The following is a 1,021,083-nucleotide window of genomic DNA, read 5'->3' as shown; positions in this document are numbered from 1 at the left end:
GGGTTGTCTTATACTTTCCTTACCTTCGATTGTTTTCTACGACAGAAAGAAGAACAAATGCTTTATGATCGAACCTGAAAACTGTGGCGTACTTCAGGTGATAACACCGTCTGTGAAAACAAAATATCTTCTAAACGATAACAATATGACGACATGTTAAACATTCTAGACAAAATCTCGGAATCAGTCCTGCAAAACATCGGAAGCAGCGACTAAAACAAACGTCCTGATAAATTGTTTTTCCTTGTTCTTTTTCAATGTTCGGGTAACGCACATTACGGCTAATGATAAGAAACGGATATTTTACTGTTGTTCTCTGGCAGTGGTCACATTAACATGGAATGGCGGAACAATCCCCCTCTCGTAAAAAGTATCCTCGGCTCGTATCATCAAATAAAATAAGATTTCTGCCTGGAAGAAAGCGCCCATATCCCCGGTTTTTCCCCTTAGTTTTACTTGCTTTCAATGACAAAACTACATGGAAGAAAACAATGTTAGTGTGATGTTTGTATAACATTTTAGTACTTTTCATGATTATTCCCTTTATTAAACGCGTCTATACGTACAATGAACAGGACAGTGTACTATCATGTATTTACCATTTGTACCAAATTATTCACATTTTCCATTCATGTTTCCTTTCATGTCTTATTTAGTGCGCGTTATGCAACCACACATGGCACGTATAAAACTGTTCGCCATTTTGTGTTTGTGCGAGATATCGACTTAGTACAGACGCATTATTGCTAGCAGTTGGGACAGCTATTCATCCGTATCCTTTTCGACCCATCTTTCTTGACAGATTATCCGGGAATCCCTACGCTCCTTTGGGGAATCTCTTGTGCACGAATTGCACGATCTCGACCTAAGCATTTTTGAAAACAGCAGCTTCGGTGTCTTTGACGTGACCATGCCGCATTAACTCTATCATTCACCATAGTCGAGCTATAGAGCTTTGAATGTCATTTTCCCAGCTTTCGGCACCTTGTAGCTCCGAAATTATGTACGCTGGACAAAAGTTTATTTGAACTTTTTTTCTTGTTTCCGTGTCAGGAATCATACCTTAAATTTTGTAACATAGTCACGCGGTCACCCTATATATATATATATATATATATATATATATATATATATATATATATATATATATATGTGTGTGTGTGTGTGTGTGTGTGTGTGTGTGTGAAGAATCAAGGGGACAGAATTGGCTTCAGTGGCGTATTTAGGAGGCTATCGGGCTCAAGCTCCCCCTGAAATAAATTTGTTAGTTTTTCGCATTCCACGTACAACAATAATCCTTCTAACCATTTCTAAGAATGTCATTGACTTTCCATTTTCTTAAGCTATTTGTTCAGAAATAATACTGTGTTTACCAAATTTCATTCCATGTAAGAACTGCGTCCTTTTGTTCTTTCTTTCGTCCTTTCTACTTTTCTGTTTCTTTTTCTTGACGTTACTTTCTTTCCAGGGGCGTCATTTAGGGGGGGCAGGAAGGGGCATTTGCCCCCCTTGAGTTTGAGATGTATATAGATTTTATCAATAGAATAATAGTAAATCAGTGAAAAACGCGAAATTTTACTTATATCAGGGGTCTTGCCCCTCCAAATAAAATCTGAAATGACGCTCCTGTTTCTTTCATTTCGTCTATCATACTTTATCGACCATTGTCAGTTCTGATTCAAGTCGGCCGTCATCAGTAACACCAAAACTAAGAGGAATTGATAAGCGAAACTGGTGTTCCACACCAATTTGCGCGGATATCAACATGAAAGGACTTAAGTTATAATAACAAAGGAAAAATTATATCGTTTAGTTATTTTTAAAACAAGGAAATGTTTGAATTTAAAAAAAAATCAAAACGGGGGAATAATTAGCCCGGGAAATTAGGAAGGCCAAGAGGATGCTTCCTTTTTCTTGTATGAATAGAATAAAGGATTAGATTCACTCCTAAATTTTTGTATCATATCACATAGAATTTATCGGTCTGCAATTCTTGCCATTATAACTTCAATTTATGCTAAATTAAACTATATTTAATTCTCCAACTCAGGTGGGCAATTGCCCACTTCCTTCCTTGTGTTGAGCATAGCCCCTCGAAACAAAATCCTAAATACGCCATTGGTTGTCTTCAAAATTGGGAGGTGAGCAGATTTGAGGCTTATTCTAGAGAAGGGAGATGAAACTCATATTACGGTAAATTAATCTGACCAACAGTTGTAGAGTATGATATACTATATATTAGGCAATGTAGATGAAGTAGTAGTACATATCAGTATTACAAATCACTGCCGTGAACACATTCTGAAATCTGAATACATGCATATTTATAATTGGTATGTTTCTAATTAGGCATCCACAAAGATCCACGTTAAAATTGTTTTATAATAATATAAATAATGACTTCCCCAAAACAATGACAAAACTATGAAGAAACAATATCAATTATGTATGACGCAACAATACTCTTTGAGCAAAATTATGATAATCTCAATCAAGGACGCAATTTCTCTGTAACTTTGGGGGGGGGGGAGCATTCATAAAAAATGAATAAAACAATACATATAACAAGAGAAAATACATATAAAAATGCATATTCATAAAAATACAGGGAATCCACGTGAGCCTTTGGGGGCCTCCGACTTCCCAGGATCGGCCGCCTTGATCTCAATAATATTAAAGGAATCCTTACAGAAATCTAACGCATGTCGTATACTCTTTAGTTAACAGATGTAACCTTAAGGTTCTGGAGAAAAATATTCCAGTAACTGAATCCTTTTCTTTGTTACGAAGCATCCTCTCTCAAAAGAAAAATTGGGACACGCGGAAATACGTAGGAACAAACCATGGTTCAAAAAGCAGAAAAGAGAAAACAAGCAAAATTACGTTGGCTACAAAATCCGAATGAAATAACCACACAAAATTTCGTAGACATGAGGCGGGAAACTTCCAAAACTTTTAGAACAAAGAAACATAATTTTTTGAAAACTAAAATTTAGGAACTTGAAGATAATATTAAAAATAAAAACATTCTGGACATATATAAAGGGATCAAAGAATTTAAGAAAGGCTATCAATCTCGTGCTTATATTAAAGAAAGCCGATGGAACAGTTCTCACTGATACAGATAGCATTTTAAAAAGATAAAAAGATTTCTTTAACGATTTACTTAACACGCAGCAAAAACTAATGTGCGTGGAGAAAGGGAGATACACACCACAGAAACGTATATTCCAGAACCCAACCGAATAGAAGTAGAAATCGCTATAAAGAAATTAAAGAAACACAAATATCCGGGTGTAAACGAAATTCCGTCTGAGTTAATTTTAGCTGGAGGCGAAAAATTGTGGAACAAGATACACAAACTCATTCTCCTTATCTACAACAAGGAAGAATTGCCACAAGAGTGGAAAGAATCAATCATTGTTCCAATCCACAAGAAAAGCGACAAAACTGACTGTAATAATTATCGAGGCATCTCTCTTCTGTCAACATCCTATAAAATCCTTTCAAACATTCTGTTAGCAAGATTGACCCCATACGCAGATGAAATGATTGGAGATTATCAGTGTGGATTTAAACGAAATCGATCAACTATCGACCAAATATTTACCATTCGCCAAATACTCGAAAAGAAGTGGGAATACAATACCCCGGTACATCAACTATTTATTGATTTTCGAAAGGCTTACGACTCGGTTAGGAGAGAAACATTGTACAACTTTCTTACAGAATTTGGAATACCGAAAAAGCTAATTAGATCTATTAAGGCATGTTTAAATGAATCCCAAAGTAAAGTCCGGGTAGGAAAATTTTTGGCCACGAGCTTTCACGTCGAAAATGGCCTGAAACAAGAAGATGCGTAGTCGCCATTATTATTTAATTTTGTGCTGGAATACCCTATAAGGAAAATCAAAGATAGCAACAAGGGCCTAGAATTGAACGGTATTCACCAGGTTATGGCATATGCTGATGTAAATTTAATATTGGATGAGAGGAGAATAATAGAAAGAAATGCACAGATCTTAATAAACGCAAGGACATGGGTTTAGAAGCAAATGCAGAGAAAACTAAATACATGGAAGTGCGTCGGGACCGTAATACGATAAATTATGGATGCGTTAAAATATTAAATAATTCTTTTGATAAAGTGGATAGTTTCAAATATTTAGGATCAATATTAACAGACGAAAATCATATTCACGAAGAAATTAAATGTCGACTAAAAGCAGGGAATTCGTGTTACTATTCGGTTCAAATCTCATGTCGTCGCAAATTCTGTCGAGGAATTTGAAGTCTAAAATATATAAAACGATAATCATACCTGTTGTTCTGTATGGTGGCGAAACATGGTCGCTTACTCTAAAGGAAGAACATAGACTGAAAGTATTTGAGAACAAGATCGTGAGACGAATATTCGAACGCAAGAGGAACGGGAATGGAGAATGGCGGAGCTTTATAACGAGGAACTACATAATTTATACGGTTTACCAAACATTGTTAGTGTCATCAAGTCTAGGAGGCTTAGGTGGGCAGGTCATGTAGCCAGGATGGAAGAAAGTAGGATCGCTTTCAAAGTGTTAGCGGTAAGACAAATCGGAAAACGACCATTAGGAAGACCTAGGTGCAGATGGGAAGACAATATTAAGATGGATCTCGCAAAAATAGGAATACAAAGTAGAAACTGGATCTAGTTGGCTAAAGATAGAAGTCAATGGAGAGCTTTTGTAAACGCAGCATTGAACCTCCGGGTTCCATAGGCCATAGAGTTAGATTAGGAAGCATGAGTAGATGCCTAGGCTGATACTACAAATAGATTAAATTCCCATTTACTGAAAAGATGGGTTCTACTGACATTGGATAGTCTGTATATTCTTCGTGTGCTAAGGCCTAGGGGAGAAAAGGAGAGAAGATTTCATATCAGGTTACGTTACGCACAGTCGCAAGCCTTCATTTTTATTAAAAATGAAAAAGCCAAGAGAAACAAATTTCATCTCACTTTCCTTTGTGGCAATCGGACACAAATCATCACACTTATTTGCAAAAAGCACTTTTCAAATCGGATTATTGGGAGAGCCTCCAGTTCCAATGTTGGGGGGGACATGTATCCCCATTCCCCGGAATTCGTGCCCGTACCTACAGCTGAGACAATTTTTCAGCAGAAGGAGAGGGGTATATCCTCCTCTGGTATCACAGGCGTGCGCAACGTGGGTGCCATGGGTGCCTTGGCACCCCCATTAGACAAACTTTTTTTATGTAGAATTATTACAAACTGAGAAGAGATTACGTGTTAATTATTTCCCGTCTGCATGTGTGCCGTGCGTCGCCGACGCAGCGTCGGATGTAATGATGCTACCTTTTCTTAGGGGAAAGGGGGGGAGGACGACATTCCATATGGTGGCACTTTAGGTCTGGCACCCACATTCCCAATGTCCTGCGCACGATAGTGTCTGGCATTTATTGCAATTTGTGCCCAAGTAGTGGAAGTGGAATTAATACATATTGATGAGGCTACGAAACGCACAACAGCACGAAGTTCAGTTCGAAATACTACAGATTACGATTCTTTTTAAAAATGGAAAAGCCAAGAGAAATCAATTTCATCTTACATTCCTTTGTTGCAGTCGGACACAAATTATCAAGCTATCCCAAAAAGCACTTTTTAAGTCAGATTATTGGGGGGGACTGTCCCCCCCAGGTCCAACATTGGGGGGGACGTGTCCCCCTAGTCCCCCCGGGATTTGCGCCAGTGGGCAAGAGATAACAAGCTATAAAATAGCTAGAAGAGATCAGAGAAATAATTAATATGTTCTGTTAGTCTGTCATTTTTTACTATTACTAAAGCGCTCTCTGATATCGGTCATTTTCGATCATTTTTATACATATATATCTCCCCCTTCTCCTCCCTCAAGTTGCGGTGTTTAATTTGGATTTAAATGACATCGGAAATGTCACTGTTCATCTCAACGACCCTGAAAACCGTGGATTTGGCACTAATATTGGTCATTTTCGATCATTTTTATATATCTCCTTCTCCTCCTTCCCCAAGTTGCGGAGCTGAATTTGGATTTAGACGGCATAGGAAGTGCTACTGTTCATCTCAGTGACCCCAAAACTATAGATTCGGCACTAATATCGAACATTTTTATACATCTCCTCTTCCTTCCTCCAAATTGCGTGGCTGAATTTGGTTTTAAATTACATCGGAAGTGTCAATGTTCATCTCAGCGACCACGAAAACTGTGGATTCAACACTAATATCGGTCATTTTGGATCATTATATATATATATATATATATATATATATATATATATATATATATATATATATATATATATATATATATATACCCTCCCCTAAGTTGCACTGTCAAAATGAAATGATAAAGACCACTCCAGGCCCGAACCTCATCTACGTTGAAAATTATTTTAATCGAGATTGGAAGCGTGATTCAAGGGTTATTAAGTCACAAAGAAAGTAATTTTAATTTTTATTATTTTTTTACATATTCTTCTACCCCCCTCTACGTTGCGCCGTCAAAGTAAAATTATAAAAAAAAATCCTAGGTCCGTACTTCTTGTATGTTGAAAATTTGATTGAGATAGGTCCGGTGGTTCAGGAGTTATGAAATCACAAACATTGTCACTTTCAGCTTATACTTGTACATTATATAATATACTGTTCCAAGATTATTTCATTTTCCCTGTTGACCATCTGTTCAAACTAGAAGCGTCATTTGTGATTGTTTTGAATGTAATTTCAAGCTGAAATATTGAAATGACCATTTCAAGGATTACATCTTACGACCTGTCATAGACACTCGAATTTCTAACAAGCTTGCACAAATTTAGACGGGAGGCAATTGCTTTCCCCCCGACTTTGAGATCTGTATACGTCTTAATTAATTCGATAACAATATACTACAGACAAATATGGAACTATACTTATATTGAAGGATCTTACCTGACCTCTCCCGAAAGCAAAATCTGAATTGACGCTGGTGACTAAAACCGAAAATGGCAGAAATCTATCATTTATAGTTCCACTACTTGATTTGTTGTATTTTTATTGCTAGCTTTTATAGCATATGATATGCTATAATAATTGTAAAGTGATGCTAAATAGCTGAGCTTATAGAAAGAAGTTTGTCTTTGGGGAAGAGGGACGGTTGTCTCCACCGCCTTCCCCTTGGATCCACCACTGCTGTCATTACATTTTTTGACGCCCTGAACGACAAAGCGTATGGACAGTCCGAGCGTTGGCGAAACGTACTCATAAATGCACACAAACAACGTGCTGGGCATTCGAATTCCAAAGCAGTGTTTGGATTTTGGGTCAAAATTTACTCGAATTTTTTTGAGTTGAGTTGATTTTGAGTTTAACGTTCCTTTTTCAGCAGCGAGGCTATATGAGACGTTGACCTACTGATTAACGTAGAATCCGAACCACATGAGCTCCCGCCGTCGAATTCTTTTGTTCTGATTCAATGTTGTTCAAGTTCTTGGGCACTTTTATACTTGTAATGATATATTGTGTATTAGTGTACTTGTAATGTGTATTAGTGTTAGTGTACGCGTTATTTTATTATTATTATTTTTGTAATTTATAAATGTAAGAGTTAGAGGATTCAAGGTGGATCCTCAGATTTTATTGAACTTGTACCAGCATTGGGAAAACAGAATTGGGCCTTAATAAATTAGAGATACGAAATTTGGTATTGATATTTTTCACTTAAAAATAGTTAAGCATGTTTCAGCATTGTTTTAATATTTCACCTAGAAGGGAAGAACAGATGTGAAAAGAAAAAGGGTCATGTTTGCAATTATAATAACAAGATTTCAGCGGGAGGTAATGTGGTTCGGATCCCATGTTAAACTTGTAGGTCTATGTTTCATATAGCCTCGCTTCTGCAAGGGGCGCTAAACCCAAATCAAATTATAATAAGATATTAATTTCTTAGAATTATTTTAGGTTAGAGACATGAAATATAGTATTTTGAACTTTGAATCTGAAATACAGTAATTCAATATGTGTCCTAGAACAAGCAATGACGGGAAAGGCATTGAATTCCGCGACAACAATTAGCAACTTACAACAATGGAAAGGCAAAATTACTAAATATTTCACGTAGCAATTTATAGACTACTTCGTTCTGTACTAACTGCCAGAATTTCAGTCCTGGAACAAACGATAATGAAAGAGACATTGAATTCCTCTGCAACAATGACAAGCTTACAACAATGGAAAGATCAAAATGCCGAAAAACTTTCACCTTGGGATTCCTTGATTACTTCACACTGTATTATATGCCAGAATTTCAAAGTCCTAGAACAAAAGACAACGGGAAGAGCATTGAATTCCTCTGCAACAATTCGCTGAACTCAACAATGAATGAGTCAACACTTCGAAAATTTGCACAGAGCAATTATTGCCTACAATCATTATCATTATCTTCAAATAGACTAAGAGTAAGGAATATAATTCAGTATTCCACAGAAGATATTTAGCATTTCTTGTATGATACATATTGATTACATTGAAAAGATAGGGCGATAGCAACGCCATCTTTAATCACAGAAACAAACTTTTTGTGGCTTTACACTATCCTTAAGCTTTCTCAGATGTTTGACCTAGAATTGAAGAAAAAATGGTGGGGGCTCTTCTTTAAGATGCTCATCCGAGACACTCGAATTTTTTGCAGGACTTCGAGTTCAGACGAGTTTTATATGAAAGAAACACAAGGAAAAACTCAAGATATTGCCACAGTAATACGCGGAGACATTTGCTAAACTTTCATAATCCTTAAACTGACATGAAGAAGAAAAAAAAATCAGTTTGCCTACTGAAATACAGGGTGTTTCGAAATGAATTTCGGGGTTTAAAGGTTTTGTAGTATTTATTACAATTAACTCACACTTATAAATACCGGTAATACGTCAAATAAAAGAGCAACTCAAATAAAACGGTGTGACAAATATCTTGGCATTTGAAGGCGGCGCTCCAACTTCCCTTTAAATGCTGCTAGCAAATGAGAGGCCAGCGGTACTGCCACGTTTATTTTGTACTCATCCACGTCCATCCCCTGTCACCTGATCGCGCTGTAGTTCATCTACTTAGCCATAGCCACGCCCCTTGCCACTTGGCAACGTCGCATCAGAGCTTGCGTTTTATTCGTTTAGCTGAAATGCCAAGATGTTTGTCACAGGCTTTTTTATTTTTTAGTTTGGTACGCCAGAATGCACTATTTCCTCTGTCTGCCGTTAGAAAGCACTAGTAGCAAAGATGGCGACTAGTGAGCAGAAAGCTTTATGTATTTTACATTTTGCAAAGACTGAATCTGTAGTTACAGTGCAACGTGCATTTCGTATTAAATTCAATTGCAATCCATCAGATGATAATAACATCCGTAGATGGTATCATCAGTTTGAAAACACAGGCTACATATGTAAAGGGAAGAGTACGTGATGATCAAGAGCGACTGAAGAATGTGTTGAACGAGTGAAAGAGTCTTTCACGCGTAACCCCAAGAAATCAGTTCGGAAGGCTAGTCGTGAATTAGCAATTCCAATGATGTCTGTGTGGAAAATTTTAAGGAGATTAGGAATTTAAGAAAGAGAATTGAACCCAGTTGTTGCAACAATTACTCCAAACACACTGATCAAGGTTTGGAAAGAACTCGCCTATCGACTCCATGTGTACCGTATGACGAATGGTGTTCACATTGAACAACAAAAAAACTGTTTGAGTTGCTCTTTCATTTGATGTATTATCTATAATTGTACGTTAAATGTAATAAATACTGCAAAGCCTTAAGAGTCTTCATCCCGGTGAAATTAAAATACCGCTAATTTTACAGAAATTATGTGATATCTTCAAATAGATAAAAGATAATCGAAATGTGGAACAAGAGCGTCCTAGACAATATTATTTTACATGAGAAACCGTTATCATGACTCACTTATCTGCTTTCGATTTCGAGCCATTTTGAAAATCGGTATTTATTTTGGCGTTTCTAAACAGCTGAAAACGGAAAGCTACTAGGTGACTTGTGATAACGGTACCTCACGCAAAATAATATTGTCTAGGGCGCTCTTGTTCCATATTTCAATTATATTTTATCTATTTGAAGATATCACATAATTACTGTAAAATTAGAGGTATTTTAATTTCGCCGGTATGAAGACTCTTAAATCTCTCCGATATTCATTTTGAAACACCCTGTATGATTTTTATATCCACGGTTGACCCTTATCGATAAAGGTATAACTTCATGAGAAACGAGGTCGCTATTTCATCACTACACACACACACACACACACCACACACACACACACATATATATATATATATATATATATATATATATATATATATATATATATATATATATATATATATATATAACTACAAGCATATATTACTTCACACATCCGAGCCAGCAAAGAAATAAATCCCCTTCATATTATCCCGTAACCGTAAAATCCGTCCCATTTGAGGAAGGATTTTTCCCTGTGGGACTTTAGCTTTTGCCTGCAGCTAAATAAATGACCGGAATTATCTCACGCCTTAATACCTTTCGACTCCGCCGACAAATAGCATCAACAACTAACCAGTCAGAGTGTAGAGTCGATCAATAGCCAAGGCGCACTTGCGACCAATGCAGAGACTGGATGCAAGCCACGCGGTTAAGAAAACACAAAAAAGGAGGGGGAAAAATGACGGCATGTAATTGAGAATTATCGCCTTCTAATACTATGAGCTTACTCCATCAACCTAACGTAATTATTATATAAAAAAATAGCGTGTCAGTGTTGCAAAACTTTAACTTTTTTTTCTTCTAGTTCACTGTTCATAGTAATGATACGAAATTCAAACTTTACATTTGGTACACTGTTAATTTTATTCATTAGTGCTGAGTTACTCAGAACAAATAGCTTTGTTTAAATATTTTGCGAACAGTTACGATTTGGACTTGCTAACACTTGGAATGATGAGTTTTGTAAATGTTAAATTCTGCACTTTTAAGCTACTTAAAGAAAAGGAGCGTCTCAAGTCAAATCGACTTATAAATATGTTTACGCGTAATTTCAGCATGGATGGACTGGTTTTGAAATGATTTATGGGTATGTTTACACGTAACTTCGGAATGGATGGACTGGTTTGTTTTGATTATGACTCATGGGTATGTTTACGCGTAACTTCGGCATGGGTAGACTGGTTTTGATTATGACTCGCGGGTATGTTTACACGTAACTTCGGCATGGGTGGACTGGTTTTGATTATGACTCGCGGGTATGTTTACGCGTAACTTCGGCATGCGTGGACTGGTTTCGATGATTCTGTTTTTGGTTGAAAGAGCGTGCTTTTCCGGTGGTTTCACATAAATTTCATTAATATCTGATTATAGTCTTCGGAGATAGGCTTATTGGCTTATTCGTCCTCAACGGGTGACAATGTTAATATCGTAGTTGTATGTATGAACAAGCATATCCCTGATATAGGTGCAACCAATTTTATTTTAATTTTTGGATTGAAAGACTATGTTTTTGTGATGATCTCGTATGAATCTCATCAGGTTCTGACTATAGTTTTTAGTACTAAATCATGTAACTCCTAAACGGCTGACAATTTTAGTACCGTGACATATAATTGCGTATCTCGTAGGCTGATTTGAATATATGTAGTTAAGGTTTTTATTTGCTGCTTTTATTGCTTTTTTGTAGTCAGCAGTGGTGAATCTGGCCCGGTGCTGAGGGTTAGGACCCCCACGTTTTTATGTGAAAAAAATAATTGAAGCTATTACTTACATATTTTTGAAATGTATATTAACTCATGATATACCTCTCATAGTCTGGTTCCGGCTACCTCCTTCTAGATCTGCCACTGACAGTCGGTTATTTTTCTTTTAAGTTTGTTCAATATTTTTATTCTAGTAGTTTCGGTTCCTAAACTGTTAGGACACTTCCTTCCTATAAAATATACAAAAGGAAGATTTAGATAGTTTAGATATGAATATACTATCCGAAATGTCCATTCTTCGCACAGGAAGAATATGTTTAGTTTCCTCCCGCTTAGGGTACCCATATCAATGAAAATGTGATAACAAAAACTCCATAAGATATTTTATTTTTTAACATAAATTTTCAACCGCTTATGCTCCTTAGGATATGGCCTCTTCAATCAAAGGTACATGGCAAAATCCTAGCTTGAGGTAGGTAATGACTATGTTTCAAAATTTATATCAAATTGTTCAACCGTTTCTCTGTAATGTGATCAAAAGCAACAAGGTAACATCACATTCAATGTAAAGAAAGAAATTATAGAAAATGCCAGCTTCCCCTTTTAAAACGGACATACTTAAAAACACTGGGATACGGATCCGCTTATTTTTAATGAGGAATTTATATGCCAAGTTTCATATTCCTAGCTTGATAAGATTGTGGCCTTCCAGAACGTTGGCAGAAGATCGTCGAAGATGAAGGGGACTATTTTTGATCTTCCAGATACGTCTTTGATGACATATCGATGTTCGAAGATGGTGGGTAAAAAAGCTTTCTTGGTTACCTTTATACTTTCGGTAAGAACCAATATTGGGAGAATTAATTTTATATTTTTAATTTCTACAAATTCTTGAAGCATTGGGGTCATTTTACCTAAAAGTCCAGCTCTCACTTAACACGTCACTAATGTCCTTATTAAAAAATATATATATATATATATATATATATATATATATATATATATATATATATATATATATATATATATATATATATATATATATATATATATAAACTAAGACGCCTTAGTTTTTTTAGCCACGCTTCTAATAGTTCACAGTTAGACTAATAGTTGTCGCTAGCTACGTTGAATCCTAGCTGACACCAAGAGATGTCGCTAGTGTGCAAGGATTTTTCAGACGTTAGCCGAAAGGAGGAGAAGAACAACTAGTAGTTATAAATCTTACGTTTGTTGCTTATCTCGTATACATGACAGAATTTAAGCATATTATTTTTAAAGTTTAAAGAAATTTTAAGGTAAATCTAGAGGGAAATTTTTATTCAGAGTTTCCATCATTGATTTTAACTCAACAGGCGGCTCATTATAGAACCACTGTGGTGATTATATACGTTTCAATCTTTTAATTTTGTTTCTTTAGTTTTTACAACATAAAAAAAGATAAAAAGAAACCCTTTTACAATAGTTAATTCCCATACATAACCTAATCACAATTGCCTTTGAAATGTTCCAGAAAGTACCAAAGGTTTATTACTCTTCTTGTGTTTAATCTTTCCGATTTTTCTGTTCCTTTGTGTAAAATCCATGCACCATTGCTCTGCAACGAGCACATTCCACAGATAATAAAAGGAAAAAAAGAAACGTTATCTATACGACAAGGTCAGAGGAGCATTTCCCATTGGTTTGCAACCTCAAAAGAACTTCCGAGAGGATTATACACAGGCTACTACCGCTTTTCTGTTTTTCATCCTTAATTAAAAGAAGAAGAAGAAGAAGCGAATTCCTTGTTATATTTGAGCTTAATTAGGCATTGTGAATACCACCTGGGGTCGAGATTATTGTAGTCTTTAAGCCGGAGATAATGATTATAAAAGGTGATTCGTTTTGAATAATGGTTAAAGGGTATACGAACAAACGAGAAACGCAAAGACCACAAAATACGGTCGCTTTCTGGGAACTTTCGCCCATTAGAACTGAGAAAACATGGCCCATTTATGTGTGTAAATTGGATTTCCTTGGAATGTATGTATGTGTAGCTTTTAGGAAAACCTATGCCTCTTCTTCCTTGGATATCTGCACCGTGTTTTAACAAAAGAGAACACGTTTCAGTAAATTGAATTAGTTATCCAAATTTAAAAATATAACTTCTCTCTCTTTTAACGTATTCTGAAATGTGTAAAGTGAATTGTAGGAAAATGCTTCCGGTTTTGGTTAAAAATGTATAACAAACATTGTTTAAAAACACTTTTTCTTTTGATTTGAGAATCGTTTCTTATCCATTCATGGAGAAAATCTTTCCTTAGAAATCAGATTTAGCAACAACATTTCTCATTCATATAAATTTGAGTTCCGCTTTATATAACCGCCTCTAGTTTTCTTTCATCTAGTATATGTATAAAAGTTAAAGTAACTATGTTTGTGATTTCATACCTTTTGAACCACGCGACAGATCTCGATCAAATTTTCAACATAAATGAGGTTCGGGTCTGGGATGGGTTTTATCATTTCACTTTGACGGTGCAACTTAGGGGAGGGAGAGATATTTAAAAATGATCGGAAATGACCGATATTAGTGCCAAATCCATAGTTTTAGGGGTCATTGAGATGATCAGTGACACTTCCGATGCCGTTTAAATCCAAATTCAGCTCTGCAACTTGGAAGATGGATATATCTATATCTATCTATCTATCTATCTATCTATCTATCTATCTATCTATCTATCTATCTATCTATCTATATCTATATCTATATATATATATATATATATATATATATATATATATATATATATATATATATATATATATATATGTATATATGATCGAAAATGACCAATATTAGTGCCGAATCCATAGTTTTCGGGATCACTGCGACGAACAGTGACACTTTCAATGCCGTTTAAATCAAAATTCCGCCCATTATGTCGAAAATTGAACATATTTTCCCCGTGCGAAGAACGGTTATTCTGCCAGTTTCTCATAAATGAGAATTACGATCTCTCATTTCTGAGAAACTATGTTCTCTGTGCATAGGTAAGAAACGGTTTTCCGATATTTTTAAGCGCGATGAATTAAATACTCACCAAGCCAAAGAGACACTTAAATAGATCTAAACACAAAATCAGAAAAATCAAATTTTAAATTCCTGGTTCATTGAAGTGTAAATAGAGGAATATGTCCCAATATAATTCACTGGGCTCAAAATCAAAGATGGTGGATGTCTTTAACACCCTTAAGATAATTCTGAAAACACACTGGTATAATATATTTCCTTGATATACTTTCAGCTTTTAATCGTACTCAGGTGCAACTATAAAATGGCAGGTAAGATCATAGCAAATGTTGGTGAGGCAAAGCATATTAGTGGCACAAATATGAGATTCTGAAGATTAAATTAAGGAGAATTTTTATCAGGATTTTGAAAATGAGTTGTGTATACAGGGTGACAAATAAGTCTCAATATATATAGATTAAGGATAGCCACATTTTCCAGAAAAACGGAAAACAGAAAATATATTTTCTGAAAACCGGGAAATTGAAAACGGAAGACGCAAAAATTTTCCGGAAAAACGGAAGACGGAAAATTTTCCGGAAAACGAAAGACGGGAAATTTCCGGAAAAGTGGAAGACGGAAAATTTTTCGGGAAACAGAACACGGAAAAATTTCCGGAAAAGCGGAAGATGGACAATTTTCCTGAAAATGGAAATTGACAATTTTACGTAACAGAAAACTGAATCTTTATCGGAAAAGTGGAAAATAGGATTTTCGGGAACCGGAAAACTATTTTTCTGGAAATGGCCATCATTAATGAGTGCAACAGATAAAGTCAAGGCGTCTAAAATGGACGTAGCATTGCGCACGAGATAAGACAATTTTTTTTGGTGGTATAATTCGAGACAAAACGGAGCTCTCACACATCCCTTCTCTTTATTCTAGTGGCTAGTGTGCTCGTCTATTATCTACAAGGTCCTGGCTTCGACTCCTGCTGGACAGAATTTGAAATTTGAACGCCTAATTTCGTTCGGACTCTAACTTAAACTATAATTTCTAGTTTCGCATAGACTTGCAGCTGAAAGAGGCGCTAAATTTCTATTGAACGAATGAACAAGAGCTCTTCCAATAGAAACGGAATTATTTTCGACCCCATCCCTCTGGTCTAATTGCAAGCGCGTGCATCTTTAATGCATGTGGTTCCGGGTTCGATTGTCGATAGGATAGCATTAATATTATTTGAAAATATTACGATAGTTCGCATTCCGTCTTAAACTGCAGGTCTACGTCTCATGTAGCCTCGAAGCTGAAAAAGAAACGCTGAACTTCGACCAAGAAACATAACATTTTTCGAGACGAAACATTACTTTCACGACACGTTTTCGAGCCGAGAAAACACCAACTTCAACTCTTTCTTCATGCGCATTCCTAGATGGATGGAATACGTTAATTGAATGGATTATACACGCAGGTGCGTAGAGTTCTAGTTTGGATTGGTTTGATTTGATTTTAGCGTCCCTTTCAGCAGCGAGGTTATATGAGACGTGGACCTACAACTTAAGTGGGATCCGGTCAACATGAGCCCCAGCCGGGAATTGAAGCCGCGTTCCCCCATTCCAAAGGCGTGTACGCTTAACCATGAGGGAGCTCCGTAGAGTTTTACCTGTAGTCAGAATGCTTAGGAAAAAGGCTTTGTGCATGCCAAGATGGAACGATAATATAAAACAAAGGAACAGAGTAGCTAAAAGGTGGAGCTCTTATCTTTGATGTTGTGAATCCTTGGTTGGATCCCAAGCCAAGTCAGAAATCCTATTTATTTATTTATTTATTTATTTATTTTCTCGTGTTTCTCCCATTTCCACTATCCCCATTAATCATCTTTCATTCACTCTTAAGAACATTCACTTCAAGATTTTATTTCATTTTTTAATCTAAAAAAGAATTTAGGGATAGCATAGATATATTTTGCTTCTGTGGCGATGGATTTCGTAAATCAGAAAGAGATACTTTTTCCTTCACATACGCCTTCAAATAAAGAATTCTGCTAGCTGATTTAAGTAGCTACCACCATAACGTAGCAGTCTCGAAACCACCATAACTCATGATACAGTAACCCACAAACTTCCATAATCTTATAACGAGAATGTGAACATTTCATTACTATGTTCTGATGAATTCGATTGATTTTCCTTTCAAAAAATTAAAAATCAAAGAAAATGATACATTCTATACAGAGAAAAAGACAAATTATGGGCACGATGGGCTCTCAAATACCAATGAATATTTTGTGGTTTTTTGATATTAAAACTACTAGAATAATATTCAACAAAAAAAAAAAAAATTATATAGCAAAATTAGTAATATCAGTTGCGGACTATTCTGAAAATGCATCCGTCACGTTTTGCTTAGCAGAATAATTATTACAGATTCTCTAATTTAAGTATGATCCACAACCTCAATTTATTAGAATGTGTTAAGAGCTATAGTTACAAATTATACGAAAGCATAGACCGAAGAAATATATTTACACCACACTTGTTGCTTTAATAAATGAGATTAATGGAATGCTGTTTTTAACTTTTTCCAATAAGTGTCTTTTTTGAAATATATTGAAAAATATCGTGATAACTTTTTAAAATGCCTTTAATATAAAATACATTAAAAAGAAGAAATATTATTTGTTTGGTGCAGATAATGAAGAAATGGGGCTAAGAGATTAAAAACATTGGATGCGCATATCAAGTCACTTCCCTAATATCCATAAAGAAAATTTAACCTAAGGAAGATTGACCAACGCTTTTAGAAGCCCATTTATTCATTTTACCGCACCTAAAAATTATTTTCTCCTCTATGATGTATTTTATATAAAAACACATTTTTATTTATTTATTTATTTTTCGGACATTGATAAGATCCTCCAAGTTAATATTCTATATTTTGTTTTCAATGAAGACTGCTGCCTATTTAGTATTTGTAACCCCTTTCATGTATACAACCAAAATTGATTAGATGATATTTGGGTGGCATACGTAGTAGGATATGATCAGCTGCTGAGGTAGTGAGTTATTGATTACTAGAATTCGGCTAGCTGGGGACTTCGTCTAAAGACCTCCCGCATTTTCTCGACCTACGGATGTCTATAATCTTAAGCAATTTCGAGATATGAGTATCTTATTGCAACAATTACAATCCTCACCTTTTTTTCGTTTACGCCTGTTTTCTTTCCTTCTAAGGAAAAGGTTATAAGAATGTTAAAGTCTAAGTAGCAATTTTCATGTTTCTAACCTTAATGGATTTCGAGATATGGGTATCTTATATTAGCAATTGCAGCCCCCTTACTCTTATCCCTCTCTTTTCGAAGTTTTTCCTCCCTTGTAGGAGAAATATCTAAACAAGTGTGTTTAGTTAGACAGTGTAAAACTACGGTCGACTTTCAAACTATGCCAATTCAGTAGAACTGTTTGTATTCTATGGAGAACAATGTTGAAACCGGAAACAGTTGATTTCTACAACTTCTGGTTTGAATCGACGATTAACGGAGGAGATAGATCCTATCCATGGGAAACTTAGTCGATTGCAAAAACAACGCATCTCGATATTGCTTTCTGTTTTCACTCTATGGAAGTTAGTATTGAAAACGGAAGTACTAGTATATTTCCACTACTTCCGGTTTCGGTAGTGTATTATGGGTGTTAATGTTATGTTCTCTTGAGACGAATCGATTGCGAAAAACAGCTTCTCAGTCTCTATTCCGTTTCTGTTCTATGGCGATGAACATTGAAACCGGTTGATCTCTACTACTTCCGGCTTGAATAGATGGTTAACGGAAGAGATGGAACTGATTCTTAAGAGCCTGTATCGATTGCAAATAAACGCTTCTTGATATATTCAACCGGTTTTGCTCTATGCAAATCAGTATTGAAATCGGAACTAATAATAAGTCTGAACCACTTCCGGTTTACGGAGAGTGTTTTAATAACATTTAAAGTTTACAAGTTAATCATAATTTTAGGTTGTATATCATTAACATACTGTACGCTGCCATTTTATTGAGATCACAATGAATACCGGTAGTTTGAATAGTATGTGCTTCCGTATAATTAATTGATTGTTTTCAAGTTTAGCTTCTTTTCAGCAGCGTGGCTATATGGGACGTGGACCTACAACTTAACATAGCATCCGAACCACATGAGCTCCTTTCGAGAATCGAACTCGGGTCTCCTGTGTCAAAGGCGCGTACGCTAACTGCTTAGCCACTAGAAAGCTCTACTTCAATACAAGTTTCGTATTAACAAGTAATATACTTATTGTATGTACAGTATCAACTTTTAGGGTTACCAAAAAGAAAGGGTCTTCTCTATTTTCTCAAAAACTATGCATGAGGATTTACACTGAAATAAATCATTTTGTTTAGTTGAATTAGATATATCAATTGATGCCTGTCTCACGTGGGGACAGTTTTTAATTACAAACCGATAATATATATTGTACTAGAGATTAAAGTAATTTAAGACATAATTAACAGCAATTTTTATTAATTTTCTTGTGTTTTTTTTTATATTATAATGCTTGTTATCTATTGTATTCTATATAAATAAAAATGAAAGTGACTATGTTTGTAACTTAGCAACTCTTGAACCAGCCGTCCGATCTCGATCAAATTTTCAACACAGATGAGGTTTGGGTCTGGGATGGTTTTTATCGTTTCACTTTGAGGGGCGCAACTTAGAGAAAGGGCGTATAACATAATCGAAAATGACTGATATTAGTGACGAGTTCATAGTTTTTGAAGCCGCTGAGATGAACAGTGACACTTCCGATGCCGGTTAAGACCACATTCAGCCCCTCAACTTCGGGGAGGGGAATATATATAGAATTATGATCGAAAATTACCGATATTAGTATCGAATCCACAGTTTTCGGAGTCGTGAGATGAACAGTGACACTTCCGATGCCGTGTTCCTCAACACGAGGGAGGGGAAAATATAAAAATGATCGAAAATGATCGATATTAGTGTCGAATCGATAGTTTTTCGGAGTCGTTAGATGAACAGTGACACTTCCGATGCCATTTAAATCCAAATTCAGTCCCGTAGCTTGGGGAAATGGGAGGGGGAAATATATAAAGATCGAAAATGATCAAAATCAGAAAGAACTTCAGTAATAGTAAAAAGTGACAGGCTAACGGAACATATTAATTGTTCTTTTTTTAACTCAAGAACCGGGTAATTAACGCTAGTTCTACCTAAAATAAACTTATTACTCATGATTTCGTAATCACTTTATATCTTATCTTAACCTTAGAAACTTCTAACAAAACGTTTTAAGTGCTATAAATAAAACAACTTTCGTTAGTATTTAGTAACAACAACAATACTAAAATACCTGCATAACCTTTGCGTGACCTTGTCGTGCTTGTAACTACATATTGAAATAGTGTGGAACCCGTGGAAAAAGAAGCACGACACCCGCGACTGGTTGATTTACATGTTTGTATAAAGTGATCGATGGGTTTGTGGAGGCTTCAGATTTGTAGAGGGTTTCAAGGATGACTTTAACCCATTTGCTGGGAAAACACGAATTAAAAGGAAAGCAATTATATATCCCATCCTCTTCAATTAATCTGATAGCCACCCATTCATTAATGAATACACACACACACACACACACACACACACATATATATATATATATATATATATATATATATATATATATATATATATATATATATATATATATATATATATATATATATATATATATATATATATACAGAGAGAGAGAGAGAGAGAAGTAAAAGCTAACGGCTTGAGAAGTCTCTTTTCTGTGATCTAAAAGTACGTTTGAAGCTACAGCGCGACCAGCATAAGTAACACCCTGAGAAATAAGTAAACTACAACTGTTATTATTGCTTTTTCCTTGCCACTTTTTCTTGCCTGTCTCGAAGATGTCATTAGCTTTCTTTGTAATTAAGTGACCATCCATGAACACGGTGCAACAACATTGCGCAATTTTTTCTAAGAATTAGATCGTTGATAATGTCTGTAATCTATGACTTATTAACGAGGAGCAGAAAGTGCTGAGATTGCGCAAATATCCACCGTTTCGACGTTTCCAACAACAGGATTCTTCAGGAAATTAGGTGAAATTTTGCACCGAAATAAAATGTATAAACGCCATTCCGTTGTGAGGTATATTTGTATTGCATTCTAATATTTACAAAGCAAAATATATATTTACAGACCATTTCACATGTACAGCTTGAATCTTTGGAATTGAAATCCTACAGCTTTTAAAAATGTAATTCGTGCCTTCTCATAGTTTATAGAAAGGTGAAAAGACAGTTACTAAGATACATGGTAGACACACCTGAAATATGTAAACAAATGCTTGTTTATTATTGACCAAAACTGGAAAATGTAAACAAAATTTTATCTCCGATCGATCGAACGCCTGTCCACGATATTTAAAGGGAATTTCTAGAAATATTTCTATTTTTGTTTATTTTATGTAAGATTGTTTTTCTTATAGTGCCCCAACAACTATTTTCTTACATTTTTAATCTTACAGACAATCTTACAGTTAGACATTATGCCAGAAGTTATTGGCTGGGACACGTTCCCCCGTCCTTCTATTTAACGACGCCCCTGCACATCTATAATAGTAATGACTGAAAATCCTATTTTAATCCATTACTTTGTATTTCCCCCTAAAATGACTTGCGTTTTGGTGATTGTTTTCATTACTCGAAATGTTTATGTAATCATAACAACGTTGCACAACATTTTTTGCGCAATTTCCAATTTTGTTGCCTGCTCATTAAGGCTTTATCTATGTCAACGGATAAGGGAGTGAAAGTTTGCGGAATTTCAGTGCACTCTCACAAACAAATAAATGAAGCGAGCGTAACTGAGCGAACTAGTGGACGCTGTGTCTCGTTGATACAGCGTTCACATGTAGTGTGTAAAATCATTGGTTTGGTCTTATCTCTCACCAACTAGGTTTTGTGGTGGACAAACTCTATGGTGCAAGGGTCTTCTCGGATTTCTCCTGTTCCTTCCCACTTTTTTTATTCCACCATTATCCTTCATCCCTTTATTACAGTCTACCTTAGCCACGGTGCATAATCACGGGACATTAAAATAAAAATAATAACGAAGAAGCATTACAATTTATCATATACAAACTGCTAATTTAGGAAGGTCAACTCAAGATCTTACCATTAGTGGCATGTGGATACCACCTAAATACAACTCCAAAACTGGAGAAGGGGGACTGGAAGCAGGTGAAAATAAAGGAAACCACTATTCAAAATTCTTGAGTGGCACACTCAAATTTCCGCACATAAAGTGTAAAAATATTCTTGTGGCAACATATTTAGCCATTTAAAGACAGGTATCGCATATAAATTCATAGTTGATATTTTAACTGAGTACGATACAGGTGTGGTATACAAGCACATCTGGGTGGAGAGAATGGATGAAATTTATAAGCCTTATTTGCGTTTAATTTGTCAAATGAATCATTGAATACCGAATAATAGGCTTGGTTCGCTTATAGCGCGTCACTTTTTTTTAAGTCAATAAAGGGTTAATGCACACACTTCAAAAGTTGAGATACTTCCGATATATTAACAAGTTAATTAATATTTCATTTTTTTATCTGTTGTTTATTTTCGATATTTCAAAAGAAAAACGTTTTTTCTCAAACCAAGCTTAAAATAATTTCAAGTTCATCATTTTTAAAATTTGTAAAAATACTTTTTTCGAAATACAGAAGATTTGAAATGGGGCATGAGCTAGGCCTTCAAAGCCAAATACAATGTTCATGAACAGCTTCAATATTAGTTCTTGCACAACTGATTTTTTAATTGTCAATTTGTCCCTGGTTCGATCCCAACTCGCGCCAAGTAAACTTTTTGGTGGACAAACACCAGGTGCGTGGAATTTTCTCAGGGTTCTCCCGTTTCCTCTCACTTTCTTCAATCCATCATTTCATTCATTTCTTATCATCACAGTCTCATTTAGAATAGCCGGCATAACTGTGGGACGTAAAACTTAAAGATTTAATTGAGCTGAGCGAAGCGAAGCTCTTATACTCGGGTTAGCCGTTTGGTTGTCCGCGAACTCCTCCTAGACCGTTTGGCCGATCTCAACCAAACTTAGCACGCTGATAGAGTATGTCGTGCTGAGTGACAACATAGGTCGAAATCAAAAATCCGATGTACCATCGAGGAATAATCACCGAAACACGCTTCCTCCTAGACCGTTTGGCCGATCTCAACCAAACTTAGCACGCTGATAGAGTATGTCGTGCTGAGTGACAACATAGGTCGAAATCAAAAATCCAATGTACCATCGAGGAATAATGACCGAAAAACGCTTCCTCCTAGACCGTTTGGCCGATCTCAACCAAACTTAGCACGCTGATAGAGTATGTCGTGCTGAGTGACAACATAGGTCGAAATCAAAAATCCGATGTACCATCGAGGAATAATCACCGAAACACGCTTCCTCCTAGACCGTTTGGCCGATCTCAACCAAACTTAGCACGCTGATAGAGTATGTCGTGCTGAGTGACAACATAGGTCGAAATCAAAAATCCAATGTACCATCGAGGAATAATGACCGAAAAACGCTTCCTCCTAGACCGTTTGGCCGATCTCAACCAAACTTAGCACGCTGATAGAGTATGTCGTGCTGAGTGACAACATAGGTCGAAATCAAAAATCCGATGTACCATCGAGGAATAATCACCGAAAAACGCTTGCATAGACTTAACATGGGGAAAAAGTTTTCACGCGATTTTTTTGTCAACAATTAAAAATGGCATTTATTATTGCATAATGGCCAGGAATGATTACGTAGTTTAAGCTCGCTCAGCTCATTTCATTGCAATCGGGTACATCCATTGCATTCCTAGTTTAATTTAATTTTAAAATATGAAAATCATTTTTGAAATTCGGCTTTGAACTAACATACTTTTCTTCATCAAAGTTATTTCTAATTCTTCGCAATTCGAATTTGACCAATAAACCGATTTATCTTTCTTCCTTCTCTTTTTCTTTTTAAATTTTGATCATCGATAGAAGACAACTAAGTGGTGATCGTAAGAAAAAGAAATCGAACAGGAGATTTCAACAGATTTACACGTTTCCTACATGGAAAAGAACTCTATTTTTGGATGTCCGCCCGCGTATACATTTGTCCGATGTATGTGTATATATGTACACATCTGGAGGCCGTATCGTCCAACAGATCTTGATCACATTTTAAATTAATGATTTTATTAGGATTTTCCAGGAGAGGGATAAGATTTTTTTCCTATCCCCAAAGTATGGTTGTTTATTGAGTGAATATTACAAGTCGTGATTTTCTAGAAAACAACTCTAATGATTTTGTTTATTTCATAAATGAATATATCATTAAGAATTCTATTTTATGATGTTAAAGTTTCACTTGTTTTCTGTTTCAGTTTACCTTCAATCACTTCCCTCAGCATGCAGTTCGTTCTCAGTCGAAATCCCAACCAGTTTCTGTTCCTCTCTCTAATATTGTACTCTTTCCCTTATTATTCCTAATATTTTCTTATGAGCTTTCCGTTTTTTATTTATTCTTATCTATATCCACATCTCGAAAGCCTCCAATATTTTTCTCATCACTTCTAAGTATTGTTTATGTTTCTGTCCTATAGAGTGCAGTTAGGGTTTCCAACGAAAGGAGACAAGACTTGTGTTTCGTCTCCTAAATTTTATATAAGACTTGTCTCATCTCGTCACTATTCTCTTGGGGCCATGGTAGCTCAGTGGTAGAGCGCTTGCCCTTGGTGTGTGGGATCCCTGGTTCGATCCCGGTCAAATAAGTTTGTAGTAGAGTCCGTGGTTTTCTTCGGATATTACCGTTTCCTCCCACAAGGTACTTGCCAAAATTCCGAAGTGAAATTTCGTGACTTTTCCGTGCTTTTTTCTTTACCAAATCATAAAATTTCGTAACATTCTCAAGATCGAATTTGAGTGCGAATTAGGTCGAAGTTTCATGCATGCGATAGAAGCGTGCTTTGCTCGGTAGAATCTAAAGCTGACCACAGGCATTGTTGGTGGTAAATTTCGACGTTTTATGGAACAACATTTTACAGTTAGTATTTATATTTGTATAGATTTAAAAAAAATCGTGACCTAACAGCTAAATTTCGTGACTTTTTCTTGACTTTCATGACCGTTTTCTGATTTCGTGACTTTTTCGTGACTTTCGTGACCGATAGACACCCTGTCCCACATTCTCATTTTGCCAATTCTTCCATCATCATTCACTTGCTTTAATCATCGTCTCCCTTAGCATAAAGGGCTTAATCGTGCGACGTTAAACTGAAAAATTTCATTTTCTATTTTCGAAGAATTTTTCCTCTTCTCATTTAAATGCTCGAAAAAGTTTTCCTCTTTTCGACTCAAAAATTTTCTCGTCTCTTTTTGTAAATTTATGTGCAAAACTTATTCCCTTATTCTCATATTCATCTAGAAGTTTCTTCTGTGTCACGAAAAAAAAATCACAAAGGGTGTGCCATATTTATTATTGGGATATGTCTTATAAAGACTTGCATATCTTTAAACGTTGAAAAATGCTCTTGAATGTGTTAATACAATCACTGAATCAATGTCTATTCTATGAATATTACTTACAAGGTCTACCCGAAAATAATGTGCCCATTTTTATTTTAAGAAATTTATTGAACTGATTCGTATAATTACTCAATATTCTTCCAAATACATCCCTCCTGCTTCAACACACTTGTTCTGACGTGATTTTCATGTTTTACATGCGTCCTGGAAGTCCATCACAGGGAAGTCCTTAAGTAACCTCGTCGTAGCCGCCTTGATGTTCTCCAGGGACCTCAAATGCTGTCCTTTGAGGGATTTTTTAATCTTCAGAACAGAAAAAGGTCGGGCGGGGACAAAATCAGGATTGTAAGGCGGCTGGGGGAGCGTTGAGATGCGGGCCTTTGTCAGGTAGTCGGTCGTCAGAAAGGCGTTGTGGCGGGGAGCATTGTCATGGTACAGCTTCCAGAATTCTTGATCTCGCGCCTGACGCGATTGACCCATTGTTTTAGCCTTTTCAGTACTTCGACGTAGAATTTGGTGCTGATTGGTTGTCCGGGCGGAACAAATTCAAAATGGACCGCTCCCTTGGAATCGATCGAGCACTCACACAAGGGTTCACTGAAACAGGCACTGTGACTTTCCAGGAGCTCGGAGCCGACTGGCACTGGTCGCGCTGTTCCCAAGACTCCACACACTCTTCCGTGCAACCGGCGACGGACAGTCGCAGCAGAAAATAAATCGGGGCAATAATTTCGGGACAGACCTTGTATACTATAGATCATCTAACATTAAAATAATATTTGAGATCCAAGAGTTGAGCCAACCAATGTTGCCAATTACAATCGTGAAATTTCTCGTCTCATCCTAATTCTCGTCTCGTCTCGAATTTAAGAAAGGAAATTTTCATCTCGTGGGGATCGCTAATTACAATTCTCCAACCAAAACATTGGATGAGTTATTTTCTTAGCTCTTTATTTATTCAAAAACCCATTAATCATGTTTCTTTCATTCTAAATTCTCCTCTCGGCATTCCCATCCATCAGATGTTAATGCCAAAAAAAAAAAAAAAAAAAAAGCCGAAGAAAAATGTAATCGAACTGCTCCACCGACAATTGAACCCGAGACCACTAACTCCAAAGGCACACAGGCCGATTATCTACTTACACGGTAGCTCACACAACATTTGTATTCCCACAGAAAATTTACGACTTTACTAAAAAGACATAATATCCCATTTACATATTCACACCATTCATACAAGAGAACAGTGTAAACAATTTATGAAAAAAAGTATGTTTCGTGTTTATCGTTTGAATTTATGAATTGTAAACAAACAGCTTCAAGTGATAAATTACTTTCTCTCTTATTTATCATTTCCTGAGTCAACAAGATTCTTGGATTCTTCCAAAGCGGAAACAGTAACCACCATTGGCGCTTGCGAAAGTCGAATTTGTTGGACCAAGTTTAAAATATTCAAATCACGTTTTAAATAGTTTTCCACAGCTTGAGCAGAAAGAAAGGGTGCTGTAGTGTATGGGAACAAAGGGATCAGAATGGAAACCAAAGGGAACTTCAGCGTTTTCAACTGGAGTGACACCAAATATTTGTATTCTCACCACAGTTACGGACTTCTTTTTTCTCTTTTCTGTTTTTTTTTTTCAGAGTTCCGATCTATGCTATGCACAAGTATGGGAGGTGTTATAGGACGGCTATATACGCCCGTTTGGTTGTCAACAGGCATCAGAACTAAAACAGTAAGAGAAAGCAGGAAACAGTTTTGTAAAATGAAATATTTCAGTTTAACGTCTCACGAATAGGTTAAGAGGCCTCATCCCGGCGAAATTAAAATACCGCTAATTTTACAGTAATTATGTGATATCTTCAAATAGATAAAAGATAATTGAAATGTGGAACAAGAGCGTCCTAGACAATATTGTTTGGGTGAGGTACCGTTATCACAAGTCACCTAGTGGCTTTCCGTTTTCAGCTGTTTAGAAACGCGAAAATAAATGCCGATTTTCAAAATGGCGCGAAATCGAAAGCAGATAAGTGAGTCGTGATTACGGTATCTCATGTAAAGTAATATTGTCTAGGGCGCTGTTGTTCCATATTTCGATTATCTTTTTATCTATTTGAAGATATCACATAATTACTGTAAAAATAGCGGTATTTTAATTTCGCCGGGATGAAGACTCTTAAGGCAAGTGAATGATGATGAAAGAATTCGTGGAACGAGAAGTGGAAACGGGAGTACCTCGAGAAAACCCAAGGACACAATGATGTCCATCATAAACTTACTTAGTCGGGGATCGAACGAGAGACTCCAAGCACCAGAGATAAGCATCCTACCACTAACCAAACATGACTCCCTAAAAGGTTTTGTGACATGGATTTTAGCATCCCAAGAATAGATTATATCTCTTCCTTCAATCCTCTATTCAAACCGGAACAAGTAGACATCAACAATTTCCGTAACCAACGTTGATCAACATAGAGGAAAAATGGTTACACATAGCGAGTATTAAAAAAAAAAAAAAAAAAACTAGATTCAACGTCTCAAAAATAGATTCTTATGTTATTTCTACATTGATATCTGTATTAAAATCAGAATTGGTACAAATCTAATACATTTCCGATTTCAATACATGTTCAGATATAGCCAGTACGGTAATGTGAGGCGATAAATGTTCATTATTTCTTTAAAATTTAGATTAAAAATAACAAAAATAGATTACATCTAATCTGATATTATTCTACTGAAACTGGAAGTATTAATAACTAGTACGTAAATTTCAATATTTATTTATTTATTTATTTATTTGTTGAATAAATTCCCAGATACAGCATAATTGTGCCATTTTACATAGGGAAATGTCAAAAAGCGGGGAAAAAAGAAAAAGAAAAAGAATAAAAAATAAATAAAAACAACAGTAATATCAATAGTATTAACAAGGAGTGTACAAGTAATATTATTTGGCCAACACGCGTTTTATTGCTCTTTCAAACACCGGGCAGCTCGAAAAAATGCCCACCTCACTAGTTAGATTATTATAATAGTTCGGTTCTCTGTGAAAAAGAGACCTCTGTATAATTGTCAACCTAGGGCGTGCAAGATGGAATAGGTGGGTATTCCGGGTTTTGCGGGAAGGGACATGTAAGGACAGTTGTTGAATTAGAGTTTCTGATCTTAGGTTCCCATTTACAATCTTATGAAGAAACTTCAAATCAGAGTTATTTCTGCGTACTTCCGGCGTCTGGATATTAAGATATCGCAAAATTTCCTCCTTAGGTAATATTCGAAATGCGGGAACACGAAAACGTACTATTGCAATAAAAAAATTGAGAACAGACTTAGTCTAGAGAGATGTTTAGGTGCGGCCATGGCCCATATGGGAGAGCAGTATTCGATCTTGGGTGCTATTAGAGTTTTATAGAATGTTGTTAATGATGCCACAGTACGTAGTTCAGTGAATCGGTTTCTATGGAATATTCGTTTCTATGGATCAGTTAACCACATGGGATCAGTTTTAATGCTTTGCCACCCTTAGACCGAAAGGCGTTTGCCACCCCTAGCCCCGAGGTACAAAATTTTAAAATAATATAAAACAAAAACAAGTAGCAGTGCGACGTATAAATACGTTTGTTTTGGATGGTATGCAACCAACCTGACGTATACGTCCTGTCGGGTTGCATATAACACGGAGTAATTTGTATGTATGAATGTATGTATATATGTATCAGCGTTTTATTTAAGCGGTATCGCATCGCAGTTTGCTACACAAAATCCTAGAACTGCGATGCAAACGAAAAGTTGTATCGCTACATGCGATGTATTTTTGCTCATAATTTACTAACGAAGTGGGCTATTTTTGCAACAGAAAACAGCTTATTATTTTTCCGTTATGACAGAATGGTTCTCTTTCGATCTTACATACAGTTAAGCAACACAATTTAGCTTCAGGTGTCTGTTGGCTCCCAAGAACAAAATTTACTACTGACTGAAAACCAAATTATTGGAAACAGAGACCGTATCCTCTTCGACACTTTACTCTATCTAAAAAAAAAAAAAAAAAAAAAAAGTGGCTCAATCGACGCTCCAAATCCAAGACTCGAACTTACTTTTGAAAAACTAGATTACTAGCTAAAATACGGAACCTTATCAGTAATATTTTCTGCCTTCCTATTTTTTTTTATTTGTTTCATAGTTTTGGCCTAGAAATATACGTGTATCAGTTTTGCTACGCTCTCTTATTGTACGTTGAAACTACGGAATAAATACTATTCGGTTTGAAATGTTTAAAATATGGAAATCGAATTAGATTTGAGTAGCAGTCGGCTACAATTAGAAACTGGACTTTGTGTGAAATAAGTTACTTTGTTTTATCCTTAAAAAAAAAAAAGTTGTCTTCGTGGTGCGTACTTCCAATTACCCGTTTCTTCAAGTTAATACGGATTCAAAACTTATTTTAAAAAAAACTTTATATGGACACTTTGGGAAACAGCTACCATCTTAAACAATCTGTAGAATGTCAAAGTTAAAAAACTTTTTAAAAATATAATTGCTTATACTTTTTCCTTACTTTGCTTTTTATTATCATACTTGTTTTTTGATGCATAAAAAATGTGTAATATTTCACTATATGAAATATTATTATTATTATTATTATTATTTTCGTGGGCTGTCGAGAGTGCGATATACAGAACGATACAGAACTTACAAACAGCGATGTAAATTTAATCTTGTTTCGCATGTTTCTGCAAGTCAAAGAGTAAAAAAAAAAAAAATCTACGATATGTATGTATTGTATGTTTGAAATGAATGTAGCTAGAGCTGAGTCAAATAGTGTGGCTACAAAACAATATATATGAACTAATATAATTGTTTTTAACGTTATTTGGGTGCCTAACAACTACGCCATATAAACTGAACACCCAAATTTCTGATCTATAGGAAAATATTTGGGCACGGCTATTAGTTTCTTTAATAGTATTTTGTAGATACTACTGTACCTGGCTCACTTTCTTTATTTATGATATACTTCGTCATATTTATATGACGAGCCAGAACTTACTGTTCTGAGCTTGACCCTATAGAAGTACTTGTAAATATAAACGTGACATCAGGCTGTTAGAACAACTGTATCTATGGCTAAATAACATGAAAAAAAAAAAAAAAACAGGAGAAGCATTTGCAGTGAATGCGAAAATATTTGAACTTTTCTCACGATAATTGTTTCAGAAGCGTGGGACCGTACAGTTCTAATTATGTTCCGAGACAATAGTTCATGTGAAACACAACAGAGGGCAACTTAAGTGCGAGAAAAAGGTTTGAAGGCATTTGTCGTGATCAAACAGTTAGTTGTTGAAAACAATTATCCAGGCATTCCCCTTTCTTATAACTACATACATACAACCATGTATATGTATATATGAGTACAGGAGAGACAGTAAATCATAAGAATTCAAATTTAATAAGAAAATTTTAGCTTGAAGAAGCTGGTAATAGTTTTGGTTTAAAATATTTTATTCTTTTTTTTTCGTATAGTTTCTATAAGAACTTACATAAAAGTTACAAACTCGTTTAAATATTTAAACTTTTTTTTGAAAGTTTTACGTCCCAGGGTTATGCTGGTTCGGTTGAAGAAGAAGGTGATGATGAGAAATGAATGAAATAGTGGAATGAAGAAAGTGGGAGGAAACGGGAGAACCCCGAAAAAAGACACGCAAACGGTATTTGTTCACCACAAACCTCACTTGGCGCGAGCTGGGATCGAACCAATGACCCCGTGCATCAGAGGTGAACGCTCTACCACTGAGCCACCACCGCGGTCCTATTTTTTTCGAGCTCTCTAAAATTTCAATAACCCCCTTCGCAACATGCCCCCCCTTCCACCTTTTTATTTTTTTTTTTTGTAGACTTCCAAACTATGCTATGCGTAAGTGTCGGAAGTCTTACAGAACGGTTTTGTCCGTCAGCTGACAGGCATCAGGGCAAAAAACGGTAAGAGACATGAAGATGCCAATTTCTGCAATCGATTCAGCGTGCCAAGAGTAGTTCCATCTCCTCTATTAACGGTTTATTCAAATCGGAAGTGGTTCAAATTAACCATTTCCGGTTTCAACATGTATCGCTATAGAACTGAAAGGGTAACATAAAGCGAGAAGCTGTTTCTTGCAAACGATGCAACACATCAAGGCAACATAGCACGACTATCCGGCAGCTCTCTACCGAAACTGGAAGTGGTCCAAATTTACTATTACTTCCGGTTTCAATACTGATTTTCATGGAATAAAAACGATAAGAGATATCAAGATGTGGTTTTATACAATCGATTCAGCGTACCAAGCATAGGAGCACTTTCCTCTTCTAACCCTCCATCCAAACCGGAAGTGGTTCAAAATTAACTATTTCCGATTCCAACGTGTATCGCTAAGGAATAGGAACGGTAACAGATAGCAAGAAGCTGTTTCTTCTCAAAAAATTCAGTATCTCAAGGCAGCGTACCATGACTATCTGCAACACTCAATCTAAACCGGAAGTGATTCAAGTATTATTACTTCTGGTTTCATACTGAATTCTAAAAAGGAAAAACGGTAATGGAAGTGGTTTTCTACAACCGATTTAGTGTCCCAAGAAGAGATTCCTTTCCTCCGTTAACTTTGTATTTAAGCCAGAAGTGGTTCGAATTAACTATTTCCGGCTTCAACATTTACCGCAATAGAACAGAAAAGGTAAGAGATAGCAATAAATGGTTTGCTGCAACTAGTACAGTGCTGCAACTGGTACAGCATCTTCGCTACTTGTAAGACTTTAGCAAAATCGGTCGTGAGTGAAATTTATTGGTATTCCCGGTTTCAAATCTAATATCCGTAGAGCAAAAGCTGTAAGATATCTCGAAAAGCGGTTTTTGTTTGTGATTGAGTTTGTAATCGATTCAGATTTCCAATAATAGGTTCTCCCCTGCCTTTTAATCTTTTATTCCAACCGGTGATTCGCTATAGAACATTTATCGCTATAGAACAAGAGCAGAAAAGGTAGCGAGTAGGCTTGTTATATATATATATAGTGTTGGGTAAGTTACTTGTAAAAATGTAACGCGTTACTTGTCCCAAAAAAGTAACTGTTACCCTACTTCGAAAATAACGCGTTAGTTTTAGGTCCAAAACTTTGAATATGTGGGAAAAAATTCTTATTACTTCAATTTGCCGTACTACTACTACTACTACCATTCTTCTTCTTCTTCTTATTATTATTATTATTATTATTATTATTATTATTATTATTATTATTATTATTATTATTATTATTATTATTATTGCACGTTCTCAATCGCTTTATGTAGATGCGAGAACAAATTCTTACTTGACAGCTATATGAATATAATGTAACATTGATCAAAATTAACATACTCCATTACTCGTAGGGGTGGGCACGAGCGAGTTCGAGCGAGTTCGAGCGAGTTTACTTTGAAACTCGACTCGACTAAAACCAGACATCTTTGAGCTCGACCCGACAACTCAACTCGAAAAATTTCCTCCAACTTGACTCGAATTCGGGTCGAGTTTCAAGTCGAGTCGATCCGAATCGAGTCAGATCAGATCCTGTGTGTAGTTTTGAGTACTCTCTTCAAGTATCCTACGTAGACAACATAATTATTATCAATGATACTACTACTAGAACTATAAATTAATAATAATAATAATAATAATAATAAATTATAACAACACTGTGTAAACATGAAAGAAAGATAAGCGGTTTGTATCTGAATACTAAAAAGCTAATTGATTGCCAACTTTGGTAGTCGTGAAGTCTAACTAAGAGTCAAGGACATTGCTCACAAGCTTCTGAATTTGGGTTGAGGGTCTAGGTTGAGTATTCAGGCTCGAGCGAAACATTGTTAAAAGTTATAGGGTGCTGGCCAAATATGTTCAAAACTGCTCGGCCCGGATTTAGAATTGTCAACGACTCGAGCATCTCGGCGCACATCTCATTCACTGTCGAGCCGAACCGAGAAGTGAGCGAGCCAACAGCTCACCCAACCGAGCCGGCTAGAGCCCTCGGCTCAGTTGAGCGGAACCGAGCCGACGGCTCATCCTAACCAACCGCATTCAATATATATAGATTGAGCGTTCTAGGGACAGATTTTATCTTCGATCTTGTGGCCAGTCAATAAGGGATGATTTAGGGTCGAATAAGTTAAAAAATGGTGGAAAGCTGGAACTAATTTTATTTTCTTTATATAAGTGTCCGTAACAACATACTAATTTTGCACCACTCGACCATTCCGGATTTGACCGCCATCTTGGAAAAATGGCGCCAAAAATTAGTTTTTTGTAAATACCTCGCATGGAAAGCATTTTAGAGCAAAACATGTTATTACAAAAAATAATCTACATTAAATTCTCTACACGAAATGTTCTCTTCATTTTTTCTCTAGGATGCACCGTTTGGATGTTATAGGCGTAGCAAATTACGCATTTTTCTTTCAGCATCATTTTGTAGCAGAACCTTAACGAAAATTTTCTGATACTCTTTTGTTTTAGTGATTTTTGTATATAAAATATAAATTAATATATTTTTCATTCATTGCAAGTGTGACTAAGGATAAGTAATCAGGTCTATTAGATCATCTATGTTCAAGATGTCAGCTGAAAATGTTTTATCTTGAGAGACTTCTCGGTGATGGTGTTACATGTATAATAAAAGAAAAGGGAATGAAAACATTAGTAGACTTCAGTATTAAAGTGAAAGATGGAAACGAATGTCAACTTAAGGGACTGAGAAGTGTTACACTTCATGAAAAGAGTAGAAAAGTTTGCACAAAAACAAGAATTAGCAAAGCGTTGCTATCACAACGTACTTCATCACCTACACCGATAATTCTTAGGTCAGAAGTACTAAGATTTAATTTTCAAGAAGTCTGCCTGTTTTCTAGACAATATACATCAGATAAATTTTTAAAGAGACAGAGTAAAACACTTGTTAGTGAGCGTGAGAGTGTACATTGCATTGAATCCATTCAAGTTAAAGATTTTAGATTCTATTATGGATGCTAACAAGGAAGTGTGCCAATTTTCATTCGGTGAAATTTTTCAAGATTATTATACCAACAAACAAAAACATAAAGCCCATAGTTTGCTTCTGTGATACAGGACATAAAATTCTCACGGATGCATGGTATAATCGTCAAAAGCGTAGTAAGTATATGGACGAAGAGATGTTGAGAATCATAATGATAGCCGGGCAAATAATTGTTGAAGATGTCAGATCCTAGGTTTACGTAACTGATAAATAGTCATCAGCAGATAATCTTTGAATGACGTTAATTCATTCATTTCTGGGACCTTAAAATGCCTTCTCGATACTGCTATCTTCAAAAACAAGACAGGGGATAGCACAAAATGGGAAAGAACAAGTATAACGCTTTCTCACGTCATAATTGTAGCAGCTACACCAAAATATATTTATCCTCATCGCAAGTAGGACTTGCGGTGCATCTTAATGAAAAGTACAGCGTGTATCAAAAAGAATCATTCGGTTTTAAATAATAATATATATTCTGTCTTTACAGAGATGTGAGTGAACAACGTACTGTTGGAAAGAGGAACATCTCTAGTTGTACATGGTTTTCGCTAGGTAGCAGCAGTGTGCTTGAGTAAACGCCCACTACGGTTTTGGTTAAAATGGCATCTGGACAACAGAAAGCGTTTTGTGTACTACGTTTTGCGTCCACCTCCAAGGTCACCTGACCTTACTGTATGTGATTATTTCTTGTGGGGGTTTATAAAAGACCGTTTATGTGCCTCCATTACCAAGCACATTGAATGAACTGCGACATCGCATAACGGCAGCTGTGGAAGCTGTAACTGAAGACATGCTAGCTGCAGTTTGGGACGAATTTGAATACCGCATGGACATATGCCGTGCATCTCACGGGAGGCACATTGAACACCTATGAACAGGTGCAATAAAAACTTTTTGAGTTTCACTGTCATGCAAAACAAAAACTATTTGTATATGTTTATTAGTTTCAGAAATACAGACTTGCCAAAGTGGATGAATCTTTTTGATACACCCTGTATAATAGTAAGCATCTTCTTAATGTTCTCTCTTCGTTAGGACTATGTGCATAATATGCTGAGCCTGCTTTCTTTCAAGTTTCGGATCTTCTGCACCCTGCATTCTTTGTTTGTTGATATAATAATATCTTCTGAGTAATTTTCTTTCAGTTTAGTTCTTATTGCTTTTTCAGTTGGCAGTACATCATTATAATCTTCAAAATTTTCACTGAATGAAAATTAGCACTCCTCCTTGTTAGCTTCAAGGTAGTTGAAAGCATAAGCCATGGTATCTAAAACAACATTATCTTTCGGAAGACCACGTTTCATTCGAAATCTTGTAGAACTTTTTCGTGCATGCAGAATGGTATCTGGCTTTAGCAGCAACTAAATCATGAACACTGCTAATCCTAAGTTCTTTGCCTCAGTCGTCATTTCTTCTGTCGGCTGCTTCTTGAATGGATAGAATCTTTAACTTGAATGGATTCGATGCGATGTACACACTCAAGCTCACTCACAAGTTTTTTATTCGGGCTCTTTAAAAATTAATCTGATGTATATTGTCTAGAAAACAGGCAGACTTCTTGAAAATTAAATCTTAGTACTTCTGACCTAAGAATTATCGGTGTAGGTGATGAAGTACGTTGTGATAGCAACGATTTGCTAATTCTTGTTTTTGTGCAAACTTTTCTACTCTTTTCATGAAGTGTAACACTTCTCAGTCCCTTAAGTTGACATTCGTTTCCATCTTTCACTTTAATACTGAAGTCTACTAATGTTTTCAGTTCCTTTTCTTTTATTATACATGTAACACCATCACCGAGAAGTCTCTCATGATAAAACATTTTTCAGTTGACATCTTGAACATAGATGAACTAATAGACCTGATTACTTATCCTTAGTCACACCTGCAATGAATGAAAAATATATTAATTTATATCTATATATATAAAAGAGAACGCACAAAATCCTTTGTCCGCTCATCACGCTAATACGGCTGAACCGATTTCTTTCATTTTTGGGGGGTTGTTAGGATTTGGACCCTAGATGGTTTTTATCATATCACTTTAATTTTCAATTAGCAGTGTCTTGAGATAATTGACCAATCAGGTGTCCATACGTACAAAAAATCCTTTGTCCGCTCATCACGCTAATACGGCTGAACCGATTTCTTTCATTTTTGGGGGGTTGTTAGGATTTGGACCCTAGATGGTTTTTATCATATCACTTTAATTTTCAATTACCAGTGTCTTGAGATAATTGACCATTCAGGTGTCCATACGTACAAATCCTTTGTTATTAGTTCATCATAGGTATAAAAATAAACGTACTTATATGCAACCCGCATGACCCTGTGACTCGGCGGGTTAACATAAATGACAGGCGCTATAAATCACTTGAAAGCGAAAAAGTAAAAATTATCTAAGTAACAAAGTTTATTGCGTTCCGGGATGACCGCAGCGAAGCGGGGCGGGTTGGGGTGACCGCAGCGAAGCGGGGCGGGTTAACATAAATGACAGGCGATATAATGTTAACATTAGTGCAATCTTCTATGGTTTTTATCATATCACTTGAAAGCGAAAAAGTAAAAATTATCTAAGTAACAAAGTTTATTGCGTTCCGGGGTGACCGCAGCGAAGCGGGGTGAACGCTGCTAGTTTTATATATATAAAAAATCACTAAAACAAAGGAGTATCAGAAAATTTCCGTTAAGGTTCTGCTACAAAATGATGCTAAAAGAAAAATGCGTAATTTGCCACGTCTATAACATCCAAACGGTGCATCCTAGAGAAAAAAAATGAAGAGAACATTTCTTGTAGAGAATTTAATGTAGATTATGTTTTGTAATAACATGTTTTGCTCTAAAATGCTTTCCATGCGAGATATTTACAAAAAAAAAAAAAAAAAAAAACCTAATTTTTAGCGCCATTTTTCCAAGATGGCGGCCAAATCCGGGGTAGTAGAGTAGTGCAAAATTAGTATGTTGTTACGGACACTTATATAAAGAAAATAAAATTAGTTCCAGCTTTCCACCATTTTTTCCTTATTGGACCCTTCATTGACTGGCCTGAATCAGCAGTTTGGAGGTCTACTGTAGTTACACACTGTAAAACAAAACTCACTTATTTAGAAAAGAAAGAAAGAAAGAAATCGTTAAGTTTTACGTCCCACAATTATGTCGACTAGGCTAAAAGAGACAGTGATGAGAAATGAATGAAATGGTAGAATGAAGAAACTGGGAGGAAACAGGAGAACCCTGTGAAAACTCATGCACACGGTGTTTCTCCACCACAAAGCTTACTTGGCACGAGCTGGAATAGAACAAAGGACCCCATGCACCAAAGCACCGCGGCCCCACAACCACTGAGCACTGCGGCCCCAACTCACTTATTTAGTTTAACGTCCCATATTTAAGCACCAAATCTAACGAAAACGGTGAAAATGAGAAAGATGATGATGATAGTGAGATGATAAAAAGTGGGAGGAAATGAGAGAATTCCGGAATGAAGGAATGAGAGAAAACCCACGCACATAATGTTTGTCCATCACAAAGCATACTTGGCGGGAGCTTGAATCAAACCAGGGATTCCACGGGCCAGAATGTCCAGTCTTGTGGTGGCCACTGATGACACGAAATTAGGAGCAAAGGACAGGTTTGTCCCGTTTGGTAATCTCAATGCGTACTTTTATAAGTAATTTATTTATTAAAATTTAGCGTCCCTTTTCAATATTGATGCTATATGAGTAGTGGATCTACAGCTTAAGGTAGGATCAGAAGCACCGTAATGCGTTCGAATCATTTTAATTATCTTCCACCAGGAATCGAACTCCAGATTCCCTGCACCAAGATTGCAGTAGACTATAGGTCACCGTGTAGGGCTTTTAGGAGTAATATGAACACATCTGTATCACTGTTAGGTATTAGTGTCACCGTTAAGGGAAAAGAAACGATAGTTTTTTTTATATATATATAATTACTTCTATGTCCTATGGAATCCGGAGGTTTAATGTCGCATTGACAAAAGCTCTCCATTGACTTCTATCCTTAGCCATCTGGATCTAGTTTCAGCTTTCGATTCATGTTTCTGTGAGATCCATCCTAATAATTTCTTCCCATCTGCGCCTAGGTCTTCCTAATGTTATTTTTCCCAATTGGGTTTCCAGTTAACATGTTGAAACCATTCTAGGTACGTGACTTGCAACCCTGAGTCTCCTCAACTTAATGACCCTTATAATATTGATAAACGGTATTAATTTTGCAATTCCTAGTTAAGAAGTTTCTGCTATTCCCAATTCCCATTTTCCTTGGGTATGAACAAAAGCCTGAAGATTTCGTTTTCACTTTCAGGAAGAGGAGTAAGATGAACCCTCCTTGAAAATCTCCGCATATACAGTGTGTAAAGTGATACGAAAATCATTTTTCACCTTAACCTGAGTAAATGTTTTTCGTTTGATGCAATATGGTGGGTATTTTCACTTGGAACTCTCGAATCATCCCGATTGCTTACGATTGAAACCGATCAAGATTAAGGGGATCAATTTATTTCTAGTTTTAGAAATATATTCTGTGATAAATTCTGTAAAAAAAATCTTGTTTCATTTGAGAAATGAGATTTATTCCTCTTACTTGGAGGTGAAAAGACGTCAAAGGTGTGAGAGTGAATTCATATACAAAGTAATATTAAAGAACATGTTTCACGATAACTTTCCTTTAAAAACAATATTAACTTATATGAATTACGATGTGACATAACATGTTTCTTTTGGAAGTTTAAGAGTTAACTCCTGTTCGTTGGTGTTGCAATCCATCAAGGGTAAAATAGTAAAATCTCCCACCAAATTAGAAAAGCTTTTTACTATCTTCTTCTGTGCACGGCATCATTAGTGTTAATGTAAAATTCATAAAGATAGTTTTATACAGTGGTGGCTTCAAATTTATAAAAGAAGGAAGTCACATTCTTCAAAAATGTATTTTCATCTTGAATAAATATGATACAGTCTCTTTCGTGGAAGAAGCAGAACAAATTTCACTATTCGAGTCTCTTCCACCTTCCTCGCGTGCAGAGTGCGTTATCAGAACAGAACCTGCAATCGATATTTCAAGCAGTGTTTCTTCCAGACCTGTTTTTTAGGGGGGTCTTGCCCCCTCCCAGAGCTCTGAGAGTGCCCACCGGAGGAGACCAAAATAATACGTCTATAATATAATAATAAACAAAATAGTACCAGTAGTGCCCCTCCGAATACCAAGTGTACCTCCCCGGAATTTTCTTCTGAAAGAAATACTGATTTTCAAGAGATATTAAAATAATTAAAATTTGTATGCAGTCGTTCCTTATTCCTATGAGGAACAAATGTTCATCATTTTTAAATATTTTTTTTGTATTAATTAGGAAGACACGTGCCTTTATAACTGTATTATAGAGCCGCCCATGGTATTACACTTAATCTGAATCATTCTCAAGTCCTAAATCGCAGGACTGTTCCAAAATTCTGAGACTACTTGTGTTCGCGACCCTGGGTAACCATTGGTAATCCCCTTCTATGGGGATTCAAATCTATAACAATTCACCAAAGGCATGCAAACTAACAATTAAGTTATATGACGTCATTATAGGAATCAAGAAAGTGTCCTGCGAGAATTGATTGTGCAAGCTAGTATAAAGGGTACAATTATTCGATAACCTAAAATCACAATACTGCGCAGGCCCTTTTTCATATTATTTCAGAATTGGGCACTAACAGTGCTACTTAGTTGTGATCACTACTGCAATTATAGTGATCACAACTCTGAAATTAAGGTGAGTTCAAAAGGATTTTGTTGGTTACTTCATACTAAATAGAGTGACTTTTCTACATATAAAAAATCGGCGTAGTAGTTCAAAATGGAAGTTCTAAACCTCAAATACACTCGAACGGCTCCTACCCCGATGCAAAAATGTGAATTCTGCGATGCATTTTCAACCATCAATTATGTTTTTTCCTTTTAATTCTTCGTTAGCTTTGTTCTCATTTGCTGTCACTACCCATAATGATTAAAATTCATTCTTCAACTATTCCCAAATTCTTTCCTCAAAGGGAAAATCTTTTACTCAGGCGCGGACCTTAGTCTATGTTGCCATTTACACCAACTTTCTTTCTTTATTTTTTATTTATTCTTCACCTCGCTGAGCTATTAAATTCTCCTTTTATATTTTGTTTTTTTAGATTTTTAAATTTTTCCTTCATCAAGGACTTTCACTGTTTTTTTTAATTGTATTGTATTTTATTTATTTGTATTATTTTTTGTATTTTTCCTTTCTTTTCCTCATAAAACTACATTGTCATATTGTAAATACATAATTAAATGTTCCTTTCATTCTTCATTGTTCAGAGTTCAGTGTTAGTACATTTTTTTTTCTTTTGATTGAATAAGGACTCTATCTTTGGAGAGTATACAATGTAGTTAACATTTTTTTTTTTTTGGAATTTCGTTGTTAATTTTAATTGAAAAAATATGGTTCATGTCATCAGTTGCCTCGTTACACCAACCAGTAGGGTATCTCTCTAATCAGAGGCGTACGCAGGGAGTGGTTCCTGGGGTACCAGAACCCACGAAATCCCGACTTTTCTGTAAATTTGCATCATTTTAGGGGCAATTTTACAAATTTTGATAAATTTATCCTCATATTAAATTTGGACCTCCAAAAAGCTTTGAACCCCCTATGAAATAAATTCTTGTGCACGCCCCTGTCTCTAATGAACTTAGAAAGTATCGTCTGGGAATACTCTATATGATGTGTCAATCTTAGAAGTTGTAAAAAGTTATTTCATTTGTATTTGAAAAAAATCAACGACTTCGGCTCTGCAATGTCAGAAATGACCCAGTAAAATTTTCCTGGGTCACCTTTGCTGATACAGATTTTCTACATAATTATTATTGACTATGATATTCCCATGTATACAACGACAAAGATATAATCGTATTCTAAAAATGCACTCTTAAGGGAAGAAAAGTTTACCATGTAATTTAGTACTGCCTCTTTTATTTTTCGTTCATTTAAAAAAAAAATGTTTTATTCAATTGTGAAATACAATATTGTGTTAATTACTAATTTTAGCACGCATATATATCTATTACACATGGATTTAATTAGTTTTTGTATCTCATTAAATTTTAAAACTGAGAAGGGAAACTTTTCAAGGTAAGGAAAGAATAAAGACATCATTATTTTTAAAAATCACAAGGAGATGGCGCTGAAGAAGATCAAGAAGAAAGTTGGTGAAGTCATCAGTGAAACCGAATTAGTCTCGGAGGAACTTATTCTCTGGAATCATCTTTCAAGTAATTAAGAAAACTACTTCTTCCGTTCCAATTAAATTAATTTAGACGTTGTTATGTTAATTGCTATTTGTGAGTATTGATCTGCAGAAACTTGGTATAGCTTTCAGTGCCATCCTGATTCTACTTTCGACCTTGAGAAAGCTGTTGATAATGTGCGGTATAGTGTGTTATTCTATAACTCCATTTCTTCTAACTTCATGCCTATATTTGAGTTGTACCTAGGTATACCATTTCTTCACAAGGAAGAGCTTATGTCTCTATTAATAAAAGCTTTTTCAATATTTCAATCCACGAACTTCCTTAAGCTTTTGCATTGTCTTCACTACTAAACATTTTATAGAGTTAAGAGATATAGCGATAATACCTCGGCTTTTATATATGCAGACTAACCTTTGGCTAGATGGGGCTCTGCCCCCAGACCCCCGAATTTGCTCGGCCTAAGGCCTCGCATCTCTTATGTGTCAGCATTTGCATCAACAGTGAGTTTCGTGCATTTGCTCCTAATGTTTCCTGAATTTGTCCAGCTGGGGCCTTCGATCCCAGACCTCACCTCTGCTTGGCCTACGGTCTCGTACCTCTTAAATCCACAATTTTACCGAATTTCAAGTTTCTTTTCCTATTTCAACTATCTAAAAGATAAGATTTTGTATCCCCCCCCAAAAAAACGCCTTTTAAATATCATGATATTTTTTCATCCTCCCTTTAGACCCTTAAAAAGTAAAAATATTCACTTTTGGCAACTTTCTTGTGCGTTGGTCCCGGAAGGTTACAATCATGACAAATTTCATCATTCTAATCCTGCCGAAAGTGCCTAAACATTTTGGGGTGAAGAAGATGTCCCGATAAATAATTTAGAAAACATTTTTCACTTCACCATAAAACCACTCTAAAGTTGGAAATTTTTATTTTTGGTGATTCACTTGATTAACGCTAACAAAAACGTACAAGCACACGGAATTTTAAGTTTTTATTCCAATCCCAAATATCTAAAATATAAGATTATATGTCCAAAATGGTCAACTTGAATAACATGAAGAATTCCTCCATGACCCCTTTAGACCCCCTAAAACTTAAAAATATTAACTTTTGGCAATTTTTCTGTTGGTTAGTCCCGTAAAGCTACAATCATACCAAAGTTAATCATTGTAGTACTACAGGAAGTGCCGAATAATTTTGGAATGTAGATGTCCCACATAAATAACATGGGAATAATTTTTCAATTGCCCATAAAATCACTTCAAAGTTGGACATTTTTATTATTGGTAATTTACTTAGGTAACGATAACGAAAACGTACGAACATACCGAATTTCAAGTTGTTATTCCCATTTCAAGTACCCAAACTATGGGATTATAGGTCCAAAAATTCCCATATAAATAACATGGGGAATTTCTTCATCTCCCCTTTAGACCTCTTAAAACTTAAAAATATTTACTTTCGGCAATTTTTCTGTTGGTTAGTTCGAAAAGCTACAATCATGCCAAATTTCAACTTTTCACGTCAACTGGAAGTATCCCTTTATTTTATGTCAGTCAGTTCTTGTAGTTTCGTTCTTTCTTTCTTTTTTCTTTTTTTTTTTTTTATCTATCTATATATATAAAAGAGAACGTACAAATCCTTTGTCCGCTCATCACGCTAATACGGCTGAACCAATTTCTTTTATTTTGGGGGGGTTATTAGGATTTGGACCCTAGATGGTTTTTATCATATCACTTTAATTTTCAATTACCAGTGTCTTGAGATAATTGACCATTCAGGTGTCCATTACGTACAAATCCTTTGTTAGTTCATCATAGGTATAAAAATAAACGTATGTATATGCAACCCGCATGACCGTGTCACTCGGCGGGTTAACATAAATGACAGGCGTTATAATGGTTTTTATCATATCACTTGAAAGCGAAAAAGTAAAAATTATCTAAGTAACAAAGTTTATTGCGTTCGGGGGTGACCGCAGCGAAGCGGGGCGGGTTAACATAAATGACAGGCGATATAATGTTAACATTTACTGCAATCTTCTATGGTTTTTATCATATCACTTGAAAGCGAAAAAGTAAAAATTATCTAAGTAACAAAGTTTATTGCGTTCCGGGGTGACCGCAGCGAAGCGGGGTGAACGCTGCTAGTATAAAGATAGTTAGGATTAAGGTTGAGTTCTCTTTGGGCATTTCCTCAAAAACGACTCATTCGATTTTGAGATTATAGGTCCAAAAAATATAATTTTGTTAATATTTCGTAAATTGATATTTCCGTAATAACTGCAGTATGATATTCAAATTATGATATGGAAGCGAAGGAAATTTAGTCCAGTGATGCGTACTTTTGTATTTTTCAATTTAAATTACTGCAAATGGATTAGTTTTTAGTATGCAAACAAGGGCGCCCATGTTGTGACTTCCAGGAGGGGGGGCAAGTATAAGCGACATTTCAAATGTAGTCTCAAATTTTGCGGTAACTATTCTAAAAAAAATCTATTGGGTTTTCGATCTTCCGAAGTACAATTTCCTTTAGAGGGGAGCGAGCGCCCCACCTGCCCCCCTCTGATGGGCGCCCTTGTATGCAAACAATGAACTTTCAGCTCGATCATATAAATGTCAATACAGTACAGTATAAATCTCTCTACAGGGTTGGTAGAGTCACATGATAGCCGACAAGTCGCGACGTATGATTTAAAACAATCCATAAAGCATTTGGGGAAATGTGCATCTAAACAATAGGATTAGGTTTAACTAAACCGTATCTTAGCCAGGATTTACGTTTCAGGAGGATGGCTGACAAAACACGTTATTTTAGATCTATCATAATTTAGTACTGTACAACAGGGTAGGCCGGTAGCCAGGCCAAAAATGTAGGGGGGGCGGTAGAAGTTAGGCGGGGCCCGACCCAATCATATTATAGTTCATTTGCAAGCCCACCGTGAAAATTTAGTGGGGAGTGAAAATTTAGGGGGGCCCGGCCACCCTAACCCTCCGTTGATAAGGGCCTGCAACAGGGGCGCACCCACAGGGATCTACCGGGTCTGAATCCCCTCAGAACTTCGTAAGTCGACACACACATGCAGGGGCGGATTCAGGGAGGGGAAGATCGGGGCGACTGCCCACTCCCAGAAGAGGAAACTTTCTTATTTTACATATATAATAAAACCAATCCCAAAGTTTGGAACCCTTAAAAGTAGCAGTATGACAACTCACCGCATCCCCCAGAAGTCGGTCCTGGAACCCCCCTGCACACATGTATACTTTCTTAATAAAATTATATCATATTATACGGACTATAAGACGCTACAGACTATAAGACACATCTGAACTTTTAAGCATTTTTTAAAAAAAATACCGTAATATTTTTACTATTGTTATTATTAGATTGCAAAGCCAGACTAAAAAAAAAAAAAAATCTTAGTTTATAAAACCGAACTGACCTTTAAAATGCCTAGCATTTGAATCCCAGCAACTCATGTTTGTCGCATCGATGCACTGATGCTGACAGTTGAATCCAATGTTGCCAGATAGAGACAGGTTTCCCGCGGCGTCGAATAGTATATGGCGATTTTTAAGACTGGCTGGAATTTTAAATTAAACACTGGACATTTTAATATTAATTTCGAGTATAAGATGCACCGTATTTTGGAGGCAATTTTTCGAATTAAAAAGTGCGGCTTATAGTCCGTAAAATACGGTACTTCTTTAGCAGAGAAATACTTGATATAGACTAAAGATTTGATCTTACTTATCATCTACGAGTATCTTATCTTTTTTTCGCCTGTAGAATAACGCCCATTCGATACTACATAAACATAATGTCCTGTATTATTGGACTCCACCAAACCTTGGATCCCTCCCAACAAAAATTTCTGAATCCGCGCCTGCTGTACAATGTTATAACTTTCAGTCTTAGCGAAGGGGGGCGCGGTGGCTTAGTGGTAGAGCGTTCACATCCGGTGCTTGGGGTCCCTGGTTCGATCCCAGCTCGCGCTGTGTGGACTTTGTGGTGGACAAACACCGTGCTTGTGGGTTTTCTCGGAATTCTCCCGTTTTCTCCCACTTTCTACATTCCACCATTTCACTCATCTCTCATCATCACCGTCTCCTTTAGCCTAACCAGCATAATCGTGGAACGTAAAACTTAAAGATGATGTCATGTCTTACATGTAGACCTCACCACTTCGCCGTTGCGTTAGCAGAAGGAAACAACTACTGTCCTAATGTAGAGTTGAATATAAGACACTGACACAAATTTTAGCTGCTAATGAGCACTAGAAACTTGGGAAAACGAAATAGAAACATGAATGTGGGAAAGCCATATTCAATATAATTTGATAGTTGCAAGACCGATTTTTTTTTCGAAATAGATGGAGGAACAATAGTTATGACTTCAACTATGTAAATCGAGTAGAATGGATGTTTTTATGGCATTCCGGAGCATAACCGCCATCTTGAAATGCGCCATATTAAATCGACGTCAACTTTTTCAAATGGAAATAGGGCCATGTGAGGTATCAAACAACAATGATTTTTTCTCACTCAATCACACACACTAATTAGTTTATCCATAGCTGGAACGGTTTACAACTTACAGTTCTTTGAATGTTAAAAAGTTCGTTGTTTGTAGGAGATGACATAACTACAGTGGCAATGAACATAGCTCCAGAGATAGCATTCTTACAGGACAAAATTACGGCAATGCGAGAACCTCAAGTCCTCAGTTTTCATAAAGTGCTTCTGACCTAACCACTTGATATGTGTGTTTGTACATTCAAACTGAAACTATAAGCAATAGGGGCAGCATTATGAAGAGAATAGAAATATTGGTTGCCAATGGTATTCCTGGTCGTAGCAGCTACGGTATAAGGTTGGAACATATTGGCGTACCATATGTTATTATGCAATAAAGGACGAACATTTCCATTCAAAACTGCATGACAGAGATACTATTGTCACTCTGCATTCCCTTGTGTACAATCAATTTCAGTCTTCTCGCTTCACAGGAATGATTCAGTATGCATTTTGTAAATCAGGATATATTGATGATCCGATCGAATGGTTCGAGGTGCCCAAGAAGTATGCATTCAATATTCCCGGCATTAACTTTGTGATTTTTGTGACGCTTCATTTCTTATTCTGGTTAGACCATTTTATGAGTGCTGAGGACTTGACTTTCTCGCATTGTCGTAATTTTGTCCTGTAAGAATGCTATCTTTGGAGCTATGTTCATTGCCACTGTAGTTATGCCATCTCCTACAAACAACGAACTTTTCAACATTCAAAGAACTGTAAGTTGTAAACCGTTCTAGATATGGATAAACTAATTAGTGTATGCGATTGAATGGAAAAAATCATTGTTGTTTGATACCTCACGTGGCCCTCTTTCCATTTGAAAAAGTTGACGTGTATCCATTATGGCGGATTTCAAGATGGCGGTCATGATCCGGAATGTCATAAAAACATCCCTACTAACTCGATTTACATAGTTGAAGTCATAACTATTGTTCCTCCATCTATTTCGAAAAAAAAAAATCGGTCTTGCAACTATCAAATTATATTGAATATGCTTTCCCACATTCATGTTTCTATTTCGTTTTCCCAAGTTTCTAGTGCTCATTAGCAGCTAAATTTTTTGTCAGTGTCTTATATTCAACCTTACATTAGGACAGTAGTTGTTTCCTTTCGCTAACGCAACGGCGAAGTGGTGAGGTCTACTTGTTAGTGAAGGGTCCGATCCCCTTGAATACGGCACTGAACAATACCAATGTTATCCTATAGCAAACCTTTATCGTGTGAAAACGCAAAACCTTGCTATTTTGTTGCATTTTTCATGTTTCGTAACGTAAGATTCAGCGCCAATGAACACATAATAAACTACGTAAGGTAAACATGAAGCTGTTTCTGATAAAGAGATGACAAAAGAAAGTTTGTTTAATTGTACCGACTGACTCACTCTCTCTTAATTCCTGCAAGTAAGCTTGCAAATTGTGCATAATAGCAGGAAAACAAGAAGGAGTTCATAAACTTGAACTCATCATCAAAGATGTCCTGCTTAAGAGATTGGCGCTCATGAGTTTGAAATTCACGCTTACTCCACTTCATCATCACGAAATGTAAAAGTGAGGCTGAGTGAGTGTGATATCGAAACGATGTAAGTGTGAAATCGAGTGAAAGTGATGTCGACCGTGAGGTTAAATCAAAGTGGACACCAGGGGCGGATCCAGAACGACTTCTGGGAGGTATTGTTATACTGCTACTTTTAAGAGCTCCAAACTTTGGGATGGTTTTTATTTATACATATATAAAATGAGAAAGCTTCCTTTTCTAGGGGGGAACGATCGCCCCCCTGAATCCGCCCCTGGTGGGCACCTATGCTCACCACCCTTCCACCCAACCCACCTACCGTATTTTCTTGTGAGCTCCTTCGTGGTTAAGTGGTTAGCGTACGCGCCTATGGTGTGGGAGACTCGGGTTCGATTTCCGGCGGGAGCTCATGTGGTTCGGATTCCACGTTAATCAGTAGGTCCACGTCTCATATAGCCTCGCTGCTGAACGGGACGTTAAACTCAACTCAACAACAACAACCATATTTTCTTGTATATAAGCCGATCTTTTGTCCATCCAAAAAAATATCAGAACTTAAGATTGATATTTGATAACTTAAGGCGTCTTATACATTCGAATAATAACTAATATAAAAAATTAAATCAAACCCCTTGGTGTAACAGCCCATTTCTGAGGCTAAGCCTGCTCCAGCGCCATCCGTTAGCGATCGCCTGAACTACGTCCAGCCAGGCCCGTAGTCAGCCTGAAAATGTAGGGGGGGGGGCGATCCAAAAATATTACTTCATCCCATACTATAGTTCATTTACAAGCCTACCGTGAAAATTTTTAGAGGGGGCCAGTAAAAATTTAGGGGGGCCCGGCCCCCTAGACCCCCCCTGGATACGGGCCTGCGTCCAGCCTAGCGGGAAGCACGTGGTCAGCGTGCTGTAACGTTTCTAGACCTAGTGGCCGTCACGTATTGTTTTCACGTGACTCCTCCGTTTGCCTCACTACGCTGGGTGGACGCCGAAAACTGGGAAGCACCGGCCGAGAATCGAATCCGGATATTTATGAACTTGAAACAAGAGTTATAATAATTGTTTGGTTAAAACATGCTTGTCATTCCATAAGGTGGATTGGATAGTTAGTACTGTTGTGAGACATTTTAAGGAAAATCTGTTTCTGTTAAGTAGTTCTGTACAAGTATAGTACTATTGTTTTCATTTTAAGCTATTCTCTTTATTAACAAAAAAAACTTTCTATTAGTTAGTTGCGACTTATAACTACACTCGAATATTTGTGTCTGAAACTAACTCTATGACCTATGGAGCACGAAGGTTCAATGCCGCGTTCACAAAAGCTCTCCATTGACTTCTGTTCTTAGCCAACTTTCTGTGAAATCCATCTTAATATTGTTCTCCCATCTGCGCCTAGGTCTTCCTAATGGTCGTTTTCCGGTTGGTCTTCCAGTTATGACTTTGAAAGCGTTTCTACTTTTTTCCCATTCTGGCTACATGACCTACCCACCTGAGTCTCCTAGACTTGATGACCCCAACAATGTTTGATAAACGGTACAAATTATGTAGTTTTTCGCTATGAAGCTTCTGTCATTCTCCATTCCCGTTCCTCTTGGGTCCAAATATTCGTCTCGGGATTTTATTCTCAAAGGCAAACTATAGGCAAAATTAAAGGTGCTTCTTATTCACACAAAATTCTCAATCATCTCGTTAATGTTGTCGTATAGTTATTGCATAAACAACCTCATGTAATTCACTTTTTTTTTTTATTTAAGGGAAGCTATGTAATTTTTTGGTTTCCTATAGCGGGAAGAAAAATCGTCTTTCATTGCTTTTTAGAAAATATTTATTATAAGAAAATACTGCATTTCCTTAGAATAACGTTCATGAGGTTCACTCAATTTAATGGTCAATAACTCGAGAACCAAAAGTCTCCACTTAGCCATCATTGAAAGATGAATACACACATAAATACTATTATGTGAAGATTTTTTTTATTTCCGAGTTATTGTGCATAAAATTTAGGTTTGGACCAAGTGAAAAAAAAAACAAATAAATAAAATAAATGTACTCTAAGTTTGATTACGCACAACTTGCGAATCAAAGCTCTGCACATCACAATATTTTATGTGGATAGTAAGTCACGTAAAGGTCTATTACGGTACTATACCAAATTTCGTCAAGATAAAATGAGTTTCATGAACTGCGTTTAGGGATGCGCACGAGACAAGATTTGTGGCTGTCTTGTCTCGAAAATGTGCTATAAAACTGTCTCGACTTGAAAAATGTATATTTCTCCATTGGAAGAGCCGTGTCTCGACTCGAATTTTGTCAGGAAAATCCTGTCTCGACTCGTCTCGTGCGCATCCCTAGCTGTATTCAATTAATGATTACTTTAGTACCTACTTTATTTGATTTATTTGAAACAAATTACAAAGTTCAAACCCCCAAGTACCATGGCGAATAACTTAGCTTGGCCATATTTGAAATGATGGAATATCTTGACGACCTTGGTAGAAATATTTTTTAAAAATATGGTGTGTACCGGAACAGTTTTGGTTCCTGAGTTACTGGCCATCAAATTTCGGAGTTAGGACATTTAGTAAAAAACTAAGTCCAAATCCCTACTTCGATGACCAATGACTCGGGAACTAGAGATCTTTACAGTATAATATTGAATGTGCGTACTAAGTGCATTGAAGGTCTGTCAACACCCTAAATTTGCTGAGCTACACACACAGAAATTTTTAATGGGAGGGGTCCATTTTTTTTTGGTGGGGGGGACCAATAGTATGAAATACTATATCTATGTAGTTTTGAATAGGGTTGTTCTACACCCCAAAAGATGATAAGAAATTGTTAAGTACAGAAACATATATTATCAGGAAAAAAATGATAAAAGTAGATTATTTTTATTAGAAAGAAGAAGTATAAGATCAAATCTTCATGCTGCATTGATAATTTCTCTGAAAAAAAAAAATAAATGTATAGTGTTAATAAGAAATTGCACAAATATATGTCGAGTTCCGAAGTTTTCTTAGGGGGGGTTCGTTTCCTGTGGTTGGCTCAGTGGTAGAGCGTTCACCTCTAATGCCCGAAGTCACTGGCTCGATCTCAGCTAGCGCCAAGTGGACTTTGTGGTGGACAAATACTGTGTGTGAGTTTTCTCTGGATTCTCCAGTTTCCTCGCACTTTATTCATTCCAAAATTGCTTTAATTTCTCTGTTTTCTATAGCCTAGCCGGCAATAACCATGGGACGTAAACCGAAATATTTAATTTCATTTCGTATTCGGTGGGCCGCCCTCGTGGGCGCGCCCTAGAATTTGGCTAAGATCGGATCAAGTGCGTGTGATTTACACTATCCTTGTAATTGATTTAAAAAAAAAAAAACATATGATATACGAAAACAAAATGATTTAGTATGGTCATACATAGGATGTCATTCTACTTAAATCTAATTTAGCCTTTGACCAAAGCATGTTACCTGAATTCAATTAAGAAATCTATAACACCTTATGAAAACTCTAGCGTACTGAGTCGCTATAATTCCCTCGTATCATTAGAATTTAAAAGTTTGTACTGTTACTACGTCCGTCCGTTACTTCACACGATATCGAACTTTTGAATTCTGTCTATTGCAATAGATAGCTTGAGTAAGATGGCTGGTTAATGAAGTCAATCCTCGTGGGTAACGATGATTTTAAGGTGGATATCCATATCTCGTTTAAAATGTGCAACATTTCCTAGCGTCTATGCAATGTGCACAATAGCAAGGAAACATTGTTGCCCATAATAAACAAGATATGTAGAAAAACAACCACTAATATCCCATACTAGAATCGCCTGATCCTCTTTATTGTCTTTAGCAGAGTTTATTATTTCTGTTATTATTAATAATGATGTAAAAATATTAATGACATTTCCTTTTCTTTATCTACTTCTTAACTGAACAGTTTAATTTAGATCTAGTTTGTTTACTTTCTATACTGTTTATAACACTGCATTTCAAGAAAGGAAAAGCCTTCCTCGTTATTCTCATGGCTACTGGCCGCACGAGGTACAGGCCTGAATCCCGGGGGCTGGACAGCATCAAGTGGACTACAGTGGCAAAAATCGCACTTTAAACTACTTGTGTTGTCCTGTATACAACTGTCTGCAACTACTCGTTGCTGACCAATGATCTAAATTCAAATCAAGAACGAAGAGAGATCACAAAAGGTTTTCAGAAAGATCTACGAAAGGTCTTCAGCTTCCGAACCAAAACCTTCGTTTTAACAAGTCTTTTTCAGTGGCCCCGCTTAGCGCAGCTGCTTTTGCTCTCGGCTTTGATGTGATCGGTCCTGGCTTCGATTACCGGTGGAAACACTCAGTCTAAAGGTACAACAGCTTTTTCAGTCCAGCCATCCTGAGTGAGATTTTTCGTCTGTTTTCCTCATACACACTAGACAAACGCGAGGATGGTACCTCGCATACAGGTCCCAGGTCGCTTCCTTCCTTCTCCTCCTTCCCAGATACTGTATTCGCCGAGGGACATCATCCCTCATATATAACGGGCTTACGATTATAAATGCCGGTAAATAAATAAAATGGAAGTCTTTTTCAATGTCAGTGGCGTAACCAGGACCAGAAATCTATTTGGAAGGGGCTTCAACTGTATCTCAGAGTTACGTCAAAATACACAGTTCAGATTCGGAATGAGACTTCTAAGCCAATTTACAACTTAAAAAAATAAAATGTAAAGGAAGCCCATACTTTACACAATAACGGTACTTTTAATCAAGATTGCACAATGAAAGAGGAGGGGCACTATTGGATATATGACCTATTAACGTAAACTAAAAGTGTACATTTATTGCTGTGACATCACATATCAGGAGAATTTGGGGGGCTGTCATTTACCTTGGGAAGACGAGAATTGTTTCAGTTTTTAAATATACCATGTTTTGTTCTTACAGTCAGGGACATATGTGGAGGCGGGTCCTGGGAGTCTGGACCCACGAAATTTTCTCTTTTCTGTAAAAATCTAAATTTTGAGGTGATTTTACAAATTTAAATATAATTAATCCTCATACTGAATTTGTTCCCCCCCCCAAAAAAAAGCTTTGAAGCCCTCCCGAAATAAATTCTTGCGTAATTACCTTTTATAGTTAACATTTCACAACATTTGAAGACGAAACAGAAGCGTACACAGAATTTAATCAAAAGTGAGATGGTAGGTCAATTACCGAACCTCATATTGTTTTAGGATATTCACGATTTTTGTAGACATTAATACATGGTAATTATATTTCTCCTTAATACAGGGTGTCTCAAAAGTTCCCTGACATAGGGTAACTATGTTATTATCAGAGTTACAACAAAATGTAAGAGGAGAAACCGTCTTCAAATATGGTGTTTTTAATCTAAAGTGAAAGAATTTTTTAAATCAGACGAGTCGTTTGGGCTGTACACTCTTTATGCGCCCAATGTTAAATGAAAATGCAACGTTGCCATTTACCTGGATCCACAACATAAAGTGAATGGGGGCATGTTTGAAATAAGGCTGGCCATTGGCATGTTAGCGTAAAAAACAGTAACTTCATTTACTTATGATTGGGTCCAGGTAAATTGCAACGTTGCGTTTTCATTTAATATTGGGCGCATAAAGTGTATAGCCTAAACGGCTCTTTCGATGTAAAAAAAAAAAAAACTTTAGATTGAAAACATCGTATTTGGACACGATATTTCCTCTTACATTTTGTAGCAACTCTGATAATAACAGAGTTACCGTACTCTATGCCAGGAAACTTTTGAGACATCCTGTATATTGTTGAAGTAGGGTTTAAAACCAGAAACCGCTAAGACAAAAGCATGTCAAGTAAGGACAACTTAACTAGAAATTTGTTTCTAAATTTGTGTGTGGGGTGCACGGCGGCTATGGTACAGCGCTTACTTTCGGTGCGTAGGGCCCCTGGTTCGATCTCCGGCCAAGTAAGGTTGTAGTGGATAACATCATGTTTTCTCAGGGTACTTCCGTTTCCTCCCACTCTCTCATTTCACCAATTCTTCCATCATCATTCATTTGCCTTAATCAACCGCCTCCCTTAGCCTAATGTGCATAATCGTGGGAAGTTAAACTGAAATATTTCATTTCATTTCATTGTCTAGATATTTATGTGCAGAAGGAAGCAATATCGTCCTCAATTTAGCATACTATTCCTGCATTTGCTTTATGGAAATCTAACAGAAATAACATAGGCGGATCTAGAAGGTAAAAACTGGGGGGGGGGGACAGCCAGAACCCAGACTGTGCTAGAAATATCATGAATTTACTATAAACTTTCAAAAATATATAAATAATAGCTTAAATTATTTTTGTCATTCAATATACTGGGGGGGACTAGGCTCGAGCTAGATACGCCACTGAGAAAGAAATACTTGTGACGATAACTAATATAGTAGATTAAACCAAGCACATTCTATTTGCAACGATATCACACTATCATTATCGTCTTGCTAATTTTATTGTACGTTTTGTTATTTTTGAGTAGTGATACATAGCGAAACTACAGAGAGAAAAGTGTTAATTTTGTTCAATGTTGGAATGTGTTAAACAACATGTTGCGTTAAATCCTTGTGACAAAACTTAATAGAAATATTTTAATACCTATTACATGATTTCGTTTCAAAATTGTAAACATGTTTTCACGAAATACGTGTAAATAACGAATGCTTCAAATTTTTCTGGATAGTTCTTGGTTCGAAACCTTGCGAGAGTTAGAAAGAATGATCAACTTGTATTAAATCAGCTTCATAATTCTTAAGAAATAATAATAAGAAAAAAATCGCATCTAAAACGCAAAGAAATTGAACATGTTTTGTATATACTTACGTAGTTGCCAAGGTCACGATAAATAAACAAAGTACGTGTTGATTACAATTTATAATGGCACAAGGGAAAAAAGAAACATCCACTTTCTCACTGCACCGCACTCGTGAATACAAGCATCTTCGCGCTCGATCTGCACCGCGGTATCTGCCAATATCTTGGCGGTAAAGCCCTGCGCAAAGCCGACTTGTGTACGTACTCATAAAACAGACTGTGTAGTTGTGTATTTGGCCAGCAGATGGTAGGAGTTATGCTTTTATTGCAGACGACGGTTTATGTACTAAACGTATATAATAAGATAAAAGGGTGAAGACGAACAATTGTGAGAATTGCTCCAATTTATACACTAAGTTTCACTTACAAAGAGAAAGAAGAGAAGGCTTAATTTTCTGAGTTCAGCAATCAAGTATTCGAAAGAAGTTATCTTTTAACCCTTTATTTTAATTATTTATACAAATTTTTAGGGATTGTCGGCCTTAGACTCGTCACGCATGAAGGGTGACGTTCCTCGGCGAGAACACTATCCTGGGAAGGGAGAAGATGGAAGGGAAGCAGCCCAGGGGTTGTATGTTAGGTACTATCTATGCATTTGCCTAGTGTGAATGAGAAATATCCGGCAAAACCTCAATCAGTATGACAGCTGTGAAAAAATTGTTACACCGTTTCAACCAAGTGTCCTTAAGGGAATCTAACATGCGACTGCTCGCCAGTGATGCCAACCTAAAACAATATGAAATCCCATGTCGAGAGGCAAAAAATCCCATTTTACGTGTGATTTCCCCACGTTATACTAATTAAAAGTATGCTGTAATATTAAAAATTAAATTTCTTTGTGTTAGTCACTTTTTGCAATATCTAAATGAATAAGCCGTAAATTTCGTTCTTCTCGAAAAATCCCATATATGCTGCTTATTATTCCTTTACGAGAAAATAAGGTCAAAAACTCCTACGATATGGAATTTTCCCCATAGGTTGACATCACTGCTGCTCGATCTTTTAATCCTAGCACGAGGTTTGACCTTTGTCCGTAGGCTTCCTTAAGAAAATTTCCCTCAACTAACAAAATTTTCCCTTTTCTAATCAAATTTTCCCTAGTTTGTCGAGTGTCCAATTCCTATGACAGAAATTTTGTGATAAGATTAATATAGCTATATTAAAGGAAGTGCCAACCACATTTATTTTATTCATTTGCTTTTTGCTTCTATTTTTTTTACTTCTTTCTTCACTTTTTTAAAAACAAAAAATACACACAAATACACCCAGCCAACAATGGGTCCAAACTATGCTACTAAACACACACAAAAAAACTATTTCTATTATATTGATTCATTTCTAAAGATCAAAGAAAAATTAACGTATTTATGTTGGTCAATCAGTCAACGCGAAAATTTCCCTGTATTTTGACGTTTTATCGCAAAAATTCCCTTTTTCCCCTTTTCCTAAATTTACCTATGTAATTTCCCTAGATTAGGGAAATTTCCCTTAAACTACGAACACGGTTTGACTGTTATAACCATGTATTTAAAACTGTGTTTTACACATAACTAAACTATACACAAGCGTGCTCACATACATGGATTAGAGAAAGAGAGGGGGCCGCGATGGCTTTTGTGTATGTGGTTCCGGGTTTGATTCCCGATGGGAGAACCTTTGGAATTTTAACTGTCCTCTATGTTTCTGTGTTCGTGTTCCTGTCGTTCTAGGTTACTGGAAGAAAGTTAAACGAGTAAAACCCAAGTAAAGTAGAAACCTAGTATAGTAATAAGTAAGAAAGCAAGTTAATAAGACACGTTCGGTAAAGCAGTTAACTTAAAAAAAAAAGTAGTAGAGCGTTTACCTTTGGTGCATGGGGTCCTTGGCTCGATCCCAGCTCGCGTCAAGTGAACTTTGTGATGGATAAACACCGTGTGCGTGGGTTTTCTCGACGTTCTCTCGTTTCCTCTAACTTTCATTCCACCATTTCATTCATTTCTCATCATCACCGTCTCCTTTAACCTAGCCGACATATACGTGGGACGTAAAACTTAGAGATTTCATTTCATTTCATAGAGAGAGAGAGAGGGTGGGGGCAGATACTGAACCATTCCAATTGTAAAATGTATTCAATATATGTTTAAAATTGTTGATGTTAGTATTTTGAAAATATCTATGGAAAGTAAAAGAAAAAAATGAAAAATATAAATACTTCAATATTGTTAGTTTAACAACAATAACAAAAAAGATAATTTATATACTATCATCAGGGCCGGCTCTACCACATGAGCAACACGTGCATTTGCACGGGGCGACGTTTCGAGGGGCGGCAAAATCTGACTTAATTATATTATTTTAAAAAAATATTTCTTGTTGGAAACGTACTTCATGATGATGGTAGTTAAATTTACTAAGCTGACTTTCTATTTGAATTCTACATTCATAAATCATATTTAGGTCGCATTAATTTAAGACCACATGGACAATGCTAAAGCAAATGGTTAAACAAATCCCAAGATTAATTGCTTGGTTGTTGTCAAATACAAGAACTCAATTCTCGAACACTAGCATTTAGTTAGTTATCACCAGTGAGGTATTTAGGGATGCTATCGGGCTCAAGCCCCCCGAAATAAATTGGTTAGTTTTTCGCATTCCACATATAATAATAATCATTCTTACCATTTCTAAGAATTTCATTGACTTCCCATTTTCTTATGCTCTCTGTTCAGAAATTATACTGTATTTGTCGAATTTCATTCCATGTAAGAACTGCATTCTTTTTTCCTTTCTTTCGTCCATTCTACTCTTCTGTTTCCTTTTCTTAGTTGTTACTTTTTTTCGTTTCTCCTATTATACCTTCGACCGTTTTGTGATTCAAGTTGGCCGTCGTCAGTAGCACCAAACCTAAGAGAAGCTGATAAGCGAAACAGATGTTCCACACCAACTTGCACGGATATCAACATAACGGGACTTTAGTTATTATAGCAAAGGAATATCTACATCGTTTAGTTACATATACATAAAAAAAGGTAAATGCTTGAATTAAAGAAAATCAAGAGGGGAAAATTAGTAGCCCTATATATAAGGTACGCCAAAAGGATACTTCCTCTTTCTTCTATGAATAGAATAAAAGCTTAAATTTACTGCTCAATTTTTGTGTGTATCATATCACACAAGATTCATCAGTCTGCAATTCTTACAATTAAACCTGCAATCAGGAAATTTCAGCTTCAACTTCTCTCAACATTTTCTTTCAGGTAAAAACGTACACAGATAAAACTGAATTACTGATTTTTTTTTCTAGAATGAAGTCAATTATGTTGAAATGAGATTATAAATATTCGACGTTTGTTTTCATGAGCGTCATTTCAGATTTGCCTGGGGAAGGGGGGGTAAGATCCTTCACCGACACACGAGTCTCATGATTTTTCCCACTATTAAGAGTAGACAATCAATTAAAATATACTTAATTCTCAAGGTCAGATGGACATTTACCTATCCTGGTTCTCCAATGATGCTCTTAATTATGTGTTTGGGTTTTTAAAAGGTGAAAATGAAATATATATATATATATATATATATATATATATATATATATATATATATATATATATATATATATATATATATATATATATATATATATATATATATATATATATGTGTGTGTGTGTGTGTGTGTGTGTGTGTGCGCTTATTCAAGTATTGTGCATAGCTCCCCGAAACAAAATCCTAAATACGCCACTGATTATTACTGTTTTGATATGAAAACTAGTCTTATAATTGAAGTTATAATTGATGATTGAAGGTGGAAACAAGTTTTTTTTTTTTAAATTTTTGATAGATGTAGGAGAAAAATCAAGAAATAAAGAGAAAAGAGCTAGTTGCACTGGAATTGCAAACGGATATATTGAGATTGAAGCTCTCAATTGAATTCTATAAAAAGGATTACCATATTTCATCTGTAAGTGTGTTTGTTTTATCTTTCACTAACATAATAGATTATTTAAAGAAACAAACAGACACAACGAGATTATATTTGTAGTGTTTAGACCTTTCTGAGTGCGAGAGCTCTTTCCCTCACCTTCGTAGCTCGTACTTAAAATTGTGACCTTTTAAGATTTGTTCTTTCTGGAGAAAGAGGAGGCGGCAAATGATGCCATTACATGGGGCGGCAAATTTCCCAGTTCCGGCTCTGACAATTATAGATGTTATTGAACTGAAGAAAATGATATGCATGAGTAAAACCTCATGAGTAATATTTGAGAAAACCGAGAAAATCTTATTTCTTTTTAAACCTAAGAATTGATGCTATACGAGACTCATAACATTTAATGAGCTGAAACTCATTCTAAAAACATACACTCTTTAAGCTCTTCATGATGGTACTAGCAAGATGACAATTAGTTGCGCATCCAGAATTTTTTGTTGGGGAGGGGGGGGGGAGATCCAATACTAGAAGCCACTACGTCTATATAGTATTGCACGGATATTATTTTACACCCAAAAAGATGAGAAGCAATTGTAAAATACTTTCACATATACGTTTGGAAAAGATAATAAAACTAGAATGTTTTTATAAGAGAAAAAAGTACAGATAACGTGTAAGATCAAATTTTAATGCTACATCTATCATTTCGCTGGTAAACAAGTAGATTTTTACTAAGAAAGTGTACAAATATATGTTGAGGTAGGAAGTTTTTGGGGGATCCAGAGCCGGTAGACTCCCCGTGATGTGCTCCTGATGACAATACATAGTGTGGTTAATTAGTATATAGCCTAAAATTATCATCAACCCTTGCTTTTAGTTTCCACGTTTAACTAAAATATTATCCGAACAGAAGACAATCGATCAATCAATAGACCAGATTGAGCTGAACAAAATAACACGATTGACGGTAAATTCTCATGAGCAGTTTTCGAGAAAATAGAAAACAACGAATTTTTGTGGCGTTGAAAGGTATGCCATTGGTTGCCAAACGGTGAGACACATGCTTTTTTACGCACATACAGTATTACTTCTAAACTACAGGATATATATATTGTAAGGATCCCCACATCATAGCAGAAGCACATATCAATACAACACGTGTTATTGATTACAAACAATGAAACAGATGAGAACTCAACACGGAAGACACGAAATCAAGACGGCGGAGCCCGAGGAGGAACGAACCACCAAGAGGCCTTCTATAAAAGCGCAGCCTGAGGAGGACCTGGTATCAGTCTAACCACTGATCAACTAACCAACACCTGCTCCGAGGTCGTATTGGACTAGGGGTACATCTTTCCTTAACCCGAGGTCACATTGGACTAGGGATCCTCACTACAACCAAGCCTCACGAAGCTGCCTTGGGCTGAGGAGGCTTTCCTTCAAGACTCGACAGAACCTGCAGGTGCCTTGGAGACTGTTTGAGAGAAGGAGAACCGTGCAAAACACCAATCTCTCTTCATCTGGTCAATAAGAAGAAAGACACTATTTACTCTTTGTAATCAAAGACATTTTGTAATTTAGTCTCTCATATAGACAACGTTTTATAAAATTAATAATATCAAACATATGTTACTAGCCGGGTTGATATGTTTAAAACAAAATGTTTAAAACAAGTGTTTAAAACATGTTTTAAACGAGGGCTGTTATTTTATTCAGTTTGTTTTAAACGTTTTAAACAAATTGTTTTAAACGTATTTTTTTTTTCGATGGTGGTTGGACATGTTTAAAACAATTAAAATATCAGATTGAAGAAGCTAATTTAATTTTGTAACAAACAACCCATCCTCCACAGGATTTGTGCATGAAGTAAATTACAAGCAAAGTTATATTCTTATATAACAACAATTACTGACGAAATTCTGTACATCAGTGTGCGTATAACTAAACCAACAGAAATTCAAGTGAAGTATTTGAACATTTCTTAATTTCTAAGAAAAACTGAGGTTAAACACACTATACACTATTCTAAGATCCAAATTCACAAATTCAAAACTTGAGTATTTTTTGGTCACTATCATTTTCATCATAAGCTAGAAGAAATACTCTGACAAATAATACAATACAACTCAACGCTTAGAAAAGAGCAATGACTAGCCTACATGGAGCAATTACATTTTTAACAAAACAGTTTTCAAGATACATCTCTATCTGCATAACAGCACAATTAACCTTTAGACGCCCGCCAGGGATTTTAACAAAATGGTAGACTCTCACGTTCGAGGCTCTGGTGACCCTCCTGATTATCACAGAGTCATGATTTATACACCGTTGGAAAGCTTATAGACCACGGATTCCAACGAGGTAACATTCGTGAAATTCCCTCCGTATTTGTAGAAACGAACACACATAAAAATAATTAAAAAATATAAAAGTATTGACTTTGCGGGGCCCTGGCAACTCTTGCAGTCACCTGCGCTGACAAAATGATGCTAATGTGTAGGCCACATACTTGTGACAATAATATAAGAAATGGTAGCCACTGCTGCCTCCTTGCGTAATGAATTCGTTTTATGTAGGAAGTATTATAAAAAATGCGCAGAAAAACATTCATTGAATTAGACATTCTCTCCCCTTCACCACGACAGTACCACGTCCATATGCAAATCATTTTTGCTGCACACCTCATGTATACGAACAAGAATTATGCTTCTAGACCACTTCAGTAAAATATATCTTGCCTTATATGGAACCGTTCTGAAACTAAATGTAAATTAGCCAAATTTGACCCCCTCTTCCTCTATAAACACAAGTACATATACAGGTTACTATCATGTAAGGGACTACCGGTACTTCATTGCTTCATACACTAATTTTTGTGAATGTATCACAAAGGGGGAGTAATGGCCTCCAAAATCTGATGAAAAAATTAATGAAAAATTTAAAAAACGAACTTCATCCTCCCTCTCTCGGCCGTACATAAATACCCTCTACATACATAAAATGTAGGGATGGGCACGAGCGAGTTTTCATTGAAACTCGACTCGACTCGAAACCGAATCATTGAGCGCGACTCGAGAACTCGGCTCGAAAAATTTCCTCCAACTCGACTCGAGTTTTGAGTCGAGTCGAGCCAAATCGAGCCAAATGCTGTGTGTAGTTTCAAGTACTTTCTTCAAGTATCCTACATACACAATATAATTATTATCAATGATACTTACTATTACTACAACTTATTATTATTATTATTATTATTATTATTATTATTATTATTATTATTATTATTATTATTATTATTATTATTATTATTATTATTATTATTATAACACCAGCGTGTATAAACATGAATGATAGGCGGTTTGTATCTGAATACTAAAATCTAGTTGACTGCTGACCTCGGAAAAGGTGAAGTCAAGGAGGCAAGGACACGAGGTTCTGGGTTTCAGTTCCGGAGGAGCAAGTATCCAGGCTCGAACCAAAAATCGTTAAATGTTAGACTGCGTCGGCCAAACATGTTCAAACCTACTCGGCTCGGGACTCAACGGCTCTAGCGGCTCGGCTCACAGCTCATTCACTATCGAACCGAGCAAACAGCTCACCCAACCAAGCAGACTCGAGCTGCTCCTCAGTTGAACCGAACTGAGCCAGTTAACATCACTACCTGGGTTGGGCTTCTGCTTCGGCTTAAAAGTTAGATCGTGCAGGTCTCAGCCTTGGTGGTAAGGACTATAGTATATACCGGTGTTTACATTGGTGCTCACATTTGAGGCTGTCTCGTTATAAAAATCCATAGTCGTCTTGTTAATCGAGACGAGACGAAATGCGAGCAGTGTCCCATCTTCTAAGCAACATTAAAAATGTTCCATATTACTGCTTACATTTCTTATGACTTTCGCTTGCCAGTCTAATCAGGCCATGATTTCAAATCGAGTTAAAACGAGCTAAAAGAGCGAGCCGTTTATCAAACTCGACTCGACTCGAAACTCGACCTCAAAACAGTAACTTGGCTCGAAACTCTTCTCGAGAAAATTACCTTTGACTCGACTCCAAACTCGACTCGGATTTGCTTCGAGTTTTAGCTCGACTCGTGCCCATCGCAAATAAAATGCATACTAGCGGAAGACTTCCTTCCTCAGGAATACTTTGGTACCAAATCATCTTTCTAGCTTAATTAGGGGCTGAGTTATTGATGTTTGTTGTAAAAATAAATGTCAAATTGTCAAATAAATGTCAAACTGAAACTCCAAAAATTGTCTAACTTTGCCCCCTCCCTGCTCCCCCATATAAGCAAGAAATACAAATACACGATATTACCATGTAGTGGCCTACTTCATTGCTTCACGTACCAGTTTTTATGAATCTATCCCCCAAGAGGGGAAATGGCTCCCAAAAAACCGTTTAAAAAGAAACAAAAGAACACGATATTTACCCTCCTCCCACCGCTACGTGGTACTCCCACATAGATAAAATGCACACCAGCGGAAAGCTGCATCCTTCAGGAATAAATTGGTTTCAAAACCATCTTCCAGCCTTAATTAGGGACTGAGCCATTGAGGTTTAAAGCCCTGATACAGCAGTTGTGTCAATGGGCGTTTAAAGATTAAGAATGCAGACGACCATTAGAACGTAACACAAAGAAACTAACCGGGAAAATCCCGATTTCTTTCTCCGGAATTGAACATTTGGACGGATCGAGATTAGGGAAGTTCCCGAAATTTGATCTAACGGTTGAATATAAATGGCAAGCAATACCTGTGAGCGTGTAAAAATGGAATATATATGCCTATTTAGATTATTGTTTTAAACAAAATAAACATTTTAAACGTGTTTTTTTGCTTTAAAACAAAGTACTTTGTTTTAAACGTTAAAAACGTTTTAAACATAAAAAACGTTCTTTTTTTTTAAAAAAAACGTGTTTTTTCAACCCTGATTACTGAAGGTACATAATTTAGATAGTTCATATAATATTTATATTACTATACATACAATAGTGAATATATTAGAATACTAAGTAAATACCTGTAAAAATCTGACAACAACAATAATAACTATCGTAAGAGCATAAAACCATTAAATGTTAAGAGTATTACAAGTAAAGAAACTATTAAAAGACAAATAATTGCTTTACGCATGGGTATGCAAACACATGTATTCATGCCCTAATACAATATATTTTTTAAACTTATTTGTATACAGAGACAGAGGTAATGCTAAATCAAGATCTTTGTTTAATACTGATATGCTATTAACCCTATTGCACATTCTATATAATGGAGAGCCTTTATACATTTCAATTCTTGGAACATCTACAGTTAACAGATGTCGCTTGCATAGATAGCCTGGTCTAGCATTGAATCAAGCCGGTTGCCAGCCCAAAAATGTAGGGGGAGGGGGCGGTAGAAGTTAGGAAGGCCCGATCCAACCATATTATAGTTTATCACCATATTATATAGTTATTTGCAAGCTTATCGTGAAAATTTTGGGGAGGCCAGTAAAAATTTAGGAAGGGTGGCTCCCTAACCCCCCATGGATACGAGCCTGCATTGAGTCCGATTTTTTTTTTTTTTTTTTTTTTTTTGTAAGAAATCACTATTGTCAACATAATAATTCATAATTTTGTAAAGAATTAGTTGTTGACAAAACTCACGTTTGTTACTCAAACTAACATAGTTAAATTTATTTAGAAGGGTTTCATACGATATTTTCTTTCTTATAGCGGAAGCTCCCATTGTTTTAAAATAGAGATACCTTAAGAATTTCTTTTGAATACTTTCTATTTTCTTCTCAAGAGATTTATAATATGGCGTCCAAACAACGCATGCACATCCTATTTTGGTCCAAACCAAGCTATTATACAACATGGAAATAGCTACAGCATCATTTAAATTTCTGAAACCAAGCTGTCTATAGGCGTTAAGAACCACTTAAGTGATAAGCTTAACAAATGATAAATTACATGTAATTTTTACCCGTAAATCTTTACATGTGGTAATTTCTTCCATTTTTCACCATTAAGGGTATATGAATAATAATTAATACATTTTTCACTCTTGACGTAATCATAAATGCACATTTTTAAATATTGAGGTTAAGCTTATTTTCTACATTCCATTTATATACTAAATGAAGATCTTGCAGTTCTATTGTATCTGTAATACATCTTACTTTATATAATTTTACATCGTCTGCATACATAAGGTATTCGGAATATTTTCTTGAGAACTATAAGTCATTAATATACAATAGAAAAAAATAATGGACCCAGATTTGATCCTTGTGGTACTCCCAAGGTAGCTACGTATTCTGATGATTTTGATTGTTTTAATTGGACATAATATTTCCTTCTGGATAAGCACGATTTAATTAAATTTTAAAAATGTTGTTAATCCATATGATGATAATTTATTTAAAAATATACTATGATTTATTTTGTTAAAGGCTTTACTAAAATTCAAGTAAATCATGTGTGTACTAGTTTTGTTTGAAAATTAACTGTGTATATCTTGGACGAAATTAATTAAATTTGTAGTTGCAGATCGACCCAAATATTCGAATACGAATACAAACATTATTTGAATAATGAACATTCGAAAAAAATATTTGAATAATTTTGACAGCACTAGTATGAAACTTATTTTTTAAACGACCTTGATCCAGGTCCTAGGGAGAACACTAAGTCAGAGGGATGAGTCATTTTGGGGATCTCACTTAAGTTTACCTTATATTCATACATACGTACGAACCAAACAATTATTAGTTTCAAGGGAGGCTGAAGGTGTTACAAGTTGCTCAGCCCCCTGTCATACCCTTATTTACGGGCCTGTCTTAGCCCCGGAGTATAATGACCCTGAATTCAATTTGCAAGTAATTAATCGAGAAACGGTAGAAGGACGAAAGTTTTACAGTTGCTAGAAAAGAAAATACTTTCGTCAATTAGAGACAATACCAACTGGATAATATATGGCGTTCAACCATGCCTTTACATTCACAGAAGCGGTAGAAAGAACCAAGTAGAGAACGGAAGGAAAGGGAGAAGTATGTAAATGGAGTAGGCAGTATGGAAGTAGCCATTGTTCCGCGAATGGGGTAACTACAAAACCATGAATGCAGTGTTTCTTCCAGGCATACTTCCAAGATAGGGTGATCATACGACTCGATTGATCGGAATTGTCACGTTTCGAGAAAAAAAAAAGTTGTCTCGATTTCTTTTGGAAGACATTTGTTTTCACTACAAAAATTAGAATTAGTATTTGTCCACGTGACGAAACGAGAGAAAAAAATCACGTTTCTCGATTCCTAATTTTTTGTAGAAGTTTCGTTCCGATCTTCGGAAATAAGTTTCGTCTCGTCTCATCTCCTATTTGAAAATTTATCATAGTCATCATCATAGGTATTCTGCCGTTATTGGTAGGTTACTTGTCGCAACTGAGAAGCTTCCATGCTCCACGGTTTTCAGCTAACCTCTTCGCCTTCACGTATGATTTTTCTGTTTTGATATCGTCCATCAATTGTAGTCTCCTTCGTCCCCCTTCCCCCTCTGTTTCCTACTACTATACTCTCTAGCATATCCCTCATGATACAGTTTCCAACCAGTAGTCAATGCCCCAACCAGTTTCTCTTCCTCTTCTTAATAATATATAAAATTGTTCTTTTCTCTCCCACCATTTCTAACACCCTCTCGTTAGTTTTACGCTCGACCCAACTAATTCTCTCCATTCTTCTCCACTCCCACATTTCGAAAGCTTCCAGTGGTTTTTCATCATTTTTGCGCAATGTCCATGTTTCTGAAACATACAGTACAATACTCCACACAAACCATTTTATGAGTCTTTTTTTTTTTTCATCTCTTTATATCAAGGTCCTACAAAATAGATTTTTCTTCCTCCTAAAGGCTTCTTTCGCCACTCTTATCCTGCTTTTATTTAATTTAAAAAGGACAGGCCAATTAAATCCAACCAAATTCTGTGGGAAGAGTACAATGACCTATAAAGTTGTACCGATCAGAAAAAGTATCCTGTACGCTCTTTTCCCTACTAATACTACTACAACGATATGCAGAAATTTTGCTGGATGTAAATATAAATTGACGAATTATTATTATTATTATTATTATTATTATTATTATTATTATTATTATTATTATTATTATTATTATTATTATTATTATTATTATTGAAGATGTGATTACTCAATACTGCAAGTGAAATGTCAAATAATAAACGAGCGGCATGCAAGGGGTCGGGGCTTGAAATGTACAGCATTCACGAAGGGGTTGCCAGGTAAACAAGGTTGGGAACCACTGCCATACACCAAAACTGATAAGAGATATTTTTTATACGCATTCAGAGTCCCAGGTATAAGTTTCGCCGCAATCTTTACTATTCTGTACTGAAAAAGAAAGTATCAATAATAGGACAACTCTCGTTTTCAATATTGGTCCCTAGGTGGTAGTAACTGCAAGAAAAAAACGAGAAACTGTCTTTTCATACTGATTCAGCGTCCAAAGAACAGATTTTATCTCAAAATTTATTCCTCGCAACCTCTCATCTGATGTGAAGGGCTCCGGTTTGATCCCATACAATGTGAGTTTGACGTGGACATCGGCCGTGGGTTTTCTCGGGTTCTTTCATTTCTACTGGCGTCTCTGGCGCGTAAAATTTGGGGGAGACATCAAAGAAAGTGATTTAAATGGTAGTACCTAGCCCACTCTGTTTATTACCTTCGATTGCATTTGTTACCTTTATGCATATCTTCACGGACACCCTGAGACATATCAAGAACTCGGTTATAATCGTTTCACAGTCTGAATATTATATTCCAAATAAATATAATAATAATTAAATAATACTTTTGATAAAGTGGATAGTTTCAAATATCTAGGATCAATATTAACAGAGGAAAATCATATCCACGAAGAAATTAAATGTCGACTAAAAGCAGGGAATTCGTGTTACTATTCGGTTCAAAATCTCTTGTCGTCGCGAATTCTGTCGAGGAATTTGAAGCTTAAAATATACAAAACCATAATCATGCCTGTTGTTTTGTATGGCTGCGAAACATTGTCACTTATTCTGAGGGAAGAACATAGACTGAAAGTATTTGAGAACAAGATCCTGAGACGAATATTCGGACCCAAGTGGAACGGGAATGGGGAATGGCGGAAACTTCATAACGAGGAACTACATAATTTATACGGTTTACCCAACATTGTTAGGGTCGTCAAGTCTAGGAGGCTTAGGTGGGCGGGTCATGCAGCTACAATGGAAGAAAGTAGAAACGCTTTCAAAGTCTTGACTGGAAGACCATTCGGGAAAACGACCATTAGGAAGACCTAGGCGCAGATGGGAGGACAATATTAAGATGGATCTCGCAGAGATCGGAATACAAAGTAGAAACTAGATGCAGTTAGCTAAGGATAGAAGTCAGTGGAGAGCTTTTGTGAACGCGGCATTGAACCTCCGGGTTCCATAGGCCATAGAGTTAGTTAGTTAATTATTATTTATGTGTTATTCTGTCGTTAGTAAATAAATTAAATTAGAATAGAATATTGAATATTTTGTATTTCAAAATATTGGGGGAGGGACACTTTCTCCTCGTCCCCCCGCCAAAGACGCCAGTGTTCATTTCCTCTCACTTTCTCAGCCATCTCCCACATTCACAATTATTTCCATTATCAGACCACTGTAACTAGTAGCATGACATGTAAGTCTTCTTTCTACAGCTGACACACATTTCAATAAGTATTCTTTAGTCCTTTATATTAACCCTGCACGTATACACTGGGGTCTGTGGGACCCCTAGGCATATTCATTTCAATACTATAACAATTCTATTTATTTTTGCAGTTTGGGCTACTAATGTAAATTAAGTTTGTAACACTCTCTATGCGGAGTAATAGCAGTCTAGCCAGTTTAGTGAGACTCATTGTTGGAATTAGACGTTATTTTCGCTCTTGCGTTGATTGGGGTCCAGCATACCCCAGTGTGTACTTTAACTAAGTGTTTAAAAAAAAAAACATTTTGATAAAATGGATTTGAAATCTATACGACATGCATTATTGGAGAGTGAAGATGATATGGAAGGTATGCTACTTACAACAAAGCATCACAAAGTTTAGTTTCATAATTGTCAGAAAGGTGATAACATTTACTGCTGTTGGGGTCCCACAGACCCCAGTATGTATTTTAAAGAGAGAATTATTTTATAAATTTGCATCTTTTTTTCAAAATAATACAGTAACTACAAGAATGGCATTAGAAATATTATTTTCAGTAAAATGTTGGAGCATTGTTGATAGATATATTGTGTAAAAATGTATGAGTTCATTAAATAAAAAGAAACTCCATAATTTAGAGAAATATGATTGGGGTCCTACAAACCCCAGTATGTACTTTGTGAGTAAGAAAATAAGTGTGTACGTTCAGGGTTAAGCAAAAGCAAGTGAAATACAGTTCTTAAAACTAAATACGATAAATTTAAATTGTTGCACGATTTTTAAATTCTCAGCGATTGGCAACCATGGATAAAATCACCTGTTTTATGTCGTCATTCTTTGTCATAGCATAGAAACTTAACAGTCTACTTTTCTAACAATCAAGTAACATTGTGCACTTTATCCAAATAGTATTGATATGAGATAGAAAATAAATTCAAATCTTGGACAATTTCAGTAGGATTTTTATAAAGCATAATACATGCTATTAATTCAGCCCAAATTAAGATGTACAAAAGTACACAGTGGAGAAATCGTATACTAGAGACTTCGTTACATAGTACTATGACACAGCTTATGTTGTCATCGTCACGGTAGTGAAGTTTGAAGGATACGAACCAAGGATAAATAGTTGATTGTAATTTGAAAGAAGTTAGCGAACTAGTTACCGACAGTTAGAACTTACTATAAATGCTAGAGATATGGATGAGTAGTTGATTGTGTACACTATTAACAACGATGAACTTTAGCAACGGATGAAGGTAAATTACTTTTTGTAAGACAATCAATAATTGAATTTTCCGTACCACTAGAAAGAATTATTAAAAACATTGTAAGTCTTTGGTAAATGTTTAGCAGACGGGGCCCAGAAGTACGTAAAAAATACAAAATTTACGGGAGAAATGGAAGATGCAAGTGATTAGACCTAATATTACCTAACCAAATCTAATCTAACCTAAACTAAACCTACTTAAACTAACCTGAACTACCCTAAACTAAACCAATATTAATAGAAATAAGCGAAATTGTATTATTTTTTCGAAAATTATGCCGGGCTCCTATGATAATATAATCTTACATAAAATAATTTAACCTAACCAAAACTAAACCAATGTTAACAGAAACTACCGAAATTGTGACTTTTTTATTTTTATTTTTTAGAAAAATAGCTGGACCCTGCTGCTAAACATTGTCCCTTTGTCTGATTTCCTTGTTATTGTCCCCTAAAAGGTTTCCGCTGGGCGACATGAAAATATTTCACTTGGTATAGACAAAATTTAAGGGAACCACCGAAGTAATTGTTGAAAATTTAGTTCTTTCACGATTTGGGTATAAATACGGCTTTCGGATGTTTAACATAAAAAACTACGATGCAAAAAACAAACCAAACCAGCATGTGCTAGGTGGCAACTAAAAAGCACGAATGCTATCTAACCGGGGCAGCCCAAAGTGAAGCTGGTAGACCCGCGCGTTTGTGCGTCACAGGAGCAGGCACGTAAGCGAGGATAGTGAGTATTGGCAATGATACGTGTAACGCTCCACTTGTAAACATAAAAAATACATGTACATTGAACAGAAATATATCGCCGGTGGAAAATAGCATCTAATAGTCATCCTTCATATAATTACGCTCACTTATTTTATCCGTGGTAAAGGACTTGTAATGCTTTTATACTAGTAACCTTAGAGTTGTAAACCTAAAATGCAGCTGTATTTGTATGTAATTATGTCGCCTGCAGAAATTTGCGTGCAGTTTTACTATAGGTATCCATATATAAGTAGTAATAGGAGTAGGGGTAGCAGTAGGAGTAGGAACGGGTTAGAAGCCCCGCAGGGGTTGGGTTCTGTTCTCGTCATAAAATGGGCAAATTAAAGACTTCCCCACATTTTTTCGTACATTTTACAATCTGTGGATCCGTATAGTAAAACTGCTCCGAAATTTGTTCCTTATAAACATGTCTTTTGCAAAGTATTAAATTTTACCTATAAATCTTCCAAAATGTGGTGCGCCAAAACTAGACCAGCACCAAATTTTAAAGTTGCGTTTGCAGATAAATTCGAGATTGTTATTAATAAATCTTTATAATGTGGTAATGTGTCCAAGGTTGGCCTGAGGTAATTTTTCTCTTCCTTTCCCACACACATTTCCAATAATAATAATAATAATAAACTGTGATTTTAAGTACGTTATTCCATAGCTATATAGCAGCATTAATTAAATAATAATAAACTGTCAATAAGAGTTGTAGGTCAGTGAGAAAATAGTCTACAAAGTTACAATATGTTTGTTATGAATTAAGTTTGAATTTTGCGTTTTAAATAATACATTTTCATATGTTTCAATTTGAAATATTTTAAACCATCTCGTTGCCTTCGCGTGAAAATGCACATGCCTCATATACGGCAGAGTGTTTTGTACAGAGATTTTTTTAAAAGAACGTTTGCTGATGATAAAGCAACAATATTCCTTATCGGTCTGAAATCTTTTTAACCGAAAGAGTACCATTTTTATGTCGACTGTTTGTCAATCTACACCGAAAAAAAAGAGAGTTTCATATGCAGGGTGCGGAAAGTCCCGGAACGGTCCAATATCTCGTAAAATATATAGATCAGTAAAACAAACAAAAACACATGTTAAATAGTTTTGAAAAAGCTATGTCAGAACCTCGGACTCCACAGTCCAGTACGCTAACCGTATGGTCAGCGTCAATCCATTCTGTGATCAAGCATGTGCTGCTCGACTATCTCCAAAAAAAATCTAATTTTTTCATGAATATTTATCCTATATAAGAGTGCTTCAAAACCACAATTAATTATTTACATTCCACAGTCAGTGAACACTCATTTTCTATAAACACTGTAGATCAAACGAAAGGACAACAGTCTACTTTATTTTACGTCACAACAGCGAATTTTCAGTTGAATTTGTGAACAAAACACCTCTTAGAGTATAACATCATTCCTTAATATTTTGACCCCCTTCCGCTCAAAAACACAAAACGAGCTTTGTTGTGTGTTATGGTGTACTAAAGGAGTAACTATTCCCAAAAATTTCAGATTTTTTTATCCAGGCCCATTGGAGATATTGGACAGTGAAATGTGCCAAATTGGCATAATTCCCCAACTTTACGATTAATTTTTTTTTTTTTTTTTTTTTTTTTTTTTTTTTTTTGTCAGACTTTTGGGAGCAGCTACAGATCTACAAATTTTTAAGTATAAACTTATGACTCCGGACTACATGCACACACAAATTCAGAACTCTACGTCAGTTGCTTCCTCTTCCCAAACATGTCCTCAATATCCAAAAATGTTGCTACTGTAGGCCCTGATTTCACCCCTTTTAAGTGTTTTTAGGCAAAAATGTTAAGAGATCAAAATTTTAACTCTGCACAAGTTAGAGACGTCCAGCAGTTTTTAATTTGGTAGGACAAATACATGCTAAGATATTCAAAACAACGTAAACGCTTAAAATCGAGAAAACGCAAAATGGTGGCAACCACTGCGTCGCCATGCGATGTTGGGAAAAATAATTAATTGTGGTTTTGAAGTACTCTTATATAGGATAAACATTCATGAAAAAATTAGATTTTTTTGGAGATGGTCGAGTGGCACATGCTTGATCACTTAGAATGAATTGACGCTGACCATACGGTTAGCGTACTGGACTCTGAAGTCCGAGGTGCTGACATAGCTTTTTCAAAACTATTTAACATGTGTTTTTGTTTGTTTTACTGATCTATATATTTCACGAGATATTGGACCGTTCCAGAACTTTCCGCACAGTAGAATTAAACAAGAAAAATTCCCCCGTGTATGCAAACTTAAAACAGATGAAATTCAGAGTAAAGTAAACTACGACTAGGTCGGAAATAAAGCCCGAATTAACCGGCTTACCTTACTTGTGAAGCAATTACTACGTTACTCATTCCATTCACTGCCCAGCAACTTGAAGTTATTCTTAATATCGATACTCGGCACAAACCATATGGCTTGTAACACAACTTATTTTATGGTTGGACAACCGTGTAAAGTTTTACTTTAGTCAATTCATACAATGAATCTATTCCTAAGAAATTGTGTTCAAAACAGTTCCGTAAGTGTTTTTTTTTTTAAAAAAAAAAAAAAAGTTCCTCAGGAATCGAATCGGTCAGAAATCGTGGTGGTTCCAGTGTATTTTTATACTCCTGAAAAACATACGAAAAAAATTATAAAAACTTAAAAATACCTAACCATTATATCATATTTTCTTGTAATAAAAGCAAGAGATACAACCCTTCTAAGATTGAAGGTCTTTCGAGAAGCTTTTTCTGTGATGATATACCCTGTAATCCCAGTCATTAAAGTAAACGAACATAGCCACCTTCCTACACTGTCCAGAAAAAATAAAAGCAAACTTCTACAGATTGAATTATACAGGTGTTTTATACAAACTAGTACTACCAAAATTGTTACTCTATAGTGGTTGATACTGAACTGAGGGGCATAACTAGGGCAACCCAAAAGCATAAAAAGCATAATAGCAATTTACACATATGGCTGGTACCTTGAACATGGTTGTGGTTGTCTAAGGGTCCAGAAGAAACTAATTTTAAAAGCATAATAAAGCATAATGTAAAATATATAGTACAATTCTTGGAAAATTCTGTTTAACTGTAAGTTTAACATTACTGTATTAATATTTTTTAAAACCAGTATTTATAATGCCAAATCATCGAGAACATAACAATGCAACAATGAAAAGCTTATTTTTATTTCTGTAAACTTTTCGGTGTAATCCTTTGATGTGAATAAAAGAAAAATGGAAAAGAAGAAAAAAACTTTCCGCCAACAATGAATAGTTCACAAGAACTCCACACTGTATTGTTATGTGTATTTCTTGAACTTGAGCACTTTCTGTACTTTTTGGTGGCATCTTTTACTTTCCCTTTCTGTATATATGCACCTCTAGGGCACATACAAGTGATAGCAAAAGCTGATTCGATTATCTCTTTACAGTGCATTAAGTGGAAAGTTCATTAAATATAAAAGAAATTGGTTGCATAAAATATTAATAAATAGATCAAGGTACTTAGAATATTCAATGTATAGTAAATATTTGGGTTTTTGACAATTTGCCAAAGAAATCTTTTCACCTGTTCAAAGTACTACCTTTCTGTAAGCTTCAGTACAAAATGTTATCTTCTATGAACAATATCCAAGCTGTAACATCATTCCCTTCGAGCCATATGTGAAACTTAAAACTTCTTGGTAAGTGACGCCATTAATTCTTGATGTTTTGAGAATATGGTTCGTCTGCACGGTCAACAAAATTGCACAAGTGATTAACATTAATTGCAGTTAATTTCAGTTTAACATTAATTCCAGTTAAACCGTAAACCATTAGTTGGATTAGAATTTAGCATCCCTTTCAGCATCTAGACTATATTAGACGTGGACCTACAGCTTTACGTGAGATCCAAACCAAATGAGCTCCCGCTGGGAATCGAACCTGGGTGTCCCGCGCCGAAGACATATAGATGTGGCTAATCATATAGCGACGAGGGAGCTCTCCATTTACCATTATTTAATGCAGAATAACCTTTCCAACTGTCTTTAATCAAAGTATAATTATCACTCAATGCTTAGCACTTTTCTTAATACCAGGACATCCATTAAAAGTCGTCATTTGCATGACAAACAGTTGTACCCGTTTTGAAAGAAAATACACTTTCTCGATAACTTCGTGTGCTTGCTTGTCTCTGCCGAGACAATTTAACACAAATGCAATAGACATGGTAGGATAAACGTCAGAGAACGCACATCATGTTTCATCAGATTTGAAATTTTACTGAAGTTACTCAGGAATAGAGAAACACGCACACACACTTGAACACACAAGTTCAATTTGTGTCGAATGTGAGGTGCTTATGTCAGTTAGACTTTCGTTAACTCTTTCCAGCACGGCGTTACTAAAATGTTATCTAAAGGGGTGGTACAATATAAGTACCGCCGTGCTTCAAAGAGTTAAGTGATATGGGAGTGTTTTATGAATTTCCAGTAGTAAATTGAGATTTGTTTTCTTCTATTATGATTCCATTTGTTTCTCTTTCAGAATATGTTTACGCTTCTGTGGATTGAAATAACTGAGTACCGGAAGAAATAATATGAGCCGTGTATGGTTCCTAGTTCCGATTTTGTCTTTTGCTACTTGGGGGCTCTACATATTGACGTATCGTCTGGCCCCAACTCTTGTAGAAGAGAATGAAAAGGTGTGTACTAGAGCTAACTCAAATATTATTATACTTCATTTGATTGTTAATCTAAAAGCTACTTTTTCAATTTGAATGTGAGTGTTGTATATCTGATTTAACACGTGATAATATTTTGATTTGAAAATTGATGTGTATTTCCTTTGTTCCTCTGGTTTAATTGGTTCCTGTTTTGAAGATCTTGAAACTTTTAAAGTTGTCTCTTAGCTTTTAATTACTTCTGAGACTAGATATAAAGAGCACACTGATTTTATACATTGTCTAGGAATCCTTTGAAATATTCAATCATTGCTTTCCACTTTCCTGGCTTTCGTGTATAATTTCCCTCTCTTTCTCTACCGCTATTTTTTGTACAAGTTGTATTGAATGTATGCCATAAAGAAGAGAGCCTGCTTGTGGTTATATAGTTAATATCCCAACCGAATCATGGAAAAGTTTAGGTGAAGAACAAATGCAGTGGTTTACTCGACTTTTTAATAGAATATTGGAAACAGGAAATATGCCAAAAGAATGGAGAAACAACGATGTTGTGCCGGCTTTTAAAAACAGAGGAAATGTGCAAAAATGTGGCAGTTATAGGGAAAATAAAACTTATAGTCATGTAATGAATCTCCGGGACAGAGTGATAGAAGCAAGGTTGAGGGAAGAGAACAAAATACTAGAGAACCAATTTGGTTTTATGTCAGGGCAGTAGACAACAAATGCAATTTTTGCACTTAGAATGCTAATGAAAAAGTACAGAGAATACCAAAAGGTCCTATATATGGTTTTCATCGATCTAGAGAAACCGTATGATAAAGTGCCATGGAATCTTATTTGGTGAGCTGAGCAGTGAAGAAAAAAGTGTTTCGAGCACATACATCTGTATAGTTCAAGATATGTATGATGGACGTAGGACAGGAGTGAGAACCATGTGTGGAATAACAGAAGAATTCACAGTGAAAGTGGGACTTCATTAGGGATCTAGTCTTAGTCCATACCTTGTTGCAATCGTGATGAACGAGCTTACAAAGAGTTAGTACCTTGAAATATGCTATATGCGGGCGACGTCGTGCTGGTGAGATCAAGGGAGCACTGCAAGAGAAATTAGATGCCTGAAGAGAAGCATTTTAGAACAAAGAGCTTAGAATTAGTAAAACAAAGACAGAACTTCTACATAGCCCATACAGCAAAAATGTAATTGAAAATACAAGAATACTACTAGACGAAGAAGAGGTGGTAATGAAGAAGAAATTCAAGTACTACAGGAAATTGTAGGAATGGGAGATGTAAACAGCAGAATTAGCAGCGGTTGTACAAAATGTAGAGAAGCAGCAGGAGTATTGTGTGACCATAGGGTACCAGTATGCCTTAAAGGAAAAGTCGAGGAAACAAGTAGTGAGACCTGTCGTATTATACGGAGCGGAATGTTGGACAACGAAGAAGAAAAGTTGCATGTATGGAGTGACACGGAAAAACAAAATTAAGAATGAAGTGATTCCACGAACAATAAAGGTAAGAGTGGGAGACCCGGGTTCGATTCCCGGCGGGACCTTATGGTTCGGATTCCACGTTAATCAGTAGGTCCACGTCTCGTATAGCCTCGCTGCTGAAAGGGACGCTAAACTAAAATCAACTCAATAAAGGTAAGAACAGTAGTAGAAAATCTCGAATGGTTTGGTCATGTAAAAGATCTTTGGAATACTAACTCACCGAGTGGATGCTGTTAAACTGAACGGGAAACGAGCGCGAGGCCGACCAAAGAAAAAGTGTGAAGAACAATATATATGATGCATTATGCTGTCATGTGTCATAGTGGATATGCCAATAAAGGAGGAAGGACGACAGGAATCGGAAAAGCCAACCCCAACTAACTGGGAAAAGGTATAAGAAAAAGAATAGAAAACTAAATAATATTAATAAAAATAATAAAATAAAATAAATAAGTAAGGTAAGGGTTAAAATTGGATTCTTCCCCGTAAATTATCTTTTCTGAATAACTTCGAAAGAAGGGTTCAATTTAAGTAGTTTCTAACTTAAGAGAAAGTGTTTTTAGTATATTTAGAAATTATTGATTATGTTGCTCTTGTATGTCTATTCTCAGGATCAGTAGCAGATGTGTGAAAGGTGTGTTCTTATATCAAATGAAGGAATAAAAAATCTAATGAACATGGGCCAGAAAACGCTTTTCAGTTATAAATCGTCGAAGATGCGAAAAATCTCTCTTTAAAACGCCTTAGCGTGAAAAGTATCGCAAGTGGGTCAAGCAATTACATGAAATTGTACGTTCTATCTAATTATCCTCCGGTACTAGTGAAACGAATGCGTAATTAGAATAGTATATTCCCGTATCTTAACTTCTATCTTGATATTATTTTGAAACATGGATACTTAGAGCATACCGTAGTTCCTGTATAATTCCTTAATCTGCTTGCGATAGGCTCCGTAGGTTTCGAGTTAGGGTGTTTTAAAAAGTTATTTTTCGCATTTTCGGCAGTTTATAACTGAAAGGAAGCCTTTCTCGACCCATGTTTATTATAAGTTTATCTTTTATTTTTGATATAAGGCAGCGTTTCCCAACCTTTTTCAACTTGCGGCACACTACGGTTGTAACTTGAATTCTCGCGGCACACTTATAGACATTATTATTTGAAAATATAAAATATCGTGGTATTTTTTTCTGTAATTACTGATCTGCGAAGAAAGCTCGATCACTGGTTTTCACCCGTGGTATATCATTATGCTTATTTTTCATTCTAATTTAAAATTTGAAAACAGTTGCAGTGAGATATAGGACTCAGATTTTTAAAAATACACTTTCTTTTTCGAAAACTGTACTTAGCTTTTACTAAGAAGGAAGATTACTAAATAGCAAACGAACAAGCAAATCTCTTTTACTTTTAAATCACAAATGTAGGTAATTTGTATGCATGTTTGCTTTGTCGAAAGGATTGAATATTTTAAAATTTCAAGTTACGAAATAGCCTGCAACAATAAAGAAGCAATAATGGTCATAACAATAGTAACAAATACTGTTTTCAACATTAAAAATGTACAGAAAAGTAATACGGTATGAAACATAAAATTGTAGATTCATAGTAGAGGTTCATAGTAATGTGAAATACAAATATACATTTTTCCTTATGTCTTGCAATATGATTGCTATAGAGTTAATAATTTTGTTTCTATTTCCTCGCGGCACACCAGCGGACCATTCACGACACACCAGTGTACCGGGGCACACCGGTTGGGAAACGCTGATATAAGGAGTCATCTTCCGGAGTTCGGTGGTATTATTTTCCTCTTTTTAAAAAGAGGTTTTTATGGAATTTTATGAGCACTGGCCATCATATTCAGCTTTCTTTGTTATTGTTGATGTTTTATGTTGGTGTTTATTGTTTGATGTTGGTGTTCATATTATTATTTTGATTTATTTCCGTGTTATATTTACTCTCCTTGTTACATACCTAATACTAAATGACTTTTACTGTGTTTAGATCATTTCGTTAAGTATTTTTTTTCTTTCTTTTTTAGATCGAGCTGAAATTCCCTAGCAATTTAAATGAGCTCCGAACTTTATCAGATACCCTCCACCGCTATTACGAAGTAAACTGGGTATATGTGGTGATACTATTCTCTAGTGCTTACATATATAAGCAAACATTTGCCATTCCAGGTTCAGTATTATTGGTAAGATACGTATATGAAATTAAATATGAATAAAATAAAAAGTAATATAATTCTGTTTAATAACGAAATTTGAGTTGACATGAATTTTTGAAAATGTAGCAGAATCAAAAAAATCCTGAAGTGGACATGGAAAAGAAAATGACTAGAAAATAATAAAGACATTCTTATCAGATCAACAGTGTTTTGGTTGGTTTGACGTAGTTTTCTGCTTTTCCCTATTCTGAACAAGACTGTTCATTTTCCAGTAATTTTTCTTTACACCTTGTATTATTTGGTGTGTATATTCCAACCTGGCTTTCCTCTAGGTACTTTTCCTTCTGGCATTCCCTCCATAGCTAATAGCGTGATTACTCCATGTCTAATAATGTGGCCAGTGACACTGTTCTTTTCGAAATAGTTTTCATTACAGAAGGTTGTTCGCTTTATATCCGACCATTTTTGACGGGTACTCACCTTAAGACATGCCGCGCCGCCACTACCTATCATGTTCTTGTGGACTATCACACGGCATCGCAGTTTCCATTGCAGCAAGCTCCTACACAGGACAGGCATGGGAATTCTGTCCCACTCCTCCCTACACGCTTTCCATAGACCATCCAGGATGGGCGGGCGACAATGTTGAAGATGTCGTTTCAACAGTCCAAATGCGCAAAATTCAAGGGACTGGCATATGGACATTTTACAGGAATGTCTCCAAACGGAATGACACGAATTCCTAACTCCTCTGCCATTTTGTGGTAAAAACGTAGTGATGTGGCGGTATGACTCGAAGTCTTGTCCATATGGAACATCATATTGTTTGCGTCCATTCCATACAATGTTTCTCCGATAGATATGTGTCAGAAAGAATACGGGGAAGTATCTTGCATTCACCTTCACGTTTTTGTCCACCTTGTGTATCAACAACTTACCCTAATATGCGATTCCCGTAACAAACATAAAGCCACGAGGGAAACTTTCCCTGCACTGACGAACAAAGTTTCAGCGCCCCTTGCCGTCAATTTCACGGTATGTGATCGCCCGAATGGACCACCAGCAATGAGATGGACATGATTCATCCATTGTGACAGTTTTCTTCCATTTGGAACCCGCCAGGTACTTTTCGTACAGTTTCCTGTAGTTCGTTTTACGTTCTGCGTTCGTTTTATGTGATGCGGTAGCAAGTGATGTACACGGGCCTTCTGCACACACTTCAACCCGAGCCGCTTGCGAATTGTTTTGTTTACAGTTGACGATGCGAGGTGGAATTTGTGGTCCACATCATGTGATGTCGGAGGATTTTCTTGGCACGCCAATCGACGGACCCCCTTTACTACTGCGGGTGTCACTTTGCTTGCAGTCCTTCTCGTGGTGGTTTTGGTGGGTGAATGTTTCGCACGGGGAACCCGTTGTATGTAACGGACCATAATATCTTTCGCAGTAGTCACCCCGGGTGTTAACACATTCTCCCAACACTTACAATGGGTATGTACGAAAACCTAACATGGAAAAGGGCCATTACGTAAGCCTCTCAATACCGCTTGATTTTTGTCGCCTAGATAACAGTCACACACCTACAAGGTCAGACACAACAATGCTTCCGCCAGTAAACCCATAGTTTCAGCATGATACACCAGGTAGCAGCACCGAATCAAAATGGTCGGATGTACAGCGAAGAACTTTCTGTATACCTTACTTTTCTCTTAGCGTTTCCAATAGTCTTTCGGCTAATACCTTAACCATTCACCAAGTTTATAACATCTTTCTATAGTACCACGTGTCTAAGGTTTTCGTTTTTCCTCTTCTACTGTGCGTGCTTCACACTCCACACATATGCTTTCATCAGCCTTTTTTTCTGTTCTATGTCGATGTTTTCGGCTAAAAATTTCTTTCTTCAAATGTCTGCTTCGCCTGAGTTCCTGGATTTTGCACCTATTTTACATGCTAAATTACATAATTTCTTCACCACCAAGTATCTTCAATTTTGGATTTTTTTTCACATCTCATAACTTTCGTTTTGCTCTTGTTGATTTTCATATTGAATTGGTTGCTTAGCACCAATTGGATTTTATTTACATCCGGTTATAATTTTTTCTCATTGTATACCAACACTGTTGTATCATCCTCAAATTGAAGCGTGTGTATTTACTGTGCATGAAGGGATGATCAGAAAGTACGGTTACAAAGCCTGCAGTGAAACATGGATATATTATTTCATACAACCAATACAGCCAACAGATAGTTATTTTTCGACATAGTCTCCATATTAGTTGAGGCACTCGTCGCATCGTAGGATGAGTTTGAAGATTCCCTCCTGGTAATAATCCTGTCCTTGCGTGCTCAATCACCTTGTCACGAAGTGTTTCACCTTTCCGTCTAAAGCGAAGCGAGAGCCTCTGTTTAGCCCCGCGTAGCGTAACTGCTAACGGGCCATAGTGCGAGCGGTCCCGGGTTTGATTCAGACCAGTCACCCTGAATGAGGTTTTCCTTATTCACACCAGGCAAATACCGGGGTGGTCCCAGGCCGCTTCCTTCCTTTGCCAATCCTTTCTTCCTTCCCTTTCCCCGGATAGTGTGCTCGCCGAGGGACGTCATCCCTCAAACGTGATGGGCTAAGTGGCCTTAGATGTCGAAAGCCCAGAAATCTAAATCCTCCGACAGTCTCTGTGGTGCTCCTTCAAGAGCAGGAACAGGTAAAAGTCGCTTGGAGCGAGGTCCGTACTGTAGGGAGACTGGTAGATGATGTCCCAACGAAAGTGCTTGATGCCGTGCTAGGTTGAGTGTGACAAATATGTTGAGAAGCATGTCAGACAAGAGGCTTTCCCTGTTTGCTTTCTAGACCGCAAGAAACTCTGGCAGCTGGAGTGAATGAGACTACCTTCATAGGACTGAATATTATTAGTGAGTGTATTGGTGAGTTGAGTATATTGTTTTTACACTGACCCCTCGTCAGTGACGTTTTCTCTACCAGCCGCACTTTCGACACCATTCTGCGACATGCTGACGAGACATGACAGCCATTCCGTAAACCTCTATCAACTACCGGTGGATTTCGGCTGTGGTGACATTTTTCGCCCACAGAAATCGAATAATTGAGCGAATTTCTTTCCGAGACCAGTTTTCCAAACGAGTCGCCATTTGCATTTGCATTTACATACAATTAGCACCGCAGGTAGCGGGTGGTTGAAACCGCAAGTTGCCAACTCCATATGTTAAAATTACCGCACACTCTTTATTCCTCTATAACAGACGAAACTCCAGGCCTTGTAAACTTAGTTTCTGATCCTTCCTCGTACAAAAGAAAATAACTATAGAACTTTTAACATGTAATCAACTATGCCTTTACAAATACTTCTCTTTTATCTCTCTTTCTTTCCTACTTTTTCCCATCCCTATTTGATGAAATCTTTAGCGAAAGTCCTTATAGTATATTTTGTTTTATATAATGGTTTTGTGCTGAATTTCTTTCATTGCTTCTTCCCTCACAGCCTACGAGTAAAAATACAGTGTGTATAAGCTTTGTCAGAATAGTTCTAGGAATAATGATGTAAAAACAATAGACTCAACTCAGCAATATACTCACTAATAGTTTTCTCCTTACTTCTCCCTATCTTCATGAGTAGTTAGCCAGAGATTTTATAGTATTTATGAGTATGTTTTCGCTCGTTTCTTTATTTTCCATTCCCGCTCGGGATTCTTTTTTTTTTCCTACTATATAGAAGGAATCTTATCACAAAGTCGCTTTACCCACATAAAGATGCGTCAGAATGCAGGTGGAATCCCTGCAATTCAAACAATGTCTTTGCATATCACATTATTGCGAACGGTGATCATGTTTAGAAAGAAATGTAAGCAAAAGACTAGTACTCACTACAAAGAAAAAAACAAAATATTCTTCCAACTCTAGGTAGAGCTTTCGGAAGATTAGTAATTCACATTTTTAAATCCTTAACCATTTTTACCTATTCATATTCTCCTCCATGTTTTGGAACCTCTTCGAATTGGATTTAAGCTCAAGATATAAGAAGGATCTTCCGAAAGCGCTACTTAGACTTGGAAGAATATTTTGTTTTTTGAGGTGAGTACTAGCCTTCTGACTTTTGATTACATTTCTTTCTAATGTCTTTGCCGTACATTGCGTTTTTTTGATCTGTCTGGGAATGGAATTATAGCTTCCAGCACCATATCAATAGAGATAAAATTGAGTCCCACGCATATTTGATGTTTCCAATTTCGAGATAGTTATAAATAAAAACTAATTGAAAATGGTCACCTCTTCCTCATTCTTCCTGCTACTACAACATTAACACCAATTATGATGGGAAAAGGTTCTGGTGGGTAAGGCTGTGTCCGTGGCTTTTCCAGTTCTCCTGTTTCTTCCCGCATTCTCAATTTACCCAGGGGACCGTGATGGCTCAGTGGTAGAGCATTCACCTCTGGTGTTCGGGGTCTCTGGTTCGATTCCAGCTCGCAGCAAATGAACGTTGTGGTGGACAAACACCGTGTGTGGGGGTTTCTTTGGGGTTCTCCCGTTTTCTCCTACTTTATTCATTACGCGATTACATAATTTCTTATCATCACCGTCTTCTTTAGCCTAGCCGGCATAATCGTGGGACGTAAAACTGAAAGATTTCATTTCATCTTTTGCTTCACCAGTTCTTTTATAACCATTTAGTTTCATTATTCATCCGTTTCCTTTAGCCTAAGGGCATGATTGTGATACGTAAAACCACAAATGTCATATTTTTCTTCCAAATTTTCCATTATTTTATATTACAATTCTATGGTTTAGGTTTCTCGAAAAATAGTTTCCTTGCATCCATGTATCTCTCTCTAGTGCTTACTACTCTACTGATATTTACTCTGAATTTGATCTGGTCACGCCTTCTTAACGTTCTACAATTATTTTTAAAATTGCGAACTGCCACATATGACCATACTTTCTATTTTAGAATTTTTTTTCTCTCTCTCAATTTCTTCTAAATTATGATGACGAGACATTACTCTTAAAAGCTAAACTACTTTCTTTAGTGCTTCCAGTCCCAGTGTGATGTTGATCTTAATTATCATATTAGTACATATATTTGCTGTGTATGTGTTTCCGCATTGGGATTATTTTGTCTTTTTATCTTCCTATATTTATCCGTTTTTTTTTTTCCACTGGAAGTATTTGGTCTTTCTGTTTTGCTATATTTGCCCTTTTAAATCAATTTCCGTGACCTTTTACTCTTATTGTTGTATATGTAGTGAAAACCAGGGGCGGTGGGTTGTCATACTGCTGCTTTTAAGGGCTCCAAACTTTGGGATGAGTTTTATTTATATATATAAAATAAGAAAGTTTCCTCAACTGGGGGGCGATGCCCCCCCTGGATCCGCCCCTGGTGAAAACAATTGAAAATTCTGCTCCCTTTAATCTGTGGCATTGTATTTTATTTTTCAGCTTCAAATTATGTTTTCAGTGGTTCTCATCTCATAGTGTTAAGTGTATTTGTTTTTCAGAACGTGTTAGCGGGAGCATTATTTGGAGTTTCGATAGGATTTCCCTTATGTTGCATCCTAACAGCGGTTGGGGCTACAAACTGTTACCTTTTGTCCAGATATATAGGACAAGAAGTTCTAGAGCATTATTTTCTGGAAAGGATCCGTTTTTTGCAAGAAAAGGTAATGAGATGATTCAGAATAGTTTGTTACAATGAAGTATAGAAAAATCTGGCATGTTTTTGTTATCTGAATGATATGACTAACTTTACAGTGCCAGTTTTATTTATTTCAGCGAAATAATTTCCAGAGTTAATACTTGTCTCATCCTCAGTAGCTTCAAGTACAAAAATTAATGAATATTGTAGTGTTATTCTTCAAGGTATGGAAAAAATTATTTATTTTGAATATTATATTAGTTATCACATACGGGTGATAAATTTTTAATTTTTACATTTCATTATTTTATAGTCTTTTTACTTAATGCAAAAGCTATTCTCTGTCACTGTACAGTAAATGGACTGTCTAGGAACTAGAAAAAATTATTATGTTTTTGTTTCAGTAAAATGAAGTATACTTTTCTAGTTAAGGCACTAAATACTTATGTATGTAAGTACTTTTTTTTTTTAGTTTAACGTTGCACGACTATGCACCAAGGCTAAGAGAGACGGTGATGATAAGAAACAAGATAGTGGTGCAATGACGAAAGTAGGAGGAAACTGAGAACCATGAGAAAACCCACGTATATAAGGTTTGTCCACCATAAAGTTCACTTGCCGAGAGCTGAAATCAAATCAAAGACCTTATAGGTTATGACAGTGCGGGCGTCGATGACCATATGTCCCTGTTTTGGGCTAAGGCAATTTATGACAGTCCTGGGTTCGATCCTTACCTGTCCCTATTCGGGTTAAGCCAATTTATAACAGTATGAGGTTCGATTCCCATTTGTTTCTGTTTGGACTAAGCCAATTTATGAGTGTGGGTTTCTCTCCCTATTAACTGGTATTCCTGTTCTCTATCATTTGACTATTAATTACTGAAAACCAGAATCGAACAAACCCTTACACTCATAAATTGGCTTAGTCCAAACAGAAACAATTGGGAATCGAACCTCATACTGTTATAAATTGGCTTAACCCGAACAGGGACAGGTAAGGATCGAACCCAGGGCTGTCATAAGGTGCGCTGTACCACTGAGCAACCGCGACTCCGTATACAAGTGAGTGTCATACATTATAAGATCACTAGCATTGATTACTCGTTTCGCTTGGTTGAAGTAAAAACTTTAAATCACAACTCTCATGTATATGGCACAAAATTTCAAAGTCAAACGCACTCGCCAATCCAAAAATGATGGTCGCCATTATCTCTCACGTACAAATTCTGAGCCCCCTGCCGCCCTCCATGGCCTTTGGTTTGACAATGAAAGAGCCAGGGCATAAAATTTCAAAACCAGACAATTATATTCGGGATAATCAATTTTGAATTGGACAATTCATATACATGTTAAAAAATATCTTACCTTAAGACTTTGTGTTTGTGTAACACACCCTCTCAGTGCACAAACGTGATAACCTCGCTGCTGAAAGGGACGTTAAACCCAAAATTAACTCAATTTAACTCAACTCTCTCTGCACTAGGGGGGCGCGGAGGCTCAATGGTAGAGCGTTCTCCTCCAGTGCTTAGGGTCCCTAATTCGATCCCAGCTCGCGCCGTGTGGACTTTGTGGTGGGCAAACACCGTGCTTGTGGGTTTTCTCGGGGTTCTCCCGTTTCCTCCCACTTTCTTCATTTCACTCATTTCTCATTATCACAGTCTCCTTTAGCCTAACCGGCACAACCGTGGGACGTAAAACTCAAAATATTTCATTTTTTCTCTCTCTGCACTAAAGTACCAATTGTCGATTGCAGTTTTCGGATCAAAGTCCTTAATTGAAGGGGCATTGATGGAAATTATCAGCAAATTCAATTGAGGGTGAGAAAGGAGGGGCGAATTATAATGTTGTGAATACTTCACATTCCGTGTTTTCTCTCATTCAGTGACAATTATTTTCGTGCGAAACAGAAGCTGCGCATCCCTGTGAGTTTAGGCAGAAATTATTCTTACTGAACCTGATTGCCAGCTCTGAATTTCTAATCGCCAGTGGCGACCTGGCGACCGAAATGTATTACCGAGAGAAACAGACAGAGCGAGGGAAGAGTTTTACGAAAGAAAATGCGAGGACAGAAGAATTAGAAAGAGATGGGAAATATGAGGAAATGTACAAGGGGTATTACGATGGTAGTAGAAAATAAGAATGGGAAGGTAGTCACCGAGAGAAATGAGGTCATGGAAGATGTAAAGAATACGTTGAAGACTTATATGAGAGTAGGGATAGACCGTGTAGCCTAAATGTTGAAGTAAAATGAAGTAGGCGAGGATGACAAAGGATTTAGTATTCTTCGGGATGAGTTTGAAAAGGATATATCTGAGATTAGGAATGGAAAGGCAACCGGGATAGATAATATGCCAATCGAATTCATTAAAAATATGGGAGAATTTTGATTTGATTTTGAAGGACTACGTTGGAAAGCAGTTTGAATTCGTGCAACATTTTCTTCAGGAACACGAGGGCGGCCAGGATTCTTTCCTTCACATACACATTTTGTATCTACAAACTGTCGATACCATCTGCGAATGTTCCACCCATTCGGAGGATCAATTTGGTATCTCAACCTGAAACGTCTGTGCACTGTAATCACGGAATTGCACTTCGCAAACTCGAGAACACAAAATGATTTCTGCTGCGGAGTAGCCGTTTTAGTTTGTCAGATAGACCACCAAAAATGAGAAAATAACATCACAAAGAGGGAGGAGCTACAACCAGTATAAAGTCGTACAACATAGTCGCAGCAGTGAAAAAAATGCATGTTGCCCACTCTGAATCGGTAGCTTTCCCAATATGGCGGCCAAAAACAAAATGGTGGCTTCAATTCTTAAAACCATCATAATTCTCTCACATAACATGTGTTTTCAAAGTTTTGAGGTTCAAACACATGGTTTTCGGATTTAAGGAATATTAATTTTGATTTAAAATGCATAAACTGCCTTTATTGTATGTAAAGTGCATAAATTTAACAAAACACAATGGACAAAACAATACATTTACCCTAAAACTCTACGTTTATTTAATTCTCCTACATATTGCGGGATTGTGTGTAAATTAAATATCGTTCTTAACATAGCTAATATGCTTGACGTAGATATAGTCTCTGAATATAGTATTTTACAAATGTGTGTACCACATTAGCAGCACCTTTATTTTAGTATAATCAGCAATGCAAAATAATATATTAAATATAGTTTTTATCGCGATAAGCTATGTCTAGTGTAATGTCTCTTAATTTTCTTCACTGTTACTACTAGTGTATTCATCACAGCTAGAATCTACATCATTTATCATGTTTCATAGTGAATCTTGCAGAAATCAGTACACGAAATACCAGCGTTCACACAGGAGCGGCTGTTTTTCTTGCATTTCCTCATACAGCTGCATGATGCGAACTACAGTATTTCTTCCAGAGCTGGTTTGCAATCAATCCATTGTATGATGATAGTTGAGCCATTAATGTTCCACCCATGGCCATCTGGAGATGGTGTGTCAAGTTCTTGTTGTAATGCTCTTTTCCATACAGCAGTTTGGAAATTTGCTGTCCTAATATGCAATCTGAATGAAGAACGATATAATGGAATCCTTCTGGATGAACAGTGCGCCCTATAACACAATGAAGGTTGTGCCGTTGTGGCTTTTGCGCTCTTGTCCTTGGTGTCCAATTTTCAAACACATTCTACTGACAACAAAAAAGTTTCTTCATCGACGTCCCATTCTGAACCCAACCGTTGTAGAGTATTTAAAAATATGTGCTTGATTTAATGTCAATCTTTAAAATAGACACCTTTCCTTTCCCACAAAAGGAAAGGACACTCAATCACAAGGTTAACACTCTATCACAACCAGATATGACATGAAGCCCTGGTAATGCCAGAAGAAAGTCTCAAAGTGTGATATCAGTAGGTAGGCAATTGGTTATAGCAGTGACAATGTTCTGTTTCCACTTTTCCCATATAGATATATCCAGAATTCTTAATATACATAGAGTGGTAGAGCAATAGAACAAGCTCATTTGTGTCATCGGCATGAATAACAAATGATTGTTGAAGGGAGCTGGCATACAGAAACACCCTAGTGTCACCATCTTCTTGTGTACTGCACAGTTCTTCTACTAATGAAACATTGTCTTTTCAATTTTCCAGCAGTCACTTCCACATGTAACGAACAACTTTCTATTATCTAACTGAACTCTGAAAATTTCCTTCTTCCTGTATTAGCTAGGAACCTAATAACTCATGAACTGCTTTATTCATTCGAATAGCTCGTTTGTAGTTTTTCCCACTTATTGCATTGTCAGCTTCAAACCTATAACCAATTATAAATAACAGCATCATCAGTAGGTGGAATCCTCTCATCATCAGCACTATGTTCCTGAACTAGTCCTTGTGCTTCCAGTACACCTCACATGCTTTAGTATAAAATGCTTGATCGAAAACACAAACCACAGCGGATAACTTCATTTGGTCTTTTATTGCTCATCCTGAACACAAAACATCATAGGCTGTTCTTATGTCAATGGTTGGCAAATAAACAGTATCTAGATGACCAATTTCCGTTTTTATGACAACTACCCGATCCCGTAGTGTGATGAAAAACCCTCTCCAGCCTGGTACCAGGAGACTTGGGTTAGTCTTCAGGCAACGGTTGATAATCCACAACATGTACTGTACTCTCTACAGACTTGAAACTGCTTTGTAGATAGTAGAATTCCATAAATTTAGAATGTGTGTCAATTTACCTGGTGGAAGCCACTGCAGTATCCTGGCATTTCCCTCGTCGTCAAATCTTCAGGTAATGATTTCTTTGCCCGTTTTTGAGGGGTTCGATTGGAGTATTAGATGGTTGTTTAGTTCCTGTGGCAGTTATTGATGAAATTCCAGGTTCTTGAAGACAAGACTTATTTTTGCCTTGAACAGTGATTCGCCAGTTTGTAGCATAGCAATTATTGAATTTACACGATGTGATGTGCCACCACTTGTTAATGTTTGTTCTAAATTATCAGTGATATCTGCAATTAGTAGGGCAACACCTCTCTCTCTGTATTCATTGACACCAGAAATTTATCAGGAAGTACCACATGTTCTTGTTTTTGTTTAGATATAACATTTAGTGTATATTCTGTTTCTAGTTCTTTAATGATTTCATAGATGATACCATGACATTGACTATTCAGGAGCCGTACAATTTCTGTGTTGTTACACAGAGCTTTTACTGCAGATGGGAGTAAAATACTTTTAGGGGGTTTAATTTTACCTCGAGGAACATTATGCACGAAGTCCTGGGCCAAAGAGTACTTTAAACGCAAAACCGCACTGCACTGCATTTATCGGAATCAGGTGTGTCCTAAGTATAAATGTAACAAATGTATCTAATCTTGGTGGTACATACAGAGAAATGCATTCAGGATACAAGTCGTCTTCTGTTGCTGGGTATGGTAGCCTCTTACTAACATTTGAAATATCTTTTCTTAGATTTAGAGCTTTAAGATTCATTGTTGTATTTTCTGCTTGAATGTTACGTAAATTGTACAATTCCTGTTGCAGTTTATCATTTTCTATAACTAACTTCTCAGTGCTTAACGAAACTGGGTACACTAATGTTTTTCAATGTTCAGTACTAACAAATACTAAGTTCTTGTTGTGTAATTAAATTTGCCTCATAAAATTACTTTTTCTCGAGAATTTTTTTCTCCTAATTTTTAAATTTCTTGTTCCATAACTTTGACAAATCGTTGAAAAAAAATAGCTCGATAATTCTTGACTAAGTCTTCTCCTAACTTTGAAACTTTAACAAATGCAACATTTCCACAGTTCATTTCCAAACTGTCACTGCTTGGCTCTGCTTCATTATGTTTGTGTATTATCCTAACAAAATTTCTGTAACAAGTGAAATGATACTTAGCTTCGCGTGACACTGTCTTTAATAGCAATACCTAATATTTTCATAGCTAATTCTGCTTGTTCAGTCTTTAAACTCAGATGTTCATTTGCTGTTGAGCGAACTGCGTTATTTACTCCCAGCTCACAATTGTCAGAGAGTGATTAATGTGCTTTTGCTCCTTTTACATACTTTGTTCTCTCAAAGAATACACACTTTTGGCAGAATATTTGATACACATGTCCTACTTGTTTTGCGACGTGGTCCCACATCTTGTGATTGAATTTTTTTTTCTAACATTTTCTGAATCTTTTGTTTATGTGTAAAGTCCTGGTAACATTTTCGGTGTTATCTAATATCTGCAACTGGTACAGTAATCACACTGGTACATATGATGATTTCCTCTGGCTTTTGCAGCATATTTCAGTCTATCCCAGGCAGCATTCACATCCTTTCGTTCAGTGAGATCAAAAACAGATGCTAAACAGATAATGTACCTCCCTCCTGCTTCCATCTTTAATCTCGGGAGAAAAATCTGTTAATATCATGGAATTTAATTGTCGAAATGAGTTATTATAACAACAATTTTTAGTTTCTACTTTCAAATTATTATATAATGACCATAAAACATATTTGAACCATGTTTTACATTGCACTGATAGATACTATGGTCCACAAAACCATGGAATAGAAACAAAAAGTTAATAAAATGGATATTATTTGCGAGACTTATGGCGGTTTTAAGAATTTACGCCACCATTTTGTTTTTGGCCGCCATTTTAAGAAAGCTACTCTTTCAGAGTGGGCAACATGCCTTTTTCTACTGTTGACACTATACGGAACAATTTAAAGTGTGTTGCAGCTACTCCCTTTTCGTGATGTTAAATTTTGCTGAATCTGATAGACTATTTTAAACATGTGACAGTTACCAAGCAAAACAGAAGACAACTGACATCTAGCGGCTATTAATATAAACTAGACTATGTATTCGTTTCTCCAATAGCCGAGCCGAGGCGCAGCTATCGATAGTTTGGACAAAATAATTCTTCGTAATACGTATATTCTTTTTGAAACAGGGTATATATATATATATATATATATATATATATATATATATATATATATATATATATATATATACATACAAATAAAAAAATGAAAGTGACTACCTTTGTGACTTAATAACTCATGAACCACCCGACCAATCTTGATCACATTTTCAACATAGATGATGTTCGAACCTGGGGTGGTTTTTATCATTTCACTTTAACGGTGCAACTTAGGGGAGGGCGAGATATTTAAAAATGGTCAAAAATGACCGATATTAGTGCTGAATCCATAGTTTTCGCGCTCGCTGAGATGAACAGTGACACTTCCGATGTCGTTTCAGTCCACATTCAGCCGCCATTAGTGAGAGAGGGTGACATGTGAAAATAATTGAAAATGACCTATATTAGTGTCGCATTCATTGTTTTGGAAGTCCCCAAGTTGATTGGTGACATTTTTGGTGTCCTTTATGTTTAAAATGTAACATATTCTCCCCGTGCGAAGAACGCATTCTGTAAAACATGTAATAAAACCTGTTTAAACCGCAATTAAAAGTATTCCAAAAAATGTACTGTTTAGATAGTAATTAAAGGCCATTATTGGACAGAAAAAAATTAAGTTAATTTTTCACAACTATGCGTAATTAACTTTTAAGAGTAATGTAATACATTCACTCGTAATTTTGTGCATATATACTGTATCTACTTATATTTAAATAAACTTTAATGTTATTTGCTTTTTAAAATGATATTTTTTCAGTTTTACTATTGTCAGCTATGAAGATACCAAGAGTAAATGATAATATATTAAAACTCACACATGAAAGATTGATTTGGATAAGGGCTTATGTAGCATTTACTTTAAAATAGGTTTTATTGCATAAATGACAAATGTTTGAATGTGAACTCATGTCCACTCAAAACTTACCAAAATATACGACAAATAGGGATAAGCCTATATCCATACAAACCAAGTAAGAGAACAGAATCTGTAAAATGAAATGAGACAATAAATAAATAAATAAATAGTCTGTAAAATCTCAAGTTTGCTACATAGGCCCTTATTCAAATAAAATCCTCTATATCTATAGGTCCATAGTCCATAACTGACATTATCAAACGTAAGTCATGATATGTGGATCAATAAAAAATCCTATCACTCACTCAGAAAAAACTTTTAGTTTATCAACTATCAGTGTATCACTTCACAAAATATTAGCGTTGTAAAGTTAGTTATATCATTTAATTTGTTAAATGTTTCTGTTTGTTAATTTTTATGTTATGCTGTGTATGGGCGCTGGCATAGAACTTAATGCTATTTTATATGAAAGTTGCAACGTAATTTAGTTAAAAGAAGAGAATCAGTATATAAGAAAGAACAAAAAAATTAATAATATAGAGAGGATTTGAATTAGTAATGAGTGCTTGAACTGTGAATAATTAATAGCAAACTGTTCGACACCCGTTATTTTCTTTTAATTTCATGTGTATGTCCTCTAAACTTAACTAGAAATGGTATTTAGAATAGCGTTCTGTTAAAAGGGTTCTTAAATAACAAGGATCAAACCCATCGAAATTCTATGGTAAATGGAGGAAACAGCCGATTTTTCTCGTATCATATCCTGAATAGGTGAAAATTTAATGAGATACAAGAAGAGAAAAGTGTCCCAAGTGTTTCAAGAATCAAACATTTTCCTTTTCTTGAATTTCACTAAATTATCTCTATAGAGAATATAATAGAAAAAAGAAAAACCTTTTTTCCTTCCGTTTATTGTGTAATATAACTATCAGATACTGTTTTGTTCTATTGTCTGAATGTCTGAAAACCGACCTCGAATGAAAATATTTTGTGATCAGAAAACGGACTGAAAAGCGTAATGGTTAGTGAACCGAAACGGTAAGCCGGATACCCATTTCCGATCGAATCAAACTCTTTTCACTCTTTCAATTCCATCGAAGTTTATTGGAGACTTTAAAAAAAAAATCCGTATGGTGATGCATGTCTGTCACTGTCGCCAATGTTCAAATGAACTAGGAAGTGACAAAATTGTCAGTTCCGTAATATGTTGCTCCTCTTCGGAGCATGCTGCGACTTATTTGTCACTTTTGAAACTATGCCTATCATTATTCCACACTTTCAGGACGGTCACCCACTCTTTCTAAGTTTAGCGCACCATAAGGTTGACTCACTCCTAGATTATTGGTGCCGATTCAAGTATCACAGTACATTCATTATCAAAGTTTTAAACCTTTTTTTTTTATTTAAGTAAGATTTTCACTTTATCATTAATTTTCTTCGATTTCCCTGTTTTTGGTAGCACGCTTGTCGCCACTAATAATTCCAATCAATCAGAGGCCAAGATGGCTCAGTGGTAGAGCGCTCACCTGTGGCACGTGGGGTCCCTGGTTTGATTCCAGCTTCAGCCAAGTGGACTTTGTGGTGAACAGACACCGTGTGCGTGAGTTTTCTTGGAGTTCTCCAACTTTCGATATTCTAGCATTATCATCCATTTCATCGCTGTCTCCCTTAGCCTTGGTGCATAATCATGGGACGTTAAACAAAGAAAAAATCCCGTCAATCTTAAATAAATAAATAAATAAAAATCTAATATGCAGATAAATTGGAAAATTATGTTTTTTATCCTTCTGAATGGTGGGTAAGTTATCTTGGATTTGGATTTTTTTGAAACCAAACGAGATATACTCTGTGTGGTACAAACGAAGGAACATTTTTGTTAAAATCAACTCTTGACGCAGGTAGTAATTTAACGAGGATTCTACTGTTTCAGGCCTATTAAAACATTTATTGTAACTAAATATTTATCATTAAAACTTACGTAAACTAAAACCACAAATTGAACACTTTTAAATCCTACCTACGAGAAAATCACTCTCTTTAACACTGACAAGGGAAAGCTATTAGAGTTTAGAATGAAGTTTGACGAATATTAATCATTTATAGTGATTACAGAAGAAACATTTAACTTTGTATTTAAAAAGTCCTGACTGATCAACACCCCGGCCAAACCGCTTAAGCTAGAAACTTTAAAATTTGGGCAGGGATAGGATTTGTGACGTAAGGTCCCACTAAGAAGAATTTTTGGAAATTCGGCTGGTAAAAGAAAATGGCAGTTATTACCTTAATATGGACGTATCTCGTAACTCTGGAGATTAGAGACGTGAAATTTGGTATATGAACTTTTCATTTAAAATAATGATACACGTGTTTCAGCGGTTTCTTTTTTAATATTAGACCTAGAAGGGAAGAAGACGGAGTGAGAATGGAAAAGAGTAGGAATTAGAATTATTATAATATGATATTCATATCTCGGAATCTATTAAGGTTAGAAACATAAAATTTGGTATTTGAACTTCTCATATAAAACACGTGTTTCACTTTTTATTATTATTATTACTATTTTCCCTAGAAGGGAAGTGAAAAAGATGGAGTTGCAATTGTTATTATTGGATGGCCATATTTCGAAATCATGTAACATTAGAGACATGCTAATTAAAGACGTGTTTCAGTATTTTTTGATGTTTCCCTTAGAAGAAAAGAAAAAGGGTGGAGGTTGCAATTGTTATAATCCCTTAAGATTAGGGATATCTTGAAATCCCTTAAGATTAGGGATATGTTAGAAATATGACAAGTGTTAGGCCGAGTAAATGCAGAAGTCTGAAGGCGAAATCCCTAGCTAACCGAAGAATAGTTTAATTCATATACGGGTTCCAAAATCATTATCCTTAAAATATTCAGTGTTATCGTCTAGTTGTTTTTAAACTGACATCATCTTACAGTTTTAAGCAAGCTGGCAACAGTCAAGGTACGAAAATAAAGTTTACAAGAGGGATTGATTTACAGTTTTATAACTGATGTTTTGTAATCGCGTTTTTCTGCCGCTGTTAAAATCCTATAAACCTAAACATTCATTTGCATTCATCCTAGCTTTACTACGGCAGATCACGATCACATCCGTACTTCTATCTTATTGAAACCGAAGCTGGGTACAGGGGTCAACAAAACATAAGTACCGTTATATAGAAATATGTGTAAGTGATTAAGTTTAGCACAAAGATTAACGAACGAGAACTACCTTGCAATATAAATCACAAAACCTGGCTAAACTGTGCAAAAATATAATATTACTGAATATGAAGTATACAATTAAAATGACACTAAAAGATTACAAACAACTTTTGTCTGGCATTCTTTAATCGTTTTAACCTTTCATTTTTAATCTCATTTGATTTCCTTTAACGACGAGGTGGCTATTTAAATTTGCTAACAAATAATGTTTCGTTTACTCACAGTCAATCTTCGATCGGTCATCTGATATCACTCGGGTCCTGGGGTTGAATCCACTAGACAACAAATCCACAGAAAGTTTTTAGGCTAAGGCCAGGATAAGCTCGGAGCTGCGTAGGTTAATTTCGAGGTCCCAATTTAATTTTCCGCTAATAGAGGTAAGCGCACGTACATATGAACCACTTCACTTGAGATCTCTATGCACTGTTGAAGTATTTATTCTCTACGGATGCGTAGAATGTAACTGGCGATAAATTACAAAAAAAATAAATTTTCACTTATAAAAAATACAATTCCATGCGCAAAGCTCGACCCTTCCAAGGGGAGCACTCCGGTATATTACTCTTGAAAAGTAATGCACCCCACTCGCCTTCGTGGGTGCTCTTCAAAGAGACAAGCATACACGCGTACCAAACACACACTGAGCCTTCTAGTTAGCAAACCAAGGCTTGTATATGGTCAACCGGGAAAATCCCGATTTTCACTCCTAGCGTCGGGACCAGAATTATTGTCCAATAAGCTTTTGGTTATGGAAATGCGTAGGTGGGAAGTGATTGTCCCGAAAATCAGACTCAAAGGAACATTCACTGAGCGCGTTATTATCACGTGAACAGTCCTTGTTCCTCGACCATATATGGCCGTGAAAATCGAAGCGAGGCTTACCAACACAAACGTACAAAATACCAAACTGGTGAAGAAAGCTTCAAGATTGTTCCTTTTATATACGAGGGTTGGTTAATAAAGTTTGAATTAAATCTGTCTTTCCCAATGTCTTTTTATTTTTTTTTAATGAGCTTCAGATCGGTGATAGTTTTCTTCTTCAGAAAAGAATGAACTGAGCAGCTAGCACACCTAATGCCTACCATATTTTCTTTTTTTCCCTTTCTGAAGAAAATGTCAGAATTAAAACTCCTGAAAGGTTTAGTAAAAATCAATTTAGTTAGGCTATAAGTAGTTTTTTTTTTTAAATCATATATGTACACCATATTTTAAAAAGAATGGCCTGATTTTGGAAGAGAATAATAATTACGGAACATAGGACGTGCCGGCAAGGAAATGAGTTGTTTGATGGGCGTGACCTAGAGTTTCAGAAAATCGCCGTTAGATATCAGTCAGTTCGTTTTCTCAGTTTGCAGCCAATCATAAGTAAGATGGCGCCCGCTCAACAGAAGACGTTTTGTGTACTGCAGTTTGCAAAGACTGAGTCAGTGATTTTGGTCCAGCACGTTGCCTCCACCCAAAATCATTCGTCGTTGGTATCGCCAATCTGAAGAGACAGGATGCTTGTGCAAGATAACTGTTGTAAACGCAGATACATTGTGTAAAGTTTATAACGAATTTAGGTATCGACTAGATGTTGTTCGTGCTGCTATTGATGGTCACACAGAGCATTTGTAATAGCACAGCTAGAACTTTAAGATTTTGTGAGTGGTTTGCAATTTATTCCATTTTTGTAGTATGTTTTTATCAATACATATGGACTTCTAAAATCAGGTCATTCTTTTTGAAACACCTTATATATATATTGTAATGTTTTTGGTAGAGTCAATAATGGTCCGAGAGTTTATCTCTTCACCAATTTATTATAAATTTTGATAAATACAATACGCCTTTGATTACAAAGATAATAATGCTGTTTCCTTGTTAATGTCCAAGTTGATGAGTATAGGTGTTTTGCACGGTGCCCCTTCTCTCAAGGCAGTCTCCAAGGCACCTGCCGGTTCGATGGGTTTGGAAGGATAGCCCCCTCAGCTCAAGGCAGCTTCGCAAGGCTTTGTTGTTGAAAGGATCCCTAGTCCAGTGCGACCTCGGGAAGGATGGGTGTCCCCTAGTCCAGTGCGACCTCAGGGTGGTGTAGGTGATTTGATCAGTTGGACGACTGATGCTGGGTCCCTCGGTGTTCCTCCTTTTATTTGTCCTCCTCGGGTGCTTTCGTGAGGTCCGTCTGCTTTCGGTGTTCCTCGGTGTCCTTCCGCGTTGGCTTGCTGTCTGCTATGTTGTTTGTAAATAATAACACGTGTTGAGTTGACACGTGCGTCTGTTGTGATGTGGGGATCCTTGCACCCCCCACACTGGAAAAAAAATAATCTGGAAGATTATTTTGAGAAAGTACATAATTGTAATTAGTAAAGGTAACTGCACCAACGCTGAAACACTTGGGATACTGTTTATACACAAGAAAACACTATAAACACTATAATACACCAATAGCACTTTGAAAAAACTTGTTGTGAAATATACACATAATGGTAATAACACTGTAGTTCCTTCCCAACTAAGCAGGATCAAAAACAGTTTATCATTTCCCTCAAAGTGGGTAGAAGTGTCATCACTGTGATGAATAAATATATCAGTTTATTAAAGATCGGTCACATCCGGTATGGGTAGTCTATATTAGTGAAGTCTCTTTCGTAGTATTAGTGGAGTAGGCGCCAGTGAATTGAGTCTTCCTAATGGTGAAGGTATGTTTAGCCAATTGGTTAAGTTTTGTTTTGTAGCGGGGCTTACGAAAGGCGAGGCACAATTTAATTATTACTAGAACGAATGAAAAGAGAAGAATCAGCTTTGGAATTTAATAGCTTCTTTTCTTAAAAAAAGAAAAAATAGAGTATGTGAATTTCTGGTCACTCTGTATAATGTTATCAAAAGCCTGATCTTATGAACATCCTGTATAAGGAGAAGAAGTGATGTTGAAGACAAGAAAGCATTGTATTTCGACCTTGCAAGTATTAATGACTTTTGAAACTAAAACAAAAGGAAGAGGAAAAAATGTTGATCTTGCATTTTGCGAGAACGGAAGCTCAAATTGTAACGAAGTTAAATAACAAAATGAGATATAGTTTATAGTTGAAATCAAGAAGTACGGATTTATGTCAGTGCATCTTTTTTTTTTTTTTTTTTTTTTTTTTTTTTTGTTGTTGTTGTTGTTGTTGTTGTAGGTCCTCTTCTGTTCCGGGTGAGTACGTGGAATTTTGTTAAATTCTTCTTCTTGGATTTGTGCCTTTTTCTTTTTAATCTTCTGTTCCCTCAGTTTGGTCTTCGTGAAATGGTTTTAAACGATCCACCGCAATGTCTTGAATTCTGTCCTTGAATTTAGACGGTAATTCTACTCGATATAAATTTGAATTAATCTTCTCCAGGATGCGTGCCGGGCCGTCGTAGTGAACTGTGAAATGTTCGGGTAAGCCTATTTTCCTTGTGGGATAATATACCAATACAAGGTCCCCTGGATTATAAGTTGTCTGTCTATGGCGCTTATCGTAAAACTGCTTTTGTTTATTATATGCCTGTTCCAGGTTGTCTCGTACTTTCTTCCTGATGGCCGCTAGTTTATTTCTGTCAATTTGTATGTGTTGTCTTGATTCGAGCGTACATTCTGGCGGGGTCCTGGGTTCATAACCAAACAACAAGAAACTTGCAGAATATTTGGTCCCTCCTTGTACGTACGTATTGATACCAAATATAACGTGCGGTAACCATCTTTCCCAATCCGTGTGGTGTTCTTGCACGAAAAACTTTAGACAATTCTGTATGATTTTATTAGTTTGCTCTACTAACCCTATGGAAGCATGGTTATATGCGGGTGAATACTTATAGACGAAATCGTACTTCTGCGCCAAATTTTGTAAACGAGTTGCTCCATGTACTGGGTGTCGGTCCCAATATAATGTTGTAAAAGCTCCAAATTTGAGGATAATTTCATGTTCCAAAAATTTCTCTATGTTTTCCGCGTTTATGGCGTCTACTGTCTTTGCAATGACATATCGTGTGGCTAATTCCGTGGCTACTAGTATGTACTTATTTCTTCCTTCTCTGCTTGGTAGGGGTCCTAACTCGTCATATATCCATGTTGTTGCTATCTCGCCCACCGGGTGATGTAAGAGTTCGGCTTGTTTCTTCTGTGCTAGTTTCTTCAGATGTTGGCAATCAGTACACATGCGTATCTTATTAGCAAGATAGTTTTTCAGATATGGCATATAAAATTTCTTGATAGCGGTCTTGTATGATTTTGAAAATCCAAAATGCGGATTGGTCGCCTGGCGGTGGAAGGTTGTGAACCACAAATTAGCTAAGGACTTCGGTATGCATAAAAGATGTAGTAATCCATAATCGGGGTGGTTTTGTTTTCGATATAAGATGCCGTTTTTAAGACAAAAAAATCTTGCTGATCTGACTGTGGAAATCTTTTCCGGCTCCCTTCCTTCTAAAACGGATATGATGTCCTTGTAATTTTCATCTTTGCGCTGCTCTCTTGCGATATTCGGTAAAGGCTCCTTATTTCCTGCTTCTATAGTATTAACATGAAGGCTGTTTGATTTAAAAGCATAATAGTCCTCCCCTTTTTCTTCGTCATTTTCTACTTTTTCGCCTTCTTTCTTAATATCTTGGGCCTGTTCTAGCCTACTGATTATATCTGCTGGGTGTTTGGATCCAGGCAAATATTGTATATCGAAATCATAATCGGCTAGAAATAACTTATATCTTGTGTACTTCCCGACTTTGTCCGGCTGGTTATTCATCGTCGCGATACACTTTGCGTCTACGTATAGGTTAAATTTTCTATTTAGTAGAAAATAGCGAAATTTGCGCAATGTGTATATAAGAGCGTACAACTCTTTTTGCCATGTGCTTGCTTTCTCTTCACTTTTCGTTAGCCTCCGGGAACAATAAGCAACCACCTTCTCAGTGTCAGTTTTTGGGTCATAGCAGGCGAGTAGTCCTCCTGCTTGAGTTTGACTGCAATCGCTATAGACGCGAATTTCTAGCGAGTCGTCAAAGTGAGCAAGTGATGGAGCGTTTAGTATGTCTTCTTTTAATTGTTCAAAGAGAACATCGTGATTCTCTGTCCATTTAAATTTAGATTTGGATGTTACTAATTGTTGGAAAGGCTCAATTTTTAACGTAAAGTCTTTAATGTGGGCCCTAAGATATGAGCATAGGCCTATAAAGCTTTTGAGAATCCGCTTTGTAGTAGGTCTCTTGAAATTTCGTATCTTTTTAGCTATTTTTGGAGATATTTTAATAGATTCTCCACTAACAAGGTGTCCTAATACATTAAGTTCCTGATAGCCAATATGGGTCTTCTTAGGTGATGCTCGAAAATCGTGTTTCCTAAGCTTCTGGAATAATAACTCCAAATCCTGCAAGTGCTGTGGAAAATTATACGAACTAGTAACAAGATCGTCAGCAAAATTTGTAATTCTATCTGGTAGTCCCTCCAAAATCATTCTCGTGGCAACACTAAGACTTTGGGAACTTGTTTTGGCCCCCATTGTGCATCTCAAAAATTCGTATGACTTTCTATTATGATTGAGCTCAAAAGTCATATATTTACGGCTCTTAGGATGCAACAAGATTTGGAAGTAGGAATTGGAAAGATCGGCAGTGCTTATGTAAGTTTTCCCCTTTATAGAGTTTAGAACGTCCTCTGTTGCTTGAAATGGTACCGACAGATACTTGGTATAAGTGTTACACTTTTGCAGGTTGAGAACTATTCGAAATTCCTTCGTATTAGGCTTCTTGAGCACAAGAAGTGGAGAAGAGAATTCATTATTGTCAGTTGGCCTGATTATGTTTGCTTTAATAAGGTCTTGAATTTGCTTATCAATTTGACTTCTAGTATGTAATGGAATAGGTGGGGAGCGGTCGTGGAATACGGCAGACTTAGAAATTCTTATTTTATGAACATATCCCCTAAAATATCCGATATCATCAGGAGCATATGTAAAAACGTCTCTATATTTAAATAACAAATCATAAACTGCTTGCTTTTGTTTTCTGTCCAGGTCGGGGTTGACGTCAAAGAGCTCTTTATTGAAAAGTGTTTTTGTGTATTTTAAACGTTCTTCTGTTTCCTCTTTCGTTTTGAATTGATATGCCTTTTCAAAGAAATCTGGTTCTTCTAGGGCGTTAAAAGAAATTTCGTGCCCTTCCTCAAGAGCCGCCACTGGCGTGTTTCTCTTCATAGTTACGCTCTTGCCATTTGGATTAGAAATTAACATTACCATTTTGCTTGTTTCTATCTTTTGATCGAGGGCATTTAAGTTATATTTCTCGCGTAATCCAGGAAGCAATGATACATATAGGAATTCTCTGTCAGCTATTTTTTTCTTTCCTGCTACTTGTACATATGTATGCGATCTTGGAGGCAAAGTTATTTGCTTAGTCAGATATAAACAATTGTGATCCGTCTGCGATATTATCTGAGTTGTTAAAGCTGACAATGTATTCTCTGTACTTTGAACTGGTAATTGCGGTTTCCTCGGTCGTTTAAAAAACGAGATTGTGTTCTTGTTTAAATCTATGGTGGAATGCGAACGTTGGAGAAAATCGATTCCTATGATTATTGGCATTGTCTTGTCAATTACTCTAAAGTAATGAGTGAATGTGGTCTGTCCTATTTTAAATTTTATTAATGCTATTTGGTTCAAATGAATGTTATTGCCTGAAATTCCTTTTATTATTGTCTGAAATGGAATTATATCTGTTCCAGGGGGAACGATTTGGGTGGGCCATAGGGAAACAGTACTTCCTGTATCAATTATCGCATTTTGAAGGCCTAATTTAGTTTTAATTGTTAAATGCGACCTGTTATTTTCGTCCTCTAATGCAATATTTTCCCGTCTTTCTGCCAATTGTTCTGATTGTTCGTTTGTTACAGGAATTTCGTAATTTGTGTCGGTTTCTTTTGGGTCTCCTCGTTCCGTGTGATGGTAACTATCGGCCCCCTTGTCAAGGGGCTGCCTTATGCGTTTTTTTGACGCTTGTAGCAATTAGATGCCCCATGGCCTCGCTTCCGGCATATTGCGCACACCAAAATTTGGTCTTCCGTATTCTGCTGATTGTTCTTCCCGTTGTTATTGTTATTTCTCCTCCTGTTTCCCTGTTTCCTATTCCTCGGATGGCTTCTATAATTCGTCTGGGCTATCACTAGCGACAATTCTGCCATTTTATTGGCCAAGGTAGACAGGTCACTTTGTGGAGGATTTTGCTCTGGGTGGGGAACGGTCTTAGGTTCCTGGCTTGAGGTTTGAATTTCTTGATGGTTGGGTTGAGGAATTGCCATGGAAATATTATTTTGTTGTTGATATCCAGGTATATAGGTGTTCATTGGTTGTGTAACTGGTTGCATCTGCACAGGATAGGTATGATGGTATAACTGTTGTCCATGATATATTGACTTTGGCTCGGTTGATAGGCCATAGGATGTATTATGCAGGTTAGGTATATTATTCTGGCCGTATAACATATGTAATTTTTGTGATAGCTCTGCGTGTTCTCTTTTCCTTAAAAGGTCATTAGCTGCTTCCAGTGTGTTTAATTTATTCTGTAGCGCTTCTACCGTTGCAAACCTTTCTAATGCTATCTTATTAAGGAAATCCCTCTGCAAACCCAAAGATAAATGGTGAATCTTTTGTTCTTCAGTCGCTTCCGGTAATAACTGCCTTATTGCTCGAAGTTTACGTAAAAAGTACGAGTCTATTGGCTCGTCCATTCCTTGCTGTACCTCGAATAATTCCTGCTCTGCTTTGTATGATGGGACCTTTGGTCTACATAAAGCTACTAACTTAGATTTTAGATTGTCATATGTCATTGTGTCAAATTGATTTTGATTTTTAAGCTGTAATACGAGATCTAGTGCCGTGTCTTGTAAATATATTGGTAGAATTTCCTTCTTCTTAGCCGGTGACCATGCCTGCATTGCTGCCATATGGTCGAATAGCATAAAACACCTGTCCGGGTCCTCGTGCACGTGTCCCGCATACTTCGTTAAATGTGGCATATTAAAGGATAAATTGGATGCACCCTCTGTCATATTTGTGTTATTCTCTCCTGATCTATATGTCTGTTTACCCGATCTAGTTTCCGGCATAAATCGCACTTAAGGAAAGGAAGAGAGAAATATTTGATAATTAAATTTAGAATTTTGATAGTAAAACCTAGATAAAATAGATTCTGATACTGACCTTGTGCCTGTTAAAAAAGTTAATAAAAAGAGCGCCCCGTACAAAACTCCGGTGCCTATCACCATGTAATGTTTTTGGTAGAGTCAATAATGGTCCGAGAGTTTATCCCTTCACCAATTTATTATAAATTTTGATAAATACAATACGCCTTTGATTACAAAGATAATAATGCTGTTTCCTTGTTAATGTCCAAGTTGATGAGTATAGGTGTTTTGCACGGTGCCCCTTCTCTCAAGGCAGTCTCCAAGGCACCTGCCGGTTCGATGGGTTTGGAAGGATAGCCCCCTCAGCTCAAGGCAGCTTCGCAAGGCTTTGTTGTTGAAAGGTTCCCTAGTCCAGTGCGACCTCGGGAAGGATGGGTGTCCCCTAGTCCAGTGCGACCTCAGGGTGGTGTAGGTGATTTGATCAGTTGGACGACTGATGCTGGGTCCCTCGGTGTTCCTCCTTTTATTTGTCCTCCTCGGGTGCTTTCGTGAGGTCCGTCTGCTTTCGGTGTTCCTCGGTGTCCTTCCGCGTTGGCTTGCTGTCTGCTATGTTGTTTGTAAATAATAACACGTGTTGAGTTGACACGTGCGTCTGTTGTGATGTGGGGATCCTTGCAATATATAGGGTTATGGCACTATATATCGAACACTTAAGGACATTCCTATGAATATTTAATCATTATTTTCTATCAGTGAGGAACAGAGCACTGTTTTAGCGATAAAACTGTGAAGGTGTTATTTATTGGTTGAAACCAACCTTTTATGACAATTATAATTAACAATTTTGAAATTTGAAGAACATTTAAATAGCAAAGTTGTATTACTTCATGTATCGAACGGGTTTTGTTATATATCGATCAACGAGGTTTTAATTATCGAACAGGCTGTTTTACATATTGAAGAGCGGGGTTTAAATATAGAAACAGAATATTTTATTTTTAAACAAGTTCACTTTAAGGATAATATGGATGTAGTTTCATTGTAAACACATTGCAATAACTCAAATATAAACTAAAATAGCAGACACAAAGAGGAATACATATTAAAATGTTCTAAGCTACAAAATGTTTGTTTCATATCGTCACTATTCAGCACAGAGAGGAGCATCTTACGTTAATCTTTTTGGTTGCCTTTCTTCTTATTCGGTTCTTTCCGGCATTCCTCGCAAGATATTGCATACACTTTCTTCAGCCTAAATTGTTGGGGTTTCTCCGTGGCTTCAGGAAGTTCGAGAAACTCTTTAAAAAATTGTCACTACTACTTGAGGAAGGCGAGCATAATAATTCCGAAGCAATCTCATCTTTATGCAATATTTCGACTTGTGAATTTTTACTCCAGTTTCCGAAATGATGGCACCTAGAAGATCCTTCTTGGGTGAAGGTGCGTACACATTTAAGCGTTTATTATGCCATGTGAATTCACGATTATCACTTTCTTACTCTTCGTTTTCTTCTTCTGAGCTTCAATCATTTGTTGTTTAGTTTTTATCAGCCAATTTAGTTTCATGTGTCACACTGTACCGGGTTTTAACACTTTTCCAATAAGCATCCAAATCTGAATCACCATCACTCTGTTCCTCTTCGTCACGTCTTAGTTTGTCACGGAACATATTAAGAACACGAGGAGGCATGCATTCTTCCAGATCATGAAGCACGAACTTCAGTTTATGATGAGGAGTAGGAAACTTTTGTTGAGAAAATGAAGGGGTACTCTAGTCACTCTCTTGCTATCGTTTTCCCACTGGGATCTTCCGAATATCGTCCACACACTTCGTATAGTCCACAGCAGCAGGACTCAATGGATAAAGGCCACACTTACGAAATGCGCTTTTCACAATTTCTGGTTTGACGGCATCATTACAAACTTTCTTCAATTGGGGTGCAAAATTTACCTTCGTTACCGAGAGTTTTGATTTTCTAGTCCTAAAGAACATTCTTCAATGCTCGTTTCAAGGGTGAAAATACGCCTACATCTGCTGGTTACAGAAGATGAGTGGCATTGGGGAAAAGACAATACACCAGTATTTGATGATCGTGACAATATCCACTGACTTGAAGTGATAGATGATTCCTGTGCCCATCAAGAAAGAGAATAACAGGAAGTGTGATTTTCTCAGTGTCTAGCCATAAACTAAACCGTTGGAGGTAAGTCAAAAATGTTGTAGTCTTCATTCAGCCAGTTTCTGTTTTTTCATAGATCCATAGCTCAGGTACATTCTTCTTCATAATTTGCTTATGTCGTATATTGCTGTAGATAATCATGGTTTGGGCGCAACACCCGTCAGCACAGAAATTGCCAAGTACTGTTATGCCCTCTTTTTCTTTAGATGTTGCTGTAATTTGACGCTGTACTTCTCTCACAGCAAGGTACTTTCCTGAAACCATGTGGAACAGAAAGTTTGTTTTGTCTGCGTTGAGGATCCTTCTTGGGTCTTCCATTATTACACTTAATCCCTCAGATTCAAGATAGCTCTAAAGTTCAGCAAACCAGCTGCGCATTCTCTCTTCCAAAACCGCAGCCCTGCCCTTGCTAGTAGTTTCAACCTTCTTCTGAGATAGACAAGGATGTCTTCCCATAAAACACCTGAATCAAATTTTTCCTGGTCTTCCATGCTTGAACGATGTGCTTCTTCCTAAAGACTGTACAATTTCCTGAACAGTGTCCAGTAAATTACTTTTCTTAAACGGAAATCCTCTCTTTGCCATGTTCATTACCCATTCAGAAATTCCCTCTCATTCTTGTGGGCTCAGGAACGGCTTCCGGCCAAGAGCAATCTTAGTCTTCTGACGCCCAGTTAATTTATCGTTTAAAGTTGTGATAGGAACCTGGAAGGTTCTCGATGCCTACCTTTGGGACATCAAGCTGCTGCACAGCTTGTCAAGGCAGATAACGAATAATGGAATGGTTTCATTTTCTGACAGGTTTGATTCTGATTTTGGGGACACCTTCCTTGTTGGGTTTCTTAATTTTGCCCATTGTCAAATCCTGAGCAGTAGTTAAGGATACTCAACAAAAATGTAAACAATTATTTATGATTAACTTCAACTGGGTTACTAGCCTATACATTGAGAAGAAGAGCCCGGGTTAGAAGTGTGAAATAATGCGATCAGCACGACGTAAGACCTCGATTAGATAGGCTCTCTTTGACGAAACATTACTAAAAATGGTAAATCGAAATATTTTTATAACGGTTTGAACCCATGAACTATCAGATACAAGGTGGATGTCTTACAATTCAGTGTAAAACTCGGTATTCAGTGCAAAAGAAATCAACAACTTAGTTAAATTAATATTTAAATCACCAATAGCCCTTCCGATTACAATAATGTTCGATACAAAAGAAGACTTTTCCTTAAAGGAACTTCTTTTATCGAACGGCATTTCGATATTACGAAATGGATCTCGAATATCGAACATTATTTTCTTTTCCCTTCAAATAAGATGATAGCTGAAAAGTAACTTTATAACAAATAAATATACATATATTGATATTAACACATCGTATTATTAAAAGGATACCTTATAATGACACCATCACACAAGGGAAAAAGATTATTACTGCGGTGCTGCACCTTACAAAAAATATAGCGATTTCTCCAATTTCCCACCAAAACTAAAGACTAGAAACTTTCCCGCGTTCGCTAATATCGAAACGTATCGAGCTATTGATTTTTATAAGGCCAGGTTTGGAAGGGTGTGTTCACAAATTTCAGATAGTACGCAACGTTTTTGGTTTTCTTATTTCTTAACGAAATGACCAAGGTGTTCGATATTTAGGGGCGTTCGATATTTACTTCCATTACCCTATATATATATATATATATATATATATATATATATATATATATATATATATATATATATATATATATATATATATATATATATATATATAAACTATTTATCTTGAAAACTTGTTAGCGTATATTATGTAAATTCTATTGATCTTTTAATTTCAGGTTCAAGAAAATGAGCATCGTCTTCCTTATTTCCTTCTGTTCCTAAGGTTATTTCCAATGACACCAAATTGGTTTATAAATATGGCGTCACCAATTGTGGGTGTACCACTACCTCTGTTCTTTGTAACTGTACTCGTAGGTAAGAAGTATACGAGTTTTTTTTTTATATATATACTACATATAAGATACTACATATACGACCATTTTTTTAAATACTACATATAAGATACTTCAATGGATGATAAATGAATGTGTCAACTGAAGTAGTATGGTTCACTATTATCAACTGATTGTCTAGCCACCATGCAGAAAGTTTTCGATAATGCGAAGGAAATGTGTTTGGAAGTGCTTTCAGTCTTAAGGTCGTAACTTGTCCAAATTCTGTTATAGGCCTTGTTGCGTAATGAAATACACGTATATAATTCCATGTATCCGCCAATCCCCAGTTCTAGCTGTTTTACCCACTAGGTATGTAAATAGCATTAAATTCCCTTACTGCAAAATAATTCCCGAAAAATAAAACAACCAGTACTGACAATTAACGTCCACACATCGAGTGAGCGCGATAGTTACCATAGAAGGGTAGAATAGGTTATCATCTGTTCCAAATCACTGCAAAACCCAATTTCAAATAACAACTAACAAACTTTATTTTGTGTAATTCAGTAACAAATAACATGTACGAAATATAATAACGAAAGTCCTCCTTTGAAGTAAATCAAATAGAACATCCAATGTGCAAAGTAACATTCATTACTTTTTTTTTTTCAAGGATTTGTTTAACACTAGAATCTTTAGATATAAAATCCCCACTTTAAACGCAATAAAGTATTCTTTTCGAAACGTTAAATAATATAGGAATTCTCTACCCAATATGAGTGACCAAGGTTAGCTACTGTAATTTAAATTTATAGTTAAAAGCAAACATCAAAAGGTTTCTCGCAAATAGTCCAACCAAGGCATTTACTGGTTACGTAAGATGACCAATTCAAACTTTCTTTCCTTTATTTCTTTTTTTTTCTTTTCTTTTCTCATACAAGACAGTAAGGAAAGTGAAATGGAAGCAACTTAATTTTAATTTAACAAATAACCATACATACCAGAAACTATTTCATTCATTTTCTTTCCTTTCTTATTTTCCTTTTTTTTTTTTCTTTAGTCTCCAAACCTGTTTTTCTTCCTGAGCAATATAGTGGTCAGAATTCTGCTTCAGTCTCCTTATAGCCATAATCCAATTGCTTCCTGTCTTCGTAATTTAAATATCACCACCTCCATTTCACAATTCCCATTATCATGTTTCGAACTCTACTCCTTCAGTACCTAGGTGAAAATACGCCGTCCGCTGGCTGAGCAGCAAGCAGCTGGCTGCAGCGACAACTAGCGACACACAGCGGAAGCTCGCGCACTTCCACCACAGGTATCGCCAAGGTCAACCCGTTACGAGTATCTCACGAACCTATTGCTATTTTAAAACAGAGATTTTATTAACAAACATTTTACATATTTTTATTTTTCGACTAAACGCAACAGCCTGCTACAATTTTTGTTTATTTTAATATTTAAAGTTTTACTGATGATGTGGAAAATATAGTATATGCGTTTATTAAAGGAGGTAGATCGAGCTATGTTCCAGTATACCAGCATTTAAATCACACACATATTAAGAATGTTTTCACTGATAGTAAATAAGTTCATCGTTGTCATTTAAGCGCAGAACTTTACAATAAGAAAATAAAGTTATTATCTAATACTCTCCAGTCACATAAAGAGAGCACGGTGGCTCGGTGGTAGAGCGCTCACCTCTGGTTTGGGTGTTCCTGGTTCAGTCTCAGACCATGTTAGTTTGTCGTAAACAAGATCGTGTCCGTGGGCTTTCTCAGGGTTCTCCCATTTCTTCCCACATTTTCGTTTCACCAGTTACTTCATAACCATTCACATCGTTTAGCCTAAAAGACATATTTAGCCTAAAAGACATTTAGCCTAAAAGACATTTAGCCTAAGACATTTAGCCTAAAAGACATATTTAGCCTAAAAGACATAATCGTTTAACGTTAAAGTTTTCATTTTTTCAAGTGACTTTAAGAAAATCAGTCAATGTACGAACGCGATTCAACACACATTTATTCATCCTCATATGCGTGATGGTCTGTCTTTCTCAAAGTAATTCCCAGTGATGCATTTGTCCCAGCGGTTTTTCCAATCGTCAAAGACATACTGGAAGCTATTTTTGGAAAGGTCCTTCTGTACTTGCTCCTTGCTGACTTGTTCGATGACTTCAAGCCTTGATGACTTTGTCATTCCTGGCTTTGATGAAAAAAAGATTGGAATAGAAAAAGAATGACATGAAGCCAGGTTTGGACTACAGGGAGTGTGGGAAATACGTTTTGATTATTTCTAGAGACTATCTGCAGCAGATTTATAACAAATGCGATTCGAACTCATTTTGCAAAATGTAATAAAGAAAAGAAAGAAATAACTCATTCGTACACCTTTGTGGGCAAAACCCATTAATAGGGTGTATATATACGAGGGCGGGGTGAAAAGTTCTCGGTGTGACCCATAGATGGCACTCCAATCAGCAAAATTTTATTGTTCTTTCCTGGGGGCGCTTTTCAGTTGTTCGTATAACAAGTGTCAACTTGTTCTCTCAAGTAGTTTGTGTGCAGGCATTGTTCAGTTAGACATCTTGCGTGCTAGTTGTGAAAATGGATAAACTTGAATATCGTGCGGTAATCAAATTTTTCGTTTTGGATGTATTAACCCCTGCAGAAATGCATCCGAAGTTGACAAAAGTTTACGGGGACTCTGCTTCTTCCATGTCAATCGTTAGAAAGTGAGCAGCTGAATTTAAACATGGTCGCATATCCCTCGAAGATAACCCACGTGAAGGAAGGCCGAAAATTGCAACCACACCGGAAACAATCGAAAAAGTGCATGATATCGTGTTGGACGACAGACAAATGAATGTGAGTGAGATAGCTGAGAGTGTGGGGATATCGGATGAACGGGAGTGAAACATCTTACACAAAGAACTAGGGATGCGAAAGCTCTGCGCAAAATGGGTGCCGCATTTGCAGTTGCTGACCAAAAGCAAATGCGAAAACTATTTTCGCAGCAATCTTTGGACCGATTCAAAAGGGATCCGACCGATTTTGTGCGGCGATTTGTGACAATGAATGAGACATGGGTTCACCACTACACGCCAGAAATGGAAACAGCAGTCCAGGCAGTGGGTGGAAGCCAGTGGTGCAGCGCTGAAGAAAGCGAAGACGATCGTATCGGCCGGAAAGGTCATGGCCAGTGTGTTTTGAAATGTGAAAGGAATCCTGTTAATTGATTACCTTGCAAAAGGGAGAACAATTACAGGCGAATATTACTCCAACCTTCTTGACCAGCTGAATACCAAAATTCGCGAGAAGAGGACTGGCTTGAAGAAGAAAAAAATCATCTTTCACCAGGACAACGCACGTGTGCACAAGGGTGCGTTAGCGATGGGAAAACTGCGGAATTTGGGGTACGATTTGCTCGGCCATCCCCATATTCTCCTGATTTGGCACCACCATCGGACATCTATCTGTTCCCAAACTTGAAGACATTTCTTTCTGGGAAGCGCTTCACATCGAATGAAGAAGTTGAGAGGGTCGTTGATTACTATTTTCATAATCTTCCAGACTCTCACTTCCGGGAAGGAATACTGATGTTAGAGAAACGCTGGACCAACCGTATTGAAGTTAAGGGAGATTATGTCGAAAAATAAAATAATTTTTGGACTGAAATTCGCAGTCTTTCATTGTCAGGCCGAGAACTTTTCACACCGCCCTCGTATCTGTTCGTAAATCCAGAACTAAAGACCGTTCTTGATGTTTCGCGAAGTGAAATGGGTGTAAGTGGGACAGCATAAATACTTCGAGTATTCCTGGAACTGACGATCTTATCTCTACTTTCGTGAAAGATGACAGAGAAAAAAGAATAAAGAACATGCTTATCGATTTGTAGGTAATCAGCATTATATATGATAAATGGAGGAAATGACAGATTTTATATTACACCAATTCCTATATAAGTGCGAATTCAGTCATACACAGTGTGAAGCAGTCCATGTGGTCTGAATGATTGAGCACCGTTTTTAAGAATGATAGAATGTATGGCTAAGGGAGTGGACTGGGTAGGGTAATGGTTAACGCATCGGCACAGTAAGCCGGAGATGTGTTCGATTCTCGATCTAGTGCTTTTCTTCACTCTTTCTATATAACATAATTAGCATGTCAAAATTACAACATATAAACCAATATGAAAGTAGGAAACTTAAGATAGAACGTTCTTTTTCAACACTGAAGCTGTATCAAACGTGGATTTACAGTTAAATGTGGAATCCGAAACACATGAGTGTCGACCCAAATCTTCCTCGTCAAAGGCAGTACGCTGACCATATTACATACAGTGTTTTATAGCGCAAAAGTATTTTTTTCTACATACAATTTACGCGACACAAACCAATGCGTAGATAATGAATAATTATTGCTGAAGAAATGTATGTCATAATCTACGAGGGTCTTAGCAACTATGCTGCAACTACCAAAAGAAGTGCAACAATAGGAAGCCCCACTATGTGCGTTTGAAGTTCACAGAAAGGTGTTTATCAATGGTACCAACAAATATCATCTGTGTGTAGGAGCTAACGGCAGGGATCAATCGAAAGATACGTACATAGGAATTCATCGCTTGGTTAGGCTTTAATACAAGGTGCCCCCACGAAGAAAACGAACTTATTTGTTTTGCGAAACACAACAGATATTTACCTTCAATTTATCGTCTTCAAAATAATCGCTAGAGGAGGCAATATACTTTGTTCAGCGGTGGTACAGATCTTCGAAGCACTGATGATAGTCACTGGCAGTAAGTGTTGGTAAAACAAGCGTAACATTTTATTTAATGTCTGCGACATTTGCAATCCCCTACCCTTTCATTGCCATCTGGAGCTTAGGAAAAACAAAAAGAAGTCATTATTCGACAAGTCTGTAGGATATGGTGGTGATTTAGCACTGTGGTTTATATTAACCGCCAAGTTTCGTCTCCCTCCCGATGCACTTTAAGAAATTATGTATTGCAGTACCTACTAAATCCTCACAACCTCTTTCCTATTATCTTTTTGCTGTTCTGTCAAAATGGAGGGATTTTTCAAAACAAATGTACAGCGTCCTTATTTCCTCTCTCTGGTTAAAATTAACCTACAACTTCCTTTGCTTATCTGAAGCATGACAGACGGTTGCAGCATGGTTACACGTCTGTTAGCTCTCACTAGTGCACGAAGTTTCTCCACAGTTTTCTCATTCCTTGACGTTCGTGGACGTTCTGACTTCTGATCGTCCTAAACATTTTTGGGTTGACATTTGAAATGGTTATATCATTAATACACTTAGGTTATTCATAATTCTGCACCACCATACACTGTCAGTATCATCTGTAATATTTCGTTTCGTTTCTTTTCTTTTCTTTTTCTTTCTTTTTTTTTTAATTATATCCAATTTACTAACGAAACCTAAATGTTAGAACGTTGTTCTATTTCCATGCGCGTGTTTCGTACGACAAATTTACACTGCCTGCATCTGTTGCAAGCTTAGTCATATTCATATTTATTTGCCTGTTTATAGCTTACAAATGAGGACAATCCTCAATTAAGCATTACAGTTGTCAGATATGATTTACATTCTCTATATATTATCAGTAAGATAAGTTTCCACAGAGTAATAGCTTTTTTCCAACAATAATTCTAACAGAGTATTTCTGAATATCCGTTTTTCGTTAATGTTCTTATACTTTGCTGGTAATTTGTTATATAATTTTATACAATTCATATACACAGTTTTGCTAAAATTTGCATAATTCTGTTGGATAGTATACATATTACAATTCTGCCTAGTATTGTATGAGTGAATCGTATTAGCTAAAGTAAATAAATCCTTGTGCTCGATTACATACATAATTGTGCGATATATATATAAACTAGGTAATGTCAATAATTTATACTTTTTAAAAATATTTTTACATGAGGATCGTTCAGGCATACTTAACATTATTCTAATAATTTTTTTCTGTATTCGGAATGTAGTAGCACTTATTCTCGAATTCCCCCAAAATATAACACCATAGTTTATTATTGAAAAAACTTTGCTATAGTATAAGGACATGACAGCTTCCTTGCACAAACTACCTTGCAACCTACGGAATGCAAAGCAGAGTGAACTGAGTTTAGTATTAATGTATTCAACATGAGTATTCCATGTTAAATCTTCATTAACATATACTCCTAGAAATTTAATAGATGGTGTTTGACATAATTCTACAGTGCCTACAGTTATTGGTACAAGTTCATTTCTTTGGCCCGGGAATCGAAATTTGACAATGTTAGTTTTTCCTAAATTCATAGTTAATTTATTTATGTTTAACCAACTAATAATTTTTGTTAGCGTCTTTGTAGTGAGCCTTTCTGCTTCATTTACTGAGTCTCCACTGACAAGAACATTTATGTCATCAGCATACAATGTTGACTTCACACAGCCTAAACTATTAACCAAATCATTAATATATACAACAAACAAAAGAGGTCCCAATATTGATCCTTGTGGTACTCCTTTTGTTACTTTCATTAAAGATGATTTAAACATTGTTCTTCTGCCATTTACCTCTTTACAGATGCCAACAGTTTGACTACGTTCAGATAAATACGACTTTATCCAATTGTTTGCCACACCTCTGATGCCATAAGAATACAATTTTTCTAGCAAAATACCATGGTCTATAGAATCGAACGCCTTAGATAAATCAACAAAAATACCAATTACATGCTTTCCTTTATTTATATCCATTGCTACATCAGAGATGAAATTAAAGATTGCAGTGTTGGTTGACTTCTGGCTTTGAAACCCGTGTTGACTTGTGGATATTATATTATTTAAAAGGAAAAAGTTATTTAGTCGTGCTTTCATTGCTAACTCAAATATTTTAGAAAAGCACGACAAAACTGAAATAGGACGATAATTATTTAACTCCAATTTACTTCCCTTTTTATACACAGGTGTAACTCTAGCTAACTTAAGCCGCGTAGGAAAAATTCCTGTCAAAAATGAATGATTTATTATATGACAGAGTTGATGTGCAATAAGAAGAGAACTTTCCTTTACAATCATGGATGGCACTTCATCCCAACCTGGAGAGCTGGAGCTTTTTAAGCTTTTTATTATTTGTAAGATTTCCTCTGGTGTAGCTGGTTTCAGGAAAAGCGACTTAGTTATTCCGCTCTGTAGCTTAGAGTTATTTTCTTGATGAGCTATTTTGATTGGGTTAAATGTTTCTAAAGTTAAGAAATATTTATTAAAATGATTTGCAATCTTATCTGGGTTACATACTACTTGAGAGTTTACTTTTATTGCATCAATTCCTGTTGTTTTTACCTTATTCATCTTACCATTAATTAATTTCCACATAGCTTTACTTTTGTTTCTCGCTGCTAAGATGTAATTTGTACTGTGTAAAAGTTTTGCTGTTCGTATGACTCTTTTGTATGTCTTCCTATAGTATTTTACATATTCAATAAATTGAGGTGTTACATCTTTACACGTTTTTAGTTTTTCTGATAACTCAAGTAGTTTGAGTTTAGAAGTCCTAATTCCTATAGTGACCCATGGTTTCCCCAACCTAACCTTACTGTAGTTCTTTCTGGGAAACGCAATATTGAAGTGAAAGAGAAATGTATCTAGAAAAAAGTTAAATTTACCATCCGTATCACCAATTTCATATATTTTGTGCCAGGTTTCTTGTGCTAGCAAGTGTAGAAAGTAATTAATATTAGTTTTTGAGAAACATCTTTTTGTTATAACTTCTGATTGAGTAGGTACGAATATTTGAGATGTGTATATTTGCCCTATTATTGCATCGTGGTCAGAAAAGCCTGGCTTAAAGATATTCAAAGAGGTAACTGACTCTGTGTATTGTTTACTTATTATTATTTGATCTAACGCAGTTTTCCCTCTAGTTGGTTCTCTGATAAGAGGCTGCAACCCAAACATATCTAATATATTTTGACATTTTGTTTTTTCTCTTGATTGAACCAGCCAGTCAATGTTAGTATCACCACAAATTATTACCGTACTATATTTCTTACACAGAGACTCAAGAGCAGTTTCAAGACTCCTAAAGAATACATTAATATTTCCTGCTGATGACCTATAGATGCAAATTATACACATGTTTTCAATTGAAATAGCAACTATTTCAAAATGCAATTCAACAACGAATTGACTTACATTTATTTCCTTAAAACGTAAATGGTCACCTACAAATATACATACCCCACCATGTTGCCTACTAGCGCGTGAATAGTTTGTAGCCAACTGATAGTTATTTAAGTGTACCATATTCATCTGATTAGCAGATAACCAATGTTCACTAAAGCAAATGACATGCATACCTTTAAGATCCTCTTCAACTAATACATCAAAAAAATCAAGTTTACTAGCTAAACCTTGCACGTTCTGGTAATATACATTTATTACATTGTAGTCACTGTTACCTCTATTGGCTAAGTGCTTGGAATTTTTATTGGGACTTGCATTAAAAAACTATTATCATTATACCTTGTAGGAACCTTTCTTGCTCTATTTGATTTTCGCTGAGTTGTACTAGATAAATCGTTTTGTTCTATACCATTTGTGGATACTTGCTGCGATCTGTTAATATCCAGTCCAGGTTCTTTCGTACCGTGATTTGTATTATGTGGACCTTGTATTAACGATATTCGATCAATTTCTTCACTTTCAGTAGCCAAAAGTACTCCTGGCTCCTTATCATGGCTTACGTGTGAGTTTCCTGTCAATTTTAACACTTCACCCTCATCCCGATTCGCTCCGTTGAAAGTCGAACTGTGTCTCCTTTGTTCAGACGAAATTTGATCACCTTCACAATCGCTTCCATTTCCGTCTATTACCAGTGCTGATGTACTTCCACAATTGATAGGTATTAACGTACTATAAGCTGTGCACTGTGCTTTCAACTTATTTGGCATAATGATATTATACAGTGCGTTGCGTAAAAACAGTTTCCCTAGACGATTTAAATGGAGGCCGTGATTAGTATGATAGTTTCGGGGCACACAACTTACATCAAGAAGTTTGACATTTTTGAAACTTTTACACAACACGTCAATTTTTTTATTTGTTTCTTTTATTTCATTGTTTACACACGATGAGTCATTTAAATCATGGCGATACGGCAAGTTTACTACCACTACATTTGTGCCTAGTCAGATACCAACTGCATGGAACCGGTTCAAACTGTATTAGACATAGGTCTTTCCAGTATTACTATACCACGATAACATTTTTTAAAAAGGGGATTAGCAATTTTCTTGAAAATTTGGTTTCTTTGTGAGCGCATGTTGTACAATGATCACAAAAGTACAAAGAAAAGCATGGTACCTACGTAGCAAAGAGCAAACATCCTTCAAATAGGCATCCACGCTTCTTTGGCAACGAGAGGGAAGACTTGAATAACGTCGGCTGTATGTAATTGATCAATGTGTACGATCCTTCAACGCCATCTCCATCGTCGGCAATCAAAAATGTGGGGATTATTTAAAGGATGTTAGCTGTTGGCTATGCATGTACATACTATACTTTTTTGTTGTACATTTGTACTTTGTGTTCGTTGTGCTAAATGCATACGTATATTATAACAAAATACTTTGGATAGGGTAATAATTACCTATACCTTGGGCAGAAAGTGCTCATACATATGCACTATACTTCATAGAATGTTAATTTAATAATAACAGAAGAAGAATGTTTTTAAGGTATGTAAGAGATTATTATGGGATAGTTGTTGCTATGTACATGTTTTATGGATACCTAGTCAGCAAGTTTGTGTGCTTGACAGTTTGAAGGAAAATATATTATAAAGTATATCAGCTAATAAACCATTTTAGCAACGTTCATCGACGTTATCATTCTAATAGAAAAGGTGAGAATAATGCTATATAATTATTAAAGATAATTTTTACATGTAAACAAATACTACCACTCAATATTTGTATATCTTACTTAGACGAACCAGGTTGACGACTACCCTTGGTGAGTCGTTATAATATATCTTCCTATTGTCCCTGCCATAAGATGCTACACACAGACACCACCTGTTAGTGATATTGAAAAGCACTTTCAAGATCTTCAAACGTATGTAGTGGCTTTCCTTTGCTGCAACTTTTCTCGTTACTGTAGCCGTGACTTATGGAATGACCCTCGTATAATAGTTTCTGCTTGAAAATGCATTTATTTTCTGTAAGTTGGCCACTTTTCAATGAAACCAATGGTGGTCAACGTAGACAGTTTTCAGTGTAGTTATGTTTTTATAAGCATTTTTTTCGAGTTTAAATAACGTAACTTCTTAAAACCTGAAGGTAGTTTGTACTTATCTCTCTGCTGTTTGCTTTACATGACCCTAAACCGTTCACTACTAGTTATTTTAATCAAAACCAACCCACCGAAATTTAACATAGAAGGGATACATCCACAGAAAATAGACAAAATCTTAGAGTGTATAATGCACCGCAGCAACCAGAAATGGTAAATGGTAAATCTTTGTACATCATTAGGAGGAGTAAATTAACGAGAAATATACGTCATTATGAAGTCTTGTCACCAATCGCTGGTCATTTACTTCAGTTCAACGTTGCCATGTCTACAGAGTTACATGCAAATTTTTCAAAGAGAATGGCAGAAGGATACAACTGTACTTTGTTTACGTTAGAATCGCCTCAAACAGTGAACACGGCGTATACGTATTCTCAGCTGTATTAGTTGCGTTCTCTTATCTTCATCAGTTGATAGATAAGGAGTAAGAGGATAGATAAAAATTAAAGGAGTTTTTGTTTTAATGAAAACATACCTTAAAGATATGCACGAACTATAAATTTCCCAATGCTTTCTTGGCTAGTCTAGTGGCTAGCGCGTGTGCCTTTGGTGCACATAGTCTAGTTGGATTCCCGGTGAAAGGGCACAGAGATAATTTAATTTTACAATCATTCAATTTCATTAATCATCCGTTTACTTTAGTCTGAGGGCATAAACCTTGGGACGAAACTAAAATTTTATTTTTTCATTTATATTTTTTTTCAAAATCTTGAATACTTCTTGCCTGACATCGTGGTCATCGTTGTCAAATCGTTTTTTCGGAAAATATCCTGGAAATATTAAGAAATAACTATTCATGCTTGAGTATATATGTAAGAAGGAATGTGGTAGGGAGATAAAATTCGGTGAAATTATAAGAGTAAATAGTGTGGTAAGCGCACTGACAGGATTGGCTGGAGACATGTTTGATTTCCAGTCGGTCCAGTCCAAACGCTTTTGATTATTTGAATTTCATTGGATTGGCACCTATAGAGGATACGGTGTGAAACAAGTAGCAGAGTCACAGGCACATAAAGGATTTTGGTTAGAATATTGAAAGTGAATGATATGTAACCAACGTGACTTAAGAACAATTGGGTTGCATATTACCAAGGAGTAATTAATCTAAATAGCTCCCCCAATATGAGAAGAATACATGGGGGGCTGCATCTTCGGGTCAATTGGATGGATCACCTGCGTCAGCGAACTCGTCCCCTAACGTCTGATCCTCTGCACCCTGGCCAAAAGTGATGGTAACCCATAAGTAGTTCTTGAGATTTTTTTGTCTGCGGGACGGCCGGACACCAGGGTAATAAGTTTTGGTTGATAAACGAAGCACCTTAAAAACAGTTGTTTCCTCTACTTATCGTATAATGGTAGAATTAAAATTTTCAATTTTCCATAATACGAGGGTCATTTCATAAATAATGCACACTATGGGAACTCTGCTGAGTGGATGATGAAATCGAGCTAAACATTTCGTAAGTTGAAGCTGAGGTCTTGAGACAGTAGGACGTGTGCTTGTGCGCTTTTTAGTGAACACAGTATGGTTGTGACAGGTGTTGGAAATGGAGGCGGCAGGTGTCTCGGGTAACCTGTCTATTGAACAGCGGCGTAGCGTAAGGGAACGCCGGTATGCCCGGCATCCCCTATTAATAAGAAAAAATACGTATTTCATTGTATATAAATTGTTTGCTTGTAATTATCTCAATTATTTGCACTGCAATCTTCTGGATGTGCTCTCTCGCCTTACTTTGATAAGCGAGGCGCGTCACTCAGATGCACATTTTCTATCTTTCCTCTTGTCGTATGCTATGTTCCTTGGGCTTCCAGGCCTACTGCAAGAAACGGGGTTTTCGTCTGCTTTCTGTGGAGTGCGCATGCGTAACTACTTGCTTTCTTAACTCCCTTCACCCCTTGAACTCTACATTTTGCTTTAGTTATACGCTGGCATATCTTCAAGTATTTCCAACTCTATCTATTTTGAACTAAGCTATAGTTGCTGTACAGAGCGTACGAGCGCTAACGTCAAGGAAAGAGAACAAAACAGAAATGGCTAGTTCAATGCCTTTTTGAAGCATGTCGGTTATGTAAATAATAGTATAAAAATAGTTATGCTTTAATCGTAATTAAATGCATTACGTAATTGTAATCGTAATTAAAGGCAAACTATTAATCTTCATCATAAATACATAGTATGTCCAGTGGCGTGGCCAGAAACTCTTTGAGGGAGCTCACACACACAAGCATAAATATAAAGCATTCTGTAGAATCATGGTCACCGATCTGGTAGACCAAGAGAGCCAGCATTCTCGCCCTTCGCAAAGATTGCTTGGGCCCTTCAGTCATTAGCACATATCCCGAGGAGATGAGGGAGACATGTCCCCTCCACCCGACTTGAAATTGTGATGATTTGTATCCGAATGCCACAAAGGAAAGTGGGATGAAATTGTTTCCCTTGACTTGTTTCATTTTAAAAAAGAATCGTGTTTTTTTTTTTTTTAAATATTTCTTATCATTTATTATTGTTAGTCTATTTTCAACTGTTTGTTTAATTCCTGTAACGATTCCTATAACGCTATTGTGATCATCATAATTTTGGTCAAATAAGAGTATTGTTGCGCCATACATAGTTGATTTTCTTTCATAGTTTTCGGGAAGTCATTATTTATATTATTACAAAAGAAGTGTCCTAAAATTTTAATGTGGATCATTGTGCATGCGTAAATAGCATGTATTTAGATTTCAGAATGTGTTCACGACACTTGATACGTATCACAATTTTATCTACATCGCCTGGTATATAATATACAACAGGTTCACCTCAGAAATCAGATTCATCTACCGTAATATGAGTTTCATCACCCCTCCCCCCAGAATAAGCCTCAAATATGCCATCTTCCCTCAAATCTGCCCTCCTCCAAATGTTGAAGACAACTCTGTTCCTCCACAGCATTGTTTTTCAACTTCATAAATATTTTGAACATCGCTTTAAAAAATGGGAACGGTCTTACCCATTCCCCGAATGTTGAAGACAGATTTGCGCCCCTGCCTTCAGTATCTGGATATTTGACAACGAAATACATACTCAGAAACAGGCCCCCAGAGTTGGTTTAAGTGTTTTCTATTTACATCTTCAAATGATATACGTATACACTCAGGCCCATATTCACGAATGGGCGTCTGAGTTTCGGACTCAAAATGACAAATTTCTAGGGGTGACTTTTTAAAGAACGAGATTGAAGTATGGTATGCGGAGAAAGAAGCTGCCCACGAGAAAGAAATAAAGGGAACTATACTGGAAACAATGTTCATACAACAGTGAGGCTGAGTTTTCTTGTCACACGGTAGTGGTAAGAAGAAGCTGAGACAATTGCTTATTGGCTTCTGACGTAATCCACGCATTTGCTTCTGTATGCCCCGCTAGGCCACCAATTAGGGGGCCTCCCCCAAAATTCTTACACCCTATATTTCCATAAGTATAGCTATGTATTGCTGATTTTAGTAGTATTGTATCGCACAAGTGACTAACTTTTGCATCCCCATTTCGGAATACCACGCTACGCTACTGCTATTGAAGACCAGAGGTTGTACATAAAGTTTCAAACTTTTCGTGTCAAAACCCCACAGAAATTCACAGTGCCTTATGTGAAGTTTGTGGTGAGACAACAGTGAACCGGGGCCAAAGGAGTGTTTTGAATTGGTCTTGACACATGCTGATCGTTAGTTGCCGACATATTTGAGATTAAAATGAAAGAACGGATTTGGTCGTAAATTATCTGATAAGTACAATTAGTTATCGATCGATTTAGTAGGGCCAAAGGGGTGTTTTAAAGTTGGTCTAGTCACGTTTCTCGTTGGGCTACTCGTTTCCGTAGTGGTCGTGTGAGCATAAAGGATGATGTAAGGCCAGGGAGGAGAAAATCATCAGTAGACGAAAGAAGAGTACAGTTTGTGGCAGATGCACTTGAACAAGATTACCGTGTGACATGTGAGGAACTTTCTGACATTACAGGGATTCCATCTGCGTCAGTATACTAATTCTGACAAGTGATTTGCAGAAGAGAAATATTTCTGCCCAATGGGTCTTCCACTTTTTGACTGCTGAACAGAAGCAACTGACACATGTGGACGATGCAACTGTACTGAAACAAAGATTCAACGTTGAAGGTAATGACTTTCTGCGTCGCATTATTGCTATTGATGAAACGTGGATCAGAGACTGTGAGCCAAAGTTGAAATCACAATCGAATGAGTGGAAAGCTCCATCTCCAAGGTTAAGGAAATGGTGATTTTTACTTACGATTACCAAGGCATTATCATAACGGGCAGAGTTCCATGTGGAAGAAGTGTCACAACAGCATATTGGCGTATTATTCCTGCTGAAACTGTACAGAAAAATGCATAAAACTCTACCGGAGCTGCTCACAGGGCAGATCTACTGATTCTCCACAACGCTCACCCGCACACCGCTAATGCTGTGCGTCAAAACATTTGTAAATATGGTTGGGAAACGTTATCTCATGCTCCTTACAGTCCGGACGAGTCTACCAGACTACGATGTATTCTCGAAGTTGAAACAACGTATGCATGGACCTCGTTTTCCATATCTGGAAGAACTTCATGTAGTCGTTACGCGAAACACTCAACAGCTTCACAAAGATGGCGTCCTTAATGGAATATAGAAGTTACCCGAACGTGGGATTCCGTCATTGTCAAGAAGGGAGATTATATTGAAGGCCTGTAAAGAGATCCTCTTCAAACAATAAATGTGTAAGTCACAAAAAATTAGTGTGCATTATTTATGAAATTACCCTGGTATTAAGATATTTTTAAAAATAAACTTTAATTTTTCACTTACCTACCTTCTTCCTACTTTAAAGAAGCAGTAGAAATATCTGGCAATAATATATAATGTGTTGAATACATCAAAGATGAATACAAGAAACGGTCTCACTTTTAATGTTCGTACGCATATCGACTTGATAATATATAGTTTTTTACAATATTATAGATATTATTCTTTAGGTGCAATGAAATTCGTGCTTAAAAAATTCTTTCATCTTCCATCACGTTCCATCATCTTAATTGCATAGAATGCATTTGGTTCACCAGGAGAAATGTCACCACGAATCAGGTATACTAGGTATGGATTAATTGCAAATTTGGAGCGAAGTGATCGACTTTTATTGGTTATTCATATAATTTTTTAGTCCCTCAATTGTTTTCGTGAACGAACACGACATACAAATAGTAGAATTTGGCGCATCAGCGAAAAGCGTAATGGCTTTGGAAAATTATGGTCGCAGAACAAAATGAAAAGGGCTTCGCCCTATTTCTAATGCTGAAAATTTTATTTTCCATTGTTTACAATGAGACTTCACGCACCAAATTCTTTTCCAAGGTTAAATCTACGGCCATCCCGTTTTCGGTGATTATTCTTCAATGGTATGTCTATAACCGCTACCAGGTTATAGAAGGATTTTTTGTGGACACTCTGTATATTTCGTGAAGACAGTGATCATTATTTTCGATTTATACTTTATTCTGCAACGCACATAAGTTCTTTCTTCGGTGGGAATTGCTTCTTTCCCACACAATTGGACAAAGAAGTCTTTCATCATTTTTTCATATATATATATTTAAAACCTTGCTTTTGCTGAGAACATTTCAGTTAGTGACTAACCATTTCAGTGTTTCTCCCTGACTTATTATATGCACAGTATATATTCTATAGTTATTGGGAACTGAAGTAAGTGCTTTCTTTAATCGCTTATGGAAACATTATAATAGATTAGAGAAATACGGGCTGACCAGATGTTCCAGCAACCAAAGTGGCACCAACTGCGTTGTTCTGCAGTCCGTTATCTGTACTTTCTCACGCAAGTGTTATCGCCGTGTCTAGTGCATTATAGGCAGTTGACTAAAATTAACATAAATTCTTTTCCGTATTCTGTTTGTATGTGCGTACAGGTGAGTTAACTGAGTGATTTTTGAAATGAACTGCCAACACTTTTAGTTGATCATTGCAACCCGTAGCTTGAGCTTGGGTGCTCAGAGAGTTTGACTCCAGGTCTGGAAGCCGTAACCACGCATCTCGCGTCGAGCTTCAAATATAAGTTGTGTTAAGGGGCACAAGCTATTAGCCGGCGAAGGACGTTTTCTTACGGCTAGCCCCAACTAGTGAAGTCCCAGGTCCGCAGACCTTGTGCGTTTAAAATGTTATACACGCGCCCGCCCACATCAGCATTCTACTTTGGAGAATTTTTTGTTTAATTTGCTGAAGAATCACCTCTACGTTTTAGGACGGTTCAGTGTAACAACTGGATTCATCGTGGGACGATCCAGACAACTTTTCCCCAGTGCTAATCCCCCAAGTGTGTCAATGGTGTGAGAGAAGCATTTGTAGTGATATCTGAATTATAATCATATATATATGTAAAGGGCTATATTGCCTGAAAAGGGCAAAGTGTAATTTCAGCGACGAAAATTATTATATATCTTTAGTGTTCAGTGTTGTGTCCATTCCTCTTCGCTATTTTTTTTTATACAATGGTGTTCTAATAAATAAGTATAGTGTTATTTAATCCAGTGTGTTTTTGTTGTTGGTATGAGTGATGTTTGTGTGCATTATGGTCTGGATGACCGTCTGATCGTCCGTGAGGTTTTCCAGACGAGACACCCGAACCTCTCGGCGCCTAATGCTCATATTATTGAGACCGACGAGCGATTTGGAAACAGTTTGTAACCTTTTTTTGGAGAGGTCCTTCATCGTCCTGTCCAGGTAAGTTAAAGTATCAGGAAGACACTTATTGGTAGTACCACGAGCCACGAACAGCGACTTGACACCCTGCCGGTTACAAATAAATGGCCGCCCGAACAGCGACTTGAACTCAGCACGGTTACATGTCCAATCAGGACATGCGACCACTTACGACACTTAGCATACAACGGTACGTTTGTATATTTGTATATTTTCTTGATGTAATTTCATGAATATGATCAGAGGCGCAATAATTGAACAGAAATAGGTATATTGAAAAAGAAAAGAAAAAAGGTTTGTTGGTTAGTTATTGATGTGGTTGTCAAGATGAGATGGTTGTTATGAAGATATATAGCTGATGGCACGAATATATATTTGTTCGACAAATATAGTGAGTACGTGTAATCATCTTGCAGAATAAAAGTAGTGTAAGCTTTCAAATATCGTATAAAAAGTCTTGCTGCTATTATTTATTTAATAATAATTACAGCAGTCATCTTTTGGAAATAAAAGAAAACGTAAGATTCTAATATCGTATAAAAGGTCTTGCTGCTATTATTTATTTAATAATAATAATATAGATTTGTATTATCTCGTTATATATAATTTATATAACGAGAATATATTTAAATCTATAGTATTATTAAATAAATAATAGCAGCAAGACCTTTTATACGATATTAGAATCTTACGTTTTCTTTTATTTCCAAAAGATGACTGCTGTAAACCAATACATCACACACATATCTCAAATATATTTCTTCTTGACATCAACTATCTATCTTTATAACAATTCTGTCATCTTGACAACCATATCAACAAAACTAATCAACAAACCTTTTCTTTTTCAATATACATATTTCTGCTTAATTATTGCGCCTCGACAACCACATCAATAACTAATCAACAAACCTTTTCTTTTCTTTTTCAATATACCTATTTCTGTTCAATTATTGCGCCTCTGATCATATTCATGAAATTACATCAAGAAAATATACAAATATACAAACGTACCGTTGTAAGCACACACTCTCAAATCACCGTGTCAAACTTGTTGAAGAACGGTTCAGGGATCTCGAAGATCCAGTTTTTCGGTGATTATTCCTCAATGGTATGTCCGATCTGGACATGCGACTCCTTACAATACTCAGCGCGCGCTCTCGAATCACCATGTCAAATTTGGTTTAGAACGGTTCAGGTATCTCGGAGGAGTATCCGGATAAACGAACGCCTCTGTTGAGTAAAGAGGATCTTCGCTCTAATAAAGTAGAAGAGACACTTCTTTCCTGCAGATGAAAATCTTGTGTTAAGACAGAACTATAAAAACGCTAATCTTTAAGCACATATATATATTGAAGGAAAATCACGTGAACACCGAAAATACTATAGTCAGACAGTTTTGACAGAAAATTTTCTTTAATAGTTTCAGAATTATGCTTTTTTACAATTGCCTTAAGATAAGTTTTTCATATTAGCAAAACATCTACAGGAAAAGAAGGACCTTTCTACGTCACAAATCCTTCTTAACACTTTGCTAATTCCATAAAACTGATAATAGTTCCAGTAATGGACTGAAAACACATTCTACATAATTAAGAAGATAGACTCTGTGTGATAAAATGTTTTGTTATAAGTTATGAACATGTGATGGTCACTATTATTAATATTGTACTTCGTTTCTATGCAGGATTGATGCCATATAATTTCTTGTGTGTTCAGGCTGGAGGAATGCTTTCTTCACTACGATCGCTGGATGATCTGTTTTCTATATCAACTCTATTGAAATTAGCGCTTATGGCAGGAGCTATACTTGGGCCATCTTTCTTTATCAAGAATAAAGTAGAAAAAGTTTCCTAAAAATGATGCGTATGAGTGGTTGAAATTATGTATGTTGTGATAGAAGGAATTCATGTTTTATATATGTATACATATTTCACTCAGGCTTTGCACAAAGTGCTGTTCTGTGATAGTTCCAAAGACATGTAGTTTAGTCGGGCAAAGATTTATAGCACTGTTTATTTATATATGTAAAGAATGTTTTAACATGTTGTTATGATCAAGAGTTTATTTCTTTTATTAACGCAAGTATGAAGGATATCATTTTTTAATGTCGAGTTTAAAAAGAAGTTCGTCAATTCAGAATTTCTAAGAATTCGAATATTGATTACCAAAAGAACGGTTTTTAATAGTAGGGGAGAAAGTAATACGTGGTATCTTCGCAGTTGATACCAAAGAAGTTGAGAGAGCTTAATTTTGCTCGATTTGCTGTTGAAGGAAGCGGCTCTATTTTATAGCAAAGAAAACTTGTTTTGGTAAAATTTTTATTTATATTTTCACAAAAATGCGAAGGCTCTCGACATAATATTTGAAAATAATTATATGAATAATAATAATTATTATTATTCTCAGTGTCGTCTACAGTATAATAGGCTACCAGAGTTCGAAAGGTAAAATCTACCTGTCCCCCTTCTTTCTTGTATGAGCGCTATGTGCTACTAGTTAAGACGAAGTTCAATGAAAATAAGTGCTCCAAAATGATTCGCTTCTTAGAAATTGTGTTACTCGTATTAACACTAATTCTTGTCATAGGTGTCGCAGTGCCAGGAGTTAAATACGCACTGCTTAATCGGATTCGGGTACTTTAAACGTTAATCAGTATTTCTCGTTATTTGTTGAGTTAGAGAATTAATGTGCTAATATAGACTGAACTCCCAGCCCATCAAAGTAATAAAATACCCATGAAACTGGCATGGTAAAAAGATCGGTATTTACTAACTGTGATTCAGGCAACTTCCAGAATTGGATATACATAGGAAATATGTAGGAATTTCTAAAGGCAATTTATTACCAAAAAAAAAAAAAAAAAATCTCAAGAAAGATTAGCAACACCATTTTTATTCCTAAAGTTTCTGTTAACAACAATTATATCCTCCTCTCAAAAAGTAATGTGTACATGAAATTTGTATTCCAGAATGAATAAATATAATAGGATTCTATTATTATTATTATTATTATTATTATTATTATTATTATTATTATTATTATTATTATTATTATTATTATGTTAAAATGCAGTCTAATGAGTGTGTGAAGTCTAGCTATATGAAGCCAAGAAAATTTCGACCAATTCGTCACGTTCAGCTAACGAAACTACGGTATTTGAAAGATACGAACTAAAACAAAACAATATTGAACAGAACAAAAACGTATAGTACATAATAACATGTACCGACATAACGAAACAGCATTGATCTTGATAGATAGCTTTATAGGATAGTTAGGTGCCTCTTTTTGCGCATTGAAACCCTGTTCAGCAACTTGGTTAAAGATGTCAGTGCACACATAATTCAATAATAATCAAAAAGCTTACCTAGTAAACTGTACGGTTATTTATAAAATATAGACAATTACCAGATTGAGTTGTTCTTGTTACCTATAAAACGATACAAGTACCCATTTATTTTTCATACGTACTTCAAACGAATGAGAAGGAATTTGCGATCAAATAGTATTTCATAATAGATTAAACACAAATGATTACCCTTTTCTAAACCAAACAAATTAGTTCGGCGTAATTTCTCATTATTCTAACGTAAACACAAAATTTAATTCAAAAAATGAAACTAAAAATTTGATTTCATTTCACCACAGAATCATTGCGCTTCTCATAGCTTGAAGCGTGTGACTTGGTGCACAGATCTTTTTCGGTACTGATTCAATGAAATAAGACAAGAAGATATCATGTTAAAAGTTCCGAACTTCGGTCTTAAAAGCGAGATACAATAGTGATGGGTGTCATGCATTGGGCAAGTATCATCCAGGTACACCATAATCCTCGTGGTAGGAATGGCTATAGAAGGATGTTTAGTTTTTAAAGCAGAATAATATTGTACAGGCATAAAAATATGAAACTATATGAAGTATGATTTTATAATGAAAGAAGAAAATAGCAACGTGCGTGGATAAAATAAAAGGTCGGATAGAAACAGTCCCTAGTATGAAATGCAAATGATAGCAAAGCTAACAAAGATTGCAAAAATTTACATTTATTAATGAAATCTGTTCGCTTCACAATTTTAGAATTTCTTACTTCTAAATAGTGCCATTTTTACATTTCAATTTTTCTTTCTGAAGAAAGCAGTGTCAGTTGTCAGGGAGATACGATCTATACAAGCGTGGCAAATTCGAAGTCATAAAAACTTCACATATATAATTATTTTACCAAAAAAAAAAAAAAAAAAATTACTTTCAAGTTTTTATATTCGTGGTAATTTGTAACTTCCACGGTACATGATTCTTCGTAAATAAACATGTTCCTACTTAGGATATTACTCTAAGAATCAGACAGGCATTCAGATACTGACATATTAAATCTAGCTATAAATAGAAAAAAAAATGATTAGTGGGTCGATCAATTGACTTTGAATCTTTGTTTTCTTTACCTGTACTTTTCATTTTATTAAATTAGAGTTTGATCAGTAATATCATAGGAATACCAAGATATTATGGAAAATGGTGTCGAAGAAGTATATTAGGCATCTTATATACTTGGATACAAAATCTTTAGTTATAATTGATTACAGGAACATCTCACCTCCTTATATATTTAGTTACGCCAATATTGAATTGGACCTAACAATTGAATCTGTAATGATATCCTTCATTCTTGTTGCGAGTACAATGAATTTTATTTTATTTTGTTATCTTCTTTGAAATAAAAGGAATATCTTTATGCTCACTTCTTCCGATAGAAAAATGGAATATTTCGTAAATTATATTAATATATTGAACTCATTGCTGGGACCACCTAGCTGGACTGGGGATAGGGGAATAAGTGAGTATATTTGCTGTTTTTAGAATGAGTTCCGTTCGTATTCCAAGGTTTACTTAAGAAATATTTACCATTTTTAAGGTTAGAAGAAATGTAAATATTCATCATATTATTCAGTGAGGGAGTAAAAAAGTGCTCAACAATCAAAATTACTAAGTGAATATTTATTCCAAGGTCTTTATTTATGTATATTTGGATCATCAAGAAGAAAAAAATATATATACAAATACTCTGAATTGTATAACTATGTGTGCATGAGTAAAGTATGAGATTGTGATACTTTATAACAAAATTGTCACAACCTTGTGTAATACATGATCTTTATTTTTCGATGTCATTTTTCAGATCTAAGGTTGTACAAGTATATAACATTCCGGAGCAAACATATTAATCGTTTTTTGTATATGATTACTAAATTAGACAATATGGTATTCATTGTATAAGATTAATTTATATTAGACTGAACTGAATTCGTAGTTGACTATTATGAAAAATATTTTATTAATCATTTTCATTTTTCCATTTGACATAATACAAAGAAAAACATTTAAAGTGTTCCAGTTTCGGTTCTGACTGTTACTAAATAGAAGTAGTACTATGTTTTCGTTTAAGCGTACATTGGTTATATAGGATTTGCTCAAGCAGTTTCACGATACTGAGCCAATACCAAAAAGCTACAGAGAATCGAATCCAAGACTGCGCGCCCTATTCATATATTATATGAAAATAATAATAGTGTACCTATTCTTCTCTGAAGATTGTGAGATCGTTTCGTTGTGGGTTTTTATTATTATTATTATTATTATTAACGTAAACGAAAGAAGCAATACGCAAACTGGAAACACTGTACGATATTTATCCTACTCTTCTTTCTTTCGTCTCTCTTTGTCACACTCTTTTCTTTCTTTTTTTTTTTTTCTCAGCTTGCCACGACAAAACTACTCTCGTACCATGCTTACATTTAATTTCCACCGAAAGCTGGGGACGATGTATTTCGATGTAAGCACCGTTAATGGGTATTTAAACGAATGTTTTAGTTAACTCCACGTAATTTGCGTACTAAGAATTTTGTCTGGCAAGTAAGTGAAATCCAACGACGTATTATATAATAAATATAATTGGAATTGCAAATTAAGATCAGTGCAAATTGTACAACAACATAAATAATTACAATTTACTATTTGATAATTCACAAAAATTAATGGTATACTACTTTTTCGAGCTCGATATTTTTACAGACCAGTGATAACATTGATTAGGTGGCTTTCGCATTTGTATGATAGTTATACTCACAGCGAGGTCTCTTCGATATGTTAAGCTTGGAGTTCACTACTCTTTGCATTAGCCGGCTACACAGGGTGGAAGGGGAACACAACTGATCCTGTGGGTCGAAATCTTGGACCGTCCTACTGCAGCTTTTCGAGTGGATAAACGTTTCCACGGTGACGTCTTTAGAATTTTCTCTCTCAAACACATTATCTGACAATGTTTTTTTCTTTTGACGGTCACAATTATAGGAAAATACTTAAACACACACACTTAAGTAGACGCAGTTCGCTGGTTTAGCATAGGATCCACCAAATTTCCACTGATGGGGTTGGGTCTGTTTCGGGTGCGGTCAGGCACTCCACTTCGCTCAAGTCCAGTCACCCAAATGAATTGTCTTCGCCACCAGTTTCTTTGTGCTGCGGCTCTGCAGGGAAATTCACAATTTTCACTTACAACGTACTGATTGATGTAATGGTTAAAATAAGCGATGAGACCGCTTGCTGGTATGCTCTGCGAAACGATTTTCTTTCTTTTCCGCCCTATAAGGAGTCCTGGGTGATTTGATCAAAGCCGCCTCACACACATATACACAAGCATATATGTATGTTCTTGCGATGAGAGAGAGTTCTTGGAATTTTTCCTTGCGAGGTTTCTTCTGTAGGAAGTTAATACTACAGAGACTGTCTTTTTTCTTTCGATGAAAATAATTAATGAGTTCCAAAAAATCGACAGCGGGGGGGGGGGGGGTACTTAGTGCAAAAGGAGAGCGAGAAATTCATTGACGTAAACGAGAAACGAAACAGTTGTTATATGACAACGAATTGAATAAACCTGCTTTCGCATTTGTCAGAAGCGTCGAATTAAAAATTGTAATTGTATTGGCCAGATTGTAGATAATCATAAAAATGCTCCATGTTACTTACTAATTGCGATGTAGTAATTAGTCACTGTCATCGAAATGTTACGTATTGTTAAGTAATTCGTCGCCTAAGTGTAACAATCTCAAGATGCATGTCTCGACAATAATAATAACTTGAATATACTATCGAAATGTATTAAATAACAATTTGGAAATTGTGCGTCGTGTGTTGTGCTGGAAATCAGCTCTACCTCAATTAGATAAGGCAACTTAAACCAGTAGAGCAGTAGTAAGGTGTTCAAGTTTATGTGGATAATAATATGAAATTAGAGTTAGAGTGAAGGGATAGATTAAAAATGAGGATTGATAATTGGTTAATAATTGAAAAATGCATTACACGAGAAGATGTAAGCGAAAAACATTTAATAAACATAGTTCCCATTGAATATAAGAAATATGTCTTTTAATCAATTCGACAGCATTATCAAGGGTAAATGGACGAAGAAATTAGGTTAGAAAGAGCAAGCTAGGATTCTATAAAGAAATATTTCTTATTAAGAAATAGAATGACAATTCTCGAATGTACTGAATTTCATCCAGCACGAATAAGGAAAAGAGAAATGTTGGCAACTTATGATCTCTTAAAATAAATATCTTCCAAGGGTATGGTCCTGTTTTTGAATAAAAAAAGTCTTGAGATTGCACTACAATATATTAAGGAAACCATCATCCTGCTCAATATGAATAATAACGAATATCAGTTTGTTTTAACGAAAGCTTCAAAACTGATATTTAGATCGTTGTAATAATTTGACTTTTTTTTTTTTTTTTTTTTTTTTTTTTTGATAAGTATAAAAAGAGGCGCACTATTTAGCATTTCAGTTTTGTTAATCTTCCATCCTTGACAATGATGACAACAAATTAACATCGGAATGATTGCGAGAATCATTTGCTTTCACTTAAAGAAACAAAGTACTATATCGTCGCCATAACGCAAGAATCAATATTTTCACTTAATTTCTGTTTCTAGATAAATATTTGCCTTTTTCTTTGATGACAAAGATAGCGTAAAGTTAAAGCTGTTGTCGGGTAAGTTCTTTTAATGAAATTAAGTGCGAAAGATTCTCTCATTTTTCAGTATGCTGTGAATTTTCAAACCACAGTGTGGTTTCGAAACCAGTAGTATATAGTTCCTTGTTTTTTGGCATACTGCCGATGATATATTATTTGGAAAGTGTTTCTGTAATATTTTTAATAACTACGAAGTATGTCGAGATCAGTAAACATTCTTAACATTTGACATATAGTACATTATTACATGTAAATTTTATTATTAGAAGATTCAACTTTATGATAATTGGAATTGTAATGATACAGAGTGTCACACATATAAATAATTGTAACTGTTATATTTCGCCGAATGTACTGTTTGAAGAAAAACAGAGGCTAAATTTTTATTTTTTAAAAAAGTGTAAGAGCAACTATAATGAAATACACAATGAAAGTTAGCAATAGGTAGTTTTTTTTTTCAATAACAGTGGTGTCAGATGGAGGAATTCTATTGATGTATGCGATAATTTATGGTTTATGTAGTGTATACAGTTAATTTCGTACAAGAATTCTTTCCTTGTAATATATATTTTTGTTGGCATATTTTATTAAAACAGAAATTTGAAAGTATCAGTTTGTATTCACTTTTTGCCTGTTACTGAAAAACGTCAAATAATCTAAGGATCTTCTCTGTTTTCCGAAGTTGATTCTGCAATGCAAGTTGAACATGTAAAATACAGGGCCATACTTGGAAATTAAGGTCACTATGTTAATCTGATAAACATACATAATCTCTACCTCTGCAAAAGACGTCCCTTAAACTGGTGGATTGTGTCTTTCTTTAGAAAGCTGAAATGTAGCTTAAAATTCTGTAGTAGTAGCATACTCCAGCAGCGGTTACAATACATTGTTAGGAAAATTTGTTATATACAATGAAACCTCTCTAAAATGAGTACCCAAACTCTACAGCTAAACTCGATTGTTTAAGAGTAGTCTACTTGAAGGAAGTTCAGAGATTTTGACCTAAGGGAATAACACTCAAATAAAGGAGGTGCAATTTAATTCTAATCTATGATGCGAACTGTCGCTTTAAATAATAATATAATAAACCCTAGGAACGAGCATGAAATGAAAAATAATAAGTAAATAAAAAATTAATCCCTAGTTTAGATCACTCAACTAAAGCTAAAGAAGGGATTACGATTGCAGGTGAGTGATGACCGAATAAAGTGGTGGAACGATGAAGTGGGAGGAAAGAAAAAATTCCACAGTCACGATGCTAGTCAATGACCAAACTCACATGAATGGTTAAAGTGCCTCCTCAGATTATAATGTCAATAGAGATGTAAACAGCAAAACAGCCCTTTTAAATTGGTGTAATCACTGCGTGCTGCAATTACGCCATGCAGTAACTCCTGCATGCTTGTAACAAGTGCAGTAAAGTGGCCGAGAGTATTGCAATAATACTGCCATAACCTTTAGATCTGCCTGGTTTCTAACTCCTCGCGTTTTCAACCATTTCTGCACCATGATATTCCATAGTTGTTCCATTGGGTTGAGTTCAGGAGGCGGTGGAGGCCAGTCCGTGCAGATGAGTTTTGGGTGTTTTTGTAGCCATACCTGGGTATGTTCGAATGTATGCACGGGATTGTTGTTGTGCATAAACACAAACTCCTCTTGGTATGAAAAATTGAAAAGATAGAATTGTAGGTGCTCACCAGGATATTAATATAAACCTGACTGGTCATTTCCCCGGCACTGAAATCAATTTCTTTGGCCAGCAGTTGTCATGTAGCCCAAAAGAAGTGTGCTACAATTCGTCCAGTTGCCCTCTCTCCACTACATGTTGAGGCACGTACCTTGTCCTTTGCGACCTATAGAGGATGAGTCTTCCTCATTGATCGGAGAGAAATACCTTTTCATCACTCTTGTAGTTAGATGCCAGTATGCCTGTACGAGTTCAATGTTCCACTGTTCACATTCTAATTGTCTCGCCTTGTACAACTCTTCAGTGTGGTCTGGAAGTGGGCGTACCCCCCCCCCCCTTCAGTTTCAACAATATAACATTAGTTATGGTAGAATGTCTGTACACAGTTACCTTGAAGTCTTAAGAGTCATAAACATCGGTATGATCACCATCCATGTCGTAACACAGCTGAATTCTGCGCCAAGTTCTCGCATATGTTTTGCAGAAATACTCCGGAGTCACGAGGGTGAACGCGCGTTCCACAGCTGTTTGTAATTCCTGCGTTGTGTGATATCGAGTGTTTCTTACTTGTTGCTTTATGAAACTCCAGAGAGCATTGTCTGGTGTCGTCAGATCGGGACTTCTTGGAGGCCAGGCAAAGGGAGCTGGTGAAGACGCACAACCTCTTCCAATCCAGCAGCCAGGAAACTTTTGATTCAGGTAATTGCGCACGTGAATCGCGAAGTGCGCTAGTGCTCCATCCTGCTGTATCACAAGAGTGTCTTTGATACCATTTTCGTCCAGTTGCCAAGCAATGTTACCAAACAAATGTGGGTAAAACCTAAAATCGTCAAAAAAACACCAATTAGGGGTACGCCCACTTCCGGACCACGCTGTATGAGAATATTTTGTGCCAGGACAACAATCCTCTGGCAATCTGCCGTTAATCTTTGCCGGATGGTTTCATGGGAACAGGTATATTTTACAGCCTTGTCACGCAAGGTGGATCTATGGCGTTTTGGATTGTTCCTGGCATCATCATCTAGCAGTGCTTCATCCTGAGCTGTGGTTGTTGCTTAAGTCTTCCTGACCTTGACGAGGATTTATTTAATTTAATTCCAAACTTCTGCTAACAGTGCGTCAGTGATGATTTGAGATGCATTCTGTCCTTGTGATGCACACCCCACAATTTCACCACGCTGACTATCATGGGACGCGGCATGGCTTTGCTTCTCAAAAGTTCTGAACGATATGCTGTAAGCAACATGCATAACATTCCTGCACGTGCTTCCTGGCAAAAATAATTGTATAGTCCCCATAACTTTTATCCCTTACATCAGACATGGGATTTTTTTTAGGGCACATTGACAATGGCCATTTCCCAAGAGGGCCGCATATGATAGTTTTGAACATACCTAATTTTTTCTGGATATTTTACAGTTATTAGAATTACATTAATAATTTAAATGAAATATATAACTCTTATAATATGTTAAAAAGATAAAGTGAGAAACTAGCATTTATTTACTTTTTCAGAAGTATATTTCTAATAAATTTCATATTTATATAATTTAACATTTTTCACAATAGGTTCATGAGGTCGCACTTTATGACCCTGGAGGTAGCAGGTTACTCACTCCTGGCCTAAATAAATATTTCTGTTTTCATCGTCAAAACCTAGTTTCCACCGTCAAAACTATCTTAAACGACAATGGCATTTCTACCCTATTTCAGAGCAAAGTATTAAAACGCTTGACCTATGAACAGGGTGTCGATTAAAATTCCAAAATGAAATTTCGTGACTTTTTAGACCTTTCCTTTACCAAACCATTAAATTTCATAACATTCAAAAACTAATAACACTATATATATATATATTCTTCAGCACCTATCATTATCTTATCTCTACTTTCAAAGGCTGTTCCTTGCAATGATAAAAGGTTTGTATCTTCTTACAGTTGAATAAACTGGTTAAATCCGTAGGTGGTTTCACGATGCGATGCGATTTGCATCGCCACTGCTCAATGGTGCCAGCTGAAGGACAGTTTCAAGAGCGAATTTGAATGTGACCGCATTTTCATGCATGCGATAGAAGCGTGCTTTGCTTGCGATTTGGTAGCGTCTAAAGCCGACAATAGACATTTTTGGCGGTGAATTTTGACGTTTTATACAAAAAATTTCGTCTGTACTTATATTCGTAGAGATAAAAAAAAAAAAAATCGTGACCATGAAGCTAAATTTCGTGACTTTTTCTTGATTTTCATGACCGTTTTGTGATTTCATGACTTCCGTGACCGATAGACACCCTGAACATTAAAAACGAAAGAACACAGACTAGGGAAGTACATGAAGTGGTACGCGGGGATCTGCATGTGTTATATATCGTTGGAAAGGTCACACCGAGTATACCTCACATGTGAAATATCTTGCCTGAATGGGGCCTGTAGGGGGCGTGGCGACCATTTGAAAATCAGAAAAAGGCACGCTCCGAAACACCAGAAAACATCGACAAAATAGGAAGCTATGATGTAATTGTTTTGAGACGCGGTATATATAGGTTTGAAAGGTAGCTGAATACGAATCTAATATCAAATGTTATAAATCAAAATGGAGGAAACAAATTACAAAAAAAAAAAAAAAAAAAAAAAAAAAAGTATGGATCTAAAATTGGGTATATAGAGACACTTGACGTCGCTATGTATGAATCGGATACCGAAAAGTGTAAAATTCAAAATGGCGGACAAAATGTAAAAAACTGCTATGGAACTGAAAGCAAGTAGATAAAGATTTTCGTGGTCGCTGAGTACGAATTGAATGTAAAAATTGCAAAATGGAATATGACGGATCCAATGTGGAGGACGATAAATAAATAAAAAATGTACAGAACGACATATGTTATTCTTAGACTATTACAGTATTGGGTTCAATTCTCGTTGGTTCCCGTTCGGGAGAAGCCGTCCATAACAGTAGTTTGGTCCCTGTGAAGGGCTTAGCCATTTATTACAGTATTAGGGTTCGAGTCCTGGTACATTCCCGCGAGAGAAAACCATATATTACAGTCCTGGGTTCGATTCTCGTCTGTCCCTGTCTGTTTTCCATATATAACAGTACTGGGTTCGATCCAGGTACGTCTCACATAGGGATTAACCATATACTAGAGTATTGAATTCAATTCTACTCACTCCCTTTCGGGATAAACCCTTTTATTACTGTATGTGGTTCGTGTCCTACGGTCCCAAAGTGGGCTTACTCTTTTACTACGGTCTGGGGTTCGATTCTCCACCGCTCGAATGTCTTCTTTAGCATTAACTAGTGGGTTTGATCGACCATTGCAACTGACCATGTAGCCGCTGGACAACAGGTTCAGAGTTCGGTCAGAACATTACGGGAAACCGGCACAAAGTTAACTCCAATTGTATTCTATAGCGCTAATGCAATTTATTAATGTATGAATTATTAAGTTGCATAGGCGCTAATCACTTGTGCTGTAAAGAAAAATGAATTAAGTTGTTCCTTAAAATTAACATATATAAATTTAGATTATGATTGTTATTTTGAAAGGATACTCAACTTTTGGATTTTTGCTTTTAATTCACAACACTAAAACTTTACGAACATATAATACATCACTTTTATGACACTGCAAATGAATAACTGATCACTGTGATATATATATATATATTGATTTAATTTTAATTTGGGCCCGTTGATTATCGAAGACGCGGTTGACGCGGTCGCCACGAATTATTGGTTATGTTTCGTTACATTGCTGATTATACACCTTCACTAGCACTGTTCACTTTGACACTGGAAGGGGAACTGTATTGGATATTCAGGGGTGATGTCCTGCAGGTTGCGGGTTGCTCTCATCTCATCTTCCTTGCGGTGAATTGAATTGTATGCCGTTCTCCAGCTCCATACTGCCAAAACCACTTTATTCACGCATGTTAAAATATTATCTAACGTTGCTCATGCACTTTAATTGTTCGTTTTGGTTTTTAAGTAAGAGTTTACTGAACGTATGTGTCAAATACTTCATTATTGCTGTATATGCGTACCAGCTACTCCATTCGTGGTGGCTTCTTCGGGTGTCTCAATAACACTAACTTCTCTTTCTTTACGTCTCGTCTTGTTGCTAGGCAAAAGTGCGCTTTGCTTCGCAGTTAGGTGATGTCAGAAGCTATGACAATCCATGCATTGGAATTTTTAGAGACGACGTTTGTCCATTGTGCTGGATTTTAGTTCCTTATTTGGGAAGGAGAGGGGAATTTGCGATTTCCGTCGCAGTCAAAACCCACATACATATATGCACATTCGTTTGTTGGCTGAGAGAAAAATTCTTGAGAGTGCTTTTATGCGAGGTTCATTCAAAAAGTTAAAAATTTCTTCTTAAAATTGACTGAGCTGAACCGTATGGTTACATTGGCGCTCGGCAGGACATTTGTTTTGAGGGAGAGAGAAAAACAAATAGAACCCTGCAACACTGATCACTTCACTAGTGTCACCAAATTTCTTCCACTGGTCTTCAAAGGGTTAACATCACTTAAGTCTTCTTGTGATGATGTAACGAAATATTTTTAAAGTTCATTCGGAAGTACGGTAACGAACACGTGGGCCATACGAAACGAATTTCGGATTACGGTTGGGCCATAATTTCAATAAAGTTTATTAATGTCTTTCATTTTATTATTATATGTTATCGTTAAAATATGTAAGTGCCACAATTTCCAACACAACAAAACATAAACAAAATTATTGTTATTTTCTTTCAAAATATCACATTTAATAATTGAACAACTAATTACTGGCATTGTTTACCATTAAACACAAAAATGTTACAAGTATATTAAGTAATCATTGTAACCTAAAATATTTATTAATGTAGTGCCTTGTACTTTAATTGTAACATGAATTAAATTTCTTACTGTTATCGAAAACATTCATTTTCAATATTTACTTTCATTGAAAGCCACTTCTAATATTCTTGAAAACTAACACAATAACTGTATATCTGTTTTCATTTATTGTTATTATTATTAGTAGTAGTATTATTTCGATTATCATTGCTACTATGAATCAAATATATAACACACAAATTAAATTCAAGTATCAGCACACGTAAATATTTTTAAAATATTGGTTACAGTATGAAAATTTTTACTTAAATCTACAACACTCAATATCATGATATTTACAATTATTACATTCCGGTTAGAAATTAACCAAGAATGGACTGAGCAGTGGATGGTTTGTCAAACCATTACACTTTTCAAAGTGTCTGCCCTCCGAAATTTTGAAGATACCTACCCACATTAAAATGTCATTTATTTCCATCCCCGAAGCAAAGTGAAAAGATAGGATATTTGAGTAAAATTTAAAAATAATATAGAGGGGACTAATAAGAAAATTGCCTACTCCGGGCATTACATAATATGAATAACCCAAAATATTGGAGGAACCTTTGCTTCCATGTTTTCAAGTTAAGACTTGAAATGTTTTCGTATTCAACGAAAAGATTAATACAAAGTGAATGCAACAATAGTTGCTAATAATTATCACATACACAATTTACTTGGTACTCATTCATAATAAGATGTCTCATTATATATTCTTTTCAACTCAATGATGCGCCATAAAGGTGGGTGCAGGTAACTAACATAACCTACCACACCAAACTTCAAGTATCCTCAGCTGATTACTAATCCCAGAGGCATACTGCTTGATTAAAACAAATAAATTGACATAACACATCGTAAGTATACATTACTATTAATTGACGCATAGTTATTATTTAGAAATTGAGAAATTTCACTAATTAGTTTCAAATATGATCATTCAGATTTATTACCGAATGGTTTCTCACCAAAATATTTAAATTTGTGATTCAAAACATTTTTAATTTTGAAAATTGCAACACTGTGATGGAATACTCACTAGAGATTTTTCACATCTTCACTACGCAAATTTATTTCTTTTCACTATATTTGAAAATTTTTATTGCGCAAATTCACTCTTGCACTTCGAAAAGAAACACTATATTTTTTTATGATTCAAAAAAATCAAATTTTGTCGTGAAGGCATTTAAAAAAAAATATATACTATTACAAGTAATTTCATATTACGTATGCTTGAAATATCAAGATTTTTTTTTTAATATTAAAACCATTGCAAGTGTCGGTTTCATACAGTACAAGCAGTCCGACTTAACGAAGTTTCGTTTATCCTACACCTACTCGAGGCTTTTTCAACACAAAAACGATTTTCAAAGGTTTCATTTGCCAATAAACAAATAGCGTGAATGGTTTCTCAACATGTATGACTGCTGCATAGCACAAGAAATTGACTAATTTATCACTGCTTGAGTTGCAATTACTTTTCTTTTGTGATAATTTTCGCTGTGCACCAATTTTACGGTATTTAGAATGGACACTAAATTGCTTTTTTCTTTTCACTAAGTTTTTCCATTTACCTGTGTGCTTGACCTTTGTCATTACGTCACAATCAGCTGATAGCACATCACTGACAATTGGCGATTGACATTTAATTTTACCATTACGTTCACTTTCAGATCGCTTAGACGCAAAAAATACATTCACCTGATTACCACATTCTTCCTGAAAAGGTTCGTGATTTTTATTTGCAGGTGATGAGTGGTCAGCACCTGACCCCTTCACTACGTCATGGATCGCTAAGTTACTAGTGTGATTGGATTTAAAATTTTGATCACCTTGGTGCGACAACACAATTTGACATTTACAGCTACTTGTCTGAGCATTGGAGCGACTGTAATGTTTACTTCTCAAAAAACATTTACGAACAAACTTGGAAAGCTTTGAAAAACAATACAGCATACGTTTAACTCTTTTTAGTTTCCGTCTGACTTTACGTAATTTCCTTTTATATTGCCGGTGCTTTTTGCCACATTGAAGCTGTAAACTATATTTTCTTGCCCTTTGACAAATGACATTTTGTAATTTACTAAAATATTCTTGACAGGTTTTTAATTTCTTTTCCCACGTTACTGAGTTACGTTCATTACCATTAGGCCTACCTGGCATAAAGCCGTTTGTACTATCTTCTAAATACATAACTTGAGTGCAAGTAACGATACAAAAGATGACATAATTCATTTGTTCTATCTGTATATTTGTAACTTTCAACTCACAGCTTAAAGAACTACTCTTCACTTTACAAATCTTTACAACCCTAGCAGACGCAAAAAATAAACAAGTTTTGTGAAACGGAACGCATTCTAATTTACTGGTTAGCAAGGTGCCATAGAGGCAATTTTCCTCTAATAGATATACACTACAAGATTGCGTATATGGGCTACTCTCATTCCCCTTTTCAACGCAATTTATTATCACTCTAGTAAACCTTTCTGTAGTGACGCACGCATTGCATTCCTGAATGCCTTTTGTCTCCTTACAAAACAAACAAATGACAGCTGGAACAGCTGACCGCTCGCTCACACACGGAGCTACGCTAGACGTGATCAACTTGATGGTTGGTAGGGTTTGCAAAGAAGCAGCTGGGTTGAACTTATTATTCTTTTTTCCTTCTATAATACTATTCGACAGAGACAAAACAAACTCTTTGGCTTGGCCTAGTTCAACGTTAACGTGACTGACAACAGGAATGATTTGTTTTTCTACCTTTAATTCACACTCAGATATTTCTTTAACCTGTTCAAATTCATTGTCAAGAAATTCAACAGTGGCTTGATTTACAACGATAGGTGGTGACTGAGACCTAACACATGGCAAAATAGTACAACTTTCAACACATTCATTTTTCACTGTTCGTGCGTACGCTTTCTGAGCTACGGGGGCAATGTCCCACAAAATACCTTCAAATTCACGTTTAACGAATTCTAAAGTACTTTCAGCAAATTTTATTTTTAAAGGTACTGTTTTCTTTTGACGATTTTCGTAATTTTGAATATTTTCTAGCTCATTAACTTTTACAAAAGGATGCGCAAAAGTTACAGTTTCAAGAGGATCAGCAAACCTAACCCGTTTCGGTGGTACAACTTGACAATTTATTTTCTGATTATCACTGGAATCCTTGTTACAATTAACATTGTATTGCTTTGAATATCTTTTGTATATCCTTTCAGCTAACCTTTCTTTTGCAGTACGTACAATGTCTGAATTTTCATAGTGAACTTTCAATTTATGCTTAATGTCTGACAAGGAAATAAATTCTGATTCAAGAACACATTCATCTTTGACCTTTCGATAAAAATCAGATTTGCGTATTTCATGCATTTTAGCAACAATTTTATCTTCAATTTCGACCCTATATTCTATGTTCCTTTCCAAAAGAGATTTTGCAATTTCCTGTTTAGCTCTTTTACGAATTTCACAAACTTCCTGTTCTACCTTTAAGGCATTTTCGACTTCTAACAATGTAAAAGGTTCTTTTCTATATCTGAACTGACTTTCTACTATTAAGTACTCTGTTTCTTTCCATATTTTTCGCATTTCATGCAAAACAGGAATTATTTCTCTGTTTACGGACATGATGATTAATTTACTAATGCCAGAACAACAAAATTAAATAGCACTAATAAGGCACTACAATTTACCTTAATCGAGAAAATACAATTAGCGTTGTTTTTATGCGGTTTTACCGAACGTCCCTGTTCGGGCGCCATTTATTACAGTATTGGGTTCAATTCTCGTTGGTTCCCGTTCGGGAGAAGCCGTCCATAACAGTAGTTTGGTCCCTGTGAAGGGCTTAGCCATTTATTACAGTATTAGGGTTCGAGTCCTGGTACATTCCCGCGAGAGAAAACCATATATTACAGTCCTGGGTTCGATTCTCGTCTGTCCCTGTCTGTTTTCCATATATAACAGTACTGGGTTCGATCCAGGTACGTCTCACATAGGGATTAACCATATACTAGAGTATTGAATTCAATTCTACTCACTCCCTTTCGGGATAAACCCTTTTATTACTGTATGTGGTTCGTGTCCTACGGTCCCAAAGTGGGCTTACTCTTTTACTACGGTCTGGGGTTCGATTCTCCACCGCTCGAATGTCTTCTTTAGCATTAACTAGTGGGTTTGATCGACCATTGCAACTGACCATGTAGCCGCTGGACAACAGGTTCAGAGTTCGGTCAGAACATTACGGGAAACCGGCACAAAGTTAACTCCAATTGTATTCTATAGCGCTAATGCAATTTATTAATGTATGAATTATTAAGTTGCATAGGCGCTAATCACTTGTGCTGTAAAGAAAAATGAATTAAGTTGTTCCTTAAAATTAACATATATAAATTTAGATTATGATTGTTATTTTGAAAGGATACTCAACTTTTGGATTTTTGCTTTTAATTCACAACACTAAAACTTTACGAACATATAATACATCACTTTTATGACACTGCAAATGAATAACTGATCACTGTGATATATATATATATATATATTGATTTAATTTTAATTTGGGCCCGTTGATTATCGAAGACGCGGTTGACGCGGTCGCCACGAATTATTGGTTATGTTTCGTTACATTGCTGATTATACACCTTCACTAGCACTGTTCACTTACTTTGACACTGGAAGGGGAACTGTATTGGATATTCAGGGGTGATGTCCTGCAGGTTGCGGGTTGCTCTCATCTCATCTTCCTTGCGGTGAATTGAATTGTATGCCGTTCTCCAGCTCCATACTGCCAAAACCACTTTATTCACGCATGTTAAAATATTATCTAACGTTGCTCATGCACTTTAATTGTTCGTTTTGGTTTTTAAGTAAGAGTTTACTGAACGTATGTGTCAAATACTTCATTATTGCTGTATATGCGTACCAGCTACTCCATTCGTGGTGGCTTCTTCGGGTGTCTCAATAACACTAACTTCTCTTTCTTTACGTCTCGTCTTGTTGCTAGGCAAAAGTGCGCTTTGCTTCGCAGTTAGGTGATGTCAGAAGCTATGACAATCCATGCATTGGAATTTTTAGAGACGACGTTTGTCCATTGTGCTGGATTTTAGTTCCTTATTTGGGAAGGAGAGGGGAATTCTGCGATTTCCGTCGCAGTCAAAACCCACATACATATATGCACATTCGTTTGTTGGCTGAGAGAAAAATTCTTGAGAGTGCTTTTATGCGAGGTTCATTCAAAAAGTTAAAAATTTCTTCTTAAAATTGACTGAGCTGAACCGTATGGTTACAAGACATATAGTAGAAAAATGCCTATAGTACATAAGGGGGCAAATAGGGGCAGATGATGTTTTACAATAAACAGGGAGTGTGTTTTGCTATACAATCATGCCCAAATTGAGGCACAGAATGCAGGGCAGGTTTTGTAGCGCATATGGAAGTTTTATGATACGAACGGATTGCAATCATAGACAATAATTATTTTACTACCAACTCCCTCCCCCGCCCCCGAAGAGAGACGCGGGGATCGGCATGTGTTATATATCGTTGAAAAGCTCACATCGACTATACTTTACATCTGTAATATCTCACAAGAATGGGGCCTGTAGAGTACGTTGCGACTATTGGCAGATACCATCTGAAAATTTGAACAGTGACAGTGAAAAGTGTGTGTTTAAAATATCGTTATGCTTCCATAACTGTCTTTCTGGTTTCATATTTTCTTGACTTGCTTGTGCTTTTCTATATCTTGACGGAGCCCAGGTTCGTCTCGATACGTATACGTCCATTTGCACATTTTGTCCGCCATATGGAATGCGTCATATTGCATTTTGCACTTTTAGCATTGGATTCGTACCTCGTGACCACGAAAATCTTTATCTACTTGCTTTCTGTTCCATAGCAGTGTTTTACATTTTGTCCGCCATTTTGAATTTTACACTTTTCGGTATCCGATTCATACATAGCGACGTCAAGTGTCTCTATATACCCAATTTTAGATCCATACCTTGATTTTTTTTTTTTTTTTTTTTTTTTTTTTGTAATTCGTGCCTGCCATTTTGATTTATAACATTTGATGTTAGATTCGTATTCAGCTACCTTTCAAACCTATATATACCGCGTCTCAAAACAATTACATCATAGCTTCCTATTTTGTCGATGTTTTCTGTGTTTCGGAGCGTGCCTTTTTCTGATTTTCATATGGTCGCCACGCCCCCTACAGGCCCCATTCAAGCGAGATATTTCACATGTGAGGTATACTCGGTGTGACCTTTCCAACGATATATAACACTTGCAGATCCCCGCGTACCACTTCATGTACTTCCCTAGTGAGTGGATTCGAACTATGGTCCTTCAGATTCACAGTTGACTATCTTAATCAGCCATTAGACCACGACGACCACTTCACCCTGAATACCTTGTTATTGATGTCTTTACTACAGTCGGATTCCGTGTCTCGGCTTTAAATCTTTTATATTATTCTTTATTTCATAGACTTTTTCGTATTTCTGTTATTTGTATTCATAACTTCTGCCCTCTTACGTAATATATTCCAGACTTTTATTATCTCTCCCCACAAAACTATAGCTTTGACTAATTTTATTCTTCTCTGTTCCACTCTAGTCGATGTTGGAATGCCATACTCACCATCAAGGGTACACTTAATGGTTGGACAGATAATACGTCTCAGTGGTAATATAATTTAATGTGAGTGGAAGGCAAGTGTGTGCAATTTTAAAGTATTAATTTTGAGTTTGATGTTGACATCCAAAATACTTTGAGCTGATCCAATAGTCCAAATTGTGATCTCAGGCGCCGATTCTGGAGGAAGGGAACAAGGATGCTTATTCCCCCCAAAGTTTGCTTTGGCTCTTGTATTTGTATTAAAATCCTCACTAACGTCTTGCTAGATTATATCTGAACGAAACATACACGTGAACGCCCTCTTCTCTCACTAAGTTGTACAGAAATCGTTGCCACTGATTGTAATACTTGTATTTGAACGACAAATCGATACAAATTTATATTCCAGAGATTTTCAACTTATAGGTCGCTACCTACTGATAAACCCTGAATAAATATGGGTCGTGAAATTCTTATATTAGACTGAACTGTTACGTGTAGCTTAACAATTTTGGAGGGTGTACGATATGAATACTCTGAAATTTGGATGAAGCATTAAGGGTCTTCACTACAGCGAAATTAAACTACCGCTAATTTTAGTTTTTCTGTAATATCTTCAAAACAAATAAAAATATTCGAAAAGCAGAAACGTAGTGAACTAGACAATACGATTTTGCATGTGATACCGTTATCACAACTTACCTATCTGCTTTCGGTTTGCAACTGTAGATAGATTTAGCTTTTTTTTTTTTTTTTTTTTTTTTTTTCGGGTTCTGTAAATAGCATCATACCAAAAGCAAATAGGTGAATTGTGGTAAAGATATCACATGCAAAATCGTATTGTCTAGTTCACTACGTTTCTCTTTTTCGAATATTTTGATTTGTTTTGCAGATATTACAGAAAAACTAAAATTAGCGGTAGTTTAATTTCGCTGTAGTGAAGACCTTTAAGTAACTCATGCTACTTTTCTCTGTAAGATTGGATTAAACAAAATTATGTTCTTAAATTCAAATAAAAATGAAGAACAGGGAGAGAGGTTCGACGCATTTTCGGAATTACGATTTACGTTAATCGTTACTGAACACAATCTCCTCAGCTTAGCGAAGGGAAGGAGAAAAGAAAGCCTATATGGGTCATATTCATTCCCTAAATATAAAAATGTGTTTTGTTTAAGAATGCCATAGGAATTTTCGTGCTGTATTACATTTTTGTGTTCCGTGATGTTTGAGTTTGAGTCCCATATTGGAAAAACGTTAAGGTATTCTGACATACTGAGTTGTCATGAGATTAATGCAAGATTTTGACTAGACGGAATTAATCGAAATAAAACTGCCATCATCAGAACTCTAGTAGTATAAAAAAAACTGCTGCTTTGGGGTGGACATAGACGTGTGTTTTGGGGTGGACAAAATCCTTGAAGTTATCCTGAGCACTGTCTTGATTACTGTCCCTACAAGAACATGTCCAGTTGCTGGATAAGGTGGAAGCCGGTGAGCGAGAACTAGTGAGTATGGTGGATAAGTCAACATTTCGTATCACAATGGTTGTACCTTTTCTATCGTCATTTATTTATATTGTGGTGTAATATGATTTAGATTTCTTCTAGTGACCAATGCTCAATATAGACATTGCAGTTGGTGGTACAGTTTTTCTTATAATTATTTATTTATTTATTTTTAATTTTTTGGCCCTAATGAATTCGCATAGACCATGTATTGGGTCGATGCTTAAGTTTGTGCAGTTTTCTTTTGGGTTGGCAACAAAGCAGCGTGAAGCGATTGTTTATCGTTATTCCGTTGTTTTGCCGTAGTTTGAAGTTTGTGTGTTTCGAAACACAGGTTTTCTTGATTGTGAACGTATTACTGTATATATTTCAAACTAATATGGAATGTCAAGTTGAGAAAAGTGATCATTTCCGTCACATTTTACTCCGAGTTTACCCAAGGATCCAGTGCAGCAGAAGTTACGAAAACAATTTGTGCAGTGTACAGGAATGAATGAAGCAACTGCTGAAAGAACAGTACAGAAAAGCTTCTCTTGACCAATGGCAAACATATTTCTTCCAGTCAAAACCAAAACAGTTCTACAGGCGAGGCATTGAACTGCTACCTGAACGTTGGCAGAAGGTCATAGATAGTGGAGTGTGATTGTGAGTTAATGTAAGTGACAGTAAAATGTGTGCAATGTATTGTTACACTCGTAGAATATATTTATGTTATGTCTTTGTTGTATTTGTATTTGAATTAACAGAAAAGCAGAATAAACATAAAATATACGAACCGCACGAACTTTTGCATCGACCCAATACATATAAAAATTTATTTAAGTTAAATATTTGGAATGGACGTCGCCGAACGATGTGTCACTATTAAATGTTGTTACAAAGCTGATTAGTTGGTCTCAAATGCTTTAGAATTGGTTTAACTCTGCGCATTCACTCATCTATTTACTACTTATGACTTTTTCCTGGTACACAATACTGCCCACGCGCATTTGATGCAATAACTTCTCAGATTTGGAAAATGTAGCAAGATACATCCATTACTATACTCACCACAGTATGGTAATGCCTCCCGCCAAGACATAACGTGACTAATAAGAACCATACAGATGTGACGAAATTCCATGGTGGGAACATATGGCAACAAAAGTACTGCATCAGATGGGTTCTATTTTGAGTTTTATTGCCTTAATGCTAATGCTTACCGAGCAAACTTGAGTGTGGACTTCACCGGATACCAAATAGTATATGTTCATTGAAGGTAATAACATAGGAAACAATTTGCCTGTTTTCTTAAGCTTTTTATTATTTTGAATGTTATCTTACACCATTTTTTACTTTAGTCTGTCATGATCCCATTTTTTCTTTGTTTTTTAAGTAATGGAATGATAGTTGCCGTTGATCCAGTAATAAGAAGCACCATCAACTCCCAAGTCCAACTACTTTTCTTTTACAAGCACCCCGTGTGAAAACCTTCAATTTGTGAAGAGCAACAAGTTCTATAAGTCTTTTCGCACAAGAAGGGAGTCTTTTTTTTTTTTTTTAAATACCAGCAAAGAAACAAGCAGATCTTTCATAGCCAGTTCTGAGGTGATATCATATTGATTTCATTTTGGCCATAAGTTCATCTAAACTCACATCTGTGTCTCCAACCGTTTGGCTATCGTCTGCTGTATTGGCCGCTGGAACTGTGTACGCTACTTTCACTCCAGAAACCAAGCCGGCCACTTCGCCTTGACCTTCTTCTTCTGCTAACGCCTGCGGGTCAGTTTCGTCTACTAAGCATATACCTGAAAAGAATAAAATATTATGTTAACCTGATAATGCAACAAGAATACAAAATATTACAATTACACTATCTACCAAAAAGCCACCGGTCAGTCTGCTAGGACATCGCCGTAAGGAATCCAGAGCAACATGCACGACGCCAGCAATTTTTTTCGGTGCAGAAGGCATTATCAGTGATCGTGCGTCATGCGAGGAGTCAGTTTGACTGAGAATGACACACAGAAAAGAACATAGTGAGTTCGATAGGGGAGTCATCGGCTGTCATATTTTGGGTTTGTCGAATCGTGCCATTAGTGCCCAATTACGCCACCCAAAAGTAACGGTGGGTGATGTAATCCGGAAATGGAAACGTCACGGTATCACCAGTGTCTCTAGACGGCCCGGACGACCCAAGAAATTGACGGACAGGGACTGGAGAGTGCTGAAACGACTGGTATCCAGCAATCGTCTTCAAAATGCAGCTTGCAATCCAGCATGAGTTTCCATGGTAGAGCAGCTGCCCACAAGTCACACATCACTTCAACGAACAAAGCCAGGAGGTTGGCATAGTGTAAGGCTCATCGAAATTAGACCCTAGACCAATGGAAACATGTGTTACGGAGTGATGAATCATGCTACACGTGTTTCATGTCAGATGGTCGGATGTGGGAGTGGCGACAACCTGGGGAACGCTTCTTACCAGACTGCATTGTGCCAACAGTGATATTTGGTGGTAGTGGTGTAATGGTGTTGGGTGCATTTTGTTGGTTCGGCTTAGGCCCGCTTGATGTTGTGCCTGGGAACATGACGAATGTAAATTATCTGGACACTGGATAATTCAATGCTTCCCACATTGTGGAAATTCTTTGGAATGGATCCATGTTACTATCAGGATGATAATGCCCCTTGCCATAAAGCTGTCAATGTTATGTCGTAGTATGACGAGAACAATGTGCAACGACTTAGTGGCCTGCTCAAATGCCTGATTTGAACCCCGTGAAACATCTGTGGGATTAATTGGAGCGGCGTTTAAGGTCCAGACCAACTCCTCCAAATTCACCAGCCCCACTTGGAACCGCCTTGAGGAGTGGGCTGTAATCCCACCTAATACCTATTAGCAACTGATAGAAAGCCTTCCTCGGAGGATACATGCTGTGATCCAGGCCAAAGGGGGCCCTACCCGATATTAGGTACGTCATGATTTGCTTCATTCCCAAAGTTGTGGGGTGACCAGTGGCTTTTTAGTAGATAGTATATGGGTGATTCCACGAAAAAGGGAAATTTTCACTTGGAAAATTTTTGTTCCATTGATGGTCGCCTATTTCGATAAAAATATCACATGCACTTACTACTACTAAGTACATGTTAATTAGGTGTTCAGCAGAGCTGAATCGTTATTGGTGTAGTAAATAAAAAATAATAAACTTTTCAGCACCCACGGAGTTGAGACCATAGGTCACGGAGGTGAGATTAGTTAACACGGAGTTGAAAATTGCTGTGGAGTTGAGAAACGTGATACATCTGGGTCATAAGTTTTGGTTTATAAGTGATTAAGCTTACAATTTACATAAAAATTGAAATAATTTTCCAATAGTTTTTGTAAGTTAGAATTATTCTACTTATGTTGAATAAAATTCTAACAAACTAGATGACACATAATTTGTTATAAAAAAATACAGAAAATACTGCAAACATGAAAATATATCTAATGAAGGTTCCAAAATTGAGTATATATATATATATATATATATATATATATATGTATATACGCGTATTTACGATTTTCTTTCGGGAGGGGCTTTGCTAACTTTCGGGGGGGGGCTTTGTCTGGAAATGTGAAAATTCTGCAAGATATTTCATAGACTTTACTATACTAAGTAAGATTTCGGGGGGGGGGCTTAAGCCCGGAAGCCACCCCCCTAAATACGCCACTGTATATATATATATATATATATATATATATATATGTGTGTGTGTGTGTGTGTGTGACGTAAATAAGAAAAAAAAATGCACATACACTTATCGAATATTGAAAAATTATTGCGCTTTCAATATGTTGACTATCATATGGAGAGGACAAACTTTTCACATAAGCTTACGAAACAGATGAAGTAGTCACTCCTGTCTATTGTCTACTTCATTTGTTTTCTGAGCTTATGTAAACCGTCTGTCTTCTCTGTGTGATCAAGTCAACACGTCGAAAGTGCAATACCGTTGGTGTTAGGAATCACCGTGCAGTTGGTGTTAGGAATTACCTCCCAAACGTTGTCGGTATTGTTTTGAAACGCCCTGTATAATGCACACTAAATGACAGTGTAAGGCACTCATCATTTCCGTTTTCTTTGGATAATTCGATGTTCTTTGTTAAGTAGCCCTCATTTTCCACTCCAATGAAGGAAATGTCTTGAGGAAACAGGGAAGGGCTGTTCTAGTCTACACAGAATGACAACTGTCAACGCTTTTTAAACGTCAGGTTTAGTAGGCCAGGAGAAATTCCTCCCGATCCACGTCATAAAATTGACTGTCCGTACTTTGCCATCAGACTCTTCGACAATCCCTGAAAAGAAAACAATTAGCTGATCATAAGATTGAGACGTCAATAAGTTAAAAACAGATACCATCCATCTTGACTTGACTGAAGTTTTACCTCCGGCTACCTTACAGCCCCAAATCTGAACTTCCGCGAAACACTCCTTAAATGGGCTAGGACCCACCAGCCGGCCTTTGAGTGTGAATGACATGTGGTCAGCGTGTCGGCTCCTACGACCGTTGCGATGGTCTGCGCGATCAGGTTTCAGTACATCTCTACTCAAATGAGTTTTTCAATTGCCTCACTGTGCGAAGTAAACACCATTAATTTTTGAGCTTCCACCGGGAAACAAACCCAGAACCACGCACGAAAGGCGAGCATACTAGTCACTAGACCATAAACGAGCTTAATTTATATCAATATATTGAAAGAACAAATATTTGGAAGAGCATGAGCATAACAAACACTAGGATTATCAACTCCGTGAACTTGTCTCAACACCGTGGATTCCTTAGTTTTCAGATGGACATGGAGTTGAGAACCATGGAGTTGAGAAAATCGAATATAATTTATCTTTACCGGCCCACTTTTTAACCAATACATGTGAGTAATTGTGTACGAATTTTCTACGTTAAGGCGTAGGTTCCTCAAGGAAAAGAAGGTATATACCATACAAATACATTCAGTAATAAATACCATGGTGTTGAGTATCAATTAATATACGCACCTGCTTTCCACACACAAAAATATTTTTCCTATAGCTTTTAACACATGCACACAACTTTTTCTGTTCTTCAGTCAAACATATCTGCCTTGTCTTCGTGTGGGTGTTGCCAATGTGGACGACCATGCTATCTGCTGAGAGCAATGATAATTTTTTCTATTGCCATGGAGTTGAGACGAAATAGAGGTGACAGAAACGAAGTATAGTCAAGCTTTCGAAAATAATCGTTATAAAGGTTTACTTTCCACAAAACCGAAACATTCAAGTGTTCTCTTCCATTTAATTACCATTAAATGATGTTTGATTTGCGACTTCAGTTGTAATTTATTGATTAAAATCAGTGAACTGTAGTCTGTGACAGCCCACGGAGTTGAGAAATGGGGTAATAATTAATTTTTTACGTATGTTTTGTGGTATATTTGCAAACTGTTATACATGGCATACCTACTTTGTGACGGTTACTACCAAACAAAATAAAAATGAGGTGATTCTTTCTAGTAGTAGTTTGAAGAAATGCCCGTGACAGAAAATTTCCCTTTTTCGTAGAATCACCCATATATATATATATATATATATATATATATATATATATGTGTGTGTGTGTGTGTGTGTAGCCAGAATGGAAGAAAGTAGGAACGCTTTTCAACTGGAAAACAAACAAACAAAAAAGGAAGACTTAGGCGCAGATGGGAGGACTATATGTCATAGAGTTACACTTCTACATCAGCGTTTCTCAACTGTGAATTGCTGATCACAAGTGGTCCTTCAAGTTACTTTTCGTGGTCCTCTTAGATTGAATATTAGTTCGAAAAGGAGGAAATAAATACAATTGAATAAAATTGGAGCTGAGAGTCTGAAACAGGTATAGGTTATACACTAGTTCCGTTTAACCAAATTTGATAGGGCCAATAGTGCTTCGGTTAAGCGAAAATTCAGTTAAACCGGAAGTTTTTTTTTTTTTTCTAACGATACTACACGTTTGTATATAAATAACTGGTAGGTGCTTCTTCAACGATACAGTATAGTACATGTGCGATGGGGGCAGTGGGTGAGACATCCAACGAATCGTAACATGGAATATCCTCTGATTAACTGCTAGATCAAAACAAATATTGTACTCAGTGTTGGTCATTTTAAACAAAAGTCACACACTTAAAAAAATATACTATTGGCGATTTGATTAACCCGAAAATTCGGTTAAACGGGACTGCAGTGTACTAATAATACACTTTAGGGTACATAGATATATATTAATACAAGGTAACCAAAAAAAGTTCTTTCCGTTCTTGATGTCCTACTAATCATGCGTTCACAATGAGGAAATGAAATGACGCTCGTGGCTGCCAAGCGATCGAGAGTTAGTCTGACAATCGACCTTCAGTAATACAGGCCCGTTCCACACGCACAGCAGTAATCGCTCGTCCAGCGTCGAAGAGAATTGGAGAAATCGAAGCAGTTTGTTCGTGTGTGTTTGTTTTTTTAATTTTTAAGTAGGCCTGTCAGCAGCCGCATCAAGTTGCTGTCTACTCCAGGCATTACGGAGAATGCCTTGAACGAACGCACTACCAGGCACTGGTTCCAGAAATTCTGTTCGGGAGATGAGCCTTTCGGATAAACCTCGCAGTGGACGTCCACATGTGTTGGATGACGAGGCCCTGAAAGCAGCCATTGAGGAGGACAGTGGTTTAAAGTGTGACGAACTTGCAGAAATGTTCCATGTTTCCGTTGAAGGAAAGTCATACAAGTTAAGCAAGTGGTTACCCCACATATTGTCGGCAGCCAACAAGGAAGAACGAGTGAAAGCCTGTTTGTCCTTGCTCACTGGTGACGAAAAATGGATCCTTTATGTCACTCCCAAGTACACCACACATTGGTTGTCGGCACGTGTCCTGTTCCTCACACCTCAAGACATCTCTGAATCCACGGAATCTCTGTATGGTGGAATTGTCGACAAGTAGTGCACTACAAGCTCCTTCCATCTGGTCAGACCATGATTGATGATCTCTACTCTCAGCAGTTTCAAAGGATGCATCGTGCATTGTGGCAGAAGGAGCCAGCACTGGTGAATCGCAAGGGTATGCTGTTCCTGCACAATAATGCCAAACCACATGTGGCAAACAGGACCCAGGAGATACTTCACCAACTTGAAAAGGGGGACACTGTGCCAGGCACTATATTTACCGGACCTTTTGCCAACAGATTACCACCTGCTTCATTCCTTCAACAACCACCTCCGTGGGAGATCCTTCGTAAATGAGGGAGACTACGGAACGCAATTACGGACTGATTTTGCATCCATGACCGTCAAGTTTTATCACCAGGGTATTGTGTAGCTGCAGGAACGTTGACAAAAGGTGTTAAATGCCGATGGAGATTACTTTGAAACCTAAAGGTAAGTACCGTCCACTGTACTGCTCTAGAATGGCAAGAACTTTTTTGGTTACCTTATATATTATATTCTTGACAGCCTTCAATTATTTTTGAAAAAGAAACTAATATGTATATCTTTCCATTAATACGAATGTTAAATTAAGATAATTTTAGTTAAAATTATTTTAAAAATATACGTAACTATATTGGAATTGTGGTATAAACAAAAAATAAATAAATAACTATAAATTTGTTTCTGAAGGGAACCAAAGTAGAGTACTACGTTCTAAGAAAAATGGTTCCCACTTGAAGAAAGTCTGAGAAAGGCAGTTTTACATTATCTTATCTATCACTGTACATTGTATCCAGTACAGCAGTTTTTCAGTCAAAATACTTAAAATGGAAAAATACAGAAAAAACGGACTGCCAGGGAATAACATCGAAGTTTACGCTGAGTATTTTATATAGACTATTTCCTCAAAACAGATGAGAGGATTTTCTGCTTTGTAACAGTCGTTCTGCGTTCCATTCCCGATGGGAGAGGTTCGAAATATTTGAAACCATTACAGTTATTCGGATTCCACCTTGAAATTTAGGTACACGTTTCATATAGCCTCGGCGCTGAAGGGGTGCTAAACTCTAACAAAGTACATACGTGTCACAATAAACAATACGTTTGACTACAACATACATAAGCTCTCTCAATCTGGGTGGCTTAAAATCAGTTCCCAATATTGCTATCGGTAGAGGACAAGAATGAGCGTATTACGCAAATTTCAGTGCTACCTCTATTAAGTGATGATCAATGACTTCATTTATAGAATTCAACGTACAGTTTTTAGTCATGTTAAAACCTCTTGCCGATCTAATGGATGGTATGTTAGATTTTAGAAGAGCTTCTCTCGTCTAAGAAAAAAAAAATCCTTTTGTATTATAACAAACTCGTGTTAAAAAAGGTGACTTTTTTAAAGAACAGAACTATTTCTCATTGTTCGACTTGAAACAAATAAACACGATTTGAATACGGCGTACGTGATGAATAATAAGTGGAAAACAATATATCACTTGGTATAATCAGAATTTCGAAGAAAACATTGGTATAACTGTGAGATATACACAGGTGAAAGTTATGCCTTTCTTCAATATAAAAACCAAATGAAATAACACTTAGGATGTAATTGATCCGAGAGGTCTGCGGGATTCATGTGATTCATTGGTGGGCTTTAATTTAGTCTTTATCAAAGACAGTAGTAACCAAATGCTCTCTTACAAAAAGGACTACAAGTCAATTGGCAATGATAAAGAAACATCGATTAAATATTCTTAACGTATCTACTCAATTACTGTATTATGTAAATTGAACAACTTCTCCTGCAACCAGATGCAACTTAAAATATACTGGGGGCCGCGGTGACTCAGTGGTAGAGCGTTCACCTCTGGTGCATGGAGTCCTTAGTTCGATCCCAGCTCGCGTCAAGTGAGCTTTGTGGTGGACAAACACCGTGTGCGTGGGTTCTCCCGTTTCCTCCCACTTTCTTCATTCCACCATTTTCATTTATTTCTCATCATCACCGTCTCCTTTAGCCTAGTCGGCATAAATGTGGGACGTTAAGATTTCATTTTCAAAAGATCCTGCTCGGTTAGGATTTGACTGGCTAACATTTCTTGTAACTGAAATTATACTACCAAATTTGTAGTTTATTTGCGAAAGTAAATTAATGCCAATACTCGTCACAAGTGTCAATTTTAATAACCATTAAGCTTTTAAGATCATTCATTCTTTGGAATATTATTTTCAACATGACAGCATTTTAATTTTATAAGAATTTACATTATTGTTCTTCAGCTTCTTTCAACCAACAATGATTTCACTATGTTAAGTTCAATAATTTACTCTTAATAAACTTTCAAAATCTCGAAGGTGATTTTGATCTCTCTCATAGTTATATGGTTGGCATAAGCGTCTTCGACACGGTTCGAGTCCCGACGGCAGCTCATGCAGTTCGGATCCCACGCTAAGCTATAGGTTCACATCTCATATTGCTGAAAAGCACGCTAAACTTTAATCTTATCAACCAATCAATGAAGGTAATTTTAGTTAGCTTTTTCTTTTTAAACCATGTATTTAATAAAACAGTTAAGGCAAGTTCTTGATGATAGTACTGGTATTATACAGGATGTTACAAACGTTCATATGAGCCTGTGCTCAAAAGTGGATAGTTTCGGAGTTATAGGGTGTCGAAAACGTGAAATTTAAAAGTTCACAGTCCCATTACTATAGAATCTATCGTAGTCGCATCAGGACATCACTGAGGAAGGGTATGTGAACTATCCAAATACCCATGTTTAAGAATGCTCCAGTACTTGCACACCAATTTTTAGAGAGGTAGGTGGAGAGTGATGAAGTACTCTCAAACAGCCCTTCTAAAAATGATTGTGCAAATACCGGAGGTTCTGAAAGATGGATATTTGGATAATTCACATACTAGTTCCTCAGTGATGTCTTGACCCGACTACGATCGGTCCTATAATAGTGGAACTATGGACCTTTAAAGTTCATTTTTTCACGTTTTCCGCACCTTATAGCTACAAAACTATGTACTCCCGACTACAGGTCCATATGAACTTTCTTATTTTGATGTGAGGATTCTGTTCCCAAAATATTGATAAATTTTTGTAACACCCTGTATATGATATTTTGTTCTTCAGTACAGATAATTCGTATTGTCTATGTCTTGACAACATTACCAGTTATCAGCGAAAATTCGCTGTTTAATATAATATTTTAAACAATCTATAATAATTTGGAAAGGGCAAAAGTGAGTACCTTTTGGGTTCATTTATACTCAGAATTTCGTTTGCGTATTTCAATTCTTCACAGCTGACAATATAGACCTTCAAATAACATTCTAAATTATTTGTAACTAACATACTAAAACTATCGAAAGTGTTGTAATGATTATAAGAACTCTTCCTTTTTATTGTTTCAATATGTATGGAACAATATCGATAATAATCGCTGATTTTGTTAATTTTAAAATCCCTTTCCTGCACCAAAGATGTATAAAAAACATACAGATTAAGTGCGATTCGAACTACATCAGGTTATACCGGGAATCGAACTAGGTCTCGCACCAAATGGGAGAACGCTGATCATTCACCTACGAGGAGTCTGGAGGAAAATAAAACAGCGGTAACTCCGCACAAGCCAATCGATTCCTAACCATCTCCTGTTTCAGGCTTGAACGGCACCTTTTGTTTGTTTGTTTAAACCTATTTTTAACGTTCTTTTCATCACCATGGTTATACTAAGTTGTAGACGTAGAGTCATCGAAATACAAAGCAGAAATATAAAATATGGCTGTTGATGCTTACCCCATTCATTGTCCTCGTGGACTATTTCGTCGCTTTTCTCCTCAGCCGGTGTTTCTTCTTTTGGTCGTAACGCTTCTCTCTCTGCAAACTCTTTCTGACGCAACTGACAGTTCCTGTCGTCACAACCTGGATTGGGCTTCATTCTCATCGTTGGAAAAAAGTCTTGAAGAGCGCTGTAACCTAGATAATACGTCACTTGGCCAAACTTCAGCAAGTACCTAAAAACAATATATATATATATATACCTTTTACTATCACTGAATGTATCTTCATCTACGTAGAGGGCATCAGAACTCAGAATCTGCGGAAAACCCAATATATTTTTGTATAGTTTGTAAATTCTCACACATTTATTCTTGACAATTGAATTTCGCCACTTATATAACAAAGAAAAACTATTTGCAAAGTATGCCACTAACAACGAAAAGAAACTATTTACATATATTTGAACAAATATACAACTCTTAACATTACCGCGCAAAACGAGTACTATTTACACTATCCACTTTTACTATTTACTAAAATATTTTTCCACCTATGCACAATCAGCTTACTCAAGAAACTTAAAAAGATCATCTCCTCTGTTGTCCATATGCGAAGGTGTGTGAGGACCTATACGCTTCACAAAAACATTCGGTTTTCGGCAGGTTCTGAATTCTCATGTTTAAACGATGTTCTCTATGTGGATGAGTGATTAAGAAAGAAATAGCAGCAAGAGACGAGCTACTTAGGGAGGTCCTACAAAGGATGGAAATCATACAGCAAGAAGAAATATTATTATTATTATTATATGAAGATGTTATAATTTTTCACATTTAACACTGATTTACTAGATATGTGAGTTCTTGACATAATTTTTTTTTTTCAACGCAGATCGTGACAGATGAAGGAACCAGTAGAATTCTTGAAATTATGTCATTGGATACGTATATAAGCATTATAATTTCAGTCTTACTATTAAGTTAATTATGTGCCAGACATTTTTCTTGTTAGATAGCAAAGTTACTATTAATGTTTACGTACTATATACATTTAAATTTATTAAAATAAAACTTCTACATGAAATAAGCTTATACCAAATACACAAGTACTTACTTCAGCGTGTTCTGAACAAGGAAGCCAGCAACAATACCCATGGTTGTAGGCAAACTCGCAGCGCATACACCTTCACGTTTAAGTGTCTTCTCGTCAATATTGGATGCAACTACGAGCGGCGGTGCACACTGCAAGATATTTACAACTAAATTAGAAGATAATATAAATATACACCTACAACACAAGTGCATTGAGGGTATTAAGGTGTCACAATTGGAGAAACGGAACTCAGTAAAATAAGAATCTTTAAGGAGAATGATAGACAAATTTGGGATCGAATTCAGACGACTTACTATAATGACTTGATGACTACCTGCACCTATAAAAAATAAAATATCAGGTCTTTATAGAGCAGTTAAGTGTTATCCACTTGGGCATTGTTTCTATTCTGTAGAAGACTATCGTTGAAATTTGTAACCAATTGTAATATTTGGTCATAAAACTTTCTTTATAGCTAATAATGTAGTAGAAAATAAAACAGTGTTCACAAGAAGTGTGTTTTATATATTATACAGGATGACCCATAATTATGAATATTATATTTCAAAAATTAGTAAAGAAACTAGCAACATAAACACGTTACTCTCATGGCTTTCCTTACAAGAATTTTAATCTTTGTTCTCCATGACATGGTCCACCAATGTACCATTTAAATCGATACATGCCTGGAGACGAAGAGCAAATGTTGTCAGAAGCACCTTGAATATTTGTTCTGTGGAATTCTTCTGTGATAGCTTCCCATAGTTCGATCAAATTGCGTTCTGATGCTGATACACCAGGGTGTCTACTAAAATTCCCAAATGAAATTTCGTGACTTTTTCTTTACCAAATCGTAAAATTTCCTAACATCTTCAAGAGCGAATTTTCATCCATGCGATAGAAACGTAATATGCTTGCGATTTGGTAGCGTCTAAAGCCGACCATAGACATTTTTGGTGGTGAATTTTGACGTTTTATAGAACAAAATTTTCCAATATGTATTTGTCCAATTTTCCAGTTTAAAAAAATCGTGACCCAAAAGCTAAATTTCGTGCCTTTCGTGACCGATAGACACCCTGTACACATTGTTCTTTAAAACACTCCATAAAAAAAGCCCGATGGTTTTCAAATCGGGAGATCGAGCTGGCCACTCCACAGATCAACATCGACCAATTTAGCGGTTCGGGAATGTTTCGTTCAGCCACTATCGCAATGTCTGACTTACACTAATAGTTCTAAGTCCAGTGAACGTTATCCCCATTCTCAGGCTACACAAACTTTTTGTCCAGAATTACAAATACTACAGTCAGTAAACATCATATACATAATTGTGTATAAATTACAGTAATGAAAACTGAGTTCCTATTTGTTAAACCTCGTTACCCAATAGTGTGCAAGATTTATGTATATAAACCTGTGTACATATATTTATCATCTGACGTGTCCAATTCATGCGTTCTTACGAACAATATGTATGAAGAAGGATGAAAATAAATACAATACAATAAGATATCGGAAATGACGGAACACATCAAACTGACTGCACTGGTATTACCCCTGAGCCTCAAATACAATAACAACGTGGATTTTCGAAGAAAAAACAAACAAAACATAAAACTTGGTGATCAATGAGGGATTTCTTTCCTGATTCTTGGAAAGAACTTCCCATTAAGCGCCCATGTTTAAATTATAACCTCATCCTTCGCAATGTACGATACCACCGGATTCGTAGTTCGGAAACATTTATCAGTGGGCTTAGCTCCATCGATTGGTGATGCCAAAAAGACTTAAATCAGATCCTAACGTTGATTATCCTAACCATTTACAATCACATTTCATTTCAACAAACAAACACATAAAGTGGAAATTTTTCTTCCCTTTTAGAACACATGTCAAAGCAAATAAAATATGAGACGCTATGTCATTGTAAGGCGAAATCTGAATTCATGAAAAAGAGAATAATATATATATGTTGTTAACACTGCAAAACAAATTAGCGATCAGGAAAATATTACTTGTTTTATTACGACAAGAAAGATTAAGTGTACAAATGTTCTAGTTTTGTATAAATACATACATTCCGGGAAAGATTTCTTTGCTACTGACAGATCACCTTTCACGTGGTAAAGCAGCGTGATATGACATTCCAATTGTGGCGACATGGATCGTCACAGAAATGGTTAAGGAGTGTTGTGTGGACATATATTAAGGTAAAGGTATTATTGTTCATTTACTTGAAAGTAGGAGGCGCCACCTTCTACTTCTGTTTTGACTTACTTTAGTATTTTCGACTCTGAATACTCTCCTTTTGTTTCTGTTTCTTCCCTTACCTTTCCTGTCTTAATTCTGATAAGGATACATACATATATATATATTAGAATTTATATTGATCCCTGGCGAATGATCTGGTACGAGCTGGCTGTATCATATGACGGAGGCCTGATCATTTAAATGCTTGATTATGATTGGTTGTTTTTGAATCTGTAATGAAAACCAGGGATCAATTGACGTCTGTCGTCAGTTGGACTATATACGGAGTGCATAGCGTACATGTATTTAAATTTTGGTTAACTTTATTTATTCATTTTGTGTAAAATGGTGTTAAATTGTATCCCAGATAACCGTGAGTATAAATTAGAATCATCAACGATTCATTTGGGTAATGAGAAAGTGTAGATTCCTCTTTAAGGAAATTGTAATAATTCAGAAAAAAAAAAAAGAAAGAAAGAAAGAAAGAAGAAAAAAAAAAAAAAAAAAAGAAATTAGATTTCCATGTACGTCATGTTTGAATCGAAAGTTGAAATATGCATTTCAAGTTGTTCCTTTCCGGAACTATAGATCGCATTTATTATTTTTGATTGTTACTTTCTTTGTATTCTTAGTTTTCCTTTTTTTCCTTTCATTTGTTTATAATAAATATTTGTTATCGTTATTTTAAATTGGAGGTTTTCAATGCTACGAATCTTAAAAAAAAAAAAACTTCAGTAAATTTCTCGTGAGAGAGAAGATTTTTAATTTTTTTGGATGTGCTTAGCGGGCTCTTCATGCAGTAGCGGTACTTTTCTGGATTGTTTCCCTAAGGGTTGGGTCAGTGATTGATGTCTTGCCTTTTATTATTATTATTATTTCTCCACTTCAATTACAGGGTTTTCATAAAGTCTGGACGGATTTACTTTTCTTATAATTTTCATAAAAATGCTCATAATGAAATCAAATAAAGTGCAAACGGTAGCGGAAGGATTAAATTTTTAGTTGGCAACACTGTTAGATAAGCGGCAACTCTGAACACGTTGAGGGAGGGAGAGGGAGGGCAAGGGTCAGTTTCTTACCAAATTCCATCCATTGTTGTTTCCATTGTTGTTTCAATGTTGACTGTTAAAATTAAGTCGTAAGCTGTATTGGTGTGTGTGTCTTTTAAAGAAATAAATAAATGAAAAACTCCTCTGACTATTTTTTTTTTTTTTTTTACCGTATCAAAGATGGCGTCGGTGAAAGAGAAAGCGCAATGTGTTCTGTGGTACGCAGAGCTAAAATCACCAATTCTGGTGTGTCGAAAGTTCACCAACGAGTTCCAAAAGCCGGCACCGACTGAGAGTGCAATCCGAAAGTGGCATGCTAAGTTCTTGGAGACAGGAAGCGTCCTGGACCGTCCTCGAAGTGGGAGGCCGCCAACATCGCCTGCAACAGTGAGCAGGGTAAGGGAAAGCATCATCAACAGCCCACAGAAGTCGATTCCTAGTGGCGCCCAGTTGGAGGTGTGGCGGTGAATGAACTGAGCTGGTGCAGATTACAGGTAAAAATTTAATCCTTCCGCTACCGTTTGCACTTTATTTGATTTCAATATGAGCATTTTTATGTAAATTATAAGCGAATTAAATCCGTCCAGACTTTATGAAAACCCTGTACTGATTTTCCTCCCGGGGTGGTCATCCCGAAAAAGGGGGATTAAAGGGGTTACGTTATACAACTTTAACTAAGTGACTATTTTTCGAGTAGTTCAACAACTATGCTTCCATTCTATTATTATACAGGGCTGATAAGTGACTGTTACACTCCCTAACACTCACTGCTACGGTTGTTAACATCGAAGATACTTCTCGTGTAACATCGTGTGCAACTACAGGACAAAAATTACATTTTTACAAAGCAATTAATTATAAGAGAAATGCGAACGGAACGGAAGAGATAGTGTATTTCACTTTCTTCTGCCTAAGAACCTATATTATTAAAAATTAATGTAATATTGTCTGTGATTTCATCATGGCAGAATCGATTAACATGAATTCTTAAACATCGTTAGTACCTACCTGGAACTGAGATACTATCATCCCACTTTTATTATAATGCGTATACTAAGGGAAGTAATAGAAGTTCAACATTTATTATCATTATTATTATTATTAAAAAAACGTCATAACAATGGATTCAGTACTTATTACATTTAAATAATATCCGCTTTTCAATGTTACACGTCACATAATATTTCTCACCGTTTTTAACGTAGATTTTAAACATAAATCACACAATGCTAGCGATGAAACAAACAAAGTTAAGAAGGTAAGTGGGCATGCTATGTCCAACGACAGATTTAATAAACAGCAGAGGATGAAGAAATCAGGGAAGCGGCTAAACAATGAATGATCATATATATTAATGAAAGAAGAAAACAGCCGATTTAAACTTATTTTCACACCAGTGTGAATAAGTAGTGTGAATTCAATAACACAAAAAGAGTGAAAAAGTGAATGACTGGAGCGGGAGTCGAACCCGGGATTTCCGCCATACCGTGTCGATGCGTAGAGGTTAACGAATTGGCAGAATATGCCGGAGATCCCGATTTCGATTCCCGGTCCAGAGTGATACGCTTTTTCACTCTTTCTGTGTTAAGGTGGATCACCACCCGAAAGTCAGTACATATTTTAGCTCGTTGCCTTAACTATTGCGCAATGAAACGTTACATGTTATAAATATTGTACTATAATATAGAATTATGTTTCAGCTACAACACAAGACACTGATTCATTTGGTTGTGTATTGTGATATCGAAAAAGGTAACAAATAAAAGAAAAATATTTAATTCGTTTTACAATGAGCATACAAGATGGCACTTGCTGTTAGATCTTACTAGAACTGCTCAGTTTTATGAAATATTTATTTGTATGTGTAAAGTATTTTAAAGTAACGATCTCATTATGAAACAGATATATTGTGGGTTTCACATTTTATTTGAATATTAATCTATATTTAAGGAAATAAAATTTGAGAAAGAACTTACGCAGAACGCCATAATGCGTCGTTGCAACATTTGTACGTTTACTATGGTAGTCACAATAAGAAAATTCCTGGATTCTAGCGTTGCAGTTCGAGCAACGGAATTTAGCTGTGAACTGTGGTAAGGATCGAAAACTATTCTACAGTACGTAATCAAGCAGAATTCCATGATTACCTCCCTTATTATCTGGCATCAGTGAACATTCGACACTATCTGGCAACGCCGCACTATTCAAGCAGCGTTTTGCATAGACCGAAAACACCTAGTGATCCTTCCCGGCGGGAGCTCATGTGGTTCGAATTCCACGTTAATCAGTAGGTCCCGTCTCATATAGCCTCGTTGCTGAAAGGCACGTTAAAGTCAAAATCAACTCAACCTAGTGATCCACCTTAACCAATGAACATATTTAGCAGTTGGGTCCAGCTAGGTTCTCAGTATTAGATTTCGATTGAAATACTCATCCTAAGGGTAGGGTGAGGGTGGAGGGGACTCATATACACTTCTCGTAAGACTATTTCCCCCGTGTACAGAACGGACGTTCAGACAGTATACCCCTAAAACAGATTGGAACTTATGATACAGGCAACACTTAGTTGCTAGTTTAATTTAATTCAACATAATCTAAATTAATGTTTATATTTTACAGATCAGAAGAAAACTTCGCATCTTAGTTTCTAACACACTTACCGCAAAACAAGCCGATTCTCCAGGAACAATGAACTGGATATGACCTGAGACGGCATTTTCCGAGACCCCAGATTCAAACCATGACTGATTCAGTTCATTGCATGCAGTATTAATGGCCATTCTGGCTTCAAAATTGTCTACGCAACTCAGAACTAAGTCCACTGGTCCACCAGTTAGACTTCCATGACTGAAAGACACAAGCGATTACATGTGAAGCTCCTTTCCGAACATAAAATGGGAACGGATGAAAAAAATAGCACATACTTATCAACTAGTAAATTTCACAGTATTAATAAAATAAATACTGTGAAACATCTATTAATAATACTTGTGTAAAAGTTTCGGCCACACAAGAGACCATCACCATTATGAGACACGATCAAGATACAATACTAGTAAATTGCATGAAAATTGTCCGTTATTGATTTGAGCACATCTTTATTACAAGTATACACTCCTTTACTACACTGCTAATCAATCGTCTAATCATTTACTCTCTTAAAAAGTGTCTCAAATTAATATTTAACAGATTCGTTCCATGTATTTTTTTGTGAATAGCTTTCCTTTCTTTACAAAAGCTAACTTTTTATCTCATAACTTGAGAACCAAAGGTCTACACAGAATAATATTTGATATGTGTACTAAGCATGTCAAGGCCTATCATAGTATATAGTGATCACGAGAGCTCGTGAAGCTGGACCTAGATTTACCAATTTTACCATCCAATAGAAAGCGAGAGTGTGTCCCGGTCATCAACTACCATCCAAGAATTTTTGCCAGTGTCGCCTCTCGAGCTATACGAAGATCATCTAGCTGCTAAGTTTAATTTTGTTGTTGTTTTATATTTTCGCTGTTATTATCGCTACCATTTAATTCGAATAATTGTTAGTGTTCGTGTTACAGTTCTTTAAGTGTTGACAGGGTGTCTATCGGTCACAAATGTCACGAAAAAGTCACGAAATCAGAAAATGGTCATGAAAGTCACGAAATTTAGCTTTTGGGTCACTTTTTTTTTTTCTGTCCAAATGTAAGTACAGATTGGAAAATTTTGTTCTACAAAACGTCAAAAATTCACCACCAAAAATGTCTATGATCGGCTTTAGACGCTACGTTTTAATCGCATGGATGAAAATTCGGCCTAATTCGCACCCAAATTCGCTCTTGAAAATATTAGGAAATTTTATGATTTAGTTCAGAGAAGGTCACGAAATTTCATTTTGGAATTTTAGTAGACACCCTGGTTGATTCTGCCGTTCATTTGCTAAATTTTCTAAGTTTGGCAACATTGTTCGTGCACTTTTGTTGTTTAATTTCTTCTCAAGTATGCGTTCAAAAGGCAGCTCCACAAATCATACCGAATTTTCCCGATGTATCACGTGAAATAAAACAATTCTACGATTCGTGTAGAGCCTAGGTTTCACGAGTCGTCGCGGAGATCGAAAAATGATGATGATGGTGATTTTAAGTTCCGTGTCCCTTTCAGCAGTGAGGCTATATGAGACGTGGACCTAATTAACGTGGAATCCGAAACACGTGAGTTCCCACCCGGAATCGAACCCAGGACTCCCACGCCAAAGGAGCGTACGCTAATCGCTTAGTCACGAAGGAGCTCGGAGAGAAGACATATAATATATAGTTCTTCTAATATTAATTCTTAAAGAAGAAAAATCAAAAGGACAACAAAATCGAGAGGAGAGCTATCAATAGAATTCCGCTCTAATCATCGTCTCCCTTTACCTAAAAGGCATAATAGTGGCACGTTAAACTGGTAGACTTCATTTTATTTTATTTCTTTCACATCAACATGCATATGTGATTTTCTTAAAGCACCTTGCTCAAGAAGAAAGTGTGAAAAGTTTTAGCATTTTTCTGGTGATAAAAGCATAGTTTCAGTTTTGTGAAAGATAACCACATTTGTTTCAAATACTACATAAGGAATAATTCTAAACATAATATGCCAACAATTTAAAAATCCAGTGTTTTTATGTCAAGGGGGAGAACAAGTAATCATTAAATCTTGCAGAAATTGTTTTCTCGATGATCATGCTCCTTTTAAATTTTCTAGGGTTGCGTCATTCCAATAGAATTTAATTAAATTAGGCAATGTGTTACCAAGGAAGATGCTAGCGAATATCGAAAACTTTAAATTTCAGACTCTAGCGGATGTTATACAACGTACTGAATACTTTTATACACACACATATGCAAATCTAGTCGCATTTTCAATTTCGCAAAAAGAAACACATTTGTAAGAACTAACAGTTGTATGGACTGTTCGTTATAATAACATAATATTTCACATGAAACCTACCTTATCCTATCCATAAAGTGTTGGAAGTTATCGACTGTTGTAATGTTATAGTTATGAGTCTCAATTTCTACATCAGGATTAATAAAAGACAACGTTCTTGCTGCTGCTTCTACTTTAGACAATCCAGCCTGGTGTGGTTGGAAGAATAATCTGTTCATGTTGGCTAATTCAACTTTGTCATAGTCAAACAACAACAACTGAAAAGAAAAATAATTAACATTTAAGTAGACAGGAAATTCTTCGCATCCACAAATATTTCTTCATGTAAATGATCAGAAATCATTCGTAAACCAGAATATATTGGTCTCAATGTGTTAACTGTTTAATTTTTCGCTCCAATTATCCGAACATGGTGATATTTTCCCGGTATGCGTGTAATTATACAAGTATTCACCTCTTCAACGTACTCCTGCAATGAAGCTTAGATTCTTTTATTCTCCAGTAATTTCAATTACTGCTACGACCTTCTTCCGGGAGACTAGCTGATGTTTTCAGGGGGGAAAAAATTAGGAATGATCAGAAAGTGAGGTTACAAAGCCTGCAGTGAAATCTGTATATATTATTTCATACAACTAATACAGCCAACAGATAGTACATACATTAGGTTATTTTTGAACATAGTCCCCATATCGGTTGAGGCAATTGTCGCATCGTGGGATGAGTTTGAAGATTCCCTCCTGGTAAAAATCCTGTCCTTGTTCAGCCACTATCGTGCACAATGTCACGAATGCTTCTGAACGACATTTTCAATTTTGCCATCAGATGCCGTAATGTGATTCTGCCGTTGTGCTGAATCGGCTCCACCTTGCGAGCTGTGTTCAAATCTGCTGATCCTGTGCTGGATCGGCCACGGCGCTCCTTGTCGGTGACATTTTCTCTACCAGCCGCAAACTTTCGACACCATTCTGCGACATGCTGACGAGACAGTAGAGTCTCTCCGCAGACCTCTACCAGCTGCCGGTAAATTTCGGCTGCAGTTACATATTTCGCTCACAGAAATCAATAACTGAGCGAACTTCTTCGCGAGACCAGTTTTTCAAACGAGCCACCATTTCTGTTTATCTACAGCTAGCGCTGTATATAGCGGGTGGTTGAAAATCTGCACAGTTGCCAACCCCATGTATTGAAATTACAATATTTGTACAATAGAAGTGTTTCTTGCGTATGAACTAAAATTGCATGTATATCTATTTACCATACATGCAATATTGATATTATGCATACACTATCTATTTAGAAGATATGATTTGACTTTTATTTGCACGGATGATAAAAAAAAAAAATTACTGCACTACTTGTGGATGCTATGGGATACATATTAGATATAATATTCTTGTAAACCTTGTATGACAATTGAGTATTCCGTTTTTAGATAAATTTAGTAGTCTCTCCTACTTTCATTAGTAACTATTTTTTAAAAATAAAACTGCTACACCTGACTGATTGTTATATCTGCTGTACCCACGAATCTATCCTAGCAACTACCTCACTTAGATTAACAACGTTCACAAACTCAATTTATTATTTGATGGTTATAACTTTCTTTATCAAGACGTCAGAGCGAATGTTTAAATGACACATCACGTTTTTAAGAAAATGTACAGATGAAGTGTTGAACTGGAATTTCATCATTGTTTTCATAAAACCAATTTTCCTACAATGTTGTTTCATCAATTCTTTTAGGTTAGTTCCGTACGTACAAAGATATTACAATGGTTCAAGTATAGCAGTCTTTTAGGACGTTACAGATGAAAGAGACAGATACTACTGAAATTATTTAACAATGTGACACAGGGTAATAATATTATAATTATTTATTACTGAGTCTAAATTGCACTATAATTATATTAGAGTGATTCCATTTCATATCGTCCAGGGTGGTCCACACGACTGTCTCAGATTTAGTTTATTTTTTAAAATAAGAAACTACATACAAAATTATTCGACCCAAATTGTTCCTTTTTGCTGAAAAAAATTTTTTCTTCGATATACAGCCTTCCAAAATGGCTGCCCTCCTTTCGGATTGCTCGAAAAACTGAAAAGCATGTCAAATTAAAAATTTTGTTGTAGAGAAACGAGTGTACTTAGTAACATAATCGCAATAGCAGGAAGAGTTTAAAGTTGTATGTTTCAGTGGAGGGCCAAAATTCGTCTATTGGTTCAATAGGAATCGCGCTATTTACTCGCAATGTTGCCAACTGTGGTGAAATTTTTGCTAACTTCAAATATTTTTTTTTCTGTCCTCACGAGCAATATCAACCATCTGCTTCTAGCATCGAAATCTACTCCATAATGTCTCTTGAAAATGTAAAGGACTTACGTCTCTGATTATTACATCCCACGTTATAGCATGATCAAAAGCTGAAAATTTCATCAAGACTCCATGTTTGAACGCCATTTTCTCAAAAACCCCACCTTTTAAAAATCTGAATTTTTTTACATGTATTGGAGAAGTACCTAAGTATTTAATGTCCGTTAACCGTTCATGCGGCTGCAGCCCCTAACATTCGCAATTAATTATTGAAATTTCGATTTTTGTACTTGAAATGTAAATATTTCCTTTGGACATTTAGATCCTATATACAAGACGAATTGAAAGGGAGTATAAAAATTTTGAGAGATGAATGCTGACATCAAATCTAGTAGAGAAGTTCCGATAAACATGAGTCGAATTCCGCTTCGTTTTCGAGTTACAGGGTTTCCAACTTGGGACCCAAAATCGGCTCGCGACAATGGAAAATAAAATATATATTTCGCGTTAAATGAGAAACTATGTGTTAAAGCTTTGATAAAGTTCAGAAAGTTGATTTGTATCAACTACCAAGTTGGCAACATTGCCAACCGAATTTCAACCGCACGTAAAAATCATATTGATACAAATCAACTTTCTGAACTTCATCATAACTTTAACAAATAGTTCTGATTTAACGCGAAATTTATATTTTATTTCCCATCGTCGCGAGCCGATTTTGGGTCCCAAGTTGGAAACCCTGTAACTCGAAAACGAAGCGGAATTCGACTCATGTTTATAGGAACTTTTCTACTGGATTTGATGTCAGGATTCATCTCTCAAAATTTTTATACTCCCTTTCAATTCGCCTTGTGTATAGGACCTAAATGCCCATAGGTTATATTTACATTTCAAGTACAAAAATCGAAATTTCAATAATTAATTGCGAATGTTAGGGGCTGCAGAAGCATGAACGGTTAACGGGCATTAAATACTTAGGTACTTCTCGAATACATGTAAAAAATTCAGATTTTTAAAAGGTGAGGTTTTTGAGAAAATGGCGTCCAAACATGGCATCTTAATGAAATTTTCAGCTTTTGATCATGCTATAACGTGGGATGTAATAATCAGAGACGTAAGTCCTTTACATTTTCAAGAGACCTTATGGAGTAGATTTCGATGCTAGAAGCAGATGGTTGATATTGCTCGTGAGGACAGAAAAAAATATTTGAAGTTAAGAAAAATTTCACCACAGTTGGCAACATTGCGAGTAAATAGCGCGATTCCTATTGGACCAATAGACGAATTTTGGCCCTCCACCGGAACATACAACTTTATACTCTTTCTGCTATTGCGATTATGTTACTAAGTACACTCGTTTCTCTACAACAAAACTTTAATTTGACATGTTTTTAAGTTTTTCGAGCAATCCGAGAGGAGGGCAGCCATTTTGGAAGGCTATATATCGGATTTTTTTTTTTTTTTTTTTTTTTTTTAGCAAAAAGAAAAAATATGGGTCTAATAATATTGCATGTAGATCCCATATATAAAAAAATAAATGAAATCTGAGACTATGATGGGGACCAATTGTGGTTTGCCTGGACGATTTGAAATGGAATTGGTCATTAAACTGTTTCAGCAATTATTGTGGGTTCTCACGGATAGAATCTTTCTACTTCAAGTGTCCTCCCTGCTGGCGCCACTCTCGATGTGTGATTTCCCGTACCTCCCTCAAAAGAGGAGGGACAAGTTGCTATGGCCGAGATCCTTCAATAGTTGGATGTAGATAGGGTTGCCACATTGATTTTTATTTCACAGGTTTCGCTGTTCAATGTCTTGTTAGCCATTCTAAGTAGCTTACGATCTTCACTCGCCAAGACCAAACGACTGAATGACAAATTGCCGAGGTCATTCACTTCTTTCTTTCCCCAAAGTAAAGGAAAGGTTTCCTCCGCAAGAGGGAGGCAGAGTGGTCCAAAGTACGTTTTACATATTTTCCTAAGGCACACTTGAAATAGGAAGGCTCTAGCTCAGGCTAACATACATTTAACTCTTTTGTCAAGAATATCATCTCACTTTTTGCATGTACCCAACTGAACCACAATGAAGATAAAACTTTTGCTAATGTAAATCTGTTGCGCTCGAGCAATTCTCATTTTCAACGACCCCAGCCCCCATTTTTTTCTATTATAGACACACTAAGCATTTTGAACTATTCTAATGTAGAATTAGTATTACATTTACAGGCATTAGTAACTCAACAGTAAATAAAAATAGTTATACGGTAAAACACCCAAAAGCACAAAATCTGCGAAAACTTTAGACACAGTCATTGTGTTTCTGGAGATTTTAACATTTGAGCATTCTTTTATTTATTTATTAAATGGCATGCATCCCTTCGTGTCAATCAGTAGCTAGATACTCACTTTGCCTATTCCACACCGAGTAAGCATTTCTGCCGTAACACTGCCAACTCCACCAACGCCGACTACAGCTACAGTGAATTCTCTTATTTTCTCATAATTGTCGACTATTCCCATCCGTTTCAAAGCCATCAATCGACTGCAAAACAGAAAAAAAAAAATGTTAAATTAAGTCTTAAAGATAAACTTCAAATAATCTTTCAGAGTATACAATTACCAATAACGAAGAAACAAAACAAATAATGTTCTTAAATTAGAGCTACGAGAATACACTTAAGACTGTTCTCGAAATGACTGGTGCATGCACAATATCATAGTTCACGCATGGCTCCGAATTACATCGCCGATTGGTTCTAATCTAATTCGGGTTCCACACTAAGCCATAGATCTATGTTTCATCAAACACGGCTGTAAAGGGACGTTAAGTTCACGTTTGTGCAGTGCATATACTTTATGGAAGACAACAGAAATTGCTTACCAATTTGCGAAGTAATCTAATTGCGACAATCTTGCTTGCCTATGTGTAACCACCGTACTCAGAAGCCAGTTGGAATCCAAAAAGTTACTCCAATTTCTTGCAAAGCTGCTATCTTTGTTGTGTAATACAGTGGTTCCCAAGCGATGTGTCGCGCAATCCTACAGGGTGTTGTGAGAAATTAAAAAATTCAAATATCATGAAGCATTAATAATGATTGAAAATGAATCAAAGACACCAGTAACACTAATAATGCTCAGCACTAATAGTCACTACTTTATGGATACTCAATCTTGCACTATTAAATAATTTAAACTAGTATGTAGCGTTGTCGTGGATATTCACTTAAATGTCATCACTCAAAAAAAGGTTGGGAACCACTAGTATAAAGTATGTTCATTACACAGTGGTTTCTATACTATTAAAATTTGTAAAACTGCACTAACTAAAGTCTCGAAATAATTTTAAAAACTGCACGGCTTGTGTATAGCCCGCTCCCCCCAGTTCTTTGTCACCGGAACTGGAAGTCACTACTACTACTACTGCTACTGCTACTACTACTACCACTACTACTGCTGCTGCTACTACTACTATTACTTATATCGAGAACATAACCCAACCAACCCCTGCGGGGCTTCTAACCCGTTCCTACAACTATTGCTACTAACTACCACTACTATTACTACTATTGCTACTAACTACTACTACCACTGCTACTACTACCACTACTCCTCCTCCTCCTACTACTACTACTACTTATACTTCCTTACCGCAAGATTTACATCTTAAATCTTTATAAGGGTTAAATTCCAAAGTTGGGCGTCCGTTTCCAGCGAAATTTTTAAAATTTACAGGAAAGATATGGATAATTTGATCGTTTGTGTGCTTGATAATATATGCGAGTCTCGAAAAATCTATTTATTTGTTATATATAAGCGGTTATAACCAGGGGACTATACGGCGAGCGGAGGGAACTACTTGGCGCAAGGTAACCGAATAGTTGCATTGTGGGAAAGAAACGAGCATTTATGTTATCAACATGGCGAATGTACAAGGGCAATGAACTAGCAGTCTTAACATTTGTAAAGCAATACGTTGATAACGAGCAAAATCTTTTAAAAGTTTGTGAAGAGCACGGATTAATGAACCTAATATAACAAATTGCAGAAAGTGTGGAAGGGAGATAACAGCGAAAAAACTTGACGAAAGCGGACGCCCAACTTCGGAATAAATGCCCTTTATAACATGCGATTGCGATTCATTATGAACAGTGTGAATCATTAGAATTACTATGATTCGTTAAAAATCACTGGGGGGAGCGGGCTATACTCAATCCAACTGCACAAATGGGTAAGCAATTTTCTTAGCCTTTCGTGAATTTATTTGAAAGTTACTTACTTTCTGCGTAATTTCGCTGGACATAGACATTATTACCATTTAATTTTATTGCTAATGTTCATTTCAGGAACATAATTTCTCAGATTCTTGTTCTCAAAACGCGCAATAAATGTTTCAGCTTCACACAAAATGAATAATTTAGACGTTAAGAAAGATTATTATAAGGAATACCGTTCACTATTAAAACAAACTGTCTCTCGTTTTACGTTAAACGTAGGGGCTGGTTTAGGGGCCAGCTAGCACATGTTGACTTTATAGTACTCATTAAAAATAGTTTTCCTAAAGTGAATCTACACCTCGGACTGTATCTCCTCTCATACCAAATGTATTAAAGTACTTAGAGTACATTTTCTGAAGAAAAAATATGTATGGACCTATTAACAATATTTGTACCGGAGTTTCTTATGGAGGATTAGTGATGCTAACAAAACTAATGAAGTACAAGGGTTAAAGTCACCTAGAAAAAACTTAATGTGGTAAACAAATTAACGATGACTGTTACAATACTAAATTTTTACTTAAATTCCAAAGTTGGGCGTCCGTTTCCAGCAAAATTTTTAAAATTTACAGGAAAGATATGGATAATTTGATCGTTTGTGTGCTTGATAATATATAAAAGTCTCGAAAAATCTGTTTATTTGTTATATATATGCGGCTATAAACATGGGACTATACAGCGAGCGGAAGGAACTACTTGGCGCAAGGTAACCAAACAGTTGCATTGTGGGAAAGAAACGAGCACTTATGTTATGAAAATGGCGAATGTACAAGGGCAATGAACTAACAGTTTTAACATTTGTGAAGCAATACGTTGATAACGAGCAAATTTTTTTAAAAGTTTGTGAAGAGCACGAATTAATGAACCTAATAACAAATTACACAAAGTGTGCAGAGGAGATAACAGCGAAAAAACGTGGCGAAAGCGGACGCCCAACTTTGGAATAAATGCCCTAAATAATAACATATTAAATAAAAATAAATAGATTATCTTTTTTATTAAAACAAACTTATTAATGCATTAAACCAATCTTACCTGTACGGATTGGAATCGACAACTTCAGCTGACATATGGGTTATCTTTTCCCTTACAAAATTAGTGTCATTTTTGTATTTACGTGCTTCAAGTTCCTGCTCTAATTGTTTCACACGCGCCTGTAATTCCTCAATCGTTGACATTTTGCAGTTTCTTCTACACAACACGAAAATATATACAAACAAATTACAACACCCACCACAGTCCTGTCAACAGAAAACTACTTCCACGCAGACAACACACGACAAATCGGAATTAACATTTTCAACATATCGAAACAAAAACCAAACTGTTTCTCAAACTTTTATACCTGTGTCCAGCTTGATTTTCTAATGTAAATGTAAACACTTTACTAGCAGTTTGGTGACACTTTTAAATTTATTTTACAGAACTTTAGCACACAATTATTAGCACAAATGAATTTGTTTAATGAGTTCAGTAAAGTTTTAAAAGAAAAAGTTATACAAATGTAAGATGCAAAACAGTAGTAAGTGTCTACGGATCTGTTACCACTGCTTTAGATCACAACAAAAAACTAACGTTATGCACCCGATTTGTAAACAAAAATGTTATTCTGAAATGATGGAGTTTATAAATATTAAATGATTGTTTTTATTAGAGAACATCAAGGACTATGGATTAAATTGGAATAAATTTCTCTGTTAAAGCGGAGTATTATATCAAAGAAATGCATACGTGACAGGTAATGTATGGCATAAATAAATTAAAAGGTGCTCACTTGTGCACCATTAACTATTTATAAATAGTTCAAAAAATAATTTCAGTAGATATTGCATACATAAAATATTGTTTATGTGGATAGCAATAAGAATCCCGGGACAACTATAAGATTACAATAGTAAAGTTAACTAAATAATAATTACGGTCCATCATTTACTAGATAAAATTATTTTACATAACCTTTATTGCTTTAAATGATACTACTGTATAATTCATGCAGATGAAGTATAGGCACACCACTAAAAAGAATTGTTGAAAATTTATAATTCTTACACCAATTTCCTTCTTACTGTGCTCCAATAAAGTACCCTGGGCGATATGACATTAAGCCACTTAGCATAGAACTAACTAACTAAACTAACTCTATGGCCTATGGAACCCGGAGGTTCAGTGCCGCGTTCACAAAAGCTCTCCACTGACTTCTATCCTTAGCTAATTGGATCCAGTTTCTACTTTGTATTCCTATCTCTGCGAGATCCATCTTAATATTATCCTCCCATCTGCGCCTAGGCCTTCCTAATGGTCGTTTTCCTATGGGTCTACCAGTCAAGACTTTGAAAGCGTTTCTACTTTCTTCCATTCTAGCTACATGACCTGCCCACCTAAGCCTCCTACACTTGACGACCCTAACAATGTTGGGTAAACCGTATAAACTATGTAGTTCCTCGTTATGAAGCTTCCGCCATTCCCCATTCTCGTTCCTCTTGGGTCCGAATATTCTTCTCAGGATCCTGTTCTCAAATACTTTCAGTCTATGTTCTTCCCTCAGAGTAAGCGACCATGTTTCACAACCATACAGAACAACAGGCATGATTATCGTTTTATATATTTTAAGCTTCAAATTCCTCGACAGAATTCGCGACGACAAGAGATTTTGAACCGAATAGTAACACGAATTCCCTGCTTTTAGTCGACATTTAATTTCTTCGTGAATATGATTTTCGTCTGTTAATATTGATCCTAAATATTTGAAAGTATCCACTTTATCAAAAGCATTATTTAATATTTTAACGCCTCCACAATTTGCCGTATTACGGTCCCGACGCACTTCCATGTATTTAGTTTTCTCTGCATTTACTTCTAAACCCATGTCCCTGCAAGCGTTTAATAAGATCTCTGCATTTATTTCTACTGTTCTCCTATCATCCCCTATTAAATTTACATCATCAGCATATGCCATAACCTGGTGAATGCCGTTCAACTCTAGGCCCTGGTTGCTATCTTTGATTTTCCTTATAGCGTATTCCAGCACAAAGTTAAATAATAATGGCGACAACGCATCTCCTTGTTTCAGGCCATTTTCGACGTGGAAGCTCGTGGACAAAAATTTTCCTACCCGGACTTTACTTTGGGATTCACTTAAACATATCTTAATTAATCTAATTAGCTTTCTCGGTATTCCAAGTTCTGTAAGAACGTTGTATAATGTTTCTCTCCTAACCGAGTCGTACGCCTTTCTAAAATCAATAAATAGTTGATGTACCGGGGTATTGTATTCCCACTTCTTTTCGAGTATTTGGCGAATGGTAAATATTTGGTCGATAGTTGATCGATTTCGTCTAAATCCGCACTGATAATCTCCAATAATTTCATCTGCGTATGGGGTCAGTCTTGCTAACAGAATATTTGAAAGGATTTTATAGGATGTTGACAGAAGAGAAATGCCTCGATAATTATTACAGTCAGTTTTGTCGCCTTTCTTGTGAATTGGAACAATGATTGATTCTTTCCACTCTTGTGGCAATTCTTCCTTGTTCCAGATAAGGAGAATGAGTTTGTGTATCTTGTTCCACAATTTTTCGCCTCCAGCTAAAATTAACTCAGCCGGAATTTCATCTACACCCGGAGATTTATGTTTCTTCAATTTCTTTATAGCGGCTTCCACTTCTATTCGATTGGGTTCTGGAATATACGGTTCTGCGGTGTGTATCTCCTTTTCTCCACGCACATTAGTTTTTGGCTGCGTGTTCAGCAAATCGTCAAAGAAATCTTTCCATCTATTTAAGAGGCTATCCGTATCGGTGAGAACTGTTCCGTCAGATTTCTTTAATATATAAGCACGAGGTTGATAGCCTTTCTTAAATTCGCTGATCCCCTTATACATCCCCTGATCCACTTAGCATAGATGAAATTCAAAGGGGCAACCAAAGTAATTGTTGAAAAATTACAATTCCTTTATGATTTGCGTATAAGTGCAGCGTCCGGATGTGCCATAAATACTGTAGTGCAACAAGCACAACCCAGCTTGTGCCAGATGGCCGCTAAAAGGTCGAATGCTATATAACCGAATCAAAACAGGTCGAAAATGGAGAGCCAGCTCTGTGCGCGAGAGTGCATCCAGAGGAAGCAGGCGCGTCAGCGACGGTGTATATATGCGTAAGCGAGGTTAGTGAAATCGTGTGGCTTTTCGCAATGGTATGGATCTCCATAACATTTGTTATAGTTTCATACTAGTAGTGGTACGCTTATAGACATAAAATACAGCTTTTCTACACTGTGCAGAGATACATCGTTGGTGGAAAATAGTATCTATTACAGTCGTCTTTTATATGCCCTCACTTATTTTAACTGTCGTAAAGTACTTGTAATGATTTAATACTAGAAACCGTACACTTGTAAACTTTTTTTTAAGCAATATTACTTGGTATTTAATTCTGCTGTTTGCAGAAATTTGTTCCTTATAAACATATCTTCTCATGCAGAGTATTGAATTTTCCCTGTAAATTTTGCAAAATGTGGTGTGCCTAAAATTAACTATCATCTTGTAATTCATTTCTATTTCGTTAAAATTGGTATCCCAATGAAGTAAGAAGTATGTATTGTCGCACTGAATATTCAACACATTCTTGTCGAATGTTCCGAATACTCTGATCTCAGAGAAGGTGTTTGATTAAATACGAAAATGGCAGAAAGAAGAAAACATGGATGGCGCCGCAGAAGTGTGGTAGTATGAAATATGAAACAAATATTGAGTTCGTTTAATGGTTAATCAAGAATAATCTCAATCAACAACGAGTCCTAGTGTAATTTAGTGTTCTCTATTCTAGTGCGCACAGAAAAACTTTGTTATTCTTGCACAGACAAAAATAGAGTGCACATTAGTTGGTGAATTCTTTTCTGGAACTTTCCTAATTTATTCTCTTGGTGAGACCAGTCCTTTTATTATCATTAATTAGTGTGTTAACAGTTGTGTTCTTATAATTTCAGCATTCTAGGTTGTGTTTTTTGTTCTTTTTAATAACGTTAATGGTCAATTATGAGTACATTAAATAAACATACATAAATACAAAATGATAAATGAAGTGGAAGTAAATGCCTCAGAATCGAATGAGCTAGATGAAAATGACGCCATGATTGTATCGGAAGTTAACGAACAAGTCATAAAAGATAATAATACCAATGTCAATATAAGAAGTCAATCTTCCGAAGTTGGCATCCAGTTCAAAAAAGCTACTTCAAGGAATTTTATAGAGATAAATAATGCTACCACAATTGGCACAAATAAATATGGATCGCATCATTTCGCTCCATATCACGTTTTTGTCAAGTCTAGTACAGACGAACTAGGAAAAAAACATATAATGTCTATTAGTAGAAAGTTATATCTCGCAGATATAGCAGGTATCCAAAAAGTAGACAAAATAGGTCGCAATTTATTGAAAATTACATTCAGGTCGGGAGAGGAAGCTAATTCCTTTTTAGAGCACGAAATTCTAGCACAAAATAATTGGACAGCATTCATACCTAATCATCTAATTTATTCAATGGGAGTAGTTCACGGCATTGAAACAGATATAGAAATGTCAGATATCTTAAATGATATCAAATGCGACACAACAGTTACGTCAGCCAGACGAATATTCAAAAAAACCCCAAAGGGTGATTTAGTTCCCACGTCCACAGTCATTCTAACGTTTGACTCCCAGCAATTACCGAATGATATTAAGTTATACTACATAAAAAGAACGGTTCATACTTACATACCGGCCATTAGACAATGCATATCAGGGTGTAATAAATTTGGGCACCGCAAGATTAATTGTAGACTAAACAAAAGTCTATGCATAAAATGTGGTGATCCACATCCTTCTTCAAACTGTAACAATCCTCTGCGATGCATTAACTGTAATGGTAATCATGCAGCAGATTATAAAGAATGTCCGGAAAGAATACGACAAGGGAAATTAATGGAAATTATGGCAAAAGAAAAGATTTCTTTCAATGAAGCGAATGCGATCTTAAAGAAAAAGAATTCGAATAATGGAAATTTTAACTCAGTTCATAATACTGTTAATCTTCATTCCTCCGAGGGTCAACATCTTGATAAGAAACTCTCAACTTATGCTTCCTTGTTTAACATAGAACAGATGCCTCCACTGGTAACTCCAGTGATGAATAAAACAATTTCAAGAACCCAAGTCGTTAGTGAACTTCCCAGTTCACCTCCGGAGAAAAGGCGTAAAAGCCAAGGAGAATGGCTTTCTCGAAATTCTTCACAATTGTTTACGCAATCAGACAAAGGTAAATCACATAATAAAAATGTTAAATTTAACTCTACCTTTACAACAACCGATGAGTTGTTTACGAATAGAACACCAGTAAATGGAAAAGAAAAGTCATATAACAAAGTCGATTACTCTTGTATTTCTCAAGATAATTCAATTTCATTTAGGAGAAAAATGGCTGTACAGAACCCAGAGTGTTCTGGAACACAAAAATCCCCTTTGGTTGATGCAAAGGGTAGAGATAGACTGAATTCTAGCAAATTAGAACTTCAGGAAACTACTTATCCACTCGTTGGTAAGGACTTAGAGGTCCCTTCAGTTTCAATATATTCTCCTCAAAGAATAAATAAAATAAAAGAAGGGATGAAAAAGATAATACTTTCTTCAATGAAAATAAAAGAGGGAGATAGTACATATATTTCACCTGAGACAATTCTCAATAACCTATATTCTCTATTTCATTGAAAAAAAAAAAAAAAAAAAGAATGGATATGGATATTGATAGGAAAGATAGACTCATCTTTATTCAATGGAACTCCCAAAGTATTTACGGCAAATTATTTCACCTAACAAATTTAATAAATATCTTTTCCCCGGATGTTATATTATTACAGGAAACATGGTGTAATCCTAAAATTCCATTACGCATTAAAGGATATCAATGCATAAATCAAATACGTCATGATTCACATGGAGGCATTGCCATATGTGTGAAAAATAATTTAAATTTTCAAACTATAAATGTGCAATTTCAAAATTCTCATTCGCACATCCAATATCTTGGTATAAAAATTGGCAAATTAAAAATTTTAAATCTATATATCCCTCCAAAAGTTAGTGTTAATACATCTTTTTGGATACAATTATTTGATTACAATTTTGATTATATAGGTGGCGATTTCAATATTCATTCTGTAGTATGGGGGTCCAATAAAACTACCAAAGAAGGCAGTGAATTTCTCTCACATTTAATGAATTCATCTTATATTTTTCTTAACAACGGTTCACATACAAGGATTCAATTAAATACATTCTCAGCACCAGATCTTACAATTACGAAAAATGTATATTATTTGGAAACTGTTTGGCAAACTTATCATCACACATGTTCTAGCGATCATTTCCCTATTATTTTTTATTCTCATTTAATTTCAGACGAAAAAGTAAAGGATAATTCTGTACAAACATTTACTAATAGCTTCAAATCTAAATTACCAAGAATAACTACAAATATTTCTTGGACAGATTATCAAAATAAAATACAAAATTATTGCACAAAAAATAATGACCCAGATAATATATTTAAAATCATCAAGAAAACTGTATCTGATCTTCGTATGGAGAATCATAAAGAACATTCTAGAGAGTTTAGTATCAAGAAAAATCAGAGACCCCGCCCGATATGGTGGAATAATATTTGCCAAAAATATGTAAATAAGACAATAATATTATTTAAACAATTTATATCAATACGGACTCCAGATTTATTTTTTGAATATCAAAAACAAAAAGCGCAAACAAAAAAAATCATAAACCAAACGAAAAGATCTTGCTGGCAGGAATTTTGCAATAACTTATCGGACAGAACATCACCTCATAAAATATGGCATTTTTGGAAAAAATTTAAATTATATTATGATCGACAGGATACTCAAATTCATTTGAAAAATTTAGATTGGTTACCATTATTTCATAATAAATTAACGCTATGCTCTGTAAATAATGATCGTAGTCTTCTTTCTCAATATCTAATATCAAACAACAACGTAATCATTGATAAAAATTTCACATTAAATGAATTAGAAGTGGTACTAAAAAATATTCATAAAAACACCTCGCCGGGTATAGATGGTCTTACATATTCACATTATAAAAACCTTCCTCATTTAGGATTACAAAATTTATTGGAATACTATAATTATATATGGAACTCAGGACATATCCCTTCAACTTGGAAAAAAATCTTAATTCTACCGATTCCAAAGAATTCCAAAGATATAGCTCTTTATAATAATTTTAGACCAATTGCTCTACTACCGTGCGCTTATAAAATATTTGAGAATCTTATTCTTAACAGATTGAACTGGTATTTGGAAAATGAACAAATTTTTCCTCCACAAATTACAGGTTTTAGAAAGAATTTCTCCACATATGATGCATTATCTAATTTAACATTAGATATCTATAAAACCTTTCTTTCAAGAGGAGCTCTTTTGGCTATATCGTTTGATATTTCTGGTGCATACGATCATGTAAATTAAATATCCTAATAGAAAAGATGCATAAACTGAAAATATCTAGCAAAATTATTAGAATAATTCACAATACCTTAATAATAGACAGGTATTCATCAAAGTCAGAAATTCTTACTCAGAATCAAGAAATACTTCATTAGGCCTTCTACAAGGTAGCAAATTAAGTCCACTTTTATTTAATATCTACATATTGGATTTAATCAATAAAAAATGGCAGAATAATAACATTACTAGCTACGCTGATGATATCTTGTTAACTTCATTTACTAAAAACATTGAAAGAGCTATTCCACAGGTGGAAAATCAACTACAAGAAATCAATATTTGGATGAACAAGAATGGATTGGAATTAAATTGGAAGAAAACTAAGTTTATTATATTCTCCAGGAAAAAAAAAATTAGAAATTATCATTTAACATTTAAAAATAACAAACTATATTGTGAACAATATATTTCTTATCTAGGAGTTAGAATGGACCAGAAATTAAACTGGAAGGCTCAATTTCATTATTTAATTCAAGAACAATTCAAATACCAAAATTTACTAAAATGTTTGTCAGCGAAAAAGTGGGGAATTAATCCTTTCACCTTATTGAAAATTTTACAACATGGCTACATATCTAAAATTGCTTATGGCAATCCATTGTATAATAGATATGGTACATACTATCAGGAATTAGAAAAAGCTATATATAATATCATTAAAATAATTTTTTCACAGCCAGCATTCTGTCCTAGACAAGCCATATTAAAAGAAGCAGAAATTATACCGTTCCCAGTTCTTTTCTCTAAGTCTGCATCAATGTTTTTAATAAAAATCTTTGGTAAGAATTCCTATACAATCCCAAAGCAGCTTCAACAAATAGAATTACTTCTTCATCAAAGGAATACACCGTATACTAGGAATTTCCCTTGGATTGTACAAGCGTACCTCAATTTCAAAAAAATTTGCCTCAATGATATATAAAGTACCCTCTTTACCATGCTTTGTTTGGAGTTATAGTACAAATATGGCACAAATAACAGTTATAAATCCTCATTACTTATCAATATCTAACGTGGATTTAAAGGAAAAAATTTATCAAAATATATGGAAAGATTTCAAGCAACGTTTTGATGATGAAACATTTTTCATTTATACAGATGCTTCGAAGTACAATGATAGAAATGTCGGAGCAGCAGTTTACATCCCGAAGAATAAAATCTCCCTCCAATACAAATTACCGAAAGAAGTTTCTATTTTTGAAGGAGAAGCATTCGCTATTAGACAAGCCTTATTATACATAAAAAAACACAAAATCAAAAAATCTGTGGTATGTTCTGATTCGCTGAGTGTACTCATAAAGTTACAACATACCTATTGGGATAAATCAATGACATGGATACTCTTAAATATAAAATATCTATACATAAATTTGTCTAAGAATAATTATCAGATTCATTTTGCATTTATAAAGGCACATGTAAATATCGAAGAAAATAGCAATATAATAGACAATCTTGCAAAGCAATCATGTTCAACAGGAAATCCTACTAATATCAAAATTGCGCCATGTAACCTTTTTCGTACAATCAAAGAATTCCACGATAAAGAATTAGGGAAATGGTATGACGTTGAAAAAACCCTACCAGGAAAATTTTACTGGTCTATATCGTCATCATCACAAGAACAACTCAAGAAACACATAAAATCATGGACTCGGCAAGAAATAATTTTGTATTATCGACTGCTTTTAGGAACGGCTTTAACTCCTGTTAAATTGTACCAAATTAAAAAAAAAAACCAACTTATCATTGTTGGTGTGACAGAGGCATTGGAACTATGAATCACATACTATTCGAATGTGATCTATTTGAATCGTTTAGAAATCAATTTCTTTTTCAACTTTATAATCATTTAGGTTATGCTCCGTTTTCATACAAACATATTTTAGCTTCTAATCAACGAATACCAATTAAAGCTATGTTACAATTTCTTAAAAAAACCGGAATCTCGATATAAAAAAAAAAAAATATATAAAAGTGTGTTGACATATTCAAGAAGGTTTATTAGTACAATTTCTACTGAAGAAATTATTTAACTTACTACCATATTCTTTGTAGCATTTATGGCACAAATTGGTCATTTCCTGGTGCCCTTCTTATTTTTCCAGCACTTTTTAAAAGTGAAGACAAGACAAGACAAGATCTCAGAGAACGTCACAAACTGCCTTGTACGTTTGACCTGCATTGGAGGATGACATAAGTTTGTTTATCGTGTTCTGGCCTTCGTATACACTTTCTCACGTTCTTTGATCCTTTATTCTTTTCTTACTTCGTTTCTCGCCGCTAATATTTTGGTAAATTCTCACATTTTATTGTTGTTTTTATTTATTTTTATTGTTATGTGTTTTGTCTCGTGTATTTCTTGTCTTAATTCTTCTTTCTGGTTTTCATTTCTATTTCTATTGTGCAGCGCTATACTTGTTTCTGGTATTTTACTATGTTCGTTTTAGTATTTTATTTTGAGCAGTCTGTGACTCAAAGTAGACAGTGCAATAATCTTCTTTAAATCATACTCATAATTAGCCCCGTGAACAGTCATGTGAATCGCGAAGGGGACAAATAGTCTCCGTTGACGACGTCGCCACAATAATAATAATAGTGATGATGATCATCATCATCATAATATATATAGTGTTTTCTTTGAGTCCACACATTTTTAACATTGAATATCATACCCCAAATTTCATACGTTGTTCAATATTACACCAACATATTTGTACTCTATTACATGGGGAGATTTTGAAAAGTACATGTAGATTAACATACAGTATTTTTTACCGTACCGACTATAGTAGGCTAGGCCTTTTGTTTTATTCCGTTATATGACTAGGTAGGGCTAAGAAATTTTATTTTAATCTTTCTGGTCACGTCAAAATATGTTTTATTTTGTAATTTAAAGTTAACCTAATATTTAGTAGGGTTTGAAAAAAAAAAACTTTTTTTTTTTTTTTTAAAAAAAAGCCCAACCCACCTGGGCCGATGTTTTTTTTTTTTTTCGGGTTTAATTTTTTTTTCGAAATATTTCAATGTCTTTAAGATAAAAGTGTTAAAATGTGATATATATTTCAAGATTATCATTGTCACAACTTGCAACAATTTTCTATTCACTGCTGTTTTGAAAGAAAAGGCCGCCATTTTGAAATTTAACATTGCATCGCCGAGAAAATCTATATAGCAAATTTAGAATGTCTCGTGCGTCTACTTTCAAAATTTCAACTTGAAAGACCGAAAAATGCGCTTTGTTGCGTGGATAATCACTATTTTGAAAAAAAAAAAAAAGGCCGGCATTTTGAAATTTTACGTTGGTATGCCGCCAAAATCTACACAGGAAGTTTAGAGTGTCTCGTGCTTGTACCCTGAAGATTTAAACTTAAAAGACCTAAAGTGGTACACTGTAGTATGTGTGGTACACCAGGGGCGGATACTGGACGGGGCGGATAGACTCCAAGTGGGGGGGGGGGGGTCAGAGCTGATGGAGGTGAAATATTCGTCTAATGATCTAAAGGACGAATGAACAAATGTAGATCGAATCATCCCAGAAGCTTCAGTGACATTCGCCAAATGTTTTGTAGAAGTTCACTTCCGATACATTGTGCGTTCAATTACTGGAGTTTTCCGAGCACTTATTGTAAGATGGTTCTTGCCAGAAAATTAATTTATTCATATTTTATAAACTAAGTGTTTCAAAATGTCTTAAATGAAATTAAATATTTTCCAGCGTAAAATAAATAATTTTATTGTTGAAGTATTCACTTCCAATGTTTTGTGCGTTCAATTGCGGGAATTTCCCGAGTACTCCTTTCAGGCCTTTTTTTTCCCCCTCGAAAATGCAGCTTTCTTTACTGTACAGCGTGCTGTTATCTGACGGTTTTAGGATGTTAATGGACATTCTTACCTGGAGATGCTTAATGAGTTGGTGCCTCAACTGGAAGAAAATTGTATCAAACACACTGTTGTGATACAGCAGGATGGAGCACGAGCACACTTGGCGATTCACGTGCGCAATTACCTGAATTAGACGTTTCCTGGCCGCTGGATTGGAAGAGGTTGTGCGTCTTCACCAGCTCCCTTTGCCTGGCCTCCCAAGAAGTCCCAATCTGACGACACCAGACAATGCTCTCTGGGGTTTCACAAAGCAACAAGTAAGAAACACTCGATATCACACAACGAAGGAATTACGAGCAGCTGTGGAGCACACCTTCACCCTCGTGACTCCGAAGTATCTCCGCAAAACATCTGCGAGAACTTGGCGCAGAATTCAGCTGTGCTACGAGATGGATGGTGATCATATCGATGTATATGACTCTTAAGACTCGTAAGACTTCAAGATAACTGTGTACAGTCATTCTACCATAATTAACACTGTGCTGTTGAAACTAAAGGGGGGATACGCCCACTTCCGGACCACCCTTTACGTCGAAACTTCAACTAGTACGGAATTTTGAATTGAGCACTTGAAATAGGAAGCGTTACGCAGTTTTCGGAACTCCGAACATTAAACTCTTAAATTTGACAAGAATTTTTACGCTATTGCTGGTGTTGATTCTACAGAATGCTTATTTGAAGAGTAGCAACAAGTAACTGAACTAAACTGTTGTTGTTGGAAAACCAAATTTTACTGAAGAATACTTGTGTTACCATCAAAGTAATAAAAAATAATACTAATAGTTTTACTAATGCACTACATATTTATTGGCAGTACCGGCACCTATGGCCTTAAACCCGTCAAACATATGAGGGATAACGTCCCTTGGCGTCGCCAAGTCGGCGAGCACACTATTCACAGAAAGTATTTTCTAAAATATAAAATTGCATATTTTACTTCAAACAGGCTATAAGCATAATCCATACATTAATTTGCACTATAATTATCTCAAGCTAAGGCAAGGTTTCTTATTCCTTCGTAACTTTATAAAGGTCTTATGTTGAAAGATGTTGTATACCTTAACGCGAAAGCATCTAATTCGCCCAATGAAAGACCAAAATCTGATAAAAATCACTTTCAATGTGATCAACTTAGTTGTACCAACAATATACTAACAAAAAGCGCAAAAACCCAGTTGGGTCTTAAATTGAGTTTTTTCAGGTGGGTCCAATCCGTTTCGAGCTGGGCCCACTTAGGCAAACCCTGATATTTAGCCTGCAGCAAAAATGTGTTGTAATTTCAATAAAATATAGTTTTATTTTTATTTGTTATGTTTTTCACTTTTGTTATTTTAAACAACCAAATTACTATCGCAATTGAAAAGGTGACCATAAACTGCAACAAGTATGAAGCCACGCATGGCTATCTGTTTGCCATAACTGATTACTCAAGGAATATCGCGACCCAGTAATGGCCATGGCATTTGTTGTGCTCTCAATTATGATAGCATTATTCGGTAAAAATCGAGTTTTTTCTTACCAGAAAACTAAGTTTCTTCTTTCTAGGCCACCAGACGATTTTTTTAACATTTTTTTGAAAAAAATCAAAACTTCAAAAATTTCACAAGAAATTGGAGAATTCTTTACTTCACAGCACACAAAATATACAACATACCAATATTCATTAGATTCACAATGGCTACTGACTAAATCTGTTACTTAAAGTCTACTGCTTTTAGTAAACTTTGTTTCGATTGGTTTAGAACAGTATGACGCTTAAAAATGGCCATAAGGGGTATGGTGGCCATAAATGGGTTCCTCTACCCTACATTTTGTATTTAACCCCAGGTCGTGGCTCGGAGACCATGTTAATAGTAGGTCCTGTCATTTATAAGCTCAACGTTGCGTAAGGACGTAAAATAAGAAAACTGGAATTACTATTACTATTACTATTACTATTATTATTATTATTATTATTATTATTATTATTATTATTATTATTATTATTATTATTATTATTATTTTCTCCTTTTATATATTGTTGAATCTTAATTGACATTTCGAACTTGCTTCTTTATTGATCGCCTAATTTCTGTATTCGTTAATTTTAGAAATAATCTTCATTTTACGTTTAATTTAGAAAAATAGATTTAGACTAAATTTTAACTCAGATATATATAGAGTGTTTCAAAACAACACCGACAACATTTGGGAAGTAATTTCTGACTTCAAGATAAGACAAAAAGTATAGATCAACCTGGGTGCATAAATGCTTCCTTTCCAAGTTATAGGCTGTCGAAAATGTGACAAAAACGAAGTTTAAAGGTCAATAGCTCCAAAACTATGAGATCTACTGTAGTCGGGTCAAGACTTCACCTCGGAATTAATGTGTCTGCTATCCAAAGATACATGTTTCAGAATCCTAAGGTACTCACGCATCAATTTTTATAGAGGGAGTTTGGCTACGGGCAAATAATTTGGAGTATTCACCAAGTACCTCTATGAAAATTGTTGCAGATGTACCACAGGATTCTGAAACATGGATATTTGTATAGGGCACATACTATTTCCTAAGTGAAGTCTTAACCCGATCGCGGTAGATCCCACAGTATAGGAGCTATGGACCTTTGAAGTTCACTTTTTCATGTTTTCGGCAGCATTATAACTCCGATAGAAAGCATTTGTGCACCCAGGTTGTTCTATACTTTTTGTCTTATCTTGGTGTCAGGAATTACCTCCCAAACGTTGTCGGTGTTGCTTTTAAAAACGCTGTATATATGTTTAAAAAAATCTTATTTTGTATTCTGGTAATTAAAAACTCTGTCCAACGGTTTCGATGTTCGCTGGTATCTTTGAATTGAATTGATTTTGAGTTTAACGTCCCTTTTCAGCAGCGAGGCTATATGAGACGTGGACCTACTGATTAACGTGGAATCCGAACCACATGAGCTCCTGCCGGGAATCGAACCCGGGTCTCTCGCTCCAATGGCGCGTACTCTAACCGCTTAGTCACGGAGGAGCTCCGCTGGTATCTTTATCAGTAACTTCTATTGATTCTAAACTTGCAACATATGGATAGGCTCCTGCCTTTCTGTTGAACATTTCTGAGAGAGAAAAGTAATTGACACGCCCACCTCTCAAACTGTGGTGCATTCTGTAGCAACTATTATTAATTAGATTTTAAGTTAATTGTATCCTGTATTAATATCTTGTATTCATATTTCAATTGGTTGTATGTCATAAATCATAATGTTATTATTTGCAGTAAACAATAAAAATGGCTGACGACCCAGGCCGAGATCTGGTGCCGGTGAAAGAAGGGGCACCAGATAAATCAAAACATATATCTATTTCAGCATGTTCAGGGATTAAAGGTATTGTTATTTTTATTTTCTATCTTTCTTGCTAAGATTTTGTAACAATTTGCAATTACAACGTTCTAACATTCAAAGTCTCTTTCACTGAAGAAAACACATTTTCTCTCTTTTATTTTAAGATGCTACTAAGAATCAGTTATCTGTTGAAAGATAGAGTGGCACAAAGTGTTTATACGGGTGACTCAAGAAAACGGAAAATTTTAAAAATTATTTATCTCATTTAATAGTAAAAATAATGCCATTTTAGAATACATGCAGTACAATTTATTTTTTAAAGATGACATCTTGCAGGCGAGCTCGTTCTCTACGCTGACATTCCTGCAGTCTCTTCGTTACATTGTTCACGGTTTGACGTAACTGGAATTTCGGCAGTTGCTTCTCGGATTTTGGCTTTTAATTCTTCCATTGTAGCAGGTGGACTAAGGAACACTTTTCTTTTAAGATGACCCCCACAAAATGAAATCACAAGGTGACGACAGATTGACCGACGTGGACTTCTTATGACAGTCTCTCGAACAACTTTGATGTTATCTGGTGTACGAACGGTACGCCACCACAGCCTGGATGTTTCTTTTTCATTGCCGAACCAGTTTGCTCGGAATTACGTACCATTGTTTTAATTGCATGTGCTGATGGAACACGATCGTGGCGTTAAGGGCCGCGGTACCTCAGTAGTAGAGCGTTCACCTCTGGTGCATGGAGTCCCGCACTCAAACACGGTGTGCATGGGTTTTCTCGGGGTTCTCCCGTTTCCTCCCACTTTCTTCATTCCATTCTCCATTCATTTCTCATCATTCTCCATTCATTCCATTCTCCATTTCATTCATTTCTCATCATCACCGTCTCCTTTAGCCTAACCGGCATAACCGTGGGACGTAAAACTCTTCAATTCCTGGACCAGCTGACGTGCACGTTTTTGACTAAACTTGGGCTTAACGGTCAGTCGGACTGTAATCAGTTAGCTTAGCGACTCCGAAAACTGTGTATTCGACATTAATCTCAGTCATTTGAGACATTTGGACATTTTATTTTTCATCCCTCCCCTGATGCTGTTGAGGGCTGAACTTAGACTTTAAACGGCATCGTGAGTGCCACTATTCACCCCAGTGATCTCGAAAAACTATTGATTCGGCACTAATATCGGTCGTTTTCAATCATTTTTACATCTCACTTCCTTCCTTTCCACTCTCCTATGGATGTCTTACCCTCACAGTATTTTTTAGCTTGTAAATCACATGTGAATGTCCTCTTGTTTTTGAAAATGAGTTTACATACTGAGTTTCGTCTTCCTAAAATGAGGAATTCATAAAATACTCAATATTTAGGATACATTTTATACTATCTTTTCCCTTTTCATCCCCCCTCCTCCCCCTTTCGTTTCGCATAAAAAAATCTAAATAGCCTACGTTCTCTTCTAGAATTCGATCACTTCGATACAATTACTTATAAGTATGCTAAGCCACCTCTGTTAGTTTGTATACCGGAGAACCTTTCATTTTATTTATAAGATACTAGCAGAATATCCGTTGTTCACACGAAGAGAATACGTTTCATTTTGGACATAAAGGACACCAAAACTGTCACCAATTAACTTAGGGACCCCAAAAACTATGAATTCGACATTAATATCGATCACTTTCCCGTCCCTCAACTTGCATCTTTAAAGTGAAATGAACATGAAAACAATCCCAATCCCGAACCTTATCTATTTTGAAAGTTTGATCGAGATCGGTTGGGTGGTTCAAGAGGTATTAAGTCACAAATATAGTCACTTTCATATATATGACCGTATGTCAGGAAATGCATCGTTACAGAGTTACGACCATTGGGTAACTACGTGATGGAAAAAAAGGTAATTTCCCTCTCATTCCATAGCATCAGACGGCTCAATGGCCGTAAGTCTGTAACGATGCATTTCCTGACATATGGTCGTATGAATTTATTTGCCCGTCTACCCATAAAGAATCCACCCCTGAAATTTTGCCGTATCTTTTTGTTACATTCTGTATATATAGATATAGATATGACCTCCTCGAGGAAAGATAATAGTAAGAGACTTTTTTTTTTTTTTTAACTTTTGAATAAATTGGAAAAGAAAGTTCAACATTCAAATGCAATGCAATACAATACCACGTACCAAACAAGCTTCCCCTGCCATGTGCAACTATATTTCCGAATTTCAACTACCTTCGTATTATTCTGTGATCCAATCCCACCTAATAACTCAATTTCGACGAAAGTGGCGCCTATCATTATCTGCCTCCGAGCCGCTCATATAGATATTTATATAGGGTAAGAGGAGAAACCGTCTCCAAATATAATGTTTTCAATCTAAAATGAAAGAAGATTTTTAAATTGGATGAGCCGTTTGAGCTGTACACTCTTTATGCGCGCAATGTTAAATGAAAATGCAACGTTGTCATTTACCTGTGGCTGGGGGAGGGAGGAATGGGACGGGAGGTGGACAAATTTTGTAAGAGTACAGTGAATGGGGGCTGGCCATCGACACGTTAGCATAACAGACAGTAACATCATTCACTAATGTTGTGGATCCAGGTAAATGGCAACGTTTCATTTTCATTTAACATTGGGCACATAAAGAGTACAGCCCAAAGGGCTCGTCCGATTAAAAAAAAAAAATCCTTCACTTTAGATTGAAAACGTCATATTTGGAGACGGTTTCCTCTCTTACATTTTGTTGTAACTCTGATAATAACTTTGTCAGGGGAATTTTGAGACATCCTATATAATGTATATATATATATATATATATATATATATATATAGGATATCTCAAAAGTCCCCTATATATATGTGTGTAGAGAGAGAGATAAATGGATATAGATATACACGGTGTAATCAAAAAGTACGGTGAATGTAGGTGCACAGTGCCATCTATTGATGGTGTATGCATTTCTACTAGTAAACCCGTACCCTAAACCTTTGTTACAGTCAGTGTCGAGTTTGAACGAGTTGTGACATGTTAGTTGGCTTCCAGAGGAAGAAGAGTGATGACGTGTAGAGAATGTCTGTTGCGTGCCAACATTAAGTTTTGTTTTAACTTGAAAAAAGTGCCAAAGAAGGTCATGAAATGTCAAAATTAATGTCTGGGGATGAAGCGGTGGCATTAAAGACTTTTTACTAATGTTATGAGCGATTCAAAAACGGCAAAGAGTCGGTTGGAAACGAGTAACGATCGAGACGTCCTTCGACGTCAGAAACAAATGAAAACGTGCAAAAAGTGAAATTAATGGTTTGTTCAAACAGGCGAATGACTATTCGAGAGCTTTCCGAAGAACTAAGCATTTCGTATGAGTCCCTGAAAAGCATTTTAACCGTCGATTAAATGGGCAAATGGCTTTTTTTTTTTTTTTTTTTTTTTTAGCACGATAACGCGCCGTGCTACACCTTGCTTTTTGATCCGCAAATTTTTGACCGAAAAAATATTCCTGTTTGTCCACATTCGCTGTGCTTTCCAGATATAGCACCACGCGACTTCTGGCTGTTCCCAAAAAATTAAAACCGTGCTTACAGGAGAACGTTTCGACACCATTCCTGACATTGAGAGGTCCAGGACAGAGCAGCTGAACACCCTTTCAGAAATGCTTCCAGTCATGAATTCAACGTTTTGTTAGGTGCATTGTTAGCGAAGGACAGTACTTTGAAGGAGATTAAATCAAGTTCCATGTATGCTTATTAATTTTTGTTTCTTATAAAATGAGTCACCGCACTTTTTGATCACATCTCGTATACCGTTCCTTGTTTTTATCATACACAATCTAATTGGTAGCTTGTATTACTTGCAGATACAAGTCTAGTCCAGCAATTCCAGTTTCTGCGAAAAATGGGTAAAGAAGATTTGGAAGAGCGTTGCATGCAGGTGATGGAGGAAAATGTTGCCCTGAAGAAACTTTGCAACCAGCAGGAGGAAAAGATTAAAAGGTTAGCACCTGAAACTATTAAAATAGGTTGTCATTAACCGATTATAAGGAGCTATTACAGGGTGTTTATCGTTCACGAAAGTCACGAAAAAGTCACAAAATTTAGCTTTTGGGTCACGATTGTTTTTAACTGTACAAATGTAAGTACAGATTGGAAAATTTCGTTCTATAAAACGTCAAAATTCACTACCAAAAATGTCTATGGTCGGCTTTAGACGCTACCAAATCGCAAGCAAAGTACGTTTCTATCGCATGGATGAAAATTCGGCCTAATTCGCACCCAAATTTGCTCTTGAAAATGTTAGGAAATTTTATGATTTGGTGAAGAAAAGGTCACGAAAAAGTCACGAAATTTCATTTTGGAATTTTTGTAGACACCCTGTATAACTACTTTATTTAACAATCACCAGATACAGCTCAGAGGCCATTTTACACTGGATAACAACAACAACAACAACAATGGAAAGGATTTGGGAAGGTATCGGCCAGGGCCTGTTTACTAGGTACCATCCCGGCATTTGCCTGGTAGAACTGAGAGAAACCCTGGAAAACCTCAGTCAGGATGGTCGGCAGCGGGATTCGAACCCACGACCTCCCAAATGCGAAGCCAACGCTCTACCACTTGAGCTACTTCGCTCGGTACTTTTGCACTGCATGTATTTTCGACGAAATATCATGACGGTTTTGTTAGACGCAAGGCCGGTATTTTTTTTTCGACTTTTGAATGTAAAGCACTACAATGTTGTTAGTACGTTTTAAAAAGGCTTCTCCTCAAAATTAATTGCTTTCCACCACAGTCCTTTTGAAAAATGTCCTCTTGTTTTGAAAACGTGAAGATAGTTTGCAGTGTACTGTACAAATGATAACGTCGTTAGCCAATATAGAGATAATGTTCTCTATAGAGAACTTTTCTCCAACGTGTTCTCGCTTACTTACTGTGACAAGGTTATTAAGAGAATTTCGCGCCAATAGTGAAGTGTCTTTCAAAGCGTTTACTTAATGAGAAAATTCTTATAAATTATTTTTTTCTAAAATTAAAAAAAAAAAGTTATTACTTGCACACGAAAGATGTTAAAATAACATGCTGGTTACAAATTCAAATTTTGTAGTACAAAATTAATGTTTTGCATATATATAAATTGTGTAGTAGTTCCAATCTTAGATTTTATTTCGAGTTTAATCTAATTTTATTTTAATAGTATAAATTTATTAAAAAAATAACATAAACTCATATTCAAAATTAAAATCTCTTAAAATTAATTTATAAAGTTTCAAAAATAATTAACACTTCTGACCAGAGTATATACACTTATTTATTAAAACTAAAATACAATGCAACGGTTTCGACAATTTAACGTTATCTTCATCAGACACTAACTTAGTTCTATCTGATGATGGTCATCAGTTCTGAGTTAGTGTCTGATGAAGACAACGTTAAGTAGTCGAAACCGTTGCATTGTATTTAGTTTTTAATAAATAAGTGTATATACTCTGGTCAGAAGTGTTAATTATTTCTTTAGTGAGTTCCAGAGTCGTGATGGATAGAGTTATTTAATTTCATTGTTATATTTCTCGCAAAATAACCCAAAATTAAAACCTAAAAATAATACAAATCTCATATCTCAACAATTGTTTTAGTAAGTACTTTCGTATGTAACTTATAAGGTAAGACGTAAGAGGTAACATATAAGAAGTAAGAGGAAATATATAAAGGTATATAAGAAGTTATTTACATAAGAAACATTAAAAAAGAAATCAGAAGAACATTATATATCATACACGGTCTACAGAACTCGCCCGATTTTGACGAAGTATGAGATGGAAGAAGCCCTTGATTGCTTAGTATGCGTATAAAATATTTTCCTGTACAAACCGTTGGTTCACGAATTATTATGTCAAAGTTGGGGGTTGAATTTAAGCAGAGGTCCGAAAAATGTTTAGTTGATATTCAGAACAAGGATTAGGGGAAAATACATGGAACGGACCTGATAAATATTAATTTGATAGTAAGACTATCCATGGCTTTGGATTGATTATTTTAATAAAAGAAACAGTGACCAAAGCTTAAATCACTTTATTTTAAATTATAATTTGTAACGGTTTTCTATTCTAAGAAAATCGTTACAAATTATAATTTAAAATAAAGTGGGTTTTAAGCTTTGGTCAGTCTTTTTTTTTTTTTTTTTTTTTTTTTTGTTAAAATTAATTTGATGTTAAACATTTATTAGATAAGTGTTACGTAAATGCAGTACGCACTTGTATTTTTTTTCAATCGAGAAAATCATTGCTAGTTGTGTATTTTTTTGGTGAAAATTTTATAGTTCATAAGGTTATCATTACTATTGTTTGAAAATATACTATGATTAATCAGATTTTCTGTAACTTGGCTAGTTTTTGATGGAACCAACAGTATCTAACATAGCTTTTACTCACTGTGTATATTGTTTAAATAATTGATAAATTAGGACTTTAATATTAAATTAATTGAGGGAACCAAAATACAGAGAAAACAAGAATCACTGCCTGTCTTTATAACATCAAGATGGCCGGTAAATTAAAAAGATAGAACAAGTTTCTACATTTCATTTCTTTCTCATGAAACATAGTACTTTATTCACACAAAATCATTGAATTTAGTGCATTAAAAAATAATAATAATAATAATAATAATAATGCAATTGACAGTCAGCGTTTTTATACAATTACACGAGAGACCATACATTCAGCCTTGGACTCTGTAGTGACAGTATTAAGCATATACAAAAAAGAAAAATACAACTAACACGCTTACTCCCATATTCTTGTTCGTTGCCTTAGCCAGGATTAGAATCAAACTTCGACCGAGAATAAGAATCAGAACGAGTTTTTGGGCTATTCCACACCTTTTTATATTGACTAGTTTACACTATTTTGAACGCTGAGATTCTGGAATAACCTTGTTTTTTGTTTTTTATAATTTACACTAATGACTTAAGTGATTTAGTGGCCATCTTCAGATTTCTACCTGAAGACTAATTGATTGTAAATATACTTAATGTATCTACTAAAATATGTAACAAACTCATTCTCTCTCCATTACGATATCCATCATCAAATTTACAAATTGTATTTTTGCTTAGAATAATTCTCTTATGTCCGTTTCAAGACAGAACAAAATAATATTGCTTGCTTAAGTCTCCTTTCCACCTTGGAATAAAATTGTTACTATATTTTAAATAAAATTGAAATATTTTGTTATCCCCCACCCCCTCAATCCTTGTAATTTCGTTGCTATATGTACATATGTACATTTCTTATCTTTCTCCTAGGCTTGCTGCAAAATTGCTTCGCTTGGTGAATGAGCACAAACGAATCGATGGAACGTATCACAGAGACTGTATAACAAAGGAAGAGGAGTACCTACAAAGAATTAACGACCTCCAACAAAATAACACTGTGTTAAAAGAAAAGTTGTATATTGCCAAAAAGCAACTAACTTCGTTGTCTGCTGTCCCTGGAAGTTCCAAACCACGTTCGGGTTCCAAGCCTTCTTCGACATCCAGAGTTGGGTTAGTATTCTTTTGGTTTCTAGATTTTTAATGTATCTCATTATTAGAGCCCGGATTTATAAGCGCAATCAAACAATAAAATAAACATGCAAATATGCACGATAAATTAAAACAATAAGAATCAAAAATAAGCAAAAACATAAACACGAAAATAAAATGAAGTATTTGTTTTTGGTGAAATCCTACTTTATTCGTGGGTGTTACAGTATATAAGGGAAGCCATCCTAACATTTTCTTGTGTGGGGGGCGCGGTGGCTCAGTGGTAGAGCGTTCACCTTCGGTGCTTGGGGTTCCTGGTTCGATCCCAGCTCGCGCCGTGTGGACCTTGTGGTGCACAAACACCGTGCTCGTGGGTTTTCTCGGGGTTCTCCCGTTTCCTCCCACTTTCTTCATTCCACCACTTCACTCATTTCTCATTGTCACCGTCTCCTTTAGCCTAACCGGCATAACCGTGGGACGTTAAACTTAAAGATTTCATTTTCTTTCATTTTCTTGTGTGAAACTCCTGCATGTCACTGAAAAATAATTGGTACAGTAGAAATGTTCTTTTCACGTCGCATAAGTCACAGGAACATGTGAAAAGCAACACAATTCTTCTTCGGTAAATTTCTCTTCAATATATGTTTCTACACTGGAAGGCTTTCCGGAATTTTCACAGTGCTTTGTATCCAGGATTTTTAGTAATACCTAGTTAAGCTTATCAAGTGCAATTTTTAGCAATACAATGTATCTCTGAAGGAAATATTACTGAAATTTCTTCTATCAGAGAAAGTGAATGTTGTAAGGATTTATTTCGGTCTTCAGATTGTTTTATAAAATCGAGTAGTTTGGAGAAGTGATTACGGATGTCCTGCGGAAAGTATGGAATCAGTGATAATAACGGCAGTGCATAAGAGTGCAATATGCACTTTTAATATAGTACTAGCTGAACCTCCACTCTGTACACAGCGCGTCTTTCACATATGAGCATGAATTTCCTTGTCATTCCTCACATCATCTATACTTGTCTCATTACTGACACAATTACCCCCGCCAAGTGAACTTTGTGATGGACAAACACCGTGTGCGTGGGTTTTCTCGGGGTTCTCCCGTTTCCCCCCACTTTCTTCATTCCACCATTTGATTCATTACTCCTCATCACCTTCTCCTTTAGAGTAACCGGCATAACCGTGAGACATAAAACTCAAAGATTTCATTTCATTTTTTAAAAAATTTCAGTACTTCCATCTTACCCCTAAAAAATGTAAAAAAAAAATAAATAAATAACGGCCATTTTTTCAAAACATTCAATTAGAACTGAACAATCTATACAGAATTTGCAATCGATTAGTGAAAGCAACATCATTCTAGAGCTTGTGGTTTCCGAGATATCATTTTGTCAAAAGAATTGGCGACAAACATATAAACTTTTCGTGACCACAAACATATAAAACTAGCATTTTAATATATAAATTTTTGAGTAAAATATCCAATTTTAACTGAAAATCGTAAAATAAGCAAGCAAAATATTTAAAACAAAACAGAATAAGCATTTTAAACACTATCAATCATGGCTAAAATTGTTTGTCAGGATATGTACTATGAAGTACATTTTGCATACTTTTAGAAGTAATGCAAATATATATATATATATATATATATGCATTTTGCTTAGAAATTCGGCCACTACTTATTATCTTTGTCATAAATTTTCAATTCCCGATTAATTAAATTACTATTTAAATGTAATTTATTCAATTCATTTAGTACAATATCAGCTTTGAACGAGTAAACACTTGGGCATTGCTTCAATGTAGTAGTTTTTAAGTTTAACTTTTTTTCAGTTAGTGTGATGGAAGTTCTAAAGAAGGTTGGGTTGGAATGGAAAGATCGAAGACTCATAAGGAACTTAGTATATATGAACCAACAAGTAAGTTATACAATAGGGGAGAAAATGATAGCGGAGAGTTCGATAGGGACTTTGTCTCTCGCTTACATGATTTAATATCTATCTTGAAGCGATAGTAAAAAAGAACCAACAAAATGAAGACGGTATTTCAGTAGGAGGTAGAATGATTAGGTGTATACGGTTTGGAGATGATATGGCGTTTGTTACAGAATCTGAAGAGAACATCAATAAGATGTTGGAAAACTTGAGAAAGGGATATGAAGATTATGGGATGAAGATGAATGTTAGACAGACAAAAGCCATGGTGATTGGAACGAAGGGGTCGGTGTCAAATATAGAAGTAGGAGGGAAGAAAATAGAACTGGTAACTAGTTTTCGATACCTGGGTAGTATTATTAGTGTTGATATGACTGGTGGAAATAAAAGCAAGGATAGGAATGGCGAAATAAGCCTTTAGGAAAAAGAAAATGTTATTTTGTGGGACCTTGAATAAAGAGTTGAGAAAAAAGTCTTATAAAATGCTTCGTGTGGAGTATTGTGCTGTGTGGGGCAGAAATTTGGACATTAGGCAAAAAGGATGAAAAACGACTGGAAGCTTTCAAAATGTGGGTATGGAGAAGAATGGAAAGAATTAGCTGAGTCGAGCGGAAAACGAATGAGAGAGTGTTAGAAATGCTGGAGGAGAAAAGAACAATTTTAGATATTATTAAGAAGAGGAAGAGAAACTGGTTGGGACATTGGATAGAAAAAACTGTATCATTAGGGATGTGCTAGAGGGTATGGTGGCCGGAAAAAGAGGGAGAGGGCGAAGGAGACTACAATTAATGGACTATATCTTAGAACAGAAAAATCGTACGTAAAGACGAAGAAGTTAGCGGAAGACCGTAGAGCATGGAAGCTTCTCAGTTGCAGCAAGTGACCTGCCAATAATGACAGAATACCAACAATGATGAATTTACTACCGTCTTATACCAACCAAATTCGATTATTGTATTCAGAACTATTTCTAAGAGAAAAGGAACTTTTTCAGAAATAGCCACCGGTATAGTACAAATATCGGATCATAATTGATGTAGGAATGTTTGTGCTCTTGGCTAATTTTCTTCCTTTTGCGGGAGTGCTGTGAAGACTAATTTTCTTCATGTTGTAGAGGAGTGCTATGAAGGCTAATTTTCTTCATGTTGTAAGAGTGATATGAAGGCTTTTTTTTTTCATATTGCAGGAGTGCTTGTTGTATGAGTGATATGAAGGTTTTTCTTTCATCATATTGCAGGAGTGCTATGAAAAGAGGTGCCGATTCCGATGGAGATTTAATGCGAATCACTTCTCTATCGTCTCCGCAACATCAGGATTCGAAAATGATGGAATTGCAAAGTATCAATCATCGATTAGAAGAGGAGGTATCCGCGTTACAAGAACAAATAAATCTTTATCAGCAGGTAAGGTGTTAAATTATTATCTGTACATGTGTTATTTTTATTTATTCAGGTCTAACACAATATTACCTCTGTGAAAGGTAATGTTACCTGATTTCTGGAAGCTGTAAGAAGTTATAATTGGGGAAATATCAATTGACGATTACAAATTAAATATCTGCAATGAAACGATAATTAGCAAATTCTCAGTTCTTGTACAAGGAGTGGAGGTAGACTTAATACAACGACCCTGCAGCAGTTCTATCCCATGCTAATAAAACATTTTGTCTTGTGTTGCAAACCATGCATCTGCAGCTGCTACGACGTCATTAGTGACTGAATTCAGTTCCTTTCAGTTGCATCTTAAGTTTTGGAAAAAGATAATAGTCTGAGGGGGCCAGATCTGGAGAATAGGGGAATGGTCAATGATATCGAACTTCAGTTCACACAGTCTGTGCATTGCGGGGGCTGCTTTGTGGCAAGGAGCACTGTCTTGCAAAGGTTATGCGTTTGGACAGTTTTCTTCTTCTCTTTTTCTTCAATGCGGTACGCAGTTTTTCCAGCAGGTTCACATATCATTCGGGATTCAATGTAGTACCTTTTTCAAGATATTCAATCAGTATCACACCCTTCCAATCCAAAATAATGACAGTCATCACTTTCCCAGTGGATTTTTCTCTGCGACATTTTTTTTCGGCCTTGGTGACCCGCTATGGAACCACTGCATAAACTTGAGTTTTGGTCTCGGGATAATACACATATAAGTTAATTGCGTTTCATCAACAGCAACAATTTGTTTATAAAGTTGGAAGCAGTCACTGAAAAATGGCGCAACACGCTTTGCACACAGTCCCGTCTTATCCGCTTCTGATCAGTTGTGAGTAGATTGGGCATCCACTTCGTCGACAATTTTTTCATATCAAGTGCTTCATGCATGATGTAGTGTACGCACTCTACACTAGTGAACACACTCCACTCCACTCCACCCTAGAGTCTTTGTAATACGTGACAGACTAGTTCGCCTGTCTGTAAAGATCATGGTCGTGGACACGATCCACAATTTGGACGATTATTACTGTTTTGGTTCTTCTACACCTTTCCTCATCTTTGGTGCTCCTCCTGCCTCTCCTGAACTCTGCTGCTCACGATTTCACTTTACTATATGAAAGACAGTCATTGGCCATTGTCTTTGTCAATTCATAAAAAAATTCCTTCGCTATCATATTCTTTGAGAAGAGGTATTTGATGTCTACTCTCTTCTCACATTTGTTAAATGTCATAATGTGCTCCGCCATGGTTACTTGAAACCTGCAACAAAAGAAAAGTATTTGAAATACATTTACGATTTTTGCAAAACATAATCTAAAATACAGTTACATAATATACTGTAAATATTTTGAAATATGAATTCATTTACTGTGTTAGGTCGGAAACTTATCCAACCCCTGCCGTATGTGCTATATCCCTAAGCTTGATTGTCAGTCTGAACTTAGGTGCATCTCAATAAATTTCTGTTTTGTGGATGCCCATTTAAACAATTGCTTCCTGCTGATCAAGTAGCTTACACACGCGCCTTTAGTACACGGGGTCCTAGATTTGATTCCGGGTGGAAAAATCTTGAAATTTGGACGCATTACGGTGGTTCGGATTTCACTTTAAAGTGTAGATTCACGTCTTACATAGCTTCAATGCTGCAAAGGGACGCTAAACTCTGATTGACCAACCTATTAAACCCCAAGGAAGACGAATTGGTCACATTGTCCCTATTTTTCTTGTCTGGCCCCTTCTAGCTGTGGTAGTTAAATTGGTTATTGCTTGTCTTCAAGCACAGTATTCACATAAAATTAATATAATGTGGAATATTGTATGTATGTGTGTGTGTGTTTGTTTTATTTTTTAACAAAATGCAAGTATAATTCTGACTTTTTAGCCCGCTGGTCTAGTGGCTAGCGTGTACGCCTTTGGTGGACGTGGTCCCGGGTTCAATACCCGATGGGAGACAACAAAATATTTAATTTCACAATAATTCACTTACAGTAAACATTCATCTCCTTTAGCCTAAAGGGCGTAACGTGGGTCATTGACTAAAGTATTTAATTTCATTTCATTTCGTTTCACTGGACAAGGAAGAATATATAGTTTTGAATCCTTACTTGCTCCATGGAGGATTAAATATTAATTGAAATATATATGCGTGAAATGTTCAAATAATTATGTTGAGGATTTGATTGTCGTTTCTACTTTTTTTTTAATTTACCGGTTTTTTTTATTAGCTTTCTTCTAAATAATGGAATTGAAGTAATGTTTTTTAAGCACTCAATTAAACCCTTTATACAAATTGACACAAATTTGTATACTTCTTCAATGTATACTGTCTAGGGAGGACTTTGTTCATCCGGTAAGGTACACCTGTTCCCTAAGTTGAATTGTAGAACATCTGCCTAACAATTAGTGGAGAAGGGGCACAGGAAGAAACTATTCGCCAGTCAAGCAATCAGCAACATTGTTCCATATACATTATGTGAAAGTAAAATAATTTGAACGTGCCAAATGAACTGACAGGATACATATTTAATAATAAAATAATAACCTTGAACTCCGCTTAAACGCCAGTTTTTGCTAATTTAATCTTATACATTTCAACGACATTTTGCCATCATCATTAGTATATGGTTGTTAAGAGAGTTATATTGGTTTGTGGACTCACATAACGGTTTTTTGTCTAGTCCTTAAAGAAAACACTATTATATTTCGTTAACAGGATAATGTACAATTTAAAGTTATTAATCCAATAAACTACTTGAAGGGTTGATGAACTTCGGTCTACACAATGTGTGGTCTCGGTGTTTACGTCTTTGGATAAGTATTTCGTGGATAATGAACCATCCGCAGAGGTATTGGGTGACGTGGAAGTTCATCAACCGTGGTTTATTAGAGTAATATATTTATAGAGATTTGCTTTTGTCATTAACCAATGGTGTTTTGGTGCTCTCCAAGAAAGTAGTCACATTGGTAGTGGTTGCGAAACTGCCTTCCCCGGTTTAACAGTTGATATTGGAGTTGAAGTGAGTGGAAGCTTAAATTTTTAAAAATAGTGCAACTTCATCGAATGACAGACATTGAATATTGAAGGATTTAAACCAAGGAGTAACTGTTATTTCGGTTGTTCGAGGCCATGTAAGCATTTTGATTAAGAGAACAGGGGTAAAATAGTTGGTTCTTCCTGTTGGATGTTGAGGGCAGAAAGAGTTATGGTTTTGTACACATGCTCTCATCTAAAAAAAGAAGAGGAAGTTTAGAAAGTATATAGAAATGGTGATTATCTTTTAAAATAAAATTGTCATTAAAAGATTATGTATGTATACGTTATGAAGTAAACAAATAGCAAACAAAGGTAGCTTGCTTAGTAAATATAATTAGTAAATAAGATACGAGTGTTATAATTAGGTAAAGAAACATTTAACACTTCCTTTACGAATTACTTTACCAAAGGTATGAATAGGAGGAAATTACACATTATGTGACGCGGAAATTTATTAGCCCTTCAAATGGTTTACCGGAGTAATAAATTGACAGTTTTTTTCTGTTAGTCAGTGTCGACATCAAAGTTCTAAAATTGGGAAGCACGTCGCGAATGGCGGCAAACCGCATCCCTCTTTGAAGTCTCCAGTGTGTTGCACGATTTGCTTATTTGTTTGAAGATTAAAAAAAAAAAAAAAAGTCATTTAGATGCAAGAACATGTATTCACAATACCATGTGTTATTGTAGTAGATCAGCAATTATCTTCGACTTATGACTGAACATGCAAGGTACTGCCCTCTTCGAATTTTCTTGGGGGTATAGGATACACCTGCTCTTCACTTAATGATCGAAGGTACGAAATGCTACATCTAAAATTTTGTATAGCTAGTAGAATGTAGCTACAACAATATGTTGTCAAAGATATGTTATTAAAATAGGACTTTATATATATCACTACTGTCTAGTACATATACTTAGTGAAATCTATATGATACTTATGAAATGAAGAAACGTATGTATTTGGATTGTAATTTACATGAAAATTGTTATCCAGGAAACTTATTAGTAAGAGAAATTTTGACCTATAAATGTGGGAATATTGGACAATGAGTAGCATTAGGAGATAGACATTGATATGTAAAATCTCTCCATTTTGCTCCATTTGGAGCTTTGGTTACCAATTATTTTGGGCAAGTATTCTATTATTTCAATGCGCTCCTATTGTATAAGCCCGGTGCATATTTAGCTGCGGATAGTCAATTTGATTACATTTGAGCATAATAGGCCTTCAGTTAATAATCATTTATTTTCTCCCTTTTACATATTATCTTTGAGGAATAAAATTATTATAATATTTTTGTTAGAAATTAATCTCTTTAATTCACGTGACAAAAATAATTCATTTAAATATATATCATTAAGCGTACTATCTAATACGTCGTCCGTTTCTTATACAGCGGACTAACAAGTGGCTTTTTACTTTGAAGGCATTCTTTAAATTCTTGTATAAGTCACAAGTAATAGAGGATCAGTAACAATAAATATACTATTGCATAATCATATATCCACCATAGTCTTACGTACGGAATTATTGAACGCAATTTTAAAATACTTTACTCAGTACAAATAGTGGAAACTATTCAAGAAGTGGGAAATAATTGATGTTTTCAACATTGATCAGTCTACTTAATACTTTACTCAGCACAAATAGTGGAAACTATTCAAGAAGTAGTAAATAATTGATGTTTTCAACATTGATCAGTCTACTTAATACTTTACTCAGCACAAACAGTGGAAACTATTCAAGAAGTAGGAAATAATTGATGTTTCCAACATTGATCAGTCTACTTAATACTTTACTCAGCACAAATAGTGGAAACTATTCAAGAAGTGGAAAATAATTGATGTTTCCAACATTGATCAGTCTACTTAATACTTTACTCAGCACAAATAGTGGAAACTATTCAAGAAGTGGAAAATAATTGATGTTTCCAACATTGATCAGTTTACTTAATACTTTACTCAGCACAAATAGTGGAAACTATTCAAGAAGTAGGAAATAATTGATGTTTCCAACATTGATCAGTCTACTTAATACTTTACTTAGCACAAATAGTGGAAACTATTCAAGAAGTGGAAAATAATTGATGTTTCCAACATTGATCAGTCTACTTAATACTTTACTCAGCACAAATAGTGGAAAATAATTGATGTTTCCAACATTGATCAGTTTACTTAATACTTTACTCAGCACAAATAGTGGAAACTATTCAAGAAGTGGAAAATAATTGATGTTTCCAACATTGATCAGTCTACTTAATACTTTACTCAGCACAAATAGTGGAAACTATTCAAGAAGTAGTAAATAATTGATGTTTCCAACATTGATCAGTCTACTTCAGTTTCAATTTCTCAGTCGATTCTGTAAAAATCATTGGGTTACATACCTATTAATATGCGTTCTTATTAACAGTGTAATTTCAAACTGACATAAAAAACTGAGTAAATAGGTGAAGAATTGGCTAGCTTCATTTCTTGTATACGTATAATATTTATTAAATCGTAAAATAGGAACATAATAATATTTTCATGATGCTTTGAAATTCCAGTATGCCTTCAATTTCATATAAATGAGATTGTTTGTGAAACAAATGAGTAATTCATTGGACCATTTATTTTCTCCCTTTTACATATTATCTTTGAGGAATAAAATTATTATAATATTTTTGTTAGAAATTAATCTCTTTAATTCACGTACACAAATAGTCTTACCTACGGAATTATTGAACGCAATTTTAAAATACTTTACTCAGCACAAATAGTGGAAACTATTCAAGAAGTAGGAAATAATTGATGTTTCCAATATTGATCAGTCTACTTAATACTTTACTCAGCACAAATAGTGGAAACTATTCAAGAAGTAGGAAATAATTGATGTTTTCAACATTGATCAGTCTACTTAATACTTTACTCAGCACAAATAGTGGAAACTATTCAAGAAGTAGGAAATAATTGATGTTTTCAACATTGATCAGTCTACTTAATACTTTACTCAGCACAAATAGTGGAAACTATTCAAGAAGTAGGAAATAATTGATGTTTCCAACATTGATCAGTCTACTTAATACTTTACTCAGCACAAATAGTGGAAACTATTCAAGAAGTGGAAAATAATTAATGTTTCCAACATTGATCAGTCTACTTAATACTTTACTCAGCACAAATAGTGGAAAATAATTGATGTTTCCAACATTGATCAGTTTACTTAATACTTTACTCAGCACAAATAGTGGAAACTATTCAAGAAGTGGAAAATAATTGATGTTTCCAACATTGATCAGTCTACTTAATACTTTACTCAGCACAAATAGTGGAAACTATTCAAGAAGTAGTAAATAATTGATGTTTTCAACATTGATCAGTCTACTTAATACTTTACTCAGCACAAATAGTGGAAACTATTCAAGAAGTAGGAAATAATTGATGTTTCCAACATTGATCAGTCTTCTTAATATTTTACTCAGCACAAATAGTGGAAACTATTCAAGAAGTGGGAAATAATTGATGTTTTCAACATTGATCAGTCTACTTAATACTTTACTCAGCGCAAATAGTGGAAACTATTCAAGAAGTAGTAAATAATTGATGTTTCCAACATTGATCAGTCTACTTAATACTTTACTCAGCACAAATAGTGGAAACTATTCAAGAAGTGGGAAATAATTGATGTTTTCAACATTGATCAGTCTACTTAATACTTTACTCAGCACAAATAGTGGAAACTATTCAAGAAGTAGTAAATAATTGATGTTTCCAACATTGATCAGTCTACTTCAGTTTCAATTTCTCAGTCGATTCTGTAAAAATCATTGGGTTACATACCTATTAATATGCGTTCTTATTAACAGTGTAATTTCAAACTGACTTAAAAAACTGAGTAAATAGGTGAAGAATTGGCTAGCTTCATTTCTTGTATACGTATAATATTTATTAAATCGTAAAATAGGAACATAATAATATTTTCATGATGCTTTGAAATTCCAGTATGCCTTCAATTTCATATAAATGAGATTGTTTGTGAAACAAATGAGTAATTCATTGGACCATTTATTTTCTCCCTTTTACATATTATCTTTGAGGAATAAAATTATAATATTTTTGTTAGAAATTAATCTCTTTAATTCACGTACACAAATAGTCTTACCTACGGAATTATTGAACGCAATTTTAAAATACTTTACTCAGCACAAATAGTGGAAACTATTCAAGAAGTGGGAAATAATTGATGTTTCCAATATTGATCAGTCTACTTAATACTTTACTCAGCACAAATAGTGGAAACTATTCAAGAAGTAGGAAATAATTGATGTTTCCAACATTGATCAGTCTACTTAATACTTTACTCAGCACAAATAGTGGAAACTATTCAAGAAGTGGGAAATAATTGATGTTTTCAACATTGATCAGTCTACTTAATACTTTACTCAGCACAAATAGTGGAAACTATTCAAGAAGTAGGAAATAATTGATGTTTTCAACATTGATCAGTCTACTTAATACTTTACTCAGCAAAAATAGTGGAAACTATTCAAGAAGTAGGAAATAATTGATGTTTCCAACATTGATCAGTCTACTTAATACTTTACTCAGCACAAATAGTGGAAACTATTCAAGAAGTGGAAAATAATTGATGTTTCCAACATTGATCAGTCTACTTAATACTTTACTCAGCACAAATAGTGGAAACTATTCAAGAAGTGGAAAATAATTGATGTTTCCAACATTGATCAGTTTACTTAATACTTTACTCAGCACAAATAGTGGAAACTATTCAAGAAGTGGAAAATAATTGATGTTTCCAACATTGATCAGTCTACTTAATACTTTACTCAGCACAAATAGTGGAAACTATTCAAGAAGTAGTAAATAATTGATGTTTTCAACATTGATCAGTCTACTTAATACTTTACTCAGCACAAATAGTGGAAACTATTCAAGAAGTAGGAAATAATTGATGTTTCCAACATTGATCAGTCTCCTTAATACTTTACTCAGCACAAATAGTGGAAACTATTCAAGAAGTGGGAAATAATTGATGTTTTCAACATTGATCAGTCTACTAAATACTTTACTCAGCGCAAATAGTGGAAACTATTCAAGAAGTAGGAAATAATTGATGTTTCCAACATTGATCAGTCTACTTAATACTTTACTCAGCACAAATAGTGGAAACTATTCAAGAAGTGGGAAATAATTGATGTTTTCAACATTGATCAGTCTACTTAATACTTTACTCAGCACAAATAGTGGAAACTATTCAAGAAGTAGGAAATAATTGATGTTTCCAACATTGATCAGTCTACTTAATACTTTACTCAGCACAAATAGTGGAAACTATTCAAGAAGTGGGAAATAATTGATGTTTTCAACATTGATCAGTCTACTTAATACTTTACTCAGCACAAATAGTGGAAACTATTCAAGAAGTAGTAAATAATTGATGTTTCCAACATTGATCAGTCTACTTCAGTTTCAATTTCTCAGTCGATTCTGTAAAAATCATTGGGTTACATACCTATTAATATGCGTTCTTATTAACAGTGTAATTTCAAACTGACATAAAAAACTGAGTAAATAGGTGAAGAATTGGCTAGCTTCATTTCTTGTATACGTATAATATTTATTAAATCGTAAAATAGGGACATAATAATATTTTCATGATGCTTTGAAATTCCAGTATGCCTTCAATTTCATATAAATGAGATTGTTTGTGAAACAAATGAGTAATTCATTGGACCATTTATTTTCAGCACTAAACCGTAGAGAAGGTTAATTTAATAATAGTAGAAGTGTGATTAAGTAGTACGTAAGTAGTAACGTTTCAAGGACTGTTCTATGAGGCGATCGGACGCTAGAAAGACTTACGCTGTTGCCAAATCTTACATGAACATCAATCAGGGTTGCAGACTCCATATGAAAACAACTAAATTTTTTCGTTGGATCGTTCCTAGTTCTATACAGTAATAAATTTATATATATATATATTTATTTATTTATTTATTTATTTTAAAGATTTTTCTTCATATTAATTTTGAAAGCATGTGCCTTTGTGACTACATTATAGAGCCGCTTCTGCTGTTTACGAAGTTTAATAGTAGGTTATTTTTTGAAGGGCTAGAAAGAATCAAAAATTGTTTCCCTGTTTATTTCTATGTCTGTACTTCTGGATATCATCATTGCTTAATAGATTACCTACAGTGTTGTTCAGATTAGCGGGTTTGTATAATACTCAAGATGCAAAATACTAATCTGTCCGTGCAATACAGCGCTAAAATGAAACTAAATGATTTTCTATTCGAGAAATCGAAAGACTAATATTTTCAAATTTTTATTGGTTTTAAAATACAGTGCAATCTCGTTAATACGAACTTGGATAATTCGAAATATTGGATAATTCGAACAGAAGTCAATTCCCCTAGAAAACTGTATTGAAAACAATAGTAAAAATTGTGGATAAATCGAACTTTTGAACCTATGTTTTGGATAATTCGAAGTAAATACAGTTGAAAATTTTTAATTTTGGACAAATGTAAACAGAGAAATACAGTTTTAATGTGTTTTCAGTTATCCAGATGCAGCCATAAGCCATAGGGAAGAGTAACACAAAAGATAAATAGAAAATCTATGTAATGATCAAGATAAAGGTAAGTTGGGGAAGAAGTGAAGATAGAGAACGTGTGCCAATCTCATCTTGTTTCAGAATTGGTTGAAAATTTAAGATGAATTATTGATAAAGTCAACCAAATGTTATTAATATCGTATTCCACGCAATACATGAAATTCTAGATTTATTGACCGTACAAAAACAATCAAATTTAAGCAAATGAGGTTTACGACTTCTTAAAAGTGAGAACAGAATATTCAAATTGTTACTGGTGTGTAATTGTTTGGGCTATTCAATGTATGTTGTAGTGTTGTACGTAAATATATTTTCCATTGTACACGTAGTTTGAATTATGTGGAGTCAATGTCGTTTGTTAGTTTGCGGTATTCGATCACGCAAATAATAAGATGATTTAAAGGTAAAGTCTACACCATATAAATATGTTTTTGATGCACAGTATTTTGGTTTGTTTGTTGTTATATATGTGAAAATGAATGTTGTTGGATAATTCGAATTTAGGATAATTCGAAGTTTTTTTCGTGTCCCCTTGGACTTCGAATTAAAAAGAGTCCACTGTATATTTAATTTAATTTGAGGTATAATGCTATATTTAAATCTAGACACACTTTCTTACAAGGTTGCCTATAATCTTTATTATAAATTAACTAGAAATGTTACAGTTTTGGAAGTATATCACTTCCTTCTTCAGACTAATTCTCCAACTCCTAGTTAATTTATAATAAAGATTATAGACAGCCTTGTAAGAAAGTATGTGTAGTTTGTGTTTAAGATGGACACAAGGCCTTTTTATCATAAATCTAGACTTGGTAAAAGTTTCCTTGTTAAGAAGTTTGGTTACCAAATCAAACTCCTCCACGATATGTACACTGTGATACTGCTACTCTTGTTTCGTCCTTCATCATAGGACATTGAGATGTTGCGGGAACAGAGTAAAGTGCGAATTGCCGAATTAGAAGAGGAGGTTCAAGTGTTACGATCGGACATTAGCCAAGGACACTGTCAAAATATTGCAGAAAATGTTGAGTTAATTTGCCTTCGACGTGGAAGCAAACAGTTGAAAGCACAACTAGAGACAGTGGAAGCACAAAAACAGCTGCTAGAGAATGAAGTTAAAAGCCTTAATACATTCATAGAGCGTATGAGTGAAGAAAAAGGTAAGTTTATAAGTTTATTTTTATGCTTACTCAAAGAGATTATGTTGCTATACAAAGTTCTTAAAATACATTTTCCTTACATACGAGGAGATGATGATAGTTTTTGCCTCCGAGGTGATAAAATAAACTACAAATCACAGAGATTCAAGAATGTACTATGAAATGAAAACTTACACAATTCTCTACAATACTATGTACTCATTTTTCCACATAGTAGCCATTTACTGTAGTGTATTTGTATTGTATTTATTTACTCCATTTGAAACCAAGATACATTTGGTATTTGGAGGGTTCAGACAGTCCTCTTTCTTACAGTAAATACACTTAGAAAAAGAAATATGTTACTACTATTTAATATACATTATTGTAAAGATAATCTGCTACGCTGTAATATACTTTATCCACCAGGAATCTCTTGAGTTTCTTTTTAAAAACATTTATATTTTCTTCATTTTTTATTTCTCTGGGCAGCTTATTGTAAATTTGTACTCCCATATGGCTTGGGCCTTCCTGTACTAATGTCAGTTTTGTAAAATATTGTCTTCTTTCATTTTGTTGTCTGGTATTATATACGTGATTTATTTGGGTTCCATCTTTCAGTTTAGCTGCATAGATTGCAGTTTCATATACATAAATAGATGGTAGGGTAAGGATGTGGTGCTGTTTAAATTTTTCTTTGCATGATGTTCTCATGTGTAGACCAAATATTATCCGTATTGCTTGCTTCTGTTTCATGAAGACTGCTTTGCTGCTTGAAGATTTGCCCCAGAAAATGATGCCGTAATTTAGTATAGGTTGTATAAGCCCGTAGTATACTTGGATCAAAGCTTTAGTATTTAACGTTTCTTTTAGTATCCTGAGTGCATAAAGTCTGGAATTTAATTTTACTATTATTTCTTTAACGTGGGTTTCCCAAGTTAGATTTTCATTTATATGTAATCCTAAAAATTTAATTTCATGGGTGAAATCTAGTTTTAGATTGGTCAATTTATTTTTGGTTTCTTTTATTTTCGTGTTTTGTTTTGTGTGAAAAAGTAGGTATTTTGTTTTTGTGTTGTTTATGCATAAGCAGTTACTTTCGAACCATTTTTTGGCTTGATCCAATACTCTACATGTGTTGTTCCTTAGCTCACTTACGGTTTTACCTTCTACAATTACGCTTGTGTCATCTGCATATAAAATTACTTCAAAATTCTTCAATATTCCAGGAAAATCATTTATATACAGTAGAAATAGGATTGGACCTAATATTGAGCCCTGAGGCACGCCGTTGCGGACTTGTCTTGGGTTTGATAAATATGTTTTTACATTCCCATTTTGTATGTGGGAGACTTCAACTGCTTGCGTCCTCCCCTGTAAATAGGTTTCCATCAGCTGTAGCACTTTCCCCCTTATGCCATAATGCTCAAGTTTTCGTAAGAGTATTTTGTGGTTAACTAGATCGAAAGCTTTGCTTAAATCATAGAAAATGCCTAAGATTAGTATTTTATCATTTAGCCCTTTTAGTATGTTTTTTATAAGCGTATATGTTGCCGTAGTTGTGTTTTTTCCAGTTACAAAACCGTGTTGTTCATGGTATAGTATCTGCTGCTTGTTCAAGAAATTTATTAGTCTCTTTTTAATTAGTTTCTCAAATATTTTATTTATTGGGTGTAAGAGTGATATCGGTCTGTAATTTTGTATCAATGTTCTGTCTCCCTGTTTAAAGATTGGTTTTATTTTAGCTTCTTTTAATTTTGTTGGATATTTTCCTGTATTGAGACTTTCATTAAATAGGTATGTGAGTATAGGTACTAAATTCTGGCTGTTCTGCTTGATTATTTCAATTGGAATTTCGTCGCTTGTAGCTTTATTTGGGTTTAATCTATTTATTTCATAAAATACCTCATGTTCTATTATCGGCATGAGGAACATAGTTTTACATGTCCTAGGTTTAAAATTTCTTAATAGTTCAATAGCCTTTTCGCTATCTTGCGTCTTATTCGTTAATTTATCTGCAATATCGATAAAGTAATCATTAAATATTTCTGCTATTTGGTCAGGATTCGTGATCTGTATCTGATTAACGTAAAGACTAATATTGTTTTGTGTACGTTTATTTTCCCTTCGTGTATTTTGATTAACTACCTTCCACAATGTTTTTGTTTTGTTATTTGCTGTCATTATTTTGTTTGTGTAGTAACCTTGTCTAATATTACGTAATTTTCTTTTGTATTGATTTATAAATACTTTATTTAGTGTTTTATTTAGTGTAGTATTTCCTGTTTGTTGGGAGTTTTACATTTGCGCCAACGATAAACAAGTCGTTTCATTCCATCGGCGTAAAACTCAGGATCATGTGAACGTAACCAAGAGCGAACAACAGTCTCAATTTCTGCATCACAGGTGTAGTGTGTGCCCTTCAAATGTTTCTTCAATTTTGGAAACAAAAACAAATCATTAGGGGCAAGATCACGGCTGTAAGGTGGGTGGGTAGCACAGTGAACTTCATGGTTTCAAGAGCAGCTGTAGTAATGTGGCTTGTGTGTAGTCTTGCATTGTCATGGTGTAGGTTGAGTTGATTTTGAGTTTAACGTCCCGTTCAGCAGCGAGGCTATATGAGACGTGGACCTACTGATTAACGTGGCATCCGAACCACATGAGCTCCCGCCGGGAATCGAACCCGGGCCTCCCACGCCAAAGGCGCGTACGCTAACCGCTTAGCCACGAAGGAGCTCCTGTCATGGTGTAGGAGGACAGCCACTCCCTGTTGAACCTTCTTGACAGTGCCCTTAATCTTCTCGGTGTTGTCATATACGATTCAAGGTTTGCACTTTTCCTGTTAAAAAAAAAAAAAAAAAGTCTCGGCTATCCCAGAACACTGTTAGGAGCACTTTCCCTGCTGATGGCACTTTTTTGGGTCTTTGAGAACCACTGTAGCGAAATTCAATGGATTGTGTTTTGTTTTCAGGGTAATAATGATGGGACTATTACTGATCACCTGTGACAATTCTTTGCAGAAATGCATCTTCTTCAGCTTCGTAACGCTGCAGAAGTTGTTGACAAATGTGTAACCTCTTCTGTTTCATTTCTTCTGTCAACAGACAAGGCACCCAACGAGCACACATCTTGCAGTACCTTAAGGTTAGGGTAAAGGGACAAGTTTTGCCGATAGATGTCACTACAGTCTTCGTATCTCTCCCATGTATTTTTTACCTTTCACGAAAATTTACAATTTCTTTTATAAATGTCAACCTAGAGGCTTCAAATTTTTAGAGAAGGAACTTCATAACCTATTAAAGAGAACTATCCGTGCTGATATTTTTATTTAGAATTTTCTTCATTGTTGAAACTGTTCCATCGTTAAAGGTTTAAATATCCATTTCAACAATCAAGCAATTTCAACAATAAAGAAAATTCTAAATAAAAAATCGGCACGGATTATTGCCTTCGATAGATTATGAAGTTCCTTTTCTAAAAATTTGAAGTTTGTAGGTTGAAGTGTGTAAGAGAAATCGTGAATTTTCGTGAAAGATAAAAAATACATAGGAGAGATACGAAGTCAGTAGTGCCATCTATCGGAAAAACTTGTCCCTTTAAACCAACCTTAAACATTGAATAATTTGTGCCACCCTTTCACATGAAATACCAAGCGTATTGGACAGTTCCTGCTATATGATTCTTCGATTCTGACGTATCAGTTCATCAGCACGTTATTTGTAATGATCATCTCTCACATCACTGGTCTTCCTGTATGGGGTTCACTGTTCAGTGATGAGGTGCCCGGATCTGCGTCCTTGACCTTTCGGGCCCAACGCCTCACTGTACACACATCAACACATGCCGCACCATACACTTGAACCGTTTGATGATGAATGTTTGATAGGAGGAATACCCTCTACTGTCAGAAATTCTACGATTGCTCGCTGTTTTAACCGTATATCCAAACATACTGTAATGTGTACACCTGTAGCTTCTCAGAATACCGGCACACTTGCCTCAAACTTGGAACATCTCAAGGTTACAGATCATCAGTCACACTGCTGCCTGAAATTGACGATTTCTGAAGGTACCTGAAAAAAAAAAAAAAAAGGAGGCAAAAATTATGACCATGTCCTTGTATTGTGTTACAATTATGTATTGAAATCCATATCTGTACTTATACTGCCTGCTGTTATAAAGCAATGCCTGATTATAGAGTTTAACAAAAAAGTCCAAATATGGGGTATATAAATATATATAGATATATATATATTGGTGAGTGTAGATTCTCGTGCATAATTTTCGACCAGATCGAGAACTTTTTTTGTAAATTTAAAATTTGATGCCCTACAATAACCACGCCATCTATTAAGATAAACTGATAAATAAACATAGGATCTTTAGGTAAAAACCTATTTTTTCTTAGCTCAGAATGAAAAATAAAGTCGTATATGAAGGTTTTATGACAAATTAAAGCACTAGCATCAAGTTTTATTTTGTCTAAAAATGCCTAATTGAACGTTAGATCTTATTTTTGCCTATTTTGCGCAAAGTAAACATGTGAAAATTTTCGAAAGGTTAAACACGAGAAAACCTCGAAAAAATTTAGTGAAAGATGCTTATAACGTTAGTGCTGCCAAAGAGTTGATGAATGATTCTTCTGTCCGTACTGATTTGGCATATATTAGCTCGCACTACACATTTTTTGTTCGGATTATTGCATAATTAGAGGCCTCGGGAATATCACTTTCTAAAAATAAAGCTTATTCAAGAAGTGAAGCAAAAAGTTGTGGAAGTGACCGGTGAAGTTGGAAAGAAAGTAAAGGTAAAACTTGAAAGTGTATTGGAAAAGAACTTGACTCAAGAGTTTGTGTGCACCAGAAGATATTTTGGCTAGGAAACAAAATGAACACAAATGCGAAATACCAATCAAACATGTACCCAAGTTGAAGTTTGCCCCATCACGTCAATTGATGTGGAATGTTCATTCTCTATGTACAAGCTTATCCTCACCAACAAGAACAAACGCCACCGTTTCACAATAGAAAACCTGGAAAAAGTCTTTGTTATTTACTGTGAGACCAGTTACGACTTATGTGGTGCAGACATGTGAAGGTGTGTCTTGTGCTAAAGATTTATCTACAAACATATAGTAGTTTTATTAAAAATTCTTATTTTTATCAATACTTCAATATTGAGCAGGTTAAAATGTAAGGTAACATGACGTGTGTGCATGCATTTCTGTATGTAAGTTTGTATTCAGACCATAATGCATCATTCCATTCAAAAATAAGTACCTTTTACAAGAATCTATTTTTTTCATTTTTAGTGCCTAATTTAGTATTTTTGGCACCGATTTTAGACACCTAAAACATACTTTTTTTAGAACCTAAAAATCCGATGTCTACTGATAAACTGAAATACATACTAATAATGACACTAGTTATGATGCTACTAAAACGACAGTGTACAGTATGGTTACTGAGATATAGCGCAAAAAATATCATTAACTCTTTAGACTTCGAAGTTTTATTTAATTATAATATCGTCCCGCTTTCCGTGAAGGAAGACGTCTGCAATCTGTTAGGCTTCTCGCACTACCGTGAAACTCATACTGACTGACTTCCTGAAGCTGAAAAGGTCAGTTTACGTTGGGTTCTTTAGGCAGTTAGTCGAGGTGAAGAAAATGTCCCGGAAGACAATTGCTATTGGTCTGCCGACAAGAAATATTGCTGCAAATGGAAAATTGTTTGACTCCGTTATCACTATAAATGAAACGTTTATTCCCCAGTTCAATCCCGAAATAAACCAGGAGTCAAAACAGTAGACATCTTTTTACCCCTACCAAAAGAATTCCGCATAGTTCCCTTTATATATATATATATATATATATATATATATATATATATATATATATATATATATATATATATAAACCTTTCTATTTCACATTCTGGGATAAAAGCAGGTACTTTTAACCATCCCTGTAGCGAAAGGGCATATTATCACTGGGCAGTACTGTTTGCAATGTTTAGAGTATAAATTGCTTCCTGAATTGCAAGGAATTCGACCACAGCTCGCAAGTTCACAGTTTCTTCTGCATTGGGATAATAAACCACCAGTCGTTGGCAATGCCCTCGACTTTTGGAGCACAAACACATTAAATTTTTCCCACGCCTATTCTATTCCCCAGATCGTTTTTCCCAGGTACTTTTGCCTGTTTCCCAAGCTCAAGGATTCTCTGCAGGGTAAACATTTTTTATCCAGAAGTTTCTTTGAAACTGCCGTATGCCCCATCTCTCTCTCTCTCTCTCACACACACACACCAAAATTACTTTGCATATGCTTTTGAAAGGTGGACACATAGACTTCAATGGTATGTTGAGGTGGACAGAGATTACGTTTGAAAAGTAACGAAAAAGTCCGACACAAATATTGAATGGTACGCACCTCGTTAGATTGTTACATGAAGTTAAAACTAAATTATTTGAACCGTTTTCAAGAAAACTCGTCCGAAGAACATTTTTCCCACAACTAGTCTACCCCTTCTGAGATTTTTCAAGAGAAATGATTTACGTGTATTGTAAAATTGTTAATGAAATATTTATGAGAATGCGAGAAAAATAATCAGAGCTTATAACTAGAAAACTATCCGAAATCGAGAAAATCGCTGTTGGTGCAAACAAGTAAAGTAGGTTTTAACGGAGGTTATTGTAAATTCTGCTCTTCTTTAAAAAAGACGCTATTATTAATACATTTTCATTATACCTATTGTGTTCCAGTTTCTGAAACGTAATTGTACTATTTAAGTAGTCGTTTATGGTTAAATTGGTAGTGTATTTATTTGTCTTCCTCGTAAAGAAGGTATTATTGTTATTTCAGAGTCTTTGTTGGATGAATTGAAAAGTGAACGGATGAAGATGTTGGCCTATCAATCGGAAATTAATTCCCTACAAGGTTCTCAAGAAAATCTGAGAGACTTGCAAGAGGAAATACGGGAATTAAAAGTACGTATTTGCTACTAGTTGATATATGTACACTCATGTCCAAAATGATTGTCGCATATCTATAGCTATCTTCTTGTAAAAATATAATTTGATAATAATTTTGCAGGGTACTTTTAATACTGTTACTAGGTGTATAATCGAGAAATGTATATTTGTAGTAAATTTCATAGGAAAAGAATTATAAATATGAAAATTAGAATGAGTAAAACAAAATATTGCTAAATGGCGAAGAAAATTTTATTTTCGTTTTATTGTTCTTATTTACTGCTCTTTTGATATGAAATTTGCCACGTATATGTCTTTGTCGATTATACACATACTAACATTGTAAGAAATACCGGGCGAATTCGTTATCAAATTATATTCCTACAACAACATATTTATAAACATGCGACAATAATTTTGGACATGAGTGTACATGTAATTTATTGCGTTCATGTATTACATCCTTCTTCTCTTGTCAGTAATAATTATTATATGAAATACAAAATAAAATTGTATACAGGATTTGTACGGGAAGTAGTAGAACTGATTTTTTCCCGCCAAAACGTGGTAAAGAAGGTGGATGTTACTGCGCTGGTTGGGTAGTGGGAGGAGGGGGTCTTAGCTACCTGTGCACAAGTCGTCTCCAAGCCTTCACGGAGTAGTTCGTGTTTAAGGTGAACCCTTTTCAAGATGCCTTGCTGTGTCCACAGTGAATCGTTTGTTAGAGCATGGTTACGTGTTAAAGTTTTGCGTGAAATTGGGTGAAACTGTGGATGAGACCCATGACATGTTCAAGACTGCTTAGGGGAGTGATCCGTAAAAAGCCCGCATAAGCAAGTCGAAAATGAAATTGATGTTCGTTTATATTTTGTGACTGCAAAGGACTGGTTCACAGAGAGTTTGTAGCACCTGGTCAGACTGTGAATCCTGCATTCTATGTGGAAGCACTTGAAAGACTCAGAAAACGAATCGCCCGTGTCCGTCCAGCAATCACTGGATCATGGAAGCTTCATTACGACAATGCTCCGAGCTACAGCACCTTTGCTGTCATGGACTTTCTGACCAAATATGTCATCACACAGCTTCTCCAGCCATCTTACAATCCAGATATCGCTCCTGCAGATTTCTTCCTCTTTCTCCGACTGAAAAGGGTCATGAAAAGACAGTACCACGACTTAGTCCAGGCCATTCAAGAGGCTGTAACGAGGTAGCTGAAGGGCATTCCAGGTTTTGCTTTCCAGGGAACCTTCAGTGATTAACAGAGTCGTTGGAAACGCTATGTTGATGTAGAACAGGGCCGTGCCGTGGGGGGGAGGCGAGCGGGACGCCGGCTCCGGGCGCCAAAGTAAGGGGGCGAAAATTTCGGGAGAAAAAAATAGGAAAAATTGCTTGGAATATATGTATAGGGGCGCCGTCGTATACTCTCGCCCCGGGCACTGACTTTCCACGGCACAGCCCTGATGTAGAAGGGGCATATTTTGAAACCTATTAAGTCAATGTGTCAAAATTGTGAATATATATATTTTTTTAAATCAGTCCTACCACTTTCCGGACAAACCATCAAACCTGTATGTTAAAGAGGAGGATACTCAGTAGTTATAGTGATTATATATATAAGAAGCCATTTTGTCTATGTATGATATAATATATTTAATTTCGAATGCATCTGTACGTTAAGTGAAGAAAATCAACCTTACACCAAAAATGAATATTTATTACATATATCTGATGAACCAAACTACATACTTGTTAAACAATACTACAGTAAAAAACATAAAATTAAATCTCAATATTTGACCTATAATGGTGGCCTGTTTGGAAGGCCATCCCGTGATATTGGACATAATCATATTTGTTTCTTTAAATATAGTGGTTGTTCCTTGTATAGGTAGAAAAGTTTTTCTTTTAATGTTACAAAATTATCAGTATCTGTCCTTTTCTCAACATTCTCAGTTTACGATATATATGTAGCGATGGGTGCGTGACAACAAACCCAAGAACCTCTCTCTCTATGCGTGCAATCAGAAATAAAATAATCAAGCGAGTGACCACATCTTCCAGCAAGAAACAAGGAATAAGATCTAGGATAACCCGTTAGAAAAAGCTTATCTTATATACTGTTTCTCCTGTGTTTGTATCAGTTTCCATTTTTATGTTGGTCACGTAGGCTTATGTCCGTCTTTCTCTTCTAAATGTAGCCCTTCTATTCTAAGAAAGCTGAATAAATATTTATACCAAAAGTAAAATATTAGAAGAGAATTCTTCTTTTTAACTTTTTCCACTCTTTCCAACAAAATAATAAAATAACGTTATACATGCAGTGAAAACAATAAATTGATATAATAAAACTTAAACTTAAACAATAAACCTTAAATTGCAAGCCTCGAAAAAGTTCTTTTTTATGTTATGCGTCCTTATACAACAGCAAGGTTATGAAGAAAGGGACGTATGTGGACAAGGAGAAAGATAAAAGACCGTTTTTGGGACAAAAATTTACTTATTTTTCTACGTAGTCCCCGTTTAGATCAATGCAACGTTTTTCCAGTGGGTACATTCCTTCCCTTAAGTGAGATTTTGAATCTGCAAAATACCCCTCTAACTGCTGCCATAACCTTTTCATTGGTCTCAAAACATTTTCGAACTACAGATTTCTTTAGATGTGGAAGGACGTGGAAATCACATGGTGTCAAATCTGATGAATAGGGGGAAGGTGTTCCAACAAATCGTACTTTAAATCCTTCAATTTTCCCATTGCCAAAACATCCTTGTGGACGAGTGCATTGTTTTTATAAAACATGATTTTCCTTCTTTTGCAGCCCAGGTCTGTTCTTACGTATTTTTTCCTCCAGTTGGTCCAGAAAACTCGAATAGTATTCTCCAGTTATTATTTTACCCATCGCAAGATAATCAATAAGAAGAATCTGTTTGGCATCTCAGAAAACACTGGCTATAACCTTCCCGACAGATAAAATCTTCTTCACCTTTTCTTGATGCAGGCCACCGGTTTCCACCCACTACTTTGTTGTTTCGTTTTTGGCGGATCATAGTAACAAAATGGCGCACAAAATTAGTTAGATTATTTTTAAAACGGCCCAAACATTGCTGAAAAATTCGTTTCCGCATTTGTTTTGTGGTCATCATTCAATAAATGGGGCACTTACCTTGCACAAAGTTTTCTGATATTTAATTCTTTGTACAAAATATACAGTAATTTTTTCTTCTGATATGCCTATGGCGTCAGCTGTTTTATACAACTTTAACTGCAGATTGTCCAGTTCCATATTGTGCACTTTTTCGATGTTTTCATCTGTAGTTACAATTTTTAGAAGTCCTTCACTTGGATCATCTTCAAGAAAAGTATGACCACGTATTTAAATTCACCAGTCCATTTCTTAACTGTTGAAAATGATAAAGTAGACTTTATAAACCGCCAGCCTCATCTACTTTGGAAACGGCCTGCGGTGACTCAGTGGTAGAGCGTTCACCTCTGGTGCGTGAGGTTCTTGGTTCGATCCCAGATCGCGCCAAGTGAGCTTTGTGGTGGACAAACACCATGTGCGTGGGTTTCCTCTTGGTTCTTCCGTTTCTTCCCACTTTCTTCAGTCCACCATTTCATTCATTTCTCATCATCACCATCTCCTTTGGCCTAGCCGCCATAACTATGGAACGTAAAATTTCAAAGATTTCATTTCATCTACTTTGAATGAATTTTGTTGAAGATACCATCCAAAACAAAGAATTTTATAATGGCGCGGCTAGTTTATACACATGCACGAAACATACACATTTACTTTCAAAAACTGTATAAGCTAAACTATTCTGTTAGCCAAGCTGATACTTGGCTTACATTATTGCGAATCGTGTACCAACCTAACAAGAACAAAATGTTATTGATATCAACGCCATCTTTGTGCGAAGTGAGAACTTTTCGCCTTGGCCACGTACTATTAATGTGGCCCCGAACCATAACCGGATCTTCAATTCAATGCAATTGACGGCTATATTCGTTTCCCACCATACTATTTTTCCTCCAAGAGCTAGATTACAGGATCATGTTACATTTCCAAGCCTCGAAAGAAAATGAATTTTTTAAGTTTTACGCCCCACGGTTATGCCGGCTAGGCGAAAGGAGACGATGATGATGAGAAAAGAATGAAATGGTAGAATGAAGAAAGTGGGAGAAAGAGGGAAAACTTCGAGAAAACCCACACACACGGTGTTTGTCCATCACAAAGTTCACTTGGCGCGAACTGGGATCGAACCAAGGACTCCATGCACCAGAGATGAACGCTCTACCACTGAGCCACCGCGGCCCACCAAGCCTCGAAAGAGCCGTCGATGAAAAGAAATAGAGGGAAGAGAAAAACTGATAATGTCCAATCTAAACCAATCGAATAGATAAAAAACGCTAAGGAAACATTAACAAGGGAAGATCGTTTGACAATGTACTGCAATACCAACAGATGAACAGTATTGCCAGCTTAATATAACGTTGTGTTTTTTTCAAATTGCACTACGTCAGATTATTACATACTGCAAATCTACATATTAAACGAAAACGTGCAAGAACATTTTAATTATTCAGTGTTACGCACTATGGACACTACAGTATCACAAACATGTATATTTTGGAGGCCTCTACTATAATAATAACACAACTAAGACGAATTGAACAAAATATATTCAAAGGAACAAAGTTACAAGGGGGTGGATGATGATGATCAAGAGGTTTTATTTAAAAAAAAAAACTGCTATAAGTAGTGCATGATTTCCAGTTTAAAAAAAAAATAAATATTTTCACATAAATTACTTCATTTTAAGTAGTATAAGTTTCTAACCATTCTGGATGGCAAATTACGTGGCAATAAAGAAGTGAAAACTTTGACAAATGCTAAAATCACAATTCTACAACTGATAGACTACCAATTGTCTTGTAGTGTATATTTAATGGCGCCGATCTGTTCATATTACAATATTCTGTTTGGTAGAGTCTTAAATAACGAATCCGAGATTTAAACTTACCAACTTTGATTTTAACAATAAAGTCTTATGAAAGTTTTTACAAAGTTCTTGTAAATCTGTAATGGTTTCAGAGTTCAATGAAGGATCTTCGGTACACGAAAGTGGTCTCGGAATAAAGGCAGGTTCAATTGTCTTAAGCTCGTAATGGCCTTAGACAGGTAACCTGGATAATTCCTTCGCTCATAACAGCCTCAGGAGTAGGTAATTAAAGAATATCTCCTTCGCTCATAGCAGCCTCGGGAGATAGTTAAAGGAATTCTCCGCAGCTCATAGCAGCCTCGGGAGATAGTTAAAGGAATTCTCCGCAGCTCATAGCAGCCTCGGGAGATAGTTAAAGGAATTCTCCGCAGCTCATAGCAGCCTCGGGAGATAGTTAAAGGAATTCTCCGTAGCTCATAGCAGCCTTAGGAGATAGTTAAATGAATTCTCCATAGCTCATAGCAGCCTTAGAAGATAGTTAAAGGAATTCTCCGTAGTTCATAGCAGCCTCGGGAGATAGTTAAAGGAATTCTCCGTAGCTCATAGCAGCCTCAGAAGAAGTTAATTTAAAGGATGTCTCTTTCGCTCATAGTAGCGTCAGGAGATGGTTTTAAAGTAATTCTTCATAGCCCATGGCGGCCCCAGGAGAAAGTGTTAATAGGTGAGTGATCAGCAATGAACTGATCACTTTCTCTTCTTAAAGTCTTCTCTAGTGGCCCCGCGTAGCGTAGTCGTTAACGCTTTTGCCTTCGGTACGAGCGGTCCCGGGTTCGATTCCCAGTGGAAACACTCGGTCGAAAAAGTGCAAAACGCTTTTTCAGGCCAGCCATCCTGAATTAGGTTTTCCTGGGTTTTCCTCATTCACACCACGCAAATACCTGGGTGGCACCTAACATAATAGGTCCCAGGCCGCTTCCTTCCTTCCCTTTCATCGGATAGTATGCTCACCGAGGGAGGTCATCTCTCAAGCGTGACGGGGCTATCATGCCCATAAATGCCAAAAGCCCAGAAATCTAAAAATCCTCCTCCTTGAAGTCTTCTCTTATAGGCATCTTCTTAAAGGGGAAACCCATTAGGAGAAGTCAGCTGTCTTCGTACTTTTTTTTTTAAAATCACCTTCGTGTCTTCCTGGTGGTCTCTTTCCGTCGTCTGCTATTGTTTATGTATGAACGTAATAACACGTGTTCATAATAAAAAACATATGATTACTGTATGTGAGGGTATAGAACCTTACAATACTCTTGCTGATAATAGGGATTAAAAAACAAAAAACAATAAACAATACCAACTCCTGCATTTTTAGAGAAGTTACTTTCAGTGAACAAGTGTTCCTCCTTTCTCCTTTGGGTATATTGACCTTCTAAAACATAGCAACAATAACACAACAACAACTATTATCACTGATATTGTGAAAATCTTTCTGGACCACTCGATATCAATTCAATCAACGCATAGTACCTCACCGACAGCAATCTTTATATGAAATTTTGGCAGGAGTTTTCTTTTATTTTTTAACAAGGAAATGTAGCAAAAATTTAGTTTTTAGACTGTAATGTTTCTAAAGTACAGCCCATTAAAGTTTGTCAGTTGTCTACGACAGCTGATTACTAAAAGTTCACAACGAAACAAAAATAATAATAATAATAAATGTATGAAGATAGCTAGATTAACAAATTTGTTTTATTATGTTCAGAATACTTTGTAGCTCGATATTAACTGTTGTTTGTGCAATTCGGTAATTAGTTATTGAAATATAAATGCTAAAATATTGAACGTGTAGTATAGTATATTACCTGTCAAATCCTACAAATTTAGAATAAAACTGTAGTCTAAGAAGATAAAAGGTAAAAATGCAGTAATATAAATAAAAGTTTTTGTTATATACTTTTACGTATAAGAGGTGTATAAGCAATATGAAAATTTTAACAATTCTTAAATGGAGGTTTGCAACATGCACATGTATGCGGCTCACTTCCATTTCTGTCCATATAATAAGTAGTCACAATAAAACAAGTTTGTGACAGTTCCATCTATCTACTTTTCCTTATTGTTTTCCCTATCGACAGTTCAAAGTTCCTCAGGTGTTCTTCACTTTTACGTAATGTCTATGTGTTTGCTCCTACAGTACAATACTCCATAAAGAAAAAAATCCATGAACCCTCGTGATGAAATATTAGTACATGTGGTTAGCAGATTCGGGTTCAATTTCAAATGGAAGTTCATGTGGTTCGGATTCCATGTTAAGCTGTAAGTTACATCTCATATAGCATCACTAGAGCCTTTCTGTTTCAAGTGTGTCTTCGGAAAATAAGTGAAACACACTTCAGCCCTACGTCCGCCGTCTCTTACGTAGGAAACCATCCCTTTGTTTGAGGGAAAGAAGTGAACGACCTCGTCTTTGTTACCAATTTGTCATTCAATCGTTTGATCTTGACGAGTGAAGATCGTAGGCTGCATAGAATGGCTAACAAGATAGTAGAGTGCGAAGCCCGTCAATGTGCCAACCCTGTCCACATTCAGCTATCGAAAGAAATCGTCCAAGGCAACTTGCCCCTCCTCATTCCAGAGAGGTACGGGAAATCACATATCGACAGAAGCGCTAGCAGGGGCACACTTGAAATAAAAAGGCTTACCAAAAAGGGGCTCTGAACTCCAAATCAATCAATCAATTACAAAAAAAAAAAAAAGTTTTTTTTCCCTCTTCGTATTCATCAACATACATTTTGGATCAAAAAATCCAATATATTTCAGGCAAAAAAATTTCTTGTATATATATATATATATATATATATATATATATATATATATATATATCTTGAGAGCTACATATAGTGTAACCAAACCCAAACTATCAAGTAACAGTATGATGTGTTTATTCCGTAAAAAATACGAAAACTCGATTTAGAAGCCGTTCAAAAAGTTTGTGGCCCCTAATACAAAACCTAATTCTTGACCAAGATCGCAATCTTTTGATGCATTTTTTTTTATCATTCCTAAAACTCCTGGCCAAGATCGCAATCTTTTAATGCATTTTTTTTTATCATTCCTAAAACTCTTGGCCAAGATCGCAATCTTTTGATGCATTTTTTTTATCATTCCTAAAACTCTTGGCCAAGATCGCAATCTTTTCATGCATTTTTTTTTATCATTCCTAAAACTCTTGGCCAAGATCGCAATTTTTTTATGCATTTTTTTATTCCTAAAACTCTTAGCCAAGATCGCAATCTTTTGATCCATTTTGTTTTGGATTATTCCGAAAATTCTTGTTTAAAAATCTTATCGTAAAGGCTTTTATCGTAATTCATCATTTGTCCTTGCTCTTATTTACCTTCTATGTTTCAGATCTTTAATATACAAAACGATAATCATGCCTGTTGTTCTGTATGGGTGCGAAACATGGTCGCTTACTCTGAGGGAAGAACATAGACTGAAAGTATTTGAGAACAAGATCCTGAGAAGAGTATTCGGACCCAAGAGGAACGGGAATGGGGAATGGCGGAAAATTCATAACGAGGAACTAAATAATTTATACGGTTTACCCAACATTGTTAGGATCGTCCAGTCTAGGAGGCTTAAGTGGGCAGGTCATGTAGCTAGAATGGAAGAAAGTAGAAACGCTTTCAAAGTCTTGACTGGAAGACCAATCGGAAAACGACCATTAGGAAAACCTAGGCGCAGATGGGAGGACAATATTAAGATGGATCTAGCAGAGATAGGAATACAAAGTAGAAACTGGATCCAGTTGGCTAAGGAAAGAAGTCATTGGAGAGCTTTTGTGAACGCGGCATTGAACCTCCGGGTTCCATAGGCCATAGAGTTAGTTAGTTAGTTAGTTTCAGATCTTTACTAACTATTGTGCCTAGGTATTGAAAACTAATCATTACTCTACATTACTTCCAATTTTTGTAACTTGACGGAGCTCACCTGCTTCTCAATCATCATTACTTTTGCTTTTTTATTATTTCTTTTGTCCCACATTCTTTACAGCTTTTTCTTAACCTTTATAACATCGTAATAATTTCCAATTCAGATTTCATAGCAAGAGTTTTATCATCTGAAGCGAATGTATTTAACTTGTTTGGATCCCAGTGAAACACCATTTTTCGTGCGTAAACTCTTCTTTATTGCTTTTACTCAGGGGCAGACCAAGGCAAAATTTTCACCTGGGCAAAATGACTTTTTGGCGTTCCCCTAGTCCTAGCCTATATTTTACATTTTATTACAGTGATTTCAATATTTTAAACCCATTTTTCAAGGAGAAAATACTCAAATACATGATATGGGTATATTTAGTACTTAAAAATATATAATACGTATGGTATCAATTACATTGTGTTTTAATTATTATTTATGTACCGATATATAAAAACAAATACAAAATCGAACAGAATTTATTGAATACTACTAAAGATGGCATGTCTCTACATGCCATGTCTCCATTAGTCAATACACGTTATAAAATTTACTTTCTGAGGCTGATTTTGGCGCCCTCCTGATTGTGGCGCCCCGGGCAGTTGCCCGGGTTGTCCGGCCCTTGGTCCGCCTCTGTTCTTACTAACTAGATATTGAATGGAATACCGCAAAATAGTTAATTTTGACACGAGGAAGGGTTACTTGAACAACAACAACAACAAAAGTTAAACTGTAAGTGAATGCACTTTAGAGTTACTTTGCCCTGCAACTTACTTGAATCAATATTACTCACAGTGTAATACAAATATTTCAACACTTTCTTGGTTTAAGTTCAAGTAATGTTACTTTATGATAATTAGAACACAATATAATTATTTGTCTTTTTTTTCAGCGTGAAAATTCTACCCTGAAGGCTAGCTATGATAGAATTTTGAGCAGCGGATTCGCACGAGAACAGCCTAGAACTGTGCAGAGCGCTCCAGAGGAACGTCAGCAACATTCTTTTATGCATGACGAGGGTTTCCAAAGGCGAGTTTGTGAATTGGAAACTTCATTAGCTTCCGAACAGCAGAAGCGAATAAATTTACAAGAGAAACTGGAGAATGAACAACAGAATGTTCTACAAATTAAAGAAGAGCATGAGGAGTTGCAGAAACGGTTTGAATCGCTTCAGAAATGCCATGACAAGCTAGAGAGCAAGATAGCCTCTTTAAGGGTACGCAAGAATCTTTTTAGTTCATCTTCTTGTTCATAAAGATGTTATTCAAGGTGGTCATACATTATGTTCTTTCGCTCCTTCTTTAAGGAGAGAAAAGAACTGTGGAATAGCTGTACAAATCTTATTGTGAATAATCCTTTAATACTAATTTTATTAAGTTGTTGTTTTTAAAAGTATTGTGTACCTGTATCCCTGATACTTATTCCCAGTTTATTCCTTGAACCCCCTCCCCTTAATTTATAGTTGAAATGCAGTTTTTGAACCATAAGGAAATACAAACTGGCTACTTCATCCTTGCTCTTTTTGCCATAGTAATCCCGTCTAGGTTCGTTAGATGTATGAGCTAGAAAGTACTTTTGTTTACAACATTGGGGCAAAATTTCGTGATTTGATTGTGAAACATTGCCTTAAAATCATGAAAACTATATATTTTTTTAAATACCTATAACCTGTGGTTACTTATTACAAAATATAATTTGTGAACATTGCTACGTACCAGTGCACAGACGGAACTATTTCTGATTCTGAAGTTAGTACTTGGTGGTCCCTTTTGGATCATGTAAAGCTTGAATCTAATTGGTATGAAATTCAGTATGTCATCAATAACATCATGTGACATTGATTTGATTAGATTTTTAATTTAGCGTCTTTTTCAGCAACGAGGCTATATGAGACATGGACCTACGACTCTGTCCTTACGAGGACTTGGGAAAATCAGCTAGACAGGACTCTATGATTCCAGTTGGAGGCACACATTCCGAGAAATTGTTCGGCTTGCATTTATAGAACTCTATTTATTTATTTATTTATTTATTATTTGTTTGTTTGTTTGTTGTTAGGTTAATTTGAGTCAGTGGAATTTTCAAGTTACATTTTTTTCACGCAAGCTTCATTACATCAAAGTTCTCAATTTTCAGAGCAGAGAAATGCTGCACAAATACCTTCCAATCCATACATAAGTAGTAGTAGAAGCTTACGTTAAACTATCACACAATGAAAAGATGGGATGCATATTTACTAGTTAAAAAGATCAACTTTCTCGCTGAAAACATCGAATAAAACATATTTCCGCAGACTGTTTTGAAGTCAGATTCACTTATTACGGTTTAGTACTCATTTGAATTTTATGACGATACGACATAACTTTTATATCAGGATTTGAGAAGTGAGAAGAACGTACCAACAATATTTAACGATTGTTTTTGTAGCAAATGATGTAAGTTTACTTTTAGGATCAGTGAGATGAAAGAAGGGTTAGCCATGTAGTTTGCTTATCAGCGTAGTCTTCAAGGATTCACTCCGAAAAAGTAGTAAATTTGACTTCGAAACCACTTTATTGGATGCTTCAGATAAGAAAAAGATCCAATATATTTCAATCAAAAATTTTTCTTGTACGCCTTATAACGGGAGAACTACATATAGTGTAACCAAACCCAAACTATCACTTAACTCAGTATGATGTCCTTATTCCGTAAAAAATATGAAAATCCGATATAGGGGCCGTTCAAAAATTTAGTGGTCCTTGATCCAAAAACTAATTTTTGGCCAAGATCGCAAATCTTTTGATCCATTTTTTTCGATCATTCCTAAAAATTCTTGTTAACTATTACATTAAGCTACTTTTGCCTTCACTTAAGGAAGAATTCGTTATGTTAAAGAAGTAAATACAAAATACATGCTTTTATATAAACTTTGATCTTAACACGTAGGGGGTACGGTGGCTTAGTAGTAAAGCGCTTTACCTCTGGTGCGTGGGATCTCTGCTTCTATTCCCGGCCAAGTAAGCTTGTGGTGGTCAACATCATGTTCTTGGGTTTTCTCGGGGTACTCCTGTTTCCTCCTACTTTCTCATTCCACAAATTCTTCATCATCATTCACTTGCTGTAATTATCATCTCCCTTAACCTAAGGGTCATATTCGTGGGATGTTAAACTGAAAGATTTCATCTTAACACATCAGTTATCTAGACTCATAAAATATTTATTGATAAGGTTATCTGAAATAGAAATTATGAGAATAAGAGTTCTCACACGCGAGAGGCTGTTTTAAGAATCCTTTCATACTGTACAACTAAGACACAAAGTTTGACAATAAAATTGCAACAGGTAAGTTTATAATGCACTATTTTGAACGTGCAAGGGTCCCTGGTTCGATCCTAGATCATATCAGTTTGTACTGGACAACGTCGTGCCCATAGGTTTTCTCGAGGTCCTTCTGTCCCCCCCCCCACATTCAAATTTCACCAAGTGAGCCCCTCCGTGGCTAAGCGGTTAGCGTACGCGCCTTTGGCGTGGGAGACCCGGGTTCGATTCCCGGCGGGAGCTCATGTGGTTCGGATTCCACGTTAATCAGTAGGTCCACGTCTCATATAGCCTCGCTGCTGAACGGGACGTTAAACTCAGAATCAACTCAACTCTAATTTCACCAATTATTTAATATTCACTTTCATTAATCATCCCTCTCCTTTAGTCTAAGAGGATAATCGTGGAACGTAAAACTATAGAAATTCATTTGTAAGTGCGCTGTATGTAGATATTGCAATGTTCTGTAGGTAGAGTCTGAATAATTTATATGTAATTTCAACCCTTCACCTCTTTATTATGAAAAGAATGTCTTTTTAAAAAAATATTTACAAAGTTCTTTAAGTAAGTCTTTGCTCCAAGTCTTAAATGTTTCCAGTGTACAGTAAGTGCAAAATTCCTCGGCACGCGAAGTGACGTCGGAATAAAGAATATTTGTCTTAGCCCACAGCGGCCTCAGACAGAATCGATTATACTCCGTAGCTCATACCAGCTCCAGGATAGAGGTCTGCACAGGCTCGGGCTCGCAAAGCATGTATCACTTTGAGCCCGGGCCGGGCTCGGGCGTAAATTTTTAAATATACAACCATATTTCTCGGGCCTTTTCGGACCTAACTTTGTAAATATACTGTACAATGATGTTTATTGGACCGTTCTTTCTGGAGAACTTTTAAAGCACAACTGCAAAATTAAACCTCTAATTGCTGTAAATAAAAATACAATTTTGCTTTAATTATTAAGTTTCTGTATTTCGGGCTTATTTCGGGCTCATTTGATTATCACACCAAACACGGGCCGGGCTCGGGCCAAATGCTAAAACATATTTTGGACTCGGGTCGGGCCTCATGTTGTAAATTCACGGGCTGGACCTTCCCCGGGCTAAAAATTCCGGCCCGTGCAGACCATATTCCGTCCTTAGGTACCATATAGCAACCTTAGGAGTTGGTATTAAAGGAAGTCTCCGTAGCCCATGGCGACCTCGGAAGAAGGTTTTGGTAGGTTAGTGATCACCACTGGTCTGATACTTTCTTAGTTCCGTCGTCCTCTTTGTGTGGCCGTGGTGGCTCAGTGGTAGAGTGTTCATCTCTAGTGCATGGGGGTCCTTGGTTCGATCCCAGTTTGCGCCAAGTGAACTTTGTGGTAGACAAACACCGTGTACGTGGGTTTTCTCGGAGTTCTTCTGTTTCCTCCCACTTCCTGCATTCCACCATTTCATTCACTTTTCATCAACACCGTCTCCATTAGCCTAGCCGGCATACCCGTGGGACGTAAAAAATTGGTTTCATTTTTTTCCGTCGTCCTTTTTTATAGCCATCTTCTTGAAGGAAAAGTCCATAGGGAAGTAGTCGGCTTTCGTAGTTTTCCGAATCCTTTTCGTTTCTCCCTGGAGGTATAGTCTCCTTCTTGTCATCTGCCACTGTTTGTTTATAATTGTAAAAACACATGTTTTGTAGTGAAAATACGTGACTTCCAGTTCGTGTAAGTATATGGAACCTTACTGGAATTTCAAGAATTATAGGTGAGGGTTTCAGAAATCAACATGATCAACTCCATTTTGAGTGAAATTGAAAAATTCAAGGTTAAAAATAACGATATACACCAAAGATAGTATGTAACTTAGGGGGAGTTTTGCTTTCTCTAGGTTTGTTGTATGGAGGATATTAAAGATATTGATTACTATGACCAAGGTAGTATGTGTATTTATATGTAAGGTTTGTTATACGTATTTTTTTGACGAACCTTTTGCACACCATATATACAGTATTTGGAGATAATTAATTCCAAAATATTTATTTCAGAGCGGTGCTTTCGAGTTTCCTAGTAGCGATGAGTTAATGAGGCTTTGGTCAAGTGATAAACAATGCAGTGTAACGAGCAAAGAGGCATCGGAAATGCTTTTAGATGAGGACCCAATGCTAGAGACTGCTCATACCTCTCGGTTTCCCTGGAGCAAATGGTTTGAGGGCAACGAGGATAAATCTGTGTTATTGGATACAGCGAGGGAGTTGGAGAAATGTAGAGAGATGCTTCGGATGCAAACAAGTTTAAACAACTTGTATAAACAGGAGGTAAGACGGTCGATTCTATATATTTATAGCCATAATGAGTACAGTCCTCCTAAAATAAATCTACACCGAGGAATGCGACGTCAATTATAAAATATCATTTTTTTTAAAGATATGAAGAGTCGTTTCAGCCAAAAGGCAGGGTATATGCAATAATGTTGTATTGACACAACTATTTTCAATCAGAACCATAAACTTTCCGTGAGTTAAAAGAAAGAGATTACTTATTATAGGATGCAATTAATTAATAGTTTGAAAGCGCTATGGATTCATTAAAACTTCTCACTTTTCTTCATAGTAATTCATGTATAAAATACTCGTAATTTGTGTCAACAGAAGTAAAGTAACAAATTTTCTATCCGAAGCTGGTGTGTCAACATAACAATGTAGTGTACTAAAGTGTTTTCAAAACTAGAAACAAATTGACGTTTGGAGAAGCACGTGGTACGCTGTTGCCACTTCGTGCGCATTCCGGTGAGTCATGTCCACTGGACTGTCCTGTCTGTGAGTCTTAGCAAAAAGGAAAATCTCTAAATATTGGTTTGATCGGATGGATGGAAGGATATGTTTGTTGTCCCAGTTCGTGCATGTTGGGGAAGGGGGGGCTGTGTATGTTTTCTAACCACTTCCACGCACAAAGAAACGAATAGCTTCTTTCCTTCTGAAAACACGTGTTTACTAGCGGCAACATTGGAATATTAAAATCTGTTGCCAAGTAAACCCTCCACCCTCTGTTGCTAAAATGACTTTGTGATTCGACCCTCGCTGAGTGACCGCAATAACTATATGACGTAGATTCCCTTCTTCAAAACAAATGTGTACGTGTTTTTGAGCTGTCAATTTGTTTTTAGTTTTGAAAGCACTTTAACTACTGGAAACATTTTATCGTAAAAATAATTTTAGATCCCTTGTTACAAATGAAAGTATGAAAAGAATAAAGTACAAATGCATTTGCACTATTGTGTTAAGTAGGTCGTAACTAACTTTAAAGAAAAGTAACTAACTTTAAAGTTGGTTGATCTCTTGTCTGTTCTGAGGTCGTATGTGTCCTGAAAAACGTAGAATTTATATATTTTTTCAGAACTCTGGAAATTGACGTAAAATTTACTTCCCTTTCTACCATTTTTTTAATTAGTTCGAAAACGATTTATTAAGGATCTGGTATGGAGCGTGGCGCTTTACAAACCAGAGACATTGACATTGACCGCAATAACTATATGACGTAGATTCCCTTCTTCAAAACAAATGTGTACGTGTTTTTGAGCTGTCAATTTGTTTTTAGTTTTGAAAGCACTTTAACTACTGGAAACATTTTATCGTAAAAATAATTTTAGATCCCTTGTTACAAATGAAAGTATGAAAAGAATAAAGTACAAATGCATTTGCACTATTGTGTTAAGTAGGTCGTAACTAACTTTAAAGAAAAGTAACTAACTTTAAAGTTGGTTGATCTCTTGTCTGTTCTGAGGTCGTATGTGTCCTGAAAAACGTAGAATTTATATATTTTTTCAGAACTCTGGAAATTGACGTAAAATTTACTTCCCTTTCTACCATTTTTTTAATTAGTTCGAAAACGATTTATTAAGGATCTGGTATGGAGCGTGGCGCTTTACAAACCAGAGACATTGACATTGAGAAAAGCTTAAATATCCAAACTGGAAGCATTTGAAATGTGTTGGCGCAGAATGCTGTGCATATCATGGACCGAAAGGAAAAGGAATGAAGACGTACTAAAGGAAGCTAATGAAGGACAGATCATGAAAATAATAGGAAAAAGAAAAAACAGCATGCTTGGCCATCTTATTCGGCACTCCGATTGGATCACCGTGCCGATAAAGTGAAAGGCAGAAGGAAAACCAGGAAGAGGAAGACCAAGAATAGAATATCTAGAAGCAGTTACGAAGAAGATACCTTATCAAAGCATAAAACAGATCTCTCAAGAGAGAGAAAAGTTTTAAAATTTCCATGTTGCACCAACCTATTGTTGAGGTGAGAAAGAAGAAGGAATTTTGCTCGGCTTTTCTTTCTTATAAAGTGAAATAAAATTTTAGTAAAGTTTTTCTTGTTTTGAAACGTTATAGAAAATGATGTGGAGTTTAACTATTTTTTGGTTGCGTTATTGTTCTATCACCACATTAAATTGTTGTTTTTGTTGTTGTACTATTCATTTAGAAGACTTAGAGAGAATACTAATGCAACTGTGAACATAAAGGTCAACACAAGACAATTTCTTTTTGTGCTGTTTCTTACTTGCTAGTAGAGTTTAGTTCGAGAACAACGTTAGCTGGTTGGTTGAATTAAAGTTTATCCTCCCTTTGTGCACCGGGGCTATACACGTCGTGCACTTACAGCTTAACTTGGAATCCGAACCACATGAGCCCTCATCGAGAGTCGAGTCTGGATTTTCTGTTTCGAAGGTGAGTACGCTAATCTTATAGCCAATAGGAAGCACTATCAGCTGTGACATTCGTGATTGTACAATAATGCATCCAAGTGTGTGTTTTGCCTTTGTCTTTTATCGCTCAAAAATGGAGACATTTGCCAAGTTTAATGAAACTTTATACAAGGTACTCCCAAAGTATGGAAACACCCTAAAAGGTGGTAAACGCTGCAAAATATAACCAAAGCAACAATGTAGGTGGGGAATAGAAATGGGGATAAACATTTGGGGACACGTCATAATAACGTCCGCCATCTTGAATTTTACCTCATTATCTTAAATGGAAACCATAGCATGTAATATGTCATTCTAATAGCAGATTTTTGTAGAAGATGATTGGCTTTGTTATTTTTGCTCAAGTGCTAACCATGACTAGGAAACTATGACTGTTTCTTTGTTTCTGTCATTGCAGGTGACTTATTAGCAGAAGCTGAGCTTGCCGTATGCAGAGCGCATTGAGATCGTGCTGATCTCTGGAGAACGAAGGACCAGGGTGATTGCAGGCGATTTTAACCGCCATCATTCGGAAAGGACTGCTAAAGAAATTCCAAGTATCCAAATCTGTGGAAGATCGACCCAAGACCACACATGGCGACAGACAAAGCAACAACTGTGGGAGTAGTTGGCATCATTCAGTAAATGTTCCAAGAGAAACATGCGTAGTATGTATAGCCCGTGAAAGTGGTGTTAGCGCACTTTAATCATGAGCATTAAGTCAATGAATAAATGGCACCCTTGTAAACTGCGACTTCACTAGTACCTTGTAGAAGATGATCCAGATCGTCGTCTGGAATTTGCTCAGTGTACCACAGAGCAGCTATGACAAAACCTCATATTCACCTCTGACGTATTGTTTATTGATGAGGCAAAGTTTTATGAGTGGCGAGGTTAACAAACAGAACGTGCAGTAGTGGTCGGATAGTAATCCACATTAATTTGATACATCCACAGGTGTGTTCTCGGCAAGGTGATGGTGTGGTGTGATGTGTAAGACTCGCGTTATAGGTCCATTCTTCATCGACGAAGACTCTGACGGCGATGTGTTATCGGTGTATATTAAAAAAGAATATCTTGGCATCACTGCTGTCGGAGGATGGGTCATTCTTTAAGTGTTTCCAGCAGGACAGCGCCCTACCCCATTACAATACATGTGTCCGTGAGTACCTCTATCAACAGTTTCCCAATGCGTGGAGTGGTCGGCGAGGTGCTGTGGAATGACCTGCTCGTTTCTCTGACCTGACGCCACTGGACTATTATATAAAGTCTGTTATGTATTCGGTGAAAATTAGGAATGTTTAGCATCTCAAGGAACGAAGTGTGGTAGCATGCCTCAACATTACAGCCAACATTTTGCGTGACTAAAAACTCAGAGGAACCAGAATGGGGAACACGTTGAACACTTTTTGTGAAATTTGTATAATGAAAATTGGTATAATTTGACCAGGAAGTTCATTAGCATTGTAAGAGTGGTTACGCACTCGTATGATAGACTTTTTGTTTTCCTGTGGAATCAGCGCCCTTGTCAAATACGAGTGTTGGGGCATTGAACTACAGGAAATATATTAAAGAAACAGCATAGTTAATTTCCTGCTTGTAATAAACATATTTCCAATTATGTATTGAATGAATATTATATGTTAAATACGTGTAGAATACAGTGAATACAACATTTGAAATATAATGACGTTTACAGATTCCGGGTCTTAAATCTAATTAAAGTTAAGTTGATTTTTCAATGAATATTTTCCATATACAGTATGTATTTCATTAACATTTCCAGCTCTTGTATTTCGTTATAAGCTCCAGATTTATCATTTTATTCTCTATTGCTATAAATATCAAATACGGTTAAGCATGTTTCAGATAAATTAAATTTAATGCCTGTTTCCTTTCAGATTATTTACTCATTAGAACGAATGGCAAGTAGTGGACACCAAGGAGATCAGTATGAAGATGTGCTTTCTCATCTGTCTAAGCTAATCTTTGAGGGAGAAGAGAGGCCTAGTCTTGAAGGAAGGTTTAAAAAAGCCATGAAGGCTGCACAAGAATTGCCAGGCACAAGCCAAAAGGTACCTGAAGACGAGTGCGCATGTTGTCATGTGAAAAAAATTGAGAAACTTCATAACAGAGAGGGAAAAAGAACATCAGCTTCATTGCCGACCATGTTAGAAGACAGAGATGCCTTTCCTATGTTGAGGCAGGGCGTTATGCAGCTACACATTGGAAAGTTTGTCTTTTCGCATGACTTTCTATGTGAGCTCAAAGAAGCGACACCTGCTGTGTTCTTGTCGTGGACTTTTTATGGAGAAAATAGAAGTACGACACCCATCATGAGAGGACCTGATGCAGAATTTGACTGCTATTATAAATATGATATTGATGTTAATGATACCTTTTTGAATTATCTAAGTCGGGTAAGTATTAATTTCCTTTTAGGACACCAATTTTGCTTTTTCGATATGTTTATTTCGTGTGTAGCGTTCTGTGTAAATTTTCTTTTTATTGTGGATTTCTTACATTTTTATTGTACATATACATATTGTGGATTTTAACTTTCCAATAGAAATAACTATTAAAAATAAAATATTGTAAATGTATGTACTTAGCTACGCGTATGTATTTTCTATCTAAGTCTGGTAATGTTAATTCACGACATTTATTCTATTTTCTGTCATGTACTACTCACCGAGATGAAGTGATTGTAGCACGTTTGCATATCGGACACTCACATTTCACATATTTAGTGCGTAGTGCCAACCGTGTGTGTTGTAAAGAATATATCGCCTCACTGACTATTCGTTATCTTTTTGTAGAATGACCTCAAAGAACGACTAAGACTGTCTGATAATAACGGTCAGGTTTTGGATAATAATCCTGCTTCTTATTACCTCATTCTTGCTTTTGTTCGCGGAATTGGAATACTTAACAGTCTCTGAGGCTTTTCTTTGAAGTTTTTTTTTTTTTTTTGCTTTGTTTTATTATTATTATTATTATTGTAGTGACTTTTCGTGTTATTTATCCAGTTAGGAAACAGTCAATTATGGCTCGTGAGCTAAAGATATTGAAAATGTCTACGTCTCGCACGTTAAGTGATCTAGAACTGCATGCTTACGAACAACGCAAAGGACATCTAACAAATGAACTGAAGCGCCAGAGACTCCTAAAAGAAAAGCGCTTATTTAAGCGTTATGCAGCAATGACTACCTTTAAATTAGGGATGGCCAAAATTTTCCGGAATTCGGATTCAGGAAATTTTGTTTTCCGGAATCGGAAAATTTACTTTCCGGAATTCGGAAAAATTCCGGATTTCGGAAAAATTCCGGAATTCGGAAAAATTCCGGAATTCGGAAAAATTCCGGAATTCAGAAAAATTCCGGATTTCGGAAAAATTCCGACATTCGGAAAAATTCCGGAATTCAGAAAAATTCCGGATTTCGGAAAAATTCCGACATTCGGAAAAAATCCGGAATTTAGAAAAATTCCGGAATTCGGAAAAATTCCGGAATTCAGAAAAAATCCGGAATTTTTCCGATTTTACTTTCCGGATTCCGGAAAGTAAAAATTCTGGAATTGGCCATCCTTAGCTAGTAGTTGTTAAAAGAGAAACACAATAATGAATAGGCTATATATACTGTATTAATTTCTTGTAGTTGGATATGTCTTTATCATTTACGTAGACAATTGCTACTGCAGTTATTTACTACTTTATGAGAAAGATCTTATTTTCACACACAAAAAAGTCGCCGGTATGTCTCAAACATTATCGCGTTCCCACCTGCAGCTGCTCCAAAGCACTGCAAACTACTTTTTAATCAGGCGAAAGGCAGTGAAGGAAAATAAATCTCAACAAATATTCTAATAACATTCGCTTATTGTCAACATACCTACAGTGAGCGCAGAAAGTGTTCGTACACCGTGCATAGTTTATATTGAAAACAGCTAGCATGAGAACGGGAGGTGGAAAATATATATATATAACCAGAATTAAGACTACACATGCATACATTTTATTTCTATATACAAGAGAAAGGCCAAACAAACACAATCACTGTTTTGTTCAGAAGAAAAGAGAGAATTCCTTTTTTGTAAACGCAAAAAGTCACCGTACACTTATGCTTGAATTAATGCTTATAAAGTATATTACGTTATTTAATATTTTGTGGGATTACCCTGTGCGTTAATGATTGTCTGTAGTCTTCGTGGCATTGATTTCACCTGTAGTAGTTCGTAGTTCTGTAGCTTCGGGACTGATTATGTCCCATTCTTCTTGAATAGCTTTTCTTAGGCCTTCTTTAGTAGACAAGCTGTGCCTTCTGATTCTTGTCTCCAGAACAGATCATAGATGTTCTATGGGGTTCATGTCTGGGGATTGGGGAGGTGTGCGAAGCTGTTTCAAGGTATTATAGAGTCAGGGGCGGGTCCAGAGGGGGACGATCGCTTCCCCCCCACAAGAGGAAACTCTTATTTTATATATAAATAAACCCATCCATAACAAGTTTGGAGCTCTTAAAAGTAGCAGTATTACCGCCGACCGCCCCCCCCAGAAGTCCGTCCTGGATCCGCCCCTGGCAAACCTTGCAGACAGGCCTTGTTCAACAGTACAAACAATAATTGCGATGTATAATGTTTCTATCACTGTGCGAAACCATGAAAAAAAATAATAAAAAAAATAATTAAAAAAATAATAAAAAAAGAACTGGAAGACCAAGAGTGTTGAGTGAACAAGTTAAACGTTACATTATTAGGGAAAGAAAAAAGGTTCCAAAAAGTAGTGCTGTGCAATTGGCAACGGATCTGGAAACACGCGGTGTTAAAGTATCAGCCAGTACAGTGCGGAATATTTGCAGGGTATCATGGTCGGATAGCCAGGAAAATGTTCTGGGTGAACAAGACAAATCGTATAAAGAGACTAAAGTTTGAAAAAGAGTATAAAGATAAGGGATCAGGCTTCTTTCTGGAACAGGGTCATATTTTCGGACGAAAATAAATTTAATTTTATCGAGTCCAATGGGAGGCGTATGGTATGGCGCAAGGTGAATACAGAGATGAATCCTCAAAATCTCGTCTCTAAAGTAAGACACGGAGGAGGGTCCGTGCTCGTCTGGGGTTGTATGAGTGCCTCAGGAGTGGGTCGTCTCCACCTTATCGATGGAGTGATGATCCACAAAGTGTATATTAACATATTAAAGGAATATCTCCATACTAGTGCGCAGAAGATGGTTCTTGAAAACAATTTATTGTTCAGCAAGACAACGACTCCAAACATACAGCGGAAAATACTCGATTGTGGCTACTCTATACAGGGGCGGATCCAGGACGGACTTCTGGGGAAGGGGCGGTCGGCAGTAATACTGCTACTTTTAAGAGCTCCAAACTTGTTATGGATGGGTTTATTTATATATAAAATAAGAAAGTTTCCTCATGTGGGGGGGGGGGCAATGGCCCCGATCGCCCCCCTCTGGATCTGCCCCTGAGGTTTGCTATCTTTCTCAAAGACTTACCCTTCTTATGCACTTTAATAATTACTTTTCTTGTCTCCTCATTTGTTTCTGTTCGGTTGCTTCCCATTTCGACAGCCCACCGTGCAGTTTTTTCACTCCTATTCACAACTAAACTCATTCTGTTACTCGTCATGCTATACAGAGGTGAATACTAGTGAACCCCAGTTGTGGTATCTTTGTTTCGTATTCGTACGTCAGGTGTACGATCACTTTTTGCGTCTACTCTATATATTTTCTACGGAATTTATTTACTTTCTGACCATTAAACTTGTCTTTGTGGTTCTTTATTGATATATTCATAAAGCTTAGTTTTCATTATTCATATTGTGTGTGTTATTACACTTCTTAAATTTTCTGTTTCTTTTTCGCAGGCATTCTCGTTTCAATAGCATAGGTGTACGAATACTTTCTGCGCTCACTGTATGTACAGTAAATACAAATTTATAATTTTTGACTTTACGAAATATACAATGTAATTGTTCAATAATTAACATAAGCAGGCATTCATTAATTTATATTAATATAATAATTAATAAAACTAATAAGCGGGTGATTGATGACTCAGTGGTAGAGTTTTCATCTATGGTATTCTAACCCAGGACATGTGGGTTTTCGATGGCTAATTTTGTGTTCGAAAATTTTCCCGGTGGTACTCTTGGTTCCCTTTCTTATATTTGTTCCATCATCACTCATTAACGAATTTAGTTTATCAAAACTCTATAGCCATATATTCATTCTGTCCGTCAGTGAAACAAACAGTCTCAAGAACTATCTGATGGATTACCAATCAATTTTGGCCATGATGTACAGAGTCAATAGTTAAGAATCGAGTTCCCTGATGAATGTAATATTCAAACCGGAAGCGGTACAAATCAACCATTTCCGGTTTTAACGTTAATCATTATATAGTAAATATGGTAATAGATAGCGAGAAGCGGTTTCCAGTAATCGACATATATAACATTCATGTAGATAGAATGTTACCCAGTTTGTGCATCAGCTGAAAATAATGAGCTTAGGTATTTAGAGAGCATTTTCCGCTTTAGAAAATGTGTGCTTGGTAAAGAATGTAGAGAATTAGCTGAGTCAGGCACGTAGCTAGAATATGGTAATAGGAAGGGGGGGAGATCTGTCACGAAATACTGTGGTTATTTACCAGGGGCTCAATCATTCTAAACTATTTTATTGGCAACATATATTGGTTCGTTTAGCCAAGATTTCTAATGGGGGCATGATATGAAATACTGTGGTTACACACCAGAGGCTCGATCAATCTAAATATTTTACTGACAACATACCCATATTGATTGGTTAGGACAATAAAATGAGGATATATTAGTAAGTATTTTAATAAGAAGCTATGAAGAAATCTCGAGTAAAAGAATATAAAAAAAGTATTGAAAAAGATATCGTCTTCCGAGGTCATTCGAACGGTGTCGAGAATTTTGCGTCTGGGAAATTTGCGCCCTACCTCAAGAACAGGGAAAATTGCGCCTGCGATGTACCTCCACCGGGAAGTTTGAGCCCTGCGAAATAAAAGAACCTATTGGAGCTTACGCATTTCCTCGGAGGGGCTGACATTACAGCATAAACAATCCTCCCCCCACAACCATGCCATTTGTGATTTATTTTCATTGTGGCTATATAAGGGGAGAATAAACTTCAATATAAGCCAAAAGAACACAACGGATCAACGCAATCACTGCTTCTTCCAGAGATGATTTTGGGGGAACACTGGCCTCCCCAGAGCTCTCAGAGTGCCCCCTCGGAGGAGACCAAAATAATACGTCTATAATATAATAATAAATAGAATAGTACCAGCAGTGACCCCCCTCCGGAATACTAAATGTGCCCCCCGGAACATTTTTCCTGAAAGAACGACTGAACGCAATTGTGTGTTTGAAGTGTAATTCCAGCAAGTAAACACACTGTACATAGTTTTCTTGATAATATTACTGAACTGATTTTACATTCACTTTACATTTTCTTTTCTATATTTTGTGTCCTGAAAAGCCAAACAACTCTCAAGGATTGTGAACAGAGATATGTGGGTAGAGCCAAACAGCCTTTTGTAGATTAAATTATACTCTTTGATTATATTAATAAATAATTATATATCAGTCATTTATACTTTTATTGTAAATTTTGTAGTATAATGAAAAATTGTATTTGTATGGATTGCCCTTTAGTGAACTAAAATTGTATTTTTTTTCATTTGTTCGGAATATTATAACGGATGAAGTAACTCACTGAGACGATGAGAGGCAAGCCTAGTTCAAGTGCGAGTGGAAGTTACTTTACACAATACAATAATAAGTTGAATTGTAGGGCGCTAACATCCCAGTGCAAATATATAGCCGGCGCATTTTCCCCTCTTTTTGGGGTAGGGCGCAAACATTCCAGTGCAAATATATTGCGAGCGCATTTTTTCCTATTTTTGTGGTAGGGCGCAAAATTCTCGCATTCAAGGAAAATATAATGTCCGTGAAGTTGACAAGCCACTTATGTCAGACTCCAATTTCGACTTTAAACGTCGCTAGTGCTACGTTAGTGTTCGATAGTGACGCAAATCGTTAGTACTCCAACTGCATGCCAACACGCCCACTTCTAAGAATCATCTCAAAAGTGAGGTTAACCGTTAGAGCAAGTAAGTGCTCATTGGTGCCATTAACATTAACGTTAAAGCCTCCATCGTACGGCCCTTTGAGTAATAATAACACCACGTTTTTTGCTAGTCTCAATGCGTTCCTATATTCTCGCGAATATTCTGACGTGCCCAAGTTAGTTACTTTTTTTTGGGACTATTGTTTATGTTATTGTTTATTGTTTATTGCTAGTCTGCAGAGTAGTCCTTACATTAATATGCCATTGTCCTTGATAATCATTGCGTATTTACAAGCAATTTGTTATTACTGTTAGAAGATATCAAAAAACAACAGATAAAATCTACTACTTAACGGTTCATATTTTTCTTTTACAGTACATAAACGATTAATAATAATAATAATAATAATAATAATAATAATAATAATAATAATAATAATAATAATAATAATAATAATAAGACTATTCCAGCATAAAAGTTATCAATTGCATCACACTGGCAACAAGCGACGCATATTTTAACTTCATAAAAAATCGTTTCTCACGATTTTCTGGAAAACTACGTATGATAACATCTTCATTATGTCAAGTTGTTTATCTCAGTGTGATATATGTCTTACCTCTGGACAATATCACAGTAAAACAAAAATTAAATATTAGGAGTACATCGTACTTTTGGACTACATCTCATTAACCATGGGAAGATTGAGTAGTGTATACTTTAGGATGTAAGTTTCAGCTTAACTTGCATCATACATTCTTAGGATTACAAAAAGGAAATTTGTTCGTTTGCATTTGAACAAAATTCTTAGGATTACAAAAAGAAAAAATAATTTTTCCGAATTCCGGAATTTTTCCGAATTCCGGAATTTTTCTGAATTCCGGATTTTTTCCGAAATCCGGATTTTTTCCGAAATCCGGATTTTTTCCGAATTCCGGAATTTTTCCGAAATCCGGAATTTTTCCGAATTCCGGAATTTTTCCGAAATCCGGATTTTTTCTGAATTCCGGATTTTTCCGAAATCCGGATTTTTTCCGAATTCCGGAATTTTTCTGAATTCCGGATTTTTTCCGAAATCCGGAATTTTTCCGAATTCCGGAATTTTTCCGAAATCCGGAATTTTTCCGAATTCCGGAATTTTCCGATTTTACTTTCCGGATTCCGGAAAGTAAAAATTCCGGAATTGGCCATCCCTACTTTAAATCCTTTTCACTGATGAAGAGATTTTCAGTGTTGAGGAGACTTTCAATGCTCAAAATGCCACATCCTCTAGAGAAACTGGTAAAAAAGGCTCCAACGGTCCAGAAGAGTCAACATCCTGCCTCAGTCATAATTCATAATGTGATGGGGTGTGAGCTACGAGGGGACAACGGAGCACCATTTCTATGAAAAGGGCGTCAAAACGTCAGCCAAAGTGTACCAGGAGACAGCGTTTAGAATCTCACCAACAGTCAACTGATGTTTAGAATCTCAACTAGTTAAGAATCTCACCAACATCCTTTTCCATGGACAGAACTGGAGTTTCCAGCAGGACTCAGCCTCAGCACACAAGGCGCAAACAACCCAGCAGTGGCTGAAGGCAAGTGATCCGGACTTAATTTCTATTTCAGTTTGATCTTCTGTAAGCCCAGTCCTAAACCCTTTGGACTACATGTTGTGATACAAGTTCCAGGAGATGGCTTGCAAGAAGAGACATCCCGATATTGAAAGTTTAAAGCGGTCCCTTCGGAAGGTAGCTGCAGATTTTCCAATTGGTGTGTTGTATAATGCAATTTATGGGTGGCCACGAAGACTTAAGGACAGTGTGCATGCTAATGGTAGCCATTTTGAATATATATTGGTTGATAATGCACCCTTTTAACTTATGTTATTAGGATATTAAGATACCTCTAACCATTTTGTGTCAATAAACTTAAAACTTTTGGGACAGTATTTATGGTAAGACTAGCTACACTGCTAATTACCAGATGGTGTGTATTGTTTAATTTCTTCTACAGGTGACACACATACAGTACCGCTCAAAAGTATACGAGCACCCCGGATTTGAGTGAACGTCTATTGTAGATCTATTATTTTTGCACTAGAAGTTTGCCGGCGTGTGTCAGAAGTACTTCTGTCTGTCGATCCAACTGTCTTACATATGATGACAGTTGGATCGGAATCTGAGAGATATTGCAGATGATATATCTGATTTTAATTCTTAAAATGATCATACAATTTGTAATAGAGGTTGCATAGTATAAACAAAAGTGTGGAAGGTGAGGTAACATATTAGTTTTGTTTGAGACCTATAGACATACTGAGTTAATGCAGTGACATAAATTCGGAAGAAAGACAACGTTTTACAAGTGTTGTAGTTCTTTATAATTTACTATGTTAGCGTTTTAAAAGCCAAAAATACTATACTTTGCAACATGTTTACGATGATTTCTTCTGCCCAATATTTGCTCCTTAGAACAGCAACGACGAGCAATACAAATACACTCCCATCGAGCGCAGAAAGGCCGTGTATAGGCCGTCGTAAACACTTTTCAAAATATGATACTTTTAGCTTTTAAAATGTTAATATATCAACAAGGTATAAAGAAAGATAAAACATGGGAAACTTGTTTTTCTTACGTATTTTTGTCACTGCAGTGACTTCATATGTCTATATCTTTGAAACAAAACTAATATGTTACCTAACTTTCCACACCTTTTGTTTATGCTATGTACAGTAATATCTATTACAAATTATCTTTCTGTGAAATGATTTTAAGAATTAAAATTAAATATATCATCTACAATATCCCTCAGATCCCGATGCAGTTATCATTAAATTTTATGCTTTGGACAGAAGAACCTCTGACACTCGGCGGCAAAGTTCTCGCATCAAAATAATAGGTCTATAGTAGATGCTCACTTAAATCTGGCGTCTTTGAAAACTTTTGAGCGGTACTGTACTTCTAATAGTGACAGTGATGCAGTACTACTTGTAAAATAGCATTATTTTTTTTCAGACTCGTGTGCCAATATATTTACATTTGGCAGAAGACAACCGGATTATAGCAATGGGTGAAATATGTTTTCTCCATGCTATAGACAACGCAGACTCTAGAATTCATGAAATTGTTGAATTTTGTGGTATAGTTTCTGAAGAAGAACAGAACACTCAGTTTGGTCTTTTGGAAGTGTGGTTCCATCTACAGTGTTCACCGCAGTTGCTAGAATTATACAAAAATATGAAACCCAGCATACTACCAAAACCACGGAAGGTAAGTATAGTTACTCATTTATTGATTTACTTCTAGCTTCGTTTTTATCAATGAACTTATATAATAATAATGACGATTAGTTACGTGCCATGACTGGCCTAGTAAGAAAACCTACAGCATGTTGTTGGTTATATATATTGATAAGCATTGTTTGAATAACCTGCAGTGTATTTATTCATTCATGCTATAGAATGCATGTTCATTATTTAAAAATATAAAGACATAAAATTTACCTTGCAACTAGAATTATACATATCAATTATATTTAGAATTCCTTTTCCATAGTATTTCAGTCTACTGTATAACCATGATCATATGAAATATACGATCTAAGGAGAAAGCACGACTTCTATTCCATTTCATAGACTGTTCCTCACATCGATACTAACTGCCACTCAACAGCGAAAAGAAAGAAAGAAAAAGCAAAATATTGAGTGTCATTATTTTTAAAAAAATACTTTTTATTACTATTATTATTTATTATGTTTTCCAGTTTCGATGCCACTTCATGGGTATATGTTAGCATATACCCATGTTGGATTCCCGGCGCGAGCTTATGTGTTTCGGATCTCACGATAAACTGTAGGTCCATATCTCGTATAGCTTTACTGCTGACGGGATGCGAAACCCCAAATCAGCGCACTGAATTCAATGTTTAAGGAGAAATGTCGTTTAAGAATGTTATTAGATGAAGGAAAACAGGACTGTTCAACTCTACACTGAAGCTATGTTCGAAATTAGAACACATCCAGCTGCGTCGTTAATTTGGGAGGGGGACGTTTAGATGAGTTACGTGTGTTTCATCGCTTGGATATCGAAGCAAAGATATCAGATCCTTAAGGCCGAAACTAACTTTGAGCTGCTGGGACTTCCTCAAACCTCAGGATCAGCACTTGTGCATACATTGTAACTGCATTGGAAAGTGCATCAACGACTTTTCAGCTATTGGGAAACGTATCTTACACTGCATACTTCGTCTGGGATTGAAATGTAGACTTCGTTGCACTCCCACATGTTACGTGTAGGAACTTTCAATATTAACCGCGCGGCTTTCTTAGCCAGCAGCGGAAATAAGTAAGAATTTTAATTTTCTTTAAATATTAATTATAAATAATTTCAATTACTTATTTAAAGTGTGTATGTATTGCAGTTCCAATCCCAAGAAGAGATATTATTAATATATGTTCATAGATTAAAGAAAACGGGGTTGCTAGTCGCTGTTTACTTTCTGTTCTACTATTTACAGCCCTTTACCGAGCTGATATCCAGCCAACTACTGTATCATTTGGTGATGGGTACGCGCTGCACTCTCAGCCTCGAGCGGAAAGAATCTCATAACACAATATGCATTTCAACATCATTTTTTAAAATTCTGATTATAATGCTTGTCATATTACTGGTACATATCATGTCATAGCCTCAAAATTTAGAGACACCATCAAAATAATGTTAGAAATGATTAGTGTTTAAAATTATGACTTAAATTAATTGATCAATTTAAAAAATCAGATTACGATTACCTATACGGAATCAGGTTGCTATACAATTTAATAATAATAATAATAATAATAATAATAATAATAATAACATGTTTTATGTATACCGAATCCGAATTTACTCTATAAAAAATACGTTGAATTTCACTTTCCTATACTTAGTTTTATTTTAAAAATCCATGTTGAAAATTACACTTCGAATAAGGTACAATCCTGAAAAGGACAGTGATGGACCTTAAGAGAAGTCGCATCTTCGCTACAAGCTAAAGGAAGAAATCTTACTATTGTCCCAATTCCTGTAATTCTTGGATACAGTAATTATATATGTTTCTTCCCTTAGATTCTTAAAAGCCGCCACTGGCAAAGTATTTAAAAGCTGCCTTCTAAGTAGGATATTCGATCCGTTCACTTCATTTTCCTTTTAAAATAATGCATTCTGTTCATAGTTTCTGTAAAAATGAATCCGTCGGTCCACGATAATGTTGTTTGGCATAACAACAATGTTTGTTGTTCTGTTTGAGACCCGACTGATTTCACAAAAATGAATACTTTTTCTTACGAAGCTTAAATATAAAATTTAGTCAGTTGGCCACGGTTCGACAAGACCTGCTATATGAGAATAACTATTAGAGAATATGTAAGGAGGTACGTCCACAGTGGTAGGGTGCTTACTTCTAGTGCAAGGGGTCCCTGGTTTGATCGTAGACCATTGTGAGTTTGTTGTGGAGAGCAAGCCCCCCCCCCCCTTCAAAGCTCATGTGGGCCCCCCTATTGTATTTATGAATATACAATATTTGGCATAATTTGAATGCAATTCGTCTTAAAATCCTCATATATATGCCTTCTGCATCTGAATGCCCCCTCCCCCCAAATTTACAGAGAAATCGGCGCCCTTGGTAGACAGTATCATGTTTATGTTTTTTTTTTTTTTTTTTTGGGGGGGGGGGTTCTTCACATTCTCAGTTTCACCTACTCTTTCATAATTCTTCACTTCCAGTAATCATCTGTCTCTTTTAGCTTAAAGAACACAACCGTAAGACATTAAATTAAATATTTAATTTTTTGATGAATTATGCTCATTTCTCTGACTTTACCTAATGAAAATTAAAGATAAGGAATGGAAATTTTAAGGCACAGTCGAGAGTGGAAACGTTTCAGTTTTATCCCTTCAAGATTGATTTTGTTTCGTACTTCAAATGTACTTTGAGTGTCTCCTAAATATCGATCTCTAGCCCCTTGGGTAGATCATTCCTAAATTTTTAATGAAGCTTGGGAAACTTCCTCAGGCCACGAACGGTGACGTAACTAAGGGGGCAAGCGGGCGTCGGAATGGGGACGCAAAACTGGGCAGATATTTATTTATCTTCGCTATAATGTAAAGAAAGGAGTTTTAGCAAACTAAAGAATAAAAAAATACCTCAGAAACTACAATTACTACAATAATGACTCACCAACCTTAGGATCATATCCCTAGAGCATAAGTTAGCTTCAAAGCTATCTTTTGAGGACATTGTAAAAAATTTTGCAGCCAAAAGAGCTCGCAAAATTAAATTTTTGTTCCAGCTTTTTGTGTTTTTGTTTAATTTACATTGATTTAAGAGATTTTCAAAATGTCCGAGTATAATACTCGAGACAACAGCTTGACTGTTTGTCATAATTAAATATTCTATTTTAAAGTAACAAACTGTTGATTCGTTCTACACATATGCACACACCGATATAATATCAAAAACATGGTTATTTGCAGTTGTTATGATAAGACTATAAGAACATGTCAAGTATGTTACTCTCAGATTATTTGGCAATCAAATACTAATTACTGTAGTTTGGTGTTTTATCTTGTACTAAAAATTAAATTATGTACTGTATTTTGAAATCAAGCTTTATCACTTGAAGAAAAAACGGAGTAGGAGAATCACTGTGTGATGCCAATATCAGGTGTAATCGGGGAGCATTTTGGTTTGGTTGGTCAGAGGGGAGGGGGCTCTAAGGCGAATTTTTTTTTTTTTTTTTTTTTTTTTTTTTCCGGGCGACAACTAGCTTAATTGCGTCGCTGGCCATGAAACCATCTTCGAACGATAGATTCATAAGATGCGAACGTCGATGCCATTAGGTTAGTGTAATTCACACATACCGCTTATTTACAGCTTTATTAAATCTCATAAGTAAGTGAATGGTTGTCATCACTTCTCTAGATCGAATTATTCGTGGTTCCTTATTGTCTTCCTTGATTTCTATTACATCATATAGAGTTCGGCAACTAAAAATGAAACTGGTTCCTTTTGCTGCGAAGTTAGCTTTGCCATGGAAAGTGTTCATAGTGGTGAATCTTGCACATGATCTTGAGATCACGTGCTGAAATTTCTAACTTGGCCGGCTGCCAGTGTGGCATACATATAGGCTACATATAGGCTAGTGTTGTGGTACCTTTTCACTCTTTCAACAAAGAAACAAAGAGAAAATGTGAGGTTTTGTGCGCCTTTACGGAAATCTCCAACGGAAATATTTGAGATATTGAAAAATGTTTGTGTGAATGGTCTCTTTCTAGTTGGCATGTGTTTGAATGACATAAGAAGTTCAGTGCTAACAGTGAGTCTGTGGAAAGTGACGAGCGTCCAGGTCCAAGCAAATCTGTCATAATAAACTAATAAACTGAAATGATCGACGAAGTGCGGGATATCATTTTAAATAACCGGAATGTAAGTCTTAGGGTAATATCCGACTCCGTCTGGGTGAATACGGAGACTGTTCCTCAAATAATAATTAAAAGACGCGGAACCTGTGTGCATATTTTGTGCATCATTCCTTGACTGCAGTATTTGTTCTTGCGTTTTAGACCCAAAAATCTGTTTGTGTGTTGCCATATCATGCATACTTGCCTGACTTATCTCTTATAATAATTTATCTTCCTGAAAGAACTAAAAGCACCAATGAATGATTGCTTTTTTGGCGGTTTCCACCATCCAGAAAATGGTGACAAGGACCTTGAACACCATTACAGTCCAGGACTTCCAGAAGTCATTCCATAACTTACTGGTATCGTGAAAGGCTGTGTGTGTGTGGACAAAAGAGGTTCCTACTTTGAATAAACCGAAGTAAATTGATTCCACTCGTTATTCATTTATTTTTTAAAGATCTGGTCTTGTTTCTAAATTGCCGCACCGTGTATATTATAGAAGAAGAAGAAGAAGAAGCAAAGACTCAACTTCTTATTTAGCAAATGAGGCGTTTTAGATATTTAAATATATTCTTCTTCTTTTTCACCTCAACCATAGGTCTGAAAAGTCTAAAAGTAACGTAGCGTACGTTATTCTACTTCAATCTTTAAAAACTCAAATGATAGTATGGTGTAATAATTATACTTAATCATCTGAATAGTATAGTTTCATAAATATATGGACATTTCAGTATCCTCCAATTTATTTACTATAGCATTTCTATTTCAACTGTGCCCCTTCTGTCGCTGCTGTCGATGTGTGTTTTCCCGATCCTCCCTCGAAACAGGAGGGACTAGTTGCTGCGGCCGAGATCTTTCAATTGTTGGATGCGGAAGCGTTGCCACAATGAATTATTTCACGGACTTCGCTATGCTCTGTCTTGTTATAGCCATTCTAAATAACCTACGCTTTCATTCGTCAAGATCAAACGACTGAATGACAAATTGGTAACACAACTGAGGTCATTCACTTCTTTTCACTAAGCAAATGATGGGTTTAATCCGTCAGATATTGATGGGGGTAGGGCCGAAGTATGTTTTGCATATTTTCCGAGGGCACAGCTGAGATAGACAAGCGCTAAAACTCAACAATAAATACTTTGTAAGAAAATGTTCATTAAAAGATTTTGTTATCAATCCCAATACAATAAATACGTAAATAAAATAAAATAAAGTAAAAATATTAGTACTTTGTTTCCCTGTATATTGTCGTTAGAAAAAAATCAATCACTGTGTGTGTTTGTTGTTAATATATTGACACATAAGGCTTATAGCAGAACCTATAGTATTTTGAAGTATTAAAAATACTAGTATTGAATTTGACACTTCGAAGAGGGTAGAATGTAGCTGCTGTACGTAAATTTTAATTAGAAATTTTACTTATTTTGTTCATGAAATAATCGTAGAAATAATGAAAAGAAACAAATTTCGTTAATATTCCTTTAGACAATGTACAGTTTGCCGTATTTGTTTTAAAATGAACGAATCCTGGAGGACGAGTTCCTTTTTTAGTATTGCCTGAAAGTAATCAATGCCAGATCATTTTAGATATAGAAATATACATATATGTTGTATGTAATGCATGTATAATTACTTATATATATTCCAGATAGAACGACAGTGACTATGTGGTCACATACCAAGCATGTTCTGTTTTCTTGCATGTTGTGTGAGAAGCTTTTTTTCTATGCATGCGTAATAGTGTTCTGTATAAGGAAGATTTTTTTGACTTCACAAACAGAACGTAATCTTGAGTTTGCAATAACTTTTAAGTAAAGTTATTTGATACAATGGTTGTAGTTATTTGTATTCAAATAATAAGAAAATAAAGAACATAGCAAATAAATTAGATATTATCAATTTTGCTTTTATCTAAAAAAAATATAGATTAACAGCCTAATTATGAGGCGCATCCAAACAATAAGTTTCCCACGCGTCCCATAGCTAGGAAACCATATGTTGCGCGAAGCGACTGCGTGCACGTGAGAGAGTAAGGTCCTAACATGGCGCATGAGCCAGCAGAACTTCCCTAATTCTCTCAGTAGCGTCGTGGCAGTGATTGAAGATTGGCGTTCCTATTCCAGCTCCCACCGCGTGTGAAGTGCGAGCAGTGATAGTTTTTGAATGCACAGGGCATAGTACCGATTGAAATCCATCGTCAGCTGTATCTTTGCAAAAATGTCAATGCTGATCCTGTGCGCCTTGCTTTGTGCTCTAGAGTCAGTTGCTTCAGCACACAACTTCTTGATCAACAAGCAGTCCGTGACAGGGTGTGCAATAAGGAGCGGAAAATCTGCAGGAACTGTTTGCTCATGTCGTTAGGCCCATGGACCTGGCACAGCTAACAATGGATGTCGATTGGTGCTATGCCCTGCGCATTCAAAAACTTTATCACTGCTCGCACTTCACACGCGGCGGGAGCTGAAATAGGAACGTCCATCTTCAACCACTGCCACGACGCTACTGAGAGCACTAGGGAAGTTCCACTAGTGCATGTGCCATGCTAGGACCTTACTCTCTCACGTACACGTACTCGCTTCGCGCAACATACCGTTTCCTAGCTATGGGACGCGTGTGAAACTTACTTTCTGGATGCGCCTCGTATGTACCCATAGACTTTCAGTATCGCGTACTGGTTGTTTTAATAAAAGGTGTATGTACTTAGAATGTTTTACGGTTTGATGCGAGCGGTTCCGGGTTTGATTCCCGGTAGGTACACTCGGTTAAAAAGATGTACCAGCTTTATCAGGCCAGCCACCCTTAGTGAGGTTTTTTCTCATTCACACGAGACAAATACCGGGATGGTACCTAACGTAATAGTCCCAGGTCACTTCCTTCCATCCTCATTCCGTTCTTTCTCTCCAATTCCCCGGATAGTGTGATCGCCGAGGGACGTCATCTATCATGTGTGTGACAGGTTAACATGGCCGAATACCCAGATATGTAATTCCTAATCCTAATTCTGTTTTACGGTATCTAAGTTTTCGAACTGTTATATGTTCTGGATTCCCCTAGTTTCTAAATGGTTAATGGTCTTGCTTTATGAACGAGATACACAAATTCAGTCGCCGTTAAGATTCAAATTAAAATAATAATAATAAAAAAATACGCAGAAAAATAAAATTACATTAAGTTTTAAAAACAATAAATAAAAAGCGAAATGAAAACTTTAATATAACCTCCCTCAACTATGTCCTTTAGCCTAAAGGAGACGTGTAATTAATAAAACTAAATGATTAATAGAATGGCGAGGATCCAAGCCCCCGCCAAGTGAACTTTGATTTTGATTTTTAGTTTAGCGTCCCTTTCAGCAGCGAGGCTATATGAGACGTGGACCTACTGATTAACGTGGAATCCGAACCACATGAGCTCCCGCCGGGAATCGAACCCGGGTCTCCCACGCCAAAGGCGCGTACGCTATCCGCTTAGCCACGAGAGAGCTCCCAAGTGAACTTTGTGGTGGACAAACACCGTGTGCGTGGGTTTTCTCGGGGCTATTCCGTTTCCTCCCACTTTCTTCATTCCACCATTTCATTCATTACTCATCATCACCGTCTCCTTTAGCCTAGCCGGCATATCCGTGGGACGTAAAACTCAAAGATTTCATTTCATTTTAGAATGGCGAGGTAGGAGGAAACGGCAGAACCCCGAGAAAACCTAGGGACACGATGTTATTGACCACAAAGTCACATAGCCTGGATTTGAACCAGAAACCTCTCGCATCAGAAGAGAGAGCACTCTACCTCCGTGTAAAAATTAATTGAAAAGATTTCTTTTCATGGAAGAACACCTACGAATAGACAATTGGGGAAGATGCGTCATGGACATAAGGGGGGGGGGCACAACTGCATGGTTATTTTAAGTTTGATTTTTTTTATTTGATTTTAGTTTAGCGTCCCTTTCAGCAGCGAGGCTATATAAGACGTGGGCCTACTGATTAACGTGGAATCCGAACCACATGAGCACCCGCCGGGAATCGAACCCGGTCTCCCACGCCAAAGGCGCGTACGCTAACCGCTTAGCCACGGAGGGGCTCATGGTTATTTTAAGTTGTTGTCAAAAGTATAAATATAAAAAAAAATCTCGACATTTCGTTTTTCAATGTGGGAAAGAAGGGACATATGTATCGCACTGAACTTTTACATGGGACCTATATGCCCCAGTAGTAGTGAAATGAATGATCATCTTGTATTTTCAATTATGATATGTATATTGTCAGAAAACCAGGTGGAAAGCGGTAATCTGTAATTTTAAGAATTCTGTAAAGCATTAGCAGGCTTCTCTTTACCAGGGGGGGCGCGGTGGCTCAGTGGTAGAGCGTTCACCTCTGGTGCTTGGGGTCCCGGGTTCGATCCCAGCCCCCGCCAAGTGAACTTTGTGGTGGACAAACACCGTGCTCGTGGGTTTTCTCGGGGTTCTCCCGTTTCCTCCCACTTTCTTCATTCCACCATTTCACTCATCTCTCATTATCACCGTCTCCTTTAGCCTAACCGGCATAACCGTGGGACGTAAAACTTAAAGATTTCATTTCATTTCATTTCATTTGCTTCTCTTTACCAGTGGAACATCGATCCATAGCAATAACATGCGATAACATAAATTACCACGGGTTCTCTGAGAATATATTGTGGGACACACATGTCCCAGTGGTAGTGAAAGGGTTAAAGTTAACAGCAATCTGATCACTCACGGAAAGACATGGTTTCAGTTTTGTTTTGGCAATAAACACACAATGAACAGCAAAGAACTTCTCGTCTCAAGGTCGCTAGCTTGATTGGCTCGCGGAAGTGAACTGCACACAACACAGGATATACCAATCTTTGAAAAAAAAAAAAAAAAAAAAAAACTCGCAGTGCACAGAATAGGATCGCTTAACATATATATATATATATATATATATATATATATATATATATATATATATATATATATATATATATATATATATATATATATATATATATATATATTAATATAGATGTATATTTACTTTTCAAATGCATTGTGTGTATACATTTTTTGGGACAACTAGTATTTATATTATTGTCTAATACAACTGATGACAATAGTAATTTTTAGAGTAATTGATCAATTAGAACCACCAGAATCGACTTTCTTTATTATTAGAAATGTAGGACAAAACTGATTTCATTTTCTTCTACCGTGTTCCTCAGTAAGAACGAATTCAATGACATTCAATGAATTTAGTAAAAAAGTTAAGAAAATAAAGTAAATGTAAGTAATTTTCAAGTATTAACACTAATTTGATACATATACGATCACTAGTTTTGTTTTATTTTGATTTTCGGAGTGACCCTACTTAGGTGCGAGCAGTTCTGTCTTCGATTTCCCGTGAGGACACTCGCTCTAAAATGTGTAACAGCTCTTTCAGGCTAGCCATTCTGAGTGACGTTTTTCCCTGTTTTTTTTCCCATTCACATTAGGCAAATGTCGGGATGGTACCTAACATACAGTTTCCAGGTCGCTTCCTTCCTTCTCCCTTCTCCGCGTAGTGTGCTCGCCGAGGGACGTCATCCTTAATACGGGCTTAAGGCCATAGATGCCGATAACGCAGGGGCGTCATTTAGGGAGGGCAGGAGGGGGCAATTGCCCCCCCCCAAGACTTTGAGGAATACATATACTTTAATAGATTGTCTACTAATATACTAGTACAAAACGTGAAAGTCTTATTTTGGTGGTGCTCTTGCCCCCCTCAAGCGAAGTCTGAAATGACGCCCCTGCGATAACGCCCAGCAATATGTGTAAATAAGTAATAATAATAATAAAAAAATGGTTTCCGGATTTCTTACACATTAACCTATTCTCCATTTGGTCAAGGTTAAATGAGTCATCCAGAAATTAGATGATAAGTCTAAAGTCAAAGGTCTTTAAATTCTGTAATCAAATATAATGATCTATTTTGATATTACATAGGTGAATTGAGAAAATAATTCATTTTATATCGTATCAATTCCTCTTTAGGTGCGAATTCAGAGGCACACAGAGAGCAAAAAATGCACGACTGGACCAGAATTTGAGAAATTGATGTGCTACAAAACTTATTTTTTTAAAAATTACCTGTTTAATAGCCGTCAGAGGCTTTTGGTAATGTAGACATTGAGTTATTCAGACACAATTGGAGTTGTGGGACAGTTCACATGGTCTGCACCATATGGCCGAGCACTGACTTCAAGGGTGATAGAATATATGACTGTTCAGGGAGTGGTCTGTATATCATAATGGTCAACACATCGGCGCGTAAAGCGGAGACCGGTTCGAATCTCGATCTAATCGTGTATTTTTCACTCTTTGTGTATCAGTGTATTTTAAAATTGATTGATATTACTAATGCCGGTAATTGCGTATGAGAAGGATTAGTATGTATTACTTAAACCAGCTGCATTACTCCCAAAATTAGTTCAGTACCACTGAAAGATAATTTAAATCTCTTATTTAGAAAGTTCAGGAACTTTAAGAAAAATAAATAAGATATCCATTACATAGAAATTTTCAAGAATTTCATAATCATGAAACAGTAGCTACGCTCCAGTTTAATGTTTTGAAGAAAGTTTCACAAACATACTCTCTGAAAGTGCTGTTTTTAAAGGGTAATTCAAATATAATAGGTCAGAACTTCAGTTAAGCAAAACTCATACGTTGTTCATAAAGTGTTGTAAGCTTTTTTTTTTTTTTTTTTTTTTTTTTTTTTTTTTTAATATCCCGAAACTACTGCAAATTGTGTATCATCTAGTATTATATTAATATTTTGATTATTTTCATCTTGTATCATTTTGATTATTTTCACAATTTAGCTGACATAAAAATGGCATCATTTCTCAATTAAACGTATGGTGCTGCTACAAAAAATCTAAAAGTTTCCTAATTTACAGTTTTCGTGTCATTGGATAACCATTTACTTTATATAAAAATGGCATCATTTTTCAGCCAGATGGTGCTGCTACAAAATATCTATAGGTTTCTTAATGTATATGTCATAAGATAACCGTTTTACTCAAAGTGCTCGAAATCTTTTGTTTTGGAAGGAGGCCCGGAGGAGCGCTCGTCTATAGTGAGAAAAGAAAAAACCAGGTCATGTGAGCTTAGGGTAGACAACGCCGTTAACACCTGTTCTCTTTTAACCTAAGGGCATAAGAATGAACATTAAGTGTTACCTGTCCGACTCACCAGGATCTCATAACCTTACATCAACAAACATTTTTTTGGTTTCTTAAAAAAAACTTTATTTGCTCCATTCCTCCTAATAACTTAGAAAACCCACGACGACGCATACCTGAAGCTGCTACAAAAGTAGATTGGGAAGTGCTAAGAAAAGTTTCTGCTGAATTTAGTTATTGCCGTGTCATGTACAAGAGCGAATCCATGGGGGAGAAATTTAAAAAATCCCTTTCCAGAGTAGAATAAAACTCTGAAGTTGAATACCTCTTCTACCATTTGGAAGCAAACAAAACCATGTGAATATATTCGTACTAAGCCAAAATCTATCTCATCGAACAATTTGATTTTCTTAGTATTATTATAATGGTTATTTTTGGTTCATAATTGTTATGGTGAAAAAAATATTATTTATTAAAAGTACTTTTTCAAAAACATTTACAGTGAAACCTGTCTATGTTGACCACCATCGCACAGTGGGCCAGAATCAGAATCTGACTGGAAAAAAAGTAGTTTTGGCAACTACGTCTAATCTACATTCGAACAGCACAGTTGTGTTAAGTAATAAATAAGGTTTCTTGCTGCGTATCAGTAAACACGGATAACAGCATATAGTGGCGGCAGCAGCACTTCAAAATTGATAGTTCATTATCTGTTTTATAGCGCGCTGAATTGGGGTAGTATGAACGTAAGGTTTGCGGTTTAATTGCGCATGTGAAAAGGCAACGAACGATCGCAAAATAAGCTATGAGTAAAGGTATGTATATGTACTTGCTGTTTGACTAAAGTTTTGATTGATTGGTTTACGTTGCTGTTCTGTAGAAGCATTTCTAGAGAGTCGAAGTATTCACGTATTGAAGAACTGCTATTGGAAATTGAAATTGAGATTTAAAAATGTACGTTCATGTCTGTATTGAGATCTTTCGCCATAATGTAGTTTTATATATGTATTTTGAAATACAGTTGTGATCTACTGCCCATTCTTGCCCGATTTTTATATTTATCGTCTTTTCAGTTAGGTGTAGCGAGCCGGATACGCTCTTCGTGACGTGAAGAACCTGTACGAGGTATTGCGTTCTAAGCCATCACTTTATAATTATGATACGAACAGTTATGGAATATAAATTCTTTCTGTGGATGTTCTTCGCAGTGTGAGAGTGACTTTAAGTGCCTTCAAGGAGTACGTTTGAGGAGTAAGTTTCTGTAACAGAGTTTCACATCTTCCCATTCACCATTGTGAACACAAGTTTAGGGATATCATTTACTTTCTTCTCCTGAATTGGTACATTAGTAGGCTTTAAATTACGTATTTGCGTTTCCATTGAATATACCTCTTTTCTCGACAGTTCAGTTCTCTTTTCTGGTACAATAATTTAATGGGTCGACAAAATCTATTGAGACGATGGTTTGGGATTTTGCTACAAAATTGCTTTGTCAACCTCCCTATCTGATGTTGAATACAACTGTAAGGGAACGAAGGAGATAGCAAAAATATCTGAGTCACTAGTTCAATTTATTTTCTGTTTGAACTTTCTGCTTATATACATTATGACAACTGCTTCCATCGCAACCCCACTCACACACTAATTTCATTATGTCTCCATCTTTGATGCACTGTTTAATATAATCTTCATGTAAAATCACGATGCGCTCAATTGTCTGATTTACTATTGCTTGTAAATTATCTTCGGCTGACGTGTCAGTTACTATAATATTCTTTTCTCTGGGATAACGCTTTAATTTTGCTTCCCACACCACTTTATACGACGGATATATGTCACAATGTTTTGCCTTTGCACCTAGTCTCAAATGTGCATACTGTCTTTTTGTTAAGTTGTTATCTATAATAAGTGCCACGACTTCATCCGGAGAATAAGTGTTTGAGAGAATTTTGGCGAATGATAAGCCTTTTTGATTTTCGTTGCTCCCTTAGATGTCGTTTGAGTGATTTCTCCTAATACAACCGCGACATCTCTTTTTCCAGCAGCTCTCAATGAACATTGGGTAGCCAACACCAGCTCTTACTCAGAATGCTTTGTAACGAGTGGTTTTACAAGTTTTTTCTTCGACTTTGTTTCCGGATCTTCGAAGAGTTTACTGGGTCTGCCTAATTTGCTTGTCAAAGGCCTATGCTCTTGGCTTCAAGAGATCGTTTTGAAACCAGTAAATACTTTATCAGAGAACTTAATATGTCCTTTTCCAACCAATCATTTTATTTGGATAAAAATTTATCAGTCATTCTATTACACAGCTTCCAACGCTTCTCGAAATCACTTTGAAGGCACTTAAAGTCACTCTCACACTGCGAAGAACATCCACAGAAAGAATTTATAATCCATAACTGTTCGTATCATAATTATAAAGTGATGGTTTAGAACGCAATACCTCGTACAGGTTCTTCACGTCACGAAGAGCGTATCCGGCTCGCTACACCTAACTTTGAAAAGACGATAAATATAAAAATCGGGCAAGAACGGGCAGTAGATCACAACTGTATTTCAAAATACATATATAAAACTACATCATGACGAAAGATCTCAATACAGACATGAACGTACATTTTTAAATCTCAATTTCAATTTCCAATAGCAGTTCTTCAATACGTGAATACTTCGACTCTCTAGAAATGCTTCTACAGAACAGCAACGTAAACCAATCAATCAAAACTTTAGTCAAACAGCAAGTACATATACATACCTTTACTCATAGCTTATTTTGCGATCGTTCGTTGCCTTTTCACATGCGCAATTAAACCGCAAACCTTACGTTCATACTACCCCAATTCAGCGCGCTATAAAACAGATAATGAACTATCAATTTTGAAGTGCTGCTGCCGCCACTATATGCTGTTATCCGTGTTTACTGATACGCAGCAAGAAACTTTATTTATTACTTAACACAACTGTGCTGTTCGAATGTAGATTAGACGTAGTTGGCAAAACTACTTTTTTTTCAGTCAGATTCTGATTCTGGCCCACTGTGCATCGGTTCCGTTGAAAAGTGGCAAACTTACAGAAAATAAGTGTGATTGGTGTATTTTTAGAATAGGATTTCTAATATTACTCGATTGTAAAATTTTAATAAGCAATACCACGACAGCTACTTTTAAATAATGTATATAGAGTAATCATAACAATACACAGTACTAGAAAAAAAATACTACAGTGTATTTAATATATGTACCTTTTTTTTTCCTGAAAACTTGTCTGGTACACTGAATTATTCGGATGGAAAACACAATCACACAAACAACTATGAAATCGAAAGTAGTACGCCATTATTGAAATTCGTATTGTAACGCACTGAGTTATTCAGATTGAAAACAAGTAAAGCAAACTTATGACTTCAATAATTTATATGCAGTTTATATGATTCCTTTCGGCAGTGACAAATATTTTCTGTAGATAACTTTCGAAAAGCAGTAAATCAGTTATTAATAATAAATTTATTCATGGTGGTTCATTCCATGTCTTTTATTTTTTTATTTTTATTTTTTTTATTTTTATTTTTTTTATTTTTTTTATTTTTATCATCATCATTATTATTATTATTATTATTATTATTATTATTATTATTATTATTATTATTATTATTATTATTATTATTATTATTACTATTTTTTTTAACATATGCACATTCTAATATTGTAGTAACTATCTCTTGTTAATGAGCTACAAGTGTTTTCCTTGGAGAAAGAGATGTTTTGAGAAAATCTTAAGGGAATTCATATCTCAAAACCTCCGCTACCTTTCGACAAGCAGTCAGGTGCCAATAAATGACAATTGAGATGGTTAGCTTTAACCTTGACAATTTTCCGGAATTACTGAATCTCCCCACTGTTGAAAGGAGCCGATATAGCTAATGGTTTTAATTTACCAAAACAGACAGGGTAAACAAATACGTACAACCATTTCCTGAATTCCTGTACGTGCTTTTTCTTATTCGCATCTTCCTTCACCACCTCTTTGTCAGAGTAGCGTTCTGACCATTGACCTCCAAGAACAAATCGTGGTTACTCTATGCTTCTCTGTCTCCAGTAATAAATACAGAACATTTGGCTCTCATACGGGAATATGAAAGAATGAAGAAAAATAAGAAAACGTATTCGCGTGGCCAAGATACGCAGGTAAATTTATCATTGTCAACATAGGATAAACATTGCTTCAATGCGGCCAACTTACAGAGTAATAAATAATGAATATCTTATGGGAAAATGCAGGTTCAAGACGAACCAAGCGAAGATAAGCAGGTGGCCAACTTAGAGAGGTGGCCAAGTTGACAGGTTTTACTGTATATCAAAATGAAGCTTTAACGTATATTTTCAAGATGCAAAAGTTAAAAGTGTTTTACATCAAAAAAATTAACAACTCCGTGGAAAAGGATTGGTAAAGAAATCTACTGGGTTACAAATTCACCGGCATTGTTTCAATATTTGCCTGGTGGAACTAAGAAAAAACTGTGGAAAAGCCTCGATCAGATTGGCTGGTCGCAAAATTCGAACCTGAAGACTTACGTATCTAGTTGAGTTCTGGTAAAGGAAACCTGAAATATTTGTGTGGCTTGTTGAGTTGAGCTGGTAATATGGGATTTTCCCCCTCGCTTAGCGTAGTATGAGTGGTATTGGTATTGTAGCTTAGTATTTTTCTCCATCGTATTTCAAAGTGAAACCATTTTTTTTTTTCTTTTCGTTCTGATTGAATTATCTCCAAGTTACAGTTGGATAAACAGTAATTTTATGACTGTTTACGTCTAAAAGTTTTATCATGGACCTGGCTTCATAACACTAGAGACACCACAATGCCTCATGTCGGGGGAATATTAGTTGGCATGTGGGAGTTAATATTAGTTAATGTTAATGTAACGTAATGAAACCATAATTACTCAATACTTGCTACATGGAATCCTTATTCCTAGTTCTCAGTCTATTGCGTATCGTCCTTTACGTCCATGTCCAAATTTCGAATGGACATTCCCTTTCTGACTAAAAGTTTTGATTTAATGATTTCATTGTGTAGAACTCTCCAATACAGTACATACCAAAAATCTCAGGAAAATGTTATTTAGTTACGGAGATATAAAGAACACAAAAATGGAGTGCTTACGTCACGGTAACAGAAACAGGCTGTTTGGCGCGACGTCACATATCGGGTCCCCTCTCTGAGCCGCATTTTGAAATTTCAGGGAGTGCTTTCATATTGCAGTTTCTTACTGTAATATACAAATAAGCTTAGTGGAATAGTAAAAGGGAAGTGACAAAATCCTGTATATAAAAATAATGTGTTAGTAAGACCTATTTTCCTAGTATAAAATACACTAACAGTCATCTGTAATGTTCTATCATTACAAATATTTTAGGTACATATATCAACAGAATTATTTTATTACATTAGACCAGAAACATTAGGAGTCTTAACTACAACATCAGATCAAATATAAAAATAAATCGTACACAGATTGAGAATATTCAGGCCACGATATTTAGTTACAAATAGCTTTTCTTTATTTTCAAAACTTGACTCCTAGTGCTTTGAAAGTTCATGTTCTGTTGGCATCTATATATATTCTCCCTTCTTAGTGGTACATGTTGAAAACTTGTAGGCATACATACAGCAGCGTCATTTCAGACTTCGCTTGAGGGGGGCAAGAGCACCACCGACATAAGATTTTCACGTTTCGTATTAGTAAATTAGTAGACAATCCATTAAATTATATGCATTTCTCAAACTCTTGGGGGAAGGGGGGAATTGTCCCTTCCTGCCACCCTAAATGACGCCCCTGCATACATATTATAAATTTAGTGAATTTCTATGCTATTATACTATGGCTACAAATATAGCACTTTCTGTACCAAAAAACTCTTAATGCCTTTTAGGAAAAGTGTATCCCACTGATTTTTTTTTTTTTACATAGCTTCTATCACTTACTGTACACACTAGAATTGATCACCATACACTATTCCTACAACTAATCATATCTTAATGGTATAAGAACTCGTATTATATAGCTTCTTCACTGTTTTAATATATTTCCACAAAGAAAATGCATTCGTGACCACCGCAGTGGTTTGGAGCTAAAGAAAGCTATAGCAAACAGAGGTAGACTAGTAGTACAGATGGTTAGGCTCCTGAAAGAGTATCATGAGCAAGAACAGTGCTCGAAAATATTGTTTCTGACCTAGGCGCCAATTCTCAAAAGTAGGCACCATAATAATAATACAAGTACAGTTTAATACATCGGCCTACATGTTTTGAATTTTAATTATGTAGGCGCCAGACTTGTATTTCCAGTCGCCATAGCTACCTGGCGCCCGGAGTTTTTCGAGCTTAAACGGAAGGAACATTAGCAGAAATTCATTATTTATTGGATGTGTTATTACTTTGAAACTTTTCTTTTCGACAGCCTCATACGAAATTTCTCTCGTCAGCTTTTGAGTGTGAGTAATGTTTGTAATATTGTGGTATACTTGCAAAGATTAGATCGTGAAATCATTGTGTTTTGTACGTTTTCTGAGGTCCACAAGATAGTTTAAAAAAAAATTCAGAAAAGCAAATGCTTGAGCAGTTTAAACCCTTTGTTTAAGATTCGTTACTGTAAATTGGTTTCCTTTATAGTATTTCTTCACTCACTGGAACTGAATATTACGTATATTACTTGTCATGACAAATGCATTCGTACTTATTCAATAATCGTGGCACACGTGGATAAGTGGTGTAGTGCTCGCCTCTGGTGCGAGGGGTCTCTGGTTCGATTCCAGGCCATGTAAATTTGTAGTGAGTAACATCGTGTCCATGAGTTTTCTCACGGTTCTAGCCTTTTCTCCCGCATGACCATTCCACCAATTATCTTATAATCATACAGTTTCATTAATCATTCGTCTCTTTTCCCCTATAGGGTATAAATGTAGGGGATGTGAAACTAGAATTATCATTTGGTTTCCTTCAGTAATCAACCAATTGGAACTAGCTTGTTATTATTACTGTGCTGTTATATCTGTTGATTTGTTGATTTTAATGTTAATTCATGTGTTCAAAACACTTCAGTTGATTTCTAAATTTTAACATGAACCACTACATACCAAACTCTATCAATTATATATATCAGCTATGTACATTTCATGGACTGATATAATACCGTAAATTCACAAGTATTTTCCATTAGCTAAAGAAAACGACAGTGAAATAATATTGTTTCGTGTAACGTAGTTCGATAATAGTACTGGAGGATTCCCAGAAGACTCATAGATATGATTATCATCTTAAGTTTGTGCGTGCAAGTATGGAATTCGGTAGAGAATTTATATTATTCTTACAGAAGGAAATGGCTTCTCCAGGGCATATTTCCTCGGGTTCTTCCCCAAATGCATTCCTTATGGAATCAACAACGAACTTACATCCAGAAATTAGCACTTTGCTATCAAATCACCCTACTTGTATATCGGTGTTTGTTTTCTGGACTATGAATAGGATTTCGCTTCGTAAGGTCAGTTGATGATCCAAACATCAAGTCATTAATTAGTGTATTAAGTCAGGCTTGAAACAATGTCCATTTACGTAAAATTACTATCACAACAACCTTCGTGTGCTTTTACGTGTAGCTTACATTACAGCTTTTAAAAGAACTGCATAAGTACGTATGCTCATAGACACTGATAGTGCTGTCCTGCCAAGGAGAGTACATTAGTTACATATTTAAATGGTTTGGTAAATTCAATGCATTGACTTTATTGCTGAGTAATAATATGTGTTAAATATTTGGTTGTATAATATTGCAAATTAGTACAATACAACTTTATCTTTAGATATTCAAGTGTATTCAAATAATTGATAATAAATAGACATATAGTTTACTTTTCAAAGAAGCCCTAAATTCTGTTACTTATTTTTTAAATTTTTTATTTCATTAGCAATGTCGTCGTACACACTTGAAAAATATGCATTGTATCTTTCACAAAGCTGTTTTCCTAATGAGCGGCGCAGACAGTTTCCCCTGAACCGACCGGTGACGTGCAAACATGGCGGTCATTATTTTAAGCGCATGAGTAACAGACCAAAATTCAGTTGCAAATTTCGACTAATAGAATCATCTCATGAAAGAAAAGAAGTGTTTTCCGTAATGAGCTAACTCTGAAGTATTTTATAGAGAAAAAAAAATCCATGGAAGTATCCATTATTCATATACCGTTTTGAACTATAGGGAAACAGTAACTACCCTACTTCTGCTAACTCAGTAGCTACAGTAGATAAATGGGCTAAAATCTAGCCGCTGTCAGAACACAGAGACAAAAAGCGAAATCCAATCTATAAGATTTTAGGTCAAGATTTACTTTCAGTTTAGGTCTTTTAGATATAAGTAACATCCTATAATTTACAATATATAGTATGAACAATGCCAGTGTAAAACATATGTTTCCCTCCCCAAATTCTTCTCTGACTATAGCACGAATCTGTGAAGCTCCAGTAATGTAAGTAAATGCTCAGATACGTGAGCTTTCTTTTAATGTCTTTTGCATTGTAATTATGTAAAGTAACGTAATAACTGTTTAGAGTTATCTATTTCATTTTGAGTCACCCTAAACTAAAAATATGTTACAGACAGATTATTATTCTTTTTTCATACCTCTGTATACTTAAATATAATATTATTATATTTACTCGAAAACAGTTTACCATGTTTTACTATCTGTTTAACTCTTACTTGTTTATACATGAAATACCAAAGCTTGAAATCCATTTATCAAAAGAATTACTCATTACAAGCCATAACCTAAAACTTCTACATCAATCTTGTCTTCTCTTTAAAAGAAGGCATGTGTACCAAACTATAGCAGATTCTGCCCTGACATAGATATTATCACTATCTTGAAAAATAACTCGACTCTTAAACATTGAACTTAGAACGCATAATCAAATTATTCCTTTTTTGACGCACATTTCTTCATCCCCGTTTTAGGTGCCTTCCTTTGTTGTTGCTCTTTCCTCATTTGCTTCACCTGCTTCTTCACGTCTATCATTGTTTTAATCAGAAGAGCCATAACCTGTTCTCGATTTATTGTACACCGTTGTTCTGCATTGGATACTTCTAGATTAACTTCTATTGAACCTACGGACTGCACATTCTTTGAAGTATCTCATTTACAGTGTGGGGGCTCAGTACTAGCCAAGTAGAAAGTATTCAATGCACGAGAACAGTCTGCCTGTGCTCTGCCTTTGTTCAATGGATAGGACAAAACTGCTTGTAATCATATACAATACTATTCTGTGTGTTTGTTTTCATCCGTTTTTATTTATTTATCCTCTTTTCAGCCATTGTATTCCAGAATTCCTGAGCAACAGCCAATAGAAGGTGAGAAAAGAGAAATATCTGAAGAAATTGTGCCTCCAAAGCCAGCTCCTCGTAGAAGTAAAATGTCTGCCGATTCACGATCTAACACAGTTTCTTCCGAAGATAACGCACTAAGTGAGGAGAAGAATCAAGCAATTGATAATACTGAAGATGCATTGAAAGAAGGTAATTTTTATATTATTATTAGTATTATTATTGTCTGCGACATAGTACGGATAAAAGACTAACTATGTGTAGTGGATTACAAACTAATCCAACTTTTCTTTTATCAGCAGTAACACTCAAAAGTACGGTATGACCAGGTACAAACTGCCAATTAGTCGAATGTTCCAACCCTTATAAAAGTTTTGTCATGGTCACCAGAAAGCTCAAGAAAATTCTTCTTCCCTTGAATAATTTCTCCTGTAGATTCTGTTAGAAATAAGTTGGTTTGGTTTGAAGCAAACTATAATATGACAATAAATGAAAATGTTAGTTTGATACGAATAAAATGTCCAGTTTGAAGCCTGGAGGGGAACTCCTCAACCACACAACACAGGAATGGACTAAAATCGTGTGACTAACATTACTCATCTAGCAAACGGGCATGGAAAAATGTAGGCGCTAATGCAGACGAGTTAGGCGTACGCCATATCGCTGTCGCTCGGCGGCTTCGTGCAATCGGTAAGGTAAAATGTTGGACTTGTGGCTGTTGGAGTTGACACCAGTCAACAAGAATCATCATGTGAAGGTGGTGTGCAGTTCTCTGAGTGTAAGAAATAATCGGGAAGGTTTCCTGCATCGGATTGTCATTTCAGATGAAAATTGAATTTGCTACGACAATCATAAACGTACAGGACAATCACTGCGTTGTGATCAATATTCAGGACTGTCTCCTCAGCGACCTCTTCCTTGACAGAAGGTGTTGTTATTGGAATGGTTGTCTATAATGGAAGTGATTCATCATGTTTTTCTAAGGCAGACGAAATCATCTATAGAGATCGTTACAATGGTGAACTTTATGAAATGTGCTTCAAACTTACGCGCAGACATCCAGCAGTAGTCATCAAACATAGTATCTTCGTGTTTACGACACTGTCCACCCACATGTCGCGCAAAGGACGGTGTAGACTCTCCATGAATTGCAGGATGAAACTCTTCGTCACTCACCCACCGAATTCTCCCGATATTTCTCCCACTGAATACCACGTCTTCCGGCATCTCAATTATTCATGGAAGTGAAGATGTTCCCTGATGATTGTCGTGCGCGTGAGGACATCCTCGTTTATTATTATTATTATTATTATTATTATTATTATTATTATTAGTAGTAGTAGTAGTAGTAGTAGTAGTAGTAGTAGTAGTAGTAGTAGAAGAAGAAGAAGAAGAAGAAGAAGAAGGTAGTCCAAGATCTACGTTCGGTCACCATATATTAATAGATACCACCTGAAATCTTCACTTGTTTAACACGAAAGCTTTATAATATTTCACTCGACTTCATTAATCTTCATCAATTGGTACCAGTTGGTACTAAAATTATTATATTTCCTTTAAATATCAGGGATGCAGGGTATCTTTCCCATAAGTCTTTTTACAGTATTCTTTTCCCCTAATGAATCCTGATGGAATTGAGAGAAATGTAGTACGATGGTGCCAGGTTCGGAAGTATATATCCCTGTGAGGGCTTACCCAAGAGACGACGGGTTGAGCGTAATGCTATGTGTCATCCGCCGAAAAGCAAAGAAATTAATGAAAGAAATTCTTAACAATGAAATATAAGGATTCAAACTACTGATATATAACATTCTGTTGACATCGTGTTCGTTACGTATCCCTTGATCTATTGATCTATCCTAATGACTTTGGATAATTTCCTCTATTGAATGCCCACCCTCCTGGCAGTAATACGTAGTATATACTGTAATGTGTACCTCTGCCACCTTTCCTGGAAGTCTCACACAACCTCGGACGTGAATTGAAGTTTCATATAGCCCCGGGAAGAGAGATAGTAAGACTCACATTAAGAATAATTTAACACCTAATAATCGTACCCAATAGGCGATATTCTCTTGAGCTTCGCTGCACATAATAACGTAACAAAAGAAACATAATAGCAAGCACATATAAATATAACGTAGTCTTACCTTGCTTATTTATAACACTAAATTCAAAAAATTTAAATGAGTAATATCATAAAAACAGAAAATAAAATCAGTTTAGAAACGATTGGACTTATTGGGTTGAAACACACATTATTTACATTATTTATATTATTGACAATGAATTGATTTCACTTAAAAAAAAAATATTTGTAAAATAATGGGCCCTTTGAAAATACGAATTCGCGAACACGCTTACGACTCACGATTAATCACACGGTGTTGCTGTGACAGATGAAGTTCACGAGAAGATTCTGATTTATATTCCTCTTCTACACCCTTCACTATCATCCCTAATGTTAACTTCTTGATTAGCAGTATCTTCGTTGTATCTCACTTATACAACACATTTTTTTTTTTTTTTTTTTTTTTTTTTGTTAAATATTGATTCTATTGAATTAAATGTTGGAGAGAAAATCACTATTTTCGCCGAATCACTTCACACTGTCCAGAAGACTATTTCTATTTTTCTTCATTTATACCACAAGTAATTATCGTAGGTAGAACAAATGTATGTGGTAGATATTAGATTTATAGTTTTACATGTCTGCGTAATGATAAATAGATTTTTGGAAAATTTGAAAGACCACTTAAAAATTTTTGGAAGATATCTTCACTGACTTTCGGTAGTAGCTACATCTGAACACGCACTGCCCGCCTCTACGTTCTTGCAGACAAAGGAGGGCGGACTGAAACAAATATTGTTTGAATATAGTTTCAGTGAGTCTACGTACTATTTTTAAATAATGTAGCTTTATAAACACTACTAAAAAAAAAAAATGAGTATTTATAAATTAAACGACTAACTCGTAGGCTCTGGATACTTCACCCAATATCGATCAATTACAAATAATTAATTACATTGATATACTGAGCAATGAATTGCGTAGGCGTGAGTGAGGGAATACACAAATACCTTGCCAAACATGGTTCGACGAGAGGTGCTGAGCTGTCTTAAGAGAAGGGGCACCTTCCGGGGGAGTAAATACCATAATTCTGCTCTTCTGCGAATTTCGACTGGCACAACGTCCGAGAATTTTTCTAATTTATATGAGGGTCACACACATAATATACAACGATATCGTTATAGTAGTTAGATCCATATAGTAGTTAGTATAGTCGTTATAGTATTTGGAGTAGTTGTAGAGACATATTCAGTTAAATTCTTTATATATTTTTTCCCTTATAATTCTTAGGGGCTTCCGAGGTAGAGGAAGTTGATAAAGAGGAAAGCCTACCAGTATCCGAAACGATCATAGTGGAGCCTGAAGAAAATCCATTGGAGCCGAATGAGGAAGTTGAGGTGGATGCTTGCGAATGTAATCCTGAGGAACCAGTAGAAGAGTGTGAAAGCAAAAAGGAAGGTGAGTACTTAAGTACTTAGTTATTAGATAGATCGTTGCTAAATACAGTAATTCCTTGCATAACGCGGTTAATTGCTTTCAAGAGACGTCCGCGCTACACAAAACCACGTTGTTCAAGGCCTATTCACATGGGTTTAAATTTGAATTTGTACATCACAAAAATTTAGGATATTAAACAAGTTCGGAAATGAATATTTATAAACTGATCAGAAAATATCCTTAAACATATGGAAGTTGTGAAAAAAAATATGTAAATTCTTCTTCAATTGAGGACCTGAATTGAAAAATATCCCAAGACAACTTTTTTCTTATTTTAAGTTTATTATTGTTATTTTATTTGCCGGCATCTATATTCTATAAGCTATACACTTGCATAATATTACAGCCTAAGTAGAACTCAAAATCATTTTTTAATACAAAATAATTTCAGCTCAATAGAATAGCATCTCAAGCTCTGTGACTTGATATATTATTCGAAGCTATTAAGAGATTTATGATGTTTCTGCATTCAGGCAAATCACGTCGCTGCAATGGAAAACTTTATTGACTGAGAAAAAAGTTGAAAGCACGGTGGCTTAGTAGTAGAGCACTTACTTCTGGTGCGTGGGGTTCCTGGTTCGATCTCCGGTCAGGTAAGTTTATATTGGACAACATCGTGTCCGTGAGTTTTCTTGGCGTACTCCCGTTTCCCTTCCACTTCTCATTTCACTTCTTCCATCATCATTCACTTGCCTTACTTATCGTCTCCTTTAGCTTAAAGGGCATAAACGTGGGACGTTAAACTGAAGTTTTTTTTTTTTTTTCATTTCACTGAGAAAAAGTTTATTTGGCTGTAATGCTTTATTTGACCTTAGTCGTAATAGACGAGAAACCGAAGTTAGTCGCCTCTCAAATATTTAATAACATTATTGGAATCTTTCGTCCGCCTTTTGAAATAGGTGTGGCAGTACTTTTTTATATATTTGGTTTCGGTACATCTTTATATGTAATATCACAACAGTATGTAAATCACAACGATCATTAAACAGTATTATAACATAACACAGTGGCACCATTTCAGAATTTGCTTTTGGGGTGAGAGGGGACAAGATTTTCCAGTATAGTAGAGTTTTACGTTTTTCATTATTATGTTAAAATGTAAACCAATTTGAACATATAACGGTACTGAACAACACAAACATATTTCAAATTGAGGACTTGAATTGAGAAACATCCCAAGTCCACAGACATATGTATGAACATATTTTTCACGTCCATATATCTGCGTCACGCAGTTGCAGCTTTAAAGATGGACAACAAGAAACGTAATAAGACAAACAAACAAACAACAATCCAAACAAAAATATTCAATATTATAATGTTTTGTTGCCTCCTGAAAAAAACGGTACTCTGGTGGACTTGGGACGTTTTTCAATTCAGGCCTTCAATTGTAAACGAAAAATTATACATTTCAATACTAACCTTCGTGTATTCCTGTAAGACGGAATTATCTTCAAATGCTTCTATATATTTCTGTCATAAGTATCAAGTGCCTTTTGTCGGGATGTTTCAAAGCTTAAAACATAACCACTTTTCATTTCATAAATCTCTGGCGGTCTGTTCATTAATTGCTAGAGAGTGTCATAAATTTATAACAATAATTAATACAGCAAGTTTGACCCAAACCTCATAACTTATTGTTTGACTGCAGTCGATGCATTGGTCACTCCCGACTTTTATGTGTTCCGTACGTTTAATCACCAGATGAAATCTTTCAGTTTTACGTCCCACAGTCTAAAAGAGACGGATGATTAAAGAAAGTGAGTGATTTATGAAAAGAACTAATGGGATGAAAATGTCGGAGAAAAATAGTGAAACATGAGAAAATCCGCGGACATGATGTTGTCTACCACAAGCTCACGTGGCCTGAGATCGAAGTGGGGATCCCATACACCAAATGATAACGCTCTATCACTGAGCCATCCTTCTCCCATTCTCCAATTGAAGTTAATATCGTCATATCATAAATCAATACTCGATTTGACTTTTGCAATTTTGAAGGAATTTACCAAAACTTTTATATACGAAATTAGTTCGGAAACTAAGTTCCGTTTTATAATAGAAAAGAAATCGAGTACAGATAAAGAAAGCAATGTATTGCACAAAAATCAATAACACTTACAACTATTTTTCCACAAGAGCTTCCGTAATTTTCTAGGCATTTTTCATAGCGTGGTATAAGTTTATGTATTCTATCAACCATGTGGTAACATGTTCCTTTAACTCTTCATTGCTGTTGAAGCGCTTACCACCAAGGAAAGACTTGAGATGCAGAAAGAGATGGAAGTCGCTAGGAGGTAGGTCGGGACTGAACGGAGGATGGCGAAAAACATCTCAGCCAAATCTTTCAAGGAGTTGTTTGGTCACATTTGCAGTGTGTGTTTGGGCGTTGTTGTGAGTGAAAACCATACCTTTGGAGAGCATTCCTCTGCGCTTGTTCTGTATTGCGCGGAGCAGTTTCCTAAGCGTCTCGCAAAAAACATCTTTATTAATTGTTGCACCTCGTGGTAAAAATTCAATCAGTAAAATGCCTTGTCTGTCCCAGAACACTGTGCACATGACTTGCACGGGTTTCAAGAATTGTTTTGGTTTAACCTTTGTTGGGGACGAAGTGTGCTTCTATTCCATGGATTGTCATTTCGTGTCAGGGATGTCATAAGCAACCCAAGTTTCATTCAACCCGTGACTACCTGCGATAAAAAGTTCTTGCCATCATCGTGATAAGGTGTCAGAAAATCAAGTGTGCTGCCCATCCGTTGTTTTTTGTGTTCTTCAGTAAGAAGTTTAGGCACCCAACTTGCGCAAAGTTTACGAAAACCCAGTTTTTCAGTAACAATCTCGTAAAATGCTGTTCGTGAAATTTGTGGAAATAAAAGACTAAGAGCATTAATCGTGAATCTACGGTTGTTCTTAATCCTTTCTTCGACTGCACTCACCAGTTCATCAGAAACATCAGATGGACGCCCACATCGTTCTTCCGTTATGCACTTGATCATGTCCTTCCTTAAATTGTCGGACCCATTTTCTCATCATTGAATCATTCATTGTATTTTCTCCGTAAACCTCGTAGATTTGTCGATGAATTTCACGTGATTTTACGTTCTTCACATTCAGAAAACGAATCACAGATCTAATTTCACAAGCGGCGGGATTTTTTGATCAACGCTGCCATTATAAACAGTCACTATGAACGACACACAACACACGAGAGCGATCTCAAAATGGCGTCATTTCGTTCTGCTTGAATCAGAATAACTAGTGCGCATGAGCGGAACTGCGATGATAGCGCTGCCTCGGAGAAAAACCGAAACGGAACTTATTTTACGAACTTTCTATCGTATTTACGAGACGCATCCAGTTAGTAAGTTTCCCATGCGTCCCATAGCTAGAAAACCGTATGTTGCATGAAGCGACTGCGTGTACGTGAGAGAGTAAGGCCCTAACATGGCGAATGCGTCAGCAGAACTTCCCTAATTCTCTCAGTAGCGTCGCGGCAGTGATTGAATATTGGCGTTCCTATTCCAGCTCCCGCCGCGTGTGAAGTGCGAGCAGTGATAAAGTTTTTGAATGCACAGGGCATAGCACCAATCGAAATCCATCGTCAGCTGCCAGGTCCATGGGCCTAACGGCATGAGCAAGCAGTTCCTGCAGATTTTCCGCTCCTTATTGCACACCACTGTCACCAAGTGCCTGTTGATCAAGAAGTTTTATGTTGAAGCAACTGACCCTAGAGCACAAAGCAAGGCGCACAGGGCCAGCATTGACATTTGTGCAACGATACAGCTGACGATGGATTTCAATCGGTGCTATGCCCTGTGCATTCAAAAACTTTTATCATTGCTCGCACTTCACACGTGGCGGGAGCTGGAATAGGAATGTCCATCTTCAACCACTGCCATGACGCTACTGAGAGAATTAGGGAAGTTCTGCTGGCGCATGTGCCATGTTAGGACATTACTCTCTCACGTACACGCAGTCGCTTCGCGAAACATACGGTTTCCTAGCTATGGGACGCGTGGGAAACTTACTTTCTGGATGCGCCTCGTACCATGTCCGCTTGTTCGGGAGAAAAAAAGTACTGAATCAATCATCACCAAATTTGGTCAGAATGTAGGTCAAAAATTAAGAATCAACTTTGTTTTTGGAGTCGATATTCAAACTGAAAGTGGTAAAATTAAGCACTTCAAACGCACTATTTTCTATTAAAAGTTACATGAGTGGTGCTTCTGTGTCGTTTGAAAAAAAAAAAAAAAGTGATATTTCGTTTACTTTATTCATCTCAAAATTGGCGAATGTGTTATTATTGAGGGATTATTTCCTAAATTGCTATTTATTTCATATTTGTTTTTCTTCTGGTGTGCAGGAAGAAGATATCTTCACATAATGTCAAGATTTATAGTTTTGAAAATCTGTCTGTTTCTGAAGTGAGGCAACTTAACTGTAAAATAATATTGACTGAATAAGGTGGCTGCCATATTTGTTAATCAAAATTATGGATATGGAAACACTGTTATTTGGATAAACAAAAGAGGGCAGTCATTTTGTATTTAATGTTTTATAGTTAAGTTATCCCATTTCAGAAGCAGACGGACTTACAAAGAAATTAATTTTGATTTTATGTGAAGATATCTTTTTTTCCTGCACACCAGGAGAAAAACAAAGTATTGAATTAGGAGGTAAAGAAATAATACGAGAGTAATAACATGTTCCTTAATGTCGACAGAAATAAGGACAACGAAATATAGCAGTTTTTTCAATCTTCACGACGCATCACTTACGTAAATAAATTTTGATTTTTAATTAGCAGTAGGGTTAGATTTATTCCACTATACATTATGTCAACCATTAATATTTATAAAAATTATGATCATTCTTGTATAGGTAATTTTTTCGCGCCCATCTTGTAGTTCATATAATAAAATTTTGCTTATAATGCCACACTTTAATGTGAAAGTTTATAGTTTTCGATGCTTCTTTCTCAGAAAAAGCAGAAGACGCTGTAGATGAGGTTGACAATGCAGAAGTACAAGAAGAGCCTTCAGAGATCATTGATGAAAGTGTTAGTAAAGCGGAAGAGGAACAGGAGGAGGAAGGGGAAGAAGAGGCAGAAGCTGAAGCTGAAGAAGAAGAAGATGAAGCGTGTGATGTAGTTAACGGAGAAAGAGAAGAGGCTGAAATACAAGCAGAAGAAGAAGGAGAAAAACCGTGTGATGCAGGTGATGTAATTAAAGCAGAAGAAGAAGAGGCTGAAGTTGAAGTAGTTTCTGATGAAGAGGATATTAGTTCTACAAAAGCTGAAGAAGAATCAAGTAATGGCTCTGTGATGAACGGAGCGGTTCCACCATCTGAATCAAAAGTAAGATAATATTAATTACCCATTTTCTTCCATGTTTTCTTGTCATCATTTCCTCATATATATAAATTGTTTTTTGCTATTTTAAAAAGCAAATCAAAAAGAGGAGAAAATATGTGATGGACGGAATGCTCGGTTATGTCTTGTGTGTATAACATACAGGGTGGATATAATGTCTCTCCCCGGTAACAAATATTAATAACAAGAAAACTAAGAACGACAGAAGGATGCAGTTTGCGGCAAATAATAGGGATTTTTTTAAAAACTGATTTAGAGGATTTCCATATGTGCTCCATTAGTTGCCCATGCGATGTCACATGCGAAACTTGCGCGTCGGGGAATGTATTCTTGTGTTAACGCATGAACAATCTGCGTATAACTTGTATATGTATAACTTCAAGCGTTTGTGTAAAATTTTTAACACAGTTGACTTCGGGATGTCCAGTTCACGTGATGCGCAACGCAAGGATTTCCGTGGGCTTCGGATTAAAGCAATACGGACAGCTTCCACATGTTCCTCACTAACACTCGGTCTACCGCTTCTATCACGATCTAAAACACTTTCTGTTCCAATAAACTTCTTATACCATTCCTTTATGTTCTTAACATCTCGTGTTGCTCTCTATACTCTCTCTCTCTCCTGAATGTTCGTTGAACTGTGATAGGAAACTTTGTTTCATGATACCACAATACACACTTCCCTTTCTGCTGTGCTGACACCATTTTTAAACAAATGACTGTCGCGCTGCGGTCAGTTGCAGAATAAAGAAAATCTCTGGAAGTAGATGGCAGCACAAGCTGTGGCAAAATCTTGAAGTATCATACAGGCGATGTTTTCAGACCACATGCTTCTTTCGTTCTTTGTTTTCTTGTTATTAATGTTTGTTATCAGGGAGAGACTTTATGTGCGTACAGTATTTCTAAGTCAGTATGAAATTAAATTTTCAATATTTTATTTCTTAATCTGGCTTAGGTTAGTGCTTCATTACGAAAACGAATTTACAGTTCTATATTTCCGATTCGTAACAATAATTATGTATTTATCAACATAATAAGGTATGAGCAGAGTTCAGGGAACGGGATGGGTGAGGGAGGAATGTCCTCTCGTTAAAATGAATCCTTACTTTGTATGAGAAAAGTGATTTCCTGAGGAGAAATATTTCTTTCACTTTGTGGCAGAGAGTACCATGCTTTCGCGAAATTTTATTGTATTGGTAAAGAAATTTTTACTTTTTCGTTTCACTAGTATAAGTTTAAACAATGAACCTCCATCCTCGTCCACTGGGGGGTGTCAGTCCTCCAATCTAATAAATCCATTCTTCTGACCATCTGCAGCCCCATTACGAGAGTGAACTTGCAAGAATGTGATTAATTTTAATACATGCTTTTTAAGTGTTCTTTTTTTCTCTCGCTGTAAAAGTTATGTGAATTGTATTGAGCTCTCTTGTGGCTATGTGGTTAGCATACGCACCTTTAAATATACGTACATTGAATCATTTGAATATACGTATATTGACTAAGAAATTAGTATTATACAGCACACTCTGTCTATAGCATTCGCTGGTGAGTGCTTGCTGAACAGCGAGTGCTTATCGATATTCGTCTTCTGATTTAAATATTTTGTGTGTGTGTTTTCCTGTTTTGGACAAATTAGTTATTGAACCCTTCCTAGATAGTGATTATGCTTTATTTTCTTGTGAAAATGTTACAAATTCTGTGCATTTTAATATTGACTTGTTAAATATGTGATTTCTGGGTATAAGTTCCTTTTTCAACATACATCGTGACATATTAAGGAAATAGTAGAGTTCTTAAAAAGTATATCACTTGATAAATATACAGACGTAATAATTTCAGTTTTACTATTAAGTTATTTAAAATTTGACAGAGATTGTCTTTATTCTGTAATAAGTATACTACTTCCCGCTGCCTTCGTCTGTAGAAAGATAGTGCTTTGTGGATTCAAGGATTATATAGTAAAAAAAGTATGCTTTACTCTTTTTGTACGTATCCATTCGCTATAACTGCCTGTGTTCTTTGGTTTCTTATCTTCTCTTCCCAGCTGTCAGCTTCCGAGTGACAAATCTTCCAGTGCAGCATGTCTTCTGGGATACTTCACTTAATCCAGGGATCAAATCTTTCTTTATGCACTTTCACTTCATTTCACACGTACTTTAGCGGTTGATGTTTGTAGTCTGTTACTGCGTGATAAATACAACATATGAACAATATCATTGGCCTTTTCACTGCTATAGATATACCATATTGACTTGACACCTAGTCTTTCGTTGCAAGCGATGTTATCGGCTGAAGGAATTCCACTCCCTTTGGCGTAGACGGCTGCAAGGCTCTCTCGCTTAGCAATAGCTGAACTCTTATTAGCTCAACGCGTGGGTATGAGCTTTAGTTTGCATATTTGCCACGGCTCAAGACATTTTGACAGCACTATAAAAGGTAATAATGTGTTTTGTCTAATATCTGTTTATCGTGCTTCAAGTAATCAATGGGATTTTCTTGATAGCTGATAAAACTCAACTGACCAAAGCAGTATATAAATATATATATATAAGATTATATATCTGTGTTACAGTTTCGGCTATGTAACACAGCCTTCCTCAGACACATTATGAGAGAAATATCCGATTTTGACAGCTTATATACAATCTGCAAGACATGCCCACGTAAACTTTTAATTGGCTCTAAAAAGTAAATTTTTAATTAGTGTGATCATTTTCTCTTTTTGCGCACCTGTTATGAAACTCTTACTTAGGTGTTTGTCACTTACACTTTCTATTCGCTATGCCCATCTGCTGTTCTCCATTGTACACTTGCTCCAACAGCTCGTGTTGATCCTTTTAATTCTTTCTTTCTATTTTGTCTATCATCTTTTCCCATAATTCATGTATTACAAGCCCACTAGACCAATTCATCAACTTCTCCTTCCCATATTTCTTAATCCTCTGGCTTTCTTTCCACTTTTTTTTATCACACTCCTTTTCTCCCTTTCTAACCCCTTTATTCCTTCCCAATTTATCTCATGTCCCTTTTCTTTAATGTGTTTATATTTTGCGTTGTTCTCTTTTTTTAGTCTGGCATTGTCCTTATGTTGTTTTATCCTTTATTCTAATCTCGTTCCTGTTTTCCCTATATACTTTATGTCGTACGCTTTACAGTTAACTTGGTACACTACTCCTTCCTCTTCTGATCATATCTCCTTTTCTTTCTTCTTTCTTTTTTCTCTCACTTAGTCTATTATCCTCTTACCTCCTTTCCTGTAAGTTTTATTTCCTTCCTTCCTCAACAAGTTCTTCAGGATCTCTGTTTTCTCGCCTAAACTTTCAATAACAAACTATCTCTTTCCCTCTTTCTCTGCTTCCTCCTCTTTTCTTCCTCTTTTTCTTTCTTCTAAGTCTTCTCTTCTGTATCCATTTCCCTTTAATAACTGGCACAGTATTTCTATGTTTTTTCCTTCTTTCTTCGTCGCTATCTATCATTTCTATCCTCTTTCTCATGTTCTGTATAAAATTCTTCCTACTCCCCCTGTCTACGTCACTTCTCTTGTGGCAGTATAATCCGGCATCGCATTCTTTCCTGTACTACATCGTCTCGAATTTTCCTCCTATTTTCTCTATAATCATGTCCATGAAGTTGATTTTCCTCTCTTCTTCTATCTCCATTTCTTGCCTAAGCCCGTTTTCTTCGTCCTCAATTGCTTTAACAAATTTCTCCAACTGTCTCTTAGTTCCTTTCCATATTCCAAGGCAATCATCTACATATCTACAAAACATTATATGATTTTGTCCTCCTCCTTCTTTTACTTTCTGTTCCCACCTGTTTATTACAATCTCTGCTAGTACCGGACTCAGTCTCGAACCTATGCTTAGCCCCTCTTTTATCCTCACCAATTTTTCACCTATCATGCATACGCTATTCTCCCATATCAGCCTTAGGACCTTCAACACTCAAATTTCCATTTTCTTATAATCTTATTTTCCATTTCTTCTTCTATTGTTTTTAACACGTACTCCCTCTTGATGTTCGGAAACAGCGCCTTTACATCAACACTGAACAATATAGTTCTTTCTTTTCTCTCTCCCATTCGTTTTAGGACACTTTTTACCTCTTCTGTGTTTTAACTCTAGTACACTCTTGTCCTTCTCGTATCTCTTCTGCAACCTGCTTTATTTCTTCTTCCAATGATTCGAAAATGTTGTTCCTACAATCCATCACCGATCTTAATTTGATTTCTTTTCTATGTATTTTGGGAAAACCTTTCTATTCGGTATTCTTCCTGTTTTATTGATTAATTTCTTGAAACCTTGTTTTTCTCCCTCCTCAATTATTTTGTTTCTTATATCATCTTTCACATCTTTATCTCTCACTACTTCATACGTGTCATCACATAGTTCTTTTATAGTTTCTTTTTGTACCATTTTTTCTCCATTACCACTGTCGCTCCTCCTTTATCTGCCTGTTCTACCACGATGTCCTTTCTTCTCCTTAACTTTCTTAATCCTTCGTTCTCTTCTTTCTTAAGGTTTCCTGTTTTTCTATTGATGTTTTGTTTTACTATGGCTACTGCTTTCCTCCTAATTCTTTCCCTCTGTTCTGGTTCTTTTATTTCCATAATTGCTTGTTCTACTGTGAATACTACCTCTTTTACTTCTGTCTTCTCTTCTTTTACTTTAAACTTATAGCCTTTTTTTCGTCTGTTAATTTTACATTTCCCATCACTACTACCCTATTTGACCTTACTTCTTCTTGCACAGTCCATCTCTTCTTTCCTTTTTCTTTCAATCTTCCTCTCTCTTTCTCTTCACATTTCTTTTCCCAGTTCTTCAGATCTGTCATTACTTCTTCTCTCACAAATATCAATAACTTATCTTCAATTTTCGCTCTCTCTTTTTGAATTCCTTTCTCACTATCTTCCACTTCTATAGTTCTCCTCCTTAGGTGTCCCACATCAGCTGCTTTTCTGCTTTCTAATCAACTTTTTGTATCTCACTGATTGATAGATCAATCCTTTCTTAATTATCCGAAGTCCTTTCGGTGTGCTGTTCTCCTCTACACACTTCCTTAAGAACACCATTTGCTGTCTCTTAGATATCTTCTTCCTCCTTCTGTCCTTGTCTATTCTCCTTTTCAGCAAGAAGGAATTTTCTTATTGAAAGCTCTCATTCTAGCTTTCGAACTACGTATAACTTTAGAACCGGGAGTTAAATACCCAACAGCTGCTGCGAGAGGCGTAATTTTAATTCACCAAAACAGCAATTTTTATATAATCTCACAAAATTGAACTTATCGTAAATACTATTTGCTCAATTACAATAAAATTTTCAGGACTTGTAAACAAAACTACTTCACACTACACAAAAATGTATAAATAATGACATTTATCCTATAATAACAAAAATAATAATGAAAATAAAACCTTAAAAGTACTCCTTCTGTCTAGTGTTCTTGTTAATTTAGAAGTCCAACTTTGTGTGGTACAGTTTGGAAAACTAGCAGATGGCAGTCTACTCTTGAGTGACATGAGTTTTCATTCATGTGGGAAAACAACAGATGGCAGAATATGCATCATTTCGTCACTACTACACGAGACGTATACGTGTACGTAGAACTGCCCGTAGAAACACTATGAGGGTCCGTAAACGTGTACGTCGAACCGGCTTTTGAGTTAAATGAAAAATAAAATTTGACCAACGCAAACTTTTTTTTTTATTTATTTATTTATTTTTTACTGCTTATGTTACAGATTCTGCAATATATCTGTCTTCATCAGAATGTGACCGATGAATGCAAGGATATATTGCCGAAACTTTTAACACAGACCAATAATAGTAAATATTTACTATGATCAGTTTGTATTTTCATTTGTGCTCGTAGCTATGTATGCTATTACTGCGTTACAATATCGCAAATACGGATGTCAGAACGTATTGTTACGATTTCAAGAGAAAAAAGAGTTATATTGGAATACCATATAACTAGGGTATAATTCAAGTTTCTGGATTGCTGAAGATGTGGATGTAAATGAATACCTGTCAGCAATATTCATTATGTGATTATCTTGTGCACATTTATGCTTGCAATAAGTTTAATTAATAATTATTATTGTCAATGCATGAGAAAATTCACTTATAGCTAGAACTTATAATATATATATATATATATATATATATATATAAAAACTAGAAATTAGTAAATAAAAACCTGGCCTTGCAGATCACACACATTGTGGCCAACCATCTTTCAATTGGACGAAGTTCGATCTGCACATCGGCTGTCTTCGCCAATTTTACTAGCTTTCCAGTCCGAGAGTCTCATAATATAAAGTCAACCCAGAAAATTTTATAGCATACTGCAGATCAAACCCAGATGCACGCGCGATAGCACTGATTTATTACACAAGAACACATCAATTGAATAATAAGAAAATTCATCAAGTTCTATCATAATATTGAAAATAACAGTATATTGATTTGTACATTTTTGGATCAAAAGATCCAAGGGCAAAAATTTTCTTGTAGGCCTTATATTTCGAGAACTGCAAATAGTGTAGCCAAACCAAAACTAACAATTTACTCAGTATGATGTTCTTATTCCGTAAAAAATACGAAAACTCGATTTAAGGACCGTTCAAAAATTTTGTGGCCCCTGATCCACAAAATTCAATATATTTAATTCAATCAAAAATGTTCTTGTTATTTCATAGTTGAGACCTTTTGTAATCTTATATAGACGACTAAATTACTGTAAATGCAATGAAAACTTTTTCTTCATTGAAAATTTTAATTGTAATTGCAGTGGATGGAAAAGACATCTATTATACAGGGGTTGACAAAAATCTCTGCTATAAAACCGAAATATATCCAACTTATAATGTGATTTCTGTTTCCTAATCTCTCTCTATATGTAAAAAAAGTCCTGGCTGATTGATCGATTGACCAACGTCTAAGCCAAACCGCTTAAGCTAGAAACTTGATATTTGAATAGGGCATAGGATTTTTGATGTAAGGTCCCACTAACAAAGTTTTTTAGATACGCAACTAGGAAACGGGGAAAGAGGGGTGACAATTCTTATCTTAAAATGTTCATATCTGGGAATCTGTGAAGATTAGAAACACGAACTTTGGTATATGTACTTTTCATTTAAAATAATTTACCACATGCTTCAGCGTTTTTATTATTATTATTATTATTATTATTATTATTATTATTATTATTATTATTATTATTATTATTATTATTATTATTATTATTATTATTATTATTTATAGATGCAAAAAAGCCGGCTTTTTTGAATCGATGGTTTTTTCACATAAAAAGCCGGCTTTTTTGGGGAAAAAACGAGAATTTTGGAAATTTTGGCTTTTTTCATTTTCATGATTTTTCTATCTAAATAGCTTTCTTATAGTATATTCTATACTTAGATAAGAATTCCATGACCTAAATGCCATATTTCGCTCTAAAATTCACCATCAAGATGGATGGAGCACATGTTTTACGAATTAAAGCTAACATAAAGAATGTAGTATTTGAGGGCAATTTTAGAGGCTATTTAACTTTATTTTAACTTTTGAGTTATCGATATTTTTTCTTCTCGATGTCATTTCAGTTTGTCGTCTGTTTCATTTCTAAGAGCTTAATACTCTAGCTTCTAACGCAGAAGTTAAACTTACGTTTTTCTATATATCCGTTAAAGCGTACGTTTTTCAATATATCCGTCTAACCGTACTTCCACATTTCTGTTATACTGTAGCTGTGCAACGATTTAGCAATAATTTTCCGGATACAACCTTGAATACTAATTTATACAAATAATCAGTAGCGGATTTAGAAACGTACTTTGGGACGGGTTTCTCTGATTGTTTCATTTTCTAAAATCTCCTAATTTTATTTGGGAGGAGCTTGAAGTTTATGAGTACAGGCATAACTAATACTGTATTTCGTTTCGTTTATATATTTAGCGATAATCTTCCGGATACAACCTTGAAGATCATTTTATACTGAGAATCAGTGGCGGATTTAGAAAAGTATTTTGGGAGGGTTTTTTTCTTACTAATGTTTAGTTTTTCTAAACATTCGTAATTTTTATTTGACGGCAGCTTAAAGTTAATGAGTAAAGGCATAACTAATAGATATTTCATTTGTTTTAGACATTCCGTAATTTTGGGGAACAGGCTTCAGTCCGAAAGACCGCCCCCTTCCCCCCCCCTAACCCTCGCAAAACCGTCACTGCTGGTAATTAGTAATAATAACGATTTAAAAACAATAAGAAATGAAGTCAGCCAACTCACAGTACACGCACTATTTCTACTTCATAGATGGAATAAAGAAAAGTTTTGTCAGAATGGTCGAATGCTGAGTTGAATTCCGGACTTCTCGATAGAAGCGCAAAAGCTCCAGTCAATCATGTTTGTTGTGCAGTTGTATTTATCTTAACTTAAATATATTCCGTAGTCCTTTTTTTGTGTGTGTGTGTTGGTGGGGTGGGGAGAGTTCCATAATGATATGAAGGGTGTGAGCCAAGAACATGGTAACTAACAAATTTTCAATTGCTGAGTTACGCAGCATCAGATAGGCAGCAACGCATACCGCTTCGTTTAATCCCTCATGTATAGACTTATGTGAAAAATCAGCTTTCCGACTTTCAAAATGGATTGTGCAGCAGAAAATTTCTAATTTTTTAAAATAGTAAAATTATGGGTTACCATGTTCTTATCTCACACCCTTTATGTTCAATCCCTCTTGTTAAAAATACAGAAAACTTGAGGACTGAATAAACCGTGATGGTGCTTATATAAAACTGTAGAATTTCAAGAATATACAAAACCAAAAGCTCTAGGTGTGCAGCCTTTAAGTGTATCATATAAATCTAAGTATTTTTCTTATGTTTTATTTTAATTTTATTTTGTTCCAAAAAGAGGGTATGGAATATTTTGAAGTAAAAATACTACATAGAATTTTGCTACTTATTTGAGTATTTTTTTAAAAGAAGTATTTACTTTTAGGGTTGGCTGGTTTACACCAGCTGTTTTTCTTCTTTTTTTAAAAAAATAAAAACAACTGGTTTAAACAAAAAAAAAGAAAGAAAAGGTACGAAAAATGCGAATCGTGTGAACTTCATGGTGACGTTTCCATACATCAAACCATCTGCATTAGTTTTATTTCCTTTTCACCTTTTAATCAAGGTGTCCCATGTTCGATTCTCGGTCGAACCACAACCCTTCTTTCATGCGTAAACAAAGTAGCGGTTCGGATGTCACTTTAAGCGAAAGTCTTCTCCTTGATAACCTCGGTATTACGTAAGGATGTTAAGCCTGAACATACGAAACGAAACTAAATTGTATATTTGTGCATGCCTGAATGCCTGTTGTTTTATAAAGAAGCCAAGGTTGCTTAAATATACTGATATAAATTGACAAAATTTATCGATTGCCTACGTAGCTTCCAACATTAGCTTGGATTGTACTTTCAATGATATGTACGCACTAAATTTGTAATTTAATACCTCAGTTTTAGCGTACTGATTATGATACGTTGACCTTTAAATTTTACATGCAAAGCAATAACAGGATTTTTTCCGTCATTGTTTTACATTTAGAGTAATGACGGGATTTTCCCGATGGCTAGGGCGGGAGTTTCTCAATTTAAGAAATTTACTGACCGGACTTCTTTAAGCTTATGTGACCTCTTCCAGCATAACCCCGTTGTTGCATAATAACACCAAGGCGAAACAAACTTATTTCTGTCAATATGTAATATAAATACATAAAGCAAAATATCTAAACCCAAAAAACCTGGTTTAAACCAAAAAAGCCTAGTTTAAACTCCCCCCAAAAAACGGGTTTTTGGCATTTTCAAAAACAACCATGGCTCTTGCCAACCCTGCTTACTTTTGTATGTAGGAGGTTAAAAAAAATCTTATTATATACATTGGTTAATCCTTTGGAATTCATAATGTAAATATGTTGAGAAGTAAAACTGTTTGAAATATCTTTTCGAAATTCATGGTTTATTTTCGAGGTTTTATATTATTATCGGCATCAACCACTAATTAAATGACTTTTTGTGTTGTAGAGAAGCGAAACAAAATTTGGTTTATCAATTTAAAGCAGAATTTTCAAAAAAGCCCAAAAATTCCCAAGCAAAAAAGCGAAGCAGAAAAACCCGAGTTTTTTTCCAAAAAAGCCGGTTTTTTCCGAGCCCTTGCATCTCTATTATTATTATTATTATTATTATTATTATTATTATTATTATTACTTTACATAGAAGGGAAGAAAAGTGGCTAAGAAGGAAAACGTATGGGAATTACAATAAGATGTTCCATATCTCGGAATCTTTTAACGTAAGGAACATGAAATTCGGTATTTGGACTTCTCATTTAAAATAGGACACATGTTTTTCTCTGTATATATATATATATATATATATATATATATATATATATATATATAGATAGATAGATAGATAGATATAGATAGATAGATAGATGTCTAGATAGATAGATATAGATATAGATATATGTGTCCTTGAAGGGAAGAAAAGGGGTGGAGTACAATTGTTAAAATAAGATGGCCGTATCTCGAAATCAGTTAAGGAAAGAGACATGAAGTTTGGTATTCAGAATTTTTATTTAAAATAATTAAAGATGTATTTAAGCATTTTTTGATGATTCCCTTAGAGAGGAAGATAAAAGGTGGGAAGATAAAAGGGTAGGGGTTGTAACTGTTAAAATAACTTGACTATATATCGAAATCCCTTAATAGTAAGGGCATGTTAATTAAAGAAATGTGTCAGCGTATTTTGATATTTCCCTTAGAAAGGAAGAAAAAAGGTAGGGCTTGCAATTGTTATAATATGGCCATATCTCGAAATCCATTCAGATTGGAGACATGTTAAGGATATCAGAAGTGCCAGGCAGTAAGCCGAACAATTCCGGGTCTTGAAGCGAAGCCTTCAGCTAGCCGAAGGCTAGTCTCTATATATAAAAGAAGAAATCCTGATTAACTGACTGATTGGTTAATCAACGCCTGTGCAAAGAATATTCGTATACACTAGGTATAATATAGCTTTATTCAATTAAAAGATAAAAGTACAATCCTACATTCCATGAATAGTAATGTAAAGAAGTTCTGTAATTGCGTCACTTAATGTGCCAACAGTAATGAAAAACAAGAACGACAAAATGAGAATAAAATCTTATATTTTGAAATAATTACTTCAATGGATATCTTCTGATGCTAGGTAAAGATGAATTTTAAATTGAAGTTAATCTATATTTAAGATCAAAAATATAGTCGAGCTTTTCATATAGTTCAAGAATGACAATGTGCTAGGTATCTAGATTTTTAGCAGCGAGTATTGAGGATTGAGTACCACTTGGCAAGTTTCTTTTGTGTTCATTGCGTAATCTTTGCCCCAATACTTTGGCACCATCCACTCCGAAAATAGTTTGCTTATGCAACACTGATTTCAGGATTTTTATCGCTGCCCTAACGTTTTAGCATCACTCATGAAGCATGTATTAATGGAGGAGCTTTCCGGAATTCCGTAGTGTTGCGTAATTTCTTGCGCAGTTGTATTCACAATAGCTCCACATATCAAACCAGATTGCGAATTTTCACTTTAATGTATTAATACATGTTATTAAGAGTAATTAAGGTGTAATGTGGTGTGAGTTAAATTAAGCTACATAAATAATTGTATTAAAATTATGTTGCATTTCTGCATGTTTTACAAAATTATATCTTTAAAAAATAATATTCTCGATAACTGCTTTATATTGACACATAGTGATTGCAAAGAAATCACTCACCTTATTTGAGTAAAGGCAAAGAAGCAATAAAACGTGTGGGGGTCGTTTATCAGTTGGACCCTTGTCCTTGTATACTTTAGGTCCATCAAGAGTTTTGTGCCAAGTTGTACTTGTAGCTTTGTTTCTTTCAAGTAGGATTACCAACAAATACATTTACTAACATCATAGTCGTTAATACGAGGCATGTTCGGAAAGTAAATACCGTTTTGTCAAAATATATATATATATATATATATATATATATATATATAGTAAAACAGGTTTGTTCAAGCCAAATTTATTTTTACATGAAATAACACACCTTAAACTATTTTTCAATATTGTTTCCACCAATGTTCAAACACTTGTCAGAGCAGGTGACCAGCGTGTCCAAACCTTCCTCAAAGAAACATCCGCTACTGAAGAGAACCGTAACTCCATGTTTTTTTTTTTGTTTTTTTTTTTTCGTCGTCGTCACTTCCAAGCGCTTACCCCCAAGCTCGCGCTTCAGGTGCAGGAACAAGTGATATTCAAACTGCTTCCAACGTTTGACACGTCAGGTAGTCAAACTGCTTCCAACCAAACTGTCGGATTAACGTTCGGGTGGCACCAGCAATATGGGGACAAGCATTGTCATGAAGCAATACAACTTCTTTACTGAGCATTCCTCTCCTTTTGTTTTGGCTTGCACGCCGACGTTTTCTCAGAGTCTCACAGTATCGTTCCGTATTGATAGTTTTACCCCCTGGCTACTTGCCGGACACTGGTTGGTCACCCGCTCTGACAAGAATTTGAACATTGGTGGAAAGTATGTCGAAAAATAGTTTAAGGTGTGTTATTTCATGTAAAAATAAATTTGGCTTGAACATAATTATTTCAGTATTTTTAAAAAACGGTATTTACTTTCCAGACACGCCTCGTATTTTGTAATCGCTGCCAGTTATTTGTCTCAAGTTGGAAAGCTTTCATGCACGGTGCGCCGTCGCTAATCTTTTTATCGTAATGCAGTTTTCCGCTTTTATATTGTACATTAAATGTGTAATCTTTCCTCTCTTCCGCATTGCCCTTTCACCATACCTTCTGTTATGACCCTCAGAACATAATTTATTTTCAATGTCCTAACCATTTTTTCTCCTCTCTTATCGTCATCTTTTAAAATTCCCCCTGGGGGGCACGGTGGTTCAGTGGTAGAGCGCTTACCTCTGATGCATAGGGTCCCTGGTTCGATCCCCGTCCAAGTGGTGGACAGCACTGTGTCCATGGTTTTTCACGGGGTATTCCAGTTTCCTCCCACATTCGTATTCCATTAGGTCTTTCATCATCATTCATCTGCATTAATCATCGTCTCCCTTAGCTTAAAAGACATAACCATAGAATATTAAACTAAAAGATTTCATTTCATTTTCATGTCCTTGAAAAATTCACGATTTGATTATTCTCCATTATTAGATATGTACACTCATGTCCAAAATTATTGTCGCATGTCTGTAAATATGTTGTTGTAGGCATATAATTTGATAATGAATTCGCCCGGTATTTCTTATAACGTTAGTATGTGTATAAACGGCAAAGACATGTATGTGGAAAATTTCATGTCAAAAGAGCAGTAAATAAGAACAATAAAACGAAAATAAAACTTTCTTGTCCATTTAGCAACATTTTCTTTTACTCATTCTAAGTTTCGCATTTATAATTCTTTTCGTATGAAATTTACAACAAATGTACATTTTCCGATTATACACGTAGTATCAGTATTAAAAGTACCCTGCAAAATCGTTATCAAATTATATTCTCATAAGAAGACAGCTATAGATATGCGACAATCATTTTGGACATGAGTGTACAATGTCCTTTTAATATCTTCTTCATCCTGGACATTTTATCGAAATATTTGTTCCTTGGTCTTCTTTGTTTCCTTTCATGTTCGTGTCCAGTTACTTCTTTAACAAGAGGTCTTTTGTGAGTTCATAACAACGCACCCTTGATTTCACTACTCTTTGTAGGACATACTTTTGGTTGAATGTATTTCATGGTTGTGTTTGTTATTCTTGTCTTCTAGGGAACACCCTTACTTGACCTCTGCTCTACTCTCTTGTAGTGATTATCCATGTTTTTACGTGTGGGTTGTTTTGGGTACAAAGTATGTGTTTGCAGCGTAACTTTAATACATGCATAAGAAAAAACGGTTCGATCGATTAAACCTCCATGTTTAAGAATAATTAACTTTTATTTTTTCAAAATGTCACCTTCAAAATGTGTTTCAGTCAAATTTAGTAGTAAGCCAATAAGTAACGAATGCACTAATTTTAATTTAAACACCAAAGTAAGAATTATCACCATTTAAAAGGGAAAAATAAAATGTTTGAATTTAGTTTACGTTAGTCTAAAACTTGACCCACTTTAAAGGTGAAAATTCTCCTTTGGATTACTCGCCCAGTAAATTTTATACTCTATTTAACTTATTATTTAAGTTTATACAACGGAAGAGACATTACAAGCTAATCTTCTCTCAACCTACCTGAGCTTAGAACTGACGCAATCTTGCCTACTACACAAGGTTCACGGGCTAGCCACAAGATGGCATGCAAGTCAATCACAAGATAGGCACGTTCTAGTAACGACTCATTAGCGTTAAAAACGCAGACTAATTAATCAAAGTCAAGCAACTGCTGTTACAATATGTTATTTTCTTTCTTTCGAGATCAACGAAAATTCACGGTACATGTTGTATAGTATTATTTTAATTTTCGTACATGTGTTACGGTTCCAAATCGTCTGTAAAATCCTTGCTATAGTTTTTTCTCATTCGACCATCTGCCGTTACTTCTGAACTCATATTCTGATATCTTCAATGGTTTCCCGCATAATGTTATTTGTTTGTCTTGATGTTTGTTACTTGACACAATTTTAGCTTATACGAAGGCTATCCTCTTTTATATATTTATTCCAAGCATCCAATTGTCCTTCTTCTACTTCGGATTCTCTCCAAATAATTAAGTTGTGTGCGAATATTAATGTCTTTCTTTTCTTTGTTCTCTTGTAGAAGATAGCACACTGTCTTCTTTTAGATCAGTTCACTTCGAACCATTTACTCTTTTCATGGTTCGTCCGTACTTTTTCATTGGTGATCTTCGTTTAGTTGTTTCAGCTATAATTCTTTCTTCTCCCATTCGAATCTGTAAACATTCTTTCAGTATTTGCTTCCTAGGTATGGTATCATATTCCTTCTCTAGTTCTACGAAAGCTCTCTTTTTCCTCTTTTCAAATTATTTGCAATGTTCCTTCCTTACTTTCTGTTTCAAACACTTCCTCGCCATTCCTTTCTCATGTCATTAGCTAATTTTCCCTTATCTTCTCCATAGCTTTGAAAGCATTTAGGTATCTTTCATTTTTGCATCAAAAGCTCCAGTATATTTCAATCAAAAATTTTCTTCTAGACCTTACATCTGGAGAACAACATATAGTGTAGCCTTACCCAAATTATCAGTTAACTCAGTATAATGTGCTTATTCTGTAGAAAATACGAAAACTCGATTTAAGGCCCATCCAAAAGTTTGTGGCCCTTGATCCAATTGGCCCAAAAGATCCAATATATTTCAATCAAAAATTTTCTTGTAGGCCTTATATCTGGAGAATTACATATAGCGTAGCCGAACCCAAACTATCAGTTAAATCAGTATGATGTGCTTATTCCGTAGAAAATACGAAAACTCGATTTAGAGGCCGTTTAAAAATTTTGTGGCCCCTGATCCAAAAATTAATTATTGGCCGAGATCGCAATCTTTTGATCCACCCCCCCTCCCCCTAAAATTCTGTTTTATCCGTATTCCTGCTTCGTACGCAATTGCCCAAATGAGCATTTGGTAAATATTTTTCTGACGTTTTATTCACCAATATACAAAGTTTGCTTTTCTTCCTTCTAAGATATTTTTTCACAGTTCCTATTCTTGCTTTACCTAGGCTCTCAAACTAACTGACATTTTCAATTTTTCTTATATCATGTTCTATAGTTAAGAGAGTTTCCTTTTTTCAATCATCGTTGTCTTGTTTTTCTAGTCTCCATCCCCACGTTTTTCACAAGTTGTCTTCAAGTATTTTAGCATAGTGTTAGTTTTCGATTTAGATTCTGCACTAAAACCCATATCATTTTTCTAGAGAATGGATTAAAACTGTCTACCTATTGGCGAAACTTCATCTTTCCTAGAAAATTATTGCGTTCAATTACACAACCGCACACAAAAATAAATAAATAAATAAAAATAAAAATTAAATACAATAAACGTTCTGTGCACCGGACCCCAGACTATGGATTCGATGTATTTTGTTACGCAGAATTAAAATTTCGAAACCCCAACACAATCGAACGTCAATTTTTTATGGGCGAAAAAAATGAAATGAAATCTTTAAGTTTTACGTCCCACAGTTATGCCGGTTAGGCTAAAGGAGACGGTGATGATGAGAGATGAGTGAAATGGTGGAATGAAGAAAGTGGGAGGAAACTGGAGAACCCCGAGAAAACCCACGAGCACGGTGTTTGTCCACCACAAAGTCCACACGGCACGGATCGAACCAGGGACCCCAAGCACCGGAGGTGAACGCTCTACCACTGAGCCACCGCGTCCCCATATGGGCGAAAAATTTGGCGACTTTGCATAGGAAGAATACACGTAACACAACCATACAAAAGAACAAAGTTCTATGCAGTGGACCCCAGGGTATGAATTCGATGTATTTTTGTACACAGAATCCGAATTTCGAAATCCCAAGACGATCGACCGTCAGTTGTTTTTTTTTATTGGCGAAAAACTTCAGCTAATTTTGTTACGTAGAAGACAGCACATACGTTTCTCGCCCATAAAACAAAATTGACACGGTCAATCGTTCTGGGGTTTCGAAATTTGGATTCTGTGTACAAAAATACATCGAATCCATACCCTGGGGTACGCTGCACAGAACTTTTGTTTCTTTGTATGGCTGTGTTACCGTGTATTCTCCCTATCTAAAATCACATAAGTTTTTCTCCATAAAACAAAATTAACACGGTCAATCGTTCTGGGGTTTCGAAATTGAGATTCTGTGTACAAAATACATCGAATCCATACCCTGGGGTACACTGCACAGAACTTTTGTTTCTTTGTATGGCTGTGTTACGTGTATTCTCCCTATCTAAAATCACATAAGTTTTTCTCCCATAAAACAAAATTGACACGGTCAATCGTTCTGGGGTTTCGAAATTGAGATTCTGTGTACAAAATACATCGAATCCATACCCTGGGGTACGCTGCACAGAACTTTTGTTTCTTTGTATGGCTGTGTTACGTGTATTCTCCCTATCTAAAAATCACATAAGTTTTTCGCCCATAAAACAAAATTGACACGGTCAATCGTTCTGGAGTTTCGAAATTTGGATTCTGTGTACAAAAATACATCGAATCCATACCCTGGGGTACGCTGCACAGAACTTTTGTTTCTTTGTATGGCTGTGTTACGTGGTATTCTCCTATCTAAAATTAGAGATGCAAAAAAGCCGGCTTTTTTGAATCGATGGTTTTTTTCACATAAAAAGCCGCTTTTTGGGAAAAAAACGAGAATTTTGGAAATTTTGGCTTTTTCAACTTCATGATTTTTTCTATCTAAATAGCTTTCTTATAGTATATTCTATAGTTAGATAAAAATGCCATGACCTGAATGTGATATTTCGCTCTGAAATTCACCATCAAGATGGATGGAGCACGTTTTTACGAATTAAAGCTAACATGAAGAATGTAGTATTTGAGGGTAATTTTAGAGGCTATTTAACTTTATTTTAACTTTTGAGTTATCGACATCTTTTTCTTCTCTAGTTTGTCATCCGTGTTTCATTTCTAAGAGCTTTTAGTACTCTAGCTTCTAGCGCAAAAGTTAAACTTGCCCGTTTTTCTATTATCCGTCAAAGCGTACGTTTTTCAATATATCCGTCAAACCGTACTTCCACATTTCTGTTATACTGTAGCTGTGAAGTGATTTAGCAGTAATTTTCCGGACACAACCTTGAATACCAATTTATACAAATAATCAGTAGCGGATTTAGAAAAGTACTTTAGGAGGGTTTTTTCTGATTGTTTCGTTTCCTAAAAAGTCCTAATTTTATTTGGGAAGTGCTTGAAGTTTATGAGTACAGGTATAAACTAATATTTCGTTTCGTTTATATGTTTAGCAATAATCTTCCGGATACAACTTTAAAAATCATTTTATACTGAGAATCAGTGGCGGATTTAGAAAAGTATTTTGGGAAGGGTTTCTTACTAATGTTTAGTTTTCTTTTAAACATTCGTAATTTTTATTTGACGGGAGCTTAAAGTTTATGAGTAAAGGCATAAATAATAGATATTTCGTTTGTTGCAGACATTCCGTAACTTTGGGGAACGGGCTTCAGTCCGAAAGACCTCCCCTCTAACCTTCGCAAAACCGTCACTGCTGGTAATTAGTAATAATAACGATTTAAAAACAATAAAAAAGGAAGTCGCCCAACTCACAGTACACGCACTATTTCTACATTCACAGATGGAATGAAGAAAAGCTTTGTCAGAATGGTTGAATGCTGGTTGAATCCCGGACGTCCCGATAGAAGCGCAAAAGCTAATCACTCAGTCATGTTTGTTGTGCAGTTGTGTTTAGCTTAACTTAAATATATTCCGTAGTCTCTTTTTTTTTTTTTTTTTGGGGGGGGGGAGTTCCGTAATGATATGTTGAATCCTCTTGTTAAAAATTCAGAAAACTTGAGGATTGGGTAAACTGTGATGGTGGTTCTATAAAACTTAACTGTAGAATTTCAAGAATATACAGAACCAAAAGCTCTAGATGTGCAGCCTTTAAGTGTATCATATAAATCTAAGTATTTCTCTTATGTTTTATTTTAATTTTATTTTGTTTCAAAAGAGGGTATGGAATATTTTGAAGTAAAAATACTACATACTATTTTGCTAGTTATTTGTGTATTCTTTAAAAAGAAGTGTTTACTTTTAGGGTTGGCTGATTTATACCAATTTTTTTTTTTTTTAATAACTGGTTTAAACCACAAAAATAAAAAGAATGAAAAATGCGAATCGTGTGAACTTCATGGTAACGTTTCCAGATATCAAACTACCTGCAATAGTTTTATTTCCCTTTCACCTTTTAATCAAGGTGTCCCATGTTCAATTCTCGGTCGAACACAATCCTTCTTTCATGCGTAACCCAAGTAGCGGTTCGGATGTCAGTTTAAGCGAAAGTCTTCTCCCTTGATAACCTCGGTTTCGTAAGGATGTTAAGCCTAAATATACGAAACAACCAAATTGTATATTTCTACATGCCTAAATGCGTGTTGTTTTATAAAGAAGCCAATATTGCTTAAATATATTGATAGAAATTGGCAAATTTATCGATTGCGTACGTAGCTTCCAACATTAGCTTGGATTGGACTTTCAATGATATCTACGTACCGGTACTAAATTTGTAATTTAATACCTCAGTTTTAGCGTGCTGATTATGGTACGTTGACCTTTAAATTTTACATGCAAAGCAATACAGGATTTTCCCGTTATTGTCTTACATTTCAAGTAATGACGGGATTTTCCCAATGGCTAGGGCGGGAGTTTCTCAACTTAAGAAATTTACTGACCGCACTTCTTTAAGCTTATGGGAATTCTTCCGGCATAACCCCGCTGTTGCATAATAACATCAAGGCGAAACAAACTTAGGCTATTTCTGTGAATATGTAATATAAATACATAAAGCAAAAAATCTAAGTCAAAAAAGCCTGGTTTAAACCAAAAAAGCCTGGTTTAAACATCCCCCAAAAAAGGGGTTTTTGGCATTTTCAAAAACAACCACGGTTCTTGCCAACTCTGCTTACTTTTGTATATAGGAGGTTAAAAAATTATTATTTATATACATTGGTTAATTCTGTGGAATTCATAATGTAAATATGTTGAAGAAAAATTGTTTGAAATATTTTTTCGAATTCATAGTTTATTTTCGATGTTTTATATTATTATCAGCATCAACCACTAATTAAATGATTTTTTGTGTTATAGAGAAGCGATACAAAGTCTTTTTTATCAATTTAAAGCAGTATTTTGAAAAAAGCCCAAAATTTCCGAAGCAAAAAAGCAAAGCAGAAAAAACCGAGTTTTTTTTCCAAAAAAGCCGGTTTTTTTCCGAGCCCTTGCATCTCTATCTAAAATCACATAAGTTTTTCGCCCCATAAACAAAATTGACACGATCATCGTTCTGGGGTTTCGAAATTTGGATTCTGTGTACAAAAATACATCGAATCCATACCTGGGGTACGCTGCACAGAACTTTTGTTTCTTTGTATGGCTGTGTTACGTGTATTCTCCCTATCTAAAATCACATAAGTTTTTCGCCCATAAAACAAAATTGACACGGTCAATCGTTCTGGGGTTTCGAAATTGGGATTCTGAGTACAAAAATACATCGAATCCATATCCTGGGGTTCAGTGCACAAAACTTTTATTTTCAGTTACGCTTTTACCCGACCATTCTTTTTCTATTCTAATACTTATTCGTCGGATTATCTACAAGTTTCCTTGATCCTTCCATATCATCCGAATCTATTTTAGTACCAGAAACAGATGTATCAAAACTCTCCACTTCTTCCCTTTTTTGTAAAATTATTTACTGACTTTATTCGATGTAAGTTAATGGCATCTATACTACTTGTTTCTTCCGAAACGCATTTTTTTAATGTAGTCTCGCTAAAACACTGAGGCAAAAACATAATGCCATTAATATTTTAACGGCCTATATATATACATAAGGTGTTTCAAAACTACACTGGCAACGTTTAGGAGATGATTCCTGACACCAAGATGAAACAAAAAATATAGACCAACCTGAGTGCAGAAACCCATCCATTTCGGAGTTATAGGCTGCCAAAAACATGAAAAAAAAAATGAACGTTAAAGGTCCATAACTCCAATACTACTCGACCGACTGTAGTTGGGTCAAGACTTCACTTAGGAACTAATATGTGCGCTATCCAAAAATGTATGTTTCAGAATTGTGCGGTACTCACGCAACAGTTTTTATAGAGTGAGTTTGGCTACGGGTATACAATTTGAAGTATTCACCAACTACTTCTATAGAAATTGTTGCGGAAGTACCGCAGATTCTGTAACATGGATATTTGGATAGGACACATACTAGTTCCGAACAGAAGTCTTGATCCGACTACGGTAGGTCGCGTAGTATTGGAGCTATGGAGCTATAAAGTTCATTTTTCATGTTTTCGGTAGCCTATTTCTCTGAAATGACGGATTTCCGCACCCAAGTTGGTCATGCTTTTTGTCTTATCTTGGTGTCAGGAATTATCTCCCAAACGTTGTCGGTGTTGTTTTGAAACACCCTGAATACAATATCTTTTTCCCAATATTTTAAAATTATTGTGTTCTATTTATTGATCCATTCTTCATTCGATTCTTTATTATTTTTTTTCTTTGTACTAGGAGGAACCATTTCAAGGATCTTCGTTAAATACAGGAATGGAGACCAGGAACGAGTTTCCAGAATATGCAAACTCGAGTGATTCTTTTGTTGCTCCCGAAGATTCCATTTCACTTCATGAGAGCGATTTAATGATAGGTTGTTTGGGAGAGCAATTACGGAAGAAAATGGCCCAGAAATTGTCGGAAAATATGGATGTTGGTTTCAGTCACGACCAGGAAAGCTTGGAGAGTACAAGTGACAAAAATTCTCTCTTGCCTGCGGAAGACATGAGAAATCAAGTGCTGGAGCAAAACTCTAAACCAGTTCTGAAGAAGGATAAAACTTATAATGTACTTAACATGCGTCCGGAAGTCGAAAGGTGCACCCGTCATGTGTGTCATGAGTTGAGAAGTTTCTATGATTGTGAACGATATCCTTATCTCAGTCACGTTCATAAACGGGGAAGAATAGCACGAAGGATTGGATTATCTGAAAAAATCGTGGATAAATCTTCGGCAAAGGGAACAAAGAATGAAGATGTTGATAGCAAAATTACTCCTGGATCCAAAGAAAAGCGACGTAAATCTTCAGTAAAGGAGAGGAAAACTGGTGATGTTCATGGAAAAAGTATCTCATCCAATACGAAGGGACCTGAAAAGAAGGATGATAGTACTGCATCTAAAGAAATCATGGATAAATGTTTAATAAAGGAAAGAAAGACTGAAAATGGAGGAACTACTGCTTCATCCAGTACGAAGCGACTTGAAAAGGAAGATGATAGTATTGCATCTAAAAAATACGTGGATAATTGTTCAATAACGGAAGAAAGGATTGAAGATGCTGGTAGAATAAATAGTGCACCATCCAGTACAAGACGACTGGAAACGGAGGATGGCAGCACATTGTCTGAAGAAATCGTGTGTAAATCTTCAGAAAGGGAAAGGAAGACTGAAGATCTTGATGGAAGAATAACTTCCCCATCCAATACGAAGCCACTTGAAAAGAAAGATACCACATCTTCAGAAATCGTAAATAAATCTTTGAAAGACAAAACAAAAAATGCAGATTTTGAAGAAAGAATTACTGCCTCATTCAGTCCGGGGCAATATGATGCCAAGGATGCGTGTAGTATAACGTCAGAGCCTCATTCATTCAAATACAAAACCGAAAAACTGGAAATCCGAAGCGATGAAACTGATGTATGCAGTAGCAGCGGTTCTTATACTTCACAAAAGTCATCAACACCTACATCGTTAGAAATTTCTTATAATCATTTTCATGTCTGCAGTGACAATGGGGAAGGAAGAGTCAAACAGATTTTGCCACCTCAAAATTTGTCTGATACATCTCAGGAAAATTTTATAGAAACTGCGGTGGAAACCAGAAAGGAAAACATTCACAAATATACCACTGAAAGTCGACAAAACAAATTCAGCGAAAATATTCAATTCATGACTGTTAAATCAGAATTATCTCGTGAATTTAGAGCGTTACGTGCCACAACTTGCAACGGTTCTAATTCTAATAAAGAAGATGCAGAATTTCTCCAATCTTGTGAGGAAAACGAGAAGAATATTTTGGAAACCTTAGATGATCTGTCTGCTACTAAAGTTTCGACTAGCATGGCCCTGCGGACGCCCGAGCAAATAGCTAACTCGGCTGTCGTAGATTTCCTTCATCCTTGTGCATTTTCAACGAATGTATCAGGTATGAGACTGGAGATAGATCCTAAATTAGAAATCATCAAAATAGATCTTCTATATGACGCTGAAGTTTCAACAATGTCACTACTTTACGGTAACAAAATTTTAGGTGAAATGAGTACGTCACAAAATATAATGAAAAGTTGTTCAACCAGTGTAAATTCAAGCTCTTTCAACATTTCTTACGAGCTGCAGGAAAAGTCCTTTGCTTTTTCACCAAGTGAAGAGAAATCGCACGCTAGTTTTGAATGTAAAAATAAAAATCGAAAGCATTTGTATACCGTTGAAGACAGGGAAAATTCTAATGATGTCGAAGAAGTAGAGTCTAGCAAGGGAACGGTACCACCTAATGTCTTTATCAAACAGAAAAGTATAAACAGAAATATGTTTAAGAACGAGACAAATAAATCTGCATATTATACTTTCCAATTTCAGGATAATTATATTTCTAAAGATCCTATGCAAAACAGGGCTACGAAATCACAGAAAGACTTAATTCATTTGGACAGAGAACTACTGTTAAGTCTTTTGCAAAAGAGAATGGAGAACGAGGGTGGTTGTAATGTCAATATGAAAGAACGGTCGAAAGTAGTGGATGGTTGTGAAAAATCCAAGAAGAAAAACATTAATTTTCTGAAGAGGCTGACAAAAGGGAAAAAAATTAGTTCACAAGAAGGTCATCTACAAGAAACAACGAAACTTGATGACGAGAAAACCAAATTGAATGTAATTCCGGGGAAAACAGCGACAATTGAGAAAGAATCGGAACTCACTACACAACACCGAAGATTCCCATCTGTACTTCTAACAAAGGGAAATACCTTATTTTCGGATACTTTTGATGACAGAACAATGCATTATTCTGATCTTGGCAAAGCGAAAGATGAGCGCAAGTTACTACCAGAAACAGCAAAGGGTGGTAGAAAATTAACAGCCTATCGAGAAGGTAACGAAATGAATAAAGGAGGAGTATACTTAACTCAAATTTCTGGTACACAACTTGATAAGTCAATGCTTAAATCTCACGGACCATTTCACCAGGTAACCTATATATCCTTTCCTTTTTATCCTGTTTCTTTTCCCTTATCCTATATTGTTAAGGCTTCTTTAAGATATTAATCAAGTCATCTTATTAAGTAATATACAGGGTGTCCGTAACCTCTTGGACCAAATTTATACAGGTGATAGAGGGGTCCAATATATGTATTTTGAGACAGGGAGCCGAATGTCGAAAACGGCTAGTTCAAGCGCCACGGCATCTTGAAGTTGCAGCCATCTGTGAGAACAAATGGTATAACATGACAGTAACTACATATCGAAAGATACTTGTGGGTTGGGATTGTACACGATCAGCTAATAGGACCGTATCTGTTGCCGCCTCACTTGACTGGCCAGCTGTAAAATGGTGTTTCTTCGTGATGTACTGCCCGAACTATTGGAGAATGTACCTCTAGATGTTTGCGCGAGAATTTGTGTGTAACATGACGGCGCAGGTGCCCATTTCGATGTGAATGTTTGCTATTATTTGGATACAACCTTTCCTAATCGTTGAATTGAAAGAGGAGGTATCATCCGGTGGCTAGGGCGCTCCCCGATCTCAACCCTCTCGACTTTTACTTTTAGAGACACATCAAGTCCTTGGTGTATGAATCGCCAGTAGAATCCAAGGAGGACTTGCTTGCAAGAGTCCTAGCTGCCTGCTTGATTGTCCAAGAGACACCGGAGATATTGGCGCGAGCGAGGCACAATTTCTTTAGGCGTTGTGCTGCATGCATCGAGGTTGGTAGTCGTCACTAAGAGCAGTTACTGTGAGTTTTTCGTACGTACAGTGCTGCAGCAGTAGTTTGTTTACACCAAATCTTACATATTCAGATGTAATGTTGTGCACAATAAAGCCGATTACATCGACTTGCTAAATACATTTGTTATTGAAACGTCGTACTTGTTCTTACAGATTGCTGCAACTTCAAAATGGCATGGCGCTTGAACTAGCCGTTTTTGACCTTCGGTTTCCGATCTCAAAATATTTATATTGGACCCCCTGTATAAATTTAACCCATGAAGTTATGGACACCCTGTATTTCCTTGTATTAGTCCTTTGATGCTAATTAATTAATTTTTTTTTTTACTTACTGTAACCTAACTTGATAGTTTTGTAATTAACACATTTCCTTGTTTCTTCGTGCTTTTTTAAACCGATCTAAAACCTTTATTATCTTTTAGTTTATTGTTAGCTGTGGTAGTGTTAATCTTTACTCACTGTATTTAGACTTTTAGTACTTTTTTCTAGCTCACTTAGCTCTTGTTAAGATTTCTTTTTATTTTTATTCTATATTTAAAATTATATTATTTATTTATTTGTAGCTATTGGTAGTGTTCGAGAAGTTTCTCTGATAAAGAACTTCGTCCATTCAAGTTTCTTGTTCATGTAAGGAAAGTCTTCCGCTCCTTGTTGCTTAAAATGGACGAATTCTTGTTATTATCATTAAAAAAAAATCATATGTTGCAGTTTTTATTTCAAAAATATTTAAAGATTTAAGATAGCAAGATTTAATTTTAGACTTCTAAACTATGCTGTGCATAAATATAGGATCTCTTATAGAACTGTCCTCCCCGGTAAACGCCACCTTTACGAACAGTTGATCACGGTACAATTAGTTTCTTTTTTCTTTTTCTTTTTTTCTTTTTTTTTTTTTTTTTTAATTATTTAATGCTAAATGTGTCTGGAATAAACATGACTCCCGCATTGGATTTAAAATTGACAACTGCAAAAGGAACTTGGAAGGTCGATAGGTTGAATCATTTTCGCATTGAAGTATCAACAAATATATATATATATATATATATATATATATATATATATATATATATATATATTTAATCTTAGCCCTTTCTTCTTTATCTTTCAGCTAATATAGTTCAGGTTCCTCATATTCTTTTATTTTTATCGTACTATATTGTGTGCTTTAGAACAGCATACAAATTGAAAATAGAACTAAATCCAACTCTTTGTGTGCGTATATATATATATATATATATGTATGTATGTATGTATGTATATCTATATATCGGGTGTTCTAAAAATGGCGCCCACGGACCACTCTTTTACAGATCAAAATAAAGCGAAAATGTTATATGACGAAATATCCTCCGGGGCCTCCTTCAGCCGCTATGGGGAATTAAAATTTCACAATGTGGCAACGTCGCAGATTAACTTGGAGCAATTAACATTACTCTACGAATACAACAACGCAGTTGAATCGATTGCTACACTATTAAATGATGCTATTGTCAATCAATATTGACTTTAGATGCCATCTGGAAAGAATCGATATAACTATTTGATAGATTGGTAGATCTAATCTATGGTTCTTTATTTGCGACGTTGTCACATAGTGCAATTTGTGTCTCCAGACGATGACTCGAAAGGTATACAAATATATATATATATATATATTTATATTTTGATTTGTATAATAATGCTCTGTGGTCCATGGGCGTCACTTTTAGAACACCCGATATATCCATCTACCTATATATATATATATATATATATATATATATATATATATATACGACGCATAGGGAATCAAAAGTTTCACAATGTGGCAACATTGCGTATTAACTTAGAACCATTAGCATTGCTCTACAAATCCACCGAACAGTTACATCGATTGTTTTTTCTAATAGGTGGTGCTGGTGTCAACGTCTATAGACTTTAACTGTTTTTTGGCAAGAATCGGTGTAAACTGTTTGATGGATTAGTATATCTGTTTGATGGATTAGTATTATGGTTCTTTATTTGCAACATTGCCACATAGTCCAATTCCCGCCCCAGACGAGGACCCAAATGATATACAATAATAAATATTTTTCGCTTTATTTTGGCTTGTAGAAGTGTTCTGCAGTCCGTGGGCGCCATTTTTAGAACACCTGATATGTGTAATTGCTTACGAATCCATGTTTGCTAAAATGTTTTTGTTTTCTGGATTTATTATATTAGTTTTTTTTTTCGACATACTTTCTAAATGTATAATTTTATCTTACTACCTTTCCTGTACAAATCTCACCGAATTAATGCTCTAAATAAGATGAAAAATGTACACTTGTTGGTTAGTGTCGATATCCTGCTTTCAGTTGTAGGATAGTATGAGAAAAACACTGTTCGCGGTGCCGAAATATAAGAAGCAATATACTAAATAAAACATTATATCTTTAACTAGGTGTAATTTGTACAGAAGAGGTAATCAAGACCATCATTGTACACTGTAAACAAAGAAGAAAATTGCACTAGTGCAAACATATGAAAAGGATAAAAACCAAAACAGCCTGAGGATGGCACTGTTTTGCGGTACCGAAATATAACAGATAGTGTATTTTTTTAAATCTTACTTATACTTTATAGCCTTCATTTAATAGAACTTGTATAGAAAATAATTCTAAGTAAAATTTGAAATAAACCCTTTTGATAATTTGTGTATCTATTTCTCTCCATTATTGTTAGAGCTTAGGTGACCGAGTGGTAATTGAAATCCATTCCCTCACTTTGCTTCCCAAAAGTACGCCAATGAAGGATTCTTCTGTAAAGCAGTTATATGTGGAGTACTCATTTCTTGGACAAAGAGGGGCGGATATGGAGACACCTGATTCTCTACCAAAACCTAAACCCAATGAGAAAATTTCGTACAACTATCATAAAGGTATTTATTGTCATGCGTCAATGTAAAAGTGGTATATTTATTATAATAATTTTATTTTTAATATTCATATTATTTGTAGTTTTCTTTTCTCAAACAAAAATAGACGAAAGTGGAGACGCCTGTTTTTTCATACTAAAGTGTAAACTCTAATAAAGAATTTCATACAATTATTATAACGAATGTTTCAGATAAAACGTACAGTCTTTATAAATAACAAATGATTTAAGATGAAAGGTAAAACAAAAAGTGAGATAGAAAAATATGTCTGAGGACACATTGAATAGTTTGCTCTGTTGGTCCCACAAAATCATGGAACCACGTGGAGCCACCTAGTGTAATCCAACCCTAACAGGGATTACTAACACCACACTGCTTCCTACTTAGGTCGTCGGTCCTGTATACGTATCTTGAATTATCCTTACCTATTTCTCTGGCACTCCTTTCTTCCTCAGACATCTCCATACTTCCTGACCGGTACTTTGCCTTAGGCCTTTTCAAATCAATAAAGACCGTATGCAATCCGTTTTGTTTTTCCTGATGTTTTCCAATAGTTCGTTTTAGTGTAAAAATTGCATTCTTTGTACTCTTTCCTGGCATAAACCCAAATTGTTGTTCTCCTATTGATGTTTCTTCCCGTAACCCTCATCTGCATTTTCACCCAAATCTTTATCGTTATACGATATTAATTTGATTGTGTGGAGTTCCATAGTTCTATACATCTCTCTTCTTCTTGAAAATAAGTACAATAACATTATTCCTCCAGTAACTTAGCATTTTTCCCTGTTCATAGATTTTTCTGCATTAGATCCCATACAAAATCTATATCTTGTAGCCCCAAACTCTTTTATTCTTCTACCAGTATTCCACTCGGACCTACCGCTTTTCTCATCTTCATTTTCTTTAACGCCTTCTGTACGTCTTTCCGGCTTATTCTTGATGTTGGTCCAAGATTTGGAGTTTCGTCGCTGAAAGCTTTTCTCGGATTTTCTTTATTTAAAAGCTTTTTGAAATAACGACCCATCTCAATTTGATCCTGTCTTCTTCGACAAGAACCAATCCTTCGTCATTTTTAATTTGCCTAATATGAGTAATATCTTTTGTTGTATTGTCTGTATCTTTTGCTAACCTGTATTGCTTCTTCATTCTCTCTGGGGTTTCAAGTTTCTCATACAATTCATTCTGAGTTTAGCTTTTGCTCTTGCCATTACCCTCTTTGCTGTCTTATTAGCCGCCTTGAAGCTACATTTATTCTGTTGTGTCCCAGAAGCATCCCACTTTTTGTTTGCTTCTCTCTTTACGCTAATAGTTTCTTGCACTTCCTCGTTCTACCACCGTAAGGGAGCTCTTTCCTGAAGTTCTACCCAATTTTCGGTCATTAGCATGTTCTAGCTGTCTACGCTTCACTATTTTTATATATCCTCTTTTCACAGGTTTACTCTTTCCATAACACTTTCTTTGAACGATTCCCTTAATTTCTCCTGTTTCAGTTTCCCCCATCTAACTTTCAGCTATCCATTTCGTGGCCTCCTATTGTATCTACTTGCGAACTTCCAATTCACTCACCATGCTATGCTGCGAAGCCACTCTTTCACCACTTGTTACCTTGCAGCTTTCAATTTCCTTGAGATATTGTCTTCGGCACAAAATGTAATCGATTTGACTTTCTTTTCCAATACTCTTGTAAGTCAAAATACGCTTCTTTCTGTTTTGAAAATATGTATTTGCAAATCCTCAAATCGAATTCCGTCTCAAAGTCTGTCACTTTCACTTCTACCTCGTTCCTTTTTCTCAGACATCCCAACCACCGTGTATTTTCTCAATTTCTTCCCTGCTTCTACCGACATGCGCATTCAAAAGTTATCACCCACAATAATCTTCCCAGAATTATATCTTTTCTTACTTCTCGCAGCCTGCTTGCGGAGCATATGCGCATATTACATTGATCATTTCGTTCTCCATTCTGCCGCTTCTTCCATTTACAAGTACCACACTATGTTTCAGATCACTAGAAAGAAGAATCCTCATGCTGTTTCTTCCTTCTTGATTTGCTCCACTGTACAGCATCTTGTAGTCTCCTCGTAGCTCTCTTGCCTTATTACCTTTCCATCTTGTTTCTTGCACGCATAGGTTCTCCAGCTTTCTTCTTTCCAATATAGATCTGCAGCCTTTCTTCCTCGTCTATTCATCGTCCCAACATTAAGTGTTCTCATTCTTACCCTCACGTGGACTGGCTTCTTTAACTGATCTCAAAGAATAATATTAATATAAAGTTCTGTGAGTATAATTCAGGCAATATGGTAACACGTTCAGGAACTTTAACAATTATTTTACTTGGAATTTTGATTCCAGAAACATTCTTGCACTTCTAAGCTTTCAGTTGTCTCCTGGAACCTTATTCACAGAAAATAAAGACAATACAGTAGAGCGTCGATTATCCGAAGTAATTGGGGGACATGGGTGTTCGGAAAACTGGTTTGTTCGGATAATCGAACTGTACATGTTTATTTGCCATGCGCGGAGCGGCACGCCTCAACTCTAAGCTGGCGCAGCTGTTGCTGTGAACAGCTTTGATACTGCCGCTACTTCTACAGCCAGTGCCAAACGGACAGAAGTGTGCTGATTGTTGAAACACAGCGACTGGCGGCTTGGCCGGTCAGCAGCGCCTTATGAAGGCCCCATTAGAAGCAATGTTCCGCCAGCGGTGGCTCAGTGCGGCGACTACTGTGGAAACTTGGTTTGGGAGTGAGGGGGATGATGGACGGTAGGGTGGGAGAGTAACAGGTGCGAGCGAGTACGCAGTTCGGTTAAGCGGTCGTTCGGTTGACCGACGTTCGGATAATCGACGCTCTACTGTATTTATTAGATTTTATTAAGCTTAAGTTCTTTGTTAAGTAATATCCATTTTATCTACCAGGTTAAAAGGAATCTATAAGATCTGAAACGGAACCCACAGACAAAAAATAGGTTGGACGTATATCCCCAAGATTTACAACTACAATGAATAAGATTTTTACTCAATATGATTTGCACACAGCGTGGAACCCCTCAAAACTTCGAAGACGAATATTAACCAATTTAACTACTGGTATATCGGTTTTAATGAGAAATCACGGGTAGTTGAGATAAAGTGTAGTTACCTGGAGAGTTATATAGGCATGACGAAAAGAAATTTCAAGGTTCAAGGAATATCTTAGAGAATGCTATTGAATTGATGCGAATGAAGTGGCTACCCCATGTGGGTAACTTCCAAAGGCCAAAATATTGAAAACTACAATATCTGGTTGATAAAAATAGTTATGATCTGCAACCACACACTCTTGCCATTACTCAGTCACCAATTGGATGTCGTTGCGAAAAAAGTCTGAAGTCTACGAGCCCTCAGTCGTACGTTGCACCGCCAATTATCAGGGAAGATCTTTCCTCCCAAGAAGCGATCGAGATGCCAGAAAAGAAAAAGGAAAAGGAAGAAAAGGAAGATATCCATGAGTGCAACAACATTTTCAGCTCTAGACGACACTTTTATTGGACGTGTCAACTCATGCGGCATCCATAATCCAACTTTTCCACCTCCAGACGACTCTTTTGTTGACCATGTCTACTTATGTGGCATCCATAAGTCCAACTTTTTCACCATTCTGTTTTCACAGGGCGTCGCACGAAGTTGTATGGTGTATGTCTAACTCGTCTGCAGTGGCACGAACATTGTTTTCACAGTGTTTCTTAAGAGCTCATCCGGACATGATGTTAATCTTGCCCAAGGAGTTCATTTTGTTATACTGTGTCACCGAAACAGAATTTCAATAAAACAATGACGAATGGTGTATATATATATATATTCGTTTCCTAGTTTGAATTCGTAAAGAAAAATCATTCTCAATGGTGTGTGCCCCATGGTGCACTTTCATACGACCCTGTTCAACAACTCACTGCCTCCTGAGTGTCTGGGTACCCTGATCTGTTTGCTGGACGTGTATAGAGCTTACGACATTATACGCGTAATTTTAGATGTCCTTGGTGCACTTTCATAGAACCCTGTTCTACAACGCACTGCCTCTTGACTGTCTGGGTACCCCGGTCTGTTTGCTGGATGTGTATATAGCTTATGACGTTAGGCGTGTAACTGTAGTTCATATATGATGCACTTTCATAGAATCTTGTTCAACAACGCACTGCCTCTTGACTGTCTGGGTACCCCCGATCTGTTTGCTGGATGTGTATAGAGTTTATGAGTGTTTAATTTTTAGTCTGGGTGCGTTATTGCAGTATGTAAACTCAAAAAAGAAGTGTTAACAAATAATTAGTTGTAGATAGTCTACTAATTAAAGATAAAAGAGTTCAGTGCGTAGTTTTTCCCTTATTGATTGTTAATGTATATCATGTATTGTACTTCATATGTGCTAGATTTTAACTACCCAGTAGTTTGAATATACACTGAATTCGTATATATTTAGAACTTTTTATATACCCGGACCATGTACAGATTGAAACTTAATAATTATGTTCATCTAATTGGGATTAGGGTAATTGCAAAGGAGCAAGTTTCCGAATTTTATATTTCTATAACATCAAAGTGTCATTCTTTTTTTGATGGCAACAAAAAAATCATCAAATGAGAAAAGTTTGTGTATTCAAAAGTAGTTTTATTTATTACGCTATAGTAATTAGTCTAGAAGTTGGACAAATATTGAAGAAAATTTTAAAAGGGATTAAGAAACAAATTAACACATTTCTAATTTATAACGCCGTTATTTCTATAGTTTTCCACTTAAATGCTGAATCGAAGAAGTTTCTGAAGAACATGACCCAAAGCAAGAACGAGGCTGAGAACTGCATTTGGTTCGTAGTGGTGAGCGAACCCCTTCCTGAGGAAACAGACAAGGAATGTGAAGAAGTTGGGTGAGTTTGGTCTCCTATACGTTGTGCTCATTGAAAAGAACAATTTGCAGAAAACGTGCGTTAAAAAAAAAATACATACCTAATACGCACGTTTCTAATTCAGAGGTCGTCTACTTTATTGTTGTTGTTGTCATTATTATTATTTAGTAAGTTATGTTTATAGTGAAAAACTGTTCCTGCAATATGAAAATACTGCATTAATATACTTATTAGTTAGCCCACCCACACATACTGACATTATAATTTTGTAAATTGAACGCGATAGTTGTCTTCAAAGCACTCTGTTCATTTATTCCATATCCTTTCTACGTACGGTAATAGATGAAATTTCACACTTTGCAGTATGATTACATTCATTATTTATTAATTGATGAGAGTGTTCTCTAAACGAAAAAGGCTTTAATTACATGAAAAAGAAAGGGGGCCCATGCTGGCTTACCGGGACACTGGGACATGTCCCAGTGCGCCCTCCGAAACATCACATTACAAATAAAGGTACAAGTTTATTATTATTATTATTATTATTATTATTATTATTATTATTATTATTATTATTATTATTATTATAAATTCTTACAGTTGTTATTGGTAAAGAACCCGTGATAAGTACAGTGTGCTCTTTACATAAGGCGCCCCTGCGAAATCACATCAAAAATAAATGGTTTTATTTATTCTTCTGTATGGCACAATTCTGTATAATGAATACATACTCTAACTGTTGGTAAAGAACCCGTGAAGGGTAGAGTGCGCCCTTTACGTAATTGCCCTTGCAAAACCGTATCAAAGATAAACGGTTTTCTTTATTCTTCTGAATATCACAGCTCTGTACAATAAATACATACTGTTACTGTTGATAAAGAATCCGTGAAGGATAAAGTGCGTCCTGCGCATAGAACGCCCTGCGAAACATCACATTATAGATAAGCAGTTTTAGTTGTTCTTCTGTATACCAGTTCTGTATAGTAAATTCATATAGTGGCTGTTGATAAAGAACCTGTGAAGGGTACAGTGCGTGCGCCTTTATAAAAGGCAGCCTGCGAAATATCACATTATAAATATATTTTTAAAATTTTTCTGTATACCAGTTTTGTATTATCCATTCATACAGCTGCTTTGGTAGAGAAGAGGTAAAGAGTATTCGAATAATCAGTGCCTATTGTATTTCTAAAATATAACTATATTGATTTATTGGTATATATTTAACGTAATTTTGTTTGACAAAAAATTATTACAAGAAATAAAAAGTGTTTATTTAGTAAAGACGTTTTTACAGTTTAGCTATTTACGTTACTAAACAAATTTGGTGGTTTTAATACATAAAATGGCGCCCGTATATATACAAGGTGTAACTTAATTAATATGACAAACGTTGGGAGGTAATTCCTAACACCGAGATAAAACAAAAAATACACACCAACTTGGCTATAAAAATGCCTCCTTTCGGCGCCTTATCTCCCGAAAATTTGTCGGAAAAAATGTAAAAACAGCCATAATTTAAGAACAAAACGTCGGATCGAAGTCGGGTAAAAGAGAATGCCCATTATTTTTAGTCATAGATTCCATTAGTGTACAATCGGATATAGTGCAGTGGCGGTGCAAGGGTGACTGACTCCCAAAGAAACTGGAGTATTCCTTTGTGTATTTTATCAAACGTTGAATGAGGAAAATGAACAACAATCAAGTACAAGATTTCAACAATCAAAAATAATAGTACAGCGTTCAAGTTAGAACACTTAGAATTCGAAAGAAGGAGAGATACACATGTGTGATTGATCTATTTTGTCTCAGTACAGAATAAACTCTCGGAAGAGAATTTAAATGAAACGAAGTCTTTAACGTATCACAATTATATTTTCTAGGTTAATGGTAACGGATTATAAGTGAACGGCTTCCTGTCCAAGTTACTAGTGTCCGAGTGTGTTAAAATGAAAAAAAAAATAATAATAAATAAATAAAATAAAATAAAATAGCTTTGATCCACATTAGGTTTAAAACGACTGTACATTGGACAGTCAGGCGGCATGTAAAAGAAACAACATGTAGTATCACCAAAATTATGGCTTACTACACGAACGAATGAATATTATTATGAAAACTTAATGTAAATGTCAACAAAATTTAGAGCAGAAAGCTCACACAAAATTGTGCTACCTCCTTGAAATGGAAAGAAAGAAACAAACGAAATTTTTAGTTTAACATCTCATGGCTGTGACCTACAGGCGAAAACAGACGGATGATTAGTAGTGATAAATATTAAAGAATTGGTGGAATGAAAAGTGGGAGAAACACGAGAGCTCCGAAAAAACTTCACGGAAACTATGTTGTCCATTCACATACTCACATGGCTTAAGTGTTATTACTTCATTGTTTAGGGTTTTATGAAGTCGTGCATCTGCACCAACAAACAAACAAACAGTTGCCCACCTTGAAAGCTATTCATAACCTCCGCGCTGGTCTGGTAGGTAGCACGCGCACCTTTGGTGCTTGTGGTCCTGGTTTCTATTCCCGGTGGGCGAACATTGAAATTTAAATCCATTACGGAGGTTCGACTTCCACTTTAAACTGTAGATCTGTCTCATATAGCCTCGGTGCTGAAGAGGGTTGCTAAACTTTAAACAACAAACTGAAGGATATTCATTGTATCATTTCGGGAATTGAACAGCAGTGTTGATCAAAAGTAAAGAACTTAAAAATTAAAATGAAATTTTTCAGTGTAATCCCATGATTATGCCCTTTTGGTTAAGGGAGGCGATCATTAAAGCAAGCGAATTAAGATGGAAGAATTGGTGGAATCAGAAAGTGGGAGGAGACAGGATTACGCCGAGAAAACTCACGGACACAATGTTATCCACCACTAATTTACGTGGCCGGGGATCGAACCAGGGGCCCCGTACACCAGAGGAAAGCAATCTACCACTGAGCTACCATGTTTCCTATGTAAATCAGATTGGTTCAGCAGAGACGTAAAATGACATGAAGGACTTTTTTTTTTTTAATATGACGTTCATGATTATGCCCTTTGTGCTAAAGGAGGCGAATGATTAATGAAAGTGAATGATTGTGAAATTTTATTTTTGTGCTCTCCCGCCGGGAATCAAACCCGGGACCACGTACACCAAAGGCACACGAACTAGACCGACAGAGAGGGCTAACAGAGACATGCGGAGGCATTTGTTAGATGTTGTGTTCTGCTTTTATTTACAATCTGTACTCTGTGCTAAAACTAGCTGCGCCTCCCGTTTCGTTGGGTAAAAGTGTAGTTATAGGCGTTCAAGTAATTTCTGAGCGTCAGTCAAGTCTTAATGTTCGCTCTTGTATTGGTAAACTCCTTAGGAATAAGTGATATTCTTGACACGTATACAAGGGTTGGACAAAAAAATTTAAACCGTTTGCAAAAATGTGAAAATCATACCTAGTATGGTGTGGGGCCTCCTTTTGCGTCCAAAAAAAGCTTGGATCCGACGTGGAATGGACGTATACAGCTCCTGAATCGTGGTATGTAGAATTTTGTACCATTGTTCCTCCAAAACATGCTCCAGTTCCTTAAGGGATGTTGGTGGAGGGTAATGAGACCGAATACGCCTTTCTAACTCAGACCACAATGGCTCAATGATGTTCAGATCTGGTGATTGTGGGACCCAGGGGAGGTGTAATAGCTCCTGGTCATGCTCCTCAAACCATGATTTCACCGTTTTTGCAGCGTGACAGGGTGCCAAATCATCTTGGTAGATGCCATCATCACCAGGGAACAATATTTGGAGCATGGATAGAACCTGGTCCCCCAAAATGGCTTCATACGCCTTAGCACTCATCATTCCATACAGGACTGTGATAGGACCTGCAGAAAACCACGATATAACTGCCCATACTGTAACAGAACCACCCCCATGCTTTACAGTTGGGAGCAGACAGTCTGTATCATAGGCCTAAGACGGCGTTCTCCATACGTAAACACGACCGATTGTTGGAAACAAGGTGAAGGTCGATTCATCGGCCCACATTACGTGTTTCCACTGCTCATGAGTCCACGCCTTGTGGTCCTTGCACCACTGGATACGCCTCTTCTCATTTACTGCTGTGACCAGGGGCGATAGCGGCCCTGCCATGAATTTTCATTTTATGAAGTTCCCGTCGCACTGTTTTCGATGAAACCGGGTTCTGTAGGCCGGAATTGAGTTCAGACGTAATTTTCATTGCAGTGGTCTTTTTAGCTGCTACAATCCGTTTTAATGCCCTCCGGTCCCTCTCTGACAGGATTGTCTTTTGACCACTGTCGTGCTTTGGGAATTGATATTTGCCCTCGTGACATTGGACACAGTGCCTTTCGATACCCCCACAATGTTCGCCACTGTTGCCAATGAAACTTCAACCAGACGGGCACCAACGATCATGCCTCTTTGGAAGTCTGTCAGGTCGCCTATTTTATCGCACCACTTTCACACCACGACACTCACAGGTGAACTGGTTACCGCTGACGGAAGAGGAAGGTCCACAGGACACATTGAAAACTAAAAACGATCGGCATCCGCAACACGTGTTGTACAGTGGAGAGCCAAACTTACGTGTCCTGTATGAAGTGTTTTCAGATTTTTTGTATAACCCCTGTATCTTCTCACCCTATGAAAAATTCCTGATTTTTTCGACTTTTCGACTCCGAAGAGGACTTCCAAAAATTTGAAAGTCGAAATTAGTTGGTAATAGGTGAAATTAAACGCACAAAAGATAAAGTAAAACAAAACTTTTTATCTTTATTATAGAAATCTATATTTAGATATAAGTGCGTTAAAGCAATGTAAAACATCCATTGTAATAAACAGAAAAGTAATTTTAATGTACAGGTTGTGAAAATTCAATTGTTGTCTGAGTTAGAAAGATACACGCCAAGTATCATTTCATTTCAATAGAACGTTGCTGGTCTATTGCTTCAGATTATGATAATTCAAGAACCAAAGCAAATTTATATTGTTAAACCATTTATCTTGATACCTTGTACATTTTAAATTAATGGACACAAATCCCTGAAATTTTGTATCATGCAAATATCGGCAGGGGAACATTATTTAGCATAACTTGAATACAAGGTTAACAATATTACCAACCCAGAATAAAATTGTGTTTTTCCAAATGGCATTACCACCTCTGGTATGTGGGGTCCCCGATTCGATCACAACTCGCGCCAAGTGAATTTTTTGGTAAACAAACACCGTGTGCCTGAGTTTTCTCGGAGTTCTTCCGGGAATGAACGAGGTAACGCACATCCAAAATACAATAATTTCAATTACTACGGTCCTAATATGACGTATTTCGAACAGATAGGAACAAAGTTAGAGCGAATAAAAATTCGACTTTTCCCAAAGGATTTTATTTCGCAAAAGTATTTAAATAGGTATCACATTGAATTACGTACGTGATTTCCAACAGACATAAAGATCATAATGTCGTTTACAGCAATTTGATATCTCAAGTCATTCGGAAGATATGAAAATATATAAAAAAAATGGTATACTACTTGTAAAATGGCGTACTTGTGGAAAAATTTGGAATAATTGCGGAAACTTACTTTTTCATAAATGAAATTACAATAGATTCTGGAAATTCACAATTTTAAGCAGTGTTGCAAACTTTAATATTTTTTATCATATATCCAGAACGGTTTGAGTTATCAAATTACTGTAAATAGCATTGTGACATTCACATCCATTGAAAACTATCTATGCAATTGAATGAAGTACGTGTTTAAGCAGTTTTTCAAAATAAAGACTTTTTTTTAAAAAAAAAAAAAAAAGTCAAATTTTCAAACCTTTGTGGCTTTATTTATATTCATTCAAAATCCGTTATATCTTGATCATAGTATTATACAGGAAAGTGCTTTAGAAGTGCGTTTGCCTGTCTGTCCTCATGTGCGTTATTACTTCTATAGAGGCCACCAAAATTTGGATTTTGTGATACTGTAGATGTGGTAGTGCAGTGGATACTTTCAAATATCTAGGATCAATATTAACAGACGAAAACTATATTCACGAAATATTAAATGACGACTAAAAGCAGGGAATTCGTGTTATTATTTAGTTCAAAATCTCTTGTCACAAATTCTGTCGAGGAATTTGAAGCTTATAATATATAAAACGATAGTCATGCATATTGTACTGTATAGTTGCGAAACATGGTCGCTTACCCTGAGGGAGGAACGTGGACTGAAAGTATTTGAGAATAAAATCCTGAGACGAATATTCGAACCAAAGAGGAACGGGAAGGGGAATGGTGGAAACTTCATAACGAGGTATTACATAATTTATACCGTTTACCAAACATTGTTAGGATCATCATATCTAGGAGGCTCAGGTGGGCAGGTCATTTAGCCAGAATAGAAGAAAGTAGGAATATTTTCAAAGTCTTAACTGGAAGTCCAATCGGAAAGCGGCCATTAGGAAGACGTATGCGCAGATGGGAGGACAATATTAAGATGGATCTCGCGGAAATAGGAATACAAAGTAGAAACTGGATTCATTGGTTAAGGATAGAAGTCAGTGGAGAGCTTTTATGAACACAGCATTGAATCTTGGGTTTCCATAGGCCATAGAGTTTGTAAGTTAGTTAGTGATATTGTATCGTCCTTAGTTTGCAACACTGAATAATATATGTAACATTGGAAGTTTATGCTTAACACATAGATTGGAAATAAGTAATAACCTGAAATAGTACCATTTGAAAAAAGATAATTATATTGGGTTGACAACATTGTTAACCTTGTGGTATCACAGTGTACGCTAACAATGTCTCTTTGCCGATATTTGCATGGTACAAAATTTCAGCGTTTTTTGACAATTAGTTTAAAAGTTACAAGGGCGTTTCAAGATAAATAGTCCATCCTAAATATACAAGGTGTTTCAAAACAGCACCGAAAGCGTTTAGGTGATTCCTTACACTAAGATAAAACAAAAAGTAGACAAATCTGGGTGTAGAAATCCGTCATGTCGGAGTTATAAGCTGCCGAAAACATGAAAAAAAAAAATAACTTTAAAGGTCCATAGCTTCAATACTATGGGACCTACCGTAGTAGGGTTAAGACTTCAGTTAGGAACTAGTATGTCCTATCCAAATATCCATCTTTGAGAATCCTGCGGTACTTCCGCAACAATTTTTATAGAGGTAGTTGGTGAGTACTTCAAATTATATGCCCATAGCCAAACTTCGTTTATAAGAATTGTTGCGTGAGTACCTTAGGATTCTGAAACAAGTATTTTTGGATAGCGCACACATTAGTTCCTAAGTGAAGTCTTGACCTGACTACGGTAGGTTCCATGGTACTAGAGCTATGGACCTTTAAAATTCAGTTTTTTTTTTATGTTTTCGGCAGCCTGTAACACCGAAGTGATGGATTTCTCCACACTGGTTTGTCTATACTTTTTGTCTTATCTTTGTGCCAGGAAGCACCTCCCAAACGTTGTCTATGTTGTTTTGAAACACCCTGTATATATTCAGTGGTCTTTTTGTAATTACGCATGCGATACTTCAAGATTTTATTTATGTAGATTAAAATGTCAGCACATTTCGAGGAAGTTATGCCTTTAAAGAACAAAAAAAAAAAAAAAAAAAATCTTGCATCCTTATTGGGACGTTCCATAATTCGTAGCAAATGATTAACTTAATTCTTCTCTTGTTTTCCTCTTAACACAGCCAGGCTTGTGTGAGTATTCCACAGATGCTTAAGGAAGGAAAGGACATAATTGAAAAAGAATTTCCTTTGTTTGGAGTGAAGAATACCAAGGAGACGATTGGTTATATTACACTGTCCGTAATAGCTTTACGAGCACTGCAGAAAATATATGCCTCACAAGATACAGATTAAAAGCTCCTGAAAAAAGAATATACATGATCGCACAGGAATGTTTTATTTCTAAATGATCTGTTTACATGGGTGTAAATATATTGTTTTTAAGTAAATATACAGTTTTTATTGTATTTCAATATTATAAATTTTGATAACTGTTTTTTGTTTTTGACTATTTTATATATACGAGAGTTGTTTCCGATCTATAGTAACGATTCCGGAATCCTTATATCTCAGGAAATTTCATGCCACTACCATTAATGATGCTTTATTCAGTGGCTCTGCATTCTGACTATCGCCCGACATCGCAGTTTCTATCGCAGTTGGAAAAGATTGCCACGTAGTGTAGACAAGTCCAGTCGCAAACACCCCTCTTCACAGATTTTCCACAAGCTGTGCTAAGACTCGTTTCAGGTGACTGAAGACACAATAGTCCATCGGTGAGGCCTCCGAAGATTTCACTGAAAAGTGAATGAAGGGAATGACATGGATGGTAGTTTCTCCGGCTATTTGTTGAAGAAAGATGGCCGTCGAATGAAAAATATCTTGATCAATACATGCCCGTTTGTCTCCCTCCCATATAGACGAGGAATGTCCTGGCGAAAAAATTGGTATCAGACGTTAGTCTGATAATAATTGGATTTCATTTTGGCCTTTTTTGGCTACACGTTATTTCTAGTGTTGTCCGTAAGTCGAGACGAGACGAAAAATAAGGTTGAATAATTAGCAGTAATTAAAAAAGATATCCAGATTGGTTAATCAATATCCATACCCAAAGGAAGTTAAAAGTCGTTCGTAGCACAAAACTACTAATAATTGATTTTAACAAGACAGTTTTTCGGAGTACATATGAGATGCAAAAATACTGACTAAATTTCTGGCCTGCACAAGTATAATTAAAGTAGAGCAGAAAAAGTAGTATACTATTAGACAAATGTTAGACAAAACCGTTCCATTAAAACTTATTTCATGTGAAAAGTAGGCTGCCGTACGCCTTAGTATGGAAATAACTTGGTTTAAAAACTGCACATAATATAATTAGTGCTAAATAGTTTAAGCAGTCTGATAGTTAAATAATATTGTATAAACCACATAGGGAAATGAGTACGATTATAATATATTAAATTGCAAGATTTACATTGAATTTAAATAATACTTATAATTGGCGTATATTAGGTAATGGCTTGTCTGTTTTCAAACGCTGATAAATGCTCCTATATTTATAATCGCTTTACCAGTTTATTGTTTTTATGCTGTGAATCATGTATGATTAAAACAATGTTTGAAATCTAAGACTTGGGTGAACTAGTGTTGGACATAAAACTCATGAAATTTTCCCTCCCGCCTTGCCTTGAATTAAAAAAAAAAAAAATCTCATGTCGTGGGTAATACTACCTGTATCTTTAACTTCGAATTGTAACAGAAACCAACAACGAGCATGAATTCCGTGCCAAAACTTTCCCTACACTCTCAGAAGATTTTAACGTTTTCTGTAGAAAATTGTACGAGGCCTGTTACAAACCTTTGAGGTACGCACATGCCTCGTCCAGTGTGGTAGTATATTTCTACTTGTCGGGAGTGTGCTTTCAACAAAATTGGTTCCGACATTCTGCAATGTGTTTTGACAAGAACGTTTTGATCACGTGCCTTTCGTCGCTTCTCCAACCCCAGATCAAATCAATTATTGCGTGATTTTTTTTTGGGTGATGAGCAGCACAGCTTGCAATACCTCTTCGCATACTTGACTTCTGTTATTTCCTTGCGATAGGTGACACTGCTGCATATATATTTTTTCACGCGCTACCCTAGCCAATTGTTTCAAGTTAAGTCACAACGAAGCGGGTGAGAGTAGATTTACATCGAAGTTGCACCACCTGAGTGTGACGTGGTCACGTGGTATTATCATGGGGGGTCAAGATGGAACAAAACAAGCCGTGCGGGGCTTCTAACCCCGTTCGCTCGCTCAGTTATGTTTTGTAACGTAAGTAAATCACTTTTTATGCATTATATATTACGCACAAGGGCAAATGATTATTATTTTTAACTTATTTTAATGATAAAAGTGTTATGAAAATTAAAATAATAATTTAAAAAAAAAACTTTTCTTGAGCCGGGTTTGAACCCACACCAAAAGCGATTTTCATTACTAGCACGCTGGGCCACCAGCACCGACAACAGCTGGTGTTTAATTTGTGTTATATGTATGCTACGTGGTGAGAAACGGATAACTTCAACCAATCAGAGCCATGTATTTAGCTCCTATGGCTAGAGTCGAGCGTAATTAACTATATTCGACACTGCTATCGCTTCGGAAACAACTTCTGTAGTTAATGAAGTGGAATGTTTATATCTGTTATTGTATACAATAGTGTAATGCAATTTTTGTACATAATTTTAGGACACAAACTTAAAATGAATTCTTTGGATACACTCGATAATATATTGTAAATAGTATTCATTTACTTATTCTAAAGGAAAGAACATGATTGAACCGTCCTGATTGTAGTTAAATTTTTGTAAACTATGTACAAGTACTATGTAACTGTGATTTTGTGAAAAATGTATTAAGATTTCTTTTTCTCGTACTACGTATTTAACTCATGAAGACAACATAAATTTGTTTTGTGTCTACAATTGACAAATGTTTTTGTATACTATTTTGAATTTTATATACGTGTCTTTTTTCCTGATAAAGTATTTAATTTGTATTTTTATATTCAAAGATGCAATATGTAAATAAGACATATTTTTCTTATAGATACATTTTTCGTTTATTTATACTTAATACCATCACCAGAAATGTAGCTTTGGAAGAATTTCAACTAAAAGTTATTACAGGCTAGAAAGTGTGCATTCTCCTCACTCCTCCAATTTTTCAGGTAAGTATTGATTTCATCTTTAATAATAATAAAATAATGTATTTGTCTGTCGGACCCAAGAGGAACGAGAATGGGGAGAACTTCATAACAAGGAACTGTTATTATTTACCATTTATCAACATTGTTAGGGTCTCAAAATTCTGGAGGCTTTGGTGGGCAGATCATGTAGCTAGAATGGAAGCAAGTAGGAACGCTTTCTAAGTTTTAACTGGAAGTCCAACAGAAAAACGACCATTAGGAAGACCTAGGCGCAGATGGGAGAACAATATTAAGATGGATCTCGCAGAAATAGGAATACAAAGTAGAAACTGGATCCAGTTGGCTAAGGATAGAAGTCGGTGGAGAGCTTTTGTGAATGTGGCATTGAACCTCGGGGCTCCATAGGCCATAGAGTTAGTTTGTTTGTCATCAGCATTTCTCATACCAAAGGAGTCACCAAAATTTTATACACAGATAAATCTTCATCAGATGTAATCTGTACGAAGCCATTTTTTCTTTACGATTTTCTGCTTGGATGGATTTGCGGAGGTGAAAATATATGCAAAAATGTATGCATTTTCGCAGTTTCTCAGATCACCCTATCTGTATTCAACCAGCATTACATATTGATTATGTGGGTTTACATAACAACAGAGGATAAATACCCGGAAAATCTAAATTGAGAGCCGGCAACGACAGATGCTTACAACTAGTTTAAAATATTTTGAAAAGAAGATCATAAGTAGAACATTAAAAATAAAGAAAAATCCTTAAAAAATCCCTGCATTTTTCCCATTTACATGGTACAGTAAAACGAAATTTTAGAGAGCTTCGGAAGTAATTTGTTACACAGTGAAGCAGGTCAGTTCTCAAGAACTCACTGCTTTCTTTTCTTTTTTTTTTTAAAAAAAAAAAAACTAAGTAAGTAAGTAAATGTTCTTTGACTACAACGTTTCGATTGCACTCATTGCATTCTTTTGTAGGGATTATAATGAAGAGACCATAGATATGTTCACACACACACACACACACACACACACACACATATATATATATATATATATATATATATATAGGGATGGAGTTATGAGTGGGGGCTTGTGATTGGCAGAGGGAAATGCTGGCTCTTAATTGGCTGTTGTTGTGGCTACGAGAAATGACTTCGTTAAACACCTGTTTTTATGATCCTAAAAAGGGTCGACCATATAGGAATGACAGTAAATTAAAACCCATTGTCTCTATTGAGATTGTTCCTTTCACGTGAGTTGGCTATAGCTTCCATTATTATTCTGACCCAAAAGACTAAGCTGGCTTGCCTTTATTGCCCTTAACACATCTCAGCACGCAATACAACACAGAATTACTACTAGCTCGAATAAAGGCTCAAGGACTCATGTAGTAATGAAAAAACACGGGTGCATATTACAGTGTCAATACAGGTTTTACTGCAGTGTGACTAATACTAACCTTAAATCTATCATTGAGGGTGTCAAATCATAATTATTTTCTTTGGTACATTGAAAGGCCGTATTTTTCTTCGAGCTCTTTACGGTTGTTTAACGTTACTTAATGAAGATATATTTTTTAATTCTATACATACACTCACTTATATAGAAAAATGTGTATATTTACATACAATGCACTATAAAATATATTGTAACATATAATCGTATATAGAGATACCTATACACACGACATAATGCTCACACTATGTGGAATCAAATAATTCAATATACACAAACTTTACGAAATATCGTGAAGCGTAATTGGGAAAGAGCAATATTACTAAGGTTTACTTTTTCATCTTACGGAATTCGGTATTGCTGTAACTACGAATTAATTTAGTTCTTGATTTTTTCTTCCCGAATTTTTTGTTATCCATATCTTTACGAAAGATATCTTCCACAACTCGCGTATTGTAATAGGTATCTTTACAATCTCTAGCGTCTAGGATAAACATCCACTTTCCAATGATCATATCAACGCCTGTACAAGTACGACACTGCCCTACGAATGTAGCCACTTGCTTTAGTTGCGGAAAGAATCCATGAAGAGTGAAAGGTCCACGGGGGAAAGGACGCAATCCTGTCATGTTCCATTTCGAATTCAGGAGACTGTCTTTCCGAGACGAAGTATGACTTGTAACCTCTATGTGCAAAGGGCCAGTGGAGTTTCCTTCTGTAATCTCAAGACCAACACCTGTTGCTTCCGAAAACCATGAACCTGTGATGTTGCACGGTGAATCTAGGAGTAATATATAATAATTATTTTTACATATAAATATTATTTAAGGACAAGTTTACACTATTTTTCTAATAGAGTAGAATATTTTGATAAGTACTTAGTATATATATATATATATATATATATATATATATATATATATATATATGTGTGTGTGTGTGTATGTGCATTTCTGGAACTACATATACCTTTAATTACTAAAAATATCTTACTGCGTTCAGATACACTTTAATTGTATTAAACTGTTTCAGCAATATGTGTTGACTTCTCTCTCTCTCTCTCTCTCTCTCTCTCTCTCTCTCTCTCTGTATATATATATATATATATATATATATATATATATATATATATATATATATATATATATATATATATATATATAGATATATAGGGGTGGATCCAGGATATGATCAAGGGAGGGGCTAAACCATATTTTGCCGTTTTATCCAGTGTAAAGCATGATTGAAACCCATTTTATCCAGTGTATACCTGGGCGTCAAGGGGGGCTATAGCCCCCCTTGGATCCGCCACTGTATATAAATATATATATATATATATATATATATATATATATATATATATATATATATATAGATAGATAGATAGATAGATAGATAGATAGATAGATAGATAGATATAGATATATATAGATATAGATAGATAGATATAGATATAGATATAATTTGCATGATTGGAAAAGAAACTGTTTTGTGTTTCCAAGATGCCAGGCAGTAAACTGATGGCAAAAGGGATAAAGTCATTCAGAATTTGTTTGCAAATATATATATATATAGGCAGTACAGATGATATCCCTATGATGGAATGACTACTGCGAGTAGATAACTTCATTCATTTCTCCCTTATTACTATTGAATGCGTGCACTCAGTTCACCAAAACTTATCGATATTCGTCAGGAGCTTCTGGATTGAAATTCTGTGTCCTGCAGTCGTGACTGAAGTTTTTTCAGAAATTTTCTTGCAGTTAATGCTGGAATTGCACTATTAAATGCAGGTTTCTGTCTACTGATTTCCAAAAGTCTTTGTTATGATTTATAACGTTTAACGTTGATTAACAATGAATGAAAATAAGCTTTTTTATTTTTTAATGACGGGTCATGAGGGAGACCCTGATGCAATTCTTGGTAGTAATCAAACATAATTTATTCATTTACAATATAAAACAAACTCTTACGTACAGACAAGTGTACAGTACAGAAAACAGCAGGCTAAATCTTCAAGTATATGTGTTGCAGTTTTCTTAGGCAATGCTATGATGGGCTGGGAATTTAAAGTAATATTGTGTTAAATTGAATATACATAAAGTGGTTCAAATATTAATTACGTGAATTTGCAATTAATTACAGAATTTAGCACCTAAATGTATTTTGAAAATCAGGTAATTTTACTATTTCATGAGTCATCATCTTCAACCAAACCTAAAACCAATCTAAATTCCCAACTGATACCAGCATTGGCTCAAAAGACTGAAGCACGTTTCAGTTGCAAATTAAGTCTTCTATTTTTGTGCTTGGAAGCAAGCTTCTGTTTTGTAGTTTATAATTACGCCCACGTCTCATATAACTTCGATTCAAAACGGGGAGTTAAACGTCACTCAATAAAATATTCTAATTGAGTTGATTTTAGTTTAGCGTCCCTTTCAGCAGCGAGGCTATATGAGACGTGGACCTACTGATTAACGTGGAATCCGAACCACATGAGCTCCCGCCGGGAATCGAACCCGGGTCTCCCACGCCAAAGGCGCGTACGCTAACCGCTTAGCCACGGAGGAGCTCAAAATATTCTAATGTTAGCACAACTATGAAATATGTGCATCAGCTAATGATTAAAATGTTGCTCTTAAGTACAAAGTAGTGCAGTAAATGAAGCTCATATTTTAATGAAGAAAGGAACAAATTAGTAACAAGCTGAAAATTGGTACGGATGTCGGGAATGATGTTCTAAACAACATACTAAAAGCTCCCTGAAATCTCACCTGACCTTCACCCGTCATATTGGAAAATGGCCTCTGAAAGTGTCAAATAAACAATACCCAGATAAAATAGTGATATCTTCGTTATGGTTGAATATAAAGATATAAATTTAGTGTTGTTTTATAGAACATAAATAACAATATTTTTTATAGAGAAACAATTTTTCATAAAATGAATATTTTTAAAAATATGTAGCTCCAAATTCTAAAATTCCGAAAACTACTGTCAAACTGATTTAAAACTTTATTGAACTTAGGAAGTAATCATTAACAAGTAGAAATTGATACAGATGTTGGCAAAGATTATTTAACTGACATACTAAAATTCCAGAACTTCGTTCGCCATATTGTAAATGTCCAAATGTCCGAAGTATTTGAAAGATGATATTTTTTAAGTGAAATATAAAGTCTAGACCGGGTTAAATATTTAAGAAACTGTAAATGCAGTCGATCCGAAGTCAATTGAGATCAACGATGGTGGGAGGGGTGAAACGTTATGACATGGTTAAGTTGTCGTCCGCCATCTTGGAATCAACTTGTTTATTTTAAATGGTAACATGGTCGTATGGCATATTAAATAACATCCTCGCTCGAGACGAAACCCAACGGTAATGTTATTTTTCCAAGTCTGCAACGGTTTTGAAGTTGTAAATAGATTTAGGATATGTTATGTCATGTGTGAAATCCTGTGAAATGTGCTGTGCGATGTTTCAAATTGAAGGATAAAAGATAAAGTGAAAAACAAGTCTTGTAACATCTCACATTACATATTCTTTAATGACCAGGAAAAGAGTTAGCACATATGAGACAAATATATATTCATACGCATATGAGATCAATCACATGACAAGTTCAACATGCCCACCGTTCTGTTGTATGCACATCTTTAAGCGTGCGACCCAGTGCTTGTATAGTCTGCGAAGCATAGTCGATAGTATTTGTTCATAGGCCGAAATGGCTCCTTTTCAGGTGGCCAATGTCATTAATTTTATACTGGTAGACAATAGCTTTAAAGTATCCCCAAATATAAAAATCCAACGAAGTTAAGTCTGAGGACCTTGCTGGCCACTAAACTGGTCCATGCCGAAATCTCCCTTCCGTGTTCAACGAAAGTGGCATTACAGTGTTTTCAAGCATTCCATATTGTGCAGCATCCAAAGTCCCATCAATGAAGACAGATCCAATAAGTTTATGTTCACTTGATAGACTCGCACATTCTTCGTAGGCCTTTTCACCAATACATCCAACACAGTTGATGTGTCCAGATTCGTTGCACTTCGTGGTTGTCCTGATCGAGGTAAACCATCATCAACATTTCCCGTTGCCCTGAATTTGCGGATTCGTCTTTGTACAGCACTCTCTGTCACCGACTCGCGATTAGGATGTCGCTCATTGAAGACGGCTGATATTACTGCTGAACTGCGCCCCCCAGCTGCAAAGATAATTTCGATTCTTTCGTCTCGAGTTAGCATTCCGTCCTATCTACAAGAAAAAATAAAGAGACAGTCAGTTTCCGTCCATACAATGTTCACACGTAATAAAATTTAAGTCTAAAAGATAACATAATTTATTTTAAGTCCATTCACAACTTCAAAACCATTGCAATTTTTTTTTTAATGAGAACTACCGCAGGATTTTTCGGTACTGGGCTAACACAAATCTTAATTGAGGTAAGGTAATGGTGTGCTGTGGAATATGGGGCGAAAAACTTATTGGACCTGTTTTCATTGATGGGACCTTGGATGCTGTACAATATGAAGATATGTTTGAAAACACTGTTATGCCACTTTTGTTGAATGAAGAATGGAGATTTCCTCAATATTGGCAACAAGATGGTACACCGTAGCATTATGGTCGTTATGTAATCGATGGCTCATTGGACAGTTTCCCAATTGCTGGATAGCTCGGCATGGACCAGTTTAGTGGTCGTTATAGTCTCCCGACCTAACTCCGTTGGATTTTTATCTTTGGGGGCACTTCAAAGCTATTGTCTAACAGTATAAAATTAATGACATTTGATACCTGAAAACGAGAATCATTACGCCTGTGAACAAATATCACCGACTATGTTTCGCAGAGTGCCAAGTATTGGGTCGCACGGTTAAAGATGTGCATACAACAGAACGGTGGGCATGTTGAACTTGTCATGTGATTGTATTTGTCTCATATATGTTAGCTCTCTCTTTTCCTGGTCATTAAAGAATATGTAATGTGAGATCTTACAAAGCTTGTTTTTCACTTTATCTTTTATCCTTCAATTCGGAACATCGCACAGCACGTTTCAGACATAACATATCCTAATAGATATATTCACAACTTCAAAACCGTTGCAGATTTTGGAAAAGTAATTTTACAGTTGGGTTTCTCTTCGAACGAAGTTGTTGTTTAATATATCATATGACCATGTTGCCATTTAAAATAAACAAGTTGATTCCAAGATGGCGGACGACAACTTAACCATGTCATAACGTTTCACCACTCCCAGCAACATTGATCCCCATTGACTTCGGATCTACATTTACAGTTTCTCAAATATTTAACCCGGTTCAGACTCTGTATTTCACTGAAAAATAACCCCTTTCAATTACTTCGAACATTTGGACATTTTCCAATATGATGAACGAAGTTGTGGGATTTTAGTATGTCAGTTAAATAATCTTTGCCAACATCTGTGTCAAATATCTACTTGTTAATGATTACTGCCTAAGTTCAATAAAATTTTAAATCAGTTTGACAGTAGTTTTCGGAATTTTAGAATTTAGAGCTAAATATTGTTAAAAGTGTGTGTTTCATGAAAAATTGTTTCTTTATTTAAATATTGTGTTATCTATATTCCATAAAACGACACTAAATGTATCTCTTTATATTCAACCATAACGAAAATATTGCTATTTTATCTGGGTATTATTCATTTGACATTTCCAGCGGCCATTTTCCAATATGACGGGCGAAGGTCAGGTGAGATTTCAGGGAGCTTTTAGTATGTTGTTTAGAACATCATTCCCGACGTCTGTACCAATTGTCAGCTTATTATTAATTTGTTCCTTGCTTTTTGGTAATTTTACTGCACTAAAAGTATCTTAGCTTGAAGAGTAGATCAGTCTCTGATCCCTTCTGTACTTGCACAACTGATTCTACTCCATCTGTACTGAAACTATTGATTATTGTAAAACATTGTTCTTAAGTAAATTATTGTACATTTCTCACCTGTTTTGTTGTGTTCACCAACATTTCGTTCATTTTCCATGTCATCTAACTTCTCCAGTATTTTCACCAACAAATTAGGAATGATATTCTTTTCGTTGGAGCATGATTTGAGATCTTGAGAACAAAATTCGTTGTACAATTTTGGATTCTCATGTAAATCAATTCGTTTTTCAGTACCGGTATTACTAGCATTTAACTGCAATACGTTGATGAGTGACATCAAAATCTCGTTTAGTTGCTCCGTATTTAAGGTATTAGTTGTTACCTCTGTTGTAGATGGCGTGAAGGATGTTTCAGTAACTTCAGGTATTTGAGAAGTCAGAACACCACTCTCTTGAACATATTTCTTATATAAAGCTTCGATTAAATCATTAATTTGATTTGGAGCACCATTTTGAATATGTTTCTCTGTATGTGGAGGTGACCAATCTACATTGTTTAGATGTCCACGTTGTTGATATCTAAGGCCGTAGCTGCTTCTTGGAGTCTGAAATAACCATAGATTTAGAAGAATTACATTAGCACATGTGCGGAGTTCATGGCAACCATTTTGTTCCTATCAAATATGTAGCAACACTACAATTCCAAAGTACAGTATAAGTTTGAAAGTCTATTGGATATACCATTTAAATTTGATCTGGATATATTTTACGGTGTCTCAAATACATTAACCAAACTTAGACAATTTTAACCTCCGAAGTCATGTCCATTCTTACAACATAAAGATAATTTAAATACGTTACAAGTCAGGTTAATTTACAAAAAGCTATAAGTATACAAGTATGAATTTTTAAAATTTACTACCACAAAATGTACGCACAGTGTCTCATGATAATTTCAAAAAATATTGTAAGTCTTTCCTCACAAGAAACTCAGTATACAGTATGTATTTTGGAATTAGAAGATCAGTTTGGAATCAGAAGAATTTTAAAAGTTTGTTATCAAAATCAAAGGAATAAAAATATATAGATTAGACCTTTCTAATACAGTTTGTAAATCTTTGATATATAATCTTTGATAATGTCTATTGCAACATATATTGATTAATGGCAATAAAGCATATCTTATTTTACCTAAGGGAAGAACGTTAGGGAGAGGAACTGAAAATTGATACAAGGCAAACATCGTTTAATACGAAATTATTTCAAATATGAGAATGAACATAATAATGCTAAATACAAATTGCTAATACCTTTTAAGCAGTTTCCATTTTTGCAAATAGATAGATTTCCTGCAATTGGAAAAGCGAAAATCATCATTGATTGCATGTAAGGCATTAGTGTGTTATACAGTGTTCGAAGTGAAAAAAAAAGAAGCAGAGGCGGTATGTTTTATTACAATTTTGACTCGACATACTGGCTATCTAAATATTGAAATACACTGAGGGTATGTTGCCTAAAAGATTGCATTTTTGTTTACATAATGCTTGAAACCATTGGAAAACTTCTCTATAATTACGTGAGGGGCGGACATGAAAAGACTTTGATCTCCCACCAACAACTTTCTGAAAAATATAAAAATATCCCCCTATGTTGCATTATAGAGAATTATTCACGAGAATGTTCAAAAACCGAGTTTTATATTAACAATTTCCTGTGGGAAAACTCCCGGATCCCTCACTCGACTAAGGGGTAATCCAAACCCCCGGAAAATCCGCCCCCACAGCAGATAATCCTAAGCCCACCTATGCTCAAACCATGGAATTTATATGTATTAAGGCAAGACAACACATACATACATATACGTATATAAGAAAGAAAATGACATGGCACATCAAAATATAAACTAGATGAATTTCTTTGAAGATACCTCATTTTTAAAACAAAAGGTAGGAAAATGATGACAAAAATGTCTGGATTGTCAAGTTAAGAAATTATCTCTGCATAAAAAATAAAATCTTTTTACGTGCAAAGCTATTCGTCAAAGTGGGTTTATTAAAAGTATTTAGCATCTACTCTCCAGTGACGGTATGTCTTGACCATTGTAAAACAAGAGGCGGTATGCCTTCATCACTGAAAAACCAGAGACAGTATGCCATACCGCCGCATACCGTCTCACTTCGACCACTGGTGTTATACCTACCAAACTTTGAAATGGCGTGAACAATTCTGCGACACTTTGCATCATTGTGAAGAATTATTGCGTTGCATACCAATTCTGGATGTTTCTTATCGTAGAATAACGCAGATGGTTTTGCGGAAATGTGTAACATTGAGCCTTCACGAACTGGGTGGCACACAAGAATACTTTGATTCCAGCAAACGAAAAGGATCATGTGTCTCGCTGTTGAGGGGTTCTTTCTGAACTTCATCACGTCGTGTTGGACTAACGTGGTATTTTTACATTTTAACTGACCCTTCAGTGCTGGTTCGTACATGTCAGTACATATGTTTAGTCTATTGAAATGAACATTTCCTTACTGACCTAAAGATTTCAATATTTCATAGCCTTAAATATTAGTGCATGCTAAAAGTCTCAGAGTAATATTTCTTAGTTATGGAGAAATAACGCCGGAAACAATCCTCGGAAATTGTTTGATATGCCAGAATAATAATAATAATAATAATAATAATAATAATAATAATAATAATAATAATAATAATAATAATAATAATAATAATAATAATAATAATAATAATAATAATAATAATAGACTTCCAATATTAGTTTGACGTCTCGTTTCAGTTGCTTTCTCTTATAACGCTGCTGTTATGTCGCTAAATATTTTAGGGCTTTCGAGAAGAGTGTGGCATATGAACACACATACACACTTCCGTTGAGAAGAGATGAGGTACATAATATATAAGATTTCGAGGAAGAAGCCGAACGTTGTATATAAGCCTCATTTACGTTTAATTTGTCAAATAAGCCATTTAATACCCAATGTTTCATTTTCGTCCCTAAAGGCTGTAGTATATGCAGTTTTTTAACCCATGGGACTTCCCTACACATTATATGGAAATTATACGTTTCTAAGAATTGCTGTTAATAAAATGTTTCGACGTCGAGGTTATTAAGGACTTCATTATACATATAATGTTAGTTATTCCCCTAAGCCTTCGGCTTGTCAGTAAATTGCCTGCATGCCAATAACGTCTCTTGACGTCAAATAGGAGACAGCATAAATAACGACAATAATATTAGTCTGACTATTACGAATGTGACTGAGGCGTCTTATAATAAGAATACATAAGCACTAGTTAACAGCTTTTTATTAAAGAGTATAAAACAAAACTGAGAGATCCAACTATGATAAATATGGTCAAGAAATATCATAAATAGAACAATTTTTAATTCATTTTATGGCCTAAAAATTCCAAAGATTCATCTTCGTAGAGAATCCGCCAATGCTAGTTCCGAATTGTCATGTCACACCTAAGATTTAACTCTTTATTGTTCTGGTGTCATTTTGGTCTATTCAGTCTTTTTTTTTTCAAGACCTTCTCACCGGATATCAATTCACCATAGCTCTGGGTTTCCAGGTAAATTAATACAGATACTTCGGTCAACTTCATCATTTCTAGATGTGTTGTGTAATGTATACATTGGTAATGACCATAAAACAAGCTTTTTTTTCCTTAACCGATCTATGAATTTAAGCTCACAAGATCAAAGAAATTCACTAGTCATTTTTCGAAACCAGAAATAATCTACAGGAAAACAACATAGAGAATTAATTTCTTGGGAGCAGTAGCGGCTCTTGAGTGAAGTTAATGTTATATAGATTTAAAAAAAAAACTATTTTGTTGCTATAAGCAAAGGGAATAAAACTCCTGTAGTACATATTTCAAAATTTCTCCCTTAGCTTGTAGTGATAAATTATTATTATTATTATTATTATTATTATTATTATTATTATTATTATTATTATTATTATTATTATTATTATTATTATTATTTTACCGATGTAACTACTCTCAAGAGCAACCATTGCTTGAGAAATTTAAATAAATCACTAATTATTCTCTTAGGCTATTTCCAGAGAACACAGAGGCCAAAAGAAATGAGAGTTTTGGTGCAGCAAGTGTAGATTTCCTTACTTTTGTGTACTAAGTGTCTTACTTCTAACATTCACACCGTATTTCCCATGCTTCGGTAGCAACATGTCCTGCTAACCTTATAACTAACTTGAAAGATATATATATACACACAGGGTATATCAAAACAACACCGACAACGTTTGGGTGGTGATTTCTGACACCAAGATAAGACAGAAGTATGGACCATTCTGGGTGCACAAATGCTTCATTTCGGAGTATAGGCTGCCGAAAACATGAAAAAATGAACTTTGAAAGTCCATAGCTTCAAAACTATGAGACCTACCGCAGTCAGGTCGAGACAATTTAGGAACTAATACGTGCACTATCCAAAAGTACGTTTCAGGATCCTAACTTACTCACGCAACAATTTTTATAGAGGAAGTTTGGCTACGGGCATATAATCTGACGTACTCACCAACTACCTCGTAAAAAAATTGTTGGGGAAGTATCGCAGGATTCTGAAACTTGGATGTTTAGATAGGGCACATACTAGTTTCTAAGTGAAGTCTTGACACGACTACGGTACGTTCCATAGTTTTGAAGCTATGGACTTTTAAAGTTCGTTTTCATGTTTTCGGCAGCCTACAACTTCGAAAGGAAGCATTTGTGCACCCAGGTTGGTCTATACTCTTTGTCCTATTTTCGTGTCAGGAATCATCACCCAAACGTTGTCGGTGTTAATAATAATAATAAAAACTCGTTATTGAGGGTGAGGTTCAGCCAAGGTTGTTTTGAAACACCCTCTATATGTATAGAATACAACTTTTAGATATGATAATTTCCTTACTTTTAATACTCACACCTTGTTCTGCTGGTATCACTCCTTTACGAGTGCCGAAATTGCTGTACAAAAAATCATTAGTTTGATAATCGCCGTTTGCTTGTAAGTTGTATGGATACTGATTACGAATAGTGTTTAGATTTGTATGTTCATCATGATTCATAATTCTATTGCCCTGTGAAAACTTTACATGAGACCAATTATTATTATGATTCTTCCTTCTATGATGGAAAATTCCTTCTGGTGGTGAATTTATTTGGCCAGAATTAGCTCTCATCCCATGTTTACTAACCGTCACTAAGTCTTCTTTACCGTCCAAACCACCTGACAATATATTCTGTCTTTGTTGTTCTAATGGTATCCTAGACAGTGTAATGTATTCGTTTTGTTTGCTGTTTTTTATATTCATATATGACATTTTAGATTTCTGTGTTATGTGCCTCTTTAAAGATGCGCTTTTCGTTCTCGACATAAGACTGTCAGAATTAATTTTGCGCCCCGTATTGTAAACTGCAAAATTGCCAGAGCGTTTCCACGATTTCATTTTATTTGGATATTTATGTTTTTCTGTAGTCGTTGATGTTGAATCTGACTTGCGCTTACCAAATGTTCCCCAGTACTCTTTAGAGAACCTAGTGCTATCTTTATAGTTCCGAATTGGGGGATTTTCGTTCCTAAAGGAACAATCTTGAGTAACTTTCATGTTCTTTTTAGATTTTATTTTGGTTTTATTTTGCTTAACATATCGCAGCTTTTCTTTTCGGTATCTTTTCTTTCGACCGTGATTATAGTTCTTTATTATTAAACCTACTTTGTGTCCTGTCATTTCTACTTTAACAGCTGTTTTTTGATTATTTTTCTCAGCAGTAGCTTTAATCGTGAATATTTTCATGGAATGTTTTCTATCATTTTCTCTCTCAGATAAGTAACCGGTTTTATGGGTCTTTGCACGATTTATTTCCCCAATTTTATCACTTCTGATGTTTTCACGTGATCGCAATTGCTTAAAGCTAGATATGCTTCCCTTATTCGACACAGTTATTGGATTAATGTTTCGCCTTCCATTTTTGTATTTTCTTTCATAAAGCCTTGAAAATGTACCGTATGGATCGTGCTCTTCCGAACAAGAATTTGTGGAATTCTTATGTTTATGAGAACGTTTGCTGGAATTCATAACGTTGTTCATTTCTTCATGATTATTATGTGCTTTTGTAGTCTGTTTTCGCTTTGTAATTGGAGAGTGATAAATAATTTTGCTAGTTGTTGTTGTTGTTGTTTCAATTGGCGATTGATGATGCGTATTTAATTTGATTGTTTTTTTGCCTTCCTCTGAGGAAAATGGATTAGTAAGAAATCCTGCTGTTGAATCGAAGCATTCTGTTTCGTTTGGCATAAACACCATTTTACGGGTAGTCGTTTGACTGGTAACAGTGGTACTGGTTGTCGTTGAAACAATATTCACAGTAATTGGTAGATTTATTGTAATTTTTACACTGCCGTTACTTTCTTTTATTGGCGGAAAATGAGAAGAGGGTTTAGAAAATTTAAAAGAATTAGTATACTTCTCGGTCTCTGCTTGTGTAGACTTACTAGAACTATATGGAATTACCTCTTGCTCTCCGTCCAGTGTATCGTAATCTTCTGAATCATCTTCTAATTCCGTTTTAGAGGTCTGCGTTGTAATGGATACAGTTGATGCACTTTTGGAAGACTTCAGCGAACTTAATGCTGCCAAATTATATCTAAACAAGTTCCCATTTCCTTCCATTTCATAAACTGGAGCATAGGGCGGCGTTTTACGGATATTAACATGCTTCAGAAACGGCAATGCCATTCTGCGAAGTTCACTCACAAACTGTCTTTGAGCTGAATTGTGTTGCCTTAGATGTTGAAATAAGGATGATCGGGTTTCTGTACTTATTTCGCCCCTAAAACGAGTAGATTGCGACTTTTTCTTAGGCAAAATGTAGTTTTGAGGTTTCGAATTCTTTAAATTAGACGTATCTTCAGGCTTCCTTATCTTCAGTAGCTTCCGTTTTCCTATATTGTGTTTCTCTTCGACATTTTTACTAACTTCTACAATTCCATCTAAATAGTTAAAATTACTGTGCTTACCTAAAACGCCACTGCGTTTAACTCGATTTTTGTGAGTGTACATAATATCCAGTAGAAATGCACTATCGGGTGTAGATGAAGCTTTATGTTCAAAGCTTTCGGGATACAAATCTTCTATAATGCTATCAACACTAGGTGATGAATGTGTGCGATTTTTTCTTTTACTAGCTCCTAAGAGTTCACTTCCAAGGGGTCGGGGTAGGAGATAGTCTTTCGCTGGTTTCGTAAGAATCAAAACTGTATTATTTCTTCGTTTAGAGAATGGTGAAACAAGAACCGAAGATAGCGAAAAAATAGAATTATTATTCGTTCGTTTGCGAATACGGTACGAATTATACCAGCTACTTCTCTTAGTCTTATCTATGATGTATTTCGAATTAACATGTATATGTAAACGAGACTGAACGTTTTTCAGAAGGTTCCTACCCCTCCCACTTGTGAGAGTCCTGATAGTTGTTGATATCGACTTGAGATTTCGTTTTCTTTTGGTTGGTATTCTATACACAGATTCCTTGAACTTTGCTTCATCAAATCTATGGAAATCACGGTCATGAAATTTAGATGGCGTTCGTTTGATACTAGTATGCTTCATTAGAACTGTTAATCTGGGTTTCAAAATATATTTTTTACCTTGCGCAAATGGTGCTTGTGAAATCTGCCTCCGAAAATTATAAAAATGTCCATCATTTCTTTCTGCATAATTAAGTTCTATATTACTATCTGAATTCACTCCTTGTAAAATCATTAATTGAAGCACTATAATGTAACTCTGTCGTATATTCATAACTTTTAAATAATAATTTGGACTATCTAGCGATTATGAGAAACCCCACAAGCACACGCATCGTATTTTGGCATGTGCTTATAATTGTAATCTTCTTTGCCCAATGCTATTTTTTAAATTTTACTTGTCATTAAAGGAATAGGAAACCTGTGAAGTTTATGATACTAAGTACCTCTAATAGATGGTATTTTCCTTCGGCGGCATATTTATGCCAAGTGCACATGACCTGTATTGTATGTTTACAAGTTCAGTTTTACTAGTATGAAACCATGACAAGTGCTATTGAAACTCGTATCATTGCCAAAACCCACTTCTTTCATCTACCTTCACGCGTAGTAGCTTCTCCCTGCCCTGACTGGGTTAGATAGTATTCGTGATTTTTAGTGGGCGCTTAGTACATGTTCGTTTGTGTTTTTTCCACTGTAGTTTTTATACTACACATCCGGAAGCCATATTTATACGCAAATCGTAACAGAATAGTAATTTTTCAAGAATTACTTCTTATGACTCCCTTGAACTTTATCTACACGAAATGAGATATTTTTATGTCACCCACTGGAAACCGTTTAGGGGAGAATAAGAAGGAAATTAGCGAAATAATTATAATTTTTCAACAATTCTTTCTCCTGGTGCGCCGAAAGTAAACCTGCACGCAAAAAAAAAAAAAAAGTATTTCACTGATTTTAGGAAATCTTTATTATAAGTAGACACTGCATTTTCAACATAGACACTTTTGAAGCTCCGTCGTGCCTTGCGTGATAAACGTCCTGGAAAGAAGATCATCCTTCAACAGGATAATGCACGTTCGCATACTGGAAGTGCCACTATGGAGGAGATAAGGAGATTTGGATGCAGGGTGCGAATTGGTGGGGGGATGCCAGGGACTCCTCCCTGACAAAAATCTTTCCCCCCTTGGAGAAGAAAAATTTTATCCCTGGCAGGGATAACTTTTCCCCCCTCTGGAGTATTTTTAAATGGACATGAAGATAGAAAAAAGGAACAATTCTTACTTTGCGTAGCTACCCTAAATATTGCTTGAGTGAAAATTTATGAAACATCTCACATCTCAACTGTTTTGTACTTGTTAGTATATATATATATGTGGGGGAGGACGCTGCGCATATGGGTGAAATTCATCCCCCCCTGGGAAAATGTTTCAATTCGCACACTGTTTGGATGGGAAACACTTCCACATCCTACAGCCCCGACATGGCACCCTCCGAATACCACCTTTTCGGTTTTGTAAAAGAGCAGATGCGAGGCCTTTGCTACGAGATACTGGAGGATATTCGGCAAGCAGTGCGCCAGTGTCTACGAGCGGCTGAAACGGAATCTCAAGGGTATTTTCAAACTTGCAGAACGATGGGGAAAATGTGTGCAAAAACGGAGACTATGTGGAAAGTGAAAGAAAGGTATGTGGATTGAGATGATATATTTGGTTTTACTTACAAATAAAAATTACAGTTGTTTAAAAATGTTGCTCACGACTTTCAGTAGGCCCGTCGTGTAAGGGTACAAATGTCAAGTTTCGAAAGAGTTCAAGTTTTCGAAAAAGAAAACAACACAGAATGCTTTGCAGCACTAATTTGAATTTGACTTGTAAATTCACTTGAGCGTGAGAAAGTTGTCAGTGTAGAGAAATAGATGGGAACAAGTGGCAAAATAATCAATTTTAATGAAAGAAGTACAAAATAAGTTTACAAATTACAAATCTTGTTCGAATTACCTCGAAAACACAAGCTACGACGTACTTCACTCACTCAAGATGAAAGCGTGTCTTTTATGTGTTAGGCGGCTAGTAAGATCCTCTCTCTCAAAGCTAGTCACTATGCGACAGGGCGAGAGTTGCTTCCGTAGGTTCCAGTAGCGTCATTTCAGATTTGGCTGGGTGGGGGTGGGGGGGGAAAGACCCCTTGATATAAGTAAAATTTCGCGTTTTTCACTGACTTACTACTATTCTATTGATAATATATATATATATATATATATATATATATATATATATATATATATATATATATATATATATATATATATATATATATATATATATATATAGACTATATATATGTCAAACATAGGGAGGGCAATGACCCTCCCTGTCCCCCTAAATGACGCCCCTGGTAGGTTCATGCGTGATGTTAATGGAGACGGCAAATACGTAAAGCATGTAGGTATAAACGTAGATATAGGCAGTACCTTGTATGAAAAATCTATTATATTTTAACCCTGGAACTCCAGACATATTTTTATACCTTTGTGTACCAGTCGGGTCCAATGGACCCACAGTAATATATAGAGACCCTCTAGCCATATAATTAACTTTTTGGGAGAAAATGAACATCGAAATACTAAACAATGTCATTTTTGCTATGTATTTTTGACGAATTAATAAAATACACTTCGTAGTTATCGTAGTTATACCGTACACTAGATATATGGTAACTCAGAAGTATTACTATTTCTTTATATGAGCTCAAATAGAAGTTCTAATTTTTAGGCATAATGAAATAGTCAGCATTTTACATACACGTAATAACAACATTAGATTACAAGTAGCAAATATTTGCTTCCAAAAAAACTGAAAATTACGATCCCTTTTCCTTTTCTTTTGCATTTGTTATGGTTAGTGTACGAAACATTTTTCACAAACAACTCTGCTGTGCTCAGAACACACACTTGTCTTGCATTTGGTACAGAAGGTTCTTGCCTTACAATCCCGTTTTGATGGGCAGATCCCGCATCGAGCTTTCTTTTTCGATGACTCTTTTTCCGTGAGCTGATCACTTTCTGTGTGGCTTCTCTGCTGTGGAAAGTCTTCTCCAATATGGGTCTTTTTTTGCCGAGGGAAATCAGGAAGTCACGACGTTTCAATCTCTGCTTCTTGTCTTTCTTCTGTAGTGACAAGAATATAATATAAGCGTTGAGTGCGCTTATATCAATCATGTTGAAGAATATTACTAGAGTCCATCTCTTGTCATTCGCTTTATGCTTTAACAGCGGGTCATTTGGTCCATAGTGTCCACGCCAGACTTTGTTTTGTTATAGTAAAGGATTACTTCTGGCTTTTTCTCTGCTGTAGAAGTGTCAACTTCAGGCTGGTTATGCATTATACTCAGAAGAGTAACATAACAGTTTTGTATTTCTTTGGACAATACGAAACTATCATGTCATTCTGTTGGAATCCAAACAAACTGGTTCCTGCAGCCCTACTTTTATCCGTTTTGGTAAATGAAGTTGGAAGTTCTGGCTGACTCTTCCGTATAGTTCCGACGTAGGTGAGTTTTCGTTTCTTCAATTTACGTACAAGAGAAGGACTTGTAAAGAAGTTATCCCCAATAATTTTTCTACCACTTCCAGCAATTTATTCTGTCAGGTGAAGAACGACTCTTTCCCCTTGATTGACTTCTCTACCCTGTTCTGGACTTTTTCCGCTATATATCTGCATCTTCCACACATAGCTTGTGGTGCTATCACAAATAACCCAGAACTTTATTCCATATTACCCGGTTTACTTGGTATGTATTGCCGAAAGTGACAACGTCCACGAAAAGTTATAAGCTGTTCATCCATCGTCATGTTGCCTCCGGGAATATAAGCGTCCTGTGGAGTTTTATCCCAGTCTTCAAACACTGCACGAGTTGGAGATAGTTTATCATCAGGTCTTCTCTGGCGCCTGAGCTCTGTATCATCAAAACGTAGAGCGGAATTGATTTGTTGAAAACGATTCCTTCTAATAATGGAATTAAAGATAGGTCGATCCATTTCCTTACTCCAGAGCTGCCTAGTTCCTTCATTCTTTGATTTGTATACCCCAATAAGTATTAGCACGCCAGTATATTTCTGAAGTTATTCAACACTAACAGGTTTCCAGTCACGAGGAAATTTTATTCTACCTTCCTTGTTAGTTCACTTGCAAATTATTTCCAGAATGTTCATACGAAACAATAGGCAAAAAGCAGATTTCGCATCATCAACTTCGCTGTTAGCATACCCTGTAGGATCATGGTTTTTTGTAGTTACATTGGCAGCAACAGCACGCCCGCGACTGGTACTAATTCCAATGTTCTAAGCCACTTCTAGAGGGGAAAATTGCTTCATCTTGCACGTTGCTGTCACTAACATCAGAAAAATAACTCTCACTTCCAGATAACTCTAATAATCCACAGTTCACTTCTCCATCATCTGTCGAATCACCAGAAAAATCCTCCTCTTCTGCCAACAGACATTGGCGTATGTCATTATCGGAAAGTCCGCCAGGTGCTATTATCCTCACACACTAAATCCAATGACTAAAGTGAAACGTTCAATGGTTGGTTTAGAATATACTGTAAGCATAAATTTATAACATGCCCCTGAGAAGTGGTGTCAGGGAGAAAACACTATAAACCAGTAGATATTACGTACAAAAGAAATAATTTGTTAGGAAAACTTACTAAAACTGCATTAAATTCCTTTATAAGTAAAGAATTTTTAAACATAATACTGAAAATATAGAATAAAGAACATGCTGACGTTAATTCTGCTATCTATGATCCACAATGTAAATCAAAACCAAAGTATTCTTATTTAAAATATACAATGGGTCCACTGGACCCACCTGGTACACAATGCTATAATTTTTATACATACCACCTGACTTAAAGGAACAAAGTATTTCAGACATAACATGGGAGAGGAGCACCATAAAGAAAGAGTCACGGAATATTAGTGACCACTCACGAAAACTTACTCTGTAATTAATAAACGAAAAGTCATTTGGGTCCAATGGACCCGTTTGGGACTCCCAGGGTTAAGGAATATTGTCTTGAAGTAAGGCTTCAGATTACCCTTTTGCTTTTAGGGTCCCAATACTTTGTCATATGTACAGAAGATGCTCTCAAGTTGCACATTATTCTGTTACCGATCTATAGGAAGAGTGGTTATATTAATACTAGACCAATTGGCATTTTTGCAATACAAAGATTTCTCTTCATTAATCTGTCCATACGTATATTTTAACCTTACAACGATGGGTATAACCATAAATTATCTAATAGAATTGCCATTATAAAATTGAGTTGGTATATTTCCTTGGGGCTCAGAATGAATACCAAGAAACCGCTTCTCAATCTCCCTTTAACATTTTTTTTTCTCTGATACCTGTCTTGACAGCCAGCCAGACGGTCGGACATAACCATCTGTCAGATTTCCAACACTTGTGCGTCATAGTTTGGAAGTGTGATACAAATCGGCTGTCATGGTAATGGGGTATGGAGTTTTTTAATGGGGTATGGAGGAGCGGGACGAAACGCATTATTTAGAGGAGACTGAAGGCGGCGTGCAATTGAAATTTGTACGGCTGCCTCCAGTCTCTACTCAAGAATATAATAATAGTTTTCTGCATGGAGAGTGATGGACAGGAAGAAAATCGGAGAATTGCTGTTGCGCAGATGGCGACAACGGAACTTCCATTGTTGAGCCATTATAATATCAAACTTCAGCTTTTTAATTGTGTAGACTGAGATAAACCAAACTCCTTCACGTGGGGTACATACTGACCAGGGGCGCACCACGGGGGTGGGCCACCGCGTACAGACCTCTCCAAGCTTCGTAACTCGATTGACATTTGTATAATTTCTTAAGAAAACTGTGGTTGCTCTAGGATGAAATGGTTGATATGCTTTAAAAATTGATCTTACACTACATCTGTATATATAAATATAAAGCATGTATATATATATAGCTATTTAGTTTTATTATTTTTGCTTGTAATATAGATTGAGTTTATCAAGTTTAGAATATTACCAGTTTAATACTACCTAAACATAATGGCTGCTATGGTGGACCTCCAACTCCCCCCCCCCCCAAAGAAACTTCGGACACCCCCAAAATAAATCTCTGAGCTTGATTGTGACACTGGTAGTTTAAAAGCAAATTAGAAGCACGACAACATCGGTACGGAAGTTTGAGAAGAAATACTTTGACAACTTCGAAATGTTGTGTTGCAAGAAGATCGAGAAAATAAAATTGAGAGAGTGTAACAAATGTAGAATGTTTTACAACCAGTAGGATGAAAGGAAAGCGCGGAATAGAAAGAAGAATACAGCTTATCGATGATTCTAAAAATAAAAGAAAATTTTGAGATTTAAAGGGGAAAGCTGAAAATCGAGAAATGTGGAAAAAACTTTTCCAGATCCTAACCTAAGGGACGGATCTCCTATTAGTCCCAAGATCTGTCAACAGGCAGAATATTTATAATAATAATAATAATAATAATAATAATAATAATAATAATAATAATAATAATAATAATAATAATAATAATAATAATAATAATAACCCTCCGTGGTCATACGTCTGATTTTTTCCTGTTGTTTTTTTGAAACCTTTCTCATCCATGTACATTCAATTGGCAACACTGCCTGTTGTTATGGCTGGTACGCTGCGTCTTTCACAGAATAATAAAAACAATAAAATTTGCAGAAAAGGTATTTAAAAAATTAAATAAGACACAAAAAAAAGTTTCTGGGTTCCATTGCACCCCAGTACGACTTCCGTGTCACAAAAAGTAAGTGTGACCACGGAGGAATAATAATAATAATAATAATAATAATAATAATAATAATAATAATAATAATAATAATAATAATAAACCCTTGAATTACCTCTAGGGATGAAATCTCATATACCGGTACCTACCTAGGTAGAAAACATTGGGAATGGTGTTGGTTTCGGCGCCTGTGTTCCCGAACACGCCTTAAAGTAAATTTTATCTTGCTAAACTATCGTACTGCTTGAGTAGAGGGAAAAAGGAAAGAATACCAAGAATAAATCTAAATTGGCAATACTGCGAAGCGTAGATTATTCTCAACTTCTTTAGTACTCGTGCTGCCCTCTTATGAGGCAGCAAGGAACGAACATATCTCGTAACAAAGATAGACAACAGTGTTCGGTTCTAACTCCGACCGAGGGAGTGTGGAAAGAACACTCATTGTTTTTTCGACCAGGTAAGTTGCATTTTTTAAAGCTTACTGCTACATTTTTTTTTAACCATAAATTTATGATGTAAATATAGTTTGATTCTATTCAGTAACTTGTGCAATTTTATTATGGGTATCAAAGTCTATTAGCACTCAAAAACATAATTTTTATGTGTTACCAGTGAATTTCAGGTGGTACAAAACTCCACTGTAAGAAATAACGTTGAAAATATTCATATATTAAACGGTATTTTAATTGATGTAAAAAAAAATCCATTGAACCTTCTTTCTTCCGATCCTGCGGACATATTCTGTAACGGTTTGCGTTGTCGGAACTCAAAAATTGCGAAAATCAAAATAGTAGTTATAATGAGTTTCTGCATTTTTTTTCTTTTTTGCGTTGTCTTGCTGTACGCAAAATTTTTCCCAAAACAGATATGGAATGTCACCCTAGTAACGATACTGTGTCAGGGGCGGATCCAGGGGGGAGATCGGGGCGATTGCTCCCCCAGGAAAGGGAACTTTCTTATTATATATATATAACCCATCCCAAAGTTTGGAGCCCTTAAAAGTAGCAGTATGACACCCCCCCCCAGAAGTAGGTCCTGGATCCGCCCCCGTACTGTGTGCTGTTTCATATAGTATTTCACACTTGTCGACCTTAACCAGTGTTTTATGTTAGGAGGGGAAAATTCACTCACCTCAAGATTGTAGAATTCTTCCCAAAATTTTAAAGATATAAGCGTAGCACGTAGATGATGAATATGGTATCTCTTAAGATTCTCTCCGAAATCAAGAACTACCGTAATTATAAATGTTCAAAATCATTATCATCAGCATGTTCAGAACGACAACAACTTATAATAAAGCGACGTGATTGTATTGTTTCTAGTGAAGAAGTAATATCGGCACATTCATACCATATCTGAGTCTCATCTCATTCAGTGTACGTTGTATAAGATTGTTGGTTGGTTGTATTAGAATATAGTGTCCCTTTTAGCTTCGAGGCTACATAAAACGTGGATCTACAGTTTAAGGTGGAATCTGAACCATGTAATGCGTTAAAATTTCAAAGCTCTCCCACCGGAAGTAAGTCTGGGACCCATGTATGCCAAAGGTACGGTGCGCGCGCTAGCAGGTAGAACAGCGGAAGGGTTTTTATGTCATACATTGCATTCTTTAGAGTACTCCAAAGGCTTATTGGTATCAGATCTTGAGTTGAGGTGAATAATGTACAGTTCTTATTCATATTTAGGAAAATGCAGTAACGTATCATCCTGTTGAAAGTAAGGGATCATTTTAAATAGATGCTTCAGTTACACATCGATAATTACGGTCAGCTTAAAAGAGCATGGACAGTAGGGTAAAGTAGCGTAGAATAGGGTCGAGTTAGCTTAGAGTTTGGAAAGTTCGGACTCATTTCGCTAAAATTAATCGAGTGTAATTTCTCGTGTCAGCGTCTGGAGCAGGCATTGTAGAGTTCACCAGAAAGTGATACGCACATCTGCATACAAAAAGAGACCGTTAAGGGACAGAATAACGTAATCTTGCAACATTTTTAGATATACTCGTACATGCACTAATGATAATTCTTTTAAATTATCAATCCTCGCTCAGGAATATAAACAACATTCACAATCTGCAGACTACATAATGAAGTATATTAAGAATCACCCGCAAACATAGAAAAATAATCACATGGATCAGAAAGATGATGAGAACATGGAAATAAAAGCACTGAAGTGGCAATGGCCCAGACATAGGAAGAAATAATGAACAATGGACAAAAGTTATAATTGATTGGAAACACCATAAGGTAGTGCAGGTACAGGTGATGGTTTCAAAAAGCCTGGAAAAGAATTGCCGAAGGTATATGGTTGTAGAAGAGACTCGGAGGGGCCTTCATCCAGCAGTGGATTTATAATGGTTGACTATGATGGTTATTATTATTATTATTATTATTATTATTATTATTATTATTATTATATGTTGGGAGACATGAAACAAAAGAAAGCTTATATCCTTCCCATTCGTTTACGTATAGAGCACGAGCCATTGGTACAAGTGGTCCCGGAATCAATTCTTGGTAAGTGAGTTTTGAACGCATTCGTAGGTTCGGTTTTTCCCTTAAACTGAAGGTTAATATAGGCTCGGTGCCAATAATGAACGCTAACCTTTAACAAACAAAAGGAAGCAAACAATTTGTAGTATCATTTACATACATTCCCCCTTAATTATTTTTATATGCAATATAAACACTCAAATAGTATACATAAAATGTTGGCTCATTCTGTATTTACGATTATTGAATTTTTGCATAAATTTCAAGTTAAGAAGTTCGGAAAGTGGTGGGAGGGGCTTAATTCTTCCTCGGTGCAACGCTGAGTTAATTGATTCGCTGCAACATTTGTTGAGCACCAGAATTGGAACGAAGCATATAACACGCAGGTAAACAGCTTATACCCACCTAAATGATTTAAATCGCAACATATATTTATCTTAACTTCACGAAGTATTCAGATACACGATCATCAGCTTTTATTAATATTATACAACGTATAAAATTAGTCTTTAAAAATATTCTATAACCTTACTTAAGTCCTACTCTATTTATAAATTTTTGCAAAGAATTTAGTTTCTATATATATGCTATACTGCTATATTATTATTATTATTATTATTATTATTATTATTATTATTATTATTATTATTATTATTATTATTATTATTATATATCACTGCCATTCTTCCGTAAGTATTTTAGGCAGAGTTGGATTATTGAGACAGTATATTCAACTGATCTTAAGTATATCAAACACAGTGTAATAGGGAATACAGCCTTAAGGCTACCTAAAATCACCTAAAACCCTACGACTGGGGTTACAGAAGAAGAATTTTAGGCAAGACTCAGCAAGTAACAGTTTTCAGGTAAAGTTTACAAAACACGTTCCAGCTACTCATCGATAAGTACGACCGCTTTAAAAGGATATAGTAGAGTAGGGTAGGGTAGAGCAGAGTACGGATAAGTAGGGTAGGGTTAGTTTAGGATTAGGGAAGCATTTTGTTAAAATTAATCGAGTAATTTCTGGTGTTTGCGTAAGGATAACAGCTGGAGCTGGCATTGTAAAGTTAACCCCAGTTTTAGTTTTGATGTTTAAAATTTAATAACGTTATTGCATACTTTGTATAAGTAATTACACTCTGAGTTGAACCTTGAGTTGTGCGTCAGTCGCTAAAATGTGTAAATGGTTTGTCACATGATTTACAGTAAGACTGCAGATGAATTTTTATGAACAATCAGAAGCGCAGGGACGCTAATGAAATCTAGGCGAGGGATATATTTTTGAGAGACTAGCAGGTTATACGATACTTACTCACAATTTGTATAAGAGATTTGACAACTGTTGAATCACAAATACAAGAGCATGTACGGGTGGTATGAATAAAATGGAGCCTAGACTCTGCTCACTTGAGGTGAGCATGCTCTATTCGTGAGCAAACTCTAAAAATTTCGTGTGAATAAAAACTATCAATAGTTTTGAGAGCTTACTCTTGCAGAAGCCGAGCATGCTCATAGAGGTTGCTCCACTCCGCGCTGGGACGACGAAGCAAGCAGTCTGCAACTGCACTTATTTCTGCTATATTATTTTTAAAAGAATAGCGTGTGTTGTCATTTATTTTAAGTGTCAACAGGACATAAATGAAACAAAAAAAAAAAAAAAAAAAAAAAAAAGAGAGAGAGAGAGAGACATTTATTTCAAGAAATTTGTGTTGAACTTTTCTATAAAACCTCATAGATGCTATAAGATTTATAAGGATTACTAGGTCTGTAGTATAACATGAATATTTTATATCAAGTATTTGACAAACTACTATTGTAAATAAACTGTACTTTTCATGAAAGTTCTTACATTTTAATGACCAACTATCATCCTGGCAATTTCATTTCTCCTTTGTTGCCCACGTTGTCTCACGCGCGGGATGCCCTCGTTATCCTCTTCCATGTCGTCATAGTCTTCAAACGCTCTCTCAACAATGTAAAACTCGCCGTCTTTAAGATATTTAGCCACATTATGAAGGACAAAACAGGCTAGAATCGCCGAAGGCACTTTGTTGGTCGCCAATCGAATTTTATTTTCCAGTATAGGGAATCGCTACTTGACTTGACAGAAGCATCTTTCTATTATAACTCGTTCTCCTTTGAAGCAGTTGTTGAATTCTCTTTCTCCTTCTGTAGCTGGATTTTGGAAAGGAGTCATAAGCCAAGGAGCAATGGCGTATCCAGAATCGCCCAGAAGCAAGGCTCCTGACCTGTTTTCTGTCATGACCACACGAACAGCTGAATTCATCCATATTCGGGAGTCGTGCACCGAACCTGGCCAGGAAGCATCAACACTCGTGAATTCCTCGTTACAATTACAAGTGGCTTGAACATTCAAGGTGAAACGTCCTTTACGATTTATGTACTCCTCCGCGTGTACATGAGGTCGTTTAATTTCCACATGTGTGCAATCGATGACCCCGATGGCAAAGGGAAAATTGTATTTTTGGCGCCACTTATTCATTTCTGCCTGCTGTTCAGCAACAGTTGTTGGGAACTTTATCCACAGGGGAGCCTTTTCGATTATTTTGTCTAGAACATTTGCAAATGTCACGGACACCGTACTCTGATCCACACCTATATCCTCCCCTACCCCACTTTGAAACCCTGGATCACTCAAATATCTCAAAAAAATTCGCATTCTCTGTTCGTTAGTAAGTGCTCCGCCTCTAATTTCATTTGTTACACCTAGGAAAACCACTTCACGTTTTCTTGATCAAAGCGATACAGAGTTTTATAGTCCACTTCCCAGGTGTTTCTGCGCTCCTTGTATATTTTACGTCGTTGTAAATTCATGAATGCAGCCATTTTCACAACACACCTTCACTGCACGGCTTGAGTCAGCTAATGAGGTGACTCCAGATTTTTGGAGACAGTACTCCGAAGTGCGAGCACGAACTCGTTTTTTATTCATATGAAATGTGAGCATGCTCGATAGTTTTCAGACCATGCTCTAGCACTGAGTAACCTCTCCCTGAGCATGCTCTCTTTGCTCCTCTTTATTCATACCAAAAGGAGTAAACTCCACAAATACTGGAGCATGCTCACCTTGCTCCACTTTATTCATAAGACCCGTAGACATGTAGTCCTTATGCAGAGTCGTTCTGACGCGTAATTAGTGCCATACTAAAGAGTTCGACTAACATATATTTCCTGCAATAGTCAGGCTTTTAGTACGACGCTAATCATATGTCAAAACGACTCTGCTAAAGGCCTTTAATATTTTAATATTGTGATCAAAACATTCTTTTCTGTAATATTTATGAACAAATTCTACTCTTAAATATTTTAAATGTATTTTACGGTGTAGTTTTATTGTGTAGCGGACAGGGCCGAGGAGAGGGGAGGAGGCATGGTTGAATCCGGAGACCAGTAAGGCGTTTGGGTTGTCTACGAGGCAAGAAAATGAAACAAAATATTTCAGTTTAACGTCTCACGATTATGCCATTTAGGCTAAGGGAGTCGATGATGGAATAATTGTTGGAATGAGAAAGTGGGAGGAAACGGGAGTGCCCCGAGAAAACCCAGGGACACGATGTCGTCCACCACAAGCTTACCTGGCCAAGGATCGAACTAGGGTCCCCACTCGCCAGATGTAAGAGCTCTACCATTGAGACACTGTACCCCCCTATGAGATAAGTGTTGGAGTTGTGTCGTTTAAAAAATGTGGGGCCTTATGCAGAGTCGTTTTGACGTTTGATTAGCGTCATACTAAAAGCCTGACTACTGCAGGAAACATATGTTAGTCGAACTCTTTAGTATGTCACTAATCACGCGTGAGAACGACTCTGCATAACGCTCGTGTCGTGTAAATGCTGTCTCGTCTCGGAAAGTAAATCTGTTTTTTATTGGAAGGGTTCTGTCTGGTCGTCTCATTTCGCGAAAATTGTCTCATGTTCCCTTGTATGCAACCCTATAATTAATGATGGTAATATACATACATTTAGAGCGTAAATTCGAATGTTTATGCTTTTTATTGTTAAGAATAATGAACACATGTATAAATAAATTAATATAAAACAATATTTTGGGACTAGGCCTATAGCACTTCTTCATAAAAAAAATTAGGGAGATACAATGTATCTCGTACCTTCCTTTTCTGTGCGCGCCCTGTACATAAATGGAAGAACGTTGCGAACAGGACAAACTTGGCAAACAAAAGTGAACTTTGAAATGACAGATAGTCAATATTATCAATAATAATAAAACACAAATATAAACAAAGAAACTCCGACTGCCTAAGTGAGTGATTGATTGATCAACGCCGAAGCCAAATTGCTTAAGTTCGAAGATTGCCTGCCGCCTTATGCAGAGTCGTTTCGACGTATGATTAAACTAAACGATACTAAACCATTGACTACTGCAGGAGACTTATGTTAGTCGGACTCTTTAGTATGGCACTAATCGCGCTTCAAAACGACTGTGCATAAGGCCCTTGAAGTTTTGACAGTGCGTAGGATTTATGACGTAAAATACCGCTAACGAAAGAGTTTTGGAAATTCGATATGAAGTAAGAGGAAGGAGTAGTAAAGTGGGATTGTAATTATTATAATAAAATGTCCATATCTCGGAATCTCTTAAGATTAGGGATGCGCACGAGACAAGATTTATGGCTGTTTCGACTCGAAAATGTGCTGTAAAAGTGATGTTTCGACTCGAAAAATATATACGTATTTTTCTTTTCGAAGAGCCGTGTTTCGTCTCGAATTTTGTCAGGAAAATCCTGTCTCGACTCGTCTCGTGCGCATCGCTACTTAAGATTACAGCAATAAAATTTGGTAGTTGGGCTTCTCATTTAAAATAATTACTCACATGTTTTCATATTTGAATTAGAGGAAAAAAAGGGGTTGGGTTGTCAGCGGCGGGTCTAGCCTGGGGCTGGGGGACATGGGCCCCTCCCAGTTTTTTGAGTGACAAAAATCATTGAAGCTATTATATATATATATATATATATATATATATATATATATATATATATATATATATATATATATATATATATATATATATATATATATATATATATATATATATATATATATATATGAATATTTATAGTATGCATTGCCTTTCATTCCTTTTTGCAATTTTTTTCAAACATCATGTGTAGTTTCAGCTGCAGTTTTTCTATTGTAAAACAATACTTGAGGTCCACAATGTCAACGTTCAACCTAGCCATAATGTCCATCGGGCAGGAGTACCTATCATGGCCTGGGTTCTGACTTCTCCCCCCCCCCCGCCTTCAGTTGTTACCTTCCAGATCCGGCACTGTGGGTTGTTCACTAAGAGCCCGTATCTCAAAATCCATTATTTTAGAAAAATGAAATTCAAACTAAATACAACTTTCTTACAAGGCTATCTATAATCTTTATTAGAAATTAAGTAGAAATTACAGTTTCGGAAGTATATCACTCCCTTCTTCAGACTCCAACTGAAATCATAAAGAACATTACATCATTTGTTATCTCAACATCATTTGTTGTAATGCTATTTATGATTTCAGTTGGAGTAGTAGTCTGAAGAAGGAAGTGATATACTTCCGAAACTGTAATTTCTAGTTAATTTATAATATAGATTATAGACAGCCTTGTAAGAAAGTTGTATTTGGTTTGTATTTAAGATGGACACAAGGCCTTTTTATCATAATATAAAAGTGAAATTTGGTATTTAGAGTTTTTTTAGTAATTAAACCAATGTTTCAGCGTTTTTTTTATTTTATTTTATTTTATTTTATTTTATTTTATTTATTTTTTAAATATTTGACATAAAAGGGAAGAAAACAGGTTGATACGGTTTACCAGTGGCGCATTTAGGGGGGCTTCCGGGCTTAAGCTCCCCCGAAATCTTACTTACTATAGTAAAGTATATGAAATATCTTGCAGAATTTTCATATTTTCAGGCAAAGCCCCCCCCCCGAAAGTTAGCAATCCCCTCCCCGAAACAAAATCATAAATACGCCACTGCGGTTTACTAAGGTAAGATTCCATGCAAGATGTCCGAATTTCATGCGAGGCTTTGAGTCTAGACGAACTATATGAATGACATAGAAGGAGAAACCAAATGTATTTTCTTGCATTAACACGTGGTGGCATTGGCTAATAAACAATAACAACTACGACGTAATAAGCTATTACCACAACAGTATAAGCGAAATAACAACAAATAGTTATGGAGTTTGTTGATATGGTTAAGCTTCCTAAGGCCTTCCGCACACCGTCGACAAAACAATATTGCGCAACTATTTCCTGTGTCCTACAATCAGGAACTTTATGGAGACAAAACAGTTTTGTCGCCTTACTCTGGAACCACTGGCAAGAGAAAAGTTGCTGGGTCAGCCTGGTGCAAGATGACCAGAACTTCTACTTTTAAAAACGGGACGCATACGAATCGGCGACCGGGGGAGGGGTGACTTCCACATTGCGTTTTGGGACTCAGCACTGTTTTCAATTTACAAAATACACAAGTAAGAATGATAACACGGCGTTTCTAACTTAAGTACTACCCAAAAATACTTTAACTACTTCAACACTCAGAATTACCACTCGATTCCCACTTGAACCACAGAACACTCAATTCTCATTTGAATATTCAGAAGTTCTAGGCACGGCTGAACCTTCCCAATGAGTGTTAGTACGGAAGAGTGTAGAATTAACAATGACCATTTATATTTTGAATAATAATTACGGGACACCTGAATCATGTTTGCTTAAAAACGGGACATTTAAGCGTCCCGTTTGAGAATCAGAAAAAAACGGGACAACGGTTGAAAATAAGGGACTGTCCCGGCTAAAACGGGACGTCTGGTCACCTTGGCCTGGTGGGGGCGTCAGCTTATAAGCCCCAAAGCTACCTGCCTTATAAGACCATAATAAGGTTGCATGTACTCTTCCGGATCCAATGGCACTAGTCAATCGCCCATTTGGGAGCCAGCCAAAACCTCATTCCCTGATAGGGATGTCGTGTCTCTCATTTCTGAGCCTTCCAACTACCCCTAGTTACATCAGAGGTACCACATTGCCCGGACCCAATGTCCGATGTAGACCGCCTGAGTTCATAGACATCGTCAATCGCCTAAGCTTCAACCTTCCGGGAGAGGAGGGGACGATAACTCACAAGCACAAAAGCTACGTACCGCTTGAGATCATTATGAGGTCGCATGTACCCTCGTGGACCCAACAGCACGAATTAGTCTCGGGAACCCAAATAGGGAGTCAGTCGAAGCCTTATCCCCCAGTAGGGATGTCAGTCTGCTCATTCCTGAGCCTCCTAACTACCCTAGTTATATCAGAGGCAGAGGCGTGACCGGTCCCCATTACCGATGTAGACTGTCTGAGTTTACAAACACGGTCAATTGTGAATCAGCCTAAGCTTCAACCCATCGTGTTTGTGGCTTTTCTCCTGGTTCTCCCTATTTCTCCCACATTCTCATTCCACCAACTATTTCATAATTCAATTTCATTAAATTATCCGTCTCCTTTAGCCTAGAGGGAAGTACCATTGGATATAAAACTAGAAATTTCGTTTCATTTTTTAGAATTGCCTGACGAAATTCAATTTTTTAAAAGAATAGTTGAGTACTGTTAGCAACATCAATTGTTTTCACTTCTCGGAATTCTTTGTGCTGAGTAAAGTACGTAAAGTTAAGCTAAATAATTCTGTATGTAAGATATATATATATTGGATATATGATTATACAATGGCAAATTTTTTCATCAACTAATATCAGAATTTGAAAAATGTTTTCAAAGTAAAACATCAATAGAGGCCCCAAAGCCAAGGGATGATTTGCGATTCGGGGAGAGGAATAAAAACCCAACCGCCATTGCTGATGTGACTTCTGTGTTATGTAACTCTAGAGCCGCCACTGATTATGGCTTTGCGAAAGTACAAATTACAAGCATTGGATGGGAAATTACAAGCAGCAACTGGACTGCCGGGCTAAAATGAGTTTTCTTAGTTTTAACGCAATGAATTACGAAGAACGAAGTCTTTCTTTTTTTAATGTTTTCTTTTAATATTTCAAAACCAAGAAGTGCATTATGACCTATACACTTAGTGCTTGATTTGTTTAACTTTCCATTCGCTCAGCATGAAATAGAGTATAAATGTACGTTTCATGTAGAGCGGCAGAACTACGTCGCTCTGCTGGCTTGGCTTTTTATTTATTTGTTCCTCCCAAAAGATCTAAGTAGATGGGGGGCCTTGTCGGCACCTGTCAGACCTTGGACGATTTGTATGTGTGGGAGGGATTACTACGCTGATGACGACAGAGTTGGCAACACTCATACAGAGCAGCTACATTTGGTAAAACTCAAGACAGAAAAAAAAATTGTTCTGCAGACGTGCCATCTAACATTCAGGAAGAAGTACCTATAGAGTTTCGGTCTCTGTGATACATTGTAGTTGTGTGATGCTTTAAATTTAGAAGGTTCGTGTTTACAACCGCTTTACGTGTTGTGTTTCTTTTACCCGAGAAGATAAGTTTTGCCGACTGACATCGCTGATTTGTCTAACTTAGGCTGTGATCCCAAGACTATCATGGATTCTAATGTCACTCAGGACAATCCTTTCTAGGACGCTCGTACTTGATGATGAGGTTCCGAGTTCAATCTCTAGTGCAAGAGGGGCACAGTGATTCATTGATGGAGAGCTTACCTCTGGTGCGTGGGGTCCTTGGTTCGATTCCCCGCAAAGTCAGTTTGTAGTGGACAACGTCGTATCCGTGGATTTTCTCCCGTTTTCTCCCACATTCGCATTTCACCAATTCTTCCATTATCATTTACTTGCATTAATCATCCGTCTCCCTTAGCCTAAAGGGCATAATCGTGGGACATTAAACGGACAGATTTCCAGTGAGAGAGAGCATTGAATACATTACGGTGGTTCGAATTTCACTTTAATCAGTAGGCCTACATCTCATATAGCCTTAATGCTAAGAGAGACGCAAGACTTCATGCTACTCAGGGCATGAGTGATACAGAGTGATTTTTTAAAAAAAAAAAAACTCACGGATTTCATTTGGGTCTAAAATTTCTAACTGAGGTCCGATTTTCATGCTGTTTGTGGCAAATGATCAAGTAAGAATGGGAGATTTATGGAACAAACAAACCTGCAGGGAAAAAATGGTAATCTTTTTATACAGGGTTGCCCAAAAGTAGGTATACAGTACCGCACTGATCAGCTTATTGCATTTCATATAATTTGTTTTTATTGTTATTCATCAGGTAGACTTAGTTTCTTTATTATTTGTTCTTAATGTGTTTTTACTTACATCTTAAGCATGGAAGAGCTAAAGCAAATAAAAATATAAACTAGAATGTTATACTTGATCAATGCAGGGGTGTACATATTCTTTTGGGCCACCCTGTAGAATTCAATACTGAGCTTCAATCTCAATATATCAGTTTGCAATTCCAATGCAACTAGCTCTTTTATCTTTATTTCTTGATTTTCCCTCTACAGATACATCTGTTTTTTTTTTTAACTTGCTTCCACCTTTAATGATAAGGAACTTGTTTGTTACAAAGACAAGACTAGTTTTCATATCAAAACTGTGATAACTAACTAATAATACAGACCCTGTCCATAAGACCCGTAGGAATTTTGAGGTGGACTAAGTTTCTCTTCAGATCCAAGTAAGACACGTCTCAGTGATGGAAAAAATCTTGGGTGATCATCTGGCAACCCGGGCATAAGTTGGCAAATTAGAAATTCAATATGGCGGCCATGCGAAAATGCCATATTTACCTAAAACACGAATATCTCATCATTAAATGAAGCTAGAAACTTCATTCTTGCACCGAATTCAAGATAATGAACACTGTAATCAAGAAACATTCGTAACGTCGAAACATAGTGCCGCCATTTTTAAATATGGCGGCAGGTTTTTCGAAATTTCGATTTTTTTCGTACAATATTATCATTTATTCGAAGATAACTACGAAACTATAAGAGATACCATAACCATACCTTAAATAAACGAGATAGAGCATAATGAGAGCTTTCCAGCGGTACCAATATCTTTTCTCTATCTTTCAATTTGACGGAGTTATTGAAATTTTAGTAGCTCAAGGTGTTTGGCTTCAGATTAAGTTAAGAAAGGTTAAGCGCTAAAGCAAAACTATCCATGATTTTTCTGCACAAGTTTTAATGCTGATAAATTACTCTAAGATCTTACAGTGAGATTTCTAGGTAAAAGTGCAAATGGTTAATAATAATAATAATAATAATAATAATAATAATAATAATAATAATAATAATAATAATAATAATAATAATAAATCGTGGTTGCTAAAATAATAATTCAACAATTTCAGTAGAAAAAAGCAATATAATTAAAAGTGATGTAAATTTAATACACTAATACAAATAATAATAAAAGCACCATATTTATAATATAACAAAGCTTTATGAAATTACTTGGTTTTGGTTTTCTTACAATCCTGTGATGAAATATTTTGATTGGTCTTGTTGTTGAGGGCAACTAATTAAATGTTATTAATAAGTTCGTTGCATATTTTGTCTACATGGATTGAGTTACAGTTCGTAACGTTACCGATTATTACAAATCATTTTGCACTTACAGAAGGTCGTACAACTAACATTTTTTTTAGGCATTTGCATCGTCTTGTAGAACAGCTCTTGCAAGTACATGTTCGAATAACATCTTCTGGTAGTTCATTAATGCTAGTATCCGGTGTGAGCGATGAATCATCTGCATTGTATGTCCATCCAAAATCCGTTGGATCTAATGGTTCTTCTGCGCCTAACACTGTAGAATACGAATATACAATGTAAAAGGATCTTTTCAGGTGACCCTGTAATGACGAACTGGTGCAAGGTAATTCCTGTAAGCTATGAAGACTACTTTGATTCATAATTTCAAATCGGAGAGTGTAAAATGTCTTAGACCTTGAGCCTGATTTTACAACCCTGACCAAATATTCTTCAGCAAGTTCCAAGCACTCAGCACTTGGAGGAAGACTTCGTCCAAATTTGCACATATACTTTTCCGGTTCTGCCTTAAGAATATATACCAAAAAACAAAAAGTCAATTAATGGAGGATAGTCGACTACTTTTTCAGAACATTCTAACTAATGGCTATGGCCTAACCCTTTCTGAGATTCCTGATTATGTTAACAAGCAGGCTGGAGAGAATTTAGTTACTAACAAAGAGGTCAAATTATACATGAAAAATATATTTGGTGATTCTATTCAATTTTGCCAACCACTACAAAGAAACCAGTTCCAACTTGTTTATTCATCAAACCTCACTATTGATGAAATAGCTGACAAACTACGTTCTGTTTCTTCTGTTGGAGAGGCTGGAAAGCTAATTAGAAAATCACTTCTGGAAACAGACTTCAACCTAGACAATGAATTTGAAGATGCGAATCAACTAGAAAAATCATGGAAGACAACACCTATTCCCCAACCGCTAATTGACTTTTTCTCTCATGTATTCAACGTGGATAAATTGACACTGTTTTCTCACATCAATGATAAAAGTCAAGCATTTATGAACTCAGACGAAGAAGAAGCAGAATGCAGTGAAATTGAAGACAACAACGATAGAAGAGAAACTCCTATAACAAATCGAGTTAAAGTCCTTTTCCAGATAATGTTTTATAATGTTCATAAGGGAAAAAGGAAAACCCCTTTGCATTTAGTGACTGGCCATTCAATTCATGAAAACTGTAAGAGCCAACAGCTGATAACATTATTCAATAAAGCTGGGTTATCAGTCAGTTATAATGAAGTTATGGAATCTCGTCATAATCTTGCACAATACACTATGATGGCATGCTCTTAGAACCTTGCACTTCCAAGTCATTTTGTCAGTAGTAACTTTACTGTAGGTGCTATGGATAACTTTGACCACGAAGAGGCAAGCCTTTCCGGTCTACAGGGTACGCATTATACTGTTATGGTATTATTTCAGAAAACTCCAAGTGTAAATCCTAGTAAGCCACCACTATCTGAAGTAGCTCTTAACAAACTCAGAAAACGAACTGGTGTCCTTTTACCATGTCAACAAATTAGAGATTACCAGAAACCATCAACACCGCTGAACATTCCACAGGATCTTAAAATCATTGAAGATGCTTACACTTTGCCGTGTGATGAGGTCAAGAAAGAAGAGGTAGTGATAAGTATATTGCAAGCTGTTGAAGGATTGACAAACAAAAAAACATTGATATGGTCTGGAATTCATGCTGTTATTTCAGAAGTTGATGTTCCACTACAACAAGTTGGTTTTCTCCCTATTTTGCCTTATCCAGTAACATCTTATCATACTGTATATTCATGTATGAAAAACTTTCAAAGCTTGCTTTCAGTTCTCGATCAACCAGCTCTGCCAATTTCATGTGATGAAGGCGTTTTTCATATTGCAGCAGAAATTCAGTTAGTTTCAAATGAATTTCCAAACCTAGTGCTGCTCTTGGGATCTTTCCATATGACCAAAATTTTACTTTCTTGTATTAGTAAGTACATAAATGGGAGTTGATTAGAAAATGTTCTAATCGAAAATCACGTGTTTGGTGTTAAAGTTGCTGAAAGTGTCCTTCAAGGGAGTAATTATGTAAGGTCACTCAAAGGAATGTTAATGTTAGCAGAAATTGTGGAGAGATTAAAGTGGAAAGCAGTTTTGCATACTTCTGCCGATGATTATCAGTTATCTACAAGAGTTGCAGAAGTTCTTACTGCTATGAATCACTCAACAACAGAAGATGCGCAAGCAAAGTTTAAAGAGCTGATTGCAGCATCACAGGAAGTTTTGGAAGCCTCAAATGTTTTCACTGAAGAGCAGATGAGGATGTCTGAGCAATGTCAATTCCTTGAGGGGTTCTTACATTTAATAAGTGTTTTAAAGAACCTCATAAGAGCTGACAGAGAAGGTAATTGGAGTCTCTATCTTCAAACACTAAAAGATATCCTTCCAGTTTTTCAGGTAATTGACAGAATAAACTATTTGAGATGGGGTTCACTATTCTTTGAGCAAATGCTGAATCTTGAAACACGCCATCCTGAAATATATAACAAGTTCAAACAAGGACATTTTTTTTTTGTACGAAGGACAAGTGGAAAATTTAACGCTGTGGGTATTGACATGGCTCTCGAACAGACAATAAATCGTTCTCAAAAATCAGCTGGAGGGATTATTGGCCAAACAAAAAGGAAGGAATATATTGTAGAATGGGAGCTTGCTTACCATGAAGTACTGCTCATACGAAAAACATTTCAGTCAGTTCTTAATGTTATACCGTGTGATTATGAGTTAAAAATGCATCATGAATTAATGGGAAGGCTCAGAAATAAAATGGAAGAAAGCATCCAAAACACGTTCCAGTACATTGAGAGCAGAAAAAAATCATATATTGTGAATGGCGAACTGAAGCTTCACAACCTTCTAACCAATGAGTGTGCCGGAATCGAGTGCTAAGAAACTTTTACAATTTTTGATGACTGCCGAAGAAGCTTTTGCCACATTCCGACAGAAAAGGTTTATATCTCGCTCGAAATCACTGATGGCACCCATTCACAGACAAAATCTTCCTACATTTCGAAATATAACACAACCTAGCATGTAGATGAAAAAGAAAACTGTGAGAAGCGTTATTAAGGATCAATTACTGGTTCAAAGAAAAGTAGAAATTGCCAAGGAGAGAGGATTGTCGATGGCAGAAATTCTTAGTTATGATATTTCACCTTCACCCTTACTAGATGAGAACGGCGCCACTACGAAACTCTCAAAGTCTCAGCTTATGAATATTTTGATAAAAAGATTAGATACCACGGCCATAAATTTCCAGAAAAATGATACTCTCGAAACCTGTGTTGTAGTTATGTAATGAACCAATTTCGAAGACTGAAAGTTAAAGGAAATGTTACATTTAAAGACTTGTTCACATCACTTGACACCATTGTAAATAATGCCTGCAAATTCAGCCGTGTCGACTATGTGTTTGATAGCTATCTTCCAACATCAATCAAAAGTGCTGAGAGGGAAAGAAGATCTTCTGTACAGCCACTACCATTGACATCAATACGCACTACCACAACACTTCCTGTACAGATGGACAGATTTTGGGCATCATCTGAGAACAAAGTTTTGATTCAGGCTGCTCTGGCTGAATTTTTGAAGACAGTTACAATAAATCGAGATTGGGACACTATTCTCAGTGGCGTCTTGCTTGACGGTGGTCCTACTCCAGCTGTATTAATCAAAGATAAGAGATTCACGGAAATATCAGGAACTCTCAAAGTAGCTGTTGAGGAGGCTGGCATACGCATTATCCCTCACGTTTTCCATGCGGTTAAGCATGGGATGCAACGCGTTGCAGTGCTCTCAAATGACACAGATGTGTTTGTTTTACTGATTCATTTTTACAAGATCCTACATGAAAATGGACTTTCAGAATTATGGATGCGAAAATCGAGATCCGATATTATACCAATTCACACACTTGTCAACGAAATATTTGCAGCAACAGATGCCCTTCTTGCAGCACACTTTCTTACAGGGTCTGATGTTACCAGTAAGATAGGTAACAAAATATCCGCTCTTAAGGCAGAACCGGAAAAGTATATGTGCAAATTTGGACGAAGCCTTCCTCCAAGTGCTGAGTGCTTGGAACTTGCTGAAGAATATTTGGTCAGGGTTGTAAAATCAGTCTCAAGGTCTAAGACATTTTACACTCTCCGATTTGAAATTATGAATCAAAGTAGTCTTCATAGCTTACAGGAATTACCTTGCACCAGTTCGTCATTACAGGGTCACCTGAAAAGATCCTTTTACATTGTATATTCGTATTCTACAGTGTTAGGCGCAGAAGAACCATTAGATCCAACGGATTTTGGATGGACATACAATGCAGATGATTCATCGCTCACACCGGATACTAGCATTAATGAACTACCAGAAGATGTCATTCGAACATGTACTTGCAAGAGCTGTTCTACAAAACGATGCAAATGCCTAAAAAAATTGTTAGTTGTACGACCTTCTGTAAGTGCAAAATGATTTGTAATAATCGGTAACGTTACGAACTGTAACTCAATCCATGTAGACAAAATATGCAACGAACTTATTAATAACATTTAATTAGTTGCCCTCAACAACAAGACCGATCAAAATATTTCATCACAGGATTGTAAGAAAACCAAAACCAAGTAATTTCATAAAGCTTTGTTATATTATAAATATGGTGCTTTTATTATTATTTGTATTAGTGTATTAAATTTACATCACTTTTAATTATATTGCTTTTTTCTACTGAAATTGTTGAATTATTATTTTAGCAACCACGATTTATTATTATTATTATTATTATTATTATTATTATTATTATTATTATTATTATTATTATATTATTATTATTATTATTATTATTATTATTATTATTATTATTATTATTATTATTATTATTATTATTATTATTATTAACCATTTGCATTTTTACCTAGAAATCTCACTGTAAGATCTGAGAGTAATTTATCAGCATTAAAACTTGTGCAGAAAAATCATGGATAGTTTTGCTTTAGCGCTTAACCTTTCTTAACTTAATCTGAAGCCAAACACCTTGAGCTACTAAAATTTCAATAACTCCGTCAAATTGAAAGATAGAGAAAAGATATTGGTACCGTTGGAAAGCTCTTATTATGCTCTATTCCGTTTATTTCAGGTATGTTTATGGCTTCTCTTATAGTTTCGTAGTTATCTTCGAATAAATGATAATATTGTACGAAAAAAATCGAAATTTCGAAAAACCTGCCGCCATATTTAAAAATGGCGGCACTATGTTTCGACGTTACGAATGTTTCTTGATTACAGTGTTCATTATCTTGAATTCGGTGCAAGAATGAAGTTTCTAGCTTCATTTAATGATGAGATATTCGTGTTTTAGGTAAATATGGCATTTTCGCATGGCCGCCATATTGAATTTCTAATTTGCCAACTTATGCCCGGGTTGCCAGATGATCACCCAAGATTTTTTCCATCACTGAGACGTGTCTTACTTGGATCTGAAGAGAAACTTAGTCCACCTCAAAATTCCTACGGGTCTTATGGACAGGGACTGGACTATAAATGGAACAGGTGTTCGCTACTGTTCGAGAATTGAATTCTTGCATTTGATAACAATTAAGCAATTCATGGTGGGATTTGTTTGACCATTTGCTCTAGCACTGTCCATGTGACCTTAAACTAATGCGACCTAAACATAATTTGTAAATGTAGTATTCAAATAGAAGGTCAGCTTAGTAAATTTAACTACCATAATCATGAAGTCTCTTTCCAACAAGAAATGTTTATTTTTAATATTATATTTATGACAGATTTTGTCGCCCCATGCAAATGCGCGTGTTGCACATATGGTAAAGCCGGCTCTGAATAGAAGGGTTGTGTGCAGTGAACTGACCAATAAGTGATTGTCTAAAATGATCGAACTTTCTGATTTCCAAAGAGGGCAAATTGTTGGTTCTTGACGATTGACAGTGTCCGAGGTAATGATGGCTTTCAAAACTTACGGCAAATCCACAATAGCGAAGAGGAATAGTGGACGAAAAGAAACCCTCCAGTGACATTTTCCGCCGAGTATTAAAGCAAATTATCACCCAGAATAGTCGTGCGATTGCGATGCAAGTGACGGGAGAACTCAAGCAGCACCTCTCATAGCCTGTATCGGCAGTTACAGTCTGCCGTGAGTTATATTGACATGGACACACGGGACTGGATTGCTCGGGCGAAACCGTTGATAAGAAGTCATAATGCTCAGGACGACTTCACTAATGCCGCGAATACGCAACATGTGGAATGAATGATGAAGAAACAAGTTATAAATACAGATAAATAAACGTTGTTTCTCCACCATTTATCATAAATCACTTTTAATCTTCTTTAGCCTCAAGGACAGAACCGCGGAACAACATAAAATGATTAAAAAAACTAGATGATACCGTAGCGCAATTTAACTGTTTGCACAGTCGAACGTCATAGGGGCTGAACTATGACTACATGGAGTGCCGTTGGATACATCTGCGTGATATGGTTGGTTACTACCTTGCTCGTTATGGTCCTCCAGCAGACAATGTCGACATCTTACGGACAAGCAGTGTGGCCGGTGATTCCATAGGTTAATATCCAATGCCTGTTTGATTCAATGATATGACCTATAAAAGTATGTGGAACTTAAACTTTACTGATTTATCAAGGTTAGAGATGTACAGATTGAAATTATTAAAATTTCTGTATAGTGATATAATGAATCTTCGATATACATTTGGATTTTAGGGAAGTTACAAAGAAAATGCACGTGAAATGCAACATCACGGTAAGCGTCCAGTTTCTTTAATGCGGAGAGAAGAAATGAACTTCCTTTTCTGGAGTTAATTCTGGTAATTACAATTCTTAGTTTCCCAAAAGTTTCAGCACGTAAAGTCTATGCAACCCTATCCTATCCCCGTTCTAATTTTCCTTACTAGGAATGGAATCTGCCTATCTTCGAGTTCTTGATGTAAATGAGCAGATGGACGCAAATGGAACGAATCCGGCGACAGTAGCGAAGCGGTCTGCACTCGTGGTTTAGTTGAAGGATTTGAGACGTTAGGCTAGTGAGCGTAAAGCGAAAACCAAAAAAGTTCGAGAGCAACTGAAAAAAAAAAAAACTAAATAACTGTGATGTGAGTCGATGTATAGACCATCTAAACGCTGTGTAATCGGCCACCTCCCACATTGTCATTCTATCAATGCTTTCATCATTCACTTTTAACATGCAGTATTTGTTGACCATTAGCCTTATCGCAACGGGGACAAAATCGCCTCGTTTCTCACATCCTCACTAACGTAAGCTGTAAACAATCAATTAAGCTTTCATCATTTCCAATCAGTAATCAATTGTGTTCTAAGCGTACTGGGTATATAGGCTACATGGGACATAGAACTAAATATTTTATTTCCTTTTCCTTTTCCTTTTCGTTCATGCCAAAACATTTAGCTTAGATGTTTAGTTATACCATTGAACAAATTTATTTGTATTAAAGCCTCTTTCCCAACAATTCCAATAGGTTCAGAGGTATTTTATTTCGGTTACCTAACGTTTTAGTTGGAAACACTGTGCTTCTCCTAATTTTATAGTTGCCAAGTCAGGTGGTTCCGAATGTAAACCGTTCCAGCAGCAAAATATATATCTAGATGAGGCACTAATAAGGTATTAGATGATTCAAGAGGGCACGTCACTTTTTATGAACCCCGCTATTACGTAAGTGAGCGTTTCAATGTCGTTACTAATTACTTTGGCTTTTTTAAAAAGCGTATTTTTCGTTTCTTAAAGAGAAAAAAAAAGGTTGCACCCACATACATAAAAAAAATACTGTTTCATTTTTCCATTTTCTAAACAGACAGATAATTGTTTACATCTTTCGAGTGACAGGAACTTAAAAATGGTAGTTTATTTGGTAAATAAAACCCAGAGAACCAACTTTGAATAGTGGCGGATAGTGATTGATAACATAGAAGATTGTGTATTCACAACGTTATCAAAATTTTTATTTACACTATATTAACATTTCTAGTGTCTGACTCCGTTTCTAGAATTATTAACGTATTTGAAAGGTTCGTTACTGAATTCTCTGTCTTTGTGTGTGTGTGTGTGTGTGTGTTATTTAAGATTTTTTCAATTTTGAGCCGTGCATTCGATAGAGCATCAAAAACTATCTTGAGGAAGTGATGGAATTTTTGGTCACTCTTAGCGTTCCTGAGATATTGGCCAAAAAAATTTCGATTTCGGGAGATTTAAGGAGCCATATCTCGGGAACCGTGTCATAAAGAGATTATATTGCTGTTGATCAATACCAATATTGACCTAATACCAACACCAGTTATTATTTCAATAATTATTGCGTCATTAGTTATTGATTTACTCATTAGTGCGTCGGTAGTTACTGAGTCAATAATCATTGCGTCAGTAGTTATTAATTCAATAATTATTGTATCATTAGTTATTGGTTCAATAATTATTGCGTCATTAGTTATTGACTCAATAACTATTGCGTCATCAGTTATTGATTCAATTTCATTTAAATTTCGAAAAAAAAAAATTAAGTTCGTTCTAGCAATGTTTTTCGAGCATTCTCAACTTTTTTTTCTGAATCTAATCTAGATTATTTTGTAATACATTCGCTAAAACAGTTCTGCCTGCTGGTCTAACGGCTACCGTGTGCGCCTTTGGTGCACAAAGAAAACATACAATAAACTAGTTTAAATGCTGTATTGTAACATATTTGTACCATTGTCCAAATTTTATATATAACCAATTCAAGTGGCCCTTATTTCTCGACTTCCAAGGTTTTTTTGAGTCTTGCCCCTAATTGGTTACTTATCATACCAAAGAACCAATGAGAAAAAATAGTTCAGTTGGATAATATTAAATGGTATCCCAAATGACCTCAAGTTTTAATGCATTTACAATATACAATACGAGGTAAATGTACCTTGTACGTTTAGAACAGTTAGAGGGACACTATATCTTGGATAGGTGTACTGCAAGGTGAACTGCATCTATTACTGTATAATACAATTATGGAGGCTATCTTAAAGTCCACTATCTTGGATACAGGTCCAAAATTTTTAATAGGAAGGGGACGTGTGACACGTTTTAGAGTGCTTTTCACCATAAACGTACGTCTGGTGTTATTTCCAACTAATCTCTAATCGCTCAATAGTTATTACCTCCGTAATATATGGTTATTAACTTAGAGTTATCTTTCCAAACTTAAAAGGTACCTATGCCTCGTAGTGTACACGGATCTCCAAACTTAAGCGTATACGAGAAGTTGCATGTAAGGGCTGGGAAGAGTGTCGTGAGAATAGGAAATGTATCGGACGGTGCGTATTGTTTGTGAGACGCATTGAACCGGTCCTGGTAAGCGTAAACCTGCCCCCCTTCTTATGGGAAGAAATTAAATACAAGGATTGGCTCTTGGATTTGGAATCCTCTTATTGTCCAGGCCTGTTATACCTAGGTAGTGAGCGGAGGTTACTGCCGAGTTGAGTATGACAATACACAGCAGGAATATGGTTCAAAGACGTCATTTGGGTGCGTTTAACAAGGGCTGCATCATCGGACGCTTGAAACGAGGTGGCACACAGACAGTAGTGGCACCAACCATTAATGTACTACAAAGTGTCATGTCCAGGTTGTTGATACAGTTCATCAACACAGGAGATGTCAGCCGTAGGACTGGCGAGGTTATCCATAGCAGGATCGATATCTGACCGTAACTTTGTGTCGCAACTAAATTATGCCTCAAGGGTGATAGTGTCGCATCAAACTGTGTACCGGTGACTGAATGACAGTAGTTTGTATATCCGACGACCAGCAACTTGCATTCCACTGAATCCAGTACACAAAAGGACACATTTACATTGGTGTCGAGAACATCGCAGTGAACCCGCAATGAATAAATCACGTACTGTTCGAAGATGATCCCTGATACAGCTCCCATAGTAATTCCCATCGCATAATGATCTAACGCAATCAAGGAACCTGCTTGCATCATATGAGCATTGAATATTGTATGGTAGTAGTGCCGTACTGGTCTGGACAGGCATTATGGTAAATGGTCTACAGACCTACACATCTTTGATGCAGGATCCATCACTGCCTAGAGGTATAGGGATGAGGTTCTGCATGCCTACGTGCAGCTTTTCAGAGACGCAGTCGGAAGGGATGCGCACGAGACAAGATTTGAGGCTGTCTCGTCTCGAAAATGTGCTGTAAAAGTGATGTCTCGACTCGAAAAATATATTCTTTATTGGAAGAGCTGTGTCTCGACTCGAATGTTGTCAGGAAAATTCTGTCTCGACTCGTCTCGTGCGCATCCCTAGCAGTCGGCCCAAAATTTTTTGCATATGTATGAAAATGTCCGTTCTCATCGAGCGAACTTGATGGACGACTACCTAGTGACAGAAAACATCCAACCAGCGCGATATTCCGACCGAAACCAAATTCAATATGCTTGGGATGAACTAAGAAGACGTGCTGAAGCACGCCAGGTGCCTCCGAGAACATACGGCTCGCAGGCCAGACTTGATCCCCTCAAAAGTTCTATCCGACGGCGACATAACTCCTAATCTCACGAATGAAAACAAGAATATGGTTATTTAGAAAGTGGTGAAGAAAGGTTTTAGCAGGAAGGAAAGGCAATTTTGTGGGACTAAATAGTTGTGAAAAAGCTTCATAAATGCTTCGTGTGGAGCCTTGTACTGTATGGCACAGAAACATGAACATTACGCAAAAAATGATGAAAAACGACTGGAAGCTCTCGAAATGTGGGTGTGGAGAAGAATGGAGAGAATTATCTGGGTCGAGCGGAAAACGAACGAGAAGGTGTTAGAAATGGTGGGAGAAAAAAGAACAATTTTATATATTATTAAGAAGAGGAAAAGAAACTGGTTGGTACACTGTCTAAGAAGGAACTGTATTGTAACCAATCCGTGTTCGAGGTCTCTGTTAGTGGTTCTGTCCTCCGTGGTCCTGCCAATAAGTATTCTCCTGAGATCAGAACTTACCTGGATAGGACGATGAAAGACCTCTCCAAGAAGGGGTTACAAATTGTTTCCAAATCGCTCGTCGGTCTCAATGATGAGACGAGCATTAGGCGCCGAGAGGTTCGGGTGTCTCGTCTCGAAAACCTCACGGAGGACGATCAGACAGTCATCCAGACCACAACGCACGCAAACATCACTCACACAAATAACGAAAACACACGGGATTAAATAACACTATACTTATTTATTAGAATACTAATATAGTAAAAAATAACGAAGAGAAATGAACACAACACTTAACACAGAATATGTGTGATAATTTTCATCACTGAAATCACACTTTGCCTTTCTAATGCACTGTAGCCCTTTGTACATATATATAAGATTATAATTCAGATTTCACTGCAAATGCTTCTCTCACACCATTGTCGCACTTGGGGGATTAGCACTGGGGGAAAAGTTGCCGGGATAATCCCATGTAAAAATACAATTGCTGCGCCAAACAATCTTGAAGCGTAAAGATGAGTCTTCAGCAAATAAAAAAAAAGAAAGTAGAATGCTGATGTTGGAGGGCGCGTGTATAACTTTTTAAACGCACAAGGTTTGTGAACCTGGGACTTCACTAGTTGGGGCTAGCCGTATGAAAACGTCCTTCGCCAGCTAATAGCTTGTGCCCCTTAACACAAAATCATACTTAATTTCTGACGCAACGTGCGTGGTGGCTGCACACAATACCGGAGTCAAACTCCCCGAGCTCAAAAGTTTAAGATGCAAACTGCAATGGTTGACTGAAGAGTGTTAACAGTTTATTCCAAAAACCACTCAGTTAGATCACCTGTATGCACATGCAAACGGAATACAGAAAATAATTTATGTTAATTTTAGTCTACTGGCTACGATGCACGAGACACTGCGATAACTCGGGCATGAGAAAGTACAGATAACGAGCTGCAAAACCAACGTGACTGGCGTCACTTTGGTCACTTGAACATCTGGTCAGCCAGTATTTCTCTAAACTACTGGAATATTTCCATAAGCGATTAAAGAAAGCACTTAATTTTAGTTCCAAATAACTGCAGAATATATACTGTGCATAATAAGAATTCAGGGAGAAACACTGAGAAGGTTCGTCGTTGACAAATATTCTCACCAAAAAACAATGTTTTAAATATATATATGAAAAAATAATGAAAGACTTCTTTGTCCAGTTGCGTGGGAAAGAAACAATTCCCACCGAAGAAAGAACTTATTTGCGTCGCAGAATAAAGTATAAATCGAAAAAAAATAGTCTCTGTCTTTACGAAATATACAGAGCGACCACAAAAATACTTCTATAACCTGGTGGTGGTTATAGTATCATGATAGACATGCTAGAGGGCATGGTTGCAGGAAACAGAGGGGAGGACGAATGAGATTGAAATTAATGGACGATATCAAAACAGAAAAATAGTACGTGAAGACGAAGAGGTTAGCGGGAGACCGTGGAACATGGAAGCTTCTCTGTTGCGGCAAATGACCTGTCAATAATGGCAGATTATCTATGATGATGATTATGATGATGTATTTAGTAACAGACTGACAGATGAACATTTAACTTCATTTGTAAGAATCAGTGCATCCCAATTTGAACAGTATCGAAAACTTTTAGAAATGGAGTCACAATTTCATTTATCATATTTCCCTTCATAATTTATCATTTATTACTGGGGATTAGTATTACAACAAATTTGTACCATTGTTGCTTTAATAAATTATGTTGCCCCACCTTTTTTGGTCCGCTCCTAAAAATGTTTGCCTATCACAGCAATACGATCATTTACGTCAACCATATCGTCCCTCTCGAGTCAAAAGGGCGTATCTCATTTTCTTAACTTTTCCAGGAGACAAGTTTAAACATTTTCTTATTATTTATTCTATAGTTTTCTTTTAAAATTTAGTTTGATATCTTCGTGTCAGGTATGTAACTTACGAAATTAAATTAAATTTGACAGAACACGATAAAATAAACTTATGATCATATCTTTAAACTTGCTCCTGGAAAAGTTGAAAAAATGAGATACGCCCCTTTATCTCGGAAGATATTATTATACCAATCCTTACGTAAGAGAATGTTTTCCCATAACCAACTAGAATAGTGGCCCTACGTAGTGTAGTTGCTAACGCTTTTGTCTTTGGTGCGAACGGTCCTCAATTCGATTCCCAGTGGGGACACTCGGTCGAAAAAGTATAAAAGCTTTTTCAGGTCAGCCATGCTGAGTGAGGTTTTCCTGGGTTTTTCTCATTCAAAGCAGCAAATATCAGGATGGTACCTAACATATAGGTCCCAGGCCGCCTCCTTCTTTCCCCAATCCTTTCTTCCTTCCCTTTCCTCGAATAGTATGATCGCCGAAGGACCTTATACGTGACGTAACATGGAAATGGATGCTGAAAGCCCAGAAATCTAATTCCTAATCCTAACCAACAATAATACTTTGTTCGAAAAGCATTAAACTCTGACTTATGACGATTTTGAAACGTTGTATTTTTCGGCGCATGTTTATTAGGACTCTTTCTCCATATAGTGACCCTGCGTAGCGTAGTCGCTAACGCTCTCGCCTTCGGTGCGAGCGGTCTCGGGTTCGATTCCCGGTGGGGTCACTCGGTCGAAAAAGTGTAACACGGTCTTTTCCTTATTTACATCAGGCAAATGCCGGGATGGTACCTAACTTATAGGTCCCAGGCTGCTTCCTTCCTCCCCCAATCCTTTCTTCCTTCCCTTTCCTCGGATTGTGTGCTCGCCGAGGGACGTCATCCCTCAAGTCGTGAAGGGCTAAATGGCCTTAGGTGCCGAAAGTCCAGAAATCTAAATCCTAATCCTAATCTTTCTCCATATAATTAGATATTGCTAATAACAATGTTATTTGAGCTGTACGTAATGGTAGTGATGAGCAAATGCAAGACCAAGACAAAGACCAGGGTGGTCTTGGTCTTGGTCTTGGTCTTGCACACCTAGTCTTGGTCTTGGTCTTGCACTGGAACCCTTGGTCTTGGTCTTGGTCTTGGTCTTGCTTGCAAGAGTCTTGAAAGTCTTGCATTTAAGAAGTCTTATGCTTTTTATAGGTAAATTTTACTCTGGATATAAGGGATAATAAACTCTACAATGCGCCAATAATAACGGAAATACAATGTATGTTTCTAAATGTAATATAGTTTACCTTTGTGTAAGTATGATGATAGTGTACAACATAAGTGATGACCATTTTTTAATGTGCCCACGCTTCACTACTTATAAGATAAATCACAACGTTTCATAATCTGTTTATGTTTTTTAACAGATCAAACACTACACTGGTCCTCTAACTGGGGAGGCTACCCCTGAGACGCATGAAATAAAATCAAGACGGCACAGATTATTGGAATACCATGAATTGCAATTGCAAAATTATTTTTACACTCTAAATGCGTCAGATTTTTCTTTTCAAACAAGATTAGCTACTCCTTCCAATTAAATATTGAGATTTTGTTTTACTGATTTCAATATGTACTCTATGGGGCAAAAACATTGACATTACGCAAAAGCGGTGAAAAATTGCAGGCTTTCGAAACATGGGCATGGAGAAAAAATGAGAGAATTAGCAATGTTGAGCGGAAAACGAATGAGAAGGTGTTCGAAATATTAGCAATATTAGAATTTTAGATAGTGTTAACAGGAGGAAGAGGAACTGGTTGGTATATTGGTGGAGGAGGAACTGTATTATGAGGGACGGGCTAGAAAGTGTGGTGGAAGGAAACAGAGGGAGAAAGCGAAGGAAACTGTATTTGAAGGAAGGTATTAAAACAGTAAATTGCTACGTCAAGGCGAAGAGACTAGCTGAGGACCACCGAACGTCGAACCTTGTCTGTTGAGGCAAATAACCTGCCAATAATAGCAGAATAGTTATTATGATGATAAAGATATGTTTAGCAATACTCACCAAAAAAAGAGGGAGAAAGAATTAAAATAATAATTATTATAATCAAACCTCTTAATATTTTAGAATAATTTGAGTGAAAACTGAAAACGACTCAACTGTCTATGTCTTTTGTGTAAATTCAATTTATATAAGTACTTTTGACCTGTATTGGAAATACAGAATAACGGCATCAAACACCAAGTTATTTGAAGTCTCACTTGTGAATATGGTTTACTAGCACCAATTACCCACTTCGTTGGGTTAATTAAAAAAATAATTATTTCGTTAGTCAGTCACTTTTTTACTATTACTAAAGCGCTCTCTGATATCGGTCATTTTCGATGATTTTTATATTTCTCTCCCCTCCTCGTCCCCAAGTTACAGTGTTGAATTTGGATTTAAACGGCATCAGAAGTGTCACTGTTCGTCTCAGAGTCCCCGTAAACTATGAATTCGGCAATAATATCGATCATTTCAATAGACTTATATATATATATATATATATATATATATATATATATATATATATATATATATATATATATATATATATATATATATATATATATATATATATATATATATATATATATTTGGTCTAGGAATTAATTCGTGCGGTTGGTACGCACACATTGAAGCTGTAGTACAAACACAAAATACATAAATACCTTAAGAAAAATATTGTCCATCGCTAGCCACCACTTTCGCCCATCTGTCAGGCAATGTACGGATTCCGTGGCGAAAGAAGTCCTCATCCTTGGAAGCGATCCAGTCAGAGACCCATGTTTCGCTATCTTCTGAAGAAGTAAACCGCTGTCCAATAAAATCGTTGTTCATGCAATCGAACAAGTAGTAGTCCGAAGGAGCAACGTCTGGTGAATACGGCGGGTGGGGTAAAACTTCCCATCCGACATTTTCTAAATAGGTTTTGACCGGTTTTGCGACATGTGGGCGAGCGTTATCATGTTGAACAATAAGTTTATCATGTTTGTTCTCCCATTCTGGTCGTGTTCTGGCCAGAGCTTGCTTCAAACGCATTAATTGTCGTCGATAACGTTCTCCATTCATAGTTTCACCCGGTTGCAGCAGCTCATAGTACACCACACCTTTCATATCCCACCATATGCACAGCATAACCTTTGCACAGTGAATATCTCGTTTTGGTTGTGATGGACCTGGTTCACCTGGTTTCACCCAGGCCTTTTTTCGTTTAGGGTTCTCGTAATGGATCCACTTCTCATCACCCGTAATAATTCGATGCAGAAACCCCTTTCTGCTCTGTCGTTGAAGCAGCAATTCGCAAATGGTTTTTCGTCTTTCAACGTCTCAGTCTTTCAATTCATGTGAAACCCAATGTGACATCTTTTGAATCATTCCCATGGCTTTCAAGCGTTTGGAGACTGTTGTTTGATCAACGCCTAATGCTGCTGCAAGTTGTTCCTGCGTTAGACACGAATCCTGCTCGAGCAATGCTGTCAATTCTTCGTCTTGAAATTTTTTTGGCTGTCCAGCTCGCTCTTGGTCTGCCAAGCCGAAATCACCACTTCTAAACCGTGCAGACCACTTCTGACACGTTCGCTCAGCTAGAGCATGGTCACCATACACTTCCACCAAAATACGATGACTTTCAGTCGCACTTTTCTGCATGTTAAAGTAATGCAGCAGGACACCCCGCAAAAACACTTTATCAGGCACAAATTGCGCCATGTTCACTTAACTACAAACTGGTGTTGTTGACGCTTTAATCCACTGCCCTATACTACGAACGAACCGCGATGACAGGGGTTTGCAACACATGTGTGGATACACGGAACTGTGGGACGCTCCGTTCGTTGCGCCATCTCTTGTCCACCCGCACGAATTAATTCCTAGACCAAATATATATATATATAAGTCAAAGTGATATGACAGAAACCATCTCAGGTCCGAAACTCATCTATGTTGAAAATGTGATTGAGACCGATGGGCTCGTTCAAGAGTGATGAAGTCACAAAGACAGTCATTTATATTTTTTATTTTTTACATATATATCTTCACCCTTCCCCTCCCATACGTTGCAGCATCAAAGCAAAATGATAAAAATCGTTCCAGGCCGGAACTTCATCTACGTTGAAAATTTGATCGAGATCGGTCGGTTATTAAGTTCTATATATACACAGTGGCGTATTTAGGGGGCTTCCGGGCTTAAGCCCCCTTCGAAATCTTACTTACTATAGTAAAGTATATTAAATATCTTGCAGAACTTTCACATTTTCAGGCAAATCCCCCCCCCGAAAGTTAACAAAGCTCCTCCCGATACAAAATCGTAAATACGCCACTGTATATATATATATATATATATATATCCCTCCCCTCCTCCGCCCCCTAGGTTCTACTATCAGGGGTCTCGGGTTCAAACCCTGCTCCCGCCAAGTGAACTTTGTGGTGGACAAACACCGTGTGCGTGGGTTTTCTCGGGGTTCTCCCGTTTCCTCCCACTTTCTTCATTCCACCATTTCATTCATTACTCATCATTACCGTCTCCTTTAGCCTAACCGGCATAACCGTGGGACGTAAAACTCAAAAATTTCATTTCATTTCTAAGAAAACTTTCAAGTCCCGAACTTCATAATGTTAAAAATTTGATTGAGAACGGTTGGATGGTTTAGGAATTATTAAGTCACAAACTTAGTCACTTTTGTTTTTATTTATATTCATTTTTGTACAGCTCCCCCTCCTCCTGCAACCCCTATGTTCCTCCGTCAAAGTGAACTGACAAATAACATTCCAGGCTTGAATCTCATCTATGTTTAAAATTTGATCGAGATTGGTCGTTTGGTTCAAGAGTTATTAAGTTTTATTTATTATTTTATAACTCTCCCTTCTCCCTTCCCCCTAAGTTTTACCGTCAAAGTGAAATGATGAAAACACTCCCAGATCCAAACCTAATCTATGTTGAAAATTTGATCGAGATTGGTCGGGTGGTTCAAGAGATTAGGAGTCACAAACAAAGTCACTTTCAATTTTATAATATAGATTTATTGTTGTAGTACTCGTATAATGTTATATCGCTCAATCCTCGATGTGCCGTATACCTAAGAAGGCTAAAAGTTATATTGATAAACAATTATTCAACGTATAAGCATCCGCTCATGAAATAAAATTTGAGGTCACATTCATTAAATTTTGAAAATGTTATTTCGTTATTAATTTTATGAGGACACGTTAAAAATTTCCAACGGATGCTTGAGTCTCGGAGCCAAGGCCGGTTTGAATACAAAACCTCGCGGCCAGAACCTCGCGGCAACAACCTCGCGGACCAAAACCTCGCCTGGCCAAAACCTCGCCTCCCAAAACCTCGCGGCCCAAAATCTCGCCAGGCCGAAACCTCGCCTGGCCAAAACCTCGCCGCCCAAAACCTCGCGGGACAAAATCTCGCCGGGCCAAAACCCCGCCTGGCCAAAACCTCGCCGCCCAAAACGTCGCGGGCCAGAATCTCGCGGGGCCAAAACCTCGCCTGGCCAAAACCTCGCCACCCAAAATCTCGCCGGGCCAAAACCTCGCGCCCCAAAATATCGCCACACCCAAAATCTCGCCTGACCAAAATGTAAATGTTCCAACAGATGATAAGGATGACGGTATAAAAGACGCTGTTTCAGAAGAAGTATCACGGGTATTTGACCAAGTCCCGCGATACCATATGAAAATTCTATTTCTGTATTAGAGGATTTCAATGTGAAGGTAGGGCGACAGGATGTTTTTAAACTGGTTATAGGGAAAGAAAGTCTGCATAAGGAAAGTAATGACAACTAACGAGGTTAGTTTCGTGAACTTTGGAACATCCAAAAACTTAAAATTTTAACAAAAATCTAATAATATTTATGAAAATATGAAACAATATATGAGTTTTTACGACGTCCCTTGATTATGTCCTATAGGTTAAAGGAGACGTAGATGACCAGGATGAAGGAAATGATCGAATAAAGAAAGTGGGAGGAAACGGGAATAACCCGAGAAAGCCCACGCACACGATGTTTTGTATATTATTATTATTATTATTATTATTATTATTATTATTATTATTATTATTATTATTATTATTATTATTATTTGTAATGTGGAATTGCATATTAGGAAACACATTGGGTAAATTTTAAAGAAAAGTTTCATTCGCGGCGAGGTTTTGGCCTGGCGAGATTTTGTCCCGCGAGGTTTTGGCCACGCGAGGTTTTGGCCCGGCGAGATATTGTCCCGCGAGGTTTTGGGCGGCGAGGTTTTGGCCACGCGAGGTTTTGGCCCGGCGAGATTTTGTCCCGCGAGGTTTTGGGAAGCGAGGTTTTGGCCACGCGAGGTTTTGGCCCGGCGAGATTTTGTCCCGCGAGGTTTTGGCCGGCGAAATTTTGGGCGGCGATGTTTCGGCCGCGAGATTTTGTCCGTATACCGCCAAGGCCATATCCATGTAGTCGACACCTATGGTGTACGGAATTACCGATGTTCAATATTACATTTCTCTTTAGTTTTGGAAGAACACCACTAATATACTTTGAAATGAAATGAAGTATCTAGTTTAACGTCTCATGTTTATGCACCAAGGCTAAGGGAGACAGTGATGGTGAGAAATGACTGAAATGGTGGAAGGAAGAAAGTAGGAGGAAACGGAAAAACGCCGAGAAAACCACGCACACGGTGTTTGTCTACCAAAAAAGCTCACATGACGCAAGATGACACCTGTGTGGCTTGAAAACTACCAATATCTACAGAAAACGCGAACAACCAATTCAGAAAACGACACACTGTAGCTATATTCTACAGGGGAAGATCGACACACGGATTGCATAAACTACTAGGACCACATTCACTTCTGCATCATTTTTACTGAAGCCAAGAAATCCATCCCCTTCTTTTTTACATTCTATAAAAAAAAATCAAGTAGTGCCGGTGCTTGTGCAAGACTCTTGCGCAAGAGTCTTGGTCTTGGTCTTGGTCTTGCAGGTATGGCCTTGGTCTTGGTCTTGGTCTTGCACCCCTTGGTCTTGGTCTTGGTCTTGCATCGGGATTCCTGGTCTTGGTCTTGGTCTTGCATGCAAGACTCTTGCGCTCATCACTACGTAATGGGGCTTCATGCATCCCTTAAATGTGCAGGGGACCATGATAGCTCAGTGGTAGCGTGCTTACCTCTGGTGCGTGGAGTCCCTGGTTCGATCCACCGCCAAGTAAGTTTGTGGGGGACAACATCGTATCTGTGGGTTTTCTGGGAGTACTCCCGTTTCCTCCCACATTCTCATTCCACCAAATCATTCCACATTATCATTCACTTTCCTTAATCAACCGTCTCTCTTAGCCTAAAGAATATATTCGCGGGACGTCGAAACTGAAAATTTTCACATTCATTTTTAAATGTCAATTAGGGTAGCAAAGAACTACAAACCAAAAATTAAATTTTGTAAACGATATCTTTACTGTTTTCTTATTCCCAAATTTACTATAGGGTAAATCCATGCAAAATGATTGAGAAAAAAAAAATGCCGCTCGACCTTTATAAAAAAAAAATCTAATTTTTTCATAGAGGTTTGACGTAGAGGTCTGCATTTGTGTGTGCATGTAGTCCGGGGTCATAAGTTAATATACAATAATTTACAGACCTGTAGCTGCTCCCAAAGGCCTGAAAAATAATCGTAAAGTTGGGAATTATTCCAATTTAGCATATTTCACTGTCCAATATCTCCAATGGGTCTGGATTAAAAAATCTGAAATTTTGGGAATAGTTAGTCCTTTAGTATACCATAACACACAACAAAACGCGTTTTGTGTTTTTGAGCAGAAAGGGGTCAAAGTATTAAGTAATGACGTCATACTCTAGGAGGTGTTTTGTTCATAAAATCTTTTTGGACATTGAAAACATGTTTGGGAAGAGGAAACAACTTACGTAGAGGTCTGAATTTGCGAGTGCATGTAGTCCGGGGTCATAAGTTAATACACAAAATTTACAGACCTGTAGCTGCTCCCAAATGTCTGAAAAAAATCGTAAAGTTGGGGAATTATGCCAATTTAGCATATTTCACTGCCCAATATCTCCAATGGGCCTGGATTAAAAAATCTGAAATTTTGGGAATAGTTAGTCCTTTAGTATACCATAACACACAACAAAGCGCGTTTTGTGTTTTTGAGCAGAAAGGGGTCAAAGTATTAAGTAATTACGTCATACTCTAAGAGGTATTTTGTTCAAAAAATCTACTGGAAATTAGTTATTGTGAAGTAAAATAAAGTAGGATGAATGGTTAGTCCAGTCAAGGCTCTCAAGCTCGTTTCTTTCCTCTAGTTGTAACACTGTGTTATCACACCCACAGCAGCACTGGTGAAGAATGCCGCTATCAGCAGAAGGCGAGGAAAGTCAAAATGCACCCTTGACAAAAAAAAGTCCGTAAGTATTCCTTGCTATTGCTATATCAATGATACTCAATTATATGTATTCTTGTTTTAACTGTCAACTCATGCAGGAGAATGTTGTCCTTTCTTTTAATCTACATTTTCAAGTCAGTGAACACTTACTCGCTGTAAACACTGACAAGTTTCCAGTAGATTTTATGAACAAAACACCTCCTAGAGTATGACGTAATTACTTAGTACTTTGACCCCATTCTGCTCAAAAACACAAAACGCTCTTTGTTGTGTGTTATGGTAAAGTAAAGGACTAACTATTCCCAAAATTTCAGATTTTTTTTATCCAGGTCCATTCGACATATTGGATAGTGAAATATGCTAAATTGGCGTAATTCCCAAAACTTTAAAATTTTTTTACAGGCCTTTGGGAGCAGCTACAGGTCTGTAAATTTTTGTGTATTAACTTATGACCCCGGACTACATGCACTCTCAAATTCAGACCTCTACATAAGTTGTTCCCTCTTCCCAAATATGTTTTCAATGTCCAAAAAAGATTTTATCAACAAAACACTTCCTAGAGTATGACGTTAATACTTTGACCCCCTTCTGCTCAAAAACACAAAACGTGTTTTGTTGTGTGTTATGGTATACTAAAGGACTAACTATTCTCAAAATTTCAGATTTTTCTATCCAGACCCATTGGAGATATTGGACAGTGAAATATGCTAAATTGGCATAATTCACCAACTTTACGATTTTTTTCAGGCCTTTGGGGGCAGCTACAGGTCTGTAAATTTTTGTGTTTTAACTTAGGTCCCCGGACTACATGTACACACAAATTCAGACCTCTACGTCAGTTGTTTCCTCTTCCCAAACATGTTTTTAATGTCCAAAAATGTTGCTACTGCAGACCCTGATTTCACCCCCTTCAAGTGGTTTTAGGCAAAAATGTTAAGGATCGAAGTTTTAGCTCTGCACGAGTTGGAGACGTTCAGCAATTTTCAATTTGTTAGGACAAATACATGCTGAGATATTCAAAACAACGTAAACGCCTAAAATCGGAAAAACGTAAAATGGGTGCAGCCGTTGAGTCGGCATGGGATATAAAAAATAATTAATTGTGGTTTTGAAGTACCCTGATATAGGATAAACATTCATGAAAAAAAAAAAAGATTTTTTGGAGATGGTCGAGCGGCACATGCGTGATCACTTAGAATGGATTGACTCTATATTATTATTATTTGTCCTTATTGATTCATTTTTAAGTAAATTTGTGAACTTGGACATCACTTAACCACGTTTTTGCTATATATATAATTTTAAATTGGTCCTTCTTATCAACTAAACATTTTTATATAGAATGAACATACTTTCACATAGTTGTTACGAATAATCTCTCTCTCTCTCTCTCTCTCACACACACACACACAGTTTAATACTCTGAAACTGCTCTTTTTTCCCAACACTTAGTTGTGTGTTTCACACATGTGTTAAATCTTGCGTGTGCAGCGTATAACGTACAGTTTGGCTACGTTAACCGCTACTTCCTCGTCCAATCTTTCCGTCTCTTTTCGTGAGTTTTGCTTGTACTAATTATAGCGTCGCCGTCCCTCCGTCGCTCGTAATGGGAAGATACGAGTGAAGTGAAGGCTTATCCCGCCTTCTACAGCTAACTCTCAAACACACACACACATGCGACAGATACAAACATTCAAATACTCTGCCGAACGGATTGTGGGAGAGATTTTCGACGTCACACTCCCTATTTGACAGTGGTTACCTTCTGGGAAAAAACGTGGGAACTTGTGCCAATATGTTATACATATACATGCTCCCTCTATTGTACACATGTTAATCTTTTTTTCTTTTGTCTTATTAAACTGTCAGTGAAGTGAACTTTTAGCTAAAAGGTGGTGTAATTAGCAGCAGGAATTTGACATTGATTTTCTTGTTTCAGAGTCTAATAATCAAAATATACGTTTTGGTGTTATTTTAACTTCCCAACTCTCTGGTGTTATCTTTCATGTTTGACTGTTTAATAACTCAAATAATTTCCTTGTCGTTGTTGGTTTCCATGTTTGACCGGATAATAATTCAATTCAAGTCTCTTGCGTTATCGATTTCCTCGTTTGATCGTCTAATAACAACATAAATTAATTTCCTTGGCGTTATTAAATTTATTGTTTGATCGTATAATAATTCTCTGGTGTTATAACTTTCTTGTTGACCGTATGATAACTCTCTGGTGTTATAACCTTTTTGTTGACCGTATGATAAGTCTCTGGTGTTATAACTTTCTTGTTGACTGTATAATATCTCTCTGGTGTTATAACTTTCTTGTTGACCGTGTTACAACTCTCTGGTGTTATAACTTTCTGGCTAACTGTATAATAACTTTCTGGTGTTATAACTTTCTTGTTGACTGTATAACAACTCTCTTGTGTCATGACTTTCTTGTTGACTGTGTAATAACTCTCTGGTGTTATAACTTTCTTGTTGATCGTGTAACAACTCTCTGGTGTTATAACGTTCTTTTTGTTGACCGTATAACAACTCTCTGGTATTATAACTTTCTTGTTGACCGTATAATAACTCTCTGGTGTTATAACTTGCTTGTTGACAGTATATTAACTGTGTCACCATTCACATAATAGAATATCTAATAAATGGCGAGCTCATAGAATCATTGATAAGTGATAACCTCTCGTTCTTATGGTAACGATAGCAACAATACCTTTGTTACCATGGTAACGATAACATGTTCCCAGTTAGTAGCCACAATAGAAAGAGGCAGAAATTCTTATGTATCATAATTCTTGTAATCATAGAATAGCTAATCAGAGGTGAGCTTTAGATTAAATATGCGCAATATTCTTTACTATTTAAAACTATTTTTTAATGATCTGAGAAATCTGTTTAAAACATATTTAAGGGAAAATGAAATAAAAGATATGGACCACTACACTAAACGTTTTCCTTTCCATTTATTAAATTAAATCAAGTTATGTTGCCGTTATTACTAAAATTTATTTATGAAATATCAACGTAATTATAATAGATGTTTTTAGAAAACTTCCAAGGAAACTTATTCGCAAGACTATACAATTCCTTCTTCAGTTTTCACTTCCAATGACCTGTGCAATATTGTAGGGTTGTTATTGTGTTTAATTATAAAATAGGAGCAAAATCGCCTGAATAGTTTTTTTTAAAGAAAATTGTCTGAAAAAACTGGCCTCAAGAATAAACTACCCTTTATGGATACCTTCAGAAGAAATGACTGACACCACATTATAGGGTTATTTATGAAATATTAATGAAATCGGTTGAGGAGGTTTTCAGGAAACCGTGTGTAAACAATGTCTAGATTTAAATTTTGGAGTTTAGGGTCCCTTTCAGCAGCGAGACCATATGAGAAGTGGACCTACAGCTTAACGTGGGATCCGAACGACATGCTCTTCAGGCCGGAATTGAACTCGGGTCTCCCACGCCAAAGGCGCCTAGAAAGACCCGGATGCCTTTGACGTGGGAGACCCAGGTTCGATTCTCGGTGAGAGCTTATAAGCAAAACGTGCCCCACAAAAGATTAAAGATCCTTTGCTTTACCCGGTCCGTAGGAATGTTGTAGTCCGGTTTTCCGTGCGTGGTGGTTCCAAAGATCCTGTAGCGGTGTGACTTGATGGAGTGGCACTTGTATAGCTGGTGAAGGTCACTGAAATGTGTTGAGTGGAATTTCGAATCTGCCGGCACTTTAATGGAATGGTGTGGCTCTGCTAAAGGCCACAGCATTTGAAGTATTTTAAAGTTCTTCAATAGAAGTTCGTATTCAGAAGCTTGGCGATGTGACGTAACCATTCTTCAGACATGAAAATGAGTTGCCTTGCAGTTTCATTTGAAGATGAAGTCATGTTATCTTGAGAATTAGACACTACAGACGTTCCTAAGCTGTTTTCCTCGAAATTACTCAACACGTGTTGAATAATTAATTGTGCATAATAAACACTGTATGCTATACTAGCTTTCTATCCCTTTTGTAAAGGGCCGTGAGAAAACGTGGTCTAGTCACTTCGAACTTAGATCTTATTATGATTAAGACATGTTGTATGGTTGGAAAGTTATAAGTTCGGATGCCATGTCTGTGCGAGTGATTTTAAGCGAGCAGCGAATAATTAGTATTGTATTATGATTTTGTAAGGACTCTAACCATTTGTAAGATCCTTTCTAACGAGTGTGTTAAAAAAACAATTCTATTTTAAGTGCACATCAAGTTAATTCGCACGTAATCTAATCTAGACATTTAATACACTAGTCCATCACATTTTTATTTCAAGTGAATACTTTTTTATTTTTTATTTTTATTTTTTTTTTATTTTATATGTCTGCCCGGAGAACATAAGATTTAAGAAATTGCTCCCAATTTGAACGGAAGTTTTAAATAAGTAAATTTAGTATCCCACTATCAGAATTTCCAAAATTGTTCAAATGATCTACTCAAACCCTAAGACGAAATAAATGAAACTATGAAGTTTTCCATTGTTAGTATTAGTTTCCCTAACCGGCGTATCACGCAGCTGCATGGGTGTGTCGACAAATTTTGGAGATTAAAACAATATTATTAGTCAATTTTCTAGTGGTCACTTTTTTCATCCCGTGTGCAATTTAATGGTAGAGTATTGTGGATGGTATCATTTTGTTCCTTATAAGGTAGAGAATGAGAAAATTGATGGTGGACATATCAGCCCCGAGACTGGGAGGGGGTGGGGGAAACGATGAGTTATCGTTCGCTTAACCCAGCGTTTCCCAACCTTTTTCAACTTGCGGCACACTACGGGTGTTACTTGGATTCTCGCGGCACACTTATAGATATTATTTGTAAATATAAAACACAGTGGTATTTTTTCTGTGATTATTGATCTCCTTCTCACAGAGAAGAAAGTTCGAACACTGATTTTTCCCCGTGGTAAATCATTATGCTTATTTTTCGTTCTAATTTAAAAATAGAAAACAATTGCAATGAAATATTGGACTCAAGTTTTTAAAAATACCCTTTCTTATTAAAAACTGTATCCAACCTTTTACTAAGAAGGAAGATCAGTAAATAACGAACGAACAAACAAATCTATTTTAGTTTTAAAACACAAATATAGGTAATTTATTGAAAGGATTTAATGACATTTTAAGTTTTCAAGTTGCGAAATAGTCTGCAACAATAAAGAAGCAATAACGGTCATAACAATGACAACAAATACTTTTTCCAACATTAGAAATGTACAGAACAGTAACAATGTATGACACTTAAAATTGTAGATTCATAGTAGAGATTCATAGTAATGTGAAATACAAATATACATTTTTCCTAACTTTTGATTGCTATAAAATTATTAATTTTGTTTCGATTCCTCGCGGCACACCAGCAGTTCATTCACGGCACACCAGTGTGCCGCGGCACACCGGTTGGGAAACGCTGGCTTAACCCCTTATAACTTCGCTCTTAATCATTCGATGTTTTTTTTTTTTTTTTTTTTTTTTTTTTTTGAAAAGAAATGTCTACGCACGTTCTACACATTATGTTATTAGCATCTTTTACGTAAATATATTCGTTTTGGTTAAACATTTTTAAAAAGGGGTTTTCTTAAGAAAAATATTTCATTTCACAAAATAATCACTTTTGTATTGTTTATTTATGCCAAATAAGAGCATACATACGAAGAAATTTATAAAATTAACATGAAATACGAATAAATTTTTATTTTCAAAATCATCGTTATATAAAACGCAAGGAAAAGAACAGTATACAAAATCTAATATTTCACTCAAGAGAAGCAATTAATATATTTTAATTATCATTAGACCTATTCCGACAATTTATTATATTATGCGATCCATCTTAATATTAATTCTGTACATGTTCATAAATATTCTAGAAATATGTTTTAATTATTATGGAATAAGTACTCCAGTCATGTGTTTCCTTATTATATTCATTTACTGAAAAATAAAAGATACTCTTCTTCTGGTGTGAATCCACACGTTAGTCATCGGGACATTTCCAGAATACGAGGTTGTCCTTCTTACCTCAATCTTGATAACATTAATTCTTCTTAATATTTTAATATACACTACACTACACTATAACACCAACTTCAGAACGCACTAACAAAAAACAAGAAATGGTTAAAAGGGGACAAAGGAAACACACAAACACTTCCTGATTTCCGTTCCTTCACGTCACAGGGATTTTACGCTGTTCAACCGATCGGCAGCGGGTCGAAAGACTAACGGACTGGTTCATGAAAGAATAGAATAAAAATTCACACAATAAAGGGATTCCCTTAATCGAGTTATGACAGTGCTCAGTTACTTCTTGTTTCACGAAAGATTATTTTCTTCACATTATCCTGGTAACAGATTCGTAGTAGTCTGCGTAGTCCGCTTCGAGGTACCCATCTCATTACCATGATTCAAGTTCATCGCAGAAAGAAGCTCTTTAGGTCCACAAAGAAAATTTACACATTATTGGCTCGTATTGCCCTTTCCCATTAACAGACCAACTCCACTCAGTCGCTGTAGGTAGTTCAGGAAAACCACCACCACAACTCTTTCAGGGACGTTACCTTTGGGATTCTTAAGTATACAGAGCATGCTTCCAAACCTGGGAACATTTCTCCATTAAAAGTATCTTTTCCTAGTGATGACATAGCGTCAAGTACTGTCTCATCAGCGTCCATAAATGTATTAAAGAAACTTGTTTTCGCTTTTACCATAAAATGATCTGGTGATATCAGTCCCTGAGAGAGAATGCAATCTAATCAAAACATTAGCTCGTTTTTGACCTAACGCTTGATATATCGTACGAACAGAAATCTCACTTGGATTAGCTCCTGAGACAACAAACTAGATATCCTGAGGAAGTTGAGGGTAGAAATTCATCGCTAATACTAGGATATCAGTATCAGGAGAAAATATCTTTAGAGTTGTGCTCCATTTAAACTTGCAAAGAGTGCATGTAATATGGTTTTTGTATCAGCCTCGCCTTGTGTTGTTACTAGAGATTCAACACATCGGTTAGTAGCAAGAGTCTGATTCCGATAGAACACTACAATATTTTTCCCATTATCCAAGCTGGTTTTCACTAGAGAAGTACTGAAAACCTCCGTTAGTCTGTCCTTGTTTTTATCATGAGAAAGAAGTTTTTTGAAAGGAATATTTTTATGTTTATGTTGGATTATATCTTGTACATGACAGGAACACTACCACACTGTTGCCTTCTATCTCTTATTGCATATTTAAGAGAATTATCTACGTATATGTCAAAGACAACATAAATCTAAGAAAAAACACCATAGTTTGAAAAAAAAATTGCAGAACTGATTTGTCAAATCAGAAATTGTTCACGTCTCCTTTCCTGCTTTCAGTTTGTGGACCTCTGTCATTCCATCAACAACTGAGACTAAATATCTTTCTCCTTCATCTTGAGTTAACTAGCCAGATTTATATTGAAGCTCTAGTAACAACACAAGAAGAGGCTGATACAAAAACCATATTACATGCACTCTTGGCAAGTTTAAATGAAGCAGAACTCTATAAAGATATTTTCTCCTAATACTGATATCCTAGTATTAGCGATGAATTTCTACCCTCAACTTCCTCAGGATATCTAGTTTGTTGTCTCAGGAGCTAATCCAAGTGAGATTTCTGTTCGTACGATATATCAAGCGTTAGGTCAAAAACGAGCTAAAGTTTTGATTAGAATGCATTCTCTCTCAGGGACTGATATCACCAGATCATTTTATGGTAAAAGCGAAAACAAGTTTCTTTAATACATTTATGGACGCTGATGAGACAGTACTTGACGCTTTGTCATCACTGGGAAAAGATACTTTTAATGAAGAAATGTTTCCAGATCTGGAAGCATTTATATGCTCTGTATACTTAAGAATCCCAAAGATGACGTCCCTGAAAGAATTGTGATGGTGGTTTTCCTGAACTATCTACAGCTACTGACTGGAGTTGGGCTGTTAATGGGAAAGGGCAATACGAGCCAATAATGTGTAAATTTTCTTTGTGGACCTAAAGAGCTTTTTTCTGCGATGAACTTGAATCATGGTAATGAGGTGGGTACCTCGAAGCGGACTACGCAGACTACTACGAATCTGTTACCAGGATAATGTGAAGGAAATAATCTTTCGTGAAACAAGAAGTAACTGAGCACTGTCATAACTCGATTAAGGGAATCCCTTTATTGTGTGAATTTTTATTCTATTCTTTCATGAACCAGTCCGTTCGTCTTTCGACCTGCTGCCGATCGGTTGAACAGCGTAAAATCCCTGTGACGTGAAGGAACGGAAATCAGGAAGTGTTTGTGTGTTTCCTTTGTCCCCTTTTAACCATTTCATGTTTTTCTTAGTGCGTTCTGAAATTGGTGTTATAGTGTAGTGTAGTGTATACTAAAATATTAAGAAGAATTAATGTTATCAAGATTGAGGTAAGAAGGACAACCTCGGATTCTGAAAATGTCCTGATGACTAGCGTGTGGATTCACACCAGAAGAAGAGTATCTTTTATTTTTCAGTAAATGAATATAATAAGGAAACACCTAACTGGAGTACTTATTCCATGATAATTAAAACATATTTCTAAAATATTTATGAACATCTAACTAACTAACTAACTCTATGACCTATGGAACCCGGAGGTTCAATCCCGCGTTCACAAAAGGTCTCCACTGACTTCTATCCTTAGCCAATTGGATCCAGTTTCTACTTTGTGTACCAATCTCTGCGAGATCCATCTTAAGATTGTACTCCCATCTGCGCCTAGGTCTTCCTAATGGTCGTTTTCCGATTGGTCTTCTAGTCAAAACTTTGAAAGCGTTTGTACTTTCTTCCATTCTAGCTACATGGCCTGCCCACCTAAGCCTCCTAGACTTGATGACCATAACAATGTTGGGTAAACCGTATAAATTAGTAGTTCCTCGTTATGAAGTTTCCGCCATTGCTCATTCCCGTTTCTCTTGGGTCCGAATATTCATCTCAGGATCTTGTTCTCAAATACTTTCAGTCTATGTTCTTCCCTCAGAGTAAGCGACGATGTTTCGCAACCATACAGAACAATTAGCATGATTATCGTTTTATATATTTTAAGCTTCAAATTCCTCGACAGAATTCGCGACGACAAGTGATTTTGAACCGAATAGTAACACGAATTCCCTGCTTTTAATCGACATTTAATTTCTTCGTGAATATGAATTTCGTCTGTTATTGATCCTAGATATTTGAAAGCATCCACTTTATCAAAAGTATTATTTAATATTTTAACGCATCCATAATTTGCCGATTACGATCCCGACGCACTTCCATGCATTTAGTTTTCTCTGCATTTACTTCTAAACCCATGTCCCTGCAAGCGTTTAATAAGACCTCTGCATTTCTTTCTATTGTTCTCCTATCTTCTATTAAATTTACATCATCAGCGTACGCATAACCTGGTGGATACCGTTCAACTCTAGGCCCTGGTTGCTATCTTTGATTTTCCTTATAGCGTATTCCAGAACAAAGTTAAATAATAATGGCGACAACGCATCTCCTTGTTTCAGGCCATTTTCGACGTGAAAGCTCGTGGACAAAAATTTTCCTACCCGGACTTTACTTTGGGATTCATTTAAACATATCTTAATTAATCTAATTTGCTTTCTCGGTATTCCAAGTTCTGTAAGAATGTTGTATAATGTTTCTCTCCTAACCGAGTCGTACGCCTTTCTAAAATCAATAAATAGTTGATGTACCGGGGTATTGTATTCCCACTTTTTTTCGAGCATTTGGCGAATGGTAAATATTTGGTCGTAGTAAGTCAATTTTGCCTAGATCCGCACTGATAATCTCCAATAATTTCATCTGCATATGGGGTCAATCTTGCTAAATAGAATATTTGAAAGGATTTTATATGATGTTAACAGAAGAGAAATACCTCGATAATTATTACAATCAGTTTTATGAACATCTACAGAATTAATATTAATATGGATCACATAATATAATAAAATGTCGGAATAGGTCTAATGATAATTAAAATATATTATATGCTTCTCTTGAGTGAAATATTAGATTTTGTATACTGTTCTGTCCCTTACGTTTTATATAACGACGATTTTGAAAATAAAAATTTATTCGTATTTCATGTTAATTTTATAAATTTATTCGTATTTATGCCCTTATTTGGCATAAATAAATAATACAAAAGTGATTATTTTGTCAAATGAAATATTTTTCTTAAGAAAAATCTTTTTTTCTTCTAAATTTTAACCAAAACGAATATATTTACGCAAAAGATGCTAATAACATAATGTGTAGAACGTACTTAGACCTTTCTTTTCAAAAAAAGAAAATTAACATCGAATGATTAGGAGGGAAGTTATAAGGGGTTAAGCGAATGATAACTCATCTTTTACCCCAACCCCTTCTTCTCCCAGTCGTGGGTTTGACATGTCCACCATCACTTTTCTCATTCCCTACCTTATAAGGAACAAAATGATACCATCCACAATACTCTACCATAAAATTGCACACGGGATACCATTAGAAAACTTACTATGTGCCATCTAGAAAGCTCATAAATCTAGACTACGTTATACATCTTGTTTTTCATAAAGCCTTTAATTAGTTCAATTCAATTTTGGGACACTCTGTACCAGTCAATAACTGCAACAGGGACCGCGGTGTGTCAATGGTAGAGCGTTCACCTCCGGTGCTTAGGGTCCCTGGTTCGATCCCAGCTCGCGCCGCGTGGACTTTGTGATGGACAAACCCGTGCTTGTGGGTTTTCTCATGGTTCTCCCGTTTCCTCCCACTTTCATCATTCCACCATTTCATTTATTTCTCATTACCGTCTCCTTTAGCCTACACGGCCTAAACGTGGTACGCAAAACTGAAAGATTTCATTTCATTTTCAACGTCTGTAACGGTAGCAACAATGTTCAACACCAGCCTAATCTAAGTCGTCAATCAACAAAAAAATGATGGAAGCACTCGAATAACGTATCAATGAAACCAAAATTGCATTTTGCAAAGTATTGTAACTTCTTTTGTTTATTTTTCTTAATATTATCACGTGAATAATGTGCTGGTAACTTGATTATAAATCTTGGAGATTCTATTCGTGTACTTTCCTGCACAATGTAATTATAAAATAGCTTTGTCGTTTCTAATCTAAAACATTAACGTATATGAGTTAACAGTCTCCATTGAACTTGATGGTCATTGCATCTCTTCGTGTGGTATTTCTTTAGAATCCTACCAAATAGATTTTCCTCATAGAATGTAAGTTTTAAGCTGGCTTTCCTCCAAAAACCACTAGACTTTGTTCTAAATTCTTTTCATAGCCAGAACAAGTGCCAAGCCGGACAGGGCTCCGGGAAGATGAGTTTACTCAACGATCAGTAGCCATCGCATCCTCTCTGTTGGCCACTTCTCTTAACGTTGTTGACAAAAATCCCTCTCGATGTAGTAACGTACCTCCGTTGTACTCAATTGTATGTCTTTTTGTCAGTTCTGCAAACAATCACCGTATCTTGTGAACTAGAAACTCTGTGCTAAGGATAATGAAATATATTTTTGTACTAATCATGATCATCATCATCATCATAGGTATTCTGCCATTATTGTCAGGTCATTTGCCGCAACTGAGAAGCTTCCATGCTCCACAGTCTACCGCTAATCTTTTTGTCTTCACGTACGACTTTTCTGTTTTGATATCGTACATTAATTGTAGTCTCCTTCGTCCCTTCCCTCTCTTTCCTGCCACCATACGTACCCTCTAGTACGTCCCTCATGACACAGTTCCTCCTTAGCCAATGTCCCAACCAGTTTCTCTTCCTCTTCTTGGTAATATCTAAAAGTGTTATTTTCTACCCACTCTCTCATTCATTTTTTCACTTGACTGAGCTAATTCTCTCAATTCTTCTCCACACCCACATTTCGAAAGCTTCCAGTCGGTTTTCATCATTTTTGCGTAATGTCCATGCTTTTGCCCTTGGTAATGATAATTCTTTTAATACTGGATTTCTTATTAATTTCGCTTTTATTCGCATTTATCGCAACTAATGCCGAATTTCGCAAAAATTCGCTATAATATAAACGTAATTTCTGGCTCTGAAACAAAAAGTTTGAGATTTCCTGAAACATATATGCGTTTTCTTAACGTTTCGCACATATCGCATTTGCGAAAAAGTTTCGTCTCTATGAATACTTTAAAAGGGAGGGAAACGAATGGGATAAACAATGCAACTCCATAACATTTTCCATCTTCTTTTATATCGTATATTGATCTGGGGAAAGATGACAGGATTAGTGGTGGGGTACTATAATCCAGTACTTTTGTAAGCGATATAGTATGGTGGAGAACGGTATATACTGTGTGAAAGTTGATCTAGCACGATGATCTCTGCCCATCCGCCAATTATACCGAATTCTAGCTCCAATCATGGTCTCAATAATCAGGGGCGACTTTAGGATTTTAATTTTGGGTAGGCCCGATCCTTCTCTTATGTATACATATACACATTTGATTGATTAATGACAATAGATAATTACTTTTACAGTAGTGATTGAAGCTATTTGTTAAATTATCCACCATTAATATAAATAGTGGGAAATATATTTACTCTTTATTATATGTTTTAGCGTTTATATATTTTTGAAAATTTTTGGGTAGACCCGTGCCTGTCCTGCTCTACCCGCTAAAGCCGCCACTGTTAATAATATGTCACTATTTTATGTCCTTTATAACGTTGGTGTTGCAAAAGAACATAAAACTTATGAACTCTAATACTAGGGAAAGATGTTCTGAGTTGAAGTGAAACTTAAAAACAATAATGTTTTACAGTGGTAAATTTAATTCTTGTAGTGAGAAGTTATAGACACCTTCAAATATCTAGGATCAATATTAACAGACCAAATCCACATTCATGAACAATATTAAATGTCGACTGAAAACAGGAAATTCGTGTTATTATTCAGTTCAAAATCTTTTGCCGTCGCGAATTCTCTCGAGGAATTTGAAGCTTAAAATATATAAAAACTATAATCATGCCTGTTCTGTATGGTTGTGAAACATGGTCGCTTGCGATGAGGGAAGAACGCAGACTGAAAGTATTTGAAAATAAAATCCTGAGACGAATATTCGGACACAAGAGGAACGGGAATGGTGGAAACTTTATAACGAGGAACTGCATAATTTATACTGTTTACCAAACATTGTTGGGGTCATTAAGTGTAGGAGTCTCAGGTGGGCAGGTTATGTAGCCAGAATGGAAGAAGGAAGGGACGCTTTAAAACTTTTAACTGGAAATCCAATCAGAAAACGACCATTAGGAAGACCGAGGCGCAAATGAGAGGACACTATTAAGATAAGTCTAGCAGAGATAGAAATACAAAGTAGAGAAACTGGATCCAATTGGCTAAAGATAGAAGTCAATGGAGATCTTTTGTGAACGCGGCATTGAACCTCCAGGTTCTATAGGCCATAGAGTTAATTTAGTTAGTTTTAATGAGTTGTTATATGATATTTATCGAACGTTTTCGTTGGAAGATAATACTATTGGACTTCAGCTTGATACGACCCCATACTATAACTTTTCGGCGCCAACTCACTGTATCCTACAACTTTTTTCCATCATTAGCCCCTCATTAATTTCAACAGTATGGTTTATCTTGTATATTCAACTACATCAGAATTGGTTGAACAACATTGGTATGCTATGTAAATTTAAATGGATGAGTCCCTGTTTGGACGTACAAAAAAGAAAAAGAAAAGAAAAGAAAGAAGAAAAGTGGTGGAGTCCTACCTTTGGTCTCTTGGTCCGTTTTTTATGGATAATATTGTGTCCATTCGTGTTCTCGTTTCTTCCTGCATTTTCATTCCACTGATTCATTGATAATGGTTCACTTTCATTACTTATTCGTCTCCTTTATCCTAGAGAGTAAAAATGATGTTAAATCATGGACGCCGAACCTGGAGGGGCCATGGGGCCAGGCTCCCTTGAAGTTTAGTTATGACTAGAGCAACCCAAAAGCATAAAAAGCATAACAGCAATTTACACATAACGCAGGGCTGTAGTCGAGGGTACACGGCGGTACACGCCGTATACCCTCTGCTTAATCTTAGTCATTAGAGTGTACCTTCTGCTTCAAAGCGTATTATTAATTAGAGTGTATTTTCTACTTTTGTTTTGTTTGTACTTATTTAATTGGGCCATGACTCCAATGATAACCTGGTGTCGGAAGGTAGGGCCCCTATCGCCCAGTTCTTCGAAACTGCAGGCAGCCACTGCAGGCCCGTAGCCAGCCTCCAAATTTAGGGGGGGCTACATGTAGCTTAGGGTGGGCACACACAGAGAGAGACACAGACATTATACAATATATATATATATATATATATATATATATATATATATATATATATATATAGTCTGTGTGTGATGATGAATAATTTCTTATGCCCTTAAAACTAAAACTACAGCGCGAAGGAATTATTATTAAAATTTTCCCCTATAGCGTTAGTACAACTGTACCTGAAAGCTAGAATACTATGTGTCTCCTTTTTAATTTAATTTGTTATGGCAACAAAATATTTCTTCCGTTTTCTCATCTTCAAGGAAATTAAAAAATATATTTGTTAAAAAAAAATAGTTGGCCGAACGAACCAATCATTAAAATTTCCAAAGAATTAGTACAGGAAATACGTTTTTTAATTTTTGATGACTGAAAAAATATTTGTGAAACGAAAACATCTAGAGAGTAATGAGATTTAATACTATCTTCAAAGAGATTCTACAGAGAAGAGTCTCAGAATCTTAAATCAATATTTTGAAATACATGTGGCATAAACAAATATATGCATATTGGAAAAATGAAATTAACATTTTACCTGTATTATTATTTACATATCCTTAGATATGAAACTTTATATTTCTTTAAATATCACGCGCTTTATTTTACACTTGTACTTCTAAACATTTTATGATCTTTTTTTTTTTTTTTTATGGTGATGTTCGAAAGAAATAATGATATGTTTATGGGTTTTTGCTATCTACAAATTTATAAATTTCATAAGATTAAGAAACACAAACACAACACGCATATATACACTCCTCATGTTGGCACACTATAATAGAAACAAGTTGTACATTTGAACAATCACTAACAACACAATCACAGTATAAGTCTCCTTGTTTTGGATGCTGCCAATCTTAAAACAATTGTGTCCAGATCGAGGTTTCTGGTGATGTCCTTGTTGTAACTCAACAAAACAAGATCGGCACGGTGCAGTTAATGTAAAACTCCTTTTGAAAAAATGCCCTAACAAAGAAGGAATTCCTCTCACCTGAAGGAGTTCTATATAAAGGTTGACCGGCTTCAGGGCAGAAATTTAGTATCTAAAGAAAATATTCAAATTTACAAACGTATAATTTCTAATTGCTTTCTTTTTAGTAACTGAAAAAATACTTTTTGCATAACAGCTGTGAGTTCCATTTTATCACAACACATTTCAATTTTTAGACGTGGTGGACCCCGTAACCAGGTCACGTGGACCCCTGGGGTCCGCGGACTCCAGTTTGAGAACCACTGCTCTAGACTCTTTGGAACATACTATCAACAATCATTTAGGATGATTGCTACTAAAGTCATGTTTAAGTAAAAATAATCTGTTATGATCTGGTACTCGAGCATTCAAATAAGAAATAACTCCAAAAAATTTCCCTGTTCTAGCGCAGTTACCTTCTTTCTCGAAACGAAATTGATAAGAGAAGTAACACTTCATTAAATTTTCTTTGTATAGTACAATTCATATCAAAGTATACATGAAATTCTTCTTTACATTGTACAAATAAGAATTCGAGATCAGTTGCTTTCGTAGGTACTAAAATGTTTAAGTAAGGACTAATTATTTAAACAGCTATTTACTTATTTCTATTGAAGATATCTCTTCTTCAAAATGAAACTACATTAACAAATTGTTACTTTTGTGGGCTACCCCGTAGCCTCATGGGTACAGCGCTCGCCTTCGGCACATCTGGTTTCGGGTTCAAACCGTACTGGGAGTCCTCGGATTCAAACCGATAGTGATTTGGATGTTACTTTAAGCTATAGGTCCGTTTCTTTATAGCCTCCCTGCTGAAGAGAGACGCTAAACTCCCCAACGCACCCTGTTTTAAGTCAAAGGTGAAATTTCAAATTTATAAAGCATTATACATATTATCATCCAATAAGGTTCAATTTTTAATTGAAAATTCTGTTTTTCCTATAAGTGCAACTACTACCTCCGTTTAGTCCGCTGCATTTTTTTTACATACCAGAAGATTGCAAGGTATTCATTTACAAAATAGTAACTTTGCATGATTAGGCTTACGTCTAATGATCTGCTTGAACATTTGATTCTGGCACCAAAAATTGGCAACAATTATTAAATTATTTTAATATAAGTATCTAATTATTCATCCTCGATAAAGATTAAGTGAATCGAACTTATCTTTAGTTTAAAGATATATTATTCTAAGTTATTTAACAAATAGTCAAGTTGCTGCTACACTACAATTCTCATTCTTCAAGTGAACTTCAGTGCATCTTCAGAAACCAGAATCGATCAACTTTCAATTACAACTATGTTCAACTCACAACACAACAAGAGTAAATACAATTCAGAAAAGGAAACTTTTCTTACTCCGTTATCACGTGACATAAAACGTAGTCAAAATCCCCCACCCCTCTCTCTCTCCATGTCCAATATACACAAAACAAACCCATACACCTGTGTGATTATTAGAGCGAAGCAATTGCGACCCCCCTGTTGAGGGATACTGTCTTTTCAATCTCTCGCATATTAACCGAAAGCCAATGACACAGCAAAAAGATGTTTTCAGTTGCAAATTCCAAAAAGAACAGGAAGAAGTAAACTCTTCGTCCGCAGATTAAGGTAAAAGTATGTTGTTTCTGAACACAAATACATGTTTGCCGATAGAATAACCATAAATTATTTTTCTCCTGCAACGAAGGTCGTTTGCACATGGAGCATTATATATATATATATATATATATATATATATATATATATATATATATATATATATATATATATATATATATATATATATATATATATATATAGATAGATAGATATATATATAGATATATATATATATAGATATAGATATATATATATAAACAGACTCACGCTCAAATAAATATTAGCAATTCAAAGAAGCGTAACACATAAATAGGCCAATACTTTAAATGAGGATAATAAAAGTACATTTTAATTTAGCACTCTAAAGTACATTTGGAAATATAATTTCTTCCAACATTTCAGTCAGTGTTCGAATTAAACTTTCGAACGAGAGGGGAATGCTTATGTATTGTTGCTGTAAATGTAGAAGGCGAAAATTTGTTACTTCTGTGATACGAGCCGGACATAAATTTTTACCGAAGGGGAATTTCCCCGGCATCCCCCGTTAATTCGAACTATGATTTTAGTTAAGGGGCTGCAAAAAATTTAGGGGGCTGAGCCCGCCCTAGCCCCCCCGTGACTACGGGCCTGAGCCACTGGTCCTCCAGGTTTGGGGTTGTCCGGGCTGATCATCCGGCATTTAAAACTTACTATCGAGCACAGTAGAAAGATAAGCCAAGGATGTGGACTGCTGTTTTTTTTATGCCAACCTTGCTATATCCTGTTTATAACAGACGCGGAGCCATGGGACGGAGGAGTGAAGCGCACGCGCACCCAGCAGGAATGGATGGAATGATGCCGTGAATGATTGATGGAAGTCTTGATAAGTGCTGATATAAGTAAGAAGTGTCATCAAGAAAATAGCATGAAATGCTGTAAGACTATAAAACAGTAATGTATCATTTATATTTTAAATGAATTAACATGTTCGTTTTACATAGTTCATTAAAAATTTATTCTGTCTTTTATGACAATCATACATGATTACAAAAGAGCGTATACCCTATGAAAATTTTAGAACTACAGCACTGACATAAGGTTGGCACCTTGAACATGGTTCTGGTTGTCTAACGGTCCAGAAGAAACTAACTTTAAAAACATAATAAAGCATAATTTTAGAAAATAAAGCATAAAGCATAATTTAAAATATATAGCAAAATTCTTGGAAATTTCTGTTTAACTGTGTTTAACATATTGTATTAATATTTTTTTAAAACCAATATTTACAATATAAAATCATTCAGAATATTGACAATGCAACAATGAAAAGCTTATTTTTATTTCTGTAAACGTTTCGGAGTAATTCTTTGAAAAAAGAAAAAAAGAGGAGAAAAGAAAAAAGGAAAAGAAGAAAACTTTGTGCACAAGAACTTCACACTATATTGTTATGCGTACCTCTTGAACTTGAGCACTTTCTGTACTTTTTGGTGGCATATTTTACTTTCCCTTTCTGTATATATGCACCTCTAAGGCGCACACAAGCGATAAAAAAAAAAAAAAAAAAAAAAAAAAAAAAACACTCGAGTAAAGCATATCTCTTTACAATGCATTAAGTAGAAAATTCATTAAATATGAAAGAAACTAGTTGCATAAAATATTAATAAATAGATCAAGATATTTAGAATATTTAATGTATAGCATATTATATACATTATACACGATTAATGCAAAACAATGATTGAAATTAACAATAAAGCATAATTTGGAAAAAATAAAGCATAATTAAACAAAAATAAAGCATAATGTGGGTTGCTCTAGTTATGACGAAACGTATTTATATCGAAATTTTCACTGATGTCTTGTTAGAATGTATCTGAGAAACCTGACTGGACCCCAGAAAAGAAAGGTTATACAAAAGTCGGTAGCACTGCATTAAATTTAAGTTTTCATTCCTGTTTTCTTCTTATTTGCCAGAGCCCTTCTTTATATTATATTTTGTGACCGTGGAGCATATTAATCTATTTATAGACCTATTTATACAGGGTCCGGCAAAAAGAACTTCTATATCTGGAGATGGCGCTGTGTGAATTGCGGTGGGGATTGGCGGAGGAGGAAGTATCAATCGATAGCGGTATACGTGCAATTTTCAATAGTCGCAATGGCGTTGCCCAGTGAGCATTATTCGTTTGTTATGGAAGAGTATAGTCGTAATTGTGGATCTGTGATTACTCTCAGTGGGCATTTCGCATTCGGTTCAGACTTGGCCGACATGATTCTGTTCAGGATAGAAAACTATTCAACTATTCAACTTTAGAAAAACAGGTTCTGCACTGATAAAAAATCACTTGGCCAACCTCGTGCGTAACAACGCCAGAAAGTATGGCATATGTGAGAGCATCCGTCTAACTATCTCCAAGGCATTCAGTACTTAAACAAATTGGTCTGTATAAATTAGCTTCAAGCTGCTTTTATCTTTGTGATCATTTCAACTATTTACAATCTGTTTATCCATTATTTTCTGTTACTCCTTTTTCCTAGATCATTCCATTTCGATTTGGGAAACAGAAGCAGTGTGTGTTGGGGGTGAGGGGGTAGATAAATGCTATGTTCGTGGGAACAGATAGCGAAACTTGTGCCATGTTAGAGATGGTTGTGATTATGACTGTCGGAAGTGCCAATAAACTGTTTTCGCATGTAGGAACAGCTTTCAGGTGACTCGAAAGTTGTTTTTTTTTTTTTAAACTAACATTTGCCAATGTTGTAACCTACTGGGACATTTATATTTCTTTTTCAATAAAAAAAATGAAATGTTTCGTTGGCTCTTTCAAGAAAAGAAGGAGTGGAAATCAAGGCTTGTTCCAACTTGATGAGACATCTTCAGTTGAATCATACAGGAATGTGTGTGTGCGTTGATCTCATATATACATGAATGTAAACTGTTGAATCACAGTCCTCGTTTTCACAAGCAATATATACACGTGCGGATTATAGGAAGACGTGTTTATATTGTATATACCAAGCGAATTCAAAATAAAATCGAGATATTTTAGATGTACCAAAGCAAGGACTATAAGTATATTGGGAAAGGGAAAAATTTGTTAAGAGGGTCCTATATAGTATATTCTTGTACTATCAATACGAATATTATATCAATGTGTCCTTTCTATGACATCAGTCACATCTAGTGTGGGAAAGAAATTTTTTCTATTATTTTTTAAAATAAAAAGGCTGTAGTTTCACATTTTTTAAAATAGCTATATTTTCTTTGGTACAATCATTCTTGTGCTTCTTTTTATATAATGCTTGGCCTAAACACTATTTAAAGTTTTTTTGCACGTGTAGAAAGTACTATGTCCTAAGTATATCATTCATAGTACAGTGAAACCTATCCAGTGTTGGCCACCATCGATTCTATTGAAAAGCGGCCAACATAGACAGATGTCCAACTTACAGAAAATAGATGTATTTTGGAGCAAAACCTATTATACGAAGTGTAATGTTACTTCTTCTGGTGAAATAATTAATTATTAGACCTATCTATTCATTAGTTATATATAAATAGTATGTAGATATACATACTATTTACATATCTATATATACGGTACACCGTGTTCCAAAAGTCCGGTAACACTTTTCTTTATTTATTACACAAAAACTGCAAGTGATATATAGCTGTCATGTATATGTCATATAAAAGAATATCTCACATGTTTTTTTTTAATGTGTGAGTTCACAATGCCGCGATATGTGAACCATGTGTAACACGACATATGTCTAGACGGTAATCAAATTCTTGCCATACTCGTTGCAGCATATTCTTCAATCCTGCGCTTGAACTCTTCTACATTTTCTGGTAACGGGGCACATACACACTATATTTTATGTATCCCCATGAGAAGAAGGCACAGGAAGTTAGATCCGGGGATCTCGGAGGCAACGTGTCGAAACACCGATCATTTTTCCCCTGCTCTTCCTATCCAGAGTTGAAGTAACTCATTGTTCAGGAATTCACGAACGTCGTGATGATAATGGGGTGGAGCCACGTCCTGCTGGAACAGGGAATTGTCAGCATCTTTTTGCATTTGTGGGAACAACCAATACTGTAACATATCGAGGTACTAAGGCCAGTTACAGTGTTTTCTGCGAAGAAGAATGGTCCGCAAAGTTTCCGCGATGACACTGTGCAGAAAATGTTTACTTTGGTCAAATCATGCTCATATTCGACGAATTCGCGAAGATTCTGGGTACCCCATATTAGACAGTTATGTCTGTTCACTCTGCCATTTGTGTGGAAAGTTGCCTCATCACTAAAGGTTATGCGATCCACGAAGTTCTCATTCTCTTCCATGAATCGTTACACTCGGCTATAAAACTCATAGTGCTGTTGTTTATCATCTTGTTTTAATTGACGCAAGAGCTGCAATTTATAGAGCTTCATACGCAGTCTTTTATGTAGCGTTCTCCACACTGTCGTCCGTGGTATTTGTAGCTCGCGAGAGCTCTTCGAACAGACTTTTTCGGACTTCTTATAAATGACTCCCTCACACGGTCAGCGATCTCCTCACTCACTGTAGGACGGCCACTTCTTCTTCTTCTTCTTCTTCTTTTTTTTTTTAGAACACAGGCAACCAGTTGTCACGAATTTATCATGCCAGGCATAAATAGACTTCATGCTTGGTGCTTCTTTCTTGTACCTTGTCCTAAACTTCCGTTGCACATCTGTAGCACTCTTGTTTTTATTGAACTCCAACACACAGAAAGCACACTCTGCACTGGAAGTCGCCATGTTTTCAACACGCCGACGCCAACACCAACTGCGGTGAATGTGGAAACTACGAACATTGCCTGAAAAATAAAATGAAAACCGTTTGAGATACTCTGTCATATGACATACGAGGTGCGTGAGAAAAATAATGAGACTGGCAACACTGCGGGCGACCTGGCAACGTTGTGTCTACCGGCCTGTGCTAGACCGGTTTGCTTATCCCTTCCACTTCCTCAGTCTGAGTTACAACTCCGTACAGTTAACACATTTTTTTGACAGAGCCATCAGTGAAGTTGTGTTTTTGTTGTGTGTTCAGAAATGGAGCATCGAAATTTAGAGCAACGTTGTACAATAAATTTTTGTGTTAAACTTGGTGAATGCGCGAGTTTGATTTTTGAAAAGTTGAAACAGGCCTATGGGGAACATTACTTATCAAGAACGCAAGTTTTCCGCTGGCACAAATTATTTTTGGCAGGCCGAGAATATGTTGAAGATGAACCTCGCTCAGGGAGACCTGCAACTTCAAAAACGACGAAAACGTTGAACGTGTGAGGAGGGCTCTTGTGAGATCAGAACGTCGTTTAACAATAAGGATGATGAGTGAACAGTTAAATTTAAACACTTTTACCGTATATCAAATTTTGACAGACGATTTGAACATGCGAAAGATTTGTGCCAAAATGGTGCCGAAAAACTTCACAACTGAACAGAAGGACAGTCGAAAAAACGTGTGCGTTGATCTTCTTGAGAGGATTACCAATGACCAAGAATTCTTGATTTGAGTTCTTGTGACTTTTTCCTTTTCCCGAAATTGAAACATGTCCTAAAAGGACGTAATTTTGGAACTCTGGAGAACATTCAAAAGACTGTGACCGACCAGTTGAAGACTTCCAGCGCTGATACCGAGAGTGGGAACAGCACTCCGCCGGTGTATAGCTACTCAAGGGAACTACTTTGAATGGGATAACATTGTTGTTCGAAACACATAAAAACTTCAGTTAGTATAAAATGTCTCATTACTTTTCTAACACACCTCGTATACACGACAGCTACATCACTTGTAGTTTTTGTGTAATAAATTAAGAAAAGTGTTACCGGAATTTTGGGAAGTTGTTAAAAGGAGCAGATTTAAAATATTTACATCTAAATAACAACAATAGATAGACACATGCGATATATCACTGGATAGAAGAAAGCTCAATTTTATCTTATGCATTCAACATGATCACTAGGGTTAGGATTTTATTGCACTATAAATGCGGGGGAAATGCAAAATAAAAAATGCAATTATCTAAAAAAAATGCACTATAATTTGGAAAAAATGCTTTCACAGAGAATCATCCGTTACTATTTATTAGTGCATTACCTCTCTCTCTCTTTATATATATATATATATATATATATATATATATATATATATATATATATATATATATATATATATATATATATATATATATATATATACACATGGCTCTACTCTATTGTGTTTTTCTCAAAAGTTTCACCGAACACTGAGTTGCAATAAACAAAAAACAAAAAACAAAAAATGAAGGTTGGTTTTCGAACTGGAATGCATGGCGGTTGTCTGCAAATAACGATTTGTACATTGAAAAGGTTCTTTCAGTTTCTACAGAAACCACCGTAGCATATTCGAAATAGACCATATCACTAATTCCTAGATCACTTTCTAATTTGGACAGTACAAATTTTCTGCCTGAAAGAATGTCCACTATCGCACACAAAACATGGTAACCTGAGTTTTTTTTCGATATATCTGTCATTTTTCTTGACAGTACAAGTCCTACTTCCTCAGGAACACTCTAATGCACTTGCTGCATTTTTGATTGCGTCAATTGAAGTCAACATTTCTTCAGATTTCTCTAAAGAAGTAATCACACCTGGTAGAAATCCAAAATTAGATTGAATGTGCACAAGGTTACCTTGAATTTCAGGATTGACCAGTATCTCTTGTGCAGTTCGAATCGCGGAAGCTTCGGAGGAGTCGAAATAGTCTATCGTTTTCTTCACAGCTTCGAAGTTTTGACAATAGTATTTACAGGCTTCTAGCCACGTTCTCCACCTGGTAAGAACGGGGCTAGGTGATAGAGGGAGTTCAGGATGCTCCGACTTAAAAGCAGCTACACGTGGTCGGTCCTTACTGAACACTTTCTTTACACTTCCTATGAGTTTATCAACATCAGGAAACTACACACGTATCTCGTCAGCCACTCTGTGGCAACCATGCGTGAGGCACGTAGTGTGAATCATTTTCGAATATAGCGCCTGCAGTGAGTTCGCTGCTTTTACCATATACGGTGCAGAATCGGTTACAAAGAGCAGCACGTTTTCGTAAAGGACGCCATTAGGCCATAAGAGATGCATTGATTTATCAAATAACGTAAATAACGTACTGATCGTGGAATAATTGACCTTTTCCAGAACTTCGCAATTCAAAAGAAATGTTTTACTCGGCCCACCCTCATGCATCATTCCAACAACATTCACTACATTTCGTCCCTCCGAATCACAAGTTTCATCCATGGACACCCATGTTTTCTTTCCGACCATTTCTTGTCTAATGCACTGCATTGTTTTCTCGTAAAGTTTGGTCACGTAATTCTTCCTTAATGTCGAAGAATCGGGGAGGGGTTTACAAGTGTATTTTTCCAAAAAGGCACACAATGTCACGTTGTCCACTTTGTTCAACGGAATGTCAGCACAAATAAATGCTTCACAAAAATCTTCGAAAAAAAAAACAGAATGATTTTTGGATGTACCACACTGCGGGAGAAGTTGTTGCGCGGCGTTTGCCTCTCGTTTGCACGTAACTTAAGTCCCCGTGTGTGTTTGTCCCTTGAAACATGCTGTTCAAAGGTAAATTTTCTTTCGGCTGAAACTGCCGTATCACACATCTTGCAGTAGAGAACACTTCCATCTGTTGTAAATACTTATTCAGCTCCAAATTCACTCACAAATCGTTTAAGCTTGGAAGCACTACTCTCCTTTATCTTCGGCATTTTAACCAGCTAACTGCAGAATTAGGCGTCTAGCAACAGCTCACCAAAACAGTGAATGCCAAGGTCACTGAACTCTCGCTCCTTGGCTTCATGTGACTAATCGCCAGAAACTGCAGTCTGCGGACATTGGCCACGCCTGCTCCAACGAATATTCGAACTAGAATCGTGTAGGTGGAAGCATTCTACTTCAATTTATTGTTTTTATAAGAAAATGAGAATTATGCAGTTAAAAGTAAGAATAAATACTAAATATGCACGTAAAATGCCCAAAAACTTTAAAAAATGCACTTATACACAGAAATGGGCAAAAAATGCAAAAAAATGCACAAACAAGTTTGTCTTAAATTACTTCTTTTTAATAAAACAGGATTTATAACACAACGAGCAATGTTTATACTAATCCAGAAAAAAGATGCAAAATCAACAAGATCCTAACCCTAATGATCACTATTAGCCATGCGATAAATGTCGAATTGGCAGTCCATTTCTTGCCACACACGAATTAACTGGTTACTGGTTATTGAACTCACTGCTGTAATAGTTCGATGTCGCAGATCTTAAAGCGTAGGAGCCAGTGTGCGAATTAGATAATCTATATTGGGGGGGATAAAATTAGGCCAAAGGACATAGTCTGAAGGTTCAAATTTCAAAATGAGACAATAAATGCCTTACCTCCCATATATATATATATATATATATATATATATATATATATATATATATATATATATATATATATATATGTGTGTGTGTGTGTGTGTGACATCTGTAATAAATAAGAGATTTATTAATTTAATAAATCTATCGACAATAACTATGCACATATATATTGTCTGACACACACACACCCCACTAAACCTTTCTCAACGTGTTTTAATGTTGTACTCACTCTTGTCCCCGAAGCTCTCTAAGGTTTATTTAGTTAATAATTTGGCTCGAGCGATAGCCATGATCACAAGCATATGTTAAGTTTTCCTTTCATATTGAAAGCTTCCACTTTGCATTAATACATACAGGTTGCGAAAAGAAACCTACTTCAGTCTTGTGAAAACCACTAAAATTATCAGTTAAACCGGACATTTTTTTAAAAGAAAATCTAGATGTTAGCCTATCAAATAAGAAATGGATTGTTGCTGGTCCCGATTTCTCACATCAAGGTCAAATCAAAGGCCAAATATTTAAAATATCTCAATTCAAATTTCGAGCTTGTGCTTCTACTTCCCCCTAAAGCTGTGCTCATCACGACTTTTTTTCTCCAAATATCGATTCCGTGATAGGCACGGAAAGTCAACACTTAAAAATTACTTTACTGTTAGGTTGAAGATGAGTTGATTCATTATGGGCTACGTTATTCAAATAAAGTAAAACATTACACTGAAGTTTTTCAGACAACATTAATTGCGTGGACAGCAAACTGTACAGCGAAAAGATGGAAAAATGAAGGGTTGGTTAACTTTAAAAAAAACCCGCTCCAGTTGAAATGCTTATACAGACACGGACAATGACACGGAGAACCAGTCGTATTAACAAATGCTGAAACAAATCTGGAACTATTCGCTTATTAACCTAAAAATCACCTTCATTAACATGTCTGCTCACTAGGAGCGTATCCCCCAGCGTGTACGTTAACATATTCTTACGAGAGAATACCTATATCTCAGATTTTGAGTACAGTTTCAAAAGTTCATTTCCGTAAACTGTAAAAGCAGTGATTACTATGCTAATTATCACAAATTAAATGCAACTTTTGAGTTGCATATACACAATCTACTAGGGAATGAAGACCATGTGCTAACAAAGAATAGACTGGAAAATGAAATAACATGTTATAACAAAAATTAAAATAAGATGATAATCGATACAAATATAGAGAATGAATAAGACATATCCGAACTTCGCCAAGTATGGTAGAAGAAGCTATTTGTTTACTTATTCTTGGCCAACCGCTAAGAACATTTATAAATCTATATGTGGCTTTGTTATACGCAATTAGTACATTCAAATTCACAAACGATGACGAACTGAAGGGTACGAAGGTACAGTTGCAAGTAACAACCGTAGTCATAATAATATAGTTCTACTAAACAACGTTGAAAATAGTGGGTAATTAGGTGGTAAGTAGAAATGACCAAAACTGAACAGTTTACATCGATCATTTCGAAATACAGCTAGAAGATTAAATTTACAAGAAATAACAAAAATCAGTGAAATTTGGAGTTATACTAAGCATAGTTTGAGGGGGAAAGCGAGCATCCCCGGTGGGGATACTTCAGCTGACTTCTTTGGGGGGGAAGAAAATGTGATTGAGGGGGAAAATCCCCCTCATCCCCCCCGGTAATTCGCACCCTGATAGGAGCCACAGGTAGTACATACTCTCATATTGTAGCCAAATGATGATCGAGGAGAGGTTTTTTTCTTCATATTTTAAAAAATAAAAGGAGCACTACCTTTCTTTCGCTATTTCAGTTTAAAAAAAAAAAAAGACGTAGCGAAAGAATGTTTTTGGGACAGAGCTTTGAAATAATTAACAGTTGTGTCATTTATTATCTCCTTACCCCAGAGCTGGAAATAACAAAAAGAGAAAAAGGAATACTGCTAAAGTCCAGTATTTTCGGTAGCTGTCGAATTTCGAATTTCCAAAAAGTAAGCTGAAATGTTACATTTCGAAAGTCCATTAATGAGATTCTTTATTTTCATATTCAATAAAACGGCGAATTATACATGATCTCTTTGTAAAAGGTTTTATGCAAATATGATTTTTCAGAGTACATAAAAACTTTCGAAATGTCCTCGTATATATATATATATATATATATATATATATATATATATATATAGAGAGAGAGAGAGAGAGAGAGAGAGAGAGAGAGAGAAGTAAAAATTATTTACGTATACAATATACAATATAAGAACGCTGTATGTACTATAAAGGTAACCAAGTAAGCTCTGTCGCTTTTTCACATACCACCTTCGAACATCGACATGTCACCTAAGACGTACCTGGAAAATAAAAAATAGTCCCCATCAACATCGACAACTATCTGTCAACGTTCTGGAAGGACATGGATTTCATCGTGGTAGAACTTGGTGAGCCGTGAAGCGAAGTACGTGTCAAGTGAATCTTGCACCTCTACTAGGAACGTGAACAGGTGTCCTGTAAGGTGATTGTTCAAGGAATGGAACAGGTAATAATCGGACGGTAAGGAACGGAACTTAATGAACAGGTAAGACTTTTGCACACGGTATTTCTTTGGCCGGGTAGAAGAACTGTGCCTCCATTCCTTAGACTCTTCTTTAGCCTCGAGATCATAACAATAGATTTACGTCTCATCACCAGTTACGAGTTTCTCCAAAACACCAACCTAACTTCTTGTAAAATGTTCTAAAACTGTCCCCCAAAATTCTCACTCTTTCCTGCTTTTGTTCCTTCATCAGAAGTTTGGGGATCCACTTTGTTGCAACCTTTCTCATATTCAGATCATTATTAATAATGATGCCAACTCTTTCACGTGATATGCCGAAACATGTAGCAATCCTTTTGGCTGATATTCCACAATCTTCCATTATCATGTACTGGATGTCTTGCACATGTTCGGAAACAGACACAGAAACACGCCTGTCACTGGGTTTCGCAATTTCAGCATCAAAATGGTCAGTTCTGCCACCCAGCGTTTGATAGTTGCATATGACGGTCCACGGTCCCCCAAAGTTTATTTCTTTCCATCGTAGAACTGCGTCGCACTTTTCCCTTGGAGGAAGAGAAACTTCAGGACTGTCCTATACTTCTCTGGACTGAAACCTGCTGGAGGTGCTGCCATATTCACTTCTGAAATGAAAAAGAAAAGGATGTTAATGTTATAGAATATTGCATTTTGCAACATAGTCTATACAGATCCTGCCTTATATACTCTGATAATTTCAGATTTTTAGCTCAATATTTTCTTGGTAGGGGTCAATCGTTATCAGCACCCCCTAGTATACATCACAAGAAATATATTTTGCATTTGTCTATTTTCGTGCCTGAGAAGGTGGGAAACCAAAATACGATTTTCACAAAATCTACTTCATCGGATTTAAACTCGGTCGTAGAGAAGCCCAATTCGAAAATTAATTAAAGTGGGGCCTAAATTAAGGCATTATGAGTGAATATACAATGGAAGGTTGATTTCACAAATTCAGTCATGGTAACTTACGCTTGGAGGATTGAAAAGATCACTAACGTAGTTCGATTGTTGAAGACTACGAATTGAAGCTAATCTCCCGAATCGGGTCTGCGGAAAACGACACGAATCGTAAATCATTCGGATGTAGCATGGCATTTGGAGAAACTAGAAAAGGTGAAAAGACGCTCAAATTAACCATAATCAAAGAAATTGACGCTTTGATTCCGCTTTACACTGTTGCTACTTCTGCGCTACAAAAGCAATCCATTTTTCGAACATATACAGGGTGTTACAAAAATGTGTCACAATATTTTGAGAACAGATTTCTCACATCAAAATAAGAAAGAAAGTTCATAGGGACCTGTGCTCAAAAGTGGATAGTTTCGGACATATAAGGTGCCGAAAACATGAAACAAGTGAACTTCAGAAGTTCATAGCTCCACTGCTATGGGACCTATCGAAGTTGGGTCAAGACATCACTGAGGAACTGGTATGTGAACTATCCAAATATTTATGTTTAAGAATGCTCCAGTACCTGCACACCAATTTTTTAGAGAGGTAGGTGGAGAGTGTTCAAGTACTCCCGAACAGCCTCTCTAAAAATGATTGTGTAAGTACCGAAGTTTTGAAATATAGATATTTGGATAATTCACATACTAATTTCTCAGCGACGTCTTGATCCGACTACGATCGGTCCTATAGTAGTGGAACTATGGACCTTTAAAGTTCATTTTTTTTTCACTTTTCGGCACCGTATAACTACGAAACTATGCACTTCCGACCATAGATCCATATAAACTTTTTTTTTTTTTATTTTGGTGTGAGGAATCTATTCCCAATATATTGTGACAAATTTTTAACACCCTGTATATAGGTATATAGGTAAGGAAAACTAAATGTACGGCAACCAACATATTCTTTGAATGTTTAGATAAAAATCATATTTTCTACATGCACAAGCGGCCTTCACCTTCAGGTTACCATATTTTGAATAAAGTGTACGGAACATCAGATTAAACTTGCTCGATGACGTTCTTAAATTGAATCAGAACGTGCTGTAGTTATTACGAAAACTTTTGTTGCCGAAAGATGAAAACAATTATAATAGGCGTTTTAAGAAAACTTTGTATCAGAGTAAACTCACTCCACGAACAAACTAATCCGATTTTTCTTTTAATGAAACAAGTGAGTTTCGTTTAACAATGTGAAACTATAGTAGACTTCCAAAGTTTGGGAATTCAATACACAAATTTGAAATAGTACATCTGTAACTACTGGTTGCAATAAATTAATAAGATAAAAGATGGAACCTGCTCCTAAATCCATATTGTAAAGTCATTACTCGTTATGCTTTACAGATTTTTTTCTGTGGTGTTAAAACTTGAAACCGGAAATCTTTAATTTGAATCTCTTCCAGATTGAATTATATATATATATATATATATATATATATATATATATATATATATATATATATATATATATATATATATAGATAGATAGATAGATAGATAGATAGATAGATAGATAGACGTATCAAAATAGTGGGCTGTTTGAAATTGTTAATTTGCAACATAGTCGTTTTTTGAGAGAGAGATTATCGTTGAATAAAGGTAATATTCATTGTCCGAAAACGGAGAGATTCAATTTAAAGAAATTAGAAGAGAGCCAGGTAAGAGAGGAATACCAGATTGAAGTTTCGAATAGAGTCTCGGCTTTAGAAGATTCGGAGTGCACTAGTGTTGAAATTAGAGATAGCATTATAATTTAACCAGGAATGCATTAAACTAGCAGAGAAGAGAAAACAGGCAAAATTTCGCAGATACCAGGCGAGAAACTTCCAAAACTTTTAGAACAAAGAAACGCGATTTTTTGAAAGCTAAAATTAAAGAACTTGAAGATAATAGTAAAAATAAAAACATTCGGGACATGTATAAGGGGATCAGCGAATTTAAGAAAGGCTATCAACCTCGTGCTTATATATTAAAGAAATCTGACGGTACAGTTCTCACTGATACGGATAGCATCTTAAATAGATGGAAAGATTTCTTTGACGATTTGCTTAACAAGCAACCAAAAACTAGTGTGCGTGGAGAAAAGGAGATACACACCGCAGAACCGTATATTCCAGAACCCAACCGAATAGAAGTAGAAACCGCTATAAAGAAATTAAAGAAACACAAATCTCCGGGTGCAGATGAAATTCCAGCTGAGTTAATTTTAGCTGGAGGCGAAAAATTGTGGAACAAGATACACAAACTCATTCTCCTTATCTGGAACAAGGAAGAATTACCACGAGAGTGGAAAGAATCAATCATTGTTCCAATTCACAAGAAAGGCGACAAAACTGAGTGTAATAATTATCGAGGCATTTCTCTTTTGTCAACATCCTATAAAGTACTTTCAAATATTCTATTAGCAAGACTGACCCCATACACAGGCAGAGCCGTAGCTAAGGGGGGGGCCAGCGGGGCGCCCGCCCCGGGCGCTGACAGCAAGGGGCGCCGCACGAGCAAGGAAAAAGAAAAAGTGGTGTTAAACATGAGTAAAAGACGAGTCGCCCCCAGAAAGTATTGGCGCCCTATTAGATAAATATTGCTGTAGGTTATCAATGAAATACATAGATTTCTTAAAAATTTTCTTGCTCGCTTCGCTCGCAATGCAAGAGTTTAAATAAGTCACAACAAGTTTTTATTTATTACTTGAAGATTTATTATACATGATTTCTTAATGACATGTGGTATACAAGATGCCGAGTAATGACTTATAGTGTACGCATGAGCATTTTCAAAATCAGAAACGAGCAAAGTCGTGTTCGGCGTTTTGACAGTGATGAATTTGCTGACTTCAAAACGTTTTTCTACCCAATCGGATTAATCACGACGCATAGTGGGGCCAGAGCACTGAATTCTTGGCAAAAATAAGAATTCGCAATATGAAGCGGAAAGTTGAAATCAATTAGTTCGGCGTATGCAGTGACTATAATAATGTTACTTCGACATTATTTAATCAAAAACATAGAGTTTTACATCATATAAAAGGAAATATTCCTTATATTCGCGCCTAAATTATATAACAGATTATATGATTGGCATAAAGAAACGCGTGGGCAATATGCTTTGATTTGGCAATTTACGATTGGCTTATATTCTTATGTATGAAAGGAAAAAGTGTACTTATTCATTTTACAACTGAAGAGTAATAAAATTGAAGAAAAGTTCTTGCTTCTCAAAATTAGTTCAAAGTTGTGGAGGATTCGTTATGACAATGAAGATGCAAGGACGCTTCAATACATAAAAAATATCTCATCACAAGTTCTCGATATGAATATATTATCAGATATATTAAACATATTATGATTTACAAGCATCAGTAACCTGTTCAGGTTGTTTCATATATTGCATCGTGCATATATTGCATCATTTCAAAGCTTAATTGGAACACACTGAGCTGGAGCGAGCGGAGTCTCATTACAGTTGATTCCAATGTCACTTCTGTGCACGCATCACAAAAAACACAATACTGAATTGATCAACACCATTTTAATATGGTTCTATCTTATGGTCCATAGATTGTTTAGCATTGGCGTTTCAAAATGTCGCCACCATTAATCAAATATGTTTGACTAGAGTTTAATTCTGTTGGTGAATGACAGAGAAGTATGACTAGATGGAAACAAGATGGGTCTGGGGGCAAAATTTCCAGAATCGACCTATATTCAACTTTGTCACTGCGTGTATGTCTAATAACCTAACACTTGTTCTCACATTCATCCCAGCTCAATTCAAAAGCAACATTGCATCCAGAATGCGGTTTTCCTCAAACATTTTCATGTGCTATATTTTCCAAACGTGCAAATATGTGCAGGTTTTCTCTTTGCATACAGTAAGAACAATGTTTCTGTTACGACATATTAAAAAATCACAGACATATTATGCCATATTTTCTAGTAAAATGCCATTCTATCGTTTGACCATAGTTTATATGCTTTCAATACCACAGCATTTTCTAAATATGATATTAAGTAGGGGATTATTATAAGGATATGATAATGATATTAGCATCATTGCTAATATGATTATTGACTACACATCACATCAATATTCTAAATATACAAAACGATACATACATGTCGGTCGTGTCACCATGTTTACCAGCCACTGAATATCTACACGCAATGTAGGAATAGTCGCATTCAAAATCAATTCCCTATCTTCTGTCATTCCTATCTTCTCTCCGGCTTCAGCGGATAACCAAATTTACACGTCCCATGAGTTCATTGTAAGTTGCTATCACTTATTTTTCTGCACACTATCTTACGTGTACACTATCAAGGCTTCATGATAACAAATTATAACGAGTCAATCTTTTACTTCATTCTTCGAGTTTTTGCTAAGAATTGCCTGGTTCGGCCCCACTGTGCGACGGCGAGAATTAAGGTATGAAAGTGAGAAGAGTGAAGAGACACAGTCAAGCTGCTGTTTGTGCGATAATATTAAAAATAAAGATAAACGAGGGGAACAATAACATTTTCGAACTTCAAGCAGTTGTAGAATTGGGACTTAAGGGATCAGAACTTAGCCCAAAGAAGTTCAACTTTTTTAGATACTAAACACTGCCAATGATTTATTTTTAAATTCCATTAACATATGAAATTCTTCCAGTTTGAAGGAATTTATTGGGAACATTTTTTCATCAACTTTTTGTATTGCCAGCATATTATTTTGTGCATACGTATCTAGTTGTGTCATGTTTTTATCTATCTACATACATACAAAACATAAGTACGCACACTCTTAATATAAGTACGTGTTAGTGTATTTTAATATGTTAATTAATAATAAGTAGCTTAAATTCGGAACTTTCATTCATTAAGAAATTAAGTAATTACTATAATTTCAGACATATGTAGTAGCCAAAGTATATTTTGGATTTTAAGTACAAACATTGAACATATTCTTCACCTCCATCGATCAATATTTAGAAATTCATAAAGAAGGCTCCTTCTGAATTTCCATTACATTTCACAAAATATTTTTTACCGTAAAAAAGATCGAAATTAAAATGCTATTGATGTGGTCACATACAGAATAAAATTAAAATGTTTACAATTATTGTTGGAAATTAATACTGTCACCCATTTCGAACAATTTAGAAGCACATAGTTTTTAATGTATTGAAATTTAATTTCTTATCGATAGTATTAAACATTGTAAATAGTAGTAATTTTCCTGAACTGTTCTCCTAGTGAATTTGTAGTTTTGTCAATCTTAACAAAAAGCCCAAAATAAGGCTCTTGAAAACAGCTCTTATTTGAAAAAGGATACATAATGATCGTTTTTAGTTGTTGCAATGGTCTTTCCAAGAAGATTTATAAAAATTCAGCGTAGCATAACAACAAAAGCTGCTTTTCTTATATATATATATATATATATATATATATATATATATATATATATATATATATATATATATATATATATATATATATATATATATATATATATATATATATATATATATATATATATAATGATTGGTAAGATGAGTGTAGGGGCGCCAAATTCTACTTCGCCCCGGGCGCCGAAATCTCTAGCTACGGCTCTGTACACAGGTGAAATTATTGGAGGTTATCAGTGCGGATTTAGACGAAATCGATCAACATTGGACCAAATATTTACCATTCGCCAAATACCCGAAAAAAATTGGGAATACAGTAGCCCGGTACATCAACTATTTATTGATTTTAGAAAGGCGTACGACTCGGTTAGGAGAGAAACATTATACAACGTTCTTACAGAACTTGGAATACGAGAAAGCTAATTAGACTAATTAAGATATGTTTAAATGAATCCCAAAGTAAAGTCCGGGTAGGAAAATTTTTGTCCACGAGCTTTCACGTCGAAAATGACCTGAAACAAGGAGACGCGTTGTCGTCATTATTATTTAACTTGTTCTGGAGTGCGCTATAGGGAAAATCAAAGATAGCAACCAGGGCCTAAAGTTGAACGGTATTCACCAGGTTATGGCATATGCTGATGATGTGAATGTAGTAGGGGATGATAGGAGAACAATAGAAAGAAATGAAGAGATCTTATTAAACGCTTGCAGGGACATGGGTTTAGAAGTAAATGCAGAGAAAACTAAATATATGGAAGTGCGTGGGGACCGTAATACAGCAAATTATAGATGCGTTAAAATATTAAATAATACTTTTGATAAAGTGGCTACTTTCAAATATCTAGGATCAATATTAACAGAGGAAAATCATATTCACGAAGAAATTAAATGTCGACTAAAAGCAGGGAATTCGTGTTACTATTCGGTTGAAAATCTCTTGTCGTTGCGAATTCTGTCGAGGAATTTGAAGCTCAAAATATATAAATCGATAATCATGCCTGTTGTTCTATATGGGTGCAAAACATGGTCGCTTACACTGAGGGAAGAACATAGACTGAAAGTATTTGAGAACAAGATCCTGAGACGAGTATTCGGATCCAAGAGGAACGGGAATGGGGAATGGCGGAAACTTCATAACGAGGAACTACATAATTTATACGGTTTACCCAACATTGTTAGGATCGTCAAGTCTAGGAGGCTTAGGTGGGCGGGTCATGTAGCTAGAATGGAAGAAAGTAGAAACACTTTCAAAGTCTTGACTGGAAGACCAATCGGAAAACGACCATTAGGAAGTCCTAGGCTCAGGTGGGAGGACAATATTAAGACAGATCTCGCAGAGATAGGAATACAAAGTAGAAACTGGATGCAGTTAGCTAAGGATAGAAGTCAGTGGATAGCTTTTGTGAACGCGGCGTTAAACCTCCGGGTTCCTCGTTTTTTTTAAATTGGTTATTTATCAATTTCATGAGCTTACCTGTTTTTAAACCCTTTTGACACCTTAATTCTCTAGAATCGTATGAAAACAGAGGTAAACATGATTATAGAATTAAGTAGGACATACCATGGATTATGAAATTCTAACAGCCTGGAGTTAAATCCACAATCCTTCCTCTTCTTTCTCTCCGTCTTTTCTCACTTATATAGGGTGGACGTTTCTGATGAATCTTTTTCACAAAGCCTTGTCTCGGGGTTTTTTCCCCTGTTAGACCTTTTTCCTTGAAATCGTTCTTAAGCATATTTATCCATTTCCTTCTTTATTTCTCTCTAACTCTCTTCCCACCCACTTCCATTGCCATCCCTCTTCTGACCACATAATCTTTTGTTGCTATTAGATGACCATATTATCCCAATCTTCTTTATTTGATAGTTAAACCCACAATCCTCTGACATGTAAATAACAGTATTGTTAGCAAAGCTCTAGATAACGCTAGTTAGTGAGATTAGAAAGCTGAAGATGTTGCATAATGTTTGCATTTTTTTAAGTAGGTGTGTTTAATGCCTCTGAACTAAATTAGCTTTTGCACGTGTTAACATATTTTAAGAAGATCGTATACTTTCACCCACACAGAAGTAGTTAACAGGATGATTAATACTGGTAGCTTTCAGTACAAAACTAGGCTTCATAATTATATCTCAGCGTTCCAGTAAACTACAAAAAGAAAAAAAAAAGAAAAAGAAAGAAAGACAAAAAATATATAGTATGATGAGAAATAAAGGTAGGAATGTATGTATAAACATTTTGCAACATAGATCGCCTAAGATGGTCAATAAGCAAACCTAAGTCTGACAACTAGATGGATTGGTGACCATTGAGGAAAACAAGATGACGTCACTACTGCTGCGTTCAGGTGGAATCGTGAGGGCAATTGGGGAGCTACCTGAATGAAAGAAATAGTAGACTTCGGTCCTCGTTGTGGTACCATATTGGATACTGTAATCTTCCTAGTATCACAATGGAAAGCTTGATAAGAATATTCTTAAGTTTCAGTTTCATCTTAATAGATGGCGTGGATATCGTCTCGAAAATTACGCATGAGGATCTACATAATTTTGTTCAGCTCAATTAGAACTACCGATTGGTATACTTTGGACATCTTTATTTTTCTATTCTACGCTAATACTTATGTAGAAGTTATTTTATTCACAAACTTCCAGACAGCGTGCAAATCTGTTTTACGTCAAAGATATCAACAACAATGGGCAAGGGCGCCCATGTTGTGGTTTTCAATGGGGGCAAGTATAAGCGACATTTCAAATATAATTTCAAATTTTGCTGTAACTATTCTAAAATTCAATTGAGTTTTCGATATTCCGAAGTACAATTTCTTCAAGAGGGGCGAGCGCCCTACCTTGTTTCCCCCTAATGGGCGCCCTTGACAATGGGAAAGAGAGTAAATGGAGTCGATCATGCTCAGTGTTCGAAGTGAAAAAAAGGTTCGAAGTAGTCCCTATGCTTCATACACACGGAGACGTACGGACACCAATTCAACACACAATGGCACAAATCGAACTAAACGGGGAGTGAAAGATGAGAGGCGTGTTGCTCGTGCTTGACTACGTGAGACATTGCCACTCGGGCAAAATAGGCGTATCATGACACTATGCTCATTTAAGAAAATCGCGATTTCTGCAATATTTGACGGCTTTCTCCCCTCCTGCTTCTGTCTAAGAGGGGCATACTGAAAGTCGTGAGCAACATGTTTTCACAACCGTAATCTTTAGTTGTAAGTGAGCGAAATATATCATCTCAATCTACAGACCTTTCCTTCTTATTTTCCTTCCAGATGTTGACGCTGTTTGTTGCTAGTACGTGACCACAGGCAGGATTTCCAAAATTTCGGGCAGCGATGTTTCGTTTCGACAGCGGGCTGTGATTGAATTCCTGGTTAAAGAGGACCAATCGTCTTCTGAAATTCACCGCAGACTGCAGCGTGCCTATAGAGATGTGTGCATGTCTGCCAGCAGTGTTAGGAGGTGGGTGAAACATTTTAAGGATGGAAACACGAGCATCGAGGATGAGCCTCGCAGCGGGCGCCCTCGAACTGCCTCCACGGAACGCAACAAGTAAGAGTTGTTGAGCTGATTAGAGGAGATAGGGTTATCACTGTGAATGAAATCGCTGCAAAACTTGGTGCTGGACATAGTGCGGTGCAAGAAATGATTCACAACTTAGGTTATCGGAAGGTTTTTGCCTGTTGGGTCAAACCTTTATTAACCCAGGACCACAAACGTCAGAGACCAACCATTGTCCAAACCCTTTTTCAGAGATTTCGACATGAAGATGATGACTCTTTGACGAGTAATGTGACTGGAGATAAAAGCTGGTGCCATCATTATGAACCTGAAACAAAATGACAGGTTATGGAATTGTACCACTTGAATTCGCCACCGAAGAAGAAAGCGAAGACAGTGTAATCGGTAGGAAAAGTCATGGGGAGCGTCTTCTGGGATGCACAGGGTTGCATTCTGGTTGAATTTCCAGAGCCTGGACAAACCATAAATTCTGCCCGCTACATCCAGACACTTTTAAAGCTCCGTTGTGCTTTGCGTGATAAACGTCCTGGAAAGATCATCCTCCATCAGAATAATGCGCATTCGCATATTGGACGTGCTATTATGGAACAGATCAGGAGATTTGGATGGGTAACACTTCCACTCCGAAATGGCACAGTGCGACTACCATCTTTTCGGTTTTGTGAAGGAACAGATGCAAGGCCAACGCTACGAGACACTGGAGGATATTCGGCAAGCAGTGCGTCAGTGTCTACAGGCAGTTGGAACGGAACTGTATAGCAAGAGTATTTTCAAACTTGCAGAACGATAGGAAAAAGGTCTGTAGATTGAGATGATATATTTGGTTTCACTTACAAATAAAGACTACGGTTGTTAAAAAAAAAAAAAAAAAAAAAAAAAAAAAAAAAAAAGTTGCTCACAACTTTCAGTATGCCCCTCGTATCTTTAAAGGAATTTCCCATCAATTAATGCACATTCGAACAGTTACTGAATCCTAATTCAGTCATTTCCTTTTCCTTTCTTCATTTATTTTATTTTCATATTTCTCAGTTCCTATACAGTTCGCCGTAGCTCAGTCAGTAAAGCGTCTAACTACGATACAGGCTATTCATACGGCCATGGTTAAGACCTCGGTCAGGGCATTTTTTTTTTTTTTCATTTTTAAGCCCTTTCGTGACTGGTGACACTGAGGTGAATTTAGCCTCCGATTAAATTGCGTAACAGTGTTTTTTTTTTTAACCAATACCCTTTTTTATGTTCTTTCATTTATTTAACAAGTAGATGACGAGCACTGGTATCCCTTGCATGACTTACTTGATATCATTCATTTGTTAAAATAAGAAGGATTATATGCCATTCTCGCACACCAGAAGAATGCTAAGAGAGTACATCTCAAATAGCAAACTTCTACAATTTTTAATCCCTTTCCAATGACATAAGTAGTATTGCTGACGAGACTAAAACATTGTCGTCTCTCGTTTGGTTTCGAAAGCTCATACACGACACTAGACAATATTCAACGATTTGAGATGAGGCAACAAGTCCACAAGCCGAGACGAGACCTGCAAATAAATAATGATGTTCACATGCCGAAAATCTTTATCTATTTATTTCCTCAAGGAAATGACACAAGGAGAGATTGAGCCTCTACTTCAAGGTCACATCGACCATTTAGGTCACTGGAGAAGGAACCGATCGTAAGATGGTAAGATAATTTTGGTATCTATGTATTTCTGAAGGACGACGCTTTCCGCTGATATATATTTTATGTATGTGAAGGTTTCACAGCGGACGGGGGAGGGTAATTGCGTGTTTTTTGGTTTTTGAATCAGGATTTTCTGGATAGCATTGCTTTCCCCTTGGGGATACACTCATAAAATGCGCTGTGTCCCATATATGGGACGTTGGTAGCCAACGTGTTAAGCAACCTGATGGTGTGAAATAATCATATTCTGGTCACCCCTTAATGTAACTCAATTTAAACTTCAATAACTCAGCCCCTAATTAAGCTAGGAAGATAATTTTCGGAAAGCTTCATCCTTCAGGAACATATTGCTACTAAAATTATCTTCCTAGCTTAATTAGGGGCTGAGTTATTGAGGTTTAAATTGAGTTACATTAAGGGGTGACCAGAATATGATTATTTCACACCATCAGGTCCAGTGTTGAATTCAGACATTTTCACCCGGGGGGTATGTCAACTCCTCGGGGGAGAGGGTTGTTTTTCTGTATTTTCGCAAGAAAGCAGCATATTTAACAATTCCATTCACATGCACATCTTACCTAATATTGACAAGGTACATTCGCGAAGTGTCCCCTCAGGATTCGTCTAAAATTGATTTAAATGCAAAGTTTTCCGCGGCCCAAAGTGTATTGTACTAATTTTAGCGGCCCATACGGGTAATTTGCATATTTATGGGCCTTCATCTATCCGGAATTCATACACTACTATAACGCTTGGTCACAAAATTGCTTTTAGTTTCTTTAGATGTAACTGAATATGAATGTAGGTATATGCAAAACAAATTGGATCAAGTACTGCTTCTCTGACAGGTTTTATCCACACCGGCCGCCATCTTGGATCCGCCATATTGGATTCAACTTTCGTTTTTTCAAATGGGAATAGGTGCATGTGATACACCAAATTCATACAAAATTTTCTCGGAAATTCATTGGTGTAGTGAAATTTACGGTAGCTTGTACCATTTGCAAGATATCGTATGTTAAATGTGAGGCACTTCACAAATTCAACCATTAAAAAGTTGTGCAGGGCCTCGTATGAATATGTGATCTTTTACGTGTTTCATTGTTGACGAAATGTCTTCTGAACGTACATACACACAGACACACAGACGTAAATAGGATATGGTAGTTCTTCACCAAAATCTGGTCGTATCTAGATTTACATTAGGCATTATGTTCGTAATACAATACTTCCTTGTTCGTAGAATAACATGGAAGTAATAACAATCACTCACAGAAATGTTGTAAGATTATGACACCAATGTTGTAGAGAGAGTTAGAAATTGTTTTGATTTGTCAACATCAAAAACGTAAGCGTAACACACATTACTCTGTAATGTCTATTCGCGAAGTGCCTAGAGGGATTTAACATGTAATATCTCGCAAATGGTACAAGCTACCATAAAACTCACTACACCAATGAATTTCCGAGAAAATTTTATATGAATTTGATGTATCACATGCACCTATTCCCATTTGAAAAGTTGAACTCAATATTGCGGATCCAAGATGGTGGCCGGTGTGGATAACACGTGCCAGAGAAGCAGTACTTGATCCTATTTGTTTTCCATATGCCCACATTCATGTTCAGTTACATCTAAAAAACTAAAAGCAATTTTGTGGCCGAGCGTTATAGTAGTGTGTGATTGAATTCCGGGTATATGAAGGCTCATAAATATGCAAATTACCCATATGGGCTGCTAAAATTAGTACAATACACATTAGACCATGTAGAACTTTGCATTTAAATCAGTTTTACATGAATCCCGAGGGGACACTTCGCGAATGTACCTTGTGAGACTAATTGCTGATAAATATTCTATGTGAGATTACAATTGAAAAAACAATCCTTTAATTTTATCTAAAACATTAAATAAAGACGCAAAAATATTTTAGACTAAACTTTAACTTCTATTTACAGTATCTATTTTTGTTATTATTTCCTATATACAGTAGTTACTGTTCGTTACTAATGTAGAAGTTTTTAAAAAGATTTAAATTAACTCAAATATTTTTTGTCCTAAAACAAACATACATAGGAATATCTTAACAAAAAGTTATCATTCTTTCTCACACTTCTGATTCTAAATCAAGCATATTAGTCTTGGTTTCTTCAGTGGATACACATCAATAGTTTAGTTTACGAAATCTTCAGTAGGATTAGTGCCATGTCGTGGAAAGTCAGCGCTTGGCGCGAGTGTAGACGAAGGCACCCCCGTATATATGAGTGAGATCGACGGACCAGCCGCGAAAGGTAAGAAAATTTTAAAAAGTAAACCCTGCTTTTCCTTGATTTTGAGCACTTTTCATTACTTTTTTCCTTTCATTTTATATATGGCTCATGCCCACATCGCACTTACTTCCGCGCCCGGGGCCGTTGCCCCGCTTGCCTCTCCCACATGGCGCGGCATTGAGCAGGATCTTCATCACCTTCAATAGCAATCTTTCACTTATATACTACTATTATATTGATAAATTCTATATAAATCTCTAGCCCAGGAAGGATAACTGTTCCTCCCCCTAATTCCTCTAAATGACGCCCTCTGAATCTCACCCTTTAACTGACTTATTTTTAATTAAAGAAAAGTGTGTTTACTTTAACAATCGTAAAACACATTACTTCTATTACTTCCGATGCGAGAAATGGGATTTAGGCGCTCTATTTCCGATAATGCAAGAACTGTACATTTTCAAGAACTGAAGTCTGCTGACATCAGAGATCATATAGAATGATCGAAAGATCTTCTCTATCTTTCCTTTCCTATCTCAATCTGTGCTAGTGCTACCTACTAATATATAATATAGGGCGAGAGTATAGTACCTACTAAAATACAAACCTTTCTCCAACAGTTAACAATTTCATGTTCTGCCAAACTCGGTCATAGCGTTAAGAAATACAAGTTTTATTCACTATTTGGTATCCTATCTTAGATGTTACATGTTTAATATTTATATAGAATGGGTCTGCGTCATTTATATGTATATTGAGGGATCGGATTTCGTCTGCATGTGCACGGAAAGAAAAGCAAATAATTGGGTGAAGTAATTTCTGCATTTTGTGACTGAAATTTTGGAAGTTTCTCCGGGGGGAATGAATTTTCTTCGGGGGGGGGGAAGATTCCCCCCCGGGCTACCCCATGAATTCATCCCTGATCAGGTCGCTTAACACGTTGGCTACCAACTTCCCATATATGGGACACAGCGGATTTTACGAGGGACCGATTCATAGACATAAACCGCCACTATAGACCGGTCATAAGGAAATTACCTTACCCACAGACCATCTGCTAGAACGAGCCCGAGCGTCTCACATATGGGACGCTGGTCCTTGGTGAAAACCAATGCGTCCCAAATATATTTTTTGTGTCGGTAGGGAACGTGTTAATGGCTGTAACTCTGTAACGATGCTTTTCCCGACATATGGTCATATTAATTTTTTTGCTTGTCTATCCATAAGGAATCCACCCCTGAAATTTTGCCGTACCCTTTGTTACACCCTGTACTCTTTTAACAGTGATCAACATATTATTTGTAATCTTGCTTTTAACTTAATTTTCTAATTCAGTTTTTCAGTTCGTTTTGACTCTGATCTGTTTTACTTGGTGATGACTTAGGCAACACTGTAAAGAAAAGTGTATTAATATATTTCCTTTCTTTTTATTATCTGAACCGTAATTGAAACATTAATTGAGAAGATCTGTTGCACTGATTAAATTGATTGATATGTCTTTCAATACTCTCGAAGACTTAGAATACTAAGAAACGAGATTCTTCTTTGCTGTTTTGCATATAAATTTTTAGGACGAATCGAGGCCACTTGAAGTGCTATCTACTTTCAATAGTTGGCGCTGTTGCGGCTACAGACAAAAGCCGATCAACTGAGTGGAAAAACAACTGCCAGTCACTCGTTTGTATAAAGGATGTTTACATTCTTGGTCTGTTTAAATTTAGGAAGGACTACATGCGTTTCTTCTTGTTCCAACAGCAACCATCATGGATAAAATTGGCATTAGGAACCATTTTCTTTTATTCTTTTCTTAATACAAAATATTGTTCATCAATATATTTCCATTCAAATTTAATTTTCAGTGCTGTCTGTGATATGTCCTGCCAGCATAGACTGAAGATCGCTGAAACAATTTTGGCGGGATAGTACATGTTGTAAAACCTTTGCCCTGTTTATTGTATATATACTGTCAATGCTGTATACGTATATTTCGCTGAGGCTACTTCCATTTTCTGCACTTTTATTCATTTATTTATTGCCGAATAGTAACTGAAATGTCCGTTCTTCGCACGGGGAGAACATGTTTATGGGAACTAGTCGAACCGATTCCCTACTTAGGGTACGTACTTCAAAGAAAATGTCGTGCAGGACATGTTTTGGCACAGCACTCGAAATACATGTTGAAAAATTATAATTCTTTCAGTAATTACCTTCTTATTGTCATCTAAAAGATATACGCTGAGCAACATGACACTACCCCACTTAACATAGATGAAATTCAAGGGGACCACTAGAAGACGTTGTTGAAGTATTACGAAACATTTTACGATTTGTTTCCGGATGATCATCATAAAAACCACAATGCAAAAACACAAACAATCTGTGCTAGATGGCCACTAAAAAGCACGAATTCTATCTAACCGAGACAGCAAGACTAATACTAATTTGCCTACTAGTATTTTTTCCTAAATATCATATATAAATAATTTGTCGACTAGATATATGATATGCACTGCCGGCTCTATCATATGTGCAACACGTGCATTTGCACGGGGCGGCAATATATGTCATAAGTACTTTATTTAAAATAAATATTTATTGTTGGAAACAGACTTCATGATGATGGTAGTTAAATTTACTAAGCTGATCTCCTATTTGAATACTACATTTCTAAATTATGTTTAGGTCGCATTAGTTTAAGGTCACATGGACAGTGCTAAAGCAAGTGGTCAAATAAATCCCAGCACAAATTACTTGATTGTTGTCAAATACTGTACAAGAACTCAATTCTCGAACACCTGTTCCATTTAGTTAGTTCCGATGTGTTGTTAGTCCAGAGTTCTGATGTGAAAGCTACTCTTGTCTTTGTCACAAATAAGATCGTTATCATTGAAGGTGGAAACAACTTTAAAAAAAATAACAGATGTAGAAGGAAAAATCAAGAAATAAAGATAAAAGACTTAGTTGCACTATAATTGCAAACGGTGAAGCTCGATATTGAACTCTATAAAAAGGATTACCATCTTTCCTCTGCAAGTGTATTTACTTTATCTTTTACTAATATAATAGATTAATATTTAAAGAAAAAACAGGCACAAAGAGAATGTATTTGTAAAGTCTTTCTGAATGCGAATGCACTTTCCCTCCCCTTCGTTGTTCATGCTGGAGTAGCATACTTAAAATTGTGACTTTTAAGATTTTTTTGTGTGAAAGGGGGAGGCGGCAAATTTTGCCATTGCACTGGGCGACAAATTGCCTAGGGCCGGCCCCGTGCACACAAGACATGAATATAGGATGACAATTTGAAGTAATGCAGGGTGTTTCAAAATGAATATTAGAGTTTTGAAACTTTATAGTATCTATTACAATTAACTTAAAATTATAAATATTATCAAACTCAAACAGTTTTGTATGCACGCATGCACATGCATTGTTTTCTCTGTCTGCCGTTGGAAAGAGCTAGTAGCAAAAATAGAGACTAGAGAGCAGAAAGCTTTTTGTGTTTTAATTTTGCAAAGACTGGATCTGTAGTTAGAGTGCAACCGTCTGTGTGAAGAATATTAAGGAGACGCTTTCAACTACGTCCTTATCGTTTGCAGTTGCTAAAGGTCTAAAGCCTACAGACTACGGTTTACGTGTCAATTTCGCAAATGAGATATTGCTGCATGACAATGAAGATTTTCTGGATTGTGTCTTCAGTGATAAACTGACATTTCACCTAAGAGCTAATGTGAACACTCATAATGTTCGCACCTGGCGGTCAGCAAATCCTCAGGAGATGATGGCACAGTTGAAACGAGATTCCTCTAAATTGAATGTGTTTTGTTCCATATGGTGGAAAGTTTATGGGCCTTTCTCGCCTATTGACTCGATGTGTGCCGTGTGACGAATGAAGCTCACTTCGAACACTTGTAGCAAAGACTGTTTGAGGTGCTCTTTTACTTGATGTATTGTTTATAATTCTACGTAAAAAGTAATAAGTACTACGAAGACTTAAAACTCCGATATTCATTTTGAAACACCCTGCATTTCTCAGCAACAGTATTGGAACTAAGATGTAAAAAGAAGAGCAACTTTTTCTTATAAATTGATTGTTTACAACAACGATATTATTATTATTAGTCGAGACTATAACTACTACAATAACACGAGTTACTAGTCAAAAAATGTAATCAATGTATGTACATAGGTCAGCATCTATGTGGTATACGTATGATACACACTGTACACCTCTAGGATAACCAATACCTTTGAATCGGGGAATGAAGTTGTTATAACATTGGAATCTTATGATAAGTATTTTTTTTGTCTTAATGGTAATTGGTCTCTGACAATGAAGAGGGTTCTCGACCCTGTTCGCACCTCCCTTGGCTACGCCACTGCTGTACATCAACTGAAATTATATTCCCGCATTTTGTGTTAATTTTGCATATAATCAATGTTCTGTGATATTTATATATCTTTGTTTAGTAATTGTTCTTGTTTTGTAACAGTTGGTTAATAATATGCCTGTTGTTAGTAGGTATTTATGTGTTTAGTTTGCTTCGATGGTATTACTGTATATGTGTGTTTAATATGATCAAAAAAAGAATGAATTAAAAGAAATTAATAGTCATCACTGTTTTCGTCCACCACTGGAACAATTTCGGTTTTCGTGAACAGAACTGTTGGCTGCTGTTCTCACGTTGCTGTTATTGTGTATTATTTATCATATGCGAGATACTTATCAAAAATCATTCGACCAGCTGAAATACTCAGTAAAATGTTCATGAAAACCGAAATTGTTCCAGTAGAGGACGAAAACAGTGATGAGGATTAATTTCTTTTTGGACATCCCTAGTCTTGACCCGACTGCGGTAAGTCTTATAGTTTTGGAGCTATGGATATTTGAAGTTCAATTTTTCATGATTTCGGCAACCTATAACTCCGAAAGGAAGCATTTGTGCACCCAAGTTGGTCTATACTTTTTGTCTTATCTTGGTGTCAGGAATCACCTCCCAAACGTTGTCAGTGTTGTTTTGAAACACCCGATATATATATATATATATATATATATATATATATATATATATATATATATATATATATATATATATATATATATATATGTGTGTGTGTGTGTGTGTGTGTGTGTATGTATGTATGTATGTGTGTGTAGTGTTTTTCTGGCGGTACGCAACGGTATGTCGTACGGCATATTTTTAAGAGAGAACGGAATATCTGTCTTAAAAAGGTTTTGACGAGAAACTTCAAAAATGCCAAATAGTAAATGTATAGTTTTATTGGAAATCAGTTTTGTATTATTTTCCTTTTTTTTTTCTTTGTAGAGAAAGATTTGCGAATCTTTGTTCCTTCTTGAAGTCAATTAATTTTATTCAGATTAGAAATATTTGGGCCGTTCTGTTTCTCGCTTGCTGGTACGTACTCGCGCCTCCCGTTTTACATTCCATTTTTGCACGGTAATATAAACCATAAAGGTTCTGAACCAACCATTTTTTTTTTCCTGAAAAGAGTGAGCTCCCAAAACGAAATAATCCCAACAAATTTGTTTGTCGCTGAAGTTCAACTAAACTGAAAGCCAGTACAAAAATTCTGTTGGAACTCCACCTCTGTACTTTCTCTCTAGAGGAGCCTTTACTCAGTCCCCATTTTAATGTATCCAATTAATTGTTTTTATTCATTATTATGAAGAGGATTAATTGTAAACATCCGCTAGATTTTTTCACAAAGTTTATCCATTAATTTAGTAGAGGTTTGTAGAACATTTTGGTACCAGGACTAGTACTCTGAAGAACATTATGTGAACAATGTACTGTATGTGTGTTGTTATTGATATTCACTATTTGTGAAACTCTTAATGCCTTTTGAAGACAAACACTGGCAATTTACTTCCACCCGTTTACAGAAAGAGGAAACACCAAGAAACAAATTACTAAGAAATATTGATTATCATTATGTTCATTGTATACGATGTAAGAATCAGACATTTTTAAAGCATCTTTTTATATATGTACAGTGGCGTATTTACGATTTTGTTTCGGGGTGCTTTGCTAACTTTCGGGGGGGGGGGGATTTGCCTGAAAATGTGAAAATTCTGCAAGATATTTCATATACTTTTCTATAGTAAGTAAGATTTCGGGGGGCTTAAACCCGGAAGCCCCCCTAAATACGCCACTGTATATGTACGTAAGACTTCTTAGTTACAAAGTTGCAGTGATAAGTTACTGGACATTATTATTTACCCTGAAAGGTATGCAACTTTTTAACCATTATGAACATTAGGTCCAGCGTACCGGCACCTTTATTTTTTAGAAATAAAACCCTGTATATTGTAAAAAATGCTCAAAATAATTTGGTCTTAAATATAAGGAATAAATCATATTTTTTAAAAAAAGGAGTATATGTGGATAATTAGTACTCCGACTTCTACAAAGTTAAAATGTTTCTCAACTCTCAGTAAGACGATTGCAGCCAATATCATTGACCCTATCTTGAAGGCTAAGTATAGGTCGGTCCCTGCCCTGTTCTCTTTCGGTATTGTGTGTTGGACACTTTCGAAATAGACTGCTTGGCCTCCTTGTGGAGTAGAGAGCAACATTCGCTTGAGAGATGTTGTAATAAAGATTCTTTGATTGCCTTTCCATTCCTTATACAAGGCTTTCATTCTTTTACGCTAGATTTGTTTGCTTAGTAACCGACAAACCAAGTTCTTACGAAATTTTTAATAATATCGCGTTCATTCTAGGATCTACTGTGCCACTTTCTGAGGTTTGCATTTTCTTTGTTATCTTCCATTCATTTTGGAAGAATAACAAACTAAATCATTTGGATATATTCAGATTAAGAAACTCGGAAGATCATCGCCGCAAAAACAAACGAATGTCAGTAGATCCTCAGTTAGAAGTCGTATCCAGTGGAAAATGATACATCCTACTTCCTCAAACCAGGACGGGCTTGGTATCCAATTCTCTTATAGACGACATAATGTAGCGGCAAATGACCTGCATAGTCTGAGTTCTCATGATGGTCTGCCATCCGCCAACCAAACTGAATTCAATTATACGTATATAGGCATTACTGGTATTTATGATCTAAGAAACCTGTAACGTATGAGGAATCAAGTCATCCGAGAAAGTGAAAAGAGGATTAGGATATTTATGTTAAATACCAAATCGGCATTTGCCTGGTGTGAATGAGGAAAACCTGGGAAAAACCTCAGATCACTTGGGAAAAACCCTTTTGATCGAGTGCCCCCACCGAGAATCGAGATCTGCACCGGATTCAAATCCCAGTCATAGGTCGAAGTCCACGTTATTACTATGCCCTATTCTTCATAACCTCCGTAATGACACATTTAAAAACAACTACTTCCCGAAGGTTTTTTAACTTCTATATTATCTTCACACCTTGTAGGCATTCCCAAAGGCTTTGCAACCAAAACTTTCCCTAACAGCACAAGATGTGCTAGGTATGTGCCATTTAGGTGTCCCAGCTACTTTTTAGATACCCGACACTTGACACATATGATATTCATGTGCTAAGTATGTACTTCAGCTTCCTCCTACAGTTTTAGATACTTGTTACACCTAATTGATATTTGAAACTATGTACCACAAGTATAGCACTTATATACCTGGGTCAGTTTCGCATTCTAACAGTCATTTGTTTTTACGTCATCACTTAGGACATATATATGTCATGTTCTAGGTACATCCTTTAGGTACATAATTTTTCATGTACCCTAACAGCACAAGATGTGCTGGGCATGCGCCATTTAGGTGTTCTAAATTAATCTCCCACATTTGATGCATTTGTTGCTTCTTTTTCTAAGCGATTGTGTACTAGAAGCAACAAACGCATCAACTTTATTAGATGACAACTGTCACCGATCATTTGAAAGTTAATATAAAAGAAAGTAAATAGACACTCGTCATTTTGTTATAAAATTACATGGCGAGCAGATTTTATCTGATCCCAAATGGTTATCGTCGAATATACGCTGTTAAAGGAGCACTCGGATTAGCCAAATTCAAAAGACCTCAACAATTTATTCCTCTATAAGCGATGTTCTCTTCATCGGCTCCGTGGCGAAGTCGGAGGAGCGTGCGGCCAGTAATCCAAAGGTTGGTCGTTCGCATCCACTCTGGGGTACATTTTTTTTTTTTGCTTGTCTAAAGTGTTTTTTTTTAAAGACTCACCTTAACGTAAACACATTACGTATACAGGCGATTTAACATATTTTGGGGAGTAATTTTGTGGTTCATTGACGCTTACGGCATAGTGAACACACCTAGAATAGTGTTGTAAAATTTCCGGAAATTTTGAAACGGCTGGTAAAAAACCGTTTTTCCCGGTTTCTTTCCGGAAAAATTGGAAAATTGAAAAAAATCTTTGTATTAGATTAGTTTTACTAGTAATGGAACCGTTTTTTTTCGAAGGCGTGAAAAATGTAAATTGAGAAATTTCAATATTGTGAATATTTAAAAAAGAAGCATTCGAAAATAAAACAGTTGTAATTATTCTTGAAAATTAATAGTCTGTACTCATTTCCTTTATGTGCCTTCCAGTCGTTTACTCCTGGTTGTGCATTAGGTACAGAAATTTTACAATTGCATACACATCTACCATCATGAAGCGTTTCTGTTGCAACAAATAGGGCTCTTGAATGAAACTGAGTTCTTAATGTGCTCTTTGATCTGGTGAAATTTTGTTAATCTTCTTAAAAGAATAGTAATTACTTCTTAAAAGAAAGAGCAGTAGGCACATTTTACTAATACTCATGCACTAAGACATATAATTACTATTAATTAATATTCAAATACAGACTTTAATATAAACTTTATGTACAAAATTTTGTATGTAAATATAAAATAAAAGTGACTATATTTGTAACTTAACAACTCTTGAGCCACCAGATTGATCTCGATAAAAATTTTCAACATAGATGACGTTCGGGCCTGGGATGGATTTTACCATTTCACTTTAAAAGTGCAACTTGGAGGAAGGAAGTGTGGATACATATTGAAAATTACCGATGTTAGTGTCGAACTCATGGTTTTCGGAGTTGCTGATATGAACAGTGACATTTCCAATACTGTTTAAATAAAAAATCAGGTCTGCAACTTAGGGGAGGGGGAAGAACAGATATATAAAAATGATTGAAAATAGCCGATATCAATGTCGAATCCATAGTTTTCGGGGTCGCTGAGATGAACAGTGACATTTCCGATACCGTTTAAATCTAAATTCAGCCCTCATTAGTTACTCCTAAAGGGGGAAAGTGACATGTAAAAGTAAATAAAAATGACTGATACTAGTGTCGAATTCATAGTTTTTGGGGTCCGCAAAAAATTCATTGTAGACAGTTTATGCCCTTTATACTCAAAATGAAACGTATTCTCCCCGTGCGAAGAACGGGTATTCTGTTAGTCTTTAATAATAACGAACGGAAAATTCACATGTTAAATTCTTTAATATATTTGTCGCTGCTCAAATTTACCCACTTGTGCGGTGTATGTGTCTATATGTAAATCAGATTCTCTCTCTTTTTTAGTTATTCGAAAAATATACAAATAATAAAAAGGGATTTTTGCCAAAAATCAAAAAACTAAAAAGTAAAATTATAAGCTGTTGCTTTAAGTACTTTTCCTGCTAGCGAAATACGTTGTATATATGCTGGAGACACGTTACAGCAAATAAGATTAGTATCAAGCGAAGAAATAGTTCTCAAATTGTATTTTCCGGGTTTTGCCAATATTTAAGAACAAAAGATTTTTTCTAATAGGTTCAACATTTCCGGAAATTTTACACAGCACAAGGACAATACGTATCTCCATCAAATGTATATATGATTTTAACATACTGGTATTAACTAAAATTATTCTGGCCCTGTTATTTAACACTTCCCTGCCATAAAACGGTAACTGTATAAGGTTACTTAAGATAATTTAAATGCGTCTATATTAATTAATCTAACTAGGATTATATTTTAGGATCTTTTGTAGTCATAACTCCATACTATCACTGTGCTAACGTTAAAGGAGTTGTACAAATATGTTTGTTGCCACAAAATTTGCCTATTCTAATAAAAGAAACATACCTACTCAATGATCTAGTTAATAAACTGTATACTGTATGCAACTCTATCCATCACGACTCTGGAACTCACTAAAGAAATAATACACTTCTGACCAGAGTATATACACTTGTTTATTAAAAACTAAATTCAGTGTAACAGTTTCGACAACTTAACGTTGTCTTCATCAGACACTAACTGAAAGAGATATCCTAGAGCGTAGATATTTATATTAAAAGTGAAAGTCCTTGTGTGCATGGGAAGCCACCTGGGTCGTACTTCCCCGGGCGTCATCTTTCGGCCACCTGCCCTGACTTAATTACCCTCCCACCTGTGTTTATCTTTTCCAGACACACCTGTTGTTTATACTTGACCAATTGCCTTAAAACTTTCTCTTAATCTCCCTCTGATGCCTATTAGATATAAATAACAGACTATACTACGTACAACTGATTATAAATACAGCAATATATATATATACATATTTATATATATATATATATATATATATATATATATATATATATATATATATATATATATATATATATATATATATATATATATATATATATATATATATATATATATATATATATATATATAGACATAAAAATAAACTATGAAATATAACAATATATAAAACTCTATATAACTATATACAATATTAAATTAGATATAATATTAAATATATGAATATAAATTACATATAAATATGTTCAATCTTGTTTTTTCACTTCAATTTGTTCCAATACTTTATCCCATAGATCATGTATTAACAGTCCACTTGTCCAGTTCATTAATTTGTCACTTTTCTCTTTCTTTATCCATCCTGCTAGTAAATAAATAGTAAATATAAAATAGTTTTCATTTTAAAAGCATAATGTAGTAAAATATTCGAAAATTTCAATTTTTTCCAATATTACTGTTTTTTCCAAGCTTGGGAAAAAACGGTAAAAACAAGTTTTTTACCCAAAATTTCCGGGTTTTTTCCGGGCCTTTTCAACACTAACCTAGAACATACTAGGCACGTTCCCCAGGTATATGTCAGGCATGTGCCTAGGGGCGGACATAAACTGTGACTATCAATTGCCATCCATGTGATTTCTCTCAGAGGTATATAAGGCACATACTGAACACATTCTCATGTACCCAGGGAACATGATAGGCATATGCCAGCTATGTAATTGTGCTGTTAGGGTTATCTCTATCTTGAGGTACGTTTCATGCTGCTCTCTCAAAATTAATGCTACCCACAAAACGCGGAATTTCTCGTCTAGTCTCGATTCTTAGGAACCGCGGTGACTCAATGGTAGAGTGTTCACCTCGTATATGTGATCCTTGGCTCGATCCCATCTCACACCAAGTAGACTTTGTGATTAACAAACACTGTGTGTATGGGTTTTCTCGTTTGCTCCTACTTTCTTCATTCTACCATTTTATTCATTCTCAACATCCCTGACTCTTTGAGCATACAGGACATAATCGTAGGACGTAAAACTGAAAGATTTAATTTTAATTTTCGTTTCGTTTCTCGAATTAACGGTATTAAGAATCGAGACGAGTAGTAAATTTGAACCTAGACAAGAAATTTCACTAGTCTCGTGAGCGAAACTATTTCACTCTAGTCTCAGATCTCAAACACTATCCTAATGTTACATTGTCATAATTTAAAACAAGGGAGGATTCAAGGGGGACTTTAGGGGCTCAGGTGTATATATACACTGGATAAAATGGACTTCAATCCCGTTTTACACTTTATAAAGCGGTAAACTATTGTTTAGCCCCTCCCTTGATCATATCCTGGATCCGCCACTGATTTTAAAAAAGCTATAAATTGATAAAATGATTGTACAAAAATAATGAAGAGTATTTATCAACGTTTAAAAATACGCAAATACATTACAGAATATTCTTCAATAGTGAACATGATTTAAATATTGTTATATCACATCTTTCGTGGATCTCGAGTGATCCGTAAGGATTCCGTTAACTTCTAGATGAAAATTTAAAACAATCATGGCGTAAATGAGATGTAATCTTTAAATGGATTTACTAGTAAATTTTATTTTCTGTTGCTCAAATATAAGACAAAGATATATCGATGGATAGGTGACATAGAGTTGAAGATGGTATACTTGAGGGTAAAGTCTCATGTATATAGTATTCGAGAAAATAAAACAATGAACTTTCGTGCTGCTAAAAAAAAAAAAAGTCATTCGTTACCAGCAGCGCACCCAAAAAAATTTGTTGGGGGGGGGGTCCAATACTGCAAGCCAATACGTCTATGTAGTTTTGAGCGGGTATTATTCTGCACAGTAAAAAACGATAAGTAATTGTAAAATACTTCCAACTATATTTTCAGAAAAAAATATAGAACTAACTGAATACCACTCATTCTAGCTTTGGAACTTCTGTATAAATTAAAAGACAAATTCTGACCAAAGCATATATTAACTAATAAATAATAGCGTTACAGTTTCGGCAAATTAACTTTGCCTTCATCAAACACATTATGAAATACAATTTCTAAGATTACAGCTTATATACGTCTTAAAATGAGAGGAGGTCAAAAACTGATATGGGAGAACAGTGTGTGTACAATAGGAGAAAAATTGGTGAAAATAAAGGAAGGACTAAGTATAGGATCAAAACTAAGCCCAGTATTATCAGAAATTGTGATGAATAAATGGGAACAGAAAGTTAAAGAGGAAGGAGGCGAAAGACTGATTATGTTTTGCAGGTATGTGGATGATTGTTTAGGTATTTGGAAAGGAACGAAGAGACAGTTCGAGTAATTTGTGGGAAGGATAGAAGATAAAGAAAAATTAATAAGCCTAGAAGTAGAATTAGAGGAAGAGGGGAAATTAAACTTTTTACATATGACAATAATGAAAGTAGGAGGGAGATTCAAAGCAACATGGTATAGGAAACAATGTTCAGCAGGTGTTTATTGCCATAGAAGAAGATGTAGATGAAGGAACTAAAAAGAACTTTATTAGAAACATGGAGAGAAGGATAAAAATGATAGACAGTGATGACGAGAAGAAAAAAGAAGACATAGAGCAGTTTCACAGTTTATTAATGCAGAATGGATATAGTGAGGATAAATTGAAGAAGAATAGCAAGAAAGAAGAGGACAGAAGGCAGAATGAAGTGAGAGAAAATACAGAAGAAGAAAAGAAAAGATGGTTCGGGATTGAGAGTATAGGAGAAAGAACGGAAGTCTTAAAAAACTTATTGAGAAAAGGAGGAGTAAGAACGTACAGAAGAGGAAGTAGAAGTATGTTAGATGCGTTGAGAACGAGGAAAAGGAAGGTAACAGAGATTCAAATAAGTGATGAAGGGGTTGTATATAGAATTAAATGCAAAGAATGTGATATGATTTATATAGGAGAAACAGGAAAGAGGTTACAAGAAAGGATTAAACAGCACAGGGGCGACTTAGATTGAACAGAGATAGTAACGCTATATATAAACATGTAAGGGAGACAGGACATGAAGTAGACTGGGAAGGCGTAGAAGGGCTGAAAAAGGAGAAAAGAAGCATTATAAGAAAATGGAAAGAGGCAGAATGGATAAGAAAGGAAGGAAGCGAGAAACTTATGAATTGGAACAGCGGACTAAATATACATGATATATGGAGGAAGATATTTAATAAAATAGAGAAGAAAGAAGAGGTAAAAACAGGTGTATTGAACAGCGGATAGACAATTAAAAGTTTGTGTTTTGAAAAGTGAAAGTTATTCATTAAGAATACACAGGTGTGCCAATTAAAAGTTTAGCTCTTAAGTGAAAGTTGATCATTAAAAGTTGCATATGTATTAATTAAAAATTGTTAAAAAGGAGGATTGACCTCCTCTCATTTTAAGAAGTATATAAGCTGTAATCTTAGAAAATGTATTTCATAATGTGTCTGATGAAGGCAAAGTTAATTTGCCGAAACTGTAACGCTATTATTTATTAGTTACTATATGCTTTGGTCAAAATTTGTCTTGTTTTTATAAGAGAAAGAGCACAGATGAAGTGTAAGGTCATATTTTCATGCTACATCAATCACTTCTCTGTTAAACAACTATAGTCTTATTGAGAAAGTGTGCAAATGCATGTTGAGTTGAGAAGATTTTTGTTTTTTGGAGGAGGGGGAGTCAGGTTACCAATAATGGTTTATATTTTGGTGGAAGATTTTGTTATTCATATATGTACTCTATATGTAGCAAAATACATTATCAGATTGCTGTCTGTCTGTTTTTTTTATTATTATTATTTGAACGCTGGCACATTCTTTACGCACATACCTAAGTAGAACTTCTAGCATTAGGTCGAACTTCGTAAAGGTAATCGTAACGACGCTAGTTTTAAATTGAGCTCCTCCGTGGCTAAGCGGTTAGCGTACGCTCCTTTGGCGCGGGAGACCCGGGTTCGATTCCCGGCGGGAGCTCCTGTGGTTCGGATTCCACGTTAATCAGTAGGTCCACGTCTCATATAGCCTCGCTGCTGAACGGGACGTAAAACTCAAAAATGAATCAATCAATCAAGCTAGTTTTAAATTATAAGAGGAGCGGTAATTAGATCAAATGACTTTTTTTTAAAGAGAGAATATCTATTTTATTATACCTAAGAACAAACACACTTATATACAGAGTGGCCCAAAAGTAAGTATACAGTCCCGTACTGATTGGTCATGACATTTTATATCATTTACTTATTGTTATCCAATCAGTTATTGATTTAGTTTCTTCCTTATTTGTTCTTAATTTATTTTTACTTATACCTTAAGCTCGGAACAAACCAAAGCAAATAAATTCATTATCTTTATAAATTAAAATGTCATACTTGATCGATACTGGTCTGTATACCTACTTTTAGGCCACCCTGTATATTTACGGCTCTGGAGAAGAATGGAATTAATTATTCAGGTCGAATGGAAAACTAATGTGAAAGTACTAGGAATGGTGAAAAAGAAAAATGATATTGAGTGTAATAGAAATTTTGGAAGAAAACAAGATTAGTTTATTGTCTATTAAATAATTGAAACGTGAGGTAGATCATAGAAGATATGGTGGAAGGAAAAAGGGGAAGAAGAAAGAAGTAAAGTTGAGGAAGGTATCTAGAGAATAAAATGCTACGTCAAGTCGATGAAATAAATGAGGCACTTAGGGCAATAATGATTTTTAATTTGCTGTAATTGACCAATCCTGTTACTTATAGCAGAATACCTGCGGTTATGCTATGTGTTATCTATTGTTAACATAGAACGGGACGTACGAGTGAGGTATCGTAGTCATAGCAATAACCAACATGTTCTTAGAAATATAGTCACCGGTAATTCTTATATCATTATTTATAAACAGTCTATATAGTGGTGAAATGAAAGAATAGAGGTTTGGGGAATGATTTCAATGTGTGTAATTTTATGCTCCTTTATGCCTGTTGAAACTTCCCATATACTGGCTCATAACTAGGCATTGGCAATAGGAAACGAGTATATACCTTAGACTTATAGATGTTGGTCTAATAGAAACCCAAAACACGATACACTTCTGTGTTTCTCTAATGTGGAAATTGGCTCTACAGTTTGATACGAAGTTCTCTTCTTCCTGAGATTTGCGTCGCAATTACTCACAACTTAGAAAAGCGAAATGATTTTTATTCTCGACTAGTGGTGAGGTCATGTACTTCCTGTACTCGTGGTGAAATAGTAAGTACGTGTACCTACAAATATAATTCTCTCATCATATTCGTCAATGCATGAACTTACACAATGACTTGTGTAAAGTAAATGACTTAAGTACTTGAAAACAAATTCAAAAACAGAATTACATAGCAGTCTTTTACAGATAAAGAATTCGTAAGTTAATCACAATTGAGTTTTGAAATATTCAACAGTTCCTTTCACTGTTTGTTTGTAAATCATTTGAAGAGTAATGAACTAAAATATAATCACAGACAAAAGTTTAATAATTGAGCTGAACAGAGCCCATGAGATACCTTTGATAATGATGATGATTGTGGTGATAATTTAGGGATAATAATAACCAGCGAGTACTTCCGACTTTCTTTCTTCCCTGTGTCCACCTATAACAGCAAGGATATATAAGACTAACAGTTAGATTCAAGATAAGTTTCTGATGCAAATTCATGTACTGAAGGTAATGCTACAGTAGGATATACAGAAACAAGATTGGTACTAATGATTCTTTTTTTTTTTTTTTAACGAGATTGTACTTGGCAAGATTGCAATGTATCCTTTACGCAACTGAATGTCTCTGTTTATTTACAACCCACCAGTCGTGTGTAGAGGCCGTCAAACGTACACTATGTTACTGCTAGTCCACTTCATGTGTTTGCCAAACCGGAAACTGCATCCAACCACATTTTTGGCTGTTCATCCAGAACATAGAACGGATAAGAGTACAGAAGAGGTTTCAAGTGGAAATTTGGGAACTAGAATTTCTGTCCTCAAATAATTTCAAACACGTTTATACATGCAGGGGACACACACAGGCTACACGTGTATCCCCTTTTGGCGCAACAAATTCATCTTTACGTTGATGTGCTGGTCTCTCTCTCTCTCTCTCTCTCTCTCTCTCTCTCTCTCTATATATATATATATATATATATATATATATATATATATATATATATATATATATATATATATATATATATATATATATATATATATATATATATATATGTCGTTCAATGTATGTTTCCCTAAGCTGTAAAAGAATTATTTAAATACATGTGTAAACTACACATACATATGTAGGTGGGTCCTTCCTCACCTTTCTATATAATTCCCAATCACATTCAGACATTTGTCTCACATTTGCATCGATTTGTCCAAACCCTTTGGAAAAAACAAGTCAGGTCTCTCTGACAATTGAGCACTATCATCACATTCCGATTCACTTCTTCATCTGTTTCGAAACGTTCACTTTGCAATGCAGACTTTAACACTGGAAAACTATTGGTAGTAACTCGGCGCTAAATTGAGAGTGGGGCAGCCGTTACCACCCACTTCTTCAATTTTGTATCTTGAGTAGGGATGGGCATTATCATCAAGAAGTCCCTGAAGAAGAGTTCAGAATCGACGTAAGCGACCTGGTCTTCTGTCAACTGATGATGAAGTGAAGTGGAATGTGAAGAGAGTGCTAAATAGCCAGAGCCCCGATTTTTTGCAAAAGGTTTAAACAAATTCGTGCAATGATGAGACAAATGCCTTAATTTCAATGGGAATTATATGAAGAGGTGAGGAAGGATTCATCTGCACATGTATGTTTGGTTTACAAGTTTATCTTTATATATTGAACTTTCCTATGAAGATCACCACGCCAGTAGCTGCTATGAAGATCACCACGCCAGTAGCTGCTATGAAGATCACCACGCCAGTAGCTGGCTCGAGCGGGCTGCTGGCGGGGAAGAAAAATAACACGTAGTCTTATGAGAGCACTTCTCATGTGAGCGTGAATCCAGTTGGAATGGAGAAAAGTGTACAACTATTTGATGTTGTAACTTTCCTCATTTTGGTGTTACTCTGATAAAATGCATACTTTATAATATTATATAGTTCGCCAAACAAGGATATAGACATCCTGAAGTAATTGAAAATTTTTTTCATCTTTTCTCAGTTTAGGAAACAGACTGACACAAGGACGTTCTTCCAATCTTGATTGATTTATAGGATGTATCCACATTGTTTTGTATCTTCTTTTTCTTTTTTCTTGCAATTTATCGCCACGATTAAAACTGCAGCTTCTTCTGACTCTAACATGGCTGTCATTTTGATATCATGATCTTTTAGGCGGCTCATCATTTCACTATGAATTAAATAGTGAAGTTACCAAACAGTTACCGTAGCGTTATTTTAAGGTACGAAACAATACAATATCACGTGGTTAGTTTGGATTGGATTTGAGTTTAGCATATCGTTCAGCAGCGAGACTATATGAAACGTGCACCTACAGCTTAACGTAGGAACTGAATGGTATCTGATAACACATGAGCTCCACCTGGAATTGAACTCGAGTCTTCCACGCTAAAGGCGTGTAAGCTAACCACTTAGCCACAAGGGAGCTCAGAGGTTTAGCTTGGAATTTAATGGAGAACTAGAACTAGGCACAGAGAAAGGCATAAGAGACGGAATTAGCCAATATTCAAAAAATGAAATGAAATCTTTGAGTTTTACATCCCACGGTTATGCCGGTTAGGCTAAAGGAGACGGTGATGATGAGTAATGAATGAAATGGTGGAATGAAGAAAGTAGGAGGAAACGGGAGAACCCCGAGAAAACCCACGCACACGGTGCCAATATTCAAATAGGTATGTAAAGTCAAATGATGAATATACGGAAGATAATAAAGAAAATACTTACGATTCTTATTTAATATATTTAGAAGCAAACAACCTGTATGGATGGGCAATGAGTTAATATCTGCCGTATAATGGATTAAATGGCAAAATGAGGAAGGAATAGAAGCAATAGACTTCACAAATATTCTTGTCAATTCTGATACTGGTTACATATGAGAAGTAGATCTTCAATGTCCAAGAGAATTACACAATAATAATAATAATAATAATAATAATAATAATAATAATAATAATAATAATAACCATTCATTACTCTTCAAAATATGTTTTCACCTGACTCAAAAAAATCTGAGCTATTAACAATTATATATGATAAAAAAATATGTGATTTACTATCGAAACTTAAAACAACACCTGCCACTCGGGTTAAAGAAAATAATCGACTAATAGAGTTTAATGTCAAATTGGTTAAAGAATCATATCGACCTGAACACGCAAATGAGAAAAAACAAGAAATGATTTTTAGAAAGATTATAAGTTGGTAAACAACTTAGTGTTTGGAAAGACAATGGAAAATATTAGGAAAAGACTTAACATTAAACTGATAAGTGATGAAAAGAAATATGAGAAGCTCGTAACAAAACTAAACTATAAAAGCACAGCACTGTATATGGAGAACTTAGGAACTGAACATATGAACAGGATTAAAGAATTCAAGTATGTATGATCTTGAAGCTTTGCTGGCGTATACTATAATCCAATGTTCTCGGGATTGTTGCCAGAGTGAGTGTTGCTGTGCTGAGCTTTCGTTACCATACAGCGGCAACATCTTCAGAGCTATGTGTTGGAGTGTGCTGGTCGTACAAATTATATTGTAGTCTTTAGGAATTCCTGTATTTCTATTGGTTGTTTTTGTTGGCCAATGGCGTGCTCTGATTTTGCTGGTGGAAACTGCTCTCTGATTGGCTGATGGTTCTTTTCGTACTGAGAAGGTGGATCCAGATGTCAGGTAGATGATAACCTTCGTCTCTGTTGATGGATGGCTTGTATGTACGGATGAATAGAGATTCATGTATTTTCCTGTCCCAGAACTGTTTGCTTTTCTTTAGTACTTCAATTTGGTCCCACATGGCCGTATGATTGTATTGTATGCAGTATTCGGCTATTGCAGATTTTTCAGGTTATTTAAGTCTGGTGTGTCGCTGGTGTTCTTTCATTCTGTGTTCAATGTTCCTTCCCGTTTCACTTATGTAAGCGGCGTTACATTCACAGGTGATCCTATAGATGCCCGGTGTCTTTAATCCCATTGAGTCTTTTGCAGTTGGTAGTAAACTCCTGATCTTCGATGGAGGGCAGTGTACAGTCTTGATGTTGAATTTCTTCAATAGTCTTGCTAGTTGGTTGGAGGTTTTTCCCATATATGGAACAACTGCAATATTTTCCTTGCCTGCCGTGTTGTCCTCTTTTGTGGTGCAATTTCTTCTACTGTATTTTCTCATGGCTGTCTTGATCTGTTTCGACGAATATCCGTTGAATTTGAATACCGTTTCTAGGTGAGACAGTTTTGTGCTTATATTATCTGGTCTGCTATTTGGTATGCTCTGTGTATTAGAGTATTTAACACCCCCATCTTCTGTGCAGGATGATGAAAACTGGTCGCATCGAGGTAGAGATCAGTGTGCGTGGGTTTCCTGTAGATTGAATGGCCTAGACTTCCATCTGGTTTTTTGTATACGTGTACGTCCAGGAACGGGAGTCTTCCTTCTGTTTCTGTTTCCATTGTGAACTGGATGTTGTGGTGTATAGAATTCAGATGCTGCAGGAATTCGTCGAGTTTCTGTCTGCCATGGGCCATATGACGAATGTGTCGTCTACATATCTGTAGAATACTTTAGGTTTGTATGTTGCTGTTTCTAGTTATTTGTGATCAATAGCCGAACACTGCATACAATACAATCATACGGCCATGTGGGACCAAATTGAAGTACTAAAGAAAGCAAACAGTTCTGGGACAGGAAAATACATGAATCTCTATTCATCCGTACATACAAGCCATCCATCAACAGAGACGAAGGTTATCATCTACCTGACATCTGGATCCACCTTCTCAGTACGAAAAGAACCATCAGCCAATCAGAGAGCAGTTTCCACCAGCAAAATCAGAGCACGCCATTGGCCAACAAAAACAACCAATAGAAACACAGCAATTCCTTAAGACTACAATATAAATTGTACGACCAGCACACTCCAACACACAGCTCTGAAGATGTTGCCGCTGTATGGTAACGAAAGCTTAGCACAGCAACACTCACTCTGGCAGCAATTCCGAGAACATTGGATTAAAGTATGTGTTGTCGATATATTTCTGTCTGTCAGCAAACCCTTATTCGAACTAACTAACTCCATGGCCTATAGAACCCTATTCAATATTGCATTCACAAAAGCTCTTCATTAACTTATGTTCTTAGCCAACTGGATGCATTTTCTACTTAACTATGCCGTGATTTTGTCCCGTGAAATTTCGGCCAGGCAAGATTATGTCTCCAAAAATTCAAACTTAGGTTTTAAATTTAGTGACATGAGCAATACACAGATAGCGTTATCAAATTGTGTACACATTCTTTGATGGATTCTGTATAGTAGTCAGTTACTCTAAATATTTTAGTTAATCATATTTTTATTAATTGATATTAGTAATATCAATTCGTTAACTAGGAAACACCAGGAAATGAAAACACCCATGTTTTTTTTTTATTTACCTCCTTTTTCAGGGAGAGCTTTTTCCCTCCACCCACCTCACCAGTCCCACCTACCAGTTCCCTCCCTCCCTACTCCCTACCAGCTTTCCACCCCAATTACCCACCGGCTTTATAGGGTGGCTGAAAGAAGAGATAGACAGGGGGAAAACACGCAGAGGAGAAGGCTGGCTTCGGGGCGGGTATAAGGGCACATAGGGCATCAGATCGGGATCAACATTTAGGATTCAGGCGTCAGGACAGATATCAAGAACCCCAGCGTCAGGTCAGACAGAAGCACAGACGCCCAACCAGACAGATAATATGTTCTGGAAAGCTTCTTCTTCTTTCTTCTTCGTCGAAAGAACTGAAAAAGAAATACTAACTGTTTGCAGATGCGTTCGTGAGAGAAGTCGCACCGGTAACATTTTTTTTCGCTTAAAAGTAAAAGAAGAAAACTTTCTTAATGTACTAATTATTGTATATAACAATTAATATATTAGATATTATTTTTTTTATTTCAGTTTCAAGCGATAAAACTGTAATTTCTAGCAGTATGACTTCCCTCACGAGCCATCTCAGTGTGTGAATGTTTGCGTGCGATATGTAGACAAAAAGATACTGTACATGATGCTTATGAACGAAAGCACACTGGAAGAATAAAGGATTTAGCTTTCAAGATTCAAGGTCTCGTCGTCAGAATGTATCCAAGACCGAAGAAAGGGGAGAATACTAGACAAAAGTATCACTGTCACCATATTAAATATTGTGTCAGAAGGTTAATTGAAAGGACGTGTGGCGAAGTCAAAGTCTTGAGTAGCTATTCAAAAAAGAGAAAACATTAAAGATAAAGGCACGACATACAAAATATCACTAGACAACCACGAGACACAACAACTGTAATATGAAATCCTACAGAAGGAGAAAAGATTCGGGTGGAAAAAAACTGGAGACAATGTAGTCAGTGATTAGGATTATGATGATGATGATGGTGATGGTGGGGAAGGAGTTATGATTTATATATTTATTTATTTAATTTTTTATTTGTATTTCTTACCTACTATAACTTATCTATTTAATTAATTTATTTATATTTTTTGTTAATTTGATTTATCACACTGTCTCCACCCTTTCACCACCCCTTCATTCTAATTATCTTCCTCTTTTTCTAATATTTTACATTACAGATGTTGTATCCATTGGGTTCTTTCTAGTGATTTTGTGCGTGTCCTACAATTCAACTTTTCCTCATCTTTGATACTAGCCAGACTTTCACCTGACAGCACGTTCTCCTATCACAACATTCTAGCGAAATATGCAATATGGCCAACAGTGAAATTTTTTCTTCATTTCTTCAGTATTTTCTATATTCTGATGGAGAGATGACCCGATTGAAACTATGGAAAAGGAAAGAAATATTATTGAACAAGTGTGAATTGAGAAATGAGTACCGTAATTGCTACCATCGTGTGTGAAAGAAATAGTATCGGAACAAATGTAAATTGGAAAACCATATGATTGTTACAATTGAGAGAGAGATTATGAAGAACTAGAAACTGTTGGATACAGAGAAAGGAGAACGAAGACATTCAACACGTATTGAAGAAATTAGAAGAATTATTTGAAGAAGAATCTGAAAGCGGAAGAATTTCCCCGAAGAATATAAGTCATTGTATAGAAGTCTGTAAATAATACAATACTTACCCAACTGGATCGCAGCGTGTGGTCCCTCGCTGCATCTGTGTCTGTGGTGATGAGGAATGTAGGCGTTTGGATTGCGTACGTGTATATGTTGTGTATATCCACCCGTCCGGCCAAACACCCACACTCCCATCCTCCCTTCTTCCAAGACCCCCTCAATCCATCCATTGCCCGTCTCCCCCTTACCAGACCGTCTGCCCAGCGGCCCAAACACCCGTCCTGTCAGCCAGTCTACTCCCCTGCCTGCCCATCCAGTTACCACCAATCTTCCTAGAGATTCGAGGAAGATTGGTGGTAGACATACCCCATCCATCTATTGATCCAGCCACCCCACTTAATCAAGCACCCACCCCTAAATCCCCAAGCTTAAGGAGGGTTTTTGTTTATTTTTCTCTTTTTTCTTTTTTCTCATAAACATTACATTTTAATAAATTAGACATTACAATAATTGACTTGATATTTTCGTCTTGGCTCCAATTCAGCGGCGAAAACAATCACAAGCATTGTTGAATCTTCAACTCCTTTGTACCAATTCCAAATCATACACAGCGTCCATCAACTCATTTTCTTTACGAAAACCAAACAGTTAGTGCAGTGGCATTGCGTTCTCAGAAGACTCAGCTGACAGAATTTTTCAACCAGGTGACATGGGAGAGACGTTCCATTAGTGGCTTATTCTCTTATCAACTCCCTTTCCAATTTTCACAGCTGAGTTGGTCGATCGAACTCATCAAGAGTATTGTCATCAGCAATTAAGCGACAATCACAGGACATGCTTTCTTGCAGCTATTGATTCTTTTCCAATTTTATATCGGTTCTTACAAACAACAGAGGCCTTTTTGTATAAGATTTAGTATAGTTGGTGGGTTAATATGTGGTCCGTGGAAATTCCAAATTACTTGCATATAGCGATACATGTGAGTCGATTTCACTCAACAATTTGTTCATTTTACATCTTTACAATTTATTTTTCAAACCACAACATAATTGGTTCTGATGATATGACGAGAACCAAATAAGATGACTCTATCTTTAATAGCTTTGAGTTTCGACAGAATTTGATAATTTCTGGTTTACCAAAACCAATTATCACATAGTAACGGAGAACACACACTGTAGTTCTATTTCCTGCAACATAACAGAGTTTCGGTTTAGGAGCCTCCACGTAGATGACAAAATGAAATCATTAAGAAACTTTGAATCATTCTCATGGAGGAAAGAATTCTACATCCCTTGTTGAAATGTGATTATAATTTCAGCTACTCCAGTCCCTGGAAACTCCACACTCTATTCACACAATTCTATGAGTGATTGCATATGCTTCCTCTTCAGTCAGCAGTTGGTCGATTTAACATCTTGATTATTTCATTCCAACCTCAGCACAAAAATATCCATTTCCAGTGGAAGGCAAAAGGCTTTAGATTCTGTTGAAAAATAGAGATTTTAAGGAACAAAGTACAACGATAACGTTGTTGAGTTGTTGTATATAGTATTGGCAATCTGTGCCAGTTTATAAAAAGGCGATCAGAGGCGAACTAGTGGAGCAGTATTATGTGAAAAGAAAAGAAAGATACATAGAGATATCAAGAGATTATTCTTTTGTAATCAAAAATTAGAAAAAAAAAAGAGTTGTTGCTATGGATACATAATAAATAAGTGTGTCTAGAGATAGACATCTTGTTATGTACGCTTCTCATGAGTGGATATTAAACTCAGTTAAGAAAGTGACAAAACGTATATGAGTTATGTTATTTATGAAGTATTTTATTCTTCTAAAATTGGTGCCTTAAACCCGGAAAATAAGTTTGTCGTTTTGAAGTACAGTAAAAACGGCCAACATTATAAGTGACCTTAGTGTGACCACTCTAAGAAGCGGGAAAGTGATACGCCGAAATAATATCATGAGTGTCACGGATAGAAATACAACTGGATAGCGGAGTACTCATCTAGAGATTAATCCCAATGAAAATCTTACTGACATCTTAAAACATATAGCTCAGCAAATTAGGAATCTTGACGAAAGAGAAGCTCGAAAAAGTGAAGAAATAGCACAACAAATTAGGAATCTTGACGAAAAAGAAGCTCGAAAAAATGAAGAAATAGCACAACAAATTAGGAATCTTGAAGAAAAACTAGACCGGAAAATAAGTCAACAAACGAAGGATTTTGAAGAAAAGCTAGAACAATTAGAACAATGCAACGAAAACAAGTGGAAAGCTATCCAACGTCAGCTTACACAGATGAACCAGCATATTGTAGTAAAATTTGAGCAATATGACGAAAAGATGGAGAGAGCAGTGGCGGCTCGTGCTACTTATACTTAGGAGGGCTGCATAAAATAAAACACCTTATTTAGAAATTAATTCCATACGATGGTCCTTCCTTGTAGTAAATTTTTCGATAACGCTATCATTGAAGTTAGGGATCTTTTCAACCATTTCCTTTTCTATTGATAACATGGCAAGTATCATTAACCATTCTTCTCCCATTGTATTTCTTAGAAAAGTTTTCACTCTTTTAAGGGTAGAAGAGCATCATTCAGGTTCACTTGTAGTTAGCGGCAACGTTATGTATATTTTCGAAAGTTTTAGCACTTCAGTAAAAGTGGAAACAACACAATTGCTTATAACATACTGGATGAATTTCACAGCAGCACCAAGTTTCCTGATCTCTTCTCTTGCACAAACTAAACTAAATTCAGTATGAAGTTCATCTATATCAAAAACAGGAGAGCTCTGTACATTTACTGAAGATTTATTCGAGAAAGGAAGCACTAAATTGATCAAAATTAGAGTTCTGCAGAACTAAAGATGTAGATAAGAGGCAGGCCCGTATCCAGAGGGGGTCTAGGGGGGCCGGGCCCCCCTAAATTTTGGCTGGCCCCCTAAAATTTTTACGGTAGGCTGGCAAATGGACTATAATATGGTGATGAACTATAATATGGTTGGATCGGGCCCCCCTAACTTCAGCCGGCCCCCCCCTACATTTTTGGGCTGGCTACAGGCCTGATAAGAGGTCTGTAAAATGGAAGCGCAGGATTACTTGGTTTAAAATAACGTCACACTTTTTTGGCTACGTGTGCTCTTGACTGTGTATTTGAAACAATTCTCTTTTGAGTTTGATTTTACGTTTCGGTATCAATTAGTTCTATTGATTCCCTGATTTTATTAATTTCAGTGGTGAAAGCAGATAAATATGACTGAACTTTTGCTGCATTTATATAATGACTAAGTAAGTTGGTTATATAGGATATTTAGATGTGGCGTAACTAAGTGAAAAAAATAGCCAGAAACAAAATTCTTCTTTGTATAAGCATTAGGGTGTATCTCTCTCACTATAAGGCAGACGCTTCATTCATTGTTGTAGTGCTTCAGATCTCGGATTCTGACAAAATTTGGAAGCATTCTTTTATTTCTTCCTGCTTTTCATACACCAAATTAAGTCTTAGATTTAAAATTTTATCTGGTTGGTCCACCACTGGGTATCCACTTTGCAAAACAGGAATCTAAAACTGCTGTTCTGTTATGAGAGCGAGAAAAAACCGGGATAGCAGAAAGATTAGAAAATAATATTCTGGCTTTAGTGTTTTGTCTGGTGGCTTTTTCCATTACAAAATTTAATTGATGAGCAAAACAGCGCACAAAATAAGCACAGGATACATCTATCTCACTTTGGCCTCGACTCCATTTATAGCCCCACTCACCACAGGTGCGCCATCATAGCTTTGGCCAATAGGAAGGCCACGCATAAGAAAGAAACAGACCACTCTAAAAGAACTGAAAAAAAAACTAATTGTATAGTTTCACATTTCATAGATTTTTCCCCTTGTCTTTGGAAACACTGATACGAGTACAGAAGATAAAAATCACAAGTAACAGCAGATCACTTGCACGACATCGCGCTAATACTGAAACAATTTTAAAAAATTAAATATAATCGCATTTTGAAAGAATTAAATATAATCGAATATTGCACAGAATAAATCAGTTGCCTACTAGAAACATTCACCAAGCAGGCAAACAAACCAACCCCAAACAACATAAGTATACTCAGTGTTGCTAATCAAAGAAAGGGGAATTATGCCTCTCGAAGCTAAAATCAGAAAATAAAGTTTTGTATAGGATTGGCCAAGGGATATTTCCCTGGAGTTGGCAAGCCTGAATATACGTACTCATCGCATATCAGAGCAGACGAACACAAAATGAGAAGAGTGCGCTTGCGCAAACTGTCAAGCATCCGAAAGGACTGAATGTAAAGCAGTCCACATGAGGACTAGCTCGGGAGAGTAATGCTCCCGGAAGTAGAAACGAGAAACACATTTCTGATTGGTTGGCGTTATCCACCTCTTGCCACGTTGCATTCAAATAGCAGACAACAAACGCTTGCTGTTATCGGCCTTAGTGGCCCAGTGGGCTAGCGCTATACGCTAGTAATGAAATCCTCTTTTGGCGCGAGTTCAAACCCCGCCCAAGGAAAGTTTTTTTTTTTACATTTTTTTACATTTTTATAACACTTATTAAATTAAAATAATATGAAAATAATACTTAAAAAAGTGATTTATTTATTTTTATGCAGATAAGTAGTTGTAGTACTTATGCCCTTGTACTCCATGATATAGGGTCATTTTGTTCCCCTTGTACTTCATGATATAAATTTTGTGACCAACTTAAAACAACTGGCTAGGATAGCGCGTAAAACAGCTGTCTAGAGTAGCGCGCGGAAAAACGTACTTCCGGGAGTATTACTCTCCCGAGCGGGTCGTGTCCACATGTTACCAGTAAAGACATGCTAAAAAGAGGAGGAAGTGGAATCATAGCATCGTAAGAACGGCCAGGCGAAATTGTACTGACAGTCCCATGGGGTGAAGTGGAACAACAAATTTGCTTCAAGGAGGTGAAAAATTGAAGAACAAAACGCGCGTAAAAAAAGCACAAATATAAAGATTGATTATTAAGTCTCGAATTGGAAATATGGAATTACGTTGGGGGGGCTGCAGTCCTGCAGCCTTCCCCCACGGGCCGCCGCTGGGAGAGAGTATCACAGAGAGTCACGGAATTTCAAAACTCTGTAGATCTCATAGAGGCAACATTAAACGCCCATGATACCCACATCAAGCTATTACAGGAGGAGGTTAATCTTATAAAAGAAAATTGTGTTTCCGAGAGTGCAACGCAAGACGGTGGATATAGGAACATGGTGGGTCCTGCATTTAATACTTGTGAATCTAGTCGCCATCCTAGGACGATGTTGGAAGCTAATGAACCTTCAAGTTGTGGAGAGGAAAGTATCGATAGGGAAAGAAGAGTGAGACAGTCATCCCGGCAAAGCTCCAACAGGTATATGAAGACTATAACAGGTAAACCCATACGATTCAGTGAAGTTAAATCACTTACCAAATTCAGTGGCATACCGGAAGATGTACCCACTAGGGAGTTTCTTGAAAAATTTGAGGATGAGTACGAGCTTATAGGTGTAGATGAGTCGCAGTATTTAAAATATATTGTTACCACCCAGTTTAACATGGTTCAAGGCTATCAGGGGTAGTCTTCATACATATTCTGATTTTAAGAATGCTCTATTATCTAATTACGAAAATGATTTCATGACAGCGAATAGAGATGCCATCTTGAGAACAAAACATTTTAATCCAAAATTGCATAGGAGTATTACGGAATTTGTAGTATCTACATATAATGAGTTGAGATCGCTAAATCCAAATTATCCGGAATCTCGTATTATAGCTTCCATTAGAATCTTATTGCCATTCCGATTACAACAACTGTTAATGTCGGCACAATGCATCAACTTTAACCATTTAATTATGCTTATTCAAAGTTATGAAAGTCAGTCAGCAATACAGAATAATAGAATACAAGATAGAGGTCAGGGTAATTCTGGACGTAATCAGCCACAATAGCTTCTGTTCGTAATGTAAACGTACAACCTGAAAATAATTCCAATGTGCCTAGTTTTAATAATAGAATGAATACTTATAATCGTACCGGTAATCAAACACAACCCAATCACAGAAATGGTGTTAGGAATTTTAGAAACAGCAACAGAAATTTCAGTAGGAATAATAATTATCGCCGATTTTCACAAAATCAACTTGTAGATGGCAGGAATTCTGTAAATAGGAATCAAAATATGGTAACATCCTATGAAAGACAAGAACGTACACAAGATTGTGCTATACAATGTAGCTTAAATGAACCCTTTGAACGTATAACCTGAACTATCAAAAAGGCGTCCGATGGATTTGTATTAAATCGACCTTTGCTTACGTCTATGGTTATTATGTTCTTTATTCGATTTATTATTAAAATGTAGGTGAACATCGAATCAAAATTTGTGTCCACCTAAAATTGGTGCCTCACATATTGAAATCTCATAATTACTTATATGAATATTATAAATATGTAAAAATAAAAGATCATAATTTTAATGTAAACGCATCAAGGTAATGACAGATATATAAAACAGATGCAACTTATGGAAAGAATATGAATAATGAATATCGAATCTCTTAATTTTCCATATGTTTATATGTTCTAATGCTTTCTGATCCTACTAATATTTAATATTTTAAAGATCTTTATTTGTGATTAATGTTATTTGAACATGAAGGAAACTATTAGTTAGATTTAAATTTTGAATAGGCCCATTGATGATAATTGTAAATCGACATATTAATAAATATAAAAAAATGTAATGTTATAATATATTATATATTTGAAGAGTAAAATATTTGTATTAAAAATAATATTGAGTATATACGAGGGCTATTCAAAAGGTTGGTGTTTCATGATCTTTAACCCAGGGTTCTTTCCTTCATAGTGAAACTATTACAGAAGTCCCGTTCGGACGACATTCTACAACGATAACGTTGTTGAGTTGTATATAGTATTGGCAATCTGTGCCAGCTTATAAAAAGGCGATCAGAGGCGAATTAGTGGAGCAGTATTATGTGAAAAGAAAAGAAAGATACATAGAGATATCAAGAGATTATTCTTTTGTAATCAAAAATTAGAAAAAAAAGAGTTGTTGCTATGGATACATAATAAATAAGTGTGTGTAGAGATAGACATCTTGTTATGTACTCTTCTCATGAGTGGCTATTAAACTCAGTTAAGAAAGTGACAAAACGTATATGTGTTATATTATTTATGAAGTATTTTATTCTTCTAAAAGATTGTCAAGAACATTTTATCATTGACGGTCGTCAAAGAAAGCTATCAGTACCAACAAATTTGCAGAGTTTTACGATAATTATAGTTACTGGGTGGAAATTTTGAGTTTATCATTGTGGAAACAAACACATAAAATAGAAGGATACCAGATACTCCGACATAAGAAACGGTGAGAGAAGTAGGGTTCAGTAAGGGTTGATGTCTGTAGTAGGAAACTTACTCTCCAGTTATGAAGGATCAATTCCAATCAACAAAGCGTTCTGAAGATATTGGGGAACCCCCTTCTTCATGTTTTCTGATATATTGAAACAAAAATTCAACAATTGAGAGCATGAAAATTTTCAGTGCGCTATGAACAGAATTATCTGAAAATGTATTCAATCCAAGATGGACAAAAATTAAAAATTTTTAGAAACAAAAGTCGTGATCGTGTGGAGTATGCGCTCCCACAACATTTTTAATACTACTCAATGACGAAGCATCATTTCGACAACGCTATTTGTTTAGATGTAAAGAAACAATGTGGTACTCCCCCCTTAGACAATGATGCGAGAATTCTGGAATTCGAAATAGGGCCTATTGAAGTTTAGCTTTTTCGCGATTTTGGACAGACCTAGCTTTTCGCCATAGGTCCATATGGACTTTTTCTCTTATTTTGATGTGAGGAATCACCACATACAGTTTGTCGGTATAGTTCATTAACACCCTATATATCCATGTCGGTCCCGGCGTTCCCCACAGGGGACATAAAATATGATGATGTTATTCTTTCTTTACAACTTTAAAAAAAAAGAAAGAAAAGAGAGAAACATAGGTATATAGTACATTAGTAGTTAATGAATAATTGCCACAAGGATGAAATTGTAAACTAGTTCGTCCATCCTAATTTATTTTCCATGGCTCAGCAGTAGAGCCCATACCTCTGGTGAGTGGGTCCCTAGTTCGATCCTGGCCAAGTAACTTTGTGGTGGACAACACAACATCCTGCTTGTGGGCTTTCCTAAGATACTTCCGTTCCTCCCACTTTTTCATTCCACCATCATTCACTTGCTTTAATCATCGTCTCTCTCAGCCTAACAGGCATAATCATGGGACGTTAAACTCAGAGGTTTCATTTTATTTCATATTTTTTTCTTTTTCATGTTTCAATCCAACGATTTGCCCGTTTCGAAAGGATTCACCAGGCTGGAGACATTGGACCGTTGTTCCCCACCCTTCAATTTCCCGTAGAAAATTAATTTGGGAAATTGTATGGAAGGAACAAAAAGAAATACTAGGCCTCCTCCTCCTCCCCCTCCTCCCCCCTCCTCCTCCTCCTCCTCCTCCTCCTCCTACTACTACTACTACTACTACTACTACTACTACTACTACTACTACTACTACTACTACTACTACAACTAATAATAATAATAATAATAATAATAATAATAATAATAATAATAATAATAATAATAATAATAATAATAATAATAATAATAATAATAATGTAGATTTAGAAACAGCTTGAATTGTTATCTTTCTTACACCATAAATGACACCACCGAGCAAAATGATCTACAAATTATTTTCAAAAATATGATTATATATTTTTTTTCTTAATTGAAAAAGAACAACTCACCAAAATATTGGTTTCACGGAGCACGAACCCCAATTGATTCAATGTGAAACCAGTCTTTACTTTCGAATCATAAACTGAATATTTTGGGAGATATCTAGTAGCAGACATAACACAACGAAGAATAATGATTAAGAAATACATCATAGGAGTATGTATGGTAACGTTTTTTTTTTAAATAAACTATTGTTTGGTTGTAAAACAATGCAGATGTAAGTACAATACATTCCTAAATATCGTTATCAAAAATTATAAAACATTTGAATATTTTTTTTTGCAAATAATCTCGTTTTATTTAAATCAGTGATACAATCTACCTTCAATCACTTAATCAATCATTAACTAACGTATTACAACCAATACATAATAATATGATAAGTGAATACAAAATTATTTTTTTTAACAAATAAATTTATAACTGTGAATGTACAAGACATTGAGCATGAGTGTTACTTACTTACAAATATCCTATTTTAGTAGGATCAGGCTTTCTTCGCGAGAATTTTGAGGGGGAAGGAGGCAATATCAAAATATTAAGGGCTGCACTGGAACAATATTTGCTAGAAGAACGTTTACAAAAGTAACATATGTTCGCAATTTATAATTTATCTTAGTGCCGGGAACTTTGCCCCAACCCCACCCGCGAAGTGTGCCTGGAAGAAACACTGACGTGAGTAGGACTGGAAATATAAAGGAATAACTAACAAACTTATTCCGCTCTGATACGTCACCATGTAGATAAAGAGTCTAAAATTGAAAAGAAAAATATGAGTTCCATAATTTTAAGTGCGCTACCAATTTCTAAGTTTAAAACCCGATGAGTGAAAATTCGTAGTTATCCCCCCACCCACCCCAAAATAATACCTACTACTATTTACTGAAATCATTGGCTAATCACTTCACGATTGTATTTCTCGTAAAAGTTTACTCCAATTTGATATATTGCATGACCCCCTTCCTATTTAAAAAAGTTAAGCGAGATACAAGATGGCAGACTTCAAAATTGCGACCATGATAAGCATACCCTCAAATAGATGCCTACTTCCTCTCGGTGTCGATTAATGTGTTTTAGTTTTTCGTCCCGTTATCCGTTTTACAAATAAAATGAAATTTTCAAACTTGAAACTTGTTATGGCTTATTCTGATCAATCAGGTTTTTGGTCACTGCGGCCGTCTTTATGGACGGAAGCGCTTTAAATTTTGCTTAAGCTCGTTTCTTGATACTCAACACTTCTCTGCTAACGTAAGTGTGGTGAAGAAACTAGATTTTGACTATGAAATACTGGTACAGAGTCTTCTTGAAAAATTCCGAGGCAAAAGGGTGAAATATATATTTTATAATTCATTCACTGTCTGCATTTCCATTTGAGTTATTTCTCTGAAAAATTAGCTGCTATAAGCAATGAACAGGGTGAGCGTTTTTCTCAGAACATTTTGCAGATATATATACAAAGAGAGAGAGAGAGAGAGAGAGAGAGAGAGAGAGAGAGAGAGATTGGTTGAACAGACCTTGGTGCAAGTTAGTTATAAGTCTGGGGCCCCGCACCACCTAAGACCGGCCCTGCTCACAAGTATTCAATGCCTTCACACTACAGGTTCACATGATCGGCTCATGCGAGCGTCTCACAAGATCCTAGTGTGAAGACATCATTAAGGGAATTAACAAGACTGTTTGCTAGATTCTACAATGTTATGTCCTACTTTGAACGAAAGAAAATTTTCGAGGAAGACTTTTAGTAAGTCTTTGCAAGAAAAGATAAAATGTCATCATTTTACCTTTATATCTTTGCTGACGTACACACAAAAATTTAGATGACATGATTTTTGAAAATTGTAGTTTCTGCACTCTCAGTTTCTGAAAGGTTAAGGAAACTAAAATATCAAATACATCTGGTGAGTAAATTAAATAAATATATATTTTGAAAGACAAGTTTGACAGCAATTTGGCTAAGTTTAAACAACGATGTTTTGTTGTACTTGCAGGTGCATAAGTGGACGAATGGGTAAACCATGTCAATCTCCCGATCAGTGTCCGTGAAAAGGAGGGAAGGTCAGTGTTGTCAGATTTCTTTCTTTCTTTTTCTTATTTTTTTATTTTTTATTCTAGTTCATCACTCAAGAATTGGCACGTTTCCCGATGCCAATTTTTTGCTTGGATTTCTATGTAATGCATAAGGCTAAATGGAATAGGACTATGAATGTGTGCTTTGTGTGCCTATGAATGAATTTACGTTTCATTTGCCTTTCCTGCTATTCGGACACTGTAGATTAATTGACGATATAACAAATGCATTTAAGACAGTGCGAGATATAAATTAATGGTGCAGTTTTCATATACGGATCTACAGACTGTAAAATGTACAGACAAAATTGGTCAAGTCTATAATTTGCCCATTTTATGCCGAGAACAGAACCCAACCAACCCCTGCGGGGCTTCTAACAAGGGCGCCGATTTCTCTGTAAATTTGGGGGGGGGGGGCATTCAGATGCTGAAGGTATATATATATATATATATATATATATATATATATATATATATATATATATATATATATATATATATATATATATATATATATATATATATATATATATATATGAGGATTTTAAGACAAATTACATTCAAATTATGCCAAACATTGTATATTCATAAATACAATAGAGGCCTACATGAGCTTTGGAGGGCCCGGGGCCCCCGGCCCCCAGGATCGGTGCCCTTGGCTTCTAACCCGTTCCTACTACTACTACTTCTACTACTCCTACTTTTAGTACTACTACTACTTGTACTATGGATCCGTATAGTAAAACTGCACGAAATTAATTTATGTACTCATAAATGTTATAAATACATTTAAAAATGGTTCCTTACAGTAAGGAAAATAATATTAAGCTTCAACTACTCTGGTGGGGTCTCACAGACCCCAGTCGACATGTTTTTCCTTAAATTTAAAGGTGCTCAACAAATGGCACCGGTGTCTTGTCTACTCTGTCCCATAGTTTGTCCTGAACTATCATTATATTAATAGGTACAAAAAACAAGTATTTGACTTTTTGAAATGAGTTACTTGGGGTTTGAAATATTTCACCAGAGTGTAAATGTTAGTATTCTTGGAAAGATTGCAATCCACACGAAGCATTCCGACATTTTAGTTGGCATTGGTAGCAACCCTATGTCGAAACTATTGGATAAGTAACAGCATATTGTCGGCTGGCCAACATACGATCTAATTCACAGTGGACAAACGTATTGTTTAAGTCTATTTGTTAGAATTACAGATTTTCAACCTTGCTTACTGTACATAGCGCATACTAAGCGTACCGCTGGGTTATTATACAGGGTTACTATAAATGATTCTTTCGTTTTCAAAACGCTATATTTTCTAAAGTATTACACATACAAACATGAGAGAGATATATGTGAAAATAACCTCAAACTCACCAAGTTTTCTGCACCTTCCACAAATGCTTTATATGTGCTCTTTTGGTCACACGTCCAGACGATAGAGGTCTGCACGGGCTCGGGCTTACAAAGCATATCACTTCGGGCTCAGCCCGAACTCAGGCCGTAAATTTTTAAATAGACAATCATATTTCTCTTACCTTTTCGGGCCTAACTTTGTAAATATACTGTACAAGGATATTTATTAGATCATTCTTTCTGGAGAACTTTTAAATCACATCTAAATTTGTAACTTGAGACCCCAAACTAAAAATCTATGATTGTGTAATTGAGAGAAAAGCTGTGTAGTGGAGACAAAAACTAAAGTAATAGAAATAAATATTCTTAGCTTGTCTGTGACTGTGAGTGAGAGTACCGTACTCACAAAATTAAAAGAACAAAACCATTCAGAACAAGTTGACTTGCTTTATGATACCAGTTTATATTTTTAGTTCTTTTTATTATTATTTTGCTAATATTGGAAGGATGTCGTTCGAAAAATTCTCCATAAAAATATAGCATTCCCATTTTCACATGTAAAAAGAGGAATCAAACGTTGCCGAAATTGAATAGCAGCGCTTGCACCTATTCCCCACTTCAACAGTTAAATCAAAAGGAAAATTGATGATTTGGTGAGCAGAGGGAAAAAGGAAAACTTCTTTGAGGATTGTCTGAGTGAGTTCAGTACACATTTATTTGTATAAGAATTTGCACACATTGACATTCTGTTTTGAATATTTAGAGTATTCATGTTTCCATTTCATGAGAATTTGTGTAAATGAAATGAAATATTTAGTTTAACTTCCCACGGTTATGGACCGAAACTAAGGGAGGTGGAATTTATATAAATGACCATTTTCTTTAGACAGTTCATATAGTTAGTAAGTCTAAACGATAACTTTTATTTTGTTATTCTCTCTGAATCATGTAAGCTTTTAAACTGCAAAATTAAATCTCAAATTGTTGTAAATAAAAATGCAATTTTGGGTTAATTATGATTATTAAACCGGCTGGGGCCTAAAGTCTAAAACATATTTCGGACTCGGGTCCAGCCTAATATTATAAATTCACGGGCCGGGTCCAGGCTAAATATTTCGGGCCGTGCAGACCTCGACCAGACAATAGTTGACCTTGTTCCACATATTTTGTAGCGTCAATCCATCCTGTCAATGGTATACAGTGCAACATCGATGCATTTCCTGAGGTTGAATATAACGTTTGCTGTTACTTTCATATGTATATCTCACTGTCAGATTTGCATGTGTAATACTTTTGAAAATATAGCTTTTGAATACGAATGCATTATTTAAAATAGTTCTGTATTTTCTTTAACTGGAAAATCAATCTTGTGCCCCTGAACGCTTGTTACAGAATAAAGATTAGGAAATAGGCAGTTCCATAAGTTACTTTTCTATCATAAAATATGCTTTAATACGGAAGGATAAATAAGAAAAACAAATCTTAAACAGAAACAAGTCTTAAAATATGTTAGCACACTCTTAGACAGAGGAAAAATACTTTCTGCTTGACTTAGGCGTAGAAAATTAATTTTTAGTTTGTGTTTGATCTTTATATAACGTATTTCCTGTCTCTCGTGTTTCTATGTGTGTTATGCATGAGAACTAACTTGAATTGCACAACACGCAAATTTTGCACACTGCCAACTGGCTATGCACCAAATGAGCGCAACGGCTATGCGGAAATCCATTGTTTATGTAGACACATGAACAACGTGATCTTGGTTCCACTTTCTTACAACAGGTGACACTGCAAGCCAAACTAGATATTTTTATTTCTTTTTCTTTGTCAACTTATGAACGAAGTGTCCGGTACTTTTATAAGACCTACAGTATATTTATTGACTGACAGGTATAAATCCTTATTTCTGATTTATAGGGAAACTCAACTTATATAAATTCATTCATAGACACAATTAGTTACTGCAGGTTTTAAGGAAGAGGGTATATGGTCAAATGAAATTATGTATTATTATTGGTGTAACAAGACTGATTGTCTTGTCGAGAATCGAACACTGATTGGATGGTGACGTAAGTCACAAAACGTGATGTCTGCACTTCAAGATATCAGAATTTGAATTCAAATGATAATAAAAGGCAATTATTCTAAACTTTCAATGTAGTATGAGAAAAAGAAAAGATAACTTAGGAAACAAATGACTAAATAAGGTTGGAACTTCGAACTTGCTTCTCTAAGATGTAGCTAATAGGTGTTTTTATTAGTATACCTAGGAAAATGAAATAAATACATGGTTTTATGTAATGTGATTTTATATGCTATTATGGTTTTATAGATGATGTCATATAAATGTGCGAAGTTTATGAAAGGGAAAGGCTGAAAGAAATAGGAGAGTCTGTGTACAGGTGTTTTCCGTGTTAAGTGCTGAAGGGAAGGGTTAATTTCATTATTGTAGATCAAAATGACCATAAATCAGGGGTACACTGACGGGGGTTCCACCGGGTTCGGATCTTCCCCAAAATCTTTCTACCTCAACATATATTTCTACACTTTTTCAGTAAAACTATACTTGTTTCAATAGGAAAATGATTGATGTAGCATGAAAATTTCATCTTACAATTCATCTGTACTCTTTCTCTTATAAAAACAATCTAGTTCTATCATCTTTCTGAAAATATTGGGGGGAAATATTTTACAATTACTTATCGTCTTTTCTGGTGCAGAATAAATACTACATAGACGTGTGGTGTGTAGTATTGGGCCCCTGCTCCCTAAGCTTGGGCTCTTCCCAACAAAAATTTCTGGGTGCGCCCCTGTCATAAATTAGCTCAGTTCTTATCTGTCTTCTAGCTTCTTCAAAATCTCGGAGATGGTTTTATCATCTCGGGTACTTTGACTTGCTCCTCCCATGAGAAGTGACAATTAGAAATGTGGTATTATTTTCTCCTTAATTTAGGTTAATTCTGCTCGTGCGATATAACGTAGTCTGTGACATCACGAATGAAGTCCTTTGACTTTTTGAAGTTCTCAGGATAACAAAATCTCGGAAATATCCTGGAAATCTCATCCTCAGCTTTTAGCCAATGTTTGGTCAAGTTGCCTGGAAGTTTGCTTCGTCAACCGAGGAAGAATGCACGCTTGATAGTCGTTGTCCTCACTTGTTAATGTAGCGCTTCCTGGTAACTGGTTTCTTCTGTGGTAATTGAAAACAATAAGCTTTAAATAAAGAAGGTATAGACTCAGACAATAGATAATTCACCATGATTAATTAAGTTGCAAATTTTCGTAGTAGCTGGAAAATACAAACGAAGGAGGTTAAGGAAACAAGGAATGCAAGTAAGGCGGAAATGTTCAAGGTGACGAGATTGAGATGGAAGTAGCCAAGTGCACAGATTTTTAATAAAGATAATATTTAAACTAAGAATTATTATATTGTGCTTCGGCGAAGAAGCTTCATGATGCAATTTTTAAATTTTTTTTTTTAAAGTTTCGTTGCTCCTGAGGTCGCTAGCTGTGAATCTCTTCTCAATTTGTGTTTTCTAAGCTGGAATCGAACCTGAGTCCTCCTAAGACAGGGAAAGCACTCCTATTACATTTAAGAAATACTCCGCTATCATTTACGTCTCTATTTTCTGTATCACACATATTAAATTCGAACTTGAGAATGACGAAGTTAATTTTCTGAAACTAGCAAAATAAAAACATCGCCAGATACTAAATTTCTTGCATTTCCCTCTGTCGCTTCAAGAGAAACGTATGACAATATAAAATTGTTGCACTTATATATTTCCACTCCCTCTAAGAGGTTAAATATTAAATCGCAACAGCATCAATAATAATAACAAGTAAATTTCCTTTCACAATCTGAACCCACGGTGAAATTCCAAACTATGCGAATTCAATACTCAATTGTGAAGTATGGAGAGCACGGTGGCTCTGTGGTAGAGAACATACCTCTGGTGCGTAGGGTCCGTGGTTCAATCCCCGACCATGTAAGTATGTGGTGCATAACATCGTGTCCGTGGGTTTTCTCAGGGTGCTTCCGTTTCCTCCCTTATTTTCATCCCACCAATTCTTCCATCATCATTCACTTGCCTTAATCATCTGTCTGCTTTAGCCTAAAGAGCCGTTAAACTAAAGATTTCATTTCATTTCATTTCAATCTTCAAGTAGAACATCTGAACTACTGGTTGCAATAGAGGAATTCAGAAGCTGAATCCATATCAAAAAGCTGCTACTTGCTATCTCTTACTATTTCTGTTCTATGAAGATTAACCATTAAAAGCGGAAGTGGTAATTGATGCCTTTTGTCACTTCTAGTGGCAATGAAAAGAATAAAATCAAGATGAAATATATATATATATTTGGCACTGAATAACTTCTCTATAACGCTTCCTGGCCCTGGACCCCGTTTCATCTACAGGGCGGTCCGGAAGTGGGCGTACCCCCCTTTAGTTTAAACAGTATATTGTTAGTTATGGTAGAATGTCTGTATATAGTTACCTTCAAGTCTTAAGAGTCATAAACATCGGTATGATTACCATCCATGTCATAGCATAGCTGAATTTTGCGCCAAGTTCTCGCCGAGCAGCTGTGGAACACGCCTTCACCCTCGTGACTCTGGGGTATCTACGCAAAACATCTGCGAGAACTTTCGTAGAATTCAGCTGTGTTACGACATGGATGGTGATCATACCGATGTTTAAGACTCTTAAGTCTTCAAGGTAACTGTGTACAGACATTCTACCATAACTAAAACTATACTGTTGAAACTAAAGGGGGTACGCCCACTTCCGGACCACCCTGCATTATGCGATTAATGTTGTAAACTAAAAATTGCAGATTTTCACTTCTGTTTTTAACAGTAGGGGTGCGCACGAGACAAGATTTGAGGCTGTCTCGTCTCTAAAATGTGCTGTAAAAGTGATGTCTCAACTCGAAAAATGTATTCTTCTCTATTGGAAGAGCTGTGCCTCGACTCGAATTTTGTCAGGAAAATTCTGTCTCGACTCGTCTCGTGCGCATCCCTATTCAACAGAGAGATAAAATTCGAGACAAGACTTATTCTTGGGACGCTGAATCTTCAAAAAAAAAAAAGCTTTTTGACATCCCTTATCGTGTTTTGTTCTATATAAATAAGTATTGAAACCTTAAGTACTAGTAAATTCCAAATATTTCCGGTTTCAGTAGTGTTGCGGATGATGATGGTATGTTCTTTTGAAATGCTGAATCGATTGCTGAAATTCACTTGTTGCTATCTTATTACCGTGTTTGTTCTATAGCGGTCAACGTTAAAACCGTAAACGGTCGATTTCTACTACTTCAGGTTTGAAAAGAGGGTTAGCGGAGAAAATGGAACCTATTCTTGGGACGCTGAATTAACTGAAAAAAAAAAGCTCCTCGATAGCAGTTACTTTGCTCTATGGAAAAGCAGAATTGAAAGCGGAAGTACTAGCAAATTTGAGCCATTTCCGGTTTTAATAGAGTGTAGGTGGTAATGACATGTTCTCTTGCTTCTCTAAACTGATTACTAGAAACTTTTTGTTGCTATCTGTTACCATTTTGTTCTATGGCGATAAACGTTCAAACCAGAAATGATTGATTTTACCACTTCTCGTTTGATTAGAGAGTTCAACTGGGATACAGAAGCTATTCTTGAGACGAAGAATCATATGCTAAAACCGCTTTTAATGTTTTTGCTCTATAAAAGTCTGTATTGATATAAGAAGTAAGTAAATTTCAACCACTTCCAGTGTTGGCCAAGTGTTACAGATGGTGGTGATATATTTGATTGATACACTTAATCCATTGTGGAAAACTACTTGTCGCTATCTACTACCGTTCTTGTTCTAGGGAGAAAAACATTAAAACCGGAAATAGCTAATTTCAACCACTTTAAGTTACAATAACAGGCTAACGCAAGGTCTTGTACTTATTTTTGGGATACTGAATCGATTGCAAACAACAATTTCTTGACATCTCTTTCCGTTTTTGCTCTCGTGTCTGTCGACTGATATACAGATGGACGGACATAGCCGTTCTATAAGACTTCCGACGCTTCCGAGTGGGACATTACATCACTTGTTTCATCTAATTGAGCTTCACGCGTCATTTCTCCTCCCTTCGAGTTTGATATATATGTATTTTATAGGCACGGTGGCTCAGTGGTAGAGCGCGTACCTCTTGTGTATGGGAGTCATTGATTCGATCCCTGGGCAAGTGAGTTTGTTGTAGATAACATCGTGTCCGTGGGTTTTATTGGGGTACTCCCGTTTCCTCCCACATTCTCTCTCCACCAATTCTTCCATCATAATTCACTTGACTTAATCATCCTTTTCCCTTAGCCCAAATGGCATAATCGTGGGACGTTAAACTTAAAGATATCATTTCATTTCCATTTAATAACTAGCATAATAATATACAGTACTAATGATATCTGCGGGACTATGTAGTCAATGGAGGGTCATGTCTCCTCCTTCCTGTTGAGGTGAACAAAATCGCATGTTTAAATACATATAAATCATCATGTAAAATTGAACAGAAAACTGACAAAAACGAATTTTATTGCTAATATATCAAGTAGCAGTGTCATGAGTACACGCGAAGGAGTTTGGCTTGTGTGTCGCGAAATCATCGCGAACTTAATATTGAAACTGAAAGTTGTGGTGAATTTTTATCACTTCTAGTTTTAGTAGTGACTTATGGATGGAGTTGAAATGTATTCTTGGGACGCTTAATCGATTGCAAGAAACAGATTCTGGCTATATATTATGATCAAGATCAAAACCGGAAATTGTTTCATTTCTAACACTTCCGGTTTAAACATCACCTCCATGAATAAACTGAACTCATAACTTTTGACTCTTTACATCGTACCGAAAATTAATGCTGATCCATTAAGTAGTTCTTTATAATTTTTATCTCCCGGAGACTGGGTAAAACATATAGGAGTTTTGGTTGTTCATTGGTAGAGTACTTACTTCTAGTGCCTGGGGGTTCTTGGTTCGATCTCCGGTGTAGTAAGTTTGTGCTGGACAGCATCGTGTCCGTGTATTTTCTCTGGTACTCTTGTTTCTTCCAACATTGTCATTCCACCGATTCTTCCATCATTGTTCATTTGCCTTAATAACCCTATTCTCTTAGCCTAAAGGACATAAAAAGTGTGACATTAAGCTGAAAGATTTCCTTGCGGCCAGATGATTTTAGGCAACCAGTAAAACACTTACATGAAGATGTATAATTTCCAGGTACTTAATAAAATGTTTAGGCAACCAAAATGACACTTGAGATATGTGGGTTGCATAAGTTGCACTTGCAGATAACAACTACAATGTTAGTTTTAAAGCTGTTCAAGACAGCCAGCCCCGCAATGAACGTAGACCTTAAAAGTACTGGATGTTACAAAAGCACTTTCTTACTTGTAGAATCCACCACACTTGGACAAGAAAGTTATAAAAAGTGAAAAAAACAAATATTTCCGTTTCTTTAAAAACAAAGGAAAAATATTCATTTAAATAGTGCTGGGTTTTCTGCATCTCCATTTCGGACTAATATTCCATCCAAGAATACAACAAGGACTGATTTTGAGGACCACTTGAGATACAAGGACCATAGTTTGATAAAACATTTTTCAGACAGAATATACGCTTATATCTTCGCTGTCTGGCTACAACAGGGCAAAGTGAGCGGTCCCGGGTTCGATTCCTGGTGGGGATACTCGGTCGAAAAAGGGTAAAAGGCATTTTCAGGCCAGCCATCCTGAATGAGGTTTTCCTAGGTTTTCCCCATTCACACCAGGCAAATGCCGGACTGGTGCCTAATATATAGGTCCCAGGCCGCTTCCTTCCCCAACCCTTTCTTTCTTCTTTCCCCGGATAGTGTGCTCGTCGAAGGACGTTATCCCTCAAACGTGACGGGCTAACATGAACTAGAGACCTGCACGGCCCTAGCCCAATCCAGCCCGAATGTACGTAGGCCCGGGCCCGATAAATTTTCGAAGTTTCATTTTGTAACATTTTTCACGGGTACACTTCTTCAATGTTTGCCTTTATTCTAATTATCGTTTAACGAATGTCAATAATTATTAAAGAATTGCAATTAATCGGACCCAGCCCGGCCCGACCTGAAGAGAAATCAGTGTCGGCCCGCCCAAGCCCGGCCCGGCCCAAAGAAATAATAGAGTCGGCCCGCCCAAGCCCGGCCCGCGGGCTGGGCCGGGATTCGGGCCTCCAGCCAGGCTAGGCCCATGCAGGTCTCTAACATGAACAGAGATACCGAAAGCCCAGAAATCTAAATCCCTCTTAACAGGGTAAAAGTGCTAAAATTCTAGTTTCCTACAGAACCAGTTGACTTTCATTTCAGTTAGTAAATGTGATTTATTTTAAGACTCCTAATGATAAAATGTTAGATTTTCTTTTAGACATCATAACTACAAATACCTAGGTCATAAACGAGAATGCTTTTGTTATCGTAGGTTTTCTTCAGGAGTTGAGCAGCGTAGTGAGCAAGCGATATGTGGAAGCCGAGGAGGTTGTGGAGATATCATCCTCTACTAGCAATGGGATAGACGCGAAGGTAAGAGAAAGCAATTCTTATATTTTCTCTGCTTTTCTTCTTCTTTATAATGAACTTGAACAGGCAAATCAGAGCTTAAATTGAGCATGAACTCTCTGCTGGCTTCACCACGGCAACGTAACGTGGGTGTAACACACGTTTAGAACATTTTTCTCTTTTTAACATTTAAATGCTTATTTTATTAAAAACACTTCTTCAGTACATTTGTTAAAAGGATATCAGTCCACAGAGGAAAAATGAAAAATTACAAGGAAACAAATTGAACCAAAGTACGTATTTGTAATTTGTTTTTATATGCACTTAGAAGGCACATATGTAAATGAAAAAAAAAAAAATAAAATGAAATCTTTAAGTTTTATGTCCCACGGTTATGCCGGTTTAGGCTAAAGGAGACGGTGATGATGAGAGATGAATGAAAATGGTGGAATGAAGAAAGTGGGAGAAAACGGGAGAACCTCGATAAAACACACGAGCGCGGTGTTCGTCCACCACAAAGTCCACACGGCGTGAGCTGGGATCGAGCCAGGGACCCCAAGCACCGGAGATGAACGCTCTATCACTGAGCCACTGCGCCCCCTTATGTAAATGCACTAGGCTATGAAAAAAATATTAACTTAAATCATTCCAAAATATTTCATTTACTTTTTTAAAGTTGTTCAACTGATGCCTTTTAAAAATAGTAATCCGGAGACTAAAAAGGCAATTTTTACTCAAAACTTACTATTTTATCAAATTAGAATGTTCTTGTATCAATTTAAAATATATATGACAAATTAAAGAAAATACTTTATTAAGTAGTAGCAGTGAAAAATGTATTTTACTCTTTAAAAATAAATAAACAAAACATATCTAATCATATTCATCTTCTAGCAGTAGATCTCCTATATTTCCCTTCAAAATATCAAAATTAAGCTATTTGTTTTTCTTCTGGAACGTATTGCAGTGCTGTTCTGGTGTCGGTGATCTTTATGAGAACACTTTTTCCTTAATATGCAAGTTGAATGGCACGCATCACGCGCTCATTTTTTATTCTCATTTAAGAAGTATGTTGGGGCCGCTTTGGGTCTTTGTTAGAGTTTACTTCTGGTGCGTGAAGTCCTTAGTTTGATCCCAGCTCACGCCAAGTAAATTTTGTGATGGACAAATACCATATGCATGGGTTTTCTCGGGTTTATCCCATTTCCTCCCACTTTTTCATTCGACCATTTCATAATTCTTATCAGCGCCGTCTCACTTAGGCTCGTTACATAATTGATGTATGTCAAACGAGAATTTTCATTTCATTTCAAACTGTTGATTGTATTGTAGGAAGTGATACAAATAGAAAATGATATTGTATAGAAAATGATACAATCTATTAATACCCAAGTGACTATCATATTTCACGAGATCCCTCGTGGCTATATCATTAGCGTACACATATTCGGCGCAGTAGACCCAAGTTCGATTCCTGGCGGGAGCTCATGTGGTTTGGATCCCACGTTAAGCTATAGGTACACATCTCATAGAGCCTCACTGCTGAAAATAAACGCTAAACCTCTCAAAATTTATCATTCTTTCCCTTTCGTCTTGTCTCTTCGGATACAGGGCGTGTTTTATACCTACTTTTTCTATCAATGATTGAAGTCCAAAATTTCACCTCACTTAATCACGTTAACGAAATACTTGCCTGGCTTCCTACTCTATTATTTTCTGTAATTTCACAAGTCATACTATTGGCGCCGATAACATGGTTAAAATGACTTCAAACTTGAAACGACTGCAGATCATTCGCTATTCATTTGACTCAAGCATTATCTATGTACACTAAATACACAAAGACGAAATATTCGAAAGTATCTTTGTATAACATTGGTTTCGTTTTCACGTAGAGTACATATTTCTTTCATATTTCGATTCAATTCTATTAATTACGACAACCAGAGCCGTGTTAACAGGATTGCTCACGACATAAGACTGAATTCTATTGAATAAAGTTCTTCCAATAGAAACGCATACATCTTTCGAGACGATACATCACTTTCAGCACACCTTATTGAGTTGAGATAGCCTCAAGCAACTTTTCTCAGCCTTTTTCCCTTTGAGGCACACCAAACTTTCGCGATACACTTGCATGTGATGTTTTTTCTAGATGCAAAAAAAAGTAACATAAAAACACATACGATACTATTTTTTTAATTATGGAATGACTATGAGATACAGATCTCACAAGCAAAGTAGGTAAGACTCTTAAATAGAAACATAAAAGAAACTTATGATTCTTAAGCAGGATTATAAGAAAGAATATTATTATCAGAAATATAATAATTTCATTGCACGGATAATATCAGAAATGTAAGAATATTTTCTAAAGATAATTTATTTGCGGAAGATTTTAGAATACATTAAAAATCTTGTGACATATCTGACATGTATTTACGACACACCAATGTGTCGCGACACAACGGTTGATTAACGCTGATCTCAACTATTACCTCATAGTGAACCATGCATATTATGTTACTAATTACAGCATTTCGTATCTTAATCGGATTTTCTCGAAAAATGAAATAAAATATTTAATTTCTCGTCCCTTGTGTATGCTCTATAGCTTAAAAGAGACGGATGTTAAATGTAAGTGCAGGACGACAATAGAATGAAAAAGTAGGAAGCGACGGAACAGTCTGAAGAAAACCAAAGCACATTGCGTTGTCTGACACAAACTCAAATGGCTTTTCGAACTACGAAACCCTTGTAACAGAAACGAGCAGAACTGCCAACCTCAGAGAATAAGATTATCTAATATAAATAAAATAAACAGTTTGTTTGTGTGTTTGTCTGTCTGCCTGTATACAGCCTGGGGAACAGACGAGTGGACCGGGAGTTACCAAATTTTGGTCAGGGGTATCTTGGCCCAGGCCCCAGATCAAGACGAAGCCCTTTTTCAAATTTCGAACCAGGGGTGTCTCAGGGGGGCGTTTACCGGGACATGTAAAAGTAGTGTCACCGGCCTAAGGGACGTATGTCCATATTTGGTCACAAAATCTTACCCTGACTTACCAACACAGACGAAAAGACATGCCAAAGCGATGAGGGAATAGTTTCTAAAACATTGGAAATATACGAGGGTTGGTTAATAAAGTTCAGAATAAGTCTATTTTTCCTATATTTCTTTTAAATTTAGAGAAAATGAGCCTTAGGCCGGTGACAGTAGTAGAAAATGACCGATATTAGTGTCGAATTCATAGTTTTAGCGGTCGCTGAAATCAATGGTGAAACTCCGATCGCATTAACTTCCAAATTCATGCTATTCGGCTCCGGGCCGGGGGTCACCGAGGGGGGGGGGGTGAGATACCGAGACATATAAAAATAATCCAAAATGACCGATATTAGTGTCGAATCCATAGTTTTCGCGGTCGCTGAGATCAATGATGATACTCGGACAGGCGTTGACTTCCAAATACAGCCCCCGTGCGAAGCATGGGTATATTCAACTAGTAAAAAATATAATTGTAGAAAGGAAGTATAACACTAGTAAGAATAGCAATCATATATAATAAAACTATGTAGTGATCTTCAGTTTCGAACTCACTGTCTCACATTTTAAAAAATCTTATTAATATTACTCTGGTCAATAACAATATTTCCACCCATCATAGACGTAATTTAATTTATGAATGGATTCAGGGTTGTCATTTGCCAATTCTCAAATAGTTATTGATTTGTTTTAGCGGGAATGACTGTCAAAAACCTGAGTGTGTGTGTTACAGCTACAATTTATTTGCACATTCAAAAACTACAAAAAATTTGCGTTCTATAATTATAGTATATTCAGGTATTATCCCACAGGCAGTATCGTTTCCATTCTTGCCAACTATACGATGATTTATCATGATATATGATAATTTAAACCTGAATGCTATTTATTTATTTATTTTATTTATTTGCCAAAGTTCCAGATACAGCAAAATGGCTGCCTTGCTGTATCTGGAACTTTGGCAAATAAATAAATAAATAAAATAAATAAATAGATAAATAAATAGCATTCAGGTTTAAATTATCATATATCATGATAAATCATCGTATAGTTGGCAAGCCTGAAAACGAGCCCTCTGTTGCTGAGTTCTAGTTTCTTTCCACCAAAGTTCTGTTATTAAATAGTAAGCCTATTATTGCTCTCAGCGAGGAAGATCCGAATCCAAATGACCGAATTTATATGGTTCGTATCCTCATTAGAGTAAATCCATATCCCACATAACCTCGATGCCGAAAAGATGCATTAAAGTTTAAACGAACAAATCTAATGAACTACACGATTTAGAAGATGGTTAAGTCCATTCACTGACCACGCATCGCACAACACACCGTCTGGTCGTCCAGATCCCTTTGTAGGCTGTACCGCCGTGGAGAGTGTTATGAAATTACAGAAACTAATATCAATTAATATATGTTATTGGCAATCGTTATTGAAGTTTGCTGCTCTGTGCTACACTTTATAACTTTCTTTGACATCGTAAAGACCGCTTTGCCAGATGTTCTCTGCCATGCAATTTAGAATTTGGCAAGTATTACCAGTACAGTTCTATTATTATATCGTTGCATTTCCATACGCTTGTTCTTTACCAAAATAGTTGCAAATACGTTCAAGGTGGAGGTGTTTGAAGCAGCTTACAATAATAATAATGTAAACTTCAGAGATGTGGCCGTAGGTTTGTGCCGCGCTGCTTACTTAGTTCCTAAAAATTCACACTAGAGGAGCCATCTCCAGCACTTCAAGAAAGGATTTGCGCTTCTCTACTTACATCTGGTGGAAGACTCACGAACTTCGTTCTGCAAGCGAATGTTGGCGGATTCACAATTACTTTGTAGTAGAGCCAGGCAAGTTCAAAGGAAACAGTTCAAACTTTAAACCTACGACGTTTGAAAACTACATCACGACAGTCTTGGTTCTAAATGTAATTGTAAACCTAACAACCAAGCAAGAAAGAGTGGAGGACAAAATATAAAAGGAACAAATATAGAAATAAAATTAAAATACTAGGTTTATATCTTTGTGGTCAAGAGAAGTTTATATATTCGTAGACATTTCTTTTGACAATGACTGATCGATAGCATTTTTTTGTAGATTGTTCAATTGTAATTGAATATTTAAAAAATGGCAGTTACTTATTCATTACATATTTTAAAGTGTAGAAGTTTTTTTTTAAAAAAAACTTCATAGTCTACGAGTTATACATCCCAACACCACATAGTTGTATACAGGGGTTGTATATCTCTCAGGTGTTTGTTTCATGGCCAAATGATAATGAGAAACGAAGGATAACCATTTCTCCAGTCTAAGACGAATTTTTATTGTTTGGAGTGTTTTTGTCCAATGAACACCATATATCACTGACATTATAATTAATTGTGTGTGCGATCTATTTGCTTATTACATACTGCGTGCAAGAAGAAAGAAAACACTGGTCATACATGAATTAGAAACTCCAAACGGAAGTAGGTTTAAATCTTGCAAATGGTGAGAGATATTGAAAAAAAATCGAAAAAATCCCTTCTTTATGGTACTCTTTGCCGATTTTTATCAAGATGTCTTTCACTTGCGCCTGTGAAGGGTTATGCAGAGATGGGAGGAATGACAAGGAGATGCATGTTCATATGTGAATGATGCGCTGTGTAGAGAGCGCAGGTTCAGCTAGTAGAAATAAAAAAATGTGGGATAATTCCCCCGCAATCCCGAACGTAACATACAAAGGCCTATCTTACTAGAAGCTTTCTTATATCAAACATATTTATTAATTAATTTACTTATGGTTGAAAATAGGGTTGTGACCTCACTCACACCATAGGAAAATAAGCAATGAAAAATGAAAGGATTTTTGGAAACAAGTTTACTAGTTTGGTCGATTAGTGTTCCTTTGGAGCAGTGATGCTATGAGATATGGCTCTATAGCTTAACGTAGGATCCCAAAAACGAACTAGGGTCTCCTGTGCCAAGAAGTACACTAGTGTTTTTGTTAAGGATATCATCTTAATATTCTCATGATAGCACTGAGGGAGAAATATAAATCCAGAATTTTAGGAATGATCAAACAAAAAAGATAAAATAAAAAATAAAAAATGGATAAAAACATTGCAATCTTGGTCAAAAATTAGTTTTTGGATCAGGGGCCACGAAAGTTTTGAACGGCATCTAAATCGAGTTTTCGTATTTTCTACGGAATAAGCTCGTACTAAGTTAAGTGATAGTTTGGGTTTGGCTACACAGTTATTCAGATATAAGACCTACAAGAAAATTTTTGATTGAAATATATTGGATCAAAAACACAAGATAGTTGTGTCCGGAATTGAAAACCAAAGCCTTCCAGTCACGAAAAGAGAGCGCTGCACACTCACTCGAATGCAAATCTAAATCTTCTTTTAATAAATGCTTCAAATAGGAAAGAATAATGTTAATAAGTTTGAACTGAATATACCCATTTGTCATAATTGTCTATTAAGTTCTGAAAAAACTGTATTCACTTTGGTTATGTACGTTTATCAGCACATAACTACTACCTTTCAAAAGTACAACACTTGGAAGAAAACACGAAACAATTCGTTTTGAAACAAATACTTGTATACTTCCTTTTTTTTATTCTTTCGAGTGACGATAGGAGAGAAGTCGTGGTGATCGTGAAAAACAATAGAATTCAAAATCTTATCGGAGTTACACGTTTCATGGACTCTATATATCTGAAAAGTGATTTTCGATATCTGTTCATCTCCTTGTTTGTTCATCCGTCCGTTTGTCCGTTCGTCCCGATATAAATGTGTTAATTCGCCTATAGGACGTATCATTCAACGTATCCACACTTAATTTTAAACTTAAGGTTTTCATAAGATTTCCTAGAGGCATTGTTCGAATTTTCTTCTTACTCCCAAAATTAAGGATAGTTTACTGAAGGGTAAAAGTTGAAATTGCTATTTTCTCGAAACTGGCGTTAACAATTTTGTTTAAATTTCATACATTAATATTTTTATTAACAGTTCTTTACTGTCGTGTAAGTCATTTCTATGGGAAAGATCAAAAAAAGGTAGTTATAACTCTTAACCCGGCACCGGGCGCGTGGTTACTAGTAACGCAAGTGGGCGCGTGGTGAGATTTTCTCTCACCTATGAAAGTAATGGAAAAATCCCTCTTATTAACACAGTTTAAGATTTAATTGTGATTTTTATTGTAAATTTACAACTTTAGAATATTTTAGTCATATATGCAGGGTATTTTACATTGTTTATTGATATCACTACACAATAAAAAAAAATCAATAATTTTCCAACACTGAATAATACAGTAAAGCTACAGAATCACACGAAACAAACAAATGAACAAAATGATAAACAGTTTATTCAAACCGAGGAAAATCCTTTCGGAATGTGGCAGTTATCACTCACTGTCTTCATGTTGTTCACTCCCTCGGCACCTGCAACAGAGAACAGCTGGTGCGTGCTCCTTGCACACTGGGACAAGACAGTATGCACAACATGTTTTGGTGTATCGATTTTTCTTCCTGATACAGAAGCCACATTTCCTTTTATCACTATTCCCTGCTGGTGCCTCGGAGTGCACAGGTGCTGGAGAGTCACCCAGGATCCTTCTTATCTGTGATCGCAAAAGTGTAGGCAAGCATGGTATTGTTGCTCTTCTAGTGAGGTATGGCTTGCAGAGTTCCATTGCTAACTTTTTCTGATAGAGTCTCCTTGCGTCAGCATTTTCACAGTTAAATCTATATATGATGTAGCTGTTTATAGCACCAATATCAAGGAGTGTGTAGAAGATACGTAACGGCCACCTGTTGGTTTTCCTTGTAACTGTGTAGAGACTCTTCAGCCCATCCACACAGTCTACACCACTCTTCGTCATATTATAAAATGTAATGATTTCCGGTTTAGCCTGCTCCTTTGTTGCTTCATCAATGTGTTCTCCTTCATGCATTGTGGAGAGTAATATCACATTTTTTTCTTCTGTTTGACACATATGAACAAAGTAGCATATCTTCTCCATGAGCGAACATGCTTGAAAATGGCGGTCTTCCCTTTGTACTCAGGAACTCAACCGTAATCTGAGGTTTGTTACTTCTTAGAGTTCCAACCAGTGTTAACCCGTGATTCTTTAGAAGATCTAGAGCTAAAGGAACTGATGTGAAGAAATTGTCTGTTGTCACATTTCTGCCAGATTTAGTAATGGGTTCGATGAGACGTTTGACAACTGCGTGCGCACTGTTGTCCTGAACATATGGTCCTCGCGGCTGTTGTGTTCCCGGATAAATCTCCATTTTCATTGTGTAGTAGACATGTGCGTCCACTAAGGAATATATTTTAATGCCATATTTTGCCGGTTTATTTGGCATGTAACATCGAAAAGAGCATCTTCCTCTGAAAGATTCAAGCATTTCATCAATAGTTACATGTTCATGTGGTGTCCAGTAGGCCGCACATTTCAATACGAATTCTTCAAATAATGCCCGTATTGGAGCTAAATTGTCTTCTTCTTTTCTCTGCTGTCTGGTGTTGATGTCATCAAAACGCAGGGCGCGTAGAAGCATACGAAACCGTTTCTGAGACATGACCAAACGAAACAATTCTGGAGCTGTTCCGTCAGTTGCCCATAAGTCCTCTAGATTTAAACGAGAACTCTTCATCATACCCGATAAATAGCAAACCTAATAGAGCTAACATTTCTTCATAATCAGTGTTACGAATATCTCTTTCAAGTGTTATTCCTATACGAATTTCTGCTAATTTTAGATTCGTATATTCCACAATTTGTTTTATAGTGTCTTCAGGGAAAAATAAATGCCATGCTTCCATTGGCGATTTTACATTTCGTGCTTGCCCTCTGACACCTGGTAAATGTCTCACGAGATTTCTATGCCTAGTTTTATGTGTCGTGTTTCTGGAGTAAACATTCCACGTTGTAACTCCATCTTTCGCTGTATATATAGGTCTATCTCTCACAACTTGGTCAGAATTTACAACTTCGGGTTCTGTTCCTATTCCCGAAAACTTACTTTCACTACTTTGTTCAACTTGCTCAACGTTATTCCCTTCATTGTCACTGCAACTGTCCATTATTTCACTTGCACTTTCATCTGCGTCTTCCCTTATGTTCCTCTCCCTTTCCACCTCATCCATCCATTGTAACACTTTCTGTGCAGTTTTGTCATCCATAGTTTAATATATTTACTTACAGTCAATGTATTTGTAGTATTCAACACTGCCAGAAATAATAACGTAACAAGGCGCAAGGTGAGATAAAATCTCACTGAATTGCAAAGCTTCTAACAATGCACTGCTAACAAAAACAACGGTTCTTCATCAACAAGCTGTAGTTGCAGATTGAAGCTAAAAATAGTGAACTTGGAATACATAGAAAGATATACACGTGCGCATAACCATTGCGCAGTAGTACATGGGGAAAGCAAGGAGTGAGGGATTGCCTCACCACGCGCCCTGTGCCGGGTTAAGGGTAAGTTTTTTTAGAACAATTTTCTAAAAAAAAATGACTCGAGTGATTTTGTTTACATTTCACAAATAGATATCTCGTTAACAATTTGACAATATGAAATAATTCATTTTGTCCTGAAAATGTTCTTAAAGGGTAGTTTACTGATGGAGAGTGAATGTTTTCTGCTTCATTTTCTCAAAAGAGGCTAAGGCGATTTTATTCATATTTCATAAATAAATAATTAATCACTAACCTGACAATATGACAAAAATAAAAAAAACAAAACACGAAGAGTAGTTTAGTGTTAGGAGTGAGTTTCTTCGGATGATTTTCTCAGAAACGACTAAGGCTATTTTGTTCATAATAAATAATATTTCGTTACTAACCTAACAATGACATAAATCATTTATCCTTTAAAAAAATACACAAGGAATGGTATGCTAATAGACGTGATTTTTTGTTCGGACTATTTTCTCAAAAGGAACTCAGGCTATTTTAGTTATACTTTGTAAAGAAACACTTCATTAATAACCTGATAATGTGATATTACTCATTTCCCCTTACAAACCAGAAGGAAAACTTTACTCTTGAAATGAGTTTTTCGGGCAATTTTCTCAAAATCGTCTCGGTTAATTATGTTCACATTTCTTAAATAAATGTTTCATGAATTATCTCATAATTCACTATATCTCATGAAGCAATCAACAAGTGGTAGTTTACTCTTGGGGCTGAGTTCCCTCTCGATTTTGTTTTTTAGAAATGACTCAGACGATTTTCTTCGTATTTCATAAACAAATATTACATTAAGAAATGTTGCGTAAGTTATTTCTAATGGAGATATCCATAAGGGATAGCTTAAGTACTTTTGGGAATGAATTTTCTGTTGCAAAGTATTCTTCGAAAAGGCCTATGATTTTGTTCGTGTTTCACTGATGTTTCAGTTATAACTGTAAAGTTTTTTAAAAATAGTGATTTAGTTTTAAAAATTGGAGCGATAAAGTTTCGTGCGGTGATGCAGTCAAATAACATACATGCGTACTACTGCGTACTCACTAATAACCAAATTTTGCCTGTTGCATATGCAACCCGACAGAACAAAGGAGTTATTTGGGTTGCTCACAATTCAAGGAGAACTTTGGAAGAGTGAGCACAGTTAAGATTCCCTAGATTGCTATCCTTTCATTACTTACAAACTTATTCTTCATCTTTTTTTTCTTTCTTTAATCTTACATTATATATAAAAATCTTACGTTTCTCAAATGCTAGTTCTAACCCAGTTTCCCATTCTTCTTTTTCAAAACTTCACTATTTTTTATTTCTCTCCAATTGAAACGTTTTTTCAATGGTGTTCCGTTCCTCTGATCTCGCATTTTAGTTGCATTTAACAGGAGCCAGAATAGAAAACATTTTATTTTTGAAAGTTATGTTTAAACAGTTTGAATATATTTGTTTGATTGGAAATTATTTTTTTCTTTACGAATACTAAGACTACAATAGATTGAAACTATGAGGACTCACAGTCTGACTTAAGATTGAAACCACATATATCTTTATTGGAAATCAAAAATTGGTACACACAAACTTCAAGCTCAAATCAGTAAGACGTGAGAGATACAGGGACGGAAAAATGTACTTTGGGAATACACACACACACACGCATACCACACACACCTTTTCATAAGTCACAGGAGGGTCGTTCCAAGTCAACTCACCTAGAGCAATGTGTTTCAATGTCTCAGATTTTCTTCAAATTTTTTTTCATACATAAATACCAATGAAATTATGCTAAGTTATTTTTTTTCGATTTTTTTGATGAGAAATGGGCCGGAGAAAAATTTTTTAAAATGTGAATTTGGCGCCAATTGCACTTTCCGGCACTCAGGATCATAGAACTACAATTACCATTAACTTCCTTATTTTTCAAATTATTGTGCTCATCCAGGTATCAAATGAAAGCCTAACTTTTATATTTTCAGCAGAACCCAAGAAACCTTGCAAAAGGTTACAATGTCAAACGTTAATGGGCATACAAACAAATTTTAGTGTGTTTTACAAATTGTGCCATTGCTCAAAAGTTACAACTATGAAACTTTTGAAACTTTTTTGTACATTCATCTTAACACATACATGATGTGACTAAAAAATAAAAAAAGGAGATTTTGTATTTTTGTAATTATTATTATTATTATTATTATTATTATTATTATTATTATTATTATTATTATTATTATTATTATTATTATTATTATTATTAATTAGTATTAGTATTTTACATGTACGGAAATATGCAGTTTTAAGTTTTGTGACAAACTGTATCATTGCTTGTAAGTTACAGTTACGAAACTTTTGAAACTTTTTTATAGAATCATCTTACAAGCAAGGTCCACAACGAGGCACGCTCAGATCCGACTCAAACTTCGCCCAGAGGACACATAATGGAAAAGAAGAAAAAATGCCAAATTGGAGCTGCCCAATACCAGAAACACCGGAGTTATGCTCCCCAACATAACGCACCACGCTGCAATATGATATAAGGTAAACGTCGCAAGATACCCGTTTAGGTCGAAATCGGAAAGGACGAGAAGCACCGAGATGATACCAAGATACCTGATATGGTATAACACAGACTTGGCCGCCATCTTGAAAGCCTTTATCGTGAATATATCGTAAGGTATTGAAACGTAAAGGATGTCTTGTGAAAGATCGATGTCGGGTAGAATTAGAAACTGAAACCAATGCCCAAACTCTAATAACGTATCGAGCATGGTATTAACGTGAAGAGGAATTCATGCGAGCAGAGTATGGAAAAACAGCTGAAGTTATGTTGTTAACGCGATGAAACAGAAACGACCAAAGGAACCCAGAACACATGGATGATGCGACAAAGAAACACACACGCACACACATAGAGAGAAACATATACATTTGAGTTTGAATGCTACATACACACACAGATATATATACATAGATTCAGATATATAAGATTGTACCTATTGTTGAAAATCTCGGCAGTAGTGGTAGTGAGTAAAGAAATGGGTGACACACAGCTCCCGCAAACACCAAGCACATTTGATCACAGAAAGTTCTGGGCACTCGTCTTTACAACATTCACGCTGTCGTAGATTGAAACAAAAGTCAGTTGTGTTGTACTGGAAAGCAACGTCCTCTGCTAATCCAGCTAGTTTCCACCCGCATTGATGTGTCATATGAAATCGTGGACAACAAAATTGGTTGTGTACCAATGAATGCAGCTTAAGGACGGTGTCTCTCTGGTGAAGGTTCACGTTGGTATGGTCACGCAATGCCTCCGAAATCCGTCGTACCATGTGTTTATACATACGGAAGTAATACAGATCCAACGGTTGGCACTGCGAAGTAGTTTTTTCAGGTATAATATGGATGCGAATATGATCGGCGGTGAAACCACTTTTATGAAGTAGCCTTGCAAATGTGTGTCTGTCCTTGTGAAGTCCATATGAATCTAGCAACAGAAAACTTTGTGTGTTGGGAGCATCTGCTGCTACTTGTGGTATTACGCATTCTTTGATGAAAACCGAATACGCTTCCCTTGTCATTTTACCAGAAGGCGTCCAGAATACCACTAAATTTGGTGCGGCGAACATATTGTCCTGAACCCTAGTACTTAAAGCTACGGGTTCCTGGAGAATGACAAAGCTACGGGTTCCGCCACAACCCCTGCTTTCGACAACGGCACCACAGTGTACGTATGCGTCGTTGCATGCACAGACTGGACACAGCCCTGAATGTGCGATGATCCTCTTCTGGCTAATTTACGCCCACTTGTCAACTCTTTCGCCAAACCGGAAAAATGAAATGAAATCTTTGAGTTTTACGTCCCACGGTTATGCCGGTTAGGCTAAAGGAGACGGTGATGATGAGTAATGAATGAAATGGTGGAATGAAGAAAGTGGGAGGAAACGGGAGAACCCCGAGAAAACCCACGCACACGGTGTTTGTCCACCACAAATCGCCAAACCGGATTCATCAGCATTCCATATATTTGCATTCTCAAACCCCTCCATGATGGTCTTGGTTTCGTCACGCCACCCAGCAATAACCAAATCAATATCCTCCTTGTTGCGTACATACTTCATTGTGACATATGACGTGATTTTACGGCTCACGATATTGTTTTGTTAATTGAGTGCCCCAATCCATCCGTGACTAGCATTGAACGTACGGAGACTACACTTCAGAGCCTGCTCCTTTGCCCATAATTTAAGATCACTGTCATGGACAATGCGGTTATCACGTCGCGCAGCTATAAATTGTTGCAGCACATGTTCTGTGATTTCGCGATACACTTCGCGTTTTGTTTTCAATAAGCCTTTGTCGCGTTGTTCTTTCCATTTAAACAGTGTTCTCACCGAGGTACAGTTGCGGAATCTGTGTTTCATCGAGCGATATGAACGATGTGCGAATGTTTGACGCCCTTTGCCTTTTACGTCAAGCCAGTAGTGTAACATGTTAACTTTGTCCTCTAGCGTATAATATTTTGTATTACCTTCGTTTCCATTCGGCTCATAGTCACTGTCGGACGAGAACGGTGTTGCCTGTGGTTCGGGCGAAGAATCACTCCAAGGCAGCGTGCTGTCACCACTATCCGCGGCATCCTCTGCACTTGTTTGGGCCGGACCGGGTTCGTATTCATCAATGTCGAGAATCTCATCCACATTTACTTCTGTTACATCGTAGTTGTTCAAAAACTCCAGCATGTGTTCAGCTGCTTTTCGTTCCGCCACTGTCGGTTCTGTCGATTGAACGTACCCTTGTTTTGAAAGCTCATTTTGCATAACTAACACCACATTGAGAGGGTTCATATTGCAGGTCTACACTGGCGTTTTTAGATGAACAATAGTGTGGACACATTCACTATACAGAATATTGCGCGTTTTGACTCGCGTATGCCACAAACACACTATCACTTCTCACGGGCTAGCACCTGCTGTCACGCTCACTTCGTTCCATCTGTGCCAGTGAAACCCGTAAACACAATGCGAGTGGTCTCACTGTGTGGTAAATTAGCCCTCTCGTGGGAGATTGCAGCAACTCATGGAACTCGACTCCGCAGTGCTGCCTTTCACTGATATTGTGATTCTGTTTGGGACCGTCGAAAAATAAAAAATGAAATGAAATATTTGAGCTTTACGTCCCACGGTTATGCCGGTTAGGCTAAAGGAGACAGTGATGATGAGAGATGAGTGAAATGGTGGAATGAAGAAAGTGGGAGGAAACGGGAGAACCTCGAGAAAACCCACGACCACGGTGTTTGTCCACCACAAAGTCCACACGGTGCGAGCGAGATCGAACCAGGGACTCCAAGCACCAGAGGTGGACGCTCTACCACAGAGTCACCGCGTCTCCCGTCGAAAAACAGTGTAGCACATTGCGCAAAAGAAAAGAAACATTCGTAAAGAAATGTCAGCTAGAATATGGCTGGGCCTTATCACCCATGCATACTTTGTTTCAAATACTGTTGTTTAAACAAACGTAGGCCGAAATGTCCTTTGTTCTCACGAAACAGCAGGAAAAGTGAATAAGAAACGTACAAAACGTTGCCCAGGAGTGAGTTTCGATCCCAGGTAGGTCCTGCTTTTGGTAACCAATCCAATATTATATTACCTACTCTCCCGATCGAGCTGCCTTCATGCTGTTTCACAATAGATAGCCCTTTGTAGTTCCTGTAGTCTTCAAACGAACGCTCGTATCGCGGGTGCAACTGTGGTTTTTACTGTACCAAACCGGGTCCCAATATCCTTGAAAGACATAATGCGCCATGCGGAGACACTTCCATGTACAGACACTGTTACGTTTACCATTGCCGTGGCATGTTACCCAATGCCGTGGCGTCTTCTGTCCTTCGCATACACGTTTGTTTTACCCGAGTCTTCTACACTTTCATCATTCCAACATTTCATTCATTTCTCATAATCACCGTCTCCTTTAGCCTGGTCGGCATAACCGCGGGACGTAAAACTAAAAAAATCATTTTTTCTTCTACACTTCATCACGTCCTCACCATTACACATATGTTTTTCGCGATTACATGATTGATTTTAATTTTGCATTTTACCTTACATTGATATATCACACTTTCCACTTCTCATTTCAATATCTTACGCTAAATCCAATATCGTGGCTTTCAAGATGGCCGCCAAAACATTGTTATAACATATCAGGTATCTTTTTGATATCATCCCGGTGCTTCTCGCCCTTTCCGTTTTCGACATAAACGGGTGTCTTGCGACATTTACCTTATATCATATTGTTGCGTGGTGCGTTATGTTGAGGAGCATAACTCCGGTGTTTCTGGCATTGGGCAGCTCCAATTTGGCATTTTTCCTTCTTTTCCATTATGTGTGCTCTGGGCGAAGTTTGAGTCTGATCTGAGTGTGCCTCGTTGTGGACCTTGCTTGTTAGCACATATATGATATGGTTAAAATATAAAAATAGTACTTTTGGTTTTTTTTGTAATTATTATTTTTGTACGCCAGAATGCAATTCATGAATCACTCACCCACTTATATTACTAGGCCTATACTTTCCATTCACAAAATCTCAAAATTATTTAAAAAAGGATCCCTTTTTGTTATTTAACCATACCATGTAAGTGCAAAAAGTTACAAAAGTTTGATAGTTGTAAGCAATAGTACAATTGAAAAAAAGAAATGAATGGTTTCAATGCAAAAAATAATATTATGGTAATACTAAAACTACACATTACACCAGTTTTATTTTCAAGCACATCTAATATTTACTAATAGTCCAGGAAATCTAGAGCAATTTTACCCTCAACCTGGGCAAAATTGCAACCTTTAGTTTTACACCTGTATTTTGTTTAGGTACCCCACCTGATGAAAATATCCAAAATCCGACAAAATCGGACCACGGGAACACCTCCAAAAACGGGTTTCAAAATGGCGGACCATGGTTTTTCGAAAAAATCGTAGACCTTTACGTTGGCGGCTCTAGTAGTCCTCTTAATTGGCACAGAGACATGAATGATACCTCGTTGAAACGCTCATAGACAACAAATTCCAACGAAGTGACTTTTGTACCCATCATGTCTAACCCCTAGAAGAAGAAGAGGAAGAAAGTTGATTTTTTGTTTTTTTTTCTCTTTTAAATTGATATTTCTTGGACCCTTGCAACACTGTACGTCCTCATACGCCTTCAGAAAAATTCCCACGCGTAGACCAGATATTGGTAACAATAACATTAAAAAATGAAGGACGTAGGTTCAACAGTAAGGGAGATAAAAATTCGGAACCACGGACCAAGGAGGGTCACTCTGTATATTTTTTTACAGTGGTCTAACTTATGTTTCTTAGATCTAGCATCCTCCCTAATTGTCACAGACATGGAGCATACCGCATTGGAAAGCTTATGGAACCCCCTTGCCAACGACGTATCGTTTGTGCCCCCTGTGCCCAACCTGTAGAAAAAGAAGAAGAAGAAACCTTGAAAAAATTGGGAAAATCTACACTTTTATTTTTCTTGGGCTCTGGCAACCTTAAAAATCGTTGTGTAAAAGATCCTGACGATAACCTCATCACACTTCAAGAAAAGGGAGCTGAAGGAGTGAACATTGCCAGTAAGGCTCGCGGTAGTAACATTCTCGCCGCTGCAGGTATGGTGGTTCATGTCTCTTGTCGCAAACGTTACGTTGATAAGAAAGATATTGCGATTGCCCTAAAAAGAAAAACGTCATCGCCGATTCAAAAACGAGTTACTCGCTCGTCGGATGGGTCCTTCAAAGCAACAGTGATTGCCTGTTTTGCGGAACGCCTGTCTTATTTGATGACCGTCACGTGTTGAAATCAGAAAATGGGCGAGTGAAAACACAAGCATTGCCACACAGCATTTTAAAGTGTTGCAATGAACGAAACGATAACTGGTCACAAACTGTCCGAGGTCGAATTGAGTACTTCTCATCTGATCTTCATGCAGCAGATTGTGTCTATCACAGATCATGTAGTATCAACTTTCGAACAGGTAAAGCAATTCCTCAACAATACTGCACCGATAATCAGTCAGCGTCAAAAAAGTTCCGGGCTGGCCGACCTACTAATCATAAGAGAATCCGTGCATTTCAGCGCATCTATAGTTATTTGGAAGAGCACGATGATAAGCAACTAACTGTTGGAGAACTTGTAACAAATATGGGCACATTTCTTGAAGGGACTGATCACATTGCATATGACAGACGGCACATGAAGCGTCAACTAATGGAGTACTTCGGTGACAAAATTATAATTTCTAGTGACAGTGGAAAAAACGACTTCATTACACTTCGAGAAACTGCCAATCACATTCTACGGGCATATCGTGATTTGCCACGAAAGTATGATGAAGAAAAGGAAAAGATAGAATCATAGAAACCGCAGCTTGACTGATCAAAAGCGACATAAAATCCAAACTACAATCTGGAAGTGATACATATCCTTCACCCAGCGAATTGACCATTCAGGAATCCCTTCAGTACATTCCACCTAGCCTTAAACTATTCTGTGCCACACTTTTTGCCGGAAAGGACAATGAAACCAAAATAGCATCGATTGGCCAGTGTTTGATGCAAGCAGCCAGACCAAGAGCTATATTAGCTCCTCTGCAGTTAGGTGTTGCTGTGCAGCTGCACCACCACTATCGATCGAAACACCTGATTGACACGCTACATCACCTGGGATTTTGCTCTTCATACGCGGAAGTGCAGCGGTTTGAACGCTGTGCTGCAAGTACATTTGGTAATCGTGTGACCGAAATGTCAGCAGACCAGACTCTCCTCTTTGCAGCGGATAATGTTACCATAATCTCCAAACGCTGAGTGGTTTAGGCACATTCCATAGTATGGGAATGTTGGCGGCCATTACTCCATCCACTACTACCAGTCTAACCATTCTTCGGAAGCCTGTCTCTGATGCTGATGTGAAGTCCCTTGCCAGTGTTCCCATTCATGCATACACTGAAGCCAGGGCTATTCTTGAAAAGGTCAACTGTGAACTGGTAACAGCACCATCACCGAACGAAAGCTCCCTGGACATTTTGTGGAAACTTTCCTGGCACTTTCCGTCACGCACTCCAAACTGGTCAGGAATGATGCAGGCCATTCACGCAGATCCATCTCTTCATCATCCAGGGAAATCCACTGTTCTCTGCTTACCGATTATTGACCTCCCTCCATCTGATATGTCATGCATCTATTCCACTTTAGTGTACCTGAATAATCTTGCGAGAAAATATAAAGTCACACCAATCATCACCTTAGACCAACCACTGTTTTGGAAAGCTTCACGTATCCTGCATGACAGAGCACATAACACCAGTATTAAGGACACGGTTCTCCTGTTGGGCTCATTTTATACTCTGATGAACCTTCTAGGAGCAATTGGTTCCCTGATGGATGGTTCAGGCTTACGTGAAATCTTGCATGAGGTTTATGGAGAAAATTCGGTTGTACATATGTTAAGTGGCAAGTCCGTAGCAAGAGCCTTCCGTGCGCACATGATGGTTGACCTCGCATTAAGTGCATTGCTTGTGGAGAATGTTTTTCTGGAGACCAATAACAGAATACACAGAACTATCAACGATGCTTACTCTCTCTACCAGAGTCTGATGTCGGGTGAGATTAATGTAACTGGAGCTAGTTCTTTACCTCTTCTTCAAGAAGCCCAGAAAAAAATAGAAGAACGAAAGTCAGAATTTATTAACACATCAAAAACAAGTCAGTTGTGGCTTGCATACCAGCGCATGTTGACTACAGCAAGGAAACTTGTGGCAGCAGACCGAACAGGAAGCTGGGAGGATCACCTTGAAGCTATAGCAGAGTGCATTCCCATATTCGCTGCAGCAGGACACTTCAATTATTTGAAGTCGACATGCTTGTACCTGCAAACAATGTTAACGCTGCCATCGGTTAATCCAACAGTTCACGAAAGCTTTCAAAATGGGTTCGGAGTTATTAGAAGAAGCAACCGTTATTGGGCTGGGTTGTCTTCTGATCTAGTCATAGAGCAGGTTCTGATGAGATCGCTAAAATCCACTGGGGGTCTAACCCATGGGAGTGGAATGTCGGAGATGCAACGATCTTTGTGGGTACTCTCAATGCCAGCATGCTCCGAGTATAATCTGGCGATGCAAACTCTTACTCACACAGCATATGTCACTAGCGAACAACATAAAGAAGCCGAAACGTCAAGAATGTCACGTGATATCAGTGACACACGTCGCATTCTTGCACGACTGCAGCCCATCTTACCATTTGACGGAGACAAATCATTGAGAAATATTGTCACTGGCGTCATAGCGGATTCCTCGGTCAACGTCCATAATTTATTTTCAGTTGGGGAAGAGCTTGCGAAGAAACTATCTGGCAAAGACCTGTTCACTGTGAAGTGGAAGCGTGCTGATAAAGTCAAAACTCTAGCATCCCCGAGTAGTGTTAAAATCAGCAACGATATCTCCTTCGATTCGAATCTTTTGTTTCAAAGACTGTTAGTTGTCGCTAATGCAGGCAGCACATCTTTAGAGGAGACCTTAGCTCATGAATTATGTGCCTACCCACCAGCTTTATTTGAGTCACCCAGCATGATGCGTAAGGCAGACAAAGCCCCACTGGCCCATGTGATACTAGAGTTCAGCAAGCAGCAGACCGCACAGTTTGAGGAAACGGAGCCAGACAATATTCTATATGTCTTAGACGGAGGATCTTTGTTACATAGACTAAAATGGTGTAAAGGCAGTTCGTACGACAATATCGCTGCATCATTTGCTGAGTATATAGTTCGTAAATATGGCACATCAACTATCGTGTTTGATGGGTATGGATCACCATCAACGAAAGATGTCACACACCGCCGTCGAGCTGGATCCTGTGCTGGTCCAACAGTGCATTTTATGCCATCGATGGAATTCGTGGGCAAAAAGGACAGCTTCTTGTCCAACAAAAGTAATAAGGAACAAATGATCGACCTCATAACAGTCCACCTAGAGAAAGTAGGTTGCACAGTGCTTCACGCTGACGGAGATGCTGATGTTCTGATAGCAGCCGCAGCTTCCAAAACCTATCACACTTTTGTGATTGGAGAAGACACAGACGTTCTACTTTTACTCCTATATTACTCACAACCGACTCCATTCCGCCTCGTCTACCGCAGTGACATAAATACAAGAAAAAACGTTAAGCCCGATTATGACATACACCTAATTCGTGAAAGTCTCAGTCCCAGCTTGTGTGAACATCTCCTCTTTTTGCAAGCCTTTACTGGTTGCGACAGCACATCACGAGTGTATGAGCTTGGAAAGCAGAAGGCATTTATAAAAATGCAGAAAGACTCTAGAATTCGAGAAATAGCTTCTGTATTTTGTTTTCCTGGCCAGCCAGCAAGCGCAATAATCGAAGCCGGGCATAAAGCAATGGTTCTATTGTTTGGGGGTGATGATCACATTGACCTCACTCGTCTTAGACATCGCATGTTCAGTGCAAAAGTCACAACAGCCAAATGTTTCGTAGCTCCAGAAAGACTGCCACCAACTGCGTCTTCCACCAAATTCCACTCTCTTCGCACCTACCACCAGGTCCAGGTGTGGAAGTCGAAACCTGCAAACGCTACAGAATTGGGCTGGGAAGAAAGGAATGGTGAGCTCCACCCAATCTTATGTGATCTACCACCAGCTCCAGCGAATTTGCTCACCATTGTTCATTGCAACTCTGTTACCGGGTGTGCAACAACGCATTGTACTTGCAGAAAGAATGGCCTTCCATGTGCTATTGCTTGTGGTGTCTGCCAAGAAACTGAATGTTTTAACTGTTTAAATGAATATAGTGAGGACAGTGCTAGCGTAGGCGATGACGATATAGATGTGTAATTAGCCTCCAAAAGTCTTTCGTCTTCCCATTCTTTTGCTTTCGAATATTTTTGCTTTATATATAGGTGTTATGTTTCTATAAAACGAATTGTCTTGTACACTGTATTATGGTATGACCTTCTATTTGCTATTTCTTGTGGTGTGTGCCAAGAAACTGAATGTTTTAACTGTTTAAATGAATATGGTGAGGACAGTGTTAGCTTAGGCAATGACGATGTAGATGTGTAATTTTCCTCCCAAAGTCTTTCGTTATTCCCATTCTTTTGCTTAAGAATATTTTTGTTTTATGTATAGTACTTATATTAAAGCGACCTTTGATTTAAAGAAAGAAACAAGATTTTTTCAAGCGTACAACGATTATCAGGGTTGCCAGAGCCTAAGAAAGGTAAAAGTGTAGATTTTCCCAATTTTTTCAAGGTTTCTTCTTCTTCTTTTTCTACAGGTTGGGCACAGGGGGCACAAACGATACGTCGTTGGCAAGGGGGTTCCATAAGCTTTCCAATGCGGTATGCTCCACGTCTGTGACAATTAGGGAGGATGCTAGATCTAAGAAACATAAGTTAGACCACTGTAAAAAATATACAGAGTGACCCTCCTTGGTCCGTGGTTCCAAATTTTTATCTCCCTTACTGTTAAACCTACGTCCTTCATTTTTTAATGTTATTGTTATTAATATCTGGTCTACGCGTGGGAATTTTTCTGAAGGCGTATGAGGACGTACAGTGTTTCAAGGGTCCAAGAAATATCAATTTAGAAGAGAAAAAGCAAAAAAATCAACTTTCTTCTTCTTCTTTTTCTAGGGGTTGGGCATGATGGGTACAAAAGTCACTTCGTTGGAATTTGTTGTCTATGAGCGTTTCAACGAGGTATTATTCATGTCTCTGTGTCAATTAAGAGGACTACTAGAGCCGCCAACGTAAAGGTCTACGATTTTTTCGAAAAACCATGGTCCGCCATTTTGAAACCCGTTTTTGGAGGTGTTCCCGTGGTCCGATTTTGTCGGATTTTGGATATTTTCATCAGGTGGGGTACCTAAACAAAATACAGGTGTAAAACTAAAGGTTGCAATTTTGCCCAGGTCAAACCGTATTTTGACTCGACTATAAGATGATTATTTGAATAAGTTTTAAAGTGTGAGAGTTGTCACTTCTGAGTAGGGATATCAAAATTTTTCGGAATCGAAAATTTCCCTTTCCGGATTTCGGACAAATTCTGGAATTCAGAAAAAATCCGAAATTCGAAAAAATCCGGAATTATTCCGACATCGGATTTTTCGGATTCCGGATTTTTTCGAAATAGGATGTTTTCCGAATTCCGTTGTTTTCAATTTTACTTTCCGGAATCCGCAAAGTAAAATTTCTGAAATTGGCCATCCATACTTCAGAGGAAAGGCATAATCTGCTAATAACACTAAAACTGTATATTTCTGTACATTTAAAATAATAATAATTGCAAAAATACCAAAAGCATCTTTTTCATTCTTAACCATATCATATGTGTGCTAAAATGGTTCTATAAAAAAAGCTTGAAAAGTTTCATAATTGTAACTTGTGAGCAATGACACAATTTGTAACAAAACCTAAAATTGTATATTTCCGTATATGTAAAATAAAAAATACAAAAATATGAAAAGCACCCTTTTTATTTTTTAACAATATCATGAATATGCTATGTAGATTCTATTTAAAAATTCAAAAGTTTCATAATTGCAACTTACGAGCAATGGCATAATTTGTATCAAAACTTAAAACTATATTTCCGTACATGTAAAATACTATATATATATATATATATATATATATATATATATATATATATATATATAAACACCCTTTTTATTTTTTAACCATACCATGTACATGTTAAGATGAACGTACAAAAAAGTTTCAAAAGTTTCATAGTTGTAAATTTTGAGCAATGGCACAATTTGTAAAAGTCCCTAAAATTGCTTTGTAAGCCCATTAATGTTTGACAATGTAACCTTTTGCAAGGTTTCTTAAATTCTGCTGAAAGGGTAAAAATTAGGCTTTCATTTGATACCTGGATGAGCCCAATAACTTGAAAAATAAGGAAGCTATGGTAATTTTAGTTCCATGATGCTTACTACCGGAAAGTGCAATTGGCGCCAAATACACATTAAAAAAAAATCTCACCAGCCCATTTCTCATCCAAAAATTCGGAAAAAATTAATTTAGTATAATTTCATTGGTATTTACGTATGAAGAAATTTTGAAGAGAATCTGAGATATTGAAGTACGGTCATGTTTTAAAATTAGGTGATTTGACATGGAATGACCCAGGATCAGATTCGCCAAGTTTTACACATCAAACTTCATTGTCGGTGCATTTTCGTAACGCACCTCACAAACAACGTTACTTCAGACGCTCTAAACAATCATGTAACAACCGGGGGAAGTGCAAACTTGTACTTAGTCAATTGTAAGAATTAACTGCAGTGTGAAGTGAAGTGACGATCTTTGAGGATTTAGATAATGTTACTACAGTAGTCTCATTACTTTTCTAACATATCTCGTATATATGAATGTTAAGTTAATAACTATAGTAGAAAACTAACTAGTACAATAGAATAACTAGTAGAAAAAATAGCTCATAGTAAAATAACTATAGGAGGAAAGTGCGATTGATTTTTCTGTGTCAGTCACACGTTGACACGTGCAAGTCGTACTGTAGAACCCATTTCTTGTAATTTGTGCAACCGTGGGTCTTGTATGTGCGTCATTTATTTCTCCGTTTTCTTATGAAGCGCAACAGAATTTGGCAATAGTTTGCTTGTGTTCACTTCAGCTAATGAGGTATATCGAATGTTTGTTTGCCAAAGTCTGCTTCACTTCAGTCTTCAGAAATAGTTTTTTTTTATTTACTTTATTTGGAAATTGAGAGTTATTTCTGCTTTCAACAAACACTTGCACGTTATGCATGAGAGTGGGGTCAATAACAAAGTATGCTAATTTTACAATTGTTTCAAAAAAATTACTAAATATTTCGTGTCAAATTTTGCACTCTTCAACGGGGAAACATGAACGCTACACACACGCTATTGGAAACGAGAGACGTTTGATGTAAAGGCAAAGACAGTAATTAATAAAATTAACAGTTGGTTTTCTTTTCAAAAATTTCTATTATTTTTTAAAGAGTATTTAGTAACTATTTCTACTCGCATAGAGTCTAAAGCAGAAATGTGCGTCTACGCGTAAAAAAACGATAGTTTACGTTTACGTGTCAACTATGCGTAGACAATGTAAACAACGTAGACTATGTAGAATATGTCAACAACACGTAATTTAATATGGGGTCGTGGACAATAAAGGAGCTTTCTTTTGTCGTTACTTTGCGAAATTGCGTACAAAATAAAATGCCTAGACCAGCAAATAGTAACTTTCGAATACTTAGTTTCGTCTTGATGAAGGAAAATGAAAAATATTATGTATTTTTTAAAATATGCAAGAAAAAATTGGCAAATACAGCAGATTCAAGACTGAAAGCCCACAGGTGAGAATTAGTTTTGTAAATTTCATTATAAAGGCAGTACTCGAAGTGGAAAATCTAAGGAAGTGGTATGTGCAGAGCAGAGTAAACATACAGATTAGATAATTCCCTCTACATTTTTATATGTTAGTCGTTTCCCTAATCTTTCGCTGCACCGAAGCAAAACAACTGAATGAGGAAATATGAACAAACGAGCAACGGTTGTCTACATAGTCTACACGGGAAAAGGTGTAATGTAGATTACGTATAGATTACAGTAGACAATCGCGTAGACGTAAAATTATAGTTTACGGCACATCACTGGTCTAAAGTTACCAGAAGGCTAAGGAGAGCATATATAAGAAATAATTATCTTCTCTAATAACTCAAAAACAAATTATGTAAAAAAAAAAAAAAAATCTTCATTTTATTATGTCTCCAATACGTACATAGATACAACTTCTCTCGACCTATACAGTTGTCTCAAAAACACTAGACCTTCTATTAAATACCTGTAACATTCAATTTCAAATTAGTTTCAACCACTAAATTCCACAAAGCATTCGCCTAACAATATCTGTTCTTATTGCTACCCTACTAGTTTTGCCATTCTAAATAATAATTATCTTCTATTTAATCTAATTTCTTGCAAAATCTTTTCTCATAATAGTTTGTGGAAAAACGATAAAAAAAATAATAATAATGTGAAGATATGTGTATTTGGATACATGGCAAAGTATCTCATTTTTAACAATGGGACATTTTATTTTAAAAGAACATTACAGTGAAAAGAATAACTATTTATTTTAAGTTAAATCACCTTTCGACTTTTTTTCTAAGTTCATTTGCCTTTGTTGTCTGTCATTTACTTCTTACGTTTGTAATTTCTCAATTAATAAAATAACAGATTGCTTACCCGTCTGCATTCCTATCATCACCTTACCTTGGTTAATCTACAAACATGCACTTTCTTCATCGAGACGCAAATCAGAGTGAATAACCCAGGACATGAACCCGGAAAGAAGGCCATACAAAATCAATTGAGAGACTTTTGGAAGGGACAGTCGACATGAAGCGAGAGACGAGTTAGAATGTAAACCGCGGGCTTCATTTTGAAATTTACGATTGAAAGCCTTGCTCTGTCTTATAGAGCACCTTTGTTTCGGCTAACGCCAGATAGCCATCTACGACGATGTATTGTTTTCTGAGAAGAAGTTTTAAGTTTAACTAAAGTTGCGGTTTTCGTAAAGTTGGTTTCTCAGTCCGGGTTTCGCCGACTCTTAACCTTGGTTACTTGAACGGCCAGCCAGCCAAACAGAGGGATGGACGGACGTCGGCCCGTTGGAGGAATCGTCGAGAGGACAACGATCAGACCTGCAAGTAAGTGCGAGTAGATTAACCCATCCTGAAAGTTACTCCCTTCTTGCCCCTTTTCACCCCCTTTAACAACACAGTCTGTTTCTTTTGTATGTCTTGGATTTCATTTAAATGCAACCCAGGTGAGATCCCGTACCTCATATTTTGTTAAGTTCAACGTATACGAAATCCTGGGCGCAACTTGTCGGTTCTGTCATCCCCAATCACGTCATTTATAAGTACATTATCTGAGCCTTCAGACCGACAAGGGGCGACTGCACATGGCGGAGATGTGGTTTTAACTTGTGTTTATGCACACATATTTGTGACCCTCGATTTTTCCCATTTAGCTGAACATAATTAAGATTTATTTTGCATTAGTTTGGTTGCCGCCCACCGTTAGAATTTGATGAAATTCTATTTTATTTACCACCCTCCCTCCACTCTCTCAATTTGTTGTTATTTTGTTTTATGTGCATTTTAGTTACATTATTTAGAGATATTTAGTGAAAATGGTTAATTAAAATATTATGGTACAAGCTCGACTTACGTCTCTAGATTCGATTGTGCGCCCCACATTTTTTCACGGCAAGTATGGGGAAGACGTCATTCGTTTTTTTGAGTATTTCGAATCTTACTGCGTCATTTATGAGTTCAATGCAGTAAAGAAGCGTCATTTGCTTCCATATTTATTACGGGACGGAGCCTTAGCGTGGTTTCTAGCCTTAACTGGGACAGACGAATTTGTGAACTTGTCGTTTGTAGACATAAAGAGACAAATGATCACATTATTTGGTGGTTTTGTGGTTAAGAAGATGACGGAACATACTATTTGTTCCAGAGATCAAAAAGAAGGGGAACCTATTATGAAATACATTTATGAGAAGCTAGATCTCATACTTAGTTTCGATAAAGCCATGCCTATTCAACAACAAATTAATTTCCTTATTGAAGGGTTATTGCCTCAGTATTTTAAGCTTACATGCAACAAATCGTTTCCATCCGTTGATGCGCTATGTGAGTTTTTATTACAAGAACAGTCAGCTGAGCTAATAGTGAATTTATAAGACGCTCATTAAAGCTAATTCGAAAGAACAAATCTTGCAGTATAGTACACCGGAATTTATCGCTAAGATAGCTGATGTTTCATTGCGCGATAATTCTCATGTTTCATTTCCTCTCGAAGAACAACAGGAAAAAAAGAAATTCTTGCACGTTTGCATTATCATATCTCATCCGCTGAGAAAGAATGCGGTACTCAACAGTCTGTAGATTCTATCTCGCCGCCTCAACAGAAATGTATCTCTTTTTCTTCTTTTCGTTCCTCAGAATGCAAAAGTGCCAATAATAATAACAATATGCATGATAGAATGGGCTCTGCGACGAATACCTCTGTTATGGTTAAAAACGAGCAGAACAAGCGTAAAGAAAATCATAGTACGTCTCACGTGAATAACAAAATACACTGTCCGGCCAAAGCATTAGTGTGCAATATGGCACAATTCAAGGGAAGTAATAATTGTAATGTTTTCCATAGCGGAAATAGTTCAGGGAATAGTGAGAGACCTACTTTTAAGACCCACACGATAACTACGCCTATTGTTAGGGATAGGATTCTGCCTTGCATCAAAATTACTATTGGAAATAAAGAGTATAAAGCATTGTTGGACTCTGGGAGTCAAATTTCAATTTGCACTAGGGAACTCCTTCCTCCGAACACTAGACTTGTTAAAAGACGTACTATTATCCGTGGCATCTCGGGTAAAGGACTTGAAACTAACACTTTAGCTGTGCTGAAGTTCAAAATTGACGGCTATTCATTTACGCATACCTTTAGAGTTGTAGACAAATTTGCATCTTCTGTTTTGTTCGGGAATGATTTGTTACTTCCTCAGCATGTTACTATTAACCAGGATATTCACGTAGTTCATATAGTTAGGTTTGGGAAACCTACTGATCACGCGTTATCTGAAAGTCATGCTATAGGCACAGTTTCCGAACAAACAGCGAACCTAATGCAGGCGTATTTCATAACAGCGAAATCTGTTACTTTGCCACCAAATTCCAGCGTTTCAGTATCTGTTCGTAAAATTAATGATTTAGTGGGAGTTAAAAATATTTTGCAACCCAATGAGAAAATCTGTTCTAAAGCCGAAATTTTTGTCAATGAGTCTAGAGTGGATCCTGTTAATCCTGTCATTAGAGTAGTCAACCCAACCAACAAAAAGTTGTGTTTAGAGAAAAATCTTCATTTAGGTGAAGCTATTGACATTAGGCCGGGTGCACATTATCCAAATGATACGGATAGTGTTCAAAATCATGGTTTAGCCAGTAAACAAAACGACAGTAACTTTCCTGCTGGTTTCGATGTCAAGCGTGTGGACATTAACCCTCAACTTTCGGACGATCAGAATCAAATGCTTTATTCTGTTATAAAGGAGTATAAGGATTGTTTTTCTTGGTCAGAGGATGATTTTGGAGTGGCCAAGGGCTACGTACATGAAATTAAAATGCTAGATAACGTCCCAGTTCACACCAATCAGTATGCAATACCCTTCCACTTAAGAGAAGAAGTTAAAAAACAGATTGATACTTTGCTTAAACAAAAGGTTATTAGGAGGTGCATCTCGAGTTATAACTCACCTATTCTTCTCGTAAAAAAGAAGTCTGGATCCTACAGATTTTGTTTGGACTGTAGAGGGATCAATTTACACATTGCACCAGACAGTTTTCCTATACCGTCCATAGAAGACATTCTTTCGCGTCTTAGTAAGTGTCGCTACCTGTGCTGCTCGGACTTGCTTAGTAGTTCTTTTCAAGTGAAAATCGCGGAGGAATACCAACACGTTACTGCCTTTTCAATTCCAGGAGCTGGTTCATTTTGTTTTACAGCACTCCCACAGGGCCTTATCACTAGTTCCGCTGGTTTAAACAGATTAGTGAAAATGACATTGGAAGGATTAGAATCTGAACAAGTTTTCAGGTACCTTGATGATTTTTTTTGGGTGGGAACACTTTTGAGGATTTTATCAATCTCACCAAGAAGTTATTTCAACGAATTAAAGAACGTGGTCTTAAACTTGCCCCAGAAAAAACGAAATTGGCTTATTTTTCATTAACGGTTTTGGGACAAGACATTTCGTACGATGGCTTGCGAATTTCCAAGAAAATAACTGACTCCATTAGTAATTATGAACGTCCGAAGACGAAAAAAACATGTGAAAAGTTTTCTAGGAATAGCTAGCTTTGTAAGACGATTCTTACCTAATTTTTCTGAAATTGCGGAACCTTTGAACTCACTTCTCAGAAAGGATGTACCGTTTAAGTGGACACAAAAACAACAAGATGCTTTTGAGAAAATTAAAGACCTTATCATAAAATCGCCATATTTAATGTATTATAATCCGAAACACCCTGTATACTTGTTCTGTGATGCATCAACTCGCGGTCTTGCTGCCGTGCTCAAACAACCTATATCCTCTCCAGATGACCCAGAGTTAGCACCCATTGCTTATTGTAGCCGTAGCTTAAGTAAAAGCGAAAAGTCTAGGCACCCCTATGAACTTGAACTTTTGAGTATTATATATGCCTTTAGATCCTTTCGTTATTTTTTACTAGGACGTCACTTTTTTTTGAAAACCGATTGTAAGAGTCTTTTGTTTTAAAAGCAGACAAAAAATGTAGGCAAATTTGCTAGGTGCTTCGTTTTATTGAACAGTATAACTTTACTGTGACACACATATCTGGGGTATCTAACATAGAAGCCGATGCACTTTCACGTTTTTCTCGTGCCCCCAGGGACATTTCTGATTAGCAACAAAATGAGGAAGACCCTCGAGTATTTTCTTCCACTGTTACAGAGTGTAACAATATGCTAAGTGACGAGCCTTCTCTCAGAGATGAACAAATGAAGGACCCGTTTTATAAGGATATTTTTGATTGGTTAGAAAACAAGGAAAAGAAAAATCCCAAAATTGAAAGACAGGCATTTTATTTCACGGTTAAAGAAGGAGTTTTGTATAGAAAACAAAAAAAAACATCTAGTGGTATAACATTTTTAGTTGCTGTACCTGTTTCATTACGCTATAAAGTTTTTGATGCGGCTCATACTTCTGCCATTGGTTCAAGTCACGGAGGCTTTTCTAAGACATATGATCTTTTAGTGAAATCTGTGTATTTCCCTAATATGAAACAATATATCTATCAGAAATGTAAAGAATGTTTAATTTGCCAGTCCAGCAAGAATAAACCTGGTTCTGCTTATGGTACATTGCAAACGTATCCTCAAGTGCCGCCCTTCTATCGCATTTTTGTAGACATTGGAGAGGTGTACTCCTCGAGTAATATTTTGAGACACAAGTATTTGATTGTCGTTGTCGATGCTGCTACTCGGTATACTATTTGTTGTTCATTAGCAGATATAACAGCATCTTCTGTAAGTAGTTTTCTTTATGAAAATGTAATTTTGAAATACGGTATTTTCAAAGAATTAGTCACAGACAAAGGTCCATGTTTTACAAGTAACCTATTCAAGGAGTTGTGTGCAATGATTGGAGCTAAGATTCGATTTGTTAATGTTCAAGCTCATTACGCTAACGGGACAGCTGAGATAGCTATCCGAAACATTGAACAGAGACTGAAATCTGCGTTATGTACTAAGGATCAAGGAAAATGGGTCGAACTGCTGCCATCTGTTGTGTTAGCCCACAATTTAACTGTCAATTTATTCTCTGGATACAGCCCCTTTGAACTTTTGCATGGATTCAGATGTAAAATGCTACACGAAGCAATTTTGGACACCCCTTGTCAATTTCAGGACAATGCTGAACGTTTACAGCAACTTGGAGAAATACGAGACAAAGCCCATGATAAATGGTTCCAGAGACATAAGACGGCAACGAAATTTTATGACAAACGTCATTCGAAACCTAATTTTAAAGTCGGAGACAAGGTATGGATTTTGGACAGTACCATGAAGAAAGGATCCACCAGAGCTTTCAGTGGACGTTATTTTGGTCCAGGAATCATTCAAGATATTGACCACCCAAATTCCTATTTTGTTAAGTTCAAGACTGCGCGAGGAAGATTCAAGGTTGATTCGATTGCAGTACAAAGATTGAAGAAGTACTACGAGAAACAGGGGAAGGAAAACGAGGAAGAGAGAGAAGAAGATGATGTTGACTTAGATATACAAGACGTTGTCGAGGATGCTATTGCGAATGCCTGCTGTGCCGAAGAACAGGAAGGAAAAAATAAGAGAGAGAAAGAAAAGAAGAACACTATGAGATCATTTTTAACCCTGCGGTGAACATGATAGAAAAAGAAGATATTCCATCTGTGAATCTTCGTGAGATTGTGATTCCCAACCAATTACCCACTTGGGCTGAAACAGGGAAGAATTGTTCCGGTTTGAAACCGAAGTTTGGTGCCAATTCTGCAATCAACAAGAAAATCAGTGTTTTTCGAGGAGATATCGCTATGATTAAAGCTGACGCCGTTGTCAACCCCACGAATGAATTACTTATTCCTTTAGGAGGAGCAGATAGAAGTATCCAAGAAGCTGCAGGAGAAGAATTTCGTAAAGATTGCGAGAAAATACGTTCTTTGAAGCCAGGAAAAGTGAAGATTGCTCCAGGCTATAATCTCCCCACTGATTATGTATTATTGACGTGTGGTCCCAGAGATGCGAACAAGAAGACTTTGGAGAATTGTTATAACAATTGTTTTGATTTTCTGTTGAAAAATCAGTTTTCAACTGTGGCTTTTCCTTGCATCGCTGCTGGTGCATTTCATTTCCCTAAGGAACCTGCTGCGAGAATTGCATTGTTGAGTACACGAAAATTCTTAGAGGATCATGTGGACAACGTAGACCGTATTGTATTGTGTATTTTCGACAAGGAGAATTGGGATCTCTATCAGCGTCTTTTACCTCTGTATTTTCCCTTGGAAGAAGGAAAAGATGTGGAAGCTGTTTCTCTGTAATGAAGTTTAAAAAAAAGAGGAAAAAGAAGACGGTTCTCAAAGGAAGATTTGATGGATTAGGAACATCTGTGAAGTTGGTAACGAATTTTGTTTTGACACTGGCCATGTCATTATGGAATTTGTTTTGATTTGTTTGTATTTCTAAGTGTTGCCGGCAATAACAATTACAACGAAGATAAGGAGAAAAAGGAGTACTCATATAGACATCATTGTTTTTTCAGTTACTTAGAACTGTTGGTTAACTTTGTAGAACACGTTCTTTTTCCTGGTCATCTTATCTACAGCTTATGAACTGAAGTAATTAGTATCTAGGCGCCAAATCAACATCTTATTGATACATTATGTTTTGCAGAAGAAAACTAGGGAGATAGACGCAACTGTGAATTGATATTTGTATGCTATTTATGTTATGATAGTGATGAAGAAGGAATTCCTACGTTTTTTTGCATTTTTCAAGATGCATTTTATAACCCAAATGTGGATGTAAAGAAGAATGAAGTTTTTCTTTCCCTGAATTTTTGATTCGATCCTACGATTTATTATTAGTTATTGGGAACATACTCAGTCAATGTATTCTTTCCAAAGGAATATACACTGTTACAACCTCTTGCATGATTTTAGTGATTCTTTTGAATGATCGATTTTCATCGCCTGCAGTGTATATAATAAATTTGTGTATTTCATCATGAAGATGACTTGGGATTTATGTATGACGAAGATTTGTGCTCATTTGATATATATTTCTGTATATTTGAAGAATTGATTTGATTACACATTTGCCTGTGGGTATACGTACTTTTACTTCTGTATAAAAAGAAAGAAGTTTTTTTCTTTTCTTTTATCGCATATTTAGTTAGGGATTTAGGAATATGTTTGGTGATAGTCTGTCATGTTGATTTCTTTAAGGTTTTAATAGCCACTGCAGAGGGCTATAACTCTGCCAACACGTCGGTGATTGTGGAACTAGATTCTCCACAATTCGTTTTTCTAAAACCTGAAATCAACATTCTTTTGTGTTGTTTTATCTGTTCTTTCTATGGGTAGCTAGATTAATTTTTCTTCTACCGCGTAATGATTATTTTGATTATAAAGTTACAATTTTATTGGAATTGGAGTTTTTATTTACTATATATAGATATATACGTATGGATTATGGTTTAGTTATTACTTTTGCATTTTTTTCCCTGATTTTTCGTCGATTTTATTCATTCCTTTTTTTTCAATTATTGTCCCTATTCTCATATCTTACGTGATTTGGGCAGTCATTGACTGTATCCCCTAAATTTTGTGATGTTACTATTATATACCTGTCTACCCTACTCCTATAATCTACTTGTACTGAATGAACTTTCCAGTTATGTGATGTGTAAGGACATTGTACCTGTGATTTCCAGATCTACATTTTATGCTTAGTGATGCTGTGTTTACAACATCAACGTTGCTGTGCTTACGTCATTTGGCATTGAATGTTATGCTGTCAACTGTGTTAGTGTGTGAAAATTTCTGCTGTACTCATCATTTCTTATCATATGATTCTTTCCAGACTATATTTGCTGCTGTGTTTTTATCATGAACACTGAATGAAACTACAAAGATGCTTAAGCTTTTTTTTTTTAAACAGAAATTCTAAAAAGTGATTTTTTTGTTTGTCTCCGAAATGTTTTCATTCGGGACTTTGATTTCAGGGGGGGATGTGAAGATATGTGTATTTGGATACATGGCAAAGTATCTCATTTTTAACAATGGGACATTTTATTTTAAAAGAACATTACAGTGAAAAGAATAACTATTTGTTTTAAGTTAAATCACCTTTCGACTTTTTTTTTCTAAGTTCATTTGCCTTTGTTGTCTGTCATTTACTTCTTACGTTTGTAATTTCTCAATTAATAAAATAACAGATTGCTTATCCGTCTGCATTCCTATCATCACCTTACCTTCGTTAATCTACAAGCATGCACTTTCTTCATCGAGACGCAAATCAGAGTGAATAACCCAGGACATGAACCCGGAAAGAAGGCCATACAAAATCAATTGAGAGACTTTTGGAAGGGACAGTCGACATGAAGCGAGAGACGAGTTAGAATGTAAACCGCGAGCTTCATTTTGAAATTTACGATTGAAAGCCTTGCTCTGTCTTATAGAGCATCTTTGTTTCGGCTAACGCCAGATAGCCATCTACGACGATGTATTGTTTTTTGAGAAGTTTTAAGTTTAACTAAAGTTGCGGTTTTCGTAAAGTTGGTTTCTCAGTCCGGGTTTCGCCGACTCTTAACCTTGGTTACTTGAACGGCCAGCCAGCCAAACAGAGGGATGGACGGACGTCGGCCCGTTGGAGGAATCGTCGAGAGGACAACGATCAGACCTGCAAGTAAGTGCGAGTAGATTAACCCATCCTGAAAGTTACTCCCTTCTTGCCCCTTTTCACCCCCTTTAACATCACAGTCTGTTTGTTTTGTATGTCTTGGATTTCATTTAAATGCAACCCAGGTGAGATCCCGTACCTCATATTTTGTTAAGTTCAACGTATACGAAATCCTGGGCGCAACTTGTCGGTTCTGTCATCCCCAATCACGTCATTTATAAGTACATTATCTGAGCCTTCAGACCGACAAGGGGCGACTGCACAATAATAATAATAATAAGTTTGAGTTTAACGTCATACGATTATGCCTAGACAACTCAGGGAGACGTGGACTTACTGACTATGGTGGAATCAGAACTACTTTTTTCACTCAACTGTACCCCCACCGGGAATCGAACCCTAGATCACACACACACCAAAGGCAAGCGTGCTAGGTACTAGGCCAAACGGTGGTCCAATAATAATAATAATAATAATAATAATAATAATAATAATAATAATAATAATAATAATAATAATAATAACTAGTTGTGTCTTCTGCCCATTATACTATATAGATGTAAATCGCGATTAATTGAAATGCTCTAATTAGCTGCATTTAACTTTTTTTTTTCAATTTGTCCACCCAAAACATTATACCATATTAATAAATAAATATGTTACAAATCTGATTATGATTACAGTTTTTGTCCTATTTTGAATTAATTCAATTGAAACAATACAGTTTTCAAGTGGCAATTAAATTGTCACAATACTTTTAAATCAGAAAATTGCTGTACCGTTTTTAACTTGCAACTAAATCGTCACATTAGTTTTTAATCAGCTAATTGCTGTACCGTTTTTAAGTTGCAATTAAAAATAGTAACAATAGTTTTAAATCGGCAAATTTCTGTACCGTTTTTAAGTTGCAGTTAAATCTCACAATAGTTTTAAATCGGCAAGCTGCTGTACCATTTTTACTCGTAAGTTGCAACTAAATCGACATAATAGTTTTAAATCGCCAACTGTACAGTTTTTAAGTTGCAATTAAATCTTCACAACAGTTTTAAATCGCCGAATTGCAGTACCGTTTTTAAATTGCAATTAAGTCGTCACAATAGTTTTAAATCGGCAAATTGTCGGCACAGTTTAACAACGAATAGCGTAGATAGCGACGTATGTTAGCGTAACTGTTTATTGGTAAGGATTGCGTAACGCACAGACTGAGTCGTTTGCCGTTTATTATTAGGATTCAAAATATTAACCGAAATTAGTTAGGAATTTTTTTAAAAAAAATATATTATAATTGATATGATAAAAGAAAGAAAGATCAATACGAAGAAAATATAGCAATTAATGGAGAACATCAGAAAGAGAAACTCTTAAATCAAATAGGAAACTGAAACCATAAAAGCTTCTGAATGTGAGAAAATGAACTTGCCATTAATAGCAGATTATTAGTGATGATGGTAAGAAGTATAGTGCGTCCGTTAGACATAAACATGTTTACACCATTTAGTGTATTTCATTGATTACTCCCTCATTCGAAAACGAAATGAAATGAAATTTTTCAGGTTAACGTCCCACGATTATGTCCTTTAGCTGAAGAAGACGAGTGATTAATGCAAGTGAATGATGTTGAAAGAATAGTGGAATTAGAATGTGGGAGGAACAGGAGTACCACAAGAGAATTTACTGACAATGTTGACCACTATAAACTTACATGGTCTGGGATCGAACCAGGGATCCCACGCACCAGAGATAAGCTCTCGTCACTGAGCCACCGTACGCCCACTCTCATTCGGACCGTTTTAGTGTGATTTTACAGTTTTTCTCAGTTCCTATCGTATTATTAGTGTTAACGGCAACCATTAGCGTTAACCATTTTGTTCAAGTTAAGATATATACCAATCGATAAAAATCTCATTGAACTAAGCAAAATAAAATCGGTAAGTTAGTGACCGGCAGGAGCCGTGCCAGTTCCGCAATTTCTTTGGGCTGGACCGGGCCAATTAATTGCAGTTCTTTAATAACAATTGACTTTCGTTAAGCGATAATTGGAATAAATGCAGGATGGATTTCGCTAAAAGTCGGTCCGTGCAGGTTTCTAGGATGAGTGTAAAGAGGTTATGCGTAGTTTTCGGTAAAATTCAGAAAAAAAAAAAACATTTTTCTAGTCCTAAAAATTGATGCGGAACGATAACCACGCCAATTACTACAGTAAAACTGACATTAAGTATTCACTAATTAAATTTTTCATTATGACACCAACAAGGCGACAAAGCCCAAATTATTAATAATTTTCGAACTTTAATTTTTTATTAATTATAGCATTTTTAAAAAGTTTTATGTACCACGGTTATGCCGGCTAAGCTAAAGGATACGATGATGATGAATGAAATGGTGGAATGAAGAAATTTGGGAGGAAATGGGAGAACTCTGAGGAAACCCATGCACGCGGTGTTTGTCCACCACAAACTTCACTTGGCGGGAGCAGGGTTTGAACCCAGGACCCCATGCACCAGAGGTGAACGCTGTACACCGCTGTACCGCGGCCCCTAACTATAGCGTTATCCAGGGATGAGGAATATATCAATGGGCAGATTACATTGAATTAAATAAAATGACAAAAAAATCTGATGCGTAGTTTTGGAGGAAATTGAAAGTGTTTGAGAACAAGATCCTGACAGGAATATTCGGACCCAAGGGAATGAGGAATAGCGGAAACTTGATAACGAGAAACTGCATAATTTATATCGTTTACCAAACTTTGTTTCGATCATCAAATGTAGGAGGTTGAGATGGGCAGGTCATGTAGCCAGAATGAAAGAAAGTAGGAATACTTTCAAAGTTTCAACTGGAAATCCAATTGGAAAAGGGCCAATTGCAAAAATAAGAATACAAAGTAGAAACTGGATCCAGTTGACTAGGCGTAGAAGTCAGTGGAGAGCTTTTGTGAACACGGCATTGAACCTCCGGGTTCCATAGGTCATAGTGTTAGTTATTTAATTTTGAAGAAAATTGAGAACAAAAACAATTTTTATGGCACTAAAAATGTATGTCGTTCTCTGCCGATGACACAATTCATTGTTTTTATTCTTCTGAAATAGATTATTTTCTTATTTATGTTCTGGATATTAGAAATAGTCACTATTAAGTATTAGAATTTATGTATTGTTGTTTGAGTTTTCCTTGACAGACATACTCCTGACACAGGCGTACATTATCTTAACGTTGATGCACATGCTACTTGAAAAACCTGACTCTATAGTCGTCAATCATGTCTGCTTCACATAACATGTATACCGGGTGTATCAAAAGTCTTAGGTCATAGGTCAAGTCTGTTATGAGTGAAGTTACGAAAGAAATGGATAGGGAGGAAAGTTGTTGGAAAATGGTTGTTTTCAATCTAAAATGGTGGAAACTATGCAATCACACCTTATACCACTACAAGAAATGAATCTACCGTCTTTTTCGTAGTTGATTTGATAGCATATTACTGTAACGACCTCTCTATCTGCGTTTTCACTAATCTCTTCTTTCTGCTTAATGCTACCAGAAACTTTTATTCATTAGATTTTAATTTATAAAATATAATTACAAAACACTATCAGTCAAATATTGGTTGAATTAGAGGAATTCATTATGTGGTTAAATTAGGGTTAAGTAGATATGGTTAAGTAACATAATAACTTAATTTGAGTATCACTTGAATTTTATTATTCTCTGAGGTTGACCCAATCTTTCAACAGGTTGAAAACAACTTCTCTAGGTAATGCTTGAGATCAAATTTTACTTACTATTCTTATCTTCCACGAGAATAAATTATTTATTTCCGAAATAAGAAATCATCAAATGTGAAATTGAAGATTTTAGAATAACTTTCGTGTAGGACTATAAACATTATAATGAAATAGATCATTTTAATGTAGGTCCACTTTCCAGAAAAATAACAATACAGAAACATTATCAGTACTGATGTTGTCCAATATCACTGATAAAGTCACTCTCTCTGGCTACCCATTTCTTGTATGCGAAAGCAGAACAGATACAGTTAATGTTTTAAGAAAACGTTTAAGAATTCTAGTCCTGAATGTCAAATGTTGTGGTCTTGGGTTCAAGTCCGAGAGGTTACAATGATTTGGATTACTTTAAACTATAGATTCACGTCTTATACAAGTACTCTGTAAGTTCCTTTACAAAATTATAACGAAACTTCGACAAATAGGCGGCTAGTATATTTTCGTTATAAATTATAATCCACCATGACATAAATATTAGGTTAATATCGATATTTAAATAACAACGATTAATTGTTCAATACGGTTTGCAGGTGATATGGTGATTGTTGCGGAACCTGAAGAGAGAATCAATAATGTATTAGAAAACTTGAGGAAGAGCTGTGAAGAATATGGAATGAAAATAAATTAGAAAGACAAAAGCCATAGTGATTGGAACGAAGGGGGTCAGTGTCAAATATAGAAGTAGGAGGGAAGAAAATAGAGCAGTGACTAGTTTTCGATACCTGGGTGGTATTGTTAGTGACGATATCAGTGTGAACGTGAAATAAAAGTAAGAATAGGAATGGCGAAAGGAATCTTTAGGAGGAGGAAAATACTATTTTGTCAGACCTTGAATAAAGAGTTGAGAAAAAGACTCAAATGTTTCGTGTGAAGTATTGTACTGTATGGGTCAAACATGGACATTACGCAAAATTGATGAAAAATGACTGGAAGTTTTCGAAATGTGGGTGTGGAGAAGAATGAAAAGAATTAGCTGCGTCGAGCGGGAAAAGAATGGGAAGGTATTAAAAATTGTGGAGGGAAAAAGCAATTCTAGACATTATTAAGAAGAGGAAGAGAATCTAGTTGGAACATTGGATAAGAATGAACTATATCATTAGGGGCGTGCTAGAGGATATAGTGGCAAGAAAGAGAGGGAGAGGGCGACTACAATTAATGGACGATATCAAAACAGAAAAAATCGTACTTGAAAACGAAGAGTTTAGCGGAAGATCATGGAGCATGGAAGCTTCTCAGTTACAGCAGTGACCTGCCAATACTGGCAGAATACCTGTGATGATGGTGATGAATTGTCCAATAAGAATTATCGGAGTCATCTAATGTTTATTTTAATTTTAACAGTGCTGCGGTAGAACAATTGGTAGCTCTTTAATGTAATTTTGCTTTTTAAAAAACACATTGTGTGAATTTTCTATTTTACCAAGTGAGAGTTTATTATTACATACATTTTCGAGGCTTCAATAAAAGAGACTGAGTTCATGGTATAATTTACCTGAGCGAAACTCAGCAGAAATTGTTGTTTCGGTTAGCTTTTTTATTTCTTTCTTTTCTCGTCAGTTGCTACCCGATTTGAAGTCCTTTTGTGATCGGTTGCGGCTGAGGCATGAAGAATGCGATTTGTTTTGTTTGTCAACGAGTTGTGTCCACCTGCCGTGTCCATTTATCACTGGCTTTTGTCACTGATAGCAGAGTTCCTTACAACACAAGTGTCGCCTGAAGAGACAGCATTGCTAACTCATCTATCAATAGAAATATAAATGGACTGTCCTTTCGACAGAAAGAGAGTATAGAAAGTAAGGTTTATTTGTCAGAATTGTGAAACGATAATGGTTTACTATTAAATAGCAATTTCATTTCTATTCAGTCTGACAGGCTTACTTTAGTGGGTTGGCTAAATGTATAATCTTATGTTTCTATGTTATTCATACAGGACTAGGATAATCCCTGGTGAATTGACCTGTTCTTGAATAGTATTTCATTATGCAATTTACGTACTGAATGCAATCTCTAGCGTATTGCCCTATCCCGGTATATTACGTATATGTTATTATGTTATTAATATAGGATTAGGACAACCTCGGGTGGATTTAACTATCCTTGAATTTTATTTTATTATGCAATTTATGCAGTGAATACAATCTCTAGCGTATTCCCTTATCCTTGGATATTGCGTGTATGCTATTACGTTATTCAAATAGGACTAGGACAATCTCTGGTGAATTGATCTGTTCTTGAATAGTATTTTATTATGCAATTTATGTAGTGAATGCAATCTCTAGCGTATTGCCCTGTCCCGGGATATTACATATATGTTATTATGTTATTAATATAGGATTAGGACAACCTCGGGTGGATTGACTTGTCCTTGAATTTTATTTTATTATTCACTTTATGTAGTGAATGCAATCTCTAGCGTATTGCCCCATCCCGGGATATTACACGTATTTTATTATGCAATTCATATACTGAATGAAAGAAATAATTAAGAGACTTTAACAGGAAGGAAAACTTCACCGAAGCATAAAAGTTCCGATTTAGGATTAGACCGTATCTAAGTTAGTGAATTAGTTCGTTAGTTTGCTATGTTAGTTAATTAGTTAGTATAGGTTATTGAAGTTTAGCGTCTCTTTTCAGTTCAAAGGCTATACGAGACGCGGACATACAGTTTAGCGTCGCCGATTGCTGCATAACTTTGGGAGAGATTCATTCATGTATGTGTGTTTCGTTGCCAGATATCCAAGCACTGATATCCAGACTTGGAAGGCCCAAACAAATTTGGGCACGGTTATCTCCTCATCTTTCCATAATCGGCGTCCCTGCTACAGTTTAAGGTGGAATTCGAACCATCATAATGTGTTTAATGTTCTCCTCCGAGATTTGAACCCAGGATGCTCGCGGTACTCCCTAGAGCATAGGCTAGGGCTAAATCTAGGAAAGGAAAACTATGTTAGAGGACTTGGTATTCATAATCTAACCCTCGGAATCTTGGATAATAACAAAACAGAGAGAGAGAGGAGCGGAATCTAGACAACGAAATGACATTCTAAGAATCATTGTCTAAAAGACAAGAAAAGATCAAATAAGAAATAAAACAATCAGGAATTCACTCAACTGAGACAATGTTTCAGAAGTAGTATTAAAATTCTAGGCTATGTTGATGTGGACATGTAGAGAAAATGTTGGAACTTACCAAAGACATTTCTAGCCACGGAAATAATAGGAAAAATACTACGAGGATGACCAAAAAACAGATGATAGAGGCAAGTAGAAAATGATGTGGGCCGAAGGAAAATAAAATCAAAAGTGGTCTAGAGTGAAGAATGGTAGAGTGAAAGAACTACTTGGAGGCGCCTCGTATATACCCAGATCTGGCAGGATGCTGAAAACGGAAATTTATTATTTTGATGATAAAGGTCGTAGCCTGTAGCAAAATAAAGTTTTAAGAGACCACATTGTTTATTTTGGACCATTATTTGACATTATAATTGCCCTGACTATGGTCTGCTTTGGAATACAAATTACATACAGTATATACCATGCCATTCTGTTTGATTTGTTACAAAGTGGCTCCTATGTTTCATTTACCAAACGCTAATTAAATTTTAATGCTGTTTCTTCCTTGTTCAAAGGGACGGGAGAATTCTTGTATCGACATGTTTGGTGCCAGCAGACATTCTTCTTTCACTTCTTGCGCCATGTTCAAAGTCAGTGAATCGTAACTAATGATTTGGAAAATGTTTGAGAATAGATTCTTCGGAATCATCACAGGTCAATCTCAAACGTAAAACAACAACGTTGATGAGGAAACAAGCGCGAAAAAGAAATGTGTTTCGTAAATTTAGAGCCTCTAGAAAAGGAGTAGCTTCCTGTACAGAAATGAACTCAAGGTCACTGTGATAACAGGGGACCCTTTTGTATTGTGTCTCCGTAAGAGGCAAAACCTTAAATTACCCAGCAGGTAACGAGAAATTGGCGGGAGGTCCAACCAGGTACACGGCTGACACCTAGCGATCCGCTCCAGAACTTTCGAGACATTTAATCAAAATAATTACTGTATTGTCCTTCGCCATCTTACTCAACTTCTTAATGTAGGTTCTTCTCCCAGCTGTTTGTAGCAAGTGGATGTGCTCGGCGGAATTTCTTCCAAGCGAAATTCCTGCTTGATGTGTTGTCCTAGGTTCGAAACACTCCAGAGGATTGTGAAACATAGTGCTAGCAGCATTCCGATATTTAATATATAGGATAGATAATTATTGCATTTTGAGTGTGTGTATGTTTGTGGTGGATAGTGTTGGCCACAGACGGATGTCCTCTTGTTAAAGGATGTGAGATTTATTTTGGGAAAGAAGAAGAGGAAATGTTTTATTAAAGATTTCGGAGCTGTGTTATGTAGCCTTCTACAAAATATGTACAGGAGAAATTCACTTTTTACCACATTTGAATATAACAAAATAGATTGGAAACAGGTAAATGTAAATATATGTGAGCATGCGATTTCCCTTCAACATTTCCCTTCGTAGGAAATAACACAGACATAAAAAAATAAACAGATGGTGTTCTATCCATATTGTAACTTGTGTTGAAACCATTAGTAATCCTAGTTTAGGGTCATAATAAATTTTACGGGTACCTATAGTTTTTTTTTCTTTTTTTCTTTTTAGTATAAAGCACAACCCTTAAAAAGTTGTCAACTCACTGCATGGTTCAAAAGGTTTATCAATTCATTCAAAAGTAAAAGTAATCTCCCCTCCCCGTTGAGACGGATCCCGAAGGCCCGATTTGGTGTCTTGTGCATTGTTATCATGCTGATTCTACAACCTTCCTCAAGAAAGAAATGAAATACCATTAACAACAAATATACATTAATATCAGTTAATGATTTGTATATCTGACTTGTAGCCGAACAAAGGAACTATTTGCAGAAACAATTAAATAAGGTGACTCCATTGGATATTTAAAATTAGCAAAAAAAAAAAAAAAAAAAAATCAACGAAGTTTGGTTTGGATTTACTTAGAAACATGGATCTGTGCACGTATAATCCTATGTGCAAGATTCTAATCACAGACGGAGTGTTTTTTTTTTTTTTTTTTTTTTTTTTTTTACATCTGAGAAATAATAGTCACAATCAGTGGTGTAAACAATGAGGATGCGTTCCCGGGTCTAAGCCCCCTTGAGCAAGATACAAAGATACATATGTATACAAAAATCACTCTTGTCCCGAAAGGATATGACATTAAATGTTTGAACTTCCTTGATGAACCTCGGCGTACGCCACTGGTTACAGTTAATATGAATAAAAAAGATACTGTTATACGTAAGATAATGTGCCTCATTCTCGTTCAGTCTTGTCTCAACCATGTAGCCACTTAAGTCTGGTGCCTGTGGTACGTCCAGTGTGTTTTCCTTAGTACGAATGAAAATATCGGATACGCTACCTTCTGGAAAAAGAGGTGGGACAGCAATTCTTTTGATCCGCTTCCTTTGTGATTCTCATCTTTTCGATCCACAAAACAGTTCAACTAATCCCCAGACCATACAACTGTGTGGCAGATGACATACGTAATATTCATTGTATTTTTCTCTAAATACTCTTAGATCTTCCTACATTCGCATTCCACCAAATCTTGAAGTATACAACAATCGTATATCTCAAGATTTCATTTTCATTTGTCACTTAAATTGGACTGAAGTGCATCCTTTGATATTTACAATTTTCAGAAATACTTAATGTATTCTCACTTACAAAAGGAAGTGACTGATTGGTGAGCTAATGGGGATAGGTGTCATAGTAAATCTTGAAATGAAATCTTTCAGTTTAAATTCCCACGATTATGCCCTTTAGGTTAATGGAGACGGACAATTTAGACGAGTGAATGGTGATGGAAGAACTAGTGGAGGAAATGTGGGAGGAAACGGGATACCCCGAGGAAACCCACATATACAATGTTGTCCATCAGAAACTTACTTTGGCGGGGATCGAACCAGGGACCCCACGCACCAAAAGCAAGCTATCTACCACTGAGCCAGCGTGCCCCTCTGTAACTAGCATAGTGAGATTCTACGTATGAAGAGAGAAGGCTGACACAAGAACGTCTTTTTTATCCACCAAAATTCATTAAATTCATTAAAAATTTAACTCAGACTGTGTTTAATTAAAAGATTACGTGTGTTAAATACTGTTGACTGCACTTGATACTCAGCGTATTAGACGTGCTTCACCCGTATTATGCTATATAAATGTTAGCACTTTATGCATAGCCTCCTGGATAGTCAACTAGTTCATCGTCGGAAGGAAATTAAGGGGGAAAAGTTTGTTTTCTAATAGGCTATTAAAAATACGCTATGTAGTGCACTTTTCTAAACAAACATTAAAAAGAAAATATATGTGCCTTCCTTTAATGTTCGGTGCTCTGTATTTTTAGTTGGTAATGAATATGTTAAAAAGTATTATATCGTAGGCATAGAGCTCCCTAGCTCCTCATAGTTATACCAATGATGGCGGCGTCAGAATCTATGTTATTTGCTGAGTTAATATCATTAACCTAGCCCAAAACTGCCTTATTAAAAGAAAATGATACTTATCAGAAAGAAAAAAGAAATAAAATGCTAAAATTAGTACAAAAAATGTTGAAAGATAAACCAAACTGAACGAAGGGTTGTTAAAATGAAAAATATTGAAGAAAAAATTAATAATAACCAGATGGTAACAACAATAAATAAAATTGAGCGTTTATCAGTGCAATTACAGAAATAGAAGCAAGAACTCTTAACCAAATGGTAACAACAATAAATAAAATCGAGCGTTTACAAATGCAGAACACTTAACCAATAATGGTACCACCAATAAATAGAATCGATCGTTTACAAACGCATTTGTAGAAATAAAAGCAAGAATTCTTAACCAAATGATAACAACAATAAATAAAATCGAGCGTATATAAGTGCAATTTGAGAAGTAAGAACTCGTGACGTAAAAAAGTGTGATCCCACAAACCAGGACTAGAAGCATTCCATACTTGTGCACGCTCTCTGATACCTGAGTATACACGACTATTTGGAATATTCACTGTCAGATGGACAGTCAATTTTACATAAAGCATAAATATGGGTGAAATAAGAGCGCCCAATACGCAAACACATTAGTGACAGCTCATCTTTGCTACTACTACAATATTCATAAAAGACTGTAGGTAATTTATTGATTTTTCCTCTAATGTCAGAAGTTAGTTCTGTATATAGTAAAAGGCTGAAAAAAGAAGTAAGTGTAAACGTTTAATAATCAGAAGTAGGAGGAATGTTCCTGAATTGCTTTCTGTAACAAAAAGAAAACGAATTTTAAAAATTAGAATCATTGCTTACGTGTAAGTCGAAGAACGCCAATTTCTGATTCGCATCACAGATTTCTTAAGGATCACCAGGTACAGGGGGGAGTGGAGCGTACACAGTACGTGTAACAAGTAATCTATGTGTTACAAGGTTGCACCTGTTTACCCATTAGTTTTCGTGCACTGCAAGAGAGAGAGAGAGAAACCAAGCCAACTGCAATTACACTTGTTTATCGACGGGGAAGCACCAGTGTTTGCATCTTCGTAAATACTCTTTTTACTGTTTTCCACGTCCAACTAAATTGAGGAGGAATAAAGTAATTGTGTCATGTTTCATGTCTGGTACCTCAACTAATGAAAATGTATATCTATCTGGTAATAGTCGTTCGTGTATTTAGAATATTTTGCTGGGGGGAGGGGGGAAGATGGATAATTACTTCAGAGAATTGAAATTACCTTGTTCAGAAAATCTTATTATAATAATGTTTATTATTGTTTGTAGGTACATTCTGAGTAGTGTTGTCCAACGGATGAGATTTAAGGCTGTTTCGCTGCTAAAAGTTGTCTTGAAAATACTGCCTCGTCTTGAAAATTATGGCTGTTTCTATTGAAAGGGGCCTGTCTTATCACGAAACATTTATCTTGTCTCATTTCGTGACCAATACTAATCGAACTCCTCCCTCATTCTCCCACTACCCTTGCACCACGCTTGGCAACTTGATAACAATCACTTCTTTAATCTTCGACTATTTGAAGTTTCATCTTCGATTTTGAAAGACGCAATTTGAAAGTCCACACCCATTAATCACAGTGTAGCAGCAACTTTAGGACATCATAGTTTCAAATGTGTACATAAAACAAAAAGGACAGTTTCCATATCTATATCTATATAAATAAAAAAAATAAAAGTGACTGTTTACTTAATAACTCTTGAACCATCCGACCAATCTCGATCAAATTTTCAACATAGATGAAGTTCAGTTCTGGGATGGTTTTTATCATTTCACTTTGACGGGGTAACTTAGGGGAGGAGGAGGTGGGAGATATATAAAAATGACCGATATCAGAGATCACTTCAGAAATAGTAAAAAATGACTGACTAACGGATCATATTACTAATTTTTCTTATTTCAACCCTTCGAAGCGGGGAATTGACCCTAGTTAAATATATAAAATACAAACACAACAAAATTGTTGAATAAACTGTAATAAACTTAGCATATTATTGTCATAAATAAAACTTTCAAGAGAGAACGAGATGGTGTTATAAGGTCGGGTCTGGTTCTCAAATTGCCCTCCTCGAAGTATGCCTATGGTATTATTAGGTCTCTATCACATTATGCCATTTAATGGTGCGAATTTACTTATTTTATAGGGAAATAAACAATCCTCTGCGAATGCAAAGAATTTATCTATTTTTCTTCTTGTTTTTATAGCCTTGAAAAGATAAAAGGCGTGAAAGTTTTAGGACAATATTCATGGCACAATCTATTGTTCAATACCATTTCAATGAATTATTTACCGAATCATTTTCTTCTTTGAAATAAATTTTAGGAACCCCTAAAAATTTAACCAGTATTTATAATTACGTTAATAATAACTCTTTTTCCCATTTTGTAACATTATTTTTTAATAAAATATTTCTTAATTGCTTCTATTGTATGTTTAGTGTATTAGATATTCTGTACTATGTGACTGAAACATATTATTATTATTATTATTATTATTATTATTATTATTATTATTATTATTATTATTATTATTATTATTATTATTATTATTATTATTATTATCAATGTATGCGCTTTCTGAGGATGTGCTCTTGAGTTAGTTTCCCAGCGGAAGCACTTGTCTTAGATTCAAGCCCGAGTAGTTTTTGAAGGCATTTTAAGAGGTCTCATCCCGGCGAAATTAACGTACCGCTAATTTTAAGCAATTATGTGACATCTTAAAATAGATTTAAAAAATCGAAAAGTGGAATAAAAGCTCGATAGACAATATTATTTTACATGATATACTGTTATCAGGACTCACTTATCTGCTTTCGATTTCGAGCAATTTTGAAAATCGGCATTTACTTTCGCGTTTCTAAACGGCTGAAAACGGAAAGCCACTTGGTGACTTGTGATAACGGTACCTCATGTAAAATAATACTGTCTAGAGAGCTCTTGTTTCACATTTCAATTATCTTTTATCTATTTGATGATATCACATAATTACTGTAAAAATTAACGGTATTTAATTTCGCCGGGATGAGGCCTCTTAAGGAATAGATCCCACCTCATATCCTGTGTTAGAAAAGGTTGTTAGACTAATCAATCAATGAAAATAGAACGATCATTTTCTACTAAGCCTGCTATACGTTCCGTAAAAAACGGGACACTCCCGATTTTGAACCCGAGTGTCCGGTGTCCCCGTAAATTTAGTCAGGACAGTCAAATGTCCTGTATTTTAATCCTGTCCCGTGTCTGCTATCAATATCAACTTATTCCAAAAGAAAAAATAAAATAATTCTGATTTTGGCTGGGAATCCTGTAATCAGTGAATGAACAATCAGCTGTAACATGCAAGTTTTCACACCATCCTCTCCGATTTGATAGCGAACAAGCCAATAGACTCGCTGAGCGGAGTTGCAGTTGTTCGTCAGGCAATCTTTGATAAATTGCACGAGCTGAGCTGTTGTTGATAATACATTGCAGATCATATTACTAATTTTTTCTTATTTCAACCCTTCGAAGCGGGGAATTGACCCTAGTTAAATATATAAAATACAAACACAACAAAATTGTTGAATAAACTGTAATAAACTTAGCATATTATTGTCATAAATAAAACTTTCAAGAGAGAACGAGATGGTGTTATAACGTGATGTTCCAGTTTTGTATCAACAAGAATGCCTAAAATGCACAAGGAAAAGTACCCGTTTCTGAAAGCAACGAAGTTGACTCTAAGATTCGCAATGCTACTTTTTCTAATGCACATGGTTGAAACTCGGACACTCTCCAACACCAAAAAACAACAAACATAAGTTGGCTTCGAGTGCTTCTAAGCCATTTGTAAGCACAGGGAAGATGGATGACTTTTTCTGTAGCAATACATTAGATAAGATAACAAGAATTATAAATAATATTTTTTCAGAGGCTCGGGGAACAGAATTATGCTTTGGTCTAGGGCTTAGAAACATGTAAATCCGGCCCTGACAATTACACACGACGCAAGAAGAAAAATCAGCAAAGTTTTCATCAGATCAAACTGACAAACGTAATTTTGGAAAATACAGCCATGTATTTAAATATTACTAAACGCATGAAGAATATTGAACGTAGATTGTATCACTGATTTAAATGAAACGAGTTTATTTGCATATTGTTTTCCCGTAAAACATTTTTATAAGACGACACCTTGAGTTGTTAAAGCGATTCTTTTGCAGTTGAATTGTAAACATCTTCACTCCGTACAATTAATTGCAGAAAACGAAGAAAGAAAGGTAGCTGCAGCTTAGGGAACTTTCAGCTATTATCAGTGGCGTATTTAGGAGGGCTTCCGGGCTTAAGCCTCCCCCAGAAATCTTACTTACTATAGTAAAATATATGAAATATCTTGCAGAATTTTCACATTTTCAGGCAAAGCCCCCCTTCTTCGAAAGTTAGCAAAGCCCCCCGATACAAAATCATAAATACGCCACTGCCTAATATACTGTTGTTCATAACTAAATTGTGTTGGAAAGTTTGGGGGGAGGCGAGATCGAAGTTTTCCCGTATTATCATGAAAAAAATGTGGCAGGTTTATTTTATACTAAACGTCTACAATTTAGAATGCTTCTCTCTCTCTCTCTCAGTGATTGTGTTAAATGATTTTGGACTCGTCACCTAATTAATGTGGATTTAACATCTACTGCCTTACGGAACGTAGTAATTTGCCTTTATTACTCTTAGCGGTGACTTTATGTTGGCGCTTCTTCTTTACAACTCAATCACTAAGTCACACTTTCAAACAATAAAACAGCTGCTTGTTTACAGAACAAGCATATACATGTGAGAGTGTACTTCTTTGAAAATACTGAGATACGAATGTGTTTATGCGTGTGTAGAAAAGGAGATAAAACAATTGCAGTCTTTTAAAGACTTGTGAACTGAATGTTGGTCAAAACAAGAAATTTCCAGAACTCTCAATAACTTAATACGATTGATGGTAGGTTCGTTAAGAAACAACAAATAGTTCTAGGGGCATTTGTTACTTTGTCTTTCACTTTATCAACTGCTTAAGGGGTGTTTGAACCGAATATTTTAAAACTATTACCGCATCAGTCGCCAAATGTTGGGCAAAACTTACAAATACAAGGAATCTTGATACTCGGTAATTAGATTTAAATGGGCCTATACGGTTTGCCATAAGGACCAGACTGTGTCACGTGATCAGGTCAAAAGTCACGTTGCGTGCAAAATCGAGTTTGAGATTCCAAAACCAGATGTGAGATAGTTCAAGCACGTAACTTTTGTGTCGGGCGCCCTGGCATGTACTTTATCATTAAAGCAACTTGACTTTTGACAATGTTTTATCCATATTTAGCTTACCGATATACATCGTTTTTAAGCTCTTCATCATGTCTTTGTAATAAGATTTCGATTAGCCATCTCCTTATTAAAGTCTTCGAGATATGTGGACGACTTCTTTTCTTCATTGATTTTCCATTAATTAATGTTAATGTTTCGTGCTTTTTTACTATGTTCCATCCATTTTGGGACAATTTCTTTTTTGAATGTAAAATATACATAGTCTGTTCTATATTTAAGCTGCATTTCAGCCATCTCCCTGCTTTGGGTTTTGAGACAAAGTGGAGGCATTATTTGTTTGTCATTGATTTTGAATTGCCAATAATGTTAATGTTTCGTGCTTTTTGACTATGTTCCATCCATTTTAGGACAATTTGCTTTTAGCACATAGTCTCTTTTACATTTGGGCTGAATTTCAGCCATTTTCTCCGAAGTCTGTTCATATCATTGCAACAGTATAGGCCCCTTACTTTCAAATTAATTAAAACCTATTGATTTGGCCACTTCTGTTAATTAATTACCTCCTAAATTTGGCATTATTTCTGTAAAATCCGGAACGTTCCCATAAGCTTTATATAACAAGCAAGTAATATTTTTTATGGGATGATTTATTTTTAATAAGACAGTATAAATTATCGTTAGTAATAATAATAATAATAATAATAATAATAATAATAATAATAATAATAATAATAATAATTCTATTACAGTACCAATTACGTAAAAAACATTCGAATAAAGAAAAAAATAATTGCCAGCACTAGATTCGAGCCCGGGTGTCTGCGACAGGAGTCTCCTACTTTACCAGTACGCCATATATTCCTCATATAAGAATAAGAAAATAAGTTACTAGTAGTTATGGAAGATAAACATAGAACTTTATATTTCTACATGTGTTGATACAATTCAAATAATGCCATCGTTTCTTCTTTGGAAATTAGAAGTTAAGGTGAGGAAGAATTGTAATGTAAATCGAGACCATCGTTAAAAACAATTAGGTAGGTTCAACTTGAAGAACATTTTGTGATATTTTCCTCATTGACGAAGGTTTATATAACTTGTTTTTCGGTTAGAGAAGGAAATATCGAGTAAGTCATTGTGACACTCACATAAGGAACGTCTCATTTATACGAGCATACGTATCTTGTGTATAGACTTACATGAAACGATTTAACTGGCTAAGGTCTGGTACGGTAAAGTGACACTTTAGGCTAGTGGTTAGCACAATGAACTGCCAATTGGAAACACGGTTCGATTCCATCAAAGTTTAGTTTTTCAAATGCTTCAATTTCAATTTTAATAAGTACTTAGTGTGACAAGCATGATCTTCTCCTCTCCAGAAACAGAAAGATGTTGGAATGAGGAGAATTGGAGATCTGTCAACATTTTCATCTACTTTCAAGCTTTTTTATTATTATTATTATTTTATGCGTGGTCAGTACTGTTATTTCTCTGAACATACAGTATATAAAGAAATAATACTTTATATACACAGCAATATTGAGATTAATATATGGTGTTCTTTGGACAACACCATCCGAACTATAGATATTCATCTTAGAATGAAGGACTCTTTCGTAAGTCCCCTACTCTATAATTTTACGTGCATAAACACCTGGCTCAGTGCTACCAACTGCTGTTGAGTTCCGAGAAAACTTTTGTGTAAATTGGGTTACATCTATCCAGGCGTTTTCACAACTGCAAATGCTCTGGACATCAAGGAATGGAATTCGAATACTCAGGGGAGGGGGGAATACTTCTGCTGCTGGCTGCAGAGGGTTTATTAAGTATTTTGTTATTTTTTTCATGTAAAAATCCATTAATTTGTACACGCAAGTAAACTTCTTGTATTGGTGTGTTTGGGTTCGTTCCCAGCTTGTTACTGTTCATTAGGGGCCATATATTACTGCTGGCTGCAGGCGCCATTCATCGTCCCCGAGACAGAACGATAAAACATTAATAAAAGGATTCGAACCATCTACGTCACTTGCCAAAGCAGAAATATATTGGTGCGCTGAGTCTGTCCAATGTAGACCGTTCGGGCAACCTATCAACACTCGATGAACGCCGGCTTCGCTCTGTCCACCCTCCCAGACCTTAACAATTAGCCTTGCACTAATTGTAAGGTAACAAGGAGAGGTCAATAGGACTTCACAGACGTTCAAAGAGTGTTTGATTCTTTGGAATCTAACCCAACACGCTAATGCCAAAGTGCGGTAGGTCGCAGCTGTACGATGGTCTAGTGACTAATCAAACATGAACAGGTGATATCATCGCCTGTTCCAATCTACTTACGATTGTACAAGTTTTCATGGACAATAGTTACTCAAAAACTACTGAATGGGTACATTTTGAATTAAAGCACTGTTTCCTTTCGTGTCTTTATTGATATTATATAAAAACATACGTGAATAATGATACATTGATGATAATTAATATTACTTTCCTTGAATAATACATGCTAATTTGCCGCAATTAGTGCCTGACCGTTGCACCGCGAGAACGTTCTTAAAACGGAGTAATTACGTCAATTTCTGATTCGTATCCTGGTTAATCTTTCACACAACAGTTTTGAGTCACATGGTGAATTCAAACACTTTTCCTTTTAGAAACGAAGTTCAATACTTTTTATCTTTGTTCCATGTGTTTTGACATTTTTTTAAATGTTGCAACACCAAGTTCACTTTTAGTCAGGCCCGGATTTAGGGGGGTGCAAAGGTGCACGTGCACCCCCCCTTCGTTGTAAATATTCACTATCTGAAATGAGAAGCTGGCAGTGAAAATAGCAACACTTTCCGAAACTTTCTGCCATCATGTTTCCTTTTGGGGCGTAGAAGAAAGTAGAGCTTTGCAAAAGCAATAGTTTAAGTGTTTTTTCTAAAGGTTGAAGGAAAAGGATTCACCAAGCAAAACAATATAACATTTGTCAAGTACGAAAGAAAACAGAAGCCAGGAGGAGAGAAAAACATTTTTCTCCCTGCATAACACTTGCGACCCTCTTTAAAACTCTGCTCCGTTCTATGCATCAGTGTTGTCAGGGGTAAAGAATATTGTCACATGTCACTTTGAATTGTTTCAGTGTGATCGGTTATTTTGGTAGTTATTGGTGCACCCCCCCCCCACTACCGATGTATACTTTTGAAAATTTTTCAAATGGCGTTGGTTTTGACGAGGACTAAGGACTTCTTTTTCGGACAAGAATTACTGCTTGTCCGAAACTTTGAACAGCTAACTGCGCATTAACTGGTGGATCCGCCAAACTTAGACTTCCAGGGCCTTATGCAGAGTCGTTTTGTAACGTGATTAGTGCCATACTAAAGAGTTCGACTAACATATATTTCCTGTAGTAGTCAGACCTTTAGAGTGACGCTAATAATGCGTCAAAACGACTCTGCATAAGGCGGCCAACCTTTTTACTGATAATATTATATCTGGGCAATCACGTAGGAACAAGATAACTACACATTAATAAACTATCAGTTTGACTAATCACTTACTATTATTTTTCATTAACAATATGCGAGTGATCGTCTGTAACTTTAATTTGACGATAAAATTTTAACCAGAAAAAACACTGGGAACTAGTCACTAGATCACACCTACTTTTTCATTTTCGCTGAATCACGCAGTTCGTTTCATTCACCAACACATTTATAATTCTGCACACACCCTTTGAGAAGCCCAGAGCTTCCTTTCTTCTTCTTTTCCATTTATTTCGTTTTACCATTTTGCCACTAGATGGTAGCGTAATCGAGGATAAAACATAATCGAAAAACCACATAACTAAAGGTGTTCTATAAATTCAGCAAGAATCACAGAATATTCACCTTGGAGTGCGAAATAAAATAATGCTTATACGTAGTACAGTTATATTTGGTGGGAAATTTAAACACCTTGATACCTTTGTGACCAAGATTTGTGTTGTATCTAACAATTTTGACAAACTAATAGTTTAAATATCCCTTGAAAATATTTGAATAGAATATAGTTTTCATCGTAAGAGAGGGAAATTCTCTAATGTATCTCACTTGAGTATGCTCTTGGTCTTGGATAAACCTCAGAAAATTTATTTAAAAGCAGTTATTTTGAAAATTCTGTAGACAGTGATGATTTCAGATTTCCTTCTGAGGAGAAGGGAGTTTCATTACACAGAGGTTAAAGTTGTAGTGCAAAAATACTGGTAATCTTTGTTAAACAAGATCGGAGATTTGCCCGGGCGAAGGAATTTCGCATTTGCAGGAAATTAATAACCTCTCTCACCAGGCCACCATCTCAAATTATCATTCTCTGATGAAAATGTAGTCGAATTCAAGATACATCCATACTTATAGCTCCAAATTTGAGAAGAAAACTTATATTTTGAAGAACCATATATCCAAAAAGTACTTAATATTTTTATTTTTATTTATATATTTCTTTCAAAGAAGATCAGATAAAAATGCCGAATATTGTGCGTGGGGAATGACCACATCCTGTAATCCTCTTTCGCTACGCCACTGGTAACAACAGCATGATATTTGAACAAGATGCCACTGAGCGTAAGAAAATAATTCCTAAGTTGGCAATCCTTGATATACTTGGTGTTTATTCGATGTGTGTTTCTCTTTATTTTCTTTTGTTACCAGTTGGTTGCACATTACAAAGAGACTGCAAGTGTGGCGCTGTTTGTCAAGGGAGCTGAACGCATTCTTTGCAATCTTTCCTCGCAAAATTGAGTCTCGGATGAGGGTTTTTTCCAGCCTGCAATGACGACCAGTCTGTCTGACCTTTGAGATAGGGACAATTTGAGGTGATTTTGGCACTTGAGCACGCAGACTGACAAAGAGAAAATATCATATACGGAATTTATAGACGTGTCTCTTATCTAAAGCACTTATTTCGGAGAGACACGCATATAAAAACTATATCCTGAAATAAGTATCTAAGTCCCAAGAAAGAGTGATTATTGATATAATTTCATTTATTTCAACTATATGATTATATTTAATAAGTTAGTTGCAGCTGTGCCCAAGAAAGGGATTTTTTTACATTTAAAAAAAATAGAAAGATGGATTCTCATGATGGTTTCGCTATTGGCTTCAGCAAACCCGTATTTACATATTGTGCGCCCCCTGTGCTCTAAATAATTTGCCGCCCCTCCCCCGTACAAACTTATGTTCCAAATAAGGAAACAAGCCGTTATTTTGCCAGCATATCAGCTCTTGTTGAGTAGCAGTTTAAGTTTTACAAGTTACAAAAGTTACAACGTAATTTTAAATGGCCTAATGGATTGGTGCACTAAGAAGCATTAACGATTGACACTAATTTTATCGTTAGTGCGTTATGTGGGGGCCAAGTTCACGGACGTAGAAGTGATCATCGTTCCCCAAATTATCACATCAGGCTGTTTCAATCTCCATAAAATGTTTTGTTCACACCAATAAGAAACCATCATGCAAGTTTTATGTTAAATGGACCGGTGAATCTGTCCACCATTAATAAAGGAACCAAAAACGTATTTTTTATTTTTTAAAGATACTGATTTTTTGCTAAAACTATGGCCTTTGTTTGGGCAACTTTATTCATGTTATGATACTATTACTATCAGCTTTGATATAACTGTCATGATTATAAATATTTAGTTAACATTTGTTTATAATCACAAACAAAGCTATTTTGCCTAATTATTTTACATTTAAAATTTAACAATCAAATATTTTTATAACCCACAGCCTCATTCATATTTCTAACATTAAAATTTAATTAACATTAAAATTTGACAATAATAAGATTGTATTATAAAACCATTGTTTGAAGAATTAGATTTAATAAATTAAATAATCATTTCTAACAAACTAACAAAATTTTATTTTTTAAAATTTCGCATACCAACAAGTAACTTTCTAGTCAAGTTAGAGAATATCAAATTAGTATTCGCATTTACAGTTGGCATAGTTAATTTTGCTAAAAAAAAAGTCACTCTATTTTCTTAAGTATAGCAGCACTAAGCTTGGGAAGCTAGCACTAATCAGCACTAACGTAGCACTAATGATTGGTGTATAGTTACTTTCGTTAGTGCTTTAATTTTTGTATATGCGTATGCTTACTTGACGTCAAGTTGGCATACAACAAAAAGGTCGCTCTATTTTTTAAGTATAGCAGCACTAACGTTGAGAAGCTAGCACTATCCAGCACTAACGTACCACTAACGATTGGTATAGTTACTTTCGTTAATGCTTTAATTTTTGCATATGTGTACGCTAACTTGACGTCAAGTTGGCATACAACTAAAAAGTTGTTTTATTTTTAAGTATAGCAACACTAACGTTGGGAAGCTAGCACTAACCAGCACAAACGTAGCACGAACGATTGTATACTTTTGGTCGTGTTGGCTAAATGTGTGTATGCTAACTTGACACGCGTTCCCATGGCTGATGCATTTATCTATACGCTATAATTTTCAATAACCTCTTATGGTATTGTGATACATGTGTTGTTTACATGTACGTTTGTACATTTTCACCATCCGCATTTTACTAACCAATCACACGTTTATTATGGATACCAAGTGTTTGCGCAATTTTATTCTGATGTTTTATCAGGATTATTCTTAGTTTTAATAGACTGAAATCTGTAACACTCTTTTTCTACCCATTTTCCAGCACTCCACAGAGAAACCTATAAAAGGAAAAAACCATGGAACATGGAATTAGCAATGATAGCGGGAGTCATTGTGATTTGTCATTGTAATCAATTTGAGAACATTGGCTATATTATTTTCTTTGTTTATTTATTGAAGTTTAGCGACCGTTTTCAGTTCCGTAATTATATATGAAACATTTTCTACACTTTAAGGTTGATCTTGATGTACCTTAATGGGTTCAGTGCTCTTCCACCGCGAATCAAACTCGTGTACCGAAGAGCGCACCCTAGCCACTAAACCAGAGAGGACGGTGTGGCTGTGCGAATGGACACATCGAAATTAAATGTTGAAAGTACGGAGTGACAATTTAATTTTCCATTTAATACTTTATGAAGAAACAATATGTATTTTTTTTTTCAACGAATACTATCACTGTACATCTACTTCTAAAGAACGTAACAAAGAAGCAGGAACAACTAAGAGAAGGTTGAGTATTAAATATGTTAAATCAGAAACAAAACCAAACTATTTATTTGCATCAGTGAAATGGGAGTACTTTTCGTAACATGTATAATACAGAGTTCGCAAGAAAATATATATACACTCTGTGTCATCCTGTTTCAATATACTGACATTGACAATTGTTCTGAAAACTAAGTACGTTGTAGTATGTTGTTTCGCCCAACAAATGTCGGCATTGTTCTCAGTTAAAATTATGTTATAGTACGGTTTTTCGCTCAACAAATATCGGTACTGCCAGCACGGTTAGCAGAGATAAGAAAATGGCAAGAGCATGGTTGACGTTCGAGCAGTGTAAGTACATCTTGAAGTGTTTTGTCAGATTTGGGAATGCCATCGAACTACAGCGTCAGTGGAGACGGGAGTTGCGTACTGAACCACCAACCTGTCTTAAACAATCAGACGCATTGTTGACAAGTTTGAGGCGCATGGAACAATGGAGCGGTCACTACAGCTACAGAGGTCAATATATCAATGGAGACCGATGCACATGCCTCTGTAATCTTGTGGCTAAGGTTCTCGAGGGTTCCCAGCAACGGCCAACATTTTCATCATCTAATGTAAACATATGCTTACTAGAAGGTTTGTCACACATGTTTGAACAATAATTAAATATTAAAAAATATGATATATAGTTCTAAAAAAAAAAAACAGTGTATACATTTTTCTAGCGGGCTCTGCATATTAAGTATTTTGTTTGGTTATATATGTAAATAGTATAAACAAATTTTTGTTTAATTAGTATAATTTGCCGTATATCTATATTTTGCCGTTGTTTTAATTTATGTTATCTTTGTGTTCCAACTTTCCCTTACGCTATGCATATTTTCGATGTATAGCATTACCTACAAGTTGGAGAAAGCAATCGCCATGATATACCATCTCTACGCGTTTATTCGCATAGAGATTCTCCGATAATGGGACACACGTACGGTATTGCTAATTTATTAAGTGTAAATTTCCTTTTTATTTTTAAGTTTATATATATATACGTGTTACGATAAACACATCCGCGAAATGTATTCTATGTGACCATAAACACGCATTAGTGAGATAGCAGCTCTCTACGAAAACGCTAACCCGTGCAGACTTGACAGACTCATGAAATGACGTTTCCACATTGTAATATAATTGAGAATGTCCAACCGTGATAACAAATAAAACCTAAAGAGACAGAGAAACGAAACTTTGCACGAAACAACTAGAGATAGGAGAACACTTGCCCGTGTACTAACGAACACCATTGAATGTTTGTTCAAGTTTTGTTTTTAAATATTGAATGACCGAAAGGGGTATCATCTTTGGAAACAATAATAAAAATAAAGACAAAAGAGATGGTAAACGCATGCCAATGTTGCAAACTTTTCTAGAAATAATGTGAAACATGTGTTAAATGCAAATGCTGTTGGCGCACACAGGGAGAAATGTGCCAACGTTTTGCACACCTTAAATTAAATATTGACAAGAACTGTTCACGCTGACTCCAAGTAGTCCGTTGGACACTGTTGACACTAACAAAAGAGAAAAATTCAGTTTGGAAAAGGGGCAATAACTCGGAAGTCACTAGTGCAGTATGATTTAAAACCTATAATGCTAGGCGATAGAGTATAAGAAGCAGTACTGTGGTTACGTGAGATCGATAAGTTACGTACTGACTGAGATACTCGAAATCTTGTTAAAGCTGATAAGTATGGTTTGTAAAAGATGGCAACCCTAAGTGCACCAACGGCGTTTGCATTTAACATATATTTCACCTTATTTCTGGAACAGTTTGCAACACTGATCTGCGTTTACCATCTCTTTTGTCTTTATTTTCATTTTTGCTTCCAATGATGATATCCAATTGAGGTCATTCGATTTACAAAAATAACTTTCTTTTGGGTTGGCAACATTGTTCATCCTGTGATATTCGTCAATACACGGACAGGTGTTCTCCTCTCTCTAGTTGCTTCGTACAAAAATTCGTTTCTCTGTCTGTTTCAGTTTCTCCGTTATCACTTTTCGACATTCTAAATTATATTATAATGTGGGAAGGTCGTCATAACTTTGTCGTCAAGTCGGCACTGGTAAACGTTCTCGTAGGGAGCTGCTATTTCACCAATGCGTGTTTACGGTCACATAGAATACATTTCGCGGGTGTGCATATATATACTGTATATACTGTATGTATAATATGTGTAAAGTTTAGGTTAGTTTTATGTAGAATTCAAGTTTTAATATTAGAAATACTTACTTAGTAATATTAGGGGTATAGAAACTTTTACTACGTTGAAATCTCCTTTGAGTGTTTATCAATAAAGCAATGACAATAATTAATTTACTATTACAATATTATTCAGTAAAGTAATAGGTAACTTCAAGAGTTCTTACACTCTCTCTTGTCGAAAAGTATTGGATCTACTTTTTCCCCCGAAAACGAACAAATCACGGAAGGATTCTCTCATTGGGAAATCCAATGTATTTTCAAGTGCATGGATGTATTTCTTTTAAGAACGGAACGCCCCCCCCAAAAAAAAAACATTAGTATTGGAGAAACAGACTGTGAGTATTAAGAATACTGTACATTGTGGGGCTTTTATTTTCCGCGTGAACTCCCTCGTGACTAAGCGGTTAGCATAGTGCGTTTGGTGTGGGAGATCCGGGTTGATTCCCTGCGTGAGCTCATGTAGTTCGGATCCCACGTTAAACTCTAGGTTCACGTCCCATATAGCCTCACTGCTGAAAGGAACGCTAAACTCAAAATCACATCAAATCCTATTTTCCGCGAAATAAAACCACTTTAACAGTGGTAATGTAACACATTCTCTCAAAAGCTTACTGATTCTCCTCAAATGAAATTCACTCATAAGATACAGGAAAAACAATATTAATATTATTATTATTATTATTATTATTATTAATAATAATAATAATAATAATAATAATAATAATAATAATAATAATAATAATAATAATAATAATAATAATAATGTATGCAGGTAAGTTATTATCGAATGCTCTTTAATTTCTGTGGGATAGTGGATAACTTGTATCTATACCATAAGCTTAAAACGTTATCAAACTACTAAAAGTACTCCGTCGCCTTCGTGATGCTAATCCGAGGAAATCACTGGACATGTGGACAACGGGAATATTTCGACTACATCGCTGGTTGAGTCTCTCTTATCCAGTGATCCGGTCACAATATTCTGGTTCCCCAGGCACCTTAATCTCTCGATTTACTGTTTCAGTTATTTCGATAGTCCTCCAAGCTGAAGAGGTTCTGATTTGAGAGCCCCTTCAGAAACTTGACATCGATCCGGAATTCGATAGCTCAACTGTATTATAAGTGGATTTTCCAGAAATACGCATGTTCAACATGACAATACAATTGAAAGAAGTGCATATAGTCCTAAAAGAGACTACTTTAAAGGATATTACGATGGTTTCTTGGATTAAAGTTTAGCGTTTCTTGTAGTAGCGATGCTATATAGGACGTAAGTCTAACATTTAGCGTGGAATTCGGAGCAAATGAACTTCCACTGGGAATCGAACTCAGGTCTCCCACACCAAAGGCAACTATATTTATTGTAGCGAGTCATCTAACATTCGAGGTGCTATGCATTTTTCTGTTTGTTTGTTCTGCGATAAGTTAACGTAAAATTATCGATAATGAAATTATGTGTGTGTTTTCTATAGGAGTTGAAATCAATCAAGAATTAATAGATAAAAGATAATATAGGTTATTTGATTTTGATTAAATATGACGCATGTTTCCTTTGTTTTTTAATCATATTTATTAATAAAATTTGTGGAATACATTACAAGGTAAAAGTAATAATTACCTTTTCGTATTCTTGGTGACTGTAGTAATTTCCGATATTTCGGATAATTTTTAGCGAGTATCCATTTTCAAGAACGAAAGCGCCATAAATCATATTATGGAATAATATCTTTACGTGCTTTGTGATTCAACATCAGTGGAAACTTTTTCAATTTATTAAATTAGTGTATTAATTTAAAAGAAACAACGTTATCTGTTTTAGGAAAACCCGGAAATTTTCACTTTTTTTGTTTTTTGTCAATTTCCTTTTGAAGTACCACCTTTGTTTTTCAATTACAAAAGTGGTTTTACAACGTTTATGACTTGTAAATCCTGTGTTCCGTCAGGTGCTGGCTATCTTTGTTGGTTTTCAAACTAACATGTCTGGATTCCAGTAAATGTAAGTTATGTAACCCAATACATCCATTGGGTCAGATTGGTTACCTAAGCACCTGATCCAGTGTCTGAAAGTTATAAGGTGTCTAACAATTGAAAGGTGTCTAACAAGTTTGATGTTTTTGTACCGATATCAAATCAGTAGAACACTTTAAGGAGTCATTCAATAAAAAAAATGGATTTTTTTAAAAGAATCTATTACGAGAATGAAATACAACATTTATTTTTCAACGTAATCGCCCACAAGTTCTATGCACTTATGCAAGCGTTGGACAAGCTTCTCGATTCCACCTGCAAAGAATTCTTGGGGGAGTGCGCGTAACCAGTTTTGCACTGCTGTCTGGACTTTCTTATCATCAGCAAACCCTGAACCACTAAGAGTTTCTCACCCACCTCGCACACACTTTCTTGAACATCAGTACGTCATTAACAATATGGTGGGCTGATCCGACACTAATGTTAATCTTTGCTGCAATATCATTCACTGTAATACGCCTGTTTCTCCCCCTTTCCAGCCCGAATTTTTGTGCGTGATGGAAAAACATATGTTCACAGTATTTCCTGTTGCAATGATGCCAAATCCTAGATCCTCCGGTTTGCTTTACCGCGAGTAAGTAGAGGTACCAACTTATGAGATTGACCCGAAAGATGAGTGTAATGAGTACATGGGGAAACTGCATGAATTAATATTAGATTTATGATTATAAAAAGTTAGTGATTCCAAATGTTATCAACGGGCTGGAAAGGGTTAATTAACGAAATATTCTTGTCCATGACTGCACAGACAGAGCGTCATGGGCATGGCGAATATTCAACACTTGTTCCATCATGTTTGAACTTGTATGGCCAGTCATATACTTGTGTTCGACTCCAACAACTTTCATCATGTTGCACTGCCATCTGACGGTGAATTTCGATTGATTTCAACTCTTCAGCTACCAGAAATCTAATGATACTCCGGTGCTTCACGTTGGCGCAAAGCTACTATGGTTCCGCCATCTTGTTTCATTGATTCCCAGCATCCCGTTCGCGAGGCAGACGTGTCAGGCCAATCTGATAGTAGTTCTAGGACACCGCCAAGAAATAACAAAGAAACCCAAACTTTGTCGAAGTTTTTTAAATTTTTATACAACTTTTCCGGTTATTTATTGAATGGGCCTTGCATTATTACGAGTTGTGAGGTTTTCTATTAGGAAAGTGTTCGTAGTAACATAAAAGAAAGAAGCATACAACAACTACAAAAGCATGTAAATTGCTAATAAATAATTTTGACTTGTTATATTATACCATATACGCGTATTAGTTATATTTTCTTTTTGAGTTTATACTTAATGTCCTGACGACAGCTACTCAGAGACTTTATGTTGAAGCTTTGAACGGAACCAAGTGAATCCGAAATGGTGGAAGCCGAATGAATAAACGATTTATTTTGAATGAATTTAAAAGAATGATTTTTGGTTTATAAAATTTACTCGGAAATGTTTTTGTTTGTTACAACTAGTTGGCACCATATTTTTGAATTTTAGACCAGTTAAATAATAGTTTTTTTTAAATAAATATTATTGTTATGTATATGAATATAAAGTGTTGGTTTTTTTTTAGTTTTAAAAAATCCGTGTATTTGTCCACCAGAACATCACCAGATATTTTGTTTCTAATTTTTTTTGTTTACAATAGATCAGATTACAGATGCACATATTGAGGTTAGCTAGGTGTTATATTATAGCTTGTTGTAGGAAAGTTTATTTTTTAGTTTACACAACCTTGGCCTTGTGTTATTTTTACTTTTGGATGTTTTGACTATTTTCTCACCTTCCGCGTACCAAATATTCGCGGGAAAGCCATAACATATGTAAAAAAATATTAAATGTAAAATTGATTTTTAATGGTGTAATGGGTAAAGTGTATTAGTATGCCACAATAATAAAACGGATAGTATAGTGGGATTATAGTTATAGTGTATTGCCTGTTACATGAAGACCATTACCCAAATAATTTATGACATTTTATTTAAATGTAATAGATAGTAGAATAGAAAAATTGAATAAAAATAATAATAAGAATGCATAATGTAATTAATTAATATTTAAAATAAAAGAAGCAATTACATATAAGTTAAATGCACAAATATATTATAGTACTAAAAAAGCATACAATAACTACAAAAGCATGTAAATTGCTAATAAATAAGTTTAACTTGTTATATTATAGCATATACGCGTATTAGTTATATTTTCTTTTTGAGTTTATACTTAATGTCCTAACTACAGCTACTCAGAAACTTTATGTTAAAGCTTTGAATGAAACAAACTAAATCCAAAATGGTAAAAGCCAAATAAATAAACGATTAATTTTAAATAAATTTTAAAAAAATAATTTTTGATTTATAAAATTTATTTTTTTATACTCGTAAATGTTTTTGTTGTTACAACTAGTTAGCACTATATTTTTGAATTTTAAACCAGTTAAATAATATTTTTTTAATAAATATTATTGTTATGTATATGAATATAAAATGTTAATTATTTTTATTTTTTTGTTTAGTTTTGGAAAATCCGTATATTTGTCCACCAAAACATCACCAAATATTTTGTTTTTAACTTTTTTTGTTAACAATAAATCAAATTACAAATGCACATATTAAGGTTAACTAGGTGTTATGTTATAGCTTGTTGTAAAAAAGTTTATTTTTTAGTTTACACAACCTTGGCCTTATGTTATTTTTACTTTTGGATATTTTAACTATTTTTTCACCTTCCGCATACCAAATATTCGCACTAAGAATATTATTTTAATTATTTATTTTATTTTATATTAATAAAAAAAACTTTATGCACTATTAAGTAATAATTCACTTATTATATAATAGTAGTAACTAAATAAAATCATGCACCAAATATACGTAATTAGATTATTAGATGGTTGCACTTACGGTTTGACAAATGTTAATGCTCAAATCTAATTATAGTTATGGCTCTTGTCCTATTTTGAAATAATTATATTGAAACATTACAGTTTATTAGTTGCAATTAAATCCTCACTAGAAATACACAAATATTAATGCTCAAATCTGAATATGGTTACGGCCCTTGTTCTATTTTGTAATAATTAAATTGAAACAATATAGTTTTTAAGTTGCAATTAAATCCTCACAATATATTACTGTAGAAATACACAAATATTAATCTACAAATTGTCTGCACAATTTGACATCTGATAGCGCTGGCATTTGTGTACCCAGAAATTTTTCTTGAGAATTGTCCAAGATTTTGTAGGGGTTCAATAATACAAGCTACGTGTAGTGTTAAACGAGTATTGTTCTACACCCGAAAAGACGATAAATGATTGTAAAGTACTTCTATCTACGTATATTTTCAGAAAAAAATATAGAACTAGATTGTTTTTTAAAGAAAAAGAGTACAGATGAAGTGTATGATCAAATCTTCATGCTACACCAATCTACATTCTACATGTACATGGCACACAGAGAAAAAATGTACTGTGCATGTGGCGTACGTAAAAACGTAGGTTGCATGCGTAAATCCTGTTATTTTTGGACTTAAAGTACGACTATACTGCATATAACATTCTGCAGCAAACGTATGTTTTATAATACTTTCCGTATAATTGTTCCATCTATACGTACTTTCCGTATAAAAGAAAGAACTGTGTATAGCAGCGTTGCCAACATGTACGATAATTATCGTAACCATACGATAATTTTGACCCCTGCACGATGTACGATAGCTGCTGTACGATAATAGGAAAATATATGATAATTTAACAAGTCCTGGTAAGAAATAAAGATAATTCTGCAGGTATTTAAATTTCGAAAAAAAAAATAATTCATTTCGTAAAAAGAATATAAATTTTGCAACATACGAGATGTGACAAAATTGCTCAAAACATTACAAGGTAAATAATGCAGGCAAATTAAAGTTAATCGGGTAATAATTTAAATATTTTTTATGTCACACTGTTAGCTAGGTAGACTGTATGAGATAGAACATTGTGGTAAAATTGATCCAAACCACTACTAGTATACTGCACACACGTGATCCCACCTGTAATCAAACCTGTGACTACTACCACGCACATAGGAAACCAATCAAGAAGGGGTAATTACTAGCTACTTGATGTAGATAAGTTTACACAGGTAAACATATAAAGCCTTGAAGAAAAAACAGATTTTTTTTTCTACAGACTGGTAAAGAATTAAGCTTCAATCTTGTTTCTTTCGCTGATTGTTAAATATAGTTTTACCTGTAAATGCTCATGTTAGTTTCTTGTTAATAATAATAATAATAATAATAATAATAATAATAATAATAATAATAATAATAATAATAATAATAATAATAATAATAAAACTTGATATTGAGACTGGAAACAAAATATACGATAATTTTACGACAGAAACGATAATTTTAACTGCTAGATACGTTATCAGGTTGGCAACGCTGGTGTATAGGCAGTAAGGATCTCACATACACATGGACGTATGTAACATATAGCTGACGTATGTAACATCTGTATACGTATGTAATATACGGAAGGAAGACTGTTAGATGTCACACATCCTGTTGCGGCATGATGTAATTTAAACGGGAAAAAGCCAGTACGTATGTAGCATATGGATAGCGTATATGCTCCGTACAGATTTCTGTATAAAGATATGGATACCGTGTATTTATGTAATATACGGTCCGGATAACGAATTTTTCTCCGTGTACATGCTCTACTAAAGAAGTATATATTTTTTAAAGAAGGTGTACAAATGTATATTGAATTAGGAAGTTTCTTTTGGGACGGAGTCCGGACTCGGTGGATCCCCCGCATGGATACGCCCCTGATCTCAGGTAATAACATTATTAACGTAAGTGTTTATTACTAGGATTAGCGGAACGCACTGAAACGTTTATCATTTATTATTAAGAAAACTTAAACATTTCTCGCACGCATCTGCAAATTTTGTCATAACAAGCATTATGCTTTCTGTTTTGAAGTAATTTTACTATGCTTTCAATATTTTTATCCTTTCTTCAAGGATTACTCATCCCCTGTCAAATTGGTGAGAAAACATACATCAAAGCTTCAAAGGGTCATCTAGAAACATTTCTTTGTTCTTATTGGCATTAGTTTTAATATAAATAACGACTTTTCAGTGCATTGTGTTGAAATGTTTTTTGAGACCCCATTAAGAATTGGCACTTTGAGTGTTTTTCCGAGGCAACATGAGCTGAAAAGAAGACAATGCCAAGTTGTTGGATGAAGCCAATTTACATGTCAGCCTGAAAGGTTTTTTGTTGCCCACAAATTATCGACACCCTTCAGAGGAGCATCATTTACTAACAATGAATAATTATTCTTTAGTTGACAGAGAATCTCGTAATATTTTCGTTTCTCCAATTACTTTTTTCTTTGTTCAATACGGAAGTAGGCACCATGATAGAAACCTGCAACGCTATAAAATCTTATCTCAAGATGTAATAAATCCAAGGATGTTATAAATAGAGAATCTGCCCATATGTATCTTCATCCTATTAAATCGATGAAGCCAAAAAACAACCGAGCATCGGCACGTCTGATTGGCAACTCTCGTTTCTGCCATTTTTTGACTAGATACTTTCGTTTCCGCCATAATTGTTGGCTCAAAACATTGCGATCCTATTAGGCGGAGTGGGCAGAGTAGGGGTGGCGAAACTGTGACGTATGGCTTCAAGATTTTGTTGTAAGGGCAGATCCTGTATTTTATAAGATCCTTGAATAAATCTTATTTTGCATATGAATTTCATATATTGTGCTATTATTATTATTATTATTATTATTATTATTATTATTATTATTATTATTATTATTATTATTATTATTATTATTATTATTATTAGTACAACAACAACTACTACTACTACTACTACTACTACTACTACTACTACTACTACTACTACTACTACTACTACTACTACTACTACTACTAATAATAATAATAATAATAATAATAATAATAATAATAATAATAATAATAATAATAATAATAATATGAAACTTAAGTATGACATATGATACTTTTTTCAATTTCAGGGTAGAATTGGGCTTACGGCAGGCAAATGATAGAAGTAGGCTTACAACAAATTACAGAGAAGTACGATCCCTACATATTATACACAGACGCGAGGTCAATATATTCACTCGTTCCCAAGTTATGACATATACGTGGGTTCTTCTGGTATTTTTGAACCGACCTTTGAAATCTTGTGATTAACACCTTCATTGACCCGTCATGAAATAAATGAAATGAAATGAAATTTCAAGTTTTATGTCTCACGGTTATGCCTCCTAGGCGAAAGAAAATGGATGATTAATGAAGGTGAGTGATGATGAAATAATTGGTGGAATGAAAACGTGCGAGGAATCGGGAGAACCCCGAGAATAGCCACGAACATAATATTGTCTACTCGAACTCACTTGAGTTGGGAACAAACCAAAGACTTCTACCACCAAAGCGCTCTACAACTGAGTCACCATGCCCATTAAAATTGAATCTTTTGTTTAACGTGCCACGACTACGTCATATAGGCTTACGAGCTCCTTCGTGGCTAAGCGGTTAATGTACATGCCTTTGGCCCGGGAGACCCGGGTTCGATTCCCGACGGGAGCTCATGTGGTTCGGATTCCACGTTAATCAGTACGTCCCGTCTCACATATCCTTGCTGCTAAAGGGGACACAGCAACTCAACTCAGCAGCTAAACTCAAAATCAACTCAACTCATATAGGCTTACTAATGATAAAGTGTAAGCGAGCGGTACTGGAAGAGTTGTGGAATAAGGATAGCATAAAGAAATACGGAAAACTCTTGGAATGTCCACGATGACATGATATTGTACACGTCAAGTTTATATATATATATTGCATGTAATCGAATCAGGGATTGTTTCTACCAAAAGTGAGCTCACTACCACTGAATTGTTAATCTTTCTCTCTTCCTAAGAGTTCATTTAGCATCCTGTAATTGCAGTTTCTTCTGAGATGGTCTTAATTGTCAAGTTGCTTTAGGGAGAGACAGGAAGTTAATGTCTTTACCGGAGACCCTTTGCTTCGAGTCGCTGCAGGACAAACTGTGACTGCTCGAAGCAGTAAAAATAATAGCGTTCGTTCGAGGGAAACCTATCTATACGGTTTCCTAGTTCGCTCAAACAAATCAGAATATCTGCCAACGTCCCTGCGAACATTCCTATTCCCAGTGAGAGAGAGAGAGAGAGAGAGAGAGACAAAGAGATCGAAAAGAAAAAAGAAAAAACTTAATGCAATCTGTCCCCAGGCAATCGGAATCCGAATCACGTGGGAGGCTCTGAAGATCCTTCACAAAGAATGAGGGGTGTCCAAAGGAAACTATTACCGATTATCGAACACTACAAGAGAAACGCCATCGGTCACTATCGCTTTAAATTAAACCCTCCTTTCTTTTTATATTCCTTTTCCTCTTCGTTTTGGTTGTTTGTTCGAAGGGGTTTTTCCCCTCTCCTCAATTCTCTATAGTCTTTTTCTCTGGTTTCCTTTGTCCCTGAAGGTTTTCTGTTCTTAACGGCAACCGTCCAACCAGGTTACTGCCAAATAGATTTCAAGTAAGGATTTTGTACTAAGCAGACAGTGTTTTGTTTCCGTGAATTCAATTTCTGTCGCAAAATTTATTTTATTTTCGCGTTTTTATTATATATATAAAAAATATATATCCATTGTCGTACGTGATTTATTAAGTGTAAACGTTGCATCAGGATGCCTAAGAAGAAGGGAAAGGGAGTAAGTAGATTTTATAGCCAGTCTTTCAAAATATGTTATTTCTGTTATTATATCCCTCGTGTATTTTCAATTGATTATGTGATTATGTGATGTATTTTCAATTTTGAGAACGAGTATCCAATAAACATGAATACCTTGCACAAAGCGGGTTTTGCTATAACTTGCTTTTCGTTATTACACATACTTACCATAGGTTTAAAATTCATTTTAAAAAAATAAATAATTAAATAAATAGAATGTAAGGTTTCAAAATTATTTTTTTACAAATAAATAATTAAATAAAAGCAGGGAAGTTTTTTTTTAAAAAATAATAATAACTCAATAAAAGTAGTAAATAACATGTAAAGTATTAAAATTCATTGTTTTTTAAAAATAATACACTAGTTGAACTTGCACGCTCTACACAGCACACCATTCACATATGAGCATTAATCTCCTTGTCATTACTCACGACATCTGTACATGTTACCTTATAGAGACAACTGAAAGACGTCTTGATAAAAATCGACAAGAAGTACCACAAAGGGAAGATTTTTTGATTATTTTTTAACATCTCGCACCGTTTGCAAGATTGAGCCTACTTCCGGTTGGAAAAAAATGAAATGAAATCTTTGAGTTTTACGTCCCGCGGTTATGCCGGTTAGGCTAAAGGAGACGGTGATGATGAGTAATGAATGAAATGGTGGAATGAAGAAAGTGGGAGGAAACGGGAGAACCCCGAGAAAACTCGCGCACACGGTGTTTGCCCACCACAAAGTTCACTTGGCGGGGGCTGGTATCGAACCCGGGACCCCAAGCACCAGAGGTGAACGCTCTACCATTGAGCCACCGCGGCCCAACTTCCGGTTGGAGTTTCTAACTCATGTCTGATCAGTGTTTTCTTTCTTCTTGCATTCGATATGCAATAAGCAAATACATTAGATACACAATTAATTATAATGTCTGTCATATATGTGTTCATCGGGCAAAACACATCTTAGCCTGGAGAATTTTTTTTCGTTCATTTTAATTTGGCCATGAAACAAGCGCCTGAGAGATATTCAACCCCTTTATACAACTATGTTGTGTTGGAATATATAATTCATAGGATATGATGCTTTTTTAAAATTTCAACACTTCCAGTGTACCCATATAAACGTAATAAAGAAATAACGGTCATGTTTTTTTTTAAATATTCTATTAGAACTGGACAATCTACACAAAATTTGGAATCGACCAGCGAAAACGGCATGTTTCTAGTACTTGTGGTTGTCGAGATCTCATTGTCGAAAGGATTGGAGACAAACATATGAACTTTCCATTGGAGACAAACACATAAACCAGCATTTTAATATATACCTAATTAAATAAAAGCAGTAAATAGCATGTAAGGTTTTAAAATTCATAAAAAAACAAAAAACTCAATAAAAGCGGTAAATAATATGAAAGGCTTACTAAAACTGATATAGTAAAAACATAAAACGAGGAAATAGCGCGTAGGGAGGTTTTAATATTCATTTAAAAAGTCTAAATAAAAAGAGTAAAAAGCATGTAAGGTTTTAAAGCTTGTTTTCTAAAAGAAATAAAAGAGTAAATAGCATGTAAGGTTTTAATATTTACTTTTTAAAAAAATAAGTGAATTTTATTCCTGTGTTCTTTAATGTGTTATCTTAAATAGACCTTACATAACAACACAAGTTAGTATAGCGCGAAGAATTTTTGGAATCGTAATTTGTAAACTATTCCGATATATATATTTTAGCGTTCTCCATGTGCACGTTTGAAATCAAATTAGTTGATATAAGATACTTCTAATTAAAAACAAAAAAAGCAAACAGTACATTTTCTAGCGTCAGAACCTGTGTGTGACTAAAGAAAAATTACCAGATCTTACTTTTACCTCGTAAGTTTTATGTTTTTCTGGCACATTTTAAGCAACGATTTATTCCGTTTTTTTAAAAAAAATAAATGACAGAATTTATTGTCCAGGACACTAAAGAAAATGTATGATTTAATGATAGGAAGAAATTTTTCACACATGTCAACAACGTACTGAGCCTTGTAACTTATTATTCAGAGAGAAAATGCAACAGGTTGCGTTGTTTATCTCCTGCCTAACTGGCTCAATAAACGTATGATTAAGAATAATTTGATCTTAACATTTTAACCTTCGTCTGTCAACACTATTTCGATAGTATCACAGTTTCGATTGATCGTGATACACTGATATCAAAATAAAAAGCTACTGTGGAATAATGAAATATGACTTTTGGCCTACAGTGTATAATTCACTTTTTGCGTTGGTGCTGCAGGTGGTAAAGTTTGGTGGCGATTTTGTTGAAAGTAGTTTGTTGAAAATCAACTCAACTTTGGTTGCCAATTCAGCACTGATTAATTAATTTATATTTTTTTGTACAGAATGGTTCATTTTGACTTCATTTATCAGAAAGTTAATGACGATTTTCTTGAATCTCCTTGTGGGTTTCGAGTTTACCTTTTTGGGTTTGATAGGTAGTATGATGAAGGCTATCTAAGGAGGTAATTGGTTCTTCTGTACTTCATTGGCATCTCGTGAGGTTCCTATGCAAACGTGGTGTTTTTGCATCTTTATCATCAACCGTCGGGAAATACAGTTGTAGCTTACAGCCACTTATAGTGCGTCCAGTAAGAGAACGTCTCTGACAGCTCGCAGTGACATTGTCACTACTCGCGTTTCATGGTTTTTTTTCGGTGCATCTGTAGTGCCAATTTAATTAATGGTATAAGACAGAGTGATCGTAGTTGGTAACACTGGTATCAAAATAGGGGATGCAATGTCCCACCGCATGTGGCAAGAAACGTCAGAGACCATCTCTTGTTGGCCGTGCTATAAAACATTGAACACTCTAACCACTGGAATTGACAGCTCTGAAAAATAAAATTATCGGCACCCGGTTATAATCGTTAACACTGAATAATAATAACTACCGTTGATCCTCACAGAAACACCGATGAGCTTGTAAAGTACCTAACAGTTAGCGACCCTACTAACCAGAAACAGCTTAACGTTCACTGCTGTAATATTATTATTATTGTTATTATTATTATTATTATTATTATTATTATTATTATTATTATTATTAATAATAATAATAATAATAATAATAATAATGTTTATTTCTGTGCCATGAACAGCCTAATGGCAAAAATACAGCACTTTATCAGACAAGATAAACACATATTACATACAATGTAAGCTACATACTAAAACAATAAAACATAATGATAAAATAAAGTAAAATAATATCGGATTAATAATTCCTTGTCAAATTAACACCTTTTTTTTTAATATCAAAATAGTCGTCATAAATAGTAAAAATAACATTTGTCAAGCTCTAAAATTCATGCTTTTATACTGATAAAAATAAATTAAACTAAATTAAAAGAATTGGTCAATCTTCTTAAAATTACAGATTTCGGATTCAAAGGAACTAATGTTGTTATATTTCTTGTATTATACATTGGTACCCTTATACCTATATTATGCAAGCAATATTCACTATGATAGCTATTGTCTAGTAGTTTCTTAATAAAATCTCTTTCAATAACTTTTCTCCTGTCGCTCAATGCCAGCAATCCCCAAAATTGACACCAGTATTCATAACTACGTGAGTATTATTATTATTATTATTATTATTATTATTATTATTATTATTATTATTATTATTATTATTATTAATAATAATAATCATAATCATCATCATCATCATCATCATCATCATCATAACTCTATGGTCTATGGAACCCGGAGATTCAACGCCGCCGCTCCATTGACTTCTGTTCTTAGCCAACTGGATCTAGTTTCTTACTTTCTATTCCTATTTCTGCAAGATCCATCCTAATATTTTCCTCCCACCTACGCCTAGTTGTTCCTAATGGTCGTTTTCCAATTGGATTTCCAATTAAAGTTTTGAAAGAGTTCCCATTTTCTTCTATTCTGGCTACATGACCAGCCTACCTGAGCCTCCTAGACTTGATGGCCCTAAGAATGTTTGATAAACGGTAAAAATTATGTAGTTCCTCGTTATGAAGTTTTCGCCATTCCCCATTTCCGTTCCTCTTCGGTCCGAATATTCGTCTCAGGATCTTGTTCTCAAATACTTTTAGTCTACATTCCTTCCTCAGAGTAAGCGACCATGTTTCGTAACCATAGAATTACAAAAGGATTCGTAAAGAGATCAGTGGGTAGCGTGAATCTCTGACTTCAAAATTTAATAGCAAATATCCTTTAGCACACAGAGACAAAAGTCAAGCGCATTCAAAAGGAAAATCCATAGATTCCAGCTACATGCAGCTTTCCTACACAAAGAGAACAATCGAGCACATTTAGAAGGAAAATCCATAGATTCCAGCTTCAGGCAGCTTTCCTACACAAAGAGAACAATCGAGCGCATTTAGAAGGAAAATCCATAGATTCCAGCTACAGGCGGCTTTCCTACACAAAGAGAACAATCAGCGCATTTAGAAGGAAAATCCATAGATTCCAGCTACAGGCAGCTTTCCTACACAAAGAGAACAATCGAGCGCATTTAGAAGGAAAATCCATAGATTCCAGCTTCAGGCAGCTTTCCTACACAAAGAGAACAATCGAGCGCATTTAGAAGGAAAATCCGTAGATTCCAGCTACAGGCGGCTTTCCTACACAAAGAGAACAATCAGCGCATTTAGAAGGAAAATCCATAGATTCCAGCTACAGGCGGCTTTCCTACACAAAGAGAACAATCGAGCGCATTTAGAAGGAAAATCCATAGATTCCAGCTACAGGCGGCTTTCCTACACAAAGAGAACAATCAGCGCATTTAGAAGGAAAATCCAAAGATTCCAGCTTCAGGCAGCTTTCCTACACAAAGAGAACAATCGAGCGCATTTAGAAGGAAAATCCATAGATTCCAGCTACAGGCGGCTTTCCTACACAAAGAGAACAATCAGTGCATTTAGAAGGAAAATCCATAGATTCCAGCTACAGGCGGCTTTCCTACACAAAGAGAACAATCAGCGCATTTAGAAGGAAAATCCATAGATTCCAGCTACAGGCAGCTTTCCTACACAAAGAGAACAATCGAGCGCATTTAGAAGGAAAATCCATAGATTCCAGCTACAGGCGGCTTTCCTACACAAAGAGAACAATCAGTGCATTTAGAAGGAAAATCCATAGATTCCAGCTACAGGCGGCTTTCCTACACAAAGAGAACAATCAGCGCATTTAGAAGGAAAATCCATAGATTCCAGCTACAGGCAGCTTTCCTACACAAAGAGAACAATCGAGCGCATTTAGAAGGAAAATCCATAGATTCCAGCTACAGGCAGCTTTCCTACGTAAAGTGAACAATCGAGCGCATTTAGAAGGAAAATCCATAGATTCCAGCTACAGGCAGCTTTCCTACACAAAGAGAACAATCGAGCGTATTTAGAAGGAAAATCCATAGATTCCAGCTACAGGCAGCTTTCCTACACAAAGTGAACAATCGAGCGCATTTAGAAGGAAAATCCATAGATTCCAGCTACAGGCAGCTTTCCTACACAAAGAGAACAATCGAGCATATTTAGAAGGAAAATACATAGATTTCGGCTACAGGCGGCTTTCCTAGGGCTGTTCGTCCCATGGAAGGAGAAACTGCAATCTGTTGCAGTGCATGCTTTCTGTAGTGCATTAGAGTCAGGTCGGCCTAGATGACGCATACGTATTCCTTATCTTTGTACAGTCAGAAACAATATTAAGTGTAGGTTGAAGATATAACAAATAATTGCTCCAACCTATACTTAATATTGTTTCTGACTCTATGTATGTTTCGTGGAAATTATCTAGATGCTTCGACGTACTCGATTCTTTCCCCTATTTTATTTCTAACCGGAAGGAAAATCTAGATCGTAAACAAGAACGCGACTATATAGTGTCCGTACACAATCAGATGAAGTTTATCGAAGTACGAAACCATGATTTTCTGTATCCTACAAATGTGCCAACAAAGGACACACATTGTTTCCGTCTATTTGCTGCTGTACAGATTGGTTCTAGTTAAACAACAAACCTGTACGTAGCCTGATACAGAAAATGTGATACGGAATCCTGCTAAATTTCGCTTCTCAGAATTTTCTAGGCTAAAAATAACTTTTTAGTACAGCAATGAAAATACTCGAAGTAAATGCATACAATGATTATAAATTATCTGTTAAACTTTAAAAAATTACGTTTCGTCACGGATGAGTATAAGTTCCATTATTTTTACTTTGCTACTTATGATTTTGGATTAAATAAAATAGCACGAGTTAGAGACTTCTTTCCTTGATACTTCAATGGTCCCTCAGCTATAGTAATAGATATTATCAACTTCTTTTTTAACATTACCGTCAGCATTTATTTAAGATAAAGTAGGAAATTAAAGGGAAACAATAGTATTGGCTGGAAAGAAGCCTATTAGGGATGAATAGGAACTAAAATGAAAAATAAAAAGGAATAGTAACCAGTGCTGTGCCGTGGAAAATCAGAGCCCGGGGCGAGAGTATACGACGGCGCCCCCATACATATATTCCAAGTAATTTTTCTTTTCTTTTTCCTTTTTTCTCTCCAAAATTTTGCACTACCTTACTTCGTCGCCTGGAGCCGTCGCTCCGCTCGCCCCCTCCCCCCAAGGCACTGTACTGATAGCAACAAACAATATTTAATAATGACTTTTGCATGAATATGTGTTTGTAGACTATGTAGAGAACTAAGAAGCGCTTGAGATTAGCAGTGAAAGAATTCGTTTTTTTTTGTTTCTTTTAAACGCACAGCACAATAATCTGCTATATATACACTGAGAAAAATTCGTTCTCCGGACAGCAGTGTATTGTACAAATATACGGAATCCTCTTGCTTAATACAGAAATCAGTACGGAGCATACGTTATCGGTATGGTACATAAGCACTGCCCTTAGATATTACATCATGCCGTTGCAGGATGTCTGATATCTAACATTCTTCCTTATATTACATACATATATGTATGTTACCTTCGTCAGCTAGTCAGTCATATGTTATATACATCCATTTGTATGTGAGATCCTGACCGCCTTTATTGTTTCATACGAAAAGTACGTGCAGATGGAACACTTCTACGGGAAGTATTATAAAACATACGTTGTCAGTTATACGTTTGCTGTACGTTAAATCCAAAAACTACAGGATTTACAAATGTAACATACGTTTTTAAGTACATCACATATATTTTTTCTCAGTGTATACGATAATAAGTTGTGTTTAGTCAGGAATGTTAATTACTAAGATAATAGAAAAAGTACATTAATGAAGTTATTCAAATGAAAATAGCGCAATTTGGAAGATCTCTGTACTATGCTTTATCACAGTGGTCCAGCTACTTCTATTACATCGATGCACCAAAGCTATATTTAAAATAATCGATCGGTGGATGATGTCGAAACATTATTAAATGTGTCGAATACAAATGCCACTAACAGGTTTTGAGTAAATTCAGATAAATTTATCGCATTACTTTCATCGAGTGAAGAAATATTTTGAGGGTGGCCAGAATTCCTTTTGGGAGGCCTGGCCACCTGGTTGTCCCACCTAGGATTGTATTTAAGTTTAGTGTTCCTTTCACTACCTAGGCTAAGTTATAGGAGGACCTACAGCTTAACGTGAGATCCTACCGGGAATTGTAGTTTTATGCGTCGCAATTATTCTTAATGAAAGTCCCTAGTTTCCACTTAAAAGTATTCTACGTTACTATATGAAAACATATGTGTTTTTATTATACGTAAATTCTGATTATCACACATTTTCCGTCTTCCTCTCCTAAATTTTACTTCAACCCTGGGCTAATGGCAGCCAGATAGCTTTTGAAGTGGAGCTATGTAGTGTCATCACAATGATTTCCAACGCTGTAGTTTCTGGCTTTCTAGATCGGAATTTTCTACTTTTAACTTCAAGAAGCTTTTATTTTTGTCTGATGATTCTAAATGAACATTGACTACTCTGTACCTCTCATCAGAAATTGTAATCTGTACGATACGCGCCAAAGACTCGCTCGCTGAGTGTATGGAGGTGACTAAGATTAAAAAAAAAAATGTTCAGCTTAATTTGAGCAATGTAACTACCCCGAGCACACAGTTAAACTCTGGACTCATATCGGTAGTTTTCGTTCCATCTTTAGGAAGCAAATAATGATATAGTTCATTTTGAAATAGATTTAAGTTATTTCCTGCCTATATTTAGTTACTTGTAGAGGTCTGCGGTGTTATAAAAAAATCGTATAAGTACTACTTCCGCAATCGCATCTGCACTCACTTTCGGAGATGACAAGTATATAAAATTTGTTTGTTTTATGACAATTTCGATTCAAAACTTATTGAAGCTAAACATTCTCTACTATCTCTTCTTATTGTAGGTAAAGTACGCTAAGTAAATGGTATAACAAAAGTATCCACACTTTATTACAAGATGTAAATAATTAATAATATTTAGAATGGTCACTAAAATTGTTTTTCCACTAATATCCTAATTTTTATCTGCCATTCACACAAGAACTAATATGTCTGCAAAAATAACTATAATGATACGCATATCCACAGAATCAATAGCCGATATTCACACCCAGGTACACCTCTAATTATTTGGTATATGCTATTTTTCTAGCTGGAAAATGAATCGGAGAATGCCCGTACTTTTTTGAACAGTTAATAATCACTATCTTATATATATATATATATATATATATATATATATATATATATATATATATATATATATATATATACGTGCCGCACTCTGTATATATATACAGAGTGCGGCACGTAAAACCGGCCCGTAAAGTGAACACATAAAATGAAATGTAATGTATTGAATATGATTAACTACAACACATAAATGAAATGTAATGTATTGAATATGACTACTCACCTTCACAGCAGCCTTCACAGCAGGTGATGAAAGTGTCCTCCGCCCACTTCAACACACATGTGAGCACGATTGAGGAGATTCATATATACCCTTGTCAGTTCTTGTGTTGTAATGCTATTGGTGACATCCTGGATCCTGGTCTTGAGTTCTTCAATTGTGAGTGGATTTGTTTCGTATACTCTTCCCTTTAACAGTCCCCATAAGTAAAAGTCACGCGTGGACAAGTTTGGTGACCGAGGAGGCCACAAGCCTTTGCTGATTGTCCTCTCTGGTGTAAACATCTCATGCACAAGGGACAATGATGCAGCTGATGTGTGGCATGTTGCACCGTCCTGCTGAAAGTAACATAACTGACGCTCCTCTTCGGTCAAGTGTGTATAAAACTCCTCCAGGATTCCCATATACACGTCACTGTTCACTGTCGTCTCAAAGAATATGGGCCCAATAACGCGTGTGGCGAAAATGGCACACCAAACACCAATCTTCTCATCATGCAAGGGTACCTGGTGGATTGCGTGTGGATTTTCTGTCGACCAATACCGGTTGTTTTGGGAATTTACGTACCCAGACAGGTGGAACCACGCCTCGTCACTCATGATGAGCATTAGTGGATCCAAAAAACCACTGGCAACATTGCTCAACAGCCATGAACAGAAATTCACCCTCTTCTGCAGGTCAGGCTCCTTCAGTTCTTGCACAACACTTATCCGGTACGGTTTTAACTTCAGTCCCCTTAAAACACGTCTGCAACTTCTCTCACTCGCATGAACGTGTTGACTCAATCTCCTGGTTGACTTTCGAAAACCTCTTGTCATTATCTCCTCCACCTGCATCTTTAATTCAGGTGTGCAGACAGATGGTCGTCTGTTCCTGGGAGCATTTTGAACCGATTCTGTACGCCGCCATTTTTCAATCAATTCCTGAATGGTGCTTTTTGCTGGCACAGAACCTCCTGGAAATTTTTCCCGAAACAAATTCTTTGTTTTCACAAAAGATCCAGTGAGAATGAACCCTTCAACAATGGCAACACGCTCGGGTATCGAATACGGCATTATCACACACTGACACTCACCCGACTTAACACAACGAGGCCTTTTTCTCAACTGGTTTCGAAAAGTTTCACGGCTGCGGCTGCACGTGACTGCTGCAGGTCACGTAAGTCGACCCGACCTCGACACGCCATCTCTTGGTAGGAAGGTAGATTATTTAAGTGTTGCCAAAAACACAATATACCAGAATATTACGACGGGCCGGTTTTACGTGCCGCAGCCTGTATATATATATATATATATATATATATATATATATATATATATATATATATATATATATATATATATATATATATATATATATATATAAGATAGTGATTATTAACTGTTCAAAAAGTACGGGCATTCTCCGATTCATTTTATGTATGAAATTAGGAAACAAGACTAGTCTATATTGCCTGTTTTATTTAATTCCTGAGCTACACTTGTGCCGTAAATACGAAATACCAAAGTTCTTTCATTGATTTTATTCTCAAAAAATGAACGAATCAATCGAAGAACACAAACATTTAGTGAAATACTGTATTTTGTGAATCTCGCATCCTAATCCACCACCTGTGAGAAGATTTCATTTATATCGTATATTTTGAAGCGTCTCTGAAAAAGTTGTAACAAATTATTCCTTGAGTGTTATGCAACCGGCGCGACTGCAAAGTATGGTTGGTTGCCTACACCTTACAATTATTTTTTCTAGTGAAGTGCTTTGAAATGTCAATCAAATTAGAATTACCTTGTATGGTGCTCCTGGACATCGACATACTAATATTTTTTCTTCATGGGTTTGTTGTAACTGTCTTCCTCATCAACATACATCCCCAGTGATATGACTTGTATTAAAATTGCCATCGTGGAAAAATGGCGGACGTAGAGGTATCTTCATTCGGTTATAGACAAAGTTTTCATAAACTGGAAACTACAAAGAAAACGAACTTGACCAGATCAGAAAATTTAGTATGAGTGTTCTTAGGTTTTCCGAAGACTCACTATTCTCCAGAAATAGTGGTTAGTTTCTTGAAAATTACGAAGGGCGTACTATAACGATTTACACTCTTATTATTTTTTTTTCAGACGTATTCATACCGATGTATTCATCTTCTCCATACAATCTCCCTTTATCTTCACGCGCTTTCCCACTGAGTGTGAGCTTCAGAAGACCTTCCTAGAACCAATTGTTTGGAGTCCCATACACCCATGTTTGGACAATTTATTCAAGTTTATGAGCATCTTCAAACCGACGATTACGCAGAGATTTTTTAATTGTCCCCAACACGTGGTAATCGCTGGGAACCAAGTCCGAAGAGTAGGGAGGATGTGAGAACACTGGAAATCCTAGTTGATCAACGACAGTAGTGGTTTTTCGGTTGGTGTGAGGACGTGAATTATCATGTTGCAGAAGTAACCCTTTCGCTCATTTTTTTGCCTGCTTCCTTTCAGTGGCACGACTTAAGCGTTTAATGGGTTTCTGCGTACACTGCACTATTAATTGTGGCTCCACTTTCCAGCCAGCCTGTCAGGACAATGCCTTTCTTGTCCCAGAACAATAAATTCATGCACTTTCCATCTGAAAGTGTAGTCCGAAATTTCTTTGGCGATGGACTGTCATAATCTTTCCAGTGCATTGATTGCTGCTTCACCAACTGGCGTTTTTTACGGAACACCCTTTATTTTCTGTATACGATATGAATCATCATCATCATAGGTATTCTGCCATTATTAGCGATCACTTTCCGCAACTGAGAAGCTTACATGCTGCTATATAGATGTCTATACTCACCGTTAAATTACGGTTACCCATGAAACTGTTAATAGGCTTATTCCATTAACTATGAGACGAGAGTATTGTTCTAGATGTCTACTGAAATAAATGGAAATGAATAATTCGCTTTCTTTCAATAGTTATTGTGTGGACTAACGGGCGGACGGACTGACTAACATCACAATCGTGTAAGTCCTACTGCTGTATGATCCTAACAGATCAACAGCAGAACATATAGAACAAATCTAAATCCACTAATGCCTTTTTGAGAGCACGCTCTACCGGCTAATAACTAGGGCTTGGAAGTTGAAGATCTAAAAATTGCCTAAAAAGGACCTATAAAAAGGCCTAAAATGTCTAGAAAAGGAAATGAAAACTGGAAAAAAGGACCTAAAAATAAGACTCAATCTACTAGAATTACATATTTAATGAATATAATGCCCAAGAAATACAAAATTCTGGTAGGTTAACGGTCTGTTGTTCTTCTACAAACTGAAGTACAATCTAAAATAACAAAACTTTCCCCCTGACCCCCCCCTTGCTGGAGGACACTGTTACGCCTCTGTATCTCACTTGTGATTGTTACAATCTGGTCTTATCAGTCCAGTCTTTGAAGAATATCTTATCTTCTGAATTTTCTTTAATGAAGGAAAGATGTTTTATAAGAGGTGGTGGTGATTCGACTTAATGTCCAGTGAATTTATTGTCGATAGTCGAGGTGCCAAAAAAAGAGAGAGAGAGACGTTAAGACCTATGTAAAGCTTTAAAAAAGACAAAAAAAAAACGCCGAAAAGGCAAAAAAAAAAAAAAGAACAAATAAAATCCACCATTTTCTGGCCTAGAATTTCCCAAAATGGACATATATTATGTTAAGCCTCGTCTTCGGGCACTCGTAAAAAAGAGGATTTTCCTTCAACTTCCGGGCCCTAGTTATAACATTATAAGGTTCCCACCAGGCTTGTAGCTAGCCCAAAAATGTAGAGGGACACGCCTGAAGTTAGGGGGGGGGGGGCGATCCAACCATATTATAGTTCATCACCATATTATAGTTCATTTGCAAGTCTACTGTGAAAATTTTAGGGAGGCAGCAAAAATTTAGGAGAGCCCCCTAGACCCCCTGGATACGGGCCTGGTTCCTACTGAATGATACTGACAAGTAAACCTTACGTTTGGGTGAATCGAGTTGCTGACTGAGACACATATGAGAAAGTAGTACTAAATGTGGTCAGTATTTCAGTGAAGTTGTAGGTGCGAAGCTCCAGGGGTTTAGGAGATACAGCTACCAGAACATCACATGGAAGTACAGAATAGTCTACATACAGTTGGAGGTAAAAGCCCTGTAGGACATCTTGTAACGACAAAAGGTGAATAACAAATATATAGGTACATATTAGGACTAGGGGGAAGTCATATAGTAAAGGTATACCTGACGGCGGCCATCTTGAAATCCGCCATTTTGAATTAAGGTTAAGTTTTTAAAATAGGAATATGGTCATGTGATACATGATTTAAGGCGCAAAATTAATCAGAAGAACAATGGTGACATTAATTATAATTTACGCGCAATTGGTAAAAAGTTACAGGGAAATTAAATATTGTTGCAGCATATGTATTAGTCCTTTACCCCACCTTGTAAATTTTGTGTTAATGATAATAATTAAATAAAAAGCAGGTGGATAAATATTAGGTCTATGGTAAGAGTTGCCTTGATGGCGGCTATGTTCAAATCCGCCATTTTGAATCAGACAAAAGTTTTAAACAAAACGCATAACATTGACACCTTATTAATAGCAAATTTTACCATAAATCCAACGGTATAACGCCACCATTGTATTTCTGATTAACTTCTAGCCCGAAGTCATCTATTGCATTACTCTATTCCCATTTAATTTTGTGCTGGTTAATGATAAAGCAAAAATAGTTATACCGTTGGATTTATGGCAAAATTTGCTATTAATAAGGTGTCAATGTTATGCGTTTTGTTTAAAACTTTTGTCTGATTCAAAATGGCGGATTTCAAGATGGCCGCCGTCAGGTATACCCTTACTATATGACTTCCCCCTAGTCCTAATATGTACCCATATATTTGTTATTCACCTTTTGTCGTTACAAGATGTCCTACAGGGCTTTTACCTCCAACTGTATGTAGACTATTCTGTACTTCCATGTGATGTTCTGGTAGCTGTATCTCCTAAACCCCTGGAGCTTCGCAACTACAACTTCACTGAAATACTGACCACATTTAGTACTACTTTCTCATATGTGTCTCAGTCAGCAACTCGATTCACCCAAACGTAAGGTTTACTTGTGAGATTCTCATGAGTTCTCACATTTTCTCCCACTCCTACAGTCTATTGTTTAATGTTTTATACACCATTTCCATTTTGTTTGGTGTTTCCAACTGACATTGATATTAGAACACAAAAAATATCATAATTTCATTGTGACTAAAGTTGCCGTCTTTCTGAGAACGCACGCTTTCAATGACACTCTATGGTTTGCAGTTACTAAATTCAATATGACATATTTTAAGATGCTCACCAACGTCCTCATTTGTTCTTTCATTTTTGTCTTCTCCCACATCATAACTTTTTTATTTTATATTTTGTACATCATTAAAATTTTATTTTGTGTTCCTACTTTTAAACCACTCTATAGATTAAAAAAATACTAAACCTATTTTAACATTTATTAGTATTCTAACAACTATTGAAAGAAAGCGAATTTTTCATTTCTATTTTTTCAATAGACATCTAGAACAATAATTTCGTCTCATAGTTAATGGAATAAACCTATTAACAGTTTCATGGGTAACGTTAATTTAACGGTAAGTATCGATATTTATATAGGAGCATGTTGCGGAAAGTGATCGCTAATAATGGCAGAATACCTATGATGATGATTATTCATATCACATACGTGAAAATAAAGGGTGTTCCATAAAAAAAACGCCACAGTTGGTGAAGCAGCAATCAATGCACTGGAAAGATTATGACAGTCCATCGTTAAAGAAGTTTCGGACTACACTTTCAGCTGGAAAGTGTATGAATTTATTGTTCTGGGACAAGAAAGGATTATCCTGACAGACTGGCTGGAAAGTGGAGCCACAATTAAAAATGCAGCGTACGCAGAAACCCTTTAAACGCTTAAGTCGTGCCATTCAAAGGAAGCAGGCTGGAAAATGACCGAAAGGTTTGCTTCTGCGACATGATAAAAATACTAATAAATGTTAAAAATTTCCCTTTATTTCAAACGAAAATCAAGAATACATCTTCGTATAAATCAATGGTCTGAGAATCTAAGATGGCGCTGATATTCAACATCGTTAAGAGTATATGTGTTGCTGTTAGAACTACTGTGTCACTGTTAGAAGTATGTGTGTCACCGTTTATTTTTCTTACATATACTTTAAAAACAATAATTAAATAATTCGTTTCAGTAGATTAAAAACCATCTATTAATTTTGGCAAAAAATGAAATACTTTTCAGCGCTAGAAAAATCTACTTTTCTCGATTTACTCGGAAACTACGCATGAGAGTTTATCCTCAATCAGGCGCGCACGCAGAAATTTTTGTTTTGATGGGTCCAAACTTTAAGGGTAAGGTCGAATACTACAAGCCCCTACGTCTATGTATATTGAACGGTTATTATTCTGCACCCGAAAAGACAGTAAGGAATTGTAAAATACTTCCACATATACTTTCAGAAAAAGATGATAAAACTAAATTGTTTTTACAAGAGAAAGAGTACAGATGAAATGTAAGATCAAATTTACATGCTACATCAATTATTCTCCTATTGAAACAAGTATAGTTTTATGGAGAAAGTGCACAAATGTATGTTGAATTAAGGGGGGACTCCGGACACGAAAGACTCCCGTGAGTTTGCCTCTGTCTTCGGATAATATGATAGGCAAGGAGAAATTAAAGTTTAAACTTTAATCATGATATTGAGCGTAAATTCAGTAACATGCTATCCATTAACGTCTTGCTAGCTGTCATAATGGAAGGCATCATGATATTATACGTTAATATGAGTTTCTTCTCAATAGATGGCGTGGTTATTGTATAGCGTCAATTTTAAAGTTTACCAAAAAATATATAATTTTCCTTCACTTTCTCGACAGTAACACATGAGAATATATGCAGTCACACATATAACTTTTTTCACTTTAATGAGATCCAGCAACTAGTACAGATCTCATGTTTAAACAAAATTCTGAAGGGGAAGGCAGAGCGGCTCAGTGGTAGAGTGCTTATCTATGAGTGCTGTTTGAAGTCCCTGGTTCGATCCTCATCCAAGTAAGTTTGTAGTGGACAACATTGTGTCCTTGGGTTTTCTCTGGCTAGTCCTGGTTTCTCCCACATTCTCATTCCACCAATTCTTCCATCATCATTCATTTTCCTTAATCATCGTCTCCCTTAGCCAAAAGGGCACACTCATGGGACGTTAAATTGATAGATTTCATTTCTTTTTTTTTTTTGGACAAAACTTTTACCGTTAAATGCTGGTAATAACCAGTGTTTCTTCCAGACATGTTTTTTTGGGGGCACTGCCCCCCCCGGAGCTCTGGGAGTGCACCCCCGAAGAGACCAATAATAATACGTCTATAATATAATAATAAATAGAATAGTACCAGCAGTGCCCCCTCGAAATACTAAGTGTGCCCCCCTGACAGGGACATACGCAAGGGGTGGGTCCTGGGGGTCCGAACCCCCTCGAAATTTCGACTTTTGTTTAAATTTAGCCTATTTTTAGGGGCACTTTTAGGAATTTTAATATAAAACACCCTCATATTGAGTTTGGACCCCTCCCGAAATAAATTCCCCCTGAAACATTTTTCCTGAAAGAACGACTGCTGGTAATATTGTAGAATTAAAACTTAGACATAGAAATTAGAAGCAGAAGAAGCTCTACGCTTTTGAGCTATTATAATATCTATAAAATAAATGTTTTAAAGTTTGAGAAATAATCTCTGCAAAAAAAAAAAAAATGCCAAGCTGTAAATAATCTTTCTTTCATCTTCTGTCGCTGATGCACATCATAGATCTAGATTATATATATGTTGGCAGCAGACATTGTTTATAGTTCTGTGAAAATTTTTTTACATTGAAAGCGCGGCATTTATTACTTGGCATTTACGATCTCTTTGGTGCAGAAACATTCCTCAACACACATTATGGTCAACGTTTGGAATACGTTGTTGCTACTAAGGAAAAAAGTAATTGTTTTCAAGTGCTTTCTTTTCGCTATCTTGTTTATATTTGTTAGTAAATAAAGAACGGGTCATCGCACGTATTTTAAATACTTTAGTTTTCTGCTCTCACAAACGACAGCTACTTTCTTGCGACGAAAAGGTAAAGAAGGTACCAATGAAATCAAAGAGTAAGAAGAAGGAAAAACTTCAGATGGACATTCTTACTCATTTTGATTTTGTGAGAATCATTAAACCTTCATTCGCTCTCATTTCGATACATTACTGTCAGTAGCGGATCTAGAAAGTAATAACTGGGGGGATGGTCAGACAGAACTCAGTCTGTGATAGATATGAGTGAAGTTCATTCGAGTAGACGGTTCTCTCAAATAGAAAATACGATATGAAACATTTTTCGTGAAGGAATGAGAATGTGAATGTAAGTAATTACTGTCAGTGCACAGCGTATTGAAATGAATGTTGAATGATACTGAAAGTAGGGTAAACTTTACTGAACACGCTCCAACTGCGTATCGATAAGTAAGGCCATTTTAAAAGGGTATAGTGGAGAAGGGTTGGGTAGAGTAGAGTAACATAGGAATAAGTAGGGTAGGAGTAAAAACGAGTTAGTTAAGGTTAGGGAAGTTTAGATCCATTTCCATAAAATTAATAGAGTGTAATTTATCGTTCTGTGTGAGTACGTATACCAGCTAGAGAGGACATTGTAAAGTTAACCCCTGAAAGTATTATATGTGTAAATGTGCTCTTCCACTATCCTCGTTTATGCGTATACCCACCATCGCTGACGCTCCTGCTCCCTACAGAGCCACACCTTCGCTACTGCTTGGGACCCCTTGCTGCGTTTCTGCACTGACTCGGTTAGATAGCATTCGTGCTTTTTTCAGTGACCAAGTTTGTTAGTGTTCTATGCACAGTAGTATTTATGCGATACGTCCACACTGTATTTATATTGAGCCCTCCTGAAGTCAATTTGCAATAAGTAATGGAGATCTTCTTTTAGTGCATGTTTTGCTAAAAGAAATACAAAGTCTGACCAAACCTGAAAATGTAAGAAATATGTCAAAACTTGGTAGAACCGTCTGCACGAGTAATGCCCATGGGTTTACTACATACTTTCAAAAAATATAAATAATATCTTAAATTAATTATCATTCCAAAAACTGAAGGCCTTAGGCCCCCTTTCCCGAGCTAGATCTACCACTGATTAGGATGGGGGTGCGGCAGAGTACGAATTTTCTTTTCAGGGTGATGTTAGAAAGGGTGGGAGTGATACTTGTAATTGAGAATGAGGAGGAGTGAGAATAGACAAGGGTTAATATTTAAGGGTGAAGACCAGTGGCTTATTTGGGATTTAGTTTCAGGGGGCTATGCACGACACGTGAATAAGCACTTATATTTTTCCTTTTGGGTGCCGACAAATTTGAATGAAGTTGCATATAACAAATTTATTTCGGGGGCTTGAGCTTCATAGCCCCTTAAATACGCCACTGGTAAAAAGGATGAGAGATATTGACTTGAGAGTAAAGGTGAATGAGGGTTAGGAACAAGTATATAGGTAACCAAGAAAGTTCTGTCGCTTTTTGTGGAGGTCTGTGTTCCATTGGCCTTCACATCGTGAGTTGAATGCGAATGGAGATAAGGCGAAGGTCAATTGTTGGTGTGGGTATATCCAACATACTACATGGTTTTGGCAATTCAGTTACACTGTGAACTTGTGTAAGGACAAAGTGTACATGGGACTTCCACAGAGCGTCATAAGGGTGTGTATGCTGTAGAGTTCAAACTGGGGGTCAAACGCTGTTGCAGTGGGACGGAAGATATGTCAGGCCTTTGGTGAGGATGTCGTGACTGCGCGGACAGTGCAACGTTGGCTTAACAAATTTAAGGACGTTGACGAAGCACTCGAAGACATACCACGTGCCGGAAAACCAACACATGTACAAAATGAAGATCTTCAGACAGCAATTGAGGCGAACAGTGGCTAGATATGTGAAGAACTGGGACTACAATTCAGTATAAGTGGAGAAACCATTCGGCAGCACCTCAATCAACTTGGGAAGCACTACAAGTTGGGTCGATGGGTCCCACATGATTTGACACCGGGCCAGAAGGCAAAGCGAACAGACACCTGTGTTTATTTGCTATTTCATCTAAGGAAGGAGCTATTTCTGGACAGGTTCTTGACATATGATAAGAAGTGAGTTCTGTACGAAACTCCACGGTGCCGTCATCATTGGTTCGTATGCCATGAACCGGTCCCATGAACAGCCAAAATCAGCACTGCACTAGAAGAAGATCCTCCTGTGTGTTTGGTGGACTGCTCGCTTCATTCAGCATCGGGAACTGCTACCAGTTGGTCAGAGCATCAATTCAACTGTGTATTGTCAGCAGTCGAGCCGTGTTCAAGAAAAACTCAAAAGTCTGGATCCAGCACTTCTGAATTGCAAAGGGGTCCTCCTGTTAGAGGATAATGCTAAGTCCAACGTGACTAGGATGACGCAGGACACCATTCTACGCCTTGGATGGGAAACACTATTGCATCCGCCGTACTCCCCGGACATTGCACCGTCCGATTATAGCCTGTTCCATTTCTTGGACAGGGTGCAAAATGCACTTGATACCTTCTTCGCTTCAAGGCTCAGCAAGTTCTACCGCGAAGGAATCCATGGCCTTCAGATCGTTGGCAAAAGGTCGTCGATGCTAGTGAGGGTTATTTTTGATCTTCCAGTACGTGTTAGGTGACATATCAATGTTCGAGGATGATGGTAAAAAAGCGACAGAACTTTTTGGTTATCTTTATAAAATGACAATCTCTGGCTGCGACTGTTGGGAACAAGAGATCATATTATTGCACCTCCTATAGTTCAGTCCTTAAATAATAACAACATTCAAAAATTGTACAGTCAAATTACAATTAGAATTGGTTAAGAGACTAGAGAGAATTTTGGAACAAGATGAGACAGTCCTATCCTCTCGTCTATTGTAGGGTTTCTCAACCTGTGGGTCACGAGAGGGTTTCATGGGGGTTGTGAAAATAAGTAGAAGAGACATATATAATTAGAATATAATGCCGCAAAATGTTCTAAGCAGAAAAGACATATATAATTAGAATCTAATGCCGCAAAATGTTCTTAAATATTATTTTGAATTTTGTTCTGATAGGCACATTTTTATTTTTATAGATATTGTTAAATACAACAAAAAATATGTCTACTAAACATTTTCAAACAGGTACGGAGTTGTTTCAAAATCAATTTAAATGAGAGAAGTACGAAATGAAACTAATGAGAAATGCATATTTAAATACCAGAAAAATACAAATGCAACAAAAAATGCATATTGAAATACAATTAAAATTGAAAGCTAAAATTCCTGAGCATGGTGTGATTTCACTAGTACGGCAATGTCTGGTTGAATCTTCGTGATGCACATTATCAGGTCATTTTCAACTGATAAGCGATTTCTTTTCTTTGTTTTAATGTTTACCATGGAAGAAAAATCACTTTCACACAGGTACGATGTAGTAAATGGAATTTTTACTTTTAAAGCAGCAAATACCGGACCAGGATATTCTCTCCTCTTCAGCCCGAACTCCTCCAAGTTTTCGTTACAGAAAGCCAATTGCAAGGACTTGTCGCACGATAATTCTATTAATTGGTCAAGAAGTTGTGGGCTTAGATCAGCTACTTTGATGGCTTCTTCAATGAAGGGGTTTAATATCCATTTTGAACTAGCACTTTCATCGTTGGGAATATATTACTGTTACTGTATTCAAGAAATTATTTCTACTAATATAGAAATAGATAGTTATCGTGAAATCTCCGCATTTGGTATATTAAAAATCCCATACAAGCTTCGTACAAATCAGAAATTATAAGGGGGTCGCTGGCAAGAGGATGTGATCAAATGGAGTCGTGATAGAAATTAGGTTGAGAATCACTGGTCTATTCGATAGAGAGCTCGCTCATAGCTAAGTAGTTTGCGTACGCAGCTTTGGTGTGGGAAACCTGGGTTCGATTCTTGACTGGAGTTCATGTGATTTGGATTCTACGTTAAACTGTAGTTCTACGTCTCATCTAGCCTCGCTGCTGAAAGAGACAATAAACTAAAAATCAAATCAAAGGTTATTCGATAGCTCACACGCCTTTTTGTCCATGGGATCCTCTGTAGGATTACCGGTGAGGGAGTTTTGAAACTTGAAAGGATTAGGGTGTTCGGATTCCACCTTAAACTGCAGGTCCACATCCCGTATAGCCTCGGTGCTGAAAAGAACGCTAAACCTTAACCAACTATCAACAAGAAGGAACGAAGTAAAGCTCTTCTAATAGAAACAGTTAGTAAAAAGTATTTCAATGTATTCTAATGGTATTTTGATTCTACCTCTCTTTCCTGGCAAATTTTTCTTCAAGAAAGTCTGTTTCGTACATTAACGATAGTGAATGAAGATTTTCACATGCTTACTGTTTAAGCGTTTACTAAAACAATTAGTGTGTTAAATGTCAGTAAAGCTACGTTTTAAACTATCAAATGTTTAGGATCCAGACCAGGAGCGCGCCCACAGAGGTGGTCCACGGAATCCAGACTCCCCAAAACTTCCTAATTCAATATACATTTGTACACTTTATCATTAAACTGTGCTTATTTAACAGGTAAATAATTGATGTAGTTTGAAAATTTGACCTTACACTTCATCTGTACTCTGTGGAAGTATTTTACTATTACTTATTGTCTTTTCGGGTGCAGAATAACGCCCGTTCAATATTACGTAGTGGCTTATAGCATTGGACCCCATCAAAACTTGGAAACCTCTGTGCGCAATATTCTGGGTGTGCTCCTAATCCAGACTTCTATTCCGTACATAGCCATTTGAAAAGCCCTGAGATCACTCGGAAAAAAAATTATATCATTACTTGTGCTAGTTACCTAAACTCCAATTCGAGCTCCTCCGTGGCTAAGCGGCTAGCATATGCGCCTTTAGCGTGGGATACCAGGATTTGATTCCCGGCGGGAGCTCATGTGGTTCGGATTCCACGTTAACCAGTAGGTCCATGTCTCATATAGCCTCGCTGCTGAAAGGGACGTTAAACTCAAAATTAACTCAACTTACTTAAACTCCAATTTTTTTTTACAACTAAATGGTTGGAGCTCGCACTGTTTGTCGGGAGATCCGATTTTTATTGTGATAAGAGATAAGTAATGATGCTGATTTGTACGGCAAATCCAATTCTAGATCCATGTATTTTCTATATATTATTGATACTATATGTATGGACGTTGTCCTAAGAAACATCAATCAAGAAACACATCGATTTTCTTCAATACAGAAATGATTCCCCTTTGATTGACCTTTCTTTCCACTTCGAATCCTGGGTTAGAACTCGTAACCTTCCTAATGTCTCCCCATTTCCTGTAATTAGCTTTTAGGTTGATGACCTTCCACGATTAAACAAATATTTCAAAACCTCGTTCTTTCCTCTATTAAACGATTTTCTTCTTCTTTGTTGTGTTAGAGCTTAGTGGCCGACCGAAGTTTATTTACAGCTATAGCCTTTGGCTCGTGGTTCAATAGACGAACGGATCTCGCTTTAATGAGATTGAAGCATGAGATAACTGTGCAGAAATAACAAGAGAATCCAGATTGGGGAAGGCAAGCAAGGAGAAATTAAGCAACATTTTACATTTTTTTTCTTTTTTTATTATCTTCTATTTTCTTCCTTCGCAGACAACTGCTTCTTCTGTTCTCCACCAGGTGACTGTCTCATCTGTTCTCTCATCTCTCCACTTTCTGCAGTGTTGCCAACGACCTAAAGTCTTACTAAGGCGTACTATTAAGTTAATGTTTTAAGTGTAAAGAGCTTTTGCTAGGGATTCAAGAAAATTTTGAACAGAAATATACTTATTACTATCTAGTATGGAGATTTGGATATATTTAAGTTAAGTTTCAGAAACATGTCAAAGTACGGTATGTATAAACTACTCTAGATAAAATTCTGGTAGGCGTGAGAGACCCGGGTTCAATTCTCGGCAGGAGCTCATGTGGCTCGGATTCTACGTTAAGCTGTAGGTCCACGTTTCATATACCCTCGCTACTGAAAGAGACGCTAAACAGAAAATCGAAATCAAATTTCTGGTAGAGTTCCCTTGTGGCTGTAAGCGTACGCGTCTTCGGCACGTAAGTCCCGTGTTCGATTCCTAGCAGGAGCTCATGTGTTTCGGATTTCACATTAAGCTGTTGAAGGGACTCGGATCCAATTAATCACCCAAAATTCCGATACTGATTATAAAAACAAGAGGAAAATATCTTATAAGCATTAATCGTTCGTCATAATATTCACTTTTAAAATGTTGAGTTTACAGCAAATTATTGATGATTATATTTGCTTAAAGATTTGTGTTATTTGGTCGGTTGATTTGGAGTTTACAATCTCGTTGGACAGCGAGGCTATATGGAACGTGAACCTACAGCTTAACCACATGAGCTTTCACCGGGAATCGAAGCCGGTCTCCCACACCAAAGACGCATAGGTTAATCGTAATACCACGAAGTAGTTCAAGTTGTCTGTGAATTCACTCGCCAGCACAATAAGAGTTATGGGTTAATGATAGAAAATGAAATGAAATGAATTTTTTAGTTTAACGTCCCACGATTATGTCTATTAGGCTAAGGGAGACGATGATAAAACAAGTAAATGATGATGGAAGAACTGGTAGAATGATAATGTGGGAGAAAACGGTAGTACCTCAAGATAACCCACGGACGCGATGTTGTCCACCAGAACTTACTTGGTCAAGGATCAAATCAGGGACCCCACGCACCAGAGGTAAGCACTCTACCACTGAACCAGTGTGCTCCCTGTTAGGGTCTAATGATAGAATAACGTTTAATAATAATAATAATAATAATAATAATAATAATAATAATAATAATAATAATAATAATAATAATAATAATAATAATAATAATAATAATAATGTGCTTCAGATTTCAAGTTCATGTCTCATATAGCCTCGGTGCTATAAGACAATTTTAAACATCTAATATCTAATATACTGTAATTGACTCATTATTTTCTGCTGTACTACAGACACAATATTAAACATTGGAAACATACTTATTCTGCATGTTTAAGATAAATGATAGAACAACTCTATTTTTCGGGAAATTATGCAAGAAAGCTTTGTTAAAATAATCCCGTTACAATTTACTCCAATGATTTTGACTAGCAAGCTTTTATGTTGCTGAAACAAGTCGTCGATCTTTATTACACGTATACACTGTAGAGCCCGAAGACATTGATATGGCATAAAAATATATGTCAAACCTGTCCGTAATAGGGCACACACACATGTTGTAATGATACTAAACACACTGCCAACAATGTGAATAATATTGTCACTAAACAGACTGCGAGCAAACGGTAGAAATGTTCATTTTAGTGGAAATAATGCTAGTTTAGTCACTAGACAAAATTTAAAAGGTGCTAAATTTCTATTCTAACAATGATAAATGAACCAATTGTTTTTGATAAAAATATCCTTAAAAATTTCTAGATCAAGCGACAAAGCGCTATATTGGTAACACTGATAACAAGAGACAAACGACAACCGCCTCACGTTTCCGCGCATGTGTATAAATGTTTGACGTACAATTATATCATCTCAAACAATGATATAATTGCGTCAATGATCAAAACATAACATACTATGGGTCAAAACTAATGAAAACAAGGCAGTAGATCATTTTGACATACTATAGTTGCTCACATTTTTTATGTTCATGGGGGACATATCCGTAATGTCAATAAATCGACATATTTCCTTATGTCCACCATGAGAAGGCAATTCATTTGTACACATTAAAGTATGTCCAAATTTGAAGACATGCATTTTTGTGTCGTTTTGAGTCGTTTCGGTCTCTGTGCGTAGTCAACCGTCTGATTATTTGAGCAATATATGACTCAACGATTAACAAGTGTGTTCTATGTATCATATTTTTGTTCTAAATAGCAATTATATTTATACTGGTATTCTATATATACGAGAAGTAGTGAAAAAGTCCTCGAGATGTTGTTGTTGTTTTGGCATTTGTGACGCAATCACAATGAATCTTGTACAGTACAAATCTTTAGGTTGCCTATTTAGGAATCTAACATCTGTCAACACGTCTTAACAGGCACAGGCAGTACACGAATAGTAGCTGAACGGAGCAATGTGTAGTGATCAGTTGGCGAAATTGCACAGATCGTGCAACCAGGGGCGGATTAAAGCTTTTGGGACTGGAGCCGACTATTTCAAGGGAGCTCTATGTTACGAATAATTCCAGCCCATAAATTTTCTTTGCTGCCTTCCACAGCCTCATAGGCTTATCGAAACACAGAAAACTATGCTGTAATATTTTACTGTGCTCCAAGTTTACAATAATAATTAGTTTAATTACATTCATTATTAACAGCTAAATGCTCATATAATGCAGTGTAACAAATAAATGCCAAATACAAGCCAAATGATCGTTAGTCCATGTATAAACACTAATAGAGTAAAGGAGATTTGGAAAACTTCTTAGATATAATCTAAGTAATAACAGAGATATTTCAAAGGAATTGTCACAAGCTAATAATTTAGGTTTGTAATAGAGGCCCAAAATAGCTCACTTCGTCACAAAGTACGTATCGTGAAGACGCCAGTGGAAGAAGACTTAACGTCATTGATACCGCGAGCGTAGCGAGCGGAAAAAATTAGCATGGGTCTGAAGCATATAGTGTAATAAGTCGATTGCTTTATTTTATTATTAAAGAGATTGATTTTGGAGGCCCCCTGAGCTTGGGGGCCCTGGAGCCTGGACTCCATTGACTCCGCCCTTAATCCACTCCTGCGTACAACACAATCATAAAGTTAATGTGCAAATAGGGGGAACATCGGCTTCAGAGTTTGTGATAAAAATAGTCTTAAAAATAGTTTAGTACCATCGGATGTTTCGCTCTTCCCAAAGCTAAAAATGAGGTTCAAAGGTTCCTGTCAAAGAAGAGATCAAAACAAATGCAACGGCTGAACCTCGAAAGATACCAAAAGAGAACTTTCGCCGGTGTTTCTAGCAATCGTTGAAACAAGTATGTGTGTGTTCCGAAGGTACCTCACTTGAAGGCAATTAGTTAAATGTGTGCTTATATTGTGGTAATAAAGTGCCACTGGCGCAAATACCGGGGGGTGAGATGAACACGTCCCCTCCAATCTTGGAACTGGGGGGACTGTCCGTCCCCAATAATTCTATTTGAAATGAGTTTTATGGGAAGAAATGTGATGATTTGTGTCCGATTGGCACAAAGGAAAGTGAGATGAAATTGATGTCCCCCAGAATAAGCCTCAAATCTGCAACTCTGCTCCCCTGATCCTCTACAGCATTGTTTTTCGACTTCGTTAATGTTTTGAACATCGCTTAAATATATATGATTAATTAGATACAGGGAACGATCTTACAAGTCCCCCCAATGTTAAAGACAGATTTGCGCTGCTGTAAAGAGCTACAACAAGATTTCAGGAACTTTTTAACTTCTTGTATATATGTAGAGAGAAGATGGACCATTTATCTTCATAGTTTTTAAACTCATATATTAAAACAGCTGAAGTTTTGCACCGTACAAAATAGAAAATGTCCATTATTTTTTTCCATATCAATTAAGAAGTAGTTCATGTTCCTTTTGCTGTTGTAGTTCTCTTAACGTTCCTTTTGAACACCGAGGTTATGTAAGACAGGGTAGACCTTTTCAAGTATTGTCTGAACCAATACTATCCTCGTTTCTATCCCAGACAAGTACCTCCACCGAAGTTCGAACTTGAAACCACGCGGAAAGAAAATGAAAATTAGTTACTTGAACAAAAGTACCTATACGTATTTACTGTTCAAATTACAACGGTAGCATGTAATATTGTTGGGAAAGAAGTGCTTTATCGTATGTACTAAACAAAAAGGAAAAAGAAAAGGAGATAATAATTAAAGAAGAAAGTATTGAATTGAAATGAAATGTCTAGTGCACGTTTCACGGTTTATGTTCTTCAGGCTAAAGAGACAGATAATTAATAATGGTAAATGACTATTAAATCATTGGTGGAATGAGAATGTAGGAGAAAACAGGAGAATCCAAGGAAACTCCAAGAAGATGTCCAACACAAACTTACATGACCTGGGGTTGAACCAGGAACCAGTCACACCGGATGTCAGCACTCTATTACTAAGCCATCGCGCCCGCAAAGAAAAATGTATTGTTGTTTGTAAAGATAGCATCGTTAGTATGCAAATCGCCTATAGTATATCTATGTTTCAAGATAACAAGTTGGTGTATGGCGTGTTAATATCAATAATTCAGTTGTTTTGGAAGCATAGCGGTGAGGAACGGCCTAACTGTAAGAGCTAATCTTTCATTATAATCTACATATCTGCCAACTGCACTAGATTCATGTCCTACCCTTACTTCGATACCCACCTTAGTAGTATGCCTCGTTTTTCATAACCTCGGCGTTGAATTAGGCCGTAAAATACAAACACTACATTGAGCCGGGTAAAGGGATACAATTCACTGGGGGGATAGATCTGGAGAATAAAGCGAGTGTTCAAGCTGAACCCTCGGCAAAGGTTTTTCAAGCAAAGTTATTTGATGACAGCCAGTGTAGTGCCGTGGAAAATCAGCGCCCTGAGTGTAAGTATACGACGGCGCCCCCATACATACAAGTGAGACTAACCGCGAAGTGCCACCATAGTTGGTGTGAAGCGTAAGAAAATTTTCAAAAATAAACTCTGCTTTTCCTTGATTTTGAGCAGCTTTTATTACTTTTTTCCTTCCATTTTATACATATGCACATACAATTTTCCTAACATGAGGACCACTTCTTAAAGCAGGAAGAGGATTTAAGTACCTACTAGTAATATACCCAGTAATTTTTCCTTTCTTTTTCTTTTCTTTTTCCTCCCGAATTTTGCTCCCCCCTTACTTCGGTGCCCGGGGCCGTTGCCCCACGGCACAGCACTGATGACAGCTGTCATTTCGTTTTTATCCATTTTCGTGTTATCATCTCGACTGCTCGTATATAAATGAATGTATCTTCTAGGATTGATGACCTATTTATATAATTTTTGTTACAGAGAACTGTTGAGAGTATAGAGAAGATAAATTATTTTATGTAGATTTTTAAGCGTATTGTGAATGTCCGATTATAATTTCTTTTGGATCACCCCTCGTATGTGTCAAGTTTGGACATTTTTTTCTCGTACAAAGCTAATAATCTTGTAGAAATTAAATAAATAAATAAATATCAAATAATCATTACTATATCAATTCTATATATTTCGCTTAAATATAAAACTTCTACTTTCTCCAATAAATATCAGCATGTATCCACTATCTCTTCAATGTGCAAGGTGACGCAATAAGGATTTTAGAGGCTAATAAAACGGAAAGTATTGCTGATAGAAACTTGGTTATTGAAAAATATAAAATCGTATTTGAAAACAGTTTGTAATTACTTTATTCTGATTTGAATTACTCTGTTCTGCTGTGTGTTGAAATAACACTACAAATAACAATACAATTGTTAATTGTATTGTAAAAAAAAATAAAACAATCTACTTTCTGATCGACTATAGAGCTGTCAGTGAAGGATCGAGAGGAGTGGGGATAGTCATTTCCGCTCAACACTCTCCTTCCGTTTTCAGTCGATCCGTTATGTTTTGGTCAGGAGCAGGCCCGAAACCAGCCACAGAGGTTTGGAGGGGGAGGCATGGATATGTTAGGGGGGGGGCGAAGTCATTAAAATTTCTCCTACAATTTTTTTTCGTATTAATAACTGCATTTTGTATTGAAGTCTGGAGGGGGCACGAAAAGTTTAGGGGGCCAGGCTTCCCTAGCCCCCCTCTGGTTGCGGGCCTGGTCAGGAGCTCATCATGCATACGTAGTTGAAATATTTTTCGAAAGCAGTAATTCCGTGATTTCAGTGCAAAAAGCTTTTCTCTTAAAGTTTGCTATTCCACGTAACGAAAATGTTCCTGATTCGAAGACTATTTTGCAGTAGGTCGAGAATGTCAGAACAATGGGTCCAGAGGGTTTTTTTTTAAGTGCTCGTACGCCTACGAATATTAAGGCTGTGAAAGAGTCTGAGTTGCAGTCCTCAAAATGTTCTGCAGCTGTTGGGCTTCCTAAGGAGAGTATAAGAAGAATTTTGCAAGAAAACCTGCAGTTTCACCCAAACCGTTATTAATACAATTTTATATTTTCAAATAAACAACTTCCTATCTGCGATACATTTTGTTTTATTAGCTTTTAAAATGTGGGAGGTTTTTCGAGTCACCCTGTATTTCAGCGTTTCCCAACCTTTTTCAACTTGTGGCACACTACAGGTGTAACTTTAATTCTCGCGGCACACTAATATTATAAAATATAAAATACCGTGGCATTTTTCTGTGATTACTGATTTCCCCCGTGGTAAATCATTATGCTTATTTTTCATTCTAATTTTAAAATAGAAAACAATTGCAATGAAATATAGGACTCGGGTTTTTAAAAATCCACTTTCTCTTTTGAAAACTGTATCTAATCTTTAAATAAAAAGGAAGATCACTAAATAACGAACAAATAAACAAATCTCCTGTACCTATAAAACACAAATGTAGGTAATTTGTATGTTGTTTGCTTTGTTGAATTTATTGAATGATATGTTAAAAGTTCAAGTTACGAAATAGTCTGCAAGAATAAAGAAGCAATAATGATCATGACAATGATAAATGTTTTCCAACATTAAAAATGTACAGAAAAGTAACATAGTATAAAACTTAAAATTGTAGATTTATAGTAGAGGTTCATAGCAATGTGAAATACAAAAATATACTTTTTCCCCTAGTCTTGCAATTTTGGTTCCTATAGAATTAATAATTTGTTTCGATTTCCTCGCGGCACACCAGCGACCCATTCGCGGCACACCAGCGGTTGCGAAACGCTGCTGTATTTTTTAAAAATCTGTTACAATATTCACATAACTAAATCAATTTGAAAAGATGAATACCTAAAATTTGCCCAGAACTAAATTAAATCAACAATTAAGAACAATCTGTACATATTTATTATTGTTGTGATTATTGTGTTATTCAATGTAGTACAAACCACTTAATTTTAATATTCAGACACATGTTCCAAATAATAAAAGATTCTCTGCATTGAAAGAAAAAAATGCCAGAAAAGTAAATTGTTTATTCTTTAATTATTTATTTTTAGGCAAAGTTGAATATTTGATCTCTTAAAATTGATTCAGTAGTTGCGAATATTTTCACATGCTGCAAAATAGAATTAAACTCCGTTATTCCCTCTTCCATTCAAAAGGTTTCTTTTTTCGATAAAAAGACATAACAAGTACATTCAAAGTTTTGATTTGGTTTGATTTTGTTTAGCGTCCCTTTCTGCAGCTAGTTCTTATGACACGTGCACCTACAGCTTAACGTGGCTCCATTTCCACATGAGCTCCTGCTGGAAATCGAGCCCAGGTCTCCCACGCCAAAGGCGATCAAGGTTTTTATAGTGCAAATAAAACAATGGAAGAAGTGGAAATAGAAACAAGAAATGTCAAATTTATGTAACTTCATCGTATCTTACGGCACCACAAAGCATGCTCCGATTTTAATCTCAAATTTCATTTTTATCTTATGTCTTCTCATAATGCGGACAAGACAATTTCTCCGCATTATGACAAATAAAAACAAAAAAATCGAGTATTTCTTTTATTTTCATTCCATCTTAATGGTCATAGGTGCTGGATCCCAAGTGGGGCAGCATTGAATGGTTCAGTCCCATTTTAAATTGTAGGTCTCATGCTTATATAGCCTCGCTGTAGATAAAGGACACAAATATAAATCAATCTATTGAAATATTTTAAAGTTGTCTTTATTCATGTGAATGATAGAATTTCTTCTCTCGTTAAACGTTTACTGTTCTCACCCTCCACATCGGAGACTTAGAGGGGGGGACACGGTGGCTTAATGGTAGAGTGCTTATCTCTGTGTGGAGTCTCTGGTTCGATTCCTCGGCCAAGTAAGCTTGTAATGGGCAACATCGTGTCCGGGGGTTTTCTCGTGATACTTCCGTTTCCTCTCAAGTTCTCATTCTCCTGATTCTTCATTAATTTGTCTTAATCACCCGTCTCTCTTAGCCTAAAAGGTCTAAACGTGGGATGTTAAACTAAAAGAGTTTATTTCATTTAATTTTTCGGAGACTTGGGTTCTATTCTCGGTGGAAATGTATATAACTCGGATCCTACGTCTTATATATATAATATATGACTAATCTACGAAAAATGTCAGGAAAGCAATGGGTACATGTGATAACATAATTATGTATTATAAACATTTGTGTACAGGCACGGATCCAAGGGGAGAGCTATATGGGCTATAGTACACTAGATAAAATGGGCTTCAATCCTACTTTCTTTACACTGGATAAAGCGGCGAACTATGATTTAGCCCCTCCCTTGATCATATCCTGGATTCACGGCTGTTTGTATAATTATAGTGAATGTAATTAGAGTTGGGGACTTATTGTGCTTACCTGCAACTACTTGTGGGACAACAGTCTTAACTTCGTAGGCATTGCAATTGCAGTTCTAGTTCTATTTCAGTTCGTTGCAAAGCTTCTTGCTATGTAGGGCGGACAGACAGAAGGTCTTTAAAAACAGCACACAAAACATTGAGTGACATTCGTCGTATGTGAAGGTGTCAAAGTACGTCATAGCTTTTCTAGAAATCGAGGGATTTTAAATAAAGAAGATAGGTGAAGGCTGTTCCCCCTCCTGAAAGGAGCTAAAATTGGTTAAAGAGACAACAGACTCAAAAACTACACGAGTGGTTTGTGTGCACGTTGTGAAACGACAGAGCGAGAGAAAGAGAGGGAGAAGAAAGATTTAAAAAAAATGTATTTTTGGCTCGTGTTGAGAGACTTTCTCACCTCCTTGATTGGCAACACTGGTAGTCACTTGAATAGAAAAGATCCGCCGAGCTTCACCGGCTGTAGCAGCGCCAGATAGCGATGGGCTTTCGAACGACACGCCGAGGGGCGACCTTCTGTTGTCCGTGACCTCCCCGGCACGACTCAAAAAGCGCGAAACGGAGGCGCCGTAAACCAACAAAACAAATTAAAAAAAAAAAAGAACGTGGAAATAAAAAAGAAAACTCGATCGGAACGTAAAAGAAGAATTTCGTGTCGACAATAAAACAAAACAAACAATGGACAAAGATCTGAACTTTCAAGAGCATTACACGCGGGGTCTTTTTAACGAGCAAGACCGTCGGTTCGTATCCCGTTGCCTCATATCATAGTGCAGCTCATATACATGAAAAACAAAATCGGGAACTAAAAGTATAACAAAAACAAGACACGAGATGGAAGAAACTCAACTTGAGGACATATATTTTCAACACTGAAACTTTTGTTTTATCACTTTTTAAATTATTTTTTTCTTCGAACTTGTTCCCGCGTCAATCACATTTTGGCAACTTCTCATTTCTCGACTGAAGACCCAAGTGCCTACCACGTGTGTGAAGTGACTGTGATATATGATTAAGTGGTGATATCTTGTTCCTGATGACTAAGTGTGAACTTGCAGTAGAACATGCGATGATTAGTTGTTCGTTAGTTTACTACTGTGTTTGTTTTTTCGTTGTTGTTGTTGTTGTTGTTGTACAGTTGTGAGTGAGGTGTTCAAAACAAAATTTCTGCTCAACTTTGGTGACATACATAGTGCAGCGTCTTAGAATAAGATTAATGATCCTAGGAATAACAGTACATTCCGTGTGCTTCTGTTATTATTAAACCAAAATTAAGGTCACAATATTTTTCTTCTTGTGTATGGTCATGATTTCTGTGCATCTAACGTAACTTTTTTTTTTAGTCTTCTAAAGCTTAACGTAACTAGCAAGTGTTTCGTATCTTAGATTACGTTTATCTATTTCTAAATCTCGCAACATGTTTCCGTCGTATTGTAGAATCACGGGTAAAAGCCGTGGGCTACCCAAACCCAATTATTTTCCTCTCTTACCCCCCATTTCCCCTGCTGATGCCAAGAGACTTTGCAGAATTACCGGTAAATCTCAAGGCTTGAAACAGCATCATTACATTCCTGTGTTCGACTGTAAAACTAACCGCAAAATACAATGTCGCATTACAACTAAATCAGAGGGACAGCCCAAGCACCATTTTGAACCTCCAGCTACCGGTGACAGAATAGCTCCAGCCGCTTGTCATATCACTCAAATGCACGAGGTGCTTGCTGCTTATAAATATGTGTTCCCTGTTTTAGAGCAAAATGGAAATGATCCTATTAAAGCACTTATCAAAATGTTGGCCAATAAAGGTTGTGAACACACTCTGTGTGAACACGAAGAGAATGCGCGATATGTTTATACGGTTCAAGAAGAGCAATGTAGTTTGGTTATTCCAGCGAATCTGGAAGCCGCAGTGCGCGATGGCGATGTTGAAAATGTCATGCTGGAAAAGGAAACATCTAACGTAGTCATTCATATGAAGGAGGGATCTGCTGTGACAGTAGAGTTGAGAGAAATGGCTAAAGATGAAATTGATGATAAACTACGGGAAGGTATGGGACCAGGTGTAGAGGCACTGAAAGCCCAGAAGAAGAAAAAAGCCAAAGAAGCTGCCAAAAGGAGGAAAAGCAAAGATTCATTAATGGATTTCAGGAAAAAGATATTCGAAGAAAAAGAGAAGAAAGCAGAGATCGAAGAAAAGAAGATGTCAGAAAGGCCACCACCGTCGGCCAAAGCTAAAATGATACAAGTTAAAATCAACGCAAGGAAACAAAGCATCATTGAAAACAAAGAGAATTTGCCTCCAGCAACTATTGCAGAACCAGAAAAGCCTCCAGACGACGCCGTACCTCCCCCTCCAAAACTTCAGAAAATGTCAATTGAAACAGGAGTGTTCACTGAGGGTGAAGAAAGCAAGCGAGACTTCCGATGGACAATGGATGAAATGCAAAACGGTTTTCGTTCAGAGAGTTGTTACTTCATGGCAAGCGGTGACTGGAGAGATCTTATGGAACCATTAATTGAAGAATGGGATTGGTCTGCTTTTGAAAACTTGGAAGAGAATCAAGTAGCAAATGCTGGCAATGAAATCCCAGAGCCAATAAAGACTGATCCGGAACAAATTGATTTGACCTCATCTGTACCTGGAATTATCCACCAACAGAGTCCAAGCATTCTGGAAGAGACATGTGGATTTGAAGCTGTACCTTCTGTTTTACCGTTTAATCCATTAATTGCAGAACCTACTACTGAAGTTCAGCAGGCACTGCAATCAATCAACAATGACGTAACTATTTTGGAGAAAACACAAGACGTAAAAAGTGTTTTGGGAGACAGGAAACATTTACAAACGCTTCCTCGCATTGAAGAGATACCTGATCTTGTTGGTAAACTAGAGATGGGTCAAGAAAAGGTTGTAGAAGTCGAAACGCAAGAGACTATAGGCGACATGGAAATAACAAGTAAGAAACGTATTCATGGTTTGGTAATTGATGTTGAAGCTGCTCAAAAATTCGTCGCTGGACAACTTGTTTCAACAGAAAAAGGGCCTATATTCCTTCCCGGTCAAACTTTGGAAACACCAAATGGACCTTTATTTGTCCCTGGAATTACTGTTCAGACTCCCGAAGGTCCCATGCTTGTTCCAGGACATAAACTAACAGCACCAGATGGATCTCCAGTATTTGTAGCGGGTCAAAATCTTCAAACAAAGGACGGTGAGAAATTTGTACAAGGTCAAACTATTCATACACCACAGGGACCGCGATTTGTACCTGGTCAAACCGTGTTTACACCGGAAGGACCTAAGTTTGTTGCAGGACAAGTTGTCACTACAGAGCAAGGAAATAAGTTTGTAGCAGGCCAAACAGTGATGACTTCAGACGGTCCTCAGTTTGTACCTGGGCAAACAGTAGCAGCTCCTCATGGAGAAGCCCTCTTCGTTCCAGGCCAAAATGTTAAGACACAGGAGGGCTGGAAATTCGTATCAGGCCAAACGGTCCAAACTCCGGAAGGTCCCAAGTTCGTTCCAGGTCAAACTATTCAAACACCAGATGGCCCTCAATTTATTGCCGGACAAATGGTTGGTTCTAAATTTGTACCTGGCATTACAATCAAGACTGAAGACGGGGAAAAATTCGTTCCCGGAACAACTGTTCAAACTCCAGAGGGTCCAAGATTTGTTGAAGGCCAAATAATTTCTACTCCAAAAGGCGAAAAATTCGTTCCTGGAAAGTTAGTCACAGATGAGAAATCAAATGTTAAATTCAGTGTAACAAAGAAATTAGAAGATGTCGAACTCTGTGAAGCGCCACCACAAGGTTTGCCTATAAACCAAACTACGTTCACTGCAGTTCCACCTCAACAGCCTGTATTTGGACACATGATTCAGACGACGAAGAAAACAGTGGAATTCTTTCCAGGAAAACTTATTCCTTCTGTAATTTCGGCTGAGAAAATTGTTCCAGGGCAATTGGTTCAAGAAGCAGATGGTCCTCGATTTGTACCGGGTATGTTATTAGATACCCCTGAAGGCGAGAAGTTTGTCCCAGGCCAGGTTGTACACACAAATAAAGGAGAACAATTTGTACCGGGACAAGTAATAGAAACACGGGATGGACCGAAATTTGTACCTGGGCAAGTGATTGAAACAAATGAAGGGCGGAAGTTCGTTCCTGGTCAGTTAGTTCAAAGCAAAGAAGGACCTCGTTTCGTTCCGGGCCAAATAATTGAAACTAAATCTGGTCCAACTTTTATTCCTGGCCAAGTGATATCAACTGATGAAGGCTCGAAATTTGTTCCCGGACAAGTAGTTGAAACTGCAGAGGGGCCAAGGTTTGTGCCTGGTCAAGTTATAGACAACGGAGAAAAGGTAACATTTGTACCTGGTCAAGTCGTGGAAACTCAGGAAGGTCCTCGATTTGTAGCTCCAGATCTACAACACACTTCAGAAGGTACCAAATTCTCCATCCAAGGCTTCGAAGTCTGTCCAGAAGAATTACGATTACTGAAAACTGAACCTTCTAACCCGTCCTTGTGCCTGTCCCCCTCTTTCGCTGTAAAGGCTAGTGATTCTGTCATTGACTCCCAGATGCTACGTCAACTTTCCGCTGCTGGAATGGCAATTGGTCGACAAGCACCAACAGTTCTTCCGTCTGTTGATGTAAAATTTGGACAAGGAAACCAAACTCCTGGGTTCGAAATGGCTCAATTATTTGCTGAAAGTCTTCACTTACAAGGTTCAGTTGCTCTTAAAATGGCAGAGGTCCTGCAGAAAGTAGCTCAACTCGGCTGTGATATTTGCGATAACTGGGATGCATCTGACGATATGCCAGAAAGTAAAGAAAATGAGGGATCAGTTGTACCACCTACGGAAAGACGAAGAAGTAAAGTGGAACTTGATCTGAAATCTGTTGGTTTAGACAATCTTCAGAAGGTGTTTAAGGCTGAGATGAGTGACGAATCTTTTACCTCCCAAAACGAACAACAGGCTGACCATATGCTAAAGGCTGTTGTGGCAGCAGCGGTTGTAACGGCAGCTCAAGAAGAATCAGAAACTCGAGACAAAAGTGAAGTAAAAAGAGCAATTTTGAGGCGAATGAGTTCTGTGGTTGAAGGCGTCATGAAGGAGTTCCAATCTCAACCAGATGTTGCAACACAAGAACATGCTACCGGATTGGTTGATACTCTCCATAATCTTGTTTCTTCACCAGAGGCTGTCTCTAAAGTTTGTCTAAAAGTCCAGAGGCTCTTGAGAGACGGAGTTCAAGAAGATTCCATTATGGACGAGTCATCCATCACCGAATCTTTCTACATTCCTCGAGATAAAAGTAAAGTCGACATCTTGAGAGATGCTGTAAAGTCAAATCAAAACAAAGAACAAATGAAGGCAAAAGATTCCCAAATGAAATTTTTGACAAAAGTTCTTGGAAAAGATGCCCCAACACAAACTTTTGAGGAGAAACAAGTACAAGATACTGTGAATAAATTGTCTGCAGTTCTCCAAGACCCAACCAAACCTAGAAGAAAAAGGAAAGACAAAAGGAAAACGAAACATATTGAGAAAGAGGATGAACACGTTGCCTCCAAATTAGATGACGCCAGTGAACAAGAATCTGTTGAAAAAGAGGAAGTAGAAATGGGTGCAATGGAATCTGCTTTCCGCCATTTATCCAGAAGTTATCCAGAAGTCGTTAGTGCTATTCTGAACAAAGTATCAGAGGGAATGGATGATGTGTATACAGAAAAAGAGGCAACAGAGACTTTGCAACGTGCGATTGTAAACACCGTAAGAGAAAAGAGTGAACAACGACTACAAGAACTTTTGGAAACTCCTACTCCTGAATCGGATCGTGAACTGAAAGATCTCATTCTTCAGGCTGTTGGATTAGGACAAATGCTTGGACTTGATGAAGCGGCAGGTGTGCTTCTAGAATTATTGTCCGATCCTTCCCACATTAGAGCTGTTGCCGAAGACGCTGTAGTGCGTGACATCTTACAAAGACTAACAGTAATGCGACAACTCGCGGAGAGAAGTCCGTCTTGTGTCCGTGCACTGCATGGATTAGAGAGTGATCCCGAGCTGGCCAGACGAGATCCTCATTTAAGAGAATTAGTTAGAGAAAGCGCTGCACTAATGACTGTCCCAGAAGAAGCTGAGGATGAAGTGCTTGTCCGCGGTTCGTCAAACCTGAGAATCCCACATGTCATTCGTTCCTCTCACGATATTCCAACAGCTATTTTCCATATGTTGAGGTATTCGTCAGATTCGAAAGAAGACCGAAAGTTAATGGACGCTGTGTTAGCAAGTGTACGGCGTGACCTTGAGGATGATGATTTGTGGTCTTTTGGAACTAAGAGTGACAGACGCCGATCTTCCACTTGTGTCATCCTAAAGGACAGTGTTCAGGCAATTATACCGCGAGAAGCTGCACGTAGCGTGTTGACAGGTATGACTAGTTACACTGTGATCGATGAAGAGGGAATTCGGTTCTTTGCACCAATGCACGTGTTTTCTGCTCTGCATTTGGACAAACCGGCTGCTACTCGAAGATTCAGTTCATATTCCATAGTGGAATCTATTGATGAGGAACCTTCTACGACTACTTTGGGCACCATCACGCCCGTGAGCTGCATTAGTATTGAGGACTTAAGGACCGTTGGGAAAAAACGCCAAGATGATGTAACTTTGTCATGTGTGGATTCCTTGGACCAAGGAGAGGTAATATTTTACTTTCAATATTTTATTAGATTTACTTTCGTACAAGAGACAAAGAGGGAGAGAGAGAAAAATGGTATTGCTTTGGAAAAAGCCAACTCATCACCTAGTGTAAAATACTCTAAATATTTTGTCTTTGTAAAGGTTTTCCTAACTTTTTTGATACTTACTAAAACTAGCTAATGTTCATGTGTTTCTACAGAGAACATAGTTTGTGTCTCCGTACCTCTCATCTGCATTATTTATATATGTAGGCGTAGCCAAAACTTTTCATTTGAAATGAAATCTTTCAGTTTTACATCCCACAGCTATGCCAGCTATATGGCATGAAGAAAGTGGGAGGAAACAGGAGACCCCCAAGGAAACCTACGCACACGGTGTTTGTCCACCACAAAGCTCACTTAACGCAAGCTGGAATTGAACCAAGGCCCCCATTCTCCAGAGATGAATGCTCTACCACTGAGCCACCGCGGTCCCTTTTCGTTTGAATGTTCACAGATGCAGTTAAAGCAGAACTCATCATATAGGTGAGCACAAGAGCAATTAAAACCCACTCACTGTCTCAATATAGCATTATCACTTGCTTATTTTATCAGGTTTTAAGAGTAATAAAAATCAGAATACTGCACTGAATTGAAGAACTACATACGAGTCTAATTTTGGGGGTCGCGTTGGCTTAGTGGTAGAGCGCTTACCTCTGTTGCATGGGATCCTTGGTTCGATCCCAGCTCCCGTCAAGTGGACTTTGTATAAATATAGACTGTATACGTAGGTCTTCTCGGGTTTCTCGAACGCCTTCCCACTTTTTTTCATTTCACTATTTCATTCGTAATCACCATCATTACCATTGTCTTCCTTAACATAACCGTGGGCCGTTAAACAACAACAAAATTAGAATACATGACAATTGAAGTAGAAAAAAATAATCTTTTATTAATGTGTTTATAGCCACACGCTATAGCCCCTAATGGCAAAAATGCAGCACCTTATCAGACAAAAATACCCTACCTACTGAAACAATAAGTAATAATAATAATAATAAAACAGTAGCGGATTAAACACCAATTTCTTGTCAAATAATTACCAAATATTTTTAATCTCAAAAGAAATACATCGTCAAAGATACTACAGATAATATTTGTCAAACTCTAAAATTCATCCTTCTGTACTAATAGATATTTCAAATTAGATTAAAAGAATTAGAAATTCTTGTTAAAATTACAGATTGTGTTTTCAAGAGAATTAATGTTGATCCATTTATCATAATATACATTGGTACCTCTTATATCCATCATGTAAGCGATATTCACTATGATATCTATTGTCTAGTATTTTCTGAATAAAATCTCTTCCAATAAGTTTTCTCCTGTCAGTTAATGCCTGTAATCCCCAAAATTGTTTTCAGTATTCTTAACTATGTGAGTAATAATCTCTGTTCAATTTACGCCACAATAACAGAATAAAACAAAAAACAATAAAACATAATAATAATAATAATAATAATAATAATAATAATAATAATAATAATAATAATAATAATAATAATAATAATAATAATAATAATAATAATAATAATAGATTATATAAAAGTATTGTCGTCAGATGTCATAACTGAGAACACATTTATTGTGAGCACCAAAATGATGACCTTTTATCATTTTTTCAGGAACACTATAATTCCGTTACTAGAATTTCTGTGGTTTCTGCTAAAAAAAAAAAAAAAAAAAAAAAAAAAAAAAAAAAAAACAAGAAAGTAAGGTGACACATGGTTTTCACAGATCCTTTTGAAACTTGTAAAACTCTCCAGAGACCGAAACAGTTAATAGTCTGACGGTGCAAGGTCCGAGCTATACGGATGATACATTGAGACCTTCAGTTACCTCAATTTTTGACTGGTAGATTGTTAGATGCACTCCGGCCGATTGTCGACAGTAAAAGTCCGAGTTTATCGTTCTGCTTGATGGCAACAGCTTGTGATGCAGAATGTCCTTCCAATTCTACCAAACGCGCACCACAACTTTTCTCGGCGTCAACGTGATCTTCCCAACACATTGTAGAGCTTCTCCACGCTTCGACCACTTTCTTTTACGTACACTGTTGCCATAGATTATTCATCTTTCATCAGTCGTGATCAACCCCTTCAGAAATAGACCGAGTTTGTTACATTTCAGTAGAGATTCGGATACAGAAATTCGTTCGACTGAATGTTTTAGTCAGATAATGTGGTACTTTAATGCCGACGTTCTTTTCCAAGCTATCTTTTTTCAAGAAACTTCTCCATACATGATAGTATAATTAACCTAATCAAATCCTGATAAAAACTTGTTGGAACCTGTTCAAAGGGTATACTCTTTGACACTAATAAAGGATCAAAATCAAATGGTACCGTATCTATGCTGAAGTTATATGTGAATATGCACACAATGAAGTCGATTAATTATGTATAATGTGTGTGTGGTCACACGTGTTTCTTAGATTGACCCATTATATAGAAAATTATTATCCCACCTTTAGTTTAGGTGCCTTGTAGAATTACTGGGATAGCGAAAAAGTGGTAAAGTTGCACAAACAAAATATATATAATCGATTTCGAAGACACATTAACAACAATTTTAGGAATGATTAAAAAATGGATCAAAACAGTGCGATCTTGGCCAATAATTACATTTTTGATCAGGGGTCACATGATTTTTGAAGGCCCCTAAATCGAGTTTTCATATATATATATATATATATATATATATATATATATATATATATATATATATATATATATATATATATATTTACAGAATAAGCACATTATATTGACTTAAGTGATAGTTTGGGCTTAGATACACTATATATAGTTCTCCAGATACAAGGCCTACAAGAAAATTTTTGATTGGAATATATTGGACCCACAAAATTTTTGAACTGCCTCTAAATCGAGTTTTCATACTTTTTACGGAATAAGCACATTATACTGAGTTAAGTGATAGTTTTGTTTTGGCTACATTATATGTAGTTATCCAGATATAAGGCATGCAAGAAAATTTTTGATTGAAATGTTTTGGATATTTGATCCAAAAAGCAGAAAATAAAATTAAAAAACAACATTAAGCTACTTCAATTAAAGCACTAGAAGATAGAAAATAAAAGCGCTAAAAGGCAGAAAATAATAATAATGAAGTTCTTGAAAGCAGAAAATAATTTGTTACTATTATCTACAAAAGGAAATTGAAGTATGTCCCAAGCGAATTAAATTAATACGTAATATAAAATTAGTTTCCACGATAATTTTATAAGGCATTTATTTGTTTGGTTTCGCACTGATTTCAAAATATGTATCGAAATTAGTACTTAATTATTTTCTACTTTTAAGTTTTATTATTATTATTTTCTGCTTTTAGCGCTTTTATTATTTTCTACTTTCTAGTGCTTTTATTGAAGTAGATTAATATTTTTTCCTAAAAAAAAAAAAAAAAAAAAAAAGAAAGATCTATAGAAAACCAAACCGATTTAATGGAAAGCCAAACAAGTTTTAGCATCAAAACCGATGTAATAGAAAACCGTTTTCTAAAACTTTCCAAAAATCGATTTCGGTTTTCTACAAACCTGGTTTTGTGCCCAACGCTATTTCGAAACTTGTCTGGGGCATGTATTATGCGCTCTCTTTTCACCGTTTGTTTCGCTGTCATCATTTCTGATTTTTTTAAAATCCTAAAGTGCAAAAGGCGCAAAAGTGCAAAAGGCATAAAACTTAAAATACAATACAATACAATACAGGAAGTTATACATTTGAACTCTTATTCTGGATGATAATCAGTGTGACTTGAACCATAGACATCCCAGGAAAATAAGACTTGTTTGGATGGCGAAGGACAAGTTTCAAATAGTTTGTAAAATTATCGTAGGTGGCGTTGGTGGAACAGCAAAGTAATAACGGTTATGAATTGGAACTCTGAACTGCAAAATGTGTACTATTTCACATTTTCTCCTCTAGAGGGACCTATTTCTCGAAAATTGTTATGTATTTATGTACAGTATATGTAAAACAAAGAGTGTTGAGGAACAGATTGTATTTATTGTTGTATGTAATATTCTAACGGTGAAACACAAGCTCCTAACGCACATACTGGATGATTGGTTGATATAGATTTTAGCATCTCAGTCAGCACCGAAGCTATATGATACATAGATCTACAGTTTATCTTGGGATCCTAACCAAATGAGCTCCCACTGAGAACCGAATCCGGTTTTCCAGAGCCAAAGTCGCGTACGCCAACCATATAGCCACAAGCTAGTTCAACAGTGTCACATATGCTCCTAACAGTGACATATACTTCTAACAGAGGCACACATAACTCTAACAGTGACACAAACTTCTAACATACTTCTAAGAGTGACATAAAATTCTAACAGTGACACACACACACACTTCTAACAGTGATACATATAATTCTAGCAGTGAGACAAATACTTTTTACAGTGACATACATAATTCTAACAGTGACATATATACTTCTCACAGTGACACACATACTTCTAACAGTGACACATATACTTCTCACAGTGACACATATACTTCTAACAGTGATACATACTTCTAACAGTGACACATATACTTCTGACACTGGCAAATATAATTCTAACAGTGACATACATTATTCTAAAAGTGACAAACATACTTCTATAAGTGGCACATATACTTCTAACAGTGACACGTATACTTCTCACAGTGACACACATAATTATAACACTGGCACATATAATTTAAACAGTGACACACATATTTCTTACAGTGATACACATACTTCTAGCAGTGACAAACATAACTCTAACAGTGATACAAATAAGTCTAACAGTGACCTACATACTTTTAATAATGGTACGTATAATTCTAACAGTGCTGTTTATAATTGCAAGATTTTTTGGATATAGTATACGTAAAGCCGCGTCAGTTCCCGAAGGAGCTGGATGCTCATACTTTTAGGGATTATTCATTGAGTATCTACGAACTTACCAAGGGGGTAACAAAGCGACTTTGATTTACTTATCGACTGATACGAAAATAAAAAAGAACGTACCTCTACTTTATATCTGCATGTGTAGTGCCCTTGTACTTTATCTATGACTATGTGTGTGTATGGGGGGGGGGTATTTAACGCATATCGCATGTCTTGTGCACATGGATACTTCTTACTATTGCACTACGTAGAAAATTTATGGTATTTCATGTAGAAGTGGCAATAGCACACAGAAGAAACGCAGATCACGACGTTCTCATGTATACTATTACCGATTTTTTTTTATTAAAGATTATGTATTCATCTAAGTAATATTTGAAAAATGCAAAAGAACTGGGCTTAGTGATCCCACTTAACAATTGAGTTTGATGGTCAAGGATAAAGACCGAATTCATCAGTGCAAGAAACTTACGAAACTTACCAGGGAAAGAAAAACGCTTAGTTTTACTGTGTACGTACGTAGGCGTCAGTTGTATTTCGAGCGACTTGTTAGTGGTTTTAGCTACCGAAGATGAAAACAGCAAACGTTACGCAACAGACGAGTGAAGAGAAAACCTCTTAATGACGTTGACCATATGGTGTGTAGAAATTTGGTTGTAGAAATGATTATTCCAAGGTCCTCGATGAAGATGAAAGCCTGCTCCATCATTTATCACCTATCACTCAAGTACCTTATGTAAGCATTCATGCTTAGGTTTCACGTCAGGGGTAGTAGAACTTGTAACTCAAATTAGAAAACGTTGATCAAATATGTTGCTTTACAATATTTAATTTCTCTTTAATAACGTTTTATTAGTATGCACAGTGCATTTGATTCCAACTAACAGATGCAAATTTTTTATTTAGAAAAACAAATTAAGAATAATGTTTTAAAATTAGACTTTAAAGCTTATTGGGGTTAAGTTTAGAGTTGCCAATCCGTTTTTTATAAAAACTAGGAAAATTTACAGGATGAATGAGGTAAGAAATTATGATTTGGAGTTCTTATGTAACGTTTAGATGTGTAAGTTTGGTAGTACAGTTATGTTTAATACGAGGAAAGATGTGTGGAAGTTGGTACTATTTGCAAGACGCAGAAGATTTCATGATTCAGCATGTCGAGAACAGAACCCAACGAACCCCTGCGGGGCTTCTAACCCGTTCCTACTACTACTATTACCCCTACTCCTACTCCTATTGTTACTTCTACTCCTACTACTACTTATACTATGGATCTGTATAATAAAACTACACGTTTTAATGTTTTCACTGCTTTTTTGTAGTTTTGAAACTGGAGGGGCAACTCTAAATTCAAGCCGCTTATTGTGTTAATGTACTACTGATAAAAACAAGAAAAATTAATGAAAGTATCGTTAGGAACATTTATAAATTAACTACAGCGTAAATTCCTCCCTCTACCTAAAATAACTATTTAATTTAAAAAAAAAAAACTTTACACAGTTGGCGTGTAAATTTTAACAAATATTTAATGATTGACTATTATTTCAGAGCGGTTATTTTCAACTGCGGTTTTTAATCCGATAATTCAATCTACTGATTTCAAAATATTCTGCTAGAACACGAACTACCCTGTAAGGGTCGATGTTGCATGATAGTTTGTGCACCTGGCAACTACAGTGTACTCAAACCTGGGACCTGGTTCGGAGCTTACGTTAATAGTGTGTAACGGGCCGAAATCTGTTACAGTCGTTATAGCTATTCCGTTACAGGTGCAGATACGCAGTGCAGGGAACCACTTTTTTCAAAATTTACAGGAAAAAGTTATTAATTTGAAAGTAAAAATTATATTTAAGGGACATACAATGTAGGCTACCAGCCTGTAACTCAAATACTAACCATCTTTTTTTTATGTTTACAAGTGTAGGCTTCCTACTTTCAAACCATTACAAGTGTTAGGCGATGGCTACAATGAGTGATTAAATATTAAAGATAACTATTCGATATTGTTTTCTGCCGGGAGAGTATTTCTGCTTAGTGTACAAAAACTTTATTTTACATTTACAACGGTAGTTGTACTAATGTGAAACCATCACGAGTTTTATATACGAAATCGTATCGCTGCCAACCTACATTAAGTTGCTTGTAATGCAATATACAAACACTACTCTAAGCTAACCTAACCTGCTCTAGACTTCTAACCTAACTTACTCTTCTCTATTCTAGTAACCAAACCTAACTTAAAATACCCTACTCTACTAACTTAACCAGTGATAGAGCGTTTACCTCTGGTACGTAGGGTCCCTGCTTTGATCCCCGACCAAGTAAATTTGTAGTAGGCAACATCGTGCTTGTGGATTTTCTCTGGCTATTTCCGTTTCCTCTACTTTCTCATTCTACCAATTCTTTATTCACTTGCTTCAATAATCGCCTATCTTATCCTTACAGGCATAATCGTGGGACGTTAAACTCAAAGATTTCGTTTAATTTTTTCTACTAGCCTATCCTAACCTACCATACTGTATTAATTTACCCTACTCTATTCCATCCTATCCTAACCCTACTCTACCAACCTAATCTAACCTAACCTACTAACAACATAACCGACTGTAAACTAACCTAACATATCCTATTCTACTAACCTACCCTACTCCACTAACTTAGCCTAACATTCCCTACTCTACTAGCCTGAATAGTTGTTTTCATGCTTATTAGTTTGCAGGCATATTATCAATCTTTAGGCAGTAATTTGCACATGCACCAAGTAAGCAACATTTTAGAATATATTAGGGTAGTAATTAATTTAATTTAAGAATAATTTATGTAAAATAATTTTATAAAAATGGCCCCATATTTCCTATCTGCACGCCGTTACGGTTGTTATGATTATTGTATTTTATTTCAATTATTAAGCAATCTGTTATATGTTAGACTTCGCTAAATAGCATTCAGAGCCATAGCAAGGGGGGACGAATGGGGCGGTTGCCCCGGGCGCTGATAGCAAGGGGCACTGAACGAGCAAGAAGAAAAAAAGGTGTCGGAAAAGAGTAAACGACGCGGCGTCCGCTGAAAGAATTGGCGCCCTATTTAATCCGTATTTTTGTCGGTTTGCAAAGAAATTCCTTACTTAAAAAATTTCTTGCTCGCTCCGCTCGCAAACCAAAATTTTCAATAAGAGTTCACGACAAGTTTTTACTTATTACTTAACCCTTTGGGGATCTTATGGTACAATTTGTACCATATGCACTTTTCATGGTACATTGCATTATTTCTCTTCTATTTGAGCTTTTTCGTCCGGTTTTTTTTTTTTTTTTTTTGTTTTCCAAGTCCAGAGTCCTTGTAGAAGACATTACGTATGGTTTCAGACCGTCCTGCGTCCAGACATAGGAGGTGATGACGTCATAAGTCAAAAATTTATTTTCTCATTTTCTAAGCCTATGTTCAATATTTTTGGCGGGCTTATTTTTCTATGTAGAAGATTGAAATTTTGCACAAACATTCAGTCCACCGAGTAGTATTTACCAGAATTTTTGTTCCGATGTCAGTGCTAAAACAGGGGGGAACCAGAGGGGCGAAGGGGTAAAACAGGGATTTTTTTACCCCCAAAATCCCGTTTTTGGTCATTTTCCCGCCTCACATACATGATAGGACCACTTGAGTCATACCGTCTGAAAGGCCGTTTCATTCTGAAGAGAATGACGGTCGAATTATTATTCTAGGGTAATTAGGGACGTCTCAGGGATTTTTTGAAAAATATACTCCCATATAGGGAAATATGGGGCATTGTCGGTATATATATTTTTGGCGGGCTTATTTTTGAACGTAGAAGATTGAAATTTTGCACAAACATTCAGTCCACCGAGTACTATTTAACAGATTTTTTGTTCCGATGTCAGTGCTAAAACAGGGGGGAGCCAGAGGGGTAAAGGGGTAAAAATAGGGATTTTTTACCCCAAAAATCCCGTATTTCGTCATTTTCCCGCCTCACATACAGGATAGGACCACGTGAGTCATACCGTCTGAAAGGCCGTTCTATTCTGAAGAGAACGACGGTCGAATTATTATTCAAGGGTAATTAGGGCCGTCTCAGTGAATTTTTATCCAAATATACTTCTGTATAGGGTAAAAGTGGGGCATGGTAGGGAAATTTTTTCTGGCGGGCCTATTTTTTCACGTAGAAGATTGAAATTTTGCACAAACATTCAGTCCACCAAGTAGTATTTACCAGAAGTTTTTTTCCGATTTCTGCGTAAAAACAGGGGGGTCCAGAGGGGCAAAAGTTGAAGAAAGGGAAATTTTGCCCCCAAAAATCCCTTTTTTCTGGAATTTCCCGCCTTAGATACATGATGGAGACATATGAATGGTACCGCCTGAAAGACAGTTCCATTCTGAAGAGAATGATTGGCGGATTATAGTCCTAGGGTAATTAGGGATGTCTCAGGAATTTTTTTCCCTGAGATCATAGTGTTTTATGGTACTTTGGGGCACTGTGGGAATTTTTGATAAAAATTCTCCCGCCCTTACTATTCGAGATAGAAACTTGAAATTTGGCCCACACATTCAGTATACTAAGTACTATTTATCAGATTTTTTTAGATGGCTACGATCACACAGGGGGGGTCCAGGGGGGCCAAAGTTCGAGAAAAAAATTTCCCACCAAAATTTTCACTTTGACATTTTTTCCCGCTTCTGGTATATGGTATGAGCACACAAGTGGTACCATTTGAAAGCCAGCTTTATTCTGAAGAGAATGAGGTATGAACCATGATCCTAGGATAAATAGTGACGATACAGTAGCTGCTTGACTGAAAGTCTAAAAAATAGCCCAAAAAGCCAGGATCCGGAATTAAAGAAAGTAATTATATGCGATTTGTTAATCACAATCTGATATACAAGGTGTAGAGTAATGACCTACTGTATAGTGTATGCAGGAGCGTTTTCAAAATCGGAAACTGTCGAAGTTTGAAATACGTGTTCAGCGTTGTGGTGGTGATTAGTTTGCTTAGTTAATCACGTTTTTCTACCCAATTGGATTAATCACGATGTTGAGAATGTAGGTATGAAAATGAGATGAGTGAAGAGACACACGCAAGCTGCTGTTTGCGCGCGTATATTAAAAATGAAGATAAAGAAGGGTAACAATAACATATGTGAAATCGTAGACTAGGAGCTAAAAGGGTTTGAAATTAACCCAACGAATTTCATCTTTTTCAAAGATAATCACTGTGAGTGATTTTTAAATTCCGTTGACATATGAAATACTTCCAATTTGAAGAAATTTGTGGGATCATTTCTCCATCAACTACTTGTATCGCCAGGATGTGTTTTTTTGTGCAGACATATCAGTTATGCTCTGTTTTACCTATCTACGTGCAGACAAAACATAAACCTGAATTTCCGTTATATTTCACAAAATATTTTTTACTGTAAAAGAACTAACTAACTAACTCTATGGCCTCTAGAACCCGGAGGTCAATGCCGCGTTCATAAAACCTCTCCAATGACTTCTGTCCTTACCAACTGAATTCAGTTTCTACTTTGTATTTCTATTTCTGCGAGATTTATCTTAATATTGTCTTTCCATCTGCGTCTAGGTTTCCTAATGCACATTTTCCGATTGAATTTCCAGTCTAAACTTTGAAAGCGTTCCTGCTTTCTTTTATTCTTCCTACATGACCTATCCACCTGAGTCTCCTAGACTTGATGACCCTAACAATGTTGGATAAACCGCATAAATTATGTAATTCCTCCGCCATTTCCCATTCATGTTTCTCTTGGGTCCGAATATTCGTCTCAGGATTTTATTCTTAAATACTTTCAGTTTGCGTTCTTCCCTTAAAGTAAGCGACTATGTTGCGCAATAATACAGAACAACATGAATGATTATTTATTGTTCTATATATTTCTATATATTTTCAAATTCGCGACGACAAAAGATTTTAAACTGAACAATAACACGAATTCCCTGCTTTCAGTCGACATTTATTTTCTTCGTCGATATGATTTTGGTCTATTAATATAGATCCTAGATACATGAAAGTATCCACTGTATCGAAAATATTATTTGATACTTTTGCAAATCCATAATTTGCAGTATTACAATCCCAGTAAAGTCCATGTATTTAGTTTTTCTGCATTTCTAAACTTGTAAGCTTTTCTGCACTTCTCTGCATTTCTTTCTACCGTTCTCCTGTCTTCTTCTATCAGATTTACATCATCAGCATACACCATATCCATTGAGCTCTATGCCCTGGTTGCTATATTTGATTTTCCTTATAGCGTACTCCAGAATAAAGTTTAATAATGTCGGCAACGCACATCCTTTTTCAGGCTATTCTCGACGAGGAAGCTCGTGGACAAGAATTTTTCTACTTGGACTTTAGGATTCTTTTAAACACATCTTAATTAATGTAACTAGGTTTTGCGGTATTCCAAATTCTGCAAGAATGTTGTATAATATTTATCTCCTAATAGAATTATAAGTCTTTCTAAAATCAATAAATAATTGATGTACCGGGATATTATTTTCCCATTTCTTTTCGAGTATTTGTCGAATGGTAAATGTCTGGTTCATAGTTGATTGATTTCGTCTAAATCCACACTGATAATCTCCAATAATTTCATCTGCGTATGGAGTCAATCTTCCTAATAGAATGTTTAAGAGAATTTATAGGATGCTGACAGAAGAGAAATACTTCGATAATTATTACAATTAGTTTTGTTGCTTTTCTTGTGAATTGGAAAAAATAATTCATTCTTTCCAATCTTGTGGTAATTCCTCCTTGTTCCAGATAAGGAGAATGAGTTTGTGTATCTTGTTCCATTATTTTCTCGTTCAGCTAAAATTAACTCAGCCAGAATTTCACCTAAACCCGGAGATTTGTCTCTGCTTTTCGAACGTACGCCCACACTGGTCAACCAGCTTCGTCCTGTCCAGATTCGCTTGGATGGCATTCGTGCTTTTGATGGCCACCTAACATACGTTGGTTTGTGTTTCTTGCACTGTAGTATTTATTTCAAATGTCCGAACGCTGTCTTAACTGTAAGGCAGGAGGGAGTTCTAAAGATACCAAAAGAGATAAGTTTTTCAATAAAAACATAGTTTACGAGATTAAGACATTCACTTTCGTGATACATTTTCGAGACAAGACAGATTCAACTCCTGAAATGAAAATGAAATGAAATTTTTGAGTTTTACGACCTACGCTTATGCCGGTTAGGCTAAAGGAGACGGTGATGATGAGAAATGAATGAAATGGTGGAATAAAGAAAGTGGGAGAAAACGGGAGAACCCCGACAAAACCTACGCACACGAGAATCAACTCCTGTTTCGACGCCAACTTACATGATGCAGTATGGTTGCTTGTTAAATAATTTTTCAATGTCAATAATGTTGTGTGTTGGTGGAATTTTTGGTGGTTCCCTCACTTCCTTCAAATTCTCATTTCACCAATTCGTTACTTCCATTCATCATCTATCTCCTTTAGTCTACATGGGACAAGCGTCGGACGTAAAAAGATTTTCAAGCAAAGGAATTTAATATTGTCGAGACTCTTAGTGTAACGCTGAAGTTAAGACTGCTGTAGAAGAACTGTATTAGCGTTGTTTTACATAAATAGCTTCTTTTCACGAAACGACTCTGTGTAAACATAAAGAGATTGTAAAATGTATATTTTTAACATTAATCGCTGTTTAAAATCTTCCTTGCCACAGAGGCTAACATGTTCTTCTATTTTGTAGCTGCACAATTAAGGTTATTGGGGAAAAATTCTCTTCGGCCACTAAATGATGGCTTCAATCCTCAGTTTCTCATTTTACAATGTTGGCACCCCTTCGCGGAAGACCTGTTTTTCTCTCAAAGTTTGTTCTTCTCGCATTCTTTCATCGCTGCCTCCTTTTATATGTCTCTCTACTGATGTGAAATAATGTAAACAAACACGTGACAGTTGGTAGAGAATGAATGTTTCGCTCTTGCTACGTTAACTCGCGTAAAATCTTCAAAAATCATTATTTAAAAAAAAAAAATAAAATAAAATATGGAACCTTGCAAACATTCATTGTAAGATTTATAGAATTACAATGAATCATTACTAAGTATTTTGAAATGTCATGGTTTTTAGCCCATTAACATATACCTATGGCAATGAGTCGTGTGGGTTAATCTAGGCACTGTTGTATATCACGGCTAACAGTTGTAATGATCAACCAGACCATATATTTCTTGTGTTTTACGTAACGGGTCTGTCATGAAAGTAAGGTGACTGAGTATAGAAAAGACACTTAAAAAAAAAAAAAAAACTTTCAATACACCTATTTTTCTTCAAAATAAGAATATTGGACATCGACACAACAACGACCCCAGCGATTTTCTCAGTTTGTAGGCGTCTCGGAAGTATTTGTCTGGGAACTCGTAAACCTTCGTCGCGACCCTTTAGTCCGCGGTGTCGTATCGGTATCCCAGCTACATTGCGATTACTTTTTGACTTGTTGCAATATTTTGGCAGAAACTATCATTCAAGCCTCCGTTGGACACATAGTTCAAACTTTGCGCATTTGCAACTGTTCAGTTAAAATTTTATAAATTTTCTTCTTCGGAATCCCTAACTCTTATGCAATCATACAGACGCTTAAATGCCGATCAGTGTTCAATAAATCACGCAGACAATTAATACTAACCTTCCGTTACCTTTGTCGATGGCTGCCCGGATCGTTCCTCGTTGTGGACTTCTTCTTGTCCGTCTGTAAAGGCTTTGTGCCATTTGAACACTCGCGATCTGCACAATGCATCATTACTATATAGTGACTTGGTGTCGAACATCTCGGAGGGGACTTCTTCAGTTTAACGCAAACTTTCACCGCATAGCGCTGTTCCAACGTTCACTCCATTGATTGCCGTAACGCAGCTACGAAACAGGAGTACACTCTCGAGCCTGTTTATTCGCATCGACTGTTTGAAGCTAACGAAGCTCTGTCGCATATGATGCTGAAAGTTCTTACAGCTTCCCCGCCATCGGTTTCTCGATCAAGCCCACGTGGGCGTAACGCCCTGATTTATCTCTTTAATTTCAGACATACCTTGTATCTTTTATGAAATGGCATCACTTGTTTACAACGTTGGAACAAAGACTCATAATTTATTCTGTGCTTAAATCATTGAAATACCTTATTCTACCTAGGTAATCACATGCTATTCAAAATTGAAGTTGAGCTCCTTCGTGGCTAAGCGGTTAGCATACGCGCCTTTGTCATGAGAGATCTGGGTTCAATTCCCGGTGGGAGCTCATGTGGTTCGGATTCCACGTTAATCAGTAGGTCCACGTCTCATATAGCCTCGCTACTGAAAGGGACGTTAAACTAAAAAAAACCCATCAAGATTGAAAGTTCGTTAAATTTTACGCGAGCGTAATTAAATGACATGAAGGGCTTCAAGTTTCTTAGGTAGTGTTTCACTGTGCTAAGAGAGTACACAACATGTTGTATGTCGTTAGAGAGGAAAATAAATTCTTCCTCTGTAAGACTACTCGGCCTCTATAACATCAATAATGGCACTGATTGAGAAAATGAAAGTGACCGTAGTGGCTGCTAGCCAAGACCAAATAGAGAGAAAATATAAAATTGATTGGTTAAAATTAGAGAAAACGGTTACGAACCACAAAGCATTCAGAAATCAGTCATATAAATCCAAGAATACTCAGGTAACTTATACCTGAAACCACGCTTTTAAATATTCAGAGTAATCTAGTAACTGAAACGTACTGGAAAATTTGCTATTGAACAGGCATAGACGAACGCAGAGTGTGGTTCCTGATGATCCAAACCTCATCCCCAAATTTCGATTTTTCTTACATATAATTAGTCTAATTTCGGGCTTAATTTTATACATTTTAATATAATTTATCCAAACTGATTTCGTAACCCTTCCGAAATAAAACTCTGCGTACGTGCCTGTAAATAAGTATGTCACACAATGTTACGATACGAACTTAAACGTAAAAGCAAGAAATAAATGGTTCCCCACAATCAAAGACGAGATTCAAGATTTTTTTTTTAAATTTTTGTGTCCTTATGGGTCAAGTGTGAAAGTTCACTCTTCAATCCCACTAATGCATCAGAAAATCAATTTCCAGTATCCTTTTTCTGATGTTACGTCTTTTCAGCTAACATTACACTTTGCAAAGGAAATATGTTTGCTATGAAAAATAAGGCATTTTGTTCTCAAAATAAATAAATAAATAAATAAACGCTAATTCAATACATGCAGCAGGTGCGAAAAAGAATTTGGTACAGGTTTAAAATTCACACTATGTTACATGATGTGATTGAAGACAAATAAGATTCATATTTGTTACTAAACAGAAACGTCGGATGGATTCTAAAGATATCTTATAAAGTATTTTGAGCTAAATGACCCAATTACCATTTTAAGCAGTCGTAAGTACCTACAATGACTTACCTATCAAACAAGGATGAGTTCGGTTGTAATTCGATTACAGTGATGTGTCACGTGAGAAATAATGCTGATATTGACACTAAAGAGATTTTCGGTAACGGAAATTGGAAGAGAAGCTAAACTTCCCTAAAAGAGGTTTATGTTATTTTATTTTTATTCGCTACAAAATCACACAGGAGTAACTACAGAATAGCTAGGCGCGTTAGTTGTTTATTTCACGAAAGTAATAAATCGTATGAAAGCTCCTATTGGTTTATACAACCTAACATACTTCTGTGTTTAAGTAGTTGCATAAGTGTAGGCGTTTTAGGCGTTAAAAAGTATGTTGCTTCTATGCGAGATGATTCACGAAAGTCAATGATTAACTATGATGATTGTGAGATTAAATTTTTGTACTTCTCCTCCAGGGATCGAGCCCGGAAACTCGTGCGCCAATGGCACACGCGCTAGCCACTAGCCCAGCAGGAAAGACTAAATGCTTTGAAACTTACTGCCTCGTAAAAATTGTAGAACTTTTATGTTTGAAGTAGCCAGTATAACACGATTTCAAAGCTAGCAATGCAACTACTCAACATTTAATATTCATAGTTAAGGCAATCTTTAGTAGCAGATACACAAAACTTACATATAAGATACAAGGATACAAGGAACATGAGGAAACTGATGTTATATGCGATCGTAGAAGCAGTGCCGGGTCGTGTGGGGGGGAGGGGGGAGCGGGGAGACGGCTCAGGGCGCCGAAGTAAGGGGTCACAAAATTCGGGAGGAAAAAGAAAAGAAAGAAAAAACAAAGAAAGAATTACTTGGAGTATTTTAGATCAACAGCATTTTTCAATCTAATATTTAATTTGATTTAAATCCTGTTCCTGCTTCAGGAAATTGTCCTATAATGTTACTCATAATAGGAAAATGCATGTGCACATATATAAAATGGAAAGAAAAAAGTAATACAAAGTGTTCAAAATCAAGGAAAAGCAGGGTTCATTTTTGAAAATTTTCTTACGCTTCGCGCCAACCATGCTGGCACTTCGCGGCTAGTCTGCCGACCTCATTCGTATGTACGGGGGCGCCGTCGTATACTCACGCCTCGAATGCTGATTTTCCACGGTATGGCACTGCGATACATGAAATGAAGTCCTAGTTACATTGTTCTAAAAATTTATGGAATATAGGCCCTCTGGGGGCAAAAGGATAAAGCAGATTATTTGAAATTTTGTGTTTCCTAAAATGAACGCCTTCTAAAGTATCCCAAATGTAACCTCAGTACTATAAGCTAACCTAGGTATTGCCTTCTCCAACATTGCTTCTCTAAAGTTAATAGTTTGTACTATGTTAGACTCAAGACTTAATTATTTTTAAATTGGGAGGCACGATGGCTCAGTGCTAGAGTGCTTAGCTCAGGCGTATGGGGTCCCTGGTTCAATCACCGGCCAGGTAAGTTTGTGGTGGACAACATCGTATTTCGGTCAGTTTTTTTCAGGGTACTCCAGTTTCCCCGATATTTCATACCACCAATGTTTCCATCATCACTCACTTGCCTTAATCTTTGTCTCCATTAGCCTAACGGGTATAATCGTGGAGCGTTAAACTGAAAGATTTCAATTCATTTCTTTTTTATTTTGAAATCTTTTGTTAGACCTCTAACACAGTAAACAGCTCAACTTCAGGTTTTCTACGCATAATTTGCTGCTATTCTTGTGAATAAAAACACCTCTTCTGAAAAATTGTAATATGAATTTTGAAACGTCCTGTAGTAAAAAAAAAAAAAAAAAGAGCTATTATGTATTTATTTTGGTTTGTTTATTTGGAGTTTAACGTCCTTATTCAAGATTGAGGCTATTTGGGACATGAATTAACATGAGATCTGAATCACATATGATCCAACCGTGAATTGAGCTCAGGTCTAATCATGTAACAATGATGGAGATTAAAAATTAAGATATAAAACGGAAAATCCCATTGGCATGTTGAATATATTCTTCGTTTCTTTCCAGACAGACACAACAGACTGGAAAAAAGAAAACCTTGCATTTACTTCCGTGAAGCCTAACATATCTCTGAGAACATATATCAGATCACGCAGATTTGTTTGTGTTTCCTCTGAATCATAGAATGTTGACCCTTTTGATTTTTTTAAAACAAAACATCCAATCTTTATTTTAGCTGATAAAAAAATTAAAACTTGTAGGCCAAAACATTAATCTACAGAATTAAAAAGAAGAGAAAAAGTTATTTTTTTGATTGAAGTGTGAATGGATATCGTCATCAGCTGACATAAGAAGGGAGTTCAGTAGCCCCTTGTAGTCGCCAGGAGTTGTAGCGTCCTGCCTACTGTAAGAGGTGAATAGCGTATTTTTGTATACAGAGCCATTTTAAGGATGGTGCATCTGGGTTTTCTTAAGAAGGCTGGGTTTCCAGGAAGTCAGATAAGAACGTTTCTCACTCCTCGTGACGCAACAAAATATTATAACTTCCAACATGGCTTGTAGCATTCTTTTTAAGAGTAGCTCAACTCAATTGACAGATGGGAATGACATTTATTTGTGGTGTATGTTCTGTAAGGCAAAAATAAAGCTGGTTTACCAGTGGGTGCTTGTTTTTCTTAAATTACTCCAGAATGGGCCTATCTTATTCGTTGTATACGTTAAGAGATCTAAAGGGCTCCGGTGGTTTTTACCTGTTGTGATGATTGCCCGTTCATGAATTTCGTGAATTTTCTGTGAAAGAAGAATGTTGTCATGGCTTTTTTCCCGAAAAGGACTGATCTGACGTAAAGGCGCAAAATCAGTCACAGTAGAATGAGTAGATACACTTTCTAACACATATTATTAATCTTTACTGCATTTAAATCTTGCACTATTAATAGAGAACCAATCTTTATTGGATTTAAATCTTGCACTGTTAATAGAAAACCAATCTTTATTGGATTTAAATCTTGCACTATTAATAGAGAACCAATCTTTATTGGATTTAAATCTTGCACTATTAATAGAGAACCAATCTTTAATGGATTTAAATCTTGCACTATTAATAGAAACCCAATCTTTACAGCGTTTAAATCTTGCACTATTAATAGAGAACCAATCTTTATTGCTTTAAATATTTCACTATTAATAACAACCCAATCATTACTGCATTTAAATCTTACACTATTAATAGAAACCCAATCTTTATTGTATTTAAATCTTGGACTATTAACCCCTTTCTGCATGTTTTTTTTTTTTTATTATTATTTTAGGGAAAAAATCAGTATTGGAAATCCTGATATGGGAACTTGAAAAATGAATTAAAACTTTTATTTTAGATTTTTCACTTAATTCCGACGAGAAATAAGTAAGTGCTACATATGACACACTTACAACTCCAGATGACACCAAAATCTCTTATTCATACACGTCAATATCTCACGCAGCAGACAAAACAGTCATTTGGTACCTTTGATAAATCACAGAAAAGCTAAAGTGAAAAAAAAAGGGGGGATGTGCCATATATGGCACGGCATGCGGTAAGGGGTTAATAGAGAGCCAGAGTTATGGTTTCAAGTTAAACTACTGCAGTGAAACAACAATTGAATTACTGATTTGAGGAATGTCATAGGTCAGCCATATGTCGAAGGTAAGTTTACATGCAGCTTCGACTTTTGAAAGGTAGATGCACCGTTACGTTGTGATACGTCAGAAGTCAAGCTAATAGTTTGTGCAATATCGAGCTGCAACAAGTTCCTGAGTTAAGAAACGTCACAAATCATTAACTTAAGACATTATTGACTTATGACGTTTCTCAAATCAGCGATTCAATTTATTACAACAGTAACTTTGAAACTACTAGAATTGCTGATCCTAACTCCGCCAATCTTTCTCATAGTACTTAAGAACAGTAGCTGAAGTCGATACCCAAATATCGGCATAATTTCTAGAAAAGTGAAATGACAATTACTAGGATTGATGATAAGGGGCACACCTGAAAGATATTAACAAATACATGCCTGTGATTGGCTAAAATTGGAATGTGTGAACAAACTTTTATTTCTGATAGGTCGAACCTCTGTCCACGGCACTTAAAGGGAACTTCCAGGAACTTTTTAAAAACGGTTTTATTAACAGTTTTCCAATAACTAACTGCTAATAGTAACTCAAAGTTGAAATATAATAATTTCCCTTCGTTGCTATAAGTATACCACATTGACTTGATCCCTAGTCTTCCGTTGCAAGCGCTGCTATCGGCTGAAGGAATTCCACTCGCTTTCTCTCGCTTAGCAACAGCTGAACCCTTATTGGCTCAACGCGTGGGTGTGTGAGAGTGTGAGCTTTAGTTCGCATTTTTGCCACGGCTCAAGACATTTTGGCAGCACAACAGTATGAAATTGAAATATTTGTAAGTAAGAATTGTGTAATTAGCCATCGAGCAACTTGGCAGCATTAGAATTTGACACAAAATTCGCTCGTTTTGATCACAGTTGTATATTGTTATGAGCACTTTAAGAAAATATTTGTGTTAGAGGTGGTTCAGAATATGCACAAATATCCTATGAATTATATAAAAACATATATAAGTATATAGAAACACTTACCATGCGTAAAAAAGTACAACATTGAAACTGGACTGAAAGATTAGAAAAAAATGAAAGAACTGCATCCGTGAAAGAACGAAACACGAACAGAAAGTTAAAAATAAGATATGTCCGTTCATGCTTCACAAGAATTATATATGTTTCCTTTAGTTACTTCTCAATAATTCACATTTCAAAGGAATTAATAAAGCAGATAAATACCCCGCAGCAGCAGCTATATTTTGTCTCTCGCCTCAAATATAGAACTATTTATTTAAAATATATAAAATATATATCGAAGTGTATAGTTCTTTATTTAAAATATATACAACGTGTCATTTTGTTTCAGTTGAAGATGAAAGAAAATAATTTCAAAAACTTTTTTTTTTTTTAGTTTGTTGATCTTTCTTTGTTTTGTTGTTTTTGTTCACAATTCAGATAGGCCAAAGGAGTTCTTCAGTCTTAGACTTGGACTCGTAACTTTCGGTGTATACCCACGGGTACAAAATCATTACGGGCAAAAGCCACGACTGGGGAAAGCATCTAAAAGTTCATCGGGCGCCGAAGTGACAGTCCACAGCCCAATCAATTCAATCAGGATTATTTTATTTCCTTCTACAAGATCCAGCTTTTATCCTTGCCAATCTTTCCCCAAAGCTTTTTCTAAAGAAAATTTCTTTCCCTCCTCACGCGTGAACATTGTATCCCACCCATATTAGATGTATCGATTTAATTATCTGCACTATATACGGTAACAAGTAGATATCTCGTGTTATATAACCTCTTTATTGATAATTTCTTAAACTCTTAACTTTTTAAATAGTATCATATTGAGACTTTCAGCATTCATAATTTTGCATACCGTATAAAAGGTAAATGATAAAGGATTGCTGAATTAGATACGTGTATCCGTGTACTCACTGGAAAAGTGCATCACCTTTAGTGCAAAGGTACTCTGGTTCGATCCCACACCGTGGATCACATCGTGTCCGTGGATTTTCTAGGAGTTTTCCCCATTTCTTTCCACATTCTTATTCCACTAATTGTTTTAATCATTCAGTTTTATTAATCGCTCGTCTCCTCTGGTTTACAGGACAAAGAAACGTCAAAACTAACAGGCGTAATTTTCATTTAATTGTGTGTATTGGACAAGTATTATATGTTGTTTATGTCACTCTAGTAACATATTAGGCTGATAGATTGCACTAAACAAGGTGGGCAATTTAGCAAGTGAATTGAGTTATTCTCACACCTCCCTCTATCCTCCTTAGAGGGACGAAGCGAAGACAAAAGACAAGATACTCATACAAGTTTCAACTGTGTATCTCTCATAACGAATTATTGTTAGAGGATAGAAATAAAATGGTAGATGTTGTCAATAGAAAGATATGTATGTGGCAAAGATTAATGTATATCTTTTACTTGAATAGGTGTCCGAGCTGTATGTGGCTTCCCAGGACTACACTCCACCGTCGGATGATACATCCGGCCTCTCCCTAAAGAAGGGAGAAGTGGTGGAGCTGCTTGACTCTGGAGACTCTGCCAAGTAAGTATATAGTTTTTACTCCATTTTTTTTTTTTTTTTTTTTTTTTTTTTTTTTTTTTTTTTGTATAAAGACCTGTTGACATGAGCTCTTTGTATTAAGACGAATAAATGCTAAAATAATTCAAAATTATTATAATTGTGATTTTCTGCAAGTGACGTTAATATCTTCGTCTCGTAAATACAGTCACTTGTGTTCCATGGGAGATCTTCCTGAGGCTTCTGGGTATTCTTCACTCAATCCTACCAAATGAATATGTTCAATGGTCTTTGAAGAATGTTTATTAAAAAAAACTTACAATTTCTATTCGTAATTTTTCGCTCATGAAACTGTTGATTTAAATAAATAGTTACGGTTTCAAGATGTTCTCTGTTGCCGAGGAGCACATCTTCAAATAAAACGACGTTGTAAGTTTCCTTGATCATCTGTCCAACAATGAATAACATCTCTTAAATACTATTTCATTATTTTTTTAAATATTGGGAAAACCATTCATAGAAATTATAAGTTATATCCTTGTTTTGTGCATTACTAAAATACTTACCTATTTTACTGTGTGCTTTGTGGCCGAAGGAACGTAAACATAATCGTAAACTCTAAAACTCTGAGGCTTGGGTCACATTCTTCTAAAAGGGCCACATTCTATTAAACAAAGTACGAGGGCTGGGAAGAAATAAGTGGGGACACTGTTTTATTCCCGCGTAGAAAATTTGTTCAAACTGCTGTTGGTAACACGTGTAGAAGGTGGGTGGAGTTACACAACTCGGGTGGCGGCGCTAGTGTAGGTGCTGCAGTGATAGCAGTGAAGTGTGTTCAATGTAGGTTGGCAAATCCAGGGATGTTATAAAATAGAGGATCTGCCCATACAACAAAATCGTGAAGCCCTACGTCACAGCTTCGCCACACCTACTCTGCCCAATCTATGCCACTAAGATTGCAATGTTTCGAGCCAACAATCATGGCGGAAACGAGAGTAGTCAATCAGACGTGCCGGCTCAGACGATGCTCGATTGTTTTTCGGCTTCATTGAGTTCATATGATGAAGATACGTATGGGCAGATCCTCTATTTTATAACATCCTTGGTCAAATCACACCGCTCTGAAGGGAATGTTTTCCAAATTAGAACAACGTGCATGGATAAAGTTCGAAGTAGCCCGTGTAAAAAACACCAGGGAATGTCACTCTGGACTACGTGAAGCATGCGGTAATAACGCATTGTCGTTTAGGGCTGTGGCATGTTAGGTTGCAGCGTTTCGTGCAGGACGTGATAGTATGCAACAGGAACCAGGTGGAGGTCGATATGGGGTCGAAAACCGAATCATTAAATTGATTCAATCAATGCTGCATAAGGACAGGAGGTGGACTGCCAGAGAACTGGCTACCAGGGAGGTAGGGTTTCGACAGCCATTTCCCCTTACTACTACTCGCACGTACGCAACTGTACTCGGACGATTTTTATCTCCATTGTAAGTACTCGTCAACTAAGTAGTCCTGAATAAAGGCGCCGAATTTTGAAAATCAGTGAGAGCGCTCTCAGAGTTGACGACCGGGGCATCTCAAAGTATGCAATATTACTTAGGCATAGGAAGCAGTGACGACGCCAGATTTAATTACCTGGGGGAGCAAGCGAAAGGGCAAAGCTATTTTTGGGGGGAAGTAGCTATTTTTTATACACCGAAAATAATAATTTTATATCATTTGACCTAAACCACAATATATGTCGGGGAGCAGTCGGGTAACAGTTGACGCCTACGGGAGGTGCCATCGTCAGTTGCCCATTTTTAGTGTCGTCACTGCAAAGGGGATTCTTCCCGGGAAATTTTTGAAAATTGTCTCCTGAAAATGCAGTTTTACATACTGTGAACGAAAATTAACTTTTTTTTCTATTTTTCCATAGTGAAAAACATGTATTCTTGAAAAAGAGTATAGCTGCGTAGCTAGAGACGTTCTAGGATTCCAAGATTCTAAACTTTGATATAAATTCTCGTCACGCCATTCTGAACGTCGACAATTTGCGATATAAGAAGTGTGAAAAAATTTAGCAGAAAACAATAGTACAGAAAACCTCTCGTTCAATTTGTCGCTTTAAAAACTGAATTCTCAGCGTCACAGTTTTACGTGTGTTCATTCCTGGTAAACTCTGTCCAGATTTCATATTGCTCCTCTGCGCCCTAAGAAATTATCAGGCTCTATTACCATTTAAAAAATGTGGCGAAATATTGGGATTTCCACTCTTTTTTCTTTCTTTCTTTTCAATTTTATTTTCTTATCGTTTCCTCTTTTCTCTTCTACTTCTCTTTTGAGTGGATGCTGAGCACCCCGCACTAAAAGTCTGGAGGGTGCTGGAGCACCGGAGCATTTCCTGAGGAGACGCCCCTGGTACTGAATAATTACGCAAATAATTTTATTGTTATTTTTGATTTCTGCAATTGTTTATTTTTAATTTCAATTTAGCGTCTGTTTCAGCAGCGAGGCTATATGAAACGTGGACCTACAGCTCAAGCGGACGCCGAACCGCATGAACTCCTGCCGGGAATAGAACCCGGATCTCCCACGCGAAAGGCACGTATGCTAACCGCTTAGCCACAAGGGAGTTCCTGATTTCTGCAATGAAAACTCTGGATTGGAACTAATGTTATTTTCTGATTAGTCTGTGCACAAACCATCTTATAAGTACTTATTTTACCAGCAACTATCTCATATCAGTTGAATGGTTAGCCGTTTGCCACAAAGTAAATTGTTATAACCTTAGATTTGGTCTGGTGCTGAATGCACCACATTAAAGGTCTTTGTTTAATGAAACTTTCTGGTGCTCTGGTTGGCACATGTTTTTGTTCGAAAGCATGATCTCTTTGGCTACAAAGAGAGAGAGAAAGAAAATACACGTGGTGTATCAGATAGTCATTAGAGAAACCATATGGTGTTAATTGGAGAAAATCAAAACCAGATGGCTCTGTCAGACGATGTTCATTTGTTTAGTGTGTTCATCTTGAAATGATGTCAGTATCCTGAATGGAAAATACCCTTCACTGTGTGAGTTTCAAGTCACTTACTACCAATCTGTCGGAAGTGCTTCTTCAACTTAACGTGCGTTTCTGAAACAACAGCTAAGTCCTTGGTCCTTATTCAGATCTTTAAGATTTATTCTAGTATTGTTATAATACGAGTACCAATACGGTTATTCGGGTCGGGGGACACAGTGGCTAAGTGGTGAAGCGCTTACCTCTAGTACATGGGGACCCCAGTTGGATCCCCGGCCAAGTAAATTTGTGCTGGATAACATCGTTTCTGTGGGTTTTTTCAGGGTACTCCAGTTTCCTCCCACTTTTTCAACCCACCATTTCTTCCATCATCATTCACTTGGTTTAATCATCGTATCCCTTAGCCTTAAAGATCATAATGAAAGATTTCATTTCATTTCGAATATTCGAATAAAATTCGATATTTGAATAATTCTTGGTCACGTGGATAAAAGTTAGAATTTTATTGCTGCATGCTAAGGGAAGAAATCTTCATACAGCTTTAGAAAGTTACATACAAGAATCAGTAGCATAAAGTAAGTATTCTTCTCTTAGTTTGTAATGACTACATTAAAATTTTCAGCGATGTGACGTCTCTCAAGAGCCGCCACTGTTTGTTACGTTATCATCTGTGGGTGGTACTGTACAATATTTCAATATATCATCAGTATATTCAAATATCATTACTAACATTACTAATGAATATTTCGATTTCCCATACTTCAATATGTTTTGATTACGTTCACACACGGCTGTCAAGAAACCATGCCTTACACAAATACAACATACATTGTGTGTGCAATGGGGCAAGGCTCACAAGGATTGGACTAGTGAACAATGGCGCAAAGTACTGTTCGGCGATGAGACAAAAATCAACATTTATGAAAATGGTTCACGTGCTAGGATGTATCTCATGTCTGTGAAGCACTTAATCTTGCGAGTACTTTTAAAATCTCGAAGTATTCTACAAGAGTCATGATTTGGAGGTGTTATTTCTTCCAGTGAGGTCGGTAGAATCCATAGTTGTGATGGTGTTGTTAATGCACAAACACACAAAATAATTCTTCAGACTAAAATGTTACCTTTGGGAAAATATTTATTCAACAGTGAACCCTTTATTTTTCAAAACGATTCTGCCCCTTGCCACAAGGGCGCCGATTTCTCTGTAAATTTAAGGGGGGCATTCAGATGCAGAAGGCATATATGAGAATTTTGAGACAAATTATGCTTTCAAATTATGTTAAATATTGTATATTCATAAATACAATTCGGTGGCCCACATGAGCTTTGGGGGGGCAGGTCCCCGGCTCCCTGGAATCGGCGCCCTTGCTTACCACCATGCAAGAGTTACAAACGATTATATTATGACCTTAAGGTATGTTACATCACTTCCTTGGCCCGGTAATTCGCCGGACTTGAACCCGATTGAAATTTTATGACGTGATTTGAAGGTTATGGTTCGAGCAAAGACACCCACAACAGAAACGACGCCTGGCCTGGCAAACGATGCATTCAAGTAATGGCACTGCAAAACTTAGTAAACTTTAGGTCAAAACAGTGCAATCTAGTTATCAAATCACGTGGATATCCAAACTAAATTTTAGCTTAAATCAAAGTAATTTGATCACCCACTGTTGCAAATGTAGATAAATTCTGTAACTTAATTTGCATTCTGTATAAAATTTCCTCTAAATTGATGAGTAATTCATTGTATATTTATGCTTACTTACGTATATAGAAACCTTCGTATTAAACATGTAAACACATAAAATTACATTAATTTTTCCATTACTGTATATACCAAAGATCTTATGGAGGATCTGCCCTTACAATAAAATCTTGAAGTCATACGTCACAGTTTTGCCACCCCTACTCTGCCCACTCCGCCCAATAGGATCGCGAACAAACATGGCGAAAACGAAAGTAGCCAATCAGACGATGTCGGAAACGAGAGTAGCCAATCAGACGTGCCGATGCTCGGTTGTTTTTTGGCTTCATTATTTAATAGGATGAAGATATATATGGGGGCAGATCCTCTATTTTATAAGATCCTTGGTATATACTGTATAGGCTAAATTTATAATGAAAAATGATTATTATTCATGTTAAATTGATGGTTGTAATCAATACAGCCATATTTTATCCATTCCTACTCCCTCTTAATCTGGCATACTGATTCCGGTTCCAACACCACTAATAATTTATTATTATTATTATTATTATTATTATTATTATTATTATTATTATTATTATTATTATTATTATTATTATTATTATTATTATTATTATTATTCTACTATTATTATTATTCTATTAGTCTACTTTTACAGAACATCTGAGTAGACTGTTCTTTCTTACACACGAAACATTTTATGGACATTGTCAACGTTTAAAAGATACATAAATAAATTAAATAAAAACTTAAACATGTGAGCATGTGTGAATCTTCTGTATGTTGGACCTCCCTCAGTGTGCCTACCTATGTAGGAGGTTCCGTGCCAAAGTAAATCATCGAATGTTGCAATCTGCTTGTTCGAGCATGTTCTGAGAAAGATGCTATTAATAGAAAAGGAGTGTGTGTGCGTGTGTGAAAAGAGAGGGCGTGTGTAAAATGCATATATGCATGTGTCTGTTTCGTTTACGTATCCACGCGTGACGATGCCTGCTCTTTCAGAACGAAATACTATTTTAAACGATAATAAATTTTTTGTTTGTTTTTTTAAAAGAGAAATAGAAGAAAAAGTAGGATGCATTTTGCAACGCGGTTCCTAATGAGGGGACCGCGTGACGCCTTCAAAAGACGCCGCGAAGGACGTTAGGGCGTTGCACTATTCTGCAGTCAATGATATATTTTCTCTTGTGCTAGACAATGAACAGCGGGGGAAAAAAATTGGCACCAATGTGTCTGTCTGGCTAATATCCGGAGGAAATGTGTGCAAAGCATATTCATATAGTAGAAACTTTTCTGTATCATATATATTTCTTAATCTATGCTAACCATGCCCCGTCCAAAGAATATTTCTTGATTTTAAAAGCTATAAGTATACAAATTGCCGGTTTCCAGTGATGGTATAGGCATCAAATACCAAGAAACAGCAATTAGGTGCAATTAATATACAAGTTTTCAAAAAAGTTATTCAAAAATTATGTTTCTTCTCACTATTTTTTACCTGGGAATTTTTGAACATTTTTAAACATTTCTGTTTGAGTGAGGAAATAATAGTACGTTTCAAGTAGTGATGAGCGCAAGAGTCTTGCATGCAAGACCAAGACCAAGACCAAGACCAGTAATCTCGATGCAAAACCAAGACCAAGACCAAGTGGTGCAAGACCACGACCAAGACCATACCTGAAAGACCAAGACTCTTGCGGCGCAAGAGTCTTGCACAAGTACCGGCACTACCTGAATTTTTTTTATATAATGTAAAAAAAAAAAAAAAAAAAACGAGATGGATTTCCTGGCTTCAGTAAAAATGCTGCTGGAGTGAATGTGTTCCCAGTAGTTTATGCAATCCGTGTGAGTCGATCTGCCCCTGTAGCATATAGCTACAGTATGTCGTTTTCTGAATTGGTTGTTCGCGTTTTCTGTAGATATTGCTCGCTTTCAAGCCACACAAGTGTCATCTTGCGACATGTGAGCTTTTTTTGGTGGACAAACGCTGTGTGCGTGGATTTTCTCGACGTTTTTCCGTTTCCTCCTACTTTCTCCTTTCCACCATTTCAGTCATTTCTCATCATTACCGCCTCCCTTGGACGTTAAACTAGATTCTTCATTTAATTTCAAAGCATATTAGTGGTGTTCTTCTTCCAAAACTAAAGAGAAATGTAGTATTGAACATCGGTAATACCGTACACCATAGGTGTCTACTATATGGGTATGGCCTTGGCTCCGAGACTCAAGCATTCGTTGGAAATTTTTAATGTGTGCTCATAAAATTAATATCGAAATAACGTTTTCATGGCATTGACAAAAGCTTAGTGCATGTGACCGCAAGTTTGATTTCAGGACGGATGCTTATACGTTCAATAATTGTTTATTAACATACTGTAAATGTTAGTCTCCTTAGGTATACGGCACATCGAGGATTGAGCGATATAACATTATACTACAATAATAAATCTATATTATAAAATTGAAAGTGACTATTTTTGTGACTCCTAATCTCTTGAACCAACCGACCGATCTCGATCAAATATTCAACATAGATGAGGTTTGAGCCTGGGAGTGTTTCCATCATTTCACTTTGACGGTAAAACTTAGGGGAGGGGAAAGGGGGAGTTATAAAATAATAAATAAAACTTAATAACTCTTGAACCAAACTACCAATCCCTCGATCAAATTTTTAACATAGATGAAGTTCAGGCCTGGAGCGATTTTTATCATTTTACTTTGACGGTACAACGTAGGGGAGGGGAAGGAGGGAAATATATGTGAAAAATTAAAAATCTAAGTGCCGTCTTTGTGACTTCATCACTCTTGAACCAGCCGATCGATCTCAATCAAATTTTCAACATAGATGAGGTTCGGACTTGGGGTGTTTTCATTTATCAAATCACTTTGACGGTAGAACTTAGGGTAGGAGGATGGGGTGGAAAATGTACAAAAATAAATTAAATTTAATAACTCTTGGACCACCCGACCGAACTCGATCTCATTTTCAACGTAAATGAGGATCGACCTGAGATGGTTTCTGTCATATCACTCTGACGGTGCAGTTGAGGGGAGGGGGAATGAAAGATATTTAAAAATGATCGAAAATGACCGATATTAAAATGGAGTCTATAGTTTTGGGGGTCGCTGTGATAAACAGTGACACTTCCGATGCTATTTAAATCCAAATTCAGCCCCGTAGCTTGGCGGAGAGAAGGGAAGATATATAAAAAAGATCGAAAATGACAAATATTATTGTCGAATTCATAGTTTTCCAGTTCGCTGAGTTAAATACTGACACTTCCGATACCGTTTACGGCTAAATTCACCCTCGTAACTTGGGGGAGAGGGAGATACATAATAATGATCAAAAATGACCAAATATTAGTGTCGAATCCATAGTTTTTGGCGTCGCTAAGGTGAAAGTGATACTTCCGATCCTGTTTAAATGCAAATTCAACACCGCAACTTGGGGGAGGAACGAGATATATAAAATTATCGAAAATTACCATTATCAATGTCGAACTCATGGTTTTCGACGTCATTGAGATGAACAATGACACTTCTGATGCCGTATCTCGCAACATGGGGGAGGAGGAGATATATATATAAGTTTATTGAAAATGACCGATATTAGTGCCGAATTCATAATTTTTGGGGTCTCTGCGACGAACAGTGATACTTCTGATGCCGTTTAAATTCAAATTCAGGCCCACAACTTCTGGAGGAGGAAGAGAGAGAAATATGAAAATAATCGAAAATGACCGATATCAGAGATCGCTTTACTAAAAGTAAAAAGTGACTGACTAACGAAATATATTATTATTATTATTTTAAGTTTAACCCAACGAAGTGGGTAATTGATGCTAGTAATCCATATTCACAAGTGAGACTTGGATTTAACTTGGAGTTTGATGCCGTTATTATGTATATCTAATACAGGTCAAAAGTATTTATATAAATTGAGTTTACACAAAAGAGATAGACAGTTGAATCGTTTTCAGTTTTCACTCAAATTATTCTAAAATATTAAGAGGTTTGATTATAATAATTATTATTTTAATTTTCTCTCTCTCTTTTTTAGTCAATATTGCTAAATATATCATCATCATCATAATAGTTATTCTGCCATTATTGGCAGGTTACTTATACTTGCTGCAACTGAGAAGTTTCGACGTTCAGTGGTCCTCAGCTAGTCTCTTCGTCTTGACGTAGCAATTTTCTGTTTTAATACCTTCCTTTAACTAGTCTGCTTCGCTCTCTCCCTCTCTTTCCTTTCACAATACCCTCCAGCACGGCCCTAATAATACAGTTCCTCCTGAGCCAATATGCTAACCAGTTCCTCTTCCTCCTCTTAATAATATCTAAAATTCTCATTTTTTCCCCTACTGCTAATTTTTTTGACACCTTCTCATTCGTTGTCCGTTCAACACAGCTAATTCTCTCCTTTTTTTTCTCCATGCCTATGTATCGAAAGCCTGCAATTTTTTCATCGCTTTTGCGTAATGTCAATGTTTCTGCCGCAAAGAGTACATATTGGAATCAGTAAAACAAATTCTCAATATTTAATTGGAAGTTTGATTAATACAAGGATTAACTAATCGTGGTTGAAAAGAAAAATCTGACGCCTTTAAAGTGTAAAATTAATTTTGCAAATCATGGTATTTCAATAACCTGTACCGTCTTGATTTTGTTTCATGCGTCTCAGGGGTAGCCTCCCCTGTTTGGGAACCAGTGGAGTGTTGGATCTGTTAAATATATATATATATATAAACAGATTACGAAACGTTGTGATTTAGGCATATCTTATAAGTAGTGAAGCGTGGGCATCCATTAAAAAAAGGACCTGAGAATACCCACGTACACTATGCCGTACACTATCCCACCCACGCCATTAAAAGGTGTAATAATGCAAAGGGAAAAACGTAGTCATCACTAATAGATGTAATAATGTAACGGAGAAAACTTAGTCGTCATTAATAGGTGTAATAATGTAAAGGAGGAAACGAGTCATCATTAATAGCCATAATAATGTAGAGGGAAAACAGTCATCACTAATAGGTATAATAATGTAAAGGAGAAAACTTAGTCGTCATTAATAGGTGTAATAATGTAAAGGAGAAAACGTAGTCATCATTAATAGGTGTAATAATGTAAAGGAGAGAACATAGTCATCCATAATAGGTGTAATAATGTAAAGGAGGAAACGAGTCATCATTAATAGCCATAATAATGTAGAGGGAAAACTGTCATCACTAATAGGTATAATAATGTAAAGGAGAAAACGTAGTCATCATTAATAGATCTAATAATGAAAGGGAGAAAACATAGTCAGCATTAATAAATATAATAATGTATGGGAGAAAACAAAGTCATCACTAATAGGTATAATAATGTAAAGGAGGAAATGAGTCATTATTAATAGCCATAATAATGCAAGGGAAAAACAGTCATCACTAATAGGTATAATAATGTAAAGGAGAAAACGTAGTCATCATTAATAGATCTAATAATGAAAGGGAGAAAACATAGTCAGCATTAATAAATATAATAATGTAAGAGAGAAAACATAGTCATCATTAACAGATTAGGAGGGAACATAGGAAGTGAAGAACTTAAAATATTAAGCATAATGGTTTCAAACAAGATAAAAGCAACACGGAAATAAAAAAGTGAATTAATGGCGGGAAAATATAGTACTACTTCGAACAAAAAAATGACGTGACTAATGTCGAAAGATCACTTACGCGGAAAGAAAAGAGACTAAGGATTTCTAAAAATAAACCTTATAGTAAAATAATTTTACGCGCAGACATGAATAAAGATGGCGATTTTAGGAAAGTAAACACATTGCGTAACTTTACAATAGATGGGAATAACCAAATATCATACATATGATAAAGTCGGGATGTGTAAAAAGTGTGGGTTACGCCACTAGCATTTAAAATATGAGTGAGTACAGTATCATAGTTGGGAAAACTTGCGGGAAAGAGATTTTTGAATATTCCAAGAAGGTGCGAAGATTATAAAATGTAGCATCTTAGGGAGATGAATATGATGTATGGATGATACTACAATCAGCCATGGATGAAATGAACACTGTTCTCCGTTCTATGTATTGTATGATTCAACGTTAAAGAATTAGCTTTGCCCTTGATTAGCAGAATACTACGCATTCCAGTGGTCCCTGCGATAGACCACGTGCAATCCAACAGACAAAAATAGGTAGTTGTTGGAAAAGTATAACTGCCCTCGCCTCACTTCACAGCAAGCAAACACAAAGAAATGACAACAAAATAACAAAAGAAAACTCAGCTTTTGGCCACATAGCAGATTTCTTTTACACTTGCGTCTTTTATTTTCTATTATTTTTTTTTTTTAAATATAAGTAAGTCCAAGATTCATTGCCACAGAAACGAAACTTCGCCATTGGATTCTAACCTTTGCCAAGCCAAGTTAAGCCAGTTTATAACTATTGTTACTCTTCCCTTACGACATTGCCATATATTATCCTATCAGTTTCTTGTTGCTGTAACACAAATATATTTTTCCCACGCGTATTAACATTTCCCGCTAGGGTTGTCCACGAGACGAAAAAAAAGTCATCATTTTCATCACGATAGACGATACGAGACAGAGCACTTCCATTACAACACTTCCCGAGTCAAAACGTTACTTTCACACAATTTTTTGAGACTACTTTTGTCTCGTACGAAACTTTAAACTCAGCCTCAGCTCCTTTCTACAACTTAACGACGAACTTTCATATACAAACAATACTATGGCAAAATTTAGACTTTTTTTTTTTTTAGATTTCTATTCAATTCCTAACTCCGTATACGGAATATGATACAATTCCAGGGACTTTTTTTTTATGATCAATGAGATAAACTCATAAACTTGTGCCTTTATCCACAATTTGGGATGATCCTTTTTTTAGAAACTTAGGTAAAGTAAGGACAATTCGTGGATAATTCAACAAACTTGCATAAAGTAGCCAATATTGAAGCTATATCTTTAAGCATGACCATGCGCGCCGACTACACCGAGAAAAAAATGTAGGTGGCGTACTTAAAAAGATAGGTTACATGCGTAATTCCTGTAGTTTTTGGACAACGTAGACTGAAAACGCATGTTTTATAATAATTTCTGTATAAGTGTTCCATCTATACGTACTTTCCGTATGAAACAATGTAGGCGGTCATGATCTCACATACAAATGGACGTATATAACATATAGCTGACGAAGGTAACATAAGTATATGCATGTGATATACGGAAAACTGTTAGATGTCAGACATCCTGCAACGGCATGATGTAACATCTAAGGGCAGTGCCTATGTAGCAGACGGATAACGTATGCTCCGTACTGATTTCTATAGTAAGCAAGAGGGTACCGTATATTTGTACAATATACCGCTGTCCGGAGAACGGAATTTTTCTCTGTGTACGTGGGTGCTCCGGGGCTCCGGCACTCACACAAATAATCTTATGGGTGTGGTGCATCCACAAGATTTTTAGTTTAGACCTGGGTTTGAACCCGTTTCTCTTCAGCTGTGTTACCGACTGAGCTAGGGCAGCCCCAGCTTATCCTTATAGTACCGGTATATTTTACTTGATCACAGCACAGCCTTTTATGACAGTGTTCATAAAAGATTTTAACTAAAAATAAATCAATCAAATATTGAGGCTTCCCTGTAAACATATAAGCTAAGACTCCCGCAATTGATATAATATAAATTTTGGAAAGTCGGCGTCTTTGAGCATGACACAGTGTGTAGTTGGGTATCTTATGCACAATACCAGACGTGCATTGTTGAAAGTGGTTGCAGTGTTACTGGTGACCGTTTTACAAAACCCGTACACCATTTTGCGAGATCTCTCCTACAGGGGTTTGGGGTGATTGCGCACATGAGGAAGTGAGATCGCGCTCGATGATGATACTACACAAACAATCTGAAATGATGGAAATAATAAAATATGTCAAGATGAATCATGACAGAACTGACAGCAAAAATTTGTAACTACTGTACGATAATTACTTAATATTGGTACTATGAAAGCATAATAACAAACATTAAAATAGACAGAGTTAACGGATAAAACTGCGTTGAAACAAAACATTTCCCTTAGGCCCATAGCCAGAGTACTAAGACAGACGGGCCCGAGATAATTGGCGGGGGCGGGGAGGATGACTTTAGTTCACCTTTCATGCATTGAGGCTACCTTCCAACAAACAACTGCAAGTTTCAGGGGGATTGAAGGTAGTCACAAATGAGCTCAGTTACAAAGTTGCCAATTCTCCGTTCATTAAAACTCGCCACCCCCTTTCTTCCCCCATCTGGCCTCCGCGCGAACCCCCTACCGCGCAATCTCTCCTGAAATTGCCTTAAGGCGGCAGACTACTAAATATTTTTGAAAAACTAATAATTTTTCTTTTCCCAATTTTTCGTAAGTGGATAGAGGTAATGAAATGTAACTTACTACAATAATAGATAATGTTATTCTACACCCGAAAATACGAATCGGAAGAATTTTCTGTGTTGCCATCCATAGAAATTACAGTGTGGCCAGAATTTGAATTACTCAAAAATCTAGGTAAAGGCAACGACTAGAAAAATGAACTCAACGGTAATTGATGACTTATCATGCTGTCTACCTTTCTTGTTTACTACTTTTTAAATAACATTTCTATTTATTTTATAAAACTTACATAAATTATTACAAAATAAATAAGTTATTACAAAATAAGTAGAAACATTTTTTAAAAAGTAGTAAACAAGAAAGGTAGACAGCATGATAAGTCATCAATTACCGTTGAGTTCATTTTTCTAGTCGCTGCCTTTATCTAGATTTTTGAGTAATTCAAATTCTGGTCACACTGTAATTTCTATGGATGGCAACACAGAAAATTCTTCCGATTCGTATTTTCGGGTGTAGAATAACATTATCTATTATTGTAGTAAGTTACATTTTATTACCTCTTTCCATTTACGAAAAACGGGCAAAAGAAAAATTATTAGTTTTTCAAAAATATTTAGTAGTCTACCCCCTTAATCTACAACCCAAAGCTACATACATATAGGATTTAAGATGACGATCAAACTTGGAGCAGCTCCTTGGAGTTGACCGTGGACTTTATTGCTGTATTAATTTATGACTCGACCCGTCATCCGTCTGAAGATAGAGTGAATAATGAGAATACGTCAGGTCCGCGGAAGACAATTGTCATCCTTTCAGTTTATCACTAGTTGGACAAGTTTGTCAGGTTTCTACTATTAACGTCACAAATCTCCTTCCATTTTTTGGGTATTTGCTAACACCTTTCAAAAGAAAGGTAATGAGATACGTCCATTTCGCGATGGATCAAGATCCATTCACCAGTTATACCTACTGCTTGAGCAAATTCCCCTATCTTTAGAACCCTCAAGCATATACAGCATCTGCTCGCGTTAAGGAAAAACAAATCTTCCTCTTTCCTGTTAGGAGATATCCCAACACCGCTAAGCACTGTATCCCACGGCTTGTCAGCAACCCGACAGAGTCCAATCCAATCCGGGAGCCTCCTGAAGCCAGGAAGGGGTTCGAATCCTGGCTCCACCTAGAGTACCATGTACATTTCTGGATTCAAAGCCACATGCAGTTTGCCCACTTGGGAGTAAGGTAGTTTACCCGGTAGAATATTTCTTCACATTTGACTTACATTAGCTACTTTTATGAGAGATTTATTCCTATTAATTTATCCCAAAATTTAAAAACGAAATAGTCCCGACGTGGAAGCCAGAATTATAGACTCTAGAATCCGAACAAAGGTTAATCTAGCAAAAATAACGATAGTATCCTGTTTAAGGGATAAATTTAAGGTCAGTGCAACGTGTAACTTCTTGTTTTGGATTACGAGCTTAATACAGTAAGTAGCGTTCTTACTTCAATCGAGCCAATCCCGAAACAAGCCATTCCGACTGAATTTTTTCAAATGAAATGAAATGAAATTTCTACTTTAATATCCAACAGTTACGCCCTTTAGGCTGAAATAGACAGGTGATTAATTTATGAAAGTGAAAGATTTGAAATAATTGGTAAAATGAAAATGTGCGAGGAAATGGAAGAATTCCGAAAATTCACGGGCACGATGTTGACTATCACAAATTCACTTTGCCTGGGATCGAACCAGGTTCTCTTTGCACCAGAGGTGAGCGCTGTACCGCTGAACTACCGTGCCCGCTTGAAATGTACCCGATGTTTCCTCAGTTTCACTAGATCAAAGTGAGAATACTATCTTTAAATATAGGCTTTGGCTCTCTATTTTTCCCTACTTTTCGAGTCTGTTTCATCTCGAAAAGAACTCGTGGAAGTGGTCTCGTATTTAAAAATTCATCTGTTTCTATTAGAATAGCTTTTTTTAAAGTTCATCTGTTTCTATTAGGAGAGCTTTGTCTAAATTTCATCTGTTTTATTAGGAGAGCTTTGTCTAAAGTCCATCTGTTTCTATTAGGAGAGCTTTGTCTAATGTTCATCTGTTTCTATTAGCAGAGCTTTGTCTAAATTTCATCTATTTTATTAGGAGAGCTTTGTCTAAAGTCCATCTGTTTCTATTAGGAGAGCTTTGTCTAAAGTTCATCTGTTTCTATTAGGAGAGCTCTGTCTAAAGTTCACCTGTTTCTATTAGGAGAACTTTATCTTTAGCTCATCCATTTCTATTGCGAGAACTTTGTCTACAGCTCATCTGTTTCTATTATAGGAGAGCTATGTCTCGTCTCGTCTAGTATCTCGTTTTGAAAGTTCTATGTTGTCTCGTCTCGTGGACAACCATATTTGTTTCTCTTGATCATTGTTATTGGTTCCATGCAAATAAGGTTTATGAACTATACTATACCTGGAAGGTTCTTTATAAATGAACGCTAAAATAAGACTTTGATAAATGAACTAAGCTGTTGAAGTCTTGAATGAGTATGATAAATGATTTCTTGGAAAGATAACGCTCGTTCGTTTGAATTGGACAAGGCCTCAGGTTAGCAGCGTTGACTTGTGGGCTACGTATATCTCGTCCGTAGTGGACCAGTCAGTATCTTTTCTTGTTCGCTCACTGCAACTGTCCCAACAATCAATCTGAAAATTCCTTTAATTCTTCTTTCACCCACAAATTCCAACAGACGATGGTTGTTGATGTCCTTTTGGGATTTCGGCTCTTGGCAGTACCACACACACACACGGTCACCGATGCCAGAACAGTGTTGTTTGCAGGTAGAGAAGACGAAATTTCCCATTTTTTCCCATCAGTAAATCTCTTATCACAATGGAAAATTCTCTCCACTTCTACAAGAGACTAAATAGACATTTGAAACTGATGCAATCTGTATTTTTACAATTATGATTTATTAGAGATTGCAAAATCAATTGATCCAATACGAACATATGTGTATACAGTGGTGTAATTAAGGGGGGCTTCCGGACTTAAGTCTCCCCGAAATCTTTCTTAATGTAGTAAAGTAAATGAAATATCTTGCAGAATTTTCACATTTCCAGGCAAAGCTCCTCCGAAACAAAATCGTAGATACGCCACTGAGTATATATATATCGACTTTTGCTCCCGCCAAGTGAACTTTGTGGTGGACAAACCGTGTGCGTGTGTTTCCTCGGGATCCCGTTTCCTCTCACTTTCTTCATTCTACCATTTCATTCATTGCTCATCTTCATCGTCTCCTTTAGCCTAACCGGCATAACCGTGGGGCGTAAAACTCAAAAAAATTCAATCTAGCTATTAATAAACCACAATATTATTTCAAAGAGAATGTTCTGAATGATTATCAGGAATCATTTTAGCAATTAAAGAAAGAAAAACAGAAGAATGATCGTCGAGTTATCACGAGTCGAATTAGTCTGATTCTACTGCATTAAACTTTTAGTTCATTTCAAAAGAAACAGTAACATAATTCACCATATCAATCAAAGCGGTAAAAAAAAGTAGGTAATTAACAAAGTTAACGTCTCTATTTTAAAAAAAATCATCCCTATAAGAAACGAGAGCTACTGCCGAAAGTGAGACTCGATACATCATTCGTGTAATACAGGAACTTTCGCCGGAGATCGAACGTGGGATCACGTACACAAATGGAAAGCATATGTGTCAGACAGCCACGATGAGATACAGATATCCATAAACTCTGGAAACTGAAAAGGATCATGCACTAGAAATTTAAATTTCGTCCGGTAGATGCCATTCGCTGGAGAATGTCCGTTGCCATCTAACGGTGAGACGAGTAACTTCTACTAACCTTGTTTCAATAGTAGAAAATGAAATATGAATAACTACCGTTAAAATTAACGTTACGTGTGAAGATAACGAATTAACTTCATTAGCTAACACGGCCGACGCAATTGCTCTAGCTATCTTGCAAGAAACAGAATTCAAAAATTTGCTTTCGCTCATGAGTCATGTGTGGAGTAACGCATGACATAAGTCACCGTTACCCGTTACGATATTAACGGATCGTTTCCATTAACGAACACGCCTGACATAATTGCTCTAGCTATGTATTGGGAGGAAAACAGAATTCAAAAATTCGCTTTCGCTCAAGAGTCATGTATGGAGTAACGGATGAAGCTGTCACCGTTACCCGTTACATTAACGAGTTGACTCCGTTAACAAACTTGCCCGAGATAATTTTTCTAGTTGTGTATTGGGAGAAAGACAGAATTCAAAAATTCGCTTTCGCTCAAGAGTCATGTATGGAGTAACGGATGAAGCTGTCACCATTACCCGTTACATTAACGAGTTGACTCCGTTAACAAACTTGCCCGAGATAATTTTTCTAGTTGTGTATTGGGAGAAAGACAGAATTCAAAAATTCGCTTTCGTTCAAGAATTATGTGTGGTGTAACGTTCGTATGTACTTACGTCTAACATTACAAGCTTATAAATCTCACTTGCGTGCAGGGGCGGATTCAGGGGGGCTATCGGGGAGATTCCCCCCAGAAGAGGAAACTTTCTTATTTTATACATAAATAAAATACATTCCAGAGTTTGGAGCTCTTAAAAGTAGCTCTAAGTAGCAGAATTACAACCCACTGCCCCTCCATCAGAAGTCCGTCCTGGAACCGCCCCTCCTTGCGTGATCCTAATATAATCGTTTAATGTACACCAGATATATCGGGTATTCTGACAAATTACTGCTACTCAATTTCATTAATTTAATATTAAAAATCCCACTAATTATCAACTGCACGAAATATTCTCTTTATCTTTTGAGACAATATATATATTTCCCTTTGTGCAGAAAATTTCCCTCGCTGTGCAAGAAAGAGACGGCATTCTCGGTGTGCTCGTGTCCGTCCCTCAATAGCCAGGGAAGGCTCCGGTTGTTCACTCGTGGAGAGATGGTACGCTGGTTGCTTGGTCGCTCTATTTATAAAGCTTTAGCTTCATGGTCTGATTCAGAGAAAACGCTCCTCTCGACCTTGACGACGGAGCGAATAACTGTCATCCAAAAAGGCTTTACGTCTTGTCTTCATCACGTCTCGCAGAATATGCAATTGCTTGTGAAAAGACTGGTTAATAAATCTAAATATAAATTATTCGTTTCATAGTCACTTTTATGGGAACAGATAATCATAATACTCGCTAATCTAACGACTAGTGCGTGTTCGTTTGGTTTACGAGATCCCGGGTTCGATTCCCAGTGGGAAAGCATCGAATTAACGCATAAAAGTAGTTCAGATCCCACTTAAATTGTAGATATCACCATGGGCGCCCCCGGGTCACAAAAATGTATATGTAATATAGCAAACCACGTATAATAAATACTAGAGGTAATATAATAACCATGGAGATGGCCCCCGTAGAAAATTTTCTTCGGGCGCCCACGGGTATCACCCTATTTAGCCTCAGTGTTGACAAAGGATGTAAATACAAATCAATCAATCATTCAATCATCATCATCATAAGTGTGTTGCCATCATTGGTAGATCACTTGCCCTTCGTTAGGCACTTCCATCTGCCCTGTAATTCTCTGCTACCCTCCTTCCCCTCCGCCTCTTCCCTTTTACTATACTTTATATTGCAGCCATAATAAGTTATTTTCAAACAATGCGCTAACCAATGCATTTGCTTCTTTTCAGCCACTTCCACTATTACTCGTCTTTGCCCAACTTTCACCAACACTTCTTCATTCGAATTTTATTCCACCCAACTAATTTTCTTCCTCTTTCTCGACATCCAGCCACTTTCCATGTTCTGCCGCAATATTCCCATTTCTGTTCTCTAGAATACTAATCACGAAATGTTTGGAGAGTCTTTTTCGATACTGTTTATTTAACGACCCACGAAATACCTTTTTTCTCTTTCTTTTCTTTTCTTTTTTATGTAACGATGACTTGTTGAAGTGTATATATGTTAAGGATAATGGTCTGTATCTTATGATATCATTTCGTATGGTCTGTATTACATGGTATCATTCCTTCTTTTGTGGTCAAACATGTAGAAACTTGTTCTTTCTGGATAGTTCTTTATAGAAAAGGAGATCTGCGAAGGATAAGTGTTGGGGAGCTTTGCTCTCACTATTTTTCTTAAAATTTTATGTTTACAATTTTTACTTTTAACAATTTAAATGTTTGTTACAATTTTCATACACTGTGTTACATTTTCCACGAGGTCATGCGCCGTTTCGTTTCTCCCTTTTACTTACAGTGACAGTGTGAAAAACATTTTTACTTAAAACAGGCAATTTCGGCCATCTTGGCACGTGCCATTTTCGTACATATATTTATTTAAGACAAATTTTAGAGACATAGCAGACCAGGTTGTTAGAGCTCGGCTTATAAATATAATAATACCTCGCAAGAGGTTCGAGACAAGACAAGACAATAGTTCTTTATATAGTGTGTGAGAAAGATATATGTAAGTTCATTTACAAAGAAGATCAATTGGAAAAATAATAAGTTAAATGCAGAAAATCCACGAAAAATACAGTAGTTTAAATAATTTCGATTACTTGTGTTATCATTTGAACAGTTGGTATATAAATTACCTTTGAAATATTTCTATAATTTTAATATAAGAAACTCAGGGCCTATAATTGAAGAGTTTGGGGGGAAAACAATGATAACTCTCATTTTAAAACCAAGTGAGTTATAGAAATGCAATGATAACACTCATATGAGCTGAATTGTCGAATGAGTTCAAGTTTGAAACAACAGCCTATTCAGAATGCTATTTTTTCTATCTTGAATTGTTTTCGCAATTCAGCACATATGAGTGTTATTATTGTTTTTCAGTAACCAACTCAAGTGGTTTTAAAATGAGGGTTATCATTCTTATACCCTGAACTCTTCAATTTTAATATAAAGAACTATGATTTTTTCGCCATTCCTATTCGTGTTCATTTATTTCTTATTAACACCAGATTTAGGACTACGCGAGATCGGAATTTGTATGTCAAAAATTGATATCGATGAAAAGTCAAAACTTAATATATCGAAATACCGAAAAAAACGAAGTATCAATTTTTTTAAAAAAAATCGAAAATTGAAAATATTAAATATCGAAAAATATCATAATATCAATACACTGATTAGTAAAATGTTTTTATTGATATTTTGAAATATCAACCAAATCCCTATTCTGATTGTTACTATTGATTGTACTGCGAACTTGAAACATGTCACCTGTATCCTTTCAATGTTTCGTTTCCACCCTTTCAATGTTTACATTTCATCAAATTCACCCTGTTCTCTTCACCATTACTTTTATTTTTCTAACATTTGTTTACACCCAATATTCTTCACAGCTTTCCCTTAGATTTTCTAACAGTGTTAGTTTTGAGTTATTAGATCGGAGTTTAATGTCCTTTTCGGACACAAAGGAGTTGCTCACAGATGAGTTTTAGGATGCAAGTTGCTCCCTTAAAATTACTTGCTTGACATAATTTTTCATTGAAATTGGTACAATCATGCTGGAGGGCAGAATAGTAATTTGGGGGAAGGATGGTAAATATTGAGGAAGAATGGTAATTTGAGAGAAGGATGGTAAACTTGGACTTAGAAAAATAAAATCTTCTAAGTTTTACGTCCCATGGTTGTGCCGACTAGGCTAAAGAAAACGGTGATGATGAGAAATGAATGAAATAGTGGAATGAAGTGGGAAGAAACGGGAGAACCTCTAGAAACCGGACGCGCATGGTGTTTGTTCACCACAAAGATCACTTGGTACAAGCTGAGATCGAACCAAGGACCCCCATGCACCAGAGGTGAGCCCTCTACCACGGAGCCACCGCGGCCCCAGCTTGGAGTTAGTATGGTAGTTAGGCGGAAGTATGGTAAATTTAGGGGAAGAATAGTATTTTGGAAGCAAGATGGTAAATTTGGGAGGGAGAATGATATATTTGGGGAAGAGAAAGGTACATTTACTAATTTCAAGTTAACTAATTTCGAATTATGTTTTATTAGTAACGCATTCCGATATTATCTTTTGAGTTTTAAAGTGCCTTTAGCATAAAATGTATATGTGTAGGAAATAATTTTGACTTTAATTCCGAGAATCTTGTAATTATTAGAATACTTTGAAATTACTCAAGAATTTTTCCACGAGGACGAAAATTAATCTCTCTAATACTATGTTCAGAGCTAGATGTTTTTAATGAGAAGTGACATCTAGACGACATGCTAATCTTTCTTCCAGAAAATCGTTTCTGAGAACAAGGAATAAACTGAAAAAGAAAGTAAAATTTTACTTCTGACAACTAATTCGCAGATCGTGCGCTTTGCTTTAAATTAACACCAGACAACCTGTATTGCGCTTTCTTTCTTTTAAAAAATGACATTTAAATGAGAGAAGATTCTGAGTAAATCTGAATGTTGTTAATAAGAAATATTTTTACCCTCAACACACCTGCTGCCACGATTGAAAGAGAAAGTGTACAGGTTCCAAGAAATAACTGCGTCTGCGATTTATTTTCTTTTTTGTTCTTTCTTTAATTCAGTTATTTTTCTAGAGCAAGAAACGAAATGTGCGTCATAACATTTTTGCGAAACAATCGCCTGTCTGTTTCCCAAGAGGTAATTGCATTCTCGAGTTTATTAAAAGAAAAAGACATTGTCTTTTCAGGTATCTAAGAATAGAATTCCATTCTGTAAACTGTATTTTTGCTCTGTCATTCGAGATATGTCAGGACTCAATTGTGCATGTGCTGACCTTCCCGCTAGAGATAGAGATGATCCTCTTGACGTAAGGTTGTTGAATCTTTTTAAAATTATGTACTGTTTAATAAAAGGACAACACATTAGAGGGACATTTGCCTTCCTTGCATTATCGTTCCCAGACTAAAGATTATAGATCTAAAAATATAATCATGCAGTCGTATGGAAAGGCAAGTTATAGTCTCCTTTTTCTTTACGATGCTTCAAAGTCAAGATAAATCAATCTTCCAAATGTTTCCTGCATCATTAACTTAGATAGATTTCCATCAAGCTATAAAGTTACATCCTGAAACGCATTTGCATAGTGCATATCCATGATCAGATGAAAATTTAAGAACTAGAGTTGGCCATATCCACTTCAGATCAGTATTTAGATAATGCTGTTTCGCATCTGTGTCCTATATTCCAACTACCTATACTGCGCTCCTTTGTAGCAGATGACTAATGCACAAGGTTCTTGGTAGGGTCAAAATTATTGGTATATATCTGGCATCGTGAGGTAATAAACTGAAATAGTGATGTCCTGCCCGGTATCATGGCAACTGCCATGCTTTTCTCTATATATTTTAGACACAGACACCTATGCTGCACTTTTTTCGTAGTTGCATAAACTTTTATTTTAGTATCCTCAGAACTAGTAGTACAGATAAAAGCAATATAGCAACGAGAAGGTTGTGACGTGACACTTTTCCAGTCTACTAGACACTTGAACTAATAGTGACGAACGCCTGTATAGAAAAGTAAATAACAGCGAGTGTTCTGAAGTGCTAACCATATCTCTACAAACTAATAACCACCTGTCCGGTCGTAGACATAGCACTTTGAAGAATTGTAATTAAGTTTACTTTGTTTCTTAATGTTAATAAATAAAATAAATGTTTCAAAAGTTGAATTGTATTTTATCCTCTCCTTTCAGAACGTCACTAAATTGTCAATTATATAATTTCATATAGGCGAAAACAAGTAATAAGTTCATTTTTCCCGTCTGATAGCACAGTCAAAAATTTGAGCGATTTTGGCTAGGTGGACACACGTTTTTCGCCCATAAAACAAAATTGACACAGCCAATCGTCCCGTGGACTTCGAAATGTGGAGTCTGTGTAACAAAATACATCGAATTCGTACCCTGGGGTCCGCTGAATAGAACTTTTTTTGGACATGGTAGTGTTACGTGTATCTTCCCTATCCAAAACTGCTCAAGTTTTTCGCCCATAACAAAAATTTGACACGGTCGGTCGTCCTGGGATTTCGAAATTTAGATTCTGTGTAACAAGATACATCGAATCCATACCCTGGGGCCCAGTGCACAGAATGTGTGTGTGTGTGTGTGTGTATGGCTATGTAATGTTTCAAACTGAGGTTAAATTAACATCAGAGAAATGTAAGAATATACCTTTGAATTGATAAATTCACTAGAAGTTCGTCAAACTCCGAAAGACTAATTCTGAAGCGCATTACTTACATTAAGCACATTTGTGCTGTAAAATTTTTTGGGGTGACTGAGATGAGCAGTGACACTTCCGATGCTTTTTAAATCCAAATTCAGCCCCGCAAACTTGGGAGAAGAAAGAATTATATAACATGATCAAAATAGCCAATATTAGTGCCGAATCCATAGTTTTCGGGGTCGCTATGGTGAACAGTGACACTTTCAATGCCGTTTAAATCTAAATTCAGCCACGCAACTTGGGGGAGGAGGAGAGGGGAGATGTATATAAATGATCCAAATTACCAATATCAGTGTCGAATCCATAGTTTTCGGTGTCGCTGAGATGAACAGTGACACTTCCGATGCCGTTTAAATCTAAATTCAGCCACACACCATGGGAGAGGAGGGAAGAGAAATATAAAAATCATCGAAAATGACCAATATTAGTGACGAATCCATAGTTTTCGGGGTCACTATGATGAACAGTGACACTTTCGATGCCGTTTAAATCTAAATTCTGCCACGCAACTTGGGGGAGGAAAAGAGGGGAGATGTATAAAAATGATCGAAATTACCAATATCAGTGTCGAATCCATAGTTTTCGATGTCGCTGAGATGAACAGTGACACTTCTGATGCCGTGCCCCGCAACATGGGGGAGGAGAGTGACAAGATATATATTACTATTTTTTCTTAATTTAGTCCAGCGAAGCGGGTAATTAATGCTAGTACCTAATAAAAGCAATTCTATTTTCAGAACAATTTCAGTTATTATTGGAAAACGTATCGAAAAATCTGAACCAATAAATTCTGCTGTAACTTCAGTTCTAGTATATTAGACCAGCGAAATTAGAATTCTTTAATATGCTACTAGTGGCCATACCTATTTATAATCCATTTCTTTATAGGATTCTTGCAATTTTCTACCTCATTTACACGTTAAAAGTCACTAGTAACCCGACATAGGTCTCGAGGTCACGCGTGACTATAAAATTAGTATAAGCACCTTCGTACGGGAGAATGTAGATCGATTCCCAGTGGAAACTAATGTGGTTTGGACCCCACGTTAAGGATCCCATGTCTCATAAAGCTTCTATACTGAAATGGATACTAAACACGAAATCAACCAAAGCAAGTGTGTGTTTAGTTAAGCAACATTTCAAAATTACACAGTATTTATTTTTACACTTAAACAATGTTAAAGTCTATTAAACAAAATAAGTATATGTATTTGTTCATAAATCCTGGTCACCCGTCTTGTTTCGAAAAGCACTATGTTCTTGTCTTTCAGAATGAACTAAATCAAATGAATACAATCTTTCCTTGGGCAATTAAGATCTACATTTCAAATTAAATTATTAACATTTTCAACGGTTGCAGAAATTAGGGATGGGAGAAACCGGTTTTATAGAAATTGGAAACCGGTTTTTAGAAAAACCGAAACCCAAAAACCGACATTTCGGTTTTCTCCAAAATCGGTTCAGTTTTTCACCGAAACCAGTTTCTGTTTTCTCCAAAATCGGTTCGGTTCTCACCAAAACTGGTTTCGGTGAAAACTGTTTTGGAAAACACATAAAACTATTTCTGTGGAAACGGAATCAGTTTCTGAAGAACAACGAAGCACTATCCTGGTGAGAAATAGAACCAGTTTCGGAGAAACTACAACCGATTTTGGAGAAAACCAAAACCAGTTTCGGCGAAAAAACAGTTTTTTTGAAAATTTTCAAAAAACGGTTTCGGTTTTTCTAAAAATCGGAAACAGGAAAAACGTTTTTTGTGCCCACTACTAGCAGGAATATGGCCTTTTAGAGAAGGCGAATGGCCATTTTTTTTAAAAAACAAGAAAGTGCGTTTAAGTACTTCTATAAGAAATTTCTTGCTGTCAGTTTATTCTGAAATATGTAAACATATATTAGATTTTATACACCTAATAAATTTGAAGTGAAAACTGAATTAGCTTTCATAATATAAGTATGAAAACCCATTGTGAAAATTGGACCAATCCTCCTAATATCTGAGTCTTGTATTTGTAGATCTTTGACTCAACCCACTGGATTCCTTAATATAATAACATAAGTTGTCAGCATCATGGTGGGATGGTTGCTTCACACATATTGTAGCTGTAGAAATTCTTTGCAGATCGTGTCCTTTCGACGTGTTTAATCAACATAGAAATATTCACAATCTAAACAGAACATCAGAATCGATTTATAATGTTGGCCCGAGTTAAGTAGCATCTCTCAGATAAATTCTTGGCGTTTTGCCGGAAATGTATAACTGTTCTACATTTCTGCTAGGCATATATTATATAACCGAACATTATGGTGTAACCTTGACTTTTTTTAAAGTCCAAAATGTTGCATCTGTTGCAAAATGTGCAAGGAGAATAGTTTCTGATGCGCAATATTTAAAATGGAAACCTCCTGGTATTGTGGTCATTAATAGTCGATGTGGTAGCTAGATGTGACATAAAGAATATTAAAATGTTATTTATTCCTTGAGATTTCTTCTAAATTAAGCGATTATTTACTAATTGCATTTCGTCCGATATCGATAGAGGACGCTCTCGAAACCTTTCCGTGTTGTTGAACAATATTGGTCCACATGCTGAAAATTAATCAATATTGATCGAAATTATTTTTATGAGATGCATCTCTACATATTCCACTTGCATATGTTACTGGAGCTAATACCCTTGAAAAATGGTTTAGAAGGCGGGATACACATTTTAGGCTACCCCAAATGGGTTTTTCCAAAACCAAGATCTATCTAGTTAGTTTTGGATTAACTAATTGAACTCTAAAATAATAGATTCACCCAATTTCATGAAAATAGTTAGTGTTAACGGGAGCTATGTATTAAGATTCAATTTTTTCTTAACTTACCATTTAAAGTTTCAGTGCCTTTTTAATTCTTCTCAAATTGTATATAAAAATTAATACTACCACCTGCTATTACATGTGCAGTAAGTTTCCAAAATCCGTCTATTATTTCCGATTGTGCAAAAAAGAATTTCTTTCATTTATATAAAACAAACTTATCCATGATCTTTTAACATTTATAATCGTACATATGTCAACCCATTTTGTCTGCCATTATCTTACAAAAAAAAAAAAAAAAAAGCACCATAACCATATTTTTCTCAAAACACCATACTTAGGCTATTTCTCAAGGCCAAATTCACATCGAAGAACTGCTCGTTTCAGCATATTTATCATCGGAAAGTTTTTTCTTCACAATTATTGCGTGTTAATTTGGTATTTATAACCAATTCATTAGCTTATAACATCAATCTTGCCCAAGTTCGTTATATCAGAATTTTTGGAACTACGTAGTTAAAACGTAGTTTACTCACTAAATGTTTCAATGATAACACACAAATAAAATATATTTAAACTGATATATTTTCCGAAGATTTTCTGCATTTATCTTTCCATTTTAACAAAATTCCTGCTTTATAATTGAGAATAAATCCAATATTATGGCTTCTTTACGTATTATAGCTTAAACAGACATGTTTATACATGTCTGGCTACACAACTTCACAACATAAATATTCAGATCTGGTAGAGTGACTAGATTCTGACAAGCAAAAAGTAGAACACAAGTATAATAGTATATGATAGTCTATTGCGTCAGCAATACGCATGTCTTTACTTCATTTGACGTTGAACTTAAGTTAATCATTCATTTTTGTTTTTTAAAAAATACTCAAACAAAAATATTGAAGGAATTCAACACAACCTCAAACACTTTCATGAATGACAAATACAAGATTAATTTAAAAACTTCAAACTAATTTGATAGAGTAACATAAAAGAGTTACTTTAATGAAAAACAAAATTTAAGTATGTTGGAATGTAAAATTTTAATGAAACATAAAAATGCGGTTCATCTTAACGGTTATTTATCCATTACCTTGAATTTTTTTATTCAAAAATGTTAACAAATTATTTTCACTAATATGTGACATCTTTTTACCAATTAAACATCAGTATAGATCTTGGTGACATATTTTCCGTTTGTATGTACAGTGCGCGTAACTTGCTGTTTTGTAAAATCATCTCATGGAATTCACTACTGCTACAGTTACCTGGGTACAGTTATATTCCGTTATTATTAGGTGTTTAAGAGTTTCACTTTTTATCTGACAAGTAAGAGACCATATGGTTGTCGCGCAAATCAGATGCAGACATACGCCATCTGATTGAGCATGAAAAGATATGGAGAACAGAAATTTTAGGTGCTAAGGGCCATAGGGAGCGGAGCGAGGAAAGAGGAAACATTGAATGTCGGCAAAATTGAAGAAAGTCAGGAATGACGGGAAAAGTTAATTTCTTGCAAACAGGGAAAGAAAGTCAACCAACAGAACGGAACTAAACATAACAAGGGCATCAAGGACGAAGAAAGATCATAATCAGGGTTCCCATCCGGACCGCAGTGTTGCCAGCGTTGCATAACATTGATATGGAAGGTACAGCACAGTATAGCAATTCATGCACAAGGAAAAATATTAGTAACACGTGCGTAAAAAGGTTTAACGATAGTCGTGAGTGAATAATGTACGAGGGAGAACAAATATAGATATGAAAGTGAAGGAGGTACACATGATAACACATAAACGCTATACTTTGCTACATCTTCCATATAAATGTTATGCAGCGCTGGCAACACTCCGGTCCGGATGGCAACCCTGATTATGATCTTTCTTCGTCCTTGATGTCCTTGTTGTGTTTAGTTTCGTTCTTTTGGTTGACTTTCTTTCCCTGTTTGCAAGAAATTAACTTTTCCCGTCATTCCTGACTTTCTTCAATTTTGCCGACATTCAATGTTTCCTCTTTCCTCGCTCCGCTCCCTATGGCCCTTAGCACCTTAAATTTCTGTGTTCTCCATATCTCTTCATGCTCAATCAGATGGCGTATGTCTGCATCTGATTTGCGCGACAACCATATGGTCCCTTACTTGTGAGATTTCTCATCAGTCCATACATTATTTATTATAGAAAATACTTTCTCAGTTGGAGCATTTGTGGCTGAGAGCTACATACTGAACTCCATAATATCATATATTTGGGGATAAGGAATGAAATTTTCTTCAAACTGTTTGCATAATTTACTCCTCTTAATTTGATCAGTATTCCATTCCTTAGTTGTTTCAAATTAGCATACTTCTTTACATTTGTAATATCATCAAACAGGTTAGAATCATTTGTTTCTTTTCCTGATAATTTATTAATATACTCCAAGCTGGTCTGGACATTATCCCATTCAATTACTGAGTTAAGTACTGTCCAATTAGTCTGTGAAAGGTGTAGATCACTGTTTACATTTACTCAATATAGTTGAATAAAATGAGCACGCATATTTCTTAAAATTCGATACACATACATTTTCTTCAAGATTTTTTTAGTTTTGACTGAACTACAAGAGGAAGAAAAAAATACAGTTATATCTGTCAATCAATTTTGCTTTGAGTTCAGCGACAAATATTCAACCTTCAACCATCAAAACATACTAACCTTCAAGAAAATGAACAAAATCACGAAAACTTGATGCTTTCAATGAACATTTAGGACATTTATCCTGTGTTAGAAAATAAGATTTTAAGACTGAATAAAGTTCAAATATATGTTCTATAACTGTCAACAAAGAAATCCATCTAGTTTTACTGAAGGAAAGAAGTTTCAAGTATTCGACTTCCGCGAAATCACAAAATTCACGTATGTAGATTCACATACGCTATATATGTAACAGTATGAATTTATTTTCTGCTGGTAATCAGTCTAGAGCAGTTTGTGTACAGTTATTCACCATGTGTGTGCACCACAACCTACACCCACAATTGGTTTGTTTAACAAATCCTGAAGAATACTGTAAACATTCTTCTTACCTTTTCTTGCTGGACGTCCAAAGTTGCAATTGGTATTACCAGCGCACAAGGGCGCCGATTTCTCTGTAAGTTGGGGGGGGGGAGCATTCAGATGCAGAAGGTATATATATATATATGAGGATTTTAAGACAAATTGAATTCAAATTATGCCAAATATTGTATATTCATAAATTCAATAGAGGGCTCAAATGAGCTTTGGGGGCCGGGGCCCCCCAGGATCGGCGCCCTTGCCAGCGCACAAACTTACGACTTTTCTTTTAATTTTGTACTTCAGTAATGTCTGTGGACAAATATGTGGACAAATTGTCAGACGTTTCATCACACTGATCTTGAAAATCGAGAACTTTCATACCATTCATAGGACAAAAATAGTGACCCAACAATGGAAACAGTTTCGTAGACTTATGATTTAAAGAATCTGTATATACTGTAATATAATTTACTCAACCCAAGTCTTTCTGCATTTCTGAAATCGCGTAAAGACTAAACACATTCATTACAATACCTTCAGGTTTTGTTCTTGTACATTGGAGAATACTGGAGTTCGAAGCATTTCTTAATGAGCTTAGAACCACAGTCTGTTAAGCGAAATGAATGATTATGCATCACTGTGTGAAATGCAAAACATTATTCTACCACCATGAGGATTTCTTACTTCTGTCCGAAATCCTTACTTCGAATTAATATAGAAACCGTTACACTGGAAGCAGCTGCATTGACCACTCTATTATGTATTTTACGTTTTTGGATGACGGTTTATTTCTGATTCCTCCACTGTTGGCAATGTATATATGATATATGATTTTGAGTTTAGCGTCCCTTACCGTTAGCAGCGAGGGTATATGAGACATGGACCTACAGCTTAATGTGAGACCCGAACCATATGAGCTCCCGCCGGGAATCGAACCCGGGTCTTCCACGCCAAAAGTGCGTGCGCTAACCGCTTATCAACGGGAGAGCTCCACTATCTTAATAAATGGGTAGAGAGATTGTAGATCTGAATTTAGAACGCATTTCCGTCTTGGAGACACGTCGATGATAAAGTACAGTCACTATTAAACTATAAAGAATTCTTACCTGGCCCTCTCGGTCTGTTCATAATATTGTACTTAAACAAATAACACCACGGAAGGAAGCAAAAATACTCCAGACTGCAAGTCGCTAATGGGCGAATCAAATTCATTTGTATTATAATCCAATAATTTGATTTGCATTATAATTAATTAAACAGATACTTGCGCTTGTGGTTTATATTTATGAATGCACACACACTGTATACAGTAAAACTCTGTAAAGGGCTAAAGGCTTATTATTTTATCGAATTTTCGGAGCAAAATAAAGTAAAACAAAAGTGGATAAAATAAATTAACTTTTATTATGCGTCCTTAATATACAATGTGTTTCAAAACAACACCGACAATGTTTGGAATGTGATTCCTGACACCAAGATAAGACAAAAAGTATAGACCAACTTGGATGCACAAATGCTTCTTTTTGGAGATATAGGCTGCCGGAAACATGAAAAAATGAACTTTAAATGTGCATAGTTCCAACTATGGGACCTACCGTAGTCAGGTCAAGACTTCACTTAGGAACTAATATGTACCCTATCCAAAAATTCATGTTTCAAAATCCTAAGGTACTCATGCAACAATTTTTATAGGAGTTTGGCTACGAGCACATAATTTGAAGTGCTCACCAACTACCTCTATAAAAATTGTTGCAGAAGTACCGTTGGATTCTGAAACATGGATGTTTGGATAGGGTACATACTAGTTCCTAAATAAAGTCTTGACTCGACTACGGTAGGTCCCATAGTATTGGAGCTATGGATCTTTAAAGTTCATTTTTTCATGTTTTCGGCAGCCTATAACTCTGAAATGACGGATTTCTGCACCCAGGTTGATCTATACTTTCTGTATTATCTTGGTGTCAGGAATCATCTCCCAAACGTTGTCGATGTTAATTTGAAACATCCTGCATAATGTGAATTTAAAATATGATCAACTTTCGATAATTCAGAGTATACTCGAGAACTAAAATACGATAGTCCTTGATATAGTTGCATCACTAATTGATCACAAATAACGCCATGATGGTTTATTAGTTGTTTTCGTTAAAAATTTTAAGTCACATATTACATTCATTACATATAATAAACTAGAATATTATGTATAAAAAATTAAATGTCCTTTAATTCTCATTTCGCTTTGTTCACTCAATATCTGTAATCTATAAATATAAACATTCTATCTTTGTGGCGTACTGTAGAGAATATTACAATATTTTTATTGCTGTAACGCGCGCCTTGCGCCAAAGGTGAATAAAATGTGGTCCACTTTATTCTTTTTTCCCTTACATATGAGTAGCTCTGCTAAGAAAGTTGGCTAGAGATACTTAAGTCGATTTTATTTTTTGAACTGAGACAAAGTATCAGCTAAGGCATAAATTTGTAATAAATTTGTATAGCTAAACATGTCTATAAATTACTCTACAGTGGCCTTTATAAAGCCCGAACATTGCCATTACGTAAATAATTCCTTACACGCATGGCGGTAAACGTAGTATTAAAGGTAATAAATTCCTTTGAGGTTTTCGTAACCGAACGAAAACAGATAAGTTCTGTAACGTCCTTGATATCACACAGTAAAGAAAGAAAGGGGATCCGTAAACTTGGCAAGATTCCCATTCACAAACTACATCTAGAAAAAAGAGAAGCATCTCACATTTTATTTGTGAAGTGCAAGAACTCTTCCTGTGACTCAACGAAAACTTGTATGAGAAGAAAACTAACATAAACAGCTCTCCTCTTTAAAAATTTATATGGCGACGTAAGATTAGCATGTCTTGAAAGACACTGCAATTATGGATCCTCCTTCTATCCTTAAAATAAACCACAGATGTTATAAAAAGACTTGCCAACCTTGGTTCTCCTGTTGAAGTTACGTGCTGCCATCTGTGGGAGTAGGTTGCCAGGTGAGAAGCCTCACCTGTCGTAAAAGATTGTCATTATAAACAAAGGTAAAAGATTTGTCTTTCTGGAACTCCTTGTCCGCGAAACCATGAATTATCTTGTGGCGTTGCAAAGTTGCATGCATTACATAAAGCATAGAATATGTTCAAGACACTTATTGATTCACAAGACAAGTGAATAAACATCCAGAATCGGTGCAGATTAAAAATAGAATTGCTAAGATTTGAGGTCCGTGTCGGGTAAAATCTGTTACTTTAGAAAGGAACAATATTGTCTAAGGTAATTATTTATGAACGCAACGTACTCTAACTAAAATAATAAAGTAGATTAACCTATGCTTTTCTAGATATATTATGTTTTGATCATGATTGCAAATAGTGCCTCTTTTAGTCGATAATGAAATTATAATATCGGAAAATGATGGATAAGATTATTTCCTCTTTCAAATCGCTGAATTAGCTGAAGAAATATTAAATTTCAGGGAAAAAAAATATACTGTTAATAAACTCATTTATCAGTTTTGAATAATTTTATTCTTTATTTTTTCAAGGGATATATTTCTTAGCTCTTAAGGTTTCTGTAAATTGTGACGTCAAATTTGTCAATATTATTTTTTAAATTTCGTTATTGAATATAATCAAGCGGATAAGAATTTTTGACTTTTAGAATCACGACTACGTTAATCTTTGTCTTTAAAAGTTTCTTACTTCTTGCGTGCTTTTAGTCTTTTTCCCTCGAAATTAATTTTGTCTTGGATACTTTACATATTAGTAAATGTGAACGAAAATTCAAACGTAACGAGCATTTTTAGGAAGAAAATATGATGATGGTATAGTAAAATAGTTTTTGTTGACAATTATTTCATTCTTTTCCTTCTTTTATTTCTGAATTCCAGTTTATGTCGCCAGATCCACCAAGAATTCAAGCTGTTAATTTTCCTATCTTTTAAAAGTAAAAAACGCCATTCTTTTGCTAATACATTTTTCGGGTGTTTCCAAGTATGGAGGTCAAGAAATTAAGTTTCCAACCCTATGTATCAATTTTCTGTCAATACCCTAAAGCAAATTTTTCCTGCTTATATTTATAAAACAATTTATTCTGCAAGAATGGACAACAAATTGTTTTTCCTTGACTTATAAATTTTAAAATTAGATTCAAAAGATAAGAAAGAAAAACAATATTTTAAAATGCTCAGTTTTTTTTTTTTTAATTCACAGATTTACAGTACACCAAATTATAACGTTCTTGCAGACTTACAAACTTATGATAACTAGCCGTCATTTCTGTGCACGACAAATATTTCAATAAATTCAGAATTATTTTACTGGAAATGTGTTTTTTTTATAACTTAAGAGCCTGCTTTACTAAAAATAATTAAAAAATTACCATTTTTCTTTTGCTTGTTTATTCATCAGTGAAAGAAGATAATGAAATGCAAGTCACCACAATCATAAATAATGCAATTCTACAACAGAAAATATGAACCCGAAGAATGTTCAGTGTTGCAATCCATAGAAATTACAGTGTTGCCAGAAAAACAATTTCCCTAAAATCTAAGTTAAGGCAGCGAGTAGAGGAACAAACTCAACTGCATTTGGTTACGTATCATATTGTTTTGGTTTCCTGTGAACTACTTTTTAAATAATAGTTGTATTTAGTTTGTAATAAACAAAATAGTTTTAACATACAGTTATTAAAACTAAATAATAATGTTAATTAAAAAGTAGTTCACATGAAACCAAAACAACATGATACGTCATCAAATGTAGTTGAGTTCATTCCTCTACTCGTTGTCTTAACTTAGATTTTAGGGAAATTGTTTTTCTGGCAACACTGTAATTTCTGTGGATTGCAACACTGAACATTCTTCAGGTTCATCTGTTGTAGAATAGCATTATCTATGATTGTGGTAACTTGCATTTCATTATCTCCTTTCAATGATAAATAATCAAGCAAAAGAAAAATGGTAAATTTCGTATTATTTTTAGTAAGGCAGGCTCTTAATATCTAATACACGTTTTATTTACAATATTCACCAAATTTTTTGTTGACCCGATAGAACTTTTACAAAATACATGGCCTAACCTCACTAGTTCCTATTAGTTCTGAAATATTTATTTGGTTATTTTGTTGTTTTAGGAGAATTAAGTTGGATTCTGACAGCGCGTTGGACCTTGGTTCAGAAACACCTAGTCTTCTGGACAACTCGGCTGCAAAACATAAAATCTCCGTTCGCCCACGGAGGAAACATGTCAGCCCTCGTCCAACAGAAGAAGAACTCGAAGACGCTAGGTAGGAGTGTTTCTTGTGAAAGCAAAGAACGTCAATATGGCTTCCTCCAGCGTCTTTCATCTTTAGTTGGTATTCTCTATTGCAGAAACAATTGCAACATTTGAGTATATATGTAAATAAAAAAGAAGCAAATAACATGCATGGCAGTAGCTACTTACAGCAATGATAACCCTATTAAAACTTTCTCAAATAAAAGAATAACAATGAAATTGTTCTTTTGCTCAAATCGACTCTGCTAAATTGACCATGACTTTCTGCAATACAAGAACTAAACTCTAATGACAATATTAATCAAAGATGTATATGAATCATAATGTATAGATACTGAAATGTTATCTTTAAATTATGTTATTCCTTTGAACTTCACTTAGCAAAAGTACTGTTTTTTTTTTAAACAAAATATTCATGAAAGGTATAGAGCTTAACTATTTTTGACGAGAACTGTTGACATTATTACAAAAAAAGATGAAATATCAGTTTAATTGAATTAAGTCTTAAAAGTGTTGGTCAGTTGTAGCGAGAACTGTAATAATCTTGGACGCCAAATATTATACGATCAACGCACAAATGGAGTCCAAAGTTTCTCATACTGCAATAAAATAAGTTGAGAACGTGTTTTGTTAAAGTGAAATTAAATAAAATGTGTGCCTCAGAGATAGAAATTGAACTCTTATCTAAGGAAGGTCCACTACCACAATATTCAAAGTGATCTGTTATAAGGAAGACATTAAAAATTCAAAAAATAGCATATATATATTCTATACACTCTGTATATATATATATATATATATATATATATATATATATATATATATATATATATATATATATATATATATATATATATATATATATATATATATTTGGTCTAGGAATTAATTCGTGCGGTTTTTAATAAAAATTGAAGCTTTATTTCAAAAACAAAGTAAATGAATACGTTAACAAAAATATTGTCCATCGCTAGCCACTACTTTCTCCCATCTTTCAGGCAATTTATGGATTCCGTGTCGAAAGAATTCCTCATCTTTTGACGCAATCTAATCAAAGATCCATTTTTCGATATTTTCTGAAGAAGTGAACCGCTGTCCAATCAAATCGTTATTCATGCAATCGATCAAGTAGTAGTCAGACGGAGCAGTGTCTGGTGAATATCGCGGGTGGAGTAACACTTTCCATCCGACATTTTCCAAATAGGTTTTGACCGGTTTTGCGACATGTGGTCGAGCGTTATCATCTTGATAAATAAGTTTATTATGCCTGTTATTCCATTCTGGTCGTTTTCAGGCCAGAGCTTGCTTCAAACGCATTAATTGTTGTCGATAGCGGTGTCCATTAATAGTTTCACCAAGTTTCAGAAGTTCATAGTACACCACACGTTTCAAATCCCACCATATATACAGCATAACCTTTGCACAATGAATATCTCGTTTCGGTTGTAAAGGACCTGGTTCACCTTGCTTCACCCAGGCCTTTTTTCGTTTAGGATTCTCGTAATGAATCCACTTCTCATCACCAGTTACAATTCGATGCAAAAATCCCTTCCTTTTCTGTCTGAAGCAGCAATTCGCAAACGGTTTTTCTTCTTTCAACGTCTTTCTTTTCAATTCATGTGAAACCCAATAAGACATCTTTTGAATCATTCCTATGGCTTTGAGACGTTTGGAAACTGTTGTTTGCTCAACTCCAAATGCTTCTGCAAGTTCGTCCTGCGTTTGACACGAATCCTGATCAAGCAATGCTCTCAATTCTTCATCTTCAAATTCTTTTAGCTGTCCAAATTGCTTTTGGTCTTCCAAGCTGAAATCACCACCTTTAAACCGTGCAAACCACTTCTGACACGTTCGCTCAGCTAGAGCATGGTCACCAAACACTTCCACTAAAATATGATGACTTGCGGTAGCACTTTTCTTCATGTTAAAGCAATGAAGAATAACTCCCCGCAAAAACACTTTATCAGGCACAAAATGCGCCATTTTCAGTTGAAGAAAAAATGTTGTTGTTTCCGCTTCAAGCAACTGACATATACTAAACAAGATGCTCAATGACAGTAGTTTTCAACGCATGTTTGGATCAACGAAACTATGGGACAATAAGCTAGTTACGCCATCTTTTGTAAAACCGCACGAATTAATTCCTAGACCAAATATATATATATATATATATATATATATATATATATATATATATATATATATATATATATATATATATATAGGGTGTGTCAAAAAGAACTTTACAACTCTGAAAACTCTTATTGATTTTATTTCAGCTTACGGACATGATTTTGGTGACATTTTGTAGCAAAATACATAAGGATTTTTTAAACCTTATATCTAAAGAGGTTCAATGTCCAATGTTGACTTTGTAGGACTGTTCACAAAGCTTTGTCTCACTTTCTCTACAACGTCGTTCGACGTACGGAGATGATTTGAAAAATTGCTATGTCTTATCAAACATCCAGTTTCAATAAAACACTTGTGCCACTGAAAAAAATTAGTGTATGTAATCTTTATCATACTTTGTACGAAAATTACGTTGCACAGTTGTCGCAGACTTGGATTGTTGAAACCAAAACACACAGCTAGCATGCTCGGGACCAATAAAGGCAGCCATCTTTGCTGTAACTGCCGCCAGCGCTTGTGGTGGCTTGTTTCTGAACTAGTGTACTACGTGAGTCAAAACTTGATGTATTTTGCTACAAAATGACACCAAAACCATGTCTGCCAGATAAATGAATAAACCAATATAAGTTTTCAAAGTTGTAAAATCCTTCTTGATACACCATATATATATATATATATATATATATATATATATATATATATATATATATATATATATATATATACACTCTATCAGATATATCCAATTTATATCGTAGATATGAAAACGAAGTTGCAAAATACATGTATATAATTTCTTTTATTTTTGATTCATTAGAAAAGTGAATGTTAGGGCATTTCTCTTCTGTTTTATTTCAACAGCCAGTTTCATTAAATTTAGATTATACAGAAGACAAGTAAGAACATCTGACCCTTTTGATAATATCTTAATTGAGGAATTATTTGCATACTTTCATATTTATACTTTTTTAGTAATATTAAATTCACATTATATTTTATTATTATTCAAATTACTCAGCGTATTTATAAAAGTCCGTAATTTCTTTAAAAAATCATTTAAAATTTCATTTTTAGTTCATACATTTATTTTGGGGTTGGAAGACCGTTGTTTTAAACGAGATTTTATTTTGAAATGGAAATGTTTTACTTTTCAAAACTGAAAAACGCGAAAGATAACCATCCTGACGCTTGTCTAATATGACAGAGAAACATTACATAAATACCAGGTTTACAGGCGCAAAAACTAATCTTACCTATATGCTTATCACATCTTCCAGTTATCAGCAAACGTTGTTTATCCTTGAAAACGAATTATTTAGATCACGTATCTGCAACTTCTTGAAACCTAAGGTGTACAAATGGAAATCTACAGTAATTCTTAATTAATGCAATATCAATAGGAGTTGAGAAGAACTGTCATGAGTAGATATCACGTAAATATTGCCCAAAATACAACAAATAGCTCAATGACACATCCGTTGAGTTTGACTAGTGTTTCAAACGTTTGTTTGGTGATTCCGTATAGGAAATATACCTGAAATATCAATGAATATTCTGTCTCTGTTAGAGAATCTCATGCTATATGCTCTATTAACCAACGCTTCATGTTGATTGAAATTATTTGAGCTGGCAATAGTGTTACAGTGAATCTCAACACTCACGTCTGTGAGGTATTAATCTGCAGAAAAGAAAAGCTTTTAGTTACACCATCGTGAATGGCTCTCAGACATGAGGAAAACATCTGAAAAAATGTAAAAAGTTAATTTTCAAAAAAAAAAAAAAAAAAAAAAAGTAGATGGAGCGTATTTCATAACTAATTGTTGTGAGGAAAACACTTTAAGTTATTGTCAACTTGGAGAATAAGAGACCATATCAATCTGATCACAATTTCAATTTGAAAATTGTCAGTTTTTTTTTCTGCCTGATTCTGTAATGACAAGTGTTTCCATGCTAATAGGAAATTGTTAATCCATACCAGCTGTATCCACTTCTGCTCCCTCTTAACTTTATTTTTTATAATTGGTACCGGTAAAAAAGTAATGACTTTAATGCCTGACTATAAATTTCTAACATAGACTTGCAAATTTAATCAATATCAGGTGAATCTAAACATGTAAAAGAAATTATACATCAAATTTCTTATTCTCCGTAATCAAATTTCTTGTTTCCCATAAATTTATGAACTGCGAAGCAAAAAAAAAAAAAAAAAAAAAATGGAAAGATCAACGTAACAACGTTTTAATATTTATACCTCCATTACTTGAGCCTGCGTGTAATCAGAGGACATTTTTTTTTTTTTTTAATGTTTATGGTATCAAGTGCTTTCCTCTCCTTACCTAGTTTTCCCCAGTTCCTTTCTTTCCTTTTCTCTTGATGATAAACCACGAACAGATTCGAAAATTTGGATTTTAAGATTGCTGTAAGAAACAACAAATAACATCATGTTCTGTTTCCTTTTTATTTATTTATTTATTTTTGCTTATTATATTATTCCTCAAATTTGTGATAAGTTCATACTCTCTACACATACAGGGTGTTACAAAAATTGTCACAATATTTTAGGAATAAATTACTTAGCCTCACATCAAAATAAGAAAAAAAAGTTCATAATGGACTTGTGCTTTAAAGTGGATATAGTTTCGGAGTTATAGGGTGCCGAAAACGTGAAACAAGTGAACTTTAAATGATCATATCTTCACTACTATGGGAAGTATCGTAGTCGGCTCAAGACATCACTGAGAAACTGGTATGTGAACTATCCAAACCATGTTTAAAAATGCTCTAGCACTTGCACACCAATTTTTTAGAGAGGTAGGTGGAGAGTGATCAAGTACTCCCAAACAGTCTCTCTAAAAATGATTGTAGAAGTACCGGATGTTCTGAAAGATAGATGTTTGGATAGTTAACATACTAGTTCCTCAGTGATGTCTTGACCCGCCTACGACCAGTCCCATAGTAGTGGAGTTATGAACTTTTAAAGTTCACTTGTTGCACGTTTTCGGCAACCTTTAACTCTGAAACTATCTACTTTTAAGCACAGGTCCATATGATTTTTTTTTCTTATTTTGATGTTCCCAAAATTTAAAAAAAAAAAAATTCTGTTCCCAAAATTTTTGACACATTTTTGTTAACACCCTGTGTAATATTTAGAAGACAAATTCGCAAAATTCCTGAAGATTGCTAAATATTTACAAAGAAATTGGGCTATAGTTTTTAAGTAGTGGCTCTTGAGAGAAGTAACATTGGTACTATATTGGTAAAGGAAGTAATATTTCAATTTTATTCCTACAAGTTAAGGGAAGAAAGCACCATACACGTTCAGAAAGTTTAATACAAGAATTAGTATATTACGTAAGCTTTCGTTTCTTAGCTTGTTAAGATGTATTTAATTTTTTTTTCTGGTGTGACTTCCCTCAAGACTCACTACTGTACTTGTTTAAAAATTCCATCTGTTAGATTTACGTTATCATGACACAATTAAGGGGGCAGACTACTAAATATTTTTCAAAAGCTAACAATTTTTCTTTTGCCAGTTTTTCACAAATGAAAAGAGATAATGAAATGTAACTTACCAAAATAATAGATAATGTTATTCTACACCCGGAAATACGAATCAAAAGAATTTTCAGTGTTGCCATCCATAGGAATTACAGTGTGATCAGAATTTGAATTACCCAAAAATCTAGGTTAAGGCAACAACTAAAAAAATGAAGTCAACGGTAATTGATGACTTACCGTGCTGTCAGTGTTCCTTGTTAACTACTTTTTAAATAATATTTGTTTTTATTTTGTAATAAAGAGTACAAAATTAATAATTTTTAATAAACAGTAGAACTAAAATACGAATATTATTTAAAAAATAGTTAACAAGGAACACAGACAGCATGATAGGTCATCAATTGCCGTTGAGTTCATTTTTCTACTCGCTGGCATAACCTAGATTTTTGGGTAATTCAAAGTCTGGTCACACTGTAATTTCTATGGATGGCAACACTGAAAATTCTTCCGACTGGTATTTTCGGGTGTAAAATAACATTTTCTATTATTGAGGTAAGTTACATTTCATTATCTCTTTTCATTTACGAAAAACTGGCAAAAGAAAAATTGTTAGCTTTTGAAAAATATTTAGTAGTCTACCTCCTTAAGTCGTTTGAAACTAAGTTCGAAATGAAATCTCCACAATTGGCCACTGACAAATGTATGTACTTAGAAGAGTTTGAGGCGTAGTTGCATCCAAAAGATATTATACACGGAACTATACATATAGAACTTTAGGCGCTTATTCAAATGCTCCATCAGGAACTTGATATACGTGTTACTATAGATACGAGGGTAAGTCAAAAATTATCCGCAATGTAGCTATAACTTTTCATGTATTGTTCATACTAATCTCTGTCCTCATTTATTTTATTGTTATGCTGTTGTGGTCATGCTATGAAAGTTTGATCTTAATTCCTCCGTTTGTCTTCCTTTTGTTGCAGATACATCATGGCCGCTCCATTAGAAGTTTGTACAAAATAAAAACAACAAGCAGTGAACATAATATTATTCTGTTAGACAGACGAGTGACTATTGATGAAGTGGCATATCATCAGGAAATTAGTCAAGGTTCTGCATATGAAATCATCCACAACAGACTTGAGTTTCATGAAGTCACTCGTCCGGTTTATTCCTCGTGCGTAACACTTGTGCAACCATTTTTGAATTTTTCAATCCATTCGTAGACACTCAGTAGCTGCAAGACACTGTTCCCGTATTATACCGAAAGTCTTTGATGGATTGCGGCCCCTGATACATCTTCCGACCACAAACACTGGATCACTGTTCGTTGTTCCTCTTTTGTGCAAACTTCTAATGGAGCAGCCATGATGTATCTGCAACAAAAGGAAGACAAATGAAGGAATTAGGATCAAACTTTCATAGCATGACCACAACATAACATGCTTCTAATGGAGCGGCCATGATAAATCTACAACAAAAGGAAGACAAATGGACGAATTAGGATCAAACTTTCATAGCATAACCACAATAGCATAATAATAAAGTAAACTAGAACAGAGATCAGCATGAGCAATATAAGAAAATTTATAGCTACATTGCGAATAATTTTTGACTTACCATCATATATTATATACGAATTTTAATTTTAATTTTAATGCTACATAAGATTTCTAATTTTAATATTTGGTTGGTTGATTGAATTGGATGTAGCGTCTCTTTCATCAGCGAAGCTATACGAGACGTGGACCTGCAGCTTAACCTGAGATCCGAACCACATGAGCTCCCATCGGGAATCGAACCGGGTCTCCCACGTCAAAGGCGCGTACCATAACCATATAGCCACGAGGGAGCTCCAAAGTTTAATTCTATTTAGTGTAATGCATATAGACAGATCTTTGCCTTTTTCGAAATTACACCTTAAACAGTATTGCAAAACTTTGTGCTGTACTAATTCGTGTAGTCTCTACTATTTAATCCCCGAAAATGCAATAAAAACTGTAAATATCTGGAGAAAAAAATAGCATTCCATACGCAAAGGTACAGAAATTGACAGGGGTTGCCGTGACTTCAGAATTTCGTATTTATGGATTTTTTTTTTTTTTCAGAATAATCATAATTTGAATGGACACCATGTCAGTACGCTATAAAGTTTCTCTTATATTTTTGTATACTCCTTGAAGTTAGTGGTAAAGTAGTTTCCTATCTTATCCATAATGGTGGTTAAATAAACAGTTGTTTGCTACGCAGTATGTATCATAAATAAAGTAACAGAAACCCCTAAGTGAGAAAGAATACGTATAAAATCACACAAATGAAGAATATCAATAATATGCAAATTACAATGGATAAAAACATTTGATAACTAATATACACTAAAGAACGAGATAAAATCCACTAAAACAAACTATAGATGCAATGCAACACAAATGGAACTTTATTTGCAAATGAAATCGAAAGTACTCTGATGATATATTTATTCTGGTGAAGATGTAAAGCATTACTTATGCGGCATTTACAATTACACACGTCCTTGTCTACATTCGGATGCAGCCATACTTCCTAAACAATTCATGACTAGAAGACAACACTAATAAACATTGGATGAACACTAATGCACTACAGACGAATTTGATGCTACAGGACAAAAACATTTAATCAAGATATGCTGATGTTGAATCGCGAAGCATGGGTGATAATGGTAACAATAGTGATTAGTGGTTCATTTTACCTTATAGGTGGCTTGTGAGAACCTGTTGTAATGGCGGATCAACTCCGCGGCAGGGATACGTACCGGCAAGTATTTTGGAACGAGGAGGCACGGGGAGCAGCAATACAAGTATTACCAGCGTGAGAAGCGCAGATCATGTACCACAGCGAAAACCAAGTCGGCCAGAAACCAGAGAAGAATGTTTTGCCAGACGAGAGTAAGCTGATATGATATTTTAAAGAAACCAGCCCCATGCATCTATGACCAATTTTCCAGTAAAAACAAAGTATTAAGTGGGAAATCGATTAAAGATAATTTTTAGAAAGTAGGTTTAGATACAAGGAATGCATTTATGAAGAAAATATTCCCTGCCAAACCCACAGATCAAAAAACGTAGAAGTAGTGCTGATAAGAAAACATCTTTACTTTGAAACCTTTTGAAAAAAATGCAAGTATCACATCAACCATACCTGGAATGCAATCTCCCTGTGTGTTGAAAGGAACCCTTGGTATTTGCAAAAAAAGTAAAATTTCCTGCATCAAAATACCTGACAAATGTCTTCCGTCCATTAGAAGTTGAAATTGCATTTATATTTATAATTTGATCATTTAGCATGAAGTTTATTCTGTCTTGTTGGACTTTTATCAGGGATGATTTAAGTTCGAGTAAAGGAAACAAAATGTTAATGATTTGAGGTCAATGACGTTAACACATCATCACTGAAAAACAGTCTGCGAACTTTCCTTAACTAGTTATATTGGAGATATGTTCTGCTGTGTGTAGTCTAAACTCATTGTGTTGAAACAAGAACCCAGTTTAAGGTATTGATAATACAATTGACCAAGGATTTCATTTGAAAGGTACAATTGACCAAGGATACTGGAATACATTTGAAAGGTAGCATTAGAACGAATTAGAATAAGGATCGCAGTATCAGTTTTTTATTAAGTAATTTAAGTTTGGAATTATTAAGCGTATTAGGTCCGGTTAAATTCGTGCCAATTGTAGTGATGATGCACTTGCATGACACAAAAATGACTCTTAAAATAATATTTTAAGTTACATTCCTTATGTTTCTAAATCATCATAATCTTCAATTTTAGTCATGTTATATTGAAAATTAGAATTCTTTTCGTTCTTGCAACATATACATTTTTCAAATTCGGTTTGTCTGCAATCTTTAAAGATCGTTAAACAAAAAATTGTGAAACTAGAGATTCATGCATGTATCTTTCAGAAAGGACGCTTTACACAGATTGAATTGCTCGGAAAAGTTTCTAACATATAAAAATAAACAAATTATCAATTTTGGTCCTGCAAAGTTCACAATGTCGAATCGTGGCATTTCTTAGAGAATATCTTTAAAAATATGCGGTATGAAGATATATTAAACAATAAATATATTTAACCATACGACGATATGTTTTAAAATGAAGAAGAGATTAGAGCATATCTGGAAGGAGTATTATGTACAATGAGATATCAATGTGACAGCTTCTCTTTGCTAAGAAATCAAATGCCCCAGACAAGAATATGAATGTCTATCTCCCATTTATTTTGACCTTATTTATATTCTTGTTTTATATAAAGTTCCATAGAAACAAAGGAATCGACTAATTTATTAATACGGATATATTAGATAGGGAAGGTTTTCCAGCTTACGATGAACTTCAATCTCTCTATCTTTCTCAGCTCAACCATAGGTTGGTGGGCAACATGGAAATTTTAACACATTTCTCTTCCTTGGGAAAACTGTTTTATACTTTGAAAAGGTCTTTTCTTCGTAATTGCATCTAGATATTCTATCCTTGGTCTTCCTTTTCCTGGTTTTCCTTCTGCCTTTCCCTCTATCAACACGGTGATCCAATCGGATTGCTGAATAAGATGGCCAAGCATGTTGTTTCTTCTTTTTCCTATTATCTTCATGATCTGTCGTCCTTCATTAGCTTCCTTTAGTACGTGTTAATTTCTTTTCCTTTCAGTCCATAATATGCGCAACATTCTGGCCAACATAACATTTCAGATACTCCCAGGTTGGATATTTCAGCTTTTCTCAATGTCTACGTCTCTGATACGTAAAGCGCCACGCTCCATACCAGAGTCTTAATAAATCGTTTTCGAACTTCCAACGACACATTTCTTGATGTTAACAGTCCTCTTTTCTTATTGAATACTTGTTTAGTCTGTACTATTCTTCAATGAGATTCAAAATTTCACAGCCATTATTTCATTTCTTATCATGAATTTAAGATAAACTTGTGTTTAAATTTGCAGATATTACGTTAAACTTTACGTTGTAGCATTGAAAATGTTTTGTACAATAAAACTGAAATACATGTGCAGTAACCGTTATTTCTTGTATTATGTACGCACCATATACTATATTTGCACATAAACACACATGTTACTGTATGTTCAATTTAAAAAGAATAGGTTTATGTTATTTACTAATAATTGTGTACATTTAATTAAAACTGTAAATAATGTAAGAAATATAATGTATTTTTGTCTTGTTTGCCTCTACATTCTACGAACTTCAATTTAACCGTAAGTTACGTCTTCAAATAAGCATATGTATTTATAAAAGCATGTATGATTTGCTACATTTTTCTTCCATTAATGCTATAATAATATATAAATACTCCTAACACAATTTAAAACTTATGATTAAAAATTTCCTCATATCTTACAATGAATTAAAAATGAAATTGTTAACTGATAACATAGAAGTACTGAACTAACTTCACTTGATCTAATCTTGGAAATGTCCGAAAAAATGAAGAAAAGAAACAGTGTAAATTTTACTTAGTGTTACGAAACAAGGCTTACTTATACAATCTCTTTCTTAGAGAATAATATCTAGAAAGAAGCATGGAATATGAAGTATATGGTTTCTTCTTCACCATCTTTCTCCTTAAATGTCATAATCCCCGCTATTTGATATACAGCGTGTCCATAAAAATTGTCATATTTTAAAGCGATATTACGTCGCTTTGGATAATCGTATTTAAATGAAATTGGTCACATTTGAAATAAAAGCTCAAGTATTTTTTTACTATACCTCACAGACATTGAATGTGGCCCTCACGAGTGGCGATGATATTCCCATTCACGCCACACATCTGCAACATATCTGTTGAAAAAGACTGAATGGCAGCACTGATACGAATTTGCACCTCTTGCAGGTTTTGAGGCACTGGAGGTACACTCATGTCCAAAATTATTGTCGCATGTCTATAAATATGTTGTTCTAGGAATATAGCTTAATAGCGAATTCTCCCGGTATTTCTTATAATGTTAATATGTGTATAATCGACAAAGACATGTATGAGGCAAATTTCTTGTCAAAAGAGCAGTAAACAAGAACAATGAAACGAAAATAAAACTTTCTTGTCCACTTAGTAAGATTTTATTTTACTTACTCTAATTTTTGTATTTATAATTCTTTTCCTATAAAATTTACCACAAGTATACATTCCCCGATTATACACATCGTATCAGTATTAAAAGTACCCTGCAAAATCATTATCAAATTATATTCTTACAAGAAGACAACTATAGATATGCGACAATCATTTTGGACATGAGTGTACATGGACGCATCATTTACGTAACTCCATAGAAAGAAATCACAAACTGTCAAGTCAGGTGACCTCTGTGGCGGTGGCGAAAACACACCAACTTCGTTCTTGTGGCGTCGCCATAACTCCTTAAAACTTATTATTTAATAACAACACAACATAACGAAAGGAAATAAATTTACGTTAGCACATTACGGCATAACAGTGCAGAAATATAAAAGCTTCCCAAGTGACCTCCAGCAGAAAGAGCAACTGCCTGCTAAATATCCAACAATAAACCCATATCGATTAATCACAAAGTAAACACGAGAGAATTTACTTTTTCTGTGTTTGATCCCGTCCATTATTTACATTGTAGTCCATTGTTGTCCATTGTTGTCCATTGTTGACATGAACAAAAATATTTGAATGTTTCTTTCAAATATGACCAATTTCATTTAAATAATTAACCAAAGTGGCGTAATATCACTTTAAACTATGATAGTACTTTTATAGACACTTGTATTTTGGTTGAACTTATCACTCCCAAACCTAAAGAAACAAACACACATTCTTACTTACTACTTTAATTCCCAACCAGAAACTTTCTCTTCATCTCAGTGATTTTTTCCAACATAAGCTGGTAGTTCTTGATGTTACTATGATTACTTTCCATTTCTCTGTTTTCATTCCCGTATTCTAAGAACACATTTATACAAAATTCCACATTGTTCTACAAAGTTAAATATATACTTTTAAGTTTATTACATATTAATGAGTTTTCTGTAATACTTCTACTTAATGTTTTCTTTAATTATTTTTATTATTATTGTTCTTCGGACTCATTACAGCATTATGTCTTTATAAGAATAATTAATTAAAATTAAATAATCTTTCGTAACGTACTTATTTTATTTTGTGTTAAAAAGGAATTAAATAAAATATCCATTGAAGCTTTCCTGGCGTTGTATTGCAAACAGGACTTCTCGGATTAGCAGCAGGTAAATACTGTTCTATCTTGCAACGTTTCGGGGATTGACATTGTTCTCATCTTCAGGTAAATATGATGGGGAAATAGAGTGCGTGGAATATATACTTCATGTGTGTGTATGGTTGGACTCTTCTGATTGGTGGTTGAAATGGCGGTTTCTAATTGGTGTCCATGTTTGACTCAGTTGGAATCCTGTGTCTCTGTTAAGGCTCGTTTTCTTCTTGTGTGATTTCTACACCTTCTTTTATCCTTCTATCCCAACTGTTGAGATTTTGCTATTATTTTAGTATCTGTGAATAAAATTTTATGTTTCTGGTTGATGCTTTGCTTTGCCACCCTAGATTTTTCTGATTGGTTTAGTTTGATGTAACTGTTGTGTTCTTTGCATCTGGCTTCAATGGTCCGTCCTGTTTGTCCAATGTATGCCTTGCCACATTCACATGGGATGCAGTAAACTCCAGGTATTCCAAGGCCCAGATCGTCTTTGGTTGGTCGCAGTAAGTTTTTTTTTTTTTTTAATTTACTGAAGTTAAATATTTTACTGTACGTTGTTTATTTATCTTATATGAAAGATTAATTACATATCTTAAATATGTTAGCTTCTTCTAAAATTTATTTGTTTTTGAAAAGTATATATGGATAACAGAAAGGTACATCAAAAGAAAAACAATTGGTGATAATTCTGTCTCTTTTTTTAATGAACTATTAGACGAAATGAAAGTTCAAAGAATGACGAATACTGACTAGCTGCACTTCATATTTTATGAGAAACATTTTTACAGTACTAATTTCCAAGAAAACTGCTCGCGTTTTGGCTAAGGAACAAGAAGAAATCATTCTAAAATTAGGTTCTTCAGTAGATTTTTCTGAGTTAAAAAATTTTAAAAAACAGTAACTTCACTCTTATTTCAATGTTGCTTTTTGTTCACAATTTTATAGTATATAGTATTAGCATGCAATGAGTTATCTATTTTCTAATAGTAAGATTAAGTCTCTATCTATCTATTTATTTATTTATCTATTTTTTCTTAACATTCTTACTTTCATTATTTTATTGGAAAACTTTTAATCTCGCAATGTCGAAGATCCTGAAACTTTTTAAACAAAGTTTCGCTTCTCCTTTAATGAATTATAATATAAAAATTACATTAATTTTCAAGTCTTAACATTATCATTAGGCTATATTGTTAAATAATAATTCCAAGTCAATTATTTTTAATTAAGCGCTATTCGTAAACAAAACTAAAATTTTATCTGTTTTCTATCATTAACAGTAAGTTATAAGATTAGATTAAAAACGTAAATAGAATTACATTTTGTCTTGAAAATAATATATCAGTAACTTCATGAACTTGTATAAATTCAATATTTTATACCATCTTTTTCGCTGGGCTAGTGGCTAGCGCGTGCGTTTTTGAAGCACGGAGACTCGGATTCGATTTTGGTGCAAATCTTGGTTTCCACCGTAAACTGCAGGTTCACATGTATGTTTCGTTGGTGCTGAAAAAAAAAATGCTTAACTTCAACACTAAATATTATGTGTTGAAATCAATATGGTGTATTGAACTAAAATTATAGATTTCCCAATCTTATTCAGTAAAAGAGTTAAGTATAAATGAGAATTAAATGAATACGCATGTATTTTAAAAAATATATATATATATACTGTAAAACATACAAAAAAGAAACTAACTTAACCTTCCGACTAAAATCATTATCAAGTACATAAGATAAGAAATTCGCTTTCCTTAAAAGGAATTACAAAACAAGAAATGAAAATTTTATAATATTAATCAATTTTAAAAATATGAAGTAGTGAAAAGTAATAATTATAATAAAAAGCAAGAGTGTTAAATACAGTTGAAATTACTTAGAAAAAATTAAGATAGAAAAATAATTACGATTTTTTTTTTAAACAATTTTATGTATGTAGGAGATGAAATGAGTATAGTAAGGTGAAGACGGTTATGACCAGGAAGTGATCCGCGGATAGGACGGTCATTTGTGTCTCTCCCATCTTTTTCTGAAAGATGTGGAAGAGTCTTAGAAAAGGATTTTCCGGATGATTCCGGAAAGTGTGGTTGAATGCACTTTTGTAGGCTTTATATATTTAAGCACTGCATTACTATCAGTGATTGTTCATACAGGTCGAAAGAGGATTTAAAGGTTTTGCCAGTGGGTTTATTTAACGATGTTAATAAGGTTGAGAGAATCGCAATTACCAGTACAGTGGAATGTGCTTCTTTTCTTTATGGTCTTTGCGGTGAGATGTTGAAAAGTTGGATTGGTGGATGTTGAATATATAGTAAATTTTACATGTCGATTTGAGGCATTTCTTTGATGAAGATACAGAGTTTTAAAGAAACTAGTACTTGGAATGTGGATATGGACGATAGAGAGCATTGCTACACGAATTTGGGAGAAGAAAGCCTTTTCGGTTTCGTGTGAAGTGAAGGATAGCCAAAATTTGTGTTTCTGTACGGATTGGAAACTAGGATGATATTGACGGAGGAAATTGGGAAGAGAGGATTTGTATCTTTGTTTGTTCATTGTTTTCGATTGAATTTTTTAGTGGTAAGGTTGATGGTTATGGTTAGAGGGTTTAACAAAGGAGAGGACCATGTAATATTGTAGTTGCGGATAGAAGAGGTGGAGCAGGTAGGAATTCCCAGAATTACCAGAGCATAGGGTAGAGATGTTTTATATAATTGCAATGGGAGATCTTGAAATAGAAGAACTGCATTTTGTTGGTATAGTTTGAACACATATAAAATCATCTTTTTCTTTTAACAGTTTCATTTCTGATAAGAAAAAGCAGTTTAATTTGTCACTCTATAGTTTTGACTTGCATATCAATCTGGAGATGTTAAGTCTAGCGTTCATATGAAGAAATTTGACAGTTTTGTTGAGGGATCAGTTGAGCTTAACGGAACACTTGTTAAGGGACTGGAAATTGACTTTTTGACCATGAAGTGACTATGAATGGAACCCAGATGAAGGGTTGGAATGGTGGTTTATACTTACACCTTAAATATGTTTACCACTTACATATACTAAGAAGTTAATTTAATAATAATTAATGCTTACCTTTAATCAACAAAAGCTAGAATTATTTTGTTCTATGAGTTGATTAGCGTATGATGAGCTATATCTTGTTCTCAAGGCATTGCTCTTGTTTTGAAGATATTTTGGAGGCATTTTCAAATGAGAATTTGCTGGATTACGAAGTGTGTGGAGGCTTGCATACTTTTTTTCAATTACTCCCTCACGTACGCTATTTTTGTGGATAATGAAGTTACATCTATGTAAGCTAGGACGTGTTTGTTCGTAGGGGGTCGGTGATGGAATGAATAGTGGAGAATTGACTTTTTAAATAAGATAGAAGTTGGAGGTGGTAGCCGAAGAAAATGTAGATTCATTCGGTATGTTTCCCAGTACTGGAAGCAAGTCTTCATGAGTTTGAAAATTTGTAAGTTTCAGAAAAAAAAAGGAGTTTTTATCGTTTTCAATAAGATGCAACATAGTGATTTAAGATCGGCCCTTAAGTAGACCATGGTTGTTTAGTGATGGAATCATAGGTGGAATCCTTCTCCAAATGTATTATGTGTGTTTGGAAAGTTACTATAGGACTTCGAACCGCAGTCTGAGAGGTACATTGTTTGTTGATTAGAGTTCAAATCCTCTTTTCAGAACCAATGGCATCAAGTGTTCAAAATGGATTCCGAACCAGTAATCGTGTTTGGTATTCGAGGTGAGCAACCCACCGGGAATTGAACTCGTAACAACTTGCACAGAATCACGCGCGTTAGCCACTCGCGTACGAATGAGCATCTGAGTAATTTATGTACAGTGAAGTAGAATACTCACCTGCAGTGTAGATTATAATGGTGAGATCATAAGCAACGCCGAGGCCACCTGTGTTCAGTGTGTGTGATATATTGTATGCTTGAAGTGTGTTCGTGAATTAGAAGTCAGCAATATTTGGGTTCCTTGTGATTTACGTCCTAATGTAACACCAAGGATTGGAAGAAGGGAATTACAATTAACGTAGGCTCCGAATCACGACCGGGACAGGCCATCATGCAAGATTAACAACCATAATATAGGCCGCTCCTTACCATGTTATCTCGCCTCCAAGAGAGCTCGGGCCCGGTAGTCAGCATTTTTTTACGTATAAAATATATGTGTATATCTAGGTTGTTGTTGTTAGAAAGAGAGGAAGAGAGGAGCAATTTCCAGAAACAAGAAATTATCAGATAAATGAGAAAGGAATCGTTAGATCTATCTGGGTGGATTCGCAACTTAATGTCCCTAGGAAAGTTGCGGAGAAAAGAAAGAAAATCCGTATAGAGATTGGCTTGATTGATTGTGGAAATAAATAAATAAATAAATAAATAAAGTCTTAAGCATTACTCTTAAACCGGCGTTAAAGGGTTAAAATACGATTGAGAGCTGAGGTTAGCTTTGTGTGGATTTCTGTAATACTGGGCAAAGTGAGAAGGGGCGAAGAGAGAAAGGCAAGTTTCTATTCGGGAAGGAAAGAAGTAATGAAGGAGTATGGAAAAAAGAGGTGAGACGAATTCGGGAACTCTTGTATAGGTGTTTATTTCAAATTCTTCTTTTTATTATTTATTTTTAATTATCTCCTTATAATCTATTTTTATTATGTTCTATGTTTTTCAATTCTTTCTCGTTTCTTTTATACACATTATTAATTATCCGTTTTTACCCTCTATATTCTTATCGATGAACACTTCCTGTTAGCTTTATATTTCCACATTCAACATAGCTACCACGCAGTACCGTGCCGTGGGGAAAGGAGGCGACAGTCCTGGGCGCCGAAGTAAGGGAGTCCAAAATTCAGGAAGGAAAAAAGAAAAGAAGGAAAGAAAAGATGAGAGAGGAAAATATTACTCATGTTAGGAAAATGCATGTGCACATATATTAAATGGGAGGAAAAAAGGAATAAAAAGTGCTCAAAATCAAGGAAAAGCAGGTTTTGTTTTTGAAAATTTTCTTACGCTTCGTGTTAACTATAGTGGCACTCCGTGGCTGGTCTGTCGACCTCATTCATATGTATGGGGACTCCGTCGTATACTCTCGCCCCGGGTACTGATTTTCCATGGCACGGCACTACTACCATGTGACTCTGGGGTCCAATATTTTGCCCAATTGGACAATCCACAGTAACTTCTTTTTCTTCTATCTCTTCTCCCCCTTATCTGATGAATGGTTTAGTAGAAGCGCTTAAAGCTTATTTTCTTTGTGTTGTGTAATATTTTCTAATAAGAAATTGTTTATAAATAAAATTTGCTTATCAGAGATACACGAACACTATCACACACACAAAATGAGTTATTAGTCTGAATCTGAGTGATTAATCTATAGCTTCATCAGAAACGGAAGGAAAAGTAGAAAGAAGTTATATTATAGAGAAAAACAGTATCTACAACGTGCAGAGCGACGCCATGATGAAACAGTCATGATAGTGTTTCTAAAGTTTGGAGAGAGAATGTATAGTGGAGGAAAATAAAACTTACGAGATTGGTTGATCAATAAGAATCAGTATGAGTGGGTGAAGGAATAAATGAACAAAAGAGGAAATATATATTTATATATGTATATTGAAAGTAATAATAGAAATGAGTAAAACTATACTGTATATAAATGCCAAAAAGTGGCATGGAACTTTATGTCAATATCAATGTTTTTTTTACACTTTTGTGTGCTTCATGTTCAGAGAGCTTGATTAATAAGTATTCTGAAATTTTTTCCGAATCAATCTGTTTAAATAAAAGAAAAAATAAATTATTCTGACAAAACTTCAATATTTTGCATGGTTTGGTATCCACCTTAATGCGATATAATACACTCTTTCTTTAACACATTATATCTTCTCACAGTTACTTCCTTGTTCTTTAAGTTTTCTTTTCCTCCTACTTGTTCCACTACCATTCGAAGAAATATTTAGTGAAAGTGCATATGTTATGTTATGTGATAATATTTTTATACGTATTTTCTTGTAAGTAGTTTCTTTTTCTTTATCTTTTTGCCGTTATATTTTCTGGTAAGTAGTGTGTTTTCCATAACACTGCAGGTCTTTTCTTCTTTCAACATGTTAATATGGCGTTCAACTGGACTCTTTACGGCTACTCTATTCTATAATTTTCGTCCGAAAATCTCTTTTCTTATTTGATAAAATATATAGCGGAAGAGCTTATTGTTCACATTATTTTGTGTTTTGTGATAATGTTTTTTACTGTTTTCTGGTAAATAGTTTGTTTCCATGCTCAATTCGGGGTTTCTTTGTTCCAAGTACTAATATTCATCTAACTGGATATTTCACAGATGCTGTTTTGTTCTTAATGTTTCTTTTCTACTGCCACGCCCTTCGATATCTGATAAAAGATTAGCTAAAGCATTTATACTTATTTTCGTGTTTGTTAGTTGTGCGTTACTATTGTCTAGTATAAATAACAGATGGATGGATGGATAAATAAATTGGTTAACTGTATATGAAGACGGGAAATGTTATCAGAATTGGAAAACAAAGTATTAGAAACTCAAAGAATGAAAAATGAAACGTGATTTTCAATATACTTCAACTTCTTATCTGCTTACTGAACAAGTAGTGACAAATGTTAAAAAAATAAATAAATAAATAAATAAAAAAAATGAAAAGCAAGATAGGTAAAATATAGGTAAGTGTAGGATTTTACACCTGAGGAAAATAAGCAATTAGGTTTCATAAAAATCATACCTCTGTAAATTAATAATAATACAAGTTCCAGCGTGCGTTGTATTAAAGTTGCTGTTAATTTTTAAGTTTGCAAGCCTTTTAATGATTGTGACGTAAGCAGTTTAGACATAGAGCTTCTATATTCTATGGAATTAATTAATTAATTAATTAATCTTTTCAGCTTTGAATTCTGCACAGATCTCCTCAATATTAATTTGACTCTACGGGAAAATAACTTTATTTTTCATTTTCAGTGTAAATTATTTCTTTCTTGATCTGGCTTTTATTTTAAGTTGTTTACTAGTAATCAACTAAAATTTTAATTAATTGTTTTTTAATTTTTTAATCTATTTCTCTAGAGCGGTGGTTCGAGAGCTGGTGGAGACCGAAGAGGAGTTTGGAAAAGATCTCCAGTTTGTTATGGACCATTATTACAAGCAACTGGACAATCCAAAAGTTCCAAGATCTGTAAGAGATAATAAAGAAGTCATTTTTAGCAACTTCAAGCAAATTTCGGAATTTCATAACACGTATGTACTTTATTTTAGTATGTCTTAATGTTTATTAATTGCAATATCTATTTCATATATTTAAAGGCAAAGGTAAGCATTATTATCAAATGTCACTCAATTTTTCCCCCCAACTTTTCAGAATTTCTATTCCCTCAACTTTTGTTAAACAAAGAAAGGAAAGAAAGAAAGAAAACAGGGAACTAAGAAGATGGTGAGCTACCCTATTAGTCAAAGTTCTTTCCTCCGTAATGACACAGAAACGAACATAAATAATATAGAAAAAGTTCAGAATAAATATTTAAGGTACTTGGCATTTAGGGAGACACAAGTATATCCAAAGATATACAATAGTCAATCATTAAATTTAAACTTTAATACATTAAGTCTAGAACAGCGATGAAAAACGCATGATATGTTGTTTCTATACAAGATATTTAACAATAAAATCTACTGCACCGATTTACTTCAAGATTTTAAAATATACACTCTTACAAATGTAACTCGTCTTGAAAATTTCAATTTCTTTTACTGGGCAGATTACACATCAATGCAAACAAGAGGTCACCAGTATGGAGATTGAGTACAACCTACAATAGGTTAATAAAATACAGAATAGGTTTGGATATTAATATTAACACCATAAGTTAATTCAAGGCAATTCTTTGTAATGTAATAAGAAATAATTGTAGATGACATAATATTAATGATGTTGCAACAGTATTATACCTATAAGTGTATTATAATATGAATGTACGAATGTGTGATGATTGTTTAATACATGTAGCGGACACTGTAATTGGGTTATGTAGCCCGTTGTGTCTAGAAATAAATAAATAAATAAACTTGTGACTAGACATAGCTACTTCAAAAAAATAAAAAAAGTAAATAAAATAAAATAAAATAAAATAAAATAAAATAAAAATTAAGCGACCATTGCTAGTCCCAGAATGTTGAAAAGGAGGGCCTGTAGGCTTACAATCTTCTCAGCTCCCTAATATCGTTCTATATGTATCAGCTGATCTCAACTTCTACTGATTCTCACTTAAAAACACAACACTTCAAGTTTTGCAATGTCCTCTATTTATAATCTCTAAAACCTCGCAATCTTCTACTCAATTTCATTCAACTCTTCTGTACTTCTAATCTCAGTATCATCTTCAAGTACTTATACGCCTTCACTCAAATCTCTTAACTAACCTAAATTATATAAAAGAGTAAATGTGATTACCAGTGTGGTGCGTCTTGTGATATTATTTTTGTACAATATTTCGCCAATTTTACTGTTTTTTTATTTATGTATTCCTAATCTCCGCCTTACCTCTTTAACCACTTTTTATTTCATATTTTTTTTCTGTTACGTTCGAGAAAAAGGATAACTTCTGCACTTATGGTCGCAATTTAGTAAATTTGTTTGCCTTTTTCCCCTCTTCTTAGCGTTAATAACTGTACAGTGAACAATTTATGATTATTATAAGGAGTTCACCAGCGTCCTACTTTTCATTAACAGTATTTCCATATGTATTTTCATATTTTTTCACGAGCGCAATAGCAAAAAAGATGAATTAAGGAGCGGTTCAAAAAGTAATCATGAGATTAGGAGTACATGAATAGAAAAACAGTAAGGTTTGCTAAATAGTACAGAAAAATAATACCCCACGACGCAACATACAGGTAATAGTGATTTCTCTCTCTTATAGTGCGTGCATTGATGTATAATGTTACTTAATCCAATCCTTACTTCATAGTAATTGTAATCTATCAACCTCACTCAAGACCCTATTCAACCCCAATCTCACACTGTTTTTAGTCTATTACAATTCTTTTAATTGTCCAATCTCAATCAACTTCAATCTCCACTACTTCTAGTCTCTCAATCCAGCTTAACCTTAACCTCATACTAGTTCTAGTTTCTCAACCTTAAACTGCAGGATCTCTAGTTCTTTAGACTCACAGACAAATCTTCCTTTAGCATCCAATCTTATAGTATTTCTAGCCTATCAATCTCACTTAATCCTTAGCAGTAATCTCGCAGTGCTTCTAATCCTCAGCATCAATAAACATCACATCAATATTTCTAGTTCCTCAAATTCACTTAACCCCATTATTCAGTACTTCTAGTCCATCAACTTCACATACTTTTAGTCTCTCGCCTAAAAGTACTTTCATTTTCTTAAGTTCAGCTTTCATTATTTCTATTCTTTTAACCTTACACAGCTTTTCATTCAAATTCTAGTGCTCTTAGCATCTTGACCTCATGTACTATCTTGCATCTTGACCTTCAGTATTTCTAATGCAAATTAAAAATTCTTCTTCCGGCACCCAGAAAACAAAATCTATTAACGGTTTCGAGATAATTCTTATTTCTTCGTCGACTATCTAAAGAAAAGCTCATTGCTATATAAAAGACATGATATACAAAATTCTCTGCTTGTCCATCCTGTAGAATAAAAGGAGTGGAATAAATTTGTATCTCGTAGTATGATTTTCTCTTCCTAATTTATAAGTAATGAAAAGTCTTTGGTATGTATTTCAATGTAAGATCAACAATAATAGCCATTCAATTGACAATTTTGATCTAGCATTGAATTAATTATCTTGAATTGCGAATTACTCAATCTTATTATCGCACACACGAAATACTTATGTAAAAATGTTGCAAGTAAAAAAAAAAAAAAAAAAAAAAAAAAAAAAAATCTACCGACGCATATTACATCACCATCAGTTTACTGAGAGATTTGCATTTCAAGATTGTTAATAGAATGTCAATCCAGGATCATCGCTTAAGTGTTTGATATTTGAGATCTTACGCAGTAGTACATAGCAAGATCTTTCCATTACCCATGGAAAGAAAAAAAAAGAGAGAAAGAAGTCTTACTATCGAGTATAAACGTATCCCTACTTTTATTCTACAGGATGAACAAATAAGTAATTTTACATCATGTTTTTACGTAGCAACAAGTTTTTGTTTAGATGCACAGAGGAAGAGGTGAGGAGTACCTCGAAACCTTCGCAGATTTTTTTTTTATCTTTTGGAAGTTTTAAGATATGAGAAGTTTCATTTATACTTAATAGATATGCATCTCATAGATTCAATTAGTAATTCAATACTTCCCTCCACCTCACTCAACACTTCATGCAACTTCCAATACTTGTAGTTTTTCTATCTCATCCAACTTTTCACTCAATCTAGTAATTCTAGTTCCTTGACTTTATTCAACCGTCCAGCCATCCAACCTCATTATGTCCTGTTCTTCAATCCATGGACGTCTCTGTCAAGGGGGAGGACGAGGGGGACGCGTCCCTTCCAATATTTTGAAGTACAAAATATTCAATATTTTATTCTAATTTAATTTATTTACTAACGACAGAATAACATACAAATAATAATAATAATAATAATAATAATAATAATAATAATAATAATAATAATAATAATAATAATAATAATAATAATAATAATAATAATAATAATAATAATATATATAATATTTATTTGGAATATAATATTCAGGCTGTGAAACGACTATAACAGAATTCTTGATATACCTTAGGAGGTCCGTGAAGATAAGCAGAAAGGTAACAAATGGAATCGAAGATAATAAACAGGTTGGGCTAGGTAGTACCATTGAAATCACTTTCTTTGATGCCCCCCCCCAAATTTTACTTGCTAGAGACGCCAGTGCTTTGATCTCATTTTATTTAAAGTGCTTCCAATGCCTTGATCTCATTCAGCCATTTATTCAATATCAGTAATTCTAGTCCCTCAACCTCATTCAATTCTCTATTAAATTTCCAATTCTTCTGGGCTTCCAACCTCGTTCAACCGTCATTACTTCTAGTCTCTCAGTCTGATTAATTCTCCACTTAATTTCCAATACTTCTACTCCTTCAATTTCATTCAATTAACCACTGAACCTGAAGTCCTAATTCCTTGACCTCATTTAATCTTCAATTCAACTTCATGTACTTTTAAAGTCGCTCGATATCATTCGACTCTCCACTCAATCTACAGTATTTCTAATCTCTCAATCTCATTCAACTCTCCACTAAAACTCCATTACTTCTAGTCCCTTATTCAGGGTGTCTAGCAGTCGGGAAAATCGGGAAAGTCGGGAATTTGTCTTAAATTTAAAAAATGGTCGGGAATTCGGGGATTTGTCTGGAATTTTGTAATGTACCATTACAGTTGAAAGTAATGGCAATTTTTTTTTACGCACCCTGTACCTAGTAATTTTTTTTTTAATTCAATTTCGGTTTAGTTACACAATTTATTTACTCTCTTTACTTCGAATTAAATATAATAAACCCAAAGGTTTTGTTAGTAACCATATTCCCACTGTATAATATATTTATTTATATTTTGATTAAGTGTAAATCCCATTTACGGATATATAACTTGAATAGTTACAAGGTTTACCATTCTGACGTCATACCGAAACATAGTTCCGTTATTGGATATAAATTTTCTTAATTTCAGACCAATGTAGAATTTAGTCAGGTACCTAATTTTTCCCTCACCCCCTCTCAGTAGTCCATAGTCACTTTCAGATCCGGTTATATCTGGATTTACCAAATTTCCATTCGCTTTGTAATTTCCGCGGCTAAAGTTTTCTTTCTGATTGGAGGAATTCTCCTACCTCTGGCTTTTTCGGCGCAATGTTATTAGAATAATAGAAGACACACTACGAGGAGCAGCCCGTGATTTCTTCTTCTACATATCTGCGGTAAAAGGATGGAAATTCTAACTATCTCAAGGTAATATCCAGTTAATTTCATTGATAAACGCCGTATAATGATTTAGGAGCTGACAAACTTACATTTTTCGTGAAGTGAACTGTAAAAAATAAAGGAGAAATGGGAACCAGCTTTACAGACGCCATATTGCTCGTTATCCAAGCCAAAGAATAGACAATATAGGAAAGTGATTTTTGATCTGTTAAAACTCAGTTAGGGATTAGGGACAATACGACCTGGTTTCGTACATATATTATAGTGTGTATAGTAAATGTGATTTTTTTTTTATTAGTCAGTAAGTGCATGTACACAGTAGGTTTCATAGTTGCAATGTTAACTTTCGGAATGGCAGCTTAAGCTAACAAAAAGGGGCTCCTATCCCCTTTTCTGAATTGAACCAATTCTAGCGGGGGAATGGGTTAGTTATTGTTTGTTTTAGGGCCTTTTCCCCTCTCAGGGGAAGGGTCCCTCCATAAACCTCATTAAGGTGCCCCCAGGGCATCAATTTTTGGCAATCATTATGTAAACAATTGGTCAGGTCAATTAGACCTAGTGTTTACCTTTCTCATTTTGCCCCCTCTAAATTAAATAGAGCCGACTGTATATATCGACGAGGGAGTAATGTATTTTAAATCTAATGTGTTAGGTTATTTTCGTCAACATGCATGTAACTAAATGGTGCATGTTTAGTTTAGTTAGTTGTCTTTATGTATAGTACTAACAGTGGTGTATGTAGTTAGTAGTTTTGTGTGAGTGTGTGAATTTTCGATTTGGACAGTGTATAAATATGCTTTAATTTAGTACCATTTTTCTAACATAAATAAACCAGAGTAAATATTAAATTTCTGATTAATGAGTACAAGTATACATTTCAGTACACGGTAAATTATGCCTCCACTACAGCGCCATAGCGTCGGTTTTCGGTAGTCAATTGTTTGTTGACAGTACGACATCGCATGACTTAGTGATCTAGGTTGTTGGATTTTAGTCATTTATTCAAAAATTACTTTCATTGGACATGGTTTTCGGTTCGGATGAGTATACCTTCGTATAAAATAGCATGAGATCTTACTGTACTGAAAATTTCAGCTTGCTAGGTCCAGTAGTTAATGAATAATCCGCTGAAATAAAGAACACCTATTTTCTTAATAGAAGTAAAGCCCATATGCTGTTACTGTTTGTTTAAAAATGTAGTATTAAATTCTCTTTTCCCGTGGCTGTAAAAAATTCCATTGTTGCTTCAGTTTTATCAACAAATCAGAAATAGATTAATCATTGACGATTTAACTTTCCGTAAATACATGTATGAATTTTTTTAAACCTGCAAGGTAAATACAATTTGGGTGCTTCGAAATAAAGAGTACGTGGTTCGATGAATGTGATCGTGTGGTGGTTTGAGCGTGATAGATTGTGATAGTTATATATATATATTTATTACTGCGTAACGTAAATATGTGTATGGCCTGCGTGTAAAATGTACGAAATAGGGTGTTTATAAAATATTACTTCGTGTGGAAATTAGTAGATAATGAATGAATGTAATGATATGTTAATAATATGATATATAATATGAATGAAATGATGACCCCTATATTTAAATGGATAGGCCTAGTGAATTTTATATAGTGAAAATACGAATATGTTTACGAAGAAAGAAAAAGAAAAAAAAAAATCTCTCGCGTTTTGACTTCCACACCAGTGCATTCATCCAACCGAGTTTGCTACTTGGATAGTAAATTATAGTTGGGAATTGTGTGTTACTTTGCATTTATGTACCTCCTAACAACAGCCCCAGATCTTAAGCCTTTCAATAGATAGAGTAGCATCATGTGGGAATTACTTCTAAAGGATGACAGAAATGATAAGTAAGAAAACCAACTGCTATATCCTGTGATCATCGAAAAGTACAGGTTTCGGTCATTTGTACCTTTAGCATTCATTGCCTCTCCGAGATTTTTTTTTTTTTTTTGTTGCTTACCTTATTTATTTATTGTGCAGTGTTCATATAACTCAGTTCGGACTATCCGATTAAATTAACTGCTACTAAATTAATATTTATGTTATAGCGTACCCGGATGTCGACCCCTAGTCCCTTTAAGTATTTTCATTTCTTTTCTTAGTTTAATTAGATGAGGGAAATTAACGACGTCCCAGACGGTGGCATGTCTGCGCTGGGTAGCCATCGGTGATGTTTCGGTAATTGAAATCACCGATCCAAAATTCAGTTTATTTATTTAATTTTTTTTTATTTTTGGCGAATTACTAATTAGGGATACCTTAGCTATTACTCTAATTTCATCCCTATTCTGGAATCTTCTAGTTTCCAAGAGGTCGGATGATTTTTTTTTCTTTTCTTGAAATTCTAAATTAGCGCCTTCTCTAACCTTCCGGACGATTTCCGGGAACCTGCTGGTTTGGGCCGGATACGGGGATCGGATTTCAATCTTACAACCAAACTCTTGTGGGATTGGGATCTGATGGACACAGAACTTGCATCCTTGGCAGCAGGGCGTTCCTTGAGTCTACGTATTTGAGTAGACCACCCTTTTGGCATGTTAAGAATATTTTGGCTATGGATTTTGTTGAGAGCGAAATTCGATTTCTGTCTTTGTAGCGTTAGTTATTTCCCACTTAAGTCTTTGGCGCCACTATTTCTTCGTCTTCTTTCTTTTCTATCTCTCTCTGTCTTCATTACTTCGAGATTTTTTTTTTTTAAATTTCAACCTCCCCCCCCCCCCCGGTTTCTGAAACTCATGAAAACGTACAATATTTCATATCACCTATTTCGATCGTATGTACTAACTGAGACATCGAGGGATGCAATTCGTGGAGGTATTGCAGCACAACTCAGAACCATTTTCGCGATATTCAATCCACCACGGGAGAAATTGACGGGAAGGTACACTATGCTTTCAGATTCCTAGAAACCTTCGTTATTCATTGATCATACAACTTATATCAATTGATTACTGATTTCTGGTTTTTATTTCTATTGATTGGTCATATAGTGTGTATGTATTAGTAGTCTGGGCCCACTAGTTTCCAATAACATTGATTTTTTTTGTATATACATATATATATGTACTTACATAGTTTTAAAAGTTACGTGCCTGCTCTATTTGTTGCATTTTCCACCTCTTATGTCAACTTATTAAATAACACCAACTTTTTTTTTATATACGCGGATCTTTAGTAAATTGAAAATGATTATTGATTATCGGGTTTATACATATAAAATACAATGTTGCAACCTTCTGAAGGAAAAAGGTGAATTTTGATAGTCAGGGTTTTTGTTTTGTCTTTGAGCCAAATAAATATAAATATTTATAAAATATGAATACTTGTCGAATATGAACGGTTATGTAGAATTTAAACGTCGACAAAATACTACGATGGATATTAAAGTAAAATTTATTGTATTGAGTGATATATATATATATATATGCGAGTATGTATGTAATGGGCTCGATATTTACCCTGGTCTTGTTAGGTTGCCATAGATTTTTGACACCCGGTATTAACCAACTATTTGTGATATATAGTATTACCGCGTAAATTGTCATAAATTACTTTTTGTTGAGTTGTTATTAATTTCTGTAACTATTAAAGTGGAATATAATGTTAAATACTGCATGTGAATAAAACAAGTAGCGGGTCGTAAGATAAATAAGAATAACCCTAATCCTTACCCAAATTTACTTTGCGAGTGAAATTAGCAACCTACGAAACAGTGCGCCCCTCCAACGACTTTTTCCATTAGTAAACCATGAAACAAATCCTTCCCCTACGATCGGAAACCAAACTATTCAATATTTAGAATCTTTTAACTATAAGATCTATACTAGGAAAAAAAAATTAGTGATCTTAAATTCAACGAACTGAAATCTGTTTAATAATTTAATGTGAATACCGGAATATGTAAATATGTTCCCAATATCTGTGACTGGATTTGATAAGTTTTCCTTAATATTGACAAACTTTGAAATTTTAGATAAAGTGCGTCGAGTGACGAAATGAGAAATATAGATATACATATATGTGATATGAAGCAATTAGTTGTCTATAGTTAAAACAAAAACAATTGAATACTCTCATGGACACAAACCACAGTGCGTAAAGAGAGTTGAAAAAAAAAAGGAGCTATTATCGACGTGAGAACAAAGACTCATAAAACTGTCGATATGTCTCCTCTTGGGACAGAGACCTAATAAAATGTTACTAAAGTGTTTTTTTCTTTTTTTTTTAAGGATGATTAACCAATTATATTTTTTTTTCTTTCTTTTCCGCAACGATATATATATATTCATTACATTGAATCCTAAATGTATTGATTTTTGAATTTTTTTATTTTTGTCTTTCATTTTTTTTTGTCAAATTCTCTTTCATGTAATTCAACTTTTAATATATATATAGGAAGAGAAATGTGTTATTTGATCTTGTTGCAAGTAGCGAATTTCTATGCATGTTAATGAAACATTCTTTCCATGTATTAAATTTTTCCCTGTTATGTCCAACTAATTTTTCTTCTATTGAAATGTAATAAATGTATATAGTAATGTAGTTAGGTTAGTTTAATTTAACTAAATACAACCCGAAGTATACATTGTCCTGTATGAATGTGTGTGTGAGTGAAATGTAGGTTTAGTATTAAGTGCATCCATTATTTTGACATATATGTGTGATTTATTATAATTAATGGTAGTTATCAATTAAACTCATTGAATGTTAATACTAACTTAAGTTGGCTCTATGAAGGAAGTAAAAAGGACTGAAGTAGCCTGAACGAATGATCAGCATGGGAGAACTGTGAAAGTCAAAATCTTCTACGAATATGTAATACTCTGATTTTTTTTTTTCTTTGTGGTCGATTCTAACATGCCATCAACTTCGTCCTCTATTTTTCAAGTATTGGATATTAGTCTAGAACTTCTGGAAATATTGAATAAACTGTAAACTTAAACTTTCTCGTCTATCTCAGATCTAGATCGGGATAATTTGGTAGTTGGGGTTAAATGGATCTAGATCGGGGATGTATGGGTTAACATGTGTCTACCCTTGATCACCTGAATACCAAATATTAACCCAATAGCTATTGGAATTCGATAATTATTCACTTTCTTTACCATATTTTTCAAAATATGCAGTAACAGTTTCCTTTTTATTACCTTCTTACTTTACCTCTTTCCTCTTCTATTTTCCTTTTTTTTTCATCTTCTTCTTCTATATTTTTATTTTTTAATAAAACTGAAAAGGGGGGTCGTGACTGGGAATCCTAGAGATAATAAACACGGTCATGTATTTAGTTATTTTATTTCATTCTCTTTAGAAGTCCGATAAAAAGTTTTTTCGTTTCGATCGAATCTAGTATGTTCAAAATTAAGAAACGGCTAATATATTCCAACGTAATTAGACATAAGCTGATAGCTTCATGAACATCCCCACCAGGGGTGAAGGATTCCCACTTACGACTTATTCTTTTCTTCAAACAGTTTTAGACTGACAAGCAGTGACAGGATTCGTTGTTATGGAAACGTTTGTTTCTATGGCAACGGCCCCTCCCCCTTTTTCCAGTTTTAGAATGGCGACACGTGACAAGACTGTTGCCATGGTAACCATGTTTACTGGGGTAACGGATCTGAAAATGCTTATTGAATAATACCAGTTATCATGCCAATTAGTTTGAATTGGTGAACCGCGACAAGAATGTTTGTCATGGCAACGTTTGTTCCCATGGCAACGGATCTCCGTTTAAATGGCGACCGATAGATTTGAAATTTTTTTTTAAGAATGTCAAAGAGTGAGGTTGAAGGCATGTTGAATTGATTACAACATTGAAATTAATACGAGAAATTTTATAGTCAAGTGAAACAAGTAGAGTCGTTGGCTACTTTGTCATTTTTGTTTCCTTTTCTAAGGGGGAAAAAGAGAAGGAGTGTCAAAATTTTTCTAAAATAGAACTAAACGCTAGAAGGGTTTCAAGGAAGGAAAGAGAATGGGAGTCCTTTAATTTATGAATAATACTTGTTTGGATAGCGAATAAGTATCTTATAGTATATGTGTATTTTTGATATATATATCTTGTCTTTTGTAAAGTGTAAAGTGTCTCAAAGCTATGGCAACAAAAAAGGTTGTTGTATCACAGGACGAGTGTGAAATCACGTGCACTCAATGCACATTAAATGAAAAAGAGAAAAGATCTCGCGCCCCGCGAAGATTAATTAGATGCACCGGTTGTGGACAAAAATGGATCCACTTTGCTTGTTCCAATTTAGATGACACTGCTGAAAATGCAGAAAAGGTGCAAACCGGCGAAATAGAAAAATATTGTGAGGACTGTGAAAAGGACCGAGGCCAAATATCTCCAGCGGAGATATCTGACCTCGACGATGAGGAAAAGAGTGGAAATCAAAGTGATTCTCGGGATCAGACGGCAAACCCGAAGGAAGGAATGTCATCTGGAGGGTCTGACACGTCTGCATTAATTCGCCAGATGATGGAAATGATGCATGAAAAATTTTCTAATATGAACGAAAAATTCACTAACATGGAAGTTAAAATAGAACAGAATGGTGCAGATCTGAGACGTGAGAATGCAGAAATGAGGCGTGAGATAAATGAAAAGTTAGACCAGAATAGTGAAAACTTAAGGCGTGAGATAAATGAGAAGTTTGATACCTCGAAACGAGAGACCGACGCTCGATTCGAGGTATTAAACAATAAATTCGACCAGATTTGTTTAGACTTTGCCTCTTCGATTAGTAATCTGAAAGAGCAAACGTCTACTGAATTGGAGCAGGTTAGATACCGGGCCCAACAGTCTACCGAGCAGCTCAGAGACGAAACAAATGAGAAACTAAACGAAATAGATGTAAGGTTTGAGGGTACAAACAAAAGATTTGGTGACATCGAACGAAAGGTTGAACAGCAGCAGGCTGAAATAAGTAAATTGAATGTTGTAATATCCGACCTATCAATAGAAACTAAACTAGAGTCGGTTGATCAAAGAATTAGTCGAATTCAAACTGAGGTAGACAGTATTAAGGGGAAGATTACTAAACTGGAAATCGTCAAGTCTGACATCTCCTATCCTTTTCCTGATAGCGATTCTATAGGGAAAAATTTCCCAGAAACGAGTAACGTCCTCCCGGGAAAGAGTCAAGTGTTGCCTGATGCACGGGACACAACCATGTATTGTCCCCCGCATCAGCCAACCTCGAAATCATGGTTGAGTAATTTCGATGTACCGATGCAGTCGAGTGTTGTGACTACAACAGTCACTAGCGTAAATGCTCACTCTACTTTTGGAATGGTACAATCTTACAGCGTGCTGCCAGGAGGGGAAAGGAGATGTGCCGGACCGTCGGTTACTGCCGTGGTGGGTCCTAAGTTCGAACCTTACATGGTCAATACTAACTATAAAACCTCTCTTGGTCATATGGGAGCGTTCAGTTCAGTGACCACTCCGTCGGTGGCAAATCCGGTGACAACCCCAACTGCTCAGGATAACGCGTTGATTCCACTGGATTCTTTTCCTGCCCCGCATAGTATGAGCTCTAAAGTTTCCCTCCGGGATATTGAACGTTTTCCCACTTTCGATGGGAACATTACTAACGGGTTACCTCGAGTTTTCCTGCGGAGACTGCAGCAATATTTAGACATGTACAAACTTACAGATGGGGAACGCCTACAGATAGTTGAAAAATGTTTGATCGCCGCTTCGGGCGCATGGTTTGCTTCGGTTAAATACCAAATCCGGACGTTTAGTGATTTTTTGATTCTTTTCAAAGAAGAATATTGTAATGAGCACATCGAACGGCTCCAAAAGAGAAACTTACAATCACTCCGGTATGATCGCTCCAAGTATGGGTCCCTCTTGGACTATGCTTGGAAAATTATCGAACTATATTATCAGATAGCTGAACATCCCTCTCAGGCTGAACTTGTAGATATTATAGTTAACGCTCTTCCACCCGATGAGTCCCGGGCCATAGCGTCCCACTTGTGCCAAACGGTGCGAGAAGTCACCTCACGTTTAGCTGCCTTGTGCGGTAAGGAAGTTGGTGGTCCACCAAAACGATACTTCGCCCGACAGGCAAAGATTCTAAAACCGACGAAGACGAAGGTAACGGCAAGTTGCCAGACAGATTTCCTGAGTTATACCCAAGCTGGATCTCGTTATCCTAGTGGGTATGGCTCAGAAAACAACAATAATGGCCGGCGACTGTTTAGGAATCGGCCCATGTTCAACAATCGCCGGAGTTATCGTCCCTATGACCGTACCAACATGGCATCGAACCCGGATAGGGGCGATAACACCAGGAGGAATTTTAACAGGACGTACGGAAGAAGGGAGAACGGTAATAGTCAGGGCAATAATAATAGCAATAATAGTAACAATAATGTAAATCGACCCCAGAATTCAATCCATTCGCAAGTGCGTGGTAACGGTGAGCCTAGAACAATATTAAATGGGAGTGATAGTCGCGAAACTGCGGTAAAGTCGACAAACTAACGCCGCAGTTACCTGATGAAATGGGGGAGGATAACTGCGGGTACATACACCCCATTAACTACAAAATGCAATATTCTAATAATAGTAAATCCGAGTTTCAGATACAAGAATACCCCTCACCAAATTCCTTAGAATTTATAATAAAATTCGTAATCGATGAAGAGCCATTTGCGGTGGGGGAAGAACGTTATTTCTCGGCATCTCCCAGCCTAAAAGGAAGTATCGGTGGCGTTGAACTTGTTGCTACCATCGATAGTGGTTCGGAGCTCTGCCTAATGGACTGGGAGGTGTGGAGAAGATTGAAACAGCGCTTCCCTTCTGCAAAATTAAGGCCGTACACGGGTCTTACACTGGGTGCATTTGCTGGGAAGGAAAGTTTTTCAGTTCAAGGGGTTCAAAATTTCAATCTTAATATTCAAAACCATATTTTTGAAATAGCTATTTTTGTTATTAAATACTTGAGAACGGATTTAATCTTGGGTTGCCCATTCTTAGATAAGTTTCATTGTATCATCGACCGTGAAAAGAAAGAAATTCGTATGAAAGATAGTCTCGGGAATGCAGTTACTGTTTCAACTAATAAACCAAATGTAATGTTAGTGGGAATACCGGAAAGAGAGATTGCAATCGGTGAGTCAGGGCGGCCAGTGATGGATCAGCCCATGCTTGACCCCAGGTTTATCTGTCAAGCTGCCTGTGCAGTGACACCTCTCAATGGAGGAGAGGTTAACAGGGACGATCAGCTGGATCCATTCCTGAATGCCGAATGCAATGTCTCTCCACAAGACATCGACACTTACATTACTACTCGGGATGACTTACCACCACCAATTAGATCAGGTCTCCGTAAATTATTATTACAGTACAGATCTCTCTTCTCCGAGTACCCACGTCGTGTTAATGCGCCTCCATACAAAATTCAACTAAAAGATAACGAACCAGTTGTAGGACCTTGCTATTCTGTCCCACAAGCAATGCAACCCGAGTTTGAGGCCGAATTAAATAAGTGGTTACGGTTAGGAATTGCTATAGAACAGATGTCCCCATACAGAAATCCTATTCATGTTGTCAGAAAGGCCTCTGGGGGCGTACGTCCCGTTTTGGACCTCAGGGCTACCAACTCAAAAATTATTTCTCCACAAGCGCAGGTTGAACCAATAGACGATTTATTACATCGTGTTTCACAAGCCACTTGGTTCTCATCTTTTGATGCATCTAGTGCCTATTATGGGATCAGTTTACACAAAGAATCATATCAGTGTACTAGCTTTGTGTATAAAGGAAGGCAATATTGCCTTACCGTTTTGCCACAGGGATTGAAGAGCAGTCCTGCTGTTTTCCAATCCGTTATGACTAATTTTTTCAACGACTCAACTCGTTCTTTTGTAGTTTTATACCTTGATGATGTTATGGTAAAATCGGTCACGGAAGAAGAACACTTATCTCATTTAGAAAGAACCTTTGAAATTTTCAAGAGGGCAAATTTTTCCTTAAATTTTCAAAAATGTAAGTTCTTCGCACGGGAGATAAAATTTTTAGGTCATATCATTAGTGGCAAAACGATAAGAGTCGACCCTAAATTAAACGAACCCATTCGTTGTTTTCCGGTTCCGAAATCAAAGAAGGCATTACAAAAGTTCCTAGGCCTCATAGGGTGGAGGAGAAAGTTCGTACCAAATTTTTCGGGACTTACCGCTAAATTATATCAACTATTAAAAAAGGATCAAAAATTCACATGGAACGATGAAACATTGGAAACTTTCCATAAGTTAAAAGAGCTTATTAGCAATCCGCCTGCTCTAAGTCAGCCAGATTTTTCCCTGCCATTTCACATACACAGTGATGCGTGTATGGAAAATCTGGCTGGCTATCTTGCACAATATCCAGCAGGTCAAGAAGATCCTAATGTCATCGGATATGCTAGTCGACGGGTAAAGCCTTACGAATTGTCTCTGTCGATATCTCAGTTGGAACTACTGTCCGTTCTGTTCCTATGTGAGCACTTTGAACAACATATTATGGGTCGTATCACGTATGTTCATACCGATAATGCAGCAGTTACTCATGCTTTCACTCAGAAGAACCTTGAACCAAGAACCACCAGGATCCTACTTAAATTACAGAAATTTGATTTAACATTTCAGCACTGTCCAGGCCGCGAGAACATTATCGCCGATACACTTAGTAGGTACCCGCCTGAGGTATTGCTTGAACCCGAAACCCATTATGTGCATTTCCTAACGAAAACACAATATGCTGACATTGATTTAAATCATATCAAGAAAAATCAAGAAACTGATGAATTATGTCAAACGTTCTTAAGGCAATTTGAAAATAGTGGTAATCAGAATAGAATCGCAATGCATTGTGGGTTAATGTACATAAAACCGTTGCGAGTTCAAAAATGGCTTTTAGTAATACCTCAGGCTTGTCTTCACCAAATTATCAGTATTGTTCACTCCACAGGTCATTTTGGAGTTCAAAAATGTTATCGCTTTTGTCGCGCAATCTTTTATTGGAAAAATCAAAAAGCTACCATAAAAAATTTCATCCGAAACTGTATCCAATGTGCGGAAACAAAGTTCGCAAACCGAACCATAGCTCAGCAAGAATATCACATAAGAGCAAATGTACCCCATGAGACTCTGGGGGTGGACCTTATTGGGAAATTACCACCTAGCCAGGGATACTATTATATTTTATCATTAATAGATATTTACTCTCGTTTTGTTACTTTTCTTCCGCTCAGAAAAGCTCATACCAAAGAAATAATAACGGTACTAGAGAGAAGATATTTTCACCTTTTACCATATCCTCAAGAATTCTTAAGTGACAGGGGACCACAGTTCCAGTCCAAACTGTGGCAGGATTTCTGTGCTAAGTATAAAATTAAACACAAGAAAACAGCTAGCTATTCTCCTCAGGGTAACAGCATAACAGAACGCAGCCATAAAGAGCTCAATAGGTTAGTTCGGTTATGGTGTAATGAAGATCAAACCACCTGGAATAGATATCTTGTAAAAATACAGGACCTTCTTAATAATTCTTATTGCTCAAGTATTGGTTGCACGCCGGCGGAACGCTTTCTGAGTTACTCTGCTGTTGACAACTACCGGAAGGTGTTCCCATGGCCAAAACAATTAGATTCCGTTGAAAATAGGTTTAAATTTACTGAGATAGATATAAATTCGCGAAACTCTAGTAAACGATCAACACATTCTGTTACTCTGGAAGAAGGTCAACTAGTAATGCTGAAATTACACAACTTATCGTCCATAATAAAGCAGGAATCCGCCAAATGGATGAAAATTTTCACTGGCCCGTTTATCGTGAAAAAATTATTAAAAAACTGCGCTGTTTTGTATAATCTCAAAGGTGAAAGTATCGGAACTCACAATTTTCGAAATTTAAAGATTTTCAATTGTACAGAAGATAAACGTAGTGAATTACTTGCGCAATACCCCAAGTAGATATAATATACTGTCCTAGAGTGACTGGTAACGTTTGAATGGGATGAATGAGTGTGTTAATTTAACAAACATCATTAGTTAGTATTCCCAATTAGCAAAATTTTGTTATTCTAACAAAATTTTGTTAATGGGCCGGGGAAAACTGTAATGTACCATTACAGTTGAAAGTAATGGCAATTTTTTTTTACGCACCCTGTACCTAGTAAATTTTTTTTTAATTCAATTTCGGTTTAGTTACACAATTTATTTACTCTCTTTACTTCGAATTAAATATAATAAACCCAAAGGTTTTGTTAGTAACCATATTCCCACTGTATAATATATTTATTTATATTTTGATTAAGTGTAAATCCCATTTACGGATATATAACTTGAATAGTTACAAGGTTTACCATTCTGACGTCATACCGAAACATAGTTCCGTTATTGGATATAAATTTTCTTAATTTCAGACCAATGTAGAATTTAGTCAGGTACCTAATTTTTCCCTCACCCCCTCTCAGTAGTCCATAGTCACTTTCAGATCCGGTTATATCTGGATTTACCAAATTTCCATTCGCTTTGTAATTTCCGCGGCTAAAGTTTTCTTTCTGATTGGAGGAATTCTCCTACCTCTGGCTTTTTCGGCGCAATGTTATTAGAATAATAGAAGACACACTACGAGGAGCAGCCCGTGATTTCTTCTTCTACATATCTGCGGTAAAAGGATGGAAATTCTAACTATCTCAAGGTAATATCCAGTTAATTTCATTGATAAACGCCGTATAATGATTTAGGAGCTGACAAACTTACATTTTTCGTGAAGTGAACTGTAAAAAATAAAGGAGAAATGGGAACCAGCTTTACAGACGCCATATTGCTCGTTATCCAAGCCAAAGAATAGACAATATAGGAAAGTGATTTTTGATCTGTTAAAACTCAGTTAGGGATTAGGGACAATACGACCTGGTTTCGTACATATATTATAGTGTGTATAGTAAATGTGATTTTTTTTTTTATTAGTCAGTAAGTGCATGTACACAGTAGGTTTCATAGTTGCAATGTTAACTTTCGGAATGGCAGCTTAAGCTAACAAAAAGGGGCTCCTATCCCCTTTTCTGAATTGAACCAATTCTAGCGGGGGAATGGGTTAGTTATTGTTTGTTTTAGGGCCTTTTCCCCTCTCAGGGGAAGGGTCCCTCCATAAACCTCATTAAGGTGCCCCCAGGGCATCAATTTTTGGCAATCATTATGTAAACAATTGGTCAGGTCAATTAGACCTAGTGTTTACCTTTCTCATTTTGCCCCCTCTAAATTAAATAGAGCCGACTGTATATATCGACGAGGGAGTAATGTATTTTAAATCTAATGTGTTAGGTTATTTTCGTCAACATGCATGTAACTAAATGGTGCATGTTTAGTTTAGTTAGTTGTCTTTATGTATAGTACTAACAGTGGTGTATGTAGTTAGTAGTTTTGTGTGAGTGTGTGAATTTTCGATTTGGACAGTGTATAAATATGCTTTAATTTAGTACCATTTTTCTAACATAAATAAACCAGAGTAAATATTAAATTTCTGATTAATGAGTACAAGTATACATTTCAGTACACGGTAAATTATGCCTCCACTACAGCGCCATAGCGTCGGTTTTCGGTAGTCAATTGTTTGTTGACAGTACGACATCGCATGACTTAGTGATCTAGGTTGTTGGATTTTAGTCATTTATTCAAAAATTACTTTCATTGGACATGGTTTTCGGTTCGGATGAGTATACCTTCGTATAAAATAGCATGAGATCTTACTGTACTGAAAATTTCAGCTTGCTAGGTCCAGTAGTTAATGAATAATCCGCTGAAATAAAGAACACCTATTTTCTTAATAGAAGTAAAGCCCATATGCTGTTACTGTTTGTTTAAAAATGTAGTATTAAATTCTCTTTTCCCGTGGCTGTAAAAAATTCCATTGTTGCTTCAGTTTTATCAACAAATCAGAAATAGATTAATCATTGACGATTTAACTTTCCGTAAATACATGTATGAATTTTTTTAAACCTGCAAGGTAAATACAATTTGGGTGCTTCGAAATAAAGAGTACGTGGTTCGATGAATGTGATCGTGTGGTGGTTTGAGCGTGATAGATTGTGATAGTTATATATATATATTTATTACTGCGTAACGTAAATATGTGTATGGCCTGCGTGTAAAATGTACGAAATAGGGTGTTTATAAAATATTACTTCGTGTGGAAATTAGTAGATAATGAATGAATGTAATGATATGTTAATAATATGATATATAATATGAATGAAATGATGACCCCTATATTTAAATGGATAGGCCTAGTGAATTTTATATAGTGAAAATACGAATATGTTTACGAAGAAAGAAAAAGAAAAAAAAAATCTCTCGCGTTTTGACTTCCACACCAGTGCATTCATCCAACCGAGTTTGCTACTTGGATAGTAAATTATAGTTGGGAATTGTGTGTTACTTTGCATTTATGTACCTCCTAACAACAGCCCCAGATCTTAAGCCTTTCAATAGATAGAGTAGCATCATGTGGGAATTACTTCTAAAGGATGACAGAAATGATAAGTAAGAAAACCAACTGCTATATCCTGTGATCATCGAAAAGTACAGGTTTCGGTCATTTGTACCTTTAGCATTCATTGCCTCTCCGAGATTTTTTTTTTTGTTGCTTACCTTATTTATTTATTGTGCAGTGTTCATATAACTCAGTTCGGACTATCCGATTAAATTAACTGCTACTAAATTAATATTTATGTTATAGCGTACCCGGATGTCGACCCCTAGTCCCTTTAAGTATTTTCATTTCTTTTCTTAGTTTAATTAGATGAGGGAAATTAACGACGTCCCAGACGGTGGCATGTCTGCGCTGGGTAGCCATCGGTGATGTTTCGGTAATTGAAATCACCGATCCAAAATTCAGTTTATTTATTTAATTTTTTTTTATTTTTGGCGAATTACTAATTAGGGATACCTTAGCTATTACTCTAATTTCATCCCTATTCTGGAATCTTCTAGTTTCCAAGAGGTCGGATGATTTTTTTTTCTTTTCTTGAAATTCTAAATTAGCGCCTTCTCTAACCTTCCGGACGATTTCCGGGAACCTGCTGGTTTGGGCCGGATACGGGGATCGGATTTCAATCTTACAACCAAACTCTTGTGGGATTGGGATCTGATGGACACAGAACTTGCATCCTTGGCAGCAGGGCGTTCCTTGAGTCTACGTATTTGAGTAGACCACCCTTTTGGCATGTTAAGAATATTTTGGCTATGGATTTTGTTGAGAGCGAAATTCGATTTCTGTCTTTGTAGCGTTAGTTATTTCCCACTTAAGTCTTTGGCGCCACTATTTCTTCGTCTTCTTTCTTTTCTATCTCTCTCTGTCTTCATTACTTCGAGATTTTTTTTTTTTAAATTTCAACCTCCCCCCCCCCCCGGTTTCTGAAACTCATGAAAACGTACAATATTTCATATCACCTATTTCGATCGTATGTACTAACTGAGACATCGAGGGATGCAATTCGTGGAGGTATTGCAGCACAACTCAGAACCATTTTCGCGATATTCAATCCACCACGGGAGAAATTGACGGGAAGGTACACTATGCTTTCAGATTCCTAGAAACCTTCGTTATTCATTGATCATACAACTTATATCAATTGATTACTGATTTCTGGTTTTTATTTCTATTGATTGGTCATATAGTGTGTATGTATTAGTAGTCTGGGCCCACTAGTTTCCAATAACATTGATTTTTTTTTGTATATACATATATATATGTACTTACATAGTTTTAAAAGTTACGTGCCTGCTCTATTTGTTGCATTTTCCACCTCTTATGTCAACTTATTAAATAACACCAACTTTTTTTTTATATACGCGGATCTTTAGTAAATTGAAAATGATTATTGATTATCGGGTTTATACATATAAAATACAATGTTGCAACCTTCTGAAGGAAAAAGGTGAATTTTGATAGTCAGGGTTTTTGTTTTGTCTTTGAGCCAAATAAATATAAATATTTATAAAATATGAATACTTGTCGAATATGAACGGTTATGTAGAATTTAAACGTCGACAAAATACTACGATGGATATTAAAGTAAAATTTATTGTATTGAGTGATATATATATATATATGCGAGTATGTATGTAATGGGCTCGATATTTACCCTGGTCTTGTTAGGTTGCCATAGATTTTTGACACCCGGTATTAACCAACTATTTGTGATATATAGTATTACCGCGTAAATTGTCATAAATTACTTTTTGTTGAGTTGTTATTAATTTCTGTAACTATTAAAGTGGAATATAATGTTAAATACTGCATGTGAATAAAACAAGTAGCGGGTCGTAAGATAAATAAGAATAACCCTAATCCTTACCCAAATTTACTTTGCGAGTGAAATTAGCAACCTACGAAACAGTGCGCCCCTCCAACGACTTTTTCCATTAGTAAACCATGAAACAAATCCTTCCCCTACGATCGGAAACCAAACTATTCAATATTTAGAATCTTTTAACTATAAGATCTATACTAGGAAAAAAAAATTAGTGATCTTAAATTCAACGAACTGAAATCTGTTTAATAATTTAATGTGAATACCGGAATATGTAAATATGTTCCCAATATCTGTGACTGGATTTGATAAGTTTTCCTTAATATTGACAAACTTTGAAATTTTAGATAAAGTGCGTCGAGTGACGAAATGAGAAATATAGATATACATATATGTGATATGAAGCAATTAGTTGTCTATAGTTAAAACAAAAACAATTGAATACTCTCATGGACACAAACCACAGTGCGTAAAGAGAGTTGAAAAAAAAAAGGAGCTATTATCGACGTGAGAACAAAGACTCATAAAACTGTCGATATGTCTCCTCTTGGGACAGAGACCTAATAAAATGTTACTAAAGTGTTTTTTTCTTTTTTTTTTAAGGATGATTAACCAATTATATTTTTTTTTCTTTCTTTTCCGCAACGATATATATATATTCATTACATTGAATCCTAAATGTATTGATTTTTGAATTTTTTTATTTTTGTCTTTCATTTTTTTTTTGTCAAATTCTCTTTCATGTAATTCAACTTTTAATATATATATAGGAAGAGAAATGTGTTATTTGATCTTGTTGCAAGTAGCGAATTTCTATGCATGTTAATGAAACATTCTTTCCATGTATTAAATTTTTCCCTGTTATGTCCAACTAATTTTTCTTCTATTGAAATGTAATAAATGTATATAGTAATGTAGTTAGGTTAGTTTAATTTAACTAAATACAACCCGAAGTATACATTGTCCTGTATGAATGTGTGTGTGAGTGAAATGTAGGTTTAGTATTAAGTGCATCCATTATTTTGACATATATGTGTGATTTATTATAATTAATGGTAGTTATCAATTAAACTCATTGAATGTTAATACTAACTTAAGTTGGCTCTATGAAGGAAGTAAAAAGGACTGAAGTAGCCTGAACGAATGATCAGCATGGGAGAACTGTGAAAGTCAAAATCTTCTACGAATATGTAATACTCTGATTTTTTTTTTTTCTTTGTGGTCGATTCTAACATGCCATCAACTTCGTCCTCTATTTTTCAAGTATTGGATATTAGTCTAGAACTTCTGGAAATATTGAATAAACTGTAAACTTAAACTTTCTCGTCTATCTCAGATCTAGATCGGGATAATTTGGTAGTTGGGGTTAAATGGATCTAGATCGGGGATGTATGGGTTAACATGTGTCTACCCTTGATCACCTGAATACCAAATATTAACCCAATAGCTATTGGAATTCGATAATTATTCACTTTCTTTACCATATTTTTCAAAATATGCAGTAACAGTTTCCTTTTTATTACCTTCTTACTTTACCTCTTTCCTCTTCTATTTTCCTTTTTTTTTTTCATCTTCTTCTTCTATATTTTTATTTTTTAATAAAACTGAAAAGGGGGGTCGTGACTGGGAATCCTAGAGATAATAAACACGGTCATGTATTTAGTTATTTTATTTCATTCTCTTTAGAAGTCCGATAAAAAGTTTTTTCGTTTCGATCGAATCTAGTATGTTCAAAATTAAGAAACGGCTAATATATTCCAACGTAATTAGACATAAGCTGATAGCTTCATGAACATCCCCACCAGGGGTGAAGGATTCCCACTTACGACTTATTCTTTTCTTCAAACAGTTTTAGACTGACAAGCAGTGACAGGATTCGTTGTTATGGAAACGTTTGTTTCTATGGCAACGGCCCCTCCCCCTTTTTCCAGTTTTAATTTGCGAAAAAAGTCGGGAAAAATGGAATTAAATTCCACATATTGGAAATGATGCTGACGCTTGTCGGAGCGACTCCGATAAACATCGCGTAAAGTGTCATATAGCATCGTGTACGGATTGTGTCCATACTTAAATCCGTATTACAAGAGTGCGAACATTATGTCATTGGATTTGATGAAAGTTTAAATAGTGTTGCGCAAAGAACTCAAATGGATGTGAGTGTACGCTTCTGGGAGGATAACACGAACAGAGTCAGAACACGGTATTTGAATTCTATTTTTATGGATCATAGTACAGCTACAGGCAGGGTTTGAAAAAACCCGGGCTTTTTTGAAAAAGCCCAACCCACCTGGGCCCATATGGGTTTTTCCGGGTATTTTCGGGTTTAATTGAGTTTTTTCGGGTTTAATCGGGTTTTTTCGAAATATCTCAATGTCTTTGGGGTAAAAGTGTTAAAATGTGATTTATATTTCAAGATTGTCATTGTCACAACTTAAAACAATTTTCTACTTACTGCTGTTTTGAAAAAATGGCCGCCATTTTGAAATTTTACATTCGATTGCCGAGAAAATCTATACAGCAAATTTAGCATATCTCGTGCTTCCACCGTCAAAATTTCAACTTAAAAGACTGAAAATTGCGCTTCGTAGCATGAATACTCGCTGTTCTGAAAAAATGGCCACCATTTTGATATTTTACTTTGATATGCCGCCAAAATCTATACAGGAAATTTAATGTGTCTCGTGCTTGTATTCTGAAAATTTTAACTTAAAAGGCCAAAAGTTGTACCCTGTAGTGTGTGTGGTAGAGGCAGACAAATAAGTTGAGTCAATTTTGGGTTTAACGTCCCTTTCAGCCGCAAGGCTATATGAGACGGGGCCTACTGATTAATGTGGAATCCGAACCACATGAGCTCCCTCCGGGAAGTAAACCCGGGTCCCACGCCGAAGACGCGTACACTAACCGCATAGCCATGAAGGAGCTCGGCAGACAAACGAACAAATGTAGATCAAGTCATCCAGAAGCCTGACTGACTTTTGCCAAATATGAATACCAAAAGGGGTCTATTAATTTAAAACAAAGATACAATTCATATTGTATGAAATAAATAAATGTTTTAAAATGTCTTATATGAAATTAACATCTTCCAGCGTAAATAAACCTGCCATTATTTCTCCATGAGAATACGGGACAGTTTCGATTCCCTACCCAAACTTTCCAACACAATCCAATGAACTGTAGTCTGGTTATGAACAAAAGTATAATAGGCCGCAGTGGCTGAGTGGTAGAGCGTTCACCTCTAGTGCATGGGGTTCCTAGTTCGATTCTAGCTCGCGCCAAGTGAGCTTTGTGGTGGACAAACACCTTGTGCGTGGGTTTTCTCAAGATTCTCACGTTTCCTCCCACTTTCTTCATTCTGTCATTTCATTCATTTCCCATCATCACCGTTACCTTGAGCATAGCAGGCATAACCGTGAGACTAAAAGATTTAATTTAATTTAATTTATTTTTTTTAAGAATATAATAGGCAAAAGTTCACTAAGCAGCAGCTGCTTTTCTCTGTTCGTACCCTGCAATTAATTATGCCTAAAATATATAAGACTGAATATGCCTAAAAACTTAAGATGTGCTATAAAAATGCTTTACAGGAAAACAATATGCAAATTATTTAAATCAGTAGTACAATCTACTTTCAATATTTTTCGCGCGTTTAGCAATATTTATTTACATGGCTGTATTTGCAAAAATTAAGTTCGTCAGTTTAATCTGATGATAAGCTGATTTTTCTCCGTGTGTCGTGTGTAATTGTCAGGACCAGATTTACATTTTTCTTGGACCAAAGCACAATTCTGTGCCCCTAGCCTCTGAAAAACATTATAATTCTTGTTAACTTAACTAATGTGGTGCTGAAGAAAAGGTAAGTCATCTTCCCTGTGTTTGTAAATGTAGAAACACTCAAAGCCATTTATTTTATTTTATTTTATTTTATTTTATTTTATGTTCCGGAGAGTATCCGAGTTTCCATCAAGTGCAGTGGAAAAAGTAGCATTGCAAATTTCGCTCGCTATCAAGTCGAACTTCCTCGAAACTGTTACATGCAACAGCGGCACTGTTCATTCACTAATTACAGGATTCCCAGCCAATGTCAGATTTTTTTTGTTTTTCACTTTTCGAATAAGCTGATACTGATAAAAATGGAACGGAGTTAAAATACGGGACATTTCCCTGTTCCGACTAAATTTGCGGGGACGCGGGACACTCGGACCCAAAAACGGAACACTTCCGTTTTTTACTTGACGTATGGCAGGCTTAAGCGTAAAATAAATAGTTTTATTGTTGAAGTATTCATTTCCGAAGCTGCGTTTAATTCGGGAATTTCCCGAGCACTTCTTTCACGGCGTGTACATAAAAAAATCCACTAGTACGGAAATTTGAACTCAGCACTTGAAATAGTAAGCGTTACATAGTTTTCGGAACCCCGAGCATTAAGCTTCTTAAATTTGACAAGAATTTTTACGCTATTGCTGGTGTTGATTCTACAGAATGCTTATTTGAAGGGTTATTATTGGAAAACCAAATTTTAGTTGAAGAACCTTGTGTTTTACATCAAAGGTAAGAAATAATACTAATAGTTTTACTAATGTATTTACATATGTACTATTAGTACCGGCACTTTTGACCTTAAACCCGTCAAACTTATGAGTGATAATGTCCCTCGGTGTCCACAAGTCGACGAGCATACTATTCACGGAAAATATTTTCTAAAGTACAAAATTGCTTATTTTACTTCAAATAGGCTATAAGCATAATCCATACATTAATTTGTTCTATAACTATCTCAAGCTAAGGTAAGTTTTTTTCTTCTTTTTTAATTCATTTAGTGCATTCAGAACTTTATAAAGGTCTAATGTTGAATGTTGTTGTATATCTTAACGTGAAAGCATCTAATTCGCCCAAGGAAAATGTAAAATCTGATAAAAATCACATACAATGTGATCACCTTAGTTGTATCAATAATATACTAACAAATAGGTCAAAAACCCAGGTGGGTTTTAAAGTGGTTTTTTTCAGGTGGGTCCAACCCGAAAAAACCCACCGGGTTTTTTCGGGCTGGGCGCACTTGGGCAAACCCTGGCTACAGGCCTACCACAAGGTTTGCAAAATGTATTGCAATCGCTTGATCCATTTAAGCTTTTGCAAGTTTCAATGGATGGGCCAAATGTAAATTGGGCGCTTTTACGACTAATGAAAGAGGAACGTTGTGCCTCTCTTGGTACAGACGCTCCACAGCTCCTTGAACTTGGCTCGTGTAGTTTTCACGTTGTTCTCGGTGGTTTTAAGACTGGCATACAAAAAACTGGATGGGATTTGATTTCTTTTCGTAGAGCCTTGTATAACTTGTACGAAATGGTACTAGCAAGGCGTGCCCAGCATTCTGAAATAACAGGTTCGTCATTGTTTCCACTTCCATTTTGCCATATTCGTTGGGTAGAAAATGCGAAGGTAGCCAAGCGAAGCCAAGAAATATTACCGCATGTGAGAAAGTATGTTGAAACGGTTAAGGGAACAGACAAAGAACCCAACTGTAACAGTTTCAGAATAGTAGCTAGAAATTTGAACGACAAGTTGCTCTATGCAAAATTAGCGTTTTTTCAATCTCTTGCTGAGGACTGTGAGCCTTTCCTGACTGAATATCAGTCAGACACTCCTATGACTCCATTTTTGCATGGTAGCATTACTCAGTTATTGAAAGTATTGATGTCTTGCTTCGTTAAAAAAGAAATAATGGACAGGAAGAGTATCAATGCTATTGATGTTAAGGAGAAAAGGGAAAACTTATATATTTAATTCGTATCAAGGAAATTGACCTTGGGTATGCAACTAGGTCAGCACTGAGGAGATGTACAGAAGTTAGTGAAAAGGAAACGTTGTGTTTCCGAAAGCAAGTACGTGAATGTTATCAACATTTAGTGTCCAAGCTGCAGGAGAGATTCCCGCTAAAATATTTCCTTACAAAAACGCTGACGTTTCTTAATCCCTTAACCGTTGGTCATTCACAGGAAGAAGCTGTTAAACAAATGAGAGCAACGTTCGAAATTTTAGTGCAGAGTAATATTGTCTCAGCGTCTGGTGCAGAAAAGGCTGACAGGGAATACAATGTTCTAGTAGATCAGACACATGTGTGGGAGAAAATGGAGTCGTACAAAAGAAATGAACACAGACTTGACTTCTGAATGAGTGTGTTACCACCAAATGATGTATATCTGTGCAAAATAGTAAAGATATGCCTAATTCTTTCCCACGGTAATGCAACATTAGAAAGGGGTTTCTCGGTAAACAGGGAAATAGTAGTTGAAAATTTGTCAAAGGATTCTTTAGTGGCGCAGCGTATAGTGTATGATGCTGTCAATGAGGCTGGTGGCATACAAGCCCTTCCTATCCCAAAGCAGATGATTCTATCAATGAGAAACGCATGTAATTTTACGAAAACATTTTTTTTTATTTTATTTTATTTATTTATTTTTTTTTTTTTTTTAGAATGAGTCGGGAAAAATTTGGAAATGGTCGGGAAAAGTCTGGAAAAAGTCGGGAAATTGCTGAGAGAAATTTGCTAGACACCATGCTTATTTTTTCCCGTAGTAATCTCTGACTACTTCCTGTGTTTTAATTTATTCAACTTCATTAAATCCTCCATTCAGATTCATATGCCTTTACAGTTACTCAACCTCGGAGTGACTTTAGTCCTTACTTCTCAGTAATTCTAATATCTTAACCTAATTCAACTTGCCATTCAATTTCACATGCCTTTGAGTTACTCAATCTCATTTAATCCTCCATTTGTCCTCCGATATTTGTAGTCTTTGTACCGTACACAATCCCTCACTTCACCCCTAGTTCTTCAGCGTCCCCTATCTTTCCCTGTGGTAGTCATAAATTAAGAACAAATGTACAAATTCTTTATTAAATGTAAATAAATATTACTGAAATAGCAAAATACATATGGATCTGATAACATCCTGTTTCCTTTTTTTGTATCAAACGTTATGAACACCAAGTTATTCGCAATTATTTTTTTTTCTTCATGTATTGTATTTATTTTTATTTCTATTTATCCATGTTTGATACATAGCTTAAATTTTTCTTCTTTTCCGACTCATTTTCAATAATAAACGATGCCTCGGGTCAAATATTAGAGAAACTTCGTTACAAGTCGCTATTTATTTCAACTACTACAGTTGATAAACTTAGATATTTCATCCTTTAGGCAAATCAAGTAGATAAATCAGGTAGTAATTCAGTATTTTCCATAATTTTATGATCAACTCATGAGTTTTATCTAGCATCTTAGTATATAATCTAGACTACGGGTGAAAAAAAAAAAAAACCTTCGTTTCTTGAATCAATTACTACTGAGTCGCAAAGGTTAAGATAAGAGGGGAAAATTTCATAAAGTTTGTAAATTTGTAAATCACTTACCTTTAAGCTTTCAGGTTACTCATGCACAGAAAGTGAATGGAATCATGCGAAAATTGTCCTATGTTGCAATTCAAGCTTCATGTTTCACTTGTATTCGGTAATTTTTAATTCCACTCTGGACTCTTTCTTAAGCAGTCAAATAGTAACATAAATTATTATTATTATTATTATTATTATTATTATGATTATTAATTAATTAATTTATTTATTTATTTATTTATTTATTTGTTTATTTATTCGTTTGTCTGAATTTACTGGCAACAGATAGGTGTTAGTTCAACCTTGGCTAAAACTTGTCCATTTCAATAAAAACAATTTCAATTCAATACAGTTTAGTTTATGATTTATTATGTAACAGTTGCTTATAGTTTCAAAGATGATCTCATTATAGCTTTCTTGACAATTTTCTTGTGACAATAATCGACATTATCCTAACAAAATAGTTAAAAATTTCTCCCAAAATATCCTGCATCGACAAGTAAATTGTTTTCTGTCTCCATTACCTTTTCTGATTTTATTCCGTTAGTGTCTTCTCAGAAACACATTTCTATCATCAAGCAAGTGGGCGTGGACAAAAGTTAATTAAGCTCACGTACAGCACATATTGCTTAGAGAGTTAGTGCGCACCAAAGCAACTTCAAATAGTTATCCACAAGGTGCTTCTGCCAAATGCTTTAAGTACGATCACAAATCTTTTTGTCTGGACGAAAATGTTTTTGTGAAAGAGCCAAGACTCTTCCAATTATACATTGCGTGTCATAATAGCACAAGAGACCACATAAATCTTCTATGTAACATTCAGAGCCAAGGAAATTAGTACATTATACGATGAATCACTTAAGTGGCATTTAAAGCAGTATGAGAAAGGTTTATGGAATGCACTTTCGTAAAACAATGATTCTTTGTTTGTGTAATTATCTTCGGTTTTGTTACTTCTACATGTCCGTGGTGACTAATACTTGAAGTTCATAAATGTAATGCATTTATCAACCCTTTGATGTCTTTATGTTGCAAATCAATCCGAAAAGAAGTGTAAATTTCTCTCAACAAGTGAAACCATCTTAATTTTTTAAAAGTTTAATAGTTCATTTAGCTCTTGTTCTTTTGGATTGTGAAATGGGATAAATAGCAAGAATTGAAAGCTATGGTACTAGTTCGTGTAAAGCATGTTTACTATCGCGATTATCATCAAAGGTATTGGAAGTAAAAAATTAATAAAATAACGGTTTTAGCCCATTGTGCTATAAGGGCCGAAAACTTGGATCGGTAACTTGTAGAGAGAACAGAAACTAAAGGCTTTCCTATACAAATGTTTTGAGAAATATAAATTAGGTTCAAACATAGACGAATATATAGACAAAAATACCCAATCTGGTATTACATACATGTTTGCCACCAATATAGATCAAGATGTCTAAGATAAGCAGAAAATGTTATTTGAATGGAAATTATACCTAAATACATAGAGCTTTAGGTGGAAAATTTCTGGGTGGACACTTAGATGGGAGAATAATATAAAACAGAAAATATGTGTACAGTACATTGAGTTTTAGATTGGAAATCTTAAGGTAGACAAATAAATGAGAAGGTAATATTAAAAAAAAAAATACCTGAAGTGCATAGAGTTTTAGATGAAAAATCTTTATGTGGACAATTAGATGAGAGGTAAAATAAAATAGAAAATATACATGAAGTACATAGAGTTTTTAGATGGGAAATCTCTGGGTAGACAATTAAATGGGAGTACAATAGAAAAATGTGAGAGAATTGTATTAAGGTTGTATTAAGTAAATAACATACCTTTGACTTACTCATAATTTAATAATATATCATATTAGTGAATTAGTCATAATAAAAGGATTGCAGTTGGTGGACAACATCGTGGCCGTGGGTCTTGTCTAAGTTCTGTTTCCTCCCACATTTTCACTCCATTAATTTATTTCATAATCGTTCGCTTTCACGAATCATCTGCTTCCTTTAGTTTACAGAGCATAATAGTTTGACGTAAAACTAAAAGTTTTCATTTTTATTTTCAAATGCAATTGTACATTCACTTTAAAATATAGATATTTTACACACACACACACACACACACACACACATATGCTCTTTTTACAATAAAGTTGTAACACAGCTATATAATAACTTGTAGCTTCTCTAGGATGCATATTTAACATAGGAAAGACTCTTCTTGCATTTAATGCTAGTAATATGTTCCTTTACCCTAGTCCAGATGTTCGTTTTGCCATTTCTATATAGATCTCACTATATGAACAAGACGCGGAATAAATTCCAGGTAATAATAATTTATCTCTGTAATAGTTTTTATATTACGAAAATGAACTTTCAAAACTTGTTCAAGATGTTACCGATAATTTTTATTCGAAAATTGAAACCGTATCAGAGATGATAGAGGAGAGGAACCCAACATGTCAGGGCTTTCAATTCACTTTCAAGTCTCGGGATGTGACATCAATAGAATTGATGTGCTACGCTCGTGCTCTAACAACGTTGAAAAAATGCATTTGAATCGTTTTTCATTACGACAAAGAATTCAAAACTTAGTTTAGATAGTAGAAATTTACATCATCAATGGGACTGCAAAATAAAGAACTAAATAAAAGATTATTTTAGGACAAAATATAATTTTATTCTTCATTTGCGCATATATAAAATAATATTTTATTTAATTTGTAAAAACTTACTTCACCATCGTCTGATAACGGTTATCTGCACACAGTAAACATCCACAGTTTACACAGTGACGCTTCTGTAAGGGAAATACATGAATATCATTTCAATATCCATAAACAAGTTTTGTACATGTATGAACAAGCAAATAGGATTATTCTAAGGAAAAAACAGCACACATTGAAATATGTTAGTGAGAAGTAAAAGTATTTCATAAAAAGACCAAAATTTCTATGAATCTATTTTCACATCTTAAAAGTGAATGGACATAGTTCAAACCTTTAGGTGTTAAAATATTTTTAGTGTTTTTTTTTTTTTTTTAAATATTTAAATTCCTTATTACAGAACCAAAATCTATATACTGTCTCAATAATTTCTTCCAGTCTTTGGTAGGAATGTTCGTGTTCATAACCCGTCGTGGGCCAAAATATTAAGGAACAGTATAAAGTTTTTAATAGAGATACAATAGCACCAGATGCAAGATGCAAGTCTTTTTTTGCAACAAGGTTATTACTTTTAATTCAGTTTTCTTTGATATGGAGGAAACATAGCTAAAAACTGTGTTCTATTTGCTCACTTCGCTTAGAAGTTCGTTCCAAACATGTAGGTATGTCAATAAAAGGAATGGAAAATATATTCAACAAAACTTAGAAACATGAAAAAATCATAAAATAATAATTAGTAAAAGACAAAACTTATGTACAAATTAACAAAAAACTATGAATACATAGAATTGCCCTAGAAAAGAAATGACTTATTCATTAGTAATATTCTCGAGATATTGATTTTTAATTTGAGGAAATTATTTATTAGAAATATCAAATATTAAAAGTTTCTTGTTAACAGCTTGAATACTTTCTTATAACTATAATTTGGTTGTTCCTTCAATGTACATGGGTCGTTCAATATATAGTTTTCCTAAGCCGTAAAATATTTATTTTTAAGACATATATGTGTAGGTAAATTATACATACATGTGTAGGTACGTCCTTCCTCACCTTCTCCACATAATCTCCATTGAGATTCAGGAATTTATCTCATCATTGCATGAATTTGTCTAAACCCTTTGCAAAAAAATCGTTATCTGGCTATTCAGCACTCTCCTCATATTCCGGTTCACTTCTGCATGTGTTTTGAAATGTTTACCTTGCAATGCAGACTTTAACACCGCAGAAAGATGGAAGCAACTCGGCTCTAAATTGAGGCTGTACGGAGAGTGGGACAGCAGCCGTTCCCCTCCCAATTCTTCAATTTTGTGTCTTGTTTGCGTGCTGAGTGGGTGTAAACGTTATCGTTAAGAGACCAGGTCACTTATGTTGAATTGCGTTTCTCTGAAGAAGAGTTCAGGTTCAACATAAGCGACCTGGTCCCCTGTCAACTGGTGATGAAGGAGTGAAACGGAATGTCGGGACAGTGCTAAATAGAGAGATAACGATTGTTTGCAAAGGGTTTGGACGAAGTCATGCAACGCTGAGACAAATACCTAAATCTCAATGGGGATTACATGGAGAAGGTGAGAAAGAACCCACCTACACATGTCTGTATAGTTTACAACTGTATCTTAAAATTACATTTTTTACAGCTTAGGAAAACTTATATATTGAACGACCCACGTACATTGAATGACCAACCATATTATAGTTACAAGAAAAAAGTTGAAAGTACCTAGCGCTATAAGATGGAGTCCTGATGTACAACAAATCGATTAGATCAATCGTACCATGAATTATACGGCGAACAAATTTGATCTGCTGTAAATTTCTTCTTTCAATTTGATTGAGTTACATAAGAATAGCATCATTGGTTGATGTATTAAATTTAAATTTAAATTGAAGTCAAGCCAAAAAATGAGATTTGAACATCTTCAATATAGCTTGGGAAATCGAGATCAAATTCCTATTCCATACCAAAACAACATATTCTAAGTTGGATATAACATAAGCACAATATAAAATTTTACAAGTTAAAACATCTTTAAAATCTCTTGCAACCCATTTAATAAGATCGAAGTTCCTTCTAGCCTTTGACAAAATGTTATCAACATGTTCATTAAACAGTAATTTATTATCCATAACGATACCAAGATCTGTAGTAGTTGAAACCATTTCAATTTTATGATCATTAATTTTTACTGATAAACTGATACATTGGTTTTCTTTGAATATAATACTGTTTCAGTTTTATTAATATTCAGAAATAATAAATTGTTTTTAGAGCATTCAAATATTGAGTTAATGTTTACCTGTAATATTAAATGATTCTGGTAATTTTTGAATACTACAAAAAAATCTTAAAATCATAGCATATATAAAAGGAAAGGATAATTCAAAGAATTACCAGTATCATTCACATACCTAATAAATAACAACGGACCCAAATTAGATTCTTGTGGGACACCAGAGAAAATACTGTACATAGATGATTTGCAAGTCATATACCGAACCACAAATTCACAAATAATAATAATAATAATAATAATAATAATAATAATAATAATAATAATAATAATAATAATAATAATAATAATAATAATAATAATAATAATTTAATGTGTCCAGGTAAACAATGCTTAATATTATTTCTGACATTAAAATTCATATATGTAACAGCAAGCAATAAATTAATTAACTATGATTGGGGTTAAGTTTTTCCAGAGATGATCGTTTAGCATACGAAAGTTTGTTTTATCAGTTCTCTTATTAGCTTTTGTCAGCTAATGCTAAATTTGTTGCATAACAAAAACATTATTTGAATGCCTATTATGTTCAATAAATAAGTTACTAAAAAAAGTTTACTTTCTTTTTACAGTGTATTGATAGAAGGCGTGAAGTATTATGCTAATGAACCAAGAATGATTGGAAAAACATTTTTGAGATTGGTAAGTATACCTTCTACGTTACGACACAAGCATGGTGATTGAATTCCATGCTATACTAAGTATGAATTATTTTATTGATAACATTTAACGTAGCTTTTTACACACAAATTTCTTATTCTTTTGCCATTATAATGACAGCAAATATCGTCTAATATTGTCGAAATTATGGAGCAAATGTTTTTTGTACCTGCTTTCAACGGAATTATTGCACAGAGACTTTATTTTACAGAGTGATCACAAAGTCCTATTACCCCCTATCGTACACTGGCGGATCCACGGGGAGAGCGGAGGGGGCAACCGCCCCCTCCAAAGGGTTTTTTGAACTTTCAGCATTTATCATTGGGAAATACTAACATGGTCTTTTTCCCGACCGATCCAATATGTGTGACAAGCATAGCAGAGTCTAATCAAAATATGTGGTACTTAATAGTACTTAATACAGACATATTTGAATTGTGAATACGTTTCTCCCTAGTTCCTTGGAGCGGTCACCATAAGCCCCAAAGGAGCGAGAATATGATTCATTCGTTGGATGAACAGCTGTAAGAAGGAGGGTAAGACGGCTCACTCTTTGAACTAAAAACGTATATTTTAAAATTGTGTCCTAGAAAAAGGATATGGGGATGGAATTCGGGTCCTGAAACTTCAAGTACCTTTACCTTGAATAAAGAGAAATATAGAATATTCAGCGCTCCTTACCGGAAAGCTCTCTGAAACTGAGACTTTTCAGTTGGTTGATTGATTAATATATATGTACGTCGTTTGCCAAAAGCGATGCTTTACAGAACGAGGACTAGAGTTTAGAGTTGGATCTGAACCACTGTAGTGCGTTCGATGTTCACTCACCGGGAATCAAACCACAGAACCCCTTGCATCAAAGATCAAAGTACGTTCGCTAGCTACTAGATCAACAAAGAGAGCCGTGACTTTTGGGGTTCAACACGGAAATATTAGGAAGGGACCAGGGATTTATTATGACTTCAAATGGCATTTCATATTTTCTTGAGAAATAGCACAAGTTTGTTATTGTAATTCATACATAAAAGACGAAATCCTGAGTGAGTAACTTCGTACAGGCAAACCACTTAAGCTAGAAACTTGAAATTAGGACAGTATATACGATTTGTCACGTAGGGTATTACTAAGGAAGGATTTTTTTTTTTTTTTTTTTTTTTTTTTTTGAAATTCGAAGAAAGGAAGGGAGTATGGGGTGGAAATTACTTTAATAAGATGGCCATCTCTTCGAATCCGTTACGACTAGAGACTTGAAATTTGGCATTTGGATTTCTCATTTAAAATAATTTGACACGCGTTTCAACTTTTTTTTTGATATTATAGTAAAGCGGAGAAAAAAGAGATGGAAAGAAAAAGTGGAGGCTATTGCAAATATTATAATAAGATATCAATATCTAAGAACCTTTGAAGGTTACAAACATGAAATTTCGTAACGTATAGCAGCATTTTTATATTTTACCTAGAAGGGAAGAAAAGGGGTGGGATTATTATTATTAATTCTATTATTATTATTATTATTATTATTATTATTATTATTATTATTATTATTATTATTATTATTATTATTATTATTATTATTATTATTATTATTATAAGATGCCATATCTCGGGATCCCTTGCGGTTAGAAACATGAAAGTTGGTAGTTTGATTTTTCATTTAAAATAATTCAACATTTATTTGAACGTTTTTTTTTCACTTAACGTAGAAGAGAAGGAAAAGAGGTGGGGCTGGTTCATTAAAATGCCTTACGAGGTGTTTGAATTTCGTGAATTTCGTGTCTTAGCTCAATCCAATTCTATATGAAAGGCAGAAGGAAGAACGCGAAATATTGTGCCACATTACCACGTAGGAACATCTGCTACGGCCATATGTCGACCAGATTGGGGATCTGGGGCGAGCCCCACCTAGACGAAGGCTAATATAATATACCTAGGTAATTTTATTGTTGTTGTAAGCATAACTATAATTTATTATACTATGTTTCATGAACCCCACACAATTATAGACATAGATTAATTTTGTATTAATTTTTCTAACTGCTGTCCCGCAAGTTACTCAAAATACGAATGATTAGAGCAAATTGTACACTCTTTCGTTAAAATGAATGATATCGTCAATACAGCATTTTCTTTTGTGCAAGTACTGTGCCAGACAGTGCATCTCATATGTTGCGGTGACTGTGTGTGAAGTGAATCATGACACCGTCACGTCTCCGAAACGGAAGTACGTATTTAATTTAAATCTACAGAAAAAATACTCCCATTACAAAAAAAAAAAAAAAAAAAAAAAAAACAATTTCGGGTCCCAAAGTGGAATCTGGTAATCTTTTTTTTCCCAACCCCTTCCAGCCCCGGATTCATATGAGTCCCATTCTTGCAAATTAAATACTGGTCACCTTGAAGCTACGCTCATCTTCGACAAAGCGAACCGCCCCTCCCAAACGATCCTTCTGGATCCGTTAGTGCTATCGTATGTTCACATATTCATAGATGGTCGCATTGTATTAATGTGGGATCATGGCAGAGGATACCTTTGAGGTAGTGTGACTATTCTTTACTATTTATTCCAGAGTGTCTGTGTGTACACCATCGTTTTCATAACAGAGTATGATTCTCCTCCACGTACGATGACTCTCCTTAATTCTCCTCAATATTGCTGGTGTGATTGCAGTAAATGCACGTCGAACAACATCTCTAAGTTCGTCAACTGTGTCGTAACATGTGGCAGCAACCTTTTGTTTAATGAAGCCCCCATAATGCATTGTCGCGGGATGACAGAACTTCGGCGTGGTCACTGCAAAGTTGCAGGCAAATAGATAGAACAACGTCCAGTCCATTTATCAGGACATACCTCATTGAGATATTTTCTAACGGAAATATCATAATGGGCTGAATATCTCTAATTGATTTCCCAGTATGGGATCGTTCGTGAGCCCACGTGCCCATTACGATTCTTTCCTCCATGGCATCCACCATGATTTAGATGTATATCAGTACCTCAAACAATAAGAAACAACAATTCATTAACATCTATGTAATACATAGGGGATACTGGGTTTAAATGTATATCAACACCTGCAACAATAAGGAAAAACAATTCATTGTAATACATAGGGGTAACGCAATTTGTGATCGCTCAATAGATATGTGATCAAGTTTTATTATGTAATCGTATCAATAGAAATTACTGATACTACGCAGGGAACACAACATTTATAAATGGAAACCTTCTTTCGTTAACTGTTCGTAAAGTAAAACATTCGACTAATGTTTCGACATCTTTTGTTCTGCTGTTTTCATCAGAGTTTAACTCGGGTAGTATGCAAATTTGGTTCATTGTTTTGTGTTAAATATTATTGTGCATTGTTTTAATTTTACTATTGAAGAAATTTGCCAAAAATTGTTAGTCATCAAGTCTAGGAGGCAAGGGCGCCGATCCTGGGGGGCCGGGCCCCCCAAAGCTCATGTGGACCCCCTGTTGTATTTATGAATATACAATATTTGGCATAATTTAAGTGCAATTTGTCTTAAAATCTTCATATTAGAACAAGATAATGGTTCTTGTCTTAGAATATTACTATTCTTTTTAGTGTCGGTGTGGTACTACATTGATAGAGTGTGATCTATGAATCGATTCCCCTGTAGGGTATGCTATCTGCAATGCAATAAACCGTATATGCTTCTTCTTCTTCCTAACGGAGCTGGGCGATGAGTCCCTGCAACTCCATCATAAATAAGGACGTAATTATTTTACAAACTACTTGGTGAACCGTCGCTAATATAATGCTACTAGTTCTTACAACCTTTCGTTAAACTTATTTAAGAACTGCAAAATGGAATAAGATAGAAAATATATAATGATGATGATTGTTTATTTACATAAGCTACACATACAACAAAAGGGAATTTGTTGGTCACTGCTGCTTATCTGCTAAACCATGGTCAAACTCTGTGTGTCATAAAAGTTAATTTAATACAGCTTAATTAAATAAAATAGATTTTGTTTGACCTACAAAAAAATCATTATATCAGCAAGGTGATCTGAAATAATACGCCAGGCATAAGTTAAGCCTTGGGCTATATCGCTTAGAACTGTCTTAAGAGTGAATCTATCATTTATGCATTGAATTCCATTACTGGCTACTTACATGTTTCGGCCTTGTCTTGGAAGTCAGCTTCTGGTCTAATATTCATATCACACGATAATGAGTTTAATCAGGCACTAATTATAGGCACTATAGATCACTGGATTCATCACTTCTTCCTCTTCCAAACCTGGAATAGCGATCAGATTGCAAGCCCACAAAAAAAAAAAAAACCTCTTTCTGTGGCTACGGAGTCGGGATCGAACTTTGGACCTTCCAGGATACCATCAGTGGTAGCCCACAGCAAACCTCTTTGCGTGGCTTATGGAGTTGGAACTCAGGACCTCTCTTTTCCGAAATTGAGGCAGCCTGTTAATGAAAAATTCATCGGCGAACGTCGAGCACCTTTGCCTACCATTCGAGAACGACTTCTGTGACCTCAGAACCCGAAGTTTAAATAATGCTTGCTGTTCTTGGTTTTCAGGTCACGAACTACTTTCTGTAACTAAATTTTACTTAGGAAGTTGATTTTTAGCTTGTGTCCCGTGTCTTAATGCAGCCACGGAAACTTTTCCAACGGTTTCTTGTTGACTTGTAGGAAAACACAGGTTTATTTGTTTAATATTGGAAGTAAAGTTTTTCATATTTTTTTTTCATTCTCCCAGTGTATATTGTCCTGATCCTAGGGGATCATTACAATATATATGCCTTCTGCATCTGAATGCCCCCCCCTCCAAATTTATAGAGATAGATAGGTCATGTAGCCAGAATGGAAGAAAGTTGGATCGCTTTTAAAGTTTTAAGTGGAAATCCAATCGCAAAAGGACCATTAGGAAGACAGGCGCCGATGGGAGAACAAGATGAATCTGGAAGAAATTGGAATACAAAGTAGAAACTGGATCCAAAACTCCAACTGACCAAAGCAGAATATATATATTAAGATTATATATTTGTGTTACAGTTTCGGTTACGTAACACAAATATACGTATAATCTTAAAATATATATATTCTGCTTTGGTCAGTTGGAGTTTTATTAGCAATCTTGAATTATCCAAAGCTGCAATGGATAATTTACAAGCTGGATCTAGTTGGCTAAGGACAAGTCAATGGAAAGCTTTGGTGAATGCGGCATTGAACCTCCAGGTTTCATAGGCCATAGAGACAGTTAGTTACTTGAAGAAACTATACCAGTTGTCTGTTTATATTTAAATTTTGGACATGTTTTCTATAAATAGCAGGTATAATTAATACAATTAACACTTTTATTTAACTTCCAAAACTAATCCAATTCATATTCCGTCGTAGCTAGGCTCACAAAATCAATACAATGAAAGCTGTTGAATAATTAGTAAATTTTTATTATACGAACACTTGAGATAAGGAGGTTTCCACTTAAGTCAGCAGTAATGTGCAGTATGTCAAGAGGGCAATATAAATTCCTTCATAGACAAAATAATTTTAGAAACTTTTAATGAAAGAGTGATATTCTTTTCCTGTCTTTCTCAATATTCGTGCCTAGTATATAAGTGCAAAAAAGTGATTCAAAACAATTATATTATATACTAGAGTATGCTTTAAAACAGGTTATATGTTTATTACAAAATTAATATAATTTCCTGTCAAACTAATATTTCTCTCTTCGACACATTAGTCCCTACGTTGTTTCATTTTGTCAGTTATCTCAAAACAAGCCTGCGAAAAGCACCTTTTAGCTTGCCTTGCATAGTTTCTAATACATCTACATTCATTAAAATAATAACAAGAATTTTAGGAATGATCAAAAAAATACATTAAAAGATTTCGATCTTGGCCAATAATTAGTTTTTAAATTAGAGCCCACAAAATTTCTGAACGGCTCCTAAATCAAGTTTGCGTATTTTTTACGAATAAGAACATCATACTGAGTTAAGTGATAGTTTGGGATTGACTACACTATATGCAGTTCTTCAGATATAAGACCTACAAGTAAATTTTTGATTGAAACATATTGGATCTTTTGAACCAATTGGATCAGGGGCCACAAAATTTTTGAACGTCCCCTAAAACCGAGTTTTCTTATTTTCTCTAGAATAAGCATATCATACTGAGTTAAATGATAGTTTGGGTTTGGCTACACTACATGTAGTTCTCCAGATATAAGACCTACAAGAAAATTTTTACCTGAAACATGTTGGATCTATTGATCCAAAAACCATGTGAATTTTCCTTGATTTGAGGATGTATACCTAGAAGTCACAGAAGATGAGATCATTGTGGTCCTATCGCAGTGCTTTAATACCGGTAACTTGCTGTGAGATCCTCTATTGATTTATAATACATAATAATGCTAATAAAAGTTTATAAAATGTAATTTTAAACAATAATAAATGTATAAAATGCAGCTTGATTTTCGAATGTGTCGGCAAGAATGTTGCCTTATGCATTGGAAAATATGATGATGTACGCAGTTAGTGCTTTCTTTTGTACTTATAATTAAAAAGTATAATTAGTATTGTGGTGCCACACTGCTATTAAGGTAACAACGATAACCTTAACCTATAGACAATAACTTGAGTTTCTTCTTTTTCTTTATTTTTATTCTAAGTTTTGGATTTCCAACAATATTATAATACCAACGAATACAATTTTTTCTTGGAACTTTCGTCAAAATCAGATCACAAACATTTGGAAACCCAAAACTTAAACCCCCATCAAAATATTAATTTTACATAACTTTCTTGTTTTCCTAATAGGAGCGAGATTTCGATAAGCACGTCAACTACTGCAGAGACGAACCTCAAGCACAGGAATTTCTGCAAGAGAACGATAGTGCCAGGGATTACTTTGAGGTAAGTAAATCGAAGTAGTATGTACAGATTTTACGCTTATATTGATTTATTATTTCGTGCCCTTTCGAAACTCATTATTTGATGATTGAACTAATCGGATAATAGATCACTAGTGTATTTCTCGCATTGTATACAATCCGTTGCGTGTGGTTGTTGTTGGATGCCTTTACGAAAAAAAAAAATTACTTGGATGCGTAGAAATCATCGATTACATTTTGCAACTGCTCATCGTTTTCGAAGAGTGTATCACAGAATGCATTCGTCTGAAACCGGAAAAGATGTTAATCTGTACGAGGCACAACTGGAAAATAAGACAGATGAAGCAAAATGTCCCATTGAAGCTTCTGTATGGCAACGGTTGTTATATCTGCCACAAGTGGTCTAGCGTTTTCCATGTGGATAGTATGTCGTTTATTGGGTCTTATTTCTTGAAGTGCTGCATGAGTACACTAAAACTGAACACATTATGCAGTAGTGGTACGATTAGGGATAGGAGTTTACTGTGAATAATACCTTCCATGTTCCACAGAAACACAATATTGTCTTGGGATACAAATCCTATTTGAGACTGGAGGTGCCCTTCTGTTTTAGTTGATCTATTCCTTTCTCCCCTTAAACTTCATGCACAGGCATCATTCCTCATGTTCAGTAATAATACGTGAGAAAGGGTTGATGTTGCCGACAGGATTCACGATGACAGATAAGCAAAGAATCATGTGTCAAGGTGGTTATTGTCTGATCTGAGTGAATGAGGCGTCATGAACCCAGATTTTGAAACTTTCCAACACGCTGAAGGTGTCGCATAACAGTGGTCTCTTCTGTTCATCTTATTGACCAATTCCTAGGTGCGTTGTTCTGTCACGGTGGATCAAGTTGTTCAAATGGTTCTCATCAAAGTGAGATGAGCCATCAGATTGTGGGGCTTTTCTCAGGGTGAAATTTCCACTTCGGAATATGTCAAACCATTTTGTGGTGATTCTTTCAACAATAGCATCTTCTTCATACTGTGCGCAGACTTGTCAGGATGCCTCTGTAACAGTAGAATATTTAGTGAATGTTCAGGAGAACATGTCGGAGATGATCTTTCTCTCCAACTTGACACTCCAAATTTTATACCCTGAAGAATAAAAATTGTTTAACCTCAAAAAACCCTTAAATTGTCCCGGGTTCGATTCCCGATGGGGACACTCGGTCGAAAAAGTGTAAAAACGCTTTTTCAGGCCAGCCACCCTCAATGAGGTTTTCCTGGGTTTTCCTCATTCACACCAGGCAAATGCCGGGGCGGTACCTAACTTCTAGGTCCCAGGCCGCTTCCTTTCTTCCCCAATCCTTTGTTCCTTCCCTTTCCCCGGTTAGTATACTCACTAAGGGACGTGATCCCTCAAATGTGACGGGCTAAATGGCATTCGATGCCGAAAGCGCAGAAATCTAAATCCTAAATCCTAAACAAACCCTTAAATTGTACTACATATTACTGATAACTAGTTACAATTTGGTATATTCTATGGCACCGCCATCATCCCTGACATTTGAAAAAAAACTGCAAGTGAACAGAAAGAGTTAATTAATTAACCCAATATATTTGAATTTTGTTCGAAAATATAACTCAATATGTTATGTTACAAAAAAAATGTTTAGAGATTCTTTTCAAAATCGTTTTTGAAATTTTATGAATTCATATTTCCGCATGAAAACTGCAATGTGAAAATTTTGATAAAGGTGGGGAAAGGGTTAGTAATTCCATACCTTAAGAAACTCAAATGCGGTTCATTAGTAGATCCTGCATTAACCATGATAATTATAAAGCAGAATTTGGCGAACTGGATAGTAATAATTACTCAAATCTGTCACATTAATCTTCGTACTGTCCTTCTCTTCCCTTTTTTAACCACCACAAATTTATAAAATTTGTAAAAAAAAAAAAAAAAAAAAAAAAGCAAGCATAAATTAAAAAAAAAAAAAAAAATCTGTGTCTAAACTGAATTGTAGTTGTACTATATTGTTTCAGCACAGACTGTCGCCTTTATCGCTGTAAACAGCTGGTTAATAACCATTTCAAATAATAGAGTTGCAATTTAAACATTTTCAAATCAATGATTCTAACATTAATCTTACAAGTGCTTTCCAATATGGTTAGCATAATTCTTGAAAATTAGTTCTACATTACATTTGTCGTTACAGTATATCTAGTGCGAAGTTTTTATAGTAGTAACGAGGAGAGAAAAATCGGCAGAAAAAAAGAATTGTTCGAGTATAAGAAATTTATATTAGCAAGAATTTTAATCTCATAATTGTTTAATTTGGCATTCGTAATAAGTGCAAGGTGATATTCTAAAAGGAGTCAAGAGTTATATGGGAGTTACCTTAAACTACCGATGAAGGTGGCAGTGTTTAATGAAACATTATAGTACAAGTTTATTATTATTATTATTATTATTATTATTATTATTATTATTATTATTATTATTATTATTATTATTATTATTATTATTATTATTATTATTATTATTATTTGCAAATATGTGTCAAATTATATTTTGAAACTTTATAAATAAATGACTCAAATTTATTTTCTCCAGAAGCTTCTCAACTAAAAATCTGTTTTCCCTCGGGAGTATTTCTTATGGAGCAATGTGAATTGCCCATCTGGATGTATGACTTACATGTTAGTTATGCGCAATATATCAATTGAAGTGTACATGTGAGACTATAATGTATTCACTTCTCAATTTACTTGTGTCTTAGTTCCCTTGTTCTCGAATATTTTCTTCAAAACTATCAAATTCTGTTGATTCCTGCAACTTAACGCCAAACTTTTACATCAAACTATGGTTTTATACTCTTTCATTTTTAATTTATTGTTATTAGTTATAACAACAATAGGTTTAGTACGGTTTAATATCACACAATTCCAGCCATTATTTTGGTTTTAATTTATCGGAGAAGACTTTCCCATGTCAATGGTGTGAATCTTGCAACTAGATAAAATGAAAACGACTGCCACTAGCTATAGACCCGTTACTCCCATGACTTGTGTCTGAATTCTTTGGGCTCTTCGTGAACAAGCCCCTGGTGTGTTATGTGGAGTCACATTCTCTTTTGAACAATTTTCAGTGTGGATTTCCCTCTTTCAGGTCTACTGCTGATAATCTTGTTCATCTCGGAAGCTGGATTCAAGAAGCCTTCTCCCTTCACAAGTATCTTGTTGCCATATTCTTAGGTTTAGAGAAGCTTTGATACAGAATTTGGTGTTACGAAATATTAAAACATCTTATGACTGGGGGTCTTCGTGGCGTAGAATGGCTGACTTCATAGCAATTTGAATAACGTTATTTGAAGGTACAAGTCGACTCTTGTCCTCAGACGAATTTCTCTGGGGAAACAAGTCCTTGAAAGCAGTGTTCTTAGTGTTATACTGTTTGCTGTCGGAGATTCAGACTCCTGTCTGTGGTCTGCTCTATGTTAATGATATTTTCATTTATTGTTGGTCTAGCTACCTCCACGGTTATCACTCAACTGTTTCAACTCACATTAAATAATCTTAAACTAGAGAAGCTTTTGGTTTTCTGCCGAGAAAACTGTGTCTACACTTCTGCTGCCAACGAATTTGCTTTCTTGATTCGGACTTGAATTTAGGTAGTAGTTGTGCTTTCCAACCCATCTCGTGTTGATCAGTCCATTATTTGATGTGATCTTTGGTTGCCTCTTGCGTAATCTTAAGTACTCTTGTCGCCAAGCTCTGACTTTACTTCCTGCATTTTCCCACTGCTCTTGGAGTCCTGATCTCATTGTTCTGATACGATTTTACCTTAGTCTAATCAAGTCCATATTAGACTATGTTACATTGCTTACTCGTGTGCTCATTCTCCTTGTTGAAACAATTTGACATTGTTCATCACGTGGGAGTTCGGGTAGCTGATAGCTAGTAGCTGTTGATACTTCCACACTAGCCCTATTGCTAGTTTTTGTGTTGAAGCGAAGGAACCGCCGTTATCCTATCGTCGTGAGAAAGTTCTAAAAAAATTATATAGTCCATATGCGTTGTATTACTGGTCACCTTTGCAGCTGTTTTTCTGTATGGAGGCTAGATCTATAACTAGTATGCAACGAGTCCTTAGGCTACATGCCTATGATACATTCTCCCCTACTAGAATCTCATTGTGTGGCCGTCTGTTCGTTTTCTACACGTTTGTGCTTTTTCATTATGGTTCTTAACTCCGTGAAAAGCAAGGGCTTCGATTGTCATCACACGTCAAGTAGCACACAGTATCGAGGAATTTCAGTGAGAGTTTGGAGCATTGCTAGAACGGTGCCCTGCTTCAACGTGTTGTATAAATTCGGTCAGTTCCACCGATGAAAATTTAGAGGTGTGCCTTCATCACAGACGAGGACAACATTGAATTTAGTATACATCGCCTGTGTTCAATATTAACTGTTGAACAAAATAACAGTAAAATGATATGATTAACTTTACAGTGGCAATGTGTTTATCCGAGCGAAATAATTTCTAGAGCTGCCTTTTTCTCATCTTTGATCGCTCCAAACACTAAAATCGATGAATTCACTAAGTATGCATATTTATTTGCCCATAATTAATATTAGAAAAACATGACATATTGGGCAACTAATAATCCTACCACCCATGTATACGGTAAAAATATCACAAAAACTTAGTTTAATCGAAACATCAAACTTGTAAGATTATCTGCCAAACCATCATTTCACAAAATACAGCCTACGTAGATGTAGAAAAATCTACATTGTTTGTACTCTATGTAATGATTGACAGTTGATAATCTACAAGTTTGGAGTTTCTTTTCTTTAAGTTTTGTGATTTCTTTTACGGTAAAATCATAAATAACTCTGAACTTATGACTATAATATAATCTAATGATTTGAAAGTTAGGTAGATCAATATTGTTTTAATTCTTTGAATTTTTCATTATAAATATAATAGTTAACAATATTTTAGTATATATGTGTCTTAACGATAAATGAATTGGTCTGACATTTAAAATGGCACATAAATTAATACATTCAGAACGAAATCTACTATTAGAGCCAATAAAATATAGTAATTTCAGATCTTAGTCGATGTACTGTCAAAAGAATCAACTATGACTATTTCTGTTACTTCTGACCAAGTATGGCCAGTATATTGGACGTCAAGACTCCAATGATATAGTTCATGTTCTCTGAGTGTGCAGATTTTGAGAATATAAAGAATACCAATGGTAGGTAATACATTACGCGAAATTAATAATTTTCGTATAAACTCGAAGTAAGCGCGTATACTGAACTATCCATTCGTTCAGCAAAACCGTCTGTGATTCTGCATTTTAGGTATCCCTGATAAAAAAAAAATATGCTAACCAGTTCATGAAATTTGCATTCTTAAATCATGCCCTCATATGGTAAATAAACAAATAGCGTAACTAATCTGATTCATACTAGCTTTGCTATATTCAATAACTTACACTAAAATACAAATGCAACGTTTCATTATAAAATAATAAAATAATTACTGTGACAGTATCTGAAGTGTCTAAAGAAGGATATATTAGATATCCGAAACTGTCACAGTGATTATTTTATATTTTATAATAAAATGTTGCTTTGCTCAGCATTTGTATTTTAGTGTAAGAAAAATAATAGCTTAAATCAATGTAAATATCCCATGAATATATATTCGTGCTCTGTTAGCAATGCATACAAATTTTTAGTTCACTATTTCTAGATTAACTATTCAAGTGTTGCTAAGTGGACAACGTGTGTGACTGTCATTCTAAGGGTCCTATTATTATTTCCAGTAGCAGTTTAATGTTTATTACAGTGTTATAATATCCCTAATAAATTTACACTTCTGATATGAACTATTCATTAATTGACATTTAGCCAAGCTAAGGAATAATTTATGGTTTGTATCTACTTATACTTGTACTCGGTATTCAGTTTCAACAAGAAAAAAAATCGATTTTACTTTGGGGAAAAGTGAAGATATGAATGTGGAGCAGGTACAAGACGAGAAATTACTTAACATATTTTTTTCAACATGGTTTATGCCAAGTCGTTAGCGCCATTTTTAATGTTCCATGATTATATTTCGAAGATAAGGGTAAAGGTAGTGAAGGGATAATGAAGACAGTGGAAGAAAACAGGAGAATCCACGCTTACGGTGTTTGTCCACTACAAAGCCCACTGGCGCGAGCAACAGCGCAATCGAAACTATTTTTTCTAGTTTCTGGGGAAAAGAGTCTGTCGTTATTTTCGTGTTGTTACGGCAGATTGTCTCTGTATTTTGTATAGAGGAAAGGTTAATTTGTTCTTTCTCAAAATATTTTCTTCATGTTTGTAGTTCATGCACAGTCATACCTACTAACTTATCAATGTCCTCATTGTATGTAGTGGACAATTTTATACTAACGGACAACGAATTACACTGGTCAACAGTGAAAGTGCTTCGGAGATAAAACGAACCAATTCTTACTAATTTTAGGGTGCTGATGACGGATATGAAATTAGTTTTTGAAGATTGGTTCGGGTTTCAAAGAAATAAGTTATCACCGGATGTGCTCCGGTAGGCAAATTAAGAGTTCGTGGCAACAGGAGCTGTCTGCTTATTTCAGTAAACTTCCATTGTTTGACGGTTAGTTTCATTGCTATCCTCAGGGACATACGTAGAGGGTGGGTCCTGCGGGTCTTGACATTCCGACTTTTTTGTAAATTTAGTCTAATTTCAGGTGCAATTTTACAAATTTTATTATAATTTACCCTTAAATTGTATTTGGATCCCCCGAAAAGCTGAGGATCCCTCCCAAAATAAATTCCTGCGTACGTCTCTGGCTATCCTTATTGTTCGCACTTCATCCCTAACAAAGAAATATTAACCACTTCACAGTTTAGTTTGTATTGAAGAATTTGTCAGAGAAAACATGTTGTGTAACGTTCTTTTGTAGTTATAATTTGCCATCCCGGACGTGGTCGTGGTGAGATATTGGATGGGTGGATGCTATTATTATTATTATTATTATTATTATTATTTATTGTTCTATGACTGTACTGAGCAGAAACATGTCGCGTAAATGTGTTTACAGTGCAAAGCAAATTGTTGTTTTTAACGCAGTGAAGCGAAAAGTGGAATTTCACGCCTTCATAAAGAAAGTCTATCACTTGTACTTTGGCTGGAAAGTGGAAGATATGGACAAGAAGTGAACACCACCTATATATTATTATTATTATTATTATTATTATTATTATTATTATTATTATTATTATTATTATTATTTATTGTTCTATGACTGTACTGAGCAGAAACATGTCGCGTAAATGTGTTTACAGTGCAAAGCAAATTGTTGTTTTTAACGCAGTGAAGCGAAAAGTGGAATTTCACGCCTTCATAAAGAAAGTCTATCACTTGTACTTTGGCTGGAAAGTGGAAGATATGGACAAGAAGTGAACACCACCTATATATATATATATATATTATTATTATTATTATTATTATTATTATTATTATTATTATTATTATTATTATTATTTATTGTTCTATGACTGTACTGAGCAGAAACATGTCGCGTAAATGTGTTTACAGTGCAAAGCAAATTGTTGTTTTTAACGCAGTGAAGCGAAAAGTGGAATTTCACGCCTTCATAAAGAAAGCCTATCACTTGTACTTTGGCTGTAAAGTGGAAGATATGGACAAGAAGTGAACACCACCTATATGTTGTAATACTTGTTCTACAAACTTGCGGGACTGACTACTTGGGAAAAGGCCATGTGTGCCATTTGCACTTCCAATGATATGGAGAGAGCCGACAGATCATACTTCAAACTGCTATTTTTGCATAGTTCCTCCAATTAAAGGTCTATCCAAAAAAGAAAAAAATGTGGACTGCTACTTATTCAAATATTCCTTGAGATGTTCGTCACTGTACCACACTCTGAAGAATTAAAGGTTCCATAACCTCACGTACCTTACTCTAGTGTTTCATCCGATGAAGAGCAAACAGCGGACAAAGTCGACCCAGGTTGTTAAATTCTGCAGCAGATTCATTGTCTTCCACCGATCCTAACTTCTCAAAACCAACCTATCATTATCTGTTCGCCATATGATACTCAACCTGAATTAAATTACCTGGGGTTGTAAAAAGTGGCTCAGACCTACTGGTATCTAGACTTAAGTAGTGGGGAGATTATTCTGAAGATCTAAAAGTGTCCCGTCAGAATCCCTAAACAGTATTTTCAGTGGAAAGTGACATAGTACGTTGTATCAATGTAGGCCTAACTGGTTTTATGAGTAAACCTAAAAAAGTGGCTCAGACCTACTGGTATCCAGACTTAAGTAGTGGGGAGCTTATTCTGAAGATCTAAAAGTGTCCCGTCAGAATCCCTAAACAGTATTTTCAGTGGAAAGTGACATAGTACGTTGTATCAATGTAGGCCTAACTGGTTTTATGAGTAAACCTAAAAAAGTGGCTCAGACCTACTGGTATCCAGACTTAAGTAGTGGGGAGCTTATTCTGAAGATCTAAAAGTGTCCCGTTAGAATCCCTAAACAGTATTTTCAGTGGAAAGTGACATAGTACGTTGTAACAATGTAGGCCTAACTGGTTTTATGAGTAAACCTAACATAGAAGATAATCCCGATTAATGGCGGCTATTCATAGACGCATCAAAACTCATCTTCAAATATATTCTAGGTAAACTTTCATAAATTGCTGAAACTAAAATCAGGTAGGGAACCCTTATTGGCCCTCAAATTCGCTACCTCCTCAATGATCCTGAATTTGATGCAGTGTTAGAAGATAAGGGGAGAATTGCATGATATTCTTTCCGAAAAGTGTTGATGAAAGTTTGGGAAACGAGCGGTCTCGAAACTATAAGGAAGTAGTGGAGCACCTAATACCTTCTAGCAAGCAATGGAGTGTAATGTGTCACTAAAAATGCATATGTTGCGCTCTCACATAGATTTCTTCCCAGAAAATTGCGGAGCAGTCATTGATGAACATGGGGTACATTTTTAGCAAGTTATATCAATGATAGAAAAACAATATCAGGGCCACTGGAGCAACTCTGCTCTTGCCGATTGTTGTTGGACGGAAAATTCCCAATTTTCCCTTTTCTCGTACAACACACACACACACACACACATTCTCATGGTACCATTTGAAAGCCTGTTTTATTCTGAAGAGAATGACGTATAAGTCATGATACTCAAATGAATAGTACTGTTCGGATTCGTTTTATTTTATAGTTATCTCACTTTTTCTTATATGGAATTTGGTATTGTCCAGCAAAACTGAGAAATATTTTTCTGTCACAATTATTGTAGATGTTACTATGAAACTTGGCACATGTATTACTTATAAACTACAGTAGTTTTAAAGGTATATTATATTGTATACCTTTAGCTGGGGCCATACCAGGAGGTGCTACATTAAAAAAAAAAAAAGGATTTTTGGACGAGAAATTTCCAATTTTATCTTAAATTTCCCTCCTCTTATACATCATGTACACATGCACATAGTATCATTTGCTAGTTTGGTTTATATCGAAGCGAATGACATATGAACCACGATACTCGGATGAGCAAAATTGAAGCAATAGCTACTTAAGTGAAAGGCCAAATAGAAAATTCAAGAATCTAAGTGTCAACACTACATAACACACATTTCTGTCGATTACACTTAAACTCGAACCAATTCAGCATTTTTATTTTTATTTTCGTATTCAGCATCCTCATTTGCATAAGAAAATGTACTTTTCTTTTCCGAAGCATGAAAAAAGTTAAAATTTGTTGTCCAGTGTTATTTACAGTAATTCTACCGAAAAATTTTGATGAAACTTTCATATGCTTTGTTTGTTCCTTCTTGGGGTACAACAGTAATCTTAGAGGCAACGTTCCTTCAACATTCTGTCATAGGCATGGTTATGAAAGAACGTTCTAGCCTTTAAGTTTCCCCCCAAAAAATAGTCAAAATAGTCATTTTTAACAGTTGTTAATTACAAGTTAGTAGATTGTAAATGTAAACTTGCGTCATATCTTCTAAATAATTCATTAGAGCAAATGTACAAAAAATAAAATTTTTAAAGTAATTCTCTTTTTACTCTTTATTAAGGTTTATACACTGACCGACCTAACATTACACTCATTTGATACAGGAAATGTTGCTATAAACACCACAAAGATGGCTATAAATAAAGAGTTTTCCGCAAAAGTTTTCTGATACTTTCTTTTCAAATAGAAACTCGTACTTTCCACTAGATAGGTGATGGCTATGAATGGAATGCTATTGAAAAATTTTTTGCTCACACGAAGGGATTTGTAGGATCGGTAGAATAGGAAAGAAGTTTAAAAAAGTTGACAATTACTTTATAGAGTATATACGTTTTAATGGAATTGTCCGTAAATTTAAAGATGTGAATCCTTACTTTACGAAGAAACAAACAAACAAACAAAAAAAAACCTGAATAACGCCTACCTCAGTGCCTTTGGCTCCCTAACTCTGTCCTACTAGTCTGTCTTTTCTTGCTCAGTTCCGTACGTACTAGGTGCATTATGAAGCAAATAATGGAATAATGGGCGTGTTAATAAAAATGGAAAGGCAATCAATATTTTGAGTATAGGATTTCTCGAGACATTAGGAGGCAATTTTGAAAACTGAAAACTACAGCTGTGACTGTGTTTGAAATAATCTTCTAAAATTCTTTTATGTCGAGTAAAATGGAATTTCTCTAATACAGGTTATAACTTATCAGATGTAAATATCGCGATGCGGCTCATAGTAGCTGGAGTAATAAAAGTACCCGTAGTGTTATTAAATAACTTTCCAGCGAGCTCTTACAAACCAAAAGAGAAGAAAGTGGTAAAGTTTAATTAAAGAGGACTGAAAGAAAGAAAGAATTACATTTTATCTAACATAAATCTGTGCTTAAGAAAAGCATATGTATAAATGTAAATGAGTGCGTTTCTAAAGTAAAAGACAAAGATTTCTGATTTAGATTGTCAGTTCATTAAACACAACACTTAGGCCCTTTTGGCATAACACCGAACAGGGAAGTTGGTATTCATTGTACGCGCAAGAGTTTATTTATTTATTTATTTTTATTTTTATGAGGCTCCATACTCTTGGAGTTTACAGAAGCTTCGGTTAATAACGGACTGATTTTGAAGGAAACTCTCCCGACGTGGAAGTTTCTATTAATACAAACTGTAACGAGCATGCACAAGGGAATTTGGTCCTATTTCTTCCTGCAAGCTTTTCAGAGATGCTTATGTGCGTGGAAGCCATGTTGAAGATATCTTTTCAACAGGCTGAAGTCACAGAAATCCGTTCTACTGGTATCAGAGCTTTTCGCAAGAATTTCTTTGAAACTAAATAACACGAGTTCCCAATTTCTGTTCCATTCACTGATAAGAGCACAGAGATGTTCTGGTGATATGAAGCTTTGTCCATATCGATTCTCACTTGGTCCATATTGGTATCACCACTGCATAGCTTTAGAGAGTTAGTTCTCATAATGCATTATTGGAAGCATGTGGTATTCACTTTCACGTATCAGTAACTTTTCCGTATAACTGAATCCCATAACAACCATAAACACACGCGGGGAACTTTCTCGGTAGTAGCAACAAAGTTGAAGTGATCCTTGGCATCACTATCATCGTATGTCATAGTCAGAATATGATTACCAGCAATGATGTTTCATCGATTGTGACAACTGCCTACCATTTGATCTACGCCAGATGCTTTTCGTAAAGTTTGGTTCTCGTTCTAATATATATGGTGCTGACGCTGGCCTTACGAATGCACTTCAGCCGGAGCCATTTACGAATAGCTTTGTTCACAGTTTAATTGCTGACCTCTCCATGCTGGGTCGGTAGACTTTCTGGCATGTCAGTTGGCGGAACCTCTGCAGCAGTGCGTATGTTACTTTCCGTGGAGTCATCTTCCTGGTGTTTCGCCACGGTTCTTGTTAGTGTAACACGCCACAATAGCTTTTGCAGCAGTCACCCCGAATCTCAACCCATTCTCTCGAAACTATTTCATTATCATTTGTAGGAAAAAGAGCATGAAAAAGAGCCATTACAGTAACCCTTCCCAGAAAAGGAATCCTTCCCAGTAACTGTTTAATTTAGGTTTCATTTGACGACCCACATCAACTTCAGACACACTACTGTTCACAACGCAGACGTTTCTTAGAGGCATCACTCCCTAGATAGTTGTGGCATTGCTATTTCTATCCAACATAAACTGCAGAACCTTCTGTATGAACTTATAGTTGCTGACATTAGTTGACATATTTATAAGCACTTATGAATCACTTAATAAAACGTGCACCGTTGAATGATTCTAGTTACCCAAGAGCTTAGTAAACATTGCTCCTGAGAGAAGGGACCACGATATTCGGTAGTCCCCTTCTCATATTGTACAGTCGGCCACTACAACGTTTGACAATCAGGCGGAGACTGCCCACATCATATGCTACAAAGGGTATTCGCTAGACAAACACGCGTCCAGTGGTGGGAAAATGGATAAAGGGTGACTCATCTGAAAAGAAAGGTTTGCCAGTCCTCTAATGTCCAGTGTTTGTGGGCATTGACCCATTCACATCGCCTTTACGCATTCACGTCATTTATTAGGGATTTTGCAATAGCAACACACGAATGGATACCCATTTTATGCAGTTCCTGCCTCATGATTAGGATGACATAAGGATGTTTGGGTGTTGATTAAGTTCTGTAGTCACTTTCTTGACCGTTATTTTCTTCTACCTCGTCACAATACCTTCAAGGACCGGCGGTCTCTATTCTGCAGTTTCATCCTTTCGACTACTGTTATGCATCGTCGATTCTTTTTACTAAGTTACATACTGTGTTTGTGGTCATGACTTTCGAGACCATCCCTTGTGTAACACTCCATAACGTCTCTGTTTTTCTCATCGATGCTCCTGCTAAATAAATACCAACAATTAAACCTCTTTGAAATCTCATCCAGTATGGTTACCCATCACACTTATACAACGTTCTGAACCAGATTGCCTCACTTGACTACTAGTGCACAGTATCGTTGCCAAAAAGTTGACACAAAAAGTCGCTAAATGGGAGGTGAAATGGCTCTAATTTGGGGTGAAAAGTCACTAAAAATTATTAGCAGTATTACACACACACATAAATTGTATAAATTGTATTAAAGGAAATTGATGTTAAGGTACTGTAGTCTAAATTTTAAATATACACATGTGTATGTATAAAATTTAGACTACAGTACCTTAACAATAATTTCCTTTAATACAATTTATGTTTTCCTTTATGATCATTTCACTTAAATGAAGTTAAAAATGATCAGAAAAAGCAAAAGAAAGTTAAAAGCTTAAATCCACTTCACAGTTCACTCGAGCTGTTACTGCAAACTAGCACTCGATTATATTTGGTTATATTATATTAAATTACGTTAGATTATGTTACATTAGGCCTGCAGTTTTACTATACGGATCTATAGTATAAGTAGTAATAGGAACGGGTTAGAAGCCCCGCAGGGGTTGGTTGGGTTCTGTTCTCGACATGAAATGAGCAATTTGGACTTGCCCAAATTTTTCTGTACATTTTACAATCTATTTAAATATGTCATAGCCTTGACATACACGAAGTATTTCGACAGTGCCTTTCGCGCCAGTATGTCATAACAAGTGTACCTCTCCGTGAAATAATCCATCCGCCTCCACACACAGTGCCGCTTACATCAAAAACAATCAACAAATAAACCACTTTCTTAACTTTTACTAGTACCCTTACATGACTTTTACTCATTCTTCTTCAGAAACTTAAATAAATTCTCCAATTGATCCGGAGATGCAGCACTTTACCCCTAAAAGATATTGAAGAATGAAATTGTTCTCCGTTAGAGCCTATCAGAAAACAATGCGGGATTCTGGAGATTTCACACGCTACGAGGTGTAGATTTGCCGAACTCGTTGACGGTTGGGCTGATTCAAATAAGTAAAAAGGAAACTAAACATATGAAAACTGCTTCCAACTAATAGTGCTTGATTACAGAAGGACGTTATTTACAGCACAAAAGTCGCTAGATTTGTAAGGAAGTCGCAAGTTGTCATTTAAAAACCACAAAAAGTGTCGCTAATCGGCAAAGGCGCCGATTTCTCAGTAAATTTGGCGGGGGGGGGGGGTATTCATATGCAGAAGACATATATATGAGGATTTTAAGACAAATTGAATTCAAATTGTGTCAAATATTGTATATTCATAAATACAATGCGGGGGCCCACATGAGCTTTGGGAGGGGGTGGTGGCTTCCTCGGCGTCCTTGCTAATCGGGAATATTATTTCTTTGTCGCTATTCTGGTGGTTCAGTCCCTTAAATTTACTGGCTCTCTCCCCGAATAAGTAACACAGATGCACAGTCCATTCTACCTGTAGCAAACAAGAGAGGGTTGATTTACGCAGTGCTCAATGGTACCAGACAGTGAAACTATGTACAACTTTTGACAAGTGTTTACATTATTTTGACCGAAACTTGTAAGATTGTAGTATTATATTTGTGTATCTGTAAGCAATCTAGGTATTATCATAGAGCCTAGGTATCATCATAAAATCCAAGAATGCAACCAAAGCTGATTTGATTTTTAAATTGATTTTGTGGACCGCCCAGCCCAGAATGGCTGGATTTAAAATACATTCTACGGGTTAAATCTGTTTGCGTGATCTCACTGAAAGGCTTCCCGAAGTGTATCCACTTCTTCATTCACGTTTTTTTTATTGCTTATCTTCCTCAAGACAGAGCCAACGGCTTAAATATGAAATTACTATATCTAGTTATCTATGCCATTTATACCTTGAAATATAGTTGTATAATACTTAGTTAATAGTTACTTACAAACATCATATTTTTATTATAACAAAAGACCTGGTTTAAATTCTCTTTATTGTTGCGAATGTATTATCGTGCAACATCAATACTATTTTTATTTAATGATTAGATACAAAAATGAGTTTCGATGGAAATGATAATAATCATTGTAAATTATGCAGTTCGTATTTCGAGAAAGCAAATACACCAAACCTGTTCAAAATAATGCATACTGTCCTCACTATACTAGTCAGTAGTACACATGGTCGAACAAGTGTTTAATGTAATGAAAGATGTATAATCAGATGATAGAATGTCAACAGAATTTGTAATGGCCGGAATGTGTTTTCAGATGAACTTAAAATGAACTATCAAGATTTCTGTAAGTTAGTTCTGGAAAATAGGACTCTTCTTGACGAAACCAGGAGGTCCAAGAAATATGAACAATAAATAGGCGTCTATAAAATTACTGACTTTTTCTGTTCTTTTTGTTTAATTCGGTACAGTAGTAGGACGTCTGGTTAGTACTAGTAGTGGTAACATTAATAGTTGATGATAATAGCATTAGAGATAGTGGTAGTAATCAGGTGTTGCCCGGAAGAAAATTCCTCCAGAACAGCGAAACATCCCCGGGGACATACGTCCCATGGTGCCTATCAGTATCCCAAAGTATCAGTATCTTTAAAGTACAATGTGGTCCGGAAGTGGGTGTACCCCTAATTGGTGTTTTCTGACGGTTTTAGTTTTTACCCACATTCTTACCTGGAGATGCTTAATGAGTGGTTGGTGCCTCAACTGGAAGAAAATGGTATCAAAGACACTGTTGTGATACAGCAGGATGGAGCACCAGCGCACTTCACGATTCACGTGCGCAATTACCTGAATCAGACGTTTCCTGTCCGCTGGATTGGAAGAGGTTGTGTATCTTCACTAGCTCCCTTTGCTTGGCTTCCAAGAAGTCCCGATTTGACGACACCAGACAATGCTTTCTGCGGTTTCATAAAGAACAAGTAAAAAACACTCGATATCACACAACGCAGGAATTACGAGCAGCTGTGGAACACGCCTTCACCGTCGTGACTCCGGAATATCTCCGCAAAACATCTGCGAGAACTTGGCGCATAACTCGGCTGTGTTACGACATGATGGTGATCATACCGATGTTTATGACTCTTAAGACTTCAAGGTAACTGTGTACATACATTCTACCATAACTAACACTATACTGTTGAAACTAAATGCGGTACGGCCACTTCCGGACAACCCTGTACTACTTTTCACCATTCTGTATTAAAAGTCCGCCCCTCCTTCCGAGGGAAATCTAAAATCATCACTGGTGGCAATATAAGTCAATGGTATTATTATTATTATTATTGCTATATCTCGGTTTAAATCAATTTCAGCTTAATAATCTGATGGCCGTCTCTAGCAAGTGCAGATTATTTGTAGAGTTCTTCTCTAAAGAATTTCCTGGCCATATGACAGTGTCTACGTCTAGTATTACTGAGTTTTGGAGGTTTGCTAGATGTTTTGCATTTATCTGTTCCACTTGGATTACAGTATTTGTAGGGACAATTGCTGAAGCTGAGATAATGATTGGTCTTACTGTAACTTTCTGACATAGCCATAACGTTTTGATTTCGTCTGAAAGATCTTTATATTTCCTTATTTCCGTACTGATGATGTACATATCTTATGATTCAATTGTATTATTATTATTATTATTATTATTATTATTATTATTATTATTATTATTATTAGAGAAGGAATGGTGTATACAGTAAGGCGTCTAAAGATCAACTGGATGGTTTGAGCTTGATTCCTGATGGGCTCAAATTTCTTTTTGTTTTACTCTTGTTTCGAAGAGCCTTAGCGGAAACCTATATTAAATGGGATATTCTCAATTTAGGATATTCTTATCAGTAAGCTTCCTTTTGAAATGTCTTCAACTAGTTTTGCATATAGTACACAGTCGACATTGAATTGTAGTAATAAATAGAAGACATATATCTTTATGAAGCATTTGTAGGAGAAAGGCAAAACTGGCAGTCATATCCGGAATGAATTCCAAATTTACGTTTTTTTCACCTATTCTACGTAACTGCATTAAATCTTGCGTGTTTGGAGCACGAAAAAAAATGTGCTGACTGGTAACAAGAACGGCCAAGAGATTTTCAGTCTCTGTGTTATGGTTTCCGCTCTAGTGACCGAGATAACTTCTAACTACCAGAGTCTTCGTCCAAGTGGTTCCTCTTTAAGTTATTCTTTCTTTTTGTAATACACAGCTAATAACGAAAGAGGCTCAGCTTTGTGAATAATGTGCATCATTCACTATTAGTATATAACTTTTTTCTCTCAAAAGTTGATTTTAGTTACACAAAATACCAATGTGTATCCAATGATGGAAAAACTACAAAAGAAGAATCTTATCGTAATCTAGAATTAAGGAATTAAGAACAACCGAACATCCGTTTGATTAAGAATGTCTTTTTTCAAAGGCATTTTCTCTACTCTTACAAGTTTTTTTTTTCCTAATTTTTTCGAAGCTTATGTTATAAGAACTAACTCTGCACCACTAATATGCTGGGTAAAAATGCTATTTTATCTGGCAATAGCTACAAATTAGAAGAAGAAGAAGAATGGTATAAAATGGCATGAAATATCTTGATTTGTAAATGTTTTGGATAGGATGTTCGGAAGGGAAGATGGTGGAAGTGTTCATTAAGGTGGAATTAATCCGTGTTGAAAAAATGTACATGCTTTGAAGATTATATATTCAGTGTTGTTGGTACAATAATAACAAACTTTACAATTGCACCTTGGTGTGATACAGTAAAATAAAGCACAAAAAATTATAATTACAGACTTAAATTTAAATAGGTTTGCTCGATTTGAGAAATCTGGAACTTTCTGGAAAAGCGGGTGAGACGATTCCATATATAATTTTAATTTTTCTGCCATTTTATTTCTGTCTATTACAAAAATTTCACTTTGTTCGTTGTTTGTTTAATGTTTTAGTGTTAATAATATTTGTGTTAGTGTATAAGTTTATGTTTGCAAGGTTCACAATGGAAATGTATAGATACGGTATCAATCTATACATGTAAAGAAAATGGATGAACCAAACAAAGAGATTAAAGAGGGGACCCAACCCTCAGAAATCATGGAAATTGAAAATAATAATTCACCAAGTACGGAAGCCAACATAGATAACAATGTAGTAATTCCAATCTGAAACAATACAAACATAGCATCGACTTCGGCTAATAACAGTCGTAAAAGCGCTTACATTACTAACAATAATTCTTACCAATTAGAAAAAGTAAAATATAAATCGCATCATTTAGCACCGTAGTATGTCTTTTTAAAATTAACTAAAGATGACATTGGGAAAAAACATATCATGAGTATTAGTAGGAAATTATTTCTAGCAGAAATACCAGGAATTGAGAAATTAGACAATATAGGTAGAAATCTTCTTAAAATGCAGTTCAGATCAGGGGAAGAGGCTAATAATTTTCTAGAACACGAAATACTCAAACAATATGATTGGGACGCTTACATACCATGCCACGTTATCTATTCTACAGGAGTTTTAAAGGGAGTAGATCCAGAAATCGAAATTAGTGATCTTCTCAATGACATCAAATGTGATGTATCAGTAACTTCTGCGCGCAGAATTTATAGGAGAACAGATCAATCAGAATTACAATCGACCTCAACCATAATTCTTACATTTGATTCACAAACGCTTCCTGCTGAAATTAAATTATACTACATAAAGAGAACAGTTTATACTTACATACCGACAATACGTCAATGTGTAAATGGATGTAATAAATATGGGCATAGACGGTCCAGTTGCCGTCTCAAAAAATCCACCTGTATTAAATGTGGAGGTAGTCATTCACCGGAAATATGTAATAATCCCTTGCACTGCGTCAATTGTGGTAATGAACATGCAGCAAATAATCCACAATGTCCAGAACGCATTCGTCAACAAAAAATAATGGAACTGATGGCCAGAGATAAATTATCTTTTAATGAGGCCAACTTAATGTTAGGCAAGAAAAACATAAATGTATCTACAACAACACAACTAATAGGCAGAAATTTAACAAGAGGTAGCCAAATACAACCCAATACTAATTTCACATCATCTACTAAAATCTATGTCTCAGATGTATTATTTGAGAATATGCCCCCACTAGTTACTCCTATTTAGAGACTGGAAATTCCTCCGGAGAAAAGAAGACGTAGCCAGATTGACAACACATTCAATAGATCAGACGCAAATTCATTTCCAAGATTATTTCTTTCAGACTCTAACTCACGTAAAAACTCTCAGAAAAGTTCAACATTCCAATCAAGTAATAGCAAAAATGTATATTCATACCCAAAACTTGACATGGCAGAATCATTTCAGAACTCAAACACTACAAAAGAAGACAGTCATTTCAAACGAAAATCTATAGGATATCATAATACTCAAAAGCAAAAACAAATTTCAATGGAGAAAGACTCCTACCAATCAGAATCAAATGAGAGATTAACTTCTATGTCGAATCATTCGATAAATCAGTTACAATTGAATCAAAGTAAACAGTTTACATTATCACAACATATTAAGTTGGATCAACGATCACAGGAACGATCCAATCCAAACAACAACAAGATCATGGAACTAACTAACTAACTAACTAACTCTATGGCCTATGGAACCCGGAGGTTCAATGCCGCGTTCACAAAAGCTCTCCACTGACTTCTATCCTTAGCTAACTGCATCCAGTTTCTACTTTGTATTCCAATCTCTGCGAGATCCATCTTAATATTGTCCTCCCATCTGCCCCTAGGTCTTCCTAATGGTCGTTTTCCGATTGGTTTTCCTGTCAAGACTTTGAAAGCGTTTCTACTTTCTTCCATTCTAGCTACATGACCCGCCCACCTAAGCCATGGATCAACAAGATCATGGAAGCAATAAAAAAATGCTTAGTGCCATTTTTCACAAATACTCTGGATAATAGTCCAAATCCTCAACTAGAAATAATCGTATCAAATGTTCAATCATGTCTACAATAAACTCTACTATGAAAAAAAAAAAAACGCATATAAACGATACACCATCCTTCAATGGAATATTCAGAGTATATATGGAAAATTATATTATTTGCAATTTTTAATTAATACTTTCCCCCCGGATATAGTATTCCTTCAGGAAACATGGTTAAATTTTAGGATACCCTTAAAATTGAAAGAATATACTTGCATCAATCAAATAAGACATGCTAGATACGGAGGAATTTCTATCTGTATTAAAAGAAATATTAAGCACCAATCTTTTTCGATAGATTTCAGTCATTTTCATCCTCACATTGAAATCCTAGGAATAAAAGTTCAGAATATTAAATTGCTTAATTTATATATTCCTCCAAAAATTCAGACACATCAAAAAATTTGGGATGAATTATTAAACTCAAATCATAACATAGATTATATTATAGGAGATTTCAATGCCAATTCAAAATTATGGGGAGCTAATAAAAATGATAAATCTGGAAATGAACTGCTAAAATCTTTAACTAATTCGAACTACATATACCTCAATGATGGATCTCCTACTAGAATCAGCATAAATTCTCATAGTGCACCGGATTTAACACTAACTAAATATACTTATTATATTGAAACAGATTGGCGCACTTATCATCATCATTGCAACAGTGATCATTTACCGATCTTATTTAAAACACATTACATCAAAAATTTGGATTCATCTTCACAACAAATGACTAAAAACTTTAATTCCAAATTACAACATGTACAAACAAATTTTAATTTGAACGAATATCAAGAATTAATAGAAAGGAAAATATCAATTTCATCACCACCTCAGGATATCTTTAAAATTATAAAGAATTCAGCAACGGAATTAAATAAACAAATAAATAAAAATAAAGAGATACAGGTTTATATAAAGCATATAATAAGAAAAAACCCATATGGTGGAACCAAATATGTCAGAAATATGCCAATGCTTGTCATCTAGCTTATAAGAACTTCCTAAATAATAGGAATAAAACAACATTCATTGAGTATCAACAACAGAAGGCTCAACTAAGGAAAATTATTAATCAAAATAAAAGATATTGTTGGCAATCTTTTTGTGATTCTCTATCTGAACGCACTTCGACATATAAAATCTGGACATTCTGGAGAAAATTTCAAAATTATCATTCAAAACAAGAATTATCATTACATTTACAAGATTTAGACTGGCTAGAATTATTCCATCGAAAACTAACTCCATACTCAGCAAATAACAATCGTCTTGGGTTAACAAAATTTCTATTTAGTAATAATTCTTCAGACTTAAACTCAGAATTCAATATGAAAGAATTACAATTATTGCTTAATAACATCCATCGGAATACTACACCTGGTATTGACGGAATTGGTTGTAAACACTATAAAATTTTGCCACTAAAAGTACAAGAATTATTGCTAAAATACTATAACCAAATATGGAATACAGGTAACATTCCACCAGAATGGAAAAGGTATTAATTATACCTATTCCCAAATCACAAGCGTCTACATATACAGCAGATAACCTTCGACCGATTTCGCTACTTCCATGTGCCTATAAATTCTTTGAAAATTTAATTTTAAATAGATTAAATTGGTTTCTAGAATACTATCAAATTTTTCCGCATAATATAACTGGCTTTAGAAAAAATCAATCAACATATGATGCATTAGCTTTAATTACATCAGATATTTATAAAGCTTTCAATACCAAAAGGTCAATGTTAACAATTTTTTTTTATATATAAAAGGAGCGTATGACAATGTAATATTGGACATTCTTATAGAAAAAATGGCAAACCTCAAAATTCCAGGAAAAATAATTCATATAATTCACAATCCTCTCATTAATAGAAAAGTCTTCATCAAACTTAATAATACTTACTCGGAACCTACAGAAACTTCCTTAGGATTATTACAAGGCAGCAAACTAAGTCCAGTGTCATTTAACATATATGTACTTGACTTAATAAAACATAATTGGAAGGATAGTAAAATATTATCATTTGCGGATGATGTAATTTTATATAATCACAATTCCTCAATAGACAATGGAATAAGTACACTAGAATTCAACATTACATACTTGGTCTCATGGATGAAAAACAATGGTTTCGATCTTAACTGGAATAAAACCAAATTTATCATATTCACTAGAAAAAGACATAATATACAAAAGGAATTATCACATAATAATATAGAATTAAAGTCAGAATCTTATATCAAATATTTAGGCATGTATTTAGACAGAAAGCTAAATTTTAATCAACATATTTCTCAGTTAACAAGAAACATAAAAAAACAATCGCAATTATTTAGATGCCTTTCAGCGAAAAAATGGGGGATTAACCCAATAACATTAATAACAATAATGAAGCAAACTAGCCAAACAAAACTATTATATGGGAGTATTTTCCTTCATAACAACAATAAAATAAATAACAAAATGGACCAAATTGTATACAACATAGCAAAAATCATCTCACAACCCTCATACTGCCCAAAATTGGTGATATTAAATGAATCCAAATATACTGCTTTTTCAACAGAAACTTCCAAGATATCAGATAAATTTATTATAAAAAGCTTCAGTAAATCAAGATCATCGCTCATAGCAAACTTACAAAAAATAAATATGATACTAAGAAAAACTAACACGCCTTACAAGAATAACAAACCATGGATTTTAATTTCATATATTTAATTACAAAAATATGATCAGATAATTCATAAAATACCATCAATCCCATGTTATGCATGGAAATATTCAATAAATTTGGTACAAATAAAATCGATAATTCCGCCATACTCCAATTTTAAGAATGTGGGAGTACAAAATAGTATTTACCAAAAATACGGTAAAGAACACACACTAATTTATACAGATGCTTCAAAATTTGAGAATACGAATGTAGGTGCAGCTATTTATGTAGAAGAAAGAAAGATTACTCAAAAGATTCAACTTCCAAAATACCTGACAATTTTTGATGGAGAAGCATTCGCCATACGACAAGCTTTATTATACATTTAAAAAAAAAACATATACGCAAAACAATAATATGCACAGACTCTTTAAGTGTAATCAACGCTCTAGGTAATACTCACTGGAATAATAAAGTTTCATGGATTATTCTCAATATAAAATATCTTTATTCATCTTTGACTAAAGAGAACTACTCAATACGTTTTTTTATTTATGAGGTCACATGTAAACATAAAAAATAGTGACATAATAGACCAAGCCGCTCAGAAATCATGTACAGAAGGAATCAGGATATCACTAAAAATCAGCCCTCAAAATCTAAAATCAGAACTAAAAAACATAGTAGAAAATGAAATTCAAAGTTACAAAAATCAACATACAAATCTTCCAGGAAAGCTTTATTGGAGTATATATTATAACAGAAATAAAAACTTCCATCAAATTCTACAATCCTGGTCTAGAAGAGAAGTTATTATATACTATAGATTATTATTTGGTACTGCTTTGACTCCATACAAATTATATCAAATCAAAAAAAAAAGGAAACCTATCACTGTTGGTGCGATAAAGGTATTGGAACTGTGAACCATATATTATTTGAGTGTGAATTATACCAAAATCTAAGAAAAAACTTATATGAAATTTTGATCAAAGCTCATGAAAATACTCCAATTTCATATAAATTTATATTGGCATCTCATAATTGTAATTCAATAAAACTGATTATAAAATTCTTGATAGAAACTGGTATCAACTTATAAAAAAAAAAAAATCATTCATTTCATACTATCAACTTTACAGGCATAAGCATATAGGAATCAACAATAATTAATTAAAATTAACATTACAACGCAAGAGGAAGAATAATGATAAAGGATTAGTTAAAAAAGGGGAAAAAACAATACATATCTATATAAAATTGAAACTTAAATTCAATGAAGCTATATTATGATCAAGAAAAATGTAATCAATACATCTGGAATTAGAAACCAAGTTAAATTTGGACAAGGGCAATTTGGAAAATAAATAAATAAAATAAAAACCTTTTCTATCAGCATAAGCAATATAGCTTCAAAAAGTTATCATTCATCTATGATAAAGAAATCACGGATTTACTAAACAAACACATAACATACATTAATAGCATACTAGCTTATAATAGCTGATGCTGTATAAGGAACACCGATAATGGTGAAGAAGACAAGACAAAAATGTTTTGTTTTGCTGCCGCTAGAGGTTAATGTTTGTTTACTCCTCGTAATTCGGTTGCTATTGTAACAGTTTTCGTTACCAGGTATTTGTTTATAAATGTCAACGAGAACACGCCATATAATCTAGAAGTACATTGAATTGCTGTGAAGCAATCATCAAAACAACATTATACGCGTAGATAAGTATATGCTACGATAAATCTTTTAAATAAGTAAATATTCGAACTCTGGCTTATTATTATAACTTTTCCTATTTTGCTTTCTCTATTCTTCTATACTTTTTCCCACTTTTTTCGAAGCTTAAGTGGTTTCACTAACCTCTCTCCACCACATGTTCTTATTTTAACTTTCTCTGATTTTTTTCAACGCTTATAGGTCCTCTCAACTTTTTATTATTTTTGCTTCCTCAACTATTTTATATTTTCTCTATAGAGAATGAAGTACTGGAAAGGAAAGAAGTTGTCAGGGATCTGGGAGTAGAGTAGGGTCGGATAGTATCGGACAGCGTATAGTATCGGACATAGCAGATTATTCTGAAATTAATATAATTAGAGTCTGCTGGCAGGCAAGAAGTTAAAACCTATTACTGTGTCGAAGTCTGGCAGTCATTTGATTTGAGGCGCGTGAAGCAGGTAAATGAAAGCGAACGTGACTGCATTTCCTGAACACTCTCTGTGTGTATTCAAGAAATTGTCGGAAGTAAGAGTGTAAAACAGGTAAGAGCAGAGAGAGTATTGTACCCATTATATAAAACGCACATTATGTGGGAGTAAGTTCATATATTAACCCTTTTTTCAAACCTAATATGTGCGTCACAATTCATGAATAATTGCAAACGTGTGAATCGGATAGTATCGGGCACTTTATTGGCATGTAGTATCGGACAAATGGAAAGTCATTAAATTCATAGAAAATAAGCTGTTCTTCATTCCTCAGATTGTGCTGTCATTATAATATGAGAACCTCTATTACAGGCATGAGAAATGTCAAGAGAAGGAAAGTAAAAAAAAAAAAAAGTCTATAATTTGGTGAAAATCTCAAATTTGCATATCATATACATATCAAAACAAACGAGGCTTTTAAAATGCTTGGATTTATTAAACGATCGTGTTGTCATTTTAAAATCATAAAAGCAATCTTAACATTATATAACTTTTTTGTTAGAACAAAATTAGAGTATGCTTCTATAATTTGGGAACCATTCTATCAAAAACCAAAGCAACAAATAGAAAAGATGCAAAAGAAAATGTTAAAATATATTAGTTATAACATTGATAATATACAAACTCGTTATGGATCTTACAATATACTTCTCAAGAGATTTCAGCTTCTGTCATAGGAAGATAGAAGGTTCATTAAATATGTAATGAAGAGAATGTTTTTTCTTAGATAGATTACCATTCTATTGCCCTCGTCAAAGTCTGAGATTCAGACAAATGTTGTATATGTCTGATAAAAAAAAAAACTAATTTAGCTAAAAATTCACCGTCGTATACGATATGTGATACAGGTAATAAAATACATTCTATGGGTCTGGATATATTTCAATTGAAATTCTCAATGTTTAGACAAAAGTGCGTCCAAATGTTACTTAATAAAGTGTAAAGATTGTGATTATATGCCTTGTACATATTGACTGTATCTAAGTGAGCAAAATATAAGTAATGGTTAATTGTTGGAGTTACTTCACATGTAGTATATTCTGCATCATTATAAAATTGATAATTTGTAATTGCTTTCGGGTGTTAAGTACAAATAAATTATATATAATAATAATAATAAAATATTATTATTATTAGATAAGAAAAAAGCGCTGGGTCATTGACGAATACTGTATTTTAAAAATGATAAACATTTACAAAAACACAGAAATTGTTTGTTGTCATGAACACCATTTCTGTCTCACTAGGACTCTGGTCATATCTTAGAAAATGACCTCTTTTTCATAATCGTTTGGTGTTTCGTGAAACTATTTACAACACATAACCTTCAACATCCCTCAAACCTCTGAGTTAGCTCTACATGATCGAACTAATGACCATTTAAAAAGTGGGCTTGAAGGATTTTCTTTGTGCTTCGTTGGGACGATACGCCAAAATGTAGTGTAAGCATAATTTATCATGCTGTCTTGTTTACTTGTGCACTGAAGGACATTGATTAAAAGTGTAGGGCTACACTGACTTGAAGAAGAAATAGATAATCTGGATATAGCTACAGTAATTTATATTGAAGGTGTAGCAATGCAGAAATTAACTGAATCCTTGGTTCCGCCTACTGGCTTCCACTCTTTTACCTTGAAACGAACATCCAGTGCATGTGATCAATCCACCGCTTCTGTCAGAAGCTTTTCAGCCGTTTGCCATGAAAGTCAGCTTAACGTAAACTGTTGCCAAATGGTAAAGAGCATATTGGAAGTTTCAACGTCTCATTTCTGTACAAGCTATTCTTCTTAACACATAAAAAATAAAAGAAATAAGAGTTTATAGCTTTCCTGATCCACATCTTTTAGCTCTCCCATTATCTCAACCAACAGTCTGCCGCATTTCTTGTAAATTGGGAAAACGATATCTCAAAGTATTAGAATGGACTAGGGATATATGTCAAATTAGAAACAATTTCTTCGTGCTCTCAAAGATTCTCTAAAATTTTAAGCAAAATAGTAGAAAATAAGGACAAATCAAGTTATTTTCGTACTTTCAGTATCAAGAAAAATTGTGCAGTTTTAGACTTTATACCTACGATACCATGTTTCAAACAACGTGATTTATGGGTATAGATTTTACATTATTATTTTCATGTAGACAAAAATTCATTATCTGATTTACTTCACGAATTTGGTTCCTAGTTCGATCCCAGCTCGCTCCAAGTGAACTTTATGGTGGACAAACACCGTATGCGTGGATTTTCTCGTGGTTCTCCCGTTTCGTCCCACTTTCTTTATTCCACCATTGCATTCATTACTGATCATCACCGCCCCCTTTAGCCAAGCCGGCATATCCATGGGACGTAAAACTTCATTTCATTTTCACGCATTTGTTCTCTGAAACTTCATTTTTGGGGAAGTTTAAAGAAAAATACATTTTTTAAAAATGAAGCTTGAAAACAAAAGCGGCTTGTGAGGAAAGTCACACGGTAAAAATAGAAGTTTGATAGCTTTAAACTATCTAATATTCTAATTCATATATGCATCAGTTAGAGCATTATGTAACATTTCTTCCCTGAGTTATATTATTATTATTATTATTATTATTATTATTATTATTATTATTATTATTATTATTATTATTATAATATTAAATTTGACGCGGAAACGCACAATAATTATATATTTTTAAGAAATTTGCTTTACCAAAACTCCTTTATATATTTATTCCATCTGTCCATCTGAAATATAAAGTTCCGAGAGCTGTTTGATGGAGTACCGTCAATTATGGCAGGATGTAGAAGATTAAAAATTAGAAATCGAGCTCCTTGATGGAGGCGATCCATTCAGTTGATCTCAAGAGATGGACAATCAAAAATAGGTTCTCCATTAATTATATATGCACATATCGTACACATGGTCTGTATTTATAAACACTTACACGTGCTTTTATTTTCTAAAGAACACCATATGTTCCTTTACTACAACTACTACAAAATACTGCACAAAACAGACGATGGAAATCATCGTTACCACTTCGTTATGTAATAGAACAAACACACTAGTGCCACCGCTGTTCAGAACAAGGTATAAAACTCACACGCCTCAATCGACATCAGTCTCCGCTGGTCAACTATCCTGTCTTAGCTTGACCTAACCCGGGCCTGGAGCTTTGTGGAAATTCAACCCATTTCCTAGCTTGCGTGGAGCTTTGTGGTTTTTTTCACCTAATTTGTCCAGAGCTTTGCAGGACTTGAACCACTCAATTACTTGCCTAAAAGTCCTAACCCACTTCCACTCAGCTTGCCTGGAGCTTTGTGGGAATCTTTGTCTAGGTTGTCTGTGCTTTGGGGCACCTATTTACCTTAACTATTTGACAAATTTGATATTAAACTTAAAAGTAATATAGTAAAAGTAAAAGTAATCTTATAGTAATTCTATGTTACATTGTTTTATAACAAAAACATTTACAATAAAAAGTTACACTAAAAAATAAAATCCCATGTGTAAATTGTTCTACTTTCTACCTTATCAAGGTAATTTAACATATATATATATATATATATATATGTATGTGTGTGTGTGTGTGTGTGTGTGTGTGTGTGTGTGTGTGTCATTTGTAGTATGCAACCCAGCTGTATGTAAACGTTAGGTTGGATACATAATTCAGTTACTTTCTTTCAACATAACCAAACTTCTTCACGTGATCACTGCTACTTATTTGTTAATTTGTTTGGAGCCGAGTGGTGGCTATCATGTATTAAAAATGAATCATATTCGCGATTCATATTGAGGCACCATATTGAGGCGCCATCTGTATGAAAAGTGTTTTAAATCAAACTTAATTTAAATTCATGAGAGACTAAAATGACGAAATAGGCACTAATGTAATCCCTATGCATTAAATTGTATTGTCTAACTTTAGTACCATTGATAACATTGATAAGGATGAAATCACAAGATTTATTTTGTAGAATCTCCGAATCACCTTCATAAAGTGTCAACCTTTGGCTTTATGGCCGAGCATTTGTTTAGCGAGCGTAGTGAACAAAGATATTATATATATATATATATATATATATATATATATATAGGAGGCTCAAAAGTAGGTATACAACACCGTTCTGATCAGCATATGCCATTTTATATAGCTTCTTATTATTATCGATACAGATATTGACTTAATTTCTTTTATTGTTTGTTCTTAACTTCGTTTCACTTACCTCTTAATCTAGGAACAGACCGAAGAAAATGAAATTCATATTTTAATAAATTAAAATGTCATTCTTGATCGATGCAAGGGTGTATACCTATTTTTGGGCCACCCTATATATATATATGGTGTCTCAAACATAGTCCCGTAACATAAGGTAACTCTGTTATTATCAGAGTTACAACAAAATGTAAGAGGGGGAAACCGTCTCCAAGTATGATGTTTTCAATTTAAAGTGAAGGATTTTGTTCTTAATAGGACGAGCGATTTGAGCTTACACTCTTTATATGTCCAATGTTAAATTAAAATGCAACGTTGCCATTTACCTAAACGAACAACATAAGTGAATGAAATCTCTGTTTTTTAAGCTAACATGTCTGTGGCCAGCCTCCGTTTCAAACATGGCCCCAATCACTTTATTTTGTGGGTCCAGGTAAATGGCGACGTTACATTTTGATTTAACATTGGGCGCGTAAAGAGTATAAGGCCAAACGGCTCGACCGATTTAAAGAAAAAATCCTTCAATTTAGATTGAAAATGCAATATATATATATATGCATGCATCTTTCAAACTGTAGGCTAAAAACAGACGACTTGACGACTTGTAATATGGGAAAAGAAAAAGTTAGTTTCTAAATATAATCACATCATAAACATTAAACATATTAGTGTAGAAAGAACAAAAGTCACAGATAACAACTTTGTTACTATAAAATCACAATTATGCTACTTTTCACTTTTAATTATGTTTTATTTTAAACATTATTTACATAGGCCCATAATTAGCAACTCCAGTGCTCAATCTAAGATAACATCATTAACTTCTATAAAATCGCTCGAAATTAAATTTTGTAATATCTAGCTCCTATTGATTTTGTAAGTACAGAATCTAAAATAAAATCGAATAAGGTATTCGACCAGTTCCTGCTGAAACTTTTGCGAAAGAAGAGGAAGCCTTCCCAATTTTCTTCGAACTACTTTGTCACAGACTTTGTTCACTACAGATGCAAACGTGAAGAGCATTGATTTCGATTTTTGAAATATTTGAATGCTTTCATTAATTTTTATTTTTTTTTCTCTCTAACCCTAATCAGTGTCTTCTCATTTCAAGATTTTCTTTCTCGTTGAGGGGCCTGACCTATCTTCTTTCTGAGTATGTTCAACATATCCACAACCTAAGACGAAAAAGAGATTGTAATGTGGGAATAATAACTTCACCTAATTCTTATATTACTATCCGTCTCATGTTATCGACCAACCTACCTAAAATAGAAGCCGAAATGTGATTTGATTATTAAATACAATCATAATTTTCTATAGTAGTCCGTATTTTATGACGTTCAGTACTGTGATCTATCTTTCTTGATTCACAACACAAAGAAAAATTAGCCGTTTCGATAACACCAGAAACAAAACACTAGTGGCGGATCTATCCTGGGGCCGGAAAAGTCTATACCCCCCAGTGTTTTGAGTGACAAAATAATTAAAACTATTGTTTACATATTTTTGAAAGTTTATAGTAAACTCATAATATACCTTTCATAGTCTGAGTTCTGGCTGTTCCCCGCCTCCATCAGTTTTACCTTCTAGATCCTCTACTGCAAAACTTCTCCACATTTTATAACAAACTCAGCAGCATCTATAGCATAGAGTACTGGCTTGCTATGTGTTCCTTTTCACAATACCAATGCTTCGCTAGGGCTTATTAGAGGTAAATTTGAGCGATTTTTGTATTACGACCTTCTCCTCTAATGCTACATACCATTCGTACGTTAGCGTAGAGATGAGTAGTAGTATTTCACGTTTCATATAAAAATATATTTTTTGTTCGCAATATTCTTTATTTTGTTCCACAAAAAAGAAACTTCTTAAACTTTTGCCGATTTTTAAGTAACATTATTTACATAAAAAATATTTTAAAAAACAAGAAATACTTGGAATATCCTCATGCCAAGGTAAACCTCTTCTTCGTTACGTTGGAAAGATGTTTCGTAAAGTAATTAGAAATTTATATCAACGTTAGTTAGAAGTTCTATTTTAAGCCTATCGTATAAAATCTTGAAGTTGACGCGAGTCCTGAGGTAAGCTAAAATGCAGCCAACTTCCCTTGTTTATCAGTAATAACTGTCTCTCGTGACATGAGGGAAATTACAGTGCTCAGAAAAGAATCATTTAGCTGTTGCGAAGTCAAATGTTACACAAGAAAACGCAACATTTAATTTTGTATAAATATTATATTATTTTAAAGATTTCAATAGATAGATATGTCTCTTCGGGTCAATCTTGCAATCAATTTATCGGCAAATTCTCATTGTCAAAGCGATTTGCAACTTTATATATGCCTGATAGCAATACTTACACTCATGTACGAAACTTAAGAATAACAGATAAAATAACCTAAAATATTGCGTAGTCGATGGAAGTGTTAGATAAATTAATCTAAAATATTGCGTAGTCGGTGAAAGTGTTAGATAAATCAACATAAAATATTACGTAGTCGATGGAAGTATTAGATAAAGTAACATAAAATATTACGTATTCGATGGAAGTGTTAGATAAAATAACATAAAATATTATATAGTCAATGGAAGTATCAGATAAAATAACAAAATATTACATATTTGATGGAAGTATTAAATAAAGTAACATAAAATATTACGTATTCGATGGAAATGTTAGGTAAAATGACATGAAATGTTATATAGTCGATGGAAGTATCAGATAAAATAACAATATATTACATAGTTGAAAGTGTTACATAAAGTAGCGTAAAATATTACGTAGTCGATGGAAGTGTTAGATAAAATAACATAAAATATTACATAGTCGATGGAAGTATTAGATAAAATAGCACATAATAGTACACAGTTGATGAAAGTGTTACATAAAGTAATATAAAATATTACGTATTCGATGGAAGTGTTAGATGAAGTAACGTAAAATATTATGTAGACAATAGAAATGTTAAAGTAACATAAAATATTGCATTGTTGATGGAAGCGTTAGATAAAGTATCATAAAATATTGCGTAGTCGATGGAATTGTTAAAGTATCATAAAATATTGCGTAGTCGATGGAAGTGTTAGATAAAGTAACATAAAACATTAGGTGGTCGATGGAAGTGTTAGATAAAATAACATAAAATATTGCGTGATGGATGCAAGTGTTAGATAAAATAACGTAAAATATTGCATTGTCGATGGAAGTGTTACATAAAGTAACAAAATATTGCGTAATAGATGGAAATAAATGAAAGCAAGGCAGAATGTTGCCAGTGGTCTCCCACACGTGCACAGAAAGAAATATGTTGCATAGCGTGACAGTGTGATTGAAGCACTGAATGAATGTGCTTCCCCAACACGAATCAGTTGACTGAAAGGAACTATACAGCGTATGTCAGTCAGAGAGCTGTTAAGGTGCACTATGGTGGTGTTACTCACAACAACATGACCCAGATACAACATTTGAGTGACTTTACACAGGAAAAAGTTGTCGGGAACTGCAGAAAAGGTGGTGTGACCAACAAGCATGAGTGAGGAACATTCCGAACCACAGGCAATGCTGTGCGAACTGCAAAGAAGAGGTGGTGGTCGTCATTGATCAACTACAACAGACCACGACCGGTACGTTGTGAAATAGGCAGAAACGGATCAATATCAATCAGCGGGTGTAATTGCAAACATATGTAAGAGAGCTGCACGTCACTCAATTTCGTACTCCACAGTGGCACGTCGACTGCGTGCAGGTGGTCTTCTTGCCCAACGGCCTTTGCGTTGCATTTTGTTCACAACCGCAAATTGGCGACGCCATTTGCAGTGGTGCTAAGTACATCAGGACTGGATCAAGGATGTGAGAGGTCACTTTCTTTTCTCCGATGAGCAGATTCAGTTTTAATAGTAATTCTGGACGTGATTCGTTTGGCTAGAGGTAAGAACACGCAATGAACCCAGGAACATTATCGAACATAATCATTTTTAATGGTCCGGTGTTCTTTGCTGGGAAGGCATAATGTTGCATGAGCATACCTACCTCCAAATTTTTGAACGCGACACACTCACCGGCCAACACTTTCGCTGTATTCTTTCTTCACATGCGTTTTTTTTCGGAGGTGCAGTCGGCTCCAACTTTTCTTTATGAATCATAATGCACGACCGCAACGACCACCTCAGATTGCAATCTCTTGGAACGAAAGGAAATTAGGTGAGTGGACTGGCCTGCCTTCTCCCCGACTTGAATTCCATCAAACACGTTTGGCATGCAATGGGGAGACTTTTTGCAGCATGTAGAGATGCACAAAGGACCATCCAGCAGTTATCAATAGTAATGTTGAAGTAATGGAACTTAAGTCATTACCAAGTTTGTGAGCAGCGTGGGAGCACATTGCAGAGCATGCATTGCTGTCCGTTGTGATCACACACATTTATAAGGTTCACTTTATTTTTTCTGGAGTGACACAGCATGCAAATCTTACTTTCGTCTTTACGAAGAGAGGCAATTGAATTATGATGGAAGAATTGGTGGAATGAAAATGTGAGAGGGTACTCCGAGAAAACCCGCGGACACGATGTTGTCCACCACAACTTTCTTGGCCTGTAGTCGAACTAGGGACCCCACGGACCAGAGTTAAGCGCTCTTTCACTGAGAAATAGTGCCCTTATTTTTAAATATAGTTGTACCTGCCTAGAACTGGGTATTTATTTATGTCATTTTGATTAAAATGCGCGACTTAAAGGGGGAAAGGGTTCAAATATAACTTCCAAATATTTCCCATAAACCTATTTGATGGGTAATATGTGTTTTGAGCTCCCTCGTGGCAAAGCGATTAGCGGACGCGCTTCTGGCACTGTGGAGCCAGGTTCGATTTTCGGAGGAAACTATGTGGTTCGGATCCCACGTTAAGCTGTAAGACCACGTGTGATATAGCCTCGCTGCTGAACATTACACTAATCTAAAACAAAAAGTAACAAGCGTTTTTAGATAAAGCACTAGCACTTTTTGTGTTATTAAAAAAAGAGAGGCCAAGCTTTGCTTTTGTAGTTGAGCGTAGATGAAATATGTAAATATTTTGAACGAATTGTTTATTTATTTATACAGGGTGTTTGAAAACAACACCGACAACAATGTTTTGGGAGGAGATTACTGACATCAAGATAAAACAAAAAGTATAGACCAACCTGGGTGCACAAATGCTTCCTTTCGAAGTTATAGGGTGCCGAAAACATGAAAAATGTACTTCAAAGATCCATAGCTCCAAAACTATAGGACCTATCGCAGTTGAGTCAAGACCACTTAGAAGCTAATATGTATCCTATCCAAATATCCATGTTTCAGAATCCTGCGGTACTCATGCAACAATTTTTATAGAGGGAGTTTGGCTACGGGCATTCAATTTGAAGCACTCACAAACTACCTCTATAAAAATTGTTGCAGAACTACCACAGGATTCTGAAGTATGAATATTTGATAGAGCACATACTAGTTCCTAAGTGATGTCTTTACCCGACTACGATAGGTCCCATAGTATTGGAGCTATGGACCTTTAAAGTTCATTTTTTCATGATTTCGGCGAATTATAACTCTGAAATTACGGATTTCCGCACGCAGGTTGGTCTATATTTTTGTGTGTCTTGTTTTGGTATCAGGAATCACCTCCTAGACGTTTTCGGTGTTGTCTTGAAACACCCTGTATATACTTTAATAGTTTGAAAAATGCAGTAATATGCAGAGATAATCAAGACGTAGAAGTTTTAAAGATATTGTATTATTATGAAAACGGGCATTTTCAGCTATTCTGAAATAATAGCATATGCGAGTTGTCATTAAAATCGGATGTTTTGCGAGTCATGGAACAGAGAGCCAGACGGACGGAGAAACAAGACTCAGCAGGGCATAATTATGAAGTCGAATGATAAATATTTGCTTATTCTTGGTTCAATAAATAAATAAATATAACATTTCTGTTAGTAGTAATGAGATCTCATATTCAAATCCTGTAACTAACCATCTTGTTTGAGTTTCTGCATCAAATCCACAAAGTGAAACCGGGATAGTACCTTTAAATGACTCTCAAATCTTAGTCCTTTTCATTGATAATATTTTAAAAGAAAGTAGATTTTAGAGTCGAATTGTTAGCACGTGTATTTTGCCTCGCATATTCGCGGTTGGACTATCGAATTTTCTATGTTATCCAGTGTCGTGAGACAATCGAAGGGTTAACTGTTGTATCACGGGACCAATTTTAGGAAATTTCTCGGGTGAATTGTAGAGTATACTTTGGTTTGTGAGGAAGAGTGAGAGAAAGTCAGGCGAGGGGAATAGTTGAGGTAAAGGTTTTTGTCGCTGTTGTTGGCTTTGATGTTGTAAGCAGCACTATATGTTGAAGCGGAAGGGGCTATTTGGCGGAGAAGTACATTTGTTGTGATTTAGTGGCGCGAAAGGTAGTTTGGGTATCGCACGTATATGTCAAGGTTATGATATATTGTGTTTGAGTTTTATCGAATTATACAATAATAACGAGCGTCTGTTATTGAAATCGTGTGAAAAACACTATCTATTGAACAGGCGAACAGTTTGTCGTAAGTGTGGAAACGAATTGAAACTACCGAAAAGAAGATAAACATATTATTTCAGGAACATATTATTTAGATTTCTGGGTTTTGACATCTAAGGCCATTTAGCCCGTCACAGTTGTGGGATGACGTCCCTCGGCGAGCACACTATCCTGGGAAAGGGAAAGAAGAAAGGATGGGAAAGAAAGGAAGTGACCTGGGACCTATAAGTTAGGTGCCATCCCGGCATTTGCCTGGTTTGAACGAGGAAAATCCTGGAAAATCTCATTCAGTTTGGCAGATCTGAAAAAGCTTTTTACACTTTTTCGACCAAGTTCACCCACCGGGAATCGAACCCGGGACTGGTCGCACCGAAGGCGAGAGCATTAACGACTACGCTACCCGGGGCCACAGTTTGGAAAGCAGGTACGTGACATTGAATGCAAGTGGCAAAAAGCTGCTACGAAAGGTACTTCAGGAATATGGTGACTTAACCTAACCTAATTTGGTACATTTCGGTACTTTTTTCGATTTTCGTGTAGTCCGGCGATACAACAGAAATGTCCAATCGAGAGTTACTTTGATTAAGAGATAGGGAAGTCTGGTCTAAAATGTCTGATGTGACGCCGAAAGAAGAGAAAGTATACTGTCCACACATCACCCAACGAATAGCCAACTTATTGGCTAACTCTTCGTAAGTCATAATACCAGGAGGTTTAGTGTTAGAAAATACTTCAGAAGTTCTCAAAAGAAAGAAAGATAGGTGTTCGTTCTTGAACTTGACTGTACAAACTTTCTTTGGCATTAGAGTATACATGTGTGCGTGCGTGTTTGTGCGTGCATTTCCGCGTTCCTGATAGTTAATTATGAGTGTATGGCGGTGAGAGGTGCTCAGCGTGTGCATATGCAACAGGTCTCGGTAGCGACTCCCTAGCAGTGGGTTTGTCCCGCGGGTGGTGCTGGTACGACAGCGAATGAGAGAGGCTATATTTAGTGCAGCGAACAAGGCGCTCCAGATTTAGCAGAGGGGCCCTTTCGTTCTCTCCTCGATCGGAAGCAGTAGACGAACGAAACAGCGTCGCCATTCCTCGTAGAGGTGAGAGTGCGTCCACTTCAAACGACGACGGACAAACCTCCCCTGTTTTCGTAAGGTAAGCGCCCTGACCTTAACACTCTATGTAAGGTATTCGTCGTGACGCATGCTACTAACTACCTGCGTGCTACAGTGTAAACAAAATATAATGTTCGAGCTACGCTGGGTTGCATACATAGATCTGATATCATGTTTCCAAATATGGATGCTGGGTATGACATGCAGCGCCATCACAGTAGCGAGAAACAAAACCGCGAGTTCAAGTTGTTGAAACAAAAACAAACTTATGCTTATTAGTCTTGCATTTACTTACTAAAAAAATGGAAAGTAGGTGGATCGACAATAATTAAAATTGCCATTATTCGCAAAACATTTATGAACATGTACGAACCAATTCTGGTGTCACTTACGCGAAATAATTAGACTAGCTTAGTAAACACTGTTCATCTTTTATGGACATTAACCCATTTTTTTTTAATAAATAATATAGAAGAACAATATTGTCATTTAGCTTGGTGGATACTTCAAAATAAAATGAATGAATGATTCAACGAGGATTGGGTATTAATATTTGGAGTTTGCGATCAAGGAGAATGTGGACTCAAAGCTTAACGTGGGATCGAACGCGATCTCTCTTATGGAAAGAGATAACGTTAACTATCCACCCAAGAGGGTGTATAAGAGCAGGCGCGCACCCAGAAATTTTTGTCGGGGGAGAGGGTTCAATACTACAAGCCACTACATCTATGTAGTATTGAACAGACATTATTCTGTACCCGATAAGTGATTCTAAAATACTTCCACCTATATTTTCAGGGTAGAAAATGATAGAACTAGATTGTTTTTATAAGAGAAAAAGTATAGATGAAGTGTAAGATCAAATTCTCATGCTACATCAATCATTTACCCGTTAAACAAGTGTAGTTTTATTAAGATAGTGTAAAAATGTATGATGAGTTAGGAAGTTTTGGGAGGCGGATCTGGATCCGGTGGATCCCCCGTGGGTGCGCTACTGTATAAGAGTATATGAGTGGAAGTCAGTTCTATACCACTTACCCTAACATAACGAAATAGTCGAAGTCAGTATATCGGAACTGGTTTTTATAGCTTCTCAAGCATAACGAATTAAACATAAGGGAGTTAGCAAGAGATAATCAACATCTTTCTTCTATGATTCAAAACGCATATATATAGAGAATTGGAAATTTAGATACTCATGTGGAAGGATCAACTGAAAATTAAGATACCATGTATTTCAAGGACTTTCCAATCGTAGCATTATTACAAAGATATTCCCTTCTTCACGTCAATTAATATTTCTCCGATATGTAGGTGCTCTGACTTCTAGTACTGTAGTTTCAGAAAGACATATAATCGTCAAACAAGAAAATTGCAGGCAATAGATAGAAAAATTTTTTTATATTTTATTGGTTTAGGAAGGAATTCTCGTTTTCACAGTGAATTTAGGATTAGACAGTTGAAATCCTAAAAATGGTGACTAATGGATTATGGACAGCTCGGTAGTAAACAATTGTAAAAACAAGTGTTTTCAATAATTTCGTTGGTTCAAAAAAATATTTTAAATTAAACATCTCACTATTATACACTTTAGCTAAAGGAGACATACTATTAATGACAATGAATAATTATGATAGAAATAGTGAAATGAAAATGTGGGTGGAAACGGAAGAACTCAAAAAAAAATATCAACACGATGTTGTCTATCACAAACTCACAAAGACCTCTTTTCACTACAGGTGAGAGCTCTTCCATTGAGCCATCACGTTCTCATTCTTTGGTTTAAGTTCAACGACCCTTCTCACCGTTGAGACTGACAAAGTACTCTTGCAGTAAACGTTAGTATATATCCATTTATATAATCTCTGAGGTAGATGCGAAGAATTTTGTTTTGGGGAACAACAAACACTTTTTACTAATGTCGAAATTGTCTTGTGTTATTCATTAGTATAATAAACGCTTATAGTAACAGGCAATGACTTTCCGGTAAAATTTCATTTTAAAGGTTTACTCTTTGCGAAGGAAGTTCAATTTCCTAATAAGAAATGTGGAATTATAGTTGTCACATTGAATATGGAATCCAACGTCTATGCAAACTTAAATATCGCATGCTAAAAGAACTTCGTTCTAGTGAATTTTATCATTTAGTTGGACTAATTCAAATGAAAATGAAATGCAATCTTTCAGTTTTACGTCCCACGATTTTGCCGGCTAGGCTAGAGGACACAGTGATGATGAGAAATAAATGAAATGAAGGAAATGGGAGGAAATGGAAGAACCCCGAGGAAATCCACACATACGGTGTTTGTCTACAACAAAGTTCACTTGACGCGAGCTGGGATCGAACCAGGGACCCCATGCACCAGAGGTAAATGCTCTACCACTGAGCCCTGAACTAATTCAAGGGCTGTATTAAAGGAAGCGGTGATAGAAACTCAATGTATTCCTTTTACTGAAATCAACAAATTTAGTCGTTATTGTGTACTATTCAGTGATTGTGGGGGACAAGGTGGCTCAGTGATAGAAAATCTTTTAGTTTTACGTCCCACGATTATGCCGGTTAGGCTAAAGGAGACGGTGATGATGAGTAATGAATGAAATGGTGGAATGAAGAAAGTGGGAGGAAACGGGGGAACCCCTAGAAAACCCACGCCACGGTGTTTGTCCACCACAAAGTTCACTTGGCGGGGGTTGGGATCGAACCCGGAACCCTAAGCACCAGAGGTGAACGCTCTACCACTGAGCCACCGCGGCCCCCGGCTCAGTAATAGAGTGCTTACCTCTGGTACATGGGGTCCCTGGTTCGATCCCCGCTCAAGTATGTTTGTGGTGGACAACATCGTGTCCGTGGGTTTTCTCGAAATATTACCATTTTCTCCCACTTTCTCATTCCATCAATTCTTGCATCATCATTGACTTGCTTTAATCATCGTCTCCTTTAGCCTAAAGGGCAGAAAAATGGATGTCACAATGTCTAACGACTAACTCCTCTTAGTGGTGAGTGGTGCGTTTTGGTGATTTTTGGTACATGAGTGAACCCTATTCTAGCTTACGATGATAGCACATTTTCATTAAGAGATGAGAGGTAATGTCAAAAAGACCGATATTAGTGTCCAATCGATAGTTTTCGGAGTCGCTGAGATGAATAGTGACATACCAAATGCCAAATCTATCCACTATTGGCACAAGGTTGAGGGGCGAGAATGGAAAGGGGTCGACATATAAAAATATCCGGAAACGATCAATATTAGTATCCAATCAATAGTTTTCATTATCGCTAATGAACAGTGATCCTTCCGATGCAGTTGTCAACCCTCATCAGTATAGGGGACGGACGTAGAGAGAGGCGATTTGTAAAAAAAAAAAAAAAAAAATCAAAATCGACGGATATTAATGAACCAGTCCATAATTTTTGTGGTTGCTAAGATGAATAGTGAGACTCCTGATGTCTTTGAAGGAAACATTCAGCCGCTTGCGTTTCCTAAGGAGGGAAGAAATTAAAATAATTCCCATAAACCTCTTCTCCCCATGCAAAGAACGGTTACTTCAGCTAGTCCATTTACATATATAAACATTTATCACTTCCTGTTATTTTGTTTGTTCTATGGAAACAATATTGAAATCGAAAGTTGTAGAAGTCTATTACCACTTACGGTTTTAATCGCCACATAAGGTTAAAGATGTATTCTATTCTTAAAACATTGAATTAGTATTTTTTTTTCTTTTTTTAAAAAAAACTGTTCTTTTACCTCTATAGTAATCGATGTTGAAACCGAAATGCTAGATCTCTATCGCTTATAGTTTGAAAGAGTTAAAGGAAGAAATGTAACCTAATCTTGGGACATTGAATCCATATGAAAAGAAAAAAAGAAGAAAAGTCATTTCTCGGTCTCTCTTACCTGTTAATGGAATGAAGAAAATCATTTCTCGGTATCTCTTACCTGTTAACGAAAGGAAGGAAATCATTTCTCAGTATCTCTTACTTGTTAACGAATCGACAGATAAACGGCCATAGAAGTTCTATAAGACTTCTTCTATTTACGCATAGGACAGTTGGGAAGTATAATATACTGTAGTTGCTATAGTTTATCAATATTTTAGTATCAAATATGTTCCTTGGATTATGCCGATAACGTAATTTGACCATAATTGCTTCGGCCACCTTTATCTTCACGTTTCTCCAGATACTGACTTGACATACGATGGATGAATCTCGAATCTCGAAATTTAAAGTGGGTACATTTTGAAGTGGGTACAATGAAAGAATAAATCCCGCTTACATCAGGAATTCAATCCCGGATCGTCAGTTAGATAAGTAGATACCTTATTGACCACAGCTTCAAAGTGAGAAAAATAACAACTGTTATTATCAACTAAAAATTGTAGTCAGGTAGGCGTAAATGGTAATTCTAATTTAAAAAAAGAACTTGATAAATGGTAAAAATGTCAAATAGCCTACGTACCTACGTAAAGTTAGTATAAAGAATCTTTCAAAAATGGTATTTTCGCTTTTAAAAAATTAACAATATGCCAGTAAGTGAAATAAAAATATATTTGTTTCTGTTTCGTTCGTACCAAAGATAAATGAAAGGAATAAACGTTATTATAAAAACTCTCTTCTGTAAAAAATATATCGGAGTCGATACCAGATTAAGTTGGAGACTTGTCCTCTGTAGTTAATCGACCGAAATCTATGTTTAGTAGTTGCGGATCTTCAGAATGTGGTTGTTAGTTGTCAATGCTTCGATCCGAAGTTAGATACGACACAAATTTCTTGACTCCCATCCAAGAGTACTTAGATTGAATTAATGGCATGACATTCCCTAACCTTTCCATCTACTGTCCTAACTACATTGTAGTTAAAACACATTCTCTCTTCATGTTCATTATGACTTAGTGCTGATCAAAGTGCTAACTATGATTTTTATAGAACTATTTAAATAAAGAAGAAGCACGTTTCTTATGCTCGTAAAGCCATCTTTTGTGGTATTTCAAGATTTAAATGACGTCATACAGTTTGACTTTTAGTATACTTATAGTTCATAAATTTTAGTACGAAGTATATATACAATGTCATCATCATCATCATAAGTAACCTCTCTACTGACAGTCCATTTGTCGCAATTAGAAGCTTGTTCACATACCACTGAGACGTTCTTTGGACGTCCAAGGCGCATTAGTTCCAGAATATTGGGAAATCCTGGGACCCTTCGCCACTGTATATCTCTTGGGCACTTTATGGAAATCCAGATAACCACTCAAGTTCCGGAAACGGGACTTCCTGTGCGATTCCTTGGATTTCTGGGCTCTTTCTGATACAATTACAGGACAACTTTTGGACATCCAAATATTGTTACATGATAAGCACATCCCATTGGAATGCAAAGAAAGCTCTATTGATATTTTTGGCTTTCAAAGCCGGAGTTGCTTGCTCTTAATTCAAGTAGCTTTCCAATTACCTCACTAGTGCTGGATCTCTTTATCTGTGACCAATAAGCCAAACGGAAAGGCACACAGACCCCTTCCTAGCTATATGATTAGCAGACACACACCGTCGTCGTAGGACCTAGGCTCGAATCCAGGAGCTTATAAATTTTTGATTTCGTATTACGATGTAAGTCTACATTTCATATGCCTTTGATTCTCAGAAAGATGCTAAAACTCCAGACCAACCAAATATTTAAATACACACAATTACCTATGGTAACCAACAATAAAAAATTAAAGGTATCTGTAAATATGACGTAAATATGATTCTACATATTATATTAGCATTTCTATCTTTCACCCCGAGTGTCCCGCGCTCGAGTTCGACGGCCAGAAACCCTGACTCAGTCTTTTCGTGAGTTTGCCCTGTGTCCAAGCAAGAGAATTAGGGATGCGCACGAGACAAGATTTGTGGCTGTTTCGTCTCGAAAATGTGCTGTAAAAGTGATGTCTCGACTCGAAAATTGTATATTTCTCTATTGGAAGAGCCGTGTCTCGACTAGAATTTTGTCAGGAAAATCCTGTCTCGACTCGTCTCGTGCGCATCCCTAAAGAGAATGATAATGACTTTAATTTAAAAGAGGCCCAGGTCTTTATAATTCTAAATTCCCTAATACTTATATCATGTGAGTTCCTTCGTGGTTAAGCAGTTAGCGAACCGCCTTTGGAGTTGGAGACCCTGGTTCGATTCCTACCGGGAGCTCATGTGGTTTGGATTCCACGTTAATCAGTAGGTCCCGTCTCATATATCCTTGCTGCTGAAAGGAACGTTAAATTCAAAATCAACTCAACTCAACTTATCTCATGTCTGGTTGTTACTTATTAGTGTAAAATGGCTTCATTGTTATAACTAGAACAATTTTAATGAAAATGATAAATATCTCTCATTGTTTACAACCAAAAATTGTAATTGTATTATGAACAAAGAAATTTGATATCCACACCTATATGGAAGAATGAAAATGACTTCCCTTATCAACAACCAGATCATACTACTATACAGCAGAAACGTGTGATTTACTACAGAAAACCCCTTTTGTCACAGAAACAAGATATAAAAAAGGATTTTTCAAACATTATCTTAAGGAAAATGAAGAAGAGCTCTTTCCCTTTACCTTTTTTGCTAGTAATAGAGTATCTCAAGAATCTTTTAAGTTAGCAAGATTAAACGCGACATATAAACTCCTAATCAAAAGAAACTAGATATTTTTTCCAGCGTTTGAGAAAATTCCGCCTTAAGAGGAAGTTTTTATAATTCTAGTTTCCGATTTTATAATCATAAAATGCACAATATGGGGATTTACTTAAGTTGAAGGTGAAAAATTTGTCTTATAAACTCCCAAATAATGGTAAGGAAATGCCCTGTTTAAGCGTTTTCAAAAATTTTGCTCCTGCCAGGGGAAATTTGTTAATATTCGCATTTCCGATCGTTTTTATTCATAAAATGCAGAATGTACGGATTTGTTTAAGTTGGAGGTGTGAATTTCACTGTATAAACTCTCCATTAGAAATAAAGATGTGTTTTTTTAACATTTTCAATAGGCGATTCTACAGGAAAAGGAAGGGCAATATATTTAAAATACAAATTTCCGATTCTCTATGCAGAAAACGTCCAATATGAGGATTTCCTTAAGTTCGAGGTATGGAATTCGGTAGATAAATTCTTAATTTAAAATAAGAGAATACATGTTTCGTCGTTTTCGAAAATTGCACTTCTAAAGGGAGAAATTTCTATAATAGTAAAGCAGTTTATATATATTTCCGGTTTTATATTTAGTAATCCTTTAACAACCTATCATATTTCCGGTTTTATATTTAGTAAGCCTTGGTCTACCATCGTGTAAAGATCTGGAACTTTTGCTAGTACACAATAAAATACTGAGTTAGTTACATAAAACACTGAATATGAAAGATCTGTTTCTTGAAATACCCGTTCATAATTGAAAAGTAGAACAATGTTGATAGAAAGCATAGCAAATACGCTTGAGATTAATTCAGGGAGCGAGATGAATGGATAAACATGACGTTAACCAACTTTCAGTGACGTAGACGAAGCGTTGCTAAAAATCTTGATGAAGTAATGTCGTTGATTCATGAACTAATTTTGTCAAATTCCATGACTGGGTTTACTCATACATACCTAAACATTTACAATGCGTGTTCATAATAATGACGCATTTGAAATAGTATCTAGTACGTTCTTTCACAGCAGTTGTTTTTGTAAAGTATAGAAATAATTTCAATTTCAAATCACCACGTATTTTATTTACGTAAGGTCAGTTTTGTTGTGACCGCTAGCGTTTGACGTTCTTTGTTTTTAAACAGTGTTATTTTGGTTTAGTAGCCGGTGGGTGTAGCCGGACCTAGGCAGGAGGAGGCAGTTGGCCCAATTGAATTGGAGACACAGTTTAATTCATAGTATGGTAATATAGTGATGAAAAGATGAAAATTTACTTATATAGGTAGCAAATCATGCACTCGCAAGCAAAATATCAAATGACACTGCTGGGTGAGACTGATCTGAGTTCGAGTCCCAGTTCGGGCATGGTCGTTTTAACCATATCTTCAGCGTTTGAGTTCAGGTTATTGTCTATCTATATTAGAGAGACTTCGACCTATCAAACAGTTTAAGGGGGCCGCGGGGCTCAGTGGTAGAGCGTTTACCTCTGGTACATGAGGTCTTGGGCTCAAACCCTGCTCCCGCCAAGTGAACTTTGTGGGTGACAAACACCGTGTGCGTGGGCTTCCTCGGGGTTCTCCTGTTTCCTCGCACTTTCTCTATTGAGTAACCGGTTTTATATTTAACTCAACACAAAGATTTCATTTCATTTTTTTTCAAACAGTGTAAGAACTACCGAGGAGTGCAAACCGTATTTGCTGGTCTATAGCTAGTGTGCATGCTTTGCTTTTGGTGCACGAGACCCCGGGCTCGATGCTCATTGAGAGCTCTTCGGTGGCTAAGAGGTTAGCGTACGCGCTTTTGGAGTAGTCATGTTTCAATTTCATGAGAATTTATATAAATGAAATGAAATATTTAGTTTAATGTCCCACGATTATGCACCGTAATGAAATCTTTGAGTTTTACGTCCCAAGCATATGCCGGTTAGGCTAAAGGAGACGATGATGATGAGTAATGAATGAAAATGGTGGAATGAAGAAAGTGGGAGAACCCCGAGGAAACCCACGCACACGGCGTTTGTCCACCACAAAGTTCACTTCGCGGGGACTGGGATCGAACCCGGGACCCCAAGCATCAGAGGTGAACACTCTACCAATGAGCCACCGCGGCCCCACGATTATGCACCGAGGCTAACGAAGACATAATTCGTGTGAATGACCATTTTCTTTAGACAACTCATATAGTTAATAAGTGTAAACGATAATCTTTATTTAATTACTCTCTATGAATCATGTAAAATTTTAAACTGCAAAATTAAACCTGTAATTGTTGTAAATAAAAAATGCTATTTTGTGTTAATTAAGTTTCTTAATTCCGGCCCATTTAATTATCACAGGAGCTCGGTCCTAAAGGCTAAAACAAATTTCGGATTCGGTTCGGGCCTCACATTATAAATTCACGGGCCGGGCCCGGGCTAAAAATTCCGGCCCTTGCTGACCTCTAACGTACAGTCTTATCTGAATATTTTTAATTTTACAGGAAAGCGATTTGAAATTGTTCGTATAACGTTATACCTTGTACCAAGAAAGCTTTGACCTTAGTGTTTCTGAAGATACTGTACTATTAACGGTTGACCACATTGTACTTGTGGCGGGAAAAATGTGCCTCAATCAGCTACGCCCTTCCGCCGCTCTTTTTTTTTTTTGTTTTAAAAAAAAAGTTTAAGTTACACTCTTGAGAAATTAAAAATAAGATACAACAATAGTGTTAAGCGTTCAAGAATACACTAATGATCAGGAATGAAGTCGAGCCGGGGTGCACCTAGGCGATGCCCTACTACTTTACTTACTGCCAGGGCAGCGTTCCGGTACGTTTTCAGATACTGAGTACCTGTTCTGAATATTCCTTTGCGAGAAAATTTGTGTTTCCATGTTTCGCAGTTTGAACTCAGGAAGAATCGAAGTGCCACAGCGTGTGTGGCTATAATAATAATAATAATAATAATAATAATAATAATAATAATAATAATAATAATAATAATTATTATTATTATTATTATTATTATTATTATTATTATTATTATTATTATCATCATCATCATCATTAGTAGTAGTAGTACAGTAAACCCTCGTTAACACGAATTCTAACGGACTGAAAAATCAGGAGTTCGTGTTAAAAGAATTCGTGTTAACCGGGGTCCTAAATTTTATTATTTGAATACATTTTCTCCATACATACACACTACAGTATACAGACTATACATACCACTACAGTATATTATGTATGTCATAGAAAACAGTAGAGATAGTATCGAGACGAGACTGAGTAGCCTCGGTCTCGTCTCGGTTTCAAATTCGAGACGAGACCAAGACTATTCTCTGTCTTGATACCATCCAAAGAATTGTATCGAGACGAGACTGAGAGTTTCGGTCTCGTCTCGATTTCGAAAAGCACTTCTCGGTCTCAAATTCGAGTTAAGATCGAGATCGAGACTAGTTTCAGTCTCGGTACCATCCTCCGAAAAGTGAAAACACTACAGTAAGTTTATTATCCCATCTTCGAAGATTAAAAAGAAAAGTTTCCACGCAGAAAATCCAGGTCAAGTTATAAAATTGATAACTCCGCTAGCAGGGTGAGTACCGCTAGTAACGGAAAGGTATTTATGATTGCTGTCACCAGTTTGGAGTTACAGGGGAGAGAAGAGGTTTTGTCTCGAGCTGTCGCCAGCTCGTCTGCCAAGCACCTGCATGTTCAGCGCTTGACGGAAAACAGAATCAACACCTCATAAGAGAGGAAAGATACCTGTTTCTGGTTTTTCTCTTATTTACAAGGCAATTTTCGTCTGTATAAATGCTGTATGACAAAAACTGATCTGGAGTGAAATCTGAAATAAAAAAATTATCTGAAAAAAAAACAAAGGATTGAAAGTTCGTGTTAAATGAAAACCTTTACTGACTCAAGGGACTAAAAATTAGTTCGTAATTCGTGCTAACCGAAATTCGTGTTAACCGATAAAACTTCCTATAAGATAACGTACAGCGATGCCGGGACCGAAATTTTGTTCGTCCTAACCGAGTGTTCGGCTTAAGCGAGTTCGTGTTAACGAGGTTATACTGTAGTATGAAGAACAACAATAAGAATAAGAATACACTCGGTTGGGCGACCCTGTACTTTCGTAATCATCACTGCTGATGACACTCCAGTGTGTTTGTAATTGTGGCCAAAAAGTAGTAATGTCCCTGATATACTTAAATGTGCTGTTTCTTTTGAAAGGAACAAATTAAATTATCATCAATAAGAATGTTTTCTTCTCGCAAGTTTTATTTTCAATAAAGAATTTTGTATTATTATACTCGTATCTTGAACTCAGTAAGAATTATTAACTAGCAATTGCTGATATAAAATAAGAATACTGTATAACAAAATAAGAATCCTACAGAAAAATATTACTTTTAATGCAACTTAAACTAATCCTGCACATTGCAATTGCTAACAATACAATGTAATACGGTGTCCCTTATTAAAAAAAAAAAAAAAAAAAATTTAAATCATATTTTTATTATTTACCTAGCACAACACGGAACTGTTTTATATTCAGCATACTATTATTCACCAAATTAAATGTTATAGGAAATAATGATCATAATACGAACTAACTTCACTTCAGACATGTCATAAGTTCTTAAGAATAGAGAAGTAGAATCCCTAACACTCTCATATTCCATCTTAAAATTAGCACGTAGTGCAAATGGACATTATTGAATGTAAGAGATAATGCCATCTTTTTCTCAAAATGAACTTTGGTTATGATCTGCCGTTATTATTCTCAACGCCTCACTTAATTCTTGGACTTGAGCAACACATTGCAAAACACGACTGAAGAAAAGTCACGAGCAAATTATCTATTCGTTTTAATAATATAATATGTGATGTGTTCGGTTTTCTTTTCTTTTTCGTTTGTTTTTTCTTTTTTGTTTTCTTTCTAGAAAGGAATTATGCCAGTTTACTCATTCACAAATAGAAATCACAAAGGAACTAATCAACGGGCGAATAAGTATATGTTAGTTACGCCTCTTTGTAGATGTTTTTAGACGCTGAATTTCAAGATACGCCTTTCGCAGACTGCTCATATCATTCATTCATTCAGCTCTGAAAGTTTTGTGGTTGATAGAGCAGGTTAAATAAGCATGCATGGTGCTCCTAACTCAAAATCACAATTTTACGAGTTACGCCCATACTTGCCTTTACCGACGAATTGTCTCACGATAGTGAAAATAGTAATCAATTGACAACGAAACTTTATAATCAAGCGGCTCAGGCGAACAATATGATAAGCGACACTTCCGCTGAAATTGAGTTATTATGTGTAATAGGTTGGGACTAAACCATAGAACAGTATGTAGGTAGTTTAATTTAGGAAATGTATTCGCAGGGAAGCAAGGGAATGTGGTATGTTCCATTGCATTGAACTGGATGGGAATGTTTGAACTTTTTTTCTCAATTTACGCGAAAGTTGGAAAATGTGACTTACTATTATGTTTCCCTGAACCGCTCAATTATTACTAGACGTGTTATGTGTAAACCATTAAAGAAATTGAGATTTAACTGGCATTTTGTGTTTTAGAGTCCTAATTAACATCATCATCATAGGTATTCTGATATTATTGGCAGGTTACTTGCCGCAACTGAGAAGCTTCCGTGCTCCACGGTATTCCGCTAACCTCTTCGTCTTCACGTACGATTTTTTTCCTGTTTTATCGTCCATTAATTGTAGTCTCCCTCGCCTCTTCCCTCTCTTTCCTGCCATCATACTCTTTAACTCATCCCTCATGATACAGTTCCCTCTTAGCCAATGTCCCAACCAGTTTCTCTTCTTAATAGTAATATCTAAAATTGTTCTTCTCTCCCCCACCATTTGTAACATCTTTTTATTTGTTTTCTGCTCAACTCAGCTAATTATCTCCATTCTTCTTTACAACCACATTTTGAAAGCTTCCAGTTGTTTCCGATTACTTTTGCAAAATGTCAATGTTTCTGCTCCATGTGGTACTATACTCCACAAGAAGCACTGTATGATTTTATCAATTTTTTATTCAAGGTTACAAAATAGTATTTTCTTCCTCCTAACGGCTTCTTTCGCCATTCTTGCCCTTGCTTTTATTTCATCTTCGCACTTTATATAATCACTAATAATACTACTCAGATATCAAAAACTATTGTGCTGCCAAAATGTCTTGAGCCGTGGGAAAAATGCGAACTAAAGCTCACAACCTCACACACCCACGCGTTGAGCCAATAAGGGTTCAGCTGTTGCTAAGCTAGAGAAAGCGAGTGGAATTCCTTCAGCCGATAGCAGCGCTTGCAACGGAAGATTAGGGATCAAGTCAATGTGGTATATTTATAGTAACCTGTTCTAATTCTCCCCTCCTACTTCTATATTTGACACTGACCGCTTTGTGGTCAGATCATTTTTTAATCACCGAAACACTGATAAATAATGTAGTCATGGTTTCTATTGGTGAAATAACACCAAAAATTGTTACTGGTTGAAATTTATCAAAAATAAAAAAAAAACTTGCAAAGTGTTTTTTTTTTTTTTTTTTGGTATTGTTTGGAATGTTAATTACATAGTCTACGTTGTTTTTATTCCAGGAGTACAGTCAACAGATCGGGGACGATAAGAGTTTGTCCGAGCACCTGAAGCTTCCGATTCAGAGGATCAACGACTACCAGCTTCTGCTAAAGGTAAAGTTGTTCTTTATTTATCTCTTGCATCAAACCATTATTTCTTTATACGAATACGTTTTCAGATAGGAACTGAAAAACTAGTTTAAGGAAACCAAAGCAATCGTTTATCCGAGATGTTAGGAAATAGGTACGTTTCGCAATTCAACTCCAATGGATCTGGACAAAACAGGAAAAAGGAATCCTAAGATTAACACAGATTAAGATGGAGATATCTTTCTTAGTACAGAGAAATTTCCTCTCAGCAGGGGAACAAATAAGTAAACAAGGAAAATCGCTTTTAAAACTAAATAATACAGAGAATTTCGAAAGTATGAGAGTTTGCTATTTCAATGCGATTTACGTACTTGTCGAATGTTATTTAAAATACTTGTATATTGGCTGTTTCATTGTGCTATGGAATTAAACCCAATCCCGTCCTGTATGATTTTGACCCTATAACATAAAGTAAGACATAACTCGAAAATCAAATAGTCCCTGCCAGTGGCGTAGAGCATAATTTTCGTCAAGGAGGAATTCAAGGTCCTATGTTAATGTATTTTCAGGAGTTTTATATTATATATTATAGCATGTGTTATATTTTCTTGAAGTAGGGGCTAAAACTGAGCCCCTTTCTTTGTACCCCACTGGTTCCCATAAACAGCAATAACTTGGTCAGATTTGACAACTCACAGCGATAGAAAGTCAGTGGAACTTGAATCAATGAAGTCATCTGGTGCATGGCTCGCCCGTCCCGTTCAGAGTTCGGAACAGCTCTCTCCGCAGATTATTGTTCAACGAATAGAGCAAATGATAATCCGAAGGTGCAGTGTACGGAGTATATGGGTTAGCGTTTTCTCGACCAAATCAGATAATGGTGTCATGGGTAGCTTCAGCAATATACGGCTTCAGGATGACCTGAAACACAATAATATCTCTCTGATATCACAAAAACTGATTCGACGGGTTTTAAATTTTTAAGGAATTCTGTTTACCAACACTCCTTTATATTTTTACTCTGTCTGTGTATCCGTCCGTCCATCCGGGAGTAAAGAAATCTCAGGAACTGCCTGTCAGATTCCCATCAACTTTGACCACGATGGAGAGTCGAAAGTTAGGAATAAAGTTCGTTGGTACCAGGTAACCAATCGAAAGTTAGGAATAGAGTTCGTTGACACCAAGTAACCAATCGAAAGTTAGGAATAGAGTTCGTTGATACCAGGTAACCAATCGAAAGTTAGGAATAGAGTTCGTTGATACCAGGTAACCAATCGAAAGTTAGGAATAGAGTTCGTTGATACCAGGTAACCAATCGAAAGTTAGGAATAGAGTTCGTTGATACCAGGTAACCAATCGAAAGTTAGGAATATAGTTCGTTGATACCAGGTAACCAATCGAAAGTTAGGAATAGAGTTCGTTGATACCAGGTAACCAATCGAAAGTTAGGAATAAAGTTCGTTGGTACCAGGTAACCAAGAAAAGTTCATGCTGTGCTAGAGCAGTAATAAAAAAGAGCAGTACAGTAGAAGTACGTACCTTTAGGTTTCGAAGTAATTTCCATCAGCATCCAACACCTTTTGCCAACGTTCCTGCAGCTGCACACTACCCCGGTGATAAAATCCGGCAGTCGTGGATACAAAGAAGTCCGTGAGTGCGTTCTGCAGGTCTTCCTCATTTGCGAAGGATCTCCCACAGAGGTGGTTGTCGAGGCAGATCCGGTAATCAATTGGTGGAAGATCCGGTGAATACGATGAATGGCACAGTGTCTCCCAGCCAAGTTTCTGAAGGGTTTCCCGAGTTCTGTTTGCCACATGTCACTTGTCATTGTCGTGCAGGAACAGCACAGCCTTGCGAATCACCAATGCTAGCTCCTATTGCAATGCACGGTGCACTCTTTGCAACTATTTAGAGTAGAGGGCAGCAGTGATGGTCTGATCAGGTGGCAGGAGCTCGTAATGTATCATTAGCCGATAATTCCATCGTACAGAGAGGAACCTGTATCTTTTATGTGTCCAGAAGTATCTGGAAGTGTGAGGAGCAGCATCACGTGGTGACAACCAATGTCCGATACGCTTAGAAGTGTCATAGAGGACTTACTTTTTGTCACTAGTGAGCAAGCGATCGAAGGTGGGTATGTTTAGCTGCCGAGTGAGCAAGGTCAAAAAGGTTGTCACTCGCTGTTCATTGTTAACTGCCGAAGTGCAAATATGCACTTGCTTAACTTGTATGCCTTCCCATCCCATGCAGGTGCAGACTGATTTTCAGCGGAAACATGGGACTTTTCTGCAAGGTCATCACACGTTAGACCACTGTCCTCCTTGATGGCTGGTTCCAGGACCTCGTCATGCAACACATGTTGTCTTACACTGCGAGGTTCGTCCACTGCTCACATCTCCCGAACAACATTTCTGGAACCAATGCTTGTTCGTTCACGGCATAGTCCCCAAATGCTTGGCATATGCGGCGACTTGAAGAGGCAGCTGACAGGTTGACTTTAAAGTCATACAATAAACACACACGGACAAACTGCTTCGACACCTCCATTTCTCTTCGACAATGGACGAGCTATGACTGCAGTATGTGTGCAACGTGCTTGTATAACTGAAGGTCGATAGCTAGACTAACTCCTGATTGCTTGGCGGCCACGTGCGTCATTTCGTTTCGTCTCTGTGAGCGCATAACTAATGGGACGTCACAAACGTCATGAACTTTTTTGGTTATCTGGTAGAGGTGATCCATCTACCAGAAATGCTAGAAATCAAGCATTTCCGGTTGTAACATTCATCACTATAGAGCAAAAACTATAATAAATAGAGAGAAGCGAATTTCTGCTATTCACTAAGCATCCCAAAAATATATGTCAGGTCCATTTTAAACTTTCTACTTCTAAGTGATAGAAAACACTGTAACTTCCGGTTTCAACATTGATCTAAATAGAACAAAAAAAGATGAGAGATAGCGAGAAGCGAATTTTTAAAAATCAATTTAACATTCTAAGGATAGGTATCATCTTCTCTCTTAATCTCTATTCAAACCGGAAGTGGCAGCAATCAACCACTTCCGGTTTTAACGTTGACCACTATACAGTAAAAAAAAAGACAATAGATAGCGAAATAAGTTTTGTGCAATCAACTAATCATTCTAAGAGTATATATTTCATTTCTAATCTCGCTACTAGAACCGAAAGTGGGAGAAATATACTACCACTTTCGGTTTCAATAATAATTGAGAAACTATCATGCCATACTAACCAAACTCCTTTACGTGGTGTGTTCAAGTGACACTGTTTTCTTTTCCGTTTCATGAGCATTTGTTTCGAGTTGAAGCACATAATGCATACAGTCTTTATAATGTTCACTTATTTTTATGGGAAATATTCTAGTCTATTTTTAAAATGAATTAAAATTTTAATAGTTTCACTTTATTGATTTCTTCTGTAGGTGTATTTACATGTTTCTTGGTTCGATTCCTGGTGGTGACACTCGGTTGATAAGGTGTAAAAGCCCTTATATCAGGCCAGCAATCCTAAGTAAGGTTTTTCTGGGGTTTTCTCATTCACACCAGACAAATATCGGGATAGTACCTCACATATAGGTACTAGGATGCTTCCTTCCTTCCCTTTCATGGGATAGTTTGATCGCCGAGGGACATCATCCCTCATATATATGACGGACTAAATGGCCATAGATGCCGAAAGCCTAGAAATCTAATATCTAATCCTAATCCTTAAATGTGTCTTGCTTGATGAAAATTAAATTTGAAGATGTGTAATTATAATATTCATGAATCAAATTTAATTTGAGTAATAATAGTAATTTTCTTCTCTTTCTATTTTTCTTCTTGTTTGTGTCTGTCTTTTCCCATGTTTATATGTGGTCTGTGTTTCCGTCTTTAAATATTTGTCTTTACTTTCTTCTACCCTGGAGTCCTCTATTTTTCATCCATTCTCACTCAAATCATCTTGTATCATGTCTCTCATCTCATCTTGGGTCTTCTTTTTCTTCTTCCTCTTGCTCCCATCTTTTCAATTCTCTTTGGGGGTCATCCAGAAAATAAAGACCGCTTAGTTGTACAAACAGGGTGTCTACTGATACTGGAAACACTGGAAATACTTCAGTTATACTGCAATTTAATTTTGATACTGGAAATACTGGAATTTTGGTCCACATAATGGAAAACTCATGAAACTAGTAATTTGTCAACAATACTTGTTTGAAAATGTTTTAATAGTCTTAAAAACAATTTTATATCCATTGAGATTTAATTTTTTACAAAGCAAGAGTTGTATACAATTTGTAATTAGATATTTAAAGCAATGGGTGGAGTGGACGGCTGTGAGGGGAGTTGGGAGGCCCTTTAAAAATGTTGAAAAATCATTGTATTTCAAAAAATCAAGACTAATTAAATTTATTAAAAATTAAATATTCTTTTAATGATGAAACAATTACAAACCTGAAATCATCAAGAATGTGATTATTCCTAAAGAACTTTATAAAAATCATTACATTAGGTACTGGAATTTTGCTAATTGTTATACTGAATATACTGGAATTTTGAAAATGAAGATCAGTAGACACCCTGTACAAAGTGTAAAACACAATATTTATTTAAAAAATCATTCTGTTGCATAGTTGAAATTTCCTTCACTTCTCTACATACTCATCATCTTCATTTAAATGTTTGTCGTATCTGTTCAAGAGCTTTAGAATTTCCATGTTATATACTCTTCTGCCGCCAGTTCATTAAGACAGGTGGTAACTGTATTCTCTAACACTTCATCACTTTCAAAACGTTTACCGCCATAAACTCTTTCAACTTAGGAAAAAGCTGGAAATCGCTAGGAACAAGGTCCGGACTATAGCGCAAACGGTCTTTTATTTGAATGCACTGACTCCATGGCTTAATGATCTGATTGCGAAATTCTGAAGCTCGTGAACAGATGCGACAAATAATGTTTAAATGAAAATGATGTAAATTATTCATTGCAGCTTTGTAAAATTCAAGATTGTTAATAAATCTCCAACTAACCAAAGCAGTGTATATATTTTAAGATTATATATTTGCGTTACAGTTTCGGCTATGTAACTGTAACAGCCTTCCTCAGACACATTATGAAAGAAATGTCCAATTTTGACAGCTTATGTACAATCTGAATGCAAGACACGCCCACTTTCTCTTTACAAAATGTAAACTTTTAATTGGCTCTAAAAAGTAAATTTTTAATTATTGTAGTCACTTTCTCTTTTTACGCACCTGTTATGAAACTCTTAATTAGGTGTTTGTCACTTACACTTTCTATTCGCTATGCCCATCTGCTCTTGTCCATAGTATACCTGCTCCAATAGCTCGTGTTGACCCTTTTAATTATGGGAAAAGATGATAGACAAAATAGAAAGAAAGAATTAAAAGGATCAGCACGAGCTATTGGAGCAGGTTGCATAGCCGAAACTGTGAGAATTTCTTTTTCTAAATTGTGTTTTCCGTTTTGTTTAACTAAACGGTCTTTATTTTCTGGATAACCCTAATAGTTATCGTTTCTTCGTTCTGCATGTATTTAATCATCGTTAAGCATGGGAGTCATCTCACTCTCCATCCTTGAAACTTTCTGCTAAGTGATCCCACCTTAACAGTTCCTCTTTATATGATTGTTTCTTTTTTTCTATTCTTCCTCGTCACACCACACATCCATCTTAACATTCTTATCAACGTCACTTCCTTCTTTTCCATTGCAAATGCAATTCCACAAAGTAAGTGTCAATTAAATAGGGATGAAGAAACTATTAAAATTCTAGTTCATTTGAAAGAGAATAGTAGAATATTTCTCTATATAAATCAGCAAAGATAGGGCAGGTACTGAACAATCTTAATTTATAGATATATTTTTCTACTGCTTTATTTTTAAACGAGATAGTTTTTAGTATCTACAGTTAATATCCACTCTGTATTTGATATACATTTTGCAGATTAAATTCTGAACCAGTGACTCTCAAAGATTGTTAAACTCTTCGAGCAGTATTCGGAGACAATTCGTTAATCAAACGTTAGTCACACAATTAGTTAGTGTCGTATTAGATCTTTACTAAGGAGGGTATACTTTTTGGTATTCAGAGTCTGCTTAAAGTTCAGCTAATAAGTTGATTTTGGTATGATTAACTAATATAACTCCAAATACCAAGAGTGGGAAAAATAAATCTGGCAACTACGGAAGTCTAGACGTGCGCATGCGTAGTTTGTAAAAATGAAAATATATGAAATACGAAATACACAATGTTTTCTTTGTGATTTGACATCACAACAATATTTATAAATAGTTACGAAATTGAATTATAATTAAGTATTTATTTCTAAGGGATGTATTTATGACAGGTATAAGTAGAAGTCAATTAATATTTGTGAGAAAGAGGGATTATGTTGTAATTATAAGGGAAGAACATTTATTGATCAGTTGTATGTAACTCTAAGGAAACTGGGAACTTTCTATTTATCTCTCATTGTTCATTTTAAGAAACAGTTCTGCTATTGTAGAGGACTCAGCTTAATAGTTGGTTCATTCTTAACTCACCTGGTGAGGTGAAAGGAAAGAAAGACAGGCAATTAATTGCCTTTGTATTCTCATAATGTAAGTTTATTGTGGCTAAACCGTGGCTAAACCAGGATACCCTCTGCTTTAAAATAATTAGTTACATGGATTAACTTAGTCAACTACTACGTCCAAATCAGAGATTCTGAATACACTTCTAGTAACCATGCGTTAGTCAGATCCTTAGTATGACGCTAATCGTACGTGAAAATGACTCTGCATAAGGCCCCATGTCTTTAGAAGAAGTAGCAATGATTTTTAAAATGCATCATAGATCTACTCTTCGAAAGATCATGGTGGATGTGTTTGCATTGATACTCATACAAAAATTACAAATGTATCACTTGTAAAATTAAAATATACGCATTCATTCATTTACTCCCATAGAAGAGAAGAAAAAAGGGTACAATTGTTATAATAAGATGACCATTTCTCGAAATCAGGAATATGAAACTTAGTATATAAAGTTCTAATTCAAAATCACGCCAAGTGAACTTTGTGGTGGACAAACACAGTGTGCGTGGATTTTTTTCGGGGTTCTCCCGTTTCCTCTCACTTTATACATTCCACCATTTGATTCATTTCTCATCATCAGGATCTCCTTTAGCCGACACAGCACAACCGTGGGACTTAAAACTGAAAGATTTCATTTTTTCTTATTCAAAATAAGTGGGCATATGTCACAGCATTACATAATAATAATAATAATAATAATAATAATAATAATAATAATAATAATAATAATAATAATAATAATAATAATAATAATAATAATAATAATAGGGTCTTTAACGACGAATGCTTATCGAACATAAAAGAATTGGCGGAATGAGAATGTAGAAGGCAATGATAGAATGCGAGATACAATGTTGTCCATCACAAGCTCACATGTCCAAGATTGAACCAAGGACTCCTCGTACCAAAGGTGAACGCTCTACAACTTAGCCACCGTGTGCCTCCAAACAAGATTTTCAGTACTCTGAAGAATTTGTTTTACATGCGGAAATAACTGACTCATTGGAACTTCACGGAACTCAGCATACTATGTTGTTTTATATCCTCGTAAATATATTTGCCTGATGGTGGAAGAGAAAGAAAAAGCTATTCCTTAGAATTAAGGCCACGAACAAAAAATGAAAACAACATGTTTACACATTCCATTGGCAATTGTAGAAGAAAGCAAACGAAGTAACCATTTTCTTTTCACATTTCTTTGAACTCTGGCCAAAAACAAGAAAACCACGGAAGTAGAAAACTTCGGATACGGTTACTGTCATCATTTTTGTCTTCAGAAACGCTCACAACTGTTGCCTCCAGTAATTTATAAGTTCGGAATGTTAAGAACAGCATATTCTGGTCCAGAAACATAAAAATATTCGTGCATTCTTCACATTTAAACATTTCAAATATGATTATTTTTTACACCAAAGATAGTATAACATGGTTACTAGTTTGTTTGTTAGCATAAAGGTACGTTGTTTTGCGGTTAATGATTGTGAAATATACACTAAGAAAAATCCGTTCTCCGGACAGCAGTATATTGTACAAATATACGGAATCCTCTTGCTTACTACCAGTAGCGTAGCGTTAAGTTTCGCAATGGGTAGACAGGATATATATATAGAGATTTCAGTGCTACACGATTATGCTCTGGGACCAAGGCAAATGGTGATGAGTTGGATGATAGTGGTGGAGTGACGAAAGTGAGAGAGAACGGGAGAGGATCTCGAGAAAATCTACCCACACAGTGTATGTCCCGTATAAAACCAACTTGGTGGGATTTGGAATCTAACCAGGGACCGTACGCGTCAGAGTTAACTGCTCTGCAACCGAGCTACCGAGGCTTCTCTTTAAACACTTGTTACAAAATTTTTCCATTTATATTATTCCATAATAACAATAGCTTTAGACTTTCGATTTTATAATTTTATTTATTTTGGAGTTATTTGCAGTTCAAAACCTCATATCAATATTGAGATAGATTGACGTCTCTTGTAACCTAAAATCCACATGTTTATACTCCACATATATCCAAATATATGAAAATTTTCAATTATTTGGGGCCGGGGTGGCTCAGTGGTGCATGGGGTCTTTGGTTCGATCCCAGTTCGCGCCAAGTGAATTTTATGGTGAAAAACACCGTGTGTTAGGTTTTCTTGGGGTTCTGTCGTTTCCTCTCACTTTCTTCATTCCACCATTTCATTCATTTCTCATCATCACCGTCTACTTTGGCCCAGCCGACATAACCGTGGCACGTAAAACTCAGATTTCATTTCATTTTTAGTCTATTATTAGAAAGAGCAGTCACATAGTGCAAAAGATCGCATCGATATCCAGATTCTAATAAAATTATGAGTTTAAGGTTTTTACTTCCTGAAGAAAACCTCTGAATAAGTAAAATTATAGGAACTCTGTTTTAATAATAATTTCCGAAAGGAACATTTTTAGTGTGACAATTTTTACATTTTCATATATATATATATATATATATATATATATATATATATATATATATATATATATATATATATATATATATATATATATATAATTTTGTTAGAAACTTATTTTCGCGAGGTTGCACTACTATATATAATGTACAGAAAATTAATTTCGATAAACACATACCTTAACGATTAAATTAAGCCAGTATATAGATATAAATTGATTCTGACAAATCTCTGTACATACACTAAATACATTAAATTGAATTAATAATTTACTTTTATGTATAATCTTCCTATTAGCTTTGCAGGATTCCTGATTCAAAAAGTAAACTCATAAATTGGCTATTTTTAAAGTTAATACTAATTTTTATGCAAGAGCTTAGACATGCCATTTAATAACAACTTGTGCAGAAAATCTATTTCCAATAATTAGATTTGCACATAATAAATAACTCAGACAGACTCAGATACAAATCTACCTAACGATTTTAAAAGGAACAACAAAATAGCAGACTACAAAACCTCCAGCCCTTGCTTTTGCCTTTTCCAGTGTTGATACACTCTAGTATTGCGATTAAACAGAAGCTGAACCTAGATCGTGAAAGATTTATATGAATTACTGTATCCATAAAAGCTTCTTAAGGTAGTTATTAATTTAGGTTTTTTTATTTCCTTCTATTTCTTAATAATTTTCCTTGAAGTATGATTAAATATATAAAAGGAAGAATGAAAAGAATACTGGATTTGAAATAGTATCATTTCGCTAAGTATGGCATCACTGCTACTGAGACATTTTGCTCGATGTCTCTTTGCTAGGTTGTTTCAGCGAGTGAGAAGCCTACAGCCACATGCGCGCGCCGCTTTCTCAAGTGTATTTGTTTCAGCCGCGTTGAGACGTACTTCTTGTTGTCTCCTGGTTTTCTCTCTGCAGCCTGTTTGACGGAGATAGAACTTTTTTCCCCGAGTTTTTAAAAGTAAAATTATTTAGAAATTTGACTCTACTACTATTCTTATTAACAAAGCTATCGATGGCCCTAATATTTATGTATTTTTCTTCGACATGAAATGTACATTATTCCTTATTAAGAAGGAAATTCTAAAGCTATGTTCTTTTAATTTGAAAGGGTAGACAGTGTCTCAATGTCTCATAGCACTCTACGCTACTGCTTACTACAGAAATCAGTACGGAGCATACGTTATCGGTATGCTACATAGGCACTGCCCTTAGATATTACATCATGCCGTTGCAGGATGTCTGATATTTAACAGTCTTCCTTATATTACATACATATATGTATGTATGTTACCTTCGTCAGCTATATGTTATATAGCTGATACGTCCATTTGTATGTGAGATCATGACTGCCTATATTGTTTCATACGGAAAATACATATAGATGGAACACTTATACAGAAAGTATTATAAAACATGCGTTTTCAGTTATAAGTTTGCTGTACGTTAAGTCCAAAAACTACAGGATTTACAATATAACATACGATTTTACGTACGTCACATACATTTTTTCTCAGTGTTTTATTTGTGTACTCTTTGTTTAGCCACATTGCCGATATTTCTACTACTAATACGATTTTCACGCATGGGATGTGGTGGCTTGGATATAGAGTGTTCAACGTGTTTTTTTTTTATGCTCAAATCGTAGTTGCTTCCGATGAGGTTTCAGGTGGACAAACACGGTCTATATGTGAATTTTTTTTCGGGTATCTTCAGCCCATTTCATTTCCATTAAATAGCACTGGTCTTCATTTCCTATAGATCAGAGTTGCACAATTCAAGCCACATATACGCTAGAGTCGTATGCAAAATCATCACATATATTTTCCCTTTAGGACTAAGTAAATTGTTGTTAAACAGATTACTTAATACGAAAAGGTAAAACAAAAGTTAGTGCTTAACCAATAATACATGACTATTTCATTTCAAACGAAACACTTCTTGCGTAACAAGACGTTCAAGAGATTGTAGACTCAGAATATCGTGATATCAACGGGATAAGGCGTCTCGTGTAATCCTATGGGGGACTAAGAATTAGATTTCTGGGCTTTCAGGATCTATGACTATGTTAGCCTGTCACGTATGAGAGATGATGACGTTCCTCGGCGATCACACAAATCCGAGGAAAGGGAAGAAGAAATGATTGGGGAAGAAAGGAAGCGGCCTGGGACCTATATATTAGGAAGAATCCCGGCATTTGCCCGGTATGAACGAAGAAAACCAGAATTAGGACGGTTGGCCTGAAAAAAACATATTTTTTCGAACCGGATGTCCCTACCGCGAATCGAACCCAGGACCACTCGCACCAAAGGCAAGAGCGTTAGCGACTATGCTACCCAGAGCCACTTACATCGTATGGAAACCCAGACGTCCGCTGAAGTTCTGAAAATGGGATTTCTTGCGATTCCTATGGGGCATTTCTGGCATCTTTGCGGAATAATCACAGAACGAATTTAAGAAATCCATGACTATTGTTATGTGATAAGTGCATCCCATTGAAGTCCAACCAAAATCTCCTATTTATGTCCGTTATCTTTAAAGTTTCACTATAATTCTGAATGTTCAGGAACATGTATGGAAACTGTAGAACTTCCCGTCATGGACAAGTTGTGTCATGTGAGTCTTTTTCCCGTTTATTGAGAGTGAGGACGACTAAAGACAAAGGAAACTACAGTTAAAATGTTGGTGAGGAGCATATTTAAACCTCTTTGAGTAATAGGTGTCATGCATTCCCGATTGGCCATAATTTTTATATCGTTAAACCTAAAATTTCACATTTTCTTAGTTTTTCATATCTATTTTTAAACTATGTAAAATTTACTTGTCTTATTTTTGTTCCTGATAAATCTAAACTTTACTTTCATTTATTAGAGGAAATTAGATAAAGTATGCATAATCTAAAACAAAGCACTTAGATATCAGTAAACCTAGGAGAAAATTGGAAAAGAAGAGCGCCAACTCAAGTTCGAACTACGTATTATCTGTTGAAAATAATAATAATAATAATAATAATAATAATAATAATAATAATAATAATAATAATAATAATAATAATAATAATAATAATAATAATAATAATAATAATAATAATAATAAATACCAGCCAAATCCAGTGCTTGAAAATGATAAATACAAAGTCTACCGGATTCGAGGAATCAGAATAGATGTAACGGTACCTGCAAACAGATCCGACAATCTCACTATTATTATAAATAAAATGGACAAAAGTAATGCTCATAAATATAGCAGTACCATTGACTCATAACATACACCATTCAGTACGAAAATAAGAAAATGTAAATATCTGCGAGACAAAATCAAAAAGTTATGGAAATGTCAGAAAGTTACAGTAAGATCAATCATTATCTCAGCTACTGCTATTGTCTCAAAAGGTACTGTGATGCAACTGGAACAGATAAACGCAAAGCATCTTCTAACAAACCTACAAAAATCAGTAATACTATAATGCGTCCAGTAAGAGAACGTCTCTGACAGCTCGCAGTGACATTGCCACTACTCGCGTGTCAAGGTTTTTTTTCGGTGCAACTGTAGTGACAATTTAATTAAAATGGTATAAGACAGAGTGATCGTGGTTGGTAACACTGGTATCAAAGTAGGGGCTGCAATGTCCCACTGCATGTGGTAAGAAACGTCAGAGACCATCTCTTGTTGGCCGTGCTATATACACCTGTCATATGGTCAGGAAGTTCTTTGGAGAAGCAGAACTCTTCAAATAATCTACACTTGCCAGAGACGACTGTCAGATTACTAAGCTAAACCGGTTTAAACCGAGATACAGCAATAATGCTAATAATAATATTTTCTACTAAATCTTAAAATTGGGAGATACATATTTAACTAATCTATCAGATGATAGTACAATTATATACTCACATTACTTATAACTCACCCAGAATAATTTGATGTTTGCGACACTAAAATAACTGAAATTAAATTTCATGTCTTACGTCCCATAGTTATGCCCTGTAGCCTAAGGTAGAGAGATGATTGGTAAAAGTGAATGATAATGAAATAATTCGTGGAATGAGAATGTGAGAAAACTTACGGATACCATTTTAACTTTAGTTTCAACCCTTTCTATTGAGCAAGTCATCGTAGTTGAGTTATACTTCAAACTTCGTAAATCTTTCGAATAAATCTTGCGCATCACCTGTGCATGCAGTAAACTTGACGTTTTAAAGCAACGTGTAAAGTTTATACTAATGATGTTAGTTGAAAAAAACAAGACAGGCACTCATAACATCCTAGAGTATTATAATTTAAATAATAAAGTTTACCACATTCCCTATTTTTTTTAGTTTATTTTGTTTTTTTTGAATTTTGCGTCTTTGCATAACACCGGGGTTAGAAAGGATAGGCCCTGCTATTAACGTGAGCTCCGGTCCACGACCAGGGCTTGCATAGATCCTTCCCCACCACACCCTTTCGCTTTCAGGAGAGTTGAATTACAGAACTACGACACTGATTTCTAATTAATTGATATACTCGTTCATATTTTTCTTTGATTATTTTTTATGAAAAGAAACAGGATTGGTTGTGACAAAAATGATGATTAGTGAAGTTAAGACTTTCGTATTTTTCAAATCTTGTAAACCCGAAGGAAAGTGACGTAAAATAATGGATAAGTTCTGCCAGGTTTAGATAGACAATTGGATACTTACGTTTGAAATGTATTTAAATAAAATTTCAACACTCTACAGTTATGCTCCAAGGCTAACGTAAACGGTGATTACGAAAATTAATGAAATGGTGGAATGCAGAAAGTAGGAGGAAACGGATACCCATGCACAGGGTGTTTGTCCACCACAAAGCTCACTTGACGCGAGCTGGGATCTAATCAGATACCCTACGTAGCAGAGGTGAGCGATCAACCATTGAACATTCATAAACTAAGTTGTTTTATTTCATTATTGTCAATAGTAAATATTTTCCTTGCAATTTTGTAAACAAAGTCTTTCTTGTGATTCTGTCCAAGGCATTGCCGACTTTTAATGTGTTTTACCTTTGTTTTTCTCTTCTTTTCTTTTTTTAAATTGATTGTTTGCATTGAACGATTGTCTATTGTAGCGGTACTCAACCTATTTTCGCGTACCCGTAATGATACTTTTCCATTCAAGCTTGTACTTTATACTTAAGCCATCCTTATCAAAAATAAATAAAAGAACTTACTACTTATTGACCAAATAACAGTTCCACTATAAAAAAAAGAGATTTAAGCTATAAATTTAATAGAACTATGCTACAGTTAGCATCGAATAACTATTATATTATATTATAATGTGTTATTTATACAATTGTATATACACCTCTAAAACTCATCACTTAAAATGCGTTTCTAAGGAGGGAGTAGTTAAATATATTTTTACCTCTAAGCCCCTGAAGTTAGACAACCCAAATTGCTCTGCTGTATTTTAAGTTGCATATCATTTAGCGTGTTGGAAGAAGCGGAAACTTCTGCTTGTAAATTATAAAAGCGTCGAGCTAATGTTTGTGGACAAAGAATCGAAACTTCCTCTAGCGTTTTGGAGTCATAAACAATAGAAAAGAATATACACACACTGATTAGTTTATGCCTTTTTTCATCAGAAATGAGTATCAAATAAAAATATTCGCCCTAGGAAAAAAAAATACTACAATTCTTGTGCATCATCTGTGCAACATATGTTAAGATATGTAGATATTTTGAATCAATTCGTAAAGTATACTGACGATTTTGACTGACAAAGAATCACATATACCTCTAATATATTAAATTACTATATTTAAACTATTAAATTTTACTAGACTCACTATTTTTTACTATCTGATATACATCATTTCTATTGTTTATATATATAAAAAAACATGTAGATTGCTTGTCGAACAAATTATTAATAAAACTTAAACTTATGTAGTTTCGGAACAACATCAAAGACGCATTTTGTACGGATACAAATGCATTGTTGACATGAAAAACACAACAGCCCTTTGAATTCAAGTAGTTGCATATGTAAACATAGGGAGTTGATCAAATCGCTCAGAGGTTCATATTCACCGCAGGCCATTTCAACACGCATCTCATGTTGCTGAAAATGGGTGACCCAAATCTCCCACAGAAGCACTCACTCCTACGCTGCACCTATTTGGCACGTGTTTGTCAGAGAGTGCCAAAATTAACAGCGCACGTCTTAGAGGCCACTCACAACAACCTTCAACGTCTTAAAAAATATGGAAAACTCATATTTGCGAGTTGTTTATACATTTTCGCAGTGGGTAGGTTACATCGTTAATTATTGTCACACTCGAGTTGTTTTCTGTGGGTAGCAGCTTTCAACCGGTAAAGTAATTACAAATTCTGTTCTGCGGAAGTCAATATACGTTACAAAAATGAAAGCTTTAACTTCTCTTAGTTGCGTCCTATTATTATTAAGTATTCTGCCTTCCGGCCAAGTCCTGGGATTTATAAGGATTTTTTTTTTCAATTTTAGATTTCGCCTGGATATGTTTCTTCCACGTTTCTCAATCTTCAGCTTCCTCTTTTAACTCCCAATATTTTCTTCAATTTTTCAAATTATCGATCAGTTGCCTTCTTCTTCTTCTTCTTACTATTCTTCGCTTTCCTTCCATCTTTCCTTCTATGGTGGTATAAATATCTTTGCAAGATGTGGCCAATCCAATTGGCCTTTCTACGAAGGATGCTGGTTAGAAGTATCCTCTTCTCTCCTATCCGTTTTAAAATATCTTCATTTGTTGCTCTCTATGTCCATTTTATCTTCTCCATTTTCCTCCAGCACATTTCGAAGCTCTCTAAATATTTCCTCTCTCACTCTCATAATGTCCAAGTCTCTGAATCATGCAGTCCAATATTCCGTATATAGCACTTGACCAATTTCTTCCTTAGTCCAATGTTGAGCCTGCTAGTTAATACTGATCTTTTGTTGTTGAATGCTTCTTAGGCTATGGTAATTCTTGGTGCAATAAGCGTCTTTCGTCCAAATACTTCCTAGATAATTTCAAGTATCTAGGAAGTATTTGAGTCCTATAGACTAAACAATATTTTATTCCAACGAATTACTATTAAAGAATTGGTTGAATGAAGAGGGTGGGGCCAACAAGAAAATCCTGATAAAAGTCAAGGCAAGAATAAGTTGATCACAAATACAAATGGCTCACTCTAGTTTATGTACAGCCCCATTCAAAAAAGAAACCTGGTTACCTTTTTCTTTTAATATTTCCACTATGATTCGAAGAACAACTCAGTTTTCTAAGCTAAGAGAAGATCTTAATCAACTTAAAATAGATTGTTTCTTCTTCTATAATAGTTGACTTTCATTCAGACTCTCATTCTGTATCGCGGTGGCTCAGTGGTAGAGCGTTCACCTCTGGTGCATGGGGTTCCGGGTTCAAACCCTGCTCCCGCCAAGTGAACTTTGTGGTGGACAAACACTGTGTGCGTGGGTTTTCTCGGAGTTCTCCCGTTTCCTCCCACTTTCTTCATTCCACCATTTCATTCATTTCTCATATTCACCGTCTCCTTTAGCCTAACCGGCATAACCGTGGGACGTAAAACTCAAAGATTTCATTTCATTTCATTTTCTCATTCTGTATCAAATTCTATTTATTACAAATTTATTTGATTGAATGGTGTCACGTCCTTTGTCACCAGCGAGATTATATTCATGTGTTTTTAAAGAGTTTGGTTTACCAAAACGCCTTTACTCTGTCTGCCCTTCCAGGAGACACAAACTCTCAAGAACTACTTGATGGAGCGTCATTAATTTTGGCCAGGGTGTACAGAGTTAAAAATTAAGAATCGGGTTCGTGGATAAAGATGATCCATCTAGTTGATCTGTAGATACGGACAATTGAATAATCAGTTTCTTACGTATTCTTATGGGAGTAATTACGGATATCATCCTTCCTTGATAGACTATCTACGGAGTTGTTGAGATTAGCTGGTTAATATAATGCTTAGGATGTTCGTGGAGTGTAACGCTAAAATGGAACTAAATGACATTCCACGCGACAGATATAAAGATTTAAATATTTTCTATTATCAAACATTCATTTAGGTTAAAAGTAAAGTTCATTTAATTGGAGGTAAAATGCTATATTTTAAGCCTAGACTTTGTAAAATTTAGCTTCTTAAGAAGTTTGTTTAACCAAACTTTTTTACGTGGTATACACGGTGACATTGCTTTTGAAATAAACTTTGAACTTAATCTTTTCTGATATTCATGACTTTAAAAGGTTTTGTTGGGACTAGTAACACACAGTACCCACCATTAGTCTACTTCCTTTATCTTCTTGACTTCGTTCTTGTTTATTAGCATTATCTAAGTATTTTCATATATTCATCTCCATTACCTTATTACTATTGATTACGAACTTTCCGTGGATAATATTTTGGTTTGTTAACATGCAGCCATATGTCTTACCTATATTCACTTCGTGACCTGTTTTTTACACGCCGCTCTGAAAAAAAAATATGTTATTGTAACATGCTAGTCATATGTTTAGTTGTACTTTTCTTACATTAAATCTATATCCTCTTGTAATATTCACATTGTATATTTCTCTACTTACATTTTTCTTACATTGTGTTTACTTTTACTTGTCATTTAACTAAATAAACTTACAGCGAGCTCAGCCTACAAAAAGAGACTTACTTGACTCAACTTATCTTCTTAAGTTATGCATGTGAGCCTGATCTTAGCTCGATTTTTCAGCTTTAATCTGAAACAAGCTCCTCATCGTTCATGCATAGCATACAATTAACTTCTACAACGACAATTTTTTTTAATCATTTTTAAAAATTTAAAGTCCCATATTTATGTTCTTTTTAGGCCAAAGGAAACAGATAGTTAGTTGAAATGATTAATTATGAAAGAATTACAATGAAATGACAATGTGGGAGGGTCTGCAGAGAATTTACAGATACGATGTTTTCTACCACAAATTCATATGGCCTGGAATCTACCTGGAGAGCGTCACTAATTTTAATATTTTCTTCAAAGATATTTCCTCTTTTATACTTTCAACTACATATCTTCATACCTCCTTCTTTCATAACTCCTACTAAATATCTTCATACCTTCTTACATATCTCCTACTACATATTTTCATATCTCATTCTTTCATACATCCTAGTACATATCTTCATACCTCTTACTACATTGCTTCATACTTCCTTCTTTTATACCTGCTACCAAATATCTTCATACCTCCTTCTTACATATCTCCTACTACTATTTTCATAGCTCCTTCTTTCATACATCCTAATGCATACCTCTTACTACATACTTCATATCTTCTCTCATACCTCCTATTATATATCTTATTATTTCGTACTGCATGGTTTCATACCTCTCACTATATAGCTTCATAACTCCTATACATATCTTCATACCTTCTTATTTCTATCTCCTATTACATATCTTCATATCTCCTTCTTTCTATCTCCTACAACATGTCTTCGTACAGTCTAATTTCGCACCTCTTACTATATAACTTCATATCTTCTACTACGTGTCGACATACCTCCTTTTTATACTTTCCACTATATATATCATACTTCCTTCTGTCACACCTTCATACATCTGGATCTTAAAAACTCGGTTACTTCTGAAACAATGTTTTTAATTTGTTTCTTTTAATTTCCAACGACATTGTTATCTCCTCTATTTTTATTGATTTTCCTTTCCAGCCTTTTAAATTTCTTCATTCTTCGAATCTCAATGCTCAAATGCTTCTAGTTTTTTCAGTGCTTTTGGACTTCCAAACTACTCTATGCGTGAGTATAGGAAGTACTATAGAACAGCTATGTGCGTCCATCCGTCTGGCATCGGGTATCATAGCAAAAACTAAAAATTGCGAGAAACGTTCTTCCGTAATCCATTCTGCGTTTCATTAATCTATTTCATCTTCGCCAGTAACACTCTGTTCAAACCGGAAGTGATAGAAGGAAGCAGTTTCCGATATAGAGCAAAATGATGATAGGAAGCGGTAAACGGTTTTTATTTGGATTCAATATCCTAAAAATTATACAACTTCCGGTTTCAGTATTAATTCGTGTATAGTAGTTGTTGTAAGAGAAAGCGAAGGAACTATTTTTGATACAGATTCAGCGTCCGAAGAGCAGGGTCCACCTCTGATTTTGTCTCTCTGTTGCAACCGATTGTTAATAGATGTACTATTTTCAGTTTTGGTATTGAATTTGCATAGTTTGGAAGTATTCCGTATTCAAATTCACATAACGAAACGAAACTCACTTATGTTTCGTTAAGTCTTCCGTGTACTTTCACACAGTGAAACGAAACTCACTTGTTTTTCGTTAAGTCGTCTTTGTAGTTTCACACAGTAAAACAAAACTCACTTGTTTTTTCAAGTCTTCCGTGTAGTTTCACAATGAAACGAAATTCACTTTTTTTGTTACTTCCAGGAGGGTCATTCCTACAGTCTTCGTAAATTTCTACGTACATCATAATACCAAAAGAAGCAAAAGTCTTTACAACTGTTATGCCGAATATCGTAAACTATCACAAATTGGATGTTTTGCGTTGAGTTGACTCAAATCCGGAATGTTTCCGCAGGTCTCTTTGTTCACAAAATACTACCCGATTACTTTCCTTAATTCTTTTCCAAGAACATACTCACTCTGATGTATAAACCATACGTTTTAAAGATCCATTCAATTGGCACTTCCTCGCTTTACCTACCATTAAAATTAACTCATTTAAGCATTTGGATTCTGTTGTAAGAATAGGCTGCACATGTGACGTTCGTGAAATCTTGTGCTTTTATTTTATGTTCTATACAACAGAACAAAAAATATTCTTTTTTTTAAATTTATTTATGTGAAGTCGATAAAACGTTCTTATAGTGTCGTGTGAAAGAGGAAATCGATCCATTAAACTATTGTCTATTTTGTCTGGCTTCAGTCCACGGTTAAACAACCGCCCTCTGAGGCTCGCCGACTGTCTGGGATGAAAACTCGCTCGCAACGTTGGTTGGCTCTTGGCCAAATCACCCAATCCACCTTGATTTCCCACCGGCAACATGACTTGTGTAATGACTTACATTGACCCTTCAAACGAATGCCAGAATTCGACCGTCAATTGCTTCAAGACGACGAATTAGTTTCAGTTCAGATTCGGGTAGCGACACTTAAAAGACGAACGTCAGAGAAGAAAACAATTTGTGAGCATGGGTATCCGATAAAGCTACTGAATATAGTGTTCTCAAGTGAGTCCGTGTGGAGTAATAGTCAGGCTAAGTATGGATTGATCGTGCTTTTTCTACAATAGTGTGTCATCTAAATGGATTATTCTACCGTATTTCTGTCGTTAGTTGTACATACATAAAACGTATTCTTTTCTCCAGTGACACGTTGATCAACTACACACCCTGAAGAAATTTCCAATAAAATATTGAAAACCCGTCACAGTTGGAAATTGTCCTCTTGACTGGTCTAGTGGCTAATGCGTGTGCCTTTGGTGCATGAGATCTATCTTCGACCTGGTAGGAGCATCAGGAGAATGGTTCATATCCCATTTTAAGCTGTAGGTATTCTACTATTTAACTTTGTAGCTGACAAAGAATGTAATTACTAATTAATTAATCAATACCACACAGCTAAGCGGTTAGCGTACGCGTCTTTGGCGTGGGAGGTCCGGGTTCGATTCCCGGCGGGGGCTCATGTAGTTCGGATTCCACGTTAATCAGTAGTCCCACGTCTCAGATAACGTCGCTGATGAAAGGGGCGCCACACAGAATAAAATAATTGCTCACGTTTTAGTGTGAAAAGCAGCTGTGTATTGCAATATAATACATTCAAATATGTATATAGTCTCCTTGTATTATAATAATTACCCTACTGGAGAATACCTACATCACAATGATGGAGTACCATCTCTAATGATCACTCACTTTGTCACAATTTCTAGGGCATATTCTGTCCATCAGGTTGATTATTAGAGTAGCCTATTACTCTAACAATAATGTGCAAGAGAAGGATCAAGTCTGTGAAATACTTTCAGAAGCATTGATTATAATCAGAGTAATCGGTGACTCGAGCAATAATGCGACAGAGAAAATGTACCCTCTGAAATACCATAACATTTCTACATAATACATAAACATCACCGGTTCTTAAGTAATCAATGACCCTCACAATGATGTGACAATGAAAAACGTACTGTCTAAAATACTGGAATGTATAGTGATTATTAGGAAACCAGTGACTCGAGCAATGCGACAGAGAAGTATGTACTATCTGAAATACTATAATACGTATTGGTTCTTAAGTAATCGACGATCCTAATAATAATGTGACAAAGGAGACGATCTGTCTGAAATACTATAACACATAGTAACTATTAAGTCGCCGGTGACTAGTAATAATGTGAAAAAGAACAACGTATTGTCTGAAATACTAGAAGTAGAACACCCAGTGATTATTAAGTAACCGGTGACTCAAGTAATAATGTGACACTCAACACACAGTGATTATTAGGTAGCTGGCGACTCTTCCGATAATGCGACAAAGAAGAGCATTTTATACAAAGCGTACATATTCAACATGACGTGTCTATTAGATTGTAATATAGTCATAAATAGATTGTTAATTTTAAATTTAGAAATCTTTTGAATAAGTTGTTATAAAATTTTAATAAATTTTTTCCAACACTTGAAAAGAAAAATCACAATAATAAATGGGAACATGCTTGGAGTCCCTGGCTCGATGGCTTCCCTCTAGTGCGTGGAGCCCCTGGTTCGAGCCCTGATCAAGTAAGTTTATGCTGGACAATATCGTGTCCATGGGCTTTCTCAGGGTACTCCCGTTTCCTCCCACTTTCTTATTCCACCAATTCTTAAATCATCATTCACGTGTCTTTGTCACCTGTCTCCCTTAGCCTAAAGGACATAATCGAGGGACGTTAAAGTGAAAGGTGTAACCCCATTTTCATCGACACACATATTCGTAATAATGACACAATAATCCTAATAGTGACGCAGTGACGTATTTTATACTACTTGCAAAAGAATAAAATAAAAATAAAAATGAATAACTCATTGCTATTTAGGAAAAGAATTAGGGCGAAACTCATGGAACAACCATCTTCAACTTTGACTTGAGATTAAATGTTCATCTGTCAGATGATAAGTAAAAGCAGTGCGTATTTGTGAATAAAGATTTACTAAAATCAATAAAGGATTAATTTATTCTTTAATCAGGCAAATTTATACTCGTATCATTGGATTTCCATTTTGTACCAAAAGATAACAAATTCAAAGTCAAGCTAACCCTATATATGTAGTTACAAAACACTGTCCCGATTTTTGTCTGACTGCAGTGCGGATGGAAAAGTGTCCCATATCTTTGTTAACATAATTTAAATATGTTCATTTATCCTAAACTGAAATTGGGAAGCAACTACTTGACTGTTCTATCTATAGATGGTAATGACCGAAATGGAGTATTGAGAACAACTAAAAGAGTGGGAAGCAACCGTGCTGTACATATGTATATCTAAATCTGTTAGATACATCTTCTCACAAATATATTACTACAGTCACCGCTTCTGTTTCTGCTACAATCGATGAACAGTATCAAAACAGAAAATTCGTTCGTAAAGACGAAGAGTATAGCTGAACACCGTGGAGCATGAAGCTTCTCAGTTGCGGTAACTGACCTGCCAATAATGGCAGATTACGTATGATGATGGTTAAGTCACCGCTTATTTACTAATCACTGTGTTATAGTATTTTAGACTGTATATTATTCTCTGTGGCATTACATTGTATAACTATGCAAGATAAAGAGATCTAATCACTGCCAAATTAAAATACCGCTAATTTTACAGTAATTATGTGATATCTTCAAATAGATAAAACATAATCGAAATATGGAACACGAGCGCGCTAGACAACATTATTTTGCATGAGGTACTGTTATCACTTTCCGTTATCAACTAGTAGCTTTCGTTTGCAGCCACTTATAAACGCGAAAATAAATGCCGATTTTCTAAATGGCTGGAAATCGAAAGCAGATAAGTGAGTCAGATAACGATATCACATATAAAATAATATTGTCTAACGAGCTCTTGTTCCACTTTTCGATTATCTTTTATCTATTTGAATATATCACATAATTACTGTAAAATTAGTCGTATTTTAATTTCGCCGTGATGGGGCCTCTTAAACTCAGTTCTATATACACGGTGTACAATATATCTGTATGTTTTTAGACATTAGACTATACAACTAGCACATCATTTGAATGATAGTTAAACAATGAAAGACTAAGCTAATAGTGACTGAGCTAATAGTGAGGATCAGTGTTTCTTTCACAAATAATGTTCCGGAGGGCACACTTAATATTTCGGGGGGCACTGCTGATACTATTCTATTTATTATTATACTATAAACGTATTATTTTGGTCTGCTCCGGGGGACACTCTCAGAGCTCCGGGGGACGAGGCAGTGTCCCCCCAAAAACAGGTCTGGAAGCAACGCTGGTGGGGATCAAAGGTGAGCTATTTTATGAGATATGGTTTTACCATACATAATTTCTCATAAAGTTCAGTCTTACACTTGAGATTTAAAATGTTTTCGAAGATAAATGGTCTCGAAGCTCATCTTATGAAATGTTTCTTCTAGCCAGCATTATATTGAAGACATTTCTTTTTACTTTCTTCATTTTTAGAACATTTTAAATAACATAATTATAAAAGTATGATGTTATAAACCGCTAGATTTCTGACGTATAAGAAAAGACCAGGATGCAGTCATAAGTTGTTGTGATTTACTTTCTAAATACCTTTTATTCTTTACCGTCATTCCGTTATTCGCGATTTTTTTAAACAGTAGGAGAAAGTGTATAGACCTTTTAGTCATGAATGATAGGCATATCTACGTGGGTAATTATGTGAGGTCTACCTCATGAGGTTGAGGATGGACCAAATTTGGTTGCCCGCCTTTGGTGAGGTTGAGTCTTACTTTGTAACTTGAAACGTCGCCTCTATGATTCTAGCTAGTTAGGATTAATATAGACACAATTCATTCACTGACCTATATGATAACACTTTCCATTAAATGTTAGCTGGTTTCTGTAGGCGAAAGTTTAGAGAAGAAACGGAGTTTCGCAAGGATTTGGCTGAATACTTTTCATGAACTTGTGCCAACTACTTCATCAAGACAATGGAAAAGGTTGCTTACGAGTACTTTCAAGCTATCTGAGTATCAGGATATTTTTTTACAATCAAATTATTATCTTTGTTTTCTTATGGATTTCAAGTATATCTTTGTGTTATATTTTTTTTACTGAAATGGGATTTTTCTTAAAGCGATTGATCGTTCATACTCAAAAGAAAATATTTTTTTTTTCTTTTTTCAAGTAATTATTCAAGAATTCAAGTGATATATTAGGAATCTTAGATTTTCAGTTTCTAAAAGCAAGCGTTTCGGGTGCGGGATAATAAGGGTTCAATATTACATAGACGTATTAGACACCTCCCACCAAACGTTTCTGGGTGTGCACCTGCAATACTATAAAAGTAATCATATAGTAATGAGACATCAGCCAATTTCATCGAGACATTAAAACTACTGTTAATTCATATTTTTAAAAAAATATTTCAGAAAATTCTTCCTTCTGAACCGGATCTATTCTATCTTTTGTGAAAAATATTTTTAAATAATTTCTTCATTTAGAATCCAATCAATTCTATCTTTTATAACTTGTTATACTGCTTTCCCTCGTAATAAATGAATGAAAATCTAGTAAGGTTAAATAAACGAGAATTTTGAAATTTTGAAAAGCTGAAGACTTCTCTCTTACTGACATGAATAACGATATAGCAATAACCATACCTAGGTGGATCGTCACATTACGCCCTAGAGACTTCTTCCTTACTTTCACTAATAACGACATAACAAGCACTATACCTAGGTGGATTGCCATATTATATCCTAGAAACATCTTCCTCATTGACATGAGTTACAACATAACAATAACTATACCTAGCTGTATCGTCATATTATGCCCTAGAAACTTCTTCCTCACTTGCAGTAATAATCGACACAACAATAACTATACTTAGATACATTGCCATATTATGCCCTAGAGACTTCTTCCTCACTGGTATCAATAACGACATAACAATAAATATACCTAGGGGGATTGCCATATTATGCCCTAGAGACTTCTTCCTCACTTGTACCAATAACGACATAACAAAAAATATATCTAGGTGGATCGTAAATATCTTTTTGTTGCCAGAAGTAGCAGTGTAACAAATTATGATGAAGGATTAACTGCGAGTAGTATTAAGTAATATTAGTCACTATATTTATCTTTTATTTCTTCTGTATTCTTAAGTAAATTTCTTTCTTCCCAACCTCATTTTTTCTATCTTTTTTATTTTTATGTAGGTCTATGCCAATTCGCATAACAAAATGTCCTAGAACTTTTTTTTCTTCATAACGCCTCCCAAAATGAAAGTGAAGACGTACAATTCTGAAATCGTACTAATACTGAAACTTTGTAATAATGATGTTTGAAATATTAGCACAGTCATGTTAAGTTTTCCGGGTTTCGCAAACCATAACCTCAAAACGACTGATTGCCGATAGTCGTCATTGTGCGTTTTTCATCAGACTTGTGGCATCTGTTGTCTACGATAATATAAAATATTCAAAAACTGTGTTTATCATGCAGAAATGACGACAAAGGGTAGACACACGGTGGTTCAGTGCTCTTCTGGTGCTTGGAGTCCCTGATTCGATCCTCGGCCAGGTATGTTTGTGGTGAACAATATCGCGTCAGTGGGTTTTTTTCGGAGTACTCCCTTTTCTTCCCACTTTCTCATTAAATCATTCACTTACCTTAATCATCCGCGTCCCTTAGCCTAAAGGGCACAAACGTGGGACGTTAAACTGAAAGATTTGCAAGAGAATAGGCAAGCGGGAAAAGCCCCCATGGCAGAATGACAAGTTTGTCCCTTTTTTTAATACATTGTCCTCTTCTTTTCAGAAAGTTGTTCGATCCCCCAGAAAAATGCAAGTGGGACGTAAACCTTTAGACTTGTTGTTACATAGTATAATCACAAAGCGTCATTTTAAAAATATTTTTCATATAAACTCCTACAGTTTTTTTTTAAAAGGAAAGATCAACTATTCTACAAGAAATTCAGTCATCAAAAAATATGATTCAAGTGACAATCACTGCCTCAAATCCTGGCTCCTGTTAAATGTTAAAAGAAAATGTAAAAATTAAAATTGGGATAATGTGAATGAAAATCTAGTCATTTTGAACAGCTGAAGACTTCTTCCTTATTAGTATGAATAACGACATAATAATTACTATACCTTGGTGAATTGTCATGCCCTAGAGACTCCTTCCTCACTGGCATTAGTAGCAACATAATGACTATACCTAAGTGGCATTATGTCCTATGCATATTATGTCATATTATGTTTTAGAGCAGTGGTTCTCAAACTTGTTACTGCGAGCTACATTAAATAATAAAAAGTATTTTGTGGCCCACCTACTTTTATTCAAATAAGCATTGTCATTCTACGTAATGGTGGTGTATTTCAAAGCAATTAAAAAATATAAATCGTATCTCTAATTCCAGTTCGTTCAATAATAGTCCGTATGAGTAATTAACATGAAATTTATTTAGGGTTGTTGTGAACACCCCGAGCGATCAGGAATTTTACAAAGTAGAGCTCCATGCTTAATTTTAGCAAATCAAAATTTAGTTGGTTTCTTTTATGTCATCGTAAATATCTTACTTTCAAACTAAATTGTAATGTAAATATATGAATGCAGTGGCCCTGTCGGACGAGAATATCAATCGGTGAGGATCGAGCAAGTATAATGTAAATTTCTTTCTCAATAACTGCATCATATGAAATCGTACATATGCATAAAGAAAGTTAAAATGTTTCCATAGAAAGATAAGACAGAGCTAACACTACTCCCGACACAATGCCCTACCATGTGAGAGAATTGTGACTCACTCACTCTCTTTCCACCCTAACCCAGCATCTCTACTGACTGTACAACACAGCAAGACTCTGAGTAACCACTTACTCTTCACTCCATTAACATACACTTCAAATTTTCATTTTCTGAATAATATTTTACAACATATGTTTCTGCATCAAAATAAAATTTTCATAATTAAAAGGAAAAACTTCTGGTGATCCACAAAAAAACGGCCCACGACCCACACTTTGAGAAACACTGCCCTAGAGACTTCTTTCTAGATGGTATGAATAACGACATAGCAAATACTATACTTAGGTGGATTGCCATATTATACCCTAGAGACTTCTTCCTCACTGGCATGAATAACGACATAATAATAACTATACCTAGTGGATTGTCATATTATGCCCTAGAGACTTCTTCCTCATTGGCATGAATAACGACATAACAATGACACACCTAGGTCAAATTGTGCCAGTTTGTTGAGTGTCCCTTATTTTGATTGTCTAAATGTGGTCACCCTACTCCATGGTGGCTACGAAAAAATAACTGCCTTCACAAAAATTTTCTTTGCTTCTCAGAAGAAACTAAAGCTGACGTCGTTACTGTTATCAGGGTATTTGACACTATAGAAAATTTCCAGAGCAGTAATAAAAGTTTGTGTATTATTATAAGTATGCTGAAAAACGGGGAATATTCGGGGGACTTGCACTTTTATAATTTTTATCAATACATATATTCATTCGTCTTATTCTAGACTCTAGTCACATACGAGGGAACACGTACATACTTTCTTATATTAGTTTTAATTTATTCTTGAAGTATTTTCTCCTCGGTTATCCGTACTCTTTTCCATGATTATTTGGATATAACCAGGCTCTCTTTAACTACACAAACTTCTAACAATTAGTGATATTCCTGATTTTGACTTATTAAATGCTTACAAATGAACTACGTAAAAACTTGATTCATATATTTTTAAAATCTTTATTATTATTTAAGTTAACATTTATCTGTCTTTTACATCGTAACCATAGGACCAGTATACTAGAGACGAGAACATAAAATATGAGCCCGACTTATATATTACTGTGCGTAAAGCCTACGTACTACTTTTTATTACTAACATATATACTACGTTTTAACCTATTATATTGCATCTGTGACATCAGTTTACTGCTGACAGGAGAAAATCTAAAATATTAGTGCAACCTATCGACTAACCCATGGTGATTGGAACGAAGCGTTCAGTGTCAAGTATAATAGTAGGAGGGGAGAAAATAGAACAAGTGACTAGCTTTCTGCACCTGAGTGGTAATATTAGTGATGATATAAAGTGTAAAGATAAAATAAAAGCAAGGATAGGAATGGCGAAAGAAGCCTTTAAGAGTAAGAAAATACTATTTTTTTGGAGCTTGAATAAAGAATTGAGAAAAAACTCATAAAATGCTTCCTGTGGAGTATTGTACTGTATGGGTCAGAAATATGGACATTACGCAAAAATAATGAAAAAGACTGGAAGCTTTTGAAATGTGGGTGTGAAGAAGAATGGAGAGAATTAGCTGGCTAAGCGGAAGACGAAGGAGGTGTTAGAAATGGTGAGGGAGGAAATAACAATTTTAGATATTATAAAGAAGAGGAAGAGAAACTGATTGGGACATTGACTAAGAAGGAACTGTATCACGAGAGATGTACTAGAAGGTATGGTGACAGGAAAGAGAGGGAAGGGGCTTAGAAGACTACAATTGATGGACGATATCTAAACAGAAAAATTGTACGTGAGACGACGAAGTTAGCGTGGACCATGGAGCATGGAAGCTTCTCAGTTGTGACAAGTGACCTGCCAATAATGGCAGAATACCTATGATGATGATGATGATGATGTTTCTGTTTAGTATTAACCTATATAGTACTTTTTAATTTATTACATTGTAACAGAGCAAGTAATGTAATTTACCGATGAAAGAAGAAAATCTAGAAAATAAATGCCGATACGTCATTATGCATAAAAATTGAAGTAACACGAGCTGAGACCCGTAAAGTGAGAGACTTCGATAAAAATCGGACAGACCTACGAAACCTATAATAACCGGTACGGTACAGAATTATTATTCTAAAGGAGTGAATATTGAAACTGATGGGGTTGTGGAAAATTAATGGAGAAAGTACCCACATGATAACCTTTGAGCATGATAGAATTGATTGCTCCATACCTTTCAACAAAATAGCCCTCCCCTCCTCACAATTACTCTAATTTCGCATTGTGATTGTGTTCACCATATGTTTTATCAATACACATAAATACAATGGATCATTTTCAATAAATATTAAACACCAAATTCAAACAAACGTTCAACTATCTACACAGGGCTTTTCAGATCTACAGGATGTCTGCATTAGTGCAGCTTATATATATACATAAATGATTGTTTATACTCTTATAAAGTCAAATATGTGATGGAAAACAATACTAAATATATTGTTCTCGAAACAAAGCGTTCCTATCAATGTTGTTGTGGTAAGAAGTGAAAGTGCCTTGTGTCAATGAACTCCACCTAAACCAAGGCGAGTCTTCAAACGATGCCAAATTGAAAGGATCTATCGAACAAGAGTTCCAACCAATGTGTTGCTACTCGTTGTTGAGGCCAAAAATACTCGAAAGCAGCTTGTTAGAGAAGCCAGTTTGTCCCGTTCACAGAAGGACAGCTAACAATTTATATCAACTTCACGTGACTTCGAATCATTAATTATTTTAACGCATCTTCCCAGCATTTAAATTTCTAATTAATTCAGAATATGAGATATAATTGCAATTAGTTCTACATGATTTAATCTAGATAGGTTTGTTCTTTCAGTAATTTTGTTTCATTAAATACAGTAGTGGAGCCAGATGTTCTTATGTTCTCTCGTAGTTTCCAGTATTACGACTCACTGTTTCTCTTTGCAATACTATACCTAGGTGGATTACCATATTATGCCTTAGAAACTTCTTCCTTACTGGCATGAATAATGACATAACAATAACTATACCTAGGTGGATTACCATGTTATGCCTTAGAAACTTCTTCCTCACTGACATGAATTATGACATAACAATAACTATACCTAGGTGGATTACCATATTATGCCTTAGAGACTTCTTCCTTACTGGCATGAATAATGACATAACAATAACTATACTTAGGTGGATTACCATATTATGGCTTAGAAACTTCTTCCTTACTGGCATGAATAATGACATAACAATAACTATACCTAGGTGGATTACCATATTATGCCTTAGAGACTTCTTCCTTACTGGCATGAATAATGACATAACAATAACTATACCTAGGTGGATTACCATATTATGCCTTAGAAACTTCTTCCTCACTAACATGAATTATGACATAACAATAACTATACCTAGGTGGATTACCATATTATGGCTTAGAAACTTCTTCCTTACTGGCATGAATAATGACATAACAATAACTATACCTAGGTGGATTACCATATTATGCCTTAGAAACTTCTTCCTTACTGGCATGAATAATGACATAACAATAACTATACCTAGGTGGATTACCATATTATGCCTTAGAGACTTCTTCCTCACTGACATGAATTATGACATAACAATAACTATACCTAGATGGATTACCATATTATGCCTTAGAGACTTCTTCCTTACTGGCATGAATAATGACATAACAATAACTATACCTAAGCGGATTACCATATTATGCCTTAGAGACTTCTTCCTCACTGGCATGAATAATGACATAACAATAACTATACCTAGGTGGATTACCATATTATGGCTTAGAAACTTCTTCCTTACTGGCATGAATAATGACATAACAATAACTATACCTAAGCGGATTGCCATATTATACCCTAGAGACTTCTTCCTCACTGGCATGAATAATGACATAACAATAACTATGCCTTATAGTGCCCCAAGAATTTTCTAGTTGATATTCTCAACAATCGCCACGGTGTTCAACCCTTGTACTCTAATCAACTTATACTATTTGTTTTTCAAAGTTAGGAGCCCTTCCCGCTTATCTAGTGGCTATCGCGTGCGTCTTTGTTGTCCGTGGTCCCGGGTTTCCGGAGTGAGAACATTAATAATGTACTTTCACAATAATTCAGTTTCATTAATAATTCGTATTCTTTAGCCTAAAAGGCATAACCGTGCGATATTAAAGTAAAAATATTTTACTTTCGTTTTTTAAAGCAAGCATTTATTTATAAAGGGTGGAGCCACGGATTACCGTCATTGCTGTATATTCCTTTTCTATATTTAATCCAATCCGCCTAGTGTAGGAAATTTTTTCTCTTTTCTTAAACAGTTCTCATGAATCTTCCTTCAGCTTTCGTAGAATGCCAATATTTCTTAACTTTCACTAAGATGTTCTGCAGGGTGATACCGTGGCTCAATGGTAGAGCGCTTAGATCTGGTGCATGGAGTTCCTGGTTCGATTCCCGTGGTTCTTGGTTCGATGCTTGTGGTGGACAACGTCATGTCCATGTTTTCTCTCAGGGTACTCCCGTTTCCTCCCACATTCTCATTCCACCAATTATATCATCATTCACGTGCATCAATCATCATCTGAAAGGGCATAACCGTGGGACGTTAAACTGAAAGATTTAATTGTTTCTTTTTAAGTGATTTGCACTAAATCTATGAAGAGAGTTAAGTTTATATAGAGACCTATGGGCCTTATTATAATGCTTTTTTTTTTTGCAATGTACAAATTAAATATTAATTCACTTGTTTACCTTGGTAACACATTTTTTTTCTGTAGTGATAGCTTATTAAATTCAACTCTGCCCCTCTACGAAATTTATAAATTTCTGCAATTTCGACAGTTTTGCAAGATTCCTTCCCTATCCTCTCGGAAGTTTTCAAATGAAATATACTTTTAAAGGGAATAACTCCTCCTTATGGCGAAACAGTTAGTTGAGGACCTCCAGTAAGGACAGATTACTTATGACGATGTAAAGTAACGTAACGAGATGTAAGCAATTTTTCGACAGCTCAAAACTGAATTTAAATACCATCGTATTTATTTATTGCGGACTTTCAATCTACACTTTCCTCAAATATTCAAATTCCTTCTGGTGGCGAATCACCTTAGTGCTATATAATGCTTTAGATTCGTGGACCTTTATTTCTCAGAAATGGACTGAGTAATTTGGTCCAAATTTAATGTGAAAATAATTGATGGCTCATTTCAGTGGAATAAAGAAATTGGTTCAGATCGATCAAGAATAAAATTCAAAACCGTCTGAAGAGTTATCTCAAAACAGAATCTACAGGGTAATCCAAAAGTGAGGAAATCACCAAACAAAATTAGAATGGTGTCGAAAATATGAAATCAAATACTTTTTTGCATGATATGAAGGAGGGACAAGCTTATTAAGACACGTGAAGACTTCGGCAGTCATCTTAAAATCTGCCTTCTGCTTCTGCACACCGAATTCAGTTGTTTTCCCACTGCTCGAAACAGGCCTGCAATCCATCCTCGGAAGGTACCGTACTACGAGAGCAGACGTCACGTTGCGCTAGATGTTTTCTCGGGTGCGAAAGCGAATTTCTTTCTGGTACCTTTTGATTTTTGGAAATGGTCAAAGACTCAAGAGACTATCACCCTGAGAGTAGGGAGCTTGACGAACCATCGAAATGTTGTGCTGAGCCGAAAAAGATAGTAACATGAGACGCATGAATAGAAAAATTATCCTGGTGCAATCTTCTGATCTTTGAGTTCCATAGGTCTGGCCATTTCGGACAAAATGCGCCACGTAAACAACGGCAAGTGACCGAAGAGAAGTATTTCCTCTACGTACTCATGATACACTTTGTCACAGCAATCAAAGAGCACAATCAACATTGCTTTGATTTTTCTACGCACTTGGCGAACGTTTCTGGATCTTTTCGAGCCTAGTTCTGGCTTGAAGAAGTTGGATGTTTGCAAGTTCTTAGGTGCTATCCATGTACCCATGTTTTCACCATTTTACATCCGCGCCGAGACTACAAAAGACTACCAAAACATAACCATTCCTCCACAACAGCAGACACAAATGAAAGTAACGACAACTAAAGGTATCATGGACAACTCTTCCACAATGCTAAATGTGGACAAACTGTACCATGCAGTTTCCTCAAGAACAAAGAAGCTAGGGTACTTTTCCAACAGGCCTCGTACAGAGACACCACCTTAATCTCCTGGTATTTTCAGTGGACAAAGAACTTGAACGAGCTCCTCCGTGGCTAAGCGGTTAGCGTACGCGCCTTTTGCGTGGGAGACCCGGGTTCGATTCCCGGCGGGAGCTCATGTGGTTCGGATTCCACGTTAATCAGTAGGTCCACGTCTCATATAGCCTCGATGCTGAAAGGGACGCTAAACTAAAATCAACTCAAAGAACTAGAACCTCGCAGACAGTGTTTAAATAGACGATGAGTGGTACCATATTAACTCATCATCATTATATTTAGCTTTTGAAGACAGAGTTCGTTACTTCTTGACACAAGCAACTCCGTAAGTGCCTCTTACAATGCAGAGCCAACAATGAAAATTCTACGCATTCATTGAAACACACATCCGGAATGATACGCATTAATCAATATGTTACAAAATACGATATTTGTAATCAAATTAGCTGGAAGGACTCTGATCACATTAGTTTATTTACTTCCCTACTATGAATAGCTACTGTCTGGATTTGTGATTTCCATTTCGAATGTGAGTAATCCATGATTAAACTAAACAGTATGCAACTGAAATATATCACTTTGTTTGTTTTCCTTGCATCGAAATTCGAACTTCGACAAGAAAAAAATGAAACTTATTAATGGTTTAAAAAAACATTGTAATAGAAATGATTTAACTAAATAAAGAGAAACACTTTTAATAGTGCCACTTCTTTTCTATATATACAAGAGTAAAATGTTTACATTCCCCAAGTTCCTTTAATAAAATATAGTACTTAGAATAAAGATAATCTAAAATACTTGTTAAAAAATTATTTTTACATCAACTACATTCTTAAAAGTTTTAGGGGCGAAATAAATTGGGAGGTAACGTACAATCATTTCAATTAGCTATAAAGCTTAGAATATAAACATTTATATAGAAGTTTGTTCTTATTTGTGATTGATTACATAACCTCTAATATTACTCGTGCAATGTGTCAATATCAATATGTTGTTCTAAAAGTTGTCGTTTTCCAGCTTGAATATATATCGAGAAGTGAATTATTGGAAGAAACATTTTATGTTTACAATTTATCACAAAAGTATATTGCTATGGTGATATACTAACTAGCTATCTAACTAACTCTATGGCCTATAGAACCCAGAAGTTCAATCCCACGTTCACAAAAGAATTCCATTGACTTATATCCTTAGCCAACTGGATCCAATTTCTACTTTGTATTCCTATTTCTGTGAGATCCATCTTAATATTGTCCTCCCATCTGCGCCTAGGTCTTCCTAATGGTAATTTCCCGATTGAATTTCCAATTAAAACATTGAAAGCGTTCCTACTTTCTTCCATTCTCGCTACATGACCAAGGTCGCCCATGTTGTGGTTTCCAAGGGGGGCAAGTATAAGCGACGTTTCAAAAATAGTTTCAAATTTTGCTGTAACTAATGTAAAAATTCTATTGGATTTTCGATATTCTGAAGTACAATTTCCTCTAGGGGGCAAGCGCCCCACCTTGCCTCCCCCTGATGGGCGCTCTTGTACATTACCTGCCCACGTAAGCCTCCTAGACTAGATGACCCTAAATTTTATGATTCCTCGTTTTGTAATTCCTGGGGAATGGTAAAGGATATACATTTTGTAATTCCTCGTTATGAAGTTTTCGCCATTCCCCAATCCCGTGGTGTTATCTATGTTTATTATTACGTAAATTAATATATTATTTCTTCAAAACAAAAATAATGCTCCCTGAACTTACAACACATTTTCCAACTTACACAGGCTGATAAAATAAAAACAAAAGATGTTTTTCTATACAATTTCATATCAGTCAAATGACAGTGCTATATTAGCCTGTAACAACTATACAAGCACACATTCCTCTTTATCTTGCTTCAAATATACATTAAAACATATCTCGCTTCTCTAGAAACTTACGGCTATTACACACAAAAACAAAAGAATGTAATACTACAATATAGACCTCAATGACGTGAACATTTCCAGGAGAATTTTGTTATCAAATAAGATTTAGCATTAAGCAAATAAAAAAATCAGTATTTGTATTAATTACTTCATACTGGAAGCAATAAAATCAAATTAAAGTATACACTAAATTTTGGTGAATAATCTTTGTCATGGTTTAGATATGTATAGTGCGTAAAACAACAAAAATATATAAGAGTTGCTCTTGAGAAGTAAATTCATTTTTATACTTATTTTAGGAGCTGGTGAAGTACTCCGCTCGGCTCGGGGAGGACACAACCGACCTCCTGAAGGCTTTGGAGTTGATGCTTGGAGTCCCTCACCGAGCCAACGATCTTAAGTTTATCAACAGCATCGAAGGATACAGAGGCAACATACATAAACTTGGTCGCCTTTTGAGACACGTAAGTAACGATTCGAGAAAGTATGTCAAAATAAGTATATTACCTTTCATTTGGACGTTGAAATTACTCTGTTCTGCAATTTGTAAAATACATACAGTAGATAAATAAATAAAATCTCTGGTGAAAAGTACTCTAGACGTCCTATCAATTTCAAAGATATTGTCAGAAGAAATAACTTAAGAGGTTATCGATTTTTGCTGGTGACTCACTTGTACTTTCAATGTGTTGAACCGTTGTAGCCATTAATCTTCGTTAATACCCTCTTATGTACAGGGTGTTTCAAAATGAATATCGGAATTTAAAGCTTTGTAGTATTTTGTTACAATTAACTTACAATTATAAATAATGTATCATATGAAAGAGCAACTCAAACAGTTTTGTACGCATGCATGCGCATACACTGTTTCCTTAATCTGCCGTTAGAAAGTGCTAGTAGCAAAGATGGCGACTAGTGAGCAAAAAGTTTTTGTGTTTTTGCAAAGACTGAATCTGTAGTTACAATGCAACCGTCTGTATGAAAAAAAATTGAGAAGACGCTTACCACTACGTCCTTATTGTTTGCAGTTGCTACAAGCTCTAAAGCTTACAGACTACGGTTTACGTGCCAACTTTGCAAATGAAATGTTGCTGCATTACGATAAAGATTTTCTGAATTGAGTCGCCTTATGATGAATAAACATTTCACGTAAGTGGCAATGTGAACACTCATACGCATCTGGGGGTCAGTAAATCCCCACGAGATGGTACAGTTGGAACGAGACTCCTCTAAATTAAATGTGTTTTGTCCTACATTCCTGCGAAAAGTTTATAGGCCTTTCTCGCCTATCGACTCCATGCGTGCCCTGCGACGAATGGTGCTCACATTGAATATTTGAGCAAAAACTGTTTGAGTTGCTCTTTCATTTGATGTTGTACATTAAATATAATAAATATTACAAAGCCTTAAAAGCCCGATATTTATTTTGAAACACCCTGTATTTACTACTTAGCGGTACAAATTAAATACACTATAAGTCATGCTCTATTAGATTTGTTCAATCAATAAATGCCATTATAATTTATATACAACAAATAGATAACAACAGCAATAAAGACGATAACAGTAAAGCTGTCTGTATTGTTGTTTGTTGAAAAATTTAGTGTCCTTTTTTCAGTACCAAGGCTTTTTGAGACGAGGACCTGGAATCCGAACCATCGTAGTACGTTCAAACTTTAATTCTTTTCTATTAGGAATTGAACCAAGGATCCTGTAAACCAAAAGCACATACTCTACCCGGTAGACGAGCGAAGAGAGACTGAAGCTGTCTAAAATAACTAGTGCTTAGAAAATTTCATACGTTCTTGTATAAGAGAGGAAAAAGTGAGCAGCATATAAAGCAATTTAAAATTAAACTTTATAAAATCAGAAAAAAAAAATCATCGTTTTCAATGATTCAGAGTACTTGAAAAACAAACCGTAATATTAAAATATAGAACAGTTAGTAATTTTACTTGGAAAGTACTATGAAACATAAAGTGTATCAGTGCCTTTGATAGGTTGTTTATTATTGAGTAATTTGACCGTAAAAATTGACGAAGATTACAGTTCAACATAGAACACAAATTCCGAATCAGACTATAGATTCACTTATAGTAACGTTAAACTGAATCAATGAAATGTACAACATAATTATCTTAATTTTCTCTGACTTTCTAGGCTTCTTGAAATAATTCCATCAATTGAAATGGAATGATTTTCCTTCGCTGTAAATTTTCAAAAGTTACAAAGAAAGTTACAATTTTTGCAAAGTTGAGTTTTTGTCTTCTGCAATTGAGTTTTTGTCTTTTGCAATGTGTGATACTTGGAAAATTCTAAATTAAATTGACACCTAATCAAAGTTAACATTAAGATTAACGTATAAACCAAAATGAATAGAAATAATTTTGCATATATTCAGTCCCATAATCGTCTCTGAGATTGTAAACTATGTATCTAAATATGTACGCATTAAAGTTGCTTTTCAGTTGCGATATAATCCATTTGTTTTTATCAATGTTTTACATTGCGATACAATTTCAGATTTGCGAAAAACATTCTTTAATTGGGCCATTGTATAATTATATTGTAAATTGTGTCTTCGTTTATTCTTTAATGTTTCACAGCACATTTCGCATGAACAATTCGAACATAGGATATTTTTTAAAAAATTGTGTGTCATGTCAATCGAGGTGAATAGAAATACAATGTGAAACAAGTTTAAAAATTTTAAAATTGATAAAAATAAAAATCAGATCAAATAAGTAAATAGTATGTACATATCATATAACTTCAAATTTTATCTCTCTCTCTCTCTCATATATATATATATATAAACGAAAGTCACTATTTTGTGACTTCGTACCTCTTGAACAACACAACCTCGATCAAATTTTCAACATAGATGAGGTTCGGGCCTGGGATGTTTTTTTTCATTTCACTTTGACGGTGCAATCTTCTAAGAACGGGTAGGGGATATATATATATATATATATATATATATATATAATGTACGGAAATGACCGATATTAGTGACCAATACATAGTTTTCGAGGTCGTTGCGATGAACAGTTACATTGCCGATGCAGTTTAAATCCAAATTCACGCCTTTATGTCCAAAAGAAAACTTATTCTCCCCGTGCGAAGAGCGGGTATTCTGCTAGTTAATTAAAATTACAATCAATTACATTTAGTTCTAGTACACTTCATTTTCATTTCATATATAAAGAAATAAATTTAAAACTTTTTTTTTTCTTATTGTGATTCTCCAAATGTTAGTCGAAATGTCACGATAGCTGGAACTTTTTGACCTTAAATTATATGGTGCTGTAGCCACGGGGTTTGAGTTATATCTTATTTAATATTTGTGATTTTCATCTTTTTAATATTATAAATTGAAATAATAACAATACAAAATAAAGAAATAATGTTATTTCAACGTTACATGCAAGCTATAGATAAGTGGAGTAGACTCAGATGGTTAGGGCATGTAAGAAGAAGACATTTGAAGTACGTAGCTCACCGATTAGATGCTGTAGAAGTATGTGGGAAACAAGACCAACCGGCCAAAGAAGAGTGGGAAGATTGTGTTAAGAACGGTATACTGCAGTGTGATGTCACAGTGAATATAACACAAGATAGAAACACGTGGAGGACAGCGATTTGAAAAGCCAACCCCAGCTAATTGGAAAAAAGGCTAAGAAGAAGAAGAACATGAATAATTTCAAAGAATATTGTAAAAGTCTTTCAGACATGTTAAAATAAAACATAATATAACAATTAGAATATATTTACAGCTGTGTTGGCTGCATGCTACTAAAAGTTTCTCATTGTATATCTTACAGCAAAGAATGTTCCTTCATAGTTGTCCAAAATTATTAGTACGAATAAACGTTACCAAACTACAAATGAAGTAGATCGCTAGTAGTATGTGCGAACTACAATATAGAACCATAAATTGTTGAAATTTTTTGACTTCTAATGGGTGAAAATCTGTTTTTTTTTTAATCTCTGTATTAAGAGAAGAAACAAGGACGCATTTAAATCCAGTCTCTACTATTGACGTTGTATTTGCTAGCCTCAATAGGCAATTTATTTTTTATTTATTAATAAATGTGTCAGATACAGATCTCCATTTTATACTGAAAAATGTAACATAAGTACATAACAAAAAACAACAACGATATATATATATATATATATATATATATATATATATATATATATATATATATATAGGGTGTTAATGAATTATACCGACAAACTGTAAGAGGTCGGTACAAAATCTCATCAAAATAAGAGAAAAAGTTCATATGGACCTATGGCGAAAAGTGCATAGTTTCAGAGCCAGGGCTGTCCAAAATCTCGAAAAAGCTAAATTTCAACAGGCCCCATTTCGAATTCCAGAAACTGTTGATGGTGGTCCTTTTCAACGTAAAGGAAGTCACGCATGCACAATCCAAAAATGCATATTACATCAATTTTCAATGGGTGTGCAGGGTATTCTGTAGAGGATATAATTCTCAAATATCCTCTTAATAGAGTTTTCAGATATACCCTAATTGCAAGGAGGGTCCAAAGTAAGCAGGAGATAAGCCTTGACAACAATCGACATCCAGTGCTTCGGAGGGAAGTCCGAAGTGTTAGGTACCGACAGCTCCGTTTTTTGTGTGTGTGTGTGTGTTCGGAATAATATGTGATGCGATGTATTTCACCACGGTATATTTCACGTTTTCTTCACTTATAAGCGTGAAAGAAAACATCGAGGCATTCTTTTTCCCGAGTACGAGAGACCGTTCTTTTGACGATTCTTAACACTTCCAACATCACGTCACAGGATTCCGTGTTCACGGCTACCAAGGCTTATCGTTTGCCTACTTTTGACCAATCACAGTCTCAGCATATCTCAAAATTCGGTTGATGGCATGTCTGAGAAGTTCACCCTGCAAGGAATACTCTTCATACCCATTAAACATTAATGAAATATGCATTTGCGGATTGTGTATGTGTGACTTCTTTTACGTTGATAAGGACCGCCACTCCACGATTTTTCGAATTCGAAATAAGGCCTGTTGAAATTTGGCCTTTTACTGACTTTGGACAGCCCTAGCTCTGAAACTATGCAGTTTTCCTCACAAGTCCATAGGAACTTTATGACTTATTTTGATGTTAGGAATCACCTCTTACAGTTTGTCGGTATAGGTCATTAACACCTTGAAGATAAATCATTATATAATGATGCCAATCTGAAGTATAAAGAACGTTGTATAATTGATAGTCTGGGTGTTACATATGTTAGTAACGTATGACTGGAAGTAAGGCGAGAAGGTACACGAAAATTTAGAACAGAAACCAATAATTTGGAGTCAATTTTTCCATTGATAATTTTATGGATAAGCAGCAAGTCTGCTACCATGCGTCCATTAAGTGGAGTCTGAATATTAAGTTTGTTTAGGAGCTCTGTTTTATTAAGACTACGCGCTGAAGGGACTCTTTGTTTGACAAGGGCAAGGATAAAGTTGAGAACAGAATCAAAACGGGATAAGTTTGAAGCACATACCATATTCCATTGCTGAGCAATATTCAATTTTAGGAGATACAAAGGCTTTGAAGAAAATACTCAGTGATTTGAGATCCCGAATTTCAGTAAATCTGTAAAGAATGTCCAGTATTTTCATAGCACTCTTAACAGCAAAAGTGATGTGATTAGCGAATGTAAGTTTCTCATCGAATAATATTCCGAGATCTTTATGTATTGTTACTCTTTTAATAGAACTGTTATTAATACAATATCAATGATAAATTTTATTTTTCTTCAAAGAAATACTAAGAGTGAAGCATTTTTGAGGGTTCAATTTTACATTCCAAGTCGCACACCAACCAGCGAGTTTAGCGAGGATTTATTGAAGTCGTAAAGCATCGTCTATGGAAGAAATCTTATGGAAAATTTTACAGTAATACATTTTACAGTATTATGCTGTTAACAGCCAGCCACTATAAGAAACGTTTGTTTAATTTTCTCCTTCGTCATGGCTTTATTTCTTATCTCCAAAATAACTATAACAAGGAAATGTGTGCCAATGAGAGTAAAAGATGCTAATGACAAAAAATTCCACTGAAGCCACCTAATGAAATTTGAATACTAGAGTCAAGAAAAGTAAAAGGGATTCTGAAACAGATTTTCCGTATCTAGCCGTGTTAAATGATTCTAATAAACAAACCACAATATATATATGATATAGATACACGACTATTTAAAGTTCTTTGTTTACGCACAACTCGCCAGTAAGGGAACAGTCGTAATACGATGGATAGGGTGGTTTGTAATGATAGCACAAATTGAAGCTTTACTCGTTTCTGTCGCTGGAATTGAGATAGAAAAAGTATCATTTAAAAAGTATAACCTTGAATCTATTTTTGATGTTACGAGGAGAAAAAAGTATCATAGCGTCCGTCACCAAAATAACCAGCGGAACTATTTATAAAGTCAGAAAGAGATGGGAATCTGTAACAATAAATGCATCTACGTTCGTGTCACATACACGCGCTTAACTGCAATCGGCTATCATCCAAATACGAATATGTGTCCTCCTTCTATAACGAGATGCTTCCGATGGAATATTTTGGCGTTTTGGCATCGGAAAGGTCTGCCTTAAGTGATCGGGAAGGACTGATACTCCATTCCTGCTGCTTCCGATTAACAGTACAGCCTTCAACAAAAGCTCATATATTCACATTATATCTTCTTTTTTCTGAATAACTTAGACATAAGTTCATTAATTGGTACAGATTGATGGTAAATACAGGTAACTATTTCCTAAAAGAATATGAAGAGGGCAATATATAAGGGAAACAGGCCCGTATCCACGGGGGGCTAGGGTGGGCCGGGCCCCCTAAAATTTTCACATTAGGCTTGCAAATGAACTATAATATGGTTGGGTAGACCCCCTAACTTCTACCGCTCCCTTCCCTACATTTTTGGGTTGGCTACGGGTCTAAAGGGAAAATTCATTATTTATAATTTCGTTAGAGTAAAAAACAATCTACTCCAATATTTAGGCAGTAAGATGAAGCTACCAACATCATATATACAATTACAAGTCAAATAGCCTTGAGGAAACCCAGAAAGATAATACTAGTAGTAGAATAAAACGTATTTTGAAATGAAATTTAGAAGAAAGATTTTTCTTACCTTAGATTAAAATGAAAAGTATTTCCCAGAAGACAAAAACCAGACTTCGCAATTTGTTTCTAGTGTCACCGGCAAAAGTATGAACATACCCAACAGAAGCTATGCCATCAGGTGCAACGCACTCAGAATGTTTCCTTGGGGATGGTGCACAAATATATATGTTAACTTTTTTTTTTTTTTGTAAAAATAGAATATGTGTAATGGAATAGTGGACAAAATAGTGGAAACACATGACAAACCTGATCAATATTTTCAGTGTATCTGGCCACATGCAAAAATTATGAAGCTTTCGAAATGTGGGTGTGGAGAAGAATAGAGAGAATTAGTTGAGTCGAACGGAAAACGAATGAGAGGGTGTTAGAAATGGTAGGAGAGAAAAGAACAGTTTTAGTTCTTGAAGAGAAACTGGAAGTTGAAGAGAAGTTGAAGAGAAACTGGTTGAGATATTGGCTAAGAGAGTATGGTGACAGGAAAGAGAAGGATATGGCGAAGGAGGTTACAATTGATAACCGATATCAAAACAAAAAAAAATCGTACGTGAAGACGAAGAGGTTAGCGGAAGACCGTGGAGCATGAAAGCTTCTAAGTTGCGGCAAGTGATAATGGCATAATATCTATCATGATGATGCTGGCGGCACTGAAACTGTACGACATTGAACTGTCTCTTATTTGCTTTAGATAGTGTGCTAGTAGGAGCGAAAGGCAATGTGGTCGTGGACATTATGTTGATGAGGCGACTGAGTCAATAGTATAGCAGTCCTTACTGAGTTTCAAAGAGGTCTAACTGCTGCTGCCCTCTAGCTGGAGGATCTATGGCCGAAACAGCAATTTTATTTGGTGTAACATGAGATACAGTATTCAAAAAAAAATGAAATTAAATCTTTAAGTTTTACGTCCCACGGTTATGCCGGTTAGGCTAAAGGAGACGGTGATGGTGAGAGATGAGTGAAATGGTGGAATGAAGAAAGTGGGAGGAAACGGGAGAACCCCGAGAAAACCCACGAGCACGGTGTTTGTCCACCACAAAGTTCACTTGGCGGGGGCTGGGATCGAACCCGGGACCCCACGCACCAGAGGTGAACGCTCTACCACTGAGCCACCGCGCCCCCCACAGTATTCAAAATCATGACAACACATATGCACTGTAGAATAGGGTTTGATAAGGACAATAGTGACATAAAAACTAATTGTAGGGTAAGGACAGCTAAATATTTAAATTAATAATGACATCTTAGAAGAAAATAACCTCCGCCGAAGTGACTGCAGAAGTGAACAAGCCCATGAACATTTCAGTGACACCAGTCGTTCTTTCAGAAAAAATGTTTCGGGAGGGCACACGTAGTATTCCGGGGGGGGGGTACTGCTGGTACTATTTTATTTATTATTATATTATAGATGTATTATTTTGGTCTCGTCCGGGGGGCACTCTCAGAGCTCCGGGGGAGCAATGTCCCCAAAAAAAAACGTGTTTGGAAGAAGCACTAGTGACAACCAAAACAACGAAGTGGGAATTTCATAAAACGGGTATTTACGATTGTGTTGCTATTGTAAATTTACTAATGATAGACCAGAATGCTCAAAGGCCTGTTGAACTGTAGAAGCCATTTTTTTAAGCAGTGAAGCCGACTAATAAAATCAACTTTTCATAAATGCCTGAAGATAGATAATTTCCAATTTCAAATTCAGGTAGCTTAGGACCCAAAGGGCTACAGTGGGTAAAAGTTTCTCACTATGGCACTTCACAAAATCACCAAACATTACTTAACTTTTGATGCCAATACTTTCTCAAGGTCTGAAAGAAATCTGATATAACTTTAAAGCAGTGACATTCCTTATGATAGTGTTTTGAAATTTATGACGTTAACGTCACTACTGTCGCATAAATCAAGCTTTACTTTCTGAAATATATAACATCTATTTGCCTTAAGTTCGTTATTTCAGAATTTCTGGAACTAATTAAACCATAGTTTACTCACTAAATCTTTCAATGATAATCCACAAAATAAAATATATTTAAACTTTTGTATTTTCCGAAGATTTTCTGCATTTACCCTTCTATTTTTACAAAATTACTTCTGTATAATTGAAGATACATCCACCGTTAATGGCTTCTTAATGTATTATATACTTTACTGCTAAAACAAACATGTTTATACATGTCTGGCCACACCCCTTTACAACATAAATGTTTAGATCTGGCCTTACAAGAAAATGATATCATACGATACGGACTATTGTCCAAATAAACCTATATATATATATTTATTAATGTTATCGCTATAAATGAGAATTCAAAGCTCTGTTTATAGTGAAAGAAGATATTTTATTTTTCATTAAAAATCTATTTATATAGTACAATTATTGTTTAGGATTCCTATAAAAGCTATCTTATTTAATTAGTTTCAACATTTGTCCCTTACTTCTAATTTATTTGTTTATACTTGTAAATATGAAGTACTTTAACGTGTCAAATATACCGTCATGAATAAATAATTACCAGACTACTTCGCGTTATACATGGTAACTATCTTCCCACTACTCCAAGAATCCTATTTTATTCTTTGTTCTGAACCTAAGGGCATTTTTCACATGTTACCAACACAAAACGGAAAATACATAAATATTGGTTCAATGTATGGAAAATGTTTGATCATTCTGCATATTCAAACTTGATTGTTAAGATCCTGACATACTAAAATTAATACAAAATTTACCATTTTTCTTTTGCATGTTTTTCATAAGTGAAAGGAAATAATGAAATAAAACTTACCACAAACATAGATCATGTTATCATACAACAGAAAATATGAAGAATTTTCAGTGTTGCCATCCTTAGAAATTACAGTGTTGCCAGAAGTTGTGTTTAGTTTGTAATAAACAAAATAGTTTTAACATATACAAGTATTGTTAGGTATTAAAATTAAATAATAATGTTATTTAAAAACTATTTCACATGATACCAAAACAACATGATACATAATTAAATGCAGTTGAGTTCGTTCCTTCAGTCGCTGCTTTAACTTAGAATTTGGGGAAATGCTATTCTTGCAATACTGTAACCGTAATTTCTATAGATGGCAACACTGAAAATTTTTCAGGTTCATATTTTCTATTGTAGAATATCATTTACTATGATTGTAGTAAGTTGCATTTCATTATCTCCTTTCACTTATGAAAAACAAGTAAAAGAAAAATGATACATTTTGTATTATTTTAACTATGTCAGGCTCTTAAACTACTTACATATTGAATTTTCTTTTCTTTCTATAGTTTACTTAATCCTTTCAATATATATCTGTGGCTTGGGTCTAAAAGGGCCAATGCCACTTTTGGAAAAAAAATGAGATACTTTTCAATTTTAACGTCTACAAATGGATGTTTTCTTGTAGAAGAGAAGCAAATGTCAACACGAAATAGTGTGGAATATATACCATTCATATTAACATTTGCTTTTCTTGCACAAGAAAATATTCATTTATAGGCGTTAAAATTTGACGAATAACATATATATATATATATATATATATATATATATATATATATATATATATATATATATATATATATATATATATGTGTGTGTGTGTGTGTGTGTGTATAATTCGTGTAATTCCTAACCCCTAAAAGATTGTACAGATTATCGGAGAACTTGGCAATTATTATGAAATTGTGAAATCGCCTGATCTATATATGTTATCACAGATCCGGCAACTACCTATGAACTGGGAAAGACTCTTTTGGCGGTGCTTTCCTTGTGTTAGTTGTTGTACTTTCTACATCAGCATGCGTATCTCGAGGCTGAATCACCGAAATAACATTAGCCCGCTGACATCTATCTGGAACAACTGAGCGTGGCCTATAGCTGGCAAAGTTGACTGGAAAAATCGTTCTGTTTATTCGAAGCTTTAAGAAAGCATCTATCTACGACCTTGCATAATAGTTGGCAAAATACTGTTGGATGCTTTAAGAAAACACAAATGTAATTTTCATGTTCTGTTTGTAACAGAGTATTTGATATTTTGTACTTTCAAAGGAACACTTTATTGTGGTTGTCGGTTGGCATTAACACTTTTCTTTTCTTTTCTTTTTTTTTGTGTTTTTTTATTCTTTGACTTTTTTCTTGTGTAGCAAGAAATACCGTGCATGTTTGTTTTTCGTACAAGACATTTCGTCCGTTATGAAGTGAGATGCATGCTTTAGAAGCAGAAACATCTATATACATAAAGGAAGTAGGCCTAGCAAATTGATGAATTATGTGAAGATTTTTCGACCAGTCATAGGCACTTTGGTTGCGCCTCAATACCTGCATCTTGACATGAATACTTTGCCTTTGTTCTCACCGTCTTACTGTCAGACCGAATGAAGATATAAAGATGGCTGTTGGGAAAACGTCCACTTCTTGTTACTACATTATGATTTGCGTAAACAATTGTTATCTCCGGTTTGTTCCACTTGAAGCACAGTTCAAGGAATTTACAGATTATAAGCTCTGAAAAACTTGAAACCACGGAGCGGAACCAGTGGGAGGTTCTCGGCACAGAGTTGGCTGCCGTATAAGAATTATCATTCACATATAGAAAGATTTAAGGTCGCATACGAGGTGTAAGTGGACAAGTGTTCTAGTAAACTTTTGAATTACATAGCATATATATATACTTTAACCATGTGTCCGCCTGGAAAACAACAAAAAATATTTGATGAATCAATATCAGTTTTAACTAGGATGCAGAGAGTCAAAAATTAGGAATCGAGTTCGTTCAAACCGAAAGTGGTAGGAATTAAAAATTTCCGGTTTTTATATTGAGCCTTATCGATTTCTGAGAATCGATTTAGCATTCCTACAATAAGTACCATCTTCTCACTTAGCCCTCTATTCAAACCTGAAGATGCAGAGAGCAACCACTTCCGGTTTTAACGTTGATCTCTATATAGTGTAAACGATAATATTTGGTCTAGGAATTAATTCGTGCGGTTGGTACGCACACATTGAAGCTGTGGTACAAACACAAAATACATAAATACCTTAAGAAAAATATTGCCCATCGCTAGCCACCACTTTCGCCCATCTGTCAGGCAATGTACGGATTCCGTGGCGAAAGAAGTCCTCATCCTTGGAAGCGATCCAGTCAGAGACCCATGTTTCGATATCTTTTGAAGAAGTAAACCGCTGTCCAATCAAATCGTTGTTCATGCAATCGAACAAGTAGTAGTCCGAAGGAGCAATGTCTGGTGAATACGGCGGGTGGGGTAAAACTTCCCATCCGACATTTTCTAAATAGGTTTTGACCGGTTTTGCGACATGTGGGCGAGCGTTATCATGTTGAACAATAAGTTTATCATGTCTGTTCTCCCATTCTGGTCGTGTTCTGGCCAGAGCTTGCTTCAAACGCATTAATTGTCGTCGATAACGTCCTCCATTCATAGTTTCACCCGGTTGCAGCAGCTCATAGTACACCACACCTTTCATATCCCCCCATATGCACAGCATAACCTTTGCACAGTGAATATCTCGTTTTGGTTGTGATGGACCTGCTTCACCTAGTTTCACCCAGGCCTTTTTTCGTTTAGGGTTCTCGTAATGGATCCACTTCTCATCACCCGTAATAATTCGATGCAGAAACCCCTTTCTGCTCTGTCGTTGAAGCAGCAATTCGCAAATGGTGTTTCGTCTTTCAACGTCTCTGTCTTTCAATTCATGTGGAACCCAATGTGACATCTTTTGAATCATTCCCATGGCTTTCAAGCGTTTGGAGACTGTTGTTTGATCAACGCCTAATGCTGCTGCAAGTTGTTCCTGCGTTTGACACGAATCCTGCTCGAGCAATGCTGTCAATTCTTCGTCTTGAAATTTTTTGGCTGTCCAGCTCGCTCTTGGTCTGCCAAGCCGAAATCACCACTTCTAAACCGTGCAAACCACTTCTGACACGTTCGCTCAGCTAGAGCATGGTCACCATACACTTCCACCAAAATACGATGACTTTCAGTCGCACTTTTCTGCATGTTAAAGTAATGCAGCAGGACACCCCGCAAAAACACTTTATCAGGCACAAATTGCGCCATGTTCACTTAACTACAAACTGGTGTTGTTGACGCTTTAATCCACTGCCCTATACTACGAACGGTACGCGATGACAGGGGTTTGCAACACATGTGTGGATACACGGAACTGTGGGACGCTCCGTTCGTTGCGCCATCTCTTGTCCACCCGCACGAATTAATTCCTAGACCAAATAGATAGCGAGAAGTTTTCTGCAATCAATTAAGAGTCTCAAAAATATATTCCATCTTCCCTCTAATTTCTCTGTTAAAACCGATATTGTCAGAAATCTACTGTTTCCGGTTTTAGGGTTGATTGCTATAGAGTAAAAATGTAATAGATAGCGAGAATCGGCTTTCTGTAATGAACTAAGCGTCCCAAACTATTTATTGTATCTCCACACTAACCTCTCTAGTAAAAGCGGAAGTAGTAGAAATTACCACTTCCGGTTTCAATATTAATTAAGAAAATATCGTACAATGCAAACCAAACACTTTCACGTGGTGTACACATGACACTGCTGCTTGTTAGCTTAACTGGATATTTCTATTATATTCCTCTAATTTCTCCTTTATTTTCCCTCCTCCAAAGCTATTAAGCCTGATAAGCAGCCGAGTCTCCATCCTCTGTGTGACGTCAAGAATAACACCGACAACAGCGCTACTCTTTCTGAACATTTTCGTGTCTGGCTGTTGGCGCAGAATGAACTCTAAAACAACGGTGAATATTAGAAGAAGTAAATCTGTGACTTGAAAACACGTTAACCACAAAACTAGGGGTGCCCGTCTTCTTAGCGTACTCTCACAAGTTTACCCATTTTTCCCCGCCAAATTTACCTTTCTTGACCCAAATTTGCCGTTCTGCCACCCAAATTTACCATTCTGTTGCCGTAATACATCTTTTCTCCTACAAATTTACCATTCACCAACTTGATTGTACCGTTTTTAATTAAATATTATGTCTCCTCAAATAATCTCATGACGGCAACCTGTGTCCTAAAGGGCACTACTGCACATAAACTGTACCGTGATAGATATATAGATAAACTTATTTCTTGGGAAGATCGATGAATTGGCCTCAATGCTACAAAATAGTTCTATATGTCTTCCAATCCTTTTAAACATAGCGGTTGTTATTTTAGAGCTCGATTCCATAAAGGGTTGTTTCATTTAGAGAAAGTTTTTATTTGATATGAACTTCGAAGCTGATGTATATTTAACTGTTGATCGTTTGATGTATATTTAACTGTTGATCAGGCTAGGTCTTGTTATACGCGGTTCCAGGAAATCTACTTTTTGCTTTATCCTTCAGATAAACATATTGTTTTGCATATTACCAGGATGAAGCAGAAAATAAAATTAATATTCTAATTCTATGAAAAATTTTAATCACCCTATATATTCAAATGTGACTCATAAATTGTTTGAAAACATGTCAAATTCATATACATTTTTGTTTAAATATATTCTTTTAAAATGTTTCGTGGTTTTAATTCATTGTCTAATTTTATTGGCCTCGCATGTAACAAAACAGTTACGTTTGGTTCGATACAAGGGATATTGGGCCTTTTGCAGAGTCGTTCTGACTCGTGATTAGTGCCATACTAAAGAGTTCGACTAACGTATGTTTCCTGCAGTAGTCAGGTCTTTAGTATAATGCTAATCATACGTCAAAACGACTCTGTATAAGGTCCATTAGGTCTGATTAAGGTTCCTGGTAGATTCGGGGAAGAAAAAAGAATGACGAAAATAACAGCTGCTCAGTCAGATTGAACAGTTCGCGCCAATGGACAGCAAGTTTAAGACTCAGAGTAACAAAATTGAATGGCGTGACAGAATCTTTTCTAGATGAAATATAGGGAAGGTACAATCCTCAATTCACCGTCGGCCAACTATATTATGATAATATAGAAGTAAATATTATCGTATCTTAATTTTCAGTAGGAATACAGATTCCAAAGATAACGTTTATGTATATATTTTTTAAGGCAACAAGGATAATAGTCCGGTCCCTTATGATAACAAATGTTGTGACCAGACTTGTTTAAACTTGTTTTCTTTATGCTGTTAAAGATAAAATAAGTGAGGAAGCCATAGTTAATGGAAGTGTCTTTTCAATTTCTGCGAAATGAATTATAAGTATTAGGGAAATATAAAGTTTAAAAAAACAAAAATAGTTTGATTTATTAAAGTAATTATCGTAGAAAGGTTTGATGGTTATTAAAATAATTTTAAACGAACTGGAACCGCAATATTTGTGTATATATGTGTTACAAGATAAGATATACACAGTAAAGATTTTATTACTTAAACACAGAATCCCATTATGAATACTTATTACTAGAGCAACCCAAAAGCATAAAAACCATAACGGCAATTTACACATATGGTTGGTACTTTGAACATGGTTGTGGTTGTCTAAGGGTTCAGAAGAAACTAATTTTTAAAAGCATAATAAAGCATAATTTTAGAAAATAAAGCATAAAGCATAATTTAAAATATATAGCACAATTCTTAAAAAATTCTGTTTAACTGCAAGTTAAACATACTGTGTTAATATTTTTTAAAACCAATGTTTACAATGCAAAATCACTGAGAATGTAATGCAACAATGAACTTTTTGTATTTTTGTATTGCACACCAATATTTTTATTTCAGTGCAATCCTTTGATGTGGAGAAAAAAGCAAATGAAGAAAACTTTCCGTCAACAATGAATAGTACACAATATTGTTATGTGCACCTCTTGAACTTGAGCACTTTCTGTTCCTTTGGTGGCATCTTTTACTTTCACTTTTTGTATATATGCACCTCTAAGGCGCACATGTGATGATAAAAAAAAAACTGATTGGAGTAAAGCATATGTCTTTACAGTGCATTAATTAGAAAGTTCATTAAACATGAAAGAAAATGGTTGCATAAAATATTAATAAATAGATAAAGATATTTAGAATATTTAATGTATAGAAAATATTTTAATTATACACGACTAATGTAAAACAATAATTGCAATTAACAATAAAGCATAATAAAGCATAATTTGCAAAAAAAATAAATAAATAAAAGCATAATGTGGGTTGCTCTACTTATTACCTATGCACTCAAATTTTATGCTGACGCCTCACCTCATATTTTTAATATGCAGACAGAAGATCCATAATTTTTATTAGCTTTAATTATTATAATGTTACCTAACAGACATAAAAATGTACTCTCTTATTTAACACGTTGTTTAAAAAGTGGTATGTTTTCACTGTCATCATTGTGTTAAAAACTGACTTTGTTGTTGTACGAGGAGTGATCAGAAAGTAACGTTACAAAGCCTTCACGGAAACGTTATATATTATTTCATATAACCAACACAGCCAACAGATAGTATACACATTGGGTTATTTTTCGACATAATTTCCATATCGGTTGAGGCATTTGTCGTATCGTCGGATGAGTCTGAAGGTTTCTTCCTGGTAAAAATCCTGTCCTCGCATGTTCAGCCACGTTGCCACAACGTGTTTCACCTCCTCGTCTGAAGCTAAGCGATGGCCTCCTAGGTGCTACTTCAAGTGCAGGAACAGGTGAAAGTCGCTTGGAGCGAGGTCGAGGCAGTAGGGAGGATGGTCGATGATGTCCCAGCGAAACTGCTTCAACAGCGTGGTGTCCTCGACGGTGACGTTTTCTCTACCAGCTGCAAATTTTCGACACCATTCTGCAACATGCTGACGAGACATGAGTCTCTCCATAAACTTCTACCACCTGCCGGTGAATTTTAGTCGCGGTTACATCTTTCGTCCACAAAAATTGAATAACTGAGCGGATTTCTTCACGAGACCAGTTTTCCACACGAGTCGCCATTTGTGCTTTACCCGCAACTAGCGCCGTTGGTGGTGGGTGGCTGAAATTCTACACAGTTGTCAACTTCATGTAGTAAATTTACAGAACATTCCTCATTCCTCTATAACAGACGAAACTCCAGAAATATCGGCCTTGTAACCTTGGTTTCTGATCCTCCTCCGTAAGTCTCTTCGAAATATTTCTTATCTTTACATCGACTTGTATCTGAAATATCAATATTATCTCAGGCTATAACAATGACAAAAATTAAAATATGCAAATTTTGTTCCACACAAGATATTAAGTTACTTTTTCTACATGTGGATTCTTTATCTTTCTTTCAGGGTTGGTTTACAGTAAAAGACAGAAGTGAACGAAGTAAAGACCGTTATTTGTTTCTTTTCAAGGCAAGAATTTTGATTTGTAAAGTTAAAAGAATTACAGATGACCGTTCTATCTTTCTTCTAAAAGATATTATAAGGGTAAGTTTTGTTTTATCATATCCACTATTTATTTGTGTATTATTATAGCTTATTATCTGGCAGTAATTTTATTTCAACTCTTGTTAATGAATAGAGTAAATTCCTTCTGTGCCTTCTTGAAAACACGTGTTTTCTTTATTATCTTCTTTCTGTGTTGTTTTACAATTTCTAATTGTTTTTTAAGAGTGAATTTACATCTTTGGTTATTAATGTCTGTTGTTTCATCTTCAGTCACAGCTTGTAATTTATTTTTATGATGGAAAGCTTGTTTTATATTGTTTTCTCTTTTTGCCTTGTCTAGAACTATTATTTTTGCATGCTTTAAACTTCCCTTTCTAACATTTTATTTTCCTATTTCTGGTAAAAATTTCCCATCACATTCTAGATTAATTTTTGTAATGCCAAATGTTTTTGTTCCTTTTTGTTAATAAAATGAACGCAATCTTTCCATACTGGAAATTTCTCAAGAACTATATTCCCATCGTTCTATCCTGGGAAATTACTTTTTTCTATTTCTTTAATTATTGTCTAGAAAGTAAAAGTTTTCTAGAACATCATTTTAATTTGTTAAATTATCATTATGCCTTTACTCTTACTGTTAAGGAATTGCGTGTATTAGCCTCGAGATATTTGTTTCTGAGAGCATCAGCCACTGCAAGTGAGTTTTAATTCTTAGCAAAACCAGTGCATATATATCTATTGCAAGAAATTTTCTAAACATATGATCTAAGAGGATGTATTACAACAAGAATAAAAACCATACCCAATAAGGAGAAAATAGTAAATGTTTAAAATATTAGAAGCATCTGAGATTCGTCATGATAATCTTTGTATTCTTACTGAAAGTACTGTCAAAGAATTCAAAAACCTTATTTCTAGTAGACAATAGATAGAACAGAGTGTTCATATTTGGTACTTGTATTTTAATGTTCTATCTCCTCAGATAAGTTGCTACATGGAAAATTATTTTCTGTGAATTTTTTTAAAAAATAAATCGATGACCTGTGTGTAATAGTTTCTCATCTTTCCAAAGCTCTCTACCCATACCTATGGAAAGCATGTTTTGGTGTTTATAAGTTTTAAATAAAAACCTCACAAAGACAGAGATATCATCTTATACCAAATTCTCCATATATTTTGAACAAAATTAACGTCACTTTAGCACATTTAGAATTGAATTAATAGGATTACAGTACTCTAAATTGTTCCTAATTCTTGTATCAACTTTGAATGATATCCCTTCCCTGTGTTGATTCTATAGGACTATATAAATTAAAATTATAGCTGTATTCCAACTCCCCCTATGCTATACTTATTTTCATTTGTATAGCATTACCTTGAAGTTGGATAAAGAATTCTCCATTGGCTTCCCTCTTCAAGTGCCTTGTCACTTGCAGATCCTCCAGTGATGGGACACTATCTTTTCTTTTTCTATGTTCTTTATTCTGTATTCTTCTTAATTTATTAGAATTATTATTTTTTATTTTGTTCTAGTTTTATGTCGTTCTTATAAGTTGTTTTAATATATTTTATAGGAGACATATTTAATGTTATTACTAAATATCCAATCCATGTTAAGGGTTAACTTGACGGTAAATAATCTTACTTAGTAATAACCGCAATACCTGGTATTATTGTTTACGATATTGTTTGCTTCAAATACTGATTTTAGTTTGTGAATTATGGGTTCCTAAAACATTTACAAATTGTATTCTCATTATATTTCCACCATTATTTGCTACAATTCTTTGAAGTTTAATTGGAATATAGGGGCTGTTTTATTATAGATTACAAAGAAATAAAAGAAAAAGTTTTATATAAGTTTAACGTGAATTATTTTTATTTCTTTACTGTTTAGTTGTTTTTTCATGACTTCTATTGTACGCAACATACAGGAAAACAGAATAGATACTAAATTGTTTACTTACTATCAAGGAATATTTTAACTAAGTACTGCAATATGGGCTTCCTTACTTTCGAAGCACGGGCTTCGCCACAAAGGTTCGCAACAGTAATATTTAACACTGAGGGAGTGGTTTTGGTTACTGGAAATTGAAATATGGGCGTCTGCAGATATTTTCGTAGAGAAGAATTTATAAATACTGAAAATAGTGAAAGAAACCTATTTTCTACAAATAAAGAAGAAGAACTATGTCTTGAAGTTATGCTGCAATAACATTTAAAAAAACTTTTGTCAACCTACTTTTTATATCAGAGAACAAAACGATGGAAATAGTCACTGTCATTTAAAGAAAACTATATCTGTGTATGTTTTCAACAGTTTCACTATAATAAAATAATACAATTTTTAAACTCCTCGGTTTTTAAATCTTAGCTACTACATCTCCAATGCCAAAAAAGATTCAATAATGTGTCTAATTTTTTAAAAGTATACATTATTTACTTCTAAAGTCGTGACAAATTATTAGAAATTTAGGTTTCTTTCATACGTTAATATAATGAATGAACTGGTTAAATTTCACTACATTGCACACAAAACTGTTCTATACAAAAGAGGAACAGAAAATAAATCAAAAACATGAAAACAAAATTGAAGTTATTCTATAAAATATAATATTTTCCCACTTAAAGAACTGCATACCGATAGTCGCAAAGAATAAAAGCATATTGATATTTTGTACGATGTATTGAGTAGACGCAAATCAGTAAACTGCTTTACAAGAACCAACTTTTGACTCTACTGCTTGGAAACTAGAACACTACGTGTCATTTTCACGGTTAAAGCAAAATAGTTCTTAGCATTTTTAGTAAGACTAGTGATAATGTTTACAGAAATCTTACCCATTCTATAAATTAAGCATTATTTGCATTATTGCATTTCAACAGTTACCTGAGGTTGAAGTGAAAGATCACCCTGACGATCCACGAACGTTTGAGCTCCATCACAAAGTTATTGGATACGGACGCTACCCACTGACTATCACTGCACACACTGACGACACCAAAGAAGTCTGGTTGAAGGAAATACGACAATACGCTTCAGACGTCCGTAAGTAACTTTTTTAAGTATGTGTTCTCATTCTTCTTCTTTATTACGTGCTAAATTTTCTTATCAACACGAGTCTATTATAATCTAGAAATTAATTATTGAATTAATTCAGAAAAAGGATCACACAATTTTCCTTTTAAAAAACAAGCACGTTAACACTGAAAATTTTACTCTTAACGTGTATGGAAAATTTTTCTCTGTTGAGCATTCATATACAAGCTTTGACTTTTAAAGAATTTTGTCGTAAACAAATGTCTTTAAAAAGGCTTTCACTCTAAATAGCATTGCTGTCAAATTTTGCAGTAAATTTTCTTAAATTGTAGTGTCTAGGTAGAATAACTGAAAATATGAAAGACCTGCCATTTTTTTTCTTGAACTGTGTTGCAATGTAAGTATTTAGTAACATGTCAGTTTGAAATTGCAAGTATTTTATAGATGTATTTGTTCAGTCCTTTTTTCTCATTCTTTGTCTCTACTAAATTACCGTGAATAATATGTTCCCTATTTTATAAATAATAACTTTTTTTGAGTGAAGAATAACTGTGATGGATCTCATACACTTACTTCCAGTCAAAACCATTATACTCTAGCTAGCAAGTTGGATTTTAAATGTGAAGTTACTTATTTATCTAGTTCAACTACATTGTCATATGCATAGAATATTAGTTGATATCACTATTTATATGTACATAGTCTCTCCCTAATAACAAACATTAGTAACAAGAAAACTAAGAATGATAAAAGCATGTGGTTTGCGGCAAATAATAGGAAAACTCAAAAAGTATTTTGTTTTACCTGATTTAGATAATTTCCACATGTGCTCCATTAGTTGCCCTGCGATGTTATATGCGAAACTTGCGCGTCGGGTACTGTATTCTTGTGTTAACCCATAAACAATCTGCGTATAACTTGTATGTGTATAACTTCAAGCATTTGTGTAAAATTTTTAACACAATTGACTTCGGAATGTCCAGTTCACGTGATTCGCAACGCAAGAATTTCTGTGGGCTTCGGGTTTAAGAAACACGGACAGCCTCCACACTTTACTCACTAACACTCGGTCTACCGCTTCTATCACGATCTAAAACACTTCCTGTTCCAATAAACTTCTTATACCATTCCTCTATGTTCTTAACATCTCGTGTTGCTGTCTATACTCTCTCTCTCCTGAATGTTCGTTGAACTGTGATGAGAAATTTTGTTTCATGATAACACAACACACACTTCGCTTTCTACTGTGCTGATGCCATTTTTAAACAAATGACTGTTGCGCTGCGGTCAGCTACAGTAGATGGCAGCACAGGCTGTGTCAAAATCTTGAAGTACCATACAAACGATGTTTTCAGACCGCATGCCTCTATTGTTCTTTGTTTTCTTGTTATTAATGTTTGTTATCAGGGAGAGACTTTACGTTCACCCTGCATTTTGCAATTATACTTAGATATATCCATTAAACAATTTTAGTTTCAATATACAAACATAAAGTGCATCATCGTCTTTGTTGCATGTTTATGTATAAAAGTTATATTCTGTCTCAAAACAGAACCTGCATAACGAAAAATGCCCATAGAATAATTTGAAATGGAACCACATATATAACAGATCGAAACCCGAATGGATATTGTCTAACCAAATTCCTGTTGGGAGAGACTGTTCTGTTTTCAGTTTTTCTGTTACCAAGCATGTTTACCTATAGTTACCTTTCAAGATCAAGAAAATCTAAAAAGGTTGATCGTGTTATTGTGGAATACCAATATTAATTTCCTTTTATCGTATTTTAGTTCACAAATGCAAGCCATACTTTGCAGTAATATTAATTTAATGAGAGAAGAAAATTTGAAGATGAATGTATATACACTCCAACTAACATATTGAGTTGATAAATTGTATTTTCAGCTCAATAAATTGTTGGACAGAAAAATTAAACCAGGCCTTATCCATCTGTATTTATTTTTTGCTTACATACAGACCTACTAGTTCTGGAACAATCATTCAAGTAAATTATGCTAGGTTTGCTAGAAGTACAGTATTACAGATTTGTTTTCATCGCAAAATATATTCACTATGTTCTGTAGTTGTAACACCAATAAATTAATATGTGCAAAGTTAGTCAGCAGATATAAGGTGACTGATAAAGGCATAGTGTAGATCTGTGCGTAAATTATAAGAATATATATTTCTATCATGTTAATCGTTTGAAATACGATGTACTGTACACATAATTGTTGTTAAATAGTTGCTTAAAATCTTGAGTTTTCAACCACGGCTTTGGAGAAGAACACAACTGATTTGAGAAATTAATTTTAGTTTGTAAATTCGCACGTAGTCAGTAAAGAACCTTGCCTGTATAGCCCAATGTTTTTCACTTTATAAAGTCGCTCTGAGTCAGTAAAGATCTTACCGGTATAGCTCAGTGTTTTTCACTTTATAAAGTCTCACTGAGTCCGTGAAGAATCTTGCCTGTATAGCCCAGTGTTTTTCACTTTATAAAGTCGCTCTGAGTCAGTGAAGAATCTTACCGGTTTAGCCCAGTGTTTTTCACTTTTTAAAGTCTCACTGAGTCCGTGAAGAATCTTGCCTGTATAGCCCAGTGTTTTTCACTTTCTGAAGTCGCTCTGAGTCAGTAAAGATCTTACCGATATAGCTCAGTGTTTTTCACTTTATAAAGTCGCACTGAGTCAGTGAAGAATCTTACCGGTATAGCCCAGTGTTTTTCACTTTATAAAGTCGCACTGAGTCAGTGAAGAATCTTACCGGTTTAGCCCAGTGTTTTTCACTTTTTAAAGTCTCACTGAGTCCGTAAAGAATCTTGTCTGTATAGCCCAGTGTTTTTCACTTTCTGAAGTCGCACTGAGTCAGTGAAGAATCTTGTCTGTATTAGCCCAGTGTTGTTCATGATGCGTTATTACGACTATCATCTGTTCGTTATTCCGGAGAATACAACTATAGGTAAACTAAACCAAATTCCCCTGGTGTTACAATTCATCAAATGCTTTGATTGGGCAGATTTCCTTCCTAAGTGATTCATGATTAGAGTAACAGACTTTAGTAGCATTATTTGTAACTCTCTAGTTTTGAACAAAATACACTCTATTCCGTGTCTAAAGTAATAATTAAATTTTCTCACTTTATTTTAGCTTGATCTCAATAAGATTTATTGTTTTATAGATATATGACTTCTATATTGTACACACAATTCGCTACACAAAGCTTCTCTTAATAGGATTATTTATTTTCAAAACACAAAGAAGAAGTAGAAAAGAAACAAAGAATATTGACACTTTTAACTTAAACTAAAATTACAAATCGCTGAGCAAAGCAACGTTTATTTAAAAATAATAACTGTGTAACAGTTTCGCCAACTAACTGAACATATCGGCTTCATCAGACACTAGACAGCCAATATGTTCAGTTAGTTGGCGAAACTGTTACACAGTTATTATTTTTAAATAAACATTCTTAGAGATCTATATATTTAGTTTAAGTTATTTAAGACAGCAAAGCTAGTATGAACCATTTAGTTATTGACACTTTTAACATGTGACAAAATTAACTTTAAAACAATTATTATTTTCAGTTAACCCTACTCTTTGCACGGTAGATCGGAGTTTAACATTTCTTGGCAAGATCATAATATGTAAATGAGGAAAAAATTGCCAACTTAAGCTCATTTATCCGTTGGTGTCACCTTATTGTTGACGATTTTCAACTCCAAACAATGAAAGCCTGCACGTCTTTTATATACGACTTTTTGTACATATATTATATGTTCATAAGCATACGTCTATATGTAAATAAATTGATTTCTTAAATTAAATTTTACAGTTGCTCTTGCGGAACACGCAGCTGACGATCTCCAACTCGAAGGCCCAGGAGACGCAGAAGAGGAATTACCCGCGAAGGCAGGGGAGAAGAACCCGGCTGCAGAAAAGCCAGAAGCTGCTCCTGCTTCCAAAAAGGCAAAAACAGAGGGTGACATGGAGGAGTTCATCATGGAAAGTCACTCGCGATCCGTTCGCGAAGGTAAAAGTTGCAAAAATTACAAAATAGTTCAGCTCTTAATACTAATCTATCTTTTATTTCTTGTTCTCCAAGCACGGGACTTTCCAGATTAAAAAAAAAAAAAAGCGGCAGTAAAACTCATTGACTAGAGTTAGATTTTTCATTTATTATATTTTAAAAGATTATAATATTTACCTGTTTACTTTTTAAATGATATTCCCCTTCTGTAATTTGCATCATTATGTTTCGTTCCTACCACATAAAGAGAAAACCACAAATTTCCTTGCACTCACATTGAAATTGAAGGTAATTGCATTACTAGTAAAAATCATAGCACTGGAAAGAAAAATGGGGTAAATTTCCTGCTAAAGCGTTGCTATCCTACCAAATTTTTTTGAACAAAATAAAACTAATACATACTACATAACATACATACAACTACATTAATACATAATATATAATACATACTACCACTTAAAGAGAAAATCACAAATTTCCTTGCACTCGCATTGAGATTGAAGGTAACTCCATTACTAGTAAAAATCATAGCACTGGAAAGGAAAATGGGATAAATTTCCTTTTAAAGAATTGTTATCCTACCAAATTCTTTTGAACAAAATACAACTAATAGATACTAACATCTATTTTTGTGAAATTATCAGCTATTAAGTTTTTTAATCCCTTTTCCCCCTTCTTAATTTCTGGAGCTCCCCGCTATATCCCTTTAAACAGTTTTTATATGCAATAAGAATTTCTCCATAAGCATTACAATTTATTGAATAATATGTTTTTATAGAAAACTAGAATTTCAGAAAAAAATGAAATGTAAATATTTGAAATATTTTCTTTATATACTATATATTTAGTATTAAAACTTTTCTAAACTATTTAAATAATTTCTTTTTAAACATACTTATAAACAATCAGGAAATGATCAGGAAAATAATAAAAAAAAAAATAAAGTGGTTCAGTTTTAATTCAACGGAATTACTATTGTCTAAAGGGAAAATTTTGCAGATATCAAAAAATATTGACAGAACTGCCGAATGGCATAATAAATAATATTCGGCAAGAAGTGTTTCATGATTTCATGTACTTTGTCAATATTCTCCTGGGTTAGTGCTGCTATGAGTTTTCCTGATCGGGTGTCATCTTCAATGGAGGTTCTCCTCCTCTTAAATTCGGCTGCCCGTTTCTTCACTATGGCATATGAAGGGGCACAATCACTTAAAATAGCAACTATATCGGCGTGGATCTCCTGCGGCTTTAAACCTTTGTTATGGAGATATTCAATAACAGCTCTCGCCTTCAATTTCTCCATTTGGTCACACTTTGCCCACTAAAGTCGATATTAAAACCAAATTTTCTATAATATCATGGAAAGGTTTAACAAATACGCCTAAAAGTATGACATGTTCAGTTCTAATATTTCTTAGTTAAACTTAGAATTTATATAACAACCCACTTACGTTAGTTAAGGTCAAACTGTTTCACACTAAGCATATCCCAGTATGTTGTCAGAAATAGTTAAGAGCAAAGTGTGTTACATTAGACATATCCCGTATATTGTCAGAAATACTTAAGGGCAAATCTACCATCTAGGTATATCTCAGTATGTTGTCAGAAATAGTTAAGAGCAAAGTGTATTATATTAAGTATATTCCAGTATGTTGTCAGAAATACTTAAGGGCAAATCTACCACCTAGAGATAGCTCAGTATGTTATCAGAAATATTTAAGAGCAAATCTACCACCTAGGTATAGCTCAGTATGTTGTCAGAAATAGTTAAAGCCAAACCGTGCCTCTGGCCCATGTTGGATAAAACAATTGTGCATAAAAATAATACGGCTGTTTTTCCCTTAAACATTCTATGTCCAAGGTCCATTGCCCAGTAGTTACTGGTACTGTACGAGACTTAAGAAACTGATGTACTTTAAGAAAAACACGTATCTCTGATTCGTCCAATCATTCCTCCCGGTGGAATTGGTTATTTATCTATCAATAGATCTGATAGTGCAAAATGAAGAATGCTGATTGGATAAATGTAAATAAGTGAGTTTGTAAGACATAGAAGCGTCTTTTTTAGAATTCTCGTGAGACTAGGGTTACCACATGTTAGCATTTATTCAAAGATGTTCCCATTTTACGAGGAAAAAAAATACATTTTTCGAATTTCCTAATTTGTTCGCATTTTCTAAGCTCAAATGTATTGTCAATTCAGTTTCAGACATTTCACATGCAAGATATATTTGGCTATTTGTATTCAAAGAAGGAACTGTTAAAAATGTCAGATGTACTGAAACACGTGAAGAGCCGAAGTCAGCATAATACTATAAATACTCTTGTTGGAGCGAAGCTCTTCTTCACTCGACTAAAGTGATGGTTTATCCGGATACTCCTCCGAGATGATTAAACCGTTCTAAACCAAATTTGACATGATGATTCGAGAGCGTGTGCTGAGTATTGTAAGGGGTAGCATGTAAAGATCGGACATACCATTGAGAGATAATCACCGAAAACAGGTTGACCATAGACTTAACCTTAACCTTAAAATTATTCAGTGTCCCCAAAAATATTTCTGGTTTTAATACAGTAAAAGTGTCACTACTTTTTTGGAGGGGGATTTAGTTTACATGTTATGGTTTCTGGTTTGATTCTGCCAGTAACCACATACTTGTCTCAAAGTTATGCCGAAGACAGCTCGTGAGAGAAGTTATTCTAGTAAAAATTAAAGTTTTATCACTTAAAACTAAGGGAATAAAAGTTATCTAATGTATTAATTATTGTATACAACAATTAGTCCATTCAGAAAGTTTTTTCTTTAAATTTCAAGCAAAATAACGTTACTTTTACCAGTGTGACTTCCCTCAGGAGCTGCCTCTAGCATATGTAAAAATAGAGGTATCTCAGTGTAATCCAAATTAAGATATTAAGGAATGTGTTGTATCTGTGTGTCACGAGATGATAATTTGAATAAATTAGTCTAAAAAGTCTTCAACAATAAAGCACACGTTTTCATATTTACGGACATATCATAGTTATAACTCAATGAATATATCAGTCTATCAAATACAAAACTTACCTACTTCGAACTAAGAAGCATGAAATATAAAAGAGATTCAATAGGTCTTTAAGTTCTCGATGTGCTAAAACATTCGATTTCATGAAAGCGTCCATAAGTTTATTTCCAGATAGTTTGAAAAAGAGAATGAAATAGAATATTCTCCAAATCCATTGTTTACATTGCAGGAGTTTCCTGTCTTTTTTTCCTTTTCTTTTTCTTTCTTTTTTCTTTTTTTTGGCTGAAAAATCACTTTGTGTGGGTAAGTAGTTTTGAATTTGAACGATTCATATTAATAGGGCTCTACGTGATGTTTCTAATCACTTTCATAAAAATTTACCAGTATCACCAAAAGAACGATTCTAACTTTTGGATCGTAAATCTTATAGTACGTAGGAAAATATTGTCAAGTTTCTTCGTACGTACAGAGAGTTTATAGCCCATGTGTTTTCTGACACCATAGTTCAAATTTATGTTCGTTGGTTCGACTTTCAGTCAGACTGTTATCAATCAGATTCCATCTTGGCATCCCGAATCCCAATACCTCGTTGGCGTTAAGGAGTAATTCCCTGAAAAGTTGTATAGATTCAAAAGTTATTAGTCAAGCCCGGACTAAATACACTTTGGGACCTCCCGTGTTCAAAAGATCTTTTTACCTTTCAGAATCAATCTCTTGGAGAGATACAGAGATCCAAATTCAACAAGTATTCCCTGGTAAACTATCATATTATTACACTTAGCTGGGAGGGGGAGAACGGTGGTTCAGTGGTAGAGTGCTTACCTCTGGTGCGTGGACTCCCTGGTTCAATCCCGGTCCAAGTAAATCTGTGGTGGACAACATCGTGTTCGTGGGTTTTCTCGGGATTTATTCCCGTTTTCTTCCACACTCTCATTCCATCAATTCTTCCATCATCATTCACTTTCCTTAATCATCTGTCTCCCTTAGCCTAAAGGGCATAGTCGTGAGACGTTAAACTGAAATATGTCGTTACATTTTTACTACACGTAGCCTTGATCTGATTAACTCCAGTACTCCAGTACGATCCACATTGGTTTCTTTCTTGCATCTTCTTTAATGTAATAGTGTATTAGCTGTTTCTGACCATCTCCAGTCCCTTTAATTTATGTTACAGAATATTCCATTTGAATTCATTAGGGTACACGACTTGGGAGCGTACAAGAATTGTGTTGGTTCAACTTTGTTTTGGAGAACTTTAAGAAATTTAGTTTTATATTAACTCTATGATATGTCAGAACGGGTTTGATAACGTCAAACGTTTTAAGAATAGTTTGCTAATAAGACCTGCTATATACACTATGAGATAAATCCTATGAAATATCTAAGGATTTATCTTACGAAAAATGTTACGACATATGTCGTGGGAACTACCCTTTTGTGCTATACACGTGAAGATTTTTCCTGTTTCACATCCTCCGAAGAGGTGCCATATCTCACAACGCATATTCGGCCAGGAAAGTTTTCTAGTGCCTACTGCTTTGCATGTATGTTGTGATGGAGCGTTAACTTTGTATTATATAAAAATGTATGCACCTCGTATGCACCAATAAGTGCGCAAACAGCATCTTTGCTGGCCGGGAGAAAACAAATGTGTTTTCACTTTCTTTTAGCCGATGTCGCTTAAATCGAAGTCTTTCGAAATTTCTTTCAGAAATAGAGCGTGCTCTAAACAATAGAAATCTCATAGGATCGTTCAGAACATAGGAAATGACATGCAATCTGATGCCATACACGTTTAGATTTTGATTCTCCAAAAATTCTAAGATATTTCCTAGGATTTATCTCATAGTGTATAGCAGGCATAAATAGCTGAGTTGAGTTGATTTTGAGTTTAACGTCCCTTTTCAGCAGCGAGGCTATATGAGACGTGGACCTACTGATTAACGTGGAATCCGAACCACATGAGCCAGGCATAAATAGTGTCTCTGTGCACAAACAAAGTTTTAAAAGTCCGATTTTAATTATAATTTATCTCAACTCATGTTTACTATCAACTCTAGTTTTAAAAAAAAATGCGCTTTGAATTAGTTCAAACTTACGATATTGTTTAATATCGATTCACAATAGGTCTTTGATTATCACCGTAACCCCAAATATGAGCCAAAATTTCTGAGCTCAAAGAAAAATCTTGGAAGTATTTTATATTTCCAAGAAAGAATACAAGAATATATGTAAATATTCTTGTAAGTACCGAAAACTGTACATTACGAGTATTGTGATATTTGAAACGTTGTATAAGGCGCTTATAAAACACTTTTTAGAAGATACGTTGAAAAGATATCCAAGGAAATTATATTAGTAATAATTAATTTTTCTACACAGCATGTTGTATTGCAGCAAATAATACGTATAAACTGTAACTGTAGGTAGTGAATAATAATGACAATAGTTTGTAGCTATATTACTAATTGTGTATACAGTATTGTAATTGTAGTAAGGCTAATTATGCGAAATCAAATTTGAATTTTCTCTTCGCAGCTTTCAACTGACGATGAACACATAACAGCGAAATATTTATAAAAGTAGAAAATTTTATTTTCAGGACGTAGGCATTGAATTGGAAGTACAATATTACATTACAGGGTATTAATTGCTTTAAATGTTTATATTGCTTATATCTTGCTTTATACGTATTATGGATCTGCTTACTGCTCTTTCAGCTGCTCTTCTAATTTACAAGTTGTGTTATAGCGCTTATCTCTCAATGTTTGTCTAGTGTCTTTTACTATTATTGCATTTATTTCAGTAGAAGAAAAAAGTCACAAAGCCATTATTTTCATTATACATTTTCATATATTTTTCACTTGTTTCCTAAAGAACATGAAATCCGTGTTTATTTCTCCTTAGATAGAATTCCATTTTTTTTCTTTACTTCGGCTCGTTATACAGATCTTATATAATATTATCATTTTGAACATTCTATTGGAATTATCGTGGAAAATAATACCAGTCTTGTATCAGAAAAAGGAAATTTATAATTAATAAGTCTTAGTATTAGGAGGCTTAATCATGGCGAAATTAAAATGCCGTTAATTTTACAGTAATTATGTGATATCTTCAAATAGATAAAAGATAATCGAAAAGTGGAACAAGAGCTCTCTAGACAATATTATTTTGCATGAGGTACCGTCATCACGAGTCACCTCGTAACTTTCCGTATGCAGCCATTTAGAAACGCGAAAATAAATGCCGATTTTCTAAATGGCTGGAAATCGAAAGCAGCGAAATGGGTCGTAATAACAGTATCTCATGTAAAATAATATTATCTAGAGAGCTCTTGTTACACTTTTCGATTATCTTTTATCTATTTGAAGATATCACATAATTACTGTAAAATTGGCAGTGTTTTAATTTCGCCGTGATGGGACCTCTTGATGAAAATTTACGAGATCTGTGCGGATCCCTACTGGTATTTATCAAAAGCAATATAAATTACGTTATTGTTTGATCGCTATTAGTGCCACTTTTCAACATAGAGAATATATATAGGCGTGAACCTACAACTTTATATGAAATCCAAACTGTATTAGTCTTACTCAGAATTGACACCGGATATCACCACTACAGATGAAGCTTTTAGCGACAAATAAGTTTTTATAAGAATTTTTAAGAAAGTGTAAGATTTTAATCACGAAATAATTATAGGCTTTTGTATAATTCTTCTTCAGTTTTCTGATAAAACTAATCGGAATAATAATTAACTACATTCTAACACTGTAAACATAGAGGCATTTTAAAGCGTACAAACAATCAATACACTTTTCGTAGTATAATATGTTGAGTAAAGATTATATTTAATTTCTACTGATAATAGTCTAAAATCTAATTTCAATGAATTCTTTTAATTTCAATCTCATGCTACAACTAATGAAAACGATGATTTCCTCCATGTTTGAAGTCAACATCACGAGTTCTAAAGTCGAGCTCTATACACCTGCTCTATACAAATCTAAACACTGAATAATTTCATTAAAAATAATATATATATATTTCATTAAAAAAACTGTTACTTTATTTTGTAGTATAACATTAATAATGTAATTACAGTTTTATTTTCAAATTTTAGAACACTATATAGATTGTACTATAAAAGAATACAATTGAATATTTGGAACTCTTAGCAAACTTTATTAATGCAGACATTCCTTTATGGGAAGTTAGAAAATGTTTTCTTTAGAAACTTTCTCGATAAACACACAAAATAAAAAGTTCCAAGTAAATCGCCTTTGAGAAAGACTTACGTTGATATTGCGTGCAACAGAATTATTGACGATATCCATAAAAGTATTGGTGACAAAAATATATGGATTTCAATTGATGAAACGTGCTATATTCTTGGTCTTTCCATTTCTAATGCTGTAATTGGAACTTTGGAAGGGGCAAAGGCACACAAAGTGTATTTGATTGCATCAGAAATTCTGAAAAAAGAAAATGGTACAGCAACTGCACAGTTTTTTACAAAATCGCTGACTATTCTGTGGCTAGTATGCGTAAAACACAACAGAGTTCTTTTGACACAGACGGCTTCATATGTGAAACGTCCTTAAGGTTCTTTTCCCAAATACGCTGCATGTTACTTGTCTGGCACACGCATTACATAGAATTGCTGAAGAGGCACATTTCTATTTTCACGACATTAATCTTCTCGTATCAAATGTGAAAAAGGTATTTCTGAAAGCTCCCTTGCGAACCAATACCTTTCGTGAATTAGGCCCTGAACTTCCGCTTTCACCACGGCCCATCTTAATGGTATGAGGTGCATGTATTTAAAAAAAATTTCTGGCATGCTAAGAACTTCGAATCCATCAAAAGAATCATTGACATTTTTGATGAGGATGATGCGTCTTCAATTAAGATTATTTAAAAAATTTGCTTAAGAAGAACTCCTTGAAAAAGCACCTAGCTTTCATTGCTACACATTTTGCAAAGTTGCCACACGTTATTACAAAACTTGAGAAAAAGAACGAACTTTATCTAGTTCTCTGAAAACCTTAAATGATCTGAGTGTTATACCCGGTGACAAGGGCGTGTATTTGCCATTATTTCTGGACTATACTTATCAGCAAACATTCCTATAAGCTGTTAAAGATATTATTTTGCTGTAATCATGTTGCAAATGACAGTATATATATATATATATATATATATATATATATATAGAATTATTACATTGAAAGTTCAATAGAAAGAAATAGTGGAAGATGCTAGAATTGATAGTATGTTTAACAAGAAAAGAAAAATAGAATTTTAATGGAACTTGAATACAAGTGGAAATTGATTACTATTGGCTACTGATTGAAAGTCTACTGATTTTAACAACTATTAGAGTAGTTATTTTTGAATTTGTTGAACTGAAATCAGCCTTAGATTTCGTAAGCTTAGCTTAGATTTATTAAGCCGTGCTTACTTTATAACTTTTGATTTCGTTAGCTTATGTTAGATTGGACTATATAAGCTATGTTTGAATTAAATTATTTAAGCTTAACATAGTTAAGATAAGCTTACTTGAGACAATAGTGTTTTTCTTCATGCAAGCATGAATATAATCTTATGCTAAACTAACCTAAGGAATGGTGAGTCTCACAGAAATACAAATTTTCGAGATATTAGCATTTGATTTTAAACAACAGAAAAAAAAAGGAATCATATGACATTATGAAAATAATTATCTGTATACACGCATGAAGCTAATCTGTAAACGGGTAGCGAAAAGATAAAGTACCGCTGCTATTCAGTTTAATTGGAAATATAAAATTTCAATCGTAAAATTATGATATTCGTGCCGACAAATATTTAAGGTGCGCCGTATATGATACTAAATGTAACAAACTAGTACAATTAGATGAGCCCATAATTTACATATTTATAATTTACATAGAAAAGAATAGAAAAAGTAAACCATATATATATGGTCTACTTTTTTATTCTTTTCTCTATTTAGTTTATGAAGTTTTTCGCCTTCTAACATCTCTTTCTGTATAATTGACAAAATAATGCCCCTGAAATGACTAAACATTCTACGAATACATATACTTTACCATCTTCATCAACAAAAAGCACAGATTTTTAGATGTTATATCAGAATGCTTGCGTGTTATTTCTTCGATATGCTTAGATATTAGCATCTAAATACATGCACAGACTGGTAACTATTATTACCTAATAAGAGTCCAAGTATTACTTAATAACCGAGTAAATGTTAACAGTAAAAAAATTCTCATGCCCTAAAATATCCAAAAAGACAAAATCTGCGAACGGTTTCGAAACACTCCTCACCTCTTATCCGTTCATCTAAAGCGAAACTTGTTGCTACATAAAAGATATGATATATGAAATTATTTATTTGCCTGAAGAAGATGGGATAAGTTGTAGATTGGTAGTAAGATTTTCTTTTCTTCCTAACTTATGGAAGATGAAAATTTCTTGGTGTGTGTGGTTCTACGTAAGATTACAAATAACACATACTCAATTGACGATCTTGAACTAACATTACAATTAACTATTTTCAACTGTGAATTAGTGCACAAACTAATGCATCCCATCGTATCAATTAGTAATTAATAAATATTAGTTTGATTTTCAATTCTTCTAAATTAAAGTACGATGTAAACTAATTCCTTCTTAGTGCTTAAGTTGTGAATGACAAGGAAACAAGTGAAAAATGTATTCGGATTAAAATGCAAAATCTTTTTTATAAACAAACAAAAAAAAAAGAATGTGTTGTAGCATCTAGGAGCTTTCTCTTGGCTGAAAAGTAGTGTCCTCTGCTATTCATAGAATACCATTCAATGTCGACTGTTGAAAGTTCTGAAGAGATCTTCCACGAATCATCATCAGCGACCCGAGTATCCATGTCTTCTTCAGGGATGCAAGCAATTGGCAGTCGAGAACCCACTCGTCCCATTTTCAGAAAGACCATTGAACCATTCAGTTGTGAACGTAAGTATTAGTGAAGTATTTTTTCTTTCTTTCTTTTTTATCAAAAGTATATTTTTTTCAGGTTACCTGCTAGTTGTAATAAGTGGTAGGTAGTTAAACTTTTAAAATAAACTAATACCATATAATTCTTTGGATAGAGTGTGATTGGAAAATCTTCAAGTAGAAACTATCCTCTAAACTATTACTATTATTTCACTTATTGTCTTAAAGTTGTAGATTAGGGACGCCATTTTGGATTTGTTTACTCTCAATTTATATGGGAACTTCGTTTTATTTATGAAAAATCAAAACAATAAACCAGGAACAATATGTAAACTATACTCAGCATTTAGAGATTTTTAATTAGATTATTTGATGGACAAATCATTGTTGGTTCCTATAGATAAAAAACATCGTAAATCAAATATTTCGACCAAATTGATTGATCCTTTCCCCAAACTCCTGGTATACAGATTTATATATGGACACATCAAATGTATAAAATTCAGACGAACTATAAAACTAATATAATAGTGGCTAACTAATATTACGTTCATATTTGAATTTATAAAAATGAGAAAATATCAGACACGTATTACAGTCATGTACGTGGTAGGAAGTATTCAGTGAAATTAAAATATATGTTTTTTTATTTCTATAGTGAAATATTAGAATTATTATTTTTCATTTTAACAGCATTAATAAATCACATTTTTCGATGTTCACGTTGCTTAAAGACTCAATCGTAAGCTAAATTGTATTTAAAACACATGTTGGCATTCATTTTCAGAGACAACATTCAATTTTTAGAGAAATTCATTTCCATGTAAAGTAAAGCATTATGATTCCAAACTTGCGTCCCTAGTTTTGCATGAAGTTTGAAAGAAAAACTATATAAACTCAAATCCATATATAATATAACTAAAAACAAACAATTATCCTGGTATTTGATACTTACGGGCAATATGCCGCGATATACTGGTATATCTGACCGGTTTTACATTGATAAAAATATTGTAGGTTTTTATGAAATGATCATTAAGTGTGGAATAAAATCTCTTGTTTAAAAGATGATCTAATTCTTAGATAAGATTGCTCGAAAAAAAGACATATATCTTTCTCTCCTTCAAACTCAGTAAATATTTAAGTTTCTAATCGAATTATTTTGTATTTTGTCCATATTAAGAAACTTAAAGGTTCAAATCATATATATATCTGAAGTTCAGTATGATTTTTACTTCCTTTAAATTTTGAAAATGAGTCCTGTATCTCAGCTCTTTTCTATAGCATAAGTGATTTTTATTAAAAATTCAATATTTGTAAACTGTGTTCTATGTTTGTTTCTTGTGGCTATATATCATTCAATAATTGAACTGTGGACTTCAAGAAATGTTCGTTAGGGGAAAGGATTAGACAAGTGTATACCCAATAATCCATATAATTAACTAAAATAACTCTATATTATACCCAAATATACTAGTAAAACAAAGTTTTTCTATCTGCTATAATTTCGTACTTGTAGGTTTATGTATTAACTGTTGTTAACTGTTCTTAATTTTACAAAGCCAGTTTTTAAAACTAATTATGTTTGCAGACCAACTAATTTCCTGAAAAAGGGAACTAAATCACTTTTGTCGGCATAATATTGTAATTGATTTATGAAAATAAGGGATACGTCTGTACTCAGTAAACACAAACAACCTAAGAATAACTTCAATAGACGCCTACATATACATCCTATTAGCTATAAGTTATCATTAACAGTAATCAAAACAAAATAAATTTTCTGATTTAGAAATTTATTAATAACAAAATTACTAGAAACATGTCTACAGACTAATACTTTTTTCTTCACCAGCAAAAAGGTTTACATATAGGATGTCCTTTATCGCCCCTACTAGATAAGAAATTAATTAGATTGTTATATGGCTCAAATTAATAATTATTGGCAGGACGACGTTACAAAAATGACAAATAGAAATATAGAAGTCAGCAAATTCACGTGAGAAAGAGGAGACCCAATCAGAATTCGAAATATAAAGGACAAAATTGATACACTTCCACAAGTTCCTAAGTTAGTTAAGTTAAACTTATTTTTAAGTATAATTTAAAAACGAGTATAAGGCCTCCTATTAATATAGAGAAAAGTTTAACAGGATACTAAAATTACTTTCAAAGTACGTATATTCAATCTATCCAGTGGCGTATGTAGGATTTTGTTTCGGGGAGGCTATGCACAACACGGGGAAGCAGGAGATTGAAATTGCCCACCTGAGGTTGAGAATTAAATATATTTTAATCGATTTCTATTAGGAAAAACATGTGAAACTCGTATGTCGGTGGAGGATCTTACCCCCTCCCCCCAATTCCCAAGCAAATCTGAAACGATGCTCCTGTAAACACACGTTGAACATTTGTAATTTCATATCAACTTAACTGATTTCATTTTAGAAAAAAAGAAAAATATTCAGTTTTATCTGTGTACGTTTTTACCCGAAAGAAAATGTTGAGATAAGTTGAAGCTGAAATATACCGATTGCAGTTTTAGTTGGTGTAGAATACCAGTTTTGCTTATCAGCTTCTCTTAGTTTTGGTATTATTGAGAACTGCCGACTTGAACCATAACTAACAACGGTCGAAGGTATGATAGGAGAAACGAAAGAAAGTAACAACTAAGAAAAAGAAACAGAAGAGTAGAATGGATGAAAGAAAGAAAAAAGAACGCAGGTTTTACATGGAATGAAATTTGACAAATACAGTATTATTTCTGAACAAAGAGCATAAGAAAATGGGAAGTCAATGAAATACTTAGAAGTGGTAAGAAGGATTATTGTTGTACATGGAATGCGAAAAACTAACAAATTTATTTGGGGGGGAGGGGCTTGAGCCCGATAGCTCCTAAATACACCACTCTATCTACCATTTATGAATCAATACATGAGAGCAGCGGAATCTATATATACACTTCAAAAATAAAAATAACATATAGACGATAAGAGAAGCACATAAGAGAGGCAAAAGCAGCAAGCACTAATGTTTCAGAACTTTCAAAATATTTAAATAAACATAAGCACATCATTTCCAACATAATAATTTAATAGAGATCAAAGACATAGATAGAAAGGTCACAGAGAAACTACTTTTATATCTGTAAAACTGAGGTTAAAGTAATTTATACAATTCTTCGGATGGGATTCTAAGTATTCTAAGAATACACACACACACACAAAAAAAAAAAACAACTAACAAATTAACACTACAAAATGCAATATTTATTTCCATAAATTATTACAACTTTTACAAGAAAAATTACTCAGTTCCTTTTTACTAGAAAGTTGGTTTATTTGCAAAATATGTTATACATTACAAATCTGATCAAGTAAAAGTGAGAACAGCGGACAGTAGTGAACACGCGTTATACCATAATAAACCTAAAGAAAAGTGGAGGTAGCAGCTCAAAATACTTTGTTACACTGGTAAACCCTGGGCGTTGTATAGAATAATTTCAGTTAATTAATTATTCAAATACCTAATCACTTTTACTAACCAACTCGGCTCGAAATACTGCTGAGAAGGAAAAAATACTATATATATTTTTAAAAAATAAATCTAGGACACAGGTAAATAACACTGAATTTTTGATGTGTCCTACACTTAGTATTTCAAAATGAATTTTGTAATTTGACTTGCTAGAAAGGAAGTAGATAGAGTTAGCATATCAACCAGCGTCGTTAACAATTACTCAAGATTTTCCGTAGCATTTTGTTCTCTTGCAAGTGAAAAATAATTCACTTTACATGTTTTCTTTAAGATAAACAAATAATTTGTGTGTGAATTTTTAAATTTAGGAATTTCATTATCTTGTTTTCGTGATAATTTTATTAGTTTAATAGATTGTAATTCAGTTTACTTTTGCTGAATAAGAAAACCAATAGAATAATATTTGCTTTTCTAACGTTTGATCTTTCATGGAACCAATATAATATTACTGAAGTAGTGTGACAGAAAAAGCTTAAACCATTTTTCCCAATGTATAGTAAGTAAATGATGCATATGGAATTTGACCTACGGTTATTTTACATAGCTAGCATAAATGATTCATTCAATTTGAAAAGGCTATATTTTCAAAAGTATTAAACCTACACACATGAAAAGAACCACAAACTCACCAAGTTTATACATCCTCTACAAATGTTCAGTATGTGCCCCTTTGATGACACGACACATGTCCAGACGATACTCGAGCCCATTCCATACATTTTGAAGCATAGTCCTGCCGATTGTGTGCACTGCAGCACTGATGCGTTCTTTGAGCTCGAGTAAGGATTGTGGTAGTGGGGCTACGTGAACAAGGTCCTTAACGTACCCTCACAGGAAGAAGTCGCGGGGCGTTAAATCAGGAGATGCGGGAGGCTAGGTGCTTTTCCCTTTATACAAGCAACCAGTGTCCTTGAATTGCCGATACCACAGCAAAATGCTTTGTTTACATGGCGGTTCTTTTCTATACTCTATTCTGGAAGCGCGTTGCACAGCTATAACAGACGAACATCCGGCATATTCAAGCACATAGAAACTTTTTTCTTTCTTTCCCTCCATTTTCGACAAGTACTAATCTCGTACTGCCACACTGCCACACCTGTTTGGAAAGATAATGGACTCCTGCTGCCACACAACAGAAACTTGGTGAGTTTGTGGTTCTTTTCATATATATTTCATTTGTGTACGTGTAATACTTTTGAAAATATAATCTTTTCAAAGCGAATGAATCATTTATGCTAACCTTGTTGCATTATATACAAGTGGAAACATTTCCGTTATATCCTGTAATTTCTGTAATTATATGAGTAGAAATCAAATGATAAAGAAGAAGGCCTCATCTCTTAATATTTATGTGTGTAGCCTCATCAGAACAAAAAGATAGACTTTTTATTCTCGTTGAAATAAATTCTCAACCTTTTTCCTAAGTTTTAACAAATAAACTTGGAAGGAAATAAAGGTACAAATCTTCCTTGTATTCAATAAAGTATTGTTTCAATATATTGATTTCATTAAAGTATTGTTTTGACGAAACTATTAAGGCGATTTTCCATGCAAGCGTCCGTTACGTTTTTTGCTTGCGATGTGGCTGAATAGCCAATTGAGATAGTTGTTTAAGTACGGTTCTACGTATAATACAACTTTCTGCTGGCTACACATAGGAATCGCAAGCAACGAACACAACGGACGTTTGCATGAAAATCCTCCCTTACTCGAGAAATTAAATACAAGAAAATGTTTATAGTTAATACATTCAACTAATGACTTAAATGAAAAGTTTTAAAAGTTAATCTCCGCAAAATAAACAAAAAATATAATATAATAATTTTCTATAACACATACTTTCTTCAAGTTAACAGTTTTTACTAAAATAAACTAAATAAAATAAACTTACTAGTTAAAACATTTTAATGTAAAAAAAGTTCATAATTAATTCTTTGCATTTTACTAATTCTTGCATTTTTTTACATATTGCAAGAATTTAAAAAAAAAATTCTGCTTAAGTTTTTATTTCTTTTTTGATAAACTCGTTAGCACTAAATTAGGTTTAAATTCTGTAGACTCACATAAGACACAAATGGAAGCGTCAAAACGTGGTACATACAATCATCAGGAGGACATTTAGGTATCAGGTATGTACATTTGTTCTTTATAGATGGGCACGGTACACTAACCAAATATATAACTTTACATTTTGACTTTTTTTTTCTTTTTCAGCTTTGGATGGCAAATTTTCTTTTTTAATGTTTTATTAGATTTTTCTTTTTTCCCGGAATACAGCAAACAAATATTCTTTTATCATCACGTTTCTTTTTTATAGAAAACATGTCTAGACATTTGCTTCTTTTTATTTTTCTAAATATTTTTTTAAGAAAAGAAGAAAAGAAACAAATACCTCAATCTGATTACAGGACAAAGTTGGATAATACGAAGTCCATCCAACATTTTTCTTATACAGTAATTCTCATATACAGGGTGTTATAAAAATTTGTCACAATATTTTGGGAATAGATTCCTCACATCAAAATAAAAAAAAGTTCATATAGACCTGTGGTCGGAAGTGCATAAATTCGTAGTTATAGGGTGCCGAAAACGTGAAAAAAGAAAAGAAATTTAAAGATCCATAGTTCTACTACTATAGGACTGATCGTAGTCGTTTAAAGACACCACTGAGGAACTAGTATGTGAACTATCCAAATATCTATCTTTCAGAACCTACGGTATTTGCACAATCATCTTTAGAGAGGCTGTCTGAGAGTACTTGATCACTCTCCACCTACCTCTCTAAAAAATTGATGTGCAAGTACTGGAGCATTCTTCAGCATGGATATTTGGATAGGTCGCGTACCAGTTCCTCAGTGATGTCTTTGACCCGACTACAATAGGTCCTATAGTAGTGGAGCTTTAAACTTTTAAAGTTCACTTGTTTCACGTTTTCGGCACCCTATAACTCCGAAAGTATCCACTTTTGAGCACATCCCCATGATTTTTTTTCTTATTTTGATGTAAGGAATCTATTCTCAAAATATTGTGACATTTTTGTAACACCCTGTATTCCTAAAAAAAAAAATTTTTGCTATTCTTGCTGGTCTAGTATCTAGCGTGTGTGTCTTTGGTGCACATGATTCCGGATTCGATTCCTGGTGGGAGAGCACAAAAAAATCACTGTCACCTACTTTCATTAATTATCCCCTATCCTTTAGCCTAAAGGATATAACCATGGAACGTTAAAGTAAAAAGATCCTGTTTTTATTTTTGAAAAGTTATGTATAGAGCAACACGTAAAAAAAGTTTATTATTACTTTTTAAAACGTTTACAGACTCTATTACGATAATTTTGCGTGTATTTTCTGTATGAGATGCATTAGTACTTAAAGTGGTTTTCAGATATCTAGTTGCTGATATATTTTTCAAGAAAGATATATTGATAGGTCGAATTTAGTAGATTTCTTTTTGTTTCTCCAGATATGATTAATATTACATATATGATATTTACATACATTTTGTTTATAATTACTTACTTTACATCACACATTTCGTTATTTGTTTTCAACATAAATTCGTTCTTAATGTGGAACACTTACCTTTAAAGATTTACATTTATTCTACACCTATTTATGACATATCTCTAGTTATGAAATTCAAAATATTTTTTTCTATATACTCGTGTTGATTAGGAACAGTATCCACAGATAGCCAGTGCTTAGAATTTTAAAGCTGAAAGTCAGAGAAATGTTAGCGTAATTCATGAACACTCCAATTTAGTTTTTCATATTGTCCTTCATAGTAAAGTAAAAACATATCACTTAGCCTTCTTGTAGAACATTTTGAGTTTTACTTTTCTTTCATTCACGTATTTTGGTTACTTCTTAACTTTGTTCAAGAAGTGTAGTTTATAAAATTGCATCATTTTTTTTCTTTCTGTAAAGCACAACAAATATTATGAAAGTGAACTTATAAAAGTGATCATAATCAGAATTGATATACAACTGATCTCCACCTTTCTTTATGTTCTGACTAACGCATGCTACAATGCATTTTTCATGCTTTTGGACTTCCCTAGCTCCGAAACTATGTACTTTTCCACACTTTTTAAAATCTTATTCTTATGCAAATCCTCCCTTACAATTTGATAGTACAGTTCATTAACACTCTATACATATATATCCTTATCAGGTCGAACGTTCCGTACCTCATGCCCTCATTCTGTGGAGAACCTATATCTGCCACATATCATCTCTTAACAATTACTTCAAGATTCTTTCATCAGCATTCTATGAGTACAATCGAAGATATGGCCAACCTTATTGTAAGCAATTCAATTGTACAGAAAATCCCATAAAACCCTTTATTTCGAGTTTTCTCACTTAATATTATCCCAGATCTCATTTTGTACAGAAACTCATAAATCGTATTCACTTCGTACTTACCTTCTTAACTGAAACCGAAAAAAACTTAATGCCCCGCCCGAAGATCATTTAATGAAAGCCTCCAATCTTCAGGCTCTCAATACGAGAACTATTGTTTGAAACGCACACATTTATCACTGAAAAACTCAGATTAAAACTTGTCCTAAAATTTGACATTCGTCTGGCTTTCAATACCCCTGCAAAATAATAACGCACATATTCGAGCATCCCTTTAGTTGTGAGTCTTCCAATACTGATTTGTATCCTCAAGGGCTCCCGTTGTTCAACCTTCTGTGTTAGCAAAATTATTGTTCCTCTTTCGATTCGTATTCTGATGTTTCTGCAATGCTTTGAGTATCTATATTTCTGTCCCACAACAAACTGTCATTAAAATAATACCCGCATCACTTCGTTGACTGTACGGGATCTAGCTGACAACTCGTGTACTGTATCGCCAAGAAAAATTATATAGTTCAAAGAATATATATATATAATGCTAGTTTTAGAAAACGAAGAAATGTTACCGTACAAGCTTTGAAAAGTTTAAGACTAAATTGCAGTCTGCAGAAACATACATATTTATTTCATTTTGTGAAGCATTTACGAAAATATAACTTAATTAAATTAGTCCTTGGTGTTTCATCTGTGCTTTTATATAGTTTTATATCCATAAGTATAATACTATATAGAACGTGGATGAAACATCTAAAAGTTGTTTAACTGGTTCATATTTATTATTATTTCCTTTTTCAGCTGGTGAATTATGTGTATTTGAATGTGAACTAAATGCCGATCCACCGGCGATAATGACATGGCTGAAGGACAACAAGCCGTTGGAGGATAAATTGGCAGATCGAGTAACCATTACGTCCAAAGACAATCAAATATACAGATTAGAATTACAGCATTGCAGAGAGTCTGATACTGGTCTCTACACTGCTCGGGCAAGCAATCAAATTGGTAGCAACACCTGTTCTGCTCATTTAGTAGTGCAAGAATGTAAGTATTAAAGAGTATATAAATATTGTTTTCCATAACTAATATTAAGAACCCGAATGTTTTGGTCGTATAAAATCATAATTATTAACAGCTTGTAAAAAATATTGAGGAAAGTAGATAAGATCGCACATAAGTACCAATCTAAAGAACATATTATGCATGAAGTTCCAATAGTATTTTGTTTGTTATTTAGTGATTGAAGAGTTCGCAAGAAGGAACAATAGACAGACGTGTACTTTTAATATGAAACACTTCAAACAATTGTCAATTTTTCCTTCTATGTTGGGATAATTTACATTTTGGTAATGCGATCCTATCAGGCACAGTGCACGCTTTACCAAAGTAATTGTAAGGCTGCCTTCATACTAGGATCGTGTGAGCAGCTCATGTGAACCTGTAGTGTGAAAGCATTGAATACTTCTGAGCCGCTCGAAAGATCGTGATACCAAAATAGCAGCCATGCTAGATCCAAAAGAAGCTGCATCTTTAATCTTGATTGTAAATTGCAAGAAAAAAAGATAAGAAGATATAGAACAAAGCGGCTCATCCTATAAATTGATCAAGACTGGAAGAATGTTTATCTTACAGTCTGTTTTCTAAACTGCGAGAAGATAAAAGAAAGTTTTCCATTACTTCGGAATGTCTAAATCTTCGTTCGACGAATAGTATAATAGTATAAAATGTGCGTTTCATCAGAGTAACACAAAAATGAGAAAATTTTCAACATCAAATATTTGTACACTTTTCTTCATTCCAACTGAGTTGCTCGCGTGTGAAATGCTCTCATAAGACTGCGTGCTATTTTCTTCCCCGCCAGCAGCCCGCTAGAACCAGCTACTGGCGGGGAGATCATAGCAGCTCAGAGCCGCGTCTGATTTGCACCGAAGCGCATGTGTGAAGGCGTACATTTAAGACAATGTAAAGCTAGGAGCTGCGGCTCAAGCGAGCAGCTCACAGGATCCTAGTGTGAAGGTTACCTAATAGATGAACTTTACATTTTTTTTAAAAAGTGGCGTCGTGCTTTATTCCTTGCGTGTTATTTCCGTGTACAGGGTGCTGGAAATAATTTACATACCCGTAAATCTTTAAGAAAAGGGACTGTTCTGAGAAACTCGAGGAAAGTCATCAAATGTGTGAACACCTTCTTGACAAAAAATATTCTTAATATTGTTCAGTATGACACATTATGCAGCAGATATTTCAATTTAACTGCATGCTTCATTATTGTCAATTTATTATTTTTATTATGTAACACTTTAATTAAGATGATAATGCGTTATTTACTCCCAAATGTTTTAACGTATTCTAAATCCGATGCTTATTTTTTTTAATTAAAATTATAACTGATAATACATGTACAGTCAGCGACAAAAGTTCTTTCTCTTTGGTGAAATTTATTTTGAAAATAACGGTGGTATGACTGGGACGTACAACGGTGGTATAGCTGGAACGTACAGAAAATTACGTTCTATTTCATTTGCTGAAAACTGTACTCAAACTGTTATTCCGTTCTGAAGTTATTTATGAAACTAATTTCATCAAACTGAAAGCATTTGTCGCTGACTGTACTTACGACTGACCTCACTAACCCAGTATCTTAGATCGCTTAATCACCTCAACGAGTCTCAACCTACAGAAGCTCTACAAGTATCTGAAAAACCAGAGAATCTTATTTCTTATTCTCCAGCAACCATAAAAGATGTTGTAACAGGGAGAAAAAATCGTATTCGTAACATATGTATATGTCTGTGTTTGGCAGTACATTGATTGTAATTCTTTCAACGGTCAATATATGTTACAAAAGTGTCTTAGTTCGTATTTGAATCTACTTTATACAAAATATTGATCTGAATGCCCAACGAAAGCGTCATATAAGAAAGAAACCTATAAGTTAGCTGTTGGGATATTGATCCTCAGTATATACATGATATAAATGTAATTTGTAATTTTTTAAAAATGTTTATTTCCAGTGACTCCCGAAGAAAAGAAACGAAGAGCAGAAGCGAATGCTCCAATATTCCTTGTTAAGTTGAAGGACACAGAAACCTTAGAAAACACCTACTTGAGATTCATGATCAAGTTGAAGGGGGAACCAATGCCAAATGTTACATTGTGAGTGTTTATTAATTTCTTCTTTTTCTGCTGTTGTGCGCATTCTTTCGTATATGCAGGTTTTAGGGCTATTTTTATAGTCTTACATTTATAATATTAGTAAATCATGGTATCTATCGGTCACGAAAGTCACGAAAAAGTCACGAAATCAGAAGACGGTCATGAAAGTCAAGAAATTTAGCTTTTGGATCACAATAATTTTTGTCTGTACAAATATAAGTAGAGACTGGAAAATTTTGTTCTATAAAACGTCAAAATACACTGACAAAAATGTCTATGGTTGGCTTTAAGACGTTACCAAATCGCAAGCAAAGCACACTTCTATCGCATGCATGAAAATTCGGCTTAATTGGCACTCGAATTCGCTCTTCAGATTGTCCTTTAGTTGGCATTATTGAGTAGTTGCGATGCAAATCGCATCGCATCGCCGAAACTACCTACGCATCTAGCCAGTTTATTCAACTGTGAGAAGACACAAAGTTTTTATCGCTCCAGGGAACAGCGTTTAAAAGTAGAGATAAGATAAAGACAAGTGCTAAAGAATATATATATATATATATATATATATCGGGTGTTGCAAAATAAGTGTTACAACTCTTGGGTGGTGACTCCTGCCACTGAGACAAGAAAAAAAGTTCTCTTGAACTTTCTGCTATCGGACATAGTTTCAGATCTACAAGGTGCCGAAAGCGTGGGAAAATGACTTTCGGATGCCAATAGTTCGGAAACTATCCAACATAAAGAGGGCGGGTAAAAAATTCACTGAAGAAGTCATACCTGCTCTATTGAATTTTGCATGTTTCACAATCCTACCATGCACGCGCAAGGGATTCCCCAAAGGAACGTAGGGAGTCCCGGATAATCTGCCAAATGAAACTTGGTCTAAATGGATATGAATTGATAGACTTTCTACCAGGTAACAATAATTCGTTTGTCTTAAGTCGATATCTGGAACAAATACAAAATGGCAGACACCTTCATGCCCGTTGTGTGTGGTTGCATAATCACCAGGTACGGATGCTGGCCAACAGTGACGTTCTGAGTATTAAGTGTAGCAAATTTGTACTCAAATGCTCTAGAAAGACATCTGTAGTGTCGGTAGAGCATAACAGATGAAGCAGGGTGATTTACATGTATGGAAACACTTAACGAAAAATGCCCAGAAATGCACTCATACTCAGTAAACGTGAGTTCAAAGCGTCGGAAATGTAAGGATTAGCGTCAAGAACATGAAAGCCATTGCCAATTCACCAATAATATTCCTTCAAACCGATGCAATATGATGTGCACGGTTGCATACCAATAAGAATGCAACAACTGAGGCCAAGTTCAAATTGTGGAATTGGACTCACAAAGAAACTGGGTAAACTACATGAACGTCACTAGTGGGATCGCATGATCGATATTGAAATGTGGCCAATGTATGTGTTGATATCAACATGTAGCTAATGAACAAATGTCAACATGTCGCACCGTCTCACGTGCGAAAACTAGGAAAATAACGTTATACATTCTGCTATTACATCTGGTGCACCTTTTGCTAGAACGTAACTAGAACACGATTGTATCAATGTCCCTCTTTGTTTGGGGCATTGTTCTATAGTCGACAAATATGAAAAAAAAATCTCTTAATGCATGGTTCAAATTCTGATAGAGCGTGAAGAAAACAAACTTGCATCATGTCCCACGTCTTCTGAGACATATGACGTACTCGAAATATAGGAAAATACCTCCAGAAATTCGTATCTTACACACAGTGCACATGCCAAGACAAAGACGAAAATGTACCGATTTGGCACATTTAACACTACAGCTGAAACACCATACATATGGAAAATAAAACGACATGAGCAATAGCAAGAAACATCTTAAAGCTCTGATTGTTTACAACTGTGCAGTAGGAGTAACAAAATGAAACATACAAGTATGTCGGGAGGCTGTACAAGAGGGCTTACCAAACAGAGTGGGTTCTCCTCAAAGAATTGAACACAGAGAAAGTGAGGCTCCTTCGAACCTCAGGGCTAGAGCACTCGCTTTTGCTCGCGTGGTCGCAGTTTCCAATCCTACTGGGAGCCCAAGGCCTCAGATTCAAGACCCGAGTAGTTATTTTCCTATTTTTCGCACGTGGGACACTATCCCAGCAGTAGCGGGACATGTTGACATTTGTTCATTAGCTACATGTTGATATCAACACACATATTGGCCACATTTCAATATCGGTCATGCGATCCCACTAGTGACATTCGTTTAGTTTACCCAGTTTCTTTGTGAGTCCAATTCCACAATTTGAACTTGGCCTCAGTTATTGCATCCTTATTGGTATGCAAACGTGCTCATCATATTGCATCGGTTTGAAGGAATATTATTGGTGAATTGGCAATGGTTTTCATGTTCTTGACGCTAATCCTTACATTTCCGACGCTTTGAACTCACGTTTACTAAGTATGTGTGCATTTCTGGGCATTTTTCGTTAATGTTTCCATACATGTGAATCACCCTGCTTCGTCTGTTATGTTCTATCGACACTACAGATGTCTTTCTAGAGCATTTGAGTACAAATTTGCTACACTTAATACTCAGAACGTCACTGTTGGCCAGCATCCGTACCTGGCGATTATGCAACCACACACAACGGGCATGAAGGTGTCTGCCATTTTGTATTTGTTCCAGATATCGACTTAAGACAAACGAATTATTGTTACCTGGTAGAAAGCCTGTCAATTCATATCCATTTAGACCAAGTTTCATTTGGCAGATTATCCGGGACTCCCTACGTTCCTTTGGGGAATCCCTTGCGCGTGCATGGTAGGATTGTGAAACATGCAAAATTCAATAGAGCAGGTATGACTTCTTCAGTGAATTTTTTACCCGCTCTCTTTATGTTGGATAGTTTCCGAACTATTGGCATCCGAAAGTCATTTTCCCACGCTTTCGGCACCTTGTAGATCTGAAACTATGTCCGATAGCAGAAAGTTCAAGAGAACTTTTTTTCTTGTCTTAGTGGCAGGAGTCACCACCCAAGAGTTGTAACACTTATTTTGCAACACCCGATATATATATATATATATATATATATATATATATATATATATATTGTTACTAGTTTTTGAATGTTACGAAATTTTATGGTTTGGTAAAGGAAAGGTCACAAAAAAAGTCACGAAATTTCATTTTGGAATTTTAGTAGACATCATGTAAATCATAAAAATAATTCTTAGGAGATTTCATGGAAAATATCCCAACGTATTGGAAATGCATTAATTTATCTCATTTACGTACTATTGCATAAAGAAATATAGTGTAGGCTGCTCTTACAGTAATTCTATATTTTTATCTAATTATGTACACACTAGAGAAATCATCTGGCAAGTAGAAATGATCTAAATTTAAGTTTATTCAAATGAAATATCTACAGCTTAAATAAGAGGAATCAAATTTTGATTCATGGGCCAAGTTGAATACACAAATAATAACAAAAATTCAAATAGCAAAATATTTAAATATTTCTCAAGATTTGCTTTCCAATTATATGAACATACGATTATTTTGAATTTTATTTAGCTGCAATAAAAGTTTCTAGTAAGCAGTCTGTTAGTTGTATAATTTGATGCATTTGTAAGTTAATGTAGAACATTTACAATTGATGTAGCAAACTTGAAATTTAATATTAATATTATTAAACAATATCGAATGCTTTTATTTATAATCATTTTTCCCAGGCACAAAAAGGTGCTACAGTATCAACGTGATATTTAGCTTAAAATTTTAATATTTTGTTTGACGGAACGAATTAGGTTTAATATTTTCAACATAAAATATTGTCTAAAGTGCATCATATTTTTAAAGACCTTTTTTGTACAGATAATCGCTAATTATATTCAAATACTATTCTACAGAACTGCCCTGGCGAATCAAGAAGTGTATCATTATTATTATTATTATTATTATTATTATTATTATTATTATTATTATTATTATTATTATTATTATTATTATTATTATTATTATTTGGTCTAGGAATTAATTCGTGCGGTTGGTACGCACACATTGAAGCTGTAGTACAAACACAAAATACATAAATACCTTAAGAAAAATATTGTCCATCGCTAGCCACCACTTTCGCCCATCTGTCAGGCAATGTACGGATTCCGTGGCGAAAGAAGTCCTCATCCTTGGAAGCGATCCAGTCAGAGACCCATGTTTCGATATCTTCTGAAGAAGTAAACCGCTGTCCAATCAAATCGTTATTCATGCAATCGAACAAGTAGTAGTCCGAAGGAGCAACGTCTGGTGAATACGGCGGGTGGGGTAAAACTTCCCATCCGACATTTTCTAAATAGGTTTTGACCGGTTTTGCGACATGTGGGCGAGCGTTATCATGTTGAACAATAAGTTTATCATGTCTGTTCTCCCATTCTGGTCGTGTTCTTGCCAGAGCTTGCTTCAAACGCATTAATTGTCGTCGATAACGTCCTCCATTCATAGTTTTACCCGGTTGCAGCAGCTCATAGTACACCACACCTTTCATATCCCACCATATGCACAGCATAACCTTTGCACAGTGAATATCTCGTTTTGGTTGTGATGGACCTGGTTCACCTGGTTTCACCCAGGCCTTTTTTCGTTTAGGGTTCTCGTAATGGATCCACTTCTCATCACCCGTAATAATTCGATGCAGAAACCCCTTTCTGCTCTGTCGTTGAAGCAGCAATTCGCAAATGGTTTTTCGTCTTTCAACGTCTCTGTCTTTCAATTCATGTGGAACCCAATGTGACATCTTTTGAATCATTTCCATGGCTTTCAAGCGTTTGGAGACTGTTGTTTGATCAACGCCTAATGCTGCTGCAAGTTGTTCCTGCGTTTAACACGAATCCTGCTCGAGCAATGATGTCAATTCTTCGTCTTGAATTTTTTTTGGCTGTCCAGCTCGCTCTTGGTCTGCCAAGCCGAAATCACCACTTCTAAACCGTGCAAACCACTTCTGACACGTTCGCTCAGCTAGAGCATGGTCAACCATACACTTCCACCAAAATACGATGACTTTCAGTCGCACTTTTCTGCATGTTAAAGTAATGCAGCAGGACACCCCGCAAAAACACTTTATCAGACACAAATTGCGCCATGTTCACTTAACTACAAACTGGTGTTGTTGACGCTTTAATCCACTGCCCTATACTACGAACGATACGCGATGACAGGGGTTTGCAACACATGTGTGGATACACGGAACTGTGGGACGCTCCGTTCGTTGCGCCATCTCTTGTCCACCCGCACGAATTAATTTCTAGACCAAATATTATTATTATTATTATTATTATTATTATTATTATTATTATTATTATTATTATTATTATTATTATTATTATTATTATTATTATTATTATTGTCTGGAGTGCTAATTTTACTAAAAAGGAGAATGTTTTACTAACCTGATTTTAATGATTTATAAATACAGAAGCAAATGCATTTGAATTTGTGTAGCTATCTAGATATCAATTTTTTTTTTTAAATTACAACCAAGGTTTTAAAATTATTAGTAGCCTGACATACTAAAAATAATTCATAATTTACTATTTTTCTTTTGCTTGTTTATTCATAAGTGAAAGCAGATAATGCAACTTACCACTTTATAAATTATTAATAAAAACCTGAAAATATAAACCTGAAGAATTTTCAGTATTGCCATCCATAGAAATTACAGTGTTGCCAGAATAACATTTCCCCCAAAATCTAAGTTAAGGCAGCGACTAGAGGAAGGAACTCAACTACATTTGATTACGTATTATGTTGTTTTGGTGTCCTGTGAACTACTTTTTAAATAACATTATTATTTAATTTTAATAACTGTATGTTAAAACTATTATTCTGGCAGCACTGTAATTTCTATGGATGGTAACACTAAAAATTCTTCAGGTTCATATTTTCTGTTGTAGAATAACATTATCTATGATTGTGGTAAGTTACATTTCATTATCTTCTTTCACTTATGAAAAACAAGCAAAAGAAAAATTTTGTATTATTTTCAGTATGTCAGGCTCTTAAGCCTTACATATTAAATAAAATCAAAATAAATGTGTTCTCATAGTTTGATCTATTTTCGATTACAGTTTGAAGGATGGTAAAGACATAACGAAAGGAAACGATAGGGTGGAGATAGTAACCGACAAAGCAGACAAAGGCTTTTACCAAATTGTGATTCCCAAAGTCATAGCAGAGGATGCGGGCAAATACTCTTGTATAGCCAAAAACAAATTTGGTGAAGCGTCTTGCGAAGGACAGGTCACTGTAACAGGTGGGTTGAAGTTGATTTCATAAATTTTTAAAACTACGAAACTTTCTAATATGGTGTGTTTAGGTTCGAAAAATTTTAGCTAATCTGTTGATGTAGAAAATGTTATTTATGTTAATGAATGTTAAAATTTAAATGTACAGATCTCAGAAAATACTAATTATGTATTTAAATGTTGCAGAAATATTATATTTAGCATATTTTTGCGCATATTCTTACTATATTCTTTAGAAACAGAGAGACTATTGTACTGGTTTCTTGTTAATTACTCAAAATTTATATTTAAGCTTGAAATTATCAAAATAATGCAAAATTCATAATCGTTGTGAGTTAGTAACGCTAAATATTTGTACACTGTGACTGTCCTGTGTCAGTGCTTTATGTTGGGTGATGGTGATAGTGAACCGAGACAGGGTAGTATAAATGGGATTGGATTAGAGTTGATCGTTCCTTTCAGCGAGGCTATATAAGATCTTGACCTACAGCTTAACGTAGGATCCGAACCTCATGACGTCCCGCCGAAAACCCTTCTGCAAAAGGTTTTATGTATGAAACCTTAAAACTATAAGACATTATATATATATATATATATATATATATATATATATATATATATATATATATATATATATATATATATATATATATATATATATATAAAACACAGTTCTGACCAGAACAAAATGAATTATATTAATAACTATATGTTTTTTGTTACAGTTTCAAGGACCTAACGTCCTCTTCATCAGACATTTTAGAAAAGACAGATGACAGCAAATCTTATATCTTCCTCAGCCGTTAGTTAGCATATTCATTTATCTAACTATATATCTATCTAACTATCGGATAAATGAATATGCTAACTAACGGCTGAGGAAGATATAAGATTTGCTGTCATCTGTCTTTTCTAAAATGTCTGATGAAGAGGACGTTAGGTCCTTGAAACTGTAACAAAAAACATATAGTTATTAATATAATTCATTTTGTTCTGGTCAGAACTGTGTTTTAAATGTTATTGTATTATACAGAACCATGGAGTTTGTTTAATATATATATATATATATATATATATATATATATATATATATATATATATATATATATATATAAGCTAAGTAAACTTTCTTCTGTTGATTTTCAGAGGAGAAGAACGTATTTGCTGGCCTTTCCGATCAAAGTCTGCTAAAGCCAGGTGAGAAAGCTGAGTTTACCTGGCTTCGTGATGGACAACCTTTTGACCCAGAGGAGAGATTTAAAGTACTGTTCAAGGTTAGTGACAAATATTCAGTTTAAAAATTAGCATCGTAAATTATTAAGTGAACAAACTCAAAGATACTAAACTTTTGCTTCTCTAAATTCTTATAAATCGTTCAAAAAATAACATTGAGCGTTGAATTTTTGCTGACAGCTGTCAGCATTTTCAGGATCAAGATAAGAAACTGCATTTAGACAGGGATTTGAATATGGAAATTCCTATTCCTACCTAAATTGTTTCTTATTTTAATCTTGAAAATGCTTACATTTGTCAGCAAAAATCCAACGCTCATTATTATTATTATTATTATTATTATTATTATTATTATTATTATTATTATTATTATTATTATTATTATTATTATTATTATTATTATTATTATTATTATTATTATTATTATTAGGTAATTTACTTTACTTATAATATAAATGATACTCCTATTAGAATTGTAGATGCTATTAAAGATTTAGGTATTGTCTTTGACAGGAAATTGCTTTTCAAACAACATCTTGAGAATATTCTAAAGCGAGAAGGAATCTTGGCATTCTGAAATGGATGACCAAAGATTTTGACTCTGTCAAAACCTGCCTTACTCTTTATTACTCCAATGTTAGAAGTCATCTGGAATATTATTCAATTATATGGAATAGAAATACTCATTATATATCTAGTACTTTGGAGACGATTCAAAATCTTTTCTTTGCTTGGTTACTCTGGAACAGTGTTGAATTCAGACATTTTCACCCGGGGGGGAATGCGAACTCCTCGGGGGGGGGGGTTGTTTTTCTGTATTTTTGCAAGAAAGCAGCATATTTATCAATTCAATTCACATGCACATCTTAGCTAATATTGAGACTAATTGCTGATAAATATTCAATGCGAGATTATAATTTAAAAAAGAAAACAATCGTTTAATTTTATCTAAAACATTAAATAAAGACTGGCACAAATATTTTAGACTAAACTTTAACTACTATTTACAGAAGCTATTTTAGTTATTTTTCCTATATTCAGTAATTACTGTTTGTTACTAATGTAGAAGTTTTTAAAAAGATTTAAATCAACTCAAATATTTTTTGTCCTAAAACATACATAGGAATATCTTAACAAAAAGTAATCATTCTTTCTCACACTTCTGATTCTAAATCAAGTATATTAGCCTTGTTTTCTTTACTGCATACACATCAATAGTTTAGTTTACGAAATCTCCAGTAAGATTAGTGCCGTGTCTGGAAAATCAGCGCTTGGGGCGAGAGTATACGACGGCACCCTCGTACATATGAGTGAGGTCGACAGACCAGCTGCGAAACGTGAGAAAATTTTAAAAAGTAAACCCTGATTTTCCTTGATTTTGAGCACTTTTTATTACTTTTTTCCTTTCAATTTATGTATGTGCACATGTGTTTCATTCCACTCTTTTTTTCTTTCCTTCTTTTCTTTTCTTTTCCCCTCCCGAATCGTGCGCCCCTTACTTCGGTGCCCGGGGCCGCCACCCCGCTTGCCCCTCTTTCGTCGCCTTGAATAGCAATCTTTCACTTATATGCTACTATTATATTGATATATTCTATATAAATCTCTAACCCAGGAGGGATACTGTTCCTCCCTGATTCCTCTAAATGACACCCTCTGAATCTCACCCTTTAACTGACTTATTTTTAGTTAAAGAAAGGTGTGTTTATAATTACATGGGCACATGGGGGAATATTAAAATTAACAAAAAATTGGCTACTTACCAATAAATCCTCCCTTGAATTCTTTAAAAAAGATTTGGACGTTTCGGAACTCTCAGGCGATTCCTTCCTCAGTGGCAAGGTAAAAAGGATTAAAACGGAAAGGAGATAAAAGAAGTAAAACCAGGAATACATACCACTATATAAAAGTAACGTACAAAAAAGATCTTAAGATGAATAGAGCAGAATGAAAAAAGAATGAACTGAATAAAAAAGAACGTGGTGTCTATGTTAGGCCACTATTGCCAGATCCAAAGTATGCATCAAAGGTAGGTACCCAAGTTCGATCAATGTTGCCAGTATCAAGGTTTAATGCAGGTTTGTACTTATGAATAAAGAACGATTAGAATAAAGATAAAAATAAAGATGAATAAAGATAAATAAAGATAAAAAACAACGGGAAATTAAAGAATCGTTCTTTATTCATAAATATAAGCCTGCATTGAACCTTGATACTGGCAACGTTGATCGAACTTGGGTACCTACCTTTAATGCATACTTTGGATCTGGCAATAGTGGCCTAACATAGACACCGCGTTCTTTTTTATTCAGTTAATTCTTTTTTTCACTCTGCTCTGTTCATCTCAGGATCTTTTTTGTACTTTACTTTTATATAGTGGTACGTATTCCTGGTTTTACTCCTTTGATCTCCTTTCCGTTTAAATCCTTTTTACCTTGCCACTGAGGAAGAAACGTAAAAATCTTTAAATTTTTCAAGGGAGGATGCATTGGTAAGTAGCCAATTTTTGGTTAATTTTAAAGGTGTGTTTACTTTAACAATCGTAAAACACATTTACGTCTGTTACTTCCGATGCGAGAAATGGGATTTAGGCGCTCTACTTCAAATAATGCAAGAACTGTACATTTTCAAGAACTAAAGTCTGCTGACATCAGAGATCATATGGAATGATCGAAAGATCTTTCCTATCTCAATCTGTGCTAGTGCTACCTACTAATATATAATATAAGGCGAGAGTATAGTATCTATTAAAATACAAACCTTTCTTCAACAGTTGACAATTCCATGTTATGCCTAACTCGGTCATAGCGTTAAGAAATACAGGTTTTATTGACTATTTTGGTATTCTATCTTAGATGTTGCATGTTTAATATTTATATAGAATGGATCTGTGTTGTTTATATGTATATTGAGAAATCGGATTTCGTCTGCACGTGCACGGAAAGAAAAACAAATAATTGGGTGAAGTAATTTCTACATTTTGTAACTGAAATTTTGGGAGTTTCTCCGGGGGGAAATAAATTTTCTTCGGGGGAGAGATTCCCCCCGGGCTACCCCCTGAATTCATCCCTGCTCTGGAAGTTTAAGTTTTATAAAGCTATGTCATTGGATGAGGTTAGGTTATCGTTGGGTATGTTAAGGTTGTCTGAAAGGATTATTCTGAATCTCAAAATGTTGCATTCAATTCTCTACGCCAATTTGAATTTGTTATCAATGATAACTTTGTATGCAGCCATTTATCATATAAGAAATCCGAAAACTTTTAAACATATCCACTTCCTCAATGATGCACCCTTGTATAAAATCTTATCAGCGGCCAATGATTTTGCCAGTGTTATTAATATTTTTAAATATAACTTTAGCATTATTCGAAGACAGTTGTATAATCATTACATAATCAGCTGTATTTTTTTTCTCTCCTGTGAATGTATCATTTGTACATTATTTTATATTATGTTTATTTTTATTGCTTGCATGTTTTATTTTTATCATATGGAAATTGTAAGTAGGCAGATCAGTCTGTAATTTCCAGTATGCAATAAAATATTATTATTATTATTATTATTATTATTATTATTATTATTATTATTATTATTATTATTATTATTATTATTATTATTATTATTATTATTATTATTTAAACACTCTATAAGAACTCACAGAGGCAAAAGTGAATACTTTTAGTTTATTGATAAAATTGCTCTCCAAACGTTCCACATTAGAATTAATATTGCAAGTTAACTTTTCATTTAAATAAATTACATTGGGTAAAGCCCAGTTCTGAGACAGTTCTGATTTTGAGCAAGAAGAAAGAACAGCGATAATTACAGAACAATGGACACACCATATGTGCACCAATGATTATATTCTTTAGGAGTTTTTAGTGATGTTTTTTCTTCACCTTCCTGTGTCTGATTCTTTAAATATCTCAGCGTAAACTTGAATTGCCGTGTAATATTCTATGAAGTTTTGAATGGTGAGTACATTTTTCTCTATTGATTAATAATTTTTTATGAATATTTTTTATTAAATTAAAATATTCATATATCCTTGAGTATAAACTAAAATATAATCTTTCAAGATTTTTCTATACATATAACAATATTCATGTATCATTCGGGAATACATTTTATTTACTAGAATAACTTGTATTTCAGGACGAAGAAGATTCCTTAGCCTTAGTGTTCCAGCATGTGAAGCCAGAGGATGCTGGATTATATACTTGCGTTGCTTCCACTACCAGTGGAAAGATCTCATGTAGCGCTGAACTTACCGTTCAAGGTTAGTTTGATATTTTAAATATTAGTTAAAACTATGGATTTTAGAAGTAATTTTATTAAAATATTTAAGAAATAAGTGTTGTGTCAGTGTTTAATATCATTGTACAAAAAACTCAACTTCACTATTTTTCTTCTCTGTTGCCAATAATAAACTTCTTTTTCCGAAGTTATTTAACTTTTCCACCTTTCTTGTAATACGTCTGGCAGCGCAATATTTATTATTTTTCATCACCTTAACCAAAAATTATCAACGTTATATAAGTTCTCAAATATAATATTCATACCAATATAAGAAAAAATGACAATTATACCAGCTGAACCTCCGTATCATTCACATATGAGCATGAATCTCCTTATCATTACTCACAACATCTGTACATGTTCCTTTACAGACACAAGTGAAGGATGTCTTGATAAAAATCAGCAAAAGGTATCACAGAGGGGAGATTTTTTTTGTTATTTTTTCAATATTTCGCACCGTTTGAAAGATTTGAGCTTACTTCCTGTTGGAGTTCCTAATTCATGTATGATCAGTGCTTTCTTTCTTCTTGCATGTAGTATGTAATAAGCAAATACATTACACACGCAATTAATTATAAAGCCAGTGGTATCTGGTGTTCATTGGGCAAAACACTCCAAACAATAAAGATTCATCTTAGACTGGAGAAATGGTTATCCTTCGTTTTTCATTATCATTTGACCATAAAACAAACGCCGGAAAGATATACTAACCCCGTATACAAATATGTGGTGTTGGAATTTATAACTCATAGGATATGATGCTTTCCTCTTTAAAATTTCAATACTTTCAGTGTACCCCTAAAAAATGTAATAATGAAATAACGGTCATTTTTAAATATTCAATTAGAACTGCACAGTCTACTCAAAATTTGCAGTGGGGGCGCGGTGGCTCAGTGGTAGAGCGTTCACCTCTGGTGCTTGGGGTCCCGGGTTCGATCCCAGCCCCTGCCAAGTGAACTTTGTGGTGGACAAACACCGTGCTCGTGGGTTTTCTCGGGGTTCTCCCGTTTCCTCCCACTTTCTTCATTCCACCATTTTCACTCATTTCTCACTATCACCGTTTCCTTTAGCCTAACCGGCATAACCGTGGGACGTAAAACTTAAAGATTTCATTTTTTTCATTGTTTCAAAATTTGCAATCGATCAGTGAAAACGGAATCTTTCTAGAGCTTGTGGTTTCCGAGATATCATAGTCAAAAGAATTTGCCACAAGCATATAAACTTTTCTTGATCATAAACATATAAACCTAGCATTTTAATATATAGATAGTCAAATGTTACAGGAGTAATATACTCATATATAACGTTTATAAAACAATATACCACATTGCCCTTCATTATTCGAAATTAATGTAGTATACTTTGGAATACAAAGTAGAAACTGGATCCAATTAGCTAAGGATAGAAGTCAGTGGAGAGCTTTTGTGAACGCGGCACTGAACCTCCGGGTTCCATAGGCCATAGAGTTAGTTAGTTAGTTAGTTAATCTAGTATACTTTAAAAATAGTAATGTGTAAGTCATTAGCTGGACATTTTTTCAATACTGCATGAATAATATTTCTGCAGCTACATAACACTTTACACACGTCCTTACACAATACAGTTGTACGTTGCCCTTTTCTTCCACAGTAAATAGATTGAATCTGCCTATTCTGAGTAAATTTCGCAAGTCAACCAACTACGGATTAAAAGAAATGTTTTTGATGAAAAGAAAAGTTTTCGGCATCTAGTTAGTAACTGTCTGAAAACGAGCATCAGCAAATACAGGGTGTATCAAAAAGGGTTTTACAACTTTGAAGACTGATATTGATTTATTCATTTATCTGGCATACATAGTTTTGGTGTCATTTTGTAGCAAAATACGTCAAGTTTTGACTCACGTAGTACACTAGTTCAGAAACAAGCCGCCACAAGCGCTAGCGGTAGTTGCAGCAGAAATGGCTGCCTTTACTGGTCCCGAGCGTGCTAACTGTGTGTTTTGGTTCGAAGAATCCCAGTGTGCGACAACTGTGCAACGTAATTTTCGTACAAATTATAGTAAAGATCCTCCCAGTAGGACTTCTATTTATCAGTGGCATAAATGTTTTATTGAAACTAGATGTATCTTCAGGTCGTCCCCATACGTCTGAAGACGTTGTAGAGCAAGTGAGATTTCAGATGGCATGGAAGCCAATTGAACCTCTTTATTTATAAGATTTTAAAAAAACTTGATGTATTTTGCTACAAAATGACACGAAAAGTATGTTTTAAGCTAAATAAATAAATCAATATGCGTTTTCTAGGTTCTAAAGTTCATTTTGATACACCACGTATATTTAATTTATTTTTGTTTCATTTATTTTATTCTGTTTCCTGCTTCATTTCATATTTGTAAATTCTAATCTTATCAAATACCATACCTAAATTTGCCATTTATCTTTTATTTATTTATTTCATTATAATTTTACTTCTTCAGGTGCTGTTAATCAGTTGCTGCGGGAACCAGAACCACCAAAGATTACTTTAGCCTTAACAGATACCGAAGTCAGCATTGGAGGATCTGCAATGCTTGAGTTGAAAGTTACCGGATTTCCGAAACCAGATATCGTTTGGTAAGTTAGGAACCACGAACATTTATAATGCAGTTCAGAGAAGTAGTACCATCAAAGCGTTGTAAATTCAAAACTATTGATATCTTTTCCCACAGTAAAGGGTATGGGAATGAGAAAAGCATCTGCGGGTATGATAAAAGGCACTCAGAATTACATATATTATTCCGTAATTGCAATTGACATTATGTCGACGAAAACTAGAAATAACTGCCGAGACGAAGATTGTATAAATTACTACTTCACTTCCGTGCACGCTACAAATGAACCTGAGAGTATGTGACATAGATCAATTGAAACAGTTCCTAATGTTGCAAAAGATGGAATAATTTGTTTTTATGACTGTCCTTTTGTCTGTTTCACGATAACTCTCGTAAACTTATCTGATTTTAATGAAATTTGGTATCCGAGTTCATTCAACCCTCCGACATAACCCTATTGTTTGCATTTGCAATCCATGAAGAAGAAGAAGTCAAAAAGAGATCAAATCAGTTCCATCTTTGCAAGTTTGTACATATGCATGGAAAAAAATTTTGCAGCGTAATTTACATGAGAGTTATTCGATTTCTACGAAACATAGTGAACAATTTTTTTAATTATTATTATTTTCAAAGAGAATTTCTATTATGCCCACAGTTTGAGATAGTGAAAGGGTAAATTTACGCCTCTCCTCCAAATTTAAGAAATATTTTCTACGATAGTTTCATTTTAAAAATGCTTGATTTTGATGCAATATGGCGAATATTTTCTTTGAAGCTTCCGAATCATCAACTCTCGATGGACTTAAGATCACTGAAGAGCAAAAGATGGATTTGCTCCTTTCCCTTCCTACTTTTTTTAAATGTTCCAGATAACTTTCTTAAAAATATTCAATTTTGATTGAATATTATTTTATAGATTTTTCCACAGTCTACTTTGTTTGAGATTAAAAATAGTCAGGAACGAGTGATGAAATTATCCCGTGATGCAGAATGACCACTCCCCTCCGAATTAAAAATATATTCCACGATAATTTTCTTGGAATGATATTACAATAATCACTACTTAGATTTAAAATTAGTCGACAACGACAGGGTGAATTTTCCTGCCCTTCCCAGTGTAAAAATAAAGTATGTTCCAGAACCTATGTAAAAGTTATTGCATTCTGATACAATATCAGGGGTATAGAAGCAAAACCTGCTAAATCCATTTTTTAATTTTGCCAGGAAACGAAATAAAAGTGACGCCCTTATGTCTCAGAATTGTTGATTTTTTTTTTTTTTTTTTTTTTTAGTGGTAGATTTCACTTATCTGCATTAAGTAGTTACCACTAAACAAATGAATTGTTCAACAATTCTGAGACAAGGGCGTCACTTTTATTTCGTTTCCTGACAAAATTGAAAAATGGATTTAGTAGGTTTTGTTTCTGTACCCTGATATGGTGTATATTTTTACGGAGGCTCTCACACAATCCTCAAGGCTTGGAATGAAAGTTGGTCAAACATGTGGAGTTGCCTTTACCTCTGCCTCCTATATACACTTACACTATGATTTTGAAATAAGTACCGTATGTTGCACACTAGCTTTTCTTAAAATAAAATAATTGATTTTTGCGAAATATGGCGTATTTTTTCTGAGAATTTCCAATCGTCTTTACTGATGGAGCTGAAATCAGTCAATAATGAGGAAAATTAATCGTCCCTCTATATTGTAGATGGTAAAATATTTCCGTAAAAATACGAGGAGCAGTCAAAAAAATCCCGGAATTCTGTTGTAGCTCTTTACACACCTCTTTACCACAATATAAGTACACACTTTCTTAATCGCTTTCAAAGTTTGTCACCTTCGGAACGCACACACACTTGTTCTACCGCTCCTGCGATTACTGGAAACCAGGGGCGGATCCAGGGGGCGATCGGGGCAACCGCCCCCCCCCAGAAGAGGAAGCTTTCTTATTTTATATATATCAATAAAACCCATTCCAAAGTTTAAAGCCCTTAAAAGTAGCAGTAAGACAACCCCCCTCCCCCCAGAAGTCGGTCCTGGATCCGTCCCTGCTGGAAACACAGACGAAAGGCCTCTTTTGCTATCTTCCGAAGTTCAGCCGTCGCGTTGATCTCTTCTACGATGTCGAAACGGGTACCGTGGAGACCTCTTTTTTGCTTTGGGAAGAGCCAAATATCCGATGGTGCTAAACTGTTTTTAAGACTATCAAAGTCTCTGAAGCAGATTTCCTCAATTTGTGGATGAACTTGATATTTGTGCGTTGCTCAAACTGCAACATTGTGCCAACCAGGGGCGGCGATTAGGGAGGGTCTTAAAGATTCTTTTGTAATAAATAATGTGTGTTCTATTTGGGATTAGAGACTTACCCGTATAGTTCGAGGTTGAAAGTCACTGATAGGGAAGGAGGACGACCTCTCGCTTCAACAATACTCAGGGTCACTAATTATGGCTTTAGTACACAGTTATTTACTTCTTCAGATCTATCAATATATCTCCAATATATAGTGTGTAGGTGACTCTCTTTGGCATGAGTCTGTGCGAGTATCAGTTCTATTAGCTCAGATTTAGATGCTGAGTAAAACTAATTTACTATAAATTACTTAAAGAAATGGATGTAATAGGAGATGAGAACTGATGTCTTACATGAAACTTGTAAAAGAGGAGGTTATGTTTAGCATGAAATAAACTGAACAGATTTCGATTGACAAAACAAAGACTAGTTAGGTGGAAGGTAAAAGAAGAAGGAAAGATAAGATTAATTTTAAAAAATAGAAATGAGCACTAGCCTCAATATTCCTGGTTTCTGCTGATGTCGTTCTGGAATGACGAATGTTTCTCCTTTATGTCTTCCCATTTCCTGGCTTGAAATTGATGAAATTGACAGCTGGATTGGAATCCCGTCAAAACTGCCAGGGGCGATGAATAGATTTGCCAAGTGAGTTCTTCTCAATCTCTGGATGATGGTTAGGACACTTATCATGGATTGCTTCTGCGGTATTGTAATTCTTTACCTAGGATCCAAGTGTCTGCAGGGAAGTCATTCACTTCCAATTGGGTTGCTATTCTTGTCTTCGGTGTCTCATGTAGTTTTGTCCAAAGAGATGTTGATACTAGCGTTCATTCAACTAGGAAGCTCTTGCAATACGGAAAGAAATCTGATGTGGAAAGAAAGGAACACTGGTTTTACCTTTATTGGCTAATTTACAATGGCGAAGTGAATATGGTGGTTTACACAAGTTCGTTTGAGAATGTACATTCAACATTAAAAATTTTCTATAGGCTGAATTAGTAATTTGAATGAATTTAAAGTAATTTGATTTTAAAAATAAATCAAACTGTCCAATTGCTTTGCTTTTAGTTTTAACACAATATAGCAATAGCACACACGATTTCAGGTTACTGCACAATAGATAAACAACTTCTTAGAACGCCAAGAAGTCAGGTTCTTAACATAAATTCATTATATTATAGATATCTTCAGATCTACTAAAAAATGTTTTTATTTCCTTAGGCAAAAAGATGGGAAAGATGTCCAAGCGGGAGGAAGATTTCGTTTCCTATATGAAGATGAGGAAAGCATTGCTCTCATTATTAAGGGAGTTACATCTGAGGACGCTGGAATGTACACTGTTGTTGCGAAGAATGAGTTGGGTCAAGCAACTACAAAGGGACAGTTGTTTGTCAGAGGTGAGTTACCAATACTCTCACCTAGTTTTATTTTATCCCGTAAATATGTAATAGTAACACACACACACACCCTCCACACACACACAAATAAAAGTTGTGTGCACGGACCCCAGGGTATGAATTCGATGTACTTTGTTACACAGAATCCAAATTTCGAAACTCTAGGACAATTGACAGTGACAATTTTGTTTTATGGGCGGAAAACGTGTATCCTTTATATCCAAAATTGCGGGGTTTGGGGGTTTTTGAAATTTGGATTCTGTGTAACAAAATACATCGAAGGGATCCGCTGAGCAGAACTTTTGTTTTTTTCTGTATAACTGTGTTATATGTATCGTCCCTATCCAAAATCACTCTCAAGTTTTTTGCCAATAAAAAGGAATTGACACGGTCAATCGTCTGGGGGTTTTGAAATTTGGATTCTGGGTAACAAAATACATCGAATCCATACCCTGGGTTAGGTGCACAGAACTTTTATTTTATTTATTTATTTTGTGTGTGTGGCAGTATAATTTATTCTAATCAAATCTTTTTTTCAAATTTCAGCTCCGCCCAAATTTAAGATTAAAATGAAGGATATGGCAAGTATGACTGATCAACCTGTGAAAATGCAAGTTGAAGTTGAAGGTTCTCCTGTTCCAGACATCAAATGGTAAGTATATTCTACAATGTATCACACAATATTGAAGTAGGAAAATTAATAAATTTTACCGTAAATTATATAAGGAATCATCATTATTTATTTTTAACATTTATCCTTTTTCTGTTTCTGGTTTTCAACTACAGTTTTTCTTCTGTACTGCTTTATAGTATTCTTATATTGTATACAGGGTGTTACAAAAATGTCCCGCAATATTTTGGGAACAGATTCCTCACTTCAAATAAGAAAAAAAGTTCATATGGACCTGTGCTCAAAAGTGGATAGTTTCGGAGTTACATGGTCCCGAAAACTTGAAACAAGTGAAACAGTGAAACAAGTTCATTGCTCCTTTACTATTGGACCTATCGTATCCAAATATCTATGTTTAAGAATGCTCCAGTACTTGCGCTCCAATTTTTAGAGGTAGATGGAGAGTGATCAAGTACTCTCAAACAGCCCTTCTAAAAATAATTGTGCAAGTATCGGAGGTTCTGAAAGATGGATATTTGGATAGTTTACATACTAGTTTCCCAGTGATGTCTTGACCCGACTACGATCGGTCCTATAGTAGTAGAACTATGGACCTTTAAAGTTCGTTTTTTCACGTTTTCGGCACCCTATAACTAGGAAACTATGCACTTCCGACCACAGGATCATACGAACTTTTTTTTTCTTATTTTGGTGTGAGGAATCTATTCCCAAAATATTGTAACAAATTTTTTAACACCCTGTATATTCATATCAACAAACTATCTTTCATTCAAATAAAAGGTAAAAATCTTCCTTAGTAAGGTTCAGGTATTAAAACAAGCCCAATTAGACGCCTCATTGTTTGTGTGGTAACAGTCAAACTTAATCCTAGAGTAAGACAGATAATTTGCTTAATTTACATGATGAAATGTCTCAAACTTCGTAAAAAACAAAGTGAAGTGAAGTACATTTCTATAAGTTTTGTTCTTAAACTGTTTTATTTTTATCCTAGTAAGTTTTCATTTTTGGTACCACACATATTATTATTGAAATAACCAATGTTTCTGATATTTATATCAATATTAAAAGAATATCTATACGTATAATTTATTCTGATTTTGTACAGATGATGTAATAAGTATTAATGTATCTCTTGAAGATATTTTCCTCTTATGAGGTATTCAGAACCTTTATTAGCGCAGGGATTACCACATGCACATTAAATACACCCACTCCAGTGTGCACAATATTTATTATATAGTGTGTAACGCTGAATGAGTATATATAATAAAACGAAGTATTTTCAATAATAGAGTAAGGCTATGTTATACAAAGTATTTTATATCATTTTATCATTTATTGCTTCATATTTGGCTTTAAACAATTTTATTATTTATTTTAGATTCTGTTTCTAGGTGTTTTCGTTCAAAATAAAGTTTCATGTTTCCAATTTTTTTCTCTAAATTAATTGACTTGTTGTAATTACTGTTTGCTATATTAACCTTATTGTACCTTTTGATCAAATTGGCGTCCCGTTGAGCAGCTAGGCAACATGAGACATGAGCCTACAGCTTAATGTGGGGTGCGAACCACATGAGCTTCCGCCAGAATTCGAATCCGGCTCTCCCACACCAAAGCGAGTACCTATCCACATAACCATAAGGGTGCTACTGTACTATTTGAGTCCCATCATAATAATACAAAATAAATTAAAATAAAAATCCACTTTTCCTTCTATGAATGAGATCTCTAAATTTCATTTTTGATATTTTCTTCTTCTAGGTTCAAAGATGGAAAAGAAATTGTGAAATCCGAAAGAATTAAGATTGTCAAAGAATCAAGTGAAATATATTCCCTGACTATAGAGAAAGTGTTGTTAGAAGACACCGGCTCATATTCTGTGATTGCAAGTAATGAGATGGGTCAGATGACTGAATTGTGGAAGTTTGTGGCCAATGCTCCACCCAAATTCCTCAAAGAATTGAATAAGACTGTGGACAGTAACCTAGGAGATAATGTAACATTTGAGGTCAAGGTTGAAGGAAATCCTAGACCCACCATTAAATGGTATGTTTTCTTATTTTCTTACCAAAGTTAACAACAAAGAAAGCAGTTTAGTTAAATATGGCAAAAACGCATTATAAATTTATTTTACATTATTCTAAATTGATAAGATAATAAAATACTAATAAAAGGTAAAATATTATTTCATTTTTTTATATATTCTTACGGTTATATTTTTTAAAAATTGAATTGTGGCTTTTAGCATATCTTATTTCTCGTATCTATAAGTATTCAAATACATTTATTTTACAGGAATCATGATGCGATATAATCATTATAGCGAATGAACAGTACTTAGATTAAATCTCATAGTGCTAAATAAATATTTCCGTATAGGTTTACTTTTGGCGCACCTCTAGAACGAATTGTTTAAAAATTATAATTCTTTCACTAATTTTCTTCTTATTGTTCCCTAAAAGTTTCAACTGGGCGACATGAAAATATCTCACTTGGCATAGATAAAATTCAAGGGGGCCACCAGAAGTAATTCTTGAAAAATTACGATTCTTTTACAATTTGCATATAAATAAGGTTTTCGGATGTGTAGCACAAAAACTACAGGGCAAAAAACACAAACCTCCCTGTACTAGATGGCCATTAAAAAGCACAAATGCTATCTAACCGAGTCAGTGTAGGTCGAAGCTAGTGAGCCCACACGGTAGTGCGCGGGTAGGCAATGATACACGAGTTTCAATAGCATTTGCCATGGTTTCATATTAGTGACGCTCCACTTTTAAATATAAAATACAGGTTCTGTACACTGCGCAGAAACATGCCGTCTTTAATATGCACTCACTTATTTTATCCGCCGTAAAGCACTTGTAATGATTTTACACTAATAACCCTACACTTGTAAAGCTAAAATACAGCTGTATAACTTTGGATTTAATTCTATCATCTGCAGAAATGTGTTCCTTATAAACATGTCTTTTCATGCAAAGTATTGAAGTTTACCTGTAAATCTTCCAAAATGTGGTGCGCCAAAATTACATCAGCACTAATATTTCTTTGTATACATGGAACAAAATTTAATCTAAACATAATAATATTCTAGCTGGAATATTTTTGTTAAAATAAAACAATTACTCATCTATATGCCTTAGTAAAGGATTTCTTCAAATAATTCAAGAGACGCTATTTCTGTTGCTAGTCACACTTCGAAAAGATAACAACTGGTGTCAAGGAATTCACATTTTACATTCAAATCCGTCCAGCATCTGTGCACTGACAGCTTCTCTAATGGCAGCCTGAACGCATAAAAAGCTAACCGCACACAAATGCTGTTTCGATGCAAATTGTGATGTCATTCAAGCGAAACGAAGTTTTGTTCCACAAACAAATTTGATTTAACTATAAGTAACATAATATGAAACCCAACGTAAGAGAACTATACACATAGCAAACGACGAGGGAGATATTGAATTAAATACATTTATGATCGAAGTTCTGTATTTAATCACTAAACAACATTTGTTTACATACTACTATGAACAGGTTAGGGCAATATATATATATATATATATATATATATATATATATATATATATATATATATATATATATATATATATATATATATATATATATATATATATATATATGTGTGTGTGTATGTGTGTGTGTGTGTGAAGAATCACAGAAGAATTAAACAGCAAGCACAACGCAGGTCAGATTGCTATTCCGCCATTTTATATATATTGAAATTAATATTAAATTGATATAACAATTTTTATTTATCTGTACCTACTTTTTGAACATGTTTTCATAGGCAGAGATGTCCTTTGTTGTTCTTTGTATAAAACTTTTCTGTATTTTATACAGGGCGTTACAAAAATGTGACACAATATTTTGGGAACAGATTCCTCACATTAAAATAAGAAAAAAGTTCATATGGAAATGTGCTCAAAAGTGGATAGTTTCTGAGTTATAGGGTGCCGAAAATGTGTAAAAAGTTCATAGCTCCACTACTATGGGACCTATCATAGTCGGATTAAGACATCAAACTGGTATGTGAACTATACAAATATCCATGTTTAAGAATGCTCCAGTACTTGCACACCAATTTTTAGAGAGGTAGGTGGAGAGTGATCAAGTACTCCCGAACAGCCTCTCTAAAAATGATTGTGCAAATACCGGAGGTTCTGAAAGATAGATATTTGAATAGTTCACATACTAGTTCCTCAGTGGTGTCTTGACTCGACTACGATCAGTACTATAGTAGTGGAACTATGGACCTTTAAATTTATTTTCTTTTTTCACGTTTTCGGCACCCTATAACTACGAATTTATGCACTTCCGACCACAGGTCCATATGAACTTTTTTCTTATTTTGATGTGAGGAATCTATTCCCAAAATATTGTGACAAATTTTTATAACACCCTGTACAGTAATATACTTGTAATATCACTATATCCTGTTAAAAGCTTCAATATTAGTCTGTTTAACGTAATACACTTGTTTCTTAAGTTAGGTGTGTGTAGATATATATGCAAACTACTGGCTGATATATTGACAAATATCTAAGACAAGTCGCAAACCGTGATGTATCTCTGAAATGACTACACACCAAAATCATCTGGCTATTTTTTTAAAATTTTACTTCTATATAATTCTTTTTTGTTTGTTTGTTTGTTTGTTTTTTAATCGCAGCCCCCATTACATCTAAAATAACCTCTTGCGAACGTATTCACACTTACTTGCCTTGAAGCGGTAACCTATACCAATTCTAATATGTTTCACGATAGTATATTAAGCCGTGAATCCTCTATATTTATAACTACTCGATTCTCTACTGTTTACACAAATACAACAACTTCTAGCAGTGTAGTATGTGCCTAATTCCTAAAACGCTTACCACCTACAGCAACATATTCAGTAACAATTCGGTTGTCGAATTTTCCATTATGCTCATTACGCTCATTTGATACACTGTACTCCGATTAAAAGTATGTGATTTTTAATCAGAAATCAGAGAAATAAATACTAATACTATTTACATCTAAAACTTACGAGAAGACTTTCGTTTCGTAGAAATTAACCAGTTAGGTTACTCTCTCTTATAGTTGTGAAATAAGTTCACCTTATTGGATCAAAAGATCCGATATATTTCAATCAAAAATTTTCTTGTACGCCTTATATTTGGAGAACTACATTCAGTGTAGCCAAACCCAAACTATCACTTGACTCAGTATGATATGCTTACTCCGTAGAAAATACGAAACCTTCATTTAGGGGCCGTTCAAAAAATTTGTGGCCGCTGATCCAAGATCCAATATATTTCAATCAAATATTTTCTTGTACGCCTTATATTTGGAGAACTACATTCAGTGTAGCCAAACCCAAACTATCACTTAACTCGGTATGATGTGCTTATTCCGTAGAAAATACGAAAACTCTATTTAGGGACCGTTAAAAAAATTTGTGGCCGCTGATCCAAGATCCAATATATTTCAATCAAAAATTTTCTTGTCTAAAACTAATCATTGGTCAAGATCGCAATCTTTTGATCCATTTCTGAATCATTCCTTGCTTTATTTACCTAACTTGAATTTTCGTTTATACACGTTCTATACTGTTTTGGGAGTTTTTTTTCTACTGCTCTTCTTCATATCCTTTATTTTTCAGGTTCAAAAATGGAGAGGAGATAAAATCAGATGGTAAACATTTCGTTATAGCCGAAGATGATACCTCGTATACAATGACAATCAAGGGAATAACACGACAAGACGCAGGCAATTACTCTTGTCAAGTAACCAATGAACATGGCACCAATGAGAACTCAGGAGTGATGAATGTCCGCTGTTCACCTGAATTCAAACAGAAGCTCTCTGACAGTGAGGCTAAGGAAGGAGAGAAAAATATTGAATTCACAGTCAACATAGAGGCTTATCCAAAACCAACAATTAAATGGTGAGTATACTTGCAATTTCATTTGTAGTTAATGTATAATTTACATATTGCTAACAGGATGACAAATAATTATTTATTTTTGTTTCTCCAGACATGCAAAAAAAAAAAAAAAGCACTTGGCATAACGGCCCATTTGTGAGTTAAGCCTGCTCCAGTGCCATCTGCTAGTGACCAGCTGAACTACGTCTAGTCTAGCAGCGAGCACATGGTCAGCGCGCTGCGACGCCCTGTTCCTAACAGGCGCGTCAGGAGGTTTCTAAACCTAGTGTCCGTCACGTCTTTCATTCACGTGGCTCCCCAATTTGCCTCACGACGCTTGGTGAATATCGAAAATTGGAAAACACTGGCCCGGAATCGAACCCGGGACCACGCAAACATGAGTCGAACGCTCTAACCACTGTTGCACTCAAGTTCGGTCAAATTCATGGGGAGATGAAATTGGGAAGGAAAATATATCTAAAACGATCTATAGCAATTAGATGATGATGACTTTCGTCATACTACTTTAACTTATTTTGTTGAACTTGGTTGTGATATATTGACCTTATCTTCGTTTTCTGGTTAGTTTTCCTTCTTGCCGTAAGTTTTGTCTTTCCCGCATCAGATACAGTTAAAAAGCATTGATTGTAATATTTACAAGATTACAGGTAGGCCAGTTAATCTATATATTAAAATGCTAGAAAAATGTATATGTTTGTGAACGTTTATATGTTTGTGGACAATTATTTTGACAGTGAGTTCTCGGGAACCATAGGCTCTAGAACGATGCCGTTTTCACTGATCGATTGCAAATTGTTCAGTTCTAATTGAATATTTAAAATACATGTCCGTTTTTTTCTTTATTACATTTTAGGGGTACACTGGAGGTGTAGAAACTTTAGAAAAGTAAAGCATCACACTCTGCGAGTTATATATTCCAACACAACATAATTGTATACAGGAGTTGTACATCTCTCATGTGTTTGTTTCATGGGCTCCAGTCTAAGATGCACCTTTATTGTTTGGAGTGTTTTGCCCAATTAACACCATATATCGTTGGCATTATAATTAATTGTGTATGTAATGTATTTGCTTATTACATGCTGTATGCAAGAAGAAAGAAAACACTGATCATACATGAATTAGAAACTCCAACCGGAAGTAGGATCAAATCTTGCAAACGTTGCGAGATATTGAAAAAATAATCGAAAAAAAAAACTCCCCTTTATGGTACCCGTTGCCGATTTTTATCAAGACGTCTTTCACTTATGTCTGTAAAATGTCATGCACAGATGTTGTGAGGAATGACAAAGAGATTAATGCTCATACGTGAATGATGTGCAGTGTAGAGAGGGAAGGTTCAGCTAGTATTTCTTAAAAAATGGAAGAAGCTTCTTGTATATTTTTTTTTTAATTTTAAAATCTTTTTCCTTGGTTCTAATTTGATGACTATCAATTCTCCATAACTAGGTTTCTGGGTGATGTAGAAATAACAGAGAAAAAAACGGAATTCACGAGAATAGAAGAAGGTGATACATACAAACTAGTGGTAAAGGAAGTCACAACCGAACTTTCAGGAAGATACTACTGCAGAGTAGTGAACGTTCTCGGTAGCAGTGAAAGCAGTGCTAAGTTTACTGTACTCTGTAAGTGCTTTTAGAAACATTTAATATTTGGGTAGTTTAGATTAAATATATAATTCATTTTAAGAGAATGAGTCTTTGAATATTGCATGTTATTGTCATCATAGTGATGCGAAAGATTATTATTTTACTTTCATTAACAGTAAGCCGAGAACACAAAATAATAATTAGAATAAATATAACTGTGTTACTCATAGTATTGTCATTTTCTATTCTATAAAAACTTACCACTAACATACGTTAGTGAAAAAGTTAATATCGCTGAAATATTCTCGCAGATATAAACACTGTTCGGAAGATATATATATATATATATATATAGATAGATAGATAGATAGAGAGAGAGAGAGAGAGAGAGAGAGAGAGAGAGAGATTAATTTTTCAAAATCACTATTATCTACTTAGTGGTCGAAAATTATCTGTTCAGTGTCTAAGCGATGTAATACAGTAATATCATGTCATTTTTTATGTTCAGAAATGTAAACTTCTTCTGTAATGCAATGCTGTCAATAGAGTTATGATCCTCCCGATTAGTCACTTAGCACTCATGCTTAATGACACTCAGATACATACAAATGGTATCAATGATCTAATCTGTGGTCAAGCTTTTACTACACATGCTGTAGCGTATTACAATTGACTGATACAATGATTTCTTTGCATATCATGCATGGTAGCTGTTAAGAGTAAGTTGTATACTCTGCCTTCAGCACACCGCATAAATAGTAATAATTTTAAAAAATACAGATCAAAGTGTCAGGAGAACGTAGAGGTCAAGGAAAAGTTCACTACCGCTATGACCAATGCGATCAATCCGTCTATTTAGTAGTCGTGTATTGAGCTTACAATGGGGTATATCATTCATGATAGTTGAGCTTGTTTTCCATCCTTATGTAATGATTCTCACGCTAATGTTTTACATAATTTTCTCGCTTTCAAAGGAAAAGAGTAGGGCATTAAAGATGAAAAAAGAGAGAATACATAACATTAGTCAGTGTTGCTAGAGCGGCCAGTGTATTCTACACTGGAAATAGATAACACTTCAAATACCTGGAATGTGTTATTATTATTATTAAAATTAACTAATTTGATTCCGAATCAGAAACGTGCATAAGTGATAAAGTGATATGTACATTTAGTTATCTTAGTGATTTAGACAATTAATTGTTAAGATTTAGAGTATAAAAATAGCTAATCACTTTATTTTCCAGGTAAGCCTCGCTTCCCCAAGGGCCTAACGGATACTGAAATCGATGAAGGACAAAGTGTAACTTTGACTTGCAATGTTTTTGGTGTTCCAGAACCAAACGTTAAATGGTGAGTAGAATCTCCTATGATATTACGATAATGAGAGATTCAGTAGCGGACAACATTATATTGGATTTTCTAAGCGATTTTCTTTTTCTTACAAATTTTATATTTCACCCTTTTTCCATCATCATTCACTTACACCTGGAAGACCTAGAGAATCTGGAAAAGTCAGTGAATTGAGCTCACTTCTAAAAAGTCCCGAAAAGTCAAAGAATTTCATGAAAAGCTGAAAGCAAATGCAAAAATCAGGTAATTTTAAGTACGTATTTTTAATTCCCAGAGCCCATTACTCTTTTTGCTTTACCCGGCTAGTTGGTAGGGAATATTTTATTAAGTAATTAGTTTGTTTTGCAAAATTTCTTTACCTATACACATAGCACATCTAATACACATGTATTAACTGTATACATCTAATGCATATTAGATGAGTGACGCGCGAGTTATCTCTTCTTGGTCTGAAAAAGATATTTTCCTTGGTCTGAAAAAGATTAGTTTCTTTTTTGTTACATTATTTATTTATTTATTTAACAATTACCAGATACAGCTCTGAGGCCATTTTATACTGGATATATAACAATAACAACAACACCAACAATGGAAAGGATTTGGGAAGGTAACGGCCAGGGCCTGTTTTAGTAGGTACCATCTCAGAATTTGCCTGGTAGGATTGAGGGAAACCCTGGAAAACCCTAATCTGGATGGTCGGCAGCGGGAATCGAACCCGCGACCTCCCGAATGCAAAGTCAACGCTCTACCACTTGAGCCAACGCTCTACCACTTGAGCTACATTATATATTGACCTGGAAATTTGTAAATCGTGAACTGCAAAACCTCAAAAGTCAGGGAATTCGTGCTCACCAAATAAAGTGGAACTCTATACACGTATTAAGGGACGGGATTTGTGAACGTCAAGTATAGATTATGATGTATGGAATGATGGATTAGGCTTACACGTTTCTTTTGTGTATAAAGACACAACTGGATAATACTGTAATTATTTTCTTCTATTATTTAAATAACGAGGATTCCAAATTTATATTGTTCAAATATTTTAATATCAGATCGTTCCGAACTTTTACAGCACTAATTTACAGTAAATTGTTAAGATTTTTTTAAAAGATAAGACTTCTGTAAGTTCGTATTGTGTATTGTGCTGTTCGTTTCTCGATCATACTTATATTTATTTACAGGTACAAAGATGGCCAAGAAGTTAGAGCTGATGCTCATATCAAAATAACACGTGAAGGGTCAGAAACATATAATTTGTCTATAGACATTTGCAAAGGAATCCATGCGGGTGAATATGAAGTCAAAGCCACCAATCATATGGGTGAATCAAGTTCGAAGAGCAAGTTGAAAGTAAATAGTAAGTATTATCCCTGTCTTATTATGAAATACATACAAGAGAAAATTTCATTTAGATATTTCGAATAACAGGTCTTGAAGTCAGGTTGTCGTTTCACTGCTGTAAAGGCTTAGCTTTAACAATATACCTAGAACTTCGATTCATCAGAGAGTTATTTTATGTTATGATGTCCATTATTTTTGTCTGTATAAAACTGAAAACTGTAATGCAAGTGATGCTAAATGTTTCGAAATACATTTTGCTTGTATTGTGCAATTGACAACAAAGGTGAACACTTACTCCGTATATATTCTTTCGTCAAAATTTAAAATAAATAGAGTATTTAAGTGCGATTCTGATGATGAGTAAATTATGTACGATTTTTGATTATGTTCTCTGAGTGATAATGACAAAGAAAGGCATAATCACGTTGGTCCATTGTTTGAAGTTAATAACAAGAAAGAAAGAAAAGAAAAAAAAACAAAGTTTACACCTTTGTTTCCGATTCTCAGTGTAAGTGCAATTCTCAGCTTGTAACTTTTGTCTGTTCCTGTAAGTGTGTGTACTCAAACACACAAGTTTTAGTAATATTTTTGTGTAGCCGAAATGTTAGCGCACGTGCCTTACGTGTACAAACTTTCTATAGAAAGAATTTATTTTTTCCTGGCGACGTGATTTTAGTAACTTTTCTTGAGCTGTCAATCAGGTGAAGGTATTGACATCCGACGTTTCTAATGCAGACATCACATTCATCTTCAGGGATTATAATGAAGAGACCGGAGACGTGAGCATGTATATATAGTGATTATTTGGGGGCAGAGTTATGAATGGGGGCTTGTGATTGGCTGAGGGAAATACTGGCTTCTGATTGGCTGTTGTGGCTACGAGAAATATCTTTGTTGTATGTCTGTTTTTGTTCCTGAAAAGGGTCTACCAGATAAGGCTGAGTTGAAACCCATTGTCTCTATCGAGACTTTCTTTCCCTAAACACCGTGTGCGTAGGTTTCCTCGGGATTCTGCCGTTTCCTCCCACTTTCTTCATTTCATTCATTTCTCATCATCAGCGTTTCCTTTAGCTTAGCCCGCATAACTGTGGGACGTAAAACTCAAAGATTTCATTTGTTCCTTTCCCGTGAGATAGCTATGGCAAGCATTCAGAAGCCAGCATTTCCCTCAGCCAATCACAAATCCCCATTCATAGCTCTGCCCCTAAGTAGTCACTATATATACATGCTCACGTCTCCGGTCTCTTCATTATAATTCCTGAAAGTGAATGCGATGTCTGCATTCGAAATGTCGGATGTTAATACCTTCACCTGGCTGACAGCCCGAGAAGAGTTATTAAAATTTTCTATGCCGACACAACATTGTGAGACACTTGCTTAAATCACTTTATAGCAAATTCTAATCTAAAAAGATAAAAACAATAAAGATTGAGAGCCGGTCACACAAAACTGGTCACCCATAGTCCGTATGCTATAATGCAAGGGAAATGGTCTTCTTATATATATATTATTCTATCAATAAACAATGACTAATTGTGTTTCTACATCGATTAAACTACCCTGAAATCTATTTTATCTTCTACTGACGAAATACAGAAAAGAAGAAAATAGTGAGTTATAAACTGTTATACGAGAAAAGTGTTCAGTATTGAGTTCAAATAAACATATCAAATTGCATGTTTATAGCAAAGAAGTTGATAGCAATCTTGTCTTTAATAACAAGAAGAAAGAGTGGTGAAAAAGTCTTTCTACTTACTCCGGAATATCACCATTACAAAACTGGAAAATTTAAGAGAAAACAAGAAATTTCTCTTGCACATAAGCCGAGAACTTGATGTATTGAAGAGATCATCTACATCAAGAATTATTTATTTCATTTTGTAAATTGTGTAAACTTGATGTCATTAATTACGCTTGTAAAATTTATTGTCTACTTGTGTGAGTGTGTACAGTTGACTTCCGATTAATGGAGTAATAGAGGGGAATATATTTACGGTTAACTCAAAATCACATTAATCTAAAGGGAGGGAAAAAATGAGAAAAATAAATAACCACTATGTAATAGATAGGAAAATGCTACATGTCAATTCACCTATTCCGTATTTTCATACACTGTGTTTTAATAAAGTTTCAAATTAACTGTATCAACAAGCAAAAAAGAAACGCACGTAAAGGAACTTGAATAATCTGACAATTGAAATTCGCTAAAAAATGCCGTCAAAAGTTTCTGTTCCTTCGCAAAGTTTTCTTTTTTAAGATCGATGATTTTATTTTACCGTAGCATCATTTTGTCACTCAACAGACTATCTTCTTGCCCTTCTGAGTAGTTCAGAGGACACTCGATGTGATGAAGTGCAGCTCCGTGTATGATTTCGCTTTCAATTGATTGTTGCCCACCTTCACCCACCTCCCTCTCACTATCACTGCTTATGATGCTTCTTTCTCCTTGCACAACTAACAATTTGCTCATCTGTGAGGGTTTCGAATGTGGGCAAGTTGCAATCATACTCCAGTCATTCAGAAATGTTTCAGCTTGTGTAAGGGGGAAGAATGGGAAAATCTCATGGTCAAATTATATATCTATTCTCTCTCTCTTTTTCTTTTTTCTTTCTTTCTCTCTCTCTAATGTGCTTGCTGATGATTCTTGATAATCTTTCTTGATGATTCTCGTTTTTTTTTCTTTGTTTGGCGAGCACCGGTTAAGCTGCAACACGATTAAGCCACCCCTGGTGTATCAACAGTTAACTGTATATAATTTTATGCTTTCCATTTAAATTATCTCTGTAAATGAAAATTAACCTCACTATATCTGTCTCCTCATCACTCCAAAATTGCTGAATAGATTTTGATGATTTCTCTTTAACGTAAATGTAGATCTATGAACGTTTTTAGCACTTTACTTCGATGGTATGATTAACATAAGACATGATAATTGATCTTCCAAGTTCACATTGGATTCCTATGTGAAATAGCAGTGAAACGGCAATCAATCCAAGAAAAAGTTAAAATTTACATTTAAGATGAAATAATATGATTAACATATTTTGACAACTTTCAGGCAGGTCCTCAAATATTAAAATAAGATGCGTTTGAATCCATATGCATGGCAGAATCATCTGCTGTAAGTAAATGCATCGAACATGAAACTGTATTTGGTTTGGTGTGAATTTTTCCCTTTAAAGTTTTTCTCTACCTTGATCCAATGTCGCTGTAAACAGCTGGATTTTTAATTGTTTTTCTTGTTCCAGTATCCTTATATATTTTTCTCTATACCCCAATAAGCAAATGTTCCCTTGACATTGATTTGATTTGAAGTTTTTTTTTCTTTTTTGAGTGAAGTGAGCTTTTTTTTTGGAATTATGAGACAAGCATGCTCATACCCTATTAGCGTTGTTATTTCTTTTTTTTTTTTTTTTCATAACCCTATAGCAGAAGATAGACCCAGAATTTAAGATGCAGAGAGCAGAAATCTTGAAATGTGAAATGTTTTCCTGTCCAAATGTTTATCCCATTATACGACCCAAATTTGTTTACACACAAATTACGACTATAAATATATTAAAGCAAAGTTTCACGCTTCCTTTTTCTGTACTTTGTGCCATTCCTTAAATTGTAGTGTAGAGAAATCTGTAACCTGTTGAAAAATTGTTATGTGTTTTTGCACAAAAATCTATTTTCAGCTTTTGAATGAATATACATTGCTCAAAGATTATAACAATAAGTATCAGTGCTTTTTAAGAAAAACGTAGAATTTCATTACTTATTATATGTACAAGTCAGAATTAGTGTGAGATATCCTTCGAATATGGTCTTGATTGGATATATTGTAAAGATAATTTCAAGTCTTAATATACGAAGTACAGATGAACGAAAAAATCATTCTGCAGAACATTTTGTGTGAATGTTATACATAGAACACTATTTCTGTACTGTTTAATTACATTTTTATTACGTTACCATGAAGTTGCATCAAACTCCTAACTTAATTTGTACCATTTTCTATTATACTATCATGTAAATTTCATTTCTTTATCAATATAGCTTTATCGCCATTATCTTCACCGATTAATATATATATATATATATTAATATTAATATTTAGTGTACGACCGTTAAAATCGCTAACACATTTCCGTAGTGTACGTTCTCGTTTCCTTAAATTTTCAGTTTGTTCTCAGTAAATTTATTTGTATTTTGTTTTAAAGAAAGCACTGTCACCGATCATATATGACAAATTACAGTATTAGATACATACTACACCGTCCGTAGAAAAATATCACTGCTGTTAACTTTATCTCAACCTTCTGTTATAATTCATATACCTAATAATATTTTCTTTAACTTATTGGTCGTAACCCAATCTTATAATTCCATGCTATTTCTAACTTATTGTAATTGGCCTTCCCATTCCAATCCTACACTCAGTTTCATTTCCTTAACCTATTTTTATTGTAAGTTACTTGAAGTTAGAGAATCAGTTAAGATCAGATAGAGAAAATAATTTTAGGCAAAATTAAGAAAAATAGAGTATAGAAGAAACCAGATCAATTTTCCTAAATCAATTTATTATTATAAATACCTTATTTTATGTTCCCATTTCTCTCATTTTTTCCAATCATTTTCTATCCTAAGGTGATATATTTTAAATTCCTTCTTGATTCCTGATTTCATCTTAGTTTCTTTCAACCCTAAACTTATTTTTAAATTTTCCTTTTCATTTACCTAAAATATTTGTATATTTTCTTGCCATCTTTCCTCAAATATTCCTAACAATAGCTGGTTATGCGTGTTTTATCTTTTTGTTCACTGCTCTCTCTTCTTCGTATCCCAATAAACTCATGAATGGATTCTACATCATATTTCTAAATTTCAATGCAAGGTAGTATCATTTGTTTATTTTTAACTTTTTTTTAAAAAAAAACGAAAGTAGCATGGATTTTGAATGTGTGAGAATTTTTTTAAAGTTTTCATCGTGAGTATTAAAAATATAAATATTTCATAAACAATCTTAAAGGAATTACAAATTAAACACATAATACATATATATCTAATTTATTTTACACACATCATCGTAATATTTATTTTTCACTATAGCTGCAACAAAAACAGAGAAAACAGAAGAAGCAGAACCCGAACAGAAAGAGGAAGAAGTAATCGAAGAACAGAAAGAAGTAATCGAGGAAACTCAAGAGAAAACTGTCAAAGAAGAGCAAGAAGAAGAAGAAAAAGAAGAAAAGAAGGACGAAGAACCAGAGAAGCCAAAGAAAGATAAGAAGCAGCTAGAACCTGTTTCTGTGGAAGAGGTTAAAGTTGAGGACGAAACGCAGAAGATTACGGAAGGAGAGATAACTCCCGCGGCATCCCAGGCTGAGATAACAGAAGGTAATCTAATTGAACGATCTTCTATTGAGGATCATCTTGAAAATCCCGATGTACTGTTACTGAAAGTAACAAGGGGGGTTGAGGGAGTCTGGGAGAGTAAATCAAAATCTGTGCGCATAGAAACGGAAACCATTACCTACATCGAAGATGGTGTAGATGTGAAGATAATGGCGTCGCATCAGCTCTCGGTCTCCAGAGATTACAGCGAAACGGAATATCAAGGTATGTAATGTCCGAGAAAGGAATCCAAAGCCAGCTATCTTTAAATTCTCCGAAAGACAACCTTAGAGACGAAAAATACAATAACCGAGTGGATTTTTGTGCTTTTCATAGATATGGTGGGAAAGATATTATTCGGCTTCTCTCATATTAGGAAACTGTAAACAATATGCTAACTCTTGGTAATTTCTAAAGTAATTTCATTTACGTATTTAAATTGTTTTAGAGTCGAGAGGAACGTTTCTAGCAAGAATTACAGCTGTTATTACCGAGACAGAAGAAAACTATTTTATTCTATACTTTCGAAAAACAAACATAACTCTTAGAAAAATAAAAGGCGAACACACGATTCTTTGAATTTTCCGTGTTATATAAGTCACTATTAAGATATCCGTGAACGCTCCAAAGCACTTCTTTACTAAATAATTGAACAAATTTAAGGGAAATCTTTTCTTAACTGTAGTTAATAGTTTGAAAGAATTTATTGTAAAACTCAGGTTGATATCAAGCTGTACAAGATATAAATACTTGTATTGATTCTGAAAGTTATAATATAATCCAATTAGGTGTGCAAAAATAATAATTTTTAGTCAAAGTTTTATTTTGCTCATTTGTATTTATTCTTATTTTTGTGCTTGACATTCATTCTTAATTGTGGTTCCACGTAGGGTGGTCGCTAACGCTCTCGCCTTGGATGCGAGCAGTCCCAGGTTCGATTCCCGGTGGGGGCACTCGGTCGAAAATGTGTAAAAAGCTTTTTCAAGCCAGCCATCCTGAATGTTTTTTTGGTTTTCCTCATTCACCCAGGCAAATGCCGGGGTGGTACCTAACATATAGGTCCCAGGCAACTTCCCTTTCCCCGGATAGTGCTCACCGAGAGACGTCATGGTCATAGATGCCGAGAGCCCAGAAATCTAAATCCTAAATCCTAAAATTCATTCTTACTTGGATACAGTAATATTTTAATAATTTAAAAGTAATAATCATGTTAATGTTATGAAAAATTAAGCCATTAAGAGAAATATTACGAATGAAATTATTGTTTAGATTTTTATAGCAAAATATGAAAAAAAAATATTACATTAGATTCGCCCTTGACTAATTGCATTATATAATTGAAAGGAGAAAATAACCGGTTTTTAACACACCAAACCGTCATCATATAATTGCGTTATACATTTATTAATTTTATGTAAAATAAAATTGTAGTCTGGCAATACAATAATTTACGATACATTAGGTTAACCTTTCTGTAAATAGAGTGCTTCTTCTATTTGAACAAAGCAGTACTAAAAAGAATTAGGGAAGAGATGTTAATTAAAACAGAAGAAACAATATTAAAAAATCTCGTTAGAGAGACTTAATATACAAATCTGTTTTATGTTTCGGGGTAACGGTTATTCTAATCTTCAAGGTTACTTCTAGGACATAGCATTAGAATTGGACCAAGGACAGTGTTCACATTCTCCACATATATGTACAAAAAGTCGTATATTTTTACTTTCCCATTATTTCTTATGAAAGGTTATTTCCAAGGAAGCTACAACGACAAAACTTTGGAAATCTTACCCTGTAAATTGACATGCTGTCAAGCTGGAATATGTTCTGGTACATTTAGGGGTGTTGTAGATAATAATTGTATTGTCCAAGTAGAAAAGCTCGTGATTTATACACTATGTGTGGGTAGTTATGTGTTGTCTTCTAAAAATAAACTTTAATCTCTTAGATTGTCTTTCGTCGCCTATTTGTGTATCTGTCTAAAGCAAAATAACCAATGCAATGTTAAACACATATTGAGTAAAAACTTGCTATATTTTAATAATTGTATATTTATAATAAAGACATACTACCTCATGATTGAATAATACTATGGCTGCTCTGTAGACGTTGAATAGCAGCAAGTACTCTTTCTTTAACTGTAGATCTTCTGCTTTAGCTTTTAATATTATTACTATTATAATATTACGTATTATTATACAGGTAATCTTTTTATTTCATGTGTATTAAATATGTTTGCTGCAGAATCGCCTACAGGACCGAAAGCCTTCACTCGGGATGAGAAAGCAAGTGAAGTAAGCTCACAGGAATGGGGATTTCAGCTTATTGATCCTCCAGAACCTAGTAATGTTGTCATTGAAGAGCCCGAAGGTAGCGAAGCAGATCGTGCGTCAGTACGGCATCAAATATCAATTGTCTCTCTGTCTGAATCGGAAACTAGCGTCACAGAGGCAGATGGTAAGCAGTTTCCTCAACGAGGAACTAGTTTTGAAAGTTTATCCAGAGGTGCGAGTTTAGAAGAATCAAATGCAACTCCTGTACAGATTACTGAAGCTATTCCTCTTCCACCGCCTCAACAACCAGAAAACAGAGAGAGCGAAATAAAGAAATGTACGATTGAGATTGTAGATAATCAAGAATCTACCCAAGAGCAAAATGCTGTTATATGTAATGGACTAACCGAGCCCCCCACGCAAAAAGGAATTAAAAACTTAGACGATGATATAGAGGATGATATGGATGAAGATATGCTAGCGCTATTACGACGTGTGAAGAAACAGAGAAGTTTATTGGGTGAAATTCTGGAGAAAGAAGATGAACGCAAGCAGGAAGGTAAGGGGGATTTCCTTAACAAAATATATTCTTTCCCCTAACCTTTGCTGCTTGGCTCTTAAAGAAAATATTTTTTCACATCTACTTTTCGATATTTCTTTTACTGAAGTTATCTCTCAGTGGCATTCTAAACATGTGATCTTCATTAAAGCTATATCTATGGTCTCTTCTACTTTTTATATATGGTCTATGATGGTAGAGATTCAGGCTTAAGAGACCCATCACGGTGAAATTAAAATACCGCTAATTTTACAGTAATTAAGTGATATCTTCAAATAAATAAAAAATAATCGAAAAGTGGAACAAGAGCTCTCTAAACAATATTATTTTACATGAGATACCGTTATCATGACTCACTATCTGCTTTCAATATCCAGCCATTTAGAAAATCGGCACTTATTTTCGTGTTTCTAAATGGCTGTAAACGGAAAGCTACTAGGTGACTTGTGATAACGGTACCTCATGTAAAATAATACTGTCTAGCGCGCTCTTGTTCCATATTTCGATTATTTTTATCTACTTGAAGATATCACATAATTACTGTAAAATTAGTGGTATTTTAACTACGCAGTGATTAGGCCTCTTTAAGTATCAAAATCGATTGCTTTTTTGTAGAGTGTTTATCAAATAGATTTTAATTCAAATTCTAATTGAGTTCTTCATAAAAATTCACGTGTACACTAGATTTCTCGATGTTGAGGTTTCTTCTCAATTGTTCAAATAGTGTGTGACCTTGCTAACATAGGCCATTAGTAAAATGTCCCCAACATATGAAATTATATGATTATCTTTTGGTCAAAAAGTGCAAGAAGAAACTACCATTAAATTAACAAAAATAGCTTATTTTAGTTAAATAATTATAAAAAGCTACACCGTTAAAGATGTAGTTCAAGAGATTATCTTTTACAAATAATTAATTGTAGAAGCAACATTATTATTTTTTTTAAAAAAAAGTAATCATAATAGTAGCAATTAATTGAATATTGAAGTACAATATCTATATTTAAGTCTTTCCAAAATATTTCATCAATAAAATTACAATTTATTAAATTTTCACTGTATTTCATGTTTGATCCTCTAACTTAGTTGAATTAGCATAACAAGAAACTTGAAGGATTTAGTTTTAGAATCAGAATTTAATGGCTGGATTGCAATCCCTGAGAATACCCTTAACTTAAGTTTGAGTGCTTTATTAAATAGGCATTTATTTATGTACTGAGGAAAATTTAATTACCATCTAATAATATTTTTCTATTTGGAGATTTCAAGTTTACTAAAATAATCCAATGTAGTAATATAAGAACTGCTTTAGGTTAAGCCGAGCCCTTGCTTCTAGTTTAATTCCCTCAGTTATTACAGTAAAGATCAACAATAGGTGAATATGACTTATAGCTTCACAATTAGAAATAAATTTATTTCTGACTATGTTTTGAATTCTAATTTATGTGTTATCTGTCTTTAATTAATGTTGTTCTTGTTCTAACTTATTTCTAATTATTTTTGGAAAATACTTCTTTTCTATTGCTTTTACCTTGAAGTACTACTACTACTTTGAAATACTGAAACTTTGGTTACTGTCATTCGACGAAAAATTCGTCGTTTTATTAGAAACATAATTATTTTCGATTTAAAAAATGGGCGAATGTTTTTCTCGTGAAAAATACAATTAATATTCTAATTAGAGTTTTGGCAATTACAGATGGTAGCCAGAGTAAGGAAAGATAACTAATACGTATTCATGTAAAGTCCTTTTCCAACAGATTTTTAAAACAAATCCGTCAGAAGTATATATTGTAGTAACGTGATAATATGTTGTGTAGAGTATATTAAACCCTACTCAAAATTATATTTGCATTATGTGGAACTTGTTTTCCTTCGCATGATAAGAAGTATATGTCCATTGTGTTATACTCCTTGGGTGCAAATAACATGTTATATAGATAATTCGTACTGTAGATTTTGTTAATATTATAAAGTTTGTATGTTTTATTTCATTTACAATATGTCAGTTGCATCCATTTTAATCTATACTACATTTTTTTTATTTCTGTAATATTAGTCATTTTTAAGTTTTTATTATTTTTTAAAGTTACGTATATATACAGGGTGGCCACAAAAATAGTAACATAAACCCTGAAAATAGTAATATAAACCACTAAACGTACGTAAATAACTACACGGAAAGAACTGAATGACATGAACAGCAATGCTTTCGAGAAGTTTTAAGATAAGAAACATTAAGTGTCCAAATGATCAGTCTGTCGACAGTCATTCTTATGACAAAGGATAATACCCCGCCAGGTTCTGTGAAACATTTCGCAGAGCATTGCAGGTGTAACTAGAATGAAAGCTTGTTTCACAGCTACTGTCAGTTCGGCAGTGGTATTGTAACGGTTTTATACAACGATGCCGTTTATGAACCTTTATAGAGCATTATCACAGATGGTGAAATCTGAGCTTCGTGTTTTGCTCTCATGCACCCAACAACTTGAAATAACACGTTCTTCATTACTGTAACTGGAAGTATCAGATATCGTTCATGGTTAGCATTTATCAAGGGTTAACGGGAAAACTTAACATTAACATTTATCAAGGGGAAACGAGACTTTGTGGCCACTCTGTATATTAACCCTAAATAAAGTCATTATTAATACAATGACAAATACATTAAATGTGCATGTTCCGAGCGAAACGAAAAGGACACCAAGAGCAAGATCCTATTTTATTGTCCATAAAATAGTAAATATCAAGTGTGCCATCTTTTTCTATAAAAAAAAACTAAAAAACGACTATAACATTGAAACAAACGGCAAATAAGAAAAATGGCATATGTACTTCACGATCTTATATATGTGTAAATATTTACTAGTTAACGTGTAGTTGTGCTTCTAATAATTTTGTTTTCTAAGATGCTCTTTTTGGTGCTCTTTGATTCATCATGAATCAATCCGCGATATATGACTAACTCCTTTATATTCGTGTTTTCTTTCTTTTTTTCTTTTTAGTTAAAGTGACGTGCCATAAATATGATGGCGTTTTATATAGTTAAGTATAATTATCTCTCAGATAAGGCTTAACTGATTATGTTACGAATTAGAAGTTGAACTGAAAGTCGTTAAACGAGTTTATACTCCTACCGTTACAATTCGCTAAAAGTTTCACAACATACGCATCTGAAAACTCAAGCATCAAACGACAATACTTAACTTTTATCCTCTCTTCACATATCATGAAAAGTATTAAAGTAAATGATTTTTCCATTCTTTCTATATCAATGTTGTCTTGATATAGAAATATATGTGCTGAACTGTTTTAATATTTCGTATTTTTGAATGTATGACACGTGAGGAATATTTTCAACATACTAAATTTTAAGCAAGGTATGCGTCACTGCGATTCGACAATTAAAGACCATGTGAACAAAGTCCTAATCCGTTTTTAGGACATAAGTATTTATACTTGAACATTTTTGGAGTCCATGCGATTGTTTAAATAACACATACATTACTTTTTTTAAGAAACAAAAAAGGGGATACATAATTGCTAAAAATGAGTTAAAGCAAAATTTAAAAAAAAAAACAATTTATACTTGTAATATTAAAGGCGAAGAAATTACAGTATCGTATAATAAAATGATTTTCATGGCTTTTATTACGTATCATACCTTCAGACAATTGCCAATAACAAATTACGAAAAACACAAAAGATACAAATACATATGTAGGGTCAAAAGTGATATGGATGACAATAATACAAATATTTACAAAGTGTGTCTTTGATGGATAAAAATAATACAAACATTTACAAAATGAGTCTTTAATGGATAAAAATCATAGAAATTTTACAAAGTTAAACTTTAATGAATAAAAAACATATAAATATTTTCAAAGTAAGTCTTTAATGGATAAGGATCATACAAATATTTACAAAGTGAATCTTTAATTGATAAATATCATACAAATATTTACAAAATTAGTCTTTAATAGATAAATATCATACTAATATTTACAAAGCAGTATTTAATGGATAAAAATCATACAAATATTTAGAATGTGAGTCTTTAATTGTTATTCATATAGTAGAGGGATAAATTACAAAACTCGTTCAGGCTAACCAGTGTCTTAATTAATTTATTTCCCTTCGCACATTTTTCAGAATTTTAGGTTGCGATAACTCTTTTTTTTTAAGTAGAAGCCTTTTAGGTAGCGCGTAATCTACTCAATAGTTTTCTTGTGTTTTAATATTTAATCTTTTCTTTATTGGGTACTTCTTTCTGTTTTTTCACCTTTCTTCATCTTCCATTCATATCTTTTTTATTATAATAATAAGTAAAATACTTGAATAAATATGAAACAATCAGTAACAGAAAAATAGGCTAAAATATTTAAAAGAAAATATTCTTTTACCATAAATTAACCTTTAGTCGACCAAGCCCGTTCCGGCTTTAGGTACCACGTGACTTTTTGAGTAAAATGCAATTTTCATACGGTTATTTTCAAATCCCAGTAGCTGATACCTTAATTGTCTGGAGGTATGAAATAAGACTTATAATACGTAGAATAGATTAAAAATTATAAAAGGTATGATTTACGCCTACTTAAGCATGCGTAGTTTTAGGGGGCGGAGAAATCTGCAGAACACTTGACATAACTATGTCATTGTTTTTCATTAGTGCTTTCAAATTATCCCCCTTTCTGGAACCTCTTTCCCCTTTAGAATGGTTATGATATCTGGTAGATATACCACATTGAAGGAGACTGTTTTCTCAAAATCTTGCAACTAGTACACAGACAATAAATTAGTTTGGAGCATTACTTTCCTTTCGCAATAAAGGAAGATGCTATTCTTTATATTGATACAATAAAAAGGATGTATTTACCAGTAAATGTGATCAATAACACAGATGTAGAAACGGAAATGTAATAAATATTGCATTTTAACAAAAATGCTTTTATATAGTTGCTTGGAATCTAGGACCCTACATGAAAGTATCTTTGTAAACTTAGTATCTTAAAAGTTAAAAGATGCTAAGTGGTAACGATATAGTTGTGCAAAATATACACTGATTAAGTCTTTCGCATTTAATATAAATTTGAACATTTAAAAAGATGTAATAACGAACGATTCTTAATTCTGAACATTCTGTTACATAGTAATTTCTACTTGTTAGATGTATGACTCATCCGGTTTTCTCTCCATACCAACATCCACATGGAAATTTTCTCCAGTCTATTTCTACCGTTCTTGAACCGCATGTGTTTAAGCGTTATCAGTCTTTTTTGTAGTGCTTATTTAGTCCAATAATAACAATTATGGTTCAAGTTTATATTTTCACATATAAATACTAATATAAAAGGCACCGTCGTAATTTTCAGACTTACATTTCAATATATAAAGAAAAATTCAACTATTAATTATAAATTTACTTTATTATGCATTAAATAAAAGATAAAAGCGTTATAGAGTTATCAAGTACTTCGCTTCTATCCTCCGTCCGTTTTGTCCATCCATGGTAGATCTTTAAACATAGAATGCAAATACTTATAATAAAGAAATATATTTTTTTGTAGACTTATTAATATTCCTCAACCTTTTTCCAGTATGTGCAATCCAGTCATTAATAGATGATTTCAGAACTTAGAAATTTCATTAATATGTATCATATCCAGTAGGTAGATGGAAATTATCATAATATCTATTGGATAGGTTTGTGATAGATTGAAAATAAAACCATGATATCAATAAAATGATAAATCAAAAACGTTATTAATATGTTATGTTTTCTATTTTTACTTACCACTTATATTTTTTCGTGCAAATAATTCTGAATATCTTAGTTTACTATCGTATATTACATTCAGAGTTTTAGAGATTGATTTTTAAAATTTAATATTCAATAATGGATCATAATATATTCCTTGTTGTTCCATACATAATATAAGACAAAGAAGTGTTTCTTTTGCAAGATATTCAAAACTTATATTTCATCATGTCATCGTACACGGTAGTTATTACTTGATCATATTTGCTTCAAAGTGATCGGCGTTTCTCGAAGCTTATTATGCAAGAAAGCATACGTGTTGTTATTTTCAACAGTATTTGTTAGAAGTCACATTTCACTTCTTAGATTTGAGATATTCACCTCATACAGATTTACTAATGGCCATTCATCTAAAACATTAATTATTTGCAGTACATCAGTTTCCTAACAAAATACTTCAATTATATCTCACATTTTAATTCTCTTTCAAGATGTACTATTGGTGGCGCTCTTTAGTCATTTCTAATTAAATTTGTCTTGAAGGTGTCTTATGTTAAAATCTTTATTTCGAACGGTTTTTGTATCTTTTCGCTGTTTATATTTAATTTCTTTTCGGGATAAATCCAAAATTCTTTTATATTAGTTTTCATTGAAAGCTACTTTACACTTACCTTGATTAAATAGCTACATTTTGTTTGAAATGTTTGCCTATGTCCTCGATTCCTCTATTTTTGCTTTCAAGTTGATTGTTTGGAATATTTTGAAAGAAAAGTTTCCTCTTATAAAGGGCGACAAATATAAATTACAACTAAAGCAAATATAAATTCCATAATATAGAAATGAGCTAATCTGCTATTTAAGGTTTCAAAGGTAATTGTATAAGAATATACAATATATTTTTAATCAAAAGTGCTACAAAATCAGACTTATCTTACGGTATTTTAATCATTCTTATTATACTTGACTGTAAATATCATGTTCGCTAATAATAATCAGAAGAGAAAATATCAATTTACTAGAAATAGGATGTTTACAAAAATAATGTAGAAAGTTACTTTAATTATATATTAATAAATTGAATGTACGTTATATTGTGTTATAAATTTCTGTTAAAAGAGTAAATGTAAACAAAAACACAATTGTTTTCTTGTAAAGTAGATAATACCTACTATAGTTTCAGTGTTTCAAAGTAGTAAGTAGGATGAAGAGATCAGCATGTTGCTATAAAATAAACTTGTACTTTTATTAAAAATTGTAATTCATTTCTTCTTTGTTTTCTTATTGTCTACCTATCTTTTACACGTACAAAGCATAACATTCATTAACACACTGCCATACATTTCAACAAATATTCATGATACATATATATACACTTCAAATACTATGTGAGAAACTGGACGGCTTTTATTAGTTTTGATAACATTTTTTTAAAAAAGTAAGTACGTGTGTTTTTCATGCTTTGTAGATGCATGCTTTAATGCTTAAATGTTTGCTGGATTCTCAGGGTGGCGCATTCTACCAAACCATCTATTTGTGGTAAGTTTGTAAATTTGAAAATTTCTTTATAGTAGAAGTTTTTCTTTGGTCAGAGCTAGTGTTACATTTAACAAAAAATAGAAGGAAATTTGTTAATATGTGATAAGTTATATGAAAAAAAATCATGTGCAGTAAACAGTGCATTATTAATTTGTATCTACTAAAAGTTCCTGTTATCTAGCAGATTCTTCTCTGCGTTATGCATATTATTATTTATTGTTGATAAACAAATCAATAAATTAATATTACAATTAACATTTTTGTTATAATACTTAAATCAAATGATAGAACTTAAATCCCAAACATAAAATAGATTTTTTTTCTTTTTAAAAAGTGGTCATTTATGAATCACTGGGAACGACATTCCAGGAAAATCCCAAGAAGCGTAATTGTATTTCAAACAGGTCACTAATTACATAGCTAAATGAAAGCGGTATTTTAATTTCGCCGTGATGGGGCTCTTAGGACGTTAGATCATTTTTAAGTATGACATTCACAATCAGTATGTTAATATTTAATTTACTAGTGCAATGAGTTACAGTGCTGTTAAAGTAAAACGCAAATTTCCATTTAGTAGATACAATTGCAAAATACCTGGAAATGACTTCGGCGTATCGTATTACCTGTTATTACATTATTACTGACAATCAATTAAACTTTATTCGGTATCTAGGCTAAATCGCATGAGTTTCCATTGGAAATTTAGCTCGAAGTCTCCTGTGTTGAAGGTGCTAGGGCAATGAATCAATAAAATTAGACCTTTCTATTGTAACTTATATTCTTATGACAGTTACAGTCTTTGATATATGTTTCTGATTTCCCACTACACTACCTGTTGCACTTCGTAATTTCTTCCGTAAATAATTTCAAACTCTTAGGCAAATCATGTACAATATCTTGCCTTGTTCTTGACATCTGCTCATGACAACAGTATCGAAAGGTGTGTGGAATTACTAAATATGAAATTCCTTTTAATGCGACACAAGCTCTGATTTATATGTAATAAAGATCAAATCTCACCTGGGAGTACGTTTTTAATAAATATTTGTGCTTATTTACGTAATGTGTAAATTTTAAAAATAACTTATTAAATCACCAATTATGTGCAAATAGTAATTTATGAGTTTTAATTATGTAACTTAGATGCGCTTCCAAAGTATTGCTATTGATCTGACAACTGTTTTAATAACAATAATTATACTGTTTAAGATAATTTATTTCAGTGAATATGATGATTAATACAAGAACATGCATTTAATTAAGCATTATGAACAGTTCTTACCACATCTATACCTCTTGCGAGAAATTGGGAGACAATCCACAAAATAAACAAACATAAAATTGTTTTCTGTTTTTCGAACGTATAGTTATATATGTAAATACGTTCTATGTCTATTTATTTTCTAAATTATACTCCTTGATCTTTATTATAACAACAGGTAAAGATACTGCGATAATTGTTTGCAATGTTTAATTAATTATCTTCTATTATCAAGAATTATATACACAGAAATAAACTATTAGTTATATATCGTCGGTGTTCAGGCAGAAGTCACTAAGTTCAAAAGCATACGAATGGAGTTAGGTACTTCTTCCAGTATGATAACGATACACAAGGTGAAATACACAACATTCTAACTAGATGTAGCCGATGAAATTGTGTTGTTAAGCGTGGTTATCCTTAGCGTAACAATGCCATCTGCTACATCTAGCCTCATAATATATCAGAACATCGTACATTTCACCTTGTATATCATCCTCGTACTGGAATTAGTACCTAACTCCACTCGTATGCTTTTGGAGTTAGCGACTTCTACCTCAACGCCGACGATATGTGTAATAATGATCTGAACTACAAGTTATCTACCTAAATTAATTTTTAATCAGCGTATTTCTACATTTCTTTTTTACAAATTACAAGACGTTCTAAGTATTTCTTCTATACCATTTTATAACATCAACTACAACTAATACGAACTGTTTGACATAAGATTATAGATAAACAACTAAGTCCCAGGTGGGATTGGTTGCTTACGTAAGTTATAGAAATATAATATACTTCGTATATAATATACGTAGATAATAGGTATTAAGTTTTTACTTAGAACTATTGTGCATTTAAAAATTTAGCAGAAGATGTTTTAATGAATCAGAAAATGGTTGTACATGATTTGTTAAGTAAAAACGAAATACCTATATTTATACGAGCGTAATGTTTTCTTTTGTCATTTTGTCTAGAATAACTATTTGCATAAATTAATTATTATTGTTAATAGAGTTTGCTCTGTGATATTTATGAAGATTTTGGATTTCAGTAGTAACAGCTACACGTTGAGATTATAATACTTGCGCAGGTAATATGCAGTGTATTTCTCGTGAAGTAAATCTCATGTAAATTGTAAAATGTCGTTCATTTTCTGCATGACCAACTCTTCTGAAGAGCTATAATATTTAATATTTGCTTCAATCTCAAAATATTAATATATTTATACTTTTGAAGTTCCTGTATCACTTTGTTAATGAATATATGTGAAAATTGTGTATTTATGATTTCAATTTAGAACTATATATATATATCTAGTATTGAATCTATTTTAGCATCATAAATATTATTAATAATAAGAAACAATCAAGTACATGAATTGTTTTGTCTCTTCTGCATTCTATTACATATAATTGTGGAAATATATCTGTTAACGAGTTAATCATTTCTTGTATAGCTATCCCTGTTATCACGAAGACTGAAATGGCGGACAGTATAATTTTTGAATCACTAGGAACGACATTCCAGGTTGAAGCCAATGGTATACCAAGACCAGAAGCTAGTTGGTAAGTCCATATCATTTTCTTACAATTGTACATGTCCTCAATTTTAGTAAACATACATCTTTGTTATAAGTAGGAAATTTTAATATATTTAAATAATGTTTGTTACGTGTGGTATCTTTACCACTTTATGAAAGAAAGGAAATAATATCTTAGAAATTGTAACTTGGAGGCTATGCAATCCCATATGAACCATCTATTAGTTAGCGTTTCTGGTGGAAAGGTTTGAATTTTGTACCTTCGAATGCGCGTCTCAAAGACAGTGAAGTTATTCGAAGGCAAAGTACAGATGGGCAACATATATGCCTTACTGGTCTATGTTCGTGTTGCTCTATCAAGTTACTTATAATTATAACTCGATTTGTAAAATATATAGTGTTCTTTAGCAAACCTAGGTGTATGAATTTCAAGAAGTGTTGTTAGTCGAAAATTTTCTCATTGTGCAAATGAAAGTATTTATGACGTTATGAGTGATGGGTTGTAAACTTTCATAAGAAAGGTGAATGAGGTCTGATACAATTACTATTTTAGGTAAGTGTTTAATTTTGTATTGTATGAGTATTATCTCTCCGTTTCGTATACTTTACGTAAAGAGAAATATTGGATTTACGCATTATTCGAATTCAATTCAGACGTAAATGTTATTTGGATTAATAATTTGAAAATTATTCGTGAAATTGATTTTGCTGTTGGAATTTCTCCATTTGACGTTTATGATAAAGACTTTGTATTGCTGAATTGGTTAATTGAAGCTACCAACATTATAATGTTATTTTTGTACAGATAAATTTCTCATATGTCTAATTTTTCATATTTATTGTTATAAAATATTGCAATCATATATACAAGCTTTCATTTCTCGAGTCCTAGAATACCTGATGAAATATATTAGTAAAGTTATTTATCTTTCAGGCTCGCGAAGTAAGATAGTAGAACAAAGACAATTTCTTAATAAGTTACTAAAATTTTGCTATTTTTATGCCGTTGCTAATTTCCCGCAATTTCTTCAAAAAAGTAATGTTTAATATCTAGTCTCATAATATATCTTTCTTGTCCTGGTCTAACCAACTAGCGGACCATGACAGAGCTATCAAACAGCACGTTACATGTTATATTCAATGCCAAAATTGTAGCTTCATTTTCGTAATGGAGTATTATTCTGATAGTAAACAAAATCCAAAGGCTACTTACGTTGGTTATATTGACTCTCTTTTCCTTTGATAGCTTAGCTCTGTAAGTATGAATCTATCAATTTCAATACGGGTTGTTTATATTTTTCTCAAAGTGTATAGTATACAAAGAATTTACACTTTACACAAACACACACACACACATATATATATATATATATATATATATATATATATATATATATATATATATATATATATATATATATAGTGTTTACAATTTAGCAAAACATTTCATGCAGCTTGCTTGAACTCCATTAGGTATATACTGTACATTGGATGTATATGAAATTGAGATATTCCAGCAAGCGGAATGAAATATTCCGTAAAATAAAAGTTTTTTTTTTTTGTATAAATGGTGTAATTTTTCATTGTCAATTTAAGTGAACTAGACCAGATAGAGCAAGAAAAAACATCTAATGTATTTAATATATTAAAGTAAAACATTCATAATGTATTATAAAAATGGTGAATGTTTTCTAAGAGTAGGTTTAGCTGGAGATTTTAAGAGAGGTTTAAAATAGTGAATATACACTTTAAAAAACATCCCACTTGATACATTTATTCCAGGTACAAAGATGGAAAGAAAATGAAAGAAAGTGACAGAATAAAGATTACTGATTCAGGTGAATGGTACAAATTAGAAATCCTTAATTCTCAACTAGAAGATGCAGGCACTTATGAGGTGAAGATAAAGAACAGATTGGGTGAAAAGACTCATCAAGCCAAACTTTCAATGAACCGTAAGTTTCCATCAAATCTTATCAATTATATTTAATTCTTATTCACTCTAATGTTTTAAAAAAAGTCAAAATTTAATTACCGAAAATGAAAACAGTGCCAGTGATTTTTTCTTTGCTAAGTTAATTTGTTCAGGATGTTGTTGTGCACTTTTTTGATCCATTTTTTGTTACCATCCTATCTAAACTTGATCTATTGAGAGCTATCTATTTAACAAGCTTCCTAGAAGAATACTATATATATTACTTTTATTTTCTATTTGAGCACTTATCTCTCTTATCTTGTAATATTTAAATTTGAATTGAAAAATTCAATCAAGTTGTAATCAGGAAACACAAAGATTGTATAGATCTACATATATGAGGGGGAGTCAAAAGGTAAAGGGATTTGAGAAAAGGTAATTTATTCTAATGATAGAAAACTGAAACATACATTATTTTTTCTACATGAGAAAAAATACATTTATTCTAATGATAGAAAAGTGAAACATACATTATTTTTCTACATAATTTCCCTGCACTCTTTAACACATTTTCTCCAACGTTTCATTAGTTTCTTTTTATTCCGTCGGGAATTTTTTTTTTCGGTTGCACGTGTAACCACCGCATCAATGACCGGTTTTTTTGGTTGCATGTATTTTACACCGCATCAATGACTAGCTAATAGTTGACGTTTACATTTCCTAACTTCTGGTGATACTGGGTATTTCCAAACCGCGCTCGCTGCCTTACTTTCCGGTTCATGATAATGTACCCAAGTTCGTGATAATGGCCTGCCCGATCTTTCCTAGTCACATAAAGAGTTTTTTCTCTGAGATCTTGCTTCGCGGTAAACAGCTGTCACCATACTACGCTTGTATTCGACGAATGATTTCCGCAGGTTTAACTCCTTCTGCAAACAAAAAGCGAATCACTGTCCTCATTTCCTTATTGGTACAGATCGAGAAAGGAGCTGCCATGTTTAATCTCTAAACGACCAACATGAGTCCAATGGACTTATCGCGTATAATTTTTATACGACTGGAAATTATGTGTAGTTCAATATATATCTTTTTATAGATATGATGTCGGTACGAATGCGTGGTTTGTATACTTACACGTTGTTAAAAAACATTTAAAATTATTACACGAAATTATACTTTGCAACACAATGTAAGGTCTGATAATATGTTATCAACAATGTGAGTCTATTCGACTCACCTTGGCTTTTTATGTTAGGAATAGGTTGGCTGTTGTAGGGTTAAGATCTGCTACATTCCAACGACTAACGGGGGAATAAGAGTGACACATTGCATAGAAGTGTTGCAGACGACACTAATTCAACGCTGGGTACTAGTAGTGTTACCAAACCCTTGTGCGAGAAACTCCCTAGAAAGTTCCTTTATTTTTTTACTTTTTCTCGTACTATATATAATATTTACAAGAATAAACTTCAGCCAAATTCTTTTCTCAAGTGAGTAGAATTCCAAGAAAAATCGTGTGGATACGTAGTAAATTAATTATTATCTGTATAGAATTATAAATGCGAAAATTTTGTTTCATATTCTAGCTGTCCATGAGTTCAGATGTCCGAAAGTGAAAGTTCCCCTTGCAAATGTGGCTGTAAAGAAGAACGAACCAGCTACTTTGACTACGACAATTGTAGGAGATCCCGCTCCAGATATTACATGGTAATTTACATATGAGTTCTATTTTATCTTAGTGGAAAAAAATACGATAAAATTCCTGTATAATATTGCCCACGACGCCGACATTTAAATTGATATCTAGTATAAAATTAATTACTGCACATAACAAATTATTTTTTTTAGCCTGAAAATACTACAAAGCCACGCTGTAAGTCTTTGTTAAAATTTATTTTCCTCTCTTTTCGTAAAGAAGTAATATTTTTTCATGAAGAATCTTAAATTTAATATTCCACAGGTATATAAACTAAATAAACTCTTTTATCATTGGCTATTTACAATTTTTTAAATATAAAAATATATTTCCAATTAACTCTTATAGGTTCCATGATGATGTAAAGGTTGAAGCAGGTAAAGATGCGGAATTAGATGTTTCTATCAAAGAGATTGAAGAAGGCTTGAAAGAATGTACTTACACTCTTCATATTCCTTCTGGTCAACATAAAGACACTGGTCAATACAAGATTAAGGCTTCCAATAAGTACGGAGAGACTGAATCTAGTGTAAGTGATTATTTTTATGAAAATGAAAGTCCTTTATGCATTACCTACAGCTTGCTTTTTAAAATTATATTACTTGCAGTATGCTTTTCAAAACTGAATCTTTCAATTTTTTTTAAAAAAGAAAGAACATGATACTATGATTCATAGGGAAGGTATCGTATGCCATAAATAAGTAGAATTTTTCTGATCAGGATAATACATTTATTTATTAAAACCAAAATAATATGTTTTAGTTTTAATAAGTAGATTAGTCTTTGGCTAGTTGGGAGCTCCGCCCCCAAGGCTCCCGCGTTTGCTTGACCTACGGCCTCGTACCTCTTAAACCCACAATACTACAGAATTTCAAGTATCTTTTCCTATTTCAAGCATCTAAAGAATAAGATTTTGTATCCTAAGAAAACGTCCATTTAAATAACATGGGAATTTTTCATCCTCTCTTTAGACCTTCTAAAAACTAATAATATTTAGTTTTGGGAATGTTCCTGTTAATTTGTTCTGGAGGGCTACAATCATGCCAAATTTCTAGATTCATTCATCATTCTACATCAGCAAGCTACAATCATTCTAATCCTGCCGGAAGTGCCTAAATATTTTGGAGTGTAGTAGATGTCCGATATAAATAACATGGGAAAAAATTTTCAGTTCCCCATAAAACCATTCTAAATGTAACCATTCATTTTTTTTTATTTTTAGTGATATTGTTAAATAATTCTATATAAAACGTACAAGCATACCGAATTTCATGGTTTTATTCTAATTCAAGTGCCTAAAACATGGCCTTATAGGTCCAAAAAAGGTCCATTTAAATAACGTGGGGAATTTTTTCATCTACCCTTTAGACCCCCTAAAAATTAAAAATATTCACTTTTATCAATTTTACTGTGGGTTAGTCCCAAAAAACCACAATCATGCCAAATTTCAACGTTCCACGTCTACCGAAAGTACCCGTTATTTTATGTCAGTGAGTGAGTTCATGTAGCTTTATATATAGTTAGGATGTATTACTCTGGTCAGAATTTGTTAGGATAGCGTTACTGTAATGGAATATATGCTACTATAGCGTGACTGTATTTATTTGATTCATATATTTTTTTTTTAAATTGAGCTCTTCATAATTTATAGAATACTTATACTACGTGTATTTACGTATTCCCAGAATATTAATATCGAAAATCAATTCGATGAGAAGAGACTTTTTGAGTATTTATACTTTTCTGTAAAGAGTGACTTTTAACTGAGTGATGTACAGTATTCTGGTGCGATATAGGAATATATTAATAGTTAGAAACAATAAACATAGAAATCCACATTGAAATGTTAGAAATTTAGCAATATGTTAATACAAACATATTTATCTGCTAATTGTTGTTCAATCAAATTCTGTATTTTGGTTATATTCGTCAGTTTTGTTCAAGAGATGGTTGAGATAAAATATGGATAAAAGGATTGAGAAAGGATAGAGAATGTTACTCTATGCAGATTTCCTTTCAAAAACGTACCAGCCTATGCTCTAGAAATCGTAGTGGAATAGGTGAACGGCAAATTTTATACAGCATTAGCTGTTATATTTAAATCTATGTAGACTCATTTCTTCTTTGATTCTTATAACCGTATTTTAACCTCAATTTTTTCTTCGTGAACAAGATTGAACGAGCAGAGTCAAAATATAAAATTTCAGTAAGTAACAATACGAGAATCTTTAAAATAATTAAGTTCTCAGCGACATTTTTTATGTACTGTGCAATGTAAGCATAAGTGTTCAAAAATGATAACTCTTGCTACTATCTTACTGTTTTGAGTCTTAACCTGGAAAATTGTAATAATTATTAAAATATTAGTTAATATCATTGAAATAGTATAATTCATTATTCAAATTATGCAAAACTATTATTCAATGTTATTTTAAAGTAATTTTTAAGTGTACCAGAACTAGAAAAAATCTTTGAAAAGTGCTGTTTATTGTTATGAAATGTTCCAAGGATGTGGACAAAAGTCTAAACCGTACTTTTATATTTTTTTTTATTGCTAAAAGTTAAGAATAACTAAAAGTGTACAACATATTGTTATAATATGATATTAGAAAAATTATGTGACCTAAAAATCTTCTTGTATATAAAAATAAATATTTGTTTATTTGCGTTTTATACAAATCTACATCATTGGCTTGACATACTTAACTCTCGGGAATAGACGTAGGCTTTTAGAATTTTTTGCCGGAACGCCAAGATTAAGAATACGTGTATCGACATAAAATCATTATATACAACCTACCTTTTTCATAAAGTCGGCTCTTAGTACCACGAAATATGGTATTTCATAAGAGACGCTGAATTTGTATGTGCAAGTTTACTTGAAAAGGGTATAGTTGTTATGGCTATAAATACAGAGTTTTCTTGGTAGATTTGGAGGTACCGTAGGCTATTTAGAATTTTACTCGGAGAACGCTGAGTACTTCAGCTGCTAGCATTCAATAGTTCGAGACGTTCTTCTTGTGATATCATAATTGACTATCAAACGTTTTGTTCAATTATGAAAAACTCTTTTCAAGAAAGAGATACAACCTCAAATTATAACATTTTGTTCTGTACGAAACATACGTGGGCTGTGCAGAAAGTAGCAGACGCTTTGAAATAAAAAAGTAACAGAATGAACAAACCAAATTGTATTATAGACATTTGAAAGATAAACTCTTAAACTATTTTTCCACATAATTGCCATGCAAATTAAAGCACTTATCATACCGTGGCACAATTTTTTTCAATACCGTCGCTGTAGACATATGCCGCCTGTGATTTCAACCACTGGCTTACACCGGCGTCCGTATCAAAAAGTTATGTAGCAAGCTATGTCTTCATAGTCACTCGGTGTCAAATCGTGGCTGTACGGTGGGTGATCAAAGACCTCCCATCCAAAACCATCCAAGAACTCTTGGATATGCTTGGCTGTGTGTGGACGTGCATTGTCTTAATGAAAACAATACCTTCGCGCTAAGTTTCTCCCGGCACTTGTTTTGAATCGCGCGCCTTAACTTTTTCAGTGTTTCACAATAGTGGAATCACAGACCGCACCTCACAAGAGGCAGGATTTTCTATTGCAGCGAACATTGTAATCCGTCTCAAAAAGCACAGTAAGAGTGTCACAGTTCTCATGCTACCACAGGTGGATGCGTACTGAGTGTGGCAACGTTCTGACGTCAAGATGGCTAGTCTAGCCTCGCCACTGCCGCGATAGGCCAAAACGTCTGGTTCTTTCTGGACAGCCTACGTATGTGTACATTCACTGTGTTTTCACAAGAATCATCCATTAATCTTTTTGTTTGACGAAAGGATTGGCCTCTTCTATACCGCTCATCAGTATCTTCTCTTCCTCGTCTTCCTTTCACAATGATCTCTAAAAATCTCAGAACACAAGTTCTCAAGGAATGCCCTAAACTGTTTCTCTCATTTCCCCCAATATTGATTCTTTATATTTTCCATCTATTTCATGCTTCATCTTTGATTACCGTTCTGCTCATCTGAGTTTCCCCATTATTACCCATACTCATATTTTGAAGGTTACCATGTCATTGTGTTCGTTTCTGTTATGAGATTTTTCCCACACCCATCCACCCACCAACCATGTTTTTCTTCTTTCTAAAGTACAGCCTCCTAATTTTAATTTCTGTTTCTGTTTATTCTCTAGGCAAGATTAGATATTTTGCTCGTACCTGAGATTGAAGGTTTGAAGGACATCACTACTATTCCATATGAAACCATTAAGTTCGAAGTCGTTATTTTGGCAAACCCCAAACCCAAAGTAGTTTGGTAAGTATAGCCTCTAACACATTTCATGTAAAAAGAAATCGTAAAAAACGTTAATCGTACATTAATCATATTCAATTTATAAGTTAAGAAGAATAATAAGTAAAAACTCAAATAACTCAACAGAAGGAAAATAAAAAATAACTTATTAAAAAGTACAAAACAAAGATTAAAGAAATGTGATAGATGAAGCCGTTGATTACAAATAAATTTCAACTTGTGTAGATTTCTGTAGTGTATCTGTGGAAACTCTGAATTACTGTTATTACCAGTCAACGGGATTCCCTCTGGTTTTATTTATAGTTTTAGTTTTTCGTTTTATATTCATATAATATAAGTATTTCAAAATATTAAGTAACTTAAATTTTTTAAATGTTTTACATTTCTGTTAGCCATACTTTGAAACATTTACCAAATTTAGTTGAACAATAAAACTTTTGTCATAAAGAACTCGAAATTATTATATTTTTTTAAAAAAAATCTTACTTATTATTTTCGACTACCGCATCAGGTACTTAACTTAAAAAGAAGTATTATTTCTTGTTGTAATGCCATTTAGTTAACTATTATGTATTGTTTTTGAAATATCCGCAGAATAGCAGATCCCTAGAACGATTTCCAAAAGCTATATGAATAACAAAGACAGAAAATTGATTGCATCATTGGTATTCCATGGCAAAGCATTCGCTTAGCAAACATAAACCCATAGTTTTATTTTTATAAGCCTGGTGAACACGTTTATCAATATTTCTGCGCGATTTTCTTGTGATTCATAATAAAATGAACAAAATTACACATATATGAGAATCCAATTGTTAATAAATATGATGGGGAAGAAAGTGGTAATTATTTACAACTATTATAATTTATTTTCAATGATATTATAAGATTTTATACCTGTGGGCACTACAAGTATGGTTTAACAAATTGTCTTACTTTGATAGGTCTAAAGGTGGCAAGGAGATCACAAACAGTGAACATACACAGATTATTGCAGATATTGTAGCTGAAATCTACCGCTTAGTGATTACAAACATCGGTCTTGGGGATGATGGTGTGTATACTCTGACCGCTTCCAATGCACAAGGAGAAACAACGTTACAAGCAACATTGAAAGTCCACAGTAAGTTTTAAAAGACTTGGAAATATTAAACATTTATTTTAATAAATATAAAGATTTGCTCGTTTTAAAAATGAGTTAAGATTGAACTGAATGATTCTATTTAAGAAATGACCAAAAGCAATTTAGAAATTAGGAAATTATAATTTACTTATTACAATAAGAAGGTAGAAATTTTCTCAAGTCTAGATTTATCTTTATTTATAACATTTTCTAAATAAAAATTAGAGGATTTAACTGTTCTAAATGTCTTTCAATTAACAATATGAAAACAACTTTAGATTTAGAAATACTCGTATTGCCAGATTAATAGCTTATTTTAAATACAGGGTATTTCAAAAAGAATGACAATTTTAAAAATCCCTATGTATTAATAAAAGCATACTACAAAAATGGGATAGATTGCAAAATACTCACAAAATCTCCAAGTTTTAGTTATGCTATTACAAATGCTCTATGTGTCCACCAGCAGCAACATGAACAACATCTAGACGATAGATAAATCCGTCATAAACTTTACATAATGTATCTGCGTTTACAGCAGTTATGGCGGCTGTTATTCTGTTCTTCACTTCTTCTATGTCACAAGGTAAAGAGGAAACGAACACACTATCCTGACTATCCAAAATACCGACGAAAAGCACGCTGGACCGAAATTACTGACTCAGTCTTTGCAAACTGCAGTACGCAAAATGCCTTCTGTTGACCGGACGCCATCTTACTTCTGACTGATTGCAAACTGAGAAGAAGCATTAACTAACATCTAACGGCGATTTTCTTACACTTAAACCACTCCCATTGAAAGAACACTCATTTTCTTGCCGGCACGTCTCATGTTCCGTAATTATTACCGTCCAAAAGGAGGTCATTCTTTTTGAAACACGATGTATATTAGTTTATAATATGAATAAATAATGAGTAATTAAAGATGTGTTCTGAGTATATATGCTCTCGTTATAATGTAAAGTGTAACTGGATGCTGCAAATTACTTTGCACCACATAACACCAACATTTCTAATATTTTAAACTATAATTTGAAGTTAGAAAACCTTTTGAGTTTTACGTCCCACGGTTATGCCGGTTAGGCTAAAGGAGACAGTAATGATGAAAAATGAATGAAATGGTGGAATGAAGAAAGTGGGAGGAAACGGGAGAACCCCGAGGAAACCCACGCACATGGTGTTTGTCCACCACAAAGTTCACTTGGCTGGGGCTAATTTGAAGTTAGAGACGCTTCATAAATAAAGCTTATTAATGCTCTTTGATAGTAAGATCGAGATTCTACTGGAGATGAAGGCGTGGTGGCTCAGTGGTAGAGCGTTCACCACCGGTGCTTGGGGTCTCTGGTTCGACCCCAGCTTGCGTCGTGTGGACTTTGTGGTGGACAAACACCGTGCTCGTGGGTTTTCACGGGGTTCTCCCATTTCCTCCCACTTCCTTCATTCCACCATTTCACTCATCTATCATCATCACCGTCTCCTTTAGCCTAACCGGCATAACCTTGGGACGTAAAACTTAAAGATTTCATTTCATTTTTTCTACTGGAGATATTCACATAAAAATAATGAAATGAAATGAAATTTTTAGTTTAACGTCCCACGCTTATGTATTTTAGGCTACAGGAGATGGATGATTAAAGAAAGTAAAATTAAGTTTTTATGCTCTCCCACCGGGAATTGAACCTTAGACCACGTACACCAAAGGCACACGTGCTAGCCACCAGATCAGCGGGAAGGGCACATACAAGGATATAAAATGAAATGAAGTAATTCAGTTTAACGTCTCACGATTATGTCCTTTAGGCTAAGGGAGACGATGAATAAGGCAAGTAAATGATGATGGAAGAATTGGTGGAATGAGAAGGTGGGAGAAAACAGGAGTACCCCGAGAAAACAAATGGATACGATTTATCTACCATAAATTTACTTGGACGAGGATCGAACCAAGAACCCAATGCACCAGAGGTAAGGGCTCTGCCACTGATACACCATGCTCTCCTACGTATAAGGATAATGCTACATCATCAAAATAATATTTTTTATACAATTAACAGTGTACTTATTGTTGACAATTACGTCATCAAATTAATTAATTAGAGCTCCTTCTTGGTTATGTAGATAGCGTACGCGCCTTTGGATTCGGTGACGCGGGTTCGATTCCTGGCGGAAGCTCATATGGTTCGAATCTCACGTTAAGTTTTAGGTCCACGTCTCATATAGCCTCGCTGCTGAACGGGACGCTAAATTGCAATTAAATCCAATCGAAATTAATTATTTAATTATGACAACATAAGACTTAGATCACCAACTATTTTACAATGAAAAATAACTAAAATAATTGCAATTATAATAACTAATTGGGACCTGGTGGCTCAGTGGTAAAGCACGTACCTCTGGTGCGTAGGGTCCTTGGTTCGGTCCCTGACCAAGTAAGTTTATGGTGGACAACATCGCGTCCGTGGGATTTTAGGGTATTCCCGTTTCCTTCCACTTTCTAATTCCACCCATTCTTCCATCATCATTCACTTGTTTTAATCATCGTCTCCCTTAGCCGGATGTTAAACTGAAATATTTCATTTCATTTCAATAATAACTAAGAAATCTTTTGTAATATTTTAAGGATCATTAGTATCTTATATGAACATAATTTATTGAGAGTATTAATTAACAATATTCTAACACTATCAGAAGCTAAATATAATAAGATCATTTCTAATTTGTTTTCAGCTGAAACGCCGTCTTTCGTGAAAGAATTGGAAGATCAAACAATTAAGGCATATCATGATGCTGATTTCCGTGTGAGAGTCAACGGAGTTCCTAAACCTCATATTAAATGGTAAGGTTATTCTTTTTAATATCACTACGAAATAGACTGTTATCATAGAACTAAATATACTGATGACCTGTGAATAACTCTACACGTCCTTGAAAAAAATTCATAATGTCATTTATAGGGAATTCCATTGATGAGATTTTTTTTATTATGATAGTCTGAAATGTTTCGTTCACATACTGGTTATTAATATATTTAGATAGAACTTCTAAACTTTCAATAAATGATTTAAGTTTATCAAGAAATAATATAACCCTTCTACTAATGAAAACAAATACATTCGGTAATAATAATACTGATACTCCTTCTTCCTTGAATTTAAATATATACGCAAACAACTGCATACGAAGGATTGTTCGAATATAAAGAATACAGACATAACACGACGGATTTTAGATTCTTTAAAGGCTTTCATATAAGACACGCTAACACTTAATTAAAATGTGACGTTCTGCTTACAGATTGCGTCTTCTTAATTTGTTAGAATTTCTGTTTGGTCCACCACTGATGATTGTCTAGGGTAGTGATCGCCAAACCGTCGATCACAACCTACTAGTAGCTCGCGGGAACATTTTGGGTGGATCACATTAACCTCCTGTCAGCTCACCTTGATCAGTGTTGCCATTTGTTGATTGCAAATGTAAGATTTTTTAAAAAAGTTGGTAGCTCTTTTGGTTGGTAGCTTACAGGAAGATTTAAAAACGGTACGGTAGTTTAAAAGTTTGGCAAGCACTGATCTAGGGAATTTACGTTTAAGAAAGAGTTTTTTTTTAAATAGTGATATGGAAAGATTTCTTCTTCTTTTGGAAGTGTTAAAAAACAATTCCATTTTATCAATCCATTTGATTTTGATTTATTCTAAAAGATATGAAGATGAATCGAGTGCCAAACTCTCATGAGCAAGTTTCAACATCATCTGGATGGAATCTTTAAAAAGAACTTTTGATTGTAAACATGATCATTTACTAATATAAAGTGCATTCTGCAACCTAACAAATTACATAATCATTTAATTACTTGTAATCAAGACAGTCTAAAAGAAAGATTAGTAAATAGTATCAATACTATACATTGAAATAAAAAAGACGGTTAAACAGTCTCGATATCATATACTAAGATAAAACTAAGTAAATACCTTTCTAGGGATTAAAGATAAATTAGTGTAATTAACTGATATTATATGTGGGTTAAATGTTAGGTGCGTATATTAGAAAAGTGTTGTTTTCAGAACATTTAAAAGTAGTTTACTGGGTAGAAACAACCATAACCCTTTAGCTATTTACATAAATCCTTAGTAGCAACTAGAGTCATTTATTTTTAATATTTCACAGTCTTGAAAGACTAAATACTAGAACAAGGTAGTATAAGTTAGAATACTAAAACATAATAGATTAACCCTTTATTGGGCTACCCTCAAGCAACATCGCATTCTATCGCATCGTTATCCGCACGAATTACAACTTCAGTGATAATTTAATTGGCATTATTGCTTTCATACAATATTCATATACATCATTTGCGGAACGCTTGTTTAGACACTTCTAATCTTCGTCAACAGGGGACAGTCAAATTTAGTATTGTAGAAGCTTTATTTCCTACGTTCCGCGAAAGTTCTTTTTCCATTTTTTTTTATTTGTGGTTTCTTGCTCTGTAGGAAAATATTTCAACGAAACTGTTGGTAATTACTGAGAGTATTCTTATGATATTTTACCATAATAGGGCAATGCTGCTCAGTAGCTACACATAAGACCTATTTTATGGCATTGTTGCTTTGAAATAAACACCCTGTATTTTGTAACCAAAGTAAAAAAAAAACCTTAAAAATTACAAAATTATGACCAGGAAGATATGGTTCAACCTAAAAGCAAACTAAATATTTTAATGGTAATGGTATCAATGCTTACCAATTAAAGGGTTAAAAATCTAAAAATCAAGTGAAGAATTTCTAAAACTTAATGTGGCACAATTATTAAAGTATAATGGTCATTTCACTTTTGCTTTGGGATCTACAAAGTTTAACCTTAAAATTGAAGCCAACCTAGAATAGTGGCAGTAATAGGAAATTTAGTCATATAAGTAGGAATACTACAACATTTTACAAGATATTACTGCCAACGAGGAATACTTTATCTTCATGCGGGAGAAGAAGTAGATCTGTACCAGATGAGAAATCGATGTCAATTCATCTTATAATAATTTGATATTTTAATTATTAATTGTAGAAAATTTAGTTTGCTACCTAAACATGAACGTTAAATTGCGATAGCTTTCTCATATAAGGTCTCAAAACCAGTGCAGTTTAAATTGAAGCTAAAAATACATTCTCGCAATGTAAGAAAGGTGAGATCCTTAAACATGAACGTAAAGTTGAGAAATCTTGAATTGCGATTTAACTATATATTGAAGCATATATTTTTAAATGCTGTCAAGATACTCTTTCTTTTTAGATTTGAATTATTTTTACTTAAATGAATATAAATTATCGTCTTGTATTACGTGTCCAAGACGACTTTCTTTTTATATGAAATATAAATAAATAAATCTCATATTGATCTTAATAATATGCTGGTTGTGTGTATAGATTCATCTTAGGGGAAAAAACGTTGTTGTACATTCGAACAAAAACAATAACTGAATTAATTACTTTATATTCGTCGCAAAACAAATACTTACGAGAAGTTAATTTGAGCTGAGCGTTTATGTCACTACATTTCATGTGCATGAATCATACAATGCAGTCCGTTTTCGAGTCCTACGCATTGACCGTAATCTCTTGCTTTGAACAAGGAACAACTAAAGTTCTACAAATTGTTGACAGAGACATAAATACAGATGGGACTGAAGAAGACATGCATTTCCAGTCTCGTGCCAAAACGTGGGATGCAGAGTTCATAGCATTTTCTTCATCTCGATTCTATTAATGAACAATGACCTTTTACTTAAGGTTCCACAAAAACAAGTAATTTTCATGTAGATGTAATGGGACATTTTCTTCAATGGCCTTCATTTCTAAACTTCTGTCTTTTGTTCTATTTTTTTTTTCCTTTCCATAACGATATGCTTCGTAGATGTCTCTCTCATTGCTTGACATGAAATTCGCCAAAAAAATTTGGCTTAAGTTATTTATCTTGTGTGAGAGTGTCTCTCCTCTTTTTATAGTAAGTTCTTGCATCTTAAGGATTTAACACGTTTTATCGCTTTGTGGAGATGGATTCAGAGTAAGTGTATATGTAATATAAACTTAAAGTGCATATAAATATAAATTTATTTGAAAAAGCTCAAGTACTTTAATTTTTTTGAAAATAAATTATTAGCAAGTTTATACTTTGGAATCGACACACGTACTAAGTGATTGAATTCAAGCAGTTTACTTGTGTACCTTACTCTGTATGATTATCTTCTTTTTCAACATCAGTAGTATGCTAATAGAGTTCTCTTTTTCTTTCCGATGTTTATTACGATGAATACGTACCTGTTTCCTGAAGAACTTTCGTAATGTAATAGTTTTCTATTAACGTGGCTTTTCCAATGTGGTAAAATATTCATATATATATATATATATATATATATATATATATATATATATATATATATATATATATATATATATATATATATATATATATATATATATATATATATATATTGTTTCCAGATGCTATTTGTCATGGTAATACTATTCCAATTAATATTTTTCCTTTATTTGACACGTGTTTTCCATATTCGGTATTACTAGATAGATGTTTACCTTACTTCTTGTCTTTTCAACTTTGTGTTCTTCTGCTGTTGTTTGACATATCATACTGTACCTTCTTGTTAGCTTTTGAATAGAAAAAATTAGCTCATCAATAGAATTTTCTAAACTCTTCTCTATACTTTCCTAGCAACACAGTAATATTTCCGTTCTGACTCCTAATGAGTCCGTTCTGATTATCCAATCAGCGTTCAGAACCAGTTTCTGGGAGCCTGTTATATTTAGATGCAACTCAGTCTTGTTTTTACAGTATCTGATGAAGCGAATATGTTCAGTTAGTTGGAGAAATTGTTACACAGTTATTACTTTTTTTTTCAAATAAACGTTGCTTTGTTCAATAATTTGTATTTCTAGTTTAAGATATTAAAACTGATATGAACCAGTTTAGTAATTTCATACACGTTTTATTAAAATTAATTGCAATGGTTCAAACAACACCTCTAAACATATATGAACTTAAAATATTACCAAAACAATATGAAATACTGTAGAAATTCAAAATCAATTTGTTATAAGACACAAATACCAATTCATAGATAGATATTACAATTTAATCAATAACCAACAATCATTTTTTTCTTTTGATTTCTTAGATTCCCTTTAACCATTCTATTAATGCAATACAAAACTTCTCTTCAGTTATACCCTACACTTTAACATCTTGAACATGAAGATTCAGTAGTATCTGTGTTAAATGTATACATCTGTCAATTGAAAACAACTTTTAGAATTAAGTTTATTCTAGTAGTCTGTTTTTAAGTACCGAACGTTTAAATGTTGTATATCTATTTTCTTATTCTTAAAATCTATGTAGTATACTATACGTATATATTTTCGACAATATTCCGCAGTACTTCTTAATTTCGTCAGACTACCTTTCTGTACAAGAACGTTTCCTATATCGTTTCTTGCCTTTTGGTTTCCTGTTAAGAATTGTTTTTGTCAACCAATCATAATTTCTCCTTACAATAAGTCTGGTCCACCGTTTCTTCTGAGCTTTTACTCTTACGATAATATCTGGTCACTCCTGTAATCTTTCTGATCCTATCTTTGTGGGTAATTTCTATCATCCATCACTCCATACCCGTTATGTAGTCTGCAAATAGTGATTGTTTGGTTTCATTAGTGTCCACATCTCCGATCCAAATGCTAAAATATGAAGAACATATTGATTTAAAATTTTGCGCATTAGACATTGTCAGTTACTTGTCAGTGTGAAGCGGTTTTTTCTGAATATACTCCAGACTAACTTAATAAATCTGTTAACGTATTCTTTAACATTGTCATTTATTGACATATTCTGTTCATTCTGTTCATTGATATGATTTTCTTGTTAATTTGTTAAGCATAACTTTCGGATTTACCATATTCATATATGAGTGGACTACCTTATTCAATGCGTACTGAAATAAATATTTCTAGCTGCTCATTTCCCATTGACATTACTCAGATTAATACATTGATTCTGTTTTATTACTCCTTATTTTCTATGTACAATCAGATCTTCGAAGTCATGGGGAATACCGTGAAACGGTCTAAGTTTGTATCCTTGTAGCTCAGAAAAAGTAAACATTGTTCAAGGGGCAAACGTCAAGGGTAATAACAGCAAATGACTGTATTTAAATGGTTGCAGAAGTATGCAGCTAAATTAAGCAGGTGACCACTCAAAAAAAAATTATATTAAGTGCAGAAAAGCCTTAAGAGGCAGTGGAACACATTCAAAACATTGAAACATTCACTTTTCATTTGAAAATCCTCTGTCGTAACCTCCAAATTATTGTTAAAATGTTAGTAATACAAAGTTCATTCGAAAAATTAACTCACTCTTTAATTATTTTCTTCTACATTAAGTCTCCCAAAAGTTAAAATTGCATTATAATTCTTCTATCTGTCACTACCTATAGACCATACATAACATTAAGTTCTTGAAAATAAATTGTACAATATTTATCCTGGCCACATTTCATGAAAGCTATATGGTGTTATAACTACTCAAAATTGTGTTATAACTACTATTTTCCTTTATTCTTTATATATTTGCCCTTTAATGAAAACCTGTCAACAAAAACGTACTATTAGGCCTATGGTTTAGTATTTTCTTTAATTAATATATTATTTTTCTTTACTTTGGTATTTTTTTCATACATTAATTGTTTAGATAAAAATACAAAGATACGAAATCCATAATAGTATCGAAGTAAATCTTAACGTAAGTTAAAAGAACCTTCTTTGTCATTTTTCAGGTACAAAGATGGCAAAGAGCTCGTGTCTGCAGGACGACTGACAGTTGACACTGACGAAGAACACCAAGTGTCTAGTATTTCTGTTGAGAAGTTGGAAGAAGGGGACTGTGGAACAGTAAGCATTTGTTTCTCGTTTAAATTTTTCACCATATTTGTTTCATTGTAACAATGAAATGAGTTAAAATAGTTAATAAATTGAATAATACAGTATTGTGCTATTTCGAAATATATCAATATCTATATATACGAAGAAGAGTCCAAAAATAACAGGAATGTCCTGAGAAAAATCATGGACTTTTTTTTTAAATACAATTTTATTTCAAATACAACTTTAATCACCATCAAAGTACTCTCCATTAGTATTAATGCATTTGTCCAAACTTTCATTCTCTCGGAACCACCTAACCACCTTGCAAATTTGACCTCTTTGATACCTGCTAGCGCCGTCGTAATATTGCATTTGATTTTGTCGATATCAGCAAAACACTTGTATTTCAAGTTCCTTTTCATCCGTTGGAGCAGAAAGAAGTCCACGGAAACCAAACCTTGTGAATAGGGCGCGTGGGTCAAGGTAGTCGTCTGCATTGAGGCCAAAACACGGCGAACATTGAGAGCCATGTGTGCAGGAGTATTGTCATGATGCAGAAACCACTCGCCGGAATTCCACAAGACCGGACGTGTTCGCGCCACGCTTCAGTGCAATACCTCCAAATAGAATCGTTGGTTAACGGTCTGGTTTTGAGGAACGAATTCTGAGTGTGTACGATCCCTTTGATGTAAAAAAAAAATCAACTTCGTCTTCAACATCTTTCGGGATTGTACCCACAGCACCATGACTCATCGTCTGTGATAATTTTGTTGACAAACTCTGGATCGTCTGTGACTGCGTCCTCATTGCACGATAGGCTTCCACACGACGATTCCTTTGCTTTCCGGTGAGAAGTTTGGGCACAAACTTAGCAGCCACTCGTCATACTCCCAAATCGTCGTGCAAAATTAGCTGAATGGAGTTCCAGGGTAACCCAGATACGTCTTCGAGTTAGTCGATTATTCTGCGTTGATCTTCCCTGATGAAATCATGAATTTTGGCGATGTAGTCCTCGGTTCGCGCACTTCAAGGACGACCTGAACGGAGCTAATCTTCAACAGTCATTTATCTCCTTTTAAACCGAGCAAACCATTCGTACACTTTTGTTTTACTGAGAACATTTTCTTTGTAAGTTGTTTGCGTCACAATAATTTTTGATGCGTTCTTGCCGAGTAAAAACAAAATTTCACAGTCGCACATTGTTGGTGAGAATCTGCCATTTCTTCATGTCACGAGTGCACTACAGACACATACACAGAATTGCCAGAGAATCCACACGCGTCATTATTGGTTGACTACACTTCAGATGTTGACTCAGGAGAGGTCCTCCCACAGCTTCCTAGCGGCGCAACCTCATACTACAAGTACATGATGTGCAGAAGTACGATTCCAATCTCCCTCGTATGAACAATTTGAAGAACGACCTCGTAACTTTTAAACTAATTGATAAAAATGGATGAAATTTTGTAACATGCTAATATCGACAGGGGAACATTGTTTAAGATACTCTGCAATACCACTCGATTAACAATGTTGGCAACCCAACATAAAATTATATATTTAAAAAATGGCACTATGTTACATTATTACGTATTTCTAATCTATATGTTAAAGTAAAACTTACAACAACATATTTATTAATCAATATTACAAGCTAAGAAAAATATAGTATCACAAACATCCGCAAACCCCTAAATTTTTGAGAGCTATACAACAGTAATAACACAAGTAAGACACGTGTCAATATTCACATCGGAAGTACTTTGGTGTCGAGTACTAGCTCATGATATGATGTATTTCTAACACGCAGGAACAAAATTACAAGGATAGAAAGTTATGCTTTCTTTAAAATGTCTTATTTCGAAAATATGCTTAAATATTTCATCCAATCTCATATATATTTTCTAACAAACTAAAGATTATAATCTCGTTTACAGCAATTTCATATCTCAACCTGTTCCGGAGGTATAAAAAACATGGATAGAAGCTGTTCTAGTGCTTAAAATGACGTAGTTGTAGAAGGTTGTTTTTAAAATTTGCTTTCGTCTTTTTTATGGTATTACAGCAATAGTTTTTGGTAGCTGCAATTACAAGATTAAAACTAAGAGTAGGATTTTAAAATAAAATGGTTATCTAGGAAATTAACCGCATTTATCAATGTGCTTGTTTTTGTCGTTTATTGAAATTAGCTTCTATAAATTATTTGTATTTGGTATGTTAATTATCTATAATTCCCCTCAAACTTTAACTATTTTTCATACCACTGAAGACATGCAAAATAGACTGTAAGCTAGGCATGCTTCTTACAATTTATACGAAACTTTTGGTTAGGTCTTACGTTGGAATAACGCAGAAAATTGGATTCTGTTTCTGTGTCATTTCATCATTGCTCTGCATTTCTGGTACTTAGTGGATATGAAATAGTTTAACAAGTTTTAAGTTCATAGTATTTTTCATGTATAATAGTACGAACATCTATTATTCATGTCGTTATTCCTTTACAGTACAAAGTGACTGCCTCCAACTTAGTTGGCCAGGCTGAAACTAGTGCTCAATTGATCATGGCTCAAATTCCTCCATCCTTCCACCGACCATTGGACAGAGCTGTTGAAGTGGATGAGGGAGACACCTTGGACCTCAAAGCTAAATTGGATGGTAGCCCCATACCAGAAGTGAAATGGTAAGTTATCTGTTTGATTTATTTATTAAATCAACCACTTTAGTAGTAAAATCTTTACCAATGTATTCAGAAACGCTAAACACATATTAAAGACATTCGAGATTATATCTTTCTCAAGAGAAAACTAGTTATTTCTTCTACTAGTGTGATTCAGAAAGTAATGCCTCCAAGGTGATACCTTTGTGTTTGACAGATAGCACTGGTACAGGTATCAGTGGAAAGCTTGCAATGTCAGCTACAAATGGTGGCATCATTTTTCAACATAGTCCCCATTACGGGCAGCACACTTGCACCAACGCGAAACAAGGTTTCTCAGACCGTTGGCGAAGAATTGTGGTGGCTGTTGGCGACAGTATTTCCGAACTACTACTTCCAACACTGCGTCACGACTGTAGCGTTGGCCCTTAAGATGATTCTTAAGTTTGGGGAGAGCCAAAAGTCGCGGGGCGCAAGTAGGATGATGCAGAATGTCCGTTAACCTCAGGCGCTGCAGTGATTCCTAAGTTTTGTGGCTTATGTCCGAGTGAGCATTGTCGTTGTGCAGAATTGCCTGTTTATCTTTGCAAATGCATTTCAATCTGTCTCGCAGTCAACGTAGTGATCTGAGTTTATTGTCTGACTGCTTCGCAGAAATTCAGTATGCATGACACCATGCCAAGCCCAGAAGAGGGTCAACAACACTTTGCCAGCAGATGGGACAACTTTGAATTTTTGGCGGAGAAGAGGAGTGTGGCGGTACTACATCGATTGATGCTTCGATTCCGGGTCATAATATCCACGACTGGACACCGGCGATGAATGTTCCTGGACACACAACCTTCCGCAGTCAGAAATTCAATGAGAGTCCGCTGTTTCAACCGAACGTCACCACTGAATACCAGGATTACTCCATTACTCTGAAACGAGAAGAAATAGGAAGGCGAAACAAGTGACATTCTATACCTTAAACATCAGTGCATTGATGATAAATAGTACAAAATGTTTGCAGTACTACTGGCCAAGTAGTGGGCTTGGAGGTATTACTTTCAGAATCACTCTCGTATGTTAAACACAGCTGCTACCGTCTGATAATTTTCAGATGATTACATGTATGACTTCTCATTCAAATCAATGTTTCCTATACTACACTAGGGGTGCTGAAATGTTACACTATATAAACGCATTGATTTATATTTGTTATACATGTGTTTTACATATAGCCGGAATCGAAAGGTAAAATTATTGCAAATATGGAATATTTTATAAACTACTGAACTTTTAGGTTTTTTTTTCATAGTTTGTATTTATTATGGATCTCGAACGAACCCAGCTTTTGTCCTTTCCTGGTTCTTTAAATTGTTGATAAGATAAAAAAATCGATCTTGTTAGTTTAATTCTAATTAACAAGATTCTCAGTATTACAAGAAAGATATATGAAAAGAACCACAAATTCACCAAGTGTATACTATACACCCTCCACAAATGTTCAACATATGCCCTTTGGTGACACGACATACGTCTAGACAATATTCGAGCTCATTTCGTACATTTTGTAGCATAGTCCTGTCAATTGACTGCACTGTAGCACTGATGCGTTCTTTATGCTCGACTAAGGATTGCGGTAGAGGGGGTAGTAAACAAGATCCTTAACGTACCCCACAGGAAGAAGTCGAAGGGCGTTAAATCAGAAGCTCTGGGAGGTCAGGGGAACAAAACTAGGTCATTCTTACCAATACGCCCAATCCAGCGATGCGAAAGTTCATCGTTTAGGTAGTCACGAACTGGGATTTGCTAATGATTGGGTGACCCGTCATGTTGAAAGACAAAATCCCTAAAGTCAGCACTGAGTTGCGAACAACCGCAACATATCCAGGTACCAACCTCGTACTGCCACACTGCTGCACCGATCGGAAAGATAATGGACACGTGCTGCCACACATACAAGCTTGATGAATTTGTGGATCTTTTCATATATCTTTCATTTGTGTACGTGTAATACTTTTGAAAATATAACCTTTTCAAAACAAATGAATCATTTATGCTAACCCTGTATTGTGAGCGTTCATTTAGAGCTGAAATGAGTCACAATTTTGTAGGCACAAATTTCATAGTGTGACGATGGTGCAGGTCTCTATTTTCATCCTGCTCGTTTATTTCCCACATAATTAGAGAACTGCTCACGCTAATTCTTGGCGGTTGTCACAAAAGGAGATTAAACTAAATTTTACACCAAGAAATACTTGATAATAATGGGAACTTAATCTAGGGGAAGAATAAAGGCTCCTGTTAATATTAATTGAAATTTATTACATGATTAATAAAGCAATATTCAACGTACATTCTGCTTTATAATGAATAAGTAACATCTTATTTATTATCTCTATTTCTTTGAGGATAGAAGACGAAATACAATTATACGACTGCTGCTCTTAATCGTGAAAGCTTTACTGTAGGCAGACAAATCATTGTGAAGTGTGATATGACATCCTTACAAATGAAAACGGTCTTATAGTAATCTCTGTTACATACCTTGATTGGAGTCTTGTACAACTGTGTAACAAGTTGCTCTCCGATGAACTTCGCACTGTGAATTCGACAGCTTCGAGCACCCAATGACTGATCTCTCAATAGAAGCAGCTAACAGAATCCTCCTACAAGAGACCCTGAGGCCCTTTTTAAGTATTCTCGAGGCACACACCCAAAGCTTGTGATAATCAGACCATACTTTGCGTCAGTTCCCTAAATATGGAAACCTATTGCCCTTTTGCCTTCTCATTGGTTCTTAGCAAGTGCCGCACCCAGGATACGAAGCATGATACATATACACGTGTACGGATGTTTCGATGTCATGTATCATAGAATTTTCCGAACATCCTTAAATACTGATTAATGTTCCTCTCATTATTGCGTTGTTGAAGTTATGATTGAGTATTGGATATCCTGTTTGATTACCATCAATAACCTTCACTGAGTAAACTTCCTATAAAAATTGCACAGTAATGGCAATATCAGTTATCTTCATCGTTTTACGTATTTCCTTTCTTTTGTTGCTAAGCCAAAAGCAACCAAAAGGAGAAAAATGTCTATTAATCCAAATTTTCAACTGCACTCAAGTAAGGGCAAAGATAACCATATTTCGAGTTCATTGCCACAATAGTAAAATAACACACAAACGAAAATCATAAAATTAGGATTATTTTGTTGTATATAGAAAAACTCCTGTTTCTTAAATATGTATCTTCTTTCCTATTGTAGGTATAAGGATGGAGAAGAATTGTTGGCCAGTGACCATGTAAAATTAACTGCATTGCCTGATGGAAACGTAAGACTGCTCATAGACAAAGTCGTTCCTTTGGACTGTGGTGCTTATAAACTCGTTGCCAAAAACAAAAATGGAGAGAATGTTAACTTGTGTGCTGTTGCTGTTAAACGTATGTTGTATGATAAGATTTCTTTTACTTTAAGGAAAGAAACTATTGAAGCATGCCGAAGTAAAGTGTTTGTTCTATTATATCTTAATCCTCCATTTTTAAGAACTTTGGTTTAAAAAACTCTATTATATATTTACCTTATCCGTGTGTTAATATTTCCGGGAGATACAAAATTTCAAGAACGACTGGATGAATCACCATCAAATTTTGTTAAGTTGTAGAGGATCAAAATTTAGAAATGGAGTTTGCTTTTGGACGCCATATTCAAACCGGAACTGATAGAAATCAACTATTTCCGGTTTACCTCCGTTTTTAACATTCCTCACCATAGAATAGAAACCGTTATAGATAGTAATAAAAGGTTTTCTGTAATCAATTAAGTATTCCATCTTCGCTCTACATTAAAATCGGAACTTGCAGAAATCAACCACTTCGGATTTAACATTGATCATAGAGTAAAAGCGGTAACACATAGTGTTTTCAGTAATTAGTTAAGCGTCCCAAGAATATACGTTCCATCTTCACTCTAATCTCTCTTCTGAAATTAGAAATTATATAAATATTTTCCCACTTCCGGTTTCAATATTAGTCAATATTAGTCACACATGATACAAACTAAACTGCTTCACGTTATGTTGATGTGACACTGCTACTTCTTTTAATACTATAAATATTCATCAAATGCCTTCAGATAGGGAACTCTTACAAGTATCTGGCATTTATATATATATAGCCTAAGAGAAACATATCAACAACTAATTGAGAAAGCTAAGCACAAAAGTTTACCTTATTCACAAATTCAGTAAGATCCTAATATTTGAGGTATTAAAAACTATATATTTTGGCATGATCCAGTAATTAATTTTGTACGGAATTATTTTTTTTAGAATATTATAAACCATACAACAAAGGTGTTTACAATGCAAAAGAAGATACTAAGAATAATGTTATCAGTTCCTCATTAGTAGAAAGGTCTGTTAATGACTAACTATATTATTATCAATATCACCATATATAGGCCCTACATACAAATAAGTAAAATTTACTAGTGTTAAAGAATACAAGTTACTAGTGTTAAACTTAATTATACATCACATCTTACAATGCATATTACAATAAAGCACGATACAAATTTACTGAACTTGTACAGTTACTTGTACAGAAACAGGACTTTGTAGGTGTACGAGGTCATTCAGATCTTTCGTTGCTTACATCACAAATGGCATAATGCGTCTGAAACGTGTTACAAAGCAGTGTAATTATCAAGCTATATAAAGTTCTGTTTCGAACTCACACTTTCACTGACATTGAACTGCAGCGGCATTTAAAACCTTAAATTTTGTAAAGGAACCTTCGTTCCTCAAATATCAAACATCCGCTGGTCAGTGTGTTCCACTATCATACTTCATACATCATACGTTACAGTCTGTATACAAAGTAGATATCTCTTGAGGTAACACCATGCTACCTTAGGTGAATATTGTAATGATAATTCAAGTCAAGTTCGAGAACAATACGCAAACACCATCTGTTAAATTGTGCATGCATTTTCTTGTCAGATTCTTATTCATACATTAAATTTATCATAAGAAACCGGAGAGCACGCGGAGGATACAACACGATTGCACAGAAAAATAAGCGAAAAAAACTGAAACAGTTCTTTTTTAGCTTAACAAGCCAAGATTTTGTATCAAGGATAAGGGAGACAGTGATAATGACAATGATCAAAATGGTGGAATGAAAAGTGGAAGGAAACGGGAGAGCTCCGAGGAAAGCCACGCACATGGTGTTTTTGCACCACAAAGTCCACTTGTCGCGAGATGGGAATTAACCAGGGATCCCACACACCAGAGTTGAGGACTCTACCACTGAGCAATAAACACAGATTTGTTGAAGTTTCATTTTGAAGGATTAAAAAATAAACCCTCCCTGGATTTTCGAAGAAAGATACATCTGAATTTACTCCAGTCAATTGAGTGGTAAACATGGGAAATCATGAGTATTATGTAGAATACTTTGAAACAAAATCCATTACTGGGTGATTCTTGACTAAGGGTATTTTCTAGTAGAAGGTAGAAAACTTCACTCAATAGTATAAAAGGAGATGAGGGTGCGGTAAAAGAACTACTCCTGTTACTAAGATGAATTCATCTATGATTTCTGTTTCAGTAGATTTTATATAGATAGTATTCCCTATTTCTACCGTTCAATCAACATCGATATGTGGAGTAGCTTCAGAAATATGGAATGCTTCCATAAAATCAGAAAAGAAACTTTCAGAATTTATGTTCATGACGTTTAATAAATTAATGTTCTGTATCTCGTTACATATGCAAGTGGTAATGATAACATAATGCATAACTGCAGATTGTATGTTGTAATTTTAAAACTATCATAATCAGCATAATTAACAGCAATAGAAGAGCATTGCATATAAAATAAAACTTCATAATCTGTAAGCATTTTATACGTTGTATATTAATTTATATTGAGCTCTGTTCACTTTACTAATGTTATGTTAGATTCTTGTATCAGAGTATTTATTTATTTTTAAAAATATCTTTTAGCCACACCAAGGAAACCTACCTTCATCAAGAAACTGCAAGATTCTAAGGTCGTGGTTGGCCAACCTCTAGCACTTGAAGTACAAGTAATGGCATTCCCACCGCCTGAAGTGAAGTGGTAAGACTATAGTTTCCCTAAAGCATCCGATATTATAGCAAGATATCTTATTCAACCCTTTAATCTACCGCAAAAAGTTAAGTTACAATATTTTGTTACTAATTTTGCCCGTTCCAAGTTCGAACATAGGCGTGACTATTACTGTATATTTTCAATAACTTTTGCTGCATAAACCAACACAATTTATAAGAATTACGTCAGATAAGTACGGCAATATTTGACATTTTTGCAGCCCCAGGCCATTAGGAAGTGCCGCTGCTTCAATATCAATGTTTTCCGCCGAAATTTCTGTAATTTTCAGAGCGTGAGTGTATATATATATAGAAACGTTATACATATAGAGTGGGCCATTTATCTTCATGGGTCATTGTAATTTAGATTTTTAAAAGAACGCTGAAATTTTGTACTACACAAACGGTACCAGGGGGAACGCTGTTTGACATATTTTGAAGTGCCACCAGGTTAACAATGTTACCCATCCAACATAGTTATGATTTTTTTTTAATAGCAGTACGTCACGTTATTACATATTTCAAACCTACATGCTAAACGAAAACTTACAGTATCATATCTATTATTCAGCGTTGTAAGCTACGAACGCTACAGTAACACAAACATTCAAATTTTGGTGCTCTTTATAACAGTAATAACACGAATAAGATGAACGGGGCAGTGCACTTAATACTAGACACTAAAGCATTTCAAAGTGCTTTAGTTTCTAATGCTGTGATCATGATATGACGGATTTCAAATAAATGGAAACAAAAATACAAGGAGTTGAAAATTTGACTTCTTCAAAGGACTTTATTTCGAAAAACTGCTTAGATAAGTAATCCATCCAATATGACTTTCAATACCGTAGATATAAAGATCGCAATGCCGTTTACAGCAATTTGATATCTCAAACTGCTCTGGAGATATGGTAAAAACTGATCAAGTTTGCAACACTGTTTAAAATTAGGTAATTCTGAGAACTTCTTGTAATTACACTACCAAAAGGTATTGTCGTAATAATATAGAAGCAAAAGATATTTTAAAAAATCTTTTAAAAATTCACACAAATATGCTATTTTAAGCAATATATGAAATTTTATCATTTCTTTCGTATCTCCAGAATAATTTGATATATTAAATTGCTCTGAACGGCATTATGATCTTTATATTTATTGAAAACTTTGGTTGCATTTCAATATTTGGGATATTGTGACGTCCTTAGCTTTCAACGTTGCATGATAATTGTAGTATTGTATGTTTCTGTTTTACGTGTAGTTTTGAAATATATAATAACCTGACACAATGTCATTCAAAAAATATATTGTGCTGGCAACACTGTTAATCTGGTTGTGTTGTAGAGTGGTACAAAATTTCACTGTTTTGTATCTATTAGTTTAAAAGTTACAACTGCATGTTACAACACATGTTTCAGAATCCTAAGGTACTCAAGCAACAATTTTTATAGAGGGAGTTCACCTACGGGCAATCAACTTGAAGTACTCACCAACTATCTCTATAGAAATTGTTGCTGAAGTACCACAGGATTCTGAAACCTGGATATTTGGATAGGCCACATACTAGTTTCTAAGTGAAGTTTTAACCCGACTAAGGTAGGTCCCACAGTTTTGGAGCTATGGGCCATAAAAAGTTCATTTTTTCATATTTTCTGCAGCCTATATCTCCGAAAAGAAGCATTTGTGCACCCAGGTTGGTCTATACTTTTTGTCTTATCATGGTGTCAGGAATCACCTCCCAAACGTTGCCGGTGTTGTTTTGAAACACCCTGCACAGAGTGTTACATAAATGTGTCACACTATTTTGAGAACAGATTCCTCTCATCAAAATAAGAAAAAAGTTCATATGAACCTATGGTCGGAAGTGTATAGTTTCGTAGTTGTAGGGTGAAGAAAACGTGAAGAAATGAACTTTAAGGGTCCATAGTTCCACTACTGTAGGACCGATCGTAGTCGGGTCAAGACATCAGTGAGGAACTAGTATGTGAATTATCCAAATATCTATCTTTCAGAACCTCCGGTACTTGCACAATCATTTTTAGAGACGCTGTTTGGAAGTACTACATCACTCTCCACCTACCTCTCTATAAATTGGTGTGCAAGTACTGGAGCATTCTTAAACATGGATATTTGGATAGTTCAGATACTAGTTCCTTAGTGATGTCTTGACCGTACTACGATAGGTCCCATAGTAGTGGAGCTATAAACTTTTAAAGTTCACTTGTTTCACGTTTTCGGCACCCTAAAACTCCGAAATCATCCACTTTTGAGTACAGGTCCCTATGATTTTTTCTTATTTTTTTTATATAACCTTATATATAAAGATTGAATTACTATATCCCCAAGAACAAGAATTTAAATTGAATTTCAGAAATGTAATAACTTAGTTTTAGAATTTGCAATAAATAGAGAAAACACAATATTCAGCTCAAATTTTGAAAATTCGAACTTGTAAAATATTACTGTAAAAAGCTGCATGCAGGATTTAAACTACAAAATTTTATTTCTATGATGAGATAATCCTTGTATTACTGTTCTTAAATATGTCATCAAAACAAGAAATTGATTTCTTTTCAATATTATCTTGTCATAATTTTCTAATATAAAACGTGCGTGGCTAATTCTCTGAACTTACATTACATATTTTCATATTAAAAGGTACAGAGATGGTCATCCTATTCGTCCAACACAAGCTGTGAATTTTATCAACCAACCTGGTGGTATCATAGGACTTCACATAGACAGTATTCGACCTGAAGACGCGGGCACTTACACGCTAACTGTTTCCAACAAACTGGGAGATCTAACCGGAACAGCTGAGATTGAAGTAGAAGGTAAAAGTTATATATAAAACGATAAAGGAAGAAATTTTATAGAAAATAATATACAACAGTCCGAAAATAATATGCAATATATTTGTATATAACTTAAAGAACATCAATGTGATCTTAAAATATAACCAAGCAAAATACTCAATATATAATAAATTCAATCAAATAATGAAAGATATACTTATAAAATACGTATAAAATCAAAGACTAGAATTAAAGTTTGAATTCATTCATAATTTTGTATAATGAAATACAATCTTTTAATTTAACGTTCTGACGATCATATCCTTTAGGCTAAAGGAGACGCATGATTAATGAAAGTGAATAATTACAAAGTATTTGTGGAATGAGAATGCAGGAAGAATACCTACGAGTATGATATTGTCCATCACAAACCCATATAACATATACTCGAACCATAGACCCCTTGTACTACAGGTGAGCTCTACCACTGAGCTACCACGCCTCTGCGTATGTTATATAATATTTATAATGATATATATTGTACATTAGGGGCCGCGGTGGCTCAGTGGTAGAGCGTTCACCTTTGGTGCATGGAGTCCTTGGTTCAATCTCAATTCGCACCAAGCAATAAATATAGATAATCATGAATATACTGTCAAAATACACCCATTGTAATAATTATCCAGGCTTCATAAATGTAATCGACATCATGAATATACTGTCAAAATACACCCATTGTAATAATTATCCAGGCTTCATGAATGTAATCGACTTTTTGCCATCCTTTCACAAGCAAGTCTTGTAAGAAACAGCTTCAAAAGTTATTAAAATTAAATTCCAGTTAATATTTATCTAAATAGGAGTTAAATTATTTGTTCTGATAATGATACTAATCATATTTTATTTATTATTTGAACAGCCCGGGAGAAAAAGCCACAATTCCAGTGCCAGCTGCAACCTATGAAGGTGGTGGAAGGTTATCCTGCAAAATTGGAGGTTAAAGTGGTTGGACATCCTAAACCAACATTGAAATGGTAAGTATTTATATTCCCTATATGTTTAATTTATATTCCAAATTAAAAATAAAATTTATGAGTATTTTATCACAGTTGCATAGACAGAGGCGAGACTGGCCTTGATCTTGCCTTACCCCACCTCTTGTTCGGTACAATGGTGTTGAAAATAGGGTATGCTTACATGCAGTGTATTTCATTTATGATTTTCGATGTTACTGTGTTTGATATAATTCATCATAAAAATCAAGTATTGTACATTCATGTTCAAAATTATTACTTTATTGAAGCTCTAACTTTAATCCTATATAGTATTTCAGCAAATTACTTATATACTGCAATCTTAATCTTTTTGAGGCCTTTCTCGTTAGTGTATGCATTAAAATTTGTCATCAGCAGATGCAAGTAAAGAGCATTAAAAATGAATTAAATTCTTCTTTATAAAAAAATATTACTGAGCTCCTGTTCGGCCAAATTGTTACCGTGCTTACTTTGGTGTGTGTGGTCTCATGTTCTGTTTCTGGTGGGAGCACTAACATTTTTCGGTGTTGACCCAACATCATGGTGCAATTAGGAAGCTCTCTGAATTAAGAGGGATTGTCCTCCGGTTCAAGAAACCAGACTATGAGTGAGTATTTTCTAGCTAGGTCACTGTTTTGTCGATACTCTGCCGGTATCTCGGGACTAATCGAAAATCCCTGGTTATATAGACCATGAGAAACTATAGTTAGACAATTCACGTAATTAGGCAATGTGTAGTTGACAGTAACTCGACTCCTATCATAGTTATTTCTGGGTTCTTAGAATTAAATTCAATACTTTTCAATTTAAATGCACTAGATATCCAATGGCCTCATGATTCTGGGTTAACGTCGAAAATATTGCGCCCACTCCGAAGATCGAACCCAGGATCATGGGTGTATCAAAGGTCAATAACTAATTGGCTAAATTGGACTATTCACATCATATCTACACTGATCCCTTGAGGTGGAAGTTTTGTTTTAGAAAGAGGCATCAGGCAGAAACTTCTGGTTAGTTTGATGCTCACAAATCGCATTTCTTTTGTAGTTAATAAGGTACAATTAAATACATTGTAAATATTTTTCTGTTCTCTTCAATGCCTAATTCTTCAACAAAGGAAATGTATTTTCTTTACTTTTAAAATACATATACAATATGGGTTTCAAAAATAAACACTTTATTATTATTATTATTATTATTATTATTATTATTATTATTATTATTATTATTATTATTATTATTATTATTATTATTATTATAAATAAACAAAATAATAATAGTAGCCAAAATAAAGTGTTATAGATTTCAATGCCTGAAGATCATCACCAGATAATAAAAATTGAAAGTGGAAAATAAATTTCTATATTTAGAAATCTGTCAAGATGAATTATGTGATCCAAACAAAAATGCAAATACTGGTAAAGAAAGAGAATACTGGTTTAGAAAAAGAAGAAGAAGAAAGCGATTTTCCCAGAAAATTTGCAGTTATTTTTGTTTATATAGATATATATATATAATGCAATTTACTTACTAATTCATTAAACAGTAAAATCTCTCTTGTTTATTTTTATTTATTGTATTCTTTTTTTAGGACACACAATGGTAAAGAAATCATTCCAGATGGGCACAATGTCAAGGTTGTGAGTCAACCAGACGGAACAGTGTGTTTGCTCATTGACAAGGTGAAGCCAGAAGATGCTGGCGAGTATGCAGTCACCGCTTCTAATGAGAAAGGAGAAGTTTCGTCAAAGGGAAAGTTAGAAGTATCAGGTGAGCTACTAATCACAATGTAAGTTTAGTTTGTTAAAAATGGAATTTACATTTGCCTTAGATAAAGAGATATATCAACTGAACTTCGAACACTTAAATGCAAGGGTTCATAACATTTCTTGAATCTTATTTATACATTTATTTCGTCTTTTTCAATTACCTCTCAACAAGATTGAAGAGGAGTTTGGAAGAAAGTTAACTAGGATCTATATATTGTATATGAAAGAATTTTCCTAGGATTTACCTGGAAGACTGAGAAAAATTCCAGTTCTGCATACCGGTAGCGGGTTTCGAACTAGGGACCTTCCGAGTATTGGTCAGAAATGTTGCCGTTACAACAAAAATACAAAAAGTGTAATAGTAAAAATAATGTAATGCATTTATTCAGTATTGCATTTTAATGAAATGTGGTTCAGGCATAAAAACAAATAATAATACTGCAAACTGTATGAAATTTACAATAGAGATAAAGGGACGATATTTAAAAAATTCAGTTATATAGAAAAGGGTTAAACTTTGTGATTTTGGTTTACCCAGTTACTCATTATGATAATTAGTTTTTTAAAAATACTATTTGAGTGTATGTTTAAATATTACTAGTAAAATCCTCTACATTAACAAAATATCCAGTTGTTTGTCTCGAATGACTATTCAGTGAATTTTGAAAACTTGTCAAAATACAAATGTCTTCTATTTGTTTTAAAATGACCACGTTCGTTAATTGCTAGTTGTTAAAAGTGTTATCGACATACATAATTAAAAGAACAATTAACAAAAATGTAAATTTATGTATTTATTTTTCGATTTTGATCGCTTTCTCACTCAAAGCTGATTTATAATATAAATATGGTAGTAAAAACACAAAGAAATATAATAATGAAATACATCATAAGTATTCTGCCATTATTAGCAGGTCACTTGCCGCAACTGAGAAGCTTCCATGCACCACAGTCTTCATCTAACCCTCTTCATCTTTATGTACGATTTTTCTGTTTTAATATCGCCCATCAATTGTAGCCTTCTTCACCTCCTCCCTCTCTTTCCTGCCACCATACCATCTAGCACGTCCCTATGACACAGTTCCTTCTTAGCCAATGTCTCAACCAGTTTCTCTACCTCTTCTCAATAATAACTAAACTTGTTCCTTTCTGCCCCGGTATTTCTAACACCCTCTTATTCGTTTTCCCTCTACCCAGCTAATTCTTTCCATTCTTCTTCACACCTTTATTTTAAAGCTTCCAGTCATTTTTCATCATTTTTACGTAATGTCCATGTTGGGGCGAAAATAGATAACAATACAACTTATCATATAGAAGTAATAGAATAAAGTATGAACCAGCAGAGGTGAATGGCTTGTGTTCTTGCATCGCAGCAGATTCTAGTTACGCAGTAAATTGGCTGAGTTTTAAAAATATTTTCCTCATTTCCATCGTACAAGTATTACATAGTAAGTAACCAAAGTATCCCATATTTTATCATTAATTATTTTCAGTGTACAATGCCATCATATGTTTACTAGTTTGTTTTCCTTTTTTTTTAAATTAATAAGCAAAAGATAAGAAATTAGCTAGTACATAAAGGATTATGTATTATGGTTTCAATTTAATTTACTAGAGATTGTTTTTGTTAGTTTGAAAAGAGAATGTAGATTGTAAGTAAACTTGAGCTTCGCACGTAATGTACAATTTTGTGATAGATTTAATTATTTGATATGTTGCTTAAATTATGAATTGAAATATTATATTTTAAAATATTGCTAATATTTTTATAATACTTGTTGCACTGTATGGACACTAACACAAACATCTCTTTTTTTCTTCTTTTGTAAAGGCAAAGATCGTGATGCTCCCGAAGAAGCACCATCGTTTGTACATCCTCTTCGTGATCTTTCAGTGGAGGAGGGACTAGCATTGGCATTGGGGGCACCTTTCTTAGGAAACCCAATTCCTGAAGTTAGCTGGACCAAAGATGGGGAACCAATCAAACCTTCCGAGAGGGTTTTGCTCACGTGTGATGGCAAAAAGGTAAACATAAAAAAAAGAAAAGGAATAAAACTTAGAATTTTCCTAAAAATAAATTGAAATATGGTCAATGCAAAAGAAATATTCACTTGTATGGTAAACGGAACCGATTTTATCTCACACGCCGCGTCATTTATAAAAATATTTACCTGTATAATAAACGGAACCGATTTTATCACACACACCGTATCATTTATAAGTGCAAATTTTAATAAAAATTAAAGAATAGAAAATATGTAGTTGGTTTGAGAGTTAAATAAAGGGCATTAGCTTACTGTGCTGGTACGATAACTAATACGTTACCTGATCTACATACCGACTCCAAGAGTGAAGGTGTGCTGCTGATAAGGAAGCACTAGGCAGTTAAATTGTTACCACACCTGGAAGGTAAGGCGGAAATGTACGGTCGATTCTCAGTTCATTCATTAATTTTTACTCTTTGAATTTTATTAAAATATTCACTTCTTTTTGAACTTTCTGTGCTTCTTAGTTTGTTAGTTTTGACCTTTCAGGTCTAAGTCTTTGACTTTTTAGGTAATTTTAACAAAATTCAAAAAAAAAATGTATTAATCCTGATCAGCTAAAATGAGATTAATTAAATATAGCCTTCTATGTCAATAACAATTTATAAGTGCAACAGGAATACTATATATGTCTAAACTTAATTTTTTCAGTGGATCTATATAATATTTTTATTTAATAAAGGAAATATTCTAAACAGAGTAATAATATTTAGAATAAAATTTGTGTAATGGCAGTCCTATTATTGTAGGAAATTAAGTCGTGAAATTAATTTCTGAACTCCTGAAATCAACCAATAAAAACAAATATGTATTTCTGAGTATTTTGCATTATCAGTTACAGTATATATAGTTTAAACTTACATAGATAAAACTTTTATAGATTAAACTTATATAGATTAAACTTTTACAGATGTAACTGATATAGATTAAACTTACGTAGATTAAACTTTTATAGATTAAAATTATATAAACTTATTTAGATTCAATTTTCATAGATGAAACTTCATAGATTAAATTTATATAGATTAAACTTATATAGATTAAATATTAACTGAGAACCAAATGCAATTTTAAAGACTAACTAAATCCACTCTTATTTTGTAGGTTGGCTTAGAAATCAAGCCAGCGAGACTGGCTGATGCTGGAAGCTACACTTGCACTTTAACCAATCCTAAAGGACAGACCTCTTCAACTGCTACTGCCAGTGTCAGAAAAGTATATCAACCACCAACCTTCACACAGACGTTCAGTGATCTTCAGCAAGTAAGTTGGCACCGTTTAATTTTTAAATAATTATTTTTTATCTATCTATTTTTATATATCTATATTTTTTTTCTTTTAAGTTAATTGATCTGAAAGTTCGATATATTTTAATGTCTAGTTTCCGGTTAAGCTTGTGCATTTTTCTTTCTTCTTTTTTTCGAAAGCTCCATATTACAGAACATGGAAATAATGATGTATGAAAAAGAAGGTTTCGACAACCTGAAGTTTCCACTTGCTGTTTTACGTTTGTTGCAAGACAAAACATTGCAATATTTTATTTATTTATTATTTTTCCTTGAATAAGAAAGGGCTTCATTCTTGCATGAAAACAGAATTATGTGCCAAGATTAACTCTTAATACAATAAACTCTCGAAATAACTGACTTCGAATCAACGAACTTTGGATTTAAGGGCAGAATTTGACTAATGTAACAAATGTAGCTATGAGAATGAAACGACTAATTTCGACAAGATTTTAAGAAACGTGGCGACGGATGAGATTGTAATACAGCAGTGATTTGTACAAAGATTAACACTGTCACCATCATTTCTTGTTCGAGTCGAAACTTGTTTTTCTAATACACAGTTGTATTTTTTTTTTTTTTACTAATGTAGTGTGTACATTAAATATTTTATATTTTTATTATATAACACAATTTCAAGTATAATATCCTATTTTAAATATTGCTTATAATACAATTCGCGATTTAACAAACTTATGATCTTAGGTACATCCTTTCGTTCCAATCAGTCCATTAAATGGAATGTTTACTGTACTACCGGAAGATCAAAGTACTTTTGTTTTTCCCTGCTTTTTCGTGACTATATGTTTTATGTTGGATTGTACAATCCGCGGCAAAAAACCTGCAACATGAGCATATAAGTTTATTGTGAAATGACGAAGTCTTTTGCTCCAAAATAAGTGTGCACGGGAGGAGGCCGAGGTTTATCTGGCGTGATTCGTTCCACTTAGAGGTTATGTTCATTCCCTGTGCTGTTAGGCGTAGTTTCACAATAAACTTACATCCTCATGTTGCAGGTTTTTTGCCGCGGATTGTACATGCAGTCCTCTTAGAAATTATTCATACCAGAAGAGCTTAAAACTTTTCGGAAACTTATTGGAAATATCGCAAAGAATAGTAGAGCACCATCATATATATGCGTTACTACGTTCTACTGAAAGTTAAAAGGTGATCTAGTTTTCAGTACCTAGGTAATACTGTTAGCCAAGAACTGAAATATGAACGGAAAATAAAAGAAGAGATAGGAATAGAGAAAAAGAAAGAAATAAGTGTAAGTATATGACTATCAACCAGACAATCCGTGTTCAAATCAAATTTATGGATTTTTCTTTCCTATTGCGACAATGTCTTTTCATTCAAGTACTGTCTCACTTGTCGTGTTATAGATAATGTTTGGCATCTGCACTCACTGTGTTATAATCTACCAACTTCGGAACTCGAACTAGATCTCTCGTGCACTGGAGGTAAGACTCAGCCACATTTTACGCAAGGAACACGCATACCGTGCATATCTATGTAACTTGTTTGTGTGTTGCAAGTCCGTATGTCCACTTTGTAGCACACATTAAATATGTTCAGACATGCGACTGTACTATGTATTTCTGTTTATGAACATTATTCCCATTTTTTAAAATTGTTTTCGTTCACATTCACTTTAAACAACATTTGAACAGTGAAGAAAGAAAACCGAAAATTGAATTTTGGTTTTGAAAACTGAAACCATATATCGAGTTTGGAAACCGAAAACTGAAAATGGCATTGGAAAACCGAAATCGATTTTGAAAATCGAATATGAATTTTGAAAACCAAAACCGAAAATCGAAAACTGAAAACCAAAAATTGGTTTGAAAACCGAAACCGAAAACCGGTTTTGAAAACTAAAATTGAAAATCAGTTTTGAATACCGAAAACTGAAAATCGATTTTTGAAAGCCGAAACCCGAAAATCGGTTTTCCGAAAAATTGATTTGGACAGCACTAATATATATATCTAAATATATACATGATCAAAATTAGTTCCAGAAGCTCAAATTTTCTTTTGTAAGGGAGAAACAGATACCACTATCAAAAAATATAGGTCAAGGACGGTTCGAATTTGTCTTTTGAAAGCAAAGGTTAAATTTACATAAATTTATGCCAAGAATTTCTTCTTATATGAATGATTACTCGTTCTGTTATCCTTCATTGTAAATTCAATTGGTGGAAAAGTAATGTTAATTTATGTGAAATGTTTATGCCCAAAGCTAATTTTATAAATGTATACTAGTTTTCTATTTCTGAAAATAGTTATTTATTATACTAGGGCATACTTTATATATATTTACGACCAAGTGCGGTGATGCACCAAACATAAGATACAGTGCCGTGCCGTGGGGGAGGGGGTCGAGCGGGGTGACGGCTCTGGGCGCCGAATTAAGCGGGCGCAAAATTCGGGAGAGAGAATAAAAAAGAAGGGAAAAAAGGGAGAGGAAAAATTACTTGCAATATTTTAGATCAGTACAAACTAGTATGTACTTAAATCCTCTTGCTGCTTTAGAAAGATCCTATAATGTTACTGATGTTAGGAAAATGCATGTCCACATATATCTATATAAAATGGAAAGAAAAAAGTAATAAAAAGTGATCAAAATCAAGGAAAAACAGGTTTTATTTTTGAAAATTTTCTCATGCTTCGCGCCAACCATGATGGTGCTTCGCGGCTGACATATCGGCCTCACTCATATGTATGGGGACGCCGTCGTATACTCTCACCCCGGGCGCTAATTTTCCACTGCACGGCATTGCATTTATATGTATACGAAAGTATTGTTATTTCCTTTTTTCTTAACAACTAATTTTATGTTTTCAGTTACCAAACTACGACGCTAAGTTCTTAGTCCGTGTCATTGGTGTACCGCAGCCTGATATAACGTGGTACTTCAATGATAAGCCAATTAGAGAATCTGAGAAATATAAAATTAAGAAGGATGGAGATGGATCTTGTTTGTTTATTAAGGAGTGCAAAGACTCAGATGCTGGAAAATACAGCTGCATTGCTAAGAACATCGACGGAGAAGCAAAATGTGAAGCGAAATTAGAAGTAGTGGATAAGATGTAAGTATAGTAACATCAATTCTTTCAAGTTAAAACTCAGTAGCAATATTTCCTTTCTCAGAACTCGCAATTCTATAACTTATTTGCATTTTTCTCTTTATTTTATCAAACTTCCATACTCTCACACTTAAATCATGTAATTTCTTAGTATAAGCATGCAATTTGATGAGATTTGGTGTTTATTCTTGGATAATATTAAAAATTCTATTCTAACCATTGAAGAAGGTTTTCCTACCTTACTTGGAAGTACTATAATTAATACAGATATAATAATACATCTTAAAGTCAATTATAGTAACGTATAGTACATTCTTCCATTTTCTTTACAACACGAAGTAAGCAAAATATCAAACAATATTACAAACCACTGAAAATTTTACTCTGGTTTTAGTTGTTCTTGTATTAACAGTATACATATTTAAAAGCATTTTGTTTCAATTCTGGTCCTTGGATTTCATTGTCCGTCGACCTCTTCACTGACTTCTCTGTCCTCCTCTGAGTCCACCTCGATATCTTAGCACTTTTTAATTCTGAACACACAGCTTCTTTTTATGAGTACTCGTCTCTTTTCTGAGCACACAGCTCCCTTTCTCCTCTGAGCACTAAACTCCTCTAAGTACCCAGTTCTGAAATCCACACAAAATTTTCGAATTTTTCGGTGTCACTTCTCTTGTTAGTTTATTAGTCTCCATCTGACTGATCTAAAATTTACTGTTTGAGCAATTAATTTTATTATAGGGCTAGATATCTCTACCAACTTGATTTGGTATTCAAATTAATTTTGTCTTTCATAATCTAGTGTATCGGTGGAAGGTACAGAGCAGAAATCAGCAAAGCCTAAAATAACCGAGTTTGCAGGTATAGAAAATAAATTTTAAACTGATATGTATATTTCTTTGAGATTAGCTATCTTAAATCTTTAATAATTTCCCTAATTGGTTATCTCTACTTAAGATATTAGACATTAAATTTACTCATGAAAAAAAATATCATCATAATATCACTTTAAAAAATCTAATTGTCCTCTAACTTTCGTAAGATAAAAGATATCAATATATAAGGGATAAATGAATATCCATCATAAACTCAAGAGATGTATCAAATAGTAATAGACAGTCACTTTTCATTGTAAACTCACATTTGAAACTTTGCCGTTTACGAGTCAGAGGCCTAAAGAATGTTCAGATGCCTTCTGGTCACATCACTCACTTCTCTGACGCCATCTGCAACTACTGTCCCACGGCTACATGCAAGTAAAGGTGAATTCGGATAGAACCAGCAAGTAGCTTCCTGTTCTCCAGATTTGACTATATGGGCTTCTACCTACAGCTGCCCAGAAGAAACTTAATTTAAGAAACTCCAAGAATTGCAGCAGCGCTATACGCGATTTGGGGTGCCACAAGGCTCGATTTTAGGGCGTACTCTCTTTATAATTTTCATCAATGATCTTCCAGCTTACATAAAAACAGCCAAACCAACCATGTTTGCTGACGATATAAGTCTAGCCATTACCAAATACACCGACAGTAAAATGAAAATTAATATCGAACAAACAATAGAAGAATTAAGCTCATGGCTTGAAAATAATGAATTAAAATTAAATACCGATACAACTACAGTAATAAACTTCCATCACTCAATACAAGTGTAAATAATCCAATAATATCTATTAAAAATAAATGTATAGGTAACGTTAAAGCAACGAAATTTCTAGGACTCTGGGTAAGTGATACACTAGCGTGGGATAGGCACGTATCTGTACTCCAAAGAAATTCTGTAAGGTGCACTATGCCATAAAAAGTGTGAAAACTTCAATAAACCTATCAACATTAAAAGTAATTTATCATAGTCAGTTTGAGACTCTACTTACGTATGGAATAATACATTGGGGAAACGCAGCAGAAAGTAAGACAATTTTTAAAATTTAAAAAAAAAAAAAAGTACTGAAAACAATGAAAGGTATACAATCAAGAGTATCATGCAAATATATATATATATTCCGAGAGCTTAAAATTCTCCCACTGTCTTGTCTCCATATATTGCGAACGGCAATCTTTATAAGAAAATACCTTAAACCGTCTCTTAAATTCAACAGTGATATCCATACATACAATACTAGAAACAAAAGTCATCTTGCAATTCCCATTCATAATACACTTTACTGAAAAGGTCCAAAAGATACAGGAATACAAATTTATAACAGCTTACCTATCAACATAAGAAGCTCAAAATTTGATCACCTTGTTAAACAAAAACTGACAAAGTACTTACAAGAACACTGCTTTTATACTGTCTCGGAATTTTATGAACATGCTCAAGTTAGAAACTTGTAGTTGTATGAATCAATAGGAAGGTATTTATTTTATTATTACATGAGTAGTTATTTTTATTTATATATTATTATAATCAAATATCTTCAATATATGTTTACTAAATTCTAAATGAAGATAGCATAATGTAAAAAAAAAAAACTACAGAGTCTAGCACTATGAATAAAACCAGGTAGATGATTAGATAAGGTGTGTCATATCTCGGTTAATACGGTTTGACATGTTCTATACCGCATGTACAAATGTACAGTACTGTGGTCTTTTGAACGCAAAATAAATAAATAAATAACACACTATACACTTTCGAATGGGTTTGTTAGCAGCACATAATCTGCATGCGATTGTCATTAACCAGTTGCTGTAGCCCACACCCTGTAAGCCAGTAACAGGTAAACGGCTAGTTGAAGAATATGGGTTTATAAAATAAAAGTAATTCTACATACCCTAGGTTTTGATATATCCTGCAGTTGTTTTCTATTATTAAGATATTTTGGTCTCAAGATTCTATTTTCAATATTGTGTTTGAAATGTAGGGCTTATTGTTTATTTTAAAAGATGAACTTTATAGGGTAATTTAGTCTATATAAGAGTGTTTATTAATGAAGGTAGATAAACTAGATTTTTGTTCTGCGTAATTGCAGCGAGAAGACGCCTAAAGCTGAGGCGCCATCATTCCTGAAGAAGATCGGCGACTGTGAAGTGTATAAATCAATGACAGCCAAGTTCACTGCTTGTACTACTGGATACCCAGATCCTGAATTCGAATGGTTCCGAGATGGAGCGAAACTCTTCCCCAGCGACCGCATCCGCATGGAAAGGGAGGGATCAGGATTGTTGCGTCTTACCATTGCCAATGTCGATCAAGGTGATGTAGGACGCTACAAGCTACGCATTTTCAACAAATATGGTGAAGACAGCTGTGAAGCCGAACTTACTTATGACAGTAAGTGTACTTAAAACTCTGAATCTTCTTTATGTGAATTCGAAAAAGATATAAAACGCAAGAACTAATTTTATGTTTATAATTATTTAGAGTTTTTGAGTTTAGAGAATTATTAAAAACTTAAAGAAGAGAAAGAAAGAAAAAATATGTTAATACTAAAACTTTTAACATTAACTGAGTTTACGATGTATAATATCATCATCATCATCATCATAAGGAGTCTGCCATTATTGGCAGGTCACTTGCCGCAACTGAGAAGCTTCCATGCTCCACAGTCTTCTGCTAACCTCTTTGTCTTCATATACGATTTCTCTATTTTGCTATCGTTCATTAATTGTAGTCTCCTTCGCTCCCTCCCTCTCTTTCCTGCCACCATACCCTCTAAAACGTCCCTCATGACACAGTTCCTTTTTAACCAATATCTCAACTAGTTTCTCTTCCTCTTCTTAATAATATCTAAAATTGTTCTTTTCTCCCCCACCATTTCTAACAGAATCTCGTTCGTCCTCCACTCGACCCAGCTAATTCTCTCCATTCTTCTCCACACCCACATTTCGAAAGCTTCCACTCATTTTTCATCATTTTTGCGTAATGTCTATGCTTCTGCCCCATACAGTACAATACTCCACACGAACCATTTTATGAGACTTTTTCTCAACTCTGTATTTAAGGTTCAACAAAATAGTATTTTCTTTACTCTAAAGGCTTCTTTCGACATTCCTATCGCCATTAGCATAATAGTGTAGTAAAATTTGATAGGGAAATAGATTTTTGTTTATAATAATAATAATAATAATAATAATAATAATAATAATAATAATAATAATAATAATAATAATAATAATAATAATAATAATAATAATAATAATAATAATAATTGTAAATTCTGAAATATGAAATGTCCATAGAAATAAAGTCTGTATTGATATATGACTTTAACTTTTTCTGAATTGTAAATTAGCTAATTGATTCTATTGTGCCGTGGTGGGGACATCAGTTAATAGCTCAGATTATGATTAGTAAACATTAAAGTTAGGAAAATAAAGCGTGGTGATGAAAACTAATGCCCTACACGGAAGTTAACCGTAAAAGATTATGTTGGAATGTAAATAAAATTCAAACGATTCAATTTTGTAAAAAAGTGACTAGTTTGAAAGGTGAGGTGAAAAGAGTAATGTTATGATAATAAAGGATGAGCACTAGCCTGTGTAATTCCTGGGTAACTGATGTCCTCGTCGTCTGGAATGACAAATATATCCTTCCGGCGTCTTCCATTCTTTGGATGGTAAGTGGAGAAATTGGAGCTAGTTGGTAATTGGAACCAAATTCTGTCAAACTGCTAGGGAGATTGAATCAAATCTGTGACGAACGTTGTTCTTCATCTCCTCTTAATAAATCTGGTATTTTGTCAAACTGTTTCTGTGGTGATGAACCCGCAGAATGGTATTTCAAAAGATATGGAGCTGGACTGTCTCCAATGGTATGGCGTCTCCTTTACTCGATGTAACCTCTATTGAAAAAATACAATGAAAGATCAACTAGATGTAGCTTAAATAATCCACGACCATATTGTATAATGGCAATATTTCTAATTTAATCGTTCTAATTTAATCATTTAATCAAAGAACTTCAGAGATTCAAATTGGAATTTATGTTCATCAAGAGAACTTTGAATAGAGAACATTTTAATGCATTAAAAGTTAACCTATAGATTATCAATAACTTAATTATATTATTACAATAAAGTTTAGTGATTTTGGTAAAATATGTAGATTTATTCCTTTAACTAAAATAAAAGAATGAAAGTAGTATTTTAGAAGTTCTAGAGGTTTTCGTTTTAGAATTTTTAGAAGTTTATATATTTCTTTCAAATATTACATTACTCAGGATCAAAAATGTTCTCAAATAATTTAAAATTTTCTTGAACTTACTATGAATCAAAAAAATATTCATACAATATGGTAAAGAACGTGCTTTAGAATGTCGCATTGTGACAGTTTCTTCCGCTAATGTTCATTTTTTTAGTATATTTTTTTCTTTCGTTTTATTTTTCATTGCTTTTTTATTTAAGTTTTATAAGATTTTTGCTGTTACCTTTTCTTTGTATAGTTTTCAATGATCTATGGTAATTGGGGATCCTTTTCTGTGTTAGAGATAGAAAATAAATGACTATTAGCTTAGAAAATTAGAATGACTGGTTGTTTTCTAATAATAATAAAAAGGAAAAAGATGCTTTTGTACATAATTTTAATAGTATTTATCAAAATTATAGTACAAGAAAGTAGAATACATATGCGAGTATAATTCGCAAAACGTTCTTCCATTCCACATAGTGCGTGAGCTGTAAATTACTTAGTATATTGTCTTGGCTTTGGTTGATATAGTGAACTTAATTTACAATAGAGAGGTATAAGAAACTTAAAGAAAGCTTAAAGTGGGTGTACAGAGACAAGCTTTATCGATAGATGTCACTACAGTCTTCATATCTCTCTTACGTAGTTTTTACCTTAAACGAAAATTCACGATTTCGCTTACAAGTTTCAGTCGAGACTTCAAATTGTTAAAGAAGGAACTTCATAACCTATCGAAGGCAACAATCCGTGCCGATTTTTATTTAGAATTTTCTTCATTGTTGAAACAGTTATATTGTTAAAGCTTTGAAAATTCATTTCAACAATCAAGCTATTGCAACAATGAAGAAAATTCTAAATAAAAAATCGGCACGGATTGTTGCCTTCAATAGGTTATGAAGTTCCTTCTCTAAAACTTTGAAGTCTCTAGGTTGAAATTTATAAGAAAAATCGTGAATTTTCGTGAAAAGTAAAAAATACATGAGAGAGATACGAAGACGGTATGACATCTATCGGCAAAACTTGTCCCTTTAAACCAACCTTAAGTAATGTATGAAACATCCAGAATTATGTTGCTATTGAATCCTGTTCAATTACAGAAATAAAAATATAAATGTATTGTAAACATAATCAACAAGGATGCTAACATGATTGAATGTTCCCGTTTTAGCTCTTGATAGCAAACCAAAGAGGCCAATTGGTGACCAATATATTGATTATGACAAGTACAGGAAATCAGGAGCTCCTTTGCCATTAGCTGATAGACCAATTATTAGTCGCATGACTGATAGAAGGCTAACATTGTCTTGGAAACCGTCCATTCCTATTGGTCCACGAGTACCTGTGACGTATCTTGTTGAAATGTGTGAACAACCTGATGGTGAATGGTTCACTGTAAGATCAGGTAAGTGTCATGTACAGTGATATATAAAACTTAAAATCTTGGTTTATATGGAATAAACGAACTTAGTTGTTTACAATTTGCTAGCCATTCTTGAGGATAAGCTACTAAAAACAAATCACCAATACAACCTTCGTTTGAGTAATTTGTTAGATAATAGTGATATCCTTGTTCTCACAATGACTTGTCAATACACTAATCGATATCAATAATTGAACCGCTTGGATGCCAATTGATGGAATTTCAAAATTGAAATTTTTTTCAGGAGAGAACTTTGAAGTTCAATATCTCATGAAAAATTCACATTTCTTTTGTGATTTCAGCCAAAAACATAATTATGATGTTTATTTTCTAATGGTAATAGTGAATAATATTCTCTTGATGCGATGTATATGGTGATGTCGAAGTTCAAAATTCTCTTCTGGAAATGTTCAATCTTGAGTTACACTACTTGGCATCCAAGAGGTCCATTTACGTACAACGTTAGGTATTCTTCTCACGCATTATCTCAAAACTGAGTTCAATCTTGAGTTACACTACTCGGCATCCAAGCAGTTCATTTACGTACACGTTAAGTATACTTCTCACGCTCTATCTCAAAACTGCTTTCAATTTTGGAGTTACACCACTTGGCATGCAAGTGGTTTAGTTACGTTCAACGTTAACTATACTTCTCATGCTTTATCTCAAAACTGATTTTAATTTTGGAATTACACTACTTGGCATCCAAGGGGTCCTATTACTTTCAGCTCCATATCTCTTTGTCAATGATTTTTTTTTTTAAGTTTCTTGCTTCAATTGGATATCTATCATGTGTTTTCTCGATAGATAATAAAATCATTTAACAGATTAAGAGATTCATTCTTACATCAATCATACAATCAATTTACTGTTTAGAAATTGAATTTATTTTTTAAAAAATTATTTAAAAATAACATTGTTACAAGACGTTTCTACACTGTTGCATTGTTGTTCATTGCTTAATTTATTAATCTGTACACTGGAAAATAAATTATAACCAAAAACTGATTTGGTTCAGTTCTCGATTGTTTTTCATCTATTATTCTTTAGTAATGATATACAGTACACTTAATATATATAATATACTTTTAGGTAAATGTTATTCTCCACTTCCGTAGTTCATTAGTTATTCTGCGATATCTTGAATTTACATGGTTTAATTCTTGAAATTACAGACATTTATCCTATATAGTTTGATTATCTTTGAAATTTCTAGGTACAAGTAATAGAAGGATTTAACTAATGCTAATAATTGTGATTATTAATAATAACTTCATCAGAATATTATAGGTGTAAAACATATCTTTCTGAGTCATTTTTAAAAGAAATAGTAAAAATAGGTCTAATAACAAAGGCATTTTTTTTAAGGAGCTAGATGGTTAAGTTGTATTCACTTTGCATATGATATAGCTTTTATAGTAAAAATTGAAACGAAAATCAAAAAAGATGATAGAAAATTTGAGAAAAAGTTGTAAAGAATATGGGATGAAAATAAACATTAAAATGGTAAAAGTAAGGGTGATAGAAAGGAGAGACAATGTATTGATTGTAAAATTGGAGAGGAGAAAGTATAATAGATAACTGGTTTTCAGTATCAAGATAGTACAGGGTAAGGCGTACACATCGACCTATTTGAAACTTATAATATTTGGGTGAAAGAAGCAAACGTAGGAAAAACTCCAAATGAAGTATTAAGGAAAGAGCACCATTGTATGAAACACATTCACTTTATCAAGTACTAAGTTTTTTTTTTTTAAATCTATTTATGTACTATATAGTTTGCTAAGCTTCGAGAATGTTGCTGTAGGAACTCTGGTACAATCAAAAGTTTTACAATTGTGCCGCATGGTGACGCTACTGTCGTAGTAAATGTAAATGGTCTCAATTCCAAAGAGTTACAGTTTTCGTTTTCTTTCAACAGAGGTGCGGCGATCATACTTGAAAGATCTGAATAATGAATGTACTCTAACAAAGTGATCTAAACATCTTCATTCAAGTTTTTTATTATTATTGTTATTATTATTAAATTGAATGCATATTGGAACTCCCAGCTTTATATTTTTACATTTCTTAAGGGATTGTATTCCTTAGAGAATCGATGGTTACTGATACACATTGCCATAACTCGAGAGTCAGGCTCCAGAAGCTTGTCTTTTGTTACAAATAAAATGGAAGTCAGAAGGTGGAACATAAGAATAAAAATATAAAATACAAGTAAGATACTTGTATATGAGAAAGCAACAACTACAAGTTTTTGTGTTATAAATATATTCCTTCAACTCGGAAATTTATTCCCGACTTTTTTTATACAACCTTTTTTTGTGTGAATAATTTATCGGATAGTTTGTTATTTTACCTTCCTACACAAACTAAAAAAAAGAAATAGAATTATAAGCTCATACTGGACTACAGATAGGGTGTATAATACGATAAATATACTCAAATTATAATATATGTTGCTGTTTTCAACAAAACAAGTACTGATCATTCATTATGCTCAGAATGACAAACGTGAAGAAGATATAGTAAGACAACATGTATTCTAATCAAGCGTATTTCTTTTATTTATAGGAATTCGAAGCTGTGCCTGCGATGTCCGTAATTTGGAACCATTTAAAGATTATAAGTTTAGGATCCGTGTTGAGAATAAATATGGAATAAGTGACCCTTCACCTTACAATATTACTTACAGGTAAACATATGCAAGCAATACTAATAAGTATTTAGAATATTTCGAATAACGCTATGTACTTAGAATAGATTAAAGTTCAAAATGATAGAATAAGAACAAATCTTTCCGCTCTTAGTTCCAATAAATCTCATCATTTACCAAATACTTAGAATGATAAAATTGAACCTTCCTCTTTTACGTATTACTGTTGTCAGAAAATACCTAAATCTAAAAGTTCGCACTGCAGGAATATTTTTCAGTTGGATCCAACCTCCCAGAACTTGAATAAATAAAAGGTGATTGCATAATAGACTAAAACGTAAACATTTAAGGCACTAAGAATAAAACTTAACTTTCAACTCTCAAATGACTCCTCAGTTGCTTCATGCTAAGCAATATACATGATTCCAAATATACAAAAGTTACTTCTGGTATCGATAATCTAATTGGAGAAAAGATTATTTGTAGTGATTTTCTCCTGAGAAATATGTAACTTCTTATTATAAAATATGTATTTCGAATTTTACTGGCTACGTACTAAATGCATACTATCTATCTGTGGAGGTGGAGATGTTTCCGTATAAAATCCACCGTATAAAACCATAGAAAAATTTTGGCTGTAAAAGAGCTCGGAAAGTCTCTTTCCTCTAACAATGAGCAACCGCAATGTCCTTAGTGATATGATACTTGATATTTAAGAACCTGCAATTTTTACAAGAAAAACGTCCCTGTTTGACTATAGTATTAAATGAAATTCAACTTCATTCATTTTTCCATAACTTGTAGATAAAAAAATGTGAATCTATACGGCACACTACGTATTAATACTAAACTTAATCTACAGGTATTATAGATTTAAATCTTCATTTCCTTAATCTTATTTTATTGCAAAATCATAGATATATATATGTGAAAGATATAAGAATTTTAATTTATTCTGAAGTATAAATTAGCGAGTTGATTCTTTTAAATGAATACAATGAAAGATCAATAAATATAGTTTAACTAATCCACGACCATATTATACAATGACAATATTTCTCATTTAATCAGAAAGCAAATAAGCCTTCCATTTAATCAAAGAACTCCAGAGATTAAAAATGGAAATTGTATTCATCAAAAGAACCTTAAATAGGGAATATTTTAATGCATTAAAAGTCAACCTATAGATTATCATTAATTTAATTATATTATTACGATAAAGTTTAGTGATTTTGATACAATAATGTAATTTATTCTTTTAACTAAAATAAAAAAATGAAAGTAATATTTTAGAAGATTACAATATATATATATATATATATATATTAATATTATATTATTTAGGACCAAAAATATTTTCAAATATTTTAAAATTTTCTTGAAATTACCATGAAGCAAAAGAATATTTATTCTAAAGTATATCGCAATCTTCGTAACCTCCTGTCGATAATATATGACTGTCATTGATTTTAATTTTTAGACAATTCCTCTAAAAATTATTTAAATTAAAAATATAGTTTGCATTAAAAAATGTGTAGAGTACTGTTTGAAAAAATAATTTTATTTAAAAAAGTTTTAAAATTTTGATGTTTTAATTTGTTGACAATAACATGTAAAAACTTTCAAATCAATTGAAAATTATAATAAGCTTAAATTGAGATTAAAGTGAATCTTTGAACTATAGTACAAAGAAATATTCAGGACGAAAATAAAAACATACTGATTATACTAATGATAACATAAAATATAAACAATTATAATATTATTCACTATATTTATTATACTAAATCTAAGTGCAAATAATTTTCAGCAGTATAATATTCAAATGTTCAAAGTAATGAAGGTGATATAAAAATTGGAATTTATATTTTATTTATTTTAAAGATATTTGTAATAATATTTAGTAATGCACTAAGAATGACACGGTTAATTCTTTAATATATGTTTGTATTTCAGGGAACGCCTAGAACCAGAACCACCTAAATTCTTTCCTTATTTGGAACCAGGTATTGACTTTAGGCCGGAAACATCACCTTATTTCCCGAAAGACTTCGATATTGAGAAGCCTCCACATGATGGATATGCTCAAGCTCCGAGGTAAGACAGAAAATATAATTTCAAAAGATACTTCTAGTTTTCATATAATTATATATTTCAAATGTCTACCTAGAACACCCTGGGAACGTAAAATCATACAAGCCCCAAACTTACCTCAAAGTAGATAATCTTAGAGATATGTTTCCAGTTATTTTTTTTTTTCAAGTCTTTTCTCTGATGAAATACGTTTTGAGGAAAAATTAATTTGTTTCAACCTTTTCTTTTCATAATGTAACTATATATTAATAAATTTCCGTATCACTTCAGAAAAAAAATTACTGGCCAGCAAATGAAAAGTAAGATTGTTAGTTTTTTTGTTTTTTTTTAAAGTTAGTGTATAATGTATTTGTCATAAATAAATTGTTTGTTAGTTATTATTTTAACGTTGTCAATTATTCCAGCCTGATTTGTTCTTGAAGGCTGAGTTGTCTGGAAATTCCATTCTTCCGGGACTTCCAGCATAGCGTGCTGATGTGTTAACCACCATGCCACCCAGTCCGCTTCCCAGAACAGCCACTCACTTTCGAGGTCGGTGCTCTCCACTATGACCATGGGTTGTAACACAAAACCCTGTTGTTCTTGGACAATCCCTGTGTCCATATATTGAGCACCTATGACGGTTGTGATTTCATATAGATATTAATGAAAGAATTCTTCTCCTCTGTCTTTAATATCTTCTTTCATTAATATCTATGTGAATCACAACCGTCATAGGTCCTCGATATATGGACACAGGGATTGTCCAAGCACAGCTTGGGGTCTATGGTACAACCTACATGGTTCGAGTAGAGAGCACCGATCTCGAGAATGAGAGAGTGAGTGGCTGCTCTGGGAAACGGACATAGTGGTTAACGCATCGGCAAGGAATGTCGGAGGTCTCAAGTTCGAATCTGGGGCCAGTCAGTGACTTTTTCATTCTTTGTAGGCTATAGAATTTACATCTAAAGAGCATATGGTGTGTTAAAAATCGGCTGTTTCCTCTTTTATTAATATCTAATAGAGATTGTTCTATAAGTAATAATAACTACTTCAAGTGTAGCTAAGATATGATTTTCTCGTAGTGTAAAACGTCATCAACTCCAATTTATCGAAAAATACCTTGTATTAGGATGTCAACCACTTTAATTGCTTAGATGTTATTAATGTTTAGTACAAGCTAATCGTAAATTTTTTTTCCTAGGTTCTTGAGGCAAGAACACGATACTCAATACGGAGTGAAGAATCATAATTGCAATTTGTTCTGGTTTGTCTACGGTTACCCAAAACCAAAGATGAGTTATACATTTAACGACCAACCAATCGAAATGGGTGGCAGATATGACTGCAGCTACACAAGAAATGGACAGGCCACTCTTTTCATCAACCGGTAAGTTTTCGTATCTTCATGGTCTAATGTACAGTTCAATCAATGAACAATTATCTTTCCAGTAGCCATAAAGAAAGAAAGCAATTTAATACATCATCAATTCTATTTTTCCTTTCATCTTAAAGGGCAATGTTGTAAATTATGTTCTTGAATGAATACAAATTACGTCATTTTCACATTTTGATTCTCTCAGTTTGTGAATAGAGTGAATTAATTTTTTAAAAAAATGAATTAATTAATGTGTCATTGCGTTCTGTTGTTGATGGGCTACAGACAAAGACCCAAATAAAAATATGTTAGTAAACTATCATTGATGCATGTTTTCTTTCGCTTAGAGGTAAGGTAAAGATTATAGAGCATACAATAATTGCGTATGAGTGTTTCAACATTGTCTTCGCAATATTATCTGTATGTTTTAATGCAAAATCCATAATGGTTACTTAAAGAAAGTTACATAAAATATACAAACTCAATAGTTTAATATCTATAGTTATATTAATACAAAGTCTCCTTTGTAGCTGCATGGTTAATATGCAGTCTATGACGTAGGAGACCCGAATTCGATTCTTTGCGAGAGTTCACGTAGTTCTATCCTACTTTAAGCCGTAGAGTCGGCGCTTTATATAATCTTGGGTATCGAAAAAGGACACTAAATTTCAAAACAATTAAAAAACCAACATTAGAGTTTTTTGCTGATAGTCGTTGACCGAATGGTAGCATTTACTTATTAAGAAAGATTTTTAAATCTTTTTCAAAGGATAAAATAGATTAAATTATTACACAACATTGAACAATTCCTGTAAATGATTTTATTAAAAATGAAAATTTTTATATAAAATATGTGTTAATCTAATGTAATTGGCATACAGGGACCATTTTCAAGTTCTTAAAGTTTTTGCTTAGCTCATTGACGTTTTGTTTCAATTCTCCAAAAACTTTTGACTCTGACAAGTTTTTCCTTTGGCAAATAATTTTGAAAAGCGTAAAAAGTTATCCATTGAATGTATTCAATTACTCACTTTAAAAATTCCTCCCAGTAACAAACCCTTATCCCTCACCTTCACACCTGACTGAAGAAGACGGCTGTCAGTGCTGAAACTTTTCGACGAATTGAGACAAAACAGTAAAGAAGGTAGTAAAATCTTTAAGAAATTGAAATATGTATTATTTTACTGGCGAGTCGAGTTATTATAAGCAACTGCATTTTTCTTAACAGATGTTAATCTATAATTGTAAATGTGCTCCTCATATACACACAGAGACAAGGAAGAATTAATAAATACGTTGAAAGTTTTAAATATAGCCTGAAGATTGATCTTATTGGAAGTCAAAATATTATTTTGAAACCTCATTTGTGCGTCGCTGTTCAAGAGATGCTAAAGATTTTGCATTAAAATCTCATGAGTGCGTATGTTTCTTTGATATGAATGAATTATTCATATTTTAATGTGTGCTGCATTTTATCACAAAAAGCTGCGTACATGAAACTATTTAAATGAACTATAGTTAAAAGAATGATCTGTTAATATTTTTTATGCGTGAATCTAAATATTATATAATTATAAGCACTGTTTGGAAGTCGATTCTTACTTTCAGAATGCTGGATCGTGATGTTGGTATATACGAGGCCATAGCAGTTAACGAGCATGGTGAAGCGAGGCAGAGGGTCCGACTGGAAATCGCTGAGTACCCAGAATTTATCCAGCGACCAGAAGAGACTGTTATTATGAACAGGAAATCTGGCCGTATTGAAGCTCGTGTGACAGGAGTACCATATCCAGAAATTAAGTGGTACAAAGATTGGCAACCCATCGCGCCATCCAGTAGAATCAAGGTATGTAAAATAACTTTATTCATGTAACTACATTTCTATTATACTGTGATGTAATTAACTAACCTAACTAAATTCTAAGGTAAACTGTTCTACATAAGTAACCTTATTAACTATTCTTTGTATAGTTTGGCTCAGTGGTAGAGCGTTCACCTGGTGCTTGGGGTCCCGGATTCGATTCCAGCCCCCGCCAGGTGAACTTTGTAGTGGACAAACACCGTGTGCGTGGGTTTTCTCGGGGTTCTACCGTTTCCTCCCACTTTATTCATTCCACCATTTCATTCATTACTCATCATCACCGTCTCCTTTAGCCTAACAGGCATAACCGTGGAACGTAAAACTCAAAGATTTCATTTCATTTCATTCTCTTTGTATAGTGTTGATTACGTAAATTTTGTATGAATGTAACTTTAACTTGACGTTTCCCAGGGAATGACAAAAACAATTTCATTTCCTTATGGTCAAAAGTATTTATTTATATTTTATATTGTACACGTTGTACCTTACAATTTCTCTATTTGTAAGGTAGAGATTAGGTGGCCCAAGACGTGCGGTCATGGGCAGGATCTCTACAGAGCCCCGAAGCGGGCTAAGCAATTGAGGTTGGGATCCCGACAGAGTCCCGAAGCAGGCTAAGCCAGGAGGAAAATAATAGCCAAGTGTCCCGAAGCAGACTAGAGGCTTGGAGATCAGGTTCTTCTAGTGCTCCAAGCAAGCAAGAGAACGGAGACCAGAAAACTAATACTTGTTCACTGGTTGTTGTCCAATATATAGGCGTCCCAGAGCGGCGATGGCGCTGCCGCTGTCCTGTCGTTATGTGACTTGTAGGAGGTGCTGGTGGTTCGTCGCCTGCTTCTTGTAGTAATCCCACATGGTGTGTAGTATTACAGTGTAAATACATGTGGTAATGTTTACAAACAGGAGGATATGACATTGTTTGTACACAGAAGCACGAGGTACGTTACAATATACTATACAAACAAACTGAAATATATCTAAAATTTTAGAACTGAACAAACATTATTCATATGTGTGGCTTTTGATATCTCGAAGAATTTCGGATTGCTCCTTTGTTACACTTCATAAAGAAATGTAACGCTTGGGTTCGATTCTTACCTGTCCCTGTTCGGGAAGACATATTTGTAACCGGAAGGGGTTCGATTTTTACCTGTCTCCGTTCGGGAAGACAATTTGTGACCCGCCTGGGTTCGTATCTTGTCCGGTACGCCTTTCTTGTGATAGTACTACGTTCGATCCTCGTTTGTCCGTGGTCGGAATAAACCTTTTTTATAACAATATATGGTTCGTCTCGTACAGATCCCTAGGTGGGCTTGGACATTTACAATGGTCCGGGCTTCGATCCTCTACGAGTAATACGTCTCCTTTGGTATTTAACAACAGTTTGGATCATCCATCTAAGCCTACCATATAGCCACTGGACAACACAACTCAAGAGTTCGAACCAGAACGTTTTAGGAAACCGGCACAAAGCTGACTCTAATTATATTCTCAACGCTGAGGCAATTTAATAATGTAGGAATTATTATGTTGCATAGGCGCTGGTTATTTGCACTGAAAAGAAAATTATGTTAGATTATTACTTAAAACTAACAAATGTAAATTTATGTCATGATAATTATTTTGAAAGGATACTCAGAATTTCACTTTTGATTTTAATTAACACTTAAACTTCACGAACAAATATTACATTGCTTTTAGGCACTTTAATTGGATAACTGATTAAGATGATAATATTTTAATTTAGGCCCATTGATTATTAAAAACGTGGATGACGCGGTCGTCACGAATTACCGATTATATTTCATTACGATATTAATTTCCACAATTCCACTGTCATTGTTCACTCACTTTGGGGCTGAAGGAAAATCACTTTGGTGACTCCAGAGGGGATGTCCTGAAGGTTGCGGATTGCTTTCCTTTCATCTTCTTTCCGATGAACTAATTGCTTTTCATTATCCAACAAATTTAAAATTATTAATAATCTTCTTGAAACTGCATTTTTATGCTTTATGTTCTTTTAACGTATTGATATGCCGTGATTAACGTTGTACTATTTTGATTTGCTACATTTTGCATTTAATTAAAATAAAACTTCGGCTCTCGTGATTTCTCGTGGTTGCTTCACCGGGTGTATATGTCAGACTAAGACACTTTTTCTCTCCGTCTCCTCGCGTTGCTAGGCAACAGCTCGGTTCGCTATGCAGTTTGGTGATGTCAAAGTTAAAAATAGTTATGACAACTTATAGGTAGGAATTTTTAGAGACGAAGTTTGTCCATTTTGCTGAATTTTAGCTCCTTATTTGGGAAGGCGAGAGGAACTCTACGATCTCCGTCGCAGACGAGACGCACATACATATATGCATATTCGTTTGTTGGCTGAGAGAAAAGTTCTTGAGAGCACTTTTATACGAGATTCACTCAAAAAGTTAAAATTTTCTTGATAAATATTCAATGAGCTAAACCGTATGGTTACATTATAATCTCCTTCTTTAAAAAAATATCCAATACCAATCAATATATACGTCCTAGGAAAAATCATGTTTTATTTGCTAATAGCGACAAGAAATATTTTATAAAATTCAGGTAAGGTAGGTAGATTCTTGTTATGATTTCTATAATAATCGTTTCAAGTACTAATTTACTTCTATTTATTTTTATAGATCCAATATATTGAGCCTGACACGTGTGTGTTGATCATAAATGAAGCCATAGTAAAGGATGAAGGTTTATATTCTATAAGTGCGAGGAATGTGGCTGGTAGCATTTCAAGCTCTATTATGATTCATATAGAGGAAGACGAACAGGAGTACAGCATCCGTACCTATGGACGTGGCAGCAACGTCAAACCAAAGTCCAAACCATTTGACGAGTTTTATGATATTGGTGATGAGCTGGGCAGAGGTACTCAAGGTGTTACTTACCATGCTGTAGAGAGGTTAACAGGTATGTGGCATTACTTTATAATTTTTAATTAAAAAAAAATAGTTAACAGTTTTAGGCTATTCAGGAAGTCTTATTATTACAAAGTCTAGTAATTATTTTTCTGAATTGAGAATAAGTGGGAAAAGAGCTTAAAAAGTAACATTACGTTGACATTCTTGAGAATAATCTTATATGGTTAGGCAACCAGACAATAAATAATAAATCTTGAAATATTCCAGGAAATCGTTTCCTTGGAATATTTCTTGTAACTTTGTTGGAATTTCCCTATTGTTTGCAGTCTTCACCCTTTCACTTTATTTTTAACCTTTCTTCCAGAGAAAAGTATCAAAGTTACAAAAATAGTGATTTATTCGTAAAAGAAAGTAGCAAGTATTTAAATACCTTATATTTTACTGATTACATTATCGAGAGTAACATTCATCATGGGTAGTCGAGAGTAAAAGTGCTTTCTTACTGCTTGATTTTCTTTTATCAATAGTTTGAAAATAAATTGGCCATTTTGAATACGGTTTCCTCTGACGTATATAGATTTTTTTTCTGAGTCAAGAAAACTCTTCAAATTGGTTGATTTTATTAATAGAAAATAATCTTGCAGCAGGACATCAGTTTTGTTTGCGTCTTATACAATGATTTCTCACAAATATCTGAAACACTTTGGAAACTCGAAGAAGTCCGTATTTCATCTGTGTCTAAACTTGAATTAAAACTGTTTTTAGTATGTTTCGGAGTAGGAAAGATTTTTGATATTAGTACATTGGTGTATATTTTATAACGTATGTCAAACCAAACTAAGTTTTCGCCACATTGCCACGTATCTCTAAAGGCTTTTTCATCCATTTGCACATTCATATTTCTAAATTTTTCTTGGAAATACCAATCCAAATTCTATTTGGAGTCTATAATGTTCACACAATAATGTTCTATTCTGTGATAGAGTTAAGGAAAATCAACTTTCTATTTTTCTTATAACCAATACATTCATTTATAAAAGTGAATTGGTAATCCTTTTATATATAACTAGAAAGCAGCGAACGTATGAAATTAAAAACAAAATGTAAATGGTCACAAGTACATTCATATTTCTAAACGACGGTACAAAACCTGACCCACAACATGCAACGAAGAAATTGAAAATAATTTCAGCCTAGACTATTGTAAAATAATCTTCCAGTGAGTAGTAAACAAAAGGAGGGATACAGAACTCTTGACTCTCATTCTACTCTCTTCATGGATATCCATATCTGTGAGACATTAGGGCCGTAAGAACGTTACGGTCAACATGGGCCATACGTTACGTTTACGTATGGGTCAACATGAACCATAGCTTGGGGCGGCAATTTTGGGGGCGACAAAATTTTCTCTGACCAGCTTTGTTTCATAATCCAGCTCTGGAAATTGCAGAAGTTTAACGGGGAAAATTGATATTGATGGTCGACATTTTCTAATGGCCGTGGGTTGGCAAAAATGTTGAATATAGTCCTGTAGGACTGCATAAATACATTGGAACATTCCAATTGTTTACTTTCCGAAAGATCTCTGAATATTGCTGAAATTTTAAAATAATACTAACCTGTGAGCAATAAATCCTAAAATCGTAATTTACTTTCTTTTTTTTATTGGAGTGAAGCTCCCCTTTACTCAATCTAGGCGTTCGTTTATCCGGATACTTCCGAAAATCCTGAACCGTTCTAAACCAAATTTGACATGATGATTCGAGAGCGCGCGCTCAATGTCACAAGGGGTCGCATGTCCCGATCGCATATATCATTGAGGAATAATCGCTGAAAAACTGGATCTTCGAAATGCCTGTACCGTTCTTCACTAAATTTGACATAGTGATTTGAGAGCATACGTTGAGTGTCGTAAGAGGTTGCATGTCCCGATCGGACCTGACGTTGAGGAATAATCAACGAAAAACAGGATGTCCTTAGACTTTTAATCCTGGAAACCATTTGACGCGCGAAGTCACATTGTAAACAATGGAAAATAGATTTTTCAGCATTAGAAATAGGGCGAAGCCCTTTTCGTTTTGTTCTACGAACACATTATTTTAAAAGCCATTATACTTTTCGCTGATATGCCGAATTCAACTATTTGCGTATCGTGTTCGTTCACGAAAAAAATTGATACACTAAAAAATTCTATGAATAATCAATAAAGATCGATTGCTTAGCTCCAAATTTGCAATTAATTCACACCTACTTCAGTTTTTCCTCTCTTCGTCTCGTTTCCTTTCTCTTATAAAGCATAATAGTGAGATATTAAAGTAAATATTCCATTTTTACAAATAATAGGCAGAAAACTTGTTTCCCCTTTTCAGATGCTCTATTTTTTTCTATTTTCTATTTAAGGTAAGTTAATGAGTTACTGAAAACAACTTTTTTTTTTAACCATTTTGAGACGGGCGTGGAATATTAACACAGGTTTAACCTGACATGTCCTTTAATGGTTAATTTTCATTAGTATGTATTTTTATATAATTATCTGGACAATATTTATTACATTTCTGCTATTGTATGGTTTGTTTTAGGTCGCAACTATGCTGCTAAGATAATGCATGGAAAGAACGAACTTCGGCCGTTCATGTTCAACGAATTAGAGATCATGAATCATCTCAACCATCGCAAGATTGTGCGGTTGTATGACGCGTATGAGACAAGAAAGTCGCTCACATTGGTTACAGAATTGTATCCTTTTAATCATTTTGGTTTATTTATATCTTTTCAGTTCTTCTTAGGTTTATCTTGTAGGTCTTTTCATTGTATATTTTATTTTGTTGCGACATTTTTAAAACAATTGAATATCACTATAAAACAATGTTATTTGCTTATTTCCTAATTTCCCATTTTGGCTATATTTAGTCAGTTATTTTTTGAGCCGATTTAGTGTAGAAAAAAGAATTAGTTAAATTTATGGATACGATAAATTAATAAATGGATGACTCTACCTTACTAGAAATATTCTTGTGGAACGAAGATTGGCAACAAGAGAACATCTAATGTTTGCTGTTAGTTTTGTTTTGTGATTTTAGTTTAACGCCCCATGATCACACGCCGAGGCTAAAAGAGACGGTGATGATGAAATGAATGATATTGATGGAATGAAAATGTGGGAGGAAAGGAGAACCTCGATGAAACCCACGCACACAGTGTTTTGTCCACCACAAAATCCACTTGGCGGAAGTTGGGATCGATCCAAGGACCTCACATATGCTCGAAGTGACTGCTTTACCACTGAGCCACCACAGCATCTAATGTTGCATAGCGTGTATTCACTATTATACATTGCTGTTGATTTTGCTATAGGATAGAATATTTAATCTATGTCCATTGTGTACACAAGCAGTTAGTAAAGACCATTTAATGTCACTTTTATCTTTGCTAATAGTGTATTGTAAAGCGATGGTAGAAATTAACTGGCATGAGGCATCTCCTATTTGACCCTATCCGCACTACTTTTTTTTATTATTATTAAGACACAGCTTTAGCAGTCTTAAAATTCTCTAGTGTTGTGTGAAAATTCTCCTGTAAATATTTTACAAATTCCTTAACTGTTTGTTCAGAGCTGGAGGTGGTGAAATTTTGGATGTACTTACAAAGCAATCTTATGTTACGGAATCCGAAATTGCTATTTACATACGACAGGTTCTCTGGGCTTTGGAACACATGCATGATCAAAACATTGCTCATCTAGGACTCACGGTAAGTTTATTATTTGATGTTGTATAGTTTAGTTGACTTTTATATGAGAAATTAAGAGTTGTCGTTAGATTACCGAACAAGTCTTAATGCAAAAATTTTTAAAAAGTAATTTCTTACAGGTCCATTATAAGACATATAAAACCTCCGCATTTTTTAGTAGCTAATAATTTCTATTATTTACAGGGTGGCCCATATTTATGTATGTGATGTTTCAAAGACTGCGGTAAAGAAACTAGCAACATAACTTGAACATAAATTGAACATAAATACATACTCTCATACCTTTCCTTACAAGAATTTCAATCTCTGTTCTCCATGACATGGTCCACCAATGCCCCATCCAATTCGATACATGTCTGGAGACGAAGAGCAACCTTGTCACAAGCAGCTTGATAGACCCATACTGGAATCCTGTGGAACTCCTCTGTGATACCCTTCCGTAGTTCGGTCAAATTACGTATGTGATGTTGATACACTTTGTCCTTTCATTAAAACACCTCATAAGAAAAAGTCAGGTGGTATCAAATCAGGAGATCGAGCTGGCTGGCCGACCAGTGGTTCGAGAATGTTTCGTTCAGTCACTTTTGCACTAATCTGGTACACACTAACGGTTCTTAGATAGTTACAAATCAGGAGATCGAGCTAGCTGGCCGGCCAGTGGTTCGAGAATGTTTCGTTCAGTCACTTTCGCACTAATCTGGTACACACTAACGGTTGTAAGTCCAGTGACCGCTATCTCCACTCTCAGGATACACAGTGTTCCCATATCGAAATTTTTTGTTCAGAATTACAAATACTACAGTCAGACAAACATCATATACAGAATTAAGTGCCACCCTTTACTAGATTGAATACTTTTAAGGAGAAAAACGTGATTTAAAGAAGTATTCATTTAAAGTATTTATTTATATAATATTTAACTGCTATTCAAAACATTTTTGCAAACTTATAAACATGTGTTATTGTGTTATGTCCCTGTTTACACGGACGCGTCCAGAAAAATAAATTCGTGATTTATCTTTCAAAATCAATAAATCAGAGAAACATGAAAGTTATTCCAAACTCGTTTTACCAAATATAAATTCAACCCTGAAAGGTCTTCCCTAAAATATTCAATCTTGCCTCTATGTGTGCTATATTATGTTGTATCGCTACATATTTAGTTTTTCTATATTCTTATATTCTTGTACTACTAATATGCACTCGTACAGACAAGTATATGATAACAGAAGGGTTTATTTCAACGTATAGGTTAAATATTCAAATAAATAAATAAATAAACAGATTGGAGTTTAACATTCCTGTTTAGTACCGAATCTATAAAGATGGAATAAATAAATAAATAATATTTATTACGTAAAAATTAATTGAAACAGTAGTTTTCAGAATAATTTTCCATTGCCGGGAAACTTGAAAATCCATTAACATTTTGGCTGCTACTACCTGTTCATCTATTTCAATAAAATAGATAAGAAATTAGTTTAATTACTGGTATGTTCTTTAACTTATTTTAATCATAGATTATTTTATTTTATTTTATTTATTTATTTTTGTAGCCTGGAGATATTCTATTTTCTCATCCTGGCGGTGACGAAATCAAGATCTGCGATTTCGGATTGGCCAGAAGAGTTGCATACGGAAAACTTGCTTCTCTTGATTATGGTATGTAGCACCAGAATTTAAATCTGAAATGTAACTTAACATATTGTATAGCGTATGACATACTGCTTAATTATCTTAATTTTCTCACGAAGCTGTGTGATCCATGGGATAGTCATAGCCATGTAAGTTCTTTTTTTTTTCCTCAAGAGGTAGTGTTACCCAATGGTGTCTTTTGTAGAATTTATGTTTGAGATCGCATATATTACTGATTGAAATTAGTGTATTTCCTAAAATAGAAATCAACTAACAAGAATACTAAAATATTTAGGGCGTTCAGAGCGTAAAGGAATCAAGTTCAATTACAAACGTTGAGGAAAAAAAACAAAGTTCGTACGGTATACTTAAGTACGTGGAATAATTAACTGTGCTTTTCATATTGTAAAATTCTGCTTAGGTGGAGCATAGGTAGAGCAAACTATAGTCTGGAATTGTTTCCCCCACTACTGGTTTTTATTATAAAATTCTCTATAAGCAGTATTTTACAGAAATACTACAACAATGTAAATTCTCTAGTATAAAGTAGGAATAAGTGTCCCTTCGACTTGACGGTTTCGGGGAGGATTCCTCAGTAGCGAACTACGTGAGGGGATGTAGGACACTCGCTGCTCCACTGCAAGCAGAGAGGGGTTAGAAATCCCGACAAAGCTCCACTGCAAAACTAGGACGGGTCGTGATTAAGAATCTCTCGTTGCTCCACTGTAAGCAGAAGGAGAGGTGAAGTTTCCCACAAGATTCCATTGCAAGCCAAGCAAATAGTGATATTCCTAAAATTAGTATTACTAGTATTACTAGAAACTTTAGTTTAATTGTTTGTTTGGAACATATAAATCGGATAAAAAAGTATAGAACAGATTTGTATTAAGGAACATGAAAATAAATGTGTCAAATGTTGATTATTAATGTTATGATTATATACTTTATAAGAATATAGTAAACAAAATTTTGTATTTTTGAGGTATCACAGTTTAACGACGCACACCATAAAATTATATCATTGTAAAATGTAATAAGAAATTATCTATACAGATAGCATTAACAATATTATGTTTGCGTCAAAGGTAAAAAGATAAAATCTGCAACTCTACATGTATAAGTAAAAACATAATTCTGCATGGTAGAATTAAATAGAAAGTTTACAAGACAAATTTGTCAATTCTTTTTAGCGACAGTCTATAAGAAATTACTTTTAGAATCTAGAATTCGTTGTTTTAAGTAGTGTATATTGTTCTTTATGACGTTTCTTATTGTCTTCCCCATAGGTATGCCAGAATTCGTTTCTCCAGAAATTGCCAATGGCGATGGCGTTGGTCTCCCAGCTGATATGTGGTCAGTTGGTGTCATCACTTATTTACTGCTATCAGGAATTTCACCCTTCCGCGGAGAGAACGATCGTGAAACTTTGAATCGAATCAGGGAATACACGTTTGAATTTGACAAAGAGGCATTCTCAGGTATTTCTAAAGAAGCCCAAGATTTCATCCGAAAACTCCTTGTGTATCAAGCTGAGGGCCGAATGGATGTGAAATTTGCCTTGAAGCACCCATGGTTGAATAGAGCGGACAAAATGCCGGCAGATCAATCCAACATCAGTACTGATAGACTTAGAAAGTATCTGGCCAAATTGAGGTAAGCATTGTGTTTCATGATGCGTGTACGTTTCGTGGTGTAAGATCTGACATGAATAGTTGTTTTTCCAAACACGATTTCGAGTACAGATTTTTTTATGTGACGATTTGACCTTTCATGTAATACAATTTGGGGAAAGTATATTTGAGAAAATTCTCGCCAGATTATTAATATTGAAAATTTTATTCGAGATCATATGATAGGCCGGTGTATCTTTACAACCGGTGACATTCACTTTGTGATTGGTGGCTCTACTATTGGGGGGGGGGAGACACAATACATCATAAATAACCTCTGTAGAATGTGACAACATTGTTTGTTTTCCGTTGGAACTATGCCTCTTAAGTATTCCATTTGTGAATTAATTGAAATCTTCATTTCAGGGTGTCTATCGATCACGAAAGTCACGAATGTCACGAAAAAGTTATGAAATCAGAAAACGGTCATGAAAGTCACGAAAAAGTCACGAAATTTAGCTTTTGGGTCACGATTTTTTTAACTGTACAAATGTAGGTACAAATTGGAAAATTTTGTTCTATAAAATGTCAAACTTCACCACCAAAAATCTCTATGGTCGGGTTTAGGCACTGCCTAATCGTAAGCAAAGTACGTTTCTATCGCATGGATGAAAATTCGGTCTAATTCGCACCCAAATTCGCTCTTCAAAATGTTAGAAAAGTTTATGATTTGATAAAGAAAAAGGTCACGAAAAAGTCACGAAATTTCATTTTGGAATTTTAGTAGACACCCTGCATTTATACATACCAGAGCAATCGAAAAGCTTCCGAAATTTTGTTGCAGCTCTTTATTGCCACAATATAAGTACATATTTATTTAATCGCTTTCAAAATAGGCATCTTCGGGACTTGTTCCACTGCTCCTGCCATTACTGGAAACACAGACGAAAGTCCTCTTTTAGTATCTTCCGGCCGTCACGTTGGTTTTGATCGTCTTCTACAACGATGGCGAAACGGATATCTTTCAGGCCAATTTTTCCTTAAAGCATTGTCACCATATAATCTGTTCGAAGGCTATCAAAGTCTCTGAATTAGATTCCCCCAATTTGCAGATGAATTTGATGTTTGCGCGTTGTTCGACCTTCGACATTGCTCCATTACTCGTACACTGCCTGCTATGGCCTGTTCGCACTTGTCGAATTCAAAATTAGGCAATCTAAGAACTGTACTGTTCAAAATTCATTGTAATTGCATCACGAATGCCAAAACTAACGACATTCTGGGAACTTTTTCACTACCCTGGTATGTTAGTATTCATTGTTGCTTATCTGTCCTACTTCCTACCAACTCCTAATTTGCCCATGAATAAAATGATTAATAACAAAAAACTCCATAACAAAAGTAAGTTCCTTTTCTTAACGCGAAGTAAAAACTAATGCTAGATATTGTACCCAAAGGACATATTTCAACTAAAAGATACTATTGATACAAGCCTTCTAGTATTCGCAGTTTTGAAGTAATGTATCTTCATTCAACGATTTTGATTGTTTTCTTGCAATCTTCTTCAGCAAAGCTTTTAGTGAGTTTTTTTTTAAGTTCAGAAAAACCTTCTCTATTTAAGTTCTTAAAAAACATAAATATATGTACACTATACATATAAGTGCACAAAGTTCACTATCTTTTTAAATTAATGCAAACAAAAGTTTTTATATGCTTTCCTACAAAAAACATACCATTTGAGGTGTACAAAAATACAAATATACACTAATAAAATGACAGTTATTTATTCCTGCTACTATCTTTAAGTTTTTCGGTGTTGACAAATATTGTTAATTAGAAATAACTGACTCAAATGCAGCTCCGTAACTTGGAACTTTTTCTTGGGGGGGGGGATAAGCATTAATATTTAAGCTCCTAGAAAATATGAAGTTCCCTTTTCTTCCAAGTTTAAAACCATAATAAATACTTTTTCTTTTACTCCTAGGGAGCACAGCTTCTTGACGTTTTACTGAAGCAGGCCCCATATACATTTATGCTTCATCTTAGAAAAATATATATTTTGTTCAGATGATGGGGTAGCAGCAGCACCTTAAGTTATTTTCCGTTCTTTTGAAAACCATATGATAGGTCCATTCCATACTTCACAAGTTAAATTAAGGGGACAATATTTGGCACAATTTAAAGGCTTAATAAATTGAAGGGACAATATTTGATACAATTTAAGGACTTAATAAATTAAGGGAACAATATTTGACACAATTTAAAGGCTTAGTAAATTGATGGGGCAATATTTGACAGAACTAAAAGCCTTAATAAATTAAGGGGACAATATTTGACACAATTTAAAGGCTTAATAAACTGAGGGTACAATATGTGACAAAACTCAGTCTTAATAAATTGAGGGGACAATATTTGACATAATTATAGCCTTAATAAATTGATAGGACAATGTTTGACACAAAGCCTTAATAAATTGATAGAACAATATTTGACACAAAACCTTAATAAATTGATAGGGCAATATTTGACACAATTTAAAGGCTTAATAAATTGAGGGAACAATATTTGACACAATGCCTTAATACATTGAGGGGACAATATTTAAACTTAAAGGCTTATTAATTTGAAGGGACAATATTTGACATAACCTAAAACCTTAATAAATAGAGAGAACAATATTTGACACAGCTTAAACCCTTATAAAATATATGTTATTTCTGAGGTCGTTAATAGTAGACATTCTACTAAAACCGGCTCAGATTACGTTTTTCTTTCATTTATTTATTTATTTATTTATTTATTTATTTATTTATTTTTAATGTGAGGAAGCTATTCAATGCTTCATTTGTACATTCATGTTTATATCATATATGGAGTCAGAAAGTTTTATCTTGAAGCGAGCCACCCTCGAATGGTAAGGAACTTAAATGGGGGCAGTTGCTCCCTGTCTTCCCACAAATTACGGCACTGCACACATATACAAATTTGCGGATTAAAAATTGAAAACTTGTGGATTTTATTTATAAATGTGTATAGCATAATGTCCTAATCTTTATCCAATTTACCCTTACCTGTGTTCAGTCCAGGACTTTTTGTGCGGGTGTGATTCGAATACATTTATTTCTATTTGTAATGCTGGTTTATGTATTACTTGTATACTTTTTATGTCGTGATATCGGGTAAAGTTTTACATTTAAATAAAAGTGAAGATTAATAACTTAAAAGCTAGGCATGCTGGAAAGTTTGTATAAAAATTGACGCTTGTAGAATTTTTCCTCTCATGTTCTTAATATTCGTTTACACTCTTGTCAAAAGAGAGCTTCGTTTTTGACAGATATACTGTATATCTATCTATCTATACATACATATATATATATACATATATATATATATATATATATATATATATATATATATATATATATATATATATATATATATATATATATATATATATATATATATATATAGTAGACAGAGCAGAAGCTGTCCTAAATATAATAACACAAAATTTAAACCACAACTATAGTTAATGGTTTTGAGCGTTATTTTAATATAAATAGACAATGATTATTGTATGTGATTATCTTTTTCTAGGGATTGGTATGGAAATGCTTCCTGCAGGACATGGTTTAGGAGGCGACCACTTAGTGGTGCCCACACTCATCCATCTAAGATGGTATATCCTCCAGGTCTCACATACACTCCACCAGATACTCCAGAAGGTAGTCCAGCACCTAAGGACAGAACATGGGAAGCTCACGTTCCATCAAGGGAACCCATCAGCTACGACATTGGAATGGTTAAGTCTGAAAGTCAGTAAGTATGAGACTTTAAATAAAAATGTATAATACTGGGCTAATTTAATATTTTCAATTCAGAGCGGCATTTGTTTACTAGTTTTTAAAATGAAACATTTCGAAAAGTTACTATTGAGTCTGGGACAATTCTACACGAATAACCACCAATATACCGGTAATATATTAATGGTTAACAACACATCATTTGCAATTGAATATACGTGGCATTTATTTTTATGCAAACAAAAATGTTTAAAATTAATGATAAGTTATCTTAGAATTACGATTGTATTACACAAAGTATCTTGTTTCAATTCAGAAGATCAAATCTTCAAATTTAATTCATGACTTTGATCTCCGTAGCAACTTCCAGATATGTGAAAAGGAAAGAAATATTTTGGTAATATCTATTGAAAATGAGGTTCTTTTTGATCACATTATATACCGTATACTGATAAACTATCAAACTTTTCACGGGACTCAAAATTATTTTAATTGCAACAAGCATACATTCGATATGCCAATATGAGCTTCAGAATTAGTAATATTTTATTTTATTTTTGCTTTATAAAGCTTCATATTTTTTTTTTTTTAAATCTCTCAATGTATTCAAAAGTTTAATCAACATTAACCCGCTTATAAGAAAAATAATCTAAATTTCTATAAGAAGATTTATCAATTCTCTAAAGACGATGTTAACATTCTATTTTTTATGTCATTCTTTGCTAGTACTCTTATTTGCTACTAGCGTATATCCCACGTGTTACTGCGACAATATTTTTCATTTCTTTCTTTCCCTGCGTTTCAGTCTTCTTTGTCCTCGATATTGAATCTAACTGAATAACACAAACACAGTTTCATGGTTCTGCGGTCAATAGTTTCAGAGATCTGAGGAAAAAGAAGGAAAAACTTCCATTCTCCTCTTAGGATTTGCATTTGCAATATCTCAGAAATCTCGTGTAATCTGGAACATAGGACGCAAGGAGAACATGTATACAAATTTTCAAGGTTCTACACCTGACAATTTAATAGATCTTGCGAACGGCAAAATATCATTCAAGCCACTTCAAGTCGTATTTTGCAAACCCTGTATTATCTACAACCTAAGATGCAAGGAGAACATTTATAACATTTTTTAAAACCCTGTTTCCCTGAATTTACTTACATTCACTCTTATTATATAGACTTGTATTTTGTTTTTCACCTTTATGCGTTATAAAATAAAGATACTTGAGTAGTTTCTTAAATTAGACTAAATGATAACATCATAATTATATAAACAACTTTTGTTGTTTTAATAATTGGTTAGCAAAATAATAACAAAATAAATCTTAACTTATCGAAAAGGAAATTAAAATTATAGGAGCAGTTATTTATGTATCTTCTAGAATAAACTCCACAAACTCCGGTTTTAAAGAGAATAATGAGGATTATTTATCTATTTTTTTCAGTTACCAGAATGGTCCAGATACCTACCTTCTCCAACTTCGTGATGTTGACTTCCCTGTACGACTTCGTGAGTACATGAAAGTAGCAGCAAACAGGAGTCCAGGATACACGTTAAAGTTGAAAGACAGTTCGTTTGACTGGAGGGTAAGTTTTAATATTTGAATAAGGAAATTTAAATTACAGTATGGAACACGTGTAGATGAAAAAAGCTTCTTCGTATTGTATTTTAAAGTCATTGTAAAAGTAATGTTTTTAATATTTTTTATCAAAAAATGTTTAAAAAAAACTAGAAATTAAACAATAATAATTGAAGACTACAGGGAAAGAAGGAGGCACGTCAGTTTTTGATAATTTTAGACAATTACTCTTTTTCCACTGACTTACCCTCTTCTTCCCCTGTAGGCAAACTCTTTACCATTAAATTCCTTAATGGCTAACCTTCTTCTGACTGTAGGATTTATTCCACGCAAACTGCACTTTTCAGTCTACATTATTCTGCTGTTAACTCATTTTTGACCATTTCTTGACTTGCCTCCTTTTTCTTCCCTATCGTCTTCAATTTTTAAAACTATTTTATATTAATACTTATTACATGCAAAATTTAAAATCTTAATTATTTCTATATTGTTAGGTTTTCTTTTAACTGAAGAAATAGATGTGAAAATCAATTGAGATTGAGGTTTAAAAATCATAATACGAGACTATTGCAAATAATAGAAAAATGGTTAATAGAACGACCAATTTTATGTATATTCAACTGAGTCAAGGCTTATAGATACATAAAAATATACACCATCCACTGAGTCAAAGCTTATAGACAATATAAACATGCAACATCTACTGAGTCGAGGCTTATAGATATAATAAGAGTATGCAGCGTCCACTGAATCAAGGCTATAAATACAATAAAATCATGTAAGATCCACTGTGTCAAGGATTATAGATACAATAAAAACATGTAACATCCACTTAGTCGAGGATTCTAAATACAATAAAATCATGCAAGGTCTACTGAGTCAAGGATTATAAATAATAACATGCAAAACTCATTGAGTCAAGGTTTATATAAATACTATATAATAAAGACATGCAAGATCCAATGATAAGCTTATAGATACAATAAAAGTATGCAAGATGCACTGAGTCAAGGCTTAGAGATACATTAAAAACATGTAACATCCACTGAGTCAAAGATCATACATACAATAAAAACTTCAACATTCACTGAGCCAAGACTTATTATAATAAAAATATGCAAGAAGAAATCCTTCCTGATGCTAGAATATTACAAGAATGGTATGTTTTTATTATATCTGTTAATTGTAAGTTTTTATTATATCTGTTTTATTGTACCTGTTAATCATTTATTGCTACATGCTTGTATGGTGCCTATAACGCTTGACGCAGTGGATCTTGGAAATTTTCGTACATGTATGAGCCTTGACTAAGTAGAATTTACATAAAATTTTAAAAGTTAAGATACTGCAAATAAACGATCAATCAAATTTTAAACAACTTCTACCCATTCGAGGCAAGCTTACTTCATTTCAGAATCCCTTCGATAATAGACATAGTTTACGTCGATAAAACTTTAGTTTAATATACGTACATAGATTTCAAATAGACGTTCATTTTGTTAAAGTTTTCATTACTATAATACCAGTCATAACATAATATATGCAGTTGAAAAGACTGTAATTAAGTCATTCCAAATAATATTCATGACACTTCATTTTTTTAATATGCGTTTCTTGGGCTAATATTCAGAAAGCACAGCAGTATCTTAGAATATAGATTATATTATAAAGTTGAGTGATAACAATTCTTGGCGTATTTTTTAACTGGAGGAATATCAGTGTGTCATAATCATATTATGACATCATCACGTTATCATGCCGTATTCCTCAGCTTAAAAAAGCATTCCAGCCACTCCTATTTCATAGTATTTCCTACGTTCTAAGACGCTATGTTTTGCAAATTTTAATTTGTTTATTCAGCAACTGAGTTTCGTTTCACAACGTGAAACTACGATAGACTTCCAAACTATGTGATCCCTAGAATGATAAGGGTTAAATGAAACCTATTTTAGGAACACTGAATCCAAACTAGTATAAACTTCCAGACTATGTGGTTCCTAGAATGATAAGGGTGAAATGAAACTTATTTTAGGGACACTGAAGAACGACAACTGAAGACTACTGAGTAATATATCCAGTATATCTGTTATTGCACTGTAGTTTATAACAAGATTTTTTAAATAAATATATTTTGCGTTTCAAACACAAAGTTGTGTTAACTTACATTTCTGTTTCTCCAAAGGCTCCAGTAATCCGAGAAAGGAGAAGGTTTACTGATGTAATGGATGAAGAAATCGATGACGAACAAAAGGACCGCATTAATCGTTATGGTTCAGCGGACACCTACACTCTCCGACGGTTGCGGCGAGAACTTGGTACTCGGTTGGATGGACAGGCTGAAGCAGAAGCTCTTATTGAATACAAAAGAGAAGGACAGGTAAGATCTCAAATAAGGACTATTATCTGTATGTTTCGCGAAACAACTGTGAATATCCCATGACCAGTTTCCTGCTAACTTGAACCAATATAGGCTATGATAGTGTGACCAGTAAGAAGTTACAGGTAAAGGATTAGCTAAATGCTAATGGGAACGGGTGCTCGGTGAAGCGGTGGCAAACTTACCTCGTGCACTCAAAGGCTACAATCACGGAACTATTTGATAGAAATTTTGTTACAATGTTCATTGAGTCAATGTTGGCAGCCGAGGATACTAATCATGCACCGTCATGGGAAATTCTATTATCTTCACGTTATCATGGACCCGTATCGAGCAATAAAACTTAATACTTCATATAAAAAAAAACGTTGATTTTGCTATGCACAACTATTATTGTACTTTTACTTTATTATTGTATCATCATTTACACAATACATAATCTTTGTACTAAGCATGAAGTATAATTAATGCTAATTTTCTTTACCTAATGTCCGTAAAGATTGTTTCTAAGCTCAAATTCACTCCCATTAACTATTGGATCTTCTAAAAGGCTTGCTTGGACATGATCCACACGGAATACAATGACGGGAGAAATACTGAAAAGCAAGTATGGGTTAATTTTAGAGAAAAGACAATGATAGATGTCCATCGAATAGCTGTCAACAAAATGAAAAATTTAAAGCGAAAATACAGTATTGTACACACGAGATGAGTCGACTCTGAGAAAAACTTGATTTTGAGAGTGAGCCGATTGGTATGGTCCTATAAGTTGGTGGGGTGAAATAAGTTGTTGACATTCTCATGAGGCAATTTACATATAACCAAAAATACTAAATAAATTGAGTATAGAAAACGTAAGTTGGCAAAATAATTTCTATTGGAATTATTTCTATCCAGTAATTAAGAATATTTGCCTTATGTAACTGTGATATATTCTACTACAATAATTAATTGTAAACATTTTCTTAATAAAATATAACATGTCTAATAAGAGACTCATATGGTAGAAAGCATTGTCAGTTATTCTCCATAGTTAGGTACACTTAATAGCATATCTTTGATATAAATATCTTCTGAAATTTTTTACATATAAAAACTTAAAAGTTGTTTATAATAGGTTATAAATTTGTCTTTTAATGCTTTCTTTCAGCAGTAGGTTAATTGTGTATTAGTTATAACTGAATTAATTTGTTTCATGTAATTTATTTTACAACTAAATATTCATATTATTTTAGCAAGAGTATTGTTTGTATTAAAATTACTATTCTCACTATTATATATATTACTTCACAAATCTTAGAGTTATATTAATAAATCTACCATCTAAATAGAATATTAAATGAACTTGAAATTTTATTTTGTTTTCGTTCTAATGTTCTGTGAAAATAGCTGCCACATTTTCATGTCAATTAAAATACTTATTCAATTGATAAAAGTATGATAAAGTATACAATAGGTGCAAAATTGACACTATACTTACTACTTTCTCCTGCTGAAAATATCATTTTAATATAATTGCTTTATTTAGAGTTTAACGTCCCTTTCAGCACCGAGGCTGTATGAGACGAGGACCTACAGCTTAACGTGAGATCTAAATCACATGAGCTTCCATCATAAGTTGAAGTTAATTTTCCCGCACCGTACGATAACCATATAGCCACAGGAGGGAGAGGGGAAATGTCATCATTTTTCTATGTTATTCAAAGTAGATTTGTGGTGCCATTTTTTAAAAAATATGAAATTCGAATAGCGGTAAAGCACAGCATTTTTTCTTTGATTGTAATGGGGAAGTTTGATTACATGTAATTTCGTTTTTCTAGAGCTGTTATAAATATTTTATTTAAAAACTATTTAAATCATATTTTAAATGTAATTGAATAAAAAGCAATATTTCGAAAGCATCATAATCGATAGAAAACTTAAGACTTTTATGATTAAAATTGTTGAAATGCTAAAACTTCTGTACTAAATTTTACCTTCAAAATTGTACTTTAATAAAAGTATGATTGAGCTATTAATAGTGATGATATGAAGTGTGAACGTGAAATAAAAGTAAGGATAGGAACGGCGAAAGAAGTCTTTAGGAGGAAGAAAGTACTATTTTGTGGAGCCTTGAATAAGGAGTTGGGAAAAAGACTCATAAAATGCTTCGTGTGGAGTATTGTGCTGTATGGGTAAGAAATATGGACATTACACAAAAATGATGAAAAACGACTGGAAACTTTCGAAATGTGTGTGTTGAAAAGAATGGAGAGAATTAACTGAGTCGAATGAAAAAGGAATCAGAGGGTGTCATTAATGGTGGGCGAGGAAAGAACAATTTTAGATATTATTAAGAAGAGGAAGAGAAGCTGGTTGGGACATTGGCTAAGAAGGAACTATATCATGAGGGACATGTTAGAGGGTATGGTAGCAGGAAATGGAGGAAGAGGGCGAAGGAGACTGCAATTAATGGGAAATATCAAAACAGATAAATCGTACGTGAAGACGAAGAGGTTAGTGGAAGACTGTGGAGCATGAAAGCTTCTCAGTTGCAGCAAATGACTTACCAATAATGGCAGAATACCTACGATGATGATGTATTACCCCCTGGCTAGACAGCCAGTATTCTCACATTCTGTATGGAAGACTTCACTTCAGTATGGTTAGCTGATTAGAGTTTAACGTCTCTTTCAGCACTGAGGTTATATGAGACATAAACTTACAACTGAACGTGGAATCTGAATCACATGAACTCCCACCGGAAGTCGAAATCGGTTCTTCCGCACCAAAGGTGTGCACACTAATCATATAGCATGGAAGACTCAATTATTTTAGTGTGTAATTTATTTAGAATCCGTGTCGATTCCCCATAAAGATTATTTTATTCGAATTCCAAGTTAAGCTACAGGTATACGTTTTACATAGCTCGGTGCTGAAAAGATGGAACTTCAATCAATTAAAGTAAAGCCTAATAGATCAAATTTAGCACTAAAATTTTTCAAATGTACAAATGTTTCTGCCAAACGTTTATTCATGCAGTTTCTTCGGATAATAAAATAGACTTAGAACTTAAAATATACGTATTGTCGACAATTACAGTTCGAAGTTTTTTATTTGGGATGGCCTGAACTGGTTCCTAGTAGAACCAGTTTTCAGTTCTGAACGGATCCGGTTCCGGAACCGGGTTTTTCTGATCCAGGTCTGGAACCTGTTCCGAAACTGGTTCTGAAAACTAGATTTCCAAGAATCTGCCGGAACCGGAACTTTGTGGCCATCCCTATTATTTATTCAAAGGTGTCAAAAGCTTTTAGCTCATACTGCTTCTAAAAATAATAATTGCAATTGCTTTTGCTTCAACAGTCGTCAGCTTTTGGCGCGAATTTTTATGTACCCATAGACATATTTTAGGAAATTGATAACAAGATTCCATTATTTCTATTAGTGAACTGACATTGAAGAAATTCGTAAGTGAAGAGTTCATAAGTTACTTAAGTAATACTATAGTTAGTATTTTTTATTTTATGCATATGAGTAACTTTTACTTTCATAATTTTACTTCATGTTTCAGGCACCTTTCTTTAGAGAAAAACCACAAATGTTGGCCATTTTGGATGAACAACCCGCGGAACTGGTTTGCTACGCTGTTGGTGATCCCAAACCAATTGTACAATGGTTCAAGTAAGATTTCATTATTCATTTGCATACATAGTATTATGTACTTATTAATATTTAATGCATGAACCAACTATCTCATAACTACTTAAGAACTGAATGACTTTTTTGTTAATGAGCAAACTGATACGCGAAATACGATATTTAACTTCTTTAGAAAAAATGGAATGACATTACAATATATTTAAAATTATTAAAAACAATATTGGAACGATACAGAGAAATGTCATTGCTGAAGTGCGAGCTGATTCTTACCAGTCCAGCGATAACATTTTTGTGAGTTCCTCTAATCATGTTCCATACAACTAGTAATAAGTATGAGTAGAATAATGTAAACATTTTTGAAAACAATGTGATTAATTTCTATAGCAACAGTCACTAAAAACCACAATTTATTTATATTCGAAAACTTAATATATCATTATCATCCATGGATAGAGTATGAATCAATATGGTCGTTTAAGCAGTGGCTTCTCCTGTATGTGTTACATTAATTCACGATTGAAAATTATCTGACAGATTGATTTCTTTGAACACGATATACACAATAAAACGAATGTGGCTTTTCTATTCCCCCTTCTAGTTTGTAATTGGACTCATGTCCGCGTGGTTACGGGTTCGATTCCCGGTCGATGCTTTCCTATTTTCGGCGTCCACCCAGCGTCTCTTGAGGCAAACTGGGAAATCAGGTGAAAACGAAACGTGATGACTGCTGGGCCTAGAAAGCTCCTGATGCGCCTGTTAGGGCTCGCTGCTAGGCTGGACGTAGTTTAACCGGTCGCTAGTAGATGGCGCTGGAGCAGGCTTGGGCCCACAAAATAGGCTGTTTCGCCAAGTGTAGTTTGTAAATTAAGGAGTAACTAGTAATTATTTAAGTCCTTTATGGTAGTTATTGCTTTGCTAAGTCTTATTTTTTAAAACTTCCAAAAAAATATGCTGTCATTATTTAATATTTTATTGGAGGTCATTTAGCAATCCTGATTTTCTAATCTACTTTTCTGGATACTTTAATTTGCAATTAATCGACCAGAGGATTCTGAACATTGTATATACATGTGAACAACATTTACAAAACATATTTTATATGTACATAAAACGGAACATATAAACTCATCGAATAACCGATACATAACATGATTATATTCCACACTAAATGTAATTGTATTCCATGCATTGCATTCCGTATAATTGATTAACTAAAATACAAGTAAGAAACAAAACAAAAATAAAATATAGCTCAAACACATTACCCATGTGAAAACTGTATGAATGAAAACTATACTCTTATTATATATACTACACCTACGTTTTTGTACATAGCATATAATTTTCGTATTAGTTATAATTCTTGAACTACAATATTTAGTTCCATCGTTATTTATTTACAACAAATATAACTTTTCTCTATGCTTAATCTCGAAATTCATCTACAATGTTAAAGTTTAAAAATTCATAAAATTTATTTAAATGTCTTGAATAGGTGAAACATTAACTTCATGCAAAGCGTTCTTCACATGCTTGCCACTATTCTCAACAAACTTCCTGAGACATTCCACCATGTCTCTGTAAATTTGCATCAATGTCGAATTTTCCATTCGGTCAATAGAAAATGCCAGATCGTTGAAAACAAAGTCAATTCATAACAGTCCTTGTGTTGATTATTCGTCCAGAGATAATCAAAATTCCAGATTTCAAAACTCCCTACACGAGTCCCTAAGGTTGAGATCCGGTGACTATGGTCTCTCCTTTGGACTATTGGACTCTTTTTTCCATTCCATCTTCGAGGAAGAATGACAACCAACCATTAACTTGCATTGTTTTTCATAACGAGATATTGGTCTTTGTTTCAGATTTTGTAGAAATCGTATATAACTAATTTATTTGTTGTATTCTGGGGCACCGATAACATATTACTCATCTAGTTGACTTTTTGCAGTAAGCAGTCTAGGGTAGGGCGGCCAACCCGTTCCTTTTATGTACTATCTTGAGTATGCCACTCAAGAACGTTTGAAATGTGATTTTCTTAACATTTACTTGCCCGTGGTCCCAACTGTGTGCATTTCACTTATAAGATTTCTGCGTGCCTTCAGTTGACCACTTAATGATTGAAACTATTCCTAATAATTTTTTATACATTGTTACGAAACAACAAGTTGGATGTTGGATACAAGTTGTTTATATTTTTCAGGAATGATTTGGTGATAACAGAGAGCCACCGAATCAAAATTATTGAAGATGACGATGGCCGGTCTATTCTTAAGTTTGATCCTGCTTCCAATTTCGATCCTGGAGTATATAAGGCCGTTGCACGAAACAGGATTGGACAGACGGTAGCCAGAACGAGGTAATAATATAGAATACTCAATTTTTATATATTTATGTATATATATATATATAATTTCATTTTGCAATAAGTATGTTTTAGGTACTGAGTTCCTTCTTTCAAACCAACGCGTATGTTTTGGTAAATGAAAAGAAAACATCTTTTGTGAAAGTAGATTTCTAGAAATAATGCGAGATTAGAATTAATTTTATTATATATTCATATAACAAAAAGAATCACAAAAGTGCTTAATATTGTTAATATATTGTGTGAAATAAAAGTCTTCTGTAAAAGAAATTTAGATGTTTGTAAACTAATTTTTACGTTTAAATTCATTTTAGTCCGTAGAGAGAATTGCGAAACAACTTTTGGTAGATAATATTTAATGCCACACATCTTTTTATATTAAATGATTTTTAAAAAAATTGTGTATTCTTTTTTAATTGTGGCAAACAGCATACCTTGTATCATTAAAGTTCTGTTAAGTGTACCTTAATAATAATAAAACTGTTTATTGTACAAGAGGATAATAATTCAAATAAGAATACTTCAAACAATTTCAAATCACAAACTGCGAACAAAGATTTTATTGTTAGTATGTTGAAATATCAACTGTCAACGTTAACACAAAATTCTAAACCTTGTAAATCGTTATACCTTTAACCTTTCAAAGATGCACTGGGTACTACCCTGTTCAGTCTCAGACATATGAGATGGAATATCCTTATGAAATACCCATATCAAAGAATAGTAGGGCGAGTTATAAGAAGGAAGTTGAATCTTGAATCAAAGCTTGTTAGGTAGCTGTTGTGATCAGTCTTATTCAAATGTAGCATTTTCTCACCTTATGTTGTACTTGATTATTCATTATGGTAACTCTAGTATGAACTGATTGCTTTCCAAACATTTCATATAAATATGATGTGAATCATTTGATAGAAAAGTTAAATATGATTTACTTAATATTGAGACATTCATAAAAAAGTTAAATATGTTTTACTTAATATTAAGACATCCATGTTGAATTAATTGTCGTTTACAATGTACGGTACAGATGGATGTATCATCTTGTCTCCAATTGTTAGCAAACTGCTAACATATGACTAATTCAAGTATTCTACACCTAGGTTAAAAATGTCTGCGTTTATTCCATTGTTTCTTAAGAAAATTAGTCAATATGTTTAATAACTAAGTTCATAAATTTTCTCAAATCAAAATTAATAAAATTAAAATATCTGATCGTATTTTAAGAAGTATTAAACATTATCTACTCTCGTTGCAGAGTGGTACTTGCAAGCGTTCCTTCTGCACCTGACTCTCCAGAAGCTGCTGAGATTTCAGACACTGAAGTTCTGCTTCGTTGGAAACAACCAAAGAGCGACGGAAATGCTCCAGTCCTCTGCTATAATCTACAGTACAAAGAAGCAGGTTAATAATTTTGCGTATTCTTCTGTGGTTACAGATTTATGTTTTTTTTTTCATACATTTATTTTGTTGGAAAGCATTAATTACATTCAAATTTCTTCTTACGTGAGATTTTTGACACGGGCTCAAAGGTTGAATAAAAGCTAGACAAGTTTTGTTTCACACTAGAACTTGTTTCTATGATTAGACCAAAAAGCTTAAATCATACACGTCTTGCTCTGTTGCTGTACATAAATTCTACAATATTATTATTACTGTTCAAAGAAAAAATTTGTCCAAAGGTATATACGAAGGTGTCAAAAATTATCTGCAATATTGAAAATTCTTACTTTTTCATACTGACTTCTGTCCTCGTTTGTTTTATTGTTGTGCTATTCTGGTCATGCCATGGAAGTTTGATCTTAATTCCTCTACTTGTCATCCTTTTGTTGTAAATAGATCATGGCCGCTCCATTAGAAGTTCGCACCAAAGAGAAACAATGAGCAGTGATCCTGTTTTTTTGTGGTCGGAATGTGTACTCGTATCAAGGGCCGCAATCCACTCATGAAATTCATGAAAAATTCAAAAATGGTCGCGCAAGTGTTACGCACGAGAAATGAGGCGAACGACCATCTAGGTCACAAATGATGATGACAACACGTGTTAAGGTTCTGTTAGACTGACGAGTGACTATTGACTATTGTGCCGAAAGTCTGATGGATTGCGGTCCCTGATACACCTTCCGACCACAAAACCCGGATCACTGTTCATTGTTTCTCTTTGATGCAAACTTCTAACGGAGCGGCTACGATTTATTTGTGACAAAAGGAAAGCAAGTGAAGGGAATTAGGTTCAAACTTTCATAGCATGACCACAACAGCATAACAATAAAATAAACGAGGGCAGGGATCAGTATAAACAATGGAAGAAGAGTTATGTCAAAATTGCGGACAATTTTTGACTTACCCTCGTATATATAGTATTCAATAGACCTGATTAGATCTCATGAAGCTGAAAAATATATAGATAGATTAGTCAAAATTGTTATGCGTAGTTTTTGAGAAAAAAAAACTAGTTTTGTAAACCTAAAAATTGATGTTGTACGATAAGAACGCCATCTATTAAGATAAAACCGATATTGAAGCATACGCTAATAAAACTTTCCATGTCGACCTAACAAGACGACAATATGCAGCATGGTTAATTAGATATATCCCAAAAGTATGATTAATGCTTAAAGCGTCAATTTTTAATTGATTGGCCTAATTAAGCTGAACAAAATGATATGGGTGCGTGTAAAACCTCATGCGTAGTTTTCGAGAAAATAAAGAAAACAAAATTTGTTTGGAAACCTAAAAAATAATTCTGCACGAGAACCACTTTGAAACTGATATTGAAATATACTCTCATTAAGTCCTTCATTATAACACTAGCAAGATGACGAGTATAGTTAATTAGATATAGTCTAAAATAAACAGTAACTCTAAAATCTTAATTTCTGCTCAACTAAAATATTGTTCAAACATAAGATAATTATCGGTCAATAAAGTACATTAAGGTGAACGAAACAACAAGCTTGAGGACAAAGTCTCATGAATAGTATTTAAGAAAATCGAAAAAAACGAATTTTCTGGTTTTAAAATGTATGACGTTTGTTGCCGATAGTATTTGAAAGTTCTGTTTTTATTTTGTTGGAACAAATTGTTATTTATTAGAATGAAGATCCTCTTTAGTCGACTTTGGCGTTTGTTTATCCGGATACTCCTCCGAGATGCCTGAACCACGCTTAACCAAATTTGATTCTGTTTTGTTTGTGTTAATTCGAGAGCGTACGTTGAGTGTCGTAAGAGGTGGCATGTCGTGATCGGACATACCATTGATTATTCCTCAATCAAGAGTGCCTTCGAAATGCCTAAACTGTTCTTCACCAATTAACAAAAAATTGGCTACTTACCAATGACTCCTCCCTTGAAAAATTTAAAGATTTTGACGTTTCGAAACTCTCAGCTGGTTCCTTCCTCAGTGGCAAGGTGAAAAGGATTAAAACGGAAAGGAGATAAAAGGAGTAAAACCAGGAATACATACCACTATATAAAAATAACGTACAAAAAAGATCCTGAGATGAACTGCTCTGTTCACTCTGCTCTGTTCATCTCAGGATCTTTTTTGTACGTTATTTTTATATAGTGGTATGTATTCCTGGTTTTACTCCTTTTATCTTCTTTCCGTTTTAATCCTTTTTACCTTGCCACTGAAGAAGAACCAGCTGAGAGTTTCGAAACGTCAAAATCTTTAAATTTTTCAAGGGAGGAGTCATTGGTAAGTAGCCAATTTTTTGTTAATTTTGAATATCCCTCCATGCGCCCATGTAATTATAATGTTCTTCACCAAATTTGACATGGTGATTCGAGAGAGCGCGTTAAGTGTATCGTAAAAGAATCGCATGTCCCAATCGGACACACCAATGAGCAATAATCACCGAAAAATGGGATGCCCATAGATATAACCTTGGAAAAGCATTTGGCGCGAGAATTCTCATTGTAAACAATGGAAAACATAATTTTCGGCATTAGAAATAGGGCGAAGCCTTTTCATTTGTTCTGCGAACACAATTTTTCAAAGCTATTATGCTCTTAGCTTATATCCCAAATACAACCATTTGCATGTCGTGTTTGTTCATGAAAACAAGTGAAGCACTAAAAAAAAATTCTATGAATAGCCAATAAAGGTCGATCGCTTAGCTCCAAATTTTCAATTAATGCATACGTAGTTTATGTAGTGTGCATTGTTAACTAACAGTTTGCTGTCCTTCCTTTCCTAACAGTGTCATACATTGCCTCTCCGCACATACTCTTGTAAATATATTGCATATCGCTGAGATTATCTTACAAAATAAACCAAAAAAGAAAATATTTGTGAGTTATTCATTAGACATTTTCTAACTGACAGCCTAATGATAGCATTAAGCTTCTGCAGCATAACAATAAAATCGTGTTTATTTTTGCAGCAAGTCAATGTTTATTTTTGTCCTTCCAGACAAAGTTGATTGGATTGACGTGGCCAGCAACATTGATCATGAATTCTTCTTGAAACGGGACCTGAAACCTAGCACTGATCACCACTTCCGACTTGCAGCGAGGAACAGAATAGGGTGGAGTGAGAAAGGAATCCCAACAGATTTAGTGAAAACTAAAGAGCCAGGTGAGTTTCACATTTCTATTTTGATGGGTGCTGGTTGGAATGATTTTACTCATTAAAATTAACAGAAAAGGATAAAAGAATTATTTTTTGGACTCACAAGATTTGCTAGAAAAATTGAATTTTTTTTTCAAGATAAACTGTAGTAGTTAGAACTGACAAAGGAAATAAGTTTAAAAAGCTTAGTTAAAATTAAAAGTAAAAATAATTACGTATAACAAAAACAAGTGTGCAGAGATGATCCATTATTTCAAGCAAAACATCTTAATTTCTTGATTGAAGAATGTTATCGTACAGAAATCGAATTCTTTAACGAGAAAAGTTACTACCATGATATATATATATATATAGTTGAACTCTTATAGCTGATAAGCAAATGTCAAGTTAAGTACACAAATTAGTAAAAATGCTATTCTATGAAGACAGATATTGATTATTTAGAAAGCTATTAAATTTCTTGGTTCTCTTTATTTCTTGCTATATTTTTCTTATAGGTGCACCAAAGCTTCAAATCACACGTGCCATGAAACATCTTCAACAAATTACGGAATCAGGCCAGGAAATCACAATAGATGAAGAGAAACCCAAGATTGATTATTCTGCGGAAAAGAACCCACCTTCTTGGACGGAGGAAGCGCCTACAGAAAAATATAATTTCATTTCCGAATTGTCCAGGTATAAGTTTGATCATAATAGAAATTAATAGAATACCTATTCTGTTATTATTTTATATTTATTTATGTATTTATTGATTTTTTACGTGGATATTTACGAAACTAGAAAACTTGAGCAGAATGATTATCTATAGAAATCAAAAATATTTTCCAAAGAATCTTAAGTGTCACATATAATGCAGAATTTTCTTTCAGAAATCTTCTATATCTTTACTCATATAGAAGTTAAACAACTTTTCTCTTTTTGATTAGAAAATTACAAAGATATTACCTTTGATTACTAAAGTCAAATTGACTTTTTGTTTCATTCCAAAAGCTGCAAAGATTCTGCCAATTGTTCTTTAATTTAAAATGGTGCAAGTTCATCAGAGAAGTATGATTATAATACATAATACAACAGACATTTTCTTTTGGTTACAGAAATACAAAGACGGTTTTAATTATTTTTGTTTATACAATGAGTGAAAAAATCTCTCTTTGAATTGTGAATGTAGAGATGTGCCCAGATATAACATTATTTTGTGGATTACATTATTAAAGTTGGTTTGGCTTGAAAGATTAATACAGCGGTAGTGGTAATGAGATTAATATTGTCTATACGTTGTTTGTAATGTGTTTATTAAGCGCCCTTGGCTAGGTCTATTCAATCCTTGTGAATTTGATTAATATGCTATTTTATTCAAATTGACAGTAATTAATAGTGAAAAGATTCAATTAAATGTCTTGTGAGTTAACTGACGTGTTTGTCTCTTTGAACTGTTGATTGACGGGTACTATAGCATAAGCGCATGCTTCTAGTGGGTATAGCCGTAGGTTTAATTTCAGGCCGTATAAGTTTGTGATAGATAACATCCAGTCCAGGGGTTTTCTCAGAAATTAAATGTTTTTCACGTATTTCACCAATTCTTCCACCATCTTTCACTCGTATTTATCATACCACAGAGCATAATCGAGGAATGCTAAGCTAAAATCTCTGTCTTATTTTATTTTAGGCAATCGTTTGGCTAAAGACAATGACTAGCACCTATTGAAATCGATGTTGCTTGATTAACAAATCGATTACTGGATTAGTGGAAGATGCAGGGAAGAAATGGAAAGATTTTCAGACTAATACAAATTTTACTGAATATCAGATTATTTAAAAATGTCAGTGTTATCACTCCTTATTTTCTTACAAACAATAACTCCGAATTCTCAATTCGGTTACGCCTTGTTTCGTCATCCACACACATATTTCAAATACTTGAGATGCTCCAAATTCAAATCCGACCTGATTCTTTTAAAGAAGTTTGCTCAGTTTTATTTTGACAATTCTTTTAAATACCCTTACCAATATGTTAACGTTCCTAGTGAAAAAAAAAAATTCTAGTAGATATGATTAAAGGTTTATCAATGATTTCGTTGTTAAATATAATCGTATTCTTTCATTTATTTTGTATGGCCTACTATAAATGACCTTGTTTAACTTGATTTTGTCCTGCATATCTTAGTCGTTTAATGTAGTTTTACCCATCATACCATAAATTACCTTAGTCTTTTACTTATTTTTGTCCTGCATACCTTAGTCTTTTAACGTAGTTTAACCTACCAGACAATAGACAACCTTAGTCGTTTAACTTGTTTCTGTCCTGCATATCTTAATCGTTTGATAGAGTTGTGCCCTCCTTACCTTCGATGACTGTAGAAGTTTAGTAAAAGGTTCTGTTCAATAAAGTTCGTTTTATTGTCATTGTTGTTATTATGATTTTAATCTATTTTCACAACATGATCTCTCAAAACAAAATTGAAAAAACGTACGTAACACCCTAAACTAATTCATACTTATTTCCCGAGTCCAGCATCTATATTCCCAACTCCTCCATGTATACCATACCTCTACAAGGATATATTTCATTCTACCATTGATCATTCTGTATCTTTACTGATTCCCCTCCTTTTCATATTTTTTGCACTTTATTCTGCCATTTATTCCTTTCTCTTGTGACGGTTTTGTTGTTATTTTCATATGTGGAAACATCTTGGGTAGTAGTTATTTTTCTTTCATTCTATATACAAGGCTATATAAGCAAACCTTTTTTTTTATATTCTTTGTTGGATTGACTGAGTGTATTCCTGATGATTTCATTTGCTTTTGATATTTTCTTGAACCTTTTGTGAATGCTTCTTAGGTATCTCATTTTCGTTGATTCACTCTCAATCCATCATTACGCAGCGAAGATTATTAGGGCATGAAATACATGGTGTATTGTAAAATTTTTGCTTTCCTGGACGTGTATTAATCTTATATTAGATGTTTCATCTTTTAGTAAAGTCTTCCAGTAACCTGTTCCTTCATTCTCTCACTTCTGAACCAAAGTAGTTTGAAGCATCTGATATTTTCAATGGTTTCTGTTGTAGTTTGCTTTTCGTGTTGGTGTTCATTCCTAAAGTAATTAACATTTGAAGTATCTAGAAGTATGAAATATTTTATACTGCTCATTAGTTGACTTGGAAACTGCCTATAAATGACTCTGATTTCAACTAGAATACAAATTTCATCCAATTGTTATAACAATATGTGTAACAATGTACTAAAATAATATTTAAAAAAATAATATTTTTTGTTGAGCTAGCAATAATATTTATTTTTAATTTCATTGATTTCATACCATGTATTTTGATAAATAAATATATAAATATTTCTTTTGATTCATATTAGATACACACCTCTGTCGGGATATTTACACCCTCCTAACTTCATGATATAATGCATTATCAGTAGACTTACTGGTCTGTGACATATATTTCTTATTTTTATTTATTTATTTCAACTTCTTGCAAGGTATATTACGAAGGTGCAGACCACAGATCCATGTCACCTATATTCTATACAACTTTCAATTAATTATATTGTATTAATAACTTGTTCATGATGATAAATTGTTGTATATATCGGGTGTTCTAAAAAAAGTGCCCACGGACAACAGAGCGCTATTATTCAAGTCAAAGCGAAAATGTTATATAATGGTATGCCCTCCCGGGCTTCCTTCAGCCGCTATGGGGAATCAAAATTTCACTATGTGGCAACGTCGCAGATTAATTTGGAACCATTAGCATCACTCCTCGAATCCACCAAGCAGTTACATTGATTGATAGCTAATAAGTGGTGTTAGCGCCAATATCTATCGGCTTTAACTGCCATCTGGAAAGAATCGGTGAAAGTATTTGATGGATTGGCAGATCTTGTTTGAGGTTCTTTATCCACGACATTGCCACATATTGCAAGTCGCGTTTCCAAACGAGGACCCGAAAGGTATAGAATTATATATATGTTTCGCTTTATTTTGACTTGTAGAATAATGCTCTCTAATCCGTGGGCGTATATATATATTATCAGGTTTCCAAACAAAATTAATGTATCTTAATTAATATGCTGTTGAGACATAAATTGTACCTGTTGGTTATAAATTATCACATTTCCAGCAATAGTTACATTTGTGCATTTGTAGTAAAATAATAAATTATAATTATGTAATTGTATAAAATATTGTAATTACTAAATTATTGGTATAGTGTAAATTATTTAAAATTTATTATCTTCTATCAGTCGCGCAAAAGGTCAATATTTAGAATGTACCAGAAGTTTCTATGATGAATTCTTCTTTAATTCTTTATATCTGTAAATGTTTATCCTTATTTGAAGAATAGAAATTAAGTTAGTAATGAGTAAATAGAGGTACCAGGTGGTTCAATAAGTCTTGTCGTTCGATACAAAACACACTAGTGTATCGGGCGACATTTCTGGGATTAGTCAATGTACCCTCCCTGAACTGCAATACACTTGTTTCAGTGCTCTTCCAATTTATAGATGCCCTCCCTGAAGCGAGACTCCTGAAAACTATCGAAATACTCGTCCACGACTGCTATGATCTCAGCATTCTATGTAAATTGTTTTCCATGCAAAATTTTTTGAGATCTGAGAATAGCCAGAAGTCTAAGGGAGCTAAATCCGGCGAATAGGGTGGATGTTACACCAATTCGTACTTTAATTCACTGATTTTGGCGATGGTTTTTTGAACTGTGTGACAGAGAGCGTTGTTGTGGTGGTAAAGGATTTTTCTTCTGTAAATCAGGTCTTTTCTCACGACGTTTGACATCCAGCTCGTCCAAAAGATTACAATAATAATCTGCGTTGATTGTTTTACCTGTTTGCAGGTAATCCACGAACAAAATCCCTTTTGCAGCCCAAAACACCGATGCTAACAACTTTTTCGCCGATTTCTGGACCCTCACTTCCTTCGGAGCCGAAGTACCGGGTTCACACCATTCCTTAGCCGTTAGTTTTGATTCAGGGTCATGGTAATAGACCCACGTCTCATCCATTGTAATGAAATGACATACAAAATCCTTGTTATCCTTTCGAAAACGCTCCAGATGTTGCTGCGAAAGGGACATTCGCATGTGTTTTTGTTCCATTGTTAGCGAATGCGGCACCCATTTTGCACAGTTTTGAAATCCAAAACATCAGCTAAAATATGGCTCATACTGCCTAATGAAATGTCTAGGGGCTTCTGCTAAATCTCTGTCGGTGACTCGACGATCTTATAAATCCATATCCTTATTTTTGCTACGATTTCTGGTCCTGGTTCACTTTGTGGACGTTCTTCACGTGGATCGTATTCAAGACTTGTCCGACTACGTTTGGATTCAGCAACCCATCTTTCTACTGTTCTCAGTGACAGTGAAGAGTCCTAATGCGCTTTTACCAATCATTCGTGGTTTTGTTTTGGAGACACACTTTCCAAAACTAGGAATTTTATAACTGCACGATGATGTTCAATTTTGTCCATTGTAAAATAAAATAGTTACACATCCATTTTGAACAGCTGTAACGATACGAATGTGTTAACGAATCTACATGAAACTTCACGCGTGTTCATCACAACGTCGTGCTATCTGTAGGAACAACGACGAACCTACTAACACCATCTCATATCACACGACAAAACTTATTGAAAAATCTGGTATTAGTGAGATGTTAAACTAATCCATAGAGTAAAAGATACTAATCCACAAAAATTACGTAAAACTTCAAAAGTCCCAAATACGCAACACATACACTTTCGATCCAGTAATACTCCACCATTTTTCGTCGAATTCTAATATATATTTTTTTCTATTACGGTGTATCATAACACATTTATTTTCTTTCATTTCAGAGGAAGATTTTCTGTTGTTTTCAAAGGCATTGAGAAAGCAACAGATAAAGTGATTGTTGCCAAATTATTGGAATGGAAACCAGACACTGAGGCTGTCGTACAACAAGAATTTGAGGCTTTACGATCTCTGAGGCATGAGAGAATTGCTGCTTTGTATGCAGCGTTTAAAGTAGGAACGTTAGCAGTTTTAATTCAAGAAAAGTTGCAAGGAGCGGATATTCTTACATATCTTTCAAGTCGGCATGAATACACAGAGCAGATGGTTGCCACAGCTATTACACAGGTCAGTTCTTACTTAAGCACGAGGTTAACATTTTAAGTCTGTTTATTGTTTTATTATTTTTTTAAAATCATTTATTCGTTTTTATTATTTTCTTAAATCATTTATTCGTTTTTATTATTTTCTTTACTTACGCTTTGAGTAACTTTTAGTTCCATATTCAAGAGGCAAAGACATAACTAAACGGTTTAATGAAGCAAACCCACTATTGGCAACAGTGTTACCAAATCCAACATAAATTTGTATTTTTAAAAAATCGCACTAAATCAGCTTATTACAGTTTCAAATCTACAGTATATGTTAAATGAAAACTTACAATATTACCTTAATTATTTAGTGTTATAAATTATTAATCTCATAGAAATGTAGTATAGACTGTATTCTATATTGCAGTAAGTAAATACAACTAAAAGAAATGGCTAGCACGTGCGTCTTTGGTACACGTGGTCCCTGGTTGAATTCCTGGTGGAGAGAGCACAAAAATTTAATTTCACAATAATTCACTTTCATTAATTATCCGTCTCCTTTAGCCTAAAGGGCGTAATAGTGGGACGTTAAACTAAAAAAAATCAATTTTATTTTTTCTTCTCCACAACCATCTATCATGAGGAATGCTTTTCCATATTACTCCGCAGTGCTTTCTAATTTCGTCGCTCTACCTTGTATCAGGACCTTTTCTAGGCAACTTCTTGCTTCTATATGTACGTAAATTAATTTAATTACTTTGCCGAAATAATTATTTGTCTTTATAATTGTAAGTAATAATGCCAAAGAATATATTAGGTAGTACAATATTATGTCTAATATTTTGTTTCTCTTATGTTTGGCACGACTCAATAAGCAAGGAATTTTTAGTTTTGTCAAACTCGATAGGTAGTCGCTAAACATGCCTCGTACATGAAGCTTCCCTACCCACAAACTTGTCTGACATGTTCCTTCCAGGAAATCAGTACTACTACCTTTCAAACTTTCTCAATGCTTCTACCCTTCCCCCGAGCTACTAAGTACGGCTTCGTTGGGTATAAATTTATGGCAAAATTGTCTTTGGCTAAAATTCCGAAGATGGTTATGCATCTGGCGAAAAATAATTATTCACATTTGGTTCAATGATCCTCCTTTAAAAAGTAGGATTATTTTGATACGTTTACGATCTGTATGCTTCTTTACAAGCTATGTAATTATACTCATGGATGTCAGGCAATTAAGATTATTCACTTTTTATCTCTTCAGTTTTATGTTTATCATTGATTTCGTTGAATAATTATCTTTAAACTTAACTTGCAATATTTATACAAGTTTTTGGTTGCAAATCATTCAAATATTTCAACTATTTTTCTAAACCCCCATAATATAACGATAACATTAATAAATATGTATAGGTTGATATGGACAATAGTCCGTATCGTATGATATTTCCTTATATGGCCAGATCTACACATTTATGTTGTGAAGTATTTGGCCAGACATGTATAAACATGTTTGTTTAACCAGTGGAAGATAGAATATGCAAAATGTCATCAATCATGGATGTATTTTCAATTATAAAGAAGGAATCTTGTAAAAATTGAAAGATAAATCCACAAAATCTTCAGAAAATACATCAGTTTAAATATATTCTATTTTGTGTGTTATCATTGAAACATTTAGTGAGTAAATTACGTTTTAATTAGCTCCAGAAATTATAATATAACGAACTTAGGACTAATATATAGATATTACAATAACACACATTCCATCATAGCCTCTCTACCTTAGAAGCATCTGAGTTTCAGCGAAAGTATGCACTGATGATGGAGAACATTCTCTGGCAAGTTTTGAGAATTGCATACCTAATGAACTTATTTGACAACGAATTATAGTATTTTACTTATTTAACCTGGGAACGGTCGAGTGTTGATTTGTGACGCGAGCGGTCGACAGGTGAGCGCGGCGCTCACTTACAATATAATCGTTTCTATAGCTGTTTATGACTTTATATGGGATTGATTTTGAACTCATTTCTATATGATGACATTTTGTGATTTATTATTATTATTATTATTATTAACAATAATAATAAAATCGCAAATAAATTTATAATGCGTTTCTATAAAACCATTTCTTATTATAAATTATATCTATTTTTATTATCATTATCACATAAGGATTACATTTTCTAAAAAAAAAAAATACATAATTAGAGCGAGTTTTCATATGTTCATTCTATTCATATTTTCAGTTGGAAATTTCTAATGAAATTAAAGATATAAATATCTTAGTGTGAACACTCTACTTGTGTTTCTTGATACTTACAGTAGGTATTTCAATAAGACACTGTTCTACTTCATGTCTCATCACTGTCTTGATGCCACCCATTACAGTTCAAGCAGACGCTGAGAGTGTGTTTCGCACAGCTTGGCACTTCACAGGCAGCATATCGTACAGTTTTTTTTTTTTTTTGTTTGTTTTTTTCGCAAGCCATAGTTGAATCTGCTCCTTGTTGTTGTTCATGATCTCAGAAAAATCACTCACGCCGTCGGTCGACAGGTGAGCGTGGCGCTCACAAATTACGCATAGTCACATTTATAAGGCCAGTGCTATTCCAACAGAAGAGAATGAAAATATTACACTTGACTCACATACACAAGACATATCAAGAGACAGCTAGACGGCGCCTCAAGTCTGTGACCCCACTAGGGCGGATTTGAAACGAAAACATAAACCAGGGTGAGGCCTGCGCTCACCTATCGACCGTTCCCGGGTTAAGATATAATACTTAAATAAAATACCGTATGTTTGTAATATGTTCAATTCTAAAATGTATACAATTTGGTAACTCCTATTTTTCAGATCCTTGATGGTCTCCAGTATTTGCATTGGCGAGGGTACTGCCACTTAGACTTGCAGCCAGACAATGTCGTTATGGCTTCTGTACGTAGTATACAGATTAAACTTGTAGACTTTGGTTCAGCGCAGAAAGTCAGTAAACTGGGATCAATAGTTCAGAAAGTCGGTTCACCAGAATATTCAGGTAATAGCGTTTTTCTCTTCTATACAACTGCTGAATTTTTATCCTTGTATATATGCACATTTTATACAAAATGTTGTGTAATTCGATCAATATATTTCGAAACGTCAGATGCTTTTGTAATTTATCGTATCTTATCTAAATGAAAGAAGCAATTGTCATATTTTATTTCACATGGGCAGTAGTTCGTGCATGCGCCTGAAAGGAAAAAATGGGGACATAGGTAAAAGGTATTTTGTGTATGGAGTTGTGAAGGATAAATTATATTACTGTAGTGAAATATTGTTTCGTACACGTTTCCGAAAGAGCTACCAACGAGACTAATGCCTATGTAAAAGAAAGGGGAAAATGATTACTGGTTGGTTCCCTATATCCAAGTTAACTAGGTCATATCGATACAGACCGCGTAGCAACAGATGCCTACATGACCATGAAACGAAAATTTGAGGATTTTTTCTTTCTTTGCATCGAAGTGTAATGTATTTAAATTCATTACTGGAGTGTGGTGTTATGAAAATGAAAGGCTGTTTTTTCAATCAATACGTAAAGTATATGGTAGAGTTTGATGAATAATAGCTACGTATAAGAAAGATTTATAAAGATACATCTTATTGTTGACAATTTTCCTTTTCCATTTTTATCATCGAATTTTTATTTGCATCCTGTGCCTTCTATGTCTTTAGCCTTTAATTTGCTCCAAAAAACTAAAAGATGAATTGATTAACCGAAACAACATTGGTTTTCTCTCAACATAATTAATAAGTTTGTATTTTTTTTAAAAAAAATGCTGTTTTAAGTAATTTTGAATTGTAGAAATAAAATTAAACTTTATAAAATGTTATTTATTATTCTATTTTTCAGTCTTTATGCTTTAGAAAATTAGTTTCCGAAGTCGAGACAAAAAAATGAAACATCACCATTGCCTACTTACTAAATATTTTCTTCTTTTTTTTAATTGAGAAATATTCAAATAAAAATTAAATCATTTGTTGTTTCAATAACAAAACATGTTGTTTCATTTTAAATATATCAATTACAGTTATAATTTACTATATAGGGGGCAATATATAGCTATCGTTACCTTTAAATCATTGAGAGAGGATATACGATATTGGCATTATCGATAAAACTTTTTAAATGTCAATATCCCATGTTCATTTCTATGGAAAAAGGAGCTTGATACCTGAGAGACAATGATGACACTAGAAAGGGTAAGGGGGCGGTTTCTCCGAACTGTCCTCCAGATATGTTGTATAGTAATGTACAGACATGTTTAAATTATTAGACTCACCCTCGAAAAATGCGAAATTGATGTAGCAGTCCTAATTTCGGAGTTCTAGAACATGTAATTTAATGGTTAAACCACCAATATAGGATCCTTCATTTGTTTACTGCACACTTGAAGTGGTGATGTCACCATTGAACAGCAGATGGCATTAGTAAAGGGGAGGGAGTTCTGAAAGTGGTTTTTCAGTTGTAGACAGCTATTGTGGTTTCTAACAATAAGTTACAATCTGAAGTATTGTGTTTGCAGTCGTAAGCAGTTACGACATTCAAAGCGTTCAATAATTCGAATGGGCCAGTTTAAAGTGATCTTGACGTGTTTTGTGTGTTAATCTTTTATTCTATGAAGTCCTGTAATCGCGGCATAATTTGAAAAGCCAGAGACCTTTCTTCGCGTAAAGTGGAGATTGTCAAAACACTTTTGGCGGAAGGAAGATACACAACGACAATTGCTATTAGAGTTGGGGTAGGGCAAAAATCTGTGAATAAAATCTCCGTTGCGATGAGCAAGAAGCAAATGTATCAGCAAAATAGGCTTGGGAAGTGTGGGCGAAATCCAAAGCTATCGCTAAGAGGTATCAAAAACTAAACAGAAACGCAACTTCTAGAGACTTAAGCATAAAAATGGCTGAGTATGGTGTAGATATTTCGCCTCAAAATGTTCGAAGGATTCTTTGTGCTGAGAGAATAAAAGTACTCAGGCCAAGAAAGAAAGCAAAAATTACTCTAATCATGGCAAAGAAGCGCCTCGAATGGGCACGAGACATAGAATATTGGACTGCTGATGATTGGAAAATAGATGTTTCAGTGATGAATCATGTGTCTTCGTGTCTGATGAATGTTCATAATATGTGCGACGTCGACCTGAGGAGGAATTCAAGTTGGAATGCCTCCAACAAACAGTGAAGCATCCAACTTCAGTCATGGTCTGGGGTGTGATGTTTGTCTTCGAGGCTGGGAAACTGCATATAATACGAGTAGAGGGAACAATTAAGCACGACCAATACCTACAAGTTCTTCAAGAAGAACTGCTTCTCTAGACTGCAATCTGGTTTGATGACGCACACTTCACCTTTATGCATGATGGAGCCCCATACCACCGGTACAAAACTGTGACAAAATTCTTTGAGAACAACGAAATTAGTGTTCTTCCGTAGCCGGGCAATAGTCCTGATATAAACCCGATTGAAAACCCCTGGAGCTTCATGAAGGAAAAGCTAAAGAAGAAGCATATTACAACCAAACATCAATTGATCGAGATCAACAATTTTTGGTATCATGATGCTGAATTGAAGTTAAAATGTGCTAAACTCGTATATAGCATGCCACAAAGGATAAAAGACTTAATAAAGAATAACGGATTTCATACGAAATAGTAATCTTTGTGTGAGAGATCATTTTCTTATAAGTATTCCATTTAATTTTTTGTTTCCAATTTAAATACACATACTGTATAGTATTTATATTTAAATGTCACGTACGCATTTGTTTAATTGATATTGAAAAGCATGTGCCATGGTCACAAGAAATAGAACAGAGTTACAGAACAGTAATTTGGACTAAGTTCAAACGCGTTTTCTGACGTAATATTGTAAGAATAGTAAAATATTCAGAAACTGAATGTTGAGTCTAATAATTTGAACACGTCTGTAGGTGTTTTCTGTATACAAAGCAATAGCTGGCCCCTCCCCCAAGAAAAACATCTCTTCCCCTCCGCTTGCCTCCAAGAAATTAAAGCTGGAGTCATCACTACTGAGAGGTCTGATTTCAAGACTTGGCAATACCAATTTTTAATTGAGATTTTACGCTACTTATGTTCATGTAAATATAACATATTAGATATATTTTATAACTGGATCTTTAAATAGGCGGTGTTTTACAGTCAACTCTACGCTAAAAATGAAACAAACTGAAAACTCCAAAAATATACATTATTTTATGCAGGTATTATTTTTATTCTAGCAAATCAGAACTGAATAAATGTATTTATTTTGTTTATTTGTTCTGCTATCTTATAGTCTGCATGAAAATACACATTTCGAAAACGTAAAATGAATGTAATTTATTCTTAATTAACGACAATAATTTACTTTCTAGTGGGAGAAGCTACTACAGAACTGATATATATCTATAAAAAGCATTTTACTATTAAAATAATTAAATGATTATTTTAAAATCATATAGAATAATTCGTTTTATTGATATGCTAAATTTGAAGAAACATATATTTTTCGTAAGTGTCTTCTGTTTCTGGTTTATTGAGATCATTGTTGATAACACTTGTTTTAATTTGATTTAATTATATTTGATAATTTTCTTTGACATTCTAATATTTTTCAGCCCCTGAAGTTCTTAACGATGAACCAGCGTTCCCACAGAGTGACATTTGGAGCGTAGGCGTAATTGCATATGTATTGCTATCTGGAGTTTCTCCATTCAGAGGAGCCACTCCTGAAGAAACTAGGCAAAACGTAACATATGTCAGATATCGTTTCGAACATTTATACAAAGAATTAACCCAAGAGGCCACAAGGTTCCTTATGTTGGTATTCAAGAGAGCCCCAAGGCAAGTATTTTGTTAGATAGTGGTTCGTTATCAGTAAATATGGGTTTAGAAGTGTTTATCCCTCATGTTACTATATTTATCAGGAACAAATAGATAATAATCCCAAATATAAACAAAATTATATTCTAATTGACCGATAATTCAAAATATATTAATTAAAAAAAAAATGTGTCAGAGGATATGCACTTTTCACATCAAGTGTATATTGTGTTAATGGGTTATTAAAAGATAAAGGTGCACCTTTTAAATCAACTTGCTGAAATGCCCGTTCTTCGCACGGGGGGAATATGTTTATTGAAAGTAGTATTTGAACCTCTTCTCCCCCTTAGGATATGCATTTCAATTAAAATGTAGTGATAAATACCCGTAAGATAATCTATTTTTGACATGACATTTTTAACCTCCCTACCCACTTAGGATACATTCTTTTATCAAAATGATATGATAAAATCCAGCTTGAGATAGTTCTAAATATGTTCCAAAATTCATTTCAAACAATTCAATTAACTTGAGGTAGTTCTATGTTCCAAAATGCATTTCAAACAGTTTAACCAACTTGAGATAGTTCTATGTTCCAAAATTCATTTCAAACAATTCAACCAAGTTAAGGTAGTTCTATGTTCCAAAATTCATTTCAAACAGTTTAACCAACTTGAGATAGTTCTCTGTTCCAAAATTCACTTCAAACAATTCAACGAACTTGAAGTAGTTCTAACTATGTTCCAAAATTCATTTCAAACAGTTCAACCAATTTGAGGTAGTTCTATGTTCCAAAATTCATTTCAAACAGTTCAACCAAATTGAGGTAGCTCTAACTATGTTCCAAAATTTATTTTAAACAGTTCAACTAGCTTGAGATAGTTCTAACTATGTTCCAAAATTCATTTCAAATAGTTCAACCAGCTTGAGGTAGTTCTAAGTTCCAAAGTTCATTTCAAACAGTTCAACCAACTTGAAGTAGTTCTCACTGTTCCAAAATTCATTTCAAATAGTTCAACCAGCTTGAGGTAGTTCTGTGTTCCAAAATTCATTTGAAACAGCTCAACCAGTTTAAGGTAATTTTAACTATGTTCCAAAATTCATTTCAAACAGTTCAACCAACTTGAGGTGGTTCTATGTTCCAAAATTCATTTCAAACAGTTCAACCAAATTGAGGTAGTTCTAACTATGTTCCAAAATTTATTTTAAACAGTTCAACTAGCTTAAGATAGTTCTAACTATGTTCCAAAATTCATTTCAAATAGTTCAACTAGCTTGAGGTAGTTCTAAGTTCCAAAATTCATTTCAAACAGTTCAACCAGCTTGAAGTAGTTCTCACTATGTTCCAAAATTCATTTCAAATAGTTCAACCAGCTTGAGGTATTCTGTGTTCCAAAATTCATTTGAAACAGCTCAACCAGTTTAAGGTAATTTTAACTATGTTCCAAAATTCATTTCAAATAGTTCAACCAGCTTGAGGTAGTTCTAAGTTCCAAAATTAATTTTAAACAGTTCAACTAGCTTAAGATAGTTCTAACTATGTTCCAAAATTCATTTCAAATAGTTCAACCAGCTTGAGGTAGTTCTATGTTCCAAAACTCATTTCAAACTGTTCAGCCATTTTCTCATGATTTGATCATCTACAAGATCAGTTTCATTTATAATATTAGATATGAATATCGATAATGTTATGTAAGAACAAATTTGAAAGTCAATATATAATTTTATATTCATAGATACAAATTAACAGTTATATTTTAAATCTTTTCAGTATTTAAGAAAGAGTTCAAAATAAGTGAACTTACTTCGAATAGCTTCTGATCGGTTCTACTTTAATTGTAATAAAGAAATTAGTATTTTCAGCTTAGTATTTTCAATCAATCTTTATACATTTGATATATATGTATAAAGCTCCTGAATTATATGTTTAATCTAATATTCGGACAATCGTTCATCCCTCAACATGGTGAGGTTTTTGAAATGTTCGGTTTTGAGAGCAATGTCAGAACAAACAAACAAACAAAAAAAACATTAAATAAAAACAGTAATAACACAATAGTAATAGTGATGCACCTATTTCATGCATATTTCAATACCAAGAGATCATCTGAAAATATTAAAATATTACAAAATAATGTGTAAATGCTGTGTGTTTCGTTTGTATGTATGTTCTTCTTGTTTCTTACATTAATTTAACTTTTAAACAGCAAAAGACCTACAATAGAAGAGTGCTACGAAAATCGGTGGCTTCTTCCAACAGAGACAATGATCAGAAAAAGGGAAAGGGCTGTATTCCTTGGTAACAGACTGAAGGTAAGATTTTTTTATCGCATATTTATATTATTTGTAACTTTAAACTCTTATTTCCAGGATTAAATAGAGATTATGCCTAATAGGTCAGTCTAGCACCTAGGATTTTCCTTCGTAATCATGTCTATCTACTTTCTGGAACTAAATTTTGTCTTTTATCGAGTCAACAAACTTAAAACAAGTTTGTAAGCAATTCTTTAATATTTCTCTTAAATGTAATGATGGCATCGTATTTAACCTTGTTAAGCTTCCCCCACTATATCTGGTTTGCATAGTCTAAAGTTTTTTTTTTTTTTTTTAACTATAACGGTTGTATCAAAAGTTGGGGCCCATAGGGCATCTCCACTATGATTAAAGATACGAAAAAAACGGAAAATTATTTGAAACACGTGTTTATCAATCTAAAATGGTGAAATAGAATGAAAAAGCAACCATTGCTGGCCCAGTAGACTGTTCCGTTGAGCCCACCATACCAACAATACAGCATTAATGAGAAATCGATTCGAGCTGTTCTAGGTTTCCTCACATAACAATGTGCACATTCCCCTTGTCATGTTTGTGTGCCTCTACGTTCCATTCAAAGAGCCTGCTGAACTGTAAACGCTGCTTTTTCACTTAACACTAGCTGAACCTGCGCTCTCTACACAGCGCATCATTTACATATGAACATGAATCTCCTTGTCATTCCTCACATCTGCACATGTCCCTTTATAGACACAAGTGAAAGACGTCTTGATAAAAATTGGCAAGATATACCATATAGGGGAGATGCAAATGTAGTATAGATTGTATTCTATATTGCAGTAAGTAAATACAACTCAAAGAAGTGGCTAGCGCGTGCGTCTTTGGTGCACGTGGTCCCTGGCAGGCATGTAGCCAAGGAGGGGGCCGGACCCCCGATTCGAGACCAGAAATGAAAAAATTAAGGACAAAACGAAATGAAATGAGAAAAAAAAGAATTTAAAAATTTAAATTTAAAAAAATTTAAAAAAAAAACTACAGAAAGCTTTTGGTTACTCTTTCTTATGAGGAAATTTGTATTACTTGCAATACATGGTGGCGAGATGTGTGGTATATCGTGGAAGAGTCAGGGAATTTGAAATTTCCGAAAATTACGCAATTCTTAGAATTTCTGCTACTTGTCAGGGAGATTTCAAGCTTCTGAAAGCATAATGCCGGTTGTGTAACAACGTGGACATTTTTTATCATAATTTTTCGTCATCGCATCCTTGCAGTATCAAACATGTATTTTCAAAAACAATTTTCTACTACTCCTTTAACCTATCGTTTGGAACAGACAGTAGTTGAAGGAATAATAAAAATAAAAATTTATGTGAAAAGAAAGTTCTGTTAACATTTGATTCAACACAGAAAGGAACGCAGATATTGTAAAATATTTTACAAGACATTATTGAGTTTGTACACTCATGTCCAAAATTATTGTCGCATGTCTATAAATATGTTGTTGTAGGAGTATAATTTGATAACGAATTCGCTCGGTATTTCTTATAATGTTAGTATGTGTATAATCGGCAAAGACATGTAAGTAGCAAATTTTGTCAAAAGAGCAGCAAATAAGAACAATTAAACAAAAATAAAACTTTCTTGTCCATTTAGCAACATATCGTTTTACTCACTCTAATTTTAGTATTTATAATTCTTTTCCTATGAAATTTACCACAAATAGGGTCTATACCTTCCCCGATTATACACATGGTATCAGTATTAAAAGTACACTGCAAAATCATTATCAAATTATATTCTTACAAGAAGACAGTCATAGGTATGCGACGATCATTTTGGACGTGAGTGTACTTTTTATAATAGTGAATATGTACTTTTTATAATAGTTGAGGTAGTAATGAAAAGAAAATTGTTATATTTGAATGAACAGAGGAAGAACGTAAATATTGTAAAATCATTTTCAATACTTTTTTTTATTATTATTATTTTACTCGAGATTTATTCGTAGTTTATTATTAAAATACTTACCAAGATATCCTCATTTTATTGTCCTAACAAACCAATATATGTTGATAGTAAAGTAGTGTAGATTGATTGGGCCTTCAGTGGTTCAAGTCACGTACCTCCCGCCCCCCTTCCGTTACTAAATCCTGGATAAACGAACTAGTATATGTTCCAGTAACATAGTTTAGAATGATCGAGCCCCTGGTGTGATGACCACAGTATTTCATGTCACGGGTCCCCCCCTTCACGAAATCCTGGCTACGTGCCTGGCAAGGGGTACCATAAAGGGGAGATTTTTCAATATCTCGCACCATTTGCAAGATTTGAGCCTACTTCCGGTTGGAGCTTCTAAATCATGTATGATTAATGTTTTCTTTCTTCTTGCATGCAGTACGGAATAAACAAATACATTACACACACAATTAATTATAATGTCAGTGATATATGGTGTTCATTGGGCAAAACATTCCGAACAATAAAGATTCATCTTAGACTGGAGAAATGGTTATCCTTCGTTTCTCATTATCATTTGCCCATGAAACAAACACTTGAGAGATATACAACCTCTGTATACAATTATGTTGTGTTGGAATGTATAACTCACAGTGTGATGCTTTACTTTTCTAAAATTTCCACACCTCTAGTGTACACCTAAAAATGTAATAAAGAAATAACGACCATTTTTTTCAATATTCAATTAGAACTGGACAATCTGCACAAAATTTGGAATCGACCAGTGAAAACGGCACATTTCTAGCACTTGTGGTTTTGGAGATCTCATTGTCGAAAGGGTTGGAGACAAACATATAAACCTAGCATTTTAATATATAGACTAGCTGAACCTGCGCTCTCTACACAGCACATCATTTACATATGAGTCCTCACATCTGATGAATCTCCTTGTTATTCCTCACATCTGTACATGTCCCTTTACAGACGTCGTCTGTAAAGTGAAAGACGTCTTGATAAAAACTGGCAAGAGATACCATAAAGAGGAGATTTTTTCGATTACTCTTTTAATATCTCGTACCGTTTGCAAGATTTCAGCCTACTTCCGGTTGGAGTTTTTAATTCAAGTATGATCAGTGTTTTCTTTCTTCTTGCATGCAGTATGTAATAAGCAAAAACATTACACACACAATTAATTATAATGTCAGTGATATATGGTGTTTATTGGACAAAACACTCCAAGCAATAAAGATTCAACTTAGAGTGGAGAAATGGTATCCTTCGTTTTTCATTATGATTTGGCCATGAAACAAACGCCTGAGAGGTATGCAACCCCCGTATACAATTATGTGTTGGAATGTATAATGCGTAGGATATTATGCTTTAGGTTTTTTTTCTAATTTCAACACTTCCAGTGTACCCGTAAAAATGTAATAAAAATAATGGCCATGTTTTTTAAATATTCAATTAGAACTGGACAATCTACATAAAATTTGCAATCGATCAATGAAAACGTCATCTTTCTAGAACCTGTAGTTTCCAAGATCTCATTGTCGAAAGGATTGACCACAAAGATATGAATGTCCACAAAAGTATAGTTTTAAAGAACTCCGAAGATGGCACCACAATTCATTTGCACTGATTTTGGAAAAGGTTTATTAAAATACAAAGGCTTTGAACAATAATTAAAAAAAGATAAACTTTATGAAAAACAAATCTATTTAAATAATTTATTTAAAGTACAAATACTTTAAAATATTTGTCTTTATTAAACGTGAAATCACAAATAACCGTAAATTAAAGGTTTGAAATCCAAAGTTATAGGTTGGAGCTCAGGCGCTTTTGCGAACTGGTCACCTGGAGCTCTAACCAAGTTAAAAAATAGGGTATCCGTAGTGGCGGAGAAAAATAAACGAGTCACTTGGTGTTTCCATCCCCATTGGTGAACTGAAATCGCGATTTTCTCATATAGGTTGGATTACTTACCTCCTGAGATTCAAAGAAACAACCGTCGAATTGATTATTACCTCCACGGAGGTAAACAGACGTACTTGATTCTAAATTGACGACCTTGCTATTTCTTTGGCTTTTCGATTGATTTGAATCTCTCCTCTTCGGAGGCGGAGCTACTGGAAATCAGTTGCGTGTAGTTTATCGCTTTAACCTCTTATTATTACTCAATTTTCGACCTATACTAGCAATCATACAAGGCAGTACTTAAGTAGTTTCTCTAATGTCGGGTCCTGGTCCGCCGGAACGTCGAGTTGAAAGGCGTAAACTACCACAAACTGTTATGGGTCCACCAACAGACCGCCCACGGGCGCGTGCACATTCAGCATCTCAAACATCCACCTCTAGTCTCTCACCAGCTCGAGAACCAAACAGAGACCGCTCGCGCTCACCTAAAAAACTGAGGTATAATAATGCTTTGCGCAGTCCTCCTAGAACTAGTACAGCCAGCATCCAATTTCAATCTGCATCATCTACTTCTGGAGATGCTATGGACGTTGTTCCTACTTTGGTTTTTGCGATTCTATTTACCAATCTTCCTGCTGAGCTCATGGACATCAAAAGTTTTACCAAAAACTAATAAGATACTGTTCTAGACTCGATCTTCATCAATTAAACAAGACTTCTAACGGAATCATCCTTAAAACAAAGAATTCCGATCTTTATAAACATCTCATCTATAAAGTTGGACCAGCAATGTTTGGCGTTAACACGAAAATTCAACTTCTTAAAACTCCTCATATCAAAACACCACATCCGCCTCGGCGTACTCCATTACTCTCTGTAGTTATCCGTGGAGTTGATCCTACTATACTGAACAAGACATACTAGAGGAACTAAAGCAGGATGGGATTCAACCTACTAGAACTCTCCGTAATAAGAATGCTAATAGCCCTACATACATGGTCAGACTTCTAACAGATGATCCAGCACTGGTAGACGCTTCTAAATAACGGTGTATACATTTACCGTTGCCATCATCGGGTGGAGCCTTCACGCACACCTCCGCCTCTCTCACTACGGTGTGAAAATTGCCTAACTTATAATACGCATTCAACGAACAAATGCACAAATCCTTCCGTCTGCTCCCATTGCAAAGGAGATCATAAAATAAAAGGGTGTCCAAAGCTCAACGAGCCTTCCAGATGCAATATTTGTAACGGGGAACATCCAACCTATTCCTACAAGTGTAAGGCCAAACCTAAACCACTTCCAGATAAACCCGAGATTGTTGTACCTCTACGTGTTCATGTCTCATCACGTCCACAGCAACCACGCAAACATCTTTCTTACCACCACCTACTGTGGTAAATATTTTGAAGTTCATCACTATAGTTCTTCAAAATGCTTTTCCTTACCAGCATGAGGCTATTCTAAACCATGCAACGAAAGCCACCTTCGATATATTCCAGCTTCACATGGCAGCTACATATTCTGGTGTGTCTACCTACTTCCATTTCCATACTGACACCCATCGTGAATAGTACAGATCAGAGAAGGAAGACTATTGCATTGCTATTCTGCAATATTCGTTCGCTACCTACGAACCGAGTTCTCTTAGAAACATTAGCAACTCAGCACAAAGAAGATAGCATCGTTCTTAATGAAACATTTCTAAAACAATCTGACCGCTTCTATCTTCCACGTTATCATCTCATACGCTCTGATCTGCCTCAGAACATCGCAGTGGTGGTGCAGCAATAGCCATTAAGCACTCTCTTCCACGACGCCATATCATACCACCTTCTCCCGAACACGTCATATTGACGCTCTACTTCCCAGTAAATACTATTACCATTGCCACCGTCTATGTTCGATCTACCCAACCGCTTCCGTATCGCTTTCTGACGTTTCTAGATTTCAACTTTAGAACATACGTCTTATTAGCAGACATCAACTACCATTCTCGTACAGCAGCTCAGAAACAACGCTTTCAAGATTTTCTCCAAACTACTCATAGTTCCTTACTGCAGTTGCCACATCCTTCTTGTCTGAAAGCGACACTAGTTCCGACGTAACAATCATCTCCATTACTACTATTGATGTCCTTGGTTCCATAAGTAGTGATCATCTCCCAATACTTCTCTCTATAGCTCCACGTCTGAAATCCACTGCATCCGCATCACCACGCACACCCAAATATAACTTTAGCAAATCTCGGTGGGATCAGTACAGCACTTATATCACCAAACTCTGCCGGCTACTGCACCTACTCTCACAACAGTTGCATCTATTGAAACCTTCTCACATACTCTGACTGACATAGTCTCTCATGCTACGGATTACGCAGTTCCTAAATGTGCCAGCGAATTGTCTAGACATCGTTTACCAACACGCGCCCTTGATCTTCTTCGAGGCTCACACGAGTTCCGTCGCACAAATGACCGCCGATTTCTTCTTCTTCATCGTCAATTCCAACGTACGGTACAGAACTACATAGTAGCCCACAAACGACTAGACTGGCGTATCTTCTGTAATGCTTTGCGCCAAGAAACAAATCCCACTAAATTCTGGAATACCTTTAAACGTCTCACATTTCAGAAACACGGTCCACAACATCCCATCATATGTGCTGGCCAAGTACCAACGACGGATGCAGAAAAGGCAACTGCTTTCGCTACATATCTTGAGGGAGTCTTCACTCCATACACTACACCTTTGTTCACTTGCCCTACAGACACCCATATCTTACACGTTGGTTCTCCAGTGCAGCCATCGTTTCAACCTGATTTCAACTACCACCTTGATCCCACAAATCAGCTCACTGCTCCAATAACATCAGACGATATTACAGCTGTTCTAAAATGCCGTCGCAACACAGCTCCTGGAGCAGACTCAATTACGTATCGTCAACTGCTTAAGGTACCTGTGACGTTGCTAGTCTTACTTGCTTCTTTGTATACAACTATATCATCTACAGGCTATTTTCCAACTAAATGGAAACTTGCTAAAATTGTGGTCTTTCTAAAACCTCGCAAAGATCCAACTGATGTGTCATCTTACAGACCCGTTAGCCTTACTAACGTGTTTAGCAAGACACTAGAACACCTTATGGTAAAACGACTACATCACTACCTGCAAATGAAGAACAAACTACCAACTATTTAAGTTGGATTCCGTTCACTCTATAGCACTGCTGACCAGTTACTCAAACTTTCTACACTACTCGTCAACCATTTTAATAAGCGTTTACCATCTGTTTTGATCTCCTTTGATATTGAACGAGCGTTTGATACTGTTTGGCATGAGGGGTTAATTTATAAACTCAAACGCCTGTTTTCTCACAGCTATGTCCGATTAATAGCCAATTTTCTACATCAGCGCCAGGCTTTTGTTCAGATCAACATGACAATGTCACACATCTTTCAACTCCGCGCCGGTGTGCCCCAAGGATCTGTTTTATTTCCTCTATTATATATTCTTTATGTAGCTGACATGCCTCAACCTCAGACCCCACTATATGCCTCACAATTTGCTGATGATACTGCTTATATAGCATTGGGATCTTCTGTTGATCGCATTAATCAACTCCTACAACCAGCTTCGGACAAACTAGTTACATGGTGCCTGAAATGGAAGCTCCAGCTGAATTCAACTAAGACTCAAATGACTCTCTTTGGGCTCAAACGCAATAAATACTGTATCAGTCGCAATCCGGAACGTCTACATTTAACTCTTTTTGACTCTCCAATACCAATTTAAAACAGTCTCAAATATCTGGGTGTAATATTCGACAAACATCTTACTTGGAAGCCTCATCTGAAACAATTAAAAGCTAATATCCGGCGCCGTTTGAACCTTTTACGAAACCTTAAAGGCACCACGCGGGGTCTTAATACAAAACTTCTACTGCTAACATATAAAGTCTTTGTACGCCCAACAATCACGTATGGACATCTTGCCTGGTTATCAGCGGCACCAACTTTCTATAAGCGTCTGAAAGTTCTCGAAAGACACGCCTGGCCTACTCTCTCGCTTTCGATACTCCCACTGCTGAAATATATCGCCGTGCGCAATTTCCAACAATTTTGCCTCACCTCTACCAACTACGCCAACGCTACATAGCGACATGAATCCAATTGGCACATCCAATCGTCCATGAGCTGTTACACCAAGTTCCTGCTATACCACGCTATGCCTACCTACCACTGGATCATCTCTTAGCAATACACGAACGCACCAAAGCCACAGACCAGTATAATCCTGACCGCCGTATCTACCACCGAAATCCACATATATATTGCACATAACCTCCGTACATGTACTCAAGAAGCATTTTAACACAATAGCCAAATCTGACACATTATCGTCAACTTGAATTTCTTTGTTCCCTACTCAATCCATATTATTATATAGCCTGAAACCATTCTCCATGTCACATAATCTAAAAAATTGAAAATATCTCTGGCCACAGAAAAGGAAGGTGTTGCCTTCTACGGCCCACCCATCCATTGGTTGGCGACTTACACGTGCTGTTGGGTCTGGGAAGAGATACTGAGTATCTCAGCGTGTACATGGTACCTCAACAAGTAAAAGAGAGGTAGTCCTTATTGCTTGGACGATCCTACCGGGAGGGGAGAGTCGGATTCCTACCTGCTAGGAGGACCAAAAGGAAACGGGAAAGGGCCAATCCCAGATACCTGGGTAACAGCTCTAATTCCGCGGAAGGGAGGAAACCCTGTAGGACATGGGCCGGCTCCAAACTCAAATGATGACTTAACACGTACCATTGGATCCGGGATGAGGTGTGAAGCACCTCGACGTGTGTGTGGTACTTCTACACACGGCGGTTCCCAGTTGAACGATAGAGGTAGGCAGGGCTGGGACGCAAGCCCCCTCGGGCATTGCCTGGGGTTCCCGAATTGGATTGGACTCTGCCGGGCTATGGTCATACCGTGGGATTCGGTAGCATATGGGAACTAATCCCAGGAACCTGGGTAACGGTGAACATGTGCGGGAGGTGAGGTCGCCTTATAACGCTCGGACACCATGCCTCCAGAGTATGGTAGGGTCTGACTCGCTAGCAGGACCGCCTCCACCAGTAGGTTAACTGGTAGGCACTCAGGACTTCGGTCTGGCCGCGCAGTGGGCGTATCCCAATCCCCCAGTGAATGGGAGTTACACATTTAGGTGTCAAGATTAAGGGACAAATCTTGGCGGTGCACTTGTGCACGAGGACTTTAAGTCCAACCACGGGCGGAGTGCGTTACATTCTTGCGGAACCCGTCCATCAAATAGACCGAATGGTCGCGGGCATGTTCTCCATGCATGCAATTAAGCGTGGATTAGTAGACCACTAGCATCAACATGTTCATACATACTTACCAAACCAAGAAACCTAGCCTGTCTTGTGTTTGTTAGATTGTCAGCGAGGACCAGGTATTGCAATACGTATCTGAGAGCATAACTAGTGATGTGAGGTGGAAAATTTTCCGTTCTTAAAATATATCAGTAATCAAGTAACAATTCCTCAGTAATCATAAAATTGATTGAATTCATGTATAGAAATGTTAAAAAGTGAAAGATCGTTTAAAGAATCTGAAAATTCTCATGGCTCAGGCAATTTTCAATACTATGTAGGAACAAGCGAAACAATTTTTCATGAATCGAAATATTTTCTGTCTCCTTGGAAAAGTTGAAGAACTATTTATGAGTCGGAAAATTTTCATCATTTTGAGGCAAAAAGTAAAACAACTTTTTGTGAATCGGAAAGTTTTATTGCTCTGTAGAAACAAGTGAAAGGAATATTCATAGATCGAAAAATTTTCATTACGATGTAGAAACAAGTGGAAAAAACTTTTTATAAGCCGGACAATTTTGGATATATATAGTGATGTTAGGTGGAAAATTTTCCACTATATTTAACTGCACATTGAGCTACAAAATTGAATTTCTGTAGAGGAAAGTTAGTCAGCAATAAATTATAATTTTACAATTAGCTTTCGGGAACCGAAAAATTTTCTAATATTTCAAGTTGGGAAGGGTTCACGCCCCTATTCACAACCTACTGCAATATCTTATCACAACTGTCTATTTCAAGGCTTTATACATCACCTTAGCGACTACGTTCGCCCTGGTCATGCAATTTCTTACTCCTTTCTCCAGTATATCGCTAACAACTTTCGCCATTTCATCGTAATGGCCGATATCAATATTCATAGCAGATCCGCTTGCCAGAAGGCTCAGTTCCACAACTTCATCATGACACGCATGTCTTGCGTCCTGCACAAACTTCCAAAATCAACCCGCCCCCTTTCAGATACCACCCCCGATGTTGTTATCACCTCTACAACCCTGTCAGGCAAATGCCATATCGATGTCTTAGATTCTCTTGACAGTGACCTCCTTCCAGTCAAGTTAACTATCAAACGTTCTTTTAACCACCACTGTTCTTCAAACATTCCACCTAGGGAGGTCCCTAGATTTGATAAAGCTAATTGGGATAACTACAGACTTCATCTCACTTCTAAGCTTGAACATCTCGAGCCACCAAATACTGAGGATGAACTATACTCGGCGCTGGATACCTCTTATATTCATACAGCGTCTGCCGAGAATATACCTACCTCGCAAGTACATCCATGGGCATCATCGATTACCACCTCAGTACCTTCACATGATCAGACGTTCTCGACAATTTTACCGAGATTACGTACGCACAAAGAACGAAGAGACTCTACGCCATCACCGACAACTCCAACGTGCGGTTCGTAACTACGTTGTCGCCTATAAACTTCGAAATTGGGTGAAAACATGCAACATACTGAACGCAACTTCACATCCTACCAAATACTGGAAGAGATTTAATGAATTGACTGGCAAACTTACTCGAACACCTTACCCTTTCATTGGCGATGATCATTCATTCACCTCAGATAGTGCCACAATTGATGCCTTTGCGAATCATCTCCAAACCATCTTCACTCCATTTCCTCCTGAAAGATCTGAACAACACCATCCTGCATATACGTTTAATGTTGATTCTCATCTTTAACCCAGTACACAGCACAACTTTCCAGCTCATCACGAACTTACCACACCCATCACAATTCCAGAAATCCGTGAAGTCACAGCTCGCAAATGTGACACTGCTCCAGGCATGGACCTTATCACCTAACGTCACACTAAAGAGAGTCCTTTCTGCTTACTGCTCCTGTTAGCCCATATTCTCACTTTCATTTTACGTACCGGTATCATTCCCACGATCGAAAAACCTCCAAGACTTTAATGTTTCTAAAACCTAACAAGCCAGCTACCTCTGTATCATCTTACCGTCAATCCAATTAACCACTGTTTTCTGCAAAATTCTCGAACACATTCTTGTAAACAGATTTCATCCCCATTTCTCTCGCCATCGTATCTCATCACCTCACCCTCATCTCCATCTCATCACCCATCCTAATGATTATGGCTAAAGGCCATAATGTCTGCTATGGTACTTGAATGCTATATAATTTATGATCAATAAAGTTTATATAAAGTATTAAATCACTTAGATCATCCCTGCTGCCTCTATTCCTTCTCTTCCCGAGAAAAGGGCGTAACGTTTGTAAGGGGCTAGCATGCCTTCAGCATGCTAGCATTGTAAATAATAATAATAATAATAAAATAATAATAATAATAAAAGGCTTTTGTTGCTATTGTAGCATTTTAATAGATAGATAGGAAGCCTTATCAGTGTGGAGCTCAGACGACTGGTGCGACTGAAAAGAAATTGGTCATTTTAGATTGAAAACCACCTGCTTTCAACAATTTCTCTCTCTTTCCGTTTTTTCGCATCTTTACCAATAACGGAGATGGCTTTGGCCCGGACTTTTGTTACACTCGTGTATAAAAGTGACTGAAGAGCGATCATCTCTGGGACGTGATGTCCTTGGTTCGATCACACCTCCCGCCAAGTGGGCTTTCTTGTGGACAAACACTCTTGTAGTTACGTTTCCTCGGGATTATCCCATTTCCTCTCACTTTCTTCATGCACCTTATCACCACATTCTCTCTCAGCTTCGAAGAATAAACGTGGGACGTTAAACTTTAAAAAAATAATCGTTGAAACATTCTGCCTTTATTACCATGTTCCTTACATATTTTATCCATCACCGCTACTGTATATCTGAACTATAAGATACATTGATCTACGTTTTAATGTAGTATTCGTACCATATGTAGTCCTGTTGGAAATTGAACCGGAGTAAATTTGCAATTAGTTCAAGACACGGAACTACTAATAGGCTGGATTTGTATAGTGCATATTTTTGCTTTATACTTTACTTACATGGATATAAATATTTAAATTGCAGTTCTTCTAGATCCGTGCAATGGATGCAAAAGATCTAACAATACATAAAATATCATTTTTCAAGTATTCTTAGAAAATGAAATGAAATCTTTCAGTTTAACGTCCCACAGTTATGCCTTTTAGGCTAAGAGAGACGGGTGATTAAGGCAAGTGAATGATGATGAAAGAATTGATGGAATGAAAATGTGAAAGGAAACTGGAGTACTCTGAGAAAACCCATGAATAAGATGTTGTCCACCACAAAGATTTCCTTGTTTGTGGTCTGTTTTATTTGCATAACTCCTTCTTTTTCAAGAAGTCTTTTAAGATCTTGGAAAGTAAATCACTTGAAACCAGGTTGGTTGTTAAAAAGGATAATTGACTTATAACGTAAAAATAAAATCGATGAGAATAACAGTATTGACCAAAACCGTGAATAACTTGCTTTTTACATTATTATAAACACGCGTCAATTTATCTTCTCTTAACATTTTCCCTACCAACAACTACACAAAGTATTTAAACGCACAGCCCACCCATTCTTAAATGTCTTTGACAGGTTGACAGAACATGTTAAATAAGATGATCGACTACTTTCAAGCTGAAACTTTGAAAAAAAGTTAACATTTTCTAGTCAATGTTAACATCATCCATCTTTGGTCCCCAGTGACGTATACTTTTTCACAAACCTGAAGGAATTTTCGGGAAGAAAATGCTTTGCAAGTGAGACAAAGTTGTTGAGGACTAAGATCGAAACTTTTTGATGAGTGATATGGTGTTTTAAGATAAAATAAATCTGTATATTTTCACAATTGAAGAAAAGTGCAATACAAATACAGTAACAACTTTTGTTAAATCTTTCATATAAATTTGTTGTTAATAATTACATATATATCTAATTTCTTGACGACGTTCGTTTTTGTGTATGTGTGTGAAAAATGTTGAATTTATTTGTACTTATATTTTCTTACTATTGCAATAACTTTCTCCAGGACTTCTGTGAGCAGTACCATTCAGAGCTGGCTCAACAAGCGACCCGATCTGACACTTTGGTCGGAGCATTTGGTCTGGGGCTAGCACGATCTACAAGCGTCCAAGAAGAACTGTACACAACATTTTAAGCATGTGGAATCGTACAAAACAACTACTACTTCGCAGCATTGGTCTGCAGAGTTTCTCTGATGTTGAATTGAAAAATCAAAAGGAGCTGGGACTCTTCATGATTCTCATTGTTGGAAGTGATAATGTTGTTTTGATGAATGGATGTTTAAATATATATAAGTAATATATTTATATTTTTGTTTCTGTGTGCGCGTCAATGGCCATGAACGTGTGTTTTAGCATCAGCATACCTCAAGTTATATACGCTTGCGTTTTACAAACACTGATACTCATTGCATCGCAGAGTAGACAGCTACGAACACTTTAGACGCGTGATTGTTATTAGATTTTAAAAAAAAACAAACAAAAGTTTAATTAAATATTCTAGTCGATCTGTGAAATAGAAAAGGTAGACGCATGAAGGTATGTATAAAGTTTTAAGTCCTCCAGGGAATGACGCTGCCTTTTCTGACCTCAGGGCTTTCAGAATCAATCTAGCCTTGTAAGAGACTGTAACGTGCTTCTCAAAGAAAACAGGACACTTTTTTTTTCTTCTAAATCTCGTTACTGGTGACCGATTATTTTTTAAAAACTCGGGAACTACTCGAGAGACATTATACGTCGCGGTGCTTTACGTCAAATGCTCAACAGATAACCAGAAAAAAAGGAGCTCATGGAGTGGAATGTATTTTTTATTAGCATTTTATTGATAAACCAATTTGGTTTTCCATTTTACTTAAGTGTACATCATACTATTGTCCATTTCTCAGAACGAAATTGTTTGTAAATATACACACATTGTTATTTTTCCTAACAAATAAAAAAGAACAACATACCCATACGAGTCATGTTAAAATTGATCTAATTTTTGGGCAGAAATAACCAATACTTATTGTAAACTACCTTTCTTTTTCCTTTACTTTCCCTTTCTTCCAGCGGACGCCCTTTTAATTGTGGCAAAGGAAAACTGAGACGCCCTTTTGTAATGGATTTAAGATAATTTTGGGTATATAAAAAAAGAGAAAATGTTCTTGCTGTTTCTGATTCTATGTGACGTTATCTAAATAAATTTCTTCAAAAAATGTTGATTAATTGTTTTATTTCTCCTGTTGTGTACTTCTTAATTACTTTCTGTTTTATGCGATAACCTAAATAGCAAAATTGATTAGGTCAGACTTGTAAGATTGTAATGTTATTAGGATCAAAATAGTGAGCCTTGTAAGATAGTAATGTTATTAGGATCACGCTAGTGGATCTTATAAGATTTCATTGTTAAGATTACGCTAGTGGGTCTTATAGGATTGTAATGTTATTAGGATCAGAATAGTGAGCCTTATAAGATTGCAATGTTACTAGGATCACGCTAGTGGACCTTATAAGATTGTAATATTTCTAGGATCGCGCTAGTAAGCCTTATAAGATTATAATGCTAGTACGTGCAGTACTCCACACAATAACTTTTGAATGAAAACGAATTTTTGAATTTTGTTTTTTGCGATAAAACTATTTCAGCCGAGTTCGTTACTGAAATCAATCTGTTAAAACATCTTCACGGGCAATAGTGTCTATGCATATATATCTTTTTCTACTATTGATACAAAACTGTATAACTGTAGAATGCCAGAACTTACAGATCGCACCGTTAGATGGCAGCAAACATCAAGCGATTGACATCCACCAAACATATTGAAACTTCTAGAAATAGCAATAAATGACCTTACGGGTGATCTTTTTTACTGTCTTTCAGCAGAGCTTATTATCGCGTTGTTCACACTACAGGGTGTCTACTAAATGTTCATTTTCAAATTCCAGGTTTTTTCAAGGTTTTCAAGGTTTATTTTTCCTTTTTTTCCAGGTCTATTCAGTAGAGTGACATTTATTGTAACACGTACAAGTTAATGCAATTTTATATAGTTCTTAACAAAAATTGGTTATAATTAGAGAATGCATATGGCAAGTGATAGTTTCTTTAAGTGACAAGATGAAAAGAAAAAAAACTGATTGAAATGTAGGTTCTCAAAACATTTTACACAAGAAAATGTTTAATTAAAATATCCACTACCAGAAGGCCGGTTGAGAAAAAAATGAAATGAAATCTTTGAGTTTTACGTCCCACGGTTATGCCGGTTAGGCTAAAGGAGACGGTGATGATGAGAGATGAGTGAAATGGTGGAATGAAGAAAGTGGGAGGAAACGGGAGAACCCCGAGAAAACCCACGAGCACGGTGTTTGTCCACCACAAAGTTCACTTGGCGGGGGCTGGGATCGAACCCGGGACCCCAAGCACCAGAGGTGAACGCTCTACCACTGAGCCACCGCGCCCCCCGCCGGTTGAGAAAAATGTGCAGTAGCTTTAAATATCCTTATGTAGGAATACTATACAGGGGTGAACCTTAATTAAACCGACAAACTTCGGGAAATGATTCTCGGCACCAAAGAAAAAAAAAAGTTCTTTTAACTCTTCTCCAGGGCGCATAGTTTCCGAGCTAAAAGGTGCCGAAAATGTGGAAAAATGAACTTCCGACGCCTGCATTTCCAAAATTATCCAAAGTAGAGAGTGCTGCTTAAAATCTCACAAAGGAAGTCTTATGTTCAGAACAGATAAGACTTCCTTAAAGAGATATTAAGCTGCACTCCCTGCGTTGGATAGGTTTGGAAATATAGGCATCGGAAGTTCATTTTTCCACACTTTCGGCACCTTGTAGCTCCAAAACTATGTACCGTGGAGAAAAATTAGAGGAATTTTTTTCTTGTTTCGGATTCGGGAATCACCTCCCGAAGTTTATCGGTTTAGTTAAGGTTCACCCTGTATAATAGTAAATTTCCGTCAAAAACATTACTTCAAATAAACTAATATTATAGTAGTAGCACGTGAGTGTTGATGAACAATGACAAAAATGGCGGGAAAATAGCTTACTCAAAGCACACCCTTTAAAGTACTCTTGTGGTATTTTATGCTACGTACTGGTAGGACTTAGCGGTGAGTAAGCTATTTTCTCGCCATTTTTGTCAAAACTAGTATTAGTTTAGAAGTACAAAGAAAATGATCATATATAATACAAATTCTTGACGCAAAGTAGTCTATATTGTTAAACGTTACTGCACATTCTTCTTGGATGGGGACTGGTCATCAGTTACATTTAAAAATTTATTGTAACATGAAAGTTTAAAAAACTGAAAAAAATATGGAACCACACACATTATATGAACAAATATAGAAAACAGCTTTCACAGTGAGCAGTTTTTTACATTTAACTTCTAGAGTTCAACATCCCTTTTAACTTTTTCGTCTGTTCTTCCAACGCATCTACTTCTGCTTCGGCGTCAGTTAGTATTCTTTTCTTCTTTAATTCCAACTCTTATTTTCTTCTTAATGTTTCTTTTCTCGAGCTACTCTGTCTTCTTTTTCACCGCGGTCTTTCAGATATTCATTTCTTCTGCTTGATGCATTCCTCACATACTGGATCATACTCTTTGTGATATTCATATTACGTATGTCACCAGCAACACGTACAGCATCCAACACACTTCTCTGGGCAATCAAGCACTCCTCTTGGAGATTTCCAACAATGCACTCTTTGTTAATGGAGAAACTCCTTTCCACTGCTGCGTTGCTATGGAAAAGTACACATCTTATACATGAATGTTTTAAACGCATTGGAGACACCTTTACTTAACAGATCATGGAGAAAAAGTCTAATCTGTCATTTTTGTAACTGAAATTGGACAGTTCTCGTGCTGTGTCTTGGTCTGAACAAAATTTTAAATATTCCCGTTTCACCATATCAGCATTTACAGGTGTTATTTGCTCCTTCTCGACAAATGTCTCCAGGGCGAGTGTGATACGTGATTCACGACGGGTTTCGTTGGTCATAGTTTCTGGAGACAAGCAATTTGCGGCTCTTGTTACACTGTATTTTAAAGGACATTTTAGCATAAGTTTTTTACAGGTTCTTGCAAGAATCTTCTGCATTCTTTCTTAAAGTTCAATATATCAACATTCTTCACTCTTTTAAGCGATGTAACCGCAGAAAATCCAACATCAACTAGATTAAGTGGTTTTAAGATGTCCTTATTAAAAAAAAACTGACCTCAATAGATGTTTTTGATAAGTTTTAGCTACTTTTAAGACATCATCTTTCACGAAGCGGTTTAAACTACGAATCAACGTGTTTAGGTCATTCCATAGAAACGGTAGTAATGGATTGTCTGTCTGGTACTTAGTGAGGAATTCTTCTAGTTCTACAGATACGGACTGAAGGAACCCAAATCTAGCAGGCAACAGTACATCAGAGATGTGGGCTTTTACTTTCAGACAAGTTTGATGTTTCAGGAGATTTTGTTTTCACTGCATCAACATAAAATTTAAAGCACGAATCATAGTTATGGCACGGTTGATAACTAGAATTCTCCACCCACCTAATAGAACAAAACTTAAGAGGGAAAACTGCTGTTCCAGATGCTGCCATGAAATCTGCTCTTCTTGAAGGGAAGTCCTTGAATAAATAGTACAACGCTCTCAAAAACTCTGCCACATTCCAACCAGCTTTGGTATGCGCAGTCTTAAAAGCCCCATTAACAATATGTAAAGAGCACGTTTCTGTCTCCAAAAGCTGTGGACCTTCACCATTTTCTTCACTCAGATAGGCCTTCAAATCACTCAGAAATTTCAAGTTAACGTTGGGGCCATCAAGAGAAACCTAAAGTAACTTACAAATATCGAGACCCTTGTCCCTGAAAGTATTTATAAATGTACTTAACAAATCCTGGGCAGTACCATGTCCGAGGAATACTAATGTTAAATAACGTGTTAAAACTTTATTTCCGTCACTGTGCTAGAAACGAACTACTAAGTCCATTTGACTTTTCTGTGAGATAGTGTTTACGCTTTCGTATACTGCAAAAAAATCACAATTCACATTCACCGCCTGCACTCTGCTCACGTCTGTCTGTCTTTCTCAACTACATCTCCACTGAATAAGTTATTATTGGCTTTTAACTTACGCTGTAGTATATAACTTTCTTCTATTTTACAAAAATATACTTATTCCATACCAATCCCAAAAACAATATTTGAAAAACAATTTTAAAACTTCCAGGTTCCTCGTCCAATTCCAGGCTATTTCCAGGTTTTCCAGGTCCAAAAGTAAATTCCAGGCTAATTCCAGGTTTTCAAGGTTTTCCAGGTCAGTAGACACCCTGCACTATATAAATTTCTATTTTCTGAAGTCAGAAATTATTGGTTTTTAACTTTTAATAGTTACTGGATGACGATAAAATTTACGGGAAAGAAATCCCTGACTTCTCCCTATTTCCAGAACACTTTCTGAAATTTTCCCTGATAGGCTAAAAACCAGACGAAGAAAACATGACAAAGATGATAGCACATGCTTAATATAAATTCCTACACAAAGCGAGAAATTAAATATCTTCCCTGAAATTTAATCTGTAACACTAGTCACATTATGAAAGTTTCGTCATATATGAAAGGAAAAAGTCACAATGAGACACTTACCGCAAAAGGGTGGATATGTGTATGTACATAAAATTGGCTGTTCTATATTAACGACATATCTTTAAAAAAAATCAATAGTATTATGTAATTCATTTCACTTCTCCAAATGCTTTATATTTTCATCAATATTGCGCATATTTTTCATTATTTTAGTCTTTTTAGCTTCAATCTAATTTAGAATTATCTTTATTTTCGTCTGGTTTCTTTTACTCTTCCTCCCGTCGTTGATTTGTTTCTTGTCCAAAACGAGTACGAACATTTCGTACATAATGAATCATGGATAGTTTGTTATCTGATTCCTTATGGATCCTTAACGCTACACGAAGAAGCTACTGAATTGTACACAAGTTTAAGTATTACTGCAACTTCGACGAAAGGTGCAAAATATCCAGATGTTATTGGTTGATATTTCTTAAAGGCAGTATGTGTAGCAAAAATCAATGTCAACGTTTTTCATAGGAAGATTTTTCTTAATTTTCCACATAAATTCTTATACATGAACTCGGAGGATTAGCTACTTGTTTTGCAAACTTTTGAATCACATTTTTTTTATCACATCCGATAAAGTATTGTAAAGAAATGAACTAAGAGGAGCGTCAATCTGACGTTCAGTAAGGAAAGATCCTCTTTCTTAAGCAAGTGCTTTTAAAAATATAAGTTTTAAACATACGCAAAAATGTAAGTAAAAGGCTAATACTCACCGCAAAAAACAAACCACTTCTCTAGGAAGTACTTTCGAAGAACATAGTTTTGATCTTCAGTCTAGGCACATTTCGAAAAGGATTAAAACAGGAAAGAAAATACGGATGTGTAAAAATGGTTAAAAAGAATCTTTTAAAAAATACGCGAAGTAAAAAACTGGAAATAGACAGATGTTAATGGTAATTCATTAGTGACGGTTCATTGTTTTTTTTTTTTTTTTTTTTTCATTACCTTCCAAATGGCGGAAATAAGTAGTGAAAACACTGCTCCAAATAGCATTTATGTCACCTATATCTAAATTGAGCGTCGGTTTCTCCTTATGAACGTAATAAGTCTCTTTAATTTTTCGTTCAGTCGCTGTCTTTGCCTTTTATCAAACATGAATTAGCAATACTATGGTTATTATCTGTGAGATATAATGTCAATCCGGATAACTGTTGTAGGCTACGTGATTTGGATGTGCAAATCTGCTCAGCTACAGTGATAATTAGAAATAAGCATTTTTTCTTCTTCCAAGACACCGTGCCTGACACGAACTGACAGCTCGAAGACCTGAAAACTTCCCTAACCTTTTATCACTTTGAATATACAACAGAAGATAGAAATAAATGTCAAGGACTCGGCGAGGAACACGCTATTTTCAAGCCAACACAGAAAAAAAAAAAATCGCTGAAAATTTCTGAGCCTCTACAAGTGTATTCGGTATGGCGTGCTGGAACATTCTTAAATAAGTCACACACATCTCGTAGAAATTTACCGATCCTCCAGTTCATTGCCTCAATTGCAGCCCTAAATGATTCATGCAAAGTAAATAGTGCACAGGTTCATAATAATACGCAGGTCATTTGGCGACGTCATATTTTACTTGAAGGTATGCAGATATATAAAGTTTACATTGGGACATGGACTGAAATTTGAGTGAACTATTAAGTTCAACGATGAATACGTCTCTTTGAAAGCGATTAAAAGATTAGAAGCTGTAGAATTCCCTAAAAACGCCGATGTCAATAACAAGTGCACATTTGCCCTTTTACAGTACACCAGAATCGCACATTTATGTCTCCCTCAAGAACTCAATTAGTTCACTTGTAAAGTATGGTGATAATATCCCATGAACGAAAGTGTTATGCTATTTTTATCATGTTGAAGCTGCATTTTCCTGATAATCAGACTGTTGGGGAACAAAAGTTTGAATACTTTGACATCTTTAACAGCAGTGAGCATTGATCTATATTATTACACTTTGAATACACCATAGTAATTCTGCTTTTGTAATATTATTTTGTACTAAGAATCCCTGTACACTATTTTGTTTCGTCCTTGAAGTCGTACCCACTTGCATCATAGAATCCACATTTGTTCACCAGAAACACTAATGAATTCTGTATAGATGAGGTACAAACACGATAACACTCCAAGTAAGAAGGTACTGGCTTCGTTTCTTGATTCACAAAGGCACTAACTGTTCTTAAAATTGAGATGCACGCAACCATCTGCATATCTTTCAGGGTGGCGGCAAAACTTACAGGTAAGAATTCTCTGATTTTTCCCGGATTTCCAGAACATTTTTGAGATTTTCTCTGATATGTAACTAGACAGAACATGTTGACAGAATGTGTTTTCTGTCAATTCCCATGTTGACAGCCTCTAAGAGAACATGGCAAAGACGATACATAAGTAACATATTTTTCCCTAATCAACGTCAAATAATGAATGATATAAAAATAAATACAAAGTATTTTATTATTAAATTAGAGCCCATGCTTAAGGAAAATTCCTACATAAAAGCAAGAAACTAAACATCTCCATGAATCTTTAATGTGCAACTATAATCACATGATGAAAGTTTCGTCACACACGAAAGAAAAAGTCATAGTGAGACACTCACCGAAAAATTGTAAATGTATGTACATAAAACTGGCTGCAGTATATTAACAACATACTTTTAGAATAAAAATCAGTATTATGTAATGAACCTCAGCAAGAAGGAGCCTGTTAGCTTCCCTAGCTCAAAAACACAAGAATTTTGACGACCAACAACATACAGAACAGAAATATACAAACATAATAGATCCTATTTACGACTCTTTTCCTACAGTAAAGATATGAAGATGTCAACATTAAGACAGGAATTGCACACCATGGAACTTCGTTACTTCCAGTGTACAGGAAACAAGTTAATATTATTTTACGATAATTTGAATAAAAAGTTCTAACCGTTCTCTTTGCTTTCATTTCACTGTGAATTTCTAAATAATAAAGAAATAGTCTTTCTTATGTATTTTTGGAGAGAAGTGCTAGCAGGGTTATTCCCATGGCACACCCTCCAACCCCCAGAATAATATTTGTGCTCCCTCTCAAAACCTGCATTCCAGTTACAAAATATGTTTACATGTCTTGTCTGAAATAATCTTGTTTCACAATACTTTGAATATTTCGTATTGGCATTGAAAAATAAGACAAAAATTTGGCTTAAAAAATTATTAGAGATGGAAAATTAAATTTTATTTCAACTCATGTACCATAAATACTGTTCCCAAATTGCTGCACCGCTTTTAAAGTCACAATAATTTTAAAATGGAAATTTAAAACAGTTCTTTTTGAACTTATGAGAGGCATCATCACTAAAAATGTGTAACTATTAATAGAAAATGATTAAATATATTACTGTAACAAATAAATAATAGATTATAAGCACAAATTAGAAAGTACATGATGTATCCCATATTTAAAGACCTAAGAGTCCGATGAAATTATTCCGGTTATAAACCTCTTTGCGAATTAAAATACATAACAGTGAAGACACAGAAGCGAGAAACTGAATTCCAAACTCCTTTCATTTTCGTGATTAGCTACCTTCACTCAGTGCAGGACAGGAAACCGATAAAATCAAAACTAGTAGTGACGAAAAAAAAAAGTTACAATTATGCGTACATTGAAAATGAATTGCCCATTGGATCGTTGATCCAATTGCATTTTGTGGATGCTTCATTAATATGATATTCCATGGCACAAGCGAAAGTAAAAGATAATGCGCACAACTACAGAACTTAAGTTTGTTACACATCATTACTGGAAAGTTTGGATAAGTTTTTAAGTTTAAAGTTGGCTATTAAAAAACAACCACATCTGAAATTATCTTAGGATTTTCATTTTAAATGTTAATAAAATCTCAATCTTGAGCATTCTGGACTTTTCCCGGTTTGTCACCACCCTGGGATATGACTATGTTCTATTTATGTTAATAGTAGGATCTGTCCTTCATTATTAACTAGGTATTGCATAAGGATATGGACAAAGAATTCAGTTCCTCAGGCTAATGCGCACTTTGGTGGTTCACGAAGAAAATCACACTAAACATCTTATTCCTGCAAGTATTACAAGACTCAAAAACTTATACTTTATGTATAAGTTGTTGCAAATAAATGTGTGTGCTTTCCTCAACTGACTTCGGTGACAGAATTTCAGTGACTATCCATCTTCTTATTGCATTTTGTTTTAAATAAACCTTCCCACCCATGATCTTAAACATCTTGCACAATCTGGCAAGCTGTCCAATAGAAGCGTCAGAAATTTACTGCATTTCTCGGGAATAATGTACCTCCGCTCAGCCTATCTGAAATTTCCTAAGTCCCTTATAAAGATATCACGGGCAGACGAATGATTATATAGTCGGCACTGAATGATTTGCTGTTCATTATTTAATTCTCCTTGGAGTATAGTTCTTAATATGTTTTAAGACTTTATACGAGAAAAAATAATTTGCTGCTGCACAGAACATAACGTATCTCGAATTATGTGCTTTCTAAAACAGTGTAAAATATTTTGTGTTCATTTAGATAAGGTGGAACAGAACCGTATTGCTTCTCTGATGCGTATTCTTACAAAACGATCCTGTCATAATGTGTCTAAATAACGAAATAAAATGAAAGTATAAATTGATTATTGTTTCAGATTTAACATCAATTTTAGTCATAAGGTAAAGTTTTGCTTTTTGAATTGCGAATATTGACTATATGTTATTAATAAAAGCGTGAACAATTTGTGGGACTTGGGTGGAGCGCTATCCCGGCCACGTCTTTTGAAATTATACCGCGGTCAAAGGTTAAATCTTAAAGTAATAATTTAACTCCATGTTCCGGAGTGAAGTCCAAGCGATATACAGATTTACTAGAATGTCCGAATTAGATGTTTGATGACCATCAACTTTAGATTACTCTTGTCCTCACGAATTAAAACAATCAATAAAGATCAGGACTGTGCATGAAAGCCTTTTGCAACCCTATAAAAGTAAAAATCTTATCTTCAGTGCTACCACTAATAAAAACCTGAGATGCCGTTTGGTGTAATGAAAAACGATCGTTTCATGTTATTCTCCTTAGGCTGAACGAGACGAACTAATAAAATGTGGGAAGATTATGAAGTATTGGTAATATGAATGTAGGAGAAAACAGGAGGGATTCATGAGGAAACACTAACGGGCATAATTCTATCTATAGAGCGTCCCACTCTTAGATTGCAGTACAGAGTAAATGGAGCGCGCTGTTGCCACATTTCTTCCGCCGTATGTTTTCTTTCGAAGAAAGAACAAAAAGAAAGAGTGATGAGTCTGTACTCTTTTGTCATTCCAATCGCGCAAATTCATTTAGAACGGCGAATTGGAGGGTACGAAATAACAGTCTAACAATTGTGTGTTAGAAGTTCTTTTTTTTTTAAATGATGGTTTATAAATCGTTGCAATAAAATTTTGATGGAAGCAATACGAAATCGAGAGAACATATGAAACGAATAGAAAACATATGATTGAAATAAATGGCAGGCTAAACAGCTCTAAATAGAAATTTCCTGCACCGATTGTGCGGAAAACTAAGGAATAGCAATGGGTAAGATACTGCTACTGAAGTTGGATAAGAGTAAAACTGGAGTAGGGTGATAATGATAAGTGACGAGAAAATGTGACGTACGAGAACGCTCATTCGTCTGTGTACGCAAAATATCCGCTAATCCAATTCCGTTTGTCAAACAAGTTACATAATAAAGTATATTGTGAAGGCGGCTTCTTCCCACTTCCGATGTTTAAGACCGTATCATGAAGGACGTGCTAGAGGGTATGGTGGCAGGAAAAAGAGGGAGGACACGAAAAGAGATTACAATTACTGGACGATATCAAAGTAGAAAAATCATGCGTGAAGACGAAGAAGTTAACCGAAGACCGTGGATCATGGAAGCTTCTGAGTTGCAGCAAGTGGTCTGCCAATAAAATATGATGATGATGATGATGACATATGCAATGGTGAATAGGGACTGAACCTCCTAGTTTCTATACTCACTTCTGACACCTCAGACACACAATATCAGTCTGGAAACAGAAGAAGAATGAAAATAAACCCCATTATATCCGTTCTAAACAAACGCGCAAGTTGTGACTTTAAATCACGTATAGTGACAGCCAACAAGATACAAATCATTGGGCGAAGAAACAAAACCAAACAGAATTACCAAACCCTGCTTCCTAAAAAAGCACTGGGGGGGGGGGGGGAGGGAGAATAAAGAGGCCTTTCATTCTGCTTTGTGAGCTCATAAAGTTATTTGTTATGAACGCTTTTGTCATTTTCATCTGTGTATTCAAAGTAAATAAGAGAAGTGGAATTGCAAACGAAACCAACTTTTATTGTCAAAATTGTCAGCATCTGAAACAGCATTAAGGACTACATGCGAACCATAATGAATCAATTACAAAACTAATAGCTTTTTATCACCAGGAATGAGGAGATTTATTATTAATAGATATTTGTCATATTTTATATATATATATATATATATATATATATATATATATATATATGTGTGTGTGTGTGTGTGTGTGTGTGTGTGTGTATGTATGTGTGTGTGTGTGTGTGTGTACGTGCTTGCGTGCGTGCAACTCAAGGGAAACAAGCGAAGTAAGTAGTGGAACGTAAGATTGAGTGGAGTTGACGCAATGTTTATCGTAGGTGAGGTCCAGGATTCGATTTTGCGAATATGCTTCCGTTAAGCAATAGATTCGTGCTCGCATAGCACCAACAGTAAGCACTCATCGGTATAGCACAATACTCTACATCAGTAACTTTAAAATAAACATTATAAGGAAAATAGCATTGGCAAGATTTGTCCTGCCTTTCTTCTGGTCAGATGCGCGCGCTTTGGAAAGTTGACTCTTAACACTAAAAGTCATAAAACCTAAATAAAGAAAGATATCGACCTGCAATTTGTTTTAAAAATAACTTCAATCCTTTCTCAATATTTTTCTCGCTTTGCACCCCCATCTAACCTGAAAAATAAAAAAGTTTCTCACTAGTCAACTTTTTAGATATTGCATTGCAATAGTATACGCACTTTCTCTTACATTTTATTTTTTATTTTAAAAATCAAAAAGTTTTTTTTGAATGCAAACTTTTCCAACATTGGCACCAAATATGGTGTTAATAGCTGTATAAGTTTCAACGCTGTATCTCTTAGAGTTCCGAACTTATGAAGTGATCTAATTAACGCGACGTTAGAATTTGCCATTAGCAAGATTTCACTCTTTCAATGTATTTCAATACTTGAAAATTCTTCTCGATGTGAGAAAAACAGATTATTTGATAGAGAATACAATGTTCTACAATAATTTATTCATACCTAGTAAAAGAAACTATTTCTAAAATTGAGGCTAAGTTTGGCAACAATGGGCATAAGGAAAAGCATTGCCATTTACTCCTGTACTGCAATCTAAGGGTGGGACGCTCTATAGCACAAATTCATATGAACTGAGATTGAACCAGTGGACCCGCACCAACATGAGCGCTTTACTACTGAGCTCTTATATTCTGTCTATAGCGCCAGACATCTTCGTAAATTTAAAAGGCAAGAAGAGATGAATATGATGGATAAAACGGGTAGCTGTATGAGGGCACACATCCTGAATACTTCACTGGGTAGTTTCACTACACACTGTATTCTTTCTAACCATGCTTTAGTTGCCTTTCTACAACTATTGTGTTATCCGACTTTTATTAGTGACCTTTTTAATATTGGAAGCATTTAAGGTTTAATAGAATACACGATCAGTATTATTTTTTATTCATTTCATTCGAATGGAGCAATATCTATCTATCTATCTCTCTCTCTCTCTCTCTCTCACACACACACACACAAAACATTTAAAGGGAAGACTTATACGTACAACAACTAGTCAGTTTTCCCTCCTCTATTCAATAATTATCATTTCTAATAAATTGAAGAAATAATCGATTTTATATCACAATTTCTTTTTAGGTGTGAATTCAATTATGCACAGTGAAAAAATGCTTGTATGTACAGTCATGTATTTTTTTTCACACTTTTTGTAGCAATAAATTATCATTTTTATTTCTTGCAAACAGACCCAGTAATAACGTTCAATCAACCACCATTAGGAAGTATAACTCTTAATATCTAAAACATGAGGAACTGAACTGAACCTCTGGCACAACACCCCTTGGGGAACCAGAGCCTACCAGCTGCTTGTGGCATTCATGCCTTCTAGGAGGATATGTGCGCAGCACATTAACTCCTCTCGTCGTTAGTGCTAGCCTTTTAGGCCGGAGTTCTCTACTTCTTTCTTTCAGGTAGCTCCCCAATTTTCCTCACGACGCCGCAATTCCAACACCATCTGGTGAGTAAGAGTGGTCACTATCTTTCTTCTGTACAGACCCGGCAACTGCTTGATTTCGCTCATCTCATGAGAAGTGATATTTCAGTGAACTAGGACGTTGGCTCAAACAGGAACAATTCAGTATTCTAGAACTTAGTGAACTGTAGCCTTATAAATGACATCACCTTTACCCAGGAAAAGTTACGTGGGATTATTGTCTTAAAAAAATACTAGAGAATTAATATATAATTTTATCCAGAGTAAAACTGAAAATTTCAGGGAGTTTCTCAACCTCCAATACAGCCACCAGACTAGATTTAATTTTCGTAGGTGATTGCACATGGTACAGGCTAGACCTCTGTAAAGTCAAAAATTCTGAACTCGCTTCTTTGATAACTGAAACCAGTAGCTCCTCTAGTAACGACTGCCTTTCTTAATTCAACGTTCTTCAATAATTCTCGCAATTGTAAGCTTTCGGCTCTTTTCTTCAGGCAGATAAAAATATATATATATATAAATAAATAAATAAAAGTACAAGAAATAAAACATCTAAGAAACAAAATCTGCTAAAGATAGTAAAAAGGATCACACAATTCCATGTATGGGATATGGACAGCCACCATTAAAGTCACGGTTACCCATAAAGATGATAACGGATTGAATCCATTAAGGAATTCGATCGAGATAATCACTCTAGCTATATATTGCAAAAAACACTTTCATGCAAGTTACTGAACTGAGTAACGGACAGACGAACATGCTGTACCAGTACAATCTTATACATCCTACTGCGTGATCCTAATAAAAAGGAACGCATTCACCGGAAAAGACCAGTGAAGAGAACATTGTGTTGTGTGTCACTAAATTTAGTAATCAAGTAACGGTGTAAATGAAACGAAATCTTGCAGTTTAACGTCCCATGATTGTGTTCTTTAGGCTACGGGAGACGATGATTAAAACAAGTGAATGATCATGAAAGAGTTGGTGGCATGAGAAGGCGAGAGTACCTCGAGAAAGCTCATGAACACGATTTTGTCCACCACAAACTTACTAGGCCAGAGATTGAACCAGGAACCCCAAGTACCAGAAGCGCTCTACCACTGACCCACCGTTTTCCCCTAAGTGACGGAGTGGATCGTTATCGAATGGCGGGATCAATTTGTGTGCTCTTTTGTTCGCAAGAAAAATTTCACCAATTGGTATTTTTATTACGCCAGATCTTTTTTCCTTTGTTTTAACACGTTTTCCAATCTGACAAATTGTTACCTACGCTAGACTTGACTGTTTTAAAATAGAAAGTTTCAGAAAACAATCTCCGGGGTTTTTATTTTCGGCTCCCAACAAAGCTCGGAAGTCTATAAAGTTGAATCGTACTTCTTTTAATATTTAGAAAAGAGCTTAAACAGGGTCTTATTCTCGCATCCGTAAAATGTTCTTTGACACGTATTTTTGATTTTCTTTTTGTCAGATCTATATAGTCTGTCCAGACAACTGTATTGCATAAGGTTATTCATAAAGCGCGCCTGTTTCTTACATCAAATTATGAACTTTACTTTTTCAAAACACACTAACAAAATTCATAAACATGTTCATCATACATTCCGATTTCAGGTGAATGACGTTGGGCATATAAACTCCTCTACTGTGCTAGCATGCAATAACTCTATTCGTGAAATTTGCTATGACTGCCTGACACAGCAAGGTTTTGCTCAGAATGTTAACTGATGAACACGTTTCAATGAACTTTTTCAGAAGTCTGCGAACTTCTGATTCATTTGGTGCCTCATTTCGCCGAAGAACCGCGCGAAGTCGCCTGACCGTTGCTGCCTAACTTTCTCCGTTCTGATAAAAAGCGTTCACAATTAGCACACGTTGCACTACAGTAAACTGTTCCATGGCTAGACACAGACTGAAGAAATGTGAGAAATTCAGAATTGGAATGTTTGTGGGTAGAGCAACCATACAATTGCAACAATGTCAGCAACCGAGAAAAAAAAATGCCAGAAATCCAAAACCCTTACCTAGTAGACCCTTGATTTATCGCCGTATTTTATAAGACAAATAAAACAGTTCCTCAATTTCTGAATCATTACACGGAAAGTGAGTATCAACTAAGATAGGAACTGTATAATCAGCGCTATCTCACCTATTCCATATTTTATTTTGCCAATCAAATTAAAAAAAAAAAAAAAATGCAGTAGTTTTCTATTTATTGATTTATCAACAGGACGACAACGTAATTTTGTATAAATTAACAGAAACCAACTAAAGTTGGTTCATTTACTTCAAAGAAAGATTTTGACAAAAGAACATCCATATGGAGTAGGCAGATATTTTTGTTGGCAAATGCACTACGCTCCTTGCAAAGAAAAATGTTCTAGGATGTTATATACATGTAAATACACATTTTTCTTAACATTAGAAGTAATTTTATAATTTACACAAGGCAAAAGTTACAGACGAAATTACAAGGTACAGATAATATCTAGTAGAAACCTTCCGAAACAAATCACTCAAGACAGTACCACGCATACACACACAGTGATATATCTCTTTTACGCATATTTGAGCTTCTCAGGATCAAATAAAAAGCTACTAAAAGAAAGAAAACGTATGGTACATACATAGAAACGTTTACAAATATAACAACTACTCAGTTATGTTGCTTTCGACAAAAAAAAAAAAAATCAAACATACAATTATTACAAAAAATCACAGATTAAGTTACCACAAAGTTACCTGGGCAATTCCTAAATAATTATCAAAACCACAAGAGAAGGAAATTAAATAAAATTTTGTTACACTGTCTTCACTGATGTTTTCACTGAATCATTAAGAAACAACATTTTGTTTATTGAATGCAAAAAATTTTAGCTTCTGTGCTTTTAAAGTGAATCACATTTTGCAAGGAGATTTCCCACTATTTTACGGGAAAAAAAATTGAGTGGTGTATAAACAAAATGCAGTATAATAAATATATATATATTTTTTTAAATCGACCAGAAAACAGTTAGTAATATTATCACAAAACTGACTTGGCATCCATCACGATCACTTTCACTTGTTATATTAGGGTCTATCCACATTCACTCTCAAAACACACGGGAAAAACACCATGTTCTTCTATTGAGCTCACAAGTCTGGGAGTTTTGCCAATTTCTTACCTTTTAGTTCTTTTTTCTGTTATCAATGTATATATACGCATCATTAATGTATGTCTATATATATGTATATATATATATTACATTAAAATAAATGAAAAAAGGAAGATCAACACTCCTTGCATTGTTAATAATTGTTCGTGTCAAGTATACCACAATGACTGTTACGTGGTATGGTTATAAAAGTCTCATCTTTTGGAGTAGTGATTCATGTATTCTCTCACTTTATTCCTAAAAGCTTCCTTATCTTTTTGGTAGAGGTCAGCAGCTTCTATATTTAAAGGGTCGTCGAAATTCAATAAGTCCTGCTCAAAAAACAAAGAGAAAATAGAATATAAATTTATTTGTAGCATACAACACATAACTAAAATTACCTGGCGTTTCAGTCCACATACACGGAATGCTCACTGAATTGCGACCACCTACACACTCGATATTTTGTTGGTCCACTTTTTGCTCATAGGACGGCGTGAACAGGGCGTGGCATAGATTCTGGTAGTTGCTGATATGATTCCACGGGGATCTGACACCATATATTACTGATGACATCCCACACTGAGATGTCGGTGCAGGAGTCATGGTGCGAACAGCTCGTTCCACATCCTATAAATGTTCTATAGGATTAAGATCCGGTGAGTTAGGAGGCCAATTCATATGCTACAGCTCCGTGAAATGTTCCTTAAGCCAAGCAAGAACAGTCCTGGCTTCGCGTCGTCCTGGAAAATGCCGTCTTCGTGTGGGTAGAAGTGTTGTACTGTAGGGTGTACGTGATCCTCTTAACACATACAGGTTCACAATGGATGTCTCACTGTGGTCCATGCACACTAACGGTCCCAGTCCATGCCAACAGAAGCATCCCCAAACCATACAGCTGCTCCCGCCTTTCTGTATAGTTCACACCATGCACGAGGGGCCATAGCTTGGTGCTATTGGCGCCACAAGGTCCGAGGTGAGTAGCACAAACCGTGATTTATCGGACCAACACACCCTTTTATAGTCATCCATGATCCACTTATCGTGTTCCTGTGCCCAAGCACGACGAATTCGGCGATGATGAGTCGTAACGAGTGAGTGACGAGTGGGTCGTCTGATGTGGAACTTCATGCATGCCAGTGTTCAGTCGTATAGTTGCGTGCGATACGGATGTTGTGCATCCACCATTATATTGGTCACGTAATTTTCGGACACTGATTAATCGTTTGGCTGTCGAGAGCTGTTAGACATGATGTTCGCTCCACGTTTTGAACTTCCGTACGCCCCTCCAGTTCCGTCTCTTGGAGTCCGTTATCCCATCTTCTTCCCATTCCTTGTACACCTTCACTACACAGGAATGGGCGTATCCAACAAGTTTCGCTGTCTGCGTTCACACATCTACTGCTCGGGTATCTACAATCATGCCCTACTGGAATGAGGTTAAATCCTGCCCACCTCCGATTATAAGTGTGCTGTCTGCCAACATGTAGCCTCGAGAGTGTTCTTTCTCTGCAATACCACTAGTCAGGATGGTCATGTAATCAGCTCGGCTGCTGGTCACATTTTCTCATGTGGAGAGGTGGCCGCAATTCAATAAACACTCAGTGTAGATATATGGGATGAAGTTTTGACTTTGGTTGGGTGATATGTGGTTAGCACTGGAAATCGAACCTAAGACCTATGCACTCTGGTATTCAGATACACAGAAGACAACCAAACAATACAAAACGAACTGAAACGGGCTGCAATTAAAAGCCTTTTATATCAGAAGTAAATGACAGCGTTTCTGGTAAATGACTATATTTAACACTTCACAGCCAAGGTAATTAATTCTCCCGTGTCTTTCCTTCATTCAAATAGGAACATAACAAAGAATAAAAAATACACTGAAGTGAGCATGCAGAGCACATGTTGTGACATTCTCTCATGATAAGGTAAGGAGAAACCGTTGAACAGAACTCTTTAAAAGGGAAACTGAAACGTTACACTACAGGTAGCAAAGTAACGAAAATTCTCTTTCCATGAAACAATGTTTTAATTCTTAAGGTGTAGAATCCAATCATATTGTAATCAGAAGATTATTTTTCAGTAGTAGCAGATACTTGAAAATGGATAAATATTTAACAATATGAAAGCGAGTTTAGGTAACTTCACGGTACGACGAGTGGTGTCCGGTAATACAGACGCAGAGGTGCTATCGAAGCCTTTATGAACCTCGTTACTATAATACACTCAAGAAACATCAAGAATAGCCATTCGAAAACAATATCAACAGCTCTTTCCAAGTAATTGGAATAAGCTCTCGGGTATATTTCTGCTATCTAGCCATCAAATTTGTAGCCATAAACTTGGGGGAAAAAAAAAAGAAAAAAAGTAATACCCTTTATTTACTTCTTACCAAGTAACCACTTCCTTTCTTCGACTAAAAAAGATATGTTTGAACTACTTTTCTAAAACTACTTACTGTGAAGAGTGAATTTAAACCCCAAATAACATCTTTAAGCTTCCTCGTCGGTGCCCATCCCATCCCATCAATTGAGTTCTGGCGAAGCAAACTGAGACAAATATCGCCTTCTTCACTGATGTTTGGATGCCATAGTTTCGTTAGGCATTTCACCGTCGGAGGCTGAAAAGAAATTGAAACAGGAAAAAAAAGAAGTTAATTTCAAATGATATATACTGGCGATATATACGTAAACTCACAGATTATTGGAATCGAATAACACAAATCATACAGACTATAACTAATGAAGCTTATTTTGTTACGTAAAACTGATACAGATTTATTAATTTAACAAACTTCCAGATACAATATGCGATGTCGATTTATATTAGAATCATTAACATTCAACAACAATAAGAAAGGAAGTCGGCCCTATATTCATAGGTACAATCTTGACATTTCCCTCGTGAAAATTTAACTTGGCAGATGGGTGGCTAGTGAACGGATTCTCACCAGGGACTTCTCCACTGACAGATTAAGAATTCTAACCAAGCTCAAGGGAGTTTGTTAACTAACTCTGGTAAAGACAGTCACGCCAACAGGAAAACACAGAATTCAAAAACTCGTTTTCGTATAAGAATTATCCTGTGGAGTAACGGACAGACGGATGTAGTAACGGTACAATCTTATAAGTCTCACTGCGTAATCCACGAATCCACATAAAGCAAACAACTTGACACATTATATCCTCCTCAGGTGCGAATTTATTGTTTTTGATTATATTAATTTGTTTCTTGTTTTTATTCTTCATTTTCTGTAGCCATGTGTTTTGTCGACGGGAATGTTCGTTTTATGCACTTCCCATTCCACCTGACCATAATGGCTCCACGCTGATCCTACAATGAGCACTGCATACCGATTCAATGAATTTCCCGTGTAAGCAAATCCGATGGACGTAAGTATCTAGGACCAGTTCTTCGCACTTAGAACCTGGAAGACAAGCTAGAGTTTGAAAACCAGAAGTGTACAATTCAACTGTTGGCTCTTGTTTACACAATTCTCGATCTTATTTCATAAAGTGCTACATCTAAATATCAGGAAGGATAATTCCTTCAGCCTTCTACAGCCATCTTCTCTCTTGATGCGTAACTTCGCTCATTGACACAACAACAATCGTCTTCATAACTACCACGTCCTCAAACATATTGCTCTTGAGGTGGAGTTCAACTTCGGGAACAAGAAATAGTCTGCTGACGTCATCTCTGGTGGATATAGTGGATGGTTGATGACGATCATTTTTTGCCCAAAAACCGTCCGGCAATGTTATACTTGCACAACATGACATTGTCATTGGGAAGGGTCCAATTGCCGGAGATGATTAATTGTACCCTGAAAAGGGTCATTCGCTGGACAAGTCGGTTCATGACCTCTAAATAGAAGATGCCACTGATGCTTCGACCTTCGGGATATGAAGAATGGCATCAAAAAGGCAATCAACAACGACTTGATTTCTGATTTCTGCAGGAAAATTTTGGTTGGTCTTGCCTTTCCTGAACAGATCTACGTCCAGAAGTCGCTTGGTGAGGATCGTACACCATGCTTCATCCCCGGCTCTAATGGTTTTGAGCAATTCGGCGAGAAACCCTCTGCCATGACGAAGTCCTTGCAACTTGACATCCTGTTTAACATTTAGAGTAAAAATGGGCAGTAAAAATCTTCCTTTTCCCCAAATCTTCATGTTATGCCTAATGGTTTTGTTAATGATGTATAGGATATTGTCGATTTCCCGGAGGTTCAACTAAACGTTTGTGACACTCAAATGTGGTTGTTCTAGACAACGTTTTATGACCGTAAGCATGCATAAAATTTGATTGCATCCCTCTGCTCCATGCTGAAAACACGACTGAGTTACTGCGCAACATGCAGTACTGTTACAAACTTCACTGCTCGACTACTGGTCGAAAGGAACTAAAACTTGGTTTAGTCTCTCAACAGATATGAACGCTCACGGTGCTATTGCTTCTATGATGGGCCACTTCCTGTGCTTTAAAAAAAAAAGGGGGGGGGGAATTGAAATGCCATATTGAGTATATCCTTATATCCTTTTAAATTGTGTTTTCATGTTATTATATTATTACTGTAAATAAACTACGCTAAAAAGAAATTTCTTTGGTAATGGAAATTTCTTTATGTCCATGTCATAAAGTAGGATAAAATAGCATTCCAACTTTGTTTTCTTTATTTTTCTAATCCTAGGAATCCCATAAGAGGGTGGGGGAGGATCTTCGAATCCCCAAGGTAAGTTTGTTAAAAAAAAAAAAATCAACAAAAAGTTATCAGGCATGTATTCTTCTTTAGTTATCTGCTAGTTGTAGTTACTTAAGACAATTTATCAGTCCTATAAAAAAATTAGTCCATACATAACTTAGAAAATACGATAGTGGGGCCAAGGACCCCACTTTCATCTTGGAGTTACCTGCAATCTTTTCATTTGAATATTACAATAAATATAATTTACGTGCAAGACTATCGTCTGGTCAGAATATCAAAGGTAATTCTGTCTCTCCCAATGTCTCCGAATGGAACAAAATATGTATCTGGCCTCACTGACCAACAAAACGTTTTGTACTATTGGCGGCAGGTGAGTCTGTTTTTATGTGTCATAGCCTAGTAGTTAATAAAGAATACTGTAGTTTCCTGTAGAGAAAACGAAATAAATCTTACATGTTTATGTACGAGAGCATGTATACTTATGGGATAAGAAACATTTAAATAACTCCTTTACCTGTAACTATATAAAAATATTACTGAATGGATTCGAGGAGTTCTCCTCCTCCTTGGGATGACCTATAACCTAGTTTCATCATTGAATGACCTTCGTAAGTGTGTCATACCCTTCGCTGCAAAAGTTCTTAAAGAGCCATATGTGCCAAAGAAATTCTTCAGTAGTACAGTATTTTAACTGCTACGCTGCATACCATTCTGGATTCCAATTTACTTACAGCCATGTTGTAATCTTCCGTTACAACAACGTGAAACCGGAATTTGCCGCCTTGCCAATAACCTTCGTCGGGAGTTACCGTAAGATGAAATTCATACAGTCGATTTGGATCATCGAACTTCACACGACACGTAGAAGGCATATTTTGCTCCATCTCCTGAACCTACAATGGAAAGAAAATTGTAAGGTTTACTTAAAAGAAATCATTTGTGTTATATAATTATAACACACTTTTTCGACTTACTATTTCTTCCAATATATCGCACACCCGGTGGAAGATTGTTACAAGTCAAAAATAAAAATTTGTGGGACAATCACATTTAAAGTTTATTATTCTATCAAAATTGCTCCCTGGAATACTGATATTTCTGCCATCTAGGGGTTAATTTTAGTTACGTTTATGCGAAAATACACCAGTTAGAGCTTGTTTCTCTCTCTCTCTCTCTCTCTCTCTCTCTCTCTCTCCTTTTTTCAGTGATGATGACTCAAAATTTCCATTTTTTGAGTTGCAACACTCATCTACCGGGTGTGCGATATGTACACCAATTTGACACTTTCGAGGGATTGAGACCCACGATCTTCAACAAAGCAAAAGCTGAAGGTAAAAATATACAGGAAGTTAGAACACGTCAAAAACGAAAATGATTCATAAATTCTCCTATTTTTCAAGTTTCGAAACTAGAAGTAAGAGTGTTCTAGATAGAAAATGTACACATTTTCGTTCCATGGTTCTGCTTTTTAGGCCAAATGAGACAATGAGAAACAAATGATAATAATGAAATGAAGGTTAAAACAGTAAATTAAATGAACTGAAATCCTTCAGTTTAATATCCCACGATTATGCCCTTTAGGCTAAGGGAGACAACGATTTAAACAAGTGAATGATGGAAGAAATGATGGAATGAGAAAGTGCGAGAAAAAACAGGAGTACCCCGAGAAAATCCACGGACAGGATGTTGTCCACTACAAGCTTACTTGCCTGGGGACCGAACCAGGGACACCACTCACCAGAGTTAAGAGTCTTCATCTCGGCGAAATTAAAATACCGCTAATTTTACAGTAATTATGTGATATCTTCAAATAGATAAAAGATAACTGAAATGTGGAACAAGAGCGCCCTAGACAATATTATTTTGCGTGAGGTACCGTTATCAAAAGTCACCTAGTGGCTTTCCGTTTTCAGCTGTTTAGAAACGCGAAAATAAATGCCGATTTTCAAAATGGCTCGAAATCGAAAGCAGATAAGTGAGTCGTGATAACGGTTTCTCATGTAAAATAATAATATTGTCTAGGGCGCTCTTGTTCCACATTTCGATTATCTTTTATCTATTTGAAGATATCATATAATTACTGAAAATTAGCGGTATTTTAATTTCGCCGGGATGAAGACTCTTAAGCGCTCTACTACTGAGATTGTAGGCAAAAGGGAAATACAAAGTTCCCATGCCCTGAGGAGGATTCGAACGCGATCTTGCGATTACCACCCTAGTCCTTAGACCACTCAACCATGCTTAGTCAGCGATGGAATCACATCAAACCTGTCTTATCTACAATGTATGTATAAATTTGCAAATGACGCATTTCGTTACAAGTAAAACGGAAAGTATATCATCACTACGTCACTTTATTCATTATTATTATTATTATTATTATTATTACTGGAACAGTAGTGACGCAGTGATGAGTTGTTTGCCTTTCTTCTTAATTATTACCTAAAGTATAATTTTAAATATTAAAATTACTTCATACATCACACTCTTATTTTATACCACTTGACAAAATATTACAGAACTAAACAACGAACTCATTTTTCACAACTTGCAGCATAGCTCCTAATTCCTTGTAGTTCACCTGCAGATACAAGTTTTGTGGAAGTAGAAGATTACCAGATTCTACTTTCCTACTTCCAATAAACCAGTTACAACAGAAATACCATGAATAAAATTAAATGAAATCTATGTCTCATAGCTAAGACGTATAAATTAAATGAAGTTGAATAATGCCGAACTCACATGCTTGAAATCTGTCATACCAAATGTCTTTACATATATATCAAGAACTACTCTATAACACGTTAATCTATAGCAATGGTTTCCAACCTTGTTCACCTGACCCACCTTCGTAAATGCTATAACTTCACGCTGCCCCTTCCTCCTGCGCGCTCATTGGTCATACACGCTTTTTGTCTGACCATTCTGCAATTTCAGATGCAGTATTGAATTCTTAAATCTTAAATAATATTAAGAAGATTACTCTTCCCAATTTATATTTATCTCCAGCAAGACATCTGCATACCATTATAATGCACTAGGCATAATCCATATCAATTCACACAAGGGAGTTACCTTGATGGTCTCAGATGTTATTGAGTTTAACCAGGGTTGGCTGGTTCAGGTTTAAACCAGCTGGTTTTTTTTTTTTTTTTTTTTTAAAAAAAACCAACTGGTTTAAACCAAAAAACGAAAAATGTTCGTAAAAGTTTAAGTGTTTGTAAAATCTTGGTGAACACACATTTGTGCGTTATCACGTTTCACTCCCGTATATTATTCGTATTATATTCAGACCTAAATTCCCCATTCATTACTCAAAAAGATTATACTACAAAAGCAACTTTTTTGTATATAAGTTTATAAATGTTTGTTTTGTGTTTTTTTGTAGTTGTTACTGTTGTGTAATTGCAATCAAAAAAAAATCTAAATATTGTTTCGTTTCAATAATGTTTACTATTGATAAAATATATCGAAATGCCGTACTTTTTGTGTGCGTGTGTGTGTGTGTGTGGGGGGGGAAGTCATACAAATCTAATGAGAGGCATTTAGTGAAATCAGAAGTATCTTTGGTATCTATTTATGTATAAATGAGTGAGCCAAAGTGGACTCAAATAATTCGTATCTTTATTCACTTTTCTTACTGATATGCAAATTAAATCGTTGTATTTCTTTAATTTGGACCAATAAAAGTCGTTGTTAACTAACTTGAACTAAATTAGTTCTTCTGTACTCCGTAGTACTTTGAAATTGCCCATATGTAATTCTGTATAATCGTTTCACTTGTGCAACTGTTTATCTTTTTGTCCTTCTAAAATGACTCATGACAGTTATATTAAGAAGCATGTAAAGATCAGTACAACGTATTTTTATCAGGATTCCTTCGTGAGTCGGCAGACGTATCGCATTTGTGGCCAATTAGTCCTGGTTCCGAGTTCAAATGGAGAACAATTTCTTTCGGATGTAACTCGAGAAGCAGTTTTTATTCCGCTTTAAGCTTATGTGACCCCTTTCAGCATAACCCGGCTGTTGCATAATAACATCAAGGCGAAACAAACTTATTTCTGTCCATATATGATATGAATATATAGAGCAAATTATTTAAACCAAATAAACCTGGTTTAAACCAAAAAAAAAACGTTTTTTTTTTTTTTTTGTTTTTTCAATAAAAACCATGGTTTTTGCCAACCCTGAGTTTAACACATTAAAATTCGGGACATTTTGTTTGTTTGTTTGTTCAAAAAAATCCTGACCCGAGATACAGGCCGACACAGATGGCATTTCAGGCACTATTTCTCATGTGTGATTTACGGCAAAATATAAAATGCTCTATCTCTAGAACGGTTCAAGATAAATATTCTTTTTAATTTTATTTGAAAGATAATAATTTACTGATCAAGTTCCCGTGCTGTACACTTCCGGAATTTTTTTTCCTGAAAAAGATTTTTTTTTTTAATTTGTAATTCGTTTTTTTTTTTTTTTTGTTTTTTTTTTCTTTTTTTAAAATTTCCTGTTCAACAAATACAATGTTACATTTCCTGAAAAGGAGAACTTTCAATTTTAGCAGGTTTTATAAAAAGTGTTCCATGGCTAATGTATTGATTGCATTTTTTTATTTTTTTATTAATTTATTTATTAATTACTTTATTTATTTTTTGGCTTATAATCGCCAATTCCCAAATTCCTGAGAGAATTCCAATTCTAAAAAAAAGGATATGATACTTTACTGTTTAAAATGCAATCCCATCCACTACTTGGATTTGTATCCGTGGCAAGTACATTAGCCACAGGTCATAAAGGGACATATTTTAAAACACATTTACTCACCTCTTTGACTAACAACTTATCTCGCACTGAAATTCGCTTCCCTGAGTCCGTATTTGATGTACCAGTTCGTACATCTGCCTGTTTCTTTAATTTACTAGCTAATGTAATCATACCTAGAAAGCACAAAGAAAAGATTCTCTTACATAACTATAGAAATAATAATACAGGGCAAAGTTCAGAAGACCATCATCCACTGATATACACGAAAAGCTTCATAATAAATAATGGTACCGAACATTGCATGATCTAACTTGGTGCTCATCTGTGTAATGGCATATCTTGTACTGTGAAATACATAACATAAACATTATCTAAAAAAATATTCTTCTTCTGAAGGAATCAATGGGTGATTTACTGGACTAATGAAATATATATATTATCACACTTATACACCCATCAGTGAAAATAAATCTCACAATATGATCGTCTTGGAACTCATGATAATATAGATATGTAATAAAATTTGTACAAGTTATGACAAAAGTAGATCCCATATTTCATATATATCGAGTGTTCTAAAAATGGCGCCCACGGCACTATTCTACAGATCAACATAAAGCGAAAATGTTATATGATTATACCCTCCAGGGCCTCTTTCAGCCGCTATGGAGAATCAAAATTTCACTATGGGCAACGTCGCACATTAACTTGGAAACATTAGCATTGCTCTACGAATCCATTAAGCAGTCACATCGATTGCTACACTAATAAGTGATATTATTGTCAATCTATATCGACTTTAACTGCCATCTGGAAAGAATCGATGTAACCACTTGATGGATTGGTACATCTACTCTATAGTTCTTTATCTGGGACGTTGCCATATAGTGTAATTTACGACTCCAAACGACATATATATATATATATATATATATATATATATATATATATATTTGTTTTGTTTTAACCTGTAGAACAGTGCTCTGTGGTCCGTGCACACCATTTTTAGAATACCCGATATAATCAATATAAAAATACGTTTGTATGTGCACACCAACTTCAGCAAGCAGAACCCCCCTTTCTGACTGCCAACGAAAAAATTAAACTGAAATTTAACAATACAAAATTTAACGTTGTTAATCTGCTCGACAATGCTAAATTAACTTTCGCTCTTGCACTAGGCATGACAAATCTAGATTGACGAGGGTTGAATTGAGGTTTAGTATCCCGTTTAGCACCGAGGTTATAAAAGACGTAGACCAACAGCTTAAACTAGGATCCAAGCCAAATGAGCTTTCATCGCAAATCGAACCCGTTTTCCACATCCGAAACCTACACGCTAACTATATAGTCACAAGGGAGCTTTAGAGTGACAAGAAAGATTAACAAATTTCTGATTTACTAGAACTAGTGAAACAAACCGTAAATCTAGAAAAAGTGTCACAAAAGAATAGTATCAGAATAAAATCATGGCTTACACACATCAGCAAATTACGAAAACCGCCTGCAATGTAAACTATTGGAAATAAAATTAACAGTAAAGAGCGCCTTCCATGGCCCAACTTCTGAGCCACTCATTTGCCTCGACTCCTTCAGTATCCTATGATCCCCGTTGAGTCAAGAGTTACATCACCTCATGCAAGCATTATAATAAAAGCATATATCAACATCTGAGTGCAAGTTGAACGAATTCTGGGCAGGGTTCTAGAATTGAGTTGCAATAAAGACAGTAATCAACCTGGCTATTAACCCGCCTTCACTCGCTCTCGCTCGTCCTGTATTAATATGCGAATTGAGTATTGAGCTTTGATAAAGAAAGGTATGAACCTGGTTACTAACCCACCTTCACCTATGTGTGTGTATCAACATTCTAGAACTATTCCGAATTCTGCGTATAATATGGTGCAATTCTAAAATTTATCTGGTTCGAGAAACGGAACGTCGAACGAAAAGTACAAATTTTTGAAAGCAGTACGAATTTATTTTATCCTATGAAAAAATGAAATTTCCGGTTTCACGTCCCACGGATATGTCCTTTAGGCTAGAGACGGATGATTAATGAAAATGAATGCTTATAAAATAACCACTGGAAAAGAATAGGGGAGAAAACAGAAGAACTGTTCGATTAAGAATATGAGCGCCAAATTTTGGAAATTTTACGAGAGCAATATGTTAATGCAGAAAAGAAGCATAATAAAGCGGATTCTTTTTAATTCGAACAAAAGTGTATTTCCCTTGAAAACTGTATTAAAAACAATGGTAAAAAATAATGTGTAAATCGAACTTTTGAACCTTCTGTTCGGATAATTCGAAGTGTTTACAGTGGAAAATTTTGCAGTGTCTGACAGATTGCAAATAGAACAATGCAATTTCAACTGGTTTTTGTTTATGTTACTTTATCCAGAGGCGACTGTGGGAAAGGGAAAGCTTTGTTTGTTGATACGACCTCCCCTGGACTTCCTCTCGATATAGAGAATCAGTCAGAAGGTGGTTGGTATGCATCTCTCCTCCTCCTCAATAACCTGGAAGCGTTCATCCTTTCTGTAGAAGTGTGAATGACTTTGAACCCTGTCTTCCACTAGCAAATGACTTGTACGAACGAGACATTTGAACAGTTCTATTTAACTGAACTAAAAGCAGTGACAAAAAGGTAAGTAGATTCGTTTGTGATTTACTGACGCGCATTATGTACAATGCAGAATCGCGGCGCTATTCTAATTCCTTATGAAAATGTGGTGCTTTAAAGGTAAGGTGCACTGCATGTTAATTAGTTTTACATATATAGTATAGTTATTTTGTTCCCTTGATTTTACTTAAGAATAAGAGTTTTTGGTTAATTCGAATTTTTTTCGTGTCCCCTTGGACTTCGAATTAAAAGAGGGACTCCACTGTATTTAGGGAACTTATTTATGTAAGCGACCAACCTGAAACACGTATATTAACTGTCTATTTTATTGTTTCAAGAGTGAGATTATTAGTCTGAAACCATTACAAGAGCTACACGAAATTAAAATAATAGCGTACATATAGAGGAGAGTCGTTCCAGGTCAAATCAACTCAAATTTGAAAACAAAATTTACCTTACCATCTCAGATTTTAATGAAATTTGGTACATAGATGCCCTCTATATAGACTCAGAAAAATACCAAATTTCAACTTTATATATATCAACCGGTAGTAAAGAAAAATGTTATGTAAAGTTTGAAAAAAAAAAAATCCCCAAATTAACATGTGCAACGAATTTTGAAATTAGAATTGCAGTTCTCCTAATTGAACTAGAGAGCTGATTGAGGTGTCATTTTCATGACCTTTCCTGTAATATACAACGCCATATAGGCTAATACAGGATTTGTTTAATTAAAATCAAAATTTTACTTCAAAATTTTTCAAAAAAATATATATTTTAAAATGTTGACATTAATTCCATGAATAGATAGTATTGTTGTAAAGCACCTGGCAAAATATGAATTTAAGACGATAATGAGGTCATTGTTAAAATAATTTAAACACTGGAGTTTTCATTAATACCCTGTACCTAGCTGAAAAATACAAGTATGCAATGTTTTTTGTTTTACCTGTGGGAGTAAATATGAAGAGTAGAGTAATGAGTCTAAAACACATCATACAGGCTTGTAATCTGCTGGCAATACTTATTGCTGGCTCATACTCCAAAAAATGATACATCTAGCACTGGTACAACAGCAGGCTTAGCTGGTTTAAACCAGGTGTTTTTTTAAACAACTGGTGTAAACAAAAAGAAGCAAAAAAGGAACAAATCATGTGAATTTCATAGTGACGTTTTCACATATCTCGAATCACCTGTGTTAGTTGTATCTAATTTTCGCCTTGTAATTAAACGGTCCTGATGAGTCCACAAAATTTCTTCCAGCTGGAAGCCGAGTTCAGATGACACTTTAAGTAAAATGTTCAGTCCTTCATAACCTCAGTTACATAAGAATGTTAAGCCTAACAAACTAAAACAGCTTTAACGGTTAGGTCCGGGCCTACGTAAAATTTTTGAAATATATAAACATATCCAAGAAATGCTGATGTTCTGTGGATGTTAATACTGGACGTTCTGATAAAAGTGAATCCTGTAATCCCCACTTGAAAAAAGTTATGTTCTGCTTGAAAGTGATGTATGCCGAACTAACAGGCCCGTATCCATGGAGAGTCTAGAGGGAGCCGGGCCCCCTAAAATTTTCACGATATGCTTGCAAATAACTATAATATGATTGGATCGCCCCCCCCACCATAAATTTTTGGGCTGGCTATCGGTCTGCCGTCAAATGTGAATTTTTCAAACTTCAAATGATAAATATATCCTACTACTTATTGAGAAGATTTACTATGAACTCATCTATACTTTTTCTTCAAGTAAGTGTTCATTTTTATTTTCACAGAAGTGTAAAACTTAGCATTCTTGTGTTATTACCCTACGTACAGAGTATTCTTGAAAAATCAAGTGTTAGTTTTGAATTTTTTAAATAATGAAGCCATTATTATCCCAAATTCTAATTCATATTTTACAACAATACTATCTATTCATGGACTTCAATTTCAAAATTTTAAAATATGTACTTTTAGAAAAATTTTGATTTTGAAAAAACAAATTCTGTATTAGCCTATATGGTATTGTATATCACAGGAAAGGTCATGAAAAATGCTGTAAAATGATACGTCAATCAGCTCTCTAGCTCAATTAGGAGAGCTGCAATTCCAATTTCAAAATTTATTGAACATGCTATTTTGGGGATCTTTTTCAAACTTTACATCGTCCCATCTTCAATACCGGTTCATATATACAGTTGAAATTTGGTAATTTTCCTAGTCTATATAGAGAACATCTATGTACCAAATTTCAGGAAAATCTGAGATGGTGAGGTTAACTCACTATGTTGAATTGATATGGAATGACCCAGGACTTATATTATTCTCCACCAGCAGAGTATTTCTGCATACTGCACAAAAGTTGTGTTTTATGTTTACAGTGTCGCATTCCTAGTGTAAACCATTACAAGTGCTATAGGAACTTTTACCACTGTGAAACCCACATTAAGGTGCTTGTAAATGCTGCATACAAGGAGTATACTAACTTATTCTACTCTATTAACATAAACTAATCTAACCTACCATAACCAACCTAAATCTACTGAATTAATTTAAGCTACTCTACTCTACGTTACTAGCACAAGTTGGTGTGTGTTCTCGTATAGTTGTTTTTTATATTTTAACTTGCGGACATATTATTGAGATACACGCAATCATTAAGAATGCGTAAAGAAAATAAATCTAAAACGCATTTTATTTACAGACAACAGTGATAAAAAGAATTTTAAAAGATGCGTTCATATTCTTAATCTGCACCCCATAAGAATCTCTAGAAAACCACGAACACGTTACAATGTATTACCGATAGTCTTAAATTTAATCTACACCCAAATAGAACTCCTAAAAGGCAGTATGATTACATTTATAGTCAACGGAAAGATCATTGTAGCTATACAAAGCGTATTTATGTGGGCTGCATGTCAGCAATACAAGTACAAACGACAACAAATAAGTATCAATAATTGTCTACGAGAGAACTATACGCTCCCGAAAAGCGTGTATACATGTTCTAAGGTGATTTAAGTCCCGTTGGCATCAAATATAGTGCTCCCTTATACCTTCGGCCACCTAGCCACTTCTGGTATTATCTTTACTCGCTCCCTCAGACCCATTATATTCAAAATGGTTATGAAAACAAATCCCATGTAAACACATCTTACGAAAACAGAAATCGGTAACTCTTTACTTTGGGCAAGGCAGTGATATCCCGTCACTGTTAGTATTAATCACAGGTCTCATTGGTTCCTTTCTGTTGCTAGGGATTATTCATAGACTATATACGACCTTAAAAAGGCAGTAATAAGGGTTCTTTAATTTAGTACAATATTGCCCTTGTACTTAATGCAATCAGTTCCTGTCACTGCCTTGCCTAAACTAAAGATTTGCCCAGAAATCGCTGGTACAAATTTATTTAAGGCGTTACAAATTAAGTATACATAATTTTATTCATAACATTCATATTGGGGTATTCTCAATTTGCACAAAATACAGTGAAATGCTTGATTTTACGAACGCAACCTCGTCAGTGATGCCTTAGCTTAATTATTGCATTTTCTATTTCTCAACGAATTATTTACAAATTGGTACCAATAGAATAACAATTCGCTTAATATCGTAATTATTACATATATATAATGCATTAAATCCATTCCAGCGCCTTAATCTACTGCAGAAAATTTCTGATTTCCATCCTACTACTATATTATAAATTCTGTGGTTCCTTTTTGTTTAGATCCACAATGAGACAAAACAAAATCAAGATTTGGTAATAGGAACACAAAACACTTACTTAGTTTATATATATTATTGCTAAATCATCAAAAACACATATTAATATTGCACATTTATAAATTTACAATCCATCAAGCCTACCACATTCAATGAAATCCTAAAAACAAACTCCTCTTCTTCTTCTTCTTTAGAAACAGAGAACACTTTCAGGAAGCAATATTATAAAGTCTTAACTATTAGAACAAACGTGGTCAGAGACGAATGTATTGAGGCCAACTTCTTGAAAAAAGAAAAAAATAGATAAAAATCTATTAAATCAAATATAAAGAATAAAAGTTAAGGAACTTATGTATGGAGGCGCCAAACGTTTGCCATGCATCAACACAGAAATAGCAGTAAGAAGTGTTACTCATACTAGGACTTCAAATATTACTCGCCTGCTCGCCAGTGGCGAGTACTTTTTTTATATTTAGCGAGTAAAATCCGAACAATCAAAAAGGTGAATTCAAGAATAAATAGCTTATGTCACTTTTTTTTTTTTTAAATTTTAAGAGGCATGCAAATAAACAAAATAAAGCAGTTGAGAATGTCAGAACGAACTTAAAAAGAATGAAAAGATGGAGCAGGAAGGATAATTGTGATTGTTCCAACATGTAAAAGTAAACCTTCTGTTTCTCGCAAAAATAAGCAAAATATCATCTCTCCATGATTTATGGTTCCCGAGATACGGCTCCTTAAATCTCCCACTATTTTTTGCCAATATCTCGGGAACGGTAAGTCATAGAGAGGTGATATTAGTGTTAATATCTAAGTGGATGGTAAACATTTTGGTACCAAAATTAACTGGTAATCACTGGGCAACTGGCCAGTGACCACCGATTCTTTTTGGTATCAAAATGTTCACCATCCTCTTAGGTAGGTACTGATCAACACCAATATCATCTATCTATAACTTCCGATTCCCGAAATATGGCTCCTTAAATCTCCAGAAATCGGCCACTTTTTGGCCAATAAATCAGAAACGGTAAGAGCGACGCGAAATATTTCATAAATTTAGCCGATAGTTTTTGATGATCTATCGAATGGAGGGTTGAAAATTGAAAAAGTCGCAAACAATAAACAGACACACACACACATACACACATACACACACACACACACACACACACACACACACACACACAGCGAGAGAGAGAGAGAGAGAGAGGCATATAGAATTCAGTAACGAACTTTTTAAGTTCGTAGAAAGTGTATTGATGTGTTTATTGTGTCGCAAAGTAATTTTTGTTTATTTGGTTAAACATTCTAACTGCAAAATGGTCTTGCTGGCTGGTGAGTACTTGCAAGCAAGATCTTTGAAGCCTTGCTCATTACGATGCCGTTGTGGATAAGAACATAACGCAAGGTGAAGTGTAGGGGTCTCGTTTAGTTAACAGCCTTCGCAAAATTTGCGCATTGCGAGCAAACAAAAATAATGTATCAAGTAACTATAATGCTATGCTGACCATAGCAAACGGAAATTCAAATGTTGCTTTGGTTTGAGGTAAACTTCTATGTGATGAAGCCCTAGACCTGCACTTGCACTTTATACGTTTGTACTCATACAGAGGTTGAAAATAGGGATGGCCAAAATTTTCCGGAATCCGGATTCCGCAAATTTTGTTTTCCGGAATCGGAAAAATTCCGGAATTGGAAAAACTCCGGAATTCGGAAAAATTCCTGAATTCAGAAAAATTCCGACATTCGGAAAAAATCCGGAATTTTTCCGAAATCCGGAATATTTCCGATTTTACTTTCCGGATTCCGGAAAGTAAAAATTCTGGAATTGGCCATCCCTAGCTAGTACCTGTTAAAAGAAAAACAAAATACTGTAATGAATAGGCCTATATATACTTGTATTAGTTTCTTGTAGTTGGATATGTCTTTATCACTTACGTAGACAATTGCTACTGCACTTATTTACTGCTTTATGAGGGTCTTATTTTCACACACAAAAAAGTCGCCGGTATGTCTCAAACATTATCGTGTTCCCACCTGCACCTGCTCCAAAGCGCTGCAAACTAATTTTTAACCAGACGAAAGGCAGTGAAGGAAAAGAAATCTCAACAAATATTATAATAACGTTCGCTTGTTGTCAACATACCTATATACAGTAAATACAAATTTATAATTTTTGACTTTACGAAGTATGCAATGTAGTTGTTCAATAATTAACATAAGCAGGCATTCATTAATTTATATTAATATAATAGTTAATAAAACTAATAAGCTGGTGATTGATGACTCAGTGGTAGAGTTTTCATCTATGGTATTCTAACCCAGGACATGTGGGTTTTCGATGCCTAATTTTGTGTTCGAAAATTTTCCCGGTTGTACTCTTGGTTACCTTTCTTGTATTTGTTCCATCATCACTCATTAACGAATTTACTTTATCAAAACTCTATAGCCATATATTCATTCTGTCCGTCAGTGAGACAAACAGTCTCAAAAACTATCTGATGGATTACCATCAATTTTGCCCACGATGTACAGAGTCATTAGTTAAGAATCGAGTTCCCTGATGAATGTAATATTCAAACCGGAAGCGGTACGAATCAACCATTTCTGGTTTTAACTTAATCATTATATTGTAAATATGGTAATAGATAGCGAGAAGCGGTTTCCAGTAATCGACATATATAACATTCATGTAGATAGAATGTTACCCAATTTGTGCATCTGCTGAAAATAATAAGCTTAGGTATTTAGACAGCATTTTCCGCTTTAGAAAATGTGTGCTTGGTTATGAATGTAGAGAATTAGCTGAGTCAGGCACGTAGCTAGAATATGGTAATAGGAAGGGGGGGGGGGATCTGTCACGAAATACTGTGGTTATTTATCAGGGGCTCAATCATTCTAAACTATTTTATTGGCAACATATATTGGTTCGTTTAGCCAAGATTTCTAATGGGGGGATGATATGAAATATTGTGGTTACACACCAGGGGCTCGATCAATCTAAATATTTTACTGACAACATACTCATATTGATTGGTTTGGACAATAAAATGAGGATATGTTAGTAAGTATTTTAATAAGAAGCCATGAAGAAATCTCGAGTAAAAGAATATAAAAAAATATTGAAAAAGATATAGTCTTCCGAGGTCATTCGAACGGTGTCGAGAATTTTGCGCCTGGGAAATTTGCGCCCTACCTCAAGAACAGGGAAAATTGCGCCTGCGATGTACCTCCACCGGGAAGTTTGAGCCCTGCGAAATAAAAGAACCTATTCGAGCTTACGCATTTGCTCGGAGGGGCTGACATTACAGCATAAACAATCTTCCCCCACAGCCATGCCATTTGTGATTTATTTTCATTGTGGCTATATAAGGGGAGAATAAACTTCAATATAAGCCAAAAGAACCTAACGGATCAACGCAATCACTGCTCCTTCCAGAGATGATTTTGGGGAACGCTGGCTTCCCCAGAGCTCTCAAGAATGCCCACTCGGAGGAAACCAAAATAATACACCTATAATATAATAATAAATAGAATAGTACCACCAGTGACCCCCCTTCGGAATACTAAGTGTGCCCCCCGGAACATTTTTTCTGAAAGAACGACTGAACGCAATTGAAGTGTAATTCCAGCAAGTAAACACATTGTACATATTAATCCAATGTTCTCGGGATTGCTGCCAGAGTGAGTCTTGCTGTGCTGAGCTTTCGTTACCATACAGCGGCAACATCTTCAGAGCTATGAAGATGTTGCCGCTGTATGGTAACGAAAGCTCAGCACAGCAACACTCACTCTGGCAGCAATTCCGAGAACATTGGATTAATAGTAGACGCCAGCAAAGCTTCAATATCACATTGTACATAGTTCTCTTGATAATATTACTGAACTGATTTTACATTCACTTTACATTTTCTTTTCTATATTTTGTGTCCTGAAAATCCAAACAACTCACAAGGATTGTGAACAGAGATCTGGGTAGAGCCAAACAGCCTTTTGTAGATTAAATTATACTCTTTGATTATATTAATAAATAATTATATATCAGTCATTTATACTTTTATTGTAAGTTTTGTAGTATAGTGAAAAATTGTATTTGTATGGATTGCCCTTTAGTGAACTAAACTTGTATTTTTTTCATTTGTTCGGAATATTATAACGGATGGAGTAACTCACTGAGACGATGAGAGGCAAGCCTAGTTCAAGTGTGAGTGGAAGTTACTTTACAGAATACAAAAATAAGTTGAATTGTAGGGCGCAAACATCCCAGTGCAAATATATAGCCGGCGCATTTTTCTCTTTTTTTGGGGTAGGGCGCAAACATCCCAGTGCAAATATATTGAGGGCGCATTTTCCCCTATTTTTGTGGTAGGGCGCAAAATTCTCGCATTCAAGGAAAATATAATGTCCGTGAAGTTGACAAGCCACGTATATCAGACCCCAATTTCGACTTTAAACATCGCTAGTGCTACGTTAGTGTTCGATAGTGACGCAAATCGTTAGTATTCCACAGATAACGTGTGCTTTTTAAATAATGGATATAGGTCTTCTAACTGCATGCCAACACGCCCACTTCTAAGAATCATCTCAAAAATGAGGTTAACCGTTAGAGCAAGTAAGTGTTTATTAGTGCCATTAATATTAAAGTTAATGCCTCCATCGTATGGCCCTTGGAGTAATAATATGACTTTAACAACTTTATACATCAGGCTTACCTTATTAAAATTAGTCAAACGAACATGATAACACCACGCTCTTTGCTAGAGTCTCAATGCGTCCCTATATTCTCGCGAACATAATGCGCAATGTGGATGTCCCCTGACGTGCCCAAGTTAGTTACTTTTTTTGCAACTATTGTTTATCTGTTATTTATTGCTAGTCTGCAGAGTAGTCCTTACATTAATATGCCATTGTCCTTGATAATCATTGCGTATTTACAAGCAGTTTGTTATTACTGTTAGAAGATATCAAAAAACAACAGATAAAATCTACTACTTAACGGTTCATATTTTTCTTTTACAGTACATAAACGATTAAAATAATAATAATAAGACTATTCCAGCATAAAAGTTATCAATTGCATCACACTGGCAACAAGGGACGCATATTTTAACTTCATAAAAATTCGTTTCTCACGATTTTCTGGAAAACTACGTATGATGACATCTTCATTCTGTCAAGTTGTTTATCTCATTGTGATATATTTCTTACCTCTGGACAATATCACAGTAAAACAAAAATTAAATATTATGAGTACATCGTACTTTTGGACTACATCTCATTAACCATGGAAAGATTGATTAGTGTATACTTTAGGATGTTTAAGCTTAACTTGCATCATGCATTCTTAAGATTACAAAAAGGAAATTTGTTCGTTTGCATTTGAACAAAATTCTTAGGATTACAAAAAGAAAAAAAATATTTTTTCCGAATTCCGGAATTTTTCCGAAATTCGGATTTTTTTCCAAATTCCGGAATTTTTTCGAATTCCGGATTTTTCCGAAATCCGGATTTTTTAATTCCGGAAATTTTCCGAAATCCGGAATTTTCCGATTTTACTTTCCGGATTCTGGAAAGCAAAAATTCCGAAACTGGCAATCCCTAGCTGAAACTACCACCCTCGGTTGCCTCTGCCCTCTATTGTTTTCTCCTACTTTATTTTACTCCATTCCCTCCTAGCCTTCTGTCCTGGAAATTCTGTATTCTCCTTTACTACTACAGGTATACCACGAAAGTACGATTTCCAGATTATTCTCATTCGTGCGTAATTTTGATTTATGCTTAAGCCTGTCTCAGACGGGACTCAAGTAAGGATTCACGACCTTACTTAACGATCGTGTGAGAAGTGATTTGTTCTTATTCCAATTTGAAATTTTCTGCTGTCCTTATTTGGATCCTGACTTGGAAGAAATAGAAGCAGTTTCTATTTCCTCCTGGACTTGCATACAACTACCAATCAGAAAAGAGTAACGCCTGACGACATTCAACTTTATTTCTCTGTCATTTCAAGACAGCTACAGAGACAAGAGAAGCATGAATGGTATGAATAGAGCCATACATTTTTTTTGTATAACGTGAAGCACGATTTATGTTATTTAAAAAATAAAAACTGCAAGAATAGGTATACAGAGAAGCAAATAGCGTCCGCCCGAACACCACAGATCTGAACAAATGTAATTACATCTTTTAGAAGATTAAAAATAGATAATTTAAGTATATTGTGATTTGTATACCAAAAGATAGTGTAATATGTTTGAAAAAAGAAACAATGAGAGTAAATTGTCATCAGCATTGTGTGACCTTGGTGCAATACTAGGGAACAGTTCTAGAATGCAGGCGTAATACAAAAAGTCCGGGTGTAGTGCATGAGAGGGGCTACCGGCGTGGTATAAGTTTAGGTACTATGAGGATCACTACGAGTTTTGAGATGTGAAAGAACTTACATACTTAAAATCAATTTAACACTTACATTTTCTCAAAGTATTCACCATTACACTGTACACATTTTTGCATCCTCGAAAACCACTTTTGGAAGCAGTGTTGCCAGTCCTTTTCTTCAAGTGTTGAAAGTTCATTCTCGTAAGCCACTACAGCTTCTTCAGGGCTGCAAAATCTCTTCCCACGCATGCGATCTTTGATCCTGGGGAACAGAAAAAAATCCCACGGGGTCAGGTCAGGGCTATACGGCGGATGAGTCATAAGATTGACCTCCGTAGATTCTAAAAACTGAATTGTGAGGTTGGCTATGTGTGCGGACGCGTTGTCAAGATGAAGCAGAATCCCACGCAATCCAGTTCTTGGACGCCGTTCCCGAAGCTTCTGGAACACTTTTGTTAGGCAAACAGTGGTGTATCACTGAGCAGTAACAGTCCTTTGTTTTTCAAGTGGAACAGTTGCAACATGGCCAGATTTGGAGAAGAAAGTTGCGACCATCTTCTTCCCCACACTTCGCGGTCGCTTCACTTTCGTGGGTGGATTTTCGTCTGGAAAGGTCCAAATTGTAGACTGGCGTTTATTATCATGGTCAAATTGATAGATCCATGTCTCATCACCAGTAACAATGTCAGAGACGCGTCGAGAATTGCCTCCATCAAATCTTGCAAGCATTTCTTCACACCATTCCACACGCATGCGCTTCTGCGGTTCAGTCAAAGTGTGAGGCACCCAACGAGATGAAACCTTCCTGAGCCGAAGATGATCATGAAGAAGTTTTGTTACTGCTGGCAATCCAATGTTCACTGTAGATTCAATGTCCTTGAAAGTTGTTCAAGGATTTTCTCGAATCATTTGTTTCACAGCGGCAATGTTTTCATCTGACACAGCTGCTGCCGGACGTCCAGCTCTCTCTTCATCTTTAAGCAATGTCCGGCCTCTTCTGAATTCACCAAACCACCGAAAAATTGTAACACGGGAAGGAGCAAGGTCCCCAAATGCCCCCTTCAAACGGTCAAGGCTTTGTATCTCGGTCAAAAACCACTTTTGAAATCGTAAAGAATCATTGCGCGAAAATGTTCTCTTTCGAGCTCCATTCTAGACAGCCGAATACTGTTCACATCAACAAACAAGTGAAGGCGATACGACCAAGCCGATAAGCGAGGCGAGTTGAAACTTGCTTCGCTTCTTCGCTCTGGATACCACTAACGCAATTGTTGGAATTCAAATACTATGCCACAACAATGCATATCTCAAAACTTTCGTAGTGACCCTCGTATATGGAGTATCTTTTGTGGATACTGTGCTGAGCGGATATCCTCAGTATCTAAACTAGAAAATTGCTCTTCCTCCTTTATTTTAGCTTTCCGCGTCTGATAACTGCTCTCATTTACATATTTGGCCAAGTCATTTGATTTTCAGTTCTACAATCTGGTGGATGCAAGGATCTACAGACCTTTCTTCAGCTAATACAGACTCCCTCATGTTCTTATATTGCTTCGAAATTTTCGGAGTTACTAATTCCAGTAGCGTATGGAATTCTGAATAGTCCATTCTGTAGAATTTTATGTAAGAACGAGGATCTTCAGCAAGTAGTTCATTATTCACCATTGAAAATATGATGCTTTCTTGTGCATTATTGCGTCGAAGAATCCACTACCTGGCACAGCAGCTTCACTCTCCCTCTCTCTTTTTAGAATTTTGTCCAGCGAGTTTCTAAAAGCGCCCAAATCCTTCCCTTCTGGTTCAGCTGGAGGAATAGACTGTATGCTCCTTTCAGTTCTCAAGGACTTAATTTACAATATTCATAACTCTAAAGATTTCCTTACCACGATTACTTGCGAGTTTCTCTCTATGATTTTGTCAGGAGATGTACCCGTAGAAAAAAAATTCTTTGGAGCTTCTCTTATTGCATTGAAAAAGAAACGTGGACGGATTAGACAATTGCCATAGGAAACGCATGGAGAAGACTTCCTTCTAAAAATAATACGTGGGAGAATTAAAAGTCAGTTACTTCAATGCCTTTCTCCATACCAATTAGGAGTAGGCATTCAGCATGGGGCTGAAGTTGCAGCACATGCTGCACGTATGTATTACTCCCACCCTCATCAAAAGCCTAAAGCCTTCCTAAAGATTGATTTTAAAAATGCTTTTAACGAAATAGACGGGAATGCAATGCTCACTGCCGTTAAGGGTAATTTTACATCCATCTATCCCAGCGTTTCCCAACCTTTTTCAACTTGCGGCACACTACAGGTGTAACTTGAATTCTCGCGGCACACCCATATATATATAATTACCGTGGTATTTTAATGTGATTACTAATTTCCTTCTTACATAGAAGAAAGCTCGATCACTGATTTTCCCCCGTGCTAAATAATTATACTTATTTTTAATTCTAATTTTAAAATAGAAAACAATAGCAATGAAATATAGGACTCGGGTTTTTAAAAATCCACTTTCTCTTTCGAAAACTGTATCTAACCTCTAACTAAAAGGGAAGATCACTAAATAACGAACAAATAAACAAATCTCCTATACTTTTAAATCACAAATGTAGGTAATTTGTATGCATGCTTGCTTTGTTGAATTTATTGAATGATATGTTAAAATTTCAAGTTACGAAATAGTCTGCAACAACAAAGAAGTAATAATGGTCATGACAATGATAAATACTTTTTCAACATTAAAAATGTACAGAAAAGTAACACAGTATGAAATTTAAAATTGTAGATTTATAGTAGAGGTTCATAGTAATGTGAAATATAAATATACATTTTCCCCTGTCTTGCAATTTGGTTCGTATAGAATTAATAATTTGTTTCGATTTTTTCGCGGCACACCAGCGGTCCATTCGCGGCACACCGGTTGGGAAACGCTGATCTATCCTTACGTGCTCCAAAGTTATGCTCAACTCAGTTATTTATTATACGTCACAGACATTATCTCATCCCAAAGAGGAGTTCAGCAAGGAGACCCTTTAGGTCCTGCATTATTTGTCTTAACGCTACAACCAATCGTCAACACTATAAATACAGATCTAAATATATGGTACTTGGACGAAAGCACTATAGATGGAGACCCGGATACCATACTAAATGCATTAAATGATATCGATACAAAGGGATCTTTAATAGGTCTCCAACTAAACTACTCCAACTGTGAGATTAGCTTCCTGGAAACACCTCCAGAACAGACAATATATTTTTCACCATGTTTAATGAGGCGGCTCCAGGCATTCAATTAATGTCGCCTTCAAACACTTTTCTTTTGGGTTCTGCCCTTTCTTCTGAAGCAAGGAAAGTTTTATTGAGAAGACTGCCAAGCTAGAGAATTATTTCACACACTCAACTTTCTATTTATTATGAACTTCTTTTACCATGCCAAGGTTACTATATTTTCTATGACGTTCACCATCTTGGAGAGAAGAACTACTTGAACGTTACGATAACTCCATCAAATCTGGATTGGAATCCATTATTAATTGTTTTCTTCCTAATAATGCATGGCTACAGGCTCCTCCTCCGATCAGTTTTGGAGGATTAGTCATCCGACGAGCCTTAGATATGGCTATTCCCGCCTTCTTGGCATCATTCTATGGTTCCAAATGCCTAATTGAATAACTTCTCCAACACGGAATTACTGAGATTGAGGATTGCTCTACAACTTGGTCAATATTAGTAGGCTTAGAATTACCCGAAATCAACTCCAGATCAAAACAAATCATATGGGATATGCCTATCTTTAAATCACACCTCTCCTTTTTACTCCAGTCGGCAGACAACTTAGAAGACAAAGCCAGATTAATCTCTGCTTCCTCCTTAGATGCACCTGTTTAGCTCAAAGCCCTTCCTTCGCCCACGCTCGGCCTTTACCTAAGTAATGAATGCTTCCGAATAGCCATTGCATTACGTCTAGGGGCAGATATATGTGAAGACCACAAATGTCAAGCATGTAAGAGCGAAGTAAATAAAAAAGGTTTACATGGCCTTTCATGTTCCAACAGCACAGGTAGATGTTCTCGGCACTCAAATGTTAATGACATTATAATGAGAGCACTAATCTCAGCCGGCATACCTGCAATAAGAGAACCCACTGGGTGTAGCAGAACAGATGGGAAAAGGCTAGATGGGATGACTCTATTACCATGGAAGAGACGTAAAGCGCTAATTTGGGACTTTACATGTTCAGATGCGTTCACTCCTTCCAATCTCCCCTTTTCTTCGATTCAGGGAGGAAATATAGCCAGCCGAAATGAAACCGAAAAAAAGAGAAAATATAGTAATCTTGAGGAGAAATATAATTTTATAACTATCGCTATTGAATCCAGTGGTGCATGGGGCAGAAAAAGGTATCAACTTTATAAAAGAAATAGGCAGATGGATCACGCAGCTATCTGGCAATTACAGAGCAAGCACCTTCCTCATACAAAGAATAAGTATGGCAGTTCTAAGAGGCAATATCGCCTCAATACAGGGAACCATACCCAAAAGCAGAAAACTAAAAGAAGTATTCCTACTGTAAGAATATATTTACTCCATTGTTTTTATTTAATGTTACCATTTTATACTCATTCAAATATTTTCCATTTGTTTGTTTCTCATTTTGTTTTGCTGCTTTCATCAGTGTAAAAGTTTTAGGATTTGCTAATTTACTTATTGTGTTGTTAAGCTTAGACTAGAAATATTGTGGACACAGAATATTTGTAAAATTTGTATTATGAAAAGTTTCATTACAATATGCAACAACAACGATAACAAGAAAATCAAGCACTCAAACTATAGAACTAGTTAATTAAATAAACTAATTAATATTGTATAAAAAAGTATTCAATTGGGTAATAGTATACATGAGAACCCCCTGTCTTCCGTGCGCGAGGATACTTCATATTATATATTTATACGTTAGCAAATTAAATCACTGCGTTGTCTTCATTATATGTGCTTAACATTCTATTTTTACTTTCTAGAATAAATTTTGTTGATTTCGATTCGAAAAATGTTAAATATTTTTAAATTTATATCATGATGCAGACCAAAATCCTTGTTGCATATAATGTAATGCGCTATAGCATATAAAGTACAAGGGCAAATAGGTACGTTCTTTCTTATTTTCGTATCAGTGGATAAGTAAATGAAAGTGGGTTTGTTACCCCCTTTCTAAGTTCGTAGATACTCAATGAATAATCCCTAAAAGTATGAGCGTCCAGCTTCTTCTGGAACTCAGACGGTCTTACGTATACTATATCCTTCAATTGTTAAGTTTTAATCTATCATTCTCCCTATTAAAGCGTAAACAATCTTGCATTTTTTGCAGAATACTTTTGAATTGCCGAAAAAAATTAACGTTAGATGGTGCCTGCCAAATAATTAATAATAATAACTTGATAACTAGTTCGATTGTAGGAATAAAAATAAAAGACAGTAGCACAGGCTGGATTGAGTACGGAACTTAATTACAAATCCAACGCTTATATCACTGTTCTACGGATGCACTTATTGGATCATTGCGAATTGACAAACAACCTTGCACAAATTCAATTTTACTCTTTGATTGAACTTTACTCGAATTTTCTCATTATTCTTTGAGAGCAAAGATTTGTCACTTCATAAGTGAACTTCTAAATATCAATACAATAAATACAATATAAAGTTAATAGTTCAAGAGTAATCCCAAATGAAACCTCCATACCCTTTGTTACAAGTTAGTTATATTAGGATACCAAGATCAACGATAATATTGCCAAATCTTGCAGCTACAAAATGTTGCCATTTAATCAAGTTGCGCATTAGGAAGAAAGCCAATTAATTCCTTGAGTGTATGTAAGGACAGGCGTAAAAAGACTGTTCTCTGTGAACAGAGAGTAATATTCATTAGTGTCACGAAGTTGGATCCCTGATTCTATACTTTTCCAATATATACTTTTAATGCTTCACTTTATTAACTTATTATAAACTTAAAAATTTGTAATTGAATTATTGAAATTTAAAAAAAAATAAAATACAAGTAAACAAATATCCTGAATTTAAAATTTTGACTGAAAGTCATGAAAATCAGTTCAATTCAGTAAAAGGTAGATTGAATTGGAAAAGTTATCGCATTGCCTTATTATATTCTAACAAACCCTTAAAAAACAAATTATATTCTTGAGGTCAGGGATACGATTTGTACATAAAAGAAAAAAGTTCACGAATTTGGGTTAACAGTATAATAAAGGCTTTAATGAATAAAAACAAAAAAATTTTTTTTTTTAAATCAAGCATGACGAAAATTAACATTGAATCTGGAATTTATGATAACAAAGATGAGGAATAAGGCATAAGGCCTTAGCACGAAAATTAAATTAAGTAAATTACATTTTTGTTTTCTTTCTTGACCTATAGCTTGAATAAATTTTTATAAGTATTCTAACACACATAAACAAAGTAATGAAATTGTTTTCCAAAACCAGTCTAGGTGAAATTTATGCTTGTTTATCCTTACATAATGCGCTTTCATAATCATGTAAATACAAAAATGGTTAGTTTACAACATTACATTTGACAATACTTATTCACTTGAGATGGGATGATAAACATATAATTGACGTTGATCATCTGAAACTTTGTGATTAGTGACATTTCCGAAATTGTGGATTTAAGAATAGTATAATTTTATGGAACCTGAATTTAAATACATACGATTTAGGTTGAGTGAAATTTAGAAAACAAGTGGACTAATCTAGAATATATGGAATGAGTTAAACGAGTCATGACTCCATAGGAGCTTTAGTGAGAAATTTTGAAAGAAAAATGGGCTGATCTAATGAAAATAAGTAAGCCTATGGCTGGCTTCTCTAAATATACCACATTGACTTGATCCCTAGTCTTCCGACGCAAGCGCTGCTATCGGCTGAAGGAATTCCACTCACTTTCTCTCGCTTAGCAACAGCTGAATCCTTATTGGCTCAACGCGTGGGTGTGAGCTTTAGTTCGCATTTTTGCCACGGCTCAAGACATTTTGGCAGCACAATAATAGTTTATAATTATAAGTTAAGATTAGGAGATAATCACATCATATATGAAATTTGTTCTGCTATAAACAACAAGAGGAAATTATATATATATATATATATATATATATATATATATATATATAAAAATATGCCAAGACACAAATATATATAGATAATAATATGGATATAAATAATAAATATAGGCATGCATATATAGAAGGCAATTAATACTTAAATATTCATATTTAATGCAATGACGTCTTTTATTTTAAAAAATCTTAGACAAATGTGCTTGTTTTCCATGTTTTTTCTTATGTTGTAACAGTACTATATGCATATAGCAGTAGGTTGTCGCCATTATTGTGAGTTATGCTCTGTTTCCTCTATTGTTTTGAAGGATCAGAATTATACATTGAATGCAGCTTTGCTTAGCCTCTTTTTGGTTACTTGTCAGCACGTATTCATCTGGACAGAATATAATGTCTGTTCTCTCTTATCGACAGGTTCCGTAAATTAAATGAACTTTTAAAATTAAACTAAAGACGAATATGAGGCAACTGTCACAGAGTAAAAATTAAATCGCGTCTCGATTGGTCCCGAATGCGATTGCGAATACGAATTTCCCAACACTTGTAAATAAATTAGAGTGCCTCGACTAGTTCCGACCTACGTATAGCGAAAACCGACGAAAAGATGCGAATTCGAACTTTCCCAACCAGCTGGGATTGTTCGTATGAATTCGTACTATGTGAATGGAGGGTCGTCTGTAGAAGAATTGAGCGCTACGTGAGAGAAGAAAGCAGTTTGTTTTGCATGAAAGCAGACGACGTTGCGAGGTGCGGAGATAAAAAAAATAATAAATAAAAAAATAAAGATGGAAATAGATGTTTATACTTTAATAAATTGTGTTTTTTTTTTTTTATAAAGATCCATTGTGGGCAGATGTAAGCAACGAACTTGGAGTGAAGGATATGTATATTTTTCTTTGTTTTGTCTTTAAAATATGAAAATTTAATTAATACACGAACCGCAAGTTTTTATTCTAATTGAGGCAATAAGTTAAATTCTCTCTCCTCATTTCTTGATAAAAAATATATCATATATCCATA

General features: G+C 35.3%; 7 protein-coding genes across 29 annotated transcripts in view; 3 read left to right on the top strand and 4 right to left on the bottom strand.

The window, feature by feature from the left end:
* The window catches only part of LOC145684179 (uncharacterized), a 692,246-nt gene extending 637,489 nt beyond the window's left edge, over positions 1-54,757 (bottom strand). For all 10 annotated transcript variants that reach the window (XR_014131255.1, XM_081756189.1, XM_081756245.1 and 7 more), the window contains exon 1: positions 54,623-54,757. The gene's annotated coding sequence lies outside the window, so the exon portion shown is untranslated. The remainder of the gene's footprint in view (positions 1-54,622) is intronic.
* Positions 54,758-69,132: 14,375 nt separating this feature from the next.
* Positions 69,133-133,244, top strand: LOC145684172 (transmembrane protein 41A-like). 2 transcript variants are annotated; one of them, XM_081756168.1, is made up of 6 exons: positions 69,143-69,497; positions 74,828-74,984; positions 78,498-78,653; positions 84,132-84,293; positions 107,401-107,539; positions 126,293-133,244. In XM_081756168.1, the coding sequence occupies exons 2-6, from the start codon at positions 74,880-74,882 to the stop codon at positions 126,460-126,462; spliced, it is 732 nt and encodes a 243-aa protein (XP_081612294.1). In that variant the 5' UTR covers positions 69,143-69,497; positions 74,828-74,879; the 3' UTR covers positions 126,463-133,244. The 2 variants fall into 2 exon arrangements, with proteins under 2 accessions (XP_081612302.1, XP_081612294.1); XM_081756176.1 differs by lacking the exon at positions 84,132-84,293 and having other exon boundaries at positions 69,133-69,497.
* A 15,361-nt stretch (positions 133,245-148,605) lies between these two features.
* Uba5 (Ubiquitin-like activating enzyme 5) lies at positions 148,606-175,342 on the bottom strand. Its single transcript, XM_081756154.1, has 7 exons — positions 174,989-175,342; positions 172,086-172,221; positions 167,430-167,626; positions 165,119-165,305; positions 159,181-159,308; positions 158,086-158,303; positions 148,606-149,109 (listed from the first exon to the last, which is right to left on the bottom strand). The coding sequence occupies exons 1-7, from the start codon at positions 175,129-175,131 to the stop codon at positions 148,916-148,918; spliced, it is 1,203 nt and encodes a 400-aa protein (XP_081612280.1). The 5' UTR covers positions 175,132-175,342; the 3' UTR covers positions 148,606-148,915.
* A 175-nt stretch (positions 175,343-175,517) lies between these two features.
* Positions 175,518-319,462, top strand: LOC145684157 (uncharacterized). Of its 2 annotated transcripts, XM_081756130.1 has the most exons (18): positions 175,518-175,691; positions 189,664-189,772; positions 193,582-193,717; positions 197,025-197,264; positions 200,426-200,591; positions 211,179-211,428; positions 218,272-218,396; positions 228,187-228,510; positions 232,613-232,882; positions 237,215-237,733; positions 246,425-246,679; positions 267,367-267,571; positions 270,741-270,908; positions 275,930-276,303; positions 297,592-300,315; positions 303,779-303,974; positions 308,732-308,870; positions 316,548-319,462. In XM_081756130.1, the coding sequence occupies exons 2-18, from the start codon at positions 189,676-189,678 to the stop codon at positions 316,717-316,719; spliced, it is 6,360 nt and encodes a 2,119-aa protein (XP_081612256.1). In that variant the 5' UTR covers positions 175,518-175,691; positions 189,664-189,675; the 3' UTR covers positions 316,720-319,462. The 2 variants fall into 2 exon arrangements, with proteins under 2 accessions (XP_081612256.1, XP_081612266.1); XM_081756140.1 differs by lacking the exons at positions 308,732-308,870; positions 316,548-319,462 and having other exon boundaries at positions 297,592-300,220; positions 303,779-303,921.
* A 1,593-nt stretch (positions 319,463-321,055) lies between these two features.
* On the bottom strand, positions 321,056-334,804 carry LOC145684152 (uncharacterized). Of its 2 annotated transcripts, none has more exons than XM_081756105.1 (3): positions 331,841-334,804; positions 327,001-327,487; positions 321,056-321,803 (listed from the first exon to the last, which is right to left on the bottom strand). In XM_081756105.1, the coding sequence occupies exons 1-3, from the start codon at positions 334,718-334,720 to the stop codon at positions 321,352-321,354; spliced, it is 3,819 nt and encodes a 1,272-aa protein (XP_081612231.1). In that variant the 5' UTR covers positions 334,721-334,804; the 3' UTR covers positions 321,056-321,351. The 2 variants fall into 2 exon arrangements, with proteins under 2 accessions (XP_081612231.1, XP_081612242.1); XM_081756116.1 differs by having other exon boundaries at positions 321,057-321,803; positions 333,431-334,804.
* A 6,829-nt stretch (positions 334,805-341,633) lies between these two features.
* Obsc (Obscurin) lies at positions 341,634-974,815 on the top strand. 9 transcript variants are annotated; one of them, XM_081756083.1, is made up of 71 exons: positions 341,634-341,709; positions 451,011-451,077; positions 460,916-461,016; positions 589,950-590,065; positions 624,359-624,511; positions 632,871-633,059; positions 644,493-644,663; positions 678,623-678,692; positions 685,526-685,621; positions 735,541-735,633; positions 771,067-771,231; positions 788,145-788,282; positions 791,130-791,292; positions 795,118-795,315; positions 805,152-805,313; positions 813,992-814,237; positions 816,208-816,349; positions 822,457-822,641; positions 823,780-823,907; positions 828,021-828,144; positions 830,620-830,755; positions 834,249-834,424; positions 834,971-835,076; positions 836,817-837,101; positions 840,724-841,008; positions 842,458-842,633; positions 843,842-843,947; positions 845,132-845,307; positions 850,386-850,895; positions 852,915-853,502; positions 863,520-863,628; positions 865,386-865,558; positions 867,105-867,225; positions 867,563-867,743; positions 871,425-871,546; positions 872,488-872,666; positions 875,391-875,499; positions 881,494-881,608; positions 884,086-884,261; positions 887,496-887,671; positions 890,239-890,353; positions 893,020-893,195; positions 894,076-894,190; positions 895,782-895,960; positions 897,791-897,984; positions 899,109-899,267; positions 902,138-902,382; positions 905,354-905,655; positions 908,677-908,910; positions 911,500-911,620; positions 913,538-913,678; positions 914,859-915,044; positions 916,641-916,878; positions 919,557-919,839; positions 922,370-922,526; positions 923,402-923,540; positions 925,097-925,202; positions 926,462-926,828; positions 930,383-930,604; positions 932,037-932,178; positions 934,354-934,548; positions 938,099-938,208; positions 940,391-940,546; positions 941,808-941,953; positions 944,967-945,131; positions 945,623-945,803; positions 951,001-951,283; positions 954,110-954,290; positions 957,912-958,137; positions 960,324-960,429; positions 973,621-974,815. In XM_081756083.1, exons 2-71 carry the CDS (start codon positions 451,038-451,040, stop codon positions 973,747-973,749), a joined length of 12,384 nt encoding a protein of 4,127 aa, XP_081612209.1. In that variant the 5' UTR covers positions 341,634-341,709; positions 451,011-451,037; the 3' UTR covers positions 973,750-974,815. The 9 variants fall into 9 exon arrangements, with proteins under 9 accessions (XP_081612209.1, XP_081612218.1, XP_081612177.1 ...); XM_081756092.1 differs by lacking the exons at positions 624,359-624,511; positions 632,871-633,059; XM_081756051.1 differs by lacking the exons at positions 341,634-341,709; positions 451,011-451,077; positions 460,916-461,016 and adding an exon at positions 562,351-568,577 and having other exon boundaries at positions 850,386-850,673.
* Positions 974,816-990,006: 15,191 nt separating this feature from the next.
* LOC145684099 (NEDD8-conjugating enzyme UBE2F-like) lies at positions 990,007-1,006,818 on the bottom strand. Of its 3 annotated transcripts, none has more exons than XM_081756002.1 (5): positions 1,006,696-1,006,818; positions 1,000,273-1,000,385; positions 996,180-996,341; positions 993,199-993,360; positions 990,007-991,069 (listed from the first exon to the last, which is right to left on the bottom strand). In XM_081756002.1, exons 2-5 carry the CDS (start codon positions 1,000,381-1,000,383, stop codon positions 990,950-990,952), a joined length of 555 nt encoding a protein of 184 aa, XP_081612128.1. In that variant the 5' UTR covers positions 1,000,384-1,000,385; positions 1,006,696-1,006,818; the 3' UTR covers positions 990,007-990,949. The 3 variants fall into 3 exon arrangements, with proteins under 3 accessions (XP_081612128.1, XP_081612119.1, XP_081612139.1); XM_081755993.1 differs by having other exon boundaries at positions 1,006,613-1,006,751; XM_081756013.1 differs by having other exon boundaries at positions 990,007-991,066; positions 1,006,613-1,006,751.
* Positions 1,006,819-1,021,083: the final 14,265 nt, after the last annotated feature.

The sequence above is a fragment of the Thermobia domestica genome, chromosome 1 (genome assembly GCF_964235325.1).
Source record: "Thermobia domestica chromosome 1, izTheDome1.hap1.1, whole genome shotgun sequence".
In the NCBI taxonomy this organism is placed as follows: Eukaryota; Metazoa; Arthropoda; class Insecta; order Zygentoma; family Lepismatidae; genus Thermobia; species Thermobia domestica.
This window is presented reverse-complemented; position numbering and strand designations above follow the sequence as displayed.

Coding starts and splice junctions, on each gene's coding strand:
- LOC145684152 (XM_081756105.1), bottom strand. CDS start 334,720: ATGAATATACGACAGAGTTACATTATAGTGCTTCAATTAATGATTTTA. Junction 327,488..331,840: donor TGATACCAGCAGAACAAGGT/GTGAGTATTAAA, acceptor TGGTTATTTCAG/ACTCCAAGAAGCAGCTACGG. Junction 321,804..327,000: donor TGGTGAACACAACAAAACAG/GTGAGAAATGTA, acceptor TATTACTCCTAG/ATTCACCGTGCAACATCACA.
- LOC145684157 (XM_081756130.1), top strand. CDS start 189,676: ATGGCTGACGACCCAGGCCGAGATCTGGTGCCGGTGAAAGAAGGGGCA. Junction 193,718..197,024: donor CAGGAGGAAAAGATTAAAAG/GTTAGCACCTGA, acceptor TCTTTCTCCTAG/GCTTGCTGCAAAATTGCTTC. Junction 211,429..218,271: donor GCGTATGAGTGAAGAAAAAG/GTAAGTTTATAA, acceptor TTGTTATTTCAG/AGTCTTTGTTGGATGAATTG.
- Uba5 (XM_081756154.1), bottom strand. CDS start 175,131: ATGTCAACGATTGAGGAATTACAGGCGCGTGTGAAACAATTAGAGCAG. Junction 167,627..172,085: donor CTCGGTGTGGAATAGGCAAA/GTGAGTATCTAG, acceptor TTTTCTTTTCAG/TTGTTGTTGTTTGACTATGA. Junction 149,110..158,085: donor CCACGAGGACAATGAATGGG/GTAAGCATCAAC, acceptor TATTCTTTTCAG/GTATATGCTTAGTAGACGAA.
- LOC145684099 (XM_081756002.1), bottom strand. CDS start 1,000,383: ATGATTACATTAGCTAGTAAATTAAAGAAACAGGCAGATGTACGAACT. Junction 993,361..996,179: donor CGGAAGATTACAACATGGCT/GTAAGTAAATTG, acceptor ATTTCTTTTCAG/CCTCCGACGGTGAAATGCCT. Junction 991,070..993,198: donor GTTTAAATTCACTCTTCACA/GTAAGTAGTTTT, acceptor TTGTTTTTTGAG/CAGGACTTATTGAATTTCGA.
- LOC145684172 (XM_081756168.1), top strand. CDS start 74,880: ATGAGCCGTGTATGGTTCCTAGTTCCGATTTTGTCTTTTGCTACTTGG. Junction 74,985..78,497: donor TTGTAGAAGAGAATGAAAAG/GTGTGTACTAGA, acceptor TTTCTTTTTTAG/ATCGAGCTGAAATTCCCTAG. Junction 78,654..84,131: donor TTCCAGGTTCAGTATTATTG/GTAAGATACGTA, acceptor TTTGTTTTTCAG/AACGTGTTAGCGGGAGCATT.
- Obsc (XM_081756026.1), top strand. CDS start 563,280: ATGTTTCCGTCGTATTGTAGAATCACGGGTAAAAGCCGTGGGCTACCC. Junction 795,316..805,151: donor CTCGCGATCCGTTCGCGAAG/GTAAAAGTTGCA, acceptor TGCTATTCATAG/AATACCATTCAATGTCGACT. Junction 960,430..973,620: donor TCCTTGGTAACAGACTGAAG/GTAAGATTTTTT, acceptor AACTTTCTCCAG/GACTTCTGTGAGCAGTACCA.